The sequence below is a fragment of the Ambystoma mexicanum genome, chromosome 6q, assembly GCF_040938575.1.
Source record: "Ambystoma mexicanum isolate Mex_15411 chromosome 6q, UKY_AmexF1_1, whole genome shotgun sequence".
NCBI classification, from domain to species: domain Eukaryota; kingdom Metazoa; phylum Chordata; class Amphibia; order Caudata; family Ambystomatidae; genus Ambystoma; species Ambystoma mexicanum.
This window is the reverse complement of record NC_090937.1, coordinates 854,809,312-855,933,307: the sequence shown is the minus strand read 5'-3', so window position 1 is coordinate 855,933,307 and position 1,123,996 is coordinate 854,809,312. Positions and strand designations below refer to the sequence as shown.

The following is a 1,123,996-nucleotide window of genomic DNA, read 5'->3' as shown; positions in this document are numbered from 1 at the left end:
GTCCAGCCTCGAGAGAACTAGGGCTCTGGAGACAGTGAGCTTCTGGGGGAAGGAGAGGAAAGGAAGGATACCTCTGAGGAGGTGCTGCTGATAGTGTGACTTCTTAGAGACGTCAGATATGTGAGGAGAGAAAGAGAGTGTGGAGTCGAAGATGACCCCGAGGTTTTTCTCCTTGCAGGTAGGAGCAGGAAGAGGGCCAAGGGAGGCCGGCCAGAGAGCTGCAGGGAAGGAGGGAGTGGGTGTGCCGATAAGTAGAATCTCAGTCTTACTGGCGTTAAGGCAGAGGCCGTTGGCGGCACACCATTCCTGGATAGCAGAAAGACAGTCAGAGATGAGGGAAGGGGAAGAGGAGGCTGAGGGTAGCCTGAAAATGAGCTGGGTATCCTCCGCGTAGCACTGAAAGTTGGGACAGAGAGCGGCGATGCGGTGAGCAAGAAGTGCCAGATACTGGTTGAACAGCCAGGGGGAGAGGTTAGATCCCTGGGGGACACCACAGGTAGAGAAAAAGATGTCAGAGAGGAAGGAACCCAGTTGGACCTGCGAGGGTCGATTGAAGAGGAAGGAGGTCAGCCACACCAGAGCCTGACCAGTGATACCCAGGTTATCACGGAGACGGTTGAGCAGGATGATGTGGTTGACAGTGTCAAAGGCAGAAGAGAGGTCGAGCAAAATGAGGACACAAGGGGTGTTAGAGTCAATGTTTGAGAGCAGGTCCTCACAGATGTTCAGGAGAGCAGTTTCCGTGCTTCTGGCAGCTCTGAAGCCAGACTGATGGTCATGAAGACTACCAACAGATTCAGCATGGAGATTAAGCTGGCCAGTTTCTCAAGGAGCTTGCCCAGGAAGGGAGTGATAGAGATTGGACGATTGTTAGCTGGGCAGGAGGGGTCGGAAGAGGGTTTCTTAAGAAGGGGTGCACAAGCGAGTGCTTGAGGGGGGATGGGAAGACTCCAGAGGCGAAGGAGTGATTGCAGGAATCAGCCAGGGCAGGAGCCAGGGAGTCGATGTGGTCCTTGATAGTTTTGGAGGAACAGGGGTGGACCTGTTTTGACGAGACTTTCATAGATCGGACTTGTCTCGAAGCCTCCTCAGCAGAAAAAAGGGGAAAGGAAGAGAAGGAGGGAGGAGGGATGGCTGCAGAAGGGCCAGAGGGAGAGCAGGGAATAGAGGGGGGAGGTGATAGGAGGAGAGTGAGGACAGGATGTCCTGAGTTTTTGAAATGAAGTGAGAGGCCAATGCCGTGCAGAGGGCCTGGGAGGGGACAGGAGAGGCGGAGACTGCAGCAGGGTTGGCCAGCTCCTTGCAGATTTTAAAGAGTTCGGCCGAATTGTTAGATGCCGCAGAGATGCGGGCTTGGATAAGGGCTCTCTTCTTAGTGAGAACGGAGAGCCGGTATTGCCTTTGGAGCAGGTGGCAGGCCAGTTTGTCAGAGGATGAACATGAAGCACGCCATTTCCTCTCTGCCACCCTGCACTTGCGTTTAAGGGTGACGAAATCCGAGTCATACCAGGAGTTACATTTGGCTTTGAGCTTCAGGCGGATTCTCATGACAGGGACAAGGATATTAAGGGTATCAGATATAGCAGAGTGGAGAGTGGAGAGGGCTGTGTCCCCCCTCCCATAGGAATGCATTGGGGCTACAGTTATTTTAGGCAGGAGACTGAAAAATAGCAATATTTTTCACCTAAAAATCAGGAGTCTCCCGCCTAAATCGGGAGGGTTGGCATGTATGCATTATACAAACAAGTCACGGGACAACATGAATCTACAGATTTATAAAAGATCTTTATACACGGTAGGTTTAGAAAACAAATATATTTGCATTAATTTGAAGAACAGGGATGTCAATTGCGTACACAAATGACTTATAATAACACTTTTACAGATGTCATAGGCTTTCCCACTTAAGGTGCCTGTACAATAGCACAAAGATGAGAACAAGTGGTGAGCCTTTTATAAGGGTGTAAAAAGGTGGGAAATAGGCCAGGGACACAAAAACAAAAATGAAATATATAAGAAAAAAGGTGACTTACAAAAGTAACATTAACCTAAGGGGCCAAGTGTTTCAAACTTAAGAGGAGTACAATTTAAATATACAGAATTACATGATTAAGCGTCATTGAAGATGGTGGTAGGGCATAGCTCTCAACTCACACTCTTTTGGCGGGTGTCACCCGCCTTGTAAAGAGCTGAGCCACCCGCCAAGCCTCCTGCATGCCCATTCATTTCAATGGGCTCTCACCCGCCAAAAACAAAATCGGGTATTTTCAACCGCATTGCGACACAAATGGTTGAGAGCTATGGGTAGGGAGGATGGGAGAGAGAACAGGGGGAGCGCTCTCTTTAGAATTTGGAAAGAGCGGTTGTGCTTGGAGAGCAAACTAACATGTCTGTAGGTAGAAGTGGGGGAGGATCTGGGTAGTTTGTAAAGAGTGTGGGTAGCAAAGATGAGGGAATTAACTAGAGCGAGGAAAGAGAAGGTTGGAGGCCAAGAAATAAGCTTGAGCAGTAGTCAAGTTCGCTAAGCATGAGACAGGAGATTTGTGTTTTTGTAGCGTGATTAGTTAGAAAAGGACACATTTTCCAAATGTTGATGAGGTTAATATGAGCAGCAGATGCTGTGGTAGTGATGAATTGTTGCAGTCGTAGGTCGCTATCAACGAGAACCCCAAGATTTTGAGCCTTGGGTGAGGGAGCACGAAGGCCAGGAAGGAGATTGCAGGGGGAATGGTCGGTATGGCATTGGGAGCCAGAAGAAAGAAGACTTCAGTTTTTGAAGAGTCCAGCATGAGGCAGCGGAGACCCATCCATTGACAAATTGCAGTGAGACAGTTTGTAATACGTTCTGAGATGCCTGGGGTGAAGGAGAGAAATGAGAAAAATATGTTAGTGCCATTAGCAAAAAGGTAACAGTGAAAGCCACAGGATAAGATATGTATTCCTAGGGCAGAGGTATAGAGGGTGAAAAGCATAGGTCGAAGAACTGATCCTTGGGGGACGGCGATATGGAGATCCATAGGGTCAGAGGGTTGTGAGTTCCAAAAGATGTCAAAGCATCAATCTTCCAGGTAGGAGGTGATCTAAGCAAGTGTGCAGATTAGTAAAACCCAAGGTCCTGGAGAGTGAGAAGGAGAGAGAGAAGTGGTTGATGAGTTAAAAGCAGCACAAAGGTCCAAAAGAACGAGTATAGAAGAGAGTTTGGAGTCGTGAGCATTAGAGTGAAAGTTGGAGGCATGCACGAGTGCAGTCTCAGTGGATTGTTTACTACAGAAGTCATATTGAAGTGTATCTCCAAGGACATTATTCTTATGGTACTTAGTGATCCTGGCAAAGACCATGCACTCAAGGACGTTTGAATAATGAGGATGGAGAGAAACGGGACAATAGTTTGCTGGGATGTTTGGGTCAGCAAAGGGTTTCTTCAAAAGGGGTAAGTCAGCTGTAGATTTGAAGGAGGCAGGGACGATTCCATCAGAGAGGGAAAGGTTAAATAGCTCAGATGGATAAGGGTACGTGATTGTGATTAAGGGGGTCATTACAAGTTTGCCGGCCTGATAATAAAGTGCCAGTAATAACGTATACCGCCACTATTACCAGTCCAGCAAGCCATGAGTGACACGGGAACCCATTCACTGGAATCAACAGCGCCGGTAACACCTCTTACGGAATTACCGGTAACATGGGCAATGTAAATACCTGCAATGCTGGAAACATGAGCCGGTAATACCGGCACAAATATGCCAGTATTACCGGCAAATCCATGCCAGAGACACCACCACCTCAGAGATGCCAGTAAAAGGCCCGAGGTGGGGCATATAAGGCCACAGGTGCACCCAATCCACCCAGGCGCACCCGATACACATAGAAACATTACTAAAGGGCCACACCCAGCCCAAGAACACTTCCCAACACAATCATGCTGTGACTCGTTGCTGCCATGGAGATGGAGGCGCTTCATGCTGATGTGCAGCTGCTAGAGCAGGAGCAGTGGCGACAGGAGGCCAGGGACAGAAGGAGGTGGAGGAGGATGATGGGAATGCAGGTGGTGAGGCAGAGGCGTGTTGTGATCCCCCACACAAGGGCAACTCCCTGGGCCCTCACAGACAGCCAGATGCACATCCTGTACCGCCTAAAGATGGAGACGATTCTTGACCTACTGACCCTTATCCAGGATGACTTTGAGAGAAAGATCAGCATCAGAAGAGCCATACCACCGCTGTTGAAGCTGGTGTCAGTCCTGCAATTCCTGACCACTTGCACGTTCCAGCACTCTTTGAGCCAGCTGCATGGCATATTGCAGCCTGCTTTCTCCAGAGTGCTGGTGCAGATACAGGAGGCCAGCACTTCACCCTCCCAACCACCCAAGCACAGGTAAACGCCACCAAGGCCCGCTTCTATGCAATTGCGGGCATGCCCAATGTGTTGCCATCATTGGACTGCACACATGTAGAGCTGGTGGCTCCCCATGCCTCAGAAAAGGTCTACAGGAACCAGAAGCAGTACTAGTCCCTCAATGTTCAGGTGACCTATGATGCCGACCTGAACACCATGCAATGCTGTGCCCGGTTTCCAGGATCAGCCCACGACTCCATGGTCCTGCGGAATAGCACCTTGCTGGCATACATGGCGCGCCACGGGGGACAAAGGACCTGGGTGTTGGGTGACTGCATGTACATTTACACCTACATTGCAGCATGTTTGACATGCAAAGGGGCAGATTAATGCCACAAATGAATGTCCGCTAATCACTGTGCCCAAGCAGGACCAAACAACGCATCCCTCACTTGACAGGCCACAATACACAGGAATAGCTTATGACTGGAGAAGTATCATTCGCTGGCCAGGCTATTTCAAACCCCAAAGGACATCCACATGCATTGCATTACAGGTACTACAATGCAACACTGCCACCCATCAAATGCAAGTGATTCAGTAGATTAGGCCACCTAGGACCTTGAGATGTCTGTCCTGGTAATACATGGGGCATACATGCACAGACTGACTATTGACATTCCGCTGTCACAGGCAACACCACGGCTGAGCATCATTGTTCACACAGTTTACTGTTGCTGTCAATGGGTCTTGTACCGTGCACTGTTGCCACTTGCATAGTCTCTTGGCACTCTGGTGGTTCTGCAATGAAATAAGTGTTGGGGCCGATTGTTAGTGGGATTGAGTGGGAGAAGAGCAAGAAAGCTTTGATGTGCTGTTGGCAGATAAAGTCTGGAGAAACTGGTCACTAATCACTGGGGTGTATTTTTCTTGTTAGCCGTCATGTGGTGTTAATGCATTATTGTGTATGATTGGTTCTCATGTCGGGAGTCGTGAAGATCGTGCAGTTAGTGGTGTGAGGCATGGTTGTGTTCAGTTTGGACTTTGAGGCTGAAAATGCAGAATGGTGAGTTTCCACTATGGTCAGTCAGTGTCAATATATTCCCTACCCCAAGCAATCCATTCAAGTGTGACACACTTTGCACCCCTAAAAAATCCATCTAGGTGTGATACATTTCCTGGCCACTAAAATCTGTCTCAGGGAGCAGAACCCAGCATGATACAGATGTTACACAGTGCCTGTTTCAGGGGGCAGCAGGGAGCACAAGGCTTAACTATATACCATTAGTCCATATGCATGATGGGGCTAATCTACACATACAGTGTAGGTGTGATATATGTCTAATTTACATAGTCCTGCTACATCCAAGTTAAGACTAACCTTGTGTCCTTACCCCTTGCAGGTGACTCAGGATACCTGCTGCTTCCATGACTAATGACCCCTCTGAGGGATCCCCAGAGAGGCAGGAGGGAATGGCATATAACATGGCATATAAATGAGGACCAGGGTGACCATCGAGAGGACATTTGGGCTCTTGAAGGCACATTTCCGATGGCTACTCCCATCTGGGGGTGCCCTCATGTACAGGCCAGTGAAGATGGGGTAGATAGTCGTAGCCTGTACAATGTTACATAACATCTGTGTCAGACGCAACATACCCCTGCCTTCAGATCTGGACATTCTGCCACCAGAGGATGATGATGATGATGATGATGCAGCGCCAGCCAGGCCCAGGCATGTGCGCATGGAGGCCAGGGATCAAGAACTCATAGACAACTGTTTTTGAGTACCCCTTTCACTCCACACCTCCCTTGCACCTTACTGCATATGATGCACGCAAAAAATATGCACCTTACTGCATATGATGCACACACAAAATAAACACTTTCACTAAAATAAGGACTATCCACTCATTGCTTCAAGTGAAAACTATGTATTGTAAGATAAATGCAAAAACCAACATGTGCCCCCTCTCCCCACATACCCTGTCCCCACATCCCCCTTCCCCACACACCCTGTCCCCACACCATTCTCCCCACACACCCTGCTTTCCACCCTCCCCACACACCCTATCCCCACTCATACCCCCTCCCCACACAGCCTGTACCCACACACCCCAAACACCCAAAAGTCCCTGTGTCAAACACAAAATTGTCACTTTTTAGGCTTCTTGGCCATGGGTCCCTTAGATTGTCCAGGTGTGGCTGTTAGCCAGTGGGAGCAGTGACTCGGGCTGCCCTGCTGCGAGCTCCCTGGGTGGGCACAGCTGGAGGTGTGTCAGATTGCTTGACCTCCAAGTGCTCCAGGGTGATCTGCACGGTGCGTGTGACGGATTCTGCCATTGCCAACACCCCCACGTTCCCCTGCCGGACCCATTGGGCAAGCGTGATGAGGGCAGCAGTGGTGCATCCCAGGGTGCATGCTCACCTGCAGCTGTTGGATTGAATGCACTCCCTCATGAGGCAGCTACTGAACCATCTCAGCCATTGCCCCATGCTGTTCTTCCATGCCACGGATCCACGCATCCATGTCCTGGATGTTGGGCATGAGTGGTGGAGGGGGGCTGTGCTGAGTGGCCGGGCTAAACGATGATGTGCAATAGGAGGTGTGCTCATCATCCTCATACTCCTCCGCCTCCTCCTCGCTGTACCTTCCTTGATAGGGTGGTGGCTTGTGTGGCATCAGTTTTGTGTGAGGCATGGGAGGGACGGTGGGGCCACTGGAGATGGTTGTTGTCTGGCAGCTGGCAGTGATGGTTGTGGCTGCACAGCTGTAGCAACATGTGGTGATGGTTGGGCTGAAGGTGGTGGTGGGACTGCAGGAGGTGGTTGGGCTGCAGGAGGTGGTTGGGTTGCAGGTGGTGGTTTGGCTGCAGGTGGTGGTGGTGCAGCCTTCCCACCTGCACGTGCCTGTCCTGATGAGGTACTGTCAGAGGATGTGCCTGTTGTGGTGAGATGTGCATGCAGTTAGTATTCAGGAAGTCACGCCTGTGGGCCTGCATTACATTCATGCTGCATTGTGTGTGTCCTGCTCCTGTCATGCTGTTTGTTTGGTCTGTTTGCTCAGATGTGTGCTTCTACATGTGGGGGGTGGTGGTGCACATTGACTGTTGGTCTGCAAAGGGGGCTTGTTGTGTGTGTGGTCGGCCTGTGTTTCATGCACTGTTTTCCCTTTGCGCACATGTGCGCTCATCATGTGTCCATATGTGGAGCAGTGCATCTTTGCTACAGTATTTGTGTATGGCACATCTGGTTTCAACCCCTTGCATGTGTGTGCGATTGGCCCCTTTGCCATGACTGACACGTGTTGGACCTGTTCCGTGTTTCCCTGCCTGGCATTTACATGGGGTTTGTTGTACTTACCACCATTGCCTTGGATGCCAGCACCGGGCCTCTGCTGTCCCTCCATGTGCAAGATGGAGCTGCACATCTCCTCCCAGGGCATCAGGGTCAGGGGGCCACCGTCATGCCTCCTGTGGCTGCAGATTCCCTCTGATGGGTGGCCAGTATGTAGCAGCCGCAAGTTGTCCCACCTCTTGTGGTAGCCACAGGGCTTGCAAGGGGATGCACCCCACTGCAGTGACCTTGTCCACCTCCTTATGCCATATAGCCGTCTTCCTCCTTTGGCTTGTCCTCCGATTTCCTGCCCCAAACAGTGCATCAGCATTTGCCACCACATTGTCGGTGAGTGCTGTTAATGCTGGCTCAGTAAAGCGTGGCTTGCGTAGCCGGACCTCTGACACCCTGGATTTTGTGCTCCCAGTCATGTCTGTAGTGTTGGATGCGGTGGATGGCAGCAGGAAGTGGCTTATTTTAAGTGGCTTGTGTTTTTCAAGATGGCCGCCGGAGCGATTCCCATTCCTGCGATGAGACTAATTCTGTCGCCGGCATTCTGTGTGCCAGTGCTGTTGTTTCTGGCACATTTCTGCTGGAAACACCAGCAATTTTTGGTTTTGCTGGTAATTTCAGCATGGCTGTAATAGTGTTTCTGGAAAGGGGTAGGCGGGTGCCTACGGACCTGGCATATGCCGGTTATTACAGGTTATTCCGGCATTCCGGCGTTCAAACTGCATTTTTCCAGCTAACTCGTAATGAGGATCTAAATACTTGACCATTCTGGGAGCGAAAGGGTCGATAGGAGCGTAAGATGGGTTTGCACTGCAAAGGATAGGTGCTAATTCAATACAGAGATAGGGGAGAAGTAGTCGAGAGTAGAAGAGGAACGGGGGAGAAATGGTGGGCAGAACGAGGGTTGGGGATTGAGGGAAATGAGAGGTTTTTACAGGAAAAGTAGTAGGCAAAGTCAATAGCAGAAAGAGAGGAGGCGATTGAGATTTGCTTGGGAGGTGTGAGCAAACATTAAAAGCAGATGAAAGTTAGCTGAGTGATTTCGTAGGTCACAACGCAGGTCTGTTTTGAAGGGTTGAATTTCAGGGGTGATCCAGGGTTGAGGACGGGGATGGGAAGGCGTGTATGTGATAGTGTTGGCCAAATAGAGTCATAAGTGCATAGTAAAAATCAGCGAAAGCACAGTCAATGGAAGAGGCAAGAAAAGGGGAAAGAGACAGGATAGATGTACTCACACCATCAAAGTGAACAATGGAGTGATCAGAGAGAGAGATAGGTTAATAGAGAGGTCAGAGCAGGAGAGTGAATTAGAGAGAAAGACAAAGTCAAGAGAGATCCGATCCAAGTGGATAGGCTGGTCATGGAGGGAGTAGGTGGAGTGGTCTAATAGGGGGTTAAGTTCAAGGCAAATGGCAACAGAGGGGTTGGGGAGGTTAAAGTCCCCCAACATGACAATGGGATGTTGGTAAGAGGGGACTCAAGAAGCAGGGCCAGATCAGGGAAGAAGGAGTTGAGAGGACCACTGGGTCAATAGAGAGCCAGAACAGTGAGAGAAGTAGGAGAGAGGAGTTTAATGGCGGCAAATTCAAAACAGGAAAAGTTGATGTGAGACAGAAGTAGAGGGGCAGTGTTGAAGAACGTTTTGATAAGGAACCCCACACCGCCACCCTTCCCAAAGGGTCAGGGAGAATGGGAGAAGAGCAGAGTTAGTGTGGACAGCTGCTAGTGTAACAGAGTCATGATGGGAGATCCAGGTTTCTGTGATAGCAAAAAGTGAAAGTTGAAGTGGTCATTGATGTAGAGACACGTGTTGTAGAGTGATTGTGTATTCCAGAGGCCAGGTGAAGGAGTGGTAGGAGGTGGGGAGAGGAGCAGGTGTTGTGCTGTAGGCAAGGGGTCTAGATGAGGTTGCAGATCCTGTGAGCATGGGAGAATCTTATTTGAAGTGTGCAGGTACAGTGGGACGGGAAAGACTGGGAGGCCAGAGAGTGACTGTGAAGTTATACCAAGTTGAGGCTAAACGCCATAAGAGAAGAAGTAGAAAAGTAAGGAGGAATGGAGCGAACACAAGATGAATGATGAAGGGGAGAAGAAATAGGTAAGTGAAGACAATGAAGAAAGAGTTCAGCCCAAGAGAGAGAGAGTAGGTGGGTGAGCGGAAAGGGACGGTGTGGATGCTTGGCTAAGGAAAAGCAGGTGTGTTGACAATCTGATGAATATGTAATTCCTAACCACTGGCCCTTCCCCAACTCAATATCACATAGGTAAGAAACGCCACTCACTAAGGCAACCATATCAGTCTTATCCCAGGCAGACGTGGTGCACATGCAAGCAGGGTAGACCGAAGCCGAGTGCAGCAGACCCTCTCTAAGGTAAAAAGCCAGGTGTTGTAATGTGCACGGGAACCTGTAATGGGCACGAGTGCACGTGGAATGTTGATACATGTTCATCAATCAACATTCCACAGCGGCAGTTGAGCAGGGACGCTGGAGGAGGGAGGCTGCACTTGCGGGGTCCTTTCAATAAAGAGCTTATACACTCTTACTGGTGTGTGGTGGAGATCTTGCCATTGGCGACGAGGCTTTGTCTGGACCCCGATCTCACGCATGCGTTGGCCGGCTGCCCCTGTGCTGCAGGCCCACCTCCAGCGTGATCAGCGCTGCTACGTGGATGAGCTGCGTAGGCTCGGTGGCGTTCTGGGGAGCCGGAGGATTGCTGCGGGCCCCGTGGGCACCGGAGGATTGGTGCCGCTCGCCGCTTGCACTGTCGCCCCCGCTGACAGTGGCAGGGCAGTGGCGGTTGCGGGCGGGCCCCGCTGGCAGGTGAGCGGTTTCCTCTGAGGTTTTACGGCTGCGCGAGCCACACATATCACGCTCCGAAGTGGCTGGCGGGGGCCTCCGGAGGCTGCCCAGGTGTCTGGTCAAGGCATTGGGGAAAGAGCAGTCGATACGGGACACGGATGCGTGCGTGTTTGCCTTGGTCCTTCCTGGATTCCTGAGTGCAGCTAGCCCTGCCCCTGCCGGCAATACATGGCCCATCTTCTAAGGGGAAGGAGGAGGGGCTACGGGGGCGCTGCGTAGCGTGGTTTGCAAGTCAGCTGACCGCGGCTTGTCTCTTCTGGAGGAAGGAAGAGGAAGGAAGACGAGGTAAGTGGCTGGTATATCCTAAGCCCTACGGGCATCTTGGAGGATCGAGCGGTGATAAGGGCCAACCCACCTTGGCTGTGCCACCTGAAGGGGCCATTGACAGTGAGGTTGGGGCATGCACATGCCGAAGAGCACTGGTAGGTGGGGTGGCTGGTGCATGCTGGCTGGGCTGTGATTCCTTGGAGGGTTCACCCGTGGATTGTTTCGGATCGTTTCCTACAAGGAGTGTTCATCGCGGCCCGTGTTGACTCACCCGGTGCCAATCGTGGTTGGCTGTACTGCATTTAACGTGTGGGTGCACGTAAACAAGGTGACAGTGTGGGGACACCTATTCATCAGTTGGGGGCAACAATCAACGAGGTTCGAAGAGTGGTGGGCAGGTTCTTGTAGGTGGCCTAGTGAACAAGGCATCCGTTTTAGACATGTTGCATACAGCTGCCAGGCCTCCACCTGCCTTTTTGCCAAACCCTGGGGAACCTGCTGCTGGAGCAGTGGGTGGATGCCTTCAAGGTGTACCTGAGAGCCGCTGGTGGTGCAAAGTTCAATGATGATGAAAAGGAGGCTGCATTGCTCAATTGTATTGGTACTGAGGGGTTGAGAGTTTTTCATCACCTGCCTGGAGAGAATGTAATGGTTCAAGGGGGCGGTGAGGGAGAGATGGTTATAAGTGCTTACGAGACTGCTTTAAGAAAACTGCAAATGCGTTTTGGTAAAAGAGTTAATGTGGTTTTAGAGTGGTATAAGTTCTTCTCTAGGGCGCAAGGTTCCACGGAAAGCATAGACACCTATGTGACGGCATTACTTGCACTCATGGCTACATGTGGGTTTCCTGGTAATGGGGATGAACATATCAGGGACCAAATTATGATGAAGACATCTAATCAGAAAATCAGAGAAAGGTTGTGGATTGAGAGTGATCCATCACTTGATAAGGTGTTGGAAATTGCAGAGCAATTGAAGCTTCTAAGGCAAGCGTGCAAATTGTTACTGAAAGGGATATGTCTAGGGAGATGGTGCATGTTGTAATTCCAAGGAACAAGAAAGGTTTGGATAAAGTTGTTGGGCAAGGGAGTAAGGGATCTAAGAGCAAGGATGGGTGCAAAAATTGTGGCTGGTCCAGTCATACTGCTGATTCTAAGTCCTGTCCTGCTTGCAATGTCGAATGCAGGAAATGTAAGCGTTTGGGCCACTTTGCACGCATGTGTAAGGGGCAGATGGTGGCTAGTGTGGCTCCAGATGATTCCACCATGTCGCTAGAAGGTGCACAGGAGGCGCATCTAGTCAAGGTGTCATACTGCATGTGGAGGGAAGTGGGAGGAAGGGTCCATGGGTGTCCATATTGGTGGATCAGCATCCTGTGGATATGCTGGTGGATTCAGGGTCACCTTATACATTGGTGGCTCCGGAGGTGTATCAGGAAGTATTGGGTAAACAGGTTTCAACTTTGTTGGCTCCGGACATCAATCCATGTGCATACGGGCAAAGTCCCATTGATCTACTAGGATACAATTGGTCCAATTTTTCCTTCAAGGGGAGGCAAACCGTGGGTAAACTGTATGTGGCCTCAAAGGGCACGAGTGTGTTGGGTTGGGATGAGCAGGCTGCTTTAAAAATACAGATTCATCCTGGTGAGAAAGTTCCGGTTCTCAGAGTCGGGGAGGCAGCGGGGCAGAATGACATGGTTACCCCGACAGTGCTCATGAGTGAGTTTCTAGAGGTATTTTCAGACACCCTGGGTAAGCTTAGAGGTTTTACTCACCGCATTGTCGTGAAGAAGGGTGCAGTTCGCAAGGTACATAAGGTCAGGGGAGTCCCGTTAGCAGCGAGGGAGGCTTTGAAAGCAGAATTGACTAAATTGCAGACGGCGGGGATAATTGAGCCTATCGAGTCCTCAGAGTGGTTGTTTCCTGTGGTTTTAGTCAAGAAGGGTGACGGGAGCATTGGAATGTGTGTAGACCTCCGGGAGCTAAATTCTAGCATATGGGTGGATCGGCATACCTTGCCGAATATTAATGAGTTGTTGTTGACATTAGGAGATGCCAGATATTTTTCCACCTTTGATTTGTCAACGGCGTATCATCAAATTGACCTGCACATTGAATCCAGACTCCTGACCTCATTTGTGACTCCTTTTGGGGCATACGGGTTTTGTCGCATGCCATTTGGCCTGGCTTCAGCTTCCGCCGTGTTCCAGCGGTTGATGCAGCAGATGTTTGGAGGGGTGTTGGGAGTCAGTTATTTTCAAGATGATATCTTGGTGTGGGGCAGTAGCAGGGAGGAACATGATGTCAGGGTTGGGAGGGTCATGCAGATTCTGAGAGAGAGAGGTCTGACTGTAAAGTTAACCAAGTGTCGGGTGAGTGTGGAGGAGGTTACATATTTAGGACATACACTGTGTTCTCAAGGTGTGAGTCCCAAATGGGAGTTGGTACAGGTGTTGAGAGACACACCAGCTCCGGTCAATAAGGATCAGCTGAGGGCTTTTCTGGGCCTTGCAGAGTACTATGTTAAATTTGTATCAAATTATGCTGAAAAGACTGTGGCCATGAGAGCCCTCATGAGGAAGTTGGTCAGATTTGTGTGGTCTGAGGAGTGTGCGCCAGAATTCGAGTTGGTCAAGAGGGAGGTGGAAAATGCTCGTTGCCTGAAGTGATTTGACCAGAAAAACAAAACTGCTCTGACTGGGGATGCGAGTGAGGTGGGTTTGGGTGCAGTGCTAGAACAATGGATAAATGGTGAATGGATGCCAGTGGCTTTTGCCTCAAGCACATTGAGAGATGTGGAAACCAGGTACTCGGTAATTGAGAGAGAGACCCTGGCTGTGTTATGGGGTTAAAAACATTTCAGGACATTTCTGTGGGGTATACCGTATATTGTCAGGATGGACCATAAACCGTTGGTGCAAGTGTTTTCTACCAAAGGTGTCATGGCAGTATCCCCGAGGATTGCGAGGTGGTCAGTGGAGCTACAGGATTACAATTTTTCTTTGCAATATTTTCCTGGGAAGTTTAATGTTGTGGCAGATTGCTTATCCCGCTTGCCTGTGATGGAGGCGGACAGTCAGGCAGGGTTGGTGAAAGAGGAGGTCTTGCAGGGGTGTCAGGTTGCTTTTGTGGCTTCCGCTGTGGAGAAGTCGTTGTGGGATGTGGAGTCTGAGGCCGATCTTGAATTTAAATGGATTAGAAAAAGTCTAGTCAAAGGTTGGCATACTGTCAAGGATAGGCCTGAAGGGAAAGGGTACGCCCAAGTTCTGCATGAATTGGCTGATGGTCCCTGGGGTGTGTCCAGGGGCGGCAGGTTAATATCCCCTGTAATTCGAAGAAGTAGAGGGGTGGAATTGGCGCATGTTGGTCATTTGGGTCGGTCTTTGACCAAGAGGAGACTTAGGGAGGAGTACTGGTGGCCGTCCATGGACAAGGAGGTTGAACAGGCGGTGAAAGACTGTCAGGCATGTGCTGTCAGTGATAAGAGCAAGGTACTGAACCCCAACCTGTACATCCTGTGGAGGTCCATGAGCAGGTATGGACCAAATTGGCTTTGGACATCATGGGTCCTTTTGAATGCTTACAGCCTGAATCTAGATATCTGTTGGTGTTGGTGGACTATACGTCCAGGTGGATTGAAGTGGCGGCTTGTTCTACCGTTACTACCGATTCTGTTATTGCTTTCTTGAGGAAAGTATTTGATCGTGAGGGATTACCTGCCAGTTTAGTTACAGATAATGGCGTGCAGTTCACATCCAGAGCTATGAGAGACTTTTTGGAACAGCATGCCATTTCTCATTATCGGACGGCTTTATATAATCCATCTGCAAATGGATTGGTTGAGAGGGCAAATGGCACGATTAAGTCGGCTATACAATTGGCTTTGGCCAATGGTTTGGATTGGCAGGAAGTTGTGACAGAGTATTTGGCTGCATATCGAAGAACCCCCGCTGTGGCTACGGGGAGATCTCCATTTGAGCTCATGAGGGGCAGGGAAGCTTGGACAATGTTGAGGACCCTGGCTATGGGTGGTGGTGGGCCATGTAATATGGATCTGCAGGACATACATCGCAGTATTCTGGCGCGCCAGGAGGCCATGGTCTCTACCCAGAAATTTAGGAAGGAATTGAGTGTTAAGCCTGGGGATGATGTGTACATAAAAAATCCCAGGATAGTTCACAAAGGCAACAGCACGTTTTTGCCCTCAAGGAGAGTTGTTAAGGTTGGAAAGGGCCATGTACAATTGGAGGATGGCTCTGTGTGGAGTAAGAGATGGGTAGTGATGGATAGCTGCAAGCGTGCTGATGGGTCAGAGGAAGAGTTTGATATGGAGTCTCAGGAAACAGTGCTTGACTATGATCCTGTGGGTTCACAAGCGGTCAGGTGCGAACAGGCAGAGGTTGTTCCAAGCCCTTCGGGCTCAGATGCGAATGTGGAGTGTCAGAATGTTCCCAATCAGCAACCTGATGTGGGGCAAGAAGGTGGCCGTCTTGGTCAAGTGGAGTGATGTTGATCATTGATCCTGCATCATTGAAATGCATTTAGTAGGTATGAAAGTCACATGCAAGTTATTGTTTATCTTTCCATTTGTTCAATTCATGTTTTGCATTTAACTATTTTACAGGTTGTTAAGATTTTGTTATGTAAGGGAAGAGGATATGTTGTAATGTGCACGGGCACCTGTAATGGGCACGAGCGCATGTGGAATGTTGATGCAAGTTCATCAATCAACATTCCACAGCGGCAGTTGAGCAGGGACGCTGGAGGAGGGAGGCTGCGCTTGCGGGGTCCTTACAATAAAGAGCTTATACACTCTTACCGGTGAGTGGTGGAGATCCTGTCACCAGGCTAACATTTCATGAAAGTTATGTTTCCTGATAAACTGTATCTACTGTATATTGTGCTGCTCAAGTTAATTGCAATAAAAGCTTTTATCCGATCTTTGCACAATGCAGTGTATTTTCATGTGACAATCACACAGACCTCAGAGCCCCGTGCATGTTTGTTTTAGAACAGTTTTATGACTCTTTCAGAAATCAAACATTTGGATGAATTTTTATTACATCCAATCTCTGTGGGCCAAGTTTCATTTAGTTTAGTTTCAGATGAACTCTGCTTCATTGTGATTTGGACACTGGACCTTGGTAGTTAGTTTCCCCTCTGTTGCCTGTGATTTTGTCCATTTTGGCTTCATTTTGTTTAAATCATACTTTTGCCCCCTGCCCTGCTGTCCATGACTACGTTTTGTGTGGGTTTTGGCTTCATTTTTGTTTGAAGCTTACTTTTGCCCCCCTGCCCTGCTGTCCGTGTCTCTGTTTTCGTGTGGGTTTTGGCTTCATTTTTGTTTGAAGCTTACTTTTGCCCCCGTACCCTGCTGTCCATGTCTCAGTTTTCGTGTGGATTTTGGCTTCATTTTTGTTTGCAACTTACATTTGCCCCTCGCCCTGATGTCTGTGTCTCTGTTTTCGTGTGGGTTTTGTCTTCATTTTTGTTTGAAGCTTACTCATGCTCCCTGCCCTGCTGTCTGTGTCTCTTTTTTTGTGTGTGTTTTGGATTCATTTTTGTTTATAACATAGTTTTGCCCCCTGCCCTGCTGTTCATGTCTCCGTTTTCATGTGGGTTTTGGATTCATTTTCGTTTGAAGCTTACTTTTTCCCCATGCTGTTTGTTTCTCTGTTCATATGGGTTTAGGTGCCAACTTTGTTTAAACCTTACTTTTGCCACATCTCTTATCAAGTTTTAACAAGTATTGACAAGCCAGCAGTTTTAGCTTTCGTGTAGGCAAGGGAGAGACATTTTCCGGGCACTGCCATGTTGGTACTAACTGGCAATAAAATTGCAACAACTGGCAAATGGTGTTCACACCTCTGTAAAACACATAGCTCCTAACACATGCCTATTGAGTGCTTATGCAAGAGCCAGAACTATTGGCTTAAGGAATACTTATTAACAGGAATTTGGTGTAAGAAACAAATGTGAGGCTACACATACTTGTTTATAAAACTTTTTATAAATCAAGTGCCTGAGAGAGGGCGCTAGAGAGCCCAACCAAGATGACGGCTCTACTGTGTGCTCCCAGCGGGGCTCCCGAATATCCTGAACAAAATTACACCTACGGTGCCCACAATGACATAAGTGCAGAGGCAACAACTTCTTAAAGCCCCCCGACCCCACAGTGAGATTGTACAGGCATGGGAGACCCCACAACAACGAGAGCGCAACAATGACATTAGAGCTGGAACACGGCCCTGTCTTTGACTGGGAACCAACAACCGGCCTGAGGGCGACAGAGACGGTGCCGTTGGATATCTGCTGAAGTCCCCTGTCAGTCATCTAGAGCACAGAAGAGGCCCATAACAGTAAGGGGTATGGAGATTCCACAGCAGCAGAGAGGCAGAGCGGGCGCAGACAGGGCAGCGCCAGAGCTGGCTGGAGCCCCGAAGGACAGCCTAAGCTGGACAGTGGTCAAGGTCTTAGGACCTAGATGAGACAGGTGAAAAACACACTACCCGCCCAAGTAGCGGAAAGAACACTGCACCTCCTACGAGCCAAGGCCCCCTAGGTCCTCAACACAACCTCGCCTGGAGCGGGAACAGAGAGGAGCTTACACCAGGCTCTCGTTGGCACAACATCTCACGACTCTATCAGCATAAAGCGCGGGCACTCTGAACTGGAGAATGCTCATAAACCAGCGACACGGAATGCGCGCCTGACCAGACCAACAAACCGGGAAACCTTGAGAGCAGCAGCCCACCTGACAGAATTGAAATGCGATGAGAGAGGTGAGCTTCCCTCCCCTACACCCCCTCGCCCCCCTTTCCACAACTCGCAAACCTCAAGATTTTACTCCCCACATCGGGGCAACAGCGCGTTGCGGGCCACGGACAACAAGGACCCCGACAGGGATTCGGCCCGGGACTGACCGGATCCCTAAGTAAACCCAACACCAGGGCCCGAGCCGCACCCCTGCAGCATCAAGCCACACCAGACAGACCTGACAGACCACAGGGCCTCGCTGGCACAACATCGGAGGGTGGGGACAGGCTAGAGATCAGCTCAATGCCCAACAAGGCGCAGTGAATTCGCACACAACACGGCTGAGGTCCGGTCACAGCTATGTGGAGCTAAACCTGAGGAGACAACTACAAACAGACACAGAGTGACGGGGGAGCACACTGGAAAAAGGAACTGTCACGCTCACCTGAAAACTCCGCAGAAGGGATGGATTCCTTCGACCTCTGCTCTGCTCTTCCCTTGCCCGAAATCCTACTTTTTCTCCCTCTCCTGGGGTTCTACCTGTAAGGTAAAGGACGGGTTAATGAATAGTGCCCACACCCTAAGACCCTCCTTCCCAACTCCCTAATGGTTTTAGCACTGTGTCTAGGTGGCTCACTTCTTAGTTTGGAAAGGTGGGCTCTCTGTCCTGGCTCTGCAGAGGCGCAATGGTGCGGGTCCGAATGGCTGCCGTGCTGTAGTGATGCTGTTCTCACTGCAAGTTGTGGTTATGCTGCTGGGAAGAAGGCGCCGCCACTTCCTTAGTTGGAAGAGTTCTGGAGATCCAAAAATATGTCCCAGGGTCAGTTACTTCACTGGACCCTTAATGCTGTGGATCAGGTGAGTTCAATATGTCCAAGTGTCCTCGGTTGCCCAGTTACTTCTCTGGGTGCTAGCAAGAGAAAGTGCGGGTTTGATTTGCCTCTTCAGATTTTGCTCTCAAAATGTCTTTAAAGTCTAACCCGTCTATCCCTTGTGTTTTCTCTTTGCAGGTTTGCCAAAAAATACCTCTTCGGAAGGCAATCCAACGAGCGGTGGTGACTAGAAGGTCTGCGGGTGGAAGATGAGGTTGCAGACACGATCGGAACCGCCGAGAGACAGGTGAGTTGAAATCTGACATTTACTAATGCTTCTGTTGTTTTCTCTTTACAGATGCGGAGCTCGTAGTAGCAAGGATGCAGGCCACCCGGGCACCGGAACTGCAGAAAAGCTGTAGGAGTAACTCCGGAGACTGGAACCAGGTAAGCGCGTGCTCAATGCTACAGAAAAAACACACAAAGCAAGTCTTGTTCTTTGGGCGTGGCTTTTATAGAGGATCTCGCCCGAAGACTAGAGCGTTGTATTAGTTCCGTATTGGCACAAAAGGGATCCATGTTAATGGAACAGGAAGTCTCATGTTATTCTATGGGCGTAGGAGGTTCCAATGGGTGACATGGATATCAACCCTGACCTTGCTCTCCATGCTCTTACTCACAATGCTCCTGACTGTTTTCTTTTCTGGTTATCATGAACTGGATATGAAAGCGACTGGATAGTGTCACCTAACCTGGTACCCATGATAGGAACACAGCTGCAGCATGATCCAATCTCACAAGTGGCAGCAGTACTGAAGCGCTGCCACCACGGAATGTGGTCTGAGGCTCAGTACACAGTAACCTCGCCACTTGGCCAGTAGTGAGTGAAGATCCCCTACCTGACCACCACGTAAGCACCATAGCGACACCTCCCACGGCAAGAGCGTCAAGAACTTGGGAGAAGAAAGACCCAGACACGGCCGAGCGCCCAATGTCTGCACAACTCATTGAAGCAACCATGACCGGCTCTTGTGCAGGAATCTCTGGTGGGGAGAGCACAGGAACATAGCCATAACAGAGATGCTCCGACACGAGGAGCCATCTCATACTACTACACGACAAGGTGTGAGAGAAACCAGCCGACGAATATTCTCACGGGTAAAATACCACTAACGGAAGTAAGTCGCACACGGCAAGTGCAGCTTCTCAAACAAAGCAAAGTGGACCTGACCTCTACAACAACAATAAACTCAGTCGCCGACCAACCAGTTGCCAAGGTCTTCTGCTGGAACTGCCGCCCAGCTCAGTAATCCAACAGTACAACTACACTCCCGAACGGGTGCAACACCTCCCGACAAGTCCACTCCAACCTCATCAGCAACGACCATCAAACATGGCAAAATCGGACAAATCACAAAGAAAGCTGAACTTCGATTCCGGTACCGCTGCCAAGACTCCTGGTCAACTGCCACAATCGGAGCCCCCTGAGACAGTGATGGAGCAAGACGAAAACGCAGCCCAGATCCCAGGTATTGACATCTGAGAACTTCTGCTGGACCTCAAAGCTGGTATCGGAAATGTGGATTCTAAACTAGATGCTCTATCCTCGAAGGTCGGCTTGTTGCAACACTGGCTAGACAAACACAGTGACAGATTGGATACAGCCGAACAGAGGGTGTCAGACCTGGAAGACGGAAACACTGCACTGACGGCCAGAGTGTCTGCACTAGAAGTACAAGTGAGAGCAGTGGCAGCTAAGAACGAGGACTTAGAAGGGAGAACCCACCGCAATAATATACGTCTGGTGGGAGTGAGGGTGAGCAAATCCCGCTGAAGATGGAGGAATTGGTCAAAACCATGTGCAAGGAGCTGTTCTGAGAAACTGCACTGTCCCACCTTTTTTTGGTCGAAAGAGAAGGGAGAGTTGCACTATGATAGAGACAAAATTCAAGTATACCCGGAACTTTTCGCAGGAGGTCCAGTCGTCGCGCAGGTCCTTCACAGGAGTGAAAAGACGCCTGAGGGACAACCAAATCCAGTACTCTATGCTCTTTCGGGCAAAACTCGGAGTCCAACATGCCGGGAAGACACAATTCTTCAATTCACACAAGGCAGTGAGCAACTTCCTAGATGAAATCGGCTGTCGACCTTCTCACAACAACCAGAGACTGGCGAGAGATGATTGGGGCAGAAGAGACCCGCCCTGAACACTCATGGTACGTGACGAAATAAACAACAACATGTACACCTCACACCATGGAACCGATGTAGCGACACTTACACAGGGGGAAGCACTTTAGTTCACCTCAAACAGTTTACCGACATGTTGAACGACCTAAGCAGCACCCTAAGGCGAAACCAGACATAACATTTGATGGGAGCCCACAGGCATGCCTGGGCACTAACACCCCGAGCTGAGCACTGTTAGAAAGTTATTCATTTGGGGGAGGATAAAACTGACGGGCGGGTTGGGGGTTGCCCGTGTAGGGGGGATAGGGTGGGAAACTCCACTGCAAGTTACCTCGAGCAGTGCACCTCGAGTTGGAGAGGTGAACCTTACAGGAAAATGCATTAAGCGTGGGCCTAGTCCTCGCCAACGTGCCCCACTGTTAGACTCAGAGGGAAAAAAGACACATGCATACACCAGTAAAACATTGACCAGGAAAGATGTCCATACCCTGTACAAAAATTGTATGAACCCAAGACATTCAAGGTAGCGACATGGAACATTAGAGAATGACCCAACTAAAAAGTTCTGATTACTGTCAGTGGATCGAGATGAGGCAGACAGAGCACTGCTGGTACATGGGGTGCTGGAGGGGAGAACAGCCATCCTGGTAAACACATACGGCCCAAACATTGATGGTAGCAACTCCTTTGACTGGGTGATGACACAGTTAGCAGATATGACTCAGCCACGATCACATGGGGCGGAGACCTAAACACCACCTTGGACCCCAAATGGGACACATCTCACTTGACCAATGGCGTCCCCACCAAGGCGAGCCTCCAGGTACAAGAAGAAAATTGCAGAACCTATAACCTGATAGACGCATGGGGACTCAGCCACAAAGACACTTGAGAGTTTACCAATCGCTCCTGGGTTCGCAGCACCAGCTCTTGGCTGGACTACCTACTAGTGTCCCGGGAAGGGAGGTTCCACTGGGACAAATGTCAGACACTGCCGAGAAGACTTTCTGATCAATCCCCAGTCACTTTGGAGTGCACACCCACAGATAGTAAGAGGGGTGGGGGGCTATAGCTGGAGGTTTAAACCGGGAGCATTCCAAGACTCGGTATTCGCCCAAGAACTACTAAGCAAAATTTAGTCCTTTCTTGCAACGACTCAAGAGTCTGTGTCATCGAGTGGGAACCTATGGGAAACATTAAAATGTTAAATCCGGGGGATATGCATGGCTAAAGAAAATGGGATCCTGAAAATCATTAGAAGAGAACTTGCGGAGAATGAGACCCGGCTTAAAGAATTTGAGAGGGCATATACCGAACACAAAACCCCCCAGACCCTAGCCCTGCCCAGGGAAGAACTAGATACATTTAGAGTCAACGCTGATCGTGAGGTCTGCCTCCTGGCATGAGGACACCAGGTCCAGCAGTACGGCGAAGGCCAGAAGCCAGGAGCTCTCCTGGCAAGTCTGCTAGCTGCTGACAGACAGCCTCCACACGTGGACTGTGTCGGTGACTCCCAGGGGAAATTCGTGCATACTGAAGGTGAAATCGTAGAAGCATTTCGTACCTTCTACCAGGACCTCTACAGCTCCAGATGCCCGAACGACCCAGTAGCCCTAGGGCAATACTTGAAGGAGACAGAACTATACTGGGTCGAAGGTGAAATAAGAGAGTTTCTAAATAAACCAATTACCCTCAAAGAAATATTAGTAGCAATAAAAGAACTGCCGGGTCCAAATCCCCGGGTCCTGATGGACTGTCCGGCAAATTTTACAAAGCGTTTGCCGCAATCCTTGCACCAATCCTACTATCAATATATGAAGAGGCACTTCAGAAAGAATGCCTACCCCCCACACTGTGCGAAGCTAACATCATTTTACTTCACCAACCTGGGAAACCCCCTGAGGACTGTTCCTCATACAGGCCGATTTCACTAATAAATCTTGATGATAAGAATATTGCCAAGATCCTCATAAAACGATTACTCCTACTGATGCCAGGGCTGGTAGCAGCAGCCCTGGCAGGATTCATACCAAGGCGGAATACAACATTCGGTATCCGACAGCTCTTCAGTATTATGGAGGTGCTTAATCCATCAACCCAGTCAGTGGCAGTCCTTCTAGATGCAGAAAAAGTCTTTGACTCTGTCGAATGGCCATACCTCTTTGCAGTATTATGGAAATTAAGCCTAAGAGACTATTATTTTAAACTGATCTCTCTTCTCTACAGTAACCCCTTAGCTAGCATCATATTAGGAAAAATGCAGTTGACACAAATAGAACTAAAAAGAGGGACAATACAGGGCTGCCCTTTGTCGGCCCTGCTCTTCGCCCTCACAATGGAACCACTGACCGCGGGCCTCAGAGCCAGACACATGGAAAAAGGACTCACCCTGGGACCCCATGAATTGATCCTATCACTATACGCCGATGATGTAGCCCTCTTCGTCAGGAACCCAATAACAAACCTGAACCCAGTAATGATTGAGGTACTCAGATTTGGGGGGTTTTCAGGGTTAAAAAACAAGCATAATAAATCAGTGGTATTCCCTTTAACAGCCAACACAGTAGAATTTAGGAACACATTTGAGCTCCGATGGGAGTCCACAGGAGTCAGGTACCTGGGGGTAATGCTTTCGAGGAATTGTGAGGAACTCTTCCAAGACAACTACGGTAAGACGATTGATGTACTTCGTGATAAAATATCAAGGTGGCAACACCTTCCACTCACACTGTGGGGCCGAGTCTCAATAGTAAAAATTGTCATATTGCCCAAACTATTATATCTGTTCATCAACATCCCGCTGCTACTGTCGGGGGCTTATTCCGGCGCCTACGCAGCTTGATCCTGGAGTTAATATCGGCAGGCAAACCAGCCAGAGTGGCGCATACGATCCTTGTCCAACCGATAACAAAAGGACTACCGCTACCCGATTTAGAGCGCTATTACTGGGCCGCACAAGCGTAATTCCTGGGACACTGGTATGCCACCCGATTCGATCGCCTCCACGTCCAAATTGAATGGGCACTGGTGACCCCCAATCTCCTTCGGGCAGCGATCATAGGAGAAGTCTGAGTGCCACCGAGAACACTAAATGTAGTGTTGATTACATACGAAATTTGGAAAAATGTAGCAGAAAAGAGCAGTGTCACAGTCAGATACTCGCCCCTCCTCCCGGCAAGATTTATCCCAGGGATGCCCCTCACAACAGAGTGAGTTTACCTCAAATGGGGGGACAAACTAAAGATAGACGCAATATAAGATTTATTTATGGAAGGAAGTTTTTTGACGATCCTGCAGGGACGAGAACAAGATGCAGACTCAGCTCTGGACGTATATATATATTTCAGACTCCAACATGCACTCAAATCATTATTACTTTCATTCCCGGCGCAACAACCCGCATGGCAACTCCTACACGGAGTAATTTAAACTCAAGGAGAGGGTAGGCTGGTATCCAGCATATATAAAGACCTGCTTACGAACAACACACACAAGCTGACAACTCCAAAAGAAAGGTGGGAAAGAACACTAGAAAGCACGATTGCGGAAGATGAGTGGGCATACATACTGTGGCAGACACAAAGGGTTTCCTTAAACTCGAGATACAAGCTAATTCACTTTAATTTTGTTCATCAAGTATATCATACACCTGTCAGACTTCACGGACACCACCCATCCACATCCGTGGCCTGCATAAGATGTGGCAAGTCCCCAGCAGGATTTCTTCACCTAGCCTGGGAATGCCCAGCAATTGGACAATTTTAGTCAGGAGTAATTAACAAGGCTTCAGCGATGATCGGAGAACAACTGGTACAAAGTCCAAAGGTGGCACTGCTAGGGTACACCAAGGACCTACAATCCCCAATGAGGAGACTTGCTGGTCTACTGCTGGTCCTCGAACAAAGTTTAGTTTAGTTTAGTTTATTTATTTGTACCGCGCACCGAACCCTGGGGTAGCTGGGCGCCGGAGACTTAAAAACAGTTACAGCATGGCAAAAATATACAGTACTGATTGTGATAAAACAACAACGGTGTAGTAGACCGGGTTACAGGTGGTCAACAGAGGCAAGCAGAGAGGAAGTGCATTAAGCGGCGTTTTTGTTGGAAAGCCATGTTTTTGTTTTGGCTCTAAAAGTCCAAAATGAGGGTTCTGCTCTAAGGTGTGGTGGCAAAGCGTTCCATAGTTTGGCAGCTAGGACCGGGAAGCTGGCGCCGCCTGCTTTTTTTAGAGAGAATTTGGGAACGGAGAGGCAGTGTGCGTATGGTGTTCTAGTTGGTCTAGTTGAGGTGTGATTGTGGAACTTGTCTGCCAGGTATTTGGGTGCGTCGTTAGAGCGGCATTTATGGACGATGACGAGGGATCTGAGGGAGATTCTGTCTCGTACTGGGAGCCAGTGAGCATCTTGTCTGAAGCTGGAGATGTGGGCGTTTCGTGGGATACTGCGGGCTGCTCTGATGGCATTATTTTGCAGTACCTGTAGTTTGTTCAGGTTGTGTTCTGATGAGCCAAGAAAGAGGGTGTTGCAGTAGTCAATTTTTGAGAGCACTAACGCTCTGGCTAGTGTAATGCAGCTAGAGGGTGATAGGAAAGGTTTGCAGGCGTTGATGAGCTTATTGGTGTAAGCTGTTGAAGAGGCAGTTGCGTTCACCTGTCTTTTGAGTGAGAGAGTGGAGTCTAGATAAACCCCAAGGGTTTTAATTTCTTTGGCTACTGTGATTAGGTTACCGTCAATCTTGATGGACGCGTAACGGGGGTCTAGTTTGTTTAGCCGCGGTTGGGAGCCGACAATGAGGAGCTCAGTTTTCTCATCGTTGAGGCATAGGCCGTGCTCTGCCATCCAGGCTTGGATCTCTAAATAAAGGTTGTTGATTTTGGTGGAGTCCTCGTCGTAGCACCCTGATAGGGTGATGAGAACCTGGGTATCGTCAGCATAGTTTGTGTAAGTGACACCTAGATTATCTAGGCGGTCAAACAATAGCTTTGTGAAGATATTGTATAGAGTCGGCGAGACGCACGAGCCTTGAGGAACGCCGCAGGTGATGGGGACAGGGAGTGCTGATGCCCCTGGGGAGAAGACCCGGGTGGTTCGGTTGGTTAGGAAGGACTGGATCCAGGCAGTCGCCTGGTTAGAGAAGGCCTCTGAGGTCCTCAGATGTTCTGTGAGGATCTGATGGTCGACGAGGTCGAAGGCAGCTGATAGATCTAGCAGAAGGAGAATGGCTAGATTACCCTTGTCCTTTGCCTCGTCCATCTGGATTTTTAGGTCCAGTAGGGCTGACTCTGTTCCATGCCTTGGCCTGAAGCCGGATTGTCTGAGACCCAGGAGATTGTTGTCTTCCAGGTGCTTCTGTATTTGCAGGTAGGCCACTCTGTCTAGGATCTTCAGGATGTAGGGAACGGTGGTGATTGGCCTGTAATTAGTTGGGTTATTGGGGTCTAGATTAGGTTTTTTTAGAAGTGGCATGACCCAGGCCTCCTTGAGGCTACTGGGCACTGAGCTTGATTTGAAGGATGCATTGATGAGGGCTGTTATGAAGGGGGCCAGCGTTGCTATAACCTGAAGGAGGGGTCACCTACCCACATTACAATTATAACTCCAGGATGTAGTGTACTGTCACGATATGGAGTTGACTTTCATCAAAACTCTGCCCCTGCATGCACGACCCCCAGACATATCGGGACCCTATTTAATCACTTATTAACATCATCAGACTGAATCTTGGTGCGATGCTCCCACTTTCTTCTACTTGATTCCTGAACTCTTTTCGCCCACTGAACACTGGTTGTTAAATAATTGCACGGCTGAAGAAGACCTTCTGTCCAGGTCTCGAGAGTGGGGGACTAAGGGGTTTGGGCTACACACTGCACATTGGTGTATCATGTTATTGTTACTGTTCAAAATACCAAAAATAAAAGTTGAAAAAAAAAATAATCAAGTGCCTGAAGGCACACTTGGATGAGGCATTTTTATTACACCAGTAGCTTTTTGCAAACACCCATTAACTTACAGGGATACAGGATCAGATATTTCAAAGGCTTCCCCGAAAAGTTCAGATCTAGCTTAAAGAGATCTGGGTAGTAGTGTTTTAGATGGGGAGGTGCAGATAATGTAATCATTGATGTCTCTGCTCTGGAGCCAAGATCCCTGTGCTCAGCATGCGGTTTAAAAAAAAAATGCATATTTGTTTTCTAGATTTACAACTTGCAAAATATTTATTTCTTGCTAAATAAACACCTAGCACTGGGAAATTGGTTGCCCTGACGTCCTGAAGTCAGCTGGTCACCCTAGGCTTAGTCTATTCTCCTTTGAACGTTCAGGTAAAGCAAAAACATATGTGCAGCGCTTTAGGGGGTATCCTTGGGTTTGTGCAGCAGAAGACTTGAAGTTCATCGATAAGTTAAACAGACACTGCAATCCTATTCATCTATGAAGAGGGGGCACAAAATATTTCATTTTTTGGCTCCAGTTATTTAGAAAGAAGTACAACCACATAACCACTTTTGAGTCATTCTGAAGTAAACCGAAGATCTATCTCTACTGATTTTTCATTGATTGGCTGCTATTTGTTTGTGGCTTGCACTATGCAATGACTGAGCACCTCTTACAGCTCAGACCACAGGTGACATGTTGAAATCTTCATAATTCTTGGTACCTTACATTTATAGAGATGGGACGCAAGTGTAAGGACATTGAAGGCTATCTATTGAAGTACCCAGAGTCTGAAGCTGTCACCCTTAAAGGGGAGAAGATCTTTACTGCAAGTCTTGTCGAACACCTGTGATGATTACTCAAAGAGCAGCAGATAATATCAAGTCTCACCTAAGCAGCAAAACGCATGAGAGACTTTCTGCTCCATCCACAAAGCAGGCACGGATAGAGAAAATTATAATGGAGCAATGCACTAATCGTGTACGACAACAAACTGAACAGGCTGCAGACATCCAACATAAATTTGTAAAAGCCCTGTGTGAAAGTGGTCTGCCACTCCCCCAGGCTGATGGTCACCTTGGTAAGCTTTTTAGACTATTGTGCCCTACAGCAAGGACAATGTGCAAGGCTAGTCAAATGTACGAAAAATATCTTCCAGAGGTGTTTGAAGAGCAGCTCGAAAAGATACGTGAAGATATTACAAATATACCTATATCTTTGACTGTTGATGAAACCCCAGAGGTGCGTGGGGATCCAGCCATAGGAACACTAATCACATTACTCTGATGATGAAGAGATAGGCGGTCGCTCAGCCTTAGTTGATTTAACTGTATCTGATGAGTGTAATTCTGCTACAAATGCCCGGCTCATAAACAAAGTGCTTCAGAAATTAGGGAAATCATGGCATGCCATATTATCTATTTGTTCTGATTCTGCCTTTTACATGACCAAGGCAGTTAAAGATCTGCAAGCTGCTCAACAATATTAATTTATTCATTTATTTCACCTCAAAGATGCATGTCACCTTATCCATGCTGCAGTGGCCTATACTCTGTCCCAACCTGATTATCGTGATGTATATGATTCTGTAGTAAAGGCAGGAGCAGTACTAAAGTATGCACGAAGCTTACAACGCATTTACACACAAGGAAAACTAGATGGGAGAATAAAATATCTAAAGCCTGTTGTTTTGATTCGATGGTTCAGTTGGTATGAGGGTGCAGTAAGGCTTCTGGAAGTATGGCAGTACTTTCACGCTTTCATAAAAGACAAAGAAGCTACTGGATCAAAAGTACATCATCTAAGAAAGCTCCTTGGCCAAAATGAAGCCACACATCAGTATATTTAAACCCACTCTGCACTATTACGAGGTCCTCTCTCGGGACCCGCTCTGGACGTCTAGTTTTTCCAGATGTCCATAGCGGGTCCCGCGAGGGGACCAGGGAGCTAACAACGGGCCCGTTCGTAATGGGCCCGTTGTTAGCTCCCTCCCCATTCTCATTGAGCCCTATGAGGGCCTGGGTTCCCTGAAGGAGGAAATACCGGGCCCTCCATACTCGGAATGGCCCGGTATTTCCCCATTCAGGGAACCCAGACATGATTTTGGAGGCAGCCATGCCCTTATTAAGGGCATGGCTGCCTCCAAAGTCGTAATGAGGCCGATTGTGTTGTTAAATTCTTGACTGGAATCATTTTTGTACAGAAAAAACTTGATTCTGAGGAGACTCATATTTATCAAATATACACAGTTATGAATGTTGACATAGCTTTTGCATTAGAGCAGGACTGTACACCAGACCCAATTATTGTCTGGTTCCTGCAGATACTGCCACAGAAAAATGCAAATGCCCTACTCAAAGAGATGGAGAATTTCAAAGAGACACCTCAAACCAAGTGGAATGCAGTTTTATTTAGAAATATAACTGGGCAAATGAGCTACGGCTCTTTTTGGAAACGGGTTGCAATCCTGGATCCTTGCAAGAAGGTTCAGTATGATCCAGATTTTACCAACTACAACGATGTATCCAGATTGGCCGGAGCATCTGGAGAAAGCATGAGCATTGTCGAAGTGGAATTCAATAAATATGTACTCCAAGATATCCCACAAAGAGAAATTACTGCTGTGATGTACCTGCATTCTCAGAAACAGGGGTGGCCAATAATGAGCAAACTTTGCTTGAACCTCTTGGCAATACCGGTAGCATCTGCTAATATTGCAATTAGTGGTATTCACTTTATTATGCTTACAGAAAGAGCCTCCACGTCAGCAAAGTCTCTTGAAATGCACATGTATTTGTACTACAATGGTAAAGGTTGTACTGCACTGTATCTTTCTCTAAATCTTGTGAAACACTAGCACAAACATTTAATTTGAATAAATCTGTAAAAATACGAGTTGCAGCGTAATTATTTTGACAGAAAAAAATACAGATAAAATTACCCAAGAATAAATATGGATAAATACAAATGAAAAAGTAGAAAAAATAAATACCATTTGTATTTGTATTTATATTTATTGATTTATAGAGCACCTTACACCAAAGTGCTGTACAGTGGAACAACTTATTACATAAAAACATAAACAATATAACGGTGGAAGCAAAATTACAATATGAATCAATCAACAAAACAGTGAGAAGAGCAATTAACTGAAGGAGGTAGGGAGAATAGAGGAGTAGGACTGGGTGTGGGGGTGGTGATGAGTAGGAGGAGGGAAGGGGAAGGGTGAGAGTGGGGAGGCAAGGGAGGGGATGGAGACAGTCAAGGGGAAAGAATAAGGAGGGAGGGGATGCAGAAGGGGGGAGGGGTTTCAAGGAGGAGAATGGAGGAGGAGAGATTTAAGGGAAGTGCGGAATGAGGTGAATGTGGGGGTGGAGCAGATTGCAAGAGGAAGGGAGTTCCAGTGCAGAGCCGCTAGGAGTTGGAAGGAGCAGAAACGGGAGGAGGCACAGGGGGACGGAGGTACAGTGAGAAGGAAATGGTCAGCGGACCGAAGGGAACAGGAGGGGGAGTAGAAAGAGAGAAGGGAGGAGAGATAAGGGGGAGCGAGACCATGGAGAGATTTGAAGACAAGGCAGAGAAGGCATAAAACCGGCAACCTTGGCTATAACCAATGAGAAGACTAACCACTGTATATTCTATATATAGTTGATTCCCTTAACCAATCCCTTGACCTCTAGGTTTTTGTAACCAGGATTGTAGTACGATGTCAATAGCAATGTATTTTTGATTTGTAAACCATCATTTTGTATGGAGACTTTTGAGAGCTCCAAGATTGTACTGCTTGTATGCTGTACCTGCTTTATGGGGATTGTTTAAAAAGCGGGTTTTGCCTTGCACTTTGACTATTTCGGTTATTGAGTGCAGGATTTCCTTACCTCTCCTTTCTGCTTAAACTGGGGATTTCCCAGACCACTTTTAAAGGTGTAACCTATATAATGGGGCTATAGGTAACCAAAAGTCAGTTAACAGGCCCAGAATACCAATGTTCCTTGGTCCTGTGCGGTAACAGAAGCGCTGCGGTGAAAGGATAGCCAATAGGTGGAAGGATCCCTATTGATGTAAGCAGAAGTCATGTAAAGATTGAGCTGGACAAACTCCGGGCTTGTGCAGGGGATACTGCCCTAAGCCCTTTATTGCTCCAACAGGCCCAAACACATGGGCAGCCTTGTGCTGCTTTTGGCCCTTGGCTCCATGCGCCAATGCCCAGGCAGGATGCCCAGGGGAGACTAAATAAGGGAGGCAGTGTGTCACAAGTCCCTCTGAGAGACAATGACAGTGCTCCAGAGGCTTCCAGGACTTGCAGGAAGATACCTGGCTATTGTTAGCCCATACCACTTCATTTTGCATGAAGTACCTTTAGATGGCACACAGCGTCCTCTGGCTAAGCAGGATGTGTCCAAGGAAAAGTATGTTTTTGAAAATGAACCTCCAGTTACTGACAGTTGCTCTGATGGGGCTTGATATTAATGGAAGCCATTAAAATTTTACTCAAGGCTTTTACGACTCCCATTACTCCTCTTGAGAAAATGAGTTTCTATGTGTTTGGTGGGCAAGAGTACTTTCAGGGGACCAGCTGTCCTAAACAATTGCCACTATCAGATTCGTGCTAGAAATATTTCTGGACACACTATTCTCATATGTAGGACATCATGGGGTATAACTTTATGAATGAATGGTTCTCTCCATGAGTATGCTTGTAGGAAACAATTATTTTTGCTGCTCCTCTCCTGATAACTTGCTTCTGCTTTTACGTATTTTTATCAAAGTATTTGAATAGTTGGAATGTAACTGGATTTGTTCTTTTTATCACCTTTTCATTTAGTTTATTTTTGTAAACGGGTTGCTTTAAAACATAGCACTGTAAATAAAATAAAGTCAAAATAAACAGCATCACTCTGCACAAACATATTTCTTTGTGGTACAGATCATCTACTGCCATGCAGCAAAGTCATTACTTCAATTACATGCACCTTTGTACCTCTCGGTGTGTTGGGACATCCCAGGTAACATGGCCATTATGTTCTGGACCAGCCATACAAGTTTGATTTTTGTCCTGGCAGCCAAAACACAAAGATTGAGACATCTTTAATGTGAGAAGACTTTTATTCACGGAGCTGGTATAGATCATTTTATGGCACCATTACTGTCTGCCAGTGGCATGGCTTGGATCCTGCCTTGTCCTTACCTGCATATCCAGTCGCTGTCACAAAAGACCGTAGCTACTGAAAGTGCTGCAAGTTCTTTAGATCTTGCCTGTCTTAGAAGATCCACATTGCTAAACCTCTCCAGCTATCCAGATCTCCTTAATCATACCCAGCCAACTGGTGGCATACCACCTATTATGTGACATCCACCACTCTAACGCTCCTGCAGTTCCGGAAGGAAATCAAGACCCTGCTCTTTGGGGAATGCCAGGCGGTCATTTTGGACCTGCTACTTCTAAGTATGTATCACCTGTGTAGCATGGCATATAACCAAACTACTAACCTGTGGAGGAAAGTCTGGAATCGAAAATGTTATGTACTCGCCTAGCACTGTCAAAGATATGTTAAAAAGTAATTTAATGTACTAAACCCCATAGTAAGAAACAATACACACACATAAAAAGTTCCTATACATAAACAAGGTACAGATGACCAATGCTTAACCTTATAAGCTAACGTCTCCAAACCTCAAATATAAAAGAACAACCTCTTCAGCAACGTGGAGTTAGTAAATGATTGTTACAAAATAAGCACAATTGAGAAACTTGTAGACCATCATAATGATAGTGTGCAACACCACTTCAACATCGAACAAATCGTCATATCTTTCCTGTACGTTCAGACAGTTATTTAAGAAAAGCAGACTCTTTATTTCAGAAACACTCTAACATAAGGTCTCTGCACCTCCCCACAGACAGATCTGAAACGTACATGCATACTTGCTCACTCATTTGTAGTGTACAGAAAGATATGGCTAAGTGGAGCAGAAATGATCAATTCAGTCACAAAAAAAGGGGGAAACCTGACCTATCTAATTACTGCCTCAGACATTAGTTTGACACATTGGGCCTCATTACGAGGTTGCCGGTCCGTAACAATGGTACCGGTATGCTTGACGGAACAGTTGTTACCAGGCCAGCAAACACCGAGTTGTGCTCGCGGGTGCCTTTCATTCCACCAGGTCTGCCCTGACGGAATGGAAGTCACCCGCGAGCATAGCAAGCCTGTAGCACCGGCACCGTTATGAACAGTGCCGGTGCTACAGGCATCCCCATTCCCATTGAGCCCTATGGGACTGAAATGGGAATGGGGATATACCGGCACCCGCGAAAGGGCAATTAATTACCGGGTCCGGCGGGGCCGGAATACCCTGGGAATTGCCCATTCGCGGGTGTCAGATTTTCATGCCGGTATGTAGGTAGCCTTGCCGGTAAAACCGGCAAGGCTACCTCCTTCCTCGTAATGAGGCCCATTGTGTTTCTGGCCACTTGGGTGGACCCCGCCTAACAGACAACAACATTTGTTCACCACAGGGGGCCTTCATAAGGACGTAAGAACACTTTGACTTGGTATTGATATAATTACAAATCTTGAAATTCTTCTTCAATTCAAGAGCTGTAAACAAAAAAGGGGGGACATACCCTATTCAAACCTAATCTCTGACAGCCAGACAACATACTTGCACATACCGACCAATATATAGCTTGCCACTGACCTCCTATTTCTTTGACGTGTTTGGAGCAACTTTCTTGATATTTCTCCTTGCATAGGTTCAGTCTTGCTGGACTTCAGTTACTCCTTTAAAAAGAGGACTTCCGTTATAACTACATTGTTTGCATATTTACCTCTTATAGCCCAATCCCATTAGGCCATATGAGTTATCTTGTTTTTTTCTTGTGTAATACCTGACCCAGGTTTTCCAAGTTCACTTCAAAACCAATGGGACTACATTCTCTTCATTTTCTGTTGTAAGCCATCAGCATTTGCACTCCAACACCTGTCATTTTCAAAAATGTTATGCCTGTCACACTAGTTAACTTTCACTGTCATTCAGAGTCCCTACTACTCCCCCGGGATATTAAAATATTCAAAAGAACTCAAAAGACCGATGGCCCAGATATTTGACTCTCCTACTGCCATCTAGAATAATGGTAGGCTTGTTAAATCGTTTTGCTTTTTGATATAAATGCTAAATGCCACTAGGTCATGACGGATCAATGTTGTATCTCCCTCGCAAAATAGGCATTAATCTTAAAGTGGCAATGAAAGTTAACTTGTTATTCCATATTGTTAAAAAAACACCTGTATTTCTATAATAAAGCACCAGCACATACATTCAATATTATACATTTGGTTTACTCGAGAGGGTGCTAGAGAGCCCAACCAAGATGGCGGCTCCACTGTGAGCTCCCAAAAGGGCTCCCAATATCCTGTGAAAAACATAGCATCTGCAGCGCCCAAAACTATACGAAAGCGGAGGTAGAAGCTGCCTAGAACGCCCCCCCGACACCGAGGTGTACTTGTGGAGGAGTATGCGACCTGGCAAAGACGAGACCGTGGCATCGGCATCAGAGCGGGCCGCAGCCCCAACTACGGGAAGGCTCCAACAGCTGAAAGGAAAACAACCGAGGCACCAATTCATCCACTGGTGCTCCCTGGCGAGAACCCGAACCCAGAAGACATGAGGAACAGTGAGTGACACAACAGTTCGCCTAGTAGGAAAGAGCGTTACCGACACTGCCACCATGGAGCCCCCCCGGAAGCGGAGACGCTGTATGCAGAGAGGGAAACACAGCCATCTCCGAAGCAACGTAGCAGAAGTGTGGGGGCGAAGCATAAGAACAACGCTGCCAGAGCCGGTCAGAACCCGGCAGGAAGCCCTGAACTGACTGGCAATCAGGAGCAGAAGACCCTTGCAAGTACATAGAAGAACACATTGTACGCCTGCACAGCAGAGAGTACATGACACCCCACGAACAAGAATCCCCCCCTACGCCTCAACACAGGCTGATCTGAGGCGGGGATGGTGGAAAAACCACATCAAATCCACGTAGATACTGTGTCTGAAGCCTCAGCCAACATAAGAATGCGGCCTCGCCGTGACGGAAAACACATAGGACCGAAGTCACAGTGTACCTACCCGCCTCGATCAGCAGCCGAAGAAACCCTGTGGGAGACGGCTTTCCTGGCGTGCTCGGAACACGAGACAGAGGTGAGCCCTACTTCCCTGCTCCTCTCCTCCCCTCCTGACTTGTGTAATTAAATATCCTCCTCACCGCAAAGAGACCGCAGCTCTGCTGGGGCAGCAACAGGCGCAGACCCCAGCAAAAGCCTGGATTTGAACCGATCAAACCCTGAAGTAGTCCCAATACACTTCCTCCCCAGTGCCAGACCATGCCAGCTGGGCTTAATTGATCACAGGGCTTTCCGAACACAAAACAGACTAGAGAGAGACAACCGTAGTCCGCCTTGACAACAAGAAGAGGAAACCATCTGCATAAGGGAGTTCAGAGCGGCCAGATCACCTGGCCCCACTTTACCCCACTGCACTGCAGAACCACAAACTCCACGGATATGGCGAAACCACATACAACAAAGCGGATGCCTGGAAACGGTAACACAGCCTTCCGACCTGCGGAAACACTAACACATAAATGCAGATGTAAGCAGACTGACAAGGAGAGATATTAAAGATCGTGACACACCTACATCACAGCAGCAGCGGGAGGTATTCTGGGACTCCACACACTGCAGAAAGAAGGACCCAGACCTCACCGAAGAGCTTAACACCTAATCAATCTACGGGAGAGACAAATTTGACTATAACACTGAGATCCTTCCATGAACGGGGCATCCTAAAATTGACTAAGCAACCCGCCACTGGATCAACACAAAGGCAAAGACTTAACAAACAAACAAAGAAAGGAAACCACCAGCTGAAGAACACCCTCATGAGTAAGACGCCTCCAGCAGAAACAAATCACTCACTACTAGATAAGCCGCTGGAATAGAATAACACTCCTCTGATATACAAAACAACATTCAACCCAGTGACCGACCAGGTAATTGCTGATTACACTTGGCAAAGACGCCAACCGGCTCAGCAATCTAATAACTCAGTCACACTCCTAAACTGACTGTAACATCTCTTACCAAGTCTATACCAATCGAAGCGACAACCAACATTAAAAATGGGGAAGACGGACAAGTCACAGAGAAACTAAACTTTGACTCCGGGTCCCCTGCCAAAACCCCTGGTCCCCAAGAACAACTAGAATCCCCTGGAACAACGATGGAACAAGATGAGACCACAGATCAATACCTGAACGTTGACATCCGAGAAATGTTACTGGAACTTAAGGCTGGCATCAGCAATCGAGACTCTAAATTAGTTGCTCTATCCTCGAAAGTCGACCAACTGCAACACCGGCTAAACAAACACGGAGACCGATTAGATTCTGCCGAACAGAGGGTGTCAGACTTAGAAGATTGGAGCACTGCACTGCTGGCCAGGGTGTCCGCACTAGAAGTCAAAGTGAAAGCGGTCATGGCTAAAAATGAAAACTTAGAGGGGAGAAACCACCGTAATAACATATGGCTAGTAGGGGTGAGAGAAAGGCTGATCCCTCAGAAAATGCAGGAATTTGTGGAAGCCATGTGCAAAGAGCTATTCGGGGAGAACACACTGTCCCACCTCTATGTAATCGAGAGAGCACATCAGATTCCTGCCAGCCGCCCCGTCCCAGGAGCACCTCCACGTCCCATCATCGCATGATTGCTCAATTATAGGGACTGTGATACAATCCTGCGCTTTGCCAGGGAGAAAGGAGAGCTGCACTACAACAGAGATAAAATTTAAATATATCTGACTTCTCCCAAGCAGTCCAATCATCGTGCAGGTCCTTCACAGAAGTAAAAAGATGCCTAAGGGACAACCAAATCCAATACTCCATGCTCTTTCCGGCAAAACTCCAGGTCAACACACCGGGAGGACACCGTTTTTCAATTCACCTGAAGCAATCAGCGACTTCCTGGATAGAATCGGCTGTCGGCCCTTCCCCAACAACCCTAGACTAGCAAGAGATGATGGAGGAGGGAGAGGCCAGCCCTGAATGCTTATGGTACGTAACAAACTAAGCGATAAACTGTATACCTCACACCGACAAACCAACAAAGTGTTACTTATATGGGGGGAAGTACGGCAACTCAACTCCAACAATTTACTGACATACTGATCTGCAACAGGGCACCACAAGACGCAACATACCAAAACACCAGTTGGGAGCCAGTGGACTTGGTTGGGCACTAGCACCCCGAGCTCAGCACTGGTTAAAAGTTACAAGTTTAGGGGGTGGGTTCTACTGAGGAGTGGTTTGGGGGTTCCCCATGAGGTAGAGGTAGGGAGGGAAACTCCATTGCGGGGAAACTCGAGCAATGTGAAGCAAGTTGGGGAAGGGAACCTTGTAGGAGAATGTGCTATATGTGGGCCAGACCACCACAGACTGACCCTGCGGTCAACCTTGAGTCAACAAGTTGGGCATGCACATACCAATAATGCAACATACCAATAATGCAACAACCAAGAAGGAAGTACTTATCCTGCACAAACATAATTTGACCAACACACATTCAAGGTAGTGACATGGAACATTAGAGGGGGAAACAACCCAACTAAGGTTCAAAGAATATCCCAATACCTTAAAAGACATGAAGTTGATATTGCCATAATACAAGAAACCCATCTGCTCCCCACCTCCGAAAGTCGATGGGCTACTAACTGTGGATGCCAAAGATACTACTCTTCCTTCTCATCCTACGCAAGGGGAGTGGCCATACCAATAAGCAGTCGAGTGAAGTTTAGACTACTGTCAGTAGCTCAAGATGAGGCAGGCAGAGCGCTGCTGGTACATAGTATGTTAGAGGGAACCACGGTCGTCTTAGTGAACACATACGGGCTGAACATTGACAGCACTAACTCATTCGACTGGGTCATGACACATTTAGTTGAGTTTGACACAGCAACGTTCATGTGGGGTGGACACCTGAACACCACCTTAGATCCTGAATGGGACAAATCCCACGCAAACACCAATGGCCGCACCAAAGCAAGCCTCCAAGTGCAAGACATCTGCAAGGCTTACTACCTAATAGATGCATAGAGACGCAGCCATATAGAAGCCCGAGAATTCACCTACCACTGCTGGGTTCATGGCACCAGCTCTAGACTGGATTACCTACTAGTGTTCAGAAAGGGGGGATTCCTCTGGGGGGAAAGCCAGATACTCCGAGAACGATCTCTGATCATCCCAGTTACTTTTGAGTTTTACCCCTCAGATTACAAGAAAGGGCGGTATAACTGGAGATTAAAATCAGGGGCTCTCCAAGATTCAATGTTCACTCAGGAACTCCTAGAGTGTATTAGGTCCTTCCTGACAATTAACCAAGATTCTGTGTCATCAAGTGGGACCCTGTGGGAAACACTGAAATGCTATATTCGGGGGATATGTATGGCCAAAGAAAATTATTAGACAAGAACTCACAAAGAATGGGTCCCAGCTCGCGAGACTAGAGAAGGAATACGCCGAACATAAAAACCCTCAAACCCTATCCCCTACTTAAAGAAGAGTTAGACAACTTCAAGTACAACGCAGACCGAGAAGTCCGGTTTCTGGCACGTGACCACCTAGTTCTTCAATATGGCAAAGGCCAGAAGCCGGGAGCACTACTGGCTAGACTACTTGCAGCAGATGGACGCCCACCACACGTAGAATGTGTCTGTGACCCGCAGGGAAAATTGGTCCATACCGAGGGTGAGATTGTAGAAGTGTTTCGTACCTTCTACCAAGACCTCTACAGCCCCAAATCCCTGAATGACCCCAAAACCCTACATGAGTAACTGGAGGAGATAGAACTGTTCTGGGTCGAGGGTGAGATGACCAAATCACCAGACCCCAACGGTCTGACCAGGGAATTTTATAAAGGATTTGCCTCGGCCCTTGCACCGATCCTATTAATGGTATACGACGAAGCAATAACAAAAGAGTGGCTATCCCCCACACTACGCGAATCAAACATTTTATTACTTCACAAACTTGGGAAGCCTCCTGAAGACTGTGCCTCATACAGGCCGGTTTCACTTAGAAACGTCGACAATAGAATACTAGCCAAGATCCTAACTAACCAAATGCTTCCACTGATGCCGGGACTGGCACTAGCCGACCAGGCAGGATTCATACCTGGGCGGAATACAACGTTTGGTATTCAACGGCTCTTCTGCATCATCAAAGCACTAAACCCATCGACCCAAGCAGTGGCAGTCCTCCTAGACACAGAAAAAGCCTTTCACTCTGTCGAATGGCTGTATCTCTTCGCTGTGCTACGGAAACTGGGCTTAGGGGGATATTTCCTGAGACTAGTCTCCCTCCTTTACAAGAACCCCTCAGCCAACATTACACTAGGAAAAACACGGTCGGCACATATAGAACTGAAAAGAGGGACCAGGCAGGGCTGCCCCCTGTCGGCCTTGCTGTTCGCCCTCGCGATAGAACCACTTGCTGTGAGCGTTAGGACCAAACACATGGAAAAAGCACTCACCTTAGGCCCCCATAAACTGATCCTATCACTATATGCAGATGATGTAGCACTCTTCATCAGCGACCCGTAACGAACCTCGACCTAGTGATGAGAGAGGTGCTCAAGTTTGGGGCCTTTTTGGGACAAAAAATTAACCATAATAAATCAGTTGGGTTTCCCCTGACAGACGCCATAGTAGAGTGTGGCGATGATTTCGAGTTCCGATGGGAGTCCACAGGGTCAGATACCTGGGGGTAATGCTGTCATGAAACCTTGAAGAGCTCTTCTGAGACATTTATGGGAAAGTGATTGATAAACTCTGCTACAAAATATCAAGGTGGCTACACCTCCCGCTCACACCGTTAGGCTGTGTCTCAGTAGTAAAAATGGTCATAGTACCCAAGCTACTATATCTGTTTGTCAACATCCCACTGTTACTACCAGCAAGCTTTTTTCGAAGCTTGTGCAGCCTGATTCTAGAATTAATTAGGGCAGTTAAGCCAGCCAGAGTGGCCCACGCGATCCGCATTCAACCAATAACCAAAGGAGGACTTGCACTACCTGACTTGGAGCGCTACTACTGGGCCGCACAAGCGCAATTCCTGGGACACTGGTATGCCACCCAATTCATTCGTCCTCATGTTCAAATTGTACGAGCCCTGGTCCTACCTAACCTCCAAGGGGCAGTTATGATAGGGGACCTCTGGGTACCACCAAGGACATTAAATGTGGTACTAATTACATATGAGATCTGGAAAAGAATAGCAGAGAAAAATGGTGCCGCAGTTAGGTTCTCACCTCGCCTCCCAGCTAGATTTATTCCAGGCGTACCGCTTACGACGGAGAGAATGTACTTCCAGTGGGCAGACAAGCTGAAATTAGGCAAACTGAACAACCTATTTGTTGAGGGAAGCTTTTTTTTTAATGTATTTATTTTTATTGGCATTTCTTCAAATAAACATCGGGACACAACATTGTCCCACAATCCCCCCTCCCCACCTCCCTCCCTCCCTTCCGCCGAAAGTCTATTTAATGTCTCTGCAGCCCTTGAACGAGTCCCCTTTAAGCTGAGAACATGTCAAGAATGCGGATGTTGTGTGGACACCATTGCAGCATAAAATTGCTTTGTAGATAGTCTATGACGTCTTCCCAGTCTGTAGTGAACTTCTGTCTGTCGCCTTGAATATTATAAGTGATCCTCTCCATGGCTACATGATTCCAGATCCTCCGGAGCCATTCTTGTGAGGTTGGAGGGGTCTTTTGTTTCCATTTTTGGGCTATGGCTAGCCATGCTGCTATGAGGAGTCCCATGAAGTTCAGTTTTTGAGTGTTTGTGAAAGACTTATCTTGGGGGGCCCACATCCCACACATCCAGATTTTTTCTCCTAGGTTGGCCGCACCCTCGAAGATTTCCTGCATTTGTGCTTTCACTTCTTCCCAGAATTGTTGAATTACTATGCAGTCCCACCATACGTGTCTCCAACTGCCCTTGGCGTCGCAGCCCCTCCAGCATTTCCCGGGATTTGTTGGGAACATTCTGTGGATTCTCTCTGGCGTATAGTGCCATTGGATCGTCACTTTCGTCCATGCTTCCCTCGTTTGTACAGCACGTGTCCATTTTGGGATTATTGACCACAGGTAGGTCCACTGTACCCTCGTAATTTGTTTCCCTAGGGTCCCTTCCCACTTCTTCATATATTGCCAAGTGAGGTGTTCTTCTTGGGTGTTTATGAACTTGTACAGAGTAGACACACATTTTTTCTCCCCCGTGTGGGTCATCATATACCTTTCAAATGGGGTGAGGTCCCTTGTCCATGCTATTGATATTCTTGGGGTTGCGAGCCAGTGGTGGAGTTGCTCATACTGATATCTATCCCTTTCTGTGAGGCCCAATAGTTGCTGGCAGTCTGAGAAGGATTTAATTCAATGATCTTCTATCATATCTCCAACCTTTGTGCAATCCGGCTCGCTCCATTTTCTGAAGGATCCTTCTACCTGACCTGGGGGGAAGTCTGGATTGTCAAAAAGTGGTATGAATGGGGCGGGCTCCTTCGTTAGGGTTTCCTTTTTCATTGCTCTGTTCCAAATATCCATGGTGGTGCTCATGACTTCGCTAATTTTAATGTTCCGGTGTCTGTGTACGGGTCTCCTCCATAGGAGGTGGTGCAGATTCGATCTTGCGACGGCTCTGTCCTGTGCCGCCCACAATTTTTCTGAGTTGTCCGTAATTCATTCATTAAGGATCCACAGTTGAGCCGCCTCGTAGTACTTTTTAAAATGTGGGAGCGCCATTCCTCCATCTGTTTTGTGTGCCGTGAGCACCTGTTGTGACACTCTCGTTGTTTTGTTTTGCCAAATGTACTTTGTAATGATTTTGGTGGGGGTCTTGAAGAATGATGCCGGGATTCGAATGGGGAGGGCTTGGAAATAATACAGAAGCCTGGGTAGTATCGTCATCTTGATGATCATTTTCCTGCCCCACCATGATATTGACAGTGGGTTCCATCTGAGTAGATCGCTTTTTACTTCTTCTATGAGTTTGGGGTAGTTTCGATAGTAAAGATCTTTTATTTGTGGCGCCAGGGTGACACCCAGATACTTCACCCCTCCTTCTGCCTTTTTAAGATTCGGGTCTACAGTAGTCTTGTATGTTCCCTCGATGTCTCCCGCCAGGGGCATTACAGACGATTTCTGCTTATTTATTTTTAGCCCCGAGATCTCTTTGTACTGGTCTATCTGTTGGATAAGGAGGGGAAGCGTATTGCTGGGGTCCGCTATGGTCAGCAGCATATCATCTGCGTATGCCGCAGTTTTATGTATATATCCTCCCATTGCTATGCCCTTGATGTCCTGGGCCTCTGTGATCCTTGCTAGAAGGGGTTCGAGAAAGATTGCGTAAAGAAGTGGTGACAAGGGGCATCCTTGTTTTGTACCCCTGCTAATATTTACCGGGTCTGAGAGCTCGCCATTAACTGCTATCCTAGCCTTTAGTGCATTGTAATTGGCCCGAATCATGTCGATAAAGTTTTTCCCCAGGCCCATTTTCCGTAGAATTGCATATAGCATCGACCATTCAACCCGGTCAAACGCTTTTTCGGCATCCAAAGCTATTATTGCCGAGGGGATTTCCATGATTCCGGCCTTTTCTATGAGGTGGACTATTCGTCTTATGTTGTTGTGGGTTTTCCTGTTGGGGATGAAGCCTGATTGTTCTTGATGGATTAGTTTGGGGAGCAACGGTGCTAATCTGTTGGCTAGGACTTTCGTATAAAGTTTAGCATCGACATTAATTAAGGCAATTGGGCGATATGAGCTCGGGTTCTCAGGATCTTTCCCTTTTTTATGGAATATTAGAATCTTGGCATCATTCATAGATGGTGCTACATTGCGTGCTGTCTTAAAGGTGTTGAATAGCGTTGTCAAATAGGGAGTTAATATTTCCGCATATGTCTTGTAGAATGCTGCGATATATCCGTCTGGTCCGGGAGCTTTGTTCTTTGGAAGGTCTCTAATCGCTTTCATCACCTCTTCTGGTGCGATTGGATGATCGAGGGCTTCTCTTTCAGCTGGGGTTACTGTTGGGAGTGACAGCCCCGCAAGGAATGTCTCCTGAGCCTGCTCACTCGGATTCTGTGAAGTGTAGAGGTTTTGATAGAACTTTCGAAACACCTCTTTTATGTCCTTCGTTTGTGTTCTTTTGACCCCTTGTCCATCTGTCAGGGTTTTCACCGATTGTTCTTGCCTGATGCCTTTTAATTGACGAGCCAATAGCTTGTCTGCTTTATTTGATTTCATTGCGTACCAGTGTTTCGTGTGCAGTAATTGTGTTTCGGCTCTCTTGGTCCTTATTAGGTCTATCTGGCTTTGTATGTGTCGCTATGATCTCTTAATTTTCCTGGAGGGGTTCCTGGTCATTTCTTCCCTTAGTTCTTCCAATTTATCGCCCAGTTCATCTTCCCATTTATGTATGAGTTTATCTTTCTGAACTTTCAGCGCTATTAGTTGACCCCTGATCACTGCTTTGAATGCTTCCCACGTGGTGGTCGGGGACACGTCTGGAGTGTCGTTGTGTTCAAAATATTCCCCTATTTTCTCTCTGATTATTTCTCTCGTCGCTATATCTTGAATCAATTCCCTAGGGAAAGACCAGTGCCATAGACCTAATTGTTTCCTCCATTGTGGAAGGGTGATCCATAGCGGGGCGTGATCTGATAGCGAGACTGCGCCTTTTTCGATGTCCTGTATTTCGCCGGCTAATGCACCTGTGGCCCAGATGTAGTCAATCCTTGAACTTGTGTCTTGTACGTGTGGTTGATACGTATATCCTTTGGTTGACCCTCTAATTCTTTCCCACACGTCTTCTAGTGGAAGAATCTGCATTGCCTGTCTGAGTGTCGGTGACGGGCCCCCTGTGGGGAGGTTTTGGGGTTCGACCGGTCTTCTGATAGATTCCATGCTAAGTTGAAGTCTTCTGTCAAGATCACCTCTCCCTCCGCAAAGCTTTCCAGCCTGTTGATTGTTGCTTTGAGGAATCCATCATGGCCCGTGTTCGGGGCATATAAAGTTGCGATCGTTAGTTTGCGGTTATCTATCTGGACCTTCGCAAAGGCGTAGCGAGCGCTTTTATCCGTTACAGTTTCCTTTATATGGACCTGCAGATGGTTTGCAAAGGCAATGAGTATGCCTTTTTTTTCTCTTCGTCGTTGGATTGAATTATCTGTTTGTAGCCATTTATCCGGACCAGGCTCTTTCTCTTCTTCTGGATGTGGGTTTCTTGGATTGATATTATGTCGAACTTTTCCCTTTGTAAGAAGTGTTCCATTTTTTTCCTCTTCACCAGCGAATTCAGCCCTCTGATGTTATATGTTAGGATTTTCAGCCCCATTCTTTCCGGTGTGTTAGTGTTTTCTTCCTGGGGCCATCCTGTGGGTTGCACTGAAATGACATTGAACCGGCGTGAGGGTCTTTCCCCCCCGAACTTCCCCCTGAACTCCCTCCCCTCTCCCCACCCTACCTTCTCCCCCAACTTTGATCCTGAGGAGGGCCCTGGGCCCTGTGGTTGCTCCGGCATGTCGCCTTTGCTCCATGCCCTCAAACTACTCAGGAATGTTATATGCACGGACTCTTAAACCCCGCTTGTGATGGCGATTCCCTGGCGTCCCGTGGCCTGGCCGCGCCTGGGTTTCGGTGCTTGCCCTTGCTCTGGTGAATGCACACATAGTCACTCCCTCTTATGCTTTATGAAAGCTTCTTTTCCCGGGGAGTTAGTTTAGTTCTGGATTAGGGTTCAGAGCCTTGTCTTTCTTTTCACCGTTTGCCAGCCCCTTGGCGGTCTCTGTTGTTTTGGAGATTCTTTTGATTTTGGGGGGTCTGGTTCATGCTCCTGACATCCCATGATCTTAAAGCCTTCTTCGCAAGTTGTAATGCGATGTTGTCTTTCTTCCCACGAGAATAGTAGGCCAAAGAAAAATATCCATTTATACCGGATTTGTTTTTCAGCTAGGATTTTGGTCAGCTGGGTCATTTCTCTTCTCTTTCTGAGCGTAGATTGTGCTAGGTCCTGGAATAGTAGTATTTCACTGCCGTTCATCCTTATGTGTTCCAGCGCAAGCTCGAGAAAGGGGTGCTAATTCAGCCCTGGACACATTTATATATTTTCGACTCCCACACGTCCGTAAATCACTATTTCCTTCATTTCCAGCACAACCACCCACATGGCAACTCCTTCAAGGGGTAATCCAGACACAAGGGGAGGGCAGACAAGTATCGAGCATCTATAAAGACCTACTTACAAGCACCACACATAGGCTATCAGTTCCAAAAGAGAGATGGGAAAAAACACTTCAGGACACGAGCACGGAAGATGAGTGGATATACATACTACGACAGACACAAAGGGTTTCCCTAAACTCAAGGTATAAACTGATTAATTTCAACTTTGTACATCAAGTATATCACGCATCAGCTAGACTTCACAGACAATGCCCATCCATATCAGCGACCTGTGAGAGATGTGGCAAATCCCCAGCGGGATTCCTACAATTAGCTTGGGAATGCCCACCAATCGGCCTATTCTGGACCGAAGTACTAGACAAGATATCAGCGATGATTGGAGAACAACTGGAACGAAGCCTAAAGGTGGCGATGCTGGGGTACACTAAAGACCTACAATCGCCTTTGAGAAGACTAGCTGGACTACTGCTGGTACTCGCACGAAGATGCATAGCTATAACCTGGGGGAGAGGTCACTCACCTACAGCACGACTTTGGCTCCAAGATGTGGCGTACTGCCATGACATAGAGTCTTCCTTCATCAGAACTTTACCACTACACGCACAGCCCCAGATATATGGGGACCCTATATCAGTCACCTGCTATCATCAGCGGACTAAGCTGGGGCGAAATACCCCAAAAAATCTCTTACTTGGTTCTTTAGATTCCGAACTTTCTTCAACGACCGACTACTAATCGAAATGCAATTACATATCTGACAGAAAAAAACATTATTTCCAGATTGGGGGCGAGAGGGGGAATGAGGGTACCACACTGCGCAAAGTTGTAATTTGTTATTGTCAATGTTAAGAAATACCAAAAATAAAATATGAAAAAAATCATTAATTTGGCTTACTCTATGTGTGCAATTCAATGAACCAACTAAACATGTGCAAAGTGTTTAATCGTGCTGTGTGAACAATCAAAGAGGGCACCCCAAACATACCATATTTTAATCAAGGTATTAGGGGCTCTCTGCTCATCAGCGACAGCTGCCTTAAACTGCTAATCCTCATGGGAAACCAGTATATCACTATTCCTTCCTTTTTGTGCTTACACTTGCATAACGCTTGCATAACGTGTCCATCACAGGACGCGCGGGCGCCATTTTAGGCTGGGTAAATGCTCTGTTATTAATAGGCGTCTCTAATGTTCATATTATGAGCTGACATTCCCTAGGAATGAAAGGACATGTTCTCCTCAATGCCTGGACCATATCAATCAATATCTTTTTAGTGCAAAGAGTGGGAAAGATATCATATTTACTTCTTTTTATCTTAATGTGAACTACCCTAAATGTTCCAGCGTAGATCCTTGCATTACATTACAGGAATCATCAAGATGTTACACCATCAAAAAACAGTGAAACCCAAGGACCCTCGATTTGAACATTTCACCCGCATTTCGAACTTGATTGACAACATTTCTTTTTGTCGTGTCCAAAGGTATAACAAACCCTATCTTTGCCGAAACCATAGTAAAAAGAAAAAAAGGGCAGCATAAGGCAACTATATCTGAGGTAAGTGTCTACAACACTAGACTAGAATGTATGGAGGTCAACATTAATAAAAAGGCAGAACTTCATTTTGGTGGAAAGTGTTAACAAGATATTTACCACACCTGCAAGGACCTGGATTCAAACCTAAAAAAACATGAGATCAGTGTAGAAATAAACTCTGGATCTGAATATCCCCTCCTCCTCACCTGTCTCGTCTGAGGATTGGTCTTGTCGTTTACCCTTCTTCTTCTTGTGGTCGTGATGTCTCTTCTTGAAGAAGTAGGGTCTCCCTTGAGAAGAAGCCACTCTACCGCTTTATCGGTAGAGGCAAGCAAAGGAGGTCCCCTCCCGAAAGATCCCAAGAAAGTGTATGGGAGCGAGCGGTCCTCGCGTCCTACACTCCTCAGTACAAGGCTTGGACCACGTGCCTCCGGTAGTGGGATTGCCCCTTGCCCTTATGTAAAGTTAACCACGGTTGACTACTGCATAGATGGGACTACTGAGCAGGACACAGGGCATCCATCTTTTGTGCCCCCTTTCGACTCCATCTTGGGTAAACAGGCCTCACTGCGATAGTACAGCAATGCTCAGCTCCCCTTCCACCGCAGCAGCCAAGGACAGAGACACACACACACAAGGCGCGCAGGCAGCTGGCTGGCCCCCACCCTTGCACTCCCCCTGCGAAGGAAAGCTCTGCACTTCCATTCTCACGCAGAAGCCGGAGAAAGTTGCAACAACCAATATGAAACAGTTTTCTTCCTCTGAGATCACTGCTCGCCTGAGAACCAGCATGTGAACCAGAATGAGTTAAGCACTTTCTGCTCGATTCATTCCCATAAAGGTGCCAGCCACCCATCCCCATTTTAGAACAATTTATTGCCATCCTGACCCTGCACCCCCTGTAAGGTATTTCTTTCAAGTGCCAGACCCTCGCCTGTGCTGCGAAACCCACCCAATACACTCCTTACTAACCTTAAGCATTTTTACTACTATGTATGTTTTTACTTGTACTAATGAGTTTGAAACCTAGGAAAAGATCCGAAACACATCCTGATTCTTCTACATGCACAATAAGGTCAAGGCCTCCAATTAAAGCCACGAATGACCCAATTGTACTGACAATAATCATTGTGTGTGACTTATGTAGAAATGTGACAAGTAGCATAAAATGTTTTAAATAGTTTGTTATTTAGTGTGTAACATATTAGTGACCACAGTGACCGGACCCTGACCTGCATGGCGCACAAGATGTTTGACGTCCGTCATCCCGTCAGCCACTCAGCCAACCAGGAGGAAGAGATGCCACCCACACCTACAGCACCACACCGCCTGGCCATTCGGGTCCATTTAGCATTTTTTGTTAGTTACTTTAATTAATATAGATATAAGTGTGATGTAATGAGGGTGGTAGGGTTTTTTGGGTTATTTCCTAGCTGGAGAAATAAACCATCCTTTGAACTCTTGCAGCCGGGTCTCAGTGCCTCTTTCCCCGATTAGGGGTTGTGTCGGCTATTTTATTTTCTCTCACACGTAGTAAGCCGGGGAAAGGCACCTACATTTTTGGTGACCCCCGCAACGTGATTTAGAGAGGGGCCTTGAGGCCTGCGCCGCCCGGCAGTGAGATCCAGGGTGCCCCCCAGCAGAACCATCACCTCCGCGGTTGACCAGACTGTGCACACCAAGAAGAAAAGGTCAAGGGTTCCCGGTTGACGAATACCCGATCGAAAAAGCTGCTCGCCAAGGCAGGCCACGGCTTGGTTGGGGGACGGACCTGAGCGAGGTCCAGCCGTGAGCGGCGACCCTCAGAGTACCTGACTGAACACGTGGTGTCCCGGTTGCAAAGACCCCAAAGGAAGGTAAGGGGAAATACGGGAAGAAGGGAATTAGCAACAAAGGGAAAGTAGCTAAGAATAGGGTCTGCGTGAGTGACAGTGAGGCTTTTCTGATCTATCCTTTATATGGCCATTAGGTGTTGTAAGAAGTGCGAAGAAGAGAAGTGGTATCCTAGCCCTTAGGGGGTAGAAGGCGGCGCCGCGTAGCATTTGTCCCGAACAAGTGCAGAATAGAGATAAAGAGAAAAATAGTAGGGGTCTCGTGTAGGCTCGGAGTAGTTTTTAGAATATTCTTTTTCCGTGAAGGTAAGAAATCTTGAGACACAATAAAGGTGAAAAAGGTGGGGAGTGAATGCGAAATAGTAGGTAGTATAGGGAAGAAGAAAAAACAGGGACAGTAACAGGAATAGGGAAAGAACAAACACGCGCAGGCAGTGCATGTGTATGTTGCATGATTATATGTTTGTTGGTCTGCTTTTGTGTATATGTCTTGTTGAACACGCTAAAGTATTTCAGTACAAGTAATTTGTGATTGATATAGATAAAGCAAAGAAATAAATTGTGAGAGGTGATCAAGTAACACCTCTCAGAAAACTAATGCGACATATGGTAATTGTGAGCATTGATAAAGAACGTATTATTTCCACATATTGTATCTGACATACCAAGTGAGAGTTGGGAAGAGATTCAAAGGTACCAGAATACACAAGAAAGGAAAAGAAACATTGCCATGGGGGGAGTAACGCCACTAGCACATATTTGCTAGCACCTTCCACTATATAGCGACAGGATACAGAAATATCACGATCAGTGGATCACTGAGATAAAAGGAGACGGGGTTACACCAATTTGGCCAGAAGGAGGGTCGTTTGACAAAAGAGTATTGGATCTAGTATCAACACATTTACTAGCACGATACAAAGGGAAACAGTTACAGAACCGAAGAGAAGTGTTAGATTTATGGCGAATGTTCGAAGAAGTTTCCCCCACGGCAGAGGTAGGTACAAGCCGAATGACAGAAAAGCAGAAAAACCCTGAAGAAGTAGGCGGGACACCAAAAGGGGAATGCTCAACAACTACAACTGAAAACGAAGTAACAAAAATCTATCCCTTAATGACTAGGCCAGCGGTAGGGTTTAGTGAACCCCTGTATATACCACCCACCGCCACTGCTCAGGCCGGGGCAACAGCCCCCGAACCTCCACCATATGACAAAGGAGGCCTGTACGGCCCCACGAGTGCACCTCCTGTGGACATAGCACGTTTAACAGATGATTTAGACCGTCAGTTAGCACACGAACAAATTGAAATAACACGGTTAAGAGCTTTATGTGATAAAGGGCAAATACTGCCAGGGGGAGGGGAGGTACCCCCGCTGTCACTGGCAGATCTCACCCCCCCCTAGATAGGGGCAGCAAGCAATGCAACCCCAGCAGCCTCGGTATCAGGACAATCTATAGCATCACAAGGGACGTCATCGCAGCAGAGACAAGAACAAGAGTGGCAGTCAGGACAGTTCCGGTTCCAATTGAATAACAAACCAGTGAGAATTATACACCCAGACACACCGGAGAGTCAACAAAGTGGAGATCAGGATGAAAGACAAGGACGTGAACCCAAGGAAAACTGGGAGGTTAATAACGAGCTAGAGTCAGAAATAGAAGAAATATGGGACGATTTAGATGAATACGAAGAGGCAGCTGCCGCAGAGGGTTCCCCACTGCCAAACCGCATTACCCAGACACATTATCACCACCATTATGGCAAGGTAGATTAAGACAACGAACAGGGAGGACAGGGAACATACTGGTAAGTAAAACGAAAAAAGGGAAGACGAGCAGAACAGGAAAGAAACAGAAACTACAAATTCCACTGATACATAAAGGAGCAGGTAGGCCAAACTACATTCCGTGGGGCCAAATGGACAAAACCAACTTGTTAAAACTCCTCCCCCCGCTAACGGGAGGGGCAGGTAAGTGGATACATGTATTTGAGAAGAACACGGCAGGCGTGCCGTTAGCTATAGGTGATGTGAAAAGTCTATTAGTTTCAGCAATCGGGGACAAAGCAGACACAATCTGGGAAAGGGCAGGGTTCCTGAGAGTAACGATGAGCTGTGACCGACATGATGGATCACCATTCAATAATGTTCGAGCACAAGTGTGGGATGCATTACGGCGTGCATTTCCAGACGTTCCGGATTTACATGCAGTGATGCAGTGCACGATGGAGGAGAACGAGGATCCTGCGCAATTCATTTTACGAGTGCAAGACTTATGGAGAAGCGAAACTGGTACGGCATGGAATCAATCAACAGCTTTATTCTATTTTATCATTAAAAAGGGGTTGCTGAAAGAGGTGCAGAAGGCCTTGGACAAAATAGCTGGGATCGAAGCCAAAGGGTGGCCTGAAATTCAGAGCATAATTGTACACCACTGGAGGAGGATCAAAGAGAAGGAAAAGGCGGTCGCGCAAAAGAGGCTGGCTGACGAAGCAAAATTGTTACAGACGAAATTAGTGACGGTCGCCGCCATTACTGCCAGTGCAACAGCAGACAGAGGAAACGAAGGAGAGGAAAACGCGGGAGGAAGGCCTGTTGGGATAGCAGCACAGTGAGTTGGAGAGGACCAAGGACAGTGGAACGGAGAGGAACAGCCATGCCAAGGATCGCAGTTGCAGAACAGGCCAGCCCAAGGAAGAGGTGGGTACTGCGGGAAGAGGGGAGGATACGGAGGAATGGGAAACAGAGGGTATGGTGGGCAAGGACCAAGGGGAGGACAACAGGGGTCATGTTGGAATTGTGGAAGATGGGGACATTATTCACGAGATTGTAGAATGCGACCATCAGGGTATTTTCAAGGGCAGCAACAGCAGCCCATGAACAATGAACAGGGGTGGGGCTGCCCACACCGAGGTAGCCCTTGTGGAGCTCCAATGGAGAGGGGGGACAACAGGATCAATACTGCTATGACCCCCAAATGCAACAGAGACAGCCAGCCCCACAACAGCAACATCAGCCACAACAGCAAAACGCACTACAGCCCATGGCGAGACAAAACCCAGTAGGGAACATAAACAATAACCCTTTTGCAGCGGCCGCAAACGGTGCCCCTGCACCATTCCGTGGCGTAACGGTCGTGGGTGACAATGTTTTTTCAGTGCCGGGTCAGCAAAGATACCAAGACTAGGACAGCCCACAGGGAGCACTTGCATGTCCAGTCCTATCCACCACACAAAGTGCAAATGAGGAACCACTAGTGGCGGCAGAGATAGGAAACAAGCAGTTTATCTTTATGGTAGACTCTGGAGCAGAAGAATCATGCCTCACAGAAGGGCGGTTTCAGCTCTCGGGAAGAAATTTGGAGACACAGGGGTTCTCTGGGCTATTTTAAAAGTTCCTTATACAAAAGATCTTGATGTAACAGTGGGGGGAAAAACAGTGCGTGCACCCTTATTGTATTACGAAGACGCGCCAATCAATTTGATGGGACGAGACTTGGGGCCTCATTACAAATCGCCCGGTATGGAAACAACGGTGGCGGTAAACCCGCCGCCACCGTTGTTTCCATGCCGGGCGATCACAACTCCTGCAGGCGGGAGGTGATGTTCCCGCCAGGTCTGACCTGGCGGGTTTAACGCTGCCCGCCTGCAGGCGGACGAGGAAACACCGGCAGCATTACGAGATGCTGCCGGTGTTTCCATGATCCCCATTCCCATCGAGTCCCATAGGACTCGATGGGAATGGGGATTGACGCCATTCCGCCTCTGTGATTTCTGGAAAACCGGGGTTGTAATGCCCCGGTAATTCCGGGAATCACGGAGGCGGAATGGTAATACGAGTCTGGCGGTAACCAGGTGGTTTTACCGCCTCGGTTACCGCCGGACTCGTAATGAGGCCCTTGCTCAGTAAGTTAAACATGACCATAGCCTTTACTGAAAGAGGAATAGTGTGCTCAACGCCAGGGGTATGCCCCGTACGAGCACTCTTGATAATAAGCACGATTACAAAGGAAGTTGCAGTAAGAGGGATTCCCATTGACATTGACATGTTCGTCTATGGAATACAGGTATTAGCCCGAGTAGTGCCTGAAATAACACAAAAAGAGTGGAGAATACCATCCGACTTCATATTCCGCCCAATCACACCAACAGATGTAGTGCCAGGCACAATTATGTCTATAGACATTGAGGCAGTTTCCAACAAACGCATAGTGGTCATAGGCCTGGACACGCAGGGACGCGAGTGGAGAAGTGTGCTATGCATAGAGCCAAACATAATGCTAAAAGATGTAACTGATGAAGAATTGTTTACTGATTACGAAGGGGATGGAGAAATAATAATGGAAATAAGCATACCATGTGACATTATGATCCAATACAGAGAAACCCACTCATGGCTAACATAAAGGCCCCACTGACAATATTTGAAGAAGACATGGCCAGGGGAGCACCTGAAATTTGGAGTACAGGGCCACACGATGTGGGATTGTTGCACCTCGGTAACTCCCATAAAGATAAAACTGAAACCAGGTGCCCTCCCACCCAGAGTGAAACAATACCCAATATCCAAAGAAGCAGAGGAAGGTATTAGAGAAACAGTCAATGCACTCCTAAGCCAAGATATTTTGGTGCCATCAACTTCACCATGCAACACAGCGATTTTTCCGATTAAGAAAGCGAAAGGAGGGGCGTGGAGAATGGTCCAGGACCCCCGCCCACACAATGACGTCATCCAAAAAAGTTCCCTTTAGTGCCTAACCCAGCATCAATATTGTGCAGTATACCAAAAGAGGCAACTTGCTTCACTGTCATTGATCTGAAAAATGCCTTTTTCTCTGTGCCACTCGCACCAGAGTCGCAGTACCTTACAGCTTTTACATTAGGAAACAGATGATATGAATATCGCAGACTCCCACAGGGGTATTGCGAGAGCCCAAGCATTTTTAACAGAGTACTACGAGAAGACATTGGCAACATAGATGTAGGGAGCAACATTATACAGTACGTAGACAATTTACTCGTCTGCAGCAAAACAGAAGAAGAGGGTAGAGAAGACTCGATAACACTGCTTAACATATTGGCTGCCAAGGGATACAAGGTGGACAAAGGAAAGTTACAATACTGCCTTGCAGATGTTGTGTATCTTGGCCAGCAAATATCTAAAGATGGAAAAAGAATACTACCAGACAGAGCAGCGGCCATTCGACACATTATTTTACCAAAAACAGTGAAAGACATGCAGAAAGTTCTTGGCATATGTAACTATTGCCGAGCATGGATCCTCGATTACGCAGCGTACACACGGCCAATGTTACAAGCACTGAAAGAAGCACAAAAGAACAGAGCCCCAATAAAATGGACACAGGAGACAATTGCTCAATTCTCTCGATTAAAAGACCTTATTTCAGATGCCACAGTCCTTGCAAATCCAGAGTATGAAAGGGAATTTTTCCTGTTTTCACACAGCAATGGAACATTAATGACAGCAGTATTGACACAAAAGACATCGCTAGGCCACAAACCATTAGCGTACTACAGTGGAATATTAGACCCAGTAATGCAGGGACATTTCGCTTGCGAACAGGCCCTCGCCGCAGCGGCCTTAGCCATTGAGAAAAGTGCCACAATCGTAATGGGATGTTCAGTAACGCTATATGCGGAACACTCGTTATTTGCTATCTTGGAAATATCAAAATCTACTCTCACAACACAGAGAGCCACTGCTTATGAATAATAATATCAAGTCCAAATGTACATGTGGTCAGATGCAAGACAGTGAACCCAGCTACATTCATCACAGAGCCATGCACAACTGAGGATTTACAGGAACACGATTGTAGCACATATGAGGGAGAGGGCGATGACATTCCCAAAGCAAGAGAAAACGCCCTTACAGAAGGAGAAATTTATTTCATAGACGGGTCAGCATCCATAAACTCAGAGACAGGAGAGAAACATGTGGGGATGGCGGTAGTGCGCATGGAAGAAGACACATACGAAGTGATTGTTCAAAAACGCCTCCCCTCACACTACCCTCGCACAAGCAGCCGAACTGACTGCACTAATCAGCGCGTTGCACACAGACAAAGATTGTGCTGTGACAATATATTCACACTCAGCTTATGTCACCACCACAGTTCACTCAGGGCTATCACGTTGGCGAAGGAGAGGGTTCAGAAGAGCAGACGGGTCCGCCGTACGACATGCCATGTTGCTAAATTAACTAATAGAAGCTTTGGCAGAACCATTGGTAGTAGCGGTGGTTAAATGCCAAGCCCATACCAATAACACAGACGCCGTCTCATTGGGGAACGTGGCAGCCGACGCAGCAGCGAAGGAAGCCTCGTACTTCAATAAGACACCAACATCAGAGTACATTGTAAAAACAACCACAGCAGAACAACCAGCAGAAGCATACAGTAATACGCCCATAGCACAATTGATAGAACTATGCTGATATGGGAGTAAGATGTAATGGAGCAAGATACTTGATTGTGGTGGTATGCCCTTTTTCACGGTGGGTAGAAGCGGGCCCCTGTTCCCATCCTGATGCAAAATGTGCTGCCAAGTTTGCTGTGCGAGAAGTATTCTCGCGGTGGGGAATCTGTGACATGATCCGTTCAGACAAATGCACGCACTTGTGAATGACCTCTTCAAGGAAGTAACCTCCCTTCTGGGGGTGAAACACAAACTATGTTCGATTTATCATCCAATGGCCAATGGAGTTGTGGAGAGGATCAACGGGCTGCTCAAAAGCAATTTATCAAAATTATGCAGCACGTTGAAAAAAAATTGGGTATATTGTCTGCCCCTAGCACTGTTCCAACTCAGAAATCAACCATGCAAGGATCATCATTTAAGCCCGCACGAAATTATGCGGGAAGGAGAATGCACACACCGCTCTCCCCTGTTAGGAGGGCGTCTGATGCGCACAGGGCTGCCACAGTGCTGGGAGAAGAGTTTAAGGAATACCTAGCACAGCTAATGCGCGCGGTACGCAGCATAGCAAAACACATTGTTTCACCATTTACTGAAGATGTAGCAACAGACACTTCCATGCCGACAGCAGAAAACCCAGAGGGGCCTTTAATGCTAGGGGAGCATATTTATGTCAGAAATTTTGTAAGAAGGTGGAATTCACCAAGATTTCATGGTCCATACACAGTGGTGTACAGTACCCCAACTGCAGTTAAAGTACTGGGTGCACCTCTCAGGTGTGAGAAGGGCGCACAGTGTTGCACCTCCCCAAAATGAAACCGACAGTGTGGATGCCATCACTGGCACAGGTTGACATGATGAAAACTGCAATTTAGACAGGGAAAGTATAGGGGGAAAGCAAAAGGTTTTTACATATTTTCTCTCTCTCTCTCTCTCTCTCTCTCTCTCTCTCTCTCTCTCTCTCTCTCTCTCTCTCTTTCTCTCTCTCTCTCTCTCTCTCTCTTTCTTTTCTTCTCATATAAATCGTGTTGTCTTTTCTATTTTTCCTCATTATTTCCATGATAAAATGAAAAGGAATTGTTAAATGCCTAACTGAGTAAAGAAATGAAAAAGAATGAACAATTGCAAATATGTTTCTTTTTATGATGACTTAATGAATTTGTCTCGCCCACATAGGTTCAACATGAGCCAATGCGACGAAATGGCTGAGCAGGCTGAAATGTTAGATAGAAATAGGGATGTCACTAGGGCCAGTAGATTAAATTATTTGGAATGTGTTATAAAATATGTTGCCATACTATTTGCAATAATCATGTTTTATTTTATTTGGTGTTGTTTTATATGTGGCAAATGAAATGAATAAAGGGGGAAGCAGAACTGAAATGACAAACCCAGGGTCTAAACTAATATGGACTAAAGCAACAATTATTTTGAAGGACACTTATAACATTGAATTTAATAGTAAAAATATAATGTTACCCTTCGAACAATTGCATGGAAACAAAACTGCTATTCCATTGTTGAATAATACTGTGGCCAAGGAAATAGAGCTTGGATGGAATGTAAATGATGATTACTATTGGTTGACTAACTCCAGAAATACAAGCATGCGAACACACACTGCACCAGAAACCACTACTGAATACACACATGCCACCATGAACAACATAGATGAAGCATGGTCTAGAATATTCCCGCTGCAATATCCACAAGTTGGTATCCAACTAAAAAACACAAGGAGAAGGAAAAGGGGGGTGGGAACAAAACAGATACAATATTTATCATAACCTGGGGTTAGATGAAATAGAGGACCCCCGACACCCTGACCAATCAAACAAATGGTTTTCAGACATGAGCATCGCAGCAAAGCAAGCAAGTAATGAAAGTTGTTACGTGTGCTCACTTATTCCTCACGAAAACTGGAACCCCAAAAATGTTAATCCCACAGGAAGTACCCTTGTCTGAGGCCCAATGGTTGATTCATCTGATGCTGTGTAGAATAAAAAAGACATTTCAAGCACACACAGTCACTATGGAAAAATTGGAAAACGAGCAAACTTGCACCAGCAGACGACAAGGAGTAATCTGCCTCCGAGTGCCATTTTTCATCATAAAAGGGACAAAGTATGCAGACGACAAGTGGCATGATGAAACGATTAAATGCAAAGCTGAGGGGCTTCGAGGGCTGCCAGATGAAACATATGAGTGGGCAAAAGAAATGTGCATCCCCATCTGGTCACAGCATATCACCAAGCTGACATGGGTCACACCCCTGGAGAGACCCATAAAGATTCAAAAGGAAATACTGCACGAACTTTGGTTCCATGGAGAAGGGAAGGTGAATATGGGAACCGTGCGGCAGTGCAACAAGACTTTAATAATGCCAGACATGAAAAAAGGCACTGCTGTATTGATGGACATATACTGGATCTGTCGCAAACATGCTTACCTGCATCTCCCAGCATCCTGGAGGGGCACTTGTGCCCTAGCCACACTTCACTCAGCACTAATGGTGATACCAGAGAGCCACGTCCAATTTACAGCAAGGCCTTCAGCTGACACATCGACAGCAGGCCAATCAGCTGACACATCGACAGCAGGCCAATCGGCTGACACATCGGCAGCAGGGCAATCGGCTGAACCATCGACAGCGCCCGATGAGAAAATCACGCAGCCCCCAGCATATGAACTATTGTCAGAAGAAACTTTGAAAACCAAGTTGTCACGCAGCAAACGATCCAATTATATTTCGTCCAAATCCTCAGAACTCCTTGCTGAAATCCTACAACAGTATAAGCTTTTTTCATCTGCAGAAACATTCTTTGAATCGTTTCTAGCACCAGGCGTTCAAGCAAGGGCAAACGCGAAATGGCTGCAGATAACACGCTGGCAGCTCATCCAGCTGGCCAACGACACTGAAGAAGGATTCAACATCATAAAAATAGAGCTCAGTGCACTGAGCCTGATGACGATGCGAAACAGATATGTCTTAGATCTTATCACGGCGATGCACGGTGGTGTTTGCAAAAAAATTGGGGGGGCGTGTTGCACGTTCGTACCAACTTCAGATGCTGATAACGGGACACTGTCACACGTGATAACAGCAGTGCATAATTTAGGAGAAAGAATGAGAGCAGAAGGTGGAGAAGACAACGACACGTAGTTCGACAATCTGTTCAGCTGGATACCATCATGGGTGAACATAGCAGCGAAGATACTCATTCCTATCATAGTCTTTCTTCTCCTAATATTCTGTGTGTGCCAACTGGGACTAAGATACTGTGAAAATAATATGCCTAATTCAGCAATGATGATGGTAACAGTGGTCCGACAGACAACGGTGGCTACCATGATAGATGCCCAAGTACAAACCGGAGAATGCACCACACAGCAGTATAGAATGACTGCCATCTATAGGCAGTATGGGGACGTGGTCGATAATCTACATTACACTACCATTAGAGAACCAAAGAACTTGCTGTGGTATAATGAGGTTTGGATAGATTTAGATGGGGATGGTGGAATATACTTAATGGTCACCCCAGAAGAATACGCAAGAAGAGGTAACAGCTTAAGAAGTGTGTGCAAAGCATGGATGCCAATAAAGGGTACACCTGCTTGGGATGAGGCTGTGGCTGAAGCTGAGTGCTAGCGAAAGGAGAACGGAAAGAACGAGATAAGTAGTTTGTTACTTTGGATGTAACGAAAGAGGGGAATGTATGGGAGCGAGGGGTCCTCAGGCCCCCTCGCGTCGTACGTTCCTCAGTACAAGGCTTGGACCACGTGCCTCCGGTAGTGGGATTGCCCCTTGCCCTTATGTAAAGTTAACCCCGGTTGACTACTGCATAGATGGGACTACTGAGCAGGACACGGGGCATCCATCTTTTGTGCCCCCTTTCGACTCCATCTTGGGTAAACAGGCCTCACTGCGATAGTACAGCAATGCTCAGTTCCCCTTCCACCGCAGCAGCCAAGGACAGAGACACACACACACACAAGGCGCGCAGGCAGCTGGCTGGCCCCCACCCTTGCACTCCCCCTGCGAAGGAAAGCTCTGCACTTCCATTCTCACGCAGAAGCCGGAGAAAGTTGCAACAACCAATATGAAACAGTTTCCTTCCTCTGAGATCACTGCTCGCCTGAGAACCAGCATGTGAACCAGAATGAGCTAAGCACTTTCTGCTCGATTCATTCCCATAAACGTGCCAGCCACCCATCCCGTTTTAGAACAATTTATTGCCATCCTGACCCTGCACCCACTGTAAGGTATTTTTTTTCAAGTGCCAGACCCTCCTGTGCTGCAAAACCCACCCAATACACTCCTTACCAACCTTAAGCATTTTTACTACTATATATGTTTTTACTTGTACTAATGAGTTTGAAACCTAGGAAAAGATGCAAAACACATCCTGATTCTTCTACATGCACAATAAGGTCAAGGCCTCCAATTAAAGCCACGAATGACCCAATTGTACTGACAATAATCATTGTGTGTGACTTATGTAGAAATGTGACAAGTAGCATAAAATGTTTTAAATAATTTGTTATTTAGTGTGTAACATATTAGCTTAGGTAGTGACCACAGTGACCGGACCCTGACCTGCATGGAGCACAAGATGTTTGACGTCCGTCATCCCGTCAGCCACTCAGCCAACCAGGAGGAAGAGATGCCACCCACACCTACAGCACTACACCGCCTAGCCAATCGGGTCCATTTAGCATTTTTTGTTAGAGTTACTTTAATTAATATAAATATAAGTGTGATGTAATGAGGGTGGTAGGGTTTTTTGGGTTATTTCCTAGCTGGAGAAATAAACCATCCTTTGAACTCTTGCAGCCGCGTCTCAGTGCCTCTTTCCCCGACAAGGGGTTGTGTCAGCTATTTTATTTTCTCTCACACGTAGTAAGCCGGGGAAAGGCACCTACAAAAGGAAAAAGCCGGGGCAGAAAAAACCTCTCTTTCCGATGTCCAAAGTGGAGCTCTAACAATCACAGAGCAGAAGGATTCCAGATGGAAGGAAAAGGTGATGGATTGCCCACGTGGAAGATCTTATCGGAACCACAGGAATGAAGTAAGAATTTTGATCGGAGATTGGAATCTCGAGTGAGCCAGAAGGGCGAGGAAAGGAAGACTCCTTGGTAGCCGGTTAATTGGAAAACCAAAGGACCGGCGAGCAAAAGGAAGAAAGACCGTAAGTACAGGAAAGGAATAACAGCAGATAAGGGAAGGAATGACCGGAGGTAGGCAGCGGAGGATGTAAGCTGCCCAAAAAGAGGAGACAGGACGGAAAACAGCAAGTAAATAGGAAAAGCTGGGAAGTGGAGGTATTACGTTACAGGAATCATCAAGATGTTACACCATCAAAAAACAGTGAGACCCAAGGACCCTCGATTTGAACATTTCACCTTCATTTCGAACTTGATTGACAACATTTCTTTTTGTTGTGTCCAAAGGTATAACAAACCCTAACTTGGCCGAAACCGTAGTAAAAAGAAAAAAAGGGCAGCATAGGGCAACTATATCTGAGGTAAGTGTCTACAACACTAGACTAGAATCTATGAAGGTCAACATTAATAAAAAGGCAGAACTTCATTTTGGTGGAAAGTGTTAACAAGATATTTACCACACCTGCAAGGACCTGGATTCAAACCTAAAAAAACATGAGATCAGTGTAGAAATAAACTCTGGATCTGAATATCCCCTCCTCCTCACCTGTCTCGTCTGAGGATTGCTGTTGTCGTTTTCCCTTCTTCTTCTTGTGGTTGTGATGTCTCTTCTTAAAGAGGTAGGGTCTCCCTTGAGAAGAAGCCACTCTAACGCTTTATCGGTAGAGGCAAGCAAAGGAGGTCCCCTCCCGAAAGATCCCAAGAGAGGAAAAAGCCGGGGGCAGAAAAAACCTCTCTTTCCGATGTCCAGAGTGGAACTCTAACAATCACAGAGCAGAAGGATTCCAGATGGAAGGAAAAGGCGATGGATTGCCCAAGTGGAAGATCTTGTCAGAACCACAGGAATGAAGTAAGAATTTTGATCGGAGATTGGAATCTCGAGTGAGCCAGAAGGGCGAGGAAAGGAAGACTCCTTGGTAGCCGGTTAATTGGAAAACCAAAGGACCAGCAAGCAAAAGGAAGTAAGACCGTAAGTACAGGAAAGGAAGAACGGCAGATAAGGGAAGGAATGACCAGAGGTAGGCAGCGGAGGATGTAAGCTGCCCAAAAAGAGGAGACAGGACGGAAAACAGCGAATAACTAGGAAAAGCTGGGAAGTGGAGGTAGGAAGAGAACACCGGTGTAGAGAAAAGCACTGTTAAGCTACAGGAGGCAGAACGGGACGGGACGAGACCCAGAAGAAAGTAAAAGAGATAAAGGCAGCAGGAATGCAGTAGAGAGGAGGAACGCAAAGACAGAAAGCCAAAAACCTAGCAAACGCGAGAGAGAGCACAAGCAAATTCACGCAAAGCAAAGCGTAGGGTTGCAACGCAAGGTGGAAACAGTGGGGCATGGCTAAGTAGGGAAGAAGCAGGAAGCAGACAGAAATACTAGAACGGGGAATAAGGAAGAAAAAGGACAGCGTGGAACAGTCTAACGGCGGAGCCGCTTCCAAGCGGTCCACAAGCTCAAGGGGCACAGCGCATAACAGGGTGGCCTAATGGTCTGAATAATGAACCATTAAATATCTGTATGTTTGTGTGATTTCTCTTTAAAATGGGCCACCATTGGGTTCTCAGCAACCTTGTTTTTAAGACAGGAACAATGTTCACATATCCACTGACGGATTTCTCTTTTAGTGTTTCCAATATAGATTAAGCCACAAAGACATTTAATGCCATAAATTGCCCATTTAGTTAGACAGTTGGTGACAGGGAGACAGAAAAACCTTTGGAAGTTAATTACCAACACTGTGACAATCTCACTAAAGCAGAAAGAAAAGCTCGATCTAATATGGAATCTCACCCTGCGTTTGTTATCAAACCTGCTGATAAAGGGGGAAGAATTGTGTTGTGGTCTAGGGGCGCGTATGAACCCGAGGTACAAAAACATCTCAACAATAACATGTTTTACTGGAAGTTAAATACTAACCCAACTTCAAGGTTACTAGAACAGATAGAGGGCCTCATGTCACATGGTGCTGATTCTAAAAACTACCTTCGAACAAGAAATAATTCAGCATGTGTTTAGTTGGTTCATTGAATTGCACACATAGAGCAAGAAAGCCAAATGTATAATATTGAATCTTTGTGCTAGTGCTTTCGTATAGAAATACGAGTGTTCTTTAACAATTTGGAATAACAAGTTAACTTTAGTTTCCGCTTTAAGATTAATGCATATTTCGCGAGAGAGATACAACATTAATCCGCCATGACCTAGTGGCCATTAAGCATATATATTAAACAATGCAATGATTTAACAAGCATACCATTAGTCTAGATGGCAGTAGGAGGGTCAAATATCTCTGCCGTGGTCTTTTGAGTTCTTTCGAATATTTTAAGACCCCAGAGGAGTAGAAGGGACTCTGTAGTGAATGACAGTGAAGGTTAACTAGTGTGACAGGAATAATATTTTTTAAAATTACAGGTGTTGGAGTGCATATGCTGAGGGCTTACAACACAAAGCGAAGGGAAGGTAGTCCCATTGGTTTTTAAGTGAACTTGGAAAACCTGGGTCAGGAATTACACCAAAGTAACTCATATGCCCTAATGGGATTGGGCTATAAGAAATAAATATGCAAACAATGTAATTATAACGGAAGTCCTTTTTTTAAAGGAATAACTGAAGTCCAGCAACATTGAATCTATGCGAGGAGAAATATCAAGAAAGTTGCTCCAAACACGTCAAAGAAATAGGAGGTCAGTGGCAAGCTATATATTGGTCGGTATGTGCAAGTATGTTTTCTGGCTGTCAGTGGTTACGTTTTAATAGGGTATTCCCCCCTTTTTTTTGTTTACAGCTCGTGAACTTAAGAAGAATTTCAAAATGTGTAATTATATCAACACCAAGTCAAAGTGTTCTTACATCCTCATGAAGGCCCCTTGTGGTGAACAAATGTGGTTGTCCATGTTAGGCAAGGTCCACCTAAGTGGCCAGAAACACAATGGGCCTCATTCCGAGTATGGCGGTAAGGGATAGCGGCCACCGGTAACGAGACCGGTGGCGGTAATCCCTTACCACCATACTCCGAGTTCCCTCTGCGCCCTCGCCCTTAACGCCTGCTTTGAGCAGGTGTTAAAGTCGAGGGCGCAAAGGGGCCTCCAAGCCAATAACGGTGACTGTAATGAACGGTCACCGTTATTTGCATCTTCCCCATTCCCATTTGCGAATGGGGAAGAGCCTTGGTGAATGGGGAATTACCGCCCCGCCAACCTTGGAATGGGGCGGTGATTCCGCCATCCACCAAGGCGCTGCCGTTCCGGGTACGGCATCAACCAAGGCGTTAATAGCGCCATTGGTTAGCGCCGTACTCGGAATGAGGCCCAATGTGTCAAACTAATGTCTGACGCAGTAATTAGATAGGTCAGGCGTCCCTCAGTTTTTGGGACTGATTAGATAATTTCTGCTCCACTTAGCCATATCTTTCGGTACACTACAAATGAGTGAGCAAGTATGTGTTTACGTTTCAGACCTGTATGTGTGGAGGTGCAGAGCTATCACCTCATGTTACAGTGTTTTTGAAATAAAGAGCCTGCTATTCTTAAATAACTGTCTGAACGTACAGTAAAGATACGAGGAGTTGTTTGATGTTGACGTGGTGTTGCCCACTATCATTATGATGGTCTACAAGTTTCTCAGTTGTGGTTATTTTGTCACAATCATTTACTAACCCCATATTGCTGAAGAGGTTTTTCTTTTATATTTGAGGTTTGGAGACCTTAGCTTCTAGGTTTAGCATTGGTCATCTGTACCTTGTTTACGTATAGGCATGTTTTATGCTTGTGTGTTGTTTCTTACTATGGAGTTTTGAACATTAAATTGCTTTTTAACATATCTTTGACAGTGTGTGTACTGATTCCATCCAGTGACGTAACACAAAATGTGGAGGCCCCCCTGCGAGCCATTTTGAGGGTCCCCCCCAACTCGGCAACAAATCACGGGTCGTGCTATACTCTGGGCAGGCCTAGATTATCACGCTTGCACAATATGCATGAACATGGTGCTGAAGGGGTATGCTATACTATACTATCCTATACTAGGAGAAAGATATAAATATGTGTTTTAATGCAATATACAGCACACTTTCTGAGACTAATTGGCTAAAAAGCCAGAGTTTTTGCAATTGTTTGCAGGGTCACACCAATCCAATACATGCAAGTCACCAACAGTGCAAGAGGAACATTAATGCTTTGCTATTAAAATTGCCATGACACATTGAAAACATGTCCCACTGGCTGCACAATGTAGACCAGTTTAGACATTATAGTAAAGCATGCCAGGCCACATTTAGACATACCTAGACTGGTTGCACAAAAATGCCAGTCGAAGCAATAACACTAATCAAGAAGAGAGCACACATTGAAGCCCGGGTCTCTGCTGCCTCTAACAACACAGCCAAACTCTTTAAAATCTGCACGGAACTGGTCAATCCTGTTGCGGTCTCCCCCTCTCTTGTTCCCTCCCAGGCCCTCTGTATGGCTCTGGGCTCTCACTTCTCTTCTAAGACTCAGGACATCCTGTCCACTATCTCCTCTTCCTCTCCCTTTTCCTCTCTCGGCCACCCTTTGGCCATCCTCCTCCTTTCTCCTCTTTCTCTCTGACAACACCTGAAAAGGTTTCTAGACAAGTCCAATCCATGCAAGTGTCGTCCAAACAGGTGCTCCCCTGCTCCTCCAGAACGATCAAGGACCACATTAACACCCTTGCTGCACCTTGGCCGATTTCTGTAATCACTCTTTCACCCACTCCTCAAGAAGCCATCTGCCGATCCTACCTGTCCGGCAAACTATCGCCCAATCTCCATCACCCCTTTCCTGGGCAAACTCTTGGAAAAAAGCTGGCCATCTCCCAGCTTGCTCTCCACATTGAATCTGTTGGTTGTCTCCATGACCATCAGTCTGGCTTCAGAGCTGCCAGAGGCACGGAAACTTCTTTCCTGAACACCCATGATGGTCTGCTCTCTAACTTTGATTCCAGCATTCCTTCTGTCCTAATCCTCCTTGATCTTTCCTCTACTTTTGACACAGTCCACCACGCCATCCTGATCAATCGACTATGTGAGAACCTGGGCATCACAGATCAGGCCCTAGAGTGGCTGACCTCCTTCCCCTTGGACTGCCCCTCCCAGGTCCAACTTGGTCCCTTTCTCTCCACCACCTCTCTCTCTACCTGTGGCATTCCCCAGGGCTCTATCCCCTCACCCTGATTTTTCAACCTCCACATGATATCTACATTCTCCTCTAGCTTTCAGTGTTATGCGCATGGCACTCAGCTTTTCTTCAGGCTCCTCTCATCTCTTGCTCATTTCCTGACTGTCTATCTGTGATTCAGGATTGGTGCACCTCCAATGATATCTACCGTAGCGCCATTAAAATGGAGATCCTTCTCATTGGGACCTCTGCCCCTGCTTTCCCTCTCTCACTCTGGCCGCCCACCTTGGGCCCTCTTCCTTCGCCTTCCTGCGAGGCAAAAAACCTTTTATGTCATATTTGACTTCACTCTCTCTTTCTCTCTTCGCATCTCGGACGTCGCCAAGAAGTCCCACTACCTACCAGCTGCTCTTCCTCAAAGGGACTCTTCCCTTTCTCACTTTCCTCCAGAAGCTCACTGTCGCCAGATCCCTGTTTCTCTCTAGGCTGAACTACTGCAACAGCCTCTTTCTCAAGGGGCCTTCCTCTACTCTCCAACCTTTGCCACTAATCCAGAACAGGACAGCAAGATGTATCCTTGGCCACAAGCCCAGGGATCATATCTCTATAGCCCTGAAATCTCTTCACTGGCTCCCGGTGGTTGCAAGAATCAAGTTCAAGACCTTTTGCATTGTCCACAATGCTTTCTGGGGTCGGGCACACACTACATCCAACACTCTCTTCCAAAATACCCTTTTCTCTAGGCCTTCCCCGGCTCCCTCCAACTCTCTAAGGGCTAGACGCTTCTTCAGGCAGAGAGTGGGGGGTAGATCTCTTTCCTCTGCAGATGCCTCCCTCTGGAATGGCCTCCCTGCCCCTCTCAAACATTAGCGGACCACCTGATGTTCCGGAAGCAGCTCAAAACGTTCCTCTTTTCCTCTGCTTTTGCTCTCTCCCTGCCCTGCTGACCTACCTGACCTACCTGTCTGCTGTACCGACTGGTTGCTTGGCTACCCTCAGAGTCTCACTGAGTCCAGGCTCTTTCTTGATCAGTCCCCCTTGCACTGCCTCCGGCCTACCATGCACTTAGGGACTGTAACTGTAACCCTAAAGTCCCTTGTTCTCCTTGCACTACCCAGAGCCGCACTGTCCTGGCTGCACTTACTCAGAGCATTACAGCCCAGTTTTCCACTCCATTCTTCCTTGCATTTCTCATTCTTGCACTTGCACGATTTGAATGACACAAGGCCTAGTAAGATCATTTGTCTTGTCCACCCTCTATCTTCACTCCATTGCTTGTCGCGCCAAGAAACACTTGTGTACATGTGTGTCCTAATAGACTTATATCATCATTTTATCACAGATGCTCAAAAAAAATATTCAATGCTGCAGTAAGAAATGGCTAAACTGGCAGCGCCCAAATGCCAATCTAGTGAGGTAATTACACTTAGCAGGACTGCTTTATCAGACATGCACAGTTAAACAAAAGTCATACCAAACTGAGGAATAACTAGACTGGCTGCACCAAAATGCCTCTCTATCCACTAGTACCACATATCATGCCTGCTTAGCCTGGACATGGATAACCATTATGATTTATCACTGCATCCCACTGCCCACACATCCCCTCTCCCTCCCATGCCCTACCCCAACCTCAGAAATCAGCTCCTAGGTCCAGAATTACCTTCATGTCCCTCTTCCTTGATCCAGAGCTTACGTTTCAGGCTCCTTGCCTCGCAGGTAAGTACTGGGATGAGGAAGAGTGGGATTAGGAGTAATGAAGATACAGGTAGCTAAGTCAGGCATTACCTCCATGTACCTCTACCTCATCCCAGTATTTGTGTATGAAGCATAGTGCCTCATACACAAGTAATGCCTCATACACAAGTACTGGGACGAGGAAGAATATGGATAGGAGCAATGAAGATTACCAATAAGTAATTAAGGCATTAGACAGAAGTAGGGGCTTAACAATATTCAGTTAACTGGGCTGCAACACTCACTTCCAGAAATGTTGGGCTATGTTGACTCAACCTGGCTGACCTTCACAGCAGTTGCCGGACAGAACAGGACACAGATGTTAAAAGACACCTGGGTTTCGCTGTTAACAAGGGTCCAGCAGTTACTAATGTAAAGCATTTTTTCACTGTTAGTACCTGCATTGAAATGCCACATTTCTTAGGCAATTGAAATTCTGATGTGTGTTTAGTACTTTCATGCCAGGAAAGTGATTGGAAGGGTAGAAAGGGAGCAGTAGACCGTTCATTCTCACAACAGTTCATAAGTTGGTGCTTTCACACTTAAATGAGAGAGTTAACTGCTTGTAACATTGAAGCTGCACTAGAATAGTCTCATTAAAATGCGTAAAGAAATTAGATGCCCCCACACCAATAAGTTTGCCTCCTCTGCCACCCGTGAAGTTAGCGCCTCTCCCAACATTTGAAGGATCAGCCCCCCGAAATGTAGGTTTTGTTGTGCCCCTGAACACAAGCACAAATACCATTCACGATATACACGCATGCACACCCAGCCATCCTTACATTTAAGTGTGCACTCTTTCACCATACAGGCACACCCAGGCAGCCATTCATACATTTAAGTGTGCATCCTTTCACCATGCAGGCACACCCAGGCAGCCACCCATACATTTAAGTGTGCTCCCTTTCACCGTACACGCACACCTAGTCACCCATACAATTGTGTGCACCCTTTCACCATAAACTCACACAGGCAGCCACCTCCACATTTAAGTGTACATCCTTTCACAATACACTCACACACGCACACGTCATGGGGTTGAGGGGAGCCCTAATACTTCAAAAGAAACTGGGCCTCAGTATATGTTTGCCGGTCTGGTAACAACGGTACCAGTAAGCTTGCCAGTACCGTTGTTACCAGACCAGCAAACTACGAGTTCTGCTCGCGCGTGCCTTCCCGCTCGCCAGGTCTGACCTTGCGGGCATAGCGGCACCCGCGAGCAGAGCATGTCTGATGCACTGGCACCATTCTGAATGGTGCTGGTGCATCCAAGCTCCCCATTCCCATTGAACCCTATGGGGATCAAATGGGAATGGGGAGCATTTTTTTCCGGCGCCCGCGAATGGGCATTTACCGGATCCAGGGGCCCGTAATGACCCGGTAATTGCCCATTTGCGAGTGCTGGAAAAAAGCGCAAGCTTGGCGGCAGCCTGCCAGTTTTACCGGCAACGCTACCGCCAAACTTGTAATGAGGCTAATTGTTTCTTTTTAAAATCTCTCTGACTTCATAAAGAAATTATTTCTGTTAAGGACCGAACCATAACAGAAATCATTTCTTTATGAAGGCAGAATGACTTCAAAAATATAGTATTTCTTTTTGAAGTCATAGGGCTCCCCACCCCATGACATGGAGGCCTCCAGCCTGGCGTCTTCCATGTCATGGGGTAGGGGGAGTCTTAGGACTACAAAAATAAAGATTCTTTTTGTAGTCAATCTGTCTTCATAAAGACATTGGGCCTCATTACGACCCAGGCGGTAAGGGGTTAACGGCGCCGTAAAAGATGTCAGCGCCGTTAAACCCTTACCGCCTAATTACGAGGTAGGAAGGAACCCGCAAAGGGACTTTCGAGGTAATTACGGTACCGCAATTTGTGGTATGGTAATTACCGCCTTCCCCATTCCCATTGAGCTCCATGGGGGCAAAAATGTGAATGGGGAAGGGCCAATGGTGAATGGGGAATTAACGCCCCGCCAACCTTGGAATGGGGCGGTAATTCCACCATTCATCATGGCGGAGTTGGTAAAATACCAGCGTGGCTAACAGCGCCATGGTTAATGCCAGGGTCGTAATTACGCCCATTATTTCTGTTACAGAAATAATTTCTTTATGATGGCAAAGTGATTTTAAAAAGAAATTAAAAAAATGTATATTTTGAAAAAATATTTCTTTTCATTTTTTTTCCAAGTGGGGCCCCCTCCCAGAGCATGTGCTAGCGGGGCCCCCCACAATGCAGGGGCTGCGGGGGCCCCTGTTACACCAGTGATTCTATCCCAGTATAGGCTATAGCTGCAGCCCACAGACATACGTGAGTAAGGGAGGTGTAACCTGTTTCCTTGGGTTTTTTGTAGCTTGTTTTAGGCTCCCGTTTTCTTAGGAAGAGTGGCTTTAGTAAACAGAAGTCATCATACTGTAAGCATGTTCGCCTGACTAAGACCATGTATGAACCTCTGAGGAGTATATTTGGCTCCACTAAATGTATAGGTTTATGCTGTCCTTCCTGATAACAAAGTTTAACATGTAAGAAAGCAGCTGGTATCAAAGTCTTGGATAGAGCAACTTTGTTTCCTGCTTGTAACATTGTTTCAGTATGATCCCTTGCCCTGTCTGGACCTCCACTTCCATTGAAATGCATGTGTTCCTTTGGGTATAAAGAATGGTGCATGGATGGAGGGGAGTTCTCAGTTGCGTCAAAGTCTCGTACTTTTGTTGTTTTTGTCCGTTTGCTTGCTTTTTACTCATAAATTGTTCACCAATCCACCAGAATATTCTGTGATCATTTTCCACAAGTTTGATGCCTGTGACATTGGTTTCCCGCTGCCCTGTGGCCAGGTTCAAGGGCACCTGGCACACTTCCCGGGGATTTCCAATGGAGCCCAGGAGAAATGATTTCATTGGAGGGGAGAGCTGGCCGGAGCACCCAGTGATTCAGGGAAGGTGAACAGGGCAGATGCGGTCGAAGTCCTGACAGAAAATCGTGGGTTGATGAACACAAGTAATTGCATCAGTGTATTGTCATGTCTTGTATAGTATTGTTAGAAATGGGTTGGGGTAAATGCCTGTCTCTGGTCAAAGTATTATGAAATATGAAATCTGAAAATTGTTGTGATAATCAAAGGATACATGAGGGAAGGTTATCCTGCCTACAGAACTGTTTCTTTGAAAAAGAAAAAGTAAACGTGGTTGGCCACCGCAGTTTAGATTAAAAAGTAAAGCAGTGCATCCATGCTCCCTACTAATTTAAGAGAATATGAGATGCGCTGGTCAGAGTAGTGTAGTATGGATTAGGATGAAAGAGTTCTGTTTAAGTGTGAAGAAAATATTTTGGATTAGAGCCCCATGATTGTCCTGTCTCAACCTGTACCGTGACACTTGAAACCCTAAAGGTGCAGCTAAGTTGTGGCCCTGCTTTATATTTCACACTCTCCTTTATTCTAGTATGAGAGCTGTAACAGGCTTTACTTCTACCGATTATGTGTCTTGTTTTTTATTCTTACCTACCCAAGTCTCTGAAGCAAACTGAAATACTGCTCTGCATTGTTGGTAGCATAACGGAGGATAGAGGCTGTTAACCAGCAGTCATCTGAATCTGACTAACACCTACGAGTGTCACAGAAATGTCTTTATGGGGGGAGGTACAGAGGTCAGGTGGTGATACCTGAACCTCCGGATAGATATGGCAGAGCGGTCAGCTATGCGTCGCACCAACTCTGCCGGCCACATGACACAATAGTTAGGAAGGTTCCTGGATCCATAATAAGTCATACCTTGTCTTATCCCTGTGAGAATGGGTTCTGGTTAGTCTAGACAATTGCCACTTCCTCCTAAAGGCAGTCCAGCACACTTCAAGTTTACTCACTACTTGACAAAAGTATGAAAGTTAGGAATGACCTGGATCTGTCATAAGTCATACCTTGTCTTACCTTGCGTTCAGGTCAGTCTAGACAATTGCCACTTCCTCCTAAAGGCAGTACAGCACACTTCATGTTTACTCACTACTCAACCAAAGTATGTAAGTAACTGGATAAATGGCACAAATATACACAGAGTGAGTCACCTAGACACTTCTCCCCAGTAAGGCACGTTTGACTTAGATGAGATAACGAAAATACGTAAGGTGTTAGAAAAGAAAGGTGCACGTGTAAACCCGCGGCATTGGACAGCTATTTAGATTGGTATACCACATCTACTAATACACAGATTGAGTCCAAGACACTGAAAGACACTCAAGAAAATCTCCAGGAGAATGCTGAATCCCTGAAAACCAACTACTCCAACCTGCAGGTTCCAGCACACCAAGCCTGGTAGAAACATTTATATCCCGTAATCCAAGGAAGGAAAGTCCTGAAGATATTTTGGACACTTACTCCCCTGACATTTTAAATGTTTCCTGCAAACATCAACTGGCTAGCCCAGACTCTACCAACCACCAATCTATCATCTGTCCACCCCAATAAACTATATGGTTGGCATTTTCACCCCTGAAACACGAGCCCAGATTTCCAAACTTGTTTCGTCTTCCTCAGCCACGTTTGAAGAGTACTGGAATTTGACAGCTGATACCAGTACTGATGCATTCCTGCTCACGCAGCGTCCTAGGGGGGGCAAACTTTAATTATGGTACATGCCCCTTGGAGTGCTACTGATCTGTTTAATATCCTTCAGAGATTCCCAAAGATATGAGAAGATCCCGTTTAGTTCCAAGAGGAGGTTCAAGCTATAATAGACTGTTATTACCCCACAAGCATTGATTGCGCTGCCCACAGATACATTTACCCTGCGAAAGTGTGTGCCAACTGGCCAGCTGAAGAACCTACCTCTGCCAGGGACCTGAAAACCTTTACTGATAGGCTGGTACAAACTATCACTGAAATCTGCCCTTGAAAGACTGATTGGTCTAAAGTTAATGCATGCAAGCAAGCCAAGGGTGAAAATCCTGTGCAATATCTCGAATTTTGCACAGGAAAGATGTTTTGAACAAACTGGCTCAGTTTGGTATGGGTTTGCAACCCAAGGTATCAGAGGGAATGAAGGCAGTACTAATAGGATGAGAATGAAAGGGTTTGGTAGAGGTTTTATTAGCTGTACAACACTTCCATGAAAAGGTGAAAGACAGAAACTACATAAAGCCAAACGTATGGCTTTGGAGATATAGAGTTTATAACCTTCCCTGGGAAGGGGAGGGTTTCGTCCCACAGAAGAAGGATGAGGATCGGCAAGAGGGAGAGGAGTTGTGTCAAATCAACTTCCGGGGCACCAGTGGTCCAGGGATGAATATCAGTTTCTAAACCATCAATCAGCCCCACACCTCTCAGAAGGGATCTAAAAAGATTGGGTATCAGGTGGCAGGCAGTTCAGCAAGCAAAGCTGGATGGACGGCTGCAAGCTGGCCTACATGGCGGCTTGGGTCAGGAATTGTTGTCTCAGTGCTGGTTCTGAAGCAATGGTCAATGCGTCTCAGAAAGCTTTAGCGACTCCAAAATAACGACAGTCAGTAGTACAGTCGGTTACAGCTCAAAGGGCTTGACCGGCTCTAAAATGTGTTTTAAAGCGGGCGTCAGTAGATGCGTGTTGATGCATTCCTTCTAGCTTCTTCACTGGGCTTGTGTCGTCCTTTAAGGCGGACGGCCCAAGGCTAAGGAGAGTGTTGCAAGCAGCTGACTTGTCATTGGTTTGGTTTAGAGACTCTCTGGCACTTCCCACTTAGGAAGCTTTCTGCAGAGCCTAGCAGGGCATGCTGTTTGCTGGCTGGGTACCGGTTCTGGAGGTGCTAGAGGGTCTTCTGGATTCAGTATCTCCCTCTGTTCCCTGGGAGATGTTTAGGGGCGGATCCTGCTTCCCTCTTGGATGTCCCTGCATTCCTTCACTGGCAGAAGATGTAAATCAGACTGTACCTTCAGCCAGGGTCCATTGCTGAGTTCTTCTTGTTACTCCTTGCAAAGTCTTCAGATGATCTGGCCAGAAAAGGGTCTCAGCACTCTTTTAAAGCCAAATGGGCCACAGTGATTGGTATAGGCAAAGTCTACCTTAATGAACCAATCCTGTATCCCCACCAGCAATCTCTTGTATGCATGAGGTAAAGAAGTAAAAACATGTAATACTAATCTCCACTCATCTTCCTGTGTGTTGTGGATCAAAGGGTCTCTCTGGTTAATTGAGCTCTTGAGTGGTTCCTGATCAAAGCTGCAGGTCTCCCTTGAAGTTGCGGCGTGACCAGACTTTCTGGCTTCTGCAAACCGCATTCTCATACCTTCTGAAAGGGGCCCCCCCTGCGGGTTTGACTACTGTAAACAGCTATCCCAGACATGACAGTTCACTGCCCTTGATACTGAGAGGCAGGAGATGGCTTCAGGTTGACACAGATGCATATCAAAGGTTGTTGGGGTTTCCTGCCTCCGTTGTTAACTTCTGCAGCCAGGCCCCATGTGGGCCAGTTTGAAGTATACTCTATTAATATTCTAATTATGTTAATCACTGGCACTATTCTGCAGGGATTCAACAAAAGGACAGCTCGAATCCATGGTGCCTTTGATAGTTAATTAGTCTGGCCATGTCAGGAGGAATGTTTGGTCTCCTCCCCTTCTGGGAGGACAGACAGAATATAATCCTGGCTGTCATGTCCCAAATAAATATGACAGAGCGACGGCGCCTGTAGGCTGTGTCCACCCAGAGTGCACGGGTCTAGGTGTATGTTGTCCGGTGAGCATAGGAAAATGTGTGCAGATTAGCTCACACATTTTCTGGAGGTTGATCTACCATCATTCAATTTCATTTAAATTTCAAAAAGGCCCAAGTGAGCGCACGCCCACCGTGCGGATGGTCGAATTTCTCACATGTCCCACAGCCTCAACATATGAACCACCACACTACTGAGAGTCTGGTTCGTCATCAAGGCGAGTAACAGCTGAGGCTATCTTCATTTCCATGCTGGGAGCCTGGCTTGTGCTGGATGTCCATATCTAATCCCTGCAGGGATATGGCTCAACACAAATGCTTAGGGTACTCCCCTTGCAGGGCTATTCTCCATCAAAGAGGCCAGTGGTCTGTCTGGATTGTTAAGTGTGGCCCAAAGATGTAGGGTTTCAGCTTCTTTATGGCCCACACGCCCGCATAAACTCCTTTTTCAATAACGACCCTGTTGCTTTCCCTTTTTGTCACTCACCTGCGACAGGTTGCTCTACCCCTTGAGAGTTCAGCTGAATTAACACTGCTCCAATCCCCAAATCACAGGCATCTGTCTGGATAATTAACTCTTGACCATAGTCTGGCACTTTCAGAACTGGGGCCCTGCACAATCTAATCTTTAAATCCGGAAAAGAGGTTCGACAGTCGGTGGACCAAGTTACCTTCTTCGGCATTTTCTTGGAAGTTACATCATTTAGGGGCATGGCAATGGTCCCATACCCCTTGATGAATGAAAGACCAGTAGTACCTGGAGAGACCTAGAAAGGCTCTCATCTGTGTCTATGAGGTGGTGATGTCCCAATCCATAACAGCTTGTACCTTCACTTTGAGAGGTTGTTTCTTACCTCCACCGACAAGGTAGCCTAGATAAGTCACTGTGCCCTGTGCTATCTGGCACTTCCTGGCCTTGATAGTCAAACCTACATTCTTCAGCGTCTGAAGCACTTTTTCAGGTGGGATAAGTGATCCTCCCAGGTGTGGCAGAACAAGGCAATGTTGTCTAAATAGGCGACACTGAAGTCTTCCAGACAAGACAAAACCAGGTTAACCATCCGCTGAAAAGTGGAAGGGGCATTCTTCAATCCGAAGAGCATCACAGTGAACTGGTAATGTACTTCTAGCTCATCTGTCAAGCTGACCTGCCAATACCCTTCTGTGAGGTCGAAGGTACTCATGTAGTTGACAGCGCCAAGCTTGTCAATGAGCTCATCTGCCCGAGGAATGGGGTGAGTATCTATCTTCATGACAGAATTGGGCACCCGGTAGTCCACACAAAAGTGAACTTCAGTCTTCTCACCACTGGTCTTTTTAGGGACCAGTACCACTGGGCTTGCCTAGGCGCGGTGGGATGGCTCGATCACTCCTAGGGACAACAACCGGGAACTTCCTCCTTGATGGCGTCCCTGACCTTATTGTACATCCAATGAATCCTAATATTCATGGCTTACTGTCTCCAGTGTTCATTTCATGGGTGCACCAATCTGTACAACCTGGAGTCAGAGAAAACACACCTGCAAACTGTCCCAGTAAACGCCAACAATCTGTCAGTTGCTGTTCTGACAGGTCAGTTGCAAGGTTGACACCTTCAACTGGCCCATCTGTGGCTTCAGTGTGCAGGTGGTCTGGGGGTGGAGGGGTCGGTCTCCCCCTCAGTCTTTCTGTGAGTCACTAACGCCAAGACAAAGCCATCCTGGCTATAATGGGGTATTAGCCGGTTGACGTGAAAGACCTGGCACATCTGTTTAGGTCCTTTCACGTCAATGAGATATTTTACCGCACTGTTTTCCAGCACACGGTAAGGCCCAGTCCACTTGTCCTGACGGGCACTGGGTTTGACAGGCTCCATAATCCACACCCACTGGCCTGGATAATAGACTGTCGCTGTGGCCTTTTCGTCTTGCCAGTGCTTCATCAGCTCCTTTTGTCAACTGTTCCATGTACTTTGCCATTCTAGACCGAAGGCCAAGTACATAGTCCACCACATATTGCATAGGGGATGAAGGTTTGCCCTCCCATCCTTCTTTCACTAGACTGAGGGGATGTCATACGGGGTGTCCAAACAGAAGCTCAAAGGGGCTAAACCCTACTCCGTTCTGTGGTACCTCCCTGTAGGCGAATAGAAGGAATGGCAGGAGAAGATCCCATTTTCTCCTCAGGTGCTCTTCCAAACCACCTATCATGCCTTTCAGGGTCTTGTTGAACTGCTCTACAAGCCCATTTGTTTGTGGTTGGAAGGATGTATAGAACCGGTACGTGGCTCAACACTCTTCCCACATAGCCTTCATATATGCAGATATGAAGTTTGATCTCTGTCAGAAACAACTTCCTTGGGGAATCCAACATGGGGGATATCCCAATCAGAGCCTTTGCAGCCAAGGGGTCTTTGATGCTCCTTGGAGGGACAGCCTCAGGGTACCTTGTGACGTGGTCTACCACCACCAAGTTATATATGTTACCTGAGCTGGTTTGAGCATCCAAAGGACCCACAAAGCCATTGCCTGGTCTTTCAAAAGGCTGCACAACCATGGGTAGTGTAATTAAGGGGGCCTTTGTGGCACCACCTGACTTGCAAGAAGCTTGACAAGTCGGACAGGACCAGACAAATTCCTTAACCTTTATATCGAACTGCGGCCAGTAAAAGTGCACAGACAACAGTCCGATGCCTTGGTCACTCTCAAGTGACCCTCTAAAATAATTTGATCAGCCAAATCCAAAAGGAACTTTCTGTGGCACTGGGGAATCACCAACCTTCTGGTACCCTCGCCCTCAGAGTCTTTTGGTTCACTGTACAGGAGCCCATCCTCACAGTATACTTTGAACAGGCCAGGGGCCTCACCCTTAGCCTGCTCCTCCACCTGCCTCCGCAGGCCCACCAGAGTGGGACACTCTTTCTGGGCTTCAGAGATGTCAGTCTGTTCTGGGCCCCCTGCTGATGCAAACTCATACAGCTTGGCAGGCCCTTCAGATCTGAGTTCACCTGGTCCTCCACCTCAGGTTGCTGCACTGTGCCAGGCAATTCTGAAGTCACTGAGTCCCCTGCTACCAAAGTAAGGTTCTCAGTGGCTACTGGCCCCTCTCGTGCAGGAGTAGGTGACTCAGCAGTCTGCGGAACTCATCTAGGGGCTACCGGCCATGACAGTCGCTTCAACAAGCCCCCTGGAAGAACTAAGGCTCTGGCAGTCTTCAATCTGGCAGCCTATTGGGCCCTCAATCTCGTAGCTGCCGCAACTCTTGATTGGAAGATCATTACCCAACAGACATGGGACAGGGATGGAGTCTTTCACCGCTACACTGCACTGAGGTGTTTCACCTTCCCAGCTGAACTCTACAATCACCAAGGGGCACTTGCTCTTTCCATCAAACCCACTGACACTACAACCAGGCCGATCAATATACTGGACGGGCTGTACCCACTGCTGGGTGACAGCAGTCAGACTAGTGGTGGTGCTGGGGATCACAGGAGTTCTGTGTCCATTGATATACACACATCCTAGATAGAGTTGAGTATTATTGGGAAATGGAATCCCTTCTGGAGACCCGGTACCATTCCCATTCAGTGTAACCAATTCACATTCGGTCACTCCTTGGCCTAGTGGGAAGTCCTCCTTTAGGATGCCCACACTAATGATTGCCTCTTCCACAAGTCCAACATTTAGTATGGCTTGCTTGGGTAAGCCCTTGCAAGCAGGATCCCCTTTCCTATGGCCCAGCTCCTTACACACAAAACAACCTTTCAGTTACTTTTTGTACGAAAGATTTCTCTTCTGGTTTGGGTGTGCTCGTCTGAGGCTTTTTCTGGACTCGAGTACTCACAAACCTGTCGGCAGCCTTTGCAAGCTCCCTAGGATATGTGATAGTCTTGCTCACAAGATGCTGGTGTAGGCCAACCTCACAATTCTTCAATATATGCTCACACGCAATCAAATTGTACATCCCTTTAAATGTGTCAAATTTGTTGCCAGCCACCCACCCGCTCATATATTTCAACGACAACTGTGGAACACTTCAAATGTCTGCCCACTTTTCTTTCTGAGCTCTCTGAAGCTCTTGAGCTACTGTTCTGGGTTTTACAGAATTCCTAGGAAGGGCCACCTTCATGCTTTCATAAACGGGCCTCTCCTGAGGAGTTTACAGAAGAATTGCAATAGTGCCTTGTGTCAGTATCAACACATAAGGGCTGCACCCCACTGTACATCATCCACCTCCTGTAGCTGAGAAGCCAGCTCAAGCGGTTCAAATCAGTCAAAAATATCCTTCTCCACTTCGAAAGCATGCACTAAGTCTTTGGGATGTGCAGCCAGGCTTATTCTGGGCACTCTGGTTTGAGCCACTGCTGCTGCTTTCACTAGAGTAGGATCTGTTGGCCTCTTTCTTCTCTTCGAGCGCCAGCTTGTGCAGCTTTATGGTGACCTTGTCCCGTTGTTTATGTTCCTCTAGTGTTAATCTCCTCTACTCCAGCAGGAGCTTTCTAGCTACTACCTTGTTAACAGCTGGAACAATTACTGGGCCACTTAGAGACTCTGCTGAGGCCTGGAACCTGCAGCATACGGCACTAGCCACTGACCTCACTGACACTCTACAGTGCTGAGAAACCATGCTTGCATCCCGATGTGATGGGTGGCGAGAAACACTGTTCATGCTGTCTTCCTCGTCATCTTCAACTTCTCCTCCCAGAAGGTCTTTTCCGTTCAGGTACACAGGGCATAGCCCCTCCCCTGGGGTTTTCTCCCCAACCGCACTCGCTTCTACCCAAGCTTGGAGACTGGTCAGCAACTCAGGTTTATTAACCTTAGTTTTGTGGGGAAGTCCACTCTCTTGACATACAGGACATCGCTGCTCAAGCCTTTCATAGTCTCTATGTCAAGATCCATGATTATTACAAATACCTAGCAGTGTCTAAATGTTGCCTGCAACAGTACTTCTATCGTTGGGTGACTAAGCTGTGTGCAAGGCTCCAACTAGATCCAACCGCCTGCCACCAATGTGATGAATCAACTTCTGGGGCACCTGTGGTCCAGGGATGAATATCGGTTTCTAAACCATCAGTAAGCCCCGCACCTTTAGTACACCAGAAGGGATCAGAACAGATTGGAAACACAGGCAAATTATAAACCTACTTGTCCAATTTTGGTAACGTGGGTGGATGGAACTGCAGGCTTATTTCCGGATGGTTAGTTGAACCACAGAGAAAATATAATTATTACCCAATGATAAAAGGGACTGTCCAATCAAGGTTGTATGAAAATATCTACTTTAGTATTATCACAACAGACAATTCTAGCACACTACAAAATACAACCGACCCTATAAAGGAATGCAGAGGACAGACGGTTTCAAAGAATAAAAAGGGATGCACTCTGGATACTGACAGGAGGGTAGTCGGTACAGTAATTAATTGCAATAATTCAAGGATACTTGGTTTCAAAACAAAGGGAGCAATGGGTCGTAAAACGTCACTATGGGTTTTCGAGCAGGACCAGGGGGCCAGAACCACAATGTACCTTATGCTTGTTGAAGTTCTTGGTGCTCGACAGTGTTGAGTCGGTTTCAAGGCGCTTTGCAGTTTCTGCGACAGAGTTCAAGATGGGAGACTGCTGCGGGTATCAGGCTGCAGGCAGTTCGGCGAGCAAAGCTGGACGGACCGCTGCAGGACAGCCTAGACGGTGGCTCGGGGTCAGGAATCGTTGTCTCAGTGCCAGTCAGCGTTTCTGAAGTACTGGTTGATGCATCTCAGATGGCTTTAGCGACTACGGCATAACAACAGTCAGCTCTGCATTCAGTTGCAGCTCGAGGGGCTCGACTGGCTAAAGAATGGCATTGAAGGTGGATGTTGGTAGATGCTTGTAGATGCACTCCTCCTAGCTTCTACACTAAGCTTATACCGCCCTTTAAGGTGGATGCCCGAACACTGAGGAGAGTGTTGCAGGCAGTTGACGTCCTTGGTTTGATTCAGAGACTCTCTGGCACTTAGCACACAAGAAGCTTGTTGCAGAGCCTAGCAGGGCACGCTGTGTGCTGGCTGGGTACCAGTTCTGGAGCTGCTAGAGGGTCTTCTGGATTCAGTATCTTCCACTGTTCCCTGGGAGATGTTTAGGGGAGGGATCTTGCTTCCCTCTTGGATGTCCTGGCCTTCCTTCACTGGCGGAAGATGTAAGGCAGACTGTACCTTCAACCAGGGTCCAATGCTGAGTTCTTCTTGTTACTCCTGGCAACGTCTTCGAATGATCTGCCCAAAAGAGGGGCTCCATCTTCTTTTAAGGCCAAATGGGCCACAGTGATTGGTGTGGGCTCAGCCTACATCAATGAACCAATCCTGGGTGCCCACCAACAATCTCCTATATGCATGAGGCCATAACCAGAGTGCTTTGCAATAGAAAAGGTAAAGGGGTGAAAACATGTAATACTAAGCCCCACCCCATCTTCCTGTCTGTTGTGGATCAAAGGGTCCCTCTGGTTAATTGAGCTCTCTGAGGATCCTGATTAAAGCGGCAGGTCTCCATTGAAGCTGCTGTGTGGTGAGACTTTCTGGCTTCTGCAAACCACATTCTCGTATCTTCTGAATGGTGTCCCCGTGCAAGGATGACTACTGTAAACAGCGGTCCCAGATATGATATTTCACTGCCCTTGATACTGAGGGGTGGGAGCTGGCTTCAGTTTGACACAGATGCATATCAAATGTTGTTGGTGTTTACTGTCTTCTTTGTTAACCTCTGCAGCTAGGCCCCAAGTGGGTCTGTTTGAAGTATACTCTATTAGTCCGCTCTATTATGTTAATCACTGCCACCATTCTTCCGGGCTCAACGAAAGGATAGAGCGGATCCATGGAGCCTTTGATAGTTAATTAAGCTGGCCATGTCAGGAGGAAGGTTTGGTTCCCCCCCTTCTGAGAGGACAGAGTGTAATCCTGGCTGTCATAACCAAACTAAATATGACAGGGGGGACGGAGCCTGTAGGCTCTGTCCACCCAGAGTACACTGGTCTAGGTGTATGTTGTGCGGTGAGCAAAGGAAAATGTATGCAGATTAGCCCCACACATTTTCATGAGGTTGATCTACCACCATTCAATTTCATTTAAAATGGCAAAAAAACAGGTCCGCACCCACCGTGTGGATGGCTGAATTCCTCACAGGATCTCACCAATCATATGAACCAGGGCAAACAGTTGAGAGGAATTACACTAACAACTACAGTGATCATTGTAACTACTGCAAAGAGTTTGAGACCGATGGTTAAGAATGCCAAGTGGTCTCCGAACTAGTTGCACCACTCATACCGATTAATCCTGCCATCCCGTATGTTGATTGTGTTATTGCTGGTGAACAGATTTCATGTTTGATTGACACTGGAGCTTCACGTTCCTACTCTAAAAGCTTCTGAGTTTTCACAAACGATACATTCTGATGGAATTTGTTAATGTTGTAGGTATAAGATGGTAGGCCAATACCTCATCCAGTGTCTACTCTGCTTATAGTCACGATAAGTCCAATTTCTGACCAACATGCATTTTTTCTGAGTGCCTGTTCTCCTGTACACTTGTTTGCATTAGATTCCTTGTGTAAGCTATGTTGTTCTATTTACTGTTCCCCTGATGGTGTATACCTTGACACTTCCGCTTAAAGAGAGCATTAGGTGCTTGCAGTATTACAGGACATAACACATTTGAACCCTGGAGACCGGGCCGACGCTCCCTGCTCGTGACAGGAACTGTTGGACCGAGTCCCAGTCAAATTATAGTCAACCCATGCAAATGACACTGGTTACATGTTAAAATTACTTTCAATCCTGCCAAGCCCCTGTCAGGGTACCTAAGTCTCCTATTTCCTGACAGGCTGAAGAAGGCATTAACCCTGTAATAGAATCCCTTCTCCAACAAGGTACTACTGTACCAACTCGTAGTCCCTGCAATACAGTGATTCTGCCCACAAAGAAGCCAGGTAAAGAGATTTATCATTTTATTCAGTACCTGTGTGCAGTTAATGCAGCCGTGTTACCGGCTTGTCCCATTGTACCTAATCTGGCTACCATCCTGTCATGCATTTCCTACTCAGCCAAGTACTTCACCATTGTAGATCGGTGTTCATCATGTTTCTCCATACCTATACACCCTAACAGCCAGTATCTGTTCCACACAACATATGTTCACTCGTTTTCCAATGGGATACATAGAAAGCCATACTTTGTTCTCTCGAATTTAAAAATAAAGTTCTTGACTCCGTTCGGTTCCCAGGAGGGTTGATGCTGGTGCAGTACGCAGACGATCTGCTCCTAGCCTCCCCCTCCCTGAAAGCATGTGAGGAAGACCCTCTCATTTTGTTGAAAGCACTTGCTGAAAAGGGTCACACTGCAGCTAAAGATAGAGTTACAGTAGTGCCTGCCCTATGTGTGATACCTGGGCCATGACATTTCAGGTGGGGAAAGACATTTAGCCCAAGATCGGATTACAGCAATCCAGAAAGTCCCCAAGCCCCAGACTAAAAAGCAGATGAGAGGGTTCCTCAGGATGATAAGTTACTGCAGATAGTGGGTCCTTGAATATGTATCCATAGTTAAGCGCCTCTAAAACCTCATGAATGATTCAACCCCTGAGTCCCTGCCATGGCCCCTGGAAGCAGAAGATACATTTATTACCATTAAGTAAGCACTCGCAACGGCTCCGGTTTTAGGTTTGCCAGATTATAGTAAACCCTTTGTGTTGTACTGCGATGAGCGCAATGGGTTTGCTCAAGGTGTGTTGACTCAGTTACACAGCGTAGCTTTAGATCCAGAAGCTGTGGAACTCTCAGCTTGTGTGCGAGTTGTCATCGCTGCCGCTCAGCTGATAGAAAAGACTGACTCACTAGTGCAAGGTCATCCTGTCATAATTCGGTTCCCCATGCTGTATTGTCATTATTGGTTAAAGGGGTGACACAGAATGTGTCTAATTCCTGTCTGAACCGATTTGAAAAGTTGCTTATTTCTGCCACAAATACAGATGCATAATGGAGCACTTTACAGAGGTGTACAACATTACAGATGCATAATGGAGTGCTTTTCACAGGTAACAACAGAATAGATATACAGCGGGGTAGGATACTGAGGGGCACAGAGGAGGGTTACAGCTGTCCTGGGTGGCAGGGAAGAGAGAGGCAGGGGTGTCTAGTGAGTTAGGTGCCACGAGAGGCGATGTGATGGCCTAGGTGTTGAAGAGGAGAGACTCCTTGAAGAGGTGGACTTGAGTTTTTTCCTGAAATGTAGGAGCGTGGGTGGAGTCTGATGCTGATGTGGAGGAGGTTCCATAGTCTTGGGGCGTAGACATTTTCTGGTCCTTTCCTTTTTGCAGGGGTGGATTTCAAGTCTGCACATGTCCTGGCTTGTGGTAGTGCGCTGTCCGCTGGAGATGCTGAATTTCTCTGCGAGGTAGCTGGGCGACTTGAGGGTGACTGCCTTATAGAGGATGCAGCAAGACTTGAAGGTGATTTGTGCGTGCAGTGAGAGCCAGTGAAGGTTGATGAGGGCCGGGGTGATGTGGTCATATCTACAAAGACCCTTGATGAGGCATGCAGCCGTGTGTAGGACACTTCTCATGGGCACATTGGAGGTCGACGGGAGGCCTTCGAGGAATGCATTGCCCCATCCAGCTGGGCTAGTACCAGTGCTTGTACGGTGGATCTAAAGCTGTCCGGAGGGAGGACAGGCTTGTCTTTTCACAGGAGGTAGAGATGATACCAAGCTGTCTGAGTTTTATAGCTATGTGTGTCTTGAAGGAGAGGTGTATGTTGATGTGGAACTCAAGGGACTTGGCGCAGGAGGTGAGCTTGGGCGTGAAGCCAGCAATGAGAGTGCTGGTAAAGTGCTGCATAGGGGGGGCACATCTACCGGTTTGTGGGAATGGTAGGAGACGGCAACCACACTCCTTCTTGGACTACATTTGGTCAATCATTGGTCGCAGGGTCACAAAGGACACAGATGACCACTAATACAAGCCCTCAGAGCTCATGGTTGATATCCATGTCTGTATGTCTGGGTGCTCAGAGTTGTTGGTGAGGAGTAGTACATTGGTCTTGGTCATGGCTTAGCTCATTCAGATAATAATGCAATGATTACCCTATTGAATCGAGATTGGATGACCCCTTAGTTAGCCTCTATGGCTCAACGTTATTGTAAGAATTGTGTGACATGTTTGACACACAGTTTTGAGAGAGCGGTACCCACAAGATTGTCTGCCCATCCCGTACGGGAAGGTTCCCTTCCTGGAAGTGCAGAGAGACTTCATGCAGCTCCCCAACTGCATGAACTTTAATTATTGTTTAGGCATTGTGGCCATATTCCCTGGGTGGGTAGATGTCTACCCATGTAGAAAGACAGACTCTGTCACAGTGGGTAAAAAGTTGTTGGCAGAGTTCATAACCCAATTTGGATTGCCCCTCAGTATAGACAACGACTGAGACACCCAGGTCAAGTCATTAACCCAAGAAATGCCATGGACCTATTACATCGACCCTGCTTGAAATTGTCAGTGCTTCGGTCAATTGCTTTTGTCGGGAGGTCCACCTGTCAATGTATTATCTTATCTACATCTCTCCTAAACCAATCCCTGCCATTTGGCATTACTTATAACCCCATCCCCTTTCATTGCATCCTATGCATAGAAGAGGGGCTTTGAAATAACACTGACAACGAGCCCTCCCCTTGTGGGCTGTATCACGTATGAAAGGGAGTTTGATCCACTACATTGACAGCCTTTTTTCTCTCTAGTAAAATGTTTAGAGATTGTTTCAATTACATTCTGCTCCTTACTGATTTATTGTTCACTTTATTTGAATACTTTCACCAATTTACAGAATTTAAATTAGTCTGCATATTAAAAATAAATAGCAGTAGGGAGGGGGCGCTGTTCGCGACAAGATGGCCGCTTAGAAGAGGATCCTCTCCGGAATGAATCCTGCAGTAATAAACTCCTGTTTCCAGCCCACATTGTGCTGTTATAATTAACTCCGGGACGATCCGCGGCTCCGCGAGTACCTACACGAGTGCCGCGGCTCCTCGGCTACGTCGGGCCTGGCGGCGGGCCGATCCTCACATCATTGACGGCGGTGTCCCAGCCGACAAGTGGCTTCCTGGAACGGCCCCCCGTGACCTATCCCTCGGATCTCCCCCCTACCTTGTATCCTGCAGCTGCGGCATACCGGCCTTCCCTGCAAACCTGCTGCCGGGGTCCATCGCCGGCCTACTCCTTCCGGAGCGTGTGACAGCGGAGGACCACGAACCCCCGACACGGGCGGTCCGGCGACCGGGGGTGTTCCCCCCTTGACTCTGCTCATACTCCTGAAGGTGGGTGCTGTGTGGGGCCCAGCCTCGGGCTGCTACCACGGTTGCCCTACTCTGCAAGGGCCCGGCTCGGCGGCATCTCTCCGATTCCGGGGCACCCATTGCCCGCAGCCGGGCGTTGGGAGGCGGTGGTGAGTGGGAGCCCATCCCACATCAGGGACCCGTTCAGACACCATCCGGCAATTCCCGCCTCTCTCCTCCCCCGGTACGGCCAGCCGTCCGTCTTGCAGGGGCCCCCCCCTGAGCCGCGGACTATATACTGGGGGTTTCAGCGACGCCCTGACTTATGCTCGAGTCTGGGTGACCGCGATATACTTTTGGTAGACAAGCGGATGTGAACGACTACAATGCATCCGTCGTTGCCCTTAAGCGGCCTGTGGCACCCGCTGCCGGCCCACACACCCCACCCTCGCCTGCCCACGAGACACATTTACTTGAGGTGGTCATGGACCTAAACACTTTCCTCCGGCTACAAGACCTGCGCTCACTTTGCACATATTTCGGCGGACCCCCGCAGCTCGGTCCCCTCGCGCCAGGGGGCCCCTGGACGACTTTAACTGCAAGTTCACCATGCCAGCAAAGACCCCGGGCAAAGCCAGGAAAAAGGGCCCGATGGACTCCTTCACAAACTCGCAGGCTTCTCCTGAGGACCCGGATCCTCAATCCTCCACTTCGCCCCTCGATGCAGAGGACACCAAATTCGATCACTTACTGACAACTGTTCAGAATGGATTCCTTGCAATAAACGTTAAGCTTGATGACATCGTTTCAACGATAGGTTCACTGAAAACGCGCTTGGACAAGGAAAGTGCCAGAATTACAGACACTGAAACTAGAATTGGTGCAAATGAGGATTCCACTAGGCAAAACACCCAGGACATTGCACAAATTAGAGGGGAAATGAACAAGCTCTGAGACAAGTGCGACGATTTGGAGTCCTGTTCCAGCCGAAACAATATCCGTATAGTCGGCCTTTCGGAGAACTTCTGTAAGGGCCCTATGGAAACACGCCTGGAGGACCTCCTGAGATCTCTCCTTGGGGAGGAGGCATTCTCGCCCCAATTCCTTGTGGAGCGGGCACATCGCTCAGCCGCCCCGCCACCCAGGCCGAGTGCGCCTCCCCGCACGGTGATAGCCAGAATGATGAACTACAGGGACAGGGATGTAATCCTTAAACTGGCGAGGGAGAAGGGTCATCTTAGGTCCGGGACCGACAACATTCACATTTACCCGGACTTATCTGCAGGGGTCAAGACCCAGAGACGGTCCTACGACACTGTCAAGCGCCAACTTCGAATGCGACAGGTTCCTTATGCTCTCCTCTTTCCGGCGAAGCTTCGCATCCAGCATGGGGGAAGAGCCCATTTTTTCGAATCCCCTGCAAATGCCCTCGCCTATGTGGAAGCCTCGATACCCCTTCCACCCGGGAGGCGGGAGCCTGATTAAAATGATTTGCAGCAACCCATCTGATCGGCCTCGTCAACACACATGTACTAGCTTCAGGAGCGGCTAACCTGTGGTGACATTTGAGAATACTGGAAACAGGACAGGAAAGGGGGATGATCTATGTCCCCCTTGTATTATAAAAACCGGATGAGTTGTGCCCGATTCGACGCGGGGTTGCTGGACTCGTCCCCTTCCTTGGGGAAGACCCATACATTAGTCTTGGGGATCATCATCAAGATGGGTACGATCGTGGGAGTGGGAACGGGTGATAGGCAATGGCTTCACTGTTTGGAAACCACATCAACGCCAAGGGTAGCCCCTCCTGGGCACCGGATAAGTGGTGTATTTGACTTACCCAGGTTAAGACCTGAGGACGCCCCGGTTGGGCGCAAGGCACAAATGTTCATCGTTGTTTGTTGTTGCTGGTTTACTGATAAAATTGCACTCATGGGTTCGCTCGCTGACACTCTTTGTAAGAATGCTTCTCCTAATGTTATCACGATGCACGAAAATGGCGCAAAACTCTAATGTACCCAAGGGGCTTCAACTGAAACTAATCACTTGGAACATTCGAGGGTTAAACAATAGAGCGAAGGCTAGTAAGGTGGGTGCATATATTAACAGGCACCACCCACATATCGCATTGCTCCAGGAGACCCATGCATTGAAGGCTACACACGAAAGTATCCTCCGGCAATGGGGTAGCAACAGGCATTACACGGAATATTCCTCTCAGAGCAGGGGGGTCATTACACTAATACACTCCTCATTGGGGTTCTCTACTGAAAAATGCAAGATAGATCCAAAGGGTAGATATGTGGTGGTCTGGGGCACGTTGGCTGGAGTTAAACTTTTGTTAGTTAATACATATGGTCCAAATCTGGACGACCCGGAGTTCTACATACAGCTTCTTACAGTGATAGGATTGACAACGGATTACTGGATCCTGTGGGGGGGAGATCTCAACACTATACTCGACACTACATTGGATAGGTCCTCCAGTAGACCCAGACACCTCTCAAAAAGCAGCAAACATTATCCGCCACGCCCAAGAGGAACTTGCCCTATCTGATGCTTGGAGGGGGACCCATCCTACTGACAGAAAATATACGTTCTTCTCTTCAGTACATGACACTGAATCCAGAATAGATTATTGGCTCATTTCATCCCCCCTGGTTAACTGTGTCGAACGTTGTGAAATCCTCCCACGCACACTCTCAGACCACTCTCCAGTCACCTTGGACATTCGGTTCCCCGATATAAACCGTCCAGCGCGGCGATGGAGGATGTCCTCCAACATATTAAAAGACCCGAGTGTCGTAGATACCCTCCACGCTGACATGGAAGAATTCTTCCAGTTGAATAAAGGCTCCGTAGACAGGTGGGCGACGATATGGGAGACGTTTAAGGTATGGGTAAGGGGTAATTTGATGTCCAGGATGACTGGCCTCCTCAAAGCGGTCAGGACCCAACTGAACGATACGGAATCTCGCCTGCAAACACTAGAAACTGAATACAGTATGACCCAAGACAAGCGTATCCTCTCAGACATTAGTGCATATCTCCAAACTTTCAGAGACCTGGCAACCAAAGAACAACAATACATGGCCATCCCAATAAGAGCACGCAGATATGGGGAGGGCAATAGAGCAGGCCATCATCTTGCCCGCATGCTATGTAGTGAGCGCACCCATTCTCCCATCATGAGCATCCTAATGGAGGATGAGACAATCGCGAATGGAGAAAGCGAAATAAACCTTGAATTCTCGCATTACTACTCCGACCTGTATGCTAATCATGACAGTCGTACACAAAACAGTATACGGACATATCTGAGTGAGATTGGCCTCTCCAGGCTGAGCCTGGTAGACAACTGGGCCCTCGAGCAACCCATAACAAGCGATGAAATTGCCGAGGCAATCAAATCGCTGTCCTCAGGTAAAACCCCGGGCCCAGACGGCCTGTGTGCCCAACTATACAAATCCTTTTGCACAATTCTGGCCCCGATACTTGCCGCGGTTTGGGAAGAGACCATTGATGTTGGCACACTCCCAGAATCCATGATGGAAGCGGTCATCACAGTGCTTCTGAAACCCAGACGCCCAGCCCACGAACGCTCCTCATATCGCCCCCTGTCCTTAATCAACACTGACGCGAAAATATACGCAAAAGTACTTTCCACTAGACTACTCCCTAAGATGACAGCCCTGGTCCACCCTGACCAATGTGGATTTATACCCACCAGATCCACGTCTCTAAAGTTGCGTAGACTATTCTGCATACTGGCACAGATTAAACCAGAGGCGCAGGCTGTAGCTATATCGTTGGACGCAGAGAAAGCGTTCGATTCGGTTTCATGGATATATATGTTTGAAGTCCTCCGCAAGTTTGGATTTGGCCCCTATCTGACAGGATGTGTCAGGTTACTCTACTCGTCGCCCAAAGCCAGAGTACTTACTAACCAAACTCTATCTGAACAATTCTCGCTACACAGAGGAACCAGACAGGGGTGCCCCTTTTCTCCTATACTCTTTGCTCTGACAATTGAGCCGGTGGCGGCCTCAGTCAGGGCCGAACAAGAGCTTAGAGGCATATATATGTCCGGGGTGTACCAAGCCATTTCACTGATGCACTGTTATATGTCCGGGAACCGGAGAAGAACCTGACTCCCATACTGACCGTGATAAACGACTTTACCTCATATTCAGGATACAAGATTAACACTGCCAAATCCGATATCTTTCCTTTGACTGCTGCCACTACTTGCCCCACAGACACACATGGCCTCACATGGGCACCTGACCACATCAGATACTTGGGAATCCTGGTCTCCCGGGATAGCACCTCCCTCTATGTTGACAATCACGAGGCTACTTTGCAAACCATATACTCGAAACTTCAAATATGGGCTAAACTCCCCATTTCCCTAGCTGGCCGTATTGAGGTGCTCAAGATGACAGTACTCCCTAAGCTCCTCTACATCTTTTGTAACGTCCCTATTTGGCCGGGAAGACCCTTCTTCGATCCATGGCTATCACCTTTGTCTGGAACGGGGGAGCAAGCAGAATCAGTTGGGCCAAGTTAGTCGAACCCTATGAAAAGGGTGGCTTTGCGGCTCCCGACTTCAAGCTCTACTGTTATGCAGCACAGGCACATTATGCAAAATTCTGGCAAGACCCCTCGGATACAACACCACATATACCCATTGAGCGACTGTTCGCCCAACAGACTTGCGTTCAATCATATTCGCGAAAAGGTATAGAGACAACTGCAAGTTTGACCCTACCTCTTGTACAGTTGCGGCATGGGCGGCGATTGGCAAGCGACTTCAGATAGACAACCCATATGACTCTCAAGCTCCCCTCTGGAATTTCCCAGGGATTACATGTACCTATGATACTGACAAACAGAAAAGCTGGCTCCCGGAGTATGAACTTACCATGAAAACCATGTTCCCGAACGGTAAATTCGTTACCCCGGAGGACTTCGCAGAATCGGTTGGCAGGAACCAACTGCTCATCCTTCAGTTCCATCGCATGAAAGCGGCGTTCAAGAAACGCTGCCCACATTTCCAGATGAGCCCCCCGAACATGCATGTTACCAATCATTGTACTCCCAGGCGGGCACAGTTATATCCAAACTATATAACATTATTCAGACACATACGGAAACACAAAACACCATTAGGACATCATGGGAAGAGGACATGGGCACTGCCATTGATGCGGGGAAATGGACTAGATACTGTCTCCTATCCAAAAAAGTTTCATTGAATGCAGGTCTGAGACTTAAACAATTCAAGATACTGAATAAACTACACTTCACCCCGGTAAAAATGGCAAAATTCTATGTCACCTCATCTGATAACTGTCCAAAACGCCTGGCTCCAGGCGCTAACTCCTTTCACATGTATTGGGCTTGCCCCCATGTAGCGGAATTCTGGCGCATGGTGGCTAACATCCTAGAGGAGATCACACAAATCCCTGCAGTCCTTAACCCCCCGAAATACTTGTTCGGGGACCTCGGTAAAGTCCCTGAAAAAATCAGGAGACTGTTCAATCTGGCATGCGCAGTCACAAAGAAATGCATCCTCCAGAAATGGAAGAGCACACAGGCACCGACGGTAGATCAGTTCCTCTCTGCACTGGTTTATGTAAATGAATGCGAAGAAAACTATGTGGAAACGATACCCTCTCCATGTAAACCGAAAGACATCTGGGCACCATTCAGGGCATACCTAACTGAAACATGTCCCGATACAGAAAATTCTGATGATGAAAGTGTGAACTAAATGTAAACTCTTCGTGGTTCTACATATGAGACTCTATCCCCTATTATTTGCATTGTGTCTACTGTACTCATAACAATGATGGCCTGACGTATAACATCAGTTTGATAAAATCTGTACGATTATGAAATGCATAACATACTTGTAACTTGCATGGGAGACTGGAGGTGAGTGTATCGTGATGTGCAACCCAAAAATAAAGTTTATAAAAAAAAAAAAAAAATAAATAGCAGTACACATTTTCTTCCCTCCCTCACCAGCAGTTCCTCTGGTTGCCTTAGTCACATCACTGACATTAGTTGCGGGGGCTCCCGGGCTCACAACTGGGCTGTGATCACACAGGTTGACAGTGGCCTGGGGGCTCCCAGGTTACAAATACTGATCGGGGAAAACCCTGATCAGTGGGGGCTACAGCACCGTGGTCACACGGCCTCAGCTTGCAGGCCAGGGTAGCAGGGCCTTGATCACATGGCATCAGCCTGCAGGCCCAATATTGAGATGCAGAAGTGCCATTCATGGAGCATGCAGCCGTTCTCCCACACATTCCGGCGGAGTCTCCTTTTATCGGGAGTCAGTCATGACAAAGTCATGACACACATTCCTAAAGGGGACAACATCACAACTCAGACCAGTTAATTTTTTGTCCACCCCTGGTTCGGTCACAGTCTTTGCTGTCCGCATTGTCAATCGACCTGCACTCCATCCCAGTCCGGGCCCTTTTGAAATCTAAGCTTCGCCCCTCTTTTTCCCATGTGTCCCTGTTCTGCACATGAAGTCAGCTGCTGAGTCTCCCTCATCATGAGCAATTCTTTGGTTACGTATTATTTTTCAGTTTTGGCTAGGTGGTGCTGAATGCGCCAATACTATGGGCCTCATTACGACATTGGAGGTAGCCATGCCGCTATTTGCGGGTACCAGGTCTGGGTTCCCTGAATGGGGAAATACCAGGCCATTACGACCTTGGAGGGCCCGGTATTTCCCCATTCAGGGAACCCGAACCCGGCGATCCACAAACCCATTCGAGCCCCCTAAGGAGTCAATAAGAATAGGGAGTATGCAAATAACGGGTCAGTTAATAACGGGCCCGTTGTTTGTATCCTGGTCTGCTCGCGGGACCCGCTAACGGGTCCCGCGAGCAAACCTCGTAATGAGGCGGTAGGGGGTTAACAGGACAGGCAGCTCTACCGGCCCCGTTAACCCCTACCATCTAACGTGTAATGAGGCCCATAGTATTGGCGCATTCAGCCCTATGTCATTAAAATACGAGCTTTAATGTAAGAGCTTCAAATATGGGCTTTGAATGAGGGCCTCTACTGCTTTTCAATGCAGATGACATATGAGGATGGGTTTGTGCTGTTTGGCTATGTGTCCCACCCATTTAACGCCCATCTCTAAGCCAGATCTATATGACTTTCCTCCCACTCCCATCTCCACCTTCAACCACACCCCTTGTTGCGCTCTTTACCTGCATTTGAACTGTGTGCTGAATTTGTCAGCCATTTTTACTACCAAAATGGCATCCGCCATGTGTTAATGCTAATAAAAGAAATTTGACTTGATTGATGCTTTAAAAAATATTTACTGCAGCTTTTAAGTTATTTTACATATTTTAATGTATTTTGTACTAAAAATAAACAAGTGACTGTTTTGTTAAAATGTCAGTGAAAATATGCATATACTGATTTTTGGGTGTTGCTTTAGTGTCTTGAGATGTAAGTAGTACCTGATTGGATGTGTAGTTAGTGATGTCAGTATGAAAAATCAGAACACAGATTATCTCAGTATACTGTTTTCTTTACTGTTCCACGTGGTTGCTAGCACAAATACAGCTGCTCCAGTGTGCACTGTGCCTTCTGTCTCAGCAAGAGGAAACTCTGTTGTGATGCATAGCCGAGAAGTGCACCCTCCCACGCTGAGCAGATTGAAGAGAGAAAGAAGCTGTGGGTTTTCATGTACGGCTGACTGGGGTCATATAATACACATTTAAGTGCGTTTGAGTGCATCACATCTATATTCGAGTGTCTGGTTGTCTGATTTTATGTCAAGACTCGGAGGTGAAGGATTATGCTCAACTCAATTCTACTTCTCCAGCAGCCAACCAATTAAATCAGATAAATCAAACAGTCAAATGAACCTCAATATCCATGAACATGAAGGAAATGTGAAGTTTGCGTTCTTTTGATTTACCAGTATCACGTGATCTCAACAGTCCAATCACGTCTGACAGTCCAATATAAACAAACCCTTCTTCCTCATAACTTCTTCTTTCTTTGCTCTTCGAGCAGTTGAGATAAGTACAATCTGTTATCATTTATATTGTGTATGCTGTAATTACATGCAGTAATTATATGGAATACGTGTGTAGAGATTAGAGCGTCCACGAGGGAGTTGTTGGGTGTCCTGACCCACGTTTAAGCTACCCTGCTACAACATTTGGTGCTGTGGGCTTAGAAAATTCAAGATGGCGGAAAACCCACATGTGCGCTGAAATCCAGGAAAGCTGCGCAGTTTGTGCGCCCACCAAAATGGTTGCCTCACTTGCCACCCACCAGTGCGAGAATGAAAGGCCGGGTTGCCATGAGGGAAATGGGTTGCCAAAGGAAAAACAGTAGCGCCGGTTAGCTTCAAAGCGCTTTAAAACCACCATTGGACTACCCGCACAGTAGTCTGAAACCATTGGGAATGGCAATGCTGATTGCCAAATGCAACCTAGAAGTGTGGGGAATTCATTTCTTAAATCCCAAAAATGAGTGCAGTACCAGTACTCACCACTATCCAAAAGCCGGCGTTTTAAAACCACTCTGTGTGTTTTTCTGAAGGCAAGCAAAATGCCTATTTCAAACCTTGCAACATGTGCAAAATATTCACTGAACACCAGCAGACATTTGGCAGAATGGAGTTTTGTGTGCCTACAAAATCTGGGAAATGAAGAGCCCAAAAACAATGCTTATAACAAAAATGCTATGGAGTCAGCAGCTTAAGCCTAACTGCAACTGGATTTAAAACCACCAAAATCGAAAATGTTAAATTAAATGAGTGACCTATGTTTGGTGTCACATGCCTTTGTAACTGTTGAAATGTCATAGTTTTGCACTTAGAATCAGCATTCTAGCTGCATGTGTAAAATTACAAGTTATTTTAAAAGCAACAAAAAGTTAGCTGAAGGTCTGGCTTAAGGAACTTGATTTTGCCTAGCAACGGATCCCATCAGCAGTGAAACTTGAGTCACCACTGTGTTCCCAGGCCAACCTTCCTTTTGCTGCCCAGGCTAAGGATATGCCATATATCTGATAATTGAATTATCTGTGCTCTGCAAGAGAGTGAACAAAGCCCTCTTCACTCAGGCAAAGGTTTTTATTACCGCAGTCGTAAATTGTAGCTTCCTCTTGGCAGGAGCTGGGAGGAGCACTGCCTGTGAGAGCAAGCTGGCTTGGCAGAACTGGAAAGAACCAGAAATTCAACCTTGTGCTGAGGGTAAACCACACCCCTTTGGAGCCAGAACATAACTTTAAAAAGATGAATAACTCATAGAGCGGACATGTGAAAATTTTATAAATGATACCATAATTCTTGTGATTTTTCTGCCCACAGTTTAAGACGTGGTAGGAACCGGTGGTATGTTCAGGGGGGTTTTAGCGGAAAAGTGGATATTACTCTAAATGTGTGCATGTTAAAAATCTGAAACTTCATCAGTTAATGTCCCTACCCCCTGCACACATGTATGTAAAGTTGGGTCCATGTCGGAAATTGAAAAAGCAGTTAAAAAGTGAAATATGTGCCAGTTCTGAATGCAAGCTCCCAGGAAGAGCAGAGTTTGAACAGGGGATACCTCCTGTAATGCATGATGGGTGCATATGATTTTAAAACAATATGTACCTCTGCAAATATGTATTTGTTTCAAATCTAGATTTGTGTGTAAGTTGACAGGAGGAGTGGACTTTCTGCAGGCTGTAAAATGACATCAATCTGACTCACAGTTCAGTTTGCCAATCAAGCGGAGGAATGGAAGTTTGACCAATTAGAAGCTGAGAGAGAGGTAGGGTCAGTGATGCTAGAACACACCCACATTCTAAACACATAAAAGCAGACAGACAGGACAGATAGGGACTTTCCAAATCCATTTGCAGCGGGACGCTCTGCCGGAAAAATCCATACTTACCTCCATCAACCTCCAGAAAGCCAAACTAGAGACTTCAATCTATCCAGAACTAAGAGACCAGACCAGAGGGAGAAAGCAGTGCTGTGCCCAGAGAGTGACCAGAGCCCAGTCTAAAACCCTGACCAGATCCATGGCGAGGCCCATTTCACCCAAGAATATAGTGTGAGTACCTAGAAAACTGTGCAGAACCAATCTCCTAGTTAAAATCATATAATTCAATCTATTTAACCTAAGTAGAACTGCCTCCTAGCTGTCACCTGTCATTCTAGCTGCAAAAATTTGTCACTTGTCATTTTGAAAAAGTGTGCGTTTAAAATTTACAAAACCAAAAACGACCTTTACTAAATTACTCATATCTCCGCAACCGTTTGGGCTAGAGACTTGCAATAACTTTCATTTGGAAGCTGAGATCCCAGGCTTTTCTAGGACCCCAAAACGGTAGAGATAGTCCTTGCGGTTCCTTTGTAATAGCGCTCGGCGCATCCGCGAATTTTACCGCGATTTGCAATTTCTTCACATGTAAAAACTGCTGCTGTTTGCTTTCCATTGGCCAGAAATTCGTTTAACCTGCTAACTATCCCTGCATCATTGCTAGTGTGAGCCTGGACTAATATTAACTAGATACCACTCACCCTGAACCTCTATAAGGGAATTAAAAGCAAATTTAGCATATTTCTCATTCATTGCCAGCACATATCCAAGCATTGCCTGTGTTTTCAAAACTCCTATCTGTTTTCTGTAAGCTTGCTGGGATTGAACTGAATCACATTTGATTGCATTTCTGAGAACTGTGTGTTTCCTTCCATTTCCTTGCCTTGCATCGAGGGGGGGAGGGAATAGCCCGAGAAAAGTGATTACATTGTCTGGTTGAATCATATTGCGTATTTTCTGTACTGCATTCATTGAATATTGCATCCACCTGAATTACATAAAGCATCCTCTACCACATTATACTTTTGTTCCGATTTACCAGTGTGCTACCTTATCCATTTCATGTCAACTCATTAGTGATTATAAGAAGTGTGCTAGTGCCAGATTCTCCGTTGTTAATATTTACCATATCAGATTAAGTGTGATATTCAATTATTAATTTATTATAAAGTGTGATATATATATTTTAATTTATCAAATAAACCTTTTAACTTGCAAAACAGAACTACTTCTTGGCTCAGTGGGGTCAGGGGGATTCCAAGAGAGGGGTGTTATATAAGGGTAGTCATCCAGAACGCATGAACTGGACCTAAAGATATATCAATAAGGGTTTTCATTCAGTCTTCTAGACTAGGCGTTAACTTAGCTGTAGTGCTGAATTGAATCCTCTTACAAAGTGGGGGCTCGTATCCGGGATTCTGGGTTAGAATACCACTTGTGCAGCTTAATACAGTGTGCTAACTGACGGGATACATACATCCAGTCGGATCACCACGCTGCATTACGCTGTGAAGCATTCCTCAAAAGGGACACTCCAAGAAAAGTTCTGTTCTGCAAAACTAAAATACTAACTTCTGTAAGTCAGGACAGAGACCAATCTCTAGAATGACGACCTTGGTAGATATGAAAATAGCCAGAGAGCACTTCTTACATAAGTTATTTGTGAGAGGTGAGTGGACTCACCAGGACCAAACAGTCTGGTTGCAGGCCATCATGCAACAGGTCACGGAAACAGGGTCAGATATATATAGAGATCAGGGTCCATTACACGTGGCCCTGAGTGAACTATATATGGCTCCTAAGGCCAAAGATGAGCACGACAAGATTGTTAGGATAGCGGCATATTTATATTTATACATGGGAGCCATACAGAATAAATGTGCTGAAGGCCATGATCTGGCAAAAAGGCAACAGATGGCGTTAGAGAAGGCCCAATCTGATCTGGACTCTTCTGAGCAAAGGCTGCACAGAAGCCAGGAGTCAGAAAATGAGACCAGACAGTACATCACTAAAATAAAGGAGGATATGGATGTGCTGCAAAAGGAAAAGTCAGAACAGGATACCAGATTTCTGGCCTTGCAGAAGGAACACCAAGAAGGTTTGGACTCCCTACTGCAAAGCCAGAAAAAGCTGGAGCAACAGCTAGACTTCAATAGGGCATGTGCTGAGCAGGTAGTCACCCTGCAAGGCCACCTAGATAGAGTGAAGGAGGAGAGCAATAAACTGATTCTGAAAGACCTGGATACCCAGGCAGAGTTTGATCAGGAGCGCCAGAAAGCTGGTGCCTTCCAAAGGCAAAGGGACGACCTGGCGGCACAAATGCAGGCTCTTAGTCAGGAAAGAGACGCCTTAGGCCAGGAAGTCTGCCATTTAAAAAGAAAAATGGAAGAAAATCACCTGGCCCACCAGGGGCTGGGTGATCTCCAAAAAGAAAACCAGAACTTGGTAGAGCACACCAGAAGGGTGGAAGATGCTCTAGCAAGAAAGGAGCAGGCCAATAGGGACATTGCCCAGGAGGTAAACCTCCTGCAGCAAAGACTGGCCCAGTTCTCCAGGACCAACCAGGAAGCACAGAGGGAGAATGAGGCCCTCTGTCAACACAATGATAGGCTCCAGCAACAGGTAGCGATGCAGGAGAAACTGATAGAGTCGAGTAAGGCCTTAACAGAGGAACTGAAAGCACAAATGCAGGCTCTTGCATTGCAACAGGGAGCAGGGGCGGATAGAGATGAGGTCCGCTGGGAAAGAGAGATTCCTGACCATAACCGCAGGAGCCCTAACACCAGGGGCCTTCATCTCCCCCAGTCCCTGGACTCTACCATCCCCATGTCCCCTGGCGCACATGAGCACAGGGCCACAGGGATGGCAGATTACTATCCAGCCAGAAGCATGGGGCTCATAGGCCAGTACCATCCAGGAATGGAGGGGTGGGCATCCGGGTATGGGCACCCAAGTACAATACAGTTCAGTGGGGAACCCCAGGAGAGTAGGCCCATTAAGGGCATCCTGAAAACCTCTGCCCAGTTAGGTCAGTGGAGGGGGTACCCATCAAATCCTGGCAGCAAGGAGGAATCTGAAGACTCCTCTGAACTGCGCAGGACACAGGAGACCAGGTCCCCACAGTCTGCCAGCCATTCCCAGGCTCGCAGAATCCGGGAAAACCTGGAAGAACAGACGGGAACCTCTGGGAGCAGTGCCTCTGAGTCCGAGGAAGAATGGACAAGGGTTACCCGAACCAAAAAGGCCAATAAGGCAAAAAGGGCCTTGCTTAAGGACCCCTTCAAGCAGATTAAGGCGATCAGGAGCGTCATCACGCCTTACCATAAGAACGCTAAGTATTCTGTTTGGGAGCACTTAGAGTTGTTTGAACAAATGATGGAGACTTTCCATTTGAAGGACAGCCAAAGCTGTATTCAATATGTAAAGTGGACATTCTCCCCGGAATACTCCAGTTTCTTTGCGGGGCTGGAGGACCAAAATCATTTAAGATGGTCCACATATAAGGCGGCCATCCTGAAACATTTTTCTGTTCACAGAAATCCTCAAGAGGCTCGCAAGGCGGCCTACAATTTGCAATGTGGGGAGGATCAGGCCCCACGAGAATTTGTGCAGGAGTTGAAGCGTGCGTTTGCGCAAACCACCAGAAGGGTGCGCACAGATAGTAGAGAGTTTGTCAATACATTTTTCCATGCCTTGCCCAAATATATAATGACCCAGCTCGTGAGAGATTTTCATGAGAAAAGATCTTTAGACTGGGTCATTGAACAGGCTACCCGGATCTATGAGGTGCAGAAGCCCATAGAAAATAAAAGCAATGCCCAGAAAAACCCCAAAGCCAACAGCACCCCTGCTGCTGTCAAGGTGGCAGAGGTAAAGGTCACCCCCGTTTTGGATCTGGAGATGGGGGGGCCTAAAAACCTACCTGCACCTAATAATGCTAGGCCCAGAAGGTCCTCGGGCCAGTCACAGACAGGGAGCCAGGGAGGCAGCCCCACAAATGGGGTCCCTCGCTCTCCTGACTATGTAAGTCCTCGCTACAAAGGTAACAGACCCATCCTGGGTTATGTGTGGACTCCTCCAGCCCAAGGGGGGGGATCCAGACAAGCACCTAACCCAGGGAACTTCCCTCCAAACTTCCCACAGGAGGGCAGAAATTTACCAAACCCTGGGCAGAACTTTTTCCCCAGATATCCACCCGACTTTCAGCCCCAAAACCATCCATCCTTCTTTCCCCAATTCCCTGAGCCCAGACCACTGAATCCGGGAGAGGGGAGGCCAAGGGTGGAGGGGTACCCAAATCTTCCCAACCCGGGGTATTACCAGAGGAGGGATAGCTACCCTTCCCGGGATCAGCCCAGGGGAGAAAACAGGGCCCCGTATCAGCCTGAGCGGGTTTCCCAGTTAGAGCGCCAGGTTCAAAACATGGCGCGGGATATGGGTGACATACTGAGGGCTCAGCAGAACCCTCAGATCAGCATGCCGGCGCAGAACGCACCCAACTCTGGACCTGGTGCTCCAGAACAATGACGGGGGCAGCACCCCGATAACTCACCGGTTCCCAGGGAGGAGGCACAAGGGGAAGGGGGGTGTAAAGCCTTGGAGGAAGCTTCCTTCCTCACTTGTAAACAGCCCCTAGAAACCCAGGAACCGGAAACAAAATCTCTTGCCCCTGAAAGTCTGCCTCCTAAGGAGCAGAGGAAGGGTAGGAGAAACAAAAGACCCAAACAGACTCAGTTTGGGGAGGAGGTACAGATCTTCCAATTTGAGGGAGAGGGATCCACAGAGGATCCTGGGAAAAGGATCTTCTCCTTCAGAGAGGGGGGAACTCCTCCCAAAGAAAAATGGGTCCCTAGGGATGCAAATCTAGACTGGGGAGATGTGGAGACTGAGCTACCGCCGCCCACCATCTCATCCCAGAACCAACAGCAAGAAAATCCCCTGGTTCAAACCCATCCTGGTGACTGCCTCCAAAAAGGGGGGGGCGGCCCAGAACCGGAACCAGGGGAACCCACAATGGCTCTGATCTCCAGTTGCCAACTTTTTCTTTCAGATTCCCAAGGCTCTCCACAGAATTCTGCCCAAAATTCTTCTCTCGCGATGTCCAAAACCAGAAAATTAGCCCACCAGTTGTCCAAAAATGTACATTATCTGTGCCCCCTTGAGGAGAAGGAGGGAAGATATTATGCCCCGGTACAAGTACAGGGGCAGGGTACAATCTCGGCACTGGTGGACACTGGATCTCAAGCTACCCTTCTGTCCAGAAGGGCCTTTGACGAACTGAATGCAGGAAGGGGAGAGAATTACCAAATTCCTCTCACCTCTCTTCCTGGACAACTGCAGAACTTTGACGGGAAGGAAATTCCCGTCGAGGGGACGGCAGACTTGGACATTAAGATCGGGCGACACAAGTTGAAACACCCGGTCATAGTTGTGACCCCAGAGGGCACCCCTTGTTTACTAGGGAATGACCTCCTGAGAAGGTTGTCACCCCTAATAGATTGCGTAAACAAGGTCCTCTGGACCCAGACTAGCCGACCAATAAAATTAAAACAGAGTGTCAACCATGTTAGTTTAAACGGCACATGCCACATGGTTGAACAAAAATCTGACCAAGTAGAATTTCACTTCCAGAATAGCCAAATTCCAGACGTGACAGTAATAGCAGTAGGACAACAGACTGGTGATGGGGGGTCCTCTCTATTTCTGAAAATCAACCTTCCTTCCAGTTTAAGGTGGTATTCCACGCTGGAAGGAAACACTCTGAAATTCTATACCAATCCACAATCTGAAACTCCCACTCCTATAGTCCAGAAAGATGTGAAATCAGCTCAGAGTCTGGCTGATATTCAGCAAATTGGAGAGCAGTTGTTCATCCCTGTTCAGTTAAATGATGGGAAGGACTCTGTTCTCGCTCGAGTGTGTGTGAACAACGGTAAGAGCTTCATCAGCGAAGCCATGTTCCGCCAACTCCCAAAAGATCCAGCCATTCCCACCTTCAAACTGATAGACAAATGGGAGATGGACCTGGAAGCACCTAATTCCCAACATCTCCTGCCAAGCAGGTGTATGCTCAAAATCTCCATTGGCAACAAGAGCATAGTCCACAATTGTTGGGTCGTGCGAGACGTCCCTGCCGCCTTTTACTTAGGCAGTGACATTCTCAATCGCTTTGCCATTAGTTTGGACCTAATAAACTTCAAAGCTTGGTCCCGATTAGCGGATAATCCCATGGGCTTTGATGATCCAGAAAAAGCATTTAGGTCAGCTCAATTGCTACCTTATGCAGTTGAAATTCAGGTTAAAGAGGAAGTCACCATCCCAGAAAGGACCCGACAATTCTCCCTGGAAGTGAAAGTTAAAAGGGGACAAGAGTTGAAAAACCCTGATGCTTACATACATCTAAATGCTTCTCTCCAACAGCAAGGGTTGGGGGTAAACCCGACTCCATTAGTCAACATAGAACATGACCCCATTCTAATAGAGGTGGATAACAGCGACTTAAAGAGTATTACTCTAGCCGCAGGCACCATTATTGGAATGGCGGTTGATGACCGACATTTCTCCATTGATCTTGTAAATGAACTGTTAGGACCCATCCCCAAGGACTGTTTTGACAGTGACAGTGATGACAACGCAACACCAGACAGGATTTTTACCCGGCATGGGGGGAACTTCCTGGTGTACACTTCCTGCCCCTATGGTAAGGAAGATGTGACCTGTGACTTCAGGAGGGATGAGGTGATTTTCCAGGTCCATGAGGGCTGCCTTTCCCACCTGAAGCCTCCGGTCCAAATCAGCACTCTGACCAGGGACTTCTCCACCCAGCTGGAGGAGGCCGCTGAAATAGCCAAACCAGAAGTCTTTCCAGGCTTCAGGCAGATGGTGGAAGAGAGAGTCAACCTAGCTGATGCCTGTGTGACTCTGGAACAAAAGCAAAAGTTGAAACAAGTTTTCTTGGATTTCCAAGATCTCTTTGCGGTAGACTCATATGACTGTGGTCGCACCGACATCCACACCACAACAATCCCCACGGACCCTGGCATGACTCCAGTGTTTGTGAAGCAATATCGCTTGCCTCTCGCATCAATGGAGTCCCTTACTGAAATAATTAAGAACCTTGAGTCCCGGGGAATAATCCGTCCAGTCCACAGCACCTTCAATAATCCGGTGCTGGGAATATTGAAGCCAAACGGCCAGTGGAGACTCTGTGCCGACCTCAGGGAGCTCAACAAACGGGTCCATACTTCCCGATGGCCTCTGCCCTACATTGACCAAGGGCTGGCCCAGATCCAGGGGTCACAGGTATTCACTGCAATAGACCTGACCAATGGATACTGGACTGTGCCTGTCAGTAAGGAGGACCAATACAAGCTGGCTTTTACCTTTGGGGGCCAGCAGTACACCTGGACCCGGACTCCCTTCGGATACCTCAACTCCGGCAATGAATTCAACATTTTTCTACACAAGGCCATGCCTGACTTGGGTGCAAGGGGTAACTTGGCTTATGTAGATGATGTCCTCATCAAAAGTTCATCTGTGGAGGAACACATAGCAGAGATCCGTTATGTTCTGACACAGTTGAGGGCCGCCGGAGCAAAACTTTCCTTTCAGAAAGCACAGTGGTGTAGAACCCGTGTTAATTTCTTGGGGCATGAGATTACTCCTCAGGGTCTCTGTCCCCAGGAAAAGAAAGTGGAAGCACTTCAGAAACTGAAAGACCCCACAACTCTGCGGGAACTAAGGAGCCTCCTTGGACTGACTAATTACAGCAGAAAGTTCATTGAGGGCTACGCAGAGATCACCAGACCCCTGATTCATCTCCTGAAGGGGGGGGTCAAGTGGGAATGGGGTCCAGAACAATCCGAGGCAGTAAGACAACTCAAAAGAAGCCTCTCACAAGCGCCTTGCCTAGCTTACCCGGTCAGAAACAAGGAGTTCTTCCTGGAGACAGGGTTCTCTAATACGTGCTTGACGGCAGTATTATATCAAAAGCATGACAAGGTCAATAAAGTAATCTCCTATGCGAGCAAAACTTTATCCTCTGTGGAGGAAAAATTCAACGATTGTGAGAAGGCACTCCTGGCAACGGTGTGGGCATTGAAGAATTACCGCCCGTTTATCCAGGGGGAACACATCATAGTGGAGACTCCACACCAGCCTCTGCAATATCTCCAAAGTGACAGAATCCGGGCCGGAAATGTGAGTAATTCCCGAATTACTTCCTGGATTCTGTCAATGCAAGGCTTTCCTGTGGAGGTCAGATATGGCCAAAACAAGAAGAGTCCACTCGCGCAAGGTCTGGCTGACTTGCATGATTGTGCCAGAGAAAACTGTCTCGAGGACGAAAGTCTAAAAATAAAGGACAACATGGAGGCATACCTTAATTCCCCCCACAAAGTCTTTGAAGAGGACAAGTGTGAGGGAATGCCCACTGTGTATGTGGATGGATGCTCTTACCATGTTGACAACAACGGGGAGAAAGAACTGGTGGCTGGCGTAGGGAATGCATGGGTGAATGAGTCCCCAGAACCCTCCGCTGGATACAAAATTGGTCCCCGAAGTAGTCAGGTGGCAGAATTGATGGCTGTGCATCAGGCCATCCTCACTGCTATCCAGCATCAACTCCACGAACTGGTCATGATCACAGATTCGGATTATGTACGGAACGGGTTCGTGGAGCACCTGGTTAATTGGAAAACCAGAGGCATGTTATGTGGTAACAACAAACCCTTGAAACATGGGAAGTTGATCCAAAACATTGATGATCTGGTCACCTCGAATGGGATGACCATCTATTGGAAGAAGATCAAGGGTCATTCCAAAGTAGAGGGACCAGACAAAACTGGAAATGACTTAGCTGATCAGCTGGCCAAAACCGGGGCCATCCAAGGGGATCTAATTGAGATTGAGTCCCTGTTGGGGGAAATCCAGGTCACTGCTATCACTAGGTCCCAGACAAATGCTAACAACGACCTCTCAATTGCACAATGGAGTAAGGAGACCCCTGATGCTGATTTGATTACTGCTCAGAAGGGGGATCCAATAATTGGTAAATTTTACCAGCACCTTGAGGACCCTGAGAACTTTCCCCTGACGGATACCGATTACATTGGGAAAGAGGACCTAAGAGTGTTGATGAAATGTCCAAAAATGTTCCGAATCCAAGACGGTTTGCTGGTAAGGAAATCCAAAGCTGGCCACGATCAGTGGGTGGTTCCTACCTCATTCCGAAGCCTGATGTTAAGTCACGCCCATGATGCGGCCACCGCCGGTCATAGGGGGTTTCACACAACATTGGAAATCTTAAGAGAGGTTGCATACTGGCCACACATGGGCCAGGACCTCAACCAATATTTGAAGGGTTGTCTTGTGTGTGCACAATTTCAGCCGACATCCCTCACACACCGGGCGCCTTTACAAAAGAGGGGAATGACACTGCCATGGTCAGATTTACAAATCGACTTTGTAGGTCCTGTGATTCGCTCGGCTAGGGGGAATAAGTACATGTTGACTGTGACATGCTTGTTTACCAAGTGGGTGGAATGTCTCCCATCCCCAAATTGCAAGGCAGAAACTGCAGCTGCCTTGATGATTAACCACATCTTTTCCCGTTTTGGTCTACCTCAAAGGATTGAGTCAGACAGAGGTAGCCACTTCACCAGTGAAGTAATGACAAAGATGTGGGAGATACTGGGGGTCAAGAGAAAGCTGCATATTGCTTATAGACCAGCTTCTTCTGGGGCAGTAGAGAGATATAACCGGACAATTGTGAGCATATTAAAGAAGTTTGTGGCAGATTCTGGGCCAAGTTGGGATATCCGATTACCTCTGGTCCTAATGGCTATCAGATCTACCCCTTCATCTGCAACCAAAATGTCACCATTTGAGTTGATGACTGGGCGCAAGATGGTGCTTCCTCAGCATTTGCTCTATAGGACCCAAGAGCAGACACTGATAAATGCCTCCACTACTCATGAGTATGTAGAGAATTTAAGGAAACACCTTCAACATGCTTTTGCTTATGCTCAGCGGAATCTAGAAAGATCGGCTGATAGCATGAAGACCCATTATGACCTGAAAACTTCCAGGAAGGAATATCAGGTGGGAGACCGGGTCTATCTATACAACTTCCAAAGGAACCAGGCCAAGCAGCGCAAATTTTTGCCTACATGGAAGGGACCCTTTGAGATCGTCGATAAGATCTCCCCTGTGGCCTACAAGATCCGCATCCCCAAAGGTGGTTCGGCAGAGGGGGAAGACAAGTGGGTCCACATAAACCAGTTGAAATGTTGCCATCCCAGGCACACTCTGCAACAACTGGAGGAATCCTCTGGAATCCTAGCGGGTACTGTATCAGACTAATTCAGTTCCAATCATAAAACATACCACATCTAGTCTCTAACATACTGTGATTGTATGAAACTGTCTCTTAGTCATACTGTTTTTATTAAAATAAGAATGTAATGTTTCGTTATGATAAAATGCATATGCTGCCCCACTACCTCAACAGTGGTGGAAAAACGTCTATGAGTAGATATTGCCGCTTTTGCTTTATCATCCTAGGAGAGATGAAACCATGAAGGATGACCAAGAAGAACGATCCGGAGACCGGGAGCAGAGACGCAACGGGCCCGGGGTACCGCCCAATCTTCCCATCAGGACCGGCGAGGAGAACCGATCGATCAGTACCGGATGGAGAAGAAAACGCTGAACTGTGTCATCTACAGAAGAGGAAGAAGATTATGCGGACAGACCGGTGCATGGGTCAAAACCCTTGTGCACGCGACTCCCCATCGACTCAAATTCAAAGTGCAGTCGCGTGGGGGGGACTTGTTGGGTGTCCTGACCCACGTTTAAGCTACCCTGCTACAACATTTGGTGCTGTGGGCTTAGAAAATTCAAGATGGCGGAAAACCCACATGTGCGCTGAAATCCAGGAAAGCTGCGCAGTTTGTGCGCCCACCAAAATGGTTGCCTCACTTGCCACCCACCAGTGCGAGAATGAAAGGCCGGGTTGCCATGAGGGAAATGGGTTGCCAAAGGAAAAACAGTAGCGCCGGTTAGCTTCAAAGCGCTTTAAAACCACCATTGGACTACCCGCACAGTAGTCTGAAACCATTGGGAATGGCAATGCTGATTGCCAAATGCAACCTAGAAGTGTGGGGAATTCATTTCTTAAATCCCAAAAATGAGTGCAGTACCAGTACTCACCACTATCCAAAAGCCGGCGTTTTAAAACCACTCTGTGTGTTTTTCTGAAGGCAAGCAAAATGCCTATTTCAAACCTTGCAACATGTGCAAAATATTCACTGAACACCAGCAGACATTTGGCAGAATGGAGTTTTGTGTGCCTACAAAATCTGGGAAATGAAGAGCCCAAAAACAATGCTTATAACAAAAATGCTATGGAGTCAGCAGCTTAAGCCTAACTGCAACTGGATTTAAAACCACCAAAATCGAAAATGTTAAATTAAATGAGTGACCTATGTTTGGTGTCACATGCCTTTGTAACTGTTGAAATGTCATAGTTTTGCACTTAGAATCAGCATTCTAGCTGCATGTGTAAAATTACAAGTTATTTTAAAAGCAACAAAAAGTTAGCTGAAGGTCTGGCTTAAGGAACTTGATTTTGCCTAGCAACGGATCCCATCAGCAGTGAAACTTGAGTCACCACTGTGTTCCCAGGCCAACCTTCCTTTTGCTGCCCAGGCTAAGGATATGCCATCTATCTGATAATTGAATTATCTGTGCTCTGCAAGAGAGTGAACAAAGCCCTCTTCACTCAGGCAAAGGTTTTTATTACCGCAGTCGTAAATTGTAGCTTCCTCTTGGCAGGAGCTGGGAGGAGCACTGCCTGTGAGAGCAAGCTGGCTTGGCAGAACTGGAAAGAACCAGAAATTCAACCTTGTGCTGAGGGTAAACCACACCCCTTTGGAGCCAGAACATAACTTTAAAAAGATGAATAACTCATAGAGCGGACATGTGAAAATTTTATAAATGATACCATAATTCTTGTGATTTTTCTGCCCACAGTTTAAGACGTGGTAGGAACCGGTGGTATGTTCAGGGGGGTTTTAGCGGAAAAGTGGATATTACTCTAAATGTGTGCATGTTAAAAATCTGAAACTTCATCAGTTAATGTCCCTACCCCCTGCACACATGTATGTAAAGTTGGGTCCATGTCGGAAATTGAAAAAGCAGTTAAAAAGTGAAATATGTGCCAGTTCTGAATGCAAGCTCCCAGGAAGAGCAGAGTTTGAACAGGGGATACCTCCTGTAATGCATGATGGGTGCATATGATTTTAAAACAATATGTACCTCTGCAAATATGTATTTGTTTCAAATCTAGATTTGTGTGTAAGTTGACAGGAGGAGTGGACTTTCTGCAGGCTGTAAAATGACATCAATCTGACTCACAGTTCAGTTTGCCAATCAAGCGGAGGAATGGAAGTTTGACCAATTAGAAGCTGAGAGAGAGGTAGGGTCAGTGATGCTAGAACACACCCACATTCTAAACACATAAAAGCAGACAGACAGGACAGATAGGGACTTTCCAAATCCATTTGCAGCGGGACGCTCTGCCGGAAAAATCCATACTTACCTCCATCAACCTCCAGAAAGCCAAACTAGAGACTTCAATCTATCCAGAACTAAGAGACCAGACCAGAGGGAGAAAGCAGTGCTGTGCCCAGAGAGTGACCAGAGCCCAGTCTAAAACCCTGACCAGATCCATGGCGAGGCCCATTTCACCCAAGAATATAGTGTGAGTACCTAGAAAACTGTGCAGAACCAATCTCCTAGTTAAAATCATATAATTCAATCTATTTAACCTAAGTAGAACTGCCTCCTAGCTGTCACCTGTCATTCTAGCTGCAAAAATTTGTCACTTGTCATTTTGAAAAAGTGTGCGTTTAAAATTTACAAAACCAAAAACGACCTTTACTAAATTACTCATATCTCCGCAACCGTTTGGGCTAGAGACTTGCAATAACTTTCATTTGGAAGCTGAGATCCCAGGCTTTTCTAGGACCCCAAAACGGTAGAGATAGTCCTTGCGGTTCCTTTGTAATAGCGCTCGGCGCATCCGCGAATTTTACCGCGATTTGCAATTTCTTCACATGTAAAAACTGCTGCTGTTTGCTTTCCATTGGCCAGAAATTCGTTTAACCTGCTAACTATCCCTGCATCATTGCTAGTGTGAGCCTGGACTAATATTAACTAGATACCACTCACCCTGAACCTCTATAAGGGAATTAAAAGCAAATTTAGCATATTTCTCATTCATTGCCAGCACATATCCAAGCATTGCCTGTGTTTTCAAAACTCCTATCTGTTTTCTGTAAGCTTGCTGGGATTGAACTGAATCACATTTGATTGCATTTCTGAGAACTGTGTGTTTCCTTCCATTTCCTTGCCTTGCATCGAGGGGGGGAGGGAATAGCCCGAGAAAAGTGATTACATTGTCTGGTTGAATCATATTGCGTATTTTCTGTACTGCATTCATTGAATATTGCATCCACCTGAATTACATAAAGCATCCTCTACCACATTATACTTTTGTTCCGATTTACCAGTGTGCTACCTTATCCATTTCATGTCAACTCATTAGTGATTATAAGAAGTGTGCTAGTGCCAGATTCTCCGTTGTTAATATTTACCATATCAGATTAAGTGTGATATTCAATTATTAATTTATTATAAAGTGTGATATATATATTTTAATTTATCAAATAAACCTTTTAAACTTGCAAAACAGAACTACTTCTTGGCTCAGTGGGGTCAGGGGGATTCCAAGAGAGGGGTGTTATACAAGGGTAGTCATCCAGGACGCATGAACTGGACCTAAAGATATATCAATAAGGGTTTTCATTCAGTATTCTAGACTAGGCGTTAACTTGGCTGTAGTGCTGAATTGAATCCTCTTACAGAGTGAGGGGCCCACAGCACGATCAGGGTTTTGCGGAACAGATCTGCAGATAGCGAACAAGCCAGGCGCGATGGGAGTGTTAGAGGTTTCGACACCGTTCCAAGACTTCCATGTGAGAAGGAGGTTAGCTGGTAGCAATCTCGAGAGCACCAAAAATAATGCTATTACCCGCACAAGGGAAAATAAGAGTACACAAGGCTAACGAGTTCAGGACTCGGGTCGGCAAGGTGACACGCCATCTGCTGGTGGCGAAGGCACACTGCAGCCAATATAAATAAATTGCTGGCTGCAGGTGAAGCGCAGATGGGCACAGTCCCATGGAAAACTGACGAAAGCAGCTGGGAGGCCCCAATCACGTGATCAGCTCCTTATACTGACGGGAACAGTCCCAAGTAAGACTGGTGAGCAATAATAGACCGGCATAGCTACAGTTAAGAGCAGATTGACCGGGGCAACCCAAGCAAACTGCATTTCGGAGGTGGAAAATCCAGCAGAGACATGAGCAGGAGTGGGGAATACTCGGAGGAGGACTCAGAGGGCCCACATGTGAGTGGCATCAGAAAGAGCCAAGCCGTACAGAAGGTTATGAGTGCTGGTAGGGGCCCCTTGCGTGAAGGCAGGGGCATTACGAAGGCCCTGGTACCTTTCTCCCAGGGCATGGCAGAATTGAGGAGAGAAGCTAAGAGAGGTAAAGGGGGAAGAAAAAAAACCTGTACGGTATGTAGCGGCCAGACTCTCCTGGGTTTGTCACGAAAAAGCAAAGGTGCAAGAGGAAGGCAAGGTCTAGGTCCAGAAACACCCAAGGTAACTCAGAGGACTCCTCTGAAGCAGACTGCATCAGCAGCAAAGAAACAGGGGATATGAGCTCACAAGAGTCAGAAAACTCCTCATTGAGTGATGCCATAAGGCACAGGAGCAAGAGGGGCTGGCCTGAGAAGCCCCAGGGTGACAAATTTGACCCAGATACCTTGGTGCACCCAAGGCCATCGGAGTGGGACCCATTGGAGAACATTATGGCCTATCTAAAAAGAAGACTCAGGGTCCCCCCGAGTAAGGAAGCCAGGTGTAAAAGGAGGGCGGAATGGCCCAGGTCCAAAGATCCGTATGGGTTAGCCAAGACACCCCGAAATTGATGATGGCATGCTGACTTTCATGGGAAGGACATCAAAAAAGGTATTGATCGCTCCTGGCGGTCGTGCCTAGACAATCTCCTAGACGTGGTGGGGCCCATCACAAAAATGTGGTAACTGGCAGAAGATGTCAAACAGAGAAAAATGGCGATCGATCCTGAAGTCTTCTCAGGCTGGGCACAAAGGGCAATATGCCTGCTGGGCAATGCAAATAGCTCCATTGCAACAGAAAGGAGGTGGTCCATTCTCATTAAGATAAACGCTAAATTGGGAGAACTGGCGTTGTCAGAAACAGGACATGGCAAGGTTTGCCAGCACATACGCCACACTCTATAAAGCACAGGCCTCCCTGAAGAAGATCTTTGGGAGGAAGATTTTCGACAGGGCTGGCAGAGGCAAGGGCCGCTCGGCCAGCCAGTACCGTACTACAGGTCCTCCGGACACATAGCTCACTGGAGAGAACAAGAAGACCGGTGAGCAAATCCTTTCTTCCGATCAAGGGGAAGGGGCAGGGGCAGAGGCTAGAGAGGCAGCGGCAGACAACAGCAGCAAACAATACAGGTAAGAGAAAGAGCACAAGCAGGGGCGCTAAATGCAGGGATCCCTCAGGTGGGAGGGAGAGTGGCACTGCATATGCAAAGATGGTTAGCATTATCCTCAGATTCCTGGGTCTTACAGACAGTTCAGGTTTTCTCTTAGAATTCTGGAAGGAACCAGTGCAAGGGTTCCCTCTGAGGCCAATCAAATTCAGCAGAGAAGACGAGTCATTGCTAGACAGCGAGATAGAGCATCTGAGACTAAAAAAGGCCATCAGTCTGGCAGTCAGAAGCCAGCGAGGCTTCGTAAGAAACATGTTTTTAGTGAATGGCAGACGCAAAGTCATGCCAGTGATCAACCTCAGAGCACTGAATTCATTCCTGGTGCACAGACACTTCAAGATGGAGGGAATTCACCTACTGAGGGACATACTAGAGAAGGGAGATTGGCTGGCTCGGATAGATCTCAGAGATGCTTACCTGACGGTGCCTATACACCAGAGTCTGCGCCGGCTACTGCAGTTCATATGGAGGGACCAGAAATCGGAGTTCAGCTGTCTCCCATTCGGACTGGCCTCAGCCCCATGGTGTTTTACCAAACTGTAGTGGGACACCTCAGAGGGCAGGGGGTCAGACTGATTATTTACCTGGACAATATATGCATCATGTGCCAGGACAGGGAACGGATCTCAGAACAAGTTAAGATTATGACAGACTTGTTACAGCAACTAGGTTTCTTGACAAACTGGGAAAAGTCGGAACTAGTCCCTTCCCAGTCGATGGAATTCCTGGGGTTCATTCTGGAAACGGTACAGGGAACACTCAGCATACCGTTACAGAAAGTTAACTCTATCAAAAGAGAGATAAAGAGCATAATGACAAGAGAGAGGATTTCCTTGAGAGGGATAGCCAGGCTGGTAGGACGACTGTCATCCTCGATTCAAGCCATATTTCCAGCACCGCTTCATTACCAAGCATTACAACGACTGAAGCTAGAACATATCAGGCAGGGACTGTTGTATGAGCAGGAAGTCCCAATCCTGCAGGAAGCGAGGACAGAATTAGAGTGGTGGTACCACCACATGGAGGCCTGGAATGGCAGGGCAATAGTTGGCTCCTCCCCGGACCTTGTGATAGAGTCTGATGCCAGCAGATAGGGCTGGGGAGCCGGCTGCAGTGAGATGTCGACCGGGGGAAGGTGGTCAGAAGAGGAGCTGGCCCTCCACATCAATTGTCTCGAACTGCTAGCAGGTTCGTTTGCAGTCTGATGCTGGACGCGGGAAGGTGCGAGATGTACCATCCTCCTAAAAATGGACAATGTCTATTTAGTAGGTCTAACATTTGGTAATACTCTCTTGCTTGTAGTAATGGATCAACTCTCTTACCCCCTTTTTCTAAAATTCTACTTTTTAAAATATAACTCCTTAAAATGACTTTAACTCGTTAAGGTTAACGTATTGGTTTTGCTATACGGGACTACGTGCTGACAATCTCTCAGGGTTCTAAATAAACCGCAAATATTTTTTTGCAGGGTGAATATCCGATAATCGGGAATCGCTCACCAAAAGAAGCTTATTCTTGCTTAAATCAAGTTTGCCTCTTGTCGAACTCCACAGACTGGACAAGATATTTGCTACTTGTAGTCCAGGCTCGAGATATATGTTTCTCTTAGAGATATTAGCATTAATAGCCTTTCTCTTATGTTTGTATGTTTTCTTGTTGTTTTTCCAACAGTTACAACAATTTGAAACCACGCAAGATACAGCGTGCGCACTGCTAACAATCGGCCAGATAAACTTTCGGCACTATAGAATAAAATTGTAGATTGTTGTTTTTTAATTCTGAATGAAGTGACAATTCTCCTGAAGAAAGTTCTATATACACAGAAAAAAGAACTGAAACATGTTGAGACAGTACAATGGTAAATAGAATAACCATTGATAGATCATTTAAGTCTAGATAAGGACAGTATTAATCTAGAGACTATCAAATTGTGGTTCTCTAGTATATTAACAACTGGATCTACATTGAATGTTATCTGACCTAACTGGTCATGTCTTGTCACATATTTTAAAACAGTGTTTTATTACTTAGATTCTGATTAATTTGTAAGTTTTTTATGTCTTATATAAATGCTTTATATGTCTAATAAAAATTGATGTTTTCTGATAACTGTTGTGAAAACTATAGCTATCTATCCCCTGCTTAATTAGCATGGATCAAGAAGGCATTGACATGGAACAGTTTGGCGCTCACTCGGCCAGGGGAGCGATGGCATCCACAGCTTTTAAGGTGGGAGCATACCTGGAAGTTATCTTGAAGGCGGCAGATTGGTCGAATGAGACAACTTTTAAAAACGTTTATTTCAAGCCAATAGATCAGATGGCTACATTGGTGGTAAGTAATCTTTAAACGAGCATAATCCAAGCCTCCGAGTCTTGACATAGAATACAGATTTTCAACACATTTGTTATAGAAAGTCATGATTCTATTGAAGGCCCAGAGGCGAAGGATTATTCCACCCTTTCAATTGCATACTTGAGACATGACTAAAGATATGTTGTTAATCATTAAATGTTTTCATCAATGCATATGTCTGTTGTAAGTTAGCGACTGCCCACCCGTCCTGAAATGGTTACGTCATCGTTGTTATACTATGTTTTAACAGGTACGGAGTGAAGCCAGTGGGTACATGAAGAATGATCGATGGGGACAAGAGAGTTAAGGCGTTTACTGGTTGGGACGCAAGTTCAGTTATCGACCAGCTTCAGAAAGAGTAAGATATGAGGAAGAAGGGGATGTTTATGTTGGACTGTTGGACATGATCGGACTGTTGAGATCACGTGATACTGTTAAACCAATAGAATGCAAAGTTCAAATTTCCTTCATGTTCATGGATTTTGTAGTTCATTTGACAGTTTGGTTTATGTGATTTAATTGGTTGGCTGCTCGAAAAGTAAAGAGTTAAGCACACTCCTGCGCCTCAGAGTCTTTAATAGAATCATGACTTTCTTGCATTGATAAGCCCTCTCCCACTATACAGGTCTCTCAAATCTAGTAGGGTTTTGTGTCCAGATTGCATTGTATGATATTCAGATTGCATTGCTAGGCCTCTCTCCCACTATACAGGTCTCTCAAGAGTAGCAGGGGTTCTGTTTCCAAATTGCATTGTATGATATTTAGAATGCATTGATAGGCCTCTCTCCCTCTATACAGGCCTCTCAAATCTAGTAGGGTTTGTGTGTCCAGATTGTGTTGTATGATTTTCAAATTGCATTGATAGGCCTCTCTCCCACTATACAGGTCTCTCAAATCTAGTAGGGTTTTGTGTCCAGATTGCATTGTATGATATTCAGATTGCATTGATAGGCCTCTCTCCCACTATACAGGTCTCTCAAGAGCAGCAGGGGTTCTGTGTCCAAATTGCATTGTATGATATTTAGAATGCATTGATAGGCCTCTCTCCCACTATACAGGTCTCTCAAATGTAGCAGGGGGTTCTGTCTCCAAATTGCATTGTATGATATTTAGAATGAATTGATAGGCGCCTCTCCCGCTATACAGGTCTTTTAAGCGTAGCGGGGGTTCTGTCTCCAAATTGCATTGTATGATACTCAGATTGCATTGATAGGCCTGTCTCTGAAATCTAGCAGGACTTCTGTGTCCAGATTGCATTAAGATATATTCAGATTGCATTGATAGGCCTCTCTCCCACTATACAGGTCTTTCAAGTTTAGCAGGGGGTCTGTCTCCAAGTTGCATTTTATGATATTTAGAATGTACAGATAGGCCTCTCTCCCACTATACAGGTATCTCAAGCATAACAGGGGTTCTGTTTCCAAATTGCATTGTATGATACTCAGATTGCATTGATAGGCCTGTCTCTCAAATCTAGCAGAGCTTCTGTGTCCAGATTGCATTAAGAGATATTCAGATTGCATTGATAGGCCTTTCTCCCACTATACAGGTCTCTCAGGTTTAGCAGGGGTTCCGTCCCCAAATTGCATTGTATGATACTCAGTTTGCATTGATCGGCCTGTCTCTCAAATCTAGCAGGGCTTCTGTGTCCAGATTGCATTAAGTGATATTCAGATTGCATTGATAGGCCTCCCCCCACTATACAGGTCTGTAAAAATTCACTTACCAACTCACTCTAAAGTGAGACAGAACCCACCACTGAACTACTGTAGAGTGACACTCTGATTAGGGGCTCACGCCTCATAAGGTGTAAGTCCTAGCTGCGCCCCTCAAAGTCACTCCTCAACTAGTGCATGTCCTTCCTAAACCTACATGGCTAACTCACCACAGTGAACTGCGTTCAGGGAGAAAGACACTAAAGAGAGCCACCAACAGCCCCCAACTATATAACTATATAACCCTTATCCACCTCCCATACTCCTACCAAGACAGCGACAGAACGAATAGTCAACATCAGCCGGAAATACCACCTACAGACAAAGACTAAAACTGGTAGCGGACAGCATCCACACCCAGTACTACACCACAAGACAACCAGACCAAAGCAGAACCAACTGGACAGCAGTAAACAAACGAAGATTAAACAACTCTGAATCTTATAATGCCGCGCAAACGACCTATCCCGAGGGAAAGAAAAAGAGAACAAAGAACAACCACTCCGGAACTGCAACAAAGAACCACATCTACAGAACACACCCCCACGGACAGGAACAAAAATCGAACCAACACTGGGAGAAGAGACAAATCCCTCTACTTAACTCCATACCTCGCTGACAATTGCTCACCAGACCAAACCATCCCAACGCTAGAAACAGCAACATTAAACAACCTAACAAAATCACGCAGAAGAATGATGAACACCACCAGAAACAACAAACACACAACCGAAGCGATAAAACCTTACATCACCAAAGCTAGAAGAACTTCCAATCGACAACCACAACTCCTGGAAGATGAACCCGATGAAAACGAAAGCCCAAGACAAAACCTAGAAGAACTATTCGAGGAGCCCGACACCCCGAAACCTACACCTCAACAAAATAAGAAGACGACCCTAACAAGAAAAGCCAAACCAAACTACACCTCCAAACTCCACTGCAATCTAATAAACGCAAGATCCATGTCAAAACATGTCACTCCCATCCCATCCTCTCCCTCTCCCCTTCCCTACCTATCCCCCTCAGTTAATTGCTCTTTTCACTGTTTTTGTTGAATGATTCACTATGTATTTGCTTCAGCTGTTATTGTTTGTTTATGTATTATATTGTTCAATTGTACAGCGCTTTGGTGTAAGGCGCTTAATAAATCAATAAATACAAATACAAAAACACTCTACAGAGACCTTCGACCTACTTGATGACAACAGCATTGGCATCCTATTCATCACAGAAACATGGCTGGATGACAACTACAAAATCACACTCCAAAGCTGCCTTCCAGCAAACTTCAAATGCCTTCAAATAAACAGGAAACACAAAAAAGGAGGAGGCATCGCAATAGCATTCAAAGAGCACCTAAAAATATAAACAGACGAACCACTCAACACCCTCAACTGCGAAACCATGGTTGTACACCTAACAGTGAGCCCAAAAACCAACATCACATTCATCTTGGTGTACAGACCACCAATTTATGATACATCCTTCGTCAACAACGTCATAGAAGCTATCACCAACATAGCCATCGACCACGAACAACTAATCATCCTGGGGGACTTCAACATCTGGTTCGAAGACAGTCACGCCAACTCCCAAAACTCACTGATTGAACTGCTCACCACCATGAAACTACTACAACTAGTAAAAAGGGCAACACACTCAGCAGGACACACCCTGGACGCAATTTTCGCCAAGGAAAAACTCATCACCACGGCACCGCCGATACAAATACTGTGCAGCGACCATCTCATCATCCCATTTGTGATCACTCTGCCTACTCAAGTCTGCATCCAACCTCCTAAACTCGAAACCACCACAAAAAGAAACTGGAAAGACGTCAAAGAAAGCAACCTATTCGAACAACTAGAGTTAACCAAACGCTCAACTACAGAAATAGAGCTAGCTGACCTAGCCTGGAAAGCGGAGTTATTACACAAATGGATTTCAGATACAATTGACAAGATCGCCCCAGAAAAACCATTGACACCATCAAAAAAGAGAGCAATGGCAAAATGGTTCACCCCACTATTAAGCACCATGAAAAGGGAAAACAAAAAGATGGAACTGGAATGGAGAAAAGAATACAACCCAGACAAAAAAACACTGTTCCAGAAACAATTCTGCGCATACAAGAAGGAAATTCAAAAGGCGAAGAGAAGGCATTATGATGACAGAATCACCAATGCCACCAACACACAAACACCAACACACAAAAAGAAATGATTAACATCATTAAAGAAATGAGAAACCCCCCAGGCTGTGACAACACCCCAACCCCCTCGGAGAAACTATTCAACGACCTGGTGGACCATTTCAAGAAAAAAATCAATGACATCCGGCAAACCATTCAACAGAGGCCAACCAACCACAATATACAACCAAATGAACCTAACTTAGAACCGCAGCACAAACTCAAAAACTTTCCTGAAATATCAGCAGAGGCATTCGCAATGCTGGTAAAACACATCAAGAAACCTGGTTCACCCATGGATCCCTGTCCCCGGACATCTACAAATCAATCTTCGCACAAGGAACACCAAGAGAATATTACAGAAACCTTCTAAATCTATCACTAGCAACAGGAACTGTACTGAGGACCTTCAAATCAGCATACATCAAACCACTTCTGAAAAACACAAGCAGCGAGGTAGATGACCTCTCCAACTACAGACCGATCTCAAACATCCCCTACCCGGCAAAACTCCTGGAAACCTACGTATACAAACTAACTCAAGAACATGGTGAAAAACACCACCTGGTAGACCAAGCTCAAGTCGGCTTCAGACCTACAAGAGGAACGGAAACAGCACTACTATCCATCTGGGACGACCTAAAAATGAACGCAGACTCAAACTCAACCTCAGCCCTTATTCTGCTTGACCTCTCCGCATCCTTCGACACAGTTAGCCATGACACCCTAACCAAAAGACTAGAAGGCATAGGCATAACAGACACAGCACTACGCTGGACTAAATCATTCCTAACAGACAGAACAGAAACCGTATGGATTAAACCCTTCAAATCAACCCCATGAGTTAACGACTGTGGAGTGCCACAAGGATCCTCACTATCGCCACTGTACTTCAACATCTACCAGACCCCAGTTCTCAGAATCTTCAAGAAATACAACATTACATGCTACAACTACGCAGATGATACTCAAATCATCTACAAAATCAAAGACACCCAAGCCAATCATTCAAACGTAACCGACTGTCTAAAAGAAGTCTTCAACTGGATGAATGCCAACAACCTGAAAGTCAACCCAGGAAAAACAGAAATCATGATCATATCCACAGACCAAGAGAACAAAACTGCCATCCCGTGGCCAACGGAAATGGGAACCGCACCATCACCATCTAAGGAAGTAAACAATCTGGTAGTCCTGATGGACAACACACTAACCTTAGAACCACAAATAAATGCAACAGTCAAGAAATGTTTCTTCCTCCTCCACACGGCAAGAAGAATCCTACCTTTCCTCTCCTTCACGCACAAAACACTCACCGAAACAGAAGCGAGCGATCACAACTTACTCCAATCCACTTGCAACTCAGTCAGAGGAAAAAACATCTCGATGGGCTGCTTGGTCGAAAGCAACAATCAAGGGACACGTCTCAGATTAACGGAAGAACACATCGACCAATTAACATCAAAATACAGAGCGGGTTGCTCATCAATAGACTATCAACCGCTCTTAAGCCCCTTCAAAGTCACTTCGAAAGGGAAAAAATCCACGGCCATGACCAAAACTCACAACTTCGACAAACAGGTGGTGGAAAGAAGGGCAGCACTAAGAAGATTAAAAAGGCGGATCAAAACTAACTACTCGGAAGCACTGCAAGAAGAACTGACAGTGGAAACGAAAAAATACAAAGCCTGGATAAAAACCATCGCATAATCCTATACCAAAACGATTCAGAAGCCATGCTGAAAAAGGGGGCTGGAAAAGATGCCAGAGAATTCTGGAAACTGCTAAACCAAGTGGGTCCTTCAAACCAAATAATCCCCTGCAACGCAGTAAGTGAAGAAAACTGGAAAACTTACTTCACCGATCTGTTTCAGGAACCACCAACAGCGCTACCCTCAATTCAAGCTGAGGCTGAAACAGAGTGGATAAATGTTTCTGACAAAGAAGACATCCAAGACGCACTCAGAAAACTCAAAGCCTCGCTGTCACGAACCGAGGAAGCTGGCGGTTGTGGTCCCGTTGGCGTATGAGCCGCCATTGAGATTGCCGCCACGTTCCCATCCACCGTACTGTGACGGTCTAGTTTTTCGGAATACGCCGTCGCAAGCCTATTTCTTTGCGTTCAACCCGGAAGCCGACGCGTTGCAACCCTTCGCGTTTAGGCTTTCGGGTTAACACGCTGTTTTCCTCTAGCTCTCGTTTCCCTTCTCCCTTCCTGTTTACCGCCTTGCTATCGCTGGACTAGCGCTCCTCTCTCTTCTTCTGTCTACTCCCTCATCTTTTCTCCGCATTTATTTACCTGTATGCCTCCATCTTACCTTCCACCGCCCAGTGCATGTTTGCTGGAATGACCAAGGAACTCCTTCACCGGAACCCTCCAATTCCTGCGGATCTCCTCTGCAATCCATCAAGACAGGGGTTTTTTATGCCGTAAGGCTTTTTCCCCGGACCGGTCTGCTGCGGAAGGAGTGCCCCTCCTGGACCTCCTATTAACGGGTTCAGGGTGGCTTCCTCTCGCGGCCGGCCTTATCTGCACAGCAAAGAAAAAACATTGTGGCGAAAGAGGTTCGGAGCAAAACCGGAATTCGATTCAGGTGAGGAGGAGGATTTGGAGCGGGGGGACCAGGAATTGGAACCATCACAACCCGGGCCTGATAGTTTGCAACGCCAAAGTGTAGCAATGGCCACCCCCGAACAGATCCAAGAACTCATTAATGCGGTTCAGGCTATGAACGTGGAACTACAGAATGTTAAAGCTGACAACACTGCCTTAAGACAGATGATCGCTACCCGAGAGACTCGTGAGATAGACTTATCCCCTATGATCTTGTCTTCAGGCAAATTCGACGGGAACCCCAAGAAGTTAAAAGAATTTATGGAAGCATGCTCCATTTATTTTGCATTTCGCCCCCAGACCTTTTCTTCAGATCATACCAAAGTCGGATTTATGGTATCCAACATGACTGGAAATGCCCTAGCCTGGGCAACACCGCAAGTCTTAAACAATGATCCCGTCACCCATGATTATGGGGCTTTCTTGAATCGGCTTAGACAAACCTTTGAGCAGACCGAGATCACGCATGTAGCAGCAGAAGAACTCCTAGACGTTCAACAAGGCTCTAGTGATCTACTCACGTACATTTCAACTTTCAAGAGACTTGATACTGAAGCAGGTTGGCCAGAACGGGCTCAATATACCATATTTCGTCGTGGTCTCAAGGAGGAGATCAAGGACGAACTAGCCCGCATAGCCCGACCTACCACCCTATCGGATCTGATGTCTCTTGTGCTCCAGATTGATTACCGGCTGAATGAACGAAGGGTAGAACAAAGAAAGCATAAGCCTCCCGTGCCCCACACTCCTGGTGCCTCCTCCCTGCCTACGTTGCCATCCCGAAGTCAAAAGGAAGAACCAATGCAGATAGGGGCGGCTCGAGCGCCCTTAACTTCAGATGAGAGAAGAAGACGAAGAGAGTTGGGCCTCTGTATGTATTGTGGTTCAAATACTCACCTGCTTCGTAGCTGTCCGGATGTACCCCCTAGGAAAGCGGGAAACGACCTACCTCGGAACTAAGGGGGACGAGTCTCCGAGGTCTAACCCCAAGTCCCTATGTCACGGTAACCATCTCTTCACCCCCAGACACCATGGACTCGCGTCTCATGGTAGTGGCCATCCGACTGGAAACTCCCACCTCAGTACTTCATACCATGGCCCTTTTGGATAGCGGTGCCACAGGCATTTTTATGGACACCCAGTGGGCACACCAACAAGGACTCACCCTGCAGGAACGTGAAGACATACAAAAAGTGGAAAGTGTAGACGGATCACCCTTGTCTTCAGGTCCCATAACCCACTCTACTGAACTTCTCAAGGTACTTATACTTCAACACATGGAACAATTACAGTTTGATCTCATTCGGGCCGCCCATTTTCCCATCATCCTGGGTATCCCCTGGTTTAGGAAACACAATCCAGCCATCGATTGGACCCGGAACACCATGGCCTTTGAGTCGGAATACTGTAGACAAAATTGTTTGTCGCGAATTCCAAAAGAGACGGTGCAGATTCTGACTTCCGAACGCAAAGAAGCATGTGACATTTGTAGTATACCCCCTGAGTTGGCTGATTTCCGGGAAGTCTTTAGTAACAATCCAGTTTTGGAATTACCCCCTCATCGTCCGGAGGATTGTGCCATAGAGTTGGTACCAGATGCCTTGGTGCCCTTCGGGCGCATGTTTTCTTTATCCATCACAGAAAAGAAGGTCCTACGCACCTACCTGGATTCTCATCTTACCAATGGGCTCATCCAGCCTTCAAGATCCCCAGCCGGAGCCCCTCTTTTTTTCATACCGAAACGTGATTCAGCTGAGCTACGGCCTTGTATAGATTATAGGGGCCTTAATAGGGTCACCGTTCGTGATCGCTATCCTATGCCCTTAATTTCCGACATTTTGGAGGCCGTTCAAGGAGCTACCATCTTTTCGAAATTAGATCTACGGAGTGCCTACCATCTTCTACGCATAAGAACAGGGGATGAATGGAAGACCGCTTTCAGGACCCCCTTTGGTTTATTTGAGTACAAGGTCATGCCTTTCGGGTTGGTCAACGCCCCAGGGATTTTTCAACGGTTTATGGACCGCCTGTTTTCCGATCTGTTGTATGTGAACACTATAGTTTACCTCGATGACATCTTGGTATTTTCGCCTTCTCCCCAAGAACATGCCCAGCATCTGAAGATGGTCCTTCTGCGTCTTCAATCTCAACACCTCCTGGTCAAACCCGAGAAGTGTGTATTCAAGACCTCCTCTGTCCCTTACTTAGGTTACATCCTCTCCCAAGAAGGCATATCGATGGATCCTAGGAAGGTGACGGCCATCTTGGAATGGCCCGCTCCATCCTCCCAGAAGGATGTACAAAGGTTTTTGGGTCTGGCAAATTTTTACAGGAAGTTTATCAGACAATTTTCCCGAGTTGTTCTGCCAATCACAGCTCTACTCAAGAAAGAGGCCAGAAACTTTGTCTGGACTGACCAAGCCAACCTAGCTTTCCAGAGTTTGAAGAAGATGTTCTGTACTGCTCCTGTCTTGCTTCAGCCAGACCAGACCCAACCTTTTATAGTGGAAGCTGATGCCTCTGCAAGCGCTTTGGGAGCCGTACTCTTACAATTTAAGGATGGAGAAGAACACCCTGTGGCCTATCTCTCTAAGACCCTGTCAGCAAGCCAAAGAAATTACTCAGTAATAGAAAAGGAATTGTTGGCCGTTAAGACAGCGTGTGAAGAATGGAGACATCTGTTACAAGGAAGTGCCCATCGGGTTATACTGCGCACTGACCATAAGAATTTACAGGTGCTCAGGAACATGGAATGTGTCAATTCCAGACAAGCACGCTGGGCCCATTTTTTTAGCCAATATGACTTCTCCATCACATATATTCCTGGCACCCAAAACAGTCTAGCAGATGCCCTGTCCAGACGAGACTCACATGCCGCTCAGTTGGTTCCACCATTAGAGTACATGTTTCCCCGTAACCGGGTGGTGGGAATCATTACCTCCTTCCTCCAGGATGTCAAATCTGTTACCACCCCGGAGCTGGAAAATAGGGTGCCTCTCAACCTGCGGAGACTTGCTTGATGGTCTGAGGGTCTTTTATTCATTGACCGGAGGTTATGCATCCCTTCCAAGCCTTTCCAACAAAAGATCCTGAAATGGGGTCATGACCATGCTATTTCTGGGCATAGAGGCATACGAGGTACCATTGACTTGATATCCCGTTCTTTCTTTTGGCCCTCTCTCACTCAAGACGTTAAGAAGTATTGCCGCACCTGTCAGGTTTGTGCCAAAAGTAAATATTCCACTCACAAACCTTACGGCTTGCTAGTGCAATCAGAGGCACCTGTTCGTCCCTGGTCTCAGGTTTCAACAGACTTCATAGTCGACTTACCTCCGTCCCAGGGGTTCTCTTGTTTGATGGTTACGGTGGATTCATTCTCGAAACTGGCTCACTTCACTCCGCTTCCAGGAGTCCCATCTGCATCGGTAATGGCAGAGGTATTTCTCAAGGAGATATTTAGGTTACACGGGCTGCCAGACAAGATAATATCCGATCGGGGGAGCCAGTTTACTTCCCGTTTCTGGGGGGCCTTATGTCAGCGATTAGGTATTGAGCGGGCCCTCTCCTCTGGTTTCCACCCTCAAACAAATGGCCAAACCGAAAGACTCAATGCCTCTCTGGAACAATATCTTAGGTGTTATACTAATAGCTTGCAGGATAACTGGGTTGCCTTATTATCGACATCAGAATTCGCATACAACAATGCCATACATACTGCCACAGGCCTTAGCCCTTTTTTCTGCACTTACGGAATACATCCTCGTGGCATTCTTCCTGTTTATAAACCCCCTTCCACCATTCCAACTATAGAATCCATTTTGGCTGACATAGCCTTAGCCCACAAGGTGGCTCAGCAGAACTTACTTTTGTCTCGAAGGAGATACAAGGGACAGACTGATCGTTCTCGTACCCCCTGTCCCGATTGGAAGGAAGGGGATAGGGTATGGTTATCTACTAAGTTCCTACCTCGGTGGCTCCACCCATCCAAATTATCTCCTAGGTATTTGGGACCTTTCAAGATTTCTAGGAGGGTTAATCCCGTGGCATATAAATTGCTGCTTCCTAAAAGTATGCATCGCATACACCCAGTTTTTCATTCCTCCCTCCTTCGTCCGGTGGATCCGGACACCCCTTCTATTAAAAAGAAAGGGATACCGGATTTAGTGCCATCCTCCCCAGAAGAGTATGAGGTATCGGCCATAGTAGATTCCAGATACAGAAAGGGCCGGCTGGAGTATTTGGTGTCCTGGAAAGGTTATCCTCGTTCTGAGGATTCCTGGGAGCCTGTCTCCCACATTCATGCTCCTATACTCACCCGACGCTTCCATAGACTCCATCCGGGTAAACCTGGTGGTATAGGTATGGGAGGGGGGTATACTGTCACGAACCGAGGAAGCTGGCGATTGTGGTCCCGTTGGCGTATGAGCCGCCATTGAGATTGCCGCCACGTTCCCATCCACCGTACTGTGACGGTCTAGTTTTTCGGAATACGCCGTCGCAAGCCTATTTCTTTGCGTTCAACCCGGAAGCCGACGCGTTGCAACCCTTCGCGTTTAGGCTTTCGGGTTAACACGCTGTTTTCCTCTAGCTCTCGTTTCCCTTCTCCCTTCCTGTTTTCCGCCTTGCTATCGCTGGACTAGCGCTCCTCTCTCTTCTTCTGTCTACTCCCTCATCTTTTCTCCGCATTTATTTACCTGTATGCCTCCATCTTACCTTCCACCGCCCAGTGCATGTTTGCTGGAACGACCAAGGAACTCCTTCACCGGAACCCTCCAATTCCTGCGGATCTCCTCTGCAATCCATCAAGACAGGGTTTTTTTATGCCGTAAGGCTTTTTCCCCGGACCGGTCTGCTGCGGAAGGAGTGCCCCTCCTGGACCTCCTATTAACGTGTTCAGGGTGGCTTCCTCTGGCGGCCGGCCTTATCTGCACAGCAAAGAAAAAACATTGTGGCGAAAGAGGTTCGGAGCAAAACCGGAATTCGATTCAGGTGAGGAGGAGGATTTGGAGCGGGGGGACCAGGAATTGGAACCATCACAACCCGGGCCTGATACTCGCGAGCACCCGGCCCAGACGAGATCACAAACACCGACCTGAAATTACATGCCAAAAATTGGGTCCCCTTTATCAGCCAGGTGTTCAGCAACTGCTCAAACAGTAGATCCATCCCGAGGTCCTGGACTTCTGCCACAGTGGTCCCCATCTACAAAAAGGGAGCAAAGTCAGATCCACAGAATTACCGACCAATCGCACTCCTGGACACAATCGGGAAGATATACGGGTCATTGCTGCTAAAACGATTCCAAAAATGGGTGAAGGCTGCTCCTTGTGCCGATCCATTTCAAGCAGGTTTCAAGAAAAACTCATCTGCCACGGTAAACATCATGATACTTAGCATTATCAAAAGCAAGACCCTTCAAACCAAATCGAGAGTTTTTCTCTCGTTTATAGACCTATCGCAAGCATTTGACCTGGTGGATCGAACAAAGCTATGGGAGAAGTTAATAGCATGGGATTGCCCCCCGAACATCCTCGCCCCAATAAAAGCCCTCCACAAGGACGCCACCATGAGGGTCAAGTTAAACCAGCAGGGCTTACTCTCGGGAGAGATCTCGACCAAACGAGGAGTGAAACAGGGGTGCCCGCTGGCACCAGAACTCTTCATAGCATTCATTGGTGACCTGAAAGAAGCAAACAAGAGCTCCAGATCATTCCCTCCCAAAATCGGCAACGTGCCAACAGCACGCCTGCTATACGCCGAAGACATCACCTTACTGGATAGAACAGAAATCAGACTCCAGAGACAAATGACCGACCTGGCAGACTACATCAAGCAGGCAAACCTTCTTATAAACAAAGCAAAAACAAAAGTCCTCATACTGGAAAAAAAAACCCAGAAGATCAAACCGCTTCAACTGGAGCCCTGAAAAAGTTAACGTTGAAGTAGTGAAAAACTTCAGATACCTGGGAACAATAATAGACAGCACTCCCACAGAATCAGCCATGCAAAACGATCTTTGGAGGAAAACCAGATCACTGACCTCCCAAGCCCGACTTCTGGATAAGAAATTTGGGCATTTCTCACTGATACCTACGATAAGGTTCTACAAAGCCAGGGTGATACATGCCTTGACGTATGGAGCAGAGGCGATGCCAGCTATTCCAACTACAATATGGAAAAAACTTGAGGGCTTCTTCTGGAAAGCAGTCCTGAACCTGCCGAATTCTACCCAGATCGAAGCAATCAGGCGAGAACTGGGCCTCTCTTCACTAAGCGCCAAAGTGAACCTAGCGAGCATATCCTTGTACAGGAAAACAATTCTTCCCGATGCGCCCTGCCTCTACAACCTAATAGACCTGGAGATCAAAGCAGGCACTTGCAGGATGATTGTCAAATGGGCTGAGCAAATACAATCGAAGTTGGCCGAAATTGGATGCTCCAACGAGGATCTCATCAAGAATCCAAACAAAATAAAAAAAAAACTGGAAGAGGCGGACTGGATTGACACCCAAGAGAGCGCCAAAGGAAACAAAACACTGGCTCTTTTTCCCCAAAGCCCAAAGAAGTTAAACCAAACAACACAATTACTCAGAAGATTCCCAAGCAAACCATTGCAGCAATTCCTCCTAAGAGCACGTCTAAACTTGCTGCATACCAACGAGATCCTGTTCATGAGAGGTCAGTCGCCCTCCAAAATCTGCCGTCTCTGCAAAGCCGACACAGAAACAGTTAGACATCTGCTACTCCAGTGTCCTGGACAGGCTCGACAAACTTACCTACACCCACTCCTGGAAACTCATGTCATCAGTGAAGAGGAAACATGGTGGGTCCGTCTAATCAGCGGCCAGAAAACAAACTGGTCCATTGCAGCAGCAAAAATTCTACAGGACGCCTTAGCGCAGTGCTCACAAGAGGTGTCAGCCCAAGTAATTGTCTGATCAAAACAAAACCGGGCCTTTGTTAAAATCCAGAAAACTGGATAAATACAATAATAATAAAAAAAACAAAAAACACTCCCTATCATCGCCCTCATCATGTCAAGAATCGACTATGCAAACAGCCTCTACCTCGGAATACCAGAATACCTCATGAAGAAACTACAACGGATCCAAAATACAGCAGCCAGACTACTCCTCAAACTATCCAGAAGAGACCACATCACCCCTGCCCTAAAAACACTACACTGGCTCCCAGTAAAACATTGCATCACCTTCAAAACATGTGCATAACGCACAGGGCAATCTGTTTACAAGGAGCAGAATTCCTACAAAAGAAAATAACAATCTACAAGCCAACGAGACCCCTGAGGTCAAGCAACAAAATCCGCCTGGAACTATAACCATACATTAAGAAAAGACTCGGAGGCACCGCCTTCTACCACTTAGCCACAAAAACCTGGAACAACATCTCAAAAGAAATAAGAAACACCAAAGATCACCTGATATTCAGAAAATTACTAAAAACGTGGCTCTTCAACCCCACAGACTCAAACTGAAAACCAAAACAACAGAAGGGAAAAAGAATGACTAAACCAGAAAGGACACTGAAAAGCTCCCAGAACCGACTGAGAAGCACCCACGGCACCTAGACGGGTGACATCGGGCAGAGTGGAACACAGGCGACACCCACAGAGACGAAGTCAACAACCCCAGCCAATCCCATCCAACATCTTCATCCACCCCTTAGCTGCTACTAGGTACCAGCGTGTTGTGGAATTGTCGAGATACTACCAATTACCACACTAACTGAGTTGTGGACACTGGCAGATACACTGGCCATGAAGGTGGGGAGGAGGAACATGTGGGGTTGCTGGGGAGGCTGTTGGAGGTGACAGTGAGACGTGAAAGGGACTTTGAATGCAGGATGGGCCCAGACCTAACCAGAGACACAGGGTGCCCCTGCACCCCATCTAGAGAGATAACGCAAGCCCAACTCGTCAATTCAAGATAGAGATGCCAACTAACCAATTCCACTAACAATTTCCCCCTCTGTATACACCTCTCAAACTCAAAACCCAACACAACCACAAACCTACAGCACAACAAACCACACAGACCTCAGTACACCGCAACAACAAAACAAAGAAAACACATAGACTTGCACAACAGTACACGTCGACTACCGGCCGCAAACACCCCAGGCTCAGCCAACGGACCCACCGGGCTGAGGCCGCCAACAGCACATCACTGCACTCTTGCATTTTTCCAGCCTCCTCCCACTAAGCCACCCTCCCTCCCTCTTTCAGAGCCGCCAGAGCGCCAGGGGACCACTCCGGCGGTGATAGTGCGCAGTACAAATGTCCTTTAACATTAACATTAACATATAACAATGTGTTGAAAATCTGTATTAATCTTGATAGGGGAGGCGAAGAGAATAGCATGTGAACAAGGTGGCTGTCTTTCCTGCCTGAATTGTTTTCTCTCTCGCTTGTTACATGCAGATGCTTCCTGTTGTCAGTGTCATTATAAAAGTCACGTGCACTTGACCTGAAGTGTAGTTACTATGTGAGTGGTTTAAGCTACAAAACGTAAACATTTAGCTGGACAAAAAAATGATGATATATGTGGCGTTTCTGTTCAGAGTTCACTTTTAAACTATATGAACATAACTCTCACCAATGCCTAGGTAATGAACTATCTTGGAAGACCGAGCCAAGCAAATGACTGAAGTTAGTATAATAAAGCAAGCTGTAATCAGGTGCATAGCTATGATGATGGCCGGCAAGATAAGGACCAACAGGCCCATCACGCTATCCAATCTGGCTACTCCCTGTTCATGCCCTCAGTATGAGTCTGGAGATAAGGGTAAAAAAAGGCACCATTTTAAATGGTGCTTGCTTTTGGTTGGCACATTTTTGTTTGTTTGGCAAATTTGCCAAAACCATTGTAACAAAGAGGAGAGAGAGGGAAATGGGGCTCTGAACTGAGAACATCTGGTTGGCATAGCAACCAGCAATGCCAAGGAATGAAATGGCCAACTCACTAAAATCTCTTTTTCCAAACTGTTCTGCTGCACTACCAAATGAGGAGCTTCCTAACAAAATGTGCTCCAATCAACAGCTCAGTAAAATGTCAGTCAGGTTTTTCATTTTCCAGCAGCATAGTCATTTTCCTAATTGTGAATTATTTGGGCTACTTTCAGCAACAAACTTTGTGTCCTTTAAATATTATTTTATAATCCAACTGTAATTGACATATATTGAACAACTTTGTCCCTTTCAGCGTTCCATGTCAGATTTTATTTGCCATGACTTGTGTGAGCTACGTGAACACTTCCTGTTTGTGAAAAGCAAAGACAGCTGGAAGACCACTTTAAAGGAATGGTTCGGTCAAAATTTTGTATTGGCCCTACGGGTCGGCCATGTGTTTTTTAGCCTAAATCCCTCGATTTTAGAAAGATTTCCTATGGACCTTACCCGAGTTTTCATCCATTAAACACATGCGAAAACGGGCAGTAGGGCGCTGCCATTTTGTGATAATCCTATCACTTGCCGCATCGCCCTGGCTGACCTGCTTTTGCGGCACTAAATCATATCCCTCGCCCCTGAGCCTGTCATCAGCAGACGTGTACCGCCCATTTCACAACGCCAAAGCACGTCTCGTGTCAACATTTGCTGAGCTTCAGCTAATGACGTGTCGCCATGGAAATGGCAGGACGCCTCTTTCCTCAATAAGTATAAACAGACCGTTTCACAACACACAGCAGCAGATTTTCGATTCCATTCCTCTCGCTGTGTTACTTTGAGTATTCTGTGACTCGTTTCTGTGCTCTGGTCAGCTACCTTCATTGCTTGTAGCCCGTGTGAACAGATACCAGTACCACCGCTATAAATTATTTTAGTTTGTTTAACATAAAATGGCTACAATAATGCCCTACATGTACGAGCCCGAGTATACCGAGGAGGAACTACTGGAAAGGGAAACACGCAAAAACGATGGGTCTTCGGACGGCAGTTGGGAGGACGATTCAACAGCTGAAGAGCCTGGACCTAGTCGCATGGACGGTGTTTCCACCTGGTGCACATGCAATCGGTGCGAGCTAATGCCAACCGAGGACGAGAACTGCTGCTGCTGTGAAAACTCGGGATGCGTGGCCTACATTTCGGAAGGCGAGCCACGGCCGCAATGCATCACCGAGCTGCCAGACTTCAGGGCAGCCTGCCTCACACAGTCCGTGTTGAGGATAATGATGGTGCTTATGCACGATCTTTGCGCAACTGTTCGTCCTCGTAATCCGAGTAACGAGTAAGTATACTCTGCTTGTCATGCCACTCCTATTTCATGGTCTTCTACTATATCCAAAATTACATATACATATCATTGTAACGCATGAAAGTCGCTCAATAGTGTGCAGTGTCTACATAGCATTTGTCCGAGCAGAATACCATTAGTTACAAGAATTGTCATTGACAACAAATGTTTATTAAACTTATCTTGGTCATTTAAAAACAGTTTGTTTCATTCCTTTTCACAGGTTGTACAGGCTGGTGGCCTATCGTTCCTTTACATGGTGGCTTCACGGGAGGCTTGGACACCGCGTTCGAAGAGTAATACCCGCCTGTGCCGTTCGTGCCATAAGAGAAACTTTCCCAAGTGACAGCGGTCAGTACAGGGGATTTTCTCTCGCAGTGCCGCAACCTGACCTGTACAATGTGTAAAGTCTTGTATTTTTGTGTCATCAAAATAAGATACAAAATAAAACACCACATATATTTTAACAACGGTTGTTTTGATTTTTTAAATGAATCAAGTTTGTCTCCATTCAAGGATGGATGTCAGACATCTGTGCTCTGAATGGGTGAAGGTCAGGTCGCTGTGAAGCAGGGTGGTCACTATCTAAGCTAACATAATATATTTTCAATAATGCATGCACTAAATAACACTTGTTCAAAGTCTTTCAGTCGGTTATGTCTCTATAAAAGTCACACATATATCTATACTATCAATTAACATTGGATTATACAGGCCTTAGGTTAAGGGTCTTGACCACTATAATACACTGTTTGAAGTGTGGGTCTGTGCTCACAAGAATCTCCGGTATGTGGCATTTGTTATTGTTAGGCAACGATATACTGCAGTAGGGGTCTAATGTTAGTTGGGGATCTGCTAGGTGGGCATCATGGCGTGGTCAGTGGTCTGGCACATGAAGAGAATACCTTGCAGGGACACAGGGTCAGAATGGCAGTAAGTTTCCACTGGCGAGGGTGCGTGGGCAAGGACACGTTTGTGGAGATGAACGAGCTGTGTTTAGCTCAGGCTGGTTCACATGCAGGACAGTGATCTCAGAGGAAGAGTGATGTGTTACATTTATTAGCTGTTACAAATACCTCTGGAGTTTTCCAGTCAGAGTGGGAACGAGGGTGGGGGCCATGTGCTCTGTGCAGTGAGGCCTGGTCACCAAGATGGAGTGGAAAGGGGGAAAAAAAATGAAGCCCCGTGTCCTGCTCAGTGGTCCCATCTACGGGAATGTCAACCAAAGTTAACATAACATAAGGGCAAGGGGCGAACCCATTACTGGAGGCACTTGGTCCGAGTTTCTACTGAGAAGTAAAGGATGAGAGGGGCCTGATGGCCCCTCGCTCCCACACACTTGCCTGCACGCCCCAGACCCATCCATCCCACCGCCCCCCTATCAAAGGCGGTTCGCACCCGGGGATGAGCGCTGGCATGGGGGACTGTCACGGGCGCAAACGGCCAAGGTGCCAAACAGCATGTATACTTTAAAAGGTATCCCACGCACAGGGGCCATCGCTCACATGGCCTCCTCAGATCCCGTGTCTCCAGGCAGGCCTCCCCTGAGGCAGGCCGCCCCCCTGCAATCCACATAAGTGTGTCTCATTTCAGCAGTCTTCCTGTGCCTTATCTGCACGCCCCAGGCCCATCCATCCCACCCGCCTCTATCAAAGGCAGTTCGCACCCGGGGATGAGCGCTGGCATGGGGGGCTGTCACGGGCGCAAACGGCCAAGGTGCCAAACAGCATGTACACTTCAAAAGGTATCCCACGCCCAGGGGCCATCACTCACATGGCCTCCTCAGACCCCGTGTCTCCAGGCAGGCCACCCCTGAGGCAGGCCGCCCCCTGCAATCCACATAAGTGTGTCTCCATTCAGCAGTCTTCCTGTGCCTTAACTGCACGCCCCAGGCCCATCCCCATCCCACCCCCCTCTATCAAAGGCGGTTCGCACCCGGGGATGAGCGCTGGCATGGGGGGCTGTCACGGGCGCAAACGGCCAAGGTGCCAAACAGCATGTACACTTCAAAAGGTATCCCACGCCCAGTGGCCATCGCTCACATGGCCTCCTCAGACCCCGTGTCTCCAGGCAGGCCTCCCCTGAGGCAGGCCGCCCCCCTGCAAACCACATAATACCACGACATACACACGTCATTCATTCACAAACACACCCCTGTTTCTAATACTTTATAAACCACTTGATATGTCTCATGAGAACATCTCTGTGCTTTGCAAGTCAACTCCTGAACCTTCTACCTGAGAAGCACTGAGATCTATGCTAATCTGCTCATCGTCGTGCTATCTGTGACCGCTTCGAGCAAACTCGTCAGTGTGCTACCTGTGGCCATCTACCTGTTCTCCTGCAACATACTGCTCGGCCTGCTGAATCCAACTGTTTGTTGGTCAAGGTAAGGCCATGTATCCTAGTCATATTTCGGTCATTTTTACATTTCTATCTATTTGCGATTACAGTACCCAAAAGTGCTATGGTCATTGGTCTCATTGCTATTGACTTGAGTTTCAATTGTTATGCTATCAATAGATCTATTTATTTTCATGTGTGTCAATTGTCATCGAATTGCATCCTTCGGGGGTCCAGTCTATGATGTAAGCATGTTTCTTTCTCGTGCAAGACAGAACATCCAAGGGACGAGTCATATGTTCAGAGTTTAGTGACATCATTTAAAACAGTTCTGTAACTTATGCAAATACTAAGCCGCACATGATGAACTGGTATAGTTCCGGCGACCAAAACAAACCTTGCATTGAACATGGTATGGTTCATTTACCTTTTTATGACATTTTTATTCATCAAGGTTTTATAATAATCTAGATATTTACTTTTCAGAATTTTCAACAATGCCTGCCTGTTCGATTAGCGGTTGCCCTTCGAAGACCCATGCTAAATCTAAAGGCACTACAATCTATGTATACCCTAAAACTGTTGATCGAATAAGAGAATGGGTCAGACATTGCGAATATCCACCGCAAGAGCTTGAAAGTAGAGTCCAGCAAGTCTTTGAGGACAAGAGGGGTGATCGATACCGCATCTGCAGCCGGCACTTTTCCTCGAACATGTACGCCACATCTTGGGTAACAAAGAAGAATAAACGGCGAACGACACGAAAATTGCTCGCAAACGCTATTCCAACTCTATTCGTCCACATTCCGCTACTGGTGAGTCAAGTGTCCAGATTTAGCTTTAGGCCTTGCGGTAGTGTGTAGGTAGCCGAATGGATTAATTGATATTTTAGGTGTTGCGTCCCTTGTAATACTTTCGATATTGATATGAGTGTATAGCTTTTTGAATAATGACATTTATCAATAAATTATTTTTTGATTTTATAACCCCCAAAGGAAATCTATTTATGGGCACAGGGAACTGTGCTATATTTCGCATTTTCAATAGCATTATTCTCAAGTATTCTGTCGGTTTACATGGCAATTTTTTAATATTTGCATTTCATTATCAAACAATAATTTACCTTTACAACTGCTTGACTATCCACTGAATCTGAAGCAAGAACATTCTACCTCCGTGACGTGCCCGCAGTTATCAACCACTTCTAGCGCGTATCAGGTAATCATACTTGGCTATTCCGCTACAGACTTGTTTTATGCATGTCAAGTAATAGTTTTTATGTATCGTGTGCTTATTTTACCAATTGTTTGGTTAGTGCTTTCCAATTGATATACATCTTAGTTGTCGTCCCCTGGTGTTTGTTTTCAGTTATAATTAGGGTTATCCATACAAGTACTGTCTTTCAGGGAGATGCTGAAGCGTCCACCACATTGACAACAGCACTAGATGTTCTTCAGCAGCACGAGATATGGATACTGACAGCTCCATCGACCATGATCATCAGGAATGGAACACTTGGCTTTTGATTGTTGTACACCATGATTCATTCGTGGTTAGCCACTGATATGTACCTGTGCAGTGTGTTGTGTTTTCAATATTGTAATCCTTACTAATGCAAATATTATGTTTCAGGCAGTTGTTGAAGCGTCAAACCACGCACTTGATGCAGAGCCTGACATTCAAGTAATTCCAGGGGAAGTGGAAGCGGGACCATGCGGATACGAATCGTCGCAACAGCTTTTGGAAGCGCGCACAACATTTACAACATCCATTGATATTCTTCAGCAGCACGAGGTATGGATACTGACAGCTCCTTCGAGCGTGATCATATAATGTGATTCCATTTGCTATACTTTCTTCCCTATTAACGCAAGTACTGTGTTTCAGGGAGACGATGGAGCTTCCACTACAATCACAAGATCCCATTTAGATGATGCAGATGTAAAGAAATCGGAGAAATAAGTCGATTAAATCTGATCATATTTAAATATTCCTTGATTCTTTTAGACAATGCATCATTTGTGGTTATCTCTTTATATGTACCTGTGCCGTCGACCCCAAGTGTGTGATATAAAACCATACTAAAGCATACTAAAGCAAGTACTGTGTTTCAGGGAGTTGCTGATGCCTCCTCTCCAATACAATCATTCATGGCAGTCCATGCAGAGCCAGAGGTATGGATACTGACAGTTCCATGGAACTAGGTCATCAGAGCTCGAATACTTGTCGTTTGATTGTTCTACACAAGGTTTAATTTGTGTTGAGCTATTGAGATGTACCTGTGTGTTCGTCCTCACATGTGTTTTATGTTATCAATATTGTGATACATAGTAATGAAAGTACTGTGTTTCAGGGAGTCAATGGAGCCTCATTCTGTGCTGTCTATCCGGATACAGAAAATATAGTCGTTGCAGCGTAAGGGGAAGGGAAGCGATGCGGAAACGAATCGGAGCTACAGCATGCAGACGTTGAAGGTCGAGTCAAGAAAGTTGCAAAGAAAAGAAACAAAAATAAGGTTAGTTACAATCAGTTCATAACTTTAGAAAAATTGTTGTGCTGCGGACTATTTTATGTTTTTTTCCAGTCAGTTGTACTATACTTTATCTTGTGTTTAAACTGAACATCCCTTTTCCAATCTGTCCTCTAGTTACCCGTAGGTGTACGAACTATACATACACAGACAGTGAAGCGAATGAGAGATGTTGCTTGTCAGACCATTTACACTATGGAGGAATTATTAATTCAGACGCCGCATGTTGAGACTAGAGATGCCATGTCCAATGGCCAGGACATGAATTGAATGTGCCCGGAGAATCCAGTAAAGTTGTAACGGACCATTGCTACAGTGCGACTGCAACACCACAAGAAGATTATACTGAATGTATTGAAGATAGCTCTGAAGTAGTCGCAGATCAATTCACACAATCTACACCCGCCAAAAAAATGCCACCCAAAAAGCTGTCGACAATGTTGTGTTCTCCCATCAATGTTGAAGTAACAGATGTTGAAATGACAGAGAATGAACCAGCAGCAGCATTCACCGACGCATCCGAACCTGATATCGGCGATATTTCTTTCACTTCTGCTGATATGTCCGCAACGATGCAGTCCAAAACAAGTGTGATGCCGGGTGACAGTCTAATGAAAGAGGGCAAATACATAGTATTGGACAGTTGTTTGATGGATATTGTAAGTATGCTGAAATGTGGGCATTCCGTCAGAGGGAAAGTATGTGGGAAGCCATTGATTCATGTGACTTGTCAAAAACAAGGCATTAACGTCAAAATAAATGCCGCCTGTAGATTAAATCATACGTTCTCATGGTCTGCACAACCGATGCTGGGGAAACTGCCAGCAGGCAATCTACTGTGTGCAGCTGCATCACTTTTTAGTGGCTCCAGTTTTAGAAAGTTAGAGTCTTTCTTTCAGTTTGTGGGACTTCATTTCATTTCTAAAACGCAGTACTACAAATACCAACATGATTATCTGTTTCCGGCCATTAGTGATGCTTGGAAAATTGAACAATTGTCTCTAGCAAGTACATTCGAAGGGAAACGATTCAGGCTAGCTGGCGATGGACAGTGTGACAGCCCTGGATTTTCTGCCAAGTACTGCACCTACCACTTTCAGGACATGGATAGTAAGAAAATTGTGAGTTTGGTGGTCGTGCGGGTAACACAATGTACATCCTCAGAGGCCATGGAGAAACTAGGATTTATAAAATCAGTGGAATATCTACAATCGAGGGGAATGCACATCGACCTCATAGCCACAGACAGACACGTTTCAATTGCCAAGACAATGAGAGAGCACATATTAAACATCAATTTGATGTATGGCATCTTGCTAAATCAATCAATAAGAAAATCTCGGCTGCAGGGAAAAAAAAGGTTTGGAAAGTATTTCACAGTGGTCCCAGTCTATCAGCAACCATCTTTGGTGGAGCTCCAAAACTTGTGAAGGTTCAGTGGAAATACTACTTGAAAAATGGCGGTCACTGATGCACCACTGTACCAACATTCACCGCTGGTCAGAAAACCTACATTTCCATAAATGTGAACATGGCCCTTTGTCGCCAGAGGAGGCAAGAAAGAAGAAGTGGTTGATTCCATCTTCACCGACACACAAAGCCATTGAGAAGATTGTTTTCGATAAAACTCTATCAAGAGATTTGAGGGGACTGACAGAATTCTGTCACACAGGAGGTTTGGAGGTGTTCCAAAATATGTGCCTAAAGTACAGGCCAAAGCACTTGCATTTCAGCATACAGGGCATGAAACATAGGACTCTACTTGCGGTCTTGGCCCATAACGAGAATCTCTGCCGTGAACAATCTAGGACTACGGGTAATGAAAGGATGCCTCGCTACACTAAGGTGTTTTCTAAAAGAAGTAAGCAATGGGTGATCAAACCAGTCTATGAGGAAATGGAGTTCGACTTTGTAAAAAGCCTTATTGTTGCTGTACTCGAGAAGCACAGATATGGAATTTTTAACGTTTCTGTGCAGAGCACTGATGCATTGCCACCAAACATTGCCACTGTGCCATGTCCACCCAAAGCAGAGCTGGTTGTGAAGTACAAATCCCGGTTCAAATAATTGTAATATGATTGTCTTTTTGTAAATAAATGTTATTGTACAGTGTACATACAAAGTATGCTAACCCTAACCCCTCCCTTCACCATCCTGGGCGGCGAACAACCTGGGGGTCATCTTTGACTTCTCTCTCTATTCACTTCATATTGCTGACCCCGTCAATATGTGTATGTATATGTTTTTGTTGCTGTAACTAAGTTTCGCAATCTCATGTAAATGCTGTGCACTGTTAACCGAGGGGAGGCTTGCGTATTGCAAATAATAAAACAAACAAACAATAAATCTCACTTTCAACTCAACTCCTCGGGTACGTTATACTTTCCCTGACCTTCCCCCAAAAAGTCAATGTCTCCATAGTTATGGCTATCTAGGGCTGCAAAGCTTGCAGACAACGAGGACAAAATTGGGGGCCTCAGAACGCGCCAAGCGAGCCATTGCAGATGGGAGAGAAGCCAGTTTGCATTTAATATGCCAATTGCTGAATATTCTATAAACATTTAATGTTAAATAAATGTACTTTACCAAATGTACCGTGTTTCTGTTTGATTTGAAAGTACAGTTTCATATTCCGAATTGTGGCGCACTGTGTTGTGAGATGATCTGTGTTGCTTTCCGGGTTCTGTGTGAAGTCGCGTAGAAGCCGACTGGGAATATGAATGTTTTGATAATGTCAGGCTCAGGGGCGGGGGATATGATTTAGTGCCGCAAAAGCAGGTCAGACAGGGCGATGTGGCAAGTGATAGGATTATCACAAAATGGCGGCGCCCTACTGCCTGTTTTCGCAGGTGTTTAATGGACAAAAACTCGGGTAAGGCCCATAGGAAGTTTTTCTAAAATCGAGTGACTTAGGCTTAAAAACACATGGCCGACCCGTAGGGCCAATAACATTTTTGGACCGAACCATTCCTTTAAGGGCTTCATAGAAATATATCCCTTTGCAGTTCACCTTCCTAAATGAGTCATCTAAACAAACTCTGCATGGATTACAAGAAACTGGAGTTGCCTCCAGATGGTAGAGTGATGGTTTAGCATACAAGAGGTAGTAGGAGCAGGGCCCACATTCCCCAGTAGCGCTTCCTTCTTATATATATACATATTTGCACTGGGTGTGTGCTCGAGACATACACGTATGGATTGTACTGCATGCAATAACTCCATGACTCCCCCGCCCACCTTGTATAATGAATTACAAAATACTTTCCAAAACTGCTCAGGGTTTTAAAGCACACGCTGAACAGTTTTGGTAAATTACGTGTTTTGTACATGCACCATGAACAAATGCAGTTTTATTGAATTACAATAGCATGCGTGCCAACGTGTTGAATCATGATTGAATATGTTTATAGTCGTATACCTTCACTCCACGGATGAGATGAGAATACATGTTATATTGTGGTAAATGTTTGTTATTTATAAAATGTATTCAATATATAAATAACAAACATTTATGGCAAATGTGAGAGTCTTAAAATAGTGTATGTTACTATAACGTGTATCTTCGCCAACCCAGCATATCCTGATCTCTCATCCCCTACCCACCCTATCCCCACTCTCTCTACCCCACCCCTATCCACCCTACCCGACTCTTTCTACCCCATGCACCTTACCTCACTCTCTGTACCCCCACCTACCCTACACCTACTCTCTCTGCATCTACCCACCCTGCCCCCACACTCTCTACACCCACCCTACCCCCGCCCTCTCTACACCAACCTACCCTACCCTCACTCTCTCTACCCCAACCCGCACACCCTACTCCCACTCTCTCTACCATACCCCCCTCTTTATGACCACCCACCCGCCCTACCATCGCTCTCTATGTCTACCCACCCGCCCTACCAACACTCCCTCTATGACCACCCACTGGCCCTACCTCCACTTTTCCTTCTTTCTTTCTTTCTTTCTTTCTTTCTTTCTTTCTTTCTTTCTTTCTTTCTTTCTTTCTTTCTTTCTTTCTTTCTTTCTTTCTTTCTTTCTTTCTTTCTTTCTTTCTTCCTTCCTTCCTTCCTTTCTTTCTTTCTTTCAAGCACAAGACCTTGGACCCATGGGCATTAGGGTGCTGACAAACACATAAGTAACGACAAAGAAGAGACCACTATGGGGTAAAGCAAGAGGCAGGAGTGAAACATTAAACAAATAGCCACGTCTTCAACTTTATTTTGGAGGATTCTATATTAGGCTGTCCTCTGAGGAGTAAAGGAAGATTTTTGCAGGCTTTTGGAGCTGAGAGATAAAAAAGCTCCCCTTTCAGCCTTTCTGGTTCTACATTTAGGAAGCAATAAGAGCTTTTGATTACTCCACCTAAGCGATCTGGTTTGAACTTTGTCAACTATTAAATGTTTCAGATAACTGGGCATAATGTCCTGTATACATTTAACAGCGATCACTAGAGGCGGTAGCGTACAGGGGCCTCCACCAGGAGCCAATGCAGTTCTCTTCTGGTGTCCGACACATGGTCGCGGCGAGAAAGCCCGACCACAACTCTCATAGCACCATTTTGAATGACCTGAAGTCTATTCCCCTCTGTTTTACTAAGGGCTGCCAAGAGGCTACAGCAATTAGTTGATCGGATGATGCTCTGGCGACTTTCTCAGCATTCTCCTGACTAATGAAAGGCCTGAAGTGGGCTAAAAGTTTGATTTAATAGGGTGCTGAGGAAACAAGACTCCCCACATGAGCCTTCATCATAAGCTGCTGATCCAGAATTACCCCCAAGGTTTTAACCTTCATCAGAGGAGTTTTGACCTCGCCAAGTTGGAAGCTCTCATAGGACGGGCCCAATTTAAGTAGAGTAGGACGCATCCTGACAATCAAGAGCTCCGTCTCTCTATGACCACCCACCGATTCTACCCCTGCCCTCTGTAGCTCCACCCACCCTACGGCCACTATATGTACCCCCACCCACCCTACCTTCACACTTCTACACCAACCCTACCGCCTATCTCTCTACCCCACCCACCCTACCGCCACTCTCTCTACCGACACCCACCCAACCCACACTCAATCTATCCCCACCCGCCCTACCCCCACTCGCTCTACTCATACCCACCCATGCTACCAACACTCTCTCTAACCCCACCCACCCTACCCCCACTCTCTAACGTTTAGCACCCAACCCGTGATCCGGCGGTCAGGTAAGCATGGCCGAAGCCCTGGCTGTGTTCAAGGTCTTTTGCTTTCCCCACCCAATGGCAGCAACCCCCACACCAAGGCTGCTTAGGTCGGGTCCCGCATTTCTGAGAACTTCACTGACAGGTCAGTCCTGAGGGCTCCATCACAGTTCTTCTTTTTCCGTTTGTAAATATGTTTTTAAATTTTCGTTTGTAAATGAAAGCACTAGGCGCTAAAGTCGTTTATGTACAAAGTGCAGTGGTGTCAAATTGCAAACTCAGTAAAGTCTCAGTAAGCAGGGAACCCTCGAGTTGTCTTCTAAAATGAGTGTCTTTGTAACGTCATAATTTGATTGATAATTGGAAGGCTTGTTTATCTCACAAACTGCAAATTCTTTTGCACCTATTTGCACTTAACATTACTACTACGAGCAACACGGGTCCATTTAATATTCACATGTATATCTGAAAGGCCCTTTGCAACTTTCTCTCTTGTGTGTCTGCCTACTTTCTCAGCTCGCAATAAGTGTTGTGCCTAAAATGCTTCTTGAAACATGACTTGCTGTTTTACCATGTAGTTATGTGCTTCCTAAGCCATCATGTCGTATATATGTACTTAGCAAGAGAAATGCGTATAAAGTATTGCAGTGCTGTTCTCCTTATGTACCCTTTGCTATCCAATCAGCAATTGTATTTATTTTCTAATATTTCTGAGGTAGATGGGCTTATCAGTCGCAAACCCATGAAAGAGTCCCCAGCAAGTTAACTTATAGCAGACTTTTTGATACTCATGCCTTGCCATGTATTACCTTCATTTATATCCGAATGTATTGTTTATTTCAGAAAATAGTCATCTCAAATGCACTTACCTTAAATTGCATCTCAAAGCAACTCACTAGTATTTTCAATCTGCCAGCAGCTGTATTGACTATTCTTTGGTTGATACTGCCTTTGCTCGTACCTGTTGCTCAAATATATTTCCACAAAGAAAACTCAGATTCGGACAGGTTGTTTCACCATATCGTTTTGTGGTTTGATTGCCGACTGTAAGAGTACTTGGGCTTGTCGCGTTGGTGTACATCTTTAAATGTTTTTGCAGGAGAAGTACTTTCCAGCCAATGTGTAAACTGTTCATTTAGTAAAGCAATGTTTAAATCCTAGCTCCCTTGTTCGACCGTGTGGATGTCTGATATATGTTTCTGATATAATGTGCATATCTGATAATTGAGAGTTGAGGGGGTCTGATATGCAGGGGTGCTAGTGTCTGATATGGGGTCTTGAGTGTGTGTGTATGTGGAGTCTGATTATGGGTGTGGGAGTGGCCATTTTATATGGAGGTGTATTGTTTGATGGGGAGAAATGGTTTGATGCTGTGTGGGTGTCCATTGATAGGTTGGTGAGTGGATGTGTTAATTGGTAAGGAGTGCATGGGTGTCAGTTGATCCAAAGTGTCTGATAGGGTTTAGGTGTCTGCTAGGGTGTTTGATGGTGCATTGGAGTGCCTGGTAGTCTGGGGATGTGTGTGTGTGATGTAGGGGGGTTCATGACTGAGGTGTCAGATGGTGGTGCAATGGACAAACTGTCATGCGTGAACGTGGGTGTCTGGTGGGGGTTCCCTGGCATCAGTGTTTCATGGTGTCTGATGGGTGTGTGTAGGTGTTTATGCCTGTGTTTGCCTGGGGTATTACCTTTGGGTAGTGGGTATCTGAGAGGGAAGATGGGCGGACAATGGTGGGTGTGTGATTGGAGGATGGTGTTGTTACCTGTTGGTGTGTGGGTGAGTGTTCGAATGCGAGGGAAGACTGGTGGGGATATTTCTGCACCACTTTGTTCCAGCCCTTTTAGACTCTAGATCAGCATCCAGCTTATCCTATGCACCTGTTTTCAATCTTCTCATCCCATAGCAAGCTCAAGTAACCACCCAGTCTGTGTGCCACATCTATTTCACCAACATATCCCACTATGTAGCAGTCCTCATCATTGAGGAGCTCTATTTGCTTCCAACTTTGTACCAGCTCAGCCTCATCCGTGCCTTGGAGATGTCTTTTCAAATTAGATACAGGCTGCTGTACATGCCTGGTTTATGTTTTTGAAGTCTGGTTGTGTGTGGGTGTCTTATGGCTGTTGTGTGCGTGTTTGATGATGTTTGTGTGGGTGTGTGATGGAGTTCGTACAATTGTGGGGTTTGTGTCTGTGGATTTGATTCTGATTTGGGGTTATAGGTGTGTGTCTAAGGGGGGTCTGAGTGTGTGAATGGATGTTAGAAAGAGATATGAGGCGGACTTCATGGCATGTGTGGGCCTGGCGTGGTATCTGTTAGTGTGTGTTCATTAGGGTGGGTTGTCTGACGATGTGTGTCATGTTTAGAATGCGCTGCCATTCCATACCCTCCTTGGGAATGGACCTGCAAGTACATAGGGTTGGAGGTGGGTTGAGGAGTCGGTGTTAGTTTAATAGAGGAGAAGACAGATGTGTATCCTAATGGGCTGATGCGTATATGCTGGAAGAACAAGGGCTGTGATAAAAGTGCAAAAGTCAAAGCACGAGCACACTTAGTGAATGTGCGAGCAAGTGATGTCGATCATCAAAGCGCATGAGAAAAACGGTGAAGCAAGCACTTTCCTTTAACTGAAGCGACTCCTGATCCACAGAACACACTTCGCTTTCGTCGAAATGAAGTGTGAAGCTAGGTGAATGCGCAAAAAGCAAAGTGCACTGCTTTGCTTAATCTAATGCACCTGAACTCCCCTGAGGCATGACATGAATCGCATGTGTCATAAATGCGAAGCTCGTACTTTGCTTGGCCGATTAATTTCGGAAGAAGTGAGGCCTGTCATCGCTGCACATGCACACATTTTTTTGAATGCACAGCCAGGGACAAATGTTGCATGCCACAGCATTCCGCGAAATTCTTTCTTTGCACTGTGACACTCTTTGGGGCATAGACGTTACAGGTGTGAAATTCAGTAATTCAGCACTACCCTACTGAGGAGAGGCAAGTGCCACTTTCCTACTCCATAGCAGGGTCAGACTGGGACAAAAAATAGGCCCGGTCACCCAAAAAAAAGTGGCCCACCACTCGCCTCACGACCCTTGCTTGACCAGTGATGACATCACCGGAAGTGATGTCATTTGACCCCACCCGAAAGTGACATCCCAGGAAGTGATGAAACACGGTCTTTCACATCTTGACAAAACAGGAAGTGGCATCAAATAGCATTGTTCCTTAATACACTAAATTACTGTGAATCCAAGCAGACCTTGAAGGCCAAATGATAATATGTTATTGTATAGCACTTACACTTAAGCTCTTTTCTATAGAACAAATATGCATACAATATCACCCAACCTGTGTTGGTACTCATTTATCGTCCTAAGAACAATGAAAGGCTTTTTGAAAAAAAAAAAAAGTGGAATAATAAAATATATTTTTTTTCTTCCAAACCGGCCCAGGCATGGCCAAAAACCAGCCCCCACTCCCCAGGGATGATTTCGGCACGGCCGAGTCCGACCCTCCATAGTGTCACATTGGCCCTCATTCCGAGGTTGGTGCTAGTCATGGCGCTATTAGCGCCATGCGGTACCGCCACAGACGTGGTGGTATGGGGACTTACCGGTCCATTCCGCCCTTTGCAGGACCGGTAAGTCCCCATTTGAAATGCCATTCCCCATTCCCATTTGACCCCCATGGGGCTCAATGGGAAAGGGGAAGGCAGCAATAACATTACCGCAAATTGCGGTATCGTTATTGACCCCGGTATCCCTTTGCAGGTCCCGTCCTTAACGCCTGCTAAAACCAGGCGTTAAGGAAGGACCCGCAAAGGGACCTCGGAATAGGGCGCAAAGGGATTTCCGGCACCGGTGTCATTACCAGTGCCCGGTATCTAGAAATAAATAAAGAATAATTCTTCCAAAAGAACATGAGTAATTTGTTCGGTCGTAATGACCCCCATTATCTTCTAGAATGTCACCTAGGTATGCTTTTGAGGAGTTTAAGATAGCTCCTGGTAAATGCTGGTGGCAAGCTAGCCAGGCTAATCCAGTCTGCAAGCAGGAGCTAAATAACTCTCAGCTCCTGGCAATTTCAAACCATGTGGTGCTTTGTAGAGCTGTGTGTAAAGAGATTGTAGAGAGTTTGGGTGGTGTGGTGAGTTAGTGTGGTGCTGATGGTGCTTTAGATACGTCCTATGTTTTGGGATGGTGTATGTTCCATTGTGTTAATGTTCTGGTTTGGTGTTAAAGCCGTGTGTCGAGATCTGTTGTTGATTAGAGTGGGAGGTAGAAAGAGTCACACGTGGCAATGCTAGGATACATTATTTATACAGCACTCCAATTTCTCTTTGGGCAAAACGTACCTCAAGTAAGCAACTTGACATATATTGTTGAGTAAAGCATCGTGGTGTTTTTTGGGCACAAGCAGTACAATATTAACATAACTCAGACTTCAAAATCTGTACCCGCCACTACCCATTGGCGAGTGATAATTGACTTGTCACAAGTAAGAAATGGTGCTCTCTGCATGTGGAGAATTGAGGGGCGAGTTATGCCATGCTAGTAGCTTGCAACTTGAACTTTTCACTCAGGGCATACATTATTTGATCAGGACTTATAACAGTTGTTTGGCACACCTAGCTTAAAAGCGGGTAGTGTTGGCTTATATTGTTTCAGCAAAACTGAAGGGAGTCTTTGGGCAAAGACAGCATGACATTGTTTTATAGTTGCAATGCTAGCCTATTACATTCGTAAAAAAATGTCTCTGGGTACTGTGAGTGTGTAGAAGAAGGAAACTGACAAGGAGGGGTCATCTTTGTGGCTACAAATCTTTATTCTGTTAAAAAATAACCTACCTATCCCTATTTCTAGAGTGTAAATCTGCCTCAACCTAGGAACTAACGTGATCTGTCGGAATGTCTGTCCAAAATAATATATTCTTCGTCCTCTGTCAGAAACCTAACACGCTAAAACTAAATGCCTATAGCAAAAGTAAACTTCCTCCACCAGGAGAATGGCTCCCTTCTCCTGGTGTCTTCTTTACGTCTTACTGTGATAATAGTTCTTTCAATGTCCCCTCAAAACAGGGCCAGGGGAATGACTACCTTCCCCGGTTCCTTTATCAAAGCTCTCCAAGGTGCTCCTTTAGCACTTTGATATTATATGTTATGGCATTTATAACGCGCCTATACACAAGTGATTCAAGGCGTGACGAGGCAAGGGGGGAACAAAGGGAGGACAGACAACAATCCTACTAGGCCAGGTGTCATTCAGATCGCACAACTGCGTGGGAAGGGGAAAAGGAAAAGTGCGCAGGGGGAAGGGAGAGGGGAAAGTGCAGTACATGGGAAGTGGAATAATAGACACATAAAACAGCCAGCTAGTGGCCAGTGCAGACCTAAGTGCTGGTAGGGGGACTGAAGGGATACAGAAAAACAGTCCCCAAGTGCAGGGGTTGCCAGGGAGGCACTGCAGGTGGGTAATTGACAGGGCCTGGGCCAGAGATCAGACGGGTGGCCAGGTACCCAGTGCAATTTCAGTCAGGAAAACGTGTGTAGCAATTTGTTCAACTCCTTACGGAAGTAGAAAAGCTCACAGCCTTTGGGCTCTTCTCTTTTCTGTCTCGACAACCACAATCTTGTCCAGGCTCCTCTTTATCCATGTACACTTTTTTCCAGTCTACTTGAGCAGTGGTAATGGTTGGACCACTGTAACAAGGGAGATGACTCCAGATGCACTCTGCTGGAGCAGTGGTATTGGCTGGGCCCCTTTGACGAGGGAGAAGGCTCCAGTCGCACTCTGCCTGAGCAGTAGCATTGACCTGTCAGCTGTGATGAGGGATAAGACTCCCGTTGCACTCCACTTGAGCAGCATTATCAGCTGAGCCACTGCAACGAGGGAGATGACTCCCATTACACTCTACTTGAGCAGGGGTATTGCCTTGGCCGCTGCGACAATACAGATGACTTCCTTTGCTCTCTACTTGTGTGGTGGTATTGGCTTGACCACTGCGACGAAGGAGATGACTCAGCTGAACTCCGCTGGAGCTAGGCCTCTTCACAGAGCCCACCCAGTCTTCCCACCATTCCCGTTACCTGGGGTGCCTTGGGGACACAGCTCCGGTTCTTCCCGGGGTCGCAAGGGCCATTCCTGCTCCTTCTTCCTTCCTGTGGGGCTCTGCGGCAGGCTTGTGGTCTCAGTGTCATTTCTGAACCCAACAGTACACAGTCATGGGTTAACAATAGCACATGCTTCTACTATCAATGGTGGAGGAAAAAGGTGACAATGAGGGTAGTGGTTTTTGTGCTGTGGTGATGGTATGGAAGTTTCTCCTCAGGTGGACATCCTTATCCCCATGAGGGAGTCACTCCCTATAAGGTCCTTGTGCATATTACCACCTCTAGAGGGACTATTGGGTAGCGGCCTCACCTCCCTAGCCTCATAGGAAAGGGCTCCCCCCTTGGGAGAACTGACGAGAACTGGTGAATCGTTACAGTACTCCTATCTGAAAAGTAGGGTCCGGGCATGTGTTGTACTTTCTATGACACTGAGATTGCTAAAGGATAAATCTTGTTTTAACAACCAGGACTAAACAAAATACATTTAAATATAGACAAATGTGGGAGATGCTATTTTGCTCATCTACCTACTCCTATTCAGAATATGTGTTACCAGAGCACATGTTGCTAAAGCTACGTCCAAGTTTTAAGTTGAGTTACCCCCTAAGTCTTCAGGCCATGGGGTAAAAAATGGGTTACCCAAGAAGGACATAAACCTGGGATTCTAGAACATGTGTACGCTTGGAGCATGGTATTTTGTCTGCGTCCCCAGTGTCCAGTGGGCATCGACTGTCTGAAGTCTTGACAAGGAGTGCTCGGAGGAGACAGTAACTTCAGGAAATGAAAGTCAAATTCTCTGACAATGACGATGAACCTGGTCTAATAATGGGTGCTCGATTGATAAGTTTGGAGTGGGAAAAGGAGGGAGTGGCTAATCAGGACAATAATTCGTGTTCATCAGGGGAAGTGTTAATAGGTAATCAAGTTGGAAGCACAGACCGCTTAGTATCATCCTTGACTATGGCAATGCAGTCCCCAACTAAAAGGATGGGGGAAGTTATTTTGAAAGCCCCCTTGCAGTGTCCTCTGGGAAATACAGAGATGGATGTTGAGTCAATTAATCCTGGGAGAAGTCAACATGTTAAGGAACATTATACGCACAGCTAACCAGTGTAAACATGTTATGGAGTTCAGCTCATGGGTTGAATCCCAGTATTTTGATAGGGTAGATCAAAACTGACAAACTGATTAGAATTAACCCAGTAGTCTGGTAAGTGCTGGCAAGGAATTCACAGAACATCAGGTTGTGCCAGTATGTCCAGCCTCTGGTCTAGTAGAAACGTCTTCTTGCAGTATTATACCATTGCCTCAAAAGCCTGACAAGTGCTGGTAACGGTACAAATGTTTGACGGTATCCCATCAGAATTACCAGCAGGATGGGAGGATGTTGCCGGTATTACCGGCAATTTCATTAATGTGCCGGTAATAACAGCAGTTTTTTGCCGGTATGGGAAACCATCCGTACCAACAAAGATGTAGTTGGCCAGTCCGGTAAAAGTGCTGGTAAATGTTATTACCGGCACTTTTACTGTGTACTGGCCAACTTATAATGAGCCCCAATATGCCTGCCTCTCTGAGCTGGCAGACCCTAATTTCAACAAATATGAAATTACTTGGTGTTTCAGGTCAAAGATTGTCTTGGAGTGGACTCTCGCAAGTTATATTTGCACATTTGAATTCTGGTGTAATTTACAAGGCCACTGTATTGTAAATAAATGTACAGAGCGCAGACAAATGGCCCGAAAGCATCAAGGCGCTAACAAACACTGATTTTGGTGAGGAAGGAAACAAACCTGAGGTCAAGCTAAAAAAAAGGAGTGTTTTACGGTTCTTTCGATACTGCAAATAATCAACAGTATCTCTAAGATGTACTGGTAGAGAGTTCCACATAGTGGGAGCAAGAACAGAAAAAGATCATCCTCCTGCTCGTGCCCTGCGATAATTTGGAATTTTTAGCAGGATTTGAGAGGAGGATCGAAGTATCCTAACATGCTCGGATGGAACACCTTTAGAGTAGAGGTATAGTGCCAACAGACAGCAAGTGCAATTGGCAAAGCATATCCACAGAGTGAGAAAACCTTGAGGCTCTAAGAACCAATCAGGCTGCCGCATTCTGTAAAATCAGCAGTTGCTGAGGCAAGACCGCGGACTGTCCTAAATAAATACCAGTGCAGTAGTCGATGGAACACATAATTGAGCAAGTAAAAACCTTAATCCGAGATTCTGGTGCAAGGAAAGGAAGCATTTTCCTCAACACTTTCAGCTTGACAAAGCCCATCTGCAACACAAAGAGATTTGAGCTTCTCTAGATACAGAAGAGAGAAGTTTCCCCCATAAACATTTTGCAGCTTGGACCAGCTCTGGACAGGGTCCCAAGGAGGCAGGCCAATAGTCAGCACTCGATGAGGCCCCTGTGGTGGCAGTGCCGACCACCAGTACCTCCATTTTGTTGTCATTTAGTTTCGGCCAGTGTAGTGCCATACATTCTCCAATAGGCGCAAGCAATTTCTACACTTGGAGGGAGGATCCATCACCGGAGCATTTTGCAAAAAAGAATCTGCGTATCATCTACGTAGGTATAAAAGCCAACCCCATGATCAGCAATCAGGTCAGCCAGAGGGTGCAGATATAAGTTAAAGAGCAGGGGGGATAATGCCAAGCACTGAGGGACACCACACGTACGTGCCAACGAGACAGATTTAAATGGAGGGAGCGACACTGTCTGATATCTCTCAGATAAAAAGGATGAAAACCAATGAAGGGGAGAGCCAGTAATACCAATCCCTTCTAGATATCGTAGTCAAATCACATTATCGACAGTATAAAATGCTGCTGAGAGGTCAAAGAAAACTCTGATCTCTCTGCGATCTTCAAAGGCGAAATGTCTCCAAGAACCAAAATCATCACATACTCCATGCCCATAAGGGGACTGAACCCAGACGGAAAAGGATGAAGATTACACTTGGCTTGAAGAAATTGGGAGAATTGCGAAGTAACTATTGCCTCCACCAGCTTCATTAACACTGGGAGGAGTGAGATGGGCCGATACCTTTCTGCTAGCAATGGGTGAAGGTGCGCTTTGTTAAGAAGCAGATAAACCATAGCATGCTTTAAGGCCCTGGGGATCCTCCCTGTTACCAATGAATGATGAAGAGCTGCTGTAAATGAAGCTTGATTGACAGACAAGGGAATGTACACTGCCATGTACTATTCAATATAGTGTGCAGGTTCACTTTCTGTTCCCAGTGGTGGCGGACATCTTGCCATGGTTTCTTCAGGTTTAGAAAACATGCTAGCTTATGATAGGCGGGACACTCTCCAAAATAACAAAGAAGGCTTTACAGAACTTCAGGGTCTAGTTGCAAGTTTCCTTACAGCCTCCAGCTCACCATCTTATTGTGAGTCTTCTTTCTAAATATACTGAGTGTGTGTGTGTGCGTGTGTGTGTGTGTGGTGTGTGTGTGTGTGTGTGTGTGTGGTGTGTGTGGTGTGTGTGTGTGTGTGTGTGTGTGTTTGAGCTGAAAAGCAATGCAAGGGTTTTGGGAGTTGATCACACTCACCTCTGCTCTGGATGAAACTAATTATCCAGAGCAGTCAAAGCCAACAGATTTGTTCTGGCATCTATGCACCAGATCACATTTAATCAGCACCTCTTTTTTATGCAACAGCTCTCCTGTCATTGCTGAACTCCATAATAATCTGACTCCAAGGACTCTTTTTGTACATTTATATTTTTTGAAGCAGTAAACATAATAATGACATATTGCCAAACTGCCACATAAAACTCCTGCGCAAATGGTACTTTGCATCGGTATTCAACCTAAAACATCACATGTTGCAGTCTACATAGGAATCATAGCATGTCATTAATAAAAACAAAGAAAACAAAAATTATCAAAACAGCAAGCAAAAGAAAAACCAGTGCTGAGGTACTTAGAACCTAAGGTCATACAGTGTCAATATTATAACAACGAAAAGGATGATATCTCATGAGGTTTGTGGTATGATCGAGGAATATCATTCTAATAAAGGGCATCCATTCCAAAAATATTGTGACATCTCTGCCATAAGAGCTGCATCAATTTTACCCATCGCGGCCACAAACCATACATTTACCCACCATTCCTTAATGTCCAGCATGACTGGAGACTTCCAATTCTTGGCCATAACCAACCTCGCTGCAATAAAAAGTGAGATGTCAATTTAGAGGATTTAGCCAACAGCTTATATTGCCCCTGCAAATCCTCATCACCCAGTAACACCACCTGTGGGTCAGCCACCAAATCCACACCACTAATCATTTTAATTTGCACTAAGACCTCTTTCCAGAACACCTGGACAAATGGGCATGTCCACCATATGTGGAAAATGGTTCCCGGAGCACCTGCGCATCTCCAGCAATTAGGAGAGAACATTGGATTCATTTTGTTCAAATGCTCCAGTTTGACGTAACATCTGAGCATCATTTAAAACCCTCCTCTTTAAACTGTACAGATTTAGAAGATTTCCCTGCTCTTGTCCAAATATTATATGATGCTAAGTCATCAATTGGCTTGCCTATGTCTTCCTCCCATTTAATCATATACGCATAGGGGGCCTGAATCTGTTGGAATTAGGCACTCTATACAAAGAAGACAACGTACCAAGCAGGGGATCTCCTATAAATAAGTCCTCAAACTGTGACGTCTCTCTCTTAGCTTGGTCTACTACTTTAAGTTCTGCATAACCGTACCTATCTTCATCTCCCACCAGAAAAGCCTGCCTACATTGCTCAAAGGATAAGGGCAGATCATTCTCAAACATTTGGCCCAATCTTGACAACCCTCCCTCTATCCAACGTTTAAATGTCCTCGTATCCCATCCCGGAGGAAACTCTGAATTGTTTCATATACCTGGCAAAGGGCAAGGGAAAGTAGTAACCCCATATTTGCGGGCAGCCTTATCCCAGTTGTCAAATGTAGCTCTAGCCAAAGGAAGCAATCACCCTTGTGCTTTCCCACCGCAGGGGAGCACCAACACCAATCATGTAAGGGAACCTCAATCATACCTTACTCAGTATCCACCCAATGTTTAGGATTTTGTGCTGCCTTGCTGCCTCCGGACTCTTCAACAGAGGGGGTTATTTGTACTGCTTATAAATAGCTTTCGATGTCCGGTACTACCAACCCCCCCTTCGCTGCCACAAGCATACGCCTAGCAACTCTGGGGAATTTTTTAGCCCATATGAACCGGAAAATGTGAGTCTGAACATCTTTAAGCACCGCCTTCGGAATCCATATAGGATGAGCCTGGAAAATACATAGCAACTGTGGCAGCAAAGTACTTTCAATCTTTGTCATGTAACTCAGGGGGCAAAGTCATTTCAATCGCTGTCATTCTTCCTAGCCACAAGATTTAATATTTACCCCATCCAGCTAAATCTTGTTTGGCCGAGGCAAGGAGTACTGAAATATTGGCCGAATATAGTTGGTCATATCTGCACCCTGATACCCCAGGGTTTGGTGCGCATTATAAATGAATAAACAAAACAAAACAAACAAATCAAGGTGAATACCCAAATATGTCAGAGTGTCTGAAGCCCATTGAAATGTGAAAGCACTCGTCAGTCTATTAACCGCCTCAGGCCTCTCTGAAACATTAAGTATTGGGAATTGCTCATGGAAAAGCGAAGGTCATCTGCATATAATTCAACTTTATGTTGGTACCCAGCAATTTTGAGCACATGAACATTGACAGATGAGCGTACCAATCGTGCTAGAGGATCCATAGATAAAGCAAACAATCATGGGGACAACGGGCATCCTTGACAGGTCCTCGCTTTGTAGGGTGACAGGTTCCGATAAGGCCGAATTCAATTTAATCCATGAAAAAAGGAGTACACAATTGGCTAATACACTTTTAATGAAGAAAAGACCAAATCCAAACCCTTCTAGGACCTTCAACAGATATTCCCAATCCATTCTGCCAAACGCTTTCTCAGTGTCGATAGAAAGAAGGACCATTTCCCGTTTGTTCTGTTTTGCCCAGCTACATCAATTGTCCTACAAATGTTGCTGTGTGTTTGGCACCCCGGAACAAACCCTGTCTGGTCTTTACCCACCACTCCTGGGAGCACAATGGTTAAACAAGCAGCTGGCATTTTTGAGTAAATACGAGAATCATAATTCAGGACAGCAATAGGTCTATCGGAGGAACTTTGAGTGAGATCTTTGCCTGGATTCCCTATCAACGTCCATGTTGATTCTCCTATAGTAGGTGTGAAAGCCCCTGTGTCCGTAAAAGTGTGTTCCAAATGAGGCATAATATTCCTGAGAATGTTTTTTAAAACTGGGACGAGAAGTCATCTGGGCCCGGGGATTTACTGTTAGGAAGAGTGCAAATTGCCTGAGAGACTTCATCAATAGTTGTAGGATTTTCCAACCTCTGGCTATTGTCTCCCGAGATTAAAGGGAGGTGAGCGTCTTGAATAAAATCTCTCTGGTGAGCCTCATTAAGTGTCTCATCTGTAAACAATTTTGTATAATATTGCAATAGGATTTGCATTTTTGTGGGTTCGTCGTCATGTAGGCCACGCGATTCATCCAGTAATCAGACGATCGTATTGCTATTTCTCTGGGCTTTGTTTTTTTACACTAAAATCTGTGATGCCCTATTAGAGGTACTAAAATAGAAATGACTGGTTCGAAGCAGTTTATGGGAAATATCCGCCCATAGTGCCCTCAGTTCGGCCCTTGCCACCTGTCACTGTCTATATGTCTTCCAAGCTCCATCTCCCTTCAATCGGGTTTACCAATCCTGAACCCTCCTTTCAGCCTCCACCCTCCAAGCCTCAAACATTTGTTTCCGTGCCGAGGCAAAACTGATGAGTTCACCCGGCAAAGTGGGTTTAAAGGTGTTCCAAACACTTGCCATAGAGACAACCCCAGTCAGAATATCCTGAAAATATTGGGTAATCCTTTCTGAGATAGTCGTACAATAAACTACATCTGCCAATAGAAAGTCATTCAATTTCCAAAAAGCTGCTTTTCTAATTCCCACGCCAAATCTGTCAATCTGTAGTGTAATAGGAAAGTGGTCTGATGCCAATGGCAACTCTATAGTAGCGGAGGTGATCCCCGGGAGAAGAGGACAAGAGACTAAGAAATAATACTAAAATAACTATAATGAATATGCGAAAAATGAGTATAATCTCGGGCCAGGAGGTGTAAATGTCTCCACTCATCCACTGGTCTTCCATTGCTTTTTTTTCTCCAAAACTTTATTTATCCATACACAATCACAGTTTTCATTACATTGCAGACATTGTTATTCATATGATTATCTCAAGCTCATATGCATATAGTCCATCTAAAATTATTTCAATTAAGTAATGTGACTGTGAGTTTTGTGATTCAGTTTCGCCCTGAAAGAATTCCCTTAGGTGGTTAGTCTGTGCCAGCGTCCATTGCCCCAAAATCTCTTCTGCCTACCCGGGGTGAAGTCTGCGTTGTGTGTCATTTGGTTGAATGGTCCTAATCCCAGTGTAATTCCCTGCCTTCTGAGTTCTTGGTCCCAACCCCACAGCGTTACTCTGGTGGCCTCTAGTAGTTGACCTTCTGCCCCTATGGCCCTTGTTCTCAGAGCGTGTATCGCTCTCAGAGGGATGGATGTAACCTCTTGTTCAATCCCCATCCAGCTTTTGGGTCTATCCTGTCCTACCCATTTCATCATTGGTGCTATCTGTGCAGCCAGGACATATCTCTCAACATCTGGGACTCCCAGACCCCCCAGAAGTGGTGGTCTTGTCAGAATGTTCTTTTGTATTCTGGGTTTTTTCCCATGACAGATAAAAGTTTTCATTTCTTTTTGTAATGCCCTACACATTTGGGAAGGTATATCCACCGGAAGTGACCCCACCACATACAACAGTCGGGGTAACAGTGTAATTTTGAGTGCCGCGATTCGTGCAAACCAAGAGAGTTTCCGGGTGTCCCACCTGTGCAGATCTTCCTTCAGTTGTTTCCATAGGGGTATTATATTTTCCCCATACAGCCCTATGTATTCCTTCGTTAATTGTATCCCCAGGTTTCTATAGTCTCATTTTCCCATATGAGGGGATATATTGCCCTCAATCTATCTATCGCTCCCTTCTCTTCTGTTATGTTTAGTGCCTTGGATTTAGCGTAATTTATGGTGAATCCTGAGATTTTAGCAAACTTTTGTAACCTCTCCATTACATTAGGTAGCATATTTATAGTATTTTTTAGGAAGAGGGAGATGTTGTCAGCATATAGTGCGATTTGCAATATTATGTATCTCCTCCCCAAAGGCCACCCCCACCACCCCTTGGTCTTGTCTTATTATTTCTGATATAGGTTCCATTGCCATGGCAAATATTAGGGGGGATAAAGGACATCCCTGACATGTGCCTATCTGTATTTTAATCTGGAGTGAGGTTCTCCCTTTGACCATACAATTTGTAGTTGGCGTTTGGAAATTCGCTAGTACCATCCTAATGAAGTCTGGTCCACATCCAAATTTCTCCAGGACCAGTCAGAGGTATCCCCAGTCTATGCTATCAAAGGCCCGCCGCGCATCTGGTCTATTATATGCATGGCCCGTCTTATATTGTCTTGTGTGTGCCTCCCTATAATGAAGCCTGCTTGGTCCTCGTGTATTATCCCAGGTAATACCTTCATTAATCTTGCTGCTAGCATTTTAGCATATAGATTGGCATCGCTATTGAGCAGGGAAATTGGTCGGTAACTAGTGCAGTCTGTGGGGTCCTTGCCTGGTTTGTGTATTTGTACTGTAATGGGTCTCCCTATGTCATCCGTGACCCTTCCAGTTTCTCTAATGTGATTAAAGAGCTTTGTTAATGGGCCTATTAGTTGGTGTCGGAACGTTTTATTATATCCGTTCCCGAGTACATCTGGGCCCCGGGTTTTGTTAGCAGGTAAGGTTGTTATAGCATCACTTATTTCTTGTGTCGTTATTGGGCCATGTAATATGTCATTATCCTCCTTTGCTAACTGGGGTAGGCTAGGTTTTGACATATAGTTTGTTTGGGAGCGTGGGTCCAGTCCTTCCTGTTTCAAAAGGCCTGGTGAAATTTCTCCATTATTTTCAGTTTCCCCATTTCTGATGCGCATATTCCCATTTCTCGTATTTAAGTTGAGCAATATAGTTTCGGGATTTTTGTTTTAGCAGTTTAGCAGCCAAAATCTATTAGTCCCCCCCACCCGCTGGGTGTAATATGTGTGTTTGGTGTTTAATAATGTCTGCGCCGTGCAGTCTGTGATGTGTGCTTCCAACTGGGCTCTAACTTTCCAGAGTGCTCTCAGTGATTTTTGCATTTGCTTAGCTTTGTGCTGTGTTTCTACTTCTTGTAGCTCTGTCTCAAGTTTCCTTATGATAAGCCCTCTTTGCCTCATGAATGCTGTGGCCTGGGATATGAATTCCCCCCCGAACCACCGATTTCCCCGCATCCCAAATTATTCTGCAGTCGGTTTCCCCATTGTCGTTATCTTTAAAATAATTGTTTATCGCCTTTTCCATATGTTCCCTCAGAGCTATTTCTCTCAATATCATTTTGTTCAGCCTCCAGTTCTTCTGTGCTTTCTTTGTTACCTTAGTCATCTCACTTTGGACTATAACAGGGTGGTGGGCAGAAAGATATTTAACCCCTATCTGTACCTTTTCCACCTGGGGAATTAGTGTGGCTGAGACCAGGATCATGTTGATTCTTGAGTACCCTCTATGTACTGCTGAGTAATGGGTGAATTCTCTTTCCTGTTCAAGGAAGAATCTCCACGTCTTTATTACCCCCAGGTCCCAGAAGAATGTTCCTAGTGCTTGCCTGTTTCTCCCATTCACGGCTGTGGCTGGCAAAGTTTTGTCTAGGGTGGGGTCCATTACACAGTTAAAATCCGCTCTGATCACTATCTGTCTTTCGCACCAGACCCCTAGTTTTTGCAACATCTCCCCGAGGTATAGGTCCTGTTTCTCATTGGGGGCGTATATTGAAACAAGTGTGTATAATTGATCCTCAATTGTGCCTTTGATGACCAGGTATCTGCCTTTCTCGTCCTTGTATATTGATTGTTTTTGAAATTTCACAGTGGCGCTAAGCAGTATAACCACGCCTTTGGTCTTTTTCCCGCTCAATGTGTAGTACTGTCTAGGGAATGCTTTGTGGGTCATCCTTCTCTCATCTGCGGGGAGTAGACGTGTCTCCTGTAAGAAGACTGTTGATGCCTGAAGGTCTTTTAGTCTCTTTAATATGGAGAGACCCTTTGTTGGTGAATTTAAGCCCTGTACATTCAGGGTTACCATGTTCAGTTCAGCCATATCCTACACCTCTGGGTTTATCCGACTGTCTATATTGTCTCCTCCCTCTACCTTTGTCTGTTCTCCTACCGTATCCCAAACCAAACCATATTGCATTCCCATATATCTGAACTTCACCTTTCCCACCCTTCCTTCCACCCACCCCTTGCCCCCTGCCTCCCTTCCCTCCCCTTGCGGCCAATGTTCCCTATAACCTCCCCCGGACTTCTTCCGGGGCATTGGGTCCCATACATCCCCCGAATTCCCCAACGCCAGCATATCCTCATATGCTGAGTTAGATTCCAAGCTGCCCTCTGCTCGACTCTCCGCCCGGGCACGCTCTTACGTTTCTTCTTCCCTCTTCTTTCTGACCTCCTTATCGGGCCATGGTTATGTAGCAATATCGTGGTTTTATTCCTTCATCTGGTTCTAATTTCGAATGTGGGGCTGTTAGGGTGACCTCTTTTACCCATCTCTTTTTGCTATCGGGTGACCATTCCCACCTCCTGCCCTTGTCACCTTTTGGGTTTTGTTTTGGACCTCGGTCTGGTCGAGCTTGGTCTTCCTCCATCTGCAGTAGCGATGGGCCTTCCTCACATGTGGTGATCCAGTGTTGTCTGTTCTCCCAGGTAAACAGTAGGCCAAAGGGGAAGACCCATTTGTAGGTGATCCGTTTTGCGACTAGTGCTCTAGTGACTGGTTGCATCGTCCTTCGTTTATGAAGTGTGGATAGGGCCAGATCTTGGTATAGTTGGACCTGTGTTCCGTTGATTGAGATCGCTTGTTTCGTTCTCGCTGCTCGAAGTATCTCCTCCTTCATGGTGTAAGATTTCAGGGCTATTAAGGTGTTGACATGGTCTTGCTCCTGGGTCTCCTTTCTTTGGGCCTACCATGTGCACTCTGTCAATTAGTATGTTGTCCGGTTGCGTACCGGTCAGGAGACTGCTAAAGAAGTGTTGTATTGTGTCTTTCAAGTCTTTATCTGTTATTGTCTCGACTAGGCCTTTGACCCTTATGTTAGATCTGCGGGATCTGTTCTCGAGGTCTTCAGCTTGGATTTCTGGATCTATGTGTTCACTGCGACAGCCGAAAATGCAGATTTTCTTTTTTAACCCTTTACACCACATATGTATGCGTAGGGAGACCCCCATAACCCCCCGATATTAATAATATACTCTAACCCCCCCATATACATATTTGGTGTAAGGGAGGGGTTAAAAAGAAAAACAAATCGGCATTTTCGGCTGTCGCGGTTCCCAGGTCGACATTTTTGTACGATTCCGGATTTCCAGGTTATGGGTTGCTCTGGCCACTTGCTCGAGGAGTATGCTTTTCTGTTTCACCTCCTCTGAGATCTCCGATAGGCTGTCTTCTGTAACATCCACTATGTTTCCCAACTCTGTGATCTCCTTTCTGACTTCCTGTAGTGACGACTTAAGTTCCTCTTTCATTTCCCCAAATTGTTCTTGTATGGATTCCTTCATTCTACACTCCATCCCTTTCAGGCAGGCCTGTAGATCTTCCTTGTTGAGCGCTATTGTGACTTCCTCCTCTGAGTTAATCGGTCCTGTCCCCTTCTTTTATCACGTTTGCCCCTTGTAGTTCTTCCTGTTGGTGCTGCCTCCAGCAACGTTTCAGTTATCCCCCTTGTGTTTTAGGTGTGCCTTTGAGTCTCACTGGCGTACTCTTGGATTTGGCCCCTGGAACCTGTTGGCTGGTGCTGACAGTCTGTGACCTTTCTGTATCCTACTGTATGGCTATGGGCAGATGTTCCCTTAGTGTCGCTGTATAGCTATGCCAAGGAGTTCTGGATTCGTTGTTGGGTATCACTGATCTCTTGCCACAACTGTCTCTTCCTGTGTTACGTGTAAGGGGTTCGGACCACCCCTGTTGTCAGTAGCTCTCTCCAACCTTCTTTAGGGATGTTGCTGGGTTTATGATTTGGTAATTACAGCTTGAGTCCTGTTTCATCTGGTCTCTTTTGCCTCCCCTGGTGATTCAAATGTATCTGAGCAGCAGCTCTGGTGTGCTTTTGCGTATCCGCCTTCTCACCGGGCGCGGTATGTTCCTTTGTGGATTTATGCCAGTTATTCTTGGCTAGCCCCAGTTAAGGCCTTTTGCATTGTGCGTTCAGGGCTGTTGATTATCTGTTGTTTCCAGGGGCTTTGTTTTGTGATATAGCTCCTCTATTGTAGTCCCCTATCGTGTGTGTCAGCGTTAAAGAGCTTCACTAGCCTGTTTGCTATTCACGCTGCTCTGTGGTGTGTCTGTTTATCTAACGCGTTATAGCCCACATTCCATTCAGTAGGGCTCTGCCGGCTGCTATTCAATGGGGCACAGCTCGCCGCCTTGTGTATAGGTGATTCAGGGACTGAGTTTGTTGATGGTGCCAGGCTTCCCTCTTTTCCTGCATGCATTCGGTTCTCTGCTTTGTCTGCCCCTTAAGAGGCTACCAGTGAGCTTACGAATGTTATGTGCCCCGTGTTATGCTGTCCTGTCCTTCCCCCTTTGAGTTGCACCGCTTACTTGTTCTGGGCTGGAGCCCTTTGCTGCTTCCTTGATGCTACCTCCGCTTACAGCCGTGCAAACGCGGGACGCCACCTCTCCGCTTCGGTTCTCCTTCCTGCGATGTCACTCAGGCAGGCCGCCCGCTCCAATCTCCCAGGTCTCTGTTGCAGTGTTCTGGGGTTCCGCCTGCATTCTTGCAGCCAATCTCTTGCTGGGTGTTGTATAGCCTGGGATTTGTCCCGCTGGTGAGGTTCTCCCGCTTTGTGGCGCTGCCTCGCCAATGAGCGGGTGCAACTTTCCTACGTTTATTTTCTCCCACCTGCACTTCCAAGTGGGCCGCCACCCTGCGCTTTCTCTGGGTCGCGTTGCTGCTCTGCACCTCTGTGTGCTGGCGGTGGTCCGCCACGGCTAGTTTCTGAGTTGGTTTTCCTCCCACAATGCGATCTGCCTCTCGGGTTCAGGAATGTTCGGAATCTTGGCTACTTTTGGTGCTAATGTCTCCTTAAGTTGCCCACCCGGACGGAGCACAGGAGTGTGCACCCTCACGGATCGGCAGCCATCTTGGCATCCTCCTTCCATTGCTTTTTTAAAGGAAACAGTTTTTTCTACTTCAGGCACCGTGGCTTTGCCTGATCTATCCACCCCACCATCATGTATGATATTAGAATCACCCCCCAACAGCAAGGTCCCCCCATTGGAATTGAGCAATATGAGGGAATACCTGAGCATAAAAACTATCATGATGCTGGTTCGGGTCATAAATGGAAACTAAGATCAGATCTTTTCCCCCAACTCGACTATGAAGACCCAGGTATCTTCCCTGGCCATCCCTAGTAACCTTCATTTTTTCAAAACTGAGAGAGCTATTGATCAGGATTGCAACTCCTGCTTTCTTCTGAGAAGAAGAAGCAAAATATTGGTGGGGAAACCATCTAGATTGCAGCCTCAGCAAATCCTTCTTTAACAGATGGGTTTCCTGTAGCAGCACTATATGTGCTTTTAACTGCACCAATTTAGAGAGAACACTCTTGCGCTTCCTTGGGGAATTCAGACCCTGAACATTCAATGAGACTATTTTTATGTTATCCATACAGAATAAATCAGCACATCGTATTGAATGCTGAAAACCAAACCTTTCGATGAGCAATTTGAGACACCTCCATCCTCCAGCCCCTCAACCCCACCCAGCAGATTACAATCACCACTTACTTTTGAGTCATCACATGCCAACCATGACCTGCCATTTATCAAACAGCACTGTATGAGATGCCCCACAAGGACTGCAAACAAAAAAGAAAAAAGAAATTAACCCAGTTTGGGGTATTCATCAGGTCAAAAATACCTGAATAGGGGCAACTGCTCCTAATGCCCTATCAATTTTCAGTTAAATCTAAAGAGACAACTTAATGGAACCTCATCAGAACCGCACAAATATAACTATAATAACTATGAGGAGGCATTCATCATCCGAGCACAGCATATTAGATTCCCCATCACCAAAGGACGTAATCTAGGCCGTCAGATAGGCTCCTTCGAATCACTGCTTCTTTCCCATCCATCCACTGAGGGTCATCTGCGATCTTTCCACCGGTCTCTCCTCGAGCGTACACTAGGCCAGTCAGTTGAAGGGGCATTCCGTTCCATATCCTCACGTAGCTGCATTTCACCACTTGGGATCTTCAAAACCTCAATTGCGGCTTGATGAGAGGTCAATTGGTGCTCTATTCCATCAAGTTTAAAAAGAGTGCAAAATGGGTACCCTCGCCTATATTGTATACTTTTGCTTGTCAGCCATTGGGTCAGCGGTTTCATCAGTCTACGTTTTTGGATAGTCCCCTGTGTCAGGTCTTGAACAGAAACAGGGTACTACCTCTAAATGGAACCCCACGCTGGGTTCTGTTTTTCTGGAAAATGAGCTTCTTGCTTTAAAAAAAATGAACTCTCATCAGGACATCTGGGAGGAGATTTTGGCACTGTTGAAAATTTGAATTCACTCTAGGCGTTCGGTCGAGGGTGACATCCGCCTCTGCTTCTCCCAATAATTCAAGACAAAAGTCTCAAACATAGGCCTCCAGTTCTTGATCCGTGACATCCCTAGGAATCACTCTTATGCACATATTGTTCCTTTGTGAAACGGTTCTCGTCATCCTCATGATTTTCATCAGAGGAGACTCTCTGGGCCTCCAGAGCAACTACTCTCTGCTCCATTTGCTCAAAGGTGTTAGACTGGTTGCAAAAGGCAGTCTCCAGATTCCCAGACTACATTCAATTTGCTGGATATTATGGGCTAGCTCGTAGAAGGATCCTTTCAATTCCTGCAAGGTGGTTGCCATTTCCTTTTGGATGGTCGGGAACATGCGTGTAATATCACCTTTCGTAGCTGGCTGTGCATCCATGTCTGGATTTGAAACTGAACATGAGCTTGTGTGGCCGCACAGAGGCAGTTTTGATGGTTGGAGCATATCCTATATAGTGGCAGTCGACTTGTCTTTAACCTCGCTGGACCTCATGATATAACCTCCAATCTCATCTGCTCCCAGGCACCAGTATGTTGTCTATCCTTGACTCCCGAATCATGTGTATTACTTTAGTCTTGAAAGAACAAGGGGGGAACAGGTGAAATTATAAACAAATATGGAGCAGTTATAGGCAAAATCTGCAACTGTCACTGCGAGGCACAAGCTTCTGCAGGCACTTAGTTGTCATATCAGCAGGGGCAACAATTCACATCCACCGAGAGAAGTCAGGAGCGTTAACACCCCGCCAGCCTTTCTCAGTGACTGCACCGCCCCTTCATACCTGCAATTACCGGTGGATGAAGATGTTGTTTTTCACAGACCTCATAACAAAAACATGCCCCTGGCTAAATGTGCTGTAAATAAATCTCCTAACAGTGCGGGAAACAGCAAAGTTCAGGTGCATCCACTCCCCTGCCAACTCCCGATTTCACTATACCTTTAATTGCGCACTGAAGTCTCTACAAATGTCGGCCATGGAGCTGATCGGCCACCAGTCACCTTCGTACTGCAGCGGAGTACTCCCGACTAATCTGCAGCAACAGTATAGTAGCCCCTGGAACAAGGAGCAGTCAGCTCAGCAGCCACCTCACAACACTACTAACTATAGCTTCAGACAGTATAATTTGCATCTGGGTCACCGCTGTCAGCCCCGCTCACTCTGGGGCTTACCCATTGCAGGACTTCTGAGTTGCCTGGGCTACTGGAATCACTCCATTTAAGCCAAGCAGACAGCCTCCCATGGTCAAAGGTCCCTGCTGTCTGTTGTGTGCAAGGAGTATCTCTATCAGTCGCTCAAGGCATCGGAGGTGGAAGCACAGCATCGCAGATGCTGCGTCCTATCAGCAGGCTCAGAACAGTCGGCCTCCCTAGGTCTGTCATCCTCCAGCCACCATCTTGCCATAGCACCCTCACAGTGCTGAGGAAATCATGCTTGTGTACCTCGTGGGCAGCGTTCCCACCACCTGAACTTCGTCCGTACACTCTAAAGGGTTTCCGACATGGATATTCAGACCGTGGAATAAACAAAAATGAAGAAGCTCCACCAAGCTGTATTACTGATATCAAGGCTGCGGATCTCATGGGTCCTACGACTCCATCGGTCTCCATCCAGGCTACGACCCCAACTCCAAGCACTCTTGATGTGCCCCAGCTCTTTTACGGAATCACAGCCCATTCAAGCACTCTCACGCGTGTGTGTGTTTGTGTGTGTGTACGCGCCATGGTAATATGGGTATCTTTGGGTGGGCGGATGGCTGGTATTTGAGTGTTTGATATGGCTTGAATGTGTCTGATACAAAGTTTGGACTTCTGACACAGGAGTTGAGGGTTTTTGATATGCAATTGTCCTTAATTTTAATAGAATCTCAATAGAAGATAAGGTGTATTACCTATCTCTGTGGGAAGAGGATCATGCAAAACAAAATTAGATTCACACTGGACATCCTTTAGCTCAAGAGATGTCAAACATTTGAACAATAATTATCTACAAGTCCTATGAAAAAAAACTCTTTTAATTTAAGAGATTGAACTTCCTAGACACTCTCTCCAACCGCAAGGCTGTAAGAATGGACTACTGAAGCTCACTTTTGCAGGATGTAATGTTCATCTTCCTGATTTTGTTTCTTGTACTATCTCTCACCACCTGTGTCTCCCTGATATTTGTAGATTGTGTGTGTCTAATTATGGGGATGTGGGCATGTGATATGTGATTAAACATTACTTGGTGGGCTAGGAAGACATATCTGGGTGAAGTGTATGCGTGCCTGCAGAGAGATGAATGTTAAATAGAGTTTTATGGGTTGGTATAATTGGCTGGAGTAGGAAATCACACAGGGAGGAATTAACCAGTAGTGTTGTAATCAAACTATATAGGATATAGTATACACAAATACACAACAGTTATAACACAAACTAACACCACGTTTATGAGTAGGTCTGAATCCTCGCAGACTGAATTTTTAGAGATAGTGTTGTGTAATGGGACACCTTGCTCACCTAAATACATTAATTAGTTTTATTCCTCTGAAAACAATATTAGAATTTAAATATTGATACACACTTAATCTGCAGCATCAATTGTCTGGAGGCTGTAACACCATAAACAAACCTATAACAATAAGTAATAAAGCAAATACCAGACTTAAGATGCACAGAGTGCAAGGTTATATAAAAGATCCCCTTTTAATGTAGGGTATTTTAATTGAGATTATGGATAGCACCATAAGTAACAATTTCATAATGTGTACTCATATTGTGTATAGTTCCAAATGATATACACGTATAATTCAGATAATCAAACAACGTATTATGTTTAGAACAAATACATATATACATGAACAAGTAACAGTGGGTCACACATTTGCGTGCCCAAATGACAAAAAATAAGTCATGTATGCAAAAATCAATAAGTCACGTACCAACATTAACTCCTTACAGCATGTGCTAAATTTTTTGCCTGAGGGGGCTTTCTCTAGGTACATACAATTGTTCAGTTTCACCATATACGTCACAATGTAATGCTAAATTAGCATATATTCACTAACCAAAATACCTGCATTATAAATAAAAGAAAAAAGTAGAAAAGAGGGCCTTATGTTCCTTCTAATCCTAAATTCAACAAATACATATACATACACAATCAATTTGAACTTAGTTGTTCATCTTTGAATCTAAGTCCTCTCAGTGGCAGAGAATCTAAAGCGAGAGAGAACAAAATGGTACACAATTGTCAAAGACAGACAGTGTAGCGAGTTTCATGTCCTAATGTGGAATATTAACCAAAATAAATCAAGACATCCACCAATGTTAGGCTTCAACAATGTGTAATTGAATTTATAATCAGAGTAACGCATTTGAGCAAATGTAAGTTCCAAAATGTGACCCTAACCCACATCATTCCCACTACATGGACACTGGAAAATAGTTCTGATAGGAGCAAACAATGCCTAGACACAATGGCCCAAACACTATACTATACTAGCACTGAGTGCAAATACTAATTTATTGAGGAACATATAAATGTCTTACCTATTTACTAATGGCTGTTATCACTCATTGATTAATCGCCCCCTTGTTGGATATTATACAACACTCAATAATAACTCCAAAATTAGACATATCGATTGCCATTCTATGAATGGAATACCGTTATTAGCGAAAATGTCATTGTATATTGTCCATCGTCGTGTTAGACACAGTAAGTGAACCCACCTAGGTGTTGTTTCAAAAAGCTCCTAACCGTCAATGCCTTGACACAAACGTAGATGTGACTTGTAGATCAATTCACCCTTAGGTGTTCATAAACCATCAGCTTGTCCATTAATGAGTCGTTTAGGAATCTATAAGAGATATTTGTGTCATCACTACACAAAGTTCATAGATCCACAGCACTATTCTTTCATTTGTAATAACTGTCACACAATAGATACCTTTTATAGTTCCTTATTAGGTTATCCTTTGTATTGACAGTTGACCACAGGTTCCTATTTCAGTTAATCTGATTCTGTTCTGAAAAGAGGAATGAAATGTCTATATATGTAGGTTCCCTTCCTAGTTATATATATCAAGAAAAAGATGTTCCACATTGGTTTACTTCATAAAATCGTATGCATTCCGGTACCACCATTGTTTCACAAGATGCAGCGGCGTTCCGCATGTAGAATCGCTGCCGCCACCTTGCGAAAACGCACAAATAAAACCACATTAATGACGCATTAAAATGCGATGATGTCATCCATTCCTTGACATCATCACGTTTCTTTGCATTTGCAGCCATTTTGAGCGCAAACAAAAGATTGGCTCCGTTTTTGAGCCTGCCTGACTGGGAATGTAATTCCCATTGAAAGTTGAAGGGTATTCCTGTTAGAGCATACCCTTAGTCTAGAATGTATAACTCGCTGACTGGTCTTCCAAAATTTTGAAGAATTGTTCTCATCTTACTATTTCGAAACATAATGTGGCCAAATGGATCCATATCATTAGTTGATCAATTAGTGACATGGCCTTGATTACTATTTGCAAGATACTAATTAAATTACTACAAATTCAAAAAGTTATCACAAATAAGTAATTATATATTTGAGATGCTATTCATCTCAAAATAAGGTCATATCATTAGTAATGTAAACATGTCTGATAATTCCCTTTTTCATAGACATACCCACTCGTAAGGGCATGTCAAAGCTGCACCATAATGTATTTTTATCAACATTACCAGTAAAGCCTGTATTCCAAAAAGGGACGAGATAGTGGGACATATGTAAGTATGGGTCACTCCATATCCATCATCATAGTGATAACCGTCCAAAAGCTTCCCGATATGAAATCATGATGTAATTGTGTATCAAATCATGCAGTGGTACTGATTGTAGAGCCCCTGATTCAAATGAAATAAATGTATCAACAGAAAAGTGCTCATCAATCATGGGCAATAATGTCATGATAACTAATGTTACCTGGTAGTAAACAGTTATAAGTCTCGAAAATCAAAAAAAGTATTGTAATTATAACCATGATTAGTACACATCCACACCCACACAGTTGGTGCATTGTACAGCATCTAACACCATTAATGATCATCAACATAACAGCATTCAGTCCTCTTTAGTCCATCCATCTGTGTTGGTTTCACAAAAATATCTGTAATTCACTGTCCTTGTTAAGGCTGTGTGTGGTGCTCCTTAATCTGCATCCCAATTCTCCCGCGCTGCAAAGATGCTGCGTATGCCCCGACATCGGTTAGGCCTTTGAAACAATTATGCAGGAATGTGTGTAGCTGGAGAAGCAAAGGGCTGAGGACCAGTACCAAGGTCATATTCCTGGGAGCGAAGGTAGAGGTCTCAGTATGCCAAAACACGAACCAAGATTTAACACGCAAGCCCTCCTCCACAACTGATGGTCACTCTATTTGAACTACCAGATGTGAAGGGAAATGGGCCTTACATCTTTCATAAACTGGATTTATGAGTGGGACACTAGGTTCACTCTTGGGAAGGGGACCTGATAAAGGGGAAAGCAGGGAACGTTACATGATCTATGATTTGTGCCAAGGAGAGCTAAGAATTATGCCAATGTAGTAATAGGGGCGCCAACATGTCTGGGATGAGAAAAGGGCTGCTTTGTTTGTAAGGACCAGACTACCCTTGAAGTTGCTCACTAAGTTCATGTTGATAACCATGTGCATGTCACATGGTTAGGATCGAAGGTAGGGTGGTGCCAATTGAAGCTAACCAATTGCTTTACAGTATTCCAAGATGGACAAGGACTTTACCCACGTGTGGGGAAGATAAGAGATAACTTTATAATCTGGATCTTGTATGAGAGGAGGCAGAGAGCTCTATGGCAGCTCACAAACACACACACCGGGATAGCGTCTCTGCACGCCGTTCTCCTCTAGCCTGCAGCTCCTGCTTCTCTCCACTCCTGGGCTGCACCGGTCCAGACTACATCCCCACTGGAGTCAGGTTTGAGTAGTTACTATAGAGTGACTGAGACAACCTGAGTTCCCTTACTTTCCCCATGTTATTCCTATGGGTAATCTTTACTGATCTTAGTCACCTCCTCTTCGTCTCAGTATTTGTTGGAAATGGGGAGGGGGAACTGAGGTGAGATTGTAAACACCCCACAAATGCTGAGGGAGAGCAGGTTAAGGTGTTTTCAGGACTGGAGGAATACCATGTCTCGCCCCTGAGTATCCTCCTCCCAATCCCCGTGGCCCTTCACTCAGGTGATCCTCCCTTGTTTGTCCACCCTCAAGGTCGGGATTCAAAAGCGATGGCCCTTCCCTGGCCACCTGAATGGTCTTCCAAGGGAATGGGTGGGAGAATACCGTCAGGTTTCTCACAACTGTTACTAGTCGGCGCTCGTGCTCCGCTCTGTTTTCTGCATGGATGAGAATGTCATCACTGACATTTAAGACCACAGAGAGACCCTGTAAAATGTTGTATTCTCTTCTGGAAAACTTCAGCTGCCAAGGAGATACCGAAGTTTAGACTTTTGTATCTCCTCAGTTCTAGGTGGGTCAAGAAAGTTACAATGTATCTCGAGTCCTTATGTAGTTTGAGCTGGGGGTAACCTGCATTTAGGTATTTTTATCGAGAAAAATGTGGACCCTGTGAGGTCTGCAATGATCTCGTCCATCGTTGGGGTGTTGTGTCTCTTGCGGATGATAGCAGCGTTCGGGAGGTGCATGTTAATGCATATTTGTATTTTCCCTGGTTGTTTGGGATTCTTAGTCACAACCATAGGGGAGACACTCAGTGTGAGTCTGGTTACTTCTTCTATTATTCAAGCCTTTTCCAACTCATGCAGTTCCTTTGTGAACAAGGCCTGCATATGGAACGGCATTCTCTGATGTCGCACCACATGAGGCTGTATGGTTGTGTTGATGTGTAACTTGGCCACCTTGTCTTTGAGACACCCGATCCCATGAAGTATGTTGGGGTGTTTTGCTTGCAAGTCTTGTATGTCTTCGGTGTCTGTGACATCACAGATAAATTGCATTAACCCTAGGTCTTCTGATGAACTCCAGCTGCGTAGGCACTCTATGCTGGCATCAACGACATATATCTTGTAATGGATCTTTGTGCCTCCCTTTCTGCTGAGCGTTGTGAGACAGGTAAGGGTTTCCTAGTGCTGTATGTGTATAGTAGCGTGTTTGTATTTTCAGTGTTGGTTGGGGGTTCATCCGTTGTAGTGTCTCTAGTAGCATGACGTTTATCGATACTCCGGTGTCTATGGTCATTGTTATGTCCTGCTCATCCACTTGTATGAGGCATCTGGGTCTTCTATTTCTCTCTGCTTGTCTCCCTCCTTGCTCTAGCGTGGATATCTGTTGGACCTTCCCTTTCCCTTTTCCTGGATGCTGAGCTTCGACGGCTACCGTCATTCTGCCACCCATGTCTTAATATTCCTCCGACAATGAGTTTCTCTCGGCCTTAACTTGCTGTGCTTTGGCCTGCTTTTTTTCCCTTGGTGCTGTCCTCTGAGCTGGTGGGCATTGGGTTGCTGGTAGTCCTGACGATCGGCATACCTTGGCATTGTGATCAAGGTGGCCACATATGCTGCACAGGGTACCCTGTGCTGGGCAGTTTCATTTGCCATGGCGTTGCCTGCCGCACCAACCACAGTCGTTCGGGCCTGGTATTCCTGCATACCACTTGGGTGTATGGCTAGTCTCTCTCTCAACTCCTTTGGGTTGTAGGTGGTTGGTGATCGAGGCAATCATGGCCACTTGTGTGATTTGGAGTTTCTGCAGGGTCGTGTCTATGTGGGCTACCATTGCGTGTGAGAGCTCTCTTTGCCGACCATATTCCATTATGCACTGCAGTGAGATGTCTTTTTCACTCAGTATTATTCTTCAAAGCTTCTCTGATTGCATGCAATTGATGATCTGGTGCCTGATATCTTTATCAGTGACTTAAAAGTCGCAGGACAGGGCTGTCAGGCACAGTCGCGTATGATACGCGTCAAGGGTTTCAGATTTGTTTTGTACCGTTGTACAAAAGTTGAATATTTCGTAGTTCGGGTTTAGTTGGGGTATAACACGGTTAGTGAGGGCATCTTTTGCTGCCTTGTACTCATCTGTATCATCGCCACTTGGTAGTGAGTTGATAATATGGAGTGTGTCATCTCCCACGTTCAGTAGTAAGTGGGATTGCATCTTCCTCAGCGTGGCCACATCCCTGCAATCCATGCCCATCTAAAATTTTTGGATCCACAAGGCCCATCTGGGTTCCACTGGAAAAGGGTCCATCTAAGGCTCAAACAAGGTCATCACCAAACCCAGGCTGTCCTGCCCACATTCTGGGGGGTTGGGGCTTAAGGTGGTGCCAGTCTGACAGTCTGACAGTGTGGCTGTTCCTGGCATGGTTGACATCCTTTAGAGTAGCGGCGTGACTCCTCAAGTGACTCCTGTCAGTGAGGTGGGGTACGTAGTCCTATTTATTTCGCCTGTGCATCTGCTTCTGGCAAATTTCTGGAGCCAGCCTGACAGCCTAATGATATTTCTGCCATGTGAAATGGCCGCTGTGGAGCGTGCGTGCGTTTCCATCTTTACTTCATGAATATTATGGATTGTTTTTTTTTCCTTCTTCTACACGTGGGCTGTGCACCCTTTCATCGCCAGTGTGATGTTGGAACCTCATGTTCTTAGTAGCTCCTGCCCGGTGTCTATGGGGGCAAGGAGCGATGAAGAAACACTTCCAGCCAGGTTTAGTGTCGGCACGCAACTGCCGGCTTCCTCGCACAAGTCCCAACATCACGCTGTTTAATCCACGTCCCGACGTGTGCGGTGACATGGTATAGATACAACAGTGTTATGGACGAGTCAGATATGGGTATCAGATATGTGTGTCTTTCTCGGGTGCATTTGCTTTATTGTTTCTCCCTTCTGCAAGTGGTAAGCCCATTCTTGATTTGTTTAAACCAACTCCAGCAGTTTTTCGGTGTTATGTGTGTTCTGCTGGCATTGTGCTGTTTTACCCTGCTGGTGTGCATTTTACCATCAGTGGATTGGATTTTTTCAGCAGATTCATGGTGTGCGTAACTTCTGCTTCTGCCCATTCGGTTGGTGTTTTCATATTGTGTAATATGATTGGCCTTACCGTCAACGTTGTGTCCTGATTACCACTGGTGTTAAGGAACCAGCTCGTCCCATAATAAAGGCCAATATTCCATCATACTTTGGCCTTTTTGTAAAAAGGCGAATGGGAAACATGCACACTTTGTGTACTATAAATATCCTCATTTTTTAGTTTTTAGTTTTATTAATAATTTATTATTTTCAATCCATCAAATACAAGCAGTATATAACAGTGTTGACAAAATATAATATAAGTAAAAATCAAAGAAAGGGTAACATAAGTAATCCAATGAGAGATTTTGGAAAAGCAGAACATACATCAAAGCATCTCATATTGTTGTAATAATACAGAATATCCCAACCCCACTTTGCACACTTGTCCCCGAACAAAACAATGTGTTTATATTGGGGTGTGTTGGGACCCTCTTTTTTGTTATAGGGGGGCCTGTGTCATGAGGGTAATCTAACAGGACATATATAAAGAGGACTCAGGCTACCCCTCCCTTGTGACACTTACAGTTGATAATCACCACACACTGAACAGATACTGTTATTTAATCACCACAAATGCATTTCACAAACAAAATCTTTATTGTTCACGTTTTTTTATAAAAACCTACTAGAGGTTGTTAACATAGCTAAACATGTGTTGCCAAGGTTAGACCGCTTGATTTTCTCGGTGCCCACAATGGTTCATCATGTATTACAAACATATCACGTCAATTTGATATCGCCAAAACACTGTGAGAGGGTTAGTATTTAGTAATTTAGAGCATAGCAGTAATGTCCATACACCTATCAAGTCACCTATCAAGTCGACACCGTCAGTGTTTCTAGCATGAACAAGGAGTCACTACTGCTAAAGTAGTTCTGATGCTTTCCTCAGGACTGGTGAACAGAAGGGGGGCTGTAGTTCGTGTCTTGTACCGCCACGTCCGTTGTAGGATTGGGAGTATAAAAATAGGAAATGTTTAAAATTAGAACATGGTGTATCTATGCGACCGGTTGGAAGCATGGGATGTGTGGTTTTGTCGTACCTGTGTTGAATTTCTTCTGTGCCTCGGGTACGCGTCGTTTGTCTTATGGTGCCTTCAGTGCGCCGTGGTTTGAGGCTGTCATAGCCTGTAGTGCAGATGATTCGTGTTGAAAGCCAAATCTTGGGTATCTGCAAGAAGTGGTAACACTATTTTGGGGAATGCCCTTGGTTTTATCTTTACAGCTAAACGTGATTCACAACGTTCATCGGTTCTGCTCCTGTCCTCAGGGTATTTCAAACCTGTGCAGTTATGCTAATTAACTTTGTATCTATTAGGTTGTGTGATTTATACTAACAAAGGTTCCCCAGGAAATTCATCTCATTCTCAAACTCCTCCAATAGTAGTGGTTCAGATTCCACAAGTAACAGCTCTTCAGCAGCAGCAACAGGAGTGGAACAACAGAAAGGACAGTTTTTTCAAGGACGTGGCAAACAAGGGAGACCACGCCAACAGGGATATCACGGCATGCGAACACGACAGTGGGCACCACATCCCCAACAACAAACATGGTGATACCAATTTTCAACCTCAGTAACTACAACCTAACACCAGAAGACACTAGTATACTCAGTAAAGGACTGAGCTTTGTACCAAAAAATAAAGCGGACCGCTTCTCCACAGAAGTAGAACTAAGAAAGTTCTTCAGGATCATACGCCTTCGCTATTTCTTCTGCAATTCGACACAAGAAAAACAAATAGACCCCACCACGACTGGATTAAAACCTAAATCCACCTTCACCCAAGTGACATCTATGGTGTGTCCATAAATTCTGTCATTTGAAAATAAAATGGTAAGAGAACTGGATTCTATCTTTAAAACAAAAAAACATTACAGAGATAATATGACAAGACAAGAAAGAACAGCTCTACGTAACTTGGAAAACCACAAACTATTCCTAGTCAAACCAACTGACAAAGGAGGCGGAATAGTATTGTGGGGAAAATAATTATATGAAGAAGATGTACAAAAACAACTTAATGATATACGCTTCTACAAAAAACTGTACACCAATCCAATGATACGCGTGGCAGAAGAAATAAAAAGTTTGATGCTTTAAGCAGAAACCCAAGGATGGATAGACAAAGCCGAGAAGTCCTTTCTCATCAAAGAACATCCCGTGATACCGGCATTTTACTGTATCCCAAAGATACATAAACATCAGACCTCCGGGAAGACCGATAGTATCAGCAATAAGCTCACTTCTTGAGCCTCTGTCCATATATACAGATGTTTTTCCATGCCCCGTGTCAAGAAAATGAAGTGTTACATCCAAGACACAATAGCTATGATCCATCACCTAGCTAACATCAAACTACAACAGAATGACATCCTAGTGACCTTCGATGTAGAAGCGCTATATACAAGCATCCCACAAAAAGAATGCATAGACGTACTCAAAATCTACCTAGATAAAAGAACAGACTTGTCCACACCAACATCATTTATCCAAGAATGTATCCGTCTAGCACTGACAGAGAACTTCTTTATATACCAAGGACAATATTACCAACAGATACGAGGTACCAGCATGGGATCAACTTTTGCACCAGATGTAGCCAATCTGTATATGGACAACCTTGAAACCACATTCATCTACAATGACAACAACAGATACAAGACCCAACTAGTCGGATGGTTCCCATACATTGATGACATCTTCACAGTATGGAGAGGAACACCGACTGGTCTTCAAGAATTTCACACATGGCTGAACAGCATAGATCTATCTATCAAGTTCACTATGCTCCACGACACCACCCACATCTCCTTCCTAAACCTAGATATCCAGACGACGGACACTGGGACAATTGCCACGACACTATATCGGAAACCGACAGATAAGAACACACTGCTGAACTTCAAGAGTTTTCATCCACAAGCACTAAGAGAAAATCTCCAATTCGGCCAATTTCTGAGGATAAGGAGGAACTGCACAACACTACCTGAATATGACCGACATGGAAAAGACCTAGAGAATCACCTAAAGGCTAGGGGCTATCCATCACAAATCATCCATAAGGCACGGAAGACAGCAAGGCATACCAACAGAGAAAGTAGTCTCACCAAATAACAAAGAGAAGAGCACAAAGAAAAGATGACATTCGTGACAACTTTTACACCAGTCAGTAATGAAATCAGAGGAGTAACAATAAACAATTGGAATCTCTTTACAACAGACACTTTCGCTCCAGAGAAATCCAGATTTGCTTTCAAGAGGAGCCAGAATCTAAGAGATCGACTGGTTCACACATACCCCATCTCTAAAAACCAGAGAGTAAACCAAACCAATTTATGGCACCTCCCACCGGTAGATGGACACTTCAAATGTGGAAAATGTTCGGTATGCAACCTCACACAGGATCAAAGAGAAGTTGTACTAAACCGAACAGTGTGGAAACACAAAACTTTCACTAACTGCCTCACCAAATGGAGCATTTACGCCATCAAATGCCCTTGCAACCTATTATATATAGGCAAGAGTGTACGTGAGATCAGGCAGCGGAATCTGCGAACACAGATCCTGTCTGAAGAATGCAATAGAAGATAAACCAATGGTTGCTCACTTCTCGAAACTTAAACACAAACACACAGAATTCTGATGGTTCATCATCCAGACAGTCAGTGCCAAAGCCAGAGGAGGAGATCGGGACCTTGATTTGAGGAAACTCAAACAGAAATGGATACGCCGCTTAGACACAGTCAAGAATGTTTCCATAGATTGGAACATTTTCTTCTAAAAACAAAAAACTAAGGACTGGACAACTCACAATATGACACCATCTGAAAACACAGCCTGTTCCATAACTAGCCCAGTCTAACATTAGTCACCTAGCATCCAATAGGCAGTCTACCTTCTCTAAGACACTAAATATATCATTAGGTTCTTATGCGTAGAATGTGTATAACTAATATGCCTAGCACATCATCTGGTATGCAGGTACACAATACGTATAACAAATGTACATATATACCCGAAGAGACCACATTAATTCTTTGGTTCTTATGCAGAGAATGTTTACAATTAATATACCTAGCACATCACTTGGCCTGTAGGTGCGCAATATCTAAAACCAAATGTACTAATAGACTTGCGGCACAGAATTCATTCAGCATAACTGTTAAAATGATCTATGGGTTGTGTTTTTTTAATTTGACTATTGTGTTCATCATCTGAACCATGTATGTCCACAGGAACTGGTATGATTTTGCTCATGTTACCACCAACCAGGATATTTTCCCAGAAAGGGTGGCCTCGCGGTCTACCACAAGGTGTTATACGTTGCCTTCCGAATTGTCCAGGCCAATCCTTCATCTAGACAGGAGAATCGCAGGCACAGGTTCCAATCTTGTCACCAGAGCAAGCAATCTCTCGCCCGAGACCCACATTGGTGGCCGTGTCATACATACAATCACACCCACCTTGCTCAAACCAATCATAATCAGCCATGTTATTATGAAACTCAGGCACACGATGCGCCATTGCCTAGCAACTGTCGTGGCATCCAATCCAACTTAAACAGGTTAGGGAGACTGTCAGCCTGATTCATGGGATTATTTGCGTGAAAAACGCAGATTTGCGTGCCTTTCTGCCCGAAAATCCCTATTTGAAGTATGGGAATTTTCGGGCAGAAAGGCGCGCAAATGTGCGTTTTTCACGCATATAATTCCATGAATCAGGCTATGTATCTGCCAGCACGCATGCGCACTGATCGATGCACGTCCTTTCGGCAGTCTACAGCTCCTCCCGGAACCGAACGCACTCAGGTAAGCGCTGATGCAAGTATACAGAACGTCTAGAACACTAATCGCGCCGTCCATCCGCACCATAAGAACATTTTTAGCATAAATCACACAACCTAATAGGCACAAAGTTATTGAGCATAACTGCACAAGTTTAAATTACCCCGAGCACAGCAGCAGAACCGATGAACGTTGTGAATCACGTTTAGCTGTACAGATAAAGCCAAGGGCATTCCCCTAAATAGTGTTACCACTTCTTGCAGATACCCAAGATTTGGCTTTCAACACAAATTATCTGCACTACAGGCTATGACAGCCTCAAACCACGGCGCACTGAAGGCACCATAAGACAAACGATGCATACCCGAGGCACAGAAGAAATTCAACACAGGTACAACAAAACCACACATCCCATGCTTCCAACCGGTCGCATAGATACATCATGTTCTAATTTTAAAAATGTCCTATTTTTAGACTCCCAATCCTACAACGGGCATGGCCGTACAAGACACGAACTACAGCACCCCTTCTTTTCACCAGTCCTGAGGAAAGCATCAGAACAACAACTACATTAGCAGTAGTGCCTGCTTGTTCATGCTAGAAACACTAAAGGTGTCAACTTGATAGGTGACTTGATAGATGAATGGACATTACTGCTATACTCTAAGTCACTAAATACTAACCCTCTCACAGTGTTTTAGCCATATCAAATTGACGTGATATGTTTGTAATACACGATGAACCATTGTGGGCACGGAGAAAATCAAGCGGTCTAACCTTGGCAACACATGTTTAGCTATGTTAACAACCTCTAGTAGGATTTTATAAAAACACTTGAAAAATAAAGATTTTGTTTGTGAAATGCATTTGTGGTGATCTATTGTAATACATGTGCAGATTAAATAACAGTATCTGTTCAGTGTGTGGTGATTATCACTTGTGTCACAAGGGAGGGGTAGCCTGAGTCCACTTTATATATGTCCCAAACACAACAATACACAACACACAACACAAGAAAAAACAGGACAAACAACATGAGCAAACACTAGGTGCAAAAAGGGACAAGGGTGAGCCAAATCAGTAGACTAGATATAGGCAAAAACAAACGAACACAGCAACCTTGCCGGGTGAATGCGGCGGTTAAGGAGCGTCGCCCGGCAACAGCGAGGAAGCTTTGAACTGCTGCTTCCGTATCATGCTGGAAGCGTGATGACGTAGTCTGGGAGTAGGGCTGCTGGGAGACGTAGTCCTCAACAGGCGATGTCTCTGGGAAAGAGGCCAGGGCAATTGCCATCGCCTCCACATTGATGGGGAAAGCGTTCTTCTGCATGTAATATGGCGCTTCCTGACAGTACCCCCTCAAAGACAACCCCCTGCTTCAGTGGAAATGATCCTTTGACCGAAGGAATGCACGCAGCAGCTGAGGACATGAATGTTAGACAGGGGCTCCCAGGTCCGGTCCTCGGGGCCGTAGCCCTTCCAGTCTACCAGGTAATAGCGGACACCACCCCAAACTTGGGCACCCAAAATGGCTTGAACTTCATACTCCTCTTCCTCCTGCACAGAAACCGGGGCAGGTTTGACCGGGAGCCGGGTACCGTGCACATAAGGACGCAATAAGGATGTATGAAAAACAGGGTGCACCTTCCAGTGTGATGGAATAGGAAGGCGAAAGGTCACCGGATTTATGCACGATAATATATCAAACGGCCCTATATACCGCGGAATCAGTTTCTTTTTTCCAGGGATGCGGAGATGCTTGGTGGACAACCAGACCTTGTCACCAGGTTGCCATGAAAGAACTGGAGCACAGTTGTTTGTCTGCCTGTAATTTGATGCTCCCCTGGGCCGCATGTAGATGGCGTATGACGTCAATACTGATTGTAATGAGGGTTTCAGCGAGACCGTGTGCTGCAGGGGCATTGGGAGAAGCAGAGAAAGGAATGGGCAAGGTGCGTGGATGTTGTCCATACATTGCGTAGAAGGGCGAACATCCCACTGAGGTATGCAGTGAATTATTATATGCAAACTCAGCAGCTCCCAGTACCTCCACCCAGTTGGACTGATACTGGAAAAAGAGGCAACGTAAATAATGTTCAATGGTGGTGTTTGTGCGTTCCGTTTGTCCATCCGTTTGTGGGTGATAAGCAGAGGAAAAACGAGCATCAATGCCTAAGGACTGTGTGAGTGCCACCCAAAAACGTGAGGTGAATTGGGACCCTCGTTCAGTGATGAGAACCGTAGGTAACCCAAAGAACCAAACGATATTGTCAAAGAACAAGGAAGCCAGGGTCATGGCTGTAGGTACTGCACGGCATGGTATAAATTGTGCCATCCTGGTGAATGTATCAACTATCACGCATATTGCGGTCATCCCTCGTACGGGCAGCATTTCCACCATAAAGTCCATAGTAAGAATGGCCCATGGTCTTTGAGGAATGGGCATCTTCTGCAAGAGCCCCATTGGTTTATGGGTCTGGTGTTTACCCTGAGCACACACAGCACACCTCATAATGTAATCGGTAACATCCTTTCTCATGCATGGCCACGAGCACCATCTTTTCAGTAGGTAGTTTGTTTTATGCTGACCCGGGTGACCGGCCAGCCGGGCTTCGTGAGTCCATTCTAGTGCAAGGATACGGGACCTGTTGTCAGGTATGAATAGCCGATCATTCACATACAGCAGGCACTGAACAATATGTGCTTGCACCTGTTGGATTTCCTGAGGGTGGTCTGTCACCCATTGTCGGATCCCGTTCACTAGAGGGGATGAGACCGCACAAACACAAAGAACCGAACCTTTTCTGCAGAAGAGGTAGTACAGGCGGGTCGGCCTCTCCGCCCAGCCTCGATAAGGCATCAGCTTTCCCATGTAAAGGCCCAAGACGGTACGTCACTATGAAACGGAACATTGCAAAAAGCAAATGCCACCGTACCTGCCGAGCGTTGGTGCATTGGGTGCGTGTTAAGGCCTGCAAGTTGCGATGGTCGGTAAACACCATGACAGCGTGTTCTGCCCCGAGGGGATGATGGCGCCATTCCTTAAAAGCGGCCTTGATTGCCAGGAGTTCCTGTTCAGTGATGGTGTAGTTTCTCTCCGCTGGCGTTAAGGTCCTTGAAAAGTAGGAAACAGGGTGTAGGCATTGTGTAGTGGGGCATCGCTGTGACAAAATGGCATCAATGGCCACAGCCATGGGATCCGCTTCCACTATGTACGGCTGGGAGGGATTTGGATGCTGCAACACTGGTGCCGAGGTGAAAGCGTTCTTGAGTGTTTGGAATGCTGTCTGGGCATCCATTCCCCATACAAAGGGGACCGAAGGACATGTGAGCCCAGTGAGTGGCTTGACGATTTTTGAGAAGGAGGCTATAAAACTCCAGTAAAAGTTTGCGAAGCCAAGGAATGACTGCAAGGTTTTCACTGATGTAGGCACCGGCCAATCCAATATGGCTTGGATCTTTGCATTGCTCATATGCACTCCCTGGGCGGACAAAACAAAACCAAGAAACTCCACCGTGGAGGCGTGGAAGGTACATTTCTCCACTTTAGCGTAGAGGGAATGTCATCTAAATAAACGACCACAAAACAATCCAACAAATCCCAAAAAACATTGCTGATGAAATGTTGGAATATCGCCGGGGCATTACAAAGCCCAAACGGCATCACCATGTACTCATAAAGACCGTATTTGGATTTGAAAGCGGTCTTCCATTCATCCCCCTTCTTGATGCGTACCAAATTGTACGCACCCTCGAGATCTAACTTAGTGAAAACAGAGGATGAAGACAATTGGTCAAGCAGTTCCGAGATCAAGGGCAGCGGGTACTGATTTTTTACCGTGATCTCATTTAGGGCCCTGTAGTCCACACAAGGGTGAAGTTCCCCACCCTTCTTGGGTACAAAAAAGATGGGGGAAGCTGCCGGAGAACGGGAACGGTGTATGTGACCCAGGCGAAGAGACTTCTCGATATATTCCTTCAGGACAGCCTCCTCCTGACGGGACAAGGAATAGAGACGGCCATGAGGAACCGTGGCACCGGGGACAAGGTCTATGGGCAATTATACTCCCTATGTGGGGGTAGTTGTTCCGATAGGCACTGGTCAAACACGTCGGCCAGATCATGGTAGTTATCAGGCAAGACTGTGGCAGACCCCTGCTGCGTGGCGCTTACTGAAGAAGTCCCAGACAAGAGAACCACACAAGGAGTGGGTGCTGCCCCATTTCCAGTTATCATGCACGTGCTCTGGCAATACAGAGATGAAAAGGAAACCGACTGATCCGTCCAATGTATCATCAGATTGTGGATTTGAAGCCAGGGTAGCCCTAAAATAACCCCAAATTCGGGGGCCATGATGAGGTCAAAAATGAGCCCTTCATGTGTGCTCAACCGAATAAGGTCCGTCTGTTCTGTGACCGGACTGGACTGGACACCAAACAAGAACCGTCCAAGGCTCATACAACATCAAGGTGTGCTTTTATATGTGTCGGTACCCCTAGTTTCCTAGCCAGAGTAGCGTCAATATAATTCCCAGTGGCGCCGGAATCTATTATAAGCGGGATGACTACAGGTTCTGAACTGGAGAACTCAAAGGATATAGGAAGGTAGATATGAGAGACGGTTGGGGAGTCTCTAGGGCCCCTGTCAGATGTACCTGTCCCAGGGGCCCTGTTTAGGGACTGGCTTTGGAGTTTCCCGAACGTTTTAGAGGGTGTTTCGGGCAAGAAATGCCCTGTCTGACCACAGTAGAGACACAGGTTATTCTGCATACGTCTTTCTCTCTCTCTTCCTTTGATAGGGGGCCACGTGTGGCTCCGATTTGCATCGTTTCTGGCTCCCCAGAAGTAGTGTTGGATGATGCCTCAGGTCTGCCTGGGCGCATGTCAGGGACCCGACTCTCGCCCTTTCTTTGGGTAAGGCGTGCGTCCATCTGTAGTACCAGCTCCAAGAACACCGAAAAACCAGAGGGCATGAAAGGGACCGTGGCCAAAGCGTCCTTTAGGTCATCCGAAAGGCCTCTATAGAATACGGAAGTCTTTTTCTGTTCAGGCCAGGAGGTTTCAGCTGCCAGCTGGTTAAAGCGGCCAGGTATAAGAACAATGATTGTTTCCCTTGAGTCAGAGCCAAGAGCTCTAAATCAGAAGCTTGGGCCTTGTACCTGGCGTCGAAGACCAAAGACATAGCAGATACCAAGGCGTTGAAATCATACAGAGCTGGGTCGTTAGTCTCCAAAAGCGGATTTGCCCATGCAGCCGCCGTACCACCCAAGTAAGACAACACAAAATCAGCTTTGGTGGTGGCGTTTGGAAATGCTGTGGGACGACAAAGAAAGTGCAATTTGCACAGGTTCAAAAATGTCTGGAAGGTTTTGGGATCCCCGGTGAACCATTCAGGTGAGGCCAAAGAGAAAGGACCCGGTAAGATAATTGGAGCCTGAGCAGGGTTCGTGGCAGTGGGTTGAACAGGCGGGGCTGCAGCTGCCCCATCCGTGAACTCCTCATCAGTGGGGAGTGGGTGTACCAGGCTCTGCATCACATCCATACGTTGATGGAGTGATGCATGTGCTGCGGCCATTTCCGTACGAAGGGTAGCAAAGGCCTGCATAACAGCAGTGATTGGATCGGCCCCTGCTTCCATCGTACCATAACAGGGTCAAGTGTGGCTCCTTAATCGGTCGGGAAACTGATCCCACGTCATATCCCCTGACGTCCGAAAACATCAGGGGGCTCCTTCAGGGAGAGACTTTCCCCCAGAAAGCACGGTCAGCAGGATAGAAACAACCTATCTGACCAGGGGCTCAGGTGAAAAGGCCAGTCAGCAACAGAGCTAAAGTGGGAAAAAACACATAGGTACCCTGGTCACGGTATGGAACAACAGATGATATCAATCCTCCCACAACACACTCCCCAGCTCTTACCTGTGGTCCGAGAATGGCAGGTCAGAAACCTACGTATGCAGAGCCGGCCTTGAATGGCGCGGAAGACAGGCCTGGTGAAGTGCAGGAATCTTCTTTGGATGGAGTGAAGGTGGAGATGACCTGACCCGGGTGGAACGAGGGAGCAACTAAGGGACCAAAGTCAATGTCAATCCACAAAATCCCAGTGGTGGTATGAAAGATCCCAGTGAAATCTGTATAGAAGATGAAAAGTCACAAGATCCAAACAATCCCCAGAAAAGAAGCACGTTGTAGTCCAGTAGTGTCTGATGTGCAGTTGCAAAAAGAAAACAAAACTGGTGCAAAAAACAGCAAGGATTGAGTTTGAGAGGTGGAGCTAGGGTGCGGTTACCAGATGAGAAATAAATAAATATGTGGTTCTGGCACACGTGAGCAGCAGCGGGTGTGGGGAGGACACGGAGCTGGAAAGGGACATACGGCAGAAAACACCTGATGCCATAGTCAGTGTCCAAGGGCTCGATTCACAGTATGTCTGCAATGCGTCTATGCAAGGAAGCACTAGGGAAGGGTATTTGTCCACGGTTGTAATGGTTAAGTGTACGGCAGAAAAGGGGACCATGCGCCGGACATGACAATGTTGAAGAGGCAGTCCGGTATGAGAGAACCAGAGGTCAAGTTCCGGGAAGGCAGCAGAAAGGGGGGAGGAAGCCGGGCGTCGAAGCAAAAGGACACGGAAACAATGAGCGAGTCCAAAAGACGAGGCAGGGGTCCTGGAAACCAGAATTTCAGTAGACAAGATGCAGGCAAAAACAAACGAACATAGCAACCTTGCCGGGCGAACACGACGATTAAGGAGCGTCGCCCGGCTACAGCGAGGAAACTTTGAACTGCTGCTTCCGTATTACGCTGGAAGCATGATGACGTAGTCTGGAAGTAGGGCTGCTAGGAGACGTAGTCCTCAACAGGCGATGTCTCTGGGCAAGACGCCAGGGCACTTTCCATCGCCTCCATGTTGATGGGGAAAGCGTTCTTCTGCATGTCATTTGGCGCTTCCTGACAGCGGTAGACCACAGATGCAGAGAGAGGGCAGTTCTTCAACATGACATACAGGCCAGGAGGGTCATTGATCTTGGCATTTAATGGCGGGAAAACTGATTTATATTTAAATTTCAAGAAGCCAAAGTCGAATAAGGTGCTATTCTCTAGAACATGTTTCAGCTTCCAAATACATGCACTCTGCCACGTGCGCCAATTCAGCATCTTATTGTCAACCGTAATCGCTGGATTCTTCCCGATACATGACTCCAGAGATAACAGGATTTTTGACTCAGTTATGCGATTCGCACATTTTCATTCAGAAACCATATGTCGTAATGTAGGGCAGGTTTTGTCAAGATGGAGTCAATAATCCATTGTAAGAAGACAATCCAAGGGTATTGGTGACACAGACTCCTTTTCCATGCCTACCCACATAGGGGCTGCCTCAGAATCGTCATTAATCCAGTGATGTAGACTCCTCAAGGAGAAAGCAGTGTGATATTTCCTCACATCTGCAAAACCAAAGGCCTCTTCCTCCACTGAGCGCAAAATAATTGATATTGGAATTTGTGGGTGAACTCCAATCCCCCATAAAAAGTCTCTAAATACCTTCTTAATTTCTCCTAACAAATATTTGCGAAAGTGGAAGAGGGAACATACTGAACAGATATAAAATCTTAGGAAGCATGGTCATATTTATCGTGCCAATTTTCCCCTATATTGTAAGGTTGATTCTAGACCATCTTTTACAGTTTGAAATCATGTCCCTGAGTTTATGACATATGTTATATTCCAGCATATGAGTGATATCCCTAGATACACGAATCCCTAAATGTACAAATCCTTCTCTAGCCACCGGAAAATCATTTGCAGGAACACAACTTTTGTTACACATTAGGGTGATTGGAAGGATTTCAGTCTTAGATATATTCATTTTAAAGTTCGATATTTTACCAAAACGATGAAATAGTTCCAATGCATTCTGAAATGAGTACTCTGGATTTGAAAGAAATAGGAGTCGTTCATCTGCATATTATTGCACTTTAGTCACATAAGTGACACATTTAATATCTTGGATGTTGTCATTTTATGTAAGTGCTGCCTCTAAAGGTTCTATAAATATATTAAACAGAAGAGGAGATAAAGGGCATCCCTGACGGGCCCCGCGCTGTATATTAAAGACAGTAGATTTAGCCCCATTCACTAAAATCTGAGCTTTCGCCTTACTATACAGTACATGAAAGAACTGCATAAAGACAGGGCCAAAGAGTAGATGTTCCAATATAAAACTTAAATAAGCCCAGTTTACACGATCAAACGCCTTCTCTCGTCCACACTCGCTGCCATTAACGGTTCATGCTTATCCTTATTAAAAATGAATGACATCCATAACCTCCCACATGTTATCATTGCTATAACGGCCCTGCATAAAACCAGTCTGATTTGCATGAATAATTCTAGGTAATATTAAACCCAGTCTACTCACATAAATGTTTGCCAAAAGCTTAACATATACATTAAGCAGAGAGATAGGCCTATAATTTGCACACTTAGTGCCATCCCTTCCTGGTGTAGGGATTAAAGTGATTAAAGCCAATTGCATGGAATCAGGTAGGAGACCCCGCTCCACAATTGCCAAATAGACATCTAACAAAATAGGGCACAGTAGGTCACTAAATTCACTGTAAAACTCAACCGGGAACCCATCAGGCCCAGGACATTTATTCTTAGGGGTATTCTTAACAGTTCTTCTTCAGTAGGCTTCGCATCTAAGGTTTCAATTGCATTATCCTGCAGTACTGGCAAATTAATTCCTTGTATAAACTCTCAGTTTTCAGCTTCTGTGCCTGATTACTCAGCCCTACACAATTCCTCATAAAAGGTTCTGAATGCTTCCATAATATACACATTTTTTGTCAAAACTGCATTATCATCTGTGACAATGGACATAATATTCTTACTCTCTTCTAATTTTTTAAGCTTGTCAGCCAATAGCGATACCGCTTTCTCCCCATGCTCCCAGTAGAATTGCCTTACATAAAACAATCTTCTTTTGGCTTTTTCGGTCAAAAAACCATGTAATCGCTGCCTTGCTCTTAGTACTCTCTCTCCCTTTGATCATCTAATGGGTTTCACAGTAGTCTTTTTCTACTTCCCTTAGGGCACTCACTAAATCCACTTCTTCACCGACTCTAATCTTTTTAATATGAGAAGAAAGGCTAAGTATTCTCGCTCTGATGGACTTTAGCGCCTCCCAAAAAACTAAAATAACCTCCACTGAGTTTTTATTTTCATTTATGTAATTAGTAAGTTCCTCTAATCGCTATGTCAGAAAGCAACCTACTATTGAATCTCAAACCAATATTTGTCTTCTTATTCACTAAGGAACAAGGCATAGACATTCTAACATCTGCATAATCAGAAATCATCATCTATTTTAAAGCAACAATAAATGCTTACAGTTTATTTGGTTGTGGTTCATCAAAGGAAAAAAACGGAAAAGGAGTGAATGTGCAGATGCAAACAGGCCCAGGTATGTGAGGAAGGACATGAAAAGGAATTTTAGCTTATTTTTTATTTTAGAAAGTCTACATGATACTCACTTCAGGGATGTTTCTTCAATGTTTTACAAATCCAGTGAATTTAAAGGGTAGCTTGGAAAAAATGCTGTTCCAGTACTGTGCACGCTATGGCACTTTTTGACATCTGGATACCAGTTCCCATGCCGTCAGGGATGGTGGAGGCTGGGTGAGATCCAGGACAAAGCACTTGCCTTACTTTTCAGGAAGTATCCTGGTCGATGCACCACCCACATCATAGCAGATCAAGAGTGTTTATTAAAACCCTGGCTTATGGCATATTCTCAGGCATGACTTTGGAATTACAATAAAGTGTATGTTGGGGGTGGAAGGCCCCAATGAATACACGGACACCAGCAGATTGGAGGACGTCTTACTTTATTTCAATACAAAACACAGGGGCCTGGCGTGTGGCACACAACTCCGGCAGCAGCCTTGATCCTGCTGCTTGTGCACCGATGCGTGCGGCAGGAATCACCCACACAGCTGCTCCTCCGCTTGGTGAGACTGCAGGCGGGAGGGAGGCGGGCTCCAGGAAAGACGTTCGCCCAAGTGCAGAGGCGCGTAGCAGGAGCAGGGATCCGCCAGCCGGTGGGATCACTGGGATGTCAGGAGGAGCACGCACAGAGGGATCTTCGGCGTGGGAAGGAGGAGGACTGCTGGCAGGAGGTTTCCTCGTCGCCAAATGTTGGGGGTGGAAGGCCCCAATGAATACACGGACACCAGCAGATTGGAGGACGTCTTACTTTATTTCAATACAAAACACAAGTGCCTTTTTCCTGGCACCTTCCTCCTCTTGCCCCATCATTTCCTGTGGTGACGTCTCCACCACCCGAGAGCTGCCTTAAAGGGGCAGCCACTCATAACAGTGTATTTGCATTGCATTTCCCCATGAAGGGGGATAACTCTGAAAAGGGTTGCTGACAAGCGGTCACTGACGCTTAACATTGCACTTTGCTGCATAAGAACATTATCGGTGATTACAGAGGACATGTGTCATACTTCTGCGCCGTCCTTGTTAAAAAGGGATTTTTACTGCTTAGGGGTGCCCTTACTGTGAAGTAAGAGTAATACAAATAACCTAAAGCATACAGAGTATGAGATAAATGATCATCTTGAGCACAGCACTATATGAGTTACAAAGTTTTATTTGAAAGAAAACAGCTAACAAATGACAGCCATTTTGATCATCTCTAAAAGGAGATTTTTTTTAACACAACTCAACTCAACAAAAGGCATTTTCGCCTTCAGAAATATGGACAAATACAGACAGTATCTTCATTTCTTTTAGTCAAAACAGCGTCAAAACGTTCACATACGCAAGTACTTCAAAATAACATGCAAATCCAATGGGAATCGATTATAAATTATGCTGTTCATGCCACGGAATCACTTCTAGTAGAGGTTCAAAAGCAATACAATGGAACATGATAATGACCAAAATTAACAAAATTGTTAAATTACTATAGGCAATGGCAACTCATATTTTACATTAAAAAATGTTGGCATTAGAACTTCAGAGGCAATACCTTCAAACTCCTTCAGAAATGGCATTTTGCACTGCTAGGCAAATTTCCAGATATCAAAAAATACAACTCTCTTTAACAACATAGCACTGGCATAATTCAAAGTACTCTGTCATTTATAAATAGTAGAATCAAATTTCAAACAGCTTTAAAGAAAAACAACCTTTACATATACAATATATACACACGTTTCATCACATTCTTATCATGAAAGATGCAGCTGTTGTCATAAAAAAAAATGCCACCAGTTACATGACTGATGCAAGACTCATTAGCTACCCAAGAGACTTACAGTTCATTCTCCCTGGAAAAAGAACAGAGTTACTTCACTTGAGAACGTCACTTTATTCCCTACCACAAAATGTTCGGTGTTCACCTAGGTTTGCCATCAATTGGTCCTTTTCGAAAGCAGCCTTTTTTCGTTATACAAGAACTTGCAAATAAAAGAGTCCACAAGCCACATTCAAAATTCGAAGGCAACTTCTGCGTCCATGCAGAAAAACCCCTACGCATTGCTTCTGTCGAGAGTAATCTTCAGTCTGCCGTCCTTCATCACAGAGGCGGATTTCCACTTCCGCCCTGCCTCAAAGTGCAGTCACAAGCAGAGAGGTAGGAACTCAGCTACCTCGGAAATATACTTGTTGAAGCCTGCTTCCGGCGTGTACAGAAATCAAAATCATTTCCCCCTCTCATAAGGGTTTATCAATAACTGTTACACCTAGGCAAGATAAAAAAAAGAGAGCCAAAGTTAAACATATTAACACAACTGAGCTACAAACAACATTTTTATAATATTCACTGGGTTTGCAGTCAATAAAGATTGTTAATTGATATTGACAATTTTGGTGGAGGTAGGGGGGCTGCTGGTTGGAATCGCAAAAATCATTTAAACGTATTTTTAAATGGAAAGGTAACATGGGGATGAATAGCTTTTTAAAAACATATTTATGATAGAAGTAGAAATCAAGGATGAAATGTGTAACATGACCAGGTTAAAAATGTATGACTTTTGCATGCTCATTTTATAGGCAACATGTCAAATGCTAAATAGAACATTGCCAGTAACAGGTAAAGTGCACACATGTTTAGTGTTCCCTTTTTATGCGCTGGATCAATGCCAGAGGTGTTGCTAGGGGAGGTGGGGTCGGCTTAGGGGCTATAGCCCCGGGTCTTTTGGTTGTAACCCCGGATAGAATCTCAGGGGCTACAACCAAAAGGCTACAGCTAACCCGTAGTATTGTCAGCCCTGATATTAGCGTAGCCCCGGATCTTTTCCCGACCTAGCAACACCCCTGATCAATGCTGTACATTTCTTTTAATTTCATCATCAAGTTCAGAGAGAAAAAAAGCAGCATTAGAGTGTATACATCAAGAAATGTGAAAAAACATTGCTATTCAGAAGTGGACAGTTCACCAAAGGTTTCAATGGAGATCATCTGCTGAGATGTGAGGTGAGGAATGTTTCTGCTCATTGGAAGCTTCTGATGTTTGAAGAGTTAGGTTCTTATAATTCATTATGTGAGTCATCAGGAAAGTGAACACATAATCTGTCAGCTGGATGTTTGAGTGGCAGGCAGCATAGTCCCCCAGGGTGCTTTATACACAGGGGACCATGAAGCCTGCCTCTGAGCAGGGGTGCGTCCCCCTGCCGGGTATTTTTGTTTTTTTGTGAGTGCTCTGCAAAGCACATATGTTGCAATAATGAACGGCAGGCGGGACGTATGAAGCCTGGGCTGCCGAATTATTAAAGAAATCGTGCTATTTTGTGATGAAGGTAACGGTTCTGCCCGAGGTGTATCGCTGATATATCGCCCTGGGGCTAACAATGCAGCGGACTACCTCTCCCGACACCCAAGAGGGGGCTCACAGGAGGCCACGTCGGCGGATGAGGCCGACGAATATGTTCGCCTGGTCGTGGAAACGCCCACCCCAAACTCCAAGCAGGTGGAAGAGCTGGCGTCAAAAAGCGACAAGTGTTTTGCCATCCTGAGGGAGGCCATGCAGCGAGGTGCCTGGAAGACGGTGTTGGAGGCGGTGGAACGCCGAACATGTGAAGCCAGGGTGGCCTTGGAGCAGTTATGGCGAGTGAGAGAAGAACTGACGTTCTCGGAGTCGGGGCTGTTACTAAGGGGTGAGAGGATCGTGGTGCCCCAGGCCAAAGTCACGCAGGCCATCGCCCTGGCGCACCATGGCCACCAAGGGGCCCCCAAGACAAAGGCTCGCCTCCACCAGAAGGTGTGGTTCCCGGAGCTAGAGCGGAGGGTAGAGGCGTTCGTGGCATCGTGCGTATGGTGCCAGGCCGCGGCACCGGCCCAGCGAGAACCGTCCATTGAAACAATGCCAAGAGGGACTAGGCCATGGGAAGTCGTGCATGCGGACTCAGGGTCCACGTCGAGAGGCACTCACTTCCTGGTTGTGGTGGACGAGTGGTCTCGGTATCCGGAGGTCGAGTTCATAGAGTCCGTCGCATTTGAGAACATGGTGGTGGCGCTGGAGAAGATTTTCGCCGCCCATGGCCTGCCCTCCGTAATGTGCTCTGACAATTGGGCACCATTCCAGGGTGAGAGCTTCGCTGAGCTCATGAAGGACTATGGTATCCAGTACCGAAGAGTTACCCCACTCTAGCCCCGGGCTAACGGTGAAGCAGAGCGCATGATGCGCACACTTAACAAAGTCTTCAGGATCGCCCAAGGAAAGGGCGAGTGCTTGCAGAGGGCATTATATGTGTTTCTGCGGGGATATCGAACCACACCCCACTCGTCAACGGGGGTGGCACCGGCAGAGGCTCTCTTCCAACGATGCCCGAGGGACGTGATACCGGAGCTGAGCGACAGGGAGCCCGCCGTGATTGACAATGAACAGGACGAGGAGGACAGACGAACGAGGACGCAGATGGAAAACATCAGAAGAGGGCTGAGACCCCCACACATTGCTCTGGGGGATGAGGTGCTGGTGAAGAATCGCCACCCACAAGGCAAGCTGTGGACGTCGTGGCGGTGAAGGGCTCTATGGTGACTGCATCTGATGGAACGTCATCTGTGACGAGAAATGCCTGCTTCTTCAAGAAAATCGGCGAGCCGAGAGTGGATAGCCCGGACAACCGAGGAGGTGAGGAGGCGCTGGATGAAGGCGGAGGTGAAGGCCCCGCTGTGGACTCTCCTGTTCGGGGCAGGCCAGGGCAAAACACACCGGCCAGAGACGTTGGCAGGAGGTACCCCCTGAGAACAGGGCGTGGGAAACCTGCCCGTCTCACAGACTATGGGACACACTGAGCTGGGAGGCTGACCTGGGGACATGGTCAGGCCGTAGCAAGTACCCTCGGGGGTTCCAGGGTGGCTGCTAATAAACGGGGGTTCACTGTGTGTGTATTTGGTGTGATGTGTAGACGTTTGATAGTTAGATCCTCTTTTATCCAATTTGTTGTTATGGAAAAGGAGGAGTGTGGTGCTGGCCCTTTAAGGGCGCGCACGCGACGGGGTGACGTTCACTCCGTCGTGTGCCCTGTTAAATAAACGGGGCATGTCCGGTGGCGTCACAACCACCGGGGAGCCCACACGAGAAAACATCTCTGTCTCCGTGTCTCTGTGTCACAGGGGGTGGGGGGCTCACGGACGGCAGTGCTTGGACACTGCCAACAACAATGTTGCATTAGACCCAGTGGCTGCTGGATTGCCTTGTGCTTGCCTGCCATCGCTGCAGCAGCACTACTGGTGGAAAGGACACACTGGTAAAAATGCTATGATTCTCTTGTTGAGCAATGCTGCATGTGCATCCCACAAGCGAGGCAGGGTAACTGCTGTTACCATCGGCAGCTGGGAGAGGGGCTGCCCCAACCTCCCCGTGCCTGCTCCTCTCCTCCCCCCAGCTACAGAGACATGCAGTCTCGGCGGCACACAAAGCCACGGAAGGGTCGGAAGGGTAAGGTGCGAACAGTCATCTCACCCTTCCTCCAAACAGCAAGGTGCTAAGCGCCATAAGGAAAACAACTGTCAGGCAGGGCCCAGGTTCAAAAGATCTGCCCCCACCAGGGGGTCAGACAGTCGGCTATCCGGCCGGGGGCTGCAACAACAGCAGCCCCCACCACATACACAACAAAGACCCAGGGCCTCCCTGGGTCCTATAAATGAGATCAACATGCTCAGAGTAAACACAATCTGTTTGTGGACCCTGAACAGGGACCCAAGCAAACAGGAGGTTCACTGTTTACTCAGTGTCTTCCCAATCTTCTTGCTTCTTTACCACAGAACCCGCCCACCCTACAAAAAAGGGAGAAGAACAAAAAGAAGTACAAGGCACTGTACGGTGCCCACAACAAGTCATGGGACACAAGAAGGCGGCACGGGTCCGAGGGGTAACCTCAGGACCCGGTGCCCAAAAGTATGATACCATCATGATATGTGATATTTTTATTGCCATAACTCATATCTGTACAATAAAATCCTACGGCCTTTTATTGCCAACACTTGATACAAATTGTGAGCCTATCATTATGGGAGAGGGTTTGGGGTTCGGCCATTACTAATGCATGCCTATGGGTTCAGCAGTTATAACCGTGACTAGTTCGCCCCCACCGTTGTGATGATTGCACAGTTATATTGTCAGAATTGTACTCTGTGTCTGGCCCATAATGTGGGACGAGCAGTGAAGGCGTCCGGTACTGTAGATATTTTATCAGGTTGGACAGAAGCCTATCCCTGCAGAACGCAGATGCTACTACTGTTGCAAAGAAACTGTAGCTTGAATAGATGCCCCAGTTTGGACTCCCTCTCATCATAGATAATGACTGAGGTTGTAAAGCATAGGGGTTTCCTAGCATTTATTTATTTATTTGTTTATTTATTTATTTATTCATTGCAGATTTGTAAGGTGCTTATAAAACAAATGGTGTTTCAAGGTGCCACAAGACAAAAAGTGGGGGGGCAAGGGAGAAAGATAATATCAGTCCTACTAGGCGTTGTGACATTCTGATTGTGCAAGTGCAGTAACAAGAAGTGCGAGGAAGGGACGGCAGTGCAAGTTGGCGCAAAATGTGAAGTGCTAGGGTTGGAAGGGGATGTCACGATTCCTGCCCACAGCCCCCCGACATATCAGGCTGGAGCCAGGTCACGGCCACCTCGTCGGCCCCTACGGGCCTCTCCATCTCCCCAGACACCTACTTGGATTCAGACTTGGCGCCTTTGGCACCAAGCTCACACACAGCTCTGAGATCCACTTAGTATTGGACTTGCAATGTATTATGGGGCAATGGATGCCCCCATGTAATTCAGTTTCTTGAACTGGATGAGCGGTCTAGTCTTTCGGGTGTGGCTCAGCCCAGGGATACCTGGGATACCTGCAGACTATTTAAACCACACCCGGCCTGAGAAACATGCTTTGCGTTTCTCTGCACCTGCAGGGTGACACTCACCGTGCTCGGATCTCCTGAAGAGGCCCACTTCTTTCTTCAGCGCCAGCGCACCTGCAAGAATAAGAACTTTGTTGCCAATACTCACCTCGAAGAGCATCCAACTTCTGTCCAGCTCTTCCCAGTCTTGCGGATTCCTACGGCAGAGTCATCTCCATCTCGGCACGCCGTGCCCTACCAAAGGGGAGAAGAATAGAAGAAAAGACGTTAATAAGCATTCTGCAATACTTAGCTCTCTCGAATTTGCAAAAAGAGTTTAATCCTTACCTGAACTCCCGTCGATCGGACAACTTCTGCTCCGGAGCATCCCGCCGATCTGAAAAAGGGGAAAAGACACATCAGGTTAGCGCAAAACATTTAAGAGGCGCCGCGCCGCACATCGCGCTTTCTCACCGCAGCTCATCTCTTCAGCTCGCTTCCATGCTGGGTAACTGCGGCACCTAAAAGGACACGGAAAAGACGAACATTGGTTAGTGCTAAGGAAGCCAATAAGCATCACGCTCCGCATTCCTACTTACTTCAGCAGCGCATCACCCTCCTCAAGACCTTCATCACCTAAGGAAAGAAAGACACAGGGCCTCATTACGACCCAGGCGGTAAGTTACCGCCTGGGTCGTACCTTTACCACCATGCGTAAACTACGTTTACGCCATGGTGGTTGGCGGACTTACCGCCCCATTCCGAGTTTGGCGGGGCGGTAAGTCCCCAATCCCCATTTACCCTTCCTCATTCCCATTTTTGCCCCATAGGGCATAATGGGAGTGGGGAAGGCGTTAATTGCGCCACCGTAAATTACGGTGGCGTAATTAACGACAAGGTCCCTTAGCGCCATGGATCTTAACGGCTGCAAAAAGCAGCCGTTAAGATCTCCATGGCGCTAAGGGACCTCGGAATCCGGCGTTAAGTGTCGGCGCCGTTTACGGCGCCGTAAAGCCCTTAACGCCGGGGTTGTAATGAGGCCCACAGTATTAAAGGGACTACAGCCAGCAGAACTTTTGTAAAACTCATTCCAATTACCGGTCGGGCTGAAGCCGCAGCAAGCCCCGTCCGCCGGGCCCGTGCCAGTGAAGCAACTAGACACCCTCCAGCCCGCCTCACCCAACGCAACCCTGCATCGAACGCAGGACAGAGAGCGCCCCTCATCAAAAAATGAGGTGAGGAGAGGTCCGGGGGAAGGTTGGGACCCAGGGAAGAAAAGGGGGGCCAGGCAAGCAAGACCAATAAGGAATTGACCTCTGATAATACTGAGTTTCAGGCCCAGTGCTTGGTTGAGCAAGTCCAGGGAAGGGTTCGAAGTGGTCGGAAGTCCGGACCGGCTGAGTGGCGCCCCCGTGGATATCAGGTGAGCATTACAGAACACAAAGCCTCAAACCAAAAATCCACCTCGGCGTCATGGAAACGTCAGAAACCGACCAGTTAGCCCAAATGTTGGGACAGTTACGCTCTGAAGTACACGCAGCCAGGCAGGAGACACACACCCTGAGGAGGGAGTTGATAGTTGCTAAGGAACGAACAGATGACCTAAGCCGACAACTTCTCCAGTCGCAAGCGGGACATGCACCATTGCCGGGAAACGTGCCTACAATGCCAGTACCATCAGCCAGCCCTGTTCAGATAACCCTTCCTGGGGCAGTTCCCTTGGTGCCAACGGAGTGATTCACTGGGGATCCTAAGAAATTTGCCACTTTTATGAACCAGTGCCATCTGCACTTCCTTTGCAGGTCCGGGGCCTTTCCAAATGACCAATCAAGGGTTGCATTTGTGCTATCTTATTTGAGAGGAAGTGCTGCAGACTGGTCAGCACCATTTGTGGCTCAAGACGATCCTCTGTTACGCGATTTCAGGGGTTTTCGACAGGAAATGGAAAAACTTCTCACCCGTCCTACTCATGGACAGGCTCTAGACAACAAACTTCTATCCCTTTGTCAAGGGAACCAAGACCTATTGACATACATTGCCACGTTCAATAGACTTGTTGTTGAAGCTGAATGGCCTACAGAGAAAAGAACCACGTTATTTCATAGGGGTCTGCGGGGAGAGCTAAAGGATGTCCTCGCACAAGTTGTGGACCCCCCTCAAGACTTTGCAGAATTTATTGACGTGGTGGTTCAGCTAGATCAAAGATTGCAAGACCGAAGAGCAGATCGGATCAGACCCGACTCTCGTCCTATTTATGTGCAATCAAGGGACAATGTTTCTCAATCAACAGAAGGCTCAGGTGAACCAATGCAGATTGGAAGCGTCAGGCCACCCTTGACTAAGGCGGAAAGCGATAGGAGGAGGCAACAGCAATTATGTTTGTACTGTGGAAAATCGGGTCACTTTCTAAAGGAGTGCCCAGTGAAGTCACCGAGAAGCATAGTAGGAGCTACGGACAAGGAAGACCCCATCAAAGAGTCGGAAAACTCCCCAGCCCGGCAAGTGTAGGGGTCCACTTGTCAAGCGAAGAAAGTGAACTACAGACCTCCCATTTTGCACTACCTGTGATCCTGATCGATCACCAACAACCATTGCGGATGCACGCAGCAAGGGCGTACATAGACAGTGGGGCTGTTGGGAATTACATAGAACAAGATCTCGCAGCAAAGATGGGACTTCCTTTAGGTCCAAAGTTAACCACAGACACTGTAACCACAGTCGATGGCAAGGAAATAGCCTCCGGTCCAGTATCCCAATGCACTGCAACATTAACCCTTCTGTGCCAGGATGGGCATCAAGAATCTATTGCTTTCGACCTCATCAAGGCACCTCAGTTTCGACTGATCTTAGGGATGCCCTGGTTGGTAGCTCATAATCCTCGAATAGATTGGCGAGCAAAGGAGCTGGCCTTCTCCGAGACCTGTGCTCAAACGTGTTGTCATCAAGAGAAACAATCAATCGACGCCAGAACTTCTACGCTGGGAACAGTGGCAGCCGGGACCCTACCAAGAGAATACCAGGATTTTCAAGACGTGTTTCAGAAGGAACAAGCTAATACCCTACCTCCACACAGACCATACGATTGCCAGATTGACCTGATACCCAGCACCCAGATCCCTTGTGGACAAATCTACGCACTCACAGAACCAGAAAACCAGCACCTGAAGTCCTATCTCGACCAATACCTGGCAAACGGGTTCATCCATCCCTCGAAGTCCCCGGCGGCCAGTCCTCTGTTCTTCGTACCGAAAATGGAAGGGGACCTAAGAACGTGCATCGACTATCGCACATTGAACCAGATTACCGTCAAAAACCGTTACCCCCTGCCATTGATTCCTGAACTGCTTGACCAAGTCAAAGACGCCCAAATCTACACAAAACTAGAGCTAAGAGGAGCATATCACTTTGTCCAAATTAAAGGGGGCAACGAATGGAAAACCGCCTTTCGTACCAAGTATGGCCTGTACGAATATCAAGTAATGCCCTTTGGCCTTTGCAACGCGCCAGCTGCATTTCAATATTTCATGAACAATGTTTTAAGGGAATTAATTGATGTCTGTGCTTTAGTATACATTGACGACATCCTAGTGTACTCCGCATCAAAACAAGACCACGTCAAACACGTTTGATCCGTACTGGCAAAACTCTGCCAGCATCAGCTCTATGCCAAACTTGAAAAGTGTTCCTTCCATGTTTCCGAGCTGGAGTTCCTAGGTTTCATTTTTAGTCCGAGGGTATCCGTATGGATGTACACAAGGTAGATGCGATCCTAAACTGCCCATCACCAAACTTGTTCAAGGGCGTACAGAGCATGTTAGGTTTCGCAAACTTCTACCGCCAGTTCATCCCGGAATTCTCACAGATAGTACATCCCATCACATCGTTACTAAAAAAGAGCAATAAAAAATTTCAATGGACAGAGGAAGCAGAAAGAGCTTTCCAGGAACTTAAGGCTCGATTCACTTCGGCCCCAATTCTACGCCCTCCTCGCCCAGAACTCCCATACGTGGTGGAAACGGACGCATCAAACATGGCCATGGGAGCAGTCCTCTCGCAAAAGGATCCTGAAACAGGGTAAAGTTACACCCCGTTGCCTTCTGGTCACGTAAATTTACACCCCCCGAGCTCAATTACGCCATCACAGATAAAGAGCTCCTAGCCATCAAGTCTGCCTTTAAGGCCTGGCGCCATTACCTTCTGGGTGCAAGACACACCATCACTGTCATAACAGATCACCAAAATCTCCAGTATCTAAAAACTGCTAAAGCGCAATCTTCACGACAGTTACGTTGGGCCCTATTCTTCGCTGAATATGACTACGTGATTACATTTCGACCTGGAGTCAAAAACGGGAAGGCTGATGCCCTTTCACGTATGGGTATTGAAGAACAGGACTACAAACCAGCGGACCCGATACCTATTATCCCATGTGATAAACTCCTGGGAATTACATCAACCATCACTCAGAAAGAACTGCACGAAAAAATCCAAAACTTGATGAGTCCTAAGCAATCACAAGAGTGGTGCACACAAGGGGAACATTACATGATAAGGGACCAGTTGCCCTACTTCAGAAACAGCTTATTCTTACCAAATCAGGAACTACGAGAACAAGTCATGTCCAGCTATCATGATTCCTTAATCAAAGGCCACCCGTGGATCGCAAAAACTTTAGCCAAAGTAAAACGGAATTATTGGTGACCCACGTGGCGTAAAGACATTGGGCCTCATTACGACCCAGGCGCTAATGGGTTAACAGCGCCGTAAAAGGCTGCGGCGCCGTTAACCTATTAGCGCCTAATTACGAGGTCCCTTTGCGGGACCCGACCTTAACGGCTGGTTTTACCAGCCGTTAAAGTAGGGTGCCGCAAAGGGACCTTGGTGCTAAGTACGGTGCTGCAATTTGCGGCACCGTACTTAGTGCCTTCCCCATTCCCATTGAGCCCTATGGGGCAAAAATGGGGAATGGCCCATGGTGAATGGGGAATTACCGCCCCGCCAACTTTGGAATGGGGCGGTAATTCCGCCATTCACCATGGCAGACCCCGGCATGGACCATGGTGCTAATAGCACCATGGTTTAGCGCCGGGGTCGTAATGAGGCCCATTGTTCAATTTATCCAATCGTGTGGAGTATGCGCTCAAAACAAATCATCCAAACAGAAACCGGCATTACTCTTGCAACCGTTGGATATCCCACCAGCACCCTGGCACACGTTATCCCTCGACTTTATTACTGACCTACCATCCAGTCAGGGATTCAACACCATTCTAGTAGTTGTGGACCTGTTTTAAAAAATGGCACACTTCATCCCTCTAAAGGGGCTCCCCAACGCTTCCACTCTAGCAAAAGTATTTCTGGAATGCATCGTACGGCTCCATGGTTGCCCCTCGGTACTGGTTTTGGATCGTAGTACTCAGTTCGTGTCCAATTTCTGGAGGAAGTGCTGCTCTTTGGCTCACATTGACATCCGACTATCCACCAGTCACCATCCTCAAACGGATGGTCAAACTGAGCGAAAAAATCAGATGCTCGAGCAGTATCTACGCTGTATGCACCATGAAGCTGAGGAGAGCTGGTCAGATATATTATGGATTGCTGAATATGCCTATAACAACTCCCTACACACCAGTACTGGGCAAACACCCTTCTATACCATATATGGTCGACACCCACGCACTTCCGAGTTGGGCACCCCTACAACCTTAGAAATGCCAGCAATTAAAACCTTACATACAACCATTTCACAAACCTTCAAAAGGGCTGCAGAACACCTACTCCAAGCTAAGGATCGTCAGAAGAAATTTGCAGACCAACACTGAATCACAGCCCCTAACTACCAAGTGGGAGACAAAGTCTGGCTGGCATCCAAGCATGTACCCATTAAAGGGACCCAAACCTTCCGTCCAAGATACCTGGGCCCATACACTATCACCTCCGTGATAAATCCAGTAGCTGTCAAACTAGCCTTCCCAGCTAATATGCTAATTCATCCTGTGTTCCACGTGTCTCTCTTAAAGCCTGTTCAACCTAGGACTCGTGTGATACCAGCACCGAAGCCAGTTGAGATTGCAGGAGAGCCGGAATTCGAGGTCAAGGACATCCTGGATTCCAAGTATGTCAGATCCAAACTATACTATCTAGTGGACTGGAAAGGGTACGGTCCCCAGGACAGAACATGGGAACCCTGTGAATACATCCACGCACCTCGTCTGCTTAGGAGGTTTCACCAAAACCACCCAAACAAGCCAGGACCTGAGGGGAAAGCCACCTTGAGAGGGGCCTTGGGGGGAGTGCTGTCACGATTCCTGCCCCCAGCTCCCCGGCATATCAGGCTGGAGCCAGGTCACGGCCACCTAGTCGGGCCCTAAGGGCCTCTCCATCTCCCCAGACACCTACTTGGACTCAGACTTGGCACCTTTGGCACCAAGCTCACACACAGCCCTGACATCAACTTAGTATTGAACTTGCAATGTATTACGGGGCAATGGATGCCCCCATGTAATTCAGTTCCTTGAACTGGATGAGCGGTCTAGTCTTTCGGGTGTGGCTCAGCCCAGGGGTACCTGGGATACCTACAGACTATTTAAACCACACCTGGCCTGAGAAACATGCTTTGCGTTTCTCTGCACCTGCAGCGTGACACTCACCGTGCTCGGATCTCCTAAAGAGGCCAACTTCTTTCTTCAGCGCCAGCGCACCTGCAAGAATAAGAACTTTGTTGCCAATACTCACCTCGAAGAGCATCCAACTTCCGTCCAGCGCCCTACCAAAGGGGAGAAGAATAGAAGAAAAGACGTTAGTAAGCATTCTGCAATACTTAGCTCTCTCGAATTTGCAAATAGAGTTTAATCCTTACCTGAACTCCCGTCGATCGGACAACTTCTGCTCCGGAGCATCCCGCCGATCTGAAAAAGGGGAAACGACACATCAGGTTAGCAAAAACATTTAAGAGGCACCGCACATCGCGCTTTCTCACCGCAGCTCATCTCGCTTCCATGCTGGGTTACTGCGGCACCTAAAAGGACACGGAAAAGACGAACATTGGTTAGTGCTAAGGAAGCCAATAAGCATCACGCTTCGCATTCCTACTTACTTCAGCAGCGCATCACCATCCTCAAGACCTTCATCACCTAAGGAAAGAAAGACACACTATTAAAGGGACTAGAGCCATCAGAACTTTTGTTAGACTCATTCCAATTACCGGTCGGGCTGAAGCCGCAGCAAGCCCCGTCCGCCGGGCCCGTGCCAGTGAAGCAACTAGGCACCCTCCAGCCCACATCACCCAACGCACCTCTGCATCGAAGGCAGGACGGAGAGTGCCCCACATCAAAAAACAAGGTGAGGAGAGGTCCGTGGGAAGGTTGGAACGCAGGGAAGAAAAGGGGGGCCAGACAAGCAAGACCAATAGGGAATTGACCTCTGATAATACTGTGTTTCAGGCCCAATGCTTGGTTGAGCAAGTCCAGGGAAGGGTTTGAAGTGGTCGGAAGTCCGGACCGGCTGAGTGGCATCCCGTGGAAATCAGATGAGTATTACAGGGGAGTGCAAGGCAATAGGAGAGAGTGGAGTAAAAGGGGTGGTCGAGGAGGGTAGGCGGCCAAAGGTGCTTTCCCAGTGCTAAGGGGGGGCCTGGTGGGCAAGTGTCAGGGATTCCATGTGGTGCAAGGGGTGAGGGTCTGTTAGGGAGAATTCTCCAGAATGGCTAATTTCCCTTACCTGTTGAGTCCCTCAGCAGCGTTGCTGGATTTCTAGGATTGATTTTCTTTCACCTGCTAAGAGTGTGAGCCTTTTTTCCCACTCTTACATGTGTTTTGCTGTGTGTTGTACATTTTATGCTCATGGACTATGGAGTCTCACCTACTCCATGGGCATCATCCTTTTAATTTGTGTCACACAGCACCCTTAGTGCAGTGACACAGGGTTGTCTTTTTAGACTTCCCACTTCAAACTCCATTTTCTGGGACTGACTACTGTCTCCCAGAACATGTAAAGTTGCCATTGACTTTACTAGTCTTTTTAAACTTACAGACCCAGTACAAACTATAGTCCCATAGAGTACTGGGAGGGTTAATAGTCATCCCTTTTTGTCTGTTTCTCATGGAACATTATTTTGTTCCCCTTTCTCTAAGATTTGGCTGGTGGCAGTGGTATCTACCATTTTTATTCTACCGCAATCTATGAACATAGCTTAGGTAACGTTAGAGGCTATGGTGGTAGCCTCAAACTCTAATCCGCTGGACCCCTTTTAATTTTATTTCATTCCGGTCGGGTTTATTCGCCATTTCTTTTTGTAAAGGTCTTTCTCGTGTTTTACTCTGCGTGCCAAACCAGGTTTGGTTCCTTTGTTCGCCGTCCTTTGGCGGGCTTCTGCACTGAAGCCCTCCTTAGGCGCCTGAGTGTCTGGGTGGACGGGATGTGAGGAAGGGGTTTGAGGCCCCCTGCACAGGGTCTCCTTGGAGACCCAAGTCGCACTCTAGTTTGACTGGCTAGGTGGCTGTCCTGCCAGGACAGCCACCCTGCTGTGTGATTGACAAGCCAGGCTGTGTGAATGGTGGAAAACTGCTTAAAAGCAGGTCTCTGGGACTTGGAAGGCAGAGTCGCCACTGGAACGAGAGAACCAATGAGGAGCTGAAAGAAGACGACTGCTGCAACTACTGGACATCCTGCTGAAGCCCTTCTGCAGGTCCGAATGGCCCCAAACTCCGATGACCGAGAAGATCTGCAAGGAATCTTCTTCCCTTGAGCTTGGTGCGACCAACCAGCTCACCAAACACCAAACACCGGCCTACCTCTCCTGGTCGAATTTGCTGTGGCTCGCTGCAGTGAACCGGATAGCCAGGAGGAACGGAACCTGTTTGGGTTTTAAGGAGCGCACCTTTTATTCAACGCTTTGCTCTGCTGCTGGCTTCTTCCCTGGGCAGTGCAGGACCCTCCAGTCTTCCTCCTTCTTGTCACCACGACATTCGCTTCAGGAACCGTGAGCTTGCAGGAACTCCCAGGAACAACTGCCTCAGCTACAGCATTCTTCTTCATTTAAGGTACTGTGTAAATCCGGTCGTTCGTTCCGTCCGACCGTGGCGAAAGTGTTTGAAATCTTTCGCCTCTCCGAAGGCTTGTCCTTCTCTTCTCCTTTGAATAACTTTTCTTCCGACCAACTTTGTTTTGAACTCTTGGCAAAGACTTAACCGCGAACTACTCTGAACTGTGTGATCCTCTGCAAAGACTCTGAACCATTAACATTGGCCCAGGCCTATTGACTTGAATCCTAGTTGTAGTAAGCATTTTGTAGATTGCCCTGCCTATCACTTGTTGGTGTTATTGATATGGGATAACCATGTCTTTTACTCCCTTTTAAATTGCTGGAGTGCCATTTTGCTCACATTTCATTTTGAGCTTAACTTGTCCAGAATTTATTAGGGGTTATTGCAGTGTATTAAAATATTGATTTTCTGCTGCTTTATATTAGTGAACTGTTTTATAACTGATGGTGTAAATAAATGTATATTCATTTACTCAGAAACCTTGAGTCAGTGTTTGTTTGAACCATAGTAATTATTGTCCTTTGTGTAACTTCTGATACAGCTCACTTTACTCTTCAGATAAGTCTGGCTGCTCAGCCATCGCTACCACATTACTGTGTAGTACAGGCTTGTAGCAAAGCTGAATTTGTACTTACACTTGTAGTCTTAATTGTGTATGGTGTTCCCAAGGGGTACTGCATATGATTCTGCCTAACAGGGTCCACTTGCTAGGTGCGAGGGAGGTGGTGGTCTGGGCATGGGGGGGCCTGGTGCCCTGTAGAACTCAGAGGGAAAGCAGGTGGCAGCAGACAGGGGCATTAGCAGGGGAGGGGAGAGGGAAGGAAGAAGAGAAAAGGAGTGTCTTGAGGAGCTTCCAGAACCTAAGGAGATCCGGCTCAAGCGTGAGAAGGGCAGGGAGACTTTTACACAAGGAGGCTCCTGCGGAGGAGAGGGATCTACCCCCCACTCTCTGCTGAGAGAAGCGTCTGATCTGCAAAGAGTTAGAGCCAGAGGACCGAAGGTCTCTAGCAGAGAGGTATTTAGGGAGAGAGAGTTGGATTTAGCAGGGTCCCAGGCCCCAGAAAGCCTTGTGGATGATGCAGAGGGTCTTGTACTTGATCCTCGCAGCAACCGGGAGCCAGTGGAGGGTTTTTAGGGCTGGAGAGATACAGTCCCTGGGCTTGAACCAAAGTATAGGTCTTGCAGTACTATTCTAGATTAGTTGAAGGGGGAGAAGGGAGGATAAATGTGAGGAGAGAAGGAGACAGAGGAGTCAAAGATGACACCAAGGTTTTTTGCCTCACAAGAGGATGAGGGAGGGGACCCAGAGAGGGCAGCCAGAGGGTAGGAGGGAAGGAGTGTTACGCTCACCTGGTATCTACTGGGACGCCACCCAGCCCTGGTTGGATGATTTGCACTCTCAAACCCTCTCCCGGTCCTTTGGTAAGGCCTCTGGTTAAAGATGGGTCTGCAATACAGGAGAGATGGATTCAATACCAGATTGTCTTCATGTTTTCCCACCTCCCCTAGCCTCAACTCCTTCCTCCCCCTTGGGCCTTCTCCTCACCTTAATATTGTAAAAGGTGGATTCTCCGTCCGGCTCCTCGTGGCAGGGGCGTGTAGATGTGGGGGGACGAGCAGCGACCAAGTTACTTCACTGGTGCAAGCCCCCCCTGTGGGAATGCAGGCCTGCTGCGACTCCGTAGTTTTGCTGCTTTACAGTCTTTATATGCAGTTCTTATGTTCCTCATAGTTCGAATAATAATGTCTTGCTTCTTTCGTTCTAGGTATGGAAAGGTATTTTGGTGCTGTCATGCAGTTTGAAGATGAGCATGGGCCGGTAGGCGAAAGCGCGGTGTGCGCGATGCTGTCCGGTGAGTAATGCGCGATGCGCAGCGCTGTTTTGCCTTTTATATTGCTAACCTGTGTCTTTTCTCTCCTTACAGGTTGCGATGTTCCTCACCGAGCGCTGTAATGTTCCAGCAATGATACTGACCAGGAGATGACTACCTAGGTAAGAATTGTGTGGCTTTCTTCATTTGAGAGGAAACGTGAGTAAACGCTTACTAATGCTGTCTTTCTTTCTCTCTTTCCAGGCTATGGTATTCCAGGATGCATCCGGTGCCGGATGATGGAGTTCGTACCTTCAGGTGGGTGGAACTGAAGTCAGCGATGGATTGAAGACAGGATACTGTTCCAGGTAAGTTTCGTAGTGTTCTTTCTCTCTCTGCAGGTCCTTGGTTTCAAGTAAGCTGGCATCAAAGAACTGGACACGGTGAGCGTACGCAAAGCATGTTCTGCTGTTTGGGTGCGGTTTAAATAGTCTCAGGTAAAGTAGTCCAGGTAAAATAGTCCCAGGCCTGCCACACCCAAAGTAGTCCAGGTAAAGTAGTCCCAGGCCTGCCACACCCAAAAGACTAGACCGCATTGCATGGCTCAGTTCCTTGTAACTGTGTGTGCCTCCATGTTGGCTGACTCCCCCCATCAAGTTAAATAGTCCCAAGTAAATAGTCCCATTCTAATGTTGGTCTTCATGATGGTTATGAGCCTGGTGCCAAAGGCGCCAGGACTGACTCCAAGAGAGTCTTGGATGAGGTTTAAGGCCTTTGACCTGGCCCTAACTGGAAGGCTGACTTGCCAGTGAGGGTCAGGGGCAAGGGTCATGACAAGGAGGGAGCTGGGTTCCCAATGAGAAGGATCTCAGTCATACTGGCATTAAGGCAGAGATCATTGGCAGCATACCATGCCTGTATAGCAGTCAGACATTCAGGGATGAGTGAGGAGGAAGAGGAGGCAGTGGAGGGAAGCTTGAAGAACATCTGTGTGTCATCTGCATAACACTGGAAGTGAGAAGAGAAGGAGGCGATAAGGTGGGCCAAAGGGGCAAGGTAGATGTTGAAGAGCCACGGCAAGAGGACAAAGAATTGAGGGACCCCACAGGTGCAGAGAGTCATAGGGGAGAAAAAAGGGCCCAGTTGAACCTGGGAAGGACCGTCTGAGAGAAAAGTCAACCAGTCCAGTGCCAGGCCCGTGATGCCAAGGGTGTCACAGAGCTGATTTGTCAGGGTGACATGATTGACCGTGTCGACGGTAGAGGAAATATCCAGAAGGATAAGAACAGATGGAGAGTTGGAATCGAGATTTGAGAGCAAGTCAACAGGGGTGTTCAGGAGAGCAGTTTCCGTGCCTTTGGCTGCTCTGAATTCAGACTGGTGGCCATGGAGACAACCAACCAAATCAGTGTAGTGAATCAGTTTGGAGATGACCGGTTTCTCCAGAAGTTTTCCCAGGAAGAGGTTAGTGGGTATAGGGTGGTAGTTATCCGGGCAGGAGGGGTTTGAAGGGGGCGTTTTGAGGAGAGGATGCACAAGGGAGTGCTTGAGGGGTAGTGGGAAGGAGCAAGTGGAAAAGACGTGATTGCAGAAATCAGCCAAGGCTGGTGCAAGGGAGGCAATGTTGTCCTTGATCGTTCTGGAGGAGCATGGAAGCACCTGTTTGGAGGAGACTTTCATAGAGAGGACTTGTGTAGGGACCTCATTTAGTGCTAGGGGCGAGAAAGAGGAGTGTAGGAGAGAAAGGGAGAGCTGGGGAGGGAGGAGGGAGGAGTGTGAGGACAGGATGTCCTGGGTTTTGGTTAAGAAGTGTGAGACCAGTGAAGTACAGAGGGTCAGGAATGGCAGGGGAGAAGTGGAGACTGCAGTAGGATTGGCGAGTTCCTTGCAGATTTTAAAAAGTTTGCCCATGTTGTTAGTGGCCCTGGAGATGCAGGCTTGGATATGGGTCCTCTTCTTCGAGCAGATGGAGAGTCTGTATTGCCTTTGGAGCAGGCGGCAGGCCAGTCTGTCAGAAGATGTGCCCGAAGCCCGCCACTTCCGCTCAGCAACTCTGCACTTGCGTTTTATAGAGGCTAGGTAGGAGTCATACCAGGTGTTGTGCTTGGAGTCAAGCTTCATGTGGATCATCATGGCAGGGCCAAGGATATCCACGGTGTTGGTGATAGAGGGGTGAAGATTAGCAAGGGCAGAGTCAGTGTCGGAGTGCGTGGCAGGAGTGGGAGAATGAAAGTAGCGGAAAAAGCAGCAAATGACACACGCTTCATCGGTCGAATGACAGTGAAGGAGACTGGCAGTGCAGGCAGAGGCATAGCCAGGGGAACTGAGAGATCCAGGAGAAAGGACAGGAGAGCATGGTCAGACCAGGAGAGAGGTGTAGGGAGAAGGTTGGATATGGGGATGTCTGCTGAGATGAGAGAAGCTAAGGTGTGACCGTCTGAGTGCGTCGGACCGGAGGGAAGAAGTGTGAGGGAAAGAAAGTTGCAGAGGCTGCGGAAGAGTCCAGTGGCCCAATCAGGAGACATAAGGTGAATATTGAAGTCTCCAGAGAGGAGAAGCTTGGAGGTGGAGGCAAGGAGAGAAGAGGTGAGGTCAGACCCCTCTGCGAGGAAGAGGGAGACCGAACCAGGGGTCCTGTAGATGGCAGCGAGAGTGGACGAGAGGGTTGGAGAGACACCAAGCCCGCAGACGAGGCATTCGAAGGAAGAGTAGGTCTGAGTGTGAATGATAGTAGCAGGGACCTATTCTGGGAAGATCAAGGCTTACTCCGCCACCAGCCCGGTTAGGCGAAGACTTAGAGAGGATCTAGTAGCCCTCAGGGAGGAGTGTGCCAAAAGCAGTGACAGAGCTGGCAGTGAACCACGTCCCGTTGAGAGCGAGAACGTCAAATTCAAAGTCTTCAAGAAGGAGACAGAAATCAGAGGAGTGTATAACAGCAAAGGGAGAGTTCAGGGTAGCTAGGTGAAGCTGGTTGCTACCTTGAAAGGCCTACCAAGGAGGGGTACAAGAATGTGGTATGCCCGTCGGTGGAAAAGGGCAAGAGGGGTGACAGAGGGAGGAGTGACAGGAGTGGGGAGTAACTTGATCAGAAACGGAAGTCACCTATCAAGAAGGAGGAGATTGGGCGAAGAGCCCTGGGCCATGACAGTGCCATTCTGATAGATATTAGTGATGCAACTAGAGGATGGAAAGCATGCCAGGAGTACTTCCCATCTGGTTCAACCATTAACAGGTGACAAAGAGAAAGGGGAGAAGACTGAGACTGTGTGGGGAGTCTATAGGTCCGGAGAGGAAATGACAAAGAGGATGTCAGTGACAGTCTTCCTGGGAGAAGCTTTGACGTCAGTGTCAGCGAGGGACAGGTCCAGGATTGGAGACCAAGAAATGTTTTTTGAACTTCTTCCTTCCAGGCTTCGAAAGAGAGGTAGTAGAGGTGATAGAGTAGGATTTCGAGTAAATAGGGGCGCTGGAGAGCACCATGGAAGGAGAGAGCAGAGAGACGGAAAGGGGGAGAGATAGTGTTTGAGAAACTGCACAATGCACAACAAACTCACCAGGTGGCCAAGTGGCAAGACAGGCGCAGACGAGACAGATGCATGAAATGCTCCAGGTCGCCGAAAACAGGTGAATGTGCTGTTCCATCAGCAAGAGGTGGGGGGATGCCCCAGGGCCAAGCACAAGGGTGGAAGGATCCACAGTGCTTCTTGGTGGAGAGGGAGATGCAAAGTATCCAAAGGCAGAGGCCGCAGGGACTTCAGGCTGGTCTAGGCGGCTTTCAGGGTCAAGTCTCTGGTCACCTCCAAAACCCTGGGTTCAGTAATCAGATCTGCAGCGGCCACTGGTGTCAGGCTCTGATCATTGTCAGGAGGGTCATATACACATTGCTATGTCAGCAGCCTGTGCAGTAAGGCCAGCTACTCTTCTTTCATTGCTGAAGCTTCATATGGGGGTATTCTGCACCGATGTGACCCTTATATTGTACACATGACAGAAACCAGCTTGCAAAGGCCTCCTTCCATAGAGCACATTGAGACCAGCGTAGCGACCAGTGCAACACGCGCCTCACAATCAGCACAGCCCACCACCATGGCACACTTCCAGGGAAAATGAAGCCTCTGCAACCATGATACTCCAAGCCTGTCCCATGTGAATACTGCTCCCCAGTGAGCTGTGTGCCCAGACTGCCTCATTGCACTCTGGTATACAATGAAGAACACCCAGTTTCCTCCACTTGTCAGCCCTAGATTTGCAGGGACATCCCCAGCCATCTTCTAATGTTCTCCGTGTATGGGGAGAGGGAGACCAGTCTACAAAGCTTACCCTCAGCAGTGTGTTGCCTCCCCATGCACCATTAGCCCCACTTCAGGCACTCCTGCTGCGAGACATCCAGCATGGCCCCCATCGCTAATCCTCTTCCTTCCGAGCCCATATCTTGCTTACACGAACTCAGCCCCCCACACACACTGTTGCTCCCAGGGCCACTGTGCTACATTCATAGCGAGTCACGATCGACATAGAGTCCCTGTATACTCGGATACCACAGCAGGAGACACTACAAATGCTCAGCAGAATGCTACACTCAGGTATGGACCTACATGGAGTGCCATCCACATTCATTCTATCACTCGCAGAAATAGCACTGACCAAGAACTATTTTCTCTTCGAAGATACCTTTTTCCAACAGATTTCAGGCACTGCAATGGGGGCCACGTTTGCCCCGAGCCTCGCCAATCTCTACGTGGACTGGTTCGAACGCCTACACATTTATCCTGAGACCAATCCCTATCTCGCCAAGGTAACCCTATGGCGGCGATACATAGATGATATTTTTGTGATATTTAGAGGCTCAGAACAGGACTTAGAGGCCTTTCACATCTGGCTTAACTCCCTTAATCCCCACCTCAAGTTCACAATGGAAAAAGACAGATCTAACACCCATTTCCTAGACCTTGCCATTCAAGCCTCTAGTGGGCACTTGCTCTCGAGCGTCTACAAAAAAACTACCGACAGAAACTCTCTATTGTACTACTCTGGTTACCACCCTAAGGCACTTAGAGATAATCTCCCCTTTGGGCAGTTCCTGCGCTATAGAAGATTGTGTACACAGACCCCAGAATACACTAGACAGTCTAAACAACTCCAAACACAACTTGCCGAGAGAGGCTATCCAAGGAGGATCATAAAAGATACCTGCAAAAGAGCTAGGAACATCCCACGTTCCATCACTCTACAACAACATGTTAAATCAAGTGAGTCCAACACGTTTACAGCTGTGTTCAGTTATTCACCCCTCCTTAACAAGATCAAACGTGAAGTCAAGAAACTTTGGCCCATACTCAACACAGGTGCCTCTGAGATCGCAGTCCCACGTTTTGCTCTTAAGAGACGCAGTAACGTGAGAGACAAGGTTGTCAAAACCCTGATACCCAGTACACCCAAGGAAGTTTCTACCCAGGGGACCCTGTGGAACATTCCACCAATCAAGGGACATGCGCCCTGTGGCAATTGCTCCATGTGCGCCCAGACCTCTAGAACAACACAGATAGAGATTGGATGGAAAACCCCATGGACACAGAACACATTCACTAATTGCAACACCAAGGGCGTCATCTACATGATAACCTGCCCCTGTAACTTGAGGTACATTGGCATGACCACCAGGCCAGTCCGTATTCGAATGACCGAACACAGATCATGTATAAGAACAAACAAACTCACTGCACCCTTGGTGTCCCATTTTGTAGCCAAAGGACATACTGCGGAACAGTTCACGTGGACAATTATTGAAAAAGTTACACCACCCCGCAGAGGCGGCAATTACAACAACATGCTGTTTAAGAAAGAACAAATGTGGATTTATAGACTCAACACTCACTCTGAAGGACTGAATGAACAGATCCAATGGCACGAACTAGCAGTATTATCTTAAAACTGTGAACCTGCACAGGACCATAGCTGCCCCGTCCTCCAATTCACGCTTCTGTTCACCATACCCCTAAGCCACACCACCCCCCTCACCCCCCGTTCGTTCGAGCCTTGTCTTGAGCCTTTCTCTGAGCCTTGGCCTTTTTCTGAGACCACATGAGCTGTGCATTGCTTGCACCATGTTCCCCTCCCCTCCCCTGTTCCTTCTTCTTTTCTTCCCCCCCTTTCCTCCCCCTCCCCTCCCTCGCCCTTCCCCCCTTCTTCCCTTCCCCCTCTTCCCCTTCATTCATTTTCTTCATTTTTTCAATTTCCAGCCAATTGATACCCATCATCTATCACCTTGAACAATTCCTCTGTCAATTTCTTCATTTCTTTATTCATTGGAATTTTTATTTGTTGCACCCTGTGGCCATTCACCACTCATATTAATTAATGGCCCTATAGAGTCCCCCCTGGTAGCTACGCGTTCGTGTATATTCAAACAGAAAGCCACAGCACCATCTAGCCCTTACACCTGCCGCACCATTGTTTTCCTGAGTGCGTGCTTTAGACAGGCACTCAGGCATTTCTCATAGCCTACTCCACACGCCCCTGGCGTTAGCATGGAGACAAGAGCGTCACGGTGACGCCAACGAAAAAAACGTGTTTCGAAGTGCTTTTTATAGGCGATGGGCCTTATTTTTCCCAGTAGCATTCGTCCAGAGCTGTACTACCCAACACAGCACACGGACCCTCTGGAGACGAGCAGCAGCCCTATTACAGGTACGCCATCCACCTAGGCCCCACAGCTGTGATCCCACACAGCCTCTGTAGTCCACTCTAACATCAACTATACTCCCTACAGGTACGCTTGACCTGTGAGCCCTGTTTGCCGATTTGTGCACTCAACTGTGTGGTGTTGCTTCTACCACCCTTGACGTCCATCGGCCTCCTCCCTCCCACATTGGACTTTGGCCCAGAGGTAACAATTTGGTTTTGCTTTTAGTACCTTGTAATGGCACCAAGTAACTGCACTAGCCCTGGTTTTTCCCAATAGGGGCTCGTAGGTTGTTTTTCTACCACCATGGCACTTCGTCCATCCTTAGTGTATTTGGTGCACTCACCCCTGGATTAGACTTTGGCCCAGAGGTAATAATTTGTTTTAGTTTTTAGTACCTAGTAATGGCACCAAGTAACTGCACTAGCCCTGGTTTTTCTCAATAGGGGCTCATAGGTTGTTTTTGTACCACCATGGCACTTCGTCCATCCTCAGTGTATATGGTACACTCACCCCTAGATTGCACACTTGTCCTTCCCCTTTTATCGCCCCCACGTTTTTGCCCCCCCGGCGGTGAGACCCACCACAGGTGTCCAGGCACCCTCAACCTTTCCTGTAATCAGTTACCCTCACAGTTCCTGCTTCTTATGCTCACCCAAACACAGCAAGAGCTCCACCTCTGTAATTGCATTGTTTTTCCAGTTACCATTTCTTCCCCCTTCCCCCCCCCTTCTTTTGTCTCCCTCCAGAATTTTTCTCGATCATGTTCAGCAGAATTCTGAACATTGGCAACCCAGCCTGTATCTAAAATCAACGGTCCTGACGAAGATGGCACAAATCCCTATCGCCATTGAAACCGGTCGACCCTTTTTGGTCATGAGGGCTCTCATGACCCACTTCTGATCTCTTGCACACCGACAGAGAGATTTTCTTCCTGAACTACGTGTTGTAGCACGCCCGGCACCACCGAGTGAGCTCAACACTTTTACAAGAGCCTTTTTTTTAGCCCTCCAGCCTTTCCCTGGCTGTGTTTTACCTCTCCATCCACCAGTGGTCTCTCCAGACAAATTGTTTTTCATCCCAACCTTAGTGACCCACGGGCACCAGTAAAGTTATACACTTTGGAAAGGAAAAAACAGTTGACCTGCCCGGCAGGTTGTACCCACCCTCTAGATCAAGCAGCTCCAAGGTCTAATCCACACCTTGTTGAACATTGCTCAACCGTCTGGAGAATACCATTTTTTAATTCTCTGTTCTCTCTCCCCTTTTTTGGACAACATGTGTCTGTCACTGGACACAGCCACCAGTATAGAAGGTTGAGGGACAGCTTCCTCCTCTATATCTATTTAGTAGGCGATACACCACGCGCTACCCAGGGATAGACACCCCCGCCAGGGCTAGGGTGTTCTTCCTTAGGGATAGGTACGCCGAGTTGGGTGGCCCCCCCTACTTCTCTGAGTTTGAGTGTGAGCACTCCATTTGACCAATGTGTTAGCATACTTATGATGCACCTAAAATATCTACCTTCCTAGTATAACCGTTTTTGTTGTGTTACCCTACATTCATAGCCACTGACACAGTCAGCCACAGCGTCCGTCTCCCCCTCCAAGGCCACTACAGAAACTTTGCTGTCCCTGCTCCATACAAACACCAGGGCGTCCATCTGTGTTCTCAATGGATCCCAATAGAGGAAGCTGTCTGGTCTCCATGGCGCAGGGGGACGCAGCTTAGTCCTGTTCTTCCTTCCTGGGTCTGTCGCACAGTGCCTGGAGAATGGGTCCTTTGTTCCCTGGCCGTCCTGCCAGTAGAAGAGGGCGAGTATGTGGTTTCATGGCTCCTATCGCGATGCAAATGTCGGCTCCTCACAGCACCTGGGATCTTCCCACAGCTGACATCGGGTGAGTCCCCTGCTCCAAGGCAAACTAACATGGATAATGTCTGGATTTGTTCAGGGTGTGCACGGAGATCATACAATGGCTGCCATCTTTCCCCCCGCTTGCCACCCCCGTCGAGCTGTGCAATGGAAAGCTGAAACAGTGACCTGAAGCTCAAGCTCTCAAAGGTGTGTCAGGAAACAGGGCTAAAGTGGTTCTAGGCACTGCCCCTAACACACTTCCATATGCACAATTACCCGCAGCGTAAATATGGACTTTTTGCATATGAGGTTCTTACAGGACACCCCATGCACATGGGAACCACTCCACCAGCAGCCCCACCCCTTCTGAATTTGCATCTGGAGATGACACTGTTCTTAATTATTGTCATGCCTTCCTGCCAGTCGCTACAGCCTGGAGACTGGGTGTACATCCGCACACAGAAGCGAAAGTCTGCTCTTCAGCCCTGGTGGCGAGTTCTGTATCAAGTCCTGCTGCCAACCCACATGGCTGTAAAGTGTTCCTGCCTGACCTTCTGGATGCATGCTGCGCACTACCACAAGATCCCTGCTCCAGCCAACAGCACTGCATCCAGCTCACCTGACCCGCAACGTCCAAGAACCTGTCCAGTTGCATTAGCCGAATATCCCACCGGAGTACTAGCCACTGCCCCAGCCCTGCCAGTGCCAGCTCAACCCGATACTGCAGACTATCTTCAAACAAAGACAGAAGCAGACTCCACTAGTGCTGAGCCAAGACCCCTAGATGCACAGTCTGTTTACTATGGTGGAGTCTCTGTAGGAGCTACTGTACAAATTCCCTGATAAGGCAAATGAGGCTCCAGAGGGGACCACTCTGATCCAGGTATCCCTCCTTGCATACTATCTCCAGCACTTGACTCCCCTGGATCTCACCAACCAGTACCGAGAAGGTACACGCTGAGGTCCCGCAGAGGGCCACCACAGGGCCAGTGATCGAATGAGGGGTGCCTGCATGTACGCTCGATGATCTTGATGGTCTGGGTATCACCTACACCAATTATGCCGATGATACCCTGATCCTCATCCCGCTGACGGGAGATTACAAGGATTTGGCCTTGGTGAACAGGGTTGTACCTCATCATCCAGGCATGGATGGCCTCTCACAGTCTATGCCTGAATGATGACAAGACTGAGCTCATCATCCTTGGCTCCACCACTAACTTAAATAAACTGGATCACAATTACACCAGCTTCATTATAGATGGCAATCCCATTAATGTAGCCAGGGAAGTTAAAACTCTAGGGTTCTATCTAGACGCCACCCTATCCTTCTGTTAACAGGTTAAGTCCATGGCCTCCTCTACAACTTACACCTGTAATTTAATAAGAGCATCTAAACTCTTCCTTTCAACTCAGAGCTGTACCACCTTAGCCAGAGCCCCAATCCTATCAAAACTGGATTATTGTAACGCCCTGTATGTAGGAGCCAATAAATATGTTACAAACAAAATCCAGATTTTGCAAAACAATGCTCTCAGAGTATCTCCAAAAAAGAACATATCTCTAACATTAGAAGAGCCCACAACTGGCTCACCACCACCGACAGAATCATGCTCAAGATAGCCTCTTTGACGCACAAACGCCTCAATAATGCAGCCCCTCGCTACCTTGTCAACAGAGTCAAGAGATACACTCCCACCAATCTACCAGAACTGCCAACGCCAACCTACCTACAGTCCCCAGATTTAAACAAACCAAAACTGGTGGTAACAGTTTCCAGGTGAAAGCAGCCCAACACTGGAACTCCCTGCCACCAACCTTAAGGACACCTCAAACCTACCCCCACTTTAGACGCAACTACATTCAGTGGATAAAAGAAAATGACCGCTAACCTCACCCATGCTTGCCCCCCTATGTACATTTTGTAAATTGCTTGTTAATGTTTCTGCCTTTGTATCTGTAACTGTATTGACCCATGTACACACCTGTAATTAATGTACAGCAGTGTAACTAAGCTGAGAATAACCTTGCTGCTCCTCCGCCCTGATACCCTTGGGTACGGTGCATATTACAAATGAATAAAACAATAAAACAAACAATAAACAATAAAACACCTCTAAACCTGTGCACTGGACAACAATTTACCTCCCACCTGTTAGTGTCTCTTGGACATTCTCTTTATCCTTATGACCACTGTGTTCTTATAGCTCTGGGACTGCTGAACAGTAATTGTAGACTGCCTTGACATAGTCATAAAATAGTTTGACTTCTTGAACATTCATCCATTAGAGTCTGAGTTCCTTCCATTGAAAAGACTCTTGGAACATTGAAACGCTCACCCCCAGACTTGAACCAAAGAGACTTCTGCCCTGAACTGAAAAGATTTGCCATATTGCTCCAGGTGAACATTTCTTCCCCATATGAATTGAACTTGTATCTCCTTCAATGAACTTTGGAACCACAAAACAAACAATACTACTCCAGGACCCGAAGACAAGGCTCTGGCCCTGGGCACACACCATGTCCTGGTTTCCTGACCACTGTTATTATTGTTGGCTCACTGGTTTGACTCCTGCTCACTGTGAATGATGCTTTTAGAACCACCTCTTCATGAACATAATACTCCCTCTTGCTCACCTTTGGGTCCACAGTGAGAACACATACCTACAACAGGCCTGGCAGTATTGGTGTATACTCAATGTATCAGATTGTTAGGTTTTTGCACATCTTCCACACAGCTTGTCCTCCAAGTTCCCCATAGCACACATTCCTTTTAATTGGGGACACGTCTGCCTGGATCTCATGCTGTTTACCTGATTGCACAATCCCAGACCCTGTGGTGGTTCTCATTCCCAGACTGGCCCTCCAAATGTTCCCACCCCATACCAGGTATCAAAGAAGCCAGTAACCTTTCACCTTTCCTCTAAGGCTAGTGGCCTCATATGTTACACCAACCAGGGTGTACTAGTAATGGGAAACAGTAAATATCGATATTACCTTTGACCCATATTCCAGTGTAGTCATCAACAATGTCAGTTTGCTTTTGCTCCTGATTTCTAAGTCACATATCACGGGACCTATTTCATCTGTGGGGATAAGGCATAGCCATGGCTGCCCATCAACTGGGAGAAAGTTGCTACATGGGCTATGTTCTGCTTAACATTCGGCACACCTGCACCTTTCTGGTACATGCACGACCAAAGATAAGCTCAGAGTGGGAAGGTTACCTCATCCCACCACTCGCGGTTAAACTGAACAGAGGTAAACCAGTTGTCTCGATTGATTGCAGAAATTACTACTGTGTCCCTGACCTTACTATCTTGCCAACAAGTGGCTATCCGGACCATAGTACTGAACTGGCACTAGACACCCTTCTAACATCCAAAGGCGTGTATGCACAATTGTAAAAAGAAATGCTGCACGTTCATGCCTAGCTACACCAGTAAAATTACTAATATTGTTGCCCACATACGGCATAAAGTAAGTGCATTTCATGAGTCAGCTTGGACCATCTTGTCCTGGGTCACAAACACATTGCAATCTTTAGGAGCTTCTGTTGTTCAGGTTGCATTCATTGGCCCTTGTTACGAGTTTGACGGTAACCATCCTGTTCTACCGGCGGGTTACTGATATTCTTGTCTTACTGTTTCTGCCTCCCGATATCCCAGTGTTACCAGGATATTACAGGCGGTGGAGGAAAGGTAAGTTCCCATTCCCGTGAAGTCCCATAGGGAATGGGAACACTGAAGCACTGGCCCCTGCTGGCAGACTCGGAGTGACCCGGTCGGGATTGGGTCACTCGTAATGAGGACCATTGTCTTCATCCTGTTCCTGGTTTTATACTGTCTCATGGTGATCTGTAGATTGCTCTATAACTGTATCAAGCCCAGTGTCAGAAAGCTTCTTGAATGACTCAAATACTCTATTTGAATGCCACAGAAGACGCTATTATGATTTTCCAAATTGTGATGCTTGCTCCCCTACAGATGTGATTGATTAGACTGGAATGAAGGTCTCATAGTAGGGGATTGTGAGGGAAAAAAACAACAATTTTAATTGTCAAACTCTGGCACCCCTCCAGTTGCTCTACTGAATAGGTTGATCACATTGATTGCCATGTTTAACACTGCCTTATTGCCATAGCTGCGTTTGTCCTATGTTGTAGTGCGCATGTCTTAACCACAGATATGATCGAGTAAACAATTAGGTTTCACTGAAGTTTGAGCTACACCCTCTAGTATTATGTGTGAATCTACAATTTTAAACCAGTGTGGTCGGCAAGCTGGAAAGCACCCAAGATCAAACCAAGACTCAACCTCAGAGTCTTGAAAGTTACATTGGGTCTAAAAGATCCAGCTCCAGAGCCACACACACATAAATGTTATAACTTCATCAACAATTGTGTTGTAATAGCCCAATCAGAATATAATGAACATTTCAATGGAAGTTTTTTAGAGTTTTATCAGGCCAACACTTATAACATGTTGTTTCTAACTAAACATACAGAAGAGAACTCTGTTATTTCTAACTAAACATAGAAAAGAAAAGAAGCCAACACATGTTTCAACCTTTCACAGGTTTTCATCAGGGCTAAATTGAATAATTTTCTGCAGACCGCTCTCCTAATTCACAACAGATACACACACACAACACAAAAGGGCGGAAATACTGCCTTCTGCACACCTTCATCCTTAAATGATATTAAAGCCTATAAACCCTCTGTTAAAAGCGATAATGGAATTAAGGCTGCCCTTAGAACCCAAGAAGTAGAAAGATCGCACTTTAGAAAAGTGAAGTACACGTCCCATAATCCCATAGGGACTGAGACAAAGAAGGGGGCTGCAGAGGCACATAGAAGTAAAGGAAAGGCAGGTAGGCCTAACAGCCTTTGCCAGGGTCAGGCAATTGACAATAATGATCTATACCTGAAATCAATTGCCTCTCCTTAGAGGTATAAAAGGCTGCAGCAGGAGGGGGGAGATAGTTGGAGCTGGAGCAGGAGCTGGAAGGCTGGCGGTAGTAGCATAAGGAGAAGAGCATGAAGCGGGCAGTTCATGAGAAAGTGTGTTCACTTAAGGGATGCCAGAACACGAGGAAAGCAGATTTCACCTGCACTTTCTGAGAGGGTCCTGTGTTCACAAACCCTGCCTTGCCGTGGCTGCACTGAGAGAGACGTGATGAGATTGAAAGTCTTCCCAAGTACACCTAGTGGCTGTAATTGCAGAGCTGTGCTTGTGCTGCAACCCGAGGCCTGTGTAAAGAAGCAAGCCAAGGGACAGAGGAGCGAAGGAGAGTCCCTGCTGACAAGGCCGGACCGGAGAGACCCATGCTGTAGAGGGGTGTGAAGTCGGGAAGTGGAAGCAGCGTGCAACCACAGTGTTCCTGGACCCGGTGAGTGAAACTTTGTGTTCAGGTTCACTCTGAAAACCTTGCTGGTAACTGTTACAAGCTCTATATTAACTTGCGTAAGAGTGGGAGCGAGTAGAAAACTGTTTGTCAATTGTGAAGAGTCCTACGGACAATGGAAATGTATCACACGCATTTCTAACGCAAGTCAGAGTGCTCACATATATTGAAAAGCCTTTATTTCTTCCATTGCCAAACTTTTTAACAGAGTGGTCGCTTGTCTCCAATTAAGAAGGGTAACACTTTTCAAATCACTCGTAAACCTAAAGCTGACTTTCACAAAAGTTACATGAAACAGAGGTTGCGTGTGAACAATTGTAGTTCCTGACCGGACTCAGAGTATATCTATGTGTTAAGGAATGGGAACACAATTATTTACGGTTCTTTAAAGTTAATGATCTTCTTTAAAGAGTGGTTGGGTGTTCCTAAATCTGATTCTCTTTTGAAGATAGAACCTTGTAAGATCAAGAACAAGTATTTTAATGAAAATAGAAGTTATCGAACTGATGAGAACAACAAACCGTTTCTATAGTGAAACCAGCCCTGTTGAAATCTAGCCACATGAATTTGGAGGTTGTTAAAGTTGTTAACGGTCCAGTGTCCTCAGATACAAGTGTGACATTGTTATTCCAAGCTGGAAGTGTGGCAATACAGCGTCATGGTAGCTACTGGAACCAAGAAAGTGTGAATAAAGCTGGGGAAGGGAGCTGGGTGCTTGTAAGCAGACTAAGCTGACAATCTATAATGCTGAGACTGTTGAAGCTGAGAGAAAGGTTGTCTGAAAGCAGAGGCAGGTTATACTGGTGGCAGTAAGACAAATAGAAGTGGCAAAGAGGCTGCCTTTTTCTTATAGCATATGAAAGAATAGTGCCTTCCCTACATGTGGAGGTTGAAAAGTCTTGTCTTTAAAGTGCCTAACAATCATAAAATACCAAAAACATTACAGAAGTACCTGGACTGTGTTTGTGCATAATTCTGTCAGTGGATGTTACAGTTAAGGCGGTTGGAGTAGTAGTTCACTTTGGATTCAAGGAGCCTGTTTCCACAGTGATAGCCGTAGAAGGGTGGTTGTTAAGAGGAAAGCAACTCCCTAAGAAGAAGCATCCTGACAATGATACCAAGACATTGCAGAGTTTACAAATGCTTGGAAAGTTGTTGCTGAAGAAACTATTCATTTTATTCCCTATACTGTGGCAAAACCATCTTGGAAAGAGGATATCCAGGATTACCATTGGTGCTGTTTTCTTGACTAGGATTGGAAGGGGAACTTTTCAACCAAAGGCTGAAGAAGTGTTACCAGTGTATTTGTGTTTGGTGAACTTTTGTTTCATTTTGAACTTACAAGAACAGGTTCAAGACTATACTTTTCATTTTGAAGATTTGGATAAAATTGACTCTGAACAATTTTGGGGAAGGGATTTACCCAGGACAGGTGAAGGTCATCGGAATTACTGGTTGTTTGATATTCACTCATTTATGCTGTACATGATTTATCTTAATGTTTTGTTGTTTATTATGAGGGCCAGTTTTGTTTATGTTAGGAGTGATCACCTTAATTCTTAGACTAGATAGGGAACTCCCTGATAGAGTAGGTTTATTGAGTATTTATTTGCACCTTTTTCTTTTTATACAATGATCCTTTCTGAGTAAAACACAAGAAGTTGTCTGCCTCGCATTATAGACCCCTCACACGTGTGAGAACCGTGAAAACAGCATGCACAGCAGAAACTGCCCAAATGTATCCTAGACTGTCTCATGCTCGTATCAATATTGTGTTCTCCCAGGCACGGGCATGTATGCCTAAGATTTTGAGAAACTGTGAACATCATACAGAAACAGGAGCCACTGTTTAGCCCACTAACGACAGGCCTTTATGATCTGGAGGATGGTGGTTGCCCTATTTCCATGATATATTGATTAAGTTTAGAGAACAAGGGAAAAAGACAGGGGCTGAACATTTAAAATGTCTGGGAACAGGAATTTGGTCTGGTGTTTGAGGTGGATCATTGGGACAGAATTTGTACACATTTGGTATCTTGGAGTGCACGTTTGAAATTAGTACATTATAATGTGTTAAATAGAACACACTTGACACTATTAAGATTACAGAATTAACCTGGCCAGGCCCAAACACTGTCAGAGATGTGGGGAGACAGATGCTTCATTCTTTTATATGACATGGCAATGTACGCAGCTGCGTCAGTGTTGGGATGCAGTAGTGGATAAGATTCACGAAATGGGGGTTATGTGGATAAAAGGGACACCATTGGTGTGCCTATTGGGACACTTTCTCAGGCGTAAAACAAGGACACAACTTAACAAAATGGTTGACTTGCCCCTTGTATTGGCAAAGATGCGTATAGCTTTGGCTTGGTTTAATCCGATTGGACCTGCTATACCGGGCTGGTCGAAACACCTGCAGAAATGGGCGAGTGCAGAATTAGCAGTTTTGACCAGATTGGAAAATATGTACTCTGATATCAATATGTCAAACCAGTCAGAACGGGTTTTGTTAGATAATCTCATATACCCCTCAGAATGAAAAACCCCCATGAAGTTCTTACTATTTAATTGTCACATGGTAAAGCTATGTTAAAATGACTTGGATGGTTTACCATGGTGTCTTGATAAATGCATTTATGTTGCTAGATCTGATTATACCCTATAATTGATTTAGAGGTGTTTGACCATGGGGTGGAATCACTATCTTAATAAACACAGGGCTTGCCTTCACTTTGTTACTGACACGTACAACATACTCCTATATTGCTGTTGTAATTGGATTAGGAACATATACAATAGATCATGTTCTAATAGTCTCATTGTATTATAATCCTCTAGTAACCGCAGTAAACAAATGGTTTGATGATCTTGATGTCCTGTTCGATGAGGTTTTCTGTAAAGGGCCTAAAGCAAAAGTAATTTTAGGGGGTGACCTTAATTCCAACTGTTTGCAAGTTCCCCTCATTGAATTACAATCTCCATTGCAAAATCAATCTATGACGAATAGTAAAAGAGGGGTTCTCTTTCACCTCTTTTTTGAGCGCTGGAACATTGTTTTGCTTCCCTTTCTCTTAAAAGAGAATGTCTATACATGGTCTCGAAATAACAGTAAATCATGCATTGACTATATTGCAGTATCTGAGGAATTATCTCCAGGTTGTACGGGAGTGGAAACTGTCATGATTGAATTGAGTGATCATTGTATCTTATATCTAGAAATCCAATTAACCATCCCAACCTTGATACATGATCCACTTAGCATGTTTCTCTTGGATGATCGACCAGGTGCTTCATTGAGATGGAATGTGAAAACGTGCAGGAAGTTAAATACGATCATTAAAATGTTCAAACTGAACTGCATGAATTGTAATGAGCCAATCAACAAAGGCACTATAACAACACCACAGAATACAACCATTATTAAAACAGCACTTATATACCTGGTTTTACTTAAATCAAAAGAAAAAGAACAGCCCCAAGTTGTTGATTTACTTGCCGCTAGAATTAAAAATCTAAAAAAACGGGATATTGTGCAGTTAGCCAAATGGGATTGTCTAATGCTGAATATCAACTCACAAAAAGAAAAGCAATCAACACATACCACAATAATATAAAAAACTATAGAATCTACCTTCATCATTCAACAAACCAAACAATGATAGCATCCCTGTGTGCCAATGATAGGCGATCTACGTGGGCTCTTTTAAGGGGTAATGAACATTCACGAACTGTTGAACAATCCTCCAACATCAGTGCAGAAATATGGACACATTTTTATAAAGAAAAATTTGCATTACCCGAAAGATTCTCAGAATCAATAACCACGCTTAAGCACTACTCAGTAGAAGAATTCAAGGGCTGGTCTGTAGAGGATATTATATGGGCCCTTGGAAAGTTAAACAATTCAAGGGCCCCCGGCCCGGACTGTATTCCACCCTGTGTACTAAAAGAAAACCTTCAACTATGGGCCCCGATGCTTAAACTTCAATTTGATGAAATCATTAGGACATCCTGTATTTCACCTTCATGGTTGCAATCTGTTATAGATTCCATTCATAAGAAAGGCGTTAGAACAAACCCCGGCAATTTTTGTCCTATTGCCTTGATTGATGCAAGTGCAAAGACCTTTGCGGTTTTACTACTACAGCAACTAAAAGAGATTAAAAACCGTCTTGCAATTCTTTCACCATTTCAGATTGGCTTTCGTGCTAGAATGGGAACTGCGCTGAATACGACCGTCTTGGCGCATCTAATTTCCAAAACGAAAATTCCAAACATGGGTGCCCTATATATGGCATCCGTCGATTTATCCGCAGCATTTGACTACATGATTAGGAATCTTCTTTGGGAAAAGCTTAATGCGAAAGGGATACCACCTTACTTAATTGCGATGCTAGCCAAGTTGCACCAAGGCACTTCATATCTGGTTCATATTAACAATTCGGGTGCAACAACAACTCCTATTCCAACTGAAGTGGGGGTTAAACAGGGTTGCAACCTGGCGGCTAACCTGTTTAACCTCTACCTCTCTGATATTGAACAAATATGGAAATCTGAGATCACCTATCCAGCAATATTGGGGCATCTACGGATTCCCTGGATTGCATTTGCGGATGATGTGCTAAACTTTGATCGCACACCATATGGTTTACAAAAAAAGCTTGTAATATTTGTGGAATACCTATACAAACATAACTTAACATGTAACGTGGAAAAATCAAGCATCTTTATTCTAAAAAATAGGAAGAAGAGAATATCTACAATGAATTGGTCAATAAACTCTATATCTATGCCTATTAACTTAAATATGAGATACTTGGGTTATGATGTGATAGATTCCTCCTCAAGAAAAACCTGGGTACTAAACTTAAATGCTAAAAAAGCGGCCTTAGGGACTCAGATGTATTTATGAAATATTGCAAATTCTCATTAGCACCACTCTCGCAATTTTATATGCTGAAAGTGGAAGCCATTTTATTATATGGACTTGTGTGGACTATGTGTAATATTGATGCAATTTTGGATCAAATTCAAGGTCAACTATGGAAATCCACACTAAGATTGTCAAACTCTTTACCAAACTGTATATTGCGACAGGAGCTAGGCATTTCGGCTCTATCAGTGAGATTTCACTGGCGACAGGTAACAAATTATGGTAAAATGTTGTTCCCACCTCCCCAATCGCTCTACGAGGAATTCCTAATTATGATTAAGAATCGAGTTCCGATCTCGCTAGTCACTTTCTCAAATTCGATGATTAATAAACTGGATGAATGTGGATTAAAACCACTAGATCTGGAATATCGCTCGGCTTATGTAAAGAAACGATTATATGAGCATGATTGGATAATCACTTTGAATGATATGCATTCAAAAAAATTATATTCTGAAGCAGCCAAATTCACCACCCTCAGAATACCTCGTAGAGCGTATCTATTAAAATTTCCGGCTAATACCTATCGCAATCTGTACTTAAGATTTAAGCTCAATCAGTTCCACACCCTCGAAAAAACAGTGAACTGGAATACGCAATCTTCGATAAGGCAGATTCCATGGTGTAGATTTTGTAATGAGAAAACCTGCATAGAAAACTTAAAACATCTAACCATGTATTGTGTACATTTTGAGGCCCTTAGAGACTCTCTGATTGGTCCTAATGTATTAGGCATGACATAAGAAGCCAGATAATGGTGCTGGAAGAATTTCATGTGGGAATATTCGTTTGAAGCAATCCTTTTATTGTGCATATTTCTTGAGAATTTGGTGTTGGAATTAGATAAGAAGGAAAAAATTCTACACTAGACTAATGAATTATTATTCTGATAAATGCACTGTGTCTCCAATTAATATCTTAAATCTTATACTTGATTGAAACTATGAATGTCAATCATTTTTATATGTATAATGAAATTAGTAATGAATGTAATCTTTTTTTATGGTGTTGTAAAAGTTTGTTAATCAAACTAATAAAACAACTTTTAAATAAAAAAAGAAAGTGGGAGGTGGTGGTGTTGCATGTGATTCCCAGATTGTATGTTCATGTGACTGTCTAAATTACAATAATCTGTGATTTGATAACTGTATTGTTGTAATTATCGTTCTTTGAAAGTGTTAATAAAAACATGCTTTTTTTTCTCCAAAAAAAACTGCAAAGGGGATAGAACGCAACCTTGGTTTCCCTCCGCTTGATTATGAAAGTGTTTGTACAGTCCTATTTCCAGCCATAAGATACATGGGATGAGGTCTGCGTTTAAAGTTGCATTATTATGCTAAGAATCCCATCTTCAATCCCCATGTCACTTAGTACTGCCTGCAGTAGTTCCATATTGACTAGTCATTGAAGGCAAGGTATAAAATACCTGGTTCCACCCCACGGTACTTGTTTCATTGTACCCACAGAAGGTTGCAACCAAAGATGGCAGTCAGAAAGAATATTGTGGCCCTCCACTCCACCCACAGTTAACCCAAGATGAATTTACCTAAACCTTTCAGTGAAATGCCACTTAAAGAAGTATGTCTATAACAATGAGGATCAGACCTCGATCAATTTTTGAAAATGGGAACTATAATAACAGAAGGCCATGATTCTGGTACAATCCATATGGTTAGAAGTGAATAAAAGGCATTAAAACAATCGAGGAACCCATAGATCAGGAGTGTGTGGCGAGCCATCAGTTAACCAATCTCTTCAACAATTCTTTTAAGTTCTTGCAAGTCCAGTTCGCTGGCTAAATGGTTAAGCTCGGAAACCCAACCCCAGTCGAGGTCCAGAGCTACTCACTCCTCCATACACTTTACAAAAGTGCTCAGAGCATTGGTGATCAGAAATGTTACCATCATGTCTTCATCAGTTGGATTAAGTGGTGAACCATGGGTGCCACATTCCAAAAGTATTTTGAGTCTTGATTAGTACATAAAAAATGTATTTGATCAGACGCTACTCATTTTGCAGATGCTTTGCCCTGAGAAAATTAATCTCTTCATTAAGTTTGCTCTGTCATATACATACCTTTCTGAATCTTCCTTTTTAGGAACCTTTAGCAGTTCACTTTTTGTAGAAAGACACCTTTGTTAAAGAAAGGAGCTTTCTGAGACTGGAATTGGCTCTTATTTCCGACAATAAGAAATCTTCTGTTGACTATCTTGTGAGAAATCAAAAGCTTTTGTCATGCATATCGCTTCAGCCTCATACTTGAGACAGTCTGTTAAAAATCTAAAACCTTTGTTACACATCCTATCCAAGATCTTGCCTTCAGTGACTTGGTTCCATTTCAGCCTTCGATAACCACTACATTTGGAGACCACAGTATCCCCCTTTTCATCCCCCTTTTTAAAATCCTGTGGGCCAATTATCGCAGTTAAAACTAATGGATAATGTTCACTCTCAAACCTGTTTGGACAGTCATATCTTGTATATGTCACCAGTCACAGACTGCTGATAAAATAGGTTTTTTAATAAAAATGTTATTTATTGTTTTCAAACCAAACATCATAACGCCCCTCGAAACTGAGAAGACAGCGATCCGTAAACCACCCACTATCACAAATATGGCACCATTCCAAAGAGATGTGGCCCAAATAGACTGATTTTTGGCACATTCCCCAAGTCCAGGCTTCTCAATTTAAGTCACAGGTGCAAGTGCGCTACAGTCAAAGACCGGTCAATACCTACCACTTGCTTCCCCAATCACCTTGTTCACTTATCAGCCCCTATATAACCATCAGACTCATCATCCGTCTCTGAGGCCCCTCCCTGTACCTGTCAAAGAAGGTATAATTTGTATGGCCCCCATATTCTCTTCGGCCTGGCACTGGGGTGCACCATTGTCCCATATTCCGTTTCCATTTCATTGCAATACAGAATGTTGTTTTTCCAAAGATCAACACTGAGTGGCTTGTTCCTTCCCCACCACATTGCCACCCTTCAGTAAGTCAGAAATAGCAGCAGTCCCAGCAAACTCCTCACATGGCTAGCAAAATCCCTTTGTGTACCCCAGCAGGGACAACTTTGGACCAGGATCTGCTCGTTCCCCGATAATATCGCTAAGCATCCCCATCCCACGTACAGAAAGTCCACCAGAGAGGCAGCACAACGTACACATTCATCAACCGTCTCCGGAAATAATTTGTGCAGCATTGCTGGGGTATAATAAAATTGATGAAAATACTTAAAGTGTATCAGCTTGAATCAACCATTTATAGCAATCTTCCTGATTTGGGCGCAGCAATATTTACACTTCTCAACATTGATACCCCCTCTCAGTACCCCTTCCTATTTCCCCTGAGCCGAGTCTGCCCATTGCTCCCAGCCATTCTTTACCTTACCATAAAGGTTGCAAACCAACTTCCTGATGTCGTCCAGCCCAATCACCCCATCCAAGATGCTTGCCACTTCCGGCTGCACCGAAAAGGTTAAGAACTTATCTTTCAGGGAGTTCCTATACATAAACAAATCCAACGGTGTGCATTCCCCTCGCTACCTAAACTCATCCACTGAGAGAAACTGCCCCATAGGGAACAAGCCCCAAATTACATGATACCCAACTTTCACATAAAGTGTACAAATCCCCATTCACTTGTCAGCGGTATAGTCGGGATATGACTCACCGGCAGCCTAGGTGAGTAAAGAACCTCCCTCTCCCTTTCTTCTCATTTCACACACAGACTCTGCATGTCAACTCTTCCATATTCCTAGATCTAGAGGCACTATCCAGAGCCAGCAGAGCTGGAGCTGTCAAGGCCCTCTGGAGTTCTGCATGCCTCCTTTCCATACCCTCAACATACCAGTATGCCAGGTAAGACGCCTGTGCCACCAAATAATACACCTCAAAGTCTGGCAATGCCAGTCCCCCCTTTTCCAGGGGTGACATGCAGGTCTCCCACTTAACTTGAGGCTGTTTCCCAGCCCAAATAAATTGAGACATGACTTTCTTCACTTCCCTAAAAGAGTGCATTCAAAAATTGATATAAAAATCAGGGTATCAAGACCATCTTAACCATCAATATTCTCCCTTAGAGAGAGAGAGAGAGAGAAAGAGAGAGAGAGAGAGAGAGAGAGAGAGCGGTAGCCCCATCCACCGCCTGGTCTCCACTCCAGCCTGTTCCGGAACTCTCATATAGTTACGTTGATACAATACTTCAGGTGATCTAGCCACATCTATACCCAAATAACGGGTATAGTCCATGTTCCATTGAAAATTCAAACCATCCCCATATAGCTTCATGCAGGCATTTTGCAGGAACAACACTGATTTCGTGGGGTTGACCTTCAAACCAGAGTAGTCCCCAAAGCCAAACACATCCCCCATAATTGGCAGAAGGTTGGTCTACGGGTCTTGCACAAAGATCACCATATCATCAGCATACAAGGATACCACCAACTTGTGACTATACAAGTTTCCGCCCCTATGTATATGTTTATCCCTAAGTAATTCTGCCAATGGCTCTATCACCAAGGCGAACAGTAGTGGTGAAAGGGGACTGGAGGAGTATGCTGACCGTTCACCCTAAGCATAGCCATAAGCTGAGCGTAAAAGAAGGAGACCAAAGACATAAATTCCTCACCCAACCCCATTCTTCTCAACACTGCAAACATAAAGGGCCACTCAACCGAATCAAAGGCTTTTTGGCATCTACCAGCGCCGCCACCAGAGAGGCATCCCAGGGCATCACTGATAGTAGCCTGAACATGCAGAGCAACCCATATGAGGAGGAGCGACCCAGGATAAACCCAGACTGGTCTGATCGAATGAGTTTACCCATCAGTGGAGCCAGTCACGAAGCCAACAGTTTAGCCAGAATCTTACTGTCTGTATTAATAAGCGATATTGGGTGGTATGAGGAACACTCATCCGCCTGCTTCTCAGGTTTTAACAATATAACCACCACCATCTCCCGCATGGTCTCAGGCAGTTTCTTCTCCTGCAGGGCCCGCTGGTAAATTTCTAACAAATGCGGGGCCAAAACTGTTGCATAATGTTTGTAGAAATCAGCCCTAAGACCATCAGGCCTGGGCGATTTCCCCAATGTCAATTCCTTAATAACCCCCAATATATCTTGCAAAGTTATAGGCCGGCACATTGGCTCCCTTTCCATTGGGTCACACCAATAGAGTGCCACCTAGTCCAGGTACTCCTCCAAGTTTCACCGGCGACCCCGTGCCCGTGAAGCATATAACTGTGTGTAAAATTCCCAAACTACTCACACAATATCACCGTCAGTTACTTGGTGAGTCCCTGAGCGTCCTTGAGTACAGCAATGTGGCTGCTCCAAGTCTGCGCCTTAGTCACCCGTGCTAGCAATTTACTGGGCCGGTGCCCCTCTCCATACTGCCGGAACCCAACCGCCTTAGCCAAGAACATCACCTCCTGATGGGCCACATTGCAAAACCTTTCCAGCTCCTCTCTAACTCTGCTGTTTGAGTGGATCGTTCTCTTGATCGAGTGCCCTCTGAGTCCACTGAATCACTTTCGCACTGTCCGCTAGCTCCTTCCTAATCACCTTTAGCACCCCTAATTCCTTTGATAAACATTCTCCTCGCACCACACACTTAAAGATTTCCCATAACACCAAATAAGAATCAACTAAGCCCACATTTTCCCAGGAAAAGTTCTCTATGACCTGCATAAGGGCCTCCCAAAACACCACATATGTCAAGGCCTCCCACTTAAACACCCACATTGGTTTACAATACACCTTCCCTGGAATACTAACCTCCAGCAGCACTGGCGCATGATCGGACAGTGTGTGAGCCAATATCTCCACTCCATTAACCCATCTCATCACCGCCTCTGATACCAAGAAGTAGTCCAGCCGAGAGGTGAAATGATCCAGAGAGGAATGAAAGGTATACCCCCTATATGAGCCATTCCTGATCCGCCACACGTCTCTGAGCCCCTAGGGTCAGCACATTTCCCCCAACTGGCCCGTGGCCCTGAAGGCCCACCTAAGGGCCCTTGGAGGATAATAACCTACTAGGTCTCTGCCAATCTGGCTTCAGAACAAGACACAGTACAGAAACGGCCCTTCTGGATTTAAAAATCCAAATGAACGAAGCCAAAGATAAAGGAGACTTGGCCATCCTTCTGTTATCAGACCTCTCCGTAGCGTTTGATCTTGTTGATCATCAGATCCTCACAGATCACCTGACCACAGCCGCTGTCTTCTCCACAAACGCCTCTAACTGGATCTAATCATTCCTTTCAACCGTACAACCAGGGTCTTCGCACCCCAGCCTCAGCTGCCCCATTATCCATCTACTGTGGAGTACCTCAAGGCTCATGCATCTCTCTGACACTCTATAACATCTTCACAAAGCTCCTCTTTTATCGTCTTCATTACATTGGTGTCACCTACATGAATTACGCAGGTGATACCCAGGTTCTCATTACGCTGACTGGATGCTATGAAGATGACTCCAAACTGATAAACAAAATCTACCTCGAAATACAGGCGTGGATGGCTGCCCATAGTTTGTGTCTTAATGATGATAAGACGGAGCTGCTGATCGTCAGATCCCAAGCACGTCTGAACAAACCTGACACTGGGTACATGTCCTTCAATATTGACGGGGACACCATCAAAGTGGCCAAGGAGGTTAAAACATTAGGCGTCTACTAGACTCTACTCTTTCACTTAAGAAACAGGTGAATGCCACTGCGTCACCAACAGCTTATACCAATAAATTGATTAACTCCTGCAAACCATACTTGTCCCCTAATAGTTGCTTAAGTCTAGCCAGAGCATTAGTCTTATCAAAGCTTGACTACTGTAAGACTCTCTTCTTAGGCTACACAGACCGCATTCTCAACCGACTCCAGGTCCTATAGAATAATGCTTTGAGATCAGCACTAAACATCCCCAGGTCTAACTATATCTCTACCATTAGACAGGATGCCCACTGGCTCCCGATGTGTGACAGAATCTCGCTCCGCACCCTAGTCATCACTCACGCCCCTAAATATCTGGCATACAAATTCTCCAGAAACCAGCCGGCCAGACCCACTAGATCATTCTACTAGCACTGCCTCAATATCCCGAGGTACAACTAAAAATGGCCGGTGGTGCCAGCTTCCCAGTGTTGGCCACCAAATGCTGGAACTCTCTCCCTCCTACTATAAGAGCTGAACCCTCTTTCTGGTCTTTCAGAGCTAAAGTGAAAAACGGGCTCTTCAATAAGTAACATTAATTTGCTCCAGGTCAATCAGACTCCTACTCTGCTGAAACCGTTAAAACCCAACACTTTTTCATATTGTATTTCTGTATTTCTTGTACTGTTGACCAAACTGTAACCTCCGGCAACAACTCTATGCTCTTATATGTGCAACCCCTGCTGGGAGCCTCCGGTGTCAGCCCACATCGGGGCTCAGACCTTTCCTGCCACAATGCCTCTGCCCGACACCACAGACCTCCTCACTCTCAGTGCTGCCAGAGCTCACCCGCCACCAGTATTAGGCCGCTGCACACCTCCCGGCAACCAGTGGTTACATGCCAAGTGTCACCCTCAGCGCTCCAACGCCGCACAGCCTCCTTGTTGCTCGCACCGGGGGAAGTGACCTTGGTAGGACTGCTGCTCCCGGTTGCCCCCTCTGGCCTCAGCACTCTCCTCCTATACCGGCAGCTGTTCCTCCCAGTCCCAGAGTGCTGCAGAGCCCAGGCCCCAGTGAGCCTCCAAGCCAGCCACAATCTTTGGTGTCGGTGCATCTTCAGACCCAGAAAGTGCACTGTCTGGATCAACACATTTTACTCATTTGAACATACAGGGGTTGCTGTTATAATAACACAGGTGTGAGCAGGATAATGTCTGGATTTGCAAGGGTCACACGCAAGCTCACAGAATGACTGCCATCTTGGCTGGGCTCTCTGGCGCCCTCCTGCTGATTAAATAGTTGATAGGGTGTGCAACCAATCTGCACCTATCAGTAGGAGCTGCACTCAACTACAGGGCTCACTGTTGTTTGAACACCCACTTTTCTTGTTGATTGACAAAAATGCACAGATTATCTACAAGCTATAGCCGCCATGTTAGAAGCCATCCACAGCACATACAAGTTTGCAGAGCACCCACAAGCCCAACCACGAGTGATTAGAGGAACCTCCTCCATTCTAATATAATTGTGTCCATATTCTGTCAGGATTAAAGGCTACCAACATGTTCCAATAAGTCTATTTTACATATCATACACTTACTGATTTAAGACAATTTGAATATTCATATACTGTTCACCCTTTTGCCAGAAATAGGTTCTGCATGTAATCTTGACCGAACTGGCCTAAAGAAGATGTCCATGCTATGTTCGACACTGTTTACCAAGAGGTTTGGCCAGAATTGTTAAACCTACATGTCTACACTTACAACAAACCATTATTTTAACACATCGCAGAACCTTGATAATGCAATTCACCGACATAATGTAACTTTCTGCTACCCCATCATCATCCTTGCCACAGGGAGTTCTGTAATACTTAATTTCTTCTGTTGGTGGCTGCAGCACCAAGAGGAAATTAAGTATCCAGCATGTGCTATCAAAGTAAATAAACAAGCTCATTCTATGGCTGTCATCACCTTGTGAAGTAAGCAGCTCTGGTTACAGAGGTTGAGAAAACTGTATGTAGCTGAGATGCAGCGTAATCCAGAGAGATTTTCTGCACCTTCATGCATCCCTGAACCCACATTCATGAAGAATTGGACAGTTTAGGGTTAGGATAGTCCCTAAATCTGGTTCATTTACCACTCCCATAGAAGTAAAGGTAGCATCAGATGGATTACCGTAAAAGTAATCAGATAGCCCGAATGATATGAATAGTATGTTGGCCATAAGCAAATCGCATCATGTGATAAACTTTACAAACCAAGACACCTGAATATGACCATAGGGAGTCCATTTTGTAAAAGCCGGCCATTTTGTTTTTCTTTTTAGTAAAACGCTTTGCAAAGTATATTATATGCTTTAGACTCACACACGGTTCGAGGCCGCAGCTTGAACTCTGAAATACTAATGTAGGCAGGAATGTAGAGCCATGCAAAAATACATTGTTTTCCCTCTCACTGAGGCCTTGAAGCTGTGCAGAAGCCACGCCTAATCAGTAGTGCAGGTGCCAGTTTGTCTTGCAAGCTCTGTTGTAAAAGGCAGTTAAACATGAATTATATGCAACTAACGGTGCTCCTTCACAAAAAATGGTATTTCTGCCTCAGAACTGTCTGACCCTTAGCTCATGAGCCGCAGCAAACAGATAATGTTGTATGGAATGTTTCTCTGCTAAGAACAAGATATCCTTTCTGTGCCAGCGCTCCATGTTCCTCATAACAGAAAAGTGTCTCTGCAGCCTTTGCTAGAATAACTAATGTTTAGTCTAAATGTAGACGTGTCATGAACTGTCAATTACCGAACCCTAGCCTGAATGACATGTATAAGGGCGGGACGTACCGCATTAACAAATGATGAGGTATTATGTATATATATGACTGCTTGAGCACTGCCTGTGCTCTCTCGCATCTCACGGTGTCTGGGAACACATGTTGTGAGGCGTTGAGACCCAGTCGGCTGACTGAAATACTTTGAATAAAACCAGACTTGTTTGGAAATTGAACTTCACGACTGACGTGTCATTGGTTATTGTGCCTTATTTCCATATAATGGGCTAACAAAGATGGCGCCCGAATAGGGACCCTTTCTGTGATGCGCCATCGCATATGTTGAAGGCCGTGACGAGGTCGAGGACGGGGCGCCCTTGCAGAAGTGATTAGAAACTCCTCTGCAGATCTGGACACAGCCAATCGCTGATCGACGAGCAGCGGCCAGAGTGCATCGAGGCGAGGGTCCTGGAAGCGAGGCAAATTGAGCCAGACACGCGGTCGTGACGATTCTTGGTTGTGCCTGTATATGGGCGAATTGTGTCCTGAGAGACGAATTGGTTGATCAGGTGAGTCGTGCCCCGATTCTTAAACATCCTGATATTGGTTGAGAGTTGCACTTGCAAGTACAAACACACAGGTTAAGAAAAGGGTAAACGTTAACCATGTCTGGGAAATTGTCTTCCTGTCTATTGAGTTTTTTTCACTGCGGTAGACAATCTTTGGAAACTGGCCAGGTCGCGCCACGCGAGGGGTCACCAGCCCATGAGATGTACATAAAATACGGAATAGGGGCAATAGTGTTTAATGCGGTTTGGCATAGGCATGCCTGACGTGTATCAGACCTTCAGTGGCCAAATAATGGGAATTTTGAATTAGCGCGTATAGACATTTAGAATCTGTTTTGCTACGGAAAAAGGCCAGACCTGCAGCGTTCGACATTGTAAGAGACTGGAGGAAGGAAGCGAATCTACGCTTGAAAAGTAGAGAAAAACATGCACGTAGACATAAATCAAACATAGAAAAAGTGCTAGAGCATGATCAGCAGAAGCATACAGAAGCTATTAGGAACATGGATAGGGCCTTCCAATTAGACGAGACATACAGAAAATATATCATTCACAAGATTTGCATACATCAGATGAACTGATAAATAAAATATTGAATGAGCGAAGGAATGAACATTTAAGCACTGACCCAGTTGCACCGCCTCCTTATGTACCCCCTCCTGTTGCTATTTCTATTCCCACGATCCCATCTGCACCTGCAGTAGCCGTCCCATCTGCACCCATGGCATCATTTCCTCCACCTCCTTCAGAGCATGAGTTATATGCTTTAGCTGGTAGTTCTATATCAATGGGGCCCAGAAAAGGAAGTGTTAGACTGACTCTAAATATGATTAGCAAGGAACTGAAAGACGATCTGAAACAGTGGGCTGAGACCTATATTGATGATAGCGATGAAGTGGCAGTGCAAAGTTCTATATGTGATCATAGAGGCCTTGGCTAACAACAGGTATTGTTAGAATGTATGGGAGATTATCTTGTTATAATATGGAGTGATATGACTGTTACAGTGGTACCGCAAGAGTTGCGTGATTTGATTGCCCTTTCCAATATACAAGATAATGCGGCGAAAGTACGAGAACATGTAGGGCGAATATTTCTGAGAACTTGATCGATTGCATAAAGAGATAATGAGTAAAAGCGAACCGCATATGTCAAATGTTCAGCAATGGTTTCTCCCGCCGTTGAAACACGTCAGTGAAGTGATGCGAATTTGTACGCGAGATGCGCTCAGATGGATTACGGATACCGCCATTTCCTTGATTGAAGTGCCTGATACGTTTAGTCAGTATACACCAGAGATGCAGAGAAAGGTGTTACAAGTTATGGTGGAGTATTTGCAGGATGAATGTATGAAGAAAAAGGTGTGTTGTCCTTCTGATTTAATGACGATTTATAAAAGAGCATTTTCGCCTGACACCGGAACAACTGCTTTCTCTCTTGATTTGGCTTTGCTGCTTAATAGACAAACAGAGGTAGAATCCCCTACTTTGCATTTAGCCACCCAAAAGTAGAAGTTGCCGCTGATGGAGCGATTCCAGCGTGAACGAGAGAAGCCCATTATATCACACAGTTTGTACATGGTCCCTTTTCTAGGCAAGAAGTGAATACGATAAAGCAGACCGTTCCTGACATTAGAAAAAATCTGGCAGGCTTCCATAAGGAAATTTAATCCGTTTTAAATTTGTCTGTTTATACGCTAAGTGACATTGATTTATTGTTCCCTGTGATTCTTCCTGCAGAAATATGGAAATACATTCGAAGTATATATGATGCGCCGATGTTAGGCGATACATGGGAGAACCTGATTAGAATTGATAGCGAAAGAAAGGCGAGGGAGAAGCCTCCACAAGTAATTTTGACTTTGCCTCTACGGATAGTAGAGAAATTGAAAACATTAGTGCCTGAGAAGAGAATAGTTTGGGATAAATTGACTGCTTGCTTAAAGGACAAATCAGAAAGAGCGACAGATTATTTTAACAGATTTGAAGATGTATTTGCAGACTTTAATGGTCAAGATCTAAGTACTGAACCTGGTAAGAGATTGTTTGTTGATAATTTTGTGCGAAGATTATTACCGAAAATTCAAACATTAATAAGGACATCTGAAAGTGCATGGCAAGCAAAATCACAAAGCGAAGTATTACATATGGCCCAATATTATGAGAATCGAGTAAATTCAGAGAAGGATAAGGAAATAAGGGAAAAAGGAGATTTGAAAACCAGAGTGTTATTGCAACAGGTAGCAAAAAATAATAGAGGTGGTGGAAATGCGCCATCTAGAGTTCCATTTGCCTTACCATCCAACATGGAAGGGGGTCCAATAGGTATAAATCAATGTGCAATGCCCACACTTAGAAATGGGACTATTTCGAGAAGACCATTTAGAGGTAGACCAGGAATAGCAGGTCCGAATAAAAATCAGTTGAAGCCACAATTTCAGAATAATCAGGTTAATCAAAATCAACAACAGAACACCATGAACAGTGGAAATGTTTTTGATAATCCCTCCAATGCATACAACTCTGGAGACTTTACATCTGATGATGTACTGTTCCATTAGGACAGCCCGAAACAGGGGTTGGAACCAGTGCCTATTCCCGTTGACCAGAAAGGGCCCTACGTAGAAATGAAAGTTGGGAATAGGGAGCACATTTTTCTAGTGGATACAGGTGCACAAAAATTTTCGATTGATCATCAGCGGGTTCCAAACATACCGCTGTCAGGGCATTAAAATGTCTCAGTAGGGTTCTCAGGTACACCAGTAATTAGTCCAGTTTCACAACCAGTGCCAATTACAATAGGTCCATTTACGGAATCATGCCCGTTTCTCTTGACGACAAATTGTTGCGATTGAATCTATTGAAAAAGTTAAATGCGGTAATTCATTGTTCGCCTGATAGAGTGTATTTGAACATTTTGCCACAAAAACTCCTGTATCGCAATTTGTATCCATGCCGTTGCCGAATGAATTGTGTGAAGTACCAGCTTGTATATGGGCAGTGAACGATAGTGTTGTTGGATGTTTGAAAGTAGAACCAGTAAAAATTGTTTTGAAGGAAGGAATTACATTAGCACGTATTCCGCAATACAACATTTCGAGTGAAGGTGAAAAGGCATTGAAATCTATTGTGTCAGAATTAATTGCTGGAAATGTAATTGAAGACATTTCTGTTAGTGTTTGTAATAGCCCGATTCTTCCAGTTTACAAGAAAGGAGGTAATGATATTCCTTACCGTTTTATAATTGATTTACACGCCGTTAACAAAGTAGTTGATCCCCAATTCCCGTCAGTCCCCGATGTAACCACGATATTGACTTTGATTCCTGCTTCGGCATCAGACTTCAGTGTGATTGATTTTAAGAATGCGTTCTTCAGTGTTCCCGTACATCCAGACAGTAGATATTTATTTGCCTTTACATTAGGAGGGCGCTCATTTACATTTACACATATTGCACAAGGCTAGACTGAAAGGCTGAGTATTTATAGTAGGGCATTAAAAGAACAACTGGATATGCTTGAATTACCATCAGGATGTATATTGTTACAACATATAGATGACCTGCTTATAGCAGCAGACTCAGAGGACATTTGTAAAAAAGGAACTGTCACACTATTGACACATTTGGTGGCATACGGTCACAAGGCGTCATTGAAGAAATGTCAGTATTGTCGAGAGGAGGAGGCTTATCTCGGCTACCTCCTATCGAAGGAGGGAAGAAGATTAACACTAGAACGAGTAGAGAGCATCTCTGATATGCCTATTCCAAACACGCAGAAGGAAGTCAGGGCTTTCATTGGCATGGCTTCATATTGTAGGCAGTGGATAGCGAATTTCTCGATGATTGTAAAACCGATAGTGGCATTGACAAGAAAGGATGTTACCTTACCCTTGCCATGGAACATGGAGTGTCAAGAAGCTTTTGACCTGCTCAGAGCTGCATTATGTTCAGCTCCAGTTTTGGGCACGCCAAATTATGAGAAGGGTTATATGTTGTTTGTGCATGAGAAGGATGGATGTGCTTTGGCTGTTTTGACTCAGGAACACGGGAGCAGAAATAGACCATGCGGTTATTTCTCTTCCACGCTGGAGACTCTTGCATGTTATGTTATGTTATGTTATGTTATTTTGTATTTATATAGCGCCTTATATATCATTGGTATGGTCTGAAGGCACTGGTAGGTTGAACGCCCTTGGGAACCGAAGATCGGGTCAGTAGAGAGAGTAGAGAGAGTCCAAAGGTGCGTGTGCGCACCAGGTATGTGTGCAGCTGGTGCGGAATTCGTGAAGTAGCTGCTTCTTAGCGGTAGGTGTGGTGGTTGAGAGATCAGGAGTATGTGTTCGCTCTGGCAGGATTTATCCAGACCGAGTGTGGCTGCGTTAGGCCTGAGGAGAACGCCTGGTTGGGGGGTGTGAAACCAGCAGTGTTTAGAGTGATGGGGAGTGAGCAGGAGATGTTGATATGAGAACAGTTATACCGAATGGTGTCATAGTATCTCTGTGTTCTAGTTGAGTGGTGGTGTAAGGAAGAGAGTAAGCGTGGGGTGTGGTATGATATATGCTCTTTCAAATGTTCCCTGCACGCCAAAGCAAATTATGTATGTCGCGCAATTCTATGCGATCAAGTCTGTTCTATGCACTTTTATTCATTTCAGGCATTCAAGATTGCCCTACACACTCGGGTCTGCTCGACACACTCACGCACTCTAGTCCACCTTGCATGCTCTAGTCTATCCCTCGTTCTCCAGTGTGCCCCACGCATGCACGCCTGTATTCTATACGCATGCGCTCCTGTCTTCCCCGCGCATGCACTCCTGTCTACCCTGTGCATGCACTCCTGTCTGCCTACGCACTCATCTGCTCTGTACACTCATCCGCTCTGTACGCTCATCCGCTCTGTACGCTCATCCGCTCTGTACGCTCATCTGATCTACACGCTCATTCGATCTACACACTCATCTGGTCCACATACTCATCCGCTCAACATACTACTCATCCGCTCTACGTTCTACTCATCCGCTCTACGTACTACTCATCCACTCTACATACTAATCCGTTCAACACACTCATCCGCTCTACATACCTATCCGCTCCACACACTCATCCGCTCCACACACTCATCCGCTCCACACACTCAACCGAACCACACACTCGTCCGCTCCACACACTCGTCCGCCCAACACACTCGTCCGCTCAACACACTCATCCAATCTACACATTCGTCCAATCTACACATTCGTCCAATCTGTACACTCGTCTAATCTACACACTCATCTAATCTACACACTCATCCGGTCCACACACTCATCGGCTCAACATAGTACTCATCCGCTCGACATACTACTCGTCCGCTGTACGTACTCATCCGTTTCACACACTCATCCGCTCTACGTATTTATCCGCTCCACACACTCATCCGCTCTACAAACTCATCCGCTCCACACAGTCATCCGCTCCACACACTCATCCGCTCCACCCAGTCATCCACTCCACCCACTCATCCGCTCTACGTACTCATCCGCTCTACATACCCATCTGCTCCATGCATTCATCCGCTCCACACACTCATTTGCTCCACACACTCATCCGCTCCACACACTCGTCCGCTCCACACACTCGTCCGCTCCACACATTCGTCCACTCCACATACTCGTCCGCTCCACACACTTGTCCAATCTACACATTCGTCCAATCTACACACTCGTTCAATCTACACACTCGTCCAATCTACACACTCATCTAATCTACACACTCATCCGGTCCACACACTCATCGGCTCAACATACTACTCGTCTACTCGACATACTACTGGTCCGCTGTACGTACTCATCCGTTCCACACACTCATACGCTCTACGTATTTATCCGTTCCACACACTCATCCGCTCCACACACTCATCCGCTCCACACACTTATCCACTCCACCCACTCATCCGTTCTACGTGCTCATCCGCTCTACGTACTCATCTGCTCTGCATACCCATCCGCTCCACACACTCATCCGCTCCACACACTCGTCTGCTCCACACGCTCGTCCAATCTACACACTCGTCCAATCTACACACTCGTCCAATCTACACACTCATCAAATCTACACACTCATCTAATCTACACACTCATCCGGTCCACATGCTCATCAGCTCAACATACTACTCGTCCGCTCGACATACTACTTGTCCGCTGTACGTACTCATCCGTTCCACACACTTATCCACTCTACGTATTTATCTGCTCCACACACTCATCCGCTCCACACACTCATCCGCTCCACACACTCATCCGCTCTACACACTCATCCGCTCTACACACTCATCGGCTCTATTTACTCATCCGCTCTCCACACTCATCCGCTCTCCACACTCATCCGTTGCCCACACTCAGCCACTCTCCATACTCAGTTGCTCCACACACTCATCCGCTCCCCACAGTCATCCGCTCCCCACAGTCATCCGCTCTACACATTCATCCGCTCTCCACACTCATCCGCTCTCCACACTCATCTGCTCCCCACACTCATTCGCTCTCCACAGTCATCCGCTCTCCACACTCGTCCGCTCTTCACACTTGTCCGCTCTCCACACTCGTCCGCTCTCCACACTCATACGCTCTGCACACTCATCCGCTCTGCACACTCGTCCGCTCTGCACACTCATCTGTTCTACACACTAATCCTCTCTACACACTCATTCGCTCTTACACGCTCATCCGGTCTAAACGTTCATCTGGTCTATACGTTCGTCCGTTCAGTATAGTCATCAGTTCTACGCACCCCTGCGTTCTATTCGCTTCTCTGTATTTACGTACTCATCAACTCTACACGTACTCATCAACCCTACACACTCGTCCGCTCTACACACCCAACCGCTCTACACACTCATCGGCTTTAGTATGTTCATCTATTCTATACACTCATCCGATCTCCATACTCATTTGACCTATCTAGTCGTCTGTTCTTCCACTCATGCACTCTTCCACTTAGTGCATTCATCTGTTCTATACGCTTCAACCATTCTAACTATTTCATCCATGCCATTCACTTCGTTCCCTCCTCATTCATTATGTCCATTTCATCAGTTTAAATCTCCTTACTTTCCGAATGATTTATTCATATTATCCACTTCACTGTTTTGATCTACATTACTCGTTTAGTTCTGTTTGTCTTTCTAGTTTATATTCAAGTTTATTAGCTGTCAATTTCTCGCATCAGGTAGTTTGTTGGGTCGGGGTCATTGTGATGCTGTTAGTTTGGAAAACCGGTTGGTTTTAGGGGAAGAGCCAGGTTTTCAGTAGTTTGCGGAAGGATGCTAATTCCTCAGTTAGGCGGATGTGGGGTGGGAGCGAGTTCCACAGGGTTGGGGCCAGGGCTGAGAATGATGATCTGCCTAACCTGACTGAGTTTGTTTTAGGAATTACTAGGAGGCCGGCTGAGCTTGATCTTAGGGTGCGAGTGGGATGATAAGGAATTAGCTTGTCTTGAAGATATTGAGGTCCAGTTTTATGCAGTGCTCGATGGGAGAGGCATAAGGTTTTGAAAGCCACCCTACAGGCTACAGGAAGCCAGTGCAGTGTCTTAAGGGCTGGGGAGACGTGGTCTCTCAGACCGAGTGCAAGTAGCATTTTGGCCGCCGCGTTTTGTGCCCTTTGAAGTTTATTCAGTTGGTAGGCATGGATTCCGAGGTATAGGGGGTTTGCGTAGTCCAGTCTTGATATAACGATTGATTGGACCGCGGAGAGTCTGTGGGAAATGAGAGATATGGAAAGATGCACCTAAGGGTTTTAAGGTGGTAGTGGCAGGACTTTGAGACATTGTTGACTTGGCGCGAGAGTGTTAGGTCAGAGTCCAGGGTGCATCCAAGATTTTTCACTGAGTTGGAGGGTGTCGGTGAGTTGCCCATGGCAGGTGGCCAGGGTAGTGGGTGCGGTAGAAGATCGGAGTTGCCGCAAACCATGATTTCCGTTTTGGAAGGGTTTAACAAGAGGTGGCTATGGGTCATCCAGAGTTCTATGTTAAGGAGGCAGGATGCCCGGTCCGGTTGTTAGTTGGGTTTCGAGTTCAGGAGTTTTAGAATTAGTTGAGTGTCGTCGGCGTAGTTGTAACACAGGATGTTGTGTGAACAGATTATTGGTGGGAGGGTGATCAGGTAGAGATTGAACAGGAGGGCGGATAGACATGCTCCTTGTGGGACTCCCGTGTCGACTGGTCGGGCTTGGGAGGTATAGCTGGAGAGTGTCGTTATTTGGTGCCTGTCTTTGAGGAATGAAGCTATCCATTTAAGAGCGGTTCCACGAATTCCTAGGGAGTGGAGGCGGTCTAGGAGGATTGAGTGATTGATCGTGTCAAAGGCAGCCGATAGGTCGAGAAGGATTAGTGCGGCGCATCCCGCGGAGTCTGCTGTCATTTTAAGGTCATCCCAGATCGAGGTTATGGTGGTTTCAGTTCCGTGACCTGTTCTGAAACCTGATTGGGCAGGGTCTAGGGCTTCGACAAAGGCATTTAGTTGAGAGTAGGCGGTTCGGTCAATGAGTTTGGTCGTGATTGTGACGGGGTCGGGACGGTTGTTGTACAAGCCGGATTGGTGAATTCGGAGATGATTTTGTGGAGTTCTTTGCCACGTTGCTTGCGAGTTGTTGCTGCAGCTGCAGCGTCAGTAAAACAAACTGAGGGGATGGTTTTAGGTCTCGCTTTAACCGTGATGGTACCCCATTCAGTAGACGTTCTTTTAAATAGAACGCAAATGCAACATCTCACATCCGCCTGACTAACGAGATATGAAATTGTCCTATTTGCACCGCATATTCAAATTAAGAGATGTTGCGCTTTAAATCCGGCCGAGTTATTGCCCCTCCCAGAGAAAAAGGGACTGAGAAGCAAGTATCACATGATTGCTTAATCACTACTGAGCAATAGACAAAAGGAAGAATTGATTTAACTGATACCCCCTTGAAAGAGTCAGATTGAGAACTGTTTTGTGACGGTTCTTGTTTTAAATTACCGAATGGCACATCAACTGCTGCTTATGCCATTACTACACTGAAAACTATTGTAGAGAGCAAACGAATCCCATATAACTCAGCACAAGCTGCGGAAATAATAGCATTAGCTAGAGCCTATGAAATTTCTGCAAACCTTAGTGTAAACATTTATACTGACAGCCAGTATGCTTTCGGGGTGGTCCACAATTTTGGCCGCCTATAGGCTGAAAGGGGCTTCCTGACGTCACATGGAACTAAGAATCAACATGGCACTTTGATAGCGAAACTGTTGTCAGCACTTGCACTTCCTAAGCGGTTAGCAATAATGAAAGGTGATGCACATAAGAAAATAACGTGTAATGTAGGAAAGGGAAACGCATTTGCAGACCGAATTGCGAAACAAACTGCCATTGATTTACACACAAAAATGTATGTCGAAACAGCAGAAAACGTGTCCTGCAAGATAGAGGACGGAATTGAGACAGTCAGAGAGATATTAACATAAGCCACTTCAGAGGAAATAAAACAATGGTCCGAGGGTCCAGCAGAATTAGATCTTGAGGGTTGTTGGGTGGAGAAAGAGAATAATAGATGGATGTTGCCAAATGCCTATGTTATGGCAATGGTTACGATAGCCCACAATCCGACACACATATGTGCGGAAATAAATGTCACAGCACCTCGATTCTGTATGGTGTAATGGAAACATAAAGAAAACTGCAAAGAGATTGATTCAGAATTGCATGGTGGCTTGTTTACAACATAACATTGGAAAAGGATCAGCAACACCAGTAGGAAGTTTTGGCCCCGCTTCTATGCCTTTTGAAGTCATCTATTTTGACTTCATAGAAATGGAAAGATGCCAGAACTATAAATATGTCCTCGTAGTGGTGTGTGCGTTTAGCAAATGGGTGGAGGCCTATCCCCTGAAAGATTGTTCAGCCATGTCAACAGCGAAATCCATGTTAAAAGAATATTTTCCCAGATTCGGGCTGCCCCATGTTATATGGTCCGACAATGGCCCGCATTTTATAGCGGGCGTGATATTACAAATGTATGCAGGTCTCCGAATCGATAAGCGATTCCATTCAGCCAGACACCCGATGAGTATCGGTTTGGTAGAACGCCAGAACGGTATTTGGAAAAACAAGTTAGCGAAAATTTGCACCAAAAACAATTTGCTCTGGCCAGATGCATTGCCACTAGCTTTGCCATGTATGGGTACATCTGTGCAGGCAAGGACTGGCCTCTCCCCATATGAAATAATAATGGGGAGACTAGCGAATGTCTGGAATGTGCCACGTCCAAAAAGATTGAGGGAAGTTGAATTTCCATTGTTCATTGACTATTGTAAACAGTTGACTCAAAACTTGTGTTTGATTCATCAGCAGGTTCAGGAGGCTCTTCCTGTCAGATATAAGGCCCAGGACATTGTCTGCAACCGGGAGACTGGACATTGGTTAAGAACTTTGAAAGAAAATCTTCGCTTGCACCGTGCTGGAAGGGTCCCTATCAGGTGTTGCTGGCTACACAGACTGCGGTCCGAGTGAATGGTCGAAAGCATTGGATCCACGCAACACACACGGAAAGAATCCTGTTTCCTTTGCCACATGAAAAAGATACCGATAATCCTGACGTCGAAAGTAAGACAGCCGTGATCGATCTCAAAGACATTGCCGAATTTCAGCCAGAAGTCCTTCCTAAGCCCTAGAAAAGGCCTGGGGAGATTGCAACAAAAATTGAAACATCAATATTACCTCAACATTGTTCGACTGCTGCGTCATCATCACAAATTGCATCACCGACTGGCACTGTCTTTGCATCTGCTGCAAACAACGACAGTCCATTGTTCATTGATCATACCGTACCTGGAGCTGTAAGGTACACTGTGCATTCACAAAATCAGAAGTAATTAGCAGTTTTTGTTTCGCCTTTGTTTCTAGCTCACGGATAGAGCTGGGAATGGAGGCCTTGGGAAAGGGAGCGTATGAGCTGTATCGGATGAGAGCTCTGACACTCGGTTTCCTGGTGCTATCAATGAAAGTGTCTGCATGAAACCTGCCTCCAAGTGCAACTCCTGGTATGACTCTGTTCTGGCCGCTCTGAGACCCAAGTGCAGAGCAGATGAGCGGAAGTGGCAGGCTTTCATCCCATCTTCTGACAAACTGGCCTGCCGCCTGCTCCAAAGGCAATACAGACTCTCCATCTGCTCGAAGAAGAGGGCCTATATCCAAGCCTGCATCTCTGCGGCCACTAGCCCCTGGGCCCTTCCTCCTTCTCCCCTACTGAATTTTATGACCCCTTCCCTGAGTGCCACTACGCCCCTGCTCATTCCTCCACCACTCCCCCCCACTCCTGCACTTCTTGTTACTGCACTTGCACGATGCAAGTGTCACAAGGTCTAGTAGGACCGTTATTGTTGTTCATCTCACCTAATGCCCCCCTTCTTTGCCTTGAGACACCTGGAAACACTTTTTCCTGTATTGGCTGTATATCTAATGCTGCAGAGTTAATGCTTTTTCACCAAGTATGTTTGTTTTCTCTTTCTTTGACTCTTGGTCGAATGGACTGACACCAAATCCAGGGAACGTAGTTTAGTCCACCTTGCTGAAAGACCAAAGTTAGACCAACTGATACAGTAGATTAAATACATGTGCAGATTGAATTGCTTCTCAATATTATTGAAGAAGATTGATCTGTCCATCTAACTGTGTTTGGAGGCAGGATAGCAAAGTTTGTTCAATCTTTCAGGATTGCTGATTTTAGTTTTGGCAGAGGGGAGCATGCTAAAAACAATGGTGTAACATCTTTATACCGCAACATAATCCCAGTGAATAGAGTGCAATGCGTTTCCTCACTACAAAGTTGACAAATATTATGTGCATCCATTTCCTGAAGAAAAAAGGCTTAACAGAATCCTGGCTTCTTTTTTCCATGCTGATAAAGGTCCTCTGCTTCTGACATTCACTTTGTAAGTGGGGTGGGTTCATGCTCCTACAAAGACGTTTTTTGACTGTAGCAATAACACATACAAATAAAAGTGAACCATATCAAGGAATTCAATATTACCACATTAACAAAAAATAACAATTGTCCCAAAACCACAGGTTTACCTTCAAATGAAAGATACACAATAGTACACATTTCAACAGGCAAAGTGTGTGAAACACTAGCAATTAAGAATTTTTTAAAGTGGAAAATATGTTTCTATTGTACAAAGGAAGGGGAACACAACATTAAGTTAGTCTTCTTACCTGCATAGCTCCTTCCTGTACTCATACAAGATGGCAGTAGTGTCCATTTATCAGTTGTTGGGTTATAATATTCTGCTGAGGCCAAATTACAGGACCCATCATCACCGCCAACTACATATAAGAAGCCTTCAACAGCACACACCCCTACACATAAAATATAACAGTCCAGTCAACACTAACATTGGTATAATTTTGCAAAAAAGAGAGCAGATTAGTAATTCATATAACAGTAAAAAATATCAAACAAAGGATGGGCTAGTACTCCTCTGCGCTCACCACCATAGATTCAAACAAGAAAGAACATCATTTATATATTAAACAAATCCTATTTTGTTTAGTGTGAATAGGCAGCATTGGTTCTAGATTGTGACTCTAGGCCCAATGTCACATAAATTAATTGCTTCAAACAGATGTATCTTCCCAATGCGCCAGACACTAGATAAATAGGAGTCCGCTCCAAAAAAAACCAACCGAAATTGGCTGATAAACAATTGCTATTTAATTTTCAGCTGCTGCCAACACGTGTTTTGACCTTGAACCACAGGTGTTCAGCAGGGCATTCAGAGCATTGTTTATTAGCCAGATTGGAGGACTCCTATTCATATAACAGTGGGTGTTAAACTATTGAAATTACAATCAATGGGATAATTTATTGTTGTACCCTTACACATTTCATCTGATGGTTACTTGTCAATTTCGATTTTTTTTCATGAACAGATGACATACAAAGACATCCATTAAAAAAACATGTAAGCATAATTGTTTCATTGAGAAAAACACTGTAAACTCTTCAATTGCCAGAACATTGAACGAAGAACGTGACAAATGGCAATTTGACAAAGGACTTAACACTGTCTTTTTTTTCAAATGTTATCCAAAAAGATGTTTACAAAAAACTAGTATCACAACGTGAGAGGACCATTATGTGTGTTAGCATGTACATTCTACTTTGGGTGACATGTCAGCTTTTAGAAAGGAATGACACTGCAAACCCAAGCAAACCTTGTAAACATCATCTGTTCTCTGACACAAACACCTTTATTTACAGTATACTCTGGATCACTACAAGGTATGTGTCATTACATTACGTTTCTTCAAACACTACTGTAAAGTGGTAGGAAAAAATAGAAAATAATGTAACCATATAATGAATTCACCTACAAAACCAAAAACTATTTAGGCAATAAGGCATGGTGTCAAGGGTCGCACGAGGTGGGAATGACCATCTGTCCGAGTTAAAAGACCAAGGGAATGCAAGGACTCTTAATTAGGTTGACAGGAAGTTACCACCTGCTATTGCTTTATACTAAATTCATTATTTCCATTAAAAGGGCACAACAACTATGGTGCCTTTCTTGTGAGTAAATATGATTTGCAAGTGGCATCCAAAGTTTGGTTCAAATGTTTTTTTAAGAAGATGGCCACTATGCAAATGGTAAAGAAAGGTTTAGGAGGAGCACCATTTCCATTTACGTGGAGGCACATAAGGGAAGACAGTGGCATGCATCGGGGCAAAGAGAAGAAGAAAAGTTGGCAGGTACAAATGTTTCGGTTTTATTTAATTGGGGAAAGTGACAGGAGGTGGGGGGTGTTGGGAAGCAGGAAGCGAGCCAGAGCAGCCAACAGCTTGTTCAGAATGTAGTCTTAAAAGGTTTTCCTTTGAGGAATGGATTTTGTATGAATTTGGTATGTTTTTGTATTATGCATAACTAAATGTACTTACATAAAGGAGTTTTTCAAGGAATTATAGGGAAAAGGTATAGGTTAATGTATTGTGAAAGGTTTACTTATTTTGTTGTTTAAACACCCTCACTCTAAAATGCTATTAGCACATTGTTACGCTCACCTGGCTCCCACAGGGGCGTCGGTCGGACCCGGACTGCTGCGGCCTCCACCCATGTGATGCGTAGTGCAGCGATGACTGACTGGATCTGCCCTCCTAATCTTGTCTGCTTGACCCGTAGAAATATTCTCCTACAAGTGGAGAGATGGATTTAGCCACTTGTGGATTCAAGTGATAGCACCCCCACTGTCCTCCCCACTAATTACCTCTGAAGTGCCCTCACAGCAATCTCACCTTATATTCTTGAAGGATGAGCCCTCCATCCTGCAAAGCACGCAGGGGCGCGTTGATGACCAGTTACTTCACTGGCCTGAAGATATTGGAAGAGTTGTAGACGAATCCTGACTCCAAAAGGTCCTGGCGAAGAGCCGTAAGTATATAGTTCGTAAGAGTTCAAAATGTCTGGAATTCACTCCTGTCCAATTCCTCTTTTTATCTTGCAGCTTTGACCCAATAAGAAGATTGACAGCTGAAAGCGCTCCGGTAAAAGTCTGTGTTACCCAACACTGTCCGGTAAATAATGCCAAGGGTTAAACTTGCTGCTTTCTCCTTTTCTTACAGGTGCGGCATAAGAAGATGTGGCATGCAGGTGAATAATACCTTAGGCGGTAAAATCAGGTAAGCATATGGCGGCTAAAGAGATTGTCTCTGTTCTCTCTGCTCACCTTGTTGTTTCTTGTCCCCCGTAGGTGCCGGGATTCGGCGATGTAAAGATGGAGACAGCGCCGGATCGAAGAGATGCTGCGTGGAACGGTGAGTATGGCGCGCGCTGCTGCTGGCGATGCGACGCGTTTAAAACAAAGTCTTTCCTCTGGTTTGAAGATGCAATGAATCCGGAATTAGGTAAGAAATCAGGTAATACTCTTGTTCTAACCTTAGCTTCTTTCCTTCTTTCTAGGCGCTCCAGGTTCGAGGCGGGCGTGGCAGAAGGCTGGATGGTGCTGCTGGCACGGTGAACGTTACGCTGCTGGATGCAGAATAACGCGAAGCTTGTGCTGCTCTTCGGGCGTGGTTTAAATAGCCTCCAAAGTAGTCCCAGGTAGGTATTCCTCCCCGACCACACCCGAGTAACAAAATAGTCCCTAAGGTAAAGTAGTCCCCTCCAGGCCTCACATGGGCTTGTATCTTCTTGCAGCATGGTCTGCATCAGGTAAGTGTGCACCTATGAGCCTGGCGCCTGATGTCCCATATGAGCCTGGCGCCATAGGCGCCAGGACTGAACCCAGACAGCCCCTAGCAGGGGTTGCTGGGTTTTCTCAAGGCAACATGATGCCTGCTCACGGGGCTGATGGACGTGGTCTGGATGCCCAGGGGTATGCATCATGACAGCACTCCCCCTCAAGGCCCCTCCTAAAGTCGTTCCTCCCCTTGGTCCTGGTTTGTCTGGGAAGTCCCGATGGAATCTCTTCACTAATCGTGGTGCATGAACGTGGTCACTAGGCTCCCATGACCTTTCCTGTGGCCCGTAACCTTTCCAATCGATTAAGTAAAAAAGTTTTGATTTAACCACCTTGGAGTCCAGGATGTTTTTCAGCTCGAATTCAGATTCTCCTTCTATCAAGATAGGATCTGGTGGTTTGGTTAATCTTGTTCCTGGTTGAACTGGTTTTAAAAGTGAAACATGAAAGACAGGATGAATTTGCATATTGGAGGGTAATTCCAGTTTGACGGCCACCTGGTTGATAATGGCCTTAATGGTATAAGGTCCCAAATATCTAGGATTAAAAGTCTGAGTTCCTTTCAGAGGTATGTGTTTTGTAGCTAGCCAAACCTGATCTCCAATTTGGTACTGTGGAGTTTCACCTCTATGTAGATCAGCATTTTTCTTGTATTTCTCTTTTGCTTGCTTCAAATGTTCTGTTGCTTCCTTGAAGGCTTGTGTAATAGTAGAATGTAAATGACTAACTGCAGGCATTTCTAAGTGCTGAGGCGAATCGAGTTCTGAGGTTCGAGGGTGGTGTCCATATATGGTATAAAAGGGGCTTTGTCCGGTTCCTGAATGTACAGAGTTATTGTATGCATATTCGGAAATCCATAAAATATCTTTCCAATTACTTTCGGTCTGGTGAAGCATGCAACGTAGGTACTGTTCAAGGGTCTGGTTGGTCCTCTCCGTCTGACCATCGGTCTGGGGATGGTGACTGGTTGATAACCTCACGTCGATTTGCGCCAATTGGCAATATTTCTTCCAAAAATGTGAAATGAATTGACTACCTCGGTCAGAGACCAATACGGAAGGAAACCCGTGTATTCGAACGATGTTTTCGAGGAACTCCTCGGCCAGAATTGAAGCAGAAGGTAATCCCTTCAAAGGAATAAAGTGGGCCATCTGGGAAAAAAGATCCACGATAACTAGAATGGTGTTAAATCCATTACATGGAGGTAGATCAGTAATAAAGTCTAAAGATAGGGTGTGCCATGGTGTAGGTGAAATATCCAAAGGTTGTAAAAGGCCAGCTGGTTTTTTCTTCTGACTTTTGTTTTGGGCGCAAATGCCGCAAGACATCACAAATGACTTTATATCTTTTCGCCAGGTGGGCCACCAGAATTGTCTCTTAATTTTAGCTTCGGTTTTTCCGATACCTGGGTGACCTTCCATCAGGGTATCATGATAATTGGAGATGACAAGTTCCTGTAATTCCTTGTGTGGTAGAAATAGTCGTCCTTGATAGTAGGGTAGATCATTGATGACTGAGTAATCCGGGCCTTTCTTTACCCAGTCCTGCAGGGCTGCTGGATCGAAGAGTTGTTGGATTTTTAAATGAATTTCTTCTAGTGTCTGTAAAGTAGTTATGCCAAGAATTCTTTGTTCAGAAATTATAGGCACCGGCTCCGGGTTTGCATATGCTTCTTCCATTCCTATTCGGGATAAGGCATCTGCCTTGCCATTTTTACAGCCTGGTCGATAAGTGATCACAAAATCGAATTCGGCAAAGAACAATGTCCATCGAAGTTGGCGCGATGATTGGGCTTTGGCTGTTTTTAGATACTGCAAGTTCCGGTGATTACAGGAATGGTATGCCTGGCACCAAGAAGATAGTGTCGCCAAGCATTAAAGGCGGATTTGATGGCTAATAACTCTTTATCGGTAACCGCATAGTTTAACTCGGGTACCTAGAACTTTCTGGACCAAAATGCCACTGGGTGAAGTTGACCAGTTTCAGGATCCTTCTGGGACAGGACAGCTCCCATGGCTAAACTGGATGCATCAGTTTCCACTATGTATGGAAGCTCTGGGCGTGGATGGTTTAAGACAGGCGCAGACGTGAATTTCGCTTTCAGCTCTTGGAAGGCCTTTTCAGCCTCTTCGGTCCACAAGAAACGTTTGTTCTTTCGCAAAAGTGCTGTGATGTGATGTACAACATGTGAGAAGTCCGGAATGAATCTGCGGTAGAAATTGGCAAATCCGAGCATGCTTTGTACCCCTTTAACTGTACTAGGTGATGGCCACTTGAGAATTGTGTCCACCTTTCATGAGTCCATTCGGACTTCTTTTGGAGTCAAGATAAATCCAAGGAATTCAACTTCCGTAACATGAAAAACACATTTTTCCAATTTTGCATATAACTTGTGCTGGCGTAGTTTCTCAAGGACTGCATGTACGTGCTTAACATGGTCTGATTTTGAGGAGGAGTACACAAGGATATCGTCTATGTATACGACAACACAGACGTCAATGAGTTCACGAAGGACATCGTTCATAAAATACTGGAAGGCTGCTGGTGCATTGCACAACTCGAAGGGCATCACCTGATACTCGAATAATCCGTACTTGGTGCGAAAGGCCGTCTTCCATTTGTCGCCTTTCTTTACATGTACCAGATGATATGCCCCTCGGAGATCTGACTTAGTGTAGATACAAACATCCTTTACTTGGTCTAGTAATTCAGGGATCAGAGGCAATGGGTACCGTTTGTTTTACCGTAATCTGATTTAGTGCGCGGTAGTCTATGCACGTTCTAAGATCGCCTTCCTTTTTTGGCACGAAGAACAAAGCTGAGGATGCAGGAGACTTGGAAGGGCGAATAAAGCCATTAGCCAGGTATTGGTCCAAGTATTGCCGTAGGTGAAGATTTTCAGGTTCCGTGAGGGCGTAGATTCTACTGCATGGGGGTTGTGCACTGGGTAGAAGGTCAATTTGACAATCGTACGATCTGTGAGGTGGTAATGTATTGGCCTGTTCTTTTTGAAAAACATCCTGAAATTCTTGATACTACTGAGGTAACTGCACGATTGGGTTGATGACTGTGGCCAGGCCTTTGTTCGGGGTTTTCTCTGGGTAACAGGTGTGTGCACAATACGGGAAGGTTATTCTCTTCTCTCGCCATTCAATACAAGGATTATGTGTTTCCAACCACGGCATCCCCAGTATTATTTGAAAGTGCGGGGCTTTGATTAAATCAAACACAATAGTCTCTCAATGCCCATCTTGACCCAACAGTGTCATCTCTGTAGTGGAATGAGTTACAGGCCCAGAGGCAATTTCAGTTCCATCGACTGTGGTGATGACATCCGAAGTGGTCTTTTTGCAAAGAGGTAGATTCATCCTTGAAGCCAATTTGTGGTCCATATAATTCCCTACGGCCCCGCTATCAATGTATGCCCTTACTGCGTGCATACATCAGGGTTGTCTAGGATCAATTAGGACCATTGCTATGATCAGATGCGAGGTCTGAGTGTCCTTCTTTAAGCTCGGCAAGCGGACCTCTACGCTTGCCGGGCGTGGTCGTTTTCCGAATCAGGCTCTTTTGGGCTTTTATCAGCAACTCCTACCACCTTCTTGGGTGGTTTTATAGGGCAATCCCGTAGAAAATGTCCTGAGGTTCCACAGTACAGACACAATTGCATCTGTCTTCTTCTTTCCCTTTCCTTTTGAGTTAAGGGTCCTTTGACCCCCCCCGATTTTCATAGGTTCTGATGCATCTGTTCCTTTGGGGGCAACGTTGGATTTAACCAATACCCGATTTTCGAACATAGCTCGATCAGCCTTTATATTCTGGAGTCGATGATCCAGCTGGACCACTAAGTCTATAAAGTCTGCGCAATCCTGAGGTGGGTTCACAACTTGAGCCAAGACGTCTTTAAGTTCTTCCCGAAGTCCACGATGAAACAATGTAATTCGTTTTTCCTCAGGCCATCCGGTTTCCACTATCAATCTATTGAAGGTTGCGAAATAGGTTAGCAGATCCTGGTTACCCTGTCGTAGGGACAAAAGTTCGTTATCCAGGGCCTGTCCTTGGGAGTGCCGGGCAAATAGTCTTTCCATGCTCGTTTGAAAGCCCTAAAAATCCCAAAGAATTGGGTCATCCTGAGTAACTAGTGGAATTGACCAATCAGCTGCACTGCTGCTGAGATATGATAATACAAAGGCTACCTTGGCTTGATCGTTTGGGAAGGCTCCTGGTCTGCATAAAAAGTGCAAGCGGCATTGGTTCATAAACACGGCGAACCTTTTGGGATCTCCGGCAAAGCGTTCGGGAGGAGCTAATGGAATATATCCTGGTAGGTTTATTTGCACAGGGTTACTCGATAACACAGGAGCTGGATTTCCCCCGGAACCAGGTAGGGGTGCTTGTCCAGCTTGATTTTGCAGCAGTTGTCTAGCGAGATCATCTGTGCGCTCCTTCGATACAATTAGTCCTCTTCTGTGGACATTAGTCTCTTGGCGAGTGGAGTGCACTTCCGCCCTAAGTTCCCCCAATAGTTGGGCCAGTTGGTCGGTTTCTGAGGTTTCCATAACGCCCGTGTGGGGATTTGTAGATAGGCTTTGTGTTCTGTTACGCTCACCTGGCTCCCAAAGGGGCATCGGTCGGACCTGGACTGCTGCGGCCTCCACCCACGTGATGCGGAGTGCAGCGATGACTGACTGGATCTGCCCTCCTAATCTTGTCTGCTTGACCCGTAGAAATATTCTCCTACAAGTGGAGAGATGGATTTAGCCACTTGTGGATTCAAGTGATAGCACCCCCACTGTCCTCCCCACTAATCACCTCTGAAGTGCCCTCGCAGCAATCTCACCTTTTATTCTTGAAGGATGAGCCCTCCATCCGGCGAAGCACGCAGGGGCGCGTTGATGACCAGTTACTTCACTGGCCTGAAGATATTGGAAGAGTTGTAGACGAATCCTGACTCCAAAAGGTCCTGGCGAAGAGCCGTAAGTATATAGTTCGTAAGAGTTCAAAATGTCTGGAATTCACTCCTGTCCAATTCCTCTTTTTATCTTGCAGCTTTGACCCAATAAGAAGATTGACAGCTGAAAGCGCTCCGGTAAAAGTCTGTGTTACCCAACACCGTCCGGTAAATAATGCCAAGTGTTAAACTTGTTGCTTTCTCCTTTTCTTACAGGTGCGGCATAAGAAGATATGGCATGCTGATGAATAATACCTCCGGCGGTAAAATCAGGTAAGCATATGGCGGCTAAAGAGATTGTCTCTGTCTGTTCTCTCTGCTCACCTTGTTGTTTCTTGTCCCCCTTAGGTGCCAGGTTTCGGCGATGTAAAGATGGAGACAGCGCCGTATCGAAGAGATGCTGCATGGAACGGTGAGTATGGCGCGCGCTGCTGCTGGCGATGCGACGCGTTTAAAACAAAGTCTTTCCTCTGGTTTGAAGATGCGATGAATCCAGAATCAGGTAAGAAATCAGGTAATACTCTTGTTCTAACCTTAGCTTCTTGCCTTCTTTCTAGGTGCTCCAGGTTCGAGGCGGGCGAGGCAGAAGGCTGGATGCTGCTGCTGGCACGGTGAACGTTATGCTGCTGGATGCAGAATAACGCGAAGCATGTGCTGCTCTTCGGACGTGGTTTAAATAGCCTCCAAAGTAGTCCCAGGTAGGTATTCCTCCACGACCACACCCGAGTAACAAAATAGTCCCTAAGGTAAAGTAGTCCCTTACAGGCCTCACATGGGCTTGGACCTTCTTGCAGCATGGTCTGCATCAGGTAAGTGTGCACCTATGAGCCTGGTGCCTATGGCGCCAGGACTGATGTCCCATATGAGCCTGGCGCCATAGGCGCCAGGACTGAACCCAGACAGCCCCTAGCAGGGGTTGCTGGGTTTTCTCAAGGCAACATGATGCCTGCTCCTGGGGCTGATGGACGTGGCCTGGATGCCCGGGGGTATGCATCATGACATACATGTCTTTTTAATCTATTGTATTCGTCTGTACACACACCGAGCAAAGGTGAAAGATGAGGGTCAAAAGAATGAAAGGAGCACATTACAAGATGGCCAACGAGCAAAGAATGTTTGTCAGTCTAAACATTTCACTAGCTCAGATAATTCTGACGCATTGAAAGAGTTAGATACATTTTATACTGGTGATGTCTCTGTGCTCGACGCTGTGTAATAGTATTCTTCTTTTTGTGCACTGTATGGTAAAATATTCTCTGACAACAAGGAGTTAATAATAAATGATGTGCTTGCTGCCTTTCATGATAACCAATGATTTGCAGGGTGTTTACGCAAACCTTTCTAATTTGTACAGAATATTTCTCACTTTGCCTGTAAGTAGTGTCGCTGCAGAATGTTTTAGCAGGCTGAAGTTGATCAAAAGTTACTTACAGCTAAGACTCTGGGTAAGTCTCTCGTAACCAGGACTAATGTCTGGCAGAGGGACTCCCAGGACCGCCTTGTTAATTGACAATAGAGATTATCAAACACAAAATAATTGTGTGATAATATGAAATCAATCATATCTATTAGCATTAATGTGTGTTCTTTAAATCTAACTGAACGGTTTCTCAAAATGTAGCCTGAGGTTTTCAAACCATCATTGTGTGAGATCACTGTATAAAGATAGGAAATGTCAAGGGTAACCAGAATATATAGCATCATTATGAGTACGGTGATGAGGATAAAAATAGCAGTAATTTCATTACCTCTGCATTTCTGCACCGCCATACTAAAGGTTTGGCGGTGAGGTGGAGGATTTTCCTCCTTCAAAAAGCTGGATAGAAATCCACCACCTTTCTGCTAAAAGTCAGCGATAACTGTGGAATTACAGCCTTCGGAATTACTGCAGACGGTAATTCTGTTAAAATCCCCATGGAGTCCTACAGACTAGCAAAAGTGGAAATTAACACAGACCTACCACCACTTGTAATCCCACTGTAAACTCTGTGGGGCCAAGTGGCAGTAACAGTAATTCCGTTTGGTGATATTTTTGTGGATTTACCATCGAAATAGCACTTGTAATGAGGCCGATAGTCAGGTTCCCATGGAATTTGATATAATCTATTCAATACATCACTATTATTTGTAACATATGATGGTAAAGCAGTGACAAGGGTTAACAAAAAATAATCACTAAAACATGACATGAGTTTATTAATAGAACTGATTGAACTGACCATAGGTCTACCTGTTGGGTTTTGTTTGTTCTTATGCACCTTGTGTAACAGGGGAAAGGTTGTAATGATAGGATGTTTGACATGTAGAAAGGGAAACTCTTCCTTAGTTAATAAATCTTTTTTAACCCAATTTGAAAGATTTTCTTTCAATTCAGAATGATATTCAAGGGTTTGATCCCTTGGAAGACACCTCTAACCAGAAGGATCTTTGAGTTGTTTATGAGCTCCAAAAGTGTATTTCTTATAACCCCACATTACACATTGCCAGCCTTGTCCAATGGTTTAATAACCCAGTTATTGTTGGTTTGTAAATCCTCCAAGATATGATGTTGTTCCAATGTTACATTTTAGACCAATTCTGAAACCAATTTAATCTAAGTAGATCATTTTTCACACTGAATTCAAACAGTGAAATGTATTGTTCATCCATGATGGAAGGAATACAAAGTGATTTTGGTTTAAAAGGACCATGTTGTGCTAAAAGTAAATCTTAACTGAGATGAGCTCTTGTATATATGTTTCAGTTACTGTGTCATAAGCATCCAAATCAAGCAAACAGGATAATGCTCCAGCTTCCCTGATACTGATGGTGCTTATTGATGGTGAGAGAGTGGAAGTTATTGTAGATTTTCTGAGAGATATTCATAAAGATACAGTTTCTTGCAAAATGTAAATATATAAATCCACTGGGTCTAAATTAAAGCTTCGTACAAAAGACAGACCCAATTCTAAAAAAAGGTTTGGCCTCGTGTAAGATTGGTGTCTGTGATAGATTCAATACTGTCAAGCCATCATTGATTATGTCTGTCCCATCCCAGACCTTGTAAGTATGGATGTCAATGGTTTTGCATTTTCTGAAAGCCTAACCTTTTTCCCTGTTTTTCCGCCTTCCTCCTCTCCTTGTTTGGGATTGCATGTTCTGCCAGTGTTTTTTGTTGTCCTCTTTCTGAGAACATAAACCTAATTTCTCCTAAAAAAAAAATCTATTTGCTATACATTTTTTAGAGGGGCCCAGGGTTTGCTCTTCTTCTGTTGAACCCAGGTCAGAGTATTCTGGTGTGCTATAATTTTGATACAATGGAGTAAGATCCTCAGCTGGCGTTTGATAAAGAATGTCATTTCTTGGGTGAAAGTATATATTCTTCCATTAGCATAATGAATGTTGTCTCTCTGAAGTTTTCTCATTTTTTTTTCTCGAACTTTATTTCTTATTTTCAACAAGAAAGAAACATATCAAGTACAAAGCAAATGTTACTAGGCCAGCAGGCTATCATCCAGGTAACAACATACACCTGAATCACTAATACAATAAACAATAACCTCGAAATACATATTAACCCCAAAACATTTAATAACATAGCCATGAACGGTGGCCTGACATTCCCAAACATAACAGACAACACAAAACAAGAGAACATAACAACACAAGCACCCTCCCCCTCAAAACGTATCCATTAGACTTGATGCAAACCCATTCTATTACACAATTCCCATCAAGATGGTTTACCCATAAAAATCATTGAAATTCCCCCATTGTTCATCATAACGTGCTTCTTTGCATTGCTTATAAAACATAGTCTTCTCATATTTAGATAGAACTTGCACATCTAAAATCTAATCCTCTACTGTTGGTTTCTTTCTTGTCTTCCAGACCTTTAATATCTGTTTAGTAGCTACTAACAAAACTTTGGCAATCCAACATTATATTACCCAATCATATTTGCAACCATTCCTTGTAATTGCGGAATGATTGCTAACCGATTCCGTGGATAGGTGATGCCCCAAACCTGGTCAATCCTATCAACCACATTTCTCCAGAAATGTGTCACTCTTTCACAACTTCACAACAAATGAAGCAAACTACCCCTCTCTTTCCCATAACCCCTAAAAATGTCACCATCCACCATTCCTAAAGCATACATACGGGCCGGGGTCCAATAGGTTCTACTCAATATTCTCTGATGAGTGTAACATTGTTGTAAATCCACTTTAGCTTTAACCGAAACTCTCCAGACCCTTTCCCATTCATCTTGTGTCAGTTCTCTACCCAGCTCATTCGTCCATGACAACCTCAATTTTTCCCATGAGTTCAACCACTAAACATCTGTTTGCATAATTTTCAAAGTTTTTGACACCTTTTGTGATCCACAGGCCAATATTTTGAGGACTTCAGGTTCCTGTGAGAGTGATGCATACATCATCCGACTCCTTTCAGATATTAAATCCACCATTTCATTGTACCTTCGTAACTCTCTATTATGCAGTCCAAATTTCTCCAATAGTCCCTCAAAGGAAACCACCCCTTCATTGCGCCAAACATCACTAACCTTTAAAATACCTCTACTAACCCAACTTCTCCAATTTAACATTCTATTATTAATCTGTAGACAAGGATTATGCCTAAGTGAGGCCTCTTCATAAACAAATAATCCCTACCCACTTCCCACTATCAGTGACGCCAATGCGTCTTTTGTAGTCAAACTGTTTTTAAACTCTGCACCTTCCCAGGTAATGTTCCAATGAATACAGACACTTAATGTCATACGGTAAAAATTTATGCATTTCAATCTGAACCCACCAGGGCATCTGGCTTGGATCCCCAATAAAATAGCTAGACATCTTTTTCAATAAAAAACTGTTACTATAATTCTTAAGCACTGGGTATCCAAAACCTCTATCTTTGACGATGCGGACCATAATGTACCGTGGAATTTTGGCTCTTTTCCCCTCCCCCCATAAAAAGTCCTGGAATAATCTATCTATCCATCGAAGTACTTTCTTTGTAAAATGTAAGGGCAACGACTGAATAATATACAGGACTTTTGGTAATAAAAGCATTTTAATTGCATTAATTTTAGCCCATATGGACAATATGAAACGCCACCATTTCCTAATGTCTTTATGGATGACCTCTACGATTCTATCTACATTATAATCGACTATCTTTTTTATGTCGCGAACAATGTGAATACCTAAGTAGCTTACATTCTCCCATCTACAATTCCAGACTAACAATTGCCCCTGCCTTGGCGAGTCCCTTAACGGAAATACTTCAGTTTTCCCCAATTGATCCGGTAACCTTATAACTTCCCCACTTCTTCAAAAACACCTTTCAACAATTGACCCCCTCTGCAGGATTACTCAAAATAACTACTACATCATCCGCATAAGATAAGCCCTTAATTTCTTCATCCCCCCCACACAAACCCCTAATTCCCCTATGTTGCCGAATATATGCTAACAAAGGCTCTAATACCAGATTAAATAACAAGGGCGACAAGGGACAACCTTGCCATGTACCCCTAAACAGTTGAAACGATCCTGAAAATCCATCATTCACCCATACCTTAGCCGTTATGTCAGTTTGCAAAGCTTTAATAGCCTTAATAAACAAAGGCCCAAATCCCTTTTTTGACAGTGTATGGTTTAAGAACTTCCAATTTACTCTATTGAAGGCCTTCTCAGCATCTAAAAAGACAAGCAAAGCATCTTTGATCTCTGAATCAGGAAACTATATCTAATAACGTTCTAACATTTTCATACCCATAACGTTTCATAAACCCAGACTTTGTCTTATCTCATCTTGCAAGTGTTGTAGTTTGTTCTGTAATTTTGTATTAAAGGTACGATTCATATCCTTATCTTTTTCTAATTTAAGTTAATTTTGTAGGGAAACAATCCCCTCTTGCAACTGTCCATGTCTGTTTTTGGCATATTTAATTACTAATGCAATCATATGAAAAGGACATTCTGATAAACCTGCTTCCCACTCCTCTAGAATGTCTTGATTGTTGTGCCTAAAACTCAGAAAGATTAAAATCAGTAAGTCTCTGGGAATCATTTGAAATCAATAAATTGTTGAAGCACAGTAGATTACCACCATTTGGATAGTTCCCACCATTGCAGTTTTCTAATTTATTTCTAATTTATTCAATTTGTCCATAAAAATTGGATTATAGGTGGTTGAACTAAATTGCTCTGTTTTTAAATTGGGTAATCTTGATATGATTTTCCAATGAAAGTGCTTCAGCCATATTTAAGTTCATTCTATGGTGAACAAGAAAAGGGAAAGCAAACGTAAACAAGCATTTAAAATGCTAGTGTGATAATCCCTTCATATACATTATTCATATACCTCAAAATGAGTTAGCCGCTTGCCAAAAATACACTTTGGTGGCTCTAATATTAACCAGGATTGTTCCTAGTAAGAGATTACAAACTCTGTCTGAAAAAGATCTTGTGTCCAGTTCTTTTATATATTATGCATTGTTACCTTGTTGATATGTATTCTATTTTTCACTGTTCGAATAGGTTTATCATACCACATAATATGTAAATGTAGTTGTCTGTAGTTCAAAAATTCAGCTTCAGGCTTGGAGACTTTTGTTAACTAAATTGTAAGAAAAAAGGGTGATACATTGAAATGAAGATTTATTCAGGGATAATCTGTATCATTACAATTAAAATATCAGAATAGTCCAGCAGGAATCCCCTTCATAAAATATACTGAAGCAAACTCCCAGCAGACACTCCTGTATGAAAAGTGTGTCTTCTGTGTAAGGCCTCAATTTAAAACTTGAATAATCCCTTTGGTCAGAAAACACAGTGCAGAAGAAGATACTAATCTTCCCAGGGCAAAGGATGCTGGTGATCCATATACGTTGATGGAGAATCTACCTTATAAAAGAGCAAATGTTATCTGTGCTTCACAATTTTGACTGAAGAGTGACCAGAGGATTTGGGCAGAAAGGTGTCACAGAGCCCAGGCCCCAAAAACCATCCAGCATTGCAAAGTCACTTACCTAGATAAAGGATACGAGAAACAGAAACAAGGCTGCTCCCCTAACACACTCCCTAGCCCTTACTGCAAAATATCTTTGGAAAAACATCAGAAGATTTGAACAAGGACATCTATTAGACCCAAAACATCTGCCTCCCATATTATAATCTCCATGGTGAGTTTGTCATAAAGACCGCTCTAAATAGTACCATTATCAATTTAATGGGAACAGATGCACTTTGATGTAAGAGAGGGCCTCATTACGAGTATGGCGGATCTGCCGTCTGACTTCCCGGCGGAGACCCATAGGACTCAACGGGAATGGGGACTCAGAAGTTGCTAACGGTGCCGGTGCTTCCAGGAGAACTCTGCCTACCGGGCCCGTCGTGCCCGGATGGGTCAGACCTGCCGGGCACGGTGGCCCCCACAGACAGACTTGTAGTGTGGCAGTCCGCAAACAAGGCTGCCGGTAAGCTTACCGGCACCCTTGTTTCCGGACCGTCACACTCGTAATGAGGCCCAGACTCTTAAGTGTTGGTTAGTGGGAGAAAAAATATATTTCTCAAGGGCAATGTAATGGAGATGTTTATATCCCACCATTAACCAGAATCAAGCCAAAGGACAATGGGAGAGGCAACCATAGAGACTTAGAGCAATGGGTAGGTGTACTGAAATCTGATGAAAAAGAGAGGGAAAGTCCTGTGTTTGACTTGATTGCCAAAGAGGAGGGAAGGAGAAACCATCCTGACCTTTCCAGAGAGGACACATATTTTTGATTGACCTGTTTGAAGGACTCATGTTGAAAGGTAGAAAGGGCCGCCTAAGGGGAACTATGAAACAGGGGAACTTGGGCTGAACTACCTTTCAAAACCTTGCATCTGAACAAGAATCATAAAAAGAGAAGGAATACAGCCTTTTAAACCCTTACATGAGGTTTGACCTTGTCTGTTGATCAACATCCATGATATTACATATGTATTATAAGTTTCAGAACAGGATACAAACATTAAGATAGATAAAGGATGGCAGGGGTGGTGATCGGCCAAGATCAATTGCAGGCACATATTGTGTCAGTTGTGGGATCCACAGGCTTAAGGAGAGGAAACCTACACCATAACTTTGCTAAAGGAACATGGATCTAGCAGGACTTAGACCAAACCAGGGCAGTGAACACACTGGTTAGAATCTAAAAGCATCCTGGAGGTAATTTATTGGGCTTCCTTCAGTCCTTAGGAGGGTTTGTCGAATGTCACCCAATCCAACAATGGCAAGGAAACAGGGGGCTAATCCCACCAGAAGAAAGTTTGAATAGTAATTCAGAAACTGATTTCCATTGAAGACATCAGACAAGGACCACGGAAAGAAACCAGCTGTTATCAATTCCTCTACTGGAGCCAGCAGGGGAACCTCTGACTGACAGAAATGTTTCAGTTGTCCAACTGAAGAAATATTTCAGTACATTTCCACCCCCTGATTTAGAATGGAAAAACTGTGCTGAATTCTTTTTGAGAGGCTGCCACAAGCTTCCAATTTCCTGAAGCTTCCTTATCAATCCAAAGCAAAGGCCGGTTGGAGGAACCTGGTAGAGAACATGTATAGGCGACACCTGCTACCTGTACCTTCATTCTAGACAAGCTATTAACAGAGCGACAGCTCTACTAGACCAATTATGGACCGAGACACCAGCTCTATCGGTCTCTCTTTTTCTCCAGAAGGCAATCCAGAGACCTTTTTCAAAACTTTGAGAGGATTGCTGAGGCAGCAAAGTGGGAATATTTCTGTGGGCTCCATTATATCACACCCTTCTTGATGGGAGAGCTTCAGGTCGCCTATCAAACTTTAAATGCTCAGGGACAAACAGAATACACATTTTAAGAGCTGCTATTCTGTTGAAAATGAGGACAGACCAAGAACATCAAATAGGAGTACACTTCCTCCAAAACCCTAATAGATGTCCTACAAAATCGTTTTTTCTTAGCAAAATTAAAATTGGAATTTATTTTTTAAAAACATTTATTATCATCCGTCCAAATATTCAGCTATTTAATGAAAAATGTTTTTTGCTATAATACCCTACAGTCAAGGTATCTTTATCAAATTACATGCAAGATTACAAAATGATCGAGCCTATTCGACTAATGGATGTCAACAGGTACAGAACCTCTTGTTACTAGCTGGCCCTTTAGTCCAGTAGCACTGAGAACAATTGTACCTGGCCCCAATAGCTTAGTCAAGTGATAGATTAGTGGAATGTCATTGCCCTTGGCTGCCACAGAGTTTCTGTACAGAAAGTGTCAGTTATTCCTGCTGCAAGTAAATTGGCATGCACAAAGAAAATGTTCAGCAGTTTCAATTTCGTTTGGCTTGCAGAGCCTGCATGTGCGGTTGGCTTTTGTCAGAGCCAATCTGGGTCCAATTTTGTCCAGGGTCTCTTCCAGGTTGAACATTCGTCTCAGATAAATGAGTTAGGGAATTCTCTAATGTACACACCTGGTTTCAACTCTATTAACTGTCCATTTATATAGTCTTTACTGGAAGATTTCCCAGCCAAATTGGTCCATGTCTGTTAGGTAGAGACTTTTGTATTTGGCGCAAGTTAGATCAAGACAGTTAATACCTAAATGCATTTCCCACTTAGTTCCCAGCTTTCACGATGAGGTACAGGTGACTTGTTTGTTCAAGTTCAGCAGCTTTTTTGGTTTCTGCTAGTAGTCGCTCTGAGTTTCAGTTTTCCAGTAGTACATTGCTTGCTGCATTAATAGAGCCCTATTAATGGAACTGATGTTCAGTTCACACAGAAGGTATTCTACCGGCGTGCAAACCAGAAGATTCAAGAGTGACTTAATGCTAAGGCTCTCCAGTCTCCATAGCTCCTTCACTTTATTTCTTCCCTAAAACACATGCCCATAAGTGAGCTTGGGAATAATTATCATTTTGTATACTGTGGCCAGAGCTAGCAGAGAGTATCCTGCATGTTGGACAGAGAATCTCTTTATGGCTTTCAGTTGTCGCTTGAGTTCCTGCTCTATTATTGTAAGATGAGAGCCCCAGTATATCAAAGGTTACTCCCAGATATTTGTATTCTTCGATCTGTTCCCCTGCAGTGTCCAGGAGTATTTCTTTGATACCTTTTTCTTGTCCGTTTGGAAAGCAATAATTTTCATTTTATTCATGTTTATTCTTAGATCATGCAATTTAGTGAATAACATCAATTGATTTACTAAGGCTTCTAGCCCTCTCGGGGTAAGATTAAGGAGTAAGAGGTCATCAGCATACCCTATCCAAGACAAACTTGCTGTACCCAGTTTGGGTGGAAGGGATGCTTTCTCGATGAGGAACGAGGAAAGATAGGACATATACAGTTTGAAGGGAGGGCTATGATACAACCCTGTTTTAATCCTGTGGCTGTGCTAATGGAAGCAGTTACATTTTCACAGACACTGGTTCTGTGGTATTTGAGCATAGTGATATCTTAAGTAGTCCATGAGGGATGCCACATGCATCCAATTTAGACCAGAAAGTCGCACGGTTCACTGTATCGAACGCCACACTGAAATCCACAAAGGCCACGTATACTGGTTTGTTTCTGAGGCTCCAGGCACTCTCCACAATAGTGTTGAGAAGCATCAAGATATCAGCGGTGGATAAAGATTTGCAAAATCCCAAATGGGTAAAAGGTAATATAAGTTTTTGCTCGACCCCTTCTACTAGTTCTGCCAACAACATCCTTGCGAAGATCTTGGAGGACGCGTTTAGCATTGCCAAGATGGGTAGCTGTTTGGGTCATTGTGCGGACCACTTTTGTAGACGGGTACCACTATGCTCTTGGTCCAGGAATCAGGGAAACCCCCTGTGGCACTGATAGACTAAAACATTTGAATAAGCACCTCGCCCCATCTTCCAGAGTTGATTTTCATCAGGTTTTTGCAGATGCAATCTGGATCCGAGTCTCTCGAGTCTTTGATCTTTTTTATGAAGTTGTCAGTGTCCTGCTCGTTATGTTTTAAGGACCATTTTACTGAGGCTCATGCCAGCACTACTCCTGATCCAGTGAGGGTACCCAGGTTATTCGTGATGTGGCCTTCCTAAGCTTCAAAGGATGCTCCAGCCATCAGTTTGAAGTTGTGAGGATTATTACTTAACAATTTCCAATATTCCCTGGAGTCGTTCTTTGGACAGTCCTGATTAAATGCCTCCAGCAAGTGAGTTTTTGCTTACTTTTGTAACCAACTATGACACTTTAAGATTTCAGAGCATCTGGCAACCAACGTTTGATGAACATTTTTTTTTGTTTTTTTGTTGTTTTATTGGTTCATTACAAACCTTTAACAACTACCTCATTAAAAACTTAATGAATAACATTTAAATAAACATCAAGAAGAGCAGCAGGAAATAGAGAAAAAAAGGGAAAAGATACAAAAAACAAGAAGATTAGCCAAATCATCACTCCACCCCGTCTCCTGAAGCAATATTTTAAATGTTGCAGCATTCCTATTGTGCTACACAAACTATAATGTACTAACACATATTATAAAAACATGCAACATTAAAAAAAACAGGAATATAACAAGGGCCAATGACTAGAGAAAATAAACAAAAAGGGAACAGTACTTCCAACACAAATAAATGCTGGGTCCGGCCACCTACATGCAATCCCCATTGCCTATTCAAACGCCTGATCCATAACAACAATCTGCGTCTTGCTAGCCCGAGGACAGCATTCGATCTCCAATGGGATTCTATTAAGGACTTTTATTATTGCAAAGACTATCAAGTTATTTTCTCCCTTCAGGAGTTTAAACCACTGTTCATCAATCCCTAACGTTGGGGCAGAAGAAATGATGTTGCCCAAGAAACAAGTACGCCTGTCTGTCCAGCCTGTGCAAGATAACAGGAAATGCTTTTAAGATTCCGGATCTTCAGGCTTTCAACAGAATCTACAAGACCACAGACCCTCCTCCCTTTGTTTCCGGGCCACCAAGAGTTTGTGCGTATGATATAAATTTAAGCGTAATCCTACGAAAGACCCTCGAATTATAGGGCAGGGGAACATCCTCAGATATTTTGGCACGTCCTTTAATAGCTTACCTTTCAAGGTGTAATCCTCCATAAGGCTTAGGTTGTTCCTTTTTATTTGGGTTAATAGCCAGTCCTGCTGAAACTATTTCTTTTTTACCAGTCTTGGATTAGACACTAAAGTCTCAACGGAAAAATCCAACTCCGACAGGCTGTTGATACATTTGGTCTTCCATGCCCCCAGAAGGTCCGTCCGCACCCCCTCCTTAGTATCACCAAAGATAGACAACTGAGAAACCGTCCAAGCTAGTAGAGACTTACGATATAAAGAAATAGATTTCCACAGGGAAACTGCATGCACGGATGAAAGGCCAAGTTCAAAACAAAGACAAACCATTGGCAGGCACCCAGGCAACCTCAATATTATTTTCCAAAACGCCCCCTCCAAAATTTCCCAGAATTGCCATTTGAGATTTAAACAGGCTTCTGCTCCATAGGATAAGATGGGGATTACTTTTTGGGTGTAGAATATAATCATGGATTCCATAGAAAATTTACCGAATCTCCATTGCAGAATCCTACCATGGGCTGTAAGGTTTTTGACCTTAGTTTGTAAATTGTTTGCCCTGGGAATTTCAGCCACGCTTTGGTTAACACAGACTCCAAGGTATATAATGGAGTCCACACATTCTAGTGGATGTTGATTAACACACCATTTGAATTTCTAAAGCTTTTGCCCCCTGTTCCCTCCCCATTGAAGATCAGATTTTAGATTTTTTTGGATTGACTCGCAAGTCGTTGAGAGACATATACGTCTGCAGAGCATCCAATCTCCGCTGCAAACCTATAGGCGTTCTATTGATCAACAGCAAGTCATCCGCATAAATCATCCATGGGAGACAAGTCCCATTGATTTTCAGGGGGGAGGGCGCGGGAGACTCGCATGGTTCTCTGTGTGTCCACCATGTCGGAGATATACAAATTAAAGAGAATCAGGGCCAGTGCATACCCCTGCTTTAAGCCCCTGTTGATCCCAATCTCCCTTGATAACAATCCCTGGCTATCAAAATCAACCTGCATTATGGGGTCTGAGTAGAGAGTCTCAATAGGCTCCAGAGGCTCCTCTGGATAATTCCAGCCTTGCAACTTTGACCATAAACACTCCCGGTTCACGCTATCAAAAGCTTGCACCAGGTCCACGAAGGCAACATACAAATTGTACTTACCCTTAATGGCCTGGAGTTTTAGGAGGTTTAATAGGAACAATTTCAATCCCGTCCCAATACCTCTAACAAAACCCATCTGTCTAGGATCTTGATGTGCTGACTCAATAGCCCATCTTGATGGGCGCCTTAGCAAAATTGACATTTGCTTGTGCTGCTTTACGCAAATCACTGCTAAGCATTCTTTCTATGTTGTGTATGTGAGAATTAAATGGATGAAGATGGTTTTTGAGCTTAGGCTTGTCAGGGACCATATGCCTGTACCTTGGACTTGGGTTGGGAAATGTCCACGCAATAATTTTGGTAATAAGGGCCTCATACTCCTCTTGAGTAGTTGCTGCTTCTGCATCAGGCAGTTCCAGTCTCATGCTAGTATTAGTGGTGTGTTGATATGGAGCTCCAACTCTACAATGGAAAATGCAACCTGAAGTTTGACACATAAATCACTGGTCAGTTCCCTACAACTTGTGTGGTTTACATATAATTCTATTAGCTGCCTCATTGATTTCCACTGAACCAATCCTGTCTTCCGAAGTTGCGATTTCTGGGGAGTCACAAATGACAATTAAAGGGAGGTGATCTCTTTCCTCCCGTACTCCAATAGTAAGAACCAGTACTAAAGAACAAAAGCACACTTAGATCAAACCGTATCTATCCAATCTGGACACGTACTTATCTGTTATTCTGGTGAATTCACTCGGTATGTCTCCATAGCTCCTACCATTGAGCATAACACGCCCATAGTGATTACATTTTTTCCCTTTGGTGTTATTTAATGATTGGCTAAGTTGTGCGATCAGTATATTCCAATTCACCTGTTTCTGAGTGTGGGATTTTCACATTCAAGTAACCCAGAATGAATGCGGGTATAAGGTTCACGCAGTTAAAGTCCTCCATAATAGTCTTTCTAATGGGTGATCCAAACCTGGAGGTTCATATATATATAGGGTCATAAATGTTTATAACAACGCTGATAGGTGTTGCCCTAGCCAGTTCCCCGCAATGTGGCCCACTAATACATGGTCAGAGTTGACCACAACTTGCTTCAGCGAGTAGGCATTGGAGCCACTGATTAGCAGACCTCCCTTGGGTCTACCTAGTCACCCCTGCTTTGCAGGAGCCTGGATGTGGTTCCTTCCATCACACTTTAAAATGTCTACTGCCCAAATCTCTTGCAGAGCAACCACAGTGAAGCTCTTGAGGTTACTTCAGATTCCCTATGGTTACTGGTAGTGGGCATGTCCTCTGGTGTTCCAGAAGAGCACTAGTTATGTGTTGTAAGGATCTGCAAATATCTTTAGTTTGGAGAACCCCTGCTATCCATGACCAGTCTCCGCTCCCTCCATGTTACTTGGGTTAGTTGGAGTAGGAGCCTCAACATAGGTCTTTCTTAACCATGTTTAGTGACTGTCACAGTCAAAATTTCATCAGAGATCGGTGAGTGATTTTTGGGCCACTTACCCCCCGGCGTTCTGGTCAGAAAGACCTAAACTTTACTTTGGTAATTTTACTGCATTCATACCCTAACTTTAAGAATTCATTGGTGTGTGTCAACACTGAATCTCGGACTGAATCTGAACAGAAGTAGACCCCTGCCAAGTGCGCCTTTTCCATCTGGTCTACAAATTTTATGTTGTTGGATGTAATCAAGTGCAAAGGGTAAATAAGATGAAATAAAGATAACATCGCATTGCGGTTAAATGCGCAATGGCTGGTTATGGAAAACATGCTTTGGATATCAATGCCCAACTCTGGGTCTAGATTGCTTTTTGCTGCTTGTTTTTCGAGTGTAATATTATTGATATGATTCCTGCATGGGTATGGATGAAATGTATTTAAGGCCCTGGAGTAGCTCCTGTCTTGCCACCCTAGTATGGGATGTTGAGAATGGGTGGATATCTCCTGTTGTATCAGTTCAATTCTACCATGGGACTCTACCTCATTGAGTTGATGTGATACCATGAGTACTGGCTCACGAAACAGTCGGCTAATTCCTTCCAAATAGCTCAAATCTTACAACAGCTTACGTCGTCTTACCGGTTGTTGGTGGGTCATAGGGGTGGATTGTGAGACTTAGAGGTCCCTGTAACAAAGAATTCTCTGATGTACATTGTCCTTTTCTTTTTTCGTAAAATGCCCTATCGAGTATTCTGGGGATTAGATGACAGCATCTCCTCTAATACTTTAGGTAACTCAGGGTCAGTTGAGGAGAAATTGTTTTCAAAGATCTTGTTAACCAGACTTTTCTTTTTCACCCCATTTTCCTTGTGTTTCTTGTTCATATTGTGCTTCTTGCCTGATTTAGTTACAAGAATGTATTTCCCATCAAATTCTATTTTAAGGCAGCTATTTCCTGCTCCAGAACCATCTAAATGGCCATAATTTCGAGTGGATTTCACAATTGTTCTTCTTTTGTTACCTTTGCGACTAGGCTTGTTAGTAAAGATTTTATTTTTAAAAAATGTCCTCGTTATAGGTACCTCATACTCAGATCTCTCCTTCCCAAATGAGTTGTTAGTGACACGAGGAGAAGCAGTTTTAGGATGCACAGATTCTAAGTAAGTCGGCTCCTAGGCCGGAGCATGAATGCGTATGGGAGTAATATCACGTGCGTTGTGGGCTGTAGGTAATCTAATATTTTCAGTCATATAAGGGTCTGGGTGTCTCGTGTATGTTCTTTTCCACATCTGGTCCGATTTGCTAAGAGATGAAACGTGCCCCATTTGATAGTGTCAGTTTAATATCTAACTGTCGTGTAATCGGCTTGAGCACTTCATTGTGTGAGGTGACTTTTCTGAAAATACTTTTGCAGTGTTCTACTAGTGAGGTCAACAGGAAATCCAATGCTTGCAGTTTTAGCGTGAAGAACAATGAAATATGTGAACTCTACGGGTCCTCCTGACTGGAGATGGATTGAGACTCTGCACCATGATTACTAGCCCAAATGCAATTTCTGTCCCTTCTCTATGGAGAAAAATTACTATCTTCCCGGTCTTCTATTAATTAATTAATTAATTCATGTATTTACTGTATTTGTTGACAGCGCCCAAACCCGTAAGTATCACAGCGCTGGTACATTGGTAAACAGGACAAAAACAGAAAAGTACATAAGCATGATAGTAGATGCTGCGGATAGTCAGGTAAGGGGGATACCCCAGTTTCAGTTTAGTCATATTTATCGAACAGCCAAGTTTTTAGAAGTTTTCTGAAGATAAAGTAGGATGGCTGCTCTTGGATGTGGAGAGGTAGGGCGTTCCACAAGGCAGGGTCAATGACTGTGAAGCAAGTGACCCCCGCTCTTTTTCTTGAGAATCTGGGGATGGCTAATGAGGGAGTGGATGAGGACTCTAGGCAAGGGAGTTTGGTTATTTTGGAAATGCGTTGGGTGAAGAAGGAGGGTGCCGTATTGTGGATGCATCTGTGTGTTATGGAGAGGATCTTGAAATCAATACGTGCTTTGATTGGCAACCAGTGAGCCTCACGTCCAGCATGAGAGATATGGTCCGATCGCTTGAGGCCCCAGACAGACCGGAGGGCATTATTTGGATCAATTGAAGATTAGCCAGATTTTCTGAGGAGGTGCCTGCAAGGATGGCATTTCAGTAATCCAGTGTGTGGGTTTTTTGATGATGCAGGGGGTGACCCAGGCTTCCTTGATAGAGGCTGCAACAAAGCTTTTTTGCAAAGAGGCATTTATGAAGTTAGAGAGGGTAGGTGCCAGGTGCTCGGTACACATTTTGATGATATAGGCGGGGCAGAGGTCTCCCTTGCAGTTCGAGGGTTTAAGGTGTTGGATGATTTGAGGGACATCTGAGGGGGAGACAGGAGAGAACTTGAATGGGGGAAGGGCATTGGGTGGATGCTGAATCTGCTCTGTTTGTTTCTCCCTCAATGTCTGATTCAAGAATGGTAGAATTCATCAGTGGGAGCACGCAGGGGTGCACAGAAGACTCATCTTAACGATTCCCCCTCTAGTCATTTGGATATTGGGGGCTGTGGGAGCCCCATTGTCTCCATTTGCCTTTCCCACATCCTTTCCACCCCCGATTAAGGTGGAGATTAAGGTGGTGGAAGAGATCTGACCCTCATTCTACTGATGGCAATCTGCCAACGTTGAGATTGTGTTAGACTGTACCATGTTAGTGTTTGTTTCCAGAGTGATTAGAATGGACTCAGTCATTTAAGATTCTAAACAGGCCAGAGAGGTGTTAATATGATCAGAGAATGGGCCTCATTAGGAGCTTGGAGGTAGCCGTGCCTGTATGACAAGCACGGCTACCGCCAAACTCGCCTCCGGGACCGGCACCTGTGAATGGGCAATTACCAAGCCATTACGAGTGTTGTGGCCCGGTAATTGCCCATTCGCAGGTGCCGGTATAAACCCCATAGGGCTGAATGCGGTTGGGGAGCATGGATGCAGCGGCACGGTTCATAACGGTGCCGGTGCATCCACGAGATGGCCCAAGGGGCATTTTATGAGTAAAAAAGGAGTTTGGAATTGGAAAAATTACCCAATATTCCTTTTATTTAGGGCTGGTGCACAGCCAGAGGTCTACAGTCTAGACTAACATTAACATGTGCATGGCAAGGAAAATGAACATGTGAATGATAATCACTGTTTAAGAGTGCACAAGTTGTGCAAAGAGGAGATCAGGGCAGAAAATCGTACTCAACATGAGTGTACCATTGAGAAGTGGCAGTTGTCGAAAGCATGGTATTAAGTGTGAGTTTCCACAGCCTTGTTCCTTAGTTTGAAAACAAAATAAAAAAGCATCACTTTTCAAAAGCTACCGTCATTATGGATGAGAGTACGGAGCTTTATGGATTCTAGCTTTGAATAGTTTTTATCTAAAATAATGGTTTACATTTTGATTTTCAGAAAGGGGAATTTTGATGACAAGAATCTATATGAGTACTATGATGTGAAAAAACGACTATTACTGAATTTCAAAATAACCAATTGATTCTGTCACTTTCTATAAATAGGTGTTCAACTGCCCCGACAGGTGATGTTGTCACCATACAAAACCTTTGATAAAAATATAAAGCAAGGATTTATGTTGTTTCATCACATATCCCCCTCCTTGCCCTGTTTCTGATACCCTCTTCCAACACCTTAGAGCTACAGTGGGAATATAATTCAATGATCCTTCCACCAGACAACTTGCTTCTCACCTGCATTTCTTCGACACATGTTCATATCGGCAGCCTGTTTCCATTTGCCGGCAGTAGGATCATATACTTCAACACTTTTTCTAACCAATGGACCATCATGACCGCCTACTGCATACAGTAAACCATTTAACGCACCAACACCTAAAAAAAGAAATACAAACAGTACAAAGTTGAGGGCATCAGTTAAGAAGTCAGAGCAACAAAACCGATTCCAGTGGCATACCGGCAAATTGCCCTACCGTTTCCGCGGCCTGATATCCCACTATTACCGGGATATGGCAAGCGGTGGAAAGGGCAGTGAATCCCCATTCTATAGAGTCCTGTAGGACTTCATGGAGGGGATTGATGGAATTACCGGCACATGTAATACTGGTGCCGGTACCACTGAAAGTAATTCTGGCATTTATTTGCCAGTGGGGATCTGATTTACCTCCAACTCTTGGCTGGAGGTAAATCAGTGCCCCCACTGGCAAAAACATGTTTTTTGCCGGTCCAGGAAAATTACAGGTGCCGGAAATCACTGGTAATTTTACTGGCAATTTTTTCGGACCGACAAACATGTAATGATGACCCTAATTAAATTTGTTTTCACGCCCTAAAAAGCTTCAATTCATGAGTGTTCATTTCTGTGTGTTAAAGCTGGAAGATGAATGCCACTGGTGGCACTTCCTGTTTTCCTATACACAGAGTGAGGAGTCTCTTATTCTCTGCAGGGTCCCATACTTTACCCGCCATCTAACCTGTGCTCTTTTGTGTCCTTTTTTGAGGGTGGGAGGGAAAAAGCGATTTCAACAGCTGACGGTTTCACCAGTGGCAATAAGCCCTGGTATGCAAAATAATGCTTTAACCAGAACATAGTAATCACATCTCCCTTTGACGACCCCATAGTAACTGCACTTACATTGTACAACTTCCAGTGTACAGCAGTCTCTGTGGAAGGTACCACTATACTTTCTTCAGCGTTTCTTCTGCTTTTCGCTCACCTGAAACTGTCTGTCCTCCTGGCAAAACCTACCCCAGCACTGCCACCTTCATTTGCGGTCATTCCACCCATGACGCGGTGTGTCATTTGCAGCTTTTGCCATTACTTTCTCTCCTTCTCCTCCTCCTACCCCTCTGGCTGACTCCCACTCTGACACAGACCCTCCAACCTTCATCTCTCTATCTCCAACACACTCGATAGCCTTGATCCTGTCATGTGGATCCGCCTGAAGCCTGTCTCCAAGTGCAATTCTTGGTATGACTCCGACCTGGCCACTTTGAAACTCAAGTGCAGAGTGACCGAGCGGAAGTGGAGTGCTTCGGGCACATCCACTGACAAACTGGCCTGCTGCCTGCTCCAAAGGCAATACAGATGCTCCATCTTCTCTAAGAAGAGGGTCCACATTCAAGCCCATGTCTCTGCGGCCTCTAACAACATGGTAACATTTTCTAAAATCTGCAAGGAGCTGGCTAATCGGACTGCAGTCTCCACCTCTCCTGTTCCTTCTCAGGCCCTCTGTACGGCCCTAGCTTCTAATTTCAGCACTAAAACTCAGGACATCCTTTCCACGCTTTCCTCCTCTCCCCACCTCTCTCCCTCTACCTCTGTCAGGCCCACTTTGGCCACCTTTCTCCCTCCTCTCCTACACTCCTCTCTCTCTCCTATAACACCTGATGATGTTCCTAGACAAGTCCGGTTTATGAAAGTTTCATCCAAACAGGTGCTCCCCTGCTCCTCTAGATTCATTAAGGACAACATTCTTTCCCTCGCTCCAGCCTTGGCCGATTTCTCAATCATTCCTTTGCTACTGGATCTTTCCCCTCTCCTCTCAATGACTCCCTTGTGCACCCTCACCTGAAAAAGCCTTCTGCTGAGACTTCCTGTCTGGTCAACTATCGCCCGGTCTCTATCACTCCTTTCCTGGGCAAACTCCTTGAGAAACTGGCCATCTCTCAGCTAAACGTCCACACTGAATCTGTTGGTTATCTCCATGACCATCAGTACGACTTCAGATCGGCCAGAGGCAAGGAAAGTGCTCTCCTGAACACCCGTGAAGATCTGCTCTCCAACCTTGACTCCAGCTCTCACTCTGTCCTCATCCTCCTTGACCTCTCCTCTGCCTTTGACACAGTCAATCATGCCACCCTGATCAATCATCTGAGTGTAAACCTTGGCATCACTGGACAGGCTCTGGCATGGCTGACCTTCTTCCTCTTGGCCATACCCTCCCGGGTCCAACTTGTGTCATTTCTCTCTACCACCTCTCTTTTCAGATGTGGTGGTCCTCGGGGCTCTATCCTCTCACCCCGGCCTTTTCAATGTCTATGTGGCCCCCTTGGCTCCCCTGATCTCTACCTTCTCCTCTAACTTTCAGTGTTTTGCAGATGACACACAGCTCTCCTTCAGGCTACCCTCAGCCTCATCTCCTTCCTTACTCATCCCTGACTGTCTATCCGCGGTTATATATGATTTTACCAAAGTAAAATTCAGAGTGGTAAGTTTTACTGAGGTAGAAAAATACAGAAAAAATACCACATTTTTTTTATTTTATTTGGGGTGCTCCCCAATCATCCTCCAGTTTTCCCACCCTTTCAACCCCACTCCCACCTATGGTAACCCTTTACCCCACTCCTATATATATTTATTTAAAATGTTTGGTATTTTTTACTTTGGTCAAACTTATCACTTTGATTTTTTTCTGTAAAGTGAGTGGATACCTCTACCCGCTATTCAGGAATGGAGCACCTCTAACGACCTCTGCCTTAATGCCAGTAAGACAGACATTCTTCTCATTGGGACCCCTGCTCCCGCTTTTCTCTCTACCTCTGGCCGCCCTCCATGAGCCCCCTCCCCTTGCCCTCCTGTGAGGCAAAAAACATTGTCGTCATCTTTGACTCCACTCTCGCCTCACATCACAGACCTTGCTAAGAAGGCCTACTTCCAATGGCACCTCCTCAGAGGTAGTCTACCTTTCCTCATCTTCCCCCATAAGCTCACTGTATCCAGAGCTCTGGTTCTCTTCAGGCTGTATTACTGCAACAGCCTCTTTCTTAATCTTCCTAACTCTACCCTTCGCCCTCTTCAACTAATCCCGAACAGGACTGCAAGACTTATCCTTGGCCTCAAGCCCAGGGACTGCATCTCTCCAGCTCTGAAATCTCTCCGCTGGCTCCCAATGAGGATTGAGTTCACGACCCTTTGCACCATCCACAAGGCTGCCTGGGTTCGTGTCCTCTCTATATCCAACACTCTCTACCTAAATACCTTCCTGCTAGAGCCCTCCGCTCAGCTACCTCAAACTCTCTGTGGGTCAGACGCTTCTCCAAACAGAGAGTGGGGGGTAGATCTCCTGACTGCACTACACCTCGTAGTCTTTCCCTGCACTTCTCCCTGCACCCTCTCCCCTGCACCTCTCGTTTGCACTTGCACGATCTGAATGTCACAAGGCCCAGTAAGATTGTTTGTCTTGTCATCCCTCTGCCTCCCCTCCTTGTCTTGTGGCACCTCGAACCACTTGTGAATAGGTGCATTATAAATACCAAATCATACATCATATCATAAAATAAAACGCTAATCAAAAGGAGAGGGGTTTTCACCAGGCATAACAATCTTCAATCATTTAAGAAACAAATAAGAAATGACCAGTCTGCACTGAGCAAAACTAATTCAGTTTCAAACTGGAATAACGCAGTGAATGTTCTTCTATAAGTGGCAGAAGAATAAAAAATACATTCTACGCCAAATCATAGTTAAAACACATTTTCTAACACCCACATTTAATCCCTCGTACCGCTACATAAAATGTACCCTTTAACCTCTGATTTCCTTACCCATAGAATAGATATGGATATCTGAAGTTTAAGGGTATAGCCATTCTATGGCTCAAATAAGACTGGACAGAAGTAACGGCCTTCTTGCCAACCTCCCCTCAAAATGGTCTTCCGCTTTACTGCATAGTATTTTACAGGGTTCTTGATCAACGCCCTATTCAATTCTGCTGAATTGTTTTTGAAAACCTATTCTGTCAGCCTAAATATCTGGTTGATAAGCACCTTACCTTGTCGACATTGGGGTCATGTTCATTGCTAAGCAGATTGGAAATAGTGGAAATAAATGTGTTTACCGCTGCTTTTTCATGTCAACCTCCTCTTTCAGCATTTGTCAGTGTGGTAACTTGCAAAAAATGACATAATAAAGATATATGCCTTTTATTAAGGGTCTCAGGATGTTTGAGATTAGTTATATTGTTCCCCAACACTTTACAAGGACACTGTATTTATTTATTTATTTATTTATTCATAGAGCGCCAAAGCCTGAGGGCATCAGGGCGCTACATTTATACTACAAGCCTTAGGAGACAGGACAGTAGAGAAGAAGACACAGATCATGAAAGGATTAGCAAAATAAATGAGTTTTCAAAGTTTTCCTAAAAAGTGTCCAGCTGGTTTCTAGCCTCAACGGCAAAGGAAGGGCATTCCAAATATGAGCCATGGGAAAAGATCTCCCCAGGCCTCTGCTTCTTTTATCTCTAGGGGTGGTAAGCTGACCACTAGTGCTGGAGCGCAGCAATCTTGAGGGATTGTAGCTGGTCATATGTTTCTTCAGATATTTGGGCGCATTACCATATATGCATTTGTGGGCCAGGCTGATGGCCTTAAACTGAACCCTAGCTACCACAGGGAGCCAGTGCAACTCCTTCCTGGCCCCTGAGATGTGGTCTCTCCTATGAATGTCATAGACAACTCGAACCGCGTCGTTCTGTACGATCTGCAGTGCGTCAATACAGCTGGAGTTTGCCCCCAAGAGTCGGGCATTGCAGTAGTCTAACCGAGGCAGGATAATGGCTCTTGCCAAGGTAGCAAGATGTTTCAGTGGCAAAAAAGGTTTAGCATGTCTTAGTACCTTAAAATGGTATTGAGTACTATGAACTACCATTGCACACGAGCGACTGAATTGACGGCCGTATTCATGTGGACACCTAGCGGCTTGACTTTGTCTCTGATGACGATTACAGATTTATCAATTGTCAGGCTGGAGTAATCGGCACCCAGCTTGGAACTGGCTTGGGTGGTCCCAAATATCATCAATTCAGACTTAGCCGGATTGAGACACAGAGAATTCAAGTTCATCCAGTCATTGATAAGCCCAAAAACTTCTTGTAAGTTGGCAGAGTCCAAATCATAATTGCCACTCAGTTCCAGGATGACCTGAGTGTCCTCTGCGTAGTTTGAAAAGGTGATTTTTGAGATGTTAAGAAATCACACAAAGGCAGGAAATACAGGTTGAACAAGGATGGTGACAGACAAGCCCCCTGTGGGACCCCCTCATTTATGCACTCTGTTCTGGATGTTGCTTTCCCCCATCCCACTCTCGATTGCCTGTTACCCAAGAAGGATGTGAACCAGTCGAGAGCGTAAGATGAGCATTGGCCATGTGAGCGAAGGCGGCTCACAAGGCATGAATGATTCATTAAGTCGAATGCGGCCGACAAGTCCAACAGTACCAATAGGCGAGGTTAGCTATTCTCTACAATGGTAAGTATTTCAGTCTGTAGATTCACCAAAGAGGTTTCTGTCCCATGTAAGGCCCTGAAACCCGACTGTTGTTGGCACAAGATGTTGTTGACCTCCAAGTGTATGATCAGCTTTCCTGGGTTAGTCCCCAGGGGACATTTTTCTGGTTTCAACTTCTTGGCTGAGGCCTCCACCTTCTCATATTCTGCCTTCTTCTAGGGCATCTTCTGTGGCTCCTAGACCATGGTCCCTACTCCTTTCATTTTCTGCCACATTTGAGGTACTTCCTCCTTCTGTGTATTTAGGGTCTCAACCCTCTTTTTCTCTTGGTGGACCTCTGCGTATTCCTGCTATGCCTTCCCCTTGGTCAGAACCATCATCTTTACCTTCTCTGTCTTTTACTAATTTAAGGCATCTGCATTTATCCCTTTGACATTTACTTGCCTAGGGTTGTGGCCAAGTCTCTATTCATCTGCGCATCTCCATCCATTCCTGTATTTCTGGTTTCCAAGATTCACAACACACAACACCACAGCACACCACACCCTACTTTCTCTATACCACAGAACTCCCTTCCACTTAAGTCAAGGGAGCTGGTCCTTATAGAGTGCTATGATTGGTTCCATATTATTTCATCGCGGGATGTTTTTTCACTGTTTTTTTTACAGCGAATATTTAACGAAAAAAAACATCTATTTTTTTTTTAATTATTTGTGGGGGTTTTCCCCCCAACCCTCCATTCCCTTTAATTTCGTATCTATTCCCAAACACCCACACCCCATATATATCATTTTCTAACTCCCCCCTAAAGTATTCGCTGTTTTTTTTGTTAAAAAATTTGCAGTAAAAAACCCAGCGAAAAAAATCCTGCGATAAAAGGACCTTGTACCCTTTGATTGACTAGCTGCCCGCTGATTGGCCACAGTGACCCCACGCCCGCTCTGGCATGCTCCTTCGCAGGGATGCTTTCTAGTCCTGAGTTCCTGAGGGGCGTCATTAAATGGGGGAGCCGTCATCTTGGATCCAACTTCTGTCTAGCTGGGAAGGAAATGTTGGTCTGTTCCGTTGTCTCAGGCTTTAGAGTTTCCCTTCTCTGAATTTCATTTTGGTGATTTCCTGTGCCTGACAGCTCAGGGCATTGATTGAGCATTACACCTGCGGAAGGGGAGGGTTGAGAAAAATGGCTCTGGTTTGTTTGGTGCAGTGCTGGTATCCTTTCTTTTGCTTTTAATGGAGGGAGTGGCTGTAGGTGATTCGGTCTCTCTTGTACTGGCAATTGTGAGGGGGCCATGAATTCTCTTCTGCCCAGTGTTCCCACTAGTGTGGGAAGGAAGTGGGACTCTGTCTGTGTATTCATTAATAGTACGGGTAAGAACTGGGCTTCCTGGCGCCACTCTGGGCATTGAATGGGTGAGAGGAGGGCGTGTTCCCCTGGGTTGCTCCTTTGGGGGTTGGAATGTACTGCTGTAGATTAACCCAGTCCCCCCTATTATCCTCCTGACTCCAAATCTCTAAACTTGTTTTGCTAGTTAACCCAGATTTTCTTCTGTTGGGAAAGAGAGATTATGGGAGATTTAGTCCCTTTCTTGTTGGTTTGTTAACATGGTTGGGGCAGTCCACCTCAAGGGTATGTTTCCCAGCCTTCCTCCTGGCCAAGGTGACCTGGCTGGGTTTTCTGTATGGTCTGTCCTCCAACGTGGTCACTTACTGGATCCAGTCCAGGTTTTGTATTCGTACAGTAGGCAATAATTGCACATGTAGTGTTTACTGTTTGCTTTTCCAAAAGGAATTGATGTATGCTAGGGATATACTTTCACTGCACATAGCTGGGGTTGTGGGCCTTAGGATACCATATCCAGTTAGATGTAGCAAAGTCAATGGGGTCACTTCACCGCATAAGGCAGAGGTGAGGAGCGGGGTGGACATACTATGCTCCCTTGCATTTCCGGCTCCATCAGACAAATCACACTGCCTAACTACCAGCATGGATGTTCATGCTGGGATTCCGAAGAAATCCACCTGAAAATACAAACTGGTAAAAGCAGGCAGATTCCAAAGGAACCCATTTGTAAATGCCCCCCACAATTGTTAGCTGTCGTTAGTTGCCGTAGGCATTAGCACGTTAAGAGAAAATGCGATTTTGACTATGTTGTACTACACTACAATCCAACTAGCGTAGCCAGAAAGTTAAGGTTGATTTGTCTGAAACGACCAAAATCACCCAATTTTTCTAACGATGTTGCCATTTACTTTTCTCATGGTTACCTGCTCCACTGCGTCTCGTACTCATTTCCACAATGTATGTCCACTCATTCGCACTTGGGTTGTAACATTCCACCGTGCTAAGGCACTGACGCGACGCGCCATCATAGCCACCGACTGCATACAGCATTCCTGTGACAGAACAAGAAAGACACACAACCTTCAGCGTGAAGCTTTTTAATGACATGCCAGCAGATAACTGAGAGAAGAAAAAGCTCATTTTTATTTTCAGAAACGTTTTTGAACGCCATACCAATTGGAATGTAAATAATGAAATAAACAATTATAACATGGGGTAATTCAAAGCAAGATTCTGTGACCTGCAAGAATAGGTTTTTTTGTGACCATGATCAACTCATGAACTACGAGCGTCTGAATATGTGTGCCTACTGGCGCTATACTCTTATTAGTTCAGTAAAATGAGACAGTCCAAGATCTTTAGAGCAGACATGAATTATTTTTTAATGTGGCTCGCTGGAAAATAATTTCATCATTTACAAGGAAAGATAATGGTCGCAAATCAGATATGGAGTTGCTTTCTCTAGCAAAATGACAAAGAAGCCTGCGACTCATACAGCTGGATGGCAATTGCAGAAGTAGAGACTGCCTCCCTTGAAAATCTGTCCTTCAGTACTGCACCCAAGGCAACATGGGCATAAATAACCCAATGTTCCTACCTAATGATATCCCTCGGCCATTTTGTTAACATAGCCAGGGACAACATTTAGAGGCAAGAGAGCGTTATCCACATTATTTTAAAAGGGAACCTCCAATGAAACAGCACATTTTTCCAGCTGGAGTATCCTTCTCAGGACCTTCTTTAGTGTACTGAACGCTTGAAAGGGGGCAACCATCTTTATTGAAAGCATTGTATCCACTTCCCAGCTTCCCCTCCCCCTGATGATCTTCATCAGAGTGGACATTAATCAGTCGGGCGGACGAAGGAGCGGAACTCAATACAACGACCCCATAGATTGTCTTTTTAAAAATGGTACTGTGGTGGTGAGGGGTGAGAATATTTTTAGATGTTTCTGAAATGTTTACCTCGGGTTGGATTGCTTTCCTGTTCCCAGAGCAAGCCCATCTCATTCATGAAGCTGGCATTGCCCAGTGTGGGGCATCCCGTAGGCATTCCTGCTTTGGTGGTGGTAGCATCTACCCTTATATTGTATGTCTGTGTTACAAGTTCCCAAACCAAGCCTTGGATTTGCATGGGCACAGGAGGCTGTTATGTCCATGACTCAGGTCTGCCTGGCCACTGGGTTCACAGTCAGCAAGTGCTGCATCATGCCACTGCTCCTGTGGCTAACAGTGTGTGGCAGCATGGGCTGACATGATGTGGGTTGCCATCAGGCCAGGATCACCATCCTACATTTTCTCTTTCCCTCATCCCTTTGTTAATATTAGTGATAAAGGGTCAAAGCTGACCAGTGAAAGAAGGGTACTGAGGAAATTAGCACAGCACATTGAATGTAGCTAATGTCCAGTACTGAATTTAAAATTCAGAACATTATCACACTGTTTTAAATTAAATGCCCTTTCTCAGAGCAGGCTCTCATATTCCCCCTTATTCTGGCCCTGCCTCCCACCAATCACACTTCAAGCCTGATGAAGTGGCACCAGAAGGTTTCCATGCCTCCAAAATCAGTTCCAGAGTCCGTATGTGGAAAAATCAGCTGGGGCCCGTGCCCCTGCGTCCAGGGAGCCTAAGAAAGACTCTATGAACTCACAGGACAGGTAGTTGCAATGGTGAGCCTTGAGCATTAATAGAGTGTGGAAGATGAAATGGAACAGTGGGGCAGGGAGAACGCAGGGCAGGGCAAGAGTGGGACACAAAGAATGCAGAGGAGGGGAAGAGTGGCAGAGCGAGAATGCAGAGCAGGGGAAGAGTGGCAGAGCGAGAATGCAGAGCAGGGGAAGAGTGGGGAAGGGAGCGATGAGCTGAGTGAGGAGAAGGTAAAGATTAACGGCCAAGTACACTGCCACGCCCAACAGTACTGTTATGGTATGCTGTTTGTGACATCGTCCTTGTGTATGTTACCTGTACCGACACGTTTCGTATGGTAAAACCGCAACCCCATACACAGATGTTTCTACTCAACCACATACGGGGAACTCTAGCCTTGTTTTTTTCTGGTGTGGATGGGAATTCTGCGTTCCTAAATTCCTTCTAAATTTCGGTTGGGATGGGTTTCACATTAATCTCAAGCTCTTACCCTGAAAGAGTTCTAGCTGCCATAGGACATCATTGAAAAGAAGAACTTTTTAGGGAAACTGTATGTGTCCTCTGGTACTGTCTCTATGGTGACAGAGGAGCCAGAGCTATGCTAAGCATATCAAAGATCTAGAGGGTCTTTGAGGTCGTCCTACCACTATCTTCAGTCAGAAAATCTGATAATTTGCCAACATGGGCCATGAGACAAGCCTCAGTACAGCGCAGGATTTGCATTCTTCCCTTTAGTGCACAGCCTCAGATGGAGTGGTGTGGATTTTGATGGCAAAATAAATCAATCTGCACTAAATCCCTGGGGGACACAACCTACACAACGTGAGTCCAATGCTGCAGCAATCACCATGTAACCATACCCCCATGACATGAAAAATTATCATTTTGAAAAAAGAAGCATTATTTTCCTTGGCAGTAATAGTACCATAAGAAAATGTTTGTTGTGAACACTCGTAGCTTTGTTCAATCATAAAGCAGTCCCTTGAGCTACATCTAATCGCAGGAAGTGCCAGGAATAGCCTTCACGACCACCGCTACATGTTTGTATGAATGTATGAACAGGTTGGGAGGATATGCGGATGTGGGTGAAGTAGATTTCAGTGGAGAAATTGCTAAAATGTTTATTTTTAACATAACTGTTTTTAGGTCCTGCCAGAAGTGTAGGATGAAGGGGGCAGTCTGTTCTGAATTGGTAACCTGTTCCAGAGACAGGATGCATAGAAGGAAAAGGCCTTCCTCCTAATTGTTTTCCTCCCTCTTGCAGTTCTTTGTTTCCTATATGGCAACAATGTCATTGTTTCTGGTAATGCATTGGTTTCTGGAGATGTTGAGTTTCTTGGCTAGGCAAAGTGGCCTTTTGGTTGTGGTCAAGAGCCTCTAAACTAAACTCCTGATATCTTCTGACAGAAGGCTGGTGCCTCAAAGTGGAAGTTAGTTTCTCGGGACAGTAAACAAGACTGTTTTTTTCCTTCTCCATGATTTCCAGCCCCCCCCCCCTTACCCTTTGCAGGATTACCTACTCTCCCCTCTGCCCGAAGAACAGAAACGTGATGTCTTTCTCCATCCCTATGGCATAGGTTAACATTGTTGAGTGGAGCTTAGCAGAGGGGGTACACAGTGAGCCAAAAGAAGAGTGTTGCTGAGTGCAGGCTACAAAATGGCTGCTGAATGTGGACAGAAAGTGGTCTGGGTGGCAGTGTAGGGTTGAGGGACTGCGATGTGACAGTGGACAAGGTTATGTTATGTTAGCTTTTTATTGTAATGTGCGACTGTCACAATGGTTTTTTGGGTCCTTGGGCAAATAAGGTTTTCAGACATCTTCCAAGTTAAGGTGATGGTGACTGTTATCATCTGAAAAAAAGCCATAAATTCACATGGCCAGTGTTAGGCAGAAACCTGTGCAGTTCCCTTAGGGAACACTGCAAAAGATTTAAGACTACAGGTATAGCAGTAAACCCACTTGGTAGCAGTCTGCACCACCCAGATTTACCTGGTAGCTGTGGCTGAGCAGTCAGACTTCCCTCAAGAAGAGTTAGGCAGTATGCAAAGTATACACCATAGGTACTCAAACACAATAGTACAAGCAAACACTGACCAGAGCTTGGTTTCAAAAGTATATAGTTATTTATTTTAAGAACACATAAGTTGAAAACACTCTAGCAATATATAGCAAAACACTTCAAACACAGTTATATGGAAAGCAGTCCCAACCCTTATTCCTAACTAGACAACTCTTGGTTAACACCACATAATTCAAACAGAGGTGAGTGCTTAACGTTAGATGACACTCTAGTGATTCAAAGAAGGGAGGGAAAAAGAGCAAAATTAGGATAAACACACCACTCTAAGGTCAAGAACACTTTCAGTAGGCTCAAAGAAGCACAAAGTCACAGGTGAGCAAAAGTCACCAGGCAGGGCCCACTCTTAGAGCAGACAGAGCGAAAATGTGCCCAAGATCACACAGTTATTAGGGATTCAGAGTCTTGCAAAGAGTTCAGAAAGAGTTTAGAGAGGCTTAGAAAGTTTAGCCAGGGTGTCCCAGGCACTCCCAGGTTCGAAAGCCGGGGGCTAAAACTACCCCGTACAATCGGTGGCAAGGGAAGCCAGGCGGAACACGGTACCTTAAACGGGAAGGATCCTCCAGCGGTGGCAGTTGTTCCAGGCAGTGGCAGCAAGGCTCGACGTCGGTCAGGGAAGAAGAAGTTCTCGCTGAAGAGCAGAAGAAGAAGGTCGTTGCACTGCCCGGGAAGAAACCAGCCGCGGAGTCCTCCGGTTAAAGGGTTGTACCGACTTTCGCGGTTGTGGTAAAAATGTGGTATTCCGGTTGCCGGGGTGCTTGGCACGGGCAAGGCGGCCACGAGATACCTCGAAGAAGCGGAAAGAAGGTGAAAACTGGTTGTCCCCACCAGTCAAGGGAAGGAGCCACTCCGTTAAGAGTTCTCCTCGGTCGTTGGGAAAAGTGGTGAGACAGTTCAGCAGGGCTCCACCGGGTGGTGTCGTCGTAGCAGGTCGGCTCAGCCCTCCCCTCGTCGGATTCTTGGTCCTGTGGCGACTTCTAAAGTTCCAGTCCCCAAAGCCATGCTTTTATGCAGCAAACCCCCATTCACCCAGCCTAGCTGTCACTCAAACATGCTAAGGGGTGAGCCGGCCGGCTCACCACTTGGGCCAATCAGGACGGAGTGCGACTTGAGTTACCAAGGTAACTCAGTCCAGGGTGCCTAAATCCCCCTCCACCCCTCCTAAGTACCCCAGACAGAGTGGCACCACTTTGGAGGGCTTCTGTGGAGAAGCCCGCCAAAAGTGGAACAAAGGGCTCCACTTTGGGTCAGAGTTACAGAGGCGAACGCCAACGCCATTTTAGAATCAAGTTTTGGCAAAAAATCCCAACCGGAGTTATAATAATAAATATATAAACCGGCGGTATGTTTGAGGCTACCGTAAATAAATAATTAAATGTGTTAGCCTAAAACAATGGGAAATCCCATAGGAAAATATTTGCGGTTGAATATAAAAAGTAGTTTCCACTGCCACCAGCCAAAACTCGATCAGGGGGGACGGAGACGTGCCCCCTCGACTAACAGACCCTGGGGCAATCGAATTGCCCCAGCCAGTACGTCCACAATATGATGGTTTGTACTGGTTCTGTTCAGGATTTAAGACTAGTAAAGTCTTTGGTGACTTTACATGCCCTGGGAGACAGTAGTCAGTCCCAGGGTATGGAGTCTATGTTGGGGAGTCCCTAGGACGCCCCTGGGTTACTGCACGGAGGGTGCTGTGTAACCCATATCAAAAAAACACATGAGGCCCTATGGGGTAAAAGACCCCATAGCCCATTCAACCCAAGGTAAACCCAAGAAACACACTTCAAACATGCCCAAGAGTGAGGGTAAAAGAGTCTCACTCTTGGCAGGAGAAAAAAGAAACCCCAGAAATCCAGCAAAGCTGCTGGGGGACTCACTAGGTAGGGAAATTCAGCCTAAACAGAGAATTCTCCCTAACACTCGCCCCCCCCCCAGACTAAGGGACAGGAGGATTTAATCCACTCCTGGATGAACCTCATACCTCTAGTCGATGATATACATCCTAGAGAGTCCATCAGCATTTTGATGGTGACACCCTGACCTGTGCTCAATGGTGAAATCAAACCCTTGCAGGCAGATTGACCATCTCAATAGTTTTGGATTTTCCCCTTTCATTTGCATTAACCATCTCAAGGGTTGGTGGTCAGTCTGAATAACAAAAGTAGAACCATACAAGTATGGCCTAAACTTCTTCAGTGCCCACACAATAGCAAAGCATTCTCTTTCGATTGTTGCCCACCTTGTCTCAGGATCCTTCAGTTTTCTACTGATGAAGCAAATGGGGTGCTCCCTACCCTTCTCATCCAGTTGGCCTAGAACTGCACCTATACCTACATTGGAAGCATCAGTTTGTACAATGTAAGTTTGGTGGTAGTCAGGAGCTCTTAATACTGGAGCTTGGCAAAGAGCTCTCTTCAGTTTTTCAAAGGCCTGATTGCACTCCTCATTCCATTTTACCTTTTTAGGGAATTTAGGAGAGGAGATTACATTCAGTGGAGAAGCTATGGTCCCATAGTTCTCAATGAACTTCCTGTAATACCCAGTGAGGCCTAGGAAGGCTCTCACTTGGGTTTGAGTAGTTGGTGTTGTCCAATTTTGCACAGCTTCAATCTTGCTGAGCAAGGGCCTTATTTCTCCACCTCCTACCTCATGTCCAAGGTAGACCACTTTACTTTGACCAATCTGGCACTTACTGGCTTTGATTGTCAAATGGGCCTGTTCAAGAGCCTGCAACACATGTCCTAGGTGGTTCACATGTTCCTCCCAGGAGTGGCTGAAAACTGCAATGTCATCCAACTATGCCATGCAGAAATCTTCCATCCCAGCCAGGACTTGGTTCACCATCCTTTGGAATGTGGCAGGTGCATTTTTTAATCCAAAAGGCATGACCTTAAACTGGTACAAGCCAACTGGGGTTGAAAATGCAGTTTTCTCCTTGGCATGGTCTGTCAGGGCTATTTGCCAATAGCCTGACGTAAGGTCAAATGTGCTGAGGTACTTGGCTGCACCAAGTTTATCCACCAACTCATCTGTCCTGGGCAAAGGGTGGGCATCAGTCTTGGTGACTGCATTTAGAGCTCTATAGTCCACACAGAATCTCAAGTCTTTGGATCCTGCCTTTGGTACTAACACAACTGGGCTAGACCATGGACTAGTAGAGGGCTCTATTACCCCGAGATCAAGCATCTTCTTGACCTCTCCTTTGATGTGGGTTCTGATGTGTTCTGACATTCTGTACCCTCTGCTTTTGACTGGCAGACAGTCACCAGTGAGTATATCATGCTGGCCCCAAGGGGTCAAGCCTGGTGACAGTGAGAACAGGGAGGCAAACTGATTTAACATGGATTTGCACTCCTCCTGTTGCTCAGGTGTCAGGTCTGAAGAGAGATTGACTCCTTCAACTTTTTCGTCTAAAGGCACACCTCTGAGGAGATCAGGGAGAGATTCACTCTCTTCTTCCTCTGCAGCTGAAGCTAGAAGCAAGGCTCCTACGTCAGGTCTGGAGATGTATGCTTTTAGTCTGTTGGTGTGGAAGACTCTAGGAGCTTCCCTGGGTCTGCCCAGATCCACCAGATAGTTGACCTCTCCAAGTTTTCCCACAATCTTGAAGGGTCCCATCCATTTGTCTTGCAAGGCCCTCTGCCTTGTTGGGAGCATAACTAGAACTAGCTGGTCTTGAGTAAACTCAACCATGTTAGCCTTCTGGTCATGCCAATGTTTGACCAGAGCTTGACCAGCTTTCAAGTTGTCACTTGCTTCTGCCATCATGTGTGACATTCTCCTCCGGAGACCTATCACATAGTCAGTCACTCTGACTGGCTTGAGGGGAGGAGCACCTTCCAATCCCTCCTTAATCAGGGCCAATGGACCTCTGACCGGATGGCCATAGAGAAGCTCAAAGGGAGAATAACCTACTCCCTCCTGAGGGACTTCTCTATAAGCAAAGAGAAGGCATGGCAGTAGAAGGCCCCACTTCTTTTTAAGGGGTTCCTCTAAAGCACCTATCATGCTCTTCATGGTTCTGTTAAACCTTTCAACCAACCCGTTTGTTTGAGGGTGGTATGCTGTTGAGAACTTGTAAGTAACTCCACAGGTTTTCCACATGGCTTTCATGTAGTGGGACATAAAGTTTGACCCCCTGTCAGAGATTACTTCCTTAGGAAACCCAACCCTGGTAAAAATACCAAGGAGGGCTTTAGCCACAGCCGGAGCCGTAACAGTCCTCATAGGAATTGCCTCAGGGTACCTAGTAGCATGGTCTACTACAACAAGTATAAACCTGTTGCCTGAGGAGGTTGGGGGATCAAGGGGACCAACAATGTCAATCCCTACCCTCTCAAATGGGACTCCCACAACTGGGAGAGGCACTAAAGGTGCCACATTCTTGGAACCAACCTTACCAGAAGTCTGGCAGGTATGGCAGCTCTTACAATATCTATCTACTTCAGCCCCCATTTTTGGCCAATAAAAGTAGAGAGAGAGCCTTTCCTTGGTCTTCTTGAAACTCAAGTGACCAGCCAAAGGTATCTCATGGGCTAGTTGTAAGAACTGTTGTCTGTTCTCTTGGGGGACTACAAGCCGCTTGTAGTCTCCAGGTTCAGACTCAGTTGGTTCACTGTAGAAGAGGCCATCTTCCCAGTGTAACCTATACTTCCCAGGCTCTTGCCCATCAGCCTGAGAAGCTGCCTGGTGGCGGAGACCTTCCAGAGTTGGACATTCTCTTTGCCCCTTACGAAAAGCTGCCCTGCTAGGTCCACCTTCTGCCAGTAAAGACTGCAGCTCAGGATGGTCCTCAGGGTCCAAATCTCCAATAAGGTTTGGGCCTCCTTGTAGCTCTTCCTCAGAGTCTAGCTCAACCACACAGGGTTGTACCTCCCTCTCAGCCTCAGCTGGAGGTGGAGTTACAGGTGTAACTTTGGACAACCTAGGGGAAGTCCTTGTTGGAAGCACTGGAGTGCTTGCTGCTGGCTTTTTCCTAGGAGTCTTGGGTTGCCCCTTTGCTCCTGCTCTGGTTGTTACTGCAGTAAGTTGCTCCAGTGGGAGAGGAGTGATTTCTGTCATCATCTCCTGAGATAACCCTCTCAGGGTTTTCTCTCTTGCAGGTTTTGTGAGCTCCTGTAACCTTTTGCTAGGTGGTCTGGGGGTATGGGACACAACTCCAAGAGCTTTGAGGTCATTACCCAACAGAACCCTACCTGGCACTTCACATTGTACACTGACAGGTATTTTCACAGCCATATCATTACATTGGATGAGGACTGGTAACTGGGGACACATCTGCACAGGCCCACCAGCTAACTTGGTGAGGCATTTGGGTGCCTTAGCAACATCCTCTGCCTTGAAAAATGATTCATCCACCACAGTTATGCTGGCTCCAGTGTCCCTAATGGCAGGAGTCTCCTGACCATTCACCTGGACGCTGTCCTTATAATACTCTTTAGTATTATCTGGGATAGAGTTATAGACATCTAAGTTCTGTTGTTCCCACAACCCCAGAGAGACTAAAGAAACACTAGCTGAGACTCCAGTGGGTTCATCAGCCAGTAATAGAAAGTTTCCACTTGCCATATGTACTTCCTCTTCTGGAGCGAAGGCTAAGGAGGCAAGCTGGACCCCTGAAGGTTTACCCTTACATCTGGGATCTCCTTTCACATGGTCAGTAGCCTTACAAACAAAGCATGAGCCAAAGGCTCGCTGGAATGGAGGCTTGTTCTGACCTCCTTCTGGTCTGGGACCAGAAGGTACACTAGCCTGACTTGGTTTCCCTCGTGGCTTACCCTTATAGTTTTGTTTGGGGCCCTCTTTGGAATTTGTAGTATTAGAATTCTCTTTAGAGTCCTTTTTAGGCTGTTTCTCCCCATCCTTTTTCTGAGTTACCCCAGAGTCCTTGTGAGTGGCCCGGTTGGCAACCCACAAGTCAGCAGCCTTAGCTAGTTTCCGGGAATCTAATTCCTTGGAATCAGCCAAGTGTTGTCTGAGCTCAGGAGAGCAGGCATCATAAATAGTCTCCAACATAAACAAATTCTTCATACCTTCATAAGTGTTCACCTTGTAACCCTTAATCCATCCCTCTAAGTTTTTCAACCCTTCACTCACCCAGGTAGCCCAAGGGGTACCATCATGCTTTTTGAGGCTCCTAAACCTCTTAAGATACTGGGAAGGGGTCTTCCCAAACCTAGCTATCAAAGCTAGTTTCACACATTCATAGTCCTTCTTATCCTCCTCCCCCATCTCCATTACCACATCAGTTGCAACAGGGGGAAGCCTAGAGAACAACCAGGTGAGTAAGTAATTTCCTGTGATGTTCTGGAGCCCATGATTATATTCAAACAGAGACAACCAATCCAACACATCCAACTTAGGCTCATACATACCAACCAATTCTTTAGGCATCCGGGGTCTTTTAGGACTGGAACTTCTAGAGGAGCCAGAGAGAGAAGCATTCTCAACAGACAATTTCTTCATTTCTAGCTCATGCTTGAGCTCCATTTCCCTTAGCCTTAGTTCCTTTTCAGTTTGAGCATTAAGTTTTTTATACTCCAATTCTAGTTTCATTTTCTCTAGTTCATAGTACTGAGGACTAAATGTGGGGCCTGGTAAGGGCCCAGTAGGCACAGCAGGTAGAGCAGGCAGAGGCCTAGGGGGGACAGTCACAACAGCCTCACCCTCCTCTTCTGACTCTTCCTCAAAATCATCAACATTTTGTTCTATGTCAATTTCAATACTGTCATCTACATTTGCTGGGGTGGTAGGTTCCTCTGAACCATCACCCAGACTTTGGTTAGCTAACAATCTTTCAATCAGCTCCATTTTCTTGCCCTTAGTCATGAGATCCTTATGTTTACAGAGCACTCTTAAACAATCAGCAGTTTTGGCTGCAAGGGACTCTTGACTATAGCTTTCTATAACTGACATGTTAGAGGATTACTTTTACAGTGCTAAGCTTTGTGGTTAGTTGCACTAAGGTATCTAAAGCACACCAAAATGTATACTCAATACAAATCCCACCGCTGTACACCAGTGTTAGGCAGAAACCTGTGCAGTTCCCTTAGGGAACACTGCAAAAGATTTAAGACTACAGGTATAGCAGTAAACCCACTTGGTAGCAGTCTGCACCACCCAGATTTACCTGGTAGCTGTGGCTGAGCAGTCAGACTTCCCTCAAGAAGAGTTAGGCAGTATGCAAAGTATACACCATAGGTGCTCAAACACAATAGTACAAGCAAACACTGACCAGAGCTTGGTTTCAAAAGTATATAGTTATTTATTTTAAGAACACATAAGTTGAAAACACTCTAGCAATATATAGCAAAACACTTCAAACACAGTTATATGGAAAGCAGTCCCAACCCTTATTCCTAACTAGACAACTCTTGGTTAACACCACATAATTCAAACAGAGGTGAGTGCTTAACGTTAGATGACACTCTAGTGATTCAAAGAAGGGAGGGAAAAAGAGCAAAATTAGGATAAACACACCACTCTAAGGTCAAGAACACTTTCAGTAGGCTCAAAGAAGCACAAAGTCACAGGTGAGCAAAAGTCACTAGGCAGGGCCCACTCTTAGAGCAGACAGAGCGAAAATGTGCCCAAGATCACACAGTTATTAGGGATTCAGAGTCTTGCAAAGAGTTCAGAAAGAGTTTAGAGAGGCTTAGAAAGTTTAGCCAGGGTGTCCCAGGCACTCCCAGGTTCGAAAGCCGGGGGCTAAAACTACCCCGTACAATCGGTGGCAAGGGAAGCCAGGCGGAACACAGTACCTTAAACGGGAAGGATCCTCCAGCGGTGGCAGTTGTTCCAGGCAGTGGCAGCAAGGCTCGACGTCGGTCAGGGAAGAAGAAGTTCTCGCTGAAGAGCAGAAGAAGAAGGTCGTTGCACTGCCCGGGAAGAAACCAGCCGCGGAGTCTTCCGGTTAAAGGGTTGTACCGACTTTCGCGGTTGTGGTAAAAATGTGGTATTCCGGTTGCCGGGGTGCTTGGCACGGGCAAGGCGGCCACGAGATACCTCGAAGAAGCGGAAAGAAGGTGAAAACTGGTTGTCCCCACCAGTCAAGGGAAGGAGCCACTCCGTTAAGAGTTCTCCTCGGTCGTTGGGAAAAGTGGTGAGACGGTTCAGCAGGGCTCCACCGGGTGGTGTCGTCGTAGCAGGTCGGCTCAGCCCTCCCCTCGTCGGATTCTTGGTCCTGTGGCGACTTCTAAAGTTCCAGTCCCCAAAGCCCTGCTTTTATGCAGCAAACCCCCATTCACCCAGCCTAGCTGTCACTCAAACATGCTAAGTGGTGAGCCGGCTGGCTCACCACTTGGGCCAATCAGGACGGAGTGCGACTTGAGTTACCAAGGTAACTCAGTCCAGGGTGCCTAAATCCCCCTCCACCCCTCCTAAGTACCCCAGACAGAGTGGCACCACTTTGGAGGGCTTCTGTGGAGAAGCCCACCAAAAGTGGAACAAAGGGCTCCACTTTGGGTCAGAGTTACAGAGGCGAACGCCAACGCCATTTTAGAATCAAGTTTTGGCAAAAAATCCCAACCGGAGTTATAATAATAAATATATAAACCGGCGGTATGTTTGAGGCTACCGTAAATAAATAATTAAATATGTTAGCCTAAAACAATGGGAAATCCCATAGGAAAATATTCGCGGTTGAATATAAAAAGTAGTTTCCACTGCCACCAGCCAAAACTCGATCAGGGGGGACGGAGACGTGCCCCCTCGACTAACAGACCCTGGGGCAATCGAATTGCCCCAGCCAGTACGTCCACAATATGATGGTTTGTACTGGTTCTGTTCAGGATTTAAGACTAGTAAAGTCTTTGGTGACTTTACATGCCCTGGGAGACAGTAGTCAGTCCCAGGGTATGGAGTCTATGTTGGGGAGTCCCTAGGACGCCCCTGGGTTACTGCACGGAGGGTGCTGTGTAACCCATATCAAAAAAACACATGAGGCCCTATGGGGTAAAAGACCCCATAGCCCATTCAACACAAGGTAAACCCAAGAAACACACTTCAAACATGCCCAAGAGTGAGGGTAAAAGAGTCTCACTCTTGGCAGGAGAAAAAAGAAACCCCAGAAATCCAGCAAAGCTGCTGGGGGACTCACTAGGCAGGGAAATTCAGCCTAAACAGAGAATTCTCCCTAACAGCCAGTGCTGAAAAGTACCAACCTAGTGCCTAGTTTAAAAAAATGTGTGAACCTGCTCAAATGGGGCTGCACAAGAGCACACGAGTCTATTAATTTTCCAATATTGGAGGGATGCCGAAGGCGTTCAAAGTGAAGTTGTGCATGTTCCTCTCATGGTGAGTGAGTTTGGAGCGTGTGACCTTTGGTGCACTGTATGAGGGTCTGCAGGCTGAGTGCGTGCAGAGTGTTGCTAAGGCAGTGCAGATTGTGACTTTGGATGTCAATCGTATGGATGAGCATGAGTGTGACGTGTACAGAGTGATTGTGGTACAGGAGGGTGTAGGTTAAAAACAATGGCAAGAGAAGGGCTCATTATTGAGTCCCCCTAAATTATGGGTGCTTGATTTTGATGTGAGCTCTTAAACATTCATGTGCAAGGAGCCTTGTCGTCCACCATCAACCATCAAAACCCTCTTGGAGCCTGATTGTGAGCGGGGAGGTATTACAGGATGTAATACCTCCAAACTCATTTCCCTTTACTGCACGTAGTAATTACCGGGGGCTTGGTAGGCCCGCAAGATAAAAAGTCCTGTGGACCATACAGTTATTCCCAATTTTGGGGACTCCATGGGGATATGGCAATTACTGCATGCAGTAATATGGCACCCTGTAATGACAGAATGTGGTACTGGTTTTGTGTGGCTGTAAAATCCACCACACAAAACCAGCTGGTAACAGGAGTTTCAAAAGTGAAACTCATAATTTGGCAGAGCAGTAACACCCTCGCTAATGGCAACTAGTGGGTGTTTTACTACTACAGTGAAACTCGTAATCAGGCCCTTAATGTTCATAAAAAGGCATACTCTGTACTTCCTGAGGGCATACATAGCTGAAGATTCAAATGGCTCTGTTCAGTGGAGACCTCGGGAAAAGAAGGCTCATGAGCCTGTAAGTTTGAAGGTTATAATGGTTAAATTGAATTTAACATCTAGCCATACTTACCGCCGACAACGCCAACTCCAACACTGCTTCTCCTTGTGTTCATTGGAGCAACATGAAACCATTCATTTGCCTTGGCATTATAGACTTCAACTGTTGCCAACCCTGTAAAAATGACAAAAGGCACTAAGATTGTGCATTGACTAAACACATTCCATCATATTATTTCTCTTTCCACAGATGATGCACCCACAGGGGAACACAGCTTATTGTATCACACACAACGACAGAGAATGACTGGATTCAGTAGGAGATGAAAATGCTGATCATTCAAAGAGCGAGCTTATCTAATACTGAACATATCTGTAGTCTGGATGCCACACAAGACAATTGAAGAATACGAATACACACAGCACTGACAAACTGTAATTATAGACCATGCCTTTTTATAGCCTTGCTGCTGCAGTTGCACTGTTTTATAGTGTCATAGATGACAAGTGTTATATGCACGTTCAATTTGATGACCACTGAGGCCTTGTAATAATAATAATTTCGCATTTATATAGCGCTACGAACCCTCTGGTATCTGAGCGCTGCTTATTATTACCCACGGTGTGTGGTGCTCATTTATCGACCTCCGAAGGATGAAAGGCTGAGTTTGGCCCCGCCGGGATTCGAACCTGCGTTAACAGGCTCTGCACGGATATCAAAGCGAGCTCGATCGCCCTACTCACGGTGCCACTTGACCGGTAATATGTTGTCGGCAACAGGTTACTAAAAGGTATATTAGAAACGCTACTGGGAATGCGAGGTAGAGAATATCAGTGAAAGTACATCCACTGCTACACAACATGGAATAGCGTATGTGGAAGGTAATGCCTTAAAGATTTTAGAGCTCCTGGGAAGATGGTTGGTTCATCGTTGTATATGTTTGGTGAATTTTGAGGCCCGCTGCTTTTAATGTCCAAGTTCGCAAGAGGGCTTTATGGCTGGTTAGAGATGCCGGCTTCAGGACGGAACCGCTCGGCGGTGCCTGAGCATATGAACACTACTGAAGAGCTCCGTGCATTTGCTAGCGCTGGAGTTTTGCTGGTGGTGGTCGCGTAGCGCTATAGCCGCCAGTATTGGAAGGCCTATGGAACAAACAGAAAGAAAATGGCCAGAGAGCAGTGCAGACATGGGGTGATTGGCAGTGGTACTCATTTTATAGATGCAGCACATGGACTGTGGCCCTACCAATTATCACATCACGTCTCTGGAGCTGTGCTGGCTCCAGCAATCCCCAGGGTAGGCCCCCATCCCCAGGCTGAGAGGGGGCCCCATCCCCTCTTGATAGGGTCAGATCTCTGACATTGTCACATGTAGGAACCTAGGAGAAAGACTGGCCAGGTGAACGAGGTCCAAGAACCAAAATCCTGCAGGACAGTATTGTTCCATCATGATTAGAGTACAGTTCTGTGACTCTCTAAACCTGCCTTGAATCTTAAGAATCAATGGAAGAGGAAGGAAGCTATAGGCTGATATCCTTCCGCCGTTAAGCATGAATGAATGAGGCATCTGGGGCCCATACATCTATGGCACCTTCATTTGGGAATCGTGGCAAACGGATCTACCTGAGGAAAGTACAAACACCTCTATAATGCGGCCGCTATATCGTGACTAAGCGCTTACTCATAGATTTCATGACAAATCCAGTTTAGGAGATCCACTTCTGTATTCTTATCCCCACTAGGTGAGCATCCTGAATGAGGAGACCTTGGCTGGGATACTACCACTTCTGCAGAACCAGGTGGCACAGATAGGGAGATGCCCCCAGCATGTTTATATAAAACATGGCCGTACTGCAGGCTCAGGATCAACTGGTTGTGTAATTGAAGCTTCTGAAGGGTGACTCCCCAATCAAACACTGAAGAGTCGGCCGCGACTGTCTGGATAGGAATCAGGTTTGAGAAAGGAATTCTGGTGTGGACATTCACATTTTCCAACCAATAGTTTAGACCTACATAACATGTGCAGGATTGGACACTGTAATCAATTGCAAGTATATTATCTGATTTGAGCTCTGGGCCAGGTGAAGCTAAACCCTCTTTATTGTAGCATGGAAAAGGGTACTACAAGCACATGGGAGGCCACAAGGCACTGTATATGCCAAACCCAGCAGGATGTCAATGTATTCCTGTGACAGAAGTGAGTAACCGCTGAATAAGTCTGAAATCCTTTCCTCTGTAATAAAGACCTGGGCTGAATCCATGTACTATACACAGCCAATTACAAGAAATTAAGGAGAACCTCTTCATATTGACCAAGAAAGCACTTTTGAACAGATTGCTTCACAGAGTCTGAAGATCAGACAGACCTTGGGAATGGCTGTTAGGGGTATACATGAACACCCACAACTCTAAAGTGCCATTCAACAATACGCAGACGATGCTCAGTTGTGCATGAGAGTAAATAGCATGCAGTACATCATTCATCTCCAGATTATCTAGTCATCATCCAGTCCTGGATGTCGATGGCCTACCTCAAACTAAACCCATCCAAGATTGAATTCGTCCTCATCGGTCTGCCCACTAAAAAAACAACTTGTCCAACAATGGCTCAATGGTATGCGCCTAAAAGGATTTGATCAACAACTCTCAGACTCAGCAAAATCCTTAGGCATCACCATTGACAGCAGCTTGTCCTTCTAGAAACACATAGCCAAGAAGGGTCGAATAGTGTGGCTCAGAATCTCTACCCTTTGAAAAATCAAACCCTTCATCCCGCAGCAGGGATTCCGGACCGTAGAGCAGGCCCTTGTAGTCTTGCACATCGATGGGGGTAATGCTCTCCTGGAAGGGCTCCCAGCTGCTCCATTGGCTCCCCTAAAATCAGTCCACCAAGCTGCAGCACATCTTATTACGGGAGCATGGAAATTCGACCAAATTAACCTCACCCTGTGCAAACTACATTGGCTTCCACTCCAAGCCAGGATACCGTTCAAGACTGCATGTATCATCTACAAAGCAGTCACCAGTAGCACACCAGCGTACCTGGTGTCTAAGCTCCACATATCTGGTAGCACACGCTCCTCGCGCAGAAAATCAACCAACCGGCTTGAATCACAACTCGTCTGCAAAGAGAGGACGGCCAAACAATTCTTCTCTTGTCATGCAGCCATCCTCTGGAACTCGATCCCGGTGTCGGCTCGGAAAGCCCCCACACTTCTCCAATTTCGCAAATCTCTCAAAACATGGCTCTTTCTACAATACCTGACCACAGACTAATTCCAATGGATGCACATATCGACACACAGAACTCACAGTACTGCACTACTGTTAAAGGATGCCAGCCCAAATGCTGGCTACCCAGAGTCTGCAGAGTGCTCTGCTGCTCTCGAGGTAGGCCCGCGCTTGAAACAATAAAATAATGAAAAAAATAAAAGAGGGCAGATAGACCATACATTTTGTGAACACTCTAGAGGCAGAGTTTAGGCCAAGAGGAAAAGATCTCACTGCCTGCCATGAAAAATCTAAGGCAACAGATGCTGTGGCCACATCAGAATGCAAAGGTAGACATACTTGAGATCCAATATGCAGATTCATTTTCCCCTGAAAAGAGAATCTATGCCGCAGAGATTATCTTGAAAGTTCTCTAAGGGTATGTAGAGGATGAAATGGTAGCTATTATATGTGGTGGCAATATTGCCTGACTCTTTTTATCTACCATGGCAGGTCTTGAGAAGAAGTTAAGTGCAACATGTGTTGGGGAGAGGCTGCGGTCCAGTTTTAATATAAATAATGCATTTTTTACAATGCGTCTAAGTTCTGCTATAAACAGTTCTAGGATGGTCACTGAGTGTTCAATGACCAGACAAACCCATCAACTAAAGATCATTTTGCCCTCATTACGAGTTTGGCGAAAAATTGTAAGTAATTCCATCAGGCGGAATTACCGATACTGCTGCGCATCCAGGCAGAGTTTCCATCAAATCGTGTGCACACTGGCCAAAAACATTACACCAACAGTAAATCTGCCAAATTGTGGCGGAAGTACTGTTACTGACCAAAATTGGCGTATTTACTTTTCAGTAATTCTGGAAAATTCGTCATGACGCAAATGTGAAGTTCAGCCATGACCACTTTTAAAAACCCTATCCACTCAAAATCACTATTAAGGAAGTGTCATCCGACCCCAAAACACACAAATATCATGTCGGGAGGCAAAAGCAAGGGCACAATGCCTGAAATGTAGCTACGCAAGCAAAGAATCACAGAGCAGGAGCTCAGTGTGCCTGAAATCCAAGAAAAGGTGTTCTCCGTAGGACATGTCCCATGGAACTGTGAGTACATGTGCAAGATGTGGAACGACCTCAAAGTCTGAGTGCGCACCCTCATCTCCAAACACCGTCGGGAGACATCAGCCACTAGCGGAGGAATTGTTGACCTGCTGCAGTGGACAACCTGGTAGGAGAAGGTGAGCAACATCTTCCACATAGCAGGCGTGGAGGGTGTGGGAATGGAAGAGGTCATAGCCAACAGCCAGGAAGTCCCTGGTGAGTACATGAGTGAATCATGGGCTCATTGGACAACACTAATAGCATATCGACATACACATACTTCCAGGCATCCAGCAGAAATTAACCCAGACAATGCACAAGCAATCAATGTGACACCTCAGGAGAGTACATCAGGAGGCATGGAAGGTGTGAACCGCCTAAAATACTGAACCAATCAAAAATGTGTCACAGTGGCCCCTCTGCGAGAACAAACATGGCAAAAATTGCCTGTTCTTTGGGAAGGTACCCACTCGAGAGTCCGCAGCCACACTTTAGCTCACTGTAAATTTCACAGATGGGAAATATCCATTTGCATATCAGTCTTTGTCCCGCCCACATGGGCAGTCCAGCACCAAAATGCTATGGCAATTCCCTTCTGAACAAGAGTACCAGCAGCAACCCCAAACACGTGTTTCAGCCTTGTTGGGCCTCATCAGTGAGGTGGAGCGGTGCCTCTCTGAGCACAGTAAGCAAGGGATCCACGTCTGGATGACCCTGGGAAACTTAGGGTGACTAGACAAAAGGCCCTTGAAACTATCAAAAATTTGTCATAGGCGCCTCTCTGCGAGAACGAACACGGCAAAAATGGCCGGTTCTTTGGGAACGTACCCACTCAAGAGTCTGCAGCCACATTTTAGCCTCCTGTACCATTCACAGATGGGAAATATACATTAGCATATCAGTCTTTGTCCCGCCCACATGAGCAGCTCAGCACCGAAATGCTATGGCAATTCCCTTCTGAATAAGAGTACCAACAGCAAACCCAAACACGTGTTTCAGCCTTGTTGGGCCTCATCAGTGAGGTGGCGCTGTGCCTCTCTGAGCACAGTGAGCAAGGTTGGCTGAGACTCTCCTGGGGGCCATCCACCCAAGAACAGGTCAATGGGGTGTGTTCGTGCCAGTAGAGGGACTCTCAGAACCCTGCTTGTTTTACATAAGGCTTAACTTTCGTTTCAGCCTAAGTTACCAGGGGAATCCAGACGTGACACCCTTGCTCACTGTTCTTAGAGAGGCACAGCTTCACCTCACTGAAGAGGCCCGACTAGGCCGAAACACGTGTCTGGGGTTGCTGTTGGTACTTTTGCTCAGAAGAGAATTGCCAAGCATTTCGGTGCTGGTCTGACCCTGGGCAGGCTAAAGACTGATATGCAGGGATATTTCTCCTCTGTGAAAGGGACAGTAAGCTAAAGACTTGGTTGATACTCTCCTGGGGGCCATCCACCCAAGAACAGGTTAATGGGCTGTGTTTGTGCCTGTAGAGGGACGGCCAGAACACCCTTTGTTTTGTTTATTAAGTAACTTTGGGTTTCACCCTGTTACCAGTGGAATCCCGACGTAGTCCCCCGGCTCACTGTTCTTAGAGAGGCACAGCTCCACCTCATTGATGAGGCCTGACTAGACCAAAACACGTGTCTGGGGTTGCTGTTGGTACTCTTGTTCAGAGGAGAATTGCCTAGATTTTTGGTGATGGACTGCCCCTGGGCAGGACAAAGACTGATATGCAGGGATATTTCTCCTCTATGAAAGGGATAGTGAGCTAAAGACTTGGTTGAGACTCTCCTGGGGGCCATCCACCCATGAACAGGTCAATGGGCCATGTGCGTGCCAGAAGAGGGACTCCCAGAACCCCCCTTGTTTTGCCCCTAAAATACTGTCCATGTAAAAGGAGGAGGCCATGATGTAGGACACATACAACTACCATGGAACAGCAGCAAGTATCACGGACAGTCACCCAATCACATGTCACATTGCCACCACCCCTTGTCAGCATGCCAAGAACCGATGTACAAACACATCAGCCAAACTGCTGGCACACACGTAACATTTGGCACTAAATCACAACTCTAGAAGTGTAGCTCAAACTGACAACAAGAGCAATAGACACATAGCAGCAAGGCCTCCATGAAGGTTGTGTCTCACGCAATCTCTAACTCACACCGCCATAGCTGCAGGGCACTCCTCAGCTAACAGCACAACAGGATATGTAAACAACATTGAGCAGCACTACATGGGAATGCATTATGTGGCACAACTGTGAAGCACATGACACCTCAGTCCAAGCAAGCACACATTCCTGACTGTTGATATGCCGACCCAACCATCAAGCCAGTAAAACATCATACTGTCTGCCACATGAAGACGGCCCCCATGGGCCTGTAGTATCCCTGTGACCCCATAGTACATATAACACTACATGAGAGCACATCCTACAATATTTCAACAATGGTATTAATGCACTTTTCTGGTTTCACAACAGGCATACAAGACACCCAGGACCCCATTGAGGGCAGCAGCACATCTGGCACAACTGTCCCAGAAAGTGGCAAAAAGGGTCCAGGACATGTCGCACTTAGGAAGGGAAGTGCCCAGAAGACCCCAAATACACCCCTGTCAAAAGGCACTACTGCTGCCATCACTGGGGGCACAGGCATACCTGCAATGGTCATGTCACCAATCTCTGAGGCTACAGCAACACCCACCACTAAGCCACCTCCGACAATTGCTGGGCTGTCTGACAAAGAACCCACCCACCCAAGTGGCAACAACATGCAGGCACAGAACCAAGCAACTGCACCTGCTGACACAGCGGTAGCTGAGTCTGCCACCACTGCCTCAATCTATGCAGCTGCCGCTGTGAGGCAAATACTCAGCTAAAAGATGGAAACCTTAGTCTGGTACTATTGGTATTTAAACAAATTGAATCTACCATGTCAGATTTTTATTTAACAAAGGAATGTAAAATGGCTGCTGGCGCGCGATGACATCATCACGTTGATGACATCATCGCGCATGCATTTGCCGGTGCCATTTTCAAAATAAAAGCAGAGTGAGAAAAACAAGGAAACTGCAGCACTGCAGTCCTGGTGTACCATACAAACACTGCAAAATACTTAAAAGGTAAGAGAACCATGAATATTTTAAGCAATGTTAGACTAAGTTATCGAAATGCACAAACTCTAACTATAGATATCCCTGACACAGGCCACCTGGACAAGAACCCCAAGAAAGCTCAAAAAGGAGAACAAGACAAGGTAGTTGTTACCTTTTTAGCATCTTCTTAGAAAATCTGGGAATTATATTCACAAGACAAGAAAGTGAAAATGGTCTTACCCCCTTAAATTACAGATACCTAATGGGGTTCCGGAATGGTTAACTTGCACCAATTGTAAAAACTCTATTGAAAAGTTGTACAGAAGTGGAAACAAAGTCTAGTAAATATGTCAGAACAATGACAAAGTAGATAAGATAAGCAGAATGTCCTTTTGGCAAATGTTTATAATTCGTTTATCAATTGTTTTTTTAGAAACTGTCCCTGAAGATGGTCATTAGGACTGGAATGCTTTGGGCACACACAAGAAGGCCTTTTGTCTCTGTAAAATAAAATTATTTTGAAACTTCTTATGTATACACTGACTTGTTTGTGTAAAGGAACTCTTTCCCGAATATATAGGGAATATGCTGAATTGCATGAATGTAATAAATGTACATGAATTGTAAGTAATATTTCACACAAGTCCTTCGAGTCGTTTGGGTTACTCTACCTGGACAACAAGCTCCTATAATTACAGTAGCAGTAGTGCCATTTTGTAATGCTTGCTTATATGTTTTTAAAGCAACCAAACAATGTGAAAATATATCCATGATACAAAATGTTTTGAAAAGTCTATTTGACTATGTGGGTCAAACACACTAAAAACTCTCATAGTTATTGGTGAAGAAAATGGATGACAAAGAGTCACAAAACGTATTAAGCAAGATGTTCGGTAACATTGAAAGGTGTGACATCCTTGTTTGCAATTGTTGGCAATAATGTTTTTTCTTCAACAAGCTCAGTGAACACATTATGTGATATCGCATCTAATGGAACCATATTATCTCAGAAAATCTCTATATCCCCTTGATAGCCATTAAAAAATGCATACAATTGTGTTCGATGATAGATTACACCTTGGATAAAACGAAAATACTTACTTTGCAGTAAATATATCATACAGCCAAAGATTGTTGGAGCCCAATAATACAACTGAACATTACTGTTCTTAATGTTATCCTAAAAACATATAACTTTCATTGGGCTCACCAAGGTCTTTGGCAACAATACAAGTACCACAACATTTTGGTGGTATCAGAATTACTGCCAGTTTTAGCATGCAGATGAATTCTGAGTTGGCAGTAAAGTGAAGGTGTTAACACCAATATTTAGAGGAATTACCATTCGCAGAATTAGTACCTGCGGTCATTCCTTCAAATTCCTCATGAAGCCCTATGGACTATATGAATTGGGACTAATACCTTGATAATGCCACTCATAATCTGGCAGTTATTCTGCTGAACCGAGTGGTGGTATTGGTAATTGAGTTTGGCAGTAATTCTGACAGAATACTGCCAAATTTATAGTGAAGTCCATTGTCTTTGTTAAGCCCTGCATGGGTTGTCCTCATAGGAAACATCTGTTCTGCTTCTCTTTGGTGTAAACAACATTTTTTGTTGTCTGCCCTTTTTTGTGTTTCAAGTCTTTCAATACTTCGTAATCTTGGCTGTTCCACCTTGTTATCCTCATGCACCAGTGTTCAATTGTGGGCTACAGGATACATCCTTGTTTTTGAATCTTCTCAGATATACAGAAATCTGTACTTTTGACTGGTGTTCAGAACTACCAATGGACAATTGGCTATATAATCAGATAATAGTTAAGATAACATAAATACTTTTACTGTTTATACATTGTGTGATCTTTAATGCTTTGTTAGAACCAGAGTGAAATTCACTCATTGATGATAGAAATCAGTTTTAGCAAATGGAAACCACACGGCAATCTTTTCTATGTAACTTGTAAAATGCATTGGATATAACCTATTACATAAGGTATGTGTTTTTTATAGATCGAGTGAGGTTTACCCTAACATTTTGAAAGCCTGAACTAAACGTGGGACATTTATTAGGCAGTTGATACAAAGCGTGGCTCTGTGCTGAATATTGCTTAATAAATGTTATGTTATGTTGATTTACAGCACGCACCACTGCCAGTTGCATGGTCTACAGGTGCTCATGTGGCTCGTTAAGAAAAGTGGGTAGGGTTGGTCAGTGAGGGAGAGAGGAATAGGATAGAGATTGCACTCATCTGTTGATGTGATCATAACCAAGAGATATTGGTGTCTGTGCATGTGAGCTTTCTAGGTGTGCTTTGTTATGTGCATTTGGCTTGCTTTGTCCATAAGGGTGGCGTTTAGTGTCTGAGTTGTTTGTTGTCTGCAGATGTTGGGTTTGTAGTTTTATTAGTTAGGTTTCTGCGGTTAGTGTGGTTTTGGTAGGTTGCTTCACTAGTCCGCTGAGTGTGTGCTGTACGTGAGAGGTGTGAGGGTGTGGAAAAGAGAGGTGGTTTCAGGTGATCTCTGGGTGTTGAGTAGTTTTATTGTCGGGCCTTCATTTTTTACTGTCCCATGTTTGCTTTGGTCCAGGTGTATGGTTTGTAGTGGTGCACGTGTAAACTAAATCTCAAAAATCTAAACAACTAAATCAGTACAATTCTAGTATGGCTAAACTCACAAACAGCAGATGCCAAATCAGTACAGTTCTAGTGTGGCTAAATTCAAAAGCAGCGTTAGCTAACAACTCAGTGCAATTCTAGTGTGGCTAAATGAAAAAGCAGTGGATGCCAAATTTGTACAGATACAGTGTGGCTAAATTAAAAAAGCAGCGGAAGCCATATCAATATAGTTCTAGTGTGACTATGTTCAAAAGCAGCGTTAACTAACTCAGTACAATTCTAGTGTGGCAAAAATCAAAAGCAGCATTAACCAAATCATTACAATTCTAGTGCAGCTAGATTCAAAGCAGCAGGAACCAAATAAGTTCAGTTCTAGTGTGGCTGAATTAAAAAGCAGCGTTAATTAAATCTTTACCATTCTAGTGTGGCTAAATACAAAAGCTGCGTTAACTAAATCAGTACAATTCTAGTGTGGCTAAAGTCAAAAGCAGTGGAACACCACGTTTTTACAGCTTTAGTGTGGCTAAATTCAAAAGCAGTGGGAAAAACCAAGTTAGTGCAATTCTAGTAAGGCAAAATTCTAAAGCAGCATTAACTAAATCAGTACACTTCTAGTGTGGTGAAATTCAAAGCAGCATTAACAAACTCAGTACAATTCTAATGTCGATAAATTCAAATCAGTGTTAACTAAATTATTGCAATTCTAGTGTGGCTAAATTGAAAAGCAGCAGGGTACAGTACTAGTGTGGCTAAGTTCAAATGCAGTGTGAACTAACTCAGTACAATGCTAGTGTGGCTACATTCAAAAACAGTGGGAAAGCAAGTCTGTATAGTTCGAGTGTGGCTAAAGTCAAAAGCGGTGTTAACTAAATCAGTACAATTCTAATATAGCTAAATTCAAAAGCAGTGTTAACTAAATCATTGCAATTCTAGTGTGGCTACATTCAAAAGCAGCAGGGTCCAGTTCTAGTGTGACAAAATTGAAATGCACCAGTAACTAACTCAGTACAATTATAGTGTGGTTAAATACAAAAGCGGCTGTTTAAAAACCATGTTAGTACAATGCTAGTGTGTTAAAATGCTAAAGCGGCATTAACTAAATCAGTATAATTCTATTGTGGCTAAATTCACAAGAAGCGTTAACTAACTCAGTACAATTCTAGTGTGGCTAAATTCAAAAGCAGCGTTAACTAAATCAGTACAATTCTAATGTGGATGAAACGTTGTTATTCATGGATGGTGATTTTATTGGGTTAGGTGTTAAGAAGCCTTATGTGTGTCATTTATTGTCATTTCGGGTAGCCTTGTCAATAGTAGCATTTTAGTAATCTCTAATCAAGTATCAATTTCAGATAGTGGCACCAAATGTCTGTAATCAATGTCTTGACTACAACTTCATTTGAATCGAATATATTCTCCTTTTGAGGATATTTTTAACTACATGGTTCCTGTGACGTGTGGCAAATATAACAAAGCTAACTTCTGTTGGCTTTCTGAATGTCTTTGTCTCAATTTTGTTGTTTTAAGTGAAAACCTCTAGTATCAAAAATAAATGTTTTGTAATAGTTCACAGTAAAATGTGTATGGACATTGTTGTCATTTATCTTGTACACATAGTCAACTAGTTCCAATTCAGAACCTTGACAAATGATAAACATATTGGCTATATAGCAAAGACCTTTCGCACCAAAGTCTTTGTAAATCAATGGTCCCAGTTGTACTATTAAAGTTTATTCTGTCTTTACCCACACATATATTGGCCATTAAAGGAGCATTTCCTGCAACCATTGCCACTCCTCTAGTTTGCTTCTACCGTCTACCATGGAACATGCAAACATTTTATTTAAAGTAATATGTATGTAACATGTTTTGAATCATGTTGTATTGATCATAATATGAGGCACATTTTCCTAAGTGACAAAAAGAAAGCACTGGCTATTTGGTGGTCATTTGAAGGATAGAGCGCTGAGACATCTACTGTCATTAACCAGTACTGCTCATTCTATTATAGTTTATCAAGCTTATTAAATATGGTCAAAGTGTTCTGCTGGCCCTGATAAATACCCTGGAATGCTTATTATTGGTCTCATATTGAGTACTGTCCGGTAGAATTCAGGAAGAAATATGTAGTTGCTGTCTGAGAATTATCAACTTTTAAAAAAACTAGCTTCCTTCTGTTATCAAAAGTCCTTTTCTTTGTCAATTATATATCTTTTGTAATAATTCTGTTTGAAAGTAGGTTGTGGTTTAGGGTCCATATAAAAAAAAGATCTTTATTGTTAAAAATGTTTAATTTTAGTTTTCTACAAAAGTATCAATGTAGGTCTAAGTAAGATTTAATCTACTACTCTGTAGAAATTAGAAGTATTTTTCAAGAACTTGGAATTCTGCCCGAGTAAGTGTGATAAAAGGATGGTCACTATGGTTTTCCCTCCATCACAAGGTGTGCATGTTGTATTAACCTGGACAGAGGGGCTATGCCTGTATCTCTCTCATTCTGTGATCAGCTGTTTGTTTGTTTGCTTCTCTTTCCTCTTGATTTGCATCCTGTTCCTTCGTATTATGTGGCTCTGGAAGTTCATCTTTTCTGGAGTTATTTGTAATTGCCTTTTCCATGACTAATTAAAAACTATTTTTTTCTTTTAGTAATGTTATGAGTAGAATCTGGATTGCTTTTTGAATCTCAAGCTTCTTCTTGACGTTCAATGCATTCATGTTCTGAGCTGATTGGGTAGATGGTTTGTGTAACTGGTTTGTGTAGCTTCTCTTGATTTGTTACTACGACATGTTAGGCTATATGTTTGTTTGCAAGTAAAGACCCTATCTTTTCTGTAATCACATTTATTGAGAAACAATTGGCATGATTTTCTCAACTTATATAGTTAAAGCATTCCTCCAAAATAGTTTCTAATGCCTGGTAGCTTTTCTTTTAGGAATCTGGAGAATCAATTGCTTCAATTTATTTTCTAACATTGCCAATGTCTTCTTCTGCTTTCGTAGGAACTTTCCCAGTGTGAGCTATCAGTAGCTTGATAAGATTGATGGCAGACAGGGTAAAACTATTGCCCTATTTCCTAGCCAATTCTCCATTACTGTCCTCATCAAAATTAAGACAAATGCCAATTATGAGACCACTTACGATGCATTTATTTTCCAAAGACTAGCTCAAAGTAGCTATTTCACAGATTGTATTAATTTCATCTTTCATGACTTCTCCAATTGTAGCATTTATCATGTAGAGTCTCTTCTGCCCGTTGCCCTATGTTAGAACATGGGTGATGTAGGAGCGGGGCCAGGATATGCAATTCATTTCTATTAGTCAAGAGCTGAAGGGATCTGGTCTTAGATGGGGTTAGCCTAATAGAGAGTGCATATATCCAAACCTTTTAAGCAGGTTTCTGGCCATGAATGTTGTACACAAATGATTTGCAACATATTTTTCAGTGAATGTACATACAAATTAAGAACGGCTTAAAGTTCTTAATACACAAAGATTGAAGGGCCTAGATTTGCTTTCTCCAGTAGGGGAGAATCTTGTTTTATCCAGTAGGTCCAGGAATTTACATCAAAACAAAGCAAAATGAAAATTACATTTGAGCATAGTGGGCCCAGGGATCTTTCAAGCTCAAAGTTAAAAAAAAAATCATTATATTTGTTGTACCCCAGCGGGCTCTCTGTCACAGGATGGGCATTTCTTACTCCCGCCCGCCACTCTCCAGCCTTGCTTGCATACTGCTCTGTTTCTGTCCACTCACAACTCTCCTTCGTGTACTATTTACATGTGCCACCTAACTGATCACATTTAAACATTTCCTGACAATTTGTGCATTTTGTGATGTGGCGGGTCAGAAGAAGGACACGGAAAGGGCAAGGACTTTCTAATGGTTATTTATTAGTTAATAAGTATTATGCCTAGCTCTCCCTATTACTATGTGGGTGTTCCCTGCCTATGTAAATAACTAAATTCCTCGATAGTCATCAGAAAATCTCAAATGAATCAGTCTGCTGTCCAGAAATTAGTTCTAACTGGCCCTACCACTATTCTAACCAACCTAAATAAGATCAGGAGAATATCTCCCTTCCCCTGATTGTATTATGGCGATGTATTTTCTTCTCTTCACAATTCCTTTTTAGTAGGCTATTCTTGAATAGTCTCTTATCACTTCCTATATCAGTTCTTGTTACTCTTTCACAATGTATTTGGGTCTTTCTTTGACTTTTGGGATAGTTCTCCAATGCTCCCTTTTTGGTTTCTGTATTCTTTTCTGATTCAGGTGCTATACCCTTTTGAGTTTGGTATCATATATCTTCTTATCGGTAAAATGCCTTCTTGGGTTTTAGGGTTCCCCCTCTCTTCAGGTGGTTTACTCTGAGTATCTTTTCCCTTAAGTGGTTCACTTGGCTTTTGTTCCCATTCACAGAATTCTCTCTCTAATATTCTCCTCGCTTTACTTCTTGACTTATGGGCTTTTAGCCCCTCTTCCCAGGGTATTTGTTCCCCATTGGTAGAGATCTCGCTTTCCACATAAATAGAGTTCCACTTTATGGACTTTAAACTCAATGGGGGTCATTCCGAGTCCGGCGTTAAGGGAAAATCGAGGCCGGTAAAGGAATAACGACTTCCTTTACTGTTACGGGCCATTCTGACCCGCCACACCGTTATTTACGCCACCGTAAACTACGATTGCGTAAATAGCGGACCAGTGTCGCGCGCCCGACACACCATCGCGGAAATAACGGGAAGGCGTAAACCATCTCCGATTCCAAGCAAAGCGAACACGGAAATAACGACCTCAACAAGGGCGCAAAGTACCTTACCGCCATGGCGTTAATACCGGCATCGCGGGGAAGGTGTTAACAACCCTGATCAGTGTTTGGAAGAGGAACAGGTGCACCCAATCAGCACAGGTGGAGGCAATAGAGTCTGGCACAGCACAAAAGGAGCACACCCACACACCACACCCCCTCCCACACCAAGATGATACCAATTGTAGCAGCATTCCTGGAGCTGGAGGCCCTGCTTGCAAGGCAGCAACTACGACAACAGCAACAACAGCAACCACAGCAACCACAGCCCCCACCACAGAGGATACACAGGAGGAGAAGGAGGGTGAGACAGGGCCAGCATGCCCTACCGGTGCAGCCACTATTACCACGCCGGCAGCCCCCAATTCCCCGCATCAGAGCCACCCCCTTCAACCTCACACCAGAGCAGATCCACACCCTGTACCGGCTTGACTGGGACACCATAACCACCATAGTGGCCCTGATACATACCGACATAATGAGCCTCATAGAAATAAGCACTGCCATCCCCCCTCTACTAAAGGTAGTGTCCGTGCTCCACTTCCTTGCCACAGGCACCTACCAGCATACAGTGGGGCACATGCATGGCATTTCACAGCCAATATTTTCCCGGATACTCAACCAAGTGCTGGATGCCCTCCTCAAGCACAGAAGGGACTACATATGCCTCCCCCGGACTCCACAGGAGATATATGATACCAAAGCTGCCTTCCATGCACTTGCAGGCATGTCAAATTGCATAGGTGCCCTCGACTGCACCCACGTAGAATTGGTGGTTCCTCATGCAATGGAGGTGCCGTATCGCAACCGCAAGCAATACCACTCCATGGGCCGACATGCCGGAAAACGAACCTGGCTGCTTGGTGAGTAACCATAATGGGCCATGGCAGTGCATTGGGGCTCTGAGTAGGTTGTCAGCATACCCCGCTGCGAAAGGGGGTGGGGGAGATGCATACTCCACCCGGGAGGGAAAGGGGGGGGATGCATACTCCACCCGGGAGGGAAGGGGGGGGATGCATACTCCACCCGGGAGGGAAAGGGGGGGGGATGCATACTCCACCCGGGAGGGAAAGGGGGGGATGCATACTCCACCCGGGAGGTAAAAGGGGGGGTGCATACTCCACCCGGGAGGGAAAGGGGGGGGATGCATACTCCACCCGGGAGGGAAAGGGGGGGGGATGCATACTCCACCCGGGAGGGAAAGGGGGGGGGGATGCATACTCCACCCGGGTGGGAATGACAACGCTATTGTACGTTGTGCACCTCACAGAACACTGTGCCCCATGACAAGTGGCACGCCACATTACCACCTAACCACACAGTAGTGAATACGAGCCAACACCTAATGGTACCTGACAAACAGTTACCCTGGCCAAAGACCACGACACATGCACCACACATCGGTGGACCTTACACACCGTAAGGCCATCGTGCACCATGCAGTGCAATAGCACCATGTCGCTGACTCCTGCATCTCAACACAAAGGACAGTCATCCATGGGAGTGCATAGAGGTTAGTCTGACAGGGATCCTACTTCGTGTGACTGGTTCGGCACCTCCATATGATAGCTGCCAATCACCATGCTAGGGATCAGTGCTGAATGAAGGGTATGCTACCAACTACTACCAACACACCCTTACAGCAGGTCTCATGCAAGTCATCAATTAATGCAGACCAACACTGCTGCATGCATTAACGATGCACATGCAACAAGACATGAGTGCGCACCATGACCCATCAGGGTGAAGCTACCCCCTCCATCATTCCATTGGCCAGCACACATGGCCGGACCAGTAATGGGTTGACTGTATCCAGGGACATGTGTGCATGGCCAGTCATCACCCGCTGCAATGTAAGACTAGCACAGTTCCCCACCATGAATGTACTAACACTTACCTTCATTCCACTCTCATGCAGGTGATGCTGGCTACCCTTTGAAACCGTGGCTCATGACCCCGGTCCGCAACCCCCAAAACAGGCACGAGGAGGACTATAATAGATCTCATACCCGTACACGGGTGGTCATAGAGCAGGCCTTCGGCCTTCTGAAGGCACGATTCCGTTGCCTCAGCCGGTCAGGTGGGGCCCTCATCTACAGCCACGAGAAGGTGTCCAAGATCACCATGGCATGTGTAATGCTGCACAACATGTGCATCCGTCGGAACGTGCCACTGCCCCCTGACGTGGGACTGCTGCCACCAGATGAGGAGGAGGAGGAGGTGGAGGAAGGAATGGCAGAACAGCAACATGGTGCCGATGCACGGGAGGGACGTTCCGTGCGACAAGCATTGATCGAGCAATATTTCTGAATCACAAGTCAGCTGAGGGGGTGAGGATGACAGGGCATTGGGCACTGGGTGTGGGGATACATGTACTACATGCACTGTGAGACATTAAAAGGCACATGCACAATAATGAATGTCCACTCTGTATTGTAGGATAGACCAAACTGTGTATTGTATGATGATGTCCAAACGTGTACAACAGATCCTTCACCCTCAACCCCCTCACCCTCCCCCCCAACTCCCACACACACCCTCCCCCCCCTCCCTCTCCCCCCCAACTCCCACACACACCCTCAACCCCCTCACCCTCCTCCCCAACTCCCACACACACCCTCAACCCCCCCAACCTCCCCCCACAACAACCCCACAATGTTCCCATCAGTGCATCATTGGCCACATGTGTGTGGCTGCACAGTCAATGGGCACTGCCAGAGCCTGGGGCATCCCTTCCATTCCGGCGCATCGTGCGCAGTGACCTACGGACCGGGCTGGTCTGCGTGGAGGAGCTCTGGGAGGGTGGCTCCTCCTGCTGGGGCTGTGGTCTGGGGGGTGCTGCCTCCAGGGCATCAGCAATCCTGCCAAGCATCTCACAGATGCGGTTTGTGCTGGTACTGATGATCTCGCCCAGGGCCTGAAGGTCATTATGTAGCACCGACCCTGATTCCCGGTTGTCCTGGAGAAACTCCTCTATCATGGGCGTGAGGTGCTGGCAGCACACTGTTTCTGCAGCCGATGTGGGCGATGTGGTTGGCAGGCTCCGTGTTGTTGTGCCTGCAGGACTTTCAGGACTTCCTGCAGGGGAAGTGGGCTCATGACAGACAGGTGTATCCCCTTCGCCTGTGAGCCCTGGGCCGTCACTCGACCCAGGGTCACTATGGGCAACCTGGCTGTACGAGGGAGTGTCTGGGCTCTGTACATAGTCATTGGGCTCCTCCACGTTGTCGATGGTGTTTGGTGATGTGCTGCCTGGCACATCGAGGATGCACATGGCAGCATTCTCCCCTGACGCACTCGATTCCTCATGGTGATGCGTGGGGCATGTGTCCCGCAGAACTGCAGGCATGTCCAGGGCCGCGGATGGGGGTTGTGTACCCTCCATGGGGGTTGCTGGGGCAGGTGGTGTGGCATGTGCCTTCTTCCTGCTTGCAGGTGTGTGCTGTCCCCTGCCTGTGCCCCGGGAGGTACTTGTCCGGGGGCCTTCCTGGTCCTCACTTTCATGACCGGTGCCTGTGGGGGGCAAGAGAGAGACAGCATGAGCAATGATCTGGGGGTCAGAATTACTTCCAGACAATGGTATTACGATGGGATAGCAGCGTTTTGGTGACATTTGGGTGCTGAGTGGGACTGTGATCTTTGCTTGGATGGGAAAAGCATACTGTCGGCAGGGTCACTCATGTTGGCGGAGTACTGTGGTGACTGACATTGACCAGCTTTTTGTGTGGCATGCCCAATATGGGTGTCAGCCTTGCACCTGACATCATCCTGGGTCCCAGTTGATACGGCATCATTGGAGGGGGGGGTTTACCCAAACATGATGTGACTGCTTGACCAGCCCTTGGCGATGACTTGCATTAGGGATGCATGTACTGTTTACACTCATGGCACTCACCTGCGTCAGCTGATGAAGGATCACCGCAATCCATATCGCCAACGCCTTCGATGGCTTCTGTGCCCATCATCTCTGCACATGTTATCTCCCAGGGCATCATTTTTATGGGTGAGGCTGGGCCTCCTCCTGTCTCTAGGGCCAGATTGCGGTTTGCTGAGAGGATGGCCCGCACCCTCAGACGGAGGTCATCCCAGCGTTTGCGGCAATGCGTCGTGCTGCGGGGGGTGTTTCCGACAGCGCTCACCCTCTGCGAGACCAGCTCCCATATCTCCTTCTTCCTGAGGATGGTGGGCCTGCGCATGTCGCTGCTGAAAACAATCTCAGCATGTTCATGCAGAGTATCAACGAGTACCTGGAGCTCATCCTGGGAGAATTTCTCCTTCCTGATGCGCACAGCACCCTTTTTCAATGCTTTTGGCATGATGCTGGTCTCTGGAGTCTATTTTGCCTATCACAATATGCCCACGAGTCCTGTATGGGGAGGATTGCAATGGATTGTGATTTTAAAGATGGCCGCCATGATGCTTCCCGTTCCTGTTCGATGACGTAATTTCCGTTTGCGGTTTTTACCGGTGCCCGTAATTTACGGTCATCGTTAATTACGGGCACCGCTATTTACGCACTAGGTGGAGGGCGATGGTGTTAGTTACGTGTCGGTTGTTGTCGGTAAGGGGTTTGACGCGCCCTTTACCGGTATGGCGCTAGGGGGTTTACCGGCATGGCGGAAAGCTCGTGCCCGCGAGGTCGGAATATGGTGCTAATTACGCCCTGCTACCAACGCGGATACGGTATTTCCGCCATGCCGGTAAAGTCAGTGATTTAACGCGAACCTCGGAATGAGGCCCAATATCTCATAAATTCTACTGGGACGAGTTTCCCTTGCTTCACAACGATTTGCAGACAGCCTCCCGGTTCTCCCATTCTCCTCGTTACAATTGATTCGGCAGGGTAACGTAACCGGGGACTGTACTGATTTGGGTTCTCTTTGTTTGCTCCGCTTCTCTGTCTTATCGCCACTGCCGGTGTCCTGCTTTCGGCCCTCTCCCTCCCTGGGATTAGGTATGGCTGTGGGTAAGCAGATGTCTCACTTTTTCCTCACCGTTGATGTTGCAGCATCTTTGGATGGGTGCTCTGCCCACCACAAAAGGGTTGTGATCACGCCACCACAGGGATTTCGATTCCCGTTTCCTCGGCTTCTCATTGCGTGTACAAGCTGGGCCTCCAGCATTTCGTTCTCGCATTCAGGCCACTTCTGAAAGTCGCAGGCTCTGTGGCTCTCCTTGGCTCCACCTCTCACAGGTCTGACACAGTAAGGGGCTTCCCCTGCTTATGCTCTCTGCTCTCTCTCTGGACTTCACCTCTCCTCGGCGTGTGATGATCCCTCTTCAGTCTACTCATCACAGTTATATGGAGGTCTCTCATTAGTGAGACAGATCTTCTTTCTTGTTTGCACATGTATTTTTTAGTTTTGTCTTCTGCCAAGTCCTGGCTTCTATATTGTTCTTCATATCTGACAGTCCCATATATGCCACTATGGGAAATGGCTTATGGAGTCCGTGTCCCCTACGGGGGAGTCTCTCTCAGTGAGGCCCCACTTGCCCAGATCCTAGGGAGAGTCTTGTGAACCAGACTAACCTTCTTAGCCTCAAAGGGGGAGGCTCCTCCTTAGGGAGAAGGGACATATTCCCTCGATTTGTCACATAGAGTAGAGTAGAGATGGTCAGCAGATATCATTAAGGGACCTTGTTTAGTGTCTGCTGTCTTTTGTCCATTATTCTTCCACCTGTTCTCTTCTTGCCTGGAAAATATATGAAATTGTACCTCCCAGGATGAGAACTGAAAATGTACATGTGGGAACTTGCATCACTGCATCAGGTCTAGAACCTCACAGGCAAATGGAGAAGCAGAGCTGTGCATGTGCAATATAAAGACAATGCTAAAGATAGCATTGATTTAGCAAAGGGATCCTGATTTTGAGTAAACAAAAACACATCCCATTCATCTATGTGATGTTCAGTAGATTGCATGCTATTAACAAGGGTTGTGGCTGGAGCTATTCCAACTCACCCAGATTGGGTGCCACAAACTTAGTTACTGGAAGAGACAACACAGAAAGGATAGAGCAACAACAAGTTGATCAAGTGAGCACAAATGACACCCTGAAAACATGGGGGTTTGAGCGGTAATGGTGATCACAACATTAGGCCTTCAGGGGTGGAGCATGATCACTGCATAGAGATCTAGGAGTTGTCTAGGAGAGAGGTTATCAGGCAGAAGTTCTGAGGTTAAGAGGTTCTCACTATTAACTATTCCAATGGCCAATCAGAGATTGTGATATTTGAAAAGACTCTATTGGTATTCTGGTTTGGGTTGTATGCTATGTTGTAAAAGGCAGGTTCTACTTAAACAGGAACAACATGCTATGATGCACACAAACACCCTATCCTGCACTCTCTATGAAGCCCATCTCCTCTGCTAAGATTACACCATTACGTGTTACGCCTGGGTGTGAACCCCTCACACACACACATACACACACACACACGCAAGTTGTCTGGTGCTGTTGCAGGGAGAGGTGGTCAGCATATTGAAAGAGACGGTTCATGCTTGATGGGATGCTTCTATAACCAAATAAGAAGTGTCCCTGTCATTATCACTCAGTTAGTCGTCAAAAGCACTGTCCCATTACTTTTTGGCCAAGACAGCAATTCATTCTCCCTTCAAACGCCACAACGACTGCTAGAATATTTTTATATCAAAATCTGTTTTTCATGTTTAATGTTATACAAATATATTCCTATCAGGAGCATCTAAATGTCAAATCAAAACATATCTTTTTGAAAAAAATTACAAAACCAGAAAGAAAATCCATGAAACTGAAGAAATATGTACAAACAGATTAATGGGTGGTAGTAATATAAGTCTAAAAGACATAAGCAATGTGTGTTACTAAGCAGAAAAAGAAGAATAAAAAAACATATAATTTTACCTGTACTTCCATCAAAACCTCCTACAGCGTAAAGGAGTCCATTCATCACTGCAGCCCCCAAAGTGCTTCTTCTGTCTTGCATGTTAGCCATATTCATCCAATGGTCTTTGATAGGGTCATACGAATCAACTGTGCGAACCCTTAATGAGCCATTGAAGCCACCTACTGCATACACTGTGCCATGAAGGTACACCACACCTGTAACAAGAAAATTGACTAGTTAACACTCCCATGAACATTAAGGTCCTTTGCCTTTATCACTGTTAGGGAAATATTTTCAAGTGCCATCTGGAAAGGGCTTAGAAAGGGCAAACTGTAGTGTTATTAGTGTTAGCCTGGGGTTTACACTAAGGAAACTCTGCCTTTCTCAATTGTAAAATGGTATGCATCCATATTTCACTGTTAGAAGGGTAGGGGGTGATCGTAGAGTGCAATTAGTCAACTCACATAACACAATAAAGGATTGCTAACAACATATATTTACTGTAAACATACTTTTTTTTTTAAATATCTTTATTGTTTTTTCCAGTAAAGAAAGAAAAGAAACAGAAAGGAAAAAAAGAACCACAAATACAGCATACAAATACATAACATAACTGGCATGTTGGCATTTCTACGAATTTCTTTTAGTGGGTTCATTTCTTCAGCGCTTGCTGGCAGCCTTGCTATCTTGTCGCCTGCTGTTTGTGTGGGCGGGGTTTACCCCCCCCATTTATACTGTCCATTTGGTTAAGTGCCCGTGCTTGACTGTCTTATCTCCCTCATTGTTGTCGCGCCTCCTCCAGGCCTTCATCTCCCTCACCCTCCTCCTCTTGGCCAAATAAGTCCTGAACCAGGGAGTTCCATGCTGCTATTTTCTCTGCTGTTTCCCCTTCCCCTCTTTGCACTGGTTTTATCCACACCGCGGTTTCCGCCAAAGTCCACTTGCAGAGGTTCGACCACCATGACTCTACGGTCGGCCCTTCCTTTGTTTTCCAGGCCATTGCTATCCTTCTTTTGGCCAATATGCATATCAAGTCTTTCATCTTAGCTAGATGCGTTCCGTGTCTGCCCCCTCTTGGGAAGAGGCCCAGCAAGTACCTCTCTGGGTGTTCCCTCTGTATCTGGAATCCGCTGTCTATTATTCTGGCTCTAATGCCCTCCCAGAAGGTTTGTATGGTTGGGCAGGCCCAGAACATGTGGAGCATGTCTGCTTCGTCAGCCGAGCATCGGGGGCACTTATTTTCATCTCCCTCATACATTTTATTCATCCTCTTGGGTGTGAGGTACGCCCTGTGAGTCACGTACAGCTGTGCCTGTCTGAATCTTGCGTTCCTGGACACTTTCTTTGGATATTTTAGCACTCTGCTCCATTCCTGGTCACTAAAGGGCCTGTGGAGTTCCTCTTCCCAACTCTGTCTTATATGAAGCTCTTTCTTGTTACTGGCTTTTAGCATCTGGTCATATAACCTGGAGGTTGTGTGCGTTCCCTCAGATATATCATACCACGTGTCTAGCTCCCTTATGGTGTCCTCCTGGTCCTCCCATTCCGGCCATCTTTTCTTGATTTTGAGGATCATTCTATTATGGAGGATGAATTGGCCTTCATGTATATCATATTCTTCCGCCATTTCTTGGAAGTCCGCCCACCTCCCTTCTTTCCGCAGATCCCCAATTTGTGCCACATCTTTTCCGTCCCACTCAGTTCGGTAGATTGCGAATGTGTTTGTGTCCGTGCCCACCAATCCCGCGAGAGGGATCTGCGCCGACTGGGGGTCCTGTATCCCCTGTAGCTTCCACGCTCTGTTCCACAACCCCACTGCGAGGCCAAGCAGACGTGGCAGGGTCTTAAGTAGGGGGTTGTCCAGCCATAGTATTTCTCTCAAATAATATATTTTTAGTGTTGGCTGCAAAATAATTGTGTCGATCGTCTCATCCTCTGCTAGCCACTTGACTGCGAACTGGAGCTGCCCTGCTAAATAATACATCTCAAAGTCGGGCAGTCTAATGCCCCCTTCTTCGTAGTCTCTCTGTAGGGTTTTCAGCGCGATCCTGCGTCTTCCCCCAGCCCACAAGAAGCGCCCTGCTATTGAATTTAACTTGCTGAAGAAGGTCTTGGGGATCCTATGTGGGATGTTCGTGAGGTAATACAGTAAACGTGGAAGTACCACCATTTTCAAGAGGGCCGCTCTACCCATCATTCCCAGTGGTAGTGTTCCCCAGAATTTCATAGACCTCTGTGTCCTTTCCAGGGCTGCCTGCGTGTTATGTTGGTGAGAGTCTGCGGTGTCATGATGTATCTCTATTCCTAGGTATCGGAAGGAGCGTGATGCCCAGGTTAGGCCCAGGTCTGGGAGCTCCGTCAGGGGGACCCGCTGCAGGCCAGCGAGGGGAAAAATCAGGGATTTTCTTTGTTGATTGCTATGCCGGAGAGTCTGGTATATGCCCCGATTGCTTCCAGGAGGCAGGGCAGGTTGGCACGCGGATTTCCCACATAAAGCAGCATGTCGTCTGCATATAACGAGATTTGATGCAGTACTCCATCTATGTCTATGCCTGTGTCTCCATATTCCACCCTGAGGAAGACCGCCAGCGGTTCGAGGGCCAGAATGTACAGCATTGGTGACAATGGGCACCCCTGCTTGGTTCCCCTGTATATTCTCCATTCTCCCGAAATGTTACGCCCAGTCTTTACCCTTGCTCTGGGGTCCCTGTACAATAGCCCAATCCATCTAAGAAACCCTTCACCAATACCGAAATGAGCGAGGACCCTCAGTAGCCACCCCCAATTCACCGAATCAAATGCCTTAAAAGCGTCCAGGGACACTATCGCTCATTCCCCCTGTATCTGGTTTGTCCTATCTATCACATGATGTAATCTATGAAGGTTCCACGACGTGTTCCTCCCTGGGACGTAGCCCGTCTGGTCAGAGTCTATTAAGGCGGGGATTACTTGCTTAAGGCGGTTGGCCAGGACGGTCGTGAGTATCTTGGCATCCTGGTTGATGAGGGAGATCGGCCTGTACGAGGCGCATTTCGTGGGCGGTTTACCTGGTTTGAGGATCGGCACAATTATTGATTCCGACATGCTAGTCGGTAAGTGTCCACTTTCATACGTGACTTGGAATGTCTCTAATAGTTTTGGGGTGATGGTACACTTGTATGTTTTATAAAACTCTCCCGGGAGTCCGTCTGGGCCTGGGGATTTGCCAGTAGGGAGCTCAGCGATTACGCTCTCTATCTCCTCCTCCGTGAGTGGGGCATCAAGTATTTGCGCTTGCTCTTCTGCTAGCTTTGGCAGCCTTATCTCTGTCAGTGCATCTGTAATGTCCTCTGGGTCAATTTCTGGGTTAGGGGCGTACAGTTGCTCGTAAAAGCGGGCAAATGATTGATTGATATGCTGCTGGTCCCTGACCTCTCTCCCCGTTTCGTCTTCTATGACTATTATGGGGTCTCTTTTGATCTCTTGCTTGGTGAGCCATGCTAGAAGCCTACCAGGCTTATCCCCTTCTGCGTGCAATCATTGTAGATATCTCGCATAATTCAGCTTTCCCAGTTTCTCCCACAGTTCTATACATCTGATCCTCAACTCCATCAGTTCCCTAGGCTCTTCCCCCACCGCCTCCGCTTTGCGCTCCTCTGTTTCTATCTGCCTCTCCAGTTTGTTGAGTTCTTCTAAGGCTGCGCCTTTCAGTCCCCCCATCCTGCCAATAGCCGCCCCCCGTGTCACCACTTTGAATGTGTCCCAGAGTGTAGTGCTGAGTCCTACGCTTCCCTCATTATTTTCGAAGTAGTCTTCGATCACCTCCCGAAGGTGTTCCTCAAACTCACCCTCTCCCAGCACCTCTGCCCGGAGCCGCCATGTTGGTATCGGGGCTCTCTGGTGTGTATGTGCCCATGTTGCTAGCACCGGGGCATGGTCTGACAGTGTTCGGGCTTTAATGTCAATCGTTGTAAATTTCTGCAGTGTCTCAATGCCTGTGAATATATAGTCTATTCGTGTAAATATTCCATGGGGTGCGCTATAGTGTGTGTACCCTCTTTTCCCTTCATGTACCTGTCTCCAGACGTCCTCCAGCTCCAGACGGTCGAGGGCCCTGTGCAGTTCCCTGGCAGGGGGTGCTGGTTTCTTGTGCTTGTCGTCCGACCTGTCCAGGAGCGGGTCCAGGGTGCAGTTGAAATCTCCAGCCCAAACAAACGTGGCTTCTCTGTATTGGGCTAGCTTGGGTGCCAGCTTCCTGAAGAATTTGGTTGCGTTGTGGTTTGGGGCATAGGTGTTAAGTAGACACACCTCCTTGTTCTCCAACATGCCGTGTACCAGCACCAGCCTGCCCTCTGAATCAGTCTCTTGTTTTATAAGCTGGAATGGGACCCCCGGACCGATCCATATTAGCACTCCTCGCGCATAGTTTGAATATGTTGCACTATATACCTGTCCTCCCCATTTCTGATCAACCTTAGTCTGTTTTTCTGGTGTCAGATGTGTCTCCTGAAGCATGGCTATCTTCACCTTCATCTTGTTCAGCCAAGCATAGACTCGCAGCCTCTTAACATATGTGTTTAGCCCTCTCACATTCCAGGTCGCGATAACCAGCTCATCTAGACCCATGTGTGATTATTCGGTCCGGCTCCATAGTCCCATAGCCTCTTGCTTGTCCACTGTCTCCTGCGCCCGCTCCTGGTGTTTCTGAAATTCCCCCTTCATATTTTTTCTTTTCCTCAACCTTGCTGCGAATGCCTTTCATATGCCATTTAAACAAGTCCGTAACTCGAACTAGAACTGTAACTAAAGAACTAACACCCAGCCACCCTCCTCCTGCTCGGGCCTCGCCGCTTCTCTTGTCTTGCTCCTTTGGATGGGGCAGACTCGCCGCAGCGTGATGCCTTAGAACTGACATCCGAACTAGCGTACGCTTCTTCTCGGGGGTAGGTTGCTCTCGGCTTGAACGACTGGGTAGGGTTGGTTGCTCCTTCGCATTCCCATTCATCCTGACTCGTGCATTTATCAGGTACTTGGCGTCATTGGTTCTTACAGCCCGAGGGGCTCTTCACCGTGGCTGATTTGCCTCGTTGTTGCCATTTCTCCGCTCCAGCTGGGGGATCCCTGCGTGTCCATCCACGCGTGGGCTTCTTCTGTGGACTCAAAGAAGGATGTCTTGCCCTTATGCAGCACCTTCAGCTTAGCCGGAAACAGGAGCATGTATCGAATATCCGCTCTTCTGAGGCGTTCTTTTGTAGGCCCAAACTGCGCTCTTTGTTTTTGGACCGTGGCTGTATAGTCCGGGTATATGGTGACCCTGGAGGAGCCCCTGATGATCTCTCCCCCCCCCCTGGAAAATGCTAGTATCTTTTCTCTGTCCTTAAAGTTCATGATCTTCGCGATCATTGCCCTCGGGGGGGGCACCGGCCCGGGGTCTCCTAGTTAGGGCTCTGTGCGCCCTTTCCACCACAAAATTTTGGGACAGTGTACCAGCTCCGACCTCCTGGAGGAGCATGTTTTCGACATATTCTGTGGGGTCGTTTCCTTCCTCCCCCTCCGAACCCCTATTATCCGAACGTTGTTCCTCCTTGCCCTGCCTTCCGCATCTTCAACTCTTCGCTCTAGGATCTTGACTCTCTGCATCACTTCCGACATTTGGGTTCGTGCAACGGTAGCGTCCGTGGTGTTTTGTTGCACCTGCTGCTCCGTTGCCGTTACTCTGTCTGTCAGATTCCTTGCATCCTGGCGAAGGAGGCCAACATCCACCATGACTGTATCTAGTTTCTGTTCTAGGGATGCCTTCAGGGCTCCTACAGCGGCGTCCACTTTGTTTTCCAAGGATGTCTTTAGGGAGGCGATCGCCTCAAGGATGTGGCCATCCTTCCCATGGTCTGGCTGGTGAGGGGTGCTCATCCCCGCCATTGCTGTGTCCGGTGGGTTCTGCTGTTTGTCCCCCGGTGTCTTGGTAAAAATGTCCATGCTGCTTTGTTTGGATTTCCCCTCTGTTCTCTTGTTAGACATGGCCACTGTGCGTATTATACTGTTCGTGCGTGCGGCCCGTCGTGGCTTGTTGGGCACTGTAAGCGGATCCTGGAGCTACAATTAGTTTCTAGCCTGTCCGTGTCTCCCAGGTTGTGTTGGCCGCCTCTCAGGCTCGTCCTCGGCCTCCCCTCCTCCCGTGATCTTCTTTGGGGCCGCACCGCCAGCTACTGTAAACATACTTAGTATTAAAGCATCAAGAAATACCCATTTACAGGTACTTACTAAAATTAAGCAAAATAATTATAAAAACAATACAGGACCTATAAAAGGCCCAAAGCAAATTTAAAACCAGCAGGGACAGGGTAATACATGTTAGTATAATTCCTATCAATTTCAAATTGTTTAAAGAAGGAAGAACCAGTGCCATTTACACGGAAATGCATATAAGATCATAGATAGGAAGCAAAGATCAATGTAGTGATCCTAGATTTCAATAAGAGGAAGTATTGTATATAGGTTTACAGGTCACTGCTTTGTTTAAGTACTTATAGGATGTTTCAGAAATGTTTATCTACAGAAACCATTGAGACTACATCAATATTTCAGCACTTAACTCTCATGAAAATGTGAATAAGTAAAACCAGGAGAGCTGCAGAAACAGCAACCTTCAGTCTGGCAAGGTTGGAGGACCCCATCAAATGAGTTCCTGACCCAAGTTCATTGACCAGAGGCCTGGAAGATGTTGGGGAAGATAGAATTTTTCCAAATAGGAGAGAAATATCTACAATATGCACACCATATTAACATTGCAAATGGGTGCAATATTGTTACAATGTTGCAGTTCCATGTAGTTAGAATAGAGGTTTGTTAAGGGTTACTTATAGTGTTATTTTTGTGTCTAGTGTGATACATTTTAAATTTGCATACATGTAGCAGCATAACATTGTATGAATATAATGTGCAAACACATTATGCAGCAAAAAAGTTTTCACATGCGGGACTCTTGAACATACGAGGTTGGCCAGGTGCCAGCTGAAACCAAATAGAAATGGCTATTTGGGGCCCAGGGTTTTTCGGCTTGGAAACTGTTAAGCAATGGCCGGAAAAAACGTCGGCCACCTGGTACTGTCAATCTAGGGGAATGGGCTACATTTGTAACAGGGTGATTGAGAACAGAAATGACTGCGGGCCCATGAGAAGGTTAATCAGATTATAATAGGAACAGAGGCAACATGAAGTGAATTGAAATGGTCATGCACAATGGAAAGGAGAAACGCCAACAATAAACATATAGAGTGTCAGAGAGTGTCGATAAAGGACTTAGTGCCCACTTAAAGGAAACTTTTGTTAAACTCACTAGCCTCATAAAAAAGTGTCCATGCATAAACCAGGCATGTGAGATTTAGCATTACAGGCCCATGACCAAGTAAAAGCTGCTCTAAAAATGTATTGTATATTTTGTTAGGAATGTATGTCTTGCAGGAAGAAACCCAAGAAGAGGGTTGGACTTGCATTTGTAATGTCATGAAAGTTTTATGTTCCAGAGAGTGGTGCTGCAGTTAAAGGCAGCCAATGGGATTGTGGAGAGTAGATTTCCTTGTTTAGGGACAACCCATGTGTTCTATTGGTAATTACTTGTAAGGGAAAATGAGGGACATGTGGAAGTGTATTAAGTGTTCTGGAAATGTATATCTACTGTATCTGTTCTGTGGTTGAGGAGATACTCTGGTTAGTTCAATCTCCAGAGAGTTGTCTAGCCTCTCTCCCAATGGCCAATGTGAAAATAAACATGGTTTAGTGACAACGTGCATTCACTTCTTTTTAAGAAGTACGCTGTTTTGGAGTGCAGGGATCTGAGGTCAACACTTACAAATGGAAAGGATATAGAGGTGACCACAAGAATATCTGAATCATCAGAGTTATGGTGGGGATAGTGGTATCATGGAAGATGGTCTAAACACACAGTCCGCAAGGACTGAAGATGGGTTGTGAAAGAGGCTGCTGAGACCTCGAGCTTGAGTATGCACTTATCAAAGGGGTTTCATAGGTTGCAGTTCCAGCACCAGATTCAGGGAGCACGTATGAAGCTCCTTGGATAGGGAGGGTTTCCAGCAATGCAAAATAAGTAAGAAGACCCATGAGAGATGACCTGCTTGTTGGTAGTTGACAGGACAGCCATGACAGCAAGATACCACAACCATACTTTCCCTTTCTGATGCATGTCAATGATAAGCTAGTGTAAACAAGGACTTCAAGTTTCGAGGCAGATAGATCCCTCAAAGAAGAACAGCTTTAAGGGGCAGCAACATGCCACTTGATATCAGCAAGGCGGGAGGGGACCACATTTCTGCTATAGTTACATGCAAAGATTTAAGGAGTATAAAAGGGTGCACAGAGTACGCAGTGGAGGGGGATCCTGCTGTTTCTACCATTTCAGATGAAGGAGGAGCCTGAGATAGGATTACTCTGCAAACGAAGAAGCAGAGCTTCACCTTAAAAAGATGTGGAGGATGCATCACATCCACAGCAGAAATCATCAGCACAGCATCCTTTTCTTCAGCTGCTCGGACATGATTCTGCTTCTGGGTAATGGAAATCCACTTTCGTATACATACACTCAGGGATGTGGATTGAAGTATTTGGGAGACTCTTGTCCAATAGGTACAGATACCACTCACACAAAGAAACTGTTGTGACTCTGGAGAGATCCCACATAGGGACAAACTGCCACATTGGCAGTTCCTCATGATGAGACACACAAAGAACCACAAAACAAAATACCTAAGTCACAGGGCATATAAACCCCTTGACACTCACTTTGCTCCTATTCAGAGAACAAGTGGCCACCAGTATGGAAGAACTACAACCTGTACAGAAAAGGAAAAGTTTATAGCTGCCTAAAGCATGTTACACCAACACACCTAGAGGAGAAGGAAACACACCCTGGGATGTTCTCTCTCTACCTAAATCTATACTGGTACAGGCTATATGAGTAGATCTTGGCCTTAACTCGCTACATATAGCTGTGGTCTGGAAGTCCCTGGCTTTTCTCAGCAAGTGCCTTAGGGCAGAAGGAGAAGGAGGCTTTGTTGTGCGGAAAAAAGCCCTAGTCGGAAAAACTGAGGACCTATTAGATCAATGGAGTACGGTCTGCACTTCTCACTTGTCAAGTGTAAATGCTAGTCAAGATGACCTGATAAAAAATCCTACTCTAGTGAATTGCAAATTGATGGACCTTGATTGGTTCACCTCCTTGGAGGTTAAGAACAAATGCAAGACTTATGGTAAGCCTATCCCAGAAGGGCAAGGGGTATTCTTCCATATTACCTGAACAAATTTCCAAGTGCCAAGCTCCATTGTCAGTTCATGTGCTTCCGATTGAATTTAATTCCAATAAAGGAAATTACGGAGGCCAGGAAGCCGCGAGCAGACCGGAACGTCTTGTGTAGGCTGTGTGGCCACTAGAAAGAAACTCTTTTTCATCTAATTCTACATTGCCAAGCCTTAAGGGATGACCGCACCAGTATACTTGGAAAATTCTTTTTGGAGCTCAGAACATTGGACACTGTTGCTTGGTACACAGGCACTCCTAGCTTTCCTAAAAATTGTAATTGAAATCTTGGAGGGTCGAAAGGACTGATTTGGCCTCCAAGGGATAGTAAGTTAATGTTGGGCGGAAGGAATGGTGTGCTGCAGTAAGGGGGTGTTGGCATGTTGCGGGGACATGGCCTGGGCCATGAACTAAAGTGAAATCTAATGGGATCTCCTCAGGCCATGTCACGTGATAAAACTGTTTTGTTTTCTTCACTCCTTAGTGCTACCTTGGGACATAATTTGCTTTGTGATTGATGATGATTCTTAATGGTAAAAAGGTTTGATTATTAAACCAATACCTAAAGATTTCTTTTTTTTTTTAAAGCAGGGTTTCTTCTGTGTTGCAGTTTAAAAGCATGTCTTTGGCTTCGGGGTTCATGTAAAAAAGTTGATTGCACCTGCTCTTGATTGTGGATAACCTGCATAGTGAACACACCTTCTAGGGACAATTGAGTGGACCTCCCATACGACACGATTTTTACCTTGGGAGGCATCAGTTTAATATTTGTGGGGGAGCCGTGATTTTCACAGATGCACTAGTGTCAATGCGAACCAGTACTGATATACATTGGATCATCATCTTGCACCCATTATGATCTTTGCCAAACAGAATGAGTGCTACAGATCGTATATATAAAGAATACTTTCTCTACATTTCATCCTCTAAGGAAGTTTATCTGAGTGTTTCTTCAACCTCTTTCATAGCTGCCATGTTTGATGTGTGCTGCTTTATAACAGGCGTTTTTGGCATGGCCATTGTAGGAGCTGCCACTCTGCGGACCTTTGCAAAGTAGTTCCATTTCAGGCACTACTCACATGTTTGGGGAATCGCCAGACAGCCACCCGTGTTTGATAGATGACCTCCATAGAGCTCACAGAGACACAGAGAGAACACTGTGATGCTGGTTTTGCCTGTGGAGGGGTATGTAGAGTTCCGCTTGGCCTCCAGTTGCCTCAGAAGGGATTGCAGCAGGGCACAAACACAGACAATTAAGGGTTTTTATAGAGTTTTACACAATAAACCTTACACAGAAGAGTCACTATGGTACATTTAGTGGGTTACATTAACAATGAACTTCCTAACAAAGTATCCTCTGACCTAGGAGCGTGTGTCTTTACAGCACCATTTGAGACCTGAATGGCACGATTTTGTCTGTAGTCCATGATGTTGTGGCAATTGACAGTTCTGTCACAGCATTAAAAAGACAAACAAGACCTGAGTACCAGACACCGACTTCATTTTATAATATATTCAGTAAAAAAACTTTGTGAAAGGGACGTTATGGTTAAGTTGCGCTACTAAAAACCTATGAAATTCAGTAAACAAACTTTGTTAAAGGGACGTTATGGTTAAGTTGCGCTACTAAAAACCTATGAAATTCAGTTAAAAAACTATGTTAAAGGGACGTTATGGTTAAGTTGCGCTTCTAAAAACCTATGACATTCAGTAAAAAACCTTTGTTAAAGGGACGTAACGCACCAAGTAAAACCGAAAACCCCCTGAAATTCGCCATCAGCCTCAGCACCACCCCCAAACCCTCCACCACCACCACCTCCCCAAGTGCCTGCAGAGGGGACTACGCGTGAGGATGTAGAGAGCGAGGATAAAGAGGATGAAGAGAATGAGGTGGAGGATCTCCCTACTACCAGCACTCGCCGGGAGTCGTGGGTGTGGCGGTTGTTTACCGTTTATGGTAACGTACCAAAAGCACGTGCTAACCAGGTCACCTGTAAACAGTGCAATTTGGTGCTGAGTCGTGGGAGACCTGGTGCGTACAGCTTTGGTACGACAACCATGAAGCAACACCTAACTTCGTTCCGTGGTGCAGACATTCGCAAGGTTGTACCATGTAAAGAACGTAGTAGGTTGAGTTCCTCCGCACCATCCTCCCTTTCCGATCCTCTCACCACAAGAGACACTCCTGTGGGAGAGCGCATCCCTCCAGCTGCTTCACAGGCCATTTGCGATGCTGTTGACCCTTTCCTTTCGAGGATCACAATATTGTGTATATACTGCGATGCAGTACTCTGCAGGGGGGAGAGTCTTCGAAGTGCTTTTGAGACTACGGTCACGGAGCACCAGAAGAGCTGCTACCTACCTAAATAAGGCCCATCCTACATCTTTCTCTCTCCACCTTGCCTTTCTTATCCCCGTGGTTGGTGTCCCTTCCTTACCCTCCTTTCCCCTCCACTCCTAGTGTGTTGTGTGTAAAAAATCCCCAAAAAATGAAAAAACAAACATTTTTAAAAAAGGCTCTTTTCAGAGCCGCCTTTCTCAGTTTAAAAATGGAACTATCAAGTAAACGGTGTAGGCCCCCGTGCATTTTACAAAGTCCTAGGACAGACAAAATTTTAGGGTGCAACCGTAGCAAAACCAATGACTTTTCTCTGGGAGTAAGTGGTGGCTCTGAAAAGAGCCTTTTAGTGGTGTTTTGTGTGTTTGAAAAACTTGGATTCGTCAACATGTAATGCAAAATAGGTGACTATAATTCCAAAAAAGGTCGCAATGCATTTTGTACATTTCGAAGAAAATTCTGAATGCCAGCATACGTAAGATGGACTCCATCTCTGTGAAAAATTAATGTGCTACGAAACATAATATTTTCATTGTGGAAAGAGAACATGCCAACATCTCTTAGAAAGGCACAAACAGCCTTATTAACATTGCGCCTCGCTTTCTCCATTTGTGGACCAAATAAAGAAGAACGGAGCCACATTTGTCTTTGCGCAGTACGAGAAAAAATTATTTGGCAATTTGGAAACATGTCCATGACCTTCTCAAGTCCTTCCTTCATTGCAAATTGCAAAGAAATTCCAGACACATGCCCTAAACTGTTTCTTCCACAATGAATGATAATTATATCAGTATGACGCTCTGTCTGTAAAGTAGCACAGAGAGGTACCAAATCCAGCCACTTCATTCCACGCACTCCATGCCAGTGCACTTCCACATGAGGGAATCCAAGATCTGCAGATATACCGGTTGAAGGTTCTGCATGAACCTTCAACCAATGTGTCCATGAGTGTCCCAAAATCCAGATAATCTGTTTTCGAGCACACACAGCCATAGCTGTCTGTTCTCCTCTCAGGAAAAAGACGTTCTCACTAAATCTCTCTGTTCACAACACACCCACTGAACTTTACTGACCAATCCCTAGCTTCGGTCATTCTCATTTCATGCCTCTCCACCCCAGAATCCCTGTATGTAATACGTGCTTCCTGCAGACTACCGCCATGTCTGCGGACATGTAGAGGATCTAAGTGTGACGACGGTACATTTAAATAGTGTTCCCCATTTCCCCTTTAAGGTGGGCTCTGAAAAGAGCTGTTTTTTTGTTTTTTTTGCAGATGCCTGACAGACACCTGTTATTTTGTATTTTTTTTTTCTTCTTAGTTTACTCCTACAATCATCACATAACCTGCTCCAAAGCAAGCCTTACATTCCAAAAGAACATGGCATTTCCCAAAAAAGATAAAGAAACACCATCTGCTTCAAAATAAGCCACATTACTGGAAACAATGTTCTCGTGGCTACAGAAAAACATACCAGCTCTTAACATGAAAGCACGCATGCCGCAATTGATTGCATGCCTACCAATACTTTGATCAGGACAAAAAACAGAACTGTTGTCCCATTTTGCTCTAGGAAGTAATCCAGAAAAAATTACTTTCGCAGTTGGAAAGATGTTGATGACTGCTTGAACCAACTGTTCCAAATCTCCCAACAAAGTAGGTGAACTCACGTAGCCCAAATCGAAAGGTCCATAGTGCAAAACTACCACATGGGGACTGTTCATCCTACGCATATCTCTGCAAACTTGGAGAATTGCCTCTACATTGCAGTCAGTCGCAGCGCTCCACACCACCTCCACTCCTCTTACATCTAAACTGTTTGCCACATGCCTATATTGAGAATAGTGCTGTAAACCATGAACAAAAATATCTCCGAGCACCAACACCCTGACTGTCTCCACCGCTGCCATCTTCACTACACACACTCTCTTTCTACACAAATCAACAACGTCAACATCTGATTGGCTGATCCCTACAGTCCCCTTTCCATGCTGGATTTGCTGTAAATCCCTGTATGTGGCACGCCTTACCCGCGGACAGGCACGGTGCCCGCGCGGCATGTAACTCTTAGCCAGTCCTTCTACCCTTTCCATTTCACTCGCGAATCCATTCCCTCATTGGACACAGCTAAGCAGTCACACAACCATCCACCAATCACATCCAAGACCTCTACATCTAACTCCATCATCAGAGTTCCGCACTTCAAATGTACAGTTGATAACTCTGAATACAAGTCTCATATCATTGCAAAGCACCTACTACAAAAACTACTGTGCAAGTCTCGAGGATTTCTACTTACAGCTCCATGCATACCCACATGCATGATTACAAAATACAGGTATGCATATTTTATTCAAAGTACATATACACCTCTTATGATTACATATAAACAAATTAAGGCCACTAAATCTGCATAGCCAAAACATACATACGAACGCTTCCGCTTTAAACGCGAGACTCCCGATTTTTCATTAAAAAACGCACTACTTCTTACTATCTCCCGCATAAACTATACATATGTACCAACCCTCCCGATTTACGCGCGAAACTCCATTTTTCATTAAAAAATGTCACCATTTTTTACTGTCTTCCGCCTAAATTAATGCTACTCCCATTGCGATCGTTCCCGATTGCTGTGGTGACATCTCCCTCTCAGGAGCTCCCGATTTCTCGCATGCCTACTTATAAAATGAAAGTATTCAAATTTTTCCCATCTACTACAATGACCTATCACTTCCAGACCTCTCTGCTATCTACAACAGAGCTGCAAAAAAACAAGGGAATTTCATGAACTTAAAATTGTACTCATTTGCGAAGCAGGTTGAACTAACATACTGCAAATTACAAATAAAGGCTGCACATAGTCAAATGAAATGCAAGCATACACTGTGTTGAGATATCAAATGGGAATACTTCCACAAAAGCATAAAAATAAACGTGTACATTAACATCACTGCTATAAACACACAAGATTACTAACTTCTTCCTTTTACAATTGCAGTGAAGACCACTCTCTTGAAAATCAACAGCATCTACACTACAAACAACATTTCCGAAGAAACCTGCTAATTCCACAAAAAAAGTAAGTACAATACTACCTTTATATTTTTACTGTTACTCAAAGACACTGTGTGGGTCATTCATGTAATTTGCGCACCAAAAAAAAACATTGATTTCTGAACCATTCTGCCCACAAATCCACATTTATTAAACAAAGATTAACAGGCAGAATGGCACACAAATCCCTGTTTTTTTGGAACACAAATAACATACACAAGCCTTAGAATGTTAGTACTACAAAACAATATTATTAATGCTTCTCCTCACCACTAGCTCACTTTCTACTCTCATCTGAAGCAGTAACATACAAACAGAAAAATAGCCTTCCCAACTCATTGTACTGCCCAATGCACATTCACACACCAGCACAAACATCTTCCCCATCAAACTCATACACGCATGCACACAGCAAACATACATTGTAAAACAGACCAACCCATAGCTTCTTTTTTTTCAACAGACCCCAAAGAATGCCTACCAAAAAGCAAGTCCATAGAAAGGAATGCAGAAATAGAGCAAATGAAAATAAAACTGTCCAAAGTAAGCATCCATCTCTACCAGAGTTTGTACAAAACGTTGAAACAAGACAGCTAATGCGGTCATTTAGCGAAACAAAAGAAGCTTCAACTACAGAAACTTTGCCTCCTCTATCAAAATGTGGCACGAAACAGAAAATGCTTAACAAGAATTGGGCTAACACTATTGGTAACACTGCTCCTATAAATCCTCATATACTAACAAGAAACCATAGTTAAAAAAAGTATTTTAGCAAAAAGTCCTTCAGATTCTAATAAGAAGAGGAGCGAATTCATCCACAACCCTTGAAACCTACCGTAGAAAATTGATTCTAGAAGCTCTCGTAGACAGTGCAATCCTTCTCAAAAGGAAGTTATTTATTTTAGTTTTAAACAGGATGAAACCACTAACAAAACTAAGTACTAAATTACAAAAGAAACTTCTCAATAAACGGTATGTCAACAAAAATAACTTCTTAAATATTTGTAGAGGTGAATGGAGTCACACAACGACCACAGAACCATATTTTAATGAAGAAACATACAAACAAAATCAAACAAACACAATTGCCATCCATAGCAGTGGACGAGGATATGAAAAAATCAATAATACCATCATGGAACAAGAAACAATGATTACAAAAATATCCCCAGAAAACTCAGAATTACCTCTCCATTCGACTGAACCAGAACGTCCAGTATACAAATGGCCGTGCACGTCAATGTGTAACACTCCCAACAAATCTTTCAAATCTTTACGCCAGTTCCTCAATCAGTATGTGAAAGGTAAAGACAAAATCAAAATGAAAGTGCTGCAAAATATGGATACCTGTCCAGTGCGCAAATACACAGGACTACAAGGACATTCATTAGCCTGCATTTCAGGACCTATTTGCAAAAGCAGTGTACATGATATCAAAATGATAGCAACACATCATTCAAATGTAAGAAATCTAGTGTATAAAATGTACTATGCTAAAAGTCCAGCTTTAGAACTAGCAATTTAAATAACACTCTTCTGCATGGTACACCCAAATACCTACAAGAAGAAATCAACCGTATCCAGAGAAAATATTTTGGAAGAGAAAGCCACTTACAAAATGCAATAGCTTTAGAACAGACTAGCAACAATTCTGCACATGGCAACCTTCTATTACACACATACAAAAAAGAAATACTAAAATTTAAAAGTACATCTGCTGAAGTACCAAACAATGTGTGTGTGTTACCGCAGAACTTTTTACAAAAGTAACACAAAAACTGTAGACGTAACATACAAAATAGAAGACAATGAAGATTCCAAATGGTTTGAATTAGCTCTCTACCTTTTAGCAGAAAACAAATACGAAATAAGTGAACCCTTAATATGTTGCAGTTACTGCACTACAAAACTTGACAACAACCAAACTCCTTCACGTGTTATCACAAATAACTTGGAATTATTTCGACTACCAAAACCCCTGCAACAACTCAATTTGTATGAGAGCATCATAATTCAAACAGTACACCCATTTCAAGAAATAATACGCCTTCAACCAAAAACAGCAAAATTACCTCCCTCTGAATTGGTGAAAGGCATTCACGGCAAAGTAGTTTATTTGCCATTAGATCTGACAGAAAATTTGCACACTCTAGGAGTGCAACGTCCAATAGAGCATTCTTTAATTGTCTTAGTAAATGGTGTACCAACAAAAGACAAAAAAAAATTGGCAACGACTCGTGGACTTACATAAAGTTAGACAAGCCTTGCAATATCTGAAAGACAATAATGAATACTACAAAGAAATAAACATTGAAGAAAGCTTAAGGGAAACAACTGAAATATTCAAGAGTCATCAGAAACTGGTCAATTTGCACTTCTGGATCCTGCTGCAGTATGCACTCTTTTGGACCATTATACAATTCATCCATTGCACTCTAATGAGAGCATAGATGATGCACTAGAAACTTACCAAATGCGACAAACCAAAGGTTCACCAATGAGCATATGGGAAAAAAGTATAGAAGCACGTGCTTTTCCACTACTATTTCCTACTGGCAAAGGAGGAAGATACGATGATAGACCCACTCAGATAACAGCATCAGAATACCGCTCATTACAAATCTATTCTGAAGATCCCAGATTTAGACAAAATTTGGAATACATATTCCACCTACTCTTTGAAAGTGAACTAGCAACCCTATTTTACAGAGTTGAACACATATTGAAATCTGGAACCCACTTTCAAAATATGTCAGCTACGCAATTAATACAAAAAAAGCAAGAAAAAGATGATGTTTTACAATCAAGCATAACTAATCTGTTTGCAAACATGCGGGGTACAAATGAATACTGGTTCCAACGTCACAGAGATGTACGTTATATGATCAGAAACCTTGGACCACCCACTTGGTTTATTACATTAAGTTGTGCAGAACATGCATGGGAAGATTTACATGATTTCCTATGCATATCAAACAACAACAAAACCAACATAGATATACTAACACCTGGAGAACTTTGCTCTCTAGATCCTGTTAATGTTTCATGATATTTCCACCATCGTTTCATTGCTATGCTACACTTTATTTGTAATAAAACTCTTCCTCCCCTCGGAGAAGTGCAACACTTCATTTGGAGAAAAGAATACCAAGCCAGAGGGGCACCACATATCCACATGCTTTTATGGATTAAAGGTGCACCTAAATTTGGTCAGGACAGTGATGCCACTGTTTTGCAGTTCATACAAAAATCTGTCACTTGTGAAATCCCTTCACAAACGACACATAGTGACCTTCTTGAACAAATTGTACAATTTCAAAGACACAAATGTGGCAAATATTGTCGCAAATACAAAGCAAAGGGAAATACTACACCAAATGCTGCTTTGGTTTCCCTAGACCAGTTACAGAAACAGGTGAAGTGAACAACTTCATGTATTCAGTTAGACATAGTGTTAAAGGTAAATCACCTAAGAACACGTATTACATAAAAAGAACAGAAGAATCAAAATATATCAATGATTACAATGATATCATTGCCCTTTTATGGAATGCAAACATAGATGTACAGTACATTGCAGACGATTGCACTGCAGTTGCACGATATGTTACAGCCTACTTAACAAAAGCAGAAAAAACAGAGCGGCAAGACCTCTGGAATGACCTATCATCAGACAAAACACTATCTCAGAAATTGTACAGGCTAGGCATAAAAATGCTCTCTCATAGAGAATGTGGCGCCTATGAAGCTACAGATCGTTTAATTGGTACTGCTTTGTATGGAAAGTCTGAAAATATAGTATTGCTAAGTCTTGATCCTGCTAAATCTAGAAAAAGAGTTCTCAAATCATATGAGGACATAAAAACAATAGCCAAAAATTATCCCAACAGCCAAGACATTTTGAAAAACAATTTACTAGACACATACTACCCGAACAGGAGTACCACTTTGGAAACCCTGTGGCTATACCACATAGCCCAAAACTTTGCATACAAAAATAATATAAAACCCGATGAAAGCAAAGGTAGATATAGAGTGACAGATTGTGAAGGCAGCTTAGTGAAACTTACCAAACCAAGCTTAATTAATCATGTCCAGTTGTCATTAAAAACTCCTCAACAGAAAGAACTATATTACATGTCCTTGCTACAACTTTTTAAACCATGGAGAAAAGAAGAAGAGATACTAGATAACTATGACTGCTATGAAGACGCTTTCAAACCAAATGAAAGCACTATCACCGATGTGAACTTTACGCACTACAAAACAATGTTGCACAATGAACAGCAACACAAAGAAGAACTCCAGGCCCAACTAGATAAGGACACTCCCGACAGTAGTCAACCTTCTCTAACAGGAAGCCAAGAACCACTTGGACAGCCACTAATAGCAAATGAGGCAGAATAAGCTATGACTGAAGTAGAAAACACCATGTGTCACTATGAAGAAGATACAGAAGACTTAACTGTACTACAATCAAAACTTAACAAAGACCAGCGCAACGTTTTTGAAGAAGTAACAAAAGAAATTTCACATGGTGTACAACACGAAAATAAAGAATGTACCTGCCAAAATTACAAACCTATACTGCTGTACGTCAGTGGTGAAGCTGGTTCAGGCAAAACATTCTTAATCAAAATCATCAGCAAGTTCCTTCAACAATTGACAAACAACAAACAGTCAGCTGTTATAACTGCCCCCACAGGTTTAGCTGCCTACAACAGAGGCGGTGTCACCGATTACTACTCCTTCCAGTAGAACACCAAAACAAATTAGACTATTACAAACTTTCTACAGAAGCTGCAATGGAACTACGTAGAGTATTAAAACAAATATAAATGCTACTAATAGTGCTCCACGACACCCAACCCTGGCACCCTCTCTCTTGACTCCCCCTTTTATCCTTTGTTTCCTGGGAGTCTATAACTATGACATCCTTGTCTGGCCTTGACCAGCTGACCCCTGCATTTTATTTTGAGTGACCAGTCTGGCAGCCTCTTTGTACTGCCTTCCTCCAGCCTGGCGTTTCTTTGGCCTTTTTTAATGCACCGCCATTTTTCTGCCTGACGCGGCAGCATCCCTCTCTGCTGCGCTCTTGCCCCCCCCCCCGGATCCATTCCCCTCCCTACCATACCCAAACCCAACCCCCCCAGTCCGCCCGCCCCACAGGTTTATGCCTGCCTGACCGTGGTGTCCACAACTCCCGGTTCCACTCATTAACTAGGGGGTTTTCAGGGCCTGTGTTACAGCAACACGATCATCTCCCTCCAAGGGCAGTGTTTACTACTGAGACTGGTGCCCCGCCTCCCCTCCGATTGGCTCTCCAGTCTGTTTCACTTCTCAGCGCCCACCATTCCATGCTGGGTGCCAGACACACCCCCGCTCCCTTTGCCTGGAGCGTGGTTGCCATGACGACCTTCCCGCGATGTGCTAGCCAGCTTTAATTAGCCCCAGCCGCTCGTCTCGCGAAGGTCTGACGACAATGGTTTCCCAGCAGCGTGACGCAGCATTCTTTTTCCCGTCGGCTACGTTCATTTCGGGAGCCCTGCTGCATGAGCCAGCATCACTAGGAGTGTGCACAGATAAGCAGCTCTCCTCACAACATGCCCTGCTGGGTTCCATGCGATACGTTCAGCTGCTGGTCTCCAGTGGGTCACACACACGGCGCTTGACTTCGTTGCCACACATTCCTTCCTCATGCTTTTTCGGTTGGTGTGTTTTCCTCCACAGCACCCATTGCGCCATTTTGAATCTGGGTCTAACACCCACCCTGACCGCCGAGGATCCAGTGCAGTCCCATGGTTTGGTTTAACCTGGAGAGCAACTAGCAGGTACCTCTCTCCCACTCCCCCCCCCTCAATTTTCTCCGATTCACTCCACCCCATTTTTGCTTGCACACCGCAATTTTCCCTTTAGTCACTCTTCGGTGTGCCTCCCTATTGCCGTCTTCACCTTGCACGAGCACCTGCCTTGGTTGGCTTGTGGTGCTGGCGCCTTGTCGCCCTGTCCTGCTTGGGTCTACCCTGATATCGTGTCTGCCGTCGTGTCTGCCGTCTCCTAGTTAAGCTCTATTCGTGAGTTTTTATCATTTCATTTTTTCTCCTCTCCTTTGTTGTTTTCCATTTTAACTGACACAACTGGTTTTGTGCTCTGGCACCAGGACAATACTCATTGATGCATGCATGTAGCAACCTTCTTTGGCCTTTCTTATGTTTCTTTCCTACTATCCTGAGGCCCCCTCTCTCTTTCTGCTTTTCTCTTTACAGCTGCTGTACCTCTGCACAGCAAGTTTTAGAACTTTGGCAAAGGTTTTCTTATTTTTCCCATTTGGCTGAACCGTGTTACAGTGCAAGAATTCTAATACACTGGGAAAGTGGCACCTGCGGATTCCACCCTTTTCTTTAGGTTTGTACTGGGTGAGTGACCCGTATATCCAAGACAGCAGTCCCCTTTAACTCAGATATTCCTTAGAAGTTGTCTGAAATAGAGTTCTGTGTGTATAACATATGTCCCCTTCATTTGTGCCCCCTTTAGGGTGAGACTACCACACCACATCTTTCCTGCCCTGAGGAAGACTCTCACTTTTGAGGCCTGTTTGGCATGCCGAAACGTGTTATCTATGTGTTTTGTTCCCCTCTTCCATTGGAATTACCTTGGGAACATGTCTATGATCCTTTCCTACACGTTGGCAGATAACCACGCAAATCTAGTTGATTGAATAATCTCTCTCTATACCTACCAGGGTAATTTTTAACACACCCTGGTAGTCTCTATGTTGTAGGAACCAATTGGTATCCTACAGGGATTGTTTTAGCTTTCTAAGTTTTTTCAAACAATCCAATTTGCCATTTTGATGAATATATTGTTCTTGTTTGTAAATTATGTATATATGATGAATGCTATGTTTTATGTTCCTTTTCGTTCTTCTTTATCCCTTGAAAAAACTGTTTGAATAATTAAAATGATGTTTTGAAAAGTAAAACAAATGTTTGAATAAATTAAAATGATGTTTTGAAAAGTAAATCTATTGCCAGTACTCTTTAGACTTCTTCCTTGGTCTACCCTTAGTGACTTTTTTTGAAAGCACTATCCTTGCATTTTTATGGAGATTCAACTTGAATAACCGACAGAATTTGGGACTGTCCATAGCGTGGGCACCGTTTTTGGTTTTGTTTAACACTAATAGATGAAGTGAGCATGCAATAAGTACTTAAAACAAACTACGAAGAACTCTTTTCAGGAAAACACATTATTGTTTTCGGAGATCTTCTACAATTGACACCAGTGAAAGGTGAACCTATTTTTAAAACCTTAGGACACAAACTCTGCCGTAAAACCGTTGGCAGCATAGGAAATGTCAACCTTTGGCAACATTTCTAATACAGAGAATTAACAGAAACATGCGTCAACCTGCAGACCTCACTTACGCCAACATTTTAAAAAGTATTAGAGTTGGTGTACTATCTCAAGAAGCACAAGCAATATTGAAAACCCAGCACATCCATGCGCTTTATGGCGACAACGCACATGCTACTGATGTTATGGAACAATTAGCACACAAAAATGTCAATTGTATGGCCTTAATGCCAACTCGTGCAAGCTATTCCAAATTCAATGAAACAATGTTAAAAAAAGAAATGTAAACCAATAATTGAAATTTGCTCCACAGACAAACTGGACGTACATGGTATGACACTACGCATGTGTCAGCAAGCCACAACAAGACTAAATACCTTAGAAAATTCAATCTCCAACACGGCTGGGTTGGAAAAATATTAAAATTATCCTTAAATTGTAGAGTAATGCTTAAACGTAACCTTGACGTGGAGCAAGGACTAGTTAATGGGGCACTGGGTACAGTTGTTGGCTTTCAAACATACCCACGTGACAACAACATTCAGTTTGTCAATATTCTCTTTGACAGACTTTCAGAAGTAAAAAGGATAGGGGGCTCAACAGCTCGATTCCTTCTCTTCAAAGACATGTGTGTACGTAGAGAACAATTTACTCTAACTCTTGCATATGCAGTCACCATTCATAAATCCCAAGGTCTTATCCTACACAAAGCATTGATAGATATTTGAAACACAGTCTTTAAATAAGGCATGAGCTACGTAGCACTATACACGCTTACGTACACTTGACGGTCAATTTCTAATCAACTTTGATGCAAGTAAAGTGAACGCTGATATTCCTTGCATTTTAGAATACAATAGAATATGTTCACTGTACACCCCCCATATGAAATCATATCCTGTTCAACAAAAAGGAAAACGTTGTAAAAAGAAAACTAATTCAAACAGAAATGCAACAGGATCTGACTGCAAATCCTTCAAAGAGAGTAAAATAAGCTAATACTTCATCAATTGCCACAACTAAAGAAGAACCTGTTAGTGAAAGTAAATCAGGTACTTTTTCAAAGAAGGAACACAAACTCCAAAAAAATCACTCACACACAGAACTATCTGGTCCATTCAAATTTTCAAATGTAACTGGTGTAAGTTGCTACGCAAATGTAGCAATGAATATTCTATTTCAATTGCCACCAATTGTTAACAACAATTACTTACACAGTACAGACCAATTGTGTTTGCAAATGTTAGTCCTTCATAGAAACGCAACAAACAATCCTGACAACACGTATAGTGTTCACGGAATAAGACAAGAATTGGACTTCTGTGCTAGAATGGTGAGGTTCACTATAAATTCACAAGAAGATCCACAAGAATTTCTAATGTACTTAGTACAAGTACTTGAAAACAAAAACATACCTATAAATGAAATCTTCCAGATTCCATACATGTGGAAACATACATGCACTCTCTGCAACAATGTGACACAGGAACAAATCCCTAATGAGCGATTTGTGTGTATATCCATACCTAATTGTGAATCCATTCCATTTCAGCAACTTGTACAAAATGCAAACCATAGCAGATTATGTACTATCTGCAATTCAGATAATCGCTCCACCTTACTGATACAAACACATAGTAACTATATAATACTAATGCTTCTACGTTACAATGCAGATGGTACTAAAAAAAATTGCAAGCTGACTGGATTAACACACGGTCAAGTGTCACTTGGTAAGAAAACCTTCACAACAATAGGTATAATCTACCACGCAGGAGCCACAACCAATGCAGGTCACTACACTGCATATATTAAAAAGAAATGTGGATGGTTTGAATGTAATGATAGTAGCATTACTCTAAAGCAGAGATTACCAGCGAATCTTACAAACGCTTATTTAATCTTCTTAAAGCCAGAATTTAATAACAAATATGTACTTCAATATTAACAAAAATGCAATTAAAAGACTATAAACAGTTAGAATACGCCAACAGGTATCTAACTGACCCAACATTGTACAACAACCACACAGATAAATGAATGGCACTGAAGTGTAACAAAAAATAGACAGTTAGAATACGCCAACAGGTATCTAACTGCTTCAAAAATGTGCAACAAGCCAACAGATAGAACATTAACCAGAAACAACAAGTGAACACTCAAAGGAAACAAACAAATAGTGTGTAGCATAACAAAAAAAGGTTTTTATTTTTAATCCAACAAGGATTTTTTTCCCCCAGACCCAATGATTTGAAAAACAAACACAGAAACTGAGCAAAATGCAGAGTACACTGGTCTGTAAACCAAATATGAGGGTCGAAAAAAAGCTAAAATGTCTATTATGCAATGTAATAAGTCTTTATAAAATACATACACTAACATGCTCTTTTCTTTTATCACAGAAATTGAAAAAGAATATTTCCTCCAAGTGCTAAAGTCATGTAAAAAAAATATTGAATCTCAACAAATGAAACAGTAAGTATATTTTCAAACATTTCATACATATTCGAATCTATACATGTGATCTATAGCTGTAATATGGTGCAGTGGTTGTGGCCAGGGCCTAGAGTATTGGATGTATAGCCTACGGCCTTCGGCCATGCACCCAAGACTCTAGATCCTGGACACAACCACTACAGTTTATGAAATCCATGATAGCTAATAACTTCAGGGCTTATAACTTTGGTCTTGGGTGCATGGCCTTCAGCCATGTATCCAAGACTGTAGGTCCTCGCCAAAACCACTGCAACATATCACACCCATTGTGGCTTTTAACTTTAGTACTTAGAATTGTGGTCTTGTGTGCACGGCCTTCCGCCATGCACCCAAGACTCTAGGTCCTGGACACAACCACCACAGTATATGAAACCCATGGTGGCTTATAACTTCAGTGCTTATAACTTCGGTCTTCGGTGCATTGCCTTCGACCATGCACCCAAGACTCTAGGCCCTGCCCACAACCACCTGATAGATATTCAATTCTATGGGTGTATCTATGAGTATCATATGCAGCAGTGGTTGTGGCCAGGGCCTAGAGTCTTGTGTATATGGCCTACAGCCTACGGCCTGCGGCCATGCACCCAAGCCTCTAGGCCCTGGCCACAACCACCGCAGCGTATCAGAACCATGGTGTCTTATAACTCATTGTCACACCCATAGAATGAAACATTTTAACTACAGCATATACTCAAATTTCACCCAACACTCTAGGCCCTGCCCACAACCACCTAATAGATTTTCGATTCTATGGGTGTGATGTACGGGTGTGATATGCTGCGGTGGTTGTGGCCAGGGCCTAGAGTCTTAGGTGTATGGCCTACGGCCTACGGCCTGCGGCCATACACCCAAGACTCTAGATCCTGGACACAACCACTACAGTTTATGAAATCCATGATAGCTAATAACTTCAGGGCTTATAACTTTGGTCTTGGGTGCATGGCTTTCAGCCATGTATCCAAGACTGTAGGTCCTCGCCAAAACCACTGCAACATATCACACCCATTGTGGCTTTTAACTTTAGTACTTAGAATTTTGGTCTTGTGTGCACGGCCTTCCGCCATGCACCCAAGACTCTAGGTCCTGGCCACAACCACCACAGTATATGAAACCCATGGTGGCTTATAACTTCAGTGCTTATAACTTCGGTCTTCGGTGCATTGCCTTCGACCATGCACCCAAGACTCTAGGCCCTGCCCACAACCACCTGATAGATATTCAATTCTATGGGTCTATCTATGAGTATCATATGCAGCAGTGGTTGTGGCCAAGGCCTAGAGTCTTGTGTATATGGCCTACAGCCTAGGGCCTGCGGCCATGCACCCAAGACTCTAGGCCCTGGCCACAACCACTGCAGCGTACCAGAACCATGGTGTCTTATAACTCATTGTCACACTCATAGAATGAAACATTTTAACTACAGCATATACTCAAATTTCACCCAACACTCTAGGCCCTGCCCACAACCACCTAATAGATTTTCGATTCTATGGGTGTGATGTACGGGTGTGATATGCTGCGGTGGTTGTGGCCAGGGCCTAGAGTCTTGGGTGTATGGCCTACGGCCTACGGCCTGCGGCCATACACCCAAGACTCTAGGCCCTGGCCACAACCACCGCAGCACATCACACCCATGGTGGCTTATAACTCATTGTCACACCCATAAAATGAAACATTTTAACTGCAGCATATACTCAATTTGCACCCAGGACTGTACGCCCTGCCCACACCTACCAGATAGATATTCGAATGTATGGGTGAGATGTATGGGTGTGATATGGTGCGATGGTTGTGGCCAGGGCCTAGAGTCTTGGGTGTATGACCTACAGCCTATGGCCTGCAGCCATGCACCCAAAACTCTACATCCTGCCCACAACCACCACAGTATATGAAACTCATGGTGGCTTATAATTTTACTCCTTATAGCATTTCACACCCATAGTTGCTTATAACTACAGTACTTATAACTTTAGATTTGGGTGCACGGCCGAAGACTGTAGATCCTGGCCACAACCACCACAACATATCACACCCATAGTGGCTTATAACTTCAGTACTTATAACTTTGGTTTTTTTAATCTATCGGTGTGATCTATGGGTGTGATATGCTGCGGTGGTTGTGGCCAGGGCCTAGAGTCTTGGGTGTATGGCCTATGGCCTACGGTCTATGGCCATGTACCCAAAACTCTAGGCCCTGGCCACAACTACCGCAGCATATCACACCCATGGCGGCTTAAAACTCAGTACCGCACCCATAGAATCAAAAATGTTAACTGCGGCATGTACTCAATTTTAATGACCACTGACACCACGCGTGTCCTTAGAACAGTTTCAACTTGCCTGCGCATAGCACGGACGGAAATACTATCCTTATGAGACCCCTCATTTTCAGTAATTACAAACATCCTGGACAGCGCGGCCATGGCGAATACATCATTAGCACCTGCCGCCTAAACAAATACAGTATTTTACCCATCTCTTACTCTCTAAACCTCCCCAAGCACTCTGACACACCAAAACACTCCCCAAAACTGCATTTCGCCTCCGTTCGCCGCCGCTCTGTCGGTGGATCCAAGATGGCGGGTGCATCGGAACAATCTGACGCAGATAACGCCTCACTCCCGCCAATTGGGAGACACGTTGCATATCCGCGGTCATGACGCGAGCCCATTAGCCAATCATTATCTTGTCCGCAGAGGGAACAGGGAAGTGTGACCGCGGAGCAAACATAGATATCACTAATTTTTTTAGACATACTTTTTGGTCGTTTTAAAGAGAACTACTGGACGGATTGGCACCAAATTCACAAAAGCACGCTTTTGGGACCAAGCTCCTGCTTCTGCCGCAAATTTGATGACGATCCATCCAGCGGTTTGGGCTGTAGGGGTGCGCAAAGTTTTTCCCCCATTCAGTCTATGGGAAAAAAAAGACATTTTGGGACCCCCCCTATAAGTTTTCCCCCCCTGGACCAAACCTCACCAAACTTTGCAAGACAATTCAGAGTGGGTCATATACTTCTTTTGCAAAATTTGGTGAGAATTCGTCCAGGGAGAGCGAAGTTATAAGCGACCCAAAACGTGCTCTTCCTGTGGAAACAGCAATTTAACCATAACTACACGGCACTATTGTGGCCGTGTAATCAATTAGAATGTTGTTTGTCCTTGGGGCCTTGCTGCCCTTTTGGTTCACTATTGCTTTTCTGACCTCCTCGAGGTTGAATTGTAGTAAATCGGTTTTGTTATCTTGGGCTCCATTGTCCAGCTTCTCTCCAGTAAAAGGAACATGTCGAGTTTCCTTTTATAATTCACTAAAGTGCCCCAGCTACGCTTCTTTGCTAACATTACCATACCATGCACAGTGTTCTTATCATCTGCATTCCCCAAAATAACCAACCTCCAAATTGCTGCACCGCCTTTGTTCTGTGCTGCATCCTTGAGTTCATTCCATTTCCCTTTGGTGCACATTTTCTGTTCCTTTGCATCGTCACAGGTGGAAAGAGTGGCTATGGGTATCGTCGTATAAGGAGCATAATGTTTTTGTGATCATCATGCATGTTCTGGCATCCGAGATCACAATGGGGTTTTTTCATCTGCTTCACCTTGTTTTGTTCACCCTCCCATACGGATGTAACCATCTCCCTTGCAACCACCAGCTCCATCCTTCCTTCGCTCTACCCTACAGAGGAAGTTTTGAGAACTTTGAAAAGATGGATGGACCCTGAGCATGAATTTAGTTTCTTCTCAATCCCCCCAATAAGTAACACTAGGATAGACGTTTTTGCTTTCACTCTTCCTAATAACCATTGTACATGATTCATGAATTTCAGTGTTTTCACAGTCTGATCAAGACCTCTATCTCTTTGGACATAGTTGCCAATGAAAAAACGAGTGTCTGACACTTTATTAGTTTGATTTGTTAACATTTGATAAACAACTGATTATGAACATTGTTTTGTTTTTTAAGAATACAATCTTACGTCGTTATAATCCTTAGCTAGTGTTTGGCGCTCACTGAATATCTTATTAGTACGATGATTACCTCTGCTACAAAAAGGATAAAGGCGGCAACATAGGGACACAATGCATTGGAAAATGCAGCACACACTGGGAATGTAATTACCTCTGTGTGCAGATTCGAATTTGAATGCTTCTGAAAGGGTCTGAACTTGGACTACAGAAAACAAAGTCCTCTACAACAGGGCACTTTTCCTCACTCTGTTCAGCACCCTGTGGCTCCTTCGGCTCCTGCCTACGCTGGTTTTATGTGAAGAGTGCACCTGCAAACTAAGAACTGAGTTTAGACCGCTAATTCGTTTCAAACAAGGCAACAAGGATATGCCAAATGTGAACAAATTTTCAGAGCTTCTGATATGGATATCAATCATCATGACCCCATAGGGATCTCCAGAGTTTGTGTCAACAGGAAAATCCTTACTCCTTCCATTAACATTACGCCCCCATTGAAAAGGATCTCAAAGGTGTTTTGTTACTTCCTTTGTTTCTAAATTTCCAATTTATTGCACAATTTGAGATGAACTAAGTTAGTTATTTAATAACCTGTTTTTCTATGCATTTTTAGCAGGAGGACTGGCCCACTCCTGCTCAATTCTAGTTTAAATGCAAGGTTCTATTGAAACATTTAGAGACTCATTTTGATAGTCATGGAGAAAGGGTTAGTGTGATGGAGGCACATTAGATAGCCCACCATGTTGGTTCAGAGGTGCTTGGGGGACCTGGCATGTCTAACAGCTACACGAGCACAACAGTAGGTGATACACAGAGATTTTTCTGGAGCCCCTCTGAACTATCTCGTCCATTGTGTCAGGCATTAACAAAGGTGGATAGGGATCACAGTTCCCTTGTGTTGTACATAACTTGGTAGCTTTCTAAAACGAGCTACCTGGAGGAATTCAGCAAAATAACTCAAATACATAACCTTCGGCATTCTTTTTTTTTTACTCATTTATTTTCAAGATTTACAAATAATCAAAAAATACATCACCAAAAGTTCAATAGAGTATATAAACATAACACTCTACATTAAATAGGTAAGGAAATAAAAGTAATCCGAAGCATGTATAAATACTGAAACATCAGACATTTCAAAACCAATTACTAACCTTTCTTAAAATAAAATACCTAAACACAGTCTTACATTTTGAAAATTCCAACACAGAACAACACAAAAGACATACAGACATCTCACAGACTCACACAAAACAGAACAAAAACAAGACTGACGCAGAATCCTCAATTAAAGCACATATACATTATCAGGTAGTCGGATCCAACAGGAACAACTAATCATCAGATACACAGTCACCATATAAATCCATAAACGGCTTCCAAAGAGCTCGATATTTACTTTCCTTTCCTTGCCTCACAAACATCACCCGCTCAAAGTTCGATGATACTAACAGATCATTAATCCAATTCTCTACTCTAGGCTTCTTCCTCGTCTTCCATACCATTAGTATTTGCTTCACTGCAACCACAAGCGCTTTATCAATCCATTGTCCATATTGACGAGCAACCGCACAACACCCCCTACCCGATAAAAGCAACACCTGCATAGGCATCCTGGGAAAACGTATAGACAAGACCGCCTCCAATCTATCTAGCATTCCCACCCAAAAATCTAACACCCGAGAACAATACCATAACATATGAATCAACGTTCCCTTCTCCTTCCCACATCCCCAACACAAGTCATCACCAGCCAGTCCTAAATGATACATACGCAATGGAGTCCAATACAGATGTCCTAACACTTTCAAATGAATCAATCTCAACCTGAGATCCAACCTACTTCTATATCCTATATCCTTCGGCATTCTTTTCAGGGGCTGTAAAAAGAATAATAGTACAACATGGAGGAAGATCACCGCAAACGTTACAAGACATTTTTATCCACGCAGTTTACAAAATCCTTTGTTAAAAGGATGTTTGATGCATGAAAGGGTTTGTAAAATAAATTTGAGGATTCATCTTTAAAATTGGTTCAATATTTATAACGCAGGTTAGAAGAAAAGACATAATCTGTGAAGGATTTGTGAGAGTTACATCAGATATGGGATTTTCTGTCTCAGTAAGACTTCCACACCACCTACCTGCTCGGCATCTTCTGGTAGGCAGTTCGGCCACCTGGTACCACCTTTCTTCTTTAAAATCATAGCACTCAACACTGCGGATGGCCTTCGGTGCTTGACCTCCGACAACTACCATTACCTTGAAATATAAAAAATAAATCACTTTTTAGTGCCATGCATTAAAGGACATCCAGTCATGCATGTATTTATGGAATCTGCTTCAAATAATTTTGATAATGTGCAAATTTGTTGCAGCTTACCTTTAACAACTGAGAAACTAATCTACTGCAGAGAGAACCAGATATGTGAATGTAGCCACTGTACACTTGCTGTGTTTTCTTTTGGACAGCACAGCTTTTTGGGGAGTGGTGGAAGTGTGGACCCAGGTGTAGGGGAGGAAGCATTTATTAAAGATTAGAGACGTAAGCACCCTCCCGAAATGGAGAAGCGAGGGGAGAGTCTGGTGTTGGCAGGGAGTAGTTCCCAGAGTCTGGGGGTGTAGACAGGGGAGTTCAAGTCTGCACATGCCCTTACATCTGAGGGATCGTAGGCCCACAGAGATGTTCATTTTTTCAGTGAGGTAGCTTGGGGACTTCAGGGCAATAGCTTTGCAGATGATGCAGTAGGATTTGAAGATGATATGGGAACCAGTGGAGTTTGATGAGGGTAGGGATGATGTGGTTGAATTTGCGTAGTCCTTTGATTAGTTGTGCTGCCAGGGTAGTCGACAGAAGGCCTTCCAAAAGGGAATTGCCAGCGTACAGGTGGGAAAGGACCAAGGCTTGGCCAGCGGATCTGAAGATGTTTCATGGGATAAAGGGCTTGATTTGCAGTAGAAGAGAAAGTTGCTACCAAGACATTTATGTCTTCCTTACTATGCACTGTTTTAAGGAGAGGTGTCTATCCATGTAGAACCCAAGGGAAATGGCACAGGTGGTCACCTGGGTTGTGAAGCCCTGGAGGGTCATAGCGGAAGGCCAGGTTTGTATGTCAGGGTGCTCAATGTATTTAGTCAGCAGTAGGAATTCGGTCTTGGATGTGTTTGGGCTTCAGGTAAGCAATGGATATCCAGGACTGGTTCAATGTGAGGCAGGCCTTGAGCTTGTGGATGTCTTCAATAGAGGTTATCTTGATGTAAAGCTGTGTGTCATCTGCGTCTTGGTGGATGATGATGATGTGTGGCACCAGGAGGGTTCCAAGCTGTTCCATGTAAAGATTGAAGACCACTGGGGAGAGGATGGATTAATGCAGGACTCAACGGGTGATGGGTATTGTTGGTGATCTGGAGGAATCCATTTGGACAAATATGAGGCGGTTAGTAAGGTAGGATTTGAGCCAAATGAACACGATCTTGATAATCGCCATACAACAATGTAGGATATCAGTGAGTGGCTGGTGGTCTACTGTGTCAAATGCTGCTGAGATGTCAAAGAGAACCAGGAGTCAAGGATTGCCATGATCGTGGATTTAAGGGCATCATCATGGGGATGCCAGTGTAGCAATGAGGTCTTCCATAGGGAGTGTATTTCGAAAGTTGTCCAGATGATTGTGGTTTTGTGAGATACCATTTATTGCACAGTACAAAAGCATAGTAACATAACGTACGATCTAAAATGTTGTCCCACTTGGAAACCCTCAATGGCTGGAATAGTATTACTTAACAAGGGACACCATCAGGATGGCTGTACAGGAAGACCAGGCACAAGCGTACACGTAGCTGGGAGAAATAGAGTAGTACATTGTTATTTGTGCTAGATTGTTTGCATGTCACATGCCTCTGCACCATGCAGTGATCCAGCTCAGGGACGGCTTTTCCTTTTAAATAAAACACCCTTCCCTCTCGCACAGTCTGTCTTCTGCTTAAAACTGTAATTACATCGGAAAATCCCAAGATTTCTTTTGAAAAACCTCATAACCATAATCAATCCCTTGGAGGTTGTGGCCCCAAAATCCTGAATCTACCTCCTTTAGGATTCCATCATGTTCTTCATCTAGCTGAGGAAAACAGCTTTCAAGTATCTTGAAGTACCTAACTTGCTATGATTGATATAAACTAACAAATTACTTTCACCAGTCTTTTGGCCAATCGCCTGTAGACCGTTCTGGTGACAAATGTGGATGCCTGCTGCTTCATCTTATTTGTCAAAGATCTTTCATTCCACACCAAATAAAATGGATCTTTGTAATACCTCTGATAGCCCTTGATAATTCAAATACCAATTACAGTTTATGAGCAATAAGTCCGTGGAGGCCAGAATTCAAAACAGCTCAGAATTTTAGTTGGAATATAAGTAAAAAAATAAATGTTTCAGTTAAAATGCTGGACGTGCAGCTATATCCGGAACAATTTGTTAGAATAATGGTTAGGGTGCATAACAACCACAAAAGGTAATTATTTTTCTTGTAAGCATGCACGAGACACCGGTGTGCTACCATAAGACATGATTTAGAAATATCTGCTTTCTTCATAGCTCCGGCGACTGGAGTCCTGTGTATAGCTGTAGCAGGTCATGATAGAAAACTCTCATTGCCCTTAATAATACAGAAGAGTGCATGCAGAACATGATCCAAAAGCATGAAGAACAATTAAAAGTGTCACAAAGAAGCAAAACGGTTGGCGTTGGTTGGCAACTAAGAATGCCTTTTATATATAAATCAATGACAGTATCATGAGGAGGGCTCGACTGAGGTCCACCATAAAAGCGCCAGCTTTTGAGAAACATTACTTTTACGAGCTGCTACATGCAGGTTTTTGGTGCTAATTGTGGTGGTGTTACGAAAGGCAACACAAAACAGCAACTCGTAATTAAGAGCACGCACCTGCTATGTAGTTTCACGAATCATCAGCAGCTGTGCCAACGTGTCCCTATAGAGACTATGGGCCTCATTACGAGTATGGAGGTAACCATGCCGCTTTTAGCGGAATGGCTACCCCAAACCGGGTACTGGGTCCGGGTTCCTGGAATGAGGAATTACCGGGCCATTCTGACCTTGGAGGGCACGGTAATTCCCTTTCCTGGAACCCGGACCCGGTACATCCCCATTCCCATTCGAGCCCCCATAGGGCTCAATGGGAATGGGGAGCATGCTAACAACGGGCCCGTTAATCACGGCCCGTTGTTAGCATCCTGGTCTGCTAGCGGATCCCGCTAAGGACGCCTGGTTTTACCAGACGTCCTTTGCGGTACCCGCGAGCAGACCCCGTAATAAGGCGTTAGGGGGATAACGGGGCCCGCAGCTCTACCGGTGCCATTATCCCCCTACCGCCTTCCTCGTAATGAGGCCCAATGTGCGCCTTGACTTGCAGAGCTTTCCAGGACTTTGATGTGTGGCTTCATCTGTGTTTTGTCTTCTATGTTCATCATCTGTACCGGCTCAGTGACCCTCGGTGGCCATTCCAGAGATCAATAGTCTCTGATCAACTCCAGAGGTTGCTTCTGCCAAAGTTCCCGCTTCAACTACTGTGGTGTGGGGTTCCTGCTATTATCTCAGTCAATGAGCAGGTTGTACAGATAACACAGGGACGTGAATGAGAACCTTTTTTAGTCCGTACAACGCGGGATCTGCTGTGAAAAGCATGAGCTTCTTTCTGAGCATGTCTCCCTTCTCGCTCCTCACACAGAAGACATCTAGCATCTGCTAATGTCAATCCTTAATCCAGGCTTCATGGACATGACATCTCCCCTGGACAGCACAAAGTACCTTGAACCCTTCTCACTCTCAGGGCACTTAGATTTCGTCAATGAGGTGCATTGGTTTCTCAATGCTTCTGACGGACATCGAGACAAAATGTTCCACTGGTCACTCATCTCAGCCCATCCACCTTTGCTGTGAGATTCTCCTGTACCTCTTCAAGTGTGATACGTTTCGTGTTACCACAGGATCAGGCATTCTCACTGTCACCATGGATCCTTTTACGTGAGATACTGTCCGACTTCCTCTCTTGTTTGCGGCAAACTAGCACAAGATCCCCTGGGTGTATAGAATGCCAGGCTGCATTTCTCCTGTGATCCGCATATGCTTTCATCCTGGCCTTTTACTTCTCAATGTATTTGCTCATCTCAAGTTGGCAGGTGTGACAAGCTTGTCTTTCCTTTCCTTCCAAATATGAGCTTCAGTGGACATTTTCCCGTCATGACATGTAGCGAGTTCCTGTAGTCGCTCAACATATTGCACAATGCTTGATTTAGCAACATCGAGCTTAGCTCATTTTTCTGTACCACATTCTTGAGGCTGCCCATGAACCTCTCAACCATGCCATTGGTCTGAGGCCATAGGGGAGTTATTTCTCTGTGATGAATCCCCATATGGCTCATGAAGCCATCAAATTCCTTTCTGCTGAATGGGGGTCCATTGTCAGACTTGAGCACCTCTCGGATGCCCTTCGCTGCAATAATATTGTTCAGTTCAGGGATGACAGCACATGCAGCGGTGGACGATACCATCTGCACTAAGGGGAATTGTGAATATTCATCCATTATCACAAGTAGATATTTGACATCTCTGATGGGGCTGAAGAAGTCTACAGCCACACTGCTCCAGATCATGTCTGGCAATTCTGACATATGGAACAGTGCCAGTCGTTCTGGTCTTCGAGTGCATTGACACAGGTGACAGTGTTGTATCATGTGTTCCACAAGGGCATCCACCCCAGGAAACCACATGGTCTCCCCAACTTGGTGTTTGGTTGTAACCACCCCTCGGTCTCCTTCATGCGCTACGTCAACAATTTGCTTGTTTATACGGTATTACTAAGCGGGTGCCTCTCATTACAAGCCCTTCCGTTGGCACAGAGGTTTAATCTCTGACTTGTTTGAATGCACATAGGTCAGTCAATGAGGAAGTATAACCCCTCTGAACCTCGGAGAAGACTTCTCCAGAGAAGGTTCCCCATCTTCTGGACGCAATGAGTTCCTGCACCTTCAGTAATGTGCCATCTCGTACAGTGTGTTTGACAATAAGAGGTATTGACACAGGTCCACTTGATGTTTGTGGGAGGAAGTTGATGTATTCTTCTGCAATGGACGAGACCTGGGTCATATCCGGAAGTGGATGTCTGGACATTAAATCTGCCAGGATGTACTCCTTGACCAGTTTGTGAACAATGCTGAAGTCATACTTCTGCAGGCCAAGACTCCACCGTTGTATTCTAGGCAGAATTTTACATTGCGGATTCCCATTTATGGTAAGTAATGCCTGGTGATCATTCAGAATTGTGAACGGTTTGCCAGCTAGAAACATGGGGAAGTGTACACATGCCCATACCACTGACAGACCTTATTTTCCTGGCTGCGAGTAGCGCCTCTATGTCTCATAAAGGCTCTTGCTGGCATAGACGATCATGGAACGTGGGGCTTCTCAAACCACATTGTGGTGTTCAACTATGGCACCTAGGCCAACAGAGCTGGCATCTACAATCGCCTCTATATGGTGAGTCGGATCATAGTACGCCATGTGATCCGCTAAAACAATGTTTTGCTTTATTTGATTAAATGCTCTCTCACAATGGGATGAACACTGAAATGGCACACCTTGCTCGGTCTGTACCCGCAGTGCTGTGCTAGTGGTGGCAAAGTCTTTAATGTACCTGTTGCAGTAACGGGCCATTCCCAAAAACTAACTGACAACACCAACGTCCTAGGAGCAGATATTTCTGCGATGGCTTTCACCTTCCCTGGATCAGGTTTCATTCCCTTTTGGGAGAAAACGTGCCTGAAGAGTTTCAGATTTGATTTGTGAAATGCACAATTCTACGGATCGAGGATCAGGCCTGCTTCCACTAATGCACTGCATACCTGTGAGAGTGCTCGGTCATGCTGTTCTAGTGATGACCGAAATATCAATGTGGCGTCACTAGTTAAAACTGTTTCAAATGTGTCATATTACTTTACAGATGCTTTCTTGGACGGTGTCTGCAGCCGAGGAGATGCCAAAGCTTTGGCCCTTACAGAAAAATAAGCCCATGTGCATGGAAAATGTAGTGATGTACCTTGATTGTGAGTCTAGTTCTATTTGATGATACCCTTTATTTAGATCTAACTTTGAGAAGAAGCACACATCGTTGAGCTGGTTTATCATGTCGTCCAGGTGCATACCAGGATGCCTTTCTTTCCCTGGTGCTTTTTTTGTCTGCCTCATGTCCACACAAATGCGTATCGCAGTGGTTGTATTTTTTGGGGTGAACTGCCACGATGTGGGAAACCGATGGAGTGGGAGCCGATGCAGGCTCAATGATTGATTTCTTTTTAAATATTATTTGCATTTTTAAATCGCTCACACAGCCCGGGGGCATCCAGGCTCTGTTACAGGAATATGACTTAGTTGCATATTTATAGCGCGCTTAATACCCAGAGGTTTCTAAGCACGGACCCGCGGATCGAACCTGTGTTGCTTTGTGTCGTCTTGTTTCCAACGTATGTTGGCAAGCTGTGCCTTTGTTCCACAAGCAACACTTTCTTGCACGCTTTAGATGTACTCCCTTGCACCTGGGAAACCCATCAAAGGAGCTGGCATGACCTTGCTCTAATTATAATTGGTTGCCATTGCATCTATGCTAGAATAGCACCACCTCATCCTTACACTGTACTGTGAAATGTATTACTAATGTATACTTGATGGCTTGTTAAAATTCTTCCTACCAATGTTTTGCTCTTGCTCCCGAGCTAGGTTTCTGCTATAAAAAGAGATAATAATGATAAAAGGGCTAATGCCCTACTAAGGGAAGGTTAACTGTGGTGAAATAAACATCTTGTATTTTCCTAAAACTCACAGCCCCAGCTGGTACGATATATGGCAGAGACCTCTGCTTTGTGAAGGGCTGCTAGAAGAACATTAGGGGGTGGACTCCATGTCTCCTTCTCCAGCAGAAATGTCTCACTCCTCTTCCCATGCGGAAGATCCATGCCATTCAGAAGACTGCGGCATGGGCACTTAGAGTCTCACATTCTTTCTTGCTGCTGTAATGAGTGTACTGATGGCAAGCCACAAGTTGAGAAACTCAAAGGAGAGAAACAACACTGCACTCTTCACTCATTCCCATTGATCCTCAAGCACAGTGTCCTACTGCACTAACAGCTTGACAGAGATGACGTGTGAGTGGTGCATTACGTTTATTCAGTGGTTTCTGAATATGATTTTAGAGTTTTAAAGGCTTCAGGCTGTTCTCCACACATAGCACCAACCACCACTATAATGTGTTCTGCACCACTGTCCTATTCCGTCTATAACTTTCACAAACTCTCACAGTAATCTCACAGTCACAGTGTGAAGACCAAAGGTTACTTCTCTACTAAGCCATTCCAGTTCTGTCATTTTTGGTAGCCAGTGAGATTACAAACTAGAGCCCTCCTTCACTGGACCCCGAATAATAAGTAGCACACGCTAAATACTGCGCTGACCTAAAGGCACAACTCTTTATTTAAAATTAGCTCGTTTCTGTAGGATGAAGCGTTTCCTTTTCAATTTAGTTATGTGTTGTTGTATCCTGTTCACTCGTGCTTTGAGACTTCCAAGATAAGGAGCATAATGCAGTGTTATTCATTCAAAAAGATGGTGCTTTCTTTGTACCTGCGTGTCCTTCCACTTATGCAGTGTATGCTTTACTGGTGTGGACCCCTCTGTACTCACAGATATTTGGTTTATGCACTGTTGTGTCCTTTATCCATGTTAATAACCCTTTTGAATGGGAGCCAAGTCCCATTGCTATTGTTGTTGTTTGTTGTTGGCTGTGCTCCACGGTATGCAGGAAGAGGAGGGGTCGCCGCCTCAGGCGCCAGTTTCGCACCGATGATTAAACAGATAAGAAGCCATTTGACTGGTTCCCACGTATCATTATATTTGCTTCATTTATTTCAGCCTCATTATTCTATTGCTGCACCCGACTCCTGTCGGGATATAACAATGGCGACGAGGATCTTCAAATGAGCTGTCACGCTCAGCCGAACCCGCTCGACCGTACTACAGCGAGGTGAGAGGGCCGCATCCGCAGCCGCACTGCTACTACACGGTGGCCTCATTAATCCATTGACATTTCGCGCTCAGACGGCTGCATTGGCGTGTTGTAGGGAAAAAGCACGTCCACACGCCTTTGCGCACGCTGCACAGTGAACTTCAAGGATTTCATCGCCACGGAGAAAACGCTCATTGCTACGCGAACGCTGGCAGTAAACGCGCTGATCTACGGGGAGAGGGCTGCCCCAGAGAGTGCCAAGACACAGCTAATCACACGTGGCTGCAATCATGTCGGAAGGTGCCTAGGACAGTGGCATCCAAAGCCCCCAGGGCAGTTCCACCCCCAGGCCTGCCAGCAACAAAGAGGAAGGAAACTCTGAGTCCCTTCGATTGCAAGCAATGCCACACTTCGACATGTCTGACACGAACAGCCTGGCCCCCAGATGGGCCAGATGGCTAAAGGAACTGCATATATACATTGACGCCTCCGGAGTGAGGGAAGAACGCCGCCTAAGAGGAATTTTGCTGCATTCATTGGGCCCCACGGTACGTGACATAGTATTTGAAATGCCTGATTCTAGCACTGACTCATTCCAAGGCATCATTGACTCATTGAATACATACTTTGCAAAAAAAAAAGATCTACGGAAAGCTGACACATTGATATATCCTTATGGCTCCAACAAACCGCTAGATTGCAAAGGCATGTTCACCGCAAAGTGCTAATACAAAGATCAAAGTCAAAAGGTACAAATCTACGTGATCAAAGGGGAAGTCCCAGGTGGAAGCATACTAAGCTTCCGAACAGCCATACAAATAGGGCTAATCAGCATCATGTACCAAATTATGTCCGCTTACACCTCCAGCGCAAAAGACATGATTCAAAAGATGTTCCTGTCTCTTTTCAAAGGCCTGGGACGTCTAAAATACAGACAAATGAAGCTACACATTAACCTGCATGTACCACCGATTGCTCAACACTATAGGGGCATCCCGCTAAAACATTCAGCGATAGGTTGAGGATGAAATACAGTCATTGTTACAACAGGACATTATAGAGCCAGCATTCTGTCCAACACCGTGGGTCTCGCCGATAGTACCGGTACCCAAAAGAGACAGCAAATCAAACATACGCATCTGTGTGGACATGCGTGCCCCAAATGTGGCCATTGAAAGGGAACGACACCTAGCCCCACGCATGACTGATATGATGCATCTATTACATGGGGTAACCGTGTTCTCAAAGCTTGATCTGAACAAAGGTTACCATCAACTCAAACTCCACCCCTCATCAAGATATATCACGACTTTCTCAAAAACTCTAGGACTATTCAGGTATAAAAGATTAAGCTTCGGAGTATCTTCGGCCGCTGAAATCTTCCAGAACGAGATTCATCAAATAATCAAGCACATTCCCCAATGTCTGAACTATAGCGACGATATTCTCATTTTCGGCGCATCACAAGAAAGTCACGATGACACTCTGAGAAGAGTCTGTATGGCACTAGAAAACGCCCACCTTACTCTTAATCCTGAAAAATGTGAAATCAGAAAAACAACATTGAAATTCTTTGGACACATATTTTCCAATAAAGGCATGCACCCAGATCCCAAAAAGGTGCAAGCTCTGGTGGACGCCCCATCTCCCACATCTCCATCAGCCATACGCTTGTTCCTAGGGATGGCCAGTTACTGCACCCGCTACATCCAAGATTTTGCATCGGTGAGCACACCACTAAGGCTCCTCACAGGAAAAGATTGCGACTACCAGTGGACCCCAGAGTGTGAAGAAGCATTTCAAGAGATCAAGCGTAGCATCGCATCAGCCTCATGCATGGCTTACTATGATCCCTCATATGACACTGAACTTACCGTGGACGCTAGCCCAGTCAGCCTTGGAGCCATCCTGGCCCAGTCCAGACCCGGAGCTTCACCAACTTCACCAAAACGCATAGTGGCCTACGCAAGCCGAAGTCTGTCTCCCGCCGAGTGTGCCTACTCTCAACCCGAAAAAGAAAGCCTTGCAGTCGTGTGGGTGTGTGAGCATTATCATCTTTTTCTGTATGGACGCCCTTTCACCGTTGTCACGGACCACCAGGCACTCACCACGATCTACGGCAAACCCACGGCTAAAATGCCACCTCACATAGCCCGATGGGGATTACGACTACAGGAATATTCATTTACAATCGTTCATAGACGGGCAAAGACAACAAACCAGCGGATTTCCTGTCCAGATACCCGCTGCCCGCTCCAGAGGAGCGTCAATCCGTAAAAGCAAATCAATACGTCAACTATCTCGTTAACAATGCACTCCTGAAATACATTTCCACAGCCCAACTAGTGGAAGCCACGAGCGAAGACAAACTCCTACAAATTGTAAAGGAGTGCATACAATTAGGCCGATGGCACGTAAAAGATCAGGACAAGGTGGGCCTATCCGCCCAGGAGGAATCACAATTGCGCACATTCAAACTCATACACCACACCCTGTTCCAGTCCCCGGAGGGACTGATTCTCAAAGAAAACAGATTGGTGATCCCATCCAGTTTGCAAAACCAAGTTCTAGACATAGCACAAGCGGGGCACCGTGGAGTGGTATCCACAAAAAGACAGCTCCGGACAAAAGTTTGGTTTCCAAAAATGGATGAGATGGTGGAAAGCCTTTTGAGCAAGTGCATCGCATGTCAAGCAGTGGCTCCGAGAACATTCCCCGCACTGCTAAGGAAGTCTGACATGCCTCTACAGGTATGGGATGAGGTGGCCGTCGACATGTTTGGACCCCTAGTAAACGGAAAATATGTGCTAGTCATTGTGGACGAAATGTCACATTTCCCAGAAGTACAACTGGTACACTCAACCAGCGCTCAGGCCATCATCCCTGCCCTGGATAAGACATTTCCGCACTATGGAATCCCCACAACCGTAAAATCAGACAATGGGCCACCCTTCAGTGGCCATGATTTTGCAATGTTTGCAGAACATCTGGGATTCCAGCACAGAAAGATGACACCTTTATATCAACAAGCCAACGGAATGGCTGAGAAATGTATGAGCAATCTCAAGAGGACTCTACAAGTCTGTTCCATCACCAACGGATCATTCATGCAAGCAATTTGCACACTACTAAGAGAATATCGGAACACTCCACACAGCGCCACCGGTGAATGTCCTTCCACCCTGATGTTTGGATGAATCATAAGGACAAGACTTCTGCATAACCCTTGTGTCCGTCCATCCCCCACCATCGTCGAAGATGCACGAGCCAGTGACAAGGTGAGCAAGAAAAAAATGAAAACTTATTTCGACCAGAGGAGACAAGCCAAACCATGCCAAATTCAAGTAGGTGACGTGGTACTGGTACGACAGGACCAAAACACCAAGGACACCCCTGCATTCAGACCTGAATCCCTGACAGTGACCCACACCAATGGGTCCATGATATCGGCGGCAAGCCCTCATAGAACCGTCACGGGAAACCCATCATTCTTCAAAGTCGTCGATGGAAACTCAGGGCTTGAAAACACAACCACCACAGTCACATATGAGTCCTCTGATCCAGAATCTGAATACAGAGTGGAACATCGGGATGCCGATGACAGCGACACCCAGATGGCCAGAACAGTGATGCCGAGGGAAAGCCCCTCGAAACGGACTGTACGTAGACCAGCAGGGTGGATAGAAGAAATGAACTAAAGTTCTCTCATAAGTAGGGGGGAGATGTTGTGTCCTTTATCCATGTTAATAACCCTTTTGAATGGGAGCCAAGTCCCATTTCTATTGTTGTTGTTTGTTGTGGGCTGTGCCCCACGGTATGCAGGAAGAGGCGGGGTCACCGCCTCAGGCGCCAGTTTCGTGCCGATGATTAAACAGATAAGAAGCTATTTGACCGGCTCCCGCGTATCATTATATTTGCTTCATTTATTTCAGCCTCATTATTCTATTGCTGCACCCGACTCCTGTCGGGATATACCATGCACCAGTTTACAATAGCTCAAAAGTAATGAAACTACATTTACTGACACACTCAAATTCAGGCCATCGCTTTCTCTTCCCGCCAATCGAAAGGGGCGTGGCTCTAATCTAAGCGATTGAAAATGTGGCAGTATGTATGAGCAATCATTTGGTCAATTTGGTCAATTTAGATCTTAACTTTGAGAAGAACTTTCTTAATGTTGAGCATGAAGTGCCTTTTAACCTTACAGCTGTGTTTCTTAACATCACTCACCCTAACTATATATTTTCAAAAGCTCATGCAGGCAACGGCCACATGTTCAAAACAGGTGAGGTGCAAATACCATCCCCCATACTATGTAAATCAAGTAAGCGACAGCCTGACACCCAAGATGGATTGGAGGGGGCATCAAGGTCTCGCCCCCCACAACCCGTTTGTTTTGCCATGTGGCACATTTTGGTTTAAAGCATGTTTGCAAGGATATCAGAGAACATGTAATATTTTAGGCAGACTTGAAGGGAAATCATACGGGTCAGATCGGACACAGTACCCAGGAGTATAATTTTCTGCAGAAACAAAACATGTATGTGCCTATCAGAAAAGTGTGCACTCGGTAGAAATAGTGACCAGGAGCATCACAAGCAAATATTTGTGCAACATCAGTGAATCAGTACCTGAAACATTGTGACACAAATTCAACGAAATTTTTTTTAAAACCAGTACTTGCCAGGAGATATAATGTCCATCTATGTCGCTGTGTTGGTGAACAGTCCTTTAAGAGTCCTACAAATCATGTGCAGTTCAGAAGCTTTTTCCACTCTGCCAGTGCCCATGATCCATAGATTCCTTTTTTCGAGGCTTCTGTTGTCCCTCTGTTGCCCTGTGCAAAGGACTGTTCTAGATTTGCTGGGTTAACTATTTCTTTATTTATCTGTGTTCACAGTTGTAAAGCACACAAAGCCGAAGGGCATCTAGTCGCTAGGACATGACCAGTTACTTGAGAAATAGTACAGGACTATGTTCCTGTGACTCACTCCCCCCATTCCCCACGCCATTCTTGTTCATAAGAATCTTGATTTCATTCAGCACTGCGATTGGCCGAGGCACATTGTTTTAGAGCACCAGAAGCAACAGGTATAAAACCAAGTTCGATATATAACAGTCCTTTGACCAAATGTTGAATGTTAAAAAAAATTGGTCAAAACTTTTAACAGCCTGGGGCATGACCTTTCTGGATCGGAAATGAGGACTAATAGATCATCCGTATATACAGGCCTTTTTGGCACTATGTATACCACATTTGATGCATATGTTGGCATCTATGGCTAAGTTAAAGTCACCCCAAAATAATCTCATCTCCATGCAGCGCTCCCAATACCTTATCAAATTCTTCGTAAAAAAAAAAAAAAACTAAATGCATAAACATTAACTAGAATCAAAAACATTGGACTCTAGTACTACTTCTGTCACTACATATCTGCCTTCTGGATCACTAATTTTCTTACCAAACGTTATCCTCAGTTATTTTCTGAACACTATAGCCACTACGCATACTTCCGATCTGAAGCAACTTGATATTTCCTTATTATATGTCTTATTCAATAAGTATTCTTTGTCCCTTTGTAAAAGGTGAGTTTCCTGTAGAAGACTATGTTAGCCTTTTTTCTTCCTAATACAGGTCATACTATGACCTATACTTTTCCCTCTTTTTCAGGCAATTTACCCCGTTAACTTTCCAGGACACGAATTACGATTGGTTGACATCCTCTACAATAACAGTTTATCTATAGTTATTCGTCACATATCTATCTAACATGAATATCTTATAGTATCAAGTTACATGGGTCAGGAAGGTGTAGTTAATGGGAACACATGCAAGGAAACTTCGCACACATGATAACATGCTTACCTGATTCACAGAAGCGTTTTATAATGGTGTAATCCCATTGAAAAATGGTCTGTGTATCAGGCCCTTAGGACTGGTTCACCTAGCCAACTATTTCTTATTTTTCTTTTTCCAAGCGTTACCTTTTTGATATGTTCATGTAATACTGTCTGTTTGACTGTCACACACCGACACTCCATGTCAGAAGTAGGCTATGTGGCGAGTCGCTCTTCAACTCCCGGACGTTGATTTATACCAGTGGCCGGTTAACAGCTAGGTTTTGGTAATACGATGTGCAGTGCCCTTACAAGCAGGCAGCAATAAGACTTCGATTCCACAATTCCAATACTGAGGTTCCCTTCACTATTAGCATTGGCTTATCCATTAAGTGGTCTACCTTCTGCTAGTGTTTATATTTTCTATAGTTCTCTCGACATCCTCTCTGCAGTGCACGTTCCTGACAGTGTTTGGTGATATGTGTCTCCTCTTCCCTCTTTGAGGCAGGTCCCCAGCAGTCCTCCCCTTCCAGCATGACTGCATGCATGGCAGAAGCCAGGAGATGCAGGGACTTATTGCATGTCATCAACCAAAGGCTGCACGGAATAGGGTGTCTTGAGTGGGGATGCGGGGCCGGTGCATCCCAAGACCACGTGTTCCCACTCTCTGTCTCTGTAACTCTGGCTTCCCGACTTCTTGTTTCCTCATCATCCATGTGACGCAGCAGCGAGTATGAGGCGCTTTATTCTCCGTTTGCGTTCTAAATAATTTAAAGGGTAACTGCCTGGCCCCTGCAGCGCCACCGTTCACCACTATAAGTATGGACTCGCCAGCAACAACAAGGGGATAATCGAGGAAAGTCCAGAAATCCTCATATACATATACACACTACTAGAACGATTAGTCTCCCTACCTCACTCAAACCAGCTCAGGTTCCCAGAGATGCACCCATCAATCAATCCATCATGAATTCAATATTAACATATTCATTGATACCAGGCAAAGTATAATATACTACTGCATAGGTCAATGGCACTCAGAGCACTTGGGATTTTGTTGCCTGAGGATTGGCGTTTTAGCTGTACTGACCATCGTAAATCCCTCCATTGGCTGCCAATCAGAGCTAGAATACTCTTTAAGATGTTAGTCTTTGTGCACAAAGCAATCTATGGTATAGACCCAGACTATCTAAAAGAGAGATTCACTCTATCAACAAAACAGAAAGTTGAGATCCAGTAACACCATGTTAGTTACATGTCCTCATCCAAAGAAAATGAAGGCTAATGGCAAATCTTTTCCTCACGTAGCTTCTTTGGCATGGAATACCCTTCCACTAGACTTGCGATTTCAAGTAACCTTCTATCTTTCCGAATAAGCCTTAAAAACTCATTTATTTGAATACATCAAATATGAAATCCTTTTTCTGATTATGAGTCCTTTACTGTCTCGTGTTTTTTGTTTGTGTTTTGAGTGTCTATGTGTCCCACGCCCTGATGCTTGTCGAGTTATCGGCGTGTAATAAAACAATATTAAATCAAATAAAATAAACAGAGCAGAGGAGGAGCAACCTTTCAAAAGCTGAGCTTCCAAGCAGAGCACAGCACGGAAGTGCAGATTTTAAATGCAGGCAATGGTAGTGAGAGCATGGACAATTTTGTTGCTGGAGGATTGGATTCTATCTGCATGGAGCAGAGAAGGAGGAGCAGCATTTTGGATGCTGAATTTACACGCAGTGTGTGGCATGGACGTGCCGCATTGAAGTACAGTTAACGGCAGCCAGACCATGATAGGATGCTGTGTGAGAAAAAGGATTTCAGTGAATACGGTAAGAAGGGAATTCGTTTTTTGGGAGTGCTGGGGTTGTTCATATTGAACACCTGGCTGCCTTTTCTTGATATTCTGTTTGTGACCATGACATCTTCTGTGACCCCTAAATATAACCTTCGTAGCGCACCACTCCAACACGACCATATGTTGAATTCTGTTTTCATTCATCTTTTATCCTCCAATGTGATGAACCCGTCTGACTGAGAGATACTTGAGTCCATCTCTATTTGAACAGAGGAGCTTGTATCCGAGGTGATACATAAGAAACTATTGGGGAAAATTACTGATTTCTTCTCTAATAAGGAAGTAACGACATCTAATCCAGTTGTTTCTTCCCCAATCTTGGTTGAGACTTGTGTGCTAGACTGTTCTTTCTACATTGATGGATGCATCCCTGTTTAGATTGAGTAGAGAGCTCTATGATGAAGGGAGCACGTCTTTACAGGAAGAAAACCCTCCCATGCATTCAAGGGATGCGTACACAAAGAAGGATGTTCTAGGGACTCCCATGTCTTCCTTTTCCTAAAAGACGCTTTTTCCGAGACATCAACGGAAATTGAAACCCTAGGGTACAACTTCCATCTGTGCATTACATCTTGTCTTAAAGTCCATTGTGACTTTGTATGACATTATTGAGGAGTCTGTCCAGTTTAATACTAATCTACTAGCATCTATTTCTAGAAAATTGTCAGGAATTGAGATTCAGAATAAGTGTGTTGGAGTTGAACCTTGATGCAAATGGGTCTGAACATAATGCACACGTTAATAACTTTCCAGGCGTAAGATGAGGCCAAACCTTCAAGGTAACTCTCAACGTTTAAGTACATAAAGTTTGGCCCTAGATATTTTCTTGAATGAAATAAAACATTATGTTAGAGCAATGAGGTTCTGATAATGGTACACCAGTAATTCAAGAAAGGAACAATCAAGGAAAGACTGCTATAAACCAAAACAAAAAACAAAAGTGGAGTGATCTTAATAAGAGTCATTCAGCATGGAAATTCTTGGGAAATGTAAGGAATCGTGTCTAAAAAATGAAACCCAAAAAACCGAGACCAAAAACATCCAATTATTTGGGCTGAATTTGTGCGAGATTGTTGTACTTTCAAAAACAAAATAGATGGTGGGTGGAATAAGGGTATAACAAAAGGGTGGGGTGTGTGGTGAGGGGTAGGAAGTATCCTCACCACGTTAAAAAAAAGTCAAAGAAACAAGTTTTCCCTGTAATTTGACTAAAAATACTCAGCTTCAGTTTTTTAAAGTCGCTATTTTAACATAGATCCACATTTAACACTACAAGAACTTAATGATACGAAGATTAGGAGGGGCAAATCAAAGTCCAATAAGAAGGCTGTGAAAAATCCAAAGGCAAAACAAAAACAAAAAAGATCCAAAAATGTCCTGTCCCTTTAAGTTCTGTTTTTGAATTACCAGAACTGTTGGAGGATTCACATGACTGCTCAATGGACATTATAGCTTCGAAGCCTAATGGGAATGTTCCATCGGCTAATTTACCATCATCCCCCTAAAAGAAATATCTAACAACGTCCATCAAACATTGAAGGAGATGACAAAGATTTGATTGAGTGCAAGAGTAGCCTGAAAAGGCAGAAAAAGAGTTATGGGAGCAATCACATTCTGAATCTGTCTCATGTGCTGGATTTCGAGTCTATTACACATGCTGGTGATTTTTACCATTTGAATCATTCAAATATGTTTCAAATGTTTTCATATATTCGATGCTCTGACTCATTTAATCTTCAGATATCGATTTTGTGACGTTTCAGAATAAGAAATGTGACTTTTTTGCAGTATACTGGAGGTAGACTTTTTTTTGGCACTAAAGAAATAGGAATGGAGAGAAACATTGGGGATGACTGGACATGGTTGCCCAATATTCTCTCCTGCTCCAATTCATAAAATGTGAAGATAGCATGCTTTTTTTTTTAACTTTTCTTTATTGGCGAGAAGTAGCAGTTGGTAGAGTACAGGTTACAACAATGACATACATTACATGTTGAAGCGTGAATGATACAGCACAGGTTTCACAGAAGGTCACATGTAATCTTGACAGCGGTTGATTACAATAGAAGCATTTATCGTGTAGAGTGATCCGCCCCTTGAGCAGGAGAAGGAGGGGATGACAGTAGCTCCAGGTCCACCTTGCAGTTCAAGTAACTGCAAAACTCTGTCCATATGTTTTTGGGGCGAGCATTACTAGGCAACATGTTAATGTAATCTTTTTCACAGGATTGCGTCCAGGTGAGGGCCTTTAGCCACATTTCTAGGGAAGGGGGGGATCTGCGCTTCCAACATTGCAGAATACATTTCTTAGCCACAATCGCCGCCACATTCAAAAATGTAGCCACCCGTTTCGCCTCAGCCCTCTCCCAGAGCCCAAACAGAAGAGCCAAGGGTTCAGGATCCACACAGAACCCTACTATTTCGGAGAGGGTATCCAGCACCGCATTCCAGAACGGGGCCAGCGCCCCGCAGGACCAAAACATGTGTGCGTGGTCCACTTCGTTAGATTTACATCTCTGACAGGGGTGGGACTGATCTCGGGCAAATTTCCCAATCGCGTAGGGGGTGTATTACAGGCGATTGAGTAGCTTGTATTGAATACACCTAACTCTGGAGTTAAGAGAAACCTTGCGTGTATGCATGCACATTTTGGTCCACATATCATCCGTGATGTCTAATCCCAGGTCACGGCTCCAGGCATCCCGAGCCGTGTGGGGGGTTCAACAGCACACGCCATCAACATTTTATACAAGGAGGATACAAGACCTCTACCACCAGCGGAATTGGCAATATAGCAGACCTCGGGGGACTCAGGGGGTTCATCCGGATATGACGGCCACATGTCCTGGACTGCCGCCCTAAGTCGGAAGTATTGCAGCAGCTCCAGTGAGGAGCTGGAGTGCCCTGGCCTCCACGTGTCTGGGGTGATGAATTTCCCATCGGGGAACAGGTCGGAGAATGATCTATATCCCAGGTCAGACCAGTGAGGCATGAGGAATTTATCCTGTGTGGGGGTGAGACCAGGGAAAGCCCAGAGGGGAAGCCATTTGTAATACGGAGGGGAGCCAGAACGAGGCGACAGAATCTGCCGCCATGCCCCTATGGTGGAGGCCACTGGATTAGCAGGGGCCTGCGATCGATACGAGTGAAAAAGGATCAAGGACATGACATTTACCTTCTCGGTCGCCAGGATTTCAAGTTTAACATGTGAGGGGGGTTCCTGATGATGGTACCAGTATGTAGAATGCTGGGCCTGGGCGGCTATCCAGTACTGGGTGAGATCAGGTGCACAGAAGCCGCCTCTCTCGTAAGGCAGGGTCATATGCTGCCACTTTCTGCGCACGACCCCCGAATGCCAAAGAAAACGGGCGCACCCCGCGTGCAAGTCCGCAAAGTACTGTTTACCGGGCCAGAGTGGAACGTTAGCAAATATGTACAGGAGTTTTGGAACGATTATCATTTTTATTAGGGACAGTCTCCCTGATAGTGAGAGGGGGAGGTTTCGCCATCTCTCCATCTTGGTGTTAGCATATTGTGCGGCCGCCCCATAGTTATTGAACAATAAGGAGGATTTAGAGAGGGATACCTGGACCCCTAAGTATTTGATGCCCTCAGGTGCCCATTTGAGAGGGAATTTGCATGTAGGTTGGGAGGTTGTAGGAGTAAGGAGAAAGATTTCTGATTTAGAGTAATTTATGGTGAAGCCCGAGAATGTGCCAATTTTGATAATTTCACACATGATCGGATCGAGGTGGACTGAGGGGTCCCTAATATATAGAAGCACATCGTCGGCGTACAGTGATAAAATCTCGGGAGTATCACGCAGGCGAATCCCTTTGCGCACGTGGTTGTTTCGTACACTGTCAGCCATGGGCTCGATGGCCAATGCAAATAACAAGGGAGAAAACGGGCACCCCTGTCGTGTCCCCCTGTGCAGGGAGAAGGGAGCCGACAGGTGAGAGTTAACCAGGACTCTGGCTACAGGGTTAGTGTATAGTAGTCTAATGCAGGACATCATGTACGGACCTATCCCCATCTTCTCCAGCACCGCCCACAGGTATTGCCACAAGACCATGTAGAACGCTTTTTGGGCGTCCAACGTAACGGCCACAGCGTCGGCTTGGGGTTCAATTCTAGAGATGACGTTAAATAATCGCTGAATGTTTAAGGCAGTGGAACGGGCAGGGACGAAGCCGCTCTGGGTGAATCAGATATTTCATGATGGGGAGGAACCTATTTGCTATGATTTTAGCGAAGATCTTGGTATCGGTGTTGATGAGGGATAGAGGTCTATAAGAGCCACATTCAAACAGAGGCTTACACGGCTTGGGGAGTACAGTAATGACGGCCTCACGAAGGGACCGGGAGAGGGCAGTGAAACGCATCGACTCCTCCCAAACCTCGTGAAGGCATGGAGAAAGGAGGGCGACGTGCTCCTGATAGAACTCAGCGGTCAGGCCATCAGGTCCGGGGGCTTTACCCTTAGGGAGGACAGAGATGGCAGCGGTGATCTCGTCAAGGGTGAAGGGGGCATCTAATTGTTCTTTGGTGGCTAGAGATATAAGGGACATTGGAATGCGGTCTGGGAGGTCGTCCAGATCCTGCGGGTTGTGCTCTGGTTGCTGGGCATAGAGGGTTGCATAGTAATCTGCAAAGGTCTCAAGAATGGGCCGGTCCGACCAATGTCGCATTCCGTCATTGTCAATGATACTATCGATCCGAGCTCTACCTCCCTCGGCTCGGGCAAGGCGGGCAAGGGTACGGCCCGGCCTCTCCCCTTCGCCATATTTACGGGCCGCAATGGGGCGGGCAAGGTATTTTATCTCGTTGTGGGCGAAGGATTCAAACTGGTCCAGCTTAGCTCTGATCTGTGCCAGTTTGGGCGGAGAGAGGGTGGTCGCATACTCGCGCTCTAGCTCCCCAAGTCTGGACTCAGAGCGGCTCAGAGAGTTTCTAATGTCCTTCAGGACCCCAGCCTCCCTGGAGATACACATACCCCTGATGAAAACCTTAAAGGCCTCCCATCTCACCCCATCCGTTGTGTCGTGGCGTTTGTTACTATCAAAAAAGGAGGTGATGTCTGCAAAGATGTCAGCCTTAAAGACTATATCGTGCAGTGCGTCTGACTTAAACCGCCAGTGAGAGTGCTGGGGGAGGGCCGGGTGTAAAGTAATGTCCAACGTGATCTGGGAGTGATCGGAGAGTGTGCGAGGCAGAATCTATGTGGTAAATGTTTTGCCCATGAGCCTGGCGGAGAGAAGGAAAAGATCAATCCTGGAATGACTGTCATGTACGGAGGAGTAAAATGTAAACTCTTTCGACATTGGGTGGAGTACTCTCCAGGCATCCACCAGACCGGCAGTGAGCATGTGTTCATGGAGACGGCGAGCGGCTCTGGACAATATTCTGGGTGCAACACCGGATCTGTCCAGGTCGGAGTCCAGAATGAGATTCATGTCCCCTCCCCAGATGATGGGAACCCCAACATAGCCAAGGAGGATGTCAAGGATGTGGTCGAAAAAATCGGGTACATCAATGCATGGGGCATATGTGTTGACCAGAAGGCATTCTGTGTTAGCAAGGAAACAGTGGAGGATCACATATCTGCCCTGGATATCTATATGGCTGGTGCAAAGGGAGAACTCCAGGGACTTGTGAATCAGGGTGAGGACCCCTCTGGATTGTGAGGAGAACACAGTGTAGTATTTATTGGGGCCCCATGCCGGGGCTAGAGTGGACGACAATTGTGCGAGAGCATGAGTTTCTTGTAAGAGAAGTATTTTGACCCCGTGCCTCTGGGCGTATGCCGTGACCCTGCGTGCCTTTGTGTAGTTGTTCAGCCCTCTGATGTTCCAAGACATTAGCCTAATGGCCATTCAGTAACAGTTTAGGGGGGATCCGAGTAGTGTGTGTCATATCTTGTTGAACCAGTGCCGGCCACCAGTACAGTGACCAGAAGTGTCACACCAAAAGCTACCATTGTCTCACCATTTTTGTAATTAAAACATCCCCAACAACACCTCCCCCCTCCCTCACTGCCTCCCCCAACACAGCAGTGCCCGAAAACCCACCCACGGTCTCATGGCTTTTGTGCCAAACCCAACGGGGCTGGACCAGCCCCCACACCAAACAGGGGAGCAACCAATGAACAAAACAAGCCAAGCTCGGCATTGCAACTGCAGCGGGGGAAGCTGCTGCCGTGAGCCCGATTAAAGTAATTGAACGGTGTAGTACACCAAATTAAGTACAGCGGTGACTAAGTTAAGTTTTAGAGGACACAGCATGGCGGGGTACAGCAAGTAGAGGTTATAGGAGTAGAGGATCACATTAGAGGTACAATATACCGTAATCCGTACAGCTGTGACCCATGTTGTGTTTCATAAAACTTCACAATGAGTTATGACAATAGGTGAATACGCAAAGGAGAGAACACATGAGATTACAAGAAAATGCAAATGCCAGGCGTGGTAATAGTACCACAATGATTCGAGTAACGGGTGCATGGCAGGCCGGCTCAGCCCTCATCCACAGGGTCACCTTCAGGGCCAGGGACGGGCATATGGGCCTCAATAAATTTCACAGCCTCCTCAGGGACCGTGAAAAAGTACAGTTTATTACGGTGGGTGAGCTTCAGGCTTGCAGGGAACAACATGGCATATTCATCTTTCCTTTCTCTAAGCATTTTTTTCACACCATTAAATTGTCTGCGCTCCATTTGAACGCTGACCGAGAAGTCAGGAAAGATGCGGATAATCTGGGATTCAAGTCTCAGTTCCCCTTTTTCTCGGGCAAGCCGTAGAATGTGGTCTCTATCTCTGAAGCTGAGAACCTTGGCTATAATTGGTCTGGGGAAGTCGCCCGGCTTGGGGCGTGGGGCCAGTGAGCGATGGGCGTGCTCAATAGTAAAGAAAGGGGAGAGTTGGGGATCGCCCAGGAGGTCTCTCAGAAGGGTCTCGACTGCAATTTCCATTTTGCCTTTGAGGGCTGTCTCAGGAACCCCCACAATACGGATATTATTCCTGCGGGATCTAGACTCTAAATCATCGCACTTCGCCTTGACCTGCTTCATATCTCGCACCAAGTCAGAGACCGTTTCCTGGAGCACGTGTACCTCATCCTCAGTGGTCCCGATTCTGTTCTCGGCCTCCATCAGCCTAGTGCCATGCTGATCCAATTTGGTACGTAGTGAGGCTACATTGGCGTTAATGTCATCTAATTTTTCATGAAATAACGCAAAGTTTTTAGCCATAGACTCCATGAGTGTCGTGAGGTCCGGCTGAGGGGAACATGAGGATGCATCCGGGTCGTCTTGAAGGAGGGAAGCCCCAGCCTGGTCCTGCTTGGCAAGCGATTTGGCGAACTTGTCCATTGCCCCAGCCTTGTTGGCCCCACGTGCTTTGCCAGACATCTTTGAGGGCGCTTTGAGTAAGCAGAGAATGTGTTGTAGAAAGACAGCAATAGGGCCCAAGTGGTTTGTAGAGGGACTAGGCCCTTAATCGGCGATGAGTCGGCAACTGCTTAGGAGGCCGGAGCTGGGAGCACTCTAATCAGGCGTGCTTTAGGGCGGCAGGGCCTCTCTGTGAGGGAAGCAAGGTGTTCCAGCGGCAGTGCGGCCTGGGAGGGTCCATATCCCGCGGCGCCCGCCTCCGAGTCAGGAGGCCCAGGCAGAGGGAGCCAATAATGGAGAGCAGCATAGTCAGGGGCGCCTGGTGCACCCAGGGCTTGGCAGGTATGTGCGTAGACAGGGGAGAGGAGAGTAGTGGAGCACCCAGGGTAGCGCGAATATCAGGTGAGCGGTCGCAGGGGGGGCCGGTATGTGTGGGGCCACTATCCCAAGCCCGAGGATCAGGGAGACACAGATGGGCTAAGTGCGCTCCGACCCGCCCCCTCAACCCCCTCACCTCGGGACACCTCAGAGCGAAGTGCAGGGGCGAAGCGCAGATGAACATCCAGGTGGCGGCAGGCCTCCAACCTGTAGCTGCAGATCTAGGAGCAGGGGCCCAGTCGATTGCAGGAGCAAGACGGCGAGCAGGCTCCGGCACGGCCACCAGACTCAGCAAACTCGGCGGAGATGAAGAAATGTTATCTGTGCGGGGGGCCACTCCAGCGGCCCCTGCTATATTCAGAGCGGATTCGCCCGTCCGGGGGCCGGCGCCGTCACCGCCGCCCACAATCAGGAGCGGGCCGGCGGGAGAAGGCGCGCTGACAGGCCGCGATCCAAGGCGGACCCGCGCGGGGAGAGCGGGGGCGCAAAGAGCAGCGCCTCTCAGCTGCACATAGCGGTGTAGTCCAGGGCGGGAGGGGGGACCTCCGTGTCTCAGGCGGCCGCACGCCATGCCGGCAGATAGGGAAGCCAGACAGCCGGCCACCGCCGCGGAGTGATCCCTCGGAGGGCGATGGGGGGGATGGGCAGCAGAGGATTAGGGCGGCCCGGAGGCCTCAGCCGGTGGTAGAACAGCCCCAACTTGCCGATTTCGCCCCAAAGAAGGACAGGATGATGTAGAGGCGGCGGGCATCAGAGTGCACCGGGTCTCAGCAGCAATAAGTTTGTAGAACCGCTGGTTGAGGCGGATTTGAAGCCAACGGGCCACGGAGCTTTAAAGCTAAGCGGCCATCTTGCTGGCTGCTCAACAGCGCCCCCAAGATAGCATGCTTTTAATGTGAGATGCTTGACTGTATTTTCTTGGAACTATCAAGACCATAGTTGCATCTTAAGTAAATCCCCCAATTCCACAAATTTTGAAGAATGCAATTTTATTATGTTACAGGAAACTTGGTTAACCAAACCAAAGTTCATGAATGGTTATGTAACGTAAAATAAACTTGCTAAACAGGGACTAGGTGGAGGAGACTTAGTGGTGGCCTAGATATAGCATTAGGTGTAAACCTATGACTAGTGGGTTGTATTATTAGAGCATTGTGTGATGACATTCATGCCATCAGCGTTACTATGGATGAATTCAATTGCTTGTGTCCTTTAGACGTAGTCCACCCTTCCTCTGAGACAAATGAGATTCATTTTGCGCAGGGAAGTGATAGAAACAAAATGGATGTCTTTTGATCTGAACTGATGGAGAAGTGGGAATTGGTTATGTTAACGCCTAAAGCTAATTCTGATTTGGGCAAACTACGTCATGAAGGAGGGGCAAACAAATGTAATTAATTGATTATGTATTTGCTTTGTCTACCTTGTTCCAGCAATGCTCTGCTGTCAACATGTTTTTTTCTGACCTAAGTGACGAGACTTACTTATTTTTTGATATTGGATTAAGTGTCTTATGCTGTCTAGGTGTGACCATTGGCATTTGTGATGGCTGGAAATAATGGTAGGATCATTTGCTGGAATTGGTTAGCACCCAACACATTTTCCAGTTTGCTGAGAGCCAAATTTGACAAGATGGGTTCCTTTGATAAGACAGAGGCAACTGGTGTTAATTTAATTATTAGCATTATGTGAGATTGTATTGGTCTTATGAATACAAAGGGCTGCTGCTTTGACAGCACCAAGACATGATGCTATGATGCTTTTGTGTTTAATGCTAAGAGGGTCAAGAGAGCTCAAATCAGAGTGATTTCTGCAACTTGGGCACACCATTCAGTGTGATAGAGGGAGGAAAAGAGATTAATATGCCAATATTTCCGTAACTTGGTTAAAAGTGATACATTTCAGCTCGCCACTCAGGATAGCCCGAGGGCACTTCATCTATTTTCAGCAAAAAATGTAGCTACATTTTGGGTATTGCTTAACGGCCCCTCTTGTTTGAGCAGAGGCGTTATAGAATATGTGATTGATGAAACAACTTGAGTGAAACACTATACCTCCGTCTTTGCAAAATTTGATAACAATTTACAGTTTCCTCCTATTTGTCAGTGTTCCTTAAAGCAATGGGAGGCTCCTATTGATTGAGATAATATTTAGGAGCACAGTTGTGAATCCAAAAATTCTAGAGCTCCTGGACCAGACATGCTTGCACCTGTAACCATTAAGCATGATCCAGAATTATGGGCAGATATTCTGGCCGCTTTATTTAGAGATATTATAGCATTGGATATTCTGCCAGCCATGTGGTATCTTTCTTATCTCATGCCTCTCTACAAAAAGGGAGATAGGGCATCTCCAACTAGCTAGCATTGCATAGCTATACTAGATGCCTCTAGTAAAATCTTTGCTGCCTTGTTATTAAAGGAGTTGGAGCAGTGATCCAATTATTCTAAACAGATTACGAAATTCCAAATAGGTTTCAGAAAAAGTATGAGTACTTCACTGAATGGCCTTATTATGACTTTACTGATTGCACAATGAAGATCTAAAAATGGCAAAACACGTAATGTTGCAAGTATGGCCCTCTCCAATGCCTTCAACAAGGTAGATAGAGCTGTGTTATGGGAAACAATATTGAAATGATCCATCCCGCAGGGCCTTTTGAAACTTAATATGCTCCTCTATCCAGACACTAAACCACAGATGAGATTAACCAGGGAGAGAGTTCTTTCTGAAATGGCTACTTCTCATGTGGGAGGGAGACAGGTTTGCATATTGTTTAATCTTTATGTGCCTGATATTAATGAGCTATGGAACGAGCTACATTTTTTCCTATTTAAACTTGGCACTTTGACCCTGCATCGGTTAGATTATCATCTGTGATACAACAGCCATAGTCATTGGCCGACAAAGGAAACTTGAGGCCTTTACTAGCAATGCCAAATGTAACAATTCGGAGGTCAATGTACAAAAATGGAAAATCTGGTTTTACAAAAACTAAAAGGCCTAAGGGTATGTGTTGGACAGTTCCGGGGATGAGGGTAGCACTAGTACACAGTCTTCTCCATTTCGTTTTTACTTTAACAAATTCTATCTGCAAAAAAGTAGAGGCCGCTATTTAAAATAAAATGCTGCTAACTCAACTAAAAAGAGTATATAGTATGCAGTGTAGATTTTCACTCATTCCAACATATCATCTATGAAAATTGTCCCAATACGTCTTCATGGTTCGGATATGAATCTGTTTGATTTAGCATTCTTTCTAAATACTTTGGAAGAGTACATTTGGAAGCAAACACTTTGTTTGCTCCTTAGCTTCCCTAATTCCATGTTTCAACATGAATTAGGACTCATGGCACCTGGAACCTTAACTGGCTGGAAAGAAAATGTAGTTTGTATGCTAAACTCTTGGACCCTCCTGCAAATTCACTCTTTGAGGATCTTAATTGTTGCTTAAATGAGGGGTAGCTGGTGTTGTTAAATAGGTTCACAAAGATGAATGATAAACTGTTGTCAGAGATTGGACAGGCCTGAAAAGGCCTAACCATTAAAATAATTGTAGGAAGTGGATTGAGTCAATACATCGGAGATGACAAGCTTGTCTGCACTCCATAAAGAGTACGCTCTATTTCCTAGGTTGAGGAGCACTCTGCCCACATTTCTTTAATGCTTTCAAGTGGTTAGGGAAAGGAATACTTGCTTTAGAACTAGATTACATTTAGTTCGAACCCTTGAAATCTTAGATCCCAGAAGGGGCCTTCCAGGGAAAGAGCGATTGTGCAGGCTTAGTAAAGATACTTTGATTGTGGAAACCTTGGAACCTTGAAACATCTAGCTACATCATGCTCTTTCTTTAAAGATTTGAGAGCATTACACTTTTCAAAATGTATGTGTTTTAAATAATCATGCATCTGAGACATTGTGGCAGTGACTGGTGTGGGGAGAACAGGTCTCGTATACCTTTTATAAGTTCTCTCAATAAAATGTTGGATTTGTAGATGAATTGCTCAATGCAATGTTATTTCCTCTTTGATATATTTGTTTCATGGTGTACTAGAAATGTGATATGGTGTTGTTTTTAGTGTCTATTGATGTTTCTCTTTTTTTGTGAAAGGTTTATTGTTAACCATAGCAGAATACATTAAATAAATAAATAAATACTATTGAATGTCACTATATCCTGATGTTGTCTACAAAATGCATGGCTTTGTCAAGGTCCAAGAAGGTTTGCACCTTGCCATTAATTATCAGCTGTAGAGTGGCAGGATACCACAAATATTACTGCATTCTCATTGCCCTGTCTTTCTCTTTGACCATATTAAAGCGCTTTCTCTGATCCATCAATGCCTTCCCAAAACCATTTTGGGTGGGTTGTTTCCCATCATAATGTTTTGAACTCACCCCCCCTTTTGTTACAGATCCACCAGAGCGCCAGGAGATCACTTTGGTGGTCATAGTGTACGCGGTACATACATCCTTTAACATTAACATTAACATCTATCTTTCTGTCTGTATATCATCTCTTTAACTGGGAACTGAAAATAATATGACTATTAAGGTTTCTGGGGAAGGTTCTGAGATCAGTGTCTGGTGAGCCCGTTTAATTTTCAGGGCTTTTCCAGGTGGCAGGTCTAAGAACCTTGGAAAGAATTTCTGCCTCCAACTGCAAGGACACGATTTAGACTTTTTCCTCCAGCAAAGATACCTTGTTGTCTGTACTGGACACTCTTTGTTCTAAGCATTCAGTCTACATTTTTACCAAACTTTGGCCACTTTTAATTTTCATGACAGTTCTTGCCAATTGAAAGTACCACTCCATTATTTCCATCTGATGGTCCTCACCAGATTGCCCCTCTGCCCTTGGCTTTGGAATTGGTAGTGGTCTCCCACTCTCCTCCCTGAGGCTCTTAACAAGGTTGTATCCCACCAGTGAGGTCTTCAGCTGTTTTTCTTGTTCCTTCTTTGAGCTTTGCCTCGCTCAAGATGAGGAGGGGGACTTTCTCATTTCACTAAATAAACCATCAGATGTTTTTTTCTAAGGATATTCAGGAGGTCACAGCAACCGTGTTCCCTCAGTTGGCAGATCAAGATTCCTAAATCTCTTTTTTTCAGTCTATACTTTGAGCAGTTATCATATCGTGCCCTGGAAAGGCATTGCCTCATTGTAGGTTTCAATGCACAATTACAAATACACGGCAATACGCAATTTTTTTAAACTGTTATCGCAATCATTCTTAAGCCCCTCGCGCGTCCAACACCACAGCTTTTATTACCTTGCACAATTGAATGTTGCCTCAAGAACACAACCCTTAGCATATAACAATAACTATTTTCCTACTTTTCCTTTACTAGAACTTAGCATAGGTCTTTGGACCAACAGACATCCATGCTAACACAACCCACTCTAATTCTCTGTCTGTCCCCTTCATTTGTCTATCTCTCTATCCATCGTTTCCCACCTTTCACCTGCATCCTTTTCACACTCCTCATCCAACAGACTATGGTCTGGTACTTCCCTGAGGGAACACAATATTCCACTTACGGACCAGGACAGGTGCTTTGAAACTACTTTGTGGCGAGTCAGCACATTAAAAGAACATAACAACAATCAACAAAAACATTTGCAGTCAAATCAACTCTCTGCAATTGCCGGCATTCACATTCCCCTTTAAAGTCTGATCAGCACGGGGCGGTGCTTCATACATTGCACCCAGAGACTTCCCGAAAGACGTAGTGACGTTAGACTTACTCTGGGGTGGCTGACAGGAGTCCTCTGCCTCGTGCGTGCAGTCTTCATTAATGTGCGCTGGTCACTTGGCAGTAAATGGTATTTCATAGCCTCGATGAGGTAATCTTTGCAGGCACTGCTGTTTTTAACGAGCGTCTCTTCTTCAACTCGCTGCACAATGAGAATGCAACAAAACAAATCTTACAAAGTGCTTTAATAAGGCATTACTAAATCGGGCTACTACACAATATTCCTTTGGCTGGAGCTGCCTTTTCCACTGAGGCATTGCTACGAGGGGGCTAGAAGGGCTATAGCATCGGGTCTTTTGGCTGTAGCCCCGGAAAGAAGCTGAGGGGCTACCACCAGAAGGCTAGCTAGCCCTGGGTCCCCACACTCCCGGCATTAGCGTATCCCCGGATCTTTTCCAGACCTAGCAACATCAACATCCACTGGAGGAGTCCATATTCATGAGTCACGAAATACCTTACAGTGGAGATGTGGAAATGCTTGGGTTCTAAGAAAGTGCTGGGGATGTTCTCAGGACAATTGTGTGGTAAGCATATAACCAGCATGGCATGTTCCTTCCAACTATCGAATCCTCTCACTACACCTTAAGAAAATGCGCCCTCCTATTTCACCTCATCCATTGCAGTGCGAGTGCATTACACCGAAAACCCATTTAAACCAAAGACTATTTCCCAGAAAATAAACACATTAAGTTACACATAAACTTTGCAGGGATAGAAAAGTGAAAAATGTTAAAATTGAAACCCAAATGTAAATATCTAAATAAAAGCCCTGAGCAGGCGAGTAGGACATAAAAAATAGGAAAACAATAAATAATATAGAATTGTAAAATGAAGGGTGGGTCGGGGGAAATGGTGGAAAAAAAGGAGATTCCCCAGATATACATTAATTAGGAATATATTGAATTAATAAATAACCTACACATGTGGGGAACTGGTTTGCGGGGAAAATTCTCATCCTCTGACCCTTGGCTCAGGTGTAGATTTTTCTCAGCTGTGGACTGCATCTCTCAGGCAGCTAAATGGTTTCTGGGCCCTTCTGCTCACTGCCCCTGGGGTATTTCTTTGGGGCACTCCCCAGGTGGACCGGCAAAGACTTCATGCCAGGCTGTGCCCAAGGTTGGCAGTTCTGGCTGGGTCTGGTTCCCTGGTTATAATTGGTGGGGAAACATGGCCCTACTCTTACCTTCCACCCATTCCTTCTCCAGTCATCCTTTGTGGACCCCTTTACTGCCTCAACTACTTCTGGGCAGCCCTCAATGCCCCCCTGCATGGTCATGCCGTCTTGTTTCTCTACCCGCCTCTGTACTCTCCCCTAGACCAATATGGTCCTCCATAATTTCCCTACTCCGGCTACCTAAGAGGGAGGTTTTGCGTTCTTTCTCCTGCCTCAGATGGTCTTGCTTTATGCCCCTTTCTAGCTGTTCATGGTCTTCTTCCCACTCCTGATAATATCCCTTTTCTTCCTCCAGACATCAATACTCCCTCCTCTGCGGGTACCACTCATTCCCACTTTAATCGTGCGTTGCCTCCAAGTCTTCTCCATTATCCTTGCCACCCGAAACCTCTCTTTCTAGCTCTTGACTCTTCTCCTGCTCCCCAGAACAAGTCTTCAATTCAGTCTCCTGCAAAGTAACAAACTCCTACAGTGCTACCTTCCAAGTAATTTTTCTCTCCTGCACAATATTCCTTTCGTCCTTCCAAATGATACCACTCACTTTCCTCTCCAAGCAATTCCTGTCAATCAATCTACTCCCTGCTGCTCCAAACACTTTTTACTCCCATCCAATAACACTGCAAGCTTTTCCTCCAACCAAACTCTCCCTCTTCTCTATACCATACTTCTGCCTTCTTACCACACAGCACTGTCTACTCCACTCACCTGGCATGGGGTCTCAAGGAAAGGGGTCTCCCAGGGTCTGAAGATGTCCTCCTGTTAGCTATCTGAAGGCTTGGCACTGACTGACTGGGCTGATTGCCTTGTAAAGCGTGATCCCTCTTCCTCTTCACTGCTGCTCTGCTCTATTGTTTGCACCTGTGTAATTTGTGCTGGCCTTGTCTGTGGTGTTATGTGGGCTGAGTGGGACAGGGCCCGAGGTTATGTAACCTTCTGCCACCATTTTGGATTCTATAATTAGTGTTTGTTGGCTACTGGTGATAACAAAGGGTCTGGTTTTTCTCCTGCTTTCAGTCTGCAGCCTGCACCGCAAAATGCTGTTTTTGCTGCTCTCCATATCCAGCAAGTCAAGGTAAATGCTGTACAATCGTTTGGGTCGATGGGAGGCTGAAACACATTTCTTCTCATTCATATACTCTCAGATTTTTTCCATCTATTTCAAAATGTGGGATGTTGATTCCAACCTCTTCCTAGTCTGTGGCTGTGGGGAAGCCATGAGCTGTCCTTCCTAGATTTCTTGATACATGCTCTTCAACATTCGTCCTGTCCTTTAGGATGGACTATTGTCCCCCTAGAAAATTCTCCTCACTCATAATCCACAGATGACTCTCTTAGACACAGTCCAGGTTTTCCCTTTGACAAAGAGGAAAATTCTGGGTAATGCAGGTCTTGGACCTTGAGATTTGTCAATTGATCCAGGTGTCCTGGTGTCCCCCTAGGGGCCCAGTAAAGGTCAGCAGAATCACCCCATGACTGTCCCTGGGAGTGTCAACATCCCAAGTGCAGGGTAATTCAGCACAAGACGCGTATAGAGTTAGCTTAATTTAGACTTCTGATGCATGGGGTGGGAGCTTAGAAGGAAAAGCGAAGTAAGCATGGAAGGTGACTATGGCAGAAACAGTCAAATTGTTGGAATTATTTACAAAATGGCTGCTTGCATCAGGAATCAGGAAATTGACATTTTTAATTAAATGGGATGATGGTAAACATACCTCAGGAAAATGTGTTGGGCTAATTGACACTCAATTTCCTATGCTCACACCACAGCAAAATCAGTGAACTGCGTACTCTGGTGGTCACGCAGCCTACAGGTGCAGTCCAGACTGTCACATTTAGTTGGAATGTGACAGCCAGGAGTACACAATGATATCTCCAGGAAGAAGGAGGTCCACACTTCCCCTTCCATAGACAGTGTGATTAACTGACAAAGGCTCCATGGAACCGCCCTGCTCTTTTAGTAGGCGCTGCACCTGGTGGCAGTGATTAACATAGCAATAGAGGGTACTTCAAACAGGCCCATTAGGTCCTGGCTGCATAGGTTAACAACGGAGACAGGAAACCCAACAACCTTTCATAGGTAACTGCATCAACCTGAAGCCAGCTCCCGGCCTCAGTATCCATGACATGAGCTGTCATGTCTAGGACTGGTGTTTACAGTAAGCCACCCCGCTAGGGGGCCCGCATTCATAAGGTACGGGAATGTGGTTTGCAGGAGCCAGAGAGTTTGGTCTCACTGCAACTTAAAGGGAGACCTGCCACTTTAACAGGGACCATTAACCAGAGAGGACCATTAACCAGAGAGACTCTTTGATCAACAACAGACAGGAAGCTGGGTGGGAGTGTGGCCAGAGATCTTTCTGCTGATAGAAGGTTTCTGCCATTTTAGTTCTGGGGCACAACTGTTTTCACCCCATTTACCCTTCCTATTGCAAAGCACTCTGGTTATGGCCTCACACATACACGAGATTGTTGGTAGGGACCCTAGGATTGGTTTATTAAGGTAGGTTTAGCCTACACCAATCACTACACCAATCACTGTGGCCCACTTGGCTTTAAAAGAGAGCTGGAGACCATCTTTGTGAAGATCATCGGAAGACTTCACAATAAGTAAGAAAGAAGATTTCGTCCTTGGACCCTGGCTGAAGGTACAGTAAGCCTTACATCTTCCTCCATTGAAGGAAGGCCAGAATATCCAAAGAGGGAAGCAAGATCCCACCCCTAGACATCTCCCAGGAAACAGAGAGAGAGAAGAATTCAGAGGACCCTCCAACCACTCCAGTACCCAGACGCACACAGCGTGCCCTGCTAGGCTCTGCCGCAAGCTTCCTGGATCGGAAGTGCCAAACGGTCTCTGAAACTACAACCAAGGACAAGGCAGCTACCTGCAACACACTCCACAGCCATGGGCCAGCTACATTAAAGGACGACACAAGCCCATTGAAGACATTGGGAGAAGTGCCCCAACAAGCATCTACTGACATCCTCCTTAAAGGACATTTTCGAGCCAGTCGAGTTCCTCGAGCGCCAACTGACTTAAAGACGTCTGAGACGTCTCGATCAGTGCTTCAGAACTGCCAATCAGCACTGAGACAACGATTCCTGACCACGAGCCGCTGTGTAGGCCAGCCTGCAGCCATTGGTCCAGCTTCGCTCGCCGAACCGTATTGCCGCCTGATACCCGGTGCTGACTCCCGTCTCAAACTCTGTCACAGAAGCCTGCAAAGTGCCCTCAAGTGACTCTGCCCTGTCGAGCGCCAAGAACACCCACAGCACAAGGTACATTGTGATTATGTCCTCCTGGTCCTTCCCAGAAGGCCCCTAGAGACATTTTCAGAAATATTGGGGCTGATTCACAAAACGTTTTCCTATGGAATTGCACCATTATAAACTGCTTCTGTGAATCAGCCGCATTGCTTCCTGTGTGCTACCAAGAAACCCTAAACTATTGTGGTTATTATGTATACTGACTACCTTCCTGTCAGTATCCAGAGTGCATCACTTTCTGTCTGTCCTCTGCATTCCTTTACAGGGTGGGTTGTATTTTATAGTGTTGCTAGAACTGTCTGTTGTGATATAAAGTAGATATTTTTTATAGAACCTTGACTGGACAGTACCTTTTATCATTGGGTAATAATTGTATTTTCGCTGTGTTGCAACTAACCAATGATCCACAACCTTTCGGTGATAAGCCTGCTGTTCCGTCCAAGTAATCAAAATTGGAGAAGGAGATTTATAATTTGCTTGTTATTCCAATCTGTTTGTGTCCCTTCTGGTGTATTAAAGGTGATTTAAGGGTTAGAAACCCTTGGACCACTAATACCCCAGAAGTTGATTCGTCACACCCGTCAACATCTGATCCATGAAAGTAGATTTGGCAGAAACAAGAGAATATTACAGGTTATCCCCGATTTGTCCTTGACATAAAAAGGATAAGGTATACAATATTAAACCTCCTTTGTGGCAATCGTGTTAAGGGCTTGATAGTGCATTGTCAACACTCTTGAACCTTTGCAATACAGTGTGCAAACCTGCATAATGTAACGTAACTGGGTCTTATGTAGCACAACTTCTGCCATTCTCGGTGGCTCTGGGTCATCAATCAAAATCACTGCTGACTCTGTTTGTTTTACCATAGAGTGTGAGCTCTCATTCAAAACACATTTTGTAAATAAGTCCAAAGATGCACAGTGCCAGCTTGTACTCTTCAGCAAAGTCAAGCCTTTCATGCCTGCCCACAATTTCACAACAGCTGTTCAAGCCCCAGTAATTTTCCACCTATACGGTGGCAGGGCATCATTCGCAGGAATTCTAGATGCCACCCGGGTCCCTCTGAAATCATCCAGTACGCTGCAGCACACGTCATCACAGGGCTAAAAAAATTCAACCATATCACCCCCACCTACAAACAGTTTCACTGGCAACTATTCAAGTCCTCAGCATGTTCAAGACAGCCTGTATTATTTATCTCCAAAGATGTCACAATCAAATTATCACTCTACCTGGCTGAGGAGCTCACCATCTCCAGTGTCGAGAGCACCACCTAAAGCCACAAAATCACTAGAGTGGAAAGAAAGAACAGAAAAACACAGGAAACAGACGTTTTCCTGCTACACACCCTGTCTCCGGATGAAGTTAACAACACAGATAAGATTGGCCCTATTCAGACTACACTAGAGGAAGGTATTGTAGAAAGAACATCGCTCCAGTTGATACTATGTATCCCTCTCTGGAGCTCCTCCCTCTGTTTTGTCTACCCATCCCAGCTACTCTGCTACTCACACGCCTTACTTGAACCCACAGGGTAGCATGTCCAATGTACAGCAGCACATCATTGCTTCCCAACTTGGTATGTGCTTTACAAATCCCATACATACATACGTAGGTCATGTGAAACGGAGAGAAGGGTTTAATATAGTGGGGAGAAACAAGGGAATATGAGGTGTATATGCCTGCAGATCACAAGCACCCGCTCACTGTATAGGATTCTAGCTGAGTTGGATTAGGCATTAACATAAGATCTGCCATAAGTGAAATGCCACCGCGAAAAGTCCCTCTGCCAACCCTATTAATACGTGCAGATGTATTGCACCCTATTTTCTCTTACCTGAACTAGGTATTCCCTTGAGAGTAAAGGCAGCCGTACATGCTCCATCAGATGGGCCATATGCTCTTGTCTAACATCTTTGTTATGGTTGACCCAACCAATCACTGCTTCAAATACCTTCCAAGAAAAAAAACAGACGGTTATCTCTGTGTTGTTGGTAGAGCAGCAGCCCAGATAGCAAGATATCAGTAAAGACAGGAAAACAAAAATGAAGATGAAGACAAAATGGGTTCTGTGCATTAAAGTAGGCAAGGATATTGATGTAACACATGAGCCTGGCATTTCTTAGATGCCCTCCAATTCAATGTTGATGTTTCAATGTGACACAAAAGACAATAGCAACCGGATCATTGCAAGCTTTACTTTAATTCAATTCTCACTGTACTTACCTCTGTGCTTGCCAAGCAAAGATCAATATTGCGCATATTGAGTCAACCTTTTTTAAACTGCCCCGAATAGACAGGTCTAAAGAACAAACTGTGAAATGAATATAAACACATATGACATACCCAGGAATGCCCACATCATGCCATAGAGTAACAAGATATTCCGTCCCATTATGAAATGACCGGTCAAGCATTGAGTGTCGGGACACAGTGATGGGTCAGGTGTATCCAAGGAGAGAACTAGTCATGGGCAGAGCTACTGCTACTGATGTACCAACCAGCTCAGATCTATCTCAAGGTGCTCTGAAAGAATTCCATAGTGGCTGAGCAGAACCCAATAAAAGGGTGGAGCTTGCATAAGAAAATTGATTGTGCACGGATGATCTGCAAAAACAGCCTAACCAAGCACAGACATTGCCCTGAAAGTGCTGTCAAGACAAGTTATTTTCCAGAAAGAAAGACGAGAATATTGGCTTGTCGTTCCAAAAACCTACACTTAAGTCTGATAACTCATAGTGACCTGGCCATGGACAGGATTAACCAATCACCAACAGACTTTGGGTGTGCCTGTGGACTCAAAACTCAAACCAATGCATGCTGAAAGGCAATACATTATTTTATATAGAGAGAGAGCGAAAGAGGGAGAGAGCTCTTAAGCTGCTTACCTATGGAGGAAAAATGAACGTGTGGTTCAGGGGTGACCCTGCCACTCCTTATGCATATGCATGCACAAAAGGGGTACACATGTTTATATTCTCACCCCCTCTGCAGGTCCTCTACATATTTAATTGGTATGGCTGGTAAAAACATGGAGATTCTGAAACAGTACTGTGTCATTTCTTTGAAAATGAGTAAAATGTCCCTTATTTCCAAAAGTGATCATCACATCTAATTTAGAATGTGGTGAAACATTACAAGTGGGATACGGGGGAAGGGTTAGTTCAAGGAGGTGGAAGAAGAGTGCCTATGGCAGAATCAGGAGGGACGCCTTATGTATGGAAGGGGAAACATTTGGAAAAGATCCAAGTTAACAGCGCCCATAGATATCTTCATGCATCTCCTTTCTTCCAAGGAGGGGGCTGACGATTTTCAGTGTTGGAATAACATCTACAGAATTCTGATGTATTGGAATGCCCCTTCATCTTGGATATGATGAATTTCAGGAGGTTTGGGAGGGCATATTTGTTTTGCTAAGGCTCTATTCACCATCCTTGTTTCTCTCCATAAATTCTTTCACATCATGGTGTGGAAGCAGAATGCCATAAAGAGCCATTTCTAAAATGTGCTAAATGGGTAGAATCAGAAAGTGGCAAGACCCACACACAGAGAATTGTGATTAGAAGTGGCAAGAAGGGGAGTAGTCTTTCGGAGGGGCAGTGTTCAAAATTTCAGGACGTCCCATTGTAAGTATAGAGACTTTCGCACAGATGGTATTTCCCAGGGAGGCCCGTGCCCAGGAGCACCCGAGTTTAGAGCGATTATAGTACAAAACTTGAAGGAGCGAGTTTGTGAGCAATAGATGATACACGTGATCAAATGAAGCAAAGATGTGCAAATGGAAGATGGCTCTCCCATAATAAAAGTTATATGTACAAGGTTGGGATTTGCTGAGGATGTTGGTTTTGGTGGAATTACCATGATGACTGGAGGTAATTCCGCTGTGGTAATTCCACCAATGTGTGGGCTGGAGGTAAATCCTTCACTTCAAGGTCAAACTTGGAATTTGGTGGTGCAGTAAACACAGCAGCAATTCTGGTAGCACAAAAAATAGTAGAGGTAATCAAATTACAGCATTTTTTTACTGTATCGCCAAACTCATAAAGTGGCCCTATCAGTTTAAAAATTAGTGGGAATTGTTTAAAGATTTGTTAACAAAACAAGTGATTTGGAGCAGGGGACACATTCTTTCCTGCAAAAAAATGCATGTGCTGACATTAAGGCTAAAGGATACTACAATGAAAGAACAGGCATCACTATTGGGATCCTTTCTCCTAACCCTATGTTCAGGGTTTGAGTGCACATGTTAGTCCTAGGCAAACGGGTTCCTGAAGTTTTCCCAGGAGAAAATATCAATTCATAGACAATTCATAGAAGAGAAGCAAGGGCAAGACAAATATGGAATTCATATTGAAGTCATTTATTCGACACATCCTGCATTCCCTGGGGATCCTGTGCACCATCTGAGGTCCCTGCCTGAAAAACAAAGCTCCCCCGACCTACAACACCCAAGAACCTGTCTGCACCTTGGCTGGGTACCTGGAAGTAATCTTGAGCTATCGGATTGACTCCCAGTGGGTCATGTGACCACATCATGTGACTGTGTTTTCGTTTTAAAGTAATTTTTAGTGCGCATCCTGCATTCCCAGAGAATCCTGTGCACCATCTGAGAGTCCTGCCTGAAAAACAAAGCTTACTATGCCTACAACACAGTGGACCTTGCCTGCATCCTGGCTGGAAGTCTGAATCCCATTTTGAGCACTCAGACTGGAACCCAGAGGCTCTTGTGGCAACATCATCTGACTGTATTTTCATTATATTTGTCTGCCACATTCCGCATTCACAGAGGTTCCTGTGCACCATATTAGTCGTGCCTGAAGAACAAAACTCCCTGCACCTACAGGATCCAAGATATTGTCTGCATTCTAGCTGCAAGTCTGGGAGCCTTGGTGAGCACTCAGATTGGCTTCAGGGGGGATGGCCTTGTTATTGAGTCTCCCTGGGCATACAGCATGGGCGTCTGCAGCTATGGGCTAAAAATAGAAAGCAAAGGGCAACTCCCTGTTTAAGATTGGTAGGGCTGGCCAAGGTCTAAGTCTAGAGCCCCAGCTCATGACAGTACTTCACAGTTCTTTGTCATTTGCTTGACTTCTGCTAACAAATATAGGGATCCTTCCATCCAGAGACTCTCCATTCATCACAGATCTACTAGATCTACTCTTATCTCACAGCACCACGTCCTCCTACATCACTGATCACTTCGACTGCGACCTCTTTTGAAGAAATCCTCTGCTGACCCAGACATCCCTTTGAACTATTGGCCAGTTTGCCTCATTTCTAATTATTCAATGGTGCTTGGGCAAGAGCCTTCAACCGGATCATAAAGTGCCTTTAGGATAATGGCTTTAGAGATCCACATCAATCTGTATTTCGTACTAAACACTCTGCTGAGACAGCCCTCATGCATACCTCCATGTTTCTCTCTGATGCCCACTACTGCAAGCTCTCTTCTTTTTGACCCCTCTGCTTTTTTCAACACTAGAGACCACCCATCTCTCATTCTCCAGGACCTTTGGTATTGCAATTCTGCTCTCGTCTGCGATGCCTCCTATCTGATCGTCACTCTTTTAAAATCTCTTGGAAATCGCAAACCTCTGACGTCACCCCTTTGTCAGCAACCCCAAAGGAGCATTGCTTGTACCTCTGCTCTTCACTATCTGTACCTCTGCCCTGGGAAGACTTACGTCATCCTTTGGCTTTCACTATCACCTCTTTGCTGGCGGCAGTGAAATCCTTTTTCCATTTCCCAACTTCAACCCATACATCTCGAAATGGATTACCACCTGCAATCATTCACTGGATTACCCTCTGCTGCCTTATGCTAACCTCCTAACAAATTTAAGGTATCTTTATCATGGCGTCCAATGCCATCCCTACCGCCCCCAGTACCATCCCCATCCTGCCTCAGCTTCTGGCTCCCTCACCAAAGTTGGGGTATTCTTTGATAGCAACCTCTGATCGCAACATTTTTCTCAGTACCACCATATCGGCTGCTTGTATTAACCTTCTCACCATTCAGAAATTGTAACTATCTTACCACAATAACTCAAACGTACACCATCGTGCTCAGCAAATTTGACTTCTGCTTGAGCCTAAACATTGGCTTTCCACTCTAATGCTTCCTTCTCCTGGACAAAGTCCTCAACTTTGCTACCCACACTCTCTACAACCCACCCATATGCTCCCCCACTTCTACCTACTGACACCATGCTGGTTAGCTCTCTATTCCCTTTTCAAGTTCCTTCCCCTAGTCTGCAAAGCTATCAATGGCCTTGCTACCCAGTACCTGCCTGATTGTATCTCTGTCTATTCACCATCTTGTTCCTTCTGCTTCTGTTCTGCACACAACCTCAATGTTCTAAGTGCCCCTGTGCTTCCTCTCTCTTCTACTCATTCTCCCTACACTCCCCACCTCATTGGAACCCACCACCCATCACAATCAAAGCCAACCCGACTTTGGATTTCGTCAGAGCTCGGCTTACACTTCGCTTATTTGCCAAAGAGTGGTGCCCTCCCTCTACCCATCCTCTCTACCCTACCACTCCCTCCAGTGCTGAAGAATAATGTAAATGTCTATATTTGTACTATACTCCTCCTTAGTTTGCAGCATTTGCCCCCTGTAGGTTAATTATATTGTCCCTAGTCCATGTCCCACTTTGTTTACATCCTCATAAACTGACCAACCACTTTTACTTGTTCTAATCTTTTGCTATTGTACAGACACCCTTCTGGGGAATGCCTCTGCAATCCATACATGTTTTACTGTAAGTCTTTTACTGTAAGTCCTTTCTAATCGAAATTGAATTCCATTTTCTTCAAATAAATCCAAATCAAGAAAATGTAGCACAATGTCACATTGAATAAAGGAGGGGCCATACAGACAACATTATGAACAACATAGGCTATATACATCTACTGTTGAAGGGAAAGTGTGATAAAATGCTGAAATGTTCATACATTGCTTAGGAGTGCTTTTAGCACATACACATGCCCTCACATGTTTGTTATCAGGGCAAGTGCAGTGACAAAGGAGAATTAGCCTTCTGGGGGGGCATAAGATTCAAGATGTCCCACTTGGTTGCAAAAACAGTTTTCTAGTCACCAAAGAACAGAGGCACTGCCGGCTACCAGTGCTCTTGGTGTCATTATTTTTCACCTCTTTATTACAAGTCTGTGCAGAGGCAGGTAGCAAAGCTCAAGGGGAGCCTTGAGCTGGCCACTCAGCTGTGCCTGCCAAGTCAAGGGAAGAGATCACCACAACTGTGCCACTCTTGGTCAATGAAGTAGTCTGCTGTTCGCATACACTGGGCATAGCTATCAGAAAAGGTCTTTGAGGATGCAGTGCAAAACAGCTTTGGCGTAATTCGTCTTTGGGTGGGTTGTTCTTCATTCTTTAGGTATCGTCCTGAGGGGATTACAGTCCACATGGGTCAACAAGGTATTGGTGCAGACATTTGGATAAATAGTACATTTGGAGCTGAGAGGATTTCTGGTGGCCTTCTACTTGTTTCTCATCACTAACTGAAACCCAATTCTGTTCATTCACCCCTTGCTCTTCCACTAGATCCTGCCATGGACTACTCATTCTAGTCTCAAACACACTCCCTCTACCTTGACATATGGTAATTCTATTTGTGTTCCACCTATCCCCATTTTCCAAATACACACAACTTTCCTTCAACTCCTTTACCCTTTTGGGACAAGGAAATATTGACAATCCCTTCACTATTTTTCCAGGTAACTTTACTCTTACCCAATCACCTTCTTGTATGCCAAGCAATCTTGCTCCTCGTCTGTCATCAGCATACGTTTTCTGCTGACTCTGTTTATCTTTTACTCTTACGTGCAAATCTCTCTGCATATCCTCATTCCACTTGTATTGCCTACCTTCATCTGTCTGCCACCCTTCCCAGACACAACATGCTGCATGGCAACTTTCCACTCATTTGCTGGAAAGGAGCCACATCTGTTACACTATGGGGCGTGGCATGATAAGAAGTGATATATTTCACCAACTCCCTCCTGAAGTTCCACTTATTTTGCACACACATCAGTACAAGCTCTTTCAATCTACTATTAGATCTTTCAATCATCCCATTAGATTGCAGATGATATAAAGAAGTACATACATGTTTGATGTTATGGTCTCCTGAGAATTTCACCATGTTTTAGTTTATTTTTAATTTTATTTTATTGTTTAAAGTGCAGACCTAGCTCGAGAGCAGCAGAGTGCTGTACAGAGTGGGGGAGCCAGCATTTGGACTGGCATCTTTTAACAGTAGCGCAGTTCTGTGAGGTCTGTGCATTGGTATGTCCGTCCATTGGAATTAGTCCTTGGTCAGGTGTTGTTAAAAGAGCCATGTTTTGAGAGATTTCTGAAATTGGAGAATTGTGGGGACATTCCGAGTTGACACCGAGATCAAGTTCAAGAGGGTGGCTGCATGACAGGAGAAGGACTGTTTGCTGGTCCTCTCTTTGCGGATGAGTTGTCATTCAAGCTGGTTGGTCGATTTGCTGTATGAGAATCATGTGCCACTAGATATGTGGAGCTCAGCCACCAGGCATGCTGGTATGCTACTCGTGACTGCTTTGTAGATGATACGTGCAGTCTTGAATAGTATCCTGGCTTGGAGTGGAAGCCAATGTAGTTCATGTAAGATGGGGGTGATTCGGTCAAATTTCCAGGCTCCCATAATAAGACGTGCTGCATTGTGATGGACTGACTTTAGGGGAGCCACATGAACAGCTCGGAACCATGTCAGGAGAGCATTTCCCCCATCAATGTGCAAGACTTCCAGGGCCTGCACTACTGTCCAGAAGTCTTGTGGCAGGATTGAGGGTTTGAGTTTTCAAAGGGTAGAGATTCTAAGCCAGACTATTTGGGCCTTCTTGCTTATTTGTTTCTCGAAGGACAGGCTGCTGTTAATGGTGACGCCTAAGGATTTTGCTGAGTCTGAGAGTTGTGGATCAAAACCTTCTAAATTGAGCCATTGTTGGACAAGTTGGTTTTTGCGGATGGAGCGATGAGGACGAATTGAGTCTTGGATGAGTTTAGTTTGACATTTTCACTTGATTTAAACTGTATTCCATTGTCCGACACCATTTCCTTTGGTGCTCCCCCATTAGCAAATACTTTTAAAAAAAACATCATTACACTCATGGTGTTCACCTCTCTCATGTGTTTTATATCTGGCCACTTAGACTAGCAGTCCATTACACTCACCAAATACCTACAATCTTCAGGAAACACCTGAAATGGTCCTGCAATGCCTACGACAATTTTCTCCTATGCACCTACTGGCAAGTCAACCAGATTCATAGGACCCATCCCTGTTCCTAGCACTGTGTCACTATTTTGACAAGGAATACACAACTTCAATACATTTTCTATTTCCGAATCCATACTCGGCCACCAGAAATCTGATTTTATTTTCCTTTTTGTAGCTGATATGCCCAAATTACCCTCATGCGCAACTATAATCAGTCTTGCTCTTAATGTCTTTAGAGGAATCATCACTTCACCTCTAACTACACATTCACCTTGAACGCAAAGTCCATCAGAAATCTTCCATATGCAACTCAATTCTCCTTGCAAACCTCTTCTTCGTGGCCATCCATTGACACACTACTCGTTTACACAAGTTAGCACCTCATCCTACCTTCCTTCCTTCCTCATGCCATTTATCCTTTCAAATCGTTTTTTCTACCAGCCATCCATTTTCTGTACTTATCTGCTCCTCCCTTTCTATCCAAGCCACCTGACATTCAGACTGACATTAGTTTTTCCACTCATTGGTAGCCTTGACAGGCAATCTGCCTCTACGTTACCTCTATCTGGTATGTATTCTACCTTAAATGTGTACCCTTCTAGTTTAGTAATCTAGCAACCTTTGTAATCTTGCTGAAAGATTCATACCTCCACCTAGTGCCAAAACATGTATCAACGGCTTATTGAACTTTTTATAGTAAATTCCATTTCCCACAAGAACATTCTGAAATGCTCCACTGCCCAAGTACAGACACCAGCCTCTTTTTCTATCACTGAATACTTCTGTTCACTTCCAGTTAGAGTTTTGGATGCATGTGCCAGTATTCGCAACGGAACCTTATCCTTTTGCGATGATGTTGGCCCACTCCATAGCTGATTGTATCCACTAAAACACACATCCTTTCCCACTATCAAACCTCTTAACTGTTAATGCAAATTTATCTCCTCCTTTATTTCCTTAAAACATGTTCTTCTACTTCTGTCCATTCAAATGCAATACCTGTCCTTAATAACTTTTTCTCTGTTTTGTGTGCAATTAACTCCACAAATCTCAAATAAAATTGAGTCAACCCAGCAAACGATCTTACCTTTTCTATATTCACAGGCGATGTCGCTCCTTGAATAGCATCTATGTGATTTTGTTTTGGTTTGGTTCCTTCTCCTAAAAGGCTATGTCCTAAATACTAAACCTCTTTCACTCCAAACTTGGATTTGTCAGCTTTTAGAGTAATTCCGCTGTCTACCAATATTGCCAATACTTCTTTCAGATTTTTGTCATGCTCCTCCTCACTTTTCCCATAAATATATCATCTTGAAATGCTACCACCCCCTTTAGACCGCTGAACATATTATGCATAATTCTTTCAAACACAGAGTAGGCACTTGCCAACCCAAATGGCATCCGCTTAAACTGAAACAACCGATAAGGTGTTATAAAGGCTGACTGTTGTGTTGAACTCTGAGGAGGTTTTACTTGATGATACACACTTACAATATCAAAAGTGCTGAATCTTTTTGCTTCACCTCATAATTTGGCAATGGATGACAGCCACCACAAATGCATTTACATTCCTCAAATCTATACAGATTCTTAACTTGCCATACATTTTTTTTAATCAAACCTGCCAGTGCAACCCATTCCATAGTCTCTATAGGATCACCTAATTTATTTATTTATTTATTCATTTATTTATAAAGCGCACCCAGCCCATAGGCATCTAGGCGCTAACGTGGTAGTTTGTCACCATTTATTTTAATAATAGGTCCAATTCTGTCCGAATTCTAATTGATACTTTCCGCACCTTGCTTCTCAACAGTGCAGCTCCATCTTACAGAATAATTTGATTCTCAAATTCACCACACACACAGTTCTTTCTTGAACACTTTGGGATACCCAAGAATTACTCCTTGTGCTACACAATCACCCGTTCTTTCTCTCCAGGCTGTAATTTCAAATGCAATTCACCCTGCTGAATCCACCCCAGCATGGGTGCTCCCATGCTTGCCCTGTACACTGTATTTTGTGTTTTAATGCCTCTGTATTCTATATCGGCAAACACATACCCTAAAATATACATTTTCCAACTCCATATCCCCAGTTGAATATCAGGCTTGTACACTTTGCTTTCCCCAAACACATCTCTAAAGTCCTCTAAACCCAAAATGGTCTAATTAGAACAAGAATCTGCCATTACTCTCTTCTTTTGGCCATTAAACATTACAGTGCACCACGGTCTCTATCTATATAATGTATTCTGTTCTTATGCCTCACAAAGCAGATCCTTGAAAAAATGAACCTTGCATCCACAATGTGAACATTCCTTTTCTACTGCTGGACATTCTTTACTGTTTGCAAGATGAAAATCCTTGTCACATCTGAAACAATGCCTCCTGTCACTTCTAGGTTGATGCATGATAGAACCTTGTATGTATTTTCTTCCTCTTTGCATTTAATTTTTTACTTACCCAATAGCATAAAGATCATCTTTTTTCTCCTTCAAGTGCCTTCATGCTCAATTCCAACACTTCATACTCCTAGCAATTTCAATTGTTGAACTCAGATTTGGATTTGCTCCCATCCATCTTTCTTGTATTCGCTTGTTGAATGCATTCACAAGTAAATGATCTCGCAAGACTTGGTCAGGTGTTAACCTTTCAAAATTGCATTTTGCAGCCAGACTTCTTTGTGCTCCCACGTAGTCATCACTGCCTTCTCCCTGGCATCTGTTTCCTGGAATAGAAATTGAATCGTTCCAATACAATGTTCGTCTTTTCTGCAAATCTCTCCGCCAATCTTGTCATCTATTTCATAAATAAGTTTTTATCTTCCTTATCACAGCATTGAGGAAGATGGCTCATGTGCCTCACCTCCTCCACCCATATGGAACTCTTCAAAAAGGTCTTGGATACCGTATGGAGCGGGCCATTAAATTGCCCAAGTAACCGTTTCTGGAGTAAGACAACTAAATATAATGTTAGTCCCCATTGTATTCAGCTCTGTAGCAATAGAGTTTAATGCAATATAAAGTGTGCATGTATATCATGTCCATGTATCTGCAATGGGTTCTAGGTTTAAGATGCAGGTGATGGGCACCCTGTGGTCCATGTGGCTCTAACTACACCGACAGCCTGAGTTATAGTGAATTAGACACAGTGAAAATAACAAACGATGAGAATAACAGCCCATTATTTTGTTTCGCGGGGTCACCAAGCACTTGAGTAACTATTATATCAAGTAGCATGACATATATTGATAGTTGGTTTCAATGTAGTGGGTGTTCCATCTTATGATGACAACTGATACGGTCAACGTACAGAGAAGCAATTGGGCGCGAGTTATGGTGACATTAGATGACAAACAATGTATCTGAAACTAGGTAAGCAGGGAACCGTAGTTCTATACAATAATACAATTAAAATATGTTGGCGTTGGAAGACTGAAGTAAGTCCTCTATTTCCTGCAGGAAAAGTATTTTACAGTTACCTGTAAAGAAAAGGATCCCCTCCATAGAAGAATACTCCAAGAGGAGAGGCCTCAAACAAAAGAGGCAAGCATAAAAATCGCAGATGTAAGGAAGAAAAATATTATTCCCGCTGTAGATATCCAACTAAAAATATCATAGTCAGCAGATTCTAATATTAATTGACTGAATCAATAATTAGCAGTCTATTAAGTAGCAGATTTAAATGTTTTGGATAGATATTATTTTAGGAAATCACAAAGATTGTTTGTTATTTCTATTTTTGTAGGTCCTAAGAACAGATGAGCACATTTATTGGAGACATTTCAATGTTATTGTCCTGATGAGGCTGTTACATTTTTGAAAAGAGCACAATACAAGTAGCTCTGCTAGGCCAAAACACATTGTGTCAATGACAATCTTTGACAATACCTTGGGGCACTGGCAGATATTTTGGAACATAACCCTAAAAAAAACCTATACATTCAACAAAACGGATGACAAGGGAGATATAAAAAGTACACAGGATACTCCTAGATAATGAATACAGAGTTGAATCCATAAGAGATATTTGGTCTCTTTTCCTGTGGTTGTGTGTATTAGCGTGTTATAAAAAATGTTCAAAGGAATTAAGAATTTGTATAAAAAGTGTGTAGAATATGTTGTGATAAAACATTGTGATGTCAATATGTTGTGATTTCAATCCAAATGCTTTAACAGCATAAGTAAAGAGGAAATAATAATTGTTTTCAATTAACAAGTAGTGTGAATATTGTACTTAGTTTGTTAATTCTTTGTCTATCCATACAGGCTCTGACCAGCTGTGTTTTTTTGTACTTGTTGGAACCTGGGAGGCCAAGGTCATTGCCAAGTACCTCTTTTTTGCATTTAGTCTTCAATAAGTACAACTTTTTAGAGGCTCTCAACTCTTTGCCATCGTGTGCATTCAAATACTCCTCAAATAGCTAACTCCACAGCTCCCATTTTATGCTGTGGTTCCCTAGAAATGATAACAGTGGAACTGGTGGCTGCACAGAAAAGCTCATATTTTTCCTTACCTGTACTCTATTCTCCTCCATGTTGTGTACTTAATATTTCAGGAATAAGGAAACCTAAATATCTTTCTCATTTTCCTTGCCTTTCCTACAATACTCATTTCACCTCTTTGAAATTTAGTAGCTAATATCCTTTCCTTTTAACATTGCTGCCACTCCCTAACTACCTTCTGCTACTCTCTTCCCTCTGCAGTGCTCCTTACTGACCTTCTTATAACCTCTCTGCTTTACAGCCCACACAGGTTAATTTTCTTTCCCCGTCTTCATTTTCTTTTTTTTAACCTCCTTGATCGGCAGAGTTTCAACACGCCAGCATGCAGAGTTCCTCGCCTGGGCACTGGTCAGTTCCTCCGCCAGCATGTACAACGATCCCGTTGCTCGTCACCACTTGTAGAAGAAGGACGTCCACAAGTCAAGGTAAGTAAAGCTTATTTATCATATTTCAGTAGGAGCAGGGGAAAGAGGCGGCTAGCATGCAAAGTTGTCGTTGAGCCTCACCCCAACTGGCGTCCCTCTGAACATTCAGACGTTCACGTGGGTCACATGCACAGGAGGATCCGCGTGAACGGTCGATACTACTCAGCCCTTTCTGGAAGGCCATAAATGCGCAAGTCGGTAGGGCAACCCCCATTTTTGAGATCTTTGCAATGCTGCTTGAGGACCACCAATTCAGCCTTGATGCGTTTAATTCTAACAGCAGTCTTCACCACCCCACTAACTTTATGCTAAATTTCTGTTATTATCTTTTTTTTAAATCCCACCACTGATGGCCTTCAATCTTGCATATTTTGAGCCATAAATGGTTTACTGGACAAACTTTATCCTGAATAGTGTTGAAGACCGGGTAACGTGAGGAGGGCATAAAGCAAACCATTTTAGCTCTTTTAACAGTAGCTGCTAATGCTGCAGAAATGTCCTTTCTGGGACTGACACATTCAAACGATGCCTTTTGAGAGATTGAAAAGTACGCCGTTAAGATAGCCTGGCAGGTTGAACTCTCTGCTGCGATTTGTGTGTGATCTGCAGGTTGCAGGTTCTCAGCCTTTCATCCTCTTGAGGTCAATAAATGAGTACTAACTTCAGTTGGGTGATATTGTATGTAAATATGTTCTATGTAAGGTGCTTTGGCGAAAGTGCAGTATAAATAGCACATCACATCAATAGTAGGGACACAAAAGAACATATTATAAAAAATATGAAAACTCAGTCATAGTTCGCTTTAAAATGAAACTGTGTCTTCACCTCAAAGCTAAGAGAACTTTATCCTGAGCAAGCCATGTACAAATACTTACCACAGTAGTAACTATTTAAAATATGGGTTTCAAAAGAGATTGCTTAATGCTTTCTGAAATGACAGCGGTTCCGACATTGTCTTCTCTCTCTCTCTCTCTCTCTCGCTCTCATTTGAAGAGAATGTAAAACTGGGCAACTTAGAATGTGCCTTGGAGAGCTCTGATAAAGCCACAGCACTTACGTCTTGCTGCATGAACACATGGTCGAGTTAAGCCTTTCATGAGGTGGAAAACAAGCCACGTGGCAGGACTTTGTGGAATCACCTATCCAATCAGTCCTCGAAGAAGTGTCGGTCAGGGTTCACAGCAGATGCTTGGAGATGGTGATTACAGCCAGCAGGCAGCTTCTGAGCCACAACTCAGGAGAAGCTGAAATGCTGGTTAAAGGCTTCTAGACCCTGGCAGCAGAGGACACCTCCAACGAACAGAGGTCAAGCACACGCCTACCGCTCAGAAGATCGGAAGTGAGGATCCATGAACAAATGGAGTAAGAGGATTCAAAAGGTTGCTTACTCATATGAACAAGGGTTTTGGAGCCTGTGAACAGACTCTCATGCACCCCCTCACTAGACTGTGGAGGATGGGAAACCTAATCTCCTACAATACTTGCAGGGCAATTATGCTGAGACGCTACATCTGGATTGCGCCACACTTTTGGAAGGATCTGTTGGCAAGGAAAACTTGGCACTGCAGCTGGTGGTTGTTGGAAGATTGGCAACCAGAGGGCATGAATAAGGCAACTTATTTAGGACAAAGTGAAGTGCAGGTGAGGCTGTTCTGTGGGGTATGAATGTAAGGAAACTGAGCTCTGATCATCATGGCTCAGAATTGGAAAACTACAAAAATTAAGGGTATTTTATTACAATAATTTTAGCTTTGGTCTTCTTCGGTTTGGGGATTTGAGGAGTTAGGCATGCCATTACACTCTATCAGATTGGAGTCTCCTGCTGCTCTCCCGGAAGCTCCTCGACCTAAGGAAAGTTGCCAGATACATTAATAGCATTTCAATCACAACTACATCTTAAAGTGCCTTCCAGTCAAGTACCATGCTAATCAGAGGCAGAGAGATGCTTACTGTGTTCAAAGGAAACACGGCCACAATAGGCCTTGGAAGAGCATCAGACACAAAGCACATTCTTCACTCTTTCTTATCTGAAAGTAGAAGAAGACAAAGGTTTTAGGTGGATGTGTGGGATTCTGTTCAAGGAGAGCCCAAAACCGTGCTCCCTAGACCCACTTCTAAGGGGTCTGATCTCATAATTAAAGAACAAAAAAAGAAGCAAACGAGAAACCAATACACTTGCAGAGTGGAGTCTGGCCTGATAGCATACAAACGTTTGTCACAAAGGTCAACCCCTGGCATTCACTATTCTGGCCTCTTGCTTTGGTGTGTGTCCCCTCCCCTCATCCCTCCATTAATGTGAAATGAGGGTGTTATAATGGGTGTTATAATAGGTTTACAACCTTTGCTTAAATATCTACGGGAGTGAAGACATGTTCATCTAAGGAAACGCAGGCACATTTTTCCATTTCTCTCTTTCACACACAACCTATGTAAATTAATGTCCTGGTGTTACCCCGAATGGATGATCGGAATAGCATTTACCTGGAATTATCATACATGTCTGCAACACCTTCACAGAAAAAGAATACATCTAAACGAATATCAGCAGGCAGTGGCCCGCTGCACTGGTTGAAGGTGAGATTCTGAGTAATCTTTAAATCAATATGTGTCATCCACAAAGCCATTTATGCAAGACACCATGATCTATTCTATCACACTGACTGACCCGCTGTACTCCTAAAACGACTGCGCTCTCAAAACTCATGCGTAATGAAGATTACCCCTGCTAATAGCGCAGGGAGTCTTGAGTCTATTAAAGATAAGGAGGCGAGCATTATGCTTCATCTTCAATTCATTCCTGTCTCCAGCAGTTTCAACAACAAACAAAATTCCATATGGGAAAACGTATTTTTTTTTAAACAATAATTACATTTCCCATTTAGTACTAGGCTAACTGTAGTCCCAATGTCCTGTCCATGTGATCATCGTCCTTCCACTTCCTGTTCTCTCCCTCTTCTTTAATGCTCTAACTGCACTGCAACTGGAACTGAACTCCGAACTAGTCCAAACATCGTTTCTCTTTTCTCCACTGCACTGTCCTGCGCATTTTCAGCATAAAACTCGCGGCTTCTCCCTCGAACCGCTTTGTGTATCTCAATACTCTGGTTCAGCTGTACTTTTGATCATCTCCTAGTGAAAGAACATAAAGAGCATGTTAGGGAGGCGAATACACAGCCTATTATGGGAGAAATCCATCATGAATGCATTATTATACATTAACATCAACTCTCCCGTGTATTTAGGGTGGGAAAGCCATGCTCGCCTCCTTGTTTTTAATAGAATCAAGATTCCCTGCGCTATTAGAAGAGGTAATCTTCATTCTATGTCAAGACGGAGGCAAGCATTATGCTTGTTCAAAGCTTTGACATCCCTGACGCTGCCACTGATTGCACAGGCTTAAAGTAGAATGTTCTCAAGGTGGTATCGCTGGCCCAGTCGGCAGCTCACGGTATATCTTGCAACTTCGCGCCTTGTGTCAGCGCTTTAGAAGCCATTGTGCCCCTCACAGAATGGGCTCCAAACGTAACCATATCTATTCCTGCTTCTTGCATCACTTCTCTGATGCATCTCACTATGGTGGCTGTTGCTACTGCTTTGTGCGGTTTTCTACATACTATGAGCAGTTGTGTCATCCCGATGGTCTCAGCTCCTCAGTCTCAGCTCCTCAGTCCTATGCTAGTATTCTCTTGTGCAGGCTGCTAGACACCACTTAAGACAGGTAAGGATAGGCTATTGTCGTGGAACTGGTCTTCATTCTCCTGTCCAGAGTAAAGGTCACTCCTTCTGGTCCGTACACTTTCCTATTCACATCTAGCGCTCTGGATCTGCTACTCTACTACATGAAACCACACACAAAAGCATTGCTAGTTTCCCTGACAGTTGCTTCAGGGAAAGGTGCCTGTTCCCTGGCCAACTGGCCAGTAGTCTTAGAACTATCGACACGTCCCATAGGGCGTCATACTTCAGCTCCGGTGGTTTCCTAAACGTTATTCCTCTAAGAAGCCGCACCACAGCTGCGTTCTCACGTATGGGCATTACTCCCATCTTGGAGTAATTCTGATAAAAATTCAATATCTTTACTAAAGGGGCTGAAACGGGATGAAGCTTCTCCCTTTGCAACACCGTGACCATCCGCTCCAAGCTGCGTCGTAGCTCGCCTAGCTGATGGGCCCATGACTCTGCGATGAGGCGAGCTGCTTGTGTCGAAATACCTGGGAGATTCCAGCGTATCCTGCTATCTTGCACGCCATCAGCGGGAGAGTCCCTCTCACTCTCAGGGGATGATACAACCCAACTGGGTCAGTGAGAAGATTGTCTCCTGGTGATAGCACTCTCGGGTAGTCAGTCACTAGTTCCATCATTGTCGGGAACCATACTTGCACCTTCCAGATTGGGGCCACTACTAACATTTTCGCTCTCTCCCTGCAAACTCTCGCCAGAATATTGTTCATCATTATAAATGGTGGAAAGGCGTAGTGTGTATCCCCTCTCCAATCCTGGAGGAAAGCGTCTACTCCTGCTGCTGTCGGGTCCAGTCTCCAGCTGAAGAACAAGTTACTTCTTACCTTGTAACGTTCTTTCGACGGGATGTTCCTCCGACGTATTCCTCATCTTAGATATCTCCTTCCATCTCTGCTGGCCTCGGAAATTTTTTTCTCTCTAGAGGGCGCTGCGCGTCGAAGTCCTTCGAGTCGATGTCCCTCGACAGCCGCCGTATCGATGCCGACGTCATCCTGGCTATAAAGGCCGCGCGCAGCGCCCGTTGCTCAGTTCCGTTTTGTAGCCCACAATAATGCTTTCTGGACTAAACTAATCACCCTGAAGGAGCGTAAGCTGCAACAACAAGGGAAGTAGAACTGCGGGGATGGATGGGAGGGTCCATGAGGAATACGTCGGAGGAACATCCCGTCGAAAGAACGTTACAAGGTAAGAAGTAACTTGTTCTTCGAAGGGATTGTGTCCTCCGACGTATTCCTCATCTTAGATATGCTCCCATAGCAGTATTCTATTATTGGAGGAGGGAGTACTGACTTCATGCTGTCTTCTATTGATGAATAGAATGCAGTACAGCCCTTCCAAACCTAGTCTCTTGACTGAAGGAGGAATCCAAGTTGTAAAATCGTGTAAAGGTATGGACAGACGACCATGTAGCGGCCGCACAGATGTCTTTAACCGGCACACCTCTTTTGAGGGCCGATGAAGCTGCAATACCTCTGGTCGAATGAGCCCTAAGGTTTTGAGGGGGCTCTTTTCCTGCCAATTTATAACATTCCAGAATGGCTAGAATGATCCATCTGGAAATGGTCTGCTTAGTTATTGGTAACCCCAGCTTGTGACCTGTGTAACCTACAAACAGCTGGTCTGCCTGTCTTATCCTGGCTAGTCTACTGATGTAAAAACTTAAAGCCCCTCTAGGGTCTAGCCTGTGTAACCTCTCTTCCTCTTTCCCCGGGTGAGGAGGAGGATAGAAAGATGGTAGGGTAATCTTCTGAGTGATATGGAATTCAGAAACCACCTTTGGGAGGAAATTAGGCTTCGCTTGCAGGACAACTTTGTCTTTGTGAAAGATAGCGTGAGGGGGTTTACAAGAAAGAGCTTGTAATTCGCTCACCCTTCTAGCAGATGTAAGTGCTATTAATAAAACAGTTTTAAGGGTAAGGAATCTTAACGAACAAGAATGGAGTGGTTCGAAAGGTGTGCCCATCAGGAAAGTTAGGACTAAGTTTAAATCCCATAGGGGAACTTGGAATGGTCTTGGGGGATAAACATTGGTTAACCCCTTAAGAAATTGTATTACCAAGGGTAACTTGAAATAGGATGGTTCTTCCGCAGTGCGCTTAAAGATGGATAGCGCTGCGCTGCGAGACAGCCCTTAATGGTGCCAACTTGAAGGCCTGAATTTGCCAAATATAGTAGGAAGGACAAAACCATTGGTGTACCACATGAAAAAGGGTCGATATTCTGTTCTCTACACCGGCTGCAAAATCTGTTCCAACGGCAGCGGTATAAAGACTTTGTTGCTGGCCTCCTTGCCGAAAGCAACACCTCCATAACATCATCAGGGAGGTCCCAATCCTTGTACCTCAGCCTTTCAGAAGCCAAGCGTGAAGGTTGAGGGTTTTGATGTCTGGATGGAGAACCTGACCTCCCTTCTGTGAGAGTAGGTTCTCTCTGAGTGGAAGTCGAATTGGAGGGCAGATGGACAAGTCTAGAAGGTCCGGGTACCACGTTCTCCTGGCCCAATCCGGGGCAATTAGGATCATGGTTCTCCGGAATCTTCTCAACCTCCTGATCATTTGAGGAATGACAGGGACCGGTGGGAACGCGTACAGAAGCGGAAACTCCTAGTCCACTATGAACGTGTCTCCCAGAGCTTCTCTCGGGGGAAATTCCCTTGAGCAGAACAGATTGCATTTCCTGTTGAGGCTGGTGGTGAACAGATCTACCTGAGGGGTTCCCCAAAGGGCGAAGATCTCTTGAAGGACTTCCTGAGCTAGCTCCCACTCGTGGGAGACTGTGCTCTGCCTGCTCAGAGCGTCCGCTGAGTTCTTCTCTCCGGCTAGGTGAACTGCCGATAGAGAGATTCCTTCTTGGATTGGCCAAAACCAGAGCTGCATCGCCTCTCTGCACAGGGGTAGTGATCCTATGCCTCCTCTTTTGTTGAGGTAATGCATGGCCACCGTGTTGTCCGTCATTATCAGGACATTTTTCCCTTGTACAGCTGGCAGGAACGCCTTCAGCGCAAGTCTGATGGCTCTCAGCTCTAACAGGTTGATATGTAGTCTGGACTCCGATGGAGACCAACGACCGCTGATGGTCAAGTCGTTGGCCTGGGCTCCCCACCCCGTGAGTGAGGCATCCGTGACTACTATTATCTCTGGCCAGGGTTGCCAAAAATGTTCTCCTTTCAGAATGTTCTCCTGACAGGCCCACCACTGAAGGTCTCGAGCCACCCTGTCGGGAACCTGAAGAAGATCTGTCATTCTCCCTGAGAATTGTGACCACTGAGTCCTCAGTGCCCACTGGAGGGATCTCATTCTCAGGTGAGCCTCTGGCACTAGGAAAATGCAGGATGCCATGAGGCCTAGCAACCTCAAAAAGTTGAAGGCTGGGAGTCGTTGGGCATGTTGGAACTTGGTAACCATTTGTAGAATATCTTGAGCCCTCACCTCTGGTGGCAAGGTTTTCCCAGGGAAGTGTCCAGGATCGCTCCTATGAACTGGAGTCTCTGCGATGGTATCATTTGTGACTTCTTTAAATTGAGGGAGAAGCCCAGTCTGTGAAGGGAGTGGCACACGTGATTTAGCTGGATCTGAGCTTGTTCCGAAGAAACAGCCCTGATCAACCAATCGTCCAGGTAGGGGTAGACGTGAATCCCTTCCCTCCTTAGACTTGCCGCCACTACCGACATTAACTTGGTGAAGACCCTCGGGCGGAGGTCAGCCCAAATGGCAGCACTCGAAATTGATAATGAGAGTTGCCAATTGCGAACCTCAGGTATTTCCTGTGTTTGAGATGGATAGGCACATGGAAATAAGCGTCCTGAAGGTCCAGAGATACCAACCAGTCCTGGAACTGAAGGGCCTGGAGGATCTGAGAAAGAGTGACCATCTTGAATTTGTCTTTCCTGAGGAATTTGTTCAATTCTCGCAAATCCAAGATGGGTCTCAGTCCTCCGTCTTTCTTTGGAATGAGAAAGTAAGGGGAGTACCAGCCCTTGTTCCTCTCCGCTACAGGTACCGGTTCTATGGCACCTTTCTCTAGCAGGTCTAAAATTTCCTGCAAGAGGAGCGGATCTGGAGCTTTCTGAGAGCTGATCCCCGGTGGATGACTCTGAGGTATACGTGGGAAAGGTAGGCAGTAACCTTGGGCAACTGTTTCCAATGCCCAAGCATCTGACGTGATAGCCTGCCATACCGCCAGATGTTGAGTCAACCTGCCTCCTACAGGTGACCTGTGAGGGAAGTCCTCAGAGTGGTTTGGGGGCGGCTGATGCAGATGCCGATGGTAAAGAGGCACCTGCTGTTGCTGCGGCTTTTGAATATCTACCTCGTCCACCTCGGGTAGTTCTTCTTTGTCCCCTTTGAGCCGGTCGTCCTCTACCTCTTCCGAATGCGGAGTAGAAGCGAAAGGACTTGCCCCTCGCAGAGGTTCCTGTGGGACGAAAAGGTGTCTGACGAATTGCAGCTCCTAGGGATTTTGCTGCTGCTTTTGAAGTTTGCAGTTTCTCTAAACTGTCATCCGCCTTTTTCCCGAGCAAAGAAGAGCCATCAAATGGCATGTTCAAGAGCCTGGCTTGCACATCTGGGGCAAAACCAGACTTTCTCACATAGCGTCTTTACCGTCCTGTATAATATTCAGGAACGCATCCCTTTCTTCTCCCTCCGGGATGCAGTCAGCCGCTGTAGAAGCACACTCCCAAAGTGTATGGCTGAATCTAGCAAGGGTGCAAGTAGCATTAACAGATTTTAACGCCATGCTACATGCCGAAAAGACTTTCTTTGCCATAGCATCATATTTTTTATAGTCCTTGTCCTGTGGGACGGTAGGATAAGCCGTCTTGACATCGGTAGAGGATGCTGCCTGTACCACCAGACTTTCTGGGGATGGGTGTTTAGACAAAAACTCCGGGTCTGTAGAGGATACCCTGTACTTTGTAGACAGTTTTTTATTTACTGCTGGTATGACATCTGGGGTTTCCCAATTTGTCATGATCTTCCTCTGAAGAGCTTTATGAAAAGGCACCGCAGGATCCGCCTGTGGGCCTTTGTCAAGAATATCTGTGAGGTCATCTTGTTGGAAAGATTGTGAAGGTGTAGACCACCCCATGAACTCTGTGATCCTGGTCATTAAGGCTCTATAGGGGGTTTCAGCATGTTCCCCCGGGTCTGGCCTAGCAAACTCCACCTCAGGGGAGATGTCTAACCCACTTGCCTCATGTAAGGAATCATGAAGATCCTTTAACCTGCGTTCTTCAGAGGAAAATTCCTCTCTAATTGGGGTTGCAGGTCCCTGCAACTCAAATGTATCTTCCTGTTCAGACAATTCACCCTCTTCCAATATTGAGGACATAGTTCTCAATTGTTCTGAACTCATAAAGGGTGTTAACCCCATTTCCAAGGCAGAGGGTGCCGAACTTGTCATAATCGGCCTCGAAAACGTCGATGTCGTCGACGCCGACGTCGAAGGCTTCGAGCGTGGCGTCGAAAACAAAGGCGGAGGCCTCGAAGACCTCGACAGAATTGGGATTCTACTCGACAATCTCGAAGCCATCGACATCGAGGACCTGGGGATAGACATTGGGTGTGTCGTGACCGTGACTTTTCTTGGCGTCGACACCGGTGTCGAAGCTGGCGTCGAGTCGACAGACTCGTGTGTCGAAGGTCCCTTCGACAACGGCGTGGAAGACATCGACCTCGACGTCGACGGAACTTTCGTCGACGGCGTCGACGGAACCTTCGAGGAAGGTTTGGAGGTCATAGTCCTGCTCGAGGGTTCGTGACGCGCTCAAGAGGTTTCCTTCGCCGAGTACTGCGACTCGTGGCGTTTTTGACCTTCGGGTCTTTCGACCAGAGCATCGCTCTCGGCAGTCTTCGAGGGGGTCGAGGCCGCTTTCTCGAAGACACTCATCATATTTTTGCGGAATTCCTCCCATTCAGCCCGGGAACTATGTTTCGTGGGGCACGGGATTCTCTTTGGCGAAACAGAGGAAGAGGAAGACGGAGAAGGGGATCTTCGACGTCTCCTCTTCGAGTGCTTCGATCTCGAGGAGTGATGAGACCCACTCCGAGATCTGGAGCGCAAATGGTGACGAGGAGACGAATGTCTCGACTTCGTCGACGAAGAAGAAGCTTTAAAAGTCTTACCTTTCTCCAGCTTCCCCCTACGCTCCTTCAGGGCCTTAGCTGTCATGGACATACAGTCCTCGCACTCCGAACAATGGTGTTCAGCTCCCAAACACCACAGACAAACTCTGTGAGGGTCAGTCAGCGACATCTTTTTCCCACAATCTCGGCATTTTTTGAAGCCGGATCGAGGAGTTGTCGGTTCCGACGAAGAAGCCATCGAGTACGGATCGAATAACTCGAGGTAAATAGGTTTAACCTGACAAAACTGAGCAACGGTATTCCGAGGCACTGAGTAAGCATGGAAAAACGGAACTGAGCAACGGGCGCTGCACGCGGCCTTTATAGCCAGGATGACGTCGGCGTCGATACGGCAGCTGTCGAGGGACATCGACTCGGAGGACGTCGACGCGCAGCGCCCTCTAGAGAGAAAAACATTTCCGAGGCCAGCAGAGATGGAAGGAGATATCTAAGATGAGGAATACGTCGGAGGACACAATCCCTTCGAAGTATCTGTTCTTCTGGGCGTTCAGTCTGGTCCCCATACTGCTTATATCTGGTGGAAGACTGTCTTCTCCACACCAAGTCACTGGAATCTGCTAGATGTCTGGAATTCAAGTCCGCTACTACATTGAGCAAACCCGGAAGATATTCGGCTACTACTGAGGTCCCCGAGTCAAGGCAGAAGTGCCAGAAATCCTTGGCTAGTTCCGCTAGTAATCTGGACTTTTCCCCTCCTAAATGATTGATATAGCTGACTGCTGATATGTTGTCCATGTTCAGCAGGATAAACATATTCACTCTGCCTTTCATAAACGCCTTGATGGTGAACGAGCCATGCATCTTTTGCCCCCTGTCTCTAACTCCCTGCAGCGGGCTCCCCAGTCTCCTCTGCTGGCATTCGATTCTATCACTAGGTCGGGCCGATCCCATTCCAGGTGTCCTTATTCTGTAGCCACCATTCTAACTCTGTCTTGGATTCTGCGTCTAGGGATACGGCTTAGTGGTACTTCAGGCCTTGCTGATGGTGCTTTATTTTCAGTTACTGAAGGGCTCGATAATTCAGTGGACCTGGAAATATCGCCTGAATCGATGCTGCTAATAGACCCACTACTCTCGCTACTTTTCGTAGTGAAACTACGCTTCTGCCGAGGCAGTTCCTTATTTCCCTCTTTATATCTCTTATCTTTCTGGCTGGAAGCTCCAGCGTAGCTGACCTGGTATCTATGATGAACCCCTAGAAGTTTATCCTCTGTGTTGGTGTCACTTCTGATTTCTCTTGATTCACCAGAAAACCTAGAGACGCTAGTAGGTCTTTCACCCAGCCTGTCTAGTATTGCAGCGTCTCCTTGCTGTCCGCCATCAGCAGGATGTCATCCAGGTATATTATCATTCTTATTCCTTTCTCTCTTATTGCTGCTGCTATCTGCTTCATCAGTTTTGTGAAGGCCCATGGCGCTGAGGCTAGACCAAATGGCATTGTCGCAAATTGCCAAAATCGCCCGCCCCAGTCGAACGCCAAAAAGGGATGATACTTCTCTTGGACTGATATCGTTAGATATTCATCCTTCAGGTTGATTCTCGTAAGCCAATCACCCTGCCGGAGGATGTCTCTGAGCTGGTGAATCCCTTCCATCCTGAAATGAGGGTATGTCGCCCAGCTGTTAATTTCCTTTAAGTTGATTACGGGACTCACTTTGTCTTTCTTGTGGACCAGGAACATGTTCCTTACAAATCTTGGGGTTGGAATACACTGCTCTATCGCCTTTTTCCCTGTGGTCTCTTTCTCTACCTGCGCTGACTGTATGGGCCGGGGAGGGGGGGGGGGGGGGGGTTCAGACTGACTGGGTATCTGCGTAAATTCTAGCTGTAGTCCTTTGACTGTATGCAATACACAGGCATCGCTGGAAAGCGCGCCCAATTTCTCCGAAGAATATAATGTCCCCCCACCCCCACTGGCAGATATGGGGCATGTCTCACCTGTGGGGAAGTTTTGTCCTCTTCCCTGTCCTCTGCCTCGTCTTCCTCTCTTGTGGCTTGTTCTCCCAATAGTGGGCCCTGTTGGTCTGAGGCCTTCTCGTGCCTTGGTAAGGACCGGTCGCTGTGCCTCTATACTGACCGGTCCTGGTGAAAACTCTTCCCGGCAATATTTTCTTTATTGACGCTTGTGCTTTCTCCAGGGAGGTATAAGTACCAACAAACCTCCCCATTTCCTTCCTGACGGTCTCTCTGAATAGCAGTCCCTGGGCCGCTTTGCCTGTCTTGTAAGAAGCCAGATCCCCCAACTTGGGATCTATTTTAAGGAGTAGGCCCCTTCTGAGCTCAGACTATATTGCGCAATGAGCGTTGCTCAGGAGGCATACTGTCCTTTGCGCCCAGTTAGCGAGGACCACGGGTCCAGTTCTTCTCCTGTGTCTCGTACTCGTTCCGCCAGGTCCATAATCTTTGCTAGTGGGCCCGCGATATCGAGCACTTTCTCTAGGCAACTCTTTCAGGATCTGTCTATCCTCTTTCTGGGATCTCTGGAGGTCTTTGAGACAAAGGCCAACATCTTCGGGTCGAGCTCTGGCGCTTCAGCCATTTTCCCCGGTAGTTCTGGTTTAGGGCATTCTGCACGCATTCGTTGTCTTGCCTCTCGTGCAAGAGCCTTCCACAGTCTGTGAATCATGTATTTCTTGACTCTCGGCGAGAGTAGCCAGTCTGAGGACTTCGGGTTTCGGATGTCCTCTGGCTCGAACATATCCGAGATTTCCTCTTCGTCCTCTGTGTTGTTGAGTTTCCTCAACTTTTTCTTAGGCGGAGGTGGTACCTCGTCCACGTCCCCTCTATTGTCCTCATCTTGTGAGGATTGTGGGGTCCCTGAGTGCTCTTCATCTGCGTCTTGTCCCTTATTCCACATATTTTCTTCCCCTGGGTAGGGGGTTGTGAGGCTCGGCCCCCCCGACTTGTTCAAAAATGCATCCCGCAGATTTATTAATGCGTCGGTAGCCTCCGGGGCCTCGTGTCCTGCCCCATCTGGTGACCCGGGGGGTCAGAAGAGTTTTCTCTCTTCCGGGTCTTCTTACACCCCTGTGGGCCTTCTGGAGTGGGACTTGTGGATGTGCTTTCTTTTACTTTGGTGCTTCTATTCTCCTGGCTCAAATAAGTCTCAAAGGTTGCCAGTCTTTCTTGTAGGTTTCTCACCCTTTGAGCCACTGCCTCTACAAGTGAGTTACTCAGCACTTCTTTGAAACTATCGTCTAGGTCCTCGGAGCTGGCTGCCTCTTGTTCCTCCTCGCTGTATTCGAACTCAGCCATTCTACTGTGCTGTATTTGCGCCTTTGGTACCTGAGTCAGGTGTAGTGGCACGTCCACACTCTTACTGTATGTCTTTTTATGGGGCTGCACCAAACTGCTCTCCTGCGCAGGCTTCAGTAATTGCCCTTTGAGCATGGGCTTCGGTAAGAGCTCTTTGAGCTTAAGGCTTCACAGCTTGAGGCCAGCTGTGTGTTTTGGAAGTTGCTCCTGTGCTTCCGTACGTGTGCTCCTGAGGTATATGCAACCTCTCCTTGCTTATTTGTATCTAATTGTTACCTCTGATAACTTCAGTGTTGTTTGCGAGTGAAGCACTACAATCACTGCCATACGCTGCTTTGTTCTCGCACTGAGGGCGGAGGTTCCTCCCTCCCAAAGGTGGGGGCACCTCCTCCCGCCAATGAGCGATTTGTTTCTCTTGCGCTGTCACAGAGCATCGCGCCGATGCACGTGGCTCGGCCCTGCCTTCCCAAGGGTGGAAGCCGCTCCTCTAATGATGAACCCCTAATGTGCCATGAATGTGGCACGGGCCGCTGCTCCGCTTCAATGGAATACGTATAGTATCACCCAAATATCAAGTACGTGCATATATTTATACAATCAATCGAACGCAGGTGATTTCTGCTTGTTGCCATGCGCTCTCCTACACTGTAAGCAGCTGTATTCAGACCTATTGCTAAAAATCTATGAAAAAGGCCACTTATCTGCTTGGAGAGCAGGAAAGAAGAGGGAGAGAACAGGAAGTGGAAAGACTACGATCACGTGGTCAGGACATTGGGACTACAGTTAGAGTAAAAGGGAAATGTTGTTTTTTTTTTTAGAAAAAATAAAGTTTTCCCATGCAGGAAGTTACAAAATTTTGTTTGTTGTTGAAACTGCTGGAGACAGGAATAAATTGAAGATGAAGCATAATGCTCACCTGCGTCTTGACATAGAATGGCAACCCAAAGACTCAAGAAAGTGATAATAGGCGGGAAGGAATTTGCAGTCCAGGCAGGCAACCAAATTATGGAATATTCCTCCTAAAAATCTGCATGCGGAACACACCAGGCTTCAGAAAAAAATTGAGGAAATGGTTCATCAGGAACAAGATATAAAGGACATAACGGCTATTCAGTAAAAACTCTCTGACACACCCCTGGAAGGCACCTATGGACGAAGGTCTGCGCTTTACAAACCCGCAATACTATACTCACTTCAGACAGAGAGAGCCCATTGCTTGCTCTTTGAGAAACCTGCGACCAAAATTAAGAACATAGGTTTCTAACTGCGCCACGCCTAAAGTATTCTCCAAATCTATAGCAAGTGGCTGTATGCGTTGAATGAGTGATGTGCGTAAAGTCGATCTATGTGCTACGTTTAAGAAGAGCGGAAAGTAAATGTGTTTGGCTGGCGTGCTATAAATCAGGACCGTTTAAATGGTAGGAAATTGAAAGCTATGTATTGTCTTAGAATGAGCCCAATGTATTACTGCATGCATGCTTTGTGTAGGAGATGTCTGCCTACTGAATTGATCGACTTTGAATGCCACATAATGAAATAATGGAACAGTGATGTGTAAAAGTGTGTATTTTTTAAATGACGGTAATCGAATAAGAATCCAAATATAAAATGCACGGGGTTTGTAAGAGGAAGCAGTGCGAGAGGGGCACGTGCCCGAGGAACACTTGCATATAAGGCAGCTTTTCATTGTGCTTTACCATCCTGACCACTAGGTGGTGCTGTTCCAATACTTTGGGACTAGAGCCAACATGTAAGAGTAGGCCGACTACAGTTACTTTTATGTGCTAAGAATGTTATCACTAACTGAAACCTCCGACGGAATACTTAAAAATAGTAATCATGCACATTAGAAGGCAAAATAGGCTTGAATAAAACTCAATCAAACTAAAATACAAAAAAAAAAAAAAAATAGGCATTCCAGTCAGAATTACGAGTTGCCTGTGAATGGTAAATGTATAACTTGCAAACAGGACATAGCTCAGTCAATAATATTAAGAGGTGGCTGGGTGATGCGAATGCATACCATATGTACTGGGCATGCCCCCTAATGTCAAGATTTTGGGGAGAGGTTGCAGAAATCCTTGAGGAAATCACGACAATCCCTGCATCCCCCTCTCCAATTAAATACCTGTTTGGGGACATTGGTCAGGTGGCAGAGACCACCAGGCGACTGTTTAATATTGCATGTGTTATCGCAAAATGTATTTTGAAGTGCTGGAAGTCCGTTGAACGTTAAGCCAACCTGTTGACCTAAAGACATTTGGACCCCGTTCTGGCTCTACCTATGTAATATGCTATCGGATGATGACACTACTCCTCCGACATCACCCTAACCTATTATGTCAACCGTGAAATATGCAAATATACATCACAATTGTATTTGATGAACTGATGCGTTGTCTCTGTTGTGGCTCTGCTCTGATGTAACTCTCTTTGAACATTTTTTTTTTTTTAAAAAGAGGGGGCTGGGTGATTTTGATATTTTTAGCAACAAGCTATGGGGTGAACACAACTAAAAAGTTGAACGTGGCGAGTTGGTAACCTGCACTTTATTATCTAATGTTAAAGGAAGCAATAGGTATACGTTACTGTGACTGGTGTGTATTTGCATCTGTTTTGTAATGTCAAATCTGAAACACATTCTTTCATGTCTCCTACACAAAATAATAATGTGCGCCTTCAAATCCCCACCCCAACCATCCTACACCCACATTACTAGCATTGCAGGATCATTGTTTTCACTTAGTCTATGAGGCAAGAACTGTGGCTCAAAATTGATGTTACCATGAGTGACACAGCCAGTGAAATGCACTATATGTATGGCAAATATTCTTCTATATATTGCAACACTGCACTCTGAAAGCCATGCATGAGTGATTCTCGGTGCATTTCTTACCTAAAAGAATCACTTTGGGCAATCATTTGTCAAATAAGGAAACTAAGGGACAGTTAGGTACAGTGATTTGGTCAGGATTTGGTCAGGATCACATACTTTCATCAAGTGGAAAAGCTAATTTTCGGTTCTATCATTTCTGAATGAAGCAGTTGACTATTTGTTTTATTTGCTTATATAGCGCGCTGAACCCTGAGGTAGCTAGGCGCTTTAGGCTTGTGGAGAAGTTACATACAAATACAGAAATACATGTATATATAGAGGCTAGTTACAAACGTGACTTTGGCATGAGTATAGGTTATTCACAACGATAAACAGTACAGATGGTAAGAAGAATACAAAATAAAAATGTACTAAAATTGTACAGGTATTTACAAATTAGGTCTGGGTTAGGCAATTGCTTACCATACTGGCTCATACGTGTTAGTATAGTTGTGTTCGTTTGTGGTGGAGAGCCATGCTTTGATTTTGAAACGGAAGGCAAGGAATGAGTGTTCATCTCTTAGCGTCGGGGCAAAGAGTTCCATGTTTTAGCTGCTAGGACTGGGAAGCTGGTACTGCCTGATTTTTGGAGTCTGTATTTGGGGATGTTAAGGTAGTGAGCGTAGTTGGCTCTAGTGGGTCTAGAAGATGTCCAAGAGTAGAATTCTTCAACCAGGTATTTAGGGGTGGTGTTGTTGAGGCATTTGTGGGTGATCATGAGGGTTCTGAAGGTGATTCTGTCTTTTATTGGGAGTGAATTGACTGTCTGTCTTGCATGGGAAATGTGGTCCGTGCAAGGGATTTTAAGGGCTGCTCTAAGAGCGTTATTTTATACAATTTGGAGTTTGTGGATGTTTTGCTTACTGGTACCTAAGTATAGTGAGTTGCAGTAGTCAAGTTTAGAAAGTAGCAATGCTCTAGCTAAGATGGTACAGCATTCTGACGACAGGAAGGGTCTGCAGGCTGTTATTAGTTTAGTGGTGTAGGCCGATGCGAAGGCCGTGGCATTAACCTGTCTTGAGAGTGTCAGGGTGGAGTCAAGTTAGACACCTAGGCCCTCATTACGACCCTGGCGGAGTGGGTTTACGCCAGCGGTATTCGCGGCGGACCCGTCCGCCCCACTACGAGTTCCCGTAGCGCCATGGAGCGTTTTCCGCCTGGTTTTTCCGGGCGGAGTAATCCATGGCGCTACGGGACCTTGTTGTTAATTACGCCACCGTATTTTACGGTGGCGTAATTAACGCCTTCCCCACTCCCATTATACCCTATGGGGCAAAAATGGGAATGGGGAAGGGTAAAATGGGGAATGGGGATTTACCGCCCCGCCAAGGTCAGAATGGGCCGGTAAATCCGCCAACCCCCATGGCGCTATCGGCAGCTTTCCGCCGTGCTCCATGGTGCATTTGGCGCCACGATTTCCGCCAGGGTCGTAATGAGGCCCCTAGTGTTTTGGCATTTTAGGAGACCTTGATAAGAATTCCATCGATATCGAATAAATTGCATCGAGGGGTGTGTAGAAGCTCGTTTTTTTCGTCGTTTAGACAAAGCCCACGTTTTGCCATCCAGTCTTGGATCTTACTATAGATTTCATTGCAGTATGAAGAATCCTTATCATAAGAGCCAGTAAGTGTGATGAGGATCTGCGTATTGTCAGCGTAGTTGGTGTATAAGACATTCATGTCATCCAGGAGGTCGAATAACATCTTCGTAAAGATGTTATAAAGAGTGTGGGGGACGCAGGAGCCTTGAGAGGGACCATGTGAACCATTAAGAGTATGGTAATGTGGGGAAAAAAGTGGCAGAAACAGAATTACCACTACTTTTACTACACCATCACACTACGGTTTAGAGGTAGAGGAAATTCCTCGAGCACTTAGCTGGAGGCATTTACTCTACCTCCATAAACTAGAGGAATTACCACAGGTGGAATTATCACCTATGCCAATTCCTTCAATCCTCCAATTGGAGTCCTGTGGGACTCAATGAATGAAGATGAAGACAAGAATTCCACCACTTGTAATCAGGCGAATTTACCATGGATACTAGTGGCAATGATAGTAAACAAGTATGGCAGCATTGCTGTGGGAAATATCTTCACACTCATACTCATCCACTATATTATTATTATTATGGTATCTACTGAACGCAGACCTAGCTTCAAGAAGCAATGGAACGCTTTACAGGCGTATACAACAATACAGATACACAACAGAGAGCTTTACGGGTGTATACAACAGTAGAGATGCATAACGGAGTGCTTTTCTGAGGTAACAACACAACAGAACAGAACAGATATACAGCCGGGGGTAGGATAGAGAGGAGCACAGAGGAAGAGTACAACTGTACAGAGTGATGTGGAGAAGAGGAGCGGACGCTGTCTAGCGAATTAGGTGATGTGAGGGCCTAGGTATTGAGAAGAAGAGACTCCTTGAAGAGGTGGGTCTTGAGTTCTTTTCTGAATTGTGGGAGATTGGGGGTGAGTCTGATGCTGAGGGGGAGGAGGCTCCATAGTCTTTTCTGTTTGCAGTAGCAGATTTCAAGTCTGCACATGTCCTGGCTTCTGGTGGTGCGATGTCCGCCAGAGATGCTGAGTTTATCCGTGAGGCAACTGGGTGACTTGATAGATGATGCAATAAGACTTGAAGTTGATTTGTGTGTGCAGTGTGAACCAGTGAAGGCTGATGAGGCCGGCATGATGTGGTCATATCTGGGTAGACCCTTGATGAGGCATGCAGTAAGTGTAGGACTCTTTTCAGGGGCACAAAGGAGGACGACGGCAGGCCTTTGAGGATGGCATTGTCCCCATCCAGGTGGGATTGGACCAGTGCCTGAACAGTGGATCTAAAGCTGTCCGGAGGGAGTAAGGGCTTGACTTTCTGTAGGAAGGAGCGCTGATACCAAGAGTTTTCTTAGCTCTGTGAGTTTTGAAGGAGAGGTGTTTGTCGATGTGGAACCCAAGGATTTAGCACAAGAGGTGATCTCAGGTGTGAAGCCCTCAGGGTTCATGGGTGATAGCCAGGTCTGTATATCTGGGTGTTCAATGTTGTTGGTGAGGAGTAGGAATTCAGTCTTGGAGGGGTTGAGCTTCAAATATGCACCGGACTATATCCCTTCCAATCCCATTTTAGTTTTGCATAAACATTCAATGCTTTCTGCATAGTTGTCTTTTGAAAGCTACACTAGAGCTGTGTGCTTAATAAAGCTGACTTTTAAAGCAAAAAACTGCATGGTAAATCAACATAACAATAAAAAAGGAATGGCTCCCTCTAAAAGTGCATAAGGGTACAATGGAGAATGTGAAGCTTCATAATGATGCATGTATGATTCAACATATGTGAGATACACAGATTTACCATGAGCATTGATTTGAGACGCTGACAAACGTGAAAATAACCTATGTCTACACATAATTTAGCCAATGATTAGCGTTGTGTGTTCAGACAGATGCAACAGCAAATACCTTAACATGAAAGACTATGATAGCAAAATAGCTCAATCGGTTGTGTTGTGTGTGTGTATGTCAGGCACAAACCTTTGTAGGAAAGACATGGTGTTTCATATTTCAGAGGTCAATAAAACAGTGATATTGTCAAGTAATCATAGCACCGACTAGAGACTCAGAGAGAATAAACATCCATATACTAAATATGATGCCCTTTGCTCAGCGGGCAACACATAAAGGACATATTTCAGTCTACCGAGTTATACTGCAAGTGACCAGGAACTTTGGGCGTGTCATTATAATGCGATTTCCCACAAGTAATGTGGGGAAGTGGTGTAACCTGGATTGTTGAACCGCATAATTGTAGTCTACATGAAAAGTAACTTCTGAGAAAGAACATTTTGAATTCAAGTAATGCTGACAAACTAATAACAACTTTAGTTATTTAACTTCCTTCTTGCACTTACACACATTTCTGAAAAACAGGCAGAACCAGAACGACTGTATTATCCAATGGAAGAAATTACATTTTCTGCTGGGCCTTTTAGTTCTTTTTGGGTAATGCCATTTTGCTCCCTTGCACAACAGATAATTTTTAGGTTCGCATTAGAAATGCTGGGGGATGCAGGCCTGGTGGCCACGGCTGGCAGAGTATGTAATATTTGACTCTGGGACAGCCTCATAAATATCCTACCTCTCAACTCACCTGCGCTTTGTAGGTTTCACCCGCTCTGGACTCAGTTCCCACTCACGGCAAGCCCCATACTCCTCCTAAGACATCATCTTCCGTCAAAAACCAAAAACAATGTATTTCACCTGCCTTGGAGTCTGAATAGGTTGAGCGATAGAAGATCTACACAGCCCTAGATGCGTGACAAATGTAGTTATATATCTGGACTCCTTGATCAGTTCCAGTTGATGATATCCTTTGTTAAGATCCAGTTTTGAAAATATGGTGGCACCATTTACCAAATGGACCATGTCAGTGATCCGTGGAGCTTGATGATGGTCTCTCAGTATGGCTTCATTCGGCCGGTGCATATCTACACATATTCTAACGTCCTGGGAGTCCTTTTTAGGTACAGGGACTATTGGTGACACACATGGAGTAGGGCCTACCGCAGGCTCTATAATGTCTGCATCCAGAAACTTGTGTAGCTCTCGCTCGACCTGCTGCTGTATGTTCACTGGAATGCCCCGATAGTGTTGAGCCACCAGCGGTATCTGTGGGTCCATGTACAAGTTAATCTGACGATCCTTTAATTTGCCCAGACCTTTAAACAGAGTAGGGAACAGTTGCTCTATCTTGACTGATGGGTCCAAGTATTTGTGAGCCATAAATCTGTAAAGGACATGTATGAGGCCCATGTCTATAGGGGCTTTGAAGCTTAGAATGCACCCACTGTCAATAGCGGTCTCCAGTACAAGCATGGGTATCTTTTTTGTCTGTGTCTTGTACTGGCACTGGGCCTTGAAATATCCTTTGCACGTTAGTGGACCTTTTGAGCCATATGGGTAGATGTTTACTTCTGCTGGTAGTAAGCATGGTGCATGCTGGAGACTGTTGTAAACCACTTTGCTCATGACATTTACTGTGACCCTGTGTCTACTAGGAATTCAGCCGCCATGAAATTTACTTGGAGAAGCAGTATCAGACTTTGTTCTTTAGCCGTCGGGTTTCCAAGTGTGTAGAGGTAGCCTCCTTTCCGTGGTTCTTCTCGAGGGGTTTCTCTTCTTCTTGAGTCGTCTTCCGACGATGTGCTGGATCTGCTATCTGTCTGTGACTGTTCCACCTGGTAGCAAACATAACTTTTGGGTCTTCCACTGGGTCTGGATACTGTTGTTTTGCTTGACCTACATTCCACTGGTGTTCTCTCTTGTGGCTTTCCTCCCTCCCTTCTATCCCTCTGCCTTCAATGAGGATGCTTGTAGGATTGGCTCACTATTCCTGGGGGACTTTGCACCCGTCTATCCCTGCCTTGTGTTGGTCTCCCGCCATTTCCTTCACCTCGTGCGTGACTGCGTTACATGCGACACACGGCTTTGAAATGATTGCTCCCTCCCTCCTGCAGGCTGAGAATTGTTGTCCGAGGGCTGGGCAGGTGCCTTCATTAGGAAACTCGTACCTACATCAATAGCAGAATGGTTCTCTGTTGCCTCTACTTGGTTGCATTGATCGACTTTGAATGTACATGCCACATAATGAAATAATGGAACAGTGATGTGTAAAATTGTGTATTTTTTAAATGAATATAATCGAATAAGAATCCAAATATTAAATGCACGGGGTTTGTAAGAGGAAGCAGTGCGGGAGTGGCACGTGCCTGATGAACACTTGCATATAAAGCAGCTTTTCATTGTGCTTTACCATCCTGAACACTAGGTGGTGTCATTCCAATATTTTGGGACCTAGAGCCAACATGTAAGAGTAGGCCGACTACAGTTACTTTTATGTGCTAAGAATGTTATCACTAACTGAAACCTCCGACGGAATACTTAAAAATAGTAATCATGCACATTAGAAGGCAAAATAGGCTTGAATAAAACTCAATCAAACTAAAATACAAAAAAAACCAAAAATAGGCATTCCAGTCAGAATTACGAGTTGCCTGTGAATGGTAAATGTATAACTTGCAAACAGGACATAGCTCAGTCAATAATATTAAGAGGTGGCTGGGTGATGCGAATGCATACCATATGTACTAGGCATGCCCCCTAATGTCAAGATTTTGGGGAGAGGTTGCAGAAATCCTTGAGGAAATCACAACAATCCCTGCATCCCCCTCTCCGATTAAATACCTGTTTGGGGACATTGGTCAGGTGGCAGAGACCACCAGGCGACTGTTTTATATTGCATGTGTTTTCGCAAAACGTATTTTGAAGTGCTGGAAGTCCGTTGACCGTTTCGCCAACCTGTTGACCTAAAGACATTTGGACCCCGTTCCGGCTCTACCTATGTAATATGCTATCGGAATATTGACACTACTCGTCCGACATCACCCTAACCTATTATGTCAACCGTGAAATATGCAAAATTGTATTTGATGAACTGATGCGTTGTCTCTGTTGTGGCTCTGCTCTGATGTAACTCTCTTTGAACAAAAAAACTTTTTTAAAAAAAGAGGGGTTGAGTGATTTTTATATTTTTAGCAACAAGCTATGGGGTGAACACAACTAAAAAGTTGAACGTGGCGAGTTGGAGGAAGCAACAGGTATACGTTACTGTGACTGCTGTGTATTTGGATCTTTTTTGTAATGTAAAATTCGCAGGATGCATCTCAATCTGAAACACATTCTTTCATGCCGCCTACACAAAATAATAATGTGCGCCTTCAAATTCCCACCCCAACCATCCTACACCCACATTACTAGCATTGCAGTATCATTGTTTTCACTTAGTCTATAAGGCAAGAACTGTGGCTCAAAATTGATGTTACCATGAGTGACATAAGAGACACTTCACAGCCAGTGAAATGCACTATATGCATGGCAAACATTCTTCTATATATTGCAACACTGCATTCTGAAAGCCATGCATGAGTGATTCTCAGTGCATTTCTTACCTAAAAGAATCCCTTCGGGCAATCATTTGTCAAATAAGGAAACTAAGGGACAGTTAGGTACAATGATTTGGTCAGGATCACATACTTTCATCAAGTGGAAAAGCTGGGATGTTGGGTCAGCTTTTCGTTTCTATCATTTCTGAATGAAGCAGTTGACTATTTGTTTTATTTGCTTATATAGCGCGCTGAACCCTGAGGTAGCTAGGCGCTTTAGGCTTGTGGAGAAGTTACATACAGATACAGAAATACATGTATATATAGAAGCTAGTTACAAACGTGACTTTGGCATGAGTATAGGTTATTCACAACGATAAACAGTACAGATGGTAAGAAGAATACAAAATAGAAATTTACAAAAATTGTACAGGTATTTACAAATTAGGTCTGGGTTAGGCAGTTGCTGACCATGCTGGCTCATAGGTTTTAGTATAGTTTTGTTAGGTTGTGGTGGAGAGCCATGCTTTGATTTTGAAACAGAAGGTAAGGAAGGAGTGTTCGTCTCTTAGCGTCGGGGGCAAAGAGTTCCATGTTTTAGCTGCTAGGACTGGGAAGCTGGTACCGCCTGATTTTTGGAGTCTGTATTTGGGGATGTTAAGGCATTGAGCGTAGTTGGCTCTTGTGGGTCTACAAGATGTCCTAGAGCAGAATTTATCAACCAGGTATTTATGGGCGGTGTTGTTGAGGCATTTGTGGGTGATCATGAGGGTTCTGAAGGTGATTTTGTCTTTTATTGAGGGCCAATTGGCCGTCTGTCTTGCATGGGAAATGTGGTCGGTGCAAAGGATTTTAAGGGCTGCTCTAAGAGCGTTATTTTATACAAATTGGAGTTTGTGGATGTTTTGCTTACTGGTACCTAAGTATAGTGAGTTGCAGTAGTCAAGTTTAGAAAGTATCAATGCTCTAGCTAAGATGATATAGCTTTCTGACGACAGGAAGGGTCTGCAGGCTGTTATTAGTTTAGTGGTGTAGGCAAATGCGAAGGCCGTGGCATTAACCTGTCTTGAGAGTGTCAGGGTGGAGTCAAGTTAGACAACTAGTGTTTTGGCATTTTTGGAGACCTTGATAAGAATTCCGTCGATATTGAATAAATTGTATCGAGGGTTGAGTTTATTGAGGTGTTGTTTGGTTCCAGTGAGTAGAAGCTCGGTTTCTTCGTTATGTAGACAAAGCCCATGTTTTGCCATCCAATCTTGGATTTTACTATAGATTTCATTGAGGTATGAAGAATCCTTATCATAAGAGCCAGTGAGTGTGATGAGGATCTGCGTATCGTCAGCGTAGTTGGTGTATAAGACATTCATGTCATCCAGGAGGTCGAATAACATCTTTGTGAAGATGTTATAAAGAGTGGGGGAGACGCAGGAGCCTTGAGGGACCATGGGAACCATTACGAGTATGGTAACGTGGGGAAAAAAGTGGCAGAAACAAAATTACCACTACTTTTACTACACCATCACAGTACGGTTTAGAGGTAGAGGAAATTCCTTAAGCACTTAGCTGGAGGCATTTACTCTACCTCCATAAACTAGAGGAATTACTGCAGGTGGAATTATCACCTATGCCAATTCCTTCAAACCCCCAAGAATTCCACCACTTGAATTCAGGCAAATTTACCATGGATACTAGTGGCAATGATAGTAAAAAAGTATAGCAGTATAGCTGTGGGAAATATCTTCCCACTCATACTCATCCACTATATTATTATTATTATGGTATCTATTGAGCGCAGACCTAGCTTCAAGAAGCAATGGAGGGCTTTACAGACGTATACAGCAATACAGATACACAACAGAGAGCTTTACAGGTGTATACAACAGTACAGGTGCATAACTGAGTGCTTTTCTGAGGTAACAACAGAACAGAACAGATATACAGCTGGGGGTAGGATACAGAGGGGCACAGAGGAGGTGTACAGCTGTCCAGGGTGATGTGGAGGAGAGGGGCGGGCACCGTCTAGCGAATCAGGTGACATGAGGGCAATGTGAGGGCCTAGGTGTTGAGGAGAAGAGACTCCTGGAAGAGGTGGGTCTTGAGTTCTTTTCTGAATTGTAGGAGATTTGGGGTGAGTCTGATGCTGAGGGGGGAGGATGCTCCATAATCGTTTCTTTTTGCAGAAGCGGATTTCAAGTCTGGACATGTCCTGGCTTCTGGTGGTGCGATGTCCGCCAGAGATGCTGAGTTTATCCGTGAGGGAGCTGGGTGTCTTGATAGATGATGCAGTAAGACTTGAAGTTGATTTGTGTGTGCAGTGTGAACCAGTGAAGGTTGACAAGGGCCGGCATGATGTGGTCATATCTGGGTAGACCCTTGATGAGGCATGCAGCAAGTGTAGGACTCTTTTCAGGGGCACAAACGAGGACAACGGCAGGCCTTTGAGGATGGCATTGTCCCCATCCAGGTGGGATTGGACCAGTGCCTGAACAGTGGATCTAAAGCTGTCCGGAGAGAGGAAGGGCTTGACTTTCTGCAGGAAGAAGCGCTGATACCAAGTGTTTTCTTAGCTCTGTGAGTTTTGAAGGAGAGGCGTTTGTCGATATGGAACCCAAGGACTTAGCACAAGAGGTGAGCTCAGGTGTTAAGCCCTCAGGGTTCATGGTTGATAGCCAGGTCTGTATATCTGGGTGTTCGATGTTGTTGGTGAGGAGTAGGAATTCAGTCTTGGAGAGGTTGAGCTTCAAATATGCACTAGACTATATCCCTTCCAATCCCATCTTTAGTTTTGAAAAAACATTCAATGCTGACTTTCGAAGCAAAAAACGGCATGGTAAATCAACCTAACAATAAAAAAGAATGGCTCTAAAAGTGCATAAGAGTACAATGGAGAATGTGAAGCTTCATAATGATGTATGTATGATTCAACATATGTAAAATACAAAGATTTCCCATGAGCACTGATTTGAGACGCTGACAAACGTGAAAATAACCTATGTCTACACATAATTTAGCCAATGATTAGCGTTGTGTGTTCAGACAGATGAGACAGCAAATACCTTAACATGAAAGACTATGATAGCAACATAGCTCAATCGGTTGTGTGTGTGCATGTCAGGCACAAATCTTTGAGGACATGGTGTTTCATATTTCGGAGGTCAATAAAACAGTGATATTGTCAAGTAATCATAGCACCTACTAGAGACTCTGTGCGCCTATGTAAACATCCATATACTAAATACGATGCCCTTTGCTCAGCGGGCAACACATAAAGGACATATTTCAGTCTACCGAGTTATACTGCAAGTGACCAGGAACTTTGGGCGTGTCATTATAATGTGATTTCCCACAAGTAATGTGGGGAAGTGGTGTAACCTGGATTGTTCAACCGCATAATTGTAGTCTACATGAAAAGTTACTTCGGAGAAAGAACATTTTGAAGTCAAGTACTGTTACCAAACTAATAACAACTTTAGTTATTTAACATGATTTTTGCACTTAGACACATTTCTGAAAAACATGCAGAACCAGAACGACTGTATTGTCCAACGGAGGAAATTACATGTTCTGCTGGGCCTTTTCATTCTTTTTTGGTAATGCCATTTTGCTCCCTTGCACAACAGAGAATGTTTAGGTTTTCATTATAAATGATGATCTAATCGACAGGAAACAGAAATGCTGGGGGATGCAGGCCTGGTGGCCACGACTGCCAGAGTATGTAATACTTGACTCCGGGAGAGCCTCATAAATATCATACCTCTCAACTCACCTGCGCTTTGTGGGTTTCACCCGCTCTGGACTCAGTTCCCACTCACGGCAAGCCCCATACTCCTAAAACATCATCTTCCGTCAAAACCAAAAACAATGTATTTCACCTGCCTTGGAGTCTGAATAGGTTCTACACAGAGGGACTGCATTCCAACAAAGCTTTAAGTATTGCTAAGTGGCCCCAAGACATGTCTGTCACCTCTATCCAGCCCTGGCTGTTCAGTCAACAGCTGTTTGCATTCTGGAGACTTGTAGCCCTACTTACTGTATATGGTGGTTTTGCATCAGAGATATATTTTCCCCACGCCCTGTCCTGGACATGTTTGTTTCTTTGCATAGCTGCACATGTACATTATGCCTTTTCACTATAAATCCAGAGCCATAGGTACCAGAATTTAAAGAAAACACACATTCTGTATGAGATGGACTGTTCACGTATAACATTGGACAACTCGAGTTGTCTGTACTATCTGCAGGGCAAGGTGCAAAACACAATGAAACTGATAGTGTGTGCACCAGTCTGGTGTGTTTATTGGCTCTGATTTGCAGGTATCCCCGCCCCTTTTACCACCACAGCCATGACGCCAGATTTGTCTGCAGGGGTTTTTACCTCATTCTACAGCAGTAGAATCAAGTACTTTGAGCTGAGGTGGCAGAATGGCTTTGCAGTGTCTATGGAACCCATCATTCTAAGGAAACATTATGAGCACTTTTACTAAAGAATTGGAATTTTGCATATGAAAGGGTCAAGATGAACCTTCCAACATAGTCCATTTACCATTAATAGCTTTCCTCTGGGCAATAGGGCTGTAAATCACAGCTCCTAGGAAGAAACTGTACTTTACAGCCAGGAAGGAAGCCCACTAATGGCAGCTCTCGATCCAACTACCTTCAGACCCGACTGGACTCTCTAAAACCGACAACTGGGCAAACACTCCATCCACCACAGCCCCTTGAAGCTATGTCCCTGCTTTAGTATCCTCCTCAATCACACAGCATGCTGAATGGGGAGCGGAGACAGATGGAGGGTCAACAGCACACATCTTTATTCAAGCATGTCATCCTGTAACTAACTCCTCCTCTTCTGCCCAACTCCCTTCCACTCCCCATGCCCCAGGCAGCCGCTCACACGTGACTTGTGTGCTAACTTCACAAGACGTCACAACCCCCACTCCCCTTTCTTAAAACGTTACTATTCAGTTTATTTCTTCTATGAGTCTCTGAGGCCTGTGTCTCGCCCTCTGTGGTCTCTCCATTACAGTTAATTGCTGATGGCCATTTTCATTCTGGATGGGTGAACTAACCTGCTCTTCACTGGAGTCCTCTCCATCTACTTCGTAGGGAGCATCCCATTCCTGGGAATCAGAGTCCTCTGCTGGAGATCTGGCCGTGACAACCCTGTGCATCTTCTTGAAATGCAAGAAATTTCGACACACCTCTCTCCTTTCTCCTTCGGCCGTGACTAGAGACCCTTTCACTCGGCTGACCGTCCATGGTTCTCTGTCATAAGCGGCAGTGTGTTTGCGGGTCTGGTGCTGGTGAACTATCACAATATCCCCTACCTCCAAGTTATTCTCACAAGCTCTCCTAGCTACATCCGCACGCTGCTTCATGGTTTCTTTGGCAGTCATGTCCCTCTCTCACATATCGAGGTCTCCCATGTATCCCTCTCCCGGAGCCATGACATGTGGAATTCTTGTGCATGTGTTCCGGGCAAACATCACTTCCGACGGTGCTTTACCGGTGGTACTGTGCAAGGTGTTGCGATAATGCACAGTAACTGATATAGAATCTTCTCGAAAGGCTCTACTGTCAGGCGTTCAATTTGCACATTTATCTTGATGTTGCTCATAAAGCATTCTACTGTTCCATTTGCTTGAGGCCATAATGTTGTGATTCGTCTGTGGTTGAAACCCATGTATTCTGTGAATGTCGTGAAATCTTGCCCTGTGAAAGGGAGTACGTTATCAGATTTGACTACTTTCTGTATCCCGTATGCAGCGAACATCCTGTCCAGCACCGGTATGGTGTGGCAAGCCGAGGTGGAGTGAACCAATTGTAGCTCTGGGAATCGAGAGTACTCGTCTATTATCACAAATATGTATTCTCTCACTTCCATGGGTCCAAAAAAGTCAACTGCTATCTCGTCCCAGGCCTTCTCTGGAAGATCTTTCATGCACAATGGCTTGGGTATTGTGTGTGAACTGATGATTGCACATGTGGGACATTGTCGGAGAAGCATCTCCACCTGCATATCCAGCTGCGGAAACCATACTTTCTGTCGTAGCATCCTCTTGGTGGACACAATCCCATGGTGTCCTTCATGTGCAAGCTCCAAAATCTTTCTTTGTAGTGTCCAGGGAATGACAATCTTGGTTACTTTGAGCAACCATCCTTCATCTGATCTAGCCAGTTCCTCCCTGATCGCCACCAAACTACTGAGGTCTTGTTGAATGTCGTGATTGGTGCATTCACCCACCTGTTTGGCCTGCTTCAATCGCCCAAACTCAATGCATCTAAAGATGATTTGCAAGGACTGGTCGTTTTCGGGTTCTTGTGCAATGTGTGCCAGGTCAACACCCTTTGGACTGGCTGCATGCACAATATAGTGTATATACTGATCTGCAACGGAGGGTGTATACATGGGACTTTTGCACTGATGTCTTGACAGGAAATCAGCAGGGTTGTCTTCTTTCCCTGGGCGATGAATGATGTGTAAGCTGTGGTCCTGCAGTCTCAGAGCCCACTGCGCAATCCTGGAGGGCATTTTTTCTTGAGGATTTCCATAAATGAAAAGTGGGGCTTGGAGGTCCGTGACCACTGTGAAGGGTTTCCCATACAGGAATAGATGCACATTTTCACAGGCCCACACTACAGCCAGTCCTTCTTGTTCAGCCTGCGAGTATGCTTGTTCGGTCCTCGACAGATTTCTACTGGCGTAAGAGACAATATGACGTCCTACTGTCCCTGGGATCAATTTGCATCAAAATGGCACCAAACAGGACTGGCATCTACAACCAATTCCTTTTCCCTTGACGTGTTGAAGTACGCCATGTTCTTTGTGTCAGCTATGCCTTGTCGAATTGTCTCAAATGCCTGTTGACATGCGTCTGTCTACCCAAATGTCACTTGCTGTTTTGTCAAAGCTCTCAGGGGCTCGCTTTACGGATGCAAAATCCTGGATGTGCCTGATACAGTAGCTGGCAAGCCCTAAAAAAGATCGTAGGTCTGAGGCATTTGCTGGTGGGTCTGCTTCGGTAAAGGCATTCACTTTCTCTGGATCCAGAGTCATCCCCTGCGCTGAGAATATGTGTTGGAAGAAACAAAGAGTGTGCTTCCTGAATTCACATTTTTCTTTGTTTAGGGTGAGGTGAGCTTCCTCAAGTGCCATGCACACTCTCGTGAGGGTGTTATTGTGTTGTTCTAGATCTTGTCAAAACATCTTCACTGTAATTTAAACAGTTGGGAATATGCTTTATGACATTACGTATTTCCGCCTGAAAGAATTCGGTGGTCGAGGAGACTCCAACACTGAGGCGTTTGTATCTGTAGAGCCCTAGATGCGTGACAAATTCTGGACTCCTTGATCAGTTCCAGTTGATGATATCCTTTGTTAAGGTCCAGTTTTGAAAATATGGTGGCACCATTTAGCAAATGGACCATGTCAGTGATCCGTGGAGCTTGATGACGGTCTCTCAGTATGGCTTCATTCGGCCGGCGCATATCTACACATATTCTAATTTACTGGGAGTCCTTTTTAGGTACAGGGACTATTGGCGACACACATGGAGTAGGGCATACCGCAGGCTCTATAATGTCTGCATCCAGTAACTTGTGTAGCTCTCGCTCGACCTGCCGCTGTATGTTCACTAGAATGTACGATAGTGTTGAGCCACCAGCGGTATCTGTGGGTCTATGTACATGTTAATCTGATGATCCTTTAATTTGCCCAGATCTTTAAACAGAGTAGGGAACAGTTGCTCTATCTTGACTGATGGGTCCAAGTATTTGTGAGCCATAAATCTGTAAAGGACATGTATGAGGCCCATGTCTATAGTGGCTTTGAAGCTTAGAATGCGCCCACTGTCAGTTGCGGCCTCCAGTACAAGCATGGGTATCTTTTTTTGTTTGTGACTTGTATTGGCACTGGGCCATGAAATATCCTTTGCACGTTAGTGGACTTTTCGAGCCATATGGGTAGATGTTTACTTCTGCTGGTCGTAAGCGTGGTGCATGCTGGAGATTGTTGTAAACCTCTTTGCTCATGACATTTACTTTGACCCTGTGTCTACTAGGAATTCAGCCGCCATGAAATTTACTTGGAGAAGCAGTATCAGACTTTGTTCTTTAGCCGTCGGGTTTCCCAGTGTGTAGCGGTAGCCTCCTTTCTGTGGTTCTTCTCGAGGGGTTTCTCTTCTTGAGTTGTCTTCCGACGATGTGCAGGATCTGCTATCTGTCTGTGACTGTTCCACCCGGTAGCAAACGTATCTTTTGGGTCTTGACTTGGGTCTGGATACTGTTGTCTTGCTTGACCTCCATTCCACAGGTGTTCTCTCTTGTGGCTTTCCTCCCTTCCTTCTATCCCTCTGGCTTTGATGAGGATGCTTGTAGGATTGGCTCAATATTCCTGGGGGACTTTGCACCCGTCTATCCCTGCCTTGTGTTGGTCTTCCGCCATTTCCTTCACCTCGTGCCTGACTGCGTTACATGCGTCACACGGCTTTGAAATGGTTGCTCCTCCCCTCCTGCAGGCTGAGCATTGTTGTCCGAGGGCTGGGCAGGTGCCTTCATTCGGAAACTTGTACCTACATCAATAGCAGAATGGTTCTCCGTTGCCTTTACTTGGTTGCATTGTCTCCAGTTTGTGGATGTTTTCTGTTTTCCCATGCGAGATCTTGATGTCACTCAGACCCTCCACTTGAAAAGCCAGGGCCGTGTCTGATCTTGCTAGGTGTAGGATCTCTTCCAGGGACCGAGGTTTCTACAACAGCCTTTTTCTGAAGTCAGCACATTTGCACCCCGCAATGATGTGGGAATTTAACGCTTCATCATTAGAATAGTCCATCAACTCTCCTTTCTGTTGCTTTGTCGTGTGGAACACATGCCATTCGTAGTCCACATTGTTGTGGGGTGTGAAGTACTCTGTGGGAGCTGTCTTGAGGTTGGTGTAGGTGTCTGTGGTTCCAGTCGGCAGTTCATCCACAATATCTCACACATTAGGACCTATGGACATGGTTAGTAGGCTATGATTTTTGTCCTCCTGATGTCCAATGGCCTTGATTTAAACCTCAAAGTCCCTCATCCATCTTCTCCACCTTGGACCCAAACGACTGACTTCTGATAGGTCAAAATTAGTAGGTAGCTGTGTGATCAGATTGTCCTGCAGCCTCGGGGACAGAGCTGCCATGGCCTGATTGGTACTGTCAGCTCCTCCTCTTCCAACATGTTGGATCTGTAGTTGGCAGTGGGGGCGAGTAGCGTGCCCTTCACTAATGGTAATGTGCTTTAGTGTGATAGAATATTCATTCTGGACATGACTGCTCACTTCGTGCCTTATGTTGTGCAGAGTGTCTTTTGCCTAGGAATGTTGGCAGGTGAAAACACCTGCTGGGCATCGCTTGGTGTCCCCCCACCACGCGGTATCAAAGCATTAGTGCTTGGTGTGCCCTGATCGTTGAATGTTTTATTGGGCTTCTTTAGTTGGCCGTGATGAGAGCTGTAGGATTCTGAGCACCGCTGGGCCACACGCGTGTTCCCGAGCTCACTCTCATGTGTGATGAAAAGAAAACACACACACGAGCTTGGTAGCCAGCTCCGGCCTTGCGCTTCCACCTGCAGTTGCAGTGCACCACCTGCAGATTCTTCCGGATCTCTTCACCGGCTCTTCCCTTCACTTCTTTCAGCCTTCCCAGGCTGCCCCGCCCACTGAGCGCTCTCCAGCTGGTGCCGATGGCAGCACCTGCTTTTACTTTATGACGACGTCCGTGGCCAGCCTTCTCCACTTCATCTGCTGGAGCGCCTCTTGAAGAGCTGACTGCTTCCTTCTGTTCCTTCAACACGGGGACCATCCACGCATGGGTAAACCCGCTCATCGCCACTTTAGTGTCCTGGAAGACAAATCTACAGCCTGCATACATTTACCCACACGACTCCTCAATCACACGGCATGCTGAATGAGGAGTGGAGACAGATGGAGGGCAAACAGCACACGTCTTTATTCAAGCGTGCCCCTCCTGTAACTAGCTCCTCCCCTTCTGCCAAACCCCCTCCCCTTCCTGTGCTCCAGGCAGCCCCTCACACGTGACTTGTGTGCCAACTTCGCAAGCCGTCACACCTGCTTGCATTAGCATCGTCTGCCTCCTAGTTCCTGATCCCAGATCATTGGAATAACCCGCCACTGACCATCCTTGCCTTCTCTCATACATACATTGCCTCCCGGGCTTCCACCACACCCCACTAATGGCATTGCCTGCAAGCGGTCCCAAGTGCATGAAGCAGCAACACTGCAGGTGAACATCAAGGTCATTATGATAGCCTATTAGAAGAAGGTGCACACATGGGTGAAGTCTTAACCATAAAACCATAAAGTGGGGACCAAACGAATGCAAAACAATACATGGCTCTTTGTGATGCTTGCCTAGGATCAAGTAGCTACTCTTTCACACAGGGAAAAAAGCGTTTGCACCCTTTCTTACCTTTTCTTCTGATGAAATGGTGAGTTTATCACTGGATATAAGGCTGCACACCTGTTCTATTCCAAGGTTGAGAAATTCTTCTCCAGGCACAATATCAGAAAAGTGCTGTTCTGTTCACAAGAAAATAGAAAACACATCATTATCATCAACATTCCATACCTATACTATTAGCACATGAAGCACACTGTTAATCTCTTTGCAGCCAATCAGACTGTTCGGAATGCAGTCAATAACTACTGGTATTGACTGCTTTCCAGACATCCTGACTTCAGAAGCAGCCATGTAAACAGAAAGCATTTCTCTGCATTCAAGAAACAAATAGTCTCAGGAGGATAGCTCAGGGAACAATGTGCTCGCCTTCGAAGCAAGACGACACAGAGCACCACACGTTCGATTCGTGAGTCAGCGCTAATACCTCTGGGTATTAAGCGTGTTATAAGTAACCTATCATATCAATGCCATTTTCTAGTAGGATTTGCTTTCAACAAGACAATTCAACTGCATTTAACGCAACAAAGTGGAAGCTAAAACATGGAACAATGCTTTCACTTTTGTAAAGCAAATCTGTTCAATTTAACATTGTACCTAAATCAGTTCAACCAAGCTTACAATTAAAATGCTTACTTCAAAAAGCCAACCTAGTTATTTAAATATTACAAAAGGCATCTGCATGTAGTTTACTATAACGTTTTGTGTGTGCTTTACTCATTATTAAACTAACATGTTTTTTCACCACTACAACTCCAAAACCTTTATTGTTACTGGCGCTATGTGCTATTAGCATTATAGAGATTGGGAGGGGTACATAACACTTTGGATAAGGGCTCTTTCCCAGAATATGGGCAGAAGCAAAGAGCCGGTCCTTATCCTGTGTTAATGACCCCTCGCTCAGGCTCTATTATATCTATCTGATGCAATAAGACATGCTTATGAAGTTCCACCCTGCTACAATCCATCGTGATTACATGATAACATACATAACTCCTAAAAAGATAAGACAGGCAAGAGATAACTGCGTTTTGAATGGAAGCAGCATTTATATCCATATCGCCTTCTGTAACTCTGGAGCACCGGTCTAGCTGGCAAAAGACATTTACCTCTGGGGACACACACATTCATATATGGAGCAGGATACACTTATTGTCTGTTTCATGGCTATGGTTTCTAAATAGTTCATTTCTAAGGTACTGAATAGTTGAACAAAAGCATAGAGAGAACTGAAGGCCATTACCGCCACATCCTCGTTCCTCATCCAAGTCATTGTTAGTCTTGGGAGGATAGCTCAGGGGCAACATGCTCGCTTTCGAAGCAAGACGACACGGAGCAACACAGGTTCCATCCTCTGGTCCGTTATAAAAAACCTATCATATCATTATCTTGAAAGGTGCCTCCTTTCCAAAAGCAATTATGAAAAAGCTTACTCCAATTCTTTATTTCTTTGTTTCTTAACCACAACCCTGCTGTTTTTTGTTCCATCCTTCAGGACAAGACAGTGATTTGTGGAGTAAATCGTCTGCATGTGTACTTTGTAATACATTTTTATTAAGTACCCCATCTGTGGAGCAGGATAGGAACCGAAGATATTACCCTGAGGTGGGGCGGAGCAGAAGCCAGGGTGAGGTGGAGAAAAGGGAGAAAAGGGAGAGGTCCATGTGACTATGATGAGCCTCATCACTTCAGCTGGGCCAAGAAGCAGTTTTGTGGAAATGATCTCCTCTTGTGATCCCACGGGCAGACTGCAGGACAGTAAGCATTGCTGGAGGCACATGATTACTAAACCGGAGTGGCCACTGGCCAGCAAAGTCACAAGGAGACTGTTAAGACGAAATGAAACATGCAAGGTAAGACCTTACAGTGCATGTGTGGGATTAAGAGATGTGAGCAGCTACATTCTTTCAGTTAGTTGGACACTGCTTGCATCATTCACAGCATGTTGTTGAAATGACATTCACAAAGAGCGCACAGTGGTAGAATGGGGAATAGCAAAGCAAACCGAAGGCATTGTGAGACAGTCTTCCTTGTTTTAGTCTTCTGAGTGTCCCTCTCCTAGAAAACAAACTTAATAAAAAGAAAAGACTGGTTGGAGGAAGCCAGAGGAGTATGCAAGCCGGAAGTAAGCAGACGTGCTACTCACTGAACCCTGGTGGTACAGGAGACCATTGTTTGCACAAGGGAGCCTACCTGATGATGTCTATCCAGCAGAACCTCTTCCAGATACATAGAAGAGAACTAGCCGCAAGGGCCAGTGGTGTGAAGGAGGTGAAGCCCACAACAGGGATCTGCACTCAGGGTCTGACTGGGACAAGTAATAGGCCCGGACACCCCAAAAAAAGTGGCCCACCCCTCGCCTCAAGAAAGTGGACCATCCCTCAACTCAGAAAAGTGGTCCACCCTGCGCCTCAAAAAAGTGGCCCTCAAACCATCATCCATGAATTGCGTCAATTCACAACTTTACAGAAAATGCTACTTATGGAGGGTTCATGTGTCTGTTACATTACAACACAACTCATAAAATAACATAACTTTGCATACAGTTCTGTGACGGGGTCCACTGTTCCGAGGCGCAGGAGTGACATGAACCTACCACCCCCACTGTGGTTTTGGGACCTGCTGCAAGTCAATGCTTATACAGGGTTCCGAACCCCAGCAGGAAAGGGGGGTAGGGTGATGATGGTCGGATAAGAAGGGGTGAAGTAGGAGCAATAGAATGAGGTTTAGAGAAAGGTTATAGCATTGTTCCTAAGTACACTACGAAAAATATGGTTATCATTTCACTAATGTGATATACATTTCATACAAGAATGGACCACCATATGTATCATTAATATCTGTGTGTATAGATCCATATTATTAAATTACTGTGAATGCAAGCAGACGTTCAAGGCCAAAGTCTATGTTACTGTATAGCACGCTTAAGCTCTTTTTTATAGAACAAATATGCATACAATATCACCCAAACTTTGTTGGTACTCATTTATTGACCCCATAAGGATGAAAGGCTGAGATGGCCTTGGTGGGATTCCAACCTACAACCTGCAGATTACACACACACCAGAGCAGCAAGCGCTCAACCCACTGAGCTATCATATCGGCTAAGGTAAAATGAGCAATTATTCTGTAGTGGATACCATTAAACTGGTAACTGAGATTTAACAGCAGACCAGTTAAGTTCATCTGCAGGTCTGGTGCAAATGTGGCCGCATGTCATGCCTGCGTGGATCTATTTTTCAGGCTTCAGAATCAGAGGTTGGCAAAATAGGGAAAGCAGAGCACTCACAGACATCCCATAATCTGAGCACTCGTTACCTCATACATGCAAACAAACATCCTGAACAGCATGCCAAGCAGGGAGATGGGAAAGATAGACACATTACAATAAAGCATTCATTGTGGCACAGTGAAGTCAGTGTTTGACCATAGCACACCAAGTGGCCTGTACACAAGCTTTTAGGCACAAGGATTTTGCCAAGTGACCGAGGACAACGAGACGGAATGTCTTGTGATGATCGTAACAGAGACAACGGCTGAAAAAAAAATGCTATAACTGCAACTTGTGAAAAGCAAAATACATAGTCTGAAATGGTCCAATCTGTGTCTGCAGAGAAAAAAAGTTAACTCTCTATGTGCTGCGATGACAAAACATCAAACTTGCAAAAGCTGTGGAGCACTGGCGTCCCTGGGGAGTGGGCATATGCCTCGAGGCTCCAAAAGGCCGCTGGGGTGGATTGCAGGCCGCTGCTTACGAAAAGCAGACAGGAATGAGACTAGTTTAGTCGGATATCAAGCATGAGCCTCAGTGATATTCAGAAACAGGCTGCTTTCAGCTTCAAAGCACTTTACATGTCAGATATCGTTCCTGCATCTAGCTCCATGATACTCAGGTTATTGACCTGGGTCTCAGGCCCGGGTTACGCAATTGTGAGCACATTTGGATTTGAACCTGCAATTCACCAACTTCATTCATGCAGCAGGCACTTAACCCACTGAGCTACTTCCCTCTCAAAGGATTCGACTGTCCTTCAGCTTATATGACAAAGTTCAGAACCCTGAGCACGCAAACACACACAGAGACATATGTGTAGACTACAAACGCTCATCATTAAGTGCGCTGGGCATAGCAGAGAAAGTAAAGAGCACAAGCCTTTTCGTGCATTTAGGCACACAGATTTTTTCAAGTGACCGAGGAACACCGGGATGCAATGTCTTGTGAAGATCGTAACAGAGACAACGGCAGAAAAAAAAATGAACTTGCAAAAAGCAAAATACATAGACAAAAATGGATGCTTACCTCAGCTCTCGGCCAGGCTCCTAGAATCTTTCCGTCTCCGCTGCCAGGCTGCCCGGCAATTCTCTGCTAAAGCTGCACTTGCAGCAGTGTTCTTCAGGTGAAAGCGGTGTCTGCTCCAGAAGACAAAGCAATGCCAGGCTGCCAATGTCACCACCCTGGCGAGCTGCTTTCTTCCAGCCACAGACGGCCTTGATGCCAACCTGAGGGGGGTGGGCATTCCGATAAACATGACCATCGCCATTCCGACAAAGGCCAGCAGTTCTTCCATCTCGTACTGCGTGTGCCATGGCCCATTGAACATAGAACTGGCGAAAGCTCCTGGGAGCCTCTGCTCGCTAATGCCTGCCCTCTTCCTTTCTAGTAAGATATCTGCCCCCACCTTCGTGAAACTCTCTTAACATAAATCACTGCCTCTCCTGCCGCCTCCCAAGTTGCTGTCACTTTCTCTCCATGTCTTCATTGCACTTTCAACCTCTGAAATCGCATTTTTATTGGCCCGGCGTCGGCAGCCCGCAGGCACAACAACAAGTTTCTTTGAACTTTACAAAGAAGTGCAAGAAATGTGTTGCTTCCTGCAAAGTTGAAAGCAACTTAATGTGTGCGGTGGCGCCACTGTGCTGTGGTCCCAGCCAGGCCCAGCCCAGCCCTGCAGGCAGCCTCCAGCCTCCTGCTGCATTCGTTGTGGTGCTGCGGGTTCTTTTTGCTTTTTTTTTCTCCTCACACCAGCCCAGCGTGGGCAGAAACAGGCACCCTGGCAGGGACTGGCCCATTTCGGATCGGCCATAGGCCGATTGGCCGAGGAACCAATCCATCCCTGTCTGCCCTAGAAACTGTGTAGAAAGGGGATAAGGACAGAACCCTGGCAGGAGGAGATAAATAATATTTTGCACAGAGGAGGCAAATGTGTATGGTGGAGGAAAAGGAAGCCACTATTTTAAATGCACAGCAGGGGAAGAAGCAAGTACACTGTAATGGCACTAACTGTCAGCTTTGCCCTTGTAAGAATATACACTACCTTGGAGAAATCTAAAGAAGAGAAGGACTGTGGATAGTCCTGGAAGAGAGAAAGACAGTGGAGAAGTCTAGTGACGCTAACAGACCTGAGAGAGGTCTGGGGAATATAAAGACAGTGTAGAGGTCTAGAGCAGCCAGAAAATAGAGGAGAGGTCTGGAAGAAAGAAATAGCATGGAGAGATCTAGAGAAACCAAGAGAACATGGAGGTGCTAGTAAGTCCATGGTTGAGTGAAGGGAATCTCCAATCAAATTCCAGGCAGGGGAAGGAGCAAGTGCCCTGACCTATGAGAAAATCAAGTGCAGAGAAGAAACGGAAAAAGACTGTGGAGAGGTCGGAGAAGAGAAATACTGGAGAAAATTCTAGAAGTAGAGAAAGGCTGGGGGTCTAGAGAAGAGCGATCTGGAGAGGGCTGGAGAAAAGATAGCACTTGGAGAGTTCTGGAGTAGTGCAGGACCCTGACAATGTCAGAGCAGTGAGTAGGTCATTGAGAAGATTCCTCCCACTTCTCAACACTGGACCCTAATGACCTCAGCAACTACCACCCCATCACCCATATTCCATTCCAAAGTCAGATTTTTGAGAAATCAGTAGCCACGCAACCCCTCCAATACATCAAGCCAACAACCTCCTTAAGTACTACCAATCGAGAAACAGGTTCAGATGCAGCACAGAAACAGCAACCATCAAGGTGATTGATGATCCCCTTAAAATCCTTGAAGATAGGAATTCTTTCTTCCTGTTTCTCCTTCACCTCTTAGCAACGATCAACACAGTAGAACATCAGACACTCACCGACAATCTATATTGCTGCATGGGGATCAGCGAGATCCTGCTCAGCTGTTTCAAATTCTACCTTGCGAATCGCTACCAGTGCATACTAATGGATTCCTCGAGATCACCAACTCTACCCATAACCTGTGGAGTCTCGCAAGGAACCACTAACAAGCAAACAATAAAAAAACATTCCTTTCCCCCCCGTGATCTTCAATCTTTACATGGACCTGCTCGGAACCCTTGTTGCTCTACACAACATCCGCCTCTGCCAATACACAGATGACATGCAGCGCTACCTCAAGATAAACTCCATTGAAGACATCTGAGGCCCAAGGGCTGCCTCGCATTGATCCGGTCATGGATGCCCAGTGCTTACCTGAAGCTTAACCCCTCCAAGACTGAATTCCTACAACTGACCAAAAACACAAAACAGCCTGACATCCAGACCTGGCTCTCTGCTATGAACCTTCCCACCCAGCTGGCCACCTGTGCCAAGTCGCTTGGGATTGAAATCAATAGACACCTCTCCTTTAAATAGCACATAGCATCGAGGACACAAACTGCCTGGTACCAACTTTCTCTCCTGCAGATAATAAAGACCTTCATCTCAGAAAATAACTATAGGTATTCTGTCCAAGCCTTGGTCCTCTGCCACCTGGATGGTGAAATGCCCTTTTGGAAGGTCTTCTGCATGCTGCAGGATGACTCATCAAAGGAATCTGCAAATATGAACACATCAGGCTGACCCTCATCGAACTGCACTAGCTCGCGCTTTTAGACAGTATCATCTTCAAATCCTGCTGCATCATCTAAAAGACTGTCACCCTGAAGTCCCCAAGCTAACTCACAGAGAAACTCAGCATCTCCAGAGGCCTATGATCCACCAGAAGTAAGGACATGGGCAGACTTGAACTCTGCAGGTGCTGGAAGAAAAGGACTAGAAGAAAAGGATTAAGGATAAGGCACTATATAAAACAATAAAAATACAAATAAAAATAAAAATACAAATACAAAAGGCCTTCCCTGTCTTCGCCCAAAGACTCTAGGACCTCCACCCCGTCCTCCACTCTTCTACCGTACAGGATGGAACTCAAGACCCTTCTTTTCAAGGAATTGCTCCCCCTAAAACCAAGGTCCACACACCCTCCACTCCCAACCCTACGGCGATCTGCTCCCTACTGTTTCCTCCCCTGGTTGCTTGTAGATACCATGATGCCAAATTGCACGCCCCCACCCCCTGTTCTTCACTTCCCACATCGTTGTTTCTCTGTTTCCCTCACTGTGTTTTTCCCTCTATGATTGTAAAGCACTGCATTGCTTCCCAAAGCTAGGTCTGCGCTCAATAAAAATAATAATAATAATAATAATAACAATAATAATAATAATTTATAATAATAATGATTGTAATAATAATAGGACTTAATGGTGGTCTCCTAACTTTTGAATGCTAGGGAAGTCACCCACAAAACATCATATTAATAGATGGCAACGTATACACCGAAAGGAAAATGAAACTGCCTACTGTTATGTCACTAATGTTTTCATTCCAATTCACAAAAACATCTGTAGATAGAAAAACACATTTGAATGACTATTCTAGACAATAGACTCGCATACGTATGCTTGTATTTGCAGATACAAATTGACTTGGATTTTCATAAAATTATGAGTCTATGGGCCTCATTACACGGACGGCGGTAAGGGTTTACCGGTACCGGTATTTTACCGGTACCGGTAAACCCTTACCGCCTTACTACGAGGTCCCTTTGCGGGTTGGAGAATTTAACGCCTGCTTTTTGCAGGCGTTAAAAACCAACCCGCAAAGGGACCAGGGAGCTAATTACGGCACCGCAATTTGCGGTGCCGTAATTAGCACCTTCCCCATTCCCATTATGCCCTATGGGGCAAAAATGGGAATGGGGAAGGGCAATGGGGGAAGGGGGAATTACCGCCCCACCAACCTTGGAATAGGGCGGTAATTCCCCTTTCCACCAAGGCGGTGCCGGTATTTTACCGGCATGGACCAAGGTGCTAATAGCACCTTGGTCCACAGCCGTCCATGTAATGAGGCCCTATGTATGTAATTATGGTTGTCACCCAAAAGCCCATCTCTCCTTGAAATAAAAATGTAAAGCAGTTCTCAGAACAAAGTTAGAAACAAAATAATTTACTTAGTTTTCTCTGAAACCATTAACAATTATTGGCATCAGAGAAACGTACTGGTGTACTATGCATTTTATACCAATTCTTGGACTGATTACAATTTTTAATGTTGGACACTGTCTGAGACAAACTATTGGTTGCTAGCTTGGTCATCAATCCTATTTGATATCTATCGTATGAAATTGATTGTGTTTGTTTGTTTTTATTACTTGTATTGCGCACCAGACCCAGGGGTAACCGGGCGCATTTCATAAGACAACTTACAGCTTGGTTACAGAAACACATGGCATAAAAAGAACAGGAGATATACAAGAATATACACAAAAGGCAACAATAATAGTACACGTATTTACAGTCCTACTCGGCTAGGCAGTAGCTGCTAGGAAGTAGGTGTGTGTAAAAATGCAAAGGTGGAGGGACATGCGGGATAGAATCCAGGCAGTAGGTAGTCTGTTATTTGTCAGCGTCTTTGAGCCACCTTATGAGGTTATGTCGGAACGTGGGTTATGGTTGATCTGTCTGCAGGGTGGATGGTAGGGAGTTCCAGAGTTGAGTTGCTTTGACCTGAAAGCTACAGCCACTGACTGTGGACAGTTTAAATCTAGGTGTAGAAATGTTGTTAGAGTTAGCGGATCTGGTGAGTCTTGTTGGTTTTATTTTCATGAATCTCGTAGAAAGGTAGCGTGGTGCGGCATTGTTTAGGCATTTGTGAACAAGTGAAGCTACTTTTAGCTGGATTTTCTCCTAGGTTTAAAGCCATTTATTTGCTCTTCTAAATTCAGTGATGTGGGCTCTCCTGGGAATACCTAATGCTGCTCTAAGCGCATTGTTCTGCAAGATTTGGATTCTTTTGATAACTTTCTTATTGGCCCCAATGTAGAGCGAGTTGCAATAGTCCAATTTCGATAACACGAGCGCTCTCGCAAGTGTGATGCAACTGTTGTTGGATAGGATGGGTTTGCCTGCTCTTATCAATTTACAAGTGTAGGCGGTGGCAGAAGCCATCGCCTTGACATGCTTGTTGAAAGAGAGGTTAGAGTCCAGGTAGAAACCCAGAGTTTTTACCGCATGAGCAGTTGTGATTTAGTTATTATCAATGTTGAAAGAGGAGTAGTTAGGGCCCAATTTTTTGAGGGTGGAAGGTGAGCCAAGGATAATGATTTCAGTTTTGTCATCATTCAGGCATAGTCCGTGAGTGGCCATCCATGCTTGGATGATGAGATACACCCTGTTCACCAAGGCCAAATCCTTGTTGTAATCACAAGTAAGTGGTAGGGGAATCTGAGTATCATCTGCATAGTTAGTGTAGGTGATACCAAGAAGGTCCAGATCATCGAAAAGGGGCTTTGTGAAGATGCTGTAGAGTGTAGGAGAAATGCAAGATCCCTGGGGCACGCCGCATGTGATGGGGATGGAGTCTGCTGCCGCAGTGGTGGAGAAGACTCTCATGGTCCTGTTATTGCGGAAAGATTGGATCCAATCTGTTGCCTCTTCAGAGAAGTGCGCGGCCATATCCAAATGCCTACAAAGGACCTTGTGGTCAACAAGGTCGAATGCAGCTGATAAGTCCAGGAGGAGGAGTAAGGCTGGTTTTCCTTGATCCCTTAGCTCGTCGATTTGCGCATTTAGGTCTAAGAGGGCTGTTTCGGTTCTGTGCTGAGGTTGGAAGCCCGACTGCCGTTCTCCTAGCAGATTGTTGGTTTCTAGGTGTTTCTGTATTGTGAATACGCCACTTTGTCTATGATTTTTAGGAGGAATGGCACAGTAGTTATTGGGCGGTAGTTTGTGGGTATGGCTGGGTCTAGCGTCTGTTTTTTAAGCAGTGGGAGTACCCAAGATTCTTTTAGGTTACTTGGTATAGACCCTGTTGCGAATGAGGCGTTAATGAGTTTTGAGATAAAGGGAGCCAGGTCTCTGGCTGCGTCCTTTATCAGTTGGGCTGGACATTGGTCCCCTGGGGTGATGTTTTTCTTATTCCTTGTTGGGATAGGCGGTGCTAGCAGGGCTAAGGTAGGAGTAGGTCTGTTCGTTTCTAGGGCAAGTGTTATAAGGTGGTAGTCTGTCCAAATTTGTGGGGAGATCGATAGGATGGAGGCGCTGCAGTTGTGGTCTGCAACCCAATCGAGTATTCTACCTTTGTTGTGGGTAGGGTGAGGTACTCTTTGTGAAAAGCCTAGTTCAGACAGTAGGCTAGCCATTCTACTTGCATGTGGGTCGTTTTGGTCGTTGAAACCCAGGTTAACATTCCCTAAATGGATCACCTGTGATGACCTGTGATGATCACAATTAATTGTAAAGGCATGAGTTTCTCAGAGTCCCTGGTATTTTTGAAATGCTGGGACTGCACGCCCTAACTCCCACTATTTCCAAGGAATCAGGTTCACCCTCACAACACCCTGGTTCAATATGTTCATTAAGGAATAGATTGAAAGTACCTTATTGACTATAGCAGACAACAAAGGACTTGTCATTCCGCATGTCAACTTGAGAAGTCTATGGCCTTCAGAAATCCTAATTTGCAGGAGGAAAGTCCTGTTATAATGATGCTTCCTAGTGTTTTAGATTTATTTGTAAATCACAGAGCACATACCTTGGACTATATTCCCCTTCTCATTTATATAGCTTTTAAACAGGGTTGCCCATCTTGTGCAAATCAGACGGGGGACTTGAATCTCAGATGAGGTTAGCTCAATAAATCTTTAATAGCAGCACCAGAAGGTCAGCACAGGAATGGCCAGCAAACAATCCCAAAGCAATACCAGCTTTGTCACTGTACCGTTCTTTTTCAGCAACTTTCATAGATATGTGGTACATTGACATCAATACAAGTGGAAGATTCTATGACTTCAACTAGGGGGATTTTAGTCATTCTAATTATCATAATGGCCTTCTGTGTCGAGACAAACAAGCTTTGCCACCTATGGCCACTTTACCAGTCTTCCAGTGATAACCAGCACAGATGTGCACCCTTAATACAGTTAAAACATATATTGTTTAATCATTTGTTTGAAGCTGCTTCTGTTTTTAAAACATGGGTATGCTTGGTGATGTAAGCATATTTCTAGAATCACTTGCTAAGCCAGCAGAATATAAAGTGTTTCAGTAAACACAGCATAAGTTACCAAATTAATTTCTCCATCCTAGCTGCAAGCATACAATTCACATTGGAGTCATTCTCATAATACATGAGGCCCAGTGCTGGATACAAAGGCCGAGACTTTCTCAATTAGGTATACTACCCCCACCTACATTTAAATCCCCTTACAATTATGTCTCCCATTAACATTCTTTGAGACATTAATTTCCATATATCTGAATTTATGTCCCGCACCCAAAATTCTTTCAATTGCTAACTGCAATTTAATTCATTATTGGGAGCTTTGTCTAAATAATCTGGGTTCATAGTACTCACTTGTTGTCTGTCTTTCAAAGGCTCAGGCCAGGTAGGGACACCGACCAGCTTCAAGTAGATTTGCCATGAAAGATCTTCTTTTCAGTATTTCCACCTATTCCCCAAACCCTCTCAGCCAATTTGGTTCGGACTGGGGAAAGGTTTCCTCTTTAAATCCAATTAGGGAAAAGGCCCCTTTGAAGACATTGCCCGATCAGTCTATCCAGTGGAATCCAAAACTATTCCTCTCCTGTCAGATCGTCTTTGTGCTTTTCTGGTTTCCCGAAACGATTTCTTCTTTCTTTGTGTTTAAATTTAAATACCCAGCAAACTCCAGCCATACTGCATCATTTGATGCATCATTTTGGATTGGACAAAACCTGCAATAAATTCCCTTCACTCACTCACACCAACACCCTCTTCTTGGCTTCTACTGGCCAAGTGAGTCCTTATGTAGCATGAGTGGTTGTATCTGCTACAAACTAGTTACCTCCTCAGGAATGAACATAATCATAGTTTTACTGAAATATTAATGTTTTGAATAATAATTGACATGCACATGTGTTATTGACAAGATTTATATATTTAGATTCTTAAGAATATTTTGAATCTGAAGATATCAGTTAGGCTTCTGTCCCTTCTTGCATGAAGGAGCTATTAAAATAGAGGAATTATTAATAAATCATACATTCTAATATAACCTTTTTACATGTAAATTATTTCTGCTTTTCTATTTAATCTGAATCTGGTTTTTAATTGGATCAATGTTTCCAAAACTAGAGCAAAAAAATAGTTCTTATGGTCATTTTGCCTTCTGCATTTAAAACTGACTTTCTGTTGTCCATTCTAGCTAAATTGCATTTAATTTGTGTGTGGGTTAAACCAATTATTATAGACCATTTGCTGTCTTGAACTTTTGTCATTTAACTCAACAAATGCACATGTTGATAATCTATTGTTTATGGCTCAGGCCAAATGGAACACACACATTATTTATGAGGCCTAATGCTCTTCAAGATTGATGACAAGCCCTAAGCATCTGCTTTTACGAATGCACTTAATGATGACCTGGACCTGGGAATTGTTGACTCTCATATTAGCTTAACAATATAATACCATGAATTTGCAGTTTTAGAGGCAAAACATTGGCATTTAAATGTATTTTAATTTGTTAATGTGGAAACAGCGCCTTTGTCTTAAGTACACACAGATGGGTCCAAGTTGGGTCCAAGTTGGGTAAAAGAGGGGGTGACATCACCCTCAAACTCAGACAAATAGAAGGCAGATATATTTGTCTCTATCGTTGCACACAAATTGGTCTTAACAGTGACCATGAGATGCATGTTTTCTTATGATTCTTTAGATACTATGGAGAATTTATATCTTTACTGTTTATTGTTTAAATGCTGCATACCTATGTGTGAGTATGATTACACTACTGAATGATAATTAATGTATTTCTTGTCTAGCAGCTTTACAGTGCATACCTATGCTAGGCCATTACCAAACTATTCAATGGAAATCAGTGCATTTCTTGTTCTCCTTTAGGTCGATGAGACAAATATAATTGTGGCATACTCAAGTGTAACATGGTTTAAAATAGATATGCAACTATCCAATACAATGTCCCAATGATAAGCAAAAACACAAGCCTATTGCTGTTCCACCTTTACAATGATATATTTAGTGAGTATACTATTTTATTTGTAATGGCTGATGATTGATGGCATCAGGAACATAGGACAACAATCCAAGTGTAAATAAATGCATATCAAGCGATGTCACAACATGTACTGTACTGCTCGGGCAGCACACATAGAGACCATTAAACATGTATAAACACTTACTAAAGTTCAATAGATTAAATACCCAACTCCCTAATGTACAATTTATGCTCACCATATGCATTAACACGTTTCTATCCGTACAATTATCTCACATATCTAACTATTATCACCCCATGTACAACATATGCATGCACTTATACACAACACTAGTGGGAGAAAACAGCGCACACCTCAAGAATACTAATTTAACAAACTGAGCATGCGCATTAAAACAGTATAGACCGCCACACGCATGCGCGACTGCATCGTACTAGACATTGCATGAACAGCTGTACATTCAGTATTTAAGACGCTGCGATCAGCGCTCGCGTCTTTCTGTTACTCAAGAATATCGTTGCAGGTATTTAACCCAGATATAACGTAAGTCTGTAATAATATTTAATTTGAAAGCCATCTATTATAGATATGCTATGATGAAGCAACTATATATTGATTGCATATCTTTACATATCTTTATATATATGGCAGGTTACTCAAAATAATGAGACAATAATTGGTGCATGGAAGTATTGCGCTAAGATCGCCACTTTCAATCAACAGCCCGAACATTGTAATCTCCGATTGGTGAGCATACACATATTCGAGTGCAATTCAATATAGAATGCAATTATTACTTATATAGTGAACAACTACAGTGTATCTTCCCTTGCCCACTTAGACAACCATTTGGTGAATCAATCCTATCGGACTAATCATATCAGGAAGCAATTCAATCAGATTTTCATTTTGGGACATAATCCACATTGATAAACATGTGAAAGGTGAGACACTATTCCCCCCAACACAGGGAGATTAAATTCAATTATAATTAGTAATGATCGATAGAACCATCAGAGTATCCATTACATATGTAATGATAGCACTATGAATAGGATACAATTTTTATCACGCACCTTTGCCTCACTTACTTCAGCTGGCTCACAATTAATTAGCATCTATATTTAGGATAGCACATATTGGTGTCACTGGGAGGTGCTGCCTGCGCATGTACAATGCATGACACGTTTGCTAATTAGCAACACTAATCAGTTGTTCCACAGTATATGTCTAAATAATTTTAATCCCTTCTGTTCTCTCTTGCTACGCTCTGCAACAATACTCATTGATCTACCACATTGGGTATGTGAACCTCACATTTTTATTTACAAACAATTGTTGTATGCAATGATGAATGCTTTCTATATGAATCATTATAACCTATATGTACTTTTGCAAATATTTTGAAATCCTTATTTTATATTTGTATCATCAACATAATGTGTTAACAACAACTTGGCTCACATAAAAAAAACAGTTTGCTTTGTCATTATCAGCCTAGAGAACGACGCTTCTGTCGAAACACGTGTCAGCTTATTCAGTGTGCTATTAAACACTGCAAACGCATGGACTTTTGCTGATTATTATAAATAACCCCTAATGCATTTTTATAACATTGTTGAATTGTATCACTATTAAGGAGGAGCGTGATTCGCTGGTCATCAGTTACCAATATGTTCTATTTTACTGTGCATGGGTAGGCATACACAGAACTTGACCTAAGCAACTCAGTAAAACTCTACTACTTGAATAAACGTAGAGACGTGTAAAGCGCACACATAGGTCCATAGCTTACCTTCTGCAGTTCTTTTATAAAGCCTTTGTTGAAATTTAACATTTTGCTTTGCCATCCTAAAGAGAATAAACGACTGTCTTCCAATCTATTTCAACCTGTATTGTAGAAAGAACATTAGCCTTGTCATCTTAAGGGGAAAACCCGGGAAAGAGACATTTCCATCACCTTTAATATGAACCTTGGTGAAGCAGAGTATTTCAGATGTCTTCCCCGAAACAGTTCAGGGAGCCGGAAGTTAAACCCTGGAGACAAGGATTGCACTGCTGAAATTGTATATATCTATGGTTTTGCACAACTTGGTTCAAGTAACAACAGGAATGATATTGTACCTTTTGATTTTGTATGTTAGTGTGAAGGTCAGAAGTATTTTGGACACAAGGTCAACTTTCTATAGTTTTAGTTTTATAGGTAGGGACATTTCCTTTTTTAAGATAGGCATTTTTCCACACCCATTTTCTTTTAATAAATATGGCTACTGTTGACAAACTTGCAACTTTGTGACTGCCTCTCATTGCTGACCCCTCACACTTCCCATACCCCAGAGAGAGGGTTTAATGCAGGGGCAAGGAGTGGCGGACAGAAGGCCCCCCAAGGGAAGGGAAGGGATGTGCCAAACCCAAGGCCCACATCTGGGATCTAAGACATCCCTCTGGGCAGATCCCACCAGCCTATCCCAGCTAGCATACCAGAATATTCTTTCACTAGAGAGAAAGACTGGAAGGCAGGGCTATAGGGACATGGCCTGTGCCAGAGTTAGAGGAAGAACTTATTTGGAGCTGTCGTGAGAGATCTCAGAAGAAGCTGGAGCAAAGCTGGAGACAGAAGGCTTAAAAAGTTCTCCTGAAGTGTAGGGATAGCTAGAGACAGAAAGCTGGAAGAGAGGTCCAGAAGTATGTGGTCAAAAGGGGAGAGCAGGCTGCCAGGGAAGCTGCAACATTGGAGAAAGACATATAAAGGAAGTAGGGAATTAGCAGAGCCAGTGGACGAGGGAAAGAGTGAACCAGGGTGCTGGGGAGAGAAATGCTAAGAAGGTTGGGGGAGAGTGACCCAGAGGGCTGGGAGAAGACAGCAGGGGGAGAAAATGAATATATGGTCGGGGTAGGAGGTAGACCCTCATACACAAAAGAGTACGCCTAGGTGGGGAAGAGGAACAAGACTTGAAGCAAAATGTTGAGAGACAGAGGACTACTGGAACAGGTGGCAAGAGAAATCAAACCCTGAGAGAGAGGGGCAAAGTAAGAACACTCTTGGGACACTAGAGCAGTTTCCTTCTGGGTCTGCTCGCTGCTGGAGGGCCTGCCACTTATGAAGCCACCTAGAGAGCCCATCACCAGGCTTGGAAAGAGGATCCCTCTTCATATATCTAGAAGAAAAGTGTGGGGACTGCTTTAAGCTTGAAACTATCAGTTCACTTGTTGCTGTGCTAATCTGCAATGGGTACTGAGCAACGGACGTACTGAGAACACTTGTTATTTGCCAGAAAGACACTTTCTTGGGGATGGAATCTAATGCCTGCTCTGCAAAACAGTAAATAGAGCAACATGTTGGGACTGGCCAACACCTTGCCAATGGTGGTGCAATTTTCGGCTGCTCTACACAGTGGAGATGTACAGTTAGTTTGTCTTTAGGCCCATCAGTGATGTGAATAAATAAATCTGTCACAGGGTCATTGCTGTGACAAAGGGCCTTGTATCACAGAAAAGGGGATATTGCACGTCGACCAGTATAACAAATGTTGATGATAAGTACTGTAAGTGCTCACATATTGTAACTCTAGGGACTTATTATATACATAAATGCAAATTATATGTATTCCTGTCTCTTCAGGTTTATTGTTTGCTTGCTCGATTTTGTAAAATTGTTTTAGTAAGTTGAAATGGCTGGCAGCACCTCTGCCATTTCCAGACAGATCATTGTGTATCTCACAGTTCCTCAGGTGTGACCTTTCTCATGTTACACATTCCTTCGCCATCTGACATAGGTGGCAAGCACACACTAGCAAGGACTAGACAGTACCAACAGTCTTGCACACCAGATTAAGTGGGAGCGCTCATCACATTAAGAATAGATATATGCATTACGTCTTGTCACTATGTGTGGATATAAAATGGTGTGAAACTAAAGGTGTGCTTGTTAGGTTTTAACACTTTACAATGAACGCTGCGGGTTTCAAGGCTGATATCAGAATGTTGATTAGAAAGTGGCTGTTTTTTATAGGTTAACGTTGTTTTAAGGAATTGCATTCAAGCTGTAAAAAGAGGGTGTTGCTTTTAAGTATTCAGAAGTGACATCAATAAAACTATACGTTCATGAACAGACAAGTATCCTGCATCTACAAAAAACCTCCAACATCAGAACGAAAAGAAAAGCTTCATTGGGGATTGGATTTCTAGCCAACACGACCCAAAATGTAGAAAACAATTCGCTTTCCAGAGAATGTAATACTGGGTCTGAATGAAGTATATACATATCTAAATGAAAGTATGAAGATGGAAGAAAGCTTGTATACATCCGCACATTTCACATACCTTCAGGAATGTCCATAAACAATATGCAGCTTAGTTGGGGGGAATTGAATAGAAAGTCTGAAGCTTTGATAGTGGGAGAGACTGACCAAGTTTGTTCTAGCCAAGCAAAAATTAGTTACAACTAAAAGTCGGTACCTCTAGCCTAGTTATAGTTTGTTTTGCTTGAAGTAAATTGTTGGTCTTCACATAATTCCAAAGTGGCTACTTACAAGACCTATGATCACACACAATAGATTCACACACAAAAGCTAATGTGCCCTGCAAAGCAAATTCATGATTAATTAGGACACATTCTCTACTGAAGCCATGGCCTGCCATAGCCATTTCAGTCTGAAACTCCACTATTCGTGTAATTGCCCTGAATATTACTGGCTACGTAGGAGACCAGTAGCTGGGGAAAGTGCAGTATCCCATCACAAGCAACATGCATTGCACAAACTAAACTAATTGTGGCATGCACTGCATAGCAAATGGAAAGCTTGGTGATGGTGTTTAGGCTGGAGAACCAGAGGCCTCAGCTGGAGATGACCTTTCCACTCTCCTTCTGAGGGCTTTTGCCAGCAGATGTAGTTGGTGCATTTTGAGTCCATTGGTTTGAATCTTTTTACCTACAATATTATATTGATTAAAATATAATTCTAAGGGGTTTAAGCGTAACCTTATAAATCTTTAGAGAAACTGATTCTTTGGAGAACCAAGAGCAATGATCAGGATAGAGTTTATCAATAGTTGTTGAGGTGATGCCAAAATACCAGGATTTCTGGAAAGACATTTACCTCAGTTAAATCAACAAAATGCTCTAGAGGAAGCAAGAACATACCCCACAAATACTGCAGCAGCAATTGTGGCTATTCTATCGACTATACCTGATCAGTATATTTTAGGTTCTACAATTAAATATATTTTATTGATATAGGTCCTCGTCTGAATCTAGGAGGAAAGCCTTCTGGGAATAATACCTATATGAACGGAATGGAACTTCCACCGCCTGTACTAATGATGTGCATTTCCCCACATGTCTGAATAATTTTCAGGTCAGTAGCTTCCTCTAACTGGGTCTCACACTAGTTAGTGTGCCCAGCTGCACCACAGCATCTCTCACACCTCTCTACTCTGTGTTTTGTTCTATCATAGATTCCACAAACCAAAGGGTTAGATGAACGATTGAGTCTCGTGAATAATCAATGGTCCTGATGAAGGCCCAAAACAATACCTAGAAAAGATGATCGCTTTGATGTGAGAACCATCATAAGAAGGGCTAAAACACGTTGTGTCGACAACAGTCCATAGAAAACATCCCAAGGCGGAAAAAAGAGCCATTTCATGTGATTTGCAGGGCAATGCTTTGTAACTAAGTAACCACTCCTGAAAAATAAACTCCATCCAGATATATGAGCAAACTGGAATAATAGACAATCTGTTTGGATATCCCAACAACTGGTTCCCAGCATACCCATTTAGACCTACTATCTACAGCTTGTCTAAACACGTTCACCATATATCAAGAAAACACCTTTACTAACCCCACACTGTATAAGTGTTGTTATTATTTGAAAAATGTAAACGTTTGTTTTGTATGTTTCTTCAGTTATAATGTGTAAATTGTTTAATAAACTGATTTTTTTTTAACACAGATGGTTGAGTGCTGTTTAGTGCAGTATTTATTTCAGACCTGCATTTCTTTGAGAGGCACTACAAGGCCTGCACACAAGAGGGATGGGGTAGCTGTATACTCTGTTTTGTGTTTATTGTTAAATACCCCGCTTTTGAGTATAAGCCCCCATAAAAAAATCAGGGGTCAACCCTTTTTTTCAAAGTATGGATGTCTGCAAAAAGGGAGGATCCATAATGAGTTGCATGTGGCAGGACTGAGACTGGCGGAATTTCCCAGTTGGGACTGACAGCGGGGTACCTGTCAGGGAACAATGTGTATGGAGTTTGTCAAGAGAAGCTTGTTCCTCGTATGGAGAAAATAATATGTCTAATGACTAAGGGAGTTTCCTTTAAAACTCTTTTGTGGCTCACACTCTCTCAGGCAGGGAAGCTCTCAACATACAATACAGACCTCAAAAGAATTGTATCAATGTCATCCTCTAAAGAATGTCGTAGGAAGGTTAGGAACGTCATTCAAGAGGAACAATATTTGAGATTGAGCCATGGAGACTGAACGTGAGGACAGGACAAACTGACTGGAGATATAGCTAATAAGCAAAGGATTATGACTGATTAAGGGAATGAGGTTCAGAAGCCCATAAATGGCATAAGGGACAGGAGTACAGAACTCCCTAAATGCTCAAAGGTAGATGATGGTCATAGAGGATAAGGGTTACAGAGACACCATTAAGGATCCCCTCATTTATTTATGTTGACAGAGAGTGGGGCTTACACAAACACACTACACGTACCCTCATACTTTTGTTATTCGAGGTAGAGTTTAGAAGCTTTGTAAAACTCCTTACATGTATTTATTAGTGACAGGAGAAATGTGTGAAATTGAGAGAAACAGCTACCATTTTATCCCTATAATGTTGAACAGAGATGCTCCATATCAATAATTCGCCATTGCTTTAAATATTCAGATTACTAAGTGGTGACTCAGGTGTTGCTGTGTCATTTTTCTCTGTAGTGGCACAGCATCAAAGGTTGTTGTGATCAACAATGAGGTGATTGAAAGGCACTGTAAGCTACTATCTACCCTAGTTATTCTGAGGTTGTACTCCATATATGATAATAGCTTGTTAATAGAGAGCAATGGATGAAGGCAAAGGTAGGAGGCATTCTTTTCAGTGCATCCCATGTTAGAAATCTGAATGCCACCTCCAACAACTTGAGGGGGAAAAGGTGTGAAGAGCGAGTGTGCACTTGCTCTGGAGTCTTCTACATAGTCCAGGTGCGGAAATCAGTCAGGCATGGTGCAGGAAACTCCACTGTGCTCTTATCACACACACAATGACTTATACTGATGTTACCCGTTGCCCCTTGATCCAAGTGTAAACATAATTGCCTACATATTTATCTGAATTTGTTTTACGACTCCACTTCGCTTAAATAATGTTATTACTTTGGAATCGGCTTCTTCGTGAGCCGTCTCTCTACGTCCCATGCAGCCATGCACAAGTTGCTCGGGAGACACTGGTTTGCACATGGAACTTGAGGAGTGCGATAGTTGCGGGGAGGAAGACGAGCCTGTGAGAGCCGGAGGAAGGGGCAGATCTCAATGACTATGAGAAAAACTGTCAAGAAAATGGGAAAACACCATGAAAAAATGTTAAGTACTATTTTGGAACATTACAAGTTTGGAAAACGTACCCGGGAAGAGGGGGAGAGTGTAGAACAATATATTCCGGCACTAAGGAAACATGCAACGACATGTAAGTTTAACCAACAATTAAACAAAAGACTGAGAGACCAATTTTTTGTTGGAGTGCAGTAGTAGACTGGTTAGATAAAAGTTATGGGCCGATAGTGATCCTCCTCTTGATACTGTTTTACGGATACAGAAGGAAGTAGAACACACCGAGCAATGCGTTAAGGTGCTGTAGACCAGATTAAAAGAGTTAGCAAGAAAATCTGAGTCATCCAAACAGGCAACTACTGCAGTAGTTCCAAACAATGTGATTACGACTGTGAGTAGTGGTAATTACGCAGACAGGAAGAAGTTCTCCAATGACACACCATACAGAGGCAGAAGGAACTTTGAAGGAAGAGGAAGATTTAACTATCAAGGGAGAGGTGTTTCAGGTGTGATAGTGCATCACACTGGGCAAATGATCCAGAATGCCCAGCTTTAAGGATCATTTGCGGAATTTGCAAAGAGAAAGAACACCTAGCGAGATGCTGTCAGGTCAGGAGAACTGCCACCAACTGGATTGGCAGCGATTACAGTGAAGGCGAAGAAGAAGCATGTGTCCATTTAGTAGTCGAAGAGGATGAAGAGCTGGGTAGCCTAAAGGCCCCTATTTCAGTCATTGGAGTCTCCACAATGATGGTGATTGATTCAGGGGCCAAGTACACACTGATGCCGAAGACAACTTGGGAGAAAATGGGACCCGAATATCTTAATGAGGTCGGTATATGCCCCAGGGCCTATGGGGGAGTGACCATAGAACTGTTAGGCTGGTTCAGTTGCGGCTTTGAGTTTTAAGGGCAGGAATACTGTCGGAAAAGCATATGTCTCGAAGAAAGGAGCTATACCCCTACTAAGCTGGACTCATCAAAATAATCTTTTGGTCAAGCTTGATCCTAATGCAGAAGATGCAGTCCTGTCAGTGGGAGGATTGTCGGATAGGATGGATGTTGTGCAAGAAATCTTCCATGACGAGACAGTTCGATGCATGCAGGGATTTGTTCCCCAAATAAGACTCAGAGACAACTGTATACCAGTGGTGCAGAAAATACAAAGCATACCACTGTCAATGAGAGACGAGGTGAAGATGGAGTTGAAGAAGCTGGTGGAACAGGACATAATTCAGAGCATTGGTGCATCAGGGTGGGTCTCCCCTTTAGTCGTGGAGAGGAAAGGTTCTGGAAAGATATGGATTTGTGTGCACATAAGGCAATTAAATAAATGCATTGTACCATAGAGACATCCATTGCCCAACATCCAGGAAATCATCTCGATCATGGGGCCATCAGGTTTTTTCTCCACTTTAGACCTCACTTCCGCCTATCACCAAGTGAAACTACATGACAAGTCCAGGCATTAAACTGCATTCATAATGCCTGAAAGTGCAAGCGAATGTCCTTTAGGGTCATCTCGGTGGGCTCAGTCTTCCAAAAAAATATGTACCGGATCATTGATGGGGATCCGGTTGTCCTCCTCTTTCAGTATGACATACTGGTATATGCGGACAACCTAGAGGAACACAGGAGACTTGAGGGTGTGTTCAAGAATCTGCAGAAAGCAGGAATGACACTTAGCAGAGAGAAGTGCAAAATTAATAGAAGTGAAATTGCACATCTGGGAAGGCACTCACGCTAAGAAGAATTTGTCAGATGCGATTGACGAGATAGGATATGATATAGGTCATTTGTAACGCCCTTCAGCAGGTGTTTCTGTGCGCGACAAGACAATGGAGGGCTCGCAGGGAGGACAAGACAAACGATCTTACTAGGCCTTGTGTCATTCAGATCGTGCAAGTGCGGAAACGCAAAGTGCAGGGGAAGGGGACAGAGGAAGTGCAACGGAGACGGAAGGGGAAAGAGCAATCAGGGCAGCATTACTTTGGGTAAGTGCAGCCAGCAAGACTCTGGGTAAGTGTACGGTGGCAGGGGACTGTAGCGGTTACAGCTACAGCCCCTGGTGTGTGACAGGCCCAGAGGCAGTGCAGTGAAGAATGGTCAAGAGGAGCCAGGTACCCAGTGAGACTCTGAGGGTAACCAAGCAACCAGTCGCTGCAGCAGACAGGTAGGTCAGCAGGGAAGGGAGGGAGAGAAACCAGTGGTGAATAGAAAGGTCTTGAGCGGCTTCCGGAACTTCAGGTGCACCGGCTCAAGTTTGAGAGGAGCAGGGAGGCCGTTCCAGAGGGAGGCACCTGCAGAGGAAAGTGATCTACCTCCTAATCTCTCCCTGGAGAAGCGTCTGACCCTCAGAGAGTTGGAGGCAGCAGAGTGAAGGGCTCGAGAAGGAAGGTATTTAGGAAGAGAGTGTTGAATGTAGTGCAGGCCCCGGCACCAGAAAGCCTTGTCGACGATGCAGAGGGTCTTGAACTTGATCCTTGCAGCCACCGGGAGCCAGTGGAGAGATTTCAGGTCTGGAGGGATACAGATCCTGGGCTTGAGGCCAAGGATAAGTCTTGCAGTCCTTTTCTGGATTAGTTACAAAGGGCGGAGAGTAGAGGAAGGCAGATTTAGAAAGAGGCTGTTACAGTAGTTCAGCCTAGTAGGAAACAGGGCTCTGGAGACAATGAGCTTCTGGGAGAAAGTGAGAAAAGGAAGAGTACATTTGAGGGGGTGCAGCTGGTAATGGGCCTTCTTGGAAAGATCCGTGATGTGAGGAGAGAAGGAGAGGGTCGAGTTGAAGATGACCCCAAGGTTCTTTGCCTCACAAGAAGGCGAAGGAAGAAGGCCCATGGAGGGTGGCCAGAGTGAGAGAGGGAAGGCAGGAGTAGGGATCCAAATGAGATGCCTGCACTAAGTGGCCGAGATCAGCTACAGACATTCTTCGGAATGGCAGAATATTATTCAAAATTCATTAATAACGTTGGCATATACACTGCTAACATGAGGGAGTTACTTAAGAGCAAAGGAGGATTTATGTGGAATGATGCCTGCCAGGAAGAATTTGTGCTTATAAAAGAAGCCTTAGCAAAAGCTCCAACTTTGCAAAACTATAAAAGATGAAGGGACACCATCATCACAACTGATGCTAACAAAGTGGGTTTGGGGCTATGATGACTCAAGTGAAAGGCGGTACAGAGTACATGATAGCTTTTGCTTCGAGATTATTGAAAGTAGCTGAGAAGAACTATGCCACCATTGAAAAGGAAGCTTTGGCCGTTAAGTTGGCGGCAGAAAAGTGCTGATACTTTGTGTGGGGCACAAAATACAAATTCCACATGGATCATAAACCTTTGGTTGAAATAATTGCATCGAAAGGATTGGGCAAGGTATCGGGGAGGATTAGAACATGGGTTCTAGCCTGCAGGAATATGAATGTATTGTAAATTACATACCAGGTGTGGAGAATTATGCAGTGTTAGAATGAAGGCTCAACTGAAACCAAGCAGAGATTCTGGGCGTCAGGTGTTTATGGGAAGTGAATGATGAACTGTCGATTCAGAATGGTCTGTTGTGCCGAGGCGAAAAAATCATTCCACCGAAGTGGAGTGAGAGTGAGGGTATCCACGGGTATAGGGGACAGGGTGAGGATCAAACGACCCTTGTCATTCGGAATGGGGTGTGTAAGTGGTTGACTCCTATCAGGGTAAAGGAGGCGTTCCGGTTTGTGGTCAGGACTGAGGACAACAGGGTGTGGATCTTGGAACGTGTGATGGTTGAGAGAAGGGGCATCTCTGATGCATCTGGTGTATCTTCCTGGCCGGGTAGTACAGATGGGGAGCCGCCCAGCTCCATAAGTTGAAGGAGGTGCCGCAGACCTGATGTGTCTCTTTTGTTGAGTACTACAGTTTGGGAGTCATCGAGTTCCAGAAGTGCCGCAGACCTGGTTACCTCAGAGACTATGTACAATGAAGTTACGTACCACTAAGAATTCTGTTGGTGGTCTTTGAGAACAGGAAGGGATGTGTAGAGTCGGCTTCTCGTGAGCCATCTCTCTGCATCCCATGCAGCCCTGCACAAGTTGCTCGGGAGACACAGGTTTGCGCATGGAACTCGAGGTGTGTGACAGTTGCGGAGAGACAGACAAGCCAGTGCGAGTATGGCTCTCTTTGTAGATATTAATTACTAATAAAGAAGAGTTATCTCCCTCTTACCGGAATCCGTGTGAGTCGCTACATTACAATTACTAACATGCAGCTGGTAATGTTTCCTGGAAACTTTTCTAGCGAACCTACCAGCCATATTACTTTGATAGGTGGAAGCACTTTTCATTTGATATGCATATTTATAAACCTACATCCTTAAGTCTTTGGCATGAGTGTCATAAGAGGTTTAAACCCAAGTGCCATGTTGTTGTGCAACTCTCTGTACCTCTCTTGGTCCCCACTATGCAGCACATTGACCCTATTTCATACTCTGCGGGAGTGTTATTAAAGTAGAAAAAGATTGCCTAATCGAGTACACTAAGAAAACCAGATAAGCAAGGAAAGCATTATTGAGATCAATGGCTCCTCGCAACTCTCGCACATTTGATGTCTTTAATTTTCACTAGTCGAATCTCTGCAACTCCCCATTTCCCAACAGAAGCAATATGACTTCTCTTATGACTCCATTCTTATGATTAGGTGGACCTTGCCTGTAGGTACCATCATCTCCCGAAAGGAGTGTTATAGTGTGTGTCAGTGGGTTCAGAACGAGTTATTGACTGGCAGATGTTTGGTGCCAGGGATGGGAATGGATGGTTCGCCTACGGCACTATTTCGGCAGATGATAAGTGGTATTGAGAAAGACATTGAAGAATGATAGGCATTTGAGGCATACATGTCATTTGCAAATGGGTATTAACATAACATTGAGACAAGCATACCAAATCGACAGAATATAAATGGTTGTCCTATACCAGTACCTGCCAGCATGGTAATCATTATGTAGTGGCAATGTGTTAAGTGGCTGCCTATGTCAGTTGCTATTGCAAAGTGTGTGCCTGCTTGTGCTGTGTCATTACCCCATGTAAGGATGAGTGGTATTGAGATTGGAATATCTCCGAAATGTCAGTCGGCAGTCAGAAAGGAGGGCCCTTACCAATTAATTACAATTTGCGGGCACTGAGTTTGCACCCATGACATGTCATTATATAGGTTATGCTATATGTCATGTCATGATATAATTTGTGCCATGATATTCATCATAATTGATGTAATGATATGTATGTCATGTCATTTGATGTATAGGCGCAGTATAAATAACCAAAAAATGTGTGATTCCATGTATATAGAAGATATGTCTTGTCATGATATGCCAAGTCATGATCTGTCCTGATATGATATGGCATGATATGTCTAGTCATGCTAAATCATGCCATGGTATGTCATATGACAGGGTTTATATGATGCAATGATATAGGTCATGATATATCCAATGTCAAGGTATATGTCTAATACGTCATGCCACATTAATATGTCATGCTTTTTCATGCCATATGTCATTTCAAGAAATATGTCATCATATGTCTTGTCATAATATGGGTAAATCTAAATAAGGATAACACTCACTACTTTGCCCGCAAGGGTACTGGTGCACTAGCGAGGGAGACTGGCAGAAGAACAGTGGCTTAACTGCGAGCAGATGTAGCACCGCAGATCAAAGGCGGCAACTCTGCCTGATGTCAAAATGGGTTCTGCGTCATTGGAAGGCTTAGAAGTATGTTATAAGTGTACATGTGAACCAAATGACTTTGACAAATAAATTAAACAAACAAACCAGTCAAAGGGCCTACGACAGAGCCTCCAAAATCAGAACCAAAATGAAACAGTATTAAGGGAAAATGACTACGCAGATGGATATAAAAGTCTGAAGGAAACAAACACAAGTATGGCACTTTTAAGGTATCGATAGATGAAGAACAAAATATCCTAAAAGGCTGAGGGCTCCAAGAGAGGTGGGAGATCTGATACAGCTGAGAGACTTGAGAGGTCCAATAAAACTGAAAGACGCAAGAGAGCTAAGGAAACCAAAAGGTCTGACAGAGCTGAAAAAGCTCTACGGTTTGAAAGAGTTGTGGGGGATAAGCCAGATGAAAAGGCCAGGGTCATCTTAACAGTTTTGGGGGCCCGGGCACAGACAGCCTTGGGACTGCCCCTCCCTCCAGACCCCCCCAGAAACCCATGTCGCCCCTATTGAAACCCATGTCGCCCCCTCAAAACCCATGATCTACTCCCAACCCCTCCAAACTGTTGTCGCCCCCCCATGACACCCATGCACCCTCACAATGTGAAAAATGAAGGGATTACATATACTCGAGGGTTTATAGTGATTGCATCGAAAAAAAGGGTCGACACACTAAAGCATCGAAAACAAAGCATCTAATGCCAAAGCATCGACAGTCTATCTTTAACATGGAAAAGTGCCTTTCCATCTAAACCAGTCCATCGGAAATCCACTTTTACATGTAAAAGATAGCATTTCAATGCATTTTTTGTAACATTAAAACGTTACATGGAGCTGTCCAGTGCTGAAATTTCGGTACTGGCCAGCTCCTTGTGATGTTTTAATTTTTTTTTTGTATATTGGGGGGGTTCACCCCTCAGGCCCCCAACTCCCACATCCACCCCCCAACCCTAACCCTAACGTAACCCTTAATCTAACCCTAGCCCCAATCCTAACCCTAACCCTAAATGTAACCCTAGCCCCAACCCTAACTCTATCCCCAACCCTAACCCCAGCCCCAACCCTAACCCTAACGTAACCCTTAATCTAACCCTAACCCTAAACCTAACCCTAACGTAACCATTAATCTAACTCTAGCCCCAACCCTAACACTAATGCAACCCTTAAGCTAAACCTAGCCCCAACCCTAACCATATCCCTAGTCCCAACCCTTACCCTAACCCTAACCCAAACGTACTCCTTAATCTAACCCTAGCCCGAACCCAACCCTAACCCTAATGTAACCCTTAATCTAACCCTAGCCCCAACCCTAACCCAACCCTAATGTAACCCTAACCCTAATGTAACCCTTAATCTAACCCTAGCCCTAACCCTAATGTAACCCTTAATCTAACCCTAGCCCCAACCCTAAACCCCAAACCTAACCCTAATGTAACCCTTAAACTAACCCTAGCCCCAACCCTAACCCTAACCCTAATGTAACCCTTAATCTAACCCTAGCCCCAGCCCCAGCCCTAACCCAACCCATATGTAACCCTAACCCTAATGTAACCCTTAATTTAACCCTAGCCCTAACCCTAATGTAACCCTTAATCTAACCCTAGCCCCAACCCTAAACCCCAAACCTAACCCTAATGTAACCCTTAAACTAACCCTAGCCCCAACCCTAACCCTAACCCTTATGTAACCCTTAATCTAACCCTAGCCCCAACCCTAACCCAACCCTAACCCTAATCTAACTCCTAATCTTAACATTACATTTTGATGGATCCATCAAATTGTATTCAACGAAATGGCCATTCTATGGAATGGTATTTCGATGGAAAGAATTTGATGGTATGGTGTTAAATGGTTTGGTTGTCGATGCAATGACTGGATACCATCTCGAGTCTAATTCAACAGAAACTCCTCTAAGCTTTAAATGAATTATCTAGTTGTTAATAAAATATAAACATTATACATCTGTGATCTGTTTCTCCAAGAGGATACTATCTTAAGGACATTTCACTTTGTTTTTGTTTTGAATAATATATTAATTTTGAAAGAAAATAAAGGAAAAGGGTGTTAAGCAAGCATTTATTAAACAAATTGAAAACCTAACTGTTCAACAAGAACAGAGATACTGCATTGGTGTACAGACAGGGTGGAACGACATATGAGGAGGGACACAGCCTCTGTAGGTGGTGTTCGGTTATTTGCCCACTCATTGCCTGCCCATGGCCATGCTAATTGGCAATCCCACCCATTCCTGACTCTGCCCGCCCAAAACACCTCCTCATGAAAACTTTTTGAGCTCTGTTAACTTTCCATCAGGCTTTGCATTCAACGTTTCTGCCAGGGTTCGTTCAAATCAGCCTTCTGAGAGTTAATGACTTAATTGGAGTACACACACACTGAATGGGGTGCAAAACACTGAAGGAAATACAATGGCAAAAGCTGGCGGCGTACCGTTTATGTGCAGAGCAGGTATAATGAGCAAATCATTGCAGAAAATGCAAGATCTAAGTGTAATTGACTGAGCTCAGTTGGTTATAGTGCCGCATGTTTGAGGGGCTCAGAACTACAGGGCACAATGTGGTGGGTAGTTTAGGGGCAACATGCTCGCCTTGGAAGCAAGACAACACGGAGCAACACAAGTTCGATCCCCGGGTCCGCACTTAGAAACCACACCTAATCGTGTCTCCATAGATGTGGCTGTTGGCTGCATATTATTTTTACAGATTGATGTAGTTGGAAGCAGAGTGGAAACACGCTTGTGCTTTTAATCATAGTTATTCGCTCTCAGGATGGTTTTCAAGGTCCATGCCCATGCCCAGAGGGCATTTTACTTTCTCCAGCACCTGCGATCCAGGCTCAGGGAAGGAGGCGCGTGGCAGGCACACTTCAAAGTGAATCAGGATGCAGTTTCACAGGCCCTTTTTGCAGCCTCTCTCCTGTTAGGGCTCAAATCTGCATGGTCCTGATTCAGAATAAAAATGGATTTCCAATATGCGCTGGCACTTGCAAATTGCAAATATATTTTTGAGGACCAGATCCAGGCAGGTCGCGCTTTGTTTGTCTCAGCGTGTGCGTAGATGAATGAAAAGCTTTTCAGAAAAAGGCTCATTGTTTATTATTCCTGCACGTATAAATACATCTCAAATGCTAAGCCTGTTTGGAAACATTAACATGCATGCCAGCGTGTTTGCTATCTGTCAATGTGGGCTCATCATATCATATGGGCCTCCCATAATGACATGAGAATCTACAACGACTGTATGATACATCTTATTATTTTGATGTCCTCCCAAAGCATCAAACCCCATTTATGTCAGGAAATCAATCTTAAAACATTGTTAATTTTAGAGCCTGTATGGTAGGTAACATTTAGTTTGCATTGAAGACAAAGTAGCAGCTTAACACTCTCCCTTCATACGTTTTGGGCTAACTTCAACACTGTGGGCCGTGGCTGACGCAGATGGTCACCGGCCACCCCTTTGTTCTGGTGTTTTAGGGGCCCATCGCCCGTGGCAAGAGGTATTGATTTGGGACAGGAAGTATTGTTAAGGTATTGAGTGTTCGGCTGCTATGGATTGGCGATGCAGGACTTAACCCAGAAGGTGTCCATCGATAATCATGTAGAGTGAGAGGGCAGCGGGAGCTTCTGGAGACAGAGGTAACTCAGCAGCAGGGCGTTGAGGCTTTCACTCTTCGGCACAGGCATTTTATAGTCACATCTTAAAGAAAGTAGCTATTGCTGGAAGATGCTGTACCATCCATCTGAAACAGAAAAAAATAACATTGCATGTACCCACGTAACTACCAGTGCCCCTCCCACAACAATGCCCATAGACCCAAAAAAGTGCCTGCTCCCCTTCCCGCAGGCCCATTCCAAAGCCAACCCTAAAATTGTCAGAAGAAAAGTTATTTGCCCAAGATCAGATCACGCTATCTCTACAAGTGGGACAGGATGCGTTGATTCAAACTGCATTCCCCACATCAAGCGTGGGCCACAGCCAGCAAAAAAGCCTTAGGAAAAATGGCCCACAACACATTCCCAGACTGCAATACAATACTTTTTTAGGACAAACTAAATAGTACCTTTTCATGCATTTTAGTATAACATTTGTGTCAATTGGAGGATTAAAAAACAAAAAAAGGTCTAACACTGGTCAAAACAACAGCTCCAGTGAACTCACAGTACAAATGGGCCACATTGGCCCACACCAGCTTTTTTTCCCAGCCCTTCAGACAGTGTGCCCTATTGCTCAGGTCTATCCAAACCTGCAAAGCTGCACACCTAGCTATAGTGACTGCCTCCTCCCATCACAAAGGGCGCAATGGGAGTCATACGAGTGACTGCCTCCCATTACACATGGCGCAATGGGAACCAAACAATGAGAGGTGGGCCTGCTGGAGCGCCAGTCCCTGGGCAGGAAGTCTGGAGGAGCGTCTATATATGTGTATGAAAGTGTTTAAAAAAACTTTCACTAAGTCAAGCATAATGTAAAAAAAAACAAGAATACAAGACAAATGTCAAAATTAGATATATGATGTATAACATACAAAGCAAGTTGAGATCGAGTTAAACAGTTTTCATATGCACATAACCAGATCAGACTTTGCTTTACTAAAGCTTTCATTTAAAAATATATAAAATGTTTAAAAAATGTTTTACAAGAGCTAAAATTAGAGAAGCTTGTCATCCATTCATTAAACGGTGCCAGAAATGATATTGCATCAGGACAACTACATTAAACAATATATGCACTACGCGCATAACCACCAATAACAATCTCCACTGGGCTCAAATTAGAAGGACGGTCACCAATCGAGGTTGGTTGGACACCCCATTCAGGTGGAAAAAAGGGCACAGAGGGAGGGCTTGATTGACATATTAAAGTGCGTAGGAGACACTGACTGGGCTCCCGCTCCACATCACATGTTGAGAAATTCCCACCTTGGCGACACCCCTCCAAGCCCACACATTTGAAGCATGCACCTAAAACAGTTTCATTGACACTTACTGCCGCGGGACTGCCCAAAAAAATATATAGCTGTCATATTGAAAGGCTATTTATTTCAGTTAGGTTTTATAATTTCTCTATGTTACTGAAGATACTGCAGTCCTGTGCAGACGTGCTGACAGCAACACCACTGCAGGATTCCTGATTTCTAAGATGGCCGCAGCCCTGCATCAGCGATATTTGCTTACTACAGTTGCCTTGCAACCATCTACAACACAAATTGAGCCAGAGGCGGAAGCTGGCCCACCTCGCCTAAGGCCCACAGCATGGGCGTAGGAAACGGGAGGGACAGGGAGGACAAATCCACCCAAAATTTTGAGCAGAGGGGATATAATGCCATATATCTCCCCCCACAATATGAATCAGCAGGGTCAGCCATCGTTATCTAAAAATCAGGGTTGAACAGCCTGGACTCACTCACTGGACTGTATTATGAGCAAGCGACATGATCCAGGCCAGCACCTGGGTGATTCGCACATCACAATGACTTCCACTTCCAGTCTGCGGCTGGCGCTGTCTGCAGCTTGCCTGCCAGACTATTGATATTCTTTTCTGCCCGGGCTCGGCTTGCGCTTGCGCATTTGGGGGGCATCGCCCAGGGAAGTAACCACACAGAAACGTTTTTATGGGAGGGTAAAAGGGGCACTTGCCCAGTGCCCCCACCTTGGAAGGGGGCCCCACAAGGCTGTCTGACCTAAAGAAGTAAGATTCCATTGTTCACCAGACTTAAATAGCACACGTCAGGATTTTTTATGGCTGGCTGCTGAAGCTCTTAATCTATTGCCTCTCTGTTTTGACAAGTACATTCTGCCTTGATCAATTCATCATCTGATGCTTTCTGTGTTCACTGTGGTTTACATAGTATGTGTGTTCCTTATGGCAAAACCCCCTGTAGCGTCCTTTCCTTCCTGAGGGAATTATGCTGATCATGTTCAATAGGCAATGGTGAAATGCATATTGATATATTAAGTGCCACAATGGTTCAGAAATTAGCTCAGTGTGTTAAGCACTCATTGCTGATATGTGTTCATATGCAGGATTAGAATAGCACATTCCAGCAAGGCTGGCTGAGCTTTTCCTATGTTTGAAGTTTATAATCCTGCCTGCCTATGAACTTGGTTTTGCAACACAACAGGTGCTATTATCAGCAAAGTACCTGCATCATATAGGAGTTGCTATAAAAACTAAAATGGCATCTGTATGATGAATGTCTAGAAATTGCTTGGTGCAGATAGGGTGTTGTGAAACCTAGGCATTCACCTCCAATTATGAGGATACACGTTCAGACCAAGTGGTGAATAAGTATCCAAATTCAAGTATGTGGAACGAAAGCGTTCATGCTTGTATCCTGGCTTTGCCAGCAGATGATACAGTGATCCGGGTCAAATCATGTAATATCCCTTACATTACTGTGCTGTCTTCTGTGATGTTTGCCTTCTCGCATTGTTTAGCCCATTACCAGTGGTCGAAGTGTATGAAAAGAAATAGTGGAACTATGTTCCCTGCTGGCCTGCCCCACACTCCACAAATCCCATCTCCAAGCTCCGTCCCACATGCAATATAACCCCCAAACAAATGTGCCTGCTGTTTAAGGCAACGTTCAGTGCACTGAAGTGCAAGCTTCAACTTTTTCTTACACTTCCATTCCGGAATGGTTTCTTTTTAAAATAAAAGTATAGGAACAAAAAATCTTAATTTAAAAAATAGTAGAGGAACAGCGCTCCCAACAGTTCCTGCTCACTTCAACCACTGGCCATTAGTTGATCTTTTTTCTTATGTAGGCCATTTGAGTGGAAGGGGTGGTGGACAGAAGAGAGCAGACCAGATGTTGCAGGCCTCAGGCAAGCATATTTTAAAGGTCTGCTCCTTTGACACAAAAAAACGGTTTGCTTTTTTGTAAAAGTCAAAGATTTTTCTGCACATCTATAAATTACAATTTCACAAATCAGTGTTTTGGAAGTATTTAATGCTTTAAAATACAAAAGACAACCCCAGATTAAATCTGTTAAATAACATAAATTGGTATGCTGGTACTTATAAGCTTCCCTTGATGATGGAGAGAATGAAGCTAGAATCGTTCCCATTTTGCTTAACACCCTTCTATAATATTTCGTTTTTAAAAATTGACATGTTTGGTACTGTGTTTTGTGTACTTTCCAAGTCAGTTTTATACAATTAGATTATTTTAGTTCATGGTAAGAACTGGAAAAGAAAGTGTTCAAATGCAGAAATTGCAGAGTTGGCACACATGCCAGCTTCACCCTTTAACCAATGTGTGATCCTGGGCATCTCGTTTAATCTTCTATTGCCTAACCTTTCAAAATTGCCAGTCCCTAAACCTTTAAAAATTGTGAGCCCTGCAGAGTGATTTACTTTTCAGGATATGATCTTAATAAAATCTGCATTCATGGTTTCACTGGCTACAGTGTTGCTTACACTATAATAGTGAGCATTGATAAATTGCACACTCCAGGCACATGCTCCTTTGATCTCCAATGACAACACTATTTGAAAAAATGTCCCACTTCTACTCTCAGTCTGTCTGGATACAGACACCATCCTGGTAGCTTCTAATCTGCATCCACCATCTATGCTATGGTACATGTAGCTTTATCCTTCCTTCCAATTGTTCTCCTCTATCAATGCACTTTTGCAGTCTGTTAGGTAGATAATGCGAGTTGTCTATTCTGGGTTACATACGGTCCTGCATTAATACTGTAGGCGCAATACCTTCCTGGATGTTGTTGATAAAAAGTCTCCTATATCTATACTAGAACAGAAGTAACCTCATCGTAGACTGCTAATGTTGGCCGTCAAATGCTACTTGTTTATCATTCTGATTACAGCAAGAATGAAGAGGGTTGGGGGATATAAGGGGAGTAAACAGGCTTATTTTGAATCACTTCATTTCTTTGGAAAATGGAGGGGGGCCCCAAAGATGTCCGTGCCCAGGGGCCCAAAAGTGCATAAGATGGCCCTGTAACCACACATGCCCTCTACTGAGTAACTGCTGGACTCTGTCTCCCATGCTTGCATCACTTGCATCACTTGATGTGCAGTACACTGTAACGCAGGCAGGGGGGCGACCAGTGCCGAGTCTCCTGCTGAACTGACGTGTTGACATGGAGTAGAGGAGCACAAGCAGGCGATAACGCATGCTCTTCTCAGGCCGGCACTCGAGTCGGGGTGGCGCTGCCATTGATTTTGATTCACTTTGATTTCAGGTGAGAACAGCCTATTTCCATAAACCAAAACATATCTCTCCAAAATATGTTTTACAATGCCCCTTTTACTTATTTTGCCAAATTGCCCCATTTCCATATCAACAGACTATGTAAAAAAAGCGCTGTATGGCCCGTGTCTTTCATGCCTGTTTTTACCATGAAAGGATGTGCGGTTGACTGGCATTCTAATTTTGATATTGCAAGGGGGTGGGGGGGTGAGACGAAAAATGACCACTATGTCCCTGATCTCTCCTGACTACTTATAGTTTAATTTGGCAGAATGGGCTGTTTTAACTAGTACTGAAAGGTAAAAATGCACGAGGCCTGACACTGTTGTATCCGCCCTGCGTTTGGTGGGTGTTCTCGGCAGGCTGCTGCCTGTGAACTCACCCAGGTGCTTTGCTTCCCACTCCATACTTTGGGGCAATATTCACGCCTCAGGCAATTACACACAGGGAGATTAGTTGCCACAGGACTGGATGGTGCACTCTGTGCAGTGCGAATACTGTGAGCATGATATGTGTTTTCCTTTTTTCTTGGAAAATAAGTCACTTTTCAAATGTTGTTCTCTTTCCTTCCCGCAAAGAATGCAGAGAAAGAGGCCCAGTGGGCAAAGCTGCCTTCCCTCTCTTCACACACTCTGCGCTCACTGGCACTGGTGACAGCAGGTGATGCACGAGCAGAGAGGTAGGGTAAATGCAGAGTGATCAAGTATCCCCATGCCAAGTGTGGCAGTCATCCAGTCCAATATTCTTTTGTTAAATCTGTGAACTTGCAGTTCTCCATTTAAAGAGAAGAAAAAACTAGATATCCCAGACTTCCAAGAACAAAAACTGGGATCAGATGGGTGACTTTCACGCATGGCAAACTAAGAGGTCTAAAAATATGATTCCTACGTACATATAGCATTTCCTACAATGAAAGTCAAAAGCCTCAGCTTACTAAAACCAGCTCCTGTAACACGAACAATCCCAGACAGCCCACAAACATTCATTCTTACCCTAATTGAACTATTTGTACTGCAGATGGGGAAAGGCGATGGTTAAATAATATGCACAAATGTATGCCCTATGAGCACATTACACACTACACAGGGGCTTTCTTAACATGATGTTTTGTACTGTTGTAGAAGATATCAATACCTAAAGTATATCATAAATTTGAATAAAATAAATCATTTGAAAGTATTTCTTGTATGACTGCCCCACCAGCACTTTTTAGCAGAGTGTTAGGAAAGATTTCATAACTGTAGGTAATTTTCCTTCCATGTGGCAACCCCTAAACTTTTTGCTGTTGTTTTTCACCTTGTTCTTGACTTTGCCAGAGAAGTGCAGCCTTCTGCCGCACTCCTCTGGGCTTTCGCTCCTTTCTTACGGGGAAACTGACATGCCCTTAAGACAGTCAGTACCGGGGAACGCTGTTTCCCGTAGTTTCTCTTATCATGTTGCGGCTTTCGTGCAACATGACACAAGAGGGCACTGTAAGCTAAGTTACAGCTCTCTTGGGTCTCTAGCCTTCTACAGGCCCTAGATACTCGTTTAGGATTGTATCTGATCGGTGCAAGTGATTCAGGGACGGGAATGGTGGCAGCGATCGTTTCTTGTGTTTTGAGCTCCTTTTGGCGTTCTAAGCGCGTTTCTCGCGCTTAACCCAAAATGGTGGCCTGGCTCCCAAAATGGCCAGACCACGAGGCTCCTTTGTCCTGTCCGCTGATCGTCTTGCTCCCTTCACCTTCCCCAGGTCGAGCCGACCCGGGGCCTTCCTTATTTGGGCATGTACTTTCCCACGAAACACGGATGCTTTCGCGGGCTTCTACATGTCTTTTGTGTGCCTCCAGGATGTGGGCTGGGATGTCTGGTCCCAATACACATCCTGGGTGCCAGAGAGTCTAGGGTGGTGTGAATGCCTGGGACCACCGTGGTCCGTGATTGGTCCACGAATGGTGTGAGTGTTGATGAGCGGATCTCCCATTGGGTCCCCTCCGTTTTGGCGCGAAGGGAACCGTGCATAAGAGGGGGCTGGAAACACCACTACCATGTCGATCTCCTGAGTTCTCACGAACGAAGGAATACAGGAGCCAAGTATCCTGCAACCAAGAGGCTGGACCGAGGAATCGCTGGTGACCCGCTGAAGGACTTCTCCTCTGCACTGCTGTCGCCTTGTGAAACCCTTTTCACTTTTGATCGAAGCAGAAGGCCTGTACTGGTACTTCGACCCTTTGGAATAGCGGGAACAGCTATTCTCGGCATCTTCACCATCTCCTGCCAGTAAGCCTTCGGAAGCGTCTCTGGGCCATCCAGCTGACTGACCAGCTTACACGGGAGTCTTGCTCTGTAACCGCCGCCAGGTTGTGTAGTATTTCGAGTCCTTGTCACTCTCACACGCTTCGTACACTTGGCGTTCCCAAGTCTGAAGTGAGTAGTGTACATTTGGCTCAGATACACACGGCCGCTCCGTTGCCCTGCTGTGGTAACAAACTGTGCGGGTTTCTTCGATTGGGACGTCTTTTTTCTCAACACGACGACGAGGCATTCCCTGCTCTTCTGAACCTGCCAGCTGCTGAAACTGACGCGGAGAAGCCTGGGTCTGCTTGCATCGGGGACCGGTGAGTAGCATAGCTAGGATCTGGTCGCCCTCGTGCAGGAGCCCATTGCTTTTCCCTGCTGCGTAAAACAGCACCCTTTTCCGTACTCGCGCTCTGCTTCTGCCCACTGTGGAGGCTGCGCTTGAGTCGCGGAACTTGTTCTTCTTCTTTTGTGCACTAAACTGAACTGCCTGATTTCCCTCGAAGAGCTTCTCCTTTTGCCCGTTGGCACCAGCGCGTGCAGGTACTTTTGAGCACAAGGCTCCACTCTTCGCAGGGCTCGGACTTCCATCTAGTTAGGTGCCTCTGAAGGTGAACTGGGTCTAAGCATTATTTCGCACTGCCTGTTTTCCCTCCCTTTTAGGTGGACTACACATTTCGTGCATATAACGCTTGCGACTGTCGTATTTGTATATATATTGTGTTGATATGGTATGTGTTGGTTTAATATTGTGATATTGTGATTTTCTCGCTACGGTCATTGTTTTAAAGGCCTTGAAATAAATGTGTATATATGTTTAATATAACAACTGTTTGGAGTAGTTTGTAAGTGATCTTGCTTTGTGTACTCATTGCGGGCTTTCAGTCACCCTCACCCCTCTTGAGACCTAGTCTTGACCGCCGCGATCGCTACCTTGATTGGTCTGGCTCGTCCAGAGGTTACCCTGTTCCAAGTAATTAGGTTGGCCTTCTGAACATCTGCGCCACCAGGACAGAGTTCAGAAATCCGTCTTAACAAATTGGTGTACAGCGGTGGGATACGACTGAAGGTATCCAGTGTTGCGCACGAACTAAGGCATTTCAGGTTATTCCAACCAGGACACGTAGTGAATTGTTGTAGTATAACTTTAAAAAGGCCATAGTCCTATCTAACAGTATGGAAACAAATACCTTGTTAACTTTAAATGCTTCCAAATCAGAAACATTGAAAAAGATGTGTGCGGAGAGAGGTGTTTCCTCTCAAGGCACGAAATTGGAAATGATCCAAAGAATCGTGGCGTGGCAAGAAGCGCAGCTTGACGCTATAACTTCTGAGGACAGTGCAGAAGGTGGTGGGGCTGCTCTCACTGGTAGAACCAACGGTTCTGCCGCTGCACTGATCCATCACGACCACGAGGACAGGGAGGACGAGATGTCTAATGTTTCCTCTGCCAGTGCTGATGGGGAGGCTATGCTTGAATTCAAGAAGCAAGAGCTGCTGTTTAGGCAGCAGGAGCTTGAATTCAGCATACCCAAACTAAAAATCGAACAGGCAGAAAAACAAAAAGACAGGGATCACCAGTTGGAACTGGCCAAGCTTCAGTTTGCAAATGGGTCCAAGGGTCCTGGACATGGGTCTGGGGCTTCCTCTCATCCACGGTTTCCGAAAGATCTGCTCAGTGTATATGAGGAAAGGAATGACATCATGGACTGGCTGAATGCGTTTGAGTATGCATGCGAAGTTCAACAAGTTGACAATGCTGATAAGATTGCCTGGTTACTCAGCAGACTGCCCCATTCTGGCTGTAGTGCCATTATGGAAATGTCGAAGGCTGAGCGAGCTGATTTCGCAATGTTAAAGCAAACTCTCATTTTAAAGTTTGGGAAGACTCCGGCCCAATATTTGAAACTTTTCAGAGAGTATAAGAAAAAGGAAGGTGGTACTTGGGTATTTTATGTCACTGAATCCTTCAAAAACTTAACTGGCTGGGTCGAAGGTTATAAGGTTTCTACCTTCGAAGGCATGATAAATCTTGTCATGCTGGAACACATTTTCGCATCTTCTTCCCCGGAGCTTAAGCAGCATTTGGCCGATTCGAAGGCGATAGATCCTAAGAAGCTGGCCATTGCAGCAGACTTATGGGTGTCACATCGAGTGTCCCATAAGGACAAAACTCATCCTGGTAAGCAGGAGGAAGGGAAAAAGTCCAAAGATATGGAGGGTGGAGAATCTGCTAAATCTTCTTCTCATAAGGGCCACAAAAAGAAAAGTAAGGGTAAGACACAAGAGAACTCACAGGGTAGTGGAGGTCAGCCTCCGAAACAGAACTTTGGTTACAATAAGCCTCCCTTTGTAAACAGACCCAATGGATCTTGTTTTGCTTGTGGAGCAACTGACCACGTGAAGGGGGATCCCCGGTGTAAGGTTAGACCTTTGGGGGTCCACTCCGCTAATCTGGCCTTCTCCTCCTACGAGGAAGAAGAGATTACAGTAGCATCCTTCTCCTCAGACTCATTTCCCAGCGGGATAGAGGCTGAGGTAGTTTTAGTTTCCCTGGGTTCCTGGGAGCCTAAAGTCGCAGAGGCTTATGCTAGGATTCCGGATAATACCAAGCACTACTTTAAAGACAGTGTGCTGATCAATGGAGTAGATACTCCAGCTCTTAGGGATAGTGGGTACAGTCGCACTGTAGTGGATTCTACCTTGGTAGACTCAGAGGAAGTTGCCAGAGCTACTCTGATGCCCACTAAGTTGGCTGACGGCCCACTCCGTATGTTCCCAGTAATACCTGTAAATCTTACTTTAAATGGTACAGCAGTCAGGATTCCAGTGAGCATTCAGAGAAACGTCCCGGGAAAGGTCTTGTTAGGTAATGATCTCAGAGCTTTAGGGCTCGTAGGAGACACTGCCGAAAGACCCTACACACGGTCTCAAGCACGGGCAGCATTGGCCAAGACCAATACGCCGCCCCAGCCGAAGGGGAAACCTAAGGCGAAAGGAGTCGACAAGTCAAGACGAGGGAAAGAGAATATTTCCCCGAGCTCGCCTACCACTGCGGTGGAGGAAGTTGGTCAATCGCCCGGGCCTGACGAGGAGGTGGCGATGCCTGAAGTATTTGACCCCAACGATCATCCTGAACTAAAAGACTTGTTAGTTGAAGGAGGTCCTGATAGGGACGAATTCAGTAAAGGCCAACGTGAGTGCCCATCTCTGGAAGGCCTGAGGAGACAGGCCTGCTCCCAGCTTGAGGGTGAACCTCCTGGGACGCATAGGATTTATTGGGAAGGTGGACTCCTGTATAGTGAGCCCACAGAGTCTACAGAAGGAGACCATAGGAGGTTGGTGGTTCCCCTTGCTGTTAGGCCCTTCCTCCTGCAGTTGGCGCATGAAGTTCCCCTTGCTGGTCACCTTGGTATGAAGAGGACCTAGCAAAGGTTATCCATGCACTTCTACTGGCCCAAGATGGGGGTGCAAGTAGAAAGTCACTGCAGGAGTTGTGCCCCCTGCCAGTTGTCTGGTAAGGTTGGCGCGACAATCCAAGCTCTGTTGGTACCGCTCCCAGTTGTGGGGGTACCATTTGAAAGGGTAGGGATCGACATTGTTGGTCCCCTTGACCCGCAAACATCCTCAGGCAATAGGTTTATCCTGGTGCTGGTCGACCATGCAACCAGATATCCGGAGGCCATCCCATTGAAAACTGTAACTGCCAAGTCAGTTGCAAAAGCTTTACTTGGCATATTTACTAGGGTTGGCTTCCCTAAAGAAGTTGTGTCGGATCGTGGCAGCAACTTTATGTCGAAGTATATGCAGGCTATGTGGAAAGAATGTGGGGTCACCTACAAGTTCTCTTCTGCATACCACCCCCAGACCAATGGTCTGGTGGAACGTTTCAACAGAACGTTAAAGAGCATGATTGGGGCTCTGGAGGAACCTCAGAGAAGAAAATGGGATCTTCTTTTACCATGCTTACTGTTTGCCTACCGAGAGGTACCACAGGAGGGTGTTGGCTTCAGCCCCTTCGAACTTCTGTTCGGTCATCCCGTACGGGGACCCTTAGCCATCGTCAAAGAGGGATGGGAGATGCCAACTCGCCCTGTTACTACCAACGTAGTTGATTATGTGCTAGGGCTCAGAAAACGGATGGTACTTCTGATGGGCTTGGCTAGTGATAAATTGAAGGCAGGACAAGCGCTGGTGAAACATTGGTACGACCAGAAAGCTTCCCTCATCAACTTTACACCTGGTCAGCAAGTCCTGATCATAAATCCCATAAGGCCTCGGGCTTTACAGGACAAATGGTCAGGCCCTTACACAGTGGTGGAGCCCCTGGGTGAGGTTAACTATTTGGTGGACCTTGGAAAGCCTGGACAGGCTCCAAAAGTGTTTCACGTGAATAGGCTGAAGGCTTTCGTCCCAAGAGTCGAAATCGCAGCACTGCTACTGGCTTCAGATTTTGAGGAAGAGGAGTCTGAACCTCTCCCCGACCTGTTCCAAAGCGGTCCTTCAGATAGCTCCTTTGAGGGTGTCCGAGTGGCCCCTCACCTGACTTCTGATCAGCAGGCTGAGGTGAAAAGTTTGCTTAGGCAGTTTTCCCCCCTGTTTTCACAGTCGCCTGGTTTGACACCTTGATGCAAATATAACATTGACACAGGAGACAGTGTACCTACCAAAAGTAGGGGATACAGGATGTCAGACAAAGTACGGTCTTATATTAAGACCGAGGTCAACAAGATGTTAGACCTTGGGGTGATTGAACCCTCTAGTAGTCCTTGGTCCAGCCCTGTGGGTTTGGTTCCAAAGGCAGGCACTTCTGAATTGAGGTTCTGCGTGGATTACAGGGCTCTGAATGCTGTCACCAAGACAGATGCACACCCCTTGCCTCGAACAGATGAGCTGGTGGATACTTTGGGTGCCTCCAAGTACCTCAGCACATTTGACCTCACTGCTGGCTATTGGCAAATAGCTTTAGCAGAACATGCCAAGGAGAAGACAGCATTTTCTACTCCAGACGGCCTTTACCAATTCCGGGTAATGCCGTTCGGGTTGAAGAATGCACCTGCCACTTTCCAGAGGCTTGTGAATCATGTGTTGAATGGGTTGGACGAATTCTGTCTTGCATATCTGGACGATATAGCAGTTTTCAGTGCCACCTGGGAAGACCATGTGAAACACCTCGGGATTGTGCTCCAGGCTCTTCAGAAAGCACACTTGACCATAAAGGCTAGTAAATGCCAGATTGGACAAGGCTCAGTGGTTTACCTTGGACATGAAGTAGGTGGAGGGAGGATACAGCCTCTTCCCAGTAAAGTACAAGCAGTACAAGACTGGCCTACCCCCACTACGCAAACCCAAGTGAGAGCCTTCTTAGGACTCACGGGGTATTACCGCAATTTTGTGGCAGACTATGGCACCATAGCTGCCCCTCTGACTGCCCTCACAACTCTGAAGAAACCCAAGAAGGTAACTTGGACCGACGAGTGTGAGAAGGCCTTCAATGGCTTAAAAGACTCCTTGTGCCAGGCCCCTGTCCTCAGGGCCCCTGATTATCAAAGACCTTTTATCGTGCAGATGGACGCCTCTGACACTGGGATAGGAGCTGTACTATCACAAGTAGATGAGAAGGGTAAGGAACACCCTATTGGTTTTATTAGCCGCCAGCTTAAGGACAGAGAGCTCAGATGGTCCACGGTAGAGAAAGAATGTTTCTCTGTTGTGTGGGCCCTAAGGAAGCTGAGGCCCTACCTCTATGGGACCCACTTCACTGTGCAAACTGACCATAAGCCCTTAAAGTGGCTAATGAACATGAAGGGGGAGAATCCAAAGTTGCTTAGGTGGTCCATAAGTCTACAAGGCTTCGACTTCACTATTGAGCATAGGCCAGGTGTCCAACATAGCAATGCAGATGGGTTGTCCAGAATGTTTAACCGACCTGAACAAGAGACTCATCCAGGGGTGGATTAGTTCCCCCTGTCCATAGTCTGTGAGGGGCGAGTGTTAGGAAAGATTTCATAACTGTAGGTAATTTTCCTTCCATGTGGCAACCCCTAAACTTTTTGCTGTTGTTTTTCACCTTGTTCTTGACTTTGCCAGAGAAGTGCAGCCTTCAACCGCACTCCTCTGGGCTTTCGCTCCTTTCTTACGGGGAAACTGACATGCCCTTAAGACAGTCAGTACCGGGGAACGCTGTTTCCCGTAGTTTCTTTTATCATGTTGCGGCTTTCGTGCAACATGACACAAGAGGGCACTGTAAGCTAAGTTACAGCTCTCTTGGGTCTCTAGCCTTCTACAGGCCCTAGATACTCGTTTAGGATTGTATCTGATCGGTGCAAGTGATTCAGGGACGGGAATGGTGGCAGCGATCGTTTCTTGTGTTTTGAGCTCCTTTTGGCGTTCTAAGCGCGTTTCTCGCGCTTAACCCAAAATGGTGGCCTGGCTCCCAAAATGGCCAGACCACGAGGCTCCTTTGTCCTGTCCGCTGATCATCTTGCTCCCTTCACCTTCCCCAGGTCGAGCCGACCCGGGGCCTTCCTTATTTGGGCATGTACTTTCCCGCGAAACACGGATGCTTTCGCGGGCTTCTACATGTCTTTTGTGTGCCTCCAGGATGTGGGCTGGGATGTCTGGTCCCAATACACATACTGGGTGCCAGAGAGTCTAGGGTGATGTGAATGCCTGGGACCACCGTGTTCCGTGATTGGTCCACGAATGGTGTGAGTGTTGATGAGCGGATCTCCCATTGGGTCCCCTCCGTTTTGGCGCGATGGGAACCGTGGATAAGAGGGGGCTGGAAACACCACTACCATGCTGATTTCCTCAGTTCTCACGAACGAAGGAATACAGGAGCCAAGTATCCTGCAACCAAGAGGCTGGACCGAGGAATCGCTGGTGACCCGCTGAAGGACTTCTCCTCTGCACTGCTGTCGCCTTGTGAAACCCTTTTCACCTTTGATCGAACCAGAAGACCTGTACTGGTACTTCGACCCTTTGGAATAGCGGGAACAGCTATTCTCGGCATCTTCACCATCTCCTGCCAGTAAGCCTTCGGAAGCGTCTCTGGGCCATCCAGCTGACTGACCAGCTTACACGGGAGTCTTGCTCTGTAATCGCCGCCAGGTTGTGTAGTATTTCGAGTCCTTGTCACTCTCACACGCTTCGTACACTTGGCGTTCCCAAGTCTGAAGTGAGTAGTGTACATTTGGCTCAGATACACACGGCCGCTCCGTTGCCCTGCTGTGGTAACAAACTGTGCGGGTTTCTTCGATTGGGACGTCTTTTTTCTCAACACGACGACGAGGCGTTCCCTGCTCTTCTGAAATAGCCAGCTGCTGAAACTGACGCGGAGAAGCCTGGGTCTGCTTGCATCGGGGACCGGTGAGTAGCATAGCTAGGATCTGGTCGCCCTCCTGCAGGAGCCCATTGCTTTTCCCCGCTATGTAAAACAGCACCCTTTTCCGTACTCGCGCTCTGCTTATGCCCACTGTGGAGGCTGCGCTTGAGTCGCGGAACTTGTTCTTCTTCTTTTGTGCACTAAACTGAACTGCCTGATTTCCCTCGAAGAGCTTCTCCTTTTGCCCGTTGGCACCAGCGCGTGCAGGTACTTTTGAGCACAAGGCTCCACTCTTCGCAGGGCTCGGACTTCCATCTAGTTAGGTGCCTCTGAAGGTGAACTGGATCTAAGCATTATTTCGCACTGCCTGTTTTCCCTCCCTTTTAGGTGGACTACACATTTCGTGCATATAACGCTTGCGACTGTCGTATTTGTATATATATTGTGTTGATATGGTATGTGTTGGTTTAATATTGTGATATTGTGATTTTCTCGCTACGGTCATTGTTTTAAAGGCCTTGAAATAAATGTTTTTTTAATATAACAACTGTTTGGAGTAGTTTGTAAGTGATCTTGCTTTGTGTACTCATTGCGGGCTTTCAGTCACCCTCACCCCTCTTGAGACCTAGTCTTGACCGCCGCGATCGCTACCTTGATTGGTCTGGCTCGTCCAGAGGTTACCCTGTTCCAAGTAATTAGGTTGGCCTTCTGAACATCTGCGCCACCAGGACAGAGTTCAGAAATCCGTCTTAACACAGAGTAACATAGAATGTCTTGTTTTTTCAGGAATGAACTACTGGATTACACATACTGCACACCTGGTTCATCCGATAATCTTTTTTGCGCTTTGGTTTCTTGTCAACCTATTCAACATGTGATTGGTTGAAGAGGAGACCTGTGCTTAATATTACATTTTTTTATTATTATTATGGTTTTTATGGAGAGTGGACCTAGATTCGAGACGCAATGGAGCACTTTACAGAGTATACAACAGACCACATATACAGAGGGGGGTAGGATTTAAAGTGTGTTACAGCTATACAAGGGGGTGGCGAGGAGAGGGGCGGACGGCATCTAGTGAGTCCGGTGGTGCAGGGGCAACGTGATGGCTTAGGTGTGAGGAGGAGAGACTAGTTGAAGAGGTCCTGTGTACCCTCCAGATTTTGTGTGTATCCTACGGCCCTGGCCCACAGCGACCAAAGCCCCTTCCTGTCTGCACCTCCAGCTCTCTTCCACCCAGTGCTGGAGCCCTGCAACATCATGCAGCACAGCGCTGCCCTTGAAGTCTGTTTGCTGCAGTGGCAGCTAGACTTCCAGTGGTGCACTGAAAGCCATCCTGCTCCTGAATCCGGAGCCTGACATCTGTTACCTGCAATTCCGCCACTGTGTCACTCTGTGAAGGCCCATCGTGCTGCCTACAAGGTATGAAGTGCCCCCTGCCCTTTTGCCACCACGAGGAGCCGTTGCTCTGGATTCCAGATTTCTAAGATGTCCGCCGCCCTGCATCCACGATATTTGTTTACTATGGTTGCCTAGCAACCATCTACAACACAAGCTTTATCCCACAAGGTGAGCCGGAGGCGGAAGCCGGCCCACCTCGCCTAAGGCCCACAGCGACCAAGTACCCTTCCTGTCTGCACCTGTTCGCATCGGCAGTATGGCGCGTGACACTACCCTCAGCCTCCTCCTCATAAATCTGATCGTACCAACCTGCGTTTGAACACCATTCGCTCACCAGAGATCTAGACGAACTACCGTCCCCAGGCACCCACCCCCGAGCCGAATTGATCAACATCGCCTGCAGCTGCCTCATCAAGGTACAGACCCTAAGGACTCACTACACCGCAAGTACTTGCCGTGTTTACCTTCAGTCCAAACTCGCTATATATTGTGTCATGCTCATGCTCGTCCATACTTAGCATAACTAATCTATCGCTTTGCGTGTAGCTTTTGGCCACGGTGCACTTCTGTTCCTCCCGCACCTCGCAACTGCCTGCCTATCCAGCTTGCTTGCCTCCCTATCCTATTCCATTCAGCCATCAATGTTATAACGGCCCCCACCATTCTTAATCCGGCCCTGCCGGCACATCTCTGCACAGCCTATATACATCTTGCCAATTGTGTGCCACCTTGATTATTCAACCACTTGTTTGCCTAATATATGTATACTCTGTCGCCACTGAGCACTACTATGTACGCCTAATATATGCTTGCCTATCATCTACCGTGCTATAATAATCAGCCCTGACCAACTGCCTTTCATGATCACCGGCCATCCCTATCTCTCCATTAGGGACCATACCACCCACTTTGGGCACAAACCTTAGAACTGCAGCCCAACCTTGAAGTGCACACAACCATCCTAGAGGCACCAGCTTTATCATCCACCTGTTGCCCAGCTCCACTAACTACTTATGGCCTTTCTGCCCATCAATCCGGTCATGCTCTTACCCGGTCTAATGATCTACTCAATAATAAGCCTCCTATGCATGTGTAAGTGTCCCCTAGACACCATGGACAATGATGCCCTCGGCAGCTCGCTAAGGGAATATGCCAATGACAGTTACCCACCTAGGAAGCTAGATCGTAACTGCACCTTAACCATGGCCACCTCACTACCTCACTCAGCCAACATCAAACCAACTACCTTCCTACCAGACATCATACTAGCCAATACTAAATCCACATCCAACATCTTCTGTAGTGGACCATGCCTCACTCCGGAACAATGGATAAACACATATGCACGAAAACCAACACCAAACTTACCGTGCCCAACCACCATAAGAAATGCCACATTAGGTTATAGATTTATCAAAAGACATCCTTAGTTTACACCCACTATCTCACCAACGCTCCGCCATAAATCAGACCTGAATAAGGCTAACACCTTATCAACCCCCCCTTCATTACAGACAAACCACACCTCCACCCTGGAAGGAGGCCTCATCAATGCAAGGTGACTAACAGCCCACGCACTGGATATCAATGACCTCATAACATCTTACGACCTAGACATCCTTGCCATCAAAGAGACTTGGCTCCACTCCGCATCAGGTCCCTCCTATCTCTGGCTATCCCAGACCAATACACCATCATCAGGCAAGACAGAACATCCTCCAAGGGTGGTGGCGTCGCCATTAACGCTAAGTCCTCCCTAGGCATCAGACAGGCCCCCAGCCAAACCCTCTCATCGACTGAACACCTAGCCTTCAAATTACTGCTATCACCCACACAGACCATCTCAGCCCGCTTGATGTACAGACCCCCTGGCCCACTCTGCTCTTTCGAAGAAGACCTATCAATGCTGCTAACAAACAAGGCTAAACCAAGCTCACAAACCTTGGACACTTTAACTTAGGGCATCATGACATTAATGACAAAAATGCATTAGGGATCAGAAACAGCATAATCAACCTTGGCCTCACACGAAGGCTCTCACAATACACACACTGCAACGGGCGACAATTAGACTGGATCGCTGATTGCAACTGCAACATTTCTATCATGTCTAACCACCCTCTTGCATGGACAGACCACACTACTATCCTCTTCACCATTCCAAGAGATACCCCTAACATTGAGAAATCTGCAGCCACCCCCCTGAGACTAGCAAGAAACACAAGAAACATAACAGCCTCAAACTTACTGCCACTTCTACAACCGCTCCTACAGGCAAACACAGTCCTCGAGCCTAATGAAGACCCATTGCACCTGGTAAACCTCTACAACACTACCATGCTAAACGCCATCAATAAAAAAGCACCTCAAAAGCTTTGCAAAGCCAAACCCCATGCCCACCTTAATACCTGGTTCACCCCACAATTGAGAACTCTGAGGAAAATCAAAAGAGCAGCCAAAACCAGCTGGAGAAATACCCCTTCACCTCTTAATAAAGAAAACTTCATATCAGCCTCTACTACCTACAAATCTGCCATTTTCCTAGCCAAATCAGACTACTATAATGAACGTATTCAAAACGCTAAATCTAACACCAGAGAATTGTTTAACATTCTCAAAGAATTACAATCACGCACGCCTCCTCCTAAAACTTGTCTGAAGGAGGCCACCTGGTGTCAGAACATCCAAAAGGCTTTATCAGACAGAATTGAGCTCCAACAAAGAAATATTGGAAATAAAAAAGCCAATATAACAAATAACCTGCCTGATCCCACTACAAACATACCACCGTCTGCCCAACTCAACGTATTCAAATTTACCTCGCTTAGCATCTTAGAAGTAGAGGATATAATACTAAGTCTCAAACCGTCCAGATGCATGGGTGACATTTGCCCGGCACCTATCATAGAAGAAACAGTGAAGGAAATTGTCCTGTTTATCACCTCTCTTATCAATGTCTCGGTCACATCCAATACCATCCCCACAAACCTCAAGGACACGTGGGTCATGCCACTCCTCAAGAAACCATCCCTCGACCCCAATAATCCATCCAACTTCAGACCCATCACCACCCTACCTTTCCTTTTGAAGATCATAGACAGAGCAGCCTATTTGCATATCGATCACCACCTTGAAAGTAATAATATGCTAGGGCTAAGCCAATCTGGATTCTGACCCAGACATGGAACCGAAACAGCCCTAACAGATCTAGTTACCCAAATCGAAAACATTAAGGACTCAGGCAATCCTGCCATACTTCTCTTACTAGATCTATCAGCGGTGTTTGACTTAGTCAACCATAAAACCCTCTGTAATCATCTCTCCTCAGCAGCCTACTTTTCCAACGGAGCGATCACCTGGATCCAGTCATTTCTGAAAAATAGAACAACCAGAGTGTTCACACCCTCTGCCTCTGCACCCTCTTTGACTGTCACATGTGGAGTTCCACAAGGCTCCTGTGCCTCCCCCACACTCTACAACATATTCACAAAACCTCTTTTTGACAAACTCGACCAACTGGGCATCTCTTACACTAACTACTCTGACGACATGCAAATCCACGTACACATCACAGGCAACCACAACACAGACTCACAACGACTCAATGACATTTATCTTATCATCCAAGCTTGGATGGCACAACACGGGCTCTGCCTCAACAACGACAAGACTGAGCTTCTCCTTGTGGGTACCCAAGCCAGACTCAACAAACTTGACAACAAATTTGACACCTTCAATATTGACGGCAACAACATCAAAGTTGCCAAAGACGTCAAAACTCTAGGTATGTACATTGACTCCTCTATCTCTCTTGGCAAGAAAATTAACGCTACCGCCTCTACGACTGCTTACACATGCAAGCACATCAATGTATGCAGACCATTCCTGATGACTGCCAATTGCATCACCCTGGCCAGAGCGCTTGTACTAACCAAGCTAAACTACTGCAATGCTCTTTACCTAGGCACTAGTCAGCACAATCTAAATAAATTACAGATCTACCAAAACAATGCTCTAAGAGCAGCCACCAACTTCCCTAGAAAACTACACATCTCAGAGTTGAGAAACAGTGTTCACTGGCTCTCAATCAACCAAAGAATTTAATTCAAAACTCTCTCCCTCATACACAAATGTATACATAATCAAGCACCCAATTACCTCTGCGACAAATTTAGACTCCAACCTTCATTAAGACAAACAAGATCTTCGAACTCTAACTATCTCATCATACCAAAGTTCAAACTGCAAAAGGCAGGGGGCAAAAGCTTCCCAGTCCTAGCAGCCAAAACTTGGAATGCACTACCTCACGACATCAGGTTAGAACACTCCATCCGCAAATTCCGCCGTGAGGCCAAATCCTGGCTATGCCTGAAAGAAAACGAACCCACCTCATCACCAATCGCCAAACACTGCTTAGCTATAAATACTCTGGTTTCTAATTCTTTATACTGTATATACTTACTGCTGTGTACTATCTATGCCTGCAAACTGTGTATACTATCTGTTTTACCTGTTCATCTATGCTTGTAAACTATGTGATTACCTATGCATGTAATTATAAATATGCATCTTATAAGTACCCAAGAAATGTGCCCAGTTGCCTCAGGGCTCAGCGCGCTATATAAATAAAATACAATACAATACAATACCATCTTCACAACGCAGCACTTGAGCCTCGTATAGAAATGCTGCTAGTTCAATGACACGTTAACAGAACTACTGAAACTATTTCCAAATGCGTTTAAAATCACTTTAAAAGATTCTGCGCACCTCATTCCGTTTGTCCAGTAAATCAGGCTCTAGAGCCAGGGGTGTCAGCCAGGACAGGACTGATTTCCCCAGCTTCCAAGCCATTGCTGTGTGGTGGGGTAATTTGCCCTGGGCCTAGAGGTTAGCGCTCCCAGTGTGAAGTGAGCCTGCCTTCTTTCCCAACCCCCTTTTGTATCAGGGGGTGGCCTTGTTGAAGCAGGACCTGCGGCCTTACCATCGGCCACGGCGCAGAATGGTCCATTCTGCCCCATGGTCGATAGTGCTCCTACACGCCTCAAACTTTGACGGGCCACCACAACAAACATGAACGGCATCACTGAGCCTGATAATGGCTCGCGCCCTTCGCCCCTCAGCATCCATCAGGACGCCAGGGCCCCAGACCCAGCCAGAGAATTCACCTTAGTGCTGCACTGCTGCATTCCACTGGGATGCGCGCGCGCCACCGCCTCTCAGTCTGCAACGGATACTGGTGCGAATACAAGGCCCACGCCACGCTGCCTTTTCAAGACATAAAATGGCCTTCTCAGTTACCTGGTGTACCCTCGACGAGAAGAGCAGCACATGGGGCCCCGTGGTCCGGTCCGGTGCTGCTCGTGCAGAGAGAGCTTGTTTGTGTTCAGAGCCTGACACACGCCCACCCACAAATTCAAATCAACCATTGGCTAGCTACTGTCTGCCTGCATGATGATGCATGGTAAAAGACTTTCATAGGTTGATGTGTTGTGGGGGTGGGCAGTCGCAGAGGCAGAGCCCGGGCGAGGAGCCCAATCCATCAAAATTGTTTTTTTTTTTCGTGTCAAGTCAAGTGTTCTGTTGAAGCCAGACACACTGGCAGTGAGTGACCACGTGACTTGTTGTCCAAATCAGTAAGCCGGGCCCGGTGGGGGTGGGGGCACTGCAGAGAGCACAATTATGTTGTTGCCTACTTAATTCCATGACCTTCAGACTTGAGTTGAACTTTAAATTAAAGTCACGGGGAGGGAAACCGTGCCCGTGCCTCCTGCTGCAGGCAGCTTGCAGGCACGTGCAGCCTGCAGGCATGTGTTATTCTCACACTCTCCAGCCCAACATGGCCTGATGCCCTGCCCCCTCCAGGGACTGTGGGGGCCCCCTCCAGGACGGGGGCCCGGTGCACGTACCCCGTTTGCTCCCCCATAGAGACGTCCCTGGAAAAGGTACAGAGATCGAAGAGAAAAGAGAAGCTTGAGTGGCTCTGTTCCTCCACTGATCCCTGTTGAAGTTGAAACCTAGGTGCCTCTTGATTAATGCAAGATCAGTGGGAGTTCATCGATATCATTTGCATACCACGCTGATATACAGAGACCATGATTTAATGTGTATTACAGAGACTTGGTTCTCTGCCAGTTCTGACCCTGACTTATGTCAGTTACTGGCAGCATCCTATCTGGCACTGTGCCTTGACAGGCCCCCACTGAGTAGAGTAATTAATTGCGCATCATATCAATGTCAACACATTCCAATAAAACATTAATTGATCTGTGAACGTTTCCTGGCTAGAATACAGGCCAATGCTAACATAACTGTCCACTTCTTATTGGCATATAGACCTCCATCATCTGGCCGAACCGATTTTGCAATTAATTTTGCACAGTTGGTTGCCAATTTGGGCCTGGCACACCCCAATCTAGTTGTGCTAGGAGATTTTAACCTCCATCCAAATGATCTTCGATCGTTGTGCCAGTTACATGGTAACCAGCTCATTAGACCTCTCTTATGGTCTTTGTAACCATCTTCCCACTGATAAAAGTGATAATTTGCTGGACCTTATCTTCGCTGACGCTGGATTGGTCTCAAGCTTCGCCCCTTTTCCGGTCATTTAGAACAATCACTTTTTGGTACCTTTTAGGTAAAGATACCTTTCTGCCTTACAAAGGTTTCTCATGGTGTGCAGACCCATAGACTATGGCATAGAGTGGACATTCCTGAGATGATTGATTCACTACTTGAGGCCAATAGTAGATTTAGGGAGGAGGGAGATGATCCCTGTTCCTCTCTCCTCAGATTCTTCGATAAAGTAGCAGGCAAGTTGGCCCCTAGTAAACCTAATTTTGGGAGAACAAAACCTACTGATGCCTGGTTCTCGCCAGAGCTTAGATCTCAAAAGCAGCTGTGTCGCCGTCTCGAAAGGAAATGGCGGCTGCAATACGATGCAGCAACGGTACAACGTCCTTTCATTGCCTGCAACTGCAACGGCAGACATTTCAAAGTGTATATTATAACTAAAACATTCATTGAATTTTTTAGGGGGGTGGGAAAGGGCAGATAAGGGCTTGGGAGTAGGGAATAGTTAAATATGGGAGGGGGAGGGTGGCATCGGGGAGTAACCTTGTTAAAAGCTTGGGTGTGAAACCTTTACCTGATGGCTCGCTTGTAGTCCAAATCTCCACCATGTGTGGGGTGGGCTTTGGAAAATTGAAAGCCCTGTGAATGATTCTTCCTCTGCTCCCTTTGGAAAACCGTACTACACTGATAACATCTTCAATAATGGGTTCTGTAGATTACTGCAACGGTATCTACTTACGACAACCGAAGCATCAAATTCAGAAACTTCAAGTTCTTCAGAACGCAGCGGCACGACTTGCTCTCCAAGTTCCCAGGTTGACCTCTTCTTCTGCTCTGCTTCTATGGCTTCATTGCTTCATTGGCTGCTGATGGGAGCGAGGATCGAGTTCAAGTTTTTGTATATCGTGCATTGAGCTCTTTATAATGTTGGGCCTCATTAATTGAGAAAGAAACTACCACGGTACTATCCCGCTAGAAGCCTACGGTCAGAAACACAATCTTGCTGAAAATTCAAAAATTTTGTTGCAGGTGTCTGGGTGGTCAATCCTTTTTGGTATTGACCCCCACCCTAAGGAATGTCATGCCACACCATTTGAGAGCTCAGACCGAATACCTTCCCTTTCGGAAGCTATTAAAGACTTATCTCTTTGGTTTCCTCACTGCTCCTTAGGCTGTGGTTCTTGTTCTGTACAAATTCTTTACCTCAGCGCCTTGATACCTTCAGGCCATAGTTTGTGCTTTATAAATCTTAGATAAATATAAATAAGTAACCCCCCCCAAAAAAAAATAATTTTCGATGAATGTTTTCGTTAAAATGTTCATGTTCTAATGCGTGGCGTTGTAATTGCAGGCGATGAAAGTACATGGGAATGTGGCAACACAGAACATTTACAGACCAGACAATCAGTGCTCGGTTAACATAAGATGATCCAGGCTGAGAAATCAAAATATTATGCAAACCGGATAACAGAAGAATCCTGCTCTTACAGAGAACTATTTTTTGTAGCAAAAGCGCTATCAGTCTGCCCTTTGGGTAGTCAAATTAAAATGGCAGATGTACAACTGTGATGTAATGCAATTAGTGGTTTTATTTGTGATACAATTCTAAATATCCACAAAGCCATGTGAGGCAGCCAAATGGCAGAGGAGGTGGAACAGCCCCAGGAGTTGCTCGGAAGGGGACCCCCTTCTCCCTTTTTGGTGAACACTTTAAATCTTGAGCCAATAAATGACAAGGCTACTTGGAAGGCTCTTCAGGGCCTGAAATCGGCCTCGCCACTGAATGCGGTTCCCCTCCGTATCTTGAAAGGTCTCCCTCACAGGGCCACTGGAATGTTCACAGACGCATCTTTTACCTTGGGCAAAGTCCCTACTGCTCTTAAACACGCAGTGGTCACACCTCTCCTAAAGAAATTGGACCCACAGGTGCCAGCAAATTACAGACCCATCTCTCTTCTCCCAGCTCTGATGAAGTATATGGAAACTGTGATCACTCCACAGTTTACTAAATTTCTAGAAGAGAATCATTGTCTACACCCTTCTCAATCTGGTTTTCGACCCACAATGGGTACAGAGTCAGTAGTGATCTCACTGCTAGATGACCTAGCTTTGCTTCAGGACCATGGAGTACTTATCCTCCTGGACCTTTCTGCAGCTTTTGACACAGTGGATCATATCTTATTGACCCAGCTGGAGCAAGCATGGGTTATTGGAGCTCTTTTGGTATGGTTCAAGTTGTTCCTTGAAGGAAGCTATCAAACTGTCACCTTTCAAACATGTTTTTCTTCTCCTGTGGAATTGACTGGTGGAGTCCCCCCTTCTTTTTAATCTGTACGTACGACTACTGGCTGACCTCAGTGCTGAATCTGCAGTCCTTTTTTACACTTATGCTGACGACACCCAGCTGGTGTTTCGTCTGGACTCCCCACAAACGGATCCGGGGACTGCCTGGAGAAAGTTTGCAGCTGGATGTCGGCAAACTGGCTAAAATTGAATCGAAGTAAAACGGAGGTGTTGGTGTTCGGACCTCAAAAGGCGGATCACCTTTGGAATTTGCAGTACTGGCCCAACTCGATGGGCCCCTGCCCAGTGCCCTGCACATCTGTAAAAAGCCTTGGATTGTAACTCCTACCGACTGGCTCGCGTGAGGCGCAGATTTCTGCCGTATGCAGTGTCGGTTTTGGAAAACTGAAGGTCTTGATGAAGATTCTTCCCCTGCATCCCCGAGCCAATCGAACAACATTGGTGAAAGCAACTATAATGGGGTCACTGGATTACTGCAATGGGATATACTTAGGACAACCCAAGTATCAGATCCAGCGCATGCAGATACTCCAAAACTCGGCAGATAGACTGGCACTTGTGGTGCCACGTCTGACCCCCTCAATAGCTCTACTGCACCATTTACATTGGCTGCCAGTGGCAACTCGGATTGAATTTAAGACACTTTTTGTCGTCCATCAGGCTGTGCACAATGTTGGCCCTCAATACTTATAAATAGAGCGGTACTGCCCAGCCAGACAATGCATTCTGCGTCGCGCTTACTTCTCAAGATCCCCAATTACCAGTGAAAGCAACTGAGTGGCTGTTCCTTTTCAGTCCTGGCCCCAAGTTTATGCAATGCTCTCCCGCTATCTTTAAGAGCCATTGATGAGTATCTCCCTTTTAGGAGAGCTTTGAAAACCCATCTGTTCTAGCTCAGTTTCTCTACAGATTAGGAGTATGAAGTATCAGCCGCAGAGCTTGCGTCTTTAGCGCCTAGATGCGTTTGGGCCTTAGTTTTGCACGTTATAGATTTTAAAATAATAATAATAACAAATTTGGAAGACTGAGACCAGACCTGATCCAGGAGGGAGGCCTGGATCCAGTCATTTATGAAAAATAGAACAACCAGAGTGTTCACACCCTCTGCCTCTCCACCCTCTTTGACTGTCACATGTGGAGTTCCACAAGGCTCCTGTGTCTCCCCCACACTCTACAACATATTCACAAAACCTCTTTTTGACAAACTCGACCAACTGGGCATCTCTTACACTAACTACTCTGACGACACGCAAATCCACGTACACATTACAGGCAACCACAACACAGACTCACAACGACTCAATGACATTTATCTTATCATCCAAGTCTGTATGGTACAACACGGGCTCTGCCTCAACAACGACAAGACTGAGCTTCTCCTTGTGGGTACCCAAGCCAGACTCAACAAACTTGACAACAAATTTGACACCTTCAATATTGACGGCAACAACATCAAAGTTGCCAAAGACGTCAAAACTCTAGGTATGTACATTGACTCCTCTATCTCTCTTGGCAAGAAAATTAACGCTACCGCCTCTACGACTGCTTACACATGCAAGCACATCAATGTATGCAGACCATTCCTGATGACTGCCAATTGCATCACCCTGGCCAGAGCGCTTGTACTAACCAAGCTAAACTACTGCAATGCTCTTTACCTAGGCACTAGTCAGCACAATCTAAATAAATTACAGATCTACCAAAACAATGCTCTAAGAGCAGCCACCAACTTCCCTAGAAAACTACACATCTCAGAGTTGAGAAACAGTGTTCACTGGCTCTCAATCAACCAAAGAATTTAATTCAAAACTCTCTCCCTCATACACAAATGTATACATAATCAAGCACCCAATTACCTCTGCGACAAATTTAGACTCCAACCTTCATTAAGACAAACAAGATCTTCGAACTCTAACTATCTCATCATACCAAAGTTCAAACTGCAAAAGGCAGGGGGCAAAAGCTTCCCAGTCCTAGCAGCCAAAACTTGGAATGCACTACCTCACGACATCAGGTTAGAACACTCCATCCGCAAATTCCGCCGTGAGGCCAAATCCTGGCTATGCCTGAAAGAAAACGAACCCACCTCATCACCAATCGCCAAACACTGCTTAGCTATAAATACTCTGGTTTCTAATTCTTTATACTGTATATACTTACTGCTGTGTACTATCTATGCCTGCAAACTGTGTATACTATCTGTTTTACCTGTTCATCTATGCTTGTAAACTATGTGATTACCTATGCATGTAATTATAAATATGCATCTTATAAGTACCCAAGAAATGTGCCCAGTTGCCTCAGGGCTCAGCGCGCTATATAAATAAAATACAATACAATACAATACCATCTTCACAACGCAGCACTTGAGCCTCGTATAGAAATGCTGCTAGTTCAATGACACGTTAACAGAACTACTGAAACTATTTCCAAATGCGTTTAAAATCACTTTAAAAGATTCTGCGCACCTCATTCCGTTTGTCCAGTAAATCAGGCTCTAGAGCCAGGGGTGTCAGCCAGGGCAGGACTGATTTCCCCAGCTTCCAAGCCATTGCTGTGTGGTGGGGTAATTTGCCCTGGGCCTAGAGGTTAGCGCTCCCAGTGTGAAGTGAGCCTGCCTTCTTTCCCAACCCCCTTTTGTATCAGGGGGTGGCCTTGTTGAAGCAGGACCTGCGGCCTTACCATCGGCCACGGCGCAGAATGGTCCATTCTGCCCCATGGTCGATAGTGCTCCTACACGCCTCAAACTTTGACGGGCCACCACAACAAACATGAACGGCATCACTGAGCCTGATAATGGCTCGCGCCCTTCGCCCCTCAGCATCCATCAGGACGCCAGGGCCCCAGACCCAGCCAGAGAATTCACCTTAGTGCTGCACTGCTGCATTCCACTGGGATGCGCGCGCGCCACCGCCTCTCAGTCTGCAACGGATACTGGTGCGAATACAAGGCCCACGCCACGCTGCCTTTTCAAGACATAAAATGGCCTTCTCAGTTACCTGGTGTACCCTCGACGAGAAGAGCAGCACATGGGGCCCCGTGGTCCGGTCCGGTGCTGCTCGTGCAGAGAGAGCTTGTTTGTGTTCAGAGCCTGACACACGCCCACCCACAAATTCAAATCAACCATTGGCTAGCTACTGTCTGCCTGCATGATGATGCATGGTAAAAGACTTTCATAGGTTGATGTGTTGTGGGGGTGGGCAGTCGCAGAGGCAGAGCCCGGGCGAGGAGCCCAATCCATCAAAATTGTTTTTTTTTTTCGTGTCAAGTCAAGTGTTCTGTTGAAGCCAGACACACTGGCAGTGAGTGACCACGTGACTTGTTGTCCAAATCAGTAAGCCGGGCCCGGTGGGGGTGGGGGCACTGCAGAGAGCACAATTATGTTGTTGCCTACTTAATTCCATGACCTTCAGACTTGAGTTGAACTTTAAATTAAAGTCACGGGGAGGGAAACCGTGCCCGTGCCTCCTGCTGCAGGCAGCTTGCAGGCACGTGCAGCCTGCAGGCATGTGTTATTCTCACACTCTCCAGCCCAACATGGCCTGATGCCCTGCCCCCTCCAGGGACTGTGGGGGCCCCCTCCAGGACCTCCAGGATGGGGGCCCGGTGCACGTACCCCGTTTGCTCCCCCATAGAGACGTCCCTGGAAAAGGTACAGAGATCGAAGAGAAAAGAGAAGCTTGAGTGGCTCTGTTCCTCCACTGATCCCTGTTGAAGTTGAAACCTAGGTGCCTCTTGATTAATGCAAGATCAGTGGGAGTTCATCGATATCATTTGCATACCACGCTGATATACAGAGACCATGATTTAATGTGTATTACAGAGACTTGGTTCTCTGCCAGTTCTGACCCTGACTTATGTCAGTTACTGGCAGCATCCTATCTGGCACTGTGCCTTGACAGGCCCCCACTGAGTAGAGTAATTAATTGCGCATCATATCAATGTCAACACATTCCAATAAAACATTAATTGATCTGTGAACGTTTCCTGGCTAGAATACAGGCCAATGCTAACATAACTGTCCACTTCTTATTGGCATATAGACCTCCATCATCTGGCCGAACCGATTTTGCAATTAATTTTGCACAGTTGGTTGCCAATTTGGGCCTGGCACACCCCAATCTAGTTGTGCTAGGAGATTTTAACCTCCATCCAAATGATCTTCGATCGTTGTGCCAGTTACATGGTAACCAGCTCATTAGACCTCTCTTATGGTCTTTGTAACCATCTTCCCACTGATAAAAGTGATAATTTGCTGGACCTTATCTTCGCTGACGCTGGATTGGTCTCAAGCTTCGCCCCTTTTCCGGTCATTTAGAACAATCACTTTTTGGTACCTTTTAGGTAAAGATACCTTTCTGCCTTACAAAGGTTTCTCATGGTGTGCAGACCCATAGACTATGGCATAGAGTGGACATTCCTGAGATGATTGATTCACTACTTGAGGCCAATAGTAGATTTAGGGAGGAGGGAGATGATCCCTGTTCCTCTCTCCTCAGATTCTTCGATAAAGTAGCAGGCAAGTTGGCCCCTAGTAAACCTAATTTTGGGAGAACAAAACCTACTGATGCCTGGTTCTCGCCAGAGCTTAGATCTCAAAAGCAGCTGTGTCGCCGTCTCGAAAGGAAATGGCGGCTGCAATACGATGCAGCAACGGTACAACGTCCTTTCATTGCCTGCAACTGCAACGGCAGACATTTCAAAGTGTATATTATAACTAAAACATTCATTGAATTTTTTAGGGGGGTGGGAAAGGGCAGATAAGGGCTTGGGAGTAGGGAATAGTTAAATATGGGAGGGGGAGGGTGGCATCGGGGAGTAACCTTGTTAAAAGCTTGGGTGTGAAACCTTTACCTGATGGCTCGCTTGTAGTCCAAATCTCCACCATGTGTGGGGTGGGCTTTGGAAAATTGAAAGCCCTGTGAATGATTCTTCCTCTGCTCCCTTTGGAAAACCGTACTACACTGATAACATCTTCAATAATGGGTTCTGTAGATTACTGCAACGGTATCTACTTACGACAACCGAAGCATCAAATTCAGAAACTTCAAGTTCTTCAGAACGCAGCGGCACGACTTGCTCTCCAAGTTCCCAGGTTGACCTCTTCTTCTGCTCTGCTTCTATGGCTTCATTGCTTCATTGGCTGCTGATGGGAGCGAGGATCGAGTTCAAGTTTTTGTATATCGTGCATTGAGCTCTTTATAATGTTGGGCCTCATTAATTGAGAAAGAAACTACCACGGTACTATCCCGCTAGAAGCCTACGGTCAGAAACACAATCTTGCTGAAAATTCAAAAATTTTGTTGCAGGTGTCTGGGTGGTCAATCCTTTTTGGTATTGACCCCCACCCTAAGGAATGTCATGCCACACCATTTGAGAGCTCAGACCGAATACCTTCCCTTTCGGAAGCTATTAAAGACTTATCTCTTTGGTTTCCTCACTGCTCCTTAGGCTGTGGTTCTTGTTCTGTACAAATTCTTTACCTCAGCGCCTTGATACCTTCAGGCCATAGTTTGTGCTTTATAAATCTTAGATAAATATAAATAAGTAACCCCCCCCAAAAAAAAATAATTTTCGATGAATGTTTTCGTTAAAATGTTCATGTTCTAATGCGTGGCGTTGTAATTGCAGGCGATGAAAGTACATGGGAATGTGGCAACACAGAACATTTACAGACCAGACAATCAGTGCTCGGTTAACATAAGATGATCCAGGCTGAGAAATCAAAATATTATGCAAACCGGATAACAGAAGAATCCTGCTCTTACAGAGAACTATTTTTTGTAGCAAAAGCGCTATCAGTCTGCCCTTTGGGTAGTCAAATTAAAATGGCAGATGTACAACTGTGATGTAATGCAATTAGTGGTTTTATTTGTGATACAATTCTAAATATCCACAAAGCCATCTGAGGCAGCCAAATGGCAGAGGAGGTGGAACAGCCCCAGGAGTTGCTCGGAAGGGGACCCCCTTCTCCCTTTTTGGTGAACACTTTAAATCTTGAGTCAATAAATGACAAGGCTACTTGGAAGGCTCTTCAGGGCCTGAAATCGGCCTCGCCACTGAATGCGGTTCCCCTCCGTATCTTGAAAGGTCTCCCTCACAGGGCCACTGGAATGTTCACAGACGCATCTTTTACCTTGGGCAAAGTCCCTACTGCTCTTAAACACGCAGTGGTCACACCTCTCCTAAAGAAATTGGACCCACAGGTGCCAGCAAATTACAGACCCATCTCTCTTCTCCCAGCTCTGATGAAGTATATGGAAACTGTGATCACTCCACAGTTTACTAAATTTCTAGAAGAGAATCATTGTCTACACCCTTCTCAATCTGGTTTTCGACCCACAATGGGTACAGAGTCAGTAGTGATCTCACTGCTAGATGACCTAGCTTTGCTTCAGGACCATGGAGTACTTATCCTCCTGGACCTTTCTGCAGCTTTTGACACAGTGGATCATATCTTATTGACCCAGCTGGAGCAAGCATGGGTTATTGGAGCTCTTTTGGTATGGTTCAAGTTGTTCCTTGAAGGAAGCTATCAAACTGTCACCTTTCAAACATGTTTTTCTTCTCCTGTGGAATTGACTGGTGGAGTCCCCCCTTCTTTTTAATCTGTACGTACGACTACTGGCTGACCTCAGTGCTGAATCTGCAGTCCTTTTTTACACTTATGCTGACGACACCCAGCTGGTGTTTCGTCTGGACTCCCCACAAACGGATCCGGGGACTGCCTGGAGAAAGTTTGCAGCTGGATGTCGGCAAACTGGCTAAAATTGAATCGAAGTAAAACGGAGGTGTTGGTGTTCGGACCTCAAAAGGCGGATCACCTTTGGAATTTGCAGTACTGGCCCAACTCGATGGGCCCCTGCCCAGTGCCCTGCACATCTGTAAAAAGCCTTGGATTGTAACTCCTACCGACTGGCTCGCGTGAGGCGCAGATTTCTGCCGTATGCAGTGTCGGTTTTGGAAAACTGAAGGTCTTGATGAAGATTCTTCCCCTGCATCCCCGAGCCAATCGAACAACATTGGTGAAAGCAACTATAATGGGGTCACTGGATTACTGCAATGGGATATACTTAGGACAACCCAAGTATCAGATCCAGCGCATGCAGATACTCCAAAACTCGGCAGATAGACTGGCACTTGTGGTGCCACGTCTGACCCCCTCAATAGCTCTACTGCACCATTTACATTGGCTGCCAGTGGCAACTCGGATTGAATTTAAGACACTTTTTGTCGTCCATCAGGCTGTGCACAATGTTGGCCCTCAATACTTATAAATAGAGCGGTACTGCCCAGCCAGACAATGCATTCTGCGTCGCGCTTACTTCTCAAGATCCCCAATTACCAGTGAAAGCAACTGAGTGGCTGTTCCTTTTCAGTCCTGGCCCCAAGTTTATGCAATGCTCTCCCGCTATCTTTAAGAGCCATTGATGAGTATCTCCCTTTTAGGAGAGCTTTGAAAACCCATCTGTTCTAGCTCAGTTTCTCTACAGATTAGGAGTATGAAGTATCAGCCGCAGAGCTTGCGTCTTTAGCGCCTAGATGCGTTTGGGCCTTAGTTTTGCACGTTATAGATTTTAAAATAATAATAATAACAAATTTGGAAGACTGAGACCAGACCTGATCCAGGAGGGAGGCCTGGATCCAGTCATTTATGAAAAATAGAACAACCAGAGTGTTCACACCCTCTGCCTCTCCACCCTCTTTGACTGTCACATGTGGAGTTCCACAAGGCTCCTGTGTCTCCCCCACACTCTACAACATATTCACAAAACCTCTTTTTGACAAACTCGACCAACTGGGCATCTCTTACACTAACTACTCTGACGACACGCAAATCCACGTACACATTACAGGCAACCACAACACAGACTCACAACGACTCAATGACATTTATCTTATCATCCAAGTCTGTATGGTACAACACGGGCTCTGCCTCAACAACGACAAGACTGAGCTTCTCCTTGTGGGTACCCAAGCCAGACTCAACAAACTTGACAACAAATTTGACACCTTCAATATTGACGGCAAAAACATCAAAGTTTCCAAAGACGCCAAAACTCTAGGTATGTACATTGAATCCTCTATCTCTCTTGGCAAGCAAATTAACGCTACCGCCTCTACGACTGCTTACACATGCAAGCACATCAATGTATGCAGACCCTTCCTGACGACTGCCAATTGCATCACCCTGGCCAGGGCGCTCGTACTAACCAAGCTAGACTACTGCAATGCTCTTTACCTAGGCACTAGTCAGCACAATCTAAATAAATTACAGATCTACCAAAACAATGCTCTAAGAGCAGCCACCAACTTCCCTAGAAAACTACACATCTCAGAGGTGAGAAGCAGTGTTCACTGGCTCTCAATCTACCAAAGAATTTAATTCAAAACTCTCTCCCTCATACACAAATGTATACATAATCAAGCACCCAATTACCTCTGCGACAAATTCAGACTCCAACCTTCATTAAGACAAACAAGATCTTCGAACTCCAACTATCTCATCATACCAAAGTTCAAAATGCAAAAGGCAGGGGGCAAAAGCTTCCCAGTCCTAGCAGCCAAAACTTGGAATGCACTGCCTCCCGACATCAGGTTAGAGCACTCCATCCACAAATTCCGCCGTGAGGCCAAATCCTGGCTCTGTCTGAAAGAAAACTAACCCACCTCATCACCAATCGCCAAACACTGTTTAGCTATAAATATTCTGGTTTCTAATTCTCTATACTATATATACTTACTGATGTGTACTATCTATGTCTGCAAAATGTGAATACTATCTGTTTTACCTGTTCATCTATGCTTGTAAACTATGTGATGACCTATGCATGTAATTATAAAAATGCATTTTATAAGTACCCAAGTAATGTGCCCAGTTGCCTCAGGGCTCAGCACGCTATATAAATAAAATGCAATACAATACCATCTTCACAACGCAGCACTTGAGCCTCGTATAGAAATGCTGCTAGTTCAATGACACGTTAACAGATCTACTGAAACTATTTGCAAATGCGTTTAAAATCACTTTAAAAGATGCTGCGCACCTCATTCCGTTTGTCCAGTAAATCAGGCTCTAGAGCCAGGGGTGTCAGCCGGGACAGGACTGATTTCCCCAGCTTCCGAGCCATCGCTGTGTGGTGGAGTAATTTGTCCTGGGCCTAGCGGTTTGCGCTCCCAGTGTGAGGTGAGCCTGCCTTCTTTCCCCGCTCTTTCCCCGACCCCTTTTGTATCGTTGGGGTGGCCTTGTTGAAGCAGGACCTGCGGCCTTACCATCGGCCATGGCACAGAATGGTCTATTCTGCTCCATGGTCTATAGTGCTCCCGCACACCTCAAACTTTGGCGGGCCACCACAACAAACATGAACAGCGTCACTGAGCCTGATAATGGCTCACGCCCTTCGCCCATCAGCATCCATCAGCACGCCAGGGCCCCAGGCCCAGCCAGAGAACTCACCTTAGTGCTGCACTGCTGCATTCCACTGGAAGGCGCGCGCGCCTCCGCCTATCAGTGTTCACCGGATACTGGTGTGAATACTAGGCCAGCGCCACGCTGCCTTTTCAAGACATAAAATGGCCTTCCCAGTTACCTGGTGTACCCTCGACGAGAAGAGCAGCACATGGGGCCCTGTGGTCCGGTACTGCTCTTGCAGAGAGCTTGATTGTGTTCAGAGCCTAACACACGCCCACCCACAAATTCAAATCAACCATTGGCTAGCTACTGTCTGCCTGCATGATGATGCATGGTAAAAGACTTTCATAGGTTGATGTGTTGTGGGGTGGGCAGTCGCAGAGGCAGAGCCAGGGCGAGGAGCCCAATCCATCAAAATTGTTTTTTTTTCGTGTCAAGTCAAGTGTTCTGTTGAAGCAAGACACACTGGCAGTGAGTGACCACGTGACTTGTTGTCCAAATCAGTAAGCCGGGCCCGGTAGGGGTGGGGGCACTGCAGAGAGCACAATTATGTTGTTGCCTACTTAATTGCATGACCTTCAGACTTGAGTTGAACTTTAAATTAAAGTCACGGGGAGGGAAACCGTGCCCGTGCCTCCTGCTGCAGGCAGCTTGCAGGCACGTGCAGCCTGCAGGCATGTGTTATTCTCACACTCTCCAGCCCAACATGGCCTGATGCCCTGCCCCCTCCAGGGTCTGTGGGGGCCCCGTCCAGGACCTCCAGGATGGGGGCCTGGTGCACATGCTCCGTTTGCCCCTCCATAGAGACGTCCCTGGAAAAGGTACAGAGATCAAAGAGAAAAGAGAAGCTTCAGTGGCTCTGTTACTCCACTGATCCCTGTTGGAGTTGAATCTTAAGTGCCTCTTGATTAATGCAAGATCAGTGGGAGTTCATCGATATCATTTGCATACCACGCTGATATACACAGCCCCTGATTTTATGTGTATTACAGAGACTTGGTTCTCTGCCAGTTCTGACCCTGACTTATGTCAGTTGCTGCCAGCATCCGATCTGGCACTGTGCCTTGGCAGGCCCCCACCGAGTAGAGTAATTAATTGCGCATCATATCAATGTCAACACATTCCAATGGAACATTCATTGATCTGTGAACTTTTCCTGGCTAGAATACAGACCAATGCTAACATAACTGTCCACTTCTTATTGGCATATAGACCTCCATCATCTGGCCGAACTGATTTTGCAATTAATTTTGCACAGTTGGTTGCCAATTTGGGCCTGGCACACCCCAATCTAGTTGTGCTGGGAGATTTTAACCTCCATCCAAATGATCTGTTCGATCGTTGTGCCAGTTACATGGTAACCAGCTCACTAGACCTCTCTTATGGTCTTTGTAACCATCTTCCCACTGATAAAAGTGGTAATTTGCTGGACCTTATCTTAGCTGATGCTGGATTGGTCTCAAGCTTCGCCCCTTTTCTGGTCATTTAGAACGATCACTTTTTGGTACCTTTTATGTAAAGATACCTTTCTGCCTTACGGAGGTTTCTCATGGTGTGCAGACCCATAGACTATGGCATAGAGTGGACATTCCTTAGATGACTGATTCACTACTTGAGGCCAATAGTAGATTTAGGGAGGAGGGAGATGGTCCCTGTTCCTCTCTCCTCAGATTCTTCGACAAAGTGGCAGGCAAGTTGGCCCCTAGTAAACCTAATTTTGGGAGAACAAAACTTACTGATGCCTGGTTCTCTCCAGAGCTTAGATCTCAAAAGCAGCTGTGTCGCCATCTCGAAAGGAAATGGCGGCTGCGATACGATGCAGCAACGGTACAACGTCCTTTCATTGCCTGCAATTGCAACGCCAGACATTTCAAAGTGTATTTTATAACTAAAACATTAATTGAATTTTTTAGGGGGGGGTGGGAAAGGGCATATAAAGGGTTGGAAGTAGGGAATAGTTAAAGATGGGGGGAGGGTGGCTTGGGGGAGTAACCTTGTTAAAAGCTTGGGTGTGAAACCTTTACCTGATGGCTCGCGTGTAGTCCAAATCTCCGCCATATGTGGGGTGGGCTTTGGAAAATTCAAAGCCCTGTGAAGAATTCTTCCTCTGCTCCCTTTGGAAAACCGTACTACACTGATAACATCTTCAATAATGGGTTCTGTAGATTACTGCAACGGTATCTACTTAGGACAACCGAAGCATCAAATTCAGAAACTTCAAGTTCTTCAGAACGCAGCGGCACGACTTGCCCTCCAAGTTCCCTGGTTGACCTCTTCTGCTGCTCTGCTTCTATGGCTTCATTGGCTGCTGATGGGAGCGAGGATCGAGTTCAAGTTTTTGTATATCGTGCATTGAGCTCTTTATAATGTTGGGCCTCATTAATTGAAAAAGAAACTGCCACGGTACTATCCCGCTAGAAGCCTACGGTCAGAAACACAATCTTGCTGAAAATTCAAAAAGTTTGTTGCAGGCATCTGGGTGGTCGATCCTTTTTGGTATTGACCCCCACCCTATGGAATGTCATGCCACACCATTTGAGAGCTCAGACCGAATACCCTCCCCTTAGGAAGCTATTAAAGACTTATCTCTTTGGTTTCCTCACTGCTCGTTAGGCTGTGGTTCTTGTTCTGTACAATTGCTCTACCTCAGTGCCTTGATACGTTCAGGCCATAGTTTGCGCTTTATAAATCTTAAATAAATAAATATAAATAAGTAACCCCACCCCCCAAAAAAAGAATTTTCGATGAATGTTTTCGTTAGAATGTTCATGTTCTAATGCCTGGCGTAATTGCAGGTGATGAAAGAACATGGGAACGTGGCAACACAGAACATTTACAGACCAGACAATCGGTGCTCTGTTAACATAAGATGATCCAGGCTGAGAAATCAAAATATTATGCAAACCGGATAACAGAAGAATCCTGCTCTTACAGAGAACTATTTTTTGTAGCAAAAGCGCTATCAGTCTGCCCTTTGGGTAGTCAAATTAAAATGGCAGATGTACAACTGTGATGTAATGCAATGAGTGGTCTTATTTGTGATAAAATTCTAAATATCCGCAAAGCCATCTGAGGCAGCCAAATGGCAGAGGAGGTGGAACAGCCCCAGGAGCTGGTCGGAAGGGGACCCCCTTCTCCCTTTTTCGTGAACACTTTAAATCTTGAGCCAATAAATGACAAGGCTACTTGGAAGGCTCTTCAGGGCCTGAAATCGTCCTCGCCACTGAATGCGGTTCCCCTCCGTATCTTGAAAGGTCTCCCTCACAGGGCCACTGGAATGTTCACAGACGCATCTTTTACCTTGGGCAAAGTCCCTACTGCTCTTAAACACGCAGTGGTCACACCTCTCCTAAAGAAATTGGACCCACAGGTGCCAGCAAATTACAGACCCATCTCTCTTCTCCCAGCTATGATGAAGTAGATGGAAACTGTGATCACTCCACAGTTTACTAAATTTCTGGAAGACAATCATTGTCTACACCCTTCTCAATCTGGTTTTCGACCCACAATGGGTACAGAGTCAGTAATGATCTCACTGCTAGATGATCTAGCTTTGCTTCAGGACCATGGAGTACTTATCTTCCTGGACCTTTCTGCAGCTTTTGACACAGTGGATCATGATTTCTTATTGTCCCGACTGGAGCAAGCATGGGTTATTGGACCTCTTTTGGTATGGTTCAAGTCGTTCCTTGAAGGAAGCTCTCAAACTGTCACCTTTCAAACATGTTTTTCTTCTCCTGTGGAATTGGCTGGTGGAGTCCCCCCTTCTTTTTAATCTGTACGTACGACTACTGGCTGACTTCATTGCTGAATCTGCAGTCCTTTTTTACACTTATGCTGACGACACCCAGCTGGTGTTTCGGCTGGACTCCCCACAAACGGATCCCCCCGAAAAACCTGGGGACTGCCTGGAGAAAGTTTGCAGCTGGATGTGGGCAAACTGGCTAAAATTGAATCGAAGTAAAACGTAGGTGTTGGTGTTCGGACCTCAAAAGGCGGATCACCTTTGGAATTTGCAGTACTGGCCCAACTCGATGGGCCCCTGCCCAGTGCCCTGCACATCTGTAAAAAGCCTCGGAGTGTAACTCCTACCAACTGGCTCGCGTGAGGCGCAGATTTCTGCCGTATGCAGTGCCGGTTTTGGAAAACTGAAGGTCTTGAGGAACATTCTTCCCCTGCATCCCCTAGCCAATCGAACAACATTGGTGAAAGCAATTATATGGGGTCACTGGATTACTGCAATGGGATATACTTAGGACAACCCAAGTATCAGATCCAGCGCATGCAGATACTCCAAAACTCGGCAGATAGACTGGCACTTGTGATGCCACATCTGACCCCCTCAATAGCTCTACTGCACCATTTACATTGGCTGCCAGTGGCAGCTCGGACTGAATTTAAGACACTTTTTGTCGTCCATCAGGCTGTGCACAATGTTGGCCCTCAATGCTTATAAATAGAGCGGTACCGCCCAGCCAGACAATGCGTTCTGCGTCATGCTTACTTCTGAAGATCCCCAATTACCAGTGAAAGCAACTGAGGGGCTGTTCCTTTTCAGTCCTGGCCCCAAGTTTATGGAATGCTTTCCCGCTATCTTTAAGAGCCTTTGACGAGTATCTCCCTTTTAGGAGAGCTTTGAAAACCCATCTGTTCTATCTCAGTTTCTCTACAGGTTAGGAGTGTGAAGTATCAGCCGCGGAGCTTGTGTCTTTAGCACCTAGATGCCTTTGGGCCTTAGTTTTGCACTTTATAGATTTTAAAATAATAATAATAACACATTTGGAAGACTGAGACCAGACCTGGTCCAGGAGGGAGGCCGGATGAGCAGGTTAGAATAACTGGTGCAACTAATGCAGAGCTATCAGGTGCCATATACCTAAGGCACAGTGAGCTGGACCCTACATCCTTGAGACTGTCAATTATAATGAGCAGGACACTATATCCCTGGTCATGAGTAGCATAGTGAGCTGGGCAATATATCCCTTGAGATGTGAATTTTTGAGCTTGCCTATATATCTGAGAGGCTGTCAAGTATAGTGAGATGGATGAGCTAATAGGGCATCTTATCCCTGGAAGTAAGCAGGGATCTATATTTCAGAGTTATATTGTAATCAGGGGCTTTATCCATGTACACAAGCGTGTGAAGAACGTGCTGGAATCTATATCTCTAAGACTGTGTATAGAGTATGAGGCGATGTATCCCTAATGATGTAGTTTGGAATGTCAAGAAGCATGCTAAGTACTATATTCCAGAGACTTTGTTTGAGGTTCAAGAAGGGTGCAGGGTGCCATACACCAAGACTGTGTTTAATGTGTCTAGAAGTGTGCTGAGTGGTAAAACACTGAGGCTACATTTAGAACTGAGATCCAAAGAGTGACCTGTATCAGCAAATCTCTACTATATAGGAAAGCCATGCTGTCCTAGAGTTTATATTGAAGAATATATCAGTAGCAGGTAACGGTACGCAATCCTGTCACCAATAAAATGAAATATGATATGTATTATGAAGAGAGTTAGTCTGCAGGAAAATCACCTAAGGCACTCTACCTGTTAACCTGCCATGTCTCGGGAGGATAGCTCAGGGGCAACATGCTTGCCTTGGAAACAAGATGACGCTGAGCAACACAGGTTCGATCCCCGGGTCCAGGTTTAGAAACCTCAGGGTATTAAGCGCAATATAAATAACCTATCATATCATGTAATTCGCACAAAAGGATTGCATGTTATTGGTTAGTTCATGGTGCCAGTCAATAACACAAATCATCAAACAGTTTTCTGATGCACTTTAGTTATATTGATGTATGAATAGAAACTCCATTTATTACTACATATCAGGCATGCAGCATAGTGACTTCTGAACTCCTAGTCCAAAGTCCCCTTTCCTCCATACTTATGAGTGTCCGTCCTATGGGGACGGGACTGGAACACTTTTAGCACAGCATAAAATAGTAGCTTTCCCTTTAAAAAACCTATGCCTTGCATGGTAAATGCAAGAGCATGAGCCTTACTAGCCCTGTCGATTCCACCTACCAGCACCACCCATCAGTCCTTGGATCCGCTAGATGGGACACCTAACAGCTTTTTTTATTGGGGATGGCAGGCAGGCCATAAGGAGGAAAGGGGACTATGGACTAGGAGTACAGAAGTCCCTACGGTGAGTAACTTTTTCGTATTCCTATATCCCATTCCCATTCCTCCATACTTATGAGAGATTAAAAAGCATTCATTTTAGCAGGTGGTTGGAAGCCAACCTGAGAAAATAAATTCTGTAAAACCGCCTGACCAAATCTAGCTTCTGACCTGGCTGCTGTTGCATACAGTAGTGTTTGCAGAAAGCAGACGGAAAAGACCAAGTCACTGCTTTACTAATAACTTACTTGGAACATATCTTTGGAAAGAAACTGCTGCAGCCTTAGCTCTGACTGAATGAGTATGCAATCCCTTGGGTATTGGCTCCTTTTGTAATTTCTATGCCTCGCAGATACATGAAACAATCCACCTCCTTATAGTGGTCTTAGATGTCTGAAGCCTGCTAGATGGCCGCCAAACGCGATGAACAGACTGTCAGAACTTCTGAATAGCCTGGACCGATCCAGGTAGAATTTAAGTGCCCGCCAAACATCTAGTGAGTGCAGGACTCTTTCCCCGTATGTTTGGGGGGTAGGAAAAAACACAGGCAAAACAATTTCTTGATAAAACTAAAAAGATTGCACCACCTTGCACACACAAAACCGAGGGTGCGTACTAAGAACCACCTTGTATCTGTGAAAAACTGTACAGGGCTCTGACGCTGAAAGTGCTTTAGCTAATTCTCGTAGCGGAAGTAATGGCGACTAAAAAAGCGGTCTTGCATTAAACTAGTTTTATGTCAGCCGAAGCCATGGGTTTGGATGGCTTATGAGATATGGCAGATAGGACTACATTGAGGAGCCAAACTGGATGAGGCTTTATCACTGGAGAATGAAGACAAAGCAGGCCCTCATGTGTCTTCTAATGACAGGATTTTATGTGGATATATTCAAGCTCGGGGAACTGGCGTAAGCTCTGATCGTGGATACCTGAGTGAGACAAGAGTGAACATTAAACCCTGTAGATGCCATATAAGACTGTAAAGGAGTCAAGGAATGCTCTAGCATCGAAAAACAGAAACAAGTACACTTGCTCTTATATTGTGACCTCGTGGATTGCTTTCTGGCCACCTGCATGGTAACCATATTGTGGTCTGATAGACCTAGACTAATTGCTCAGGTACCAAGCTGACAAGTTCATCAGGGGGAGGTGCAGAACCCGACCCCCCGTTTGAGATAGGAGATCCTTTGAGACTAGGAGTTGCCATGGGCCGAGAGAACTGATGAAAAGCAGATCTGCGCATCTGATCCAAGTTGGAAAGTTCGGGACTATTAGAATTAGAGAACAATGACTTTATTTTTGGAATTTTGAGAGAAGTCCCTGAACAAACAGCAGTGGCGGCAAGGCAGAACACTTTTTTCTGTGCCATGGGATCTGAAGCGTGTCCGCTAGGGAATCCCTAATAGGAAACATAAGGAATTTGTGGGTTTGGGATATTGCAAAGAGAGATCCGCTTGAGGAAAGCCCCATTTGCCAAATATCTCCTACACAAATTAGTTTTTGAGCTCCCATTCGTGGTTGCAATCAGACAGATGTGTGTCTACTTTTATGTTGAGATTCCCTGGTAAATGAACCACTTCCAGAGTTATCTGATGTTGAATTGCCAACTCCCAGATTTGTATGATCAGACGACACGGCGGGGGAGACCTTGTTCCTCCCTACTTGTTTATATAGAACATGGCTGTGGTGCTGTCGGTTTTTTCAGCATCTTTGAATTTTGAATCAATAGTAAAAATTATTTGAGTCCCTTGAAAATGGCTAGCAATTCCAGAATGTTTATGTGACATTGACTTTCCGCGGATGACCAAAGGTTATGAGTCTGAATCGTACCCTGAGTGGCTCCCTAGCCTGTTGGCGAGTTTGTGGTTGTGGTATGTAGGTGAGGAGGGTCTTGAAACAGAACTCCCTGTTGAAGGTTCTCCTAGCGCATCAAACAGTGGAAGTCTGGTTTTAACTCTGATGGATTTATTATCCTTTTTGACTGATGGTCCCTTTCCTGGTCCCACGATACTGCTAGATTCAGCTGAATCTTTATCAGCTTTAGATGAGCAAGCGAGAGGGCTAGAATTGAAGCAACCATGAGACCAAGGAGGTGTTGAAGCCACCACATCGAAGTGGTCTTCCAACTGAGGAAGCGCGCAACAGTTAGCTTTAGGTCGTGCTTCCTCTGTTGTGTTAGAAATACTCTGCTCACGGTGGAGTCCCCTCTGAACTTTATGAATGTGATGATTTGAGTTGGGATGAAACAACATTTTTTGTGATTGACCAAAAGAGCGTGAAGAGTAGACCCAGCAATTGCTGAAGCTCTGCTACAGCCTACTGGCTCGAATACACCTTCACTAGCCAGTTGTGTAAGTAGGGATACATGCGAATCCCCTGGAACCTCAGATGAGCCACTATAGGACTCATACGTTTTGTGAAAACTCTGGGGCCCATATTTAATCCAAATGGAAGGACTCAGTACAGATAATGGCGTTGGCCAAGCGCAAATGTGACGAACTTCTTGTGCACAGCAAAGATTGGAACATGAAGATAAGCGTCCTTGAGATGCACAGCGCACTACCAAACCCCTTGGTCCAGGGCAATTCAAATGTGGGCAGGCGTGACCACCTTGAATTTGTTTAATGAGAGAGTGAGGTTAAAAAGGATAGATCCACCACTGTCCACCGTGAATAGGCAAGAGAAAAAGTAATCTCCTTTTTCCTGAAACAGGGCTTCCACGTCTTGATGTCCAGAAGGTTAGCAACCACTTGAAACCGAGTCGCCAAGCCTAACTAAAAGAGTGGCAGGGATGAGGAAGGACAGAGGGGAATGGGTCACCTGTACCCCTTGGATTCTACTGATAGAATCCACGAATCATGAGAAATGGCATGCCAGTTGAGACGGAAATCAGAAATCCTGCCTCATACAGTGGAGGAGTGGACCCAAATGCAAATTTCAGCTGCAGAGGAGGGGGGAAGAAAAGAAACCTTTTGAGGTTCTCTAGTGTTTTTTTCATTGGAAGCTGGGTGACCTGTCTGCTTGCATGCCCTTTTGCTCATGATAGCCACTCAACCCTCATAACCACTTACTTTTATATTCATAGCAAGGTTGTCTGGAGGTCTGAAAGAGTTTTTGAGGTCCCTTTGTGAGCACGGTCAAAGACTTACTGTTTAATTAAGTTCTTCTTCAGTAGAGGATTGAAAAAAGTTCCTACCCTCAAAAGGAAAATCCAGGATCTTGTCTTGGACATGCTTATTGAAGTGAGCAGCTATGGACCAGGCTGTGCACCATAAATTCACTCCAATGCTGATATCCCTAGATGCTGTATCAATGTGGTGAGCTGCTGATTCCCTCAGATCCTGGGCAATGACTTTAGTCTCTGCTAGCCCCGACTTAACGCAGCGACCCTATCCTGCAGGAGGTAATGCTGAAAATCAGATACCTTCAGGCAAAGGCGATGATTGGCCACTGATAACATAGTATCTGAGTTTGCATGGCGTAGGTGAAGCACTGTGTTATTATATATCTTTTTTGCATAGGAGTCCAAAATCTTATCCCCCTTAGAAAGAAGATTAGAGCACTGTGCAGCGAAGAAATAAGTCTCGGAGGGCTTTGCAAACATGGTAGCAGATGCTACAACAGATGACTGCGGCTGTGGGTTAATCGACAGCATGGGGAGCCAGAGAACAGCTTGTAATAGCGTGCTTCAATCCTCTTGCTCACAGCAGCAGGTAACTTAGGGTTTTTCAACAAAGCCTTAGCTTCTGCCAAAACATCTTTCTGTGATGGAATGCCAGATTTGTCAGCTTTATTAAGCGATACAACGCCTGAAAGCACCCCAGGCCCGACGTGAGACTCTAGAATTGAAAATCCTGGGAAATCCTGAACACCCACCATCCTGCAATTAAAGGCTGTGGCGACAGTGTCCTGATGAAGATTGGTGCTCTTTAGTGGTTCCTCAACTGGGTACACTCCTTGAGGAGCTTCAGGAACTGTATGAGAAGGTCTCACAGGCTCTGAAACCACCTTTATTGGGCCTGGTATATCCAATGGACCCACAGCTGCAGGAATGGCTGGCTTGACTGGAGGCAGGACTGTCGGTGCAGGAGGGGTCGGAGGAGCAGGAGCGGGGTGAGGGATTATCTCACTGATAAGATCGTTGAGGTAACCCTTCATAGAGTCTGAGCGCATAATGCATTGGAATTATTTTTAAAACTTGTCCTCAAAGGAAGTAGGTTGAGAGCATGTGGTAGGAGTCGATGAAGAAGCCGCAGGAGTCCATGAAGGCTGAGCTGGATACCAGGTAGGGTGTCTGGCTGGAGGCGAAACCCCACATCTAATAGAGCAAAATTGAATAGGGTACGATGTCGACCACAAAGACATTGGGGAGCACTCTACCCTTACAAAATCCTCCTTGTTCATAGTGGGTGGAAAGGGAATTTGAGCTCATGTGGAAACAATCTAAAAAATCTGTTCAGCTGCTCAGAACACCAAGCATGAGCTAGCCTTGTGCTTGGCCTTGTCATTAGCTGCCATTTTGATGGAAGGCAGTTGTGACACTTGTAAGGGCGCCACCCCTGTCGAAGTGTGTGGGTTTGTTTTGCGGATGACAGAGCTGCAGATCCCAATTGGCAAGGGGAACTGGAGACGCAGGGAGTCTTGCTCAAAGTGGAGCTCCTCTTCCTCATAGACCCTTGATGGTCCTAAGAGCAAGCCCATGTAAAATCCCACAAGCTCTCAGAATTCGCTCTGGAAGGTTGATGATCCTCTGGCTCTTTGAGCCTGTCCGGCTTTTGATGTTGAGGCGTCACTAGACACTGTGGAGCCCTCAGTGTTCTCACTGGTGTTCTCAACAGCCTGAAAGGCCTCAGTGACTGCTCTGATCAACGTCCCAGAGAGGACCTCAGTGTTTCCACCGGTAGACGCTAACTTGGCCTCTGAGCAGACCCCGGTAATGTGATGGCTAACTGCTATAACACTTTCGTCCCCCCCGCTCCTGCGGGATGCCTGAATTACCTGAAGTCTTGAAGATTGTGAGGAGATTTACTCTTTAATATGACCGGGTGAAGAATGCGCAAAACACCTCTTTCCGCCGAGCAACCTCATGCGCAGAGTTCGGGCAGACAAGGCAAACAGGCGACCCACCAGTGCTTGAGGCCTAGGACCTGCAAACAGCATGTGTGGGGATCCTTTGCCGCAAAATTCCTGCAGAATGAAGCACAGGTTGAAATAATAGGGAAATTGAGGAGGTAAAAACTCCTCAGGAAAGCAAGTGTGCAGTAAAAATGTGCGCACTGTGCAAAAGGTCCCGGTCCCAGTCCCATCGAAGTGGATAAAATGACTGACGGATGTCACCAGTAGGCGGAATCAGCAGGACTAGCCAGGCCCACACTCTCACGCTTAACGTGCATCGCGTATGATTTTTAAAGGGAAAGCTACTCTTTTATGCTGTGCTAAAGTGTTCCTTTCCGAACCCATAGGACGGACACCAATAAGTATGGAGGTAAGGGGGAGTATTAAAGTCCTCTACATAGTCAAATCTGTTCAGATAATGTAAGCTCTCTCTCGATCCCAAGCTTATTATTGTCATTTTCCTCTGCTGTTGTATTGCTATTGCTGTCTGAACTGTGACCTGTTAGTTATCCAGTATTCTTATTCCTTTTCAAGATTTCTTCTTTCCTTTGCCTCTGACTCCTCTAAATCAGTTCAGATAGTGTGAGTGTTTTGCGATTGGTATGCATTTTGTTTCTCTTTAGATATCTCTTGATTTGTGATTAAAAAATATTTATTTTAACCGGCTCTGCTTAGTTTGTGTGAGGGTGTTGACCAGTTGTTGCTGCATTGTCCATATTCTTAAGAACAGATTCTACATCAGAGCTGTTAAGTGGTGTTCCTGGTGTGCTCTCTTGGAAGACTCTTTTCTACTGTGTTGTCATGCTTAGGTTGAAATTCAAAGGCTCTCTCTATTCTCTATAATCCTTCTCATCGCTAATTTTATCTGTTCCAGGTACCCCATTCGGTTTCCAGTGCAGTTCAAATCTCTATGATCCATACAAACAGCTTCCTGCAGGAATGCCACAACATTATGCACAAGCCCTTAGAATGGTGACCCCATGTTAACGCGATTCGATCTAAAGATTTCAGAAAAAATATAAAAAGTCACCTATTCATAAGGGCAATTAGTGTTTATTGGGTGTGATGGGGGCCCTGAAACATATATTTTGTGCTTCCACAAAAGCATACAATGTCTGTGTGCACGTGAATGATAAAATACAGCCGATTCCAGAGTGTGAAACGAACGTGGATTATTGTGCAGTTGTCTAGGGAGCACTTTAGTAAACTATCCAACTTGAAGGTAGGCTACCTATTAGTGGTGACATTGCAAACAAGCATTGTCAATGCCAACATGTGTGTCTTTTGTGTAGGCATGGGAAAGCATTTTGCCTGCTGTACTGGTTTTAACTGGCCATCGATGGTAGCAGCTGCAAAATGATGTGATTACCTGGGCATATAATATAAGTGCCCGGAAAATGTCTAATACTTAAACACAAGCCAGAACTGTTTGTTTAGCCAATGCTAAGGTCACTTATGCTGATAATAAATGAGAGGGCTGAAGGCAGACCTGGTTAAGAAATTTTAGTACACCAGTAGCGTGTTTACATCTCCAATTAAGTCATTTTCTCTCAGAAGACTGCTTTGAAAAAACACTGGCAGGCACCACGAGTACAACGTTTACTGGTAAGGCTTAATAAAGCTAGCTCAAAGAGGTCCCAGGAGAATGTGTTTTGGGCAGGCAGGGGCAGGAAGTAGGTTGGAATGGTCATAGCAATGACCACTCCTTAGCCTCTGTCTCTTTCCCTTTCTCTCTCAAGCACTCCCTTGTGCACCCCCTTCTAAAAAGGCCTTCTGTGGACCCTTTGTGTTCGGCCAACTACCACTTTATCTCTACTACACCCTTCCTTGGGAAACTCCTGGAGAAGTTGGTCTTCCCCCCAACTAATCCACCACACTGAGCTTGTTGGCTGTTTATATGACCATCACTCTGGATCCCGAGCATCCAGAGGCATGGAAACTGCTCTTCTGAACACCCGTAAAGAACTGCTTCCAAATCTTGACTCTTACTCCCCTGCTGTTCTCATTTTTCTTGACCTCTCTTCCTCCTTTGACACAGTCAACCACTCTATCCTCATAAAGCGCTCCAAGATAACCTTGGTTTCTCAGACTGGGCACTAGATCTGTTGACCTCATATCTCACTGACCATCCCTCTCAGTTTCTACTGGGCTCTTTCTCCTACACCACCACTCTCTCCACGTGTAATGTTCCCCAGGGCTCTAACCTCTCGCCCTGACTCTTCAATATCTACTTTGCACCTCTTTCTCACCTGTGCTCTGCCTTCTCTCCTCACTATGCAGATGACACACAACTCATCTTCAAGCTCCCCTCCTCCTCCACTTCCTCCTCCTCAATCATACCTACTGCCTGTGTGCTATCCAGTCCTGGTGCACCTCCAATGATCTCTGTCTTAATGCCAGTAAGACTGAAGTTCTTCCTATCGGGACCCTTTATCCCCCATTTCACTCCTGCACTCTGGCCGCCTTCAATGGACTCCCCTCCTTCACCTGCAACTGAAGCAAGAAACCTTGGGTTCATCTTTGACTCCTCTCTCGCCTTCATTCCTCACATCTTGGGCCTCGCCAAGAAGGCCCACTTTGAACTCCACCTCCTTAGAGGCATTCTCCCTTTCCTTACCTTCCCCCAGAAGCTCAATGTCTGTAGAGCTCTGGTCCTCTCCAGTCTGGACTACTGCAACAGCCTCTTTCTCAGCCTTCCTCTCTCTTCCCTCGGCTGTCTTCAACTTATTCAGGATAGGGCTGCAAGACTTATCCTTAGCCTCAAGCCCAGGGACTGTATCTCTCCAGCCCTGAAATATCTCTACTGGCTTTTGGTTACCACAAGGATCAAATTCAACACCCTTTCCATTACCCATAAGGCTGTCTGGGGCATGGGACCATGCTACCTGCAACTCTCTCTCACTGAATACTCTGCTTCCAGATCCCTTCGATCTTCCTGCTCGAACTCTCTGCTGGTCAAACTCTTCTCAAAGCAGAGAGCTAGGGGTAGATCTCTCTCCTCGGATGGCTCCCTCCTCTGGGAAAGTCTCCCTCTCCCTCACCATCTTGAACCGGATCACCACCAGTTCTGCAAACAACTCAAGACCTTTCTCTTCTCCTCATCTTTCTCTCTCTCCCTCCCGTGCTAACCATCCCCACAACCGCTGAGATTGGTGGCCCAGTTTCTCAAGAGTCCATTAGGGTACTGAACAATTGCCCAATTGCCACCAGCATCCACCCCTCTGCACTGCCCTCTGGGCCCACACCCACTGGTTGGGTGGCTTGTCTTAACCCTGCACTTACCTAATGGACCTTAGACTTCCCTCTGTGGCTTGGGATGCCTCCACCCATGCACTTACCTGTTGCCTCCCCAACAGGGACTTCTGGCACTTCTGGCACTTCCCCCACCCGTTAGAACTTACACCCCTGTCCCACACCACTTATTTTCTCTGCACTTGCATGCTCCTAATGTCACAATGCCTAGTAGGACCACTGTCCTGCTGTCTCTTATTTATTCTTTGTCATTTCCATTGTTTATTTGTTCCCTTGCTCCCTTCCCTTTGACTTGTGGTGCTTTGAAACACTTGTCTTGTTTAAGCGCCATATAAATAAACAATAAAATTAAAAAAATAAAAATAAAAATGAAATGGGTGGGTAAATAACCAAACAACCCCTACAACGTTGTGTCCCTTCTCACTTGCAATTTCTCACTAGTTGCACTAACACAATAGTTTCGGCTTACAGGTGGTGCTTTACTGCCACCTAATAGCCAAAAATAAAAAAAAGAGCAACTCAAACTCTACATAGAAATCTAATGTAGAGAGAAATGTCGTCAGATGAATTAGGGTCTCATTTTGAGTATGGCGATAAAAGTAAAAGATTATGATATTATTAATGCTATTTTTAAAAGACCAACTATTTATGGTTCTATGTGTTAAAATTGCGACAAGAATGGGCGTACACGCAAAATATCGCTGCAAAAAGGCTGTGATTTTTGCCACTGCAGTCCATGTAAAGGATGCGGGGGACACCCCCGCAACCCCTGGACCCATCATACCATGTAAAGGATACGGGGGACACCCCCGCAACCCCTGTACCCATCATACCATTTAAAGGAAGAGGGGGACACCCCTGCGACCCCCGCTCCCCTTAAATGGTATAATGGGGTACACCTTTACCAGGTAAAACCACTGCATTTTTGCCACGATTTTTTGCACAGGCGACATTTTTGCCGCAATTGTATCACTGCATACCCTATTTATGAGTTGAGATCGCGTGGGATATTTTTGACATAGGGTATATAAAAAGTACTCTATGAGGTATGTCACAGAGACTAGAGTGCTATTTGAGACGGCGATTGTTAACGCCCAAGGCAATCTCGAGGGCCAATGGGGCTTAAGAAATTCTTCATGCACTACTCCTTTCAGGTGCAACAGTCTGCCCGCAAAACAAAGCTAGAACGATTTCCTACACGATGCCACAGTGAGTGAATGCTTCAAAAAACGTCCGTCAGAAATGACAGGCGGAAATCTGTCTGCTGTCTTAAGGCATAGCTTTTCATAAATGCCTAAAAATAAACGAAATTCTGAGAACTTTCTACAACTTTGGATGAATCAACATCTGCCGGAAATGCAAGGATTCTATTTTTACTGATAACGTCGTCTCCTCGTGACTCATCGGGCTTATTTTTTCATTTGTCTTGCCTGGCAAATGTCATCTTCTGAGTGTAGCTATATAATACAAGTCCTGTGGCTGCCTGGTTTCATGAGCGCAGGTATTTCCAGCGCCTTCTTAATGTCCCTTGGGCGAGAGCTGGGACGGGGAAGAGAAATGAATAGGGCGGATTGCTGCGTGTGCTTTATTCCATAGTGTACATTGAGAAAGAGTTCATTAGTCTGTACCTGTTGCTGAGGCCTGTTACATTAAAGCTTAGAGTAGGATTACCGGCAAATAATGTGTAAACACTTCAAGGCATTTGAAGTAACTTACGGCCCACACATTCCCACTAGACCGACTTTTACACCATTGTTCGAATGTAGCAAAGTGTACACATAAAAAATCAAAAAGATTGCCAACGAGCAATAACACAGTAGGGGCCTCATTACACGGATGGCGGTAAGGGTTTACCGGTATTTTACCGGAACCGGTAAATCCTTACTGCCTTACTACGAGGTCCCTTTGCGGGTTGGGGAATTTAACGCCTGCTTTTTGCAGGCGTTAAAAACCAACCCGCAAAGGGACCAGGAAGCTAATTACGGTACCGCAATTTGCGGTACCGTAATTAGCGCCATCCCCATTCCCATAGAGCCCTATGGGGCAAAAATGGGAATGGGGAAGGGCAATGGTGGAAGGGGGAATTACCGCCTCGCCAACCTTGGAATAGGGCGGTAATTCCCCTTTCCACCAAGGCGGTGCCGGTATTTTACCGGCATTAACCATGGCGCTAATAGCGCCATGGTTCACCGCCATCCGTGTAATGAGGCCCTAGATATTTTATGTAGCGCTAATCAGCCAAGCAGATAAGTGGTATATCAGCCAGTTTTAATTTCACCAAACCCAATAAAACCAAATAGGGAGGAAAATGGTTATATGTGGGGTCAATATGTAGTGCATATAGAAATGTAGTTGCATACTGGGTAACATTAGTGCAAACAGATTGTAGTTACATATTGTCGTGCAGGCAGATTGTGATTAACATTCTGGACAATAAGATAGACAGACTTGACAGAGTGGTGGTGCATTTCCACGGAGGTGGTGGGGGTGCAGTTCAGTGTGGGGAATGCATGGTTAAGTACACAGCCAGGTTTTGACCGCTTTGCGGAAAGCCCAGTAAGATTCTTCTGCTCTTAGTGCATATGGTAAGTCATTCCATTGCTTGGCTGCAATGGACGGAAAGCTGGAGCCGCCCGCTTTGGACTGTTTGACTTTACCTGGACTAGCCGGTGGGAATATAGTGTTCTAGTAGGCCTGGATGAGACAGACTTGGCGAAATTCTGGGACAAGTACAGTGGGGAGAATTTGAATATGCATTAATGTGTGATCAAGAGTCTTGAACCTGATCCTCTCTTAGAAGGGAACCCAGTGGACGGCTCTGTGGTTAGCCAAGATATGTTAATGTTTCGGGATGTTCAATGCAGCTCGCAGTGAGTTGTTTTGGATCGTCTGCAATTTCCGAATGTTGTGCGTCGAGGGGCCCGCGAAGAGGGCATTACAATAATCCAGCCTGGCGCCTACCACTGACCAGGCAATTGTGAGGTGACTTTCCGTGGAGAGGAAGGTTCTGGCAGCATTCATTAATTTGGTAGTGTAGGCTGCTGAGGAGGAGATAGCATTTACCTGGCGGGTCACGGATAGGGTGGCATCCAGGTAGACCCTCAGGGTTTTCACTGCTGGGGAAACTGCAATCAGGGTACCGTCAATGTTGAATGCTGCATACCTGGGGTCAAGTTTTTTAGTACCATTGTGGTACTGACTCGAAGGAGTTTTGTTTTCTTGTCGTTGAGACGTAGACTGTGCGTAGCCATCCAGGCTTGGATAGGTGAGTAGATTTTGTTGAGGGAGTCAGTGTACTTAGTATACTTGCTGGAGAGAGGAAGAAGGATTTGTATGTTGTCGGCATAGTTGGTGTAAGCTATGCCGAGGCAGTCCAGGAGGTCCAAGAGGGGCTAGGTGAATATGTTGTAGAGTGTCGTAGACACACAGGAACCTTGTGGTACCCCACATTTGATTGGCATGGGGGGGCACATGCTTTGTCAGAAGAGACTTTCATTACTCTGTCATCTAAGAAGGAGGTGATCCAAGTCGTGGCTTCAGGAGAAAAGGACGCTGAAGTGGTCAGATGATGGCAGAGGATTTGATGGTCGAATAGGTCGAAGACAGCTGAGAGGTCCAGGAGGAGAAGAAGTGCAGGTTTTCCTTCATCTCTGATCTCATCGATCTGCGTTTTAAGATCAAGGAGCGCAGACTCTGTGCCATGGCCTGGGCGGAATCCGGACTGTCAGATTCCTAGGATCTGATTAACTTCCAGGTGATGTTCAATTTGAACATAAGCTGCTCTTTCTAAACTTTTCAGAAGAAAGGGGAATGTGGTGATTGGCCTGTAGTTGTTGGGCAGGGTAGGGTCAAGAGTAGTTTTTTGAGTAATGGTAGAACCCAGGCTACCTTGAGGCTGGAGGGCACTATGCCCGCCTGAAAGGAGGCATTATTGAAGGCAGTGATGAAGGGGGTAAGTGTTTCTACACAGTCTTTGATGAGTGGTGCCGGGCAGATGTCACTTTTGCATCTAGAGGGCTTGAGGCTCTTCAAGATGGTCAGGGCTTCTAAATCTGTGACCTTTTTGAAGTGGAACAGGGGGTGCTACAGCTTTTATGCTTGGGTGAGAATGGGCCAGTAGTGGTCAGATGGGTAGGTTTCAAGGTCAGTCGTTTGCTCCAGATTTTCTTGTGTAAGGAGTCGATTTCTTGGGGCATGGCAGTCTGAATGTTTGTACACCAGGTCTTGTCTTTAGTTTATGTTTATGTTATGTTTTTATTTATTGAGTTTACATAGCGCTTTAATCCAAAGCGCTTTACAGTATAACAACAAGGTACAATAATGAAAGAAGCATATTTACAAACATGAAACAAACCAGTGATACAGTATGCAGAACAATTTACTTAAAATGAGGGGAAGAGAGGGGGGACTAGAGGGGGGAGGGGTAGGTAAGGAAGCTTTCAATGTCTTATTTGAGGTCAGTGGGCGGGCAGGGAGGGGAAAGAGGGGAGGGGAAGGGAAGGGGGTGAGCCCCTGGTGACCCGTACGCCCCCTGGTGGTTTCAATGTCAGTTTTGAGGTCAGCTGAAGGTGGGGAAAGGAGGGAGATGAAGCCATTGGGGGGGGTAGGGGGGTTGGGGGCGAGAAGTAGGGAAGGAGAGTCATGATAGTATTAGTGATGGTAGAGGGTAGGGTGATGGGGGCTTCTAATTCCTTGAGGATGGTGAATAGTCCTCTGGAGTCAGATTTGGCGTTGGCTATTCTGGTATTGAATTATATGGCATTGGCGTGAATGATGGCTTGTTTATACTGTTTGGCCACCCTTGAGAATGCTAGTCTAAGGGCGTCTGAGGGTTTCTTTCTCCAGTTGACTTTTGCTAATCGCTTACTGGAGCAGAGTTCAAGTAGGTCTGGGGTGAACCATGCGTTTATGTGGCCTGCTGGTTTGGCTTTTTTAGGCAGGAAAGGGGTGATGAGGCCCACTGCTGTGGTTAACGTTGTCACATAAAGGTTTACTAGGGTGTCAAGGTCCAGCGAATGTAGGTGCTCATGTTTAAGGGGAGCAAGATGGGGTAGGATACGCTCTTTGGTGAGTTTGCGGGAACTGCGAGCCAAGGAAGGGGGGAGTGGAGTAGCAGTAGGTTTGGTGTGGTGGTGGATTGGGAAGGTGAAGGCAATAATGTAATGGTCAGACCATGGGCAAGGCATGTTTGGGCTGTTAATGTCTGTGATCCAGTCCAGCGAGCAGCCTATGGCATGCGTTGGGGCATTGATGCGGTGGCTGAAACCCAGCGCATTTAGGAAGTTGGCAAGGGAGGTGGTTTGTAAATTGTTCGGGTCATTGAGACCCAGTTTGAGGTTTCCAACGAGGATGATTTTAGACTGGGGTTTAAAGTTGTCACTAACAGTTTGAAGGAGGTATCCCTCAAAGGATTAATTGGGGCCAGGCGGTCGGTCAATGACATGGATGGTGATGATGGTGGTGGGGAGGAGGTCAGCTTCAAGGATAGGATGTCGCAGTTATCGATGGATGTATCAAATGTCCTAATACTGAGGGTATTTTTGGCCATGACAGATACTCCGCCACCTTTGGACTTCGATCTATCCTTCCTACGAACCATGTATCCTTCAGGTACAGCTAGAGATAGAGCGGAGCCTGAGGCAGTGTGGAGCCACGTTTCCGTGAGTGGCAGTATGTCAAGGTTCTTAGTTGTGAGGTGGTCTTGAATGTCGAGAGCATGGGCAGGTATGGAGCCAGTATTCATCATCGCACAACAGAAGGAGGTCACATTCATGATAGTGGTGAGCAGTTTCTCTAGTACTGTGGGAGAGACATTTACTGTGCATTTGTCGGGGACTGGAAGTGAGGACATGCTGGCAGCAGTATTGACAGGTGCGAGGCAGCTAATGGCTTTGGTACTAGTGTTGGCTGCAACAGTGTGGTTGGCAAGAGAAGCCATAGAGGCAGTGTCAGTAGTGGTAATGGATGCTGAGCAGGCAACAATGTCATCCGAGAGGTTAGGTCGCAAGGCAGCAGCACAGATATTCACAAAGAAGCAGTTGGGTGTCATGCTTCTAGTAACTTTAACCTCACTGTGTGCAATTGCAGGGGTGTCGGCCTCAATAGTAACAGCATTTGAGACAGAGACATTGTATATTATGTGGGTAATGTTGGTGGCTGTGTGAGTAGGGATATGAATAGGCATAGTGTCATCATAGTGGTACTGTGATACACACATCGACTCCTTTCCCCTTCTATTCACTCATTTGGCAATATCATTTCCAACGCCGTCCCCCAACAATTATATGGTAACAATGTACAAAAATTAAGAAAATACTGGGGTGCGCCTTCTTAGGAGCTCTAAGAACAGTGCCTTTAAGGACTATCACATGTGCCTTTATGTAGGGGTCTGATTAGGGCTTGTACCCGCAATGGACGTTTGGCGTATGGTTGCAAAAACAGCCCCACATGGCTTTTCAGGCCCCTTGCCCACTTTTTAAGTGTTTTGGGTGGCAGCAGGGCATGGTTTGATGGTGCATTTGCTATAAGGGGCAGAGCAGACTGATTCATGTGCTAGTGCTGACTGTGTATCTTAGTATTTTATAACTTGGCGCAGAGGCGCTACGTTGCGAGGGCAGGTCACTGTGGTCTATTGATTCGTTTCGGTGGCATGTGCTATGTCGTCTGCTAATGGTTGCGTGGCTTCGAGCAAACTATATGGGGGCGTCAAGCCTTTATTAGTATTATGCAGCAAGGCATTATTCATGGTTGCCAGTAGGTTCAGGTTGTTTTATGCTATTATGTTGGGGGCGACTGCAGTCCAAGCTGCATGGTTTTTGCTGGTGTAGACCAATATTAAGATACCAGTACGCCACAGGATATCCCAAGTGTCTGGCAAAGGATTGGGTTTGGCTATTTGTTAGCTAGTTTATTAAGCGGTATGACCCAAATGGGTCAGACTTCCCCTGCTTGCGAAGTTCAGCTGTTGCCACGGGTCTGCTAACAGCACGCATTAACAGTGTTATTGGTGAATTAAGAAGCCAGGATGGGTTTGCTTGAGAGGGCAGCATAGGAGAAACTGGGTGGAAAAAAGTTTACCTAGGTTTATGAAGGGACTAACTGTGTCACTATGTTCTGCCACCGAAAAAGAGGATCATGGAGAGGTCCATTCAACAGTAAGAGTTTGGATCAGGTAACAACCCGGGGGAAGAGGACAAGCACAAGTTGCCAGTTTGGGTGACATTCGTATGGTGGTGTAGGATATTGGAGAAGAGTGAGGTAGCGCACAAGCTTCAGGCCAGCTCAGGTGTGACCCAGCAGTGCAACTGTGTCCTTTTTCATTACAGGAGTGATCAGAGTGAAAAGAGAGCCAGGAATCGCCTAGTCTTCTTTCCAGTGGTGATAGCAACACCAGCGAAAGAAGCAATGTGCCAAAGGACGCGGAGGAGACACCTGAGTTCTGGGCCGCTTGTCCATGAGAGGGTCCGCAGGAAGGGGGCATACTGGGCAAAGAGATTGCTGGAAGAGCCAGGTGAGAGGCCTACCCAGGGACCCCCCCCCGGTCACCTAGACAGTGGCTAATGGGCCAGCGAGGAAGAGGGCACCTCGACAGCTGAGAGGTAAGGTTGTAACGTCAGGGGTGCATCAGGCACTTGTCATAGAACCAATTGTGCCTGCTATGAACACCCCTCCCACCCATTAACCAAAATGGCGCTTAACGCACCAGCTAAAAGGAAGAGGGCACCATGACAGCCAAAAGTTATACCAGCAAGGGTACATCACGAGTGGCATGAAGAGCCACGGGTGGCTTTGCCCGCTCCCATTAGCATGGCGGAGGTACCCATCGGGCACGAATGGGAGTAGTGAAAAGGTTAAGATCATGGCCGATATGTTCACAATGATGCAGATCTTGGTGCAATTAGCAAAAACGCCCAGTTCACGTGAAGTCCAGGGGGTGTGTAGGTTGGGCAGAATGCTCCTGTACCTGCTGCTATCGCAGAGGACATGGGGCTGACTGTAATCTGCAGGGAAATAAATTCACTGGGCAAGGTTCTAAGTGCACCAGAGCCATTGGATGCAGATCTACAGTGGCAATCACTGATGGGTTTGACCAACACACCTAATCTGCCCCCAGGGTCAGGGGTCGACTCAACCTCCCAGGTAGCATCTATTGGCAGCCCCACATCACACTTAGTCCTGAGCCTGGGGACCTCCCTAATAGTGGGAAAGGGGTCTGGGGATAATGGCAAGGAAAAGGAGGTCCAGCAGAGCAGCGGAATTGGTTGAGAAATTGGTAACAATAGCCTCTCTTTTATCGGGCTGTTGGACGCTGGCCTGGTATATACCTAGACAAGTAAAAGAAAGTTTTTGGGCGAGGGAATATTTTGACATATTCTCATTGTTATCCATGGACTCAGTAGGACCGGATTACGAGTAGCAAAGAGGAGGATAAGAAGAGGCAAAAGAGGTACAGGCCTGAGGAAACAATTGAGGATTGGACAAAGGCCTTCTCGTTGTTAGCGGCAGTAATTATGGAGAGGTACCCAGAGTAGGGAGCATTGTTGTGGAAGTACATGGACACAATAGTAGATGAGCACAGGAAGTATGGGTTAACAGGCTGGCTGGACTATGATAGGGACTTCGGTCCAAGATGACCCAAGTCCTTGAGATGATGTGGGATCAAAAGGACATGCAGGGCTGGGTAGCATTCATGGCAGGTAAAGAAAGGTCCAGCCAGTGGAACAGTGAGACGGGTGTGGCACACCAACAATCAGGGTTTACCAAGAGTTATCACATTAAAAAGGAGCCTTGGCGCCCTTTTGCAAGGGAAGCAGGGAGCAAAAGGGAAAGAATGGCCTCACAGGGTGGCCAGCACAGCACCAGCAGGAGGGCGTCAGGCAGCGTCAGTCATGGTGATTACTCATGCCAAATATTTAACAGTGGGTCATGCTATTGGGGCAGCAAGTGCAAGTTCACCCATGAGTGTGAAAAATGAGGGGCATACAGTCCCGCAACAGTGTGCCACACGGCACTGTCAATAGCTTTAGTCATGGCGTCATAGTAGTAACTGACTAGTAGGTTGAGGTCAGTGGTAGCAGGGAGCATATTTAGACTGGGGAGAACCAGTGGTGTAAGGGTTTCCGCGGTAATGTTGCACTTGTTTCTGGTCAGACATGCTGGTGCGAGGGGGCACTGTTTGGGGTTCTGATTGTTAATGCTAATGTCAAATGCATTGACATGAGGAGATGGTCAGTCTATAGGAGAGGTTGGGGGGCTTTGCAGGCAATTGTGGGCAGCGAGCCAGTCGATGGGTGGGTAAAGTAATGAGTTGAGTGAAATCGTGTTCAGAAAGGGCATTAGCAAGGGAGGACGCATTAGTGTCGTTGGGGTCATTGTACCCCAGGTTCAAGTCCCCTAGGATGATGTTTTGTGAGTGAGGCTTGGAGTTCTCGGCTATGAGAGAGGTGATGTCTTCCTCGAAGGTACCTGTGGAACCTCGGGGTCTATATATTAGTTCCAAAGTGATAGTACTCTTCGGGGTAGTTTGTATTTTAATGGTGAGGTGCTCGCATGATTTTAGTGGAAGGGAGGTAACAGATCTAATGTCGAGTGAGGATTTAAATATAATAGCTACACCTCCTCCGCGAGCATTAGGTCTGTCGGCCCTGGGGATAGTGTATTTGTCGGGAACCGCGAGGGTTAGATAGGGACCTGCTGCATCATGTAGCCAGGTTTCTGTAGTGGCAAGGAAGTCGAGATCTGCTGAGAGGATCTCAGGTCTCCAGGGTACACGCAATTCAGAAATTCAGTCTACCTGATAGATTGACCCGTGCACGCTCAGCTACCCTCAGAGATGAAGGAAGTGCTACCAGACTTTACAGGCACTGCAGAGAAGCAAACTTGCACAAGGGACAGTGCCTGGCCAGAGGCCAAGAGTGTACCAAATGTGCAAAGTGACTCCATATTAACTAGTTAGCATACCCCCTGCAAGGACACTTATTTATAGGATTCAGTGTCTTTGTGTGAAATTTCCTTTGCTGGAGAATGATTTGGATTCAGTGCTTTTTTGGTATTCAATGTTGCGATGGTTGTGATGGTTTGCTTGCCCCTGAAAGAGACAAGCAGGTCCCAGTAAACTCTGCTTTCCAAGCAGAGGTAGGTGTGCCACATTATGATGGGCAGGTGGCAACTCCAAACATTGACGGTTATTTCTCTAATGGAGGGCTGTTGAGGCTAACCTTGATGCCAACCATTTCTACACACTCATCATGGAGCATTCCCTCAATGGAGAAGGTCCCAGTGTGGAAGAAAGACACAAACAACAGCTAGGAGAGCAGAAGATGTAAGACCCAGCAGTCAGCCATTGCAGTAATTGATAATTGTGTACTAAACAAATCGGAGAGCACAAAAAAGAAAAATATGCCAATTGAGTCAACCCCATTCATCATGTTGCCTAAGAAAGGTTCCTTGATCACCTAGCAGACGTGAACCTTGATTGTAAGAGTGCTAGATACTTCAAGAAAAACAAGAATCTAGGTGATTCCCCAAGAGAAGACTCTGGTGCAAAGGGAAAGCATGAGTATAAAACAGATACCCAGGAAAGCATTAGCGAAGGACCACCTGACCCCACAGAGAACAGTTCAAGCAAGGACAATCCGTCACTGCAGCTGACCTAATAAAGGAAGCAGCGTGTGCCGCCCTAACATGAGGTAACAACTTCAGATGGGCTACCCTATGCCCATTTAACTTCAAGACTATGATTTAACTGGGTATGTAGGGCAGTGATGAAGATCTTTGAAGAATAACCTGATATACTGGGGTTTTGTATGGTAGTTTCTTTGGAGAGGGATGTGGTGTCCTGGACATCTTTTAGACCACTGCAAGTTATGGTGACAGACCATAATAGTCACTCACGGATTTACATTCTGACATGGGTAATGCCACACTATTTATCAAGAAATGACGCCCCCTGCATTGGAGTAGGCAGTTGTAGCAAAGAAAGTTTTTATAAAAATAATTCTCAGGGACCTAGGGCCGCCGCCTCGCTCATGTCTAGCAAGCACCAACCTCCCTTACCCATGCATCCCTACTGCATATACAGACTATTGACCCCTACTGTCTACTGGCTTAGTCTAGAGATTAAAACCTAAAGATCAAATGCCATATCTTTCTAACCTCACTCAGGGACTTTGTAGACTCTCCCTACACTGTCCAGTGATTAAATAACTAAGAAGGATACTGGATTTTGCAGTTTCAGACACTCTGCCTGATTCAGTCTTCTTCCTATCACACACACATACTACTCTCCCTTCCTAATGTTTCCCTCTTACTACTCGCCTCCTTACAACTGCAACCGCCTCCTCTTCTACTCCCTGTGTCTTCCTCCTCTGTCCCTCAGATGTATTTACTGCTTCTAAGCCTTGCCTCCACACTTTGATGTTACTTATCCTTCTACTGCTCCCTCCACCAGACTATCACTACTACTTACCCACCTTTTACTCAGACACCCTCCTCTAACTCAGATAAGTACTTCACATTCACTCCCTACTCTCCTTCTAGCCACACTCACTAGTCTTTCATGCACACTCACAACGCAGTTCCATCCGCACTCACTACCCAATGCCTCACCTGCTCCAAATGTCACCTCCACAATCCACTCTGTTGTCCAACCTCTTGCTGGTCTTTGATCTGCCTACGCCTCCTCCTCTTCTTTCTCCGACCTCACCTGAATAACCTATAATTTCCTGGGGTTTCCTTTAAATCCCTCTCCATCCTCTGGTTGGTCTACTGTCGCTGGCTAATCTGGCCCTGTCTTCCGCGCCCAGAAGGTGTTACATACAACAATGCTTTCATATAGTGTGCTAAGCCTTGCCCCCTTTCTCCGTGAGGCATTACAGAGGAACAGAAATGGTTTTTGTGTTGCAAAATGTCCCGGTTTGTGCTGGGGGTGGGGGGTTCTGACAAGGACACCTCTAAGGTAAGTCCAGCATCTACTTGGTGGGGTTTAAGTTCCTGGTGGTGTATGGGGCCCACACAGTTTCATCAATGGGTGGGCTAACGCTGGTGTGCGGTGGGTGGAATCGGCAACAGACACACTGATAGCACATGGCTCCTAGCAGCTAAGCAGGTCCTCCGGCGCTCTTCCCACTATCTCCCTTTCTCCAGCCAGGTCTTTGAATGGATTTTCATGGGGCGCTGATGGTTTTCTGCCTTCCTCTTCCTCTCCCGGATCTGTTATTTATCTGAAATTGAAAGAAAAGACTTGGCCAGCATTTGGATGCTACGGCAGTGTGTGATGTAAATTAGTACTGCACTGGTATTAACTAACACATGTGGGGGGGCAGGAAATGGGGTGCTCCCACTTGACGCCATCACCCGTTGGGGTGGGACTGGCACTAGATTCCTGCTTGGTAGGACTCCTTCCCCAGAGTGAGAGGGGTTCCTATCCCCTCTTGACAAGGTTAGGGCACTGACCGTGTCTCAATTTACAGACCTGCTCAAAACACCAATACTCTAGACCAAAACACAATCCAGTACTCTCTGCATTTTCATCTACATGAATCTGACCAAAGTAAGCTGAATAGCTGAGTCCAGTCTGCCACTATGTAACTTACACGTGGCACATAGTTGCCTACATCTGTGGGCTTAACCTCTACACTGTCTTTGAATTTCTGCATTCCTGTGCCAGGGACCTCGTTAATATTTACCACAGACCCTTGTAGGGGTTATATAAAACACAGTGCAAACTAGACACCACAAAGACAGATAACTAGGACATACCTATGCACCATAAGTGCAAAATAAGCCAACATAATTACAAAGTAATTAAACAGGAACAAACCTATAGAAGCCTGAGGTATTTTCCTAATAGCAAATATTGCCCAGGGTACCATTTGATGCCAATTGCTTTTGTCCTGTTCCACTAACTCTGTAATATTGTCTTCAGTATTTTATTAAATCTTTCCACAAGGCTATTGGTTTGTGGATATATACAGAAGTCCGAAGGGTGGTAATATGTAATAGCTGTTTCCCTTCCCCATGAGCTTGTTCATAAACGTGGAGCCTTGATCCGTTAAAATCTTTTTTGGGAAACCCTACGCTCGAGAATAAGAGGAGTAGGTGTTTCAGGATCTGCTGGGTGATATTAGCTCTAAGGGGAAAGGCTTCGGGATATTGTGTGGCATAGTCTACTATGACCAGGATATGCTTATTCCTAACATTGATGTTTCCATAGGACCTACAATAGCCATAAAAATTCAGGAGAATGGGGATCCAAGATGGGAGCCGTGGGAGGAGGACATGCTTAAGAGCCTCTTCCCACAGGGCCACAAAGAAGGGGAAAACAAAGCAGCATTGGCGGCGGGGGCAGCATCCTTTAGAAGAATTACAGGGCAAAGCTTAGCAACCAGCATTCAGCCCTCAACAACGCTTCAAGAATGGTAATCGCGACGGTACAGGGTGGTGCAGTCATAAGGCTCTGTACGGATACAACGTGGAGGAAAGGCAGTCGGGGTTTCATGATAGAAAAAAGTGAGGGACAAGCGGTGGCTCCAGTAACAAGAGACAGGACAATTCAACGCTCACATCAAGGGACGAGGAAGCAACGGAGACAAGGAACAACGGGGGATGTTTCAGCCCTCCCACCCCCAACAGAAGAAGAACAACACGCAGGAGGAAACCCAGAGTGGCAAGCTGAGAGGGAAGGCGTATATAATCCACAACCCGGCTAGAGGGAACAAGAGGAACTCTAAGGAGGGACGTTCCAAAGGTCTGTGGGACGGCCCCCCAATATACGAAGGAGCAAGAGAGAGAGCAGAGAGAGGTGGGGAGAAACTGTGAAGACCTGCCCCCAGCACGGCAAGGAAGCTCATTCGGAGAGATGAGAGAACCTCCTGCATGTGGATAGCAATGAATGGACAAACCAGGCAGTAACGGAAGACCCGCTTGGAACGCTTGGAACCCCAGCCTCATTAAAAGAAGGTGAGGATTGAGGCACGGAAAGCCTGGGAGAAGCAGTAACCACAAACGTATCCAAGCTGGGGAAAGAGGAGCCCCCCGGGACAGACTGAATAAATAACTGTCGGAGACCATAAGGACAGGGAGCCCTAGCCACACTAATATAGAGTGCCCCAAGGTAAGAGATGTCACCCAACAGCGCGGATGAGTAAACATGTCAGGAGGGACAAACCAAGAACACGACCACACAGTAGTTAATGAATCTGGGAGGTAGCGTACCCGGATGCACAAAAGGTGCTTCATTGGCAGGGCATAGGGTGTTCTGGGTACCTGCAAGAGGAGGCAATAACTACCTCAGGATAACACGCGCAGTGCCTCCCAACAACACACCAAGCACTTGGTGGACAAAATGCATGAAGGGACAAAGTACAATCCAAAATTAAAAACTACATGCCTGGTAAAGGCAAGGGTACCGGGACAACCACCAACCGTCTACGTAGTATATGATGAGGACAGGGCGTACAGAAAAACAAGAAACGGTCAACGCAGAACGCAGCAATCTGGAAAGGCCGGGACAGGAATCAGACAGATCATTAACAGGACCCACTCCCTACATGTCCAAAACAAGAGAGAAGGGGTCGGCGGAGGTGACCCAACAAGCCCTCCAATTAAAACTAGCAGGAAGCATCACGCAAATGTGGGGGACAGAACCATCTCAGACCCCGTGGCAAGGAGGTAAGACGCAAACCTTGCCAAATAAAGAACCAGGAGCAACAGGCACAATGGCAATATGCAAACAAGACATGTAGGGATGATTTAAGGAGTTACAGGAACAATTCATGGCCTCCGTCCAGACACAATTGAAAACATAGAAAGTTGAAATTACGCACCTGACAAAGGGCCAGGCGCTGCGGACACGGCATCGGAGTAGCCATAAGTACCTGGTCCCTCCTCAGGGTGTTGGGGGGTTTGGGGAGCAGGTTGGGGTGGGGGGAGTTGGGGAAGAGGGTGAAATCTGAAGGAGGGAAGAGGGGTGCATTCAATAGGATCAAGATGGAAACTAGAAGAAGGAATAACCAGCAAGATGGCGACTCTAAAAGTACTAACGTATAACGTGAGGGGACTAAACAGCCCCATCAAAAGGAAAAAGGTGGAACACCTGGTGAGGGGGACTAGGGCAGACGTGCTAATGTACCAGGGAAAACACATTAAGAAACAGGACAAACATCTTTTAAGATTGAGAGGTTTCTTTCAAATATAACAAGCTAACGCAAGGAAAAAGAGGGTGGGGGTTATGATAGCGATACGGGATGGTCAAGGGATAATGGTGCAAGGAACACAGGAAGACAAGGAAGGGCGGTTCATGTACTTGAATATAAGAATGGGAGACTGAAAAGTGACGCTGGCCTCGATCTATGCCCCCAATACCGCGCAACATAGCTTTTTGAAGAAGATCCTCTCGAACTTGGAAGATTTTGCATGGGGGGAATTATAATGGCAGGAAATTTCAACATTGCATGGGACCCCAACTTGGATAGGAGCACTACGTACAAACGAGTGTGGGTACAGACCCCATCTACGGTCCTAAAAAATCGGATGGATAGACGCTTCAAGGTGTGTGGAGATCGGTGAAGGGACAAGAGCGGGGATACACATATTACTCCCAGGTTCAATCTTCGCTATCAAGAATAGATTATATATGGGGCTACACAGGTCTTGTGGGCAAGGTCGGAGATATTGAGGTAGGATCTATTTCTCTTTCGGACTATGCCCCGATAGCGGCAACCTTTACGATGGGCCATACAAGCATAGGTGTATGGAAATGGAGGCTCCCAACAGAACTCCTGCGGGATGAGGTGGTAGTCAACTCCATTAAGGGGAAAATAGAGCAATACTTCCTAGAAAATGACAGAGGGGAAACATTGCAGGGGATGACATGGGATGCATTTAAGGCAGTAATGAGGGGGGAACTGATAGCCCTAAAAGCAAGAAGAGACAAAGATACAGGTGGGAGGAGGAACTGGAGGGGAAACTAAAAGAGATCCAAGTGGAAATGTCAAAGAACCGACTAAGAAGCTGAGACTAGCCTTAAGATATATTCACGGCCAATTGGTAACGTTGCATAACAAATATGCAGGGAAGGTACTCCTATACCTTAAACACAGATTCTATATTAAAGCCAATAAGGCAGATAAGTTACTGGCAAGGCAACTAAAGGGGCAGGAGAAAACTAGGATAGTCATGGGGCTTCTGGATGTGCAGGGGCAGATCAAAACAAAGGACAAGGACCTGGGGGAGATTTTGCAGGTATATTATCAAGCATTGTACAAATCAGATGACCTGTGTCTGGAAAAACAAGAACAATACTTGGCAAGGCTGACCCTCCCCCGAAACACAGATGAGGAAAGGCAAATCCTGGAGGGAAATATAACAGAGGTAGCGGTCAGGAAAGTGATTGGAAATCTTCCAAGAAATAAAGCGCCAAGCCCGGATGAATACCCAGATTCCTTTTCTAAACAATACAAAGACACCTTAGCGCCCATATTAACAAAGCTATTCAATACCTTTAAGGGGGAAGGCAATGCACCCCCTATCAATGAATGATGCACAAATGATAGTGTTCCCCAAACAGGGGATGGATCCGGAGCTCCCTGCCTCATATCGCCCGATAACTTTGATAAATTTAGAAGTGAAGCTATACACAAAAGAATTGGCAAATAGGCTGTCACGCTTGCTTCTGCTGCACATAGCGCGGGATCATTCAGGGTTCATCCCGACAAGGCAAACATGATATGATTTGATATGGCATTTATAACGTGCTTATACACAAGTGTTTCAAGGTGTGACGAGGCAAGGGAGGGGAAACAGAGGGAAGACAGAGACACCTATCTTACTAGGCCAAGTGACATTGAGATTGCGCAATTGCAGGGGAGAGGGAGGGGTAACAGTGCGGGGGAATGTCATGATTCGCCGTTTGCGCCCCTTTTGGACTTCCTGGTACATGGTGCACCGCAACCTTGGAACTGTTATCCTCTCAACATGGCCGCCGCCTCAGACACGTTGCGGTCTAGCGTTTACGCAGGAGTCCTGGCTTCCTAGAAAACGGGCACGCCCCTGTGGCGCTGCACGTTTCAACGCTCCCTTTCGAGTTTGCAGCTAGTGTGCTCGTTGTTACCTTCCTTCTCCTTGTGCCAATTCCCCGATATTTTTTGCACTTCCTCTTCCTTCCTGGAGTACTAGGTGCGGCCTTTCTCTTTCGCCTGAGGCCGTTCATTTCTTTCCTTCCTGGACCCCTATGTGTTTCTTCTGTGCTTGCAGCCACATCCCTGCACTCTGCGAGTAGTGCAAATCCCTTCCTGGTTCCACGCTTCATCCCGGGTATTGACTGCCCATTTCTTACCTTCCTGGAATCCTGAACTCTTGTCTTCTCCCTAGTCTGCTCGCGGTCCACACTGGACACGGAGGATCACCGGCCTTACCTGTATAAGTCCCGGACGTCCCGGAACACTGAAAGATCTCCAAAGAAGAAGACGACAAAGGGTAAACAGGTAAGACCAGGGGCAGAGTGTGATAGTTTGAGACGTGGCAAAGACTTGATACTGAGTTCAACATGGAGGCTGCTGTCCAGGACCTCATGAGAGGAATGCAAGAATTAACAACAGAGGTTCAAAATCTCAAGGCCAAAAATGCAGCGTTAAAACAACTCATGCTTTCCTGAGACTCAGCATTCCAGTAAAGTGCAATGATATAGGTCATAGTGGACAAATATGATGATTCCTCCGAAACACTGCAATCCTTCCTTGATTCCTGTTTGGTGCATTTCACATTTAAACCCTACTATTTTTCCACGCACCGGGCCAAGGTGGGATTTATAATATCACATCTCTCTGGTAATGCTTTAGCCTGGGCAACTCCCTTGGTGAATCCTGGAGACCAACTCCTGGACAATTATGACAGATTTGTAGAAGCCTTCAAAACCATGTTTTACCGCCCTGAACAAGTTTACAGTGCTCAGGAAAAGCTCCTGGACTTCCAACAAGGGAACCAAGACATGCTATCTTATGTAACCTGTTTTAAGGAGTTTGCTAAAGAGGCCGATTGGTTCCAGGAGGCAAGTTTTACCTTGTTTTGTAGAGGGTTAAATGACGAAATCAAGGACGAACTAGCCAGAGTATCCCGTCCAAGTTCTTTCCAGGCTTTGATAGATTTGTCCCTCCAAATCGACTTCCGAATCCAGGAAAGAAAGGCAGAGAAGAGAAAGACAAAAACTGTTTCTCCAAAAGTTTCCATGGATTATCCTAGCCTAAAGGAAACGCCACTCTGCACTCTCCTAATCCAGAACCTATGCAATTGGGCTCCTTACGGGGTCCGATATCTTCACAAGAAAGGATGCGTCGGATCAATACTGGACTCTGTATGTATTGTGCCTCTGATAAACATCTCGTAAGAAATTGACCTGTAGCTCCACCCAGGCATTCGGGAAATGCCAGCTCCCGATCTTGAGGGAAGCTTCGGGAGAAAAATACTTGCTCTGCTTCTGCTCCTTCCTTCAATTGTCCCTGATTGAATACTTTGGTGGTCCTGCAAACATCCTTGTCTACTGCCAATAAGGAGACTCATTCCATCCTGGCCCTAATGGACTGTGATGCCATGGGAATGTTCTTGGACCACAAATGGGCCCTGAAGCACAACATTCCTCGAGAATCCAAAGAAACAATCCAAGCTGTCGAAGGAATTGACGGGAAACCACTGTCTTTGGGACCCATAACCCAGCAAACCACGGAGTTGTTGCTCTCAATCAACCACCATCAGGAGATGCTTTGTTTTGATATCATCAATGCAGCACACTACCCCATGGTTTTGGGGATGACCTGGCTACAAAAACACAACCCATACATCAATTGGGGGGCCAGATCCTTATTTCTAGGCTCCGAATTCTGCTTGTCCCATTGTTTATCCCAAAACATGGTACAGACCATATCTATGGAACCCCAGATCCTCGAACTGTAACGCTCACCTGACTCCCACAGAGGCGCTGGCCTGGTTCGCGCTGCTGTGACCTCTTCTAAGGTGATGCGCAGGGTAAGGAAGACGGACTGGACCGGGCCCCCAAATCTGGCTTGTCTGGCTCGCAGAAGTATCCTTCTGTAGGCGAAAATAGGGGATTAACTGTCTGCGGGGTAATGCAATCGGCCTCCCACTTTCCCCTCTCACCCTCCTCGAAACCCTTCTGTGATTCCTCGTAGAGTCTCACCTTAGGGTCTGGAAGGACGAGCTCTCCATCCTGCTTCTGATGCAGGGGCGCGTTGGTATCCAGTTACTTCACTGGATTTTCGGATTGGTGAGAACCAAACTTGCTTGGCTTCCAGGTAAGTTTTTTGATAAGAGGTTCCCCTTGTGTCCATGCATTAATGTACTAATGCTAGTGTCTTTTTCCCCATAGGGGCCGGGGTACGGAATGCCGGGGAACAGGCACCGACCCGAGATGAGAGGTGAAATCCTTGTAGAAATCAGGTAAGTCTTTAATGAGAATTTTTTGTTAATGTCTTTTCATTCGCTCATTAACGCTGATGTCTTTTTTTCCCCTTAGGGGCCGGGGTCCGGAAATGCCAGGATGCGGCGCGGACCCGAAATGAAGAGGGAATGAATCAACTGGTAAGTCTTAATATGGAGATTTAGCTTTCCTTATTCCCTTCTCTCTCTCACCTTTTGTTCTGGTCTTTTTCTCTTTAGGCGCTGGGGTGTGACTGCGAATCCGGATGATAGCTGCTGAACATGGAGGCGCCCTGAAAAGGTGAGTGGAATGCGGCGCTGCAGCGATCGACGCGATGAGCTTTTAAATAAAAGTCTTCCTTTTCAGGATTGTCGGCGAGATGTCTCCGGGATGCGGATTGAGCAGGTAAGGACTTTTCCTTCTTCTGTTCTCTTCTTCTCTTCCTTTGCAGGTGATCCAGGATGCTGGCAGGCGTGGCAGAAGTCAGGATGCAGGAGCAGACACGGTGAGCGTCCAGCTGCTAGATGCAGAACAACGCGAAGCATGTGTGGCTGTTCGGGTGGGGTTTAAATAGCCTTGGAAGAAGTTCCTAGAATGTGTCCTTCCTCCAATCAGGTATGTATCCTTCCCCGACCACGCCCGGATGGTAAATTAGTCCCACAGGTAAAGTAGTTCCTTTCAGGCCTCAAGGAGGCCGGGATCCTGCAGCATGGTCTGCATCAGGTAAGTGCACCCAAGCACTCCCATAATGAGCCTGGCGCCTATGGCGCCAGGACTGATGTATTTTATAAGCCTGGCGCCATAGGCGCCAGGACACTGTCCAAAGGGCCCCTATATGGGGTTGCTGGGTCCTTCCTTGGGGACTGGATGTCCGCTTTCGGGGACGCAGGACTTGAACCGGCTCCCCGGGAGCGGGCATCATGACACGAACAACCATCCATCTGTGTCTCGAACATTACCCAAATACCTCATATCTACCAACAATACTCGGATGTATTTTCAACAGCCATTATCCAATCACTACCACCCCATCGACCAGAAGATTGTGCAATTGATACTGAAGACTCTGCAGCGATACCATTTGGAAGAATGTTTATTCTTTCCGAACCTGAGAAAAAGGCATTACGGGAATACCAGGACACCAATCTCGCCAATGGAACCATTCAAACTTCTAAATCTCCAGCCGGTTCCTCCTTTTTCTTCGTGCCCAAGAAGGACACTAAGGAACTTCGACCCTGCCTGGACTATCAGGGCCTTAACCAATGCACCCTTAAGGATCGTTACCCTCTGCCGCTCATTTCCGACATATTGGAAGCAGGTCGGGGTGCTGTAATCTTTACTAAACTCGACTTACGGGGCGCCTACCATCTCATCCAAATAAGGGAAGGCGATGAGCGGAAAACCGCCTTCAGGACGCCCTTTGGACATTTTGAATACCTGGTAATGCCATTTGGTCTTGCCAACACCCCTGCAGTGTTACGGCGATTCATGGACAGAGTCTTTTCGGATATGCTGTTTCTCTTTGTCATAGTATACTTGGATGACATATTGATCTATTCCAATGATTCCCACTTACATCAGGAACATGTGACATCGGTCTTACAACGTCTACGAGAGAACAAACTCCTGGTTAAACCAGAAAAATGCACATTTCATGTCCAAACAGTTCATTACCTAGGGTTCGTTCTGAGTTCCAAGGGAATAGAAATGGACCCCGCCAAGGTTGACTCTATTCTTTCATGGCCAGCCCCTACAACAGTAAAACAGATTCAATCCTTTCTGGGACTTGCCAATTTTTATCGGAATTTCATTCCGACTTTCTCTGACATTGTACAGCCTATAGTTGCATTGTTAAAGAAAGACTTTCCCTTCATTTGGTCTGATGCTCAAGAGACAGCCTTTCAGGAGCTAAAACAAAGATTTACTCAAGGTCCCATCCTGGCTCAATCAGATATCAATAAATCCTTCCTGGTAGAAACTGATGCCTCAGATCATGCAATTGGGGCTGTGCTAAAACAAGAATCCGAGGATAAGGCGGAACATCCCATCGCTTATCTATCCCGAACAACAATTCCCAGCGAGACCCACTATTCAGTCCTGGAGAAAGAATTGCTCGCCATCCGGCAAGCCTTTACTGAGTGGCGTAATTTACTCCTGGGTGCCAAATTCCCTGTTCGAGTGCAAACCGATCACAGAAACCTGCAGATCCTGCAATCCCTAGAGTGCAGGAACAGGCGCCAAGCTCGTTGGGCCTTTTTTTTGCCCAGTATCAGTTTTGCATCCATCATGTCCCTGGAACTAACAACATAACCGCTGATGCATTATCCAGGCGTCCTGATTACGAGCCAGTTGAGGCCTGCGCCTTTCCGAAGATGTTTCCTGACACGGTTTTTTGTGGCTCAGGCCAACTCCTTATTGGAAAGTATCCGTGCCGAAACACCACCTTCTGATCTCTGTAAGGATTACATCAAGACAAACCAATGGACCTTAGTCGCTATAGATGGCTACCTCTTCAAAGATAAGAGACTGGCGGTACCCACGCAAAAATTGAGAACCAAGATTATAAACCTCTGTCATGATACCTTCCATTCCTGGCATCGAGGCGTTACTGCCACTCTTCGACATATTCAGAGACAATTTTGGTGGCCTAACATGATCGACGGAGTAAGGGCATATGTCCAAGCCTGCCCTGTCCGCAGTCAGAATAAGTCTGATAATAGAAAACCTGCAGGTCTTCTCCATCAACCCACATTGCCGGAGCGTCCTTGGGAAAAAATCGCTACCGAATTCATTGTGGAATTGCCCCCTTCCAAAGGGTTTAGTACCATCACGGTTACCATCAATCTATTCACCCACCTGGCTCACTTCACCCCCTTGTACAAGTTACCTTCAGCACAAGAAATGGCAGGAATATTTTTGAATCACATCTTTAGGCTGCATGGTCTCCCTTCCAAGATCATTTCAGACCGTGGTACTCAGTACATTTCTCGATTCTGGAAACACCTATGCCACATGCTAGGTATTCAACGTGCCTTGTCTTCTGGATACCACCCCCAGACCAATGAGAGTAAATCAGACCCTAGAACAGTATTCGCGGTGCTTTTCAGCCAAGGTCCAGGATGATTGGTCGGTTTTAATTCCAGTTGCTGAATTCGCCTATAACAATTCTGATCACTCTGCTATCAAGACAAGCCCCTTATTCTGCAGTCAAGGTTTCCATCCATCTGTCCTGCCAACAATCCTACCTCATTCCACCCCAGTTCCATCGGTCGATTCCTGGATTGAAAGACTGGTCACTATACATAAAGATGTTAAAGAACATTTAGAAAAGGCCAGAATGGATGTCAAAAGACATGCTGATGCTAAACTGAGACCCGGTCCCATGTATAGAATTGGTGACAAGGTCTGGCTGTCTTCTAAACTCTTGCCTCAACATCTGCGTCCTAATAAACTGGCCTCCAAAGTCTATGGGCCTTTTTCTATGAAGGAGGTCATCAACCCAGTGGTGTATAGACTTCAGTTACCAGACTCCTGGAAGAAGATTCATCCCGTTTCTCACACTTCCTTGCTCAAATCTTATATTCAATCCACCATATCAGCTCATCGACCTAACCATGTGCTTGTCAACGATCAGATTGAATTCGAGGTTTCCAGGATTTGTGACTCTAGATATAGAAGAGGTCGGCTACAGTACTTAGTGGAATGGAAAGTATATCCTCCCAGCGAACGAACCTGGGAACCAGTCTCCAACATGAATGCTTCTCGTTTAGTGCGAGATTCCATCTAACTCGCCCAAGTAAACCGTTGGATCGGGGGTTTAGGAGGGGGCATGCTGTCATGATTCGCCATTTACGCCCCTTTTGGACTTCCTGGTCCATGGTGCACCACAACCTTGGAACTGTTATCCTGCTAACATGGCCGGCGCCTCAGACATGTTGCGGTCTAGCCTTTAAGCAGGAACCCTGGCTTTCTAGAAAACGGGCACGCCACCGCGGCGCTGCGCATCTCAATGCTCCCTTTCGAGTTCACAGCTAGTTTGCTCGTTGTTACCTTCCTTCTCCTTGTGCCAATTCTCCGATATTTTTCCACTTCCTCTTCCTTCCTGGAGTACTAGGTGCGGCCTTTCTCCTTCGCTACTCTGAGAGTAGTGCAATTCCCTTCCTGGTTCCGTGCTTCATATATTGACTGCCCATTTCTTACCTTCCTGGAATCCTGAACTCTTGTCTTCTTCCGAGTCTGCTCGCGGTCCACACTGGACACGTAGGATCACCGGCCTTACCTGTATAAATCCCGGATGTCCCAGAACACTGAAAGATCTCCAAAGAAGAAGACAACAAAGGGCAAACAGGTAAGACCAGGGGCTGAGTGTGATAGGGAAGGAGGGGGCAGTGCAGTACAAAGGATAAACAGAAAAATATGTAAGACAATAAATAAATAAACAATAAATAAAACAATAAAAGTGCGGGTGGCAAGTGCAGGGGTAAGACAGACAACAGGTGGCAAGTGCTGGTAGGGGGCTGTAGCGATACAGAAACAGCCCCCGAGTGCAAGGGTTGCCCGGGGGGCAGTGCAGGTGTGCAACGGGCAGGGGAGAAGGGGCCCGAGACCAGAGGGTAGCCAGGTAACCCGTGCAGTTACAGTTTCAGCCAGGAGATCAGCAGGGGAGAGGAGGAGAGAAAGCAGAAGATGATTCCCCTCAGGTTTCAGAGTGGTATGGAGGCTGTTCCAGGGGGAGGCCCCACCCGAAGAGAGAGATCTACCACCAACTCGTTGCTTGGAGAAGCGACTGACCCTAAAGGGATTTGGAGGTGATGAGCCAAGAGCTCAAGAAGGAAGATATTTAGGAAGAGATAATTAAAGGTATTGAAGCCTCAGACCCCATACTACAACACCCGCAGGGTATGCCAGCCGATAGAGAAAATGGAAAAAACACATAGATGTCACGATGCCCGCTCCCGGGGAGCCGGCTCAGGCCCTGCGTCCCCGAAAGCGGACATCAAGTCCCCGGGGAAGGTCCCAGCAACCCTTTATAGGGGCCCTTTGGACAGCGTCCTGGCGCCTATGGCGCCAGGCTCATAGAAAACGTCAGTCCTGGCGCCATAGGCGCCAGGCTCATTATGAAAGTGTTTGGGTGCACTTACCTGATGCAGACCATGCTGCAGAACCCCGGCCTCCTTGAGGCCTGAAAGGAACTACTTTACCTGTGGGACTCATTTACCACCCGGGCATGGTCGGGGAAGGATGCATACCTGATTGGAGGAAGGACACATTCTAGGAACTTCTTCCAAGGCTATTTAAACCACACCCGATCAGCCACACGTGCTTCGCGTTGTTCTGCATCTAGCAGCTGGACGCACACCGTGTCTGCTCCTGCATCTTGACTTCTGCCACACCTGCCAGCATCCTGAATCACCTGCAAAGGAAGGGACCAAGAGAACAGAAGAAGGAAAAGGCCTCACCTGCTAAATCTGCATCCCAGAGACATTTCGCCGACAATCCTGAAAAGGAAGACGTTTATTTTTAAAAGCACATCGCATCGATCGCTGCAGCGCCGCATTCTACTCACCTTTACAGGGCGCCCCCATGTTCAGCAGCGACCATCCGGATTCGCCGTCGCGCCCCCGCGCCTAGGGAAAAAAAGACAAGAACAAAGGTGAGAGAAAGAAGGGAAAAGGGAAGCTAAAACTCCATGTCAAGACTTACCTGTTGGGTCATTCCCTTTTCATTTCGGGTCCGTGCCGCCTCCAGGCATTTTCGGACCCCAGCCCCTAAGGGGAAAAAGACATCAGCGTTAATGAGTGAATGAAAAGACATTACCAAAACACTCATTAAAGACTTACCTGATTTCCACAAGGATTTCACCGCTCGGGTCGGTGCCTGTTCCCCGGCATTCCGTACCCGGCCCCTATGGGGAAAAAGACATTAGCATTAGAACATTAATGCATGAATACAAGGGGAACCACTTATAGAAAAACTTACCTGGAAGCCAAGCAAGTTTGGTTCTCACCCATCCGAAAATCCAGTGACGTAACTGGATACCAACGCGCCCCTGCATCAGAAACAGGATGGAGAGCTCGTTCTTCCAGACCCTAAGGTGAGACGCTACGGGGAAGCACAGAAGGGTTTTGAGGAGGGTGAGAGGGGTAAGTGGGAGGCCGATTGCATTACCCCGCAGACAGTTAACCCCCTATTCTCACCTACAGAAGGATACTTCTGCGAGTCAGACAAGCCAGATCTGGGGCCCGGTCCAGTCCGTCTTCCGAACCCTACGCATCCCCTTAGACGAGGTCACAGCAGCGCGAACCAGGCCAGCGCCCCCGTGGGAGTCAGGTGAGCGTTACAGAACGCAAAGCCTTCCTACAAATTCCCACCCAGGCGCTATGGAAACTTCTGAGACTGATCAGTTGGCCCAATTACTGGGGGAATTACGGGCCAAAGTACATGCCGCTCGTCAAGAGACTAATGCCCTCAAGAGGGAATTAATAATATCAAAGGAAAGAACTGATGACCTGGCCAGACAGCTTTTGCAAGGTCAAGCTGGACAAACTCCTCTACCCTGTTCCGGAGGGAACCCCGCTCCTGTGGTTCCCAGTAACCCTGTGCAGATTAATCTACCTGGAAACATGCCGCTGGCCCCACCTGAACGCTTTGCTGGGGACCCCAAACGATTTGCCGTATTCATGAATCAGTGTCGTTTGCACTTCCTATGCAGACCTGGGGCCTTCCCTAATGATCAGACCAAAGTAGCCTTTGTATTGTCATATCTCAGCGGCTGCGCTGCCTATTGGTCAGTTCCACTGGTTACCCAAGATGACCCGATTCTCCGTGATTTTCAAGGATTTCAAGTAAGCATGGAAAGGTTATTTGCGCGACACTCTCAGGGGCAGGCTCTGGATGACGAACTTCTATCGCTGCGACATGGCAATCAGGACCTCCTATCCTATATTGCAACCTTTAATAGACTAATTGTGGAAACGGGATGGCCAGAGGATAAAAGAGTCACGTTATTTTATCGAGGTCTACGCGGAGAACTTAAAGATGTCTTGGCCCAAGTTGTAAATCCGCCCCAAGAATGCACAGAATATATAGACTTAGTGGTCCAATTGGATCACAGACTTCAAAACAGAAAAACAGATCGGTCCAGGTTTGAGACCCGGGTGTTGGTTAAGACCCACGCTAACCCCAAGGGAGTTGATGTCTCTGAGCCTATGCAAATTGGAGGGGTTAAAGAACCCTTAACTCAAAAGGAACGTGAAAGGAGGCGGCAGTTAAAATGATGTCTTTATTGTGGGAAGTCTGGACACTTTCTACGAGATTGCCCGGCAAAACCGCCCCGAAAAGCGGTAGGAGCCGCTGATAAAAACCATGAAGACTCTGTTTCGGGAAACGACTCAGCCCGACAAGCGTAGGGGTCCGCTTGCCGAGCTTGAAAACTAACTCTCAGATCTCACATTTCATTGTGCCAATGGTTCTCGTAGATCCAGCAAAGCCTAAGCGGGTGCATGCAATAAAGGCATACATCGATAGTAGGGCTATTGGAAACTATGTGGATCGTGAATTGGCCTCTAGGATTAACCTCCCTCTCCGTCCTAAAACCAGCAAAGATGTCATCACCACAGTCGATGGAACTGAAATTGCCTCTGGACCGGTAACACATTCCACTACTGGGGTGACTCTTATTGGTCCTTACGGCCATCGGGAGGCAGTTGTGTTTGATGTAATCAAGGCTCCACAGTTTCAGGTTATTCTTGGAATTCCTTGGTTAGAGACACATAATCCTCGAATTGATTGGCGAGCTAAGAGAATAACCTTCCCGGATTGTGCACAAACATGCTACCCAGAAAACCTGAAGATTAATCTAGCATCTGTAACCTCTGCCTCCATGCAATTACCTCCGGAATACCAGGACTTTCAGGACGTCTTCCAAAAGGAACAGGCCAACACGTTACCTCCTCACCGATCGTACGATTGCCAAATCGATCTGGTGCCCAGTGCACAACCCCCTTGTAGCAGGATTTATGCCCTTACCGAACCTGAGAACCTGCATTTGAGACAATATTTGGATCAATACCTTGCCAGTGGTTTTATTCGCCCGTCAAAGTCCCCGGCATCCTCGGCTTTGTTCTTCGTGCCAAAAAAAGAAGGCGACCTTAGAACTTGTATCGATTACCGCGCATTGAACCAGATAAAGGTTAAAAACCGTTATCCTCTGCCTCTGATTCCTGAACTCCTTGGCCAGGTGAAGGACGCTTGGATATACACCAAGTTAGATCTCCGGGGGGCATATCATCTGGTGCGAGTAAAAGAAGGCGACAAATGGAAAACAGCCTTCGGTACAAAATATGGATTATTCGAATACCAGGTAATGCCTTTCGGGTTGTGCAATGCGCCTGCTGCCTTCCAATTCTTCATGAATGATGTCCTTCGGGAACTCATCGATGTTTGTGTCGTCGTCTATATCGATGACATTCTAGTGTACTCCTCTTCGGAATCTGATCACAGAAAACACGTTAGGGCAGTTCTGGAAAAACTGCGCCAACACAAACTATTTGCTAAACTGGAGAAATGTGTTTTCCATACCACAGAAGTTGAGTTTCTCGGTTTCATCCTGACACCCAAAGGAGTCCGAATGGACTCAAGAAAAGTGGATGCCATCCTCAAATGGCCATCACCTAGCTCTGTAAAAGGGGTTCAAAGCATGCTCGGCTTTGCCAATTTCTATCGCAGGTTTATCCTGGAACTTTCACGCATAGTACAACCCATTACTGCACTCTTGAGGAAAAATAAACGTTTTGAATGGTCTGAAGAAGCCGAGCAGGCCTTCCAGGATTTAAAAGCTAAGTTTACCTCTGCACCTATATAGAAACTCCCACGTCCAGATCTCCCGTATGTCGTCGAAACTGACGCATCCAGCCTAGCCATGGGAGCAGTTCTGTCTCAAAGAGATCCTGAAACCAACCAGCTGCATCCCGTAGCATTTTGGTCCAGAAAATTCTCGGCACCAGAGATTAATTACGCAATCACTGACAAAGAACTGTTAGCCATAAAGTCCGCTTTTAAAGCCTGGCGGCATTACCTGCTTGGCGCTCGACATACCATCACGGTGATCACTGATCACCGGAATTTACAGTATTTGAAAACCGCCAAGGCTCAGTCATCACGGCAGCTCCGATGGGCTTTGTTTTTCGCTGAATTTGATTTCGTGATTACCTATCGACCTGGCTGCAAGAACGGCAAAGCAGACGCCTTATCCCGAATTGGAATGGGAGAATCTGATACAAACTCAGAACCAGTACCAATAATTCCCGAACAGAGAATTCTAGGCATGACTTCGTTACAGACGCTTGAAGACATTCAAGTCAGAGTGAAACAACTCCTGGACCCTACAGTCCTACAGGATTGGATACAAAAGGGATCAGACTTTACCATAGATAATGGTTTACCTTATTACCAAGGACGCTTATTCCTGCCGCACAAGGATTTACACGAACTAGTTATTTCAGGTTATCATGATACATTAATAGAGGGACACCCCGGTATTGCCAAGACAATGGAAAAGGTGAAACGACAATTCTGGTGGCCCTCTTAGCGAAAAGATGTTAAATCTTTTGTGATGTCCTGTGGTGTTTGCGCCCAAAATAAAGGTCAAAAGAAAAGACCAGCCGGTCTCCTTCAACCTCTAGACATACCGCCAGCACCCTGGCACACCTTATCAATGGATTTTATTACAGACTTGCCTCCTTGTTTGGGATAAAATACCATTCTGGTAATTGTGGATTTGTTTTCCAAAATGGCCCACTTCATTCCTTTGAAAGGTTTACCTTCAGCTTCTGTCCTAGCCAAAGAATTCCTCGAAAATATTGTTCAGCTACATGGATTCCCATCTATACTAATCTCTGACCGGGGAAGCCAATTAATTTCCCACTTCTGGCGCAAATGTTGTCAAATGGCACAAATCGACGTAAGATTATCGACCAGTCACCACCCTCAGACCGATGGTCAGACCGAGAGGACAAATCAGACCCTTGAGCAGTACTTACGGTGTATGTTACAGCAATCTGAAAGCAACTGGAAAGACATTCTTTGGATAGCCGAATACGCATATAATAATTTGGTACACTGTGGAACTGGCCATAGTCCTTTTTATACCTTGTTTGGACATCACCCTCGAACCTCAAACCTCGACTCACCTCAGAACCTCGGAGTGCCCGCAGTACAACATCTGCATTCTACCATTGCCCGAGCCTTCAAAGAGGCAAGCACGCATTTACAACAAGCCAAGAGAAAATACAAGGAGAATGCTGACCTACATCGGAGTGAAGCACCTCCGTATCAGATTGGGGATCAAGTGTGGTTAGCTACCAGACATTTACCGCTCAAAGGGCCTCGAACTTTTAACCCAAAATATCTGGGACCTTATTCTATTACGTCAATAATTAACCCAGTAGCGGTTAAACTTGATTTACCAGCTGATATGCGAATTCACCCTGTTTTTCATGTGTCACTTCTGAAACCAGTGGTACCCGGAACCCGACTACTCAAACCTCCAGAACCTATTCAAATAGATGGGGAACCCGAATTTGAAGTGAAGAACATTTTAGATTCAAAAATGTTTAGGTCAAAGCTTTTCTACCTAATTGATTGGAAGGGGTACAGACCTCAGGAGAGGTCATGGGAACCCAGTGACCATGTGCATGCACCTCGATTAGTCAGGAAATTCCACCGACTCTTCCCAAACAAACCAAAACCCCCGGAGGGAACAACCTTGGGAGGGGCCTTGGGGGGGAGTGCTGTCACGATGCCCGCTCCCGGGGAACCGGCTCAGGCCCTGCGTCCCCGAAAGCGGACATTAAGTCCCCAGGGAAGGTCCCAGCAAGCCCTTATAGGGGCCCTTTGGACAGCGTCCTGGCGCCTATGGCGCCAGGCTCATAGAAAACGTCAGTCCTGGCGCCTATGGCGCCAGGCTCATTATGAAAGTGTTTGGGTGCACTTACCTGATGCAGACCATGCTGCAGAACCCCGGCCTCCTTGAGGCCTGAAAGGAACTACTTTACCTGTGGGACTCATTTACCACCCGGGCGTGGTCAGGGAAGGATACATACCTGATTGGAGGAAGGACACATTCTAGGAACTTCTTCCAAGGCTATTTAAACCACACCCGATCAGCCACACGTGCTTCGCGTTGTTCTGCATCTAGCAGCTGGACGCTCACCGTGTCTGCTCCTGCATCTTGACTTCTGCCACACCTGCCAGCATCCTGAATCACCTGCAAAGGAAGGGAACAAGAGAACAGAAGAAGGAAAAGGCCTCACCTGCTAAATCTGCATCCCAGAGACATTTCGCCGACAATCCTGAAAAGGAAGACATTTATTTTTAAAAGCACATCGCATCGATCGCTGCAGCGCCGCATTCAACTCACCTTTACAGGGCGCCTCCATGTTCAGCAGCGACCATCCGGATTCGCCGTCGCGCCCCCGCGCCTAGGGAGAAAAAGACAAGAACATAGGTGAGAGAAAGAAGGGAAAAGGGAAGCTAAAACTCCATGTCAAGACTTACCTGTTGGGTCATTCCCTTTTCATTTCGGGTCCGCGCCGCCTCCAGGCATTTTCGGACCCCGGCCCCTAAGGGGAAAAAGACATCAGCGTTAATGAGTGAATGAAAAGACATTACCAAAACACTCATTAAAGACTTACCTGATTTCCACAAGGATTTCACCGCTCACCTCGGGTCGGTGCCTGTTCCCCGGCATTCCGTACCCCGGCCCCTATGGGGAAAAAGACATTAGCATTAGAACATTAATGCATGGACACAAGGGGAACCACTTATAGAAAAACTTACCTGGAAGCCAAGCAAGTTTGGTTCTCACCCAATCCGAAAATCCAGTGACGTAACTGGATACCAACGTGCCCCTGCATCAGAAGCAGGATGGAGAGCTCGTCCTTCCAGACCCTAAGGTGAGACGCTACGGGGAAGCACAAAAGGGTTTTGAGGAGGGTGAGAGGGGTAAGTGGGAGGCCGATTGCATTACCCCGCAGACAGTTAACCCCCTATTCTCACCTACAGAAGGATACTTCTGCGAGTCAGACAAGCCAGATCTGGGGCCCGGTCCAGTCCGTCTTCCGAACCCTACACATCTCCTTGGACGAGGTCACAGCAGCGCGAACCAGGCCAGCGCCCCCGTGGAAGTCAGGTGAGCGTTACAATAGACCGGCAGTTCTTGTTTTACTTGATGCTGAGAAAGCATTTGACAGGGTGGTCGCAGCTTTTTGGCACAATGAGACAAATGGGAATCAGGCAGAATTTCCCCCATATGGTAAAAGCGAACTACCACGAGCATCAGATGTCGGTGGCCCTAAATGGAATCGTATCAGAGACGATCAATTTAGGAAGGGGAACAAAGCAGGGATGTCCGTTATCACTCCTATTATATGCAATATTCCTGGAGCCATTACTGGCCAGAATAAGAGAGACAGGTGAGGTAAAGTGAATACATATGGAGGGTAGAGAACATAAAACAATGGCGTTTAGGGATGACATGTTAGTGGCACTGACAGATCCCAAAGGAATCCCTCCCGGCACGTATGCAGGAGCTAGATACTTTTGGGGCAATCTCCAACCTAACAATCAGTTGACAAAAGTCAGAAATATTAAACTTAACGGAAAAAACGGAAGTGGTGGAGAACATATCCACAGAATTACACCTGAAATGGGAAATGGCAGGGGTAACATATCTTGGGAGAACATTGACACCAACATTAGGCCAAATATACAAAGCCAACTATCCAGACCTCTTAGAGAGAGTAAAAACAGACCTAGGGAAATGGAACCCCTTAAATACTTCATGGTGGGGGAGAATGGTGGCAGTTAAAATGATGGTGCTTACAAGGCTATTATATCACTTTCAAGCGCTACCAATCAGAATACCAAAAGTGTTCTTTAAATCATTGAATAAAACAGTCAAGACATACATTTGGAAACAAAAGACCCCAAGAATAGCAATGCCGATGATGACAGCACCAAGAAACCAGGGTGGGTTGGCACTTCCCCATTTTCGTAGATACTATGAAGCAGCCCAACTGAGGGTACTGAAAGAATGGTGTGCAGAGACCCCACAACGCATATGGGTGGAACAGGACAGGGCAGTGGCGGTTGCTCCACTTTCGAGAGCACTATGTCTGAAGGATCAACATAGGCACCCACATATAAAGATTAGTGAAGTAAGTGATGGAGTGGGGATGGAGACATGGGATGCAGCAACTAAACGAGGGGCTCTCTCAACATATCCCTCCCCATTCCTTCCAATACATGGAAATCCCAAATTTCAACCAAGGATGGGGAAAAACGAATTCAAGAAATGGGCGAAGGGAGGATGTCGAATAATTAAAGATATGTATCGAGGGGGACAAGTGATGACCTTATAATAATGCACCCAAGCTCTGGGGCTGACGGGTAAAGATAAGTTTAGATATAGTCAACTACAGCACTGGTTGGCAACAACTTACTTGAAACAAGTGGCACTAGACAACTGACCCCCTTTGAGACATATTTGACAACAATTATGGGCCAAGTGAAACTGGTATCAAGCATTTACAGGTTCTTGAACATGCAAGGGGAGGAAATAAGATGAACTATATGGTAAAGTGGGAAAAACATTAGGAGAAACCATAACGAAAAAACTGTGGGTATATATATAGGGATTGATCCCCAAATTTACATGCTTGATACAGGTGAGGGAGATGTGGCAAAAAAACCTTCTCCAATGGCATAACACACCAGAGAGACTACATGGTATGTTCACGACAACATCAGATAGATGTTGGAGAGAGTGCACAGAGAAGGGAGACTGGAAGCACATCTGGCGGACATGCCCGGTTATACAACAATTTTGGGAGGAAGTGTGGAAGTAGGTGGGGGAGATGGTACAAGGTACAGAACCACTTCAAGAGAGGGTGTGGATGGGGGAGGAATTTGGGACCTGGGCCCGGGAAACTTGACAAAGGTGCAAAAAAGGGGCTTCATGATTCTGGTAATAGCAGTATAGCTGTCGATTGCACAGCAATGGAAAAAAAGTGTGCCACCCACGATATACGAGTGGCTGCAAAATGTCTGGAATTTCGTCTCCTTCGAGTGGGAAACTTACCAACTACAGGGGGCCTAGGAGGCATTTAAGGAGGACTGGGGCAAAGTGATAAGGCATCTACAGAAAGATTACATGCTGCAATGGTGCCCACATAATATTCTAATAATGGACATTGTGGGCTAATAATGACAACATGTAGAAACAAGGTGATGCACAAGGGATGAGGGTGGGGGCGTTGAGGGAGAATGTTAACTAACTATATCTGATGTTTACGAAACTGAATAAAAAGAAAATAAAACAAAATTCAGGAGAATGGTACTTCAATTATTGGGAGTGGTTGTAATGGAACTGGATCTAGATCACTTTGCTCTGAGAATACGCAACTATTAGTCAACCCATCTTCCAACCCTAAATCTAAAGGAGACAGGAGATTTTTTGGGGTTGAGTCCTCCCAGAGGAATGCACTGCCTCTTCAGTTGCATATGCTTCAGGGTATACGCTTTTTTCATATAAAGTTAACAACCTTTCTTTTCCGGTAGGAATATGGACTGCTCACTGTCATGGATTTCTTTGTTCATTAGCCAGTATTTCATCTGCGCCAAGATGCAGTAATCCTGTTGGGTACACTATGCAAGGGTCACAAATGAAATCAAGCTACTCGCAGGTGAAAGGTGCTGGACCTATAAAAAAGAAAGGGGTGCAAGTGCACCATGTTGCAGACATGGGTTGAAGTAAAGTCTTTCTGGGAAAACTTGATTATTTAAACCTGAGGAAGGGCGCTCACCCAATCAGGTGACTGGATGAGCGGGCAAGAATACAGTGTGTAACACCCACTCTTTCCAGCCAGCCGAGGCCCTTCCCTGTTATCTCCCCACAGCCCCACCCTCCCCTTTTCCACCCAATTACATTAGCACTGTTACCTTCCCCTCTTCCCTCCCCCCACTTATCTGCTGGACCGGAGCTTTGTGCTCCAGGCCTGGTGCTCCTCCCGCCCGTGGCCACTGCCATAGAAATGGAAAAGGGACTAAGTACTTTTTCCAAAGGTGGCAGACATCTTTTTTTTCTTTTTATTCTCGGGAGATTGGGTTTGTGCAACAGCACAGAGCCCATCTCCCAAAAAAAATGTACTATTTGCACCTTGGACAAACCCAGGGGTGCGAATAGCAATCATGCCCGAGCTGGGAGGCGTACAGGCTGATAAAAGCCTGCAGGCCATTACCAGCCATGTGTGCCCCCCCCCCCGATTGGGGTATGATTGCTACACTCACGATGGAACTGGTGGTGCAACCGTTTCCCGCATTTCGTTTTTGGCTGTTTACTGGGTCTCATTCCACATGAAAATGTAGATTTCTAGAGTAATGCTACTGGCGAAAAAAAACGAATTTTAAAGGTATAGAAAACTAACATCAAGCTGAAGGTGGATGACTGGAACCAAGACAGCGAGAGAAAACATTTTCTATTAGAAAAAGACTCTTAGTGACTACTTCAGGCCATTCATCATTGCTATGTTTGATGAGTCACTGGTTTCAGCTGGTTTATTTTATGCCCTTGCCCATTCTTTTATGTCTTCCCATTAGGTGCATATGTTTAAAAAAGGGAGATGCGTTTTTCTGGCTTGGCTAATTTTGAGGGATTTTTCTCCTTTCTTTTTTGTTAGATTGATTTATCAAAAGCTGTTTCATTACATGAGTACATATAGGAAATAATCACACTAGATTGTAATGCAACGTATTCGATTGCTTTTCTCAATATTTTAAACAAAAAAGTCTATGCAAGTATTTGTAACATATCTCTCTGCCAGCATGTTTGCAGCCTTTAATTTCAACACATAATAACTATGTGAAATTAAGATGTCCATCTTGATATTGTATTAGTGTTTTAATCCTTTTAAAACAGGTGTATTATCAAAAATGGACTATTTATTAATTACAAATGTAATGTGGAAATCATTTATGTAATAAGCAGTTTAGTTGCTGCAGTTAACACATTACCTTTAAAGCACATTTTTCCTCAGGAATATCACCTTAATGTGTAATGGATACCTGACACTGGTCATGCTACTGGTGTGTATGTATCTTGTCACAAATGTTAAAATTAAAAGTTCTATGTGCGCATAGACTTTCTGTACTAATAGTTATTCTCATGCAGGTGGCTAGCGTCAATGAAAGTATGTGTTGCTTACATGATCTATTCAAAGCATGAGGCTATGGCTGTTGTATTCCATATGCAATGGTGGTAAAACTAGAATTAGGAAATGGATATTGCCATCTAGCTAGGCCTCGTCTTTAAATTGTTGGGATTCTTAAGCAACTCAATCCATTTATTCTATTCACGTACACTGGCATATTATGGAGGTCTGCTCCGTGTTCAAGAAAGCCTGTCTAACTTAGAAAGTCCTACCATACAATACTAATGGGACCCACTCTCAAAAAGCAACACACACAAACATTCCTTCTTAGGATCTGCTCCCAAAGTGTGGATCTCATTTCCACATAGAGTGTCCACAACATTGTAGACAATACAGGAAAGAATATAAACCATTCCTCTTCAGGAAATACAACACTCTGAATTTTGGACAAGCTAATGCCCCTTGAGGAACTACCCTACACCAGAAACAGTCATCTTCGGCGACAATGATGAACCAGGGAGTCCCGCGTCTTACCATGTATGCCAGGATTGGTATTTGAATTCAGCATAGATAAACAAGCCTTTTAAAGTGTCAGACCAAAGAGATCGATGTGTCTGGGATGTAGAGTATCCTTACAAAAATGGTGCCTTATTGACTTTTGAAATGCTGCCATATACTCATGGGAAGATAAACAACCGTCTTCTAAAATGGAATCATCCATCCCTGAGCCCAGAAGAGATCATTTACTTCTGTAAAAGAGCAAGTGAAATAGGAAAAGCTAAGTAAGAGTATTGGGGTGTCTCACCCTGATAGACCATGGGTAGTAGAGTGAAACACAGAATTGTAGGAGAGAGCACTTGACTATCAATAACGTCATTTCACCAAAATGCCAGGGGTAGCGCAAGTGACATCACATGACCCTTGACCTCTGATGACACCACAGGCAGTGATTTAATTTGACCACACCCCGAAATGACATCACAGGAAGCAATGGAACACGACCTTTCACCCCATGACAAAACAGGAAGTGGCATCACATAGCATTGTTTCTGAGTACACTACGAAAAATATGGGTACAATATCACTGTAAAGTAATATAATTTCATACAAGAATGGATCACCATATGTATTACACGGCCGCGTTAGTGGCCGTGTAGTTATGGTTAAGTTGCTAATCCCATAGGAAGAGCACTTTTTGGGCGGCTTATAACTTCGCTCCCCCTGGACGAATCCTCACCAAACTTTGCAAAAAAAGTATATGGCCCACTCTGAATTTCTCTGCAAAGATTGGTGATGTTTGGTCCAGGAGGGGAAAAGTTGTAGGGGGGGGCCAAAACGTCTTTTTTTTCCCATGGCCTGAATGGGGGAAAAACTTTACGCACGCCTACAGCCCAAACCGCTGGACGGATTTTCACCAAATTTGCGGCAGGAGCATGAGCTTGGTCCCGAAAGCGTGCTTTTGTAAATTTGGTGACATTCCGTCCAGTAGTTTTCTTTAAAACGACCAAAAAGTATGTCTCACAAAATTAGTGATATCTATGTCCGCTCTGCGGTCACACTTCCCTGTTCGCTCAGCGGACAAGATAATGATTGGCCAATGGGCTTGCGTCATGTCTGCGGACATGTGACGCGTTCACTCATTGGATGGTGAAGAGCGTGAAATGCGTCACATTGTTCCGATGCGCCCGCCATCTTTCATCCGTGTTTTGGTGTCTGCGAACATCGCCGCTAAAACATATAAAAAACACAACATTGCACTTGTTAAACTTATCAAATACTGTCTTGGAATGTGAGGGTTGATGAGGCTGGGATGGGATGTTGCAGCAGGAAGAAAAAAAGTGCTGTTTTTTTGGCACGAAAGTCATACGGTACATTTGAAGTTGTTGCTCAATATAATGGGCCTCATCACGACTTGGGCGTTACCGTCCGCGGTATTAGCCCTACTGCCGAACTCCCCAACACTGGTAGCGCCGGATCACGAGTTTGTCGGTAATGTTAATCCCCATTCCCCATTGAGCCCATTCGGGAATGCCCCATTCCCCATTGGGCTCAATGGGGAATTTTCGCACACTTACCGCCGGCAGGAAATCCGCTGGAGGTAAGAGCGCACATTTTCGGTGGATTTCCCCGCAGCTAAGAGCTGGGGCGAAATCCGCCAAAGCCCTGATTTGGCGGACCCTTAAATCCGGCGGTAATAGCGCGACCGCCAGATTTAAGGGTTACCGCCAAAGTCAAGATGAGGCCCAATGTCCGTGAAGTACAGGCAAAGAATTAATGTGTCTGTGATACAATGTATTTCAAATAATATTGCACTCAGACTGTCACCCTAGAGTTTGGTTTGAAATCTGAGGCAGCCACCTGCAGTGTTTGATGGAAACAGCTGGTCTGCAAGTGTATGGGAGTACCAGTTCTCATGAATGCGTTCAGCCATGTTGTTGCAAAGTGAGAATGTATTTGGATTCTGAGTGAAGGTCACTGGCTTTGCTTTTTTAGTTGCGAGCTCAGGAGGCTCACGCATGGGACTGAACCCGTAAGGGTCAATTTTTTTTTTACCTTGAGTGAAAGGGAATATTCAGTAAGAATGCAGGGAGTGGAAGTTTGCAATAAGGCAAATTTGATAAGGTTATGCATTCCAAATGTTTGTAAGGCACATGTAATATTAGTTCATGAAGATTCTTTGGTGCAAGCACATTGCTGTCTGACTTTCATGAAGAGAATGGAGACGGTCAATATCGTGTAAGTTTGCTTTTGACGACTCTAAACGGGAACGAGATTTAATTTTTTATTACTTGAACATTAATTTTGGCAATGTAACTGAAGTACTATCTTTCTGTGTAGTTGTCATTTTTTGTAGTTATGGGGAGTCCAGAATCTTGGCGTTTGTAGACTATCACTAGATTCACCCATGTTCAACGCTAATATTTCTTTAAAATGTCATGTATGACCACATCGATTTGTGTATCAGTTTCCACTTTCTTTTTGTCGTTTTTGAAATTGTTTGCTGTATGTAATAATCGTTACTTTAAACTGTATGCCGAATTAAGAAATCAATAGATGTATTGTAATGAAGGGTGGGTATTGATATGTATTTTCTGTTATGTTTTCCAAATAGTTACATGCTGCCTTACTGTGATTGCCATGGATTCCAGATGCCAAGTGATGGATTTTTTGCACGCCAGGTGCACGTACTCATGAAAGGCTGCATCACTGTGCCTAATTTGTGGGACAATCACGCAGGGCCCATGTGTCCATACACTGCACTGGTGCTTAGGAGTAACATAACATCTTTTATGGTGGTCTAGGCCCAAGTTCATGCCGACGCCCTGGAATTCACTGTGCGACCGAAGCGGTTCCTTTATCGAAAACGAATACTTTGTGTATGGGAAAAGAACAACGTGTGCCTCACGATTAACATTTTCGATCACGAGCGCAGAAACAATTTTGCAATTTGCTTGCATATGGAAATAGTCTGATGTTCTTGGACATTTTATTGAGAAATAAAAGTACTTTACAAATTGTAAAGTGTTACTGTTTTCTTTACAAAACCGGTTTATTATTTCAAATTGTGATGTGCTATGTTGTAAGCCAATGTGTGTTTGTCTTCAGGTTCTGCGTCACAGCACGTAGGTACTTATGGGTGCATTTGCCTATGCTCGAGAGGAACGTCATCGAGAAAGGTGTTGAACATCACTAGGGTTGGTTATGTGAGGGTCAGAGGCGGGCCATATGATTTAGTGACATCAGGGCAATTTATCTTACCCAGATGCGGCAATGGACAAGATTAGCACAAGATGGACGCGCTCTGCTTTCAGATTTCGTATGTTTCTAAAAGAGGAAAAATGAGGTAAGGTGCACTGAAAATGTTTGCGATAGATCAACGTTTGTAAAAAAATACATGGTCGAACCCTCGGGATAATAATATTCTCTGACCGTTGCACTTGTGAAACTTATGAAATAATGTTTGGGGAGGTGAGGGTTAATGCTGATGGTTGGAATACTTCTGACGTGATTGCGAATGAGTTTACAAAGTTTGTTGGGATTTTGTTCACACCTAATATGACTAATCATTTGTGTATTCTTTTGACAGTTTTGAAAAAAAAACACCTCGGTGGATTTACAGTAAATTTGCATAAGACTGATTGGCAACGACCGAAAAGTATGGTGTTGGAGATGTGGCAGTGTTTTCGTATTTAGCAGTACAGCTTCAGTCACTGAGGGGTAGGCTGTAGCCATGGGCAGTGTGCAGAATGTCAGAGTCATGGTATAAGGTCATGATCCGGACAATGTGGCTACTGGCCATTACCAGAAGGGCCAAAATATAGGATTAAAGTGGCCATGTCCACCTGGGACTGGCTTTGTGGTAAGGTTGTTGCACATTAGGATACATTTGAAAGGGAAGAAAAATGTGCTCATGGTAATATCGTCACAGGGTTTCCTTTTTGCTTTTTGCAGGATGCAATGGAAAACGAAGAAGGGCCCTGTATGGAACACCCGCCTTCCCTTTCTATGGTGGCCATCATGGAAAAGGATTTTCTTTCCTAAACCGGGACGCCAGAGGCGTCCCGGTTTAGGACAAATAATCATCTTTTTTTAGTAGCACGGGTTACTGCTTTGGAAATATAGATTGTTAATGGCATTCATCCTCCATTTTAGGAGTGCAAGGGGGGGTAATGATCCAGAGACCTTGTTATGCACTCTAGCTTCCATTGGGCTGATAAATTGGCCTGCTGGCCCTTTATCCACCATTCCAGACCCTGGAACGGAGGATGAATTCTACACTATTCCCATTAGCATAACACAAACTGCAAATGGAAATGTTGGAAAATCTTATTGCGTCTATGTACTTTACTGGGAAATATAAAGTACTTGAGGTCTATGCATTTTTGTTTTAGTTCCATTTTTTACCTGTGAAAGATGGATCATAAAGGAAAATTTATTTTGTTTATGGATGGCTTTTTTTTGGGAGGATAGCTAAGAACGAAAGTTGTGGATGGAACTGAGGAAAGAGGCACCAAACAGTAATATGGAGGAGTAGGTGGACGAGGGAAAATGTAGTGCGTGTGTTATTTCTAAGCTAGGGGCAGTGTTTTTCATGCTCTTTCATTACAGCAGTGGTGCTGTTTCTTGGGGAGGAGGGATGCCCTTAGCTGATGTCATTTTAAGATAAATAGCAGTTTTGCTAAAAGTATGTACTGTGTACTACATTGCTAAAGGCTGCGTACGAATAGGTGTTGGAGTTGTGCAAGGGAAATGTTGAAGTTGCAAGTTCCTACAGCAGTAGAATATGTACTTCCACACTGTCCACGAGGCACAGATCTTATTGTTAAGTGTGAACAGGTTTTCAGACACGTCACCATGCTGTGCGCCAGCATATGGCCATGTGGCATTCTTCGGAAGGTGTGCAATGAAGTCAGATGTTCGTTTACCTTATGCTTACGCGCCACCACCATAAATCTATGAAATTCAGTAAGAAAAATGTGCTAAAGGGACGTTATGGTTAACTTGCGTTACTAAAAACCTATCAAATTCAGTAAAAAAACTTTGTTAACGGGACGTTATGGTTCCAAGTAAAACCAAAAAACCCCTGAAATTCTCCAGTTATGGTAAGGTAAGCAACCATAACTCGCGCCACCATTGTGCACTGCTAAGACTAACACCCAGGACATGAAAGATGACATCACATGTGCATTTACTTTTCATGAAAACTCTGTAGAAGGGATTCTTATTATAATGTTCACCAAAAAATGTCAAGGATAATTGTAATAAATATATTGTGCTACTTATATAAATAGCACTCTATTATGAAGTTCTATCCAGTATACTACGCTACTTATGCAGAAACATAGGCAGTGTGTGCAGCATACATGATGAAGGTGCAATATTCATAATATTGTCATGTTGAACAGTGAAATGATAACTGCTTTCTTATTAGAGATTTGCGTACTGTGAAACATGTAACACGTAGCAAAACACAAAGAGACAACAACACATATAAATATGATTATATACAGGGAAATTGAAGTAAGGAAAAAAGCAGCAGTAGTAGCAGAAACTGTTCATAACCTAACTGATTATCTTTATGCAGAGGAGAAATCATTGCTTTGTTTCAAAACTGGAACTTACCCTATGCATATGTATCACATGATTTTACTGGACCCTAAGGAAAGTAGTGTGAGTACAATGTATACAAATATGAGCATATACAGGGAAAGTACAGTAATAAAAAAACAACAGAACTATCAGAAAGTGCTGATAACCCTACTGATTATCTTCTTGCACAGAAAGGATTGCTCTCTTTCAAGGTTGTGTCTTCCCCTATGTATATGTTTCTTGTGATGTGACTAGACCCCAAGGGAATTACTGTAAGAACATACTTGAAGGATAAGTCTACAAATATAGCACGTTTTCAATTTTTAGTTCCGTACTGTTACTGAAGAAAACCATGTGGCCTAGATATGTCAGTAAATGAAAAAAGGGGAGCCAGACATGTGATGTCATCAGTGATGTCATCAATGACATTTGTGATGTCATCTTTCATGTCCTGGGTGTTAGTCTTAGCAGTGCACAATGGTGGCGCGAGTTATGGTTGCTTACCTTACCATAATTGGCGAATTTCAAGGGTTTTTCGGTTTTACTTGGAACCATAACGTCCCTTTAACAAAGTTTGTTTTACTGATCATTAATATAAGTGCGTAAAGGCCCATATTACCAAATCACTGTGAATACAAGCAGACGTCCAAGGCCAAATGATAATGATGTTTTATTATATAGCACCTACGCTTAAGCGCTCATATAGAACAAATATACATACAATATCACGCAACCTGTGTTGCTACTCATTTATCAACCTCAGCAGGATGAAAGGCTGATTTGATCTTGTAGGAGTCGAACCTGCAGCCTGCAGATCTCACACACACATTGCAGCAGCCAGCACTCAACCCACTGAGCTATCTTACCGGCTGTAGCCATCAGAAAGCCAGGCACTATAGAAACAAAGAGCCACATTCTGCTGGCCACAGCTCATGAGCCTCAATGTAAAAAAAATGTAAAAATCCCAAAAACTGTTTTTGTTTAACTTTTTTTTAGGGGTAGCAAGGGAGACCCCAGGGGTAGCAAGGGAGACCTCCGCCGTCATAGTTGCGACCCTTGGCGACCCCTTAATGACGTCCATGTTGGCTATCCTGGGTGGGACTACTTATTTGCAACAACACTGAACATTTTAAAATATCATGAAATAAAGTGTAAAACAGACACAAGAACTTGCGTGTATGTATGTAAATTGTTTGTGTATGAGGCGCAATCTTTTTGAAATGCACACCTGAACACTTAGGAGTCTGATCCATAGATCAACTGAAGGCAACCAGTGCCAGGTGATGCACCTACGAGGCACAGCAGCCAAAAGGTAGTGTGTTGGCATTGACGGCATATGTGATCATGTTTTGTCTACTGGATGTCACTGATGTACAGAGAAAGAGGAATGTAAGCTGACTAAATAGCCTGGCAGTGTGTGTGACTGGAAAGAAGGAGGGAAAGGAAAGTGAGAATAGGAGAATTAGGGGGAGGGAAATAAGTGGCGAGAGATTTAGTAAAAGAAGAGGGTAGGGAAAGAGAAATAAACGCAATTTATTTATTTTCTAAATGAATTACTTTAGTGTGATCTCCATGCTTACCAGAGCAGCTAAATCAGCGTTTGGAAGTGTCTGAAATCAAACAAAAATATCGATGAAGAAATATTCGGTATTCTAGAACATGTTTCAAGAAGAATGGGAAAAGGAATGCTCAAAAACCAATGTGGAAACGTATTGGAGAAATGTACTGAGAGTTTTTACCAACAGCAGCGGAGGAATATAAACTATAAAGGCCACAGTTCAAATCTTGTTAAACTGAGTATCCATCTAGAGGATGGCGCAAGAAGAAATACGTAGCTGGTTCCAGCATTGACCAGTCTGCACAGTCTGCAAACTCGGTAGCAGCAGCGTCATTTCAAGTGGACAGTAATCTCGGAAAAAAACGAAACAATATGAAGCAGGCATAATAGCTATGGCGGCAGATGCTGACTCATTATTTCATGATCACATATGACTCACAGCATGTGTGCAGTAAAGGCGCAATTGACTAGGAACACAATGGGGCGGACGATAGAATGTAATGATATCAATATTCTGTGATTTCTAAAAATGGCAACATATGCTTCTAGTTTGATGACTCAGCAATGACTGTTGCTGCGTCCCAGTTCGATGAGCTTGCACATGTAGTGTATATCCTACTGCATGGTCTTAACGGCTACTATATAGGGAGCTAAGCCATACACATGCCCAATAAAACAGTGACACAAGTATGTCATTGCTAGATTGATGAAAAACTCGTTTGTCAGGCTTGAGCAGTTCAGGGGGAAAATTGACCCTTGTGTCTGTGTATGTGTCTGCCTCCTGGTGCACTAAGCATGAGGTTATACTGGTAACTGAACCTAGACCAACAACAACAACTGGCAAGGAAGGTGGCTGACAGGGTTCCCTCTGCACTGTGCCCTAGCTTACTGTGCTTGCCAGCAGATGCTCTACTGTGGCAAGATTGCATCCTGATGTCTCAGGCCGCTGCTACCTCCACAGCATCTGCAGCCTCAATGGCTGCTAGCGTGTGCCAACTTGGCAGATTCAGCCTTCCGCCAACTCCACCTTTTGACATGGCGATTGACGCTGGTTCTCCTGGCTGAGCCATCTTGATAACAACATATGAGTTTGCGCAGTCAGAATGATTCCTTGTTGACCCCAAGTAAAAGGAGACCTGGAATGATTGATGCACGCTCTCAGAAAGGTGCAGAAGGTGCAGTGAAATACTTGAAATGAAAGTTTTCTGATTCTTGCAGGACAGGATGCGCAGTAAGATATATATGGTAGAATCTCTGTTCAACAAAGGAGGCATTGTCCTGGTCAAGAACAGACACCCCCAGGGAAGACAATCTCCCTATTGAATTGACGCTACTAGAAGTGGTACAGGGACAAGGAACCATGGTGAAAGACAGCATACCAGAAGGAAAGGCCACCAGGAGCACAGACTGGGGAGTGATCTATAGGAAGACCCACAGGGCAACTCATGTCAGGATGGTGCTGACAGCAATGAAGGCAAACAGGATTTTAAATCATATGCACCTTTTAACTCCAGTGTCACAAGCTAAACATGCTCCAAAGCACCCAGCCACATAAAGTACCAAGAAAGAGCAGCTGCCAGCTGCTACTACTACCAACAAACTGAAGTACAACTTTGGTAGACACCACTAACAACCTCTGAAATTCAAATACTTTTATCTTACCAGCTAGAACATGTATTATCCGCATGCTTCACTAAAACAGTCAAGTCTTTGCAGGGCAATCTTTGAATTCCGTATTTAGTGGGCGAGATGTAGTGTATTTGCGATTGTGTGGCCCTGCTAGGTCTCTGTATTTTCATCAAAGACACACGCTCCCTTCGGAGGTAGCCCAAAACAAGCCTCATATGAGCATGTCACGGATCAATTAATAAATGTCCTAGCCCACGGGCTTGGGCGGGACGAGAGTCGAACTGCAGTCAGCAAACTGCACTTGTTTCTGAGTGTTTGTCTACTTCCACAAACACTAAACAGGATGTTAGGCTGGTAGCTGAACCTAAATCAACAATAGCAGCTAGAACTGAGAAACAAGATGTATTATCAGTTCTAGAATTCAGAGCTCCCAGTTGCCCTGTGCATAATTCTTTTGAAGATGTTGACTGTTCCGTCCATGTTTTTTTCTCTTTTACTATCGAAATCCATGACAAGTTACCATGTGGTCATGTTACGAAAACCTATTTGTTAAATAGGTAGGTAAAATGTATCATTAGAATGTTGACCTCATACTGAACTGAATATTTACCCCCTCGTGAAAGTATTTTCCCTCTGTGACTACAGTAGGCCTCATCAGATATTTACTTCCGAACTGTTGACATTTTAGCTTCCCTTGAAGCAGTGGTCGTAATGGGTGAGAGCTGTTGGGGCGGTGCTCTTCTACCTTTTTTTATTCAGTGTTTCTGTTCCTATACTTTTATTTTAAAAAGAAACCATACAGGAATGGTTTCGTTTTGAAATAAAAGTGTAGGAAGCAGTTGAAACTTGCACTTCAGTGCACGGCACGGAATGTTCCCTTAAACAGCAGGCAGATGTGTTTGGGGGTTTGTTTTGTGTGTGGGAGGAGACGTGGTGATGGGGTCTGTGGGGAGCGTGGCCAGGCCAATAGGGAACATAGTTCCACTACTTCTTTTTATACAACTCAACCATTGCCTTGAAGTCTTTAGGCACTAAGGTGTTTCCTTCCTGGTACTCTCCCAATCTGAATTCTGAATGGAAGATGCCTGAAGATGCTGGAGAGGAAGATTGATAGGTGGGGTGCCTTTCCGTTACGTACTCCTGGTCGCTAGGTTATTATAAAATCATACTCAGCAAAGAATAAAGCCCAGCAGAGTTGACATGAGGACTGAGCTCTAGCTGTTTTTTATATATTGTAGATTACGGTGATCAGTAATAACAGTAACTGTGTGTTTGGCCCCTAACAGGTAGTGTCTCCAGATCTTGAAGGCACCTTTGATTGCCAAGAGTTCTTTGTCAGTAATTGCATAGTTCTTTTCGGGTGCTGAAAATTTGCGAGACCAAAATGCTATGGGATGGAGTTGCCCCGTCTCAGGGTCCTTTTGCGATAGCAAGGCTCCCATGGCAATACTGGAAGTGTCCATTTCAACCACATAGGGTAGATCCGGTCAAGGGTGTCGAAGTACAGGCGCCGAGGTGAAGGCTTGTTTCAATTCCTGAAAAGCACTCTCTGCTTCGGCGGACCATAAGAATTTCTTATTCTTCTTTAGAAGGGATTTGATCGGATGGACGATCTGAGAGAATTGTGGTATAAACCGTCTGTAAAAATTAGCAAATGCCAACAAAGCGTTGTACGTACCCCTTTGGTTGAGGTCGGGGAAGGCCATTTGAGGATAGCCTCAACCTTGCATGTGTCCATTCAAACACCCTGTGAAGTAAGCATAGATCCCAAAAATTCGACCTCTGTGACGTTGAAGGAGCATTTTTCCAGTTTGGCAAACAATCGGTGCTGACAAAGCTTTTCCAGCACAGCTCTTACATTGCCCACATGATCTTCCTTGGACTGCGAATAGATGAGGATATCGTCGATGTAAACAAGAACACAGACATCCAATAGATTGTGGAAAACATTGTTCATAAAGAACTGAAATGCCACTGGTGCATAACCCGAAGGGCATCACCTGATACTCAAAAAGTCCATATTTGGTCTGAAATGCTGTTTTCCACTCGTCGCCACTTTTAACCCGTACAAGGTGATAAGCCCCCCAGAGGTCTAGCTTTGTGTTGGTCCAAGCGCTCTTTAGCTGGTTGAGTAGTTCTGAGATGAGTGGTAGAAGATACCTGTTTTTAACCATAACTTGGTTCAAAGCTCTGTAATCGATGCACGTTCTGAGGTCACCTTCCTTCTTGGGTACGAAGAAGAGCGCTGGGGATGTAGGGGACTTAGATGGACAAATAAATCTGTTCGCCAGGTACTGATCTTGGTAGGTTCGTAGGTGTTGATTTTCTTGCTCTGTCAAGGCATATATTCGACTGCACGGGATTTGGCCCCGGGTATCAGGTCGATCTGGCAGTCATAGGGTCTATGCGGGGGCAACGTATTCGCTTGTTCCTTTTGGAATACGTCCTGATAGTCCAGGCATTCCGGGGGTAAGGTGCTTGCAAGAGCCAGAAGTGCCTTCGCTTTGGATTTGAGTTTCTGCAAGTTCTTAGGATAACAGGTTTTGGCACATTCTTGCAGAAAGGTCAGCACTCGTGTTTTGCAGTCTATTCTGGGATTATGGGTTTCCAGCCACGGCATTCCTAGGATCATCTGGAACTGTGGTGCTCCAATAAGATCAAAAGAGATGTCTTCTCAATGACCGTCTTGACATATCAGCATAACTTGTACGGTGTATTGCGTTACTGGTCCAGAGGATAGTTGCCATCCACTGCAGTTACGTTTTCCACCTGCAATCTATGCTGAAGAGGAAGGCCTATCCGTGCGTCTAGATCCTGATCAATATAGTTACCAACTGCTCCACTGTCGATATACGCCTCCAAGGCATGTACCCTTGATGGTTGATGAGGGTGGACTATAATTACCGGAATGACTCAGTGTGAGATCTGAACTGCTTTCTTTATTTTGCTTGACAAGGGGTCCCCCACCCTTGTCGGGCGCTGGAGTTTTCCGGAGCTGAAGCCTGGTCTTTGTGGTTATCGTTATCGTCTGTTGCACCTACAGTTTTCCTGGGGGTTTTCGTTGTATAATATCGCAGAAAGTGTCCAGCCTTGCCACAATATAAACAAAGCTGTTGTTGCCTCCTTTTTTCCCTGTCTGCCTTATATATGGGGGCCCGTACCCCCCTGATTTGGATGGGTTCAGCCGCTTCATGGGCCTTGACGTGGTTATCCCTGGTTTGCATGTAGACTGTTCTCCCTTCAGTTCTCGTGCAATCTAATTTCCGGTCTTGTAATCTACGATCCAGTTGCAACATCAGATTAATGTACTTTGTACAAACTTCAGGTGGTTTGACCACTTGGGCTAGCACATCTTTTAACTCCCCACGCAGTCCACGATAGAATAATGTGGTCCATTTTTCTTCGGGCCAGTTGGTTTGTGCAATGAGGCGATTAAAGGTGGCTATATATGTCAATAATTCCTGATTTCCCTGCTTTGGGAGACAATAGTTCATTATCCAGAGCTTGTCCTTGGAGGTGTTTCAGAAACAACTTTTCCATTTCCTGTAGGAACCCCCCAAAGTTGTGGAGTACTGGGTCATCCTGATCGACCAATGGTATTGACCAGTCTGCAGCCCTGCCTCCTAAATACGAAAGTATGAAGGCCACTCTGGAACTGTCATTCGGGAAAGCCCCTGGACGGCACTGTAATGTCACCTGATATTCACGGGGATGCCACTCAGCCGGTCCGGACTTCCGACCACTTCAAACCCTTCCCTGGACTTGCTCAACCAAGCATTGGGCCTGAAACACAGTATTATCAGAGGTCAATTCCCTATTGGTCTTGCTTGTCTGGCCCCCCTTTTCTTTCCTGGGTCCCAACCTTTCCCCGGACCTCTCCTCACCTTGTTTTTTGAGGTGGGGCGCACTCGGTCCTGCCTTCGATGCAGGAGCACGTTGGGTGATGCGGGCTTGAGGGTGCCTAGTTGCTTCACTGGCACGGGCCCAGCAGACGGGGCTTGCTGCGGCTTCAGCCCGACAGGTAATTGAAATGAGTCTTACAAAAGTTCTGATGGCTCTAGTCCCTTTAATACTGTGTCTTTCTTTCCTTAGATGATGAAGGTCTTGAGGATGGTGAAGCGCTGCTGAAGTAAGTAGGAATGCGGAGCGTGATGCTTATTGGCTTCCTCAGCACTAACCAATGTTCGTCTTTTCCGTGTGCTTTTAGGTGCCGCAGTAACCCAGCATGGAAGCGAGCTGAGGAGATGAGCTGCAGTGAGAAAGCGCGATGTGCGGCGCCTCTTACATCTTTTGCGCTAACCTGACGTGTCTTTTCCCCTTTTTCAGATCGGCGGGATGCTCCGGAGCAGAAGTTGTCCGATCGACGGGAGTTCAGGTAAGGATTAAACTGTATTTGCAACTTCGAGAGAGCTAAGTATTGCAGAATGCTTACTAACGTCTTTTCTTCTATTCTTCTCCCCTTTGGTAGGACGCGGCGTGCCGAGATGGAGATGACTCTGCCGTAGGAATCCGCAAGACTGGGAAGAGCTGGACAGAAGTTGGATGCTCTTCGAGGAGAGTATTGGCAACCAAGTTCTTATTCTTGCAGGTGCGCTGGTGCTGAAGAAAGAAGTGGGCCTCTTCAGGAGATCCGAGCACGGCGAGTGTCACGCTGCAGGTGCAGAGAAACGCAAAGCATGTTTCTCAGGCCGGGTGTGGTTTAAATAGTCTGTAGGTATCCCAGGTATCCCTGGGCTGAACCACACCTGAAAGACTAGACCGCTATTCCCATTAAAGGAACTGAATTACACGGGGGCATCCATTGCCCCATAATACATTGCAAGTCCAATACTAAGTGGATCTCAGGACTGTGTGTGAGCTTGGTGCCAAAGGCGCCAAGTCCGAGTCCTAGTAGGTGGCTGGGGAAATGGAGACGCCCTTAGGGGCCGACTAGGTGGCCGTGACCTGGCTCCAGCCTGATTTGCCGCAGGGCTGGGGGCAGGAATCGTGACAGGCACATAAAGTGCAGGCGACACTGATTCATAAATATTGCATATTTGTTGGGGTCGCCGGTAAACCGTTCGGGTGGAGCCAACGGTACAGCCCTGGGAGCACCACTTGCACTGGAGGTGATGGTGGCAAAGAGGTTGGGGCAATTCCAAGTAACAGGACTTGCCCTGCATGTGTTTAAAGTACCTGCCTAGCCAGTTTGTCGGTTCTTTCTCGTGCAACAATAAGATCCCTTCTTAACGAATTAGTCTCTTGTCTGGAGGCATGTACTTCAGCTCGCAGTTCCCCTAAGAACTGGCCCAACTGGTCAGTCTCTGAAGCATAAATAACATCCAGGCAGAGATTCGGAGAGGCTTCGCGTTCTGTTATGCTCACCTGGTCTCCGCTGGGGGCGTTGGGTCGCGGTTGGAGCCCTCCCTGGACCTGGCTCCCACAGATTAGCTCTCTCCCCCAGCCACTGCATTATCGAGGACCCAGGATACTGGTTCTGTTCCTGAGAGAGGATGAGAGACGGTGAAAATGACGTGGTGACGTTGGGATTCCCCTCAACCCTTTTGTGCCAGAAGGTTGTGAGCAAGAGTTTGCCCATGCAGGCTCACCTATTTTGATTGAAAGATGAGCTCTCCATCCTGCTTTCTTCCAGCAGGGGCGTGGTAGATGGACCCAGTTGCGTCACTTGAACTTGGCGTGAAGGCCCAGACCGGCTGCGACCATCCCGTCTTGAAGGTAAGTTTTGTAACTATGATTATTGTTCGTATTGATTGCCTTAATCTTCCTCCATGATTATTGTCCGTAACCCTATATTGTCCTTTCTCTCTCCCTTAGGTATGAAGATGGCCCAGGAACGTGTGATGACAAAGTCTACTCCAGAGGAGCTACAAGAGGTAAGTGGCCTCTACCTGAAGCTCGCTGCTTAGAGCATGAAAGTCTATGCACATGCCAACCTTGTGTTTCCTTTCCCTTTGCAGGTGCAGCTCATAGGTGCTTGATGGGTGGTTTCAGAACTCCTACAAGCGACCGGAGATGAAGATCCTTGAGGATGGTGCGTCGGAAGAAGATCCCGCGAAGATGGAGTGGTAAGGATGCCGGGTGGCACCTTCGAGGCGCTGCAGATCCAGGAAAGGTATGCGCATGGCTGCAGAAGGGGAAGCGATAGTAGTGCTTCCAGCGATGGTGCGGCTGACTCAGGTAAGAGGCGCGCGTAGTTGCAGAAGTGAAGTGATAGCAGCGCTCCTAGCAATGATTCGGCTGACTCAGGTAAGATGCGCGCATAGCTGCCGAAATGAAGCATTGGCATTGCTTCCAGCGATGGCGTGGCTGACTCAAGGTAAGATACTGGAGGGTTCCGGAGTCTGAGGATACACGTGCTGAAATAGGTAAGATCTTCTGAACGGCGGTAAGCATTATGCTGCTCTAGCAGACTAACGCGAAGCGCCAGCATGCGGGTGGGGCCGGCTTATATAGCCTGGCTCCAGCCACTCCCTTTAGGCCCCACCCTGAAGCCCCACCTTGCCACTCCTCCTGTCTTCTGCACATACCTTCCATGCATGGGTAGGACCCCGCCCTGTCCTGATGCATGTGCCTTCAACAGTCTGTGTACAAAGCACACTTTGTAATGTGCTTGGTGCCAAAGGCGCCAAGACTGGGTCCATTGGGACCCTGCAGGATGAGAAGTAACTGGCCCATGATCAGTGGCTATGACAGTAATGCAGGACGATTGGCTATTAAGAAAGCCAAAATACCTTGTATTTGACAGTTGCCTGCTACAGATTATACAAATGAATAAATGCAACTATAGGATACATAGATGGATTTGGGGGGATCCATTGGTCAACTTTACCCCAGTAGTCAAAGGCACCAACCTGAAGATAAAGGATAGCTTTGTCCACCAACATAACACACTTACGTGGTTAGCGCAACTCATTTTTGGAAAAGTGCCTGCAGGAAATGTACTTTGTTCTTCTGCTCTGTTGTTCAGTGGATCAACGTTCACTAAGATTCCAAGTTTCTGTACATTTGTAGGTCTTGAATTCCTTGCTAAAACTGCATACTATAAATATCAGAGAAAGGTTTTGTTCCATGCTTTTAGTCAGGCCGGGAACCTCAAACAGATATCCATAGACAATGCTCTCACAGGCAAAAGGGTCAGGCTTGCTGGTGATGGACAGTGCGTGGTTTTTTGGCCAAGTACTGCACTTACCATTTCCAGGACATGGACACCCAAACAACAGTGACTTCAATTGTGGTGCAAGTGTCTGAATGTACATCTTCTGTTGCCAGGGAAAAATATGGCTTCATTAAATCCATTGCAATTCTGCCATCAAGGAGAAATAGAGCTAATAGCCACAGACAGGCATGTTGGAATAGCAAAGGCCATGTGAGAGCAGTTCCTGCACATAAAACATCAATTTGATGTATGCAAAATTAATATATCAAAAATAACAGCTGCTGGTAAAATAAAAGGATCCAGAAGACATTTTAAAATGGTCACAGTCTATCAGCAACCATCTTTGGTGGATTTCAAAAACTTGTGAGGGTTCTGTATAGATTCTTGTTGAAAAGTGGCATTCAGTGCTCCACCCTTGTTCAAACCTGTACTCATCGGAGGAAAACTAGCATTTTCATAAGTGGGTACATGGACCTTTGAGTGAGGAGAAAAAGCGGTTGGTGCAAAGCTCCCCTCCTCACAAAGCACTTGAAAAGAGTGTGTGCGAGGTTTTCCATAATACTTGCCTAAAGAACAGGCCAAAAGGTTGCATTTCTGCATATATGGTATTGAGGCCAGAACAAGGCTGGCTGTACTTGCACAACAATGAGAACATTGGTAGGGAACAAGCTAATACTGCAGGCACTTTTGGGATACTTCGTTAGACCATGGTGTTAACAAAAAAGAAAAGAAAACAATGGGTGGCAAAGCTAATATTACAGCAGATGGAATTTGACTTTGTGAAAGATCTGATGTTGGCTGTGCTGGCCATGCAAACACAGAATATGTTTCCAGGGGCCAGTGTACGCTGCATTACATTGCTAATGTGGTTCATCCTCCAAAACTTGAACTTGTTGAAAAGTTGACTTAAAGATTCAAATGAAGTGTTGTGGTCTTTAAAATGTCATCTAAAGCAAGTTTAAATCATTTCTTTCAAGATTCGAAAAAATGTATTGCTACAAAATATTTGCAAAAAAGTTGAACTTTAAATATGTTAGAAATTGTATTTGGATTTATTTAATGTTTTTTATTAAATGTTATTAGGGAATTTGTTTATGGCCTTTTCATTATTTATTTCTCTCAATAGTATTAATAAACAGTATAACAGTAAATGAGAATGGTAATATTTTATGTGTGAACCTTTGTTGCTAAATCATTGAAACTTATTTTTATTATTAAAACTCTATAAACATATGGTTATTTAACATTTGTTCTATTGTGATTGGTAATTCTAAATGGTTGAAATGAGAAAAGACACATAGATGGAAAGGACTGCATGTTCACAATTGTATCATAATAGTCAGACAGGCGACAGATGTGACTATACATTTTTGGGGGGGAATTTATAAATACAGGTTAAAAGAACAGAATACGATTAATTAACCTACATTTAAATATATAACCATTAATATTGAAATGTTCTACCACATACTCAAGGGATAACCTAGAATGGTTTTAAGTGGGGGCTATTAAAATAGTGTTGAAGATGGTGATTCTGCAGTGGCACAAGACTGAAAATCCTACATCCCTAACCTCTATAACAGCTTTGCTCAATATTATACCATACGCCATGATCACATTAGGATTTATCTTGCAGACAGGACACAGACTGACAGGAAAAGAAGAATTAGTTGTGTGGTAGATAATAATTGCGCATCGTGGTCTGGCCTTGCACAACGCAAAGCAAAGAGGCTGACGATATATGTTTTTTATCATTCAACAAACAGGCACTTGATTGTAAAGTATGAAAGTATGATGCAGATTACTTCTCGGTTGCATTGCGAAGGCATGGAGGTATGGAGGCATTGAAGTGGTACAGACTGACTGTTCCACAAATCTTCAATACATCTATGGCACAACAAAAAAAACCTTTTTGGTTTTTATATATAGTGATCTCAATCCATATGTGTCCATCTCTATATATCCATCTACCTCTTTTTCTCTGTCAATATTCAAGCATCTGTATATCTCGCTGTATCCATCTCTCTATGTCTGTCCTTGTCGATCTGTGTTTGAATGTCTCTATATGAATAGTTACATCACGCTCCATTATTTAATCTGTGCACATCTCTATTCATCTTTAAAGATGTATAAGAATCTCTCCATCTACCTATATCTATCTGTGCCTCTGCAACGCATGCATAGTTATGTCTCTATCGACCGGTCAATGTACCAGTCCCAAAGGCCATACGCATACTTATGTATTTTCACATATATCAATGTATGGGTTGATCACTCTCTATCCATTTACATTTATTCTTCTCCAGGTATGCATCATTAAATATGCCTCTATCGATTGGTCAGTATACATCGACCTCAAAGTGTATCTCTGTCTGCAGCTTTATCTATGAATAACCCTCTATGAATCCATTTATATCTGTATACATTTGTCTGATGAGCTATCACATTATTCTGTGGCTCGATAGAACTTTCTCCAACCTAGAAGTAGCCCACACCCTCTGTCAATATGTCTGTATCTGTATGTCTGTAATATTGTATTTTTCAACCATATATAATGTATTGCATCCTCTAATATGCCATTGGTGTGGCCAAGAGGCCTTGTGTAGTTGAATGGCCTTTTGAAGACCACAGTCCGTCATGGGAGATGTGAAGTGAGGATTTGTAAAATGCCATTGTGTGTTTTTTATCCAGCACAGCAGGTGTGTAGGGGGTGGCTAAGTAGCTAGCAGAAGCACATAGTTATCAGGTGAGGGAATAGGTGCAATGACTACATTTTGAAGGAGGTGGAAGAGTCACAAGGGTCAAATGATATAACTGATGGACAGAATTTTGCGTGTGTCTACGTTGTATTGGGTTTGAGGTGGCGATGCGTGGTTCATTGTGTGTAATCGAGTAGCGTATGTTGAGACATGTGAAGGTGGGTGGGATGTGCCCAAGCATTATACGGTTATGCTTCATTGTGATGGGGTGTTTGGCTTTACATTGAAGAAAGACTGGCACCTGGTTGTAAAAGCTCTTGCAACAGTAATACCATTATATGATCGATAGATTCATAAGTAGTGTAAATCCCAATAAGAAAAAGAAATACATAAACCAACACTGCCAAGACCCAGAGCACAAACACCTGAGCTCACAATCAACCTCCCGAAAATACACAGCACAAGCCCTATACCTTGCATCCTTCAAACCTATCACTAAAACTGTGAAACTCAAGCTTGGGACCCTGGTACCTGCCAACCAACAGCCAGAGCAGAGACACAGAACTGAGCACCTATTGGTGCTTAGGTGTAAGAACGTAAGTGGCTTCCTCTGTGTTCGATGCTGGCTCTCTCCATAAAGAGGATGCAAGTACAGAAACACGAAAACACCTGTCGCCTGGCTATGGTGCTGTATTACAAACCGTTACTATCAGGTAGTATCCAGTGTTGCAAGATTGGGGGGCATGCCAGGAAAAAAGTCATGCTACTTTTCCCACCAAATGAACCTCGACAAATAATGATAAACTTACACAGAATTGTTCCTGCACCCCATGTGGTGACTTGACTCAGTACCATCTCCCATCAACATTCAGACAGGGGTGGGACATGGAGATGTGTCCTCATGCTCTGCATCTGGCTCTTCCCCTTATTGGGCCTGCAGTGCTGTCGACATCCTGAAGTGGGACACAAATCGTGTTCCTGCTGTGCCATCCTTTATGCATGTGGGGTGCAGAGCAGGAGCATACTGCCACACTGTTAGTCCATGTCCTGCTCCAGACTGCCATTCGACAGGCAGCAAGGCCAAGCAGGAATACATGGCAACACTGCTGTCTCGGACAGGATGTCCAAAAGAGAAGCCATCAGGACACTACAAGAAAGTGCTGAACTGTCAGCAACAAACTGCACTCTGGCCAAGCAGCAACGCACACCAGGCTTGCTTTAAAACCAAGCATGGTACGCATCACCACCTTGCCAGACCAGAACCTTAGGGGCAGATAGTCCAGGAGCCCATACACACTCCCCCACTGCTGCATGATGGCCTCCCATTTGGTCACCTATGACAAACCTTATCATACATACCCTGAAAAAAAATTCATGCCACAGTAAGCAGGCAGGCAGGCATGCAGCTGGTGTCTGCGGGGCCCTATGGCCATGGGGCGCTGGTCAGCCGCACAGACTACCCATGCCTCGAGCGTCCCTGAGCACACAGCACTGTGTGGTATCCTTGTCCCGCACTGCTCCAGGCTGCAGTGGTTGCAGTGGCCCAGAGCGGGGTGGGACAAGACGTTTGCAGACCATTAAAATGCCATTGGTACGTGGTATAAATCACAATAATAATACAGACATCAGTTCCTGGTGTGCTCTTGCTTGGACGGCAGCGTAATTGCCTTTGTAGAGAGTCACCAAGAAGAACCCTGTGGCCCCCGCTCGGGACGCCACTGGTTACTATTGTTTCAAACTCACATAAAACTGTGGATATAATTATCATTGTTACTGTTTGAATTAGGTTGAAAGAAGTTAGTCGTTATAGATTGTACCAAAATAAATTTGATTTTGAATAAATGGTATAATCTGTTCGCATTGTAGCTGACCAGATGAACACTCCCGTGTCCACATGTATTGTTGGACATTAAAATAATTAAAATAATGAAACAAGGTTAGATTAGGAATGTGTGTATATATAGTACAAAACAAAGAAAATATGTTCTGCTTTTGAAGAGTAAAAATATGTTCTAATTTTCATTGCACAGCTTGCAATTGAAACTGGCAGATAATATTGTTAATTTGTGTGGTATTTGTTCCCAAAAACTAAACCTTCCTTTGGCAATGTGACCACACAATACAGGGGCTCTTTGTTATTTGTCCCTGAAACCCACATTCTCACAATTGCAAGGACACAATGTGGTGAGTAACCAGAAAAACATGGTAAAATGCACCTTAATGAAACATAACGTACGAAAGTGAAGTTTCGAATCATAAGAACTGTGGGGCGAGTCTTCAACTTTACATTGCTAGAATGGAAAGTCAGCAAATAATTTAAGGACATTTTTACATAATATTTATGCAACTGTATGCATAATGTTTAACAATGTGCCACATTGACGCAAAGACTAAACATTTTACTCACATTTTTATTTTTTTAATGAACATGCTGATTTATTGTCTACTTATTTTTCAAATTGGGTACTGAAATATATGTTTGCTTTCATAACTGTACATAGTTACATCATTGGGATGTGTGTTTGCCATGGATACAATCTTCTCGTGGATGGGTTCTTTAACTAGAACTGCAGCATAACCGTCAGTAATGGAACTGTAATATCCATATACTCAGACGATCGTGAGGCATCGGTTTACCCATTTGCGCCGCCAGTCCAACGTAGCAACATGCCATCCCTTATTGTATGAAGACGTGCGGAAGTGTTTCATTTCATCGCAAAATGAGACCTTTGTTGTCAGAAAGGGAATGCCATGTGCTTTGATACTACATCAAAGATGGAACACAATTGGATTAGATTTTACTGCACTGAATTTTGACTTCTCAATTCAACTACACGGATTCAAAGAATGATGAAAGCAACCTGAAAGATTGCAGGTAATGTGGCAGTTTACCGAGACATTGCAACTATGCCTTGTAGTAAAAAACGTTTTCTTGCAATCATTATATTCGCAAATATTTTCCTTGGATGTAATCTTTCATTTTTAATTTCAATTTAAAAATATAACGACTTGGCAAATTCCTGACTATTAGTATTTTCTTAACAGTGTAAGCTGGTTGCTTCTATTTGTGAAAATAAAGTAAACGTTTATGCTGGGTGTGTGTGTGTGTTGATCTGGATTTGCAATAGGTAACGCGATGACGTAGGTGATGACAGGGTACATTTGGATACGCTGTCTACCAACATCTTGAGAAGAGGTGAAGCATATCGGTTTGACATGTCGCTGTCAACTTGTAGAGCGGGTGATCTGATTGAATGCTGCGAGTGCAGTTGAACGTAGGGTGATGGATAAACGGATAAGATTAGCACAAGATGGAGGTTTCCGACCTGTGAGTTTTGCATATGTAAATATGAGAATACCGAAGATAAGATACTTTGGACTTTTTTTTTAGATCGATATATATATGCTCAAAAATACATGCATGATCCATTGGACCAGTAAAATTCCTAAATTCCTGAGAGAACTGCCACAACAACTGTTTTGGTGAGGTAGGCAGAAGTGTTTCCTTGACTCATTTAAATTAAATGATCTAGAGACAAACCAAACTGGGAATGTTAGGGCCTTCACCTGACTAGGTTTTATTGCACACGCTAAATGGAAAACAATTATGTGCAGAGAAGCTCTGAACATGGAGCTCAACCGCTAACTTCACTTAGAGAAAGAGAAAGCGTGGGGGTGACTTAAGATGTTTCTGAAGAGAACAGGGAGCTAACTCACATTTTGCTTAGACAAAGCAAGCCAATGGTTTGCAGGGAGCACAACTGATGGCTTCCCTTAGTAAAAGAGAAAGAAGCGACAGTGTTCTAAAGGAACCATTGTTAGCATTGGTGTGGCTTACAAGGTATCGAAGGCTAACAAGCATCTACCTCAAATTCCGTGCCTAGAAACACTTGTGTACAGGTGCGTTATAAATGCCACATCATATCGTATCATATCATATCAATGCTTCACAGGGAGAAAAGCTTATATCACGTTGATGTGAGGTGGTAAAAAAAACTGGAAGGACATATCAAGGGCAAAGGTGGAAAGTACACAAGTATTTATCTCATCTTTATTAAAACCAAAATAGTACATCCAATATAAGAAGAGCCAGCATGAAAGGCTTGAATCCTTAACTATAAGAGCGAAAAGATTGTTTATGTTGTTCTGATTGGACAATCAGGCAACCCATGGATTATATCTCAGGTAAAAACCCTGAAGTTATAAATCAAGGACACCAAAGACATCAGGGTTCACAGGAAAATATTTAGCAATGTTTGTTTTCTGACAGCCATCTGCCCATCCACCAAGAGAATAGACATCCTGTCTGCACACTTTTTTTTCTTTTTCAACAATTTGTATTAACTTTTACAACATCCAATCAACAAAAACAAACCCAGCAGGGCATGTCATATAGCATTAAACATCATGTGCAATATCAAAAAACCCACTGCTTACCCTTTACCCTCCCCCCTAACTCGAGCCTACCCCACTTCGCCCTCCGCCGTTATATCCTCTAGGGGCACCTCCCCTTCTGTATTCACGGAGGTATCATGTTCCCTTGGACAGGCCTGGGCGAATCCAGACAGTGTGGCCACTAAGTGTCTCCGGGCCATCAGGGTTCTCACTTCCTCCTCCCTTCCCCTATTGGCCGCTTCATTCCATACCACTGTTTCCGCCTCTGCCCATTTCTGGAGATCATTACACCAATCCTCTACCTTTGGTCTGTTACATCCTTTCCACCCCATAGCAATTCTGCGCTTGGCAAGTATGTATGCCAAGTCCTTAAGTTTGCTCACATGTTTCAGTTTGCGCGGTCTAGGAAAACCCCCTACCATGCATGCCCACACAGATTTCACGTCTAGCGTGATCCCTTTCTCAGTTAATCGGTGGGCTACTTCTCCCCAGAATATTCTAATTTCTGGGCATGCCCAAAACATATGTGTCATTCCTGCGTTCACTTCCCCACATTTAGGACTGTTTGTGTTTCTGCACTCTTGAATCGCGCAATCCTCTGGGGTGTCATGTACGCTCTGGGGGTTACATATAGCTGGATTTGTTGCAGCCTCGCATTCCTGGACACCTTTTTATGGTACCTCTGAACCGTCTCCCACAGCCTGTCATTCATGGGTTCCCCTGCTTCCTCTTCCCAATCTCGCCTTAGCTGGGTCACTTTCTTTCCCATCCTGGACATCAGAAGTTCGTAGATTCTGGAAACCTTGTGCCCCCCCTCTGCGATATCATATATTGTTTATACAGCCGTATCGGGTTGATCGTCCAGCACTATTTCAGACCATGTTTCTCTCACCCGCCGTACCAACCTGGTGTAGGTAATATACTGCCCTAGGCGTAGACCCATTTCTTCTACCAGTGCATTGAATTCCTTCACCTTCCCATCTTACCATATGTCTCCCATTGTTGCTATGCCCACCGGTTCCCAGTGCTTACGGATCGTCTTCCTCAGTTGCTGATCCCCTCCGGTTAATGCCACTAGCGGCACTTGCAGAGAGCATGGGGTTGGGTTCTCCATTGCCTGGCAAGCCTTACGCCACACCTTCCACCACAGTTCTAGCATACCCGGGCGCCCTTTTATCTATGATTTGGGCAACCATATCCATTCTTTCAAAATAAACAGAATACATTCGGACCTCAGCAGTCTGGACTCCGAGGTTGGGTCTTCCGTTAACCACTTAGCCACATATTGTAGTTTACTGGCCAAATGATAGATCTCAAAGATGGGCAATTTTATGCCCCCCTTGTCATACATGTTCTGTAGTTTCCACAGGGCTATTCTATTCCTGGTATTATGCCAAATGAAGCCTCTACGTGTGCTTTGAAGTTTAACGAAAAATCTCTTGGGTATCATGCATGGTATATTCCCAAAAAAGTGGCAATACGACCATCAGCAACAGCGCCACCCTTCCCACCATGGCCAAAGGGAGCTTGGTCCAGAATCTCATGCTATTCTCTGTGTTTGACACTGCCTTCTCTGTGTTATGTTTATATTCAGCCTCCACCGTGTGATAAATATCAATCACCAGGTATCTAAAAGTTTTGGTCTCCCATGGTATTTGTAGTTTCGGTAGGTGTTCCCGTGGGATCACTTTATATCTCTCCAGGGGAAATATACACGACTTCTTAGGATTAACTGCAATGCCAGAAAACAACGTAAATTGCTCCATTACTTCTAAGATGTACTGCAGGTTATCCTCCGGATACCTCAAGTATAACAGCATATCATCGGCATACAATGATATTAAGTGTGACCCTCCTTTTGTGTAGATCCCCACCTCCTCATATTGCTGACTCAGGTATATCGCTAAGGGTTCCAATGCGAGAATGTACAGCATCAGGGACCAAAGTATCCTTGTCTGGTGCCCCTACTGAGCTGCCACCTTTCTGAAAATGTTGCTCCCGTCTTGACTCTGGCTAGTGGTGAGCTATACAGTAGTTTCACCCACTTCAGGTACCCGGGCCCTATTCCATATTCTTTCAGGGCTGCTATCAGCCAAGGCCACTTGACAGAGTCGAAAGCCTTCACTGCGTCTAGTGAAACAATTGCCACTTCTTGCGAGTCACCTTCAGTTTGTTCTGTGACGCGGTGGAGCCTTCTGAGGTTGTCGGATATGCTTCTGTGCGGAACATATCCAGTCTGATCAGGGTGTATGAGTCTGCTTATGACATGTCTCAGTCTATTTGCCAACACAGCCGTGAGTATCTTGCTGTCCTGGTTCAGCATGGACAGCGGTATGTACGACCCGCTCGGCTTATTTGATTTGAGAAGAGGAATAAGGATCACCTCTTTCAGGGATTCTGGCAATATCCCTGTTTCAAATGCTTCATTTAACATTGCCAGTAGCGGGGGAGCACTTCCATTTTAAACGTTTTGTATAACTCACTGGGGAGTCTGTCCGCTCCCGGGGCCTTACTAGTAGGTAATTGCTCAATCACCGCTTCTAGTTCCTCCAATGTGATTGGGGCATCTAGGTTCGCTCTCTCTTCCGCACTGAATTTAGATAAGCCAATATCCCCTAGTGTCTCCACTATCTCGCTCCACTCTCCCCCATATACATCTCCATACAATTGTTTATAGAACTCGAGGATCCCTCCATTCACGCCCCCTTGAGTATCTAGTATTTGTCCACTCTCCCCCTGTATTGCTCTGATCATTGATCTAGGTGTCTCATTTTTGTATAACCACACTAGCAGCCTCCCTGGCTTGTCTCTACCAGCGTGATGCCTCTCTATGTATTTCTTGTAATTTAAGTTACATAAACTCTCCCAGTGACCTTCACACTCTTGTTGCAATTGGCTTATGGTTTCGGCCTCCTCCGGGGTGTTATCTGCTCTACTTATGATTACCTCTAGTTTCGCCTCTGCCCTCTGTAGCTCCTGCAGTATTCCTCCTTGCAGCCCTTTAGATTTAGCTATAGCTGATCCCCTCACCACCACCTTGAATGCCTCCCATAGAGTGCCGGCTGATTCTACACTTCCAGTGTTATTTTCAAAGTATTCTACAATTTCCTACCTCAGGTCCCCTCTGAACACTGTGTCTTTCAATGATTTGGCTCTGCGCCGCCATGTTGGGATCCTAGCTCTACGAGGCAGATATTGCCATGTTAAGATCAGGGGCGAGTGGTCTGAGAGTACCCTCCCTTTATATTCAGACCGCACTATCTCTCCCATCATCTCTGAAGCAGTAAACATATAATCTAGCCGTGTATGATATGATATGATATGATATGATATGATATGATATGATATGGCATTTGTAACGCGCCTATACACAAGTGTTTCAAGGCGCGGCGAGGCAGGGAGGGGGGAACAAGGGGAAGACAGACAACGATCCTACTAGGCCAGGTGTCATTCAGATCGCGCAAGTGCAGGGGTAGGGGGGAAGGGAAAAAGTGCAAGGGGAAGGGGAGGGGGGGAAGTGCTGAACAGGGTAAGTAGAATAAAAATAAATAAATAAATGGAGCCAGCTGGTGGCAAGTGCAAGGTAAGTGCAGACAAGTGCTGGGAGGGGGGAGCTGTAGGGATGCAGAGACAGTCCCGGAGTGCAGGGGTTGCCAGGGAGGCAGTGCAAGTGGAGAGTGGCTGGGCCAAGGACCGAGGTCGGTGAGAGTGGCCCAGGTGCAGGTTCAGTGCAGTTTCAGTGAAGAATTTAGCAGGGAAGAGGGAGTGAGAAAGCAGAAGCAAAGAGGAAGGTTTTGAGGTGCTTCCGGAACCGAAGATGGTTCTCCTCAAGTTTCAGGGAGGCAGGAAGGCTGTTCCAGAGGGAGGCCCCTGCCGCAGAGAGAGATCTACCCCCAGCTCGTTGCTTCGAGAAACGGCTGACCCTGAGGGAGTTGGAGACAGATGAGCGAAGGGCTCGGGAAGGAAGATATTTAGGAAGAGAGAGTTGAAGGTATTTAGGCCCCAGGCCCCAGAAGGCCTTGTGGACAATGCAGAGGGTTTTGAACTTAATCCTCGCAGCCACTGGGAGCCAGTGTAGAGATTTCAGTCCTGGAGAGATATGGTCCCTGGGCTTGAGGCCAAGGACAAGTCTCGCAGTCCTGTTCTGGATGAGTTGCAGAGGGCGGAGAGTGGAGGCAGGCAGATTAAGATAGAGGCTGTTACAGTAGTCCAGCTTCGAGAGAACCAGGGCTCTGGAGACTGTGAGCTTCTGGGGGAAGGAGAGGAAGGGAAGAATACCTCTGAGGAGGTGCAGCTGGTAGTGTGACTTCTTGGAGACGTCAGATATATGAGGAGAGAAGGAGAGTGTTGAGTCAAAGATGACCCCGAGGTTTTTTGCCTTGCAAGTAGGAGCAGGAGGCGGGCCAAGAGAGGCTGGCCAGAGCGCTGCAGGGAAGGAGGGAGTGGGTGTGCCGATGAGTAGAATCTCAGTCTTACTGGCATTAAGGCAGAGGTCATTGGCGGCACACCATTCCTGGATAGCAGACAGACAGTCGGAGATGAGGGAAGGAGAGGAGGAGGCCGAGGGTAGCCTGAAAGTGAGATGGGTATCGTCCGCATAGCACTGAAAGTTGGGGCAGAGAGTGGCGATGCGGTGGGCAAGGAGTGCCAGATACTGGTTGAACAGCCAGGGAGAGAGATTAGATCCCTGGGGGACACCACAGGTAGAGAAAAAGATGTCGGAGAGGAAAGACCCCAGTTGGACCTGGGAGGGTTGATTGGAAAGGGAAGAGGTCAGCCACGCCAGAGCCTGACCAGTGATACCCAGGTTATCACGGAGACGGTTGAGCAGGATGGCATGGTTGACAGTGTCAAAGGCAGAAGAGAAATCGAGCAGAATGAGAACACACAGAGTGTTGGAGTCGAGGTTCGAGAGCAGGTCCTCACGGATGTTCAGGAGAGCAGTTTCCGTGCTTCTGGCAGCTCTGAAGCCAGATTGATGGTCATGAAGACTACCAACTGATTCAGCATGGAGGTTAAGCTGGGAGATGGCCAGTTTCTCCAGGAGCTTGCCCAGGAAGGGAGTGATGGAGATTGGGCGATAGTTAGCCGGGCAGGAGGGGTCGGACAAAGGTTTCTTAAGAAGAAGGTGCACAAGGGAGTGCTTAATGGGGGATGGGAAGACTCCAGAGGCGAAGGAGTGGTTGCAAAAGTCAGCCAGGGCAGGAGCCAGGGAGTCGATGTGGTCCTTGATAGTTTTGGAGGAGCAGGGGTGAACCTGTTTAGACGAGACTTTCATAGATCGGACTTGTCTGGAAACCTCGTCAGCAGAAAAAAGGGGAAAGGCAGAGAAGGAGGGAGGAGGGGTGGCTGCAGAAAGGCCAGAGGAGGAGCCAGGAAGAGATGGAGGGAGGTGATAGGAGGAGAGTGTGGACAGGATGTCCTGAGTTTTAGAGATGAAGTGAGAGGCCAGTGCAGTGCAGAGGGCCTGGGAGGGGACAGGAGAGTTAGAGACTGCAGCTGGGTTGGCAAGCTCCTTGCAGATTTTAAAGAGTTCGGCCAAGTTGTTAGATGCAGCAGAGATGCGGGCTACGGAGAGACGGTATTGCCTTTGGAGCAGGCGGCAGGCCAGTTTGTCAGAGGATGTACTTGAAGCACGCCATTCTCTGCCACCCTGCACTTGCGTTTTAGGGTGACGAGATCTGAGTCATATCAGGGGTTACATTTGGCTTTGGGCTTCAGGCGGATTCTCATGACAGGGGCAAGGATATCAAGAGTATCAGATATAGCAGAGTGGAGCGTGGAGAGGGCTGTGTCAGGGTGGGAGTCAGCCGAAGGGGGAGGGGAGGCGAGAAGGTGGCAGCGAAAGCCTCAACTGACACGCACTTCATGGGTCGGATGACCGAGAAGGTGGGTGGCAGTGAAGAGGGTGGCTTTGCCTGTGGGGTAGGGAGGGTGAGGTGGGAGGATAGGAGAAAGTGATCACTGCAGGAGGGAGGAGTGGAGAGAGGGACAGAGAGGGGAAGGTCAGAAGAGATCAGAGCATCAAGAGTGTGCCCTGCAGAATGGGTAGGCCCAGACGGGTGAATAGAGAGTGAGAGAGAGTCGCAGAGGTCACAAAAGAGTCCAGAGGGGGGACAGGAGGCATCCAGGTGGATGTTGAAGTCACCAAGGAAGAGGAGTTGAGTGGTTGAGGCCAGGAGTGAGGAGGAGAGGTCAGCCCACTCAGAGAGGAAGGAGGAAATTTGATCAGGTGGCCGATAGATAGTAGCCACTGTAAGGGAATGGCTAGGAGAGAGAGAGAGTCGGCAGACAAGACACTCAAAAGAGGAGTAGGTCTGCGTAGGAGTGACAGTGGCAGGAATCCACTCAGGGAAGATAAGGGCCACACTCCCCCCTGCACGGTTGGGCCTGGGCACGGAGAGGATCTTGTAACCGTCAGGTAGGAGTGTGTCAAAGCTGGTGACAGAGCTGGCCGTGAACCATGTCTCAGTGAGACCAAGGACATCCAGGTCCAGTTCCTCAAGAAGGCGACAGATATCAGAGGAATGTTTGATGGCAGAGCGAGAGTTTAGAGTGGCAATGTGGAGAAGGTTGCCATCCTTGAAGGACTTCCAGGGAGGGGTACAGATCAGAGGTACGCCCTGGGGTGGTGTAGAAGAGGGAAGCGAAGAAGGAGCAAGAGAGGGAGCAGGGAGGGAGGGTAGAGGCAAGGTAGCCGAGGACAGAGGAGGGGGACAGCAGGAGAGGAAAGGAAGTTGATGAGGCGTGGGAAGCGTCTATCAAAGAGGTGAAGGTTGGCCTGAGGGCCTTGGACCAAGACGGTCCCATTAGCATAGACATTAATGATGGCCTTAGAGGAGCGGAAGGGGGCCAAGAGGACAACCCAACGGGTGCCACCATTAATGGGAGAAGAGGAGAAAGGAGAGAGCACAGAGACCATATGAAGGGTCCATAGGTCAGGTGAAGGCACAAAAAAGAGGATGTCAGTAAGAGTTTCCTTGGAGCAGGCACTAGTGTAGGTGTCAGCGATAGGGAGGCCTGGGTTGGAGACCAGGATGTCCTTTTTAAACTTTTTCCTACCAGATTTAGTGCAAATTATGTGGGGCATAGTAGTGCGAGTAATGTCTATCATGTGGGTGTTGTAGCCTCTATATATCTTCCAGCCTAAAGTCTCCCAACAGGGTCCTCAAAGTTCTGGCTGCGGGGGTGGGTTTGTCTAATTTCCTGTCTGACCTATCCACTCTGGGGTCCAATCACCTCCCCATATTACCACACTCCCCATGTACGGGCTAATTTGACTATATAAGGTCTTGAAGTAAGCCACATTGTCTTGGTTCGGGGCATATGTATTAATAATACACAATTCTCTATTTTCTATCAGTCCCCGTATTGCCACCATCCTCTCGTCAGAATCTGCTGAGGACTGCAATAGCTGAAAGGGGACATGTGGTGCTACCCAGGTAATTACCCGTCTGGCATATGCCGAATACGATGCCCCTATGGTGGTTCTCTTCCATTTCTTCCTTATCACCTCTTGTTTTTATTTTGTGAGATGAGTTTCTTGTAGTAGGGCGATATCTATTTTCTGCCTCCTTAAGTACATCATGATATTATTCCTCTTCAAGTAACTGTTGAGCCCCCTGACATTCCAGGTTACTATCTTAAGGTCTCCCATGTTTCATCCATATCCAGTACCACCTCTGTCCTCCCTTATCTTCTGCATCGTGCGCAGCAGCGCGTGGATATAAGCTCGTTCAAACTCCCAGCTCCGTCCCACCCCCACCCTAGCCCTCCCCAACTGCTGCTCTCCCCAGCCCACTCCCCAACTTTCCCAAACTGTTGAACTACCCCAACTCCCCCATCCTCCCACTCCCCCCAACCCCAACTGTCGCCCAGCTCCATCCCTGGATCTCAGGCTGTCCCGCATCTAGCTCTTTCTCGGAGTACCGCTACTCGAGCTCAGCAGGGGGATACAGATCTAACCGTACCCTAACTAAACAAACTATGGAGGATAGTAGTATGTCTTCTGGTGCTATTGGTCTATTGCTGCACCTATAATCCTGTTAAATTAATAATGTGCCCCAGTTACCTTAATTTCCTTGTGTACCGTCATATCTTGCAGGCTCTCAGTAATACCCCTGTCAGCTGTGTTATATTCAAGTCCACGGGCAAATGTTCTTTCAGCCTAACAAAACAAAACAATCCTGGAGACTTTGGTTTACTTCTCCAACCCATCCTCCGCCTGATCATCCGCGCTCGCCGAACAGTTCTGGGCATCCAACCACTTTGCCACATCTTCCGGGGTCTCGAAGAATAGCGTCTTGTTCCTGTGGAACACCTTCAACTTCGCAGGTTACATCAGCATGTACTTATGTCCCGTTTCCTGTAATCTCCTCTTAATCCTTCCATAATTCAGTCGCTGCCTTTGTACCAGGAGGTTATAGTCCGGGTACGCCGTGACGGATGCGGATGCTCTGTGTATCGTCCCACCTTTCCGAAAGTGTCCCAGGACCTTCTCTCTGTCTGTATAGTTCAGAATCTTATCCTGTCTGCACACTTTGTAGTGAAGTGTACAGTGAATAGCTCTGAAACCGAAGATGGCTAGACAACCCGTCAGGACTGGATATTGCATGTAGGTGAAGCCTAGTTAGAAGCCACAGGTCTTGGTGAACTGTGACAGCTCCATCTAATTGAGCTCTAGTGATTGCCAGAGAGATTTCTTTTATTAGAGTATATTAAAAGCAAAATGTGTCACTTTACCTCGCTAATGACAGCTCTACTTCCATGCGACTTGCCTATGAGACGAACGAGAAGATGCTCTTTGAGGTTCAGCATTTGGAGAGAAATCATCAAAATAATTGCCTCGTTCTGTAAGCAGTCTACGTCTGTGCCATACATGTGTTTAAAACAAGAGTGCATGCTTCAACATGAATCCGAAGGAGGGCAACAGCACGCACTACTGATCAAGTGTCTCCATCATCCCACTTGAGAGATAAACGCCAACTATTGCATGTTTAGTGAAAAATGCAATAATGGAGTAAATGTCTACAATTGGTCCAGTTCAAGGGACATCTCCAGATTAGAGGTGCATGGATGTTTTTTAAATTCTTTTCAACAAGGAGATTCCTGGGAAAGAGGGTGCTCAGCTTCCTCTTTAAAAATAAATACAAACACTCTATCCTCATGTTCAGGCTCTTTTATTGTAACCAGAAATGTATGTTCTTGATGAAAGATTGTCTTGAAGGCCACCCCAGCTGACATTCACTCCCTAACCCCTTCTCTGACATCACTGGCAAAAATGTGCCCTTTCTCAACCTTAACAGTACATGTTAATTTCACAAGTTGGGTTTAAGCTCTATGGGCCTCATTAAGAGGACAGCAGCAACCCACCGTTGCTACCGGCGGGTTCGTAACATCTGACTTTCCGGTGCCACTGGGATATTAGATGCCACAGTGGGGCGGAAGTGGGAAGTCAGGCGGCGGATTTGGTAAGTCCCTATTTCCGTGGATTTCCATAGGACTCCACGGAAATGGGGACTCGGAAGCACAGGCACCGTTGATAACGGTGCCGTTGCTTATGTGAGAACTCTGCTTTCCGGGGTTGTTGCACCCAGCAGGTCAAACCTGCCGGGCGCAGAGGGCCCAGAAAGAAGAGTTGTAGTCTGCTAGTTCAGAAATGGTGCTGGTACCTTGCTACCAGCACCCTTATTTCCAGACTGGAACACCTGTAATGAGGTCCTATATGTTGTAATAGCATTGCTTTGGGACACTGCGTAGACCAAGCTTGCGACCCACACCTAGGAGCTCTCAGTGGCACATTGTTGGGGAGAAACCTCTATCCCAACATCATTTCCCAACTGCCATCAGATAACTGATTTAGCAACATTTCATAACCTGACAGCTCTTTACTCTCAGTGCACGACTGTTCCATCCTTCCATGAATCCTACGTAAATAGCATTGGATCTGATTTGTTCGCCTTATCCCACTCATAGGCATCAATAGCAGGAGGCACATTTGCAATCAGAGTGTCCTCTTCCATGTCTGAACTTATCTCATTCACGCTTGCTGATTATGGCGATAGACAATCAGCGATCACACTCTAAACTCCAAGCTTGCAATCTATTATGAAATAGAAGTCCATGATATCTAGCACCCGTCTTGCAATGCCGGGCGAGGCAGTGCCCATCCTCTTAATTGTCAACAGCAGTGACATAAGTTTATGGTCAGACTTAATTAAAGTGACATGCCATGCCCCATAACAGACTTCATACAGGTCTGAACGACTAGCAAAAAGCCAACACGTCCTTCTGAATTATAGCATATCTTTTTCAGTGCCTCATAGGACCCTAGAAGCAAAAAGAAATTAAATGGGCTAATTTGCCTTTGTTCACTTGCACCAACACTGCTTCAGTCACAATCTCATCCACCGTTAGAATCTTTGCACTTGAATCCAATGTACTAACTAACCGTGGGAGCACTATTGACAGCCTGCTTGACATCTTTATGCTGTCACTCATCTGACCACCCAAGTGCCACATCTTTATTTAGCTAACTTCACATATTTATTGTACAATCTGCAAAATTCTGAACAAACTTCATATAATATATTGAAACCTAGGAACAACAGCAATTGCCCCTTCCCTTGCAGCTCAGTTGCTTGAAGTATTGCATCAACCAGTGCAGCCTTTGTTTTCACACACTGAGCATTTTTGGTATGCCCCACATAATAGACTTCCTGTGGGTCTACATCTACCCGCCCATACTCTCGTGCTAGAATACTACCCGCCGTGAAAAAGGGTCAGAGTTCCTGGTCACTAAAATGTTACTGTTTGAGGAAGCATAGCTCGAGGACAATAAAGATGGTGGGCACAAAGGAACTATATCTAAGCCACGCAGCAACAGATCATAATGAGGAAAAAGCATGCCATGAAAGTAAGGCAAGAGATGGGCTGGAAGGGGAAGTGGTGCAGGGCACATCAAAGAGGGTATGGGGATCTACCCCATAAAGGTAAAGGCACAACAAGATTGGTAACATTCTTAGGACCTGGGACCTGCCTACCTGCAACGCTGCCTACCAAGATCCCTCACGAACCCTCCGCTCATCTACCGCCAACCTTCTGCAAGTGAGCCGGTTCTCCAAGCAGAGATTTGGGGGGAGATCCTTACCCTCAGCAGGTGCCTCACTCTGGAATAACCTCCGTGCCTCCCTTCGTTTTAGGCCGGATCTCCTCAAATTCAGGAAACTTCTCAAGACTTTCTTCTTCTCTCCCTCTATACTGCTAACCCAGTTCTGTTTTTCGCTCCCTCCCTCCTCTTCCTTACAGCATGCTGACTGGCCTCCCGGTGTACATCGGAGTCTCCCTGGTCCCCAGCACCCCCGCCAGTCCTCTCGCACTTGAGAATTTAAACCAAGAGAGTGGCTCTCTCTGCACTTACCCCAGTCTCAACCGACCGGGTGCACTGGATCCTCCCCCTCCCTGTGACCCTCTGTGCACTTGTTCGATCTGAACGCACTGCGCATGTAGATAGTTTGTTTGTCTCGCCTGTCTTCGCCCCTTAATTGCACTGTTAAATCTGTAGAATCGCCGTCAGGCCTATTTGCTATTGCACAAACTGTTAAAAGTTCTTTCACTCACTTACTCTGCCTGTGCAGACTATTATCATCTCAGAATTTCCAGGGCTCTGAGTGACTGTTTGTTTTCTCCCCATGTTCCGACCCTCCTTGAGCGCTTTGAAACACTTGCCTATGTATAGGCACTATATAAATAAACAATACAATACAATACAATAACAGAAGAATAGGAAATAATAAACAGGACCGAAACCGGTATAGCAAGTCAGCCTGGAGTGAAAAGGATAAGCAAAATGAAAGGTACAGGAAGAAGAAATTCTAGAAAAAATGGACAATGGGGAACACAGTCCAGGAATATACGCACATTTCCCATTTAAACAGTTCTCATTTAAAAAGGTACTTTCAGACAAAGAAAAACAGCAGACAGAATTCAGTGAGTGGCCCTTATAGGAGAAACAATTTGATGACAAACGATAGATCCACTGGCCGTATAAAGTAACTTGGTCCTTGTTAAGATGTACCAGACTGGATTCCAAGGTAAAGCATATAAGTACATTCCTTCCAGGGTTGTCCAACTTCATGCTTCGAGGGCCGGATCCATGTCTGCTTTTCAGGGTACCTCTCATTAATATTCATGAGATACATTTGCATACAATAATTCTAAATGTATGCCCATTTTTCTTCATGAACATTAATGAAAACTCATGATTGTGAAAAAGGGGACAGTTTGAGATATTTGATGAATAATAACCAATAATAATAACCAATAAGGGTGAGGAATATAAAGAATTGGATTTAATAACTAAGCTGATGGACTATGCAAAGTTGACAGTCCATAAAGTTGCTCTTGTATGTTTTAGGATTAGACTCATGAGGGGACTTTGAGTCTTATGTGGTAGTCTTTACAGCAAGGGTGTCCCATGCTTTACATTCAAAGTGTTTGATTTAATTAACAGAAACCAATAATTGGGTCGAATGCGCAGTGGAGTATAGTTCCCCCCACCATAAGTAATTGGAGGTGGATCATTTTGCTTTGAGTTTACTCCGACTTGCTTGGCATTAAAAACCACATTAACCTAACATGACAGAATATTTGATGTCAAGAAACGAAGATGGTATAGAATTATTTTCACCCAGAGGGAGTACACTGAATGCACTCAGAAAAATAAGTACGAAAACTGAAACTTTAAGGCAGAAATATGTTAAACTCTTGAGACGGGAAATTAATACATTTTGAGAGAATGCAACGATGAAGCAATACTTGGAACAGAACAAAATACCGAAAGGACTAAGGATATTGATATTCCCAGAATTCTCAAATAATGAAGACAAAGACATGCTAATAGAACATGCAACTAGAGAACAAGCCCGGGTAATTGAACAGATAGAAATAGTCAAACAAGAGATTAAATCAATTAATGGGATTCCAGCAATTTAAGAGAAAAACAATAAAATTATGTATGAATTATTGAAAATTCACCACAATGAGATGAAATTGCACAAATCACAGATATCTTTCAGGGACGACAAAGATTATAGAGATGCTAGAGTTTATACCTTTCAAAACAAATATGAGGATTTTAATAAACCTCAACAAAGAACTAGCACAACTGAATCATCCCTGCCCAGCTCGAATCCGGAAATTGATCCAGAAGCAGGCTTGGAAAACTCAGAACCCTCTGGTAGTAAGAGATTTTTAGATCAACTCAAAAGAAGAATAAAAAAGGGCAATTTCAAAGCTATAAACAAGAGAGTAAGGTTTCAAACTCCTTTTGTTTCACATATGACAACTAACCCACAAGTAAACGTGATACCAGAGGTGGGAAACAATCTACGGGGAGAGGCTTCAGACATTCGACTAACAGTCACCCCATCATGGACACAAAAACAACAGAACATGTACATTTGGTGCTTAATTTGTCAAATAAAGTACTGAAAGATGAGGAATTGTCATTACTCAAAAAAGGAATGTCCTTTGCACCATCAATTGAAAGTGATTGGATCAATATACAGATTGATCTATATAAATTCATTAGGAAATTGAAAATAATATGTTTTTTTCATAACCATCAGAAACAATTTGTGCCCAGGGTGAGACAAGGACCTGATAGTGAATTAACAATAAAACATATATGAATAATAATCAATAGGGTGAAGAATATAGAGTATTGGATTTAATAATTAAGCGGATGGACTATGTGCAGTGGACAGACCATAAAGTTGCTTTTGTATTAATGAGGGATATCCTGAAAACCCATCAGGATTCTGGATCCTCGAGGCCCGGAGTTGCACAACCCAGTATAAAGTAATGCACAAACCAATGGCCCAGCCACACCCCAGCCAGCTACCTTCCAACTGACATTCTCAGAACACTCACTGAGTGCTCTGACCAACATTCCACACTAACATTCCATGCAGACCTTCATAGTGCTGGCAAGCACATTACTACACCGTACTTTGATTTGGCACTTTTTCTATTGTACAATCAAACCATTTTCCTTGAGCACACCAAACAATAATCTCAACCTCAAATATGTTCTTCACGGTCCTTGACATCCTTCCCCAAACCATGTTATTATACTATATGGTGGACCAATGATTAACAACCTTTCTATCCCACACTGGCAATCATAACTTGACACTAATTACCCTTTTTATCGCAACCTTTCACTTGTAAGATTACCTTCTCAATCACGTCATTGCCCACACTAGGTTCAACAAAATGTAAGTACGGCCTGTGTTCTTTATTGCAAAATGGCTGCGAATGCCACGCTTTTGGCACTCACTTCTCAATGCGGGGCACTCGCTTAAACTGGCCACATGAACAGCCCACCCACACTTGAAACAAACATTGCTAGCTTCTGGAGGTATAGTGATTATTTTGCCACTGGTCGCAGTGGCAAAAAAATAACATTCTGAGCCTTACCCCACGGTCTATCCTCGCAACTCTCCCTATTATTTTCATTATTTAATGCTTTTGATACATTTATTGCTCAGTTCCGTAACCCTGAAAATCTTTATGCCCTCTGTTAACCTGGGATATTTCAGGATCTGCTGTCTCTTTTGGATTTTTATATTAAACTTCTTATTAATTAGTCAGTTACAAATATACTTATCCTATAGCCCGGTAAACTGACATGATTACATTAATGCTCTGAATCCCACCTTATAACTGTTCATGGATTCTGCTTTGCGGAAACATGATAACATTCAAGGGAAACATTTTTGTTTTGCCAAGCGTGTATTTGAGTTTCCTGAATGCTCTATCCTAATAGCTAACATGACCTCCATCTTCACCGCATCTGCTTCTTCTTCTTGTAAGGGCCTGGTCTGGATAATCTGCTTCCCTCTGATCTTCAATGTATGGCAACACCTGTGGGCATTAAATACGACTGTAAGGCATCCAACCGCTTTCCCATGCCACTTCTATTTCTGTTGGAACTGCTAAACACGTCCATGCACGTTTTGTATTTGTAAAGATGGAATTAGTTGGCTCATTCATCTTGCTCCAACAGTGTTCACCACCCTGTATGCCACAGTTTTGGGGCTTCTGCTCAGGATAGCAGAATACGCATAAACAGACAACTGGAAACCCACACTCTACACAGCTTTATCTTCTCCAAATGGCTACCAAGGTATGTGTTAATTCAGCTGTTTGGTAGGTCTGGGAGTTAACGAACAGTAGTGTTCTGTCCTATACACATTGAGTGCACTGACCAATGCTCCCCAGATCGGTGGGGGCTACCCAACAAACTCCAACATTTAACCCTTGTGGTGCATGATGCAAGATATACATGTTACGCAGAAGTGGTAATCCACCAAGCATCTACTGGTGCAAGACAATGCTAGTTATTGGCAAGTCCTTTTCTCCTGACCGTCCTGTTTGTGCATTTCAGTGCCTTTACCGATATGAACAGAGCTCTTCCTCAAGCCTCCTTCAGCACCAAATGTGCAGCCACCATACACACCTCCCAGGCGTCTAAGTGTACCTAGACATTGCTGTGTGAGATGGGCACACCATCTCCACAGTCTCCACGCTGGCACATCTTAACATTTCTGCTGATCCTCCACCACTCAATTTCCTTGTCAGTTACCCTTAGCAATCAACAGCACCTTGGCTCCCTTTCTCTGTGTTGCAAGTGTTGTGAAGAGGCGGCAACCCCTCTTCCTGCTGCATCCCTCCCGCAGCTGCACCACAGCACAGATGCTGACCAGCATCAGGCGAGACTCCAAGGCAGAGTAACTATAGCAGTCATTGGTTGCCCTCCTCCCTTATGCTACGCCATACGTCCCCAGCAAAAGGGAGCTCATGAACCTCATTACAGAATACATGCAGCATTCACTGTACAAAGTGATGTGTCAGTACACTGTGTTGAATGGTATGCACAATAAGAGTCATCCGTGATAGAAGAGACTCTATGTTTTTCAACCGGTATGCCTTCCCCAATGCACAATCGAGATTCTCACACACTACCTCAATGTACTTGCCTGCAAATTTGTTGGCTTGGTTAAGCAGCTCGACGCATGCATGCATGTCTGCAAAAGCACGGATTCCTAGGCAGTTGGTGGCATGGAGCTGGGATTCCAAGAAGTCGCAGCATGTCTTCTTCACATCCTGTAGCTGCAGCAGACCAGCTGCTGGCAGAAGTACCTGAAAGACAACATGTTTACAGATATCAAACCTGCAGGGCAGGAGCGAGTGAGCAAATCTTTCAGCCTAGAGTTCAGAAATGTCCATTATCATAGTACAGTCACACTAAGTCATGGACACGCACACAAGCCATGACTGGATCGGTGTGCCCCTTGCAGGAAAAGAAGAGAGCAACCATCTTCGGCAGACTGCATCATCAGACTCCTTCCAGTGGATTGCGAGCAGCTCATACATGGGGGTTACTTGATAAACCAGGTGGCTGTTGTGTGGTTGTGTGGTGCAGTTCGTATATATAAAGTCAGCCCCCTTCGAATACTGTTTATGGTTGATGAGAAACGTGGAGAAAAAAAACAGCACTCTTATACAAAGCAAGTTCAATTTTAAAGTGTGCTTCTTATTACGGAGATAGAAATTAGCGATTGCATATTTTATGAAGAGCGATTTGAAAAACACCATCCTGATTCAAATGGCAGGCACCTCTTCATAGTTTGGAGGAGTGTATCTTTAACCATCTAAAGGTTATTAATCGATGCGTTCCATCATTTTGAGTCAAATCACGTTTCTATGAGCACAACTACAATGTCATCAAAACATATGCAGTAGGATGTCCAAAAAAAGAATCCCAAACAGTTAAATATCCCCAACTGCAAAACTGGAGATGGTGAATCATTCAGAGATATCACTTCGAGATCACTAGAGGTCACAACTACAACACAAATGCTCTCCCCATTATCCTCATTCAATTTCTGAAATACCAAACTTTCAATTGGGCCCGATAAAAAGTGGTGTAATTCCGTTACCGCTGAATTTCTGGTTCAAGCTGAAGCACTAATGAGGGAATGTTAGTACGCATCCACATGTATTTATTTGAGTAGAGGAGACATACAACCTTTTTACCCAAAAGGTTTTACAAACTGATAAGAGAAAATGAGACAGTAGTGTTGGGGGACGTGGGACAAGAACCAGGGTCAACACATGACTGACGTGAACTATGAGAGGGACAGGAGAGAGTAACAATGAACAAGAAGATGAAATAAGGAGGTGAGGCATTAGAATGATTGGTTTGAAAGCGGAACAGGCATGTTAGCGGATGATGGGGGGATGGAAGTTGGATGAAGGCAAGTTATGGGGTGCAACGGGAGGCCAAAGAGGAGAGGAGCCTTAACTTTAGATAGGGTGCATGGGTGGGGCATTAATGATGTCAGGGGGAAAAGAATTCCAGTGGTGAGTGGCAAAAAGAGAGGAGGAACAGAAACGAGAAAGGGCACACAGAGGGTGAAGAACAGCTGGTTGTTGGAGGAGGTTGAGTGAAGAGTAGCCAGGGAGGTAGCAGCGAGTTAAACATGTTATGGATGGATTTGAAGACAATGGGCCTCATTCAAAGTTTGCTTGTACCCTGGTAGAAAATCCAACAGGATACCTGCAATCGCACCTACCGTTTCCATTGCCTGATATCCTGGTAATGCCGAGATATTACAGGTGGCGGAAAGGGCGGTAAATCCCCATTCCATGGAGTCTCGTAGGACTCCATGGGGGGATTTGCCGGTATTCTCAGCACAGGCAATACTGGTGCCAAGAATACCAACTGTTTTATGTCAGCGGGGGCCTAAGTTACCTCCAGCTTTTGGCCGTCTTAACTGCCAATCCATCCAAATGTAAGCTGGCTCAATCGGCCGTGAAATACTTCGGCTTCTTTGTAGGGAATGGCAGTGTCCAGTCCCAGCAAGAAATAATTGAAGCTGTCCTAGATGCCCCCACTCCCAAGATCAAGAGAGACCTCAGGGCATTCCTTGGATTGATTGGTTATTACCGCAGGTTTACCACAAATTTCTCAGTTAGAACAGCCATCTTAACAGACAAATTAAGGAATGCTGAATCCCAGAAGATTCATTGGACTGATGAGAATGATGCATGTTACAACAACCTAAAACAAACCGTGTGTCAGAACTCAATCCTAAAAGTAGTAGACTTTTCGTAAAAATGTGTGTTACAAACTAATGCCTCTCTCACAGAGTTAGAAGCAGTTTTGTGGCAAATTTGCGATGGATTAGAACACCCCATCCTATTCACTAGACGTAAACTCTTCCCACGTGAGAAGAACTACTCTGTGTTGGAATAAGAGGCCCTTGCCATCAAATGGGCAATTGTCCATCTAAGATACTATCTTCTAGGAAGAAAGTTCACACTTGTCACTGACCACTCACCTTTAGTATGGATAAGTCAAAGAAAGCACTCTAGCCCTCGAGTCATGCGATGGTTCTCAGACCTGCAACCCTACTGTTTCACTGTGGAACACCGAAAAGGTAAATACCAGGGGAACGTTGATTTCCTTTCCCAGTTTCCCTGTGAAACAGATGCATCTACATTGCATAAGGGAAGAGTATGCGAGAAACCAAAGGGTGTCTCACCCACTAGTACCCAGGGATCTCTCTCTCAAGTGGCCAGCACAGCCATCACCTTTGAATCCAGACCCTGGGGGTGGACCAGTGTCGGATGATCATCTGGGTGAGGGGTCTTCGGGGAGTGGGACACCTGATGGCGAGACACGGTATCCCCCCTATAACACCAGAGACCAAGTGGGCGATGCCGGCCTGCATCCTGTGCTGCAAATGACTGGTACCCAACCTTGCAGCCAGACAAACTCCTACATCACAAAATGGGCCCCCGCAAAGGATCCTGTCAAAACATGTAAAAAATTGGTGAATCTGCACCCTCAACCTACAGCCCATTTTTTAAAAGGACGTGGCTATTGAATCTGCTACATATAATCCCGGACCTGGCCTCAATCACGTCGGAAGATATTGTACGCATAGAACTATCGAAATTCAACAGTGTGACAAATTGGTAACATTTGTCTCACCCCTGATAATGGAAAGGGTCTGCTCAACTGTGAAGCTATTACTTGATTTGGGCTTGGAAGTATTCACGTTTGAATCTGCAGAAATATGGAGGGATGAGAGGGGTTTAAGTCGAGGAGGGAAGGGGCTTAGAGAGGGAATGTTTCATGTCACAAACACAATCTGCAATTCTTACCTAAAGGATGAGTTTGAAAACTATGAAAATACTGTTAGAATGCAGGGTAGATGGCTGAGGGCTCCAGCTCCGGAGGAATGACTGATGGCTCCTCTGAGGTTGGCTTTCACTATTGCAGCAGTATTGGTGGAGTTCCCTTCAGCTCAAACTGACACCATTGTGTGAGGCCTTTATGACCCTTCAGGGTGAAACACTACATGTAAACTTATCGAGGCTTTACTTGACATACTGCATTCTTGGGTTAGACTAAAGAGAGGGGGTGGGATCTTGTTGACTGGGGATTTTAATAGAAACTGCCTGATCTATGGGTCTCCTATGATTGTGGGTGGAATGGGAAAAATTGGTGCAGGATGCGACAAGGACTAGATTGCTATTTTGGCAGAGTTTGATCTGACACTGCTCTGGATGGGAGAGGCAAGTATAGACTGCACCTGGTCAAATGGCATTTCCTCCTCCTTGATCGATTTCATATTTGTCAGTGGAGTCATTAGTGAGATGAGACCAGCTTTACATACTAAAGCAGTGACGATGAGTGACCATGTCACCCTCAAAATGACTCTGCGGCTCGCTGATGGTGTCCCCAGAAAGAAGTTGATAGACAACCCCTCCGTAAACCTACAGGGCAGTCGCCTCTGTTGGTCTCAGCGGAACATAAACACTCTAAATGAGGAATTGCAGAATTGTAGAAATAAGGGTGATCTCCAACTCACGAAGTATGATTCTAACCTAAAAACTATGGTTACAATGCTTAGAGCCCATGATAAGCGGGTCTGGTCAGTCAAATCTAAGGGCCATAAACCATGGGTCCCTTATGATGGCGCAACTGTAGAGAAAAAACGTCTGTCCAATACAGAGTGTCGCAAAGTGAGGCGGTGTAATGCTCTGTCCATGGAGGAGAGGAAGTGTAGAGTCACTGCAATTAAGCAGGCCTACAGGCGATGGATCAGAGGTTACCACTATGAATACACAAATGTAAAATGGAAGTACTTAAATAGGATCATGCGAAACCCTTGATTCTAAAAGATTTTGCCACATGATCACATGATCCGTTCTCTTAGAAGCGGACAACTGGCCCTTGGGGTCAGTGGTATTCCTACTGAGAACTGGGGTGCCATGGTAAAAAAAGGCTACTGGTCCCGGGAACCAATTTGTCCAATCTTTCGTATCTCCCTATGGTGGACACTATTGTCTGGAAGAAAGTGTTGGCCGCCAATTATGTTGACCTGATCAAGAAAGTTAAATCGTCGAGGGCTACTGGCCCTGATGGGTTCGCAAATATTGTCCTCAAAAATAACCCCTCCATTTGGGCTGAGATCTTGAAAATGCTGTTTATTCGCATCTGTGAAACAGAAATTGTCCCTAGTTCATGGCGTGAGTCTATCCTGATCCCTGTTTATAAACGGGGCATGAGAACTGATCCCGGCTGGTATAGGCTGCTTGCCATGCTGTATTCCAGTAAAAAGAAAATTGTGGGTATTTTGCTTGAAATGCTCACCCAATGATCGGACGAGCAACATCCCCTGGCTAAACATCATTTTGGTTTTAGAAACGGCTTTGGCACTAAGCATGCCTTGTGGGTCCTTAAGAACCTTATCTCAGACGCCTATAAGTATCCAGAAACTCCTATGTATGTCTGCTTTGCATTTGATTCCGATATCCGGTCTAACTTATGGGATAAGCTGAAGGGGTCAGGCCTTGATGCTTCTTTGCTTTACCTTTTCAGACAACATTATAATAACACAATGGTACAAGTCCGTTTGTCTCGAGACGGGGTTCTGTCGCCGCCTATTAAGACAAATGTGGGCTTGAAGCAAGGCTGTGCCCTGGCGCCATTACTTTATAATCTGTACATGTCTGATTTGCATAGGGCCTTATCGATTACTCACAATTTTCCCCCACATTATGGAGATGAAGCAGTAAACACTCTTATGTACGCTGATGACAATGTCATCTTGGATAGCACTCCAATAGGCCTACAACGATCGCTGAATAAGTTATTAACTTATGCTGAAGAGAATGGTTTAAGGATAAATATGCAAAAAACAAAAATAATGTTTTTTGGTAAAATATCAAAGAAGGGTGTCAAATATAACTGGACACTGGATACAAAAAGTGGATCAAACTGATTCCTACAGGTACCTGGGGATCGAGGTAAAGTCTACTCCCACCTCCACCCACCATTATGACTCAATAAAGCCCAAGATCTGGTCTAGGTGGTTGGTCTTAAAAATGTGATTGATAAGTGGGGTGGACGCTCTCTGGAGGCAGAACTGATTGCTTATAAGACTGAAATTATTCCTGGGGTCACCTATGCTTTGTAGATTTTCCCCAGGCAGGGAATTAGCTGGCTGCCCAAATTAGAGGGTAAAGTTTTGAGGTCACTGGTGGGCTTACCAAGCTCAGTTCCAGTCGAGGTGGTAAGACTGGAATTGGGCTGGCAATCTCTGTTGTCTCTTTGGTTGGTTGCCACCTGCAAATTGTGGGTTGCTATAAAATTTGGAGGGGATAGTAAGACCTCCCTAATACATGCAAGTGTGCTACCCGTGGAACAATACTTGTGTAGTGTCTGGTTTAGAGATTTGGAGAGCATGGTTCTCGCACACCATTCAGATATAGCATTACAGTGCTCCTGTGAACAAGATGTACCTGTCTTTTTGCAAATAATTGATGTTGGGAACCAGAACCATGACAGATGTATGACCATTGCTCAACTAGAAGGAAGGTGTAAATATGTACAGCATACCCATCAAGGGGGCTTTGCCAATGGCCCGAGGCAGTATCTGATAAAGTGGTGTTTTCCTGCCTTGATCTGATATGCCATATCAATGCGTTTGGACATTCTGACAGTCTTGGGTGTACGGGGAGCTTGGCTGGGCATACCTTTCTAAGAGCGTTTGTGTTGGTTGTGCAGTACACGCATTGTAACTGCACGTCACATTCTAACTTCATGTCTGAAGTTGTCTCTGTATTAAACCAAGGCGTATGCACATTTTAACTTATATGAAAGTGATCAATTTTGGAGCCTTTTATTTGCGCCTGACACGCATGTGATGATCTCTGCCGCTTACCATCTTTGGTTAAGAGTAAAACCTAAGTTGGAGGGAAAATAAGGTGCCTGCTGGTGTTAACCTGTTCTAACAAGGCACTAGCAGAAGGTCTTTTGAGCCTGTGCCGATGAAATGAAATAAGGGTACTGTTGGAAGGGAATTGAGCCTGTGAGGCCAAAGGGAATGAATGGTTGATAAATAACTCTTCCTTTTTTTAACTGCAAGTTTTAGTATTTTTTCTTTCATGTGTTTCGTGTTATAAACTGGCTTTGTAAATTATCTTTTGTTATTTTATTTCCCTGCATGTATTGGATTTTATAATTTTAACTATGTACAGTACATTTTATCATTGTAATTTGGTAGTGTATTCACTTAAATAAAGAAAAAGAAAAAACAAAATAACACTGTTACTCCATCCTACCAGTTAGGATACCTGGGACCTGTAGCTCCCCCCCCCTCTTCCCTACACTAACACTTTCACACAGGCCGCTCTGGGAGAAAACAGACTCATACCGAGCATTGTACCTGACATGTCCCACTACTATGGTCAGGGAAAGTCAGGCAATTACTGTTAACAACTCACAGCCGACTACCATTAAGCTTCCACACATGGAAAAAAGGCAGAGCATGAGAGCACACTCTGAGCCAGGCAAATCACACAAAGGAACATCGTTTTCCAGACGGCAGCTGAACGAGGGGAGAAAGGCAGCAAACTGAGATGGGAGAGCGAGGAGGGACGTACCCTTGACCTTTCCCGCGAGATACTGTTACTTTCCAGAAACCTTCAGATTAAAAGGCGCAAGACCAGGGAATAGGACTGAAGAATCCTGCATTGTGTGTCACAGATACCCGGGGACCTCATGCATGACTGGCCGAGTCACGGAGGAGCTGCAACCACTGTGGTACCGTCGTTGCCTCCAGGATCAAACCAGCGCCAGAGAAATCAACACAGCCGGTGAGTTGGGGAGACCGATGCAAGACCGGTCTGTGTTGAAGTCAAGGTTGCAAGTGACAACATTTGTATGAAGAGTGCAAGAGCGAAAAATATTAACGCGTGTGATGAAAGACACGAGTAAAGCTCAATTGCTGATCAATGTTTGAACTTTAATATGAATCAGAGAAGGTATGAAACAAAGTAACAGAGTGGTCCGGCACCGTGGGTGTGCTCAATCAAAGGTTTCTGTGTGATGTGCCCAGCCAAGAAGTGGCAGAAACAAAAAACAATAAAGTGAAACTCATGGAAGAAGTGAATCGAAGTGGTCCTCTGATGATTGAAGATAAATCCATTGCACAGTCGAAAGTCTTTTTTAATTTTGATAACAAAAGGAAAGCAAAGAAAGTCAGATTATTAGATCCAAGCCCGATGGAGGGTGACCCGTGGTCCGAGCCCGATCGAGGGCGACCAATTGTGAACTTGTGTTTAAGGGGGCCCGAGCCTGACTGAGGGGGACCCATTGTGAACAATAAACCCAAGAACTTGTGAATGTGAAAATCCTGATGAGAAAGGAACTTTGGTACTTGTTTGTTACGCCAGGCACTCTGTAACAAGAGATTTTTATTGAGAAAGAGACTCTGGCGCAGAAGGCCCAGATACCTATGTTTTGAACTGCATCCTTGTGGCACAGAAGCCAGAGTGTGTGCGAAGCTCGAGTGTGCCACCATATCCCGTGCTGAAAGCGTGGGGAAGGGAAGTCAACTGCTTATAGTTTCTTGATCACTTTTCTTTTGCATACATCTTTTTCCCACACCATTTGTATTTAGAATTAAGGATTGGCAATAGGTTTATTAGTATAGGCCCTTTTATTTTGACAAAGAATCGACTGGGACTGCGTTATTATTATTTGATGGTCGAAGCTTGCTCCCATCCTTAGATTTAGGGTAAGATAGGCATTCAATCAACCCATTGAAGCTCAATAAACACCCTTGAACTGTGATCACTTGTGTCTGTCTTCACTGTTTGATGCCATGCCTTCCTTACAGTACCCATAAATAAGCACCCATAAGGAGCCTGGCAAAATGCACAGGGGACTCATGGTATAGTGGAACATTCTGCAATGAAACCAGAAGGTGTTTTTTCTATCAGGCAGGACAGCCAATGCCTCACGCTAAGTATATATGACTTGTGGTTTGCATACATTTTATTTACCACATTTTACTTATCACAAACGTAATGAGCAGCACAGCAATAAGTGCTACGAAGAGTTACAGGCTTGAATCAGTGTTATAGATAGATAGATATTTTTTTTATTTGCATATGGTTAAAAATACATTCAACCTTTTGCAACACAATCATACACATGCAAGAAAAATAAATACAAATGATTAATTACAGTATGTAAATGTGGAAGTACAAAACGAATACAAATGTTTCCATCGCATTAAGATTCCAAGTTTAGACCATTTAAAAAACCCACGACCTCAATTGTAACTGAAGTGGAATAACCCCTCAGCAGTCTTTCCCATAAATTATGTAAATCAATAAAATCCATTTTATAACCATTTCTTAAAATGCAGTATACGAAATGCGGTTAAACCAGTAAAATATAAAAACAAATGCTTCAATGTTTCCTCCACCTTAATAACCCCACTAAATCTACAACATATCTGTTGCTTAGCTATGGTACCTCTACGGACCAAAATCTGTCTAGTTGGATGTAAATTAAATCTAAACCTTAAAAACTCTATGCTCAACTGTTTACATAGATACAAATCCAAGTAGGCGGCCACAGTCCACATCTTTTTATGATCAGTGATCAAATACTCAAAAGAAGTGTAGAATTGTAAAACATCAATTTTATCCACCCAATCTCTTTTATAAATCAGTTGTTTAATAAGACAGGGATTTTCCAAAAGATCACACTCATTCCCCCCAACCCTGAGAGGAGTAAGGTGGTACAGAAGGACGGCAAGTTATTAACACACGTTAACCTTTTGGACTTCAAAATACTATTAAAATCACCATAAAGCGAGTCCTTAGGCGGATCCAGAAACTTAAAATACAGAGCTACAATATGACACTCAGCACGGGCCCTCAATAATTTTACCCCCAATTCATACCTAATAGCTGCTATGCGGGTACAATTAGGGAGGTGCAGAGCTCTATGCCAAATCAAGTATTAACATAAAAGAGGTTTTTCCAAAATCCACTCTGGGAACAGCTCTAGACCATATAAATGTTTGGGGACCAACTTCCCCTTGTAATATTTAAGGAGTAGAAAATAGAAAATGTTCCAAATTTCAACTCAATCTTCAACATTTGTCTGGTCAAAGCCATAGCCTTGTGTGTTAGAAATTCTAAAATAATCCCTTTCTTTGGTTTATCAAAGAGAGGGAAACCCAAGTAAATCAAATTGCTATGCATTTCCAATTTGTTATTCTCGAGGGTCCAAGTGAAACGCCAGGACTTATGACTAGCAGTTAGATGCATCAACTTGGTTTTAGCTGGATTGATCTTTAAATACTTTTTCTGGGAATAGATTGAGAAGGCCTCAATTAACTTGTGCAGGCCAATAGGGGTGCAAGTGAAAAGCACAACAACATCAGCGTAGGCTGTACAAGTAAACTTGGTATCTGCTGGTTTAGGAGGAACAAAAGAATGTTTTACTAAAAAATCCTCTGCATCGGACTCATAAAGATTGAACAGTGTTGGTGCAAGGATACAACCCTGGCTTAATCCTGAGGTAAATTCAACCTAACTTGAATATTTGAATTATTATGCATCTCAATCAGGATTTTCAGGAGATCATCAGGGATACCCCAAGAATAGAGTTTGAACCACAGAAGCCTTGGCTAACCAAGTCAAAGGATGAGGAAAGATCAACCCGTGCCATATAAATGCTTGTACACATTTAACTACATACCCATTAAAAGAGGTACCGTAAAATTTGTGGAAATCTGTCTGAAAGGATTTTAGTCTACCGGCCCTCTATGCACAATCTTGTTGATGTGAAAGGATAACAGAAGCTAAAATCTTGCTATCTGCATCCACCGCCATAATGGGCACGTAGTTCCGGGGATCTAATCTCAATCCCTTCTTATAAATTGGAACAACAAATGAAGTTGCCCACCATGCTGGAAACTTTCCTGTTGCAAGCACATTATTAAAAAGAGAGGTAACAACATTTGCCCAAGTTTCCACATCAGCCTTAAACAAAAGGTTAGTGCGGCGGTTCGGCCACCCAGCCCTCAACCTACCTGTTTTCTTAATACAATTAGTAACCTCATTCAATCCCCCCTTCAATAAGGCACGAGGTAAAGCCTCGGACAAGTGTTCAAGGGTGTCTCATAACGTCTCTTTCCTCCCTTGTATACATTGAAGTAAAATGTTCTACCAATACAGTTTCTGGAATAGTGTTACATTGTATGTTTATCTGGGGTTTCCCTACAGAATTAATAAATGACCAAGTTAGAAGCAGCTTTAAATATCAATAATTCTAGCATCAATTCTCCCTTTCTGTGCAGCCTCTGGACCCTATGATTCTTAGCCCAATTCTTATACACTTTTCTCACCATCCTAATGTGAGCAACACGCTCAGGGGAGAAGAGAACAATCTCTTAATGGTTTTAATGTTAGATTTCAGCTAAACCTTCCTCTCACTCAAGTGGGGATCAAAAACATGAGTTTGATGCCCTGTGTTGACCTTCTTTACCGGGATTCTCCCTTGCAGGAGAATACCATCAATAAACGTATACATAAAAGGATGAAATTCCTCCACCACAAAGGTATGCAGTTTCCATTCTAAAGTTGTCTGTTCCATAACTTCTAATAAATCTTGGTTTAACCTACCCATGTTTTTAATACTCCTCTCAAGCCTGTTGGCTCTGGGGTTTATGACCAAGTCACAAAAACCCATCATCTTAGGAGTAGAGTTACCAATAAAAAAAAGCCCAAGAGTATAATGTTCAGTAGTACCCAATTCAATAATACAGAAGTTATTGCACACAAGCGTCCAAATACATGTAATCCAACACGGCCACCCTGTCAATGCTATGCCATGTATGCTGCAGTGTGTCATCTCCCTCCATGTTTCCATTCAGCCTATACAAGCCTAGACATATAAAGCAGGGTGTCCATCTATCCCCATTGATGTCCTTGCATAGAGAATTACCAGCTTGAGGTAGAGACAGTAAAACTTCATCATCATCCTATAACATAGAGCAAGATTAATTAAATCTCCCACAACTATAATCATCCCATTATTAGTTTTCCACCTCCATTCATACACAAAGCCCATCAGGCTTTCAAAAATGTACTCAAAGGCGCAACCCCCTCATGCCAGTAGATGTTAATAATTAAAAGTGACACAAGTTTCCACTTCATCAAAATGTCACACTGAAAGGCCATTGCCCCGGTTGATTTGTTATGTTCCTTCACCCAGCACACATCTATCCTAGATGGATGGCAGTAACGAGGCCACCAAAAGGCCTGCCCTTGGCATGTTTGCCCGCCTCTTGAAAATCAAGTTTAAAATTATCCAACATAGGCCTTTTCAATAACCACTAGCTGTTCCCGGCGTAACATACGCCTTTCTAGCATATTTTAACGGTCAAAATCGGTCGGTAATTCATAGGTCACTTCTGTCCCCCTTCTTAAATATCGCAATTACCACTGATGGCTTCAAAGAAGGTAGGTCCCTGCGACTTATTAATGGTCATTGAAAAGGCTAAACGTATCAGATGGAATGAAAGGTATGCGCGGTATAAGAACAGTATCTAAGTTCTATCAATCACACGGGCCTCTATGTTGTGTCTTTGTAGATGAGTAATTGTCAACCTTGTCCATTGCAGAGTCCATGTGAGGGCATACTATTGCGTAGTAGCATAATTACAGCACCTCATTTCAGTTTTAGCTCGTGAGGAGGCATTCGTCCTACAGCGTTTTGCTCTTTAGCAACTGAAACTTTGAGCCGGTAATTAACTGTTCATTGACACTGGAACCGCCATGCCCTATGTGAAGGAGAAGTGGGGTAGAAAAAAGTTACTTACGATTGTTTGCGATAGTGGAAGGTGTAGGTGACTGCATAGAACCGCGCTCATTCTGTTTGTTGAAATGGTAGCTGTTGTTGAAGTGGGTGCACTTTGCCATTTAGACAGCAGAGGGAAACCTAACACTGATAAATTGCATCCGTATGCAGAGATGACAGCTGTTGTTGAAGTGGGTGCACTTTGCCATTTGGACAGCAGAGTGCAACCTAACACTGATTAATTGCATCATCTTAGTACGGAAACATACCTAAGCGTTGTATATATATATATAGATAGATGTTTCCTGCAGAAAAATTAAATCAAGCAGTTTCAGCTCCTTGAAAAGTTTGTGATTATTGAACAGAGCCTTATGGCCCTGAGTGTTCTACGATGCCACTTTTAAAAAAACATCCAAGCTAAAGGTTGGTGTGCACACTCTTATTTACCTTGGTTGTCGACTGTAGTGCCCCTGCCAAACAACACCAAACTTTCCCCCAAGCATAGACTCTTTTGCATGTGAAACCAAAGTTACATTTATTTTCACCTCTGATCCTACCTTAAAGGAAGTTAAATAGTCCTTAAGATTAATACCAGAAGCCACTTCCCTACAGTTACCAAACTCAAGAAGAAGATCAGGTTTAAAGGGTTGGATATCAAACCCAAGTTGGAGCAGTATATCGTCCTCTTTAAGCAGGGCATCGTAAATGATCTTCGAAGCAATGTCCAGGATGTTCTTATCGGTCCTTGGTTCCTCAACAAATTCCACTCGGTCAATGTCTTTTGTAACAATGGCTCTTAAATTATGTATCGCAGGAAAAAGAGCCAATACGTTGGATCTGTTCAGAACCAAATGCCTTCCTTCTGGGAAGATGCATTCGAGTAGTAGTCTGTGTTTCCTTGGTGACTGGGAAGCTACAGGAGCCTGTTTCATCTCTGAGTATAAATGACCTCAAAACCTAACATCTGCCTGGACCAATTCCGAAGAAGAACCAGAACTTGGAACACTGATACCATTTATCATTAACTACAGGACTAAACAAATATCCCTTGTTCGTTCCCCGCAAGATACTGTAGACCGGATGATTCAATCCTTGTTTACTCATGGACAAATCTATTGCGATAGATCCTGGAACCCTGAAGCCAACTTCCTGCTTGATGAGCTCGACCCAGAGCTGAGTAATTTCCCTCACAATAACTACGTTCGAGTCAGAGCAAGCGCTGTCACCCCCCCCTGCTTGATCTTGGTCACCACAGTTACCAAACTTTCCTTAATTTGTGGGGAATGTGAGCATGGAACCTCCACATAGCAGTCAGAGTCCTTATGCAAACCAGGTTATTCCAATAATTTTAGGTTTTTCACATATTTATTTGCTGCCCTTCTGTTATTCTTCCGGGCTTTGATGTTCTTAGTTTTCTTAACCTGTGGTCTTTACATTTCTTTCCCTTTTTTTGTCACATGGGCTCCCGATGATATAATAATTGGGTCACTTATCCTCAGGGGCAGTTCTCCTCTATGGACTCCACATCCACTGTGTCCCCCGTAACCAGAGGAGCTAAAGCCGGTGCAAGCACAGAAGCTTCGTTGGAACTGTTGCAGATAACATGCAGCCAAGATCCCGATTTAAAGGAGACTTATTTGCAACCCTCATGGCACCTTGAGGTTCAGTCGCTATAATGTCGCACCTGGGGTGGTTATCTCTGCAACATGGAACCTGAAACAGGGAGCCAATGTCTCGCCGCTGTTTGAGATGCTCCAATTTCATTTTAATAGCTCTTAATATAGCAGAATTCATTTGGATTTCTGCATTTATGTTTTCCCAAATGAAGTCAGAGAGCAATTTAAAGCTAAAATGGCAGACTGATTAATGTCTGTGTAAACCCTGGTCTTGTTTGCTTGTATAGGAGCTGTTACTGGCCTCAGAGAGCGATTCTCTGAACAGAGGAGGCGTGTTTAAGCAAGAGTCGTTAAGACGTCCCAACAGTTTCCTATAATGGTGTATCCAAAAGAAAGTAACATTGGGTAAAAGAGGAGGCAACAAAGAGAAGATACTGTGCCAAGCAGAAGCCAGAATGGTATGCAAACTCAACACAACTGTGTTGTGCCTCAACTCGGACAATGAGATGGTGTCATTCCTATTGCGAATCACTGACTAAATACAAGAATGGACACAGACCCTATCTAAAGGGTACTCACTGCATTGCAGGAGTCCCTATGCTCAGTAAATATCTGGTGATGGAATTAAAACTCCATATTTGTGTTGATGCTAATCAAACTAACGATGGAGCAGTTTGTTAACAACCATTTTTTGTTAAATTATTGAGCTTAAATGACTAATGGATATAATTGATCACAATTGTTTGGATGTAATTAATCCGAGAATGAGTTATCTTGACCACACATAATAGTCATAATACTCATGGTTAGTAAACTATGGGACTGCTGAACGTACTGTTCAATCTCATTCACTTTAAAACACTTAAACATTAAGATGACTAATGGACTCAAAGAGTCATTTTGTTTAAACCTTATCAACCATCCACCAATGAGTTAATTGACTCCTTTCAATTGCTTAAACACAGAAAAAGGGATGTCTAATGTGAATGTACAATCTAACCATCGTTAACAGTCAAAACATATACATAACGTAAGGATGGACACAGACACTATCTAACTAGTCATCTCAACTATTTGTCATACTTTTGCATAGTCACGGGAATAGCTTTATTCGCTAACTGTTATCAAATATCCCGAAACAATGAATAATAATTCATAGTCTTTAATTATTTCACATTCACCTAATATAGTACACTAAGTGTGTCTATTTGGCCATACAAACCCACTTCCACTGGGATGTACAACGTAATTTGGGCTTAAATTGGTAGGATAATACAAGGACTATGTATTACATATCCAAAAAGATGGCGCTCAGTGAGTCTGATGTTCAATAGTAAGCAAAGACGGACCTCAGGAAGGCTGTTACCATGATGATTTAACAACAACTCTTACATCAGAGACGCCAGTCAGCACCTCGTGCACTAGCCGACGCATACAGACTTGCAACAAGCCAGAACAGTAAGAGAGCATCTACAATTACTTAACTTTCTCACAAGAATGGAGAACCTCTTAGCGCGCTTGCACTATTACCAGCGCGCCTACACAGATACTTTTGAATATCGCATGAGCAATGCAATGAAATGATTGAACAGCTTAGACCTGTTACACCGTTATAACTATAAGCGCGCTTGCATGACTTGCAGCGCGCATAAACGGATATATTTCTTTATTACGCGTGAACAACGTTATGAAATGATTGAAAAGACCAGACTTGCTACATTGATAGAACTGTAAGTGCGCTTGCACTACTCGCAGCGCACATACACACATGTTTTAAATATTGCATGAATGTTATGAAATGTTTAAAAAGACTAGACCAGTCACATTGTTAGAACAATACTAAACCACAGCTTGTTGTACATGGAAAGAAGTACCTAGTACTTACAACCGAACACTAGGATATTAAACCTAGCAAAATGACATAGACCTATCGAAACTAACCACCTTTTTGTACAATCTAACATATGAACATTTCAAAAAAACGGAACAATCAGTACAACGAGGACATTATGTCAGAAGGTACAGCATTCAATATACATTATCCTATCAAAGAATATGTAAAATTAACATAGTGGATTTCACTAATTACATTTTTTCTTTGCATTTTTCCATTCGATCTCATCTTGTTGAACCTATTAATCCTCCCCTACACCAACCCTAACTCTCTGTGCTTTTATTTTATTTACTTATTACTTCTTTTCGTTTGAATATTGATATGTGAAATAAACATTGATCATTTAAAATGTATTCTAACTTTTGTGCTCTATGGCTCAACCATGTATTTTATTTTTGGTTCTTATCTGTGACTTTTTAAATGCAGTAGAATAACTTACACCATGTAACACGTCCTGATTTGAGAAAGGCTTATGAATAAGCCGAAACACGTGTCATCACTAAGGGCAATCACGAATAAACATAATGTGTGCTAACCAACTTTGGCGCCGTCTACTAGCTGATTATTTTTCATAGGGTATCCAAACGATGTACATCCCCTGATTGCAGAATCTTCGGCGCTAATAGATCAGTAGGCAAACAGGTCAGAGGCCTCGCTTTCCGTCTACGAAAGACTTAGAGGCCCAGCCAGAATGAGCAGGTTGTTTTAAAAGGTTGTTGAATTCAGTGATTTTCACTGATTTCTGACCTTTCTCACTTGGCGCCGATTTCTCCCCTTTCTCCCTTTCCCCCTTTAGATCGTAGACGCGTAGTCAATAGGAAAAAAAGGCTTGCTGTTAACATGCAGTAACACTGGGGCAATCGCGGGGGAGGAATCGATAGGAACTGGCGGTGAGGCTGGGAGCAGTAAGGCATGCGCCATCTCCAACATAGCGATATCGTATTCAGATGATTTATCCATAATTTTACTGTGCAGATTATACATGCAAGTTCTGCCACTCAGCTTGTTGGAGCTTCTTCACTCTTACTGCTCTTACCGCTCCCTGCCTCACTGCAGCACTCCACAAGCACTCCGCTGCGTTCCGTGCCTCAGTGGAGCTTGCAGAGCCTCCATTGTTTCACAAATCACAATCCGTTAGGAAACAGGATACTCCCAAGCACAGTTCCAAATAGCACTGGCAGCCGACAACAGCAGCACCCAGCAAGCACTATAAAAATGTGAGATTATTCTTATGTTCTCCAAATACTCTAATATTTTATGAAAAGCAGCCAGTGCTTAGATTTCTCACAAGTGAATTCAGGGCTGGATGAATATGCGTGGGGGTCCATTTAGGCAGCTGTGTGGTGCATAGATTATAGTGGATGGGTTTCATAATGCATACATGAAAGGGTGCTTCCCTTGGGTTTATCATTGAGGGTCCATAACATAAGTCGCACCTTGAACTTCATTTATCACCCTGGCATATTTTCTGCCCCACACCAAAGATCTGAAAGCAAGGTAAAACATGTCAGTGACAAGTTAAGACTCTTAAAAGAGGTATGTGTTCGCCCAGCAAATGCACTTTTAAACTGACAAAGCCTTTAGTTTGTGAAGTCGGGCTTCATTCTGTGGCAACATCCTAGATAAAGCTGTGGAGGGAGGGGCTGAGGATTATCACAGGACAGGTGTATTGGCATCTGCAGTGCCGATCAAAAGAAGACGCCAGGGGGGAGCTGAAACCCTAAATGACCACTTAAGAGGTGCTATTAAGTTGCATCTGATGCCGGGCATGATTGATATATTTACAGAAGGAGGGTGATTTACTCATGGTTTGAATTATTTATATACAGAGTGAGAACATTATTTATTTACAGACAGTGATTTATTTATAATATGTTGTGGATGCGAAAAGGACCACTTGAGACAACTCTGAATAACCCATAATACATGTTTGCTGGGTCCCATGATGTATTGCCTGGGCGAGGTAACCCTTGTCTAAGTCTCCCGCCCCTCTCCTAGGCAATGCCAGCACTCTTTAGGCCACACCCTGCCCTTTTGGCTACGCATTCTTGTTAGATCCCCCATCGATTCACACCCCACTTAAAGCACTGTAATCGTAATTTTCACGATTCGCTTCCTTCACTCTCATTCCTGCCACTTGAGGGCCTGATTTAGGGTTTATTCCCTATTTTCAGAACCTTATGAGACAGTACTGTGGTGATATGGGAGCGCTAAAGCCTTATTTCCCATGTCACTTCCCTTCCGGATCCATTCCAGGTTTTTGGCAGCCAGTATGCTGCTTTCATTTTGTATTTTGTATTTTATTTATTTATATAGCGCGCCTGGCCCAGGGGCATCTGGGCGCATTTCTTAGGGGTTACAGGTTACATAGTATGCAGATCAAACACAGTAAAATTACAGTAAACTACACAGGATATAAGCATATAAGTTACAAATTACGGTGTACTATGCAATATTTAAACAAATTAATTACAGGGTGAAAGTAAGGACATAAGCGGTACATGTTATGGTTTACTTTACATGATATTTACACATTAATTACAAAATGAAGATCAAATCGGCAGAGCTGATCCAGCATGTCAAGCACGAACAAGCAGTGTTGGTTATTGAAATCAATGGGCCAGAGGGGACTTTACAAGTCCTCCGCTAAGAGCCACACTTTGGCTTTTCTCTTGAATGAGTGGTAAGAAGGTTCACCTCTGAGTGGGTTGGGCAGTGAATTCCACAATTTTGAGGCGAGAACCGGAAAGCTGGAGCCCCCCGCTTTCTGAAGCTTGAACCTTGGTAGTGATATGCTGTGAGCTTGGGCTGATCTCAGCGGGCAGGTTGAGGTGCAGAGTATGAAGCGGTTCACTAGATATTCTGGGTCCTTGTTAGCCAGACATTTATGCGTGAGTGCTAGAGTTTTGAGGGAGATTATTTGGGGGACCAAGAGCCATTGTAGGCTCTGTCTAGTGTCAGAGATGTGATGGTTCCTAGGAATATTTAGTGTTGGCCTGATGGCGTTGTTTTGGGCTACCTGTAACTTGTTGAGGTTCCTTTGACTAGTCCCAAGATATCAGGCATTGCAATAGTCAGGTTTTGACTTGATGAGGGTTCTCGCAAGGCTGGTGCAGTTGGAGGTAGTAAGGAATGGTCGACAAGCTGTAATAAGTTCGCATGTGTAAACTGCTGCCGAAATAACGGCATTGGTTTGTCTGGTGAGAGACAAGGTAGAGTCAAGGTAGATGCCTAGAGTTGTCGTGTCATTAGTAACCTTGATGGTATTGCCATCAATGATGAAGGATTTGAATGCTGGATCCAATCTATTGAGTCTGTACTGTGAGCCTAGGATGTGTAGCTCTGTCTTCTCATCATTAAGACAGAGCCTGTGATGCGCCGTCCAGGCCTGGATGACATGATAGACATCATGTAAGGCTTTGGAGTCCACAGAGTGGTCACCAGTGATAGGAATGAGTATTTGGGTGTCATCTGCGTAGTTAGTATAGGTGACACCCAAATAGTCAAGAATATCGAAGAGTGTCTTTGTGATCACGTTATAAAGTGTCGGTGAAACACAGGAGCCCTGGGGGACCGCGCACAGGACCGTAGAGGGTTCAGCGGAAGCTGATGGTGAGAAGACCCTAATGGATCTGTTTGCCAGAAAGGATCTGATCCATGTGGTGGCTTCTTCAGAGAAATGGACTACAGATTTGAGGTGATGGCAGAGAATTTGATGGTTGACCAAATCAAATGCTACCAATAAGTCAAGCAACAGTAAGAGGGCAAGTTTTCCATTATCTTTCAGGTCATCAATTTGAGTTTTTAAATCGATGAGGGCAGTTTCTGTTCCGTGCCTAGGTCAGAAGCCAGATTGTCTGAGGCCGAGGAGTTTATTGGCGTCTAGATATTCCTGGATTTTTTATATAGGCAGCTCGGTCCATGATTTTAAGTAAAAATGGCACAGTGGTGATGGGCCTGTAGTTGGAAGGGTTGCTAGGGTCTAAGGATGGTTTTTGGATAAGGGGATGACCCAGGCAACCTTAAGGTTATCAGGGACGATGCTTGTATTAAAAGATGAGTTTATGAGGGCGGTAATGAATGGAGCTAATTCATGCGTAGTCTCCTTAATGATGGGGGCTGGGCATGTGTCACCCTGGCAATTGGATGGTTTAAGTTTACTGATGTTGTTTTCTACCTCCTTAATAGAAAGGGGTGAGAAGCTAAATGGTTTAATGATGTGTGTGTGGGCGGGATGGTTTTGTCAGGGGGAATACTGTACTGCGAATCAGTAAGTAGGCTGCATTTTTTGGCCTTAATTTTCGTTTGGATATTGGAGATTTTGTCAAGGAGCGCTTTTTGAATATTGGAACACCATGTAACGTCCTTACTACAGGTGTCGGGTGGGGGGCTACTGGTGATTCTAGTTCTTTAAGTATCTCAAATAGCTCCCTGGAATTAGATTCCACTTGTAGAATACACTTTTTATAGGTGTCTTTTTTGGCTTGGAATATTGCCTCTTTATAGTTCATGGAAGTTAAAATAAGGCTGTTCTTGTTTGTAATGATGGAAGACTTTTTCGACAGGCCTCAGCGTTTCTCTTTTCCTTTCGTAATGCTCTCAAGTGTGGCGTGAACCGCGAATTGAGGTGTGTGCGAGCTTTAGGTTTCTGCAGTTTAATTGGGGCAATAGTATTCATGGCTTTCAAAATGGTTTGGTTGTATGTGTCGACTAGGACTGTGGCGCCAGAGCATGACACTGAAGCATTGTTTAGAATAGGAAGGATTAAGGAGAACAGTTTCTCCCTAGTTATATCCCTTTTATTTCTAGTGCTAATGGAGGGTGCAATGTTCTGTTCAGAGCATTGGTTGTTAGCTTTGATGTTGAATGTTCTCAAGTGATGATCTGACCATGCGCAAAAGACTATGCTTCCCAGAATGGCTGGGCCACTGCTTCATCTCCACCCTTGCAGGACATAGTTTGGTTGAGGTTCAGCAGAACCTGTGGCTGGCAGGTGCTAGCAAGCAACACCCCTAAGACATGTGCTCGTTAGCCAGCTTTAAAAGCCTCATTTTGCTTCAGTCCAGCACTGGTCATTGATGCAGTGTTCCCGTTTGTGAATGGTCCCTTGTTCCTGGTTCTTATGCATAGTGTCCAGTCCCTAGTTTCTTGATCTCTGTATTTCGAATATATTGTGCTTATTAGTATTTTCTGCTTCCTGGATTTCCTTTATGTCTTCCTCTGTTTTGTAATCAGCACTTTCCAGTGCTTGCCTTTTTTTGTGCAGCCCTGTTTGTGGTGTTCTTTATTCCTTTGACTTTGCCCTGTTCTGCAGTGTAACCTTGATCCTTTAGTCACCATACACTCACACAGGCAGCCCCCTATACATGTAAGTGTGTACCTTTTCACCATACACTCACACAGGCAGCCAACTATACATTTAAGTGTGCACCCTTCACCATACAGGCCCACCCAGGCAGCCACTCATACATTTAAGGGTGCACACTTTTACCTTATACTCGACATGCAAACCCAGCCACCCATACATTTATTTGTGCACCCTTTCACCATACACTCACGCACGTCATGGGGTTGTTGGGAGCCCTATAACTTCAAAAAGAAATGGTTTATTTTTTAAGTCACTCCGACTTCATAAATAAATGATTTCTGTTAAGGACCAAACCATAATGGAAATAGTTTCTTTATGAAGGCAGGGTGACTTCAAAAAGAAACTATTTTTTTTAAGTCATAGAGCTCCCCCACCCCATGACATGGAAGCCTCCAGCCTAGAGGCTTCCATGTCAAGGGGTGGGGTGTGCCCTCGGACTTAAAAAATAAATAGTTTCTTTTTGTAGTCACTCTGCCTTCATAAAGAAATGATTTATGTTATGCTGTAACAGAAATAATGTCTTTATGAAGGCAGAGTGACAAAAAAAACATGATTATTTGTCCAAGGGGGCCCCCCTCCCAAGACATGTGTTGGTGGGGCCCCCCGCAGCACGGGGAGTGTGGGGGCCCGTTACGCCAGTGTCCTGTTCCCTTACTTTACATTGGAGAACGTTCCTGGTTTTCCCTTGCAGTTCTCCCTTTGTTCCGTATTGATTGCTAGGTGTAGTGTGCTGTTGTATCAAGCTCCTGAGTGAATGCCTGTGTTTTCCTCACTATTCTGTAATCACTATTCCTACTTGTCCCTTATCAGGAGTCTTATATATTAAGTTATTCTCCCTTTGATGTTATAGCATTTCAGGGTACGCGGGCTTCGCTGACATTTCAGGTGGTATTTCTCGTCCTCATGAGTATTGTCTTTAAGTTACCTTATACAGTACCATCAAGGGTTTTAGCTCGCAGATCCTGTCCTCGCTTGGCCTGTATATGGGCTTAGCACTGACAGTCCCTGTAACAGCAATTGTGAGTGAGGAGCTTGCTGACTTTCTTTCCTATCATAAGGAACTTCTAAGTGCTTACACCAAATCCCTTTTCATATATTTGTATTTTTATACAGTTCTATTTGCACTTCCTGGTTTTAGTGAACATGTATCTTGGTTCCTCAGTACATGTTGCCTGACACAAAGCTATTCTTGTGCATGTGGCCCTTTCCATATCCACTGCCATTGTGCTCTCATGACACTAATGGCATGTAGAACTCCCTCCCTGAGGGAATATGCACAATAAATGAACACTTCAGAAAACTAGTAAAAATGGCAATATGGCAAGCAAACTTGCAAGCCATATTGTTAAAGAAAGACAAAACATAGCTGGCCACAGACACTGGATTTCAGTTACACAACAAGCTACCTGTTTTAATCCCACTAACAAAGCATAACATGTAGAGATAACTGATAATTAAAGTACAACTAAAAAACCGTTTGTGTTTAAATGATATTCCTCCCAATCTTTTCATAACATGCAGTCAAACATAAATGCTGCACACTTCAATTCAACGTTACACGAAGAAAGTGATTTTCATGGATGTTCTGTCAACCCATTTACTCTGTACAACTTTCCACTAGAACAGGGATCTGCAACCTGTGGCCATCCAGTTGTTTTAGACTACAATGCCCAGGACCCTCCACCATTGACTATGGTAGAGGGATAATAGGACTTGAAGTCCAAAACCTCTGGAGAGCCAAATGTTGCAGACCCCTGCTCTAGAAGTGACTTACCAGAGCCGAAGGAGATGTGCGTGCCGTTTCTTTAGCAACACAAACACCGTCTCCTACCACACCTGCCATTCAAACGCACTGAAGTGATGTGAGACACGTTTAAACTAGTAAAGCAGAGAGAAGCTAATTCGGGAGATTATTTTAATGAGTTGAAAGAATCACACTGCAAAGCCTGGTACATTTCACGCGAACCTTGCTACGTTGAGGTATTGGAAATAGAAGTGCGGCATCAGTTCTGTGCAGCATATTGGGAGAGATGAGTTCGTGTGAAGCAACAGATGGTTGCAAGCGTGTCGGTAATGCCGCAGCATCGCTCCCCACTGCGCCGGAGCACACACTGTAGACGTGCACATGGGAGGAACTAAATGTTCTGATCGGTGGCGTCCTGTCTCTAGGGAGGCAGGCTTTCATTCAATGATCTCTGGTTATTCTATTTTTTTGTTTACTTTGCTGGCACGTTCATTTTCGCAGAACATGAAGCACAGTCTGGTGTAAGGCATTTGCCTACGCAGACTGGTGGCAAAGAATGTAGTCTTCACTTCTTCCAATCTTTTCATTTCAATTTTACACATGCTTGTTCTGTCACCAAGACAAAACACCACATTAAAACGCACTGTGGTGTGAAAACCCGCAGGACAAGGTTATCAGGGGAAATGTTAATAACGGCATTAGAATGTTGCACCTCCAATCAGAACACAAAGAACATTGACAAACCCGCATTTAACCCCTACGTTTCAACCAACCACAGGTCCCTTGCCCCACTGTCTCCTCCCTATCGGGTCAAGACTGCTCACGATTCTTCAGTCGCCACTGGTCGTGCACACTACTCTTCCTGATCCGACAATGCCACGCCTACCTTGTCTGACAGCCGACACTACTGTGAAGAATGCACAGCTCGTAGTTACCATGACTGTTCTTTTTTTAAATGTCTTTGTTTCATATCCCCTCACTTTGATAGACACCCTACAGTTGCTAATAGCCATAATGGCATCCAAGACGGGCTGTGGTGCCTATCCACAGGGCCTAGGGGCATTGCCCTGGGTTGCGGGCCTGGCACCACACGGTACACCCTATCACCCACACAATTAGTTAGAACATTGTAATATTGGCAGTTCCATTGTAGAGAAGCAGTGTTAGAGGGCAACAATCACTCGTATGAGCATTCACAATATGGGAGAGAGCTGGGATTTTTGGAAAGCAGCACGGGCTCACTAGGTATTCTAAATAACAACATACCTGCAATGGACCTTAGTTTGTCTAGTCCCAGAATGTGAAACTACTTTCTCATTTACAACATTTACAAACAATATTAGTTTTTATTATCTATGCGTTTTTATTAGTGTCTCAAAAGCTCGTAGTTATACTTTCTTACTGACTCGCCCTCACCAAATAAATGTTCGACATATACATTACATACAGACATGAAAAATATTATCTTTTACACAGCTCAATGTATCCAGAGTTATATATTTTCATCTTTCGCAGGCTCATATAACCTATTTGGAGGCTGCTCCCTTACATGTTTCAGCCCTTTGGTTAGTGGAGGGCCTTCTTCAGGGGAATTTCATATGTGATGCTGTTGAGTTGCTGCCCGTATGAGAGGAACATCAGGAAATTCTTAGTACTGGCATCTGAGAGTGCTTGTTCATGTAATGTTCCACTTCTGTTACTCATTGTAGAGAACAATCGATAGTTGCTTGTATCCATTCCTTACTTTGGGGGAACTGGTTGTCTTCTGTTCCCTTATTTGAACTTGTCAAGGCTGACCTGTAGAATGATATGATCTGATAGGTTATGTGTAACGTGCTTAATACCCAGATGTTTCTAAGTGCGGACCCGGGGATCGAACCTTTGTGGCTCTGTGTCGTCTTGATTCCAAGGTGAGCACGTTGACCCTGAGCTATCCTCCCAAGACATGAAGCAGAAAGCTATCTGCTTGCTACTCTTAATGTAACTAGAGTTAGATAAACCTTTTATCCTACAAAATTGATGCTGCCATACCTGTAGTAGAAGTGTCTTGACATGCAGTGGTGATCCCCTAACTTTCTGTGTAGCATACAAGCGACTCTGCTGAGTTCTCTTGTGTGCTTGTGCTGTAGCAGAAATTGGTATTGGTGCCAGCTGGTACCATTTTCATTTGCATGTTTTTTGGACCAGATAGATCACTTGTCTTGTTGTAAAACTCAACTAAGGTGAAAACAAATGTCTCCTTCAATATATTGTTTATTTATTGTTTACTCTGTGTCTTCTAACATATTTAACGTACTAATATGGGAAATGTGTTTGTCTAGTGTAATGATCTAAATGTATTTCATTTAGAAGTTAATGTAATGTATTTGTTTTCTATCTCAGTTTATGTTTTAATAAATGTATCGCGTTCCATCTTCGCAAGCTCTTCGTAACGTGATGGTGCACGTGAATATGGAACGTGATGGGTTGTTTTGTTTCAGTTGGATGTTGGGCTCGTTGGAATAAACTCACCTAAAAGATCCTGCATATCGGGTATCTTTATATTTTAACATTGGCGGCGAGGATCTGTGCTGTCACAGCGAGCCCACTGCCTGTTCATGGCACTGGGGCGTGAGGGAACCTGCAGGACACACTTGGAGGGCTCTCAGACCCGTCCTATTGAGGAAACGGTCACCCGTCGTATAAACGGAGAGGAGAGCCACTCCACCAGCCGGTGTTGAAGTGGCCGAAGAGTCACAAGCCGCTTAACCCCGCGCTGTAACAGCAGCCACGACAGTGCCTGCCCCCTCCCCCCTGCTTCCCCGGTGCCCCTCCGCAAGTTGTGCCGCTCCGCACTCTGCTTTATGTGCGTTGCAGCAGCTGGGGAGCGCGTAGGAAATACGCTCCCCCATACCGTAGTTCACCTAATAGAGGAGTAATACAGAAATGGGTAAACACTGCCAGCACCTTATATTATTTGGAAAATGGGCACTTGACAAGTGATTATACTAATTGTGAACTGGAAGAGCCCTAAAGAAAGAAAAGCAGCCTTACTGGGAGCCACAGACAGCTACAGATTAGAAGGCAGAAATAAAGTAAAGAAAAAGAGAAAGTAAGTGGGAACTCTTGTTAATAATAAAGCAGGATACGAAAGAACAGCAGACTTAAGAAGGGAATTCTGCTGTGAAACAATTGCCAATCTTGGAATAAATAGTTCTGTGACGTGTCTCCAACATGGCAGCTGCAAGTATGCCTCCGCCACCTCCCTTCATGTCAGAACCGGGTACCCCTAACATCAGATGGGACAGGTGGAAGAAACTATTTGATACTTACCTTGTGGCAATAGGAGGAGACAAGTTTACACCGACAAGGAAGGGAGCAATATTACTGCATACCTAGGTACAGAAGGAAGCAGTATTTATGATGGACTGTCTGAACGCACAGAAGTGGTGAAGAGGATCAGTTCACAGTTGCCGTCAAGAAGCTACAGGCACATTTTGAACCAAAGAAAAACATCACGTTTGAGAGGCACAAGTTTTTCTCCAGGAGTCAAGAGACCCTAGAACCAGTCGAAGCCTTCATTGCATCTCTACGCACATTGAGCCACTAATGTGAGTTTGGGCCCCTCACTGACTCTCTTATTCGCGACCAACTTGTGCAGTGCCCCAACAGCAACAGAATACAAGAAAAACTGTTATCAAAAGACTTGTCCTTAGAGCAGGCACTGGAAGTAGCAAGAGGCATGGAAGAAACTTCAAAGTATATGGCCGGCACGAAATCTGACAAAAACAGTAATGAGGTAAGTGAAGTGTTTTAAGTGTGGCAGCAACCGCCATGTGTCTTCAAACCCGTGTTGCCCCGCACGCATTGCGAATTGCCTTAAATGCAAGAAAAAAGGACACTTCGCAAGAGTTTGCAGGGAAAATGTGGCCATAGAAAACATTGAGAGAAATGTCAGATGCCCTGAACAAGAAGAGAATACTGTAGACTAACAAAATGGACAAGCCAAACATGTCCTGGAGGTTAGCGATGTTGCTGGTGGAGAAAAAGGACCTGTAGATGTTTTCATGATCAATAATAGAGTTGTTACTATGAAAGTGGACAGTTGCTCCCCATGGACCATAATGTCTAAGGAAACTTTTCAGAAACGAGTCAAGTGTGACATGAGAGACTTGAGTGAAGCAGAAATTGAACTATGTGCCTATGGTAATGTTAAAATTGAACTATTGAGGAAGTATGCAGCAGTGATCAAGTTCAAAGGGAGGAGTTGCGATGCTGAAATCTATGTAACCAGAGAGGGTTCATCATTGCTTGGTTAGAGTGAGCAGAAGAAGTTAGGAATAAAGATACAAGCTAACGCAGATTCTCCATTTACGATTGCTGAAGCAAGGGACCAATGGGAGAAGGAGTTTCCCAAAGTGTTCACGGATGACTTTGGAAAATTGGAAGAATATGAACACCAGATTAAGCTAAAGAGGAATGCTGTTCCTAAAATATACAAAGTCAGGTTAGTTCCCCAGAACCTGAGAAACAAGGTAAAAACAGAAATTGAGACTTTACTACAGAGAGGTGTAATTGAAAGGGTGGAAGGTTCAGAATGGCTATCACCGGTGGTTATAGCGGCCAAACCCAGCAGCGACATAAGACTTTGTGTGGACTTGAGAGAACTCAATAAGAATATATTAGTTGACCATCACCCTCTACCAAACATCAACGAGAAGTTGGCTACATTAAGTAAAGCAAGCGTCTTTTCTGTAATTGACCTATCCCAGGCATACCATCAAGTCCCCCTTTCGGAAGATAGCCAAAGTCTTACCTCATTCATCACATCTGAAGGGACATTCAAGTTCTGCAGAATGCCGTTCGGTTTAGCTTCGGCGGCTGCAGTATTTCAGAGGATCATGGAAATGGTTGTGGAAGGGATTCATAATGTAGTGGTATTGCAAGATGATGTTCTGATATATGCCGATTCGAAGGTGGAGCATGATAAATTACTCAGATCTGTACTTTCTAGATTAGAAAAGGTAGGCTTGACAGTTAAAAGAAACAAATGCAGGATATCAGTGGATAGGGTGGAATATCTTGGCCATGTAGTGTCAGACCAAGGTATTAGTCCAAAGTTAAGTCTGTTAGAGGCCATAAAAAGTGCACCATATCCTTCGGACAAAGACCAAGTGAGGTCATTTCTGGGATTAGCCGAATACTATCATAGATTTGTAAAAAACTTTGCAGCCATATCAACACCAATAAGGGCATTATTAAAGAAAGGAGCAAAGTTTCAATGGTTTACACAGTGTGAAACAGCATTTAGAGAAATTAAGGAAGGAATTGCACATGCTCCTTCAATTGGAAAATTTAGTAATGAAGATCGCACCGTGTTAGTGGTTGATGCGAGTATTCTAGGTTTGGGTGCAACTCTGTTACAATACAATTCTGAAAATGTAGAAAGAGTAATTGCCTTTGCCTCAAGAACACTTAAAGGGGCGGAAGCAAATTACTCTGTAGTTGAACTTGAAGCTATGGCTATGTTCTGGGCTATTGTTCATTTCAAGTACTTCTTGTGGGGAAGGAAGTTTCTAGTGCGCTCTTATCTCAAACCTCTAGTACAATTATTCAACAGTGGGAGATGGGCGTCTGGGTCTCCTAGGATAAGTAGATGGGGTTTGGGACTTCAAGCCGACAATTTTGATGTAGATTACCTGCCTGGAAAGAAAAATGTGGTAGCAGATTTTTTATCCAGGAGGCCAGTAGACCAAGGAAATGAGTTAGATGTGAGTAGTGAGGATGAGAGCTATGTTATTGCTGAGTTGGTAAGTGTGGACCAAGAGGAATGGAACAGGGCTGAGGATAAGGATTTGGACCTGAAATTAATTAAACAATGGACCATCGGATAAGGAAACCCTGGATAGGAAATATGAAGTATGGTGGGACGTGAGAGACGAACTTAGCATAGTAAGTGTAAAATTGAGGAGGGGTAATTGCATAGTACCCCCTGAAGGAGTACGTAGTAGTCTTATTGAACTATCTCATCGGGGTAATTTAGAAGGAGCTACCAAGAGAAGGATACGACATTGTTATTGGTGGCCTAAAGTGGACAGAATGGTGGAAAATTTTGTGAAAAACTGTAATGCGTGCTGATTGAGTGACAAGTCCAAGTGTGTACATGAAGTGCCCCTTACTCCGAATAACATACCTTCCCAACCTTGGCAAAAGTTGGCAGTTGACATATTAGGACCGGTGGCAGGATTGGGGGATGGTTACAAATATTTATTTGTTTTAGTTGATTTCCATTCAAAATGAGTGGAATGGGATGTGTCTAGGGAAGTAACAGCCAAAGAATTAGTATCTTTATTTAGAGAAGGTGTTTCTAAGGGAAGGGTTTCCATCAGAATTGGTATCTGATAATGGGGTACAATTTGTATCACAATTCATGAAATCCTTTTTAGAAAGCTATGGGATTAAAGACATCAGGACGGTGTTGTATCACCCAAGGGTGAATGGTTTAGTGGAGAGGATAAACAGACTAATAAAAGGAAGGATTCAGTTAGCTATGCGTTCACATCAAGACTGGAGAGAGATACTTAATCACATGATGTGGAGTTACGTTACCACACCACATTCTGTTACTAAGGTGTCCCCTTTTGTTTCGCTAAAAGGCAGAGAACCTGGGACCAAACTGTGTCCAGGTTGGTTAGGACTGGCGGGGTCTGTTGTTGTGGACAGAAAAGCTATCATGAGCCTTATAAAGCAGGCTCAAGTTAATAATAAGGAGTATTTCAACAGAAGGGAGGGTGTGAAGAAAAGAGAATGGGAAACAGGAGATTGGGTTTTAGTTAAAAATCCCAGACACTCCCAGAAGTGTGTTGAAAGTAAATACATTGCTGCCAAGAAGATTGTAGACGTGCGGGGCAGTGTAGTGGTCCTGGAAGGTGGAGAAGTATGGTCTCAAGAAAGGTTAGCTAAAACAAAAGGGAAAATCAATGTGGAAGGAGAGATTAACAAGGATGGAAACATTTGTAATGAGGAGAGTGATGTGGAGGGGGAAGAAAGTGATATCCCTATAGAAGGCGTTAATGATGGTAGACAAAGAAATTCTGGTGATTTGCATAAAGTGAGGAGGCCTATTGTTACGCTGACCTGGCTCCCACAGGGGCGTCGGTCGGACCCGGACAGCTGCGGTCTCCACCCACGTGATGCGTAGCGCAGCGATGACTGACTGGATCTGCCCTCCTAATCTTGTCTGCTTAACCTGTAGAAATATTCTCCTGTAAGTGGAGAGATGGATTTAGCCACTTGTGGATTCAAGTGATGGCACACCCACAGTCCTCCCCAACTAATCACCTCCGAAATGCCCTCACAGCAATCTTACCTTATATTCTTGAAAGATGAGCTCTCCATCCTGCATGGATTTGCAGGGGCGCGTCGATTCCAGTTACTTCACTGGTTTGAAGGCTCGGGAGAGTTCCGGAAAGTATTGACTCTGAGGTTCCTGGTGAGGACCATTAAGTATTAAGTTCATAGAGTTCAATATGTCCGATGTTCACTCTTGTTCCCCCCTTCCTTTCTTGTCTTGCAGCTGGCTTGTGAAAAGATGCTCTTGTGGCAGCTGGTGGCGCTCAGGTAAGAGTCTGTATTACCCGGTGCTGTCCGGTAAATGTTGCATGTGGAAAACCTGTTGTTTTGTCTCTCTTTACAGATGCGGCACGTGAAAATATGGAGAGCCACAAAAGGATGCTCCGGTGGTAAATCAGGTAAGTCTATGGTGGTAAGAATTATATTTGTTGGTTCCCTCGGCTCACCTGGTGGTTTTCTTTTGTCTCCTAGGTGCCGAAGTTCGGCGAAGAAATGATGGAGGCAGCGCCGACCCGAAGGATGCTGTGAAGACTGGTGAGTATGGCGCGGCGCTGCAGCAGGAGGTGCGGCGCGTGCAGAAATGATGTTCTTTACAGGTCCGGAGACGAGATGGATCCAGAATCAGGTGTGGAATAGAAATAAGTTTGTTTTCTAACCTTGTCCCTTTCTTTCCTCTTTGTTTTAGGAGCTCCAGATTCGAGGCGGGCATGGCAGAAGACTGGATGCAGGCTGCAGGCACGGTGAGCGTTACGCTGCTGGATGCAGAATAATGCGAAGCGTGTGTTGCTGGTCGGGCGTGGTTTAAATAGCCTCAAAAGTAGTCCCAGGTAAGAAGTCCCTAGAACCACACCCGAGTAAAAAATAGTCCCTGTAGAAAAATAGTCCCTTTCAGGCTTCATGTTGGATTGGAGTCATTTGCAGCATGGTCTGCCTGAGGTAAGTAATGACTATGAGCCTGGCGCCTTAGGCGCCAGGACTGATTCCTACTATGAGCCTGGCGCCTAAGGTGCCAGGACTGAACCCAGATAGCCCCTAGCCGGGCTGCTGAGGTTTTACTAAATGTCTAGATGCCTGCTCCCGGGGCTGATGGGCTTGGTTCGGATGCCTGGGGGTAGGCATCATGACACCTATCCACAAACTGGGATGGTTAAAAGATTTTGTAGAATGAAATGTGGATTAATTGTGTGTCTCTCTTCTTTTGGTCAAATTGGGTGTAGGGAGGTAGATATGTAATGATCTAAATGTATTTAATTTAGAAGTTAATGTAATCTATTTTTTTTCTATCTCTGTTAATGTTTTAATGAATGTATCGCGTTCCATCTTCGCGAGCTCTTGTAATGTGATGGTGCACGCGAATATGGAACGTGATGGGTTGTTTTGTTTCAGTTGGATGGTGGGCTTGTTGGAATAAACTCACCTAAAAGATCCTGCGTGTCGAATATCTTTATATTTTAACATCTAGCTTAGCAGGAGGTAGTCCTCACCTTCCAACAGTCCAGAGTTAGAAGAACGATTTGGCAGAATCAGCTGAATGCGGGCTGTTAATCTACCAGGAGTGTGTGGGAGAAACAGACGATTGTGTCAAGGGGTGGTTTATGCAGTGACCGAAGGGCACAGTGTTAAAAATCCGGGTGCCGCCTATTTTTAGTTGGTGATTTGTCCCAGTGGTGCCATGTTTTCATTGGCATCTGTGAACAGGCTTCCGCCAGAATGTGGCAGAATATTGGGGCGTGGTTAGCAACTAGCTCAACATTAGTTAACATCCTGACCGTAGACGATGAAGTGAGCCACGTGGCGACAAACGATTGTTTCTTAGGGTTTGCCAAAAAAGAGCTTTCATTTGGCTGAAAGTGGGGGCCTGAATATGTCTTCAGTAATATAGGTGGCCAGTGATTATGGGGTGGGAATATTCATGGACCCCTTCACATCCTCATTGAGATCTATCTGGTGGCTCTTAGATTTAAAAACAATCTTTGTTCCCATCTATGAAGTGCATCAATGGCCCCTGTGTGAAACACAATAATCTACGTTGCATGGGTGGATTGTTTTAAGAGCAATACATACACTGGTTATGTCGGCCATTAGCACTCTGGGAGGATGCCTGGAACACAGGCTCTATTTTCTAGTACAAAACAACGTTCCGAGTAGCCTGGGTGGCCAGTGCCCCGTTCCCAGCTCCCCTTTCACCAGTTAGCACCTGTGTACATTTCTATACAGGTGCTAATGGTGTCTTTTTTTTTAAGAAAAAGAAAATAAACGTACCTTTCTTACGTAGCCCGGCACCGGGCAGTGCAGTACAGCAGTCATCTTAGGCCATTTTCCTGTTGATGATGTCACAGTCATCAACATGGAAAAAAGACTTACTGACATCAGCATTGCGAAGCGCCGGGTCACGAAAGAAAGGTACGTTTATTTCTTTTCAAAATTCGTTTTTTAAATACACCATTAGAATCTGTGTAGGGAAATACACATTTGCTAATTGTGATATGCGCATCAGTGGCTTGCCGACCCTTTCTACCACCCTCATTAAGGGACCCTTGTGGCATATTGCCTCATTAATGCCCTCCTCATTGTAGCTTGGCTTATAATTTAAGGGAGGGTAATAATGTCTGGTATAATCCTCAGCAGCAGGCAATGATGCTTTGAAAAAGGTTTTTAATCCCTCTCCCCCAGACTCAGGCATAGCATTTATATTTATGTTTTTAAACCCCTGCTGAGGACAAGTATAAGGAGTAGTTGGTTGTGATAACAACCTAATTGGCAACAGTAATGCCCTCCAGCAGCTCTGGCTTTATTTGGAGATTCAGAAAAAGGCATCGAGCACTAGGGAACTAAGACATTGCAACGTTGAACTGTTCACCCCTATTTGCCAATGTGAATTTATTGAGGTGTTAGTGTTGTTTTACTGACACCTAACATGCTGCTCATTTGAAGTGAAACTCTGTCCGTTTTGTGCTGTCCATTTTGTGCTCCATCCACTTCATTGTTTCCAGGAAGTCCTTTGCTGCCTTCAAAACCCCTGCATCCGTCGCGGAGCGACGCAGAGTGCGCAGGAGTGTTGACAGTGTTGGGAAACTCTGTCCGTTTTGTGCTCCATCCACTTAATTGTTTCCATGAAGTCCTTTGCAGTCTTCAAAACCCCTGCCTCTGTCGCGGAGCGACACGGAGTGCGCAGGAGTGTTGGCAGTGTTGGGAAACTCTGTCCGTTTTGTGCTCCATCCACTTCATTGTTTCCAGGAATTCCTTTGCTTCCTTCAAAACCCCTGCCCCTGTCGCGGAGCCACACGGAGTGCGCAGGAGTGTTGACAGTGTTGGGAAACTCTGTTCGTTTTGTGCTCCATCCACTGTTTCCAGGAAGTCCTTTGCTGCCTTCAAAACCCCTACCTCCGTCGCGGAGTGCGCAGGAGTGTTGACAGTGTTCCTTGAGGTGCGCCGGTGTGTGCAGTGCGGGTCCCCCTTGCAATATGTCGGCTGAATATAAACAGTCTACTGAAAATACTATTGAAAATACAAACCCACTGGACCGAATAGACGCTCTGGGACCCAGCATTTCAGGACTTGGTGCGGACGACGAAGTCCTCTGCATCTTTCATGTGGGAGTGGATGGAGGCGCTCATCCGCTCACACGGCGGCAATGCCGATTTTTAGCTGCTGGAGGCTGTGAAGCGACTGAGCCCCATGTGGCGCCAGTGGTAAGTGCCCGGGCGTCTCGAATGTCCCATAAAAGAACTGGCATCTCAGCCTCCTCTGTAAGATCTGATATTTGTTTTTACTGTTTAGTCAGTAGCTCTCCAGTATTTGAAGAGTCAACGCCTCCACCACAACTGACAGGGCTGGAAGGCGATGACTTGAGTGGTATGAAAACACCCGTGTGTATGGACGGGTGTAACACAGTAAATGCTGAAGTGTCAGAAGAGACTGAAATGAATTTGCCCGGCTGTAATATGCTGAGTGGCAACGCGGAAAGACACCTGATCACTCCAGTTAATGTTATTACCCCAGGCAACTGCAGAAGTAGCACAATAACTGTCAAGACTCTGCAATTCCTAGCCTCATGAGTTGTTGTCTGTGCGAATGATTTGAACAAGATAGTTGGGAATAGGGCCTTGAATTGCAGAGGAACAAGATTAAGTGAACAAGGAAATGACCCGAATTACGACATAGCGACAATTGCCCATCTGAAGCTGAACCAGAACATGAGGATGTCTTTCACTCACCAAGGGAAAAATTAACATCAAGCACCGAACCAAATATTCAGCCTAGTGCTGTATGGGCTTGCTCAAACATTTTACCTGAAAAACCAGCTAATATAGTTGCGAGCCCGGATAGACGCAGTTCAATCGCAGCAGTAGACAAGTTTCTGAAAGACCTAATGGATATAAATGAACGATTTGGAAGTCATCAGAACCCTGAACATAATGGTGCAACCACAGGGGTGGGGAATTCACAAGAGCATGCTCCATGGACTAAATGGTCTAAGCACAAGTGTTTACTAAAACTACAGACTGCAGAAACTGTACAGGACGAGAAACATGGCTCGGGGTCGCAACCGTTGGCGAAAAGGAAAAGACTAGAGGCCCCAAGGGAAGACTACGTACCGGACTTTAAAAAAAGATGGGATCCTCAGGAAGCCACACAAGATGACTACTACTTAGATGTGCCATTGGATGCTTATAGTCTAGTCGATTCGCCAAAAAAGATGAGGTTCGCTCGACAAACAAATACTCGACACCTGCGGCCAAAGACTGGAAAATCAAATCATACAAAACTGGCGCAAGATCTACAAAAACAGATCACTAAAGAAATGAACACACTGATAATGGCTGCTCACACTATATCTATGGCACCAGACATTAAACTATATGAGCAAGTGAACGACAATGTTAAAGATCATACAACCTAATTAGTTATGCTAAATACGAAAATGATCAATATCGAGCAGGAACTAACTATGAACAAACAAGCTCTGGCTAATGAATATATGAGAACCAAAGCAAATACAAAGGTAATACTGGAGCACACTAAGAACAGTGCTGCTGACAAACGTCTGTTCGCCGAAGTTGCTCGAGAAGTTATCGCCCTGTTGAAATTGCAAAAAGTAACCAGCATAAGATCGGATCAGCCAGACAATGCTGATAACGAAGGCTCTCTGGAGAGTGGCGGACCAACAACCACTAAAAGCCACTGTAATACGAAGGACCAAACTACAATGCTAAATATGAATAGTGACCCGGAACTGTGCCCAATGACCGAAAGCGGTGGTGAAGCAATAACTACAGACTCTCCTGATATACGGCAACCACAAAAATGTAAACAAAAAACAAAACATTTAAGTGAGGAAGAACGACACACGAAATCAGACGACTGCCGTGATGGAGAAACAGGAAAAGGGATGATCCTAGCTCCAGTAATGGGAGCACATCTGATCGTAGGTGGAAAAGAGGCTGCAGCTCCTCAACAACCAGCGATAGCCTCTGTAGTTGGTACTAAGAACATAACTCTCTCAGATGTTGCACAGAAGAACATATATATGCCTGTCACTAGTATTGCAAGGCAGGGTGGTCAAATGGAGAGCCAAGGCTTATCTAATTTGGGGACAGCTGATAATCCAGTTTGTGTAGATGATATTATGGGTGACAAAGCGGCCACTGACCATGAAGAACTGTCCTGTATTTTCAATCGAAACCAAGCAGATGCTGCAAAAAAGAATGATACAACCAATACAACCACTGAGAAGAAAACAAAAAACATGAAAAAAAGAAAACCACAGCCAAGATCACAAGTGCGCTCTTTTCTAAGAAACATCATAGGCTTCAGTATCACAACCACTGGTAACAAAATACGTGGTGAGCAGATAAAGAGTGGCTCCAGTAAAAGTTTGAACGAAAAATCTGATGAGCTAAATAATAAGAAAGCTGTGGAAAATATTACCATACCTGAAGATGACAGCAGCCCTGTGCATTTGCTAGATCTCTCAACATATGAAATATGTGAAGGGGATACAAACGATCTGACTCAGACACATGACACTGAAATACATGGGACCTCAATATCGGTACCCATAAATACAAACTCTGATGTCAACTCACAGATGAATGATGAGAAGAGTCTGGACAATGTCAAAGGAATTGAGTCAGCTCCCGAACATTTGAATATTCCTACTAAGAGAGAACTTTTACATGGAGACAGAAGACAGGTGACCATGGAAGCAAGAAATTTGACTGAAACTGATACAAATCGAGCAGTCGAAACACCTGTCAAATTGATCACGCTAGTGGACAAAAGAATTCTAATCGCAGCAGGTGGAAAGCAAAGAAGCAACGTTCTTGGAAACATATGGTGCGAACTAGATACAAATAAATATGAGCAAGAACGCTTGGCCCTTGAGGTAAAAAGAGCTCCTATGGCTGCTGAGATGCCCAAAGAAATTTTAAATGTAAGACCTGAGATGAAGAACAGTGAGCCAAACCCTAGCCAAGCAAACAAATGCTGTTCTCCCATGAGAAAGATAACCTTTGAATCTTTCAAACCCAACAGTGAAGATAGTCAGAAGATCACAAAGGCTGATATACCAGCTGGGAAAGGAACACGTCGACAACCCCCAACTGACAAAAGAAAAAAGTAGGGAAATAGCTTCTAAGGCTGGAACGTATAGAGCAAGAAAAAGATGGCCTGATATTAAATCGGAAAAATGTGATGATGCTATTCCATCACATACCACAACTAAGAACTGTGGTTTCTGAAGACATCCAAACTGTGGAATTCGAAGACGAAACAAAAAATGATCATGTAATTCTGCACATAGCGTCAAAAATTATTCAAGACTCGCTACTGAACAACTCCACCATTGTGAATTTGCTAGGATTCGACATTAATGAAACCTATGAAATCAAGTGGCAAGATGATCTCAAGAAACGTGTCGGATCACCTGAACGAGGACCAGCAGCAAGTATTCGTGCTATAACTGAAAAAGAAGAAGGCAGGTCCATACACAAGTCAAATTCTCCTAATGGTCAGGAGAATAGTGAGCGCTGGGCCTTCGACAAGGATTTGTTTAAAATTACGATCACTAAGGCAAATGATGCAACGTGGGAGAGCTGTCCTGCCGCTAGTAGAGATCCGGATTGGACATGGGTCGCCCAAACCATTAACAGCCGAAAGGAAAGCTAATGCTTAAAGCCCAGACAAAAGGATTAACATGTATTGCCTCTTGGAACACCTGGGGCCACACGCATTTGTTTGGGGAGATTCTGATTGAATTTAAAGATATAGACGTTTTATGTCTACATGAGGCATGGTTAATGAACATACCAGTAGCAGATGGCTATGGAATTGCCTTTAATCCAGCTATAAAGGGCTTAAAGGACGCCCGATTTCTGGGCTGCTCACACTTGTTAAAATAGAAAGTGGCATTCACATCATATCGGCAAAGAACATTTCACCATACATACAAGTTGTGAAGATCAAATTCCTGACACAGATGCGAAAGCTGAGACTCTGCTGATGCTGATAAACATCTATTGGCAACACACTGCAACACAACTAGGGAATTTCATAGAGTTAATCTCAGAAATGATTGCCAATATTAGGGAAACCGAGGATGATGTAAACATTCTAATCTGCGGTGACCTCAATATAAATTGCCTCCGCAACAAGACAAGAAATGACTGTGACTACGAAAGGAACAATGGCGATCTAGCAGCCGAAATGTGGATGCAGGAAATGAAATCATGGAACTTGAATATGCTGAATGGGGAGATATACTCTGGGAGATATTCCAACGCACTGCACTTGGCAAAGAAATCAACAGCAATCCACTATTGACTACATGTTTGTAACTGAAAGAATGAGAGACGGGGTTACAGCCCTAAAAATCATCGAAATGAAGTCAAGTGACCATAGCATACTAAAAATGTACATGAACGGACTGCAAATAACAAAGATAGCAGCGCTTCCATGCGCGGATTTAGTTGTAGCTCCTGGTCGCAACCGGTAGCGGCTTAATCAAACCAAGGTAAAACGTCTGCTAAAATCAATGGATGAGAAATTAGACAATGAGAAAATGTAATACACACCTCTCCTAGAGGCATATTGAGAGAAGCATACTGCGAAGACAAGGCCATACTTCACAAAATGACATGCATGGGACAGCGAAATCGTCATTAAGAAGAAAGAGTTGGGCAAAGCGGTAAGAAAGTTAAAAAAAATATCTCTTGGAAATTGCAAAAAAAGAGAAAAAACAACTAAAGCAAACATATAAAAACTGGCTGATTAGCCATAAACATGTTATGCTACAACGAGATGCGGAAGTAATGATGGAAACCATAGCAAAAGGAAACATAAGTGCCTTCTGGAATTATTTGAATAATGTCTCGACACCACAAGGGGCAGTGATAAAAAACATGGTGTCTCAAAAGGCATGGGTGGAACAATACTCGGAAACATTCTATAATAATAGCACAAATTCCAGGAAACCATCCAATCCGAGAAGTGAATGGGGAATGAAAATCGATAAAGAAGACATATACAGAAACATCGTAAGCATTAGCACGTCAAGAGCCCTGGGACCCAACGGGCTAATGAACTAAATTCTAAAACAACAACCAGAATTGTGGACCGAATTTTGCTATACCTTATTTATATCGATTCTGCAGCAGAGAAAGATCCCAACCTCTTGGCAGAGTGCTACGGTTGTACCAATATTTAAAAAAGGCAAACGTACTGAGCCAAGGAAATACCGACCAGTAGCTCTCCTTGATGTAGTAGGAACATTTTTTGCAATGCAGCTCAAGAATAAACTGTTAAAATGGATTCAAGATTCAAAACGATACGATCCTCGACAAGCGGGTTTTGTCAAAGGCGTCGGCTATGGCCTAAATTTGACAATCATAAATCTTCTAAAAATGGAAGCCATACGACAAAACAAAAAGATCTACATCGCGTTTGTCGATCTATCTAGTGAATTTGATACTATCGATCGTAATATGCTCTGGGACAAAATGAAGAAATGGAATTGCCCAGAAAACTTATTAGATCCAATCAAAGAACTGCACATGGACACAGAAATCAAGATCAGACTGGATGCCGCTGGATCCCTAAGCAAGCCAATTAAGACAAATCAGGTTGTAAAGCAGGGATGCCCTCTGGCAGCCACCCTGTTCGGCTTCTTTTTGTCAGATATCGGAGAATCCATAGGAGCGGTCAACTCTTACCCACCATGAATTAACAGCATGAGCGTAAAAAATTGGCTGTTATACGCGGATTATATTGCGCTGCTCGATCTAGCGCTGATTGGGTTAACAAGGAAGCTAAAAGCCCTGGAAGGTTGTGTTCTAAAGAACAAATTGAGAATCAATCCCGCAAAGTCCGAAGTAATAATTCTCCAAGACCTCATACGAACTAAAAAACAGACCAGAAAAAACAGGCCGACATGGAGACTGAATAATGAAAAACTGAACTGTGTAAAACAGGTCAAATACTTGGGAATGTGGGTCAACAGTAACATAAACGACGCATGTGGGCGGAGAATGCCAAATAAAATGTAAACAACTAGCATGCCAGGGAATGATCATAAATAAAAAGTATGGAAAATTCTCCATGCTGCCTGCTCTGGCCCACTATAACCAAAAAGCTGTGCCTACATTAATCTATGGGGCAGAAAGTGCCCTAGGAGTAAATTCGAACCTACGGGCCCAACTGGAAAATCAGTACTGGAGGTGCGTTCTGCAGCTACAAAAAGGCATCTCTAGCGCTTGTCTACGATATAAACTCAATCTAATATCCATGAACGCCCGTGTGCTGTGGAACATGCTGTCTGTATACAGGAAAATAATCATTGATAACTGCTCACCCCATTTTGTCATACTGCGGGATGCAATGAAAGGAAACCAAGAATCCATATTGATAAAATGGGCAAACGCATGTAAAAGCCATCTTGCTGGGATAAACACCGATCAGGAAACATTGAAAACTAATCCAGACCACGTCAAAAAAAAGCTATGGATACGAGATTGGTGTGCAACAGTAGACGAGAGAAACCGTCACAGATTGATGGAAGATGCGGCAATTGAGGCGAAAAATCAGAAAAAGCAGTTGCAATACTTGGTGAAAACAGCCAATCCAAGACATCGAAAGATGCTCTTGAAATTCAGACACAACCTATTTGATACAACAGTCAGCTTGGCCCTCAGATTTCAAAAACCTGCAGCAATAGTGAGCTGTCGTTTTTGAAATTACCATCACGAAACTTTAAAACATCTTACACTATAAAGTGCAGGACTGAAAGACTTAAGAACTCTACATTTGGGACAAGTAATTAACCAATATCCCACCTTATGTGGAGAAGAGATGTGGTTGAAATTTGCGAACCCGAGAGAAAAAGATGTCTTTGGTCTGACCAATTATCTTCAAAAACTGGAAAGTATGCTGACATTGTGAGGGCGGGAGGGATTTATATGGGAATTATAAAGACAGAGACGCTGAATAAGCAAAGTGCAAAATTATCTAAAGGAAATCAGCTGAAGAAATTAGCATGATGAGAGCCAATGCCAAATTAGTAGAAAAATCATGAGTGCTCCTATATGGCGCTGATCCATGTAATGAATGGAGTGCTCCCTGTAGGAAGACCCTGGAACGTTAGGCTTGTCACTTCTCTTTCTTTGTATGATGTGTGTGGTAGGATCACAATTGTTTTTTTCAAAAAGTTTGTATAAACTAAATGAAATAAAATGTTTAAAAAAATAAAATAACCTGGGATGGACGGCCATTGAGGAAGGAGGTCAGCCAGTTCAGTGCCCACTCCAAGGTACCTAGGGTATCGTCGAGCTGTTTTATGAGGATGGAGTGGTTGACTATATCAAATGCAGAGGAGAGATCTAGTACAATGAGAACAGCTGGGGAGTTGGAGCCAAGAGATGTAAGCAGTTCCTAACGGGTGGTCAGAAGAGCAGTTTCCGTGCCTTTGGATGCTCGGAATCCAGATTGATGGTCATGGAGGCAACCAACAAATTCAGTGTGCTGGGTCATTTGGGGGAAGACCAGCAGCTCCAAGAGTTTCCCAATGAAGGGGGTGATAGATATTGGGCGGTAGTTGGCTGGACAAGATGGGTCTGCAGAATTTTTTTCGGGAGGGGGCACACAAGGGAGTGCTTGAGGGAGGAGGGGAAAGAACTAGTAGCAAAAGAGTGGTTGCAGAAATCAGCAAGTGCCGGGGCAAGAGAGCCAATATTGTCCTCACTGGTTCTGGAGGAACAGGAGGAGACCTGTTTGGAGGAAACTTTCATAGAGCGGACCACTCTGGTGACCTCATTAGGTGTGATAGGAGATAAGGAGGAGAGAAAGGAAGAGGTAGGATGGGAGGTCATAGGAGGCAGGGATGTGGGGAGGGGGAGAGGGTCGCAAGTGTGCTCAGGATGTCCTGAGTTTTTTCCGTTAAGTGTGCGGCTAATGCGTTGCAGAGGGCCTGGGAGGGACGAGGTGAGGAGGAGACTGCTGAAGGGTTGGCTAGTTCTTTGCAGATTTTAAAGAGCTCAGTCGTGTTGTTGGATGCACCAGAGAAGCGGGCCTGGATGTGGGCCCTTTTCTTGGTGCGGATGGAGAGTCTGTATTGCATTTGGAGCAGGTGACAGGCCAGTTTGTCGTCAGTTATTGTCAGGTTATTGGCATGTGAACTGTTGATGGGTGCTTATGGTGATGTGACTAATCCCCCCATGCTGAATAAGCAATATTGGGTTTTCACACTTATCTGATCCTGTTTCCAGGTATCTGCGATTGATTTTATCATAAAGCAATGGGAAGGAAATCTGTTTTATGAGGTCATTGCGAGGTTCCTGTCCAGGTTGAGGGCAAAGAAGGTGTTTATAGACCTTAGGATTAGCAATACCAAAAAGGCGTTTAAGCTTATTTGATGTGGGGAATTCGTTAGATGTTGCCGCATGCATTAATGCTGGAAGTACATATCTGCATTTCCTGTCACTTTGACTTCATGTGAGGTGGCAGTCATAGTATTCCTCAATAGGGTTTGAGGAAGAGCCAGATTTTCAGCAGTTTCCAAAACGTCCAGTAGTCCTTATACATTAAAAGCTTTCTGGGCACTATATTAGACAGGCTGTAGGAGTAGGCGGCCATCTGGCGTTTGGTACAGGTGAGGACTAGTTTGGGACTCTCATTATTGGCGCAGGTCCAGTTTGTGTGTGCACATAAAGGTGTGTTTAGTTGCTCCAATTGTTGAATAAGCAGGACCAGCTCTTCATGCTTTTTTTCTTGTGTCCAGGTATTTAAAGTTCAAGGTATCACTTGGATATGGATAGGATATCTGGTTTGGCAATCAGTGGTTACATCACCATAAAAGCGATGGCCAACATTTTCATCCCCAAATATTCATTGTGGCGGTAGGTCCCAGGACTGCAAGTACGGGATGGAGGGTTGTGTCAAGGCAAGGACTGTTAAGTGGGTGGTAGGTCATGTGGGAGCCAGAGCAACTAAAAAGAGGAGGTATGATGAAAGATAAAGGGATTAATGTTTAACGATCTGGTTCATGTCAGTGTCAAGGGGTTCATGACCAAGTTGAAGGATGTAGCACTTGGTACATAGTGGTATGCAATGACAATGGAATAAGCAGTACCAAAGATACTCAGGCTTATCTGTTGGTGTCTGTGTGTTTGTCTTTTGCTGGGAGGAGAATCAGATAATGATATTCCATATTAAGATTTGCAGAAAAGAAATCTTTGCTGCAGCAGATTCTGAAGGGTCAAGTGGTCCTTCTGTATGCAGACTTGTCTAGCCATGGTGTTCCAAAGCGTGGTGGCTATCATGAAAAAGGCAGTAAATATTTTCCTTGACCTGATGTACTAGGGAAACATTTCTAGGGAAGCAGGGCTTGAACATAGTGTCTACCTGCCTTGGGCGGCCCAACAGGTGATACAGTTTTGAGCCAAAAACTACCTTTTATTGGAACACTCTACAGGGCCTGACAGGCAAGGGTGATGTGTTATCACTTTACCAATTTTAACAGTGTTAATGCTTTTATGTTTAATGAAGTCGGTCCAGAAAGTAGTACAGAAGAGAAGAAGATGTAGAAGCTGTTGGAGTAGTTTAATCTGGACAGTATCAGCAAGATGATTGTGAAGGATCAGCGTGCTATCTTATGCTGAATAGATCTAAAGTAAGAAAAGCAATTTCTGACCAGTGCTTTGATTTGTGGTTCCAGAGAGAGTGAGTTGTCCACTATAACCCTATTTTATTAGCATGCTAGATACATGTGTGAGGTATATATTTGGTATAGCAGTGTCGGTCCACCATAACAGCGATATTTATCTACTGTACTGTGGCTTCAGAGAAACATCCTACTTTGAATTGTTCTTTACTTTCATAGAACGAAGAACATGTCTGTTCTGCTCTTCTGCATTTTGGCAGTGATTACAAATGAAAATGGAGTTGGGTTGGCACCCTAGTATGCATCACTGAATGAGTTCTTTCTGCTCAGAACAAAAGAACAGAATCAGTAAGGGGCTAATGCTCGGGTAATCTACCTCTGCTACTCGAACATTCTCTCACTAGATTGCAATTTCCTTCATTTGTTTCCAGTAGGGATCACTCTACCTAGGAGGGAGGAGAAGGAACATTTGAAAGAAACAAACAGCAGTCAATGAGGGGAAACAGTGAAGCAAGTGGGAAAAAGATGGACAAGTGAAGAGCGATTTAGGCGGTCAAACCTGACCAAAGGCAATATGCCAAAATCTGATTTTAAATACCCATCCACTGCTTGCAAACAGTAATACATTTAAGAAGCATTGGCAAAGGCAACAATTTTAGCTTTGTGTAGGTAAGGGATAGGCATTTTCCAGGACTGCTATAATTGTATTACCTTGCCATAAGATGGAAACAGCTGGCACATGGTGTTAGTAGATGCGCATATTATGCCAGTGTCGGGAATGCCTATCTAATGCCTATTCCTGCTCACCCTGCCACCCTCCTGCACTAAGTCACCAAGTACAGGGTGACTGGTTTTCACTTTCTTCCGGTATCTGAATTCTGTTATAACAACACCACTCATGCATCTTTAGACGAAAGTCCGTTTTTATGTCACTATGGGTTCCATCCTACTGTTTTCCCTTCACTATCGCCAGGCTCAACTCCTGTACCTTCCGTGAATCCATCGATTTCAGACATACAAGATGAACAAAAAAAGGCCCCTTAAAAGTTGACATTTGCTCAAGAAAAGATCAAGAGATATGTAGACAAAAAGCAGAACAAAGAACCATCCTACGTCATTGGCGACCGAGTTGTCTTCTAAGTACCTACCTAAACACTTGTCTCCTTCCAAACTAGCGACCAGATACTTTGGTCCTTTCACTATTAAAAAAAAAAAAAAAAAAAATCAACTCTGTTGCTTTTCGCTTATCCCTACCACCTTCATGGAAACGGATCCACCCGATCTTTCATGTCCCTTTGATGAAACCATATTGTTCATTCCTGTCACAACAATTAGTTTGCTTGCATCCTTTATTTTCTCCAACTTTGGTCAGACCACTGTTTCTGAAACACAGTGGGCCTCATTACGACCCAGGCGGTAAGTTACCGCCTGGGCCGTGACTTTACCACCATTGCATAAACTATGTTTACGCCATGGTGGTTGGCGGACTTACCGCCCCATTCCGACCTTGGCGGGGCGGTAAGTCCCCAATCCCCATTTACCCTTCCCCATTCCCATTTTTGCCCCATAGGGCATAATGGGAGTGGGGAAGGCGTTAATTACGCCACCGTAAATTACGGTGGCGTAATTAACTCCATGGTCCCTTAGCGCCATGGATTTTAACACCCGCCAAAAGCGGGTGTTAAAACCTCCATGGCGCTAAGGGACCTCGTAATTGGCGGTAAGGGGTCGGCGCAGCTAACGCTGGCGTAAACCCCTTACCGCCAGGGTCGTAATGAGGCCCAGTGTCACATTCTTCATTGGTAGTATGGATAATGGCCCTGCTTCATTTTCAACCCATGTTAGCAATTTTGAGTACTTGGCCCATTCCATAAGGCATCCATTATTTACTACTTCGACTATCTGTACTGCTGCTGTCATCAATACTTGTGCACTGCATCCCAGCAATCCTTCTTCCCATCCTGTATTGGTGGCTACTTGTCCATATACCAATTACTGAGGACTCTCCCAGAATCCTGGCAATCCCGGTGTCTCCCATGTGTCTTCCCAATCCAGCATCTTCATATGCAAACGTTCTCTTTGATATCCATCGTAGGGTTGCCCATTTTCCTTCAAATTGTCCTCTTGTCATGCATGCTGCTAGATGACTGAGACATTTCGCATTATGTGTAGTGTGAGAAACCTAAAGGTATTCTCCTACCTACTCCCCTGGGTCTTCCATTTAGGTGGCCAGGGAAGGTATTCCCCTTTCCCAATTGTACATCAGCAGACTCTCCCTCTGCCTTTATGGAGTATTTTCAGTCTTACCCCATCTCCCCCTCCCTATTTCCAACATGTACTGGGATGAGGAAGAGGCGACCAAGAGTTATAAAGATTACCCATAGGAAGAACACTGTGAAGAGGAAGATGCATGGTGAGGCCTATTACATTCCACCATCAGGCTGTCCAGTTAATTGAGTCAGGCAAGGTCAGGCACCTGACATTAACCATACACACCTGACTCCACTTGACTCTCAGGGTATAAAAGGTGTGGTTCTGCCAAAAAAAAATAACAAGCTGGGGTTGCTGAATGGACTGTGGAAGACAGGAGACAGGAGGATACAGCTGTAGGAGCCCGAAGGATGCAGAGGAGAACGGAACACCAGGACGCTGACCAGGTGTGTAGAAGGGGCTGCAGCAATGCGAGGGAGCCGTGTCTCCAAGGAGCCGGATTGAGGAGAATTGCAGCCTGCTGGCCATGTTCAGGCCAGTGCTTATTCCCCTGGGAAGGGTGCTGATCCCAGGGGTGTCCGAGGGGCAGGTGGTGAGACCCTGACCTGGATCCACATATGCCAAGGAAACTGCTCCCCAGCGCTGCGCTATTCGGAGAGTTTCATGAGAGAGAGAGAGAAACTCAGTAGCATGCAGGTGGCTGGAGCGGGAGCAGTAGCAGTGGAAGGTGCAGGCAGCATGATTATTGTGAAAACAGGAAAAGCCAAAACAGTGAATTGTGGAATGGAAAGAAAAGAAAGGGTGCGAGCGACACAACAGAGGAAAGGAAAAGTGAGAAAGGTGCGGGTAGCACGTAGCAAACAGAGAAGAAGTGTGCAAGTGTGCATGGAAAAGTAAAATAAGTGTGCAAGAGGCACGACAAAGTAAGAGAAGTATGCAAGAGGCACAGCAAAGTAAAAGAAGGGTGCAAGAGGGACAGCAAAGTAATAGAAGTATGCAAGAGGAATGGAAAAGTGGAAAGTGTGCAAGAGGTACGGACAGACAAATAGTTAAAGAAAAACTAGGACACAGTGAAAGAGGAACAGGAAGGAAAACGTGCTAGAAGAAAAGTAGAGTGTGAGGAGAGGGGCCATAACTCAGAGTGGTCACAAATGAGAGGAGCAAAAGCCCTGCGTTCACGAAAGTCTCTGCTACTGCCCTGTGAAAGAAGTGTGCTGTAAGAGGTACATCCTGACAAGGTGAACTTTTGTGTGAACTTTTGTTAAAGACAAGAGGGGCCTAGGCTTGGGGAAGTGAACCCTCAGAGGCCCATAGAACATTGTGAAAGACATTGTTACAAGGATAAAGGTCAAGGCTTGGGGAAGGGAATCCTGCAAGGCCTAAAGGAAACTGTGAAAGGAACTGTGAATATTCATTTGAGACAAGAGAGGCCTAGACTTGGGGAAGAGAACCCTGAGAGGCCTAAAAGGTATTGCGTCTTTTCTTTTGGGAACAGTGGGATCCGAGCTTGGGGAAGGGAACCCCAAGAGACCCAGAGACATTGTGAACTATAATGACATGCAGCAAGAGCCCCACTGGAAGATTCCTTTTGCATTGCGCTAGTTCTAAAACTAGCAGAACTAAACTTAACGGTAAGGCTACCTGAAAATAGCCTTGGTTTGCATTTCGTTTTGAACCACCATTTTTCTTTAAGAAGATCCAACATCACATTTGTTTTCAGAGTGAGGGCAAACATAGGTTTTGACACAGCCAGATTTTGGTTTTGGATGGTCCAGCGATAGAAGCATCAGTTGAGGCAACAACACCATTAGAGTATGGGCCAGTTAGCAATACACCAACCCTACAAGGTTTTATAATAAAGGTTTTCAAACTGTTACCTCTGAGTCTGTGGGAAGTTTCTGGCTGTGCTCATGGCATAAGGGATGAGAGAACAACATGCTTAGCAGCTCTCTTCTGACATTCTTTTCCCCATCCATCTCATGCGTTGATACCACATGTTATTTTTTAAATGGACTGAGCTATCAAGGTATGTATTTATATCCTCATAACCTTCTCTAGCATCCCTCTTAAGTAGGTTAATTTGTTCATAAATATCAGGGAAAATGCCACTTATGCTTTTGTTAGGGATAGAAACAGCTGTCTCATCGTTAAACACTCCATCTGTATTATAAAACATAATTTGCTGGAATGATATAAGGATAAGGAAATAAAGACTGCACATTGCACAAACGTAGCTACAAGGAATATTGCTAAATAATTCATACATCTTACTGCATTTTGTGTATTAATCAGTCTTCTTGCAAGCAATGTGTTTTTTACCAACTGGGAAATTCCCATTCTCTTTTATCAACGTATAGCTCTTGTTATTCTTTATAACAACCACACTTATTTTATAACAGAATTTGTAATATTATCGCAATGATAATCCTGTAACTAATAGGGGCTATCTTAGGATTTCCAAAAAGGTGACAATATCAACGTTTCGTCTCACTAGAGCTGGATAGGCTCAAAGTATATAAGTGAAAACAGCATACAGAAATGTGTGCAAAGTTATAGGCAGCATAAAGTGCTCTTCTTCTTTTTCTGTCTTCAAAACATTGTCACTTTAACTTTATAGGAATAGTTCTATGACACTGAAAAGTGTATTTGTTTCCCTTTAAACTTGGGAATATTCGAAAGTTGGAATTGTTTTAATTTTGATCATTTTTGTTGGCTCTTAGTAGCCGATTTAGTCTGCATTCACAGAACTTCTTCTCTTGCTTCACTGTCAATGGGTGCCAGAGGGGTAAGGGTCTCTCCTTTATAAGGCTTTACATCATTCAGATGCAGCCAGGCTTGTGTTCCTTGGATCTTCGCGGCAGTGGGTGTGACTACCTCTACTAGGTACGGTCCATCAAAACAGGGCTTATTCCAAGTGTGAACAAAACTCTTTAGTAGCACTTGGTCCCCTGGATACAAACTAGGTGGCTTTAACAGTTCTACAGGTTGATCGTTTGGCTGTTTTCTTCTTCAACACTTCCTTCCGATTGTTGATCTGTTGGGAAATAAACTAAACAATAGCTGTCATATTTGTCAAATAATCATGCATTTCATCCTCTAATGTTTTTCTATACTATGGGCATCAGTTCCTATTCGCGTGGGAGGTGCAAGGGGCACTCTCATGCGGCGTCCAGTCACCAACTCATGAGGAGTCAGGTGGTGATCTGAGCCTGGCTGGTTCTTCAATGCAAATAAGGCAAAGGGTAGGCAACACAGCCATCCCTTCTCAAAGTCATCTTTATTTTAGCTATCCTTTCTTTAAGGAGTCTGTTTAAATGCTCCCAAATACCATAAGTTTGTGGGTGATAAACAGATTAAAGCTTATGCTTTATACCAAATAGAAGAGTGATTTGTTCAAACATCTCATTTACAAAATGCAGTCCATTATCAGACCGCAGGACTTCGCATAAACCCCATCTGGAAACACCTCACGTACAAGAAACTTGCCAGCACATGTGGCATCAGGGTGCGTGCATGGATCTGCCTCAATCCATCTAGAAAAAGGACACACTACTAGTATCATATATCTGTAGCCGTTGCATGCTTGCAACATGTCCACATAATCTATATGCAGATGCTGCAAAGGACCATTAGGGCGGGGTATTGCTCCTCTCACTGTTTGTAAGGTATGCCCTGCAGTGTATTTCTGACAGATGTGAAAAAACTGAGGGTGTTTCACTGCTCTGACCCTGGAGATCCCTTATTAATGTGGCCAGGGAAGGGCCATCGCTATTGGATCCCAACCGTGGGGGTGGACTAGCGAGGAGGATCACCTGGGTAGGCGGTCCTTGGGGAGTGGGGAGAAAACACCTGAAGGCGAGACATGGTATCCCCCATTTCCTGACAACTGTTTACCCAATATTCCCTCTGCTTTTATGGGATACTACAACTAGCATAATTCCCCTCCTTTCTGTGTCAGCCCAACTACCGAGACGAGGTAGAGGAAGACTGAGATTGTGAAGATTACCACTAGTGATAGACTCTGGGCCTGTCCAAGTAATAAGGCCAGGCAGGGTCAGGCACTCTATGATAATCACACACACCTGAAACACATTGACGGCCACCCATAGTATAATAGGTAGAGCATGGAGCACACATTGAATTAGTTGGAGCCCGAGAAGGAACATGAGTTGGAGGTCGAGCAGACAGGCGAACTTGGTCATCTGGGTACCCAGTATCCATCAAGGGAGACCAAAGCACCGACATGCTAAGAGCCTGATAGGTGGAAAGGCTACAGCAAGCGTGGCGAGGAAGCCGTGTCTCAAAGGAGCCAGAAGGGGATCACTTGAAGAAACGGAGTTCTGGTGCAGGTGCACGTTCGCCCGGGCATGTGAGAAAGCCTGGGAGTGTCAGAGGGGCAGCAGAGACCCTGACCTTGATGCGTAGCCAGCGATAAAAGGAAACACTGCTGGGGAGTTCAAAGCAGAAGTGAAACCGGTTTGTGAAAGAAGCGATGCGTGAGTGAAATACAATGTTGCAAGGTGAGTAAACGCATATGGTAAGAGACGCAATGAAGGTGAAAGCTTCAATTGTTCATTCGTAAAACAGTTTGAGAAGAAACAAAGTAATGGCGAGCGGCGTGGCCGGGTGCGAATGTACATGAGTAAAGAGAGAATTTTGAATTACGGAAGCAGCTTTACTAAAGGGAAGGGAAGCTGTAAAAAGGCTCAAAGCACAAGCGAAAGTGCAATAAGAATTGTGATATTTAGAACTCATTGTAGAGGGCCTGGGACCCACAATGAGAACTGAAAAGAGGATTGGGGACCCACTACAAGAATTAAGAGAAGGCTTTGGGACCCACAAAGAGATGTGAACTGTGGACAGTGCACAACCAAGGGTAATATTGAAGATAAGGAGCATGAACTGTGTATGGTTCCGGGGGCACAACCAAATGACGTGTTTCACTAATGCAAGAAGCATAAACTATGGAGACATCCTTAGTAGCAGAGTGGTCCCGCACAGGGCTGAGAAAGATACTGTGCATTTGCGAAAGTCTCTGATACTGAACTGTGGAGTGAAGAGGTGTCAGGGTTCATGATTGTGAGAAAGCCTGACTGACAGAGTGGGTCCGCACAATTTGTGTGTTTGCGAAGGTCTGTTTCATGAATACCATTAGATAATTATTGAACTGTTGGGAAAGGGAGACCCAGTGTGAACAAATATTGAACTTGTGGGGAAGAGCACCATATTGCGAAGCATTTTGGAGAAACTGTGCTTTTGAGAGAAATTGATGCCAAACCAGATGAGGGAAGCCTGAGTGAACTGTATGCTGTTGAACTGTGTGAATTTCAAGCCAGGCGAGGGAAGCCTGGAAGAACAGTGCCTCATTGAACTGTGTGAACTGGCCACCCAAGCATTTGGAGAACGCTTATTGCTCAAGCTTGTGGGAGGGAGTGTTATTCAACTACATTGGCATCCTGACTTACTTTTGATACACTCTTTTGTTTTACATGGTTTCCTACTACTTAGTTATTGTAAAAGCATTAGAGTAAGCATAGGTTTCAGACATAGACATTGCATTCTTTTGACAACACTGACTCTGACGGATTATTTTTCTTTAATGGTCGAGGCTGCTCCCATTATAGATTTAGAGTCAGCTACGAAGTCTACAGCCCCCATTCAAAATTTGATAAAGGCGTTGTATATTTGTGTCTTTGTCTACCTTCTGAAACCATGACTACCTCAAACAGACCATGCAATTTGTGTTCATAGCAGATCTGGTTATATGTGTAGGATAGTGAAGCTAATCCAGCACAACTCTCAGTAATGCTAGAGGCATAACTGGCTTCCCAGTGCTATCATGTCTCCATACAGCTTCTGTGGTGGATAAAGAACACCCCCGTCCGTTCCATAAATCATGTTCTTCCTGTAGGGCTCGACCTTGCAGCTCACTTAACTGTGCAATGGATAACATATTAAAGCCTTCTTTCATCATCATACAACATTTTGGTTTAACACTTAATACTTCAAAATGTGAAATATTTGGGAAGCATGCTGCTCTTTTTTCTTCAACATCTGCGGCTTTGTCACTGTGAGAAATCATGTCTGTCCTCTTAGTATGGGCTACGCACTTCACCATAGCGATAGCCAATGGGAGCTTTAGTACCTTATATCAGCTTGTCCAATAGCAGCGCATGTTGCACTGGTGTGCCGTCTGCGTGGAGGAAGGCCTCCTTTTCCAGCATGACAACCCTGCAGGAACAGTTGCTGTCACACAGGCGAAGTCAGAGTACACTGTTACTTCCTCATCCTCATATCTCTGAAGTGCAGTGATAAGGGACACTAATTCTGCAGACTGTGCTGAACAATGTGAAGGCAATCTTACACTTGTCACTACTTCAAATTCACCATTCTGTTTTAACTTCACTATTGCTGATCCCGTATGCCTTTCTCCTGTCGTTTGATCAATTTTTGAAGAGCCAACAATGAATATAATTTCCTCCCCTTCTAGACCATTTTCATTAATGTGGGAAATATTGTCATAGAACTCAGTATACGTTGTGCAATCATGTACGTAATCCTCATTCTCTACTGGTTCTGCTATAAATGTCTCTGGATTCACTACATCCAACCATTTTAATCAGTGGGTTTGAGATAATCACCTCATAATCTGATGCTCTTTGTGTAGTCAACATGCTTTTAGGTTTCTCCAAAATGGTGAATACAGAATGCTCGACATATAACGTCATTGAAAACCCCATTGTAATACTTGCAGTTTTTTTCAATTGCAAAAGCAGCAGCAGCTAATGCTTGTTTGCAAGGGTAATGCCCTTTCATTACTAGGTCTAAAATCCCACTATAATAAGCTAATAGTTTATGTTCATGTCCTAATGTTGTCTTCTGCCTGAGGACTGCTGTTGTTACCACTCCTTTTGAATGTGAAAATAAGCAAAACTCCTCGTTATAGTCTGGAATCCCTAACACAGGGGCTGTACAAATCACCCTTTTCAATTCTTCAAATCCTTCTGTCATCTCATCTATCCATGTTATCTCACGTTTACCTATTTGTGCTTCTTTAAGTCCTTTTAAAGGTGGTCTAATGTATGTACTATGATCAAAGACCTAGGCCCCTACAATAATTACATAGGCCTAAGAATTGCTGCATTTCACTCACTGTCTCAGGTCTTAAAGTTTTCATGATTGCTTCTGCTCTCACAGGTGTCACTTTTCTCTCTGCTCTCAAGAGATTAGCTGTCCTATGTACAGGACCTCTTCCTGAAAATACTATAGTTTTTCTTTGTCCACTCTGTGCCCCTTTCTGTCAATACTGTCATTAACTGCAATTAGTCTTCTCTACATTTTTCTTCTGTCTTACAGCACACTAATATTTCATCTACATACTGAATTATTGTACTCTCGAGTTGTACATTTCGTAGGTCCATCTGAAGAACCCTAATAAATATTGATGGTCCTCATGAAGGGGAATTAAAAAGAAAGCATTCTTTAAATCTACTACTTTAAAATATTTAACTGTAGCTGGGATGTTCTATAATATCGTAGCTGGGTTCGGAACCAGAGGAAACTTTACTTCGCCAGTATTGTTTAGGGGCATAGATCCTGAATAAATCTCCATGACCCCCACGTTGATATCTTTACTGGGTATACAGCCGTGTTACATGTGGAGTCTGATGGTACTAATATTCCCTGCTGTACTAAAGCGGAAATAGTTTCAAATATACCTTCATCTGCTTCTCTGGACATGGGGTACAGTTTTGCTCGTGGTAAAATTGCTCCTAGCTTAAGCTTAATTTTAACTGCTTCTGCTTCGCTCAATAGACCCACGTCATACGGACTGTCTGTCCATAAAATGCTTGCCACTTTTTCTAAATCTTCTTGGAGCAATGACCGTTTATCCCTTACAAATGCCATTATCTGTATTATTTGCATATTCTCAACTTTTATCCAATGGGTAAGGCTTATAAAAATACTAAATTGAAAAAAGTATTTCAGGCGCGCACTCTAGTTCCCAGTCAAAAATTCTTAATGCAAATAGTAACTGGGTTAAATCCCAACAACATGCAGTAGTAACAGGGTTGAATCCCATGATGCAGTAATAACAGGGTTGAATCCCATGTGACTGGGAACTAGAGGGCGCGCCTGACCTACTTTTTTCAATTTTTAGAAAAATACTAGTTCACCATCTGAATATTCATCTCTGAACAGCTTCTCATCTGTCAAGTCTGTTAGTCTATATCCTTCGGGAAGAGCTATTGCTGTTCTCCATGCTCTTATTTCATCATCCGTCCCATAAACAACTACCCTTTCCTCTCTTACTCCTGCTGCCTCTAGTTCTATGGGAATAACCTGTCCTCCATCATCATCCATAGGTATTTCTGACCTAAACAAAAATCTGTCAGGTATCCTCAGTAATTTACCTACCAATCTAGAAAGCCATGTCAACAAAATATTGACTCCATACAAAAATATTTCTGGGTCTAAAGGGACCCCTTATAATGCTTTTTGGCCTGTAAATGCTAATATAAATTCTCTTGCATTCATTTAATTTATCCCTGGAGTGGAACATATTATCCCTTTGTCGGTAAAAGATTTTCGTTATGTTAAGTTTAATCATTAAGTCACGTCCTAATATGTTAACTGGTGTCTGTTGGGAATACCATAGTGGCATATACACGCCATGTTCTCCTTTTTGAAATTGGTAATTCATCAGTATAAGGAACCAAACTCATAGCTCCAGAAAATCCCTGCTCATTCATGGCAATGCCAGACATTGGGTACTTTCCCTCTCGAACACAGGAACAAGTCGCTCCTGCGTCTACAAGAAACGAAAATGTCTTGCCTCCTATCGTTACTCTGACCCTCAGTTCCTCTTGGGGGCCTGGTGTCAGAGGTAGTACTGAACACATCAGTTCGCTATTGTGGATAAAAAATTATCCCTGTACCTGTAAAAGGGTTTCCTCCCACCACTGTCACACTCCCTATCCTAGGTGTAGGTGTTTGTGGGGCTCCGGCATTTGCATTCCATTGTGGCATCGTAGTCTGTTGTGTCTGTACCTGTGTTTGCAGCAGAACTTGCTGCATTTGCTGTGTTTGCAGCACACATGTCTGATACTGCTTGTGATCTTGGGCATAATACTCCAATGGTTCTGTATTATACAGTGGAAAATAGCCTGTGCCCCCTCTTGGAGCTTGCCAAATCTGCTGCATGCCCCCTCTACTTCTACATGTGTGGGTCATATTTCCCATTCTCCCACAATTCCAGAACTGCTGTGGTTGTCCTCCATGAAATCCTCCTCCCCTTGAGGGTTTTGAAATCTGCCTCCTCGTTCTCTAGGTCCATTCGCGATACCACGTGGCCAAACATCCCCCCCGAGTCTATGCGGTACCATGCATTGATTGGCTGTGTAGGCAGTAACTCGTGTGTAACCACCCCTTCACTGTTTGTCAGTACTGCTCCTTCTATGGCAAATTTTGATAATTTTTCTGAACTACCTTTGCTTCCTCAAGCTTCCTATTCTCCGTTTTTTCTTATTCTTCTCTTGTAACAATCGGCAATGAGATACAATAGTCAACTGTATTTCTGGAAATGGTTTTGCTTCCATCCCTACTTGTTTTTTCATCTGCCTTTGCATTAGCTCACGCAGTCCCTGACATAAAATATAGTAAAATAATGCTAAAGCCTTATCCTGTGGTTCTCTCGTCTCAAGACACCAATTTTCTTTAATCTCCCGAATATAGTCAACAGGATCTTCATTCTCTCCCATTTTCCATGTCATTTTTGCGCCCATTCCTGACGTATCAGGATACTGTACTCTAAATGCCCTCCATATGTCTGCTCTGCAATTATTAAATGGCACTCCATCATGTGTCGTGTTTTGTGTTGTCACATTTGCATATCCCACTTGTCTCCAAATCTGATCAGCTCTCTCCTCTATGATAGCAGTTGGTAGCCATTTTACATCACCCACTGCTAATGTCATTCCCACTGTCATTCTTTCTAACTCATAAGTCCATTTATCTGCAACTGCAGTCAAACTTGGTAATTTGCATCTCAAATTATCTTATCCATTGGTGGCCAAGGTATATATTGTCCTCCTCCTTTCTCTCATAACGGGAAATGTGTAAATCCTGTTCTACAGTCCTACCCACCTACACTTCTTGTTTTCCAGGCAGGGCTAGTTTTGCCCATTGGTCTTCGTCCTGGCAATGACCTCAGCCTACTTATATAAGGCAGGGATATTGCCATTGTTTAGTATATGATATAGGTTCTGTTTTTTGTGTTCCTTGTTCTTCTAAATCTGACCACTTTCCCCCTTTTCCTATGTCTGGATCTAGCAAAGAACCACACATGCCCTCCTCTTGCGCCCTCTCATTTTCTTCGCTTTCTTTGTCTGACATAATTATACCCCAACTGGTATGGCTGTTATCCCTTTCCTCGTCATCAAGATCAAGTCTGCTTAGTGACCATGTTCTATACTTGTCCAACATTATGTCATCCAATCTATCTCTTGTTTCGGTGAAGCTGCTTCGATACTCCCTCTGGTCTCGTAACCATCTTTTCTCCTTATCTCTCTATATAATTCCCTAATCCTTTCCCTTATGACTTCTGCCTCATGCTCATCTAACCATTTCAGTGCTCTAGGTATGTCATGCAGCTCCCTGCGGGGATGTTGCGACCTTCCCTCTTTCTCCCATCGTTTTCGTACTCCAACTGGTATTAAACATATAATAACAATGTGATCTATTTCATCCTCCCTTTGTCCTCTAATTCTTCTCATTTCCATTTGTTCTTCTTCTTCCTGTCTTCTCATTTCCCTCTTCTCTTCTTCCTCTCGCCTTCTTGCAACCTTCTTTCATTCAATCTCAGTGTTTCTATTTCCTCACATTTCTTTTTCTCCCCATCTTTTCTCTCTCTCTCCTTTACCAGCTGTTCATACCTTCTTCGTTCTTCCTTTTGCTTCCTCTCTTTCTCATCTTTGTATGCCATTTCTTGTTCTTTTTCCTTTCTTTCCTGATCTTCTCTTAAACTTGAACTTCATCGATACCCTTTGCTTCTAACTTGAGTAATGTTTGTCCTCCCATCCACACATTCTGTACAGTTGCTACTTCACTGGCTTTATCTACATCTCCTCTTTGCCTCATGGTCTCTTCTTCTATCTCTATCAATCTATGCATTCTCTCATTGCGTTCCACATTTTTTCTACGTCCGGACATATATTTGCATTCTTTAGTCTTACTTTCTTCTGTACTAGCATCACAAATACAAGTGGGGGGAGCATATATCAGATTAATATACCCCACCACTGCTTTTAACTCCTTTAAAGGATAGAATCGCTGTTTCTCAGTGTCTGTACTCTTGTCTTCAGAAGGAGAAAGTAGCCGAGGGCACTGTGCCCTCTCACTCGTGCTGATTAAGCATCCACTCCCTCTCGGGGGGGTCTTCACTCTCGGTCTGATATGTTTTTCATAGCTCTAAAATAGCTAACCTTTTTGTAGCTTCTTCCTTGTGTACACAGAATGTAAGTATGCTGTAATGTGTTGCAATACTGTTCTTGATAGGGAACCCTCTTGAGGCCAAGGCATGAACATTGTATCAGTCGTGCCTCTTACCCATTATGCATGATATTTCCTAATTGTAGGTGTTTACCTCGATAATGTTTTGCACAGATATAAAAGAGGAATTTCCTCCACAATGACAATAAGTCTTTAACTGTCAATACTTACCGGACCTTTCATTCTGCTATTACTTTAATTAATTATATCACAACAATCAATTTGGGCAAGCACCATCAATCACCGCCCATTTCCCAAAAATGGTTCTTACAACAATGTCCAAGCCTACACAATAATATTCTCTTTGCTCCTTTATTATAATTGTATCGCGTCTTGCAATCCTGCTGTGTTATTATCGACAACCTAAGAATCTTATTTTGCTCTATTTCCTCAGTCAACTGTTCCCTCCAATCGTTTGTTTTTAAAGTCTGATAAGCAGCTAGATTATTACTATCGTTCTATATTACTATTTAAACAAATCAACTTCTTACAATGACATATTCATAACCCCAAACAACTGTGCACAACAACATCTTTCTTTAATTTCTCTAGTACAGGTGTCTCATCTCTATTTTACCCCATTTTGGAGTGTTTAATGTATTCTTCATGTCAGCCTTGCCTCAGGAATGCTCTCTAAAAATACCCCATATTGGAGTGGAATGCATATCCTTCTATCTCATGAAATGAAATCGAGGCAATCGCTTGTGGGATATTTCAACCCATGCCAATGTGCCCTACTACATCCCTTTCCCAATGGGGGAAAGAAACTGCCAAAAAAGGAGGCGCTAACCCCTGTGCGTGGTTCATAAATCACAAGAAGGCTGCACCACCTTGCAACACATAGGCAAAGTTGATGCCAAAACAAGAACTCCCTGAAGGAGAATGTCAGTGGGTGCTGTTACCTGTCACGTGAATCAAGGACACAAAAGTGGGTTAAAATCCGAAAATGCCTTAAATACAGCTTCCTAATCAATGGCAACCTTCAAAGTGCTGTTTTGGCGCTAAATTCAGTCATTTTCCCAGTGAATTATTGAAAGGAAAAGTGTGCTGAAATCATAGATTCTCCAGGCAGTCAGAGGAATCCAGGCCTCACTGACTGACAGCTGCATAAGAAAATTAGCTGTCAAACCGAGTTTAAATGTGTTCTTTGCCTGAAGAAATTGCAAAATGTGCCTATTTAAAGCATGTTTGTGAAGAGCTAATTCTTTTAAATGTCCAAATCCCTTATAAACTGTGCTTATTTTTATATATGTAAAGAAAAGACTTTATTGTGAATTTTAAAGTAACCTAGTATTGGAACTAAGTAACTGCTTAATTCTGATTGGAGAGTGGCTTGACAGTGCTAGCCTGGGAAAGATTCACATTTCAGCTTGACACTCAACTGCTACAGGACGTCTTAATGGTTCCCGCATATTGACAACAAAGAGAGCATCAGACATTCGGCTCTGGATGAGCCAAGAACAATGGCAAGCTGCCCAACTGATCTCTACAGGGGAGCTTCCCTCTCCAGGAAGGGGACACACCTCCATGAACAAAGGACTGTGACAGGTGCTTCCTGGGAAGAGGAAGTTACAAAGGAGAACTTTGATGTGTAAATCCTTATTTGTGGCTAAGTTTAAAACGTTTAACTGTGCAACCGAAAGAAGGATACATCTGAAAATTGGTAGATGTTAACATCATTTCAGGCTTTTGCTGTGAAGACATTGATGGAACCTGTACCACTTAAGGGACCAAAGTTACGGGAAAAAAACTCTCATTGTAGCAGAACTATTAATGTTGCAAGTCTAAGATTGTATGTACATGATCCACTGATGAGCGCCCAGTGATGTACCGAATTAGAAATTATTAATCCAAACTGTTATGCTGTTATGATTAAAATTGCGAAAATTATATAGAATGAGCAAGACAGCTCGCACAGAGAGGGGGATTGAAGGTGAATATAGCCCATCAAATATGAAATGTATATGTCCGATTTTATTAGGGAACATCATTTTAGAAATGTATATTTGGGCAAAAGTTAAGTTTTGGTCAAAACCAACGTGGGAGATCCTAAATCGCATCATCAAGATGACAGCTCTGGTCTGACTGCCAAACAGGACAAGGCAAGTGCCTGTGGCCACTTACAGCCGTCGGGTGTGTTTTTGAAATTCTGCCCACACCATAAACTGGGTGATGTCATTTGACAGTACATATATAGGAACCTCACAACACAAAGGACACACTGCTTCTAGGACACATCCAGATTTCCGCACAGCACCTTGTTCCAAAACTCTTCATCTTGTAGCTGACTCCAGACTTCTTTGATGATCCAGATTTCTTTGCAGAATCCAGACGTTAGCATTGCTGAACTCTTTCTAGCTAGACCCAATTTCAAATATCCCAAACTTGAAGGGATTTAATACTGATCCAGTTTGGCTTGCTACCATTAAGGCTTGCCTGCTGAAACTTGCCTCCTGCTAATCTACTGTGTCCAGTGACCAGAAGGGCCCATCCAAAATCCAGTCTGAGGTGCAGTCCAAAATTGACCAGAACCGTGCCGCTGATCCAATCCCTCCAGAGGTGCCCTGCTGCTGGTAGACCTGATCCGATCCAATGACCAGAACTTTGACAGTCCATTTTAATTACAAGGGACTGTAAGTATTAATAGGAAGAAGAGTGACCCATATTATATTTGCCTTGTTTTTTCCCAATCTCAACCCATCCCATTTTTAACTTCAGAACCCTAATATTGTCAGAACCATTCTTGCACATATTTTTCCCATCTGTTTCATTAAACCATAACCCATTAGTGATTTGGATTAAGTAAAGTAATTCACATACAACACGGAAACTAGAGTATCACACGTGAAGAGTTACGTATGTAAATGTATGTGTGATTTTAATATTAAATAAATAAATAAATATTTAGTTTTACAAACTAGCCTGATTCCTGATCCAGTGTGACCTAGGGGGTATTTTGAGAAGGATGTGATATGCGTGGTATATCATTCAGAATATTGAACTTATAGACACAAATAAATAAGGGGTAAATAGGCGAGACCTGGGTGTGTGCCTGATTGAAATCCTTAACAGATTTTGGGGGCTTGGGTCGTGATTATGAATTCGAGATACCACCCGTGACAGTCTAACACAGCATACTAGCCTGCAGGGTACAGACACCTTGCTGGGTTGGGGTACTGTGCTACACTGTACAAGCACCTCTCAAAATAAATACTAAAAGAAATCGGGTTTGTTTGTAAAAGTAAAGTAACCCTAAAATAAGTCATAAAGAAATTGATATTTCTGAAATGGCGACCCCAGTAGAGATTAATATTGCTAGGAAGCTCCTCCTGCACAAACTGTTTGTTAGGGGTGAGTGGCCAGAACAGAATAAGCAGATCTGGCTACAAGAAATAAAAGAATAGGTCACTGCCATAGACCTAGATAGATGGCAGGACAAGGGCCCATTACACCAAGCACTTAGCGAACTGTGTATGGCCCCAAAAATAAAAGAGGAACAGTTTAAAATTGCCAACATAGCGGCCTACCTGTACCTTCACAAAGGAGTAATACAGGGAAAGCATACGGAAAACATAGTTCTGGCAAAGAACCAAGGGGAAACACTGCAGAAAATCCAAACTAATCTGGACTCTGCAGAGAAAAGGCTCCAGAAGAGTCAAGAATCAGAAACAGAGGCTAGGCAGTATATTACAAAATTAAAAGAAGACCTGGCTTTATTACAGCAAGAGAGGGAAGAGCAATATACCAAATTACAGACACTGCACGATGAGTGTCAAGAAAGGGTTGACTCTTTACAACAGAGTCTACAGAAACTGGAGCATCAATTAAATTATAATATAGTCTGTGCAGAACAGATAGTCACCTTACAAAACCGCCTAGAATTCTTGAAAGAGGAAAATAATAAATTAATTATGAAAGACATCCACTCTCAAGAGGAATTTGATGAGGAGCACCAGAAGTACAGCGCAATTAAAAAACCGAGGGACGATCTGGCTGAACAGAGGGGCACTCTAAGTCAGGAGAGGGACGCCTTAGGCCAGGAAGTCAGCCAATTCAAAACTAAGTTAGAAGAAAGAAAGCTGGCCCTCCAGGAGGTTAGTGAAGTTAAAACCAAATATGAGAAGCTACTAGAGCACAATAGGCGGGTGGAGGATGCTCTGGAAAAGAACACTCAGACCAATAATGACAAAACTCAGGAGTTGAGTCTCCTGCAGCAAAAATCGGCCCAGTATTTCCAATCTAGGCAGGAAGCACAGAGAGACAATGAGGCTCTCTGTGAAAAGAATGATAGGCTCCATAAACAGATAGCCATGCAAGAGCAAATCATTGAGACCAGTAAGGCCTTAATAGAGGACCAAAAGAGTCAGATTTTGGCATGTCACCAGGGAATAGGGGCTGAAAGAGAAGAGGTAGGAAGGGACAGAGAAACCTCTGAGCATAACATCAGGACCTCTGTCATCAGGGACTCTAACCCCTTCAGTATCATGGACTCTGCCGCCTTCATGTCCTCTGGCTCATATGAACCAAGGGCCACGGGGATGGTAGACTTCAGCAGAATGGGAAACTTGGGACTGACAGATCAGTGCCTCCCAGAAATGGATGGGCGGGCATCTCTGTACAGATTCCCAAATGTGAGGGCTAGCTTCTCTGATCAGGAAGACTCCAGTGAGGGGAGAATAAGGGAATTGGATCCTCAAAAATACCGCCTTCCAAAGGATCAGTCTGTCACATTTGGTGGGGAACTCCATGAAACTAGGCCCACAAAGAGTATCCTAAAGACCTTTTCCCAGCTAGGGCAGTGGGGGGGGGGGGTACTATGCCAATCCTGGGAGCAAGGGGGAGTCAGAAGACTCTTCTGAGTGCCACAGACATCAAGAAACTAGGCCCCCACATTCTGCCAGCCATCCTCAAGCTCACAGAATCAGGGAGAGCCTAGAGGATCAGATAGCCACCTCCTGTAGTAGTGCTTCTGAGTCAGAGGATGAGTGGACACGGGAGACTAAAACTAAAAAGGCCAACAAAATTAAGAGGGCTCTACTAAAAGATCCCCTGAAACAGATCAAGGCCATTAGGAGCGTAATAACGCCATATCACAAAAATGACAAGTATTCAATCTGGGAGCACCTTGAGTTATACGAGCAAATGATGGATACTTTCTACCTGAAAGATAGCCAGAATTGTATCCAATATGTCAAATAGACATTTTCCCCTGAATACTCCAGCTTCTTAGCAGGGCTGGAGGATCAAAATCACTCAAGATGGTCCACCTACAGGGCGCCATCTTAAAACATTTTTCCGTACAAGGCGGCCTACAATCTGCAGTGTGGGGAAGACCAGGCCCCACAAGAATTTGTGCAAGAACTAAAACGTGCCTTTGCGCAGACCACCAGGAGGGTGCACACAGACAGTAGGGAGTTCATTAATACCTTCTTTCATGCACTCCCTAAATAAATTATGACCCAGCTGGTGAGGGACTTTCACGAGAAGAGATCACTAGACTGGGTCATTAACAGGCGACTCGTATTTATGAAGTGCAGAAACCGGTAGAGAATAAAAATACAAATAAAAACCCCAAACCAGCCAACACCCCTGCTAAGGTGGCGGAGGTGAAGGTTGCCCCCATGTTAGATCTGGAGATGGGGGGGGGGCTGAAAATATTCCTGTGCAAAATCCTTCTAACCAAAGAACCAGAAGGCCCTTGGGCCAATCCCAAACAGGTAGTCAGGGAGGTAACCCCACCAATGGGACCCCTAACTCCCCTGATTATATTAGCCTCCGTTACAAGGGCAACAGACCCATCCTGGGCTATGTGTGGACTCCCCCAGCCCAAGCGGGGGATCCAAACAGGTAGCTACCAACCCAGGAAACTTCCCTCCTAACTTTCCACAGGAGGGCAGTAATCCCCCAAATGTCGGGTTGAACTTCTTTCCCCGGTACCCGCCAAACTTCAACGCCCAAAACAAACCTCCTTTCTTTCTCCACTTTCCTGAGCCCAGACAGCCCAATCCGGGAGAGGGGAGGCCAAGGGTGGGGGGTTACCAGAACTATCCCAACCAAGGGTATTATGGGATAAGGGACAGTTAGCCTTCCCGTGATCCAACCAGATTGGAACAGAAACCCCCGTACCAGCCAGAGCGGGTGTCCCAACTGGAGCACCAGGACCAGAACTTGTCACAGGATCTGGGTCGCATGTTGAGGGCTCGGCAGAACCCTCAGATGAGCATGCGGGCTCAGAACTCCACAAATCAAGGGTCTGGTACTCCCGAGCAATGACGGGGAGAGAACCCCGACAATCCACCGGTTCCAAAGGAGGAGGCACGGGGGAAGAGGGGTGTAAAGCCTTAGAGGAAACTTCCTTCCCCACTTGTGAAAAACCCCTGGAAACCCAGGAGCCAGAACCAAAATCTCCTGCCCCCCTAAAGTCTGCAACCTAAAGAACAGAGGGTGGGCAGGAGAAATAAAGGGCCTAAAAAGACCTATTTTGTGGAGGAGGTTAGAGTTTTCCAATTTGAAGGAGAGGGGTCCTCGGATGACTCTGGGAAAAGGATTTTCTTCTTCAGGTATGGGGGAACGCCTCCCAAAGAAAAATGGGTCCCGAGAGATCCTAATCCAGACTGGGTAGATGTGGGGACTGAGTTAAAACCGCCCATCATTGAACCCCAAAATGACAAGCCAGAAAATCACTTGGCCCAAAGCAATTTTGGTGACTGCCTCCAAAAAGGGGGGAGGGCAGCCCACAATCAGAACCAGGGGAGACCAAAACTTCCCCAATATCCAACTGTCACCTTTTTCTTACAGATTCCCAAGCGTCCAAACAGAATCCTGCCCAAATTACCCCTCTGTCAGAATCAAGAGTTAACCCACCAATTGGCCCAAAATACACATGATCTTTGCCCCCTTGAGGAGAAGGAGGGAAGATGTTATGCCCCGGTCCAAATACAGGGGCAATGCACATTTTTGGCACTGGTGGACACTGGATGCCAAGCCACCCTTCTGTCAAAGAGGGCCTTTGATCAGCAGAATTCAGGAAGGGGGGAGAGATACCAGATCCCTCTCACCCCTCTTCCTGGACAACTTCAGAACTTCGATGGGAATTAAATTCCTGTTGAGGGGACTGCAGAATTAGAAATTAAAATTGGGCGACACAAGGTGCAACACCCGGTCATAGTTGTGACTCCAGAGGGCACATTCTGTTTACTGGGGAATGACATACTGCGTAGATTGTCTCCCCTAATAGATTGTGCAAACAAGGTCCTGTGGACCCAGACTAACCGACCAATCAAATTAAAACATAGCGTCAACCATGTTAGTTGAAATGACACATGCCACATGGTTGAACATAAACAGGATCACATTGAATTTCGTTTTCAAAACAACCAAATCCCTGACGTGACAGTCATTGCAGTAGGACAACAAACTGGTGATGGGAAGTTCTCTCTATTTCTGAAAATCAACCTTCCTTCCATTCTTAAGTGGCATTCCACACTGCAAGGAAATACTCTGAAATTCTACACCAATTCACAATCAGAAAATCCCACTTCTATAGTCCAAAATTATGAGAAACCAGCTCAAAGCTTGGCTGACATTAAGAAGATTGGAGAACAGTTGTTCATCCCGATTCAGTTAAATGAGGAGAAGGACTCTGTTATCGCCAGAGTGTGCGTGAACAACGGTAAGAGCTTCATCAGCAAAGCCATGTTCCGAAAACTCCCAAAAGATCCAGCCATTCCCACATTTAAATTGATAGACAAATGGGAAATAGACCTGGAAACACCCAATTCCAAACATCTCCTGCCTAGCAGGTGTATGCTCAAAATTTCCATAGGCAACAAGAGCATAGTCCATAATTGTTGGGTCGTGTGAGATGTTAATGCTGCATTTTATTTAGGCAGTGACATTCTCAATCTATTTGCCATTAGTTTGGATCTAATAAACTTCAAAGCCTGGCCACGATTAGCTAGTAATCCCATGAACTTTGATGATCCAGAGAAAGCATTTTGGTCAGCTCAACTGCTGCCATATGCAGTTAAATTCATTGTCCGGTTCGTGGAACACCTGGTTAATTGGAAAACCAGAGGCATGCTATGTGCTAACAATAAACCACTAAAACATGGAACACTAATACAGAATATCGATGATCTGGTCACCTCGAGTGGGATGACCATCTACTGGAAAAAGATCAAGGGTCATTTTAAAGTAGAGGGACCCGACAAAACAGGAAATGACCTAGCTGATCAGCTGGCCAGAACCAGAGCCATCCAAGGGCATCTCCTTGAGATAAAGTCCCTGCCTGTTGGGGGAAATCCAGGTCACTGCTATCACTAGGTCCCAGACAAATGCTCACAATGAACTCTCAACTGCCCAGTGGAGTAAGGAGACGCTGATTTGATTACGGCTCAAAAAGGGGATCCAATAATTGGTAAGTTTTATCAACACATTGAGGACCCTGAGAACTTTCCCCTGACGGATACCGACTGCATTGGGAAAGAGGACCTCAGAGTGTTGATGAAATGTCCAAAAATGTTCCGAATCCAAGATGGTTTGTTGGTGAGGTGATCGATATCTGGCCATGACCAGTGGTCCCCACCTCATTCCGAAGCCTGATGCTAAGTCACGCCCATGATGCGGGCACAGCCGGTCATCGGGGGTTTCATACGACATTACAAATCTTGCGAGAGATTGCATACTGGCCACACATGGGACAGGACCTCAACCAATACTTGAAGGGGTATATTTTGTGTGCACAATTTCAGCCAACATCACTCCCACACCATGCTCCCCTCCAAAAGAGGGGGATGACACTGCCTTGGTCAGATTTGCAAGTCAATTTCATCAGGCCCGTGATTCGCTCCTCTAGGGGGAGCAAGTACATGTTAACCGTAACATGCGTGTTTACTAAATGGGTGGAATGTCCCCCGGCCCCAACTTGCAAGGCAGAAACAGCAGCTGCCCTGATGATCAATCACATCTTCTCGCGTTTTGGACTACCCCAAAGGATTGAGTCAGACTGAGGTAGTCACTTTACCAGTGAAGTGATGACTAAGATGTGGGAGATACTTGGGGTAAAAAGGAAACTACACATTGCCTACCGGCTCCTCTAGTGGTGGAGTTGAGAGGTACAATAAAACTATTGTGAGCATATTAAAAAAGTTTGTGGCAGATTCTGGGTCAAGTTGGGATATTCGACTACCCCTTGTCCTGATGGCCATCAGATCTACCCCTTCTTCTGCAACAGAAATGACTCCATTTGAGCTGATGACTGGATGAAGGATGGTGCTACCCCAGTATCTGCTCTACAGAACCCAAGAGCAGACATTGATAAATACCCCCACAACTCATGAGCATGTTGAGAATCTGAGAAAACACCTTCAACATGCTTTTGCGTATGCTCAGCGGAATCTAGAAAGAACTGCAGACAGTATGAAGACCCACTATGACCTTAAGACAACTAAAAAGGAATATCAAGTAGAAGACATGGTCTACTTGTACAATTTCCAAAGGAACCAAGCCAAGGAGCACACATTTCTCCCAAGTTGGCGGGGTCCTTTTGAAATTGTGGACAGAATCTCAGCAGTCGCCTACAGAATCCTCATCCCCAAGTGAAATTTGACAGAAGGGGAAGACAAGTGGGTCCACATAAACTAGCTAAAGAGTTGCCATCCCAGGCATACTTTGGGGCAAATAGAAGAGCCTACCGAAAACCCAGAGGGGGAAAATCCGGAGATCTGAAAAAATGTGTTAAATGTGCATTGATTACGTGCGAGGAAAGTGTTAAGACCATAGCTGAATATAGGTGGGGAATATTGTCAATTGTTATTAAATGCATGCATCCGCCCCACTACACCCCTCGGGGAATAGTAGTGGGGAAATTTCCATAACCGTGCTATGTTCTGTTTTTTAATACTGGAACTAAATCCACCTAATCACCAAGGAGGACCTCCTCGGGGACCGGGAGGAAAAAACCCAAGAGTTCTGGAGTGCCGCTCCACACTTCCAACCAGAACCAGTGAGGAGAGCGTGTCGCATCCATCGCTGACGGGAGAAGCAACCGGATTTCTTCACATGGAGCGAAGGAAGAAAATCCCACGTGCCCGACTCCCCCATGACTGGACGTCACACTGAATTCAGGGGATGTGTGTGGGATATTTCAACCCAAGCCAATGTGCCCTACAACATACCTTTGCCAATGGGGGAAATAAACTGCCAAAAATCGAGACGCTAACCCCTGTGCGCGCCAAATCTGCAAAACTGTGCATGGTTCAAAAATCACAAGAAGGCTGCACCACCTTGCAACACAGAGGCAAAGTTGAAGTCAAAACAAGAACTCCCTTCAGGAGAATGCCAGTGGGTACTGTTACCTGTCACGTGAAACAAGGCCACAAAAGTGGGTTAAAATCCGAAAATGCCTTAAATACAGCTTCCTAATCAATGGCAACTTTCAAACTGCTGTTTTGGCACTACATTCAGTCATTCTCCCAGTGAATTATGGAAAAGAACAGTGTGCTGAAATCATAGATTCTCCAGGTAGTTAAAGGAATCTAGGCCTCACTGACTGACAGCTGCATAAGAAAATTAGCTGTCAAACGGAGTTTAAATGTTTTCTTTTGCCTGAAGAAATTGCAAAATGTGCCTATTCAGAGCATGTTTGTGAAGGGCTAATTCTTTTAAATGTCCAAATCCCTTATAAACTGTGCTTATTTTTATATGTGTAAAGAAGATACTTTATTGTGAATTTTAAAGCAACCCAGTATTGGAGCTAAGTAACTGATTAATTCTGATTGGACAGTGGCCTGACAGTGCTAGCCTGGGAAAGATTCACATTTCAGCTTGACATTCAACTGCTACAGGAGGCCTTAATAGTTCCCGCATATTGACAACAAAGAGAGTATCAGACATTCGTCAAGAACAATGGCAAGCTGCCCAACTGATCTCTACAGGGGAGCTTCCCTCTCCAGGAAGGGGACACACCTCCCTGATCAAAGGACTGTGACAGCTGCTGCCTGGGAAGGGGAATTTACAAAGGAGAACTTTGATGTTTAAATCCTTATTTGTGGTTAAGTTTAAAACTTTTTAACTGTGAAACCGAAAGAAGGATACATCTGAAAATTGGTAGATGTTAACCTAATTTCAGGCTTTTGCTGTGAAGACATTGATGAACCCTGTACCACTTAAGGACCAAAGTTATGAAAAAACTCTCATTGTAGCAGAACTATTAATGTTGCAAGTCTAAGATTGTATGTACATGATCCACTGATAAGTGCCCAGAGATGTACCGAATTAGAAATTATTAATCCAAACTGTCATGATTAAAATTGCGAAAATTCTATAGAATGAGCAAGACAGCTCGCACAGAGATGGGGATTGAAGATGAATATAGCCCATCAAATATGAAATGTATATGTCCAATTTTATTAGGTAACATCATTTTAGAAATGTACATTTGGGCAAAAGTTAAGTTTTGGTCAAAATCAATGTGGGAGTTCCTAAATCGCATCATCAGACTCTGGTCTGACTGCCAACCAGGACAAGGTAAGTGCCTGTGGCCACTCACAGCCGTGGGGGTGTGTTTTTGAAATTCTGCCCACACCATAAACTGAGTGATGTCATTTGACAATATAAATATAGGAACTTCACAACACAAAGGACACACTGCTTCCAGAACACATCCAGATTTACGTGCAGCACCTTGTTCCAGAACTCTTCATCTTGTAGCTGACTCCAGACTTCTTTGAAGATCCAGATTTCTTTGCAGAATCCAGACTTTAGCATTTCTGAACTCTTTCTAGCTAGACCCAATTTCAAACATCCAAACTTGAAGGGATTTAATACTGATCCAGTTTGGCTTGCTACCATTAAGGCTTGCCCGCTGAAACTTGCATCCTGCTAATCTACTGTGTCCAGTGACCAGAAGGGCCCATCCAAAATCCAGTCTGAGGTGCAGTCCAAAATTGACCAGAACCGCGCCGCTGATCCAGTCCCCCCAGAGGTGCCCTGCTGCCGGTAGACCTGACCCGATCCAATGACTAGAACTTTGACGGTCCATTTTCATTACAAGGGACTGTAAGTATTAATAGGAAGAACAGTGACCCATAGTATATTTACCTTGTCTTATCCCAATCTCAACCCATCCCATCTTTAACTTCAAAACCCTAATATTGCCAGAACCATTCTTGCGCTGATTTTTCCCATCTGTTTCATTAAACCATAACCCATTAGTGATTTGGATTAAGTAAAGTAATTCCCATACAAAAAGGAAACTAGAGTATCACACGTGAAGAGTTACGAGCGGCCGTGAGTAACTGATTCATGCGTGGCAGTCTTCTTTTCATAGTCATTAATATAGTGTAATAAAACCAATCTGTAATTTTTTAAAACCGCAATTCTGTTTTCATGTTTGCGCCTATTTTGCAAAAACACCTCTCACTAAAACCTCCATAACTTCTTCAAATGTATGTATAGAAACGGAATTTCAACTCTCACTGATACCTAAGACTCTTAGCTATGTCCACAAAACCGCATCGCGGAACAGTGTATTTCACCCGTTATTCTCCAATATCGCATAGTGACATTTGCAGTTTTCCAAAGTATTTTTTTTTCGCAACTGTATTTAATTTCAAACCATAAACAGCATCAAAACATATTGATGAGAGTCAGAAAAGTAACAAGTTACAGAACATTTCCTTTGCTAAATAACAACCATCAGTCAATAGTAATCCTTCATCATAAAAAAACCCACACATTCCAATTCAAACAATGACAGCTCAAACAACAGATACACACAAAAAAAACACAGAACATCAACTCCCCCAATCCTCATATTTCAACAAGCCTATTAATTCTATACCTTACTCAAACAATTTATTAAAGGAATTCCAATTTTCACAGTATTCACCATCTCTATGAAGCCGAGATGCTCGAGACCTTTCATACCTTGAAAGTGTGTGCATATCCACCATCCAACTATCCGTATGTGGCTTCTTACGGGACTTCCACACTTTCATAATATGTTTTATTGCCATTAACAATGCCCTATCCATCCATTCAGATGTACACAGATTTCCAGACATCTACCTTCATTTGAGAGAAAGACCGCAGACATGAAAGCACCAGGGAGCGACCAACCTATCACTAGATCTACCCGATCCATGACCTCCTTACAAAAAGTCAGTACGCTATTGTGATGCTCGAGCTAAAACATGGCGCTGGTGCGCAGTGCATTCTGGGGGCACTCAGTGCCATAATGGATATTTATCCATGCCTCAGCGGAAAGTTGCACTTGCTTTGCGAAAGAACATGTTTTCAACGTTATTCGCTGCTGGGCCTGGAATGCAGGCCTTCTTAGCCAAGGACACAGCGCTGGGAAAGCTAAGATCCGCAGGTGCCGGCTGGTACCTGATAACAAGATTTGTTGTGGTTTGCTATGCCCGCGCCAAGGTTTTGAGATGAGTTAGAGAACTGTTTTCCAAGGCGTTTTTTTTTTTAGGAGAGGGAAGTGCTTTGCTCCTTGAGGTTACTGTCGGTTGACCCAGCTGGCAACCAACGGTCACCCATCAATGCGCAAGTGCATTGCCAGAAGGCTCGAGAAATGACCACCCCTTTTTGAGGAGTGCATATATGCGGAACCCCTCAACGGTCAGACGGGACAAGTACAAAGACCTCAGTCGGAAGGGGGATGCCTTTGTCCGGCATACCTGTGGGCTCTCGGCCTGGCTGTTACCTGGGTCTTCCAGCCGTTTCTGGTGCGATGAGGGATTCAGTTATGCCCACGGTGATGTATTTTCTATGGAATTCTCTGTCTTTTCTGTGATTTATTTCTGTGTTATCACTTGTTGCTTCCAAGCTTTGAATAAATAGCCGTATAAGTGCTCATTATTTTCTAAGCGTGGGTGTGGTTGTAAGTCATTGCATTGTCTACCTGCATTCAAAGTATTGGCTCTGCAATTGCGCTGGTGATTAATGACTGTCCGTGCACTCTGGGCGAGCAATACATTTTGGCGACGAGGATGGGATTTTTGTGATGAATTGCTCCAAATATTAAAGAATCTGTTTGAACGCAGATAGGCTTTGTTTACATTGCAAGCAAAAGTAATTTGGCAGCGAGTATTGGACTGTGTTAATCTGTTTTTTTTTTGGTGTGTGCGTGCCTGCGCGAGTGACTGCAGTGTGGAAAGGAAAAAATATATATATATAAAGAGGTTTTGTACATTACTGCAATGATGAATAGTTTGTTCAGGAAAAAGAGCGTTCCCGCTGGCGGTGAATGTTCTGATGTTATCATTCCAGGCTGGGCCAAGAGCCCATATGATAAATTGGCCCAGGTGTGGGCATGCGGCGCGGGGCTAGGTGAAACATGGGATCAGGGATTGGGAGATGCTGATCCGTCTGATGTAATGTTGTGCTTACAACAAGTTTCAGTGGAAAGGGGAAAGGAATGCACCGCGCTGGGTAGGCGGGGTTGGGTCCACCTGCATGCCTATAGGAAAATGCATCAAAGAAATCTGGAAATGAAAAATGATATTTTGCGATTGGAAAGAGAGTTGGCTGCAGAAAAGCAGATTGCGTTAATGCAGCAGATTCAAATAAAACTTTTCAAACATAAAGCTGACACATATCAGGCCGTGGCCGAGAGGGCAGCAGTCAGAGTAGCCCGGTATAAGTATAGGAAAAGACGGGGAGGGGTCAACCAAAGAAAGGTGGCAGCTGTAATCGCTACCGCCAGTGTGGACTGGGATCCGGATAATTGGGATGGAGACATTTTTGACTCAACCAGTCCAGCAAGCAGCTCGGCAAATGAGTCATATCCCAAAACAGAATTCAATCAGAAGACATTGGGCCTCATTACACGGATGGCGGAGAACCATGGCGCTATTAGCGCCATGGTTCATGGCGGTAAAATACCGGCACCGCCTTGGCGGAAAGGAGAATTACCGCCCCATTCCAAGGTTGGCGTGGCGGTAATTCCCCCTTCCACCATTGCCCTTCCCCATTCCCATTTTTGGGCCATAGGGCTCAATTGGAATGGGGAAGGCGCTAATTACGGTACCGCAAAATGCGGTACCGTAATTAGCTCCCTGGGTCCCTTTGCGGGTTGGTTTTTAACGCCTGCAAAAAGCAGGCGTTAAATCCCCCAACCCGCAAAGGGACCTCGTAGTAAGGCGGTAAGGATTTACTGGTGCCAGTATTTTACCGGTACCGGCAAATCCTTACCGCCATCCGTGTAATGAGGCCCAGTGGTGGCTAAGCCAGTTAGAAGACGGCGAGCCGTGCCCCACCCGCAGAATCCTGCGGGCGGGGTTGTGGATTTAACCACGCTGGAGGATTACACCCAGCAGGAGGTTGGGGAAATTATTACTCGTTTGAGGCAAAAATCAGGGGAACCTTTATTGACATGCATGGTGAGGTTGCTAGATGGGGGCGCCGCAGGGTTGTTGGTAGATTACACGGACTCACCGCGTTTTCTACCCTTGTCAACTGAAACCAATGTACAGGAGGTCTTAAGGGCAGGGCCATCCCCTGATGAGAATGACCAAGATTCACAGGTGTCTTTGTTGCACCTAGCAGCCCAAGCATGTAACCGTAAATACCCCATTACCACAGATTAGCCTAGCGAGGAAACAAAGTGGTATACTTTGAAAGCGGCAATTCAAAAGGTCAGAGAGCATGCTATGAAGGAGGTAATTCCTGAAGATGCTCCAGGACACATAGGGGCCGTGCCACTCTCAGTTTCAACTAGAAATATGGTGATCAGAACTGCACCGCCCGCATACAAAAGTGTCATTATGACTTTGCGAGTAGGTATGACGGGCAAACCCACTGATGAGGTAGTGGATGCCATTCGGCAGCTGGCAGATTTAGGGGAGTGGGACAAGAGTGATGACAAGCCACGGGAGAGAGAGGGGCGTAGTGAGAGAAGAACTGAAGGCAGGAGGCAAGATAGTAGAGACTCCCGAGTGTCCAGGAAAGACATGTTTTTGGCTTTGTTAAAAGATGGTGTGCCACGAGAAGAAATTGATGGCATTGAAACTAGGGTAATGTATGAATTATACAAAAAAAGAGGGCTTGCAGCCAAAGAGCGCTATAAACAGGTTAAGAAACAGGTAGTAACCAAGCCACAGGGGGACACCTCACCTTCCGCTCCTCCTGGGGAAGAACAAGAAGAAGGGTCTATGGGGACACCTTCCCCGTACCAGCCAACATACGCGGATTCGAGGAAGGTGTTGAGTGCAATGCTAGAGGCAGAGTCAGGTCACACTCATTCAAAATTTGACTAGGATTACAGCCAAGCTCCAGCAGCGTCTGCTCGCATAAAAGTTGATAGGCGGCCCCATGCTAATGTTAAGATTTTTTGGGGGCCAGGAAATACGCAAGGGGTATGAGCATTGATAGACACCGGGGCAGAGGCTTCTCTGATTCATGGCAATCCAGCACGATTCAAAGGCAGACAATTTACTATTACAGGTCTCGGGGAAAGGAGACCCCCGCAGTACAAACTGAAGTGGAGATGAAAATAGGCAATTTGACTCAGCAGAAATACCAAGTGTTGATTGTCCCGATACCTGAGTACATAATTGGCTTTGACTTTCTGGAAGGGTTGACTTTGGCACTTGGAGGTAAAACGTACAAGTTTGGGGTGAGTGCATTGACCTGCACACTCATTAACATAGTCAAATTGAAGATGCCCCAGTGCAAGTGTCTGTGGCAACCAAGCGGGTAGCAATGAAGCAATACCGCATTCCTGGGGGGCACAAGGACATTTCAGACACCATCAAAGGGTATGTGGAGGCGGGTGTGTTACGCCCTATCACTACCGCATGGAACAATCCTCTCTGGCCTGTCAAAAAAGGGGATGGGTCTTGGAGGATGACGGTGGATTACCGTGAGTTGAATAAACACACTCCTCCCTTAGTGCCCGCGGTCCCAGATGCCATTACCTTGATTGGGAATGTCCAAAGGTTTGAGGGGACTTGGTATGCAGTGGTAGATTTAGCCAATGCATTTTTCTCTGTGCCAATTGATGAAGAGTGCCAAGAGCAGTTTGCATTTTCTTGGAGCGGGCGTCAGTACACCTTTACAAGGTTACCTATGGGGTACATACATAGCCCGACTAACTGTCACTGGCTGGTGGCAGAGCACTTAGACAAGATACCGTGTAAACCTGACATACAAATCTCTCACTACATTGATGATATTTTGATTCAGGGCAAGGATGAGCGCAGTGTGCAAAACCAGTTAGAAGTCATTATTGAAGGATTGAAGAAGGAAGGGTGGGAGATTAACCCGAATAAAATTCAAGGCCCAGCTGAAACAGTGATATTCCTAGGGATTCAGTGGCATAATGGACATCGAGAAATGATGCCGAAGGCCCGACTGAAAATACTTGAGTTCACCACTCCAATGAACAAAAAGCAAGCTCAGCAGTTCATAGGGCTGTTTGGGTTTTGGAGACAGCACATTCCCCATTTAGGGCAGATACTGGCCCCCCTCTACAACATGACACGAAAGAAATATGAGTTTCAGTGGTGGGAAGAGCAGCAGAAAGCATTTGATTTGGCGAAAGACACCGTGCAGCAGGTGCTTGATCTATGGCCATTAAAGGAAGGTGAAGTGGAATTGAATGTATCTGTACAAGACAATTATGCTAACTGGAGTGTGTGGCAGAAACAGGACAGGAAACGTGTGCCATTGGGGTTCTGGAGTCGTAAATTACCCGATGCTGGTAACTCATACACTCCGTTTGAGAAGCAGTTGCTGGCATGTTATTGGGCCCTTGTTGATACCGCGCAAATGACGGTGGGCCATGATGTATTGATGAGGCCAGAAATACTGTTTATGCAATGGGTACTGAACTCTCCTAAAACACATAGAATCGGACATGCTCAAGAAACTAGCATAATTAAATTGAAATGGTACATTCAAGACAGAGCCAAATCAGGGAAGGGTGGAGTTGCAAAATTACATGAGCAAGTAGCCAACATACCGCCCTCAGATTACATACCACCGGAAGTGCATGAAAAACGTGAGTCTCCCGTGAAATGGGAGTACCTTATGGCGATTTGACCGTGGAGCAGACAGAGCATGCCTGGTTCACAGATGGCTCAGCCCGATATGTGGGAACCGAGCGATACTGGAAAGCGGTGTCATACTGTCATGATCTCTGCTTCCAAAAGGTCAGGGTTTTCCCAACTCCCTTGGAAGCAGATCCATAACCCAGGTTCCGAGTGCCAACCAGTCCCAATTGGGACCTTTTGGACCCAGTCCTGGCGCCAGTGGCACCAGGCTCATAAATATGCCCAGTCCCAGCGCTGGAAGCGCCGGGCTCATAATGCTTGGGTGGACTTACCTGCAGCAGACCATGCTGCTTACTTGCCTGCCAGTTGAGCCTCTGATCCTCTTCTGTTTGGAACTACTTTTCCTGTTGGGTGGGGCTGGAGCCACTCCCTAGATTCAGAACACTGGAACTCTTCTGGAAGGCAGGAACTCTTTTCTTACCAGGAACTCTTTTCTTACTTAGGCGTGGCTGTGGAAGGAGACACCTAAGCACTACAGGAGGCTATTTAAACCACACCCGGTGGATGAATCTTGCTTTGCGTTATTCTGCACCCTCTGCAGCAGAACGCTCATCATGTCTTCTGCATCCGGTCCTGGGCCTAAGGAAAAAGGCTTACCATCCTGAATCCAGTCTTCAGCAACACCTATAAAGACAAGAAAGAACAGGTTAGCATTCCGGCATCTGAAAGGCAAAGGCTTACCTACTCTTCGTGCGCTCCGGAGGTCTTCACACTGCATTCCGGCATCTGAAAGACAAAATCTTACCAACTCTTTGCACGCTCCGGAGGCCGTCGGCGCTGCATCCCGCATCTGAAAGACAAAACAAGGTGCGTTTAAAGACATTGGGGAACTTTAATACTCACGTGCCATTACTCCTTTCCACATCTAACCCAGTGGGTATCCCGGCACCCTGCAGCCGCTCCGAACTTGTACCTGCAAAATAAAAAGACAGTTAGAGCGCATTGTGAAGCTGGCAACAAGCGCTTACTTACGTGCTTCCAGGCGCTTCTATCCATCACACGGGCTCCATCTTCAACTCACTTCAGCCCGTCATCCGCCATCGCCGGAACCCTGCAAAACAAGAGACATCATTATTAAAGACTTTAAAGACATTTGAGTTACTCGAAACTTACCGTTCGTGCAGTAAACGACGGACAGCAGTCCTCTGAAGTCAAGAGGCCTGCGCTACCTATCCAGTGAAGAAACTGGTTACAGCACCCTGCCCCGAGGCAGATGGAGAGCTCGGCATTCACTTACCTAAGGTGAGAGCGTTAACCTGTGGGGGTCTACAGGAGAGGAGAAGGGGAAAGAGATAGGGACACCCCAATAACCCCAGTTCATTAACCCCGTATTTTCTATCTGCAGACATCTTACTCTGCACGTCAGGCATACAGGGCACAGAGGTCCAGCCCAAAGAGCCCACCGGGTGCTGCACATCACCTTTGAAAATACGGTAGTCGCCCAGTCAAGACCGGCGCCTCTGCGAGAATCAGGTGAGCGTTACAGAACGCAAATCCTACCGCAAAACTCTCGCCCAGGCGCTATGGAAACCTTGGATACTGACCACCTAGCCCGGTTACTTGGGGAACTAAGGGCAGAAGTGCATGCAGCTCGTCAGGAAACGAAAGCTCTAAGAAGGGAACTAATTATTTCCAAGGAGAGAACAGATGATCTTGCTAGACAATTGCTACAGTCACAAGCCGGACAGACCCCGCTACCCGCATCAGGGGCAAATCTTCCTTCAACATCCTCTATGAATCCAGTGCAGATCAACCTACCTGGGAATGTACCTCTGGCTCCGCCCGAACGATTTTCTGGTGACCCAAAGAGGTTTGCGGTATTTATCAATCAGTGCCGGTTGCACTTCTTATGCCGGCCAGCAGCCTTTCCAACTGATCAAGCTAAAGTAGCTTTTGTACTTTCGTACCTTAGTGGCAATGCGGCAGACTGGTCGATCCCTCTAGTTAATCAAGATGATCCGGTTCTCCATGATTTTCAAGCCTTTCAGCTTAGTATGGAAAAACTGTTCGCAAGACATGCACAGGGGCAGGCCTTGGACAATGAGCTTCTTTCGTTGCGACAGGGTAATCAAGACCTTTTGGCTTATATTGCATCTTTCAATAGACTAATAGTGGAAACTCAATGGCCTGAGGACAAAAGGATTACGCTGTTTTATAGAGGTCTACGTGGAGAGCTCACAGACGTTTTAGCCCAAGTAGTGAATCCCCCACAAGACTGTTCGGATTATATAGACTTGGTCGTTCAAATAGATCACAGACTGCAGAACAGGAAGGCCGATCGTTCCAAGTTTGATGCTCGAGTATTTTCCAAACCGCCAACTCCTTCCAAAGGAGTAGACTCCGGGGAACCCATGCAAATAGGGGGTCTGAAAGGTCCTCTAACACAAAGGGAGCGGGAAAGGAGAAAACAGTTGCAATTATGCCTATATTGCGGAAACTCAGGGCACTTTCTTCGAGACTGTCCGGTGAAACCTGCCAAGAAGGCAGTAGGAGCTGCAGTTACCACAGTTACAAACTCTGAGCAGGGAAATGACCTCGCCCGACAAGAATAGAGGTCCTCTTGCCGAGCGTGAAAACCAGTTCCGTGACCTCGCATTTCGTGATACCTATGGTCCTCATTAGCCCTGATAATCCGGATCGATTACATGCAATTGAAGCTTACGTCGACAGCGGTGCCATCGGCAATTATGTGGATCATGAAATGGTTTTGAGGATGAATCTAACTCTTTGTCCCAAGGCTGTAAAGGACGTCATTACTACGGTGGATGGTACGGAGATAGCCTCCGGGCCAGTAACGCATACCACTCAAGAGGTGACGCTAGTAAGTCAAGATGGACACCATGAGAAGATCGTGTTCGATGTGATCAAGGCCCCTCAGTTCCAGATTATTCTAGGAATACCTTGGTTAGAGAAACACAATCCTCTGATCGATTGGCGAGCAAGAACGGTCCAGTTTCCAGAATGTGTCTCTACTTGTCACCCTCCACCTGGTGTTGCACTGGCAGCAATTTCTTCAGAGACTCCCCAGTTACCTCCCGAATACCTAGAATACCAAGATGTTTTCCGGAAGGAGCAGGCTAACTCTCTACCTCCTCATAGGTCTTATGACTGCCAGATAGACCTGATACCTGGATCTACTCCTCCTTGTAGTAGAATTTATGCCCTCACCGAGCCTGAGAACCTTCACCTTCAACAATACCTGGATCAATACCTAGCAAATGGGTTTATTCGTCCTTCCAAGTCCCCTGCCTCTTCAGCTTTGTTCTTCGTTCCAAAAAAGGAAGGAGACCTTAGAACTTGTATCGATTATCGCTCCCTGAACCAGATCACCGTTAAGAATAGATATCCGTTACCTTTGATCCCTGAACTCCTGGACCAAGTCAGAAAAGCATGCATATATACAAAGCTGGATCTTAGAGGAGCTTACCACTTAGTACGAGTAAAAGAGGGCGATGAATGGAAGACGGCCTTCCGCACCAAGTATGGGCTATTTGAATATCAGGTCATGCCCTTCGGACTTTGCAATGCCCCGGCCGCCTTTCAATATTTTATGAACGATGTCCTCAGAGAGCTCATAGATGTGTGTGTTGTTGTTTACATCGACGACATTCTCGTTTATTCTTCATCGGAATCTGAACATCGGAAACACGTGAAAATGGTCCTCGAAAGATTGCGTCAACACAAACTTTTCGCTAAGTTGGAAAAATGTGTTTTCAACGTGACTGAAGTTGAATTCTTAGGATTCATATTATCACCTGGCGGAGTGCGTATGGATTCAAAGAAGGTCGATGCAGTTCTCAAATGGCCATCACCATCCTCCGTAAAAGGTGTGCAAAGCATGTTAGGCTTCGCTAACTTTTACCGCAGGTTTATCCCCGAGTTCTCTCGAATAGTCCAGCCCATCACTGCCTTGTTAAAGAAAAACAAACGTTTTGAATGGTCTACCGAGGCGGAACAAGCTTTCCAGGATTTGAAGACTAAATTTATCTCTGCACCAATCTTAAAACACCCTCGCCCCGAACTCCCCTACATCGTGGAAACTGATGCTTCAAGCCTTGCCATGGGGGCAGTTCTATCACAAAAGGACCCGGTAACCAATCAGTTGCATCCCGTGGCATTTTGGTCCCGCAAATTCTCGCCTCCTGAAGTCAATTACACGATTACTGACAAGGAACTTCTGGCTATCAAGTCTGCCTTTAAGGCTTGGCGGCATTATCTGCTGGGGGCCCGACACACCGTTACTGTGATTACGGATCACCGAAACCTGCAATATTTGAAAACCGCAAAAGCCCAATCCTCTAGACAACTCCGTTGGGCATTATTCTTTGCCGAGTTTGACTTCATAATTACCTATCGAGCTGGTACAAAGAACGGTAAAGCCGATGCCCTTTCTCGGATGGGAGTGGAAGAACACTTGATCAACCCTAAACCTGTACCAATCATTCCCGAACAAAGAATTCTGGGTGTAATCGCCACAGAATCCATAGAGGAAGTTAAGGATAAAGCCAGGCAACTTGTAACTCCAGCAGACATACAGAATTGGCATCTGCAGGGAAAGGACTTTGCAGTAAAGGACAACTTATTGTATTTCCAAGAACGATTATACCTACCCAGCACAGATTTACAGAAAAAAGTAATCTCTTGTTATCACGACTCTTTAATGGAAGGTCATCCCGGTATAGCCAAGACCTCAGAAAAGATCAAGCGCTACTTCTGGTGGCCGTCTTGGAAAAAAGATATCAGAGACTTTATAATGTCCTGTGGAGTATGCGCCCAAAACAAGAGTCAAAAGGAAAGACCAGCAGGCCTCTTACGCCCTATTGACATCCCACCTCGCCCTTGGCATACGCTTTCTATGGACTTCATCACCGATCTACCTCCATGCTCCGGATACAATACGATTCTAGTAATCGTGGACTTATTCTCCAAGATGGCGCATTTCATTCCGCTCAAAGGCTTGCCAACAGCAGCAACTCTGGCCCGAGAATTTCTCGAAAACATCGTCCGACTGCACGGTTTTCCTTCGGTTCTAATTTCGGATCGAGGTAGTCAATTTATTTCTCATTTTTGGCGAAGTTGCTGTCGGTCGGCTCAAATTGATGTGAGACTATCGACCAGTCACCACCCTCAGACCGACGGACAAACCGAGAGGACCAATCAAACTCTGGAACAGTATTTACGCTGCATGCTGCAACAAACTGAAAAAACTTGGAAAGATATCCTTTGGATAGCCGAGTATGCCTACAATAACTCTGTCCATTCGGGAACTGGAAAAACCCCGTTTTTTCTTTTGTACGGCAGTCACCCTCGAACCTCGGAGTTGGATCCCCTCCAAGATCTTGAAACACCAGCAGTAGACTACCTGCATTCTACAATCACCCAAGCCTTTAAGGAAGCTGTTTCTCACCTTCAAAGGGCTAAAGAACAATACAAGAAAGGAGCAGATCAACATCGGAAGGAAGCCCCTCACTATCAAGTAGGGGATCAAGTCTGGTTATCCACCAAATATCTATCTCTAAAAGGGCCACGCACATTCAACCCAAGATACCTTGGTCCCTATTCCATCACTACCATAGTACACCCAGTAGCGGTCAAGGTGGACTTGCCCCCGCACATGAAGATACATCCAGTCTTCCACGTCCCTCTATTAAAACCCGTGCAACCTCAAACCCGACTAACCAAATCTCCAAAACCTATCCTAGTTGATGGAGAACTCGAGTTTGAAGTCAAAAGCATTCTGGACTCCAAGATCTCCAAATCTAAACTATTCTACCTAATTGACTGGAAAGGCTACGGCCCCCAAGAGAGATCATGGGAACCTGCTGAATATGTCCACGCTCCTCGCCTAATCAAAAGATTTCACCGAACATTTCCTGACAAGCCAAAACCCCCGGAGAAGCCCGGTTTGGGAGGGGCCTTGAGGGGGGGTACTGTCATGATCTCTGCTTCCAAAAGTTCAGGGTTTTCCCAACTCCCTTGGAAGCAGATCCATAACCCAGGTTCCGAGTGCCAACCAGTCCCAATTGGGACCTTTTGGACCCAGTCCTGGCGCCAGTGGCACCAGGCTCATAAATATGCCCAGTCCCAGCGCTGGAAGCGCCGGGCTCATAATGCTTGGGTGGACTTACCTGCAGCAGACCATGCTGCTTACTTGCCTGCCAGTTGAGCCTCTGATCCTCTTCTGTTTGGAACTACTTTTCCTGTTGGGTGGGGCTGGAGCCACTCCCTAGATTCAGAACACTGGAACTCTTCTGGAAGGCAGGAACTCTTTTCTTACCAGGAACTCTTTTCTTACTTAGGCGTGGCTGTGGAAGGAGACACCTAAGCACTACAGGAGGCTATTTAAACCACACCCGGTGGATGAATCTTGCTTTGCGTTATTCTGCACCCTCTGCAGCAGAACGCTCATCGTGTCTTCTGCATCCGGTCCTGGGCCTAAGGAAAAAGGCTTACCATCCTGAATCCAGTCTTCAGCAACACCTATAAAGACAAGAAAGAACAGGTTAGCATTCCGGCATCTGAAAGGCAAAGGCTTACCTACTCTTCGTGCGCTCCGGAGGTCTTCACACTGCATTCCGGCATCTGAAAGACAAAAGCTTACCAACTCTTCGCACGCTCCGGAGGCCGTCGGCGCTGCATCCCGCATCTGAAAGACAAAACAAGGTGCGTTTAAAGACATTGGGGAACTTTAATACTCACGTGCCATTACTCCTTTCCACATCTAACCCAGTGGGTATCCCGGCACCCTGCAGCCGCTCCGAACTTGTACCTGCAAAATAAAAAGACAGTTAGAGCGCATCGTGAAGCTGGCAACAAGCGCTTACTTACGTGCTTCCAGGCGCCTCTATCCATCACACGGGCTCATCTTCAACTCACTTCAGCCCGTCATCCGCCATCGCCGGAACCCTGCAAAACAAGAGACATCATTATTAAAGACTTTAAAGACATTTGAGTTACTCGAAACTTACCGTTCGTGCAGTAAACGACGGACAGCAGTCCTCTGAAGTCAAGAGGCCTGCGCTACCTATCCAGTGAAGAAACTGGTTACAGCACCCTGCCCCGAGGCAGATGGAGAGCTCGGCATTCACTTACCTAAGGTGAGAGCGTTAACCTGTGGGGTTAGAGAGGAGAAGGGGAAAGAGATAGGGACACCCCAATAACCCCAGTTCATTAACCCCGTATTTTCTATCTGCAGACATCTTACTCTGCACGTCAGGCATACAGGGCACAGAGGTCCAGCCCAAAGAGCCCACCGGGTGCTGCACATCACCTTTGAAGATACGGTAGTCGCCCAGTCAAGACCGGCGCCTCTGCGAGAATCAGGTGAGCGTTACACATACAATCACAAGACAAAAAAGATTTTGACAACGTCAGGAAAAGGGAAGATCAGTCAGTTTGCAGAGCTTTACGCAGATTACCAGGCATTGAAACAAGAGATCCCTGGTCGATTACATTTGTACACGGATTCATGGTCAGTGGCGAATGGGTTGGCGGTGTGGCTGCCAACCTGGCAAAAGAATGGGTGGAAGATTCATTCCAAAGAGTTGTGGGGAAAAGAACTGTGGCAACATATTGCAGAAATGTTATCACAAAGTGAAGTCACTGTGTATCATGTGGACGCGCATTGTGCTACAGACTCATTAGAACGTTGGTTTAATTTTGTTGCAGATAAACACACCAAGATTTCATCTGTGGATGCGGAGGCTCAGGAAGACGATTTGGAGGGTTTGGCCAAGTGGGCTCACCAGAAATGTGGGCACCTTGGAGAAAAGGCTACTATCAGGTGGGCACAAGCTCAAGGAATCAGTATTCCTTTAGAGGTAGTGAAAACGATCAATTTGCAATGTCCAGTGTGCCAACACCAACAGCATAGGCCTATACCTCAGATTGTTCGGGGTACATTGCGAAGAGGAAAATTACCAGGTCAAATTTGGCAGATTGATTATATCGGTCCCCTGCCAATCAGTAAAGGTTGTCAGTATGCATGCACTATTGTGGATACATACTCAGGATACATGATGGTTTTGCCGTGTACGCGTGCTACACAACTAAACACCATTAAGTTGTTAGATCAGATCATATTCCATCACGGAGTGCCTTTGTAGATTCAAAGTGACAATGAGTCACACTTCAAAGGCAAATTGATTCAGGAATATAGTCAGGAAAAGAGCATTGAATGGCTCTACCATGTGCCTTATTACCCTGCTGCTTTAGGACTGATTGAACAAATGAATGGTTTGTTGAAAGAACAGCTGCGCAAATCTGGAGATGGCAATTTGGCAGGCTGGCGTGATCATGTGTTTGATGCAGTGCAAGTGCTAAACAATAGGCCTGTGAAGGAGCACGAAACTCCTTTGATGCGGCTAATGACTCCTGCTTTACAGTTCAACCCAACTCAGTCAGAGAAACCCTATTGTACTGGGAAATTACCCCGGATTCTTTTGCTCCCTATCGGGCGACTCCAGAGTCAGCAGGGGTAGACTTGCATTCCCATGAGGAAATCAGATTAGACCCAAGAGGGATTGTCGTAATTGAAACAGGGATTGGAGTACAAATTCCCCCAGAGCATATAGGACGGATTGTTCTAGATCTGGCCTAGCATTGAAGGGAGTTCAAGTGTTGGGAGGGGTCATTGATGCCGATTACCAAGGCAAGATCAAAGTTATCCTGATGAATAGTGGGGACCAATTGTTACCGATCTACAAGGGTGATCGGGTAGCCCAACTAATTATTATCCCTGTTAAGTTGTCCATGATTAAGAAGATCCACAAGGGTGATCGGGTGGCCCAACTAATTATTATCCCTGTTAAGTTGTCCATGATTAAGAAGGGGGAGCCTCCTACAGTGTTAACTACCTGTGGGCATCGTGGTTTTGGCTCTTCAGACAGTATGGTACCGGGTGCGAAGGTGTGGGTGGAAAGGCCAAGTGGCCCACCAGTACCTGCAGATGTCATTGCATCAGGCAAAGACCAAGTCGTTTTAGTGATGGAGCCCAGTAGAAAGAAATGGCAATATGTGCCCGCAGACAAATGTTACCTAAGAGAGTGATTTACAACACTGATATCTCTTTTATGGGTTTGCCTTGTAGATCCTGTGTCTGGCTGGTGTAATTGTGGGACTCAATGGACTCCGCCCGGGAGAGTCAAACGGCATGCAGCTACCAATGAAAAATGTCACATCTGTGCCTGCGATCCAGGAGAAACTGATAATGATGAGTAATGATGTCCAAAAGCAGCCCAATGCCGATGCCAAAAAGCCAGCCAGACCGAAGACATGGATTCGTGGAATGCGGCAAACACGTCAGGCGCAAGTGAAAACAACATTGATGCCATTTATGAGAGAGGCATCTTCAGGACGGCGAAAATATTCTCCAATGATTACCCAAACGGAGAATATGTGGACATACCTGGCACAACAAGTGCTCAACATTACGCACTTTTGCCTTACTGACGTGCCCAATGCTGAAGCTTTACTGACTACATGCTTAGTAGCAGTGCTGACGCCAGTTCCGGTTCTAAAGCGTATTTTCGGCGTCATGCACAATGATTCTTTGGTTTAAGATTCCGATATCAGGCAATCCTTTTCCGTCTATGAGTACTGCAAGTTTTGCCAGGAAACAGATTGCAAAAATGGAGAAACTTGACACGTATTATAACCTATAATATAACTCAAGGCGATGTGGTTTACCTTATGACATGCAATGCAAAAGAAATTGGCAAATGCCAACAGCTCAATTTAACCAAACAGCAAAATCAAACTGTGTTCGAGAAACGATTGTGTTCACGAGTTCCAAGCACATGTACCAGTGTGAATAACACTATGTCTTGTAATCATACAGTGATAGCTGCCAGTCATCTGAATCATGTGAAACTTCCAACAGGATGGCTCATGTGGCAACGTCATATACACTTATATTCCAGCTAACATTTCTGGAGGTCCATGTGCCTTAACTCGATTAGGACTAATGATGTTCCCTTTACACCCAGCGATATCTCGAAGCAAAAGGACAACTTTCCAGTCTGTTGGTCTATCCCCCGATTGTGATTCACATGTGCATTTGCTATCAGAAGTTGAGGTTCTAGCATTAACCCTTTCATTAGTGGGAGTTTGGGGTTTAGCTGCTGGGGTTACAAATCTTTGAACAAATTAGCATGTTTAGTAGTCAAAGGACTCAATCATACTTCTCAAGCATTAGAAGAGTTACTCCTTGATAGCAAAGTTATTAGAAAAGCAACTTTGCAAAACAGGGCTGCTGTTGATTATCTATTGCTAAAGCATAATTTAGGTTGTAACGCAGTTGAAGGTAAGTGTTGTTTCAATCTAAGTGACCATTCACGATCCACTGAAAGTCATATTCGAGGTTTGAGGGATCTTTTTTCTCAAGTGTCCCAAGATCATACTGGGATTTGGTGGGATTGGTTATTTTCATGGATTCCTGATATTGGGGGTACACTGCGTTACGCTTTTTCTTGTATTTGCATTATATTAGCTATCATAATAACTTGTTGTTGTTGTATTCAATGCATTCCCAACTTAGTTTTAATATTTCGTCGGTTTCAAAGACCGGTTCCTCTGCCACTGGGCTATGGAAGGTAAATATCCAAGGGTGGACTGTGATGCTCGAGCTAAAACATGGCGCTGGTGCGCAGTGCATTCTGGGGGCACTCAGAGCCATAATGGATATTTATCCATGCCTCAGTGGAAAGCTGCACTTGCTTTGCGAAACAACACGTTTTCAATGTTATTCGCTGCTGGGCCTGGAATGCAGGCCTTCTTAGCCAAGGAGACAGCGCTGGGAAAGCTAAGATCCGCAGGTCCCGGCTGGTACCTGATAACAAGATTTGTTGTAGTTTGCTATGTCCGCGCCAAGGTTTTGAGATGAGATATAGAACTGTTTTCCAAGAAGTTTTCTTTTCGGAGAGGGAAGCGCTTTGCTCCTTGAGGTTACTGTCGGTTGACCCAGCTGGCAACCAACGGTCACCCATCAATGCGCAAGTGCATTGCCAGGAGGTTCGAGAAATTACAACCCCTTTTTGAGGAGTGCATATATGCGGAACCCCTCAACGGTCAGACGGGACAAGTACAAAGACCTCAGTCGGAAGGGGGACGCCTTTGTCCGGCATACCTGTGGGCTGTTGTGCTCTCGGCCTGGCTGTTACCGGGGTCTTCCAGCCGCTTCTGGCGAGATGAGGGATTCAATTACGCCCACAGTGATGTATTTTCTTTTGAATACTCTGCCTTATCTGTGATTTATTTCTGTGTTATCACTTGTTGCTTCCAAGCTTTGAATAAATAGCCATATAAGTGCTCATTATTTTCTAAGCGTGCGTGTGGTTGTAAGTCATTGCGTCGTCTACCTGCGTTCAAAGTATTGGCTCTGCAATTGCGCTGGTGATTAATGACTGTCCGTGCACTCTGGGCGAGCAATACAGCTATCACACTCCCAAAGCATATGCATATAAGTTCCTTTTGAATGAGAACATCCCCAACACAGATCCGAGTCTACCAAACCCTGCTCTTTCATTTTCACTGGTGTCCAATAAATTTTCCCTAAAATTCGCTGATGAGTGTAGCTTAAGTTCCAATCCATTTTGGCTCTCACCATTACTCTCCAAGCATTATCCCATTCAGCTTCAGGTATATCCCTTCCCAACTACGCCATCCATTTATTCCGCAATTTCTCCCAGGAATCCCGCAAACAACCTACACGTCTTTTTCCCATGCAAAGTGTTCTTCAAATGCCATACTGATCTAAAGTGTGTACTGTTGTTTATCTTGTAGCTCATGTGTGTTAGGACCTGTTTAGTGTTGCTTTCCTACGAATTTTTATCCATTTAAGCATTTTTGACCATTTTGCAGTACTTTACAAAGCCATTTTCACCTGTCATTTTAAAAGTGTCAAGTTCCAAAAACGGTTTTCTCTCTTGTTTGGGGAGGTAAGATTGCATTCAACTCTAGACATTATCTTTAATTCCTGAATACCTGCAGATATCTGTGTAGGATTGCTCATTTGTGCCTTAAAGAACTGTGCAGGGCGAAATATTAACCTAAACGCTATCTGCTCACGACCCAAAACTGTTCTTTTCCCTGTGTTTTAACTATTGCATTAGTATAAGTGAATTCAATTGGTTTGCTTATTTTCTGAATTGTATTGTCACCGTTAGGTGATTGCTGCCCCATAAATATATATATATATATATATATTAAAATGTATGTTTGATTTGAATATTAAATAAATAAACAAATATTTACCTTTACAAACTAGCCTGATTCCTGATCCAGTGTGACCTAAGGGGTATTTTGAGAAGGGTGTGATATGAGTGGTATATCATTCAGAATATTTAACTTATAGACACAAATAAATAAGGGTTTCATTGCGCACTACATGCTAGGCGCGACCCGGGTGTGTACCTGATTGAATTCCTTAACACTCTATCTCTTAAAACAAATCTCTCTCTTAAAACAAAACCCGTTCCCGTTTCCTCACTATATATATTTACACTTACAATACAATCCCTCCCCTTATATTTGGCACTTTTGATGTTCTACTTATGTCCGTTGCTCAGTTGGAGCCCTTCGGTAACGACTCTTCCCCAATCAACCACATTGCCTTTAGTCCGTGGGCTGCCCGTGGGGACCGGACTGGAATATCTTCAAAGAGGTACCTGCCGAAAGTCTCGTTTCACATGCATGTTTTTTCTGCCCTCCACAGGAAACTACGAGATCTTCTGGCTAATGGTAGAAGATGTAAAAAATCTGAGAGTCTGGATCTGAACCATCTGCACAACTACCAAAAAGTGAAGTAGCACCTGGAGCGTTCCAAGTGCTGAATGGGATTACCAAATAAATGATCTCAGGCCCAAATAACCGGACAGACCGAAAGAATATGGCAAAATACTAATTTTGTCTCAAATCAATAAAGTAGGGAAACCTGGAGAACAAACAGATTGTAGCTCAGACACTCTCAATGCATTTCAATTACACAAAAAGCTTTAGACCTTGATGTACGTCAGCTATGACATCATCCTACGTGGCAAACAGTGTAATGTACGAGGTGGAGGGATTGGTTAGGGGAACATATATACCTATAGTTCATATAAGTGTTAGTATCATCATTGGCTGCCCTTTATCTGGTAGGCATGCCTTGAACAATCTTTAACCACGTAAATTACTTTTAATAGCATAATACCAGGAGCAGGTAGGCTTCTGCGACAATGTATGGTCACCCGTATGGTCACCATTACATAGACCCTCATGATTGGTTGGCACTCTTTTCCAACCTTGGACATTTCGGCTTGTTAGCAGCACGTAAGCAATGAAACCCAGGTGGAGGGGAACAACGTCAGACAAATGACTTTCTTAGCTTATTAGCCATCTTTCATCAGTTATGTCCTAAGCCAAGGCTTCTTCTTTGCAGTTGAACTTGCTGACTGTTCTCTTCCTCTGAACTTTAAAGGGAGTGAAGGTACATTGCTATCTTCCTCTGGAGCTTTATGAATAGGCCTTGTTTTCTGGTCTTAGACTACGTGTGAAGAGACCATGATTTTGACAATTCTGGCTTTCTACTTAGTGCTATTCGATTCAATTATATTGGGTGCTATTACTCCTCTTGGCCTCTGGAGACTTGGTTGCTCCGTCCTCCATATGCTTTCTGCATCTTTGATTGTTCAATACTTGGCCTTCACAATTATTCACTCCTTGACTTAATCTAACAGAAATATGTCCTATTTGCATGGATTATCCTTTTCCGACTCCTTTTGTTACTTGCGGTTGCTTCTTTGTATGGCATCCTTGACCCTGAGCCAGGAAAATACAATTTGCGATGCGCACAAATCTGTTTTCCATCCCCAGTCAGCTCTGCAGCCTTGGTTTCTCTATTTAAGGCTCCTTGCTTACTATTATACAATCCCGATGTCCATTTTCGAAACATGGCTGCTTTACTCTGGTTATTTTTCTACATTAGCAAGCTTCTATGTTGTCTTATCTACCTTGCGTTTCAGCGTATATGCATCTACTGCATCTCTTGTCACTTATCTTCTACATATATATGGTTTTCTTCATATTTCCATGCATGTTTATTTGGTCACTTTAGTCTCATCTTCATTCTCTAGATATCCATTCATCAAGTTAAGTGCATCTATGTATCTTCTCTCTTTATGATGTCACTTCGCACCTGTAAGACTTTACTTATAGTTCTTCTATGTCCAGTGGTGTCTGCAAACTCATGTCTATCCCCTCAGTTCGAGGGTACATTCGATATGGTTGTCTAAGTGCCTAACATCTCATTTCATACCTTCGATGTGGTATTGGGATGATACCAGGTGTCATTCACATTGTTTTCTCGATGTTTGCCCAATATGACATAGGTGAGCGGGTGGGCTCTATAGATGACGTGTACATCTGTCTCTCTGCACAACATACCTTCAAAAACTGAAGCAAGCACCAATCATCAAAAGACGGAACTGAAAAGAACAAGAGAACTTTGCCATGATCTAGGTCGCCAGACGGCACTCAAACCATTCGCAATTTCCAGGGTAAATGCAGGCTAATGCCCTAAGTAATGGGGTTCACATGAAAAGAAAGATAGAAATACCTTAATAACATGTCTTCCAGATCAAACCTTCCTGGAACTGTAAAGGTGGAATAGCCAATTAAGGCATAACATAGTCTTGAAAGTGGTGGTTGCCTACTGATACATATGGGATGGCTAGGGGAGGGCCTCCCTGATGTCAATGTTCTGTTGATTGCAGACAGGTGGATAGATATTGGGTTCCATGGGTTGTTAGGGAGAATTCTCTCTTTAGGCTGAATTTCCTAACCTAGTGAGTCCCCCAGCAGCTTTGCTGGATTTCTGGAGTTTGTTTTTTTCTCCTGCCAAGAGTGAGACTTTTTCTCCCACTCTTGGACATGATTTATGGTGTTCCTTTGACTGTTAATGTGTTTTATGGGGTCCTTTACTCCATAGGGTCTCATGTGTTTTTAATATGTGTGTTACACAGCACCCTCCGTGCAGTAACAAAGGGGTGTCATAGTGACACCCCACCATAGACTCCATACCCTGGGGCTGACTACTGTCTCCCAGGGCATGTAAAGTCATCATTGGCTTTACTAGTCCCAAATTATTAACAGAAACCAGTACAAACCATAATATTGTGGACGTACTGGTTGGGGCAATTCGATTGCCCCGGGGTCTGTTAGTCGAGGGGGCACGTCTCCGTCCCCTCTGATCGAGTTTTGGCTGGTGGCAGTGGATACTACTTTTTATATTCGACCGCGAATATATCCCTATGGGATTTTCCCATTGTTCGAGGCTACCAACTTTAATTATTTAATTCTCATAGCCTCGAACATACCGCCGGTTTATTTATTTAATATTAATTCGCCGGTTGGTATTTTTTGCCAGGACTCGATTCTAAAATGGCGTTTGTGTTCTCTTCTGTGACTCCAAGTCGAGCCCTTTGTTCCACTTTTTGGTGGGCTTCTCCACAGAACCCTCCAAAAGTGGTGCCACTCTGTCTGGGTACCACAGGGGGTGTGGGAGGGGATTTAGGCACCCTGGACTGAGTTACCTTGGTAACTCAAGTCGCACTCTTGTGTGATTGGCCCAAGTGGTGAACCGGCCGGCTCACCACTTAGCATGTTTGATTGACAGCTAGGCTAAGTGAATGGGGGTCTGCTGCATAAAAGCAGGGCTTTGGGGACTGGAACTTCAGAAGTCGGCACAGGACCTGAGAATCCGACGAGGGAGAAGCTGAGCCGACCTATCACGACAACACCACCGGTGGAGCCCTGCGGAACCGACTCCCCACTTCCCGACGACAGAGAAGATCTCCCAGCTGGAGAGGCTTCTTCCCCTGACTGGTGGGCACAACCAGTTTACCTTCTTCTCTTCGTATCCGAGGCCGTCTTGTGGTCGAATTGCCCGTGCCAAGCACCCCGGCAACCGGATAGCCACTTACCACTGGACCACGAATAAAAGGACTGCTCCTTTTACCTGAGAACTCCGCAGCTGATTTCTTCCCTGGCAGTGCAACGGACTCCTGTCTTCCTCCCCAACGAGATCCCCTCTTACCCCGGATGAAGCACCGACTTACATCCGCTGCCAGGAACAACTGCCCCGCTGGAGTATTCTCACCACTTTAAGGTTCCATGTCCGCCAGGCCTCCCTTTCTAAAGATTGCTACAAGGTAATAATAACCGCTTAACCTTCTGGACTGGGCTGGCCGCCTTGACCTTCTAACTGGTCCCTTTCTTTGGTCCAACTCCTTTTTGAACTGTTACAAGACTTTTGTGCACTGCAACCGTGTGACCTTGGACACATTTCGTTTTGACCCTCTTAAAGTGGATCCGGCTTACTGACTCTAAACTCACGGTTTTACTTTGCCTTCCTCTCTTGTTGTGTTCTTAAAAAAGTGTTGGGATCTCTTTCAGTTTATACTCTGCTTTTCTCTCCCTTTTAAAACGAATTATTAGAGTGCCATCTGCGTTAAGCGCTCACCGCTGTCTGGAAATAAGTGGGCTTTACTAAAGAATTGTCTAATATTCTTTTAGGGGATTGTATATCTTTTAGTGACCGTGTTTTTGAATTGCTTACTATTAGTGCCTGTGTGTTTTTCTAGATGTGGTTTTAAATAAATAATTATATCTCTTTTACACCAAGCTCTGGTCAGTGTTTACTTGTTCTACTGTGTTCTTTTGACCTATTGTGAATACTCTGTATACTGCCTAACTCTTTTTGAGGGAAGTCTGACTGCTCAGCCACAGCTACCAAGTGAATCTGTGTGGTACAGACTGCTACCAAGTGGGTTTACTGGCAAACACCTGTAGTCTTAAATCTTTTGCAGTGGTCCCAGAGGGAACTGCACAGGTTTCTGCCTAACATGGGTTAACTAGCTTCAAGGCCTTCATAATGCAACTCAGTGTTCACCATGGAAGGAATCAAGATAGTGATTAGCAATGTAAAATAACTGAACCATAAAATGACATAAACCCTGATCCCTCCGAATTGGCCTCAGACATTCTCTGGCCCCAAGGAACACATTTAAAGTACAGAGAAAAGGTAGTCTTACATCACAAAGTTCTCTATTCAGTTTGTTAGTTTCCTGCAATGACTAAAAGGAAAGGTGTTACTTTTATATTGGGCCTCATTACACGGAAGGCGGTAATCCAGGGTGCTATTAGCACCCTGGACCATGCTGGTAAATTACCGGCACCGCCTTGGTGGAAAGGGGAATTACCGCCCTATTCCAAGGTTGGCGGGGCGGTAATTCCCCCTTCCACCATTGCCCTTCCCCATTCCCATTTTTGCCCCATAGGGCATAATGGGAATGGGGAAGGAGCTAATTACGGCACTGCAATTTTGCGGTGGCGTAATTAGCACCAAGGTCCCTTAGCGGGTTGGTTTTTAACGCCTGCAAAAAGCAGGCATTAAAGCACCAACCCGCTAAGGGACCTCGTAGTAAGGCGGTAATGGTTAACGGTCACCGTTACCATTAACGGTGGCCGTTAACCATTACCGCCTTCCGTGTAATGAGGCCCTTTGACCCATAGTGAGCCACAGACCTGAAGAGCCCTGTACAGATAAGGAGGAGGCAACTTCTAGATGGGGTGGAAAACTATGTCATCTCCAGTTTTACAACCCATGAGAAATATGACCGTTAGTTTAAGATCTACATAAGACTGACCTTTTTACAAAAATATTAATACAAATTAGGGTACCTTATACCGATAACAATGTATTGTAGGTGGGGGAGAACATCAAAGTAGGGAGAACCACACATGCGTTTTGTAAGCGGGGGAGCATGCCAAGGCAGTGCTAGGAACACCTGCATCTAGGAGTAAGAGGACAATGATGAGGCAGTTTGAGGTACACATGCATTTTGTAGGTGGAGAAGGCCAAGGAAGTGTTAGGTAGATATACATTTTGTAGAACGTCAAGGTAGCATTAGGAACACGTACATTTTGTAAGTGGGGGAGAATGTTAAAGCGGGGAGAAATACTTGTCTGGTCTGGGGAAGGGGAGAAAACGTCTAGGCACTGTTAGGCACATATGAATCTTGTAGGCTAAGAAGAACAGCAAACATGCATTTTGTATGCTGGCTCGAATAGCAAGCCAGTTTTAGGTACATACATGTTTTGTAGGCTGAGGAGGACACATTCCAAGGCTGTGTAATGCAGAGAGAAGCACACATATGTTTTGTAGGCACAGGAGAATGCTAAGGCGGTGTTAGAGGTACATGCATTTTTGTGGTTGGTGAAGAATCCCAAGTTTGTGTTGGGCACAATTGGGCCTCATTACGAGTATGGAGGCAGCCATGGAGCTATTAGCTCCTTGGCTGCCTCCATACAGGGCTCCATTACCGGGTTCCTGCAATGAGGACTTACCGGGTCACTCCGACAAAGGAGGACCCGGTAATTCCTCCTTGCAGGAACCATTCCCCATTCCCACTTTAGCACCCATAGGGCTCAATGGGAATGGGGAGGGAGGTAATAACGGGCACATTATGAATGGCCCGTTATTACCTCCCTGTTCCCCTCGCGGGACCCGGAAAAGACGTCTCGTTTTACCAGACGTCTGATCCGGGTCCCGCAAAGGGAACCCCGTAATGGCGCTCCCGTAATGAAGGGGTCGGTCCCGTACCGGCCCTCTTCATTACGGGAGCGCTACCCTTATAATGAGGCCCATGCACTTTATATATGGAGGACAAGGGCAAAGTAGCGTCAGGAACTAGGGCATTTTGTAGGCAGGGACACCACGAAAGAAGGGAGAATTATATGTTTATTTTGTAGTTGAAGGAGAATGTAAAGACCGTGTTGAGAAAATGTGCATTTGTTAGGCCAAAAAAAAGCCAAGGCAGTGTTAATCACACACAAATTTGTGTTAGGCAGTGCTAGGCATACATGCATTTTGTAAGTGGGGAATAACACTGAAGAAAGAAGAAACACGCATTCAGTTTGTAGGCTGAGAAGAATGCCAAGGAAGCTTTGAGCACACCTGCAATTTGTAGGTGGAGGAGAAAACCAAACTAGTGCTAGGCACGCATTTTGTAGGTGGAGAGAAACACAAAGGCAGTATAGTGTTAGGCACAAATGTATTTGGCAGGGTGAGGAGAAGGGCAAGGCAGTGATAGACCCACATTTATTTTGTAGGTGGTAGGGAATTCGAAAGAATGAAGAACCATGTGTTTACTTCGTAGGTGGCAAAGACACCAAAACAGTTTTATGCACATGTGCATTTTGTAAAAGAGGAGAATGCCAAAGCAGAAAGAACAAAACATGCATTTTACATTGGCAGAGAACACCAAGGTAGTGTTAGGCACACGTTCATTTTGTAGGAGAACAAGGCTAACGCTATGTTAGGCACACATGCCCTTTTCAGGCTGAGAACTATATAACAGGGAGAACTGCACACATTCTTTGCAGGTGCAGGAGAATGTCTGGGTAGTGTAGGCATGTGCACATTTTGTAGGCAGGGGAAATGTATTCTGCCTCATTATATTTATCTCTACCAAACAGCTGATCCACTCTTTAGCCACCATAATTGGCCTTACAAAAGAGTGTTTCTGCCTCCATTTTTCGGGCTCAACCAAAGAGGAGATCCCCTCTCTAACACTTATTACCACCCTCTCTACATTGTTTTACATTGTGTAGTCTTCATTAACACCAACATTGAATTCATTCGTAGTCTGCCTCCAGCTTTTTGGCGTTGCGAACCAGCAGAGCCGCTCTCTTCACCTTAATACTGCAATCACAAACTAGAGGTTTTGCCTTTATGCATTTGGCTATACCTACCGGCAGAGCCACTCCTGTATTTCTTCTGGATTCTCGGTTGCCCATATCTCCGCTTTTACTAGGTTTTTGCCCAGTCAACTACAGGAGGGTAAGGAGGTGCTGGAGCATGTGCTTTTCAATGGAATACGCTACTGCCATGGGCTCCAGCACTCTACAACTGACCTATGACAGGCAATGATGGTCATGCATGCAAGGATCCCTCATCAATCTGTCTCTCCTCTCTTGCCCAAATGGTTCAACACTCTGAACACCACCACCACCAAAAGGATGCAGAGATACTAGTGGTGGAAAGCAGCCCTACCATAGAATGGTGCCACCAGGTCAGGCTGTGCTGGACCAGACACAGGGGTCGGGATAATGTGTGGGCTTGCCCGGAGTTCAGAGGACGATGAGGGTTGCTTGCTTCAATGACACCAGAGACATACTGGTGTGGTTTCTGACACTCATGCTGTTGTCACGACAAAAAGAGGGTGCTGAAGTAGTGGGGCCTGTCACAACTGAGGTGGGCTTCCTGTACACACCATTGTGCTTACAGTGCTTGCATACTATTGAAATGCCTTTAAGTGCTCTTCTATGAATTACATTGCTTAACTGTCTTGTGCGAAAGGCCGTATATTCTAATGCTTTGCTGCTCCCTGACAGTCCTAGCCACAGGTGCGCTCAAGTAGACCACATCCATGTCTAGATGGGTTGTGGCATGGGAGCGGGTGATTTCTGACCTAACTTCACCTTCACAACGAACTCCTTAGCCTCCCTTGATTCCTCTTCCTCTTCTGCATAGTGTAAGAAAGGCATGGTATTAAAGCAAGACAGACAGAAGTGATCACAGTTCAAGGGTGTTTATTAAACTGTAAAATGGGTGAGATAAAAGCCTAATCTAAACATAAATCTAATATGGGAGCAAGCTACGACCATCAAATAATAATAATACAGTCCTAGGAGAGTCTAGTCAAACAAATATAAAAAGGGCCTATACTAAAAAATAAACTATTGCCGATCCTTACCTCTATGCTACAATATAGTGTGTGATAATGTTTCACAAGAAAAGAAAGAAGTGTTCACAAAATGATATGTCAGGATGTTATGGCCGAGCTCTCCGTTCCCCACGTTTTTAGCACGGGACAAAGCTGGACTCTTGCGCACAGTACACTCCTGGGATTGTCTGGTACAAGCTTACGGTTCCTTTTCTCTATACCAGGGCCTTCTGTGTCCAAGACTCTTCTCGTGCAAAGTCTCTTGATTCAGAGGGCCTGATATGCCAAAACAACAAAATGAAAGATATGCCAAAACAACTAAAAGAAAGTTCCTTCTGCTAATCTTCAGAGCACCTAATATGCTAAAACAACAAAACAAAAGTTCCTTCTGTTCATCTTCACATCGGGTGATTACCCCTCACCCTTGGACCCCCCTCAGCCGGGCTCCGATCCTTCTCTTATTCGTTAGCCTCCATCAAACGGGCTCAGACCAACCATTCACTGTGGACATCCCACAGTCGGGTTCATACTTGTCGTCACAATGTTGTTCACTTAGCTTCTTCACAACGTTTTTCGTGACGTCCCTCAGTCAGGTTCACTACCGGCTGTCAATCAGGATCTCCTTAGGTGTAATATTCAAAAGTCTCAATGTCTTTTTAAACAACCACCTAGGTTTAGTTAGGTCCCCCTCATCCAGGCTCAGACCTTCCACAGCACTTGCCAATTTTAAACAAAGACTTCCGAAGGGAGATCACATCTCGCTGGGTTAGTCTGATATTCTATCGCAAGTGTGTGCTTATTCACAAAATCACAGTTCGCACATTGTTCCCCTCATCGGGCTAAAATGCCTGTTTCATAATTCCCTCAGTCGGGTTCACAATTTCACAATCCTCAAAACTTCAGCAACGTGTCAAGGACTTTAGATTGTACAAGGGATTTGGCTTGACCCTTGTTTGACCACGTTGACACATCACGCCGGCCTTCCCTATGGCCTCTTGGTACTTGAAGTTTCAATAATCTTTTAGCTCAACACAGTCTCGTTGTTCAGGAGAGGGGTACCATCCAGAGACATCCGAATGAGCGCCCACGTGGCGCGGGACCTCTCTATTTCTAGTACCAAGTTTGTTCACAAAAGCCCTCTGTATCTTAATCTTCTTAATGTTACCACTGCAACCTTGAGCTTAACACAGTCCAACTCACCAGATGTGCTAAACTTGTTGGCATTTCTTTTGCCGCTGGAGTCAAGGACGGCACCATGATGGCAACCGCGTCTCCCCACCCTGGCTATCAGTGCGGGAGAGTTCCATGTACCGTTGGGATCCGTCACACTGTTTGCCAGCTACGATTCTCAGTCTTATGTTTCATTTGGCAGAGGCTTCGTGGGTCTGAGTTGAAAAGGGCAAGGGCGACTTCCTCCTTGACATCCTTTCAAGTCTCGCTGCCTTTCTCCTCCGTTTGAACTGCCGTCCTGGAATAGCTGCTTCCTCGTGCGTTTGGCCTTGCTTAGTGGGTGCTCTTGTTCTCTGCCTTTTATCCCTAAGGAGAAGGGAAAGGGCAGTTAGGTGTGTGTAGTTGGCGGCAATTGCCTGACTCTGCCTGACCCCAAAACTGGGACAACAGAGCAGGCTTTCATAGGGAATTATAACCCTCGTATTTCCATGGAGATTCTTTCTACCTCTTAGTTCATCAAACCTCGTCCCGGGGGGGGGGGGGTTGATAAACTCAAATGGGTGAGAATTGTAGCGTTGTGAAATGAATGGGAAAAAATCTGTAAAATAATAGTTGGGTGATCTGTTGAGGGAATGACCAGGATTATTGTTGTGAAATGAATAGGGGGCATTGTGGAAACTATAGTATTTCGTCAAAGCAGACTGGGAGTTTGGGAAATAATAATCAGAGGGCAGGCAGGAGAATGACTGGGGGTACTCAGGTAGGCGACCGGAAAATAGGGACAATAGGGATGCAGAGGGGTTGTTGGATTCTGGTAAGGGAGATTCATTGTGTTGAAGGGTGGTTGACCTGGAACAGCCCATAAAAGCCTCAGGGTCTTCGCCCTCCTTGTCCTCTTCCACGTTGTAATACTGCGTCTCATCTGGGGTATTCCCCCGAGCGTAACCCCAGGTTCCTCTACCCAGGTGATCCTCCCTCGCTTTTCCAACCCCAGGGCTGTATCTGAAAGTGCCAGCTCTTACCTGGCCACCTGAATACAGGATTCTTGGGGTCTACTTGGGAGAACACCCTTAGGTTTCTCACAATGGCCAGGAAATGATGCAGTAGCCCCAGACTCCTCCTACTCCTCAGCCATCTGCTGGGGGGGCATCTCTGGCTCCTCCACATTGCACTCTTCTGTCTCCTGCAGCACCACCACCTCTATCTCTCCACTCTCTCTGACCCCCCCTGCACCTTGCTAGCTACTTCTACCTTCTGATCATGAGGTACCAACACTCCTGCAGGTCCATATAATGGGCAATGTTCTACAGGAACTCATGGAGTGATTTTGCTGCTACCAAAGCATCCCTGTGATTGGTAGCCATCCTCCCCATGCACCTCACCAGCTCCTTCAACTACCCAATCTGGCCAAGATCTCCCTGCCCCAAAACAGACCCCTCCAAGGACCTGCCTCTTTGTCTGCACCTGCTCCTTGTCATGTTCCATTGAGGAGTAGTCTAGCTCCTCATCTCCCTCCTTGCCTGGCTGTCACTCCAAATGAAAGAACATGCTGCTGCCTAAAATGTCAACCACAAATCAAGACACGTAACAAAGAAACAAATGGATTCACACAGGACTCAACAATGGGAAATAATTCTAAGATTCTGAATACACAAACAGAAGGCGTGGAAATGAACTAAAACACAACACAGGAAGACTTCTCTGGCTCATGCAAATGTTTCTACAAATATACTAAAGGAAAGGAAATATGTTTGGAAACTTGGGTGACCCAAGGTGACAAAGGAGCAGAAGAGAAAGAATTATCGTAACTTGTTCTGGCTTTTTACTGTGTGTAATAGGAGTAATGGTAAAAGGATGGAGAGGGAGCACAAAATACTCACACAAATGGGGATAATATGGGGATCAACAAATACCAGAACACCCCAAACAACTGCAAACAGACACAGGATTTTAAACAGGGATCCCCATACCCCACAAACAATTAGCAATATCTCATAGATCTCTCCTAAACCCTCCAAAATCATATCAAAACTCTGCAAGAAATCACCAGTTTGTAAACCAGTCCACTCGACTCCTATCCTGACAGCTAAACAAAACCCACAAAGGAAGCAGGGAGTGAGTTGTGCATTTTGATTCTGAGTCTTGCACCTCACAATTGGACATCAGGACTCAGACCGCAGCTCAATGTGAGCCATGGTTCGATCTATCGGAAATCCCACAGGAATCTGCATGCAAAGCGTTTAGCTTGCCACGAAGTTCAAGCACCCCTACTAACAAGCAGGTGTGGTTGATATGTAGACTAAACGACTTCGAAGGTATTCAATTTTAACGGTGGGGAAATAAACCCTGATTTCCAAACTAAGCATATTCAAGTGATACCAATTGGACAAACAGGGAAAGCCTGGAAGCTTGCTATCAGTGGACAATTCTTAAAAGAATCATAATGTCTTCTCTTATTTCAGCGCTCTTAAACCTATGGGTGTGTAACGCTATATAAGAAATACATTATTATCATAAATATGGAAATGTTCATGATTACTATCTTATACACGAGAAAGATCACTCTCCTAGCATATATGGGTACATTAATATGAGAGGCATTCAGGAAAAAACATATGGACGTTTAAAGCACCCACAGTATATAAAAACAGGGGGCATCGAAGTCAGCATCAGCTTCCCTAGCCCTCAGACATGGAGAGAAGTGCCTTTTGCTCCCAAGGGTCTATGTAGGAGCTGTTACAAGATGGTGCTCATTACTCAGCTGATGTCTGATTTTCTTATTGCTGCAAGCAACCTATGTCATGAGGCAGAGCATATACATAACCTGATAGAAACCTCAACAAACTAGACAGCCGATTGCCCAAGATTAGGCCAACGCACTATACGTCGCACATCAGCCCTGCGGCCTGGAGACCATGATTAGTGGCAGAAACAGTGCCCAGAAGGTAGGGAGATGGAGTGGGAGCGTGGTGGTAAGAGGCTGGGTAACAGTGTGTGGGCCAGGGAACAGGACGATGAGATGCAAGTGGTGACCCCCCCCAGAAAATGCGCATGCGGAGGCAGAAGAGAAAAAGCAGCTTTGCAGGGATGACCTCTGCAACGTTGCGGGTTTGGAAGCTACTCATGGACCTAGATCTGAAAAAACATGCCAACACACACCAGTACACGCCAATATTGCTTTAGCCTTCAAGCTATTCTGAAAAGAATTGAAGCGCCTACACTTCATCTGCCCGACCCTCCCATACCAGAACTGTATCCTCTTGTTCATAGTACTGTCTTACTTACCACCTATGTTTGTGATCAGATACGCACACACATACGTGTGTATGTATCTCAGCTTTTTGCCTACATCTATGTGAGAAAGACTAATCTGCAATGGATTGCAAGACAAATCATTGCAAATTTTAAATCCTGTTAATCTTACAAACAGGGTACATTAAGTAGGACGACCCTTCCTCTTGAAGGTGCAGGGCCGGATCAAAACCCTCAGCAAACAAAGTGTGCCAACGTATGTGTTTGTTTTTCTTACACTATCCCCACAAAACATGTCCTTTTCCATCTACACAAGTCTTCAATATCTTCTTGAATGTTTAAATGCATCCATAACAAGTGGTTTTGATCAAATTAAAGTGAAAGAAGGTGATGCCAATAATATTAACTTATAGGTAAGGAAACTACATAAGTATGCAGATTGTAGGTTTAAGACTTTTCTCTTGGAAAGCATTCCATAATCACAGATTCAGGTTTGTTTTCTTCAGCTACGCAAACACCAAGCAATGCAATGCATGTTTCTCGCATCCTTATGTGAGAAATACTTGGCTACAATTCCCACTTCATTAAATTAAAAATATACCAGGATGTAACGCCTCGCTGGCAAAGCTATCTTTACACACCTATCAAAATAGACCAAATTCAGAACAACACTTCCTTTTTAAGCCCTCACACGCTTGCTTGATTGGAAATCAGTAATTCAGCGATTTGGAGAAGAGGGAATAACACCAGCATAACACGAGTGGAGTTGGTCATTTGCATAAGTGGAACGAAACTAAATTGAGGAAGTATTGTAACAATGTGTTTCAGTTCATGGAAGGCGGAACTGGTTTCAGAATGAATCAGGGTGAGAGTAAATTGCAAGCACCCCGACTGACTAGAGTGCGGTGTCCTCCCAACCTCACCTAGTTGACTGGCACACCCTGTTTGACACTAGGTGTGTGATGTGACCACTCCTGTTCTCCAGTCTCTTTTTTGTAATTGTATCAGTCTTCCCAACGCGTGCCTTCCACATTCCTCTCGGAAATCCAGTCTTCATTTCATAATGTTTTCTAGAAAAGGCTGGCTATTAAAAAACAAGCACTGGCAAATCCAATAGCTCGGATGTTTTCAGTAGCTTCTTGCATTCTACATTACATTTCTAGATAAGAATGTGGAAAACAATTTGGGACCTACTTCCCCACTAATCCTTAACATTTATATTAGCTAATGTTCACAGACAAATTCTATTAGTTATAGACATGGAAGCCATAATAATCTTCACGGCGATGTACAGAGGTCTTTTACTATGTCTATTAACTAATGTTAAGTGGCAATACATTGCAGAGGTGTTACAAACGCTGAAGGATTTTAGGAGGGCGCTAAGGTGGGTTTAGGGAGTGTATCGAGGTGGTTTAAGGTGGTAAAAACAAGGGTGAGCTTAGGTTGCAGAGAGAAGGGTGAGTTTATGTGGGAGGCTATAGGCACCAGTGAGCATGGTAGAAATGGGTGTGCTATGATGTGCGGAAGTATGCAGAGGTGAGCTAGGGAGGGTTGTGGGGCGGCAGTGGTTAGGTCGTGTGGATGGTCATAGGGTGGTACAGTATGTGGGAATAGGGTGGATGGGCAGGGGTGATGTAAGGAAGGTAGAAGTAGGGTATGGTAGTGTGGGGTCAGGTAGAAGGGTGAGATAGTTGGTGTTAGAGGGGGCTGGTGGGAGCAGAGAGGGATGATGTACAGAGGGGTTAAATAAGTTGAGTGGGTAGAGGTTTGAGGTATGGTGGAAGGTTTGGATGTGGTGAGTGTAGGATGGGATGGGAGTAGAGAAGGGTGAGCAAGGGTGGAGTAGCTTGAGAGGGGTGAGGAAAGGTGGGAGGGAATAGAGAAATGAGAACTGGCAGGTAAAGTTAGAGAGGGTTGAGGAATGGTGGATGGGTGGGTGAAGATAGAGAGGGACGAGGAAGGGTGGGTGGTGAAGAGAGGAATAATAATGGGGTAGAGATTGATGAGGAAGAGGATGGGTAAATATACGCAGGGGTGTGGAGGATAGGTTGGTGGGGTAAAGAGCAGTGAGGAAGTGTGTGTGGGTGGGGTAAAGCGGAGTGCAGAAAGGTGGGTGGGGTACAGAGGGGTGAGTAAGGGTGGCTAGGGTAGAGACGGGGAGGAACGGTGGGTGGGTGGAGGTAAAGAGACAGGAGTAATGGTGGGTGGGTGGGTGGTGGTAGAAAGGAAGAGTGGTTCGGGGTAGAGAGGTGAGGGTGGTTGGTGTTGAGAGGGGTGAGGAAGGGTTCTTGGGGTAGAGAGGTATGATGAGGGGGTAGAAAAGGATGAGGAAGGGTGCGTTCATATAAACAGGGATGAGGGAGGATAGGTTGGTGCATCAGAGAGGGGTGAGGAATGGTGTGTGGATGGGTAGCAATGGGGTGAGTAAAGGTGCGTGTGTGGGGGTGGTGAGGGATGAGAAAGGGCGTGTGGGTGCGGTTAGATAGGGGTGAGTAAGGGTTGGTAGGGGTAGAGAGGGGTGAGATTGGGTGAAGTAGAGTGAAGTGAGTCAGGGGTTGGATGTGGTGGACAGGGGTACAGCATGGCATGGGTATAGGGGGTGGAGTATGGTGGAGTGGGGGCGGGTACAATGGGGATGGGGTAGAGAGGAGTGAGGTGGGGGCACAGTGTGTCTGTGTAGAGTGGGGTGAGGGTAGAGGGAGTGGAGTAAATTATTGGGGTAGAATGGTGGGGTAGAGTGATGGAGGAGGTAAGAGTACTGGGGTATGGAGTAGAGTTCTGGGTGGGGTGGGGTAGAGTGGGTGGATAGTATATGGTGGTACAGGGTAGTAAGGTTTGCTGGAGTGGTGTGATAGAGTGGGGTGAGGTAGGGGTAGAGTGAGGTGGAGTGGGTGGGGTAGAGAATTGTGTGGGGTAGTGGAGAAGAGCAGTAGGGGGGTAGAGTGGATGTGATCTAGACCAATGAGGCATGATAGAGTGGTTGAGGCAGGATGGGGTAGAATGGGATGAGATGTTTGTAGAGTTGTGTGAAGTGCTGTTGGGTGCAGAGAGGGCGTGGTAGAGTAGCATAGTGAAGAAGAGGGTGGGGTAAGAGTGGGTAGAGGTGCAGTGGAGTGAGGTGGGGTAAAGTGAGTGGTCTAGGGTGAACTAGGGTGGGAGAGAGTGGTGTGAGGTAGAGTCGAGTGTGTGGTAGTACAGTAGGGGGAACAAGTAGTGGGGTGGAATAGTGGGGTATAGTAGAGTAGTGGGTGGGGGTAAAGTAGTGGGTGCAGTAACGGGGCTAGAGTAGTGGGGTAGAGTAGGAGCTGGTGTAGGGTACTGTAACAGGGTAGAGTGATAGAGGGGTGTTAGAAATGTGCGGTGGGGTAATGGTGTGCGGTAGAGTGGCAGTTGGTAGAGGGAATAGAGTCCAGGGGTGGCATAGAGTGGTGGGTTAAACTGTGTAAGGGGAGTACAGTAGCGGGGTACTAGATAGGGTAGTGAGGTGGCATAGAGTAGTGTGAAAGTGTGGGTAGTGTGTGGGGTAAGGTATGAGAGAGTGGGGTTAGAAAGTGTGGTGTGGGTGGGAGGTGCAGAGGGAGGCATGGTGGAACAGCGGACAGGGAAACAGATAAATAAGGGATGCAGGCGATGCAGGCCATGACCCCTATGGGAAATGGCCCAAAATCTCACCCTCACAATTGCGACGGCCGAAATGCCCGACCTGTCTTTTGTTTTAAACACCCCCTTTGCACCAGATAGATATGTGGGGGGTGGGGAGGTATGGCATATTATAGTAATATAATAATATATTAATATAGGGGGGGCTGCAGGGGTCTCCCTCCACATATCTATGTGGTGTAAAGGGGTTTAATTAAAAAACAATTAAAATAATTGCGACTGCATTTTCGGCAGTCGGAATTATTTGTAGTCGCAGTGATCACACAGATCCGCCCTATGCCGACACTTTGCTCCTGCATGCCTAGATCGAGGGGGGACGGTGTGGGTTTGAGGTGTTTTGGGGGCTCGCGGAGGCACTATAAAAACAAAAAAAGTGGCTTTGTACCACAGTGCTTCTGTGGGGAAGTGCTTGCCGGGCTTTTAAAAAAAATGGGGAAGCCTGTGTTTTTATTGGGGCTATTGAAATGTAAAAAGCACAGTTAACAGATCATATTACCTATTGCACTTTACAATCTCTGCATGGATCACTGGGCTGACGGTAGGCGTGATGATACAGAAAGCATCACCACGTGCTGTTTAAAGGATGGGGTCAAGCACAAGGTGTGGCCTTCATCCAAAATCGAGTGTTTTATTGGTGCGGCAGCCCCTGAAACAGCATTCTCTATCTCCAGGATGACTGACGTTGAGGGTGCCTTGCCCTTCCTGCCTTGCTTATTGCTGGTACACACCTGCACTGGTGCTACTGACAGTCCGTGGGTCTGCATGCCTCGAATGTCCCCTCCCCTGCTCCTCATCCCGGAATGGCGTTGGTGTTTGTAAAGCAGCCTGCTTTTGCAGGGAGTAGCAGACAGCCTAAGAAGGGTGATGACCATAACCAACGAAGAATTGCAACATGGTCTAAATGAAATTCAGGTAATCAGCCTTAGGGAAATAAACTTGTAATGCCCTAGGCATTTAGGGATATATAGTGTTCAACATAAAATGGAAAGGGAGTTCATTTAAAATGCTAATTATTGTTTAACTCTAACTGTGACAGTTGAGTAAACACAAGAGTATTTCAATCAATGGAGACAATGTTGGCAGTGATTTAGATGAAGTTGAATAATGTTGATCTAGATATTTAACTCAAACATACTTTTATAACAACCCTATTGTACACACAATTAGAATGACTGACATACAAAGTAAATACTGACATTTAGTCCACATATAACACAAATACTAGAAACTGGTGAGTGAGGACTTGCAGATATAATTATATCCGTCAAATCTTCTCAACAGGTTAATACATATCAAACTATCTGTACAATAACCTCAATCCTTTGTGTGTCAAGCAGTGGCACATACCTTTTTTTTTTTTTTTTTTTACTGGTCCAAATGTTCGTTATTGTCAGGCCAAGAGGTGTCATAATTATAAAGAGAGACAGTTTGTATTACTATGGGGCGGTATTATGAAAGACATGCTCACCACTATACCACAAGAATAAGAAACCACTAAAACAAAGAAATACCGCCAAAGTAGGCTAACACCAAATTACCACCAAAATACAGTTTGGAGTTATCAAGCACTGTTGTCATCATTATCAAACACTGTTGCCATCATTAGTCTGTAATGCTGGTTTGAGGTTTTTCAGTTCATTGGTCCATAGAATTTAACAATCACTGTTGTCTCATTTTTTGGGCCATCCACCACCTAATGTGACGTCCCCAGTCACAGCAGGCCTCGGTGGTAAGCAGAAGTCCTGCTCCAACGGTCACCCAGTTGGGCAACCACCTCTGAGATAGTCATAAGGCCGCCATTCTTGTTCACAAGCTACATTGGCAAACCTCTGCACACCTTCCAAGGCAAAATATAACTTTGGCATGGACGGGTATTAATCATTTACTGCCATCTATTTAGTTCTCATCCTTGCCATTAACGTGCAGTACACTCCTGCAAAGGGTACGAGCTCCCATTATTGATAGAGCTGTTCCAGGGTTGCAGGGACTATCCGTTTTACCCAAAATGGTGAACTTCGTATCTCACCATATGGGCAGCTCCAAACACCACGAAGTGCAGCACAGCTTCTCCCTTAATATAAGAGAGCCGGTTTACTTTTCATTGCCTGGCCCATCATACCTTCCCACTTGCCTAGGATCCACATAACCTCCTGCAGATCCCCTTCCCCTGCGCCCTGGGTGATGGGACTTACTGTTTCTTGGGGGGTGGCGTTGTCCTCCTTCCTGCAGCCAGTCCTTGTCCTTCCTGCACCCCCCCCCGCAGCAGGGTCCTTTTGTTTCCTTTCCAACTTGATGGTGTAGATTCACTAAGAGATCAACTCGTTGTCAATAAATTATGCAGGTTCCAAGCAGATTAGTCTTACTTCATAGTATGTTTAATACCGGCTTCTTAGTTACAGTTACATGTATAGGTCATATAAGATATTCGCAGGACGGTACTAGGACAACACCGGCTCCCATCACCCAGGCAGGCCAGATGTTCTATGAATATACAATTTAATGTTTCAGTAATGTTTCGGTAACAGTCATGTTACAAAAATTCCCATCAGGGTGATTACAACTGGAATTAAAATGGACCGTAATGAGTATTTCCCAAGTGGCCCTTCCCGCATCCCTTGACAACATCAACTGAAACACAAATTAAACACAATATACAATGTTTATATATGTACAACACTTCATCTAACCATAAACACAACATTGTATTGTTAATTATTGTGAAATGCATGGAATCCACTATCATACAATGACCTTGTATATTGCTGTTAGGAAAGATTTCGTTATTGTAGGGAACTTTCCTTCCATGTGGCAACCCCTAAACTTTTTGCTATTGTTTTCAACCTGTTTTCTTGACTTTGCCAGAGAAGTGCAGCCTTCTGCTGTACTCCTCTGGGCTTTCGCTCCTTTCTTACGGGGAAACTGACATGCCCTTAAGACAGTCAGTACCGGGGAACGCTGTTTCCCGTAGTTTCTTTTATCGTGTCGCCATTTTAGTGCAACACGACACAAGAGGGCACTGTAAGCTAAGTTACAGCTCTCTTGGGTCTCTAGCCTTCTACAGACCCTAGACACTCTTATAGGATGGTTTTTGGATCGGTGCAAGTCATTCAGGGACTGGGCTGGTGGCAGCGATCATTTGGTTTATTTTGAGCTCCTTTTGCCGTTCTGAGCACGTTTTTGCCGCGAACACAAAAGGGTGGCCCGGCTACACAAAATGGCCGGACCACGAGGCTCCTTTGTCTCGTCCACTGTCCGTCTTGCTCCCTTTACCTTCCCCCGGGTCAGGCGACCCGGGGCCTTCCTTATTTGGGCATGTAGTTTCCCGCGAAACACGGTTGCTTTCGCGGGCTTCTACATGTCGTTTGAGTGCCCCCAGGATGTGGGCTGGGCTGTCTGGTCCCAATACACATCCTGGGTGCCAGAGAGTCTAGGGTGGTGTGAATGCCTGGGACCACTGTGGTCCGTGATTGGTCCACGTATGGTATGTGTGTTGATGAGCGGATCTCCCATTGGCTCCCCTCCGTTTTGGCGCGAAGGGAACCGTGGATAAGAGGGAGCTGGAAACACCACTACCATGTCGATCTCCTGAGTTCTCACGAACCCAGGGATACAGGAGCCAAGTATCCTGCGAACAAGAGGCTGGACCGAGGAATCACTGGTGACCCCCTGAAGAACTTCTGCTCCTCATTGCTGTCGTCCGGTGAAGCCCTTTCCACCTAGGATCGAACAAGAAGGCCTGTACTGGCGCTTCGACCTATTGGAATAGCAGGACCAGCTATTCCCGGCACCTTCATCAACTCCTGCCGTAAGCCTTCGGAAGTGTCTCTGGGCCATCCAGTTGACTGACCAGCTTACTAAGGAGTCCTGCTCTGTAATCGCCGACAGGTTGGGTGGTATTCTAAGTCCGGGGCACGCTCACACGCTTCGTTTGCTTAGCAACCCTAAGCTAGAGGTGAGCGGTGCTCGTTTGGCTTGAATACACCCGGCCGTTCCGTTGCCCTGCTGTGGCGACAAAACTGTGCTTGTTTCTTCGATCGGGACGTCTTTTTACTCTGCACGACGACGAGACGTTCCCTGCTCTTCAGAACCTGCCAGAAGCTGCATCTATCGAGGAGGAGCTCGGGCCTGCTTGCTTCGGGGACCGGTGAGTAGATTAGCTAGGATCTGGTCGCCCTCCTGCAGTGCCCCTTGCTTTTCCCCGCTGTGAATACAGCACCCCTTGTCCGTACTCGCGCCCTGCTTCTGCCTCACAGTGGAGGCTGCGCTAGAGTCGCGGACCGTGTTCTCCTTCATTAGAGCTCCCTACAGAGCTGTTCAACGTCCTCCGAAGAGCTTCACCTTCTGCCCATTGGCACCGGCGTGTGCAGGTACTTTTGAGCGCTAGGCTCCACTCTTCGTAGGGATTGGACTACCATCTAGTTAGGGGCCTCAGAAGGCGGACATATCACACGCATTGGTTCGCACTGCCTGTTTTCCTTCCCCTGCAGGTGGATAACATATTTCGTGCTGCTAATGCTGTGAAACTGTGTATTCTGTATATATATTGGGTGGATAGTGTATGTGTTGGTTTAATATCGTTGTATATTGCTGCTTTCACTGTAGTTATTAGTTTCAAGGCCTTATAATAAATGTGTATCTATTTTTGATATAAACAACTGTTTGGAGTAGTTTGTAAGCGCTCTTGCTTTGTGTGCTCACTGCGGGCTTTCAGTCACCCTCACCCCTCTTGAGACCTAGTCTTGACCGCCGCGATCGCTACCTTGATTGGTCTGGCTTGTCCAGAGGTTACCCTGTTCCAAGTAATTAGGTTGGCCTTCTGAACTTCTGCGCCACCAGGACAGAGTTCAGAAATCCGTCTTAACAAATTGGTGTACAGCGGTGGGATACGACTGAAGGTATCCAGTGTTGCGCACGAGCTAAGGCGTTTTCAGGTTATTCCAACCAGGACACGCAGTAAAGTATTGAATATAACGTTAAAAAGGCCATAGTCCTATCGACAGTATGGAAACGAATACTTTATTAACCTTAAATGCTTCGAAATCTGAAACATTGAAGAAGATGTGTGCGGAGAGAGGGGTTTCCTCTCAAGGCACTAAATTGGAAATGATCCAGAGAATCGTGGCGTGGCAAGAAGCGCAGCTTGACGCTATAACTTCCGAGGACAGTGCAGAAGGTGGTGGGGCTGCTCTCACTGGCAGAACCGACGGTTCTGCCGCTGCACTGATCCATCACGACCACGAGGACAGGGAGGATGTAATGTCTAACGTTTCCTCTGCCAGTGTTGATGGGGAGGCTATGCTTGAATTCAAGAAGCAAGAGCTGCGGTTTAGGCAGCAGGAGCTTGAATTCAGCATAGCCAAACTGAAAATCGACCAGGCAGAAAAACAAAAAGACAGGGATCACCAGTTGGAACTGGCCAAGCTTCAGTTCGCAAATGGGTCCAAGGGTCCTGGACATGGTTCTGGGGCTTCCTCTCATCCACGGTTTCCAAAAGATCTGCTCAGTGTGTATGAGGAACGAAATGACATTATGGACTGGTTAAATGCGTTTGAGTATGCATGCGAGGTTCAAGAGGTTGATAATGCGGATAAGATTGCATGGTTACTCAGCAGACTGCCCCATTCTGGTTGCAGTGCCATTATGGAAATGTCGAAGGCTGAGCGCGCTGATTTTGCAATGTTGAAGCAGACTCTCATTTTAAAGTTTGGGAAGACTCCGACCCAATATTTGAAAAGGTTTAGAGAGTATAAGAAAAAGGAAGGTGGTACTTGGGTGTCGTATGTAGCTGAGTCCCTGAAAAACTTGACTGGCTGGGTTGAAGGTTATAAGGTTTCTACCTTCGAAGGCATGATCAATCTGGTCATGCTGGAACACATTTTTGCTTCTTCTTCCCCGGAGCTTAAGCAGCATTTGGCCGATTCGAAGGAGATAGATCCTAAGAAGCTGGCCATTGCAGCAGATTTATGGGTGTCACATCGAGTGTCCCATAAGGACAAAACTCATCCTGGTAAGCAGGAAGAAGGGAAAAAGTCCAAAGATGTGGAGGGTGGGGAATCTGCTAAATCTTCTTCCCATAAGGGCCACAAAAAGAAAAATAAGGGTAAGCCATCCGAGAACTCACAGGGTAGTGGAGGTTCGCCTCCGAAACAGAACTCTGGTTATAATAAGCCTCCCTACGTAAACAGACCCAATGGGGCTTGTTTTTCTTGTGGAGCAACTGACCATGTGAAGGGGGATCCCCGTTGTAAGGTTAGACCTTTGGGGGTCCACTCCGCTAATCTGGCCTTCTCCTCCTACGAGGAAGAAGAGATTACAGGAGCATCCTTCTCCTCAGACTCATTTCCCAGCGGAATAGAGGCTGAGGTAGTTTTAGTGTCCCTGGGTTCCTGGGAGCCTAAAGTCGCAGAGGCGTATGCTAGGATTCCGGATAATACCAAGCACTACTTTAAAGACAGTGTGCTGATCAATGGAGTGGATACTCCAGCTCTTAGGGATAGTGGGTGCAGTCGAACTGTAGTGGATTCTACCTTGGTAGACTCAGAGGAAGTTGCCAGAGCTACTCTGATGCCCACTAAGTTGGCTGACGGCCCCCTCCGTATGTTTCCCGTGATCCCTGTTAATCTAACTTTAAATGGTACAGCAGTTAGGATTCCAGTGAGCATTCAGAGAAACGTCCCGGGAAAGGTCTTGTTGGGCAATGATCTCAGAGCTCTAGGGCTCGTAGGAGACACTGCCGAAAGACCCTACACACGGTCTCAAGCACGGGCAGCATTGGCCAAGTCCAATACGCCGCCCCAGCCGAAGGGGAAACCCAAGGCGAAAGGAGTCAACAAGTCCCGACGGGGGAAAGAGAATATTCCCCCGAACTCGCCTACCACTGCGGTGGAGGGAGTTGGTCAATCGCCCGAGCCTGACGAGGAGGTGGCGATGCCTGAAGTGTTCGACCCCAACGACCATCCTGAACTAAAAGACTTGTTAGTTGAAGGAGGTCCTGATAGGGACGACTTCAGTAAGGGCCAACGTGAGTGCCCATCTCTGGAAGGCCTAAGGAGACAGGCCTGCTCCCAGCTTGAGGGTGAACCTCCTGGGAAGCATCGGATTTATTGGGAAGGTGGACTCCTGTACAGTGAGCCCACAGAGTCTACAGAAGGAGACCATAGGAGGTTGGTGGTTCCCCTTTCTGTTAGACCCTTCCTCCTGCAGTTGGCGCATGAAGTTCCCCTTGCTGGTCACCTTGGAATGAAGAGGACCAAGCAAAGGTTATCTATGCACTTCTACTGGCCCAAGATGGGGGTGCAAGTAGAAAGTCACTGCAGGAGTTGTGCCTCCTGCCAGTTGTCTGGTAAGGTTGGCGCGACAATCCAAGCTCCGTTGGTACCGCTCCCAGTTGTGGGGGTACCATTTGAAAGGGTAGGGATCGACATCGTTGGTCCCCTTGACCCGCAAACATCCTCAGGCAATAGGTTTATCCTGGTGCTGGTCGACCATGCAACCAGGTATCCTGAGGCCATCCCATTAAAGACTGTAACTGCCAAGTCAGTTGCAAAAGCGTTACTCGGCATATTTACTAGGGTTGGCTTCCCTAAAGAAGTTGTGTCAGATCGTGGCAGCAACTTTATGTCGAAGTATATGCAGGCTATGTGGAAAGAATGTGGGGTCACCTACAAGTTCTCTTCTGCATACCACCCCCAGACCAATGGTCTGGTGGAGCGTTTCAACAGAACGCTAAAGAGCATGATTGGGGCTCTGGAGGAGCCCCAGAGGAGGAAATGGGACCTTCTTTTACCATGCTTGTTGTTTGCCTACAGAGAGGTACCACAGGAGGGTGTTGGCTTCAGCCCCTTCGAACTTCTGTTCGGTCATCCCGTACGGGGACCCTTAGCCATCGTCAAAGAGGGATGGGAGATGCCCACTCCCCCTGTTACTACCAATGTAGTTGACTATGTGCTAGGGCTCAGAAAACGGATGGTACTCCTGATGGGCTTGGCTAGTGAAAAGTTGAAGGCCGGACAAGCGCTGGTGAAACATTGGTACGACCAGAAAGCTTCCTTAATTCACTTTACCCCTGGTCAGCAAGTCCTGATCATGAACCCTATAAGGCCTCGCGCTTTACAGGACAAATGGTCAGGCCCTTACACAGTGGTGGAGCCCCTGGGTGAGGTGAACTATTTAGTGGACCTTGGAAGGCCTGGACAGGCTCCAAAAGTGTTCCACGTAAATAGGCTGAAGGCTTTCGTCCCAAGAGTCGAAATCGCAGCACTGCTACTGGCGTCAGACGTTGAGGAAGAGGAGTCAGAACCTCTTCCCGACCTGTTCCAAAGCGGTCCTTCAGATAGCTCCGTTGAGGGTGTCCGAGTGGCCTCTCACCTGACTTCTGATCAGCAGGCTGAGGTGAAAAGTTTGCTTAGGCAGTTTTCCCCCCTGTTTTCACAGTCGCCTGGTTTGACACCTTGGTGCAAGCATAACATTGACACAGGAGACAGTGTACCTACCAAAAGTAGGGGATACAGGATGTCGGATAAAGTACGGTCTTATATTAAGACCGAGGTCAACAAGATGTTAGACCTTGGGGTGATTGAACCCTCTAGTAGTCCTTGGTCCAGTCCTGTGGTTCTGGTTCCAAAAGCAGGCACTTCTGAATTGAGGTTCTGCGTGGATTACAGGGCTCTGAATGCTGTCACCAAGACAGACGCTCACCCCTTGCCTCGAACTGACGAGCTGGTGGATACCTTGGGTGCCTCCAAGTACCTCAGCACGTTTGACCTGACTGCGGGCTATTGGCAAATAGCTTTAGCAGAACATGCCAAGGAGAAGACAGCATTTTCAACTCCCGACGGGCTTTACCAATTCCGGGTAATGCCGTTCGGATTGAAGAATGCACCTGCCACTTTCCAGAGGCTTGTGAATCATGTGTTGAATGGGTTGGACGAATTCTGTCTTGCATATCTGGACGATATAGCAGTTTTCAGTGCCACCTGGGAAGACCATGTGAAACACCTCGGGATTGTGCTCCAGGCTCTTCAGAAAGCCCACTTGACCATAAAGGCGAGTAAATGCCAGATTGGACAAGGCTCAGTGGTTTACCTTGGGCATGAAGTAGGTGGAGGAAGGATACAGCCTCTCCCCAGTAAAGTACAAGCAGTACAAGACTGGCCTACCCCCACTACACAAACCCAAGTGAGAGCCTTCTTAGGACTCACGGGTTATTACCGCAATTTTATGGCAGACTATGGCACCATAGCTGCTCCTCTGACTGCCCTCACAACTCCGAAGAAACCCAAGAAGGTAACTTGGACTGACGAGTGTGAGAAGGCCTTCAATGGCTTGAAAGACTCCTTGTGCCAGGCCCCTGTGCTCAGGGCCCCTGATTATCAAAGACCTTTTATCGTGCAGACGGATGCCTCTGACACTGGGATAGGAGCTGTACTATCACAAGTAGATGAGAAGGGTAAGGAACACCCTATCGGTTTTATTAGTCGCCAGCTTAAGGACAGAGAGCTCAGATGGTCCACGGTAGAGAAAGAATGTTTCTCTGTTGTGTGGGCCCTAAGGAAGCTGCGGCCCTACCTCTATGGGACCCACTTCACTGTGCAGACTGACCATAAGCCGTTAAAGTGGCTAATGAACATGAAGGGGGAGAATCCAAAGTTGCTTAGGTGGTCCATAAGTCTACAAGGCTTCGACTTCACTATTGAGCATAGGCCAGGTGTCCAACATAGCAATGCTGATGGGTTGTCCCGAATGTTTTACCGACCTGAACAAGAGACTCATCCAGGGGTGGATTAGTTCCCCCTGTCCATAGTCTGGGAGGGGCGAGTGTTAGGAAAGATTTCGTTATTGTAGGGAACTTTCCTTCCATGTGGCAACCCCTAAACTTTTTGCTATTGTTTTCAACCTGTTTTCTTGACTTTGCCAGAGAAGTGCAGCCTTCTGCTGTACTCCTCTGGGCTTTCGCTCCTTTCTTACGGGGAAACTGACATGCCCTTAAGACAGTCAGTACCGGGGAACGCTGTTTCCCGTAGTTTCTTTTATCGTGTCGCCATTTTAGTGCAACACGACACAAGAGGGCACTGTAAGCTAAGTTACAGCTCTCTTGGGTCTCTAGCCTTCTACAGACCCTAGACACTCTTATAGGATGGTTTTTGGATCGGTGCAAGTCATTCAGGGACTGGGCTGGTGGCAGCGATCATTTGGTTTATTTTGAGCTCCTTTTGCCGTTCTGAGCACGTTTTTGCCGCGAACACAAAAGGGTGGCCCGGCTACACAAAATGGCCGGACCACGAGGCTCCTTTGTCTCGTCCACTGTCCGTCTTGCTCCCTTTACCTTCCCCCGGGTCAGGCGACCCGGGGCCTTCCTTATTTGGGCATGTAGTTTCCCGCGAAACACGGTTGCTTTCGCGGGCTTCTACATGTCGTTTGAGTGCCCCCAGGATGTGGGCTGGGCTGTCTGGTCCCAATACACATCCTGGGTGCCAGAGAGTCTAGGGTGGTGTGAATGCCTGGGACCACTGTGGTCCGTGATTGGTCCACGTATGGTATGTGTGTTGATGAGCGGATCTCCCATTGGCTCCCCTCCGTTTTGGCGCGAAGGGAACCGTGGATAAGAGGGAGCTGGAAACACCACTACCATGTCGATCTCCTGAGTTCTCACGAACCCAGGGATACAGGAGCCAAGTATCCTGCGAACAAGAGGCTGGACCGAGGAATCACTGGTGACCCCCTGAAGAACTTCTGCTCCTCATTGCTGTCGTCCGGTGAAGCCCTTTCCACCTAGGATCGAACAAGAAGGCCTGTACTGGCGCTTCGACCTATTGGAATAGCAGGACCAGCTATTCCCGGCACCTTCATCAACTCCTGCCGTAAGCCTTCGGAAGTGTCTCTGGGCCATCCAGTTGACTGACCAGCTTACTAAGGAGTCCTGCTCTGTAATCGCCGACAGGTTGGGTGGTATTCTAAGTCCGGGGCACGCTCACACGCTTCGTTTGCTTAGCAACCCTAAGCTAGAGGTGAGCGGTGCTCGTTTGGCTTGAATACACCCGGCCGTTCCGTTGCCCTGCTGTGGCGACAAAACTGTGCTTGTTTCTTCGATCGGGACGTCTTTTTACTCTGCACGACGACGAGACGTTCCCTGCTCTTCAGAACCTGCCAGAAGCTGCATCTATCGAGGAGGAGCTCGGGCCTGCTTGCTTCGGGGACCGGTGAGTAGATTAGCTAGGATCTGGTCGCCCTCCTGCAGTGCCCCTTGCTTTTCCCCGCTGTGAATACAGCACCCCTTGTCCGTACTCGCGCCCTGCTTCTGCCTCACAGTGGAGGCTGCGCTAGAGTCGCGGACCGTGTTCTCCTTCATTAGAGCTCCCTACAGAGCTGTTCAACGTCCTCCGAAGAGCTTCACCTTCTGCCCATTGGCACCGGCGTGTGCAGGTACTTTTGAGCGCTAGGCTCCACTCTTCGTAGGGATTGGACTACCATCTAGTTAGGGGCCTCAGAAGGCGGACATATCACACGCATTGGTTCGCACTGCCTGTTTTCCTTCCCCTGCAGGTGGATAACATATTTCGTGCTGCTAATGCTGTGAAACTGTGTATTCTGTATATATATTGGGTGGATAGTGTATGTGTTGGTTTAATATCGTTGTATATTGCTGCTTTCACTGTAGTTATTAGTTTCAAGGCCTTATAATAAATGTGTATCTATTTTTGATATAAACAACTGTTTGGAGTAGTTTGTAAGCGCTCTTGCTTTGTGTGCTCACTGCGGGCTTTCAGTCACCCTCACCCCTCTTGAGACCTAGTCTTGACCGCCGCGATCGCTACCTTGATTGGTCTGGCTTGTCCAGAGGTTACCCTGTTCCAAGTAATTAGGTTGGCCTTCTGAACTTCTGCGCCACCAGGACAGAGTTCAGAAATCCGTCTTAACAATTGCCCCAGTGAAAAGGTTTACTTATACAAAGTACAGGAAATGTTTGAACATAATTTCAATTGTCCAGTATGTTTCCTTAGGAGGATCAAAAGTACCATCACTCACAATCTACGTGCATTCCATCACAATCTTAATTTCCTATAGTTCTGCTAATGTTGGAGGAGCGTTGGGACGTCATCACTCTAATCACTTACATCCCATGAGAGCATCTCGGTCCCCAGAAGCCCACGATCTCTGGCAAAAGGATCAGAGAAGAATCTACAACAGCGCTTTCAATCTAGTAAATGTGTGCAGAAAAGTGGTGTGATTTCTTGTTTGGATTGCCCGGTTATTGAACTCATTCTGTTTTCGAACTTGTCTGGGGTTTGTCCTCCCGGGTTACTTCGGCTATTCCCTGTTTCTACGACCCCTGCCTGTCCCTGGATTGCCCTCGCCTTACAACTTCTACCCACATCATTGCAGGCTTGGATATGTGACCCTGGCTATGTCTTGTTTGCCTTTAGAACTCGCCGCAACACTGTTTACCTGAACGCCAATGACTTTTCCTGCCCATGCATTGGACTTATTTGGATTTGTGTTTTCTAAACTGCATGCTCCTTTAACATTGGATTCCTGGTGTGTTCTTCAGATACTAAGACTTAATTATGGATTGTTTTCTTTGATTCCTGGAATTCTGTATAGTTTGTACTGCACTGTCTTGTGGGAACTGCATCCATTAGAAGGATCCTCATTCGACCCGTGTTAGGGCCCTGTGTAGTTTGTTATTTTGGTTTATTTTTCCGTTGTCTTATGACTCATTGGGAGGTTGCCTTATTTATGGACTGATCTATGGACTTCGGTTATTTAGGTGGAGCTGTGTCCTTCACTACCATCCAGGTATACAAAGGTTAAGGAGAGTGTGTGGAGGTTAGTGTGCAAAGGAGCCTGTGTCAAACCGGCTTTTCTTTTGTTTTCCCACAGCCCAGTCAAGTGTTTCTCCAGTTCCTTCAGTATTTTCTGTTTGAGTTATCTACACCTGGGTATTTGCTCCAGGCAGCAGTTCGCTCAGAAAAAGGTCCTCCACCAGGGAGCCCCATCCTGGGGCTACCCATCAACTATGCACTCGAGGGGATCCCGACACATGGACTTGTCTGAAACCACCCTGCCTGCTTACCCTGTAATCACTGCTAGAGGGAGCTGTTGCCTTACTCATACAACAATAAGAATTCAAGTTCATCTTTCAGGTGAACAAAATGTGTATTTCAACAATGATAACATGCAATTAGCTGCAGAAAAGGCCTGGGACAGGGATACCACTTTAACAGCATACTTCAAGTTGCATAAACAAAGAAAATATATACATTTAAAAAAAAAACATATACACTGAAATTCATTTGATTAAGCATGATTTCTCTAACAAAATAAATTACTTTTTTTCAATGTACTTATGTATTATGTCATTATTAATTGTAACATTTCTTGGTAAGTATTATATCAATAATATTCTTCATGAACGCTTTAAACTTTATTTGACTTCAATTTACTTTATTTTATGATCTCATGTCTACTTCAAATCATGCTTCATGTGAATTGTATTACTCTGACATCCCTCAACCTTATATATATGAGTCCAAAACCCATAAGTGGAATCCAAGACAACGAGGAGCAGATACAACAGTTAGCCACATGCACTGTGTTGAATGTTCAACTGATTCTGTGAGATTTTGTTTGAGGTTACTACTCCTCCACATAAAAGGAGCAAGATCCTTTACAAACGTTTTTCCCATTAACATAAATTATGTTAAAATACACCACATAATATATTTACACTGTGAAAATGTCTTCCTTTATGCACATTAGCACGTGTACACAGGTTTTCCACTAGTTACCCCATATTGAAACACACTTTAGATCTGCCACCATACAAAGAATACAAAACTCCAAACACCATACTTCCCCGGTCTTTCACCATGTAATGCCACCATGTCGGCTTTTGATGCTCCCCTGATGGCAGTATTAGCTGTGCAATACATCTGCACCCTGGACGTTGCAGTATTTCACACTATGGAACCCACTTGATGCTCTATGAAAGATCTTGTCTTCCTGATGCCAAGGGCAAGACACGCCATGGTCTCCACAGACAGCATAGGCCTTTCCCTCCCATAAGGAAAGACAAGAACTGGGACCTTGAATGCTTCCTTCATCCCTTCTGTAGACAAGACTTTTCCTGTTATCAAAAGAAAAAATAAAAAGAAGTCCTCTCGTAGCCCTAATGCCTTTATTGGTCCAAATACTTAATGTTGTTCCATTGGGCAAAAGTGAACTCTTTAGAAAAGTCAGTGAGAGAATGGAAATAAACAAAGGTTTCTTAGGTTGGCGAAGAGGGAGGTGACAACAAGACAATGGCACTATTATCTCCAGGATGATTTAGTTTTGTACACTAGAACGTCAGGGACTTTAGTTCTCTTAACTGGACAGCTGCAATAGACCTCTGCTGGAATGGGTTGTTTGGGATGTAAATGTATGAAGCGAGGAGCTAGTGGTCAGTTTGAGAGAAGAAAGAAAGAGCAACAGTTGAGAACAAGAAAAGCCCCATAGAAGGTAATGGAGGTTCCGGAATAGAAGTGCCTGAGAGTCCTAAAAGGGTTTGGGAGTGTTTGCTGAGACCATAAGGAAAAAGAAGCACATGGCCACAGGTCTCTGTGCAGGACATCTAGATTAAGGCTCACAATTACCACATCAGAAGTAGAGCCAACACGCTGGCCTAAATGGAAATTGGAACAAACAGTCCCAAAGACTGTTCATGTAAAGAAACAAGCAAGAACAATAGCCTCACCTGAGTGTAGATGATGACGACTCTGAAAAGCCAAGTGAGGCCTCCCGGTATATGGTGCAGCAATAGACAAGTGTACAGGTGAGAGATTCTCATGGGTAGATCCTGTGTACAAGCGAATGGAGGTATGTGCAGCTACCAGAGTAATGGAAGAGGGTGTTAGTGGGTTGTGCATTCAGGTCACTTGATTAAAAGTGAAATGGTGACTAGAAGGTCCTTCTGCAGGATATTTGTAGAGGCCTCAAGCCTTCAGCAACATGAGCTCAATAACCCAACTGATACTTATGGGTTAGAGAGAGACAGTACACCTGTGATCCAGATTTGTTGTGCGTTCATGTGGTTTGTTAGACAGCACTATGTACATTTTCTTACCACAAAGAGATACATCGCTGTACTATGAGAACAATTTCAAGTGCATCAAGATCTCTGAGTATACACATATTTCAGGAAGTGGAAGAGCAGTTCCTCTGTTCCATCTGATCTCATACTACAGTAAAGGAGCCAGATAGCAAGGATATGCTCCTAAGTGTAGACACAATGTTGAAAGATGTACGTGTCTGATCCGAAGGGATAGGCGAAAAAAGGCAGGAAAGAAAAGAACTATCATTCCTTGACTCGGTGAGAAGCAGGTGAAAGGGTGATGCTGTAGATTACCGGAAATTCTCGCTTTTCAGGAAGTGTAGCCATCTACTCTGGCCTGTTTACTGCAGTGACAAATCAAAACACACAACCGAGTTTCACATGGTGTTGAGTCCTTAAAGATGTGGAATGTGGGGAGGCAGTGTTAGTCCAGCAAAAGCGATGAAGCCCCACTCCCGTGAGTATCGAAGGACGGGTTTACGTTGCCACAGCAAGTCTGTTCCCAGTTCCATCAAGAAGCCTAATAATGATATTGTAGGGGAAAACAATGCACCGGGTAGGAGTTTTGCCTGGATAATGGAATGCCACAAAGTGATTAAAAAACAAAACAGCAAATTGAAGGTCACCTTTGGTAGTAACAAGACAAGCTGTCGATCACTGGAAGCTGCACAGAGTCAGGCGTGCAGTGTTGGAGAATGCACAGTGGCAATCGTTATTTCATCCTGCACATTCAAATTATGATTACCACCATTAAAGCAAGAGGCTATTTACTAGTTGGTATCTGCTGTTTCAAAAAGTCTTAGTGTGGGCATCCGACTGTAGTACTTAACTAAAACTGAGCTATACGCTGTGCTGCAAAGCTGATTTGCAAAGATGGCTACAAACTAGGAAAGTTCATTGTGAATGTTGTAGGGTTCCATGGATGTGGTTCCAGAAGTAGAAAGTTAAAATAGTGTTGTTCTACTGACCAGCAGTAAGTGTGTCCCTTTTTCTCCAAGGGAATTACTGTCAAACGAATTTACCGTTACCAACACTGAGCCCCACAAATTTACCACAGGATTCAGAGTTCTGCAAACCGAGTGTCAGTCCCCATGTATGGAGTTCATGGAATGCTATGGCGGATTTGTAGGAATTGCCACGGGTGGTAATTCTGCCTGTGGTATCTCCTCCAAAATATTGGCACTAAAGTGGAGGATTTACCGCCAGCAGCTAGCTGGAGGTAAATCCTTCAGTTCAATGCCAACTCAGAATTCTGCTGTGGTAAAACTGGTAGGAATTCTGTTACTGCATTAATGGTGGCTGTGAGGGCTTTCGGGGCCAATATTGGTCCTCCAATCCAAGATGATAAGGCCATTATGGGCCACGTAAACTCCAGCGTATTGGTGGACACCAATGCTGTTAGCACCCTGTCCTGACGCTTGAGCAGGGCCGTCACGCGGCCACCTGGATGACATTTCATCTTCGGAGCTGCGAGGTGTCACTAGGATTTTAAAAAAAAGGATTAAAAAAAAGTATCACGAGCACACAGCATGATGGGGGTAGGGCGGGGAGGGCCATGGCCATGGCCCACAGGGGATATAGTGGGCACTGGGCAGGTGGCGCCGGCGGCACTGTACAATGTAACAGTTTGCCAGCGCCCGGTCCCAGCATGATTCCACGTGGTTTGCAAACCTCGCATTTTGCAGACGACGCAGGCATTGGAGTCAGAGATGAAGTAGTCAAGTGAAATTACTTCAGGACCTGGACTCCAGCGCTTGCGCAGCACTTGTGTTGGATTTCGTTGTGGCCTGGTCCCGGGGTCCTTGGATGATCACAGCAGCACCTGCAGGGGCCTATAGGCTACAACAGCAGGTAAGGTATCCGAATTTGGTGAATGAGGGTCAAGTGCTAAAAATTTAAGAGGGAGGACTCATCAACAAACGCAATGGGATGTCTTGCCATAAATTAACGTATGAAGGTGAAATATGCACATTTCATGAAATTGGCTTTGCATAACCACTCAAATTGCACAGGATGAATGGATTTGTCTTTCACACAATCAACACACACAACAACAAAAAAAGAGAGGATATTTTCATCTAATAGTGTTTTTGAAAATATTAAAAGGTGTGCACGTTTTAAACTCCAAAACCAATACAAATGTTTTCCCTGGAGTGTGCAGGACTGAAATGGGACATTTCACCTTTAGTTGTTAGTTATTTTTCATCAGGTTATATAATGCAGTAGTGAAGTGTCCGTCCTGCAAACCTGGTGAGGACTTTCAAAGAGGACATTCAATGTTTCTCATTTTAGATGGGGGGACTGAGTCCACCCTCTTAAAAAAGTGGGCGGACACCGTCCACCCGCGTGTACCCTCAACTTGAGCCCTGGGTGAATCAATGGTAACCCGTGTGTGTGGTCAGCACCATCAGTGTGTAAACTATAAGTCCCAGAATGCAACACAAAGATAGATATGCATATTCGTTGTCCCAAACTTCCAGCTTATAGTCACATAGCACTCAACCATAGCAAGGTGGGTGAAAACACCAGATTTCTTTTTTTTGGACGGGCTGAGAGCCCAATGAAGTGAATGGGCATATGGAGGGCTTGGCTAGTGAGGCAGATGACTGTAAGGAGGGTGACACCCTGCAAAAGCGTGCGAGTTGAGAGCTATGATAACGCTAATGCGGCCTTCTGTTTTTCGAATACATTGGGTTGGTATCTATTAGATTTTGCTTGGGTTTAACACCTCTTTCAGTTCAAGATCATTAGATTCACTTTTCTCATAATATGTACAATTATGTGGACCCGCCACATGCACAGATGGTCTGATGCCAGCTGAAACCACCACTCAGATCCTAGAAGGCTCACTTTTAGGCATTCCTATGGTGGAAATGTAACAAACAGCATATCTAGGTGTGCTCCATCAAGCTGCAAATGATGGACCCCTTCCAGCCATCACTTCCCTGGGGTATATAGAAGTGTTATCACCTTGTTGCTTTTTGACACCAGTTCCTCCTCATCACCCACTTGCTGACAAAGTAGGATTTAAAGATTTTCAGTGGGCATTTAGTGTTTCAGCTCCCTGCTAGCTGGCTGTCTCGCCAGGCCTTTCAGCTCTTTCAGTTGAAAGTGGTTCCTGGGGACCCCAGCAAATGCCCCCATGTTGCCAGTCATCAGTTTTCTAACATGGCAATATATTCCTTTCTATATTCCTTTCGTTCTGGGCTTAAAATGAGCGCTTTCAAATGCTCGTCTTACAGCTGCGTTTGCTGTAGCCCTTTCAGCGGTCACTTCCCTGAGGTACACAGAATTGTTATCTCCACATTGCCTTTTAACACTGGTTCCCCCACATCAGCCAACTTCTGACAAAGGCGGATTTTAAGATTTTCAGTGGGCATTTAGTGTTTTAGCTCCCTGCTGGCTGGCCTTCTTGTGATAATTAGTGGCTATTAACTCCTGGCTGTTTTTCTTTGTCTCCATTATAATGTATGAACCCAACGGTGGCCTGAGACTGTTTTCCGCTCTAAGTAATGGGGGCCCCCAACCGTCATGTTGAAATGGGCCCCAACTCATCTTCAGCCAGGCCTAGGTAAATAAAACATAAGTGTTATCAGGTGGCTCGACTGGCCTACATTGAATATTGGCCAGTCTAGCCAGCAATAACACTCATGGTGAACAGCTGGTCTGTATATACGTTCTGTGGCATGTTTTCTTTTTTACTGGCTGTGAGTCTTTATATGGTAATGCTGGCCCAGATGCCTTTGGGTTCGGCGCGCTTTACAAATGCCAAATAAATAAATACATAAATTAAATATATTGATTCAGCCTGCATGGTCATGCATAAACATGTTTTCATACTGGCACATGATGTGGGCAAAGGCAGCATTAAATGCAATGGAAAATGCTCCTGTGCATGTTTTGTGAGTTACATCTACTGGGTTTGTCGTGGCCTACCATATGAAACCAATTGCAAACTCTATGGCTTTTCACCCTAATTTATAAACAATTTTAATTTGCTTCAAAAACATTGGGGGGCAGGAAACCTTCTGAAGCACCCCTTGTTTGGGCTCCTCCCTCACTGTGCTCTGTCAGTCCCACATAATTGCTGCACACATTTAAGCTTCTCCAGTTCAAAAATTCATCAGCTGCCACTGAACATCATCTACCTGTCACTGTGTATGATGTGTGTTTTAATGCACACAAAAGGGCATGGCGCTCCTCCCTAAAGCTGGCGTCACGCACCACCCGCCGCCATGCCACCCTATATATATTTATGCATATGGCAAAATTGTTATTCTGGAGGGAACTTGTTTTCAGTACAGAAACATAACTTTGCTGTAGTTGATTTGCTGTCATAATAATTAACCATATTTGGGTTGCTCCACACAAACTCAATGGGAGATTTCTTGCATCTTCTGTTTGCGGCGGCAACGCTGGCCCAGTGCAAAACATTATGAGGGGGCCTCACCAAACGTTTTGCCCCGGGCCTCACCACACGCTGTGACAGCCCTGCGCTCGAGTCGCTGATTGGGGTTTTTGAGGAGAATAAAAGATTCACTTTAAAGAAAGGGCCTGTGTGGCCATGTGCTCTCTCATCAAAGGAAAGTGCAGCCTAAATGAAAAAGACCTCTATGGAAGTGCAAGGGGGGCACTCGGTAGCAAGCCCCTTCTCATTTTCCACGTCAGTGCCGGCTAAGTAACAAGGGGGCTGTAAGTATTGGGGACGTGAAGCCGCTACAGGCAAATATGAGAACCGGTGGCAGGGTGGGTGAGAGAGAGCATGGAGGGGTGAGCAGCAGTATAGTGGAGGTGGGTAAAGGAGGTACAGAGCGCAGTGCCAGCATGTTGGGGAACAGCATATAGCTCCCTCGGAACACAGGTCTTCATTGTACAATTCAACCCAGGGGCCGAGGGAGCTGAATTGCTGCTTACCCTACCACGGTGTTAATTTGTATTTTTATATAGCGCTTAAACTGGATTCCCCCTGCATTCAAGTGCTGTAACAACGAGCGTTATTATTACTCAATTTCCTGGATTTAGAAGGGCTGCTTGTCCATATCAGTCATGCTAGCTATGATCAGGGTGCAGTATAGAGAAGATACTCTGGAAGATTTGGAAGGGTGGGTCGGGTTGGATGGAGGGGGTGCTTGTAGGCAACTGGATGGTCAAAGAGGAGGTTAAGGATGTGTTTTATAGTGATAATACTTCACAGTTCTATGTCTGTTTTCTGAGATGTTTACTCAATAGCAAAGTGGATTATATATTAGGATAGCTGCATATAGCTAAGCAGACTGACTGCAAATGCAACTGTTTGTACAAGCAAGAGCCTTGAAAGATGTGATTGGAGTTTGTGATGTCACCAATCATCGTCTTTGGTTTCGGAGTCGTCCATTCACAATGAGCATCCATCAGCATGTAAAATGATTGCCAGGTCTCTGACACAAGAAATGTACCATCTTGGAGGTGTCTGCTATACTATCAAAATCAGGGGGCGGGAGCTACAGTAGTAAACATGGAACAGACATTTGGCTACCACAGAGAATGAACATTAGACGCAATGCAAAACATTTCTTATAGTGCTTTGGAATTAAACACAAATGTCATCTCTTTGTGTGGATTCCGACTTAATATTGATTTTCGTCTCTGTATTGGGTCATTGACGGCAATGGGTCATCACAATGAATTCGGGATTACCAGCACACAGCCTATCACTTTTTGCACCTGGCTGGAAGAACCTGGTGCCTACATTCCGCATTTGATCCTGGAAGCATCGTCTTGTGAGGTGGAAACAGGAACGAGGAACCTGAGGTACGGCATATGCGTTTTGTTTCACTAGCAGCAAGGACGGGGGGACTAAGATAAACACGGCTCTGTGGTGCCGGCACCCAAATCTTTCTGTCTATACTTGTGTTTGTTAAAAACCTGTGATCAAAAACTGTCCAACCTGGTAATATCCATATTGTGTACATTTCCAGTGATCAACAACCTCGCTATCGGATTGTCCTTAAATAAACCAATCAGTGTCTCCAACAGCTCTTGAAAATAGGGGGGAGCAGGCATTAAAAAAAAAAAAACATTTCCAGCCAGCAAACCTAACCTCAGCAGAATCGGGAGCCTATATGATTGGCTCTTAAGTAAGGGTCAGCACATCCCATCAGAGGATGATCAGCACCTATGTATTAGAAGCCACCACCACTGCAATTGCAGTAAAACACATCATTACCATGCTTCCCTTCGACAGACTTCCAATACAGCACCGGCAGTTTGTCTATCCTTTTGCACTTCGAACCACAAAGCATTTACTTCATGGGGCAACCAGAGAACCAAATGGTAGAATACTAGTTTGGCAGTTAAATACATTCACCTATGGATAGAGCTCGGAAGAAATAACTTACCCACCCAGCTCATCATCAGTAGTTGGATAAAACCTTCCCGTTTGTCCCAGATAATTTCTTCCAGTAGTTGAACTATGCATAGCCTATATATCAGTAAGGACATGTTCTGAAATGGAAAGAACCTAACCTCCATTTTCAAGGAACTCACCAATTATCTGAGTTAGTCAGTCAATGTTATTTACTCGTTGCCAGGTACTCTTATATTTTCTCATGGCTACACGTGCCGCCAGTAGCACAAGACCAAATCACTTTACTGCAGCTATCTTTTCACGCGAAAGGACTTTGCAGCGCAAACAAAAACATTTCACAAAAATGTACAAACCCAGAGTCATGTAGTTGTCCCATGTGCAATGAAAGGGCACAAAGACCCACACACCGGTCCAATAGGTAAGATGATAAGGTAAGGGATGACGGGAAATCGTCTAACCAGAAAAAAGTACCATTTACTCCACTCAAGGGCATGGACTGATCCTCGTTCTGCTGTCTGGAACACTTTCCTACAAGCTAGCCACCCCCCTATAGGCGCTTATATTTTCCGGGTTATATTTGCAACAAGCAAAGGGAACCCCACAACCAAAGATGAAAATCCCTATCTCATTAGAAGAGCCAGGATTGAAATGTGTGGCAGTGGAACATCTAGTGACAGCGGTGGGTGTACATAAGCAGGTATCCAGTGATAATGTCACCAGGGAAATGGCAGCCAAGAGGAGACATTTCACTAAAAATGCACCCTCCAGACAATCAAACAATTTCCCCAAACATTCAAGGAATGGAGGTAATAATATATGATTACACCCCTACTAGAATATTTGGGGAAAGAATTTTAGGGGCCCGAAAACCAAAGATCGCCTACTTAGCAACATTACCACACGGAACCCATAAACACGAATGTCCCTCGGAATGCACTCATTCTATCAGCCTATGCTTGCCTCTCCAGGTGCCAGATGGACACCATTCGCCCATGTTCTAAACATAAATGTTCATTCACCTTTACCCCACTATAGTCTTTATCTTATGCACACCACCGCATCTTTAAGAAAGCATTTTTTACTCATTATCACTGAGTACAATATCACTGTATCATTTTTAAACAAAATGTTTGCCCTCGTGCCTGCCTGCCTTTCTTGAAATGGTTCTTGCAAATAATAGATCTTACTTTTGTCAATTGCTATTTAAATTAACAGGCACATCAACAGGCACAGCTGGAAAGCATAACTCATTCGAGGAAACGCTTGATTACGTGTCAGACCCTCTATGAAACCTTTTCTTGATTGTGCAGCGTGCTGTGATAACCTCGCTTGCAGTCTTCAACACGCTGCTCAGTTATGGAGTTGTGATGTGCCGGGCAGTTCTTTTCTTCTTTCATGTCCTCCTCTCCTTCATTTCCAAGGTGCCTTTCTAGACACCTCTAGAGGCCCACAGAAATGCACATTTTCAATTAAGCACAAAGATTAACCGACTTCTTGGTATGTCTATTTGCAGGGGAACCTATTAGGGGACACAATCCCTTTGACACAAATTCAACATTATGATCCCATCGCCCTAAGAAAATCAGAAAGAGTCTTTCCTGCAACGCCTTCTCTCAACATTACACTCTGACTGTTCACCAGGATCAAATTACCTGCCCTGGGGCTGAAAGTGGCAGGATAAAAAAAAATGTTTTGTCTGGGGATACCCAGGTTTTGGAGAGAGGCAGGTGTTATCCCCCGAAACCCTGCCCCATAAATTAGGATATTTATATACAGCTTGTGAAATAATTAAGTTGTGATAACCTTCTAAAGTGTTTCCTAAGTGCACTCATTCAAAGGGAGGATTCATTGGAGGATCCATAAACTGATAAATACCCAACTTCTTAAGACCATATGTGTGATTTCTAAAATGCATGTTACTCATAATAAAACGGTTTACATATAATTGTCTAGCTCATATGAATGTTAATAATCCATTGGCAATAATCCCAACCCATTCAGAGAGCGGTCAGTTACCATTTCACTTCCTAATACATTTTCCTAGTGTCTAGAATAACACAACTGTATGGACTAGCTGGCTGCCAGGACATCTGGTCTGATCCCTCCATTTTACTAGTCATTACAGAGCTTGTTGTTTTCACCACTGGCCGGTACGGTTTCTTCTCACACAGGTTTGGAAAACAGCTCTTGGCCAGCCTCAGTGTTAGGGCCACCCTTCATGTGTCCTAATCCTTTCATGACCAGATCTTTGCCAAAGAATACTCTTAAGACTGAACCCCTCCAACTGACAGGGCCCTCCAGGGGCAACTACAGTGAGGACTGCTACAGCCTTAGGGGCTTGTGCTGAGGGACCTAATTGGCACCCTCAGCAGAACCCCTGGCACTGTGGAGTCAACTCCACCCTCAAGGTGACAACAATGACCGAATCGCCAGACAAAGCAAATTTTTTCCTCCTGACAGTACATAACATTTCATTGACTGCTCTTGGCTTCCTGCCCTGTCTCGCAGGGGCCAATGTTACATAAACCTGCAGGACTGTGACGTAAAACACTTGTCTGACACACCCTCCATCAAGTCACAGCACACTCACTCTGAATACTCTTACCAATTGTACACAGATGGTACTGAGTTCTGACTTCCTCCAACACAGGCATTCCTAACTAGGTCCAACAAGTTCCATTTTACCTGCAATTGCCATATTGAGAGGGTTAGCTGGGGCCCTGACTTGTAGTTGAGGTAGAGGCGTTCTTCCTTACAGCATCACGCTTGGAGGACCTGGCATTTCCACTCCTCCCCCTCACTCTTTCCCTTTAGTTTCCCCCTGCATTCAGTTGTACAAGGTGTGACAAATAGAGGGAATTAGTCCCTTCTCCCCAACAGAGAGCCCCCCGCACCTCCCTGTGAGGCTAGGGAGGTGAGCCCGCTCTGCAACACCTTCCCTAGTGGTAGAGGCCAGCAGGACCTCACTGGGAGAGACTCCCCCATAGGGAACGCGGACTACAGTTCCTGTGAAGAACTCCCCTGAAGGGATAGAGAGACCGCGACAATGCGGGTAAGCCCCATGGCTACATCACAAACGAAAGGGGAGGATACAGCACACTCCTTGAAGACCGCAAAGTTAGAATCAGCTGGCGAGTGGAAGCTGAAGCTGCAGTATGTCTGAGAAGCTGGAAAGGGAGAGAAGCTGCAAGTGATGGCGTGACCAAGAAGAAACCGAGGTGGACCAGAGGTACCTACAACAACGCAGTGACCACGACGTTTATAAAACAGCATGACATCCGATATATGGAATACTGGAAAGTCGCCCGAATTGAAGAGATGAAGAATGAGAAACTGAAGGAGGAACCAAAGTCGGGCAGGCAAAGTCGAGAGTCAGAACCAAACGAAAAGAAGTCCCAGTGATGTGTTCCCCAAGGTTAAAAGGGAAGGAAAAGCAGGAGACTCGGGAGGGAAGTGAAGGAGAATCATTACAAAACTGTTCATACTCATCTCAGTCACGATAAATAGACAATGAGAGAAGTGAAGGAGGATAATTGAACTGTTGGACACTCGTACCCTGGGAAAAGGAAAGAAGAAAGCCTTGTAACAAATTAAAAGCGGAGAGTGTTAAGTAAAAGAAATCCATTGTCAAGGCGAATGTATCAATACACAATAGTAGAAATTCCTATGTGAGAAGAAACCGAAGCGTAAGGAAGTCTTGACAGAACTGTATGAAACGATCAAAGAAGTCACGAGAGACTATTTAGGAATCTGCTATTGAACAAAAGTTTGCTAAAGGCAAAACGCAGGAGAAAGGAGTCATTTTCCTGTCTTTAGTTGTTAAAATAGAGGCAGAGCCTGTTAGGGTTAGTTTGGACGGTGGACATATTCTTTTAAGACATTCACTGATGAGCACCTTTGCTAGTTCTGTTGGGTGGGGAAAACCACATAGAAGTAGGGAGCACTATTTTCCTTTTCTTTTCTTTAATAAAGATACGTTTAAAATGTCTTGCAAGAGTCTGTGTCCTTCTTCTGATCTGCCACAAAGGCCAACTCTTGGCTTTGGCATTGCTGCTAGTCAGCTCCATACACCCAGACTTGCCTTTTGCACATCTCAAGTTCATAATACAACCATACATTATGTTATAGTACCACAAAATTATCCAAGGAAATGCCATCACTCCATTTGATCCATCATGAAGAATTACACACACACACACACACACACACACCCACACCTGCACCACAAGCATACACCCTCTCACTCATTCCCTTTGTGCTTCCAATTGTTTGCATAATTAGTTCTATTCTACACCCGCTTCATCTATCATTCCTCTCATCGTTTGTCCTCATCCTTTCTTCCATAGACCACGGTCTGGTTACCCCTGGCAGGGGCACAAAACACCACTATCCGGACAAGGCTTGGCACTGTGAGTCCACTGCAGTAGTGATGCGCACGGAATATAAGCGTAATAACACAACATAAGTGTACAGATTGGCTTACCTGCAATTGTAGGGACAACAAACAGACGCCTGTTTTATGTCGCTAGTTATTGATAGTCAGAGCCCTGCTACTAAGATCCTTATCTTTTTAATTACATCTCTTAACTGACTGGACCTCTGTTCCAACGCCCCCTTCTACATTCCGATTAATGACATACTACTATTCCATATTCTATTATTACATACAATAAAACAACCCCCCTTACTTATTATTTTACTTAACACATATATATATAGTCACTCTTAATTTCATCGCATACAGGTGTAACATTGTTTCTGTACTTACAGTCCGTTGAGTTGACCACCCACCTATATTTGTTCAATAAGCCTATCTGGCTTACGGACTACTCAGAGGGGACAACTTCTCACCATTGTAGTTCCTGCATCAGACTCCAATTCTCCACTATCAGCTTCAACTTCTCAACTACATCCTGAGCCCCTTTCTACAGAGCCCACACCACTACGATCATGACCTCCTCCCTCATGTCCAGTGATTTCCTCACTATTCTGAAGACCTCCTGAGCTCACAGAAAAGTCATCCCATGTAGAATTGTCATTTATTTCACCTTGACGGACGAATATCAAACAGATCCTCTTGAAACAATCTCCTGAAGAATGATGCATGTTGTGTTATTTCATGACTGTCCTCGTCGACTGCAGTAATCATAGGTCCCTTTATTTTCTTCACCTTCCAGATCACTGGCTTATATCTTGAATCCAGTTTAGAACGTACTCTTTGCCGAACCAATACACTTTCTCCTACTTCCACATTGCTATCTTTGGCCCTTCTCTTATTATCAGTCCATTCTTTGATTTTCTTTCTTTTCATCTCATCCCATTTCCTTATTTCATCATCTTCTTCCAGAGTATAATCATTCAATTGTGGAATTCGAGTTTGAGATTTATATCGAATCATTAGCTCAGATGGGGAATACCCCGTTATTTCATTAGGAGTATTTTTCGATAGCTCCTGAGCTTTTGTGACACTGTTTGATTAATTGCCATGTTATCTACTATAGCCTTCTGCCTCGTTCTTTTCAGATTGAGCATGAACTTTTCAACCATGTTATTGGCCTGCGGCCATAGTGGAGTAATCTTTGATGCTTGAATCCCAGGTATGCTGCAGATTTTTCAAATTGGTGTCCTTGGAAAGGGGCACATTGTCTGTTTTAACTGTTTTGGCAATTCCTCACTCACCGAAAACCTCACCTAGAACTCCAACCACATGATGGAAAGCCGTTGAAGCTACATGTTTTACCAAAGGGAATCATGACTATTCATCCAATATTACCAGTAAATATCCCCCTTCTTTCAGAGGTCCATAGAAGTCCATAGACACTCTACTCCAAGGGGCCTCAGGTAAAGGAACAATTTGCAGTGGACAAGCATTGCTATCAGAAGCAGATACCTGACACGCAAAACATTTCTTCACAAAGTCTTCAACCATTGCATCCATCCAGGAGAACCATACATGATTTCTCAATATTTTTTCCATGTTTGTTATTCCTCTATGCCCTTCATGTGCTAGTGTTACCAGTCTCTTCCTTAAACTTCTAGGTGCTATCAGTCTATTTCCTCTCAAAAGCATACCATTGTTTGTTGATTTCAACTCTCCACTAATTTTTGCCAATCTCTGTAATTCTCTTATATCCACTTCTTTGTCGATCTCTTGCTCTGCCAATAACCTCTTCCACGGACCAGTTATTGTCAAACGTATTGCTGCTTGAATAGTCGGATCACTTTTGCTCTTCTCAGCAAACATTACTTTTGATATTGTTGGTGGTAAGGCATTAGCCGACAAATAAGAGACATCATTTTCCGCCTCAACTTGCAATTTATCTTAATTCTCCGTTGTTGGATATCGAGACAAGTAATCAGCTGGGTTTGTATCTTTACCTGGTTTGTGTACGATATTGTAATCATACTCTTGCAAGCGTATTCCCCAACTTTCAATTCGTGGAGACATCTTTACTCTTGGATTTCCAAAAAGAGATATCAGAGCCTGGTGATCTGTGACAAGTACGAAAGCTCTTCCAACTATAAAATGATGACATTTTTCACAGGCCCACACAGCAGCTAAGCTTTCTCTTTCCGCCTGTGAATATCTCTGCTCAATTTCATTCAAAGCTCGAGTAGCATACATTATGACATGCCTCTCCGGGTTCCCTAGCTCCACTTGTACCAGAATTGCTCCCAATCCTACAGGGCTTGCATCCACAGTAACTTCCGTCTCCCATTCTGGATTATAATAAGCCAACTGCCGGCCATTCAAAAGCTCATTCTTTATCAGTTCAAAGCTATCGATGCACTTTTCATCCCACATGAACGCTGTTTCCTTTTTTAACAGTTATCGCAATGGGTCTGTTAACATTGCAAAATTAGGTATATACCAGGCACAATATCCTGTCATCCCCAAAAACGACCTCACTTCAGTTACACTCTTTGGCGGCTTAAGATCAAGAATCGTGTTTACTTTACTCAAATCTGCTCTTATTCCCTTTTCAGAGATTATATGTCCAAAAAACGTAGACTGTTTTTATTCACAACACATTTTGATTCATTCAAAGTCAGTCCACTATTTTGTAGTGCTGTACAAACTTCTTCCAATGCTTCATCATGTTCCTTTTGAGTGATACCATACACCAATATATCATCACTGTAGTTAAATGTATTTTTTTTACAGGAGCAATGACTTTCCTGATTGCTTCTTGGAATATTTCTGCTGCTGATCATATCCCAAAGCTTAGCCGTTTATATCTATATAACCCTTCATGAGTTGCAAATGTGGTTATATACCTAGATTCAGGATCAATTTCTAGTTGGTGATAATCCTAGTTCAAATCAAGTTTCGTGGATCTTGTTGCTCGATTCAATCTGATGATCATGTCTTCTATGCTAGGTCCCGGGTGTCTCTCTCTCTCTGTATTGCCGCATTTGGAATCCTCATATCTACACATAACCGAATACGTCCATTAGCTTACGGAACCACCATGAGTGGCGACACCCACGGCGTGGGACTATTCTCTATCTTCTCAATTATATAATTTTCAATCAGCTGTTTTAGTTCTCTGGACACTCTTTCTTGAAGATGAAACCCTATCCTCCTCGGATGCTGTGGCGTTGGCTGAATCTGAGAGTCAATGTGAAGATGTATTGCATCACCTTTCAGCTTTCCTACCCCTTTGAACAGATTGGGAAATTTCTCCTTAATCACTCTCATATCCATTTAGCCTTTCGGTATATTTTGTATATCCTGTCTCTGAGGTGGAATACCCTTTATCATTTCATTATTGTTATAGTTCACATTGATGATTTTCAGACTTGTTGCAGTTCTGCAGCTGATAAGACATCTTCCTTCCACAGGGCTGTCTATGACGAATATTTCAGAGGGTATGTGAATATTTTTATGTATTAAGTCACATGTGAATTTCCCTATCACAGTTAATGGTCATATAGCTCTCCATTGAAATATATTGGCTCTTGATGGTTGTAACGGATATAGCTGTGCTATTTCTTCATAAACTTTGTTGTTCATCACATTCACTGTGGCTCCAGTGTCCACCAAAAAAGGTATATTTTGATTCCCTAATCTTATGGTTACTTTTATGGCTTTGTTTCCATCCGATGCTCCATATATTAGCCTTACATATTCTTTGCCATACATGTCATAGTCAATCTACTCATTGTTTACATCAATATCCGTATTTCTTCCGCTTTCTATTGGAGGATTTTCATAAGGATCACTGTATGTTTCTTTGATGTATCCTTGAATTTTGTTTGTCTGTGATGATGATGCTTGTTCAGTTCTTATTTGTTCCGTTTGTTCGGTTTCTTCAATTACTAGAGCACCTATGCTTCTCACAAATCCTGGCCGAAAATTTGTTTTGCCTAAACGGAAATTTGGTTGACTTGATCTTGTTTCCACTCCTTCCATATTTGTTCTTGTATTAAATTGTCTTTGATTTTCATATCTTCGGTTTGGGATTATCTGTCTGTCCCCTTGATTTCTGTGCAGGCATCCAGGGCATTTCTTCTCTGCACATATTTTGAAAGTGGTTTTCTTGACCACACTGTAGACACATGTGACCTAGAGCTGGACATTGACCTCTTTGTGGGAATTCAAACCCACACCTGTAACATTGTCTTTCTCCACCATTTTTACGACTATTGTACCAATTGGGTTCACTCAAATTCATCCTTTGCAACAGTGTATTTTGTCATTGACCCATAACAGCAATGGTGTCTAATCCTTTGGGATTTTCTATGTTAGCTGCTTGAGCATCTACCCTTTCCTAGGTTCGTGCCAATTCAAGCACCTCTTTTAAAGGGAGTGATTTTTTTAGAAGGTGCTTCCTGAATTGCGAAGATAAACAGCCCTCAATGATCATCAACCGAATTGCCTCATCGTCATTGAAATGCGAGCAATCACAATACATGGCTTTTCATTATAAACGCAGTGCAAATTGTGCAATTGTCTCACTTGGGCTTTGAGTGTATTGGTTGAAAATGTAACGCTCATAATCTCGGTTAGGTGGCACGATGATCCTTGCATTTATCGCCATCATTAATAGTTGATATGTTGAATTTTCTTCCGGAGGTATTGTTTTGATAACACTTTTCATTTCCCTCTCTACTAAGTTTGTAAAGATATCCAGTTTATTGACAGCATTTTGGTTTCCTACTGCTCTCAAAAATTCTTCAAAATCTTCAATCCATTCTTGCCACCTCTGCCCTTGATTCTCTTGAGGTTCTAGATCAAATGGATTAGGCTTCCTCAAGAAATTGGTTGGATCCGTCGATATAATTGATGCTCCTGACAATACTTGTGATGTACTGTTTGTAGATGCAGAGCTCATGTCTCCACTTGCATTATCAAATGACATTATTTGTATTTCTTTGCAGCTTTTTGATTCTCCTTATTTATGGTTTTCTATCTAGTTTATGTCACTGTGTTTCTTTTAACTTTTTTTAGACCATCCGTGTTAATGTCTTCAAACACATTATGTTTGTTTCAAAGCGTTATACTGTTGAGAACAAGCTATAAAAGATGAGAGTTCAAAATGATACGTTGTTATGGTGTGCTAGCTTTACGTTGTCACAGTATAATCTCATGTTTATCATGGCCTCTTTCCGTGTTTCGGGTTGTGTTGCTATGACAACCTTTCCTTCATAATACTGAATCCAAAATGGAGTCACGTTTCCTTATGCTCTTTAGGTGCCTTCCTTTAATGTATTTGTACCTTGTTATATTAATCTTCAACTCCAAGATGAAGGTGACACGCTTTGACGTTTCCTAGATGCTTTCGTTAACAATGCCGGTAACGCCTTTACGTCAGCAGCTTGTTGGCCTCACATGCTCACGCTTTGCTTTCCTCGCGCAGTTCGGCTTGTGTATACGTTTTGTAATATTTCAAAGATAAATACAGCTTTATTAATTACGTGCGCGCTTCCTTTTCTTCTAATTTATTTTAATGTATCAATTGTTGTTTCTTTATTTGCATAGATTTGCTCGCTTATCGGGTCTTACCGTCTATCCAGATATTTCTATCACTGTCTACAGTCTTCTTTGCGCGACACCTTCTTTACATGCCGACCTCAATTTCCCTTTTTTTCGCATCTACGTTCCTTCTTTGCTTTTATCCTCATCGCCAACTGTTTTATGTTGCTAGTGAATAATAGTCAAAGCTGTGCTACTAACATCCTTATCTTTTTAATTACATCTCTTAACTGACTGGAACTCCGTTCCAACGCCCCCTTCTACATTCCAAATAATGACATACTACTATTCCATATTCTATTATTACATACAATACAACAACGCCCAATACCAGAGTGCCTTTCTGTGCTCTAAAACCAATACAGGTGTTGCAGTGGATTATTCTAAAGTTCAGTGATGAAGTGTTTTGCAAGGTCTTCTTTGGACGTTAGACAATAGATGTAGCACAGAAGAGCCTACCCACAGCCCTGCATAATATCATTTTACATCATAAATCCATGTTTCATTTCACAAAGAAGGTATGCGTTCATCGTGGAGCCATACTGGCTTATACCCCATAGCGGCTCGCTCTCCCCGCTTCCCTCCTCCACCTGGACAGCACCAATCTGTCACTACCGTCCGCACCTCAACATCATATAATCTGCCTCATTAAAGGACAACCCATGTGCAACTACTTCCAAGGACCCCCCCATAACCCTCAGTTTTAGTAGTGAGAATAGCGCCAGTGCTCGCAGCCTTCGGACACTGTAATAAAAGACGGCTAGCATGGCAGACACCCAGCAATGAGATCCAGAGGTAAGGAAACATGCTAACCTCCGATTTTTCAGTCACACCAAAAGACACAATAAGAAACCCATCCAGGCAGTGCAAGACCAACAAGCGTTCTTTATACTGTTCTACTTTGAATGGATAACATACAAGCATTGGCAAAGCCAGTAGTTTTGACATGTGTAACTGTTTATTCCATTTTGCAGTTAGCATAGGTGTAAAAATGAGGAATTACAGCCTGGGAGGGAAGAAATGATAGGACAGTCAGTCAGGGGGTTGGGAGGGGGAAGAAACGAATGTCTGCATGGGGGTCATGTTTCTTCAGGTACCATTTCTACTACAAATAACCTTGCAGCAGGTTGGCACGGTGCTCATGCCTTCTTACCAGCTGCACAGTGTGCTACCATTCTATTTTCAGCCATTTAATAAATACGTGTTTCATATTCAAACTGGCTTACTGTCATGTAACCCGTAACTTACCATAGTGCTAGAATTACGTCCTTTCATCACCTACTACTAGCTTTCACTGTCTCGCATCCCCTTACGTCATCCACCATTTTCTCTCTATGTTCCGTCATCAGGCCTTTGAGCACTGCTGGCATGGTGGCCCCACAAACATTGAATGCATTTAATATTCAACCAGGCACTTTTTGCACCAACAGACAACCCCGTAATGTTCTGCCAAATATCCAACCCACAATCATTACTTTACCTTTTCAGACATTTTATACAGTTCCACAACGAGCTACGAGAAAGCAAATGCATAATTTGCCACCAAAAAAGGACTAAGTATACTAACCAGCACAAAGCCACTAGAATAAACGTTAATAAACGTGCCGTCATTTCAAAATCTCTAAGCTCCTAAATGTATGGCTTTTTTGCATTGTGATTTGTTGCAAGGTGAACAGTCTTGAAGGCCTGATTTAGGATTTGTAAATCAGGCCCTGTATCTCAGATGCCTTTAGTAATGCTCCTGTTCCTTAAAACCTGAAAGAGACACGTCTGACCGAGGCTTGACAACAATTTTTGATTTTCTTGTAGAAGATTGACTGTTTTATGTTAAGATCATTTGTCATTGAACTGAAGATTCCTTTGAGTGCACACCTCATTCATTAAAATACTCACGCTAAGGTGGAGTTTAGCCCCCAGTCAGGCTTTTCCTTAAAGCCCCCAGTCAGGCTTTCTTTTAAAGCCCCCAGTCAGGATTTCCTTTTGGTTGTGGGTCAAACACATTCAACTGTAGAAGGGTGGTTTACTCGACCCTTGAATGACCAGTGTAGAGGAGGAGCCAAGTGCCTCTACCAGAAGTCCTGCCCCCATTTTCCCTATATGTTGGAAACCAGAAATTGCGACATGCACAACGCCAATAATGGTCCCTATACCGCAAAGAATCCGACAAAAAAAGTATCCATTAAGAAAAACCCTATATGATGTACCCTTGGAGAAATTAGAGATTTTTAAAGGAGGTTCCGGAAGAAGTGTGAAGATGAATGAAAGAGAAGACTGGTGACGTTATATGAAGCAGAAATGACACACCCAGAAGAGATGCCAATGAAGAGAGTATATAGACCTTATAGATTCTAATGGCGAAGTAAAGAATTGAGCAACATTTCATGAGCGAAATTAAGCTTGCACGTGCGGAGAGCACCGAAGAAAATGCAAGCCATTTTATAATTGTACATATGCTGAAACGCAAGTAGACTTAGTAATCACGAGGCTGGCTATATGTGGTGAATAGAATGCAGGTGGTGCCACCAATATATATATATGTGTATAGAATCTGGATGTTCCATATCATATTTGAGCAAACTAGGACCCTATGAACAGAAGGGCTGAAAGTGTGGCGCAGTAAAAGAAAACAGCTGACGATGAGGGAAGATTCGAGAAAGGTTGTCTGGCCCAGTGTCAAGAGTTGGAGAATCCAAGAAACTGGTTATCTATTCGAGAAGATACAATGAACGTGAGAAGCGAGACAAGCTCCTGTTGAGGTGTAATTGAAAAACACTAGAAGTGCCAGGCTTTATTCATTTGTTTTAGTGTTAAATACAAAAGAAAGAGCTCAAAAACGGTATCCTGTCACATGGTAAAGATGAAAATAGACTTTGGGAAAGCTACACCAAGACTTGAAGATAAGACCATGCTCACACTACCTTCTATTCTCAGACGCAGTGATACTTTGCAAGGCGAGGTTCAAAGACTAATTCGAATGGCAGACAGCAGGAGTGATGATGGATGATGGGTTAATTGGGTGGGGAGGTATGGTCAAGTCCAACCCTCCAGCACCAGGGGTACCAGCTTGCGTGCTGCTAGCGAGTGGAATATTCCGAAGGGCACAAGCGTGCCAACCAATCACATAGGGCCACATAGTAAATAGCCCTATAGTTCGAAAGCCAATGAAACATTGTGTGTTTCATGGCGGCAAAGATTACTTGTACTAGGGTTGGGCATAGCTATTCACCTGACCTTACAGACCCAATCACAATCCTGTCCCCCATAGAAAGTATACCTAAATGTACCCCTTAAGCCTATCACAACCCTAGGTAGGTTTTCTTATTTTGCCACATAGTACGATGTCAATAATGACTTATTTGTACTATATAAATGTAATTTTTTATTAAATGCTTTGAGAGTTCTCGAGAGAGACTTGAGCAAATGTCCGTTGATGTCCGTTGGGCTCCCTGTTTTAGATAATTGCAAATAAAACAGTTATGTTTTTGCCAACTTCCTGAGTCAGTCTTATTATTGATGTAAGAGTAAAATCTGCACCCCCATCCATCCCAGATAGCGCGACCGCGCTTAAAGGGCCTACGGGTTCACCACTTTGGCCTCCTAGGGCACTTTGGTATTTGTAGTTTTAGAGAAAGAAGACCAAGCAGAGTCGTTCGATTGAACGCCCACGTGGCGCCGGACCACTCTGCAGCTGGTCTTTCCCTGTGTTTTCAACAGTTCTGTAACACACACCGTCTTTGTTCTTTAATTCACCTTATGTTGCCATTTGCCACCTTCGCTCAACATATTTCGGCTTACTATCGGTTCTCCCTCCGACTCACCGGCTGTGATGAACCATTTGGCGTTTCTTGTCTCTGGAGTCAAGGACGATACCACAGTAGCGAGCATCTCTCCCAGCCTTGGTTATCAGTGTAGGAGGGCTCTGTGCACCGTTGACATCTGCTACACCACATTCTGGCTGTTATTCCCAGTCTTATGATTCCTTTCAGAGAGGCTTCCTGGGTCTTGGTCGAAAAGGGCAAGGGCACGTCTGCCCTTGTCGTCCTTTCGGTTCTAGCCACCTTCCCCTCCTCTTGAACTGCTGTCCTGGAATAGCTGACTCATTGTGCGGTCTGCCTTGCTCATAGTGTGCTCTCACGCTCCATATTGTACCCCTGTGGGGAAGGGTAAGGGCTGTCAGGTGTGTGTGGTTATTATCAATTGCCTGACTCTGCCCAAACCTTGTGTTGGGACATGTCAGATAAATGGCTCTGGTGTTAGTCCATTATTTTTCATGGTGTAAGAAGGTGTTTGTGTTGGAAAAGGGGGGGTAGAACCTTTGAATATCCTACATGGTAGGATGGGGAAGAGTTGTCATAAGGAAGGGGGTATCGCGTCTCACCCATTGGTGTCCCACTTCCACTGCCCGAGAGTCCCTCATCCAGGTGATCCTCCTGCACTGGTCCACCCCCAGGAACTGGAACAATAGTGATGGCCGTGTCCTAGCCACCTGGATGACAGGTCCCCAGGGACTAGTCAGTGAGACACCTTCTGGTTTCTCACACCACCAACATTTTGCTTGATAGCATAAGTGAATGGAATGAAAACCATATACAAGCTGTGTGTTATTTACGACATGAATGCTCTGTACTCAAAACAGAAAACCACAGTACCAGCACAGATGTCCTAGGTTTCTTCGAGCCAAGCACAAGTGCATCTTTCTTGTAATTTCATATTACAAATTAAAGGATTATCTTGATTCTCCTATGCAGCACAGTGATTTTATGTGAGGTTCCCATTCCTCACCCACTTATATTTCAACTAGCTGTGCTTCCTGCATCAACAAATTCACTTTCAACTGGAGGGGCACCCATTTCAGTTCACTCATGCATGTGATGACAAAGCAGATTTTTCCTGTTGAATTAAATTACTTACTAAAGTAGTAAAAAAGCTTCTTACCATTGCCAACATTTAAAATACATTTCCACCTCCTCCTATCGTCAGAACGAGTCATCTTCTTAGCTGAAATATGTGAGATAATACAAACATTTCTACCAAGTTATCTCATGAAACATATTTTGCGTGCTGGCTTTGCTATGGTCTCCTCAGTAAATCGTTAGAAAATGTAGCATGTTGGCTCTGCTAGACTTTCATCATTCAATCAGTAAACCCGTGCCACTGGTCTGCGAACAACGCAATGTGCATTTTGGCTTTACATTTTCACTGGAGTGCAGCCAGGATTTGCAAAAAGCAGCATTGCGCACTTTGGCCAAATATTACAGTGAAGCCATGAATCCTAAGTACGACCTCCAACACTATATAGTGTGGGGGGAGGAGGATCTACAGTCCACATAACTGGTGTACTGTACTCACACATGTCACTTTGAAGACAAGCCTGCAACGTGCAGGACTGAACAGCTAAGATTCATGTAATGATGTGCAAATTACACAATTCCCCCACCTGCCCTACACCATGATCCACACATTCTGCAAGTCAGCTCCCCTTCCACAAGTACATGGGAGTCTAGCAAGGTACTATGCTCTAGCGCAAGAGCTGGTACTGCAGCCCACACATGGCTCGTGAATTCAGAGGGAACAGGGCACCGCTCTAAACTAACAGGGGGTGTACTGGGATTCATATTGCCTTTCTCCACATGTGCAGAGAAGCCACAAATACTCCAAAGGATTGTGCGCTGCATACACACTGCACAGGGACTCTGTCCTATCACCTCCATGCATCGTAGAACTCAGGAACCAAGGCACTTGGAGGATTACAGTACACAATGCCAGACAAAAACTTTACACACACAAAGCAACCAGCTGCTGCAAAGTTTGATGAAAGAAAATGGCTACCTTGTGGAAAAAAGCACATACTCGACACCGAGTCATATCATACTGACATCACTGACATACTACATATCCAATCCGGTACTGCTTAGATCACAAGCCACTAGACCAACATCCACAAACAAGTACATGGACATTTTCAAAGAATTTGTAGAACAAAACTTATCTATAACAGTAACTTGTTTATTTATAATACAAAATAAATTAAAATATATTACATAACTTTAAAGTTCTAGTACATATTTTCTTTAAAGCATCAAACAATTAAATAACTTTTTATAAACATGAACATATAACGGCCGCCATTTTGGAAGTAAAAATGGCTGGCAAATTCAGCATACAATACAAATGCATGGAAAGAGTGAAAAAGGGGTGTAGTTTTGGGTGGGGATGAGAGGGAATGGGTGGAAAATCATATAGATTTGACTTAGAAATGTGCGTTAAATGGGAGGACACATAACCAAACAACACCAAAAGCCTATCTATCCATCCATTGTATGTCTTCTCCAATTAGAAATGTTACAGACCCTCATTCAAAGCTCCCTTTTAAAGCTCTTATTTTAATGACAAAAGTTTCGGCTTAAAGGCAGCACTTTCAGCACCACCTAATAGCCAAAACTAAAAATGGACTCTAGAGCTCAGATCAAACAGAACACTAGCTAAAAATATAAGTAGACTTTATTTCTTACCAAACCCCAAATTCTCAAATTCAAATATGTTATTGTTGTTGGGTTTACATTTTAAACCACTCAATTTAAAACAAAACACTAAAGTTTTCCACAGTTAACAAACCATGCATTTTCCAGTTGGAATGGAAGTAGAAATAAAGTGCTGATGTAATGTGGGTGTGCCCTGTTAGTGAACAACTATGCCAGCCATATCTTTAAGTGAAGGACATGCCATGTGATCTACATGATGCAATCTCAGACTTGTAACAGGGGGGGCATTGTAGCATCGGCCTGTGATGAATACAAGCGTGGGTAAAAGGCGCCTGTGCAAGAGTGGGCAGTTGGTCAGAGGCAAAAACAGCCCTCTCTCAAAGTTGACAAAACAGGCTAAGCAGTTGGGGGGGAGTGGGGACTGCCACCTTCACGTGGACATGTAGGGCCCTGCATAGTGTCCTGTTGTGGAGGAGGTCATTAAAGATCAGGACAAAATGTGCCCCAGAAAGAAGAGGCATCGCAGGAAGAACAACTTAAAAGGAATGGGGACAAAATAGTCACAATGGAGCTCTGCACCAGGGATGGAAAGTCTTGCATGTGGGAAAGCAAGGAATAGTATTTCAAGACATGTGAGTGGTGTAGGCCTCTGTGATGAAATTAGGCCAGAGTACTAGAAGGGATCCAAGGGCCACCAGTCCCAAAGCATACTTTACAGCACAGTTATTGATCAATGATTATTTTCAACCGATGTTGCCTTGAGTAGATGGCTGAGTGTATGGGCTTGCTTCCATATTTGAATTCAACCTAAAATGCCCCAATGATCAAAGTGTGTTGCTGAGCGCTCAGATGTGCATTCTTGAGACTGCCCTCACATGCAAATTCCAAATATAAAGCAGGCCTTTTTGTCCAACATTTTTGGAGTAGCCTACTAAATAGCCTTTACCTATTCCCTACTTACTGTTGTTGACCTGACCTTCCTATTGAGATAATATGGTGGTCTATGTTATGTACAAGTATTCACATTTATACCAATGTGGTGAAATATTCGATTTGCAATTGCAACAAGAAAAGATTTTCGTTGATATAACTATGACAGCATTGCTTTTGTGACGCGGTACCAATGGCATGCAAATATGCACCGTCCAGTGCAAAGTTTATGCAAAGTATCAATCTACCTGCTCCTGATTTTCTTCTGCACAAACCTTCTTTTTGCTATACGGTATCATTGCTCTTAGCGTTATGTACTTTTGTGATTCTTTAGATCAAAATATACCCTTTTTTCAAGTGCTCTTCTACACTCAGGCCAATTTAATGCCACATAAATTCCTCTAAATATAAAACTAAATAAACATTGAATACTAATTTGAATATATTATTATGAAACACTATGAACACAGTCCAGAAATCTTCTAAAACGATACACATTCCCATAATGCTGCTTATTTATCAAGGCCTGTCTTTCCCTGCTTCTAAAGGGTTTACCCTACCTCACTAAAGGATAACTCGAGTGATAATCGTCAGGGTGGTTGTCCAACTCAAAATGCCCTTCCTCGGTCCAAACAATCATCACTCTAGCCCTTAGGTTAACAGAAGAGATAAACATAAACAGCTCCAGAAGAATGACCTTCTCCTGATTCAATGGGATCAACACTATGGGCAGTTTTCTATTAGTCTTTTATTATAGTTCAATTTCAGTACTTGTAGATGACACCAGAAGAATGACTCCCTTCTCCTGTCAAACAGTTCAGCCACTGTTCTCTTCAAGCACTTCCTTGTAGTAGATCCAACTTGGCACACAAAATATTAAAAGTCCAGAGATTAACAATCTTCTCTTGGTTCAATCTGGTCAGCCTCCAGGCTGCTGACTGGCACACCTTTTGCCTTAGTTCCTGATTCAACAACTACTTGTGAAACTAGGAGAATAACTTTCTGCTCCTAGTCTAGGTAGTTAAGCCTTTGGCTATCTTTAGATAACTTCCTGCAACAGTAATTAGTAATCTTTGCAATTCTTCCCGGGCTTCTCCCAGGACTCTGTTAAAGGTTATACACTCCTTCAAATTAATGTCCTTCTTGGGAATAATATGTTGAGGGAGATTGCTCTCAATGTATTCTTCTCTTTCAGTCTCTTTGACACAACTGAGACGAGGGAGATTACTTGCAATATAATCTTCACACTTGGCACTTTCATCACAACTCTTGAGATGAGGGTGATTACTCCTGGGGATTTCTTCCCATCTGATACTCTTGACACAATTACTGAGACAATGGACATTACTCCCAATGCCTTTGCCACACTCGGCACTCTTGACACAATCACTGAGACAACAGAGATTACTACTGATGCCTTTTCCACATTCGGCACCCTTCTCCAATCCCCTACAGTGTCTCCTATGACTCCTGTTACCTCTTCTCTGGTGGAGACATGTCACTGGTTCTTCCTGGGGTGTTGGGTTGCTGTGTTCCCTCCAAACGCTCTCCTTGGCTTTATTTCCGCTCCCCACTGCCATGCTTTGGCTCAGCAGGGTCTCTGACCAGCCGGTCTCAGCGAAGTTAATGGACCACAAAGTCCACCTCCTCGAGGTGACACCACCAGCTTCCAACTTCCAGTCCAGCCCAGCCCACTCTGTCTCGGCCTGCAAAGGACTCCTGGGTTATGCTGTCGGCATCCTTCCGATGAGGTTTGCTTCTCCTGCATACCTTCTGGTTCCGAGGTTTGAATTTCCCGGGTTTGCCAGGCTTCATGTCTGATTCGCCAGCTTTCCCTTTCATTTAGTCCATTCTCCATTTTTATGTTGTTCAGCTGGGTCTTCCCCAGTGAAGTGTGATATTCCTTTGTTTGTGTCCACTGTGTATTCTTTATGCCTCTTCAGTGCGAACTCATCCCATTACTCGGTAAAAGAGTAGTTTGTTTAACTCCTTCAATCTTCTTTTTCTCAGTACTTTTGGAAGGTAATATAGGATCAGACTGTATGTCTATTTGAGTCTTCCTTGTGTGGGTGGTATTAAGTCCTACAGGAAGAAAGGAAGGAATATTACAATAACACACAGAAGTGCTGTCAGGTGGTTTCCCAGCAGATTTTATGGGTTTCATGGTCGCAAAGGCAAGAGGTTTAGGTCATTCCTTCAAGGAATGGGAGTTTTTGTCCCCATGAGGGGAGTCTCTCCATGTGAGGTTCCACTTTCCGCCACGCCTAGAAGGAATGTTGCATAGCGGGCGCACCTCCCTGGCCTTACAGGGAAGGGCTCCCCCATGGAAGAAGTGACGTGATCCCTTGAACTGTCACATTACATAGATAGAAACCTCAGAGAGTCACCCAGGGCACTGCTTAAAGCATTTTTTAAAAAAAAACAATTTTATTGATTTATTCAAACAAAAAAACAATACAAACCAAACACACAGTGCATATATCAATAGCTCAATTGTTCATTGCTTAATTTCGGTCACTGCTCCCCTTATCCCACCCCCCTTTACGAGCCAATTTATTCCACACACTCCGTATCTGCCTCGCGTGGTGGGGTCTCACTTTCCATGGATTCTGTCAGATCTTGTATCGTTCCAAACAATTCCGCTATTCCCGCCTCCTCCTCCCCCCTACATTGCTCGCCTCTTGCCACACCATGGTTTCTGCCTCCGCCCATTTCTGCGAATCTTTCCACCACACCTCCACCCGTGGCCTGTGACATATCTTGCATCCCATGGCAATCCTTCTTTTTGCAAGCACATATGCTAGATCTTTCAGTTTACTAGCATGCTTAATTTTCTGCGCTCTGGGGAACCCCCCAGCAAGCAGGCCCAGGCTGTATCTATAATAATCGTGTCCCCCTTTTCTGCTAGTTTCTGCGCTACTTCACCCCAGAAACGCTCAATTACTGGGCATGACCAAAACATATGTACCATGCCAGCCTTTTCTTCGTCGCATTTAGGACATGCTTGTCGTCCAGCATTTTCAAACCTAGATATCCTCTGGGGCATCATATATGCCCTGTGCGTAATATATAGTTGTATCTGTTTTAGTCTCGCATTCCTTGACACCTTCTTGTGGTACCCCAGGGCACGTTCCCACATCCCGTCCTCTATCGGGGCTCCTACTTCCGCTTCCCAGTCTAGTCTTAATTGTGTTAAGTCCTTCCCAACCTTAGACATCATCAATTCGTACAGTCTAGGTATTTCATGCCCCCTCTCCGTTACATCATATATTATATCTATTATAGCATCTGGTTCTTCTTCCAGTACCGTTTCGAGCCATGTTTTCCTAATTCTCTGCACCATTCTGTGATATGTGATATACTGGCCCGTGTGTAACCCCACTTCCTCCTCCAGCTCTTCAAAATTTACGATAGTCCCCTCTCGCCAGATATCTCTCATCGTTACTAACCCCACCAATTCCCAGTGGTTCCTGATTATCATCCTCAGCTGCTTATCTCGCCCTGCCAGTGCAACTAGTGGTATCTGCGGGGAGCATGGGAATGGGTTCTCCATCATCTGGCATGCCCGGCGCCACATCTTCCACCCAAGTGTCATCATCTTAGGACGCTCTTCCATTTCTGTGTTGGGCAGCCAGATCATTTCTTTTAAATAAAATGGGGCACAATCATGTCCAAACAACCTGGATTCGGGGGTCACTTCATCTGAGAGCCATTTAGCGATATATTGCAGTTGGCTCACTACATAATAAACCTCATAATTAGGCAGTTTTATCCCCCCTTTTTCATAAAAGTTCTGCAGCTTCCATAGTGCCACCCTATTCTGGGTACCATGCCACAGAAAATCCCTACACATGCTGTTCAATTTAGTGAAAAACCTCTTGGGTATCAGGTATGGAATATTCCCAAAATAATGCAGGAGCCTAGGTAGGACCACCATCTTAAGCATTGCCCCTCGTCCCAACATTGCTAGGGGCAACTTCACCCATAATTTCATACACTTCTCGATTTTCTCAATGGCTACCTCGGTATTGTGCCTGTGCTCCTCTTCCACCATATGGTACACATCTATCCCAAGATACCGAAAAGTACTAAACGCCCATGGTATTTGTAACATGGGTAACCATTCCACAGGGATTCCCTTATAACTGCCTAGCAGGAAAATACTAGATTTTTTGGGATTTACCGCTATACCAGACAGCCCCGCATATCTCTCCATCACCTCCAGAATATACTGGAGATTTTCCTCCGGATGTCTCAAGTACAGCAGCAAGTCGTCCGCATATAAGGAGATCAAGTGTCGTTCCCGTCCCACCTCAATACCTATAGTGTCGTATTGTTGTCTAAGGTATATAGCTAGGGGCTCCAGGGCCAGTATATAGAGCATTGGGGACCATGGGCACCCCAGTCTGGTGCCTCCACTAAGTTGTCATCTTTCAGATATCGCTGATCCTGTTCTGACCCTGGCCAGCGGTTCACTATATAGCATCTTCGCCCACCTTATGCATCCAGGCCCCATTCCATAGCCTGCCAGGGCCGCCAGCAGCCATGGCCACTTGACCGAATCAAAAGCCTTTACCGCGTCCAAGGACACAATTGCCATCTCGCCCTCGCTCTCGCTCCCCCATTCAACAACCCGTTGAAGTCATCTATGATTATGAGTTATATTTCTATTCGGGACATAGCCCGTCTGGTCGGGGTGTATTAGTTTGCCAATAACTCTCCGCAGTCTGTTTGCCAAGACAGCCGTCAATATCTTGCTGTCTTGGTTCAACATCGACAAAGGTCTGTAGGAGCCACAACTATGCCCAGGCTTGTTGGGTTTGGATAGCGGTATTATGATTGCTTCTCTAAGTGACTCTGGCAGCCGTCCCGCCTGAAACACTTAATTTAACATTTCTAATATTGGGGGGAGCACTTCCGCCCTATATACTTTATAAAATTCACGTGGGAACCCATCCGCCCCCGGAGTCTTACTAATAGGCAGCTGCCTCACCACTTATTCTAACTCCTCCAAAGTAATCGGTGCATCCAGCTCCTCTCTTTCCTCAGCACTTATCGTAGGCAACCCTATGTCCTCCAGAGTTTCTGTTATCTCCCCATAGCTACTTCCCTCCCCATCCCCATATAGTAACCGATAATAATCTGCAAACTCCTGATTAACTCCCTCTTGGGTGTCCGCCACACTTCCATCTTCTCTCGTTATCGTTCTAATCATGGGTCTGGGGGTTTTGCTCTTGTATATCCATGCCAAAAGCCTTCCTGTTTTATCCCCTCGAGCATGCTGTCTCTCTACATATTTTTTATAATTGAGGTTGCACAGTCTTTCCCATTGCTCCGCACATTTCTGCTGGAGTTTAAGTATCAGCTCCATGTCTCTCTCCGTGTCCCCTCCTCCCCTCAATGCCTTTTCCAGTTCCCTTTCTGTTTCTTGTAGGTCAGCCAAGATCCCACCTTGCAGGCCTTTTGATTTTGCTATGGCTACGCCTCGCATCACCACCTTGAAGGCTTCCCATAATGTACTCGCCGAGTCCACGCTACCCGTATTCATCTCAAAGTAGTTTGTAATCTCCTCCCTTATATCTTCCCTAAAAAAGGGATCCCTACGTGCCTCTGCCCGGAGGCGCCATGCCGGAATCCTTGCTTTCGGGCGGGGAAATATTGCCATCCGAGAACCAGGGGTGAGTGGTCCGAGAGGATGCTCGCTTTATATTCTGCCTGAGTAATCTCTGTTGTTACCTCCGACGTAGCAAAGACATAGTCCAGCCTCGTATGCAACTGCTGCGGGGCGGAATAGTGCGAGTACTGCCTTTCTTGGGGGTATCTCATTCTCCACACATCTTCCAGACAAAGTCGGCTAGTAGTGTCTGCAACGCTTTAGCCGCAGGGGCGGGTCTATCTATCTTTCCGTCTGATCTATCCACCCTGGGGTTTAATACACAGTTAAAATCCCTGCCCCAAATCACCGCACTCCCCATACACATGTGAAGGTCAGTACACAGAGTTCTGAAATATGCTGCCCTATTCTGATTGGGGACGTATTTATTTACAATGCTTATCTCTCTATTCTCCACCAATCCCCTCAGTATGACCATCCTCCCATCCGTTTCCACCATTTCTCGCAACAGTTGAAACGGGACATGCAGCGCCACCCAGATGAGCACTCCTCTAGCATAAGCAGAATATGTCGAGCCCACCACAACCCCTTTCCATTTCTTCACAACCACTCCATCTTTTCCCGTGTCAGGTAAGTCTCCTGCAACAGTGCAATGTCTATCTTTTGTCTGCACAGGTACAACATGACCTTGTTCCTCTTTAGATAACTATTAAGTCCCCTGACATTCCACGTAATTATTTTAAGGTCCCCCCATGGCCCATTAGAGTTCCCCTTCCCTTCCCACCGGTGCAGTCCAGATCCCACTTCCGTCTCAATCTATATAGGCTCGTTCCCCAATTCAAACTTCTCCTAACTACAAACACCCCAAACACCCCTAACCCTCTCCCTCCCGCCTCCCTTCCCATCCCCAACTTTACCCACACCAACTGTTGCCCAGCTCCATCCCTGGATCTGAGGCACCCCACCATCTAGCTCTTTCTGGCAATAGCCTGTACTCGAAGCTCAGCAGGGTGAGGTCGCCCTAATGGCTATCCTGCTACTTCTACTGCTGCTCGGGGGTAAGGTGCCCATGTCCTGTCGCTCCTATGTGCTTCAATTCATTCACGCATCGCTATACAGTTTACTCATGTGTTATTCCAGTCCGTCAAGTTTCAACAAAATCTAGGATACCATATTCTAGCTTCAACACTACCCATCCGTTCCCTTCTAACAGTGTGTTTACCAGGTCTCTACTGGGATACCCCGCTATGTGTTACCCCAATGTACATGTAACATCCAAATCACTTATCGTGCTCTTCTTGGGTCCGTTCCGCATCTCTTTCCGGACAGCCCTGGAGGTCCAGCCATGTTGCGGCTTCCGTTGGGGTGTCAAAGAAGAACATTCTGCTTTTATGCAGTACTTTCAATCTTGCAGGGTACAGAAGCATATATTTGATGCCAGCCGTGCGAAGCCTCCTCTTTACCGCCACGTAGCTATACCGCTGCCTCTGGACCAGCATAGTATAATCAGGATACGCTGTTATAGTAGCCAAGGCTCTTTCGATCGTTACTCCTTTCCGAAAGTACTCCAAAATCTTCTTGCGGTCTTTATAGTTCAATATCTTAGCTATTATTGCGCGCGGAGGGGCTCCAGGCTTCGGTTTTCTCATTAGGGCTCTATGCGCACGCTCCACTGTGAAGCCCTGTGAGAGTTTGTCGGCCCGTATTTCCTGCAGGATCATGTTCTCAACATAATCCGTAGGGTCCTGGCCTTCTTCTCCCTCCGGCAGGCCAACCACACGGATGTTATTCCTCGCCCCGTCTCGCCCTTCCTTCGGCTTCCTCCGCACGATTCTCCAGGTTAGCCACTTGTTGCTTTAGTATGAGGACCTCCTTTGCGTTACTAGTGCTGGTGTCCGTGTTAGTTTTGACCGCACTCTCCAGACTGCTTGTCCTATCCGCCAGCGCCCTGACGTCTTGTCACAGCAGGTTGACTTCTATCCCCACTGCGTCTATTTTAGACTCCAGGGAGGTTCGCAGGTCTGCCATTGCTATCCCCCATGAGTCTTTCCATGGATGCATTTGTACCACTGTGCGGCAATGCCGCTGGGGACTGCTGTGTCTTAGCAAACGCTTCCATCGCTTCCATCGTGGGTTGTTTGCTTTTGCCCTTGATTACTCTCCCTGCCATCTTGCAATCTTGGTCAAGTATCCGAGGTTGCTTTGTTCCTGGTGTGGCAATTCTGTTTCACTGTCCCGCCGTGTCGCTTGTGAAGTACTCCAGCTCTGGGCTGTTATCCTTGAAGTATCCCGCATGGATTCACATGCGCTGCGCTATATCTTCAGGTGGGTTGTGTCCTCCCACATTTTCGTTTGTCCTTACCGCTTCTTGTAGATCGCTATTGGCCCCGGTCAGACCACCCGTCTCTTGGACTCCTTATACTCTGCGCACCACTGTCTATGTTCGCTGAGGCCGCCCCCCGTCCGCCATCCAGCTCGGCCCTGTGCCTCGTGCTCTCCAGTATTCGCGCTCAGTGCACGGTCCCCACACTTGTCTGCTTTCCATTCTCAATGGATCCGGTGAGTTGTGCCATGGCTGAGCTGCCAACACCAATTCTAGCTGGCTTGTTCACATATGTTCAATATGCTCCCCCGCACCCCGGGCGGCGATGCACACTGGCTTCAGCAGTGCACCCAGTCTCCTCTCCTGGACTGGGTGCTGCTTTGCCAGTGTAGGGCAGGCTCGGTATTGACTAAGCTGACAATGGCTTTTGACAGGGCCACCTGTGCCACTCTGTGGAACGTCACCGATTCTGGGTGGCCCAGTGCTTCACCCGTTAATTCACATCCCTGAAACTTTTCTGCTACCTCCGCCTTTCAATTGGAGGAGGTGCCTCCTCTAGCACTGGCCTCCTGATGTTTCAGGGCTTGCTGTTCGGCTGCTCCTGTGTGGGGCTTAGTACTTCCATCCTCCTGCACTGTGGCGTTGCACCCGTCTCGTGCTCCGTTTGGTTAGTTTCTGTCCTTTCGTGTTGTTCCCAGCTAACAAAAAGGGGGGGGGAGCACTGCAGTAGTGTTCCACTGAGCTCTCCTTTTGGCAGAGCGCATCCGCCTTGTGCGTGTCTTGCCCTTGTCCACAGGTTGTGGCCAGCATCAGTGACTCCACTTCTAGCTCTTCAATGAGGGCCAACAGGGTTTCAGCCAGCCCTCTCACTACAGACCTTTCCTTATTGCAGGCTCGTAGAAGTTGCGCCTGCTTCTGTGGCATTCGTCTGCTGAAATGCGGTCACCTGTTGTTCCCAGGCTAATGCTGCGTCCTCCAGCTCCGCACAGATTTGCAGGGGGCATGTCCGGATTCACCGTGTCTTCAGTGCCAGGTCCTCTGGCTTCCGGAGCGCCATCTCCCTCACGCATCTATAGGGCCTCTCTTGCTCTTCACAGGTGCCCTCCAGTCACAGCACTGCAGCCGCGATCCCGTGGGCACACTGGTGCAGGTGACTCTGTCCAGCCGCGGCACCCGTCGTTTTCACCCCATATATACTATGCCAATCAGCTGTGATTAGCGCCTGCAAGGGGTGTCTGCCCGACCGTCCTCTTCCACTTTGCCTAGATCGCCGATCTCACGTCAGGGGGATCCTATGTTTGAGTGTCGCCGCCATTTTGCTTTCAGCACCGTGATGTTCGTGGGGAGCATCGAGGTTCCATAACTTCTGCTCTGCCCGTTCAATCTTCATGCAGTTGCCTGCATTGGGGTCTCCTTATGTTCCCCTTGCTTTGATCCTATTTTATAGTTGAAATTCCGTCTCAATGTGCGTGCACTGCTCCGGATCGAATTGCAGATCGATGAGCTCACACGAAGAGCAGCCTAGTCCATGGCTGCCAAGCCACGCCCCCCACTGCTTTAAGCATAACTAAAAATAACCTTCAATGACAGGAATCCATTTTTTGTTCATTTGTAATACTGGCTTAGTAGTTTATTTGAGTCTCCATGTGGATTAAGCCATATAAGTAATACTACGAAGGTAAATGATCGTTCTACAAAAACTTCAAAAACATTCTAGCACTTCCCTGAAATATTTAAATGAACTCAGAAACACAATCGATGATGTAAGATATTAATCATTGGGTTTGTTTCATTAGTTTTATATGGAGGTGGCTTACTAAAACGGTGACGGCTTTGGGAAACACATGTTGGTAGTCCAATTCTCATGTGGATTGTATGATCAGCCAGTTTAGTAGATTTTTAGCAACATAAAATTCATCCATGGACATTTTGTGTTAATGGTTAAATTTCAACAATGAATTTCTTATCTTCTATGTAGCTTTTTGCCATTTTATCATAATTATTATAAACATATATTGTATATATTATTGTATATATTTACCATATATATTTTCTTAAATCCAACTTACTAGTACGGGGGGGATGTCTTTCAACAGTCACCGAGTTGGTGGGTTACTTCCCACCACAACACACTAAGAAACCGAAAGGTACAGTACTTGCCTGTCAAATTCGAAATATTCCCCCACACTCAATGTACTGTTTGCCCCGAGTGACCTGTGGTGTAGTCATTTTTTTCATCCCATTGCTGATAAGCCCAATTTAAACTCACAGCACATCTCCACTCTTTCCCGATTTGCTGCTAGACGGTACCTGCCCATCCGCAAGGTTGTATCTGAGCAGAGTGAATGCTAATGCTTGATTTTAAGCTTATCTACTCTTCTACAAGCTTCATGCATATGGCATTGTTTGTGAAGTGGTTTATGCTTTTGTGTCCAGCTGGATTTGAATCCCACCTCCTCCTGTGCCTTTTTGAAATAGACTTTGTTATTTTAGTTTATTTTCTTTCTTTTTTACCCTTGTACACGTAGTACAAAAACACAGACAATATAGGTTTGATTCTGATATGCCTTGGGGCGACAATATGCCTCATAGCTCTGTGGTTGAGGGGAAGTGCCACAACCTGTGTAACAATTCTGGACAGGCTCAGGTAATCCATTCATCCAGGGATCAAATCCATCCAAGAATCAAAGTGCAGTTTTGAGTCCTTTGACATCCAATGCCTCTTTTTAGTTCCCTCTTCACAGACAGTTCACAAACACTTTCCCTTAGAACTAAAGTACCTGCTGCTTTCTTTTTTCTTTATTTGACTGTTTTGGACTGCCTTTTTCATGCTTTCAAAAGCACCATGTGTAGTGAGTCTGCCAAAGTCACCCAAGTCATACTGAAATTCCAGAGGTCTAGCTTGCTTGCGACTGACTAATCCCTATTCCAATTACCCTAAAAGTATGTAGTAGTTTTGTGTGATTCGTGAGATTTCTAGCTCGGGTTGCTGTGTTGTTCCTTGTATAGTACATTACAAAGTAAATGATACACTTGGTGTGCCAAGGGTCAGTTTGTGGTAAATGCTGTACATATATTTTTTATTGAAATTTCTTTCATTCAAATTTTTCGGTGTATTTGATTGCATTGGAGTGAGGGAACCACACTGGCATGCAGTTGTTAACCTCCTGCAGAATATCTATTTGTACCTTTTCACATATGTGATTTTTGTATGCAACTGTCAATAGGCCCTATATAAGATGCCGAGCGTTGATGACTATATTTAAGATGGTACTCAATAAAATAACTGAAGGGCAAACATTTACACCCATTTCAATGACTACATTTTGAAAATAACTGTACAGTTATTAGTTGAGGTTTTCAATTGAGCTACTTCATCTGCCATACATGCACACCCTAAAATCATTGGACCAGAAATCAACGCCAAGCTGAAGGAGCTTTTGGCTCTAGGTATTATATTATGGACAGTGTGAGACAGGCATAGCATCAAGAGATGACACAGACAACAGAATTCAAGTTTCACAGAGCTTTATTAAAATGTCAGGATTGTATAAGGCCTAGCCTGCTCTATATCTAAGGTGGGGATTTCTCCGGCCTAAAGGAAACAAAGGCACGTCTGTGTCTAAAAGTTCAAATCAAAGTTCTGTCTGTGTCCAAAAACCTATGCTTGTCCTCACATCTAGAAACAAACAAAGTGTGGGATTCATCTTAACCAAAATAGTGTTCAAAAGTAAAGACTCAGCTGCTCTTACCTTCTTCTTCAGGCTCAGTACAGTTCAAATAGCTGTTTGTTTCCTCAATGTCCAACCAGGCCTTGAGGGTCCCTTCCATAAGGTCAATATGATACATTTCACACAAAAAGAAGATCTTGAGGTTTCCGGTCCCCAAAATAAAGTTTCTCAGTTCTTTCGAACCTCAGGGTTCCCTTCCCCAAGATTCCAATGTGGTACTTATCCCAAAGTTATTTGTTTAATGTTCAATGTAGGAAAACAACAGGTTCACTTGATCTGCCTTCTGGCTTACCTTATCAAGTAGTTCATAGTTTTCAGTGGTTTACTTACAATTTTTTTTGCTGGTCATCATTTAAGATTCCATGGTCTAGGCGCAATTATCAGACCACACAGTCCACCCATTACAGGTCACGCAACCCGGTACCCTATACTTCTGTTTGGCTTGACAGGATGACTCTGATATTTATAATAGAGAGCTCCCTGGTCTAGGAGCAGTTGTCAGTCCGCACAGTCCACCCATTACAAGTCACGTAACCATAAGTCTCTCCATGGATTTGTTTAGCCCATCCTAGCTCCTCTGCATTGGGTTTCGGGTTTTTCACAATTGTCTTTTCTGTTAGTCAATGTCACTGCACCAGTCTTTGCTTTTCCATAAGATCACAAATCATTCTCACATTTGTAATTAGAATACTTAAGTATTTGTTCAATTTGCCACTTGTTGTAATTCAAATACCTAAGTATTTGTTCAATTTGGCAGTTGCTGTAACTCTGTTCAAAAAACTGTTGCTTCACATTTGTAGTTCGAATACTTAAGTATCTGTTCAATTTCCCACTTGTTATCATTCAAATACTTAAGTATTTGTTCACTTGTTGATAAATAATTTGACATTCATAATTTGTCAATTTAACTTCGAAGTGTGTGTTTGATACTTAATATCATTAGTTCTTAATCAAATAGAAGTTCTTATTTAGCTCGGTATTCAATATGATGTGCTTTTATTCAAAAACCCATTTTCATTTAGTTCAGCATTCTATAGAATTCACACTCATGTGTTTTTATGGGCTGTTGCTTATTTACAGTCTGCGTGTCTTGTCCGGAGCTGAGGAGCAGTCCGCCAGTTCGCTAGGCACGCCTCTGCACATACACTGTCTTCTCTGCTCTGCCCGCATTCCTTGTCCCCTCGAAGCCCAGCGGCTTCCACAGCTCCAGTTTCACCTGGGCTTGGATGCAGATGGCTTTTCTTGTTCCTCTGCTGCATGGCAGTGCCTGCTGCCTGCCTTCCAATGTGAAGGCTTCCGGTCCTGCAAAGTCCCCCTTGCAGATCTCCCGGGATTGATGCCGGCGTCTCGACTTCTGGTCTTCTCCCAACATGGCAGTTCTCCTTCTCTCCTCACATAGCTGCCTCTCCTTCCTTTATACACCTAAGCCCTATTAAGGGTTTTAACAAGTAGGTTGTTAACTGGAATTGCCTATCTATAATGGGCCCAATTAATGTGACATGCCTGACCTTCATTACTCCCTATACTTACACCTCTCTTCTTTGTCGTAGTACTAGAGTGGTGTTGGTCATAGCAAGTGTACATTTCTCCTAGTTGACTTTTGTTCTTCTCAGTACTTGGTGGGCATTTATAAGGACAGATAGAGCTTGAGTGAACATAGCACAAAAAGGCTGAAGGAAGGGAGGGTACCATGTCTCATCATCCAACACTCTCTCCTCAATCCCCAAGGACCCTCCACCAAGGTGATCCTCTCTCGCTTGTTCACCCCCAGGGTCGGGATCCAAGTGTGATGGCCTTTCCCTGGTCACCTGCGCTGAGGACTCTTGGGGAATAGGTGGGAGAATACCAAGGTTTCTTACAAAATCCAGTAATGGAATGTCACAATTGGGATTTCTGACATGCAATCTACTATCTACTACTGCACCAGTGCAAAAGCACACCCACAGGAAAGCAGCATAAGTGTTGTACTGTATACTGTTGTAGGTGGTAGTAGTGCTGTGGGGCTGTTTTACTGTATGCTACAGGATGTGTGGGTGCCCATTGTGACGAATCCTCGTATGTCGCCCCTTCTCCCCAAGGAGGAGCCCCATCCCATGAGGCCATGGAGGTGAGGCCGCTACCGGATAGTCCCACGGGGGTGGTACTCAGTGGGAGGATATCATGGGGAGGGACCCCCCATGGGACTATGCACGACTCTTTGGAGAGAATGGGGTATGTACAAAATACATCCCAACCTCGCTCATCCTCATTCTCTGGGCACAGTACATTAGTCCCCCACACATCCATGTACCTGTGCAAAGTAGATGGTCCAGCCTCTATGAGAGTAAAACAAAAGATGTGATGGCTGGAAGGTTTAGAATAAATCTTAACCTCTGGCATTGCTCTGCGCAGCCCTACAGACCATCGTTCTTTACCTGTCAAGCCATTACATAAGGGGAAAGACCATATGCAAATCAGCCTTTGCCCCACTCCCAAAGGACCCATCCAGCCCCAACTGCTTGGTCACATCCCTTTTGCACAAGACCACAAGCATCTTTTGTTTTGCTTTAGTCGCCCTGAGTGGGACGGTATACCCAGACGTGGGTCCCGTGCCTGCTGGGCCTAGAGGCCAAAGCAACTCCTCCCTGATGAGGCCTAAGAAGGCTAAAACATGTTTGGGGATGCTTGCGGTCTCGTGCAGAAGGAATGTCACAAGCAGTTCGGGCAGAACTGCCCCTTTTGGGGTGTGACCAAGCCTGATTTGCATATGGTCTTTCCCCTTTTGGCTTGGCAGGCAGCGAACGATGGTCTGGAAGGATGCCCAGAGCAATGCCAGAGTTTAAGATTAATTCTAAACCTTCCAGCGATCACCTCTTTTGTTTTGCTTTAGTTACCTCGAGTGGGATGGGTATGTCCAGACGTGGGTCCCCGTGCCAGCTGGACTTAGAGATCGAAGCTCCTCCTCATTGATGAGGCTCAACAAGGCTAAAACACATTTGGAGATGTATCAAGCGTTGCCATTGATATGTTTGCAGTTTGAATAAGCTAATCCTATTAGATCTCACAACTGTCCAAAACCAACCATTGAGCGCTCATCTTTTGTTGATTGATTATTAAACCGTTTTCGGTATTACCACTTTCCCTGAGGATAACCTTTATTGGTCAAAACATGTGCTGGCTGTTTTGTCGGACATAATAAATATTTGTATAAGAATGCAACTTTAGAGAAATCTTAAACTTAGCTTTCTTTTGTGTTCTTTGGTTGCATTATTTCTTAGCGATGGATTATATGTGCAATTTCCATTGTTGATTGATTAGAGCTCATTGAGGTCTGAGCAATATCTTTAAGACTACATTTTAGTTGCTGGTGAAGATGCAAAGATCAGATCTTAGATTTTGTTTTTGAGACAAAAGAGTGTCTTCAGCATCTGTAATTAAAGTGTCATCCTTCCATGGCAATACAAAGAAAACATTTCAGGGGAAAAGTCTTATATTTTAGGTAGGCACGAGGAGATTATATGTGTGTGCTGTAAGTAACTGTGCTATTTTTAAGTTGCCAGATCAAATATTCATTGTGGAGAAAATGCTGTATACGTTTTAACAGGCAGCAGGAGTTTATATTCAGTGTCTGTAAGTGACTGTGCTGTCTTTTGGCATTAGGAATACAGAAAACATCTTATAATTCGTGGTAGGTAGGAGAATATTATATTCAGAGGCTTGAAGTGACTGTGTTATCTTTTAATGGTCATTCCAAATACTTGTTGCTTGTAGAATCTAAGAGAGTGCATTCAGTGTCTATAATTGAGTGTGTTGTCATTTATTGGCCATACCAAAGGCTACTTGTGAAGATACATTCTTGTATTGCTTGGTAGGCTAAAGACTACATTCAGTGTCAGGAGGGGATGGGAACCCCTCACAGCCTAAGGTGGGAGGCCTGCCAGGGTGGATGCCATTGCCAGTCCTACCCCAGAGGGGGATGGTGGCATTTGAGAGGACCCCAAATCCTGTGCCTTTCCCAAGTAGCAGTCTTTGCATTGCAATACCAAATTGCATCACCCCATACCTCTTAACAAAAGTGCAGGGTAAGTTCTCTCTTCCTTTTCCAGAAATGCCAGAGGAACCACAATCACCAGAGGAGACCACCCGGAATACAGCAGCCCAAAGTACTCCACGCAATCCAATGCCAGAGCCCAGCTGGGGAGAGAAAGTCAGCCGAAAGAGAGCCGGAGCTCCTACGCACCTGCTTGGATCACTAGGCAATCTGCATAATGACGACGCTGGGAGGGAGAGAGAACAAATGGACGAAGAAACAGAGCTCCTATGCAGCTGCTTAAGGAGCTGTGCACCAAATATCCAGCCTCAACACCTACAATAGGGAAAACCGCTGTGGCTGCCCAAGACTACCACAGGCTTAAAAAAGAATCACCACAGCTCCAAAGAACTAAACTTACCTTAAGGGGAATTGAGCCACAGTCCCCTAACATGAACTCGGACACTTTGTAGCACGGGTTGTCATTGTTGCAGCATGGTGGTCCTGTGCAGAAAAAAGCGGTGGGGCTTAACCTGCTCTTTGAAACATTCTGTAATGCTGATCTCTCATGGGCGGGGACGACCGGGCCAGAGAAATAACCAGAAGAGGGGGTGGGGGATCATAGAACTGGCAGGAAACACAAGGTTGTGGGATGTTCGAGTCGGGTCAGAGGATGAGCAGGTGGCAGCCCAAAAAGACCAGAAGGAGGAAGACTGACAGATAAGAGTGTGGGGGCGAATTGTAGAGCAGGTGAGATATTGGTTAATGAGTGCAAGTGTTACAGCATTACGAGTGTGCATTAAAGATTAGCAAGTGAGTTTGCAGCGGGAGTGTAGGCAGTGAATGTGAAGTGAATGTTAGGCTGAAAGAGGGGTGTTTGAGAAGAAGGTGGAGAGGAGATGTAATAGTAGTTTTGAGGAAGGAGTAGCAGTGTGGAAGTGGGAGTGATAAAGTGTAGGCGCAAGTAGTAAAGTAGTAACATCAAAGGGTAGAGACAGTAGTAGAAGGCGTGAGAGACATCAGAAGGTCAAAGGAGAATAGATCCAGAAAGTTGAAGAAGTAAAGTTGAAAGGAGGAGAGTTTAAGAGAGGAGAATAGAGTATAGAGAAATCGAGAGAAGCAACAGTGCACAACAGGAAGATGACAGGATTGGGCAGAGTGTCTGAAGACACATCCCCACTCCTCAGGTAGCCAATAAACAATGTATAGAGTAGGGGGTGTCTAGGACACCCCCAAGGGAATCCAAATAGAAAAAGGAAACTGCCTTTAGATTATCAAGACCAGCCATTTAGAAATCAAAGAGTAGGAATCAATATTCTCTATCTACTAACACGGGAATATGGACACCCGGTTTAGGGTGAAAAACGTTATATTAAGACAAGAGAGAGGGAGGCGGCCTTAGTGCCCTGCTGAAACATTTTATTAAAAGCCTTGAAGCATCTCTGAGATTCTGGGTATTCTTTGTGACATCTGTGTCAGTAACGCAGGGTGTCACCTTTTAGTGGGCATAAAAAGAAAAGAAGACTTGCCTTTCTTAGTAAGCAGGATGTGATTACATTCAGTGGCTATGACTGCGCTGTCATTTAATTGTCAAACCAAATGCTTATTGCTTTCCAAGTTGTGAATAACAAATCCTAGAATTGTTTGGAAATAAAAAAAAAGTGCATTCAGTGTCTGTAACTGAGTGCATTGTCTTTTTTAGTGGAAATACCAAAGTGGCCATACAAACTACTAGATGCAGAGAATAAGTCTTACATTTTTTGGAAGGCAGGAGGAGATTATAATCAGTGGCTGTAAGTGACTATGCATATTTTAGTGGTCAGACCAAATACTTGATACTTGCAATGTTCTGAATAACAAATCTTAAAGGTCTGTTGGGGGAAAGCAGTGCAATCAATGGCTGTAACTGAGTCTGATGTGTTCCACCTTCTTATGGCTATGGTGAGGTGACCATTTCGAGTGCCAACATCTTCCATAGCACTGAAAGGTGCCAGTGGGAGAAAGAGGCAGGGGGGAGGCTGTCTCTGAGGCAGAAAGGGGAAAGGAGTTACAGGCTGTATTTGGTGATGTGCTGCAAGAAACAACTGCATAGGTGCAGGACGTGAGATATTTTTGGTGTGGTCCACCACCAACCATATCCACTGATAAACAGTCTGAGGATAAGGATGTTTATTGGGATGGATGATGAGGAACAAGATAAAAGTGGTGACCCAACTGAGTTAAGCCCCAATGCAACGCATGATTTCAGAAAACTGTTATACATAGGAGGAGAAGGGGAGCATTATGCCAAAGTTAATGAGGTAAGAGGGAACGACAAAACTACTGTTCCACCTTTGTACCTTGTTTTTCAAAGACAGTATGTCAGATCTGAAACCCCTCAGTGTGTGAAAGCCATAGCATTAACTCTAGCCCTGCCACCAACCAAAGAAGTTCTTCATATTGCAAGACAAAGAAAAACAGCATATCACCACCTCCATTCTGGACAATAAAACTGGGTGCCATGCAAATCTGGGTCAAGTTCAGGGCCCCAGCCTTGTATGTATAATATTCAGAATGTGCAGACGAATCTGGGAAGCAACGGAACGCCGTACATAGGGGACACACCCACATAATTAAAGCAACAGTGCATGGGGAGCAGGAAAGCCATGATCAATACAGGTATCAGGGAAGGGAGTGGTATCTTTGTTGTGTAATACCATTTGACACCATATACAAGACTGGGATGACCCCAGATGACCTATCTCCACTACAGCCCTTTCAGCAGAAGTCAGCCACCATGCTGCAGCCAGTCTATACTGTCACCTAAGAAAATGTTGCTGCTTTTACGTAATAGCTCTACTGCCTAACTACCGTGGTGCTGACTCGCTGGTTATATAGGCTATTAGTGAACGTGCTATTACTGTTCTGTCCTTGAGTGCTGTTCCTTCTACTTTACAAGTATAGTAATTCGCAGAGAGCTACCTTCCAACGCGCCACACAGTAGCAATGTTTGGTAGTTCTGCCTGTAGAAGAGATGCGAAAATGTGAATGTTTGCCTTCTTTAGTCTCTGTCATTCAAGAGAGCCCACATCTGGAAATATGTGACATGATTTTCAACTGCAATAATATACTGTGGTACATGTTGATGCTCTATGACATTAACTGTGTTCTTAAGATTTTTCAAAATTGAAAAAAATCTGAAGTTGTTCTACCAACCACACCATCAGCACCAGCCCATCAACAACAAGATAGCAAACTATCATAAGTAATTAAGGATAATGTTCAAACAGTCTTGCTAGCCTAGCAATCCAATCTGTTGTGTAATATCACCTCACATCCACTTCAAAGTCTTACATGTTTGGCTTCTACTTTATTCAGTTCCAGTAACATTGACACTGAATGCTGTGGTGTATTAATGCATTTCAATACATCCCTGCAATATGCAATACCCATTGGATTTTCTTTCAACTGTGACAGAAGATTGAATAATGCAAAGCACATATTCCTGGCCGAACATGTTGCATGCTATATGAAAACTGCAAACAAGTACATTAAGAACATTTGGAACATGATTCATTTGGTGTCTGCCATGTTAAAAATGCCATGATAATATTGTAGAAACTTAATTGCACTAACTGTAACCATGTAGGCGAACATTTGGTCCATTAATATGATTCCATTCTGGATTAGTTAATTTAACTCCAATTAACTCCTTGACCCTTTCCTCAAATGTTTGCAGTCTTGTTTCAGCTCTGCAGACAGTGATATAACTAGGCAGCTTCTGCAACTCAGTGTGACCCTCTCACTCACTTGTAGAGCCACTTACACCGTATTTAGAGATTATCCTATTGGCTCAGGGGCAGTCACCTGACCTGCCCTTTTCCTACCATCTCGATTAATGCCTATTCAGTCAACTGCAAGATAGTAGGGTGGTTGAGGGCATTCGGCCATTCAGTGCATCCATCCCTTCCAGGTAGTTCATTTCCCCATGACTGATGGTCATCTGGAAATGCAAGCAGTGTGTGCCAGGATGATGCATCATTCGGCCCCTTTACATGTGACCCAACACCTGTACTCCTTTTCTGTCTCTGGGCAGCCTAATACCTCAGCTGCACCATCTCCCTGTGTTACCGCCATCTCCCCTCCAACTCCAATGTTTTTTAAGGCATTGCCCAATATCAACTCTAGTAAAATCAGAAATAAAATGCCCATCTCAGGAACTAAAAATTGCTTGCAAGCCCTCCCCAGTCATATCCAATACCTCTGCCATAAAGACTCCCTGCACTGGCACTGCCTCCTTCGCCAGTGGCAAACCTTTCACTGTCAGCCCTCCCTCCTTTCCTATTCCTGAGTTCCTGAGTTGCTGCCAAATGACTCGGCCACCACAAGCAACCCCTGTTCTGGTTGTGGGAGCTACGGCACCTACAGGGCACATAACCACAACAGGCACACCCTTCTCTAAGATCTCAACCTCGCAATTTATAGCCCCGCCCCATGAACGGTCAACCTCGTATTCCTCCTCCAACAACCCCTCCTCCAAATGTGTGCCCCACTTCATGATTTCAATACACTTCTTAGAAATGTGTAAGACAAGTGAATGGCAAGAACAAATAAAGGGTTTTGCAAAGGGTTCTATGAAACACAAATGTGGGTTTTTGTATTTCGTTCAGAAATGACTTCCAATAATACATTTAGAGAGGGTTACTAAATGAAGAATGCTTTTCTAGTTCACAAAGGGAGAAGGGTTACAGGCAAGGTAAGGGAAACCAATGAAGAAGAGAAACGAGGCATAGTAAGGCAAACACATAGCCAAAGAAGATGAGAAATACAAAAGGGATAGGATTTTTTGTTACCTTTGTTACTTTTTCAGAGTGACTCAAAGAAAAGAAAAGAGCCGAATAAACACACAGACAAATGGGGAAAAGCAAGACCATACATCACTCAAATTTAATACACGGGCAACAACGCTGTACAAAATCCACCAAAATCTTTGTAAAGCGCAAGTGGTGGTCTTTCCCTATAAATTCCTGCTCCAATAAGCTACATGATATGATATGACATTTATAACGCGCCTGTACACAAGTGTTTCTAGGCACGATAATACAAGGAGGGGGAAACAAAGGGAGTAAAAAACAACGTGCTAAGTACGCCTTGTGTCATTCAGATCGCGCAAGTGCGGGGAAGGTGGACAAAGTGAAAACAATTTTGTCATTTCATGGAGCTCAAACCGGTCCAGGGGCACAATGAATGTAGCAGGGAGACTCAGTAACTCTGACTGTCCCACTTCCGTCACCATTATTGGCTGCCGACGAGTCCCATGAGAACATCGAATATGGAAGGCCGTATTACCTTTGAGCCACGAGCAGGGCGGGGCAGAGGTGCACCCAGCCTTATCCATCAAATAATTGCAAGAAGCCAAGAAGGGAACATTGCAACAACTGATAGGGTAACACAACGGAAGGGTTTACTGTCACAGGAAGGGTTGTCCTGTATTAGCCGGCAATCAAATAAAATGCTCCCGCGCCAGGCAGACCACATCATACACTTTCATGCACTCATCCTGCTTTTAGGCATGTGTGACATAGCAAGCTTTCATAACTCCACTCATGACGAATATATTCTGAAGCATGAAACGCTGTTGGCCTTCTTACCTGAACGTTTTCTTCTGTGACCTGAATCTCCGCTGTGTAAACATAGTCAATAAGCAATTTTAGTGTCCAGCCATCAACTTCCTTAATTCGAACTCTTTTCGCTCGACTCTCACTCATCTCACCTGCAATAAAAAAAACAGACAGATGTGTTGTTCACTGTAGTTAATGGCGCTTAAGAGACAGTATGAGGGAAATAACTGTAATTTATGAGTTATGTTCTTTTTCTGAGTTAAATACTTCTTGAACTTTGAAAACAGCCTTTGGCTATCAGATTGAGGGGCTTGCAGGGTTTGGTAAATTGGGTAAATGGACAATTATGAGACAGTGGGTGCTGCTTAGAAGGTGGCACTTCAATGAGTGCAGCAGATCTGGGCCCTCTTCAATGTGAACAGCTGCACTTATTTCACCTTCCTTTCCTCACATCTGACACAGATCATCGCCCCTGATGGACATCATTGCTCCTCAGAAACTGCATTACCTCACCGATATTACCACACATGACAAACATTACTCGACCAGTGACATGTTTTCCTATTGCAGAAATACTTAAGCTTTGCCTGAGAGGTTGGGCTGTCATGCTGTACAAGCTACATGTAGATTTGCACAAGGAAACAGAACGTTGGCATGCTGTGTCCTTACTCTGCTGCACTGAGCCAATCAGCATTGGAAGTTGTGGCCTTGGCCTACCCTTTCCTTCGGCCAAAGCTAAAGCTTTCCATTCTTCGTTCTGTCACTCAGGGAGAAAGGAGCTCAGTTCTATTAGCTTCTTCCCAGTTGTCTATCTCAGCCCAGAGCCATAACAAAAGAGTTGTGTGTCTGTGAAGTTATTCCTCATTGTGTGACTATGCCATCTCAGCACATGGTGTGATTCAGGAGGGAGATGTGTGCTGTAGGGTTGTTCCTCATTGTCCGACCCAGCCCAGAGTCGCACATCCATTCTTCATTCACTCACTCAGTAAGAGCTGGGAGAAAGAGGTAAGTTCAGCTATATAGCCAGAGCCACACGGAAGGAGTGCTGTGTTTGTGAGCATATTCCTCAGTGTCAGACCCAAATTAGCCTCATCTCATGCCATGAATCAGAGGAAAGGAGCTATTTTTCTGTTTATGGAGTGTCTCACTAACGCTCTCCATGATAAAGAGCTCCTTGTGTCTACTCAGGTAGGAGATTATCTGGACACTTCTACTGAAGAGAATGAGATAAATTGGTGGGGGTCCATATATTTAGCATGGACAATCTGCAATTTTCACAATGCTTCCAATAGGCTGCTTATTTGACTTCCACCACTCAGAGCTCACATAGATTCTGCACAGGGAAGAAATGTGGCCTTTTCCAGTGCCGGGACAACACTCACAGGGCTGCCACCTCACCAGCATTCCCTGCTTGAGATGTTGCACCTGACCACTTCAGAGGGCGCCTCACGTTCCTAGGAGAAGTTGATGGAGGATGCACCAAGTTTATTCAAGGTAGAGTGAGTGGCAATGTAATGTTCTATTGGAAAGCCTGTCAGCGTCCTTATGCAAGGAGGAAGCGATGAGGAGGGAGCAGGGCAAAGCGCCGGAAATAAAGTTAGTTTAAGACAGTAATTGCTGTGCTCCGTTGTCTCCTTGCCTGTGTGTGTGTACCCTCAGGTGAGACACGAAATTAACCTACTCAAACAGTGCCTTCTGCCCCCAGCAGCGGCGGTTACAGGCATACTCCCAGAGGAACACAGAGCAGCGCAGCAAGGTCTTTGTTTCCCCCACCCTCAGTTTGGCCGTCCCTTCACAAAGCTGATGGCTCCCTTTGTTGGTGGACACAAATTATACATGCCTGCCCACCATGTGAAGGTGCATTACAGAGTGGGCTGCTCTCCGGGCCAGCGTTGTTGCATCACATGGCCCGCCAGCTGTATACACACAATTTCTACTGCATGATGCTGCGGTGTATGCTAGAAACCCAAGGCCAATGGAAAGATTGGCCTATTCACTGCTGGGGTTAGTGTAAGTGCCATTTACCTATGTCACAGGTGTTCAAGATAAAGCAACATTACAACTAAATTAAATGACCACAGGAAAAGGAAATCAATACAAAAATAAACAAAAGAGCCCTAAAGCGTCAGACACATTTTCTCATCAAGCAATTTACTGACAAGGGACACTATGTTGGATCAGGAACCAGCTCTGTCTACAGCCAGGTGGCTGTCGCTGATCTACGCCCTCAATCTCTGGTCTGGTTGATGCATTTCCCATACAAGCACCACTCCAATTTGACATGACTGATAACACAAACCTAGGGCCTGGCTGGGCCAGGTGGATGCATGACTTTGAAGTGTATCTGGATGCCATTGGGTCCCATGATGATTGATGCAGAAGAGGTCTCCTTACTTTTTCAGCAAGCCCAGCAGTGAGGGATATCATATACGAAAAGCCATAAAATGAGATAACTACTTACCAAGATTTAAACATTGCTTAAATGAGCACTTTGTAATCCACAAAAACGTGTAATACGAGCGACACATATTCCACACCACTACTCAACTACAGGGTGAAACAATGGATAATTTTGTGAAATGACTGCGCGCACTTGTAAAACATTGCAACTTTCATTTATACTCTAATGAAGAGGCCAAGTCACAAGTGATAGCGGGATGTGAGTGGCTCGCATTCAGAAAGAAGCTACTTCAGAAGCCACACACTTTGCCAGAAATGTGTACAATGCCCAGACTACCATGGCCATTTATATGCAAGTCACTCTGATGCAGAAACTTAAGGTGACGCCGAACCCAGTTGCACCGATACGAAAAAATAACATCACAGCAAGTACCTGACAAACGCACAAAGCAACTCTGCTATAGATGTGGCTGTGCCTTTCCACATGAAGGAGTCTGTCTCGCGGTGGGACAGGAATGCTCTGCATGTGGAGTGGAGAACCAGTATGGTGCATGCCGAGAGGAAATAGAGGAAATACAACATTCAGTAACAACCTGCCTATATACAAACCACGAGAGGAGAAGAAAAGGGAAACAAACAGTTGTAGATCCATGCACACAGACAAAGGTTAAAGATACAAACAGTCGGACAGACGATCAGAGTCCCCTGAACAATGTCATAAACCACAAAGAAGACTTGCGGCTCTGACTCGACATCTGGTCCTGAGAGATAAAAAAGATAGGTCGATGCCACCGGTAACCCTACGGCCATGGAACACAGTCCTATTCCAATGCTAAAAACAAATGGGCAGACATACCAATTCCATATTGGCTCTGGGGCAACAGTAAATGTTATGTCAGAATAAGAATTGGATAAGCTACATCAGGTATCAAAGCTAAGGAACGGGCAAGTGGACATTTATGCATATGACTCCAAAACTTTGCAGTGTAGAGGTGCATTCAAGGCCAAGTGCACGTACAAAGAACAATCTGATCATGTGCTGATACAGGTCATAAAATCTAATGTGCACTGCGGATGCCTTCTAAGCTTTAAATCAGCAATCCAGATGGGTCTCATCCACATACTCTATCAGCTGATGGCAAATCAGTATATTACCACGTCTGCAAAAATGGAAGCCACATTCCCTTCGCTATTCAAAGGGATTGGCAAATTGAAAGGATCCCAGGTCAAGCTCCATGTTGACCCAATGGTAAAGCCAGTAGCACAAAATTACAGGGGCATCCTGTTCAATATACATCGCCAAGAGGAAAAGGACCTCCACTCCCTCATAAAGGCAGACATCATTGAACTGGTGAAAGGACCTAGCTTGTGGGTGTCAGCCATTGTCCTAGTACCAAAGAAGGAACCAGATAACCACATACGCCTTTGCATTGATATGAGAATGCCAAACCAGGCAATCATAAGGGAAAGGTACCAGGCACCACACATATCAGACATGGTACATCTCCACAACAGGGCCACAATATTTTTGAGACTCATCTTAAATACGGGATATCATCATGTGAAACCAGTGAGGATTTCTGATACATCACAACATTTACAACGCATCTCGGACTTGTCCGATACAAACAGATGAATTTTGGAATATCTTCAGCTTTTGAGATTTTCCAGGAGGAAATACATGAAGTCACCTGCCACATACCCAACTGTCTCAACTACAGCAACGATATCTTGGTTTTTGGAACATCACAAGATAAACATGATGCTACGCTGTTCCAGGTGTATAAGGCCGTTGAAGATGCTAACCTCAACCTCAATAAGAATAAATGTGTTTTAACAAATCCACCCTAAAATGTTTTGGCCATGTGTTTTCATCAAGAGGCGTTGAACCAGACCCTTACAAAGTTAAATCGTTGACAGCATGTGAATGTAGCTCAATTACAGTCCTTCCTGGATTTTGTGAGCTACTGCATTCGTTACCTCCCTGATTTTGCATCCATCAATGCTTCCCTACACATGCACGTGAAAACAGACTAAGGGCCCGATTCATATAATATTTGCCCGGTTCAAAGTGAATTTGCACTGCTGAAAAGTGACTTTGCACTGCCAACACAAACCCTGATTTATGGAACCGTGCAAAGTGTATTTTTGCCATGCAAAGTCCGGGCAACGTCATTTTGTACTGCAAAAATGGCTATGCGCTGACTTTGGCTGGACTTTGCACTACAGAAATACACTTTGCACGGTTCCATGAATCAGGGTTTGTGTCAGCAGTGCAAAGTCACTTTTCAGCAGTGCAAATTCACATTGAACCGGGCAAATATTCCATGAATTGGGCCCTAAGTCTTTGGATGGTCCTAGGACTGCCAGGAGCCTTTTGACAAGATCAGAGGCAGTATGGCGTCCGCTGTCTGCATGTCATACTTACATCCCATTTTGCGCAAGGACGTCATGCTGGATGCCAACCCGGTGGGTCTGGGCGTGGTCCTAGCCAGCTCATCTTCACCATGGAGAATCGTGTGTTATGCCAGTTGGAGCCGCACGGACACAGAGCAGGCATACTCACAGGCAGAAAAGGAGAGCTTGGCTGTCGTGTGGGCTTCTCAGCATTTTCACGTATTTGGGAAGTCGTTCATCATCACAGACTACCATGCTCTAACGACTGTATATGGGAAACCCTCAGTGTATATGCCGCCCTGTATAGCACAATCAGGCCTACATCGCAAAGACTACAAATTCAATAATGTCCATAAGCAAGGGAAGGTTGCAACCCCAACAGATGCTCTGTCACACCATCCACTGCCCTCTCACACGTCAGCGGTGACAGTAGCTGACCAATACATCCACTATGTCGTATATCATGCATGCCCCGTCAGACTGTCGGCTGAGGAACTACAGAGATAAATAGTGGAAGACCCAACTATCAACATCGTCATCACTTGCCTCAAGTCGGGTAAGTGGAAACATGCTCAGTGGTGTGCACAAGCGAAAGTGTCTGTGGATCTCCACACAATATGAACACTCGCACTTGTAAAGGACAAGCTGCCCAACTCAAAATGTTCAACTACTACTCAAAGGAAATAAAATTGTAATCCCTTCTGCCTTGCGCAGTGAGTGATAGATCTAGCCCATGAAGAGCATAGATGCGTAGTGTCAACAAAATGCCTACTGCACCAGGTATGGTTCCCCAGAATGGACCATCTACTAGAATCCACCCTAAAGGATTGCAACATATGCCAAAGCCCACAATAACAGGCACATCCATAACGTCTGGGAGGAGATATCAGTGGATTTCTTTTAGCCACTAGAGTCGGGAATCTACTTACTGGCGGCCCAGAATGAACACTCACATGATCCCAAAAGTCAAATACTACAGTCCACAGCCGCATCTGCTGTCATAGAATTGGACAGGATATTCTCTACATACGTGATAGCAAAGATTGTCAAGTCGAACAATGGACCGCCACTCACCGGCAAGGAGTTCAAAGCATTTGCTGAATATATGGGATTCCACCACAAGAGAATAACCCCATTATGGTCTCAAGCCAATGGGGCTGTTGAACATTTTAGGTCCAACTTCAAGAGAACGCTACGGACATCGAATATTATAAGAAACCGTTAGAGCAGACTATCCACCAGCTACTGCAAGACTACAGGAACACGCATCACAGCACCACAGACAAATGCCTGGCAAAGCTAATGTTTGGCAGACAGGTATGCACTAGACTCCCGCACGACGGTCGACATGAATAAACAACTCATAAAGAAAGGGAACTGAGGAGATATAATGCAGAATCAAAAGAAAAGATGAAAACCTATGCAGACAGAAGATATCCAAGTACGAGACAGGGTATTAGTGTGCCAACACATGTCGCATTACGGAACGCCACCTTTTGCCCCAAAGCCAGTAATAGTAACACACAGAAAGGGTCCAATGGTCATGCTGGAACGATGTGGCTGACAAATCACACGCAATGTATCTTTCTATAAAAGGGTAGCACAACCTTCTAAGCAGAATGAAGATGATGAGGAAATGGCACATACTGACACATATAAAGAGTTAGGCTATAATGGAGAGGCAGAACGGTCAAATGACGAAGAAATTGCAGAACGCGAAGATGAACCAAGTGAATACAAATCACAGGACAACACCTGACCTCACGGACTGATAAAACGACCCACACATTCGATTGAAGAGATGGGTTAGCAGTACTAGCAGACAGTTAATTGGGGGGCGGGGAGGTAACATCCTACCGTAAAGCCTGTCAGTGTCCTTATGTAAGGGTGTGGCCCAAGGCCGGGAGGATGTGACGAGGGGGGAGCAGGGGGAGGGTCCGAAAGGAAAGTTAGTTTATGACAGTCGTTGCTGTGTTCGGTTGTCTCCCTGCGTGTGTGTGTGTACACCCTGAGGTGAGATTCCAAAGGCGACACAGAGCTGTCCATGGGTAAACATATGTGAATGATAGTTTAGCATAGTGGCCCGCTGGTCAGTTGTGTGCACCGTGGTGACTGAGGCATCTGTGGTGGAACACCAGTCTGTATAGAGATCCTCGCACACAGCTCATACTACTGAACCCAAGCTGAGTTGGATGGCTACTTGGGCCAGTGTCGGCTCCCACTCGTCTATTTCAGTGGTCTCGCCACCACAGCTAATTCGAACCACCCTTCAGAAATCGTCTCTGCAGCTATGAAAACCTAATCGATTCGCTGCCCGAATAAATATCAATCTGTGTAAGCAGTAAAATTAGCAGCTATCGTATCTACATGCAAACAATACATGTTTTAGTTTGTAATTGTCAGCGTGTCTCTCAGCAAACGTAAACAAGGCATTCACGTGTTTTGGTACGAGAGCCTGAGTTTTGGCAAACTTTCAGGTAATGGGGTGTATGTACACTCATATGTGATGTAAAATGATTTTGTTTGAAAGATGCCACGGCACTGCTGTCACAGGCAGTTGCTTGTGTGATGCTTTTTACCCAGCTTCAAGGACTTGATATAGAGGAGGGCAAGAGCTATGAACGCCATAAGAGGCATCGATGGCGGTAGGGGGTGGCACCTGCAGGGGTAGCACCAAAAAAAATGTATTTACGCACCAGGGACAGCCCATGGAGTTGCTATATTTTGCTGGTTTTTATTAAGGTCCTTATCCTTTGTGCCCGCTTTTTAAAATATGCATATTGGTTTATGTTTATTTTGGTGCTGTCATTTCATGCTTTGAAAAGGGAGTTGCTGTGTACCTCCTTGCAATGTCACCCTTCCTGTTTTAATTTCGTTGGTCGGTGGCCTTTTTCCTGTACATCTCTCTTTCTCTGAAAATAGAGGTCTAGGGGGGAGCGGAAAGGGATGTGTTGATGTGTATATTCCTCAACTGACTGCACATGTTAATATTTTGGCGGTTGTGTGCAGAACAACATCTCTCTGATCTTGCTAAGGAGGGTGGGAGATGGTGCTGTGTAGTCTCGTGTCCCATTTCTGCCTTTGGGAGGTTTACATCCTGCTTGGCCAAAATGATGCTGGTGGCGAGGTTCTGGTTTCGAGTTATGTGTGGGGTATTGCATGGTCATATGAACTGCTTTTTGATTGGGAGTGATGTCACCCCTCCTTTGAAGCAGGTTTTTCCTTTGAGGGAGGAGACACTCATTTTAACTGATTTTCCGCAGGCCTGATTTTCTTCGTATGGATTTCACCATGTATGGGTAGGTGCGGTGGAGCGTCGATGCGGAAATGCAAAGCTCTGCACACAGCCTTTCCTACCCTCCCGCATTTGGGATGCATATTCCTGCATTTAGCCTCTACATGCCCAAGCACATAGCTGATAGTCCCCTGATTAATTGGGTCAGGAGCATTTGAAAGGTTAGGAGGCACATCAACCTCCAGATAAAAATACATTTAGGTGCGAAGGAGGGTGCACATCCCACAACATAATTTGATGATGGACAGGGATGCACATCATGCCCTTTTAAAACCTGCAAATGTAAGCGAGGAGATGAAGAAGCACATCAACACCTCTTATACCATCCCCTTTAAGGCAGGTGAATAGAAGAGTTGCCATCAATGCCCAGCAAAATAGGGCACTGAGAACATCATGCAAATGCATTGGACAATGCTCCTGTTGGCTGTGGGTAACCTGCAATCTATTGGATATTTCATGTCTTACACCTGAATCAAATGTATGTCCCTCTCCCCTGCACCCCCTCATTACTGGAAAATATTTACCCCGGCTACGTTTAAAATGTAGCTGCCACTGGAGTTCTTGACTGCTTGACCCATAAATGACCTCTTTCACAGTTCTAAAATTTTGAGTTGTGGTTCATTTAACATCAGTTAATGGGTATGATGCTTAATTGTTTCATTTTGAACAAACAGATATGTTGTTTAGCTTGTGTGTTTCGTTCATACAATATGGCCATTAATGAGACCTGTTGTCCAGAATTTGTGTTGGTGGATTTGATGTTCTGACCAGATTTGTTGCATGTCTGTTCAGAACCATTATCATTGCTGGGTGGTAACCCTAGGTGAAATGTCCATGGTCCTGAGGTCCATCCCTAAAAACACTCAAGGTTTGAGCCCGAGTTTCAGGAATGTTACCTTAGTTACATCTACTGAGCCACTAACAAGAAAAGTATGGACCTTTTGCCTCCAAATTTTCTTTTAAGTTTTTGCGCAGCTGGTAGAGGGCATTCCTTGGGAGCTCAATGTATAAATATCTCATATAGCCGTCAGTGCAATAGACATTTTGTTTTGTTGGCTACAATTTGTTATTTAGCTGAACGTTGGCAAGATAACGCAATTAAGAGGAGCTTCTGCATTTGTGCAAGCAGGCCTCAAAACTTACACTAGCCATTGCCAAGGGATAATTGACTATTGTTGTGTAAGAAATTGTGTGCTGTGTGCATGTGAAGAACTGAGGGGGCGAGTGACTCTTTATGCATGGTTAGTAGCTTGTAACTTGAAATGTTTACCCCTAAGGTAAGCATACCTAGTTCTGGCTTCCTGTTTCCTTTTAGCAAAGCATTAATGCAAACTCTATGAGTGGGGCAAGGTGAACGTAGGAGCTAGAGCAGCCACCACCATGTATGTCTTCAAGGGGGTAAAGAAGTGTGCTGGAAAGAAGGGAGCCTGATAGAAAACGGGGACATGGCTCAGGCTGCCCTCAACTGGCAGCCTGGATAAGGGAGGATGGCCTGGAATGTGTCAACTTGCTGAGCTGTGTTGGTGGCTTTCAGGCAGTATGGCTCCTACTGCCCACAGTATAGTGCCCCTGAAAGCTCGCTTTAGTCATCCTATTCCACTATGGAGACTATCAAGGTGCGTGAATAGACGGGTGCCCAGTGGTAGAAGTGTACCATAAAAAGTACTCGAACTTTCACCCCAGCGGGAAACAAGGTAGGCAGGAGGGGGCAAAACACTTTTTTCAAGGGTTGCAGCCATGCTGGTTGACAGCCAATTGAGTTGAAACAGATTTCAGTTTAGCTGTAACTGCCGGAGAAGTGTGCTTTAACTTCAGAAAGAACAGTTTCGGAATTATGAAAATAGTTGCAAAAATGAGTGGAACAGTAAAAAATAAAAGAACAGTACAAAATAAAACTAGTGGAACTGCGCTCCTGACCGTTCCTGCTTATTTTGACCACTGGGGGTGCCATGTGTTGCATGTGGCACACCCTCTCCTAAACTTGCAGCAATTAGTAGGCTCTGCATGTGTGCACAGTGTGAAACTAAAACACAGCATCACACTCCTATACGTGAAATTTTACCACAGCCTATACCTTTGGAATTCAATGTGGGAGCCAGTCAGCATGGTGATCACACTGTTAAAGACGCTGTTTTCAATACATTACAATACTGCTAGGATACTACAACATTCCTTCTATAAACTATTATATATTTCATTTGGTTTTTAAAAAAAAGAATAGGATTCCTATGGTTGTATTTTGTATTTCTATTTCGATAACTTAGTTGCCGAGCAGCAGAGGAGTGTACATGGCTAACAATCCTTTGTAGGAGAATCCTCTCATCATAAACTAGGAAACCTAACTACAAAACTCCTACCTCTTTCTTTTATTGTTCTCGCTGGAGAACTGGTGCTGCTACAGACTATTGAGAAATAACTGAAAGGAAAAGATCTCTGAAGCAGATAGGCGCAGGTCTGTGCACTTCTCCACATTCTGTACTTCCACGCTCAAGTGGCCACACTGTTTACCACATTGAAAAGGGTGGCAAAGGGGGACTACACAATGACCTATATGTGTGCATGCATTCCACACTTTTTGATTATTGTTATAAGGGTATTTATTGAGCGCGGATCCAGCTTCAGGAAGCAACAGAGAGCTTTACAATCATAGGGGGAAGAACAAGGTTAGGGAGCAGAGAAACAAGAGAGTGGAGATCTATCAAAAGAGGAGGGAGGGCAATTGTCAACAATGGATCTACAAGTAACCAGGGCTGGAAACAGTGGGTGGGGATCAGATCACCCAGTCACAAATATGGTAGGGAGTGGACAGTGTAGGGACCTAGGTGTTAGGGAGGAGCCATTCCTTGAAGGGGTGGGTCTTGAGCTCCTTCCTAAACACTTGTGTATAGGCGTGTTATAAATGCCATATCATATCATATCATATCTTCCTGACCTTTAGAAGCGACCGGGTGAGTAACGGCCGAGAAACAGGTGTCCATGTTGACACTGTTTATTTAAACGAAAACCATGAAGGGTATTCTTGTTCTGTTCTAGATCAACACCTAATTCCCTTATGTTTGTGAAAATAAAATGAGTTAACTTCACTTCTCGAGTCATGTGGATTTTGTTGATCCGCCACAGGAACTAGCCTACCCTAGGGAAGAATGGTGCATCTCACCTCTGCCGAGCAGTTTATTTCCAGGTGCTAATTTATTAAATCACCAAGAGGAAATTGAACCTCTATGTGGCTCACTTTACCAGATGTCAATGCAGAGAGGGATTACATCATGTGATTGCTCTCTGCGTGGATGTAACTCGGGCTGAATCGTATAATTAGGAGTCCTGCCTGATGTTTGAAATGCTGCAAAGCTGCAGGACTACACTAAGAATGCTGGGTGCTGACTGATTCTGGGGGACTGTGATTTATGAGGTGATACTGCTCTTCCATACCTGTGTTGACTATAATGTAGTGTGCATTAAATCATCCGTTTTTAATCCTTTTAAATGACTCCCTCGCCTATCAGTGTTTTATATATTACTTCATGCACTACTGTGTGCTTCATGGAGCTAATGGAGGGAAATGCCACGAACGCTTGCCATTTGCCCAAAGGCTCAGGAGCATGGTGGGTGCTGGGTTGAAGGGGGTAATACTGGGATGGGTCCCACTACAATTATGAGTAGAACCCCTAGAGCATTTCCCTTGTAAGTCCTTTGGTATCATTAGCTGCAATTCTTGGTTTCTGCATGCCCGAATATGAGCACATGGGCTTCCGTATATGAGTGATGTCACTGCAATGTAGAATTTTGAGCGTAGAACTGGGATCCAATTATCGATAAGCAATGCGCTTTGCAGATATGCAGAACACTGCATAAGAACACCAGACGCACAAATGCAGGGGAAGAGGAAGAGTGGAGGGCACAGTTCCGGGGTCGCGCAGACAAGGCACCAGACGAGGCAGTCATTACCGTTGACAGTGGTGTGTGCCTAGTGCCAACAAGGGTCTTGCCACCTCCTTCTTCTTCTTGCTCTGTTTTTGGTGTCTGCGCGAAGCAACAGACACTGGGCCTGATTCATGGATTGCGCCATTATAAAACACTTCCATGAATCACGCCCACTGACTCAAGGTAGAGGTGCGGGCACTCAATCAGGCTGTAAACTGTGCAAAGATATTCCTGCTAGCCCCAAGTGAAAGAGAGGATGTCAATCGTCCCTGGAACACATGCTATCCAAGCAAAGGACTCGCCACTTTGTGCTCTCTGGCCATAGGGAAACCTTGTGGTGGAGCACAAACTGGGAGGTTCCATTTGCTTTAAGGTCCCATACCAATTATACACACTTTCCTTGCTGTAGATTAAACTGCGAAGAAGGAAACTAGAAGGGAGACAGCACTATTGCTCGCTGGAGATTTAGCTAAAGGTCATTGGTGTGGGGAGAGGGGCTATATAACCAGAGGGTGGTTCTGAATATGTGTCTATGTTTTGTAAATATGTGTTTATAGAAGATTTAAACTTCCACTGTTATTTGATAGGATTCTATGCTCCTGCTATGTTTCTCCTTTGTGTCTGTATTTTGTGAACCTTATGGTTGGATAGCCTTTGCAGTTATAGATTATTTAATGCTGTTTTTGGACCTGTTGGCCGGATGGCATGCTTTTATTGCTTACTGTGCTGACATATCAACTGCGAGCATCTGCATGTGGGGAAAAACATACTGTAGCCTCTCTCTTCAACGAGTGTGCCTTTTACTTTTGTATCGTGTGCCTTTTACTTTTGTATCGCAAAATGTTTGGGGCGTAAAAAGTCCTACTTAAAGCTGCAGGTATGACAAAATGACTACTGATCTAGAGTAACGAGATGGGTAGGTGCTAAAGCGCCTATTCGGCCCGACACTATTACTAAACCAGAAGTGATCCCAATCATAAAGGTGAAATTGTCACATCCTGAAAGGTATACATCCTTCGTCGTTTAGGATAGCATCAGCGGAGGGCTTCAGCAGAAGTGTGAGTTGGAACAGAAAAACAAATACTACTGTGATAACAAAATAAAAGAATGTCCAGCCAAGGTTCTTTACAAATTTGATCTTTAATTAAACTAACACAAATTCACACAACTATTAAAAACATTACTGGCCCTCCCCTTTAGGAGAAAACACAGAGAATGCAGGCTTTAAATTATAGGGGCCCACTGAGTTTTCAGACCAAAGTACTCAGGCAAAGATTGCAGCAGCAAATAGTGCTATTCTGCATGTCTTCAAAAAGGTCGAGGAGGGGGCTTAAACATCACTAGGGGCCCTTAAGGTGGACTAAGGGGTCAGGGCAAATTCAAATACCTTTCAATCTGGTCGTTCAGGGCTCAACAGTGGTAAGCCAGTCTTTTCAGTAGTAAGCCGGGGTTGAGGTGCAGAGCAGGGGCAACAGTTTCCAAAGAAGAATTGCTGTTTGGTAGTGGCAACAGCTTGCACATCTAAAGCATTGAAAATGGAAAGCACGGTTAGGTCAGCGGCAATGGAAGACCCAGCAAACCTCAGGTACAGAGAAGCAGAGACTTGCCTTCAATGGCGAGCACTCTCGACTGGCTCAACCAGCCAGTGGGGTACTGAATCAGCGACGGCTTGGAACTCGAAGAAGTTGGTAATGAGTTTGGTAGAGTCAAGTTGGGGATTCTCGAAGACTCCAAGGGTCTCAAATGCAAAGACAGCAGAGCTTAGGCTTTGGCATTGAGTGAAACTTGGAAATGCAATGGCGGTCAAGGTTCGAGGTTGATGAGAACTCCAGTGGTTCCCATGCAGCAGTGTTGACGTAGTTGAAGGTACCCAAACTGGTGTTGAAGCAGGTCAGAGATGCAGGGAGAGCCAGGGGTCACTTGCTTGGTTATTTGGGTGCTGGTAATCCAGTCCATGGTCTCAAGGGCAAGGTAAGTCCTTTCTTCTATCCTTCGCAACATAGAAGGTTTGTAGAGAGCACTTGTAGGTTTCTGTCGCCTTCAGTGAGCAGGCCCTGGGAACAAGTGTCTCAGTTGCAGTAAGCCTTATCCAGCCAGCTGATTACCCCAAATAGGCTATCCTGTTCCTTGGAGCTCCTGGTCTTCACCTCTCTGGCAGAGAATGTTGGAGCAGACTTCACTCCCAATCAGGTCGCAGTGAATCCTTCTTCAAGCAGTGTCTAGAGATGTATCAACTAAGGGGGATGTCTCCCCCTCCTATATAGGCAAATGCCATAGCAGATTGGTCTACAGCAAGACTGTTGTTAAGGGTCCTATGCAAGCTTTATTAACAAGTATCCTTTACCTCTGATGTCATACCCAGTGTGCTTGTCTATGGAAAGTGGGGAGGGTGGAAGAAAGTTGGGGAGCTCTAGCAAAATCCAAGATAGTGATTCCCCTCTGTAGACTGAAGCTCTCTCCTGGGTTACTCTAATTCTGCCCCTTCCTCTGTCTGCCTACATCAAAAGGGTTCTAGTAATTAACACCCTAGTGTGAGGTGGCCTTTGCAATGTCAGACCTGTATTTGAAGCACCAGTTCTCAGACAACCTCCCAATGAGTTGTACTATTCCCTGGAGGACGTGGCAAACTTTAACTGGGAATCAAAGAATTAGTTTCCTGATCGGGATCAACATGATTTTTGTGGGTACACCTGGGCCAGACAGCTTAACAGGCAGCAGGCGCTGGCATGAGTGAATTACTGTCCACCAAACTGACAATAAAATGACATGAAATGCTTGTGGCTTTATAATTTAGTAATTTAAGTAACCACCATGTCAAACTAGACATTACTTATATTTAGTTTTTATAAACTGTCAACAGACTGCTGGGGCACACAATTATATGTTTAACCAGAGGTCCGTACAGCTAAAAACTCACATCTGTCTCTTGGAACTTTGGATCGCAGCAGCAGCATTCAGGAATGCACATGTGATCTTTGAATATGGACTGCTGCCATTGCAGGACAGCTGCTGAGGATGTAAGGAGATAATCATAGCACGCTACATGTGTGCATTATGCATTTTGGCATGTAATGTTATGAAAGTGGGGTCTGATTTGCACATTCCACGTTCAGAAACAGCATTACATGCATAATTGTATAATAAAAAATAAAAAAAAGCTCATGCTATCCTGCCCTCATAAGATGGCCTACTGTCCCAGCAAGGTAATCACAAACCTTTATAAACATAAGGCGGAAGTGGTCTTTTCCAGAAGGCTCACCTCCTGTAGGGCTAGAAAGCCTATATACTGAAATAAACACCCCCTTCAGGGATCTAGTTGTAATGCTTCTAAAATCAAGGTGTTAGCATTGTGATTAACCAAAACTTGAGACATGTGGTGGGGAAAGTGGTAAAGGAGGTGGAGGTAAAATACATTCTAGCTGAGGTCACCACTGAAAATGCTCTCTTCAACTTGAGTATAGTCTGGGCTCCTAAAGCAATATCTAAATATTTCTTGGATTCCCCTCTCACCCAGATTTTGTAGGTTAGGAAAGGAAATTTGCTGTTGGGAGGCATATGGAGTTTAGTACTGGGTCATGATATGTGGGTTCACGGACATGTTGTAAAAAGGCACATGGGGCATTGCTCTCTATGATGGGAGAAGATAAGTTGACTGACCTCTGTAGGGATGTGTACCCGAAAAACAACCTAATAAGTACTACTTTCCCATTCAACTCAAACACTTGTATGACATTCTTTTTGGCTATATGGTATTTGGCACCGACTTGCTTGAAAGAGTAGCGGGTACACATTTTGTTGAATTAACCTTTTCAGAACATGGAGATAGATTGCTTCTTTGGTTTTTAGCTGATGAACAGAGTTAGGCAACTATCTAAAACATGCCACATCTATTTAGAACTTTGAAGGAGCGAGAAATATGTTCTTATTCGGCATAAACTAACAACTTGAAGGTTGAGAAGAGATAATCCAAGATAACCAGGAACAGCAGGAATTTGTTTACAAACAAGGTTATTGAATGATCTAATTACTTCTTGCTAATGTAGATATAACATTTTAACATGTAAAGTGGGAAAGTGGGACAAAGAGGACTATTTATATAAGTGTATATATATATATATATATATTCAGTAAAAAAAACTTTGTTAAAGGGACGTTACGGTTCCAAGTAAAACCGAAAACCCCCCGAAATTCGCCAGTTATGGTAAGCTAAGCAACCACATAACTCGCGCCACCACCGTGCACTGCTAAGCCTAACACCCAGGACATCAAAGATGACATCACAAATTTCACTGATGACATCTTTGATGTCCTGGGTGTTAGGGTTAGCAGTGCACGTTGGTGGCGCGAGTTAGGGTTGCTTAGCTTACCATAACTGGTGAATTTCAGGGGTTTTTAGGTTTTACTTGGAACCCTAATGTCCCTTTAACTAAGTTTTTTTACTGAATTTCATAGGTTTTTAGTAGCACAACTTAACCATAATGTCTCTTTAACAAACTTGTTTTACTAAATATACATTTTCATAGTGTAAATTTGATAGATGTTAACTAGGGTTCCCTTACTTTATATACAAGTAACATAGACCATACCGAACACCCCGCTAATGATTTTGATGTCCGCGGATGGTCACGGACGACATCAACACTACCCAAACACGCAGGAGGTATCTGAAATTGTTCTATAATACCATATAAACACTACGCAAGTTCAAAAACCAGCACATGAACACATTATATATAAAATAAATAAGCAGTGGGACCTACATATTTCAAAAATCAACCATCCATTGAAGTACAATATGTAATAAAATGGATTATACCATAACAAAAAAGATATACCTTCAACATAATTACCTCACAGAAACTGCAGAGCTAGAAGCAACAGTAGACCTACACAACACAACAAATACAACTTACCAGAAACTAGTAAGTAAACTTCATTTTTTTAATATATTGCTCTATTTTTTGTATGAGGTACAGTATAATTAATATATTTTTGTTTATCACACAGAAATGGGCAGTACTTTGGAGTGGCTGGAAGAGAATTTTCCATGAGGAAATGTCTGAAGACAGTGATAAAAATGGTAGACACTTGTCTATACAAGCAAATTAATCATTACCTTATATGTACTTAACATATATATATATATATATATTTTTTTTTTTACAGACCATACAAACATTGAAAATGTTACTCCAAAAGACACATTGGAAAATACTCTGGAATGCACTGAACAGAAAGTAGACATGCTTAAGGAAAATTTCAATAGTTTGAAACAGTTAGTGGAGGACCACATAAAAGAAAAAATTAAGTACCATTGTCCAACCTGTTCCTGTGCCCCATCTCCATGTCCCAGTGAACTATCCCCAAACCCTCAACAACAAGATAAACGTTTTGATGAGACTTCTATCCCTTCATCCCCTCCCACCCATCCTCTCCAAACCCCTAATTCCCCTGGTTTTGTATCAGGTTCTGCTTCCCCCTTTCTTTCATAATTTGTGTATATATATATAATAAAATGAAATTCTTTGTGTCTTATTGGTTTTTTTTTAAAAGCAGTTGAAATGTCCGCGGACAGCGCGCCTGTCCGTAATTAACAAATTCTGGATGTCCTAAGAACACTACACCTATCCGTACCATTCGCAACCATCTGTCTGGGATGTCCGTAAATCAACAAAATGGGGGTGTCCTAAGGACTCTATACCTCTCTGCACCAATCGCAACCAAGTTGAAACTGTTCTTAGAACACACCAGGTGTCCGGGATGTCCGTAAATGCACAAAATGGAGTTATCCTAAGGACACTATACCTGTCCGTACCATTCCCAACCAAGATGGAACTGTCTGTAGAACAGGCGCGGTGTCCGGGATGTCCATAGTCAAACAAAATGGAGCTGTCCTAAGGACACTATACCTGGCCGTACAGTCTGCAGAACATCTACGCACATGCGCACCACATCCGTAAGTCCTGCGAACATCGCGCCTGTCCGTAACTGTCCGTCTCACTTGTGTCGCACTTTTAATTAGTTTCAGAACCCGAACACTGTCCGTAGAACACCCGTGCGCATGCGCACGACCGCTCCTGTGCATATGCTATCCTGCGGACACCCATTCCCTTCGCGGACATGTTCCCGACATCATCATGTGACCGCACCCACACTGAGCGTGTGTCCTAATTTGTGGACTCTGTCCAGTTGCCCAACATGTAAAAAGAACTTAATCAGACAAGCCAAATTATTTTACAGTAAAAAATCACCATTTCACATGTCCCAGACAATGGCCCTGGCTTTCCACATATTTTTTGTAACATTTTGAACGCTTTTGAGTGTTCGATATGTTCTCGAGGCACACCCCTCCACCCCTATAAAAGGCTACACCCCAGAGCTGATCTTCATTGTACTTCTGGCTATTGCAGATTGACTTTTGCTGCCTTTCCTGCTCTGCTGAGATTACCTCATCAACCCTAAAGGCATCCATGGCTGCTGTTGCTACATCTGCCTCAGCACCACCCCCAAACCCTCCACCACCACCACCTCCCCAAGGGCCTGCAGAGGGGAACACGCGTGAGGATGTAGAGAACGAGGATGAAGAGGACGAAGAGAATGAGGTCGAGGAACTCCCTACTACCAGCACTCGCCGGGAGTCTTGGGTATGGCGGTTTTTTACCGTTTATGGTAACATACCAAAAGCAAGTGCGAACAAGGTCACCTGTAACCAGTGGAAATTACTGCTGAGTCGTGGGAGACGTGGTTCGTACAGCTTTGGTACGACATCCATGAAGCGACAACTAACTTCGTTCCACGCTGCGGACATTCGCAAGGTTGTACCTTGTGATCAACGTAGTAGGTTGAGTTCCTCTACATCATCCTCCGTTTCCGCTCCTCTCACCACAAGAGACACTCCTATGGGAGAGCGCATCCCTCCAGTTGCTTCACAGGCCATTTGCGATGCTGTTGACCCTTACCTTTCGAGGGTCACAATATTGTGTATGTACTGTGGCTCAGTACTATAGAGGGGGGAGAGTCTTCAAAGTGCTTTCGAGACTACAGTCAAGGACCACCAGAAGACCTGCTACCTACCCAAATAAGGCCCACCCTACATCTTGCTCTCTCCACCTGCCCTTTCTTATCCCGGTGGTTGGTGTTCCTTCCTTACAATCCTTTACCCTCCTCTCCTAGTGTATCGTGTGTAAAAAAGGAAAAAAAGTATAAAACAACAAAAATCCAAAAAAAAGGCTCTTTTCAGAGCCGGCTTTCACAGTTTAAAAATAGAAGTATGAAATAAACAGTACAGGGCCCTGCGCATTTTTAAAAAGTCTGCGGACAGTCCTAGGACAGATACAATTTTGGAGTGCTGCCCTAGCAAAACCAATGCACTTTTCTCTGGGAGTAAGTGGTGGCTCTGAAAAGAGCCTTTTGGTGGTGTGTTTGAAAAACTTGGATTCGTCAACATCTAATGCAAAAAAGATGACTGTAATTTTAAAAAAGGTCGCAATGCATTTTGTACATTTCTCAGAAAAATCTGATTGCCAGCATAAGTAAGATGGACTCAATCTCTGCGAAAATGGTATGTGCTACGAAACATAATATTTTCATTGTGAAAAGAGGACATGCCAACATCTCTTAGAAAGGCACAAACAGCCTTATTGACATTGCGCCTCACTTTCTCCATTTGTGGACCAAATGAAGGGGAACGCAGCCACATTTGTCTTTGCGCAATACAAGAAAAAATGACTTGCTAATTTGGAAACATGTCCATGACCTTCCCAACTCCTTCTTTCATTCAAATTGCAAAGAAATTCCAGACACATGTCCTAAACTGCTCCCTCCACAATGAATTATAATTATGTCTGGATGATGCTCTGTCTGTAAAGTAGCACAGAGAGGTCCCCAGTCCAGCCACTTCATTCCACGCACTCCATGCCAGTATACTTCCACATGAGCGAATCTAAGATCTGCAGATACACCACAACATTCTGCATGCACCTCCAACCAATGTATCCATGAGTCTCCCAAAATCCAGATAATCTGTTTTCGAAAACACACAGCCATAGCTATCTGTTCTTCTCGCAGGAAAAAGACGTTCTCACAAAATCTCTCCTTACACAACACACCCACTAAACTTTACTGACCAATCCCTAGCTCCACTCATTCTCATTTGCATGCCTCTCCACCCCAGAATCCCTGTATGTAATACGCGCTATCCACAGACTACCTCCATGTCTGTGGACATATACAAGATCTGAGCGTGGTGAATGTACATTTATATAGTGTGCCCCATTTCCCCTTTGAGGTGGGCTCTGAAAAGAGCTACCAAAACAAATAAATACATTTTTTTTAAAAGAGCCTTTTTTTTGTTTTTTTTGCAAATGCCTGACAGACACCTGCTATTTTATATTTGGGAGGGGGGGGTTCTTCTTATTTTACAACTAAAATCTTCACACATAACCTGTTCCAAAGCAACCCTTACATTCCAAAAAAGCATGGCATTTCTCAAAAAAGATAATGAAACACCATCTGCTTAAAAAATAAGCAGCATTACTCGAAACAATATTCTCGTTGTTACAGAAAAGCATACCAGCTCTTAGCATGAAAGCACCCATGCCTCGATTGATTGCACACCTAGCAATGTTTTGCTGAGGACAAAAAACAGAACTATTGTCCCATATTGCCCTAGGTAGTAATCCAGAAAAAATTACTTTCGCATTTGGAAGGATGTTGATTACTGCTTGAAACAACTGTTCCAAATCTGCCAACCCAGTAGGGGAACTCACGTAGCCCAAATGGAAAGCACCATAGTGCAAAACTAGCAGATTGGGACTCTTCATCCTATGCATATCTTCACAAACTTGGAGAATTGCCTCTACATTGCAATCAGGCACAGCGCTCCACACCACCTCCACATCTCTAACATTGAAATTGTTTGCAACATGCCTGCATTCAGAATACAGCTGTAAACCATTGACAAACATATCTCCGAGCACCAGCACCCTGACTTTCTCCACCTCTGCCATCTTCACTACACACACTCTCTTTCTACACAAATCCACAACGTCAACATCTGATTCGCTGATCTCTACAGTCCCCTTTCCATGCTGGATTTGCTGGAAAACCCTGTATGTGGCACGCCCTACCCGCGGACAGCCACGGTGTCTGCGCAGCACGTAACTCTTAGCCAGCCCTTCTACACTTTCCACATCACTCTCAGTTCCATTCCCTCATTGGATACAGCTAAGCAGTCACACAATCATCCACCAATCACATCCAAGACCTCTACATCTAACTCCATCATCAGAGTTCCGCAATTGAAATGTACTGTTGATCACTCTGAATACAAGTCTCATATCATTGGAAAGCACCTACTACAAAAGCTACTGTACAAGTTTCGAAGATTTCTGCTTACAGCTCCATGCATATCCACATGCATGATTACAAAGTACAGGTATGCATATTTTATTCAGAGTACATGTACAACTCTTATGAATCCATATAAACAGAGTAATGCCACTAAATCTGCATAGCCTATACATACATGCCAACTCTCCCGATTTAAGCACAAGACTCACGATTTTTCATTGAAAAATCACACTATTTTTTATTGTCTCCCACATAACCTATACATACATGCCAACCTTCCCGATTTACGCACGAGACTCTCGATTTTTCATTGAAAAATGTCACCATTTTTTACTGTCTAAATTAATGCTAACCCCAATGCAATCGTATGAGAAAAATAAATGTTCCCGATTGCTGTGGTAAATCTCCCTCTCAGGTGCTCCCGATTGTTGGCATGTATAAGATGAAAATATTCAAATTTTTCCCATCTACTATAATGAACTATCACTTCCAAACCTGTCTACTATCTACAACACAGCTGTAAAAAAAGAAGTGAATTTCATGAACTTAAAATTCTACTCATTTGCAAAGCATGTTAAACTAACATACTGTAAATAACATATAAAGCCTGCACATAGTCAAATGAAATGCATACATAAACTATGTTCAGATATCAAACAAGAATACTACCACAAAAACATAAAAATCAACGTGTACATTAACACCAGTGCTATAAACACACAAAATTACTAACTTCTTTCTTTTACAATTGCAGTGAAGACCACTCTCCTGAAAATCAGCAGCATCTAAACTACAAACAACATATCCGAAGAAACCTGCTCATTCCACAAAAAAAGAGTAAGCACAATACTACCTTTATATTCTTACTGTTCCTCAAAGACACTGTGTGGTTCATTCATGTAATTTGCGTACCAAAAAAACATCAATTTCTGAACCATTCTGCCCACAAATCCCCATTTATTAAACAGAGATTAGCAGGCAGAATGGCACACAAATCCCTGTTTTTTTGGAACACAAATAACATACTCAACCCTTAGAATGTTAGTACTACAAAACAAAGAACTGTTTTAATGTTATACCATTACGTTTAATATTAATGCTTGTCCTCACCACTAGCTCACTTTCTACTCTCATCTGAACCGCAGTGTAGTAACTCACAAACAGAAGAATAGCCTTTCCAACTCATTGTAACTGCCAAATGCACAATCACACACCACCACATACATCTTACGCATCAAACTCATACACTCATGCACACAGCACACATACATTGCAAAACAGACCAACCCATACCTTCTTTTTTTTTTCAACAGACCCCAAAGAATGCCTACCAAAAAGCAAGTCTGTAGAAAGCAACACAGAAATAGAGTAAATGAAAATAAAAGTGTCCTAAATAAGCATCCATCTCTACCAGAGTTTGTACAAAACGTTCAAACAAAACAGCTAATGCAGTCATTTAGCGAAACAAAACAAGCTTCTAGTACAGAAACTTGCAGGACGCCGACGCCCCGACGCCAACGAGCACCGCTTGGATGAAGCTGCCGCCTCTTCGACATCGTTCTACCTCGTTTGTCGACGGACGTTCGACGCCCCGTGCCTCCCGCTTGAAAGGGAAGGCATTCAAGAAGGGCCGTCGATTCCCCGTCGCCGAACAGCGAGTCCCTCGACGTTTGTCGACGCCTCTTCGAGGAGCTCGACTCCACCAGGTACATTGGGGGGGTAAAAACATTATAGGAGAGAATAAGACTTGCAGAGCAATATATGGACTGGGCTTGTGCTATATCTTTCTTTACAGGTTGCCCAGGTGGGGGGATCTCTACACAGAACTGTGCCCAGTGGTAGGGGCCAGTATCCTGCCTATTGTTCAACCATCTTATTTTCTCTCCTCTCTCTATTGCTGGTTTCACTCTATTGGTCTGTGTGACATTGTACAGTATTGTTCATGCACTTCAATGAGATCTAGGGTGGTACCACTTTAGGATTGTAAATATTTGTCATTGTAGATTTTGCCGGAGTACAAAGTGAGTTATCATGATGAATGTACATAACCTTAACTATTGATTATATAAAGACTGTGTTCTAACCAATACAGAGTGTGGATATTCCTTTGTGGGGGCTTGGGGATACACTGTACTTAAGAACCAGCCTGCATCACCTCCTGAGAAGCTAGGCCTTGATTGCTCGACCATTGCTACCGAATAGAGAGAACGGGCCTCAACGACCGGTGGGGGTGTCTGTACTCCCACTCCCTATATGGTGGAGGAGAGGCACAGGAGACCCCACCGGTCGTTGAGGCCCGTTCTCTCACACTGGTGGCAGCAGTGGGATGGTTATGGTTTTAAGAATCAGTGTATAACCGTGCCACTTACAAAGGATATTTGCCCTTTATTGAATTAGGCGACCTCAGCCTGGATGTGGTTCTTGACGGTATCTGACATACGGTAGCACCTGCTTTTGACAGGTACACTGTCACCAGTGTCAATTTCGTGCTTACACCACGGTGTAAGGCCTGGCTTCAGTGAAAACAGAGAGGCATACTGTTGGAGCAAAGCCCTACAGGCCCTCTGTTGCTCTGTTGTCAAATCTGGAGAGAGATGTACTCCCTCCACTGAGCCATCCTGAGGGTTGCTATGCAGCAAGTCAGGAAGGGGCTCACTCTCATCCTCTTCTTGCCCAGAAGCTAGCAAGAGACATGAGACTTCCGCTCGCCTGTGGAAAGGCTTGAGCCTGTTGACATGGAATAGCTGAGGAGCTACCCCAGGGGCTCCCATGTCAACCAGATAGTTGACTTCGCCCATCTTGGAGATGATCCTGAAGGGTCCAGTCCACTTGTCTGCCAAAGCCCTAGGCTTGGTAGGCTCCATCACAAGGATTTCCTGTCCCGGAGTCCAATCCACTTGCGAGGCTTTAAGGTCATGCCAGTACTTATTCAATTCCTGGCTGGCCTTGAGATTTGCTGTTGCCTGACCCATCATCTGTGTCATCCTCCGTCTGAGGCCTAACACATAGTCCCCCACTTGCTTGGCGGGACCCGGAGGGGTGGCTTCCAAGCCTTCTCTGATCAAGGCGAGGGGCCCCCTTACGGGATGTCCAAAGAGTAACTCAAAGGGGCTGAAACCAACACCCTCTTGAGGTACCTCCCTGTAAGCAAACAGCAGGCATGGCAGGAGGAGATCCCATTTCCTCCTTAGGGGTTCTTCCAAAGCCCCTAGCATGCCCTTGAGAGTTTTATTAAATCTCTCAACCAGACCATTGGTCTGGGGGTGGTAAGAGGTGGAGAACTTGTAGGTTACCCCGCACTCTTTCCACATGGTTTTCATGTAACTCGACATGAAGTTGGATCCTCTGTCAGAGACAACCTCCTTGGGGAATCCAACACGGGTGAAAATGCCCAGGAGAGCCCGGGCAACCACCTTGGCCGTAACCGTCCGAAGGGGTATCGCCTCAGGGTACCTGGTGGCATGATCTACCAAGACCAGGATGAACCGATGTCCACCTGAAGTGGGAGGGTCAAGGGGACCGACGATGTGATGCCCACCCTCTCAAATGGGGTGCCAACCACTGGCAACGGCTGCAGTGGGGCAATGACACTGCCTCCAGTCTTGCCAGACAACTGACAAGTTGGGCAGGTCCTGCAGTGGGACTCCACCTCTACTCCCATCCGTGGCCAGTAGAAATGGGCAGAGAGCCTCTGCTTAGTCTTCCTGGTCCCAAGATGACCAGCCAAGGGCACCTCATGCGCCAACTGCAGTAGGAAGGGCCTGTAAACCTGGGGTACCACCAACCTCTTGCGGGCACCAGGTTCAGGGTTAGTGGGCTCACTAACAAGGAGCTCACCCTCCCAATAAATCCGGAAATTCCTAGGCACCTCTCCTTGTGCCTGGGCCAGGGCCTGTTTCCTCAGTCCCTCGAGAGAGTGGCACTCTCTCTGTCCCTTACAGAAGTCTGCCCGGGAGGGTCCCCCTTCAGCTAACAAGCATTGAAAGTCGGGATGATCCTCCGGGTTGAGAACCTCTCCCACAGGAGAGTCTTCTGCCTCTTCTCCCAAAGGAGTTGAGTTGGGGTTTTCCACTGGACCCAGCCCGTCCGGAGCATGGATCCCAATGGGTGCAGCAGGAAGAGAAGGTGCTCCCTCCACAGAGGTGGCCTTCTTGGTCTTCCTCCTTCTTGCCTTAGGCCTCGCCTTTGGCTCGGGTATCTGACCCACAGCCAGACCCGGTGTCACCTGTGATCTAGTGACGGCAGCAGCAGTCATGGGAAGACCATCCGAGATCAACCCCAACTCTACTAGATCATTCCCTAACAAAATGTTAGCAGGGACATTGTCCTGAACCAGGACAGGAAGCTTCGCTGTCTTGTCGCCAATCATGAGTGTGACTAAGGCTACAGGTGATAATTTGGGAGGCCCACCAGCTAACCTGGTGGTTTGCAGAGGAGCACCTTCATAGTCCTCTGGCCTGAGCAGGGTCCTGTCCACCACTGTCATGCTTGCCCCAGTGTCTCTCAAACCAGTAGAAGGCTGGCCATTCAAGAGGACACTTCTCAAAAACCTACGGGTGTTCTGTGGGATAGTCGCCAGTACTTCCGCGTACTGGTCCCAGGCCCCAAGGGACACTAAGGAAATCTCCACCGGGGCACCAAATGTGATCCCGGCAGAGGAGGGGAGGACAGTGGCCTCCACCTCAGACACAGGGTAAGGGTAGGTCAGGCTGACAGCCTGTACTCCAAGTGCCTTACCTTTACACTTGGGGTCACCCCTTTTGTGATCCAGAGCTCCACAGTCCCAACAAGCGCCAGGAGTGCGGGGTACGGTACTGGAACCACTGGGAGCCTGCTTTGCAGCAGGTGGACCACTACTCTTATTCCCACCCCCAGATGACTTATCCCCACTAGATTTTTGGGTCTTAGGAGAGGAAGGTTTTGGTTTACCCGACTGTGACTGCTTGGGGGACTCCTCAGCTTTCTGAGAGGCCCCCTTCTCTTTATCCTTGTCCTTCCCACTGGAGTCCTTAGGGGACACCCGGTGGGAGACCCACTTGTCAGCCAACCTAGCCAGCTTAAAGGGGTCCAAAATGTTCTGGTCAGCCACATACTGACACAGCTCTGGTGAACAGGCTTCAGAGAAATGCTCAAAAACAAGAGGTGGGACAATTCAACAAAAGTCTTAACCTTGTATCCATCGATCCACCCCATCATGTTCATGTGCGCAGCACTCACCCAGTCAACCCAAGACATATTCTCCTTTTTCTTAAAATCCCTGAACCTTCTAAGGTATTGGGTAGGTGTCTTGCCGAACTTGGCAATCAAAGCAGACTTCATACACTCGTACTGACCCCTTTCTTCCACACTCAGCTTCAGAATACAGTCATACCCAGTTTGAGGCACTCTGCTTAACAAACACTTCGCCCAATCTCTTTTATCCACATCATGAATCTCACAAGCCATTTCAAACGCTTCAATCCATTGGAGGATATCCGAACCCTCCACAAATACACCAACCAAATCTTTCATAAACTTGGTGGCTGGGGACCTGACACTCTCACTGGTTCTAGCTGAAGTCTCCACTCTAGCTTTCTCTAGCTGGATCCTCTGACATTCAGTGTCCTGGCTCTTGAGTTCAAGGTCCTTATTTTTGAGTGCAACTTGTTGAGCCAACTCCTCTTTCTTAAGCTCAGCATCTATTTCCAACTTGCGGTATTCAAAGGCCAATTTCATCCTTAATAACTTAAGCTCTAAGGAATTGCTGGAGTTTGGAACAGAGGCAGCAGGAATGGCGGCATTCCCAGAAACAGATTCAGCAGAAACCCCAGGGGTAGAGTCCTCATTGGTTGCATTCCCCCCCTCATCAAGAGTTTCACTATCAGTCTGGTAGTCCACCAGGGCAGCTGTCAGCTCAGCCCTAGACTTATCCACAAAGTCTAACTCCCTAGCTTCACAAGCACTCTGGAGAGCCTCCAAGCTCATCCGAGTTAATTTGCCATTCGCAATAGACTCCATCGTTTGTAATGCAGTTACCTTGTACACAACTAAACCTTAATTCAATAAAGGGCAAATATCCTTTGTAAGTGGCACGGTTATACACTGATTCTTAAAACCATAAGCATCCCACCGCTGCCACCAGTGTGAGAGAACGGGCCTCAACGACCGGTGGGGGCTGTCTGTACTCCCACTCCCTATATGGTGGAGGAGAGGCACAGGAGACCCCAGCCAAGATTCTCTATTCGGTAGCAATGGTCGAGCAATCAAGGCCTAGCTTCTCAGGAGGTGATGCAGGCTGGTTCTTAAGTACAGTGTATCCCCAAGCCCCCACAAAGGAATATCCACACTCTGTATTGGTTAGAACACAGTCTTTATATAATCAATAGTTAAGGTTATGTACATTCATCATGATAACTCACTTTGTACTCCGGCAAAATCTACAATGACAAATATTAACAATCCTAAAGTGGTACCACCCTAGATCTCATTGAAGTGCATGAACAATACTGTACAATGTCACACAGACCAATAGAGTGAAACCAGCAATAGAGAGAGGAGAGAAAATAAGATGGTTGAGCAATAGGCAGGATACTGGCCCCTACCACTGGGCACAGTTCGGTGTGGAGATCCCCCCACCTGGGCAACCTGTAAAGAAAGATATAGCACAAGCCCAGTCCATATACTGCTCTGCAAGTCTTATTCTCTCCTATAATGTTTTTACCCCCCCAATGTACCTGGTGGAGTCGAGCTCCTCGAAGAGGCGTCGACAAACGTCGAGGGACCCGCTGTTCGGCGACGGGGAATCGACGGCCCTTCTTGAATGCCTTCCCTTTCAAGCGGGAGGCACGGGGCGTCGAACGTCCGTCGACAAACGAGGTAGAACGATGTCGAAGAGGCGGCAGCTTCGTCCAAGCGGTGCTCGTTGGCGTCGGGGCGTCGGCGTCCTGCAAGGCGGAGGTGTGCGGGGCACCTCGATGACAATAGTTCTGGACCGCAAAGATTGTAGAGACGGGAGCCCAGCAAGGGCGTCGAGTCGTCCGAGTCTTTGAGGTCGTCGGGTGGCGGGAAACCCACCGGCAGGTTTCTCCTCGGCGCGTTGGTCGTCCTCGACTTTCTCCGGCAGGATAAGAGGTCGACGAAGCGGTCGAGAGAGTCCTTCGATTGAATGTTCTTAGGCAAAGGAGCGGACGGCTCCGGTCGTCGGCGGCACGGCGTCAAGTGGTTCTCACGGCTGGGCAACACAACTTCGACGGGCCTCCAGCGGTTCCACAGACCTGCGAACCCTGGTCGACGGCAATGGACTTCGACGGCGTCGATGTCCGGGTGCTTCACTTCGATCTCCTCGGCGGTCCCGTCTCGGGTCGACAGCCTTTCGAGGGTCTGTCTTCCAGGGCGCTTCGGCGAAGATGGAGCGATGCTCGATGGTCCCTCGGAGCACGGGAAGAGGGCGCCTTACCAGGTCCTCTCTCGGGTCAGCCCTCGACGAATTCGTCAGCCTTCGGATCGGTCGAAGCAAATGCCACAGCAAGTCTTCTTCTTCCAGCTGGACGTCGAGGATCAGCAGTTCCAGTTACTCGTAGAGTGGAGACTCAGCTCCCTGGCTGCTTCAGGAGCACAATGGTCGCTTCTCAACCAAAGGTCCCTTCTGAACACTTTTCCAGTGGTGAGAGGTCCCCAGATATACTATCCTCTCTCTCATCCACGCTGCTGGCACACACTCAGCAGCCAATCATACTGCAGGGCATTCATGCAGTCAGTCAGCCAATCAGGCACACAGTGCATTCAGGCCACACTCCTCCCTTCCAGACACTCACAACAGGGAATGTGGATTGGGACAAGTACCCAGCCATTCAAAACTACACACTGCATTCAGGCCAGTTTCGGGCAGGGCTGTCTCAGTCTTTGTCTCTCATGCCAGAAACCAGACAACCACAACAAGAAGTGTATATTGGTCACACAATCCATTCACCCAGGTCCCACCCACAGGAGGTACCCACAACATACAGTCACTGGGAAGGCTCCAGCCAGTCTAGCTGGGCCTTCACAACAATACCATACATGGAACTTCCACCCAACAGCCAGTCAGGGGAAAGGGACAGAGACAGGGCTTCCCAGGACTTTGGGAAAAACAAGATAACAGGCCATAGAAAGCAAGAGGCCACAGGGGCCATCTTGTTTCCTATCAGGAATCAACAGATCCCAATGGCAGGGCCAGGGTGTCCCAAAATGGAGGACACCCAGAGCACCTGTCACTTTCAGCATGGAGCTGCCACCAGCCCATACCCTGCTCTGGGGTCACCCACAGGTGCCCAAAAACATACACTAGGGGCACAGGGTTGTACCCCTACCCATGGGTGCCATAAGGGTATCCCATGGGTCTGTTCACCAAACCAAAAGAGAGAGCTGCACTGCCAGGAGTCCCACATGGACTCCGGGGCAGAAAACATAACAGAACACACAGTAAAAACAGAAAAAGGACAAGGATTCAGAGGCCCTGTCCCTCAGATGCATTTCCAGCATCACAGTAACCACAACGGAGATGCACCAGAATACACAGACATTAAAACAACAATGAAAATAACTCCAATCCCGGCCACTCTCAATCTGGACAAACACTCAAACCAAAGAACTAACCACTCGACAGAGCATAAGATACCATGGAAAATAGCCACAAAAGGAAGACTCCAGAGACTGATCACATACTTAGACCCAGTCGAAAGCCCTCAAGTGACTCACCTACTCGCACGTACCGGACGCACCATATCCAGACCGGCAGAGCATTTAGATAGAATTGAGAATATTAGCATGGCCACACTTGATGGAATTGTGGACATTGGCCTGTGTCGCATCTAGAGGGGACTTTGAATGCTAGCATGCTCACCCTCAGATAGAATTATGAATATTAGCATGCCTACATTTAGATAGAATTGAGAATATTAGCCTGCATCGCATCTAGATAGGACCATGAATGTTTGCATGCCTGCACCTAGGTGAAACCTGAATGCCAACATGCCCACACCTAGATAGATTTCTGAATATTAGCCTGCATCACATCTAGATAGGACTTTGAACGTTAGCATGCCCGCACCTATGTGAAACCTGAAGACTAGCACAGGCCACACCTAGAGTTGTGGACATTGGCCTGCGTCGCAACTTGATGAGATTGATTGAAGGATAGCAAGCCCGCGCCCAGATGAAACTTGAATGTTGGCGTGTGCCACACTTGGAATTGTGAACACCAGCCTGCATAGCATCCAGATAGGGTTGCTAGTGATAGCTTGCCCCCACCTGGACAGATTTCTGGACGCTAGCTTGCGCCGCATCTGGATGGGACTGTGAATGCTGGCTTGCCCACACCCAGATAGAATTCTAAACATTGGCCCGCACCGCATCCAGGTAGAGTTGTGGGGGTCAACGGGTGCCACACTGGGACAGAACTGCAAATGCCAACATGCCAAAGGTCAGGTAACCCACTAACCAATATAAGGTCAAACTCTGCATACTTATCTCACTCAAAAACTCACACAACCATCTCTCGCACAACAAGCCGCACGCACTTCACAACACAGCAATAACACATAAGCCAGACCAACAGCACATGCGGCCTGTCACCAATCCAATACCCGCACCAAAGCTCAGCATCTGGTGTATACCGAGTTGAAGCTGACAACAGAACACAACTCCTCTCACTATCCTACTCCCTCTTCACCTTACTAACCCACCCCACCTTACCTTATCATTTGCAGATCCGCCAGAGCACCTGGGAACCAACTCCGTTGGTGACGGTGCGCGGTACAAATACCTTTAACATTTAACATTTAACAAAAGTAACACAAAAACTATAGATGTGACATACAAAATAGAAGACAATGAAGATTCCAAATGGTTTGAATTAGCTCTCTACCTTTTAGCAGAAAACAAATACAAACTAACTTAATGCTTTGCAGTTACTGCACTACAAAACTTGACAACAACCAAACTCCTTTACATGCTATTACAAATAACTTGGGATTATTCCCACTACCAAAACCCCTGTAACAACTCAATTTATATGAGAGCATCATAATTCAAACAGTACACCCATTTCAAGCAATAATATGCCTTCAACCAAAAACAGCAAAATTACCTCCCTCTGAATTGGTGAAAGGCATTCGTGGCAAAGTAGTTTATTTACCATTAGATCTGACAGGAAATGTGCAGACTCTGGGAGTGCAACGTCCAATAGAGCAATCTTTAACTGTCTTAGTAAATGGTGTACCAACAAAAGACAAAAAACTTTGCCAACAACTCGTGGACTTACATAAAGTTAGACAAGCCTTGCAATATCTAAAAGACAATAATGAATACTACAAAGAAATAAATATTGAAGAAAACGTAAGGGAAACAACTGAAATAATTCAAGAGTCACCCGAAACTGGTCAATTTGAACTTCTAGATCCTGCTGCAGTATCCAATATTTTAGACCATTATACAATTCATCCATTACACTCTAATGACAGCATTGATAATGCACTAGAAATGTACCAAATGCGACAAACCAAAGGATCACAAATGAGCATATGGGAAAAAAGTATAGAAGCACATGCTTTTCCTCTGCTATTTCCTACTGGCAAAGGAGGAAGATATGATGACAGACCCACTCAAATAACAACATCAGAATACCGCTCATTACGAATGTATTCTGAAGATCCCAGATTTAGACAAAATGTGGAATACATATTCCACCTACTCTTTGAAAGTGAACTAGCAACTCTATGTTACGGAGTTGCACACATATTGAAATCAGGAACCCACTTTCAAAATATGTCAGCTACGCAATTAATACAAAAAGTGCAAGAAAAAGATGAGGTTTTACAATCAAGCATTACAAATCTGTTTGCAAACATGCGTAGTACGAAAGAATACTGGTTCCGACGTCACAGAGATGTACGTTGTATGATCAGAAACCTTGGACCACCCACTTGGTTTGTTACATTAAGTTGTGCAGAATATGCATGGGAAGATTTACATGATTTCCTACGCATATCAAACAAAAACAAAACAAACATAGATATACTAACACCTGGAGAACTTTGCTCTCTAGATCCTGTTAATGTTTCAAGATATGTCCACCATTGTTTCATTGCTATGCTACACTTTATTTGTAATAAAACTGTTCCTCCCCTTGGAGAAGTGCAACACTTTTTGGAGAAAAGAATACCAAGCCAGAGGAGCACCACATATCCACATGCTTTTATGGATTAAAGATGCTCCTAAATTTGGTCAGGATTGTGATGCCACTGTTTTGCAGTTCATCCACAAATATGTCACTTGTGAAATCCCTTCACAAACGAGACAAAGTGACCTTTATGCACAAATTGTACAATTTCAAAGACACACATGTGGCAAATATTGTCGTCGCAAATACAAAAACAAAGGGAAATACTACACCAAATGCCGCTTTGGTTTCCCTAGACCAGTTACAGAAACAGGTCAAGTGAACAACTTCATGTCTTCAGTTAGACATAGTGTTAAATGAAAATCAACTAAGAACACGTTTTACATAATAAGAACAGAAGAATCAAAATATATCAATGATTTCAATGCAATCATTGCCCTCTTATGGAATGCAAACATAGATGTGCGGTACATTGCAGACAATTCCACTGCAGTTGCACGGTATGTTACAGCCTACTTAACAAAAGCACAAAAAACAGAGCTTCAAGACCTCTGGAATGACCTATCATCAGACAAAACACTATCTCAGAAATTGTACAGCTTAGGCATAAAAATGCTCTCTCATAGAGAATGTGGCTCCTATGAAACTGCACATCGTTGAACCGGTACGGCTTTGTATGGAAAATCTGAAAATACAGTATGGCTAAGTCTTGGTCCTGCTAAATCTAGAAAAAGAGTTCTCAAATCATATGAGGACATAGAAACAATAGCCAAAAAGGATCCCAACAGCCAAGACATTTTGAAAAACGGTGGACTAGACACATACTATCCGAACAGGATTACCACTTTGGAAACCATGTGTCTATACCACATAGCCCAAAACCTTGCCTTACAAAAATAATATAAAACCTGATGAAAAAAGGTAGATATAGAGTGACAGATTGTGAAGGCAGCTTAGTGAAACTTACAAAATGACACTTTATTAATCAAATCAAATTATCATTAAAAACTCCTCAACAGAAAGAACTATATTACATGTCCCTGCTACAACTTTTTAAACCATGGAGAAAAGAAGAAGAGATACTAGATAACTATGACTTCTATGAAGACGTTTTCAAAGCAAATGAAAGCACTATCACCGATGTAAACTTTACGCAGTACAAAACATTGTTGCACAATGAACAGCAACACGAAGAAGAACTCCAGGCCCAACTAGATAAGGACACTTTCGACAGTAGTCAACCTTCTGTAACAGGAAGCCAAGAACCACTGGGACAGGCACTAATAGCAAATGAGGCAGAATTAGCTATGACAGAAGTAGAAAACACCATGTGTCACTATGAAGAAGATACAGAAGACTTAACTGTACTACAATCAAAACTTAACAAAGACCAGCGCACCATTTTTGAAGAAGTAACAAAGGGAATTGCACATAGTGTACAACACGAAAATAAAGAATGTACCTACCAAAATTACAAACCAATACTGCTGTACGTCAGTGGTGAAGCTGGTTCAGGAAAAACATTCTTAATCAAAATCATCATCAACAATTGACAAACAACAAACTGTCAGCTGTTGTAACTGCCCCCACAGGTGTAGCTGCCTACAACATAGGCGGTGTCACTTTACACCGATTACTACTCCTTCCAGTAGAACACCAAAACAAATTAGAATATTACAAACTTTCTACAGAAGCTGCAATGGAACTACGCAGAGTATTAAAAATCTTACGCTGGCTGTTATTTAAGTCAATATATATATGCTTTGCGCTTCGCTGCTGTTACGCTGCATATTATTGAATCTTTTTACATATTGTCAGTCAATAATCATAATGAAAGCAAATGGGTACTTAGAGGTCGAAGGCAGCAAAAAAGAAGAGGAAGGCACCTAGTCAGAGGGACACTTATACCAGAGGAGGACACCTCATTGGAGGACAGGAGCGAGGCTAGGATTACCAGAGAGCCAGAGACTCATGGGAAATGTAGTTGATACACTTCTGTTTCGTTTAAGTTTATTTTGTTGTTTCTTTATTTTCTGTGCCGGTTGGGCACATTTAGAAAAAAAAAGGAAACTTTGTATCATAAGAAATATGAAGATTTAAAAAGCTGTTGTTAAGCAGGATTAAAGAAAAATAAGCATAATGCTCGCCTCCGGTCTTGTCATAGAATTCAGATAATCGCTCCACCTTACTAATACAAACACATAGTAACTACGTAATACTAATGCTTCTATGTTACAATGCAGATGGTACCAAAAACAACTGCAAGCTGACTGGATTCACACACGGTCAAGTATCACTTGGTAAGAAAACCTTCACAACAATAGGTATAATCTACCACGCAGGAGCCACAACCAATGCAGTTCACTATACTGCATATATAAAAAATAAATGTGGATGGATGGTTTGAATGTAATGATAGTACCATTACCCTAAAGCAGAGATTACCAGCAAATCTTACAAACGCTTATTTAATCTTCTTAAAACCAAAATCTAATAAATAATCTGTACTTCAACATTAACATAAATTCAATTAAAAAACTATAAACAGTTAGAATACACCAACAAGTATCTAACTGGCCCAAAATTCTATAACAAAAAACAAATAAATGAATACCACTAAGTTATAACACAAAATAGACAGTTAGAATATTCCAACAGGTATCTAACTGCTTCAAAAATCTGCAACAAGCCAACAGATAGAACATTAGCCAGAAACAACAAGTGAACACTGAAAACAAACAAATAGACTGTAGCATAACAAAAAAAGTTTTTTTTTAATCCAACATGGATTTTATTTCCCACAGTCCCAATGATTTCAAAAACAAACACATAAACTGAGCAAAATGCACAGTACACTGGTTTGTAAACTAAATATGAGGGTCGAAAAAAAGCTGAAATGTCTATTATGCAATGTAGTAAGTCTTTATAAAATACATACACTAACATGCTCTTTTCTATTATCACAGAAATTGAAAAAGAATATTTCCTCCAGTTACCAAAGTCATGTAAAAAAATATATCGAATCTCAACAAATCAAACAGTAAGTATAATTTCAAACATTTGATAGATATTCGATTCTATGGGTGTGATCTATGGGTGTGATATTCTGCAGTGGTTGTGGCCAGGGCCGAGTCTTGGGTGTATGGCCTACGGCCTACGGCCATGCACCCAAGACTCTAGGCCCTGGCCACAACCACCACAGCATATCACACCCATGGTGGCTTATAACTCAGTATCACACCCATAGATTCAGAAATTATAACTGCAGCATATACTCAATTTTAATGTCCACTGACACCACGCGTGTCCTTAGAACAGTTTCAACTTGCCGGCGCACAGCACGGATGGGAATACTATCCTTAGGACACCCCTCATTTTCAGTAATTACGAACATCCCGGACAGCGCGGGCATGGCGAATACATCAGTAGCACCTGCCACCTAAACAAGTACAGTATTTCACCCGTCTCTTACTCCCTAAACCTCCCCAAGCACTCTTGCACACCAAAACACTCTGCAAAACTGCATTTCGCCTCGGTTTGTTGCCGCGCTGTTGGCGGATCAAAGATGGCGGGCGCATCGGAACAATCAAACACACATCACACCTCACTCCAGCCAATCAGCGGACACGTTGAGTGTCCGCGGACATGACGCGAACCGATTAGCCAATCGGTGTCCTGCCCGCGAAGCGAACAGGGAAGTGTCTCCGCGGAGCGGAAAGAGATATCACTAATTTTTTTAGACCTACTTTTTGGTCATTTTAAAGAAAACTACTGGACGGATTTTCACGAAATTTACAAATGCACGCTTTAGGGACCAAGCCCCTGCTCCTGCCGTAAATTTGGTGAAAATCCGTCCAGCGTTTTGGGCTATAGGCATGCGCAAAGTTTTGTCCCCCATTCAGTCTATGGGAAGAAAAGAAGTTTTGGGACCCTCCCTATTACTTTTCCCCCCCTGGACCAAACCTCACCAAACTTTGCATAGACATTCAGAGTGCACATATACTTTTTTTGCAAAGTTTGGTGAGGATTCGTCCAGGGGGAGCAAAGTTATAAGCCACCCAAAAAGTGCTCTTCCTATGGAAACAGCAACTTAACCATAACTACACAGCCACTACCGTGGCTGTGTGATATATATATATATATATATATATATATATATGTAAATCAATTTAGCTAAAGGATGGCGCTCTCCCTCCTTAAGTGGCTGGTGCTGGAGTGACGAATTTAGCCAAATTCGTAAATATGAGAAAAACACACAAGCCCCTGCGCGGTTGTAACACTGCAAAAAACCACCCAGTGGGCATGCGTAGAAAGTACTCCAGCACACAAGACCTAGCTATTTAAAATATCATATTTATTGTTGCTAAATACAGCACATTACAAAAAACAGAGGTGAAATCATTCGCCCCTGTGACAGCCGTAAGGTTGAACAAAACACTCACCCCACGGGTGGAAGATAGTCACGCCTTCCGCCTGAATGCTCAGGCTTCCTCAGACCTATAAAATCCAAATGCGGCATGCACATCATAGAATTTAAAAAGAAGAGCAGTTACAGAGCGTCCCCACTCGTGTCACATCACGTGCAAAAACGGTCATGTGACCGCTATAAGATAACATTAGGGAAATCTGTCACATGCAGTGACCTCCATATTGGAATGGTCAAAGTCCTATAGATAAGGTATATATGATGGCAAAATGCGTAGAAGTTACGCGCAAGGAAATCACTTAACACCTTAGTTAACTGCCGCAATGTGAACTACACCATGGAGACGCTCTAAACTGCTTGTTTAAAATATTATTGTCAAATTACAATCGATGTGTAACAAAAGAGCACAAGTGTGCCTATTCATAATTAGATGACTGAAACCAGCTCAGATGGCCGCTCTCAGACATATGCCCCCACATGGGGCCAGTGTTTGCAAGCCAAGGACTACGAGCACAACGGCCGCAGCCAAATCGTCAATAGGCAAGTGCCCTGTTATTGGAGAGTGTACCTATAGTAGGCATTGTTCAAACAGGCAGGTGCCCTATTGCTAAATAGATGCACGGATGGACCCGGAGTCAGGAAAAAGGATAAAAATGTTTCATCATGTAACTCCTCCCAATGTGCAAATAGCAGTTCCTAAATCAATAATACAATCCAAAAGGATAGCAGCCCAATGCAATAAATACACAAAAATAGGATCCATTACAACACTGAAATGTCCAACTGTTACTCCATTGTGCAAATAGCAGTTCCTATGTGAATAATAAAGTGCAAAAGGATAGCAGCCTCATTAACTCAAACAGCAGCCCAATACATAGCAATGTGGAGATGTCTAACTCTCACTTCTCCCAATGTGCAAATAGCAATTCCTATGTCAATAATACAGTACAGTTCATACAGATATAAAGTGATTACCTAAGGGTCATCCTATATTTCAAATGTCCAACTGTTACTCCATTGTGCAAATAGCAGTTCCTATGTGAATAATAAAGTGCAAAAGGATAGCAGCCTCATTAACTCAAACATCAGCCCAATACATAGCAATGTGGAGATGTCTAACTCTCACTCCTCCCAATGTGCAAATAGCAATTCCTATGTCCATAATACAGTACAATTCATACAGATATAAAGTGATTGCCTAAGGATCATCCTGTATTTCAAATTACCCCTGACCATATGTGCAAATAGCAAATTTAGAACTCTTCATGAATTCGACAAATACTTCAATAATGCCCTTATAAAGATGGTATGCAGAGATCTCAGCAAAATACATATCTTAATTCAAGTGTGTGGACAACCCTCATATTATAAAGAAGCTCATGTTTGCAAGAACACGTAAAGTTCTGCATCTATGTTCAAGCCTTTCGGTCTCAAGGTGTCGAACTTGCAAATGAGTGTCGCTTCTAATTGCCTCAATTTCAATTCTCGGTTGCCTAATCTTTTACTGGGTGGTATATAGGCCAACCCCATAAAGGATAGAGATTTTACATTGCCATTATGCTTTTCTTGAAAGTGGCTAGTGAGAGGGTATGTTAGATCTCCATTTTTGATGGCTCTGTAATGTTGGAGAATCCGCATCTTTAATGGACCTATTGTCGAGCCTATATAATGAAGGCCACAAGCACATGTAATCACATAAACTACATATTTCGTGGTACAGGAAATTCTATGTTTATATTTCCAGCATTGGCCATTCACACTCTGAAAGGGGACCTTAGACACATGATTGCACAATTTACAGTGAGCACATTTATAGAAACCAGTTCTTCCACTCTGAATCATTCCTATGTTTTCAGCTGGTTTAGTTATTACCATACTGGGGGACAGCATGGTTTTGAGCGTTGGAGCCTTACAATAAGTGACCTGAGGGAAGTCATCAAGCATTAGCTTGAGATGAGGGTCAGTAAGCAGAACCTTCCAATGTTTGTTCATTATCATTTTGATTTCTTTAGCTTGATGGTTAAATCCTGTGATTAGCCTGATCTTCTTGTCTTTCATTTTCACTTTTCTAGATAATAACGATTCTCTAGTGGGTATTTTCGCTTTCATAAAACTTTTGGAAATAACATCCTTTTCATATCCTCGTTTTATGAATCTCTGACCGATTTTTTTGGCTTCACTCATGTAGTCATCGCTATTGCTGCAGGCTCTTTTCGCTCTCAAAAATTCCCCATAGGGTATGGAGTCTATTAGGGCTCTTGGGTGATGACTATTGGCGTGGAGAGTTGAATTGGAACTGGTGGGTTTCCTGTATAATTTGAAGGTCAGCTTATCTTTCTCTACCTGGAATTCCACGTCTAGAAATACCAGATTATGCTTGCTGATAACCGTGGTTAGTTCCAAATTAAAGGTGTTGTTATTAAGTATATTCACATATTCCTTAAGCTCCAACTCGGTCCCATCCCAAATAATGGACAAATCGTCGATAAATCAATACCAAATTTTTATATGTTGGGTCCAATGTTCCAATTCTTCTGTCCACGCCTGATTAGTCTCCCACCATCCCATGCATAGGTTGGCATAAGTTGGGGCCATACACGACCCCATTGCTGTCCCACGTATTTGCTTGAAAAGCTGATTTTCATGGAGGAAGTAGTTATGTTCAAGACAAAATTGCAACATGTTCAATAGCATCTTGTTGTGTTGGCGGTAACTGATCGATCTACTTTCCAAAAATGATTGGCATGCCTTCATGCCTGCTGTGGCTGTATCGAGGTATACAAAGATACTACATCTAATGATACAAGTAGATAACCAGGCTCCCAATTGATATTTCCCAACTTCCCAAGCAAGTCCGCAGTATCTCGTATGTATGAGTTAAGGCTCAAGACAAACGGCTGGAAGAAAAAATCCAAATATTTGGATGTGTTCTCGAGCAGACTGCCAATCGAAGAAACAATAGGACGACCTGGAGGATCCATTAGGCTTTTATGGATCTTGGGGTTAAAGTAGATCAAAGGGGTCACCGGATGGACATTTTTGAGAAAGAAATATTCATCTCGATCTATAAGCTCCAGATCACACCACTCTTTTAACATTCCATGGTATATCACTTTGGTGTCCGATAGCGTCTCCATTTCTATCGGTATATAGTTGGTACTGTCACTCAGTTGCCTCTTAACTTCATGTTCGTATTTGTGGCTATCCATGACAACAATACCTCCACCTTTGTCTCAAGGACGAATGACTATGGAATGATCACTCTTCAACGTTCGTAATGCCTGGAATTGCTAATTGAGATTGCGATTGGCCGGTGCGATGTGACTAGATAGTTTCTTGAGATCTTTCATTAGTAACTCTTCAAAAATGTCAATGGGTCCACATGCCTCATTGGGACAGAAGATGGACTGTGGTCTAAATTTAGTCGGGCAGTTCGGATCAGTAGAGATGCCAAACGTTGCTTCTAACATGGACTCATCCATTGTGATGCTATTATCCATATTAGATTCCACAGTTTCTTCCATATTGGCCAAACATAAAAGGCTGGTCAGATCTTTTTCAGATAATATGGAGACCTCTTTCACTGCCTGTTTTCTCTTTGTTCCTAGACTTTCTTCAATCTTGGTGGCATGAAATTTGGTCAATTTGAGTTTTCTGGTAAATTTAAATAAATCTACCCTTATGGAAGTGTAATCAAACATGTGAAAAGGGCTAAAGGAGAGACCCAGGGAAAGCACTGATGATTCATGATCTGTCAAGCTTCTCTTCGAAATATTGAAGATTTTTAGTTGGAGGTCTTGTTGCCTCGGTTTTTGCCCCTCTCCTTGACTCCAGATCTTGTTGCCATGGGCGATTGGTTGTCTGTGTTTGTTCCCCCGCCTCGTCTTCCTCTGCCCCATCTTGTTGCTGCTCCTCTTCCTGGTCCTTTGTATTGGCCTCGTCCTCTTCTTTCTGATTTGCTGTCCAAATGTAGTAGTTTGAACTCCTCTAAAAAATTAAATTTCTTTGAACCCATTCCTTCTGTTTCTGATGAACTCATTTCAGAGCTGCTCGGTTCTTCACTTAATGGGACTGATGCTTGAGCATTTTTGGTTTCCATTTGTTGCAATCTGATTTTGATGGGATTATCAAATCTCTTGGCAAAAGTATAAATCCTCTCTTGTTCGTAGTCTATACGATCTCGTTTGAACTTGTGCTGTTTTCTCATTCTGATTTCTCCCTCATGTCTCTCCAGATTTTCTTTCAGACGCGACAGTCTCCTCTTGCATTCATCGACATCTTCTGAAGTGAAAAGCTGTTCCTCCATCATTTCAATGTCTTTGAGTAGTTTGGTTCTATCTATTTTCGCACATTTGACCAAACTTTCAATCATCTTGAAGGACTATGTGTTGGTGTGGTCTGTCCATTCTTTAATTAGCTCGGGGTTCATATCTCCAAACGTTGGGATCGTGAGGATTCTTAGTCCTCTAGGGATTCTTTGAACTTCAAGATATGTTTGCAGAGTCATGGCCTCCCTGTTAGGGAGAATTCTCTGTTTAGGCTGAATTTCCCTACCTAGTGAGTCCCCCAGCAGCTTTGCTGGATTTCTGGGGTTTAATTTTTTTCTCCTGCCAAGAGTGAGACTCTTTTACCCTCACTCTTGGACATGTTGAAGTGTGTTTTCTTGGTTAAACCTTGTGTTGAATGGGCTATGGGGTCTTTTACTCCATAGGGCCTCATGTATTTTTGTGATGTGGGTCACACAGCACCCTCTGTGCCGTGACCCAGGGGTGTCCTAGGGACTCCCCAACATAGACTCCATACCCTGGGACTGACTACTGTCTCTCAGGGCATGTAAAGTCACCAAAGACTTTGCTAGTCTTGAATCCTGAACAGAACCAGTACAAACCATCATATTGTGGACGTACTGGCTGGGGCAATTCGATTGCCCCAGGGTCTGTTAGTCGAGGGGGCACGTCTCCGTCCCCCCTGATCGAGTTTTGGCTGGTGGCAGTGGAAACTACTTTTTATATTCGACCGCGAATATTTCCCTATGGGATTTCCCATTGTTTTAGGCTAACACATTTAATTATTTATTTACGGTAGCCTTAAACATACCACCGGTTTATATATTTATTTTTATAACTCCGGTTGGGACTTTTTGCCAAAACTTGATTCTAAAATGGCGTTGGTGTTCGCCTCTGTAACTCTGACCCAAAGTGGAGCCCTTTGTTCCACTTTTGGCGGGCTTCTCCACAGAAGCCCTCCAAAGTGGTGCCACTCTGTCTGGGGTACTTAGGAGGGGTGGAGGGGGATTTAGGCACCCTGGACTGAGTTACCTTGGTAACTCAAGTCGCACTCCGTCCTGATTGGCCCAAGTGGTGAGCCGCCCGGCTCACCACTTAGCATGGTTGAGTGACAGCTAGGCTGGGTGAATGGGGGTTTGCTGCATAAAAGCAGGGCTTTGGGGACTGGGACTTCAGAAGTCGCCACAGGACCAAGAATCCGACGAGGGAAGAGCTGAGCCGACCTGCTTCGACGACACCACCCGGTGGAGCCCTGCTGAACCGTCTCACCACTTTTTTTTTCCCGACGACCGAGGAGAACTCTTAACGGAGTGGCTCCTTCCCTTGACTGGTGGGGACAACCAGTTTTCGCCTTCTTTCCGTTCTTTGAGGTATCTCGTGGCCGCCTTGCCTGTGCCAAGCACCCCGGCAACCGGAATACCCCACTTTACCCCCATACCGCGAAAGTCGGCACCAACCCTTTAACCGGAGGACTCCGCGGCTGGTTTCTTCCCGGGCAGTGCAACGACCCTCTTCTTCTGCTCTTCAGCGAGAACTTCTTCTCCCCTGACCGACGTCGAGCCCTGCTGCCACTGCCTGGAACAACTGCCACCGCTGGAGGATCCTTTCCGCTTAAGGTACTGTGTTCTGCCTGGCTTCCCTTGCTACCGACTGTACGGGGTAGATTTAGTCCCCGGCTTTCGAACCTGGGAGTGCCTGGGACACTTTGGCTAAACTTTCTGAGCCACTCTAACCTCTTTTTGACTCTTTGCAAGACTTTGAATCTCTAACTAACAGTGTGATCTTGGGCACATTTTCGCTCCGGCTACTCTAAGAGTGGGCCCTGCCTAGTGACTTTTGCTCACCTGTGACTTTATTCTTCTGTAAGCCTATTGCAAGTGTTCTGGACCTTAGAGTGGTGTGTTTAACCTATTTCTGCTTTTTCTCTCCCTTTCTTGGAAACTACTAGAGTGTCATCTAACGTTAAGCACTCACCTCTGTTTTAATTAAGTGGTGTTTTACCTAGAGTTGTCTAGATAGGAGAAAGGATTGAATCTACTTTCATTATAACTGTGTTGAAGTACTTTTACTATATTTTTGCTAGAGTGTTTTTAACTTATGTGTATTTTAAATAAATAACTATATACTTTTGAAACCAAGCTCTGGTCAGTGTTTGCTTGTGCTATTGTGTTTTGGTACATATTGTGTATACTTTACATACTGCCTAACTCTTCTTGAGAGAAGTCTGACTGCTCAGCCACAGCTACCAGGTAAATCTGGGTGGTACAGACTGCTACCAAAGGGGTTTACTGCTCTACCTGTAGTCTTAAATCTTTTGCAGTGTTCCCCAAGGGAACTGCACAGGTTTCTGCCTAACACTGGTGTACAGCGGTGGGATTTGTATTGAGTATACATTTTATTGTGCTTTAGATACCTTAGTGCAACTAACCACAAAGCTTAGCACTGAAAAAGTAAAACCTCTAACATGTCAGTTATAGAAAGCTATAGTCAAGAGTCCCTTGCAGCCAAAACTGCTGATTGTTTAAGAGTGCTCTGTAAACATAAGGATCTCCTGACTAAGGGCAAGAAAATGGAGCTGATTGAAAGATTGTTAGCTAACCAAAGTCTGGGTGATGGTTCAGAGGAACCTACCACTCCAGCAACTGTAGATGACAGTGTTGAAATTAACATGGAGCAAAATGTTGATGATTCTGAGGAAGAGTCAGAAGAGGAGGGTGAGGCTGTTGTAACTGTCCCCCCTAGGCCTCTGCCTGCTCTACCTGCTGTGCCTACTGGACCTTTACCAGGTCCCACATTTAGTCCTCAGTACTTTGAACTGGAGAAAATGAAGCTAGAATTGGAGTATAAGAAACTTAATGCTCAAACTGACAAAGAACTAAGGCTAAGGGAAATGGAGCTCAAGTATGACTTAGAAATGAAGAAATTATCTGTTGAGAATGTTTCTCTCTCTGGCTCCTCTAGAAGTTCCAGTCCTAAAAGACCCCGGATGCCTAAAGAATTGGTTGGTATGTATGAGCCTAAGTTGGATGTGTTGGATTGGTTGTCTCTGTTTGAATATAATCATGGGCTCCAGAACATCACAGGAAATGACTTACTCACCTGGTTGTTCTCTAGGCTTCCCCCTGTTGCAACTGATGTGGTAATGGAGATGGGGGAGGAGGATAGGAAGGACTATGAATGTGTGAAACTAGCTTTGATAGCTAGGTTTGGGAAGACCCCTTCCCAGTATCTTAAGAGGTTTAGGAGCCTCAAAAAGCATGATGGTACCCCTTGGGCTACCTGGGTGGATGAAGGTATGAAGAATTTGTTTATGTTGGAGACTATTTATGATGCCTGCTCTCCTGAGCTCAGACAACACTTGGCTGATTCCAGGGAATTAGATTCCCGGAAGCTAGCTAAGGCTGCTGACTTGTGGGTTGCCAACAGGGCCACTCACAAGGATTCTGGGGTAACTCAGAAGAAGGATGGGGAAAAACAGTCTAAGAAGGACTCCAAAGAGAATTCTAATACTACAAATTCCAAAGAGGGCCCCAAACAAAACTATAAGGGTAAGCCACAAGGGAAACCAAATCAGGCTAGTGTACCTTCTGGTCCCAGACCAGAAGGGGGTCAGAACAAGCCTCCATTCCAGCGAGCCTTTGGCTCATGCTTTGTTTGTAAGGCTACTGACCATGTGAAAGGAGATCCCAGATGTAAGGGTAAACCTTCAGGGGTCCAGCTTGCCTCCTTAGCCTTCGCTCCCGAAGAGGAAGTACCCATGGCAAGTGGAAACTTTCTATTACTAGCTGATGAACCCACTGGAGTCTCAGCTAGTGTTTCTTTAGTCTCTCTGGGGTTGTGGGAGCAACAGAATTTAGATGTCTATAACTCTATCCCAGATAATACTAAAGAGTATTATAAGGACAGTGTCCAGGTGAATGGTCAGGAGACTCCTGCCATTAGGGACACTGGAGCCAGCATAACTGTGGTGGATGAATCATTTTTCAAGGCAGAGGATGTTGCTAAGGCACCCAAATGCCTCACCAAGTTAGCTGGTGGGCCTGTGCAGATGTGTCCCCAGTTACCAGTTCTCATCCAATGTAATGATATGGCTGTAAAAATACCTGTCAGTGTACAATGTGAAGTGCCAGGTAGGGTTCTGTTGGGTAATGACCTCAAAGCTCTTGGAGTTGTATCTCATACCCCCAGACCTCCTAGCAAAAGGTTTCAGGAACTCACAAAACCTGCAAGGGAGAAAACCCTGAGAGGGTTATCTCAGGAGATGATGACAGAAATCACTCCTCTACCACTGGAGCAACTTACTGCAGTAACTACCAGATCAGGAGCAAAGGGGCAACCCAAGACTCCTAGGAAACAGCCAGCAGCAAGCACTCCAGTGCTTCCAACAAGGACTTCCCCTAGGTTGTCCAAAGTTACACCTGTAACTCCACCTCCAGCTGAGGCTGAGAGGGAGGTACAACCCTGTGTGGTTGAGCTAGACTCTGAGGAAGAGCTAGAAGGAGGCCCCAACCTTATTGGAGATTTGGACCCTGAGGACCATCCTGAGCTGCAGTCTTTACTGGCAGAAGGTGGGCCTAGCAGGGCAGCTTTTCGTAAGGGGCAAAGAGAATGTCCAACTCTGGAGGGTCTCCGCCACCAAGCCGCTTCTCAAGCTGATGGGCAAGAGCCTGGGAAGTATAGGTTGCACTGGGAAGATGGCCTCTTCTACAGTGAACCCACTGAGTCTGAACCTGGAGACTACAAACGCCTTGTAGTCCCACAGGAAAACAGACAACAGTTCTTACAACTAGCCCATGAGATACCTTTGGCTGGCCACTTGAGTTTCAAGAAGACCAAGGAAAGGCTCTCACTCTACTTTTATTGGCCAAAGATGGGGGCCGAAGTAGATAGATATTGTAAGAGCTGCCATACCTGCCAGACTTCTGGTAAGGTCGGTTCCAAGAATGTGGCACCTTTAGTGCCTCTCCCAGTTGTGGGAGTCCCATTTGAGAGGGTAGGGATTGACATTGTTGGTCCCCTTGATCCTCCAACCTCCTCAGGCAACAGGTTTATCCTTGTTGTAGTAGACCATGCTACTAGGTACCCGGAGGCCATTCCTATGAGGACTGTTACAGCTCCGGCTGTGGCTAAGGCCCTCCTTGGTATTTTTACCAGGGTTGGGTTTCCTAAGGAGGTAATCTCTGACAGGGGGTCAAACTTTATGTCCCACTACCTGAAGGCCATGTGGAAAACCTGTGGAGTTACCTACAAGTTCTCAACCGCCTACCACCCTCAGACAAACGGGTTGGTTGAAAGGTTTAACAGAACCATGAAGAGCATGATAGGTGCTTTGGAAGAACCCCTTAAGAAAAAGTGGGACCTTCTACTGCCATGCCTTCTCTTTGCTTATAGAGAAGTCCCTCAGGAGGGAGTAGGTTATTCTCCCTTTGAGCTTCTCTATGGCCATCCAGTCAGAGGTCCATTGGCCCTGATTAAGGAGGGGTTGGAAGGTGCTCCTCCCCTCAAGCCAGTCAGAGTGACTGACTATGTGATAGGTCTCCGGAGGAGAATGTCACACATGATGGCAGAAGCAAGTGACAACTTGAAAGCTGGTCAAGCCCTGGTCAAACATTGGCACGACCAGAAGGCTAACATGGTTGAGTTTACTCAAGACCAGCTTGTTCTAGTTATGCTCCCAACAAGGCAGAGGGCCTTGCAAGACAAATGGATGGGACCCTTCAAGGTTGTGGGAAAACTTGGAGAGGTCAACTATCTGGTGGATCTGGGCAGACCCAGGGAAGCTCCTAGAGTCTTCCACACCAACCGACTAAAAGCCTACATCTCCAGACCTGATGTAGGAGCCTTGCTCCTAGCTTCAGCTGCAGAGGAGGAAGAGAGTGAATCTCTCCCTGATCTCCTCAGAGGTGTACCTTTAGATGAAAAAGTTGAAGGAGTCAATCTCTCTTCAGACCTGACACCTGAGCAACAAGAGGAGTGCAAATCTATGTTAAATCAGTTTGCCTCCCTGTTCTCACTGTCACCAGGCTTGACCCCTTGGGGCCAGCATGAGATACTCACTGGTGACTGTCTGCCAGTCAAAAGCAGAGGATACAGAATGTCAGAACATATCAGAGCCCACATCAAAGGAGAGGTCAAGAAGATGCTTGATCTCGGGGTAATAGAACCCTCTACTAGTCCATGGTCTAGCCCAGTTGTGTTAGTACCAAAGGCAGGATCCAAAGACTTGAGATTCTGTGTGGACTATAGAGCTCTAAATGCAGTCACCAAGACTGATGCCCACCCTTTGCCCAGGACAGATGAGTTGGTGGATAAACTTGGTGCAGCCAAGTACCTCAGCACATTTGACCTGACGTCAGGCTATTGGCAAATAGCCCTGACAGACCATGCCAAGGAGAAAACTGCATTTTCAACCCCAGTTGGCTTGTACCAGTTTAAGGTCATGCCTTTTGGACTGAAAAACGCACCTGCCACATTCCAAAGGATGGTGAACCAAGTTCTGGCTGGGATGGAAGATTTCTGCATGGCATACTTGGATGACATTGCAGTCTTCAGCCACTCCTGGGAAGAACATGTGAACCACCTAGGCCATGTGTTGCAGGCTCTGAAACAGGCCCATTTGACAATCAAAGCCAGTAAGTGCCAGATTGGTCAAAGTAAAGTGGTCTACCTTGGACATGAGGTAGGAGGTGGAGAAATAAGGCCTTTGCCCAGCAAGATTGAAGCTGTGCAAAATTGGACAACACCAACTACTCAAACCCAAGTGAGAGCTTTTCTAGGCCTCACTGGGTATTACAGGAATTTCATTGAGAACTATGGGACCATAGCTTCTCCACTGAATGTAATCTCCTCTCCCAAATTCCCTAAAAAGGTGAAATGGAATGAGGAGTGCAATCAGGCCTTTGAAAAACTGAAGAGAGCTCTTTGCCAGGCTCCAGTATTGAGAGCTCCTGACTACCACCAACCTTTCATTGTACAAACTGATGCTTCCAATGTAGGTATAGGTGCAGTTCTAAGCCAACTGGATGAGAAGGGTAGGGAGCACCCCATTTGCTTCATCAGTAGGAAACTGAAGGATCCTGAGACAAGGTGGGCAACTATCGAAAGAGAATGCTTTGCTATTGTGTGGGCACTGAAGAAGTTTAGGCCATACTTGTATGGTTCTACTTTTGTTATTCAGACTGACCACCAACCCTTGAGATGGTTAATGCAAATGAAAGGGGAAAATCCAAAACTATTGAGATGGTCAATCTGCCTGCAAGGGTTTGATTTCACCATTGAGCACAGGTCAGGGTGTCACCATCAAAATGCTGATGGACTCTCTAGGATGTATATCATCGACTAGAGGTATGAGGTTCATCCAGGAGTGGATTAAATCCTCCTGTCCCTTAGTCTGGGGGGGGCGAGTGTTAGGGAGAATTCTCTGTTTAGGCTGAATTTCCCTACCTAGTGAGTCCCCCAGCAGCTTTGCTGGATTTCTGGGGTTTAATTTTTTTCTCCTGCCAAGAGTGAGACTCTTTTACCCTCACTCTTGGACATGTTGAAGTGTGTTTTCTTGGTTAAACCTTGTGTTGAATGGGCTATGGGGTCTTTTACTCCATAGGGCCTCATGTATTTTTGTGATGTGGGTCACACAGCACCCTCTGTGCCGTGACCCAGGGGTGTCCTAGGGACTCCCCAACATAGACTCCATACCCTGGGACTGACTACTGTCTCTCAGGGCATGTAAAGTCACCAAAGACTTTGCTAGTCTTGAATCCTGAACAGAACCAGTACAAACCATCATATTGTGGACGTACTGGCTGGGGCAATTCGATTGCCCCAGGGTCTGTTAGTCGAGGGGGCACGTCTCCGTCCCCCCTGATCGAGTTTTGGCTGGTGGCAGTGGAAACTACTTTTTATATTCGACCGCGAATATTTCCCTATGGGATTTCCCATTGTTTTAGGCTAACACATTTAATTATTTATTTACGGTAGCCTTAAACATACCACCGGTTTATATATTTATTTTTATAACTCCGGTTGGGACTTTTTGCCAAAACTTGATTCTAAAATGGCGTTGGTGTTCGCCTCTGTAACTCTGACCCAAAGTGGAGCCCTTTGTTCCACTTTTGGCGGGCTTCTCCACAGAAGCCCTCCAAAGTGGTGCCACTCTGTCTGGGGTACTTAGGAGGGGTGGAGGGGGATTTAGGCACCCTGGACTGAGTTACCTTGGTAACTCAAGTCGCACTCCGTCCTGATTGGCCCAAGTGGTGAGCCGCCCGGCTCACCACTTAGCATGGTTGAGTGACAGCTAGGCTGGGTGAATGGGGGTTTGCTGCATAAAAGCAGGGCTTTGGGGACTGGGACTTCAGAAGTCGCCACAGGACCAAGAATCCGACGAGGGAAGAGCTGAGCCGACCTGCTTCGACGACACCACCCGGTGGAGCCCTGCTGAACCGTCTCACCACTTTTTTTTTCCCGACGACCGAGGAGAACTCTTAACGGAGTGGCTCCTTCCCTTGACTGGTGGGGACAACCAGTTTTCGCCTTCTTTCCGTTCTTTGAGGTATCTCGTGGCCGCCTTGCCTGTGCCAAGCACCCCGGCAACCGGAATACCCCACTTTACCCCCATACCGCGAAAGTCGGCACCAACCCTTTAACCGGAGGACTCCGCGGCTGGTTTCTTCCCGGGCAGTGCAACGACCCTCTTCTTCTGCTCTTCAGCGAGAACTTCTTCTCCCCTGACCGACGTCGAGCCCTGCTGCCACTGCCTGGAACAACTGCCACCGCTGGAGGATCCTTTCCGCTTAAGGTACTGTGTTCTGCCTGGCTTCCCTTGCTACCGACTGTACGGGGTAGATTTAGTCCCCGGCTTTCGAACCTGGGAGTGCCTGGGACACTTTGGCTAAACTTTCTGAGCCACTCTAACCTCTTTTTGACTCTTTGCAAGACTTTGAATCTCTAACTAACAGTGTGATCTTGGGCACATTTTCGCTCCGGCTACTCTAAGAGTGGGCCCTGCCTAGTGACTTTTGCTCACCTGTGACTTTATTCTTCTGTAAGCCTATTGCAAGTGTTCTGGACCTTAGAGTGGTGTGTTTAACCTATTTCTGCTTTTTCTCTCCCTTTCTTGGAAACTACTAGAGTGTCATCTAACGTTAAGCACTCACCTCTGTTTTAATTAAGTGGTGTTTTACCTAGAGTTGTCTAGATAGGAGAAAGGATTGAATCTACTTTCATTATAACTGTGTTGAAGTACTTTTACTATATTTTTGCTAGAGTGTTTTTAACTTATGTGTATTTTAAATAAATAACTATATACTTTTGAAACCAAGCTCTGGTCAGTGTTTGCTTGTGCTATTGTGTTTTGGTACATATTGTGTATACTTTACATACTGCCTAACTCTTCTTGAGAGAAGTCTGACTGCTCAGCCACAGCTACCAGGTAAATCTGGGTGGTACAGACTGCTACCAAAGGGGTTTACTGCTCTACCTGTAGTCTTAAATCTTTTGCAGTGTTCCCCAAGGGAACTGCACAGGTTTCTGCCTAACACTCCCACCATTTCGATATCTCTTTTTTCTTGATTTTTTCAAGCTTGTCCAATTTTTGCTTTACAGTTAGACTTGCTGGAAGACTCTTGTCCACCTCGATGTCAGTTGTTGTTTCCTCTTGGTTGAAAAGGATGCTTGCCGCTGCTCATCTCCTGGCTTCAACCTGGTCTGTCATAGGCGCGGGCTAGAGAAAGCTGTAACCCGTGCTAGATCTATTGCATGTGCTGTATGCAAAATAGCTGAATAACTAAGCGTAATAGCACTGGGCAAATCGACTCGTGCTATAACCTCCTCACTCCACTAAATCATGGCTAAGAAGTGCTTAGTTGGTCTCCCCCTGGTCATAAAAAAATCACCAGTTACTAATCTCACATGCGTTTACCAAATGCAGGAAAACACAATGACCCTCATACAGAGACGGAAGGCCACACCTTGACTAATGTAGGATACCAGGTTACTGGGCTTGTGTGCTGGAGTACTTTCTACGCATGCCCACTAGGTGGTTTTTTGCAGTGTTACAACCGCGCAGGGGCTTGTGTGTTTTTCTCATATATATATATATATATATATATATATATATATGTAATTGCTTTGTACCTCAGTATAAAGCTATTGGAGTGCACTCCAGAAAACAGACCCACGTGAAAATTCCACACTGGACCCAGAGTTTCAAAAAGACCAACAATGCTCCAAGCATCCAAAATATTCTTTAATCAATTTGATGCCATGGACAAGAGAAAAGTGGATGAAAAACGACGCGTTTCGCGGCAAAGCTGACCGCTTGATCATGTTTAGGGTACAGAAACAAAAGAAGGACATTTAAACCTGCGTGCTCTCTATGGTATGCATGGATAGAGTAACGTGCACAGTAGTAAACATGCATTTGCACAAAATCTGCCATGTTTAAACATGTTATAAACCCAAGTGGGTCATGTAAAATACACTAAAATACATGTAAACACATTTGTTGAAGGCACAAAATAGACTAGCAATGTTTCTCTTACCTCAACATATGTAACATACACAATAAGCATTATTATGTTCACAGTATGCGTGTACTACGCATTTTCTTTTAGTTTCATGCTGGGATTTCCACGTGATGAGCCCTCTATTAATATAGAGATGGTCATTGACCATGTGTATTAATGCGGACATATTGAACTAAATCCGTGTTGGTTTGTGCATCAACACGTGTATGAGCTGCGTAGTAGGGGCGCAAACAAATGGCCAGTTAATTTTAAAATAAGTGTTTGTCGTAAGCCAGGGTAATTGGCAAGGTAACAATAGTTATTCCTAGAAATTCAAATACAAGATTCTAAGAACAATATCACAACGTATGTCGTGTGGTGTATTGGGGTATTTGTCCAAACAATTACTTATAATCTAGGCATTACCTGTTTAAAGTGCAAATGCCTTTAGCCTGCCTGTGCAAATAAGCCAAAGTCAGTCTGTTGCTAATAAAGTGCAAAGTGCATAAAAAAAGCAGCTTTTTGTATATACCACATAAAAAATGCGTAAAGTGCAAGTGCCTATGTGCAAAATTGCAATAACTTACCCAGGTGGGTAAAGTGCAAATAGCAATAAAGCAGCTGATTAAGTAGCCTTTCTAAAGGTATATAAAGTGCTTAGTGCTTGCAATGCCTAAATATTTAATCGGAAAAAAAACACACTATCATATGAAAAGTAGAGCAGTTACAATCCGTGGCTATGACAATATATATATATTCTTTTTTTTTAGGGAAGTGGACAGAATTTACCCCTGATAAAGAATACATTAATTTGAAATAAAATGCTTTGGGAATTTTGTGAATCATCTAATCCTAGATGAATTGAAGAATTGGAAAACAAAAGAACTTGGTATTTTGCAATGGTTTAACTAATGTTATAAAAGATTATGTTGAACAAATAACATAAACACAATGTCTTTTTCAAGTGTTATTATAAAATACAGCAATACTTTGTTTAACATGTTTGAGAAATGATATTGATTACATTTTCTAGATGAATAAATGATGAGTTGAGTCTGATGGGGGCTAACAGCGAAGTACGCTATTAGATTAGTATTTAATTGTGTATGATACACTAGCCATTGCAGTTAATATTGTCACTTGTGAACGTCACCAGCCTGAGTAAAAATGCAGAGAGTGATGTTCTGAAGTTCATAAAGAGCATTATTATCATCAGTCTTCATCATCAAGCAGACCGGCTGACATCAGAGGTTTTAACACTTTCTGGGATACCCATCAGGCAGCTGTTGTACCAGCGCTGGCCGTGTGGTGTCTGAAAGAAAGAGACCATGGGCCTCATTACAAATCAGGCAGTCCGGAAATAACGTTGGCGATAAACCCGCCGCCACCGTTGTTTCCGGACCGCCTGATCCCGACTCCTGCAGGCGGGAGGTGATGTTCCCGCCAGGTTTGACCTGGCGGGTTTAACACCGCCTGCCTGCAGGCGGACGAGGAAACACCGGCAGCATTACGAGATGCTGCCGGTGTTTCCAAAAATCCCCATTCCGCCTCCGTGATTCCCGGGAAACCAGGGTTGTAATGCCCCGGTATTTCCGGGAATCACAGAGGCGGAATGGTAATACGAGTCCAGCGGTAACCAGGTGGTTTTACCGCCTCGGTTACCGCCGGACTCGTAATGAGGCCCCATATCTCTACAAACCCCTGAAGCACCAAGCACTTTGAAGTATGGCCTGTCATGACCTTATTGGTCATGGTGACAGAACCTGAGAATCTGGTGGAGGAATATGGATGACTGTTGGGTCATAAGGTTAAATGGTCAAAATCAAAGGGTATGCTGATATCCAGGAACTTTTTCAAAAATCATTTTAGAATGTGTAATGCCAGGTGGGCTGTTTGTGGAGTTAAATATTTAGGGCACATATCGAAAGATATTTGTCACTAGGTGCAATATTTGTCACTACAGGCAATCCACCACTTGGGGCCTCATTACGACCCTGGCGGTAAGGGGTTAACGCCAGCGTTAGCTGCGCCGACCCCTTACCGCCAATTACGAGGTCCCTTAGCGCCATGGCGCTTTTAACACCTGCTTTTAGCAGGTGTTAAAATCCATGGCGCTAAGGGACCATGGAGTTAATTACGCCACCGTAATTTACGGTGACGTAATTAACGCCTTCCCCACTCCCATTATGCCCTATGGGGCAAAAATGGGAATGGGGAAGGGTAAATGGGGATTGGGGACTTACCGCCCCGCCGACCTCGGAATGGGGCGGTAAGTCCGCCAACCACCATGGCGTAAACGTAGTTTACGCCATGGTGGTAAAGTCACGGCCCAGGCGGTAACTTACCGCCTGGGTCGTAATGAGGCCCTTGGTAAATAAAACGAACTGAAGGTGATGTAGACTGGGTGAATGTGAAGGAAACATGCCTGCAACCTTTCAGCCTGAAGCCTTTGCTGCCTATGGAGAGGAAACTCAAGTGGGCCTCCAGACCACCTTCACACAATCTAAATTGTGAAAGAGTGCAGCCCATATCCAGTGTCATCCTACTAATTCATGGCACTACCATATTTTACAGGAATCCTGCAATGCAGGACAATTATTAAAAAGTGTACGGGAAGAGTTGAATCACTTTTGTAATCAACAAACTTTGGTCTAGATGTTCTCTGTTTGGCATTGACTTTATGAAATATAAATAGATGTTTTCTGTGAGTAGACCAAATGTAACTTGCAGGACACTATCCTCATTTCAGCAAGTAATTGAATGATCCAGGTTATTTTAGAAAGACCCTCCCAGTTAACAGTGCTGCCATTGGCCCATCCTTCAATATCTACACAATACAAACTATTACTCATCTCACATAATTTACAGGAGTCTTGTGAAAAGTGCAAAGGGAGATGCGGCGGAATCTGGGTATCTCCATATCAGACAGGTGAGGGGAGCAAAATAGACTGTAGTCCAAATTACACGGTGCAGAATGTATTATTCAAAAAGTATTGGCTACCAATGAATATGAAGAAACTGGGCCTAAAACACACAGACCAATGCTGGTCATGTGTCTGCCCAGGAGGAGCTCTGTACCATATGTCTTTGTGATGTACCAAAGGGAAAGCCTTATGACAGGATTGTTCAATTATTTAAACTATTCACAGGCCACTGTCTCCTGTGGTCAATGATCGTGGCTTTTCCTGAAGTGATGGTCTCGCTCATGGATATAAGCATCAGATACGCTGGCCGTTTGTCTGTACTACTGGGGAAAATTAACCATAAACTCATTGTGGAGGGTTGCGTGGAAAGTTTAGCCCTGCTGTCAACCCAAGAAAAGGTGGTGTTTGCAAGATGGCAAGGGACCAAATGAGTATAGCAAGTGATCTAACTTGGTAGAACTTTATGCCTGAAGGCAAGGGGTACTCTTTATTTTCCCCCTTTAATCCTGTCTTCTTGACTGCATCTTGCCTGTAACCCACATGTACAGGAATCGTCTTTTGATGCTTTAACAACAAAACAAGATCCTATAAGCCTTATTGATTTATAATGCTGTAAAACCATGCAACAGCAGTTGGAATCAACAGGGCTTGAGCCAATGTTGCTTATCATTTGGTGACACTGTCATGGTGAAAGTTCTATATATTAACATGTTTCTGTTACCCGTTTACATGCGTGAATTAAAATGTTAAACACACAGATGGAACAAGTTACTGACCTGTAACTCCTGTTCTCCAGCATGGGTATCTTTCATGGATTAACATGCTCATTAATATTCCCCATCGTCAGGCTGGAAATCCTCAGTAATATTAAAGCAGTTTAGCTTTAAAGCTTACAAAACTTCTTGTCACTTATATAGCCTATTGTTGTCACTTTGGGTCATACTGCCCAAGCAAATAGCATCATTCCTCCTTAGCTCCACCCCTGGTGGCCATCTTCAGATTTGTAAGTGCACGTAATGTGGCAGTAGGAACCAAGAAGAGCCATAGAGGGGTAGGAGGGAGGGTTGCATGTGAATCTATGAAAGATACCCATGCTCGAGAACAGGAGTTACAGGTAAGTAACTTGTTCCTTCTCTAGCATGGAATTTTTCACATGATCATGAATATGAATTCACAGCAGTACATATATCACAACCAATGGGAGGCAGTACAGCTCTACAGAAGGAATGGCAGTCACCTCTGGAAAACTTACCTCAAGCAAATAGGTTACGAAGCACTGCTTGTCCGACAAAATACTCCTCCCTGGAATCCCTGTCAATGCAGTAGAATCTTGTGAAGATGTGGGTAGACCTCCACGAAGCAGCCTTCCAGATGTCAGGCAAGGGTACACCAGACAGGAATGTCATAGTAGAGACCACAGTCCTGGTGGAATGTGCTTTAGGTCCACCTGGAAGCGGCCTGTTTACGAGCCGATGACAATGGGAAATGGAAGCCTTCGACATGGCTTTCCCTTTATCACCAGGTTACAAAGAGTTGTGAAGTCTTGGAAAAATCCTTAGTGTAGAATTTCGACGCACATGGAACTTCTAGAGAATGTAAACCTCTCTCTGCAGGAGAGGTTGAAGAACCAAAGAATATGGAAATGACCAGAGGTTAGTTGAGATAGTTGACGGTACCTTAGGCATAAATGAGTGCACAGCACCACCCTGAATGGACGGAACAACGTTAAATACGGTGGCTTGCAGGAGAAAGCTTGTAACTCCCCGACACGTCTGGCAGAAGTAATAGCCACTAGAAAGGCAGTCTTCCATGATAGTAACTTCAGAGGAGCCCGGTGCAGAGGCTCAAAGGGCGGGCCTATCAATTTGGAGAGCTGGGGCAGGAGCCTTTAATGGAGGGAAAGCTTGAAACGGGCCCTTGACAAATTATTTAACTAGTTGATGAGACCAAAGAGAAGGCTTTCCCCTCGTACGAGTGTAAAGCGAGATAGCAGCCAATGGACATTAATAGATATGTGTGCTAAGCCTGCCTTTTCTAAATATCGCAGATATGGCAGAATCTGAGAAGGCTTGATAAATAGAATTCCAACATGGACCCAATGACATCTTATGGTGTTTGGTAGACCTGGTGAACATAAATACAAATATCACCAATGCACTACTATACAAGGAAGCTTGGTGGATTCACAAGCTCCAGACCCAAAGCAAAGGCCTTAATGAGCTAATTCCAGCCTATGCCTGAAACTACCTCCCTCATGGTGTGCCCACATGTCCTGTACACACCCTTACATGGGTCCCATAAGTACATATACAACATCCACCCAAGCACTATACGTGTACATATATGGAGCCCAGTGCACAATACTACATGGCCCAGGACCTATGTACCAAGCGACAATCCAGGATGGTGACTCCAATATCCAGGCACTGACACATAAGATATGTTTAAGTCACAGTATCTACTGAACACATTAGAACCAAGGCATAGCATCTACACAACAATTACACCAACCAGATGCTCCCCAGTATCTTTTCACCTCCCTACCCCCATGGAGTCACAAGGAACTACGAACAACTCGTTTTCGCTTTTATTTTGCTCACAGGTACAGCAACCAGTGCAGCATTAAACCTAGGTGTTCCCTATCTTTAGCATAGTATATATGGGTGGCAACTCGTACTACAGCATGGACCATGACTGAGATTGAGCCCATAAGGGCCCCCCGTCCACGGTCCAGATAATCAGTGTCCAATCCCACTATACACATACCAATCTAGCTCTGGCCCTGCATACAACACCACTTCAAAATGGCCGCCTGCAATTTCAGAGACTCCATTGACCAAGCCATTACGGGGAAGCGCATGCGCAACTTTTGCAGGCCCTGTTATGTCACTATGGCAACGTGCACGTCTGATTCCTGCGGCGTCTCCTAGGAAACAAGAGAACCCGACAGACAGTTGAGTCCACCGTAACTGCAACCGGTACACAGCTCTGGCCACAGATCCTCTCTGGACACAGTGCTGCTAGCGCGGCCTGTGCCCCTACAGACACACATTTTATAATATTGTGATGTGTCTGTTGTTCCCTTTAGTAAAGCAGACAGCTGATCCCAGCACCAGCCGGGATCATGACTGCATCGCAGGCCGCTGCCTAGACAGTTTATGCGCCCATTCATGGGGTATAGCTCTACTACAGAATTATCCAGGAAAATGTGCCCTGTTTTAGTACCCTCCGTACACAGTTCTATGTCCAACTCAAGGGCATCAGTCCTTAAGCCATGGCATCCTTTGTTCTTTCATTTCAAATAAATGGATGGCATTAATCCAAATCAGACTCAGCAAATATGAAAATATATGTATATTTACATTTTAGATTGGTAGTTGTGGATATCCCTTCCACCACTGAGTGCAGCACAACACACTGCACGATTCCTAATCTGACCCACATGGAGGGCTTGTTCTTACAAAAGGTCAGTCATGTTTAGGCCATATATATGGGCCCCATTTTAGTAGTCTCCCTGTCTTGTCTGTTGTTGTGTATAGAATGAGACCATTACCAGAAAATGAATATATATTATGGAGTTACATATGCTTTTAATGAATGAATAAATAAATAATGTATTGTGAACGAACCCAAAACAAAAAAAAATATTGAATTTCTTTTATTTATTTATTGTTTGGGGGTCCTTCCCACTCACAAGTTTCCCTATGTTTAAAACCCCTCCCCAACAACTCCCAACCCATTTTAACCACTTACCCCGCCCCCACATATGTTTTAAAAATTAGATATTTATTCCGTTGTTTTAGGTTCGTTACAAATTGCATTAGTTGTTTTTCATTCATGAAAATCACTGCATGCTATATTATGGTCAATACAGAATGAATACATGAAGAAAAAAATGGAACTTCAATTTCTTTAAAAATAAAAAAGAGTGGTTGTGTAATAGAATGAGTTCTTACTATTTTTTGTTGCAGAGATCACTAGAAATAATTGGTCATTAATTGTTGTGTATTGCTAAAAAAGTATTTCACAGACTAGTGCATACACACCAGACTATTAAAAAATGTCTTGTTACATGAGTTGATTCGAAGGGGGTTAAGCTACTGCGAATGACACCATATAGTAAAATGCTTCATTTGTGCCCGTAGCATGATAGAGTAGATGGAGCCCTAGCCTTTGCCAGAATGGCACAGCATTCCAGAGGCAGCGTTAAATATCCAAACCCTAGGGCTGCAGGAGCCAAGCCTTCAATTTGAGGGATGCTGGGTGATGGGCAGCACAGATCCACCTGCTCTGTAGAGCAGGTCAGTAAGATGAGGTAGGTTGATGCAAGGCACTACCTCCAGATGAAGGTCGGAGTACCAAATTTGACGTGGCCTCGCCAGCGCAATGTGGATCATCATGTACCGGCTCTGTTTGAGTGCTTTGATTACTCATCGAAGGACCCGGATTGTATGGAATACGCAAACAAACAGGCCCTGCCATAAAATGGAGAAGGCCTATCCCAGACACCTCGATTGAACCTGCTGGCATACTGGGCGCACTTTGTGTTGGCTGCTGTGAGGAACAGGTCTATCTGCGGCCGGCCCCGTGTCGGGAAAAGACAAAGAACCTAGTCTTGATGGAGTTCCCATTCGTGCCGTATCACAGTTCCCTGCTGAGAGAATCTGCAATGGTGTTGTGGACCCTGGCCAGATGAAACGGAATGGGGACATATTGTGCGAGATGACCAGTTCCACAGGATTTGAGATTCCTTAGAGAGAATGGGAAAGCGGGGTCCCTATCTGCTTCCTGATGGAGAACATGATGGTTGTGTTGTCTGTAAAGATGCGAACCACCTTGCCCTGTAGTTGGTGTCTGAATAACTTGTGGGCCCAGAACACCACCTGAAGCTCCAACACATTGAAGTGAAGCAACTTGTCCTCCAACTGCCAGAGACATCTGACATGGAAGTTTCCTGTATGTGCTCCCCAGCTCTCCAGGGAGGTATTGGTTGTCACCGCTGGGTCAAATGGAGCGTCCTGTGGGAGGTGTTGCCGATGACTCCACCACTGAAGACTTCAGTGGAACGCCAGGCTGAGCTTGATCTTGTCATTCCAGGAGCCTGACACCAGTTTCGACCTGCCGTCTAGGAACTACTGAAAAGGCCTCATATGCAACCTGCAGTGAGGTACCAGAGGAATGCATCATCCCAGTATCAACTTGATGTAGCAAACTGTTGTTAGCTGGAGAGAGGACAGCTGCTGGACCTTGTGGTGCAGGGCATGGACTCTCTCCTCCTAAAGAGTCGCCAGACATTGTAGTGTGTCCAGTCATGAGCCCAGGAACAGAGCATTTTGAGACGCCGATATGCATGATTTTGGAAAGTTGATGCAGAATCCTAGAGGAGTCGGGTATCGGGTGGTCTCTTTGGGGTGCTGCAGGCTTAGCGTCTGCGAGGGGTCGCGTATTACCCAGTCCCTTTAGTAGGGGTAGACTGAAATGCCTGCATGGCGGATATGGGAAGCCACCAGAGCTAGATTTTAGGCTGAAGGGTAGAGCTTTGACCTGATGATGCTTGTCTTGCACCACGAAAAGTAGAAGCCATCTGTGCTTGCAGTGTATGGGAATGTGGAAGTAGGCATCCTCCAAGTCCAGAGAGAAGAGGAAGTACCCCTGTTCCAGCTGGCTGAGAACATGTTGTAGCGTGACCATGCAAAACCTTCATGATTTTAGGAACGTGTTGAGCTGCCTGAGGTTAAGAATAGGTCTCCACCCAACAGACTTCTTTCTCAACAGGAAGTATCTGGAGTAGACTCCTAAGTCCTAGAGGTGCGATAGTATGGCTTCTAAAACCCCTTTTTTTTAGCAGGGACACAACATCCTGTAAGAAGAGGGGCAGATGCTGTTCCTTTTTGTGTATTGGTGGAATGAAAGGGCATTTGTCCAGAAATGTAAGAGTGTGACCCCGTTGAGCAATGTTGAGCACCCATTTGTCAGTGGAGATGTTGTGCCACTGTTCAACAAACTGCGATAACCAGCCTCCATTGGGGTGCTGAAGTGGGGATCTGGAACCTGGCACTGGTCAGGCTTGCTTGGCTGTTTGAGCCTGGGAGGAGGCTCTTTGTCGTCTTTGTGTACTCTTGTATGCCTGTGATCTCCCTCAGTATGCCTCCTACGAGGTGGTGCGAGACGGTTGGCGATATGATGGCCGGAAATCTCTGGTGGGTCTTGAAAATCTTCCCTTCCCAGAATAAAAGGGCTACCTCCGCTGTTGCAGGGTGCCAAGGAAGTGTGCAGTGTCAGTGTCTGTATTGACAGACTGAAGGGTCTCGTCAATTTTTTTACCGAAGGGGTTGATGCCGTCAAAGGGCATGTTGATGACCTTGGACTGCATGTCAGGGTGGAAATTGGTGGCCTTCAACCATCCCGTCACCTCAGTATGGCCCCATTCCCCATCTGACAGATTCCTGTGTCTGCAATATCCAAGAACAAAGTGATGGCGTAATCAGATGCTCCATCACCCTCATGTAGCAAGGCCAAAGTCTCATCCCTCTTGTTGTCAGGTAGGCAAACCAAGATGGGAACCGTCACCCATCTTATACCACAATTCCCGGTCATACCGGAGAAGAATGGGCAAGGAATTTGCTGCCTTAATTGAAGTTGGAGCTGTGGTAATTACCTGCTTTCTGAAAGCATCCAGCTACTTCCCCTCCTTGTCAGGGGGAACCATGAATGGTGAGGACGGGTTAGCGGATCTCTTCCTTGCTGTAACAGAGACCACAGATTCTGATGTTTGAAAACACTTGGGCATGGTGTCTGGAACTTTACATTTCTTTTGCCAGACGATCCTTCTTTGGTGGCACCGGAAAAGGGTTTCTCATGACCAATAAACCACCGTCCCAGATGTCATCTAGCACAGGGATAGCCACCACTGATTTTCTGGAGGAACCCTTCCCTTTCCTGTTCTTCCGGGCGAGGTCAAATATTTTCACTGCTCGTGTCAACAGTGTGTGGAAGGAACCTATTTTGTCCTGTCAAGAACTTGTGGAGGGTACTTCAGGAGGTTCCACATCCTCTGGCACTAGGTCATCATATTCATCAGTGGTAGCATGCGTACCCTGGGACATGTCTGTGTGCAGATAGGTATCCATGTCCGTGAGAGTAGCCACTTGGCCTAGCAAATGAGGCCCTGGTCGAGGAGGCAGAGGCTGAGGAATTATTTCTTCCCGTGCAGGCAGTGCTGAAGGATTACTACTAGGGCCACCGTGAGGGGCCAGATGAGGTAAGCGGTGTTCTGTCACCAATGTTTGCAAAGTGGACAAGAGGTCTAGCAAAAAATCCCTAGGTGCCGATGGTGTTCCCACAGGAACACTAGGCACAGCAGCAGGTCCAGAAGGTGGACATGGTGGATGCACCGGTTTGATAAGGTGCTGAATGAGGCACTGATTTCTGTGGTACTGGTAGAATATGCTCAGGTTCCTCCTCTATCTCCTCCTGGTCCAAATATAAAGCTTCCAGAGGCTCCTTTTCCAACATGGTACTCTCCTGTAGCATTTAGAGAGGTGGTGTCACAGTGGCCATAGGCATCAGACACAGGCTTTGCTTTTGATGGTCGTGTGAAAAAGAGAGTGTTGGAAGCATGTCCCCCTCCACATTAGCACTTTTATCAAAGGAAGCAATCACAGGAGCTTGTGTTGTCGTTGCTGGCCTGGGAGGCAACGCAACACTGAACACGGCCGTAACTGTGGGTGAGGTGGTCGATGATTTAATCGTAAACAGCACAGTCGTGGTAGATTCAGACATAGGACTCGTCCACGGGATCATCGACGGCAGTGTCGTCGACAAAGAAGACGGTGTAGATGAATGATTTTTGCTTGTGGTATGTTCAATGGTGTTTTCGTTGTCAATGTGGATGTCAACAGACGCTGTTTGCCAGTAGACGACTATACCGTCTGGCTGTGGTGATCGTGGGCTCTGGTATCATGGACAAACCCATCACCGATATGAACAACGGGGTCCAAGCAGCTGTCATAGTCGTTGACAGAAGGGCAGTCAAGGTTTGTGACTTATGTCCATGTCCCCTTTTTAGTTTTTTCCCCAAGGAAGTGTCCTCATGAGTCCTCGACCTCTTCGTAGAGGGAGTTTTTTCCATAGATCTGCCGACCCTGACAGAGGCATTACTCTGCACTAAGGCTGAGTCAGAGGCCCTGGAACCCTCCTCAAGCCAAGTCACCAACCTTCTATGGTTATCCTTCTGTGCCTTCATGGCAAAAGACTGGCAAATGGAGCAGGTGTCCACATCGTAGTCCGGGTGCAGGCAACATATAAAAAGAAAATTGTGTCGAAAACGCACAAAAAAACCAAGGACTTCCAACACATGCAGTAACAAATCTGAAGATGGCCACTAGGGGTGGAGCTAAGTAGGACTGATGCCATTGGCTGGGGCACTATGTCCTAAGTGACAAGCAGTGTTTTAAACTTCAAAGCTAAACTGCTTTAATCTTACCGAGTGTTCCCAGCCTGACGACAGGGAATATTCAGGAGCATATGAATCCACGAAAGATCCCATGCTAGAGAATGAAAGTCCTGGTGCACATTTGTCTGTACTGATAACAATACAAACCTACCTTTTCCTGAAGCAGGTTATTTCACCAAATGGATATCATAACTGGAAACCTGGAATACACTTACAATATGCGGTTGGCGCATAAGAACTACCACATAGTAGGCGTTAACTGTGTCTAAAATCTAATAACCGGGCACACTGTTTATGTTTGTATCGTTTATGCTATGCTTGTACAACACACGGCAATGTTCGACCGCGTGACAGTGTGGAGACTATGTAATCACACAAAGAAGACATCAGCTGATGACGGAGGCTCATAGAAATCCTGTGCAGCATATGCTAAAGCAGAGGCTCTGAATCCTCTCACGCCTGGCCCAAAAATAGAAACACCACTTCTCTGACGCATACGTAGCTTGAACATAATTGTTCCCATATGTTTTTTGTTGTTCAGCTTGACATTTCTGCTGGAGGTTTACGCTTTGTAATGTGGAGTGGTTGGTTTTGTTTCTGAATGTCAGTGTTTCTTTCTATGTTCTTGCTCTTCTTTCTTCCTTGTGCGGCTCTTGACTTCTTTTACAGACAAGTCGTCTATACTAGTGCTCATGTGTGTATCTTTCTTTTTCGCCTGAGAACAAATGAGACTCAGCACTAAGCAGGTGGCATTGTTCCGTTGGTCGATCAGCCTGCTGCAAAAAGCTGTGTGCAACCAGATGTGGTTCCCCAGGGCCTCACGTGTCATTATGGTCGATAAAAATGCAGTCACTCCAAGTGGTGCTTGACTGGAGGGAACCTCACTCTATTCGTCATCAATCTCAGTGAGGCTTCTTCGGATCACCCTTCTCCATAGAATTGATACGAAAAGCACAGTCTTCTATGCCCATGAAATATGGTGTCATTCTTATGCCTGTCTCTATAATGGCTACAATGACGTCATACTGTCTGAAGTAGATATGCATGCTGGGAACGCATCTGTTTAATACATTCTGGGAAGCACTGTACAGGTAAAACCCTCTTAACCCTTGGCTATCTGGGGATTAAGAAGATGGCGCTGGCTTATGACAGCACCTTTTATAAAGTAATAGCCCATGTGTTGCGGTGCAGTGTAAACAGCGGCCATCATTATTGATAATGAGCAAGTTCAGGAGGAGAAAGGGAGAGGAGAGTAGTGGATTGTGTACTAGAGAATGTACTGGCTGTGAGACTTTGTTACGAAACACCAGTGCTATAATAAGCCTGGGCGCAACAGCATTGGGCTAATCGGGCTAATTTTGGGCCAAACCTGAATGGACCTGCTGACCTCCAGAAACGTCATCGTCATGAGCAGGTCCTGCCAACAACACTCCGCCCTCATCCCCCCACCCCCACACCCTGTATTTCTGAAAACTGTGCTGTACAATAGTAGAGTTTTCAGGTTATTATTGTGCATTGTAGGACTTGCAGCTTTCCGATCAGGATGTGGAAAGTAGATTTATGTTGGTTTTCCTCCTTAGGTTTAACATGTTTTTATAAGTATTTATATATTGACCACTTGCTTTACTATGGGATTTGTGCATTGTTCAAGTAAACACTCTAAGGCATTACTGTAGACCTTGAAAGTCAAAACATAGATATGTGTACCTAGCAGAGCTCTACTGACAAGTGCCTCTTGAGAGGAGGGGAACTCCTGGTTTCACTGCTGTGTGATCTCGCTGTGATTTAAATGAAGAAAGTGGAGCCCTTAAATGTGATTTAAGTTCACACAATTAAAAAACGATTGGGGCAGATTTAATGATTTTACGAACAAAATTGTGTCTACTGTTGCTCCTTCATTAGTGGCCCTCTAGGCTGCTATATAGAATTGTGAAAGGCAGAAATTCAATCTCACCAGCCAGTCACTGCACCATAGATTATTATAGTATAGCAGATTGGCATTCATTTCTTTTTTTTGTATTATTTGTTTATGCTTTAACACATCTTACACAGTTAAATATAGGAAAAGAAAAACAAAAAATCACATTAAAAAACCCTACCTATCCATAAATAGATTAAACCCTCGCACAAGATACCGCTACAAAATAGCTTCATTGTCAACTTTGAAAGCCAAAATCTCATCTATGGATCATAAAACTGCTGAAGTCAGATAAACATGCCTTCCATTCAAAATATCCATCCAGAAACTATCATGATTGTACAACCTTAAATAACATAAAAACGTATATATTGATATCTTCTTATCACTAACGTTTGAGGGCAAGATAATAGCATATGTTCCAACTGCACTGATAGCCTTACAGTACCTCCAATAGTAGACAAGAGCAAACGAAATCTGAGAAATGTACTCCTGCACACAGGGCAAGGACATCTCTTAATGTACATCTCAGGATCAGAGAAGGGTTTTACACTTTTTAACACATTTTTTTAATAGAGTTTTGTTTTTTAATAGCCTCACCAGTACATATCCAGTCCCTCTCCCAGTCTCCCAGACACCCCTTTTGGATGTGTGAGGTTCTAGATCGAGGAGCTCCACAGATCTATCCAAGTCCATCACATATTGCTATGTTCATTAACCCAACAAGCAAAAAACTGTGACAAGTGTTATTCATCATAAGTGTAGGCGGTCTGCAGTGGAGTGAATGCTCAGGTGGAAGAATTACTCTCCTAAAACAGATAAGGGCTTCCATTCGAGCCACGCAGACATAGATAAGAGACCTAGCTAATATCTGATCACTGATCGGGAACTCATTTTGGTAGCCCAAGCACATTTCTCCAAATAAGACCTTCCAAGTCCTTGCACTTCACCCCGCATGAAGACGAGGAGATATCTGCATCATACAATAATGCAGGCAACACCCTTCGCCATGTAGTAGGGGATAGCGGGTAAAAGAGGAAACTTCCCCAATCAATAGACAATTCCTTTCAGCTGGGCAACAGAAATCCCACTCTTCCTGTTGATATACTCAAAATATTCCTTTCTCTTTTGACAACTGAGGATGGCGTAACCCAGATATGCATACTTGTTGACTTGTTCCAATCTCTCACCCTTAACTTTCCATACCAAGGGGCACTTCTTCCTTTCATTCCCACTAACCACCGACCAGGGTCGTCACGAGGGGGGCAGGGGGCAGAAGTGGCAAACTGCCCCTGGCCTCGCTCTTACGAGGGGCCTTGCGGCCCCCTCTCCTAAGTAGAAGGCAGCACAATCCACCTGTGTCCATTATTCACACTGGGGACTGTGCTGTCTCCTCTCTGCCCCTGCAATGATTTTGCTGTTTGTTGCGAAGCCGTTTGCCTGCGCAACAAACAGCAAAATAATGGGAGATAGCAGGGCTCAGAAGTTAACTCTGCTGCCTCCCGTTATTCAGCTGACAACGTAGACACACTGAATGACAAGAGAGGACTCCTCTCCTGTTAGTCAGTGTGTACGCATTGCTCAGCGTGAACACGCTGACTGATGGGAGAGGAGTTCTCTCCTGTCAGGCAGCATGTCTGCGTGTCGGAGTGAAGGGCTGCACGGGTGCTTTTGAAGGGTGCATGGAGTGTTTTCTATTTTAATTTAAATGTGTATATATGTGTATTTAAATTCAATGAGTATGTATATGTGCATGAATGTGAGCGTGTATGTTGGTGTGTATGTTGGTTTCAATGCTATGTTTGGTTTTATGTTTGCGTGCATGCAAGGAGTTGTGTGACTGGTGGATGAATGTATGGGTGTAAGTGTTGTACTTGAGTGTGTGCGCCAGCCCCCACCCCTACATTTAGCAGACCTGTGGGACACTTAATTAAGGGGTAGGTTCATGGCATAAGAGGTGCACCTATTCTAAACTTTCGGGGGGGTGACGGAGTGGGACTAGCACTTCAAATGTTGGGAGAGCGCTAATTTGAGAGCCTGTGGGGGAGGGGCGCAAATTTACTTGTGAGGCACATCTAACATCTTTCCACATTCGAATGAGACTATTCTGGTGAAGCTTCAATGTTACTAGCAGCTAACTCTCACCTTCATTTATAAAACGTCACACTTCAGGACTGCTGTGAGAATGAGATGTCTCATGTCAACACTTCCCTTCTAATCACTCCCCTGGCATGCAAGTGCTAACCCCACATCACAATCTCAATTACCTAAAAATGTATGTTCATGAATGCAGGTGCTAACAGTGAAATGTTTTATGTTAGTAATTGCAGCGCCTTTGTTAACAGCGAAGCCCAGGCACCGTTTAACACCTGTGTCTTGTTCTGCCTGGCCACGGGTCTGTTGGTCAGCCCAGCAGGGGCTGGATGACCGTTTGGAAAGTGGATAGTGAGTAGGGCCAATGTTGGGCCAATAACCCCATTCCGCTGTCAGTCTCCCCACTGAGGGATGGCGTCTGGGTCTTTCAGCTTTTGCAGTTGAAATGGGCCCCCAAGCAGCTGCCCCCATGTTGGCAGTCTTATGACACAGACACCTTCTGATACTCTGCAGTTTTTAACCACCTCACTGTATTATTATAACTTAATTATTGATTTAAGCACTCTACAGGTGCCTTGGCCTATTTTTCCAATCTGTAAGGGCAGGGGTGACCCACAAACATTGCAAAGAAATGGGCCCCCACCAGCCCTGACACATCTTCAACCAGCCCTGCTCCCACTTCCCTCCCAATACCCTGAGCCCAGCTAAGAATCTGAATAGCTATTTCACCTACCCTTTGGTAACTAGTTGTACCTTTCACCCTAAGGCTGTTTACTTTCATAATGCTATGCTAATCTCTAAAAGATGAGACCAGAAGTTAAGATTTTGGGTTTATCAAAGTTAGCCTGTTGATAATGCATGGATAGGCATTTGAAGTCTTCATGTTTGATGCTGCTGCCTTTTCTTAACGAGAGCTACGGGCTGGCGACACATCGAAAGACGCCTTCTGCCTCAAAGTGGCAGGGCCCCGCCCATGCAGCCAGGTCGAGTCAACAAAACCCAACATTTCGAGAGGGGGCTATAGCCCAATCCGCTGAATTGTGTTGCACCTTATCTGCCTTTTACTGAAGTCCTGTTAAAAACAAACATTGGCAAAGCCAACAGTTTTGGCTTGTGCATAAGTATTAGCATTTGCCAGACACTGCTATTGGATGCTCGGGTACTCAAAACAGTTTGCATCTGCTACCATCAACGGCCAGTTAATACCAATACAGCAGTGTTTTACCATGCCTACATGAAAGTCCAAACTGTTAGCATTGCCAATGCTTGTTTTGCTTTACCCATGTTGCACAGGATTATGCATCAAGGTTAAAGAAAACATACTACTTGGCTAAATTGGCCCACATTGAATTTAGGCCAATCGAGCTAGTAATAACACTTATGGTGCAAATTCAGCCTGGACATACTTTCTGTGGCATGGCATGTTTCCTGGCTGGCAGAGCGCACATGCTAATAATGGCATATATTGGTGCAGCCTGCATAGACCACATGGGAACAACCAGCATGAATATATTTTTATACTAGCATGTGTTGTGGGCAACAGCAGCATGAAATGTATTGGAAAATGTTCCTGTGCATGGTTGGTGACTTGCAACTATTGGGTTGTTCCATGTGCTTCTATAAAAATAAAAATAACTATTGCAAACTGTAAAATAATCCTTGTTTGGTTTGGGCACCTTCATTGTGCTCTGTCGATCCTGCATAATTGGCACAAACATTTAAGCCTCTTCAGTTCAGAAATTCACCAGCCTTCGCTGTACATCTATCTCATTGTGTATGAAGTGTGTTTTAATGCACAGACACCGGCGCAGGGTGCTCCTTAATGCTGGCGACATGCACCACATGCCGTCATGCCATTCTATATATATTTATGCATATGATACAAAAGTTAGTCTGGCATAAACCTTTCTTCAGCAGAGAAATCAACTTTGCTGTAGTCGATTTACAGTTGTAGTAATAAACCATATTTGGGTTCCTTCACACAAACTCAAGGAGAGATTTCTCGAGTCCCCTGTTTGCGAAGGTGTCGCCGCTGACCCAGTGCGCAAAATCGAAAGGGGGCCTCACCAAATGTTTTTGCCCCGGGCCTCACCACATCTTGTCACAGCCCTGCCATCTACTTAATTATTTCCAGGTCAGGTGCATCCATAAACTGTACCAATGCATTCAATGAACTCTGCAGACCAACAGGGGTCTGGTGAAGACTGACCAGGTCATCTGTATATACCAATTAATGGAATTTCATGACATTAGTTTCCTGCCGTCTCGCTGCCAGTCTCCTAACTTGCCTGAGCCATTCAGAGTACTGCCCTCAATTAGAATGCCTGGTTTTCTATGCACAGTTATGTTATGTTTTTGAGTCTTGCATAACGCACCTTATTTCTTTTTCACTTTTTTTGGAGCTTCAGCATATGTAATTGGTGGATGAATGCACAGCAGGGCAGGGATCCTTTGTTGCAATGTTGCTGTGTACAGATCTGAAAAGATAATCTGTAGTGTGCACTTTTTAGCTTTATTGTGGCTTTTCTAGGGCAGTAGTTAATTTGTGCCCCAGGTTGATAACTTAACTCATTTGAGTGGTTCACTGTGGTGTATGTCAGAGTAGTGTCTAATACGTGTGGAGAGTTGTTTTGGTGTATCTGTGGTTGGTTACTGTGGTGTTTGGGAAATTTAGCAAAGACATATTGGGCCTCATTCCGAGTGCAGCGATAAGGGGTTAACGGCACCGGTAAGGATGCCGGTGCCGTTAACCCCCTACCACCGCATTCCGAGGTCCCTTAACGGATTCCACTAAGGCCGGCCCGTTATTAGCTCCTTCCCCATTCCCATTGAGCCCTATGGGGGCTCAAATGGGAATGGGGAATGGTTTTCGGAATGGGGACTTACCGGGTCCGCAAAGGTCGGAATATCCCGGTAAGTCCCCATTCCGACACCACAATATCCCGGTAAGTCCCCACTCCGACACCACAGACCCGAACACGGGTTTGGAGGCAGCCATGGTGCTATTAGCTGTTATTTGTTGGTGCCATTTCTGTAAAACGGCAACAACAAATGCGTTAAACTGTTTTCCCCTAGATGTGCCACCACTACTTATTGTAAATGTGTTCACCCATCCAGCACATTTCACTTTCAAGATCTTCAAAGGACTGTCACTGAAAAATAAGATCTTCAATATTCTTTCATAACCTTTTATTTATAGGTCAAGATTCTTATATTAATTAGAAAAACACATTTTCCATGTAGACCGTTCTACGGCATTTTGATCTTCGATTCATGCCAGTGTTCATATTAAGGACAGCCACATTTGTTTTTCTGAATCTTCACTGTCTTGGCCTTCTGTATTTTCATCTTCGATTCATGCCAGTGTTCATAATAAAGACAGCCAAATGTGTTTTTCTTAATCACCGCTCCATTGGTCTTAATTTTCTACTTCGATTCATGCCAGTGTTCATATTAAAGACAGCCAAACTTGTTTTTCTTCCTTCCTGCTCCCTTTTTAACCCGTCACAGACAAATTTGGGCTTTCCGCCAGGCAATTTAATGTAACACAAGATCTTAAATGGCACAACCACAACATTTCTTTATAAAATTACCCGACAGTCACATCCTTTACTTTTTTCAGTTCATCAGCTTCATGTGCCATTTTAACATTTCTCTCCCCTGGGGAGAAACGAAGTCAGTATCTGAGTAAACTTGGACCCATTGTTCCCGTTTCTGAGAGTTGTGTTCCTAAACAAAATCCAGAGCTTTCGGATACTTACACTCTCTAAGACTAATTCCAGTTTCTGTAGCAGGGTGTCAGGAATGTGCAGAGTATGGTCTTCGTATATGATAAGCCAGCTTCTTTTAGGGGCTTACATAGAACACCCCCAGAAAGTTATTCTGCAAGTCCATGGGAGAGCCAGAGTCTTTGGCCCTTCAAAATGTATGATATTTCAGTCTTGGGCCCGAGAATTCATATATGATTTTGTGATGCACTATCATAGTGAATTCTGAGCTGGTGTACTTGCTGTTGAAGTACCACATACTGTTTGAATACGATAATGCGACATGTTACAATTGAGATGTGGGCGGCCGAAATGCATGATCTGGCGGAAATAGAGAGAGTGTTGTATCATAGGGAGAAGAAAAGTGCTTTATTCAACAAGATTTGGAGTACATTTCTTTTATTGTACTGAACTTGATCTTTTGGATATGTTGTGACTCTGTGGGGGGTAAGGTGGGTATCTTTCACTGTACATAGTTTGTTGTTCATTACTGTGTTTGATGGATATTGTTTTGCAATTGTCTATGTATCTTGTTATTGTTTAAATTTTTGAAAATAAAAATGTAATATGATAACACAAGATGGGAGTCAGAAACTGCTGGCTGTCTTACAGAGATAGTGTTATTTTACTGTTCTTACATGTAAAACTGCCTATCCTTTGCCTTGTTTATGCCAATGTTTAAGGCTCCATATGTAGAAATCCCTCCCAAGGGTTCACAAATGTGTTTTTCTGAGGAAAAATTACAAAACAAAAGATATGCCAAATTTCAGTATTTTTATTTTTGAACATGAAATGTATTATTCTTATTATTATTATTTCAGAAAGCTTTCTCTCAACAAATATGATAACGGATATGAGATCTTGGGCAGAGATACTCAATGTTTACAAGTATCAATGAAAATCTCATGACAGAGAACATTGCAGGTTATTTGCTGAATAGGCCCATGAGCAGAATTGTAGATATAGGACTCAGAGACCCAAGCTACTCCTCACTGATGACGCCCAACAAGGCTGAAACATGTCTGGGGATGCTTGTGGTCTTGTGCAGAAGGGTTGTGACCTAGCAGTTTGGGATGGACTGCCCTTTTTGGGTTGGGACCATGCCTGATTTGCATATGGTCTTTCCCGTTCTGTAATGGCTTGGTAAAATGACGGTCTGCAGGAATGCCCAGAGCTGTGCCCATGGTTATGATTTATTCAAAACCTTGCAACCATCAACTTTTGGTTTTTGTTTAGTCACCCCGAGTGGGACGGGTATGCCCAGACGTGAGTCCTGTGTCTGCTGGACCTAGAGACCCAAGCTACTCCTCACTGATGACGCCCAACAAGGCTGAAACATGTCTGGGGATGCTTGTGGTCTCGTGCAGAAGGGATGTGACCTAGAAGTTCATGCTCGACTGCCCCTTTTGGGGTGGGACCAAGCCTGATTTGCATATAGTCTTTCCCCTTCTGTAATGGCTTGATAGGATGAAAAATGATGGTCTGCAGGGTTGCCCGCAGCTATGCCCATAGTTATGATTTATTCAAAACCTTGCAGCAATCATCTTTTGGTTTTGCTTTTGTCACCCCAAGTGGGACAAGTATGCCCAGAGGTGGGTCCCGAGCCTGCTGGACCTAGGGACTCATGCTACTCCCCACTGATGATGCCCAACAAGGGAGATGATTGTGGTCTTTTACAGAAGAGATGTGACATAGCAGTTAGCAGTTTGGGCTGGACTGCCCCTTTTGGGGTGGGCCCAAGCCGAGCCAGTTTTACATATGTATAAAACACTTGTATATAGGCGCGTTACAAATGCCATATCATATCATATATCAGAAAGCAGGGAGTGACACGTTTGGGGTGCGCTCACTTTCTCCAAAATATGTTAGTCCAATGCAGCAGCCACTGCACGGGATGTTCCCCCGGGTTCCTCCAACAGTTAATAGCATGAAGTAGAGTTTGTGCAGTTATGGTGCACAGAGGACTCGGTATTCAAATGGTCGGATTCTCAATAGCAAAATGAGAGCTCAAATGTCCTTAAATAAGCAAGAAATCCAATAATGTGGAAAGTGATTTATTGCAGTCACAGCCGACACGTGTTTCGACCCATGAGGTCGTCCTCAAGGCAAAAAACGTAACGGGTTGAATCCCTATTTGAAGTACTTGGATGGCAATTGAGTCACATAATGGACCGAATTCAGCAAAAAGTCCTAAACTATGTATACATGGTAGTATTACCTGGATCAGAAATAGAAGGGGTGAATCCCATGTGCAGTGTCACGAAGGCATACTACCATATATACAAGAGAACTAATCTTCTGTGCTGAATTATTCGTGTTACCTTTGGATCGCCCAATTTCTGGCGCACACTTTTTCCATCCCATTAGGACTTTTCTCTGAATTTGGTCCATTATGTGACTCAATTGTTTCTTTTTTACATGCATAATAAAAAACAAAATAAACAATTTGCTTTCCCTAAGAAAAAACTTGCTAAGCTCCTCAACAATGTGTATATTTCAGACCCCTGGTAAATGGAGACAACAAGATAAAATTATCAAGCAAGACACCTAGGAAGTGCCAACATATCAAAAGTGGAGACTCATTACCCGTTCCAAGACCTGGCAACAACAGGAAAGGGAAAAACGTTAACAGAAAACCTTGTTATATATAGTTCATCTCAATGTTTGAACTAATCCTAAATGTTACTTCTGGAAAAGGGATTATACTTTGCTACTTTGACAAAGGAGAAACTTTCTGATTTCATCTAGATTTGTTCGAATTTACTTGATAGAGGTAACTAAAAAAAAAGACCATCATTTGGAAAAAAAACTGATAACATCATAACATCTGCACTATAACTTAAAAACGCTATGGCTGATTTATGAAAATATAACTATGCAACTAAATGATCAACTCCTGGAATTGGATGTAGGATCATCAATGTGTGTAGGAATCATCAATAAAACACACAGGACCTCATTATGAGTACGCCGGTCCGGCAACAACGGTGCTGGTAATCTACTTGCACTGTTGTTACCGGACCAACATTCTCCGAGTTCTGCGAGCGGGTGCCTTTCCGCCCGCCAGATCTAACCTGGGGGTCGGAAGGCACCTGCTCGCAGACTTTGACGGCAGCACAAGCACCATTATCAATGGGAGTAATTTTCCCGGCGCCTGGCTATGGGGAATTATCGGGACCGCCGGCGTTGTATTGCCCTGATAATTCCCCATTGACAGGGGCCGCAAAAAAAACAACTCTGGCAGCAGCCATGCCATTTTTACCGGCACGGCTACCACCAGGGGCGTAATGAGGCCCAAAGCATCATTTACCCACCTCCTCGCCTGCACAAATGAAAATCTGTATGATGAATTTTGGTCATTGTCATCTGCGAGCTACACGATCTAGAGCAGGGTTGTCCAACTCCAGGCCCCTCATTAATATTCTTGAGCAAAAATGTGCATGCATTTAAAATAACTGTATGCAAATGCATCTAATGAATATTAATGAGGTGTATCCTGAAACCCCAACATGTTTCCAGCCCTCAAGGCCTGGAGTTGGACAACCCTGATCTAGAGGTATAGACTGAATACTAGAAGGTATGTTTCCAGATGATAGGTTTCGCGCAAATCTCACATAAAAGATAATGCAGCACTTCCTAAATGACAAAAAGATAACAGAGTTATAATAAAATAAACTTATTATGGCAGAAATATTTTGCTAGTAGGTATTGTACCTCAGATTATATCCACAAAGCTTGGCCACAATTGGATACAGCAGAATTCTATACAAGCAAATGTGAGACACAAGCTCAAAACTTAAAGCACAACTAAAAGAAACAAATGTGTTTTGTAACTTAAATTGCTGCTGGTGAAAATTTGGCCTTGAAATGTTTTTATAACTGAAAATGTATGTTTATTTCTTTGGATAGAAGAAACAAATACTATTCTTCCAAGCTAAAATAGGAAACTTGGTTTTCAGTTTAAGAGATATGTGAACTTTCTCCTGAACTTAAAATTGGATCCCAAACAAATATAAAATTCCCTGCGATACCTGGCAATTGTTTCCCCATAATCCTTGGGCATGTGAAACGTGAGGTTTGACCCAAACACTCTCTGACTTTGATGTAAAGACTGAATACTAGAACTGTGGCCTTTTATGCATAACATATGTCTCTGTATTGACTGTTAACCTTTGGTAACCAAAATCGAAGACTGTTCCTACACATTTAATTTTGTTGTTCAGATTGATTTAGTGTACTTACCTGCTCTTGTAGATATCCATTGCACTAACTTAAATTGAAATAAAGCATTCTATTTTTGATAAAACAAACTAGGCATTCATTATTATTCAATACTTTCAATAGTGGCATTGGGGCTCATTACAAGAGTGGCGGTACAGGAAAAAAGTAGTGGTAACGGAATTATCAGCACTTTTTCCCATTCCGCCATACTATGAGTTTGGCCCTGGAGTGGAGGTTTTACCTCCAGCATCATGCTGGAGGTAAATCCTCCCACTTTCAACAGAAAAACGAAGGGAAAAATCGGTAGAATTACCGCTGCAGTAATTCCACCGAACCTCCCCATGGAGTCCTATGGACTCCAAATGAATGGGGACTAACACTGCCACCTTCACTTGTAATCCAGCGGTAAAGCCACCTGACCTAGTGGCACTAACAGTAATTCTATTGGGCGGGATTCCAGCAGATTTACCACTGGAATATCGTCCAATGGTAATGATAAAAGTCCCACATCATCTCCCAAGAGATGTGCATGGGCTGCTCCACCACAACTACCTTTAGTTAATGAAGGAGATTCAAGAGGGACCAAAGTTTGCATAGGTTGGTAAAGGAGCAAATCAGGTATTGAAAACAGTGCCAGGAGGGATTGCTCCCAACATTTGATTTTTCTGTGTAAAGTGATAACATTATTTCAGGGTGCTTCCTTCTTATCCAGTCTCTCCTTAAAGCGCTCCTTTTCTTCACTTGTCAACCACAGCAGCTCCAATTTCCGCCCATATTTTCTGAATAATATCTCAGAATATCTTTCTCTATATATATGTTTCTCTATATTTTTTAACTTATTGCTTTCTTTACATGTGGTATGTTTGGGGTTTATTTTCACTCACTTCTATTAATTGAATTCTCAATGAAATTGATAAAAATAATTTGCCCCACTTTCTACCTGTCAAGATACAATTTCAACTAATTATCCCATGTTTTGAGTCGCTAAATTTTGCAGGTTTCCTCCTTCTCTCTAGTTTTTGAGTGTTACACATTCATTAATTGAAACATACTAACTCCTCAACACTTCCAATACCCTTTTCTGTACCTGTCTTGTTATTCGACACTCCCATTTAGTTTTTTTTTAAATGCTTTAACTGATTTTATCTTGCTATGTTGATCCAACGAGGTATTTAAGTATCATACTTCTAACATACCCATTCTTATATTGATTTAAAAAAAAGGTTTTCTTGCAAGATTCTGAATAAAACTGTAACGGGGTAATTCATAGAATTTAGCGCACAAGTGGCGCACGCGGCTGACGCACAGGGTGCGCGTGCGACTTTCTGCGCCAGCCGCGTGCGCTAAAATCCATTCCTGCGCACAGCGTATTCATGGATTTTAGCGTCCAAAACCAGCCGTGGCGCAGAGTGGTGCAGCGACCCTGCAGCAGCGCCAGTTACACCCCCAACCCCTCCTCATGCGCCATGCACAGCGCACAAATCCCATACATGGCGCACAGGCCCCCAACCACGAAAACGCCTGTTAAACTCCCCGCGCACCCCTCCGAATACACGTACCCCGCTGCACGGGGAGTCTCACACGCGATTGGAGCGGGGTACGTGTATAACTGAGGTTCACGGGAAGTTTCACATGCGATTGGAGCGGGGTACGTGCATTTCGGGGGTGCGCAAGAAGTTTCACACATGATTGGAGCCGGGTACGTGTATTTCGGGGGTGCGCGGGAAGTTTCACACGCGATAGGCCTTGTGCGAGTGGGGTATGTGTATTTTGGGGGTACTCGGGAAGTTTCACACGCGATTGGACCAGGGTTTGTGTATTTCGGGGGTGCGCGGGAAGTTTCACACGCGATAGGCCCTGTACGAGTGGGGTACGTGTATTTCGGGGGTGCGCTGGAAGTTTCACATGCGATAGGCCATGTGCGAGTGGGGTACGTGTATTTTGGGGCTACGTGGGAAGTTTCATAAGCGATTGGAGCAGGGTACGTGTATTTCGGGGGTTCGCGGGAAGTTTCACATGCGATAGGCCCTGTGCGAGTGGGGTACTTGTATTTCGGGGGTGCGCGGGAAGTTTCACATGCGATAGGCCCTGTGCGAGTGGGGTACGTGTATTTCGGGTGTGCGCGGGAACTTTCACATGCGATAGGGCCTGTGCGAGTGGGGTACGTGTATTTCGGGGGTACGTGGGAAGTATCACATGCGATTGGAGCAGGGTACTGTATTTTGAGGGTTAGTGGGAAGTTTCACACGCGATAGGCCCTGTACGAGTGGGGTATGTGTATTTTGGGGGTGCGCGGGAAGTTTCACACGTGATAGGCCCTGTGCGAGTGGGGTACGTGTATTTCGGGGGTGCGTGGGAAGTTTCACACGCGATAGGCCCTGTGCGAGTGGGGTACGTGTATTACTGGGGTTCGCGGGAAGTTTCACACGCGATAGGCCCTGTGCAGTGGGGTACGTGTATTCCGGGGGTGCGCGGGAAGTTTCACATGCAATTTCGCTGTCAGAGCGGGGTACGTGTATCCAGTGGGGTGCGCGTGGAATCCCACACGTGAATTAGCACTGTAGGTCCTCCCAGGTGTCCCCTCTACCCCCTCCACGGCCCCTGCAGGCAGCCCACACCACAGGTGACTACCCTGCACCCCTGGTCATGTGCCGCAGGCAGTCCATCCACCATGGGCATGCCCCCCAGCCATGCCACATGTCAACTTGCACTCGTGATCACCAACTCATGTCCCCCAGCACCCCACCCCCCAGCAGTCAGGGTCACCTGCCAGCAAGCCCCCACACATGTCCCCCAGCACCCCCACCCCCCAGCATTCAGGGGCACCTGCCAGCAGGCCCCCAATCATGTCCCCCAGCACCCCCACCCCCCAGCAGTCAGGGGCACCTGCCAGCAGGCCCCCACACATCTCCCCCAGCACCACCACCCCCCAGCAGTAAGGGCACCTGCCAGCAGGCCCCCTCTCATGTCCCACACATGTCCCACAGCACCCCCACACCCCAGCATTCAGGGGCACCTGCCAGCAGGCCCCCACTCATGTCCACCTGCCCCCACATTATGACGATCCTCAATCATGGGCCTTATGGCCAGCCACATCACACCCCATGCCATCACAGCCAAAAGACCCAACTAAGTATTGCATCCACCCACATAGAAATGCCCATTACATGATACAACCCGAATGGCAAGTATGTAAATGAACACATGTCCGTCACACACACACAATGGGTGCAAGTGAATGTGAAAACCCACATCATGACATGCATGAAATCAATGAGAGAATACCACACATCGAAGTATGAAACAAAAATGTATTGAACCCAAAATGAATGTAATGAAAAGAAAACACACAATAATGTGAAGAAGAAATAAAACGCAGCATGTCCGGAAAATAATCAAAAATATGAAATCAGAATCCAAAGAAATCCAAATGAAAATGTGTCCAAAGTCTCAGTCCAACAAAGCAAATCCAAGGGAAAAAAATAAGTGAAATCCATTGCTCCATGGTGAAATGAAAAAAAAAGACAAATCCACTGTTCAACTATATAGAAATCACCAATCCAGGGTCCATGAGCCCAACAAATGAAATGAAACCTACAAAAAAGACTACCTAATAAAGCACCTATATACAAAAACGTGGTGCATTGTCCAAGCACCCCAAAATAAACAAAAACAGAAAGGAAACCTAACACTATTTAACTATATACAATGGCGGCGGGCAAGTCCTGCGGCTCACTCTGTGCTGTCCCAGGCCAGCGCATGATCGAACTCCATGTCGATGTCCCGGAGGCGGGCCTCTGCCCTGGCCCCGAGGTCTCTCAGGGAGGCACTCATGGCCTGTTCCAACTACCTGCGGGTTGTCTCGAGGCACTCTGCCCGCCTCAATGCCCGACGCATGGAGAACTCCGCCCTGACCATGGTGAGCTGCGCCTCTTCCGCCCACCGCTGCTCCGCATCTATCCGCTGGCCCAACCGCTGCCACATGAAAACACTCCCATTCCTGGGTCCTCCTGCCCTCTGGCCGATGCCTGCCTCTCCGATGTTGATGGCCCCGAGCCATCATTGCTCCCACCTACAGCCTGCTCCTGCTGCTGCTGTCCATGTGCCCTGTTCGATGGTGCCTGCACATCCTCCATCAGCTGGTCTCCAGTTGTGGTGTCCACCCTTGCTGGACCGCCGACTCCTGACTGTGGCAGGGATGTGAGCTCCACCAAGCAAGCTGTGTTGGTCGGGCCAGCTCCACAGGGGGCCCTTGTGGAATCTGGGCCGGAAGACGGCAGGGAGAACGACTGGCGCATAGTCTCCACAGAGGAGGAGAGGTCCACCAGAGTGACACATGTAGGAACCCACCGACCAGGGCCCCTCCCAACAGTGCCAGGTCACGACGCTGCTGTTCGTGATGGCGTGCGTTCTCCACCCAGGAAGAACGCACGTCATCACGAATGTCATGCGTGCGCAACGCGACACCAATCAGGACGGAGCCCACACGGTCATGGGACCCCTCGTCCGCAGGTAGTGGAGAGGCAGATGACATGGCACTCTCCCCTACCTGCGGACGGGCCTGGGACGGGGCATCCTTGCTGGTGCATGGTGGTGCCGTCACAGGGTCAATAGAGGCCCTTGTACATGGATGCTGATGTTGATTGCAGGCGCCGTGCCTGTTCATGCATGTGTGTTGCGTACATTCACCCATGTGTTGTGGAGGTATCCCCGCCGCTTGACTCCACAGCGCCGTCTCTGCCCTCTTCTTCACTTGACGCTGCGTGGAGGGAGACATAGAACACAAGCATCAGGTACAGTACAACATTCCCCTAGACAGGAAGCAATAACACATGAGTTGCAGTGTCTAACGTCATTTCCATCCTGTCCCTCCACAAAACTTGGGTGAATGCACGCAACACACATGCATGAACAGGCACGGCGCCTGCAATCAACATCAGCATCCATGTACCAGGGCCTCTATTAACCAAAATCTTGCCTTCAAACTCACATGCATCATGGCTCACACTGATCCCATGCACACACATCACCGGAGGGTCATGCATCATGCCTTGCACACCACAGACACAGTGGATAGACACAGTGCATACAACGGTGACAGCACTGCATGAGTGAATGTGCACATCATCACAGACATGTGTCATGAATCCATGGTGTACCTAAGTCACACACACACTTCTCAGACACACACATGTGCACCCTACATTTACATGACAGCGGCACCCATCCCTCACATCCCCACCATGTGCAAGAACAGACACTAGCATGCTTTCATGTGTGCATTTGCTATACAGCTACCCATGTTGCATTGTAACTCATGCACCAACCATGTGGTTCACACATTACTGGTCTCACATGCATGACCATGATGTCCCTGCACACATACATCCATACATGGCCTATGTCACTAATAAAGGTAAGTATCAGACTACCAGCACACTGCAACATGCCCTGTCTCACACACCAATGCTTGTCCACTTACCGCTCAACTCCAGACGGGTCTTCCTCTGCAGGATCTGGGCGTGGAGCGCTGGGCCTACACATTCCAGGACCCTCATCTGGATGTCACTCATGCTGACCCAGCCCCCCTCTGCGAGGCGCCGGGCCTTGTAGAGGTTCCTGGACCTCAAGTGCTCCCAGCGCTTCTTGACGTGCTTGATGTCGCGGGTTGCCACCCCCTCCGCATTGATGGCAACCACTAAGTCATCCCAGATCCTCTCCCGTCCTTCCTTGTTGGCGCGTGATGTTCCGAAGAGGGCATCAAAATGCCCCAGGACATGCTCCACCAGGACACCAACTTCCTTCACACTGAAGCTGGTGGCCCTCTGCCTCTCTGGCTGGGGGTCGCCAGTGGTCTCAGATGGTGTTTGCCCCGACATGTCGACCCCCGAGGCAGGCGTGGGTGGGCAACTGGGTCCTGGGGTTGGTCTGTGGAGCGATGGTATCCCAGTCGGGAGTCTTCTGTTCCAGCAGGGGTGGACACAGCAACAGGAACCCTGGCTGACGTGCAGGCACCAAATAGCAGGGCACGTGGGCAGCAGGCAGGCAAGCAGCAGCAGATGGCAGGTGGGAGCATGCTCGGGGCTCTGGGGGGCAGTAATTCGGCCTTCTGGGCAGGAGCGTGGTCTTCCGTGCGTTGTTGCGTGGCCAGCTTGATACGGAGTGATTTGGTACGTGAAAAAATTGCACGCCAGCGTGTAATTGGAGGAAAGGCCCTTAGCGCATAAGCGCGTCAGCACACGTATGCGATTTCATTGAACCAAAGGCCCTTAGCCTTAGGGCGTTTCCCTCGTGACGTGGGTATAGCGGTTCAGTGCGCGTGAAAAAGCTTCACGTCCGCGTGTGAATGCGTGTAATCCGAGGAAAGGGCCTACGTGCGTAAGTGACATGATGCGCGCGGGCGTTTCCCTCAGCACGGGTTAGAGGTGAGCTGTACGTGCCTTTCGTGGAGACCGACGTGTGTTCCTGCTTCGTGTTGTTTCGCGCGCCATCACAACTTCACAGCTATCAAGGACGTATCTCTTCTTTTGGCGGGGGTATTGGCTATGTGTGTTTTTCTGCATCGCGCTAGTCAGACGGTGAGTCGCGCACGCTATTTTTCCCACTGCAGGTGCCCCTGTGTATCGCACCCGTTTTCGAGGTCATAGTAGCCTGCGTGTCCCACGCGTACGCATTTTTCGTATTACTGTGTGACACAGCGTACTGCGGGAGGTTGATTCCACGCACGTAGGCTGCAGGGTTGCGTGCACAGTTTTACTGCAGTTTTGGGGTGCCTGAGCATTGCGTGACCCGTCACTACATCACCGGGGTCACATAAAGCCTTGCAGGTGCAGGGGGGCTGTTAACATCTTGCATCCCACTCCCTTCACCCCAATTGCCCAGGTCAATTGTGGTGTACACCTCCCATTGGCACTACTCCATCTGTGCCGGCACTAGTACATCTGTGCCATGGTTGGGAGGCCACTAAAGGTGAGGGGCGTGGTCGGGGACGTGGCCGGGGTGACCAGGGAGTAAGGGGACTCCAGGGTGTCCAGGGTGGCCGCAGAGGGGGAAGAGGCAGGGGTGCGCCACTTGAGCACGATGTTGTGCCATGTGTCGGTGCAGTCATGCCACCACCCCCTGTAGTTCCGGGAGATGCAGTTTCTGCATCTGGCACTGGCGCCCGTGTGACCCGGCAGTCCGTTTCATCGACTGCCACAGGCCCAAGGGTAGTGGTAGCTGCAGGTGCAGCTGTGGACACCACCACCCAGGCTCAGGGTCTGCCAGCGCAGGCTGCGTTGGCACTTGAAGAGCCCTTGGAAGATTTCCAACAGGCCAGGAGGGAAACTGAAGGGGCACGCAGGGCTGCCCTGACCAAGACACGTGTCCCTGGGGCAGTTATGTCATCCCGAACAGCCGGGTGTTGGCAAGTGCAGGGGCAGATGCACCCAACAACACCCCGGTTATGAGTCTGCCAACCAGGACAGTTGCGGTCAATGACCCTGCCACAGCGGAAGTTGCTGCGCAGGGTCCATTAGAGGGCACCCAGCTGCCACTGACACAAGTCAGGCCTTTGGTCGTCCCTCCACCTGCCTCCCTTGGCTCAATCCACCAAACCCACGGGCCATACTGATCAGAGCGGCATTAGCCAGCCAGGGTCTGCGCCACAATCCAAGAGGAGGAAGGTTGCACCTGCAGCACAGGCTGGGACCCCACACACAGCCACGACCTCCTGCAAGTCGAGGAAGAAGTCTTTCTGCAAACAAGAACTGGACTTCCTCGTGGACTACATGCAGGACCACAGCCGTGACATGCTAGTGGGAGCTAATTGTCAGACTACGGCTGCCCACCGTGATACCCACTGGAAACAAGTTGCGGAACATGTGAGTGCATTCGGCCATGAGGTGCGCACGGCGCAAGAGTGCAAAAAGCATTGGAATTACCTCACACGGAGCGCTAAGGCTAAGCGTGCCTCAAATTACAACTTGACTCTGGTGACTGGCAGTGGGCCTGCACCAGATGAGGAAGACCTCACTCCGCATGAGTCACTCTTTGCGGAGTTCATACCATCTGAATCTGTCGAAGGAGTGGGAGAGGTGCCGGATTTTGATGCCCAGTCCAGTGAGTGTTGATGTGTGTTTGTCGAGGACGTGTGTGTTTTACTTGTGTGATGTGTTGTGCATGACTGCCACTACATGTCACGTGTACATGGTTCTGATGTGCAAGTAATGCAATGCTTCCCTGATGCATGTCTACTCTACTGGATGGTGGACATGTGGAGCAGACGGGGACTGTCCGCATCACCACTATTGCACCCTACTCACATGCTGGTTACCAGTATGCCCCTCCGGTCCATGTTCCAGCTCACTGGCACTTCTGCATGTAGCGTGGGATGACCTTCCTCTCAGCCCTGGCACTATGCATAGCATGACTGACGTGCATGTGTCCTATGCCTGCAAGCGGGTACTCAATGTAGGCATGCTCCCTTGCCCCTCAACCCCCCGCTCTGCACCCCAATTCCACCTTAGCACTGGTCTGCTACAATATTGCCGTCGGGTGCGTCCCTGTTCATGCCGCCTGTGTACATGCTAACATCCAGCGGCCAATATGCCAGACATATGCTGTGTGGTACATCCTTAGTACTTGATGCAGGGTGTCTCACTTGGACTGTGCAGAGGTCAGATGCCCCGCAGGGACATGAGTGCCCATTCATGCTCCATGTGCATTCCATGCATGCCCCTATGTGTCCATGACTGGATGATCACTGTAATACAAGTCCTGGATGACCTACATTGCATGGCATTTCATCTGCCTTCCCATGTCAACTGTGGCTCAGTACTGCGTTGCACACATGTCAATACACAGGTCTATGGTCAGCCTTTTGATACCATGCTAGGCATCCCTGCATTTGCACTTGGGGGGAGGGGTGGTTTGCTTGTAGACATGCTACCCATTGAATGCACATTGCACGTGATGCCTGAAGTTGACCTTGCACTGCCTTCACATTTTCTGACACACACCATGAAGTCCTCGTACATGTAGATAGTGAGTAACATACATATTTGCTGCACTGCATAGACCCACTTCAGTGCAAACTGCCACCTTTCCACAGGTCTAATCACAGAAGCAATTTCAAGTTGACCCAGCATGCATGCCAGGTTCTATTTGGTGTGTCACATGTCTGCCTGATGTTTTTGGTGTCGGTGTGTGTGTGTGTGTTGTGTGCTTCTAACATGTGTAGTTTTCTCTCTATTTTTTAGGTGATGATGCAATGGAGCCGGAGGATGGTGTTGTCATGCCAGGCACAGGGTTGTTATCACTACATCAACCCAGCACAAGTGGGGGTCGTGGGGTGGTAGGCCACGAAAACCCCCAAGTGCTACAGTCCATCCTGTCTCTGGCTGCCTATGAGTCCAGCCCTGATGAACACTCTGACGACCATGTCGAGTTGGATGAGCATCAGGTCCATATGTCAGGGGTGAGCGATTCTGATGTGGACACTCCTCTGTCCACGACACCTGCACTGAGGGGTCAGACAGTCTTGGAACCTCCGCCCATGGTGGATCGGGACGCAAGGTCACCCTCCACACCAGTCACTGATGTGCCTGGGACATCACGTCGACGGGGGCATGTAGTCGTGCAGCCACGGGCGGTGCCAACACAACGAGGACACCCGGTCCTTTGGTCCCGCAGGGGTCAAGCCCAGCAACACGGTCGTCGCGCGCAACCGCAGTATACTGAGTGGGAGCAAGACATGACTGCCAATTCTGAACGGCAGGGGGCAGCAATGGAGAACATCGCTGAGAGCATGGAGCGTGTGGCCCGATCCGTGCTCCCCCCTGCTAGGCAGGTGCTTCTCCAGCAGTAGGCGGCACGGTCCACGGCCCGCTCGCTCAGGCTGGGCATGGCGGCCTCAGACAGGGCACGCCAGGCTGAAATGTCGTCTCTGCATCAAGCAATTGCTGCTCACGCAGAGGCACACATGAAGGCCCTGAGGGAGGAGTATGCTTCCCTCAGATCCAATCTGGGTGTCCTTCTGATGTACCAGAGGGAGCGGGCAGAGGAGAGGTTTGCACAGCTTGAGCGTACCATCTCGGCTGAGCTACATGCTTGCCGGGAGGTGCAGCGGTTGTCCAGCCAGGCCTTGCAGGAGAAACTCTGTGTTACACGTTCTACCTTGCAAGAGGAAGCACGTGTATCACGGGAGGTTCTGCATGCAGACCTACGTGTCATCGCCACACAGAACTAGGCTCACCCGTCCGGCAGACTTGCTGCCGATGAGGGGCAAGCTGCGGCTAGGCGTGTTCATGCTCCTGTGCCACGTCCTCCTTTCCAGGAAGAGCCAGACTCGGACGACAATCTATCTCCCACATAGGTCGGGCTGTGCAGGCGTTGAGCCCATGGAGTTTTTTTTTTTCTCAGCATCATCACATGTGGGTGTTGAGCAGCACCCTGTACCTCCCCCCTCCTGGGTGCCTCCGCCTCCCCGGGTCGTATGTGGCCATTTTTGATTTTTCTTTTAGTTTAGATAGTTAAGTTTCTGTTTGATAGTTCGTTCAAATAGGTAATGTAGGTTTTTCATAGTTAGTGTAATTAGTTAATATAGTTTAAAATTGCTTGTCTATTGTGCTTTCATGTGACGGTGTGGTGCTTTGTGGCTTTTGAAAGCATCCACTGTCTGTTCCAGCTGGGCCCTTCAAACTTGTCTCGTGTATGTGTTTGCTGCTTGGGGTCCTTGACTCACATATGCCACTCCTACTTCCCTTATCTATGGACTCGCAAGGTTGGTTCGGTGTAACAGCCTATTACACAAGGGCTTTGGACTGTCATATATGTGGCATGTCTGCTGCTGTGGAACTTGTGTTAACACCCCTAGTGGGGATGATTGGGGTGTAATTGACCACTGTTCTTCTTTTGCTAGATGGGGTGTTTCATGATTCATGTGTACATTCATTGCTATGCATTGTGTAGTATGTTTCTTATCTTTACTGTACATGTGCTTGTTGCAATTCATGCCGTAGATAGTGTGTTCCACACTTTGGCTGTGAAAGACGGACTGATGGTGTGATTTCTGATGTACGTCTCTGACATGGTCCAGTCATGAAATGCCTGAAGAGACACACACAGATGAATCTAAAGCATTAATCATGTGTTTCATGGCCTTTCTGCAGCGGGATGAGCCTCCAGACCACCTTTGCCAGCAGACATGGGCCATTGGACGTCTGGAATTTGGACACGTTTGGTGGTGCAGACATGCGCATGTGTGCGCAAGCAGAGGCACAGGGATTGCGATCATACATCTGAAAATTGCTGACGTGTTTCAAGGGACTCCAGGCAAGGTGGGCAGCACAGGGGGGTCACAACACAGCAAACCTTCCACCAGGCCAGTTGCAAATGCATGCTTAGTAGCAGCACTGATGGTGAGCTTGGACAAATATTGGTGTTGAAGCGCACAATACAGCTCAGATGTGTTAGTGGACTGATGGCTAGTTGATGGGAAAGTTGTCTGGGGCACCTGCAGGGGCAGTGGCACATACCCTCCGGTCTACCATGGTCCATTGAGGCACTTGTATTAGCCATGTAGCGTTCCGAGACATGGAAAGAATCAGCTCACAGGGACAGACAGCAAGGGACAGACTCGGGTGCAGTGCATTTAATTTCCAAGTAGAATTTGAAACATGCACTGCCTACTTTATTTTGGTCATGGTGGTACATGACTTGTTCTGAAGTCATACCTTTCTATATGCGTCTGTCTGCTTACCCATGGAACATTGCATGTTGTGTGAATTGTGACACATTGGTGTTCCATTTGCCACGCACCCACCGGCGCCTGACTTACTGCATTGACTGTGTATGAACCATCACAGGGGTAATGTTACGTATGGGTACGAAGCATCCACAAAAGATTGTCTGTTTGTAGAGTAGTTTGTTACTTTGGGGCATATTTGGTGGTGTGTTTGTGTGTTTTGGGCACGCACAGATTATTAACTGTGGCTCTCTTTGCAGCATTGAACTGCTCCTGTTACCGGACCTGAGAGTGCGCAGGCAGGAAGCCAGCACTCACCCCAGAGATAAGTTTCTCTTTGACTTCCATTTGAGTAATTTGCTGCTATGTGCATGATGAACAAGTTTGGTCAAATTGTGTATGTGTTGATGTGAGTACTACATTTTTGTGCATTCCCTACTTTCCCGTGTCAATCCTACTCCCCTCTCCTGCCCCTCATTCCGGTTATCCAGTATGCCAATGCCTGTCCCGACTGCATATCCCTGACCCTCCTTCCCCACCAGGGTCTCAGACGCCTGTGTGAGTTTGACCTTGCAGGCACCCAGACCACGGTGAGTGTGGTTGGTTCGTGCCACTCCTGCACCTGTACACGGGAGCTGTGACAGTACACATCCATTTGTGGTGCATCATTCTATGTTATGTACCACACATGGTACACATCCTGTTGTGACATTGTTTTACTGTGCTACCTTGGCTGTTGACATCATTATGGTAGTACTTGGCCTTTGTGGCGTACTGCTACTTCATGTCATCTACTGGAGGCTGTTCTGGTTTGTTTTACTGCCTGCAGGCTATTTGCTTGGCTTCTGTGTTGGCCTGCTTTGAGTTCTCTTGGATTTTGTGCTTTTGCAAATCAAGGTGAACTCTGAGGGTGCTGGCAACTTTGTACACACAAGGTGGGAGATGGTGACAAAGGGGAAGGGTGATCCTGTGGCCAGGTGAAATTCAATAATGAAGGCTGAATAACCCAGGTGCAGTTGTTCAGTGGGTCGTGGTGATTTGTGAGGGAAGGGGGGTGTTTTGTTGTTGATAGTTGCCTTGCCCTGCAGTGTGATGGGCACCCTGACATTGTAATTGTGGTATCCTATGTACATGATGTATTCTGCTGATCAATGCCTGTTCATGTGTTGTGTTTACCTTTCAGGTGTGAGGGGATAGTTGTGGTTTGACATGCTGGGGTATACAAATGGTGAATGTTCACATATGATGTGTAGAGGACACTGATGGTCACTTGATTGCACATGCATATGTTGAGTGCATGTCCCTACTGACCCACACACTCGCACTATAATCCAATACATGTACAACCACCCCTCCATGTCCACGTGTAAACACTCTGGTTGCCTTCTGGTGCCCACTGTGTCCCTGCAGCACATGTTCTATGACCAATTGTGGATCCTGTACATGCCTAATTTACTTTTTGATGTAGTTTGTCGCTTAGATGTGATGCTCAGGGTGTGCATCACACACATTGGCTGTTCACTGTGCTGTGCGCTGAGCAGTGTATTGCAGGAGGTGGACACGGCACACAGAAGCTGCAGTGTTGATTTTGCAATGCACAGTGTGCATGTAGACAGGCATTCATTGTTATGTTACGACTACAACTTTTGGAATGCATTTGGGTATGACTTATTTTGGGTGGGAGGTTGTTGGTCAGTCATTTCATCTGAGTCCATGTCAGGCATCATTGTCTGATGCCAATTTACATTTTTCACATGGCAATGTGTACCTTATTGATACTGTGTAGGTGTATGGCTATTGCTTGCTATGTCGTGTTGTGGTTGGGAGGGTTTGAGTGACATACCAGTGATAGTCATGGCCTGTTTTGCAGGTCTGTGTGAGTCACACCTTGCATGTGTGCCTTTTGGTCACACAGGATTGCTTGTGTTTACGTAGATAGGGATGCACACAATGTGGCAATTCCATGGCAACAATCTCAGGGTGGTAAGGTTGTGACAGTTGACTGTCTCTTTGTCATCATCGATTGTCACCTGGTATGTGCCAGTCCTGTGTGCACTTCGCAGGGTTGGGAGTTTAGGTGAAAAATGTGGCCACAAGCTGGGTCCGGGCTTCCTCGCCACGTGCCCTATCCCCTCCCATGGGCAGCTCCTGTGCCTGTGGTTGGGGATGTGGGGGCACCACCATGTCCACCGGTACGCCCTGCCGTGTTGCAACATTGTGCAGGACACATGCTGCCACAATGATCCTGCACACTACTGGGGGTGCATAGAGTAGCTGCCCGCCAAAGCGGTCAAGGGAGCGGAAGCGTGACTTGAGCACTCCAAATGTGCGCTCCACTATGGCCCTGGTTGTAATATGGGCCGCGTTGTATCTTACCTGGGGTGGTGAGCTGGGGTTCCGGATTGGCGTCGTCATGTGGTTGCTCAGAGGGTAGGCACTGTCCCCTGGAGAGGTGACATGGTTGTGATTATTGGAGTTTGTGTATTTGTGACATGCAAGCATGTGCACGGGCATTTCTACTCACGTAGGAGCCATGTGTCGCCATGCTGCCCAGCTTCCAGGGCCCGGCTCAGGGCGGACATTCTGTATATGAAACTGTCATGGGTGGAGCCAGGCTAGTTTGCATAGACAGAGGTGATGATTCCCTTTGCATCGCATACCACCTGTACGTTGATGAAATGCCAGTGCTTGCGGTTTCGGTAGATGTGCTCAGTGGCCCTAGGTGGACGTAGGGCCACATGGGTGCAATCTATGGCACTGAGCACTTTGGGGAAGTGTGTCACCCTGTAAAAGTCCTGGACAACGGCCTGCCTTTCTGCGGGTGTTCTGGGCATGTATATGTGCCTGCGGACTGAGGGGCGTGCTGTCATGATTGCCAAAAACTTGTGTAGGCAGCGTGACTGCGTGGCCTGTGAGACCCCCCCCCCCACTATGGCAGTAGTCCGCTGAAAAGACCCAGTGGCCAAAAAATGCAGGACATTGAGCACCTTCTCCAAGGGGTTCAATGCTTGGGAGCAGAGGGTGGGGGATGTAAGGTCATCTTCCCACTCCCTGACCAGGTCAAGGATGACACGGGGTGGAAACCTATACCTGCCATAGACCTGGTCGTCAGGCATCCCAAAAAGGCTTGTCTGTGGTGAAAAAATGCATGTCCTGGCTATTCTCCTCCTCCTGCGGTGTCCCACGATCAGTGCTGTGACAAATGGGGCATTCATCATAGCTGTATATACGTGTTTGTTGTTTGCGCGCTCTTTTATACTGTGCGCGGGGACATTTCCGCCTGCCTTCATGTGGCGGACGCTTTGACACCTGTGCGCGTCTTTTGCCGTGCGCGGGTTTCCCGTATTCGAATCCATGAATATGGGTTGTTCGCGTGCGTGTGGGCGTTCCGTGTAGTTCCCTGAAGTACTTACCCAGTTACGCCTTCTTTTTCACACGTTATTCCCCATTCCGCGTGTTACGCCCACTGTTCCGCCCACTTTTGTTGTGTGCGCCTCGCTATGTGTGCTTTTGCTGTGTTCGTAGCGCACGCCGTTTGATGACGTGTGTGCCCGCGTGCGCCATGCACGGATTTGGCGCACAACCAGTGGGAAACAAGCACAGCGCCTTCCTTGAATCGCACGCGTGCACGTTCGCTTGCTTTCTCACGCATGCGCCACCTTGCGCCTGCTTGCGCTGGGATTTTCGGCGCACGTTTGTTCTATGAATCGGCCCCTAAATTCCTCCAGCCCTGTCTAATAGATTTTGCATAAATGAACACATTTTGTGTCAACCTCTCTCTTATCTGGATGGATCCAGAATGAACAAAATGGCAGATTATTCATAATGTGCTTGGGGAAATACGATATTTCATTCACAAGTGAATTGTGAGAGATGCCTATGAGGAGTAGACAATATGAGACTCATGGCCATATCTGTAATTATGCTACTACACAATCTTATGCCATCACGGGGACTCTGCAATGGAACAAAGTTGACAATTACATGTCTGTCTACAAAGACACATCATAGAGGCCTGAATAAACGATGGAACTTAGATACTGTTCTTATACTGTGCATACCCCTCATTCTTCTGATAGGTTTGACCTGTTCAATGATGATTAAAAAGTCACAGGGACCTACGCCCCCTTCCTGGAAGTGATCAGTGGTAATTCTGATATTTAAGAAGGGGGTCAGAAGTAACCCTATGATTTACTGACCGATATTGACCTATAAGATATGCTAGAACGGAGTATGTTATGCTGGGAACAGCTTGTTTTCTTAAAAAGTGACATGTGTGGCGAAGGAGGTAACATACTAAAAAATATAATTAATGTGGGTGATATCATCATTTTTATGATATATACTCACCCCCATAGACAACATCCAGATATGCAGATATTGATCTCCACAGAGGATCAACCTTATTATAAGCGAAATCAACAAGACCTGTTGTCAGTAGGTTTCTCAACTATTTTAGACCCGTACAGATCCACTTAAGATTGTAGCCATGTACATCTGATGTGGCTGTGAATGTCGGAATAAGGAAAACCTCACTTTTAAGCCAATTTTATATCCGCAATAGCCTGCAAAATGTTCTATAGTATCCTACACCGTAGGCACAGATTGTCTGAGATTCAATTAAGTGAGCAGAATAAAATCCACATAAAGCACAATTGTATTTGTGCCAATTGTTATTTGTATGTCTTCTATTTTCATGTAATTATGAATTGCAATAGAACATGGTTTTAATGCCGTTAAAAAGAATAGCAGAGAAAGAGAACAACCAATCTGTTCCCTTGTTGAATGTGAAAAGTATTAGGCCTATATTCATTGCGTGATACCTTTGCATATTGTTTGAGATATAAAAAGGTATACCTTATCTATGAAGGAATTTCTTCAACCAAATTTTGATAATGTGTTGAATAAATATTCGCAATTGGCCCTGTCAAATGCTTTCTGAGCTTCTAAAGACAAGGATAGCTTTGGAGAAGATGATGCTTATCGTTCCAGGGAATCTGTAATACTGTCCATAAGTTGTCATCAGGAGAGCAGTTTGGAATAGGTTTAACTGGAGATTTATGAATTACATAAAAAATGTTTTTTTTTAAGCAAATTGCCAAAATATTCACATAAATCTTTAAGTCTAAATTCAACAGCGAGAACAGGCAAATATTGGGAGTACAGTAATGATTCCTTTATTAAATTATTACAAAAAAGATAGCAGTTTCTTAGACTCTTGATATACTTAAACAAATAAAGGGGATGTAGTGTATACCAATATTGTAAAGTGCTAGAGGAAAGCCACGTTTGCTATTCAGGGTCTGGAGGAAAACAGATTTGCTCACATTGACCAAGAGACACAAAAACAGAGCTGCAGGGGTCTCTGCAAATTGATAACATTGATTCTCAATGCTGCAGGAGACTTCTAAATAAGGGTGTATGTGGTTACCTTGAGTCCTTAAGTGCACAGAGTCAACACATTTGACATTTACTTGTTAAAGATCTATGAAGCCGTGCTGAAGCCAAAGGGGTGAATGAGATATTGGCCTCGCCTGAGAAAATCATAGATTCAGGGGGAACACATTTAGGTGGGGCACCAGTGACAAAGCGCCAGGGTTAGGGACTCATGGAAACCAAGGGTCAGAATGTTGCTCCCAAGTGGGAAACCTTAGAGTTCATACCAGTGCTGTGGTGATGCAATAATGGACCCAATGGGACCCTTCCATCTTGCTGGGAAGTTTGGAGACTAGCAGGGCTGGGAGACTGACTGATAAGGAGTGATGTGGATTTAACTTTGCATACATTGAAGCCGCTCAGCCTGCAAGGTTCTGGCACTTGAAGAGGTTATAGAAAGGCCTAATCACAGGACCCTGTTGGAAAAAGAATTAGCACAGAGCTAAGAGTGTGCTGGATCCATAAACTTGTGGCAGAGTGAATGCTGAGCTAAAGCTGAAAAGGACCTCTTGTACCACATACAGGACTTAAAACAATCTGCAAAGGGCACAGACCATGCAATGGTCGCATAGTGTAGAATTTTGAAGGCTGATGTCGATAAAAAACATCAGCTTCCAGGAGTGTGTCTGTCCTGTCCAATACTTAGAAAAGATCTGGCAGTAAGAGCTGGGTGAACACATATGACATATATGGCAGCTATATGTGGGTGGGTGTGCCACGCATGTGTTTCACCTGTTTCAGTTGTCATTACTAATCTGCTTTGCAGAGTGCACTATCCCCTTACCAGGAGATAAAAACCTAGTTGCATGGCAGAAAGGGGATGGCTTATAAATACAACCAATTACAGATGTTTTGAGTTGATCAATAAGGTAGGGTTTAGGTTATAGAGTAGAGCAAACACGGTTAGTCCTTGACCTAATAGCTGCAGTTGCCTAGGCTTTCCTTTGTGTTCTGCCCACTGTCTTCTTTATTTAATGTGTGTGCATGTCTCTTTCACTACCTTCAGAAGATGAGCAATGACTATTCCACTACGGTCTAGAGCCCTGTCTCTGTCCTTGGCCTTTATAAAAAAAAGAGGTATAAGTTCAACACAAACTCTGATCAGTTGTCCACTTTACCATGTGGGCCAGTGTGCCTACAAAAGCATGTTGTTTTATATTCCTTGAGAAATGTTAACATTAGAATTCTGCAAGTGAGCATTATGTATAAATCAATGTTATAGCACGGCTACTTCACCGTTATAGCGTTCTGACACCTGTCAGCGTCTGGTACTCAGTTTATAAAACTGCATAGATATATAAATGTTCCATATTCTATAAGCAAAGTGATGGGGCACTTGTGGTTGGTAAACTACTGGTTATGTACCAGGAGAATTGTATTGCATGACACCTTTTCACACATAAATGTTTTCCTTGAATATTGACCTAGAAAAGCAACACAGCTATCTGTGTCTTTCTCTAACACCCCAATACAAATAATACATCATTTCAATGGCTCATATGAAATGTGTACACTACACAAAGTTTACAACCAAAAGAGTCATCAGTTATTTTTTGTTTTATTATCACCATACTTCGTTTCATATACATAGCCAATCTGAAATTATTTTGAATTCAAGGTGAGAAAAAAGTTTCTGAAAAAGAAAAAAGATATTGAGCAATGGCCCACTTTATCTCTACCTTCTCCTGTAACTTTCAGTTATGCGATGATACTCAGCTCTCTTTCAGCCTCCCCTCAGCTTCCCCTCAGCCTCCTCTCCTCTCTCGCTCATTCCTGACTCTCTATCCGCAATTCAGGATTGGTGCACCTCCAACGATGTCTGCTTTAATGCCAGTAAGACTGAGATCCTACTCATTGGGACCACCGCTCCCGCGTTCCCTCTCTCACTCTGGCCGCCCTCCCTGGGTCCTCTTCCTTCACCTTCCTGTGAGGTGAAAAACCTTGGTGCCATCTTCAACTCCACTCTCTCCTTCTCTCCTCAAATCACAGACCTTGCCAAGAAGGCCCACTACCAGCTGCACATCCTCAGAGGTATTCTTCCTTTTCTCACTTTCCCCCAGAAGCTCACTGTCTCCAGAGCCTACTCTACGCCCTCTGTAACAAATCCAGAACAGGACTGCAAGACTTGTCCTTGGCCTCAAGCCCAGGGACTGTATCTCGCCAGCTATGAAATACCTCCACTGGCTCTCGGTGGCTGCAAGGATTAAGTTCAAGACCCTCTGCATTGTCCACAAGGCTTTTTGGAGCCGAGCCCGCACTACATCCAACTCTTGTTTCCTAAACACCTTCCTTCTCCAGCCCTTCACTCAGCCACGTCTAACTCTCTGAGGGTCAGACGCTTCTCCAGGCAGAGAGTGGGGAGTAGATCTCTCTCCTCTGCAGGTGCCTCCCTCTGACATTGCCATCCTGCCCCTCTCAAACTTAAGCCGGACCACTTGAAGTTCCGGAAGCAGCTTAGGACCTTCCTTTTCGCCTCTGCTTTCCCCCTCTCTCTCTCCCCTGCTGACCTTCCTGTCTGCTGCACTGACTGGTGGCCTGGCTACTCTCAAAGTCTGACCGGATACCAGGCTTCTCCATGACCAGTCGCCCCTCCACTGCCTCGGGCCTACTGTGCACCTAGGGACTCTAACTGTAACCCTACAGTCCCTTGCTTCCTTGCATTTACCCAGAGCCGCACTGCCCTTTCCCTTTCCCTGGAACTTCCCACTATCCGTCCCCCCTGCACTTTGCGTTATCGCACTCGCATGATCTGAATGGCACACAGCCTAGTAAGATCATTGTTTTGTCCTCCCTCTGCCTCCCCTCCCTTGTCTTGTCGCGCCTAGAAACACTGTGTACAGGTGCATCATAAATGACTTATCATATCATATCAACAGTGTATATTTCTTGCTCAATCACACAATCACACAATCTATCTAGAAAGTATTAATAATGAATGTCAAAACATGTAGAGAATAAGTGCACTGCCTTGGGTATATGAGTGAAAAGCAACCAATATCCAGCTCAAATTCACTAGTACAGCAGATGTTTGGCACCAAACATTTCACACATTTTTATAGTCAAATCTGTGCCTCCATGTGTGCATGTATGTATGTTTGTATGTATGAATGGGATTTAGAAAACGTGATCATAGCTTTGAAGCAACGGGGCACAGTAAATAAGGGACACACTAGGGAGGTATGACTAAGGGCGCGGGAGAAACATGGAAGCTGGCATGGATAGGGGCAGCAGGGATAGGGAGAGCTCCAGACGGGAAGAATTAGGCTTGGGTAGAGCGATCAGAGATTTGCAAGATGTTCTTTGAAAAGTAGGTTCTTCAGGAATTTTCTGAAGTGTAGGATGGAGTGGGGCAGTCTTATCTGCATTGGTACCCTGTTCCTGACACATGTTGCATAGCAGGAAAGGCCTGTCTGCATTTATTTTTCTTCACTTTGCAGATCTTTGTTTCCAAACTGATGATGTTGTGGTTTGTGGTGGTGCGCTGGCATCTGGAGATGTTAAGTTTCTCTGCTAGGTAGAATGGTGCTTTGGTTGGGACTGCTTTGTAATTGATGCAGGCTGTTCTGAACCTGATGCATGCTTGTAGGGGAGCCAGTGTAGGTCCTTCTGGCTGGGGTGTTGTTGAGTTTTCTTAGTCATGTGATGAGGAGTGCTGCAGTGTTGGACCAAGGCTTGGACAACAGTTCTGAAATTCTGGGCTTGACTCTGCAGTGCATAACAGGCTGATCCCATGCTGCTTGGGTTATCTTGGCAATATGTGTTTTGAATGTGAGGCCACGATTGAGGAAAAGCAGAGAAATTTTGCATTGTGTGAAAGTTGAGTCGTGAATCTGTTAAGCTACATAACAGTAAAAAGAAACTGGGCTTAGGAATGGTTCACATAGGTGAATGACAACCCGATTTGGATGAGGGACAGACAGTACTTGAATCAATGCATGCCATTGATGCAACTGATCTTTAGGTAAAGCTGCGTGCCATCTGCATGTCAGTGTATCTTGATGTCAGTGTTGGTGAGAAGTTTCATTTAGGAAACTAATATGAAAAAGGACAGGATGGAGCCTTGTGGAACTCTGCAGGTGACTGGGTGGCGCTGCAATCTTTTGGTGCCCATCTGGACAAGTTGGTGTCTGTTGGAGAGATAAGAGAGGAACCACTGCAGGTCTATTCTTTCGAAACTCATGCACTTGATGAGGATGTTGGGAAGAACTTAATGGCTAACAGAATTGAAGGTGGCAGAGAGGTTGAGTAGGACAAGTATGCAGGGAGCTCCTTTATCCAGGAATCATAGATCATCACACATAACTTAGATGCTGAATGCTCCTGCTGGATGGTGTTGGTCTTCTCAGTCACTTGATGCGTGTGATGGGGAGATAGTAAGCTAGGTCATTTGGGTTGACTGTGGGTTTCTTAAGCAGGAGGAGGATCTGTCCCATTTTCAGTGCATCACAGAAAGTGCCGTGTGTGATATATGCACTGATGATGTTAAGAAGTGCTGGGAATGCTTCACCTATGATGATTATTATAAAAGAGGACAGGAAGATCATGTCTTTGAAGATGGTGGGTTTGGGAGGGCCTGCAAGAGTGCCGGGCCGGTCTTCTGCAGTAATTGTCCTGATATGTTTTGAGATGGTATGGGTGAGACGTCTCTGGTGTATTTGGAGTCATTGTATTGCCTTGTCTTGTCTATTGTGACGATTCATGGGGTCTCATCACGTATCCCTAGAGGTGAACTCTAACCATTGAGGCTAGGGAGGTGCGCCTATTATGCAACAAACCGCCTAGGGGTTGCAGGATGCGGGACCTCACAGGGAGAGACTCCCCTCATGGGGACAGGGACTACCGTTCCGTGATGAGACTCCATAACCCCCTTACCTTTGTGAGCATGCAATCCTCAAGGTCTTCCAAGAACCAACCTAAGAAGACCACTGTCTGTTATTGTAATACTTCCTTCTTTCATTAAATAAAACATGACAATAACAACACAAGGAGAAACACACAAGGTGATCATGAGTCATCTCTCAAAAGTACTGAGGAACATTGAAGGAGTGATGCAAACTACTAATTTTCTAAATATCAGCAGTACTGAGAACAGGTGGCCACATGAAAGCATAAAGAATGTCTCATCAACACAAAAGAGAGACTCTGGCACTCTGTTGGGGAGGACTCATCTAAAGACCATGAAAAGCAAGAAGGGACTTGCTGAAACGAGAACCTGGTGTGAAGCCTGTCAACCCCAGGAAGTTCAAACATGGGAACGAGGAAGCAAGCAGAAGAACCTGGTCCTTGGCCGTGAGGACATTGTGGAAGGCTCAAAAGAACTCCCTGTCGTGGAGCCGAGAACTGACCTAGGCAGAAGCTGGAACCAGGTTAACGGTGGTGTGACCTCTGGGAGGTGGACTGTGCAGTCCTACAACTATGCAGACAACAAAATGCCTAGTAAGCCTCCGCAGCCAACGTGGTAAAGTAGGGAGCGGAGAGAGAGATGCTGAGAGCCCTCCACAAGAAGACGCAAGACCAACAGCCCGGGAAGAGCGAGTGACGTGGTCTCATGAGAAAGAAGGTAACAGGAGTCATGGGAGACGCTGTAGGGGTTTGGGTAATACTGAAGAGTACCTCAGGAGTAATCTTCCTCATCACAGTAACTGTGTTAAACCCAACAATACTGAAGAATACTTCGGGAATAATCGCCCTCGTCACAGTAACTACCGAGAAGGTATTAAGTGTGAAGAATGCCTCGGGAGTAATCTCCCATGTCACAGTAATTACTTAGAGGGTATCAAGATTGAAGATTGGAGTCATCTCCCTCGTCACAGTAACAGTGATAAAGACATCAGAAAGCAAGATTGCATCGAGAGTAATCTCCCTCGTCACAATAATCATTGAGAGCCAAGGAAGTTACAAGAGCGATCTCTTCAACAATAGTGCTGTTAAGAATAGAGGAAGAAGCCAAAGATACTTCGGGAGTGATATCCCTTGTTTCACTTTTGGACATTTGATCAAGACAAGGAAAGATCCTGGAAGCAACTACAAGGATTCTTGAAGGCTGTCACCAGAGGCTATCCGAAAACAGCCTTTAAGACTGATACAGTTTGATCAGGAGAAGGGAGTCATTCTTCTGATCTCACCTATTGTTGAATCAGAAGTTATTTCAAAAGATTGTCAGAAAACAGCCCTAAAGCTGAACCAGCTGAACCAGGAGAAGGAAATCATTGTCCTGGTGATCCTCTATTGTTTAGAATATCTTTTGTTAGTGGTAGGGTCAGAGTAGGATATTTCTGGACAGAGAATAAACACTTAAGTTGACAACCACCCTGACGATGAGCACCAAAGTTAGAATTCAGTTAGGTAGGGCCAACCCTTTAGTTGTAGGGAGAGAAAGGTCCCTTTTGCTTTTTGTTAAATAAAACTCTTAAATTGAAAAATCACCTCTTTGTCTGACCCCTTCGTCTGACTGCAGTTGTATTTCTCAGTGTATTGTGGTATTGCAGGGTCGGGCTGGGGTTGATGAGGTGCTTCACAGCTTGGAGGATTACTCAGCACTTGTTTAATGCTTCCATGATGATTGTGGTTTATTAATTTGCTTTGGCTATGAAGATGGTTGTCATGTGTACTGAATGGTGGATCTTCAAGGTGATGTCTTCTGGTTAATGGGATTTTCTCCTTCCGTTGCCTTGTCTCAAAATAGTGCCCTTGCTGTCAATGAGTTCCTGTGGGTGTGAAGGTGTGGATTTCTTATTGCTGGTATGGTAGGTTTCAGTGGTACATGGCTGCTGGTGGTCTAAATTAGAGTGTGGTTGGGTGTGCTGAGCCGGGGATTGACAATCTCTGAGTGGTTGGGTATGGAGGTCAAACTGATGTGTTTTACTTCCAGTGCACAAATGGGGAGTTCTTGAAAGAATGGTCTGGCATCTTGATTGGTTTGGTTTTCCCCCCCTAGTGGTGATGTGTGTAGTATAGAAGGATGGGTATGGATGTGTGGTCTGTCCAGACCAAAGGTAGGAGGGGAAGATATACAATGGTGGGGGGTGGTGAATACAACATCAAGTGTGGTACCTTTTCTGCATGTTATTTTTTTTAGATGAGTTGTTGGATTTCTTTGTTTTTCGAGCTGTTAAAGTAGAGGGTATTTCTTTTTTTGGTGGTGTGACTCTGGGATATGGAGAGGTCTTCAGATGTTAGTTGTGTTGTTGACGGATGATGTTGTGATGAGGTCTATGATTTTGTTGAGAAAAGCCTTGTTGGTTAGGGTGGTCGGCAAATCAGGTCAAAGGTAGCTGTCTCAGTGACAGTGAGGTGGCAAGCAAGGAGTTCCATGTTTGCAAGTGAGGTGTGTCCTTCTTTAGGGTGCATTTCCATGAAGTCTTGTGGATAACAGCAAGCCCTCTGCCCGTCTTCCCTTTACAGTCATTGGATTGGATGCTGTAGACTGAGGGGATGAGCACATCTTGTGTGTGTGTGTGTGTGTGTGTGTGTGTGTGTGTGTGTGTGTGTGTGTGTGTGTGTGTGTGTGTGTGTGTGTGTGTGTGTGTGTGTGTGTGTGTGTGTGTGTGTGTGTGTGTGTGTGTGTGTGTGTGTGTGTGTGTGTGTGTGTGTGTGTGTGTGTGTGTGTGTGTGTGTGTGTGTGTGTGTGTGTGTGTGTGTGTGTGTGTGTGTGTGTGTGTGTGTGTGTGTGGTGTGTGTGTGTGGTGTGTGTGGTTTTTTTTTTGGATGGGAGCTCAGTGTGGACCTGGTGTTTGCATATAATGGGGGAGAGGGGTGTGATGGACATGCTGCTGGATTAACTGGGATATGTGGCACAGGGGTTCCAGGTCCTAACAAGAACAAAGAGGAATTGCCAGTTTCTTTGTCTGACCTTAGCCACAGACACAGAAACTAATGATGCCCTAGACTCTAAGAGCTAAGGAGGTAAAGAAAGAGGTGAGGAAGACACAAGAAGTGCCAAAAAATTGGAAGTGATTAGGAGGTGGGTGAGGCTTAGGTCACATGACCTAGATCCACTTGTACCAGCTGACCAACTGCAAAAGAAAAGACGCTACGTGGCAATTTGGATGTATGACTTCACATTAAACGATTACACTGTCAGTTAACAGCAGAGCTACAGGCATGTCAGATGAGGTTTGGGAGAACAAATGTGATGCAAGTAAAAGCAGCGACATAGTCACAATTACTTTCCTAGCAAAGAAATGCAACCAGGCTTTATCAGACAGGTAAAGTGGAATATCGGTTTGTCCTTTGTGCCAAACGCCTAGTCTTCAGGTCATAGATATTGTACCAAAAACAGTATCAAACACAGAGGCAAGACAGATATGTTACACTAGACACATTACAAGAATTGCCATATACCACCTCATTCCTGCACCGCCCAACTACAAGTTTGGTGGAAAGCTGGAGGATTCACCTACAGGTATGAGCTGGAGGTAAATCTGCCATCTGACCACCAAATTGTGCCGGAATTACCACTGCGGAATTACCGGCATGGTAATTCCGGCAAAAATGCGCCATAGAGTCCAATATCTCTGAAATAATTGTGATTTACTGTGCCACCGCCACTTGTAATCCAGCAGTAATTCTGCCAGGCCATGTGGCAGTAACGGAAATACATTTTGCTGGTATCCTGTTGGATTTACTGCCAGGATTCCTGCAAACTTATAATGAGCCCCAATGTGTTTTTGGCAGGAGGCCTGCATATTCAGAAGGGTGTTTCACCAGGTACATTTTCACTCCTTGGATTAGGGCATACCTCCACATTCTAAAACAAAGTGAGAAGCGTTGGTCCAGTATATTAGTGAATGACATAAATACCTGTAAACATTGCATGGAAGTAAGGACTGCAGGCCGCCAGAACCACTTTATGTGCTGTGATCTCCACATCCTCTGCTACAATGGTGACATCGCACAGCAAGTTTTGACTGAGGAGAAAAAGACAAAGGTAAGGGTCATTTAATCCAAGCACGACATCTGTGGCTCTGGGATGAACAAAACCGAGTTTTCAACTTTCTACAATAATATGAGGCTGCAACAAAGATATTTATGAAGCATGCTTCTTGGTGCAGGCCCCATTCTTCGTATTTAACAGTACCATACTGAACCCACCATATCATGCCACACCTTCCACTCATTTAAATGTTCTCACAGTTTTCAAACAAACTCTTTACGTTACAAAAATGGAAGGCGTTTGTCTAATGGGTTTATAACTTGGTATAAGCGATTGTTTTTAGATGTCAATAAAAATATGTCAATCAGGGGCGTGGCTAACATGACCGTCGCACTCATGTAAAGCTCTGAGAGGTGTGCTCAAAAGAGCATAGAGCCAGGAATCTGACCTCCTAACACCCGCCCAGTGGTAGCCTAGCCCCAGAGGGGAACCCGAACGACCACGGTCCAACCCAGCAAGCTGGTGTGCCAAAGAGCACAGACCATTAGGCCGGAAGAGAGGAGAGTAGGCTAAACTCGGCGGCAGCACAATCCATGTCACGGAACATCACCCAACCCGGGAAATCCGCTGGGAAACCCTGGAGGTGGGGGGCGCCTCACTTACTCATCAACACTGTACCCGTATTGGATGCATCCAGGGGGGAGGGTCGGTGACCGGGGGTTCTACTGGCCACATCTCCTTACCTGCACATGTGGCACCCAGGTAGCTGAGAGGAGGAGGCCTCAGCCTGGGAGGCACCCGGGGGATGTCCCTGACCCGGGGGACTAGCCTGGAGCCAGGGAGGAGGCAGATTCCGCCTCAGAGCAACTGGACTGTTGCCACACTTACACCCTTATAACCCTCTGAGGATGGGGGACTGTTCAACATGGAGTGTGCTGACCGCACCAACCATCATAAGCCCTGGGAGCCTCGGCTCATGCCTTTCACTCCACCCGAGCACAGGGGAGTCTGAAAAAAGAGCCAGCAGGGGCAACAGCGTCCCCCTTCCTGACGTAGCTGATAGTGGAGACGCAGCCTGCCCCTGTCTCATCCTCTGGGGGCTCAGCACAGCCTGCACATCACTCCCACTGATGGGGAGGAGACCTTCAGATATGGGGTGCACCTGTGGCAGTGGCCCTGGAGAGGGGGTGTGGCCAAGCATAGCCCTGGCACAGCAACAATGTCTGGATAGGGTATAGAGGCACCCACTGGGACCACCTGTTGTCAGGCAGGCTGCCCGTACAGCGACTCAGCCCATGCCCCATCGCCCAAAGTGGAATTTGCCAGACCACCACAAGGCGGATCAGCATTAGCCCTGCTCTTGCAAGCATGCAATAAACAGACCTCCGAATCTCCCACCCATGGGTTCCTGCTGCTTGGCTGCCATTGTCGCCTGGGTCCCGCCCTCACTAGCAATAGCAATTACCTTATCTTTACCATGGCCAAGTAAGGCAAACCTAGCAAGTTTACGGACAAAGGGAAGAAGCAGGAACTTAGGACCAAAGCACAAATCTACACACAGGATACCCAATCGCCCCAGGTGGAGGCCCCCACCACCAAGGAGGATTTGCAACGCCTCCTACAAGAGATTAAAAGTGAAATTCACTCCAGCATGGCAGATATGTGCCAGAAGATCACGACCCTGGACAACCGGGTCCTGGGTGCAGATCAAAAGAGCAGCAACCTCGAGGACACAACCTGCGAGCAGTCATACGAATTGGTGGAACTGAGAAAAAGAATTGACACCTTGGAATCAGCAGCCGAACAACTCCAGGCAAAACAGACCGATCTTGAAAATAATGCCAGGAGAAACAACATCTGAGTCAGGGGATTTCCTATTCATATCCCAAACTGAGCCTCTTCGAATCCATCCACTCTCCGCCAGATGGCGAGCCCATAATCCTGGACCACACCCATAGGGTGTATTCAGCTGTCCAAAAATTGAAGAACATGATCCTGGTCGTCCTCGCCAGGGTGCATTCCTTCAAAGTCAAGGAGGAGGTATTGAGACAGTCCTGCCTCAAGGGTGAACTGTGCTACATCAAGATCCAGTTGTTTCGGGACCTGGCCCTCTCTCTACCCTAGCGGAACGATGAACATTCAAATCTGTAAACTCCTGGCTCGCCGAAAGGAATAGCAAATATTGCTGGGCTTCTGTGATGAATCCTGCGGAGTCATCACTAATCCCAGCCTACAGTCTCCTCCCATGTGGCCAGGGGAAGCCAGTCGCTCTGATCATGACCCTGACCGTGGGGGTGGTATTCTGAGGGTGGATCACATGGGGGCGATGGCTGGCAGGGCAAAGTGGTGACTTTATTGTGGGGAGATCCCTTAATTCTGGAGTTTTTGATAGCTTGCTGCCATTATTCAAAACCATTTAATTGTAAAACCTTGAGAACCACTCAAAAACCTATTCAGTCTTCAAGTGTACAGGGTGAACATAGAAAATATGAAACATCTGATGTTTATGGTGATAGTATTTTAAATGCAACTCCAAATCCCAACTCCTCAAGTACTGAGATGAGGAAGAGGAGCAAGGAGTCCATGTGCAGGAAATGTGATGTTAAAAATAATGTGCAGTCTAGTTGTTACCAACGTAGTCAACTTCGTAGGACATTTAAATCCCAGATCACCTGTTAATGGGGGAACAAAGAAGAGAGAAGGAAGACTGTAGAGTGATAGGGGAGAATGAGAGATGCTTGCCAGAAGTAGTTTTGCAGTGTTTGTAACCGAAGGAGAGGAACTCCGGAAGAGAGAAAGCTGATGGTGCGTAGCAGACGGCGAGAGAGATGCGGTCCTGCCGAACTGCGTGGGTCTTGGTGGCGAAGGGCAGTAGAGCCGACGCGGGGACCTAGTGAGACTGTGCCCAGAATGGGAAACTGGCCTCTTGCGAGCACATCTCAGCATCCGCACAGTGAACCGGTGAGTTAGCCTTGCAGCGAAGGGGGCCCCGGGACGTGCAAATACGCGAGAAAGTATTTTGAAAGTAATTTTAAATACTGACCAAATATAGCTGAAAGGAAAAGATGAATATGTTACAGTTCTGCCATGAGATGCCAGTTGGGGGAAAATTGGGACCAGCATTGCCTAAGCCAAAAGACATTAACAAGAGAACAACAGGGGCAATCGGAGTGCAATTCTCCTGCCATAAGAAGTCAGTTGGGGGAAACCTGGAACTAACATTGCCAAGAGGCAAAAGAGATTGGGAGAGAAATAAAGAGGCAACATTTGCACAATTATCCTGACATGAGATGTCAGTTGGGGAAAACCTGGAACATGCATTGCCAAGAGTAAAGAGAGGTTGAAAGAAAGGTTGACAGACACAGCTTGAAAACCCCTCATAAATGCGATGTGAGTATGGGGGAAATTGGCACAAGCAACAACTGAAGTCAACAAAGATGTGTTGTTGAAGGAGGACAATTGCGTGGCATTTAAAGAGAATGTGAAACACTTGTGTATGAGCACAATATAAATAAAATATCATATAATTATCATTATCAATGTTGCAGAAAGGTTTGATAAGAGTATTAGGTAATTAACCTTTTTGAAAGAAGAATGACATTCCTGGCAGGAGAATAAACCAGGATTCCAGAGTTTTCAGTTTGAAGAATGTGAATTGTGAAGGCATCATGAAGTACGACACAAACAACAGATTCACGATTCAAAACAAAGTAATTTATTAACTCAAATTTCAGAATGGTAGAAGGCCTAACTTGCCGTATACTAAGGTGGGATTTTCCAATGTGACAAAAACTAAGGAAATTCTGAGTCAAAGAGTTCAAATTAACAGACTGTCTGCATCCAAAACCTATGCTTGCCCTCACAACTAAAGCTAAACAGTATGTAGGTATGTCAATAATCAAAGAAATAGTGATCAACATAAAGTTCAGAGCTTCTTCCAGCTCTTAGCTTCTATTTCAGCTCCCCTTCCCTTTCCCTCTCCCCTTCCCCTTCCCCAAGTTCAAGAACGTTCCACAAAATTCTCAGAATTACCTCTTTCCCATTCACGGTAACACAATTCCACACAATCCTCGGGGTTCCCTTCCCCAAGTTCCAAGCAGGACAGTTCAAAGACAACAAGTATAACTCCTCGTGTCTCAGGGCTCCCTTCCCCAAGACTTCGGCTCCGCCAAGTATACCACTTTCAGTCTTCCAAACAGCAAGATTTAACACAACGCAAGGTCTGCCTGACCATGTTCCTTGATTGCCTCATCTATTCACTGACAGTGCCCCTTCTTGGTTTATTCCACAATGTCTTTTGGTTCTGACAGTTGAGGGCTCACCGATCTAGGCTCAGTTGTCAGACAACATGGACCACCCATCACAGGTCATGCAGCCAGGATCCCTCTATTTGTTGGCCTCCTGGCTTTGTGGACTATATTCACCCTTCTCTGGCTTCTCCTCAGTAGCCTACTGGCTCTACCAGAGAATGTCACACACCCCCTGCCATTCTTTGGCCTTGCTACACTGCATTTGTTTGTAATGTTCTCTTTGTGGTGGTCTTACTCTTGTCCCACCTTTATATAGCGCTCTTTCACACTGGTGCCCTTTTCTTGTGTGCTGTTGTCATATGGCACTTTCCCTTTAGCTGTCTTTGGTTACTTGCTTAATTTCAAGTTCCCATTTGGTTCGGTATTCATATGCATTTAGTGTGTTTATTTTCAGGTTTTTCCTTCAGTTTGCTAAACATGACCTTTCTGCCACCCGCTAGGAATGCCCCTGGCTGCCAAGTGCCACTCCCGACACTCACTGGTCTTCAGCGTAGTTCTGTGGTGCCTTGTGCTGCTTCTCACAGCCTCTGCTGGTAGTGGAAAAACTGCTGCTGCAAGCCACGCTCAAACCTCAGGGCTGGTATTGTCCTCGCGGGTTGCTCTGCTAGCTCCTTCTGGATGCAGACATCGTACCACTCTCCCTCGCAGTCCCACAGCCCAAGGAGCTGGTTTCTTCACCACTGAGGCTCCTGCCCCTGCAACAGCCTAACGACCCAACTCGCCTTAGGTTGGGCAGACTTTCTGGGCTTTTTGCCGGCATCCTGGCTCCTCCACAGGTCCCACCACGGCTGCCTCCTCTGAACACAGGTTACCTGCTGGTCTCCTGCCCACAGGACTCCCTGTTTCCCCTCTTGCTGGACATTTTGTCTCCTTGTATACACCTGTAAGTTTTTGACAGGTGCAGGTGTGTACTTCTAATTGGATTTACCTGACCATGATCAAGAGAACATTCCTGACATTAACTATACTTTGCTGGCATCTTCCTCGTCCCAGTATTAAAGTGGTGACATGGCCTAGTTGCATTACTCGCAGTCTCCTCTTCCTCGTCTCAGTACTGTCAAGTGTCACATGGGAAAATGAGTGGAGCTGGCTTGTAATAGTCCATAAAGGTCGGGGGAGGGTTAGGTTGGCCGTCAGTGGGAAAAGGGTGATACCATGTCTCACCCATCTTACCCCTAATCTTTTTCACCCTCTTTCTGGTCTGTCTGGACTGGTGATAGCTCCCTTAATTTTCTTGGTCAATGGGACATGGGTAACAATATCCCATAACTACCTCAGCAATAGGGGTCTCTTCCCAGAAGGGAAATGCTGAATACTGTGTCTCGCCTGTGAACATCTCATTCCCATTCCCCAAAGGACCCTCCACCCAGGTGATCCTCCCTCGCTTCTCCACCCCCAGGGTCAGGATCCAAAAGTGATGGCCTTTCCCTGGCCACCTGCGCAGAGGATCCAAGGGGAGTAGATCTGAGAATGCCCTCAGGTTCCTCACTAAAGAGACCTGATAAGAGCACCAGGGAGTGAGACCTTTTTGAGAAGGGATACCTGGCAGAAGTGTACACCACGGGATCTATGTGATACAAAATCAAAGGAGAGCTATTCCTGGCAGGAGAGTAAACCAGGATATCAAGAGTTTTCAGTTGAGAAGTTTCCTGGCAGGAGAGTGTACTAGGAAACTCACTTTGAATTGGCGTGTTAAAGAAAGACTTGGTCATATTAAGTTCTTATTTCAATTGAACATTTTTGTCAACCAGTAACTTTGAAAAGATTTGCCTTTTGCCATACTTGAATCATCATTGGAGAAAATACATTTGTTTAACAATCCTGAACATTAGGAAAGACTTTCTGTTATCATATTCTAACCAATATTGTGGAAAAGCCATTTTGTTTTGCCATCCTACGAAATACTTCCTCTTTGCTTTATTCCAACCAATGTTCTGAAATGAACATTTGGTATGCCATCCTGAAGAAAGTATTAGGTAAAAGAGACATTTGTGTTGCTTTCAAGAGACTGGTCTTGATACAAAACCTTGTGAACTGTTTATCTGAAACAATACTGGCGAAGGAGCCACCCCTTGGATACAAGAATTGTTTTGGTTGAAGGTATATATTTGAGTTGTTGCATTTTCCTGTTGAGTTGAACTTTGAAACATTTACCTTGCACTGTTTAATTGTGTATGTTCGTGTGAGGGTCAGATTAAGTTTAGACAAAAGCTCATCCTGCTTTAGTTTTAGTTTCAAAGCAAGGGACATTCACGTTAGTATAGGGAAAGTTAAGCCTTCATCCAACCGCCTTGCTGTTAATGAACTGACTAATGTTGAGAAAGGTAATACGTTGTGACTGCCTCTCATTTCTGACGCCTCACACTTCCCATGCTCCCTCCTTTTCATTTGGAGCCATAAGACCTGGGCACTGTCAGACCTGAGGGAAGCGGAATTCCTGCAGGACTCTGACCATCCTAGGCCCCGGTTCCTTCCGAGAGAGACTCGGACGCCCTCGCCCAGGGTCAGAAATTATGAAGAGCCTGTCGGCCCCCGAAGAAGTATCGGCCGACCAGGGAGGATAGCATGAGTCCAACCCCTCGAGAGCCTCAACCAACATGACTCTCCACCTGGGCCAGTCTGCCCGCCACCAACTAGCAGTTGGGTCAAGAATGGCCTCCACTGCAATCCTTACGCCTGTGCATTACCTTATGTTCATTCTACTTACTGCATGCTAATGGTCTACCCAAAATTCTGACTGTGCCTCAATGAATGTCTGCATTACCCCCACTTCCATAACAGCTGTTATTATGCCTCCCTCGCCAGAGATGCACCCTACAGCTGGCTCAGAACCAGTGGCTAAGGCCACTACACCAGTTCTCCCCAGTTGTTCTATGCATTCCTTACCCTCCATCCTGCAGCTCTTACCCTTAGGTCTACACCAACAGGCTCTGTCCCAGCTACTACAACTTATACTCGCCTCGGGATACTACAGCTTATTCTCACCTCGATGCCCATGACAAATTACCCAAATGTCCCAGGTCCCTCGCCCTCCATGCTATTGCTTTCCCTCAATAACCTGGGCCTTAAATTGCCCAGTAAAAGAAAAATGATTCTCCAAGTGTTAAGCCACCCAATGTGTAGCATTGCCTTCCTCCAAGAGACCCATTTATTTCCAAAAGATGAACTCTACCCTAGATATCCCTAATTTCCATTTCAGTCCTTTGTATCCTGCAGCTCTATGGTCTTGGGAGGATAGCTCAGGGGCAACGTGCTCACCTTGGAAGCAAGACGACACGGAGCAACACAAGTTCGATCCCCAGGTCCGCGCTTAGAAACCTCTGGTTATTAAGTGCGTTATAAATAACCTATCATATCATAACAAGTAAAGATGGGTCGCAATCCTCATATCCAAGGTGCTCCCCTTCACCAAGCACAGGATAAATAGGGACCCTGAGGGCTGATATCTCCTTCTTAAGGGAAGCCTAGGTGGGCAGTGAGTCACTCTTGCCTTGATATATACTCCAAATCAGGCACAGGACTCCTTTTTCAAGACATTCAGCCCAATGCACTCTGAATTCACTGGGTGCCAGCTAATCATGGGCGGGGGCATTAACAGCACACTAAACCCCTCATTGGACAAATCTTCACAGCCTACACAGACAGATTTTCGGAATGCCCTTGCCCTCCTCAATCTACTCCACAAATTGATTGTTGTGGATTCCTGGTAGGTGCGTCACCCTGAGGAGCAAGACTTCTCCTTCTTTTAACATGTCCACAGGCTTTACTGGAGTCTTGACTTACTCCTTATATCTCCAGCATTTATCCTCTCCCTGGCAAGGGTTGATATCTGGATAAGGAACCTTATGGACCACCCCCCGGTGACAGCAGATCTCTTGGTAGACAGGCTCTCACCCACCCCTAAACCCCGTTGGCAACTCAAGGATTCACTCCTCTGAGACCCAACCATTTGAATAGAGGTAAACACATTGATAGAAAAATACTTTGCCACCAACATCACCCCAGACCTATCCTGGAACACCATATGGGATGTGTTCAAAGTGGTTCTCAGAGGTGAACTGATCGCCTGCTCCTCTGCCTTCGTCAATGTCAAGGAGTCCACTAGGTCCCATCTTGAAGTCCATTTAGCAGATTGCATCGATCATGTGATCTCTGTAACCAGGCAGGAATATTACAGACAAGGCAACAAGGCTAACATGCTACTGGCTACCAAAGGCAAAGGCTATTAGTGCTTGAAATAGGATCATAAGGCTCAAGTACACATCCGAGATGCTGAGGTACGGTGAGGTGGAGAAATGCGAAGAGACGCACAGATTCTTCCAGCTATTTGCCGATCCCTTACGAGATGCGGCCACACAGAACGCCTACATCGAGAGAGACATGCTCTCTCCAATATCCGACGCAGACTGGGATTCCATTAACTTGCCGATCTCCAAAGAGATAGTCGAGGAGGACATCTCACCTCTCTCCCTCAGCAAATCCCCAGGCCCGACAGCTTCACAGCTCGATTTTACAAAACCTTTAAAAATCAACTATCCCCCCTGACCATCCTCTTTAACAGTTTTCTATCCTCCAACTCAGTCTCCTAAACAATGGCGGAATTCTTGATGGTCCTGCTTCTCAAACCAGGCAAGCTGGCCTCCAGTTGCGACTCATACCGGCCAATAGCTTTGTTGAACATCAATGCTAAGATCTTCGGGAAGATCCTTGCTACCAGACTCTCATGGCCCTCCCTTCTCTCATACATCCTGACCAGTCGGGATTTGTAGTCAACAGGTCCATGCACGATAATATCCACAGGGCATTAGATGTAATCGAGCTGGGTAAAATGAACAAATAATAACTCACTTGTTGTGCTTGATACACTTGATAAAGATGAACATCCTCCTCAGATTGTTATACCTCTTCACTAGTCTTCCTATTCTGATCAGCAGATCCTCCCTCATGGGTATCCAAGCTAGCCTGTTCAACTACATATGGGGGAGAAGTGCCCTAGGGTGTCCCGAAAGATTCTATTTCGCTCCGTGGCAATGGGCGGCTAGGGGGTCCCCAATTGTGGCATTACCTTCTAGCAGCGCAACTGGCGCACATAGAGAAATGGGGGCGTGCATCTGCTCATTTGGGCTGGCCGCTCCTTGAACAGTCCAGTATCCACCACCTACTGAGCTTTCTCCCATTCATGCACAAGCAATCCCGTACACTGGGTGGGCCCCTCTAACGCTCAACCTCTATGAACCTATTCTATTGGGATGCGGTGCACAGACTCTGTGGATGAAACCAGGCCAGAAAAACACAGACATCTCACCATAGTTGAGCCCCAACGCCTTCAATCGCTGGTTTAATGGAGGAATAGGTCACCTTGTAGATTGCTATGATCAGGACCGTCCACTTCTTTACGACGACTTCGAGATAAAATTCTCCCTAACCGAAGCAGAGGCTTTGTTATTGCCAGTTGAGACATTGGATCACAGTCAAGGAAGTGCCTCATGCCAGAGCTAGGAATCCCACAGCCCTCGAGTTGTTTATCAAGGGCATGCCAGTAAAATATAGGATCACTAGCATGTACAAGCTGCTGGATAGATCTGACCCGTGGGAAATGCTACGATACATGTTAGCCTGGCGAAGGGGCCTCCAAAGAGAAATCCCCACTGAGTCCTAGTCCTGCATCTGGTCGATGGCCTAAAAAAGCTTGAAATGCACCCTTATCATAGAGAACTCTTATAAAATTATGCTTTGATGGTATCTCTCCCCGCACCATCTTCATACATTTTCCACAGGGTATTCTCCCCTGTGTTATGATATATGATTGGTTATTTATAATGCGCTTAATACCCAGAGGTTTCTAAGCACGGACCCGGGGATCGAACCTGTGTTGCTCCGTGTCATCTTGCTTCCAAGGCGAGCACGTTGCTCCTGAGCTATGCTCACGGGACAAAGGAGGCGGTGCGGGCAGGCTGGCACGCTGGCACGCTGGAGCATATGTGGTGGTCCTGCCCCCACTCTCAATTCTACTGGAAAGATATTTTATCCAGGGATATCACCAGATGCGCTATTCAACTAACTCGACTAACATTAATATTAGGGGATACCGACAAGAAAAGGGAGTATGGGCTGCCTGGGGATATAGGGTCTCTAATCACTCAGCTCGTAGCTGAGGCCTCATTAACCCTCATTAACCCTTGCCCAATCCTGGAAATCCCTGACGGCCCTATTCTTAACAGGTGATGGCTTAGAATCTGGGAAACCTGGGCGATGGAAAAGATCACTGCTAATATAAATGATTCCCTCCCCAAATGTTCAAGAACCTGACTCCTGTGGGTGACGTACTGCAGGAATCCCCTAGATGTCCACCTAAAACCCAACCCTCTGCGCCACCTGCCCTCATTCTAGCCATCACTCTCTTAGTCCATTGGAGCCTCAGCCCTTCATCACAACCCACTCAATGGGCCAATGCCCACTCTGTATGCTTGAGTTAGTATACCCACGGTCACTTGCATGCCAAATTGGAATTCTTATACACACGTCACTGTGACAGCCCATTAGACTAGGCCCAAACACTGCCACGGCTCCACAGGTGGTACTCAGGAATTCACCAAAGTGGTGGCGTCTACTTGGCGCAATTGGACTGTTACTAGGGACCAGGGATAAGGTCAAAACGGACTGTTTATCAGAATTAACACTACCAGCCCAAAGATATTACATTTGCTAATGGAATTACCCCATTTTCTGTTTCCTTTCTGCTCTTCTCCAACCCAACCATTGATCCATCATGGGTATAAAACTTGCATAATGAATGCGCATCATGTGATACAATGTGAATGTACTAATTGCTTCATGTGAATTATGTGGGATAGATTTGTTTGTTACTGTCTGTTTGTTGTTTTTTTCTCTGTAATGCACTTTGAACAGCCTTGAGAATGACCATAGGTCGAAACACGTGTTGGCTGTTATCGAGTACATGAATAAAAAGCACTGATGTGGACTGTGCAAACATTTGAATGACTCATGAAATGCTTAAACAATAGGGTGTAGCGCACGTTACTGGCACAACCAGCCAAGATATATACTCTCCAAACATTTTTGTGGAAAATTGTCATATTTAAGATTGTTCGGGCCTTTAAAATTGATTGAAAATCCCAATTCAATGTACCAGGAATTTAGTCAACAATAAAACACAATACAACTTTCCTACTCAAACTCTTTTGTAACTCTTAACCCATGCTTTTGGGACGACCCATTGTTTATAGGGGATACCCATGCGTAAAGTGCCAAGGTACAAACATTTTCCAATAGCTGCTACTGGCACATCGAACCACTCTCACTGCAGATGCCAACCGCTAATGCTAGTGCCCACAGTGCCACCATATGCAATGCTGCAATGGCCACTTTTGCAGGTTGTGAGGGGTGGGTGAGTGGCAAGGAGTTTGTTTGGTGTGAGGAGGAATTGTGCAATAGACTCAAAGGAGGATACCAAGGCCATGCACCATGGATTCATTTTTTTCTTATTAAAAAAAGCCTGCACTGTCATTTTGACAGTGACTTCAATGGGATCACTCTTCAAGCAAACCTTTACTACCCTCCACATTATTTCATTTACATTGAGTACAGGGACAAGAACCTTGAAGGCAGGGGTGTAGCACAGGCCAATACCAGCCGCACTTTTTTCAACAGGGTGGTGGCCATTTCTACATGCAGTGCCCAGTGTAAATATGCCCACAATGTTTGCCCTGGTGACTTAGAACATTTCAATTTACTTATTCCTGCATAACTATTAAAGCAAACCTGACACCCTCAGAGGGGTTCTTCTCTGTTACTGATAAAAGACCATCCTATATTCGCAACTATCCTAACTCACTCCTCATAGCCTCCCAAGAATATCCACATGGAATACGTAGAGGCGTGGTGGGTACCACAATACCGCTCATGGTCCCCCAAGGATATCTACATGGAATAAATAGAGGTGTGGTGCATCACCACAAAACCCTGTGTCATGTGTGCCAAACTGCGAAAAAAAGAGTCGACAACATGGTCATTGCCACGTTGTTCTTAAAGAAAAGGCATAATCGAATGAAAACAACCCTACCCTTTAAAACCACACTGTTCATCGTCACCCACAGACTGTATATTATGGTTAGAGCACAAGGAACATTTGAACCAGTAACCCAAGACATAACCCATTTCAAATGGCTTGAAGAAGGATAGTGGGAGTAGTAGAGCTCTGTATCTAACACAAATGATGAAAGCCTGGAGGCAGAAGACCACAAGTTCAGAACTGACGATTCCTAGGACTTAATTCCCAGTCACTTTGGCAAAGCAAATGCAGAGCTTGAACTGATCACCAGTCCAGATCTCGCTCGAGGATCCAGCAGTGAGGAACCCAGATACACTCTATTCTGCCACCATTGCACACCATCCAAACTAGTGGACTGTGACTCAAGCTGAAAGACTGTGATGATGTTGAGCCAACAGTTCTTCCTATTCAAAGGAACATGATGCTGGGTAAGCCAATTATGATTTTGGAGGGATTTTGTCTCTAACTACACATGTCCCAATTGGCTCTCGTATGAGGGGATGGGACACAGGGACACACACACAGATACACACATGGACACACACACAAACACATGCAGTGGGTATATCGCTGCCTAAATAATAAAGGGCCTGCCCACATGCTTATGTCATGACCCACAGGATGCGCCCCTTTTGGTCTTCCTGGTCCTTATCGCAATGGGCCTTGCATTCCCTGACACTCCCAACATGGCCGTCCAGCGTGACACGCCTTCCGCGGTTTATACATTGGACGTAACATATTCTACTAATAGACCGCACCCCTGCGGCTTCGCACTTCTCAATGCTATTGCCAAGTAGCGATCAGGCGTGTGCTCCGTAGTTCGCAGTATTGCTTTCCTGGTTCCTAGCTTTTCTACTTCCATTCCTTGCCCCTTTCCCTTTTCCTCTTGCTTCCTGGACTCGTGCGACATTAGCACATCTTCTTTGTTGCATCCCGGAATCTTAAACGCACACTGGAGTCAGAAGAGACTCACTCAGCCTATTTCAAGTCCAGGTCTGACCGCAAGAAGACACCGCCCACGAAGTCCAGCAAGGATCGGTCTCAGGTGAGAAGGGGGGAACTCCGTGACAGCTTAAGCAGGAGACGCAGGGTCAGCAGCAAACATATATGACATGTCCTATGGTTTATTGGCAGCTGCAGCCCTGAATGTTCATCAACCTCCACTGTCCCAGATCAAAGGATACTACAGATACCAGCGGCTGTCCCAAGTTACAAAATACAACAGGGTTGTATGTGTGTCTGGAGTGAGGCCACTGATTGTATGTGTGGATAGGGAGTGTGAGATAGGAGAGGTGGGGTGACCAAGTGGCTCCTTCTCATCATTACATTTCCAATCCTGGGTTTTGTTTGTGATCTAGTTAAGCATTATTCCCCTACAGACCAAAATCATCCTTCAGTACTGGAATAGACACCAAGCTACTGACACTGTGACCCAGCTCCAGCACCTGGAGACTGGAGCACACCACATTCCAAAGATAGCAGTACCAGTCCCAGAGCAGGCACCTATCCCCACATGCGGGGGCACATTTGAATGAGATAGGGCCGCATTCTGGGGTGTGGAGGCTGCAGGGGCTGATGACTAGGAGGCCATTTAATGGGGTGATAGGATGTTATCACTATCAGGGGCATCCCAGCATGTGCCTCTCACGTTGCTAACACCCCAGGGAAGAGAATAAATGTGCTGACAATGGGGAGGCACATGGTGGGCCGAGGATTATTAATAATCATTTGTTTAATTCTGGATTATTCACTCTTCTGTGTGCTGTAATAACTGGTGTTATTATTACCCAATTTAATGGTACTCATTTACTGACCTCAGAAGAATGAAGGACTGAGTTGGGCATGTTGCAGGTTTCAAAATTGCAATTCAGGCTAGCTGCATGGCAGAGGCCAGCGCTTAACTGATGTGCTAACCATGTGAACGGAACATTTCTTGAGTCTTTTGCATCAAGCCAAGCCTGGGTTCACTTGGGAAAAGGTAGTATGTTATTAAGAAAAGAACACGCTTGGTAAGGAGTCAAGGGCACTTTAAATGGCGCTTACGTGGTGGTGTCAGTGTTTTGACAACGGATTTAAGCTGGAGAAGGACTTGGAGATTATTCACCCATCAACTTGATCTCAGTTCTCTCCTATGAAATCACTCCCTCTCTTCAATTCGCAATCTACCCAATCCCTTTTAAAGTATCTCTCTTGGCCTTGCCTTCCTCTCCTCCTCACACTGCACCTCTAATCTTATTATTGACCCCTCCCCTTCCAATCATTCTATCATCCACTTAATTGTACCCACCCTACTCGCTCCCCTTCCCATACCTGCTATCCCTAACCGAACATTGAAACCTAACTCTCTGGCCCTTCACCTAATTGAAGTCATCTTGCCCTCTCTTGCTACTCTACAGGCCTCCTCTACTGAGCAGGTGTTTTCTGACTTTAAAATGGCAATCCACTCCCCCTCTGATCACCACTATCCCTATCACATTGTCACCTATGTTATGCCCATCCTCAGTCCTGGGTCACCCCTCAGATCAGCCTCCATAAAACTGACATGCAAACCCAACTTTGGAAGTGGGCTAAAGAATGCCCCCCTCTCCTTTACCCTGGCTCTTGACTCAGTTATATCATCTTACTTCACCAAACTAATCTTGAACTCTTCTACATACAACAGGCCATGCTGCCCCCTCTTCAACTATATGCTTTCTCATCTTCCCTATATGCTTTTGACTTTGCTCACTTCTTGACTAAATATGTGACATGCTCAATACCCTCCTATCCCTCCCTCTGCCTCATCTTTTCCCCTTTTCAACAATCACTACTACCTTCTCTCCTTGCTCCTTCTCCCTGCTTTTCTGTGTGAATTGGTTCTTTTCCTTAGGATTACTAATCTCTTCTCCTCCCCTGCCAACCCGTTTGCCCTGCAGATGGTCAAGGTGCTTGCACCCATTACTTGCTCCTACGTCTCTTCTCAATTCAACCTCTCTCTTTCCCGTGTAGTCTTTCCAACCTGCTTCAAGGTGGCAACTGTCCTACCAATCCTACTGACGCCCCCTTTTGACCCCAACAATCAGGCCAACTACAAGACCATTTCTCTACTCACAAAATATTCTAATATCCTTTAAGGCCTTGCCTTCAATAGGATATCCTGCAACCTAGACTTTAATGAGCTCCTCCACATTCTCCAATCAGGATTTTGTAGCCGTAATTCTACCGGTCTTCCATTATCTACGTCTCAAACATTGTAACTTTTTCTCACCATTAGAAACTCTGCCTTTGAATTTGAGATCCGGACACTGCTCTGGCTTGCGCTGTCTCTTACCGCCACCTGTGATTGCCTGTTGACAACACACAAGACTCTCAGGGTAATTCATGGAAATTCGCACAAAAGTGTCGCACGCGGCTGGCGCACAGCGTGCCCGTGCGAATGTCTGCACCAGCCGCGTACGATAAAATCAATTTCCGTGCACAGCGTATTCATGGATTCTCGCCTCCAAAAGCAGACGTGGTGCAGAGTGGCGCAGTGACCCTGCAGCAGCGCCAGTTACGCCCCCAAGAACGCCCTTGTGCAAGGAAAAGCCATCAAGTTCGCAAAACCATCGCAATGGGCTGAGCCAACCCTGGACCAGTTTCCCGGACTGGCAAACAGCAAACGCAAAGCAGGTAACGTGTATTACAGGTTTCGGGAACACACGTGCGCGAGAAGTTTCACACGCGATCGGGCCTGGGGGAGCGTGTGCGTGTATTTCAGGGGTGCGTGAGAAGTTTTACACGCGATTGGGCTGGGTGCGTGTATTTCAGGGGTGCGCGGGAAGTTTTACACGCGATTCGGCTGGGTGCGGGTATTTCAGGGGTGCGCGGGAAGTTTTACACGCGATTGGGCTGGGTGCGGGTATTTCAGGGGTGCGCGGGAAGCTTTACACGCGATTCGGCTGGGTGCGTGTATTTCAGGGGTGCGCGAGAAGTCTCACACGCGATTGGGCCTGGGGGAGCGTGTGCGTGTATTTCAGGGGTGCGCGAGAAGTTTTACACGCGATTGGGCTGGGTGAGTGTATTTCAGGGGTGCGCAGGAAGTTTCACACGCGATTGGGCTGGGTGCGGGTATTTCAGGGGTGCGCGAGAAGTTTCACACGCGATTGGGCCTCGGGGAGCGTGTGCGTGTATTTCAGCGGTGCGCGAGAAGTTTTACACGCGTATGGCCTGGGTGCGTGTATTTCAGGGGTGCGCGAGAAGTCTCACACGCGATTGGGCCTGGGGGAGCGTGTGCGTGTATTTCAGGGGTGCGTGAGAAGTTTTAAACGCGATTGGGCTGGGTGCGTGTATTTCAGGGGTGCGCAGGAAGTTTTCACACGCGATTGGGCCTGGGGGAGCGTGTGCGTGTATTTCAGGGGTGCACGAGAAGTTTTACACGCGTATGGCCTGGGTGCGTGTATTTCAGGGGTGCGCAAGAAGTTTCACATGCGATTCGGCTGGGTGCGTGTATTTCAGGGGTGCGCGAGAAGTCTCACACGCGATTGGGCCTGGGGGAGCGTGTGCGTGTATTTCAGGGGTGCGTGAGAAGTTTTACAAGCGTATGGCCTGGGTGCGTGTATTTCAGGGGTGCGCGGGAAGTTTTACATGCGATTCAGCTGGGCGCGTGTATTTCAGGGGTGCGCGAGAAGTCTCACACGCGATTTGGCCTGGGGGAGCGTGTGCGTGTATTTCAGGGGTGCGCAAGAAGATTTACAGGCGATTGGGCTGGGTGCGTGTATTTCAGGGGTGCGCAGGAAGTTTCACACGCGATTGGCCTGGGTGCGTGTATTTCAGGGGTGCACGAGAAGTTTCACACGCGATTGGGCCTGGGGGAGCGTGTGCGTGTATTTCAGGGGTGCGCGAGAAGTTTCACACGCAAATGGCCTGGCTGCGTGTATTTCAGGGGTGCACGAGAAGTTTTACACGCGATTGGGCTGGGTGCGTGTATTTCAGGGGTGCGCGGGAAGTTTTACACGCGTATGGCCTGGGTGCGTGTATTTCAGGGGTGCGCGAGAAGTTTCGCACGCGATTGGGCCTGGGGGAGTGTGTGCGTGTATTTCAGGGGTGCGCGAGAAGTTTCACACGCGATTGGGCCTGGGGGAGTGTGTGCGTGTATTTCAGGGGTGCGCGAGAAGTTTCACACGCAAATGGCCTGGCTTCGTGTATTTCAGGGGTGCGCGAGAAGTTTTACACGCGATTGGGCTGGGTGCGTGTATTTCAGGGGTGCGCGGGAAGTTTCACACGCGATTGGGCTGGGTGCGGGTATTTCAGAGGTGCGCGGGAAGTTTCACACGCGATTGGGCTGGGTGCGGGTATTTCAGGGGTGCGTGACAAGTTTCACACGTGATTGGGCCTGGGGGAGCGTGTGCGTGTATTTCAGGGGTGCGCGAGAAGTTTTACACGCGTATGGCCTGGGTGCGTGTATTTCAGGGGTGCGCGAGAAGTTTCACACGCGATTGGGCCTGGGGGAGCGTGTGCGTGTATTTCAGGGGTGCACGAGAAGTTTTACACGCGATTGGGCTGGGTACGTGTATTCCAGGGGTGCCGGGGAGTCCTACATGTGATTTGGCAGTGTGGGTCCTCCCAGGTGTTCCCTGTACACCCTCCACGGCCCCTGCAGGCAGCCCACACCACAGGGGACTACCCTACATCCCTGGTCATGTCCCGCAGGCAGCCCACCCAACATGGGCATGCCCCCCATCAAAGGCACATGTCTCCTTGCACTACTGATCACCAACTCATGTCCCCTTACACCCCCACCCCCCAGCATTGCGGGGCACCTGCCAGCAGGCCCCGACTCATGTCCCACTCATGTCCCCCTGCACCCCCACCCCCCAGCATTGCAGGGCACCTGCCAGCAGGCCCCCACTCATGTCCCACTCATGTCCCCCTGCACCCCCACCCCTCAGCATTGCGGGGCACCTGCCAGCAGGCCCCCACTCATGTCCCACACATGTCCCCCTGCACCCCCACCCCCCAGCATTGCAGGGCACCTGCCAGCAGGCCCCCACTCATGTCCCACTCATGTCCCCCCAACCCCCAACCCCCAGCATTGCGGGGCACCCTCCACCAGGCCCCCACACATGTCCCCCAGCCATCATGTCATCACAATCTAGATCCCTGGCCCTTATGGTCAGCCTCCAAATACCAAACAACCACCCGAGTATTGCATCCACCCACTTAGAAATGGCAATAACATGATAGAACCCCAATTGCAAGTTTGGAAATGAACACATGTCCCTCACATACACCCAATGGGTGTCAGTGAATCTCAAAACCCATATCATGATATGCATGATACCAATGAGATGATACTACACATTGAAGTTTGATGAAAAAAATGTATTAAAAGCAGCATAAATGGAATTAAAAATAAACAAATGACAATGGGAACCAAAAACCAAAAGCAGCATGTCTGTAAAATAAAGAAAAACCACAAATCATAATCCAAAGGAAAGGTGTCCAAAGTCACAGTTCAAGAAAGTAAATCCAAGGTAAAAACAAAACCGAAAACCATTGCTCCATGGGTAAATCCAAAAAAAAAACTCAAATCCAACAGTCAACTATATACAGATAAACAATCCAGGGTACATGATCCCAACTGAAGAAATGAAACATATATAAAAATACTACCTAATAAAAAAAACCATATACAAAAATGTGGTCCATTGTCCAAAAGGTCCAAAATAAATAAAAAAGCAAAGGAAACCCAACACTAACTACATAACTATTTACAAGGGCAGCGGGCTAGTCCGACGGCTCACTGGTTGTTGTCATGGGCCAGGGCATCATCGAACTCCTGTTCAATGGCTTGGAGGCAGGCATGTTCCCTGGTCCCGAGGTCTCGCAGGGATAATGCAGTGTCCAGCTCCAACTCCCTGCGAAGACCCTCGAGGCACTCAGCCCGCCTCAGCGCCCTCCGCATGGAGTTCTCCGCCCTGTCCATTGTGAGCCGTTCCTCCTCTGCCCGCTGCCGCTCCACACCTATCTGCTGGCCCAACTCCTCCCACACAGAAGCCACTCCCATTCCAGGGTTCTCCTGCCCTCCGGCCGATGCCTGCACCCCTGATGTTGATGGCCCCGAGCCATGATGCCTCCCACGTCGAGCCTGCCGCTGCCTCCGACGCAACTGCCTGTGCCAGCACGACGGCATCCAGGCTGATGGAATCCACCGACGCCGTTGTGCAAGTGCCCTGCCCGATGATGCCGTCACATCCTCCATCTGCTGGGGTCCAGTTGCTGGTGTGTCCACCCCTGCTGGACCTCCGACTCCCGACTGTGGCAGGGATGGGATCCCCACCGAGGTGGCTGCATTGGTCGGGGCAGGTCCACAGGGGGCCCTTGTGGCATCTGGGCCGGAAGACGGCATGGAGTACGACTGGCGCATAGCCTCCACAGAGGAGGAGAGGGTCGCCAGAGTGCCCGACACATGTACGAGACCCCTGAGCATGACCGCTCCCAACTGGGCCACGTTGGCACGGTGCTCTCCGTGATGACGTGCGTGCTCCCCCCGGGAAGCACGCACCTCATCACGAATGACAGCCGTGCGCAACGCGACACCAATCAGGACCTTCTCCATACGGCCAGGGGTCCCCTCGTCCGCAGGTGGAGGGGAGTCAGATGACATGGAAATCCCCCTACCTGCAGACGGGCCTGGGATGGGGCATCCCTGCTGGTGCATGGTGGTGCAGTCACAGTGTCAGGGACAGTGACATGCACAGGCACCTCCACGGCGACCTGTGCTGCCTCCTGCCCCTGGACTGCACCACTTGCACCAGCAGGGATGCCCCCACCAGGCCCCATGTGCGGCTCAGTAGCGGCCTCCTCCTCCTCTGTGGAAACCACCAACCTGGATGGCTCCACACCGTCTTCCGCTGTTGCAAGCCCCTGTGGGGGCTCACCCACCCCTTCCGCTGCAGCCGTGGGGGCATCCCCGCCACTTAGCCCCACAGCGCCGTCTCCGCCCTCTTCTTCACTTTGCGCTGTGTAGAGGGAGACATAGAACACAAGCATCAGGGTACTGTACAATGGTCCCCTAGACAGGAAGCAATAGCAGATGAGTGGCACTGTCAAAGATCACTTCCATCATGTCCCTCCACAACACATGGGTCAGTGCAGGCAAAACACATGCAGTAACAGGCATGGCACATGCTATGGACATAAGCAAACATGTCCAAGGGACTCTTGAAGCATACAATGTTGTTTTTGGACTCACATGCATCATGGGTCATGCCTATCACATGCACACACTTCAACGTACTTTCATCCATCTGGACTCGTACACTCCAGACACAGTGGATGCAAGGATAACTAGGCTGCATCAGTGATTCTGAACATTGTCACAGACATGTGTCATGCATCCATGGCATTCACAAGTCACAGACACGCAGGTCAGAAACACAGACATGGACACCATACATGTACATGGCATCAGCACCCATCCCTCACCCCCACCCATGTCCAGGAACAGAGACTGGCATGCTCTCATGTGCCCGTTCCGCATAGGGCTCCCCATGTTGCATTTAAACACATACACCAACCGTGTGCTTCACACATTACTGGTCTCACATGCATGACCATGATGTCCCTGCACACACACACACGTGTACATGGCCTATGTCACACATACAGGCAAGTATCAGACAACCAGCACACTGCAACATGCCCTGTCTCACACAGCAATGCTTGGCCACTTACCGCTCGACTCCAGACGGGTCTGCCTCTCAAGGATCTGGGCATGGAGCGCTGGGCGTACGCGTTCCAGGACCCACAGCTGGATGGTACTCATGCTGCCCCGGCCCCCCTCCACGAGGCGCCGGGCCTTTATGAGGGTCCTGGACCTCAAGTCCTCCCAGCGCTTCTTGACTTGCTTGATGTTGCGGGTTGCCACCCCCTCTGCGTCGATGGCAACCACAAAGTCGTCCCAGATCCTGTCCCGTCCTTCCTTGTCGGCGCGTGGTGATCCGAAGAGTGCATCATAATGCCCCAGGACAAGCTCCACCAGGACACCAACTTCCTTCTGACTGAAGCTGGTGGCCCTCTGCCCCTCTGACTGGGGGTCGCCAGTGGTCTTAGATGGTGTTTGCCCCGAAATGGCGACCCCCGAGGCAGGCGTGGGTGGGCAACTGGGTCCTGGGGCTGGGCTGTGGAGCGATGGTATCCCAGTCGGGAGTGTTCTGTTCCAGCAGGGGTGGACACAGCAACTGGACCCCTGCAGGTGGCTGATGTGCAGGCACCAAATGGCAGGGCACGGTGGCAGCAGGCAGGCAGGCAGCAGCAGATGGCTCATGGGAGGCTGCTCGGGGCTCTGGGGGGCAGTAATTCGGCCTTTTGGGCAGGAGCGTGGTCTTCCGTGTGCTTACGCGTGGCCAGCTTGATACGGAGTGATTTGGCACGTGAAAATTCTGAACGTCAGCGTGTAATTTGAGGAAAGGCCCTTAGCGCGTAAGCGCGTCAGCACGCATACGCGATTCCATTGGACCAAAGGCCCTTAGCGCGTATGCGCGTCTGTGACGTATCGCGCACGGGCGTTGCTTTTCGTGGGGTGCGGTGCGTGTGTTTTGCAGGCGTTGGGGTTCACACGCTATTACTTCACAGCGGGTGAGTGTTGGCTACGCGTTCTTCTACACGCAAGGCAGACGGTGAGTGGTACCCTGCTCCCCCAGGCCCGATCGCGTGTAAAACCACCCGCGAGCCCCTGAAATACACGTACCCCACTCCCCCAGGCCCGACCGCGTGTAAAACCACCCATGAGCCCCTGAAATACACGTACCCCGCTCCCCCAGGCCCGATCTAATGTAAAACCACCGCGAGCCCCTGAAATATACGTACCCCGCTCCCCCAGGCCCGATCGCGTGTGGACCTTCTCGCGCACCTCTGAAATACACGCTCCCCCAGGCCCGATCGCGTGTGGAACTTCTTGCACACCCCTGAAATACACGCACACGCTCCCCCAGGCCCGATCGCGTGTGAAACTTCTCGCGCACCTCTGAAATACACGCGCCCAGGCCAATCGCGTGTGAAACTTGTCGCGCACCTCTGAAATACACGCACACGCTCCCCCAGGCCCGATTGCGTGTGGAACTTCTCGCGCACCAATGAAATACACGCACACGCTCCCCCAGGCCCGATCGCGTGTGGAACTTCTCGCGCGTGTAGAACTTTGCCGCACATTTTTTTCCTGCGCAGGGACGCTACCGCCTGCTTTTGTGTGGCGGACATGTATGGGCCTGTGCGTGTCTTTGCCCGTGCGCTGTTTTTCCCTATTCCATTCCATTAATACGTGTTGTAGGCGAGCGTGTGGGCGTTCTGCGCACTTGCCTCCTGTACTTCCCCCGTGACGCCCACATTTTCACAAGTTTTTTTCAGCGCACATCCCACATTTTGCGCGTGCACGGACTTCCATGAATAGATGTGCGCTGTTTTCTATGCGATAATCGCACTTGCACTGCACACGTTTTTTCAGCGCACATTCATTCCATGAATCGGCCTGTCTGTATTTAGCTGGTCAGATAGCACAGCAAGCTAAGCACTCACCCCCGGTATCTATGTGCACCCTGCTGGCAGGTTCGTATCCCAGCAGGGTCAACTCTGCCTTTCATTCTTCTGAGGTCGATAAAATGAGTACCACTCGGGAGGATATTTATTATAATAATTAGATATTCATAACGCGCTTAATACCAAAGAGGTTTCTAAGCGCTGATCTGGGATTCGAACCTGTGCTGCTCTGCGTCGTCTTGCTTCCAAAACGAGCACATCGCCACTGAGCTATGTTACCGATGCTAATAATGTCTTCTGTTATTTGAGCGCTTTGAGATATATAGGTGTGTAGCGCTATATAAGAAATACAATATTATTATTTGCCCCCTTCCATTTTCCCTCTATACTTCTTCCCTCTGTCAACTAATCTCCCTTTTGGATTCTTCTGACACCTCTTTGCAGGCAACATGCAACTCTTCTTCTTCCATATGTTTACTCTTGACCTCTCTGCTCGCATAACTGTCTGTCTCTCTGTCATTCGCCATTCAAAGACTGACATATTCTACCTGCCTGCCTGCACTGCCCCTCCTCTATTTCCTTCTCCTATCTCGTTATCACGGACGTACTTTCCCACTCCCTCAAGGCACTGTCCTCTTTGAGAGGGACCTTATCCTCCACCACTGTGCCACCTCTACCGTGACTGCAGCAAATATAAGCCTGCTTAATATCAGTGAAATACACCCTTCCTACCAACTCCACCAACACCCTCATACTGACCTTAGTACTCTAGTGCCTTGACTTCAGTGCCAGCATCTCGTTTGGCCTCCCCTACTCCTTCTTCCCGCTTGAAAAAGAAATACTCAACTTCACCACTCGTATCGTCTACAGTCTTCCCCGCTCTTCCTGCGCCTCCAAACAATGCCTGCAAACACTTCCATGAAAAAATGTCCTTTTTAAATTCTGAATGCGTGTTTACAAATCTCTGCAGGGGCTTGGCCCTCTCTACCTAGCTAGCACTATCTCCCATTAGTGTAGTATGTGCACCCTTCGCTCTACTTCATGCCCTAATCTCGCCATCCCCTGTTCACCTTGCACCTCCTCTTGCCGCCATTCTTCTCCATTCTGGCCCCACAGCACTAGAACTCAATTCCAGCCCACTTGAAAAACACTTTTACCATTGACTCGTTCAAATCTTCTCTAAAGCCTGACTTCTTCAATCAAGAAAGTTGATCCTCTACCTATACTCAAATTAATCCTCTCACTGACCAATATGAACCTAATCCCACAGCACTGGGTAACCTCAATATATCCAGTCCCATTCGGCTACTGTTTGTAATGTCTTTTTGGCCCCTGGTAGATAGATAGGGCAGTTATTCATCCACAGGTCAGTTGCTCCTTTCCCCCCCTGTTACTTAACTCAGGATTGCCCTGTTGATTTTTAATTACTTGTAAACGTTTCTGTTACCCTCAGTGAATACAATACATGAAGAAATGTTTTCACTGGTGAGTTGTGTGCAGTGCATTGGTCTGGAAACAACAAGCAAAAGTGGAGGGTTCTTGTGATTTTTCAGACTTAATCATAAAGGAAATAAAGCTAATTTTTTTCACAAAAGGGTTGTTTTTAATTCATTAATGCAGCAAAAAAACAGATGTGTGTTCTAAACATGAATAAACACAACATTACGCGGGGAGTGCGGCTTGCTTGAGAATTAATAAAACAATATCTGAATTAGGCCCCTACTGAGACATAATGAATTACCTAAATAGGACCATCTCAAAACACAGACTCTGGTTGAGATACACGCCTCTCTGACAAAGCCAGCCCCCGAGCAGGCCTCAACTTTAGAGACTCGCCCAGAGTCTGAGATTTTAAGATGTATTTTACACACATCCCCCAATTGTTCTTTTCATTTGGTGTTTTGTTATAGACCTCCAGGCCAAATGGGATCTTTTTTTTTTACACGGGATGGATAGCTACTTTGGGGCAGAAGCCCTACATTGCCAAAATGTTATCATCTTGGGCGATTTCAACATCTGGTGCAATGTGTTAGACAATGCCGAATACCTGCAGCTTAAGGATATTATATTTTCACATGGTCTTTTTCTCTACTGACTAAAGCCATATCTCATGTAGGAGGCCACTGCTTGGATTTAGTTATCTTTAGAGGCAAGACAATACCTCATCATATGAATATACCTTTATCATGATCTAACAATTTTTTGGTCAAATGTGCTATGCCAAATGAGTCAAAACAAAGAGGAAAAATCACTGCCCATAGCACTCAGCTTACACGCATTAAGATAAAAATGGATACTATGAGAAGCTCGGACCTAAATGTGTTCTAAGTCCTTCCAGCTTACTCAGGGTGTGTTGAGTTTACAGCAATCTTGTGACCTGCTTGCAAGCAAACTGTGATAAGCTGGCTCCCATTACTCGTACAAAAAAATCCAGCTGTAGGAAAAATCAGTGGTTTAGTGAGTCTTTAAGGGTGAAGTAAAAAGAATATCATCGTAGGGAAAAACTATGGTTAAAAACTAGATCCCCTGCAGATCTACTTGAGGTCAAAGCAGCCTTAAGGAGATACGGGGGTGCGCATTGTTGTAGCTAAAGCAGATTGCCTACAAAAACAAATAGGTCTAGCTCTAAATAGACCTAAGGCCCTTTTTGAAATGGTAAAAAACTTTAGTTGCCCTCTTTGTACTTATTCGCGCCTTGTTCCCTCTTTACCTCTGGCCAATGATCTTAATGCCTTTTTTACAGAAAAAAATGATTTGATCAGAGCAAACATTGAACGGGAAACCTCACCAGTGCCTAGTATCCACTTGAATACCAATATGGGGTTTCAGTTAGATCATACATGTTCAAAGTTTGACCTTAAACCGGTGGAACTGGACCTGATTCTCAATCTCATTTCCAAATTATAACCTACCAACCACAACTACGACCCAATTCCTGCATACTTAGCCAGAAAATGAGGAATTGCTAAGTGCACCTGTGCTGGCTATTATTAAAAATGCTTCCCTAACACAAGGTTGCAGTCCTAGGGAGCTAAAGATGTCTTATGTCACACCTCTGTTGAAGAAAAATACTTTAGACCCTAAGGTTTACTCAAACTACCGTCCTATTGCAGGTTTATCCTGGTTGGCCAAGATCCGGCAAAAGATTGTTTCGATCCAATTACAGGTTCACTTGCAAGAACAGGGTATTCTGGATTTGTATCAATCTGGCTTCAGACCGGGACACAGGACCGAGACAGCATTATTGTCAGTCTGGGTTGATATCTTAAAGGTAGCCGATGAGGGTGACATTAGCATGTTAGTTATGTTGGACCTCTCGGCTGCCTTTGATAAGTTGATTTCGAGATACTCATCTCAAGACTCTCTGCCACAGCCCACGTCTCAAATTATTCTTTGCAATGGTTTACCTCCTTTTTAAAAGGTCAATCTGAACAGGTCAAGCTGGGGACCTTTATTTCAGACTTCTTGGCAGTCAAATATGGAGTATTTCAGCGATCTTCATTGTCACCATTACTTTTTAATATTTACATTCACCCTCTGTTGGAAATCTTTGCCGAATCTGGATTATTCTACCACTCTTACGCCGACGACACGCAGATCTATGTGCAGCTTACGGAATTTACGGAAGCTATACAGAGAGTGTTGGCTTGCACAACTAAAATCAAGAGCTGGATGGCTGCGAACGAACTCCAACTCAATCCAAACAAAAACGAGATCATTTTGTTTGGTTCTGAAAATAAACTGGCAACAACTCTTGCACAGGTGACTTTCCCTGAGCTCTTTGAGGCCTGATATCATTCACCTCAAAATTAAGAAATCTTGGTAGCACTTAGCAGGCAGATCTAAGCTATAACTGCCAGATCAATGATACAGTTAAATCTGTATACTATCTGCTTAGATTGCTAAAACCGTTACTACCACTGATCTTGCCTAAAGATCGTCCCATGGTGGTTGATGCCTTGGTTAATTCAAGGCTCGACTACTGTAATGCATTGCTCATGGGTATCCTCAAGAAACAAATTCAACGCCTACAGGTTGCTCAGAACTCCACCGTCAGGCTAATTTTCTCCCTGCCAAGACACTCACATATCTCGCAACCTCGTAGAGACCTTCACTGGTTGCCTGTACAACCAAGTGTGTTGTTTAAAACCCTTTGTTTGATTTTCAAGTGCATCCAAGGGACAGCCCCGAGATACCTAGCATCAAAAATGTTAGCATATCAACCTGAACGCCGCTTGCTTTCATCCAAGCAAAAATCTTTGGTGGTCCCCCACTCAAACCTTGCTACATGGGGCGATAGAAGTTTCTCCCATGCATGGCCAAGGGCGTGGAATGCCTTATAAACTCTGAACATGAACATGAACTCTGCATGTTAAATCATTGCTGGAATTCAGAAAAAAATTGAAAACGTATCTTTTTGTCTAAATATTAGCAGTTTATGTCACTTTTTTTCTTTGCGAAATTACCATCTGCGTCCAGATGCAATTTTTTGCCCGCCTCCTTCACGGATTTGCACTATACAAAATTCTCAAATACAAAATAATACAATATCGCTTCCTGCCCGGGTAAGCACAGTACTTCCATTGGCCTCATTCTGTACCCCCATAGAACCCTAACATTTGCTTTTAGAATTCACTTCTTTTTAATTACCTTATGTTTGAATGAATGGGTGAAGGGAACATGAGGTAACTTTATTTCTGATTCGCACTCTTGTGAATACACTTAAATACATGAGACTTCAGCTCACTACAGTGGGGCAATACAAAAGATGCAGGTTTGAGTACAGCATGATTTTCTGTTTTGTCTTCCCCTTTCTTCTCCTCAGGGGTCACCAATCACGTTCAGTTTTGGTCCTGAGGAAGGTGGGCAAATCCACACAAGACCGCGGAAACTTACAGCCCCACGTGATTAATTGATTCTCCCACCATAGGGGCTGCGCTTTTGTCACATTTACATTAGAGCCTTACGTAGACCCCTGAACTGTTTGATTGAATTCATGTGGCAACATTAGAAGTAAGACACACAAGTTGTGTAGTTAGATAGAGAGGCAAAACAAATTCTAATGTTTGCAATCTCTTAGCTTTATTAACTGCTCAAACTGTTTTTCTGGAATTGGATTTACGCAAAGGTTTTTTCTTTTCTTTTGTTGGTTTTCTGTTTTTTTGCAGTACCTACAGTTTATTGTATATTGGAGGGGTGGAGACAAGACAGTGTGCTCGAAGTTTGAATCAGCAAGGGGATTGATACTGGGCAGATATGCGCACCTTTTGATTTTAGCAGAGTATGTATACAAAAATATAAATATAAAACCCACCCACATTCCTGTCCCTAACACCTCCTCCGACATTCAAAGAACAACTATAGCCACCAACTACATGCCCCCTTAGTGAGGACTCTTGCAAGCGGTCTTTTAAGGCCCACTAAGCCAGTCTCCTATACCATCTATGCACCACAGCTGACCAATGAGATGTGCCTTCCACCAGTTCCCAGGACAGGGGTATGAAACATTTGGCTCTGCAAATGTTTTGGACTACAACTCCCAGCAGGGCTATTAAGTCTAGTCAATGGTGAAGGATCATGAGAGTTGTCGTCCAAAACAACTGGAGAGCCAGAGGTCGCTGACCCCCTGGGCTAGGACATATATGCACCTCAGATTGCTATAGAATACTACTGGTCACACCATTACAGTCCCATTGACTACCGTAAATTAGCCTATCCCAGCCCTTTAACTTCCCCTTTATATTCTCAAATGACCATCCTTGGAGAAAGGTGCAGCCTTTCTGGGCTTTTATACCCTGCGCCCATTAAACTTCCTAGCAGTGTAACATTGTCACCTCGCTGCCTGGCATTCAGCTATCATATACACTTCACAGACCTCAGTTCTCTACTCCTCTGCTGGCCTGCATAGGCCTTACCACTACCATCCTACACTATGCCTGTCTCCATCGCCCTTCCTTCTACTTCCATTATCCTTTCTCCTCTCCCTCACTGCCATTCCATCACCCATTCTGCTTCCCTTCCGTCCTGTTTTTACACCAAGCCCTACTCTCCTGCCTCGTAGTTTTAGCCACACTACAACAACTTTGCAACAAACAATCTCATTCTTAGAACTAACTTTCCTCACAGCCTCCCACCCTTATCACTCAACATCATATCTACTCCATCCAGCCATTATCCACAAGTCCACAACCCTACCCCACTCCTGCTACATTCTCTCCCAGGTTTGCCCACTGCTTGCTTTCACCACATCTATTTATGTCATGTCAATGCCTCGCAATGGTTTGTACCCTGGTTTGCATATCTGGTTTGCATATCAGCAATGGTAAACACCTCCCCCTCCATCTACACTCACCCCAGCCCCTTGGAAAGTGCCTATGGCCACAGTGTGGTTCAGGGTAGTATTTATGGGCATAGCCATTGAATATACAGTAGGGGGCAGCATCATTGTGGCCAAAGTTTTCGTCTGGGTTGGTTAAGGTTCAGCAGACGGACAGGTCAAACGTCTACAGGACAGAATGTCATGCAAATGAAGGATGGACAAGACCAATACAAACATGACAAACTTGATAGAGGAACTCAATTTCCCACTAAGGCAGTGTATCAATGAAATCTGTGACGTACAGAGTAGGGATAGTCACGAAGCTGAGTAGGGATCTATGAAACACATATACCAAAGTGTCAGTGTAAGGTGTTTTATTTATAAGTGGCAAAGATAAGGGGTTCAACGTCAACAAATATCATTAAAATGTTTCCTTGAGTTATGACAAATGACAATTAAATAACATTATGTAGACTCTCCTCCAGCTGGGAACAAGAGGGCAATAAATCTGTTTCTGAAATTCACAATTTCAAAGTCCAGGTCCCTCTCCTGGCATTCATTGGGGGATGATCGTCATTCAAAGTCGGAGGTTGGTCAAATGCCCTCAACACTTCCTTACACGAATCCGACAACTGCTGTCTTCTGATTTATTGGCTCAATAATGTTTTTGTCATAAGTTTGCACACCAATACATTCCTAACATGGGCGACCAATGGAAAGACGGTTGGAGTTCTCTCTAGTATAGTCTTCAGGGTCCCTGCCCAGCCTTTGGTAGATGACCTAGGGTCTCTGAGGGGTAAAGACTTTTAACTCTGAATCAAGGGCTCCATGACTAAATTTAGCCCTCCGCCAGGCTGTCATTCTCTTACCTCTAAATAAGGCTTTCTTAAGGCTCTCCCTGATCAGCACTACTCTGTCCTTCCTTTGGACTCCTATCACCATCTCAACACATGCTTGTACTTCCTCCCAATTTCACTGGTCCAGCAGATATAAGGCACACTGCAGTTCCTTCCATCTCGGTCTCTTCATATCCAGGATTCCCATCTTATCTTCTTCTTCTCGAGACTCTATTGTGCCTTCCTCCTTGAGGTTCTACTTCCCTCCTGCCTTCTTGCTGCCCCCTTCCCTGTGTGTCTTCCTTCTTTCTGTACCTCCTCTGTTACTCTTCCCACCGCTTCTGTTTGTGGTGTAATCCCCACTTCCTCTCCTATGGGTCGGTTACCAGTTCTCTCCCTTGTCTTCCACCACATCTTTGTGCTGGTGATTCCCCCTTCTATTCTTATCCCAGGCTCCTGTTCTTCTCCCTCTTGAGCCTCGACCTCCACACCCGCTGGGGTCTCTCTCTATCTCTATCTATCTATCTATCTATCTATCTATCTATCTATCTATCTATCTATCTATCTATCTATCTATCTATCTATCTATCTCTCCCCCTAACTTCTCGTGTCTCTCAATCTCCCCAGTCTCCGAGGTCTTGCTCTCAACCTCTGAGTTTTTTATCCCCCAAACTCTGGGGTCTTTCTCTCCCCAACCTCTGGGATCTCTCTCTCTCCCCCCCACCGACTCCCCCAGCATCTCGCGGCTCTCTCTCTCTCTTTCTCCATCCTCTGCGGTCTTCTCTCCCCAAAACCCTCTGAATCTCCTACATTTCTTTCCATCTAACCAGTAGACATTCAACCCATGTGGTAAGGGCACAATGTTTAATTGACTGGGTATAGGATTGAGGTGTTCTGGGTGAAATATTCCAGAAAAAGCTACCTTGTGTTAAATTGCAATATGCTGGCATTTCACCCATGGTAGAGGGGGAGGTAAAATGCTCAAAAAAGTGATACTGCAAACTCTGTTCAAAAATAGCTGACCTTCCTGTCATTCAATTACTTGTAAATTCCTCTTTTTGACTCAGCGATCATACGGGAGAGAGCAACAAAGCATAGAAAATCAGGAGGTCCACCTAATGAGCATAAAACAACCAGAAGTTGTGTGTTGGGAGGGTGGGCTAAGTAACCTTGTTAGCTTGTTGCTCTAATCAGTTACAACACATCCGTTTCTGGTTCCTGAACCTGAATTCTGAAATGGATTTACCTCCCTGTGCAAGAGAGTCACTAGCTGTCTGCAGTTCCACAGCCTCCACCAGCAAAGCAATTAATCGAGGCTGCAGATAGCAGTATGAGGATCCGAAAGCAACTGCAGTATTCACTCAGAGGCAATAACAACGCCAACACTAGAGAAGGGTAGATACGCAGAGTCTTGTATCAGGGCTGCAGAAGGGTTTTTCCTTGTTGAAAACTGGCAAGATTGGTGCACAAGGAGGTCCCCAGACACATTACCCTGGAGGATTTTCACTTATGTAAGCAGGTCCACAGTGATCTATAAAGAGTGGGGGGCTGGATCTCAAAAGGAAACAGTCACCTTCTTCAGACGCTCAAACCCTGCAAAACCTCTAAACCAGAATTAATTTTCACTTAGTGGCAAGAAGATATTTACTTGCGAAAATTTTAGAGCTTTTCCCCTTAAATCACTGGTCCAGCATTAGTGAACAGATCAATTCACAGTCCTACTCTTGGAAGTTAAAAAACCCATTCTATTTTACTGTGGAAACCCTTACTCGCCCCCCTTCTCTATACCATGGTCTTAATCTTTTGGCTGATGTAATGCATTCCGTCAGCCTGAGCGATCATCTGCATTCCATCAGTAGGATTAGATGAGTAATCGGAATTTCTAAGTCTAGTCTCACAATACCTGATAAGGATTCATGCGTAGTTGAAGGATAATGGGCCTCATTACAAGTGTGGCGGTCCAGAAATAAGGGTGGCAGTCACACCGACCGTACAGGCACCCTTTCCGGACCGCCACACTACAAGTCTGTCTTCCTGGGCCATTGCACCCAGCAGGTCTGACCTGCCAGGCGTAACGGCCCCGGTAGGCAGAGTTGTCACAGAAGCAATGGCACAGTTAGCAATGGTGCCGGTGCATCCATGTCCCCAATCCCATGCCATGGAAATGGACTCTTTCCACCGCCTGATATCCCGGGCCACTTGTGGCACCGGGATCTCAGGTGGCGAAAACCATGTTACGAGTCCAGCGGCAACCCGACGGTAGCACCGGCAGGCTACCGACGGACTCGTAATGAGGCCAATGTCTCATACCAGTAGCAAAATGAAAACTGAAGGCCTTATTCTGAACTTTGAGTCATCTGTCTAAACAATGGTTCTCTAGTTCTTTCCTTTGTGCCTCCCATTTCTTTGATCATAAACATGCGTAAGTTTAGAGTGCAGTTCTACTTGCTACTTTCTTTTCAACCCTAACATTTACTATGGAATGAGAATGCCATTCTTCATGTAAACAACTCACAAAAATTCTTCTGTATAAGGAAAGGTGGCACAGTGAGTTAAGCGCTTGCTTCTGAGATCCGTGTGAAACCTGTAGTCACAGTTTGAATCCTGGCAGATTGAAGTCATCCTTGAGGTCAGAAAGCCAAGCGTCTATAAGTTTGGCATTAGTAACACTTATTAGTATGGTGCTTAGAATGTGGGGGAATGTGAATGAAGCCCTATATACAAATATCATATTATATGAGTATCTCAGAATCCTAGGAGTGCCTACATTCTGCCCAATGTATCATTAATCATTAATTATTTCAATACCTTCCAACAAGACAGCTCAAGATTCACTTGGGGGCAGTGAAAGGCTTCCTTTGCTACCTGTGCATCATTGTTTGCAATTCCTGTGGACATATGTTCAACAACTATTAATCAACACTGAGTATCGTAAAAGAAAATGGCCCTCATTACAAGTTTGCTGGTCCGGAATCAAGGGTGCTGGTAAAACCGTACCTGGCGCCGGATTTACCGGACCAGCGGGGCTGTAATGCCCCAGTAATTCCGGCAAGTCCGGCGTTGGTAATACACTACGGGTCTTGCGGAAGCCTGCGGTTTACCAGCACGGCTACCGCCAGACTTGTAATGAGCCCCATTGTGTCTTTGCATGCTTTCATTTTGGTAGCTCGACCTATGTGATCGGTATCACTCACTATTAACATGAGGAAGCATTCATTTTCAGTGAGCTGTCAAAAACAAAGTGCAATGGATAGTATTACATTGCATGTAACTGACCCTGCTGATCTTCCCAACCCCATTTACGCTCAGGCAATCAGACACAAATATGACCACTGCAGCATTGCCTCTGTACAGCTGCATTAGAAATGTTCAATGTATGGGCATAATGCGATTATAGACCAACAAGGGCAGGACAGGACAGGACAGACTTACTCCGGTGAGTGCCTACATGTGACACGAGAGACAGGGAGATTATGGGGCAGTCATGGGGTAGCAGAGGGAAGGATAGAGAACCAACATTTATGGGACTGCATCAAGGCCCAAAATAGGATCGGACTGGGGCATACAGTTGTCTGGGGCACCAATGAAAATGTGGCCCAGAGTAGCAAATGGCAATTCATTCCTTATGACAGACTGTTTGTATAGTACTCAAGGGGGAGTTTTTGGATAAAATGTGATGCAAATTGTGCAATGTAAGGAATATTTATCCAGCAACAATGGTAAGAACTACTAGCCGCATAGTGAAGCAACTCATCAAACTGGCCCGCATTGGCCAAAGAAGCAGCCCACTTGAACCCAAAACACTGGCCCACACTTGCATTTGGGTTTTTTGTTCGATAATTGCACTGTTACCTTATAGGCCAGTCCGCGAATGGCCATAAATGAGGAGGCAATGGTTAGACAATGAGAATCACACATGTGGTATGGAGGGATGATGGAAATTTGTGGTTGGTAGGAGGACATAGAAGATTGAAAGGGGAATATAAGTGGGCCATGGGGGAGACATTGGTGGGTTGTGGGTGACTGGTGATGGAAAGACTAGTCGACAAAGAGAGACAATGTGCGGGCTGGCGTGGAGGCATGAAGGGCTCCTTAGTACGTGTGGGTGGTGTGGAGGACATACAGGGCAATACAGGGCTGGCATGAATCTAACAATATTTTGAATCCTTCTTGTACTATGACCCCTCACTCGTCAGCCTGTGTAGGGAGCATGAGGGCCTGATGGAGATATTTGGGGATATCAGAGAGAAATGGTTGGATGAGGGAAGACATGGTGGAAGATTAAACATTAATATATGATTGCAAAGACTGAGAAAGAAAGAATGTGCTCACGACCATCGCTGGGTTATAGGGAATCATCACACAGAATTGTATGTTTAATATCTGTCAGAACTGATTTTTAAACAGTCTAATGTGCGTTTCTCAATTTGTCCTTATTTCATATACAGTATATCAATGAAGTTATATAAATAAATGATAGCTATATGGGTTGTTTTGAGCTGAAGTCCTTCCTCGGGATCCCTAATAATTGATTAGATACGTCATATTCAAGTGTTTGAAACTCCTCTATTGCATCGTGTGCTTCTTGAAACCCGAGTGAAAATATTGAACTTTTACTAATATTGGTCCAATTTAAGGTACCTTATATATGGGCAGAGTAAATGTTCATAAGATATTCTTCTACATCTGGACCAAGCAAACCTGGTCCCTTTCTTGAAATATGATTTTTCAGGGACTACGCGCTCTCACCACAATGGAAGTTACTATTATTTGAAACCTTTCAAATTATAAGATTTTATACTATAGTTGTTTAGGCCCTTATCAATTCTTTTCAAAAATATGTCCTCCTCCTCTTAACTGTCCAAATGCAGGACAGGCGTGATGCATAGGGAACAAGGCACTATCTCTATCGAAGCCCCAGAAGGGCTCAGGGCGTTTACTTTCAACCAAATTACATAGAAATGCATAACAGCCTGCACTTAAGGAACTACTAAGCAACATGGCACCACCAACAACTTCAAACTCATTCTCACCAAACATTTAGAAGGGTTATTTAAAATGTAATGACCGACAGCGACTACAGAAACATGTCAGGACAGTGAAAGCTGTTTGGCTTTGAAAACTCAAAATCTACTTTCTAGCATAGTCCTGGCTCATTTCCTAAATGTGGCTACTTCATGGAAGAAACAGGAATTGGCAATACCAAATGTTTTGCCTTTTGTGTATGCATTGCAAAGGCATTTTCAGGCAACACCAGAGTGGTATTAACTGGCCAACGATGGTAGCAACCGTAAAATGGTGCAAATACCTAGGCATGTAATAGCAGTGTTTGGCAAATGCCTAATACACAAGCCAAAACTGTTGGTTTTGCTGATGCTTGTTTTTAACTGGACTTCAGTGAAGGAAGGCAGACCTGATTAAGACATTTTTATTACACCAGAAGAACATTTACTGCTCAAATTAAGTCATTGGGGGTCATTACGAGTTTGGAGGTAGCCATGGTGCTATTGGCGCCATGGCCGCCTCCAACCCTGTGTCTGGGTCCAGGTTCCTTGAATCGGGACTTACCGGGTCATTCCAACCTTGGAGGACCCGGTAAGTCCCCATTCAAAAAACCCATCCCCATTCCCATTCGAGCCCCCATAGGGGGCTCGAATGGTGACTCTTCTCATATGCCATTTCTCCCTAGCTGTACTCTAGTGCAATAATGTAGGCTTATATGTGGTGCTTTACTGCCACCTAGTAGCCAAAACCAAACAGTACACTCTACTTTCAAGACCAGAGGCTCGGATTATGCTTTCTTTATTTATTCGAGCAGCATTATAACATCAACAAATATATTAAAAATTCAACACAAATAAAGAACTACATTTCTCAAGAAATTGTACTTTTTTGTAGTCCAGTTTTGATATGTTAACTTGTTACATGTGATACGGTCAGCCAATCCTCGCACTGCCATTCCTATAACATTCTCTCCATGTCTTTTTCCCTCCTCTTTTGAAAGATTTGTAATAAGACATTAGATTAATCGCGCAAGCCAGTAGAATTCAAGGAAGATTTACGACAGAACTTTTCCGTGTAAAACTCCTGGAACAAAAGGCGCAACCGGCTGGGAGAAGGTCCGGTGCCACAACGCTACGGGATTGCAATTCCGGAGCCGGACCAAGGTCATTTCTTTATGAGAGCACCCCGCAATAAGGTACACAGAGAGAGCTCCCTGAGGGCATCGTATTATCACAGGTGAAATAAAGCCAGGGAAATAACAGAGCATGGAATGGGAGGCCCTGCGTCAGAGCAGGGAACAAATAATCAGCACTCGAAAGAGTGAAACGAGCTGAGTGAGGAGAGCTAGTGCCACCTGGATGTGGATAATATCTTGTTCCCAGAGCAAATTATTTACAGTAATAAGCAGAGAAAGGGTAGCTGAAAGCACAAAGTACACAGCACAGCAGACGGCCACAGACCGAAGCAAAACTGAACAAAACTGAACATAAAAGGTAAACCCCAGACCCACATTGAGCTGCACATTGAAGGGAGCAGGCCCAAGAACCCTGTGGTGACCCACCAGAGTGCCAGAAATGCACAGCTCCATTGAGGACTACGAGGAGCCCTATGCCAGCAGAAAATGGCCTGAGCCCGGCAGGGGACAAGCAGTACAGAGGGTACAGAGCGCAGACCTAGGTTCATTGGCCCAAGACAGGAGCTTCGTGGATGACTTAATATCATTCGCTCAGGGCATGCAATTCCTGAGAGGAGAGGCCCCAGACAGATACCATGAGTGGCAAGGGGGAAGAAAGAAAGCCAGAAAGAGGCGCAGCAACCACACCCCCCGCCCAGGCACACCACACAGAAATAGGAGTGGTCAAAAAGAGTGAGGTCGTGGGAAAGGAGGGGCACAGGGTACACAGATGAGGAGTCCAATTCTGAGGAATTGGACGAGGAAGGGTAGAACGAAACATCCAGAGAAAGCTCTGAGGAACGAGTGTACTCATCACTGAGCCCCTCCCCCCCTTAGAAGATACAAAGCTGCCAAGAAAAGAAAAAGGCAAAGGTATGAGGAAGAGATGGGCGAGGTCTTTGACCCAGATTCTCTCATCCATCCCAGGTCGGCAGAGTGGGAGCCCCCTGCCAACATTCCCAACTATATTAAGAGGCACAGCACCGGGAAGTACCGCTAAGTACTGTTGACTGTTGCGTGGTGCTTTTCAGTTTGGATTCTTTGGCGCTGCACTGAGCGGCATTGTCGGCAGTATCCCTGGAGGATTCTCATCACTGCGACAACTGAGGGCTTAAGAACAAAGGTGATCTTGTGAACAGAATTGAACTGGACTGACTGTTTGTGCTTTCTTTATTTCACTAGAAGTTGAGTTGCTAAGTCCTTTTTTTTTTTTGTGTTCTCCAAGCACTTTTTCGGCTTGGTGGCCCCACCTCTGGATCTCTGTCCCTCCCATCTACTTTCTATCAGCTCTATTTATACCCATGAAGCAGAGCACCAGCGCACGCACCGGGAAGTACCGCTAAGTACTGTTGACTGCTGCGTAGTGCGCGGCGTGCAGTGTGCTGGGGCATTGGTAGGTTCTGTGTGCATGTCTGTGGTCGTAATCATCAAGGTGTAGTATTAGAGAGGATTTTAAGCCCCTGAAGCATTCCCATACTCTTTATTTTGCCGGTGAGGCTATTCGCCTGGTGTTAACTGGCATACCCTCCCATGACAATGATGCCGCCCACTCTTAAAACTGGCATGCCCTCAATGCTTGCTCCACTGTCCCTGAGTGTGAGCCCTGCCCGCTCTTCTCAAACCTTGAATCATGAATATTCTACACCTGTTGGTGGAAAGAGTAATGGTCTTGTCTTGTTAATGCGGACTTCCGCTTGTTTTGCAAAGGCTTGTTGTCAGCCCACAGAGCCAGAAACTTGTGGGAGGTGAATTCTGCATGTAATGTTACACCAAGTGTCAGCAATATGCCAATTACCCCCTCTTCCACTTTTGTCCTTATGAAATATTTGTCACCAGTGTCTATCATAGAGGATTGTGTGGTTCCTGTGCGGTCTTCAAAACCACACCTAAATAACATGTCCCAAACTGACACTGCCATTTTAGGCACTTTGGAATCGGCTGCCAAAGTCACAGTTTTCATCCCAGATGTTGCTCTCTCAACCAGAGTCATTGCCGATTCAGAAATGTTTCCCAATGTACCGGCCTTTGTTTCTGGTTCTGCTTTATCCTCTGGTGATGTTGCAATAATTGATCTCGATCCTGATGATTCTGTATTTTCAGACAAGTGTTTGTCTGATAACCTTTCCCGTTCACCAGTAATGTTCTCTGAGGTCTCATGCATTTCTGTCAAGTCTATCAGTATGGCAATGCATTCTCAGCCTGACATTGCTTGTAGTTACTCACACTGTACTAATACATTCTTGCATTCACGCAATACTGCTCCTCAGGCTGACTTTACATTAATGGCAATGAACTCGGCCCTCCAAGTTCTGGGTAACTTATATAATGTCCTTGATCGTAGGTTATTGACTCAAGAGGAAATGTTAAAAAAGATTCTGACCTTGCAAACGGAAGAGGAAGTCAGGAATAAGCAATTGCTAATGCTGTGTGTTCATCCTGTCCCCTCCAAAATAATTGTTTCTTCTATTGATTGTCAAACAAATGAGAGATGCTCTAACTAGTCCTTCCTGTGTTCCTCCCAAGCAAATTCCAATAGTGCATCGGTGGGTGTCCTCCCTTACTTTAAAGAGATCATCTATGATAACCCAATTGATTCTCCTTCATTGTCGGCCCCTTTGCTCCTTGCTCCCTCCCCACAGGAGCCCTTGTTGGATGTGTTGCTCATCCAGCCTAAAGAATTATATTCAATCTTTACCCAATCCAAAATTGTGCCCAAAGCTTTGGATGCTCCGCTGACCCGTGGTAATCCTCGAGGCGGCTTGCATTTGGGCTTGCACAATGTTCCTAAACTACCAAAAAATCAAGCTGCTCCTAAGATTGCGAGGAAGGCGGTGGCAAAACAATTTTCAAAGCGATTTTGTTGCCCAGTAAAACCAAAATCACAGTATCCAAAGCCATCAAGAAGAAATATACGCTACTGAATCAGGCCAAATTAAAAAAGCAGTCTCACTGGGTTTAGTCCGGCGCAGGCTTTATCATATCCGCCTTTAAATGATTTAGTGAGAGAGATCTCACACCCGATGTCTGTGGAATCTGCTCCTTTGACCAGTGCTCAGACCAACAAAAAAAAGACAAAAAAAGGCCCTGTGTTTAATAAGAGTCTAAAAGAGGACTCGATGAGTGAAGTGGCGAGACACAGAGCTGAAATACGAAGGGCTGTTGATACATACATGACTGGCCACACTCCTCCTCATTTAGAAATATGTGTTAAACCTACCCTTCCAATTTCAGCTAACAAGTCCCTCTGTGTAAGCTTGCCTAAACACAGGGAATTAGTTACTTGTTCCGCCCCTTCCTCTGGTTCCTTATTGACTCCCTTGCCTCCCTCGGAGCCTCGATCTATCACAAGTGGTGTTTCCAAGTCTACTACCCCCTCTTTGATCCCCATTGAGCTTTCTGAAGCTATTGTAACTCTTATTGAAAATGCTCTGCACCCCAAGAAATCTGCTGAATCTCATAAAGAAATGGCAGTTGAGGTGGTCAATCCAAAAAAAAACGGAGCCGAAAGGGGTTAGCTCGAATGCAAGAAGGAGGCCTGCTTTATGTTCTCTTATTTTAAAGTGTAGGCCCATTCCGAGCACACAATTCGATTTGAATCATAGAGCTGTAATGGCAATATTTTCGGACATCCAGCCACTAGAGGACATAGTGTCCTCCGACTTAACATTGGTAGAGTTTGTTGACAAGAGAAATCTTAATGCTGTAAGATTGTGGATGCAATCAAGGGTGGTTCAAAATGTGATATAGCAAGCAAAGGGTTAATTACATGATTTAGGCTTTACATTATGTACTGACGACAATGGAATCACTGCATCACTTAGTCTGCAGGCCCAAGTGGAAATTGTAAAAAACAGACCTCAAGAAGTCAGAGGTTCTAGGGGGTCTCAATCATTGGTTAAAACATGTGTTTGTGAGTGTATTAACTGTAATTGTCGAATTAACTAGGATCTCCTCTCTCGCAGCATCTAATATCCCTCTTGAGCTGGAATACAAGAGGCTGCAAACATCTATTGAATAACGATCTGAACAATTTGAACCAATATGACATTGTTCTTTTTCAAGAGACCTGGTTGACTCTAGCCCCCTTTTGGGATGGTCATGAGGTCCATTTAAATCCTGCATCGAAAGCCTCTCTGGGAAGACCTACCTCTGGTCTGTTAATAGCTGTTAAGATCCAAAATGGGATGTCTTCTAGTTTTTGGGTATCTCCGAATAGGTTCATGCTGTTGATCAAAGTGAGACATCTAAGGGCCTTTCAGGCAATTCTTAATGTGTATTGGAACACGGCCGGAATCACTGATGAGTGCTTCTTCAGGGATTTGAACAGCTTATTAGACCTGATATCGCAAGACCAGTATCACGTATGTCATCTTGACCGGTGATCTAAATTCATATTGTTTTACAAAAAAGGGTAAGCAACCCAGTGAAAGACTTATGCGGTGGAATTGTCTTGTAAAACATAGGTGTCTATATATGTTGAATGGGGTTTTTTCATCTGACATTCCACATGCCCCTACATGCCTTAAAGGCAAGTCCTGCTCGACAATTGATTATGTTTATGTAAATATGGCATTGGGGTCCATAATGCAAACATTTTATATTAGTACTAATGATGCGAGCGATCACAACGCACTTTGTGCCAAATGGCTTGTTAATGGGGTGAATCAACATGTCCAGCATACTGTCATGCATGCCGGACGTGGTCCTGCCTCCTACGCTCGTAGAACAGCTAGACCGTTCTATTCCAAATGGCGGATGTTCGATACGTTGCCGGCGAAAACGACGTTTGCACTTTTCACGTCTCTAACTTCACGTGTATTCTGTTCGTCACGTGAACTACGGCATTACGTATAAAAGCAGCGTGGAAACTTCACTCGCTGCTTCTGATCGAATCATTTGGCGTTGTGTAGCTTTAACCTCCGTCCTGCATCCTTGCAGGTTACTTCAGCTACTTTTTGGGCCTTCTATAGCGTGTTTTCCGCCACACGCTGATTCCTGGAGCTGTTTGTTCGCGTGTCCTTCCACACGCGCACGTTGTCTTCAAACGCGGCTGTCCTGGGCTGCGTGAATCCTGTTCGCGTGCAAACCCACAAGCGCACGCTATCTTCAAGCGCGGCTGGCCTGGACTGCATGAATCCTGTTCGCGTGTAAAATCCACACGCGCACGTTGTCTTCAAACGCGGCTGTCCTGGGCTGCGTAAATCCTGCTCGCGTGTAAATCCACACGCGCACGTTGTCTTCCAACGCGGCTGTCCTGGGCTGCGTGAATCCTGCTCGCGTGTAAATCCACACGCGCACGTTGTCTTCAAACGCGGCTGTCCTGGGCTGCGTGAATCCTGTTCGCGTGCAAACCCACAAGCGCACGCTATCTTCAAGCGCGGCTGGCCTGGACTGCATGAATCCTGTTCGCGTGTAAAATCCACACGCGCACGTTGTCTTCAAACGCGGCTGTCCTGGGCTGCGTGAATCCTGTTCGCGTGCAAACCCACAAGCGCACGCTATCTTCAAGCGCGGCTGGCCTGGACTGCATGAATCCTGTTCGCGTGTAAATCCACACGCACACGTTGTCTTCAAGCGCGGCTGGCCTGGACTGCGTGAATCCTAAATCGCGTGTATTTCCGCACGCGCACGCTATTTTCTTCGGGGCTGTGCAGAACCGCGTGTACTTTGTTTATACCATAAAAAGGGCGATATTTCCAATTCCTGCAACTGTGACATTAACAGGGGGATTGATTCATTTCTATACTTTTCTCTACGTGGGAAGGAAGCTTTTCAAGGATAATTGGAAGGTGACAGTGAACAGTACTTTGGACGCTATCCTGTGGTGCATCAACCCGTATCTAGCGTGAGCCTCGTTCCGTTCGGGATAAGTCTCCCTTACTAATCTTCCCTTCCTTGTCGTTTGTTCTACCTTTGGATTTCCTCAAGAGACTTCTGCTGGATTCTTCTGCCCTAGACTTAAGGTCAGTGTGTGCATTCATGTCATTTTCTGTTCTATCATACTCAGTTTGGGGCAGTTTCTTATGATACTTTATTTTGTTCTAGGCTGACTTCCTATACCTCACCCACGCCCTTTCCAGTGATCCATCTCTCTGCCTGTTTTATCAGTCAGAGAGTTGTATCATTTGGAAGGTCTAAACTTGACTTCACAACTATCAAATCGTGTGAACAGGGATCCGGAAGACCCTACCACCTGTATCCTTTTGAGTACCGTATCCTTTTCAGTCAATACTTTGGTGCTTTGTGACAGAATCAGAAGCCATGGAGGGTACGGATCCTTTAGCTGTTTTGACTCAGTTGATCAGCGATTTGAGAAATGAGATGGTTACGGCACAGGACATGTTACGGCACCGTATGGACGTAATGCAAGACGCCATGCACGGTAGTCCTCAGGGAGCACAGGTTCCAATGGCCACTGCATCTGGATCTGGGACTATGACACCCCCACAGGAAACTATTAATGTGGTTATGCCCACTCAGTTTCCCTTGGCCCCTCCGGAACGGTTCAATGGTGATCCCAAAACCTATAGAACCTTCGTTAATCAGTGCCGACTCCATTTTCTTTGTCGTCCTACATCTTTTCCTGACCTAACCACAAAAGCAGCATTCGTGCTTTCCCATTTAGGGGGCACAGCTGCTGCTTGGGCTAACCCTTTGTTGGAAACAAATAGCCCTTTGTTGTACGACTGTGACGATCTCTTGGCTGCAATGAGTAAAGTCTTTGACATGCGTTATTCTACTCAAGCCATGGATCTGGAGTTCCTTAATCTACAACAAGGCAATCAACCTCTTTTGCCTTACATTGCCCGATTCAATCAACTAACAGCCGAAACACAATGGCCTGACAGTAAGAAAACGGCTGTTTTCTACAAGGGTCTTTCAGACCCTATGGGGGGAGTTTCAACTATCAGCGTGGTACATCAAAGCGACACTACCATACCATGCAAATACGCTGAATACGCTGATGTCTTTGATAAAGGCCAGGCAGAACAATTGCCTCCTCATCGACAGTATGACTGTCCAATTGAATTGATTCCTGGTGCCAAAATCCCTACAGGTCGTTTATATTCGCTGACTCCAAAAGAAGACGTTGTGTTGAAAGAATACATCGACAAAGCTTTAGCGATGGGTTTCATACGGCCATCACAATCACCTGCTGCGTCTCCTCTATTCTTTGTTCCGAAGAAAGAGGGTGATCTAAGGCCTTGCATTGATTACAGGGCACTTAACGACATCACCATAAAAAATCAATATCCTTTACCACTGATAAACGTTCTATTGGATCAATTAGGTACTTCCAGTTACTTCACCAAATTGGACTTGCGAGGAGCATACAATTTAGTTCGCATTCGTGAAGGCGACGAATGGAAGACCGCTTTCAAGACACGGTATGGTCTTTACGAGTATTTGGTGATGCCTTTTGGTCTGTGCAACGCTCCCGCCACTTTTCAATTCTTCATGAATGATATATTCAGGGATATAATGGACCAGATCGTGGTGATTTATCTGGATGATATTCTGATCTATTCATCATCTTTTTCGGAACACGTCAAACACGTTTCTACAGTCCTACAAAGACTCAGGGAGAACCTTCTTTTTGTGAAAGCCGAGAAATGCGTCTTTCATTCACAGGAAGTGGAATTCCTGGGTTATGACATTACCAATCTAGGTGCTCGAATGAGCCGTTCCAAAGTGAAGGCCATATTGAATTGGCCTATTCCGCACAATGTCAAGTCATTACAGTCTTTCCTAGGCTTTGCGAATTTTTATCGCAGATTTATTCATTCCTTCTCCAAAACAGTAGCTCCTTTGACGGCTTTAACTAGTTCCAAAGTTACTTTCTGTTGGAACCAGAATGCCCAAGCATCATTCGAAAAGTTAAAGGAAGCATTTACCACTGCACCCGTGCTTCAACATCCAGATCCAGACCGCCAGTTTATCGTTGAAGCGGATGCATCCAGTGTCGCTACTGGAACGGTACTCTCACAAGTTTGCACAGAAACCAAGGAGGAGCACCCAGTGGCTTTCTTCTCTCGCAAACTTACCCCATATGAACGAAATTACACAGTCACTGAGCGGGAATTGCTGGCTATCAAGGATGCCTTCCGAGAATGGCGTCATCATCTTCTTGGGGCCAAACATCAGGTGTTGGTGTACTCGGACCATAGAAATCTTCAAGCATTCAAATCTATGAAATGCCTTACGGCCCGACAGGCCAGATGGCATGTCTTTTTTGCCCAATACGATTTCCAGGTCACATATCGTCCTGCCCGAGAACACGTTAAGTCGGACGCGTTGTCTCGTATGGGTGAAGAGGCGAAGGACGAAGCACAAGTACAAAATCAGTTGTTGGCAGATCATGTAATATGTAGTTGTTCTGTTCAACCATCCTTAAAAACCGAAGTACAAGAGTGGGTGAAAAAACATCCACAAGTTATCCAGGATATGAATCTGGACGTACATAACGGTTTACCTTTCACACAAGGAGTGCTCTACCTACCGACTTCTTCAACGCGGAATAAAGCACTCAAGTGGAATCATGATTCCTTGATCGCAGCCCATCCTGGACGGAAGAAAACACTAGAGCTGCTCAAAAGATGGTGCTGGTGGCCATCCATGTCAAAAGATGTCATAGATTATGTATCGACTTATTCTGTATGCATCCAATGTAAACACACTCCTGGTAAACCAGTGGGCTTACTCCAGTCCCTACCTGTCCCTAACAAACCATGGGACATGATATCTATGGACTTTGTGGTAGAACTCCCACCAAACCAGGAGTACGATACCATATGGGTTGTAGTGGATTATTTCACTAAATTGGCTCTTTATATTCCCTGTATTGGTTTACCAACCGCTGCTGTTCTGGCTGACCTATTCATTCAACATATCTTTCGTTTCTTTGGTCTACCGTCAGTAATCATTACGGACAGGGGCTCACAGTTTGCGTCACGCTTTTGGAGAGTACTAACATCAGCATTACTGATTGATGATAGAATGTCCAGTGCTTATCACCCTCAAACTGATGGACAGACCGAAAGAGTCAATAGCACTATGGAACAATATCTGCGGTGTTTGTGTCTACAGTACCAATCGGATTGGCTCAAGGTCCTGCCGGCAGCAGAATTCGCCTATAACAACTCCTATCATAGTGCCATAGGAACTTCACCATTCTATGCGCTTTATGGACAACACCCCCGATCAATACCTTTGGATTCCAGCTTGTCTTTGGATACTCCTGCCGCAGGCCGTACTTTTCGTGATCTGAAGAACCTACAGAGGAAAGTGAAGCAGCAACTGGAGCAGGCTAAAAGACGCGACAAGTTCTATGCCGATGCTCACAGAGTACCTGCACCTGTCTACAAGGCTGGTATGAAAGTATGGCTGTCCACTAAGAACTTGAGAATTCCAGGCAAAAAGAAATTATTGCCTAAATACATTGGTCCGTATGCAGTGCTCCAAGTAATCAATCCGGCTGCTGTCCGTCTAGCTTTGCCTCAACGATGGCGAGTGCATCCCGTATTCCACGTGTCACTCATTAAGCCATGTTCTGAAGCTACTAGATTGCCTGTACGGCCTGTTGCTATTTCTGTGCGGGGTTCAGATGAATACGAGGTACAGGACATACTGGATATGAGGCTACGTTCTGGTAGGCCGTTTCATCTGGTGGATTGGAAGGGCTATGGTCCCGAAGATAGGTCCTGGGAACCTCTTTCTAATATGCATGCTCCTGCTTTATTGAAGCGTTTTCACACGAGAAGGGGAGAGGTTGCCCCTTTGGGGGATGGCACTGTCATGCATGCCGGACGTGGTCCTGCCTCCTACGCTCGTAGAACAGCTAGACCGTTCTATTCCAAATGGCGGTTGTTCGATACGTTGCCGGGAAAACGACTTTTGCACTTTTCACGTCGCTAACTTCACGTGTATTCTGTTTGTCACGTGAACTACAGCATTACGTATAAAAGCAGCGTGGAAACTTCACTCGCTGCTTCTGATCGAATCATTTGGCGTTGTGTCGCTTTAACCTCCGTCCTGCATCCTTGCAGGTTACTTCAGCTACTTTTTGGGCCTTCTATAGCGTGTTTTCCGCCACACGCTGATTCCTGGAGCTGTTTGTTCGCGTGTCCTTCCACACGCGCACGTTGTCTTCAAACGCGGCTGTCCTGGGCTGCGTGAATCCTGTTCGCGTGCAAACCCACAAGCGCACGCTATCTTCAAGCGCGGCTGGCCTGGACTGCATGAATCCTGTTCGCGTGTAAAATCCGCACGCGCACGTTGTCTTCAAACGCGGCTGTCCTGGGCTGCATAAATCCTGCTCGCGTGTAAATCCACACGCGCACGTTGTCTTCCAACGCGGCTGTCCTGGGCTGCGTGAATCCTGCTCGCGTGTAAATCCACACGCGCACGTTGTCTTCAAACGCGGCTGTCCTGGGCTGCGTGAATCCTGTTCGCGTGCAAACCCACAAGCGCACGCTATCTTCAAGCGCGGCTGGCCTGGACTGCATGAATCCTGTTCGCGTGTAAAATCCACACGCGCACGTTGTCTTCAAACGCGGCTGTCCTGGGCTGCGTGAATCCTGTTTGCGTGCAAACCCACAAGCGCACGCTATCTTCAAGCGCGGCTGGCCTGGACTGCATGAATCCTGTTCGCGTGTAAATCCACACGCACACGTTGTCTTCAAACGCAGCTGGCCTGGACTGCGTGAATCCTAAATCGCGTGTATTTCCGCACGCGCACGCTATTTTCTTCGCGGCTGTGCAGAACCGCGTGTACTTTGTTTATACCATAAAAAGGGCGATATTTCCAATTCCTGCAAATGTGACATTAACAGGGGGATTGATTCATTTCTATACTTTTCTCTACGTGGGAAGGAAGCTTTTCAAGGATAATTGGAAGGTGACAGTGAACTGTACTTTGGACGCTATCCTGTGGTGCATCAACCCGTATCTAGCGCGAGCCTCGTTCCGTTCGGGATAAGTCTCCCTTACTAATCTTCCCTTCCTTGTCGTTTGTTCTACCTTTGGATTTCCTCAAGAGACTTCTGCTGGATTCTTCTGCCCTAGACTTAAGGTCAGTGTGTGCATTCATGTCATTTTCTGTTCTATCATACTCAGTTTGGGGCAGTTTCTTATGATACTTTATTTTGTTCTAGGCTGACTTCCTATACCTCACCCACGCCCTTTCCAGTGATCCATCTCTCTGCCTGTTTTATCAGTCAGAGAGTTGTATCATTTGGAAGGTCTAAACTTGACTTCACAACTATCAAATCGTGTGAACAGGGATCCGGAAGACCCTACCACCTGTATCCTTTTGAGTACCGTATCCTTTTCAGTCAATACTTTGGTGCTTTCTGACACATACACATGCACAGGGTTGCTTGGTAGTGAATTCGGGTGGGAAACGGCTCTGATGGACAGAGGACGCCTTGATCCATTTTAGTCAGCTATTATCACAATCAAATGTGAATGAGGACAACAAAGATCTTGGGATGGGGCTGTTAAATAGTGACGCAATACAATCCTTTAGCAGTCGTAACACGACCGCTGGCAATTATGTGAGTCATCGTCACACTTTTGATAAATTAGTTTATATAAGGAAAATGTTGTACCATGCTGAGTTTAGAAAGCTCGCAAGGCTTCCTCCTTCCCTTCGAGCGATTCTCACTCGAAAAAATTCGAACAGCTCATAAGAACTGGGTAAAGGGGCACAGGGCTTTGCTTTACCAGAGTGATGAAGCCAATATGTTGAAGATTTTAGCAGAGAAAAATATCACAAAATGTTGACCGTATTGAATAAAGCTCTTGGTGTTCACCAACTAGATTTACAGATCTCCCAGGTTGACACCCAACAGTAGGTTTCGTACTTTGAATCTTTGTATTCGCCTCCCTTTGGTTCTAGAGGCTACGAACCTTCAACACCAACAATCAAGTTTCATCGTGAGTTTGATCAGAGTACAATTTTGAGGTTAATCAAATCAGCAAGTAATTCGCGGGCGGTAGGTCCGGATGGTATTTCAAATTACGCCATGAAGTCTTACCCTGAGATCTGGACGTCCATCCATGTCAACATATTTTCGCCTGTTAATCGGAAACAGGAACTGCCGAAAACATGGACCCAATCAATTACGGTCCCAATTTACAAAAAAGGTGACCGTAAACTACTCATAAGCTACCGGCCAATTTCATTACTCGATGCCCCAGGGAAAATGTTCGCAAAGGTTAATTCTAAACGAACTCAACACATGGGCGGGCGCCAAACATCTAAAAGACCCTCTACAATCAGGCTTTGTAAAGGGATTGGGTACGATACCAAATATTCTCGGGCTTCAGATGATACAAGCCCACCAAGCAGCATGCGGTCAATCGCTATACTTGGCCTTTATTGATTTCAAGGCTGCATTCAATTCGATAGACAGGTCCTTATTGTTCGAGAAACTGCGTCGACATCATTGCCCTCCCTCTTTGCTAACTTTGATAATATTGCTCCACACTGATACAACTATGCGAGTAAGAACAGATTTCAATGGAAAATTGTCCCCAATAATAACAACCCAAAGAGGATTGAAGCAAGGTTGTGCCTTAGCCTCTTGTCTATTTAATGTTTTTATTCTTGATATTGGGAACTCGATTAAGAACTGCGTAGGTGATCCTCCGCGAATGGGAGGTCTGTGAATTCCATACCTACTCTATGCGGATGATCTGATATTGTTGTCCCAAACCCATAAGGGGCTTCAAAATATGCTTGAACAAGTAGGTTCCTATGCATTGGACAACAATTTAATTATTAACACACAAAAAACACAAATTATGGTTGGTGAAAGTAATTGGGTGAGGAAAAATAGAGTCAAATGGCAATTACAACAATGTGAACTCCTAAGTGTGGATCAATATAAGTACTTGGGTGTAACAATTCAGTATAAGAAAACAATGCGACAACTTACTTGTGAAATCCAAAATAAACTACGATCTCTTATATCTCAATAAAAAATATTGCAAGCGAAATTTGGGAAGTTCTCGCTAAAACACACCCTAAGCTTTTATAAAATGAAAGTTACACCAATCATCCTTTACGGTGTGGAAGCTTCTCTCCCTCAAGGTCGACTGTTCTGGGATCATATTGAGTCTAAGTATTGGAAAACAATCCTACAACTACCCTGCGGTACACCAACATCGATATTACGTTACAAACTGGTTGTATGATCATTATATTCGCAGGTGACTTGGAAGCAATGTGCCTTCCTACGTAAAATGTTAGAGGGTTTAAGGAAAATGACAATCTTGGAAATATTAGCACATGACTTAATGACTTCCCAGAAAACATTTGCAATGAGGTGGCGGAGTCATATCTTGAATGCAGCAGCAGATGCTGTGGTAACGATAGACCTTCTAATCACCAACCCTGATCGGGCGAAGGTACCATTTTCCAACATGATTGGTCTGAGAACCTTTGCAAAATGTCCCAACCACAAAGACTTCACCACACACTTGTTTGGCACCAACCATTATGGTACCATGGCAGACTATCTTGTAAAATGCTCCTCTCAGCACTTTCGGCATACATTCTTGAGGTTCAGACTGAATCAGTGGAACACTAGGGATATTCTGTGTAGAAGAAAGCGTGTCACTCCAAAGCAAAATTTTTGAGGTTACTGCTTAAATAGTAGTCAAAAAGAAACTCTACAACATCTTATAATTGAATGCACCGCCCTGAATGATGTAAGACGCAAATGTTTTAAAAGCAAAGTCACTCTACAGTGGTATCTACACAGAGACCAACTATGGTACCTATTATTTTCAAACCCAAGAACTACGGTACAAATTGCAATAGTTCAATTTTTAGATATCGTGTTACCAGCCATAGAACCCCTGAATATCAAAGAAATGGTCTACTAACTTAGAGAAGACTGGATATTTTACTACTTTTATGAATTAATACATTTTGTTGCAATGATATTGATAAGTTGTCCTTAATAAATGTATTCTTGTATTTATTCCCTATGTATGCCCCCCACCGTATAGATTGATGATCTGGTGCTCTTCTTCTTTTATATGCATTCTGCTGCTCTGTATTGTGATGTGAGTTTGCGTCTTTTTGTTCATTCATGTATTTTTCTTTTTTCTTTTCTATGTGTTTTATTTTGCATTCCTTTTGTATAAAGAAAAATTTATTTGAAAAGTTGTATATTCAACTAAACAGATTAATTAAAATAAAATTAAAATAAAAAAATAAAAAAATTAAGAGGCAGATTAGAAAACCTCTATCAAAAGAGGCCAGAAGTAAACTCTGAGCGGAATGCCCCAGACCACAGGTGCCAGACTGTGCGGCAGAAACCCCAGAGATCGACAAAAAGATGTTATCCTTCATGGGAAGGTACAGCAAAGACATTAAGAAAGGCATTGATAGGTCCTGGCGTTCATGTCAAGACAAGGTACTGGATATTCTGGGCCCTTTTGGGCCCTATAACAAATATGTGCAAATGGCTGAAGAGGCAAAACAGCAAGGGCAGAAGGTAGATCCAGACATCTTAGCTGTGTTGGGTGTCCTGACCCACGTTTGGACTATTAAGCTGCAACATTTGGTGCTGTGGGCTTAGAAAATCCAAGATGGTGGAAAAGCCCACGGTTGTGCCAGAATCCGGGAAAACCGCGTAGTTTGTGCGCACACCAAAATGGTTGCCTAACCTGCCACCCACCAGTGCAAGCATGATGGGCCAGGAGTGCCATGAGTGAAATGTGTGCGAAAGGAAAAACAGCAGTGCCGGTTGGCTAAAAAAGCGCTTTAAAATCACCTTTGTTTCCCTGAATGCAAGCTCAAAATGCCTATTTCAAACATTGCAGGATATTCAAAAATCTTACTGAACACCAGCAGACATCTGGCAGAATGAAGTTTTGTGTGCATACAAAATCTGGAAAGATGAAGAGCCCAAAACAATGTTTATAACAAAACTGGCTGAGCTGTGGATGTCAGCAGCTTAACTGAAATTGGATTTAAAACCACTAAAATCGAAATGTTTAAATTAAATGAGTGACCTACTTTTGAGTGTTACATAGTTTGCAACTGTTAAATGTCATAGTTTTGAACTTAGAATCAGCATGCTAGCTGCATGTGTAAAAATTGTAAGTTTGATTTGAATGAAGAAAAACTGGGAACAAAAGTGACATTTAGCTGAAGCCTGGCTTAATGAAACTGGATTCTGCCTGACAACTACCCCCGACAGGAGAGGGAATTCAGCAGCTGTGTTCCCAGGCCTGGCTGCATCCTGCTGCCCCTGCCAAAAGGAGATGACACCTCTCTGATTGAATTAGGGGAGTGGCACCTGGGGACTACAGGAAACTAAACAAAGCACTGGCTCAGGCAAATGTTATATTAGGGGGGTCGTAAATGGCTTCCTCTTGGAAGGAGAAGTTGGAGGGGCACTGCATCTGTGAGCAAGCTGAGCTTGGGGGAAGTGGATAAACCAGAATTTCCACCATGTGCTTTGGAAAACCACACCCCTTTGGGGCCAGAGCATAATTTTAAAAAGATGGATAATTCACAGTGCGGACTTGTAAAAATTATATAAATAACATCATCATTCTTGTGATTTTTCTGTGCACATTTTAAGAGGTGTTAGGACCCTGTGGTATGTTCTTGGGGACAGTAGCGGAAAAAAGGTTGTTACTCCAAATGTATGCATGTTAAAAACCTGACACTTTATCATCTGAAACCCATATCCCTAGTGCACATTTGTGTAAAATCTGGAAAGGTTTAGAGTTCGTGATCTGGATGAAAAGGGCAGAATTCTGTCATAAGGGGACACGACATCTTACAAAGACAGGGATCGGATGGTTTGGTGCTACAGAAAATATGTTAACTGGACGTATAATATTAGAAAAATGGTACATAGATAAATATGTATTTGGATCAGAAATAGATTTGTGTGAAATTTGACAAGGGGAGGATCCTCTGACCATAAACCTACCTCATCACTCTGACTCACAACCCAGTTCCCCCAATCAAGGAAGAGAGGAGGAACTGGCCAATGATAAGTTGAGAGGGTTAGGCATGCAGAATTAGCCGACCCACCCACTTTCTAAACACATAAAAAGAGCCACTGGAAGCCAGATAGGGTTTTCTTTTTCAGTTTCTGCAGAGCATTTTGACTTCAGACTTCACATCCAGAGATCCAGACTTCAAATCCATCAATCTCCAGAGACCAGAAATTAACTCCAGAATTTGTAGCAGAGAGGCCTGAATCCACAAGCTGAATCCTTTTTCAGCAGGTCTCCAAATCATTGGCAAACTATTCAACAGCTGTTTGAATTTTTGCCAAGAACTTTTGTCAGAACCAGAGACCAGACCGCCGTGCAGTGCCAAGAACTTTTGTCAGAACCAGAGATCCAGACCGCTGTGCAGTGCCGCTAGCAGAGCTGACCCGGAAGGTAGAATTATCCAGTGAGCAGAACCAGGCAGAGACTGTCCCTGGCGAGGGAACCGCAGTCCAATCCTGACCCGATCCGTGGCGAAGTCGCATTCCTGCCCAAAATATAGTGTGAGTACCGCCAGAACTGTGCCAAAACCAATCTCTTAGTTTAAAATAATCTAATCCAAACTATTTTAACCTATTTAGAACTGCCTCCTAGAATTGTGTCATTCTGTCATCTTTAAACCTGAAAACTGTCATCTGTCATTCTGAGCTTTAAAATTTCAAATCCAAAAAACGACCTTTACTAAATCAGCCGTATCTCCGGAACCGTTTGTGATAGAAGCGAGATTTAACTTTTATTTGGAAGCTGAGATTCTAAGCTTTCCAACAAGCTCCTCATACTCCCTCCGTAATTGCGCTCGACGCACGTGACTAAATTTGCTGCGATTTGACATTTTGCTTAATTTCAGCCACGTGTAAAAATATTTGTCCTTGCTTTCCTTTGCTGAAATTCGTTTGCAACATGACAATCATTCATAGAGCATTGCTAAAGTGATCCTGAACTAATACAAAGTAGCTATCACCTACCCTGTACCTCCTATAGGGAATTAAAAGCATGTTTCTCATATGTTTCACTTAATTGCAACCACATCAAAGTATATTGCCTGTGTTTAAGACTCCTACCTGTTTTCCTCTAAGCTTGCTAGGGGGAACTGAATTATATTTGATTGCATTCCTGAGAACTGTGTGCTTTCCTCCCATCTCTTTTCCTTACATAAAGGGGGGGGGGGTGAATTGTCAAAGAAAAGTGATTACATTGTCTTTTGTTGAAGTCATATCAAGTTTATTTTCTGTTCTGCATTTTCATTCATCATTGCATTGTCCTTGAAGCCATAAAAGCATTCTCAGCTACTTTATCCTCTCTATATCACTTCTAAGCCATCAAAAAGAGTGTACTACTGTAATATTATCCATTGTTGATCACTATCATCCTCACAAGTGTGCTATCAAATATTAATTTACTATAAAAGTGTGATAGATATATATTGTTTAATTTTCAAATAAACCTTTTAAATTTGCAAAACAGACCTACTTCTTGGCTCAGCGGGGTCAGGGGGATTCTGAGAGATGGGTGTTATATATGGGTTGTCATCCAGAGTAAACGAACTGGACATGAAAATACATCAATAAGGGCTTCCATCAGCATCCCAGACGAGGCATTGACTTAGCTGTAGTGTTGAGTTGCAGTTGCTTACAGCTGGATGGGCACAGAGGGCAATATGCCTATTAGGCAATGCCAGCTATGCCTAAACAACAGAACAACGTAAAAATGTACTCTAAAATTAGTGAACTGGCCACCGCAGAATGGTCAGCTGACAGCAAAGGCAAACTCTTCTGAGATGCATTTGTTAAGGACACGGCAAAATTCACCAATACGTATGCTGCCATATACAAAGTCCCAGCATCAATGAAAAGAGTGTTTGGACAGAAGTTTTTTGGAAGGGCTGGCAGAGGAAGGGGGCGCTCGACCAGCTGCTACACATCATACAAGTCTAACTACAATACCGGGGGCAATTGGAGAGACCAGGAAGAGCCAACCCCTTCTTTCAATCGAGAGGAAGGGGTAGAGGCAGAGGCTGGGGAGGAAGCGGCAGAGGCCAGCAAACAAACACAGGTGAGACTAAAAGCAGGGATGCCCAATTATCCAGTGAAATCTGAGATCCTAGTAATCGGGTGGAGGGAAGCACTGTTCTTAGAACAGTGGAGACAGTTATCAGGAGATGCTTGAGTAGAACAGACGGTACAGGGATTCCAATGAGACTTCTATCAAGCGCCTGTAAGAACAGTCTAACTGAGACATATAAGGCTCAGCAAAGAGGACAAAGCCATTTTAAACAAAGACATTGTAGAACCAGAAAGGAAGGAAGCCATCACACAGGCGGCAGATTCATCGAAACGGTTCATAAGAAATATGTTCTTGGTAAAGGGAAAAACGAAACAAAGACTGGTGGTAAACCTCAGAGGCTTAAACACACTCATCATATACAGGCATTTCAAGATGAAAGGAATCTATCTTTTGAGAGACACATTACAAGCAGGGGATACATCGGAAGTTCCTTTGATTCTGGTGAGGGTGTCAAATGTGGGAATTCACATGCCTCCCATGGGGTTAGCGTCTACACCGTGGGCGTTTACAAAACTGACGAGAGCAGTGGTCAGTCACATGAGTGAGCAGGGTATCAGGTTGATAGTGTACTTATACAACTTATGTCTAATGGGGCAAGACAAAGTAAGAGTGGAACAACAAGCAGAAGTAAGTATCCTACTATTACAGAGCTTGGGATTTTTAATAAATTGGAAGAAATCCAAATTGAAACCTACCTAAGCAATAGTGTTTCTGGGATTCGTGATAGACACAAGAGCAGTCACACTCAGCTTACCAATAGCAAAAGTGAACCTGATCAAGAAAGTTATCAGAACGATACTAGCGAAGGAAGAGTTATCATGAAGAGAACTGGCTAGATTGGTAGGGAGATTAGCGTCATCCATTCAGGCAATCTTCCCAGGGCCCCTACAATACAGGGCAGTGTAGCGCCTGAAGATTTAGAACCTACAGAGAGGACTATTGTACGAGCAGAAAGTACAGATATCTGCAGAAGCAAGGACAGAACTACGATTGTGGTTCAGTCACATGGAGGCTTGGAACGGGAGAGTGATATTTGGCTCATCTCCGGACCTCATTATAGAGTCAGATGCCAGCCATTGAGGCTGCGAGCCCGTTGCAGGGAAATGACAATGGGAGGCAGAAGGTCGAAGAAGAGCTAGAACTCCACATCAACTATCTAGAACTGATGGCAGGGTCCTTCGCAGTGAGGTGTTGGACCCAGGACAGAGAAAACTTTTGTGTCCTACTGAACATGGACAATGTGTCAGCAGTACAATACATAAACAGGTTAGGAGGGACAAAGTCCAGGATGCTAGCGGAACTGGCAAAAGATTTCTGGAACATGTGCCTACAGAACAGAATCAGCGTGACAGCAGAGTATATCCCAGGTCTGCAGAACGAAGTGGCAGAATGGAATTCGAGAAATTTGAGGGATGCCAGCGACTGGAAACTAGACAGAGAGGTATTTCAGACCTTGATGGAGATTAGGGGCCCATGTAGGACAGATCTGTTTGTATCCAGGTTGAGTGCTCAGGTAGACCGGTTCTTCAGCTTGGGAACGGACGCAGTGGCAGAAGCGACAGATGCATTTTTACAGAAATGGGGTCCATAAAGAGAGTACGCTTTCCCTCAGTTCGTAATGATTATGAGAACAATAGCACACGTCAGGAGACAACAGAAAACCTTAATTCTGGTGACACCGGACTGTCGGATGTTAAGGCACTTGAAATAGCCCGGAAATCTTTTGGCCCATCAGGGGACACGTTTTATATTAACAAAAGGACGAAGACAGGTATCAAGACCGTCGCTTATGCAGCATTCCTAGACCAACCCAGATTATGTCTGAAGGCTTACGAGAACACAACAAGTAATTTAAGGCCGACAGGGGAAACACAACTGTTCATTGCAATAAAGAAGCCATTCAAGGCTGTGTCAGCGGTGACTCCAGCAAGATGAGTCAAATGGTGCATGTTCCAAGCGGGTATAGATATTGGGTCATATGGGGCCCATTCATTCGGAGGAGCTATTGCATCGAAAGCATTTAACACAGGAGCCAGATTGGAAGACATTTTGAAGACAGCAGATTGGACTAGAGAGTCAACATTTAAATAATTTTACTTTAAACCAATAGATCAAATGTCTACGTTGGTGGTGAGTACGGTTTGAACTATTTTCTGACCTTGAGGAACTTTTTAGAGATATCATAGGCGTGTACCTTCGCGACCTGATTGGGGTTACTTTGTAATTACTTTCCTTTTTAGGGTTTTTAAAATTTTCTGGTTCGTTCTTTGTCACATGAGTGTAGGTCACTACGTAGAAACTGAGGGGTCGATTCATGGAATTAATTTGTGCCGAAAATTCCCGCGCAGAGGTGCCAAAACGTGTAATTCGCAGTAAAAGTGCGAAAATCGCAGGGAAACCAGCGCACATCGATTCATGGAAGTCCGTGCGCGAGAAAAACATTGGATGTGCGCTGAAAAAGTGCACCACGCACGCCGGCGCACAGGTCATCCAACAGCGTGCGCCACGACGAAATCGCACATAGCGCGGCGCACATCACAAAAGTAGGCGGAACACGGGGCGTAACACTCGGAATGGGGAACAACGCGTGAAAACATGGGCGTCACGGGGGAAGTACAGGAGGCAAGTGCGCGGAACGCCCACAAGCTCGCCTACAACCTGTATTCATGGAATCGAATAGGGCAAACCAGCGCACGGTGAAAGACGCGCACAGGGCCAAACAAGTACGCCACAAGAAAGCAGGCGGTAGCGTCCCTGCGCCTGAAAAAAATGTGCGCCAAAATGTGCGCTAACAAAAAGCACCCATATACAGCCATGATGAATGGTCCATACAGTGGCCCTCTAGGACAAATGAGGTGCAAAGGGGTACTGACAAACACGGACACCCGCTGTGTGAAAAATAGCGTGTGCGTGTGTTCCTGGGTGCGTGGGAAGTTCCACACGCGATTGGCCTGGGTACGTGTACTTCGGGGTGTGCGGGAAGTCCCACACGCGATTGGCCTGGGTACGTGTACTTCGGGGTGCGTGGGAAGTTCCACACGCGATTAGCCTGGGTACATGTACTACGGGGTGCGCGGGAAGTTCCACACGCGATTAGCCTGGGTACGTGTGTTTCAGTGGTGCCAGGGAATGCTACACGTGATTTGGCCGGGTGGGTCCTCCCAGGTGTTCCCTCTACACCCTCCACGGCCCCTGCAGGCAGCCCACACCACAGGGGACTGCCCTGCACCCCTGCTCATGTCCCACAGGCAACCCATCCACCATGGCCATGCCCCCAGCCAACCCACATGTCATCTTGCACTACTGATCACCAACACATGTCTTCCAGCACCCCCACCGCCCAGCATCCAGGGGCTCCCTCCACCAGGCCCCCACTCATGTCTCCCATCACCCCCTCCCCCCAGCAGTGCAGGGGCAGCCTCCACCAGGCCCCCACACATGTCAGCCACGTTACCCTCAACCAGGGGGAGGGGGCATGGGTGTCCCTGACTGCTCCTCCACACATGGGGGGCTAGGGGCACCCTGCAAGTCACGGCTACGTCCTCTACCGGATCCACCACGGCCACCACTTGGGGCTCAGCCACCTTTGCCACACTTACGGCTTGTTCGCCTCCCAGCCATGGCACTGATGTTATTGTGCGTATGGGAGTCGATGTGAACTATTGTCCTGGGCAATTGGGGGTCAAAGGGGTTGGGTACCAGATGGTAATCGTACCCTAGTGCTCTAGCAAGGCTGTATGTCACCCCTGGGGAAAGATGATGGCCACGCAACACACAGGCACCCCAAAAAATGGAAATAAGGTGCACGCAACCCCTCCTAGACCACGTGTGTGGAAAAATAAACCTGCACTACGCTGTGGCACCCAGAAACACAAGAATGAACGTATGCGTGTCACACGCAGCCTAGAATTACCTCTGAAGGGGTATGCGACACACGGGGCAAGCACAGATGTTAAATACGTGCGCGACTCACCGTCACCCAGGAACAAAAGCGTGAAAAATATGCGTGTGTGCGCGTTGGCAACACCCCCGCCAAAAGAAGAATTGTACGCTGTCTGAGGAGACAGGACAACAGTAGAAGGGAACGCTGTTTGAGGAAACAGGCCCAGGAAAAAGAGGAAAAGAGAAAAAGCTGTCAGAGGTAACAGGGAGTACGAACTTGAAACGCCGTGAAGTAAATCGCGTGTGAACCGACAAGAAGTACAGATTTCACCCACTCGCTCTCCACGAAAAGCACGTACAAGGAAATGGCATTCTACACGTACCTTTTATACACACGTCACAGACGCGCATACGCGATGAGGCCATTTCCACCAATTACACGCTTTGACACTCGGACGTGTATCTTTTTTTTTACATGCGCCATTCTCTACGGCCATGCGCGTGATGTCATAGCTGCGCATGGGGGCATTTGGGCCAATGAAATCGCGTATGCGTGCAGACGCGCTTACGCGCTAAGGGCCTTTCCTCGAATTACACGCAGACGTGCAGGATTTTCACGTGCCAAATCACTCCGTATCAAGCTGGCCACGCGTAAGCACACGGAAGACCACGCTCCTGCCCAGAAAGCCAATTTACTGCCCCCCAGAGCCTCGCGCACGCTCCCACCTGCCATCTGCTGCTGCCTGACTGCCTGCTGCCCACGTGCCCTGCCATTTGCTGCCTGAACATCAGCCAGGGGTGCTGTTGCTGTGACCACCCCTGCTGGAACCGAAGACTCCCGACTGGGATTCCATCGCTCCACAGCCCAGCCCCAGGACCCAGTTGCCCACCCACTCCTGCCTCTGGGGTTGTCATGTCGGGCACTGCAACATCTGGCACCACTGACAACCCCCGGCCAGAGAGGCAGAGGGGCACCAGCTTCAGTGACAGGGAAGTTGGTGTCTTGGTGGAGCAAGTCCTGGGGCAGTATGATGCCCTCTTCGGAAGTGTGCGCGCCGACAAGGAAGGACGGACTCGGATCTGGATGGACATCGTGACTGCCATCAACGCGGAGGGGGTGGCAGTCCGCAACTTCCAACATGTCAAGAAGCGCTGGGAGGACTTCAGGTCCAGGACCCTGAACAAGGCCCGGCGCCTCTTGAAGGCAGCGGATGGTAAGGGGCGCCGGGGCCACTTGTTGGAAGATCAGATGAGGGTCCTGGAACGCATATCCCCAGCGCTCCACGTCCAGGTCCTTGAGAGGCAGACCCGTCTGGAGTCGAGCGGTAAGTGTACATGCATCATGATTGTAAGCTGTGCATGTGGTGATGTGCCAGTAGTGTGCTGGTTGCACATCTGTTTGTATGGGGCCAAGTATGGGTGGGGGTGTACAGGGCCGTGAGGCTAACACATGCGAGGGCTGTCATGTGTGAGACATGGATGGTGCTTGTGTGTGTAGGCTTGCATGCCAAATGCAGTTGTGTGGGCACACATGTTTGGAAGAATAAGTATGTAAGTAGGCATGTTCGTGATGTCACGCATGTATGTTGTTTTCAGCTGCATGTATCAGCACTGTGTACATGTGCATGTGTGTGTATTTGACAAGGGTGCAACAGTGATGCAACATGGATGCATGTGACAGCGGGATGTGGAAGCCTGATTGGCAGATGTGACATGGATGCCCATCTGAACACTGCGACAGTTGGCTGAGGTGTACACATGCATGCAAGTGTGGTGGTGTGCGTGCATGTGTAGTGCACTCCCTGTGTTGCATGTGATGTCTGGCTCACCTTTGCCTGCTCATGCTGTTGTATGTGTATGGATGGTGCTGGCAGTTGCGATGTGACTGTGGTATGGCTCATGTGTGCAAGTTGAAATGACATGTGTGTTGCCAATTGTGATGCCATGTCTGAGGTTTGCCAATGCCACTCATGTGCAACTGTCATGTGTGTATGTGTGCATTGTACAGTGCCCTGATGCCTGTGTTTTATTTCTCCCTGTCTGCAGCGTCAACTGATGAAGAGGGCGGAGAAGGTGCTGTGGAGCACAGCGGCGGGGATCGCACCGCCAGCCGGAGACGCAAGGCCCGGCTCCCCTCCCAGGTTGTGATCTCGTCGGGGAGTGAGGAGTCCGGTGCCGCGTCCCAGGCCGCAGCTGCCGGGGGGAGGTTCAAGAGGCAGAGGTCGGAGTTGGACTCCTCGGCAGCAGAAGGGGCAGCTGGGACCCCACAGGGCCCAACGGGGGAAGATGGCACGGGGTCATCCAGGTTGGTGGGGGGTTTGGTGGAGGAGGAGGCCGTGCAAGCAACAGAGACGGGGTCTGGAGGTGGGGATTCCACTGGTGCTAGTGGTGCAGTGCAGGACCAGGGACAGGAGGCAGCACAGGTCGCCACGGAGGTGCCTGTGTGCAATCCTGTCCCTGATCCTGTCACTGCATCATCTTGCACAGGCAGGGATGCCTACGTCCAGACCCGTTTTCAGGCAGGGGATGAGCTCACGACAACTGGCCTTCCTCTGCCTGCGGACGTGGCTATCCGGGTCTCGGTTGAGCCTGTCCTGACTGGTGTGGCGTTGCGTCAACGGGTCATGCGAGGTGACCTGCAGTCTTTTCATGAGGGGACTGCACGTCATCTCGAATGGCTCGTTGACCGCGTCGGCCTACTGGGACAGGTCACCCAGGCCGGATTCCTCCGTTTGGGGCTTGCTCAGACCCCCTCCTCAACTGAACCCCCTATGCGCCAGTCGTCCTCCGTGCCATCTTCCCATCCATCAGTCACCTGGGTGCCCTGTGGAGCTGCCTCTGACGGTGCGGCCAGGCTGGTGGAGGAGGCATCCCTGCCACAGTCGGGAGTCGGACGTCCAGCAGGAGTGGCCACATCAACGACTGCACCCCAGCCAGCGGAGGATGTGCAGGCAGCAGGAGGCAGTGCACGGGCAGAGGCACAGCAGCAGCAGCAACGTGGTGGGAGCCATGATGGCTGGGGGCATTCGACATCGGAGGGGCAGGCATCGGCCGGAGGGCAGGAGGACCCAGGACGGGAAGTGTCTTCCGTGTGGCAGCGGTTGGGCCACGCCATAGATGCGGAGCGGCAGCGGGTGGGAGAGGCACGGCTCACGATGGTCAGGGCGGAGAACTCCATGCGGAGGGCCCTGAGGCGGGCCGAGTGCCTCGAGGCAATCCGCAGGGAGTTTGGGCTGAACATGTGGACGGCCCTGCGGACCCTCGGGCCATGGAGGAGGACCGCCTCCGGGACATTGAGCAGGAGTTCGATGATGCCCTGGCCCGGAACATCCCGAAGTGAGCCGTCAGACTAGCCCGCTGCCCTTTTAAATAGTTCTGTAGTTAGTGTTAGGTTTCCTTTGGTTTTGCATTTTTTTTGGACCTTTTGGACAATGGGCCACATTTTTGTATATATTTTTTTTTTTTAGGTAGTGTTATTAGATAGGTTTCATTTCTTCGGTTGGGATCATGGACCCTGGATTGTTTATCTGTATATAGTTGACTTTTGGATTTTCAATTTTTTTTATGATTTCCCCATGGAGCAATGGTTTTCGATTTTAACTTTCCATTGGATTTACTTTTGTGGACTGTGACTTTGGACACCTTTCCTTTGCATTATGATTTGTGGTTTTGCATTATTTCACGGACCTGCTGTTTTTTTTTTTTAAATCTCCATTATTGTTTGTTTATTTTTGATTCAATGTATGTTGCTTTTAATAAATATTTTTTCTTCAAACTTCAATGTGTAGTATCATCTCATTGGTTTCATGCATATCATGATATGGGTTTTGACATTCACTGACACCCATTGGGTGTATGTGAGGGACATGTGATCATATCCAAACTTGCAATTGGGGTTCTATCATGTTTTTGCCATTTCTAAGTGGGTGGATGCAATACTCAGGTGGGTGTTTGGCATTTGGAGGCTGACCATAAGGGCCAGGGATCGACATTGTGGTGACATGTTGACTGGGGGGCCTGGTGGAGGGTGCCCCTGCACTGCTGGGGGGTGGGGGTGGTGGGAGACATGAGTGGGGGCCTGGTGGAGGGTGCCCCTGCACTGCTGGGGAGTGGGGGTGGTGGGAGACATGAGTGGGGGCCTGGTGGAGGGCGCCCCTGCACTGCTGGGGGGTGGGGGTGATAGGAGACATATGTGGGGGCCTGGTGGAGGGTGCCCTGCACTGGTGGGGGTAGTGGGAGATATGAGTGGGGGCCTGGTGGAGGGTGCCCCTGGATGCTGGGTGGTGGGGGTGGTGGGAGACATGAGTGGGGGCCTGGTGGAGGCTGCCCCTGCACTGCTGGGGGGTGGGGGTGGTGGGAGACATGAGTGGGGCCTGGTGGAGGCTGCCCCTGCACTGCTGGGGGGTGGGGGTGCAGGGAGACATGAGTGGGGGCCTGGTGGAGGCTGCCCCTGGATGCTGGGGGGTGGGGGTGCAGGGAGACATGAGTTGGACATGAGTGGGGGCCTGGTGGAGGGTGCCCTGCACTGCTGGGGGGTGGAGGTGGTGGTAGACATGAGTGGGGGCCTGGTGGAGGCTGCCCCTGCACTGCTGGGGGGTGGGGGTGTGGGAGACATGAGTGGGGGCCTGGTGGAGGGTGCCCCTGGATGCTGGGGGGTGGGGTTCCTGGGAGACATGAGTGGGGGCCTGGTGGAGGGTGCCCTGCACTGCTGGGGGGTGGGGGTGATGGGAGACATGAGTGGGGGCCTGGTGGAGGGTGCCCCTGCACTGCTGGGGGTGGGGGGGTGGGAGACATGAGTGGGGGCCTGATGGAGGGTGCCCCTGCACTGCTGGGGGGTGGGGGTAATGTGAGACATGTGTGGGGGCCTGGTGGAGGGTGCCCTGCACTGCTGGGGGGTGGGGGTGGTGGGAGACATGAGTGGGGGCCTGGTGGAGGGTGCCCCTGGATGCTGGGGGGTGGGGGTGGTGGGAGACATGAGTGGGGGCCTGGTGGAGGCTGCCCCTGCATGGCTGGGGGGTGGGGGTGCAGGGAGACATGAGTGGGGGCCTGGTGGAGGCTGCCCCTGGATGCTGGGGGGTGGGCGTGCAGGGAGACATGAGTTAGACATGAGTGGGGGCCTGGTGGAGGGTGCCCTGCACTGCTGGGGGGTGGGGGTGGTGGTAGACATGAGTGGGGGCCTGGTGGAGGCTGCCCCTGCACTGCTGAGGGGTGGGGGTGGTGGGAGACATGAGTGGGGGCCTGGTGGAGGGTGCCCCCGCACTGCTGGGGGGTGGGGGTGATGGGAGACATGAGTGGGGGCCTGGTGGAGGGTGCCCTGCACTGCTGGGGGGTGGGGGTGGTGGGAGACATGAGTGGGGGCCTGGTGGAGGATGCCCCTGGATGCTGGGGGGGTGGGGGTGCAGGAAGACATGAGTTGGACATGAGTGGGGGCCTGGTGGAGGGTGCCCTGCACTGCTGGGGGGTGGGGGTGGTGGTAGACATGAGTGGGGGCCTGGTGGAGGCTGCCCCTGCACTGCTGGGGGTGGGGTGGTGGGAGACATGAGTGGGAGCCTGGTGGAGGCTGCCCCTGCACCGCTGGGGGTTGGGGGTGCAGGGAGACATGAGTGGGGGCCTGGTGGAGGCTGCCCCTGGATGCTGGGGGGTGGGGGTGCAGGGAGACATGAGTTGGACATGAGTGGGGGCCTGGTGGAGGGTGCCCTGCACTGCTGGGGGTGGGGGTGGTGGTAGACATGAGTGGGGGCCTGGTGGAGGCTTCCCCTGCTCTGCTGGGGGGTGGGGGTGGTGGGAGACATGAGTGGGGGCCTGGTGGAGGCTGCCCCTGGATGCTGGGGGGTGGGGGTGCTGGGAGACATGAGTGGGGGCCTGGTGGAGGGTGCCCCTGCACTACTGGAGGGTGGGGGTGCAGGGAGACATGAGTGGGGGCCTGGTGGAGGTTGCCCCTGCACTGCTGGGGGGTGAGGGTGATGGGAGACATGTGTGGGGGCCTGGTGGAGGGTGCCCTGCACTGCTGGGGGCTGGGGGTGGTGGGAGACATGAGTGGGGGCCTGGTGGAGGGTGCCCCTGGATGCTGGGGGGTGGGGGTGGTGGGAGACATGAGTGGGGGCCTGGTGGAGGCTGCCCCTGCACTGCTGGGGGGTGGGGGTGCAGGGAGACATGAGTGGGGGCCTGGTGGAGGGTGCCCCTGCACTGCTGGGGGGTGGGGTGGTGGGAGACATGAGTGGGGGCCTGGTGGAGGGTGCCCCTGCACTGCCGGGGGTGGGGGTGGTGGGAGACATGAGTGGGGGCCTGGTGGAGGGTGCCCCTGGATGCTGGGGGGTGGGGGTGGTGGGAGACATGAGTGGGGGCCTGGTGGAGGGTGCCCCTGCACTGCTGGGGGATGGGGGTGGTGGGAGACATGAGTGGGGGCCTGGTGGAGGGTGCCCCTGCACTGCTTGGGGGTGGGGGTGCAGGGAGACATGAGTTGGACATGAGTGGGGGCCTGGTGGAGGGTGCCCTGCACTGCTGGGGGGTGGGGGGGTGGTAGTCATGAGTGGGGGCCTGGTGGAGGCTGCCCCTGCACTGCTGGGGGGTGGGGGTGGTGGGAGACATGAGTGGGGGCCTGGTGGAGGCTGCCCTGCACTGCTGGGGGGTGGGGGTGCAGAGAGACATGAGTGGGGGCCTGGTGGAGGCTGCCCCTGGATGCTGGGGGGTGGGGGTGCAGGGAGATATGAGTTGGACATGAGTGGGGGCCTGGTGGAGGGTGCCCTGCACTGCTGGGGGGTGGGGTGGTGGTAGACATGAGTGGGGGCCTGGTGGAGGCTGCCCCTGCACTGCTGGGGGGTGGGGGTGGTGGGAGACATGAGTGGGGGCCTGGTGGAGGATGCCCCTGCACTGCTGGGGGGTGGGGATGATGGGAGACATGAGTGGGGGCCTGGTGGAGGGTGCCCCTGGATGCTGGGGGGTGGGGGTGCTGGGAGACATGAGTGGGGGCCTGGTGGAGGGTGCTCTGCACTGCTGGGGGGTAGGGGTGATGGGAGACATGAGTGGGGACCTGGTGAAGGGTGCCCCTGCACTGCTGGGGGGTGGGGGTGGTGGGAGACATGAGTGGGGGCCTGGTGGAGGGTGCCCCTGCACTGCTGGGGGGGTGGGGGTGATGGGAGACATGTGTGGGGGCCCGGTGGAGGGTGCCCTGCACTGCTGGGGGAGGCGGGGGGTGGTGGGAGACATGAGTGGGGGCCTGGTGGAGGGTGCCCCTGGATGCTGGGGGGTGGGGGTGGTGGGAGACATGAGTGGGGGCCTGGTGGAGGCTGCCCCTGCACTGCTGGGGGGTGGGGTGCAGGGAGACATGAGTGGGGGCCTGGTGGAGGGTGCCCCTGCACTGCTGGGGGGTGGGGGTGATGCGGGACATGCGTGGGGGCCTGGTGGAGGGTGCCCTGCACTGCTGGGGGGTGGGGGTGATGGGAGACATGAGTGGGGGCCTGGTGGAGGGTACCCCTGCACTGCTGGGGGGTGGGGGTGGTGGGAGACATGAGTGGGGGCCTGGTGGAAGGTGCCCCTGCACTGCTGGGGGGTGGGGGTGGTGGGAGACATGAGTGGGGGCCTGGTGGAGGGTGCCCCTGCACTGCTGGGGGGTGGGGGTGATGGGAGACATGAGTGGGGGCCTGGTGGAGGGTGCCCCTGGATGCTGGGGAGTGGGGGTGCTGGGAGACATGAGTGGGGGCCTGGTGGAGGGTGCCCTGCACTGCTGGGGGGTGGGGGTGATGGGAGACATGAGTGGGGGCCTGGTGGAGGCTGCCCCTGCACTGCTGGGGGGTGGGGGTGGGGGTGGTGGGAGACATGAGTGGGGGCCTGGTGGAGGGTGCCCCTGCACTGCTGGGGGGTGGGGGTGATGGGAGACATGAGTGGGGGCCTGGTGGAGGGTGCCCCTGGATGCTGGGGAGTGGGGGTGCTGGGAGACATGAGTGGGGGCCTGGTGGAGGGTGCCCTGCACTGCTGGGGGGTGGGGGTGATGGGAGACATGAGTGGGGGCCTGGTGGAGGCTGCCCCTGCACTGCTGGGGGGTGGGGGTGGGGGTGGTGGGAAACATGAGTGGGGGCCTGGTGGAGGGTGCCCTGCACTGCTGGGGGGTGGGGGTGGTGGTAGACATGAGTGGGGGCCTGGTGGAGGCTGCCCCTGCACTGCTGGGGGTGGGGGTGCAGAGAGACATGAGTGGGGGCCTGGTGGAGGCTGCCCCTGCACTGCTGGGGGGTGGGGGTGCAGGGAGACATGAGTGGGGGCCTGGTGGAGGATGCCCCTGCACTGCTGGGGGGTGGGGGTGGTGGTAGACATGAATGGGGGCCTTTTGGAGGGTGCCCTGCACTGCTGGGGGGTGGTGGGAGACATGCGTGGGGGCCTGGTGGAGGGTGCCCTGCACTGCTGGGGGGTGGGGGTGGTGGGAGACATGAGTGGGGGCCTGGTGGAGGGTGCCCCTGCACTGCTGGGGGGTGGGGGTGATGCGAGACATGAGTGGGGGCCTGGTGGAGGGTGCCCTGCACTGCTCGGCGGTGGGGGTGATGGGAGACATGAGTGCGGGCCTGGTGGAGGGTGCCCCTGCACTGCTGGGGGGTGGGGGTGGTGGGAGACATGAGTGGGGGCCTGGTGGAGGGTGCCCCTGCACTGCTGGGGGGTGGGGGTGATGGGAGACATGTGTGGGGGCCTGGTGGAGGGTGCCCTGCACTGCTGGGGGTGGGGGTGGTGGGAGACATGAGTGGGGGCCTGGTGGAGGGTGCCCCTGGATGCTGGGGGGTGGGGGTGGTGGGAGACATGAGTGGGGGCCTGGTGGAGGCTGCCCCTGCACTGCTGGGGGGTGGGGGTGCAGGGAGACATGAGTGGGGGCCTGGTGGAGGGTGCCCCTGCACTGCTGGGGGGTGGGGGTGATGGGAGACATGTGTGGGGGCCTGGTGGAGGGTGCCCCTGCACTGCTGGGGGGTGGGGGTGGTCGGAGACATGAGTGGGGGCCTGGTGGAGGGTGCCCCTGCACTGCTGGGGGGTGGGGGTGATGGGAGACATGTGTGGGGGCATGCTGGAGGCTGCCCCTGGATGCTGGGGGGTGGGAGTGCAGGGAGACATGAGTTGGACATGAGTGGGGGCCTGGTGGAGGGTGCCCTGCACTGCTGGGGGGTGGGGGGTGGTAGTCATGAGTGGGGGCCTGGTGGAGGCTGCCCCTGCACTGCTGGGGGGTGGGGGTGGTGGGAGACATGAGTGGGGGCCTGGTGGAGGCTGCCCCTGCACTGCTGGGGGGTGGGGGTGCAGGGAGACATGAGTTGGACATGAGTGGGGGCCTGGTGGAGGGTGCCCTGCACTGCTGGGGGGTGGGGGTGGTGGTAGACATGAGTGGGGGCCTGGTGGAGGCTGCCCCTGCACTGCTGGGGGGTGGGGGTGGTGGGAGACATGAGTGGGGGCCTGGTGGAGGATGCCCCTGCACTGCTGGGGGGTGGGGATGATGGGAGACATGAGTGGGGGCCTGGTGGAGGGTGCCCCTGGATGCTGGGGGGTGGGGGTGCTAGGAGACATGAGTGGGGGCCTGGTGGAGGGTGCCCTGCACTGCTGGGGGGTGGGGGTTATGGGAGACATGAGTGGGGACCTGGTGGAGGGTGCCCCTGCACTGCTGGGGGTTGGGGGTGGTGGGAGACATGAGTGGGGGCCTGGTGGAGGGTGCCCCTGCACTGCTGGGGGGGTGGGGGTGATGGGAGACATGTGTGGGGGCCCGGTGGAGGGTGCCCTGCACTGCTGGGGGTGGGGGTGGTGGGAGACATGAGTGGGGGCCTGGTGGAGGGTGCCCCTGGATGCTGGGGGGTGGGGGTGGTGGCAGACATGAGTGGGGGCCTGGTGGAGGCTGCCCCTGCACTGCTGGGGTTGGGGGTGCAGGGAGACATGAGTGGGGGCCTGGTGGAGGCTGCCCCTGGATGCTGGGGGGTGGGGGTGCTGGGAGACATGAGTGGGGGCCTGGTGGAAGGTGCCCCTGCACTGCTGGGGGGTGGGGTGGTGGGAGACAAGAGTGGGGGCCTGGTGGAGGGTGCCCCTGCACTGCTGGGGGGTGGGGTGATGGGAGACATGAGTGGGGGCCTGGTGGAGGGTGCCCCTGGATGCTGGGGGTGGGGGTGCTGGGAGACATGAGTGGGGGCCTGGTGGAGGGGCCCTGCACTGCTGGGGGTGGGGGTGATGGGAGACATGAGTGGGGGCCTGGTGGAGGCTGCCCCTGCACTGCTGGGGGGTGGGGGTGGTGGGAGACATGAGTGAGGGCCTGGTGGAGGCTGCCCCTGCACTGCTGGGGGGTGGGGGTGGTGGGAGACATGAGTGGGGGCCTGGTGGAGGATGCCCCTGCACTGCTGGGGGGTGGGGATGATGGGAGACATGAGTGGGGGCCTGGTGGAGGGTTCCCCTGGATGCTGGGGGGTGGGGGTGCTGGGAGACATGAGTGGGGGCCTGGTGGAGGGTGCCCTGCACTGCTGGGGGGTGGGGGTTATGGGAGACATGAGTGGGGACCTGGTGGAGGGTGCCCCTGCACTGCTGGGGGGTGGGGGTGGTGGGAGACATGAGTGGGGGCCTGGTGGAGGGTGCCCCTGCACTGCTGGGGGGGTGGGGGTGATGGGAGACATGTGTGGGGGCCCGGTGGAGGGTGCCCTGCACTGCTGGGGGTGGTGGGAGACATGAGTGGGGGCCTGGTGGAGGGTGCCCCTGGATGCTGGGGGGTGGGGGTGGTGGCAGACATGAGTGGGGGCCTGGTGGAGGCTGCCCCTGCACTGCTGGGGTTGGGGGTGCAGGGAGACATGAGTGGGGGCCTGGTGGAGGCTGCCCCTGGATGCTGGGGGGTGGGGGTGCTGGGAGACATGAGTGGGGGCCTGGTGGAAGGTGCCCCTGCACTGCTGGGGGGTGGGGTGGTGGGAGACAAGAGTGGGGGCCTGGTGGAGGGTGCCCCTGCACTGCTGGGGGGTGGGGTGATGGGAGACATGAGTGGGGGCCTGGTGGAGGGTGCCCCTGGATGCTGGGGGTGGGGGTGCTGGGAGACATGAGTGGGGGCCTGGTGGAGGGGCCCTGCACTGCTGGGGGGTGGGGGTGATGGGAGACATGAGTGGGGGCCTGGTGGAGGCTGCCCCTGCACTGCTGGGGGGTGGGGGTGGTGGGAGACATGAGTGGGGGCCTGGTGGAGGGTGCCCCTGCACTGCTGGGGGGTGGGGGTGATGGGAGACATGTGTGGGGGCCTGGTGGAGGCTGCCCCTGGTTGCTGGGGGGTGGGGGTGCAGGGAGACATGAGTTGGACATGAGTGGGGGCCTGGTGGAGGGTGCCCTGCACTGCTGGGGGGTGGGGGTGGTGGTAGACATGAGTGGGGGCCTGGTGGAGGCTGCCCCTGCACTGCCGGGGGCTGGGGGTGGTGGGAGACATGAGTGGGGGCCTGGTGGAGGCTGCCCCTGCACTGCTGGGGGGTGGGGGTGCAGGGAGACATGAGTGGGGGCCTGGTGGAGGCTGCCCCTGGATGCTGGGGGGTGGGGGTGCAGGGAGACATGAGTTGGACATGAGTGGGGGCCTGGTGGAGGGTGCCCTGCACTGCTGGGGGGTGGGGGTGGTGGTAGACATTAGTGGGGGCCTGGTGGAGGCTGCCCCTGCACTGCTGGGGGGTGGGGGTGCAGGGAGACATGAGTGGGGGCCTGGTGGAGGCTGCCCCTGCACTGCTGGGGGGTGGGGGTGCAGGGAGACATGAGTGGGGGCCTGGTGGAGGGTGCCCCTGCTCTGCTGGGGGGTGGGGGTGGTGGTAGACATGAATGGGGGCCTGGTGGAGGGTGCCCTGCACTGCTGGGGGGTGGTGGGAGACATGAGTGGAGGCCTGGTGGAGGCTGCCCCTGCACTGCTGGGGGGTGGGGGTGTAGGGAGACATGAGTGGGGGCCTGGTGGAGGCTGCCCCTGGATGCTGGGGGTGGGGGTGCAGGGAGACATGAGTTGGACATGAGTGGGGGCCTGGTGGAGGGTGCCCTGCACTGCTGGGGGGTGGGGGTGGTGGTAGACATGAGTGGGGGCCTGGTGGAGGCTGCCGCTGCACTGCTGGGGGGTGGGGTGGTGGCAGACATGAGTGGGGGCCTGGTGGAGGGTGCCCCTGCACTGCTGGGGGGTGGGGGTGGTGGGAGACATGAGTGGGGGCCTGGTGGAGGGTGCCCCTGCACTGCTGGGGGGTGGGGGTGATGGGAGACATGTGTGGGGGCCTGGTGGAGGGTGCCCTGCACTGCTGGGGGGTGGGGGGGGTGGGAGACATGTGTGGGGGCCTGGTGGAGGGTGCCCCTGGATGCTGGGGGTGGGGGTGGTGGGTGACATGAGTGGGGGCCTGGTGGAGGCTGCCCCTGCACTGCTGGGGGGTGGGGGTGGTGGGAGACATGAGTGGGGGCCTGGTGGAGGGTGCCCCTGCACTGCTGCGGGGTGGGGGTGATGGGAGACATGTGTGGGGGCCTGGTGGAGGGTGCCTTGCACTGCTGGGGGGTGGGGGTGGTGGGAGAAATGAGTGGGGGCCTGGTGGAGGGTGCCCCTGGATGCTGGGGGGTGGGGGTGCTGGGAGACATGAGTGGGGGCCTGGTGGAGGCTGCCCCTGCACTGCTGGGGGTTGGGGGTGCAGGGAGACATGAGTGGGGGCCTGGTGGAGGCTGCCCCTGGATGCTGGGGGGTGGGGGTGCAGGGTGACATGAGTTGGACATGAGTGGGGGCCTGGTGGAGGGTGCTCCTGGTGGCTGGGGGTGCAGGGGGACATGTGTTGGTGGGCAGTAGTGCAAGGTGACATGTGGGTTGGCTGGGGGGCATGGGCATGGTGGATGGGCTGCCTGCGGGACATGGGCAGGGTAGGCCCCTGTGGTGTGGGCCGCCTGCAGGGGCCGTGGAGGGTGTAGAGGGAACACCTGGGAGGACCCACACGTGCAATTCACGTGTGGTGCTCCCCGCGCACCCCTGGAATACACGTACCCTGATGGAATTGCGTGTGATACTTCCTGCGCACCCCTGAAATACACGTACCCTGCTGCTTTTGCGTGTGATACTTCCCGTGCACCCCTGGAATACACGTACCCTGCTGCCACGTACCCTGATGGAATCGCGTGTGATACTTCCCGCGCACCCCTGAAATGCACGTACTCTGCTGTTTTTGCGTGTGATACTTCCTGCGCACCCCTGGAATACACGTGCCCTGATGGAATCACGTGTGTTACTTCCCATGCACCCCTGATGTACACGTACCCAGGACAATTGCGTGTGAAACGTCTCACGAACCACTGAAATACACGTTCCCCGCTTGGCGTTTGCTGTTTGGCAGCCCTGTGAACTGGTCCAGGGTTAGCGCAGCCCTTTGCGATGATTTGTGAATTTTGAAGGCTTTTCCTTGCGCAAGGGCGTTCTTGGGGGCGTAACTGGCCCTGCTGCAGGGTCGCTGCGCCACTCTGCGCCACGGCTGGTTTCGGAGGCTAAAATCCATGAATACGCTGTGCGATGAAAAGGATTTTTTCGCACGCGGCTGGCGCAGTGTATCGCACGGGGACACTGTGCGCCAGCCGCGTGCGCCACTTTTGTGCGAATTTCTATGAATTACCCTCTGAGTTTCTCTACTCCGTTTGTAAACTATAGGAGAAGTTGCAACTGTGCCTGCACTTATTTGCACCAAGATAAATTGTAATTCATCTTATTTACTGTGCTGTTTACTGTATCACTTTTGTCACTTAGTGTAATTGTCTACTTTAATTCTGCCAGGGGGTTGCATATAGATCCACTCTTACCCTTTAATATGCCGGTGTGCTTCTCACAATGAGTAGTATTTCTGTTGTAATCGAAGCACTTTAAGTCTTGGGCTCAGTCCCACCTGTGCAAATAAGCATGTATAAAAATTCAAAATACTTATTTAAATCGTGCAGCGTGTAATGTGCATATTACTGTAACACCTGACAGCAGTTAGTTGCAGTTACAGGTTTTTCTTAAGCCTGGCGCGTTACTGTCTTGAGTACTGGCGTGACAATTTTTGAATGTATAAATATGGTAATGACATGCTAACCGCATTGTCTTAAAGTTAGTTTGCTGATAATAAGTTCTGTTCAGCACAATCTAAAACGGTACTGCCTTGAGTGCTGGCGTGACAATTTTCGAAAACAAAAATACGGTAATGACATGCTGACCGTATTGTCTTTGGGACAAAGTCCCATCAGTTACAGAGCGCAAATTTAATAAACTGATAAGAAGTTTCGTTCAGCACGATCTAAAACGTGCCAATTTCTTGAAAGGTGGGCTTCCCTCCCACTCCCAGGGCTTACCTGAAAATTCTGATGCTAGCGCTACAAGCGTCGGGTTTCCTCTCACTTGGGGATTGCTGATTGTTGCTAAAACCCCTGCGGACCTGAGTCCTTTTTCACTTTCCGTTCTTTTTGGAAACGTGGCGGCCTTTTTTTGGGATGGCTTGCCATGTTTTACTGTGTGTTGGATTAACATTGCCCCTTTCCAATCCCAGTTGTCAATCACCAGTCGGTTTTAGTTGGTAGAAAGACTTGAGTGTTGGCTTTTATTCCAAAATTAATTCGAATGTCAGAAAAAGTTTAACATCATAATTAGTTACCAAACCCAAGTATTGCTATAATGTTGTGTAGTTAGCCAAATGTTTTAAAATTCGAGTGCAATACCTCAAAGGTAAGTAATGATCCCTGTTTTTACCAAGATGTGAAGGATTATGGTTGGGGTAGTCATTTTTCCTTCTTTCCTCTACTCAAATATCCTCGCCTGATTTTATCCTAGTTCTAAATGGGCTGATGGCCACTTAGACATTAGGTTCAAACAAAAGGTTTATAGTTAGTGTAGTTTTAACACCCTATTACTCTACTTATGTCAGTATTAGTGGTCCATATCCCCAGATCGCCTAGGTGTGAAGGATTATGGTTAATGTAGTCCCTTTAACAAAAAAACAAAAAAAAAATGTTTTTTAATATTCTTTTGTTGGAGTCACACTTGATTTTTGTTCCGGGCTTGTGCTGTTCAACTTTCCAATTTTAAATTCTAGCCTGACCTTGTCTGGCCCCACATTGGCCTACTTGTGTTGGTATTAGTGGTCCATATCTCCGATGATAAATATTTATCTATCATTAGAAAAGTACAATAAACACATTGAGCATTCCAAATCATAGTGTCAGTGAGATTTGAAACATGTAACATTTATATCATAGGAAGTGAACCATTTCATGGTCCGAGTTTAGACTTTGTTCCACAGTTTTGAAATGACAGATGAGTCTGTCTTCTTCCCGCTGCAGACGTAATTCTTGGTCACCTCCAAGTTTGCCCATTTTAATCTTCTTGAGGCCCACAAATTTGATGTCCTTTTTATTTTGTAACTGATGGTGTTGTTGCCAATTATGTGACAGTGGAAGATTCTTGTCTTGGCTGCCAATTGCTGAGATGTGCTCTCTAATTCTTGTTCTTAATTCTCGATTGGTACTTCCAATGTATACCAGATTGCAAACACATATTATAGCATAGATAACGTATTTTGATCTGCAGTTTATCTGTTCTTTAATCCGAGTTTTCACTCCATTCTTGTCTGTGAACAAATCCATGTTTAGTACTGCATAGTTGCACATTGTGCAAAAACCACACTTTCTGAACCCCGACATAGGTTGCTGTAACCAGGTTGTTGGTCTCGTCTCCTCTTTTTCTGGCAACAGTGATGGATTTAGGATCATTTTCAAAGTTTTAGCTTTTCTATATACTATCTTGGGATGGTCCTGGATACATTTGCCCACGTGTGGGTCTAGCTTCAGTAGATATCAATTCTTTTTAAGAACTTTCTTGATTTCTTTATTATTTGCGCTATATGTAGTGGTAAATTGGATCATATTGTCTGGTTGTGTTTCCTTTATTCTTTGGGTCAATGTTGATTGTCTCGTCATATTTAGAGCTTTTTTCCTTGCAGTTTTAATTGCCTTTTGAGGGTACCCTCTGACTGAAAAACGATTTGACAACAGGTTGCATTCTTTCTCAAATGTTGGTAAATCAGTACAATTCCGTTTTGCACACCTTTCAAGAAACTGGCACATTTTAGATTGTGCTGAACGAAACGTCTTATCAGTAAATTAAATATGCACTCTGTAACCGATGGGACTTTGTCCCAAAGACAATGCGGTCAACATGTCATTACCGTATTTTGGTTTTCGAAAATTGTCACGCCAGCACTCAAGGCAGTACCGTTTTAGATCGTGCTGAACAGAACTACTATCAGCAAACTAACTTTAAGACAATGCGGTTAGCATGACATTTCCGTATTTATACATTTGAAAATTGTCATGCCAGTACTCAAGGCAGTAACGCGCCAGGCTTAACAAAAGCCTGTAAGTGCGACTAACTGCTGTCAGGTGTTACAATAATATGCACGCTGCACGCTGCACGATTTAAATAGGTATTTTGAATTTTATACATGCTTATTTGAACAGGTGGGATTGAGCCCAGGACTTAAAGTGCTTTGATTACAACAGGAATACTACTCATTGTGAGAACCACACCGGCATATTAAAGGGTAAGAGTGGATCTATATGCAACCCCCTGGCAGAATTAAAGTAGACAATTACACTAAGTGACAGTAGTGATACAGTAAATAAGATGAATTACAATTATAATTAGTAGGAGCTCGTAACCTCCCTTCCTTTGACCTATTGTTACGACACCATGGCAGATATATATACATTTTTTAGAAGTCTGGTTCTTTTAGAATGATGCACAAAATGTGGTTTTTGATTAATGTAGGGCATGGGATAAGACATTGACAAGGTCACATTTATTATTGTTTGAAAATTACATGTTTTTCATTCATGAGTTTCTGAATGTTGTGTGTTTATTTTTTCATTTTCTTGATTAATAAAATTAACCTGGATTTGAAAAAGGCAAAGGTTTGAACTAGCATCATCCAAGCCTCTGGTCTTGACATAGAATACTGATATTCCAAGTTGTGTCCTTTGACTGTTTTAGAGGCAAGGTATCAAGACTCTATACCCTACTGCAGACTAGGGCCACCCCCTCTTTTGGTAGACTGAGGTGCAGGTGGGAGGAGGACCTTGGAGTTGAGATCACTGATGAACGCTGGTTCCAGATGTGTGCTCACACCCACAATGTATCATATAACTCCAGGTTCAAACTAATACAGTTTAAGGTGTTACACAGATACCATCACACTCTGGGCAGGCTACAACATATGTTTAGTGAACTTCCTTCCAGCTGCCCTAGTTGCGGTGCGGATCAAGCCCCCTACATCCACATGATCTGGAGCTGCCCGCGGCTCATGCAATACTGGACCGAAATATGCACCACATTGTCTGTCATACTAGACTACACCATAGATCCATCCCCAATGCAATGCCTCTTCCATGACTTCCCCCAACTGGGTCATGATTCTAAATAACTGGCTGGACTCTGTATGATAATTGCTGTACGCTGCATCCTGATGAACTGGTTCCGGCCCAGAGCACTCACGTATGCACAGTGGCTCAGGACGGTCACCTGGGCACACAACACCGAGGAGGCCTGGGGAGCACTACAACACCCCCACTCAAGGCCAAGAGACATTTGGCAGAGATTTCGTAATTACATGTCCGCCACGACCTCGAACTCGGACACTAAATCCTTTACCCCTGGCCTCTCCCCCACACAGTTGTTATCCCATGAATAGTGGTTCTTAAGCTTTACACCCATGCCTTCACATAGTTCCCTGAACCTCTTGATACACCCGAAAGCCAGCACTTTATTGTGAAGTATGTATTTCAGTAATGATGTATCCTATTGTTATGTTGTGAGCATTTCTGTCGTGTTGTATGTCGACAAGCCGAATAAATAAAGTAAAAAAAAAAAGAATACTGTTTTTCCATAGTAACGTTATAGAAAGTCAAGATTCGATTAAAGACACAGAGGCGAAGGATTATCCCACCCAGTTAATCAATGCAAATGTTGGTTTAATTCTGATGTAAATAATTTGCAATAAGTCTGTTGTGAGGAATTACGTTTGACGATTACTCACCCTACCGCAGCTAGGCTCAGCTTTGTTATTTCGTTTATTTAACAGGAATGGAGACTAAAGCAGCAGGGTCATGAGACGAATAGGAGGGAACAATGTTGTGTTGCGGCATCTACTGCTTGGGTGTGCATGAGTTAAAAGTTGAGACGGACAAAGGAAGAGGAAGGGAAAGACATGGAGAGAAGGTTATGGGACTGGCAGTGAGAGGATTGGCTGAACGTATCAAATGCATCCAGTTACCATATCAAAACTGGACAAAGAAAATGACAATTTCTTGGGAAATGTTCTTTATTTGTGATGCATTTTTTATATATTTGTTGATGTTACAATGCTGCTCGAGTTCTGAGTAAAGAAAGAAAGCAAAATCCTTTGTGTCTTTGATAGGATCTTGACTTTCGATAACGTTAGTATGGAAAATCAGTATTACTACCTTTAAAAGACAATCTGCATGCAATGTATTATCATCTGTTGCAACAACGCAGATCTCTAAGCCATTACATTGAAATGTGAAGAACAGGAGTAGCGACACGTTTGTTACCTCTCTTCTTACATGTTGCTCTCCCTTTCGCCCTGTCACCTGTCAGGATCTGGAATGCGGCTGCCAGGCTCAGCTGTGAATGTCCCCTGACCGTTCTCTCCGCTTTTTCACTTTGCTCTCCCTACCTCCATGCTTGGTGTCAATGTCTAGAACGTGGCACTGGGGCTAAGTTGTGAATGTCTCATTTCTGGAACCCACCGCCCTTTTCCACTGCACTTTGAACTAATTGTATTATTGCAATCCACCACCTAGCAAAACACCAAATAAATAAATCACGGAATTTGGAATGCCAAAGGTGTCACTCTGAAGCCTCAGCCACCAGCTGTTAGACACCCAACACCCGCTTAAGTATCCCTCTTATATAAGAGAGCCAGGGCTTCAGCCTTAATTTCCGTACTGTTGTTACACTAGGGCATTTAGGAATCACTCCTCATCTTTCTTGAACTAATGAGAACTTCTTAGAGACTGAGACCTACAATTGGACCGTGAAACAAACTCCACTTTCCGTTCCTAAGGGAAACCAACAACCTTCTGCTTTTAAAAGGTCCTCTGAGACCAGTCACCATGAAGTACATGTGCTCTCAAAGGCAGAAGACTGCATACAAGCAGCGATTTACAGGAGTCCCAGAACCTGGCATCTCATTGCCAACCATGTCAAGAAAAGCAGCGATTATTTGGTCCATATAAAGGAAAGAGTCAATAACCCAAACATGTGCCCCGATTTGAGATTGGAAACCGGATTTACTTTTGCACACTTCTCACACTGTTGCACTTCCATTGTGTCCCATGCTGAGCAAGTGGTCCACATGGTAAGAGCAGGCCCTGCTGACGAAATGCACGGGACCATTTCAACATGATGGTTGGGGGCCCCCTTACTTAGAGAGGAAAATAGTCTGAGCACTCATGGGGTGCATACATTATAATGGATGCAAATACCGCCAGGGCATAATAGCCGCCAATCATCATGATATAGACAACCAGCAGGGTTTATTGTTATTGTATTGTTTTGAGCATTTATTGTTTCAGCTCCCAGCTGGCTGGCTGTGTCGTGATAATCGGCGGCTATTAATGCCGAGGTGTATTTATTTGCTTTTAATGTGCACTTTTCAATGCTTGCGCTCCAAGCTTCATTTGCTGGAGCCCTTCTGCTGTTAGAAGGGCTCCAGCAAATGAAGCTTATAGCGCGAGCACTGCAAAGCGCAGGTGACAACCTCTAGGGCTCCAACAAATTAAGCTTGTAACGTGAGCGCTCAAAGCGCACATTTAAGGTCAGAATGAAAATAAAATAGAAAGGAATCTATTGCCATATTATAAGACTGGTGACTGGCAACATGGGATCAATTGCTTGTGGCCCCCCAGAGGCTCAAGGCCCATTTCATTTGAAAAGGTTGGAAGTCCCTGACGCCATCCCTGGTTAAGAAGCTTCTGTGAATTAATCAGGAAATAAAAACCGCAAAATGAATGATCCAGTATGCTCAATTAAATGCAGTTTGTTCACACCAATGCCTGAAGACGCGAACTCCATGCCACCTTGAATGTGAAGCTTAATATCTGAATGACATGGAATTAATTATATCTAATGCTCTTGCAGTGAATTATAGGCCTCAAAATGGGAGTAGCAAAGATACCTCACCGGGTTGCTTGGCAGGTTCTACACAATGAGGCCACACCCTTTACAGATGCATTACATTGGTGCGTAGTGCTCAGAGACAGGTGGGGCCCGCTCGTCCTATTAGTACTATAAAATGAGGTCAACATACAAAGGGTTGCAGAGGGATTTAGCTACACTGCTCAAGACGGTGTGAGCGATGATGCACAGCTAATTTATTTCCGCACCAATCAACAGTATGGTTCACACGGTCTACAATTACCCTCGTGTAATGTCCTTTCACAACATAGCCTGATGAATTGTCTGATTTGTGAAGATGTCTTGAGACACAGCCACGCCTGTGGCCTGGATTATGTCACTAGAGAGTAAATGCTGCCTGTATTCCAGTCTTTTAACAGTTTAAACATTTCTCCAGAAAGCCTGGTAACTGTAGTATGCTTGTTTCTATTTGTTTACTTCTAGGGAGAATTTACTCCAAACTAAAAGGGCCATACTGCCATATTGCAGAAACATTCTTCTAGTTGCCAGGCAAGATACACAAGCTTCTCAGTGGATTGTTACACACACACACCAGTCACTGGCTGACTAAAGACGTACTACTCCCTGTTCCGGGATTTCAGCAACATGGCTTCCATTCAGTTGTTACCAAAGGGTGTCTCGCAGGGTGGTTACAGATCTCCATCTCTTGCTTGGTGGTAATAACACAGAGGAGCTTTTCAATGGTTGCATACACATGTCTCTTGGTGGATGGTTGCAGATGCTCGCCGCACATTGGCAGTGTGGGGATGTACGCATGCCACTCACTGGAAGCTTCTAAATACTCCTCTCAGCGGGGGGCAATGAAAGCATGGAATGCTACAGATTCACGTCTCACACAGGGTGGGCCTGCACTGAGCGTGCCCCCCACTCGATAACTAGAAACATGTGTCTCTCATTGGGTGGCTCGGCAAGCGTGTCCCAATCTGGAAGGAAACGTGCAGTATTCGGAGATGGGTACGTGTATTTATAGAGCACAGTTTCACGCACAGAGCGGCATCTTGACACGGATATAAGATTTGTAACTTTATTGACTTGAGAAGGATGGAGGTCTTCGTGGACCTTCTGGGATTCAACCCTCTGACCATTAGATCAAAAACAGATCATTGTAGTGCATGCATGGCTCGGCAAACATGACTAAAGTTCAATTTTCAGGTTGGGGGGTTGTGTAAACATGCCTCATATTATTGCCAGATGTATGTCTCTTCCAGGATATTTGTCCCAAGCCACATGATTACAGACACGTCTCTTATGGCCAACCAGGGGACATTATATTTACTATGCATTCAATGTCTTATTGAAGAATCCATTTGCAAGTGAGACCAGGATAATTGGGAGATGATGGCAATTGCACCTCTGGTTGATTGGACATATTTGTATTTATTCTGAGGTATTCTGCCTTTCCTCTCCTTCCCCCGAAGCTCACTGTCTCTTCAGCCCTGGTTCTCTCTCGGTTAGATTACTGCAACAGCCTCTGTCTAAATCTACCTGCTTCTTCTCTCCCCCCTTTGCAACTCATCTAGAGCAGGACTGCAAGACTTGTCCTTGGCCTCAAGCCCAGGGATCATATCTCTCCAGCCCTGAAATCTCTTAATTTGCTCCCAGTGTCTGCATGGATTAAATTCAAGACCCTTTGCATTCTCCACATGGCTTCTGGGGCCTGGGACCAAAATACCTTCAACTCTCCCTCTGTAAATACCTTCCATCTCAAGCTCTTTGCTCCTCCACCTTAGGGAACAAACTAATGGCAGGCTTGATTTTCTCTGCAGAAATGTGTGCTTCCAATCCTTTCATGTAGTCTTCAGGATTACGTGGCAAAAAGGATGTGTCTAAATAATCAGGGATATGTTTTGGTACCATGGGTTCTTTTGAATGTAACTCTGCATTTCATTTGGAATGAAAAGTAGCTAATTTGGCTTTCCCAAAAAAATTAATATGGCTATGCTTAAATCTGAATTTTCTAATATATGCCTGTACACAACTAGCCTTCAACTTATAGGCAACAAGTCTATTGAAGAAATATACTTGTAAGAACCTTCTGTCTCTGTCTTCTTCAGGATCGGATTCAGGTGGCCTCTGCTGTCAATTAAACTTTGCACATTTCTGAGAGACACAGTAACCTTGGGATGTTTCTGGACATCTGCGAATTGCTGCTGCTAGGTGCAAAATGTGCTTCTTCTTAGTAATATTAAGAGAAACAGTTAAACTCATGACCTTCCCTTATAACCACTTTACAAGAGACCCATGTCGTTTTTAAGCTAATCTCTCCAGTTGCCTTTAATAGAAAATAGTTTTCTATAGCGGCTAAAATGCTCTCCTAGAGATCTATGTCTTTCAGTAGGGCATCATCAATTTTCCAACAAAACCCAGGTCTAGAGGCCTGAAGGCTAACTTGGGGCAGAGTGTGGAATAGTCTGACATAGTAACAGGGACTATAGTAACTTTAGATATGGATTCCAAAAAGGATTTGAACACTAAAAATGAATACATTCTGATGTAGCAATTAAGAGGTGGAGTAGTATGTGAAGTCCCTTTCTGTGCTGTGAAAGGGCCTCCAAGCATCAGTCAGTGCCAAGGTCCCTATGTGTAGGGCTGATTCAATGGAACCACTCTTCGAGTAATTAAATGATGGGTTGATCAATCTAAAGACACAGCCGGGGTGGTATTGAAATCATCCATGAATATCAGCTCACCAAACATGAATTCAGCAGCAGGTTTTGGGAGGAGGGCTGTCAAGAATAATGCAGGGTGCTTAGATCGAGTGTATTATAACAAGAAAATCATTGGTGCAATCCTTCATTACAATCATCCTCCCCTCCGTAACCCTAAGGACATCACCCAATGTAAAGGGATTCCTGTGAGCACAAGAAGAGCAAACACATAGGTTTTGGGAGTGTTGGCTGGAAAAAAAACACATTCACACACAAGAGCTTATGGGAGAATCTTCCCTCACCCCCCTTAAGCAAATATGTATGAGAATTAATTAATGTCAGCTCCTGGTTGGACAAGTTTAAACACTTTAACAGATCTCTTTGTGTGGAGTTATACCCTCCACAATCTCGGGTAGACATAAGATTCACCTTAATCAAGATGTTAAAATTGTATGCCTTCTGGGACGTGGCTTGGTGCTGACAAATATGGTCATCTAACTGTTGTTCTCCCGCCCATGTCAGCATATGTATCGTTAGTGTGGTACAATAATGAAATATGATGGAAATACTGCATATTAGATCCCATTTTTACCTGAGGTTGACGCTGGTGTTAAATAATTGTGTGGTGGTGCGCTCAGAAATCATAAAGACGAAATTCACTGGTTAGTTCTTGACCTCCATGGTGTACTTCTTGGCGGGTGCTGCTATGCAAGGTGGAGGTGTGTAATGTCGCTGTACATTTACTGGCCACCACCCACTAATTTATTGTATTTTTAGATCCGGAGCTCCCACTAGTGGACTTTGTGGTAATAATCAATGTCTATGTCGATTTATTTCTTAATAAACACAGGTTTATTTGATGCATCCCGTTGTTTAGACTCATGATTTCTTGGATGTGTGTTTACTGGTGGAAGTAAAGTGTATTAATCTGCTAATAAATGGCACCTCAGAAATTGGTTGGGTAATAAGGAACATGCTAAACCTCCCTCAACAGATCTAAAAAGCCCTAAAAGCGACTCACCGCCTCCAATACAATCACATTTGGAGCCAGCTATGGACGCTTGCCTGTCAGAATTGGAAATCAGTAATAATAGTCTCCAGCAACTGGATGATAGATGGACCTCCTTTGAAGCCGGAATGGGAGAGGTCAAAAAGATAATTAATGTTGCTGAGGATGTAATACATCACATAACTATACTTGAGAAATCAGCTGTACATCTTCAAAAACAAAATGAGGAATTGGAAAAGAGGGACTGAAGGAATAATATTCGAGTTTAAGGCCTTCCTGAAGGAATTGAAGGAGCTCACCCAGCGCTGTTCCTTAAAAATATGTTGTTGCAGCTTCTTAAACTCCAACCATCTACTGTATTTAACATTCAAAGGGCACACAGAATAGGATCGAAAGATCAAAACAATATGCAGAAATCTTCACCTCATACTTTGATTTTCTATCTTCTGGAAAGTTCAGCTGATCTGCAGTAAAGCTAAAGAAGCAAATCAACTGCTGTGGAGGGGTCACAGAATCTTTATGTCACAAGACGTGTCTAAAATTACGGCTCAACGTCGAAAGGAATTTTTCTCATAAAGACCCGTGCTGAGGCAACTGAATGCCTTTTTCGGACTTAAGTATACATGTACTTTTAAAGTAACTCTTAAAGGGAAACCATTGGTGTTTGATGATCCGGCAGATCTGAAAGAACACATCAGAACAGCTAAAATGGAGGATATTGATATGTCTACCCCATCTACTAGTCAACAACCTTTAACTTCAACCTCAAAAGGGATCTTGTAACTCAAAATGCATTGGCAAAGTTGTCTTTACCAGATTACCTTTCTGTGGCATTGGGATGGGTGGGCATCTTTCACCCCCTTTTCCGGCACTCCTTCTCCCAAGTTCATATATCTGCAAGTTGATTGTTGAGTCTCATTGGAGGCTCTAGTTAAGTGCTTTGTTCTTGATGATGTGCCATTCCTCTTAGTGTCTTCTCTTTTTGGAGTGTACGGTTCTATTATTTTTACCTCAACCTATGCAGATATATGTCTCCTCCTCTTCCCTTTTGTTTTACCCTGTAGAGTATATGTCATCTTATATTGCCTCAGTGGCAAAGCATGAGGTGGTCAATTTTACTTTATATGTCCAAGCTATACTACCCCACTTGCAATTTATGACTAATTTATTTCATAAGTTTTACACTGATTAATTAAGTGATCTTTAACTGTATTACATGGAATGTTAAGGGTTTTAATAATCCAGTCAAGCGGCAAAAAGTAGTCACATTTGAATACATTCAAACCATCTACTGCATTTATCCAGGAAAGCCTATCCCTCCACACAGGAGTCTAATACATGTTTTAAAATGGTGGGCAGGGGAGGTGTTTTCAAGTCAAGTGGATGGCAAAAAGATTTGCTATTTCGATTAATAAAAAATTGAATTACAAAATGATACATAAATATGTAGATGACAAGGGAAGATGAGTTCTAGTGAATATTCAGATAGATACTCAAGTTATATCTGTTATGAATATACATGGTTCAACAAGTCCTAAACCAGATTTCTGTGCAAATATAAAAAACGATTGTACAATCTAATCCCTCTGATTATATTTTTATAATGTTTTTAATAACATAATATACACCTTTTTGTATAGAAGGTTGAAATGTCTTTTTGAGGGAAGTAAAACACATACGGAATTTCTGGGCTGCTTTTCAGAATTAGGCCTCATAAATGCATAGAGGCTTGATCATCCTACAGACTTTGGTGTATATGTTATTCTATTCCACAAAATACTCAATCGCACATTGACTATATTTACATCTCTAAAACTTTTACTTCAGCTATAGTGAATTCAGTATAGAGAGTGCAGTTATATTTGACCAAACCCTTGTTATTTCTCGCTGAAACTTAACCATATGCATAGGCAAGTGAATAGATAGAGATGTAATAATACTTCATTGATTGAGACTTTGAACAATTATATTTCAATTTTCATCAACAATATCATAGGGATTGTGATACAGGTGCTGTTACTAATTGGGTCTCCTATAACGCTGTATTAAGAGGTCACACTATTTCATATGTTAGTAAAAGAAAGAAACAAACGAAAAAGGAAGTTGATTTTCTATTTTGTAAACTAAATACAAACAAAAAAGTACAATTGTAAACCTTAGGAGAGTGTTTTAGAGACATTTTATCTTTATGATATGAAAATAATAAAAAGCTATGTGAACAGACATATAGTGTAATTCTCAAATACAAATCTAAAATGTATCAGGCCTCTATAAAGGCCAGAAAAGCACTAGCTTCTTATCTTAAAATTAAATAATATGGGACCAGAATATTTTCTTTTCAAAAATGTCTCCTCAATTATATGATTCTGAACATACAGATAATCAAATAGACTTCAACTCTTTCTTCCACAAAGTAGGTAGGAAACCATACCCACAGATAGATCTAAGTATCTTAGAAACGCCAATTCACACTGATTAAATTAATAAGGCTATTAAAGATCTACAACAAGGCAAGGCACCAGGGCCTGATGGTTTTTCCATTGACTTTATCATCCACTTTGAATCGAATTTGGCCCACAAATTACACACTTTATTTTAATATTTTCATAATATTGGGCAGGCGGCAGGGCTGTGTCTCAGAAGCGTTGCTCATTCATTTTTCTTAAGGCAGGGCAGGTAAAGTATTTAACTGCCCAAGAAAATATAGACCAATTTGTTAATTAATAGAGATTGCAAAATATATGCGAAAGTGTTGGCCAATAGAATCAAACCTTTCTTGGCCCAACATTAATCACACCAGACCAAGTAGGTTTTGTTTAGGGACGAGTTATGACTAACAACACTAGGCTATCTTTTAATATGCTTCATGTTATTGAGAGCATTCATAATATGAAAGGATAGCTATGATGCAGTAGTATTAGATTCAGAAAAGAACTTTGAAATGGTGGAGTGTGATTTTCTATTTTGAACCAATTTAATGGCCTGTATTAGGCCCGAACTTTATATCTTGAGTTAAAATATTATTCTCTAATCCTAAAACATCAATTTTTATGAAGGTCAATTTTCTCCATATTGTTCATTAAACAGAGGTACACGCCAGGGAAGCCCATTATCCCCTATTCATTTTGTTCTCTCTATCGAACCCCTGTAGAGCTTATTAGATGCTGCCCTAGCATTCCTGTTATTGCATATGGTAAATTGGAAGTCGAATTAGCAGCATATGTGGATGGCTGTTAATTTTTCAGAAATATCTAAATAATAACTTTAAGAATCTACTGGAAATTATTACATTATTTTGTAATGTTTTGGAATACAAATTAAATAAAGGAAAGTCTGAAATTCTACCTCTACACTCATTATGTTTCAAGTCTTAAGTGGTGCCAAAACGTCATTAAATATCTGGGTATCTCAATCTCCTCCTCTATTGAGTAATCTATTAAACATTAGCAGATTCCTTACTAAATAAATGTAGGGATTCAGGTGCTGTCTGGTCTCCACTCTATCTGACTTAGTGGGGACGGCTAGAAGCCATTATAATGAAGTTATTTCTGGTTATAATATTTTACCTGCAAATGATTCCTTTACCACTGTCATCTAACTTTTTTAAGTCGTTTAATACAATTTAACTGTCAGATCTTTTCAAGCCCTAACCTTGTCTCTTTCGTTGATCTTATGACAAAATTGTCCCTTTCATATTCAGATCTTCATCAATACTGTAAGCTAATGGATGTGCATGTATTGATAATTTGATGTTAAACAGACATAACATAGTAATCATGGAACAATCAAGATTAAGGTGTCTTGAGTCTATGTTCCTATGTAAAGCCTCAAACATCTACAGAAGAATAGTGATTAATGCATCTCTGGAAATTAAATGGTCGACAGAAGAGCAATGGGAAACTGAGCTATTGAGTTTCAATATCAGGAATGGTCATTCATACGGAAGAAGATTAAACAAGTGTCTACATCAGCAAACATAACTCAAATAGTATTTTTTTAAATGTGTTACTCATAAAGCATTCATAACACCCTTAATGTTATACAAAAGAAAATTAGCTAATAATTGAAACTTTTGGTTATGTCACACTTCTGAGGGATCTTTCAAACATATGTTTTTTATGTTTTTGACTATTTATATTAAGGCTGCAAAAATTGGGAAACAGGCTAGCCCTCCCTTATAAGCATTCACTGATAAAGCGTTACAACTTCCAAGTGCAGGAATCATTCAAAACATCTGCACATATACTAGAATGTCTGTTAAAAACATTTTATTAATTCACTTAAAAAAAATATATAGAAGCATTACTCATATGGAAAATGAGACACAAAGGCAGAGACTACTTCATAGTAGGTTAATGCTGTGCAAACAGTTCTTAAAACATTGGGGAGGGCTAGCCTGTTTCCCAGTTTTTGCAGCTTTGTGTCCTACAGCTTTAAGTGTTTCCTTTGCCCCCTGAAACAGGCGCCCCGTGATAAAAAAAAAGTCAGAAGAACCCAGAGAAGTTCTGTGTATTTATATTAATACATTTTGGACATTAGTTTGGAATTATTTAGCAATTATTTTAATGTAAATGTTCCGCTTACCTTCACCTTTACCAATATTTTATTAGGTAGTTTATCTTTCAATTCTGCGACCACTGATTACTCGTTCATTATCTTTGATCTGTTTATTGCAATTCCAATTCGTATGATTGCTTCTAATTGGAAAGACTTTGAAAAAATCTAAATATCGCCCCACAAACTCATATCTTTAAGGGATCATCGCTGTTGCTCTGTTGGGCCTCAGAGGATGCTGTGCAAACCAATACTGCAATGGGCATATCATTTAGCACCACTTCCCCATGCATGGGCAAATCTGAGAGGAGAAAACCCTACACAGGGTCTTAATGCGTCTGATGGAAGAAGAGAGTCAGTCATAATAATCATCAATTCCCTGAGGCCTGTTCACTTTCCCATGCAGGAGGCACTGTGAGAGGAGAAAGCCCTCCATAGCTTCTTGATGTTTTTGTGAAGGAGAAGAGAAGATAATAATAATCTATTCCCCACAGCCTATTCAATTCCTGCTGCCATTTGGTTGAGGCACCTGCCAGCGTGATGAGCTGTCAACAAGAAGAAGTATCCTGTCCTTAGCTCCAACCCAGATCCCTTGGTTACAAATAGGAGACTGTTCCTGGGCCATTGGAAGGAAAGCAGACATAACTCTTAAAGAACCCTTTGTGACAAGATCCCATAATGGATGCTGTGTGATGAGACGTTGGTGCCCTTATAGGCTGGGACTGCCTCAGTGATGCAAGCCTGGGGCAGGGGGGAGTATAAGGAGGATTCCCCAAGTCTCCCCAGTCCATCACCAGCCTCATGCATGTTGCCACTAATAGGAACCCAGCAACCCTTGGCAGAGGAAAACTGGCTAGAATGGGGGGAGGGTGACAAAAACAGACTTTGAGGCCTGAAGAGCCAAGTGTTCAGGGGTAGATGGAGTATTCGCCATTGAAGCCACGGTCACTGAAAGACAGAGGCTTGCAAGAGAGTGTCATCAGGGGTCTCAGTAGAGGAAACATAATCATTCAAATCCCTTGTAAACGGGTATATCAGAACATTACACCTTTGCAGAAGACGGAGAGCCAAGACCATGTATACCACCCTATAAATGCTAAACCTTTCCTGTCACTTGTAAAGACATGGTCCACTAAACCACAAGGGAGCCACTGCTGCGAAGGCACCAGTGGCCCATGGACCTTTGGCCCCGAGTGTCCTTAGGGCAGAGAGGACTGTTATTTCAGGAGACACTTAGATCAATGTGGTCCTGGCCTGCCTCACGGAGGCCACACAATTACAAGTCAGGGAATGAACTCCTTACCCAATCCTGGAGGCAAAGAGACGTCAGAGTTGCTGATTAGCAGCGACTACTAGGGTACAGAATCTGAATTCAAGACAGCGGCCACACATTAAGCAACCTTTGTTTGTGGAGTTTAAGCCTGCTCCACAAGACAATTACATTTGCCTGTGAAATGTTTTGTTCCTTGGTGCACAACGAAATCACAATGCACGCTCACATGTTTCATTCACACGGAGCTGGGTAACACGGAAGTGTAGGTTCAGGGGTACAGAGTGTGAGGTGAAGGATAGAGCATGGCTGTAGGAGGGGAATAGGAGCATGAAGGAAAGGGATGGTAGATAGTTAAGAGTAAAGGTGGGAGAGGAGAGAATGAGCATTATGGAGGCAAAGAGAACACAGGGCCATGCTGGAGAAGGAGAAGAGTGCAGAAAAAGAGCAGAGCAGTGATTTAAGATCTGAGAAGCCACTGAAGCAGGAGGATGGGGAGAATTAAGACCAGAGGTAGAGAGGGAAAAGAGGAGTATAGAAGGAGGGTGAGGAGAAAATGAATCTGAAGATGGAGGAGGGGGACAGTTATGAGAGGATGTAAGAAAGAGAGAAGGCGAATTAAGGAACAGGTGGAGGATAGAGAGAGAGCATCATAGTGGAAACAAGGTGAGGCAAGACCAACCACGAAATAGGGAAGAGTGACAGGCAACAGCCTAAAGTGTGGCACAACATTGAGGGGGAAGGAAGGGAAGAAGATAAGGGAGAGAGCAGATGAAGAACAAAATTAACAGGAAGGAGAAGGGGCTAAGTGAGGAGATGCCCAAAAGGAGAGGCAGTAAGGAAAGAGGCTGGCTTAGACCCAAGATGGGGGAGAGTTAGTAGAGCAGCAGCCCCATTGGGAGGTCCTGGCAGAGGGCTCCTCTATAAATGAGGCAATTATACTAGTTCTAAATGAATATGTCAGAGCGGCATATGAGGTTGGCTGCCACACATTTATTATAATGTGAAGCTGGCACCCAAAAAAGTGTGGCAATCCCTTCTGAGAAAGGAGGACTTAGACATTTGTTGTAAATCACACACGTATGGAAATTACATATTTCAAGATTCTTGGTAACTTGGACAAAGAACTTTGCACATAACTTAAAACATGAAAAACGCAGAATTGAGTAGTGCGCTAAAACTCAGAGGTGCTCATTAACTCCATTGATAAAGTGGTCATTGCAAGATGGAGCTATTAACAGGAAGGAGTCCAAACACAGAACATTCATGTATGGGCAACATTTGCAGAGAGCTTCAAATGGAGTGGTGAAACCATCGCCATTAGGCAATATGGACAGTGCAGAGCTAATGTTAGGGACCACAATTAATCATATATGCGAACGGTCTTCTGTGGAAGCAGCAAATGAGAAGGATTTTGTCTTGCCATTTCGGGGTAGGAATATACACTCCAGAAGCCTTTTCGATCTATAGAAAGTATGCAAGGTGGGGAAAGGACCCGTGTCAAGAGAATGAGAGCATGATGGTCAGTGAGTGAGAATATGTTGCAACACACAAATGATGGCAAATGGAAGCCAAGCAATGTGAAATGGGAATGACGCCCTCTTCAGCAATTAAAGAGAAAACGAATGAAAAGGGCAAGGAAAGATCGAGAAGCCAGCAGCACTGGAGTGTAGACCAATGAGAAAGCAATTCAAGATATCTTTTTTTATTTTGTATTGGCTATATGCTTAATCAAGTAACCTGTAACCTTTACATAACAAATCAAAACAAACAATCCAATAGACAATATTTCCACATAGCCGGTCAAGTGGCACAGCGAGTAGAGCGCCCGCTTTGACATCCGTGCAGAGCCTGCAAACTCAGCCTTTCATCCTTCCGAGGTCGATAAATGAGCACCACACACCGTGGGTAATAATAAGCAGCGCTCAGATACCTGAGGGTTCGTAGCGCTATACAAGTTCCAAATTATAATTATTATACAAATGTGTTCAATAAAACAGAATACATCTGTTCTATATATATATTAAACATACTTCTCCTTTTGAAAAGTCATGACCAGTAAAAAGGATCTGAATCATCTCAAAATAAAAAAGGCTAGCATCATAAGCTAATCATTCGAGCCACACATTATGCAACCTCTTCCAGTTGTAGGGTATTTATGAATCCAACAACTGCTAAAACAATTTTGGTAATTCGACCTGCTAGAAATACATTCCAAAATTCCTCAACCGTGCCTTCAGAATGTCCATTAGAATTGAGCAATTAAAAAAGAATATCCCTCTATTCTCTTGTAGTGCAGTGCAAACAACTAGCAGATGTTTAATAGCTTCCATAGAGTCTACTTTGCCACAGATCCTACATTATGCAGCCTCCATGGGAGCCCTACTATATTTGACCAAAATGTGCCTTGTCAGAAACAAATTCCATTTATATTTTAAAAGAGATATTCGTATAGATCTGGTAGGATGAAGAGACAGATATGTAGCCAACATACCATGCCGTTTATGCTCCAGACTCAAATGGATCAAAGATCCATGTGCCTGAAAGTCTTCTAGAGTACATATCCAATCACAATTACATAAAGAAAATGTAACGTTTGCTGGGTTATTAATCAGATCCAGATCCGACATCCATAACTCTCAGAAGATTAGTAAAAATGTAGTAGAATCTCTTAAGAATGAAATCTTGTTACAGTTAGCAAGGACATATAAATCATGAAATAAGGATTCTCGCAACGGGCAGATAATTTTTTTGATATAACATTAAGAAGCTCCAATTGGCTCTACTCTTAAGAGAGTTTAAACCCAACTCATATCGAATATCTGGGAGAAAAAACGTATGAGGTGCTCGCTGGAGGGAAAATTCAAATAGTACCACAGTGGTACTGAGCTGCCAGTCTTGTTGTTACATGTAACACACATCTAATGTCCAGATACACACACTTGTTGATTGAAAGGTGTTGAGAAACATCACAATGTAAATAATTAAAAGCATGTCCCAAACAAAAGCCAGATGCAGAACGTATACAAAAGCACGCGTTCAAGGGAACATGGCTAACTTTAGGGTTTTCGACAAAAGCTTGGCAATGTTTAGGCATACAGCTGCTGCCCCAATGCTGCACTTTTGTACACCGAGGGCCTGTTTTACAAAGTGTTTTTCAATTACTTCTTTGACACAGCAGTCAATGATAAAATGAAGTTCATGTAAAAAGCAACATTCAAATGATGTGGGAAAATGTATGGCTGAAATACAAAAGTGAGTTTTAAATTGAAAACATCTGTGCAGGGCTGATGACTCATTTCTTTCTTTTTTAAGCTGTTTTGTGTAAAAGCTTTAAACGAATCAATGATTTCGAAACAGAGCGCCCCGGTCGCCCACCTGAACGACTGCCGCGCAAAGCCACATACGAGTTTAGCGAATAGCAGTGGGGAAACGCGGTGTTACCTTCTCAACTCGTTCATAACTCTGAAGGCTTTCTTGGCGTGCCGAGGGTTCAAGGTGACCGGGCCGTGCCTCTCGTGATTGTCATCTTTCAAATCGGCGGGCTTCAGATGGCACAGCTTTGTACACCTGTAAACAGACGGGAGACAACAGAGACCTGCGGGTTAACGTTCACACTGTCTCCGAGGCTATGATTACAGGCTACAAGCCATGGCAACGCCTATTGTTCACCAGCCCTGCTGCGAGCGATGGCGGCCCTTCTGCTCCTTCCCATACCACTCGTGTCACTGAGGAAGCCATGGGCAGCTTTCTGGCCCGACGAGGGGGCCTCGGGTTGTGGCACGCTTGCTAAGGCATTGAGGACATTGTTCTACCTGCAGACTGGACTACCCAAGTTACCACCCTGCTATTGCCACTGGAGTAGGCTTTCACTAGGCCCCAGGAGCGGGTGAAACGAACCGTGCTTCAATAAACTTCTAAATTTGAACTCAATTCCTTGGTGATTTATTCCAGATTGTGGTTGCCCGTCCCAGTGGCTGGCCCTTTCAGAAAGAGGCGCTTTAAAGGAAGAGGAATATTACCCTATTCAACAAAACTAATCAAAGGAATTCTAAAAGGGAATTATTTGAGATAAAAAATTATATTGTTTGCTGAATACAAAAATGCTATACCATGATTGAATTAAATTGAGCGTGATCAACAAATTAACATAGTTAAAGTGAGACAAGAAGATAACTTGTAGCAAACAGGTGGTTGGTCAGAAAATATACGTGTCAGTGTAGACTTGCACAAATTATTTACATACAATTAAGAACCAACATCACACATTATTATGGGGGTAGTGAAGGCACGCCCCTGTACGCTCACACCAGATAAAATACAACCTGCTAGGGAAAATGGCCGAAGTCACCGCTTGCAAGGATAACAAATTTATTTCTACAAAATTTAAATGCATCAGCAAAGAACTCTGCTGCCGCCGAACGTTCTGCCAAGTTGGGGATGTGCAGCAAGTTAAAAGGACGCATGGCGTCATCACTGTCGTCATCATATACAGTAAAAACCCCAGAGGCTGGTTGGAGTGAACCTATACATGGACGGGCCCACTCCATAGGGGATACTAGGCCATTGGTCCCAGCCTTCTTGTCTGTGTCCGTCCACGTGGATGCTGCTTGGCTTGTGATCTGCGATAAAACAGGCCTAACAAAGCAATTACTTATTTAAAAAACAATGCTACTCTATCACTGTAAATGTGCACCTGACAGACACAGAGATGGGCCCAGGGGAGAGCCAAGGTCATACCAACTTGCATACTTCAATCCTCCCAGATGTGCCAGCAGCCTCCATGGTTCACCCTCGCTTTGAGCTATAATGTCATCCCTCCCTGGCACCTTGCAACACAAATGTGACTCAATTGTGAAGGCAAGATAGCCTTGCTTTCTGATTGTTCTGATCGCTCATGGTTCTTACAGCTTTATGGCCGATGATCTAGGTCTATGTGGGGGTCTTGTGATCAAAGCATTGGATGGCGGGCTGTAACTCTAACGTGTGGGGTGTTGGCGCGGAGGGGCCGTGCTATCTGTATCATGGAATGGTAACTGCCAGGATGTGCTCTTTTCCCTTCTCGCAGCCTTGCACTGCACATTCTTTCCAGGGCGCAAAGGCCTACATCCTCTGAGACAATGGCAGGGTTGTAGCTTGCCGAAGCATACTCGTGGTGGGGGTTATTTCGATGCGGGCCATGCACATCTCTTACTAACACGTTTGGTGCATTTCGCAGTGCTTGGGCCTACTTACAAAAATGGCTGCCAATATATTCACCTCTACTATATAGCTCCTAATGCATACACTACGCAATCGCACACTCTCTTGTGTATACACCCCCTGCCCCAGCTCCCTTGGTTTGCGGTTTACAATTTGTTTCTCATTCAGAATCGCTTAGGGGAGTGGGAAGACCCTTTCTCCTTCCCAACAGTAGTAAGGGCCTGCCTGACCTGAAAGACTATGGTAGAAGCAAGAGCCTAGGAACTGGAGTTTAACAAATATTCCGAGAATGTGTTTATGTAATTTCTCTATGCTTAAATTAGCTAAACAGTGAAAAGATTTATGTATACATTATTAACACTTAAATAAATTAATATATATAGGATGCCAATTCTTCTATCCAAAGCTCTTCTTTAGCAGATACAAAGACCTGCCCTCTGCCCTGTCTGGGATGCTTGTCTTTAGCGGATCGATTATTTTCTCAATTGTATGAGGATGGGAAGAAGTCTGATGTTGACGGGTATGAGTTTTTTTTATAACACACACTTTGATCACCAAGAGCTTTGTGTCTTCAGACATCATTTTAAAAACCAAATAACGAAAGCACACAGTGAAACCAAAGTAAAGTTGGGAAGTCTGTTACGAAGTGAATACCATGCAGATCTTATATGCTGCTATCAGTACATGGGATGCCACAATAGGGCATCAGAAAAAAAGGACATGGCACTGAACATCAGCATTGTAAGGAGATGATTTAAGATGAAGACATCACGTTGAAGTGGAAGGGAACGTAGGGTTGCCAGGCTTCTCTAACACTGTAGAACAATGAGGGTCCTGGAATAAAGATCCTGACATCGCAAGAACCAATACTTAAATCAATCAAACAAGTCCAGTGATATCTTGGTGGTACATCTGCCAAGATACTGCGAAACTAATATCATTACCACCAATTGGTCTGGCGGTATTATCGCTGGATTACAATTGGTGGTGGTGGTGTCAGTCCCCATTTAATTTGCGTCCATAATACTCCATAGGGAATTTCAGCAGCATCACTGCAGCAGTAATTCCGCCGGCTGTAATTCTGCTGAAATTTGGCAGAAAGGTGGCAGATTTACCTTCAGCAACTTTCTGCAAAACTCATAGTTGGGCGGTGCGGTAATGCGGCTGTAACAGTATTACCTCAGCATTTTACCCTCACCCCCCAACTCGTAATGAGGTCCACTGCCAGGATCATCAGAGGAAAAACTCGGAGAAGTCAATTCTCTACCTTATTCAAAATACACAAAATACGCATTTTGGAAGGTTAGAAGCGGAGCAGCAGTGGGCAAATTCGCCTCTGCATTCCCCCGTGTTGATTCTTGGTGCTGTACTCTGCACACTGTACATGGTTGTTAGCAGCCCTAACATGGTTTGAATGCTGAAACTTGTTTTTTTGTTTCATTTTTCATGCTTTCAAATGAAAGAAAGACCCAGCAGGGGGATTGCAGATGCACAGTGAAAGAGACCCTCGCACTTGGGCGGCTTAGGATGGCTGAAGGGGCGGCTTCTTTGCTATTATTTGGTGATGCAGGTGGACCAAATACCTTTGAAAGGTGCTTTATCGGTTTATTAGATCACATAACTCCTCTGTCTATGCATGTAGTATCCTTATGTATTCTGTGCAAGGATGTTCTATTTAGTGTCTGAATACAAACAAGTATTGTTTAGCATGCAAAGCTTATTCCGAACACGTCCCATGCATTAATGAATCATTTATTAATGTTATTATTATTATTGTATTTATGGAGCACAGACCTAGCTTTAAGAGGCAACGGAGCGCTTTACAGAATTATAAAACAATACAGATACATAACTGAGCTCTTTTCTGAGGAAATAACAGAACAGATATGCAGCAAGGTGTAGGATACAGAGGGGCACAGAGGAGGGGTACAGCTGTACTGGGTGGCAGGGAGGAGAGGGGTGCGCAGCGTTTAGCGAGACAGGTGGCGCAAGGGGCGAAATTATGGCCTAGGTGATGAAGAGGAGAGATTCCTTGAAGAGGTGGGCCTTGAGTTCTTTTCCAAATTGTAGGAGCCTGGGGCCGAGTCTGAAGCTGACAGGGAGGAGGCTCCATAGTCTTGAGGCATAGGCAGAGAAGGCTTGTTTTCTGGTCCTTTCCTTTTTGCAGCAGCGGATTTCAAGTCTGCATTTGCTCCCCTTTTCCACCAGGGAAATGAACCTTCTAGAAGTGTAGAATGTTTACCGTAGCAAAATCCACAATGTTACATGTGCTTTGAAGCAGCAGCATCAAATAAATATACACCAGAAGCGGCACTCAGTCCATAAAAGGGGCTTAATACCCAAAAGAAGATCTGCAAATGGTGAATAAACTGCGTTTTCTTGCTCCAAGGCTCTCAGTGTAGGATACTTCACCCTCATTTGGCACCCACTCATTTACTCATTTTTAGTTTCCGTCAGGTCTGGTATCTTACTGCAGCAGATAAGCAGCCACCTTAACCCTCCAGCTTTTTTGCAATCGGAAGGTCGCCCAACAACTCTTAGTCCTGTAGGGAAAACTCTCAAGGATCACAATCCTGTCATCTTTAAACACAGGGAGGAAACTGTTCAACAGACATGGGCTTTAGATAGGAGTGGGATAGACAGAGGATTTCCAGGGGAGTTGCCATGCCTTTGGGGGCCCTTATCTTCTCAACACCAGTGGAAATCTTGCAGGCAAAGGAGGGCAGCCGCTGAAGTAGGCACAGTGCAAGGTAGTTACTATGGCCCTCATTACGACCCTGGCGGAATTCGGAAAACGATGGCGGAAATGCAATACCGCCATCGAATAGCGCTCGGTGCGACTATGACCCGTCACCGCAAAGTACGATGCCATTAGCGACACCGTAGTGAACGCCAACGCTAACTGCACCAAGCACGCGCGCCATGCCAAACCGTAAACACCACCATGGCGCAACGGTACGCCAATTCCGACCCCAGCGGACATGTACCTAACGCCATCAAGCATGGCGGAATGCACCATTCCGCCATGGTGAGAAGTACGGCATCGCGAATCAACCGTAAACGGCCCCACTGACTGCCCGTACACCGCTCCCTGCCCACAAAGTACAACTCCCCGTAGGTGCAACGAAGCCACAATGCAACCAGTGAAATGCACAAGTCACCCATGCATGCCAACGAACAAATGAACCTCAAGAGGGGCCAATGGGAGCTGCAGGGCACAGATGGCACGAATACAGAAGCCATCCCAATGGACATGACCACAGTCCCCCACCAAGAAACGCACGCAAACACAGGCACCTGTGACCAGCAATATTCAGAAAATCACAACATTCCACCAGTCCACCTGGCTGACCGGCATCTGTCACACAAAACCCAATCCCCCGCCCCTGAGCATGACAACATTCAAACTGTCATATTGGCAGCCCCCATCCCTGACCTCACGGGCTTCGTAGGCAAACGCGCCCAGTACAGGACCACGCAACAAAACTCCGAAGCTGGAACCCAATGCAGATCCCCTCACAATACATTGCTCCCCAAATAGGAATATGCCACATCACTTGCAAAGAAGAACGCTACACGGCCCATATCAGAATAGAATTTTAATGCACATCAATATCACCAAGCCCATACAGCCATCAGGCCATGAACTCCAAAACACATTTCACCATTGTGGGCTGCATCCGCAAGAAATGACCAGCCACTACTCGTGTGACGCCCTGTTCCCTCATGGTACACAGAGCCACATACACGTACGAAAAGGCAACATGGAAGCGCACAGAACCGCAGGGCCGTCCCAATGGGGAGGCACTAGTCCAGCTGAAAGGCCGAAATGTTGCTCCGAGCCACCAGTACTGCGTAAGGGCATGTGGCCCATTGGCGATCGTCCCATAAGATCGTAATGCTGCTCCACTGATTAACACGAAGCAGCAGGTGTCGGGAGTAAAATCCATCTGCAGGAGTGGCATACAGATGGCAGTGGCAAAAGGGGAGGAGATACCTGTCAACCAAAAGAAAAGAAACAGAATAGAATGGCCATCAGAACTACATTCGAACAACTCACTTCAATGATCACACTAGATCCACAGCCATATGCATGCAAGCCCACTCCAAAGGATCATCACCACCCCAAAACCACTTGCGAATCATAACTATCTATATCGAGGTGAAAACACCATCACAAACGAGTGTACCTGTGCATGCGCCTGTGAAAACAGAATCCTTCAGATGGGATTGGTAACGTGCATGGACACAAGTGTCTGAAGGCGCGTCGAGACAGGGAGGGCTCAACAAGGCCAGATAGACGATGGTCCCACTATGGCAGCCCTGCATCACATAGCGCAGGGGGGGCGGACAGATCCCAAGAAGCCCTGTACATGGCAAACTCTGTATCAAATCACCTGCCCATGCATCCATTCATCATTCCCTCATCCCGTAATGAAAACGCCTGAATATTTACTCACATTACATTAGAAATATCCATTGAGTCTGTGCGTTATGCAGCCTGCAAAATCCACAGTGCCCCAGCACGTAATTCCAGTCTAGTGAAGTAACATGTATTTGGGAACGTCCTGCCTTATCGTCCACTACGCAATTGCGCATCCCATACTATTCATATCAATCATAGCATTCTCGCCATGGCCCCTGTCCCAAGGACATTGAACAATAGAACGTTATATTTGCAGTCAGACCTGTGGGCATCTCCTCGCCGCTAGCTGAAAACCGAAAGCGCCGCCCTTCGAATTCCTCATTTGCAACATCACGTCGAAGAGGCATCTGTGGCCGTTTGAAAACACTAATTAATCCATCGAGTGCGGCTGTGTGTGAAAATGGCAACTGCCTTCACCCACGAATGGGACGCCCCGCCCGTCGTTGCAACTCGGTACAGTGATGAATGAGGGCCCACCGTTACTCGAGTACTACGTTCCACTGACCCTTCACAACTCTGTTCGCGACTGCACAGATAGTATGTGAAACAATGGGACCACAACAGAATGAACATATCAACCAATGTTACACGGCCATCGGGTACAAATACAAGATTGCAATAGCAAGATGCCATTCCACGAATTGCAGCGTTGTGCGCGGGACGTGCTCGGCCAAAGGGGAGAGCAGTTTGCACAGGTGGAATGAATCACCACAGGTGGAGGCCATTCAGCCTGGAAACACATAAATTGCACAGCCAGTCTCCTCCCACAACCACACCGAAATGCTACCGGCAGGACTCGCGATGTTGGCCCTGGGGGACCTGATAGCACTGCAAGTACTCCAACTCCAAGAAGAAGACGAACACCAACTACAACCGGCCGCACGGAGGAGACGCAGGAGGAGGAGGAGGCCAAGGCAGGGCCAGCAAGGGCCGCCAGCACAGCCACTACCACCACGCAGGCAGCCCGCAATCCCACGCCTCCGAGCACATCCGTTCAACCTCACTGATGAGCAGATCCACACCCTCTACCGTCTGGACCGGGACACCATAACCGCCATTGTGGACATGACACAGGCTGACCTTGTCAGCATGATAGATAGCCCAACCGCCATCCCACCCCTACTGAAGGTGGTGTCTGTACTCCACTTCCTGGCCACAGGCACCTACCAGCACACAGTCGGACAGTTGCATGGCATTTCTCAGCCACTGTTCTCACGGACACTATTGCAAGTGCTCGATGCCCTCCTGAAGCACGCAGACGACTACATCTCCCTACCACGCTCGGAGCTGGAAATTACCAACACAAAAGTGGGATTCCATGCACTTGCCGGCATACCGGGTTGCATTGGTGCCATCGACTGCACCCATGTGGAATTGGTCGTCCCACATGCCATGGAGGCCCAGTACCGCAACCGAAAACAATTTCATTCTCTGAATGTACAAATGGTGTGTGACTCCAACAGGATCATTACACATTGTTGTGCCCGATTCCCTGGATCAACCCATGATTCTATGGTCTTGAGGAACTCTACAATACCACGCTACATGGAGCGACACGCAGGGAACAGATCCTGGCTACTCGGTGAGTCTCATTTCATGCATGATGATGTGGGGTATGTGATTCGGCAATGACCTGGCAGGAAGGGGGCGGGGGGGGGTGTGCGTACGTAGCAATGGCATTCCACATCATACGTTTATCGTCCACATACAGGTGATGCTGGATATCCACTGAAGAGATGGCTCCTCACACCAGTCCGGAACCCACGGGACCAGCATGAGGAGGACTACAACCATGCCCACTCACGTACCCGTGTAGTCATTGAACAGGCATTCGGCCTACTGAAGGGTCGTTTCCGCTGCCTCAGCAGGTCTGGCGGGGCACTCTTGTACCGCCATGAGAAGGTTGCAAAGATGGTGATGGCATGTGTCATGCTCCACAACATGTGCGTACGTAGAAATGTGCCCATGCCCCCTGACGCAGAACTGCAAGCACCTGAAGATGGTCATGATGAGGGTGGGGATGTGGCAGCACCTCAAGGAGTCTGCGAGGCACCGGAGGCCCGTGACATTCGTCAGCATCTCATTGATGTATGCTTCTAGCACTCACGCCTGGTGGCTGATACATGGACACGGGACTCGTGGCACTGTGTGTGTCTGGGACATGCACAATATGGACTGTACGCCTATGATGGCCTAGTACACAAAGATCAATGTCCACACATCTCATTGGTTGATCGTGCACTTTTTATGGCATATGTGATATCATGTTGTACACCCTATCGACCCGCCACCCAAGTGAGCCCAACACACCCCCTCCACCCTCCCACCTCCCCCCCGAACACCAGTGTCCAAAGATGCTCATCGTCAGTGGGCAGTCGCTATTGCAAGCCCCCTCTGCGGGTATCAGGGGCACCCCTGCCTGTGGAGCGCAGGTTCCTCCCAGATCTACGTTGGGGGCTGCCCTGGACGGAACTTGCAACGGATGATGTCTCTGCCTGCTCACGTCCATGCATGTCCCTAAGGGTTTGCGAGAGCTCAGTGAGCACACGGCGCACTGCGGCAAGTTCACCACATACGTCTTTGGACGTCGCATGCAGTTCCCCCCTCAGGCTCTCAGTGCTTCTCTCCATTTGGACTCTCAGGCTCTCGGTGCTACTCTCCATTTGTGCCCTTAGTGTCTCTGTGCCTCTCTCCATTTCTGCCCTAAGTGTCTCAGTTGATGTTTCTATGTCTGCCTTAGTGCCCCCACATTCATCGGCATGGTCCTTGAGGAGCGTGGCCAGTTGCTGCTGTTGCACGATTAACTGGTCGAGGGACTGTTGCCTCTGCTGGGCCATGGCCATTTGCGGGGGTGTCACAGAGGGGCTGTTGTCCTCATGTTGCCCTGCCACAGGGCTTGTGGGGGATGGCCAGTCGTCGTCTTGTGGGTGCCCCTGCGTGGTATCCTCATGTAGTACGGGATGGAACAGACAGGGGGATTGGGACAGGTCATGGATGGATCTGACTTCGACATCCCCGTCTTCTGTGTCGGAGCATGCTGCCATCAATGGGGTGTCACCTATGGTGCTGCTGCCACCGGAGGCAGTGCCTTCTGTGGCATCCGTTGGGGGGACCTGTGGTGGTGGTGTTGTGGGCATGCTGGCTGCTGGGGTGCCTGTTGATGTTCCCTCCTGTATGCTGCCACCTGATTTGTGCTGCTGCCGTGTCTTGATGCGTGCAGCTGAGGTGGAGGGTCTTTGGCCGTTGGTCTTGGCCCTCTTTGCAGGTGTGCTGGTAGGGGTGTCCTGCAGCTCGTCGTTTGGATCGGACCCTGTGGTGGAGTAAAGGAGGGCGAGGGTTATTGGTGGGTCTGTGGGAATTGGAATGGCATTGTATCACATGCATTGGGGTGGTACCTGAGGGTGATTTGGGTCGGGGCCTTGGAGGTGCTTCCATTTGTGTGTGGAGTGAGGGTGCAGTTGTTTGGCAGCCTGCAGTTAGGGTGTGCCTGCTGCACGTGTAGTGCGTGTTTTAGGGGTTTTTAATTATTTATGTATTTATTGTGGGTTTTAACGTGCGCTATCAGGCCAATGTGTGTGGACGTTCTCCTGGACATGTGTTTCTGTTGCACTATGGGGACACATGGTGCTTCACATGGATGGACTTTGTGGTTTTGGCATTGTTTCATTAGGCCCACCTACCTGATTCTTCGGATGTCTGCACTCCTTTCTCCATCCCTCCGACTCCCTCTATGCTCTCCATTCCGATGGTGGAGGCACAGATTTCTTCCCAGGGGGTCAGCTTGATTGGTGATTCCGACCCTCCCCCGGTGGCTGTGGCAATGTTGCGGTTGGCAGAGAGTATGCTGCGGACGCGTATCCGCAGGTCGTCCCATCGCTTACGGCATTGCTGTGGGGTGCGGGGTGCGGTCCCCACCGCACTTACCCGCTGTGCCACCAGAGCCCATATGGCCTTCTTGTTTGCGAGTGCCGTCCTGGTCATTTGCGTGGAGAAGACGACGGCAGCATTCTCCTGGAGGGTCTCTGTTAGCACGGTGAGTTCCTCACGGGAGAAGTGGACCTGCCGCTTGCGGTCGCACGCTTTCTTCGCTACTTTTCCCATTTTTCTTGGTTTCGCTAGGGTGGATGACGGGTTGGGTTGTGTCTCAGGGTGGTGATTTTAGTGGTTGTGTGGTTTTAGTGGTTTTATAGGTGTACGGCGGGTTGTTTCCCGTTCCGGGCCCGTGTTTTAACTTCCGTTTCCGTATATTTCCGGTCACCGTACTTTACGGTAGGCGCACACTGCGGTGTCCGCTGTGATGGGTGGCGGTATTGCACCTAGGGCGCCGTACGGCGGCGGTGTGGGCCGTTTTGGGTTCATTTCCGCCATACCAGACTTTGCACTTCCGCCATGCCGTGGTGCTCGTGCCCGATGGGTCGGAATGGGCCGCACTTTGCTCCTTCTTGCAATGGCGGAAACGCTATTTACGCTGTGGCGGTCCGGTCAGTCACTTTCCGCCAGGGTCGTAATGAGGGCCTATGACTCTTACATATGGAATCCCACCCTCAGTTGAGAGTGTAACTGTTTACACGGCTGCCCGGGTACTCCTCTTATTTATGTATTTAATTTATTTATTTATTTATAACACGCTGGAACAAGGGCCCATGGGCATTGAAGCGCGGACAAGACAACCACTGTATAACATGAAGGAAAGAAAAAGCAACCAAGGATGGTTAACCAGCAGAAAGTCAAGTCAACGAGAGAAGGAAAAATCATTCAAACAACAAAGTTTTAAGTCTCTAGTAGAATAGGACGTGGGCCTTCTGCAGAACAATCTCAAGTACCTCTGGATCAGGGCCCCAAAACAGTTGCTGTAGTGCCCTTCTGCTGCCGCTTCGTGGTTAAGTCTAAAATGGCCGTTTTTGCCTTTGTGTCATGCTGCTGCATCTAGAGTGCTCGAAAGCAGCTGTTAGCGAACATGTGCTCTTAGGGAACAACGTTATGCAAACCCACAAAACAATATTGTAATTATTGTTAGGCAGAATCATATGCAGTACCCTTTGGGAACACAACACACAATTAAGACTACAAGTGCAAGTACAAATTTACCTTTGGTACAAGCCTGTACTACACAGTAAAGTGGTAGCGATGGCTGAGCAGCCAGACTTATCTGTAGAGTAAAGTGAGCAGTATCAGCAGAAGTTACACAAAGGACAGCAATGACTATGGTTCAAGCAAACACTGATTCAAAGCTTCTGAGTAAAAGAATATACATTTATTTAGACCATCACTTATAAAACAATTCACTAATATAAAGCAGCAGAAAATCACAATCTTAATATACTACACACCACCCAATCAATTCTGGACAAGTTAAGCTCAAAATGAAGTGTGAGCAAAATGGCACTCCAGGAATTTAAAAAGGGAGGGAAAGACATGGTTATTCAAAATCAAGCAGCACCAACAAGTAATAGGCAGGGCAATCTAGAAAAGGATTACTACAACTAGGATTCAAATTAATAGGCCTGGGCCAATGTTAATGGTTCAGAGTCGACAGAGAATCACACAGTTCAGAGTAGTTTGCAGTTAAGTCTTTGCCAAGAGTTCGAGGCGAAGTTGGTCGGAAGAAAAGTTATTTAAAAGAGTAGAGAAGGACAAGCCCTCCAATTAGTGAAAGATTTAAAACACTTTCACCGCGGTCAGACGGAACGAACGACCGGATTTGCACAGTACCTTAGTAGAAAAAGAATGCTGTAGCTGAGGCAGAAGTTCCTGGCAGGTCCTGCAGGCTCATGGTTCTTGAAGCGACTGTCGGACTGACAAGAAGGAGGAAGACTGGAGGATCCTTCACTGCCTAGGGAAGAAACCAGCAGCAGAGCAAAGCAACAAATAAAAGGTGTGCTCCTTAAAAACCAAACAGGGTCCGGTCCTTCTGGCTATCCGGTTCAATGCGGTGATGCACAGCAAATTCAACCAGGAGAGGGAGGCCTTGCTTGGTGTTTGGCGAACTGGTTGGTCCGACCAGCTCAAGGGGAGAAGATTACTTGCAGATCTTCCCTGCGGAAGTTTCAGGCGATTCGGACCCGCAGCAGGGCTTCCCCCGGAGGTTCAGTAGTTGCAGTAGTCCTCTTCCTTCATCTTCTCTTCAGTTCTCTCGATCCAGTGGCAACTCTGCCTTCCAAGTCCCAGAGACCTGCTTTTAAGCAGTTTTCCGCCATTCACACAGCCTGGCAGTCAATCACTCATCAGGGTGGCTGTCCTGGTAGGACAGCCACCTAGCCAATCAAACTAGAGTGCGACTTGGTCAAGGAGACCCTGTGCAGGGGGCCTCAAACCCCTCCCTCACATCCTGTCCACCCAGACACTCAGGCGCCCAAGGAAGGCTTCTGTGCAGAAGCCTGCCAAAAGACACTGAACAAAGAAACCAAACCTGGTTTGTCACGCAGAGTAAAACGCGAGAAAGACCTTTACAAAAAGAAATGGCGAGTAAACCCAGCCAGAACCAAATAAAATTAAAAGGGGTCCAGCGGATTAAAGTTTGAGGCTACCACCATAGCCTCTAACAGTACCAGGGCTATTTTCATAGTCCGCGGTAGGAATACAATGGTAGATGCTGCTGCCATCAGCCGAATCTTAGAGAATTGGGAACGAAATAATGTTCCATGAGAAATCGACAAAAAGGGATAACTATTAACCCTTTCCTGTTCTATGGTTTGTACTGGGTCTGTAAATTTAAAAAGACTAGTTAAGTCAATGGCAACTTTACATGTTCTGGGAGACAGTAGTCAGTCCCAGGAAATGGAGTCTAAAGTGGAAAGTCTAAAAAGACAACTCTGTGTCACTGCACTAAAGGTGCTGTGTGACACACAGTAAAAAGATGATGCCTATGGAGTAGGTGAGACTCCACAGTCTATGAACACTAAAATGTACAACACATAGCCAAAAACACATGTAAGAGTGGGAAAAAAGGCTCACACTCTTACCAGGTGAAAAGAATAAATCCTAGGAATCCAGCAAAGCTGCTGAGGGACTCAGTAGGTATGGGAAATTAGCCATTCTGGAGAATTCTCCCCAACAATTATGACCCTGCACACGTTTGTCTGAGGCGCTCGCATACTACATGTATTAAGGTCGATTTTTCCAAAGCACAGACTGCGTTTCACCACTCTGCAATGTCAGGCGTGGCTAAGGTGGAGCACATTTTAGAAAATGATACACACACCAGAAATGAGGCACGATATGTAAATATTTTGAATTCCCCTAATTGCTGACTTCCTCCACTTCCAGACACGTTTTGATATTACCTTTTATATGGGTGTTTCCTATCATCAACAGGGTATGAGTTTCACTCCACACTTGCAATCAGACCTGTTCCTCGCTAGCACAGGAAGACTTCTAATTAATACTGTGCAACCACAGCGCACTGGAATGCTGCCAGCCCGGCCTGCTGCATATTCTGATTATTACTGACACGTTCTCAAATGTTTCATGCTTATAAAGCAGAGACATCTATGGTCACATGTTATGTTATGTTGAAAAGCATCAATGTAGTGGTCTTACAGCACAACAGCTTGTCCGAAAAGGTGGCACATTTTACCCACTGACCCGGGTGAACCAGACCGTGGTCTGTGGAAAAAAGGAGGGAGTAGGATACCAACAGACAGACACATGAAAAGAGCTAATGGGTTTGGAGGAGGGGGAATATAGTGTTGGTAGTGTGAATAGTCATTGCTGATGGATCAAAAAGAGTGCTGATCAGAAGAGAGGCAAAAGAAAACACTTGTAAAGATGAGCATTTTCTTTGACGGCAGATTGTGGTTCACTGTGGAGTGGTACTCTGTGTGAATGCATCGGCACATCTGATATCAATCCCACAGCCTCACATGCACCGACCATTCACCATCACCTTCGAGGTTGCATTATATTTGGAATGCTGTGTGGCTTGGGACAGCAGATGAATGAGAACAATGCAGGCAACATTGTCTTTCTCTATACCCAGCATCAACACTTCAGAAGCTCTCCTTCCCCGTGCAACCTGGTCTCAGCAGGAAAGGCTTGACTAGTGGGATGTCAAATCATTACCTCAAGAATCAAAACGCATTTCATGTTTTCAGAACAAAATACATTTGAATACAGCAGATGTGGATGGTGATTTCCTTTATTGGAGTGGCATAAACATTTGATTTTGAATATTTACCAATGACCGAACATAGTGCGTGAGCCCCAACCCGCCAATAGGGGATGGCTGTTTCCGGGGCAGTTCTCCCCCCAAAACATTTTTTAAGTAATGCGTTAAAAAGGTGCATTTCACAGCAAACATCTATGACAAACTGGGTAAAAAGTTTACAATCAGTTGCTTGGGGCAGCACATGAAAAAATACAATAGATTCCAAGTCATTAGAGGTGCACAAGAGCATTTTCCAATGCATTTTCATGATGCTTTTGTGCACAATATATGCCAGTACTATACCAATGCAAGGAAACATTTTTATGCTGGCTGTGATCCCATATAAGAAAATGCTCATGTTTATTTGCCCATAATGCTAGTAAAAATACTACAGGAAACCGGGACCATGCTGGCTGTGCCAATATATCTCAGTGCCCCCACATAAGAATATACTGCTTTTCGCTTTTCTCATAATGCAAGTATAAAATTCCACGTCTCTGTAAGAAAGAAAATATGTCCATACTGGCTGCACCAACATAGGTCAGTATGTCCACATAAAATAAATCATCTTGTTGGCTTGGCCCATAATGGCAGTAAAATAAATACTATAATGAAATTAATTTGCATTTACATAGTGCTACAAACCCTCAGGCAGCTGAACACTGCTTATTATTACCCACGGCATGTGGAGCTCATTTATTGACCTTGGAAGGATGAAAGGCTGAGTTTGGCCCTGCTGGGATTTGAACCTGCGTCGGCAGGCTCTACCTAAGTAAGAAACCATGTACATACTGGCTGCACCAAAGTAAACCAGATTTCCAACATAAGAATACTCATCATGTTGGGGGGCGTGGCTAACCGCCATGTAGGAAGGACGTGTTCGGCGCAGCTCCGCTCGATACGATTATGGATCCGCCACCAACTACCGCTTAAACTTGACTGCAGCCACTTGAAAACAGAATATAGGTCGTGTGAAGGAGTGTTCCGCCTGTTGACGAAGTTTGGGAGCCTCACGACCCTCTGAGGGCCCGCACCATCAAAAAGAAACGGAACGTCGTACGAGGACAGAAAATGGCGGCCATGACGATGCCCAGCCTGACGCTGTAGCGGAGCCCTGTGACCGACCGGGAGGAACCCGCAAGGGGCCAGCCTTTATGGAACTCGATCTGAAGTGGCAGAGATTGCCTAAGCTGAGACCTGTGCTCCTGTGTCCCGAAGAAGAGCAGCGAGGAGACGGAGGGGGGAGCGCCTGATGCGGCCTTAACTACACCCTCACCGGGCCCTGCTGAGCGGCCCACTGGCGCAGCCCGGCGGGCGGCCGACGCACAACCCCCCCCACGAAGCATCCCCAGCACGGCGCCATCGGACACAGACTGTGTAGTGCCTGCCGAGGCCTGACGGACCACGAAGATAGGACATGACCACTAAGGGCGCCCGAAGCAGACACCGCCAAACTACCATGGAGTCCTTCGCGGCCGCTGGAGCGATCGGACCCGCGGAGGCTTCTGCCCCTGTGGAGGTGCCGGGCGCCGCGAGACCCGAGCCAGCTAACTCCCAACTGCTAGAGGCCATCAAGACACTCCAGAAAACTATGGAGGACAAGATTGATGCGGTTGCGATCGACCTGAATTTACTGAGGCAGGATGTGCGCTCTATCACCGGCAGAACGGACGCTCTCGAGATCCAAGTCCGAGACAATACCGATGCCAAAACTCAACTTTTAAAGGATGTAGACATTTTGGCGCAGAAAGTGAAGAACCTAGAGGACAGGGCTGAGGAGGCCGAAGGAAGGGCCCGCAGAAACAATATCAGAATTATCGGCCTGCCCGAGGGCATCGAGGGCAACGACCCTACCAACTACGTCGAGAACCTGCTCATACAGGAAATTGGGGCCGGGAAACTGTCGCAGGGCTTCACTATTGAAAGAGCCCATCGCTCCTTAGCCAGGAGGCCCCCACCGGGGACCCCACCAAGACCCATAATAGCCAAAGTCCTCAACTATAGGGACAGGGAATCCATTTTGGCCTTCACCAGGATGGGCGGATCCATACAGAGGGACGCCGCAAAGATAGCAATCTACCCTGACTACACCCTGCAGGTTCAAAGGAGCAGGGCCCAGTTCCACCACACCAAGGCGAGACTCAAGGAAGCAGGCCTGCGCTATCTACTCCTCTACCCGGCTAGACTCAAGGTCCTGCGCAACAACAAGGCCCACTTGTTTGATAACCCAGCAGAGGCCTGCGAATGGATGGACAGAGAACAGATCCCGGACATCGAACGGAAGCAGCGCGGGCCCTAGCCGCCCGCAACATAGGAACTTCTCCACTCATTGACTGCAGTCGCCGATTGTACATTCATATGACAATAGTCGTGGCGACACTGATGGAACCGGAGCCGCGCCGGTCGTGGCGCACCTCCTGACAACACCTTCGGAGGCAGCCCCCTTCCTAACCCCAGGATACTTTGGGTGAGTTCACCCGCCCGTAGGGCACCGGAAGACCCTGGTCTGATGGGGCAGAAACGGGGATGTCAGAGCAAGGGCAACCTCGCTAGACGTGTTATGTTTGAAGTTGTGTTTTTTGTTAAGTTAGACGTTGTTGTTTGTGGGGGTTCGAACCCCAAGTTGGGATTGCAGTTTGAATTGGACACAAACCGGACCGGGACCAAGCGCAGCAGAATTGCAACCAGGACGACCAGGTTCGTCAAACCCCTCAACCTCACGCTTCCCACAGCCGCACGACCACACACAGACCATGGCTGAGAGGATCAGAGTCATGTCCTGGAACGTCAGGGGGCTAAACAGCTATATCAAACAGCGACGCATCCACGCCTACATGAAACGCCACAGGGTCGGAATCGCCCTCCTTCAGGAGACCCACTTATGTGGCCCTAAGCTTGCAGCGTTGGCCAAGGTCTGGCGGGGCACCCTAGTGGGCTCCCCCTACTCCACCTACGCCAGAGGCGTCTTGATATGGATCGCCCCCTCTGTCCCAGTCAAGCTGACCCACACCAAAACGGACAATGAAGGTAGGATGGCCCTGGTTCAGGGCACCATAGAGGGGAGGGACGTCCGCCTGATTTGCACCTATGCCCCGAATCATGATGCCACTGTTTTCTTTCGCTCGCTGTACGCTCGGCTGACCCCGAGTGATGAATGCATAACGATATGGGGAGGTGACAATAACTGTACCCTGAACCCTTGCATAGACAGGTCGGATGGTAAACACGGGGACCCCTCCCCACCCGCCAAGATATTGAACGCCCTCACGCAGCAATATGCCCTGAAAGACCTGTGGAGAGTGCAAAACCCCGAAACCAGAGGCTACTCCTTTTACTCCCCCCCACATAAGGTCCATACCAGGATAGACTGCCTGTTCATTAGCGAAGAGCATGTGGCGGGATTTGAGGACACGCAGTACCTAGCCAGGGTACTTTCAGACCATTCCCCTTTGATGACCTCGTGGGTGACCACGACGCCCAGGCCCCCCATCCCCACGTGGAAATTGAGAAGCGAAGCGCTGTTGGACAAAGCCTTCAGCGAACAAATCAGGGAGGGTTCCACACATTACTGGCAGACCAACATTGATAGCGTCAGATACTTAGGCACAGCCTGGGAAGCCTACAAGGTGGTAACTAGGGGGGAAATGATAGCCGCGGCTGGAGGGGCCCTAAAATCCGTCACGTCCCTGCTAGCGCACGCTGAGACTGAACTCCAAGATCTCGAAGCCACCCCGTCCCCTGATCCCGCCCACTTGCAAAAGATGATTGATCTTAAACAAACATGCCTAACACACTGGGAGACGCTGGGGAAGTTGAGCTATACTAAATTCACGGAGAGGAATCATGCCCTGGGCGATAAACCCGGGAAGCTTCTTGCATGGCTTTATAAACGAGAAACCCCCAGATACCCCATTTGCTCCATTCGTAATACAGACGGCCTGACCCTCCACACGCAAGTGGGTATCAATGCAGCGTTCAAACAATATTACCAAACCCTTTACTCCGATCCAGCCCCGCCCCCTGACCACGCGATCGAGGACGCCCTAGACGCCATCTGGCTCCCATGCCTGGAGGACCACTTGGCAGATCCCCTCGGAGCCCCCGTCACCCCCGACGAGGTCACAGCCACCATTAGGTCATTGCCCTCGGGTAAAACGCCGGGACCGGACGGTCTCCCGAGCGAATTTTATAAGGCCTATGAGGATATACTGGCCCCCCTGTTGTCCAAAGTATATAACGAGGCGTATGACATAGGCCACCTCCCCGACACCATGATTGAAGCCACCATCATCCCCCTACTTAAGCCCGACAAGGACAGCTCTGACTGCGGCTCATACCGCCCACTATCCATGTTGAATGTAGACAACAAAATCCTCACCGCATTACTGGCCAGAAGGCTTCGTGCAGCCGTCCCATACCTCATACACCAGGATCAGACGGGCTACATGCAGGGTCGCTCTATGTCCGAGAACCTGCGAAGGCTGCACCACGTGATACACAGCACAAACGGCATGCCCGGTAAATATGCAGTTGTGTCCCTCGACGCCTCTAAAGCCTTTGATTCGGTCCGATGGACATGGCTTTATGCCACCTTAGCAAAGATGGGGATCGGAACGGCTTTTTTGAACTGGGTAAAACTCATTTACACCAACCCCACCGCCAGAGTGCGTACCAACAACACTTTTTCTGAAAAATGGAGCCTGGCCAGGGGCACTCGACAAGGGTGCCCCCTATCCCCTCTACTTTACATCTTAGCGATTGAACCAGTGGCAGCATACCTTAGGCAGGAATACGGTGACGGGGGAATAACGATAAATGGTGTGAACCACCTTGTCTCCATGTATGCGGATGACATGCTCCTCTACCTGAGGGATCCCGAACACCTTCTCCCCTACATCCTGGAAACCCTAGACGGGTTCCACAGATGTACAGGGGTCCAGATTAACCACAGCAAGTCTTGCTTATTCCCCCTGGCTGCACTTAGGGGAACCAAGGAAGAACACCTCCCCCCTTTGGCCCTTAAATGGGAACCCACTACGTTCAAATATCTGGGCGTCGTGATCCACCGGGACCCTGAGACCGAACATGTTCTGAACACGGGCAGGGCTAAGGAGGGACTGGCTAAATCAATCGACCTATGGTGCAAACTGCCCCTTTCGATGGCTGGTAGGGCGGGACTCCTTAAAATGGTAGCACTCCCCCGTCTCCTACACTTCTTCACCAACGTCCCCTACAACATCCCCCAGCGTTTTTTCAAAGACCTGGCCATGCTATGTAGGAAACTCTTATGGCGGGAGGGGAGGCACAGAGTTGCCCTAGACATTACTCAAAGACCGTACGAGAGGGGAGGCCTGAACACACCTAACTTTGAGCTCTACTACATAGCGGCCCAGCTTAAGCACGTGATCCAGTGGATGGCTGATGATGCCATGACGGACACACGCCTATTGCAGCCCCCAGACGCACCATGGCTGCTCAGGGACCTCCTCTGGATCGGACCAATGCCCAAAACGCTGGACGCGCACCTCATCCGCCTAGGCACTCAAATTTGGAGTCGGGCCTGCAAGTTGGTCAAGCTGTCCGACCCTTACTCCCCACAGATCCCTATAGCCGCCATCATGTTCACTAGGCCGGAAGACCGGAGGGCGATCCGGAATATATGGGAGCCCTCTGGCGTCGCCACTCTGGGCGATCTGGTGGATGACCAGGGCATCCACACATTTCCCGAGCTGCACGAATTGACTGGGGTCCCACTGGGTCAGTTCCTTCTATACGGGGCGGTGCTGGACAGACTTAGGAGGCGATGGCCGGATGCAGAATCCCAATGCGCCGGACACGAGGCCATAGAGAACCTGATAGGTGTGGCAGAAGGGGGACACGAAACCTCTAGGCTTTATGAGATCCTAATTGACAACACCACACATAGCGAACTCACATGCAAGAGCAAATGGGAGGCCGAGCTGAACACACTATTTGGCGACACGGAGTGGGAAACAATAACACACTATCACAAAAAGGTCTCTAGGAATGCCCGATTTCAACTTATCCAATTTTACATCATCCATAGGGCCTACCTTACCCCAGCTGTCATCTCGAGATTCAATGGCGCTGGTGTGGTGCGGTGCCCCAAGTGCCAAGAACCTGCGGCCTCCCTGACCCACATGTTTTGGGCCTGCCCGAACATACGAACCTTCTGGTCGCAAATTCAGACCAAGGTAGCAGAGGAGGACATAACGCTAGACGTGCAATCCCCCAAGGCATGTCTATTGGGCTCGTACCCACGAGGGAAAAAAAACAAATCTCTCAGCAGGCTCAAAGATTTGATGTACATCCTCGCTAAAAGGCGCATCGCAATGGCCTGGAAGTGTCCCAGAGCCCCTAAACTTGTAACATGGTGGGAGGACCTTCGCAGATGGACTGTGGCTGAAACCGGGGCCTGGGAGCTGGCGCAAAGACAGCAAAAAATAAATGACTCGGAGGACCTCCTGCAGTGGATTGCCCTCACGACGGCCCTGTTCAGTCCTAAGGAAGCCAGCACCTCAGGTGAGGACCCGGACAGCCCGGGCTCACCCTAATGCCAGCAGCAGACTGCGTAACCCCGGTCCGGGTTCACTTGGGGAGGGAGGGAATGGGAATTATTGCGGATATTTAATTGATTGTCGTGTTGATGATACTGGTTGTATGTTTCTTGAAAAAAACAATAAAAATATATTTAAAAAAAAAAAAAAAAGAATACTCATCATGTTGGCTCTGCCGATAATGCCATATCACTATAAGAAAACATGTATATACTGGCTGCACTAATGCAGGATGGTATGTCTTCGTAAGAACACTCAGCATGTTGGCTTTGCCCATAATGTCTGTAAAAATGCTAATGTTCACTGTTAGAAAACATGTCCATGCTGCCTTTACAAATGAAACTCCCCAGGACACCATGTAAGAGTACTCATCATGTTCGCTTTGGCCATAATCCCAGTAAATGTGCTATGACTACTGTAAGAAATAATGTCCTTGCTGCCTGCTCAGACACTCTCACATCCCAAATTAGGAAACTGATCATGTTGGCTTTGCCCATAATGCCATTAAAAAAGATTAGCCACTATAGGAAAACATGGTAATTCTCACTGCACCTATGTAGCTGCCCCTACACCCCTAGGCTTGCTCCCCAGTCTGCATGCACACGCATTCAAACACATTCACATGTGCAACCATATGTACACTCTATTCAATTCACACACACACGGTGCACCCATACAACATACCCACTGTAATTTCATTCACGCCGCTTTCTCATTCACATGCTCACCCATAAAGTGCAACATGCACACTAAATGCACTCACGTTCATATGCACACATGACCAATGGTTCATGCAAGGCCAGGAGCTCTTTTATTCCTAAGCTTTGAATGACCCATTGTGCTTGCCTTGCTGGCATAGACAGGCCTCACATAAATGGGGGCTTTTCTATGCCCTGTCACCATTTATGAACGAGCTGTCACTGTAATACAGTTATTTTAAATTGAATTTTTTTCATAGTTAATGGTTATCCTAAATAACTGGTGTGATTGGGGTTCTCTGGGATGGGACATGGAGACATGGACACCACACTGAAAAAACAAGCACTAAATGAGTAACGTTTCAGTTCATCTGACGCGTAGGCCTTCCATATGATATGGAGACCATTTCTAAATTCATTGGTTATTGAAGTTTTTGTTGCTGGTGTCATTCTTTTAATAATAAAACACGTTTCTTGTCATTTGCAAGAGTAGGGATGAACTTGGAGCCTGCAGTGCTTTAAGAAAAAGGTTTGGAATAGGAAGCACTTTCGACTTTAGAGTACGTACTGCTTCACAGAATGTTTCTCCTTATTACTTGCATTTGTTTTGCTTAGAAATCTGTACTCCTAAGTTACACGTACAATGAAGGCCATCACTTAACCTATTCTTAACCTCTCAATTGCTGAGAATGTGTAAGCCACATTCTTGGCACTACCTTCCTATTGTGCAGGATATAACATACACATTGAGAATACATTTACTACTAATAGTGCTTAGCATTACAGAAAAATGAAAGCAAAAGTGAAAGCATTAAAGAAACTCAAATAGCATGTTGCCTAAGGAGTGTGATCTCTGACCAATCTGAAACTCAGTAGGGATAGGTGTGGGGGTACCACATACTCTATTTGGAGCCAGACAACTGTGGGAAAAGTTGAACATCAAGATGGCCTCTTTTTGTAGTATTGTTTATTTAACTCGACCATCTTGACGACGGAAATAAATATTTTGTAAAACTTGTAAACAAGGGTGTGTGTGTGTGTGTGTGAGTGCGTGCATGTGTGTGTGTGTTCTGTTTCCCTTACTCATGACATTTGGTGTCTGATGTCAGATCTCAGTACTTGGGGGGGGGGGGGTTTACCATTGTGCCCAAACACCAGTGCAGGGGAAATGCAGTCATTTGAGTTGTGAGCTGGGAATTGCCTAATAGGTTAGGTGCTGCCTTGGTGGATTACTCAGGGCGCCTTTACCTATAAGTGATACTATCCCCCTGCAAACACTGAGTTCTTCCCTAGTGACACCCTGTCACATAGTGTATCTAACACTCTGCCTTCCCTGAGTCTGAAGACACCTACCTTAACCCCTTTGCCTCAGCCTTTGAGCTTCTGGTGAGGGCAAAACATTGAGTTTATGGAATCTAGCTCCATTCTTCAAGTTGAGAAATCCACAACACAAGTGGCCATTAAGGACGGTCCAAGAGCCAGCAGAAAGTCCATCCTCAAATTGATCCAAGCCAACTACACTGATTCAAATGCTCCCTCAACAGGGAGTAGGGGGGAGTACTGCTAGAGTATCCATCCAAAGAACAAGGAATGAGTTCCCAGATACTAGACCCGGTAGAAGAGAGAGCAGAACATGCCCCTTTAGCTAAACCTAGGCCAACCCTTGTGGAGGAAAGATCAGATAAAATGACCATCATTCCGACTCAGGCGTTAAGGGGTTTACGGCACTGTAACGGCGCCGACCCTTAACGCCTGATTGCAAGGTTCCCTTTGCGGGATGGCTGTTTAACAGCTGCTTTTTGCCCTATGGGGCAAAAATGTGAATGGGGAAGGGGCCATTGGTGAATGGGGAATTACCGCCCCACTCACCTTGGAATGGGGCGGTAATTCCGCCATCCACCATGGTGGAATTGCAACCTTAGCGGCATGGACCATGGTGCTAATAGCCAAGGTTGTAATGAGGGCCAATGTTCCTAGATGGTCTTTTGAAGAAGTTGGTAGACTTTCAGATGTATGGTGAGAAGTAGCATAACAAAATAATGTCAAAACTAATATCAGCTATTTCCAATCCTGCCCAATCCACAGAAATTCCAGCCATTTCTATGCAGGGATATTTGACTGTAGGGCAAAGTGCAGGGCCATGCCAAGGCCAAATTAAGAAGTAATGTGAGAGAGGTGAGAAGCTGTACCAGTGAAGCCATCACTGGAGGTAGGCTAGGACTGGAGTGCTGACAAGCAGCGGAAGCCTGTGGTGGAGAGCTTGGGGACTGGTAGTTAGAGAACTCTTTCAGATACTGGGATAGGTGGTGAGCTAAGTGAAAAATAACAAGACACAACTAGCTCAGAACTATAGTTGAGACTGTGTGCCACTAGTATGGCCACCAGCCCAAGTGAAAGGGAGACTTCCTGACTATAAAGTAGACCAAGGTAGACTGCAAATACATTCAACACAAAATTAGTGCGTAGGGGAGGGGAGATACCTTCAGACTTTGCTAAGCATCAATTACTCTAAGGGCAGGGTGTTATAAGGTCTTGCCCGGTGACTGCATGAGGCTGTTGCCTTTTTCCTTGGGGTTACAGCATTTTCAACAGGTTTTCCAACTACTTCAAGATAGGCCAAGACTTTGTCCAGACTCTGGAGAGTAATGGGTCTATTGCGTGATCAAAAACTGTTTGAATTTATTTTGCTTTGTTTTTTAATGAAATGTTGCCACCAAAATGCAGATGGTGTATCGGGGTCAGGAACTATTGGTGGCAGGGAATGGAGGGGTGGTGAGGGGTAGTGGCATGCTGCATGGTGTCCCCCGACCCCCGCTTTCAGTGGTAAAAAGATTGTTTTTAAACATATGAAAACAATTCAAGCGTTTTTATTTTCGAGCAATAGACATACAAACATCTGGACAAGCAAGAAACCAGTGACAACAAGATACCAAGCATCTGATGCAAGTGAAAAGAAGTGTGCTAGGGTACTCCACTGCCTGGGAGTTAGCGCAATACTGTCTGGGGCACATGGTAACCATTTTGTGCTCTGCAAGAGTAGGGATGGACTTTGTACCTCTGGGCCTTTACCAATAGGGTTTAGAATAGAGAAGGGTTTTGGACATCAGGTCATGTACACTATGTACCTCACCATCTAACCCTTTCTTAAAGTGACACAAATAGGGTTTCACCCAAGGTGTGCGACTACTGACCTAGGGGAAATCATCCAAGACCCTGAAAGGGGAGGGTTATGGAGGGTCCTCATATTCCATCTGGAGCCAGACAACTTTGAGAAAAGCCCAATGCCAAGAAGGCCTTTTTTGTTACATCATTGTTTGCATTGCTCCTCCATCATGACTACCCTTATTGCAGAGAACTTAGGGCCAGGTCCAATACCTTCAGTAGCACAAAAAATCGGGCAACTCATTTGCAAGTATCTTCATTTCTTGCACTGCCAGGGCTCTACCAGGAAAATATTGATTGCCAATTAGTACCTAAACACAGGGGGTTCAGCCAATCATCTTGCTCAGATTGCAGGCTGAAACCTCCAATAATGGACCATTTTTTTCCCACTGATGTGTTGGCTTCTCCCCTACACCCCTCCTCCAACCTGGACACCCTACCTTCCCTAACTCCTCCAAGTTTTCAAACACAAAACACCTGCTTACCTGGAACCTCCTTTCAGCCACACAGCTGCCATTCCCCACATACGCCCAGGAACATGGAAAATGCCACTGTTGTGTTCTAACCTGCCAGTTTGTTTCTAAACTCTCGCTGATGGACTATTGGGCCAGTGCCAGTTTGATCAGCCAGCTGCGGCAGCTATTAATGCATTTAGAATCATATTCTCTGATGTTCTGGCCCAATAATCTATTATTTATGGTGCTACCAATGAAAAAGATGCCAAGGTCCAGATAAATGTATGTTAAAGGGTAGCAGACCAGGCATGCTTTCAGGTGGGGGAGTTACTAAATATACAAATGAGATAGGAACTTGATTGGAAATGTTAGATAACCCTCCTCCCTTCTCACTATCACAGCTTTCCCCCATCAAAAGCAATGGAAAGATCCTGGCATTGCTTGAGTCGTTTAGATGAACAGCAGCCATCAAACGTTTGTGACTGCTCATGTCAATTGCAGTGTGCATGGTGCCTACACTGTGAGAGGAAATAATGGGAGGCAGAGGCTACACCAAATGGAAGCTTGCACTGGAGTCATAGTGTGACATTAAACGTTGAAAAGCAGATATGACAAGTATAATGCGAAGGAAGGTACCTTGGTCAAAACCTGCTCCCGATTTCTGCAGTACGAGACAAATCTATCCACAATGTTTGAATATGCTACTCAGCAATATTCAGTATCTGTATTGACATATCACTTGATGAACACTGTCAACCGTTTTCGCAGATGGGATTTTATGGCTGCAGCGACATGACCAATAGATCCTCACAATGTGGCATGTGCTGCAAAAGAGAGTGTGAAGGAACACTACTGACCATTGTGGACCGTCTCTTGGAGGGCTGCGAACATCCAGGTCAGCCCACGTACTGTCTTAGGTTTTTTATGTGACTTTTGATGTGGACTTCTTGGTTGATGTTCCCCAGATCACGCCCATAGCAACTAGGTGTATCTAAAGGAATTCTCTTCCACAGAACTGACCCTTCACCCCACTGGAATAGTTTCTGGTCCCTTTGGCCAGACGGTACCATAAGCCCACCTCTGTTCTCCTTCTGATAGCTCCCATTATCTTTATTGACCTTCTGGAGGTAGACCTCACATGCGAAGTGTGTTTTTCTATCGTGACCCATGTTACTGGCATGGAGGATTCAGAGGGTGTTAGCCTTTCTTTTCTTTTCTGTGGTTCACTCCTCATCAAAGCACTTGCTCAATCTCTTATCAGCCAGTCGGTGACTGGGCACTGGAAGTAGAAACAGTAAGGGCCTCATTAGGAGTTTGGAGGTAGCCATGGTGCTATTAGCACCACGGTTGCCTCCAAACTCGGGTCCGGGTTCCTTGAATGAGGAATTACCGGGCCTTTCCAACCGTGGAGGACCCGGTAATTCCTCATTCAAAATACCCATCCCCATTCGAGCCCCCATAGGGCTCAATGGGAATGCGGAGGGAGCTAATAACTCCCTGTTATTAGCTCCCTGTTCCTTTAGCGGCTCCCGCTAAGGGCGGCTGGTAAAACCAGCCGCCCTTAGTGGGACCCGCTAAGGGACCTTGTAATGCGGCGGTAAGGGGTTAATGGCACCGGCTTCCTTACCGTCGCCGTTAATCCCTTACCATCGACCTCGTAATGAGGCCCTAAGACTTTATATTGTTTGTTGGTACATTTGAATGGAGCTCCATCCCTTTGGACTATGTCGCATTTCATTTCAGGTCTTCTAGTTCAAGATTCAGTGGTATACAAATACAACTAGCGGTAAAATGGCACATCCAGTTAAATGCTCATTGCTGTGATTTGTGCTTGATCTGCAGGTCACAGGTTCAAATCCCGGCAAGGCCAACTCCACCTTTCATGCTTCCGAGGTCGATAAATGAGTACCAATTTCGATTGGGTAATAATAGTAAGGTATGTAAATATGTCATATATAAAGTGCTTTAGATTAAAGCGCTCTGTAGAAATCAAATTATTATCTTAAATTTTTCAAGGGTCCTGAAGTAAGGATACCCCTTGTTTCGGTTCAGATACAATGAAAAGTCAGCCTTTTTTAGAGCTCATGGCCTCGGCCTTAGGCCTCTTTGTCCAGTATTGTTTTCCTTGAGCATGTTTTCTGCAATTAGTCAAACAACTCTTCCACCACCACTCTCCAGTAGCCTAAAGCATTTTCCTTGTCTCTGGCACCAGTCTTTGAGCATGCTGAATCCAGTTGCTCAGTACACCATTATAGTAATAGACTCCCACTCTGGCTGGGGGTGAGCGGTAACAGCACCATTTTGAAACCCCTTTTTTAGCAGAACTCCTGCTCTGGAAATGCATCTCTGGCAATCTTCCAAAATGGATCCTTTCATAGGGTTCCAACTCAAACAGGCTTGGGTTCTTCAAGTGCAATAGTGTGTACTTTCATCTATTTAACTGTGCGTGGGAGAGGGTTGGGGCAAAATATGACAGGGAAGATTCTAATAGGAAACAGGGAGAGGAGCCTCATGGCGTGAGAAGATGGAGAATGAGTTGGGATCTAGTGTCTTGAAGGCACACCCCGTCAACCCCTTTACAACTAACAATGTGGATAGTGTAGGCCCACCTTAAAAATACCCGGAGGGAGCTAATATAGATATGGTGGTTGCCATCAGGGGTTGCATGTGATTTTATTGAATCCAAAATAACGAATTCCTTTTTCGTTGTTTTTGGGCCCCCCAGGCCACCAAAATCTTTCTTTGTTTTCCAAATTCGTTATTTTGGAATTAGTTATTTTCGATCCGTTGTAATTGGATTAGTAATTTTGTGATTCGTTATAATCACTGCATACCGCCATCAGGGTCCCTGCCAACAGCCAGTTGGGAACTAGACAGTAGTGGTCAATAAACTCTAGCTACTAATCTGGGGAATAAGAATGCATGGGCTAGGGTGGAAAACGCTTCATTTGAGGCGAAAGAGTGAGGAACGGCCCTAGCGCTCTGAATAATTATTCAATAAAAACCCTTGAACCATCTGTGGGAGTGCAGTGTTCGTTGTGCCATCTGCTACAGAAGCTATTCTGCTGCTGCCACCCCTTCTGCCATTGTGTTGTGTAGGACTTATTCTGGTCTTACAGGGTATGTTATTAGCATTAATGCAAACAGCAATGTTAGCCCCCATCTGTCAGAACGGAGTTTAGTCCAATGGGGTTGTTCCGATGAGAAGATCTTCTTAAAGTATTGAAGCCTTGAGTGTGTCCCTCCCGCAAGTTATGCGTGTTGAAAGTATCCAGTGTTTCTGAATGTAATGCTGAAGAAATGGGTTTGAAGATTGTGTTTCATTCAAGAAGGCCGCATCCTATCATTTCGTGGTATTCCTGTTTCTTATACCAATGTCGGGATTTATAATTGGATGGCAGGAAAGTGGACCTGGAAATAGTTCTGTTTCCCTTGGGTGTATTGCTGTCCTCATGCATGAATGGTAGTGCCGTCCCTGTCACGATAAGGATGTTTTTGGAGGGGCCTGAGTGTGTTGTCTATTTGGCCTCGGTCTCCCTTGACATCTGTCTCGGGAGGATAGCTCAGCGGCAGCGTGCTCGTCTTGGAAGTAAGACGACACGAAGCAACAAGAGGTTCGATCCCCGGGTTCGTGCTTAGAAACCTCTGGGTTTTTAAGCGTGTTATAAATACGTAACTAAGACAAAAAAAACACACAGAATTACGCAACTAAGAAAAAACAAACAATTTCTGTAACAGCGCCTCGATGCCTGCGGGCTGTGTGAGCGCTTTATAAATGTAAAATAAATAAATAAATCTGTTAGACTTAAAGGTGGAGGGGTAGATGTAAAGGTGGAGGGGTGTTGGCAGAGTAGCTCCACCCTGTGAGGGCTCAGTTTTTGATGTTAAGTGGTTAGTTCTTTGTTTAGGGGGTTGCTGGACTAAAAAGGCTCTGAAAAGAGTAAAATTGGTAAACTAACTATGGTAAGTTAGTTAAAATTGCTAGAGAATGAGGCGCTGGCCTCGGACATCTCTGGGCAAACTGTACACTTAGTAAAAATAATAAAACACCTATTATTAAAGCACTTAACGAGACTCATTATGTGTAGGGTGGTCATGGTAAAAACGTGATATTATAATCCTATTTTTAATATAACAAATATGATTTTGGATCACACAGATTTACATCATTTGGTACATATCCAGTACGGCATCGTGAAAATATGGGATATGTAATTATCCCATGTAATTCACACTTATAATTAGCCGATACTTTATAAATAGGAGGTATTTAAACTTTCACATGTTTCTACCATTACCAACATACTCAAAATGTGGCCAAGGAGCAATATGGTAAAAGCAATATATGCTCAAGCAATATTATATTACTGGAGAGCTTCCATTATGGATCTGAAAATGACTACAGAAAAATAGATAATGCTTCCTTTGTACGTGTGATGTAAGTAGTAGGCCTTTCTACTGAACATGTTACTACTGTAGTGGTACTAGCCTATGCAGTCCTGATTTCCTGCAGGGTACCTCCCCTTGGTAGATTAGATGCCAAACTACGGACACTCTCCTTTGACAGACAGCTGCATAACGCGAAAAGAAGCAAGGTAGTCATTAAAGGGTCAAAAGGATAATCAAGTGAAAAACCTGTTTTGTTTTTGTTTTGCACGTGTGATGGCCCTAGCTACTATGCCAGAGATCATGCTATACTGGCTCCACCCATGTCAATCATCTACCTAATAAACTACCCTGCTTTGGGTAACAACCTATTTCCCAAACCTGCTCCCGAGGTCATCCATTTGTCGTTTTCACGTTTGTCCACTTAGTAGATCCGCTTTAAGTCCTAGGCCAATGCAAACATAACGGCATCGCTGTTCACCGCATCCCAGCATTAAAAGTCATTTTTTTTACAACTACAATAAAATCCACAAAATTAAGATAAGCAAGTTACTGTAAGGGGGACTATCTTATATACAAGTATTGGAAAAGCTAATATATTTTGGTAGCCATATGTCACGTCCAGCCTCAACTGACCCAGTAATGGCATCATATGCCAGTGATACTCACTGCATGGTAAAGTATAAAGCCACATGGGCAGTTTCTTCTATCAGATGCCATGTGCAGCCACAAATGCCCCCTATAATGTGCCAAATGAAACTTGCAAAAAGATAAATACATACATATTATCAGGGAGGTCTTGAGTGATTTGTGAATCACACAATTTAACTTTCACAGGTGGTTGCATTATTGTCTGGTAGTGTCTTGACTACAACCTATTACGAATCTTACCTTTTAAATCTGAATATAGTTTGGTTTAATAGATCAATATATTCTACCAGAAAAAAGAAGAAACAAAACTCCCATATCCCATCAACCTGCCAACCAGATTGTGTGCTGTGTGTCATTATCTCGCTGTTATTGGTTCAAATGTATGCATGATTTGAGCTGAATAAACATGTAGGTGGGGCATGTGGAAGAAGGAGGCTGTGGGGAGAGGGGCAATCACCCGCTAAATGATGCAACACCTAGAGCTGGAATAGTAAGGATTTCCCAGATTCTACCCAGCCTTCCACAATTCAAAGAACAGGGAACCCCAAACAGTTCTGGCTAGTAGGAGTGTGCTGTGTCTGCATCTATGAAGCTCCATAGGGAGACTCAAGAGCAGAAGACAACAGCACCTACACCTGGAGCAACTATGTGTGTTGGGTAGCTTTAGACACCCTAGACTGAGAGTAAACTGTCCCTTGTCCTGGAACAATAGGGACGTTTGCAGTTGAGACATGATTGGCCTAATGACATCACTATAATGACATCATAAGTACCGCGGCAAACTCCACTGGAAAACTCTTCCAAATCCTTAAATCCATAGATAAGCCCACAACACTCACACCACCGTTCCAACCAACCGAAACAGACTGTGAGAATGTCCAGACAGCCTTCCAAAACAAAATAACCAAAGCCAGAGAAACCATCATTAACTGCCAGACCACAAATACCTCAGTTAAGACTCTCCTCATAGAACACAACATCGAGACAGAAGTCCCTAAATTTCAATTTCAACCCATCACAGTCAACACAATGAAGAAAACACTATCCACCATGAGCTGTACCTCGTGTTCAGAAAACATTCTTCCCCCTAAGCTCATTCTCGAAAACCCTGATATCTTTGGTCCCTTTCTCACAAGAATGGTAAATGCCTCATTCAAAGACCACTCTGTACCCAACACCATCAAAACAGTTACAGTCACTCCCTTACCAAAAAAACCAGACCTTAATCAACAGGACCCTGCCAACCTCAGGCCCATCACAAATTGCAACTTCCTGCTGAAAATTATGGATAAAATAGCTACTGACCAACTTCAAAGCTACATAGATGAAAACAACCTACTTCATCCACAACAATCTGGGTTTAGATCCAGTCACAGCACCTAGTCGGCACTATTGGACCTCCAAACTGAAATGCTCTCCATTTTGGACAGAGGCAAGTCAGGGCTGCTGATACTGCTAGACCTTTCAGCGGCGTTTGACTTGCTAGACCATGTCAAACTCCGCGAGGCCCTTGAAAAATCAGGCAATTGTTCAAAGGGAGCCATTGAATGGATCGCCTCTTTTCTGCAAAACAGACAATCTAAGATTGTTTGGGGAGACAAAGCATCTAGCGCCAAGCTAGTCGACTGCAGGGTCCCTCAGGGAGCCAGTTTCTCCCCATTACTCTTTAACCTTTATATGCGATGCCTATGCACCATGCTATCCCAGATGGGCATATTTTTTACCAACTTCGCTGACGATACCCAACTGGTATTTGAACTCAGTGGGAACCACCAAATAGACAATGATAAACTTACTATCCTTTACAACACCATCGAGCACTGGATGAAAGAAAACTGGATGTGCCTAAATGGCTCTAAAACCGAGCTCATGATCTTCGGATCCACTCAAGCCAGAAAGAAATTGAGCCCTGCCTTTAATTCATTTACCATCAAAAACATCCAGATCCCAATATCAGCAAAAGTAAAGACCCTAGGTGTGTATCTTCAAGCCTCCCTTGGAGCTGAAGCACACACAAACTACCTTAAAAAAAACTGCCAATACCATCAAATTCTCCTTAGAAAGATCAGGCCACTGTTAGACCAAAAGAATAGCACCATCATTGCTAGGGCCACTATTCTATCTAGATTGGACTACGGAAACTCCCTACTCTTGGGAGCCAACAGCAAGTGCCTGAAAAGATGTCAAACCATCCAAAACAACGCCATCAGAACGATCACTGGAAAATCATGGAGAGAACACATCTCCGGAGAAAGGAAAGCCCTCCACTGGTTGGCTATGGAGGAGAGAATTTCTTTCAAGTCTCTCACCATAGTACATCGCTGCCTTTATGGCACAGCCCCGGCCTACCTCAAGAAACAGTTTAAATGGTACGAACCATCTAGGAGCCTTAGATCATCAAATACAGGCAAACTACAAACCATTACTACTAAAAAACAACATGGCCTTGGCAAGGCTTTCCCGACAATAGTCATCGGTAAATGGAACGACCTACCCACTTCAATAAAACTTGAGCCTAACTACCTTAACTTCAGGAAAAAACTGAAAACCCTACTTTTTAAGTAAATCCTGGAAACACATTGTATCACTCTGATTTAATTCAGGCCTCTCCCGCCTAGTCCCGTCTTCATTCTTTTGTTGTCCTGTCTATATGTAAGCGTTCTGATGCCCGCGGGCTATAGCGCTATATAAACAAATAAATAAATAAATAAATAAATAAATAAATAAAGAGGGCTTGTGACCAGGTCTCAGTCTTTCTAAACTCTCTTCAATCCATCACAAACAAATTATCGACATTGCCCTAAATTCAGTTAAACACATTACCTACATTTTTCTAAACAATTTAAGCCATCTCTGATGCCCACAGAGAAGGCAGAAAATGTGGGGTACCTGTGTAATTCGACCATGTCACTTATCACATAGATCTATCCCCTAAATAAATCTATGCACATCTAAAGAAAATCAGATCGATATGGCTGGCTTCATCTCCACAATTTTAAAAATGTACTCTTGGTTGTGGCAATTCCACTATTGCCATACAATAATGTTCTCCTTTCTTAAATGTGGGGCCCTCTTACCCTCACCATGCCCATAACCTCCACCCCCTTGCCTCGACCCCTACATAACGTTGCTCCTCCCCAACCTGTATGTATATCTATCATGTGGTGGCGATCAAATTGCTACGACCAACAGTCCACTTTAAAAATGGTTGAGAGGGATTCCAAGATGGCGGCCACACAGGAAAATGTGTGTAAGCGTCTCTTCCCACCGGGCTGCGGCATAAAATGAATATAAAGAGACTAATTGTGTGTAAGACTAGGGGAACCCCAGAGGACTGGGCGCCAGAGCGAGGGAATAATGACCCCCATGAACGGCAAACACATTTGAAGCACTGAAGTCTGCTCCAGCTGACTGAGCGGTGCGGGGATGGGATAGCAGGAAGTGGATGCTGCATTGAGACAGGCGAGCTCGGACTGCATGGAACCCAACAGGTCTCTGCGGCCCTCCTGAGCAGCATGAAGGAAGAGGGACGTATCAGCAAGCACAGTGTGGAGAAGGAGGCTGTTAGTGTGAGAAAGAGGGATGCACCCGCGAAGAAGAGAAAAGAAGCGAGAGCGAGTAACAGAGCTGGCGAAGGAAGTATGGTTGCGGATCAGCTCCAGACCAGGAAAGTGGTGCAACAGAGTGGGTGACATCGGCCTCAGCGGGAAGGGTGGACGCCCAAGGAAAAAAGCATTCCATAAAGGTAGGGGAAGGGACATCACTAGAAGAGTCTCCCCATCCCCAAGACTAAAGATCATTTAGAACTCAGCAATAAAGGCAGAATTAAGACAGGAAAGGGGGAGGAGGATCAGAAGAGCGTAACGTTCACTTAGACAACAACAGGTGGAAAAGCCACAAAAAACAATAAGTGGGGGAACTAAGGAAGCTGACAAGTGCCCCCATTTAAGGCCGTGGACGGGAACAGGAGAGTGGAGGAGGGAGAAGTGAACCATTGGTGGAGGCCATTTGTCCAAAGCTAGAGCGAAAGGGGTGGGAGCAGCCCAGCATATCCCCCAGATCAAGCCAGCAAAAAACTCAAACAATTGTGTAGTCTGGACGGTGGAAATACGAGAAAGAGTGAGGAAGCGAGAAAGAGTGAAGAAGCCTCCCCTAATATACCACCACAGATACAGGAATACAGGGAGCCAGGAGCCATGGCGTTCTGTAAAGAAGATATGCAAAGGATGGTTTAAGAAATTTCAAGAACAATTTCTGGCCTCTTTCCAGACACAACTTGAAACTTTAAAGGAGGACATGAATCAGACGGTCCAGGAAATAAGACTGGATGTAGCAAAATTGGAGGAAAGGACGAACACCTTGGAAAAGGTGGTTCCATCATATTGAAGAGGATACGCAGAAAACGGATGAAGCGGTCAAACACTTGTCCCTTCTGGCAAACAATTTAGAACTCCAATGTTAGGATTTGGAAAATTGTTCAAGGAGATCAAATGTCAGAATAAAAAATATTCCTGACTCAGTAGAGGATAAAGATTTGAAGAAAACAGTCCACCAAATATTCTCAGAAGTACTGGCAGAGGTCCCAGAGGAGGCGGTGCAGTTGGATAGATACCATGGGGTGGGCCCCAAGAGAGCAGTGGGTCCGGGATTGCATCCACGGGATGTACTGGTTACGGTAACATCACAAGCACAGAAAGAACAGATCCTAGGAAAGGCAAGAACAGCAGCACAACTACGGGTCAATGGGGAAGAAATTAGGCTGATCCAGGGCAACACTGCAAAAAAGAAGAGGAATGGGCCCGGTGGTGAGATTTTTAATCACAAGACAGATCAGTTACAAATGGACATTTCCTTTAGGATTATTGTTCACATGGGAAGGACGCCAGCACAGGATCACGACGTGCAAGGAAGGCAAACGGATTCTTATCCTGCAGGAGGAAGAAGATGAGGATCGAGATGGACTACGGGGTAGCAAGAAAGGGACCAGATGGCCGGGAGGATGGGAAACAGTACTGAAGAAAGGTGGAGGGAACACAAGACATGAGAAATCTATGGTATGGGGGCATACACAGGGATGAGGAGGCAAGGACTATTTCCAGACGAAAAAGGGGAGGTAAACTAGATGTGGGGAGAGGCTAGAGATACACACGATTAGAATTAAATAGCGGCACGGAGGAGGATGGGGGAGACACTGGAATCTCGAGTGGAGTTTAGGAATACCCATGATTATTACTCTGGGTATGATTGAGGGCCAGGGGTGGCAGACATAGGAAACTGGTCCCTCCTCAGGGGGGGCGGAGTGTAGGAGGAGGGGGGAGTTAGGGGTTTGCGTTAACAGTTGGGGTAAAGGTACAGGGGGAAGGGAGGGGTATCGGGAGGGCAGATTCTATTGTGCCGACGCATGACTCAGAAGGCAGTCCAACAAGACCTAACTATCCAAAAGAATGAAAACCCTGAAAGTATACTCACATATAATGTAAGGGGCCTGAATACCCCAATGTTAGGATGTGCAGTGTTTCCAATGTTTACCTGTTAAACCATGAGTGTATAATATTTCCTTCACTATGTCTATTGTCACTTAGATACTATAGAACATAGAACTGCACTTATGTAGCAGGGTTCCAAGGAGAGCCAGTGAAGAAGCAGGGCCTTAGTGGGAAGATTGTACTCCTCCTGCTGGGGGTCGTCTTATGTCATCAACTTGCAAATAAAAGGTTCTTTACCTTTAAACTACTGGTTATGTGAAAGCCTCCCTTTGTACATAACATTTGGCGACGAGGATTTTGACTGGGACCCGGAGGACGACCCCCAGCGCCTTTTCTACAGATCTAGTGTGCTGGCTGTGGAGTGGAGCCAGCCTGACTTGCCTGAGGGAGGGCCTTTTTCAGTGGATTATTGACGGCCTGACATCCAGTGTGTGGCATCCACCGGAGGGACATTGCTAGCGCCAGAGGAAAACCCCTGGAGGCTCCGTGGTCTGTGGGAGCTGGAATTGGACCCCTGCAATTTTGTTGAACTTGTGGAGACCGGGCTGGCAAAGACACGGCTTTGGCACTTTTATAATTGGATTTTGGGTTGTGTGTTTTCCGAGCGGCCATTGGACACCCTGGCCCCACACTGAGCAAGGTTGAGAAAGGAGTCGCCGCCGATGACCCTGGTGAGGCGCTCCAGGGTGAGTACATAACCAAGCAGCTATCTTTTAATTAGTGTCACCTACCTGTTTGGGTGGGAGCTCTATTGGTTAAACCAGAATTGCAAGCTTGTTATTCTATTCTGCAACTTTGAGACATGGCAAATGTGCCTGCTCATGTGTTTTTTCTGGCAGTGCCAGGTGAACCCAGGGTTAGATGGGAAGACTGGAAGGAAGGATTCAGCAAATATGCCTTAGCAGTGTTTGGTGCCAACTACTCCAATGAGCGCAAGGAGGCATTGCTATTTCACTGTTTGGGAACTGCAGGCCAAGAGGTCTTAAAGAGATTGCCGGAACCTTCTGACATTTTGGATGCTGGTCCATATGAAAGGACATTAGCCAAACTGGACAGGCATTTTAGATTGGAGGAGAACATTATATTGGAAAGATATAAATTTGCCACGAGAGAGCAGAAGAATGGGGAAAGTATCGAGGATTTTGTCACGGCTTTAAGGGGCTTAGCAGTGAAATGCAAATTCACTCACTGTCAGGATGAGCACTTGAGAGACCAGCTAATGATTAAATGTTCCAATGACAGTATTAGGAAAGAACTATGGAAAGAGAGGAACCCCACTTTGGATCGAGCAATTGAGATAGCGAAAATGGTGGAACACACAGATAAGTGCATTGAAGTTCTTCAATCGGATACTGTGAACAATGGTAAACCCAAGTTGGATGAGAGTCAGGGTTCAGTGCTGAAGGTGTCAAAGGTTGTTCAGAGGCAGAGTACGTGGAATCCAAGACGCGCCTCGCAGAATGCTAAAAGGAGCGAAGAGAACAGACCGGCAACTGGCAGAGGATGGCGTCAATGGGTTCCTGCAAAAGATAGCAGAGGGATTCCCAAAGACATGAATTCTTTCAAGATGGTTAGGGATTCAGGACAATCCAGAGGTTTTCCAGGGAGAAGATGCTTTAGATGTGGAAGCTTGTCGCATATAGCCTCGGATAAGGATTGCTTTGCTATTCATATCATATGCAATGAGTGTGGTGTGAGAGGGCACATTGCCCGATGTTGTAGAAATTTTAATGCTGGGTCAAATCAAGTGCATGAAATAAGTGCAAGTTATGAAGATGAGTCATATTGTGAGGATGGCAGAGAAGTGGTATTTACAGTGAATGCTGTCAATGGCAGAGTGAAAATGCAGAAACCTTATGCTGAGGTTGTAATTCGAGGTGTACCCGTACGCATGCTAATGGATAGTGGTGCTGACTACACCTTGATAAGTGTGGAAGTGTGGAGGAACAAATTCGATAGTTGTACTCTGTGGGAAAATACTGTTAAAGCAAATGCTTATGGAGATGTTCCCATAGATATTATAGGTTGCTTTGATGCTGAATTACAGTTTAAGGACAGGAAGGCCAAAGGTTGTGTGTATGTTACCAACAGAGGGGGTGAATTGTTGTCATGGAGTGATCAAGCTGAATTGAAGATAAGGCTTGAGGCAAGTCATCCCGAGCAGATAATGTCTGTTGCGGGAGGAGAGCCCACAGAGATACAAACCACGTTATCTGGGAAATTGGGGTGTCTTAAGGGCTTTGTACATGTAATTCGCCTAAAGAAAGGAGCTGTCCCTAAGATTGCAAAACTGCGAACTATTCCTCTTGCTCTTAGAGGAGATGTAGAGGAAGAACTCAAGAGAATGGAAAGAGATGGTGTCATTGAAAAGATAGAAGCATCTGAATGGGTCAGTCCTATAGTTGTAGTCAGAAAAGGCAATGGGTCTTTGAGGCTCTGTATAGATCTTAGACATCTAAACAGCATGGTTGTGGCAGACAGGTTTCCTCTTCCCCGAATAGATGATTTGATGGTGGGAGTAGCTGGGTCAAAAGTGTTCTCCATACTAGATCTTAAATCGGCCTACCATCAGGTTGAATTGCACCCTAATTCCAGGGATCTCACCGCCTTCATCACCCCGATTGGATTGTTCAGGTGTGTTCGCATGCCATTTGGTTTGGTCTCAGCCGCAAGTGTGTTTCAGAGTATTATGCATAAATTACTTGGGGGTGAAAAAGGGGTGATGTGTTATCAGGATGATGTTCTTGTATGTGGGAGCGATGAGAAGGAGCATGATGTTCGTTTGAAAAGAGTTTTGGATATTTTGAAGGAGGCAGGCCTCACCGTTGCCTTGGAAAAATGTTCTTTTAAAGCCAACAAAGTGGTGTACCTGGGTCATGAGATCACTGGGGAAGGGGTTAGACCCAAGGAGGAGGCTATTGAGGCCATAAAAAGAATGGAGGAGCCTAAATCTAAAGGGGACATACTATCATTTTTGGGACTGGTGGAGTTGTACGGCAAATTTGTCAAGGGGTTAGCAGAAATGTCGAGGAATATGAGATTTCTCACTCTCAAGGGAGTCGTTTTTAAATGGTGTGACCGGTGCAAGAAAGAATTTTTGATGATAAAAGAGGCTATTGTCAATGCTCCCATTTTGAAAATATTTGAGGAAAGTAAACCCACATTGCTTTTTGTTGATGCCAGTGATTATGGTGTTGGGGCTGTTCTGATGCAGGAGGATCAGACAGGTTTACAGACTGTGGCTTTTGCGTCCAGGTTTTTGAAGGGCCCAGAATCTAGATATTCAGTTATTGAGAAGGAGGCTCTAGCATGCGTTTGGGGTGTCGAGAAATTTAAAAGATTCTTGTGGGGGAGGAGTTTCACCATTTGCACTGACCATAAACCCTTGGTTGGAATTTTTACGAAAGGTGGTTTGGAGGGAGTGTCAAGACGCATTATGAAATGGGTCACGGCATTGCAAGGGTTACAGTATACCATGCTCCACGTAAAGGGGGAGGTTAATGTGGTTGCATACGCCTTGTCTAGATCTGTCCAGAGGGAAATTTCTGACGATAGTGACTTTACAAGTTCAGAGGAGAGTGCAGAAATATTCCAGGTGCATGAAACATTAAAGAAAAGTGAGTGGGATGTGTCTTGCACGGAGGATGTTGTATATCAAGGAGTACTTACTCTGGTTGCAGAAGGTAAAATTAAGAGCCACAGGGGCGAGATGAATGGTTTTGCCAAAGTGAGGGAGGAGCTATGGATTCAGGATGGTTATTTATACAAGGGTCACCCGATGGTTGTGCCAGTCGGTATGAGGAAGTCTGTCTTGGAGTTGGCCCATGTTGGGCATTTAGGTCTGGCCAGGATGAAGGGACTTGTGAGGTCTGAATTTTGGTGGCCTGGTATCGACAAGGACATAGAGGAACAAGTCAAAGACTGTGTGGAATGTATTGAGGGAAACAAAGGCTTGAAAGTGCAAAAAGTTCCCATGGTAGTGAGGGAGTCCCCGCGTGTCCCTTGGGACGAAATTGCGTTGGATCTCCTCGGTCCATTTAATATTGGTGGTGGCAGAGATAGCTACCTATTAGTAGTCATGGATTTATTATCAAAATGGCCGGAGGTATGTGCACTCAAGGACATATCCAGTAGTAGTATAATCAGATTTTTGGAACAACTGTTTTGGAGAGAAGGGTTTCCAAGAAAGTGTTTGTCTGACAATGGGACCCAACTTGTTTCCAGAGAGTTTAAAGAATTCTTAGAGAATCATGGGATTGAGCAGGTGAATACTTCTTTATATCATCCCCAGAGTAATGGGTGTGTGGAACGATTTAATAGGACTCTGATGGAGGCTATTAGGATAGCGGTGGCTACTGGAGGAGATTGGGTGAGAACAGTGATGGAACGCACGTTCCAGTATAGGCTAACTACCCATAGTGTCACAGGCGTGAGTCCATTTGAGATCTTGAGAGGAAGAAAACCAAATACTCATTTATGTCCAGGTTGGATGGGCAAATCAAAAATGGTGGATGTGGATCTAGAGAGTGTAAAAAGGAGAATTTTTGAAGCTGGAGTTAGATCCAAGGAGAGGTATGATCAGAAGAATTGTTGTAGGGAACTCAAGGTCAAAGAGGGTGATTGGATTAAAGTCAAGCTCCCCACCAAAGTTCGTAAAGGAGCCTCGTTGTTTTCTGAACCCAAGCAAGTTGTGAAAGACTTGGGTTCGTCAGTGTTGGTCAAAGGAGGAGCTATTTGGAATAAGGAAAGGGTGGCTTTTCCGTTTCAATGTTAATTTGTCTTCAGTTAGTTGGAGACAGGGACTTTCTTGTGACTCTACCTAATCAACCACTAGATGTCATATATCTATGCTCTTGATTTGTGCCAGGACTTGCAGCGCATCCAATGTTTTACCTGTTAAACCACGAGTGTATAATATTTATTTTACAGGTTTCAATTTCAGTTGTTCAATATGTGTTTTACAGGTTTCAATTTTAGTGGGTCCTCACCCACACAGTTACTTGTTATGTTTAAGGAGGAGAGGTGTTAGGATGTGCAGTGTTTCCAATGTTTACCTGTTAAACCATGAGTGTATAATATTTCCTTCACTATGTCTATTGTCACTTAGATACTATAGAACATAGAACTGCATCTTAAGTAGCAGGGTTCCAAGGAGAGCCAGTGAAGAAGCAGGGTCTTAGTGGGAAGATTGTACTCCTCCTGCTGGGGGTCGTCTTATGTCATCAACTTGCAAATAAAAGGTTCTTTACCTTTAAACTACTGGTTATGTGAAAGCCTCCCTTTGTACATAACACCCAATCAAGAGGAAAAAGGTGGAACAATATGTGCGGGGGATGAAGGTGGATATATTGATGTATCAAGCGACACACACAAGGAGGGCAGACAAGGGTCTAGCGAAAATGAGAGGGTATACACAGATATATCAAGCCAAGGAAGGGGAGAAAAAGGCGGGGGGTCCTCACAAGGCTAGAAAGATTTGCTACAGTGGAAACCTTATTGGCGGGAGATGTCAATGTGGCTTGGGACCCCAAGATAGATAGGAGTACACAGGCACACTCAGGGACACAAGCCCCTCCAAAGCACTCAAAAAGAAAATGGGGATGCTGGCATTGCACAATGTGTGGTGGGGAGTGAGAAGACAACAGTCGGGGTACACATACTACTCACATGTACATACCTCCCAGTCAAGGATATATTAAATCTGTGTATCAAAAGGCTTAGTGGGCAAGACATAGGGGGTAGAACTGGGATCCATCTCCCTATCTAGCCCTGCCCCGGTGTGGGCAACTTTTACACTGGGCCACACAGGAGGGGAACTATGGAAATGGAGATTCCCAAGGGAACTGCTACATAATCCGGTAATTGCTGAAACAATAGGGGATAAGAAACAACAATACTTCAATGATAATGACACTGGAGATACGCTAAGTTTGGGATGCATTTAAAGCAGTGACAAGGGGGAACTTAATAGCCCTAAAAGCATAGAGGGACAAACAAAGATGCAGGTGGGAGGAGGAATTGGAGGGGAAACTGAAGGCGATACAAGGGGAAATAATACAAAACCCAACAAAGAGAACCCGATTGGCTCTCAGACATGTGCTGGGGCAATAAGGGATGCTGCAGAGTAAACTGGCGGAAAGATCCTTATTTTATATTAAACACTGATATTATATACAGGCCAATAAGGCAGACAAGCTTCTAGCTAGGCAACTGAAAGCAAAAGGTACCAGCAGAACAATTGTGAAATTACAAGATGGGCAAGGGCAGGAGAAGACGAGAGATGAGGACATGCACAAGATTTTGATCGAATTCTATCAGATATGACATACGTCCGATGACACATCAATGGATAGATGAGAGAAGTATTTTGATACGTTAAGTCTCTCCCGAATCACTGAGGAAGATAGAGCGAATTTGGAGGATATCCAGACTGCTTTTATAAAAAATATCAGGATATCTTTATAACCAGATTGATGAAGCTATTTAACACCTTCAAAGCGAGAGGGGCAATAACCCAGACGATGAACAAGGCTAAATTGGTAGTGTTCACGAAGCAGGGCAAGGACCCGCTACTCCCAGGGTCATGCCGCCCGATATCACTGATCAATTTAGATACCAAGATATACACTAAAATACTGGCCGACAGAATGACACGTCTGGTAGCGACACTGATCAATCAGAATCAGTCAGGATTTATACCGACAAGGCAGACATTTGACAACACGAGAAGGGTGTGCCACCTTTTAGAGAAGACAGAAATGCATTGGATGCCGGTAATACTTGTGTCATTGGATGCAGAAATGGCTTTTGATAAGGTGGAGTGGCCTCAACTCTTCAGAACAATGGAACAAATGGGGTTTGGGAAGGGCTTTATTCAAATGGTGAGGGCGAATTACCAGTTCCTGACAATTCCAGTTGCAGTAAATGGGACACTTTCTAAACCAGTTATATTGGAAAGGGGTACAAAGCAGGGATGCCCGCTCTCGCCCTTATTATATGTGATATATTTGGAGCCGATGTTGGCACGAATCCGAGCGGCGGATCAAGTGAAGGGCATAGCAATGGTGGGAAGATGACACAAAACAATGGCATTTGCAGATGACTTGCTGGTGGCACTAACAACCCCGGAATACTCACTACCAGCACTTATGAAAGAATTGGAAGAATGCGGGAAGATATCGGGATTAAAAATAAATAGACAAAAGTCGGAAATACTGAACCTAACTATGAAATCGGGCACCCTGGATAGGCAGGCCCATGAAATGCAGTTAGAAAAGGCGGGAAGAGGGATAAAATACTTGGGGATCACACTTACGACCTCAATCACCCAAATGTACAGGGCAAACTATCCACAATTATTGGGGAAAGTCAAAAGGGAGATTACAAAATGGAACCCCTTAGCAACGTGGTGGTGGGGCGAATGGTGGTAGTCAAAATGATGATACTCCCGAAACCACTTTCAGGCGACGCCCGTTAGAATACCAAAGACATTTTTTAGATCTTTGAACAAGATAGTAACAGCATATATATGGAAAGGCAAGACACCCATGGTGTCGATGTCTACCCTGACAGCACCAAGATATAGTGGAGGCTTGGCGTTTCCCCATTTTCGTAGATAATATGAGGTGGCTCAGATAAGGGTAGTGAAGGAATGGTTATCAGATATGCCACAGAGCATATGGGCAAGGCAGGAGAGGGTGGTGACGGGCTCCCAGCTCTCAGGGCTACTGTGGCTGAAGCAACAGCATAGACATCCAAGCGTCAAAATAGGTGATGTAGTCGGGGTGGGGATTGAGAGATGGGATATGGCGGTTAAGAGAGGAGCATTAATGATGAACCCCTCCCTGTTCTACCCAATGTTCGGGAACCCAGAGTTTCAACCAGGGATGGAACCACTAGCATTTAACAAATGGGAGGAGGCAGGATGTAGGACAATTGGGGATATGTATCAAGGGAATACCATTAGATCATTTGAGGAATGTAAGCAGGTCCTGGGCTTAACGGAACGTGAAAGGTACAAATACAACCAACTGAAGCACCAGTTGATGACTCCAACCATTAGGGAGGTGGCCACTAGACAGTTGACACCATTCAAGTCCTATATAACAACTGATACAGGTTTGGGGAAACTAGTCTCGAATATATATAGATACTTGAATAATCACAAGGAAGCCATTCAGTGGAAGTGTATGAAGTGGTGGGAAAGGACGTTAGGGGAAAGTATAACAAGAAAACAGTGGGAATACACATGGAGTATCATCCCGAAGTTAACAAGATCTATACAACTGAGGGAAATGTGGTTAAAAACACTTCTTCAATGGCACTTCATGCCCGAAAGACTCCACGCAATGTTTCCTTCTGCTCCAGAGAGGTGCTGGAGGGGATATGCCACAAAGGGAGACTAGAGGCACATTTGGTGGGAAGGCCCGATACTGCAACAATTTTGGGACTAGGTTCGGAAGCAAATGGGGGCGATGATAGAGGGTTAGATCCAGCCAAAGGACAAAGTATGGATGTGCGGAATGTGGGAACCAGGACCAGGGGAACCAACACATCTACAAAAAAAGAAGTTTTATGACCCTGTTGATAGCGGTGTGGCTGGCAATAGCTCAACAGTGGAAACAGAAGTCAGCGCCCACGATATACAAATGGCTCCAGGAAGTGTGGAACTTTGTTTCTCTAGAATGGATAACATACAAATTTGATTGTTCAGCAAGAGGCCTTTAGGAAAGATTGGGGACAGGTACTATCGTATTTGCAGAGCGACTATATGGCACAATGCCCACACATAATAAGGATTTTGGACTTGCTTTGAACATATGGTCGAAAAAATAGCGATTGAATTTCTGCACCAGGAAGGGCGAAGGGGGGGAAAGGGGAAACCACTGCAGATCAAGATAGTCACACCTTACTCTATCTGTCCATGAACCACAAAGAGAAACTGTTCCAACCAATGACCCTTAACATAATATACTGCTGCAACATTCTCTTTTTAGGACTTAAGAAATACCTTATCAGACAACTTGTTCTATTAAGAATCGAGTAGTCAAACGTATCTTTGGCCTTATGGGTATCATCATGTCTCTACAGTACTCTCAAAGCTGTTATGGCTACCTTTTATAAAAAGGATTTACCTTAAAATACTCACCTTGAGACAAAGGAAACACTGGAAAAAGGGTCCTACTTCTACTTACCCCAGAAAGAACATTGCTGATCACTACCAACCAAGCAGACCGTTAAGACTATGAAAATCAGAGCTGGACAAGCTAAGAGAACCAAGACCAAAAACAAATTCACATTGGTACATGGAATTTATTTCCGAAACAAATTCCTCTTAGCTATCAGAGAGGAACAAAATACAAGGACATTCTGTCGAATACTTAAAAATAATCTCCTGAACAATGACATTGGCCCTGAATAGTTCTTTACTAAAAATGTTTGCGTCAATGAAGCTGGTCCTCCTAAAGTAATCTGTTGCAGCAAATCGCACCAAGAAGATACTCAGGAGTACCAGATTACCAGACTGGATGAAATGTATTCCCATTCGCTTTAACTAATGCGTAAAGTATTGCTTCTTTTCTTTCCTCACTTCTAACTAGTTTCTCCTCCTAACCTCTCTAGTGTTGAGAAGTGGATACTTTTTTCCTGTGGTATGCTCTGTATGAATCAAATAAATATACCCGTAGCAGATTATACTCCCTCGTATTGGTCCGATCCATTTAGCATCTGGACTTCAACGTGGCAATCTGATTATGTAGAGAGACTAGTATTTGTATGCTCTTCGATTCTAGGGTTCTGTCTCTCTCTTTCAACGGGTGCTTCCCCTTGACCCTGCACCCCATTTTTATTTTTATTTTTTCTTCGTTTTTTTTCGAGATCGGATGTGTGTGCTGGCCTTCTATTTTTTAATTAGATTAAGGGGGGGGGTAGTTGTTCATGCATTAATGCATCAATGTAAAATTGTCTAGAGCGGTGCATTGTAACCTTTTGTTTTGTTGTTGGGCAAAGTGGTTTGCTCCTGAACTATAATGTAAAAGTACTTTTTGCACTGCAGACATTTAAAATAAAAATATATATATATATATCAGGAGGAGCATGAAATTCTGGGAGAAGCTGCCCTTAGCAATGATGGGACGTGGGGCCATGCTCAAGATGGTGGTCCAACCTAGGCTCCTACATTATTTTAGTAATATTCCATATATGATACCCAAGAAGTTTTTTACTAAATTGAACAGTATGTGTAGTGACTTCCTGTGGCATGGTACCCAGAATAGAGTAGCGTTATGGAAATTGCAAAACGTCTATGAAAAAGGAGGCATCAGACTGCCTAATTTTGAGGTCTATTATGTGGCGGGCCAACTACAATATGTGTCTAAGTGGCTCTCTGATGAAGTGACCCCTGAACACAGGTTGTTTAGGCAGGACTGTATCCCGTTCTACTTAAGAGAAATGATTTGGCTGCCTGAGACCGAAATGAGGGAGCGCCCTGGGATGATGATGCTTGGGTGGAAAATGTGGCGTTGAGCATGCCGGTTGATGGAGGATCCATTCCCATGCACCCCGCAGATACCGCTGGTTGCTTTGACAGGAGGGGACAAGCAGATAAGGGTGATAATCAGGACCTACTGGGAATCGGTGGGATTGGTAACGCTAGGAGATGTTTGGCAGGAGGGGACCATTAAGGATTTGAAATAACTCAACGAAGAGGCGGGACTACATACAGGCCAATATGTTACGTACCATGGGATGGTGCAGAAGATTCGGAAAATATGGCCAGAAACAGTATTGACAGAAGAACCAGATGCAGTCGTTGGGGCAATATATGACATATCAGAAGGGGGGCATGAGATCTCTAGATTATATGAGATGGTGATGGCAAAGGTTGGAAAGGAATTGACACATTTGAGACTAGATTGGGAAGCGGAGGTGGGAGCCTATATGGAGGATGGGATGTGGGAACATGCCCTGGGTTACCACAAGAAGGTGTCGAGAAATGCCAGATTAAAACAAATGCAGATGCATATAACGCACAGAGCATATATGACCCCCTTGATGATATCTAAGTTCCTTAACGCTGGAAGACAGGCGTGTCCCAAATGTGACCAAGAAAATGCTGACATGACACACATGTTTTGGTCATGCCCAATAATTGAGTGCTTCTGGGGAGAAGTGGCACAGAAACTGGCAGAAAAGGGAGTTACGCTAGTCATAGATACGGCATGGGCCTGCTTACTGGGCAGGTTCCCCAGATCACGGAAACTCAAGCATGTTGGGAAACTGAAAGATTTGGCATATGTGCTTGCAAAACGGAGAATTGCAATGAGATGGAAGAAATGCCACAAGCCACGGGTGGAGGTATGGTGGAAGGAATTGCAGAAATGGGCGGGGGCTGAAACAGGGGTGTGGCAAGAAGCGAGCAGCGTGGGTGGGGAGGAAGAGGCGGGCACCTTGATGGCATGGAAAGTACTAATAGCTGAACTGTTCGGAGCAATATCGGATCCAACTGAATCCGAAGGAAGTGAGACCCTGCCGCATGTAGCAGATGCTGACTATGAATAACAAATAGGCTTGTGGAGGGGGGTGGGACTGGGGTAGCAGTGACTAAGATTAAATGCTGTTTAATGGAATTGTTATAAATTACACTGCGTGTTGGGTGTGTATTGTTTGGTGTGTATAAAACCAATAAAATCTTTTAAAATAAATACATAAATAAATAAATAAATAAATATAATTTATTGTGCATTACAGTTTACAAATACATTTTTTGCACTTTAGTTACACATAATTAATAGAATTACACATAATAACATATCATCAACATAACAATCATTATACTTGTTATTAAAATCTTCCCTGCATTTTATTTCACATATAATCAGCTAAGACAAACTAAAAGTATTATAAATATAGGCTTAGATATAAAATATACCCCTCCTACTTCCAGTAAAATGTAATAAAATACATCAAAAGCATCAATTATAGTTTTAGTGTACTTCTTCAGGTGATTTGGCAATCTTCCCTAAAGTCTATTACACTTGCAATCCACTAAAACATACTAAAGTGATTATAAATATAAGAATTAGATAGAAACAATACCCCGCCTAATTCAGCTAACATTTTGTAAAATACATCCAGAGAACGATCCAAACTCTATAGTCTCAATTATAATTTTTGTGCGCTGCTTCGTGCAATTAAAAGACGTGCTTTGATCTTATCAATTGCATATTTCCAGACTTTATAGGATGCATGGACCAGGGAGCTAGTCCACATATTAAATATCGAATTCCATAGTAACTTATCATCGCCCTTGACACAATGTCACCCCAGTTAATTAAATAATTCAATAACTTAGCCACTGCCATCATAAGACAACCAATACTTGGCTACAGATATGCATTGAGGGTCTGATTGTGTCTGCTTCTAATGATATCATGGAGCTTTCTTCTGCTGATATAAAACATAAAACTGTGCCTAATGCACAACCTAAAGCACTAAGATACATGTTACCTAATACCCGCTCTCTCATCAGGCACTCAACAGAAGTAGCAGACTAAATTCTAGACCAGAACATTGACTTATGCACCATTACAGAAACTTGGCTGTACACAGCTGCGGGGTTGGCACTGGTTCTAGCCCTGATAGCTGGGTACAACATCTTCAGAGTCAATCGACCTGGCAATAAAGGAGGGGGAGTGGCTTTAATCTATCACACCTCCATCAATATCCACCAAATAAAGGATGCTAATATTCTTGACTGCGAAGCTCTACAGGTCAAGCTTGCTACTGATAGAACACTTCCATCAATACTGTTGTGATTTTTCGCCCACCTAATAATATGCCTGATGTTCTGCTCCACTTCATCAGCCTAATCTCTCGCTCCCTCAAACCACTCTCTAAAATGATCATTCTAGGAGATCTGAATCTAGGTCACCTTGGATGATCTTGGATTTTGCCAGCACATTAAGGAATCTACTCATATCAAGGGTAGGATTCTGGACTGGGTGGCTTCCTATAATGTTTGCATAGACAACATTGTTAAATCATTGTCCCTGGTCAGACCATACATGAATTCAATTTCAGATCCCCCTGCTACTACCATCAAAGAAAATATAAGTGAAATTATTAAAAGTGAAATGTAGGAATCTACGTACCTCTACCCTGGCTGACCTGGACAATTATAATTCTTCCACTAAATTGATTGAGGTCTACCAAAATATGATGTCTAATGGTGTGAAAAGGAAGTCTGGCAAAAAGTCGAGCCTCTAAAATCTGGTACTCAGCTGAAATCAGTATACTGAAACTTAATTTTTAAAAAACGATGGAAAAAGTCTGGATTGGCAGAAGACAAAACTACATGCATTAATGCTGTAAGAAACACAAAATTGCTACTTGCAAAGCAAAAAAAACATCATATGATGAGAGAATTAAGGAGGCAGCATCCAACACCAAGGAACTTTTTGGAATCCTAAGAGAGTTGGAAAACCCTTGCCCCACCATTTCCTCGGTCACTAAAGATAATAAATGGTGCACCTCTATTCAGGATGTCATGCTGTGTAAAATTGGAAATATAAAGGAAGACACTGCATCCAAACTAAGTAAATTGTATGGATCAAACATCACTAGGAAGACCCTGAGACCTAACATCTTGCGACCCCAGTTTAAATTGAGGGATGTTTCACAAGCTGAAATCTTAAATATACTAGAAAGTATCAAACCCACAAGCTGTAAGGGAGACCAGTGGCGGCTGCTTTCATAGGGTGGGGGGGCACTGCCCCCCCCTCCCCAGGGCCCCCACTGAGGTATAAGTAATTTACAGTTGAACTGGACTTCTCGGATTCAGAAGTTCTTCTGAATCTTGGGTTGTATCATTGTATTTGCCATTGCCAGACATCAACTGCAGCGTTGCAGCAAAAAATAAAAACAATAAAAATGAAATATCATTACCGTGAGCTCAGTCAGCTGTGAGCTGTGACCGTCTTATCAGAACTGACTGCAACAGTGGGGCGCGTCCCATATTACGCAGCTTTTCCTATTGTAAAGTGCGTGGAGCTCATAGCTCCACGCACTTTACGTAAACCCATTTAAACTAGGAGACTAGCGGGGCGTTTGAGTTGTGGCCCCGCCAGTAATAATATTTATGCAAACAGCGCACCGAACAAGATTCCACTAATCTGTGTCCCCTGATGACGCTTGGTGCATAGATACAGAAATGTCATTGGCTGTTTGCCAGCCAATGACATTTGAGTGTGGGTTTGGGGGGTGGTGCCACCTTCACTTTGGATCATCGTCACTCAGCCGCACAGATTTGTGTTCGACTTCCCGCCTCGAATGAGCCGTGTACTACTAGAACTTAGCCGGTAAGTGTAATTGTGTAAAATGTTGGCCATGTTCTACACGGCATCCTGGCCTTCATTCCCCCAGCCAGGAGCCCAGGCCAGGACAGTGCTCCAGGTCGGAGGAGGACCGTCCTAGCTCTGCCCTGGGAACGCAGGGCCTAGTTGGACCGTTCATTCCGCACGGCTACTAGGCCCTGCTGCATCGGCGTCCGGCTGTGGCTCTCTCTCTTCTAAGTGCTAGCCTAGCACGAGAGCCCAGCCGAGCGTCGGTCGATGGCCAGGACTGGCTGGTCACCCACTGCCAGTGAGTAACCACCACTGACTGCGCCGGCATGACGTTTGGGTTGCAAATAGATTTGTATTCAGTTAAGTAACTTAATTTAAAGGCTGCAGCAACCTGCACAACATGTCTCAGATTGCCTCTGGTGGCTCTTATTTAAACGCACTGTCCTTTATTTTCAGGTTCATTTTGGCCTCCGAGCTATGGAGAGATCCGTGTATGCCAGGCTATTATAATATTGTTAGTGCGTTACATTCATATCAACTTTACATTGTGGACACACATATTGATAATTAAAGTGTGTCGTTCTCTAGTCGAAAGGATCATGAGGAATGTCAGAGCCAAATGCTCCAGAAGCAGAATGCGGGACTCAAGCATGAGCACAACAGCAGGCCCTGCCCGTTATCTCCCCCAAATATTACTTCCTGTAGGCGATAATCACCTAAGTGTAGCACACTAAAGACGCTACATACTTCAAAAGTATGCATTTGCTAGGTGGGCTGGAGGTTACACAACGTTCTGCATTCAATCATTCACCCATTTACACCAGTTTCAAACAATCCCAGGATACGCTCACGTGGCATGAACACGCTCAGGTTCCCCAATGTGTTTTTCTTGCAGCACAGATGTATCATGGCAGACATGGCATGCATGGCAACCAGGAGCAGTGCGCACACAAGCGCCTCTGCTGCAGTGAGTGGGGTCTTTTTCTTTTAGGGCGGGTCGGTCGCTTCTTATGGTTCCACTGCCCTTACCTGATGAGTCTTGCAGTTGCTCTACTATGCAATGCGCCACCTCACTTCTCCGTTATTCACCTTCTCTGGATTTCTACCCATATTGGCATTCCGCTGCCCTTTGTGCTTTCACTCACCTCTAGGGATTGCATGGGATATTTACAGCATTGGGGACGTAGAAAGTACTCTGAATGGTCAAAAATCCATATTTACTCCATGCACTTCTTTATATAGACACACCCCATGCTGTAAATATCCCATGTTATTGCTGCACTCGATCAGGCAGAATAAGTGATATATAAAATGCCACAGGCTCCAATATAACTATGGAAGTAATGGTTTAAACATGTGGGGTTAGATTCTAAAACAATCACTCGAGTAAAGAAAGCAAAGAGGGTGCCCTTCTTAGTTTTAGCTATTAGGCGGAGCTAAAGTGCAACCTATGAGCCTAAACTATTCAATGGTAGTACAGTAATGGGGAGAAGGGATATGAGCAGGCACACAAAGCTTGCAGGTATTCTTTCATTATTTACCCACCCATTGACTTCCAGTGGCCATGCTAATCTGTAAGGCAATTCTGCCCCTGCCCATCTAAAACACATCCACCTGGGATGTCTGAGTAACATCGAACTTTGTGCTTGATGTGCCTGCCAGTGTTATTTCAAAGCAGTCTTCTGAGAGTGAATGCTTTAGTTGGAGCTGTAAATGGATCACTAGTGTAATGAACATGTCTTAACCAAGTGTGCCTTCAGAGCTTGTTGCATATCCTTCATTGAAATCCTATCAAATACAAGCACTGGCAAATCCAACAGTTTTGCCTTGGGTATAGGTATTAGGCATTTGCCAGGCACTTTTAGTATGTGCCCAGGTATTCACACCATTTTGCAGCTGCTACAATGAATGGCCAATTAGCACAATTACTGCAGCGCCTGGCAATTGCCTACACACAAGCCAAAAATGTTGCCAATGCAAATGCTTATTTTTACTTCCATGGCTTTAAGAAATACATAGTTGGCATTATCTGCAAAGGGGACCAGAAAATGTTGTGGGGTGCTGTGAAAAAGTGACTTGCTGTCTGGCCCCATTGCATTCATTAGTGCTAGGAGAGCCTTGACATTGATATGGTAAACCCTCCCAGCACCCATCCTTAGTACCTAAAACCGAATACTTTTTAGGTCACATTTGTGTGGGTTTGGAGAGCAAATTGCAAATTTTGGAAGCCCCTTTTCCAAACTTTTTGCACGGGGAAACCCCCCCGCAACGCCATTGATGTGGGTCCGGCTCACTCGCTTCAAAATTTGCCCTGCAAAATTTTACGCCCCACCACCTTTCAAAGTCACCATCCGCCACTGAGGGAGACATGTGTCCAGCATCTATTTATTTAATGGGCATTTGTTAGGCACTTATACACTAAGTAAATGCTGTTTCAAAGCACCTTTTGTTAAATATTGTGCCCCATATCTAGCTCCTTTGATCACAAAATTTGTGAATACCTCTTTGCAAGAAAGCTTTGTTCTGCCGTCCATCAAAAAGGCTTAGATTTCTCCCCTTATGAAAAACCCATCCCTGTATCCTAACCTCATGAGCAACTATCGTCCCATTACCAATTCACCGTTTTTACTCAAGTTCCTAGACAAGGATGCTCACCTTCAGATACAAGACTTTTTAGGCCTTTATGATATACTAGGTCAGAAACAGTCAGGCTTGAGAAGAGTCCACATTATTGGTTCTACGGCAAACATATTGCGCCACTTTGAAAAAGGGAAAAGGGCACTTCTGATGCTCTTGGACTTGACATCGGCTTTCAATTTAGTAGACCACTCCCTTCTCCCATCCAGACTTCAAGACTGTGCCTCCTTCTCTCTTGATACATTCACCTGAATCAAATCTTTCTTAGCTGACCGTATAGCCAAAGTCTATCTTTCATGACTTCACCAACTGCGGCACTCTTGCTCGCTTGATTATTGGAGCTCGTCTTGACTATTGCACCAACCTTCTGCAGGGCATTGGTAGGGGTAAAATCAATCGTTTACAGGTTGTTCAAAATAATGCTGTTTGGTAATGGGTTTGTGAAGCTCTGACAATGTAACTAACGCTAGTAGGTCCCTACATTAGCTACCCATCGACAGACACATTACTTTTCAGACACTATGGAGGAAGGATAGCTCTGGGGCAATGTGTTAGTTTGGGAAGCAAGACAACGCAGTGCAACACAGGTTTGAATCCCGTTCCCGCGCTTAGAAACCACTCGCTGGTTTTATGCGTGTTATACAAGTAAAAATATACATATTATTTTATTATGTTTCACACAATGCCGTCTTTTTGGGATACGCCTGGGCTACCTATCGGGGAGACTGTCATGGCTTCCCAATCGGAGAACGCTCCGGTTGATATACTCCTGCCTTCTAAAATCCCAAAGTCCAAACTGTCACTGGTCACCGAAGGATCTTTTTCCTATGCGGCTCCCAAATGTTGGAATGCCTTGCCTCCTGATCTAAGAGCCTGCTCTTCTCTAGCTCTGTTCAAGCGTGGTCTCAAAAGAATCTATTTTGCTTAAAGCATTACCCGCCTTCCCAGTTCTCGACTTCCTGTTTTAGTGCTCCTAATTTTTTGTGTGTGTTTGTTCCTCTTTAGTGCTACTATAACCATGGGCTCCTGTCTTAGCGCTTTAGAAATAAAACAAATAAAGGAATTGCTCATGACATCACATATGTTAACACAAATTACACGTATGTGCTGTCACTACCAACAGGGTAAACAGAGGAGTCATAAATCATGTAAAAATGAATGGTAGTGTTTTATGCTTACACCACAAGAATATGTTAGAGTACTTCATCTGATGCTTCTCATGGCATCTGAAGGACAATAGTTCTCTGTCCTTTCCTCCTTCCTTCCAAAAGGCTCCATCTTCTCACAAGTCAACAGCCACTCACAATCCCTGACACCTCCACCCCTGGGACCCTGGGTCACCTGTGAGGGGGCAGGCATCAGACATGTTTGCAATTATTGGACCCAAGGTCGTCAGGCTTATCGTCCTTTTTTGGCTGTGTTGGCCCTCCCCTGCCCTCATCCGCCACCACCATAGGTGTTTCCTCCTAGCCCCACAATTTGACTTGCCAATATCTCTCTCGCTCTCTCTCTCTCCCTTGCTCTCTCCCTCTTGCTATCCTTTTTTCTTGGGCCATTGCTCCCCTACTCCTCGTCCCTCCCACTATTCCCAACATCTTACTCATGGGTCTTTCTGTTCCACCTATGCTCCACCTTTCCCTCCTCCTTCACAATCTCCTTTTACTTCTCTCATTCTGCCATACTCTAGAGTCCCCTTTCTTAGTTACCCACTTTTCCCTTCTTACCACCTCCTCAGTCATCTATGTCACTTCTCCACCCTCTCTTTTGAACCTCCACTCTTCCTTGCCCCCTCTCTCTCCTCTTCTTTCTCCTGATCCTTGTTTTTCTCATCCACCTTCTTCTTCTTTCTCCTCCAATTCCGCCCTTCTCTTTCCCTCCTCACCTGTTCTCCGCCCTCCTCGACCGCCACTTTGCTCTCTCACCTCCTTTCCTTCTCCTCATACTGCTAAGGTGCTCTATCCTCCACCGCGCTCCTCACTTCCCCACTCCGTGATCCACTTTTATTCATGTGTAGTATTGTATGCATGTGTTCAGGGGGGGGAAGGGAGATGTGTGCGTGTGTGTGTGTGCGCGCGCGCATACCGACGGGGTGTGTGTTGTAATTAGGTGCTGGTCGCTTGGACTCCTAACTTCCCTAGGGCTTGTAATTGGCTAGCAGGCCATGCCATTGCTCATCTGGGTGATGTTTCAATGAAACCACCCTTTTGGATACATTTCCAGAGGTGCTTGTTTTACTGATGTTGTGGGGGCCATTGTTTCTTCTAATATTCAACTGTGTAAGATGTCAAACCTTTGATGTATTTGGGGCTATGAAAGCAGCTAAGTGCAGAAAAAAGAGAAATTGCAGTATACAATAATGGTTATGGTCAATTAAATTAGATGTGAGGGTCAAAATCAAAACACCCACCAAGTAACTGAAAGCTGTACTTTCAGGACTCGACTTTCAAAGTTACTCAGCACAATGAGGCTTGTCATGGGCAGTACATGTTTTTAATGAAAACATGCATGAAACGTCACCATATTTGGCACAAGGAATGTGGCCAGATAACCATCTGGCCAAATTTGATGAATTTCATGTTTGGCCCACTATCTCTATTTCTCTATACATACAACAGGACTGCACCTATCATCACATGTTTTCTTTTCTTTAGTTCCCCACAATGATGCCAATCAAACTTTGAAAACTGCATAGCACATCCTGTAAAACAATGTTTATTTTTTTCTTTCAAATCTGTTGATGTGCCGAGGAGGCTGGCTAGAAGATTGAAAGTCTCCAACATGTTAGCAGATCTATGCTCAGTTTCATGCCTTATACAATTTCTCCAACACTAGCTCCCAAAATTGCAAGAATTGTTAATAACGCACACATCAAGGGGATAGGTCGCACTAACATGAAAGAGGCCTTCATCACTTTAGTTCCCAAAACCTCTTAGCAAATCCCAAGGTTCAGGCCAACTGCAGGCCAATTTCTAGCCTTGCATTCCAAAGAAATCTTTCAGAGAGTGAAGTGGCAAGACAGTTGTAGGAGTAGTAGAACTTTACCTCCGACACCAGTGGTGGTAATCATGCAAAACCTTCTCTTGACCACTGATGACAGGTGCCAGTCAGTTCACGTTCTCCTCAATCTTCAGCCCATCTACGACAAAGGAACTTCTACCAAAATTGCATCATCATAGCCTGCAGAAAATCAGATGAAGTGCTCAAAATCTAGTCTGAGCTAAGCAACTTTTAGCAAATGTTGGCAGATCCTCTGACCTCAGCAGTACTGGCAAATACGCTAGCCAATCTTTCCAGAATAAGATGCGAATATTCCAAAAGCCAGGAAACTAAAGACCTCAGCTGCACAACGCCACCCCAGCCCTGCATGCCTAATGAAGGAATTGATCATCTATTAATGCAACCAGTCGCAGACATTTGTAAGTTCAAAAACGAATGGAAAATTCCCCAGAGCCGTCAAAACGGCCCTGATGAGCCCCTTTTGAAAAAAACGAATACAGCTCCCCACCACTGACAAAAATCGCCCTGTTTTCAACATTCCATTCTTCTATTCTTGGATAAAACATTAAGAGGGTCACAGCCACTACACTTGTGATACACCGCTAGCCTCACAACGTCTTTCGGCAAGAATCTGCCTGGCTTCTGACCATATTTGAACACCGAATCCAGTTTTTATCTGAGTTTTTATCTGAGGAAAAATCCTGAAATCGATATATAAGAATATCCCATTGGCACTGGCCTCTCTGGAATACTGAGCAACCTATGACAATGTCAGCCATGTTCAGCGTATTCAAAGACTACGTATCAAAATGTGCATTGACAGGGTTTCACTTACATGGACTGCAGACAACCACAATGACTGTGTTTTGCCAGTTGAAAAGTGGCAGCTTCACATTGCCATCTCATCAAATGATCTGAGCTGCAAAGCTCCATCATCTCCCAGGGGCATTTTAATGCATATGTCAGACAGAGGGCTTATCAGAAAGAATCATTTACATCCATACACCAAATGTACACTGATGATTCACCAATCCTACTGAAGATCTCCACTACAGAAATGGAATAATAGACCATCACTACCTTCCTTCAAAGAATACCACAGAAACTTATCACAGCCTGAATACAGAGAAAACTGAATTGACCTGTTTTCAGATGCTAGATCCAAGGCTCTCCCATTCAGATAGCAGGCTTGTGTGTGTCCCACCCAACCTGAACCGTAAATCTGAAACCTTAAGGCCGGGGGGCGGGGGGAATTTGTGCTCCTGAGCAGCCTGCCAAGAAGGCCTCATAAAAGAAAAGCTCTGTACAAGCAAGTTTATCCTCAATTGACATCCTATGTTAACCTGATTACCATCAGCTAATTTGGATCCTGAATTGCCTGACACTTTCCTCTAAGGACCTGAACTGCCTGTGAACTGCAGAGGAGCCCTGTTCACATTGGAGATCTCCATGCGGGACAGAGCACACCCACTCAGGGAAGCAAATGCTGATAAGTGGTACTGGACTCAATCAGGCACCCTGTGGAAGTGGCTGAGAGAGAGAGCTGTAGTAACCAACAGTGCTCTGCTCCCGCTCCCAAGCCGTACCCTACTGACAACACTAGCCAGGCACAGCGTGCTGAGCACCTGAGAGCCAATTCGGGGTGAATGTTTAGGATCAGTGGTGGGCCATGGCAGGCATCCAACTGGATACCAAAACAGCTAAGAAGCACATTCCGAGGAAGGCCGCATGCACCTCTTCGGTGCTGGAAGCACAAACGGTGAGGCTAGCAGTGAAATACACTGAGCACTGGGTGGTCCCCTCCGTTGCTGGTAGGCCAAAACCAACATGCTACAGATATGACCGATGCAACTGACCTAGAAATAGAGAGCCCATAGGCAGGAACCTTTGAAGTGAGGATCAGATCCATAATGGACATGGCGGGGTTGTGAGTATAGAAACTTCCCCATGTCATGTTCTTCAACCTCCTGCAGTGTAAGCCACCATATATATAAGGGAGGTTATTCAAATCGTCTCCCCCTTGGAATCCTTGATCATGCAGAATCCGGAATGTGAGGGACCCTATATATGAACAGTGTGCCCATGGTAAGTCCTTGGGCTAGAGGCAGTGCATCGAGTCTCCCGATTACAACGCTGTCTGTACAGGTTGGATTAATATGCATTTTGACAGGCAAACCCAGCACATCTTTAAAGCAGGCCAAGCTTCATCTGTTCGCCAAAACATCTGACAATACTGAAGGAATGTTTCAAACTGATCTCTGTGATACCAATCATGCATGACAGGCCACCAGGCCAAACAATGAAAATGATGCTACACCTTCAACAGAATGTCAGTGGAATCAATCAGAAACCTAACGACCTGTCAACTAAGATAGACTGATCTAATGCTAATTTTGAACAACTATTTACCAGAATGACTGACGTTTTGCAAAGAGGAAATTCAGTCGGGAACTCAACTCAAAACCTGGAGACTGGCCAAACCACTCTAAAGAGGCAACTAGTGACCATCAAATTTAAGAATGTTGATTTATCAAATTTAAGAATGTTGATTTGGTGAACAGATCAAAGTGAAACAACCTTTGGATCGTCAGCCTACCCATATCTACTCATACAGGAACATTGAAGCTTTTTGGGGAAATAAAATTCTACCAAAGCTCCTAGACCACTCCATCCTATCCCAGGGGTGTGGGATTTAAAAAAAGAATCTACCCCTCCAATGGACAAGATGTTCGAGAAATCGACTTGCTCTGGAGAAATATCTACTTGTCACTTTGTTGCCAAATGCATTAGCTATGGCACACAGACACAACATGCTATTTTATATTTGATAACTGTCAAATATACCAGATAAATACGTGAAAATAATACAACAGTGCACGTTCAGTTATAACTAAAACCTGGTCTATTGGAGTGAGTTGCTTTATACTTAAAGATACAAAATTAGGGCCCGCCATGGGCAAAATAAATGTATATATAACATGGACAGCACAATTAAGTACTTAAGCTATACTGAGAAAAACAGAAACAAATCATGTTTTACCAAAGTTTTCAAAACAAAAAATCAAGTTTCCAGACCACACTTTCAAGCACATCCATGCATTTGTCAGCAGTTGGAGGCTATTGGGCAGTTTCATTCTCGGTTCACTTTGGTTGGTGTGCCAGGAGTGAGGAGGAGACACATCAAGCTTTAAAATCAGGTTGGTCGGTTTGATCAATGGTGCTAAAATGAGAGAGTTGTATTCTGGTCTTGCAGCTGAAAAGAGTAGAAGGATGGGGTCTGCACAAAGATGAAAGAAGCTTTTACTACTATTCAGTTATAGCAGTTTAGTATGAAAACTACTTCAGATAAGGTGTAATTAATTGAAAAACTGAGGAGGAGCATGAACTCTCTAAGCAAACGACAGCACATTTACATGCACGAAAATATAATTGTGTAACTGTCACGTCCTGAATAATCTACTCACTGCCAATAAACTGCGACAATCCTAGTCCCTTTCTTTATGGTTTTGTCACTCTGGACAAAACCAGAATTCAACCCACCTCATTCGCTTGCTGAGGTACATCCACTGCTGCCATTATTAAAGACACCCACACTGAAAGTCATTAGCGTTGACCAGAACTTTCCATTCATTTTCTTTGATGTGGCTGTCAAAGATCTGATTTAAGACCAATGCATTTTAATGGGCAACTGCAATTGATCCAGCATTTCAATATTAAAGGTGACTGATTGCAATTTTGTACAGAATGACACAACAAGGACATTCAAATTCAGGGTTTTTATTTAAGGTGTAGGATAGCTGGGGTTTGCTATAGTGTTTTCTGACACTTCACAAGGACACTGTTTTTCTTTCCTGGGTTAGTCCCCAGGGAACCTTTTACTTTCTTTGTCTCCCTCTTCTAGTCACCATTTCTGTCTTGTAGGCCAGGGTCTCAACCCTTCCATTCTCTGCTGCCTTTGGGCAACTTCATCCTTCTCGTTGTTCAAGTCCTCTGTCCTCTGTCCCTTATTTCTTTTATCAGGGCCTCTGCCCTTTCCTGCTCTGCCTTTCCTTTTGTCAGAGAATTTGTTTTCACCCTCGCCATGTACCTGCTCTGCCATACCCTTGGTCAGAGCCTCAGCATTCACCTTCCTGTCTTTCCCTCATCAAAGGCCTGCGGCTTTGCTTCATCTAGACCTTTCTTAACTAGAGCTATGGCCAGGTTTCTGTCCACCTGTCTTTTGGTCTCTGCTTCAATTTCCTTTTTATGTATTTGTTTGTCTCCAGATTTCAGTCTTCTCTAGTCTCCGGGTTTTACAATCAGTCTCTCCTATGCTTGTCTTACAATCAGCCTGTCTTCGTCAGTGTTTAAAATTCACCACTCCAGGTCATACAATATGCCCAGGAATCTACCCCTCCTCTGTGGGTCTTGCAATCCATTCTTCCACTCGTGGTCTTACAGTCAACCCAGTCGTCTTCCTCTCTTCTCTGGGTCTTACAATATGGTCTTCCACACCAGGTTTTATAGCCAGCCCAGCAACCTTTAGCTCTGCTCAAGCAATCTTCTTCCTCTTAAACACCACAACTCGCATTCTTTGTACCACAAAACTCCCTTCCACTATTGCCATGGGAACAAGCTTTTAAATAGTGTTTGGACTGACTAGCTTCCCGCTGATTGGCCAGAGTGTCACATGCCCGCTCTGGGCATGCTTCATGGGTAGGATACTTTGTAGTTATAGTTCTAAGTTCATGAGGGACGTCTTTAATTGGGGAAGCTGCCATCTTGGATCCCACTGCATTCTACTTGTTGCTGGCTGAGAGGGAGCTGCTGGTTTGTTTCACGGTCTCGAGTTGGGGAGTTTCACTTCTCTGAATTTCATGTTGGTGACTTTCTGTGTTAAACAGCTCAGGGTGTGCATTAAGCATTACTCCTGTTGGGTGGGAGTTTGGAGAAAAAAAATGTCTCCTTGTTTTGATGCCGTTCTGGCATCCTTTCCTAGTTTATAATGGAGTTTGCAGCTGCAGGTGATTCTGTCTCCCTTGAGCTAGATATTATGAGGAAAGGGCAAGTGCTCTCTTCTCCAGTGTTCTTGGTAGTGTGGGAGGGATGTGTGGCTCTGTCTGTAAATTCATTAACTGTATGAGTGAGAACTAAACTTTTGGCTGCCACCAACATCAAGTGCGTAAGGGGTGTGTGCTCCCCAGGATGGCCCGCTTTGGGGGGTGATCCCATTATCTTATTGATCCTGAATCCGTAAACGCGTTTGCTAGCCCGGTCCAGATTTTCCTCTATTGGGAAAGAGGGTTTATGGGAGATGCTGTGAATTCCTTGTTGGCTTATTGAAATTATGTGGGCCGTATGTTCCCGGGATGTATTTTCCAGCGTTCTTCCGGGCCTAAGTGACCTGACTGGGTTTTCAGTATGGTGGGTTTTCTGTATGGTATACCCCCCTCGACCTGGTCCACAATTCCAGGTTGTTAGAAGAAAATCTGGACCAGACTAGCAAACGCGTTTACGGATTCAGAATCAATAAGATAATGGGAACACCGGGTTGATGTTGGTGGCAGCCGCAAGTTTAGTTCTCACTCATACGGTTAATGAATTCACAGACAGTGCCACAATTTCACCAGCCAGCAACTGGTGCTTGTCAGAGATGCAAAAAGAATGATGCGGATTTCTGGCTTATATAATTATAATTGTTTTTTTCATAACGCGCGTAATACCAAAGAGGTTTCTAAGTGCGGACCTGAGATTCGAACCTGCATTGCTCTGCGTCATTGTGTTTCCAGGACGAGCGTGTTGCCACTAAGCTATAATACCCGTGCTTCTAGCTGCCCAGCATGTTCTGGATGGAGATCACAACTAAATTATCCCTTATTGCGACTACTGACATACGAACTGATCCGGTCAATTGTCTACCGTGAGTCCACCCCTAATGATAGGTAAAACGTTAAGCAAATCGGTAAACATGGCATTGCTTCTAGCTTGTGAACAGATTGCCCTGTGCTGGATGCACCCTTTCCCCTCAGTTGATGGAGGCTTGGTTGAGAGAATTATTATGAGCTAACATCTGCGAGGAGATATATGCGAATATAGTTTACTCCTTGTACTCGCCCTAATACAATCTTGTCTGCACTTACAATCTCCAAAACTCCTCTGATTGAACCTCAGGCTCTCCTCCCGATAGAGGATATGCATATGTTTGTTGTCGTCTGAGCATTTAAATGGCTTGTGCACTTGAATGCTTATGAGACGTGTCACTCTAGCCAATTGCAACTTATCAATCACTGTCCAATACAATTCCTATATATTCTCGCCTTTGCTGTTATTTTGTGTTAATACTGTTGTTGTTCTTATGAAAACCAATAAAAACACATTAAACAAATATAAAAACTTAAGAATCCTACTTAACAATACCCCATAATGCATCCTTGAAAACAACCAAGTCTCCCAGAAATCCCACTTCCACCTGCAGATGATCAAGAAAATCAACCCTAACTTGAAATGCCCCAGAAAGTCGACAGAATCTAGGCCTTGTGAAAAAAAGGCTTGGTCCATCATCTACAAACATCACAAAACAAAGCAGCTAGGATGATACTTGCCTAAAATCTGTGCAACTCAACCTCCTCTACACTAAGTGCCCTTCGGTGGTTCTCCATTGAGCAAATTATACTTTGCAAGACTTTCAGCTTCACCCAAAAGGGTTTAGCAAATACAGGCTTCAGCTACCACAATACAAGCTCCAGCAACACCACCCCAAAAAGGAACCTTAGATCTGCATCTCACTGCCTGAATACCACACGTAGGTTCAAGAGGACCACATTGGTTGACGAATGCTTGCTGCCTTTCACTCCAGGAAATGTAACATATTCCCCCAGCACATGAGATCAGAAGTGGTATTCAATACATTCCAAAGACAACTCAAAGCTAGGCTATTCACAAAGGCCTTTGGAAAATAATGGAACCTGTGCTTGATGGGCACAGCGCGGCCTTCAGGGCACATGCACATGGATATTCAGTTTGCCAGCTTCTCTCCTGGACACCCCCCTTCGCAGGATCCAGTTTAGGAACTGTAACCCGACTGTCAAATCGGCTTCCCTGTGGTGCAGATCAGAGGACGACCTATCCAGAATATGTCATTGTGTCCTTTGTGAAGGTGTACATGATTCGCCTGGTTGTTAAGAGGCATATTGTCTGCTTCCTCTCTGTTTGTAGCCCCTCCCCCCACTTGCTGTGACAACTTTCTAAGACTATGCACTGTTACATATTGATAAGTTAAGTGGTTTTCCCCGCTTACCTGCTCTGTACCTTCGTCCCAGCGCTTCAACGTGGTTTACTGCAATTTGGTATGATACAAAATGTAAACAAAAACCAAAAATTAATACGAATGACCACAATATTGTGACCATAAGTCTAAAAGAAAAGAGAAGAATCGTAGGGTCTGCGCTGGGCAGGATTAATCCACTCCAACCATGGCCAGAAGATCACACAATAAAATCCACCTAATCCTCACCTTGTTGGGTTCCACCCATGAACCGTAAGTTTCGCCTCTGGTCCCTCTCTTGTTATATTTCTAAATGTGCCCATTGGCCCAACAACACCAGTGTCCAGATTAAGCATGCCCCGGGATGTGGCAGGAAAACTGCACACAAGCTGAAGAACCATCCACACACCAGGGCGTTGCACCACTGGCCCAACACCATTGAGCAGATCGGTTCTAGACTCATACCTCTAACCCCTGCTCGGTGATTTTGGGCTATGTTGACTTGACCTGGCTGACCTACAGAGCCGTGGCAGGACAGGACAGGACACAGATGGTAAAAGCGGTTAGTCTTCATTGTTAACAATGGCCCTGCAATTACTAGCATAAAGCATTTCATTGTTAGAGCCTGCATTCATATGCATACATTTTTAGACAATTGAAATCGTGATGTGATGTTAGTACTTGCATGCCAGGGGCTGTGAGGGACAGTAGACCGCTCATTTGCGCAGCAGTCCTTAAGTGGGCTGTTTCAGTACGTGAAGGAGAGCGTTAACTGCTTGCAACACCGACGTTTCACCAGAATAGTCCCATTAGAATGTGTAAAGAAGTTAGATGCCCCCATGCAAGTAAGTCTGCCCCTGCCCCGCAGACTCTGAAGTTAGGACCTCTCCCAACCTTTGAAGGGTCAGACGCCCCTCCCCGCGAAATTGTACATTAGGTGCACCCATGCTTTGCACCACAACCTACAAAGGAAAGCGCCATTGCCAAAAACTACGGCAGTGCTCAGGAACGGCACTGCCGACTTTAGCAGAGCAGCTGCTAATCCCACTGCTATGTGAAAATATGCAGAGTGTGTGCTCTTGCTAACACTGACAAGGAGACTCCTACCGTGGTGTCAGAGTGAGTGCAGATGCACCAGCACTGATTTGAAACGAGATCATTGAAAGGGGATCAGGGCCCTCCCTTTGGCAAGGGGGGCCCAGACGGTTCCTAGGAGGCTGGCCCTCTGTGGAGCGAGGGGCACTGTGCATATGTGCCACCTCAGAGATCTACCCATGATTTCGATAAAGCAGGGCAGTGTTTCTACTTTTGGAGTAACTACTCCCAGGGGCTTCTTTTCACTGAAAGGCCAGGGGTAGCGGAAGTGACATCACACGCCCCTTGACCTCTGAGGACATCACAGGAAGTCATGTCATTTGACCCCACCCTGAAGTGACATCACAGGAAATGATGGAACACGATCTTTCACCCCTTGACAAAACAAGAAGTGGCATCACACGGTTACGATATCACTGTGAAGTGATATACATTTCATACAAGAATGGATCACCATATGTATCATTATTATCACCCAACCTGTGTTGGTACTCATTTATCAACCTCAGCACGATGAAAGGCTTGGTTGACCTTGCCGGGAGTCGAACCTGCAACCTGCAAATCACACACTCATTGCAGCAGCGAGCGCTGAACCCACTGAGCTATCTTATGGGCTATAGCTATCAGAAAACCAGCTACTCCAGAAACAAAGAGCCACATGCTGCTGGCCACAGCCCAGGAGTTCAATTTCCAAAAAAAGAAAACTTTTTTTTAAAACCTTTTTTTTAGGGGTAGCAAGGGAGGCCTCATGGGTAGCCAGGGAGACCACAGGGGTAACACTTGCGACCCCTGGCTACTCCTAAATGACCTCCCTGATTAAAGCCCACCGAACGTATCAACCCAGCGATCTAGGGAGATACATGCACTGTCCAGGTCGGGCACGAGCAAAGGTCGTACATGCCCATGGGCATTGCATGACCATGTGTATACGAACCATACACCTTGACAACAGAATTCCTTTATTGAAATGGGGCAAGTCCCCATGCTGATTCCGGCAATCCTCCTTAAAAGTGGACTCCTGCAGAGTTAGTGAAGGACTTTAATTGCAAACGGCACTTAGGACCCCTTACGTACGTGGCAGTACACTTATAAATGAGGCCCCACGCGTCGCTGGAAAAAGAGCGGGAGCCGGACCAATGTCACCAACTTCCTGGATCACTGCATTGGGAAGAACTTCCTCTGCCTCAATTCCGTCAACTTGGAGAAACGAGTGCTGGGAAACTCAGCTACAAGCACAATTCCCATCCCATTTCTAACTCTCCCTGCTCTGGCGCGGACCGGATCTCTTTTCTTAAGAAACCCTCCAAAATAAGGAATGAGTGTCACATTCAAAGAAAACATTGGATTCCAGAGGAGAAATCCTTTAGAAAAAAATGCTTCCTTTGAAAAAAGACACGATCACGGTAATATTGCAGGAAATAAAAAAGAATGAATTTACAAAGATGAAAAAATATTGCAAGAAATAACAGAGTGGGTAAAAAATACCTGAAAGCAGAACAACTATCGAAATAAAGAAAAGAAAATGTAATGATAGGAGTGGGTTTAAGGTGTAAAAAAAACAGATTTAGGTTAAAATTGGTATTAAGGTGAGGGACACAAGGGGAGTTTAGAAGAAGGAGAGGTAAGGGGGGTTCGGGGCCCCCAACCCGCAAAAATGTGTATTTTTACAATGTGCACTGTAAAATGCATTTCAATATTTTTTCGTGCAATATGTATTACACTTTGTGTCACCGTTATTTCTGCAAAAAAATCACAATGAACCATGATCAGTCTCTTTGGCATACAAACACCAGAGGTTCACTTCATTGGCAGGCATGGAAAGACGCGTGCAGTTCCATGACAAATGACGGGCAATTTGGTGAGCTGGCGGTCACTGTCTGCGCGGGATGGGCTCTTAGTGCTGCGGTGAACTCCAGACACTGCTAAAGTTAAGGAAAAGTGCAGAGAAGAGGTCAGCAAACGGCAGCTCTGTGGGGGAAAGACTGAATAGAAGTGAAGGTCTGGGTGGAGGGTCCTATTCAGGCCCTATTTAAGACCCTTATTCATGTGAAAGTAAAAAGGTTAGAGCGTCTGACTTTACTTATACACAGTCCATATACGACCAATACAGTCGTCCAAAGTTAGGATTAATTTATTAAGGAAAAGTAATTTACATGATAAGAGAGAGTGTATCATACACCTCCCCCTTTCCAATGCTCTGTCAACACCCCTCACCCAAGAACAGCACAAATGACCTAATCCAAATAAGTAATGTTTGCCAGTAGGGCATGCATATCGACTAGTTGTTATTCAGTCTCAAGCGAGGATCATTTTCTGTTTGCAGTGAGATCATTTTAAGCCAGGGCTTGTACGACGCACAATTATGTGGCTAATATTTACTTTCTGCTCTTAGGACCACCTCATTGTGGATAGAGGGCTGAACCCATTTGAATACATTGCACCCAGGCATGGACGTCATTTCACCAAAATGCCAGGGGTAGCGGAAGTTACACCACATGACCTTGACCTCTGGTGACATGAAAGGAAGTGATGTCATTTTACCCCACCCAGAAGTAACATCAGTGGAAGCGATGGAGCACAACCTCACACCCCAAGATAAAACAGGAGCAGGAATTACATAGCATTGTTCCTAAGTACACTACAAAAAATATGCTTACGATATCACTGTAATGTAATATACATTTCATACAAGAATGGATCACCATATACATCATTAATATCAGTGTGTATAGGCCCATATTACCAAATTACTGTGAATGGAAGCAGACACCCAAGAGAATGATGTGTTATTATATAGCACTTATGCTTAGGTGCTTTATATCGAACAAATATACAAACAATATCACCCTACCTGTGTTGGTACTAATCTATCAACCTCAGAAGGATGAAAGGCTGAGTTGGTCTTGCCGAGATTCGAACCTGCAACCTTCAGATCACACACATTGCAGCAGCAAGCACTCAACCCACTGAGCTATTTTACCGGGTATTGCTGTATTACTGGCTATGGTAAAATGAGCAATTATATGTCTGAATGTTATCAAAGTCAGAAAGCAAATTACACTCTGTAGTGGACATCATTAAACGGGTAACAGATTTAACAGCAGGCCAGTTCATCTGCATGTCTGGTGCAAAGTGTTAGCCTTGTGGAAACCCTCGTTTTTTTAGAAGCCTGAACAAGAAAAAAACAGCCTCTCCAGAAACAAAGAGCCCCATGGCGCTGGCCACAGCCCAGGAGCTTTAATTTAAAAAATAAAAATACCAAAATAAGTTTTTTTAGGGGTTGCAAGGGAGACCCCAGGAGTAGCAAGGGAGAGATCAGGGGTAACACATGCGACCCCTAGACGCCCCCAAATGATGTCACTGCACCAAGGTGATGTTGCTGGATCCATGAAGAATATTGGGCTCATAGACTGAAAAGAGAAGACTCTTTAGAACACTTTCATACAGTCAACCTGCTCATGTTGTGGACCAGTATAGTGCCGCCTACAGCATGTTTTCTTTTAGTTTGCTACAATGTGTTCAATTAATGTCAACTTTAACGATGACCCTCAAAATGCATTAAGTTGTAAATGAAAGTCAACCCAAGTGACAAGGGTCACTGGTAACCTTAGGTACATGTCTCCCTTCAATTGCAGAAGTCCATTGGTTCCTTCTTGTCTCTACCTCTTGCCATTTCCCTAGGATTTCGCGCTTTGAAAAACACTTTTGCTAGAATGTGACTATTTGTGTTGTTCGTCATGCTACAGCCAAGTATATTCCTGATGTTCTAAACAATAAATGGCTTTTGTACTGGAGAATAATATTATGGCAGTGCCTGGCAAATGCCTATCTAATGCCTATGCAAAAGCCCAAACTGCAGGCTTTGCCAATGCTTGTTTTTAATACACATGTGTGTAAGGTACTGATGAAAAGACACGCATACTGCTTATAAATCAAGTAGCTAAGGCACTCTTAGTTAAGACATTGTATCACAACAGGAGCTGATTTATAGCTGAAATGAAGCCATTACCTTCCAGAAGGCTTCTCTGAAAGCCCAGAACTAGGTCAACTAGGTCAACTAGGTATTTTGGGGTGAATGGGGTATGTAGTGGGTGGAAATGGCCACAGGAATTAGCATGGCCATCAGCAGTCAATGGGTGTTTAAAAAAAACAAACAACGCCCACAGGCTGTGTTTCCCTGTTCACAAACTGTCTCTCCCCTATCTTCCTTTATGATATATGATATGATATGATATGATATAAGTCATTTATAACGCGCCTGTCCCCAAGTCTTTCTTTGTGAAAGTTTGTTTTTATGTTTGGGTTGGCTCCAGCCCCATAACAGTGGTGGGCTGACATTTTGGCCCAAGGTCGGCATACCAGTCTGGGGTGTACTGGCAATAGTGAAATTTGACCAACCTCACCTATTCGCCTCACACAGGGCGGGGTCCGGCCCTGTGCTATCAGTATAGGCAGGGCAGGGTCCAGCCTTGTACTATCAGTATAGGTGTTGGCTCCAGCCCCATAACAGTTGGTGGGCTGAAAATTTGGGCCAAGTGAGGCATACCAGTCTGGGGTGTACCTGGCGAAAGCGAAATGTGACCAACCCCACCCATGTGTCCTGCACAGGGATGGAGCGGGGTCTGGCCCTGTGCTAACAGTATTTCAGGAGATTGCCGATTTTCCATTTGTTGGGTCCGGCCCCACAACAGTTGGTGGGCTGAAGTTTTGGCCCGAGGTCTGCATACAAGTCTCGGGTGTACTGGTGATAGTGAAATCTGACCAACCCCACCGATACGCCCTGCACTGGGCGGGGTCCTGCCCTGTGCTATCAGTATAGGCGATTTCAGGAGATTAACGATTTTGCAACGTATTCAAAAATTGAAGAAATTAAACCTAAGAAATGGTGGGGGCTGGTGTGAAATTCAGGGACCCTTGTGGTGCCTTGCCATAACATTGAATACATTTTCTTGAATAAAAAGCGCATTGTGTGTTCCACTGAGCTCGTCCCGGGTTCTTATTAAAGGGGATCAGAAGCCTGCCGGGACCCTGTAAAAACACATTTTGGGTGAGGGATACAACTTGACTTATGAGAAAAATAATGATTCTGGAAAGTTGGTGTGATGATAGGTTATGGAACTAAGGTTTGAATCATGAAGTGTCAGAGTTGTGACTATTTCCGCTCAGGAGTAAATCGATAGAAATGGTAGCTCCTCACAGGAAGGGCGTGCCGAAATAAAATTAGCATTTTCTGACTCGCCATAAAATGTTGATTTAAAAAATATATAGGTTTATGTAGTTATCCGAAAGACTAAGGTAGTTACCACGTTGGCAGTTTTTCAGAACCCAAAAGTGTAAAACTACCTGTCATTTTGAAATTATGTAGTTTTCCTCCTCCCTCAGCTTCCATAACCCATACTTTGCAACTTCTGGTCCTATCAGCAGCCAGTGGGCGTCTTGGTGGGAGGTGACGGGAGAGAGCTAGACAATCTGTATCATTGGAATTATGATAATATGTAGGTTTCATCAGCACTATATCTGTGCAATTTCCAATCTAAGAAGGGCCTTGCGAGAAAACTAGTGAGAGAGACCAGGAGAGCTGCCTAATCCATTGGGGCAGCAACCAAGGCATTCCTAGATGGAGGGAGAAAAGGAGACCAAGGGACTTTGCTTGGAAACCTGGGAGCCCTATATGAGAGAGGCCTGTGGCTGGAGAGACCTTGCTGGTGGATAGAGGCTTGACATGTGAGCTGCCTGCCTGAAAGAGGGCCCTGGAGCCTACCAGGCCTCCTGAGCTCAGAACAGAGATCTCCCATGTAAGTAGATATATCTCAAAGCTATCAATTGATGTGCGGGTAGCTACCTGCCTTAATACCTTTCCCTTAGTGGGTGAAGGGGGGGAGAAACTGGGCAGACCCTGTCCAAATTGAACTAAAATGTTAACTCAATGAATTCTCTATAGAAGAACACCCTATCGAGTTACATTGAAACGTGTGGGAATGTGTCTGTTTAACCCTTATCTTTGCATTGGTAGGTGCTCTCCATTAGTGGGGCGGGGGAGGTGAAAGCGTGTATACCCTTAGCACAATTAACTAAAAATTTAATTTAATTAATTCCCATAGGCTCATTTATCACGTGTTGATGTTTTTGTCCAAATTAGAAATTGCCAAAGGATTGTCCCAGTGCCCTGTAAATGACTTTAATTTGTAATGTAATTGGGTAACCCTGCTGTTCAATTCAATGACGTCTTTTGGCAACAGGCTGCAGTCTTCAAGCCCTGACCTGACGTCCAGTCACACCCAGACACAGAATTAAAGAAAGCAGAGGATCACACTCTCCTCGACCGTCTTCCAACTAAGGGAGACCGCCTACATACACAAGAGACCGGGACATAGCCTATGCATTTTTGCATCCAGAGCACTATCTCGAGGGTGCAACCCGCACAGAGCAACCCAGTGAGTTAACCAAGGAAAAATATACTTTTCTTCCCGCCTCCCCACGCACGACTACTACAAACATCCCCCCATCTTGCTACACCCAGTCCGGAGAGTCTGCAATACCAAGAGAGTGTCTACAAGGTGTCTGTGGGGTTATTCAACCGCCCTGAAGAAGGCAGCTTCCACGTCCTTCCAATTTTTGATACACGATGGACGTCAAGGCCGCCGAAACGTCATTTTGCAAGCAAGGGGGACTTTGCTGAGTGAAACAATACAGATTGTGACACCTCTATGAGCGGGAGTTCCGCTCACACTACCCCCTGCGACGTTGGCATATATCCAGTTGGAATTGACTGGTACTTAACCAGTTGGGACAATTACGCCCAATATTAATTTTTCTTGTATATGATATTCAATCATCATGAATTATATTTAATTTACCCAGATGGATAAAGACCACTGGATCAAACGCATCAATTTACTCCAATGCGGATTAAGCTTTCAATTGTTGATTAAGTACTAACCATTTTTTTCTGTTTCTTGTTTTAAAAATATACAAAAAAACTTTTTCACTTTATCACACTATGTTTAAGGTGCACAGACTCTTTTTTTCTTTTTCTTTTATTTCGCAAACATTATGATGAAATTTGTTTTACTATCATTGTTCTATGTTCATAAAAGCCTGTAAATATGTGTTTCAAATATAAGCTATTTAATCACACAAACCCCTAGTGAGTACATGGTATTTTTTCCTTCTGGACTTTACTTCTTTCTGGGCCAAATATCTCACTCATGATATATTCCATTAGTAAAAACCAGGAAGGCTCCTTGATTTTACAAATTGAGTCTAGCTTTATTCAACGACACACAATCATGATGAAGCCTTCCCAGTAGCAGTACCATTTCCTGTGTATCAGTGTATTTTGTACCCTAGTCTGCTACTCCTCACCACGGGTACACCGAACATTTTCTGTATAACGTTCAATTCAATGTGCTAGTGTCTCCATAAAAAAATATTTTTCAGTCCAAACCAAAATGCCTTGCATTTGTATTTATTCTCTTGTATCCCAAATTTCGAATCCCAAAACATTGCATTTTACCTAAATAAAAAGCCAAAACAATGTTTTCATTGTGTTCCTACTCCTTGTACCTTGCCTTCAAATCAAAGGGGTCATATCTAATTGATGCCTGGATGTGGGGGATGCTGGGAGAAAGGAATATTGTGCCACACTAAGCAATCACTGTGTGTTTTGTATCTTTCCGATTGGTTAATTTGCAAGAAATCTGATGTAAATTGTGACTGCAAATTTCAACATTTTACCCGTCATATAGCAACTGAAAGTCCCTTAAATCTATGTTAGTCAATTGGCGCAAGAAATTTGAATTTGTGATCTTGTGTAGTGCCACAGCGTTGATGGTTGATGTTTTGGTGATTGCCTATTCTATGCCAAAACTTAAATAAATATGTAGTCTTACTATCCATCGGCCTGGTCCCTAGCTGATTGGTGGTAAAGAGGGTATTTTGACATAGGGTACGAAAGAAGTGGAGGCCTCACTAAAGTTGAATCTGTCAAGCGTTTTGTTGTGTGCCACCCTGCTTGGGGGGGAAGGATTCCCTGAGTTGAGAGTGACTGTCTAATAAACCGTGACAAAATTGGGGGCTCAAGTCAGGAATTGGTTGCGAGTCTTCACTTGTGACGGTGCAGCAGCAGGCTATTCATTTGGGTGTTATTGCATTGCAGTGGATAGAAAGTTGTGTTTGCACTTTTTAGGTGCCATTCAGAACTGTACCCTAGATTACAGGGTGGTGTATAGATACAAACAGAGTTGATTTTAAGTTGCATTATGAGTGGAAACTAAGCAGGAACGGCGTTGACATTTTTGCCCTTGCATAGAGAAGGTGGTAGAGCACACTTCAAAATGAGCACCGTAGAAATTAATTTGTCCAGTAAACCTCTCCTATCCAAATTATTTATTAAAGACTAATGGGTAGAACAAGAACATGAAATGTGGCAAGCCAAAATGATGCAGGAGGTTACCTCTGCAGATGTTGATATGTGGCAGGATGTGGGGCTGTTACATCAAGCCCTGACAGGCTTTTACATGGCACAAACAAGCAAGGATGAGCAGACTGAAATGGCTCAGCTCACAGCGTATATGTATTTCCATATGCAGATCATGGAAGAAAGACACCAGAATAGTGTATACCATGCAGAGCTTTTGAATCAAGCCCAGAAAGAGCGGAAACAATTATAAGCGAAAGCACAACAGAGCCAAACTTCAGAGTCAAAATTAGAAAATATTATTTGGGTGACAATATTGTTCAATATAGTTTCTCACATGAACACTACACAAACCCTCCCACAAACGTGGAGACAATCCATCATCTTGCCAATCAGATCAGCAAAATCCAGCTAGTTATAATCCAATCTTCCTTTTGAATGACCCTGGCAAGATTTTCAGCTGCATTCTGCTTAGGGCTCTGAATGTATGGTCCTTGTCTGCAAATAAGAGAGATCCATTTCAATCGGGGGTTCGTAGCCGGTCTTGGTACCTCTATAAATATTATCTTGCTAAATATGATGGAATCTCATTGTGCCACTCAGAAACAACCACTATACATGGATTTCCAAGTGGCCTTTGACTCTATTGATCATCAACTACTTTACGAGAAACTTAGTTGGTATGAATGCCCAGCCTCGCTACTTTCCCCGATCGATCTTCTCCATACAAACACTTCTATGCAGGTTAGACTATCTCTTGAAGGTTTACTATCTGCTTCCTTCACTACTGAACATGGACTAAAGCAGGGATGCATATTGGACTCCACTCTTTTTTAATTTACTCATATTGGACATGGGTGACACATTTATGGAAACAACAGGTGATGCTCCAAAACTTGTAATCAACAAATAGCATGGTTACTCTGTGTAGACAATCTTGTTCTTTTGTCCCAAACAGTGAAAGATTTGCAAAATCTTTTGGACAAATTAGATGTATATGCTTGATCAAATAATCTGTTGATGAACACTGAAAAAACCCAAGTTGTGGTCTGTGGAAAAAGTGTCAGACATAAAACAAGTATGTATACGTGGTCATTACAAAATTCTAAACTTATGATTGTACCCCAATATAAGTATCTTGGTGTGTTCATCAATAACTCCACGAGTGATGACTCTTATATGCTTAGTTTGGACTATAAACTAGCAACATTGACATCACAAGCGAAAATTCTGGTCCATAAATATGGTAAATTTACTTGTAGCCACATCATGGTGTTTTATCAACAGAAGGTGGTATCCATTTTGCTGTATGGATCGCAAACAAAGATTCCCAGAGACCAAAAATGTTGAGATGTACTTGAGGCCTGTTTTTGGAAACAAGTCTTGAAACTGCCTAAATGCACACTGAAACACTTGTGTATAGGCGCGTAACAAATACCATATCATATCGTATCATATCATACCCATTATACGCTTTGAATTGGATTCGTTGGGCCTCATTATAAGTTTGCCGGTCCGTTAACAACGGTGGCGGTACACTTTCGGTACCCTTGTTATCAGACCGGCAAACTACGAGTTGTGCTTGCGTGTGCCTTCTCGCCTGCCAGGTCTGACCTGGTGGGCATACCGGCACCTGCGAGCACAACATGTCGGATGCACCGGCACCATTTTCAATGGTGCCGGTGCAACCGACTGCCCCATTCCCATTGAGCCATGTGGGGCTCAAATGGGAATCAGGAGCAATTTTTTCTGGCGCCCACCAATGGGCAATTATCGGGTCCGGCGGGGCCGTAATGATCCCGTAATTGCCCATTCGTGGGCACCAGGAAAAAACTGATACCGTGACAGCTGTACCTGTTATACTGGCACAGCTACCGCTGGTATTGTTATGAGCCCCTTTGTCTATGTTTTTTCAGGTCTTATGAAAAATGTGTAGTTTGTTAAGGAAATGTCTTTTGGGCTCCAACACAAGTAACATCTTGAGTGTTGTAGCCTGCTATCTATTAACTTCTGAGCATGTTTTCCCCCGAACTTGGCATAATTTCATAACGGACGCCTTATCTGATGCAAACATTACCTTGGAACTTCTACTAACCAATCCAGGGAGAGCAAAGATTAAACTATTCCAATATGATTGGATATGCACTCAAGCAAAATGCAATAATTTAATCCACTCTTATTTGGATTTAAGAAATGTCATCAGATGGCAGACTATCTGGTAGGATACCCCTCGCAATGCATCAGAAACCAATAGTTAAGATTCAGGCTAAATTTGTGGCTCACAATGATGTATTGGCAAGGAGAGGCCTTATATTGAAAGAGCAGAATTTGTGTCGCATTTGTGCAAATACACTCCAAAAAAGAATGCTGTAGCATTTAGTTGTGGAATGTCCTCCTTTAACTATAAAACGTCAAGTGTTTTTTAAGACGTTATTTAACATATATCGTCCCTTTAATGTCAATGAGACATGGCAAATTATATACACTAGCACCAAACTTGCGGTCAGAATTGCGTTAGTGCAATTTCTGGACTCAGTTCTACCCCCTTCATTGGTTAAGACAAAAAAAGCTGCTGATATCAAATCCAAAAAATGATTTGGACCGTGTGTATCTTGACATGGGGGTAGCAAATGCATTACTCATTTCCTTTGCTCATGTTGACTTTTAAATAACAGTCTGAACCAAGGGTCTCATTTTAAATTAAGGCATTGTGCACAAGGTCTTTTCGTCTAAGATTTTTCACTGTTCAATTTTAAACTATGTCCATTGTAATAAACGTCCTCTGATCCAAGATATTGCAAAGTTTGATTTTAATCTATGTTCAATGTTATAAAGGTTTTCTGATCTAAGATTATGCACAGATCAATTTTAAATCATGTTCATTGTTATGAAATCACTGTTACTGTGCTCAATTAATTTTAAGATATGGTAATGTCATTTTAGATTGAATGTTTGATGTTGATATTTTCTATGTTACACCTGTATTTGAATGTAATGAATTCAAAAGGTTGATATTCTCAGCCAACCAAATAAAAAATAAATAATAATAATAATAATAATAATAATAATAATAATAATAATAATAATAATAATAATAATGAAACGCTAAAAGATGAGTTAACAAAACAACAGCAAGAAAATGTAGAGGGCGAAACTACATTTTCTGCACTGAAAGGGGAGTATAAAGAATGTGTTGAAAATGTAGTCAACACAAATTAAATGAGCACGTTGTTCATAATAGAGCCTGCTTAGAGGACATTTTCAAATTTCAATCACAGGTAAAACAACTGAAGGCTGAAAACAGCCAGTTAATTATCAAAGAGGTTAAATCTCAAGGTGAGTTTGATCAGATGCACCGAGATCTGAACACTTTGAAGCAGCAGAGAGAAGAGCCGAGGGAAGAAAATAACACATTAAGTCAAGAGAACTATGCCGTGTTTCAGGAAGTGCATCAGTTAAGGATGGATGCAGAAAAAAGTATGTCATGTTCTCAGGAACTGCCTGACATGAGGCTACAAAATGAAAAATTAATGGAACGTGTGAGGCAAGCAGAGGTTGACATAGAGCAGGCAACACAGGCCAGAATTGAGCAAGAGGAGGATATTAGTCTCCTGAAAAAGAAACACTCTGAATATTCGCAGACAATGCAAGCCTCACAGAAGGAATATGAGTCCCATCGCTAAGAGAACAAGGGACTAAGAGACAGAGTAATGGCACAAATGATTGTGCTAGAAGAAGCTCAAGCACTAGTGTCATGAATTGAAAACCCAGGCCTCTGCATTCCACCAAGAGATAGGGACTGGGAAAAACAAATGTGAGAGGTTGGTAAGTGAAATAGCTAAATATAAACAGACTTTGAGGCACCCTGACCAGGCAGGGTATGGAAAAGCGCCCTCTGATTATGGAGTGATGACCTACCAGGGACCTCAAGACAACTCACCACCTCCTATGTACAGAGTCCAGCTGACATCATGCATACCACCTCTCAAGAACTGGGAAACATGAGGCAGCTGGAATCACCCAGGCACAGTCAAATTGAGCCAGAAGGCCAGTCCTTATCAGATATTGATGAATATTCATCTCTACCAAGCAGAAGGGAAGGTGGCCAGTCCGGTGGGCTCTGGGAGTTTAAAGATACCATGGCAAGTATTTCTGACCAGGAGGGCTCCTATGATGAAAAGATCAGGGAGTTGGGCTGGCAGAAAAGGACATTACAAAGGGACCACCTGGTCCGCTTTGCAGAAAGAGAGGGACCAGAGTTTAGTCCTCAAAAGAGTATTTTTAAAACCTCCACACATTCAGGGAGATGGGGCAATTTCCCACCATACCTGGAAGGAGGGATGAGGAGGATGTGTAATCTCCCGTGTGAAAAGGGCAGCAAAAGGGAAATTACCCTGAGAGCCCACAACACCACAGCAGAGAAGAGTCCAGACCCTGTCATTCTGGCAGGTTTTCCCAGTCTCATAGAGGTAGGGGGAGCCTAGAGGACAGGGAAGGGACTGCCAATAGCAGCAGCTCTAAGTCATAGGGTGAGTGGACTCAGTGCAGGGGAAAATAAAGTCTGCCAAACAGAAGAGAGGTCTTGTGAAAGACCCAATTCGGCAGATAAAGGCCATAATGAACTTTATGACTCCCTACCATAAGAAAGGCAAATATTCAGTATGGGAGAATCTAGAGCTTTGATGACATCATTTGGTATTAAGAATGATAGAAATTCCATGCAGTTTGTCAAATGGACATTCTCCCCTGAATACTGTTATGTTATGTTTCTTAAGTGCAAACGGTCACTCAAGGGCACCTTGGCACTGGAGAGAGAAGCAACTATCCATAACGAGAGGATAAATAGAGACAAGTGCAAATTAGAAAAGAAGTGTCTTTATCGCTTTCCTAAATGCTAAATGGTCAGATCGTTTATTTATGGGAGGTGGCAACATGTTCCATGCAATAGCGGCAGCCACGGAAAAAGAATGACCCCCTATCCATGCACATTGTTAAGGTGGCACGATGAGTAGGTCGGCAGTGGCAGAGCGAAACTGATGGCTAGGAACATAGCGCACAAACTTAGTTCGAAGAAACTCTGCACCTAGATTGTGTATAGCCTGGTGAACAATACACGGAGCATTAAACTTGATACGTTGATACACAGGAAGCCAATGGAGGGATCGCAAAACAGGAGAAATATGGGCTCCATAAGGGGAGCCCATAACTACTCTTGCGGGCAGATTTTGCAGGCGCAGCAGTCTCTGGATAAGGCCTTTCGGTTGGGCTAGATAAAGGAAATTACAATAGTCCAACCAAGATAATACAAGGGAGCTACCACCGGACGACGAAAATGCTTCGAAATTAAGGGGAGCACTTTTTTAAGAACTTTCAGCTGCCGGTGTCCGGTTTGACAGACTGCAGCAACCTGACTCTCCATAGAGATAGAAGCCGATAGTGTTACACCTAGATTCTTTTCCTTCCCTGTGGGAATGGGAAGGTTGCCCAAAGATACAGGCCAGAAAGAAGACACCCAAAGTGAAGGGGCAGGGGGGCACCCCACCACCAAAACCTCAGTCTTATCTCTGTTCAACTTGAGCCAGTTGTAGTTCATACACTTACCAACGGCCGTCAGGCATTTTCGCAGGCACAACACCATCTGAGTCTGATCTAGATCTAAACGAATCAGAATCTGAGTGTCGTCGGCATACGAGTAACACCTGACACCGAAGGAGCGGATGAGACAAACCAATGCCCAAATATAGATGTTAAAGAGAATCAGAGATGGAGAGGGATCCTGCAGCACTCCACAGCTAAGGGGGTACAGGGTAGATAGAAAAGGTGGCATAGAGAGAGTCTGGGTACGATCTGCCAGGAACAAGGTGAACCAGGCTAGTACTTGACCAGATATACCCATCTAGGCAAGACGGGACAACAGGATGGGGTGGTCGACAGTGTTGAAGGCCGCTGACAGATCTAGTAGAATCAGGCAACCCCCTCTCATGTCCCCCCCTTGAGTCCTCCAGCCTGGCCATGTCGTCCTGGACAGAGACCAGAACACTCTCTGTGCCTCTGCCAGGCCTAAAGCCGAACTGCGCAGGGTCAAGAAGGGAAGATGATTCCAAGTAAGGAAGAAGGTAGGGTAGAAACCAGGGACTTCAACAGTTTAGCGAGGAAAGGGAGAGGTGAGATAGGACGAAAGTTAGCCAGAACAGTGGGGTGTAGTGTGGGATCACTCTAGCAGCTTTCAACTCTGACGGAATGGTCCCCGACTGACATGAGTTATTAATGGCTGTGGTAATTTCCCCTAGAAGATCCGGGGAGATAGTTTTCATAATCACTACCGGAATAGCATCAGAGGGGGAGCAAGATTTGATCTTGTAAATAGCTGCCAGTACTGCTTCTTCCGAGAATATTGGAAAAGCTGACCATTTAGTCAATCCAGATAGAGGTACCCTCTGGTTGAATCCACTTTGCAGGGCTGGAGTACCAAGATCACCAAAAATGGTCCACCTACAAGGCAGCCATTCTAAAACATTTCTCCATTCATAGAAATCCTCAGGAGGCCCACAAGGCAGCATAACACCTGCAGGGCTGGGTAGACCAAGCACCTAGAGAGTTTGTGCATTAGCTGAAACGAGCATTTGCACAGACTTCTAGGCGGGTGAACGCCAATAGCCGGAAGTTCATCAACACATATTTTCATGCGCTCCCTAAATACATAATGACCCAACTAGTAAGGAATTTCCATGAGCATAGGACACTGGATTGGGTGATAGAACAAGCCACCCGGATTCATGAGGTCCAAAAGCCCTCAACCTTAAAACCCCAAACCATCAAACACACCTGCTGCTGCAAAGGTAGCAGAGGTGAAAAATACTCCTGTATTGGACTTGGAGATGAGGGGGCCTAAAAATACTCCTCCCACCAATAAGAAGAAGGAGAGGTAGAGGAGACCCTCAGATCCAACCCAATCGGGTGGTAGCCAGGCAGGGTACCAGATAAATGACCCTTCTGACCCTGCCACCTATATAAGTACAAAATACAAAAGTACAAGACCTATACCTGGATTTATATGGACTCCCCCGGCACAAGGCGGGGGGGGATCAGGTAGGTACTACCCCAGAAAACCTCCCTCAAAACTTCCCTCCAGTTTTCCATCAGAAGGGAAGTAATATTCCACCCCTTAACCTAAGCTTTTTTCCCAGATACCCTTCAAACCCTAATTTCCAGAACAATCCTCCTCTTTCTCCCCGCTTTCATGACAATAGATTCACAAACCTGAGAGAAGGGAGACCTAGGATGGAAGGTTATCAGGGAAACTTCCAATACCCAAGCTACTCGAGGAGATGGGACAGCTACCGCTTCCGGGAGCAGCAAAGGTATGAATCAAGACCGCCCTACCAACCAGAAAAACTGTCAAAACTGGAGCGACAAGTCAAGTAATTAAATCAAGACCTGTGTCGCATGTTGAGGGCTCAGCAGAAACTGCTGCCCAGAATAACTCCACATCCGGGTCTGATGGCCTCGGGGTGGGGTGGGGCAATGATGGGAAGAAACTTCTGACAACCAACAGGTTCCAGAGGAGGGGGACCCGGATGGAAGGGAGATGCAAAGCTTCCTTTCCCCCCCAAGACAAAACCCCTGGAAATCTCTGGGTCTGAACATGAATCTTCTACCCCTGAAAAGCTGGAACCTAAAGAACAGAGGGGTAAGTAGGAGAAATCAAAAGCCAAAGACAACCCACTTTGTCGAGGAAGTCTGAATCATCCCTTTCATAGGAGATAAACTCCCTGGGGGATTCAGGGAAGAAAATCTTCTCTTTCAGAGATGGAGGGATACCTCCCAAGAAAAAATGGCTCCCAAGAGACCCTGATTATGACTGGGTAAGTATGGAAACCGACACAGAGCAAGAAGCTCAAACCCAAACAATGTCACCCAGAGAACCGAGAAATCACAGAGGTATCCTCCCCCCAAACAGGTTTGGGAAACTGTCTCCAGGAAAAGGGGGACAGCAAAGAATCAGTGGAAAAGGGGACTTCCCAATCTCACCTGTTTCTGGGTGCAAAATCATTTGTATCGATTCTCGGACTCCAACACAGAAAACTGTCCAAGATCACACATGTCAGAGTTCAGTATAAAAAAGTTAACCGCCAAGTTGGCACAAAATGCACATTTTCTTTGCCCCCTTGAGGAGAGAGAAGGGAGATTTTATGCTCCTGTAAAGGTACAGGGTCAGTGTGCATTATCAGCATTGGTGGATACTGAATCCCAAGCCACCCTCCTGTCCAGAAAGGCCTTTGACCAACTGAATTCAGGAAGGGGGGAGAGTCACCAAATTCACCTCACACCTCTTCCCGGACAACTCAAAAACTTTGATGGAAATGACATTTCCGTCGAACGGACTGCGCATCTGGAGATAAAAATTGGCGTCATAGGGTGAAACATCCGGTGATCATTGTGACACCAGAGTGCACACCTTGTCTATTGGGGACTGACCTCCATCAGAGTTTATCACCCCTGGTCGACTGTTTGAACAAGGTCCTCTGGACTCAGACTAACCGGAAAATCAAACTAAAACAGAGCACAAACTATGTGAGTAATTGAACAACGGTCCGACAAAATAGAATTTAAGTTCCAGAAAAAAAAGGTCCTTGACATCACTGTCATCTCCATAGGAGAACACACTGGTGATGGAAACCCTTCTCTATTCTTGAAAATCAACCTTCCTCACAGTTTTAAGTGGCATTCAACACTGGAGGAAAATTTTCTTTTGTATACCCATCCAAAATCAGAAGAAAACCCAAATCCCATGATAAAAGATGATGAAAAACCGGCTCAAAGTCTGACCGACATCCAGATAAAGGGTGAACAGCTGTTTTTCCCCATTCAGATAAATGAGAGCAGCCTGCTCTCGCCAGAGTATGCCTGAATAACAGAAGAAGCTTCCTCAGCGAAACATTATTTAGGAAACTCCCAAAAGATCTGACTTTTCCCACCTTTAAATTGATTGATAAGTGGGAAATTGGCCTGGAAACCCCAAATTCCAAACATGTCCTGCCTATCAGGTGTATGTTGAAAATGTCCATTGGTGACAAGAGCATAGAACATCATTGTTGGCTCGTGAGAGATGTCCCTTCCGCCTTTTTTTAGGCAGTGATATTCTCAATACATTTGCAATTAATTTGAACCCAATTAATAATAAAACCTGGTCCCGATTGGGGGTTAACCCCATGGGCTTTAACAATACTGAAAAAGCATTTCTGTCGGCTCAAATGCTGGCTTATGCGGTTGAAGTTCAAGTGAGAGAAGAGGTTACCATCCCATGACAGGTGCGACAAATTACAATTCCCCTAAACATTAAGCGAGGACAGAGCCTCAAAAATCAGGATGCCTATATAAATTTGAATTATCATCTCCAACAACAAGGTTTGTATTTACATCCAAACCCCTAGTTGACCTAGAGGACCACGCCATTCGAATATTGGTGGATAACAGCCCCTTTTGGGCACAGACACCTTTATTGGTACCGAGGTTGATTCCTAACATTATTCTATTAATTTAGGTAATGAGATCATTGGACCCATCCCAAATGACTGCTTCAATATCAACGACAGTATTCCTCCAGGAAAGATTTTCACCAGACAAGGAGGGAATTTCTTGGTGTACTCTTCCTGCCATTATGGAGTGGAAGAGGTGACCTGTGACATTAGGAAGCATGAGGTGGTATTCCGCGTCAACAGTGACTACCTCCCATCCTTAGAACCTCACGCTCAGGCCAACACCGTAACCAGAGATCTCTCCACCCAACTGGAGGATACAGCCAAAATCGTCAAGCCCAAGGATGTTCCAGGCTTTATGCAGCTGGTCGAAGAATTAATCAATCTTGCTGATGCCTGTGAGACCGAGGAGCAAAACCAGGAGCTGAAACTGGTGTTTCTAGATTTTCAGGATATCTTTGCTGTGGATTTATATGACTGGATTCACAGAGATACATTCAACCACCATACCCACAGACCCCAAGATGGCTCCAGTATTTGTGAAGCAATATCGGTTACCTCTTGCGTCCATGGAGTTATCCACAGACATTAATAAAAACTTAGAATCTCATGGGATAATTCATTCAATCCACAGTACCTTTAACAAACCTGTCCTGGGGATAATCAACCCCAATGGCCAATGGAGACTTTGCACAGACCTCAGGGAGTTAAATAAATGGGTCAACATTTCAAGATGGCCCCTCATCCTACATCGATCAGTGACTGGCCCAGATCCAAAGGTCAAATGTGTATACCATCATTGACCTGAAAAATGGTTACTGGACAGTACCCATGAGTAGGGAAGACCAGAATAAGCTTGCCTTTACCTTTGAGAGGCAGCAATACATGTGGACCGTAACCCCCTTTGGATACATACTCCAGCAACTAATTTAACATCTTCCTACATAAGGCCATGCCCAATTTGGGCGAAAGGGGAAACCTGGCTTATGCAGATGATGTCTCAATCAAAAGCTCAACTGCGGAAGGGACATATAGCGGAAAAAATATGCAATGTTCTGACCCAGTTGCAGAAAGCCGGAGCAAAACTGTCAGAATCATGGCAGAACCAAATACATTTTTAAATCTCAAATTTGTCACCTGGAATTCTCGTGGCTCTGCACAACTGAACGAGAATACTGATGCTTGAACCTACTTGAAAACTAATATGATAATTGGATGGCTTTGGATGGCTTTGAATTTGTCTTTCAGTCCGCTACGCCAGCCATCCTGGGTAGACCGTCAGGTGGGCTACTGATAGCCATTCGTACAGGGTATAGTTTGAGATTCAAGAAGATAACAGACTTAAGGTTTGGTATCCTTGCTGTACAGGTACATTCTGTAGAACTATCTGCATCTATACTTCTTGTTAACATTTACCGGCATAAAGGGATTGCAATTTTAGACAACTTTCTAATAACTCTAGAGAATTGTATCTTAAGATGGAAAATGGCTAATAAGGGTGGTTTTATTCTAATGGCAGGCAACATAAACGCTGACTGTCCTGAGAAATTTGTTGACGATGAGAATTGAAGAGTGATTGCCAACGACTGTCCAAAGAGTGCTAAAGCAGCTTCTGGCTGAATTGGCTAAGTACCACGAGAGGGTTAGACCTCCAGATGTTTAATAGACCCAACCAAGTGACAGGCAAAAGGTTAGCCACATGGCATAGAGAGCTAAACTATTCAACCTTAGATTATATATTTGTCGACAGTCTGTTATTTGATGTTTGTTCAGATTTTACTGTTTTGGAAAACATCTGGACTGACCATAAAATGGTCATGTCTAAATTTGAGGTAACATATGATAAGGTTTCTAAACATGGTCCATGTAACCTGATATTAAATTATAGAAGCAATAAAGTGAGATGGAACAAGACCTCCACACATCCAAATAAAGATTTATCGATGCTGTTGCAAAATTCCACATATGAAAGAAAACTGGTTTACTTTCGGGTAGATAATTTTGCCGAGACCCTGTCCTCACGTGTATCCACGCTGTGAAAAAAATGCCCGTACAAGCTCCCCCGTACACAGGGAGCCCACCCTCACTCCTACAATGACCGTTTAGTTTGAAAGAAACAAGCGTTCTGACGAGAGTCCAGGTGGGTTAAGAATTCTCCATGTGAAAATGGTATAAAGATAGTAAAATTAAAAACACTAAAACAACAATATAGAAATTCTGTAAAACAAGCAAGGCTTTGCTATTACAGCGAGACACAGAAATACAGACACAGAAATGGGAATTCTAGCTAGGGAAGATGCTCACCTTTTTTGGGAAACAGTAGATGCAGTGGCAACATCACAAACTTGCTCCCAGGCAAATGCTGTGTCTGAATCGTTGTGGGTATCGCATTTCAAAAACGTGTACACTAACAATAATCCTTTTACAATAGACAATTACGTCCTGAACAGCGGCTGGGTGCCCGGTTTGCCCATCACAAAACCAACTGTGGAAAAAATCTTTCTCTTAATTAAGAAGGCCAACCCATCAGGGGCCCCTGGCCCAAAAGGCCTCTAATAAATCTTTTGAAAAATTATTTAAATATTTGGTCAATGATTCTGTCTTTCTTATTTGGCAGCATCATAGAAACGGGAGAGATTCCTGAGTCATGGAGCCTGTCTCATGTGGTTTAAATATGGGTGAAATGTACGAGTCAATTAGACCGATTTCAAACTGGTTTTCGATGAGGCCACTCCACTAACATAAGTGGAGTGGTTTCACGGGAACTACAGGAATCAGCATGGTCCACCCCAAAAACAAAAACATACATCACATCTATAGATCTATCTACAGCCTTTGACAGGGTGGACAGTAGAAGAATGTTGTTTAAACTATCTAAGTGGGGGGTCCTGGAAGGACTTTCACGTTTGATCATCTGTTTATATTCCGACACAGGAATCTGCATTAGCCTAAACCAAGCTGGAGATCTGTCAGACAGAGTCGCAACAGACCAAGGTCTCAGACAGGGTTGTGTACTGGAACTCATCTGTTTAATCTATATGTCTCAGACATAGGTGAGACATTAGACACGGCTGTGTTAATTCCTCCAAAGTTGGCCTCAATAAAAACATTGTAGATGGCCTATGCAGATGATTTCTTCCTATTCGACTGCGCCAAGATTGGGATGCGAAGACTGCCGATAGCATTCTCTAACTATGCAAAAGACAATGCACTGGAAATAAACCCAGATAAGACTAAAATGCTGGTCCTTTCGAGAGGTCGCAAACATCTCTCAGGTAAATGGTGGTTACGTTCAAAGGAACTGGAAACCGTTAATACTTTGATATACTTAGGTTTCTATTTTTCCGCATGTCCCAACTTCCCAGGCTTACAAACGTCAGTAGCTTGGAAGGTGAAAAATGTATCTAATCAATTGAGGATGATTGATATAAAATATGGAAGTTATTCCATCAAGGTAACTCTCCAATTCTATGAGGGGAGGGTTATTCTGAAACTCATCTATGGATTGGAGGTCTGGCCAAAATAAGCGCAATCTTGGCTTGACTCCATTGAGGGAAAAATCTGGAGAGGGATTTTGCGGGTGCCCAATGTGGTCCCAGTAACTGCGATGAGATATGAATTAGGTCTGGCCTCACTTAAAGTTCGATTTCAATGGCAGACCCTTCTCTTATATCATAAAATACTCGCTGCTGACCATGACACCTTATATCTCACAGCCAGAGAAACCTGTGAGCGACAGTTTGAGGAACCTTTGGAGGGATTCTTGGGCAATTTGAAATCTCAATGTGACCTAATTCTATCTGAGCTCTGAATGGATATCGACTCCCTGAAAGCAATTCCTGATAAGGTGAAAACCGCACTATATGAACTTGATTGGATAAAGACGATTGACACCCTACATGTCTTCACTTCACTATCTCACCTTTTGCACAAATATAAGCCTAGAGGCCTGGTAGCGCCTTACCTTATGATCTTTCCTAATAAACACCACTGCTCCATGATTCTATACCTTCGATGGAATTTACTCCACACGAAGGTGATCCTATTAAGGAGGGGCTTCATTGACGTCGCTGAAACTGCCTGCAGACATTGCAATGATAAGGAGGTTATAGAAAATGCTAAACATTTGTTCAAGGACTGCCCCGCATTACATTTTGAAAGGATGATCTATTTTAAAAAAGGAATCAGTGTAGGTCCTAACTGTGACCCAATAGAATTGTGGAAACAAATGCTGTACCCAACCTTCACAGCTGAAGGGGTAGCAGTTGTATCATTTGTCAAATCATGAGACGTATCAACCCAAAAAGAATCATTTTTTAAAAAGTAATTTTTTTGCGAAATCTTGAAGCTATATAAGTATGTTTTAAGCTGTTTAATTTGTGTTTGACTAGTCTACGATGTCACTAATATATGAATTTAATATTGTAATTGGTGTGAATCTGTTATTGCTAAATAATTTATTGTATGTATGTCGAGATTATTCATGTCCTATTTTGTAAAGATGTTTAACAAAACAAATGCAAGTAAATAAATAAATACAAATAAACTGTCCTTTCAGAAGGCACAGTGGTGTAAGACCCATGTGAACTTCTTGGGGCACAAAATCACACCTGAGGGTATCAGCCCCCAGGCGAAAAAGGTGGAATCATTATTGAAGTTGAAAGACCCTACTACTCTGCGAGCACTAAGAAGCCTTCTTGGACTCACTAATTATAGTAGAAAATTCATTGAAGACTACGCAGAGGTCACCCAACCCTTTGTCCATTTATTAACCCCTTAAGTGCTAAGGACAAGATTGCTAGTCCTAGGTGCATGGCAATCTTCATTTGGCCCATCTGTGTTGGCAGTTAAGTGGTTAAAGGCCGAGGTCAAGTGGGAGTGGGGTCCGGAACAATCTTCGGCAGTAAAACAACTAAAGAGAAGCCTTTCCCAAGCCCCTTGTTTGGCTCTCCCCATAAAAACAAGGAGTTCTTCTTGGAGACAGGGTTCTCAGATACTTGCTTAACAGCGGTATTATACCAAAAGCACGACATGGTCAACAAAGTACTCTCGTACGCGAGCAAGACTTTGTCCTCTGGGGAGGAAAAACTCAATTATTGAGAAAAGGTACTCCTGGCAACGGTGTGGTCATTGAAGAATTACCGCCCATTCATCCAGGGGGAGCATCATTGTCGAGACTCCTCACCAACCCTTGCACTATCTCCAAAGTGACTGAATCGAACAGGGAACATAATTAATTCTAGAATTACTTACTGGATTCTCTCCATGCAAGACTTTCCTGTGGAGGTCAGATATGGCCAAAACAAGAAGAGTCCTCTAGCACAAGGATTGGCTGATTTGCATGACTGTGCTCAAGAAAACTGTCTTGAGGACGAAAGTCTAAGGACCAATGACAATATGGAGGCGTACCTTACTTTCCCACACAAAGTCTATGAGGAAGACACGCGTCAAAGTATAAACACAGCTTATGTAGATAGGTGATCCTACAATGTTGACAATCACAGAGAAAAAGAAGTAGTGGTTGACATTGGGAATGCCTGGTTGAATGATGCCCAGGAACCCTTTGCTGGTAACAAAGAAGGTCCCTGAAGTAGTCAGGTGGCAGAGTTGATGGCAGTACATCAAGCCATCCTCACTGCAGCACACCACCAACTCCAAGAACTAGTCTCAATTACGGACTCAGATTATGTCAGGAATGGGTTTGTGGAACACCTGATTAATTGGAAAAATTGAGGCATGTTGTATGCGAATAAAAAACCACTCAAGCATGGGAAATTAATCCAATCAATGGATGATCTAGTAACCTCTAATGAGATGACCATCTATTGGAGAAAGATCAGAGGTCATTTCAAAATAGAGGGACCAGCAAGACTGGAAATGACTTGGCAGACTAGTTGGCAAAAACCGGACCCATTCACGGGGACCTCATAGAAACTGGATCCCTGTTGTGGGAAATCCAAGTCACTGCTGTCACCAGGTCCCAAGCCCATGTCAACAATGAATTTTCAACTGCCTAGTCGAGTAAAGAAACCCCAGATGCAGATTTGATTACTGCACAAAAAGAGGACCTGATTATTGGGCAATGTTATCAACATAGCGAAGACCCTGTGAAGTTTCCTCTGACAGAATCTGATTATATGGGGAAATAGGATCTCCAGGTGTTGATGAAGTTTTCAAAAATGTTCAGAATCCAAGAGTTTGTTGGTATGGAGATCACTATCTGGATGTAACCAGTGGGTGGTACCTATCTCATTCCGAAGCATGATGTTAAGTCACACCCATGTTGCGGCCCCTGCGAGTCATAGAGGGTTCATGCAACATTCAAAATCTTATGTGAGGTTGCATACTGCCCCCATATGGGTCAGGACCTCGACATCTACATGAAAGGGTGTCTTGTGTGTGTGCAGTGTCGGCCACGTTTCCTCACACACAGAAATCCCCTACAGAAAAGGGGAATGACACTGCCTTGGTCGGATTTGCAAGTTGGTTTCATTGGGCCAGTGATTTGGTCCTCCAGAGGAATCATGTATATGCTGACTGTAAAATGCCTGCTTAGCAAGTGAGTTGAATGTGTTCCGACCCCAAATTGTAAGGTGGAGATGGCTACCGCACTAATGATCAGCCATATCTTCTGTCATTTCGGCCTCCCGCAAAGGATTGAGTCGGACCGAGGAAGTCATTTTACTAGCGAGGTAATGACCAAGATGTGAGAGACTCCAGGGGTCAAAAGAAAACTCCACATTGCCTACTGCCTAGCCTCGAGTGGGGGAGTTAAGAGGTACAATAAAGCTATTGTGGGCATCTTGAAGAAGTTCCTGGCGGACTCTGGAACTAGTTGGGACACCATATTATCACTTGTCCTGATGGTCATAAGGTCTACACCATCTTCTGGAACAAAAATGTCTCCACTTGAACTCATGACTGAACAAAAAATGGTGCTACCTCAGCATCTGCTTAACAGAACTCAAGAGCAGATCCGGATCAAAGCGTCCACTACCCATGAGTACATTGAAAATTTAAGGCAACACCTTCAGCCCGCTTTTGCTTATGCTCAGTGCAATTTAGAAAAGTCAGCAGAAGGGATGAAAACCTACTACGAATTAAAGACTGCCAAGAAGGAGTACAAAGTAGGGGACAGGGTCTACCTGTACGATTTCCAAAGGAACCGGACGAAGGAGTGGAAGTTCCTCCTCTCTTGGTGTGGTGACTTTGAAATTGTTGATATAATCTCACCTGCCACCGATAAGATCTGCATCCCTAAAGGAGAACATACAGAAGAAAAATGTGTCTATGGCAATCAGTTGAAGAGCTGTCACCCAGACAGGCGCTACGAATGATTGAACAGCCCAGTGAGGGTAAAGCCCAAGAACCATCAGAAGATTGAAAAGAAAGAATGGAAACCCGGACAGAGAAGATGAGATATATATATATGGAGTAATGTAATTTATACTTATAAAGAATGTATTAAAAGACAGGAGGAGAAAAATTATGTGTGTAGAAATGTTCATGTAAGTGAAATAAATGTAAATGTGTTATGTGGTGTTGTTTTTTTTTCTCGAATTGACTGTCTATAATACCGGGGAAAGAAGTACTGTGTAATATATGTAACCTCTCCTTTATTCTCTACAGACTCAATAACTCCTTACCTTCACAGCCTGGGTGTAGGAGGTTTCGAAAAGGGAGGGGTTACAGGACCAACACCCCAAAAATCAGAAAAGAGTGCAGCGCAGACCAGAGCACCACTCCCTCAGGATGAGGAAAAGAGAGGACATGCTCCAACGAGGAAATGAATACATGAATAAAGAGAAAGGAAAAATGAAAACCCACTCTCCCTTGCTCTTCTCTCTGAGTCATCTGAATCAATCTGTGTGCATAAGATTAAGAATGAATCTACCTATGTGCTAATATAGTAAAAAAGAAAGATTATATTTATGAACTGCAGGCTTAGGTGTAATACAAAATGTTAAATGTGTCAATGCAAAATGCCATTCTTTTAGAATTATGCATGTAGCTTGTTTTTCCCAATTGAACTGGAATTTCTGGGCCTCTGAAACTTTGACCACAAGACCTTTGGCTGAGAACCTCTAGGAGAAGAAGGTCTGGTTTTCAGTTTAAATGCTAAAAAATACAGCTGAGTAGATCGGAATGGTGGAGGTGGCAGATAAGTCAGCCAGCAGAAGTGACCTTAAGGTCAGGTCTCCCCATTAACTGTGCATTAGCTTCAAACAAAAACATTTGAAGCCCAGGAGGGGGGGCATGATCACATGGGCCAGCCAGATGTCCTAATCAGGTCACCGAATAGAAATAAAACCTATGAAATGGCGGGGGCTGGTGTGAAACTCAGGGACACTTGTGGTGCTTTGCCATTGACTAAAATGTAATACATTTTCTTGAATAAAACGTGCATCGTGTGTTCCACTGAGCTCATCCCTGGTTCACATTAAAGGGGATCAGAAGCCCGCCGGGACCATGTAAAAAAGAATTTTGGGTGATGGATACAACTTAAGTTATGAGAAAAATTATGATTCTGGCATTTTCATAAGTCTGATGAACTAGAAATTTGGTGTGATATGTTATGGAAGTAAGGTTTGAATCATGAAGAGTCAGAATTGGGACTATTTCGGTGCAGGAGTAAATCGATAAAAACTGTACCTCCTCCTAGGAAGGGCGTGCTGAAATAACATTTGCATTTTCCGACTCACCATCAAATATAGAATTAAAAAATATATAGGTTTATGTAGTTATCCGAAAAATTAAGGTAGTTGCCCCGTTGGCAGATTTTCAGAACCCAAAAGTGTAAAACTACCTGTCATTTTGAAATGATGTATTGTTCCTCCTCCCTCAGCTTCCATAACCCATGCCTCCCAACTTCTGGTCCTATCAGCAGCCAGTAGGCATCTTGGTGGGAGGTGACGGGAGAAAGCTAGCAAATCCATATTGTGGGAATTATGATAACATGTAGGTGTCATCATCACTATATCTTGGCAATTTCCAATCTACGAAGGGACTTGCAAGAAAACAACTAGGGAGATGACCATGCGAGCTGCCTAATCCATCGGGGCACCACCTTGCCAGGGCAACAAAACTAAACCAAGGCCTACCTAGAAGGAGGGAAAAAAGGAGACCCATCCACTTTGCTTGGAAACCTGGGAGCCTTATCTGAGAGAGGCATGTGGCTGGAGAGATCTGGCTGGTGGATAGAGGCTTGGACGCTTGAGGTGTGAGCTGCCTACCTGAAAGAGGGTGCTAGGATCTGGCGGGCCTCCTGAACTAAAAACAGAGATCTCCCATATAAGTAGATATATCCCAAAGCTATCAATTGTGTCGGAACTACCTGCCTTAATACCTGTCCCTTAGTGGGTGAAGTTGCGCGGGGGGAAAACTGGGTAGACCCTATCCATATTGAATTAAAAAGTTAACTCAATCAATTCTCTATAGAAGAACAACCTATCCAGTTACATTGAATTGTGTTGGAATCTGTCTGTGTACCCCTTACCTTTGCATTGCATTGGTGGGTGCTCTCCATTAATGGGAGGGGGTGAAAGTGTGTATACCCTTAGCACAATTAACTAAAAATATAATTTAATTATTCCCATAGGATCATTTATCATGGGATGATGTTTTTGTAAGAATTCAAAATTGACAAAGAATTATCTCATTGCCATGTAAATGACTATAGTCTGTAATGTAATTGGGTAACCCTACTGTTTAATTGAATGTGCTAGTGTCCCGAAAACGAAAATCCCAACACCTTGCATTCCTTTTGAAAACAAATTGTGCAGTGTTTTCAGAGTGTTTGGAGCCTGCCAGAATTCTCTGCTTTGTTTTGTGGCGACGGAGTTCTGAGAAGTCTGTCTTCATTGTATACTGCCTGCAAAATTGACTGCAAAATTCTACAAAAACTCCACTCCGGACGCGGAGCGTTGTGGAGAGTTTACAGAGTGTTTGGAGTGTGCTGGGATTCTCTGCTTTCTTTTGTGGCAACAGAGTCCTGAGAAGTCTGTCTTCATTGTCTACTGCCTGCAAAATTGACTGCAAAATTCTATACAAACTACACTCCGGACGTGGAGCATCGCAGAATGATTGCAGAGTGTTTAGAGTCTGCTGGGATTCCCTGCTTTGTTTTGTGGCAACGGAGTTCTGAGAAGTCTGTCTTCATTGTGTACTGCCTGCAAAATTGACTGCGGAATGTTTGCAAAGTGTTCGCAGACCGAGGGGAGAGAGGGGAGTTGAGCGATGATCGCATGGAGCCAGAGCAGGACCTGAAAGGTGTACTGCATACCCGGCAGAAGGTATGTTTAAAAAATAAACCTCTCCTTTCTGAGCCCGTTTCCGCCCCTGCAGTCCCCCAGGAGCTCCCCCTGTCATATCCCCCCCCACTTCCACCTACCTGTGCTTGATCCTAGTGGCACAGATTTAAATGGAACCATCTTTTTAGGCGACCTCGCCGAGGCCTCTTAATCACCCTCTCCCTCCTTGCGGAATGAAATATTGATCATTGTGGCTCTCTTTAACAGATTAGAGGATGACGGAGTGCTTTCTCCAAAGCCGTCGGGCATCCCGAAAACAATTGTCACCAAGCACCACAGGTCGTAATGCTAGTGAACACAGGATCGCTTTACAAGGAAGTGTTAAGCAAGGATGCTCCTTCCAGTATGCTCCCTTCAATCACTCCAATGATTAAGGAACCATTAGTGGCTCCACATTCCAAAAAGAGAAACCATTCGATCTCTGAAATAGGGACACTTAAGTGGCATTTTAAAACGAAAAAAGGGGCAAGGTGCACATCCCCTGCACATTGTCCCCAATGGAAAGAAAATCTTAGGGACGCTAGACCTTTCTAGACCTGTCCTGTCGAGTCAGGGGGTGACAAGAACCCGGGTAAATCTTGAGACCTCGGATGAAGATCTTTTGAGCAGCGCAACAGTCCTAAATCCAGTCAAAATGGTACAGGCTCCCTATCTGCCCGATTCGAAGACACGAAACTTGAAAAATGGTCTTCCGGAGCTGTTCCAAGTTGTGACCGCCAAACTGGATACAGAAGGTAAAACTAATAATAATCTTGTAACATAATTTAAGTCGCTGGTCGTAGAGGAAGTGCCGACCATGCAGTTAGTGAATTTACCAAACTGTAAAGCAGATTTTAGAACAAATGCTCTCTCTCCAAAGAGTAGAACAGAAAAAAACTTGCCGCCTGCACTTGGAATCTGCATATACCCGGATTTACAGGCACTGAACTGCCCACAGGATCAGAACCAGGACCCTGATGTTCGGTCTCATAAGCAAAGTGTAGGAGAGGGCCCTCTCCCAGGACCATTTACGAGCAATGATTCTTTCTCGCTGGATCCTGAGGCTTTAAATGATGATGCGGGGGCCCCATTTGTTGAAGTGAGACCCAGTCTTGAGATGAGACACTTATCCAAGGAGACTGAAGACTCTGTTGTCCCGGCACCCGCCTCACAAAAGAAATTGCACAATTGGCATTAAGAGTATGTCGGGATGTTATCCCTAGTATGGGGAAAAGTCTTATTGGAGACCCCCCCCCCCCCCGAGAATAACTTGAAGAGTCACTCCCAAAAACATCATGATTGGGGGGTTGCCAGAATTTAGACTCACAGTCCAACCTCATACAAGAAAGACTGGACCTCGATAAATCTGTCTGCCCAGGCAAACTCAAGAGCAGGAGGACAGATGACAAACAAACTCACTCTATGAAGTTGAATCTTCAGAATCTGAGTCCATGGAATCCTTTGACTGGGAGCAGGAAGTCCAGATGACAAACAAACAGACCAAGCCCTTGAAATCTAAAAATACGAAGCTAGTGAAAGAGGATCCAGAATCCCAACCAATTTGGCCAACCAATTTACAAGCCTCGATTCTCTCAGCAGTCACCATAAGTTTGGCGTCTTATTTGGGGTGTGGCTAGCGGTCATGTGAGGCAGACATGCGCACTAAGAGCTCCTGCGGATTCGTTTAAAGAGAAGCCTTCAACCAGCAAATAATGAACTGAAAATTCTAATTACCATTAAAAAGAACATCCGCAAGGGCTATGAGAGATTTGAGAACCCGGGCAAAGATTACGGGTGAAATACACTGAGGATTCAGCTCACGGCACAGGTTAAGCTAAAAATGGCGGCGTGCTGCCTGGTCGGAGCTCAGGAGCAGTGAAGTGGGCTGCTGAAAAGATGGCAAGCCCTACATAGCCCGCGCAGTGAAGGAATACTATGGCGAGAGGAGCGCCCAGTCTGGGAGCCCCAGGACTCTCTGCCAAATCACAGACGATAGGCGCCAGAGGACCGGAAGAAGCCGAGGCGACAAGCAAGGTCGCAGACCTACGGGGTGCTATGCTGGCAGTTTCACTTCTGAACTCTAGCAAGCCGTGGCAGGAGACTTGCAGTGGAAGCCAGACCACCCAAAATGGACAGCCAAATTAGCCAGGGGGTACAGTGCAGCCCCCAGCTGACAAAGACTGTGGAAGGTTTGCAGTGGAAAACAGCTTGGACTGCGGGCAATTGCAGCAAAACCTGGAACAGAACGAATATTCCAAGCTGTGAGCCGAGGAGGAAGAGCAATCCCCCGACAGTGCAGCAAGTAGCGAATGAGGTGGAGAGAACCCCCCAGCACGGCATAAGTGATCCCACTTGTCTACCAAGCATAGCACCCAGGCCCATACCATGCGCAACTTGGGAAGCGCCTATGTTGCACAGGGATACAGCCAGACTACTAGCCTGGCAAATACACATCCCCCACCAAAGATCCCCAGGGGGAGGGTGTAGGCACTGGGACTGAGCCGACGAGCTCCCTAACAAATACGCTCCTTATTGAGATGGCAAGTAAGGACAGTTAAAAGGAAAGTCTGCTAGTTACATGCTGCACTGGACCCAAGAAACCAAAATCATCGTGGTAGGGGGAAATAAAGCAAACAAGTGGTGGAGAAGCTCACCGGAGTAAATACACAGAGGCCCTTGGGGAAGAAACAGCCACATCAAAGGAACTCAGAGGAAATAGGGTGCACGCTGTGAAGGGCGCACAATTAACGCTGCATTAATTGCTAAGAGGGAGAAGAGGAGGAACTAGGACCACAGGGCCTGGCCACAACAACAACTTCCTGACAAGGAGGAGGGGGTGTTCTCGTCGTACAATTGTGGGACTGATAGCATTGCGCAACACGCCTGGAGGCCCCAACGATAGCATGGGTGGCAAAGGAGTTGCATTGGAGGACCCTTGGTGAGGCCGGCACTAAAGGAGGTTCCAAGGCGGAATAAGGTCAGGTGTCTACCAGCTCCTTAAGCTAAGCACAAGACCTACGGTGGAAGGCTTGGAGGAGGGAAAGGAGGGGCTGCTGGTAGCAGACAACCTAGAAAGTCCAGACACGGCGAACTGCGAGAATATGGCGACAAAAATTTACAAAGCAAAGAATAAGCAGACCTTGGTGGAAACATTTGCCAAAGGACAAGCAGGATTGGGCGGAACAGGCAGTGACAACAAAGAAGGGAGATCCACGTTGCACGATGGAGGGAATCAGCAGATATTAAATGTAATTGAACCACTGCAGGCAAGCCTGGAAGCTAAGATCGACGCAGAAGGAATAGATGTAGGCCTCTAGAGACAAGATGTTAGAGCCTTGACGGAACGCACAGGCAAATTACAATAACAGGTCCAAGTAAATGCTACTGCAAGAATGCAAACTTCCAAAAATGTGGATTTCCTGCTGCAGAAAGTGAAATTGCTAGAGGACAGAGTGGAAGACACGGAGGGACTTGCACGTCGGAACAACATAAGGATAGTGGGCCTGCCTGAGGGGATGGACGGGTCAGACCCAACCACCTACATTGAAAATGTAATATTGCAGGAAATAGTTGCTGGGGACCTAACACAGGGGTTCACTATTGAGTGTGCGCACCGTTCCCTGATGAAGAGACCACCGCCGGGAGCACCGCCAAGACCTATCATTGCCAAGGTGCTGAATTATAAGGACCGGGAAAAGATCCTCGACTTTTCCAGGACTGGAGGGACCAATCAAAGAGCCTCAGCAAAGATATCAATATTCCCAGACTATACCTTTCAGGTGCAAAAGAGGAGGGCCCAATTTATTTCAACTAAAGTCAGACTTAAAAAAACAGGTCTAAAATATATGCTAATATACCCAGCTGAATTGAAGATCTTACATAATGGCAAGGACCTCGTCTTCAAGACCCCATCTGAAGCGCAGGACTGGATGGATAGCGTACAGATCCCAGAAGCTGGAGAGCAATGACTACGACTATAGACAGGAGTCGGAGATGCCAAGGAGGTCCACAGGGCAAAACTTGAGCAGTTATGGATATCACACAGCAAGACGGCCGGATACAAAGTTAGCCTGAAGTTTGTTATCACTAATGCGCACAGATGCTGCTGGTTGGAATTAATAAGATGCAGGAGCACACAGGTACAGACACAGAAGCCTAGTAGAGAGAACTCAACACGCAGACCGTTCGACTACCCCAAACTGGTTGGTTTTCTTAAGGGTACCGGATAGTGCCCACCCGCCAGGCACCAGAAGCCTAGTCCATTGACCAGGTTTCATGGAGCGAAAGCGGGGAAGTCGTGCGTGTTAGTTGGGGGGATTATATAGTGGGGAGGGAGGAAAGCCTTGTATAATAGCATGTAAATTACACTCAATCCCTGCCAAAGTACAATGCAAGTACAAGGAATTACTGTATAATGGCTGAAGGAGTCAAAATGATGACCTGAAACATCCGGGGCCTGAATAATTATGTCAAACAACAGAGGGTGATCACATACCTAAGGAAGGAGGAATAAAGTGGGGATTGCGCTATTACAAGAGACACACTTAAATGCACATAAACAAGGGAAGTTGGCCACTGCATGGGGCGGGGCACTGGTGGGTTCCACATATTCAACGTACGCTAGGGTGGTCCTTATCTGGGTAGCACCATCTATTCCACTAAAAGTTTTGAATACCAGGATTGATGATGAACGGAGGATGGCTATAATACATGGTGTGATAGAGAACAGGGAGGGATGCATAGTGAACACCAACGCACCTAGTCATGACGCCACTGTATTTTTTATGTGAGACTCGGACCCTACAGAAATGGAGTCATGATAATGGGTGGAGATTTCAATTGCCCTCTAAATCCCACACTAGATCGGTCCGACATAAGTAATAAAAGACCAGCCCCACCTGCTAAAGTGCTGGGCACCCTTCTGAATAATTTCCAACTAAAAGACATCTGGAGGACCCTACATATGGATGCCAGACACTATTCCCATTATTCAGCCCCAAACAAAGTTCACATGAGACTTGATTATCTGGTTATAGTGGAGGAACACGCAATGGAATTTACGGAAGCTGAATACTTAGCCAGAGTCCTGTCAGATCACACCCCACTATTAACAAAATTGAGGCTATTTGCCCCGAGACCGCCCATACCCACCTGGAAACTTAGGAGTAAAGCACTGTAGAATTCCTGGAAGTAAATGAGGGAAGTGTTAAACAAGTGGGCACAATTTGGGAAACATACAAGGTCGTAATTAGAGGAGAGATGATAGCCACAGCAGGAGGGGTCCAGAAAACCATCACCAACAACCTGAAGGAGACAAAACTTATTGGAAATCGAAATGCAGGTAGGAGCAGGGGAGGATCATTTGGAGGAGGAAATCAGGTTGAGGCAGGCATGTCTAACAAAATGGGATAGACTGGGCAAGTTTAATTATGTCAAATATCTGGAAAGAAGCCACGCACAAAGGAATAAACCAGGAAGAATGCTTGAGTGGCTGTACAAAAATAGGAACAGTAGATCCCAATTAAACACCATCCAAACCGCAGAAGATAAAGAAGTAAATACGCAAGGGGGCATTATCAAAGTATTCTCAGAATACTATAGGAATTTATACACAGACCCACATATAAAGAATGAGGGCGAGCTGCAGGACACCCTGGATCTCATTGCCCTGCCACCCCGGGACGAACAGCAAATGAATATGCTGGAAGAGCCTATAACCCGTGAGGAAGTCCTAGTCACAATAAGAACAATGCCCTCTGTAAAAACCCCAGGAACAGACGACATGCCGGGCAAGTTTTACAAGGCATACGCCGACACGTTGGCACCACTACTAGCCAGAGTATATAACAAAGCATACGAATTAGGTATCCTACCAGATATCATGAGGGAGGCCATGATAACTCCGCTCCTCAAACCAAATAAAACAGACACAGGCTGCAGCTCCTATAGACCTCTTTCTCTACTGAACCAGGACTGCAAAATACTTACAGCAATTCTAGCGGACAGACTGAGGAAAGTAATATCAAAGTTAGTAAATCAGGATCAGACGGGATATGTTCCGGGTAGGAATATTTCAGGGAACCTGCGTAGGTTACATCACGTCATTAACTACACTAGAGACAGAGTCGAGCACTATGCAGTGGCTTCATTAAATGCGACCAAGGCGTTCCATTCGATCCATTGGGACTGGTTGTACGCCACTACGGTCAGGATGGGAATAGGCCCGCACTATATGAAGTGGGTGAAGCTAGTACACACCCAACCGACAGCCAGGGTCAGGACAGGTTCCACATTCTCAGACAAGTGGCAGCTGCATAAGGGGACGAGACAGGGTTTCCCCCTGTCTCCAATGCTATACATTCTCGCAGTGGAGCCCATGGATGAATTCCTACGGCAGGAGTACAGCGATGCCGGAATAGAAATCGATGGAGTCAGGCATATAGTATGAATGTATGGAGATGACATGCTGTTGTTCCTGAGCAACCCCAAGGTGAACCTACCATATATGTTGGAGGTGCTGGACAAATTTGGCACCCTGACCAGGATCCGGATAAACAAAAGCAAATCATGTCTCTTCCCGCTAGCAAAACTGGCGACGGTTAGGGAAGAAGAGCTGCCAGCTCTTCCTCTACCATGGAAAAAGAACTCCTTCAGATACCTAGGGTTGAACATATATCACAACCCAAAGATAGAACATGAGTTCAATACAATACAGGTTAAAGAGGGATTGGTGAAATCAATGCAATTTTGGTGCAGGTTAACGCTGTCAATGGCAGGTACAGCGGCATTGTTAAAAATGGTAGCACTACGGAGGCTTGTGCATTGTTTCGGGAACATCCCATATAATATTCCCAAGAAATTCTTCTTAGAACTTGACAAAGTATGCAGGGGCTTTCTGTGGCAGGGGGAGGCAAAAAATTGCACTCAAGGTATTGCAAAGGCCCTATGCGCAAGGAGGGTGGAAAACTGTCAATTTTGAGCTGTACTTCCTGTCGTGCCAGTTGCAGTATGTAGTGCAATGGATGGCGAATGACCCTACACTGGAGACAGTTCTCCTACAGCCAGCAATAAAAAGATTATATCTTAGAGACCTGATATGGACTCCCCAGCGGGAGTCGCACACACATCCTAATTTAGTACAGTTGGGAATACAGATGTGGCAGAGGACTTGCAGAACCATGGGAATTAGAGACCCAATATCACCACAGACCCCCCTGGCAGCGGTAATGTCAGACAAACAGGGATTTAGAGCAAGGGTAAGGGGAAATTGGGAGTCTTGCGTGTAGCTACAATAGGAGATCTGAGGAACTAAAATAGTTTGATGGAATTTCAGGAATTGCAGGACTCAACGGGACAAAAAGTGGCAACACATAGTCCAATACCATAAGAAAGTCTTGAGAAATGCCAGGTTGCAGCTGCTCTAACTCTACATTACACAAAGGGCATATATGACGCCAGCTGCTATAGCAAAGTTCATGGGTGCGGGCACTCAAGTATGTCTCAAATGTAAGGAGGAAAACATGGGGATGACACACATGTTCTGGGAATGTCATAGTATAAAGGAATTCTGGAGGGGCTTTGCAAACAAAGTGGCTCTAGGAGGCATCAACCTTGATATTCAATCCCGGAAGCATGTATGTTGGGTCTCTTTAAGAGAAGCACTATACAAAAATCCACAGCTAAGATTAAAGACCTAATATATGGGCTGGCTAAACGCAGCATAGCCATGCAGTGGAAAGCCACTAATGGCACGTGTGTCGACAGATGGTGGGAAGAACTGAGGAAATGGGCAACAGCAGAAACGGCGGTGTGGGAGAAGGCACTTGGGAAACAAAAACTAGAACTTGGAATGGATATTCAGCAGTGGATCGCTTTAACGGTAACATTTTTCAATCAACAAAAGGGTGAAAACGCTGCTCAGACCACACTGGACGGAGCTGAGGAAAGTGAATCGTAACTTGGGACATGCATGTTGCAACATTCACAGGCAGTTGTGGGTGGGGTCGGGAAGTTAACTGGTGAACAATTTATTTAAGGTTGATATATATGATTATTTATGGCACTGTTTGGAACTGTATCAAGTTGGAAAAAAACTATAAAGATACTTTTTTTAAAAAATGTTAGTGCCTTATCTAAATTTATATGAAAATCTGAGTGAAAATTACAAGGATCAAACTACATTAATCGCATTGATGAACTCTAAGATGATCAACATGGAATGTTGCATAGAAGCCATTCAAGAAAAGAAAGGGAGAGAAAAAGAGATGGAGGGTGTCATCTTAAAATCTTTGATTGACTTACTGCAAGATGCTAAAACGGACCAACTTATCTTCTTGGAGGGAGTGAGAGAAATTGCCTCTTCGTCCAAATCACAACAGTCTTCACAAGAAGAATCAATGAAAAAACGAATGGGGGAGGCAGAGAAGGACCACGAGGTACGCATTATTGCAACTGAACCAGCAGACACAGTAAGGGAAAGGGTGCAGAGGCGGGAAACCGCCAGCCTCGAGCCCGCTGCCCAAGAAGCGGACCAGGATAAACATATGTCTGAAAGCCTCCCCCCAAAGTCTTCCCTGACATCCACAGTTGAAGTAATTCGGGTTCAAGTTCACAAAAACTGTGATCATGCCGACATCACAGAAAATCCTGAAAATGAGAAGTCGGGTGCGTTGTGTGATCTGAAAATCAGCAGTCGAAATCCTTTTTCCATCTTTGACCAAGTCAGATGTGATGGAAAAGGGGCCAGTACCAGTATCCCAGGGAAACAACTAAAGAAATTTAAAAATATGAAAAAATCAACAAAGGGGAAACCATGTGGTTCACAAGGTTTTCTGAGAAATGTGAAGGCCCAAACTAGAGAAAAATCATCCAGAGATGAGCAAGAAGGTGAAAAGTTGGGCAAGTCGGGGCTGACGTGCCAAACCATGCAGGCTGAAAACCGATCCAAAGTCCAAATAATGAATATCCAACAAGTTTATATAGAAACTACTGTGATGGACTTGATGAACCTATCAGTCTATGAAAACGAAGAAACATCAATTCAGGAGGAATACTCAAAGTTACTCGAGATGATATCCCCCCAAGAGACTGAGGAATCTAACCCTTTGACACTAACAGAGCAAAATAGCGCCTCTATCTTCCTTACCTTGTCAGAAATAGGATTGAGTAAAGATTCAGATCAAGTTCCCACAAAACAGATAACCATAATGAATTAACTACTTGCCATATCAAATTATGACCGCCTTTTGACACTACCAAACAAGATGGAATGGGTCCGATCAAGTGACAACCAAAGGGACCCAAAGAGAACTGACTCAGAGTGTTAATAGAGGGGATCATAAATGGGCCCAGAGACAAATACTCAAATTGGAAAGAATTTTGAGAGCTCCTGATGGTCTGATCCTAAATAGATTGAATATAATGCCCCTCCTTCATTATATACCAAAATTAAGAATGGTCAACTCATAGGATATTAAGATCGTCGACTTTCCAAAAAAAAGAGTAAATGACAAAGTAAATGTATTCATGAGCTCTGTGGACCTGACTGCACTATTACTTGACTCAAATGATGAACTGCAAGCTCTGGGTTTTGAATTGAATAGAAGCGAAAACGAAAGGAAGTGTATGCTAGAGAATACCGCTTCAACAAATCCAAATCCAAATGAACAAAGGACAACCTTTTCAGTGGAAAGTCACCAGTTACCTGAAAAAAATTGCAAAATAGAACATCTTCTCCCACCGATGTCACACAAAGGAAAACTTGCTCTAAATCAGATCAAAATCACTGTGTGAGGAAGGGAGAAGGAGACTGGTCCAACGAGAGCCCTAGCTGTTAAATCTTCCGATTAGAGCCAGAAGCTCGGAATGTTGAGAACTTTGGAAATTGGGCACTGGAATACCCAAGGTTACTCGCATCTGTTTAATGATTTGGCACCGGTGATATCAAAACTAGACATAGTATGCAACCAGAAATCTTGGCTAAAAGAAACACCTATCCTTGAAGGACATACAGTGTATATAAATCCAGCTAAAGGAGGTAAATCCGGTACAGCATCCTCAGGCCTATTAGCACTGTTAAGTAACGGATGTAATCTAACTATTGTTCGGAATGTCAATCCAAATACATACATACAAATCTGCATGAAGGAAAAGACACGGAAAGAAGATGATTGCCTGCTTTTATTTATTCTATATTGGAATCCGGACGTGCAGGAGGGAGGCATCTTTATAGACGTAGTGACAGACTGGATTGATCAAATGTATTGGGACCATACCAATATATAAGATTAGTGATTTGTGGTGACCTTAACTCGAACTATCTGCTAGATGGACAGGGGATAGAGCAAAAAACGAATTGAAGGGACCAGAAAATTGTCGAGTCGTAAATGGTTGGACAAGATGTAGCTGAGAGGTATCCATTTACTTAATGGAAACATCAAGGGTGACATACCAGCGGCATCCACTTGGAACACAGAAAGCGACATTAGATAATTTTTTTGCAGCAGAAAATCTTACCTGACATCATCTCTCTAACCGTAAAAATTGTACCCCATAGAGACCACGACACCTTGATATTGTCGATCTCAAGTATGATACAAAGAGTCCCCCAATGATGGAATGAGCGTGTCGAATTGAAAGGAGGCCTAAATAGATTACGTCTGCTCCCTAAGGATATTCCCACAATAACAACATATCTACTCATATGGCAAAACTGTGAACCAGAAGGGGTGGAATATGACAAATTCCTGTTATCATTCAGAGAATTCAACTTGAAAAATCTAAAACCATTTCATGAAACGATCCATGCCTATGATAAGGAGGTAGCCTTGCAAAAGAAGCACTTCAGAAAATACCTCCGACAGTTGCAAACTCTGGTGTTAGCCAATAAAAAGGATTTAGTGTGAAAAAGGAAGCAAAAATATAAGAATTGGTTAAAACATAAAGCAAAGAGCCTTCAAAGAGATGCAGAAACTGTGTTGAAGGCTCTTAACAGTAATAATGGTACTTCCCTATGGCAACTTCTGAATGACAGAGGAAAAACAGTTTGCCCATATTTATCAAACCCCATACCAGAAGAAATATGGGCACAGCATTTTGGGAATCTGTTTAAAGCAAAAAAACATATATTTGCCCGCCAAGATGAGCCACCAGCTGAAAGATGGAATATTGAATTTGAAAGGGAAGAAATCTTAACATTAATAAAGAAAGCAAGTCAATCGTGAGCACCTGAGCCGGATGGCATCTCCAGCGCTACCCTGAAAGCAGCCCACGGAACAATGGGCAGATTTCTGTCAAATTCTTTTCAGAAGAATAATGCAAAAAGGAAAAATCCCAAAGTCGCGGAAAGCAGCAATAGTGGTGCCAATATTTAAAAAAGGCGACTGCTCATTGCCAACGAACTATAGACCAATTGCTCTACTGGATGTTTTAGGGAAAATATTTGCATTGATTCTTCTAAGATGTTTGAATGAATGGATACTGGCAACAAGGAAAATTATGATAATAGACAGGCTGGCTTCGTAAAAGAGGTAGGCTGCAAACTAAATGTGCTGTTAACTAGTCTCCTCAAACTGCGAGCTATCAATAATAAAGGTAAAATCTATATGGCTTGTATAGATCTAGAACAAGCTTTTGACAGCATTGATCGTGATCTATTGTGTCACAAATTAAAATCAAAAGGATGTCCAAATGATCTACTGTCACCCATCAAAGATTTATATTCAGGGACTAACATGAGAATTAAGCTAGACCAGCAGGGGAACCTAACCAGCAAAATAGACACATCAAAAGGCCTAAAACAAAGATGTCCCCTTGCTCCTACTCTTTTCAACCTCTTCATTGAAGATTTGAAAAATGATCTGAAAGAAAAAACAACATTCCCACCTAAGATCAATGAAATTGCTGTTGGCTGGTTATTATATGCAGACGATCTAGTCCTCCTGGATTCCACTATGATTGGAATGCAGAGAAAATGAACCATGTTAGAGAAATATGTGGACAAAAACGGCCTGAAAATGAATGCTTCCAAATCTGCAATGATGGTTTTTGGTGCAAAGAAAAGAAACAAGAAAAGAAAAAAACTGGTTAATAAGTGGGAAACACTTAGGGTCATCTAACGAAGTAAAATATCTCAGAACCATGTTAAGTGCAGCAAATGGGGAAAATGCCTGGCTTGACTGCCTAAAGAGGAAAGTTAAACACCTAACAGCCCAGGGCATCGCACTTAATCAAAAAGTATGGTAAATATTCCCTTTAACCAATTATAACGTTTTACATCGGAAGAGTTTCACTGGTGCTCTGCAACTGTTTTCACTCTCCCCTCTGCTTCTCTGCTCTTTCCACTGTTTTATTCTCCATTCTCCTCTCCCCTCCTCCCCTTCTCTGTTTCTCCCCCCCTTACCTTTTCTCTGCACTTACCCCATGGAATTGCCCTAGACCTAGTATGATGGTTAAAATTGTTTGTTTCCTCCCCCCTTACTTGTTACTCCCCCCACAACCCCAACGCCACTGCCTGAGGTCTCGTAGGGCCTAGTGCGATGGTCGCTTGCTCTCTTCCTCTCCCTCCTTTCTCCTACCGCCCCCTCTCCTCTTGTGATTCTCCAAAGATGTCATCAGGCCTAATGTGGTAATCACCTGTCTATTCCCGTTCCCCTCCTGTCTGTGTCTTGGAACTTACACTGTCTGGGGTGTTGCATGGCCGAATACAATGGCTAATATTCACATTCTTGTTGTTCATGACCTGTAGAAGTGCTTTTGTGTTTTGCCTCCCTTGTCGTGAAGCGCTTTGAAGCACATTGTGTGTGGGCACTGCATAAATAAACTAACATATCATATCACTATGCTTACTCTCTACTCTACACCATCACTCAATTAGAGTGCAGCTACACCCCTCGATCAATTCGGCCTAGCGGTTCACATACGAACATTATCCCATGAACACCTCATCATTCTGATAAAACGCAGCTATATCCCACGACAAACCGGCCTAGCTGCACACGTTGAACGGACATCAATGCCACCACAACTAATGCTTGGATGCAGCTACCTCAGGCAATTACATCAGCTGCACACTTAACTGGTGCACCCAAGCACTCTTCAACACCCTACTCTCTCAGCTAACCTGGACTACGGTCACTAGGGCTGTCAACCTACCAGCGCTGGGAAATGTGGGACTATTTCGAAGGTTTCTTTTGGAAACGCATATTACATCTCCCAAAAGGAATCCCGGGCGCAATTATCCGACATGAATTGGGGCTATCGTCACTTTATGTAAAAGTAGCTTGGAATGCGCTATCTTTATTCAGGAAAGCAAATCTGTTAAAGTGTCTGCCACAATTTGAAGTGATAAAGATCAAAAGCTCAAGCTCGGATGACTGGGTATTAAATCAGTGGAAGAGTCAATGCACATTAATGCTCCAGAACCTGGGGATAACAATTGAAACCTTATGTAAAAATCTAACACAAGCAAAAATATTCTTATGGAAAGATGAAGAGAGCTTTATCCATCATGCATACTCTTTCTAAAATAAATTATGGCCAACTAAATGTTACTTCAGGTTATCTTGCTAAATTTCCCAACAACAAACAGCAAGATTTGTTTCTAATATTCCGGCTGAACGTCCTCCATAGTGGAACCACTCTAGCCAGATATGGAAGGGAACAAGTAAATGATAAATGCAGCCTGCGTGGTTCCGAAAAAGAGACTCTGAAACATCTAACTCTGTTCTGCTCAAATTTCAAGGATGCAAGATCAATCTACCTCTACGACCAAATGTATGAAAGGGTTGGTCCAGAGGCCGAGAAAGGGTGGGAGCTCCTGTATGGAGGTCAACAGCAGAGAATTACTTTTGCTCTGGTAAAATTTCTTGAAGTGACTTTTAAGAAACTAAAGGAGAGTGGAAACCATCAGGTTTAGTTAATTGTGAGAAAAAACGGACCAAAGAAAGGACATTGCATGTAATGTGGAAAGTCTTTTTCTCAGTTTTGTCTTAGATGGAAGCATACGCTGTTTGGAACAAAAGTGAAAAAACTTTGTAATAAACTAAACACTAAAAATTAAAAAATTGTGCAAAACGGATTTTCTTTTTCAGTCCAAACCAGAATCCCAAAGCGTTGCATTTTACCTAAATAAAAGCCAAAGCATTGTTTCCATTGTGTCCCACTCCCTGTACCTTGCCTTCAAATCAAAGGGGTCACATTTAATTGATGCCTGGAGGGTGGGGGTTGCTGCGAGAAAGGAGTATTGTGCCAAACTTAGCAATCACTGTGTATTTTGTATTTTTCCTATTGGTTAATTTGCAAGAAATGTGATGTAAATTGTGACTGCAAACTTAAAAATGTTACCTGTGTCTTATAGCAACTGAAAGTCTTTTAAATCTATGTTAGTCAATTGGTGCAAGAAATTTGAATTTGTGATATTATGTAGTGCCACAGCGTTGGTGGTTGATGTTTTGGTGATTGCCTATTCTTTGCAAAAACTTAAATAAATATATATTCTTACTATCCACTGGCCTGGTTCCTAGCTGATTGGTGGTAAAGAGGGTATTTTGACTTAGGGTACGATAGAAGTGGAGGCCTCAGTAAAGTTGAATCTGTAAAGCATTTTGTTGTGTGCCACCTTGATTGGGGGTGGTGGAGGAAATCCCTGAGTTGAGAGTGACCGTCTAATAAACCGTGACACTGCCTGTCGCATCGAGGCATATTGCCTCAGTAAAGTGATGTTTTAACAACAACAGTGGGCGGAAACAAAGCTTATAACCAATTCATCCATTTCTTTTATTTTCACATTCTCAAAAATGGACATAAATAATATACAGATTCTGCATGGGTCAGTCAAACTAGGTGTCACCTTTTACATTACGGGAGAAACACCTCCACCCATAGGCCCCAGCAGGAAGGTTGTTGATGACACTCGCAGGGAATGCATTTTTAAAAAGAGTGAGGCTGCATGTTTCTGCTCTTTACGTACAAGTTGGTTCAAAATAGCTGAGGGCTATTTAGCTCCGAGCATGGTTAGCTTGACACCAACAACCACCAGGAACTATTTGTGGCTCCGCCGGCAAACTGGCGCCATGCAAACATACGTATCTGGCATTAACTCTCTGTATCTTGGAACGTGTATAAAGAACTATTAGAGACATCTGGAAGACAGTTAAAGCATAATGAAATGGACAGAAAGTTAAAGTTTGGATCTCAAGTAAAAGTTACTTTAGCACACACGATGTAGTAGCTCCTGGTTCTATAGGGGTAGCTCTTGCCTAGTAGGTGATGCCCAATACCCAGGAGCTAGTTTTAGCACTTGCTCATGAAGTTTTAATTTTGACCCCTTAAATATATGTGTTAGAGCCAGGGCCGGTCTTAGGCAGGGGCGGCCTGGGCACTGGTAAAGGGCCTTGAGTTCAATAGGGATCACCTGAGGCTGCCAGTACTTTCCCCCGTCCAATTCATCTGACTTCCTTTTAAATATACCCTTAATAGTTTGTATGCTGGGTGCCATGTCTGAGTAGGGCCCCCTCCCATTTATTTGATTTTTTAAGCACTTCTACGCTGGGACCTACTGCCAGGTATTAAATGGAATGAAGCTACAATGCCGACAGCTGTGTGCAGCCAGAGAAACTGGGAGCAGGATTTTTGCATGAGTGGTCTTTTTTCTTGCCAAATGTTTCATTGAAATATGTATGTGACAGCATTATGGATAGGCAATCCCGACCCTTTTTTATTTTTGTAAACAAAATGACGGTGGTAATACTGCCTCGGGCAGAGGCGTTGCTAGGGAGTGGCTGAGGTGCTATAGCCCCAGGTATTTTGGTTGTAGCTCCGGATAGAAGCTCAGGGGTAACAACCAAAAGGCTTGCAAGCTCCGAGTTCCGACAGTCCTACATTAGCGTAGCCCCAGATCTTTTTCAGACCTAGCAACACCCCTGGCCTCAGGAATTGAGCTCTGCTTATCAGGCCGCACTTTCATGATGCTTTACGTGGGAAAAGAACAGTGCAAACCGGTATCTCTGCTGGAATTGTCTACTGACATCCCCAGCAGCTGCCATGTAGCATGGCAATATGGCAGGTACAGAGTAACATTCCTGTAAACAGCCAACTGGAACCCAAAATTTCAACAGCCAAGGGCTGAACTGGACCATGGGCAATCCTGATCCTATTTGTATAGAACTCTCCCCCCAACCCCCAATGCCCGGTGTCAGATTCATTGGTAAAATATCAATATAATCCATACCTGGTTTTATATGGTGGCCTATGTGAATATAGTTATACTGATAAAAACCCCTTTGATGTCCTTTATATTATCACACTGGTTTATAATCGCTCATGCAACTGGCGGAGCTTTGTGTCTCACTGTCTGGGCAGGGACGTCATTTAGGGGTCGCCAGAGGTCGCAAAAGCGACCTCTGTGGTCTCCCTTGCAACCTCTAAAAAAAAGTTTTATTTTCTTTTCTTTTTTTGTAATGCAAGCTCCTGGCCTGTGGCCGACACCATGTGGCTCTTTACTTTTGGAGTGGCTGGCTTCCTTGTTCAAGCCCCTTAAAAAAAAGAAGAAAAATAGGAACAGGAGTGCTACAAGTCTAACACTTTCAGCACTGACCCTAAATAAGAATGAATGGGAATACCAAATAATGTATCCTTCTGGAATTCTATACAATAATTGCTAGACTCATTAAAGGTTTATTTCAGGCACACTTCAGGGGTGAGTCACTGATTTAGTCTGTTCTTAAACGCCTCAACTCAGCCTTTCGTCCTTCTGAGGTCAATAAATGAGTACCAACACAGGTTGGGTGATATTGGGTGTATATTTTTTCTATATAAAGTGCTTAAGCGTAAGTGCTATATAATAACACATCATTATCATTTGGTCATGGACGTCTGCTTGCATTCACAGTAATTTGGTAATATGGGCCTATACACACTGATCTTAACGATACATATGGAGATCCATTCTTGTATGAAATGTACATCACATTATAGTGATATTGTAACCATATTTTTCGTAGTGTACAATGTTTTGTGATGCCACTTCCTATTTTGTCAACGGGTAAAAGGTTGTGTTCCATCGCTTCCCGCGATATCACTTCGGGTGGGGTGAAATGACATCACTTCTTGTGATGTCATCAGGGGGTCAAGCTTCGTGTGATGTCACTTCCGCTACCCGTGGCATTTTGGTGAAATGATGTCCCAGTGTCTGGGACTGAGTTTCAAATACAACGAGCAGTAAGTTCCAGACCTAGATGATTCCATTGTTTTCTGCAGGACACCTTCGCAGGAGGACGGAACATAACTCCAGGGGGTTAGGTGGGAACCAGTGCTTCTTCGAAGGCAAAACTACCAGCATGAAGGGGAAGTCACAACAGGGTGGTAATTACTGGAATCTTTTTTATGTAAGGCAGGCAGGGGAGAAGGACGAGTTAGGGTAGTCCTAGGGAGAAGTACAACCAGGGGAGGTGTCCGCCATCTTGGAATCTCTTGGGTCACTCACAAATCTTGTGCTCCCTCCCTACTTCCTACAAACAAAGCATTCTGTGATCTAACATCAGCTGGCAAGACTCATTATAGCAGTCAGGATTGGCCCCTTACAAAAGGCTTTCTATGGACCAGTCTGCTGGAGCAAAATGAGTACATAGGGGTTGAGACCCCCTTAACTGAATCATCTTTGGAATCACGAAGAACCTGTTTCCACCGGGACGTTGTTGGGGTACAGACTAACCAAAGTCCTCTTCCATAGAGGTGAAGATACATCTTCCCAAGGAAGCAGTCAGGACCCTCCACTCAAACATTTCAGAGGAACCTTTGAAATAACCTGCTGCTGGACAATGCCTGCCTGCTGCTAAGACACTGGTACCCAGGACCCTGTCTACTTTAAGTGCCATCCCGTGCAAGTGCTTTCTGCCAACCTTCCGAGCTAGGAAGGGCAGAACAGGCCATACGTTATCCTTTGGGACCCTGGACAGGATCTCACAGCAGCCCAGAAGGAATAGAATAACATTGGGCTCTGTGTCCTGACCTTGAACTGCTTTTGAGCTAACTTGACCACGTATAAATCAGCATTCGAGATGCTGAAAGATCTACAGGGCTGCCTTTGACAATGGATGCATTATTGAACCGCTTGAAGCTGTCGAAATGCCGACTCAACCGCAGCCTGACAGTTTTCCAGCCATCTTGAGCCGATCCCCACTGCAGGACCTCATTGCATCGTTGGTCCATGTCAAACCGACTCAACCAGTTAGAGCCGCCAGCTCAAGAACAACATGCTTGCTCTTCATCAGATTTGAGCCGTTCACCTCTGCAGAACAATATTGCCTTGCCGGACCGTATCGTACTGACTCAATCATCTTGATGTAACATTGAACCATTGGAAAACGTCAAGAAGCCCGGCTTGAGGCTGCTGAGTACCCAAGAAGATTTAAGGTAGTCATAGTGGATCTGTCACACTGGCCTTGTTTCAAGGACCTTACTGACAATTTAAGACCACACTCCATACCTTTTAAAGGTATATCTTTAAAACATTGCTTTAAAGACAATTCAATGCAGATCTCTTTCTTCAGACCCAGCGTTCCTCCATGGGTTACCAGTGTTTTAATAATGTTTGTATTTTTGTAGTTTGATTAAAGAATCCAATTTTATAGACCCCTGATTGGATATTCCTTTCATTTTGGTCCCACTGTACTATTGTTGCTTTGGATGCTTCTTTGCATGCTAGCACCCCCCTTGGAAAGTATAGCATGCCCTTGGTGAATGCAAGCTTAAAGAGGTGAAATGATGTACCAGTCACGTTGTGCTGGTTTCACCTTTAAGATTTAGATCACTGCTGAACTAGTAGCAGTTTGGGGCTGAGTAAGAGTTTGGAAACCACTACTCGCCCCTGTACTCCCACAGAGCAGTCGTCATTTCATCACAATAAATTGTTTCAATACATTTATCAACTTCTCAAATCTTACTTTGCAGTGTGTTTCCATCCTTGCGTTATGCATTTCCCTTGGTGGAATAACAAAGCATCATGTCTAAACTTTTAATCTATTTTACTGCACTGCCTTTTGGAGATATGCATTCGCTCTTGCCCTCATTTCTTCTCTAAAGTGAACCATGCCCGATGTACCTAAAGTTTCCGTGTCAGGTGCACTTGGGCCATGGTTTTTTTCCTAAAAAAAGAGAAGGCTACAACTTTTGTGTGTAACAAACAAAATTGCTGTCATCTGGTTAAGCAACCAGGCGACAGACATGTTGCATTCTCCAGGTTAAACAAGCAAAGGTTAGCTATTGATTTGTACCCATCACATAAAAAATACTTGGGGGGAGGCTTGGCATGGCATGTTTGTGTGCCGTTATTTGTTTTGCATGTGTTTTTGACAATTCCAGTTTGTGTCTAATTGTTTTAGGCAAAGCTGTATAATAGTGAACTGTTGGAGCTCAATTCACCACATTGACAACATTGTAATCCTGGGCAAATTGCCTTCTCCTTCTGTGCCTCAGTCCAGTGGAGTGTCAACATTGGGTGCGCATAAAACAGTGACCACCTTGAGAAGTTCAACATGAAAACTAAACAAACGCTGACATAGCCAGTACTTTTTGCATTGGCCTAGGCATTACAAAGGTGAAAGGTGGTCTGTGGGGAGCAAGGGAATGAGGGGAAGTGAGGAGTGATGGAAAAATCAGGCAATTGAAAGTGGGGGTGTGTGGTGCTGCTGAGCGTGTTGTGATTAGAGAGGGAAAGAGTGGGGCTTTCATGGCACGCCTGTAGATGTGCAGGCAGCGAGATTGCGGAGGGTGCAACGCACAAAGAATTGAAAAGAATCACCATGAAAACGTCCATCATAGCAGTCCAGGAGATGTACAAAACCCCACAGTTCACCAGCTGGATCCAGTAGAAATAGCCACCGGCTCCCCGAAGGTTAGAGTAGAACACCTGAAACGCCAACTGTTGGTTGTGACAATGGATGGATACCCGCAAGTGGGACTATGCCAGCCCTGAGTACCTCGTAATTCCAATTGACGTCTAAAACATCATTTCTACTTTATTCAGGTGTAACATGTGGATTTTAATGGTGTAACATGTGGATTTTAATAATGGAATTCATCTGGTAAAAGAAAGTCACCACTGCACCTTTCTTGAGAGAATTCAGGAGATGCACAGACATCTGTGAGTAAATGGATCCAGTAGAAACCATTTGAAAATAACAACTGGAATGTATACCAGCATAGCCTGCCTTCAGGTGAACAGCACGAGACAGCAGAAGCTGGGCAGAGCAAAGGTAGAATGTCCTAGTTATCTTCTACTGGACCCAGATGTTGACCGACACTTAACTTGACAATCATGTAACATATACCAATGGTAGAAAACCAATATTTACCCCTTTATGCACTGTCACAAAAAATGATGTGCAATACGTAACATTCAGACTTTGTTCATTAAACGAAGGGACATATGCACCGTTAAATTGCATATTATGAAAGACACGAGGCCTCATTACGATTTAGGAGGCCATCTGCAGGATTAACCGAGGAGGTAATCCTACACTTACCTCCAAAACACATTTGGTTTACTGCAGGTGAATTAATGCTTGCGGTAAATCCGATAAAATACTCATGGAGTCCTATGGGCGCCAAGAAGGGAGAGTAACACCACTCATAATCCTGCAGTAAACTCGAGGGACTGAGTGGTGGTAATGGTAAACGGGTTAGGTGGTAATTCCTCGGCAATTACCGCCAACTTCATAATGAGGCATATTATCTTTTACCGACGTGTACTTTGTGAATATATCTGCAGTTTTCTTCCGTTTTAATACATGGTTCTTAGTTGCAGTCTTTACATTAAGATGAATCTTCCTTCCTGCAATGCAATACAGCTCAGGTGGGCAAGAACAGCCACACCATGGTTTGTCGTGCTGCTATAAGGTGTTGTATATGGATGTGTGTGGGTGTTATTTCTTTTTGGGAGGCCACTAAATAGTGTTATAGCACGTAAATCTTCAAAGGCGAAAGCTCAGAGTCTTAATTATCTTTTCATCATCTTTCGAAGGTAAGTCGGCGATGCTAGCAGTTTATATAGAGAGATATTTGAATGGTGGATGCACGTTGCAGAAATGTATTCATTTTTATTTTCTAATGTAACATGTATACACATTGAAAGTTGGACAATGGTGACTCCTCCACCCAACACCACCTATCCGCCAATAGCTTACCATGCAGCTGCCCCAACAAAACGGGTGTCATCCTTTTACAATCATAAAGCCAACTCCAGGGACCTGCCCCATAGGCTCCCATAAGGATGGTGGTGGCGAGGGGGAAAGACAAACCCAGGATGGGCCTTTAGCTAATAACGTTCTGAAGACAGGACTTTTAGCTCATAAAGGCAAACAAAATTCTATGGGGGGTGTGGTGGGGGGAGTACGTATTTGACCCTAGTAATGGTTCCAATAACCAGCTATAGTGAAAACAGTGTAGCGACGGCCACCAGTGCCGCGCCTCTATAAGACATCGCCAAGTTTGGGCAATTGCACCTACATTGCAGACAGGCCGCCTCTGTCTATGAGGGAAGATGTCGAGAACTGGCCCGAGGCAGGGCAGAATACAGGGGCAAGGGCGAGCATGGCCTCAGAGAGCAACCCGAGTGTAAGACCACCCCAAACGGACATGGGATGGGTCATGGACGACCCTCGGGTATAAGGAAGTTTAGGAAAGAGGAGAAGCGCACCTGATTGCTTTTTTAATTGACATGGCATAGGGTGCACCACAGGAGCCTCTTCTATTTGCCCGAAAAAAGGTCACCCGATTAAACGTTTTAACGCCAAAATATAGTGTGCTGTTTCCGTTCAATGAGACTTTGAGAAAGTGCGTCCATTCCCCCAAACTTTCCACACGTGTGTAAGCATGCTCACGGCTGGTTGCCATGTCGCCTGAGCCTCAGTTGAGGAAAGTATCTCTCGTAGGGCAAATAATATTGCAAAAGTAATCCCCAGATAAAATTCCAGGGCCTTTCACAAGCTTCCTATTTTGCAAGGGTTGATTACAGGCCATCTCCAAATAAAAGCCAAAGAAATGAGTTCTGAATGGGTTTCACAAATATGAAAGCCTTTATACAAACCAAATCACAATGTATCACGACGGACGCCAACAGGGAAGATTGGAGTAATGCCTTCAATAGCTGTACTCTCTTTGCACGCCTAATGTATTCGCCCAAGTGGCATGTGTGAAGCCCCGCAACGGGAATTAAACTGACAGCGAGCCGCACAAAGGAAACACGGATGACGTACTGCACCACACTGCCAGGCACAGCAGACGGCTGTGCCGGAACACAACACAAGCAGCTCAGTACAGCTGCGGCTGCCAGTAGTACTTTGGGCAAGGCGAGCCCAGAGCGGGTATCACGATGCCTCTTGCTGCATGTTCCTCCTTTCTCAAAACCCAATTGCAGGCGGAAGTAGGTGAATATGTCACTCACGGGATCCCCTTCTGGTACGTCCTTAATCTGAACTCCAGCAGTAGACTGGCCACAGACATACCAGCATAAGAAACTACCCAGAGTAGCACGAGGCGCTAGCAGCACACCAGCATTGCACTGCAAGGCGTGCTTGGTGGCCGATATTGGGGGGATGGGAAGTAGGCACATGACAGATAATGCATTTTAGCTAGCAGCACTGCGCCCACCCTCGCCTGGGCACCCTTCTTTTTCTCTTGAACCCTCATTCTTTCATGAAAGGCATGTGCACACGGGGACAGGGGCAGGCAGATACAAGCATCAGCGGTGGACGCACAGCGCTCATCTCCCCAGTGCCCCCTGCTTACGTGGTGACAGGCGGCATCTTCATCTCCATTCTCGGCTCCGCTGGTGACAGGGCGGCGGGGAGCGCAGCGTGCCGCCAGCACCATGCCAGCAGCGGCCGCCCCTCCTTCTGCGGCTGCCTCTGCTGGTTTCTCCTCACTCCATCCCCGCACAAGTGGCAGGCCGGGGCCCTTGCTGCTCGATAACCCAGTCACCTCACTGCCACCGCGGGACTGGAGCGTCCTCAGCCGCTGTGCAGCTCGGAACACAGCGCACACACACACACACACCGAGGCTTTCCCTCCCACGAGCCTCTTGTGCTGCCTCCTCCTCCGCTGGTTCCTCGTTCGCTGCCTCCTCCCCGGTGCAGTGCAGAGGTGGGGAAGGAAGTGCAGAAGGGGGACACCGGGGCTTCCCTCAGGAGGGGGAGGGGGGCTGCAGAGCGGAGGAGCTCCAGAAGCTAGCTACCTGCCGGACCGGCTCCCTTAGGCGGAGCGGCCGCCAATTCCCTGCTGTACTGCGAGGCTTTATGATTATCAACAAGGCATATGCAGCTGCCGCATCTCACGTTACATGTACACAGCACGAGATGTTTGCTGGAGGCGGCGGCTCCCTCTGCTTGCGAGGACTTACTGAATAATCACATTCTGACAGTATCCAGCAGCCGCACTCTTAACTGCTCTATGTATCACCGGGAACATAATAATGGTTATGCATGATGTAGAATGTCGCCGGGCCACTCATTAAAACCCAGCGTCCATTGGCGATCAAGTGACATTTCGGGCATTTACATCTTGCCTGCGCATTCGTGTCTCTCTCTCTTACTGCCTGGTCATCAAGTCTAGCTATTTTGCACGATTTTCCAACTGCCCCTTCCTCGTTCTACCTGATCTAATCTTCCCACGGATAAGTGGTGGAGGGGCGAGATAGCAGCCTTGGTGACCATGTTCCAGTATCACCTCTCGCGCCTGATCTTGGGCTATTAGCGACATCCACTGCCCTGTGCTCCAGTTTGCTTAGTGGCTCAAAAACTGCGAAGAGTAAGAAACATGCGAAATCCCACTACATGTGCAAACAAAGTACATCATTTCGTGCAGCCTGGGAGAGTCTATATTGCTCAGGATGTACTCATGAGCTATTCTAGGGTGAAGCACGCACCCCCGGATGCACGCCATTTTATTCACCACAATTGGAGCCCATGTTCCCCAGTTAGGGGCACTGTGATGGAAAGGCAGTACTGCCATGTCCAATGTTCTCAGACATTCAGGAAGAACAATCTTTCCACGGAAGTGGCAATACCTACCCCCTGACCTCTCTAGGGGAAACATCTGGAGTGATCTACTGTTGGACAAGGCCTGCCTGCTGCCTGGACGCTGGTTCCAAGGACTATGTCGACTGGAAGTGGCAGTCGTGCAAACGCAATTCAATGCACCAGAAAAATGCCAAAAAGCCCGACTCGATGCTGTCGAGCCCCAGAAAGAAGATAATAAGGTATCTAGCGTAGTTCAGGCCCCTGGCCTTGTTCTATGGGTCCTAGTGACAATGAAGACCACACTCCTTACCTTTTAAAAAGGCATAAACTTAAACTTGAACATTAGTACACAAACAATTGCCTACTGTGGGACATCATGGTACCATGAGTAAGACAACAATTCAAGGGCATACGTTTTAACACATTTATTGGTAGTTTGAAGGGGTTGGAAAAACTCCTGCCTGGCCCTATAGCGAGGATGGGAGCAATCTCGACCATCAAATAATAAATAACACAGTCCTAGTTGGGTCCGTCAAATCAAAACCTAATGCCTGCCCTATCCCTTGTACAAAAGTGTAAAAAGGAAAAATGTATGCAAATGAAAAATCAGTGTTCAATTGATAATGTGGCTGAACCAGATCTCCTCCCTGCGTTAGATGTTACGGGGTAAGGCAATCCTTGTTGGCAGGATGACACACTCTGGCTCGGTTTCCAACACAGTACACAGTTCAAAGCCGTGGACCGAGGCTCGCCGGGCCTTCCACCTTAATGTCTCTTTCTCTGACTTCAAAAATCATGTTTCAAGCAAAACGTTCACAAAAGTCCCCCTCTGCCGGACTCAGACCTCTCACGATAAAGTTCAACACAAAAGTTGCAAGTGGGCTCCCTTCACCAAGCTTTCAGCTCCCCCTTTGTCTAGGTGTTGTTGCTGGACCGCCTGGTCCACCCACGATAGGTCACACCACCCGGGGCCTAGGGCTTCTGGCTGCCCTTCCTTGTTGGGTTATTTTTCTTATCAGGCTTTTATTTTCTTTAGCCCCTCACTGATTCAAATATCACTTTTCACTGAAGGCTTCTTTTATTCAACCTTATACAATCTATTGCATGGCCAGTCCCACAGTGCCTTTTCCATTTGGGTGGTTTATTGGAATGCAAGTTCCATCATGCTTTATATCGGATTCACAGAACTCTTCACTGTGCTCGGCAAATATATATTTACTTAGTTTCTTCATTTGCGTTCGACCGCATTGATTCTGTATTTCTTGGTGCCACATGCGGTTACATTTAAACAATACAATATCACGGTTTATTATGCGGCCACACTCACCTCAGGGAGTTCCTTACCCCCCAATCAAGGTGGCGCACAACAAATCACTATTGTTTTGATTCAGGTTCACTTTGGTAAGGCCTCCAACCCGTCCCGCACTCAACCCCAACAAATACCCAGTGCCACAATGGATTAGGAACCAGGCTGGCGGGTAGTAATAATATATATCTATTTATTTATTTAAACTAAATTTGACAAACATGCTAACATCAGCCACCAATGCTGTGGCAACACAAGAACAAAAATGACTTCTGTAATGGCACTAACACAGAGATAAGGAAAAAAATTGCTGTGGGAATGTTTGGAAAAGAACAACGTAGAGCTAATACTGAGTTATGCAGTCACAATTTCCTACAGCTTTCTTTTCAAATCACCCACCAATGTAGAAAAAGAACAATTCAAGACACACTGTGATTGCTGATCTGGTTATAATACCTTTTCTCCCAGCAACCCCCACCCTCCAAACATCAATTAGACTTGGCCCCTCTGAATTGAAGGCCAGTGGCAGAGAGTGGGAACACAATGGTAAAATCGTTTTGGGATTCCGATCAAATGCACTCTTTGGAAAAGGGATTCAAGGGGAAAAATCACTTTTTCACTTACTACCACGGATGCAATATGAGGGAAAGAAAAGCAATGGGAAAATTTGTTCTGCCACACCTAAAAAGAATAGGCAGAGCTTTATGGTTTGGGTCAGAGCACAATGGAAACAAAGGGGCAATTTTGTTTATCCCACCACACATGCAAACCAAATACAAGGCTTCACACTTCGGATTTAAAATGAAGAGGATCAATGAATTTCGTTTTACACCCTGCATACTCACTTGGAAACAGGGTTTTGGGATGAATTCTTTTGGCAAATCTTTAGGTCTATACCGGCTCAAAACACACTGGGAGGAGCTTGTTAGTTTTGAGCGCTAACAAAACACATCCTGTCATTTCTATAGGGGAATTAATTGATTTACTTTCATTAAATATGCTAAGGATCTACACAGACAAACAGGATATTTTGTGATGGGGAAATACTAGAACAATACTTGAGAAAAAAGCAGGGCCTTCACAATCTATGGCTTTGGGATAGTTTTACTTATAGGAGAGGCCTTGTAATGGGTATCAGGGAACAGCAGGGCACCTTTGGGACACAAGGGTGTCTGTCAAGGATAGTCCCCTCTGGCTCCTCCAAGGGGCCCCAGTCAGCTTCTATGTCTCCTGCTCCCTGTCACCAATGCAAGATTTTGGGCCTCTCTGCTTGGGTGTTTCTTGCAAGAGTTCAGCAGCAGGTTACCGCCCGGAATATGTGAAAAAGCCCAGTTCTGTTGCAAACTAGTTTACTTATAGGGCAAATGACATCACAAACTTGTCATAATTCCTGCGAAAGGGATTGATTGGTTTTCTCTACCCACCATCCACCTGTGTGCTAATAGGACAAGGAGATACGGGGTGTGAGGCAGGAAAGCTGTGGGAGGAGAAAGCTTTGTCATCCCAAACTGACACATGGGCTTGACATGTTCAAACTGTGACAATCTATCAACATGGCAAGTACCCTAATTTTTCAAATCTTTACATGTATGGATATATTTTGAAGAACTGCATTTTAAGGCCAATCAGATGATGCTAATCTGAAGTCGGCACACCCTTTCTATGCAGAGATACGTTTTTTCTTTGTTTACTCAGGAGCCGTATCAGTGAAAAATATGGCACTTCATAGTTCCCATGTTAATTTTGTTCTTCACCCTCACACCAACTTTCAAATCTCTCGGAATTAAGGCAATGCCCAAATTACATTTTCATTAATAACTTCTGTTATGTTTATCACACAAAAAACATTTTGGCATGGTTCAAAGGGGGGGGGGGTACTGTCATCTTTAATAAAAGTCTGAAATGGCCGTTGTGGCATATACTTTGCCCTTTTTATGCAATAATATGTTTTTTCCCATTAACTTAACTCCAGCCTTTCCTTTGTTCTTTTAAGTTTCAATTAGCCCTTAAGCATGTGAACAGCCATAGGGTGGCTCATGTTTGTCTTCGCCTGTCCCTTCTTGGCCTTGTAGTGGCTCTGGCTGTGCTTAATTGCACATTTTATGGGAGTTGTGCCCTCAAGGTCACATCTGCTGAAAGAACAGGCATGGCTATATCTATTTCCACTGTGGTTTAAATCTAGGCACTGTATTTCTTTATATTTTTTAAGCAATGGACCTGATTAATTGTTGACAACCCGTCCTTCCTCTCCAGGACCAGAAGAGGAAAGGTCTTGGAGGTTAAGTTTCATTTTCCAGAGAAATGCCCAACAGCATGTACAATTATGCAAGAAATGGCTTTTAAACTCACATACAATACATTTCACATGACATTTTTTAAGGGACCTGGGCCTTATATCCATGTATAATGTACTTCTTTGTTCCCACAGTTGCAAGATACATGAATATTACTTCTGTATTATCTATATGTATAGGGCAGTTATATGAGAAAACCATGTTCAAACTCTGAAAGTCTATTAGACACTTCTCTCTGCATACTGTCATTTGGATGAGGAAAAATTCTTAGAAATGCATGGTTTCACGTGAGATTTCGGGATCACAATCTGGTATTACATTGAAGATAGTGTACACACAGCTATCTGTCTCTTTAAGTAAAAAGGGCAGCTTTCCATGGATTTAGTAAAACCGCATTGTCAGCCACATGTCTTTCCCTTTCCTTTCTGAAATGCACTGCGCATATCTTCGCACTTTTGATCTTCCCCGCATATGTCTCCTTAATTTGAGATTTAGGCCTGTCTTTAGTTCAATAGGCCTCATGTCTGACATCATCATTTCTGTGCTTGCTTTAGACTTCAATGAGACTTTACAAATCACTCTGGCCTCTTTATTTCCGGCATCCAGGGGCTATATTTTACCACACAACAAAGAGACTCTTGAAGACTTTTGAAACGGCACCAATATCTCCCTTGGCACGTGACCACTTCAACTATCGCTCTTAATCTTTCGTTGTTCATTTATATATCTTGGATTCGGAGACAGTTCAACACTGGGCTCCCTTGAGCAGCGCCACTTGACATAGATACAAAGTCTCATTAAACAATGCTTCTCTCCCTCACGGTTACACTCCAGCCAGCTTTCCAGCTTTCCCGCTTACCAGCAAGAGTCGAGAGATGTCAGTTCTGATCTATGGGTCTCAGTGCGGCTGTCCAGCCAGGTAAGGGCCTTCTCCTGCCCCTGAGAGATTCCTGGGCGGCTCCCTCATTATGGAAAAATTAACAGACTTTGCAATTTGGGGTGGGGGTGAGAGGCCTCCAAACTTTACCTCCTCCTTTCACTGCTTTGCAGACTTAACAGGGAACTCCTGCTCCACACCACACCAGCATCTCCACCAGTCAGTCCTGGGCTTCACTGGGTTCTTTGTCCTGCTCTGTGCACCACAGCTAACCTCTGTCTCTCACCTTTTCCTTCCTGTCAGAGTGTCAGCACTTAGGGATCCCCTGCTGGTCTTCGCCATGCAGCCTCCCTGTACCTGTGCTGTGTCTTGCTCATTGCCCTCTCTGAGTTTGAGCCTCCTCCCTTTATACACCTGCATCAGGTTAACAGGTTGCAGGTGTGGAATCAGAGGGAAGGTTGCCTGACCTCCAATTAACTTATCTTTGTGGCATGTGTGATCTTTCCTTTGAAGGGAGCTTAGTCTTAAAGAGACAGTCCTTTGGATTGTAGGGTCCCTGTGTATGACAGTGTGCTGCAGGGGAAACCTGGGGTAGTTAGATGGGAAGAACAAGTTACTTCTTACCTTGTAACGTTCTTTCGACGGGATGTTCCTCTGACGTATTCCTTATCTTTGATAATACGTTTCCAGCTTGCTGGCCTCAGAAATGTCCCTTGGCGGCCACCGTATCGGCGCCGACGTCATCATGCCCATAAATAGCCACGCGCTGCGTCCGTTGCTCAGTTCCGTTTTGTAGCATAAGAAAAGTCATGCCTGAATTGGTTATTGACCTTGAAGGAGCGCAAGCTGCAACCACAAGGGAAGTATCACTGCGGGATGGATGGGAGGGGCGATAAGGAATGCGTCTGAGGAACATCCCATCGAAAGAACGTTACAAGGTAAGAAGTAACTTGTTCTTCGAAGGGATTGTGTCCTCCGACGTATTCCTTATCTTTGATAGACTCCCATAGCAGTGGCATGTAATTGGAGGTGGGAGTGAGAATGTTATGTATCCCTTTAGGGATGGACCGAATGTAATACGGCCTTGCCAAATCTGGTCTCTTGAGTAGTGGAGGAATCCAGGTTGTAAAATTTTGTGAATGTATGTGCGGACGACCATGTGGCAGCCGCACATATGTCTCGGACCGGAACCCCTAATTGGAGAGCCGAAGAGGCTGCGATACCCCTGGTTGAATGAGCCCTGAGATTTTGGGGTGGCTCTTTCCCTGCCAGTTTGTAACATTCCAGAATGGCTAAAATAATCCACATGGAGATGGTTTGTTTTGTTATGGGTAGTCCCAACTTGTGACCTGAGTATCCTACAAACAGTTGGTCTGCTTTCCTGATCCTAGCCATTCTGCTGATGTAAAAGTTGAGAGCTCGCCTTGGGCCCATCCTATGTAGCCTTTCCTCCTCTTTCCCCGGATGGGGAGGAGGGTAGAACGAAGGTAAGGTAATTTTCTGAGTAATATGAAATTCAGAAACCACCTTTGGGAGGAAATTAGGCTTCACTTGTAGGACAACTTTGTCCTTGTGGAAGATTGTATGTGAGGGTTTACAGGAGAGAGCTTGTAGCTCGCTCACTCTCCTAGCAGATGTTAGTGCTACCAATAGGAAAGTTTTAAGCGTGAGAAATCTCAGCGCACAAGAGTGAAGTGGTTCGAATGGGGTGCCCATTAGGAAGTTTAAGACTAAATTTAAGTCCCATAAGGGAACCTGGAATGGTTTTGGAGGATAAACATTAGTTAATCCCTTGAGAAATTGTACCACTAGAGGAAGTTTGAAATACGATGGTTCATCCGCAGTGCGCTTGAAGATGGAAAGCGCTGCGAGATAGCCTTTTACAGTGCCAACTTGAAGGCCTGAGTTTGCCAAGTAGAGTAGAAACGATAACACCGTTGGTGTACCACATGAAAAAAGGTCGATATTCTCTTCCCTACACCAGCTGCAAAATTTGTTCCAACGGCAGCAGTATAAAGACTTTGTTGCTGGCCTTCTGGCCAAAAGCAACACCTCCATGACGTCATCAGGGAGATCCCAATCCTTGTACCTCACCCTTTCAGAAGCCAAGCGTGAAGGCTGAGGGTTCTGGTGTCTGGATGGAGAACCTGACCTCCCTTCTGCGAGAGAAGATTCTCCTTGAGTGGAAGACGGATTGGAGGACAGATGGACATATCTAGAAGGTCCGGGTACCACGTTCTCTTGGCCCAATCCGGGGCAATTAGGATCATGGTTTTCCGGAATCTTCTCAACCTCCTGATCATTTGAGGAATAACAGAGACTGGTGGGAACGTGTAAAGGAGTGGAAACTCCCAGTCCACTACGAACGCGTCTTCTAGAGCTCCTCTTGGGGGAAATTCCCTTGAACAGAACAGATTGCACTTCCTGTTGGTGCTTGTGGCGAACAGATCCACCTGAGGGGTTCCCCAAAGGGCGAAGATCTCTTGAAGGACTTCCTGAGCTAGCTCCCACTCGTGGGAGACTGTGCTCTGCCTGCTCAGAGCGTCCGCTGTCAAGTTCTTCTCTCCGGCTAGGTGGACTGCCGATAGAGAGATTCCTTCTTGGATTGCCCAAAACCAGAGCCGCATCGCCTCTCTGCACAGTGGCAGTGATCCTACGCCTCCTCTTTTGTTGAGGTAGTGCATGGCCACCGTGTTGTCCGTCATTATCAGGACATTTCTCCCCTGTACTGATGGCAGGAAAGCTTTCAGCGCTAGTCTGATCGCTCTCAGCTCCAAAAGGTTGATGTGTAGTCTGGACTCCGATGGAGACCAACGACCGCTGATGGTCAAATCGTTGGCATGGGCTCCCTACCCCGTGAGTGAGGCGTCTGTGACTACTGTTATCTCCGGCCATGGTTGCCAAAACAGTTCTCCTTTCAAGATGTTCTCTGGATAGGCCCACCATTGAAGGTCGCGGGCTACCTTGTCCGGAATCCGGAGGAGATCTGTCATTCTCCCTGAGAATTGTAACCACTGACTTCTCAGTGCCCACTGAAGAGATCTCATTCTCAGGCGAGCCTCTGGCACAAGGAAGATGCAGGATGCCATGAGGCCTAGCAACCTCAAAAAGTCGAAGGCTGGGAGACGTTGGGCATTTTGAAATTTGGTGACCATCTGTAGAATATCTTGAGCCCTCACCTCTGGTGGCGAGGCTTTTCCCAGGGAAGTGTCCAGGACCGCTCCAATGAATTGGATTCTCTGTGATGGTATCATCTGTGACTTCTTTAAATTGAGGGAGAAGCCCAGTTTGTGAAGGAAGTGGCAGACATAATCTAGCTGGGCCTGGGCCTGTTTCGAAGATACAGCCCTGATCAGCCAATCGTCCAGGTAGGGGTAGACGTGGATCCCTTTCCTCCTTAGACTAGCCGCCACTACCGACATCAGCTTGGTGAAGACCCTCGGGGCAGAGGTCAGCCTAAATGGCAGAACTCGAAATTGATAATGAGAGTCGCCGATTGCGAACCTCAGGTATTTCCTGTGTTTGAGATGGATTGGCACATGGAAATAAGCATCCTGAAGGTCCAGAGATACCAGCCAGTCCTGGAGCTGGAGGGCCTGAAGAATCTGAGAGAGAGTTACCATCTTGAACTTGTCCTTCCTGAGGAACTTGTTCAATTCTCGTAAGTCCAGGATGGGTCTCAGTCCTCCGTCCTTCTTTAGTATGAGAAAGTAGGGGGAGTACCAGCCCTTGTTCCTGTCCGCTACAGGTACCGGTTCTATGGCACCTTTGTCTAGCAGGTCTATAATTTCCTTTAAGAGGAGCGGATCTGGAACTTTTAGAGAGCTGTTCCCCGGTGGATGACTCTGAGGAATGTGTAGAAAGGGTAGGCAGTAACCCTGGGCAACTGTCTCCAATGCCCAAGCATCTGACGTTATAACCTGCCATTCCGTCAGATGGTGAGATAACCTGCCCCCTACATGTGTATTGTGTGGAAAGGCCTCAGAGTGGTTTGGGGGCGGCTGAGGCAGATGCCGAGGGTAAAGAGGCACCTGCTGCTGCTGCGGCCTTAGTACTTTTGACCCGTCCACCTCGGGTGGATCTCCTTTGGCCTCTTTGAGCTGGCTGTCCTCTGCCTTTCCCGAATGCGCAATAATAGCGAAAGGACTTTCCTCTCCCAGAGGTTCCTGAGGGGCGAAAAGGAGTTTGGCGGATAGCAGCTCCTAAAGATTTTGCTGCTGCTTTAGAAGTCTGCAACTTTTCCAGACTGTCATCAGCCTTTTTCCTGAATAGTGAAGAGCCGTCAAAGGGCATATTCAAAAGTCTGGCCTGCACATCTGGAGCAAAGCCAGACTTTCGCAACCACGCATGCCTGCGGATTGTTGTACTTGCCGCCATGGCCCTGCTGATACTGTCAGCGAAATCGATGCCAGTTTGAAATGATTCGCACATGGCATCTTTGCCATCTTTAATAATGTTAAGGAAGGGTTCCTTTTCCTCTCCTTCGGGTATGCAGTCAGCCGCTGATGAAGCACACTCACATAGTGTGTGACTGAACCTGGCGAGCGTACAGGTGGCGTTGATGGACTTCAACGCCATACTACAAGCAGAGAAGACTTTCTTCGCCATAGAATCGTACCTCTTGTCATCTCTATCCTGTGGGACAGTAGGGTAAGCGGTTCTACTGTTAGATGAAGTTGCCGCTTGAACCACCAGGCTCTCTGGAGTCGGGTGTTTTGATAAGTATTCAGGGTCAGCAGCCGCTACCCTATACTTGGTTGACAATCTTTTATTGACCGCAGGGATAACGTCAGCAGTTTCCCAATTAGATGTAATTTTCCTTTGTAAGGCTGCATGGAAGGGGACCACAGGGCCCTCCTGTGGACCTTTGTCTAATATGTCTGTTAGGTCATCCTGTTGAAAAACAGGTGAAGGCGCAGACCAACCCATAAATTCAATAATTCTTGCCATAAGAATTCTATAGGGTGTTTCGGCATGTTCTCCTGGGTCTGGTTTAACAAATTCCACCTCTGAGGAAGTGTCCAGCCCACTTGCCTCATGTAGTGACTCCTGTAGATCCTTTAGCCTTCTTTCCTCAGAGGTGAAATCCTCTGAAATAGGCAGTGTGGTCCTCTGCAAACCAAATGTTTCCTGGTCAGAATCTTCCCCCTCTTCATAAATTGAAGATAGTCCAGGGTACTCTGACCTCTGGAATGGTGTAAAACCCATCTCTAAGGCAGAAGGAGCCAAACTCGTCATTATTGGGCGAGAAAACGTTAATGTCGTCGACGCCAATGTGACAGGCTTTGAAGGCGCTGAGAACGGCGTCGAAAAAACTGGAAGGGGTCTCGAAGAACTCGAGAGGATCGGGATCCTACTGGAGGACTTCGACGACGGTCTCAGCGTCGTGCCGGAGGCCCTTGGAATCACTGTTGGCTGTGGAGTGGCCTTAGTCTTCTCTTTCATCGGCGTCGATGTCGGCGTCGACGATGGCGTCGAGTCGATCGACCGATTCGTCGAGGAACCCCTCGACAACGGCGTCGATGGCGCCGATCCGTGCATCGAAGGAATCTTCGACGACGGCGTCGAAGACGGTGCCTTCTTACCCAATGGCTCTTGGCGCTCTCGGGTGGAATGTTTCGCCGGGTGCTGCGACTCGCGGCATTTTGATTTTTTGGGTTTTTCACCTGGGGTATCACCCTCAGCTGTCTTCGAGGGGGTCGAGGCCGCGTTCTCGAAGACGCTTAACATTTTCTTTCTGAATTCCTCCCACTCAGCTTGAGAGCTGTGTTTAGTGGGACAGGAGACCCTTTCTGGGGACACAGAAGATGACGAGGAAGGGGATCTTCGCCATCTCTTTTTTGAGTGTCTTGATCTCGACGAATGGTGGGAGCTACTTCGAGATCTAGAATGGGAATGTTTTCGACGGCGAGGAGACGAATGCCTCGACTCAGCCGAAGAAACCTTCGAGGAGGTTTTGACTGACTTACCTCTCTCGAGCTTCACCTTGCGCTCCTTCAAGGCTTTCGCCGTCATGGACATGCAGTCCTCACACTCCGAACAATGGTGCTCGGTTCCCAAGCACCACAAGCAGATCCTGTGTGGATCCGTTATCGACATTTTTTTACCGCAGTCTCGACATTTCTTGAAGCCGGATTGCGGCGTCGTCGGTTCCGATGAAGATGCCATCGAGAACGAGAAGGTATTATTCGAGTAGATATAGTAATTATCCTGACTGAACTGAGCAAAGACGTTCCGAGGCCCCACGAAGCGCGGAAAAACGGAACTGAGCAACGGGCGCAGCGCGTGGCTATTTATGGGCATGATGACGTCGGCGCTGATATGGTGGCCGTCGAGGGACATCGACTCGGTGGATGTCGACGCGCAGCGCCCTCTACAGAAAAAAAATTCCGAAGCCAGCAAGCTGGAAACGTATTATCAAAGATAAGGAATACGTCGGAGGACACAATCCCTTCAAAAGGAGCATTATGGGAGATGTAGTGTCCCCTAGGAATTGTGTTCGCATTGAGATTGAGGGACGGTTTTGTTTTCCCATGATGTTTTCGCTTTCTTTTCTTTATGGGAAAGTGCTGAGGTTGGAGGGGACTTTGGTGCTAGTATCCCATAAAAGCTGAGGGGATGTCGGGTAGGGGTGTGCCGGAAAGGGGGGATACCATGTTACGCCCGAGGGCGTTCTTTCTCCAGCCCCAAGGATCCCCTATTCAGATGATCCTCCCTTGCCCGTTTGCCGCCAGGGTTGGGATCCAAGTGCGATGGCTCTCCCCTGGCCATCTGAACAAAGGATCTCCGGGGTCTACAAGTGAGAGCACACTCGGGTTTCACACACCCCATACATCATTTTCATATTCAGAGTACCATTTTCAATCAAAGGTCTGCATATTTTTTCAATTTCATCACTGGGGCGGGTTGTTTGTGTTTTTATTAGTTTGTCAGACCTTTTAGTTTGATTCAGTCTTGTGTTTTTATAGAACCCTGATTTGACATTGCTTTTGATTTTTTTTTTACCATACTACTATTATTGTTTTGTATATTTCGTTGCTGGCTCAACCCCTCTTAAAGAGGATAGCCTTTCCTCGCCCCATAAAGAGGCAAAGGAGGTGTACCATTCATGTTGTGCCCGTTTGACCTTTAAGACTGAGATCACTGCTAGTTTAGTAAGAGTGTGTGTGGGGTACATTTTACCACAGTACTTTAGTGAACTGCCCTTGGCAAGGTTGAGCCCAAAGGTGCAGAAATATGAAAGCCCACTGTTGAGTGGCAGAGACAAGGCTAGCATTTAATTCTCAACTGCCAAACATCAAAGGGCTGATTTCAGAAAAATACTATTTCAGTGTAGCATGTATTCAAATGAGTAGGCCGAAAAGCCTGTGTTGTTATAACATAGCTGCCATATAGAAATGAGTGCCTTATGCATCATGGAAATTAACATGTACAGATGAAACTCCATTGTCCAAGCCATTCCTATATAGTTCATAATATAAAGATGAATATTTAGATAATAGTGCAGGAGATAAATTACATGGTGTATGTCAATATATAAGTGCATGTCTCATGTAGAAAAATGTAGAATGTATTTTGCGGTTTATAAGAAATGAGCTAAGAGCTGTGCTAAGCCCAGTGACACTCCCCTATCAAATGCAAAGGGCAAGCACTGCCTTTCCCCCTCTATCTGGAAATCGCTTTAAAGCTTCAGCAGAGCCAGGAAGGGAATGGAGCTTGTGCCTCGGAAGAGGTCTTAATGGGGTGAAATGACCAACACTGAGTAAACAAAGACCCAGCTAATGGATATGAACTTTGAATTATAGTCAAAATTCAATTCAATCCATGGTGAGGTTCTGGAGAGATGACAATTGACATGTTACAGGAGAATGTCACACGACTAAGGGGGCAGAGTTTTTCCCCTCTGCTCAAAGAAGATAATAACACAGATGGTCCATCAACCTTGGGAGGAAACATGTTGAGTGTTTTATTGGAGGCTAGGTTAACAGTGGGGGATAACAGGGCTGGACACATATCATGGGAAAAATGCTCGTTAATTGAAGTGAAAAATATGCATGTAAATAATAAAAGCCCATAGATTATATGGAGAATCATATTTTTTCCATCAACTTGAAAACTGTGACACCTTAGAAATGGTTCAAATATTTCAGAAAAGCTCATGAAAAGCCCCATCTGCTGATACAACGCCCCTCACAATACGACAGTGAAAACCAGAGTTATTGGTTAAAATGTGATTATAGCTTCCCAGAACAAATTACGGATAGGAGATTGGGAAATATGGTAGTTTATGAAATCAGATATTTGTCTGTCAAATCTTGTGATCGTGGAATTCATTTTCTCTATTTAAATCACCACACAATTTGCACCTGCAACCACATGCCGGCATAGGACACAGTGCATTGCGACCATCATAATCTGACCAATTCAAAAATATATAGTTTGTGATACTGTTAAAATGGATTTCTTAACTCTGACCTGGAGGGGCAGAGGTTCAGAAGGCCAACCTAGTTTCTTGGAACAGGGTAACCTCTGGACAAGCCAGACCAATCAGGGTAGCGATGGCGGCGGTCAAGACTAAGGGCCTCATCACGACTTGGGTGGTAACCCTTAAAATCGGTGGTAGCGCTCATAGCGCCGATTTTAAGGGTCCGTCGGATCACGACTCCTAATACCGCCGGCAGATTAACAGCCGGCGCAAGGACAGCTGGCTGTACAAGCGCCGGCCATAACAGCGCCAGGAACCCTTAGCGCTAAAACATCATCGATCAGGAGTCCGGCATAAGCGCTATTAGCGCCATGAAAGCGGCGGATAATCCGCCGAAAATACCTCCAGCAAAAAGCTGGAGGTAACAGTACACAGGCCACAGCAATGAGGGCCCAGGTGTAAGCAATGCAATCCAGAGGCCTACAAAGGACCCACCCACGCACAACACCCCCTCCCCAACACCATGCTGCCATTTGGAACTAGGAGCCTTGATGTCGACTACTACCTGCTGCGCCTGGAGCTACAGAGGCCAGTCAACCAGGCCAGGGCCCTGGGAGTGCAGGGGGCAGTGGGGATGAGGAGAAGGAGGAGGAGGAGAGCAGCAGCAGCAAGGCGCCCAGCCATCCCCAGGGTCAGGCCAACACCCTGGGCCCTAATTGATGGTAAGTTGGTGACAGAATATCCGCTGGACAGGGCAACCATCACCCAGTTGCTGGACACAATCCGGGGGACATATGCAGCCGCATATCCAGCAGCACGGCAATACCTCCCCTAGTGAATCTCGTGGCTGTGCTACTATCACTTGGGACTGGCAGCGACCACCATACCGTTGCCATGATGCATAGAATGGTCCAGTCCACATTCAGTGCCATGCTGGTACCGGTGCCTGATGCACTGTTGAATCATGTGAACGAACACATTGCATTGCCAGCCACACAGGCACAGGTGCACCAGCTGAAGGGTCAATCCCATGCCATTGCCCAAGTACCGAATGTAATAGAAGCCCTGGACTGCACACATGTGGCACTTGTACCACCCCAGGCACATGAGGCTGCCTACAGAAACCGGAAACAGTACCATTCCCTCAATGTGCAGGTGACATGTGGCCCTGACCTCACCTTCAGCCACTGCTGTGCCCGCTACCCAGGATCCACCCACGACTCCATGCTCCTACGCAACAGTACCCTGCCAACGTACATGGAAAGGCACCAAGGGAAAAACACATGTCTACTGGGTGAGTAAAAATGTATACCACAAAGCATGTCAACCCACAACTGATATTGCCTGACACCGAATCCATCATTCCCAAAAGTCAGTAGAATCACAGCAGCATACACATACAAGCAGAAAGCACGATGAACCTTGGACATGTCCAACACAGCAGAACACACCCATGCAGGATGTAAGTCATGTAGCGGCACCGTGACATATGGAATACCCACCACAACAAAGCCTCCAGTGTGAGTAGCACCATGTTTCCCAACACTGGCACACACCAGACATCCCACCCTGGCCACCCGACAGCAAAGAAATACCAAACCATCACCTGGCACATCCACGAATGCTCCACACATAAGTAGGCCGAGTGATGACAATGCACATCCCACAAACACTGTCCCCAAAATGGCCATGGAAATGCATTGAGAACAGTACAGAATAGTGAAGAGCAGCAAATGCAACTGTAGGCCAATGGATTAGCAATGACACATGAGGCAGCCACTTCTGTCAAGCAGAAGTAGATGGAAGGGCCCCCTCATCCTGCGACATGTGAATGAGTACTGTTACATATCGAAACATAGCCGTACCAAGTGGAGACTACCCCATTGATTCAATCGTGCCCATATGACAGCGCACTCCACAATGTCATAGGCCAAATGAGAAATATGGCAAAATCACACTGATGACAGGGCTCTGTACACCCACTGGACTTACCTTGTCCCCATACTGGCTTTCTCTCCCCTACAGATGAATCTGGATATCCCCAGTACGTGTGGCTCATTACCCCTGTGCGTCACCCACACACGGCTGCGTAGCGCGCATACAACCTTGGCCATGCCCGTACACGGATCTGCGTGGAGAGGGAATTTGGACTTTTGAAGGCAAGCTCCCGGTGCTTAGACCGCACAGGAGGTGCTATGATGTATGCTCCAGAAGAAGTCGTGAAATTTCACTGACATGTGCCATGCTGCACAACATCTGCTGTTGCAGATATGTGCCACTGCCCCCTGATGCTCATGTGCAGCCACCTGAGGATGGCAGTGAGGACGATGAAGGTCCAGAAGGTGTAGCACATGCACAAAGGGTGGTCCTGAGGGAAGGGAGGTTGGCCAGACAGGGATTGATTGATGGATTCTTTTCAAAATGGGTAATAGGTAAATACAGAATATGTCACTTCTACATTGAATTGCATTTGTAACAATCACCACTGTCCATGCATTGTGATTATTTCAATGTGATTTATTTTTCCCTCAAACAATCCCCCCTCCCCCCAGTGAACACCCAACAATCCCCCCTCCCCCCAGTGAACACCCAAAAAACCCCCCTCCCTCCAGTGAACACCCAACAATCCCCCCTCCCCCCAGTGAACACCCAAAACTGTGCTGTTGCCTAATCAGGCCAACACCAATGATGCCATGCACCCCTATGATGGGCGTGGGCGTTTCCCTCTCCCAGGACCCTCCGGTGTGTGTGCCCTCAGGTGGCGCAAGGACCGGCGCCTTGGAGATGGGTCCAGTGAACCCTCTGTTGGTGTTGTTAGGGTCGAGGGCACGGAAGCACTGCCCATCATGTGTTGGCGCATGAGGGCACTGGCCTCACGTTGTTGCTCTGCTAGGGCAGACACAGCCTCTGTTAATTCACGGACCCTCTGGCCAAAGCCTGTGAGGGCAGCGGTGCATTGTTGCACGACATGGCGCGTGTGTGAATTGTCCCGGGCAATGTACTTGCAACCATGCCGGATTGAGTTGCTCACAGCCTTGATATGGCGGCTCTGGACTTTGGCCATTGCTTCAACATGGGCCTGTTTGGCTTCAAGGCCCTCTCCTGGCGCGTCAGGTGGTGGACAGCGAATTGTGCGCTGTCGGGGGGGGGGCTCCATGGTGACATGTCACCAGATCGGACTGGGCTGCTTGGCTCGCAACGATGGCCCTCAGGGCTCCCATATGACGGGGCGCCGACATCGGGCTGGGGTGTGCTGCATCGGGGCTCAGCCACATGCCGACTCCCTGCCTGCTGTCTGCCAGTGCTTGGCCTTCCATGGTCTGCGGATGCCCCTTCCCCATCACTGCTGCTGTGGTTGTGTGCTGCGGTGACATGATGCCCACGTGAAGGTGTCACTCCCACATCCGGCTGCGAATCCGGCCTCTCTCCCTCGGCGTCAGGGCTATGGATGTAGGGTTCCGTTGAGCTGCCGGTAGCCTCCCTGCGGCCATGTGGCTGCCACTGCTGTCTGGGGGGGCTGAGTTGGGGTGAGGAGGGTGTTCCACGGTGTTCTCTTCCGTGGGTGCGGCCTCGGGGGGGGGGGGATTGCTGGTGGAGGCATGGTGTCGTGGGCTCATTGCTGGTGTGGCCTTATCATCATCATCAACGGCCTCTTGGGATCGACGTGTGCCTGTGGGGTACATAGGGGGTGGTTTGAGTACAATGCTACATACATTTGTGTGATGCAGGTCATGCCAACAAGTGTGAATGAAGACAGTGACAATGACGCATTCAACTTGCATTCTGTTCAGTCAACATGTGGGGCTTGTTGTGGATGTGCATGGAGGGACACAGCATGGCTAAGCGTGCTTGGGGTGGACTGCGCTCAGGCTTTTGTGGTTGTGTTAATGCACAGTACCACTCTACGTAGCTGTCTTATGGCTATGGGAGTCTATCCCCTGCCCCTGTCATTCATGCACTGCACGTACAGGGTCGTCTAGGCAGCACTGACGTTCTAGGGATGTGGCCCTCACTTACGGGTGTATGCAGTGCCTCAGACACATGTCTTCACTCTCATTCAGATGCATGTATTCGGGGATGGGACTCACCTGGCGTTGGATCAATGCCAGTCCCTGCCTCCGCTCCACCGATGCCCTCAATGGTCCCAACATCAATGAGGCCCGTCAGTTTCTCCTCCCAGGGTGTGAGGTCGGGGGGGGGGTGGTGGGCCTCCTCCTGTGGCCCTGCTTGCACTCCTGTGCTGGGACAGGATGCCTCTCACCCGAACGCGCAAGTCATTGAGCCGCTTGCGGCAGTCTTCACCATCCCGAGGCACGCGGCCAACTGCACTGACCCTTTGTGCCACACTTTTCCATATTTGCCCTCTGCACATTGCGCTTGTTTTGCGCTGCTGCAGCTTGTGGTGGTGAGTAAGTGCCTCATCCACAAGGACCTCAAGTTCTTGGTCGCTAAACTTAGGTTTTCTGACCCTATCCATGGCAGACTTGCCCCTGGTGCGCTCCTGACTCATTACTGCCTTCGGATGGAGTGGATGGCTTCCAGTGCCTGAGATATCCGACGGATTGTGATTTCCAAAATGGCCGCCGCTTTATTTCCCGTTCCGGCGGTGACGCGTTTCCCGGCGGTAGCGCACTGTGCGCTGGATTTAAGGGTTCGCGCTAATAGCGCTTACGCCTTGGACCGGGGCGCGTGCACGATTAGTCGTGATCTGGCGGATTATCCGCCGTGTGCCTTGGCATTAGCGCTATTTAGGTCCGGCGGATAATCCGCCACATTTACCGCTCAAGTCGTGATGAGGCCCTTAGTTTCAAGAGGGGTGAGGGTGACTGAAAGACCTCAATGAGCACACAAAGCAAGGACAATTACAAATTACTCCAGACAGGTGTTATATTAAAAATATACACATTTATTACAAGGCCTTTGTAACATTGACCATAGCAAAGAATCACAATAATACTGAAGTAAACCAACACATCACAATCAATACAATGTATATACAAGACCGAGGGGTCTAAGGAGTTAAACGCACAAAATATGTAGACCACCTAGATGGGAAGAAAAACAGGCAGTGCAAGTAATCATTAGACCCAGTTCGACATCAGAAATACACCTAACTAAGAGGCAGTCCAAGCCCTACGAAGAGAGGAGCCTTATGCTCAATAGTACATGCACGCGCTTGTGCCAATGGACAACATAGCGTCTCTTCAAGGGTCTCTGACCGTTCAGGAAGGTGGATGAGGCGATGAAGAACAAGTCCCCACTACTCAAGCAAGACCTCCACTTGAGGGCAAAGGCAGGGTGAGAGTGCGGGATGGAGCCGCTATTTCGCAACAGCGGTGGACAAGAAATGGGTTCCTGCGCTAGGGGCCACCGGTTGGGGTATGGACTACTCACCGGTCCCCGACGCAGGTAGACCCAGACTTTGCCAGTTCAGTTCACTTTGCTGGCAGGTTCGGATGCGACAAGCAGGATGTCTCGACACCGTGTAGTTTCCGCGGTAGCAGGCTTCAGGGTCAAGAGGGTCACAAGTGCAGCAAACTTGCACTGGTCGTTGCCATAGCAGGGCAACACGGTAACTGCCTTTACTCCGGTCTGGGCGCACTCGTCTCACTTCAGACCTGGGAATGCCAAGTGTACGAAATTCGGTGTGAGGGTGCCGGGGACACAGAGCAAGCAAGATACCAAGTTTCGAGGGCTTCCTCGAAACGGCGGCGGTGACAGAGCAAACGTCCAGTGTAAGCTGGTCAGCCCACTGGTTGGCCCAAGGACACTTCCGAAGAGGCTTACTTGCAGGGTTTTGATGAAGGTGCCGAGAATAGTTGGTCCCACTATTCCAATGGGTCGAATCGCCTTCGCAGACCTTTGAGGACGATCAGATGCAGAGGGGTCTTGCAGGATGACAGCGGGCTCAGGGTGCCAAACCTTCCAGCGGGTCACCAGCGGTTCCTCGACTCGGCTTCTTGTTGCAGGATACTTGGCTCCTTAGCCTTTGTTCGTGTGAACTCAGGAGATCGACATGGTAGTGGTGTTTTCGGTCTCCTCTTATCCAAAGTTCCCTTCGCGCCAAAACGGAGAGGACCCAATGGGAGATCTGCTCACAAACACTCACTCCATACGTGGACCAATCACGGACCACGGTGGTCCCAGGCATTCAGGACACTCTAGACTCTCTGGCACCCAGGATGTGTATTGGGAACAGACATCCCAGCCCACATCCTGGAGGCACACACACAAGGCATGCAGAAGCCTGCAAAAGCTTTGGGTTTCGTGGGAAAGTGCATGACCAGATAAGGACTGACCTGGGTCGGTTCGACCAGGGGAAGGTGAAGGGGCAAAATGGCCAAAGGACAGGACAAAGAACCGCGTGACATGGCCATTTTGGAGCCAGGCCACCTATTCGTGCCAAACGCGGTAAGCGTGGATAACATAGCAAAAAAGGGTTCAAAACATAAGATACACGATAGCTGCCACCAGTCCTGTCCGTGACACACCTGCACAGTTCATAATAAGTCCAGCAAGAGTTTCTAGGGCCTTTGGAATGACTAGAGACCCAAGGGTGCGGTAAAGCAAGTTACATTGCACTCTTGTTACATGTTGCACAAAAGCTGCAACATGAGGAAAGGACTAAGGGAAACGAAGTCTCCCAGTTCTGACTGTCTTAAGGGCATGTCAGTTTCCCCATAAGAAGTGAGCGAAAGCCCAGAGGAGTGCGGCGGAGGGCTGCGCTTCTCTGGCAAAGGTTAGATCAGGGTGGAAAACAGCAGCAAAAGTTTGGGGGTTGACACATGGAGGGAAAATTACATTCAAATATGAAATCCTTCCTAACAGATACTTATCTGTAAATTGAAGAGAAGCGTCATGTTGAAGATTTTTAAGTTCATATCTGAGTTGGTCATAAGTACCACCTCAGATGGGTGGAGCAAGAACTCTCAGATACGGAGCCTAGAAACCTAAGGACCAATTAGAAGAAAGGGGTTAGGCTGTGTGCAGGAAGAAAAACACTAGATGGCCAATCAGAGTGTGACAGCATCGTGAAGTAAGACACAGACAACAAGTGGTTTCTTTGGACTGTTTCATGGTGTCCTTATATTTCAGCATTCAGTGTTCTCTGGTCAGGGAGCAGTTGTCAGACCACACGGTCCATCCATCACAGGTTGTGCAACCAGGAACCCTTGAATCCTTGTACACACAGATTCCTTGGCACTTGCTCCTGTGCACCAAGTCACCTTTACTTAGTTCCTCTTACTGGCCTCTTGTCTTAGTGTGTAATCGTGCACTCTGGCTTCTCCTTTATAGCCTCGTAGCTCTGTCACCATGTGTCACACACCCCTTGCCAAACCGTGGCCTTGCCACACTGCATTCACTCATAAAAGTTCACTGTTTGGCTTCCTTCAGCCTTTAAAGTACTTGATTTCAAGGTTTTTGTTAAATCGTTGTGCAAACTATATTCAATATTTTTTACTTTCAGTTCGGTGATCAATTGGCACTTATGTTACTTAATTATGTTAGGTATTCAATATGCACTTGTTTGCTTTAATGTTAAGTTTCAATTTAGTTCATTATTCAATATGCATTTGTTTGATTCAATGTTAAGTTTCCATTTAGTTTGGAATTCAATATGCATTTGTTTGCTTCAATGTTAAGTTTCCATTTAGGTGGCTTTTCAATACGGATTTGTTTGTTTCAATGTTAAATTTCCATTTAGTTCGGTATTCATTATGCATTTGTTTGCTTCAATGTTACATTTCCATTAAGTTCGGTATTCAATAAATATTTATTTGCTTATTTTCACAGACCTTTACTCACTCGCGGTCCTATAAGCACGCTCCGGTGCTTGAGCGCCCTTCTGACACTCACTAGTCATCTGTGTTCCTTCCCAGTGGTTTCTGTGACTTCCTCTCGGCTTCCAAAGCTGGATAATCCACAGGCGTGAGCTTGCCATGTGTTTCCTTTCACACTCCGGCACCTCCAATGTTTCGTCCTGGATGCAGACGGTGTCCTCTGTGCTCCGGGCTCCTCAGCAGCTCCTGCTGCTCGCACTGGGTTACGGATGCTCCCAGACTTGTTGGAAGTACACAGCCCACTCAAATCGGGCCCCACAAGTCCTCTGGGATAACTGCCGGCATCCTGGCTCGTTCTCGGGTCCCACCACGGCTGCCTCCTCACAAGGGCCTCCTGCTGTTCTTCCCTACAGAGGCCTCCCCATTGCTCTCTTCCCTGCTGGGCTGGTCTCCTTTTATACACCTGCAGCCCCTTGACAGGCTGCAGGTGTGGATGTTTGATTAGCTCTGCCTGACCATAATTAAAGGAACATACCTGACCCTCACATCTCTTAGCAGGCATCTTCCTCATCCTAGTACTAGAGTGGTGAAAGTGTGTAGTCTTCATTACTCTTAGTTGTCTTTTCTTCGTCCCAATACGGTCAAGTCTTACATGTGGAAAAATGAGGACAGCTGGCTTATAATAGGCCACAAAGGTTGGGGGAGGCTTAGGTTGGTCGTCAATAGGAAAAGGGGGATACCAGGTCTCACCCAAAGGCACCCCACTTCTAATCCTCAAGGACCCTCTACCCAGGTGGAGGTGATCCTCCCTTGCTTCTCCACCCCAAGGGTCATGATCCAAGCGTGATGGCCTTTCCCTGGCCACCTGCGCAGAGGATCCAAGGGGAGAAGGAGTGAGAATACCCTCAGATTTCTCACAGAAGTATCAACCAATGAGTCAGCACCTCATCATTTAGATATTTTGGGGTGTGGTTAGGAAATTATAAAAGTAGACGCACAGTGCGAAAAAAGGAACAGACTGCTGGAGGAGAACCAAAATTGCAAGGGAGAAAGAAGCAGGTGGATGAGACAAGGAGAGTGATGGATTAAAATCTGGAGGGAACCAATAGAGAGGCTGAGGGTGGAGGCCTTCCATAACTGAGTCTGGAGAAGCAGTCTAACCAGGTTCCTATGGTTCCCATGAGATGACCCAGGAGGCCATGATGAATTTCCCCTGAGCATAGACACAGAGTGATTTAAAGTAACTACATGAGACAAATTGTTGGTTGGGATCTGTTTGAAAGAATATCTCCCCCTTATTAATGGGGTGGCCATCCAGAGTAGATCCCTAGCCTTTCTTATTCATTAATAATTTAATTAATTTCCACATAGTCAACGGGCACTGGGGAGATCTTGGGAAAGTTCAGAATCTTCAACAACTTTTCAAGTGTGAATAATGCTATAGTCGTTAAAGTAATTGAGGATTACCAACTAACATTTTTGTCAACCTCAAAATCCCCTAAAGGGAAGCAGTGCATTTAGAAAAATGAAATTCTGAATGGTTTAACAATCCCTGACCCCTGTACCAAAGGAGAAGGAGTGCTAAATCATAACTGAACCTCTGGGTTTGAGCTTCGCAGAAAAGTGTCGCCCAGGTTTAGCAAAGTGCAATAACTGATTTAAAAGCACACTCTATTAAGAGTGAGGAAGAGACTTCAAATTGAGAGAGTTTTCACTGCATAGTGGTAAAAGAAAAGGATTCTATATATTGAGAAAAGTATTTTGTTAAATAATGGTTGGGCAAGTACATTGCTAGAAATGAAGAGTGTGCAGGGAGTAGAAAAAGAGGGGCGCCTGGCTATTTCCTGATCTCTCCAGGTAAATCAAACTGTATACAGACAATATCAGAGCGACTCCGTTTCTACAAAAGGACACACCGCCAATTGAAAAATATTTATAACAGAAATCTCATACTGTGCATGAAATCGTCACCACATGTAAGTGAACCCCGCACATTCCCAACAGAGAGATATATACAACAATATACAGAATGATTAATACATTTTTGACTGTCTGGTAACTAACAATATACATCCGCTTGTTTATTAAGCAGGGCTTGGCATAGGTGTTGAACTAAACATCAGATATTTGGTATCCGATGTGTGTGGCAGACACTAATATTTATAAAAAGTCGACATGACTGTGTTTCGGCCTATAGCAGTTCACATAGCTATTAATAAAAGCGTCCTTCATCAGGACTGGGAATTTTGTTCCGGGTTCTTCACAACCTTTCCTGTGGTGTAAATCTATAACAGAAAACAAATGTACAATACTCAGTGTGCCTGTACGGGGTAAACATATATACAAAGCTTCATCAGTAGCTGAAAAAGTGTCCCCATGGGGGGAAACTTACCGTGCTTCAATGATATAGCACATTATATAGCAATTGTGACAGCCGGCATTACCATACTCCAGTGTTTTCGCAGAGTGCTGGTATTGCTAATACTCTGTAATTTACAAATCAAAAGCTACTATGTAGCTCATTACAAATTACTTTATGATATTCATCATTCTGAATGTAGATACATAGCTCAGATTCACATTTTAATGTCCATGTTCCACTATGCTGGTCACTGCATCAACCAGTACTCTTATTACAATAACACAGGGTTACATTACTGGTGCATTGTGCATTGTGTCAATCTGTCTCATTGTCACTTTCTAATTATTATGTCTGGTTCCATATACTGTTGGAAAACTATATATTTCACAAATCTCGGGGGACAAGTTTCACATTGCCTACCCTGTATGATCCAATGTGATTCTCTCTTGTCCAACTGGTGTAATGCCTACAAAAACCTATGGGATGTCAAGACAGTCTCAATTATCGGTTTATTTGTATTTGTATTTATTTATTTAGGGGTAACAAAGGAGGTACATAAAGTAGCAGTGAATTTAAAATAATAGCAAAATGCAACACTGAAAGCTAATTTACAATTTTACAGAGGAGCAATATAACTGAGATGGGTACACATATTTACAGAGGAGGCACAGTTACTAACATAGGATAGTGTATTTACAAGCGGTAAAGGGAGATGATAGTGGAAGTGCAGCAGATTTACATAATAGATTTGGTGTGGTCCTGCTCGATGAGCCATGATTTGACTTTATTCTTAAATGCAAGGTGAGATGGTTCAGCTCTAAGTGTAGAGGGTAATCATTGCAGAGTTTAGCGGCGAGGACTGGGAAGCTGTATCCCCCTGTTTTCTGGAGCTTGAATCTGGGTATTACCAGTCAATGAGTTTGTACAGATGTTAAGGGGCTGTTAGGAATGTGGGCAGTGAAGCGGTTAGCAAGATAGATGGGTGCCTGGTTGGTTTTAGATTTGTGAGTAAGTGCAAGAGTTTTGAGTGATATTCTGGAGGCAATAGGGAGCCAGTGTAGACTACGTCACGTGTCAGAAATTTGAGATTTCCTAGGGATGTTAAGGGCTGCCCTAATAGCATTGTTCTGGGTGACTTGGAGCTTGTTGATGTTTCTTTGGCTGGTACCTAAGTATAAAGCTTTACAGTAATCAATTTATGCCATAACAAGGGTTCTGGCGAGGGTGATACAATTAGGGGCAGTCAAAAACAGTCTGCAAGCTGTTATAAGCTTGCAGGTGTAGGCCGATGCATGTGCAACAGCATTTGTTTGTCTTATGAGTGACAAAGTGGTATCAAGGTAGATACCTAGTGTTTTTGTATCCTTGGAAACGTTGATGGTATTCCCGTCAATGGTAAAGCAAGCTGTTCCATTCTATTGCTACGTTCAGACCATGACGGATGCTGTCCAATTTATAAATCCATCGCTGTTCAAGTTCTCTAAGTCTTTTATCACTATCACCTCCTCTTATGTTTGTGCTCACAGTTTGTATCACAAACCATTTCAGATTTCGATCTGTATGTTTAAATCGTTTATAGTGATCAACGAGGGGTTTATCAGCTACCAGATGTCTGATATATGAGCGGTGCTCAGAAATCCTTTGCTTAATTGGTCTTGTTGTTTTCCCGACATAGAACAAATCACATGGACATTGGATAGCGTAGACAACCATTTTACTGTTTCAATTGGTGTGTTCATTTAGGTTCCAGTGTACATTGCCGTGGTCAAATGTGAGCTTCTTCTCCGTGAACTGGTACACTGCACATTTCCCACACTTGTGGAGTCCTTTAACTGGTGGTAGACACCAGGTTCTCTCTATCGAAGGTTGTTGCTTGGGTTTCTCAGTAATGTGTACCAGATGGTCCCTTATATTCTGGTTCTTTTTGAAGGCAAATGTTTTTTTTTTTTACAAAGTACCAGTGTTTTTTATAAGGTGGCAATGTTTATTGATGGTCCTCTTCAAGATGTTACTGATTGGGCTATACGTGGTGACACAGACCAGTCTTTTCAATGATTCTTTAGATTTTGCTGTAAGGCAAGTTTCTCTCGGGGTGTTAGCTGCTCTTTTTCGGGTGTGCTTCACTTTGTTTCTTGGATATCCTCTTTGAATCAGCCATTGTTGTAAACCTTCTGCTTGTTTGATGAACGTTTCTTGATCCGTGCAATTTCTTCAGATTCTATGAAATTGTCCATATGTAAGGTTTAGTTTGAGTCCTGCCGGATGGTAACTGTCAAAATGTAGCAGACTATTACAATTCAGTTTTTAAGACCAGATCTGATTTGTAAATGTGAATATCCAAAAAGTCCACAGCATTGTTGTCCCATTTTATGGTGAATTTAATGTGGCCATCGCGTAGGTTGAGCCACTCGAAGAATGTCATGAGTTGGCTCTCTGTGCCTGTCCATATTAAAAGGACATTGTCTACGTAACGACGCCAGGTTTGTATCCATCGTTTATATGGATTGAAATTTGAATAGATTTATTTCGTAGTTGGCCATGGATAAGTTGGCTATGTCTTGAGCAAAGGTTGCTCCCATACTGACGTCCATAATTTGTTTGAAAAATGTGTTCCTAAATAAGAAGACATTTTCTGTCATGGCAAGTCCACCTTATTTCTAGAATGAACGCTGTGGGGACAGAATTCGTAATGTGTCTCTCTTCCAAGACCCTGCGTATTACTACAAGTCATTCTGTTTGGGGAATGGATGTACATAAGGCTTTCACACCCAAAGTCACCAAGATACAAGATTCCCCTACCATAATGGCCTCTAGTATATTCAGGGTTTGCATAGTATCCTTTATGAATTAGGCCATCTGGGTCACAAATGGTTTTAAAAAGAAATCTCTGTATAGGGATAGAGGCTCCAGGAGTGAGTCACATGCCATCACTATCGGACGTCCCAGTGATTTCCTCGGGTCTTTATGTACCTTGCACAATACTTAGAACACTGGTGTCATAGGATTAGTTTATTTAAGAAACATCTCTTCCCCTGTGCAGATCCATCTATCAGCTTCTGCATGTGTGGTAAGATCCCTTATTTCTTCTCTGAGTCTGTTGGTGGGATTGATATCTAACTCTCCATGCGATTCGGTGTCATAGACCCTCCTGTCAGCAGACCCTCCTGATTGAACATATTATAGAATTGGGGTAGGCCTTTCTCTATACCACAAGTCTTAGAGACAACACCCCCAGGAGAAATGTATTGCCAGCTCATGCACTTTAAATAGACAAAGTAGTGATGGCCTTCCTGTGTCCGTGTTCCTCTAACAGGTTAAAACCAGGACAACTGAAGTCCCAATACACACACTCCACTTCTGGGATTGCGTGGCCGCTGCCAGCAGCGCAGCAAATTGCAGTATAACGTGCTACATCATTGAAGCACGGTAGGTTTCCCCTCCTGGGGACACTTTTTCAGCTATTTGATGAAGCATTGTATATATGTTTACCCCGGCAAGAGCATTCTGCATTTGTTTTCTGTTATAGATTCACACCACAGGAAAGGATGTGAAGAACCCGGACCACAATTCCCGGTCCTGATGAAGGCCATTTTTTATTGATAGCTATGTGAACTGCTATAGGCCGAAACACAGTCGTGTCAACTTTTTATAAATATTAGTGTCCGCCACACACACCAGATACCAAATAGCTGATGTTTAGTTCAACACTAATGCCAAACCCTCATTAATATATGAGGGGATGTATGTTGTTAGTTACCAGACAGTCAAAGATGTATTAATCATTCTGTATATTGTTGTATATGTTTCTCTGTTGGGAATGTGCTGGGTTCACTTACCTGTGGTGACAATTTCGCTTTTATGTGATGCACAGTATGATATTTCTGTTATAAATATTTTTCAATTGGTGGTGTGTCCTCTGTACACCCGGGGTCTCCCTGATTAGTTGTCTGTATAGAGTGTGCAGGGAGGTCATAAATAAAGAGTGCTGTGCATGTAAAATTAATTTATTTAAAATATATATTATTATTGGCAATTTTTCATAACATTCCCCCACTCACCCTCCTCCTGTATGTGACGTGATATATTTCTCAAACGCATTGAGTTGTCTGCCGGCCCAAATTTTATTGAGGGGATGCCTGACCAAGTGCCGAAGCTGGAGGTAACTGAGCGGATCCTTTTCCGTAAGTGCAAAAGATTGTTTACATTGCTCAAATGTTTGAATTTCTCGACCTACCATTAAATCTTTAAGTCGTACACAGCCCGCCTCCCTCCATTCCCCAAAAGCAAGTTTTTCCATCCCAGGAGTAAACAGGGGGTTGCCCCATATATGTGTAAAGGGACCCAGAGTAGTTGATATGTGCTTCTGTTTCAGCACTTCATCCCGCACGCCTACCAGTGCAGTTATTTGCAAAGCCTTCATACTCAAAGGACGATCAGCCCTCCGTAACCATAAAACCTCTTCTAATGGACCACCCGCCACTGTTCTATCCATATCTACCCAAAGCCTACTATCATCAGCCGAAAGCCATGGCTTCAGTACCCTCAATTGGGCTGCCCAGCAATAGTTTCTAAAATCGTGAACAGCCATACCACCCGGATGCCTTGGGGCTATTAGGGGCCGCAAGGCCACCCGCTGTCTTTTATTATGCCAGATAATGGTAGATAGGATGCGGTTAAGTGTCTTTAAAAAAACACGGGGAATTGATACCGGTAAAGCCTGGAAATAGTAAAAAAAGCGTGGTACAGTCACAATTTGTATCGAAACCATGCTCCCCAGTCATGATATGTATAAAAGATTGCACCTTTGCAGGTCCCCTCTCATAGCTTTGAGCAGCTGAGGGTAATTCACCTGATACAGCGTTGCCACAGGTTTCGTAATGTAGACCCTAGGTTTTTAATTTTCTCTTCTGCCCACAGAAATTGGATAAAACCCCATATTTCCTCTATTTTATCCTTTGGTAGTGTGAGGTTGAGTATTTCGGACTTATGGGGATTAACCTTCAGTCCTGAAACCTCCCCAAATAATGCCAGTTCCAAGGATATCAGCTTCAAAGATTCTGCGGGAGCCGATATAGCCAACGACATGTCATCAGCAAATGACATTATTTTGTGCTCCGACCCCTCGAAATGGACCCCTTTCACGCCCGGTGCTCCCCGTATATGCTGCATGAAAGGTTCCAGGTAAATCGCGTAGAGCAAAGGGGACAGTGGGTATCCCTGTTTAGTTCCCCGCTCTAGGCATATCAGAGCCAACAAATGTCCATTGATGGATAAACGGAGGGATGGGGTTTGATAGTTTGCTTGCATCTTGTGGAGAAAGCGCTCGCCAAACCATATTTTCCTCATTGTTTCAAAAAGAAAAGGCCATACTACCCGAGCAAACAACTTATTGAGTCCAATATGGCCATCTCTGGATTATTCCTAAACGCTATGATATGAATGCGGCCAGCACATCCCGGGGTCGAGTCCCTGGTTCTTTCGTGGGAGGACCCACCCTATGAATTCTATCTAGAAGGACATTGTCCGATGGAACTTCCATGAGCAAGTCCGCACAAAGGGTTTGTATTGAATGCTTGAGGTCTTTGTCTGCAATCCCCTCTGGAACATTCTTAATGCGATTATTTGATCGCCTTGACCTGTTCTCAAGATCTTGAAGATCATTGAATTTCCAAATTGTGTGTCATCCGTGCGAGTTGTTCCAAGGTTTCACAATTTTTCCGTGAATCTTCTGCCAATTCTTGTAGAGCGTGTTCAGCAATATGTACACGTTCACCTAATTTTAAGATTTCCCCTTTTATTTCTTGGACCACAGTTTTTATGTCGGCTCTTGCGGTAGTGATCTGTTCTTCAAAAGACTCCTGGAGCGTTTCCCTTAGGCGCTGTTGGTGATCGGCTAAACATTGCATTAGTTCCTCTTTAGTAAATGCCATCGTGCCCCCTAGTTCTGTGGTCAATGTATCTGGCGATCGTTGTCTTGGAGATCGAGTCTCGCTAGGTGTACCTTTCACCTCTGATTGCCAGCACCTTGGGGTTGTCCCCTCTGCCCCTCGAGTGTTCACCTTGGGGGGTGCCGTGGTGCCTTTAGGACGTCCGCTCCCTTTAGCACTCAACATATGCTTCCTTAGGCTTTCCCCATTTAAAAGCCCCCTTACCGTCAGTTGACTGAAACCCAGTGGTTACCCACTTCTCACTGCCTTGTAGCACTCAGTGGCATCACTTCCATCCCCGGCGTCAGTGGCTACTAGCTCCATCCACCAAATTCCATCCACACAATAGCCGTTGCCTATATCCTTCAATTCTTAGTCTCTCAGTCCAATAGGGACCGCTTGCGCCACAGTAGTGTCAATCCACCTGGAGTTCCCAGCAAATTATTTCTCCTTTTCACCACCAGCGACCTTATTAACCAAGAATGCAGCCCCCACCTTCTTGTTGCACACAGGCTGTTAAGGGTCTCAGCCTTTGATTACATGCTTTGAGGTTTACTGGAGGCCGCACAGCTTTCTGTACAGTTGTTGGTAAATCCCCAGGGCCACTGCACCCCTAGTACAGCCCATGATTTATAGGATTTCATTCACCTGGGCCCCCGCTCCGCCTCACCTGCACCACTCGCTGTGTCGCTACTGGTTCTGGGGTTGCTTGGTGCTCCCTTTCAGAGCTGATTTGTCCTTATATAAGCGGGATGAGACTCCACCCAGCAGAAGTTGGTTAATAAAAGTCTTCACCTGAGGACCGCAGTACCTGCCCACCTTTATAGAGTCAAGGGGTCCACTTGCAATCATCGAGGGGTATAGCTCCATGCATCATGATCCCACCTACGGTGTACGTGTATTCTTTTTTTCGGATGACTAGAGTTTTAGCGATGCTCACAGTTTATTGATTTACAGTTATATTATTCCAGAAATGGATGATGGTGATTATCACATTTTTATTTACTCCTGCCAGCAGATGGTCCCATCGATCACAAAGTTCTAGGGGAGGGCCCGGGTTTGTGATCCTTTATCTGAAGAGATTTCTTTTTTAGATGTTTGGGGCATTCCATAATGATGTGGAATAATGTCTCGACTGTGCCTTCTTGTTCACAAAAACGACAGAATGCCAAAGAGTTAGGTATTTGTCTTGTTATTGCAAGTGCTTCACGCGTGGGTAAAAGGTTGAGGCGAAATCTAAGAAATCGATCTCTGATATTTCGATCTGGGAACAGAGATAAGTATGCTGGGAGCTGGTTGATTGGTCTAATGTCTAGGTCACAATTGATATTCATTTTGTACTTGTTCTTAGAGGCAATTGTTCTTATCCAGTCATTCAGTTACAGTTGTTTCTTTGCTATTTGTAGACGATTGATGAGAGTCTCCAAGGTTATCTCTTTCTCTCTCATTATTTGCTCTATCGTGAATTTCCACAAATTAAGCACTGTGTCTGCTGTCGACTTCTCTCTGTTGCGGAGGATGTCGAGAGCCGGGATGTCATCAGTATTGGCGATTTTCCTGTATAGGTCAAGTTTTGACTACGGATTTAAGTGATTCAGTGGCTAGCTCATGCCAAATGCTTACGGCGGGGAATGAACTGGGCAGATTTAAGAATTTATGTTGATTTCTAGATCATTTCATTTCATGTATTTCTCCAGCTGGGTAAGGCTTCTTTGTAAGGCCACCGGAGTATGATCTAGGATCACAATGCCATCTGCTTACAGTAGATGTGGAACAAGTGTAGCATTGAGTTTCGGTGGGTTAGCTGTTTGAAAACAATGTTCCTCAGGGATATCTGAGGTATACAATTTGAAGAGGGTAGCTGCCAAGGGGCAGCCCTTCTTTAGCCCGTTGGTAGTGGCAATCGGAGCGGATAGCGTTCCATCATCAGAGAGCCTGATCTTGATGGTAGTATTGCTGTAAAGTTGTTTTATAGGCTCCAAGATTTCCGATGGACAGTTCCACGTTTTCAATTTTTGCCATAGTTTTTGTCTATTGACCAAGTGGAATTTCACTCCCAGAACAATCAAGTCCCACTAATCACCATCATCTCTGTAGGAGAACAAACTGGTGATGGGAACTCTTCTGAACTATTGTAAATAAACCTCCCTCCCAGTTCCAATTGGTACTTCACACTGGAAGGAAATACTTTGAGATTTTAAACTAATAAAAAGCTCGAAGATGCCCCAAGTCATTTGAATGAAGACAATGAAAAACCAACTCAAAGTCTGACTGATACTCAGAAAAAGGGCTAACAGTTGTCTTTCCCCATTCAGATAAATGAGGGGGAGGAGCCAGTGCTCACCAGAGTATATCTGAATAATGGAAAAAGCTTCATCATCGAAGGATTATTCAGGAAACTCCAAAAAGATCAGACCATTCCCACATTTGTTTTTGTAAACTTTCTTTATTGATTTTCAGTTACAACATACTTAACGGTTCCCCAATTACCTTAAGTGCAAACGCCCACCCTCCCTACAGACTCACACATTACAGCTAAACATATTCCGTTATAGTTGCATTGCCAATGTCACATAATAAGGCATTGTATGGTTCATTACGTTCATCACTTAGTTCGTCGAGTAGCACCGCCATGTCCGCAGGTGCGTGCTCTTAACCATGCTCGGGGGTTGAGGCAGGGGATTGTGTAGCTAGGGCAACGTCTGCCTGATATTGTCTGAATGGGAGCCAGCAGTCAAATGGCCGGCTGGTGGCGGAGAGCGAAGAGGCGTACCTGGTTTCTCTCCGTTCTGATAAGTTCATGCCTTCCAGCCATTTCAGGAATGTGGGGCGGTTAGCTCTCCTCCATGCTCTGGCCACCAGGTCTCTAGCCATCACTGAGGCCATGCCTAGGAGTTTCTTTTTGGTGAATGCATAGAACCATCTTATATCAGAGAGACGGAGAGGACATGTTGAGAACTATCCTATCCAAGAATGCCTCTGACACCTGGGCATTGATTAATGCCGTTACACAACCTAAATGGCAGCCAAGATCAATGGCGTAAAGCAACATCAATGGATAGCACACTTCTCAAAGATGTACGAGACTCCTGATGGATGTACTCAGAATAATGAGAATCCCAATGATAGTTATGCACATCTGCAAATCTCAGAAGAAAACATCTTAATGTACATTAACCTGTCTAGCAATTCGAGAGCCCCGGCCCTGACGGGCTAAGTAACTGGACCTTTAAACAACATCCACAAATATGGGCTAAAATTCTTTATAATCTGTATAGCCAGATTGTACAAACTAACAGTCTGCCAGAATCCTGGAAAAGCTCTGTGGTGGTGCCGATTTTCAAGAGGGGCGATCGGTCCTGTCCAAATAACTATAGACCGATTGCCCTTCTTGATGCACCGGGAAAACTCTTCTCGAGGTTTATCTTGGATGAATTTACCAAATGGACTAAGGGATGTGCTAAACGTGATTAGTTCCAAACTGGCTTTATACTTGGAATGGGGACGGCGATCAATCTCTTAACCATCAAAGCAATTATCTCTCACTGTATTCCACTGAACCAATCCTTGTATTTTACTTTTGTAGATCTAAGAGCTGCGTTTGACTCGGTTTCTAGAGAACTTCTAATTGAGAAGTTAAAGAGAGCTGATTGTCCTGTCCATCTGGTTCAGTTAGTCAGAGATCTGCATACCAACACTCGAATTCGAGTCGAGTTGATCTACAGGGCTCCTTGACTACGTGCATCAATACTTGGAGGGGGCTGAGGCAAGGATGTATCCTTGCCTCGGCCCTCTTTAATTGTTTGTGTATCGGACATCCAGGATTCCTTTTGGGATATTCTTGCAGACCCACCCAAATTAGCCTCTAGTTCCATCTCGTCAATCTTGTATGCCGATGATCTTGTGCTAATCTCGAAAACTCCCCAGGGCTTGCAGAGATTGTTGGATGCTCTATCCACCTATGCATAAATAAATCATCTGTCAATTAACCTAAAGAAAACAAAAATACAGGTGTGCCATAAAAAATAAATGTAAAACTAAACGACAATGTAAATGGACACTACAAAATCAAGTGTTAGAATGTGTACACCAGTATACATATTTAGGAGTGACTTTGTCAGATCAGGCTGATGATAACGCCCATTATTCATGTCTGGAGCAAAAAATGCTAAGGTCCATGTCACAAGCAACTATTGTGGAGGGTATATATGGAAAATGTTCACTCCTACCTGTCCTAACCTTTTTTTTGCAGAAGACAGCTCCCATTGTTCTATATTGCACAGAATCCAGAAATACAATAGGTGAAACTTGGTGGAATAAGCTTGAATTCATATTTTGGAAACGCATGCTTAAATTGCCAGGATGTGTTCCTGGAGTTATGATTAGATACGAACTGGGGATAATTTCCCTACATGCTTGTAATCTCTGGCAAATAATTGCACTCTTTAGAAAATGCATGCTATCTATTAAGTCAACCTTGCTTATAGGGATTCGTTCAAGGCACATGTTTCAATCCCAGGATCTGTTTGTCAGGAGATGGAGACTGACTGTAATTCGAGCTCTGACAGATGCGAATATATCAGTAGATACACTATTATCTAACCCGACTAAGGCAAAAACATTATTATTCCAGCTAGATTGGATAAAAACTCGGGAGAGTTGTATGAAGTATCAAGAGTTTTATAATCAGCCGTTTGGCTTCAAGAAATTTAGCCAACTCGAATCGTATCTGAAATAGTCTCCTTCTCCGGCTCACAGATCGGACTTTATGAGGCTCAGATTCAATCTTTGGCCAACACTGGAAATTCATTTCAGGTGTTTATGTCAGAATAATGCCTATAAAGAGACCTTACAACATTTATTGACAGTATGTCCGAATTTAGCAAAATTACATGCTCAATCATTTAAAAAAAAAATTGATAGGTACAGAGAAATGTCTCCTGAATATCTATGGCAAATGATTTTTTCAGGATTTTTGGTAACTGTGAGGATTGCTACAATACATTTTTTTAAAATGTTAAAATTGGAAGAAAGAGCATGTAACTAAATGGGTTCCATGTGTTAATTGTGCCGCAAAAATATCGCAATGCAAAAATTATCGCCATATTTTTGCGCCGATATGCACACATGGAACCTGTGGGGGACACCCCTGCAAACGCTGCTCCCACACAATATCCCCAACAAAAATATCACCTATGGCGAACCAAACGACCATATCTACAGCAATATTTTTGTTGGGGATATTATGTAATGATACCACGAAATTAGACTATTTAACTGTATGGAAGTATGTTTGTTTTGTTTCTTTTAGTGAACTTAATGTTTACATGCCGCTTTTAGTTATGAGTTAGTGTGTAACTGAAATGAGAATATTTTTCTTTTAATGTGCAATTGAAATGGTATCTTTTAGTAATGTTAATTAATGTTTTAAATTTGTATAAGCTTGAACTTAAATGAAATTGTAAAAATTGATGAATTCAGCTGAAAACAGTAAATAAAAATAAAAAACATGCCTAGGAGTTTCTTTTCGGTGCGGGTGCCTCCTTCGATCATGGCTAATAGCCAGAGTTTCGGGGAGTATACGCTCGGTGAGGGTAGCATGAGCGACGTTGCTCCTTCTATATCTGACCAGAACGTCTGATGCGGGGGCAACTCCAAGCGATGTGATAGAAATCTGCAGATTGTGCCCTGCATCTTTTACAATCAGAACGTCTGTCTGGGAAGAACCTGCCCAGGGTAGCGGGTGGAATAGTAGACCTGATGAATTAATTTATACTGGATTAGCCTGTATCGGCTGTTTAATGATATGTATTGGGTTTGCATGCAGAGAGATTTCCATTGGTCTTCGTTCAAGGGTTCTCCAAGAGTCAACTCCCATGTGTCTTTGTACTTTTGGTTCTTCATACTTTTCCTGTTTCTGATTAATTTGTAAATTGTAGATATCAGTTTTCTATGGGTCAGGGGTTGTGTAATGTAGCACAGTGCTGGGTGTTGTGGGGGGGGAGTTACGGGGAAGTCTGGCCATTTCTTCTTAAGTATATTACTTAGCCTGTAATATTGGAACAGTGTCAAGGCATTCTGGTCTCCCTTTGCCTTGATCACCTCCCAGGGTATAAATCGGTCATTATGAACAATGTCGCCAAGGGACCGCACTCCTAGTAATTGAAAATGTTCTCTAAAGGATCTTTCATGTGTGAGAGGGATTCCTACTACGTTGAAGATTGGTTGTTCGGGTAGGTAGTTGGGGGAGGTCTCGAGCAGCTTACATATCCCATCCCAGGCTTTGCAGGTTACCACCAGGGGTTGGACTTCCCTCCTCGGGGTCGTTAGCATGCCCATCAGCGCATTTGGGGCGGTGAGTATCGAAGCTAGTTGTGAGTGAGGAGCATCGGAGCTGGGGGGATTCCATTCAGCGATGTATTAGAGATGTATTGAGCCCAGGCTGCCAGGTAATATAAGTACATATCCGGGTATTCCAGGCCGCCTTGCTCATATGGACATGCTAGGATCTCATAGGATATCCTAGGTTGCTTCCCAGCCCAGACCAGTCTTGTCATCATCCTCCTAACGCGAGACCAAAAATGCACAGGGGACCACATCGGTACATTATTGAAGATCTATAGGAGTTTGGGGATAATTACCATTTTTGCTAGTGCTATGCGGGCGCCTGGGATATGGGGCGTAGTATTCATGCTTCTACCTTCTGTTCCAGGGCTACTATGGTTTTTATGTAGTTGTGGCTGTATAGGTCCTCTGGTGCAGTGGAGACTGTGATTCTCAGGTAATGTATCCCCTGAGGGCACCAGCGAAAACCGACGCCTATGTCTGATTGTTGTGCGGCGAGGGTTAGGGGGAGGACCTCTGACTTGCTCCAGGTAATTCTGAGGCCGTAACAACTCTCCGAATCGAACCACTTCCTGTGTTAATGGGGTAAGGTTCTGTAGAGGGTGTTGGACATATAGCAGAATATCATCCGCATATAGCGATATAATGGTAAGATGTGTGTGTTGGCGAATGCCGCTGTGTGCGTGCAGCTCCCGAATATGGCACACCAGGGGCTCCATGGCGAGGGCAAAGAGTACCAGAGAGAAGGGACACCCCTGGCATGAACCACGAGTGGGGTGGTTGTGTGTAGAGGTTGTGCCGTTCGTCTATATTGCTGCACTGGGGGCCGTGTATGGTATTTTGACCCACCTAATATACGTTAACCCGAACCCAGACCTTCGGAGCACCTCGAAGAGGAAGGGCCACTCAACGGAGTCAAAGGCCTTTTCTGCATCGAGAGCCGCCAACGCCATCGGCACTTCCGGGTTCACGTTATGCATCATGGTAAAGAGGCGCCTCAGGTTGTACTGGGTAGAGCAGCCAGGGATAAATCCAGCTTGGTTCGGGAGGACCAGTGCTGGCATGTATGGTAGGATGCGGTCTGTGAGGATTTTAGCCAACATTTTATTATCAGTGTTGATAAGCGACAGAGGGCGGTATGATGATTGGTGCAGGTGGTCTTTACTGGGTTTCGGGAGTACAGTCACAAGGGCTGACCTAGTGGATTCCGGGAGGGAACCGCTGGAGAAGGCGCTCTCATACATACCCAAGAGGTGGAGTATAACCATGTCCTCGTATGTTTTGTAGAATTCGGCTGTTATCCCGTCAGGACTCGAGGACCTTCCCATTAGGGAGCGACTTAATAGCTTTACAAATTTCCTCCTCAGTGATGGGGTCATTAAGGGAGCTGCCTTGGTCCGGGTCTACCCATCACAATGCTACCTCATCTAGGTACTGTGTTAATTCATCATGTCGGGGCTGGGACGTGATGTATACAGCTGATCGTAGTATTTCCTAAATTCGTCATTGATCCCTTGTAGGTCTTTGACAGGGATCCCTTCCGAGCTTTCGATCTCGGCTATGGTGGTGGTTTGTTGTTCTTTCTTAATGGCCCACGCCAGGGTTCTACTCAGTCGGTCCCCCTCACCATATTTCGCAGCCAGGACCAGGTCTCCAAGGTACCTTTCCTCATTGGCAACTAATTGTAGGAGTTCTTCCCTGTGGGTCTGGAGTTTGCGGCGGATCTCCGGGTTGTCAGCATTGCCCTGCCTGTTCTCCCCTTCTCTAATCGTATCTTCCAGCTTTCGCATGGATCTGCGAATGGCCTTAAGTATCCCACCCTCTTTGGAGATACAACACCCTCTAAGGTAGACCTTGAATGCTTCCCATATTATACCTTGATCAGGGACTGACTCCTTATTGGCTTGAAAGAAGGTCTGTATGTCCTGTCCTATCTCGGACCGGAATGCCACATCTTCTAGGGCGGCAGCTCTAAATCTCCACCGGTGATGACTTGGGGGGCTCGTAATAGCTGTGACGTGAATCAGAACCGGTGAGTGAGCGGACAGTGTCCGGGGATGATAGACGCCTCTGTCATTTTCCAAAGGATGGGGGGGGTGACCATGATATAGTCGATCCTGGGCAAGCTACCATGTACTCCCGAAAATAACCTATATTCTCTAGAATCTGGATGTTGGGAGCGCCATGTGTAATGTAGGTCATGATACCGGGAAATAGAGGTCCAAGCTTTAACCGCCAGTGGGAGGGTCGTCTGGAGAGAAGTCGATCTATCCAAATCTAGCGTGATTGCCAGATCAAAGTTCCCGGCCCAAACAATCCCGTAGCCAGGGAATTTGTGTATGTGCTTAGCGCATTGGTGAAAGAACTCTGGGGAGTCCGTGTTGGGTGCGTAGATATTTATGAGTAGGAGTTTAGTGCCATGTAATTCTCCGGCCAGTATTATGTATCTATCCGAATTCAGACAGCCCGGATATGTTTATTAATACTTATAATGACGACATTTTAAGAATGCTAGATCAGATTGCCCCTCTGAAAGTTAGAACGGTTAGAGACACTCCAAACCATCACAGATGGTTTACTCCCACGTTGACAGAATTGAAAATAGCTAAAAGACAGGCGGAACATACTTGGCAAAAGGACAACACCATGGAATATTTTGAAATGTGGAAAATCAAGGCCAAAGAATATAAGATGAAAATAGTAGAAGCAAAGCAGAACTTTTACAATAATCAAATTTCCCAAGCGGGGAACCAAACAAAAGAGCTTTTTGGACTCTTGAGGTTGTGGGAAAAGCCTGCTAGCATAAGCCCGGCCATTAAACCTACGAACGACGACTGCAAAAAAGTGCAAAAAGCATTTGCTGATAAATAAAAAATGGCTCAAAAGAAAATTCTTCAAGAATTAGTTAAAATAATTCCCACTGACAGTCACAACAATTCTAGTCATAATAATATCAAGAAGACACAGTCTAATCTCAATACCGCCCCTAAATCTCCAGTTGATGGAGAGAAATCCTCCCAATTAGCTCAGGCTGAATTTAGATTTAAAGAACACACTATGACAGAAATCTGCAATATTATGAGAGCTATGCACCTTACAAGTTGTCCTGTCGAACTCTTACCGTCAACAATTATACTTGAACATAAGGACATCTTTGGTCCCTTTCTCTGTCGGTTTCTAAACTGTTCTTTTCGCACAAGTCACATTCCCCCTCCTATAAAACACGTAGCTGTCATCCCACTGCTAAAAAAAAGTTGGCCTGGATCCTAATGATGCTGCCAATCTTAGGCCAATTACCAATACCCTCTTCTTCGCTACAATTACAGACACATGTGTTAGAAAATGGTATCTTCCACAAAAAACAGTCAGGGTTCCTCAGTTTCCGCGGCACTGTGAGTGCCTTATTGGATTTGCAGACGTATATGTTATCCGGTTTGGAATCTAGCAAGTCGGGGCTGCTGATGTTATTAGATTTATCGGCAGCTTTCGACTTGCTGGACCACAGGATTCTACTGCATCGGATGTCCACTGTGGGGGGTCTCTCAGAAGAGGCAACGACCTGGCTCAAGTCGTTTCTTGAGGGGTGCAGCTCCTGAGTGCATTGGGCCGACAGCACCTCTGATGCCGAGATAACCATTTGTGGAGTTCCTGAGGGGAATTGCCTTTCCCATTTGCTTTTTAATATTTATGTTATCCCATTATGTAGAGAACTTGACAATTCAGAGCTTTTTTCTGCAATTATGCAGATGACTTTCAGTTGGCTCTGGAGGTTAGTGGAGATCATAATAAAGATCAACAAACAAAAGGCTGGATAACAACTAACTGGCTCTGCCTTAACGCCACAAAGACGGAACTTATGCTATATGGTCCTAAACAGGTCAGAGAAAAGCTGGATCCTCCGTACAGTAGTTTCCTGGTTGACAGTAATCAGATACCAGTGGTACATAAGGTCAAAACTTTGGGTACTTATCTGGAGGCCAATGTAGAAAATAATGCCCACGTAGATGCAATTGTAAAAAGTACCAATTATCACTTGAAAGTGCTCCTCCAAGTAGCCCCTTTAGTTTCAGAGGAAAACCGCAAAAAACTGGTTTGAGCTATAATCTTACCAAGAGTGGACTATTGCAACACCCTCCTGGGTGGAGCCAAGAAGGTGGACCTTCAGAGACTCCAGAAGATACAAAACTCTGCAGTACGAATTGTCTTTCAGATAAAGTGCTTTCAGCCGACATCAGCAACAAGGAGGACTCTCCATTGGTTGCCAGTCTCGGCCAGAGTTCAGTTCAAGCTTTTATCCATTTGTCATAAATGCGTTTATGGTGATGCACCCATTTATCTTAAGAACAAGCTGAGATTATACATCCCCAGAAGACCACTTCAATCAGCTAAGGACTGCCTCCTGCAAATAGATTGCTTCAAAAGAGCTGGCAGAAATGGTCGCTCTTTTCATGTGCGGGCCACACAGACTTGGAATGCCCTGCCGGCTCTTCAACGCAACACAGCAAATCTTCTGGTTTTCAGGAAACAGTTGAAGACATTTTTGTTTGCCTAAATCTTTTCTGCTACTTGGCTTAGGTAGGGTTTCTTTCTTCTTTTATGGTGCCTGGATGCCTTCAGACTTTGCCGCCTTATAAATAAAATAACATAACATAACCCTCGTTATCTCTAATCTGCTCATTGAGCCTGTATTGTAAGGAACCGTGAATATAGGTAGCAACCCCTCTGGAGTGTGTCGTGTAGGATGACTCGTACCCTGTGAGTTTAGGAGGAAGGGCTCCTATGGCGAGGTGCGTCTCCTGTAGGCCCAATATATTAACCCTGTGATTTCTGCAGTAGTTTGTAATCAGTCGTGTCTTCTTTAGAGTGGTAAATCCCCTTATATTTCATGACAGTATTGACATCGCCATCCCCTCTGCCCCCCTACAGTATGCGTGGCCATGGCGTCTTAATCAGCCTATCGAGGAAGGACATGGTCTAAACATTGTTGGACCATGTAGTGTTTTTTATTCTGGTTCGGTGCATTGGCTCTATGTGGTTTGCGTGAGTCACTGGGATTCTATTTCTTACTCAAACAACCATTAACAGTGAACAAATTAGCCAACCACTTGGCTTCCCCCCATCCCGGTCCCACCCATGCCAGAAACCATAACCTACCGGCTTTCCCATCCCCTCCCTATCCCAAACCTTTCCCATTGAACTTAACATAACAGTCCTGCATTACCTGCAGGCAGTCGAGCGCTAAGGGCGGCTAGTGCTCTCCAATAGGCCGAGGCTGTGGTATATTGCCTCTGAAACCTGTTATTCGCTTATCAGGTTATTGCAGTGAGGGATATCTCAATTCAATGGCCCCTTAGGGGCGTTGCAGTGAACGTCTTGTGGATCCCCCGGGACCAGAAAGGGTCGAGGCGAAGCGCTCCGCAGTCTCCAGGGAGGTGAAGACGACGTTGGACGCATTGTGCTAGACGCAAAGTTTGGCCGGGTATAGCATTGCATATTTGATGCCTTTCCTTTGGAGCGTGTTCTTGGCTGTTTGGAACGTGTTTCTTTGGTCCTGAACCGCAGGGCTGAAATTCGGGAACAATCTGATCATGGTGGACCCCCAGCGCAGCTCTGCTTTTTCTCTGGCGGATGGAAGGATAATGTCCCAGTCCCGGTAGTCGAATATCTAAGCTATGATCGGGTGCTCTGGGGAACCCGGGAGGAGCCTTGCAGCCAGTGAGCGGTGTGCCCTTTTCACCATGAACAGCGATGTTACTGGAGGGCGGTCAAGGATCTCAGTTAGAAGTGTCTCTATGAACTTTTCCATGTTGTCGATAGCTGTGGACTCCGTGACTCCAAGTATGCGTATGTTGTTCCGTCTAGAACTCCCCTCCAAGTCGTCATTCTTGGCCATTTCCTTCTTTACGGCCTGCTGCAGGTCCATCACTTCCCGTTGTAGGGTGCAAACTTTATCCTCACCTTCTCCTATCCGTTGTTCAGCCTCGGTCATGTGTCCACATAGCTTATCGGTTTGTACAGCTGAGATATCGACTTTGCAAGTGAGCGCATCTATTTCGGCACCCAAGTTATCAGTACTGCTTTGTGGGCTAGCATTGTTGGGTTCAGAGCAGCCACATCTATCTGGGTTGGCAATTGGCTTGATGAAGGGGAAGGCGGTAATTGTGGTTGGTTGGAGCAGGCGAATTGGCCCATTTTGGCCTGTTTCTTGGGATTTACCATGTTGGTACTGTCCGCAGATCAATGTGTCCCGGGGATGACACCTGTCAGCCACCCGGGAATGTCCCAGGTGCCAGGGGTATTGTATGATGGATGGGCGAATCGCGCTGTGGGGGTGCCCTTGGATCTGTTCCCGGCATCAGCGACCTGTGTGAGGTGGTCAAATGGGAGTGCAGGTCCGATTCTTGAGGGGCGGTCCTTTATCAGGGATCACCTGGTGAACTTGTCTGTTGTTGTTATGTCAGGAGGGTGATCGCCAGTAATCTCCCGTTCTGCTGACTTGGGCCAGTATTGGTGGATACAGTAATGTGTTGGGCTCGGTCCGGTTGCGCTGTGTAGGGCTGGTCTACTGTGGTGCATCTCTTACCCTCTGTAGCTGGCTAGGGTTACAGGTTGTTGGGGTCGGAGGGATGGGGCACAAGTTGGTTTTTTGCAGGTTTTGTGGTGTTGGTATTGGGTGGGTTGTTGGTAGGGCAATGCTCCTTGGCCCCTCAGTGTTGCCACTTACAGATGTGTTGCTGGTTGCGCAAGGTTAGTTGGTGGTAGCTTGGGTGCTGCTGGAGTTGGGGCCTGATTGTGACTTCTCAGGTTTATGGGTTCAATGTTGCCTGGGGTATCCGGGGTGTATTGCAGCCAACAGGCCTCCTCTGAGGTTCGGGCTAGACGGGTACCATATGTCTCACCTGTGGAAGCTGAGATGGTGGGCCGGTTTGTGGGGGGTTCCTGTGCCGGCATGCTTTGTAGGCAGAGCCACCTAGTTTATGTACCCTTCCAGCTTTGGATGAGCGATCAGGTAATTATGGCAGTCCAGGGTGTGGGATCCGCACCGCTCAACTATGTCCAGGGTAGTGGTGCGCAGAGTGCCACAAGTGCGGAGAGGTTAGTTGAGGGTGCCGACCCCCTGCCTGTGTCCCAACCGGGTGATCACTGCCTGCTGCTGGAGGACCGGTGCACCGCGTAAGCGGTTGTGCAGGAGGCAGAGGCTTGGTCCAAGTCTAATTACAGCCCAAATAAGCAGGTATGGAGAGTTCGGGGTGCGGCCTGGGTAGGGGGAGGTTATGTTTGGGTGAGACTACGAGGCCTGGGCACATGGGTGGGGGTTAGGCCACAGCCTTCAGGGAAGAAGGGAATTTACTCTGCGCTCGCCCTACTGTTTTGTTATTATAGAGCCAGGGTAGGTCCGCCGTCTGATGTTCCGCCGCTGCGTATCTCACAGTGTTGTCCTCTCGAGTGCAGACGGACTCCGGCGAGGTCGGTGGGGGGCCCGATGGCTGCCCACTCAGCCGACGGCAAGATGACTCCAGCCGTGAGCGTGCTCGCTCCCGCCGGCCAACGGCAGCCCAGTGCGGGTCAGGACCACAGTATTCCAGCAAGCCGGGACACAGCCGCATCTCGTCCTCCCGGATCAGGGTGCAGCATGGGCAGCGCGATGTAGCCCGGGTGCGGTCGCAGCCCAAGTGGCTCCAGGTGAAAGCTGGGCATGGAAATGGAGCTCAGGGCCGCCGACCCTCAGCGTTGTGCCTCCGCTCCCCATCAACACCCCAGGTCGGAGCCAGTTTCGGGGGCTAGGAGCGGCGGCAGGGCGGCGCCATATCTCCAATGTTGCAGCGCCCCACTCGTCCGGATCCTCAGGCTCCGTGGGATGGAGGGTCAGCCCTGAAGCGCCTAGGTAGGAGTGTGGCGAGGGCGAGAGTTGCAGCCTCCCCCAGTTCCATGCAGGGGACCACACACCACCTTAGGCCCGCACCGGCACCTGTCCTCAGTACGATGCAGCAATTCAGGCAGCCGGTCAGTGACTCGCACGGTCGCCCTCCACGTAGATGATGGGAGTGGTGTTCACAAGTGCGGGCGCAGCCAGTTGGGGTGGAAGGAGGCGAAAAGGAATGGTTCTTGCTGCTGGGTGCGGGCCGGTCACATCTCCACCACCTCACCGTGAGCTGGCGTGGGCGGCCGCGGCCCAGCAGTATCTCGATCCGCTCCTCCTGGTCACCTTCTAGCATGATTTTTAATTCAAAAGGTGGCCCAAAGTTTCTGGATATAGCCGGTAGTCTCCAGAGGGAGAGCAGGTCCACGAGGAGGAGGATATTTAGCAGGATGTTATGGCCTCGGCCGCAGCCTCTTAGGCAGCGGTCATCTTAGATAGTCACGCAACAGCGACCCCTGACCATTCCCACATTTAAATTGATTGATAAATGGGAAGTGGGTTTCAAAACACCAAACTCTAAGCATTTCCTGCCTAGCAGGTGTTTGCTAAAAATGTCCATTGGCAACATAATAGTTGGGTCATTAGAGATGTCCCTTCTGACTTTTATTTGTGTATTGACATTCTCCATCTCTGCAATTAGTCTAGATTTGATCAAAGTATGGCCACGATTGGGGGGTAACCCCATGGGCTTCGACAGCACTGAGAAGGCATTTCTGTCAGCTCAATTGCTGCCTTATACGGTTGAACTTCAAATGGGAGAATACGTTACCATCGTAGGACAGGTGTAACAATCCACAATTCCCCTCAAAATTAAGCAAGGACAAAACCTCAATCATGCAGACGCTTACATAAAGTGGAACTCTCACCCCCGACAACAAGGTTTGTATTTATATCCAACACTTCTAGTGGATCTAGAAGACAACACCATTTGAACATGGTGGATAACAGCGACCCTCAAAGTATTACTTTAGGTGCTGACACCTCTATTGGAATGGCAGTTGATGCCCAACACTATTCTATTGTTTTAGGGGATTAAATTATAGGGCAAATTCCTAACAACTGTTATGACACCAGTGACGATATTCCTCCAGAAAAGATTTTTTACCCGCATGGGGGGAATTTCATGGTGTACTCTTAATGCCGTTATGGAGTTGAAGAGGTAACCTGTGATATCAGAAAAGATGAGGTGGTATTTAGTCAACCACAACTACCTCGAATCCATGTCTGGGTAAACACCATGAAGAGGGATCTCTCCACACAACTGGAGGATACCGCTGAGATTTCCAAGCCCAAGGTCTTTCCAGGTTTCAGGCAGATGGTCGAGGAACGGATCAATGATGATGCTTGTGAGACTGAGGAGCAAAGACAGAAGCTGAAACAGGTATTCCTGGTCTTCCAGGATATCATTTGAGTCGATTTGCATGACTGTGGATGTACATCTATTCATTCAACCACAATACCCACAGACCCACTGATGGCTCCAGTATTTGTTAAACAACAATAGTTACCTCCTGTATCCATGGAGTCACTCACCTCACAGAGATTATCAAGAACTTGGAATCCAGTGGGATAATTAGTCTGATACAAAGTATCTTTAACAACCCAGTTTTGGGGATACTGAAACGAAATGGGCAATGGAGAAAATGTGCAGGCCAGAGGGAGTTGAACAAACAAGTCCACATGTCAAGAGGGCCACTTCCCTGCATCAATCAAGGACAGGCACAGATCCCAGGGTCAAAAGTATACACAGCCATTGATTTGACCAATGGTTACTGGACGGTACCCGTGAGTAGGGAAGACCAGTACAAACTTGGGGGGGCGCAATAAACATGGACCCAAACACCCTTTGGATATATAAACTCTGGAAATTAGTTGAATATATTCTTTCATAAGGCCATGCCCAACTTGGGCAAAAGGAGAAACCTGACCTATGTAGATGATGTATTCATCAAGAGCTAAAACTTTGAAGAATATATTGTAGAAATTTGCTATGTTCTGGTCCAGTTGCAGAAAGCAGGAGCAAAATTGTCCTTTCAGAAGTCACAATGGTGTTAGACCAGAGTAAGCATTTGGGGCACAAAATCACCCATGAGGGTCTCAAACCCCAGGTGAAGAAAGCAGATGCATTATTGAAATTAAAAGACCCTCTCTTCGGGAATTGAGAAGCCTTCTTGGACTCACTAATTACAGTCGAAAGTTCATTGAAGACTACGCAGAGGTCACTCAGCCCCTGGTCCATTTATTAAAGGCAACAATCAAGTGGGATTGGGGTCCGGAACAATCCAAGCCAGTTAAATAACTGAAAAGAAGCCTTTCTCAAGCTCCTTGTTTGGCTTAACCCATAAAAAATGAGGAGTTATTCTTAGAGACAGGGTTTTCAGACACCTGCCTGACAGCAGTATTATATAGCTTTCACACCCTGGCTGTGGGGTGGACATGGAGTTTAACGGCCCACCAGTCTGAGCTTTGGTAGGCCAGAGCAAATTGAGGGCCTCAGCTTGAGTTGCAGGCTGTTAAACCCCATGTCCGGGCCGCAGCCGGGGCGTGAAAGCTATTTGCACTCCATGATTTCCCGGGGTGTGGATAGTTTTCTTCTCTTTTTTATTCGATGGGAGATAAGCTCAGTGTAAGACCATTTGCTGTCGCAGAAACAAAAATGTCCAAAACCGCCATTAACGTAGATAAGGGACTAGGTTCCTTTGCGGATGCCGGCACCCATGAAAAACATGTTCCAAAATGTCCGCCATCATCTGAAAAGGGACTTAGTCCCTTTTCTATTTTAATGTTGGCGGCGAGACGGAAGGAGCATCGGAGACCGGAGCACATGTAAGTTGGTGTTTTGCTCTCTCAAATATCAGTGCACGGAAGCCTATAAATCTTATTTTCCCCAACAGACAGAATAGGAAGTCAATGTACTCTTGAAACGCATGCATTCACTCACTCTGTGATTATAAAACTGGCACTTATATGTCAGTTTATAACTCAAATAAATGTTACAAAATAAAATGCAGGATTAGAAAAAAGGTTACATCTTCGTTGGCATAGGTTTGCACCACTTCATCCCTGCCAGGAACTTCACGGGACAGCTTCTCACACCAAGCTTGGCTCAGACAGACAGCGCAACTGGACTGGAAGCGGAATTGATGCATCCACCATCTCTCAGGAACGTCTCTTTGTCAGCCTCGTCTGATGCTCCCCAATCTTACTTACACAACTACAGACTAGTACTTTTCCACAAAGGTCAGCTGCTGATAGCACTTCACAGAGACCTGGTCGATGTACTCTGTGGAATGCTGTGACAAGTAAACACTCTCTGTTTCTTATGGGGGTCGAAAGAACTCCTTTCAAAACAAACCTTAACTGGCCTGGGCAACAACAAGATGTTTTTCCAGTGTTGCAGACGAGATTCAGAAATTACGTTTTCACTGAGAATTGGAAGCAAACGTCCACTGCTGCACCCAGCATGCATTTCACATAGACTCCATATCTGAGTCAAAGATATTACATTTTTTAAATGCATTACATTCCACTATTGGACACTTGACTTCCATAGCTCAGTGGCCCTAAATTGGGTTTCTGAAATCTACGAAACATTATAGGTAAGCTAGCAATACATTGCAAACAACAACAAAACAAAATAAAAATCACCAAAATTATAAAAATGCAAACAAAAGTATAACATAGGGTTTCACCAATATTTGGGATCCATGAAAATAGTCAATCCCACCAGTTCCTAGAATGAAAAGAAGTAACCTCCTTTGTCAAACCCTTCAACTTTTGGATGTGGGTTTTGCACAGACTGGGAATGGTCACTCAGGTTAAAGCAGCACATTCCTTCAAAAGCATTGCAATATAAATTATATTTTAATAACAGGTAATCAATAGCAGCTATATTCTGCAAAACTGCTTTTCTCATAATTTTGCAATCTAAAAGCAATTCTTCTAAGGCTTGAGAAGTATGATTCAACCCTTTCACTATTAAACATGCTAACTTAATCAAAAATGTATAGCCCCCAGCAGCTAATCCCCAAACTTCCACCAAATAATAAGCAAGAGCTAGAACCCCTGCTTCAGACAATAAATGCACATTTGAATCACAATCTGGGGTTAGCCCTATAGATTCAAAAATTGATCTCTTAACTCTAGGTAATGCTGGCTGCAAAGGAAACAAGGTTAAGGCTAGTCGCGTTACTGCACATGGCCCTCCAGAGATGTTATCAGGAATGTAGATAAGCGTAGTATTCCCGCATGAGAATAGCCATCCTACTGGATGTTTGACATTGTTGAAATGACTAGCAGCTACAATTGTATGATTACAAGTCATGGTGTTGTGTAGAGGAGGAGCCAAATACCCCTAACAGAAGCTCGCCCCCGTATTGCCTACATGTTGGGAACTGGAAATTGCGACACGTGCAGTACCAGTGAGGATGACTGTACCACAAAGAATTCTTGAAACAAGGTATCCATTGAGAAAACCCTATATGCATTCACGAACAAATAATGGTGTTCTGGATAAAGTCCCGGAAGAAGTGTGAAAATGGATGAGAAAGAGGACTGGTGACAGCATGAAAAGCAGAACTGACGCACTCGGAAAAGACACAAATGACACTGATGAAGGCAAAGTGTGTTCAATGACAGGAATACATTATTTAAATGTGGGCGAATATATCATGGCATTTACAGGACAAATAGCTATGCGAGGAACACTGTTAGAGCCAGAAGTTTTTCACTATGGGGTACACATTTTGTTAACATAGTTACCCGGTTTAGTGGGCAAGATTATGAGGATACCTGATGAATTTCTGTTCAGACCACAGATACCTATGGATGAAGACGTGGGACAGGTTTTTCCCCTGGGATTGCAGGCAGCCATAGTGCGAGGGGAATTGGCCATGCTCAAAGGATTTGATGATGAAGGCAGGCCATGGAGAACAGTGATTGCCATTGGGGAAGGGTATAGGTTGACTGACGTCAGTGACGAAGATATCTTTAAAGACGACCCATCAGATGATGAAGTAGTGTTAGAAATTAGCATTACGTATTGGATCAGGATAGAAAGAAGAGAGATCCCACAATGAATAATGATAGTGCGGCAGCGTCCCGCATTTTTTGACGAGGATATTGAAAAAGTGCCAATTGCTTTATGGACTAAGGGTCCTTATGACGTAGGCCTGTTAAAAGGATGGGAGAAGTTAAGATTAAGCTTAAACCAGGAGCAATTTTACCTCGAGCAAGGCAGTATCCCATGTCTTGATAGGCAGGCAAGGGTATTTTCAAGACTATATCAGCTATGATGAAACAAGGCATCTTAGTGACGTCAGAGTCAGCATGTAATACTGCAGTGTATCCTATTAATAAATCAAAGAGTGGGTCATGGCGTTTAATTCAGGACATGAGAACCATAAACCAGATCGTAGAGGCAGAGTTTCCTCTAGTTCCGAATCCTGTGACAATGTTATGCAGCATTCCTCCAGAAGCACAATATTTTACGGTGATTGACTTGAAGAATGCGTTTTTCTCAATCCCATTGCATAAAGATTCTCAGGATCTTACGTCATTTACGTTCCGTCAGATCAAGCTGAAAGGTACACATTTGCCCCAGGGGAACTGTGAGTCTCCATCGATCTTTAAAAGGGTCCTGCAGATGGACCTAAGCAATATTGATTTGCCAAGCGTTGTGCTGCAATACATAAATGATATTTTAGTCTGGAGCACAACTGAGGAAGAGTGCAGACAAGACTCGATTCAGCTGATGATTATTTTGGCAGACAAGGGATAAAAAGTGGATAAAGAGAAGTTGCAGTACTGTCAGGAAGTGGTGTTATACGTAGGACAGTGCGTGATTGCTCCAACTATGAATAATTCTATGACGAGATCCCGAGGGTAAAGGAAAATGCTCTAGCAGATGGAGGTTCTCTTTATTGATGTTCTTCAAAGATCGATCAAACTGATGCAGAAAGGCATTCAGGCTCAGCTGTGGTAAGACACAGAGCCAACGGGGAATTTGAAGTGGTAGCAAGTGGCAGACTATTGTCTCACTCTTCAGCAGAGGCTGCAGAATTGGCGACACTTATTGTTGCGCTTGAGAATCACGTAGGGCAGGAAGTGACAGTGTACACAGAGACTCTGCCTACGTGATGTCAAGCGTGCACGCAGGGCTAGCACGTTGGAAAAGGGGGGGCTACCTCTGAGCGGACGGCTCTCGACTGCAACACGTCGCATTATTGGATAGGCTTATTAAAGCACTACAACTCCCGGTAGCCATCGCAATAGTTAAATGCGGAGCACATAATAAGAGAACTGACTTTATTTCATGCGGAAACCAAAGCCGCAGATGAAGAGGCCAAAAGGGTTGCATGCTCATCTGATATTTTTAGTTTTGATACTCCTGATGTGAAAGAGAAAATGGTTGTAATAATGGTTGTGAATGAAGGGTTTAATCGTTTATCACGAACACAATTGATGGAAGTTCAAGGTGGAGCTCCACAAGAAGAGAAAGAATTGTGGACACAGAGGGGGTGTTCTCTATCCCCTTCCGAAGCAAGACAGCACTGGTAACCTGGTGATGACTGTAGCCTTATTAAGGGTGGCCTTAGAACAGCTACACTACCCTGCGCATGTCACTAGGTAGAGCCTTGCAGCAACCATTGCGGAGGACAGGTTTGTACCGAACCAGTTAGAACATGTTGCTTTTTATGTAGTAAATTGCATTGTATGTCAAAAGTTTACTGCTGGGCACACACTGCGAACAGTTAGAGGAGTAATTCCTCGACCAAATGGTCCTTTCCAGCATTTACATATTGACTACGTTGACATGCTGCAGGTCTGTAATGGATATGGGTATATGATAGTGGCAGTGTGCTCGTTCTCGAGATTGATTGAAGCCGATCCATGCACACATCCTGATGCCACTTGGGCTGTGAAGTTTTTAGTTTGAGAAGTATTTCCTAGATGGTGAGTATGTGAGGTGTTGAGATCAGATAATGGACCCGATTTTGTGAATGAGGTATTCGAACAGATTAGCTTATTGCTTAGCATAAAACACACATTTTCTTCTTCTTATCAAACGCAAGCCAACGGAAAATGTGAGAGACTCAACGGTCTGCTCAAAGAGAGAATAGCAAAGTTGAAATTGACACCAAAGTAAGAGTGGCTGCATTGGCTGCCCATTGCATTATATGCATTAAGAAATCAGCCCGGCTCTGACCACCACCTCACACACCACAAACTTGTTACAGGGAGGCGGATGAGAACGCCTCTGACTCCACCATCGAGGACTACGAGTGATGCCCAGACAACTGCAGAATTGTTAGGAAATGAGTTGCGTGAGTACTTAACATGTATGACCGCTAGCATCTCTGCCATTTCAGACCAACTCATGTGGAAGGGGTGTCGGTCTCAGGACACAGATGAAGACAATACAGCAACCGGACTTGAGAAGTTATGTGTTACTAAATTATTTGCTGGAGATAAGGTTCTAATAAGGAATTTCACCAAAAAACTGGCACAAACCTAGATTTAGTGGCCCTTTCGTTGTGGAAGACATTACCCCCTCAGCATTTAAAGTCCAAGGGAGAAGAGCTTGGATACATCTAGGAGATGTGAAAATCTACGCTAGAGAGACCGTCACACCCTCAACCCATTCGTAAGCAAGTCAAGAAGAAGAAGTTCAGCATGTGCAGACTCGATCGATGACGAGGAAGAAGGACGCAAAGCCTATCCAGTATATAGACAAAAGTGTACATTTGCACTGTGGTTCCCCTGAAACACTCCTTATAAATATTCCAGCAGGAAGTGAGAAAGCTACTGTTCTTCAGCCACAGGAGGTTCTTGACATTGGTCTTTGGAGTGCCAGAGTAAAACGAAAAATGCCAATTTAGACTTCCTTTTCGATGACTGTAAGAGGGAGCAGTTCCCAAGTTTTTGTTTCTCGCTGAGTTTCTCTTTGGAGGTGCCCATGGTGCTGACAGATGTTGATGTACACAGACTACTTTTTGCTGTCTTCATATTTATACTCCGAGCTTACCCTGCTTTTGTTGGCAGCAACTATAGAACAAATCAGACAATTACCTGAGCATCTCTTCGAACACACACATGGTCCTGTCTAACGACAATGCCCACAAACTACTTGTTATGATCTTTTACTATCTGCTACAAGTTCACCCTTTTCTTGTTTGGCGCAACACCAATACTTATGTGTTTATGCGAGATTCTATAAACCGTCCTGCAATCAGCCGGTTACTTGTGGAGATTATCGAGCAAATCAGGCAGCTTCCTGAACACCGGATAAATATGGCTGAATAAAAATAGTTTTTCCGTCCTTAAAAATAATTACATGCAAAAATTTGGTCTATTGAGCAGATTGCAATCTCAGAAAGTGAGCCAATGACGTGTGGAGAAACATCGATGGTGGAGCCTAATGTATTGGTGCATAATCTATGTCTGTTCAGCATCCATTATCGTTTTTCTGTTTCTATTGATCCACACTGTATACTTTAATGGTTCCAGAAGGGAAGGAGTTCCGTTAATCCTTTCAACTCCAGTCACCTTTGCGGAACTAGACGTTGTAAGAAGGCCAAGGCCTTATGTGATTGTTTCTATGGAGGTACATATTCCTATGACAAGTACCCCCAGGCATCCCTTTGAAGGGAGGTATGTGTTTGATTTACTCCATGATCATTTTGTAAGGAATCATTTGCCAAAGAAGAGGAGACCTAAGAGAAGTGCAAGGGAGGATGATTACGAATTAAATGATTATTTAGATAGTACAGCACATTTGGGGAATAACATGTGGTATCAGCACATGAAAGAAGTGGGGGAAACACTTCTAAGGAGGATTGCTATGTATGTGCACTCCTGCATTATGCTATGGGTAAGTCTAAGATATTCATAGCTATTGAAATAGATGTCGAAAGAGCTCATTGCTTAACTCACCTTGCACTCTGTCATACAAGAGATCAGTTCAAGGGTCGAACGGCATCCTCAGTATGGTTGACAGAATGGTCCGCCCCAGATGAAGATGATTATGTTCAAGATTTGAAGACAAGGGAAAGAGCACACACCAGAAATCATGTGATAAGATATGAACAACCTGGCATGATGGGAGCTGGAATCAGGTGGGAAATAAACAACAAAGCTTGAAGCTGCAAGGAAAGAGGCCAGATGCGAATCTGGGGAACAGTACTTTCTCCAGATGGATTGGAAGAAGGCATAGTTGTATGCAGAGCTGTGGCAGTAACTGGTAATCACAAGCCAGTTATTGAACGAGTGGAAAATGGATGCAAACCTCTCTGGCCGAGGCTTGCAAAGCTTTTGATGTGGGTCAAAGACAAAGGAGGCCGATTGGAGATGGTGCCTTTGGCTAGTGCAGAGCTATGTTTCAGAAACAATGGCACAAGGAAAGTTGGAGAGAATCAACAGTGCAGATGAATCTTTGATGTGCCAGGAATGAGAGATTGGACAGTAGTGATAATGGATCACTATTGGGCCTGAGGATCCAGAGCATACATGAAGCTGCCCAGAGATTGGGGAGGACTATGTTCTATATCGTTGTCCGTCCTCCCAGTGTTCCCCTCCCTTGCCTCGTCGCGCCTTGAAACACTTGTGTATAGGCGCGTTATAAATGCCATATCATATCATATAGTGATTGTTCATCTTCCAGCATTGGTGATTCCGAAGAGTGACCCAAACATTGGCTAGTTTCCTAAAGCAGATGCTCACCGGAGGAAGAAGAGATCTGCTGAGCACCTTGATCGAATGAAGAGAGAACATTATTTCTCAGCAAGTCAATAGAGGCCATTGATGCTATTCCATATGAACACAGATTGTTCAGTAAGACTGCTTCAGTTTTTACTGTTATCTTTAAGCCTCGTATCCAGATGATGGCAAACACCAAATGGTTACAAATAACCAGATGGGAGCTTCTGCAGACGATCAACACCACCAGAAAGGGATTCAATGCTATCAATGAGGAGCTAAGAGCCATACGCCTGATGACTCTTCAGAACTCATATGTCTTGGATATGATTACAGCTATGGATGGAGGTGTTTCTGCCAAAATCGGAGAATCATGTTGCACATTCATACCTTCTCACAACAATGAGAATGGCACCTTGACAGAGGCCTTAACGATGCTGACAAATCTACACGTCAAGATGGAAGACGAAGTGGAAGATATTGCAGATGACAGCTGGTTTGCATCAATTTTCTCATGGGTTCCACAATGAATGGCAAACATTTTCAAGTTCCTTGGAGCCCTTTTGGTGATGATCATGTTTGGGTTCTGTGTGATCAGGATAATAATCACACAATGTAAGAAGACTGTGAAGAAAGCAGTGGGAATGAAGATTGTGATTGATATCGAATTAGGATTCAAACCTAAAGAGCTGACAAATGAAGAAATCAAAGACTACATAAAGGCCAGCATTCATGCACCTGAGGGAAAAAAGTTCCTGTATCCAAGGAACCACAAGAAGTATGTGGGAGTATGGATTTACTGCAGTCCCAATGGACAATGCAGTATTATGATCTGGAGTGTTGATGAACATGTGAAATCAGCAGGATGCCTGAAGGGAGTCATAAAAATATGGACTCCAAAGAAGCTCTTCTTCAGACAAGGATGTCTTGATGTGAAGATTGATGAGAGAGTGGTCTATGAATCGCCCAGAGGGGATAGTGTAGAAGAGGAGCCAAATATCCCTACCAGAAGCTCCGCCCCCATGTTGCCTATATGTTGGAAACCGAAATTGCGACATATGCAGTACCAGTGAGGATGCCTGTACCAGAAAGAATTCTTGAAACAAGGTATCCATTGAGGAAACCCTATATGCATTCACAAAGAAATAATGGGCTTCTGGGCAAAGTCCCAGAAGAAGTGTGGAAATGGATGAGAAAGAGGGCTGGTGACGTCATGAAAAGCAGAACTGATGCACCTGGAAAAGACACAAACAACGAAAGAACAAAGATATTCTATAAGATCTGAAGAGGAGGTGTCGAAGTTAAGCAACAATTCAGGATCGAAATGAAGATGCTTTTGGAAAGTAATGGTGAAGAAAATGAAGTCATTTTACACGTGTACAGATGCTGTAATGCAAGTAGACAAAGTTATCCTCAGGCTGGCTACGTAGTGAATAGATTGCGACGATGCTCCAATGTATAGATAGGAATGTATTGAATCTGGATGTTCCACAATGCACTTCAGCAAGACTTGAACCCAGTGAATGAAAAGTGTTTGAGTGTGGCGCAGTTGGAAAATAGCTAATGGTGAAGGAGAATTCAGGAAAGGCTGGCTGGCCCAGCACCAAGAGTCAAGGCCACCGTGAGCCTGGTTGTCTGTCAAGAAGCTACATGAACGTGAGAAAGAAACAGAAGGTTTCCTTTCTGTACAGTAATCCTTGTCTTAGGAAGAAAAAAGAACTTCCCTTCTCTAACCCTTCCCCTTCAGGAATCAGGTTTAAGAAAGCCTCTGCAAGGGCTGGATCATTTTGCTGGGCAAAGGCTAGGTCAAGAAGGATGGTAGGTTCTTCTTCCCTTTTTGCCTCCGTGATAGATGGTTCATCAGCTTTCCCAAAAGCCTAAAGAACCTCTCTCAGTTTCTGCTGGTTTGCTCCCTATAATGCAGGGAAATAGAGCCCTTTCAAGAATTACCTTTGCAATTTTGTCCCCACAATGTACTTCAAATGGAATGTCGCCATGGTTCTGAAGGAGAACCTCTATGTCTATGCCTCCCCGGAAGTCGTGATTTATGACACCCGCTAGGACATCCAGACCAAACTTCCAGGCCAGGGCCAGATTTTGAAGCCAATCTTAATTAGCACCCAGGAGGGGGTTTCACGACTAAATCTGTGGGAATCATTCCTCTTTTCCCTGGAGGGATAGCAGCTTTTCTGCTGATACAGATATCAAAGCCTATGGATTCTTTCATGTTGATAGTGGGATCTGAGGCTCTGGAACTAAGCTTCTGGAAATGTAGGGTCCCCCAATTTGTCCCAATTGAGTCACGTTCCTCTCCTGGCACCGTATGTAAGGAAGGCATGGTATCAAACAATAAGACAGACACAAGTGATCACAGTTCACGGGTGTTTATTGAACTTCAATTGGGTTTGAAAATGCCTATCTAATCCTAAATCTAAAGATGGGAGCAAGCTACGACCATCAAATAATAATAACACAGTCCTAGTGGTGTCTTGTCAAAATAAAAGGGCCTACACTAATAAAACTATTGCTAATCCTTACTTCTGAATACAAATTGTGTGGGAAACAATGTTTATGCAAAAGAAAAGAGTTCAAGAATGATATGTGAGGATATTCAAGCCGTTGGCTTCCCTTCCTCATGTTTTCAGCACAGGACAAGGCGGCACACTCAAGCTTAGCACAGTCTCTCGCATCTCTAGCACAAGGATGCAGTTGAATACTTCAACATCAGGGCCTTCTGTGCCAAAGTATCTTTGCCATTCAAAGTCTCTTATTTCAGAAGGCCTGATGCAACATGAAAAACATCAAAGTTCCTTTTTCAAATGGATTTCACATGTACAAATTCTTGGGTGATTTTTGGTTCTCCCCGGGTCCCCCTCTGCCGGGTTCAGACCTGCTTTAACACAACACCTTCAATTGGTCTCCCTCTGCCGGGCTCAGACCAAATTCACATACTTTTCCCAACTTTCTCTATTTCATCAAAATCGAAGACTTTTGATTGTGCACAGGGTTTTGCTTGACCCGTCGCAGGAACACTCCAATTCAAATGTATTCACTCTCTTTCAAATGGTCTCCCTCTGACCGTCTCGAAGCAAATTTATCTACTGTTTTTACTTTTCAGCGGGATACCTTACAGAGACATTCGATTGAGCATGCACGCGGTGCCGGACCACTCCGTCAAAGGTATTGTAGCTTGCTTTAAAAGTTCAATCACTCATCAGCAGTTTTACTTCATTCACGTTTCTTATCATATGCATTTTAACAATGTTCGTTCCAGCGCTCGCCATACAATGTTGCTACTTGCCACCTTGGCTTCAACACAGACCGGTCTTGTATCCATCTCACCAACTTACCGGCTGTGTTGACTTCACTGATGCTGCGTTGTTTTTGGAGCCAAGGACGGTACCACGGCGGCTGGTGATTCTCCCCGCATTGATTACTGACGTGGGAGGGCCCCGGATATCTCCGACACACAATGCAGGATTCTTCAGCCTGGTTTCCTGGTCTCATGCTTTCTATTCTCAAGGTCTCTGGAAAGTAATGTTCCTTGTTGAAAGGGTCAAGGGGATTTCCCTCCTTGCAATACCCTTTGTTCTTGTCGTCTTTGCCCTCTTGCTCAGCTGCCGTCTCGCAACTGCTGTTTCCTCGTGTGCTTTTCCTCGCTCAGAGTGTGGTCTCATGCTCCTCCTTTTATCCATGTGGGGAAGTGTAATGGAAGTCAGGAGTGAGTGATTGTCGATAATTGCCTGACCTCACCTGACCATAGTATTGGGACATGTCAGGTACAGGGCTTGGGTGTTAGTCTGTTTTCCCTTATAGCAGGCTGTCCGTGAGAAAGTGGTTGTGTTGTAAAAGGAGGGCGGGGGGCAGAGTTCCTAAATATCCTACTGGGTAGGATGGAATAAAGGAGTTACAGGAAAGGGCATACCGCGTCTCACCAGCAGGTGTCCCACTCGCACTCACCCAAAGACCCCTCGCCCAGGTGATCCTCCCGCATTGGTCCACCCCAGGAACTGGATCCAAAAGCGATGGCCGTGTCCTGGCCTCCTGGATGACAGACCCCGGGCTTTAGTGGGTGAGACACCTTCTGGTTTCTCACACAGCACAGATAGGCAAATTAGCAAAACAGCAGTAACTACACTGCAGGAGCTACCGCCTGCTCGCAGTGACTCATATGCACCCATGTTAGGTGCCCCTGAACCTTTAAATCCGAGTTTGAGTTTAATAATACCAAGAAGGGCCCCTTCCATCTTGGCGCTATATCTGTCTTTCTCTGGTGAACCTTTATCAGTACACTGTCACCGGGATGTAAGGAATGACCTGGAGGGTTTGGTTCCCGTTGCAGAGCAACTTGAACCTGATTGTGAATGAGATTGACAGAAGACAATAATGTCTTGACATATTCCAACAATCGATCTCTGATCATTGCAAATTATATGGTACAGTTTTCACTGGTGGTGCTACAGGCAATCCCATAGGTCTTCCATAAAGAATTTCATAAAAACTGAAACCAGTTTTCTTAGCAGGTGTACTTCACATACTAAATAGAAATAGTATGGGGCTTCTGGCCACTTCAACCCTGTCTCCTGACACAGTTTTTCCAATGTATTTTTCAAGACCATGGGCCTCTTTACAAGGCTGGCGGTAATACAGGCACAGCTGCCGCCAGTATTTTTTTTCCGGCACCGCCCACACAAGATTGCAACAAAGACGCAGAGTACTAAAATCCAGCAAGCTCTCGCAGACAAATTCACTCTACTCCAAAATAAGATCAACGCTAAAAAGGCAAGCCTCACTATCGGCTCCCAGCTTGCCCCTGACCCAGCAAAAACCCCTCATCCTTGCACTCCCTTCTCATTCTCACAAGTAACTTCAAAGGAAGTTGAAGAAATCATAAAAAGCCTAAAACCTTCCCACTGCCAAGGCGATATTTGCCCCGCCACCCTGATTAAAGAGGGAGCAAAAAACCTAGCCACCTTCATCACCACGCTGATAAATTCCTCATTTTCATCCAATCAAGTACCCAACAATCTTAAGGAAGCTTGGGTTATGCCATTACTAAAAATAAAAAAAACAACCTTGATCCAAATGTCCCCACTAACTACAGGCCCGTCACCACCGTCCCGTTCCTTTTAGAAATTCTGGATCGGGTGGCTTATTTGCAAATTCAGAAGCACCTAGAGGAGAATGAACTCCTAGGACTTAGACAATCAGCCTTCTGACCCAGACATGGAACTGAGACAGCCCTCCTAGATCTAAAGATCCAAATGGACGAGGAGAAGGACAATGGTAAGCTAGCAATCCTCTTACTCCTCGACTTATCTGCTGCCTTTGACCTCGTTGATCACAAAATTCTCACCAGTCACCCTAACACAGCGGCAGCATTCTCCATTAATGTTTCCGACTGGGTTAAATCCTTCTTATGTAATCGGACCACCAGAGTCTTCTCCCCTTGGGCCTCAGCAGATCCAACACCGATACACTGCGGGGCCCCTAAGGGTTCTTGTGTGTCACCCACATTATACAATATATTTACAAAGTTACTCTTTGATCACCTGGACAACTTGGGTATCATCTACACCAACTATGCAGATGACACTCAAGTCCTCATCCCCCTCACTGGCTGTTATGACCATGATTCCAAACTGCTAAACAACATCTATCTCGAAATCCAAGCCTGGATGGCTACCAATAGTCTCTGCCTCAACGACAACAAGACCGAGTTAATGATCGTGGGTACTCGGGCACGCCTGAATAAACTTGACTTGAGATACTCATCCTTCGTCATTGACGGTAATACAATCAATGTATCTAAAGAGATAAAAACTCTAGGGGTCTACCTCGATTCAACTCTTTCTCTTAAAAAACAGGTAAGCAGTGTGGCATCTTCCACGGCCTACACAAATAAATTGCTCTATAGCTGCAAATCTTACTTATCTACAAGCAGCTGTCTAACGCTGGCTAGAGCACTTACTCTATCCAAACTTGACTACTGCAATACATTATTCATGGGTTCTTCTGAATAAAATCTAAATAAACTTCAGGTTCTCCAGAATAACTCTCTGAGAGCAGCACTTAGTCTTCACAGATCTTGCCATATTTCCACTCACAGACATAATGCCAACTGGTTACCCATCCGTGACAAAATCACACTACGCACCCTGGCCATCACACACAAATGCCTTACAAACTCATCCCGAAATACGTGGCTGATACAATATGTAAACTTTAACCTACACATAATACCAGATCATCCCACTCCCACAACCTGGTGGTACCAAGATTTAATCTCAAAACAGCCGGAGGAGCTAGCTTCCCTATCCAAGCGGCCAAACGATGGAACTCTATCCCGATCCCGTTTAGACAGTATTACCCAAATTAACCTTTTACAATTGACCTTTTGCACAATTGACCTTTATATCATTTAAGTTATTTTATATATGTATTGGGTTGGTTTTGGATTATAAATAATATAAGGGGATTGGGTGGGGGGTTGCTGGAGGTTTTGGATTGGGTGGAGGGCTGCAGGGGGTTTCCCCCCGCATATATGTCCTAATTAACCTTCTAAATTAGGTAAATTCTCCCGAGGTCAATTGTGAAAAGGTCAATTAGTATACAACCGTTTAGACAGGAACCCTCCTTCCTTATCTTTAAAGCCAGTATAAAAAACTGACTGAGCACCAAGCCTCCCCACTAAGCTGCTTCCACTGTGTTATCTGTTCACTGTATATTTATGTTACTGTCATCGCACTGCTGCCTGAGGATGGTGAGGGCAATGTAAGTCATGCTGAATCTACAAAGTGGACAAAAGTGTGTTGATGATATTATTAACAAAATGGGTTCCCTGGTTGCTGTTAATACATACAGATATTCCAATCCTGGGCACACAGTCTTGAATCAGTATTTTTGCAACAGTCAGTGCATCTGCCTTTCTACAGGGATAAGCTACCACCCACCCTGAAAATACACCCACTATTACTAGCAGGTATTGCCACTGATTATACTTTGGCAGTTTGAAAAAATCAATCTGTAAACTCACAAATGGGCCATAAGGGGGAGAGTGTGCTCCTGGTCTTGTGGGCACACTTTTCCCTCACATTATTCTGTAGACATATTACACATCTTTGAAAGTACTCTTGAGCCATAGTGGTGAACTCTAGTGCAAACCAGGAATGTCCAACCAGCACGGTCATAACCTCCCTAGCAACTTATGCCTGCTCATGGTACATCCTGATTAGGTGTGACAGAAGTATTTTTGGAGCCACTAACCAACCCTGCTCATTTTGCCACAGAGTCCTCATGCAACCCTTTCTGATCCAATTATCCTTTTCATTAGATGCGCATTCTTTTGCATGTGTGCAATGTCTTCTAATGATTTATACAGAGTCATCTCCTGCACTATTTGAACTGGCAAATACACATCACTGCCCTCTTATGTGGAAGCCAATTTGGCAGTTTGATCAGACAAATCATTTTCACAGCTGATATAATCATCCAGCACCTGGTGGGCAGCACATTTATCAATAGCAAACCTCTCAGGCAGCATTATGGCATCTAAAAGAGTGGACACACTGGTTTTTATGGAAGTACCGGTTGAAGTCATGAAGCCTCTCTGTTTTTCCGGAGCTGGCCAAAGTCGTGGGCTACGCCCAAGGCGCATTGTGGATTGTGATAACTGTAATCAGTATAAACATTAACAGACATCCCAGCCACTAGTCGACAGGCTTGTAAATGGCCACTAGTTCTGACACCTGGGCTGGGTGGTTTGCCACTCTCCACCACTTCACCGGGGGCACAGACTGTGTAACCTGCAACCACCTGCCCACTCCGATTTCTAAAACACTACCCATCCACAAACTACTTGTGAACTGGGTTGGGCATTGGTACATCTGTGAGGTCAGTATGGGCATTACCAGACAGTCACTCACTGACAAACAGTCGTGTGGGGTGGAATCGTGTGGATCACCCTTCTGTGGGCTAGGCAATGTAGGAATGCCCCCCCTAGACACCCACACCAGAAAAAATACAACCCGATAGAGAGAAAGGCCCAATACACCGCTTGCAAGGATAACAAAGTTTATTTCCACAAAAATAGGTGCGCCAACAAAGAACGTTCTTCCAGAATCTGCACAAGCAGAACCTTATGAGGGTACAAGTCATCATCAGTGATGCCATTATATAAAGTAAAAACCCATGTGGCTGGTTGGCGAGACCATATACATGGGCGGCCTGCTGCATATGGGATGCCAAGCCATGGGTCCCAGCCCCGTCTGTCCATCTTCCTTCACGTAGGCGATGTTCATCCATCATTGGTGCAAGGCTGAGTAATTGGCAATTTATTTGCAAAACAAAACAATACTTCTCTATCTCTGCAACAGTGCACCCACTATGAGCAGACAGGCTCCCGGGGGTGGGGACTCAGGCCACACTAACTCACACACTTAACTCGCTCCCAGGCAGGCCGGCACGTCTCCAGGGTCTTCCACCCCCATGCAACTTGCAGCTCAAATCTTGTGACCTAGAAGTGAAGGTAAGGGAACCTTGATTTCTGAACTTTCATGATTGATCAGGGGTCTGGGACTGGCTGAGACCATGGTAATCAGTGGTCTAGGGACTATGGGATTATGGTGATGCATAATTTAGGTTTGGGACTGGTGGGGTTCGGAGGCCCATACCCTCCTTTTCCTGGAGTAGTATCATGCAGAGACACGCAGTCCACCTCCTGTTGCCTTGCAGAGCACATTCTTCCCAGGGAACAGAGGCAACATTTTAGAACAACGAAGGGTTTATGGATCTGTGTGATTCTGGCCTTTCTTATCGCTTGCCAAGATCCAACCTGGTTTCTTCTACATGTTCGTGGGGGCTGGCTGCCGTGCTGCTTTTTAGGGCTGGCATCCTAATATGGATGCTAATTTCTTAGATTGCGTCTGCCTCCGTGTGTGCACTACATCTAAAAGCATGCAATAATATGATCATGTGGGGCCCTTAAGGGCACCCCCGCTCCCTGGTCTCCTACATTTGCATCTATGGTCTTTGCCTTATTCTGAAGCACTTTGGGGTGTCGGAAGATCACGTTTCCTTCCCAACATTCCCCCCTTTTGTTAATTCTATATTACCAAACTCCCCAGTCGCCCCAGAATTTCCCCTATACCTTTCTTCCTCCAACCTCTTACCCTCTAAATAAGGCAGCAACCCCTCCCTTGGAACCCATGCTTTGCATACATGGCATAAACTATGGCCAGATTGGGCATACTCGCTGTGCAAGTCATGTATATACAGCCCTTATCTCCTGCCAAATCCCCCCAATGCTCATTATAATTCTTGGAATCAGGTGGGGGTGTGGTGATAGTGCCGGGAGGATGCAAACGTTGATCTATTTTCCCCATGCATGGTTTGTTTGGGTCATCTGTCTGGACTGATATATGATATGATAGGTTATTTATAATGCGCTTAATACCCAGAGGTTTCTAAGCGCGGACCCGGGGATCAAACTCATGTTGCTCCATGGCGTCTTACTTTCAAGGCGAACACGTTGCCCCTGAGCTATCCTCCCGAGACTGCACTATCTATTGTACCCCAAGGTGCACTAGAACCCCCAATTGAAACCATCATCTTGGCACTGTTAGGTACTGCTTTGGCACAAAATCAGACCAATACAAACACGAGAACGGGCACCAGCATCCCCACGATAGTCCCCATCCAGGATGGTAGCCAGGCAAAAATGTCTTCAAACCTGTCATTGTTTCTTTTGCTAGCTTCACTTTGCATAGGCGAATCAAGCTTGTGCAGCGCTCCTATTATTTGCGTGATCAGTATCATTTGGAGGTACGAATGTGCAGCAGGAATCACCAATTTTGCAACAAATTCCTCCTTCCATGACCGTGAGCAGGTCGATCACACGTACCTTTTCTTGAGGGTCATCCATCTCATGGCGTGCATTTCTACTTATATTGCGTTGAGGCCTTCATCCAGGTCATTCGCCAGCTGTATGACCCCCCACCTCACTATTTGGAGCCATTTGGCATTTGCCACTGTCGGGATCCCAGGCAGTAGGAGGGATGCAGAAAAAGTTTCTTCTTTACTGAACAGTCTATATTCATCAGGTATTTCTTTGAGAAGCTCAGAGGGGTCTCGAGACAGGTCATTCGACCTTCTTCACCTGCGCAGATTTCATTTTCAGGCAGGATGCAGAAGATGGGGGCTGTGCCTGGCTTCTGGTGGGCACCCCTATTGTTATACTTGATGTTACGGCAAGCAAGTCCTTCAATCCCACTATAAGGTGATCTTCAGGGATCACAAGAAATGCTGAGTGCAATGTGGCCAGTGAGCGGTAGCCCCTCCATGATGGCAAGAGCTGCAGGCAATCCTTCATTGTAACAACATAGTTCATAAGTCTCTTCCTTTTGCACTTTCACTGGCTTTTCCGTTGCTTATATCCATGTCAGTTTTGCAATATGTCCATTCCAGAATGGTGCACATGCATTGCTCACTCGGGCCAATACTTTGTCTCTGAACCCCAACAGTCCTTCTGCAGCACAGCGTATTGACGTTTCTTGCCACTTGCTCACCACATATTTTACCCCTTGCACTGTCAGGTATGGTTTCCGCAGACACTGGATGCTTTTAGGATTTTTAAGCACATAAAGACTGGTCTAGTTTCACAATTTCTAGTTGCACACTCTGCGCCTGGAAAGCGCCTTGCAACCTACAAAGTGCCATATGAACTAGGCATTGAGCCTCTAGAATTGGTAATTATTGTGGGAACAATACCTTGGGTCCCCAAGATGATTGCAGTATCAATGAACAAACATCAACAGCTTCCATTCACTCTTTTTCTCCCTACCGAGCTCATGTCTGCATACCAGCTATTGGAATGTTCAGGGTGGTGCACTTGTTCTATTATTCCAGTCCTAAGCCTCTGTAGGCATAATATTTGGCCCTCCTTGCTTCCCTTTTTGAATATTTAACTGTTACAACTGTTCACATTTATGAAGCATGAATTTGTGATCATGTTAGAAAACACATTAGGAAAAAATAATGACATGGCTATTCTTGTACACGTTTCCATTTTGTCCTCTGTAGTATTCATAGTGTGAAATGTAACATTATGTTTTTTGTTAATCGTAGAAACATTGTTAGCAATATTATTGTGTTAATGAAATATTAGCAATACTGATGTTACATTGCCCCCCTTTTATATGTTCACCCCATATAAAAATGCAACTTCAAGGTATTCCTAGCCCGAACATGGACACCAAAAACACTGCAGCGATATAACATAGTGCACATATATATATGAATAAGAACATTTCAACATTGTATCATACACAGTAATCTTTAGAACATACACAGAGTTGTTCGATCCAGTGGAGTCCATTGCAAAAATCACCTATAAAGGAAATATATTATAAAACAAGAAGAGACGGAGAGAGTGAGAGAAAGAGAGAGAGAAATAGAAAGAGAGAGATAGAGAGCAAAGAGTATGGGGAAATGCAAGAGTACACTTCCTGTGCAAATGTAATGCATAGCAGCGTTTGGGCACTTTTGAAGGGATCAGGGTATAACTCAATTGGGTGGAATTTATTAGTGATTATTAAGGTCCGAGGAGGGCAAGTTAATCTTGTATTTTTTCCTTAGGTTGGCGTGCTTTGCGCACATCTGATAGATGCACTGAGTAGCGTAATTCCTTTACTTTTACTGCGTATACAACCTGATACTGTCCCTTATATCTGTGCTCTCACCAGCAGCAGACAACATTTTTGATGTAGATACAGTCTCCAGGGAACAATTGCAGAGGGGGTGATGTTGCTGGTGTGTCTGGTACGAAAGCAAAGTTTTGACAATTTTCTCTTCAATAGGCCGTTTATGTGTTCCATAACGCCATTGGCCTGGGGGTGATGAATGGTACACATCCAATGCTTAGTGCCCAATAAATCCAACATTTCTCTAAAAGATTTGTAAAAGAAGTGCATGCCGTTATCGGACCATAATACATCACACACGCCCCATGGAGGAAAAACCTCTTGCACCAAAAATGTTGCTGCGCACTTTGCATCTGGATTTGCACACGGTCCTGCTTCCACCCATCGGGAAAAGGGACAAACTACTACAAAGAGGTAGCGTGCTCCACAGCTTTTTTCCCCCCATATCCGCTTAGTCAATCTGTAACTCACGGAACAGCCCAGTAGCGTGGGGCAGAGTACCTCTAATCATTCTTAATGTTAGACCTGTACTATAAGTTTGACACGTGGTGCAGTGTAGGATCATGTTGGTTAAGTTTTCTTGTTGGTTGGGGACAAACCAGTCTTCCGGAATGTGTGCTACAATGTGTTGTTTGGAAATGTGAGATGGATGGTGCAACTGGTCGAATGCAACCAGGAATAACTTGTGTGGCATTACCTCTTTCCCAGAAATGTCCTGTTTGCATAACAAATTGGTCGGGACTGTTTACACCCTCTTTTAATCCAAAGGTCTTTCTCTTCCTGTGGTGCACGACCCTGTAACTCAATTATTTGCGCAAGTGGTAGGGCACTATAAGGTAGTGATAACTGTTGTGCATTGGCGGTTAATAGGGGATACTCTGAAATGTGTGGCACTGGGAGATACGCTGTGGTTTTTGCTGCTGTATCTGTCACGGCATAGCCGAGTGAGACTTTGTCTGTATTGTTTGTAAGGGCAGTGCATTAGACGACCGACACTACTGTTGGTTGTGTTAGTAGCTGAATGAGCTTGTCCAATAATGTGGCATGTTGCACAGGAGCCCCGTCAGCCCACCTGAACCCTCTCCTTTTCCGTCGCGCCAGGCTCACATGCACTGTGGTGGTAACATATGCAGAGTCCGAATATATGGTGACATGACACCCCTGGGACACTTACAATGCTTCAGTAAACGCTATGAGCTCTGCCGCCTGCACTGAGAAATGCATAGGTAATTGTTTCTGCACTAGTGTTTCATATTACCCATCCACAAAGCGGACCACTGCCACACCAGTGTGCCGTAATCCTGTGTCCTGATCAATTGTTGCTGACCTGTCAATGAAGAGGATCCCCCCCACTCCAGCTAGTCTGTTGTGTGCTTTTGGAATATTATCTTCTTCCCCCTCAAATGTTACACAGTCATGGTCGGCCAAGTCCTCATCAGAGCACATTTCTGTCAAAAAGGTCACCAGGTTTACTGTTTTGCATCGAACAATGTGAATGCTTGCACTCGATAATCTCACAGTCCTATGGTTGATGTGTCGTCAGAGTAGATTTTGACCTTTCTAATATTGCTAAAACTGCATGCTCAATTTACAAGGTTACGGAGCACCCCGTGGCAATAGTTGAACTCTTTTCAATTGCAAGTGCAGCAGCAGCAGCGAGCGGCTGCTCACATGCAAATTGGCCCTGCATCACCGAATCTAACATAACACTATAATAGGGCAGTGGCTTATGGTCCATGGTGCTCTTTTGTGTCAGAACTGTGGTTATCAGCTGACCGGAGAATAAGAAGAACTCCTGCGCGTAACCTGGAGTTGCTAAAGTTCTGTTGATATGACCTCCTTGAGACCATTAAACTGTGTGAGCATGTCTTCTGTCCACTCTATACTGTTGTCCCCTTTCTGTGCTTCTTAGAGGGCCTGGAGGAGGAGCCTATTGTATGCTGCATAGTTAAGTATCCATGCCCTGCAATAGTTGAAGAGGCCCAGAAATGTATGCATTTCCTTCACTGTCTTGGACTGTGGGGTGGCGCACACAGAGACTGCGCGATGAGCGATAATTCTCTTGCCATTCACAGAGATCAATTGGCCCACGTGGACCACCCCTTGGAGGCAATACTGTAATTTTGCTGTATCAACTTTGTATCCCTTGCGGACCAAATGTTGTAAGAGTGTGATCGAATCTTGTCTGCTCTGGTGCTTGCTGATGCTGCACAATAGTAAATCATCAACATATTGAATAATGATACTAGGGACCTGAATGTTACCTAAGCCAGCATGTAGTATCCTGTTGAAAATGCTGGGGGTCTCACAGTACCCTTGTGATAATCTTGTGTGTTTGAAGTGCATTCCCCCATGTGTAAACACAGTGAGGTAGTGTGAGTTGGGGTGCAGGGCAAAAGAAAAGAATATGTTTTTAAGATCCACTACCGTAAAATGGGTTGCCTCTTTAGGGATGTTGCAAAGTATTGTCGTAGGATTTGGAAAATTGAAATTCTGCCTGTACAATGTCATTAAGGGGACACGAAACCTGGATCATCTTCCAACACCCGCTTTTTTGCATTCTTTAATGGATAGATCTCCGGGTTGCATGGGGAGGTTGATGGTACAATTAACCCTTGGTTTAGTAGGGCAACGATAGTGTCTCGTATGCCATCCTCACCCTCTCTTGATAAAGGGTATTTTTTCACTCGAGGCAGCAAAGCGCCTAGCTTCAGTTGTATTTGTAATGGGGTCACTCCTTGCAGTAGCCCCACATCATGTGCATTTGTCATCCATAGTATTTCAGGGACCTGCTCTAAGTCTGTGTCAGTGAAAGGGGGTGGTGCCATGAGGACCATCAAGAGGCATTATATTTTTGAATACTGCACCATAATCTCACAAGGGATGGAAATTGCTAGCACAATTTCACTATCTTCTGGTTTGTCGTCAAATAAATCTGCGTCAGTAACTTCTTTAAGAGGCACTGTTGGGTCAATGTATAACACTGTGCACTATTCGCACCCTCTCCCCCCTCACGTGAATGATAATCATAGCTCTGATGACACACATGCCTCTGGGGGGCACACACTACCCCACTGTCTGTGAAGGAAATGTTCTTGTTAAACTTGCTTAGCGGGTCCCACCCGAGCCAATTTATGAGGGAACTCTCAGAATACAACAGAGTTACATGTATCAATTTCCATCCTATTTTGATTATCCACTTCTTTTGTGTAGGGAACCCTTTGCGACAGCCCCAGAGAAGCCCTGCATATCAAGACTTTCATCTGATAGTGGGAATCCTCCCTCACTGATGCATGATTTAGTGGCACCTGTGTCAACCACGAAGACTAATTGCTTTTTACCTATGTCAGTGCCCACCAAGGTAGCTCATCAGGGTGGACTAACATGGACAGGACTGGGCAGGCAAGAGTTCTCTGTGGACTGTCCTAGTCAGGGCATGTGTTAGTACGTGGGAACGTGAAAGGGTTGGTCCCCATCATGCTCACTCCTCCATAGGGTACGACTGTGTCATTCGGCACCGCGTTGGCTGCTTGCATACTACTCCCGTACATTGCATTCTGTTGGGGCATTGGTGGCTGCAGCACCTGTGGACTGTGGTATGGAGATTGGTTGTGGGAGCTGCACCTGTGGTTGGGGCTGGGATGGTGGATGATAATTGGTATAGGAGCCATATACCACCTCTTCTCTGCTTCTACACTCACTTGCAAAATGTCCCTACTTCCCACAGCTCCAACATAGTGAGGGACCCATGCCTGCGATTTGAGGTCCCATACCTCCGAATCCCCCCTTCCTCCTCGGAAGCCACCCCTCCCCCACTGCTGACCTCTTTGCTGCCACTCAGGGTAGGGTTACTGCAGTCCACCACCTCACTGTCCTTGTTCTCCTCCTGGCCAAAATGCTGCTATTCTCACTTCCGGAGATGCCAGAGTTTGTTCCCCCACCTCTGCATGCATGTTTGAAGGCGCCGCCCCCTCTACAGCTATTTTTCCACACCTGTTCACTGATATTATTAAAGGGCGTGCCATCATGTATGTCATCGTCCAATTTTACTCCTGGGTACCCTGCTTTCACCCACACCACTCCTGCTTGATCCCCCACAATTGCAACTGAACTGGCGGAGTCACCCCAGCCCTTTAAGACGAGGTAACAATACTACGAGATGAATGGGGATGTAGAAGTTACTCAAACATCAATAATAGGAACAACTAAGGTAGTTGGCAAAAAGGTTGACTGTTTTAATTTCAATTATCTAAAACAGGGAGTACAACAGACATCAATGGAAGTCTCAGAGCATGGTCTCTCAATGCATCTTAAAAAAGCTTTCTTTTATAACAAGAACTTGTCATAGGTGACATCAACCTACATATTTACTAACGTCATCATACGTGTCAAACTACAAAAACCTAGTGGCATTTGTGATTGGGTCTAAGGAAACATCTAAGCATACGTTCCATACGTTTCTAAGAGAGTGATAGGTTCCTTAACGTCAGGTGGGGCAACTAAGCACTACCCTTAAACAGGTCACCATGAACGTCACTAAATATATGACCTCCCATTGGTTACAGAAACTATAGGACCCTTAATTACGCATCCCCCTACAATCGGTTGGCTCTGTTACACCTGTCAGTACTCTTGCACCTATGTCAGCAGCCTGCAGGCTAGACTTCCAGGTGCTGCTGAGCTGGTCATAACCATAGCTTCCCACCAATTAGCATAATCATCTATCATCACCTCAGTGGTCTGCTGTCAATTATGGCTTTGAACTTGTCCTTGGGAGAGTTCTTTGCTCTGGAGAATTCAGAGGAGTGAAGACACGCTCTGCCTCTGTGCGTAGGTGTGGTTCGTCAGGTTTGTCCGACTTCATCCTTCCACATGACTGAAGACCACAAAATCGAGCTTTATTGCATTTAAAATACTATTTTTTAATAGACCTCTGACAATTTCCTTGTTTTTGTCTATGCCTCCTGAACAGGAGTTTCATTCTTCCACACGATTGTAACTAATGTCTGCTCATCTCAGCCCTGAACGGCCTTGGCTTCTTGGTGCTCATCCAGCCTTGCCCTTCTGAGATTCACTCCTGTAATCCAATTGCTTTTTCTAACTGCGACACACTGGAAAGGCCTTCTTTTTCTGGTGCAGCTCTGCTATAACACGTAGTGGAAGCATCCATTCTTTACTCACTCCCATATATGTATACGTTGGCGCATGCCGCAATCACAATCTATTCACTATAAAGCTAGCCTCAAGTATACTTTGTCTGCTTGCGTTTCTTTGCATATGTACATGTGTAAAATGACTTGATATCTTCATCGTTTCTGTAGCATAAGTTTCTTCATCTTGAGCACAAGATTGTCACTTATCTTTGATACTTTCTTGATGCCTTATAGAATATTCATATTCTCTTGCCTCTGCATCTCTTCTATGTACGTCAGTTCAGACTCTGTGTGACGTCACCATTCTTCTCTTCCTGACATCTGTTCTGCTTCTTCTGGGTTTTCATTCGAATGTCCATCATACTGTCTCGTATGCAGGTATGGCTTTCTCAATGGGAACCTTGCTTCCAGGATCCTCTTTGATATCAGTATTTTCACTTGTACTGCACGTGTCTCACATTCTGGTTCCCAACATATAGACAATATGGGAGAGGTGGTTGAGGAGACGTTACTTGGCTCCTTCTCTACACTCCCCCCTCTGGGCAATTAATTGACCAATCTCCCATCATCCTTCACATCTAGACATGCTCGTCTGAAGAAATGCTTCTTTGGGATACATATCTTTATGACTCCCTTCAGCCATCCAGCTGATTTCACATGCTCATCCTTGTTCCAAATCATGAGCATTCACTGTCCACTTGGACTGCAATAGATCCATCTTCCCACATACATCTTATGATTCTTGGGATACAGGAACTTCGTTCCCCCAGGTGCTTGAATGCCAGCCTCCACAATGTCTCTGATTTCTTCATATGTCAAGTCTCTGGCCTTCCATCCAGATTCAACATCAATCATGATTTTCATTCCTATGGCTTTCTTTGCAGTCTTCTTGCATTGTGAAAGTATTATCTTAATCACACAGATTCCAAGCAACACCAACACTATCAGGGCTCCAAGGAACTTGAACATGTCTGCCATCCATTGTGGAACCCAAGAAAGGATTGCTCCAAACCAGCTATCATCAGCAATGTCTTCCAATTCATCTATCATCTGGACATGTAGCTTCGTCAGCATCTCTTTATCCTCTGTTAAGGTGCCATTCTCGTCATTATGAGAAGGTATAAACATGCAACATGATCCCCCAGGTGTTTGCGCAAACATGATTTGCGCAAACACCTCCATCCACAGCTGTAATCATGTCCAGGACATATCTATTCTGAACAGTCATCAGTCGTATGGCTCTCATCTCTTCTCTGATAGCACTGAATCCCTTTATGTTAGTGTTGATTGTCTGCAGCAATTCCCATTTAGTAATCTGCAGCCATTTGTATTTGTATTTTTTATTTAATTTTTGTATTTTATTTATATATTTATGTAGCGCGCCTGGCCCAAAGGCATCTGCGTGCATATCATAAATTACGTGTTACAGATAAAGGTAGTTTACAGACATATCATATGGTATCCGGTCATTGCATCTAAAACAAAGCATCGACAAGCCATACCATTGAAAAAAAGCATCGAAAAAATACATCAAATGCATTTTTTTCAATGGTAAAGGGTTTAGTTTAGTAAAAATGTGTGTTCAACAATTAAAAAGGGGGTTTGGGGGGAAACCCCCCCCATCAAAAAATGCATTTGATGTTTATTTTTTAGAAGCTTTGTTGTCAATGGTATGGTTTGTCGATGCTTTGACTGTCGTTGCAATCACTAGGAACCCCATCATATATGAATGTACAGTACAGTAAGATATGTTTACAGGCATATAAAAGGTAAAAGTACAGAAAGGTATGTACAGGCATGATAAGTATTGTACAGATACAGTGATATGTGAATGGGCTAAGACACAATGACGTTTACCAGTTACATACAAGTAGGATACAGGGTACAGTCCCGATGAGGGTCAGACATAAGAAGCAACAGGGTATAGTGACAGGATGTCTCAAATGTCTTGAGCTGTGAGCCACAGTTTGGTTTTGCGCTTGAAGTTGTGGAAAGATGGGTCAGCTCTGATATGGTTAGGTAGGGTATTCCATAGTCTAGTGGCTAGGACTGGGAAGCTCCCCCCGCCAGCTTTCTGCAGCTTAAATCTAGGAAGGGAGAGGCTATGAACTTGGGCAGATCTAAGAGGTCAAGTAGCAGTGTGAGGGGTAAATCGGTTTTCCATGTAGGGAGGGGCCTAATTCGCTAGGCACTTGTGAGTGTGGGCGAGCGTTCTCAGTGAGATTCTTTGTGCAACAGAGAGCCAACGTAGATTGTATCTATGATCAGAGATGTGCTGATTTCTAGGAATATTTACAGCTATTGTGGCGTTGTTCTGAGTGACTTGCAGTTTATTTAGATTGCTCTGGCTTGTCCCGAGGTACAAGGCACTACAATAGTCAATCTTGGACATGATATGAGTTCTGGCCAAGGTGATGCAATTAGCCGTCGTTAGGAAGGGTCTGCAAGCTGTAATAAGTTTGCAGGTATAGGCAGATGCTGATCTGACAGCATTGGCTTGTCTGGACAGCGATAAAGTAGAATCAAGGTACTAAGGTTTTAGTACCCTTGGAGACCTTGACGTGTTGCCGTCAATGGTAAATAACTTGAAGGATGGGTCAAGTTTGTTAAGACGTTGATGGGATCCTAAAATGAGGAGTTCCGTCTTGTCATCATTGAGGCAGAGTTTGCCTTGCGCCATCCATGCTTGAATGACAGTGTAGACGTCATTCAGATATTTAGAATCCACTGTGTGGTCACCGGTGATAGGGATGAGTATCTGGGTGTCGTCTGCGTAATTAGTGTATGTGACACTCAGATAGTGAAGGACATCATAGAGTGGTTTGGTGAACACATTGTAGAGTGTCAGTGACACACAAGATCTTTGGCAGACACCGCAATGGATACGAGAAGGCTCAGCAGATGATGACGGGGAGAAAACCCTCATAGATCTTTTATCTAAAAAGGATCTAATCCAGGAAGTGGCAGAGTCTGAGAAGTAGGCAGCTGATTTAAGGTGATTGCAGAGAATTTGGTGGTTGACCAAATCATAGACTTCTGAAAGATCTAGTAGGAGTAGCAGGGCCAGTCTCCCGTTAACTTTCAGCACCTCAATCTGAGTTTTTAGGTCAATGAGTGTCACAACCCTTACCCCAGACCACCACTGGCAAGTCCACTTGCCCGGTAGGGTCAGGGCTCCACTAAGGCCTTGAAGGCCTGGCACCCACTACCAAGACTCTCTTGGAGCCAGTCCTGGCGCCTATGGCGCCAGGCTCATACACTTTGAAGACCACGTGTAAAAGGGGACTAGTTTTTTCATTTTGGGCCTGCAGCTAACATGGAGGCACCCAGATAGCTTGGTTCCTAGGAACTAAGCTATGCGGTATAGTGTTTTGGGTGTGGTGGCCTAGGGACTGCTTTACTTGGACTACTTTGTTGAGGCTATTTAAACCACACCTAAGCAACAAAGCACGCTTCACGTTTCTTTGCAGACTGCAACGTGACGCTCACTGTGTCCTGTGATACCCACGAACCTCGGAGAAGTGAACCTGCAGAGGAGACAAAAGGGAGATCGTTAGCAGCATCTTACCTGCAATCTCCATCCTGTTATCCGCTCTCAGCTCCAGTGAACAGCTTCTTCTGGACACTGCATACCTTCCGGATTGAAAGACCTGAAAGAGGAAAGAAGAGGACAATATTA

The 1,123,996-nt window shown here is 45.6% G+C and overlaps 1 protein-coding gene across 1 annotated transcript; it reads right to left on the bottom strand.

The window, feature by feature from the left end:
- Positions 1-184,722: 184,722 nt before the first annotated feature.
- KLHL2 (kelch like family member 2) lies at positions 184,723-1,049,547 on the bottom strand. The gene is made up of 15 exons (XM_069631381.1): positions 1,049,303-1,049,547; positions 934,271-934,396; positions 842,881-842,987; positions 741,857-741,978; positions 577,733-577,895; positions 423,932-424,041; positions 378,152-378,268; positions 371,866-372,015; positions 342,738-342,855; positions 312,112-312,309; positions 290,460-290,561; positions 276,536-276,664; positions 268,775-268,915; positions 242,390-242,533; positions 184,723-185,836 (listed from the first exon to the last, which is right to left on the bottom strand). Exons 1-15 carry the CDS (start codon positions 1,049,329-1,049,331, stop codon positions 185,808-185,810), a joined length of 1,785 nt encoding a protein of 594 aa, XP_069487482.1. The 5' UTR covers positions 1,049,332-1,049,547; the 3' UTR covers positions 184,723-185,807.
- Between the last annotated feature and the right edge of the window lie 74,449 nt (positions 1,049,548-1,123,996).

Bases quoted from the DNA above. Each gene is read 5' to 3' on its own strand.
- KLHL2 (XM_069631381.1), bottom strand. From the start codon at position 1,049,331: ATGGAGATGAAGATGCCGCCTGTCACCAC. The intron at 842,988-934,270 runs GTAACACCGCGT...TTTTCTCCTCAG, and splicing joins GTTATGAACGAGTTGAGAAG to TCAAAACTTGCTGTGCGATG. The intron at 342,856-371,865 runs GTAAGTCTAACG...TTATATTTCAAG, and splicing joins CTCCTGTCAGCCACCCCAGA to GTAATGGTAGTTGTCGGAGG.